Source organism: Sorex fumeus, unplaced genomic scaffold (genome assembly GCF_029834395.1).
Source record: "Sorex fumeus unplaced genomic scaffold, SorFum_2.1 ptg000171l, whole genome shotgun sequence".
Lineage (NCBI taxonomy): Eukaryota > Metazoa > Chordata > Mammalia > Eulipotyphla > Soricidae > Sorex > Sorex fumeus.
In genome coordinates this window covers 410,536-1,563,968 of record NW_026606228.1, presented here as the reverse complement: position 1 = coordinate 1,563,968, position 1,153,433 = coordinate 410,536, and the positions used below count along the sequence as shown (strand labels likewise).

General features: G+C 36.9%; 3 protein-coding genes and 1 pseudogene across 3 annotated transcripts; 1 reads left to right on the top strand and 3 right to left on the bottom strand.

Moving 5' to 3' along the window:
- Positions 1 to 225,698: 225,698 nt before the first annotated feature.
- Positions 225,699 to 225,799, bottom strand: LOC130017065 (uncharacterized; annotated as a pseudogene).
- A 99,210-nt stretch (positions 225,800 to 325,009) lies between these two features.
- Positions 325,010 to 1,109,503, top strand: TENM1 (teneurin transmembrane protein 1). Its single transcript, XM_056107733.1, has 32 exons — positions 325,010 to 325,286; positions 431,135 to 431,395; positions 433,447 to 433,503; positions 600,568 to 600,808; positions 653,909 to 654,147; positions 685,871 to 686,023; positions 716,357 to 716,556; positions 717,015 to 717,225; positions 724,171 to 724,272; positions 725,618 to 725,812; positions 729,787 to 729,987; positions 841,664 to 841,849; positions 843,371 to 843,394; positions 846,177 to 846,323; positions 858,428 to 858,644; positions 886,086 to 886,205; positions 893,500 to 893,761; positions 898,590 to 898,857; positions 915,862 to 916,005; positions 927,622 to 927,871; positions 936,745 to 936,765; positions 942,014 to 942,246; positions 995,535 to 995,689; positions 1,060,298 to 1,060,664; positions 1,063,064 to 1,063,574; positions 1,078,827 to 1,078,999; positions 1,080,525 to 1,080,760; positions 1,094,040 to 1,094,336; positions 1,101,858 to 1,102,245; positions 1,103,099 to 1,104,319; positions 1,105,081 to 1,105,223; positions 1,107,813 to 1,109,503. Exons 1-32 carry the CDS (start codon positions 325,070 to 325,072, stop codon positions 1,108,569 to 1,108,571), a joined length of 8,199 nt encoding a protein of 2,732 aa, XP_055963708.1. The 5' UTR covers positions 325,010 to 325,069; the 3' UTR covers positions 1,108,572 to 1,109,503.
- On the bottom strand, positions 545,298 to 551,873 carry LOC130017000 (ATP synthase F(0) complex subunit C1, mitochondrial-like). Its single transcript, XM_056107725.1, has 2 exons — positions 551,848 to 551,873; positions 545,298 to 545,823 (listed from the first exon to the last, which is right to left on the bottom strand). Exons 1-2 carry the CDS (start codon positions 551,871 to 551,873, stop codon positions 545,328 to 545,330), a joined length of 522 nt encoding a protein of 173 aa, XP_055963700.1. The 3' UTR covers positions 545,298 to 545,327.
- Positions 1,109,504 to 1,117,385: 7,882 nt separating the features above from the next.
- On the bottom strand, positions 1,117,386 to 1,146,449 carry SH2D1A (SH2 domain containing 1A). The gene is made up of 4 exons (XM_056107761.1): positions 1,146,265 to 1,146,449; positions 1,123,799 to 1,123,862; positions 1,118,766 to 1,118,901; positions 1,117,386 to 1,117,437 (listed from the first exon to the last, which is right to left on the bottom strand). The coding sequence occupies exons 1-4, from the start codon at positions 1,146,399 to 1,146,401 to the stop codon at positions 1,117,397 to 1,117,399; spliced, it is 378 nt and encodes a 125-aa protein (XP_055963736.1). The 5' UTR covers positions 1,146,402 to 1,146,449; the 3' UTR covers positions 1,117,386 to 1,117,396.
- Between the last annotated feature and the right edge of the window lie 6,984 nt (positions 1,146,450 to 1,153,433).

Sequence of the window (1,153,433 nt, the reverse complement as noted above, 5' to 3'; positions counted from 1 at the left end):
TTCAAAGAGGGAAACTGTTTTAGCAGTTAAGAGGAGAGAGCATTTTGGATGGAAGTTTGTGGAGGGCTTAGAAAAAGTTATAATGAATGTGAGTTTGGCAAATATGAAGAGATAGTTAGAAACGGAGAAGAAAAGGCATCCTGCTCAGATACAAGGGTGTTTTATTCTTTTATCTGTTTGTTTTGTTATGAAGTTACATCCAGCGATGCTCAGTGCTTACTCCTGGCTCTGTGCCCGGGGATCACTCCTGGCAATGCTTAGGGAACTATATGGGGTGCTGGGGATTGAACTGGGTCAGCTATGTGCAAGGTAAGCACCCTACTGCTGAGCTATCTCTCCAGCCCAAGCATGTTTTAAAATAAATTTCTAAACTTTATATTCAATAGTACTTGGACAACCGGGTCAACAGCCCCACTGTGACCAAGTTTCTATCTGATTGCTGGCTAGATAAATGTGCTGTTGTTTTGGGTTTTTCTTATTTTATTTTGTTTTGTTTTCTCTCTTTTTTTAATTTGGATCACACACAGTGAATTATGCTCAGAGGTTACTCCTGGCTCTGCACTCAGGAATTACTCAGGCAGTGCTCGGGGGACAATATGCTATGTTGAGGATTGAACTAGGCTGTCACGCCTTACCCTCTGTACTATCACTCTAGCCCCAACCTGATGTGTAAATATTGTATTTCACACAATTTCCTTAGCTTAGAGAGAACTGCAGTAACCTACAGCATCTAGAACTTAAACCAAGGCATCAGGTATTCTGAAAATTTTATAATTCTATTTCTTGGTAATAGATGGCATTTGTTTATGCCCATCCTGCAACAAATTCCCTGTTGACTAAAGTAAAATGCTGTTGAAGGACTATTAAAATGATTATTACCGCAAATGTGTTTTTATAGCAAAGACAAGAGTATGTGTAGGACTTCTAAGAAAGATTATTTCTGTTTTAACTTTTTAAATAGTAGCTTGATGATGATAAATTAATATGCATTATTCAAAATAAAATACAAAAATAAAAAGAAAATAAAAACTGATAATATCACTATTATCATAACTATAGGAAGAGTTTTATTGACAACATAGCGTATATGTTGGGAAGCAAATCTGACTAGCACATCCTGTAGAATAAGCTTTGTAGAGGGATATGGGAGTCTCTCTTTATGCTGGGAAGCATTAGGATGATAGAAGAGTCTATATACATATTTAGAAGCTTTCTTGGTGAGATTATAGATATTCATAAGGGAGAACAGTGAGCATGTACATTTGAAAAACATACAATGAACATACATTACATGTATAAAAATGGTAGAGAAGCATTGAAGCATTGATGGTATGCTTTTCACAGTTTAAAGACGAAATAGGCAAATATCAAAGAAGTTTCTAGAAAGCAATCTCCTTTGACTACCTCTCCCAGAGATGACATGTTCTTATTAGTACAAATGTATTTTAAACATTGTCTTGATTCAATCAGACTTATAAGAATTAACAATTTAGTTGCTCTCAGAACATGTTTTTATATCATCCAAATAGCCTCAAGTAAGTATGGATTTAGCTTTGATTGCAAATTTAATATTGTAATTTATTTCCCCTATTCTTTTTCCATGCATGTGTTTGTAAATATTTTAACTTTTATTAATCAATTCATACGACATTATGTGATTTCATAATCTCTCATTTTTTCTATCTAAAATATTTAAAAATTAGTTCAGTTTTTAAAAAGTTGAGTTTGAAGTTATTGTAAAATATTAAGGACACAAGCCCAGGGGGAATATTGGAACAGGGCATGAGGTCTGAAATATAGCAAACTAAAACTAATTATTAAAACCTGAAAATGGGTAAGATCATTCACACTGTTTCAATGGCTGGATTACTGGGTTAAGAAAGTAATTGATTTTGTTGGAAAAGCATGAGTAATTTTAAAATGCATCACAGAATAATTGTAAGAATTCTGGATTATAATAGAAAAATCAATTTCTTACTCTGAGGATTGACCCTTTAGGAAACGTAAGTCACTTTATAGAAGACAAACACATAGACTTTAAGAAAAGATTAGGGCCTGAGAGATAGTATAGCTGGTAGGGTGTTTGACTTGTATGCCCGCAGGCTTGGGATAGTCCCCAGGAACCCCATATTATCCCTTGCCTCTTCCTGGAGTGAAACTTGAGTCCTCTGAACATTGACTTGAATTATCCATGACTGCAGAGCCTCAACCTGAGGACAGTGACTGTGGTACAAAAAAATAACAAAAAGAAAGGAGAGAGGAATAAGGGAAGAGAAGGGGAGAGGAGAAGGGGAGAAAAGATCAATGGTTAGTTTTGGTCTCTGGACCCTTTTACTCTTGAAAAAAATGTAAGAATCCAAAATGCTATATTCTTTGTGGATTATTATTACTATGTGATTGGTTATGTTCATCTCTTGCTAATGGACTCAAAGCACCACAAAGGCAGGAAGAGTTATGCTTTGCTTCCCACCCTATTCCTGGTATTTAGCATGGCATATGGTAGATGTCTTCTTTGCCTATGGGCCCAGCACATTTTTGCTGTGTTACCCTGTTATCTTGTCTCTTGTCTATTTTGCTTAATGAAAATATGAATGAGAGAACGAAGATGCATAAGGGGGAGCCTGTTTCTAGCCTGAGAAGAAATTATTCATGTTTATTGTGTTGCATGGAAAATGATAACATCCCAATTTTCATATAAAATGCATTAAAATCTGTTTATGATGGACTACCCTAATAATTGTTAGCATCTACTAGCAATTCTTAATATATGTGGCTATAAAAGTCTTCTTATGGCCATTATTAAGCATGCATTTTAGAAGCACTAAATGCTTTCATTATTGCGATTCAAATTAATAGTTACCTGTAACTCAATCATGATAATAATTCACTTAAAAGGTTACGATGACAAGGTCACAAAGTTAGAGGGAAGTGCAAGTGCATTTAAAATGCCAACAGAACAATCCTAATTGTTCTATACTCTTTTCAAATTCTTTTTCTGGAGTGTAATTTCATCTCTCAACCAGAAATCATAGTACATTTTGAAATCAATATTTCCTCTTTCAAAAACTGTGATAGTTAAAAAGTGCCAAAAAGTAATATTCTTAAAAGTATTTCCAATAAAAGACAAATACTAGCATAAAGCCAGCTTTCAGATCTTCAGAGGGAGGCTCTATGTAATCTTTATGAGGGCACAAATTATTGTTATTGCCATATTTTTATGTATATGCAGATCAGACATAAGTGAATTTCATAGAAATTTAAAGGTGCTGTTCTTTTGACCATCTGTAATTTTAAGTTTAGGCAACTATTTGAATTCATTACAGCACTAATACAAATAAATTGCCACTGCACCCTATTGAGAAACCTTGGCTTCTGAAATTTATGATTAATCCTGTATAATAGTTACATTTATTTTTGAAAGTACTTTTAAGATACACTAGTATTGGTAAACCCTTTCCACTGAGGGATGTTTTGTACTAATATACACTTCCATGTTCATGACTTTCAATGCTGAATACAAAGTGCAATATTAGACTCCAAAGGTAAATAAAAAATGAAATATTTTGCCTCCCTTCAGAAATTCATCAAGAAAAGAAGATCCAGGGTCTAGGATAACATTGGTTTGTCCATTCTGCCTTGCCACAGGGAGCTTAGGTTTATCGGCTACTCCCATCACAGTGCTCCCATCCCTCTGTGTATATTTGTAACCTCTTTCTTTGTGCTCTGCTTCCCCAACTGATCAATAACCTTTATCTCCTAATCAGACTCTGTTAACTTGTAAATATTGCTTTTCTCTTCTCCTTAAGTCCTTTGCATAGTTAATTCAGAGTAATGCCCATTTTGTATAGACACAAGTAGACAGTTAATGCTATTCTTTTGTAACTTGGGAGTTAATTAACTCCAAATAATATTCACTCCTGGGCATCTATTCTCTTAATGTAAACCTCAGTTGCCCTTACTTCCTAGCACCTCAAAAGCAGGGTCTTGACAAAGGATTGGATGGATCCAGGGCAAGCTGTGAGCTTCCTTGGCATTGGAATGGGCCAGGCCAAAATGCCATAATACTTAACTATAAGTTAAGAGCATGATCATGGACAAATTCTGTCATGATCCAAAAAGTGACAGCTAGATTAAGACCCTACTAGGATTTAGGAAAGTCCCTACTAGGATTAATCTGCCATGAGCACTGTAGTCTGAGATCTATAGCGAGATGCCCCCAGGAGAGACACCCTACAAGCTTAATGTATCTCTTACTGTGTCCATACAAAATAACTAATATTAAGAAATAGAATTAAGATGTTAAGCAAGATGTTAAGTAAATTTTGCCCTTGAGAGGAAGAAGGGCTTTCATATGTTGATTGTGCTACCAGACAAGGCGTGGTCGCTACCCCCAATGCAGGGGAGATGGGGAGAGACTAGAGAGTGACCAGGCTGTGAGATGGAGGGCAGAGAGATGAGCTGGAGAGACAGGAGGAGACGGGAATGAGGAGCAGTGTGAGACTAGAACGAGGGGCTTAGTGAGATTGGAACAGGCAAGTGGGAGGAATGGAATAAACCAGCCTGGTGGCCTTTGTTTCCTCCTTCGTCCACCCATGGTATTGGCCATCCTGGGTGGGGAAGTGGTCCAAGACCACAGAAGGCAGGTGGTGATAGAGAGAGAGCCGTGGGGTTTCCCTAGCCACTTTGTGATACACACCAGAATCTTCTTTTGGATCCTAAGTGGGAATAAAAGGAAGACTTTAATTCATTTGCCAGTGTTTTCCTGAGTCTTTATGAGTGTGTGGAATGAAAAAAAAAAAACATGTGTGACTCTTCTGAACAGATGCATGCAGAATCTTGACTACCAACTATTTGCTTGCGGACACCAGTATACTTTTTACCAACGTGATTAGCTTCCCCCAGAGAGGCACACAGTAAGTTGGAAATGGGTACTTTCCAGCATCAAGTTGGTGACTATAATTTTACAGCTCTTTTTATGAATACCGGGTAGAAAATCAATAGGCTATCCTTTTCGCTTCCAATCATGGTAGTCAAAAGTTAAGGTGCCAGCACCATTCATAATATCTGGTTCAAGATCTCTGGATGACACTTATCAGTTGCTTTGGGAAATAATGGTTTACCACAACAAGTATGAATTAGAAATGTACCCTTAAAAATATCTTCCCATTAGACAAACAGCCAAACAAAACACTGTCATTTCAGCTGCTTCTACATTGATTTTCTTTATATAATTGTTATTGACTTTAGTCTTCTAATATCATAGTACTTATACTCTTACTGATGAGGATACTTAGAAACAAGATTGAAATAAGTGATATTTTCCATTATGCATTCCTTGTAGGGACTGTCACCTGTGGATTAAATAAAAATGCTTTAAAATATCACAACCAGAATATCTGTAAGTATTTTCTAGGCCTAAATCATTCTAGGTACATAGTTAACAGCCACTCGAGATATGCTTGTTGATTAGTGAATTGTTCACACACGTTTGAACAACTCTGAGCTACTTTAGGTCTCAATTTCTTTACCTGCTCAGTTCCGGGAACACAGGAGATGCATCATAACCATTTGCTGAATTTAATTTATATAATTACATTAGTAGTGAGAATGAATGCATGCATGTGGTCTTCATAAAAGATAAGGCATATCTGGCTCTTGTTAAATCTTATCAAATTATTTGATTAATATAATCTCAGATCTGATCTATACAGGGCAAGTTGTATTTGGTTATATTTTCCTTCACAATGGTCATTCTGGAAGTGGCAATTCAGTATACCTTCTTCCTTGATATCCACATCTGAAATAGAAATTCTTGGTTCCATGAGCAAAACGACCAGAAAATTCTGCAATTTTCTGTTACTTAAATGTGTCCTGAGAATCTCTAAGGTTGAATAAATGCTATAGTAAATCCACCTGCAGTATCAGGTTATGGGAGATTCAGAAGCTTTAAATCAGTTCTTAGGAAATGAAGAAAAGTGACAGAGCTTTCTGTACTTTGGAATTAGAAAGGGAAACAATTTTTTGAAAGAACTAAAGGGAGACAGGTACACACCAAATGAATTAAGGACTCCAGGGAGCAGTGGAAGGCAGGTAAGGAAAATGAAAGAGAAGAATGTGAGAGAAACAGAGGTGGTGGAGGACAGTTTTTAAAAAATGATTAAACTGACTGCCACTGCCAAATTGCCATGAGAGGAACAAGCTGAGTTTCCTTTCATGAAATCCCCAGGTAGCGACTGTCCCTTCCTTCCTGTGTCTTCAAAAAGAATAACAAAGAGGCAGCCAGTGATGAGATGCTGGTATTAAACCCTACATCCCATGCCCATGGCTGTTATGATTTGTCCACTCCCATTATTCCAGAATTTTTTTCCATGAAAGGGAGGACTCAATCTTAATGGTTTCTTACAGAATTTTCTGAGACCCGGGGTTTTGAATCACTGGAGAAGTAACTTGTCAGATATTTTTTTCCCTCCTTACACAACTCTTAGGTAAATACTGAGGTACACTGAAAGGAAAGTCTTTTCCCTCCAGAGTTGAGGGTTCTGGCAGTCCTTAATGGGTATCTTTCTTTTATTCAGGTCTTATGTAGATACATAGATTTTTATAAAATCACACAGACACATGATTTGATTTTGTTTTGGAAAAAGAGAGTGGATTTTTAAGGAAGGTTTCTTTAAAAACTGGGGGATAGACAGGTTTTCTAGCGATTTCTCCTTCTGCATTGCTCCCCCCCCCAACCCCCCAGTAACCCAGCAGAGAGATGGTTCAGGAAGCCTTTGCTACTCCCCTACAGAATCGGGTTGTCATCTTTTGTTTCTTTGTTGGCAGAGCGTCGGGGTGTGTGTGTGTGTGTGTGTGTGTGTGTGTGTGTGTGTGTGTGTGTGTGTGTGTGTGTGTTGGGAGGGGGCAGTTACGCGGAGCGGCAGGGATCTAAACGTTTCCTGCCGGAAGCAAAGACGCTGTTCAAAAAGGGACAGTGGGAATAAACGTGCTCTTGAGTTCCGCACCCCCTCCACCCCAAGTGTTCTGCACGGTGGATTTCCTGACTTGGTAGTGTTTGGCTTTACAATGCTCACTCTTTGCAAATACCTGGATGGAAAGGCAGGAAGACGGGAACACTGGGTCCTGAGATCTCCCCCTGGCGTCTCTCTCAAAACCCTTGACTCTTTCAAAAACCGAATCTGGCCCCCTCGCTCAGGAGCGCAGAGACCATCATCTGTCCCGACGCCTTCTTGGCGCAGCTGCAACCACCCAGAGAGGAGAACAGCTGGACGCTTTGGTGCGCGCCCACTACACGCCGCTAGCTACTCTTCCCAGTAATTAGCGCCAGCCAAGGCTCAAAACGTGCCTTATTGCAACCCCTAGCGGGCTCTCAACTCTGCGATCGCTTCTCGGTTTCCAGTGCGTGCTCTTGCCAAGCCCAATTACAAACGTGCATGCACACATACACATGCACACATGCACACACACACACACACACACACACACACACACGTGCACACGTGTTTCTTCCCCCCCCCCCCCACCTCCCACCCCACTCAAGAAAACCATCCGGACATGCTTTTCTCCCCAAGAGGGTTCGACTCGTCCCGCTGTCGCTCCAGTCCTGGAGAACGCTCCCAGGGCTGGCTCCGCTGTGTGGCGCGCCCCCTACCTGCCCAAGGCGCTGCTGCCGCCCGAGGGGGACAGGGGTCTGCGAGCACGCGAGGCTCCGCTTCACCCCGGTTGCTGCGGCTCCCCTGGATCGGCACTTGGTATCTCCCAGGATTTGGCTCTCACTGGGTAGCCTGGAAGGAAAAAAAAAAGTGGACTTGGGCGTCGCCGCCGCCCTTCCAGCAGCGCAAGTGAAACTCCAAGCGGGCATCAACGCCTCCCACTTTAGACTTAGCTCTGACCCGGCTCTGTAGATGTTGCGGCCACAGAGTTCCTCCACGCGAGGCGCCCCAAGTCCTGAGCATGCCCAGTAGGACTCCTAAGGCTCCCCAAGCGAGTTTCGGGGCTTGCAGATTCCTCTTGTACATTTTTTTTTCCGAGGAAGCAGAGGAGGGTGGCAAGGGAGGCATCTAGGGCTTGAGGCAGGGTAGTGGGTGCGTCGGGGTAGGTGCCCTGGGAGTCTAAGGACAGGGCCGGCCGGGCTGGTTTCCTTGGGGCCATGGTCAGTGTTGCCCAGACGTGCCGCCAGGAGGCTGCGTGTGGCTGGCCTTGGCACGCTGGGGTCACACTGTCAGCCAGAGGCAGTCAGCGGTGCTCTCCTCTGGACACAAGAGAGTTTGCAGGTCACTTAAGCATCGAACTCCCGGGCTTGGTTTATCTGAAAGGCTTGGAGTGGGGAGCAGGGAGAAAGCAAACATTTCTCTCTCCCTTTCTTCTTTCTTCTTTCTTCTTCTATTTTTTTTTCTTTCCCCAAAGTAATACTGGCTAGAGACTTCAGGCTTTTTCTCTGAGTCAGTCCTGAGGCTTTACACATCACAGCAGAAATGCCCCCCCCCTCCGCCTCTGCGTGTGTGTGTGTGTGTACACGCGTTTGTGTATGCCATGACTATGAAACACTGTCCCAGGTTGATCTGGGGTATGCCAAACACTCCCTCAAACCTCAATACACCTAATCATCGAGGGGGGAAAAATGATCAAAGCTGTTCCTGAGCGTACCTGACCAGGGGGCTCATTAAGGCACACAATTAACATTTTGTTGATCCATATTTTCTTCCTCGGCTCCTGTGCCCAGTTTTCTCCTCCCCTCCCTCTCTCCACCCTCTGACACCCAGATTTTTTTCTCTTGTCGATTTCCCTTCCTCTGCCTGCTACCTGCTCCCTCAGCCCTTCTCCTCGTGCTGCTGCTCCTCCTCCTCCCTCCACGCCCCTCCCCTCCCGAGTCTCAGCTGCGGCTAAAACCTGGAGTCTTGGGGAAAAGAAAAAAAAAAAAACCTCGATTGTGGAGCTGTCAAACCGGGCATGCTCAGTAGCTAGGGCAGGTTTTTCGGTCTGGAGTAGCGGAGAAACATTTTTTGCACCACCGCTACCAGCCTTAGAGCGCGGCGGCGGCGGCCACGGCAACAACAGCGCAGCCATCAGCCGTGCAGACGCCCCGAACCCGGGAGCGCGGCGGGCTCGGGGCTTAGCCCGGAGTTCACCTCCGAGTGCCCCGGGGTGCTGAGCTCACCTCTTCTGCTCAAACACACACGCACAGGCTCTTTCACTCATACGTAGACAGACACTCGCGCGCATCGACCCCTGGGCTCAGCATCCTTCCAGCGGCGGCCGGTCCGCTGGCGCGGCCGTCGCCAGGTTCGGTCCCGGCCCCCGGCGGCTGCCGGCCGGTGAGCATCGCGCCACCCCTCTTCCGCTAGCCAGAGGACAACGACGTGGGGGCCGAGCGGCAGCCCGAACAGTGATGTGGATTTACAGTCGCTTCCCGCAGGAACCGGCCGCGAAGCCCCAAGTGCTGGCCGCGGGTTGCGCCGCCCGGCGGGGCTGAGCACCTGGCGACGGGTGGAGGCGCCGCACCTGGGAACGCCGCTGAAACTTGCGCCTGGACTAGGTGGGTGCCTTTCTCCCGACTCCCACCCTCGTCCCCCGAGCTCGCGGCGACCCTCCCTCCCACCCCAAGGACTCCGGGTGAACTTCGCCCGGGGGCGGCGGGCGGTGGGTGGCGGCTCGTAGCTGGGAATGGTGGGGCTCTGTCCGTCCCGGGCGTCCCGCGCGACGTGCTGGAACCTCATCCATCGCTGTCTCCAGGTCGGTGTCGGGATGGGGGCGTCCGGACCACCCCGGGGGAGACGGAAGGTCGGCCTGGTGTTGGCAGTGGTAGCTTTCAACGGGCCCTGGGGGCGCTGCCTTTCGAGGGTTTCTCGGGCGGGCGGCAGTTTTGCCCACCAACTCCCCTGCTTCCGAAAAGGGGACCCCTTAGCTCCCCTCTCTCGCGCAGAGCCCGGACGCTCTAACAAGTGGACCCAGAAGCGGGGGGCACGAAGGTGAGGCTCGGTCCCAATCGAGAGCAGGGGTATCTCCTTGCCAGGAATCACGCTCACCTGGAGCGTCTGCCCCAAGTCAGCCCCAAGGCTCCCGTTCCGGGCGTGTTTGGAGGAAGGATGCTCAGGGGCTGGGATGCACTTTGGTACCTGTTTGCTTCCCGATTGCCCTGGAAATCCCACTTCGGGAAGCCCGCGTGCGGGTCACAACTCCCGGACCTTATGGGAACCTTCTGCCATCTGGAGCCCCACCCGAGGCTTCCTCCCAGCAGCCCCCCTCCCTATCTTTGTTAAAAGACAGTGGTTAGACGCAGCCGCTGCTCGCTCGAGAGCCGTCGGTGTTAGCTCAGCCGCGCGGTCAACTGCGCGCAATTGTGTGTTTTCGCTTCTCATTCCCGAGACGTGGTCCGCTGGAAGCTAGCAGCGTCCTAGCACAGCTGGGGAGCGCCAAGTACCCGCTAGGCACGCCCGGGGAAATAGAAGCCCACTTTCTCCCAATCCGCAACCGGTGGATAAGCTATGGACTTTTAAGATGTTTTTCCTAGAGGTGTAGAAGGGGAGATGGTTAGCGCGACTTGGTGAGTAGAGACGTTTGCCGGGGGCGGGGGGGGGCGGGGGAGTGTATTTAAACATTTCAGCAAACCCAGTGGATCCGCTTGTTTACAACTGCGGAGACAGCCGATTTCACTACACTAGTAGACGCCGTCTCGACAGCTATTTTTTTTTCGCCCCGGGGAAAGTAGGGGTGGGGGCGGGTTTGCTGCTAGTGCTTGGCTGGGGCCGCTTCGGGTTCTGGTTTAGCCGATTTGCATCTCCGCTATTGGCGATATGCTAATATGGATAGAAAAATCTCCCCAGCTTCTGATATGAAGCAATTGGCCAGGAGACGCCCCGAACTTTCCGGTTTTGTCGCCCCCACCCCGGAGATCGTAATCCGGATATGCTTTCGAGGCGGTCCAAAAAAATTATAAAAAGAAGTTCTAGTACCCGACAAAGGAAATGAGTAGCCGTGAAGGCTTGAGAAGCCAAAAAGAAAGGAAACACCTCCGCCAACTCGAAAAGGACTCTCAGATTAGCTTTAAATTGATCGCGTTTGTGGTAAGGGTCATAAACAGCTTCCTTGAATTTTAGAGGGTGGTTCTCCGCTGATAGGCAGCAAACTAGTAACAGTAGACGGAGAGAATAAGTCGCTACTCTTAACCTCTTCAAGAGACATATTGCAAATGCCTGTTTTATTATTATCTTTTGGCTGAAATATCGTGGTCCCTCTTTTCAGTCCGGAGACTTCCAATTGGGAATCTTGGGTACTCCAGTGCTGCCATGAAACAGTACAGTCTAAGAAGGAAAGGCCCTTTTGGAAAAATTGAAAGGACATTCACATTTTTACGTGCTTATCCAGTATTTGCTAGCTTTTCTCCTCGCCCCCAACCTCCCCCCATAGCTCCAATGTGAGAAAACTGTATTTTTATAAACTCTAGGGTGACCCTTAAAGTAGAATCTCAGTTTAGCCTTTTTGGTTCAAGTTTATAAGACCTTTTAAAAATATGGTGTGCAATTTGACAAAGTTATTTTTAAGGCTGGTTAAAAGACTTCAAGTTATGCCAAACTAATATTGGAACCTATTAACCATAAAAAGTGACAAGATGCATTTGAAAAGGGATTCATGTAATTTCTAAAATAAACCCATGCTGTAAATGTTAAGTGAAAGTTTATCAGATTGCCCCCCAGAACGTTTTCTTGGGGAAAAGAAAATAAACAGGTGTTTTTGGAAAACAACTTGGAAGAAATGTTAACATTTGCATAAAATAAGTTTTATGCAAAACAACATCAGGGGAACATTGTAGAAAAGATTTAATACAAGAGTTCTTGTTTATCTGTAGTTTCATGTTCCAATTATGAATTATGAATTACATTTGATTTGACAAAATATACAATAGGACTGAAGGAAGAATGCTTTGTAAAATCTCCCTAAAAGGTGATAATAAGATTCCAAATATTCAAACACACAGCTTTGTTAAAAGGTAAAATCAGATTATATGTAACTATCATTTCATTTAAGGGCCTAATTTGAAGTGTGAATAACCTGTTCGTCTCTCATATGTGTAAATATCATATGATCTTATTTTCCCTTGCAGTTGCTTAACCTTAATACAAAGATTCTTGCTGAAACAGCACAGGCCAAGTTCAAGGTTTTTTTTCCCTACACAATATTACTTTAAATTGACAAACTGCAAAATACTATTTTAATATGTTATCTTTGAAAACAGAGTATAGTGAAACTTTATTTTTCATGACATCCTTAAAAACATTGAAATGGTAAGGAGGTTTGTTATTAACAGAACAAACCATTTTTTCATTCAGTATTAGAGGTTGTAATTAGAATCTATGTATTTTTGTTTCAAGCTTGCTTCTACTGAAAGTCCATCAGTTTCATTCTTTGGTTATTAAGTGCTGGTATAGATTATGGTTAATAAATTCCTTAAGATTTACAAAATAAATGATTAATTAACTTATTTATCACTGACTAACCTGAGGTGAAAAGACCATTAATTTGACTCTAATTCAACTATTAGATTTTTTTAAAAAGAAATGAGAATAATTTCTCATTTACTCTTATACTTTAAGCAATCTTGTGAGAATACCTTATATCAAATATAAAATAATTTCATTAACATTATATATTTTGCATTTCTATTTATTTACCCTAAAAGTAATAATATGTGCATACTCAGTAAAAAAAGAAGATTCTTATCATTAACTGTGAAATATAGGTTTGAACTGGATTACTAGCACAAAAAAAGCAAATTAAATGGTAGAATATTGTAAGAGATAGATTTTAGCAGTTCTGATCAATAGCATATATCCATGGCTGGAAATAGAGATCCTGGTTATAAAAAAATAAAAGAAATACAATTTCAAGACTATTCCTATACACAATAACTGCTTTAAATCACCTCCAGAATCTGAATATTAAAATTATCTATTTTGGACAGAGATTACTATAATTTTTCCTTCCCTTCAAAGGTAAAACATTTAAACATAGGATAATGCATTATATCCATTTTTTGTATTTTATTGATTTTTAGACCTGAGAAAAGTAAATACAAATAAAACCAGCTAGAATCGTGCTTAGTCTGAGCAGATAACTATGATAAAAGGCTTCACACACCTTTTGATTATTACTAAAAACTGATGGTGCAACCATAAGTGTCTCTTAATAAATCTTGATGGTGTTATAACAATTTATGTGATGCACATGGATATTTTTAGTTTACTATATGGCACAATTTAGCAGGATCAATAATTTGCTTATATTGAGAAACTATGAAAAAATGGTACTGAATGATTGGAGTATAACATTAACTGAAAATTGTTGTATGGGAATAGTTATGTAAATTGCATTTCTAATACCACTGTATGTATCAAAGTGAACTAGTTTTAACTAGAAATAGGACGTATTTCAGGTGATACTGAGTCCATAATTTTTAAATAATCAGAATCTATTAATTGCAGATTGTTAAATTCTTATGTAACTTAGGGACTCATTTCTAGACCTAGAGGTATAATCTTGGCTAATTTTCAGCTTAAAAAATCTGAATTTTATTTCCTGTCCAAGCCTCCACTTTAGGTAAACAATAGCATATGGTGAAACATGCATACATGCCAACTAACCTCTGCCTCTTGGATCACATTTTCAATATGATGTAATGGTTCTGAAATATTGAGTTCTCCATCTTCACCCTATTTTAGCTGTATTATTGAATTAGTTACTGGAAAATTATGAGAGGAAAGTGGGTTGGTCTCTTTTCAAATCAGTTCCCCACCCCCCCACTTGTGATGTCTTATTCAGAGTCTACTTATATTTGTTTGTGATAGAAGTATATCATGATTAACATATGTTTTTTTCTTGGTACTTAAGACAGGTGTCGATGGCTATATCTTGGTAACAACCAGATATGTGAGTGTAAAGTCACGTCAACATTAGCTGTTTAGGGTGATGCAAACAATCACCTGGTTGGCTGAAAGAATTTTTTAAGTGTCTGGATAGTTTTATGTCATTCAACAGGCAGATGAATCTTCATGTCTGTCAAAAAGGAAAGAAAAAAATGAAGCTTTTAAAAATACATGTGGAATACCCTTAATTCTTGAGTTATTATAACATATGCAATGAACCAAATGTCATCCTGAATATTCAGACCTCTTAAAAAATTCTTTCTTCTTCTTTTTATTTTTTGGCTTTTTGGGTCACACCCAGTGATGCTCAGGGATTACTCCTGGCCCTGAACTCAGAAATTTCTCCTGGCTTTCATTCTGCAACAACTACCCAAGAAAAAAATGAAAAGAAAAAAAAAGAAGAAACAGGAAACACACTGGCCTTTTGAACAAGCAAGGAAATGAAAAAAACTTTGACTTTAGTTCTGACTCCCCGTTCCACCCCCAGTACTGATTCATCCATTTAAAGAAATCAACTTAAAGAGTTTTGATATGTTTTTTCTTACAATTTCCTGCACCTCATTTTCCACCAATTCTTCTACTGCCATGGAAACTAGACACGGGACAGACAGCTGGGAGTCACTAATTCAGGATGGGAACCTGCTTGTTAATTTAATTTCATGCCAGCCTGTTGGTCCCTGAAAGTAACTATAAAAGGCTGGAGAATTGAATTTGTAAGCAATAAATGATTAAGCAGAACAAAATCAGTGCCATCTCAGTCATTTTCCTGAGGATCTTATCGTAACCCTCTTTGTCCCTACTCAAGCAGTTCTTTAAAAATAATCACAGAAATAAAGATTTGATTTACTCATTTCTATTAGTATTTATGCATGCTACAGACCAATCTTGTTCTATAAGAATATTCACAGCTGTAAAATAGTTTCATAATAGCTCTTACATAGAAAAATATGTGTTCTTTCAAATTATAATTTTGTAGACTTTGAGTAAGCCTGGCTAGGATAATAGTAAAATTAAATATAAATAGTGCTTGGATTTTTCAGTTGAACTGCTTCTTTTCAGATATAAAAACAGCTTTATTAAAATGTCTTTCTCTCACTTTTTCTTTCAGAGATCAAATGTATTTGAGTATATTTGAAATCTGTAAAATATTACCTTTGCTCATCATCATAAAGCATACTGATTGTTTTAAATTAAATTGACTGTTATCAGTTGAAAAGTAGTCAATAATGAGGAAATGAGCTTTCAATGTTTTTTTTGTATTCCATTGCAACATTTTTTGTGGCTGATTATAGCTTACAAAATTGGGTTTGGAATCACAGATTCTAATATAAACTGAATTGCGTTCCACATTAAGTTCTTTATCATGGAATAACCAGCTGTGGACCTAATATTTTTTTCTGTTAAGCTTATAGCTGTAAATAAATTTATAATGGTCAAGAAAGTGGTTCCCTGAAATAGTTTTGGTAATACAAATATAGATTTGTATCTCTCTATAGTTACATATTACTTGGTAAATTTTGAAGTTAAAGTGACTAGGATTTAAGGCTATAACCATTGCAAGTAATCTGGACTGAATTATTAATGACCAAATAAAATAGTGATATAAGTTTAGGAAAATAATATTTTTATTTTTAACTTTTAGGGAATATTGATATTGTCATCTGTGTTGGTTATTGAATTGCACATGTTTGGTGAAATGGTTTATTTTTGTTACTTGAGCTATATTTATGTGACATAAAATATATGAATTAGGGATCCTGGAAATTGCCCAAAGGGCCGGAGTGCAGGCTTTGCTTGCAGAAACCCTGAGTTTGATTCCCAGAGCATGTGTAGCCCATAAAATTGTGTAGCCCTGTTGGTCCCCAGAAACACTGGCTCTAAGCAGCACTGCATTGCTGGTCTCAAACAGCCAATCACTGACCTGCACAGCTGGCTGAGTATCGCTAGGAGTCAATCAGCCCTTGCCTTCTAAGTTCTATATGGTAGCCCTTCCCATCAACACCTGAATAAAACATGAAAAATTCAGCCAGTCATCATTGCTGAATATGTAGATTTCCTAGTATCTACTTGTGTCATACCTTCCGGGTTTTGTTGATTTTCTCTGACCTTTCAGCAAATGCTTGGCATTTGGATGTACAATGGAAATTATTAGTCATCTGTGTGGTTCTAAATATTTGATCAATAAAATTTTTACTCTTCTTCCAAGTGACGTTTGGTAGTTATAGCATCATTTTCCCTTTGAACCGAATACTTTTCACTTGTGATTCTATTTAGATGAAAAGTATTATAAATATTAAAGATTGTTATATAGATGATAAATATATGTATATTCATATGTACATAATTTCATTAAAGTATATGGTTGTAGCAAGGGAAATCCATTTTTATTTTAGTGTATGAAATCACAGTTTGATAATTTCAGCTGCCTTCATGAATGAAAAATTTTAAAACAGCCAAAATAAAAGTATTTGCTATCAGTTTGCATATTTCAGAGAAAACCTGATTACTGGGTAAGGTCAATGAAAAAAAATTCCCAGTTGCATGGTTTTACATAATTGGTGGATTCTAAGTGTTTATATTACTTCTAATGCCTCTATCTAATTTAGACACCTGTCAAAAGAAAGGTGCCAGATTAGATGGGCAATTGGCTTATTAGATATTGCAATTTCTATGTCCCAGCTGTATATAGACATTTAAAGAAAGCTCTTTAGTTGTTCAGTGAAATTAGGAAAAGGTACTGCAGATGGCCTGTCTCAATAATCCAGGTTTTTTCAGGTATGTTTAAAATTAAATGTCCTAAGAGAGATTAATTCAGGAAAGTTATTGATAATGAACTCATCTTATGCTACACATCCTTTGCACCTATGATGATGCCTTATTAAAGGTGTCTCAATCTTGCTAATTACCACCTGTGTTTAAATTTAGAGGTGTATAAATACACTACAACCACACAGTGACTGGAAGTCTTATAAACTTGAAATGTTCCCTGATGATTAGTGATGCAGAGCATTTTCATCAGGGAAGTGCAAATCAAAACAACAATGAGATTTCACCTCACACCACAGAGACTGTCACACATCAAAAAGAACAAAAACAACCAGTGTTGGTGTGGATGCAGGGGAAAAAGGGATCCTCTTTCAAAGCTGGTGGGACTGTCAGCTGATCCCAACCTTTCTGGAAAACAATAGGGACATTCCTCAAAAAATAGGAATTGAGTTCCCATTTGACGGAGCAATTCCACTTCTTAGCATATACCCAAGGGCCCAAAAACAATGGATAAAAGATATTTACCACCCCTATGTTCTTTTCAGCATTATCCACTGTCACTCCCCTCCCATTGTTCATCGATTTGGTAGAGCAGGCAACAATAACGTCTCTATTGTGAAACTTGTTATACTGTTTTTGGTATATTGAATATGTCATGGGTAGCTTGCCAAACTTAGTCGTGCGGGCGGGATACTCTCGGTAGCTTGCTGGGCTCTCCGAGAGGGACGGAGGATTTGAACCCGGGTCCGCCATGTGCAAGGCAAGCACCCTACCCACTGTGCTATTGCTCCAGCCCAGCACTATCCACAATAGACAAAATCTAGAAACAACCCAAGATGTCCAAGAACAGATGACTGGATAAAGAACCCATGGTATGTATGCCCAATGGGACATTATTCAGCCATAAGAAGAGATTAAAGGTAAAGGTAAAGGTAAAGGCCCTCCCGTTGATCGTCAATTTGCTCGAGCGGGCCCAGTAACGTCTCCACTGGAGACTTTTGTTGTTACTGTGTCTGGCATATCGAATACTCTCGGTAGCTTGCCGGGCTCTCCGAGAGGGGCAGAGGAATCGAACTCGGGTCGGCCATGTTGGCCGCTTATAAGGCGAACGCCCTACCTCTGTGCTATGGCTCCAAGAAGAGATTAAATCCTGCAATTTGCAGCTATGTGGATAGATCTGAAGAGTATTATGCTGAGTGAAGTTAGAGAAGCGCACAGAATAATCACTCTCGTGAATGGGATATAAAGAAACAATGGTGAAACAACAAATGCCCAAAGGCAATGGGAACAAATGACTTGGAAACTGGTTTTCTGTAGCAAACTTGCTACTTAGGAGCATGGGCTGATAGTGAGGGATGGACTACAGTGGAAGACAGAGGTGAAAGTGTTCAACTGGGTGGAGGAGAGGGAGCTGAAACCCTACAAATGGCAATACTGTGAACCATAGTGCCAAAAGTTAGAAAAACGAGCTTGTAAAAGAGGCAGACTGGTGGGTGGGAGGGAAATGAAATGGTGGGGGGCATTGGTGGAGGCAAGTGGACACTGGTGAAGGGATTGGTGTTGAAACCTTGAATGCCTAAAATACAATCTTGAATGACTTTATACTTCAAGGTGAGTAAAATTTAAAAAAAACCCTTGAAATGTTCATATTTAACTCAATTTCTATCACAAAGTGTGCCTGATCAACATTATGACTTAAACATCCTTTAACATTGATTATTGAGAATAAATTTTATTTTCCTTCTTAGTTTTTTTTAAATTTGACTTTTATGAGCAATAGAACTGGATCCTGACTGAGGTGGTCAGGGGAGAGGAAAGGACTGTGGAAAAATGGTGGAGGGATCTTAAAACACTGGTGGAATGCATGGGGTTCCATCATTCTGTAAAATTATTTTCATTTTAGGGGGCTGTAGCAATAGCACAGCAGGTAGAGCATTTTCCTTGCACACGGTCGACCAGGGTTTGATTCCCAGCATCCCATATGGTCCCCTGAGCACCGACAGGAGTAATTGCTGAGTGTAAAGCAGGAGTAACCTCTGTGCATCGCCGGGTGTGAACCAAAAAGGAAATTTTTTTTTTCATTTTAAACTGTGCTCTGTCTAATTGCAAGCATTAAAATGTGTTGGTGTAAGATTTACTTCTCTATTATCCACCACCAGTTAGAGTTTTGTTTGTGCTTATCATGTATGTTTTAAAGAAATATTTATTAGAAAGTATTTGTGCATTTTGACATGGATCTTGTAGGCATAATTTACAGAAACACAAACATATTTATTTGCTTATTATATGCTTGAAATAAATATATTTTCTGATTGTGACTCATTGCATGTTTGGAGCTTTAAGAATGAAGGGAAATGCTGGTCACGGAATTGTTATGTAAATCAAATAAAGAAACTTCTTTTGGAAAGATAGTATTGATTTCACTATTGAGATCTAGTGACCTCTAAGGGAGAAGGCTGTGCATTTGATTTGCCAATTGAAAACCCATTATTTATAATTGAAAGGACTCTTACACCTTGAAATATCAGTTTAATCATACACTTGCCTGTTCTTCCCCCCTTTCTCCTTTACACTCTTGCCTCCTTCCTTGCTGTTTCCCTTTCTTCTTTGCCCTGTGTGTCTTTCTCTTACTATTTCCAAAAGTTGAGATAGTGTTAAGATTTTAAAATCAGAAAGATCTAGGACAGTCAGTAAAGTAATGGAGTAATTAATCTTTTTTTTAAATGACAAGTTATATATTAGAGAATTATAATTTATCTTGGGCAGAGGCTAAAATAACACCAGCCTTATTTTTATTACAAATTTACTCTGCGCATATATCCGTATATTGTTTGTACATTTGTGATATATCTTTCATGTTTAGTCTAATAAAATGTCAACACTTAGGTGTGACACTATTTATTTTTAGTTTTAAATCCATGAAGTGCTAACACAAGGGTGCTGCATTTTGTTCATTGTTTTGTTCTTTTTCCCTATTTGAGATAGTGTCTTGATGAAACATTGGACAACTTGTGAAAGTGAGTTAATTTTAATGTAAACATTTAGAATTCAGTGCAAGGGATATATTTTAGGGAAGTTAGTACAGAATAGAGGACTTAAAATGTGTGCTCCTGTAAAACATGAAATACACCATTCTTAAGAATATGTGTAAAATAGTGAAAGGCATAGTGAGAGAACACTAGTCCGAGACATTTAGTAAAATACTTGGGACTTCTTTATGATTGAAAAGGTAGAAAAAGCTATACACAGTGACTTGGGACACTCGGTTTGAGGTCTCAATTGTTTTTTTTTTTTATTAAAGACTTTCCACTTTTCATGAGCTGGCCACTTTTACTGAAACCTTCAGTATCATGTCGTTTTTGTTTTATATAATAAAAGTATTTACTAAGTACAAACTTCTGTTCATTATTCTGGTCATTCATTTACCAAAAGCTTTTGATGTCTCTGTTTTTCTAGTGATGCAAAATCAAACACTGTCCTCCCGTTGTTCATCGATTTGCTCGAGTGGGCCCAGTATCGTCTCCATTTTTGAGACTTGTTACTGTGTTTGGCATATTGAATACATCACAGGTAGCTTGCCAGGCTTTGCCATGTGGGCAAGATACTCTCCATAGCTTGCTAGGCTCCCCAAGAGGGGCGGAGGAATCAAATCTGGCTCGGCTATGCTGCGCCCTACCACTGTGCTATTGCTCCAACCCAGTAATGCAAGAATATATATATATATATATATATATATATATATATATATATATGTGTGTGTGTGTGTATGTGTGTGTATATGTATACCTGCTGGTACTTAGGGAATACTCCTGGTTCTGTGCTCAGGAATTAGTTTTTGCAGTGTGCTTTGGGGTTCATATGTAATGTCGGGGATCAAAACAGGTCAGCAGCATGCAATGGAAGCACTTTATCCTCTTTGCTATCTCTCTGTTCAGCACCGTAGCGCTGTTCTCCCGTTGTTCATTGATTTGCTTGAGCAGGCCCAGTAACGTCTTCATTGTGAGACTTGTTGTTACTGTGTTTGGCATATTGAATGTATCACGGGTAGCTTGCCAGGCTTTGCCGTGTGGGCGAGATACTCTTGGTAGCTTGCCGGACTCTCCGAGAGAGGTGGAGGAATTGAACCCGGCTCCACCGGGTCAGCCGTGTGCATGGCAAACACCCTACCACTGTGCTACCGCTCTGGCTGTGACATCTGTCACCCCATTGATCGCCAGGGTTGATACGGCTGATCTGGCTGGCTAGGTGGGTGTCCCCTTCCTTCCTCACCGCTCCATGTGCGTCCCTCCCTAAGTTGCGTGCTCAGTTGAAGAGGACGGCCTTCCCCGAATAGAGACAGACCAGTCTTTGGTTGAGGGTATAGTAGTAGCTGCACTCCCCTGCTAGAACCTCCAAATAAGCTCTCTCTATTCAGACACAAAGATATTTAACATACTTACCATACAGTTGAGGGGATGCACATAATGGAATATTCTTATTATTTAATAGGTGCTCGAGAAGAATAATAGATTGCTCTGATGTTCAAAGGTGGACACAGTCTTATGAAGGATATGCCATTTGAATTAGATTTTTAAGAATAATATTTTTAGTTAGATAATATAGAAAAGCACATTCCACATGGCAAAATGATTATGAAAGTACAGAAAGCTAAATTAGTAATAGAGACTCTCAACTCATGGTTCTTTTTATTTCCTATGTTGGTTAAGTATCAATGTTGTCAATGACGGCATCTTCCCATGTTGCTGCAACAGAGCCAAAGAGTTCCCAGTTGGTGGTTGTTCTGTGAGTCTTCTTCTTAAACCTTGCATTCTTTTCTCCTCGTTCTGTGAGGTAGAATTTTGCACGAAGAAGACGGTGGTCTGATCCCGTTTGGAATTTTGGGACAACAGCAACATCGGTTAGGCAAAACCGCCGATTGAATATGATGTGGTCTATTTCATTGTGGAACCGTCCATCGGGAGACTCCCATGTCCAACGTTTAGATTCAGCCTTTTGGAATTGTGAGTTACCATGGAAGGTTTTGGTTGACATGATGAACTCAGACAGTCTGTCACCTTGTTCGTTCCATTCCAGGCCATGGGTTCCGATGTGGAGTTCATCGACTGATCTTCTTGGTCCTATCTTGGCATTAAAATCACCGACAATGATCTTGTAGAAGGTGTGATCTTCTTTATAGAATTTTTCCAGCTCCATGTAGAATTTCTCAGTTTCTTTTTCACCATAACTGGATGTTGGTGCGTAGACAACAAAGATAGAAACTGCCGGTAGTGAGCCACATTTATTCAAGTGTAATCGTCCGATTCGGGTTGTTAGGCATTCAAATGAATCAATGCTTGTGACTAAGTTTGTGTTGACAAGGATACCGACACCACCGACGCCTCTTTTATCACATGTTCCAAGGAACAGTTCTTCTCCAGTGTCGAAAACAGCATGATGGGATTGATGTCTTCTCGTTTCGGTCAGACCAATGATGTCGTACTTGATCTTTCGTGCTTGTACCATAAGGTACAAGTGATTAAGTGGTTAAGTATCACTTGATCACTTGATCCCCCGTTATTCATCGATTTACTCAAGCGGGTGCCAGTAATGTCTCCATTCATCTCTGTTGCGTACTAGTGTAGCCCAATGGCATCTGTTCGTTCTAGGAACATGCAGAGCCTCAAACCAATCATTCAGGGTCTTGACGAAGAAGTCTGACCATCTTGTAGGTGGGCGTCCACGTGATCTTTTGACGTCCCGTGGAATCCAGTCAGTAATGGCTCTAGTCCAGCGGTTGTCTAATGTTAAGTATAATGTTATATTTTATTTCTATATGTCTGACCTGTAGAAGATGCTTAGTCCATAGTTATCAAACAAAATAATTGTATTAGGAATTTCCTGAGTGAATAGTTATGTTGGAGAATTGTGGTTACTCTGAGATTTATCCAAACTCATGCAGCATAGAATGTTGTAACAGAGACTACTGAATTAGACAAAGTGTTTCATAAGTAAGGGAGGTGAGCCATCAAATTTGGGTTTAGAGACATGAAACTTGTATGAGTTACAATGGACTAAGGTAGCAGCAGTATGGTAGTTTATAGACAGTGTTATGACTATGAGAATTATGAGATTATGAACCAAGTGGCCATAAAGATGGGTGGGGTGATTTGAGTGCCATTCATGAGATGAAATCAATGAGGCTTGGAAACTGATTACATGTTGAGGGTGAGGGAGAGGAAGAAGTGACTGAGAATTTTGGTCTGAGAAATTAATGCCAGTAAACTATATAAGAAACAAGAAAAAATTTAGTTTGGGTGGACAAAGTGGGATTTATTTAATATGTGACACCACCTAGATATCCATATGGAGATAATTGTGTTTCTGATGTAGATACCGTATCTGAATAGATGGTCTGGAGGAAGACTTAATGTCATAGTGGGAATCATCATTGAGTTCACTTACTGACCGTATTTAGAGTAAGAAGAGCAGTATAGAATCTTGAGAAAGCCACAATTAAGAAAATGCTGAAATAATAGGAGCCTGTAAGAAAGTTAAGATGTGATGAAGGAGTTAAGAGGCAAATCAGAAAACAGGGAAATAGAAGCTTTGGAACAAAGGACTTAAACGTTCCATCTGAAAAGAGGGATAGGAAGATAATTCCTAAAAGAAAACATAGCCCGTAGATGTATTTAAAAGCTCAGTGTTACAAATGAATGACATGAGAGGGGCAGTGCGCATGCATTGTGTGCTGGAGGTTTGGTTCAATCCCTGGGACCACATGGTATGCCTGAGCAGTCTAGGACTAGAGAGCCAAGAGTAGCAGATGAGCACTTCTATGTCTGACCCACAAACAAAGGAGAAATAGAAGCAAATTAGAAGCACTAAGCACAAGGGTTTTTTTTTGGTTTCTAAGAGAATATTCAGCAGAACTTCTCAAGTCCAAAGTCTTAATTCATCTTTCATCACACTAGACGTTGAATGAATTAACAAATTATGTTGACTATGCCATTATTTTAAAAAATTTTAAATTAATTTTATTGAGTACTATGATTTACAAATTTCCACAGTGTTGTTTTATACTTGAAATGCTACTTAGCTACCCCTACCACCAGGGGATCAGTAACCCTCCACCAATGTTCCTGGGTCAGTTCTGTTTATTCTGATGGCACTATCACAGGAATTGTTTTCCCTGGGGATTATCTATTCCTTTTCTTTGTTTCTTTATACTCTGAATATGAAAATATCATTCAGCATTTGACTCTGCCTTTAAATGGTATCTTTGTCAGAATCATTTTATTCTTGCCTTTAACATCTTAGACCAAGCCAGCATATTACCTCTCACATAAACTAGTAAAATCACTTCCAAACAGATGCCCTTATGTACATTTTTGCTGCCAGAGAGCAACCAGAGTGATCACTTTTAAAGTATAAATAAAGTCTTAAGTTTTTACACTGCCTTCCTATTGCTGGTTCTCAATAAACTTAAAATTAAAAAAATTAAGTCTTACTATGGTCCACAAGGCCCTATATTATTCAGGTCATGGCTCTATATTGGGACATGAGGCATGACACCAAACTTTACTCATTTATACTTTGAACTTGACATTTCTAACATTTAAGAGGTTTGCTTCCTCATTTTGTTCAGATTTTTAAATTTTTGATTGATTGTTCATGTAGGTCTTACTTGAACATAGTGAGTCATTTTCTATGCCATTATTTATTTATTTTTTGGGGCGGGGCATACCTCGTGATACTCAGAGCATCCTCCTGTCTCTGTACTCAGGAATTACTCCTGGTAGTGCTTGGGGTACCATATGGGAAGCCAGGGATTGAATTCAGGTTGACCAAGAACAAGGCAAGCACCCTTCCTACTGTACTATTGCTCTGACCCCAGTTTTTCCTGGTTTTCTTCATATTACTCATCACACTATTTTTTATTTATGATGTATCAAATTTACTATTCATTCCATGAGGACTGGACTTTGTGACTGTTTTCTTCATTACTACATACATAACAATGCCTTGTATAAAGTCGGTGTTTAATAATTAGTTGAATAAATAAATGAATAATAAATGCATGATTAAGTGTTAGCTGGTTTTGATTTGGCAGTTTGCAATAAAAGCCTTAAAAATATTCATTCCACTTGACTCCGTAATTCTGCTTCAGGGAATTGGTCCTGAGGAAATAATGTGTAATGTAAAAAAAGCTTTATTTACTAAGATTTTTACTAAATGTTATTTGTAATAGTACAGAAAATAAAAGAACCAAAAAGTTCAACAAGGGAATTGCTAAGTGATTTATGGTACGTTTAGACAATGTAATATTTTATGGCTATTAAACTTGATATGCATAAATTTTATAGCAATAGGAAAACATTTCTTTTATGCTATCAAGTGATAAAACTAAAAATATATACCTAATATACCTAATATGTAAGAAAGTATATAAAAACTGGGAAGAGGTACCTAAAACTATGAAAACTGATCATTTCTGTTTGAGAGAGGTGGGCCATTTTTTCTTAAAACTTCCTGTGTTTTTCAGATTTTCTGTATTAAATCTGTATAACTTTTAATAGAGAAAATACTTTGCAAATAAAATATATACATAGAAATCAAATTTAAATAATGCCATCTTAGAAGTGATGTTTAAGTAGTAGATGATGAGAATTAATGTATAGAAGGAAGAAAAAGGAATACACCTATTGTAACTGAGATCAATGTTCTTTAGCCTTTTCTTGAGTGGTTGGTTTACAGGTATAGATAGAGAAAATATGCTGATCTAATCTTCACCCACTGGAGAACCAAGGAGGGTTGGTTATCCTAGCAGTATTTAAACAGTATATTCATGAACAGGTAGGCAAATTAAGGCATCTTCATATTAAGGTGGAAAATAGTATAATTTGCTTTATATAAAAATAATTATTGTATATCTTTATGTCATGTAGTTTGAAGTTAGACTTGGAGATTACTTGGATATTCAGACTTAGTCATTGCCATAACAGACAAGAAGAAAAATAGCATTGATAATTTTTGGCAGATCTCATCATTGTAAATGCCCATACTGCCAGAAATAAAAGAAAAGAAATTGCAGCCAATAATGTTGACCTAGAACCTCTCTTGGCCTTGAGGGAGAAATGGCAATATAGAGTATTGGATCATTAATTGTCTGAGAACACTGATCATTGTAATGGGTAAACTGTTTCTGTTATTAACAGTTATTTACACAAGGGCCTTGTGTAAATCTGTCATTAAAAAATAACATTCAGATGTTTCCAAGCTTGCATAGCACTATGTAAAAATATAGTTATTAATAAAATAGTGTTACTAAATGTGGTCCAATGCCCTGGAAAAAAGAATCTGTGTTAGTATATGTGTCATAATTACAATTACTATATAAAAATGAGTGACTAAAAAGAAAAGAGCGGCAGAAGAAAACTGGCTGCCATAAAGGCAGACTTGGATGGGGATGGCAGAAAGGAAACTGGGGACATTAGTGGTGTAAAATGTGCTCTGGTGAAGGGGTGAGTATAGGAACATTATATGACTGAAACCCAATCATGGACAACTTTGTGTATCAGGTGATTCAATAAAAATATTTTAAAATAATAAAAATGAGTGATTATTAAAATAGATCAAAACTTATTTCCTAAGTAAAATTATATTTTACAATATCTGAGAAATATATCTTTATACAACATATTTGTATGGTGGTGTGTTTCCATATTCTTATGTATATCTTTTTGATCAGACTTTTAGATATTTTGCTTCTGATTTCCAATTTATACATTTCATCACCATAGCCAATCTTAGATGACAGCTTTGTTCTGAGTCTAAGAACTGAACAATGTAGAATATTATTTTCTATGTAGAGCTAAACAAAAGGTAGTTAGGTAGTTTTACTAAAAATTGGATTTGATGATTCTTTAACGAGCTGTTCAGATTTAGATACAGGTATGCTTAAATGATCTAGTCTATCTCCAAAATCAGTTCTGTGAGATTCATTTCTAACATTTGTGGTACCTACTATTTTTGCCTCAGGTATGCATAACTTTTTTCATTCACTTATGGTTCCTGTTCGATAATCTTTAGTTTTTTTCCTTTTAGGGTAGATTTCTCAACTGTGGTACTAAGAAAGTCTACAGTGTTTTTCAAAGAAATGAATTTCTGAGTAGAAAAAAGAGGTAAAAGGCAAGGGAAGTAGTACATGTTGAGAAATTGTGATGGCAATATGTCATGTAACCGGATATATACTCCACAGATAAATGGAGTAACTGGTGGGGAGAGGCACACATAAAGACTTCAGAGTGAAGGCAATTGAGATGTAACTAGAGAAGAGATATATCATTTTAAGAAGTCCTCTTGGGGCCAGATAGTGCAGCGGGTAGGGTGTTTGCCTCCCATGTGGCCAACTATAGGTTCGATCCCCAGCATCCCACCTCAAGGAGCAATTTCTGAGTGTGAGTAAACCCTGAGCATCGCTGACATGACCCCAAAATTTAAAATTGAGAGAGAGAGAGAGAGAGAGAGAGAGAGAGATCCTCATCCTCTTACTTCCCAGTCCTCTTCAAGTCAAAACATATCTCTTCAAGGCCAAAATTCTACAGAGGACAGCTTTTTTTTTATCCACACCTGGCAGTTCTCAGGGCTTTCTCCTGGCTCTTCATTCAGAAAACACTCCTGGCAGGCTTGGAGGAATGGGGAGTGGGCTTTTGGATTACTGAAGATCCAACCCCGGCCCATCGAATTCAAGGCAAATGCCTTTGTACTACTCTTTGTGCTATCGCTCAGACCCCAAGGGCAGTTTATTTTTTTAAGCATTACACACTATCCTCCTTGTAGAATCAACTTACGTATACGGAGCAAAGTTTTACAGACCTATTCTGGTATATGTGGCGCAAGTGCTAGGAATATGTTTTGCAGTCTGAATTAAGTATTTTTGCAAGGGTCTTCCCTTGAAGGATTCTAACTTAGAGCTATTTGGAACTACAGGAAGACTTGAACAGAACTATGCCTTTTTTGAGAAAAGTTAATAGTGATGAAAAATGCACATCAGGCAATTAGATTGTAACTAATCAAGATCACCACTTCAGTCTATTATAAATGATTTATAGATAGTGCATTGGATATGGAGATCATTAGTAATAATATAATGCTCTATTATCATCGCAAGGTCACCTTGGTGGTCTTTGGCTAAGATGACAATGATGCTATATTGACTTACACTAAAATTGCATTTAGATATTGTCTTCTGTCGATTTACCATGTAGAAATTTAAAATTGTTTTCCTTACTCTTGAGATTTTTCCACAAATATAATAAAATAGTTTTTCAGAATTCTTGATTGATATATTGGGGCCATAAGGTTAATTAAGTGCCAATCATAATATATTGGGATTTTAAGTATAAAGTTTTTCTTTCCTTTTGCTTCTATTTAATTATCTATGCTTGCCTTTCCTGAAATGAATTTTGAAGAATTTAAAAATACATCTTTTAAAATGAATAATACATGTTCATTATAGAAAAATTTAAAAATATAAATACACAGAAGAAAACCACATATGTATTTCTCTCTATCTTTCTAAATTGTCTCACATTATAATTAGTTTATAAAGTCCTTTTTTGATTATCAGTTTACTATTAGATTATTGCCATGTCCATAACATATACACACCAAAAAAACACCACATTTTTACACACACTTAAATATGTGGAAAGTGACAGTGATACAGAGAGGTGATATGTGGAAAGTAAGAGGTGACAGGTGAAAAACAATCAGAAACATAAAAAATAGTATCAGTCCTCCTCCAACCCATTAGCATACAATTTAAAGAAGAAAATTAGAGGCATTGGTAGAAGTTTTATGAAATGATGATTGACATCCTAAAAGTTTCTATATCATATTTAATATCTACTTAGCAATTCATTATATGGTTGTTTCTGGATTTATTTAACCAAGCTCCTATTGTTTAACACTAAGATGATTTTCAGTATTATGAAAATATCAAGAAAATTCTTATCGGTAGGGCATTTGCCTTGCACGTGGCCGGCCCCACTGACCCAGGTTGTATTCCTCTGCCCCTCTAGGAGAGCCCTGCAAGCTGATTGTCACCCATTGCCTCTTTTGCAAACCACAACACCCAATAAGAGAGAGAGAACAAAAGGGAATGCTCTGCCACAGAGGCAGGGTGGGATCGGGGGGATAGGGGGTTGGAGGGATACTGGGATCCGTGGTGGTGGGAAATGGGCACTGGTGGAGGGATGGGTATTTGATCATTGTATAATTGAAACCCAAGCACAAAAATGTGTAAGTCTGCAACTGTACCTCATGATGTCTCACTATTAAAAATAAAAAATAAAAAAAGAGTATCTCACCCCCACAGCAAAGCCTGACAAGCTACCCGTGACGTATTCAATATGCCAAACACAGCAACAACAAGTCTCACGATGGAGTTGTTACTGTGTCCGCTCGAGCAAATCAATGAACAATGGGAGGACAGTGCTACAGTGCATGCCACTTTATACACATCTTTGAAAATTGCCTATGAATGTATAAGCGTGGAGTAACTGAGTCATAAGGGAGAATATGTTAAGACTTTTTGTATCAACTGACAAATTGCGATCCATAATTAATTCTATCAATTTACATTACTTTGAGGTGTTTTTATAAAAGTTCATATGTTAAAATCTATGTGATTTAATATTGGAAACTATACAAATCAAATGGAGGAGTAGGTCTCACAGGTAGTGTAAATTAGTGGGGATAGTTATAAGGCATAATTTCTGCTCTACTGCCCAAAATTAAGCATGGTTTATGGAGATAAATAGTCAACTTATAATTTTTGACAAAGGAAGTCATGGGGGATATTGGAAACACAACTGAACCAAAAAGGTAAGGACATAGAGTTAAGTCTTGGCTCTGACATTAACTGTGTGATTTTTTTCTGAGGTCATTTAACTTCTTTGAGATTCAGTTTCCTAATATTATAACATGATTAGTGTAACGATTTGCATGAATACATGAAGTTTTTTGTAAACTATGATGGATTGTGTTAATATGAGAAATTATAATTTCTATAAATTATTTGCATTGGTGAAGATCTCCTGAGCATTTCATCTCAAATCTGGTTACATATTGCATTAAACACAATAGATTTAAGCAGGGAGAGTCTTTGTAGATGAGAAAAGACATAGTTCTGTAGTCCTCAGAGTCCTCATCTATAATTAAGAAATTTTATTGGTTTATGTAATATCATTGAAGTTTCAAGAAGACTTTTTTGCAGGTCATTTTTTACACTTTTAACGGTTAAGTTTTTAAAAAATTTACATGGCACTGGTTTATATCACTTCTTAAAGTTAGATAGTTTGAGTATAGATAGACTTTTAAATAAGTTGATGCCTTTATCTTTTGTTAATTGTAAATAAAAGTTATACTCACACCCCCCACACAGGCTCCTATCACCACCTAAAATATGCTTCTTCCTTTCCCCTGTATATTAACTGTTTTGGACCCACTTGTACACATGTTTGAAGTATAATTTGGCCTAATCTGTTTACAGGAATTACACGGGTGTAATTTTTCAGAAGTCTACTTTTGACCCCACAACTTCTGGATCTATCGAGGTAAGTTCTTTTTATGCTAAATTTTACTTTAGGAACTGACCACTGAGTTAGATAATGATAAAAAACTCGAGTATCCCACCTATTTAATCACTCATATTTATTTATTGCCTATAAAATAATGCATGATTAAATGTTAAGAATCCTATTTGGTCATTGTATGATAAGCTTTATCTATAATTCATAATTGTTAAGAGTAAGTGCAAAAAACAAATAAACAGTCCATCCTATGTATCTGAAAGATCTTGCAACATACAAATACTCAAAACTAGGGTCTTCTTGAATGAAGGTAATTCTTATAGAGTAGGAAGGAATAGCAGTGATCAAAGATGTTTGGAAAACCATTTAGCATTTTTTTATTGACTTCAAAAAATATATTTCTCTACATCAGTGAGAAATATATTTCCATTCCAGTTATTTTGCCAATAAATATTTGGCTACCAAAACAAATGGTTTCAACTTTTAGGGAAGACTGAAGAAATGTGTGTGTGTATACATATGTATATATATATATATATATATATATATATATTTGTGTGTGTGTCAATGTGATATTGCATTCATTTATGTACCCTTCCATTCTTTCTTTAATCTATCTATATATTGATCGATATAGTGAACAGATCCCTGTTGAGCATCCTCTGTGTGAAAGTTTTTGTGTTTTCCCTTTTATGTATTAATTTACATAGAATTCATCTAGAATATTGAGAAAGTGACTGCTTCTATAATCACAATTAAATAGAACATGTAAGAAATGTGTCAAGATAGAGGAAACTTTCAGATTATTCAAAATATTCTACTTTAAGACGGACTTTCTCTTGATTTTTCTTGATATTTCTTCAAAATATTGGATAGTTTTAACTTCTTAGTATGTAGTAAATTGAAAGCACAGATATTTTTCCTCAGGTACCTGGATTTGACATTTTAGCACATCACTGTTCAAATATTAATTCTTATTCTAATTTGTAAAAGAAGTCAAAAGGCTATTCGAATTTGTCCTAAGTATTTGGAATCACTTGATATTATCTTTGATGTACATAGAAATGAAATTATTCAAAAACAAAATCTTTAAAATCTCAGAATTTGCATTGCCCTTTGGAAAATAAATTACAAGTAGATTAAGGGTCTTTTAAATTGGGTTCCAGTTAGTTAACATTATAAGTTGATATAGGAAATTTAAAATGGAATTTACTGTTTTAACTGTGTGCATAGTTCTATTTACCATCCCTTAGAGCAATAGTCATTTAAGATATTACCAAATATATCAAATAATAGGAATAAATCTAAAATTAAAAAGTAAGTGGAAGATTAAAAAAAGAAAAAAAAGTTGAGATTTTCAAATTCCTCCGCCCCTCTCGGAGAGCCCGGCAAGCTACCGAGAGTATCTCGCCTGCACGGCAGAGCCTGGCAAACTCCCTGTGACGTATTCGATATGCCAAACACAGTAACAACAAAGTCTACAATGGAGATGTTACTGGGCCCGCTCGAGCAAATCGATGATCAACGGGAGGGCCTTTACCTTACCTTTATCATTTTTGAAAACAAAATGGAAATCAGAAATTGTGTAGATGTATGGTATTAACTAAACGTTTTTTGTTTTTTAAATTTTTATTTAACTTTAGTCATGATTAATAAAACTTCCAACTATAGGATTACATGCATACCTCATTATAATATCACATCCTAAAGTTTTTTTTTTCTTAAATTTCAATTTTGTTGTTTTGTTTTGAGGGCATATATAGCAGTGCTCAGTTTACTGCTGGTTCTGTGCACAGATATCACCCCTAGTGTGGCTTGGGAGACTGGTGATAGAATTCAGTTGGCGACATACAAGGCAATTTCTCTACCCACTGTACTATCTCTCTGCCCACTTTAGAAGGTTTAAATGTGTGAAAAATGAGTCTACTTAATGTAATGTGAATGAATAGACCAGAAAGCCTAACAGGCCAAAAGAATGAATACTATGAAAATAATTGGCACTAAATACTTAAAAGGTACAGAAAGCAACTACTTTTCTTCACTTAGAGAGAGACATAGTATGGTACAAAAATGACTGCTTGATAATCATTAAGCTTATCTTTTACTTCCAATCTTAGTTCCCCACAGGTCTTTATTCTGAGCTTTGGTTTTCTCATACATAATAAAAGCATGGGGCTGATAGCTCTGACATTCCTCTTGCTCAAGCATTGTATGGGTTTTAGAAAATTAAGGCCTCTTCTCAAGTATGCAAAATGCAATCAAAATTGGCCATTAAGTTAGAATACACACACCGGTTGTTAAAAATATTGCTGTTTAAGTGGCTTGGTGCATTGGAAATAAGTTATCTTTTATCATAGAATAATTGTGTATCTTAAGCCCACTATTACACCCTCTCACCCACCCCCTCCAAGTATTGGCATAATAGTAAATAGCTTTGAATAGAAGTAGTAATCTCATTTTCTTTTTTGAGAAAATACCTCACTTTGGGATGCTACTTTACTGCTCCTGTCAGTCTCTTGAAATTCAGCAAAACTGTATGTTTTCCTTCTCTTGCAAGTTGGTCATTCAAGGTCAAGCAGCTCTGTAACTTGGAACCAGCCATGTGCATAACCCGATGACTTCAGACTCCAATGCTTTCAATCTGGCACCCTTCATGAGCATTGAGTTCATATTAAAGTACTTAAAATATATTCTCCTTCATCTGCATATCACAGCAATAACAACCTGGGCACAGGACAGTGCCTGGAGCAAATAACCACTTGGAGTTAATGATCTGAGGGGCAGCTGAAGGACCATTGACTCATCCTAGTCAGTCCTTTATCCCTATAAAATTTCTATTCCTGAGAGGCCAAGCCTTCAATAATTTTTCTGTCTCACATCAGATTAAGTAGGAGCCATAAATAATAGTGTTTAATACATAATAATGAGATGTGGAAATGCAATAAAATATCAACAATTCAATAGTACTATATAAAGATGGCCATTCTGATCAAACCGAAAGAAAGAGCAGTAAATGAAGTGCATGAATCATAGTATTTTAGAAGTGTCTTTCCCCTTATTGACTTGAGATGAAATACAAGTAGAATTCATAGGGTTTAGGGGAAGAGTTCCTGTTATTCTGTCTTATTATGCTGTTGGATGATTCATTTTAGAAATATTAAAAAATGTTTCTGCTATATATTTTAAATGAAATTTTAAGATAGTGTTTGTTCAGTTACCCTTCTCCTTTTTGACCCAAGATTAGGTTTTGAGAGATTTCTAACTCTGAACAAAGTAACAGATACACAATAAAAATGTTCTTTTACAGAGGAAGCATTTTTCATTCATTACTGTGAAAAACATTAACAAATCTCTCTTTTTGCCTCTCCTTTTTCTTGCAAACATCTAAAAGTCCCATAGTGACAGTTGTACCCCAGTAAGAACTACTGATCCAAGCAGGATTTGTAAACTTAATTTGGAGCACACTCAACTTTGGGAAAACTTTTTCTACTTACCATTTCCCTTCCCTCTGTTGTGTTTGAGGTGACCAGGAATCCCACATGTGCTCGCTTCTTAGTGGTGATTGCTGGGGGTGGTCTTGAGCACCCCCAAGCATGGTGAAAACAAACCAACCAACAAACAAAAAATCCATTAATAAAAGTCTACTCTATGAGAGGTGTGGTGCTAGGTACTAGGGAAACAAAATCAGTAAGGGACATGATTTCCAATCACATATTCATGATAGGGAGGTGAGGATTGATCAATGCATAGAGAAGATAAAATAATCAAGCTAAGAACTTGTAGTAGGTACAAGGTTTTTGTTCTCACATCATTCATGGTCACAGTCACGGTCCTCCCGTTGTTCATCGATTTGCTCGAGCGGGTCCAGTAACATTGTGAGATTTGTTACTGTGTTTGGCATATCGAATACATCACGAGTAGCTTGCCAGGCTTTGCTGTGACATATCATTCATATTAATTTTATAAAAAAGGAATTGATGTGCCACAACCTACTTCAACAGGGTACTGATATGCATAATCTCAAATAGCCCCAACTAATAAAAACTATAGGAATCATTGGTCATGATGGGTAGTACGCTCCTCCCCCCTGCACCCCAAGATATTCACATTCAATGTTCTAATCTTGGAACCTGTGACTATGTTAAATCACATAACAGAATTAAAACTGCAGATGGAATTAAGATTGCTATTCGATTCACCTTAAAAATAAGGATCTTTTCCTGATTAGGTGGGTAAATTCAGTAATCACAGCCTTAAAAAATTCTTCCAATAAAAAGTGAAAGAGGGTAAAAAAAGAGGGAATCAGAGAGATAGGAGCATGAGAAGAATTGAGTGATATCCCTGGTTTTAAAGATTGTGGCTACATCCCAGGGAGTGGTGATGGTCCCTAGAAACTGTTTTTGTCAGAATAAGATTATCCTGTAACTAGATCCTCTAAAAAGGAATGTATTAGCTCTGCTGACACCTTGACTGAATTCATCAAGACTCAGCTCACACATATGACTTCCAGAACCGTAAGAGAAATCTGTGTTGTTTTAAGCCATCAGGTCTTCGGCAGTTCATTACAGTGGCAACTGAGACCTGGTACACTGAGGTTTGCTCAATGGAGGAATTTGGGGAGAAATTCTAGTTGTCAGAGATTCTGCTTGCCGAAAGACATGGTTCATGCTGATTTTTTTTGCAGGCATATTTGTTTAATTACCGTTTTTCCTGACTGTCCATATCAGGCTCTTCCATTAGAAGCACAATCCTTCAGGGGCCAGAGGTAGTATGGCAGGTGAGTTGCTGGCCTTGTACACTATCAACCTGCTTCCATTGCTGACACTGCATATGGGCTCAGAGCCCTGCCAGAAAGGATCTTTGATTATAGAGCCAGGAGTAAGGCCTGAGCACAGCAGGGTATCACCCCCAAACAAACAAATACAAAAGTACAACCATTTGTAAAAGTTCTGTACTATATAACATTTTTTTGTTCTCATGTTCTCAGATGTGGGTGGAGAATAGCATTCTTTGCATGAGCTTAGGTGAACCACCTCTGCTTCTTCCTCTGATTCTCATTTCACCTCATTCCTCAGTTTTACTGCAAGGATATGGGAAAGCAAAATGCGAAAATTATCTTTATTTTCTAGGATACCTACAACAGAGAGAATGATAAAGGAATGGCAATCCTAACAAATTAGACTGGCATAGGTTTTATGATAAATATAAAGTTGTGTATTGAGTTTAGTATGACCCAGAAGTCCCAAACTAACTGTTTATATCTGAGGATTAGTCCTAAATTATTTTTTGCTCAGAACTCCTGTTTTCTCTCTCCTACCTCTTTATCTCTCCCTCCTCACTCCTCTCGCATCTCCCTTCCCCCTCCTTCCTTTAAAAAAAGGGGGTGGCTGAATTATGTGAGGCATTTGTACCTTCTGAAGAGTTTGAGCTGCTTTTTGGCTTTGAAAATTGAGAGTATCTGAGGAGTTTCAAGCAGATGATTTACATAACCAGGCCTGTGTTTTATTTTATCACTATGGGTGTGTGTGGGGTCTGCCCTTAGAATAAACCATAGGGGGGTAGGGTTGAAGTGGATGAGGTGGAGTGGAGCGAAGTGGGATAACCAATTTCAGGATCATGGAGAGAGATGATGGTGTTTAAAGAATAGCCACAACCTGAGTGCACTTTTGAGTATAACTGACTACACTGACTGGGACACTGGATGTGAGATATGAAAAAATCAACGACTAGATACCGGAAGTGCAACATATATCAAAAATGATTATAGTTTGACTATATTCTTTTAAATTTCATATCATATATAAGCCTTATTATCTAATTCCTTGTTTGTGTCGTACATGTTAGGCATTTGGTCTACTGTTTGTACTATCTCCATGGTTCATTTATCAAATAAGTTTAGTTTGTAATTTAGTTTGATTGTTAGCTCCTTGTCATGAAAAATTAGGAAGCTCAATAAATAAAGGTCCAGATAAAATTAGACTGAGATTTCATCTAGTGATCTGTACACTTGCAATGAAATCTATAAGATTTCAAAGTGTTAAATTTGTTCATGCCCAACAGTCATCCCTTTTATAGTATAGATCACTGAATCCAAAATGTTCATTTTTAAATTCCCCTTGAACACTTCTGTGACCTACCTTTCTCTATATTTCCCCTTCACCAAAAAAAAAAAATCATGGCAGAATTCTGTTAAATAAGGAGAGTAAGAGTGTCATGTAAGTTTCCTTTTTTCTCTTTTTTTATTGGTGTGTGGCCTATATTAGTAATTGCCATGTATTTCTACCAAAGTTACAAATTTATCATTGTCACTTTGAGAATAGGCAAAAATATTTCCACAGTAGAACCAAGTACCTACACTCAATAATGAGATGAGAAACAAAGCAGAGTTTTTAGACTTTATAAGAGCAAAAGTTGTTTGTAAGATGAATGAAATAAACTTGGTGAGCTTGGGATATGACTTGATGATAAAATTCATGCCCTACAGGGATGCATGATACTTGGGTTTGTTCTACAGCACTGTAAAAAATAAATAAATCACTTGATTTTGTTTGAAGGGCTCAGATGTGTAGGAAAGTATATATACACACATGTACATGTGTGTATAGAGAGAAAATCATAAATTTAGAGAAGATAGTTATATATAGATACACTGACAGTATATAAATAGTCCATTGTATTATTATATGTAAATATATTTAGAGAGAGATGTTTAATTCACTTAGAATCATCTTAATACTAAAGAAAAAACAGATGAGAAGGTCAATTATAGCCATTTGCTTCCATAAATATCCTAGAAAAGATACACTTAAATGTGCCATCATTTTCCTTCAGCATCTTTTCATCTCATAACTTATTATATATTTGTATTTTATGCTTAGGACAACCACTTTTATTCAACAGGTTCAAATAAACCTTAACTTGTAAGTTCAATTCATTTTCTTATATCACTTAGGTCTTGTTAAAGACAAGGAAACCAAAAGAACTGTTTTAAAAGGTACTTATTTCTCCCATTAACACATACACAGGAAAAAATCACAAAACTGAAAAAAGCCTTGGGCTTTTGCTAAGTGTTTATTGATAAACCATAATCTGAAATGCATCCATGTTTGCCAACAAGAAGTCCAAAACTGGATGCTTAGGTAATGGGATCAGAGTTAATAGAAATGCTCTTTGTGGTTTCTAAAAAATCTCTCTGAGACTAAGATCTTTGCAACAAAATTTTTTGAGGTACAGCAAAATCCAATCTTCTGTCTCACCTTAATAAATTTGAAATAATGATTTCTTCAGCTTAACATATGTTCAAAGTATACTGAGAATTACTATGTATTTTTTAAATAAAAAGAAGGTAGAAGAAATTTAAAACAATGACAAAAAATTTATGTACCAAGGGCTAGGGCTAAAAGAGTACAATGGGTAAGGCACTTGTATTACATATGAGTAATCCTGGTTTGATCCCCTGGCATCAGATATGGTCCCCCAAGCACCTCAAATACTAAAATAAAAAAAGAAAAATACCAGGAGATATTATAATCCCATAACATGTGCCACATTATTTGACAGTCAGGGTATTTTTTGTAGTCTGGAGATTGAATTGGTGACCTTCAGATAATTGGTTCTACTTTTGCTAGATGTCTGACGAATATCAGACAAAATTATTCAGCTTACATGATTTTTGTTTTTGTCTGGTTTGGGCCCACACCCAGTGCTTCTCAGTGATTACAAATGGCTCTGCTTTCAGAGATCACTCCTGGCAGGGCTTGGGGGGACTATATGATGCTGGGGGGGGAGGGATCAAACCACTAGTAGGTCACATGCAACACAAATTTCCTACCCACTGTACTATTACTCCTTCTTCAGCTCATATAATTTTTAACGGTTATTTTCCAAGAACATATCAGCTACTGATTTTATCACAGACTCGTCTATTTTACTGCATGTGAACTTTAATTTTAAAGGATATATTCTTAGTAACATATGTGGTTTTCACTGTGTAAGCTGTAATGACGATATATTTTATTCATTTTTTTCTTCCAAAAGTCTTACCTGTTTAAATGGTATGGGCATAACTCATAGAGTTTGATGAAAGATTTGTATAAATAAGTTTTCTGTGCCCTTTACAATTCATACATATTTATATAATATTTTGTTCACAGTACTCAAATTGATGCTTGAGTATTTGGTATATTGTCTATGAACATGAACAAAAAATGAAAAACTTATTTACATGCCCTTATCCAAACTTCTCCATATTGCATCTTTATACTGTATTCTGTGAGTGTCACTTATGAGTACTAGTTTGCACCAGGCTGTAATCATAAGCTGGCACCCAAAGTTACCATTCATTTTATTGTTGACAACAGTTTGAGGAGACAGAGGAAGTTTCGCAAGGAAGACTGGTAATTCTAAGAAAGGCGGAATTTCAGTTAAATACATTTTTTGTAAGTCATTTTGTCATTTGGTAAACACACAGTAGTTTTTCTTTCAGACATGAAATATTCATTAGAAAAATAAGTGAGGAAATCACAGTACTATTAAAGAATAGCAAGGGAGTTGGAAGTCTGTCAAAAATATTCTGACCCCAAGAGAAAGGAATCAGAATTGTCATAGAGTGGAACTACAGAATGCAAACTTTTTAAAAGGTTATTTCCATAAAGTCTGAGAAAATCTTGGCCTCCATTAAGATTTCTGTCCCTGAGAGCCTCAACTGTAAGTAAGGTATCTTGCTTTGTCTGCAGAATAAAAAAGATCTTCACTTAATCATTATCCTGGGAGCTGAACATCCTGCTACATTTGAATAAAAATGCCTGCTTCATTACTGATGGGAACACAGAGTGCTGTGTACCAAATGATTTACAGTAGAGCTTACTGACAGGGCTATCTTATACATGAACAAGCTATTTTTTAAAGAATAGTTGTTAATATATTTAATACCAAATTACGTATGTAATGCCCAAGAATTCTAAAAAATATATGGAATGAGTGCTGTCAGTTAAAAATAGTTCTACTAGATATTTAGGTTAAATGGAAAGTGATGATATAGAGAGTAGCAATCTGATGTGTTGACAGTATATCAACAGATTTCTTTTTCCTGTAGTGATAGGATAGGAAACAGTTATGAAATAACAGAGCTACACAGGGCCTCGAGTAATCATTTGCTCTAGGCTTCTGCATTCAAGCATGTGCATGAGGCACCATGGGTAAGCCAGTCAGATTGTCATAGTTATGAGCACATAATTATTTAGCAAACATATAGCATTTAAGACTAGGTGCTATTTTTTCTAAGCACTCCATAAATTTTGACAGCATATGAGTTATGATACTTTTTCCCTTTTACTCTTTGTTTCTCTTTCACTTATATTTTTTCTATATGTTTTTTTCTGTTTACCTTTCCCACTACTACTTGTTTCCTGATTTTGTCAATGGTTCTCCTTCTGTTAGATGATTCATTGGGCCTTTCAGTGTAATGAGTTTACACAATTCTAGTTTAAGCCTTTAAAAAAATCATTTTTATAAAGGTCCCTAGATTTTTTATAAGGTTTTTATAAGGTCCCTAGATTTAAGTAAAACTAATTCCAAAATCCAAACATATTATTTCACTTATTTGGCATTTACTTCTATTATTTGTCAATTTATCATGGGAGGACATGAAATTGCCGTGGAATAGTGTAATATTCGTATAGCCTTGATGATTAACTGGTGTGTTAAGATTATTTATTGAAATTACTTTTGAATAACACTATAATTGGGAAGGGAATCACATATAGATTATTCCTTAAATAATAATTTTACACTTAAATTTCCAGCTTGCAAACCAAGTGAGTATCTTCTCTATGTTTTCTTTTTTCTGACGTTTGGCAATATGGTGAATATGCTTTATTTCATATTTTAATTATTGAGTTTGCATTTCCTATTTAGTAAATGCAAACTTAAACTATGTAAGTCTTCCTTTCCAATTTAATATTCCTATTTAATAATAACTTCCTACTTAATAATGATTTAGTAAGTCATTATGGATGACTATTCACTTCGATTTTTATCTTTTCTAATGAGATAATATTGTGACTGACATATTTGTATTTTAATTAATAGTAGAACAACAATTATTTTTTAACCCATGGCGTGTTTAATAAATATACAGGTTTTTAATGTGTCATGGACAAAAGTGTGTGTGTAAAATTTAAAAAGATAAATTTTTGTTATGCCAAGAACTGTTTTATAATTTGTTGTCTATTCAATCCCTATAATAATTTTTTGAAACCTGTTTATTGTCATCTCCTATTTTAAAGTTTTGAAGTCTGAAGGCTGGAGCAATAGTACAGCGGGTAGAGCATTTGCCTTGCACGTGGCCAACCCGGGTTCGATTCCCATCATCCCATATGGTTTCCCAAGCACCACCAGGAGTAATTCCTGAGTGCATGAGCCAGGAGTAGCCCCTGTGCATAACTGGGTGTGACCCAAAAAGCAAAAGAAAAAAAATTTTGAGGTCCGAGGCCAGAAGAAGTTAAGAAATTTGTCTTATGCTGTATTACAGTTGTTTATAACCAGTGTTCAGAGTTTCATCTAATATTTTCTTAAAACCCCACTGGCATGGAGAAATATTTGTTTGCTTTTTGGTTGTAACTGGTTCTTCTCAGGGCTTATCCCTTACTCTACACTCAGGGATCACTCCTAGCCATGCTCAGGGAAACATTTGGGGTGCTAGTGATGGAACATGGCTGGTTCACATGAATAGCAAGTGCCTTACCTACTTTATTATCCTCTGGAACCATGCTGTTTTTTAATTTTGATTCATTTCATTGTTTGGGAGCCAAAATTGAGGTATTTTTGAATTTAGTCATTCATATATTAGAATGTACCTCTGGATATAGCAGAAAATTTCAGACACTTTCACAGAGCTGTATTTATTGCAGAGTACCTCAACTAAAGGATCCAAATAAGACTTCGCTGGCACATACCTAATAGTTATGTTCTAAATACAGTCTTTAAATGTTTTCAGTATCTGCGATAAATAGGTAGACTGAATTAGAGTGAGATAATAGTATGCTATCCCTTAATTCTTTCCTAGTTTGATTGCCATCCTAAAAACATATTTATTCTCCTTTTGTCTTATAACAGTATTGTTTCATGAAGCACCCATGAGTAAACAGAATGGTGATTCTTTTCTTTTTTTTTTCTATTCAAACCATTATTATACTTAAGTTCCATTATTTTTCATCCTCTGCCTTTATGAATCTATTCTTTTTTTTTGTTTTTGGTCATACCCAGCAATGCTTAAGGTCTACCCTGGTTCAGAGCTTGGGTTATTTCCAGCAGTGTTCAGGTAAACATGTGCTATCAGGGATCAAACCCAGGCCTCCTGCTTACAAAGCATGAGTTCTAGTTTATAGAGCTATCTCTCTAATCCTCACAGCTATATTTCTGTATAAAGAGTGTTTCATAAACCTTGTTCTCTTGCACTGTGATCCCTTATCTCCAACTTCCTGACATTCTGGGATTTATGCTGATATCTGAAACTTACTGTGTTTTCTAAAGGTGAGCACATTATAGTTCTAATATTGAATGTCATCTTCTGTGTCCAACTTCTAGTTTTCTACCAGTGATGTCATTCTTCCAGCCATCAGGGTTTAAAAGTTTAAGGTTTTCAGGGCTGGGGAGATAGTACGGCAAGTAAAGCACTACTTGACTTGCATGTGTTTGACCTGGATTTAATCCCTGACACCTCATATGATCCTCTGAACTCACCAGGAGTGATATAAAGTATAGCTGCTGCCTTGAATATAGTAAGGACTGTGCATTTTGATTTTTGGAATTGGTTCTGGTTTAGGTTATTTCTTAAGTCAAAAACAAAAAGCATGTCACTTTTGGAAACAACTTTTTTTATGACATATTTTTGTGTATGTGTCTGTGTGTAATCTGAGCTTTATGTTTTGCTTGGGGGCTACCAGCATTGCTCAGGGGTTACTCCTGTCTCTGTACTCACCCCAGAGGTGCTTAAGGGACTATATGCTGTTCCAGGGGTTGACCGGTGTAAACTGTGTGCAATGCAAGTGCCTTAATCCCTTTTTTTATGGGCCATTTATCTGTTTTGTAGCCAGGTATGTATATTTCTCCCACAGTCAATATTTATATTTACATATGGTTTCCAGAAACTACTAAGGGGGAGACTAAAATGATCCCAGATTAATGTTCTTTAGAGCTATAAAATGAAAGCTAGTACTTAGTCTAAACTACTACAAATAAGATAAGACTCAATGACAGTTGAGACTATATAGACACATTTCTCTGTCAACTACTGAGCACTTAGCTCTTTAAAAGCATCTAATAGATACCTACAATTATATGTTTTTATGAGTAATTAATGAAATAATGCCATTAGTAGTGAAGATTGCATTGTTCCGAAGGGAGCAAAAGTCTCTAGATGACTTACTTTTCTAAAATAGGTTAGGTGAATTTTATTAAACATACTGAAATTTTCCCACATAGTTATATGTTCAAGGCAATAATATTATCTTTAAGGAAATTGTATGTAAATGCTAATTTATGCTTTTTGTGGAATTCCAAAACATTATTCTACAGAGCACTACAGATTATATTGTTGTGGAGAAACGCCTTTTTTCATGTCTGGTTGTAAAATGTGCAGTATTATTGAATTACTTATGTGTCATGTTTGAGATGACTTTCGGCCTGTTTCTTTGGGTTTGACACATTTCAGTCTGTCATCCTGTCCTTAGAGATGTTGAAAATTAAATGGAGATACTTAAATAATTTAATTTATAAGCTTGCTCACAGCCATGTGGTTTATCAAGCCAGATGTCAGTAGCCTCAGTTACTTGCGGCTCAGTTGCTGCTGCAACCTAAATTAAAAATTGCTTTTGTGTTTCAAGGATTAGTATATAAATATGAAAAAATACTTTCTTTTAGATAGCTAATTGCATTGTAGTCTTTGTTGGGCACTAGTCATTTTTGTAAACCATTGGATAATTTCTATAAAGAGGGTAGAATTAGTTCATAAAGCAAACTTAATTACATTTCTGCAGAAATTCTATTTTGTGAATATGATGACATATATCATATCTATGGAAAACAAAGTTTATAATTGAGTTGTTATTACAGTGTTATACCTCTCCCCTCACTGAAGTTATTTATGTTAACATTTTAATGCAATATATTTTTTTAATTTTTCTTTGGCTGCATTGTGAACATTTTCAGTTTCTCATTTAAATCTAGGTTGGATGATGTTTTAACACAGCCCTTCCTACAGAGGAAGTATGTTTCTGGACACAGGTTCCCCTATACAAAAAGAAAATAGCCTCTATGTGACTTAAGTGAGTTGCAGGCCATCACTAAAGTGATTGAGACAACAAAAAATATTTACCAGTACTCTATACATCCATAGCGAAATGATAGGTAATCAATTGATATATATTTCTTTTCATTTAAAATAAAGTTAGGTTGAATCACCATATAGTTTCCTTGTATGCTATAGAATTCTTTGAGAGGTTTTTAGTCTTGCACAGCCTTTATTTTAGCTCTCTTTCCATTCTTAAAAAATTCCCATCTGTCAAGACCCATAAAATGGTCAAACTACCTGACTTTCACTTGAATTTTCCATTTTTTAATCCATGCAGTATTTATAGAGTCATATTGAAGAATTTTGCATCTTTGTAATATTTTTGTCTTTGGACCAAACCCACCTGTTCTTAGAGCTTACTCCTTGCTCTGTACTCAGGGATCACTTCTGGAAAGTTTAGGGGTCCATTTGGGGTACCAGACACTGAACTCAGATTGGAAGCATGCAACCTTACCTACTCTACTATCTTTCAGGTCCCTGTATTTTTTAAATCTAATTTTATTGTGCGTTAAAAACTTATTCCCCCAACTATACATTTAAGAGTCTCAAGGAAGGAAATTATGCCTAACAATTTTCTAATATTATTTATTATACTTGTTAGATTATGAAGTATATAAAATTGCCAATTGATTTATATGAAATGTGAATCATTATCACTTGGATTGAAATAATTTGGGGTGTGAACGAAGGGTGCTCTTTTTTGGTATGAGAGGTTGATCCTCTTAATATCTAAAAGGGGTATAAAATCTCCCTTGAAATTATTACTCTAGATCCGCATTTCTCAATCAGGGGGCTATTTTGTCCCTTGTGCCCCCCAGGGTATTCCAAGGGGCCTACAGGTAAAATAAGAACCTTTTCCAGCCTGTGCATATTCTGGCATTGCCTCATTTCTGTGCTTCACCTCTGTCCTTCTGGTTGCCCTCTAAGACTCCCCCAATTTATGCATTTTTCACCTGTCTCCCCTTGGAATATCCTGGGGCTCACCTGAGAAATGCTGCTGTATGGGATGGTCTCCTGGTGCCATTTTCATTTTAACTAGGGCACAGATGACTTGCTTAATTTAAATAACAGACTTTAGAATTGCCTGCATACCTGGACCACTGAGGGAAGCACTTGAGTTCCTGTCTGTTTTAGCTTCTGCCTTAACATTAAGAACTGGACACTGAAAATGCTCTTCTCTTGTCCAGTGATATTAACCTACTTAATGTTTGATATTTCTTGCAACTAAAATAAGAATGTATATATCTATAGTTTTATAATAAAATGATATTAAGGGTTTGGTTCTCCATGCTATTTCCAATACTACTGTCTTCTTTCAGTGTAGTGAATAAATAGTATTTTAGCTCAAGAGAAAAGATAGTGATAAAGAAACAGTGAAAGATTGAATGAAGAGATTATTTTCTATATCTTGGGTATTTTCGTATGGGATATTAATTTTGACCTCTCCTACATATGAGTTAAAGAGATTGATTTTGATTAACAAGGAGAAATTTAAAGTTTTGAATAGAAATTTAGATTTTAAATAATCTCCAGTACTTCATATAAGCAAATTTGCATGGGCTCAGGGCTTTTAATTTTGAGATAAAACTAAATATATTAAAAACTATCTGAGTCTCAGATATAAAATAGATAGCCCAGTTCCTTTAAAAGCAAAGCCATAACTGACTGAGAAGCAAATTAAGAAAGAGAAAAATAATTCTGATTTATACCAGCCATGGGCCACCATAGCCAGTTTGTTAGTCAGTTTATTGTAATTGGATTTCTGAATTATTTTTTACCCTACATTATTGCCATCTTTAAAAGGAATGTGGTTGTTTTTAAGCTTCATGCATTGATAAGTAGGTACACAACCCCCACTGTTTTTCATGTGTGTCTAATTTTTGCCACTCTGCTGAAAAATATATGACAAAACAGAAGTCAGTATATTGCATTTTACTTCCTCAGTAGAAAACTGTTTCAGCAGGAGATACAGTATAATGCCTACTGCTCAGAAGTAGTAATGATTTATTTTAGTCTACAAGTATGCCTGTTCTATACTTGGCTGGGTTCTAGACATTGAGATGCAAAGCAAAAGTGTCTTCTTCCATCAAAATGCTTATCCTCTGGGATGAGAAATATGATTTTCATAGAGTCAGAGTGAATTGGCTTTCTATAGCTGTGTACCAAATTATCATAAACTATGAGTCTTAAAATAACAACACATCTATTATCTCAAAATTTCTGTAAGTCATAAATTTGGGCAGAGTTTCAGTGGTTGCCTTATTCCCAGTATTATAAGGGTTCAGTCAAGTTACAAGTTACTGAATTCTCTTGTTTTTATTGAGAGAGTAGATTGGGGAAAATACATAGTAAATTCTTGTAGGTTGTTGTTATACTTAATTTCTTTATGAAATTACTGCCCTGTGGAAGTCAGGGCAGTTAAGTTCTTTAAATCTAGTCACATATAGAGTGAAGCTTTATGCTGCTTCAGATCTCAAACTTTAGAGATGGAGCTATTGTTTTATTCTTTTAACTTTTTGCTTTTTATTGAGTCACTGTGAGATACAAAGTTACAAAGTTGTTTATGGTTTTGTTTCAGTCATTCAATGTTCCAACATCCATCCCTTCACCAGTGTCCATTTCCCATCACCAATGTCCTTGGTTTCTCTCCTGCCAGCCCTGTTACTAGCCAGCCTCCATGGCAGGCACTTTTCTTCTTTCTCTCTCTTTCCTTTTGGCATATGGTTTGCAATACAGGTATTGAAAAGACAGTATGTTTTTCCTTTTACTTTCAGCACACAGTTCTTATCTAGAATGATAATTTCCAAATGTCATTGTCATAGTGGCCCCTTCTCAATCCTAACTGCTCTCTACCCCCACTACTTGAGACAAGCTTCCAACCTTAGACCAATATTCCTTGCCCTTGTTTCTACTATGTTTGGGTATTAGTCTCATATGATGTTGTCTTATATCCCATAAAGAGTGCAATCATTCATGTCTATCCCTCTCCTTCTGACTCATTTCACTCAGCATGGTACTATCCATGTCCATTCATTTAAAAGCAAATTTCATGACTTTATTTTCCTGTTGGCTTCATGGCATTCCATTGTGTAAATGCACCATACTTTCTTTATCTAGTTGTATGCTCTTGGGCACTTGGGTTGTTCTTGGCTATTATGAATAGTGCTGCCATGAACATAGAAATGCAGATGGTGTTGGTTTTCTGCCGTGTGTTTTTGAGCTCCTGGTTATATTACCAGAAGTGGTAATATACTGGGTCATATAGGAGCTCAATTTCTAGTTTTTTGAGAAAGACCCATATTATTTTCCAAAAAGGTTGGACCAGTTGGCATTCCCACCAACAATGAAGGAGAGTCCCTCTCTCCGCGAATCTGTACCAGCACTGGTTTTCTTATTCTTTTTGATATGTGCCAGTCTCTGTGGTGTAAGACAATATCTCATTGTTGTTTTGATTGTCATGGCACTGGTGATTAGCAATGTGGAGAATTTTTATGTGCCTTTTGTCCATTTGTATTTCTTCTTTGAAGAAGTTGCTATTCTTTCTTCTCCCTATTTTTTGGATGGTGTTGAAATTTTTTTCAAGTAAAGTTCTACCAGTGCCTTATATATCTTTGATATTAAACCTTTATCAGAAGGAGTTTGGGTAAATAGCTTTTACCATTCCAGGGGATGTCTTTGTATCTTGGGCTTTCTTTTAAGTTGCAGAAGCTTCTTAATTTAATGTAGTCCCATTTGTTTATATTTACTTCAACTTGCTTGATCAGTGGTATTTCATCTTTAAAGATAACTTTAGCTTCAATGTCATGGCAGGTTATGACTGTGTTTTCTTCCAGGTACCTTATGGATTCAGGTCTGATATTGAGGTATTTAATATGTTTTGACCTGACTTTTTGTTAGGCATTATAATGAGGCCTGAGTTCATTTCTTTTTATGTAGTACCCAGTTTTCCCAGGATCATTTGTTGAAGAGGCTTTCCTTGTTCCATTTCATAATTCTATGACTATTTGGGTATCATCCTAAGCTATGTTTTCCACATATAGCAAAAGCTAAATTTTAGCATTAATAATGCAAATACTTGGTACCGACAATAAACTTAAATGGAAAATATACACAGGGAATGAGGCACACAGAAGAAAAGGGGGTTTCCTATACAGGTATGACTGATTTGTTCAACAAAATGTATTGTTTACTTACCATGAGCAAGGACCTATTTAAGCTCTGAGGATGAAGTAAATACATATATTTATATTTATCATCATTTAACACCTTATATTTTTCTTGATGATACATAATGTTCAATTACAGAAGACCTCAAAACTCTTTTACATGTCTTTGTCAAAGATTTTATAAATGCATATAGGTGTGTGCTTTGTATATATCATATATCATATATTATATATCACATATATAGTATATATACATATATCACATAAAATATATGTGTATATATATAATTGTTGGAGAATAAACCCAGTGTCTATATGACAAGCACTACCACTGTTACATTTCTGGTGATGATAAATATACTTTATTTGCTTATAGCTATGAAATTACTTTTGTTGTGGTGGTCCAGTAAAGACACAGATATACACTTGTATACACCCATAACATATCAAGAGAGCAATGTGAATGTAACTGAATATTTCAATCCTAAAATATATACTTTTTCAAAAAATGTATAACTATAATTTATTCTGAGTTCTTCATTTAGTTTATGAGGAATTTGGGAAAATTGTTATGCTTTAGACAAGAGGTTGAAGATAATCCCAATCCCTTCATATAATGCTTATGTTGAGCAAAAAGTGCTTCTTAGATCAGTCAGTGACTTTAACATATTGCTTAAAGTTTGTTTCAATCTCTTTGTATTCAATATCTTCTTGGATAGGACCACTGACCCTATTACATATACAGAGCAAAGTAGCACTCCTACTTTATACATGAATTCCTTCTCCTGAATTAGATAGGCAGGGCAGAGGAAAATGAAAGCTAAGTTCTAAGTTCTGTAAATCTTACTTAGGTTTTCCATGATACTTAGGACTTATCCTCAAGGAGATGTGATTGAGAAAAAATCAAAATAGAAAACAAAAATATCCAGTTCTAAGATTTCACTCCTTATTTTGAATTTGGTGGGTCCAATTTAAGCACCAAATCATCAATCCCAGAATTCTTTTATGCAGAGTATTTATGTTCAGAAGTTTAGAAAATAAGTCTTTGTTCCTAAAAGTGCCCACAGTTTCACCTAGAGGGACCACTTTCTCAAATAGGTTCTTCGTGCCCCATTAGTTTCTTGATCTCTCTACTGAGAGTGCAAACAAGCTTACAGTTTTCACAATGATTGTAATGATGTGAACATGTGCCCTTTGGGAATAAGACTGCAATCATCAGATCATTTCATATAGGCTATTGCACAACTGACAGTCACGATCATAAATTTCAGGATACTATTGTCTGCTTGTTCAAATCCACTTTGGAATGTTTGCAGTTCATCCATTTTGCCCCATATTTTATGTTATTACTATTGTTTAGGCTATTTTAGGGCAAAAGTTAAGTCAGTATTTTATTGTGTAGCCTGTTTATATTTAGGTTTTACAGAGTATTCTGGAGATTCTTCTTGATCATGTCAATCCACTCCATCCTGTCATTGAGCGAGTGTGTTGGGTACTAAATCCTTGTGGATATGGTATATTCATATGGGAATCTCACAGGCTTTTTTGCAACGACCTTCTGAGAATTCTGTTGGGATGCAGGCTTGTTTTCTGCAGGTGATATTCAAAGACTAAATGACAGAGTCATATCTGCCTAAAGGTAACAGCTTTAAACAGCTAGTTACGGGGTCATGATTATGGGTAAAATGAAATTTATGATTCTTTAGCCATATAGTCATCACCTAATATTCAATTTTATCTGTATTCAATTATTTGTATCTCATTTCATAGGCACGTTATAGATACATTGATTCTTACATCCAACCAGCTTTGGTAGCCTGTTTTCCCCCAAATATCTTTTTAATATTAAATTTAAATTTTAAATGTTTCTCAGTATTTAATATCAATAGCATAAACATAATGAATGTTTCACTTTATACTATAAGTATGTTAGAATAATATTCTGAGTTCTTGATTTTGAATTGGTGGCTTTATTATTAACTGGCTGTGTGATGATGAAAAAGTCATGTAAACTCATTTGCTCTGGTTTTTAGTTTTTTCACCAGGATATGGTGACAAAAATCAAGATTGTATTAAAACATTCTTTAGAGGAGAAGAGTTAAGTAGAAATCATCTGCCTCACAGGAATTGGGTGGGGTGGGAGGGGGGGTATATTGGGGTTCTTAGTGGTGAAAAGTGAGTACTGGTGAAGGGAAAGGTGTTTGATCATTGTGTGACCGAGACTTAAACCTTAAAGCTTAGTAACTTTTCCCACAGTGATTCAATAAATAAATATAAGATAAAAAAAATGAAAAAAGAAAAGCAAGGTGGAGTTCATGCACAACTCAATCAGCTAATCAGTGGCTGAATAAATAGCAGTACTCCTACATTAAAAACAAACAAACAAAACAAAACATTCTTTAGAGACAAGGAAGTGTAGTGAATAGAGTAATTCTGAGTAATAGATATTTAGATTAAGCCTATGGTAAAACTCCTGAAAAAAAAGTCCACTTTTCACTGTATGTAAAGACATTTTTCTATTATCATAGTTTTTCTTTAACATAAATGTTTCCTAATGAAACTATAATGTTTTACAGTCCTAAGGTATAAATGTAAAAAGGCATGTTATTCAGATTCTTAATGATATATATTTTTCAGAAAACTTTATTATACAATCTTAGTAGGTTCCCTAACATGTAAAGAATAAGATGAGGACCAAATATTGATATATTCCCTTTCAATGCTACTACATATTAATATGCATTTTGAAAATTTGGTCTATCTAAATATGCATATTGCCTGTGTATTACTTGAGTTGCACTGGAACCATATAATTAGAATCATTTACTAAAATAATTTTCTCTCTAATAGTAGTAATTGTGACTTTTGATGCACAAAAACGGAACTCAGTTCAACCATGATGTATTAAAAATTTAACTACTTTATTAGTTATGGTAGTAATAAAGTATATGGTGACTAGTGAGAAGAAAAATATTTTCCATGAGAATTGTTTATATAATATTCATTATCTGAGTTCTCTGTTGAAGCAAGAATGACTTAGCATAATGTTTATTGAATTGTTGGTTTAGTGCCACTAGTGGTCAAAATTTGAGCAGAAATGCAGCCCTGATTTCTGTCTTCCTACTACCATTAAAAACCTTTTAAATTATCTTCCTGTAACTATGGAAGGCTTATCAGAACAAGAAGTATTATTTTTTATTGTGATGGTGCTGTCTAAATTTCTTTTTTCACTTTTTAAAATGTAAATAATTTTATATTCTTATGGAAAGGACATCTTGCAAATAAAGTACTACCTCTTATCTTCACAAATATTACTCTGTGTTACTGTCTAACGATTCTATTTTGAACCATGAGTTTATTAGCTATTAATAGAGCCAAAGAATATGGCAAAAATCCAACTTCCTCTACATTTCTGTTTAATATGCAAAACCAGTCCTTCCCCATTCTGTTCTTTCCCGCCTTCTCCTCCTGTGTCTCTTCCATCCTCATAATGGTGTTAAGATTTGGCATAATTTCATTAACTAGAGGTTATGCAAATTAATATAGAAGGTTTCCTTTGATGGCCTAGATAATGTGAATGAGAATCACTTTCTCATTCTAAACTAATCTGTAATGACAGACATTCAATGTCATTTGTGTCACTGACAGCCTTTAATGCCAGCTTTAGAAACCTTGTCCTACTGAATCGTTTGTTTTCTAGTCATAAACACATTATTCTACCATGAGCATTTTTTGTTAAAACTTCAACGGAGGGGTGGTAAGTATTAAGTAGAAAATAAGTGGTAGATGGTGGGAAATAAGCTATAACTCTCTTACAAAAACTGTCATATTTTGGCCTGATATAGGTTGTCTCGAGTCTGTTAGGTCTACAGTGACAGAATAGTACCTGCAATTATGGTATACTTACACAAATTTACATTGAGTCGCTAGAGAATTAAATGCACACATAAAAGGAGCTTTTCCCTGTTATTTACTCAGTGAACTATAATTTGGAAGGTTGTTATCACACCTTTGGTGCATTCTTAGCCCAACGGAAGAAGTCAGTGAAGCAAGTTTACAAGTGTTCATGGAAGGTGTGCTAGATTCTCAGGTACTCTGCCAAGTACAAAGCAGTAATTTTGGCATTTCAACTGTTAACTTCATGCTATTTAGATTTCAAGTGCAATAAAAATCCAGAGAAGAGAAACAGTGCAGAGTATATTTATGGAGTATTTATGAATGCTGTTGTAGAGGGCTTTAAACACTGGAGTTGGTCAAAAATCTATAGTCTGTAGAGATGGAAATTAAGTAGTGAAATTTCTATTTGGAAAAACATCTGTAATTAGAGCCAAAGCCAGACTTTGATATTACATCACTAATGTAAGCATTAGTCCACCCTTCTGCTGCTATGGGAGGACCTGAATGTGACTTGAGAAGAGGGAATTTAGATGTGTCTCATATTAAGGACTGTCTATACATTGCTAATACAAATGTTATACAGGCTTTGTATATACTCATGCCTAAAATCAGTCAAAGAACTAGTTGTTTTGAAATTAACTGACTTGGAAATGTTGTGAAAACAACCACTTTGATTGAATTCAGTTGTTTCTCTCCAAATCAGCTCATTATTATAGAAGCACTATGTGTTAATTACACTTTGAGAAAAAAATCACTTAAGCTTGTTGTTTCATGGCTTACAGGCAAACCAGCTTGTAGATTACCTAAAAATTTAGCTTTTCAGCTGGAAGTTTCAGTGTTGTGTCGATATAGCCTTTTAAGAGTTGCATAGCTATTGGCAGCCATTCCTAAGATATGTTAGAATTACTAGGTGTTAGGAAACAGACTTAAGTTATCACCCATAGCAAAATAAATCCTTGAGCCAATAAGTGAAAAAAAACCATCATATGGTATACTAATTTTTTTTCAATGATTTAGAATTCACTAACATAAATGAAATTTGGGGTATGAAGAATGAGATGCAAAAAGTAAACAAAAGTCACAGGGGAAGTCACAGGAATAGAATGCTTTATTTTGTGTATCATGTATAAAATAATCTGTACTGAAGAATATTCTATTGTGCAGTAATCGGATCTTTTGAAGAGAAGAAGTTCATTTGTCATAGCCATGTGTCAAAGAGTTAGTAGCAGGCTAAACATTAAGTAGAGGCTATAAACGTCTTATAAAACACACTTTTTTAGATCTGAATTGTTTCAAACTTGTATTTCTTGCAGAAACACCAACCATTTTATTCTTAATGGCATCCAGTGACATCTTTATTTTTGCTCCTCATAGTAAGACTAAATATGTTATATTGATCTCTCTTGAACATTAGTTATTGATCCATTCTACTTTTTTTTGCTTTTTGGGTCACACCTGGCAATGCACAGGGAATACTCCTGGCTCTACACTCAGGAGTTACTCCTGGCGGTGCTCAGGGGACCATATGGGATGCTGGGAATCGAACCCGGGTCGGCTGCGTGCAAGGCAAACACCCTACCCGCTGCACTATCTCTCTAGCCCCCAGTTATCGATCCATTCTAGATATCTATTATGATGTATGAGGGCTGGAGCGATAGCACAGCAGTAGGGCGTTCGCCTTACAAGCGGCCAACATGGCCGACCCGAGTTCGATTCCTCCGCCCCTCTCGGAGAGCCCGGCAAGCTACCGAGAGTATTCGATATGCCAGACACAGTAACAACAAAGTCTCCAATGGAGATGTTACTGGGCCCGCTCGAGCAAATTGGGCTGGAGCGATAGCACAGCGGGTAGGGCGTCTGCCTTGCATGCAGCCAACATGGCCGACCCGAGTTCAATTCCTCCGCCCCTCTCGGAGAGCCCGGCAAGCTACCGAGAGTATTTGATATGCCAGACACAGTTACAACAAAGTCTCCGATGGAGACGTTACTGGGCCTGCTCGAGCAAATCTATGATCAACGGGAGGGCCTTTACTTTACCTTTACTTTATTATGATGTCATTGTCAACGCTGAGTAAGTTAACAGGTAGTACAACTGTGGAAATGGATACATTCTGGCTGTTGGTATCCACCCTCACTGTAGGATAAGTTGGGCAATATGTGACAAAAAGTACCTTTGATAAAAGAAGCATTTTTCCCATTGAATTTCTTGCCTAACAATCACTCACTGCTCTTAATATTTATTTCAAACTTCCAGTTTATAGCTTTATGAGTAAATACAGGATTCAAAGAGATTAGAGGCAGGAATACCATTTAGGACGCCATCAAAATAGCCCTGGGAGTAATTGATGATACAAATTTTAAAAGTTGCAGTGGAGTTTAGTTAGGATGGATAATTGGAAGAAAGATTAGGAGAGTTGCATCTTGGAACTTTGATCACTCTAGGGAAATTAGAATAAAGCAGGGAAGACAGTCAGGATAACTTCAGTTTCAGTCTGTGTGCCTGGAAGTGTGGCTATTGTTAAATAAATTTGAAGTTTTAGGAGGTGTATCCCACGTAAAGCTTATGATGTTTCATTCTGGGCAAGTTTTCTCTAGGTAACCAAGGGGATGATAGTCAGCTGACTATTATGATTGAGAAATTGTAGTTTAGGTAAGAAATTGGGGCAAGAGCTATAGATAGGTATATCTTTAGAGTATAGGTTTGAATTCCAGCTGTAACAAGAAAAACAATTGTTCATGAAGAAAATGTAGAGAGCAATCAAAATAGAATAAAATAAAACATAGTGAGAAAAAATCCCTGAGCTACGGTTGGAGGAACAGTAGCCAATTTAAGTGTTAGTGAGGGGAAAGTCACAGGGATAGAATGAGATCCAGGATAACGCAGTGTTTTGGAGGCTAAACGAAAATAGAATAACAGAAGACTTCTTTTTTTTTTTGGTACCTGCTGTACTCACTCCAGTCCCCCAAATCAAGATGTTTAATGGTATTCAACATTAACAAATGTTACTAAAAATGTTGAAGGAGCTGAACACTAAAAAACAGCACTTAAATCTGGCACATTAGTGACCATTATTTAAGGGGCAGTTTCACTGGAGTGGAAAAAGCAGACATCTATCTGTACTGAATTACTGAGAAAGTAGAAGCAGAGAAAATATCCAATGCCACATTTCATCAGTGATAAGAACAATAGTTATAAAGTAAAATGAAATATGAAATTGTCTTGTTTTTAGATTTTAATTTTGACAGTGCACAAATATACTTCATTAGTGATATTCCCATCAATATACTTATTCCCCATGAATCTAGCATAGCACTGTAAAATCCTGTCAATGGCCATTAAGAGCTTTTACATCCCAAATAGGGAACAACAGAAGTAAACTAAAATAAACCATTTGCCTGTCTGAGTTATTTGTTGGATTCTTCTGGGTCTCACAGTACAAGTCACTTAAGTAGACACTCAGCTATGTTATTTGAATTGTCAGTGTCCTCAGGAACACACTGATAACCTTAGGGAAACACAAACAAATGAAAGCTTTTCTACTGGCCTGGTCCTACACATTTTACCACGTTTTTCAGAAAAGGAAAAGTTAGCATTTAAAAATAATTTTATTTTCTTGAGTCCCCAGGGCTTACTCCTGAATCCATCCTTATGGATTACTTCTGGCAGGAGTTGGGGAACATTCTTTATATAGTACTATGGGTCAAACCTGTGTTGTCAAAGGTCTTTTCCTCCTCACCCCTGTACTATTTCTATGTTCCTAAAAGTTGTCATTTCAGTTCTTTATTGCCAGTGTTCAGTACTGTATTTCTGGTAAGATGCCCCTAGTTTCTTTTTCCATCTGTACTGCGTTATTAATTAGGGGCTATATATACAATCAAATAATCTTTTTAAATTTTTTTTCATGATACTATTAACAATGTACATAATTCCAGAACCATCCCCATCACCAGTATACCTATCTTCTTCCCTACCCCTTTCCGCTTATGCCCTCCAACTCGATTGTGTGAATCAGTTCTCTCATTATATTATCTTTGGATCTCTGTTGCTTCCATGCTGTGTATATTTAAGTGCCACATCTGAGAGAGGTCACTATGTATCTGTCCCTCTCCTTGTAACTTTCTTCACTCAGCCTGATATTCACTAGTTCTATCAGTGTTGCTGCAAATTGCATGATTTTGTATTTTCTTAGTGCTAGTCTTCCACTGTGTGTATACCACAATTTCTTGATACATTCATCTGTAGTTGGGCATTTGGATTATTTCCGTATTTTGACTATTGGACTAAGTACAGTGATGAACATAGCTGTGCATAGATCCTCTCAAATTAAATGTTTCGTGCTTTGGGTATAGATGCCAAGATGTGGTCATCTTTCCATAGAGATTGAACCAGATGGCATTCTCATCATTTTACTTTTGGGGCCTTTTATCTACTTTTAGTATTTTCATTCTCTCTACATAGCTCCCTATTCCATTATTTTACAGTGCTATAAATTTTAAGGAAATAGCTTCCTATTTCTATATGTGTATAAGCTACAACACACCTACCACCAAAGTTCCAGTACCATCCCATCACCAAATAGATTCACTCCTCCCAACCCTCTCCCTTTACCAAAGTTTTCGCTGAGCCGATAAGTTCAGTTTGTATTTTTCTTGTCAGTTAATTTATGCTAGTTATTTATTTTCTAATTTGAATGAATTCACCCAGTAATTATTTCACCTTCTTAATTCATTTAGAATAATTTTCTCAAGCTCCATAAATTTCACCCCCAGAAGCATAGTTTCATGTTTCTTATTGGCAGAGTAGTATTCCATTAAGTATATAGACTACAATTTCTTTAGCCAGTCATTTGAAATTGGTTAGCAAAAAATCTTATCAGAAACTTCCAGAAATTCCCTTACCTAAAATATATTAACACACACACACATACAGAGAGAGAAAGAATGCCCATAAAGCCTGTTGTGAAGTTAAGTCTTTTCTCTATGAAACAGAGAATAATTTAGAGTTTTGTTTTAATAAACATTTGTCATGATTTCACAAATCATTGCTAACATTCTTTCATCTTACTAATTATCCAAAGTTAATTATCTATATTCAAATCTTCTTCACCAGGTTATTGAGATTAGAATTACTTGTGTATTTACAAATTTTTTTGTATAGACTTCATACTACCAATATTTTTAAAAGTTTCTGTATCATATTAATGTTTATCACATTAAGGTATATACAAGGGATTTCTTGAGGACAAGTTAAATGCTTAAAGCAAGGAAATGCGTGGATATTATGTTTTCATCGTTTAAAGTCTAATTATTTAAATATCCCTATAATAATGGATTTCAAGAGTTTGTGGTCAGATAGGAATGATTACTATGGTAATAATTAACTATATTTGATTTTGTGTTTTGGCTCATATCTGATGGTGCTCAGGAGTTACTTCTGCCTCTGTGCTCAGGGTACCATATGGTGCTGGCGATCGAACTAAGGTCTGCCAAATGCAAGCAAGAGCCTTAATTCTCTACTGTCTCCTATTTTCTATTAACTTTATTATTATTTTAGTGAAACAAAGTAGGTTTTGCAGATTTTTTTGCCACATCCAGCAGTGTTCAGGGCTAACATCTATTACTGTGCTCAGGGATCTATTCCTGGTGTGCTCGAGGGAACATATGGGGTGCCAGGGATCAAACCCATATCAGCCATGTGCAAAGCCAGCACCCTATCACTGTATTATTGCTCTGCCCCCTGAAACAAAATATTGAAAAAAGTTTACTTAAAATGATGGGGAGGGAGAGAAAGAGAAAAAATATATTTAGGAGAGAACACGAGCTTCTCCAGAGTGAAAAAGCCCAATTTTCTGTTAAATTTAAATGTTTAACTGTCTGTACATAAGTCATTTTGATATAATATAAACTATTAATGAATACATTTTGTTATTTAGGGTCTTGTTAAAGTTGTTTGATCATTTGTATGAGTTAAAGACATTAAATAGTCAATCAGTGCCAGGAGCCATGAATGTTTTCTATATCTCTGTATATACATATTCTGCATATTTAATATAAAAAGAATCATATATTGTGGGGTGCTATATCATAAATTATAAAATTATTTTCTTTAGCATAATTTCAAAGTTCATGTACTTTATAACATGTACTGCCCTCCTTTATCCCCCATTTTTGTGGGTGAACCATTTTTGTTTTTCCACTTATGTTTGTTTCTACTATATGACTATAGTAAAATTGCTAGTCTGAATATTTGTGTACACTTCCTACACTGAACATTTTTTCTCATTTTTTCACATTCTCTACAGTTCTTGTGTTTATCTGGAATTTTAAAAAATTACAACTTTCTTAGTATGAATAAAGTTTCATCTAATTTTGTTTTATTTTTTTTGAACTATATGGAAAGATAGTGGAGTATGGGTACCCAAACAGATCTGAGATCATGGTATTATGAAAGATGATAGAATTGATTATTAAAGGCAAATAATGAATTCTGATCACAAAATTAAAAAAAATTAAACCAATATTACAATGTTACTCAGCTTTAATTTCAATTTTATTTCTATATTCAATATATTATTTTGAATTCTTGTCAACCTTATTTTGTTTTAGCTTTTGTTTTGGAATGGAGTCTTACCTAGCTGGCTCAGGGTCCACGGGTCACTCCTTTGTGGTGCTCAGGGAACCATATGGGGCACCTGAGAATGAACCTGGAGTATATTCACTACCATTATTCTACCTGCTGTACGGTGTCTCTGACACTATCAGGCTTATTTATCTGAGGACTGGGAAATGGGTTTGGTGTAGAATGGCAAAGAGGAAAATGTATTGAGAACCATGATCCTGGGCATAGGATTTGTTCAGGAAATGGGTATATGAGTCTTATAAATCTATAGACTAAGCTAAATTTAGTCTGAGAGTTTTACAGAAGCTAGTAGAAGTCGAGGCACTTAAAGCTGAAGAAAGTTCAAAGTTTTTTTCTTGTGATTAGCATTAGAAGCTTCTGTGCTGTTAATTATTCTACCAATATATATTTTGACTGGATGCAGTTTCCTCTTGGTTAGTTATACTCCATTTTTAATCACAAAAATTTCATCTCTTAATGTACTAGTAGTATCTGCGCTTTACTTTTTTACACAGCCTGGCTCTGGAAAGTGATTCATATAGAAATTGTTTTGAATAGATACTTCTAATTGTCTATTCAATAACTATTTTCCTTCCTTCTGTAATTAAGATAATATAATTATTTTCAGATATCAGAATTTTTAGTCATAGCAACTATATTTTAGAAATAGAAAGGAACTTAGGCATTATTTAGTCCTAATTTATTAGCTTAAGGGATTGCATTTAAGTCTGTACCCTGCAGTTTCAGACCTAACCACTCAAATACTAAGCTGCATTAATAATCATGTCCACAAATACACATGTGTTCTTTGACACTGCTCTGAGAATCACTGTGGATCATTTTGCCTACTAATAACATACATGAACTTGTTCTCTCTTGGGGACCTATTAAATCAGATTTTCTAGTAGTGGAACCCCAAATTGATACGATATAAGCTCCCAAGAGTGATAAAAATGTGCATTTAATGCTTAGAACTGCTGGCTGTGTAACTTCAACTAAAAACTACTCTGAAAAGTATAAATGTTAATTCCATAAATGTGATTCAGTATAACCCTAAAATTTTCTTCTTGTTGTGTAAACAACCATGATCATTATCCCTGCTCCAAAATTCTTCTTGATACCTCTGCAAAGACCATCATAACTCTAAAGGACCACGATTGACAGTCAAGTTTTGTATTTTCCTTGACTTAAAAATGTATTATGTCAGAATTGGGTTAAATCATATCAAAGACATAGTCCTACCCTTCATAAATCTGTTATTTTTACTTTTGTTTTAGGAATGTATGTCTTAGAGAGTTCAGATTTGTCACAATGATGTTATAGATACACTAATTTAAAATATGTATTTTAGGGCCCGGAGCAATAGTACAGTAGGATGAATGCTTGCCTCACATACAGCCAACACAGGTTTGATGCCTGGTATTGGATATGGTCCCGTAAACCCTGCCAGGAGTGATTCTTGAGCACAGAGACAGGAGTAAGCCCTGAGCAGGGACATTTGTGACCCCCAAACAAACAAAAGGAAAAATAAGGCTTGCTGTTCAAGCCTGTGTTTTCCTTTGAACACATATTTCACCTGTTTCTCTCTCTCTCTCTCTCTCTCTCTCTCTCTCTCTCTCTCTCTCTCTCCTTTTTCTGTTCTGAAGGAGTTGTACTTTCTCACAAACATGCATTTTCTCTGATTCTCTCCTGTCATATCTTTCAAAGTAAGTTTCAATAAAACGTGTCAAGAAAGAAAGGAATACTGAACCAAAGAAAGAAAGATGGGCTTTAGGATTACTGAAGGAGCTTGACTGTTATCTTTTTACCTTATATCTGCTAGTGAATGTATTCAAATGAAGGCACTTTCCCCCTGATTTCAGGAGCCTGTTTAGATATATGCTCAATTGAAGTGTTCCAATAGCATATTTAAGTATTTGCAGAGTTTTCGCCCTTGAGAATTGTACCCTTATTAAGCTCAGAATAACATAAGATTGTATTTTTATGCTGTAGTTTTGAACTTCCTTTAATTTATACATTCATTCCATATACTGTCATTGGTTTGAATTCATAATGTAAAGTAATTTGGAAATCATGCCATGCTAGCTTGTTCACACCAAGTATTCTTGGGAGGTCAGACATTCTTGGAAATTGCTCCCAGAGAAACCAATCACCGTCGTTTTATTGCATGTGCATGGTGTAGAGTGCTCCAAAATCTATAACAGCAACAAAAACATGGTACCAATCAGTGAATACAAAAGTATAGGTAATGTGTGTCAGTCTGCATGAAGTCTTGTGCTGACCTCTAGGATTGTGATTTGATGCTGACACTCATATTTTCGACCTATATTGCATAGTGGGGTTACTTCAACAATAAACTAGTTAAACTGAAGCAAAAAATTACCCCAGAATATCTTACATAATGAGAACAGCCTGTGTCTCTGTATATGACGGTGAAACCAAACTCCTTATGGTCCAGTGGAAATAGCTAGACCTGAGGTTCACAGCTCCTGTTGCTAATTGGGTTCACCTAGGGAGATGCATGAAATAATGATACATAATCTCTGGTCTTCAAAATTTTTATTTAATTGCTTAGTATTTTAAGCTCTCCCCAGCTGACTTGAATGAACATTCAAAGTTGAGAATTACTGGACTTGATTATATGACTTTTGAGGAAAGACATGTGCCTGAGACATAGCAGTTAAGTAAATAGTTTTGCTACCAGCTTACCAAAGGTAAATGGTTTAAAGTTGAAAATTTAGGTTCAATTTTTCAAGTATTCAAATTGCAACATTTGCTCAACAGTCAGAAGGAGGTGATGGTTACAAAGAATTTGTCTCTCAAGTGTTTTCATTAGAATTTCCTAACTAGTGACTCATTATACTACCTTTTGCCTAAGTACAGTGTCAAAACCACTTGCAAATCTCAGCCACTCCTGGGTGTTAGTCTCCCATTTTGTTGCTTTATGTTCCCCAGATGAATGCAATCTTTCTTTGTCTATCCCACTCTTTCTGACTCATTTCGCTTAACATGATACTTTCCATGTAGTACCACTTGTATGTAGACTATAGACCGAACATGATTGCCACTCAATGCCTCTCTTGCAAAACACAGGACCCAAAAGAAGAGAACAAGGGGGAATGCCCTGCCGCAGAGGCAGGGTGGGATGGGGGGATAGGGGGTGGGAGGAATGCTGGGATCTGTGGTGGTGGAGGATGGGCGCTGGTGGAGGGATGGGTACTTGATCATTGTATAACTGAAACCCAAGCACAAAAATTTGTAAGTCTATAACTGTACCTCATGGTGTTTCACTAAAAAATAAATAAATAAAAACATTTGCAAAACATTAATGTTTTGCCCCCAGTCTTCTCTATAGCAGGTACTTTCTTTCTCTGTCTCTCTCTCTCCATCTTCTTCCCTCCCCCCGTTTTGTCCATTATGATTTGCAATACAGATACTGAGAGGTTATCATGTTTGCTACTGTACCTGTTTTCTTGGTAGCTTACTCTTAATTGCATTTCAAAACTTTTCCAAACAGATTTTTGTTTGCAAACAGTTTCAATCACTTAGTCTCTCTCATAACTTCCATGACATAGGAGTCTTATCCCAAATTTAAGGGCTATGACTCCAATTTAAATATGTAAATTTAGGAAATACTGGTGCCAGTGCCCTTGCTTTTTAGTGTAGATTGTCTCCAAAAGCTGATATAGTTGGAATTTAATAATTACTTTGGCCTATAGTAAATCTAGTTGGGTAAAAAGTCAGGTAACACTTAACTAATTGATTGTATTTTCTTTTTATTATTGAGATGTTTGCAATTCAGTTGAGTTATGTATGAGGCAGTACAAACATCCCGCTGTTATTTGAAAATGGTGTTATATTTTATCACACAGTGTCTTAAGCATACTAATGTTTAAGGGGACGGCGTGAAGATTAAAATGCAGCTTCAGCTTATAGAAGAAATGGCTCTCAACAGTAGTCAGTACAACATACATGTAGTGAAAATGACAGTTAACCAATCTATTAGATATGGAGACAGATGTCTTGTGTAAAAAATTTCAGTGTCATTGCTGGGAGACATGCCCGCGCATTATTCATCTCTAAAAAGACACTGCATTCAAATCCTTTCCAAGTGTTCCCTTTTGAAACACTTTCATGCTGAATTGCTGCCTGTGAATTTGTACCTTTACATTACATTTAACACCCAATTTGATTTTTTGCAAAAATCATAGTAGCAAAGTAGGATAGAAGTAAGGGTCAAAGAACAGCTTAATCTGAAAACCCTAGCTTTATGTAGATACAGTTGTTAGGGGAGGGCTCCACTGAGGAAGTGTTTTGTGACAATGAAAGCTCTAGAAATGTAAGGTAGGATCATGTGTTCAAGTATGCTTACCATTCAAAGACCCTCTGTTTTGCTGATTAGGAAAAACTTTTTCTTCTCTATCAAAAAAGAGAGAAAAATTACAAAGGAAAATTGAGACAAAAGGAGAACAAGAGAATTGTCTATTCTGTTTCAGTGGTTTTACCTGATGAATTTAAGCCAGTTAGGCTTTTTTTTTATTTTTAACTGAGAAGACTAATTCAGTTTACATCTAAAAGAGGAAAAGACCTTTCTCTAAAAGGGTTGAACTAGTGTAGAAAGGCCTATAATTAATGCACTAAGTACTTCTGGAAATTGCATTCGAAAAAAAAAATGCCTCTCTGCCCCTCGCCCCCAGTCATATACCAATGGCTTTGGAACAGTTGAAACTCCTGGAGAGAACTCAGCTTGTTTTACCTTCTCTATGTTAAAAGAGAACACTTGGTGGCAGTCCTCCTTAACCACCAAGTTTCCTTGATTTAGCTCTTTCATGGGGGAAACAAAGGAGTTTCCCTCAAGCTTTTCTTGGGCTCCTGGCAGATTCCTTTCTTCTTTAAGCAGCAACTGAATTACTGGGGCATTTAAGAAGTGAGGAAACAGCAGTTGGGGGACTTTCACCTCATGCTGGCTTTTTCATTTGGGATTCAGGTTGCTTAGGGAAGAATTCTTTCTTTGAGATTTTAAGATACACCTCTATTCTTTGCATTATTACTGGCATTATTTTCCTTTTTGTCTCTCTTTCCCCTTTTCTCAAGAAACTCATGCCAGTGTGGACTGTGCCAAGACTCTTCATATTGCTTTCTTCAATGGTATCTATAAAACTCTTGTCTTAATAGCACATTTTGGATTCATACAGTGTAGCACATTTTGGTTTCATACAGTATTTTTTTTTTGCTATTTCATTCGCACCTGGTGGTGCTCTAGGTTTACTCCTGGTTTTGTGCTCAGTGACTATTCCTGTTGGAGTTCAGAGGACCATATGGTGTGGTGGGGATCAAAGCTGGGTTGACCATGTGCAACACAAATACCCTTCCTTCTGTACTGTTTCTCTGGCCTCCATAAAAGATTTCTGGTGGTAATAATCTTAGTCTTTGAAAACTTCTTCCTTCTTTAAAATATCACATATTGAATGAATTTTTATGATATTTGATATGCCAAAAACAGTAACAACAAGTCTCACAATTTGTAGTGAGATGTTACTGGTGCCCGCTTGAGCAAATCGATGAACAACGGAAGGACAATGCAGTGCAGTGCATTTAGTCTAGATTCTGTGTAGTATAGAACTGTGTGGCTATAACTCTCCTCTTAGAAATTTCCTTATGGAATGTCAGTTCCTATATTATACTGGAAAGCTTTTCTTAATTACCAGAAATGGAGATTTTAGGTACATATGTTGCTTTTGGCCCAATAAACAAGAATCATTTTTCTCTAGTTCATGCCTTTTGTGTTCATTGTTATGAAACAATATTGCTTGATAAAGCAATATTGCAAGTAGCACTTCAAAGCGCTGCTATTATATCTGCATTTGTTCAAGTTAGCTTTCCTTCCTCACCATTCTGTATGGGAGGCCCTCAGGATGCTCAGGAGGTGCAGAGTCCCCATCATTGCTGAACAACCAGGCTATCAGCTCAGCACAAGGACAGGACAATGTAATGCTGCTGGGGCCCTGTGGAGCCCTGGATACCTAGGATGTCCGTGTAGTGTGGGGAGCCTACAAGACTGCATCCATCCATACTCTAGGGATTAAGTGATAGTGGGAGTAAGATCCTGCTTGGGCACTTGCTAGACATGCACTCAAACGGCTTGCTCTATCACCCACCTTGGCCTTCAACTTACCTTTTTAACCTTAACTCTGTACACATGCACATATTCTTCTTTATGGTCACACAGCATTTTTATTTGCACTGAGGCCACACCCAGTTTTTCTCACGGTTTATACTGGCTTTGTGCTCAAGGACCACTCCTTGTATTGCTTAGGGGACTATATAAAGAGTCAGGGATCGAATGAGCATTGACTGCATACTTCTTGGCTTTCATAGAGTGTTCTATCTTGCTAGATGCATACAGTAACTTGACCAGAGTAATTTTTTTGGAAAACCCATAAAAATAAAATCAACTTCTATCTGAAAATACCTTTAAATATGTTTTCTACAGTTCATGTATATGCAATCTAGCATGATATTCTTTATTTTTAACTTATACTTTATGTAACCTTTATAATAGTGTTTAATGTTTATGGTGTTAATACATACAGTTACCTGACCACACAACAACCAAAGTGCCCCTTTCAGTCAATGTTGATATATTAAGTCCATATCATTATATCCCTCCTTAATAGTCTCAGTTATGGGGGCTGGAACAATAGTACAGCGGGTACGGTGTTTGCCTTGCATGAGGCTGACCCAGGTTCGATTTACAGCATCCCATATGGTACCCTGAACACCATCAGGGGTAATTCCTGAGTGCAGAGCCAGGAGTAACCCCTGTGCATCACTGGGTGTGACCCAAAAAGCAAAAAAAAAGATAATCTCAGTTCTGAAATTCAGGTCCAAGGATTTGTTATCATTTATTCCCGACTACAAGCACGATATTCTTTATGAAAAATTTCAGTCTGTGTTAGCTAAGGCTGTTGTGATGTTTCTTTATTTCACTTAATCAGAGGGTTGTCCACAAAGGAACTATTTAAATTCTTTGTTGTGAGGGCATTGTCCTACACATTGTGGGATGTTTAGCAGCACACCTGACCACTACTCATTATGTAAGCCAGGGCCACTGCCCTTACTAGTTCTGAGAATCAAAATATTTCCACATGTAGTCAAATGACTGCAGGGTTAGGTGAGTTAGGGGCAAAGTTTCTCCCAACTAAGAACTTTCAGGTTAGAAATCTGGGACATAGCTCTTCACTGAAAAGATGCAATTAATTTTCAATGTTTACCTTACATATACAGTTTTCAATTAACATCATTTGTATCATTGGTACCAACTTATGACCCTCAATATACTTCTGTATTTGAAGAATTAAAAGTAGTCTCATCTATATTCTGTGATTGTGACATGATTATCCAATAATTTATGATGTCCTTACCCAAGCACCGTTTTCAAGCATTTTTCTCTTACAAAGCAATAATCTACAATGCACTACAAATGGTTCATCTGTGTCATTTTCTGCATTGGTCTCTGATCCGTGTGTTATGCTGACTTGCCATTTTATAAAGCAGTGATATTCACAACTATTTTGGATAAATACATTCATTGCTTTTAACTTTGCTGGAATGATTAAAGATACTTTATTTTAACATTTTGGGGAATTACTGTAACACTAAACATTTTTAGCCAGCACTGCTTTTTGAGATACTGTGTTCTGATGATTTATTTGTTAAGTTTACCCTTTCAATATAACTGCTGCTATAAGCTGAGATGCATCATACATTTTCAAGACCTGTCAGCCTACTAGAACTTCGATTTTTTTCTTCTCATATTAACAGGAGTTTTATACAGACAGATATCCTATTTAAAGATAACTTTGATTTTGTATAAACCTCACTGTGCCATTTAAGCAATAAATATTGGTGCATGAACTGGTTTGACTTTCTGCTGAGAACTGCTAAAAGCCTTTTAATAGAAAACAATAGGGAATGTCAAACATTGAATCACGATCTCAACAAAGTAATTTTTCTTAGAAAGACTTTCATCACATGGAAGTTTTATCCTTACTCAATATTTGCCAGAAATCTTGTCTGGTTAAAGTATATTGTGGTGCTTTGTGCAGTTTGTTTACTCATGTTTTTAAGAGTAGAAAGCATGCTTCTAACATGTTGCTAGCTTTAACTTATTTAATTTTTCTCTTCACATATTTAGACACAAAATGAGATCTTAACTTTATATTAGATATTCACTAAGACATGGTACAATAATCACATATATATTTGACAGTATACAACTGGTTATTTTATTTATTTTTGCTTTTTGGGTCACACGTGGCGGTGCGGAGGGGTTACTACCGGCTTTCAACTCAGGAATTACTCCTGGCGGTGCTTGGCAGACTATATGGGATTCTGGGAATCGATCCGGGGTTGGCCGCATGCAAGCTAATACCCTACCCGCTGTACCATCACTCCAGCCCCACAACTGATTATTTTAAAGCAAAGTCGTGAGCTCCAATGAACTGCTTATTATGTTTACTGTTTTCTCGCCAGTCAAAGTTTTCTAATACAAACCAAATATCTCACAACACAGAACATGTGAAAGGAAGGTAGACTTGGCAGAGTTATCACTATAGAAAATTTGCTTGAATAGCATAAACTACTAGATTTATTTAGTTTAGTAATTTTTCAACTTCAGGTTTCTATATGTGTGTTTTGATTAGGCCTTTATTTTTATAACTCATAACTCATATAGACCTGCTCAGAGCAATTGAAAAGGAGAAACAAAAATTAAATCTGAACTCAGATCAGCTATTCTAGCTTTGTATAAGTACATTCTGTGTTTGTGAGTATGAAATATCTTTTTGTAGCTAAGCACCATTTTGGTCTTTTATCTCCTTCCTCTCTCCCTCCCATTTCTTGGAGAGTTGGTCAAAAATCTTTATTCTTAAGCATACATGCATAATCATATGTTTGTTATTGAAATAATAGTCTAATTAGGCTGAAAAATAATACTTGTGTTTAAAACAAAAAGTTGTGGTCCCTGACACCTAAAATATATGTTATGGTTAAATTGCATAATATTCTCTCAGTATACACTCATCCTAATTCATTGCCTCACACGTGGAGGGTACTTTTTATTTCTCTGGATCAGAATATCTTTAGATTTGAGGTAAAAAAGTAATATTCTTTACATCTACTTTAGGCTGGAGCAATAGCTCAGTGGGTAGGGTGTTTGCCTTGCATGCAGCTGACCTGGGTTCAATTCCTCCGCCCCTCTCAGAGAGCCTGGCAAGCTACCGAGAGTATCCCACCTGCACAGCAGAGCCTGGCAAGCTCCCTGTGGTGTATTCGATATGCCAAAACAGTAACAAGTCTCACAATGGAAACGTTACTGGGGCCACCTCCAGCAAATCAATGAACAACAGGAAGACAGTGCTACAGTGCTACATCTACTTTAATTTCTTCAATGATAATGGTTACTTTTCTTCCCAGGCAAGAATATAAGATGCTTTATATTTCATCACAATTTAATATCTTGAATATGCTCAATTACATGACAATCAAAGTATATTGGAATGTGTAATTTGTTTCATGGGAGTTATTTCCATTAATAATTAGATTAGTGAAACTTATTTGCCACCTACAAAGGCATTGAGAAATATTTACTGTATATGCCTCAATATTTGTGTTGCAAATGAATGAGATACCATTTCCAGTCTCTGAAATTAATAGTGAAAAGAAAGAGGTCACAGAAAGTATGGTCTGGGTATAACAAGGACTACAGATATGTACAGTGTGCCATGACAGAGAAGATTAATATGTCATCAAAGAAGCAAAATGGGCTATGGAGAAAGAAGGTCATATTTGAGATGGTCATGAAAAATGAATGTGTTTACCAGTTAAAAGTATATATTGAGGGCAGGGATCCAGTCTAAGCTTCTCAAAGAGCCTGGCTCTTCACTTAGTGTCATAGAGTTTGGTAACTGACTTTAAGCAAATGGATTTCTTAAAAATAGTTTTACAGCAGGCTAATTGATATGAATAAGTATGAAATTGATATGGAATATTTCTGGTCACAGAAATACTACCAACTTTTAAAGAACTCAATCTTTCAGTATTAAAAATAATCTGTGGGACTTGAGAGATAGTACAGTGGATAGGGTGCTTGTGTTGTATGTGGTAGAATCAGGTTCAAATCCCTGGCATCCCATATTTTTCCCTGAGCACTGTCAGAAATAATTTCTGAGTTAATAGACAGAAGTAACCCCTTAGCATTTGCGGATGTGAATCCAACACCCCCCGCCCCAAATTATTTGTTTGCATGCATTTGTTTTCCTGACCTGCTAATTCTGTTACAGGATATTGATGGTCAGAGTCTGTCGAGGATCTGAGAGTGTGAGGCTGGAAGCAACTCCAACCAGATAGTCTTTCTCTCATAGGAGACGCTCCTCTACCCGCACACTCATGTAGGCTAGAGAAATTGAGGCATGCCAATGAATCTCGGATGTGCACATTTTGGAGATGTTGGAATAAGTCAAAGTCCATATGGAAAAATATAGTCATAGGGAGAACATACAAACTCCACACAAAGTTTTCCAGGACTAGAAACCAGTTTTTCTATTTTTTTTTGCTTTTATTTGGGGGGGGGGGGGTCACAACTGGTGGTGCTCAGGGATCACTCCTGGCTCTGCATTCAGGAATCACTCATGGTGGTGCTTGGGGGACCATATGGGATGTTGGTGATCGAACCTGGGTTGGCTGTGTGCAAGGCAAATGCCCTACCTGCTGTACTATCACTCTGGCCCCATGTTTTTCCTTTCTTTTTTTCCCTTTTTTGCTTTTGGGTCACATCCAGCAATGCTCAGGGGGTACTCCTGGCTCTGGCTCTGCACTCAGGAATTACTCCTGGTGGTGCTTGGGGGACCATATGGGATGCCGGGGATTGAACCCGGGTCCGCTGCTATCAAGGCCAATGCCTTACCCAATGTACTATCACTCCAGCCCCTGTTTTTTCCTTTCCTAAGCATTCTAAGTATTAGTGATCTGTACATAACTTATTTAGCATGTGTGTCACATATTCCATTGTGACTGGAATGTAAGTTACATTGAGACAATTGAAACTCAGAAATTACTCTTAATAGTGCTCAGGGGACCATATGGGATTCTGGGAATCCCAGAATTGGCCGCGTGCAAGGGGAACATCCAACCCGCTGTGCTATCGCTTCAGCCTGGAGAGAAGATTCTTGAATATGAAGGTGAACACATTCTTCCTCTAATGTTGAAAGGAAATGAGTAAAAATGGATGAAAATAAATATTGAATATATAAAAAGGGATGTTGATAGTTCAGACTTGAAAAATTTTAATTTCCTAAAAATAAATGAAAAAAATCATCCATGACCAAGCAAGTGAGTAGGAGGACTTAGTATATAGTAATTAAAAAAAAATCAATGCTAGAATTTAAAAGATTACCTCAGAGGAAAAACTTCATAGATAAGCAGGGGAACAATGCAGGTGTTTTATCTTACCTTCTGATTCCTTTGAGAAGGTAGACTAACAAAAATACAAGAAATAGAAATGATGGAGGGATTGATACTAAGTTATGGTATCTAAAAAACCCAAATAAAATATGTATAACTAACTGGAGCGATAGCACAGCGGTAAGGCATTTGCCTTGCACGCAGCCAACATGGCCAACTCGAGTTCGATTCCTCCGCTCCTGTCGGAGAGCCTGGCAAGCTACCGAGAGTATCTCACGCATGACGTACTCAATATGCCAAACACAGTAACAACAAGTCTCATGATGGAGACGTTACTGGGCCCACTTGAGCAAATTGATGAACAACGGGAAGACCATGACCGTGAACTAATATGTACAGGAAAATGAGCATGTGTGGAAATATATACACACTGTGTATACTTTTATACCATTATAGAGCATTTAATTTCCAATTTCAGTTTCCGATGTGGTAGCAGGCTAGAGGCATAAGAAACTGTGATCACTAATGAGAGCCCTGTGATGATGTAAGGGTAGTCATGAAGAGGCTGTTAGGCTGAGAATTTAGAGATTAAGGATATGATTGAAAGTTTCACTGAGGTTGAAGAACAAATTTAGTGGGAGTGAAGTAGTATATTTTAAAGTCTAATTATAAGGTTAGAGTCCTGCAGATTTAAACAGAGTCTATTATGGCTCAACTAATTTTTATAACTATAAAGTAATGTTGAGTAAAACATGAAAAGAATCTTTAAACTCCCATGAAGCATGCCCCTATGATTAGAGTTGTGAAAGCTTGAATGAAGAAGATCAGAAAATCTTACAGAAACTGAAACTGGAGATTAAGTGCTCTATAATAATGCTGTTAAAGTGTATATGATATGTGTATATATTTAAGTGCGCCTACACTGTGCTGTACATATTATTTTAGTATATCTATTCTCTAAGGCTATTTGAAACAATAAAATTATTTAAAATATTCAAAAGGAAAGCTCTAACTTGAGAAGAGTTAAGGAAACTTATTATAGGCTAAGTTTTGATGCCTGGGACATGGGCTTTTAATATATATTAAATATTTTGAAATGTGGTTGGAAATAAGCCGTTTCACTTTTATGGCATTATTATGACCCAAGAGACAAAATAAAATGATGGGTGAGGAAGGTCTGGCTTACTAATCATAAGCCCTTTAACTTTTTTATGTCTCTCTATGTGTTGCATTAACTTAAAATGTGAGTCGGTTTTCCTTGTTAGCCAGAAAGAATGTAAGTTAACTCTCTCCTTTACTGTTATGAAATATTTTTTTGGAATTTTTAAACACAGCTTTGTTTGGGGGCCACTTCTAGCTCTGTGATTGAGGATCAATCCCGATGGTGCTCAGACCATGTGGTATTAGGTATTGAATGAACTCAGGCTTCTTCCATGCAAATACCCTTACATTCAAATACCCTTAACAGCTATCTCCTTGACCCCATATTTACTCTTAAATCTCTCGTCCCTTATCTACTTAGTACTTAATACTACTTCTGAAATGTTTTGTTGATCTGTATACCTCTCTGTTGACCCATACGCCCTGTGTTAGCATAAATTTCAAATATACTGCATAGTAAAAATTGCCATTCATTTGTATTGATTAAAATATATAAATTGTGAAATTTAAAAGACATTTTTGAAAAGGGACAGAGATATAGTTGATCTTGCTTTCACAGTGTCCTGCATCAATATGGTTCTCAAGATTACAAAAGAAGTCAAGTTGTAAAGATTTAACTTTGTCCTATTCCAATGAACCTAACCTGGATCAAACCAGACTTAAGTTCTGAGTTACAAGAGGACATTTGTTCTCACTGTGCTTTCTGCTTAATTTCCCTCAGTTGAAGTGAAATGGATGAAGAATTTTAATTTATCTTTTTGCATTCAAATATAAAAAGTCATTGGTTGTTAGTTGAAAATTATGAAGTGACAGTCTTGTTAATAAAGATAAATGAGATGGCTTGTTTTATTAATATTAATGTTGCATATAATGATGCTTTGCTAAATAAATACAGAGTTATATTTTGAAAATTTTGCAAAGCAAGAATCTCTAGCAATTTTAGGAGTTGTAGCTGGACAAAAGTTGTAATTTTCAGGTACTCATGGATTGTTGGCATATTTCAAATTGGAGAACAACTTGGATATATTTGAACTATATTATAGTCTTAATTAGTTTTTGTATTTATTGTGATATGTAATAATATGACAATCAAGACGAGTACAAAATTTAGTTATTTTATAACTGAGAAATTAAAGCCTCCATACTCCATGAATATAATGGGGGAGGAGACTGGGGTAGGGTTACTTGGTTCAAGTTGCAGTAAAATGCTTGTAGATTTACAGAATAAACTCAATCTACATCCTTTACCTCTTGTAGGGTATGAATGTTTATGGAAGAAACAATATGGGAAAAGAGAAGGCCTTAGATATGGTCTGATTTATTCATTCATTTATTCAGCATTATGGCACCTATTCTGTGCTAGATACTGTAAGACCAAGTTCTTGTATTCTGCATATTCACAATTATTTATTCATAATTGTTTCTTAATCGATTTGCTCGAGCGGGCCCAGTAACGTCTCCATTGGAGACTTTGTTGTTACTGTGTTTGGCATATCGAATACGTCACGGGGAGCTTGCCAGGCTCTGCCGTGCGGGCGAGATACTCTCGGTAGTTTGCCGGGCTCTCCGAGAGGGGCGGAGGATTCGAACTCGGATCGGCCATGTTGGGCTGCGTGCAAGGCAAACGCCCTACCGCTGTGCTACTTTTTCTCAGATGTGCTGTTCATTTCAACTGTTGTATTATTTGTTTTCCTTGGTATTTCTGGTCAAAGACATAAATTAATAAAAATGATTAAGATCTTGAGGTATAGAAAGAAGGGAAGAAAGTTGTAGCTGAACAAAATTTATATGCAGAGCTTAGCTGTTCTTTCCTCTTGAATACCTGCCTCACCTTCACAATAAATTAGCAAATGTGAAGTATTTTTAAGGTAGCACATAACTTCATTTGAAATTTTCCAAGATCAATTTGAAAGTAAAAAGACTTTTTGATAGAACTGAAAGTATGGGTGGCATTTATTCAAGGATTATTTTTGTATACCATTGTTTACTGTGGCTATAGGTATAACTGTTTGCAATTTATATATTATCAGAACAAAGTATTAGTGTATAAAATATAATGTAAAAGTTGCACCATAGGTTTTTCTTATTGGAAGTCTAGTTTGTTTTCTTTTTATTTTGTGGGGCCAGGGAGCATGTGTGTTTGAATCATTCCTGGTGGTGATAAGGGCTTTCTATGACTCTACTCAGTGGTGATGCTCATGGCTAAAACCCATGGTCATGCTCAGAGGACCATATGTGATGCCATGTTATTTGAAATGGAGTGAACTGCACAAAAGGCAGTTTCTCTGTATTGTCTCCAGATCCCAATTAATTTTTATGACTAATAAATTACTGATGATCACTAATAATGTTAATAAATTTAGCTAGAGGTTATCATTAGAATGATGCTCAGATTTTGTATACATTGGTTTTTGTAACACGCTCTATACTTCAATGGGGAACAAAAAGTCTTTCAAAACTCTTATGTTCTGAGAAATGTAGTTAATTACTGTGTTCATAAAGGACATTTATAACTCAAAATTTCTCATGTCAACAGGCCATTATAAACATCTATAAAATGTAATTATATATATGTGTGTGTGTATGTTCCAAACCTACATATTTTAAATCTCATGGTCTAGGTAAATTAATCTTTTCCCCCTCTATTTTCAAATAGATGTTTTAGAGAATAAATTCTATGTTAGACTATTTACCAAGGTTTATGTATTTTTAAATGTTTTTCCTTTCAGGAATAATCATCACAGAATTTGAAATGCTACTTCACTATGTAGACTGTGTCTTGGTTTTATATAAGAATAATTTTAATTTCTAATGTCTAACATTCTCAGACTGTCATATAGGTATTTTGGTGTTAGATACTTTAAGGTAAAGTTACAAATGGACACATAATTTTACCTAGTAGCTAATATTAATTTCCATAGCCAAATATCTAAGTTATTTTCAGTCTTGACAACATAGAAATAATATCTTCTTTCCTCAAGGAAATTTTCATTTAGCTTCATAGTATTAAAGTGTAATTTCATCTGAGTCCATATCAGGAAAAATATTGCACTGTATATTACCCATTCAAGAATAACAACCTTTCCTTTATATAAAATCAAAACTGTTTCAAGGAGGAATGATACACACACATATCAAGTGTGTGTTAGTATATATCATGACTGGGAACCTATTTATTTCTGACGCTGAGACTAATCACATTATTAATAGTCACACACTCGGGGAATCTTGGAAAACAATTTGTTTAGTTTCGGAAGGATCCTCTGAGAGCTTTCTCTTGCCTGAGAAACCCTGTTATATGCCATCTTTTTGTTAGATTATTAGGTCTTTTACTACACTTTTTGCTTTCGTATGCATATGTATCCCATGATGATGCTTCATACTTGAATTGTTTTTATTTTTCATGGTATTTTATTTCATTTTTTTCCTTGGCAGACTCAATTATTACAGATATTTAACAGTTCTTCGGTGAGTCAGTATGGAGTCAAGCTTATTTTCAAAGAGCTCTTGATAACTCAGGTCTGGTGAATCCAATTCCCACTGCTAATTTGTTTGGATATATTTATTCATGACTGTGTATGAGCATATATATTTAAGATAATTTATATTCAATATATGTATGATTACTTATATTTTCACATTGCAGTTTTGCCATGTTAGCATGACCTCAAATGTTATGGTTTTAACTGTACCAAAATAAAGGAGAACAGAACAGTATGAGTCAAAATCAAGTATAACTACAATTCAAATTTAACTATCCTTGTCCTAGAAGTGGTTATCTTATTTAATGGTGGAGTTTTTCAGTTATTTATCTTAATGATATTCAGCCACCCTTTTAAAATAAAATACTCCATGAAACATTAAAATATAAAACAATTAAGAAAATTAAATTGCCCAGATTATAGATAAGGCTGATACCCACTGTTTCATAAGCTTTGCCTTCTGCTTTGTTTTCTCACTTTCTCAACCTCTTTTTTTCTTTAATTTTATTGAATCACCACGAGATAGTTAAAAATTTTCATGTTTGGGTTACAATCACAAATGATCAAACACCCATTCCTCCACTAGTGCACATTTCCCACTACCAGTATCCCTGGTGTATCCCCCCTTTCCCACCCTCTCCCGGCTTCCATGGCAGACAATATTACCCATAATCTCTCTCTACTTTTGGGCATTATGGTTTGCAATACAGACCCTGAGAGGTTATCATGTTTGGTCCTTTATCTACTTTCTGCACACATCTCCCATCCTGACCGATTCCTCCAGTCAAGTGCCCTAGAACACTTCCTCAACCTCTTTAAAGAACATCTTTAGATTCGTAGCACTCTGAATAATGAAACTGAAAACCCCTCGGACATAATATTTTAATAATATATTGTCACTAACTTTGAATTTTTTTTCTATTTACTTATGGCGATTGGGGCCACATCCAGCAGTACGCAAAGAATGTTTCTTGCTCTGTGCTTATGAGTGTGACCCCTGGTGGTGTTTTGGACCCAAAAGTGATGACAGAGATCAGATAGGGATCACTGCATGCAAGGTTAAAGGTACACACCTTCACAACCCCTGTACTATCCCTCTGGCCTCAGTAGTGTTCTAATTTTGAATTAAAAATATTTTGCATTTTGGGGCTGGAGCAATAGCACAGCGGGTAGGGCATTTGCCTTGCACACGGCTGACCCAGGTTCGATTCCCAGCATCCCATATGGTCCCTCGAGCACCGCCGAGAGTGATTCCTGAGTGCATGAACCAGGAGTAACTCCTGTGCATCACCGGGTGTGACCTCCAAAAAAAAGAAAAAAATATTTTGCATTAGATATTTCAGTATGAGTTACTTAGAAAAATCAAATCAGTTCTCATAAAACAGTATTTTTATTATGTGAGGAGATTTCAGAAAGAATTAGAAACTTGTCAGTATTTGCATTTTAACAAATGATTAATCATAAAAAGATATTCAGTAGCAAGTAATTTGAAAGATGTATTTCGCACCCCATTTCCATATCCACTATGCTGATAGAACTAATAATATTTGTTAAAAATCTACTATCTCTAAAACACCCTTTCATTTATATCATATTATCTAACTTGTATCATGTTGTATCATGGAAAAACCTAGAATATATCATGTTTTACAAATTATGAAAAATTTTAAAATGATTAAAAAAGAGAAATATGTTATGATGCAGTTCTTAAACATTTGCTCTTATACCAGAAAGAATTTAAGGAAAATCAGATATATACATATATTTATGCATATATATGTATACATATATCATGGTCTTGTTTATTATAGAATTATAAAAATTGAATAATAAATGTAATTGAATGGAACTAAAATGCCAATACAATGAATGAATCAAAGGAAAAAATATACTAACAGAGCCATATTACAGTGGGTAAGGCATTTGCCTTGCACCATGACCAGCCAGCGTTCAATCCTTGGCACACTGGATAGTCCCTAGAACACACCAGGAGTGATTCTTGAATGAAGAGCTAGGAGGAAGCTCTGAGTACCATTGTGTGTGGCCAAAAACTAAAAAAGAAGAAAAAATAAAATGTAACATACATATAAAATAAATTGCCTTCAAACTTGAAAAAACCTGAGAAATTGATACAATTTCTATTTTACAAACAATGAAAATTTGGCTTTAAAGATTAAAAAGAAATCCTTTTTCAAAGTTCATACAACTGGAATTCAGTGGAGAATCTGAATCCTTAGCCCTAATGTATCTGGTTAAAATTTTCATTCTCTTCCACAAATATTATGCTGCCTACCCAATAATATGAGTGGAGTAAAGATATCATAAGAGGTAAACAGAGAAGAGTTCTGGAAAATCTGCGGAAGTATTCTTTGACCAAAACTTCAACCTTTACTACATGTGTAGTAGCAAGTTTGTGTTTCTTCTTTTTTTGTGATATATTTAGTAAATTCTTCTGCACACCTTTTCCCTTCCTTCCTTCCTTCCTTCCTTCCTTCCTTCCTTCCTTCCTTCCTTCCTTCCTTCCTTCCTTCCTTCCTCCCTCCCTCCCTCCCTCCCTCCCTTCCTTCCTTCCTTCCTTCCTTTTGTCACAACCGGTGATGCATGGGGGTTACTCCTGGCTCAGCACTCAGGAATTACTACTGTCAATTCTCAGGGGACCATATGGGATGCAGGTAATTAAACCTGGGTCATCTGCATGCAAGGGAAACACCGTACCTGCTGTGCTGTCATTCCAGCCCCTGCAACCTTTTCGCATACCTTTCTGCTCCTTTCTTCCTTTCCTGTCACTTTCATAGCTCCATGGTGAGGCTAGGTATTCTATTCTTCAAGACAGCATTATTTTGGGTTGCAGAAAATAAAAGTCAAGATAGTAAAGTGGAAATCTTATTATAAGAATGCCAATGGATACAATGGCAAGATGTAATATAAATTAGAATCCTAAGTGGCTCTTTCCACCTCTCTGGAGTATACATTGTTGTTCTCTAGTTCTGCTTCTTTATGATGGCTTGTCTTTATACAACTGCTCTTTCTTTGTTAACTTCATCTGCCCCCTTTAATTGACTGCTTCTTCTTCATCATCTTGAACATTGTTTAATATAGATGCCCAGATACTAAAGCAACATGAGTTTCCAGATCTAATACTTGGATCATTCCTCCACATTTGTAGGTTTAATTTCCTGGTGGCATAGGATTACCTCAGCAGAGCTCATGAATAGGCTGATCTTCTTGCTTTAGATATTCACTCAGTCCAGCCAACTATATTGATGTGATAGGTCACAGATTCAAATATACTCTCTTCAGTAAAGTCTGTAGGAAGTGACTGAGGTCCAAAATCAAGTGAGGTATACTTTCCTTGATACTGCATTTTGCCTCCACATGTATCTGTTCTTTGCAAACTAATTCTATCCTAGAGGGATGGAGGACACCTATGTTTTCCAGGACTTTCTTTTAAGAGTATGGGGAGAAGGTAGTTAAGTTAGAGGAGGAGGGTATATTATGACAATATTAGTTGGAAATGATCACTCTGTACAAGAACTGAGTGTTGAAAGTAGGTAAAGGAATATATGATAATCTTTCATCATCTGTATTGCAAACCATAATGCCTAAAATGAGATAGAGAAAGAGATAAAGAGAGAAGAGGCAGGCAGGATTGGGGGAACTTTGAGGAGCTAGGAGGGAAACAGGGTACATTGGTACTGGGAAATTATGCTGGTGTTGGAACATTGTATAACTGAAATCCAATCACAAACAATTTTGTAATTGTCTATCATACAGTGATTCAATATAATAAAAATCTTAATATTAAAAAAAGAGGTCAGATTGTTTCACTCATGGTTTGTGATATAGACATATTAAACTCAGACCATAGCATTCCTGCGAATAGCATAAAATTCAAAAATACCATAGAAAAATAAATGGGAAAAGTTTTTGGTATTTGTTTTTTACATGTAGTCACTCATAATAAAACTACTTCTGAATCGAAATGAACAATGTAAAACCTTTAACATGTAGCTTGCTTTACCATTTTGGTAAGAAGAATGACTGTATCTCACCTTGCCTGAAGGTTTTTACTTGTTCAAATAATAGGAAATACATTTTTATGACTAAGATATATTGGAGCTTTGTTTCTAGCAGATTCATCCATATTTGAAAGATAGGAATCTATGATTTTATTGTCATTCAAGGCTCTGAAACCCATTGCAAAATCACTTCAAAGAACATACTCAAACTGCAATCTCACCCTTTTATTGTGTGTGTATGTGTGTGTTAAGAAGAGTGAAATTTCAGTGTGAGACTGGAGTAATGCTTGCATTATAGACTAGTGACATTATACTAATTTTTGGCTCTAGCAGTTATAACTTGAAAGATGAGACAGATCATGGTACAAAATGACTTGGTTAAGAGAAATTCTAGGGTGCTTGCACCCTAGTCTAATCTTGATTTATAAGTGTTGTGAGGTTGCAATTCTAATTTTCTAAAGAGCCCAAAAAGTTTTCTTTGGTACTCCATAGCTGTCTTAAAACAATTAACTAAGGAAGTAAAGAGGGTGGTCATAATCAACTTGCTTTCAAACCTGGCAACTTATTACTTACAGGCTTGGGAGTTTTTTCCTGGAATTTCTTTGCTTCTACATGTGTATTTCTGCCTTCCCCACAGTGTCAGCTGTTTCAGTCGTAGCTTAAGGAAGGCTAATCACTGTGTATAGCAATATTTTTTACTGTTGGGGGGCTTGGTATATTATTTTCCCTAACAATAATGAATAATAGATTTTCCATTCAGGAAGTTCCTTTCCAACAAACCCAACTGAAACAGACTTCCTTGTCCTCCCTATTAAGTCACTTTATACTGCTTTATTTTCTACATTTTAACTTAAAATATGAGGCTCTTTGATTTAATTGCTTTATGCCTTATTAAATATGTTCTCTCATTGGGCTCTAAGTGTTGAGAGGATAAAGATTGTTTCTGCTAGTTGACATTGTTATACACATTCCTTTATGTATTATCTAGTTCATAAAAGGTGCTCAATAAGCCCTTGATGCATGGATAAGTAAATGAAGCTGTGAAGAGGAAAGAAATCACAAGCACAAAGGAATCATAAGCACAAATGAACCACATAAGCCATTGGTTCATTTTAGGAACATACAATGAACCTATTAACAGACTATCTCTCACCTTCACTTGGTTAGTATTACTGTACCCATGGAGAAAGGCATGATGAATTTGGGAAGATCACACTATATGGAAAGTCTCTACACCTAATTTTTAAAATAAGAGATATCAATGTTTTGTTTGCCACTCAATGCCTCTTTTGCAGACCACAACACCCAAAAGGAGAGAGAGAACACAGGGGATTGCCCTGCCACAGAGGCAGGGGGGGATGGGGGGATGGGGGTGGGGGGATATTATCCATGGTGGTGGAAAATGGGCACTGGTGGAGGGATGGGTATCTGATCATTGTATAATCAAACCCAAGCACAAAAAATTGTAAATCTACAACTGTACCTCATGGTGTTTCACTAATTAAAAAAATAGAAAAAAATAAAAAAAGAGATATAAATGTTTAATGAACACATAGAAAGTTAGCATTATTATATGTGCTCTAGCTGATTATTTTTTCATACCCCGAAATAGTCATGTGATCAACACATAGATCAAGTTACCAATATTCCCAAAAACTTGGATGCCTCTTCATGCCTACTACCAGCCAGCATATTGGCAGGGCTGGAGATATAGTAAAGGGATTTAGGCACTTTTATGAGTACCACCAGGGGTGATTTCTCAGGACAGAGCCAGGCATAAACACTGAGCACAGCTGGGCGTGGCTCCAGAAGTAGAATAAAAACAATTATCTTGTCTTCTAACAAAGCATATTACCTTTCTCCATTTTACCATTTTATTTTATATAAAGGGAAGTATTGTTTATATTTTTTCAATACTATATTTGTGAATTTCATTCATCAACCATAGTGTTCCATGTCCACACTTAATATTTCTAAACAAGTACAAATGAATCCTACGTCACAGTGTGAGGCCAAGGTAATGGGAGAAAGAGGTTAGTCATCTAGAGTGAAGACTGGAGATTTATGTGCTGAAGCAAACCATGTTCTATTAAATTCACTTTGCCTTCTTTGCTTCCTCTAGCCTTGCTCCCCAAATCTTAAACATGTAGCTTACAAATAACTGTCCTTGGGAAAAATACTTACTGAAGCATTAAAAATTCATCTCTGCTATTGCAGGAAATAAAAAATCTTTTGAGCCCACAATTTTTTTATACCAGGGGCAGCTTTTAATTATTGATTCTTAATGCATATGTCCTGCAGGTGTTTATTACACTGAATTTAGGGACATTGTTCTTTGCATTTCAGCCTATGAAATTATGAGAGGACCTATGTGGGAAGGGGCAGAGAAAAAACTGATTAAATTTCTGGACCTTACACTCAGACAGATAAAAATAGGTACTATGTATAATTTAAAAATGGCAAGGAAAGGCCTTCAATAAGAAGAAATCTCGTTGAGTTATTAATCATGAGTTATGTGTTTTATGACAGCAAAAGGTAGAAGCTTTAATTAAACACACCTTAGTAGCCTTACCTTAGAAAATCCCTTTTTTAAAAAATAAATGTGGCCTCAATTTTTATAGAATGTATGGCTTAACTCTTCTAGAATTCTGAATAATGAGGAAGCACTATCCAACAAAGAAGGTCTGCCAAACACATTACTGTAGAAGACTGGGAAATTGATAGCCATCTGTTCAGCCTGGTTCTCAGATAAATGTGCCCTAAGCCAGGGGTCTGGATGATAGTGATCTTACAAGGAAAAGACCTTTTATTTTTCATTTGATGATTATCAGAGTTCTTCATGTCTACAAATACCATATAACCTAAGGGATGAAATAAGGTGTTCCTTTGACTCATGCACTCTGTTTGTCTCTCAGGCATTTTCTGGCTTTATCCTAGATACTGGAGACTACTTGGAGGCAATGGACACCATTTATTTTATACTTTTCACCTGTAGTACTGCACATTTTTACAAAATTGTGCTGTTGCTTGGATAAAGAGCTATTATTTACTGGGTCTCATTTTAAAATGTTTTTATTGCTTTTTAAAGTGGTCAAAATGACACTTTTAAAACCCACAATTTTGTGTGACCTGCATATTGAGCCAGCCCAGACACCACTTGAAAGATCTTTGCAGGCCACTATGGCTCCATACACAATAATAATCAATACCACTTAGCCTGCTTATTACATGCCTATTAGGTGCCAGGAATTGGTAGGCACTTTACATATATTATCTCATTTAATTTTCTCAGTGAGTCATAAGCCAGGTATTGTTATTATTCCACTTAAAAATGAGGCAAGTATGTTTTAGCCAAGTCATCTAGCAAGCACTCCTTCATATGGCTAGTTACTTCAAATAAGACTTTGAACAAACACAAACAATTTCTGATTTGAATATAATTTTAGATTCAGCAGATTTGTTTCCTAGTGATATTGTTAGGGATGGGTATCCCAAGTATATATAACTATGTTGTTTGAACCCTGCCTTTTCATTTTTTCACATATGTAACCTGGATCAAGGTATTAAATTTCTCAAAAATTCAGGTTCCTCATATATACAGTATATCAAATAATAGAAGCAAGTTTATAAAGATGTTTTAGGGATTAAAGGAGACAACGCAAGTAGAAGCATATATCAGAATAACCAAAATAATGGAGTATGCACTTAAGTAAAAAATCATTAAAAATAATGGCCCTGGGAATGGATTCTTATCGCACTTGGTGATCTCTCTTATTCTCTTCACTATTTCAATAGTTGGTTCCTTAAGACGCTTTTTCTTTTTCATCAGGTAGAGAAATTATTTCTCTTGGGCCGTCAAAGAAATCATGCTGTAACCCTCAGGGTACTTGAGAAGCTATAAAAATAAAACAGTGATTAGGCACACTGAGAACAAGTAAAGAGGATTTTATTAATAACATGTAAAGTTTCTGTATACATGGATGAGACCCAGCAATGTAAGGTAACTATCCATGTAGTCTTAGATACCATTTTTAAATAGCTTAGCTAACGCAGAAGACTTAGAGAAGAAGAAAGGGAATTTCAGGAAGGATGCCAAAACCTGTACAGTTAAGACAATTTAAATTTTGCCTTCTCCATTGATTACACAATTCCCAGGAGCCTGCCATTAAGAGAGATGTTTATTTTAACCATTTATTTCAAAAGGTATTCTCCATTCTTCCCTCATGTGAGGTGGCTCATGTGAAGTTAACCTTTTGAAAAAGACATACTTAGGGATGATATATTTTTGATCCTTTACATTTTATACTGTACAATATCTAGCATAGGAGAACAGTATTATCAGTTGAATAATATTACTTAAAAGTCTTGTTTCTGCCGTTTAAATTTTTAAAAATAAAAACTTTCCTCCCCATCTCTAGGGTCCAAAGAATAAACACAAAAATTAAGGATTATCTTTAATCATATTAAATCATGTATTCTAATGATTCAAACCATTGAAATATTGTAATAAGAGAACCTATGCCCTGACTGGTGATTTTCATAAATTCCAAAGACTGGGATACATAGTATGGCATTTTTTCATATTTGTAATTTAATTTGTAGGATAATATTGATGGAAGCATAGACATTAAATTACATTTAATTATAGGTTTTATGAATCGCTTTTATGAAGAAAAATCGAGGAATTACATAAAGTTGAACTGTCCCAAAGATCAGGGACATAACCTATTCCATACCCTTCTTTTCTGTATAAGCTTATCAGAAATCTTTAGAATATTATTGAAAAGTACCAAAGTAGAAGGCTGTTAATATCTATTGCAACGTTAATAACTTTATTCCAGAATATCCTTTGATTTCTGTTGCGTAGCTTCACTAAAAAACTCTTATTAATGCAATGCTAACCTTAAAGAAACACATGCTTTATCTAATTTTGGTGTCTGTAAAAGTGATGCATATTCAGAGGGGAGAAAAGATAATTAGCCGCAGGGTTTGATAGACATAATTTAGTAGTCGTCCAGTTAATCTAAAATCCTGCATATAACCAATTACTATTGTAATGAGAACTTTAATTTTTAAACTTCCTATCTAATTTCTTTCAATCATTGCTGCAAAACATTTGAGAGCCAACAATGCATAAGTTTCATTATAGTCTGTTAGAAATCATTGCATCCCCAGGGAGCTGAAAACACAGATCACACATGTGGAATGATCTTTTTTGCTCTGAGCAGTATATAATTTAAGCATTGAGAAAAGTTTCATTAAAGACAAATCCCAAAGACAGTGGATTTTAAAAGTTCTTGTCACGGGAAAAAACAATTTGGAACTCTAATAATGGATATTAACTAGATTTATTGTGGCGATCATTTCACAAGATCTATAAATTTTGAATTATTGTGTTGTAGACCCAAATGTAATATAATGTATATGATACTTTTACCTCAGAAGCAATAGCAAGAAGATGAGAAAGAAGGGTGATGGGAGATTGGTAGTGCTTATGGCAGTGGGGAGATGCAATTATGATAGCCTTTTTATTCCTCTAAAGTATTTTTTGTATTTTTTTTCCAAAATACGCTCCTTAAATTTGTATTCTTCTGAAACCTGGCAGAGCCACAGAGATAGTAGTGTGGATAAGGCACAGTATCCTGTACCCCATATGTTGTATGGTCCCTTGAACCCAGCAGGAATGCTTCCTGAACACAGAACCAAGAGCAAGTCCTGAGCACTAGATATTTTTATAGTGTGACCCCAATACAAACAAACTATGAAAAAATAGGAGGTAACACACCAGCATTAAGTAATAAACATATGTTGTGACACCCAGTGAATACCCACTCAAGAGCAGTTATTTTTATGATCTTTGGGAAAAAAATCTTACTACTGAAAGTGAATCTAGACAAAGACTATCGAGGGCAGTTGGTGTTAGATTTTTTATCATATAGCACTTACTGCTCAGATTCTTTTTCGTTTCTCTTCCCCTCCTACTTTTCCTCTTTACTTGTTATTAAAGATATTTCCATGTTAGTTGAGGGTGATTCATTTCTGCTGGTAGTGAAAAGACATTTTCACCCACCAATGTGAGGGGGTATTAATCTGTTAGGCCTTCATAAATTTCATATTGAAGAGGCTCAATTTGTTTCCATTATAAGAACTTTTGAGCACATTCAGTTATCATAATCAAAAAGCTCTTAACTGCATGTGTGCTATGCCAAGAGAAATAGAGACACATTTTCTGTCCTCTGAGTGTTCCAGTTTAAGAGGGCCAGGTTGTGAGGATCACTCTGCAGAAGGACAAGATGATACATGATCTTGGAGAGCAAACTTGAGGTCAAAGTAAAAAAAATACAAGCAGTCATAACCAGATGACCTGTGTCAAAATGACCTGTGTCAAAAGTCTGGGAGAAAGCTGAGAAAGTGATATGAGAAATCCTGTAATGTCAGGAACATGGTGAGTATGTATATATAATCTGGGTAACCTCATCCAAAGCATCAGACATGGAAAGGGGGGATAGGCAGGAGTATAGTCTAAGTTTATAAGCATTGGTCACTCAGAATTTACGTCAGGCAAGAAGAAAAAGGCAGCAGAGTTTTGGCCACATTCAGAACAGTTAAGTATGTCCACTTACTGGAAAAGCTGTGGGAGGAATATCTATTCTTTCCCCTCCCCTGATTATAAATAATATTTGGTATAGTTCGGTAAGGAATACTATTTTGTGTTTCTTTGTTGAGTGAGGCAACTAAGGTAGATGTATCACAGGTTGGGATCCTGGAGTGGATTTTTTTAATTTTACATTTAAGACTACATTCATATGAATAAGCATTTATTTGAAGTCATATGATCTCTATAGAGTCTCATGGTTGTAGTGTATCATGATGAATTTTTTTAAGGATTTCCTCTTATTTGGCAAAGATATGCTGAATACAGGCTGACTTCCATCAAAGCAGCTTTTTATATTTAGAACTGAGGAAAACAATTGTCATCTGATTAGAACTTTTGTTCCCCCAGTCTTTTGTTCCCTCAGGACAATAGACACCCCAGAAAACATTTGTGGTAAATTCCAGTGTTCATATTTGAATTAGTTCATCAGTAAATTCCAACTTAGCTCTAATTTGTAAAATTTTCATTTTTTTAAGAAAAAGTTTTCCTTTAAGCATAGGACATCATGGGATAAATATACTGGTTTAAAATGGGATAATGCGATAAAAATACTATTTCTGCATTGACTCAATTGTGATTTGATAAATAACAATTGCCCTTTCTGAAATAAAGGCAAACATAAGTCCTTGGATGAGTTAGAGCGGAAGAAGCAAGGACTTTAAGGGGATACTTAAGGAGATGCTAATTACTCTTGACTACAGTATGCCACTGAACAAATATGTTAATGAATATCTTGATGTTGAAGCATTGAGCCAGATAGTATCAGTTGGAACTTTGGGGCAGGAATGAAATAGCAATGGAGATGATTCTAAAGAACTTTGAGGTAATCAGCCCAAGAGAAAAATGAAAGAGAAAGGTGCCTACCATGTGTTCGCTTGATTTTCATAATAACATTATGAATAGGAATTATCGCCCTTATTTTACAGTTGGGTAAACTTCAAAGTCAGGGAGGTTACACAAATGATTGAAGCATTGTAGTTAAGTACTAGTAGTCTGGGAGCAGAGGAAACTGAGTTTGAATTCTGACTTTCGTTAATGCATAATGCTATGACTTTGGGCACATACTGAAACTATTTTCTCCTTCATTTCCCATCTACAAGATAAGGTTTATAGTACCTAGAATCGAAGGAGTTTTGCGGCTATTTAATTTGGTAATAGTTATAAATCATCACTGATCCATACTCTTAGTAAATGTTCAGAAGGGATATTTATTTGCAGTTAAATCATCATTATCATCCCCACCCCCACTACCATCATCACTACTACGAAAACCACCCAAATGTGTCAAGTACTAAAGCTCATGAAGTTTTCACGTTACAACGCCTCCATAGAAAATCAATGTGTACAAGTAGAAAACAGAAAATGACAGAGTTTTAAAAGGGTAAGGGAATCTTTATACTGGAGGATGTGGTCACCAACAGACCACTCACTTGCAATTGTCTCAGGTGCTGCACTATGCTCAACACTTAGAACAACCCTTCCTTTATGAACCACTAAAGTCACTAGATTGTAGACAAAAAACCTCTCGTATGCAATCAATTATATTGACCAACAGACCTTCATTAAGCTCTGTCTGAGAAAGCCACTCTGTAAAATTCATCTAAATGGTCTGGCTACTAACACAAAGGATGTTGAAAACTACTTATAAAGTCATGCACATGCAATTGAAACATGCAGGTAGGAGGGGACTTTATAACCAGTTTTAGGAAATAATAAATCCAATATATGACCTGAAAAACAGGTTACTTTGTCCTCAGCGTTTTGCTGCCCCCAAATTACCCTCTTTGATATGCAGTAACTAAGGCTAAATAAGACTCTAAATGATGCCAACACCAGCCCAATAGAATAATATTAGATTCCCTAATAAAAGGATACAATTCAGCAGTGGCAAAAGTTCAAATGTGAATATGATAGAAAATAATCAAAATTTCAGTCCTTCCCTATTGACAACAACTTTTCTTTGTGTAGAGGACTCTAGGCAAATGCTATTTGGAGAAAACCTATATATAACTCCTACCCAAAAGCTGATAAGAGTTCTTTTCTTTCTGCAATTCTCTCAATCTCTTCTGAACTCGTTTCCTTTTTCTCCTTCTATTTTAATAAATTTTGGGAGAGCATAATCAGTAGAACTCAGGGCTCAATCCTGGTTCTGAATTTAGAGATCACTCTTGGTGTGAACAGAGAACTATATAGGCGGTTGAGAATTCAGACCAGGTTGGCCACTTGCAAGTGGCAAGGAACGTGCCCAATCCACTGTCATATTATTCTTTCCCCTTTAATAAAATATTTTAAGTTCACTAGTCTATCTTCTCCTGAAATGCAACTCTGCAAGTATAGGCAGCAAACATGGGCAACCTGGACAGAGATTTCCCCAAAGGACTCTGACATTCCTTTTTTTCTGCAACGATCAAAATTCTGTTCCAGTTTGAGAACCTGCAATTCCCCCAAATACTCCTTTGTTTGTATCCCTGACTACTTTTCACAGATCAGGTTGGTCTCATGTTCAGTTTGTGGGGTGTTTAGGGCTTATAGGGTCTTGGTGTCCATGGTCTGTAGGTCCTTGCAGAGTTATAGTACTAATCCCTGTTCTGGGCATATGCTAGTGAGATTGAGATGGACCAAGTAGGAAGCAGTAACATTTTCTATTGTTACAAACTCCTGGTTCCCAGGCTTCCCACCTTTCTTACCATAAACACAGTGAAAAACAACTGTTTAACCAAAAGTGTTTTCTGTCTGAATGACTTAATTGAAATAAGTTCCATGACCTATGAGATACAGCAAATGATCATTAAGTATTTAATTAATTAAATCTATTGACCATCCAAAAACATGGCTTTTCTGTATGGTAAAAATTACTCAATTTATAAAAATGTATGAAACTTTTTTGAGCCACTTTAACTCAATTTTGAGTCATTTGTGTGAACTTTGATTTGGGTCTCCTGGATTACTCTTTTAAAAATTGAATCCCCGTGAGCTGCAGTTACAAAACTTTGATGTTTGGGGACACTGGTGGTGGAAAATGGATCTTATGGATTATTAACTCAGAAGAACCCAACAAAATTTTCAGCTCTGTGTTACTCTTTAAAATAGAATGAATAATATGTCTAGATGTTCAGGAAATACAACTTTTTGTAAACTGGGTGGAACTAAATTAGTACGACAAATTACCTCCCCTCTAATTATGGTTTGACCTTCTTTTTAATATAATGCTGAGAATAAATAAGAACTCGATTCATTTGTTCTCTAGTAATTGATCACCACTTGTATTAATTCATCTTAGTCTCTACCTAATTTACCATGTCAAAAATGTCAGATTATTTATACATGAAAATTATCTATCTTTAAACTTGGATTGCATGTCATGAGTATTGACATTTAGCATATAAAACTATTGGGGAAGAGCTGAGGAACTAACTCTTTTTGCCCAGATGTTACTCTTAAGTTCCCTGTAGAAATTTCCCATATTCTGAGATTTGGACTTTTGACCTGGTAGGGCAATTGATACTTGACCAAAGCAGTGTTTTCTTTATTCACTAGGTGGCAGGAGCTCCTTAATGTAAATGTAAGGTATTTGTAAATGCATATTTAGACTAATGCATCAGTAAAGCTGTCACTTTAGAAAAAGGAGAATTCATAAAAATTTTAGCCTTTGAAAGTTCAAAATGGAGCCTATGAGGAAAGAAAGTCTTTGTGTTAAGCATAGTCATAATCAAAGGCATTTTTTTCTTTTCATGATGCCATTTAAAAGACATTCTATTCTTAAGTTAACCTAAATGGAGTGAGTTAACAAAATAATTAATTCCTATTTATTTTGTATTTTGAAGGTTTACTCCCTGCAGATTTTAGCTGATATACCGTTAGATCAATAGGCTCTCCATAAGAGATGCCATGATTTTTTTGTTTTAGAGTTACAACTGCATTCTGATGCAGTCACTATTTCACTTGCTATTTAGTTAGTCTGTGTTTGACTTATCCCCTGTAATATGAAAACTCAAAGGGGCCAAAGAAAATTTTATTTAAGATTGTATTCAGAATACCTAGCACAGTGACTACAAAATGGGAGCTCAGTACTTGATAATTGAATTAATGAAGAAAGGAGAATGAAAAAAATGAATGTGAAGTCACACTGACTTAAAAGTGGAATTTTAAGTAATTATTCTTTGAAAAAATAATTTTATAATTGAGTTTTATCACATAGACAGTTTATCGGGGTAATGTTGTAGTTTAATTTTTCCTATAGTCATAAAATACCATCACCTAAGGGGACAAACCTTCATGTTTACATGTGATGCTACCTAAGAGAATAAATTTTTAAATAATTGTGCTAAATTTGTTATTTTTGTATCATTAATCAAGATAATGCCCTTGTCATTGATAGCACTGCGATTTACTGGCAATTTGTTCTAATTGTAGTTTTTATTTCTGTTTGAACAGTTGTGTAACATTTTCAGAAACAACAGGATTAACAGGGAGAATAACAAAAAGCAAGTGAATTTAGAGCATGTGTGTATTGTTACAATATTCAGAATGCCACCTTATAAATCTTTATTGTGGCAAAAATATTCTTTGAAGATTTTCTTTCTCTCCCTCCCTCCATCCCTTCCTTCCTTCCTCCCTCTTTCTCTTCCTCCTTCCCTTCATTCCTCCCTTCCTTCCTCCCTCTCTCCCTCCCTCCTTTCCTCCCTTCCTCTGTTCTTCCCTCTCTCCCTTCCTCCTTCCATTCCTTCCTCCCTCCATCCCTCCCTCACTCCCTTCCTCTTTTTGTTCTTGCCAAATCTCAAATTACTCATTAGGCATTTTTTTGTAAAACTAAAATTATACTTTATTTGCAACACCATAAAGCTGTATACAGAGGGCAATTCTATGCTTAAAACTGTCATTAGGCAATTTTTATTATTCTTTATAGAAGTGTAGGGAAGAGAGCACTCATTAGACTGTTTTAAAAATATTAATTTAATTTTTAATTAGAAAATGCCGTATTTACTGACAATATGTGCAAAATATATGTGATATTGGCAAACACTCGTAAATTTTTAAATACACAAGACAAAGCTCTAAATGGTCATAGCAAAATATACTTCAAAACAATAGAAGATTGTAAAGTCTGGCATTGATACAGGTTTCCTCCAAGGAAGAAGGATGAAGTCTGGGATAGGCAGAGAGATGGTGTGTGCTCTCCAATAGTACCTGACTATTAGAAAATATTGATAAGGAAGTACTTGATTCATGAATATTGTAATTTCATTGGTTTGCCAATGGTGAAGTGCATGCTCATTAATTAGAAGTGAATTCTTAGAGCTTCTTATTGGACTGGGTTGTTAGCTTAAACCAGACCTCTTTCTGTTATATCAACTATTGTTGACTTTCCAATCTTGTTTATCCTTTCAAATTTTATACATTTCTAGAGGTTCTCTTAAGTTAAACATTGGATAAATGTTCCTTTGAACCATAGCACAAGTTAGACTGATACTATTTTCTTCTTTGGAGGGGATTGGTGGTGGTTTTTAGGTCACACTCTACAATGCTCAGGATTATTGTTGCATCTGCAGTCAGAAATTACTCAAGGAGATGCTCAGGGGATCATATGGGATGCTGGACTTGGGTCAGCCGCTTGCAAGTCAAATGCCCTACCCACTGTACTTTTGCTCTGGTCCCCTGATACTGGTTTCTTTAAGAGCAATAAATATCCCTTGAGGAAATAGCAGCAAGGTGATTTCCTTTAGCTTCCATCATCATTTTTAGAATGCCCTGGAATCTTAATAATAACTTAGTCAGATAAAAGTATAGATTCCAACAATTCTTAAGAATTCAGGACATTTTATTTTTCATTGGTTTTGGTTCCACAGCCAGCTCTAGTGAGGATTTACTCCTGGATTTGTGCTTAGATATCACACCTGGTGACCTGAAGGGACCATATATATGGTGCCAGGGATCAGGTCAAATTGGATTTGGCAGCCTACAGAACACCTAAATGGCTGTCCTATTTCTCTGGATCATCAGGCTATTTTTAAACTTTGTTTCTACTGGAAGGAAGGAAGTTACTTCCACAACACTCCCAAATGAAGACAACTTCCAAAACATATCTGCTGTCAGTATAAATGGTGGTGCTTTTGTTCTTGCCTAGGGTGCATGTCCGGGTGAGTGAAAAGCTACTATTCGCACCTTTAAAATATGGAAAAGGGCATGCATAGACATGGAGAATATCATGCTAAGTGAAAGGACTGCACTCATTTGTGGAGTATAAAATAACATAACACAAGACCGACACCCAAGGACAGTAGGTATAAGGGTTAGGAAGATTGCTCCATAGTTGGAAGCCTGCCTCATGAGTGGGCAGGGAGAGGACAGCTGGAATAGAGAAGAGATCATTAAGAACATGATGGTTGGAGGAATTGGTCGGGATGGGAGATGTTTGCCGAAAGTAGATAAAGGACCAAACATGATAACCTCTCAGTATCTGCATTGCAAACCATAATACCCCAAAGTAGAAAGAGAGTGGGGGGGGGGGGGGATATTGTCTGCCATAGAGTCAGTGGGAGGGTGGGGAAACGGGTATACTGGGGATATTGGTGGTTGAGAGCCCGGCAAGCTACCGAGAGTATTCGATATGCCAGACACAGTAACAACAAAGTCTCCAATGGAGACGTTACTGGGCCCGCTCGAGCAAATTGACGATCAACGGGAGGGCCTTTACCTTTTACCTTACCTTTATTGGTGGTGGGGAATGTGTACTGGTAGAGGGATGGGTGTTTGATCATTGTGTGATTGTAACTCAAGCATGAAAGTTTGTAACTATCTCACAGTGAATCAATAAAATTTTTAAAAATTTAAAAAAATTAAAATATGAATAATAAGTGTAGTCTGAGAAGCAACACTTTAATGTGTTCATCATGAGAGACTGGGAGGTGATCCTTGTGTGGTAACGTGGTAAGCAGTCATGAGAAACTTTATCAGTAACAGCAGGGAGGAGAGTAGCAGATTAAATTTCTTTATATCATAAAATAAATGAGAAAGAAGCTCCTCAGTGGCCTCACCCAAAAAGGGTTCCAATAATTACTCTAAGATAAGGGTTTTTCCTTGGTTCAGGGGTTAAGGTGCTTTCTTTGTACACATCCAACCCCGGTTTGATCCCCAGCACTACATGAACTACTGCATCACCTGCATCCTATGAATTAGCATGCATTTTCAGAATTTTGTATTGAATTTTTGGCCCAATAAGCTGAGAAGCACTGGGTGAGTACTCTGTACATCCTGAACACTGCTTGTGAGGCTCCCCACAAAAAGAGGGGTATCCTTGTGACATAGGGTGTGGCTACTGATTATAAAATACTAGGTCCAATGGAGATCCCTGCCCTATATTTTTGGGTAACTTTCCCAGGAAAATTAATTTTCATAGACAAAAACTTAATAACTTTGTTGCTTAAGAGATAGCACAATGGATAGAACATTTGCCTTGCATGTGGCCAACCTAGTTTTGATCCCCAGCTTCCCACATGGTCCCTGGAACACTACCAGGAGTACTACCTTAGTTCAGATCCAGGAGTAATCATTGAGCATTGCCAGGTATGCCCCAAACCAAACCAAAACCAGCAAAAAATAAATAAATCAGGGAATCTGATCATTGTGATGCCCATGGCTGGTATACCTAACTCTTTAAGTTCTAAATCTTTCATTTAAAGCCACAAAGGCCACATCACCTTTTTTTTCCCTCACAAAATTGGGTCCTCAAATTTCTTTTAGCAAAGAATACAGAGGTTTTTCCAACATGAGTAGAACTTGCCCTTATGGAGAATAGTAACTCATTTAATAGGGACAATTCTCCAGAATGAGAATCAACTTTAATACTGGTAAAGTCACGGCAAATAAAAGGTGTAATAGTTGCTTCTCAGCCTTTGGATAAGATCCATAGTAGAAAAGGTGTTATTGGTCAATTTAGTTTTCTGGGTTGACTGTTTTGATTGTTACTATCAACTTCTAGAACTGAAGAAAGATATCAGCAACTACTTTTTTTCTGAGAAGTCTCTACATGATAAATGAAAGGTTTGGAGGACTAAGAAGATAAAGAATGAGTATCTCCCAAGGTTCTAAAGAAAAAGTTCAGAGACAGGAACATTTTGGGGTATATTATAAATACCCTCTATTTAGGGGTCAAAGAGACAGTGCAGTGGACAGGGCACTTGTCTTGCAATAAGTCTCCCTAGATTCATTCCCCAGTACACCGTATAGTCCCCCTAGCCTACCAGGAGTAGTCCATGAGTGCAGAGCCAAGAGCCAGGACAAAGTCCTGAACAATGCTTGGTGTGGCCCCAAACCAAAAATAAATATATAAACAAATACCTTCTATATAAACTGTTTAATATTCTAAAATTAAACTGTGTTATGTAAAAATGTTTCTGGAGCTGAACATAGACTGTTTGACTCCTCTAGTGTCAATAAGGACACAGAAAGTAATTCATTTCCAATGCAGAAAGTTGCCACTTTAAGCCTTTCACTTTAAGCCTCTATAGAGGTAAGATTGAGGAAAGCACTCTGTACTCAAGAGTCCCCTCATTAAAAATTCGAAGATACATGTTTCACTGTAGGGACTTTAGACGTTTGGAACTCAAGGATTTTTGAAATATTTCTTTGAGTTGGCTCATTTAAGGTGTAAAAAAAAAATTGACTTGTCAAATTAACTAGATCTAGAGTGGACATAGCTTTCCATTCCACTCTTGTTCTTTTAACTAACAGAGAAAGGTCTTGTTTTAGCCCCATATTAACATAGAGTTGAAGTTCATTAAAATAATTATGAACACCCATTAGGAAGATTTTGTGTGCAGCCTCACTTGTGTTTCAATGAAGAAGCTTAGGAAAATATGCTGTGATAAATTGGTAGAGGCACATTATTTAGTCTGTGTTTGTCTTCACCTTCACCAAACGAGCATGTCAGTTAATTGATGTAAGTCAGAAAAATCCATGTTGATAGGTTTGAATAATTACATAAAATTTTCAGCAAACCTATAAAGCTTATCAGTTACTTTATGTAACTCTATGACTGAAAAGTTTTTCATAGTCCAGGATTTATACAAGATCTGAGGTTGTCTATTTTCTTAGAAGACTTTACTTAAATGGGGAAGTTTTAATAAGCTCAGATAAAGGTGGATCATAAAAATGTTTAGAGGAAAAGTAGGTGCAGAAAGAAAATTAAGAATAACGAATCTGAGAATAACAAAGGAGGGTTAGCTGTTATAGTTGGGAAGGAAGAAGATGATAAAGGTGCTAAGGGTGCTAAAGGTAGGGTCTCTTTTCTACTTTTAGAATTCAAAGGAGGTAGAGAAGGAATAAAAAGAGGCTAACGAAGGCACTCAGCTTCATAAATTATTAAAACTTCTGTCAATTTGAAATTTTTATTTGCAAAGAGGAAAATTTGCAGAGAGTCTATTTTATATACTTCACAATATAAAGATAGCAATCAAAAATAGGCTTTCCATTCAGATTTAGCAATTTCAAAGCCATGCAAACTAGTTCACTTTTAAAGAAAAGTTTGAGGAGTTCAACACTTCTCCATAATGACCATTTGTATTTGGATTACTTTTGCTTACTTTGTTCCATTTGATTAGAAATGTGCTTGAGAAAGATATGTGGTTCTGACACATTAAACCGGAAGTGTTTCTTAAAGAAAACCTTTAAAACATTTATATAACTAGGGTCACATTAATTTTGTTAGAGCTAGGAATTCCTAAATGGTCAGTAAATTGTGAGAAACTATCTTCAGAAGGAAGATAGGTCAAAAGACCACATGACTTTGTGGTCAGGTATCATGCCTTGTAAGTTAAGTTTTGATTCCCCCCCACCCCATTGAAAGAATATAAAGCAATATCTAAACAAATTCTTAACTTCCAAATATTTTAACTTCCAAAATTCACTTCTAAACAAAGGAAATTATGTAAATGGGTCTCAGACATGGTGCACAGTCGAAGGAATAAAATATTCAGGATAAAAGGTCATATAATTACTCACACAGAGAAGCATGATTTTTGAATAATGAAGCATGAGTTATGAATAATGAATAATGAGTGCTTGGACTTAATATAGTCTTAGGTAGAAATGGCCCATTTCTCGAGAACCAAAATAAAGGCTATCACTACCTTAGGAGGAGTGCTGTCATTTCAAAGGATTTGCCAAAGGTTGACTAGTTACAATTAGAGATGGCCTGATTTTAGAAGTAGAATAGACTAGTGTTATCAGTTTCCCTAGGTAGACTAACCCATAACCAAAGCAAGGAATGTTCCTGAACAGGCCTCTGAAAACCCAACCTTCAAGAAATCAGAAACTCAGATCCATGAGAAGGCTTTCCTTCTGAATAAGAAAGCAGTGGATGAGTGCAATGAACTTATCAGAACCTCTTTTGCCATCCGTCTTGGAGTTATTGAGGTTCTTGTCAGGGTTGCCAAATACATTGATCACAGCCTAAAAGTAATATGTATTTCACCAACATAATGGGTTAGTTTGGAAACATCAACACAAAAGACAGGTTTTAAAATGAAGTCTCATAGGAATTCCAAACATGTGCTCTCTCCATAATCAAAAAAAGCAACCTCTTATATAAGATTTGTAGGAATAGGAAATGTCTGGCCCAAGGTAGTACATATCAGACATGCAAGATAATGTGGTCTTGTACATGATGGATCATACATGTATACTTCTCCTCTGCCTGTAGTTCAACTGCCAGCATTGTGTAAAATACAGATGATGTAGTAAATATCTAAATGGCCCTTTACAGAGAAATGTTTTCAACCCTTGATAGAGGGTCCATCATAAAAAGAGACCTTTTGTTCTTCTGGAGCAAGTAAGCAACACTGCATTTACTTAGGAATGCAAGGCATGTTGTTTCCTATAATTTTGTCTTTTGTGGGGAGGGATGTGGTGGGAACACCCAGCTGTTCTCAGGGTGTTATCAGCTGTTCTCTTCTGGCTATGTGCTCAGGGATTATTCCTTGCAGGGCTTAGGGGACCCTATGGGGTATCGGGGACTTAACACAGGTCAGCCATATGTAAGGTAATCATCCTATCTGCTGTACTATTGCTTTGGCCCCTGGTCCTTCAGTTTCTGACAGTATGTGCATGGAAACTTATCTACCTTCCAGACTCACTTAAATACGGTTTCTCTAATTCAATGTTCACAATTTTATTCAATTATAAGGTGGTCATATGGCACTAGCAAACAATTTCATTTGTCTTCTGATTTTGTCTTTAGAATTTTATTTTTTTCTTTTACAAAATTCAATATTACCAAGTTATTCTTTACAATGAAATGAAATTGAATTGAGTGGTATGTTAATGTCAGAAGAAAATGCAGGAGCACAGAGTTTTGTGCAGACTGGACATGCTTTGCTAAAGGAAGTATTTATCAGTGACAATCTCTTCAGAGAGCAGTGACAAAGAAAGGTGAAATCTAAAACGTTACTAAATTTGTCTTTGGAGATATCATTGTTGTCAGTTATATGACACTAGAAGCTAAATTTCAGAGGGTTAAAGAAAATGTGGAACTAAACATATGAATGTAACATATTTTATGTGATATAATAGCACGAGAAATCTGTGACTTCCTGATTAATCTTTGATTACCTTGACATTGGATGATGTGGATGACTGAGATGGAGGAAGGAAACCTCTAAACCAGCATACATAAGGATGATCTAGGATTGGAGTTAAGTAACTGGTATCTAAAATTCTACCTGTGTTGCGGGGAATGAAAAATAATTTTGAATCTGTTTGTTCATGTTGAAAAAGTGGAAGGTCAAGAGCTAGGATATTGTTTCCCGTTGAGCTGGGAGTGTCCTGAAGGGTCCCAGGATTAGATGGATCAGAAATATCCTTTTCTTTTATCTAAGAGAATATAGTGCTGACCTGGCTGAATGCCCTCCCCCCCATTCTGTCACTTGATTTTTGAGTCTGGGGCAATGTTTTAGTCTACTGAGTGGGCTTCTTTTCCATTGTATTCCATTAGATTGTGCCTTGATTGATTTTGCAGTATTCAACAAAGAATAATGCTTATCTATTCTTAGAGTTGAGAATTCACTTTTTTTGGTAAATAGAACAATAGTATACTAGTTCTAAGTTTGACTAGCAAACCAACGAAAATGAATTTCTAAGCTTCTGAAAGTTATTTTTCTACCATTCATATGGCATGTTTCTTTAAATGTCAACTTATCCCAACAAAATTTAACTCAGCCTTCCTAAAGCACAAGAGGGAAGTATTCTAGCGAATCTGTTTTCCTACCATATTAAGTAAAATTTCTCCAATACTGTAATAGTTCTGGTAGCGTTTGAAGGTGGAAGGAGATAAACGGTTTAGACAGAGTGTGAAAGAGCTTAAATGTTTCCTTACTATATTTAAGTAGAGTAGTACTCTGGGATGGTTTTATCTTAAAATAAATTTGTGTTCAGTTGTTGTTGGTGAAGGGATGGGGAAGACAACTGGACTTACCTGTTCCATAATTAAAATGCAGATGAAGATTATTGCTGGTTCATAGATATGTGGGAAAATGAGAGCTCATACTCCATTATATTAACGGCATTAAGCTTTCATCTGGTACTGTTGATAGTAACAATAATATGGGTCAAGCCTGTCTTACCAATTTTGAAACACTCTATAATCTGGGAAAACATTGAAATCAGACTTGTAGAACTGAATTAGAGATGTGTGGGTATTAAAATACTCCATCCAACCCATTTCCACATGTACCATCTGTTGTTTCCAGATGTACTGCTTCCTAGAGGCAGATTCATGGGCATGGTATTATAGCAACAAATAGGCATTCCTAGTTCTGGGACTTAATTCTGAGAAATACAAGTTTTCATTGGCTGCACTTGAGGGAATTAGACTTTCTGTGGCTAGGGAGATGCTATTACAACCATGGTAACGGAAATAGACTAATTTGGAGCTTATAAGACATCAGGGAGCCTTCAAGTTGAGAGCAGTACAAAGTTTCTCTTACATGTTTATAACTCAAGGTAAGTTGAATAAGGCTGTTAACTCTTCTTTCTTTGGTGGTTAGAAATGCCTAACTCATTGTTGATAAGGTGTTGGGAGGTATTGTTTCTATGTTAAGTTTAATAAGCATGGTTGTAAAATGCTCTAAAGGCTTTAGAGTACATGTTTAAAGCTTCCTATGCAGTCCAGCACCTTAATCTGGTGCTGTCTGTAAAGCAATGGGCTGTCACCTCCCTCAAGACCACTGCTTGCCTCATTAATACCACTGGAACAAATTATCACTTCACAGCCCAGAAATCTTCTATAGCAGTTGTGGTGATTGATGTAACAAGGCTAAAAAATAATGATGAAATGCATGTTCCAGAAGACAGATTCAAATGGCAGGAGCTTCAAAGGCAATTAAATGTGACACTGAAAGAGTCTTCCTGGAATAAAGTATTTTCAAATAAATGGTAAGATAAGTGTGATAATCTCCTAAACTCACATTATACATAAATTCGTTTGTTATGAATAATTATTTCTGATGGCTTAGTGTGCATTAAAATAAAAGCTTAGAGACAGCTACTTAGATCCATTTTAAGAAAATATACATATCTCTCTATATATGAATAAAAACAATTTTTTGAGACTAGTGTATATGCTCATGAGATTTACTTGTAGCCAGTGTTTGAATGGCAACTTTTGATATGCTTATTAAACCAACAGTTTCCTGTTGGGTGGAAAGAAAAGAATCATGACTGCAGATGTCAAGTTTAACTGACTTCCTCCAGAGTGAGTGAAATAATTCTTGTGATGTATTGATTCTATACCACTAAGTTACTAACTATATTGTGGGAGGAACCTTACTCAAGAGAGCACAAAATTAAATTAGAAAATCACATGAAGGTCACCGTGAAGGTGAAATTTAAGATGTGGACTGTGGTAGTTAGCCAGTGTTCAAGCACTCTAGCCTTGGAAAAAGTAAAGCTCAAACTGTCATTTTAGATCCTTAAGTTCTTATACTGCCTTTTAAAAATTTCAACATAGGACAGAATAAAGTATCGGCTCATAATAAGAAGAGGTTATTTAAAAAATATTTTGAATTTATTTAAACACCAGAGTTTACAAAGTTGTTCATGATGATTTGTTACAGACATTCAATATTAAACACCAATTCAATCATGAGTGGTTATTTTTATAGGTATTCCTGATTAAAAGGTTGGTTAATAATGGAACTGTACTTTGAACAGTTTAAGAATAAATTTCAAATATTAATTCTGAAATATATTGTTTTTGTTAGGCTAAAATGATTTAATATTGTATCAAGTTTGTTATTTGTTCACAGAGCTATTAGTCGCATATGATGAGGTCATTTGTTGATTTCTTGTCAAGATAAAAGGAACAACTTTATTTCATGTAGAATATATGTTGACCTTAGCAAGAATTATATAGATATTAATAAATGCAATTTAGTAACCATTCATTATATTTTAATAATCAGTATCACATTTATTTTTATAATATATTGATAAACCTTTTCAATGACATTATTCAAACATTTATTTCTTATTGCACAGGTCATCATTAACACTTAAATTACCTTGAGGGGGTTCATGTATCATTTTGAAATGAAAACAAACATTATTTTCTCCTACTTGTTAAACATTAGTAATACTTTTATGCAAGGATACTAGAAATTTTCATCAGCTTCAAGAGAAATTGAGTTCTTTTCCCTCTTGGGATGACTATAGTTTACTCAGCTTTATACTAGTTACCTGTGAGTTGTTTCTTAAAATGGGCCTTAAGAGAGATAGTAGCACTGTAGCACTGTCCTCCCATTGTTCATCAATTTGCTCAAGCAGACTCAGTAACATCTCCATTGTGAGACTTGTTATTGTGTTTGGCATATCGGATGAGTCATGGGTAGCTCGCCAGGCTTTGCTGTGCGGGCGAGATACTCTTGGTAGCTTGCTGGACTCTCCAAGAGGAGTGGAGGAATCGAACCCAGCTTGGCCAGGCTGGCGGTGTGCAAGGCAAATGCCCTACCACTGTGCTATCACTCCAGCCCAGGTAATGCCTTCCACGCCACTCACCTGGGGTTCATCTCAGAACTATATGTGGACCCCCAAACACCTCTAGGAGTGGTCCATGAGTACAGAGACAGGACAAAGTCCTCAATGCAGCCTGGTGTGGTCTACAAACAAACAAAAAACAAAGGAAAATGGACTTATAAAATTGCACTAAGTTTTTAAAAATATTATGATTTGGATTTGGAAATTCATGCCTTTTATATACCTCTCTTTTTATTTGGTTAGAAATATTAAAGTTATATAGCCATGCACTATGAATGGCAGAAGACATATAACTAATATCATAGCTGTTTTCAATAGAAAAAGTAATAAAATGACTTCGTACTTTTATAATAGACTGGAAGTATAGCTTCTTTCTAATCTCATTCTTCCATCAGGGCATCCAAGTGATTTGTGTGATCATTGTTTTATCTGTATTTTTTAGCAGTAGAAATGGACATAATGAACTATTATTAATTTTTTTAATTCTTACTATCAATATGTGCACATACTTTAGTCACTTTAAAGAAAATACTGGTTTCTCCATCCTGTCTGAAAGTCATGTCACTAAATTCTTATATCTTGTATAGGCTGACAAATAATTTTTTCCAATAAAATTTCAACAGCACTGGGAAATTTTTGCTTAATTTGAATTGTTAGAATACATTTTAACTCAGTGCTTGGAATTATTAGAATTATCACAATTCCAAATTAGTCATGTACTATTTCAGGAAAAGAAATACACTTCATGTACTTAGTCGTTGTTTGGGACTGAACATTGTCATGTATGTGAACTCGCTTAACAGCAAATTCACAACCATCCAATGTGATAATTATTTTTATCCCCATTTCTAATGCAGAAAGAAAATTAACCTCAGAGACATTAAGTAACTTCTCTAGTGTCATATTAGCTACTCAGTGGCAGAGCCAATATTCAAATGTACATCTGCCTGGTTTTAACTGCTACATCACAGGACTTTTAAGTAAATGTGAAAAATATGTTTGATAACAATTATTATCAAACTGCATTAGAATAAATCTGTATAATACTATCATCAAAGTTATAGTGTGTGTTTAGTTTTCTATGTTGCTTTATCCAAGACCTTGGGAGAAATTAAATGTAAAAGTGATACCGGCATTTTCAGAATTGGTTGGAGAGCTAGTGCAGTGAATAGAGCATTACCTTGCATGTGAACAACCCCCTGATTTGATCCCTGCAACCCATATGGTCCCACAAGCCCCATCAAGTGTAATTCTTGAGTGCAGAGCCAGGATTAAGCCCAAAAAACAGCCAATTATTTCTCCAAACCAATTTAAAAAAATTAAGCAGAACTGGGGCCAGAACTATAGGAGAGTGGGTAGGGTGTTTACCTTGCAAACGGATGACCCAAGTTTGATCCCTGGTATCCCATATTGTCCCTAAGCACTACTAGGAGTAATTTCTGAGTGCAGAGCCAGAAGTAACCCTTGAGCATCACTGAATGCTACCCAAAAGGCCATAAAGAGGAGAATTGTGTTTACTATATTGTTATTGTATGTATCATAAACTAATTTGCATCTAAGACTAATCTATATACAACTTTAATGGGAAACATAAAGTTAAAGGAAGTCATTTTATCCATTCTTAAAATTATGATTTTTAGACCTGACATGTCTATTCTAAAAACGTTTTAAATAAAATAAATCGACTCCTGAAACCCACCATGAAGAGAAGGGGTGATGGAGCCAATCAGTATGGCACTGAGGCTGGCTTTTGAACCCAGGGAAGATATTCCTCTCTAACAGGTAACCCTGGACCCCTGGCCACAAAGAGCACTCGGCTTCACTTGTGGCCATGAATTTCTTTACCACTCCATAACTCATCCTAAACCTACAAAGACATCCTAGTTAGGCTCATAACCACACAAAAACATGCAGGAAAATGCTCCAAACTGCAAAGGTCAAAATGGTAAAGCAACACAGAAACCCACCAGGCTTAGGAAGTGAAGAATCTGGTACAGTCGCCGAGCTAAATAAGCTCTCTGATAAAACATTTAGAATGGAACAGTTAAGGATGCATAAAGAGTTAAAAAAAACAATGAAAAACAGTGCCAATAAAATATAGGAAGATATGAGAGTGGAAATGTGGAAAATAAAATCTAAAATACAAGCAGAAATAACAAATCTGTAAAACCTGGTAGGTGAAATGAAAAATTCACTGGAAGAGTAACAGCTGCTGGGGTCAGAATCAGCATGCTCCAAGATTAGGTGCAAGAATCTCCAGACAACAGCAGATGATGGAAAAGAGCCTCAAAATAAACCAACAGATGACAAGAGAACATTGGGATGAAGTCAAGAGGAAAAACATAAGAATCATTGGTGTACCAGAGGGGCAGGAAGAAAACCCTGATTAAGAAGCAACTGTCAAAGCTAACAATGCTGAGAAGTTCCCGGAGCTGAAGAGTGTATGCACCCAAATCCATGAACCCTGAAGCGTACCAGGTAAAAGAAATCCAAATAAAAATACCCCAAGACACATCCTAATCAGAATGACTAAAATCATAGATATACATATAATACTGAAAGAAGCAAGATCAAAGAGGGAAATTGATTATAAAGAATCATCCTCAGAATTCACAACAGACTTATCAGATGAATTTCTATGTGCCTGATGACAGTGGTGGAATATAGTGAAAAAACTCAATTAAGTGAATGACTCATAAAGAATACTCTTTTTTTTTTTTTTTTTGCTTTTTGGGCTACACCTGCCGATGCTCAGTGGTTATTCCTGGCTCTGCACTCAGGAATCACTCATTCCTGGCAGTGCTCAGGGGACCATATGGGATACTGGCAATCAAACCAGGGTCAGCTGAGTGCAAGGCAAATGCTCTACCTGCTGAACTATTGCTCTAGCCCCTTATAAAGAATACTTTACCCAGCCAGATTCTCATTCAGATTTGAAGCAACAGTAAATACACAGCCTCACAGATAAACTCAGAAAATTCATAGACTCAAAATTATTCTTATAAGAAGAACTAAATGGACTACCTTAAGATAAGACAAGCCCCACATATACAGCAAACTCCTTCATAACAATGGAAAAATCCCTATCACAATAATCTCTCTCAATGTCAGCAGACTAAATGCACCAAACAAGAGGAACAGAGTGGCAAAATGGATTAGAAAATTAAACATTGTCAAAATGGCAATACTTCCCAAAGCTTTATACAGATTCAGTGCAGTCCCTGTAGTGATACCTATGATATTTATCAAAGAAAAAGATCAAACACTCTTGAAATTCATGTGGAACAATAACCCCCCAAGAAGAGCTGAAGCAATCATCACAAAAAAATTAAAAAAAGATGGCAGTCATCAACTTCCCCAATTTCAAACTCTACTGCAAAGCAGTAGTAATCAAAATAGCATGGTATTGGAATAAAGACCAACCAGCAGAACAATGGAAAATAATTGAATATCCAGACACCAACCTTCAGACATATGATTAATTAATCTTTGCTAAAGGAGCAAGAAATATGAAGTGGAGCAAGGAAAGCCTCTTCAACAAGTGGTGCTGGGAAAACTGGACAGCTACATGTAAAAAAAAGTGAACTAATATTTTCCTAATGCCTAACACAAAAGTCAGATGAAAATGGATTACAGATCTCAATATCAGACCTGAATTCATTACATATATGCTGGAAAATGTGGGCAGAAACCAGCATGATATAGGAGCTATAGGAATCTTCGAGGATTAAATATTGCTGACCAAGCAAAGATAAATGGGACTACATTAAGCCTAGAAACTTCTGCACCTCAAACGAAATGGTAACCAAGAAAAGACAGTCTAGATAATGGGGAAAATATTTACACAATACCCGTTGATAGAAGGTTAATTTCCAAGATATATAAGGCACTTCTAGGACTTTAAAAGAAAAAAATTTAATCCCATAAAAACGGGGAGAAGATATGGCTACAAATTTCCTCAAAGTGAAAATACAAATCACCAAAAGACATATGAAAATGTTTTTATTTCATTTTATATGTTATCGAATCACTGTGAGGTATAGTTAAAAGCTTTCATGTTTGAGTTACAGTCACACAATTATCAAACACCCATCCCTCCATGAGTGCACATTCCCCACCACAAATATCCCAAGTATAGCCCCCTTCCGCACCCTCCCACTGCCTCCATGGCAGACAATATTCCCCATACTCTCTCTCTACGTTTGGGCATTATGGTTTGCAATACAGATCCTGAGAGGTTATCATGTTTGGTCCTTTATCTAGTTTCAGCACACATCTCCCATCCTGACCGATTCCTTCAACTATCATTTTCTTAGTGATCCCTTCTCTATTCCAGCTGCCTTCTCCTCCCACACTGATGAGGCAGGCTTCCAACTATGGAACAATCTTCCTGGCCCTTGTATCTACTGTCCTTGAGTATCAGTCTCATGTTACGTTATTTTATACTCCACAGATGAGAGCAGTCCTTCTATATCTGTCCCTCTCTTTCTGACTCATTTCAATAACATAATATTCTCCATGTCTTATAAGAAAATTTCATTACTTCATCTCTCCTAAAAGCTGCATAGTTTTCCATTGTGTAGATGTACCAAAGTTTCTTTAATTAGTCGTCTATTCTCAGGCACTTGGGTTGTTTTCAGATTTTGGCTATTGTAAACACTGTTGCAATGAACATATGGGTACAGATGTCATTTCTACTGTGCTTTTTGGAACCCTTGGGATATATTCCCAGAAGTACCATTGCGGGGTCATATGGAAAACAACAATGAGATATCATATCATACAACAGAGACTGGCACACATTCAAAATAACAAAAGCAACCAGTGCTGCATGGATGTGGGGGAAAAGGGACACTCTTTCACTCTTGGGAATGCCAACTGGTCTAGCCTTCCTGTAAAGCAATATGGACAGTCCTTCAATGAAAAATATTTTACATCATTAATCATCAGGGAGATGAGAATCAAAACAATAATGAGATATAATCTCACACCACAGAGACTAACCCACAGTAAAAATGCAAGAGCAGGCAATTCTGACTTGGATTCACGAAGAAAGGGACTCTTCTTCATTGTTGGTGGGAATACTGCTTGGTTCAGTCCTTTTGTAAAACAATATGGCCAGTCCTCCGAAAGCTAGAAATTAAGCTTTCATACAGACCCACAACATCACTTCTTGGACTATACCACAGGGGCCCAAAAATATACAGCATAAATGCTACCTGCATTTATATGTTCATTGCAGCACTATTAACAATAGCCAGAATATGGAAACAACCTGGATTCCTAAAAACAGATGATTGGTTAAAAATATATATAGTATATCTAGACAATGGAATACTGTGAAGCTGTTAGGAAAAATAAAGTTATGAAATTCGCTTTTATGTGGATGAACATGGAAAGTATGATGAATGAAGGGAGTCAGAAATAGAGGGATAGACATAGAATGATTGCATTCAATTGTATAATATAAAATAACATATAATATGAGAGTAATACCCAACAAGCGTAGAAACAAGGGCCAGGAGGAAGGATTGGTCCACAGTTGGAGGCTTGCTTCAAGTGCTGGGGGAAAAGACAGTTGGGATAGACCACTGTGGCAAAGAGAGTTGGAAATGATCTCTATAGATAAGAACTGCGTACTGAAAATAGATATAGAAACAAACAATAACCTCTCAGTATCTGTATTGTAAACTATAATGCCCAAAAGGAAAAAGGAAGAGAGAAGGGAAGAGAGAGGGAGAGAGAAAGAGAAATAAAGTGCCTGCCATAGAGACAAGCTAGGGGAAGGTGGCAGGAGAGAAACTGGGGACATTGGTGTTAAGAGATGTACACTAGTTGAGAATGGGGGTGGGAACACTGAATGACTAAACCCCACCATGAACAGCTTTGTAACTCTATATCTTACAGTGATTCAGTAAAAATAATTAAAATAAATCAACTATCAAAATTGAAAAACTATATTCCCCTAGATTTTAACAATATATTACTGGGTCTGGGGACCATAAAATATATGTTGGAGCCTGCAAGATAAGCTTGCTTTTAATTTATATTGACGTGGAACCCATTCCAGCCACCACATGGCATTCCCCAGGTATTGCTGGGTAATCCCTGAAGGGCTTTGAGCACTAGAAGGTGTGGCCCTGGTGGTTCCAGGTACAGCGGGGCTGCAGACACATTATATCCTTGGGCCCTAGCATGGAACCCCTAGCCCAGTGACCAAGAATCATAGAGAATTGTTTTAGGGTCCTCTGAATACTGATTGGGAAACTCCCCTCTATCCCCTGATGTCAAGCCCACTCACCAGAAAAAATATTTTGATGAAGATTAAAGGACAATATTAGAGAATAAATTAATTTGTTCATTTATACAATATACTTTGAGCTGTAGCTTATAGTATAAGGCATTATTTCACTGTTGTTTAAGGCTGACATTTCTGCTAGAGAATACAATCTGAATATTATGAAAAACAATTCTAGGATTTTATATTTGTGGAAATTTTGTACTATAAGTGCAATCTTATTTTTTTGTATTAATCATTCATGAATGCTTCAAGTTTTTTCTCTCTTTTTGGTCATTTTTAATCCAAGTGACACCCTGGGGGTCAGAATTATAGGAAGAATAATCAACCCTAGAAATTAGAGTACTATTGATTTATTCGAAATAGTGACTATTCCAGAAAGTAAAGCAAAGTACATTTCCCCAATGGGCCTCGGGAGTGGTGCTCAGGTGACCCAGGGTTGCTTTTGGCAGTATTTAGCCAATAGGCTGGTAGTTTAATACTAAAGCCTGAAGATTCAGCGCTTCAGTGCCAGGAATTACTGAACCGTCTGAACAGTGCCTGAGGCTTCCAGGGCTTACACAGCAATGCTGAGGATCAAGTCGTTATTGGGGTTGGAATCTGGGTCAGCCACATTCAATGCATGTGCCTCAACTTTTGTACTGTCTATTTAGTGCCAAGTTCTTATCAAGAAATGAGCGATACTAAGTATTTATGATAACCCTTTAAGTCTGAGTGACCTTGTAATTATGTAACCTGTATGATCCTATAAATTGATTATAGACAAAATGGGATACAACCACTTCTCTAGGTTGCTATGATAATTGCCAGAATAGACTCAGTACCTGGCAGTGGGTAACCCTCAATTTGTTATTTAATAAATATTTACATATAATTCAAATTTTTTAAAAAATAAAGCTTCACTGTATAAACTGCTGCAGAAAGTGATTTTTGAAAATGAATAAAATTTCATGGGTGCAGCTGCTATAGATCCCACTGATAGCTCTCTAACATGGATCTAAATAATATTGACCTCCCAAGCATGCTTCTTTGTTACATCTTACAAGTTTCCCACTGGAAGTTGAACTTTTGGACACAACTAGTTTGATGGAAGTATAGTCACTTAATCATGTATGACTATGATCTAATCATCTTTAAAATCATCATTTCTCCCTGTCCCATGTCTTATAGATCATATTAGACATGTATGAAACTAGTTCTATATTTCCCACCTAGACATGCTTCTTTATCTCCCTTCTTTACGCGTATTTAACTTGTTTGATGGGTTATTGTCAAAATGTGTTGCTTCGGTGACTTAAGAATAGCTCACTGTCTTAAGAGTGCCTTGTAAGGGCAAAGCTTTGAGTTAGACTCTTAGTGCCAGTGAGTACTCTGAGTGAGATTCGGGCAATTCTGCTCTTTGTACCTGAGGACTCTTCCTCTTCTGTCTGCAATGAGCACACAACTGAAAGAATACAATTTCTTTTGATTAGCAAAGCCAAATTAATGTATGAACCCCATATCCAGTATGTGTGGGACTCCTAATTATTGAGAGTGACAATGAAGAAAAGGGAAGAGAAAGCAAAAATATTGCTTTTATAGTCATAAAAACAACTTTTGAGGGGTGGGGGGTTAACAGGAATAGCTCTTGAGCACTGCTAGGTGTGGCTTAAAAAAACCCAACTATTAAAAAAAAAGTCACACACTGAGTTAACTTCAAAAGGGTGGGGTGAGTTTTGTAGCCCCCAGTCATCATTATAAAAGGGTGCAGCCTCATAATGTATACATACAATCGTGTGAAAACTAATACCCAGTTTCTTTACGAAGTTAACAGAAACCGACTGACAGCAAACAGTTTCATATTTTCTAATGGAAAAGTATAAATTATTATGTTACTATATATTTATTTTTACTAGATATTTAATATATGTGATCGTTGTGAATCTAAGAGATCATATAATTTCAAATAATGAGTATTCACTTACATCTGTATTAAAGATATTCTCAATATTTAATTATTCTGTTGTTCAAGCCCTAATCTTTGACAGCATTAGTTTCTCTCTTTTCTGTGTACCTTTCTTCCTCTATACAGAACTAACAAGTAACAGATCATTGTATATCAGGTTAGAATTTGTGTGTGTGTGTGTGTGTGTCTGTCTGTCTGTCTGTTGGCCTCAGATGGTGGTAAGTACTAGAGAAAGACAGGTTACGGGACTAAGAAACTGGACATCAATTTCCTTATTTGTTTTCCTTTTAGTTCCCTGCTTCAATTTTTTAAACAAGAATAAATTCTAAAATTGTTTAATGAAATAAATGTAAGACATTGCTAAATAATGAAGAGTAAGAATACCCATTTAAATATGCTTCCAACTAAAATTATTCTTGATTCAAGATAATAACTGGAAAGTGCAATTGAAAGGCCATAATATCTGGAGATATGATTTATGCATGCCATTATGCTAAAACAGGTGGCGAGTTTAGAATAATATTTGTATTAAAAACCCTAGGTTTATATTTTGCAAATTATCTATGCACAACTATACTTATGTAGTAATTAAGATTTGAATAAGTGGAATAATATCATCAATATGGAACAAACTAGTGATATTTTTTATAAGAACACATTGGCCATGGTATATAGCTAAGCAGATGTTATCATAATGTCAATAAGTATGCCTAGGTTGATCATATATGAGCAATGTGTTTTTATAATATAATAGATGCAGACATTTTAATTTTTCTTTGGAAGGGCTTTTGGCCTGTTGGCTTTTGGCCTGTTGTCTTCTATGTGGCATAAAATAGTTTATAAAAAACAGTTTTGACAATGTTGCTTAGACAGATTACTTAACTATTGTCAATGCATAGAACCAGTATCATTTGGTTTAGTCCAGCAAATATTCTCTGAATAAAATGAAATTTAAATGAAAATCATAAAAAAGGGATTTGTTATACAATTTTTGAATTAGAAGTATTGAAGACTGAAATCAGTATAATTTTCTAAGTGTAGAGAGGAAGATAGTTGCCATAAGAAGAAAATTTATGGGAAAATCACATTTATGATAACAATAGATCATTAACAGGTACTATAAGGAATATTATACACTATTTACACATTTAGAAAATAGTAACCATTGATTTAATTTTGATAATTTTATGCATATTTGTATGTTATAATATAGAATATCCTGATTCAATATGGTCCCTTGAATTACAAGGAATCCTAGATTATTTCTTTTTTAATTCTGGGAGAACGTGAGCCATCTGCTGCCTTGAGCTAGAGAGTTTTAGTAATCAGGCATAGCAGTAAGAAGATATTTGTCTGGGGATGCTATTAATTAACAAACTTGGAAAAGTATTTTGCATTTTTATCTTAAAGTCAAAGCACCCTTAACAAAGAACGTTGGTGAATTAGATGAGAAAACATGACTTGGGTCAGTTGCACTTTATGTTCTGCTTTGAAGAACACAGAAGGAAAATTGAATAGAAAGTTTTGGATTCATTGCCATAAAAAGGAACAGAAAATTACAAAGTAGTTGGCAGCAAGATACCAAGTAAGAATCCATTTAGAAAACCCCAATATTTCCAAACAAGTATTATGGCATTTTACTTAGTTGTTTTTTCACTCAATAGTAAATCTTTTGGCATTCCTTCTAATTAACTCCTGAATTTAAATTAGACAAATAGGACAGTATATTTGGAAATGCTGGAAAATGTTTTTCTTAAGTTTTGTTATTTAAATTTTTGGTATTTAAAAATATTTTTTGAGCCACACTCAGCAGTGCTCAGGGTTTACTCAAAACTCTGTAGCCGGGGCACTCTTCATGATGCTTAGAGTAACATATAGGGTGTCAGGGTGTGAACCCTGGTCAGCCACTAGCTAGGCACACGGCCCATCTGCTGTATTCTGGCCACTGAATTTTCTTTTTGACATTTAAATTACAGCTTAGGTAAAGTGTTTAGAACAATGGTTGACATTAATTTTCTTGGTATACAATTACCTCATGTTACTAGTGCTGATGACTCTCTACCTGAATTTCTCACTTTTTAAATAAAATGCACTATAGCACTATCCTTCCGTTGTTCATTGATTTGCTCAAGCAGGCACCAGTAAAGTCTCCATTGTGAGACTTGTTGTTATGGTTTTTGGCATATTGAATACAGCACAGGGAGCTTGCCAGGCTTTGCCAAGATGTTGGGATACTCTCGGTAGCTTGTTTGGCTCTCTGAGAGGGGCAGAGGAATCGAACCTGGGTAGGCCTCGTTCAAGGTATGCCCTACTGGCTGTGCTATCGCTTCAGCCCAATTAAGTATAGTTATAATACAGTTGAGTGCACCCATTTTAAGAGCACATTTATCAACTAATCAAGAATTAAGATGTTTTCATCACCCACTAAGATAGATCCTCTTTCTGCTTATCCATTTATTCTCTCACATTCTGCATGGCTAAGAATCACAGTTCTGCTTTCTGTTATTATATATTAAAACGTCTTCCTAGAATTTTATGTTCACATAGTTAAATAGCATTTGCTTTGTTTTTGGTGGCTACTTTCACTTAGGAATTTTGTCACCTTTAGTTGAATTATAATTTACAAAAATATATGTATTTAAGGTGTATGGCTTTAAGTTCTATATCTAGATATGAGATACTCACTAAAATAAAGCTTTTCAACATTTTAGATGATTCTTATAACTGAGATTGGGCAGCATTTGTCATTCACTGTTTGGTGTATTTCACTTAGTTGAGATATTCAAGATTTATCTAAGTTATGACAAATGGCAGTTTTTTTCATTTTAGAGGCTGAATAATATATTTACAACACAGTTTACAGTTTCTTTATTCATCCATCAACCAACAGTTTATTTACACATACGGGATATAGTGAATAAAGCTACAATGAATATGGAGGTATAACAATACATGTTGAGATCTTAGTTCCTTTTGAATTCATACTAAGAAATTACAAAGTGGTTATATTTTTTATTATAAAGAAACCAATACTGTTTTCTAAATCAGTTGTGCCACTTTAGATTCTTACCAATAGTATACACGGATTATATTTTTCCACATCTGTGCCAAGACTTGCTCTCCTTTATCTTTTTATTATTAGCTGTCCTAATAGGTATGTGTGAGATCTCATTGTGGTTTTGCTTTGTATTTCCCCTATGGTTAGTGGTATTGATCACCTTTTCAAATACATGTTGGATATTTCTGCCTTCTTTGTAGAAATGTAGAGCCAGTTTAATTTTTTATGTTTCAGTTGTGGTTTATTTTTTATCTATTGGATTATATATGTTCCATATACAGTTCTTATTAACTTCTCTAAACTTATGGCTTATATTCATTTCTCACACTGTATAGGTGGCCATTTTTTTCTGTTGAGTTTTTGTTCATAAATAGCTCTAATAAAAGCAATCCACTTTACATATTGTCATTCAAACAGAACTACATTTGATTTCCATCTTTCCCATCTACTTTTGGCTAATCGTTTAAACAGTATAAAATTTTGCTTCCTGAATACAGAGTTTATGAGAGTACTTTGTAAATATTGTTATTGCTAGGATTAAATGAGATAATGTAGGTAAAGTGATTTTACAACAGAGGCAGTCACCATAGAAGGTTCATACTACAAATATTAGTCTTCTGTCTGAACTTCCTAAAAGTTTGGGAGGCCTTATTCTTAAATCTCTATATAGCTTATTCTCCCCTTGTCTAAACTATTATATATACTACAACCGTCAGAAAAAAATTCAAAATATTTTTTGTTCGGTTGTACCCTACCAATCTCTAAAATCTCCTATGATTAATGGGTAAAGTATAAAATTCTTAGCCCACAATCCATTTCTTCCTTAACTTAATGCTAATTACATTCTCAGTACCAGAGCATTCATTTTATCCAAGTTCAATCAGTAGAGACTTAAGTTTATTCAGTAAACTTAGAGACTTTTTACAGGATATAGAAATTTGGTATGGATGGGGAAAACTGGTGATGCTGATAGCATTTAAGACCGTGAAGCGAAAGATCAGTGAAAAAGATTTTTTTAATCTGTACTTGCCATTACATTTTTTTCATGAAGTATGCCCAGATTATCTGAGCAAGGGCATGATTTCTTAAAAAAAAATAAAAGTGAGTGCTTAGGACATCGTTCAAGTAGTAGAGCTCATGCCTTGGGTCAGGCCCTGATTTCTATCCTTGGAGGTGTATACCCTCCCCAAGTACTACCAGGTGTACCCATGGTGGCTATTAATAAAAAAAAACAGGAGACAAATATAAGAACAAATAATTTTTTTAAAAAATTTTATTAGTGAGACACCATGAGGTACAGTTGTAGACTTACACATTTTTGTGCTTGGGTTTCAATTATACAATGATCAAATACCCATCCCTCCACCAGTGCCCATTTCCCACCACCACGGATCCCAGTATCCCTCCCACCCCCATCCCCCCATCCACCCTGTCTATTTGGCAGGGAATTCCCTTTTGTTCTCTCTCTCCTATTGGGTGTTGTGGTTTGCGAAAGAGGCAATGAGTGGCAATCATGTTTGGTCTATAGTCTACTTTCAGCATGCTTCTCCCATCCTGGGAGGATCCTCCCAACACCCTTTACTTGGTGCTCCCTTCTCTATCTGAGCTCCCTTTTCCCCTAGCATGTGTGGCTGGCCTCCAAGCCATGGAGCAAAATTCCTGGTACTAATCTCAGCCATTCTTGTGTGTTAGTCTCCTATTTTGTTACTTTATATTCCCCAGATGAATGCAATCTTTCTATGTTTATCCCTCTCTTTCTGACTCATTTCGCTTAACATGATACTTTCGATGTATGTAAATATCATGACTTCATCTTTTCTAACAGCTACATAGTACTCCATTGTGTAAATGTACCAAGGTTTCTTTAACCAGTCATCTGTTATCAGGCACTCAGATTTTTTCCAGATTCTGGCTATTGTAAAGAGTGCTGCGCTGAACAAACAAGTGCAGATAAGAACAAATAATTTTTAACATTAAATTTTACTCCTCTTCAATAAGCATGGGAACACAAATGTTTGTGTACTATATATAGTGCGTGTAGCAGCATACAAAAATACAAGTTGATACAGAGAGTCATTCACTAAGAGGTCAGCATTCATTTTTTAAATAAAGTGAGAGATTTTAATTATAACTTTTTTTAAAAATGAGATAACACGAATACTATATTGTTGATGTTAACCCTTTTGGTGTACAAACTCATTTCACCTCTACTATCACAAAAGTATCTATTACCCTCCACTATTGTCTTCCTGTTGCTTCTGGGCTGTTTCTCATCTTCTCACCCTATAACACCCCTCCCCAAAATTTGGCAACCTCAGGTCTTTTTTTTTCAGAATGCAAGAGTTTGGTTTTTATTGGATACTTTCTACCATTGCCTTGTTTCTTTTTTATTTTTAATTTTGGGCGGTCTTGGGGGGGCACACCTGTTGGTGCTCAGGAGTTGTTCCTGGATCTGCACTCAGAAATTACACCTAGTGGTGCTTGGAGGACTGTATGGGATGCTGGAGACTGAACCTGTGTCCACTATGTGCAAGGCAGATGCCCTACGTCCTGTACTATTACTATGGTCCCTGATTGCTTCCTTATATACCACATATGGTTGAGATTACTCAGCATTTTATCTTCTCCCTCCAATTTATTTCTCTTCGAGTAATCTTCCATATCCTCATATAAGATGCAGCCAAAGAAATTTCTTTTTCTATAGCTGAGTACTATCTTTTCTTACAGCTGAGTAGTATCTTCTCCCACATAGCATCTTTTCCTATAAACACACACAGAATAGATGTAATCTAAATTTATATCCGCATCTGTGTATGCACCATAATTTATCCATTAATATGTCCTTGAACATTTGGGTGGTTTCAGGTTCTTAGCACTTCAAGGAACACAGGTGTGCATATATATATATATATATATATATATATATATATTTAAGTAATATTTTTGTGTTCTTGGGATGGATACCTAAGAGTAGAAGCACAGGGTTATGTGTTAGTTCTAGCTTTAATTTGTTTGTTTGGGGGCATATCCTGGCTGTGCTAAGGGCATACTCCTGGCTATGTGCATAGGGATCACTCCTGGCTGACTGGAGAGACCATATGGAGTGCTGGAGGTCATATATGTTGGACTGCATATGTGGCGGGTGCCCTACCTTCTGTACAATCTATCTGATTCCTCTACAATGTTTGAGATATCTCAATACTATTTTTCACAGAGGTTAAGCCAGACTATAGTCAACACCAGCAGTTAATGAGGGCTTCTTCTTCACTGTGTTCCGCTACCATTAGTTGTTTCTAGTCTTTCAGACATAGACCATTCTCACTGGTATGAAGTGATATCTCACTGAAGTTTTGATTTATGATTCCCTGTTAATACGCAATGTTGAACACTTTTTTTCTTGCACTATTAAATGTCTGTACATCTTTCTTTAATCATCTCTCCCGGGTTTTTGATGGGGCTGTTTTTTTTGGAGTTTAATGTATTTTGGATATTAGCCTTTTGTCATATTTAAATTGAACAAATTAAATGTGAAGTTGAGGTATATATAGTTAAAAAATAAGAACACTAAAATAAGACAAAGAGCACATTTGAGACAAACAATATGTATAATGTAAGATAAAGATATGAAAATATTTGATATGAAAATATTTGATATTTTCTGGGAATTATATTTGATATTTTCTGGGAATTATATTTGATATTTTCTGGGCTGGAGCGATAGCACAGCGGGTAGGGCGTTCGCCTTACAAGCGGCCAACATGGCCGACCCGAGTTCGATTCCTCCACCCCTCTCGGAGAGCCCAGCAAGCTACCGAGAGTATTCGATATGCCAGACACAGTAACAACAAAGTCTCCAATGGAGACGTTACTGGGCCCGCTCGAGCAAATCGACGATCAACGGGAGGGCCTTTACCTTTACCTTTTTCTGGGAATTATAGTGAGTCAAATGCCAAATAATGAGAAATAAGCTTCTAACATAGACTAGAACCCACTGTGAATTATGCCATGATAATTAATGCAATTTTAACACTGGAACTATATGGGTTTCTAAAGAAAAGGTGTGGGGTGCAGAGGATTTGAGTGTTCTGTGACCAAGAGCCACCTCCCCAGGCCGGTCCACAGTAGTGGCAGATGAATGAACGGATGACTTGGATGACTCAGGGAATGGAAAAAAAGGAAACAGGACCCAGGCTGGTCGGTAGTCAGTTTATTTCTCTCCCCTTCCCAGCATAGTCTGATCTCCCCCCTCACGACACAGTTGTAGTCATTTTAGTTGTAACCCCAGTCATCATAGTTCCATCATCCTAGTCTCCTCGTAGACCTCAAAGTCCTCTACTTCTTTATCTCCTTCATAATCTCATAGTCCTCTACTTCCAGTCATCGTCATCTTCTCTTTCTTCTTCTAGTTCCCAAGACCTCAAGTCCCAAAGTCACAAAGCCTCAGTTCTCATCCTCCTAGTCCTTGACTTTCTAATCCCTTCTTACCCCTTACAGCATAGTTATGTAGAAATCATGAAGGGTCAGGTACACATAGGTAGGGCTAAATATTATCATACAAACACATGTAAAGTCACTCCTTTAGGAGATTAACTCAAGGACAAAATCTCATCTGAAGGTTTAGCATTCCAAATTACTAGGAGATCCGCTCAAGAGCGGGATTCCATCCAGGGTGTATTGCTTTCGCCTTTTCAAGTCATTTTGGATGAACACAGTAAGAGATATATTAAGTTTAAAGTTTGGCTCTTCCTGGGGACATCTTGCTGTATATTCCAGACCACAGTTCTCAGGCCAGGTTAGTCTTTCCTAACCCCAGCAGGGTCCATATTCAGTTACTTCTTTTTGGGTCATGACAGAGTTTGTCCCATGACCATGCTCTTAACTTATCATACTTATTGCGCTTAGCTTGTCTTTTTTCGATGCCAGGGTAGCTCACAGCTTGCCCCAGGTCCATACAATCCCTTCATCGGGACCCTGCTTTTGGAGTCCTAGGAACTAATGGCAACTGAGGCTTAAATCAAGTAAATATGGATGCCCAGGAGAAAATATTATTTTGGAGTCAATTAACTCCCATGTTACAAAGCGATAGCACAGCAGGTAGGGCGTCTGCCTTGCACGCAGCCAACATGGCCGACCCGAGTTCGATTCCTCCGCCCCTCTCGGAGAGCCCGGCAAGCTACCGAGAGTATTCGATATGCCAAACACAGTAACAACAAAGTCTCCAATGGAGACGTTACTGGGCCCGCTCGAGCAAATCGATGATCAACGGGAGGGCCTTTACCTTTACCTTTACTGTATCTATACAAAAAAGACATTGCTAAATAAACCAGACAAATGACATAAAAGAAAGAGAAAAGAAATATATGATTATTAGTGCTTGATGGAATTGGGTGTGCCTCAGAGGCACTGTTGTGGGAATAGCTCAATAAACCTTAGGTCCCTGCAGGAAGAGCAAGGACAACCCAATATTATCAAACAAAACTACACTGTCAGCTATGAACTGTTAAAAATTCTGTATTTATATTACCTTTAAAATGTTTCTATCAACCATATTGTACAAAAAATATTTTATCACTAGTACAAAAAATCAAGACACCATGGCAGAGATCAAATAATCAGTCAAATTACCACTGTAAATGGTACAACTAAGAATCAAATCCATGTTTATGTGACCAGGAGCATTATAAGTCCATTAAACATACATTTCTTACCATTATGCATAGATTTTTTAACATTTCTGATATCTATTGGATTTCCAGCTACTTGATGATACACACTGCTCTGATTAATGTTTTGCAAGATAAGTCCGAGTTTTGTGGAGTGTTAATTCACAATTGCATTGATTAGTGTCAGGTAGTATTGGGGTATAGGGTATGGGATATCAACTTAGGGCAAGGATAAGACTGTCCATTGGTCAAATGTGGATGGACATGGAGAGTGTCATGCTAAGTGAAATGAGTCAGAGAGAGGGACAAACATGGAATGATTGCACTCATTTTCAGGATATAAAAATATATAGTATGTGAATAATGCCCAAAGAGAGTAGAAACAAGGGCCAGGCGGACTGGTCGATGGTAAGAGACTTGCCACAAAAGGGGAGGGATACTGCAGATAGGACAGATAAGGGACCATTATGACAATGATAGTAGAGAAAGATCACTCTCAAGAAAAGAGTGTTAAAAGGAGGCAAGTTGATATGTGTGGTATCTTTTTAGTAACAGTATTGAAAACTATGGTGCCTAAAAGGAAAATAAGAGAAATAGAGAAAGAAGAAAAAATTTTGCCTTGGAGGCAGTCTGTGGAGGGTAGTATGGAAAGGGGTGGGAGAGAAACTAGGAACATTGGTGGGGGAAATGCACAGGTGAAGGGATGGGTGTTGGAACATTGTATGGCTGAAATTCAATCATGAACATCTTTGTAACTGTATATCTCACTGTGTTTCAATAAAAATATTCGAAAAAATTTTTAGAAAACCATTTTAATAAAAGATTGCATTGGAGCTGAGGAGACATTGTCCACTATTCTAGTCTTTGGAAGCATTGGGCTGTTATTTTACTTAAAGATAGAAATATAATTTTGTTCAGAAGTATAAATTTCATATTTTGTTGCATAAAACTTGTCAAATGGAATATAGTGGAGAGAGAGTGATGTCCTTCAATCTGAGCTTTCACACCCCAAATAAAAACTTCTTATTGTGGTAACTAAAATGATTTAAATTTAAGAATAAAATTTATACTATGTATTACAATCGTACTGTTTAAATGAACTACTTGCTGATTATTATGGGATTTGTAAAGGCACCAGGCTTCAAATACAAGTTATTATTATTTCATTGTGGCTAAAAGACAAAATCAATACTTGATTACTCTGAATTAGTATATTCAGCCATGCACATCTTTAACCTCAGATTAACTAAATGTAGAACCACGACCCAACTTACAGCAGTGATATTTAGATGTAGAGAATTAACTGATACAGAGCTCATTTATAAAATACAGTGTTTCCCTGATGCCCAAGCTAGTTTTCGATCATTCTGTCTCAAGTAGCTACAGAATTATGGCATACAGAATTATAATTAATTGGCATTTCTGTGATCTTTTTCAGTTCTACTACCCATTTTATCACACAGTCAAAAATAAAATCTTCCTACACTCAGCCGTACTTTGCATCACAGTAAAGGTTATTTCCCCTGCTAATATTTCAAATACTTTTCTGAATTGTCTTTTCTTTATGTGTAACAGCTATATAGTGAGTGCCTGCTATGTTTCAAGTAGGGTTACAGTAGAGGCATTGGAGTTGTAATGGTGAGGAAAATAGTCAAGGAAACTGTTTACACTGTATTTTACATAAAAGGGGATTCAGCTATATACAAATAGATCCTAAAAGTCTAGATAATTCCTGATAATGTTTAGTGTCATGAAGACAACAAAACAGAATAATGTGATAAGGTTATGTAATGATGTTGATAGTGGAGAGTTGGGAAACATTAAAAGATGTGGTACTCAGAGAAATCTTCTGTGAAAAGTTACATTTGAGCTCAAACTATTACTCTTCCAACAAACAATTGTGTTTAGATTTCCAACAGCACATATAAAACCGTTTTGAAAGGTTTTTCCTTTTCTTTTCCTTCCTTGTTTCTCTTTCTAGCTTCTTCACTATTGGCATATCTCTAGATGAAGTCATTGATTTCTGAATATTTCATTTGTTGATATTAGATACTCCAATAATATAAAATCATATCTTTTATAATTTACTTTCAATTTAAACTTTTTCTTGATTCATCTTTGTTTTACCATATTATGGAATTTTTTATGGAATTTGAGAGATTTTCTATTTCACATTTCTGTATGTATTTAACTATCACCATTCTTTTTTTTTCCTTAAATTTTTATTAGTGAAATACCATGAGGTACAGTTGTAGACTTACAAATTTTTGTGCTTGGGTTTCAGTTATACAATGATCGAATACCCATCCCTCCACCAGTGCCCATTCTCCACCACCACCGATCCCAGTATCGCTCCCACCCCCTATTCCCCCCATCCCACCCTACCTCTCTGTGGCAGGGCATTTCCTTTTGTTATCTCTCTCCTTTTGAGTGCTGTGGTTTGCAAAAGAGACATTGAGTGGCAATCATGTTCGGTTTATGTTCTACTCTCATCACGCATCTCCGATTGTGAGAGGACCCTCCCAATACCCTTTATTTGGTGCTCCCTTCTCTATTTGAGCTGCCGTCTCCCCTAGAGCGTGCGGCTGGCCTCAAACGAAACAAGAGAACCTAGAAGAAATGTATAAATTCCTGGATTCCTATCATCTCCCAAAACTATCACCATTCTTTACACCAAAGTTTCAATGCTGTTCCACAAATATAATCATTTACATGGTTATTTCTTTTACCACTGCTCATTTCTTTTACCATTCCCCCTTTCCCTTCTGTTAGCGTCATAGTATTCACAGTCTAACAGTTTTGTTGTTTATCACCATTTTGTTTGCTTTAGTAAGTCATATCCCACCTAGAAATGAAACCATCTGCTAATTGTATTTCATTTCTTTATAAAGTGATTTTTTTACGATATGATAAAATTGGCTGTTTTCTTTAGTGGCTCAGAATTATGGTACAGAGGGAGTTAAAACATTGAAATAGAAAAGCACTTAATGAAGAATAGAATCCAGGTATACTGTGACAGATGGAATCCAATCCAATTCCATCCATAAAAATCCAGATGGAACTTTATGAAGGACATGTGACTGTCTTAAAGGAAGGATAGAGTTAAAGATTGCCCTAAGTTTCCCTGGGCTTTTGTAGTCAATAATAATTCATGAGATGTAAATCAGCTCTCTTATTAAATCAGAAGTCTTAAGGAAAAGTTTAGAAAGTAATTGGGCAAGCAGAATCAAATTCAAATATATAGCCCTGTTACAATGTTCTAGAAACTGTGGCAAAATATTTCTGACTATTCTCCCACCCACTTTACATGCAAACAATGAGAAGTATTAAGTGTTTTTTACTGATAAAAGATGCCACTGATCTTCAAAGAGGTTAAATTGCATGCTTAAAGGACAGAGCTGGTAAGTGACAGTTTCAGGGCTAAGACTTGAACACAAATCTACCATCTTTTGCACGGCATCTCATGTGGTAACATATATTCACTGTCACTGTCCTCCCGTTGCTCATTGATTTGCTCGAGTCGGCCCAGTAATGTCTCCATTTTGAGACTTGTTGTTACTGTGTTTGGCATATCGTATACGTCACGGGTAGCTTGCCAGGCTTTGCCGTGCAGGCGAGATACTCTCGGCAGCTTGCTGACCTCTCCGAGAGGGGCAGAGGAATCGAACAGGCTCTGCTGGGCTGGCTGTGCGCAAGGCAAACGCCCTACCGCTGTGCTATCTCTCCAACCCTGTAACATATATAAATGAATTAAAATTTCTGAATTATGTGCATTTCCAAATGTATTTTCTAACTAAGATTTTATGTATAATCTTAATTTTACATTAACTAAAATGGACTTGGTTTTCCTTAATTCTGAAAATCAGGTGGTTAAACTGAAAATATGTGTTATGGAATTATTGTATATGATATTTTATTTTGCTAATTGGTTTAGAAGAGCAATTCCCCTCCATATCATGGATTTTGACTAATTAGTTTGTTATGTGGATTGATAAATATCTAAAGAGGTTTATGAAAAAAGTTCCACAAAATGTGTAAAATCAAAGTATCAGCTAAAAAAACTTGAAACATTAGCCAGCATGGGAAGCAAGACACCTGATTATGTACTGAGATACCATTAACACCTGCAGTGTTAGCTCCAAATGAGAACAAAATGGGATAAGAAAAGTTCACAGCTTTCATGTTGAATTTATAATATTGAAACCAAATTAACTTTGGGTACCATTTTACAATACCTATGTCAGAAAGAAAATTGCTAGAGCTGAGATAATCTAGGAAAAGCCAATACAAACTGAAAAGGGAGATCACTATAATTGGATTTTAAAAAATTAAGAGTACATAAATTTAAAACTCACACTTACCTTTTGCATTATAGGTGTAATATATTTTATTACAAAGGAAAACATGTTTTCAGTGGCAAATCCATTCCCTTAATGAGAACAGTTTATTGAGAGTCAAAAATGTAGTGGTTAAAAATCATTGTAGATGAAAATATTTACATCGTGAACATTTATACTTATGCTCCAGCAGAATTTTCCTTACTTTTTGGCTTAAGTTTCTGTCTCCAGTACATAATCTTGCAGGATCACCTCTCACCCTTATCTCTTGGTGACTGGGTTCTGAGATGGGACATTATGAACTTGATCTGACAACTTAATAAGATGTAATAAGATCTGAAATAGGGGCAGTGCCCTCTCAACTGAGAAGATCTAGATAGGTACAGAATCTTTTTAAGGTTATGTCTAACTAAATTCCTTTTAAGACTTCCATTTAAAGCATTAAATGTCTTTTCCGGTTTCAAACTAAAATGTGATCAGTTGGAATATTGGCGGGGAGCAGGTCATTAGCGAAAACTCCAATGAAGACAATTGGCTTTGGGTTTGATTTCCTGTTTTTGTGGTTAGCTTCGCACCAGATGGTGCCCTAGTGAGTTCTGTATAAATAATACAATCATAGGGTTGAGTGATTCTCTACCAGTAACAGACTCAAGCAGAAAATAGCACTTGTCTTTCCACACAAGCCTATGTAGATTCTCTTATTGCTGAACGATTCTTAGGCAGCTCCAAGTCTTAAATTGTTCTCGTTGGCGTTTTTATCCTATTTCTTTACTACGCAAGCAAGCAGCCAACATTTTTACGATAACCCAGAAGAACAGGCCACTGATTGATTTGCTGATCTATCTCTACCTTGCAGAGACGAGAGAGAAATTAAAATCGTTGCATTTCCTCTACTGTTCCTGAAAGGGGAGAGTGGCCCAAACATTCCCATGACAGTTGGTGCACATTAGGGGGTGATAGAACTGACTTTGCTTGCAGAAGCCCTGTAGCAACCCCTAATATGCTTTCATGATTGAGTTCAAGTGCCAAATTTAACCCACGATGCTCAGCTCACAAGTTCAAGTTCCAAGTTTAGGCCACAATGCTCAGTTCCTTTCTGAGTTCATATGGTAGTTATACTGTGTGCCTCAATAGCTATTCATTATCTTCAGTCTTATATTGCACTTTTCTCATATTTCTACATTGGGATGTAAATCTTGCCTTGGGAGTGACAAATCTATTTTCTCACAATTTATCGTATTTAACATAGAATTGGGCATCTTAGAACTGTTTCTGATTTCACAGCATATACGTAGCTCACAGTTCCCATCCATTGAAGTAGTTTCAGTGATAGTATCTCATTTAATGTATTCTAGTATCCACAGAGCTGACAACACTAAAAGCAGGACATCCAAACTACAACAACCAAATTGAAAAAATATACCTTTTAGGGCTGTATATTTAGTAGAGTGGATAGGGTTTTTGCCTTGCACGCAGCTGACCCAAGGTTCCATCACTAGCATACCATATGATTCCCCTGCCAGGAGCAATCCCTGAGGCCAGAGCCAGGAGTAAATCCTGAGTACCATCAGTGCAGCCTGTAAACAAAACAAATGTAAAAATGTGCCTATCAAGGAGGCAGGCTGTCGGGGTGGAAAGAAAGTTGGTGACACTAATGGCAGGACTGGTGCTGGAAAATTGTATGCTTGAAACACAACTATGGATAACTTTATAAATCACTTTGTCTTAATAAAACATCTAAAACTTTTTAAAATTAAAGAGCAATAAAGAAATCATTAAAATCCAGTTTTGTCTTTTTATTTATTACCCGGAAGATTTGACCCATCTAGTAGCAATACCATTAAAAGGTGATATAACACATTGGGTAAAAATAGGTAGAATCACTGAGAACTTTTCTTCATTTAAAAGCTGCCTGTACTTCTATTTTGGCAGTATGGATGACTATACATACAATGTGCACAGCCTTTATATATACCTCTGATAAAGTTGAATTACTCAAGTATTTTTTGAGAAAACTTGGGGCTCCATTTTAAAGTTAAGTTTGTTTTTGTTGTGGGGCCACCCCCTGCTGTGTTCAGCCCTTATTCCTTTATCTATCTGCTTTTAGGGATCATTGCTGGCAGGGCTTGAGAGGCAACCATATATACTGTCTGGAAGCTAACTCAAGTTTGCTGCATGCAGTGCAAACACTTTACCTGCTGTACTGTCTCTCTGGATAAAAAAAAAATGTTTTTTTTTAGGTATTAAATGTTTTGGGTGATTTCAAAAGAAGCGACTATCCTATTCAGGCCCAAGAATAGTTTTTTATTTATTTATTTATTATTTATTTATTTATTTATTTTTAAAAATAGTTTCTTTATTGAATCACTGTGGGAAAAGTTACAGAGCTTTTGGGTTTAGGTCTCAGTCATGTAAGTATCAAACACTTTTCCCTTTACCAATACTTATTTTTAACCGTGAACCCCAATAGAACCCCACCTCCCACCCCTCCCAATTCCTGTGAGGCAGATGAGTTCTAGTTAATACTCTATCTACTTTGACTAGATACATTGTTTCAATAGAAGATGTACAATTATTGTTTTGAGTTTACGACCCCCCCCAATCAGATATGCTGAAACAGTGTTGTGAAATGATTTGCTTTCTACAGCTTGGTTTAAGAATAAAATGATGTCGCGCGGCCACCATAGCGGCCGCGCAGTTTTGGATTTCTGCTGTTTCACTTATTAACCCTGGAAGTATTTCTATTAAAAGTTAGATAGTTAAGAGATTGGTTTCTGTGCTCTGGAGTCGAGGCCGTGCCGGAGAGCCGCTCGTGGGGGGCAGCTGGTGACCTCGGTCAGGTGTGAAGGACGACCCAGAACGCCCCCCTTCCCATGAGGCCCCTCCTGCCTCCCGCCCCCAGCTCAAACCTGCTGTCCACAAGGCTCCCGTGCGGCCGCCATCTTTCATTCCAGAGAGGAGCGGGCGAGCGGGACAACACCCTTTCCCCTCCGGGCAGGCTTGGTGGCGCGGTTTAACACATAGTCCATTTGCTTTTCTGCTCCAAGTGGGTGGTTCTCTGTGCTAAGTCCTTGTGCCTCCGGGGCCGTGGCCGTGCCGGAGGGCCGCTCGTGGGGGGCAGCTGGTGACCTCGGTCGGGCGTGAAGGACGGCCCAGAACGCTCCCCTTCCCATGAGGCCCCCGCTGCCCCCCACCCCCGGCTCAAACCTGCTGTCCACAAGGCTCCCGTGCGGCCGCCATCTTTAAGAATAATTTTTTAAATAGTTGGTTTCACAATATTTTAAATTGTATCCAAACTTATATTACATATTTCCCAAAATAATTAGTGATCTGTGGCAGGGATCTCAGAGTGAGTGATTTAGATTATGACTGTTCTCTGATACATGAATTCCTTTTGGAGAATCATACGGAACACTATAGGTTACAGGGAGACATTCAGCAGAAATGTCTTTGATTTGTTTAACCTTGCATTTAGTGGTTTAACTCAAAAAGAGAAAAATATTGGGTATTTTGTCCTAGCTATACGTTAGCACATTGAATTTTCAGAAGACAACTCCAAGTTAGGTATTATTATCTACATTTAGATATGGGGAACCAGAGATTGTGCTATATTAGTGATTTGTCCAAGATCATAACAATGATAGCTTTGCATACTGAGTTTTCAAGTGCACTCTGGTACCAGTGAACTTACATAGAGTCATTTCTGATAAATAAATCACCTGACTTATTTTTATGAACCACACTAAAATAATAATGTTTGAAGATGAAATAAGTCGAATTAGTAAATAATGAAGGGGAGAAGCCACTTAAGTAGCATTTATATTGCAAAAGTGTGATGCAGAAGAAAAGTAGCAAAAATAAATGGTCCCAGTAAACAGGTTCTCTCACTCACAAGTGCTAGACTTACAAAGCAAAGGCAAGAAAATCGTTAATGCTGCCCCAAACATTCACAAGAGCACATACATTTTGACTTATATATATATTGTGTGTTTTTGAAACAGATTAAAACTCAATAATAAAGTTGAAGTACTACATTAAGGTACCCAGTGGTACTGTTGTGAAATATTAAGGTGAGAAGTATATTATGACTAGATATTGGAGCTTTGATTCTGAAATTCTATTGTCCATACTTCAATTGCTTTAAGCCAGAAGCTGAGCTTTTTTCATTTTTTTGTGTAACATTTACTAAAAGGTATGATATAAACCACTATGGCTCTGATTTATCCAAACGAAGTGGAATTTAACTGATGGAACACCACTGTCTCTCTCAATTTGTCAGAGTCACCATATGAGCCAGACACATTTCTGCTTGATTCCTTTCAGACGTAATTTGGAATGATCTGAATGTAAAGAAACTGCCCCTTAATTTTACTGATAGGTAGTTTGGGTCATAGCCAGTAGTGCTCAGAGTTTACTCCCTGCTCTGTGCTCAGGGATCATTCTTAGTGATGCTTAGAGACCATATGAAGTTCCTGGGATTAAACTGGAGGGTTGCCATGTGCAACGCAAGCACTTTTTAAACTCCTGAATTGTTTCCGCAGGATCATATTTCCCACTGCTTTTTGAGGGATTTAATGAAATTATTGTACATGTAAATTCTAAAAATAAATTACACAATGCATGATTTAACAGTACTAGTTTCAGTTCTCTCTAATCTTATGCTGAATATTAACATAAATATAATGATGGGATTGAGACAAAGGGGAGAAGGACTACTACTTAGATTTCTACTTTGCCAGAATGGAGACTAATTTCTTCATTACCTGTGTTGAACTGAATCCTGTTTTTAATCTAGAAGTAATTGCCTATCATTGCACAACTGAACTGAGGCAGACTACATTTTGAATTCTGCATCCCTGATCTATCATTAGCTGTTATCATAAATATTGATATTTAGTATAATACCCCAGAAGTTTATTAAAGGAATAATTTAGAAGTTTGTAGTGATTTTATCATTTCAGGCCCTACCATTCTCAAAAGTGTGATGAATGTTTTGTGGTTTTTCTAGATTTTGTATTTATAAGTGGTTTATGGTACTGACAGTATTTTATACCAGAATTCATTAACCTTTAAAAAGTTTCTGATAGTTAGAAGCTATTGTCATCTCTGCTTTCTAGACGCATAGAATTTATCCCAAAAAGGGTAGATGGAACTGATAGTATTCAGATTGACTGGAAACCACTTTCTCTGGCTACTTGGTCTCAGTAGTGTAGAACAAATGCACTGGAGAGGGAAGAACTGCCTTTGATGTGAAGACATTCCTGTTACTTTGTTAGAACAACAAATTAAAAGCATCACAGAATTGAGTACTACTCTGCTATAAGAAAATATGAAACCAGGGACAAAGTGATAGTACAGCAGGTAAGGTGCTTGCCTTGCATGGAGCTGACCCATGTTCAGTCCCCAATGTCTGTGACCCCAAAACCCAACCACCTCCCTTTATCAAAGGAAAGATCATGATCACGACCATCCTGTTATTCGTCGATTGCCTCTAGCAGGCCCCAGTAATGTATCCTTCGTCTTAGCCCCGAGATTTTTAAAAAAGTGCCATATTCAAGGCTCTTTCAGAGTTAGGAGAATGAGACCAATCATTGTTACTGGTATTTGGCATATTGGGTATGCCACGGGGAGTTTGCCAGACTCTGCCATGTGGGCAGGTTACATTCGGTAGCCTGCCAGTTTGACCAAAGTCCTGTCCTGTCCTGTCCTCCCGTTGTTCATCGATTTGCTCTAGCGGGCCCAGTAACGTCTCCATTGTGAGACTTCTTGTTACTGTGTTTGGCATATTGAATACTCTCAGTAGCTTGCCAGGCTCTCCGAGAGGGGCAGAGGAATTGAACCCGCCTCGGCCGGGCTGACTGCGCACAAAGCAGGTATACCGCTGTATTAAAATGTTGCGCACCCGCATTCCACGCAGTTCCGGGAGCTGGGTTTTATAGTCTCTGAGTCTTGGCCGTTGATGGGATTACACAGCGCCAGGGGGCCAGTTGGTGAGTGTGACCCCCGCCTACTGGAATTTGGAGGATCTGGGTGGAGGATGCTCAGCCCCGATCCGAGTAGGCTTGGAGATCTCAGCCCTGGGACCTTCTTGCCTTTGTTCCTCTGCCGGTACCTTCATGTGTGCGGAGAGTGGTCTCAGCATGGTGGTGGCTGGTTCTGGAGGTCTTCGGCTATCTTTCAAAGGAAAGATAATGCATTTTTTGCTTCATGGTTTTATTTGGAGAGTATAATACTGAGTGATGGATATTAGAAGGACAAGGACTGACACAGAATGATCACTCATGTAAGGAATATTAACAGATAGAGTAAGAAATAACAAATGTCCCAAAGCAACAGAAACTGAGAACTGATCTTCAATATGAAGCTTGGCATATTTGAGAGATAGTGCTGATGGCAGAATGGGAGAACACTGGGCCAATGTTGGAGGAAAAAGAATACTCTGGTGGAGCGATGCTTTATTTATATGAAAAACCTGCTATTAGTAGTATTATAAATCATGGAGCATAAAGTAAAATTAACATTCTTTTTGTTTCGGAGACAAACGTGGCGATGCTCAAGGGCTATTCCTGACTCTACACTCAGGAATTACTCCTGGCAATGCTCAAGAGACTGTATGGAATGCCACGGATAGAATCTGGGTCAGCTGCATGTATGACAAGCACCCTACCCACTGTACTATTGCTCCAGCCCCAAATTAAAATATCTTTAAAAGCTTCAGTCTTTCGCAATTTTGATTTTTTCGAAAAGGTGTACATCCATAACTTTTCTGTAAATAGAGAAAAACAATGCCATTGTTTAAATTGGGTTAAATATGTAGGGTTAATTTCCATAGAATTCTTGCATAAACTAAATAAATTTATATTTTGACAAAATCGTTTCTCTAAAGGCAACTCCAAGTGTAGATTAATGCTACTGTCTGATTTTTGTTCAATAGAGCTTACAGGACTGAATGTTATAAATAATGAACAGACATATAAAACCAAAAATCTTTACATTTCAATACCTTTGGTCATTGTATAGCTCAAAAACTGAAGCAAATATCAGAATATTTCTTAAACTTACTAAATACTGACTGACCTTCTGTTGCTAAGCATTGGCTTAGGACTCAGGGTGAAGTTTGTTCTATTTTACTATTAATTCTGGCACGAAATAAATGTTTATGTCCCGGAAATAATTTGCTGGTGGCTATTTGTTAATTATTTTCTTTATATATTAAATAGAAGTTTTTTTGAGTCTCCAAATTTTGCATTGACTAATTAGACATTTTAAAAACCAATGTAGTACAATATTTCATCTGGATTAATTAATTTATAGCTTGCATTGAAACATAATTAAAATGCTGCTGCAACTTGCTTTTTGTCCCTGATCAGCAATTGTTGCTCTGTACATGAATTCAATAGTAAATTTCTTCAGTTTGTTTTTCTGGGAAAAATATAGTGTCTAATCAGTCTCTGATCCACAGAGTTGTAGGGAAAAACCCTTGCCTTCATCTTGTTGAGTAAAAATTGTCCATGACTGCACTTTAAAAGTAGAGGAATGAAGCTTCTTTTTCTTGCTTTGATATTATGTTTTTCATATCCCTCATGTTGTCTTTATACTTGATAACGCCTACCTTATGAACATAAAAAGAAAATGAGGCTTTTGCTTTCTGCAATTCAAGCCAGTATTCCCTTATTTTGTTCTTCCTACATAAATGCCGAGTACAATTGCAATCAGTCCATCATTTTGCCTCCACTGCTATTTAAAAGTAAAGTTCAGCATTGAAACTTATCAGTTCACTCATTTATTCTGTTATTCAACAAATATTTATGTATGATTACACTATTAAAGATATTATGCTTAATAGGTTTTCTGATGGATTTTATGAACATTTCAAGACAATTTCTTAAGTTTAAGTTTTGTCGTTAATCCAATTAAAATTTTTATATCAGTGTTTTAGAAATATGAGGCAAAACTAGTGATAATATTTGTTAATAAGCTTGGTGAATTTTCACCTCTTTTAGTTTTTTTTTTTTTTTGGTCTGGGGGCCATAATGGGCAGTGTTTGTGGCTTAGTGCTGGTTCTGTGCTCTGGGATCACTCCTGGCAGGCTTGGGAGGACTATATGAGGTTCCAGGGATTGAACCCCAGTTGTTTTCTTGCAAGGAAAGTGCTCTACTCGCTGTACTATCTCTCCAGACCCACATTTTCACATTTTAGTTGCTGTAAAGATCCACATATTTGCTGAATTAGTTACTCATTCAGAAATTTAAATTGCTTGACTAGTAGCCCTTTAAGAAAATACTGACAGACTTTTCTCTAATGGTCTGTGCAGTCCTATGATTCACATTGCTAAGCTCTTTCCCTGGGAAGGCAAATTACCTCAGGAGCCAAATAAGAAATACTGTATTATGTTTTTGTCATAGACCTCAATTTTAACACATTTAGTAAATTAAATTGAACGAATTAAAAATCAGTGGGGCTTTGGGGTTGTGAGAAGGTTATCTAGAATTTTTGGTAACAGCTCTTTGCACCTTAGGTGAGATTTTTAAAAAGTGCTTAGTGTTGCTTTACAACACTCTTTGAATTTATAAAAATGAGGTTTGATGATTGTTTCCACATACACACACAGTCTCTCTCTAACACACAGACACATACAAACAAACACACATTTATACCATTTGAACCCTACAGGTGACAAAGGAAGGTTGGATCTTGTTAAAACTATACATAGCATTGTTTATTATTCCACTTGTCTAATTCAAACTATTGTTTCATGATTGGTTAGTAGATAAGACAGCAGAAATACTGAAGCATTTGCACTAGTTCACATTGTTATAAAAAGGGATTTAAATAAGTCTACATCTGTACCTCATGGTGTCTCACTAATTAAAAAAGAGCAGAAAATAGGTGAAGGGATGGGTGTTGGAGCATTGTATTACTGAAAGCTGGTCATGAACAGCTTTGTAGCTGTGCATCTCATGGTGGTTCAATAAAAACAAAATTAAAAAAACAAAGCAAAATACTGTCACCTGAATTTGAAAGGTGCAAAGTCACAAAGACCACTCTAAACCATTCAGTAGGTCTGTACCAATGGGTAAGTTACTTTCTAAAATGAGGTTAGATAGGCCATGGTTCTTGAATGTGAAGTCTACTGTGTTCTACAGTGACTAAGCACACAAAAGAAAAAGTGCTATTACGTGGCCAATTTCTGTCTCTCTAGTCTCTTGTTTTTACAATGTTATCAAGAGAATTTTCACCAAATATTTAATATTTCACTCTTAAAATAGTTGAAAATATAACCATTTTGAAACATATGCTTGTTGGTAGAACCAAATTTCTCTTCATTTTTTTTACTATTGTAGTTCTATAGAGAAAGTCCATTCACTAGAAAGTCCTCTCCAGGTGTCATATTGGGAATTAAGTCCATTTATGAGATATAATTAATCAGGGATCACAGACTTCAAAAATCAGAGGAAATCTGGTAATTTAGGATAATATTCTCTTGATGTTTGGATCTCTTCTGTTTTATGTATCATACAAAACTCATTGTATCTTACCCAAAGCATTTTACAGATTCAATACGGTCCCTATAAGGATACCCATGCCATTTTTCAATAAATAGACAAAACAATCCTGAAATTCATATGGAGTAATAAATCCTCACTAATAGCCAAAGCATTCCTTGGGAAAAAGAAGATGGGTAGCATCACCTTCTCCAATCTCAAACTATACTACAAAGCAGTAGTAATTAAAATGGCATGGTACTGGAATAGAGACATAATAGAGTTGAATATTCTGACACAGCCTCTCAAGTATATGTTAACTTAATCTTTGATAAAGGAGGAATAAATGTGAAGTGCCACAAGGAAAGCATCTTCAACAAGTGATTCTGGGAAAACTGCTCAATTACATGCAAAATAATGAATTCAGACTGCTGTGTCCAAAAGTCCAAAAGTCAGAAAGACCAAAACACCAAGTCCAAAAGTCAGATCAAAATAGATTAAAGACTTCCATATCAGACCTGAATACATAAGTACATGGAGGAAAATGTAGGCAGAACCCTCCATGATATTGAAGCTAAAGGCATCTTCAAGGATGAAACACCACTGACAAAAATAGTGGAAACAAATATAAACAAATGGAACTACATTAAATTAAGAAGCTTTTTCACCTCAAAAGAAATAGTAACTAAAATACAGAAAGAGCCCACGGAGTGGGAAAAAATATTTACCCATTACTTATCAGATAGGGGATTAATATGCAGGATATACAAGACACTGGTAGAACTTTACAAAAAAAACCTCCAACCACATCAAAAACTGGGGAGAAGAAATGAACAGAAACATCCTCAAAAAGGAAATTTAAATGGCCAATAAGGACATGAAAGATGCTCTACAGCGCTAATTATCAGGGAGATGAAAATAAAAACAACACTGAGATATCATCTTACACCACAGAAACTGGCACACATCAATAAGAACAAGAACAACCAGTGCTGATGTCGAAGCAAGGAGAAAGGGACTCTCATTCATTGTTGGTGGGAGTGCCGACCTTTTTGGAAAACAATACGGACATTCCTTCAAAAACTAGAAATTGAGCTCCCACATGGCCCAGCAATACCACTCCTGGGAATATATCCAAGAGATGCAAAAAACACAGTATAAATGACATCTGCACTTGCATATTTATTGAAGCACTATTAACAATATCGAGAATATGGAAAAAACCCAAGTGCTGAGAACAGATGACTAGTTAAAGAAACTTTGGTATATCTACACAATGGAATGCTATGCAGTTGTTAGAAGAGATGAAATCATGAAATTTGCCTATAAGTGGATGGACATGGAGAGTATCATGCTAAGTGAAATGAGTCAGAAAGAGAGGGACAGACAGAATAACTGCATTCATTTGTGGAATATAAAGTAACATACTATGAGACTAACACTTAAAGACAGTAGAAATAAGGGCCAGGAGGATCACTCCATGGTTTGGAAGCCTTCCTCACATGCGAAAAGAAAAGACAGTTGGGATGGAGAAGGGACCACTAAGTAAGTGATGGTTTGAGGGATCGCTTGGAATGGAAGATGTGTGCTTGAGAGTAGACTAAGGACCAAATACAATAACCTCTTAGTATCTGTATTCCAAATCATAATGCCCAAAGTTAGAGAGTAAGAGGGAATGTATCTGCCACAGAGGCAGGGGATGGGATGGGGTGGGATGATGGGAGGGACACTGCGAAAAATGTGGTGGAAAATGCGCACTAGTGGGGAGATGTGTGCTCAATCATTTATGAGTGACACATAATCATGAAAATTTGTAAGTGTATCTCACAGTGATCCAATAATAATAATAATAATAATAATAATAATAATAATAAACCTCATCACCTCTTGAGACAGCCTTTAACATAGCTTCCTCAAGGGTATCTGTTCATACCACCTCAAAAGTACTTTACCTGCTTTACCTAAAGAAGTGTTCAGGGTTAAATAAGTTTGGAAATCTGGAGTTACCATGTGACTATGAGTATTCCTATGGAAAATAAACTTGTTAAAATTAACCTGGAGTTTCTGTCTACTAATTTGCTCGTGAAATCTTCCACTTAATATATTATCATATTGTAGTCTGTCATATTCTGGGCTGGAGCAATAGCACAGCGGGTAGGGCATTTGCCTTGCACGTGGCCAACCTGGGTTCGATTCCTCTGCCCCTCTCAGAGAGCCTGGCAAGCTGCTAAGAGAATCTCACCTACACGGCAAAGCCTGGCAAGCTCCCCGTGGTGTATTTGATATGCCAAAAACAGTATCAACAAGTTTCACAATTTGTTTTGAGACATTACTGGTATCTGCTCGAGCAAATCAATAAACAATGGGAGGACAGTGCTACAGTGCTATTCTAGTCCAAGAAATTGCTTCAGTATGTTTTTCTATGCAAAACATATTTATTTGAGAAACTTAAAGTTTAGCTGCATCTTTGTTTTATTTTACTTAACTTTATTGATGTCATGTCATTTACAAAGCAAGTAATAATGGTTTCCAATGTATGTAGTCCCAACACCAAATTCATTACCTGTGTACCCAACTCCCTAATTGTCTTTTTAGACTCAGATTGGGGCTGGAGCGATAGCACAGTGGTAGGGCGTTTGCCTTACAAGCGGCCAACATGGCCAACCAGAGTTTGATTCCTCTGCCCCTCTCGGAGAGCCCGGCAAGCTACCGAGAGTATCTCGCCCTCACAGCAGAGCCTGGCAAGCTCTCCGTGACGTATTCGATATGCCAAACACAGTAACAAGTCTCATGATGGAGACATTAGTTGGCCCACTTGAGCAAATCTATGAACAACAGGAGGACCATGACCATGAGACTCAGATCAAGCTGACTTTTGACTTTGTGGCTTACTGTTTAGTAAAATTTGATGTTTGATTATATCATATTCATATTTTGTTATGCTTGACATGTTTTGCTCAACTATTTGTCTTTTAAAAAGTATTTCATCATATTAGGCTAGCCTATCAGGATTTTGGGATACAGGCTATGTCATTTTGCATATTTGTTAGTCTCATATCTGTGCTATTCACTGATAGAACAAGCATGCCATTGAATCTTTATTCATTTTGTTGATTAGAAATGATTAACAGAACTGTGTAAAGTTGGTATCATTCCATAGACCATCACCCTTTGGTTCCGATTGCAAATCTTACTGATTAGTAACAAACCTTTAAGGACAGTTTCCAGCAGCACATCTTTGTGATCTTAGTGATAAGCAAACATTCTTTTTTTAAGAGGCAAATTATATTTTCCCAATTTTAGCCTCCATGATATTTTCCAAAGCAAAACTGGTAATAATTTGGCTTCTAAATATAGTTGTTCATCAACTATTCATGAAACTGATGCCAGCTCCTTTAAAAAATAAATTTTGGTGATAATCCTGCTTTATATTTTGCAGAAAATATTTTGGGGCTGTCATGATGAGTCTAGATAGTTTAGTTTATGTAATTTCAGAATATTTGTTTTGTAACTTACTACCTGGAGAGTTAAGGTAAAGGTAAAGGCCCTCTCGTTGTTCGTCGATTTGCTCGAGCGGGCCCAGTAACGTCTCCATTGGAGACTTTGTTGTTACTGTGTCTGGCATATCGGATACTTCACAGGGAGCTTGCCAGGCTTTGCCGTGCGGGCGAGATACTTTCGGTAGCTTGCCGGGCTCTCCAAGAGGGGAGGAGGAATCGAACTTGGGTAGGCCATGTTGGCTGCGTGCAAGGCAAACACCCTACCACTGTGCTATCACTCCAGCCCACCTGGAGAGTTAGTCTCTTGAAATTGTATATACTGATTAGCGTAGTTAGTAAAATAATCACTAATTTTAAATATGTGGAAGGCAAATTTTTCAAATGATGCATTTAATTATAATTGCTGTTTAAACATCATTACACTTAAAAGACATGGATTAATTAATTTTCTTATGACTGCAGAATTGGGGTCATCTATTGTCAATCTTGGAAAGAACAAAGAAATCCAAAGTTCTTCCCCAAATTTTCTTCCATATACTTACTTAAATGCAGTTTATTTGTAGTTATGTAAATATGTTTTCAGTGATTTAGACTCATCTATTTATTTCACCTAAATAAAACTCTGGAAAAGATTTTTACTTTGTTTACAAATCACTAGGAAAGTATTTGCTAAGATTTTGAATCTACTTTTCAGTGTCAGAACATTTAAAAATTTTCATTGCTAAAGTATTTTATAAGGAAATTTGCAAAAAGCAGCAATGAACACAACTTCAAAACTGAAAAGTTGTGAGTTCACAGTGGATATTATACCATTTCCTAGCTGAACTCCTTTGGAAAAGTTATTTGTTATTTCACTACCTAGTTTTCTTGTTGGTAAAATGAAGAGGATGATGGATATGGGTGTCTCATAGAATTGCTTTAAAGATTATGAAAAAAGTCTGAAGAAAGAACTTACCTCATTACCTTAAACACGTTAAGAAATTGATAAGTGATTATTAATCTATTAAATTTCAATTATGTAGAATCAAAACTATTTACCATGGTAAGAAAGCATAAGAGTGTTTTAAGTCAAACTTTTATTTTCCCAGGACACTAGAAATAAAATAGTTAAGTTTCTTCTAAATAATCTTGGGTGTTTTTGATGATTATGGATTGTAGTTTCTGAGCCACCATCATACAGTGTCTAAGTATATTTGGAATTTATACTACTTTAGATAATTTATTTCCCATAGTCATAATACAGTGATACTCAAATAGTTTGTCAATAGTAATATTAACTACATGATAGCACAGTGGGTAGGGCGTTCGCCTTACAAGTGGCCAACATGGCTGACCCGAGTTCGATTCCTCCGCCCCTCTCGGAGAGCCCGGCAAGCTACCGAGAGTATTCAATATGCCAGACACAGTAACAACAAAGTCTCCAATGGAGACGTTACTGGGCCCGCTCGAGCAAATCGACGATCAACGGGAGGGCCTTTACCTTTACCTTTACCTTTTGACTCTACTAGGGCCTTCCAAGACTCAGACATTATTCAGTTTGTGAGAAAAAACAAAAAATTATAACTTTGTATTGTATATTTGTCTATTTTGAATTTATATATATACATATATAGTTGGAAATTGTTTTGACAGAATTCCTGAAGTGTGGCATAATATTGTTTAACTACAAAATAAAGTTCCAAAATTATCCTCATAATTCTTAGTAGCTCCAAGAATATTGTAAGACTTACTCCAACCAAATTATTTCCTTTCATGTAACTACTATCTCTAAGCAACATTGAAACTTAGAGAATTTTCTTTAGGTGTTTGCTAGCTGATGTTTACACTATTTTAAATGTGATTCACATATTTAATTCTGTTCTGTGTATGTTCAGTACTATTTTCTTGTTACACTTGAAACAGAACCCATATAACTATGGATTCAAAAATGCCAATTTCTTTGGAGTATTTTAGATTCCCAAATTCAGCTTTACTCCCATATTTTTAGCATCTAAAGATTCCTTGAAATGTATGTCTACCTTTAAATTTACTTTCCTGAGAATTATTATCTTTTACATGACCCCTTTTAGTGTCTCTTTAAAGTTAACATTTTGGGGAGAAATGTCAAAATATTTTCACAGCCTCGTGGGCTGCTATCAGTTCTCTCTAGCTTTAGTTGAAAGATGGTATTGGGGAACATAATATTGTTACAAAGTAAAAATAAAACCTTAATCAGGCCTTTACGACTTGATTATCTTCCTTCTATTGACATTCATAGATGAACAAGTTAAACAGGGAATTTGGTAGGCTGTCAGAAATCCAAAGTGACAACAGAATCATGTTCTCTTTAAATAAGATCATTTTTCTTTGTCAACATTTTAAAAAATATAGAACTGAACCAAAGGAAATTATTGTAATACCTGCTGAACAAGTGAACAAATGTGATCATGATTTTAGCAGCTGATAGGGTTATAGATTTTTCTACTTCCATGATAGTGTATATATATGTACATATATATGTATATATATATACACGTGCATACATACATATATATGATAGCACATATATATGTTAGATAGCACAGCAGGTAGGGTGTTTGCCTTGCATGCGGCCAACAAGGCCAACCCGAGTTCGATTCCTCCACCCCCTCAGAGAACCCAGCAAGCTACCAAGAGTATCTCACCCGCACAGCAAAGCCTGGCAAGCTACCCGTGAGGTATTCAATATGCCAAACAGAGTAACAAGTCTCACAATGTTACTGGACCCACTTGAGCGAATCGATGAACAACGGGAGGACAGTGACAGTGCGTGTATGTATGTGTAGATATATATATATATATATATATATATATATATATATGTATATATATAGTCAAAGTATTATGTTGGAAGACATATATATATATATATACCTTGATTTTTATAAATGTTTTTGACATCCTAGTTCTGATTAGCACAAAATATTCTATTTTCTCTTTGAAATATTACTTTCAGTTTAAAATGCAGTTATATATTGAAATCAAGGGAAGTATTTTCATAGTTTGATATTCTTTTTTGACCTGGAAAAAGGTTTGTGGCCACCTCCACTTATACTTTCCCCCAAATCAATTTTTCTAATACCTTGGTGTCATTTATTTAACACAGCCAACCTATCTACTCTCTTGTTAGTTGACTATAAGGTTTTCAAAATTAGCTAGCCTCTCAGCCTTTCGGTTATAAGACAGTCTTTTTATTCTTCCACAGTAAGCTGCTTTTCCCATTCCACTCAATAGCTGCCTCCAACCATGTCTTTTTCTTTCATAGCATATGATTAGGCATCCCAATTTTACCAAGAAAATGGAGGTTATCAAGCATGAATTCCCTGAACTTACCTCATCTCCATATTCAAAACATCATCAAGTATTTTTTCTTCCCCTCTTGTCTTCAAGTAGCAAGCTATTTTGCTAATATATTTTATCTGTCTTTTTGCTTTCTACTTCCTTGCTGCAAGTCCCGTAATTCAGGATGTCACCATCTATCATCTTCTAATTATCATTGTCTCCAGTCTTGTCCCCCAATTCACTAATCCATTCTTTGCCGTATAGTCAGAGTGATTTACCACTCCAATCATGTCACTCCCCTGTTTCCAATTATTCATTACTTTAAGATTAAAATACAAAATACTTAACAGAGTGAAAATCCTTTCTAATCGGGCCTGTTATCATCTCATTTTCCACTATTCTTTTTTCTGCCTCTGTAGTCAGTTTCCTGACCATACCATGTTATTTTATGCATATGCTCTTTGCCCATGCAACTACTTTTCATTTTAGCTCACTTTTTCAATATGTGCTTTTTAATTTATCACAGTAACAGTGGTTTCTAGGAGGGTAAGATTTGCAAGTTTTGGTGATGAATTGTTATTAAACTATGTGTACCATTAATTGTCAATACCTCCTCCACTCTCCATATAACCTTTCTTATCTATTCCCTCAACCTTGATAACCTCAGTATTGTTAGAGTCGAAGGGTTTGTTTCCATTAGAAATTGTCTTTCCCTTTGATTTTTTTAATTTATATGCACATATGAGTGGCATCTGGTATTTGTTTTATTCCTGACTTTTTTCACATAACATGGCATCCTTAAATTCTATGCATGTTGTAGCAAAAGGCAATACTTGGTCTTTTCTCATACCGTAGTAATTTTTTATTGTGAATATATACCACATCAACTTTAGTTGCTCATCATCACCAACCTTATGGACACAAATGAACTACACATTTTCTGAAACCTAGATGAAGTATTGTTACCAAGTGAAATATCTTTAGTTCATTCCTAGGCAGTATTATTTTCAGCATTAATTCCCATATATTTATGGACCTTTTGCATACAAATATATTAAATGATATAAAAACATATTTCTATATATTTACAAATCACATATAAAATTATTTATAATTATGTGTATAAAATATAAGCTATATAATGTTATATATAATATATTTGCATATATAATATACGTATCTTTGCATATAATATATATTCCATGGTTTGGGGGGGTTTATTTTTACTTTTTTTTGCATCACACCCAGCGATGCACAGGGGTTACTCCTGGCTTTGCACTCAGGAATTACTCCTGGCAGTGCTCGGGAGACCATCTGAGATGCTGGGAATCAAACCTGGGTTGGCCGCGCGCAAGGCAAACATCCTACCCGCTGTACTATCACTCCAGCCAAAGCGAGTAGGGCGTTTGCCTTGCATGAGGCTGACCCGGGTTCAATTCCTCCGACTCTCTAGGAGAGCCCAGCAAGCTACTGAGAGTATCCTGCACGCACGGAAGAGCCTGGCAAGCTCCCTGTGGTGCATTCGATATGCCAAAAACAGTAAGAAGTCTCACAATGGAGACCTTACTGGTGCCCACTCGAGCAAATCGATGAACAAGGGGAGGACAGTGCTACAGTGCTACATATAGTGCATGTACAAAAACACAATTCATATACATTTATCATCCTATTTGCATATATAGTCTGAGTGTCTTTACATTATGTTGACCTTATTTATTTATGTGCATCTGTATCTCTACTAGCCTGATGAGCATTGCCTTCATGTTTATTTTTCAAACTTCTAGCACAGCTTTTGACATCCATATTGTTGAACGAACAAATGAAGTTTAGAAACACAGGTTTCCTTTGGATAGTTAAACATAACTCAAAGCGATTTGAAAAGATAAATATTTTTATAGCAGGGTTGACAAAAATCAAAGAGATGTTGTGGATAGTGGCAAAATTAATGACCAAATAGGTAAAAATATGCATCATTTAAGACTTGTATGTGGTGCTAAGGGTGAGTAAGAGATCTAGGGAAAGAAACAGAGGAAAGAGGGGAAGTGAACAGCTGGCAGAGAATAATCTTCACTGTATCCCTTGACCTAGACACATATACCACTAATTTTCTCTCCGTCCCTTCTTACAATCCCTTTATTATGTACATATGAAGTCAGTGTCTTCATTTTCTATCCAGAGGAACTGTCCCCAAAGTAAATGTTCCCTACTTGATGGTGTTCCTGGCTGTCCTATGCTCCTGTCATGACAGAAACAATGAGAGGAGGTGGTTTAACTTACTCTCTTCCTCATCTGTCTTTTGTCTCCTCCCATTTGGCTTTATTCCATATGGCAAATATGCCAAATATTTTTATTGAGTTCTCTCTCAAGTGGTTCTAAATGGTTCTAACTGATCACTAAGTGCCATGACTTTTAAATTATTATGAGCTTCTAAACCAGATGTGTTTGAAAGACTGTCCCATTTATTCGATTAAATTATGAGCTTCTAAACCAACTATGTGGAAAGACTTCCCCATTTATTCATTAATTCAACAATCAGATATAAGTGCCTACTGTGTGCCAAGCCACAGCACAGACAGAAATATGTTCATCATACTCACTGGGGACAGTATATTTTCATACAACAATTGAAATGATGCATTTACTCTGCTTTTTAATTTTTAGCAGTTTTTTTGAATTTGTTTGTAAACAAGTATAAAGATAAATGAAGTTAGGTGGTGTTATCTTAGACTCAACAATCTAAAACTAATTATCATTGTTTTTAACTCAAGGGAAAAATTGATGTTATAAGGCCTTGAAAAATAATTGGTTTTATTAACCAAATTAGTAAAACCAAATTAGTAAAACCTTTGTTATATGTAAGTATTCATAAGAATCAATATTAATATGGATACTTAAAATGATGTGTGGATGACTGTGAGCATTTACTAATCTCTTCTGGAGATCTTAATAAGAAATTGACCCTGATCCCAGTATCCCTCCCACTCCCTGCCCCCCCCCATCCCATCCTGCCCCTGTGGCAGGGCATTCCCCTTTGTTCTCTCTCTCCTTTTGAGTGCTGTGGTTTGCAAAAGAGGCATTGAGTGGCAATCATGTTCGATATGGTGTTTCACTAATAAAAATCTAAAAAAAAATAAAATAAAAATCTAACATGAAATTGAAAAAAGAAAGAAATTGACCCTATAAAATGTTTTTAGATAATCATAAGCTTGGACCAGTTGATCCGTTGGGATACATTGAGTTCAGAGATCCCATGATCAGAATTCATGCTTGATATCAAAGATTCTTGGACAAACTTCTATTGCATTCTTTGATTCAGTTTTAGAATCCAATTTGGGAAAATAAGTTAAAGTAAGCAGTCATTGGATTAATGGATATACAGCAAATCTTCTTTATGTCATTAGTAATGGGGAACAAATAGGTAAAACATCTTATAGATTATAAGTATTACTGGACTCATGATATAACATTTCCTATAGTGGAACTATCTTATAACATCGATACTTACATAAAGCTGATTTAATGTTAGTTAAACTTTTCTTGTGCTGTCTTTACATATGTTTTTCTCCACGATATAAATTTTCCCTCATTCTTTACTATAACTCACTATTTTTTTCTGACCTCTTTACTAATTTTAAAAATAAACTTAATCAATAGAGTACTTTTGAAACCATTTAGATAAATGAAAAATTGAAAATTGAGATAAATATATTTGCCTGACCCTTTGCAGTTTTCCCTATTATGACACTTTGTACTATTATGATAGATTTGTTATAATTTATGAATAAATATTAATTTATTACTATTGGTAAATACATCATTTATCTATGTAATCTTAATATTATTACTCAAGGTTTATGACCTTAATTATTCCAGGATCTCATCCAGTCTCAGATTGTTGCATTACTGCCATTATATCTCCTTAGTCTTCTCTTGATTGGGGCATAGTTTCCTTGTTTTTAATGACTTTACTATATTTGGTTAGTGCAGGTCACATTTTATAGAATGGGCTCTTTTGAAGGAGTCTTGTGTTTTCCTCATGATTACACTTGGATTATGGATTTGGCGAGAGGAAGGTAATAGAAACAAACAAAATGCTATTTTCTTTATAAAGTACCTAGGGAACATACTATCAACATGATTTATTGTTGGTGTTGCCCTTGTATCACTTGATTAAAATAGTGTTTGTTAATTTTCTCTACCATAAAGTTATTCTTCCCTCCCACTTTCTTTAGTTTATTCTCTGAAAGGAAGTTGCTATGAATAGACTACTTAATGAGTGGGAGTCAGAGTCTACCCTCTTGACTGTATTTTATCTATACACAAGAGATTTGTGTCTTCTCCATTTATTTATTAAAGCATTAATTTCTAGAGTATGGACTCATGAATATTTTTATATTTTCGATTATATTCTAGTACTACTGGATTTCAAAAAAATGTTCTAGGTTTGTCCACTGAGAGTGTTTTTACATGGTTTCTGTTTCATTTTACATAACCAGTATCAGTGTAGGGTACTTTGTGGGCTCTTTTGTACTCTTTAAAAATCATTTTAATTTTCATTCATTTCATTATTTTACTTTGATGTCTTTGCTTCTAGTGTCAGTAATCATCACAGAGTTCTCAGATTACTGATGACAAGAAAGAGAAGAATTTTTATTGGGAAAAGTAGGGTGGCCTCATGGTTTTACCAGTCTCTGATAAATGACTTAAGGATATAGTTAACAAGAATTCCTCTTCCTTTTTAGTGTTTCACCAACTCCACAGAACTACTCTCTTTATAGTTCTATGTTGTTCTGAATTTGTGGGTAATAAGTTTAGTAAATCTGCAAATGCTTCTGTATATTTTATTTTCACTGAAATGGCCTTACTCTTTAGAATGAAGAACCTGATAGGATATGCCAAGACATCACAATCTTTGCATATGAGTTATGTGTTTTTTCTATAGAAAATGCTGAAATATTGATCATTTAAATAATTTAAAAGACTACATAGGTAAGATTCTAATAGCAACTTAAATGAAAACTTGAGAGTAACTTAATGGATATTGAATCTGATAAACATATCTATGATGTTAAGGATGTTAAGTAAAAAATATTGGTTTATCATAGTGTCCATGTATACAGATATTGTTGTTAATAGCTAAAAGACATTAGGGGTACTCATAACACTACAATATTCTCTCAGAAGGTCTGTCAGCATTTTTGTTATAAACCTGAACTTTAAGGGCATATAACAGCGCCTCTAAAATTTCATTTGAGATATAAATTTGGAAACACAATCTTACACTTTGAAATTCTCTCTTGAACATTTTAACAGAAGCATTATCTTTGTCCTGGTATTTAGACTAGTGTAATAGCTACTTTGTTTCTTCTTGTGTCTTGATAAATGGTTTCTCTTTCATCTGAGAATGATTACTGTTCAATGACAACATGGCCTTATATTCTCTTGAGTTTGATGGGTTGTGTACAAAATCACAATTCTTTGATTCGACAGCAAACAACTTCTAGCAGACAATATGTTGCCTAAATGCAATTTTTTTCTTTCTTTAATGGCCTATTAATGTTCCTTGGACTGTGCTCTATTTCTCTATCAATATGCCACTAATAAGAGAAAATATTAAATAATATTTAATTGGCAATGTTTTAAAATGAAAATATTTAAATTCTAAGAGTTTCAAATATAAAAGCGTAAGATGTATTTTTTCAAAACTATCAAATTTTCTGGAAAATAAAGTGAAATTGGGGTAAACGTAGAGGTGTTCTCACTTCCAGATACTTAGTAAGTATGTAAATATTTAAAATAAATAAAAATAAAGGAAGAAGCCCCTGCATGACATTGATGTTAAAGGCATCTTCAAAGATGAAACACCACTGACCAAGGAAGTGAAGCAAAGATAAACAAATGAGACTACATTAAGCTAAAAAGCTTCTGCTCTTCAAAAGACATGGTGACCAGGATACAAGGACAGCTCATGGATTGGGAAAATTTATTTACCCAATACACATCTGATAAGGTATTAATATCCAAAATATGTAAGTCATGGGTAGAACTTTATAAGAAACACCCGACTCAAAAAATGGGGAGAAGAAAAGAAAAAAAACTTCCTCAAAAAAGAAATATAAGTGGTCAAAAGTCACATGTAAAATACGCATCATTCATCACTAGGGACATGCAAATCAAAACTGCATGAGATATCATCTCACTCCACAGAGACTGGCACACATCAAAAAGAACAAGAACAACCAGTGCTGGTGGGGATTCGGGGGAAAAAGGGACTCTCATTCATTTTTGTTGGGAATGATGACTGGTATAAGTTGGGCATTCCTCAAAGAACTAGAAATCAAGTTTCCATATGACCCAGCTATACCACTTCTGGTAATATACCCTGGGAGCTCAAAAACACACTGCAATAAACCAACACCACTAGCTGGAATCTGGAAACAACTCAGGTGTCTGAGAACAGATAAGTGGGTAAAGGAACTATGGTACATCAACACAATGGAATGCTAAGCACCCATTAGTTAAAATGAAGTCGTGGAATTTGCTTATTATCATGTTGAGTGAAATGAGTCAGAGGGAGAGGGACAAACATAATGACTGCACTCATTTGTGGCATATATAAAAACATAGTATGAGACTAGTACCCAAGGACAGTAGAAATGAGGATCATGAGGCCTTGTCCATGGTTGGAAACTTGCCACAAGTGAGAGAGATGGTGGAGGGAAGTAAGCACAGAGAAAGGACCACTATTCCAATGATGTTTGGAAATGATCAATCTGGACAAGAACTAAGTGCTGAAAGGAGGTAAAGGGATATACACAATAACCTTTCAGTACCTGTGTTGCAATGCATAATGCTGAGAAAGATACAGAAAGACAGAGACAGAGACAAAAACAGAAACAGAGAGAAACAGAGAGAGGTGGGAGGAGAGGGGAGAGAGGGGAGAGAGATTTGTCAAGTTTATATCCCAAATGAAATTTAAGAGGAGCTGTTACATGCCATTGAAATTCAGGTTTATAATAAAAATGCTGACAGACCTCCTGAGGGAATATCATAGTGTTATGAGCACCTCTAATGTCTCTTAGATGTTAACAACAGTATCTGTATACATGGGAACTATGATAAATAAAAATTTTTTACTTAAAGTCATAGATATATTTATCAGATTCAATACCAATTAAGCTACTGAAACCCAATCATGAACAGCTTTGTCGTTGTATATCTTATGATGATTCAATTAAAATTAAAGATAGGTATTTTTTTCAGCTTAACTAATGTATAGATTTAAAGGAATAGGAAATTCAGAGTGTAAATAATTTGTGTCTATTCCACAACACATGTTTGCTCTTTTTTTAAATTTAAACACCATGATTTACAAAGTTATTCATAGTATAGTTGTTTCAGTCATTAAATATTCCAACCCAATCCCATCACCAATGTGACCTTCCTTCCGCCATTGCCCCAGTTTTCTACTTACTCCCCAAGCTTGCTCTATTAGCAGGCACAAATAGTTTGATATAAACTATTTAGTACACTTGTTATAATACACATTTAAAATAAAATTACTCCTGCATTAAGAATTTTCTTTGTGGCAAGGATTGTTTCTGGTATGGATGGGGTAACACACATTTGTTGCCTTACTGAGGCTGTTCAAGGTTGCTGGCTCTCTGACACTGCATACCCATACTGACTGAGTTTGCACACATTATCTGTGGTTTTAGCCACTTGGTTGTCCATTATTTTGGTTCACGCACTGGAATTTCTCACCATCTCCTCACACCCCACCCCCAAGCTTGCCCGTTATTAGGCACAAAATAATTTACTTGAGATTACTTGTTACAGCAAAATCACGATCACGATCACGACCACCCTGTTGTTCGTCGATTGCCTCGAGCAGGTGCCAGTAACGTCTTCTTCGTCCTAGCCCTGAGATTTTTTTTTAAAGTGCCATATTCAAGGCTTTTTCAGGGTTAGGACAATGAGACCCATCATTGTTACTGGTATTTGGCATATTGGGTATACCACGGGGAGTTTGCCAGACTCTGCCGTGTGGGCATGTTACATTTGGTAGCCTGCCAGTTTGACCGAATTAGGAATGAGGTGATAAGATGTTGCGCGGCCGCGAATGCGGCCGCGCGCTTCCGGGAGCTGAGTGTGATACAGCAAAATATCTTGTTAAATTATCAAAAAATAGTTCAGCAAAAGAAAATTTCTGAAAATTGTTGTATCTCACAATGTGTTACTAACAATATTATCTGATGACTTACTGTGCTGCTCGGTGCTCTTGGGCCTTCTGTTTCTGTTTTTACTCATTGAGTTTAGTGGGTTTCTATGCTAATTTCCCATCAAATTTGCTGTGTTCTTACTGACTTGTCAGTAATTTAGAGCAGCCTCCCACACCAGGAGCTGTGGAGCTGGGATGATTCAGCAGTTTGGAGTCTGTTGGAGACTAGTTGTTGGGCCTTTTATATACCAGTGAGTGTCCGGTGTGGGTAAGGCTTCTGAATCTTTTGTTGGGTAGGGAATTGGCCTGCTGTCATCCCAAGAATGCCCCAGAGTTCTCAGCCAGGCGACACTCTACCTAGGATGGTTCAGCACTTTGGCATCTCTATGAGAATAGTTCTGATATTGTAGTCCTTCTGGACATAGGTAAGTATTTTAAGAGAGAGCTAACAATATGTTTGTTCTTAAGACAAAGATCGTGGTGTTCATTTTGTAATAAGAAGTTTAAGTTAATATGTCTTAAATATTCAGTAAAAAAGTCAAAATGTTTCACGGAGTTATAGTAATAGCTTGTGTGGTGAAATTGTGAGAATGGAGAGGTGGATATAATGAATTAGATTAGATATAAAAATGTTTCATCAGTAAACAGACATCATAAACAATGGGGAAAATAATCATTTACAGGGGTATATAAGTAATACAGGGGTTCAGGAACTTATCTTGCATGCATTTGAACCTGGTTCAACCCCAGTACCATGTGTGGTCCCCAGAGCTTCACCAGGAGATATTCCTCAGCACAGAGCCAGGGGTAAGTTCTGAGCATCACCATGTGTGAACCAAATCCCCACTCCCTGCCAAATTTGTAAAAATTCATTCAATAGAAAGGTCTCGGAAGCTTTTGTAAATGAGGGACCTAAATGTCAGGATAGAACTTCATTTCACATTATATGACTAAATTTTTGAAATTAGAATTAAATGTTTGCAAAGCTTTTAAAAGGAAACAATTAGAGTTCACTAATTGTATGATGAAAAGAAGTCATGAACTCATTAAAAAATCCTGGATCCTGGATGTAAATCTGTAGTAACCAATGTGGAGGCATAGCATAAACATGGAAAGTATATTTAATTTATATTATGATGGCTTAATATTTATAATATATTTATGTTTTATAAATATGTTAAATAATGTCACCAAGAAAAATTACAGATCTGAATATGAAATGAAAATAACTAGAAATGAAGAATAAAATCTGAGTGAAAATGGTATTGTATATTTTTGCTAATATTATCTGTGAATTAGAATTAATATTAAATTTTGAAAGGTGCTGTGAGAAATTCTTTTTGAGTTTTTGAGGAAAATAGATATATAGTCTTTTTTGAAAGCAAATGGCAATATGACCAAAAAGACCTCAGAACAGTTATTAAACTTTAACCTAGAAATCTCTTATTTAAAAGACAATAAGAAAAATAATGGTAAAGGTAAAGGTAAAGGCCCTCCCGTTGATCATCGATTTGCTCGAGCGGGCCCAGTAACGTCTCCATTGGAGACTTTGTTGTTACTGTGTCTGGCATATCGAATACTCTCGGTAGCTTGCCGGGCTCTCCGAGAGGGGTGGAGGAATCGAACTCGGGTCGGCCATGTTGGCCGCTTGTAAGGTGAACACCCTACCACTGTGCTATCGCTCAATGAGGATGGGTAAAAATATTAATATGTAAGTACAATAATCTTATTATTTCTACAAATGACTGAATACAGAAAACTATGAATTCTAAAGGACAGAAATATTAAAAATATGATGCACTAATTATGATAGAATAATGTAGAAGCATTTATAACCATGTTGTATAGGTGATTTCAAATGCATTTCTGTGGGCAACTTTGATATCCCTGGGTCTGATCAAATTAAATGATTTGTAATTGAATCAATATAACTTTGAATAATAATTTTCAAAACTTTGAAGTGACTGGTTTCACAGTGTATCTTTTGGCCTAGGTAGGGATTATTTTGTGGGTATGAAATTACACTTGTGATTTGTTTAAATCACCTAGCCCTAAAAAGACCTCAGACACTATATTTCAGTAAAGAAATCTATTTCTTCTAACACAAAGGTACATCGAAAGATTACCATTCACTCTCCTGTTTTTCTTTTTTCTTAACTGCTTGTTTACTACTCTCTTGATTATTCACCCCTAATTCTTACTTTTCATCTGCTGTCTTCTGAGTATAATGGGGAAGGTGCCATGTAAATCCCTGTAAGGACTTACTAGGTGAGACCTGTCAGGATTTAAACTGCCATAATTTTTTTCCATAGTCATGCCCAGATTACAAAATACCAGAGTAGGACACGTTCAAACTCACAAGTAATAGATTAACGAGGATGACTAGATAAGGTATGTGTAGTTAAGTAGAATTGACTGATAATCTAGTCTTTAGGAATCCAGGGATAAAAACAGTAGTAGAAAGGAGGATTAATCATTTACTTGAATTAGTTTAATTATTTATTCTTTTTAAATAAGCCGCGAAGTAGGTGTATTTGTTCAGTAGAAAACTTAATCTTTGTGAAAACAGCACATGGAATGTTGATTATAATGCAAAGGGGAGCGTGTACATATTCAGTTAGCTTAGAAAAGAACATAATGAGAGTCATAGAGATAGCTCTGCTTTGCATGCTTGAGTCCGGGTTTGATCTCTGACAGTGTATGGTTCCCCAAGCACTGAATAAGCAGTAATTCCTGAGAATTACTGGGTGTTGTTCAAAATTGTGTGTGTGAGTGAGAGAGGGAGGGGAGGGGAGGGGAGGGGAGGGGAGGGGAGGGGAGGGGAGGAGAGGAGAGGAGAGGGAAACTAATGAGGGTTCCTAAGAAAAAGGTGGCATAGCTATATTTACTCAACAAATATTTGGGGGCTGGGGAGATAACTAAGAGAGAGTAAGGAGCCCCTGGTTAAATCTATAATCCCTAGAGCACGAGCACTACTGAGTGATCACAAAATAAACCCAAAACTCAAATATTGTCAGTGCCCCTGCCAAGTATTTTGAGTGGTCCTATTATGTCTTAAGAGTCTCCTGAGAATCAGGGGTAAGGCACTAGACAAGATCAAACAAGTCCCAGGCCAAGTAGTACAGTGGGTAGGGCATTTGTCTTGATCACAGCTGACCTGGGTTCCATCCACAGCATCCCACATGGTCACCCAAGAAAAGCCAGAAGTAATTCTTAAGTGCAGAGCTAGAAATAACCCCTTAATTTTGCTTGGTGTGACCCAACAAAGCCAAAATAAAAAGATCAAATAAGTTCCTGCAGCTGCATCCATTGAACTAGCATTCCAATGGAAAGACACTGGTGGAGGGAAGTTTACACTGGTGTTGGGATTGGTGATTGAACATTGGATGTCAGAACCCAACTATGAATAATTCTGGTTCATATTGCTTTAATAAAATGAAATTTTGAAAGGAAAAAATGTGGAGTTCTCCTTTAATATCCAAAGGCAAACAAAATTAGTGTTAAGCATTTGTTTTGCAGTAGGAGTATTAGAGAAGCAGTTTATAAAAGGCAGTGCACACCTCAAGCAGTGAGCAAGGTACAACTAATCTCCTTCCCCAGGAAAAACTTTAATCTGACTATATATTTACTATTACATGCCTGCTTTTACTATATGGTAATGTGATGTTAAGTTTGATGTGTTATTTGGTCTGCCTTGGTAGGTGATTTTAGTAGTCTTGGAATGCTCAAATGTTTTCTATATAAATTAATAGAAATTGATTCTTTATTTTATGTCATTTTAGGCTATGGAACATTTTATAGGAAAGTTCTAATTTTTATGGGGTTAGTGGAACCATATGTGTGTTTTGTACCTTTGTGATTTCTTGATTTTTACTCTTCAATTTTCATTCTTTATTGGTGAGTATGGTTTCATAGGTTCCCTCTTAGAAATTACCATCATTTTTCAACTGACCAACTAATTATTTCTAGAGAAGTGTTTCTCATAGTGAATTGTCCACAGAAATTATAAAGGAATCTTTTTATAGTGCAAATACCAATTCAGTATATAGGAAGGTTAGGAATTTTGCATTTTGAAAAAGCATCCAGGTGAAGCAGCTACTGTTTTTAATGAACTAAACATAGAGTAGACTTGAGCAAGGAAACCCATCTGGAGAACTCTATGAAGCATAGTAGGATGGGGCAATCATTGATGTGAAACTCAAATAAGAAAAGTTGGAGGTGGGGATGTTGTTTAAAAAAGTAAGAATGCTGCATGTGATTCCTTATAGCACCCATGTTGTCCTGAAACATATGTGAGTGTACAGCTGTGTACTACAAAAAGACTTTGTGAGAAAATCTCAGTGGAGCAATATATCTTACTTTCATCATTTTCCTCTTTATTATCTTTTCTCTTCTCAATCCCATGAAAAAAGCACATAATGAGATTTTATTTTAGCCTGCTTGAATAGCTGGGACAAAGGAGAAATAGCATAGTCAACAAAGTGTTATGAAATTTATCTGAGTGTTAAGAAATTCGTGGCAGAAAAATTTGTAAGTCTACAACTATATCTCATGGGTTTCACTAATAAAAAATTTAAAAATGATATTTGGATGAGATGAAAAATTATTCACTCTAAATTTAATATTGTTTATCAGAAATGTTATACAGATAGATTTTATTATGATTATTGAGATTAAATGTGCCCTTTGAATACATTCTTTCAATAAGACTGAGCTATTTTAATATAAAAATAGTACTTCTTCAAGAAAGGCTTCTGACAAATGGAGAGTGAAATAGTAAATCCAATGCTCTTGGATGCCCTCAGTTATCTTTCTTTTCAACAGCTAAGCCAGAAACTGATTGTGACAGTGTTTCGGTGTGGTAGCCTTTTAAGAATGGTCCACTATTTATATGAATCAAACATTGAGTTTTATTCAGTTTTTTAGAGACATTTATTACCTTGTTCAGTCACTCTTTCTTTGTTTCATACAATCGTTTAGTCTCTTTTCCACAGCCTTAAGGTATTTTGTCTGTACTTGATTGATGGATGTGAGAGTTTGTATAGCCACCAAGATATTTTAGAGCACAAAATTTTAAGTCAGATTTGAAGCTCATTTCTGCTACTAATTAAATGTGTGACTTTGGAGAAATAACATAAGCTCTTGTTGTAGTTTATTCAACTTTAAAATAGGAATAATAATAGTCCTTCATATATTGGGGTTTTTCTGTGTTACAGAAGAATATTAATATACAAATAACCAAAGCTATGGTCAGCAGAATTTGCAAACACAAAAAATTCAAAATATTTTGGCTAATATTATCAATTCTGTTGTATGATAAAACATTTCACGTTGATGCACATATTTTATCATCTTCCAGTTAGATTAAATGCATTTTATTTATGGGTGGGAAGTGTCTTCTATTTTCTGTTTATTTCTTTGAATATGTTTGATATTTCTGTAAGTTTACTGTCACTGCTGTAGAAGTGTTTTGCAGCTACATCTACCAATAGTGTGTTATAAATAAAGGGAAATTCCAGTTAGTAAACACTGCCATTAATAAGCAGTAGGTAATGAGGTGGGGTAAATGGAAAGCATATTTTCTCACTAATGGTACTAATTATAACAAAGCTATTTGTCAACTACCTATTTTACTATATTAGACACTTTATGTCATATCTTTTAGTCTTCACGATAATTCTATGAATTAGAAAACCGAGACTCAGTTGTTTAGTAACAAGTTTAAGTTAATTCAACTAGAATTCAGATTGAACAATTTCTAACTCTTAACTGCAAACACTTTACTACTTCATCTTTAAATTATGATTTCTGTTTAAAACAGTTGGATTAGGTTCACAGATCTATTTTGCCTCTAAGCACATTACAACTTGTAATCTAATAAATATGTATATATGATAAAACTTTCTTTATAGGGCCAGACCAGTAGTACGGTGGGGAGAGCATTTGCCTTGCACACAGCCAACCTGGGTTCAATTCCTGGCATCCCATTTGGGTCCCCAAGCACCTCTAGAAGAGATTCCTGAGCATTGCCAGGTGTAACCCAAAAAGCAAAATACATAAATAAAAAATGAATATATCAAAAAGCTTTCTCTACATGCAAATACTTTTAAAAATCTTTGGGGACTGAAGAGCTAGTACAGTAAGTGGGGCACTTGCTTTGCATGCCGGTCAACCAAGGTTTGATCCAGGTACTGCATGTTGTGCCCCAATACTCCCCAGCAGTGATCCCTGAGTTCTGATTCAGAGTGAGACCTCAGCACTATTTGGTGTGTCCCCCAAACTAAACAAATTAAATTACTTTGTATTTTGCCGTGTTCCTGCTGCTCCTACAAAAGTTTATCATTTCCAACAATTTCCCCTTTACTGATAGTCCAAAATTGCATCCTCAAGATTTTTACTCTTTTTTAAATGATAGACATGTTCTGATAAGTATGTTATTTTTCACTGAGACAAGCCCAAATATGAAACCATTGTATTTGTCCATTTGTTTCAACACTTGAGCTAGCTCTCACATATTCACTAGTACTACTTTGGAACAATGGTCTAGAATAAAAAGAATGATCAGTACTGCTGGTTCACTTTCAGATGTACCATAGTGAACCTTTTGACTAGAAAAGAGTATAAAAATTCCCTTATTTGATTTATAGTCTTTATTTTTGACATATTATGATTTATGAACCCACCAATAACCTCTCAATTCTATTTTGTCTGTGATCAATAATTTTAAGGGATTTTTTTTACTCTCCTTTTTTAAAATAAGTTTTCTTTGTGTTGAGCCAGGATAATTTGCCAAGGATGGGAGATGGTATGAGATAAATAAGAGATGTTTATTATTAATGAGAATTCTTAATGTGAGAATATTTTGCCTTATATAGATCTATTCACCTAAAATATGTCTTGATTACTGTTCTTCCATCATTTGTTTTTTTAAAATCTAATTTGAGTAGCATTTGTAAACTAGGATGTGTTTTCAATATCCTCATCCAAATAATTACATTTGTATAAAAAATCTGTTAATGAAACATTAGAGTTAAGGACTTAATTGCTGACAAATCAACTCAGAGCTAGAAAATTGAGTTAAGGTTCCACGGCAATAAGATCTATTATAAATTACATAAACGTTATAACATTTTAAAATTAACATTTTAGTTTAAGTACTTCTAGGATTATATATAAGTTAGGGTTCTGTATGAAAATTTTAGAGAGAACAAAAGGGAATGCCCTGCCACAGAGGCGGGGTGGGATGGGGGGGATGGAGGGTGGGAGGGATACTGGGATCCGTGGTGGTGAGAAATGGGCACTGGTGGAGGGATGGGTATTTGATCATTGTATAATTGAAACCCAAGCACAAAAATTTATAAGTCTACAACTGTACCTCATGATGTCTCACTAATAAAAATTAAAAAATATTTTAATAGTTTGTCTGGATGAAAATTATATACTATTTCCAATTCTTTTCAGTGTTTCATTCCTTATCAGACTGTGTGCTCATTTTTTCTATAGAAGCTAATGCAAATTGTTACATTTATTTTTCAATATGAGTATTTTATGTCCCTGGATCATAGTTTTACTTCACTTTTTTCCTAAAGAATAAAAATGGAGGAAAATAAAATTGCAAGCACAAACTTAATGAAGTAGGAAAACTGCTATTGTGTTTATCCTAAGAAAAGAATCCAAGAAAGTAAAGTGCTTATTGTGGGAAAGACTTTGGGGCTGGAGAAATAGTACAGCATATATGGTGCTTGCCTTGCATGCAGCCAACCCAGGTTCAATCCCCAGCATCACATATGGTCCCCTGAGCACCCCTGGGATTAATTTCTGATCACAGAGCTAGGAGCAACCCCGGATCATCACCAGTTGTGGCCCCAAAATGAAAACAAAAATAAAAAGCACAACAAAAGAAGTTCTAGACAGGAGAAAATGACTTTGAAAACTCTAACTCTGATAAGGATTACAAAAGCTATCTCAAGTAAATATTATTATGTACAACTTTGGTACAAAAAGGTGAGACCTGATTCAGGTGAATGGAAATAAATGTTGGAAGATGGTAAGTGATTTTAGTAATGTCATGAAATTCAAGGCAAATGATTGAATATTTAATGTATGACTGAATTCATGTTTGATAGCTTCTAGTAAACATTTTGAGCAGATATTTAAGGAATTGGAAGCACTGTTAAGAATTTGTTCTGTTATTCAAATAATACCCATGCTACAGATGATAATTAGGCCCAGATTGGGCAGAGATTTTTCTAAAGACACGTAGAAGCAACCACAGCACAAAGAGGACAGTTAGACTCTTATCCTCCTTAGAAGAAAACAACATCATGAGAGACTTCAGAGTAGAGGTAGCCAAATACTGGAAGAAGAAATTTTAGAAATATACTGTTTATTTACCACTGTGTTCATTAACACTGGGTATGTTGTCTCTCAAAGGGAAAGGAATAGTATCTTTTCATGTCAAAAATTTTACCACTTTGGTAAGCTAAGGCCTAATATACTTGAACTTAACATCAAGGGGATAAGACCAAGTTCAGGTAAAACATCTTTTGATGTTATCAACCTTGCAAATATCCTCTGATTTTCAAAAGTGTTTTATACCTTGTCACTTTGAAGAAACACTAGTCAGTACCTATTTTCTCCAATGAAAATATATTCAGAGATTTTGTTCTCTGATGACAGAAAGTGAAAAGTAAAAATACCATTCAATATTTGCTTTGCAGTAGATATCATTGAGTTGTCATGCTGCAGGCCAAGCAGTGAGAACGGAACAACCAAATGCCTTCCTTGGGAACTGTTTTTGCTTTTACCTATGATGCTGTTAATTTAGGCGCCGTGTGTTATTTGATCTGACTTGGGAGGTTTGGGATGCCAAAGCGTTTCCCATATAAATAAATGGCACTATAGCACTGCACTGTCCTCCCGTTGTTCATCCATTTGCTCGTGCGGGCCCAGTAATGTTTCCATCGTGAGACCTGTTGTTACTGTGTTTGGCATGTTGAATAGATCACGGGTAGCTTGTCAGACTTTGCCCGTGAGGGTGAGATACTCTCGGTAGCTTGCTGGGCTCTCCGAGAGGGGCAAAAGAATCAAACTCAAATCGTCAGCAACACGGGCTGCATGCAAGGCAAATGCCCTACCTATTGTGCTATCACTCAATTGTTTAAATTTAAAAAATCCCATCCCTCGGAGGGATGGGCACTTGATCATTGTATAACTGAAACCCAAGCACAAAATTTGTAAGCCTATAACTGTACCTCATGGTTTTTCACTAATAAAAAAATAAAAAAAGAAATGAAAAAAAATTTTAAAAATCCCATATTTTCTGACAAGAGAATTCATAATAATGTTCTATTCTAGAAAACAAGGTACACCTGTATACGTGTTGCTCAGCAATTCCAAGCAAAGTTAGATTGTTTTGAGATAAAGTGACACCAAATTATGATAGAGCTTTAACTGCTAGTGCTATATTATAGTAAAGTAGAGGACAAAAATTGACATCAGTAAAGATAGGAGCTTAAGGTAATAATGAGAGACTTAGATTAATAAAGAATATTGAGTTCACACTTTTTAAAAAAAGTTAAGACACTGTGACTTAAAATAATAGGATTCATTTCCCTGACCCTAAAAGAGCCTTCAATAGATCAGCATTGGGAAGGACGAGTAAGGAGAGACTGCTAAAATCTCAGGACTGGGACAAATGGAGATGTTACTGGTGCCAGCTAGAGCAAATCCATGAACAACAGGACGACAAGTGATACAAGTGATCCAAGTGACTAAAAACTATTATTAGTAGGATGTCATACATGAAATATTTCAGCACCACACCCTCCTCCCAGGTGTCTGCTTCCCTCCACCATTGTCTCAGTGTCTCTCACCCACTCCCTTTCCTAGCAGTAAACTTTCCATTCAAGACCAGTTCTCAGTTTCTGTTGCCTTTGGAATTTGTTATTCTCCAAGTATATTTATTTATATTCTACATATTAGAGAGATTATTTCCCTTTAAAGTACTTTTTGGGACTGAGAAGAATTCAAAGGATATGTCGCACTGCACTGTCCTTCGTTGTTCATTGATTTGCTCGAGTGGGCCCAGCAACATTGTGAGACTTGTTGTTACTGTGTTTGGCATATTGAATACATCACGGGAAGCTTGCCAGGCTTTGCTGTGCGGGCGAGATACTCTTGGTAGCTTGCCGAGCTCTCCAAGAGGGGCGGAGGAATCAAACTTGGGTCAGCCTGGTGCGCCGCATGCAAGGCAAATGCCCTACCCACTGTGCTGTCGCTCCAGCCCCAAAGGATATGTATTACACAGTTATTAACTCTTTAAAGCTTATGGTTTAGTTGCAGATACAAGGTATCATTTTTGATGTGAGACATAAAGAAGTCAATGATTATTAAAGAAGCAAAATTAAGAAAGTAGGTGGGCATTGTAAAATGATCCCAGGGAAGAGGAGTCTTATGATTAGTGACTATATATAAACTATATAGTATAAACTGTGTAATCATAGAGATCGGGTTCAAATACAAACTTTGACACTAAGTGTTTAATTTTTCAGAACCTATTTTTATCTGGAAATTAGGGATGCTATATCTAATTTTAGGAACTTTATTATTAACATTACCATTCATTAACGCAGGTGCATGGGGCTTCTTTGGGAACTAGTGATAATTTTCAAAATTTGATCATGATGATACAAAAGTGTTCACAGCTTAAAACAGCTACAACCGAGTTATCCATACACTAAGAATTATTGAGCAAAATGTCTGTCAGTGGAATATTACTCAACGACAGATATGAAATTCTGATAAAAGCTGATGTGGTTAAATCGGAACAACCTCATACCAAATTTAAATACCTGGTGCAAATGACCAAATAGGATTACATTCATATGAAATATTCTGGAAAGGCAAATTTATAGACACATGATAAAATGTTTCTAGGAGACTGAGTGGTAGCAAGAAATGACATCAAATGTAGGAATGTTTTCGGAATTATGGAAATATCCTATAATGGGTTTGTGATAATGTTCGAACAACCCAATTAATTAGTTATAATCATTGAATTGTTTATCTTAAATGGAGTTTAAATTGTTAATAAAATTGATTTAAGATAAACAATCAAACTGTTTATCTTAAATCACTTTGTGGTGAACAAATCACATCTATGTGAAGTTGGAACAGAGTGAAATTGGCAAGTAATATATATTCATTCCTGTTTTCCATTGGTTAAGCAATTGGGAAATCCTTCTGGAGGCAGAAGACCCTTAGTGGTGGATGATGAATTTAGTTTTGTTAGATGACAGGCAAGGGAAGAAGGAAGATAATAAAATAATATAAGCTCTAGTCTAGAGTTAGGAATAGATCAGGTGCAATTATTCTTGTTATAGTGTTGATTAGAGTTAGAAGTATGTATTAAGGGATACAGGTAGATTATGTTTTAAACACTCTTAGAATCACACCTGAGAATGAACAGGACAAGTAGTACTTGATTGACACATAACATTTATCAGAAGGTAGAAATTAAAAGTTTCAAGTGGAAGAGTTCCCAGGTGATAAAGATGTTTTATCACTAAGAAATGGCTTATGTGGGGGTATCAATTAGGGTCATATGTGTTGGGAATAGAGCTATTTTCCCTGCAGCTGGCTGGTGTTGATCTAAACCATTTAGAGGCTGACTTATGGATATACTGAATGTTTTTTTTTATGTGGTGTGGTGTGGTGTGGTGTGGTATGACAGCATCTAAGCAGTAACACATAATTAGCTTTTTGTCTGAGAAAGTAGATTCAAAAGGACCAGACTAAGAAACCAGGCCTAGAGTGACAGCTAGATTTGGAACAGGTAACATTAAAAAATTGTGTTATGGAAACATAGTTTTTTTAAAAAATGTTGATCCACCTGGCTCTTTTTTTCCCTGGCTGCTTTTGCAATCATGTAAGCATTGTTTCTGTCTTCCAGACTTATGAGTTATTTAAATAAGCACTGCTGTCAACATAATGCCCTCCAGCTTTCCAACAAATTTAGTGAGGTCGCTAGGAAGAAATCTCACAATGTCTTCTTGAAGTTATTTAAAAGTTTAAAGGTTTCCCAACTCAACTTGAAGCAAATCTTTACAGAGCTTACTGTAAGTGATGTGATAAGATCATGGCCTTTTCAGAAATGCCTTTGATGTCAATCCTAATTCTACTAAATTTTACCTGACAGGGTAAGAATGAAACACATTATAAACTAGTTTGTCAAGCATCTCGGTAATCTGTTGTGGCAATAATCTGCTGCAGCTCAGCCCCATAATGATGTGGTCTGGTGAGTGATGCTTCTTGACTTGGAAGGATCTTATTAAGTGTTTGATCATTGATTAATGAGGTAAAAATGCACTAGATAGACCTTGAAGTGATAAACTGAACAGGAATGTTGACAGTCATTAGTCCTTCATGACCACTGTCCATGCTGTGATTTATTTTGAAAATGATGACTGTTTATTTTATTATGCTCTTCTCTATAATGATTCAGAAAAATCAGTGTTGACAATCAGCAGACACAGAAATAAAAATGTACAGGGATAACACCTATTTTAAATTTTAATCACCATTGTGAAAAAAGGGGAAGTACCTATATTGAATTTGTAAAAACTCATTTTTTCTCAAATGTCCTTTCTGATGTGTAAATTTAAAAAACTATGCCACGCTATAATTTTTGATAACAATATAAAAGTAAACAAAAAATAAAGGAAATTCCAGTGCACTTTTATTTTCCAGGTACACTTTTTATGGGCCATAACATAAGAGTAAGTATGTGATATTTTTTAGTTGATCAGCCATTAAATTTTAGAATTCATTTGAATCTCTTCATCAATATATCTGTTTGGTCAAAGATTGTAAATACTACAATTTACAAACGTAAAGATATTGACACTACTTCCACTACCCAGCCGTTGCCACACTCCAGGACACTTTTCGGACCCGCGCGGCGGCAAAGCGGCCGCGCGACACATCATAAGACACTAAATACCCATATTCCGAATTGTCGTACCATATTTGATAGGGTTCAAATATGGTAACACCTACAAGGGTGATTAGAGGTCGTCCCAAAAGCCTCTATCCCTCTCGGAAAGACTGGCAAGCTACCGAGAGTATTCCACCTGCACGGAAGAGCCTGGCAAGCTATCCGTTGTGTATTCGATATGCCAAAACCAGTAACTACAACTGGTCTCATTCACCTGACCCTGAAGACTTCACCGACAAGGCAGCACTGAGAAGGATGAGAAAGGAGAGGCCGACAAAATCTCAAGGCCGACCTAGGCAGCACTGAGAAGGATGAGAAAGGAGAGGCCGACAAAATCTCAAGGCCGACCTAGGCTGCCACAATGAAGGAAGACAAAAATGATCCTCTGTACTTTCAATGCACGTACGCTAGCATCAGATGCATCCATCGAGGACCTGATTGTACAAGCGCAAATGATCAAGTACGACATCATTGGTCTGACCGAGACAAGAAGGCACGAATCTCACCATGCTGTTTTTGACACTGGAGAAGAATTGTTCCTCGGAACATGCGATAAAAGAGGTGTTGGAGGCGTCGGTGTCCTTGTCAACACAAACTTGGCCAAGAGCATTGATGCATTCAAATGCCTAACAACCCGAATTGGACGTTTACATTTGAATAGCTGTGGCTCACTGCCTGCAGTTTCTATCTTCGTTGTCTACGCACCAACATCTCATTATGATGAAAGAGAAATCGAGAAGTTCTACATGGAGCTAGAGAAGTTCTATAAAGAAGACCACACCTTCTACAAGATCATTGTGGGTGATTTTAATGCCAAGATAGGACCGAGAAGATCAGCTGAAGAACATCACATCGGGACCCATGGCCTAGAATGGAACGAACAGGGTGAGAGACTGTCTGAGTTCATCATGTCGACCAAGACCATTCATGGTAACTCACAGTTCCAGAAGGCAGAATCTAAACGATGGACATGGGAGTCTCCTGGTGGACGATTCCACAACAAAATAGACCACATCATATTCAATCGACGGTTTTGCCTGACCGATGTCGCTATTGTCCCAAAATTTCGAGCGGGATCGGACCACCGTCTCTTTCGTACAAAATTCTACTTCACAGAGCGGGGAGAAAGGGCTGCAAAGTTCAAAAAGAGAACTCCCAGAATGACCACCAACTGGGAACTCTTTGGTACTATTGCGGCAACATGGGAAGATACTATTGTTGACAACATTGACGAGGAATACGATTGACTGGTTCAGCACCTCCATGAATGTGCGAGAAAAGTCAAGAGAGACATAGCCACAAAAAAATAGCCTATCTTCGAAAACTCTTGAGCTAATTTGCCAGCGTCGTTTGGCGCATGCCTCAGGCAACCGCAAGCTAACATTCGAGCTCGCAAAGCAGTGCAGAGATGCGATCAAGGAAGACCTCAAAGAGAGAAGAGCAGAAGTACTGGTAGATGCGGCAGAAGCCGGGAAAAGTATTCGTAACGCCCACCTGTCCTTCGCCAACTACAAGACCAAGATGACTGCCCTCCGACATCCTGATGGATCCATCACATCCTCCAGAACGGCAATGGAGAAGATTATCCATGACTTCTACTCAAATCTCTTCGATAGCCATGTCCACTTGGCGACATACCAAATACCACAGGATGGATATGTCGTTCCCAATGTTCTCCCTTCTGAAATCTGACACTATATTTCGTCAGTAAAGAAACAAACAGCACCCGGCCCAGACAAGGTCAGACTTGAACACCTGAAGAATCTGCCGTCAGTACTCATCAATACACTGGCTCGGCTCTTCACTCGCTACCTGTCTGAATGCAAGGTTCCGTCCCAATGGAAAACCAGCAGGACCGTACTACTGTTCAAGAAGGGAGACATCCATGACATTGGCAACTATCGCCTGATCTGCCTATTGTCTGTCATATACAAGTTGTTCACTCGAGTCATCCTAAATAGGATTGGTAGAACACTAGATGAAGGACAACCATGCGAGCAAGCCGGGTTCCGCAAAGGATTCAGCACCATCGACCATATCCACACGATAACCAAGCTCATTGAGGTTTCTTGGGAGTTCAAGATGCTGCTCTGTTTAACGTTCATTGATTTAAAGAAGGCCTTTGATTCTGTTGAGACGGAAGCGGTCATTGAAGCCCTAGCCAATCAGGGCATTCAAGCCCAGTACATCAGGATCCTCCGTGAGCTGTATTGCGGATTCACTACCAGGATCTCACCATTCTACAAAGAAGTGATCGTTGACATCAAGAGAGGGGTATGGCAGGGTGATACCATTTCACCGAAACTCTTCAGTGACACCCTCGAGAACATCATGCGACGACTGGAATGGGAAGGAATGGGAGTGAAGATAGATGGTCGGCAACTACACCACCTCCGCTTTGCTGATGATATTGTTTTAATAACACCAAACATCAGCCAAGCGGCACAAATGCTGGCCGACTTTGACCATGAGTGTGGAAAGGTAGGACTACAGCTGAATCTTACGAAGACAATGTTCATGAGAAACAGCCTTGTTCCTGACGCCCCATTCGCTCTCAATGAAACGACCATCTCCGAATGCAACAGCTATGTGTACCTAGGTCGAGAAGTCAACATGACAAATGACCTGGCACCCGAGCTGCGCAGGAGGAAGAGAGCGGCTTGGAAGGCCTTCAAGAACGTCGAAGAAATAGCTAAGAGGACGAAGAACCTCCGGCTCCGGGCACATCTCTTTGATTCCACTGTTCTTCCTGCATTAACATATGCCTCAGAGACCTGGGCCCTACACAAACAAGATGAGAATGCTATTAAGGTCTCCCAAAGAAGAATAGAAAGAGCTATGCTTGGAATATCACGTTTCACTCAAATGAGAGAAAGAATCCGGAGTTCTGACATCCGTCGACGATCAAGATTCAGGGACACTGTCTCGTTTGCCAAGGTGTCGAAAATCAGATGGGCTGGTCACGTAATGAGATTTAAGGACGACCGCTGGACTAGAGCTGTTACTGACTGGATTCCAAGGGATGTCAAAAGACCGTGTGGTCACCCACCTACCAGATGGTCAGACTTCTTCGTCAAGATCATGAACGATCGGTTTGAGGCTCTTCATGTTCCCGGAGCGAACAGATGCCATTGGGCTACACTAGCACGTGACAGGGACAAATGGAGATGTTACTGTCACCCGCTCGAGCAAATCGATGACTAACGGGAAGTTAAGTGATTAAGTGATTAAGTGAAAGATATTGGATTGCTTTTGTCTTTCTGCTAGTACTATAGCACTATAGCACTCTAATCAGGTTGTTCATCGATTTACTCAAGTGGTCACCAGTAACATCTCCATTGTGAGACTTGTTGTTGTTGTTTTTGGCATATCAAATACGCCACAGATACCTTTATTTTATAAATTATCAGGTTTCTTTCTGTTAAAAATTTCTTCAAAATCCACATAGATCATTGAGTTAGGATTGATTGTTATATTGCCCTTGCTTTGTACCCATGTGATGCATAAGAATCCATCTGAAATACTTGATAGTTTTATAAACCAACGAATCACAGAGACCTGGTAAGCCTTTGTTTTTACCATGAGTAACTTTTTGCTCCAGCTTAGGTTTGGCTTGTTATTTCAGACTATATTCTTTGAATTTTTTACAGGGTTAATCTCTCAAGGTTATCATAGGCAAATAACCAACTCCCCTTTTAGCATTTGACAATAATATATATATATATAAGACATTGGAGCATAATATTGATAACCAAGTGAAATACAAAACCAAGCTGGCAAGAAAGATTCTATCAGGCCTCTAATATTTACCAAATTTCCTTACAGTTTCTTCCTTAGACTTCAAAAAATTCATTTTATTCAATGTTACCCTTCAAAGTGAATGCTGTAGTCCAGACCACGCCTCATGACAAGCCCTATGAAAGGAATTCATTTATGGAGAATTTTACTTTCTTAAAAATGAGCTGATATATAATACAGTGTAAATCAACGTCCTGATGCCCAACAGGTCTGATAAATTACTGGCAAATAATTATAGAGAGCAATTTTTGCATTGCTGCCACTGGTAGATAAATCTATGCCATGTGTTTCTGACTTTTATTGTCCCTTAAAAGATCATCAAATTGATTTTAGAGTAACAAGGATATAAAATAAATGCACAATAGTTTTCAATAAAGGAGAGGGAAACCAGCCCTTTTATATTTGAGAATTCCAGTGTTGAAATGGAATAGCATTTCTGAAAAACTTACTGTTTCAGTGCAATAAGTATATGTCTTTTTCCTAGTTAGTCTGTTGAGAAAAATTGTAAGACTGAAAGAAAAATGGTTTATTCATGCCTCTCCCATTAACTATAGCATGGCCTTTTATAGGTAACCTGTCATCTGTACCTTAATTTTTACTTCTTTAAAATTCTGGGGTTAAATTAGGTAAACTTTTAGACTCCTTTTGGTTTCAACAACAAATAGTCTGGTATGATAAATGCACATGATGCCACATTGAAAGCATGTATCTTATTGCTAATCTGACAGAAATATATCACGACAGAGCTAGGAGCTTTCTGAAAATTAAAGGATGTACTTCTAAAACAGGCTATTAATTATAGCTAAATATTGTGTATTGTTATTTATTAACTCAGCAAATATTCATCAAGAAGTGGTAGATATAGGGCTATATTACCTTTTCTTCACAATAGTGAAGAGCATGGTTCTGTATTACAGAAGAGTTTTATTACATATATACCTAGGGAAAGGGTATGTTGAGGCTATTTCAAAATTAAGTAGCAGAGGTTGGAAATGTAGTACAGCAGGTAGGGCACTTGTCTTGCATGTGACTAACTCAGGTTCATTGCCTAGTACCACAAATAGACCCAAAGTTCCCCTACGCCTATAAGGAGTGAACTGTGAGCACAGAGCCAGGAATAAGAATTGAGTACCACTGGTTATTGTCTACTGCACCCCAAGATTAAAAATGACAGCTAACTTTTTAATTTGAAAGTGAAAAAGAAAGTTTACTGGAAAAAGAAAGTTTATAGGATGCTTTCAGTGAAGCAACAGGTCTGCAATTTAAAAGGAAGACACCCCTACTTTTTCTTTGTCAATGAAGCAGCTGGATTAGATTTCTCTCAGGCCCTGGTCTTGCCCTTTATTTGGCCAGTGTACACTGCGGGTAAGGTGTTTGCCTTGCATGTGGCCGACCTGGGACCCGAGTTCAATTCTTTCATCAATCTCAGAGAGCCCAGAAAGCTACTGAGAGTATTGTGCCCGCATGGCAGAGCCTCACAAGCTCCTTGTGTTGTATTAGATATGCCAAAAACAGTAACAATAAGTCTCACAATGGAGACATTACTGGTGCGCGCTCAAGCAAATCAATGAACAAAGGGACTACAGTGCTACAGTACAATACTCTTGCCACACCCCAGTGCATTGGTCACTTGCATTAAATACACTATCATCCAGTAGGCCTGAGAGAACATCTGTCCTGGCAAGTGCCTTGCACAGATCACAGTTAACTTTTTAACTGTAGTCTATGTTGAAATTTTTATAATGCTGTAGACTTTACTAGTTTAATAAGTACAGTTTAGTGAACATAGTTACGTTTCACTTTTATATTTGGAATATATTTTCAATAATCTCAACTTCATATTTATCAAATAATTTCTTATTGTATAGGAAACATATAGGAACAGACTACTTCTTGGAAATGATTTTGTTTAATAAATGTACGATATCTGTTTACTTGGTCACCATGTTTCTTTTTTGTTTGTTTGTATTTGGATCACATTCAGTGATACTCAGGTCTTACACCTGGCTCTGCTCTCAGACATCACCCTGGCAGGGATCAGGAGACCATATGGTGTTCTAGGGATTAAACCTAGGTTAGCCACTTGCAAAGCAAATGCCCTATATGCTCTAATTACTCTCCCAAAAGTTGAGTATAGCACATGAACTACAATGTTTCATTAGTCATCCTTCGTTAACGTTTTTCTGTGCAGAAAATCTGAAAAGAAACATAAGCCTCCATTGCCTTTTGAAGAGGTAATATGCTATTTTCAGTGCCAGAATTGGTATGGGCTGCTTACATGATGTTAATACAGAAGAAATAAGCCAGAATGTGAAAGTAGGGTATGTGGTAGTTACTATTTTCTCCAGTTTTATTAATATGTACTACAGCCTTGTGTAAATTTAAGATATATTGATAAGGTACCTTATCACTGCATATGTCCCAGAACACTGCCAGAAGTGACCTTAGAACATAGAGTCCCAAGTAACTCCTGAGCACTACCAGTTGTGTCCCTCAATTTTCCAAACAGCAGAAGCAACGACAATATTTTTTTTAATTTTATTGAATCACCGTGAGATCGTCACAAACTTTCATGTTTGGGTTACAATCACACAGTGATCAAATACCCATCCCTCCACCAGTGCACATTCCCCACCACCAGTATCCCCAGTATACCTCCCCTTTCCCATCTTTCCCTGCCTCAATGGCAAACAATATTCCACATACTCTCTCTCTACTTTTGGGCATTGTGGTTTGCAATACAGACACTGCGAGGTTATCATGTTTGGTCCTTTATCTACTTTCTGCACACATCTCCCATCCCAACCGGTTCCTCAAGCCATCATTTTCTTAGTGATCCCTTCTCTATTCCAGCTGCCTTCTCCCCTTTCCTCATGAGGCAAGATTCCAGATATGGAGCAATCTACCTGTCCCATGCAACAACAATATTTATTTGGTAAAATGCAGAAGATAAAATTAAGAGATGTTTGTGGTAAAGTGAAAGCATTGATATATAGCTCTTTGAAGAGCTCTTTCATGGAAGCACAGATAGACTCCCACTTCAAAGTGATCTAAAGACTTGTTTAATTCAAGACCTCCTTATAGAAGCCAATAAGACATAGATAGTTTGAGTTTACATTTAATTAGACCATGTGTGAGGTGAGCAGTAGCACAGTGGATAGGGCATTTGCCTTGCATGCGGCTGACCTGGGTTCTATTCCTCTGTCCCTCTCTGAGAGCTGGCCAAGAGTACCAAACTACCAAGAGTATCTGCCTATATGGCAGAGCCTGGCAAACTACCATGACATATTCGATATGCCAAAAACAGTAACAACAAGCCTCACAATGGAGACGTTACTGGTGCCTGCTCAAGCAAATAGATGAACAATGGGAGGACAGTGCTTCAGCGCTATTTGTGAGGTGAGATACTAATACATGTAGTTAATTTCACCGTATAGGATTTGAATCCCTTCTATAATTTTTCATTGGATGACAGAGATCATATGAAGAATTTTTGAAGCTGTCAACTCCACTTATGGGTGTTCTGTTCTCTTATTAAGCTGAAATATGGCCATTAATTTGTTTAAACCATTAAAATGATATTTCATTTCCTTCCATACTATAGCCTCTTAGATATTTATAAGTGTTATTTTGGTCCTTCTGTTGGTTCTAAATTTTACTACTATGAATACTAAAAAGTTGATTTATCCTCCAGAATATAAAACAAGCATCAAGACTTAAAGTTCCTGCTTAAATAAATCCTATTGATTCTGTATTGCCTACAAGGTACCATATAGGTTTTTTATCATTACATTGAAAGGACTTTGCATACTTTTGAATTTAATTCTTCTAATTTTCTCTATCCTATCTATATTCTAACCTTTCTGAATAGAAATTTCTGATTCATTGAAAAATTATATATTTTGTCTCATCCATGCCCTTTCTGCTGTTTTCTCTCTTCTGGAACAGTGTTCTTTACATTTTAAGACCACTGAATTTTCAAGTAACTGTTAAAAGGCCCAGGTCTTGGGGCCAGAGAGATAGTTCAGAGGTTAAAGATCTGGCCTTGTGCAAGTTTGACCCTGGTTTACCCCTTAATTACTTCTAGGAGTATTCCCCGAGCACAGAGCTAGGAGCAAGCTCTGGGCACTTTTGGGTAAGACCTCAAAACAAGCAAGCAAACAAGCAAACAAGCTCTGATCAAGTACCATTTTTTTCTAAAATACTCCTGTACTCTTCCTTAGACATGTCAGCCTCTCTCAGAATATGAATCCCCAAAAATTCTTGTTCTCATATCCCTTGACTCTTTTAAATCATAACATTTCATCATGTATTTGAATTTGACATGAAATCTTAAATACGATGTATTGGTCATACTTATTTCCTCTATATGTGACATATTTGAAAAAAGCTATATTTAAGTATATATAAAAACTATTTCATTTTAAAGCTCATAAAATTTATTTATTTTCCTGATTTTTGCATCTCTGAAATGTGTTCATGCAAGTAATAATTTGTTAGATTTCCATCTTAGTTTAATTTTTTTTAGTCAGGCATTGTGATTTACAAAGCTATTCATAATAGAGTTTCAGGCATAAAAAGTTCAATCCCACCACAGGTGTCAACTTCCCTCTACTTTCCTCCGAGATATAGAAACATTCCTGAAAAAGATCAGAAACACACAATTATTCATTGAAACATGTAGTACAATAGCTAGGATATAAAAACAACCCAGCTGTCCAAAGGCAGACAGGTGGATAATGAAAGTGTGCTATAAGTACATGATGGAATACTATGCAACTGCAAGAAATAATGAAATCATGCAATTTGCTGCAACATGGATTGAACTAGAATATAACATGTTAAGTGAATTAAGTTAGAAGGATAAATAATATGGTTGCACTCATCTTTGATATATAGAATAACAGGACAAGGGAATGCAAGGTATCAATGGGGAGCAAACCCTTGACCTTAGATTGTAGAAATGAGAAGGACAAGGAAGGACAGAAATTGAGTATTCATCTTCTATATTTCTTAGTCTTTGTCTTTCTAGATTGAAGAGGATTACTACTTCACTTATCTCCATTTCATTAACTCTGATATTTTGTTTTCTTTGTAAATCTTTTCCATATCATGGAACAGATCATTGAACAATTCAAATGGTGGAGGTATTTAGAAGAGGCACTATAATAGCTGATGGTACCATTTGTCCTAGGTGAACACCATAAACATTGAGATAACCTAGGATTATCTCAATACTTTTTTTTGGCTTGAGCTTTCTTCCAACCCCAAGACAGCTTCTAATTATCAGTGAATCACAGTGTTTGTGATTATTTACACATTAGTGGTTTATTTGTCATTCTTTGTACAATAATTTAAATCAATGAATATTTTACTTCAAATAAATGCATTTTAATGCATGGTATTAAAATGTTGGTTCATTCTCTTCCTTCATACATGTGTAAAAGCATTAAAGATCAGTTCTCGCCTAAATTTTCACTGAAATATGTAGAAAATTATAGTTTATTGAGGTCTGAAGAGATAGTACTTGCAGGCAAGCCAATCTGAGTTTGACCCGAGTACTGCATATGGTCCCCTGAGCATTGCCAGGAGTGATCTGAACGCTGAATGCTTCTGGGTGTGGCCCAGAAACTAACAAAAAATCAAAAAAGAAAGAAAAAATATACAATATTCAAAACCAGCTTTTATTATCCCACAAAATGGAGAAAATGATAAACTTACAGACAGTTGAGTTGGAGCCTGAAGTCAGTTTCTGTTGGTGTTTGAAAACAAAAATGTCCTTATGAAACAAAAACAAAATAGAAACGAAGTCCCAGAGAAGGCTTTCCAAACTTTAGCTGCATTATGATATTGTGACTTATACTAAGAAATACACATTTGTTACTTAGTCTTCTTGTCTGCTCAGTTCCTCAAATACTAGGAGTTTCTGGGAATGAAAGCAATAATGATGTCTTTGTTATGCGAATGCACTGGCTTTTTAACCCCACCTGAAGAGCTAGACTGATGCCAGGACATCCTATCAAGTGGTTGTAGGGTTGGAACTTCAGGCTGCTTCCCACTCAGAAGTTCAAGTGTCAATCTGGGTTTGCTACTGGCTTCTGAAGGGGAAGTAATGCAGTCTTTTAGAACCTGATACTCTCTCTGAGTAGGTGGTATCAGAAGTGAATGAAATGGAATATAATTTTTGGAAAACCTGGTGTCTGACTACTGCATGGTAGGTATTGGGGGAGACTTGTTCCCCTATGTTAGAATTGATACCAGAAGATTTTAAGCACTAAGAAAGTGGTGACTTACTACATACAGTTCAGTCATCATAGACATTTGTCTGTATCATCAGTAGTCCAAATGGTTATTTCAACTTTTAAATTTACAATTTAAGTCTACTATTTCTTTTGCTAATAGAACTTGAGTTACTGAACACCCAGATAATTTGTATAGTAAATAACTAGAACTCAAGAAATGAGCAGAAGTGAATTATATTTAGAAAAGTTAAGAGAAATAGGAAAATAATTCATTTGATAGATTGTATATTTTCCCTCTGTCAGCAAGAAGCATTTTCAATTCTTTCCCATAAAAGTTTTAGCAAAAATGTCACTTATCCAAGTGACTTCAACATAATAATCAGGAATCTATTGAAAACTAATGTTACTTTGGGAATAAATGATCTAAAATGCTTGGGAAGCTACTGTGTCACTGGAATTTTGACAATATTAGAGTTTTCCCCTGACCCCTTGACTTGTATTCTAAGTAAAATTGACCTTTTTGGTGAGTGTTGAAGCAAGAACGAGCTGTTGATATTTGCTGTACATCTCTGCAAACCAAGTGTATGTTATGATGAAAAGTTAATGTTGATTCTGTGGTCTGTCATTTCTATTCCCTAGGTTCATTTTTTTCAATATTGCAAGATGTGCCCTAGGTGGCTAACTCTTTGAGAATTATTAAATGAAGAGAGCAACAATGAAAGACATAAAAATTGCCTCTAATACTCTGCTTCCCTTCATTAGCATGAATTACTAGGCTTAGTATTTGGCTTATGGAGGAAAGGGACTCTGGGCTAGAAGCCAGTAGTATGCGGAACTGACAAAGGCAGTATCAGATCATTTGAGTTTTAGGAGAAAAGAAGGTGATCCTGAATGACATTTAACCAGAGTATACTCTTTTCCTGAATCAATCTTGTGTTCCTTAGTTCTAATTTCCCACAAGAATCACTATTGACGTCTAGCCTCCTACTAGATTGGCCTCTTAAGGAATAGATTTGGACTTAGAATTATCCCAGTGTGTAAATCCTCTCTTCCTGTTTGAATTCTTTCTACAACTTTCTTAATAAGTGGCCATTAATTAATATACAGATATAACTCAACTTCATGCCACTGAACTATATTGCTCTTTTCTCAGCATTTTATTTTTTGATCCTTAGTTTAATTGATTCATAAAGTTTACATCAACTACATGATTTAACATAATATATCACCAACACAAATGTAGGTATAAATTTGGGCACCCAAGTAAAATAAAGTATTTCCCTTCTAGAGTCTGTATTTCCATTCATACAGCTTTTCCTCATACCAACCATATCATTCTGACAACTCACTATTCTTATAATCAACTAAAATCTCACAGTCTCTAAACTCACATTATTTTTAGAGCCAATTTCTCCCACATCGTACTTGTGTTGTAGACATGTTTAATGCAAATGTGGGATTTTATATTTCTGTCTATGAAATTATAGAATTTTTATTTGACTCGTAATTCCATTTTGGCATGAATTTGGGTATAATTATTGTGTCATTCAGCAGGTTAGTTTCTGACTGGTTCTATGTTATCTAAAAATATAACATAATTTAAAAAGTTTGATAGGATGAAGGAAAGGACTAAAGGCAAATTAACCAAATGAAACTTTGATATGGTTGTTCATTTATGTGATAAATTTATTGCATTATCATTTATCTTATTAAACTCATAAAATATGACATAATGAAAGACCATCAAATTCTTTGCTGAAAATGAAATACATCTACCCATTCCCCTGATTGGTCAATTTAGTCAGCCTTCTCTAAGGAATGTTTATTTAATCTGTCAAGATATATTCAATGAACGCCCATACTCTCTCTCGCTATTGTCTGCTTCCTCATCTCATAGCGAGGTCAGTATTCTCAGAAAATATTTTATGAAGGCCAAGAAATATATATGTTTTATTCACTACTTCATAAACTTTGGAGTTCAATTTATTATTACTAATGATACTATAATAAGTATTTTTGATATGAGACTGGTACAAAAGAGATATTTACTTAATTATTTTAGATTTTGACAATTATCATCCCCCCACTGATTCTAGGAGTGTTCATATTTACTCATTTTTAATCTTGCCTTAGATATACCTAAAATAGCTTCCACCCTTGCCTTTTTTGATTTACGTCTCTTTCATAAATTGTAATAGGCTTAATGAGGATGAACTTTTTCTGATTTATATAACATTATTTTCATGTTGTAGAATCGTCTTTAAGAAAATATTATTGTAAACTTTTCAGCTGTAGCCATGGAAGTTTCCCCTTTATTTACTGATATTATTACTAGAATAATTCTATGATGATAATGATGGAGGTAAAAAAAACAACAATGTAAACAACCAAGGTATTATAATCATTACAAATTTATTATAGTTAAGGAAATATTGATATGGGTTGCTATTAAAAAGTACCATAGAGGATACTTTGGCTAGATGCTAGGTGGTTCATAAAAATAAAGAAAACATAACTGCATTTCTCACATTCTAAATGCTGGGAAGTTTAAAATCAAGGCACCAAATTCAGCTTGGCTTCTCATTCTATCCTCATATTATAAGAGGGAAAAGAGCTCTATATGATCTCTTATAAGGGTACTAAATGTGTTCGTTATTTTCCCATCTAAATTAACATTTTTTCAAATGTTCCATGTCCTAATATTACATACTATGGGTAGGATTTTAATCTGTGAATTTTAGGAGGCCATGTATATTCAAAGTGCTTTTCTCATGTTAATACTTTTTGTTGTTTTATATGTGTTTACTATGCTGATGATACTTGAGGCTATTGCCATCTTTATGTTTTTTAATGTTTGTGAGTTGTTCCCAGCAGTGCTCAGGGACCCATGTGATGTAGGGGATCAAACTTAGGGCTCCCTCATGCAAAGCATTTACTTTAGCCCTTTGAGCTATCTCTCTGGCCCCTTAACAATTAATATTTAGCACAATTCTATGAAATGAATCCTATTGCTGTCTGCATTTCATGCATGAAATGCAAAAGCATTGGGATATTAGGTAGTTTGTCCCAAATCCCACATTAGTAAGACTCAAAACTTGTATTTTGATTTCAGAGCCTGGTATCTAAATGTTAACTCTATTGCTTGGGACAAAGGTTAAAATGAGAAGGTTTAACTAACAGCAGAGTCATTATGCTATCTTAAAACATTTTTCATTCAAACTTGAGGGACATATAGAATTAGTTTGAGCATGTCTCCTATTCTCTTCTGCAGGTAACTTCCCCTTGCACACTGCTTTGTTTGCCAACCTTCAAGTTTCCTCTAACTTGTAATTCTTATCTTTACAACTAAAGTTCTAGAGAGAATGGTCAATATTTATACCTATGTATATTTCCAATGTACGATAACTGAACGTACCAAGTTTCAAATATTGGAATTCATTGCATAAAGAACAAAACAGGCAAACTCAGGAACAAATATCCTTTCTCAAATGAACTATGGCTAACGAGAAAAATAGAATATATGGTATAGAGTGTTGGGGAACAGATTTTACCTAACGTGCCCAGACATGTTGAGTACCAGGTCTGGGCAGGCATGGAGTGAAGGATGACTGGCATATGGAGAAACCACTCTGGGAGACAGCTGATGGCTGCTCACTTTATTGCCAAATACACACATGTTTTATAGAGGATCTCGGCTATAAAGAGGATGGTCCAATCATATATAGTTTAGAATTACTGACTTACCACTTCTCCTACTGCTCTTCCCTTGCCCAATCCCAGTTAGGGCGAGATGTGCAGTTAGGGATGACTTGCTAAGCGTAGGTGACAATTCTTGGGTGAGTTGGGTGAGACTCAAGGCCAGATACCTGGTGCTTGTAAAATGTACCCAGAAACTCCCTACTGGGTCACTATGCAGGGACAGGCCTTATCTGCTATGCAGGGATAGGTCTTTTCTGCTCTGGCACCTGTTGCCATGCTCCGCAATAGAGCATTGCTGAATGACTATGAAATGAATAAACGAGTAATTCAGAGTGGGCCAATCGTACATTAATATTTATATCAGTTACCCCCATGCATTTGTTTTGCCAAATACATGAACTTACCTGTTTGCAGGTGTGTGTATATATGCTCTTGAACTTTAAATGGATACAATGTGTTAAAGTCTTTACTCAGATTTTTCTTTTGTTGTTGTTGCAATTTTTTTAATTAGTGAAACACCATGAGGTAAAGTTGTAGACTTACAAACTTTTGTGCTTGGGTTTCAGTTATACAATGATTGAGTACCCATCCCTCCACCAGTACGCATTCTCCACCACCAATAATCCCAGTAGCCCTCCCAACCCCCGTCCCCTCCACCGCACCTGGCCTCTGTGGCAGGGCATTGCCTTTGCTCTCTCTTTCCTTTAGGGTGTTTTGGTTTGCAACAGAAGTATTGTTTGCAACTACTATCTGTTACAACAGATTTGAGGTATAGAAATTATGCTAGTAGTTTGTATTCGTACTTCATTATAACTTCCCTATGTTTGTTCCTTGGCATGCATATTGTCTCCTGAGTACCAGCAGGATTTATCCCTGAATACACAGCCAGGAGTAATCCCTGGGCACCACTTGGTGTGGTCTAAAATCTCCTTCTAAAAATAAAAGTTCAATTTAAAAATGAGTGTATATCTCTCTAGGATTAACTACCTACACACATTCACATGTGCATGCACGCGCACACGTGTACACTTCTCCAAAGAGCTGTTATGTTTGTTTGTCTGGGTAAACAAATCAACTCTTATTGTCTTTCAGGTGTGTGAATACAGTTGGTTGTCTTAGTTTCTGAGTAAATCTTAAAATACAAATTGACTTAGACCTATTCAAATTTAATATTAAACTTTAGATGAATTCTTTCATAACAAAAATAAATGGAGAACATATGATGGTTTAGGTCTTTTATATATAATTATATAGCTCCCAGAAGGGAGTTATAATTGAATTATAAGCTGCCTCTTGAGTATTCTAGCCAGTGTTTAGAGAACCGCGAAGCAGAGCTGAACATTTTTTTTACCAGCTAAAATGTGAACAAGATACCCTATAATTCAATTATAACTAGCCTCCAGGAACCATATAATTATATTATAAAGTAGTTTGGGGAAACTGGGAAGCTCAATATTTTTTTCAACACATTGTATATGTTTAAATAACAATGTTGATAATTTCCCTTCTCACCTTTTGTAATCAAATGTATGGGGACATTTTTGTGACCTAATTCCAATATTCTTTCCAAAAAATTTATATTAAATTGTCATACTTGGAAGTCAACATTTTAAACCTTTGATTATAGAGATATCTGTACATAAAAACTAACCACTTAAACTCTCTGGGCTTTAATTTTTCCAACATAAAATTATAGTATTTGATTTATATCACCTATTAAGTATTTTCCAACAGTAACACTCAGAGTGTTATATTAGTGTTCTTCAAAGAAACAGAATCAATAAGAGCTGTCTTCTTATTTCTCACGATGTATGTGTACATATAATTAAACCCTATCTTATTTGTATGATATTTATACATATAATACATGTATAATCTGAAATATATGCAGCAGCATATATATCTATAGAGAGTCAGGGAGAGAGAGGAGAGAATGGAAAAAGAAAAAGGGAGAGACATTGAGAAATGAGAGATTTAGTTGATGTAGGGGTTGACAAATCCAAAATCCCCTGGGGAGATTGGCCAACTGGAAACCCAGGGAAGAGTTAATATAACTAAAATTGGAAGACAACCTGAAAGTAGACTTTCTTTTTCCTCACAGAATCTCAGCATCTCAATCTTTTATCTTAGATCTTCAACTTATGGTATGATACATACTCACATTATGGAGGAGGATCTGCTTTATTCAAGGTCTGTTCAACATCTTTTCATTTTAATATTTATTACATCCAAAAATAACTTTAGAGAAACTTCTAGACTTATATGTTTGACAAATCAGGGAGTGCCATGGCCTAGTCAAGTGTTAATATAAAATTAAACATCACAAGTCTGCATAGCAAGAATATATACTACTTCTCTGTTTTGTAGATGGCCTTTTTGGGATGTCAATTTAATTGGGACAGTACAATTTTAACTCCGATTATTTGGTATTATTCTACAACATAATGAATATAATATGTTGAATTAGATTTTTAATTCGTAACAAATTTCTTCCATGAGTTTTATAGGAAAAGATTCAAATGGCATTGGGTCATATATTAGAGTCTTACACTGCTACTTTTACTTCCCCCACATTCCTACCACTCCCAATCCCTTATAGTACCTACTGGTATATTTTCTGTTTTCATTTTGTACTGTCCCTTGATGTTTCTTGTCAGTTGGCATTTAAATTTTCTGCATCAGCACATATCCATCTTTAATGTTATTTTGAATAACTGTCTAGTATTCCTTTGTGTGGACACATCCAAATTAAACGTTTCCCTCCTGAGAAATTATAGGTTTTAATAATGTCTGCAAATATGCTTCATGGAAATCTAGTAACCCAGTATTTTCTACCAATATGTTCCTATCTTCCATAAACCATACATTGCCCAGGTCAGACCAGTAAGATGAGTGCTGACCTGAGCCCTAGCCAATTTCCCAGTTACTTCCTTAATGATCAGATTCTTCCTGTTATGACCTCATTCTCAACCAGGCCAGCTCCTTACTGAGAAATCTGCTTCAGTAGAAAATATAATGAGAAAGTGGAGAAATTAACATGTATTAATGGTCAACAATAAAAAGCTTGAAAAGATCCCAAGCACAATTTCTGTAATGGTCAAGATACGGGTTTCAAAGTAAAAATATTAATATATACACCAAATTCAAGAAGATAATAGAGAAAATTTGCAAGAAGGGTGGAGAATGTATGACAGAACTCAGAAATTGCTAATCTTAAGAGCATGACAGAACTAAACAGTGGGAACAAGCAGATTTACAGAAATAGAGGAAAGAATCATCATGGTAGTAGATAAGATGCATGAAGCCATCATAAAAGAACAAAAGCATGAGTAAAAATAAATAGAATATCAGGAATTCATGAGACAGTCTTAATGGAAATAACATACAAATAGGAGCCCCAGAAGGAGAGGAAATAGAGATAACAGAGAAGTATTGGTGAGAAAAATTATAACCAAAATTTCCACAATCTAAGCTCCAAGTAGTCTTCAGGATCCAAAGAGATTAAATTTGAGTAAACCAAAAACAAAAAATCACCAATATGCATCAGAATGAAAATGGCAAATGCCAAAGATAAAGATACCATCTAGAGAACAGTGAGAGCAAACCCAAAAAATAATTATAAAGCATAGAAATAAAAATCACAACAGGTATTTCAAACAAAAACCTGTGGGCTTGAGGAAAATTGTACGATAAACACCAAAAATGAAATAGTCATCCAAACAAGACTATTATATCCAATTAGCTTATCATTCAAATTCTAACATGCAGTTCAAAAATTTGCCAACAAAAACAGCTGAAGAAAGTACTTAATTTCTAAACCTGCACTGAAAGAGAAGCTAAATGGTCTCATACAATAGGTCAAAGAAACTAAACACAGAATCATGTAGTCTGCACTCATGCATTCGCTCACAAAAAGATGGCATTAAATTCCTCAATTTCAGCATTAAAATTTAATATGCATGACCTGAACTCACCTATAAAAAGGCTGAATGGATCAGAAAACAGAACCCAACCTTTAACTGCTTATAAGAGTTTCACCCAATAAACAGGATAAACACAGCCTCAGAGTAGAAGACTGAAAAGCAATTATGCAGACAAACAGTTAGTTAAGAATGGCTTGGATAGCCACACATATTAGAAAAAGAGACTTCAATCTAATAATGGTAAGAAACTATAGAAGTTGGCATTTTGGAATGATCAAAGGATATATACACCAAAAGACTTGCCATTTATTAACATATATACACCAAATGAATCATCAAGATATATATGTTAATAAATGTTAAATCTTTGGTCTGAAGGTAAGTATCAACAGTCACACAATAGTAGCAGAATATTCAAAATACCAAGCTCTCACCATAGAATGGATGAACCAGATAGAGAATCGATAAGAAACAGTGACCTTTAAAATATAAATGAAGAGATGGGCTTAACTGACATCTATACCGTTCTTCATCTCCATAAAGCTGAGCCCACATTCGTCTGCTTGCTCATGGATCATTGTCTCAGATGGGACCTAAAACAAATCTTCATAAAGAGGAATAGAAATCATATCAATTATGCTCTCAAATCATAATGCTCTGAAGTTGTAAATAAACCACAAAGAGAGCTGGAAATAACTCATACTTACGTTGAACAGTACACTACTGAACAAATATTGGGTAGATAAAAGGGACAGTTATAAAGGCAATAACAAGATTCCTAGATTTAAAAAAGAGAATGAAGACATGAGCTACCAGAATTAATGGCACAGAGCAAGAGCTATAATAAGAAGGGAGTTCGTAGCAGTACAGAGACATTAATCAGGGAAGAATGGGCATAAATAAATGACCTAAGCTCACACTACAGGACCCTAGGAAAATAACAATAAAGGTATCCCAAACTAAGTAGAAGGAGATAAATAACAAAAATCCGAAGAATAGACAATATGGAAATCAATAATACCTAGTATGGTGTTTTGGAAAAAAGATTAATGACCCCCTGGCTAGAGTTACAAAGAAAGAGAATAAACCTGATAAATCAGACATGAAAGGAAAAATTATAACAGACACCTCAAAAGTAAAAAACAAGCCATACAAAATTGCTATCCATACCACTAGATTGGATAATCTAGAAGGAATGGTTAAATTTCTAATGATTTACGACCTCCCAAATTTTATCCATGAGTAAGTAGAAAAGTTGGGTAGATTTTTTGCTATCAAAGAAGACAAGTCACATATCAAAAATATCCCCAAGAGCAAAAGCTTGGGGCCATATGAGTTCACTATTGAAATTTAACAGATCTTCATAGAGGATTTATGTTCTTTGTTCTCAACCTGTTACATGGAGTTGAAGGAATACACATGCGCCTGAACAACTTTTATGAGACCAACATTACCTTGTTACTAAATCCATTGCTGAATAATAAAATTTGAAACCAATATTCATGATAAATAATGAATGTGAAGATCCTCAATAATATCTTAGCAAACTGAATACAATAGTTTATATGCAATAAGTACCATGAAAAAGTAGGGTTCATTCCAGGAATGAAAGGGTAGTTCAACATAATCAAATTAACGAAAATTATATACCGAATTAATAAAAAGAAAGACAATAACTTTGGAGTAATCTCCATAGATGTCTACAAAAATGTGGCAAGATTCAATACCCATTAATGATGAAAATCCCAAATAAAACAGAAGTTAAAGAAACATATCTTGATACTTATAGACCCTATAACTCCCCCCCCAAACTACCATCCTTTTTATATTATAAAAATAAGATTTATTGAAGCACAATTCACATGCAACACAACACCCCATTTTGTTTAGTAGTTGACCACACCTGGAGGTGCTCAGGGATTATTCCTGGATTTTCCCCTAGGGATCGCCTGAAGAGTACTAGGGGACTGTTTGGTATGCTAAGCGTAGACGCTGGGGTCCATTGCTGGCAAACCAAATACCCTACCCTCTGTACTATCACTTTAGTCACCTAAAGTACACCATTTATGTATCAAATTATATGCATTTGTAAAACGGATACAGTGGTACAACTACTAACTACTACCAGAATACTGTTTAGAAGATTTCTATCATGCCAAAATGTTTACTCGTCTTCCTTTGGGTTTTCTGTTTTTTGTTTTTATTTTTTAATTTTTATTAGTGAAACACCATGAGGTACAGTTGTACACTTACAAATTTTTGTGCTTCGGTTTCAGTTATACAATGATTGAGTATCCATCCCTCCACCAGAGCCCATTCTGTTTTTAATTTGTGGGCATACCTACCAGTTTTCAGGGGTTACTTCTGGCTCAGCACTCAGGAATTACTCTTGGTGGTGCTTGGGGGAACAAATGGGATGCTGGGATCAAACCCAAGTCAGCCACAAGCAGAACAAATACCCTACTGACTGTCCTATTGCTCTAGCCTTGCTTGTGTTTCTTTGTAATATGTTTCTCCACGTGCAGTCTCTATTTGCTGTCACTATAATTTTATTATTTCCTTTTTTTGTTCTTGCTATTTAAATGATTTTTAAATTTATTAAGGTTCTATGATTTACAGTTAATGATGGCTTTCCACGGACATAATTCCAGTCTGATGGGGAAAGCTAACTGGATATTCTTTAAATTCAGGTACAATATAAGAATGCCCACTTTCACCAGTTTAAACATAGTTGAAGCATTGACATGGGAATTAAACAAGAAAGAAATCAAATAAATTCAAATTGGAAAAGAAGTCAAGCTATTACTGTTTGCAGATGACATCAATAATAAACATACAATAATGTATCAGGCTACAAAATCAATGCACAAAATCTGTTTCATTTTGATATGTAAACAGTGACATGGAAGAAAAATAAATTTTGAAAAAGTATTCCACTTAGAGTCATGTTTTAAAAACGTAAAGTGTACAGGAAATAATTTAACAAAGAAGGCAAAAATTCTGTAAGTGAAAAACTATAAATTACTTTGGTAAGGTAAGGTAAGGTAAAGGCCCTCCCGTTGATCGTCAATTTGCTCGAGCGGACCCAGTAACATCTCCATTGGAGACTTTATTGTTACTGTGTCTGGCATATCGAATACTCTCGGTAGCTTGCCGGGCTCTCCGAGAGGGGCGGAGAAATCGAACTCGGGTTGGCCATGTTGGCTGCTTATAAGGCGAATGCCCTACCCGCTGTGATAAAGAAGTAAAAGACATAGGCAAATGGAAGGATTACTCCTTGTTCATGTACTGAAAGCATCAACACTGTTAAAATGGCCATTTTACCCAAAGTTATCTACAGATGCAACAAAATTCCCATCAAAATTCTCATCGCATTTTTCTAAAAGATTGGAAAACTGTGACTAAAATTCACATGAAAACATAAAACTCAAAAGAACTAAGGCAATCCTGAGAAAAAAGAAGATAGGCAACTTCATATTTCCAGCTTTAATCTCTACTATAAAACCATAGTAATCAAAGCCACATGATAATGGAACAAAGACAGACTCTCAGATCAATGGATTAGGATTGAGGGCCCAGAGATAAACTCTCTGATGTATGGGAAGTTAATTTTCAACAGAAGGCCTAGGAAAAGATGGGAAAGAATGAAAACCTCTTCAATAAACTGTGCTGGAAAAATTGGACAGCCACATGCAAAAAGAAGAAGAAAAGAAAAGAAATTAGATCTCTATCTCATACCATACGCAAAAGTTAATTCAAATGGATTAAAGACCTCATATCAAGTCTATATCTATAAATACACTGAGGAAAACTTAGACAGGGCTCTCTAAGACCTTGACCTCAGAGGGGTCTTCAGTGACCTTTCTGGCAACAGCAACAAAAGGTGAGAAAAACTAATTGGACTATATCAAACTAAAGCAAACAAACAAAAACAAACAAAAAACTTTCTGTACTGTAAAAAAAAATGAGTCCTAAAATCTAGATGTCCCGCTTATTGGGAGAAAAAATTCACACAGCGTGCATCGAATAATGCCTAATGTAGTAGAGCCAGTGATAGTGCTGTGGTTAGGATATTTTCCTTTCATGCAGATAGTTCTCATTCCAAAGAGGCAATGAATATGCAAACGGGAGTGATACCTGAGTACAAAACAAGGGGTAATCTCTGACTACTGCCAGGAATTGCCCCACAGCAACTAATATCCTAAATATGTAAAACACTCTAAAAGCTCAACAACAACAGCAAAACAAACAGCCCCTCATAAAAAAATTGGGAGAGAAAATGAATGAACATATCCTCAAAGAGACATAAAGATGGATAGCAGACATATGAAAAAGCATTCATCATTCACTGATTATCAGGGAAACACAATTTAAATGGCAGCGAGATATCACTGCTTACCAGTGAGAATGGGCTATTATGAGAATGTCAGAAAAAATAAGTGCTAGCAGGGATGTGGGAAAACGAAACTCTCATTCATTGATGGTAGAAAAGTTAGTTCAGCCTCTGGAAAACTATAGCGTTCTTAAGAAATTAAGCATTTAACCTCCCATATAAGCTAACGATTCACTGTTATCTCTGGTGTCTACTACAAGAACACAAAACAATCTGAAAGTGCTTATGTACCTGTTTTCTTAATAGAATTATTTAAAATAGGCAAGGTCTGCAAACAACCCAAGTGCCCACCAACAGATGAGTAGATCAATAAATTGTGGTGTGTGTATGTGTTTATGTGTATATACACAAACATAGTCAAATGCTATTCAACCATGATTAAGATGAAATTCTGCAGTTTGCTGCAATTTGAATGGAATTAGAGAAATTTGGCTGCGTGCAAGGCAAACGCCCTACCGCTGTGCTATCACTCCAGCCCAAAGTGGAGTGGAGCTATGGGCTGGAGCGATAGCACAGCGGGTAGGGCGTTTGCCTTGCACGCAGCCAACATGGCCAACCCGAGTTCAATTCCTCCGCCCCTCTTGGAGAGCCTGGCAAGCTACCGAGAGTATTCGATATGCCAGACACAGTAACAACAAAGTCTCCAATGGAGACGTTACTGGGCCCGCTCGAGCAAATTGATGATCAACGGGAGGGCCTTTACTTTACTTACTTTTTAGAGAAATTTATGCTAAGTGAAGTGGGTTAGGAAGAATAATGTCAAATCCCAGATAATCTCAACTCATATGTGGGGTGTAAGAAAACAAGTAAGGGGTTAGACAAAGTAAGTAAGAGGATCTGAGGAACCAAGTAAGGGATTAGTTTGTTCCTCAGTGGAAAAAATCCTGAGGTACGGGCAATAGAACTGTGACCCAAGGATGCTGGGGAGATGAGGGGACTTGGACTATAATTTAATGGTGGAGTGATCGTGGCACTTTGATGATTGCAACGTGTAGCAGTACTGAAGGTGTAAAATAATATGGCGCAGTGTGCAAAAAATAAGCAAAACATACTATACAGACATTCTTTCATATACATTCACAAAATAGTCCAAAATGTATGTGCTGTATAAAATTGAAGACATTACCTAAAAGAAAGTGCATTAGGAGAGAATATAAAACAGAGAGGGCACTTGCTTTGCATATGATAGACTGAGGTTTGAGCCCTAGCACCCCATATGGCCCTCCCTGTTGGGACCTGTCAGGAATGATCCCTGAGTGTAAACCTAGGAGTAATCCTGGAGTACACCTTGCTAAGTCCAAAAATGATAATAATAAAAGGAAAACCGACTGAAACTTTGGGTATTTGTAGATATTAAATTCAGCATTGTCCTATGAAAATTAGACCAATTTAGACTTATACTAACAGCAGTTCAGAGATCCTATTTCTCCACATTAACATTCAATATAACCAAACTTATTCATTTTTGTAATTATGATGGCTAAAATAGTATGATATTCATTTTTAAAAAGTTTTAAAATTGTGAATGAAGTTAAACATATTGTCTTTTGTTATGTTTTCCTGTAAGTCTTCTGTTGGCATTGTAGACATCTATATTAGGTTACTATTCTTTTTATTATTGATTTGTAAGAACACTTGAGCATAAAGAAAATAAATTTTTTGTTTGCTACCAAAGCTGCTAAGATTCAGCACTTTTTCATTTGTGCTTCTGCTAGTTTTGGTTGGAAACTTTTAAATTAAAATTGTTTATTTTTTGTTCTAAAATAGATCATAATGTACAATGGAAAATGTAGTTCAAACTAAAACTACACCTTTATGTGATTTTTGATTTTTTTAATGAGGCCCTGAAGTCTCCTGTAGAATGAACTAAATTTTTTATACCTTTATCTTCATGGATATTAGCTATCCTTTAATCCTTATCCTGAATTTTAAATTTTGATAATTATATATTTGTTGTATGCTTTTAATTGTTCATAGATTGATCAGTAAAAACCATGATAATACTGAACATATTTCAGGTCTTCTTTTCCTTGGCCAGCTCATTCTCACTTCACTCAATTTAACAGCTGCCACAGTGTTTACATTATTTATTAATGTGACTGTATTACTCCTTTTTCATATGCCACTGAAGAGATTTTACATTATTTTAACATGGAGCATAAAGACAAATGGATTAAATTATAAAATAAATCAGAAACATGAAAGCCCTAACAATAGGAATTGCTATTAGGACTTTCCTTTTTCCCTTACTTTCCTCACCCCTTGTATCTCTCTTTTTCTCTCATTTTTATCTTAGTTTGGTTTCCTTCCTTCCTTCCTTCCTTCCTTCCTTCCTTCCTTCCTTCCATCCATCTTTACTTTCTACCTACCTCAACTCTAAATTCTCATCTCCAAAAGAATTTTTTATAATATTTTGGATGAAAGTGGGTATAGTGTGCGTGCCTAATATATTACCTTGCAAGAACAGATGCATGCATATAAGTGTGACACTCTTAGGGGAGAAAAAAGATCTGTCTATTCACTGATTCCAGTACTGTCGTTGTTCAAATTCTCTTAGGGTTGCTAGCTATTGCCAGAATAGAACATTATCAAGAAATTTTCTCACTGTTGGATTTATCTTCGTTTGATATTTGGAGATTTCCAATTGTTATTTGAGTCAAGTCTGTTGAATACAGATGTTCAGAAAATGTAATATGGACCCAGGGATTTGGAGCATTATAAGTGCCTTCCTTATAAATTTCAGGCTATAAATTTAATCAGTCCCTGGAACATCCCACATATCTAGTATGATCCTGGCAGCATTGCCAAAGGGATACCCACTGCTATCAGAACTGTACCATCTCTGGCACATAGCCACAACCAAGTATTTGAGCACTATATAGAGAAGTACAATTTTACAGTCATTTTTGTTGTTTGTTTTTTAACCACACATGGTAGTGTTCAGGGCTGACTCCTGCCTCTCTGCTAATGGATCACTCATGACTGTGCTCAGGAGAACATATGGGGGTGCCAGGGATCTAACCTTGCTTGGCTGAGTGCAAGGGAAGCAGCCTGCTTTCTGTTCTATATCTCCGTCGCCTCTCCAGTCATTGCAACAGCAAAGGAAAAGGGAGGAGTACATCAATTAAAGTTGTTTCTATCATTAAAATATGTGATATGGCATTTGATTTCATGTTTTGTGGTTGAGAGTGGAGTGATAATACAGCAGGTAGGGCACTTGCTGTACCCAACCACCACCAGAAGCGATCCCTGAGCCTAGAGTCAGGAGTATGCCCTGAGCACCAGAAGCTGTACCCCCTCCCCCACAAAAAAATCTCTAGGATAGTAAAGAGGGTATTTGAAACAAGGGGGCTTGGGGCATACCTGGTTGTTCTTAGGACTTACTCCTGAGTATGTGCTCAAGGATCACTCAGGTGGAATTTGGGGACAATGTGCAGTACTGGGATCAAACCAGTGTGAGCTGCATGCAAGGCAATTGCCTTACCCCTGTACTGTCTCTCCAGCCCCTAAAGTTGGTATTATAAGTAGCTAATAAACCATAAGACAATTACAAATGAGGAATTCTAAATATATTTTCAACAATAAAAGCATTGATTGTATGTTTATGACATTCACAGTGAGAGAATCAGTGAAGGAATCAAGGCTCATTTGGTTGTGTTAATTATGCTTTGTTTGTTCTTTAGACCTCAATTTTTGCTGTTCTAGTTACAAAGTTTTCCTTGCTTTTCCTCTTTAAGATCCTAAGAAACAAAAGCATCATTTTAAAGGATCAATGTGGTATATTCAGAACAGACTTCTGCTTATGAGAGTAGCTTTCAGATATACTGACTGGCAACCTAAGAGTAAAGAAGAGCCCCAGGACTTGGAATATGCCTATTGTGCAATGGCTCTTTATTTTTAAAAAGAAAAATCTATTTTTTGAAAAAATATTTGATTACAAGCAAAAATGAAAAACCAAAGTTTTAAAAAGGGTCAGGAGGGAGAATACTGTGGGACAGGCAGTTGCCTTGCATATTGCAGCCCCAGGTTTGATTCTTGTTGCCCCTTATGGTCCCCCAAGCACTGCCAGGAATGGTCTCTGAGCTCAGAGTCAGGAGTAAGCCCTGAGCATTTCTTGGTGTAGCCCCCAAACCAAAGGAACATAACATCTGATTACAGACTGTTTCTGGAACTGATGATTAAGTTCAGCATAAATTCTTTTCTCTTCTCTAAAGCAAGATATCTATCTATCTATCTATCTATCTAGATATAGATACATTATGACATTCTCTATCATTCACATACATCACTGTCACTTTCCTCCCGTTGTTCATTGATTTGCTTGATCGGGCCCAGTAACATTGTGAGACTTGTTATTGTGTTTGGAATATCGAATACCTCACGGGTAGGTTGCCAGGCTTTGCTGTGTGGGCAAAATACTCTCAGTAGCTTGCCGGGCTCTCCGAGAGGGGCAGAGGAATCAGACTTGGGTTGGCCGTGTTGGCTGCATGCAAGACAAACGCTTTACCCGCTGTACTATTACTCCAGCCCTGTTCACATAGATAACTTTGAAAATTTCTCTTCAAATGCTGTCAACTAATGAAGTCATTAACCTGTCCTAATGATCACTGCTAAAGGACAGATTTATTCCTTTTTACTCTGGACAGTTTAGAAACTGAAATTTAAATTGATGAATAACACAGGAATAATTTTGGTAATTTTGCTGAGTTTAGGTAAAAACTTTGGTGTAAGTGTTTATTCTCTAACATGTGTAAATAATAAAAGCGAAGAAATGGGTGAAATATTGGGATTACTAAGTTTACAGAATGAGACAAATTATTTTCATAAATTGAAAATGTAATACTTTTAACTAAACATGATATAGGGTAATTAGGAGAAAGTCAGTGCTATTTTTATTATTCCTATTGAGAGCCCTACCATCTAAAATGAGGAGTGCTCTAATTTAACTGCATATTTCCCTCAACAGTGTTTCAAATGATGTAATCTGGGTAACCCTATATCAGCTAACTTTTGTATGTGGTATATAACTGCCCCAGTCAAAATAAAGCTCTTTATCAGGAAACTTTAAATTCTTGTCAAACAGTGTTTCTATGTTCCTTTTTATGGGTCTGTTCTTTTTGGAAGATGACTTACTGCAATTGCATCAGTGATTGTGGATAGATGTACTTTGAAAGTTTTTTTGAATTTTTTTGAATTGTGTTGATAAAATGGCATTCCTTCTTTCAAAAGGCTTGTATTGAGTATTTCCTATGTACTAGTCACTGTAATAATGATTGGGGATATGAAAACTATGTATTCATATGTGCTTACATACATAGATAATATAAAGTAAAAAGGTGCTAGGATAGAATTCTCTTCATGACACTGATTGATAGACTATCTTCAATGATGTTCTATCGTCAATGATCGTCAATCACCCTTCATTTAAAACATAAATAGAAAACCTAATCTTAATTCAAAACCCTGCCTTTTACCTACTAACTTCAAAATCTGGTACAAGTTATCTAAATTCTATGAGCCTGTGTTTTTTCTTTGTAAAACTGAGATCATAATAACTACCTGACAGAATTTGAATGATATTTATAATTTATGCCTATAAGTATGTCTGTCTTTGTGAATAGTCAATAAATGGCAGCTAGGATCATAATTATTAATATATAATTTCCTTGTATGGGTTGCATGGTGCATTTGATAAATTTTTTTAGTTTCTTGGAAACAAAATTTATTTTATGATTTTAAAAGTGACAAATATTGGATAAGAAAATGACTATATTTTATTCAAACCTTATAAGTACTTCCAGATCACATGCTTTTTATGGTGATACATTTTCTATCTGTCCAGCATGGCATGCATATTATACTCTCCTTAAACACAATAATTTCATTTGCCACTTAACACTCAGATTTTCCCTTCATATTTCCCTTGTATTGCTCATGCCAAGAAAGACTTTGCATAGAAAAATGTTACCCTCCCTCCCTCCACGTGTCTCCTTTCCATTCTCTGTTATCTTCTCTGTCAAACTGAAGTCTTAAAATTGGACTCATTTTAAGACATGAAAAGCTACCATTGAATCAAGAAACAAAAGTTCCTGACTTTTGACAAAAACTTATTTCTGCTTTCTTCTTTCTGTCTTTTTGTCACTGGTTTCTGTCTTTCTCTACTTAAATGTTAAGATATTCAGTCTTTGTGGAAAAAATCAGACAAATTAGTTGTCCATTTATAAAATTTTTTAGCTGAGTGCACTTCTGAAGCTCTGACTTTTATTATATAGAGGTACAGACAAATAGGTCTTTTAAATAGGAGGTAATATTTGCTTTGGAGGAGGACTGTCATTTTAATCACATTTTTGCTTAAACCTAAATTGACTCTTAAACTTAAATTGACTTTCAGTTGATTGTTAGTTAAAAGTCAGTACTTTTCTAAATAAAAGAGAGCCAGTAGATTCCTTTATACTATATAAATGAGTATGATCATCTGACATGTGTGTAAAACAATAACATTATACTATTATAGAGACAAACTTAAATTTTGTAAAAAATATTAATAAATGTTTTAATTCTTTAATTTATTTATTTTTATTTTTATTTTTTTTGTTTTTATTAGTGAAACACCATGAGGTACAGCTTTAGATTTACAAATTTTTGTGCTTGGGTTTCAATTATACAATGATCAAGTACCCATCCCTCCACCAGTGCCCATTTTCCACCACCATGGATAATATCCCTCCCACCCCCATCCCCCCCATCCCATCTGCCTCTGTGGCAGGGCATTCCCTTTTGTTCTCTTTCTCGTTTTGGGTGTTGTGGTCTGCAAAAGAGGCATTGAGTGGCAAACATGTTCAGTCCATAGTCTACTTTCAACATGCATCTCCCCTCCTGGGAGGATCCTCCAAACACCCTTTATTTGGTGCTCCCTTCTCTATCTGAACTGCCCTTTCCCCTAGAATACCTGTCTGGTCTCTAAGCTATGGAGTAATCCTCCTGGTGTTGATCTCAGCTATTTTTGGGTATTAATCTCATATTTTGTTACTTTATATCCCCCAGATGAATGTAATCTTTCTATGTCTATCCCTCTCTTTATGACTCATTTCGCTTAGCATGATACTTTCCATATTGTACCAAAGGGACACTCCTTCACTGTTGGTGGGAATGCCGACTGGTTCAGCCCTTTTGGAAAACAGTATGGACGTTTCTCAAAATATTAGAAATTGAGCAGGCCCCAGTAACGTCTCCTTCATCCTAGCCCTGAGATTTTTTAAAAAGTGCCATATTCAAGACTCTTTCAGGGTTAGGAGAATGAGACCCATCATTGTTACTGGTATTTGGCATATTGGATACGCCAAAATAAATGTGACATACACATTTCTCTACATTTCTCTAGCAGAGACATCTTTTTCTCTTTTTTTTTGCATTTTTTTAAATTAATGAAACACCATGAGGTACAGTTGTAGACTTACAGACTTGCGTGCTTGGGTTTCAGTTATACAATGATCGAGTACCCATCCCTCCACCAGTGCCCATTCTCTACTACCAATCATCCTAGTAGCCCTCCCACTCCCCCACTCATCCCCCCCCCCCCCGCCGCCCCACCTCTGTGGCAGGGCATTCCCTTTTGCTCTCTATTTCCTTTAGGGTGTTTTGGTTTGCAATAGAGGTATTGAGTGGCCATCGTGTTTGGGCTATAGTCTACTTTCAGCACGCATCTCACATCTCGAACGTATCCTCCAAGTATCCTTTACTTGGTGTTCTCTTCTCTATCTGAGTTGCCTTTTCCCCCAGCATGTGCTGCCAACTTCATGGAAAGTATCATGCAAAGTAAAATGAGCCAAAAAGAGAGGGGCAGACATAGAAAGACTGCACTCATCTGGGGAATATAAAGCAACAGAATGGGAGAGGAACACCCAAGAATAGTTGAGAGAAGTAGCAGGAGGTCTGCACCATGGCTTGGAGACATCTTTTTCTTGAGACATCAACCTCTTAGACACCGTTTACTTAATTCAAATGCTTCTATACATACTTATAGGGAAGGAACCATTGCAAATGTACAATATATTTTAAGAATAATTAAAAATTTGGGATATATTATGTTTATCCTTCTGAAATGTTCTTTTTTGCTCTGCAGTACTGTAACTGGCAAGCTACCCATGACATATTTGATATGCCAAACAAAGTAACAACAATTATCACAATGGATATGTTACTGGTGCCTGCTTGAGCAAATCGAACAATGGGAGGACAGTGCTACAGTATTGTAACTAGAGATGTATAGGAGAATTTGTATATTTTATTTTGACACATGGACCTACCCTGTGACTAAATTCTGATCATAGATTCATTGTGTATTTTTGAAATTTTTAAAGCTAAAAAGGCTCCTAGAACTTCATATATTCTAAATTGTTCAGACTCTTACCTTATATTTTTAAGCAACAGAAAGTTTATATATCATAGTGGTTAAGAAAACTGATAATGGAGTCAAACTGCCTTAATCCAAATTCTTTATCTTTTATTTACTAGTGATAGAAAGTTGGGCAGGTTAGTCAATTTCTCTTTCTCAGTACATTCTTCTGAATAATGGAAATCATAACAGCACCCCTTAATAGTTTTTATTAGTGAAGATTAAGTTAGTTAATGCATAAAAATAAAAAGCACTAAGAACATTGCTTAGAACAAAAATATCATTTAAGTGTCTAACAGTATTTATATACAGAATTCAGTCTTATACAGCAGAACAAAGAAAAGATATTTTGTTTGAACAGGAATGGATGGCAGGAGATGACAGTGCTGGCCAGCTAAATCCCAACCTACTGTCACAATCAGTGTGTGTCTGCTCCTTTATTCTACAGTAGAGGCAACTGGAATGACTGGAAAATCACTGATTTAAGCCAGTATTCATTGTTTTTTGCAGACAAAAAATTTGCCCTTGGAATATTAACTAATTTAATTGTCCTAGAAGTGTCCATTTTAACTTGCTCAGGGTTACACTGCTAGTTAACTGCAGAAATGAAATTTGGAGGGTGTGTAAAAGCTAGTTAAATTATATGATGATATTTCCAGTTTGATTCTTACATCCACTAACTATGATGACACAAGACCCTTCTTCAAAAAGGTTTTTGTCAGTCTTAGGTTAAGTATTTTATTGAGGGTCATCTTTTTGTTTAATCTGAATTAAATAAAAGCATAGTAAATTTTCAGTTGTTACAGTATCTTCAAAGTCACCTATTGTTTTTAAATCACTCTATTAATAACTATTATGTCTATATACTGCTTGATTTTTAAAAATTATACTTGTACTATTTTTGCTAAATGATTAGGCAAACTACCATTTCTTTGCTTTTGTTTTATATTGGAATTTTTGTATTTTGCTCAAAAATGGTGAATTGGATGTTGGTGAGGAGGGAAATGAAAATTTGTTTTTATCCTATTCTATTTGTAGATTCCAGGTATTGAATTGCAATAATTTGATAATCCTAGTCTTCAAACTCCCTTTAATATAACTATTATTATCTTTAAAGGATGTGAGAAATCAAGTTATATTTAGATAAGTTGCAACTTGCACTAAATTAGGAGTTGAGGGTCTTCTTCAGGAGGGCAAGCAAGATGCGTGGTGATTTGGGTTTTACTCTCTCCTGAGCAAGAGTCTGGGTAAAACCAAATGCATTAAAATGTCCACTGAGTCCATTTATTTGGTTAATTGAAACGGCAGCATGTCATTTTAATTTTATGTTCCTGTTTCTGTATTTATTTTAATTTATGGAATGCTAAATAGTAATGCAATGCAGAAAACAACTATTTGAGAAGCCATTTGGTAAAATTCCTACTTAATCATTTGAGATTTCCAGATTTTCTGTGATTTTGATATGTCTCCCTGAACATGTTTTGTTAGCTTCCTGATTATTTTCAACAGCACATTAAAAGTCCCTTGAGACCTCAATTTCTGGTTGATATTTGATACTGTTTCTGCTGTCACTTTGAAGATTCTGTACTTCTACAGCTGTCAAGTTCTGGAGTAATAGGCCTGCGTTACTTACATCAAAATCATCTAGAAATTATAGGGAAACATGAATGGAGATGTGATTGCTTCAGTATACCCAATGAGTATTTAAAGTTTTCCTACAGTTATTGATAATAATAATGATAAAAGAAAAGGAGATAGGAAATGAAAGAGGAAAACATCATCAGTAAAATGTTATTGTAGTCCATAGGATGAGAGAAAATATTAGCTTGATTATATAAGCATTTCACAATTTATTTTAAATCTTTACATGGTATACCTTTAAAAATATGTTGTATGCCTTTAAAATTAGTGGTTTATTTAACCTTATGAATGTATACAACTTTTCTCTGTCAATCATGCCCCATCAAACTAGAAGGAAATGAACAAAATATGTGAATAGCCAATAAGTATAGTGAAGAAATGTTCAACTTCAATAGTTATCAGGGGAATACAAATCAAAACCATAAGGACATACTGTGTCACAACCACTAGGATTGCTCATAAAAAAAGACAGTGACATGTGTCATTATGGGGAAATGGAAATTCTCATGCATCTCTGTTGAGAATGTGCAATGATAGATCACTGTGAAAAACGGATTGGTGGTTCATCACACAAAAAACTTAAACATATGTTCATCAATCTACTTCTAGGTATAAACACAGACATATGCCTATTTTACTCGTGTTTATAGCAACATTACCCATGATAAAGAAAATCCATAAAATCTATGTTATTTAGTCAATAGAAAAAACAAAATATTAAATATATATTCAAGGAAATATTGTACAACTATCAAAAGAAATACTATTTTCACAATGCTTCAAATGGTTAAACTTGGAATTATTTTATATAAAAATACATGCATAAGATTAAATATCATATGATTTTATTTATAGGGATTGTGCAGAATGGCCAAATCTATATAGAATAGTGGTTACTACTGGGAACTGGGGAGTGGGGGTACCTGCTAATGGATATGGGATTTATTTTGGATGATAGTGGTGATAGAAGTGCAATTATGTGATTATGCTGAAAAGTACCAAATTATGCACTTTAAATAAGAATAATTTATAATATAAGAATTAGATCTCAAACTTGATTATTTTTAGAACTACTTAATAATAAACATTGAGTACTTACTGGAATTCAGACATAAGGCTAAGTACCTTTCCACATAGATCCTGTGTAATGCTTATCACAATTTTATGTTATTAATTTTTACTGTATTATTTTTTCCACTTTATGGATGTGAAAGTTGAAATTTTTTAATGATATTTAAGTTACTTTGTGGTTGGCTCTTGGTCACAGAGGCTAAAAACAGTCCAGCAACATGAATTTAGAAGTTAGATAGTCATCTCTCAACCATCACAGCACATTCTTCCCACATTTATATTTTAAATAACAGCTTCATTAAAATATATTCAGGAGATACCATGAGCACTGCCTGATTGTAGCCCCCCAGTACAACTTACTTTGAACAGCACCATGTGGGCAAATCCAAACATCACACTATCAGACCATACGACCGTAAAGCCAAGCATTGTTAGGGGTGGTGCCATTATTAGGGGTAGTGCATGGGCTCTCCAAGCATGGCTGTAGAATTCCCTATTTAAATATATATGTACATATATGTATGTATAATTGACATGTCATAATTTGCCCCTTAAATGACCCAGTGGTGGTTTTCCAGTATATTAACACACATGTACATATATCACAATAGTCAATTTTATAACATTTTGACCCTTTTACAGCAGTGCTCCCCTCTGTCATATAAAAACACAAAATCTGTAATTATGATGGGAGGATGGTAGTTTCACCTATAGCATTTGTAACATCGTATGATGTGTTTTATTTGTAGTTAACATACATATAGCTAAGAAATTTTGACAGGTAGATTACAGTTTTGAATCTTGATAACCTTTACTATTATTATCAAAGAGAAGAACTGAATATAATTAAAATGGATTTCTAAAGATCCAGAAGGGTCATAACAGATTTTTTTTGTTATATCTGGAACTATCTGCGTTGTTTTACTGAGAGGCTAAGTCTACTTAAAAAGAAAAAAGAAAAAAAAAATGACTCAAAACCCTGAAGTAAATCTTGATTGCAAAATCTATTTTGTGCTATGAGAAAGAATGCAGAAATTCTAAGGGACTTTCTTTGCCTTTGAAATTGGCGCAATGCCCTCTAGCTAAATGGTTTTGCTAAGTGGCTTTGCTTGAAACCTTTCCTACCCTCCTTGTCCCGAAGGCACTGCTGTTCCTTCTGACCCTCTTGACTTCAGTTTGAGTATATGTCTTCCAGTTAACAAGTAATTTGGGGGAGTGTCAAAAGGTAACTAGTGTCCTCTGGGTTACAATTAACCTAAAAATTAAAAGGTGGAGTTTAAAATCCCCATTAAGTATAACGAAAACATAAAAGGGAGTTTCTGAATTGGAATTGTATTTAGAAAGTCACCTTTGAATTAATGAAACTGACCGTACTTGACTAAGTAGCAGACTAGGTATTTGAGAGTATATGTATTTGAGAGAAAATATATAGCATGGTTTAATGCCAATTAGTGATTTAAACATAACGAGTAGAATAAAATCTTCTAGGAGCCTTTTTCCGGAATTCTACTCACACAGCACGTACTTGTGCCTTTAGTTTCAACACTAAGTTTTAAAATGTTCTTATTGTTTTCATATTTTATTTTAGAATTGCTGTGTTCTCTGGGGCTGGATAGATAGTACAGTGAGGAAGGAGCTTTACTCTCCTCACCCTGGTTCTACACATACTGCTTATGGCCCCCTATAGCAACACTGGGAGTGATTTGTAAGTGTAGTAAGAAGTAAGCCCTGAGCACAGAAGTTGTGCATCCCCCAAACCCATAAAAAGTATTTCTATTTTCTCATTTAACCTGGTTGAACATTTGACAACATCATATTTTCCTAAAAGAGAGCAAGAAAAAATAACTGATCACTTCTCAGCCTTTTGGCTAAGATCAAATGTAGAAAAAAATAGCTGAAGTTTCTAAAAATGAGTTTTAGTAAGCCATTACCCCTTAGTATTACATTCTAATATGTGTTAGTCATAATGGACGCCTATAGCTTGTCTACTCTGAGCAGGAAGAATCATTTTGTTACTCTATTAATATGGAGACTTTGAGGAACCCTTTTCTGTTAAGCATGTAAAGGTAAAGTAAAGGCCCTCCCGTTGATCATCGATTTGCTCGAGCGGGCCCAGTAACGTCTCCATTGGAGACTTTGTTGTTACTGTGTTTGGCATATCGAAGACGTCATGGGGAGCTTGCCAGGCTCTGCCGTGCAGGCGAGATACTCTCGGTAGCTTGCTGGGCTCTCCGAGAGGGGCGGAGGAATCGAACTCGGGTCGGACATGTTGGCTGTGTGCAAGGCAAACGCCCTACCGCTGTGTTATCTAGAAAATATTTCATTCCTCATATATGCCAATAAAAATAATAATTCCAGGGCCCTGGCTCTTTGGTCAAGCACCTGCCTTGTACACTTGAGGCTCTGAGTTCTATCCCGAACACTACTCCATATGCCGAGTGTTATCCCAATGGTGTTGCCATTAGTGGTTCTGATACTATAGCAAACTGCACTAGGTCCAGCATACCGTAACTCAATGTGGCATCACAACCTTAGTCATCAAAACAATGACAAAAATAAAGGGAAAGGAAAAAATGATGATAATAATTCTAGAAGTTGGTTTCTATGTAACATGCTGTGTGTGTGTGTGTGTGTGTGTGTGTGTGTGTGTGTGTGTGTGTGTGTGCATGAGAGAGAAAGCAGTGTTCTGGTTACCTCAGATCCCTCCCAGTAATTCTTTACTAACCCTACCTGTGGTTCAGTGCAAGGGCCTGAGGATGTCATGCTTCAAGGGCTTGCAGTACTGGGTGCTCTCTGGGCTCTTCTTGCAGTGTTAAGAGGCCTTCATGGCAGCAGCTTGCAATAGTTGGGGGACTTATGATGCTGAGTTGAGGAAGGAACCAAGGTAAGTCACATGCATAGATTACTCTGTGCTCTTTCTGTGTTACCACACAAGGTTCTTGTTTTAAAATCGCATTCAAAATCCCATTTATATAAGTCTATTTGTGATCTCTAAACATAGAAGTCAGCAAACATATCCATAAACTAAGCAGGGGAGACTGAAGAAGAATAGGAAAGTTGAAATGCTTTTGAGAAAACATTCAAAGCTATTTCTACAGGTGCACATGAACCTGTTTTGTATCTTTTTATTAAATAGTGTTTGAGTAGTAATAAGTCTCTATAACTTCATCCTCCTACCACAACACACACATGGTTGAATGAACCTTGTCAGTTGCCTAACCTTTATGGATGGTAGGGGAAATAGAAAGATTTAGAGGTGAAAAGAAATTGATCCCACTGACTCACAGTCAACAGGACATTTACTTTGAGTTTAGAGATGCAGATGGTCTTTCCAGTTTATCTGTAACTAGTGGCACCTATTTCTGCACAGCTGTTTAGGATTATGCCTTCTTCTGTATCCACTAGACATGTTAAAAGTAAAATGACTCATTCGAAGATCTAGTTTCCACCTTGGTCTCATTAGTGTTGGGATTAAGTCAAAGAGAACAAGTGAAAAAAGGCAAGTAGAAATATTATGTCTATATGACAAAGCTAAATATAAATATCTATGACATATTTTTCATTGAAATTGTTTTTGAGTGCTCACAGTTCTTGTGAGAGTCATTTAAGGAATCGCATGTTTAAATTATCAGCGAATTCAAACAGATTGTAAGATTTTGAACTAAAATCGAAAGAGTTTTAGGTGGTATGAGTGCATCAGCAACTTGTTGGACAGTTCAAAGTACATTTCATACAGATAAAAATAGCAGCCTTGAAAAGGGTAGTATTTCAGGTCTAACATTTAAATCTCTAATCCATTTACTCAAACTCTTTTGCACCATATGAGACTGTGATTCAGTTTCATTCTTCTGTATGTTACTAGCCAATATTCCCAGCACCTTTAGTTGAAGAGACTTTTCTTTCTCCAATTTATGCTCTTGGACTTATTATCATGAATAACTTTTCATAGATGTGAGAGTTTAATTCTGTGCTCCCAAATTTATTCCATTGTTCTATGGGTCTATTTTTATTCCAATACCATACTGTTTTGAGCATTATAACTTTGTAGTAAAGTTTGAAATTGGGGAGTGTGCTATCTCCATTGTTCTTCCTTTGCTTGAGGATTACTTTGGTTATTTGTATTACTTTGTGGTTCCATGTAAATTTCAATAAATTTTATTTTCTGAAATATGATTACTGGTATTTTGATAGGGATTCCATTGAATCCATGTAGTGCTTTAGGTAGGATTATTTTTGGCAGTGCTGATCCAGTGCATGAGCATGGAATGCAGGTCTTTTTGTATTTTATATTATTTATTTTTAGCAATTGTTTATATGTCCTTAATTATTCTAGAGATTATTGCAGCTGAGATAATTTTGAAAAATCATGAGCATAACACTATCAGTTTCATCAATGGCCTCACTGATTTTCCTCTATTAGCAAGGAAAATGAAAGCAATGATAAATAGGGTTACATCAAACTAAAAAGCTTCTGCACTATTATATAATGTTGTACAGGTAGCCAAAGTAGACACTGAACATAATTCTTACTTTTATTTATGACTAGGGAAATGATAATCAAAGGATTTCCTCACTACAGTAAGAATGACCTTTACAACAGGGAAGGACATGGAAAATTGCTCCTAAGACTGTAGCTTTTTATAGCTTTTGGGCCATACCTGGTGGTACTCAGGGTTTAATCCTGACTTTTTATTCAAGTATAACTTCTTAATGCCTGTACTATTTTTATGGGGCCAGAAGTCCTAATTTATTGTTAGAAGGGATGTAAATTAGTTCAAGCTTTATAAAAACTAGTATAGAAATATCTCAAAATACTTTTTTTAAATGGAAGGTCATTAATGAGGGAAAAGAGTTTGTGGTGGAATGATGTTAGTACTTTGATGATGGACATGGCAGGGTAACATATTCTTTGAAAATGTATGCATTTTTTACCCCTAAAACACAGTTGTAACTCCAAAGAAACAGTGACCAAAATACAAAGACAGTCTACAAAATGGGAAAGGATATTCGCTGAATACACATCGGACAAGGGGTTTATATCAAGGATATATAAAGTACTGGTTGAACTTCATAAGAAGAAAACATACAACCCCATAAAAATGGGGCAATGAAATGAACAGAAACTTTCTCAAAGAAGAAATATGAATGGCAAAAAAGCACATGAGAAAATGCTCTACATCATTAATCATCAGGGAGATGCAGATCAAAACCACAATAAGATACCATCTCACACCTCAGAGACTGGCCCACATCCAAAAGAACCAAAGCAACTGGTGCTGGCGCGGATGTGGCGAGAAAGGGACACTCCTTCACTGTTGGTGGGAATGCCGACTGGTTCAGCCCTTTTGGAAAACAGTATGGGCCATTCTCAAGAAATTAGAAATTGAGCTCCCATTTGACCCAGCAATACCACTCCTGGGAATATATCCCAGAGAGACAAAAATGTATAGTCGAAGTGACATCTGCACTTGTTTGTTCATTGTAGCACTCTTTACAATAGCCAGAATCTGGAAAAAACCTGAGTGCCCAAGAACAGATGACTGGTTAAAGAAACTTTGGTAGATCTACACAATGGAGTACTATGTAGCTCTTAGAAAAGATGAAGAAATGAATTTTACATACAAGTGGTACCACATGGATAGTATGTTAAGCGAAATGAGTCAGAAAGAGAGGGATAGACATAAAAAGATTGCATTCATCTGGGGGACATAAAGTAACAAAATAGGAGATTACTACCCAAGAATAGTCGAGATCAGTACCAGGAGGATTACTCCATGGCTTAGAGGCCAGCCGGGCACTCTAGGGGAAAGGGCAGCTCAGATAGAGAAGGGAGCACCAGATAAAGGGTGTTTGGAGGATCCTCCCAGGAGGGGAGATTACAGGTTGAAAGTAGACTATGGACTGAACATGATTGCCACTCAATGCCTCTTTTGCAGACCACAACACCCAAAAGGAGAGAGAGAACAAAAGGGAATGCCCTGCCACAGAGGCAGGGTGGGATGGGGGATGGGTGTGGGAGGGATACTGGTATCCATGGTGGTGGAAAATAGAGACTGGTGGAGGGATGGGTACTTGATCATTGTATAATTGAAACCCAAGCACAAAAATTTGTAAATCTACAACTGTACCTCATGGTGTTTCACGAATAAAAATAAAAAATCAAAAACACAACCCCATAATAAAAAAAACACAGTTGTGTAAACTGATGTTATATCAATAAAAAATAACATGGGGAACTCGAGAGATAGTACAGTGTTTAAGGTGTATGCCTTTCAAACCTTCAATCTTAATTCAATTTTTGGCATCATGTGGTCCTCCAAGCTTTGCCAAGTGCATCTCTTTTTTTAAAATTTTGGGTCACACCTGGTGATGCTCAGAGATTACTCTTGGATTTGCACTCAGGAATTACTTCTCATGGTGCTCAGGGGACCATATGGGATGCTGGGAATTGAACTTGGGTTGGCTACGTGCAAGGCAAACATCCTACCTGCTGTGCTATCGCTCCAGCCCCACCAAGATTCTTAAACACTTCTAGCTTTGGCCCTGGCCTTGGAGGCCCCTTTAATTTCTGGGTTTTGTTGGTATTCTTGGATTACAGAGCCTGAGTAGCATCAAGTCTTTGAGTCTTAACATTGAACTGCTTGCTAGAAGTTACCCTCAGCTCTCCAAAGCTCTGACTGGGAGGTCCCCATCAAAAACAAAAACAAAAACAAAACAACATTGTAAATAATAAAGCCTTAGTGTTTTGTACTTTCTGGCATCCTTCAATATATTTTTAAAATAAAAAAAGTTATTATGACTATGGAGTAGGTAGGACACTTACCTTGCACACGGTTGACCTGGGTTTGATCCCTGGTGCCACATATTGCCTTCTACTCTAGTCCTCCAGGCATTATCTCGAAGCACAGAACCAGTAGTAAGCACTGTGCACCTCCAGGTATGCTTCCAAACCCTCCACCCAATAAATTAAAAAACAACAACTAGATTTTGTTACTCCCTAGACCTCCTTTTGATTCAGACTGTATCACCAGAAGTAGATAGGTAATATTGAGAATTTTCTTTCCCCGTTATTTTTAGTACTTCTTCTACAGTACTTTGCTTTCTCTAAACTTACTCCACATGAGGTATGCAAATATAGGAACTGGTTTTTCTCTTCAATACAGAAATATTTCTTTGAGAGATATTTTTCTACAGTTTATTAATGAAAAATGGTATGCTAAAACATATGCAAGGGTCTTTTAATTAAAATTAAGTTGAAATTGGTTGATAAGCTGTTCTTGGCTTAGGCTGGCTGAGTCATTGATACACTTTAAACTGTTCTAGTAAATGACAAATTGACGGTAGAAAAATATCTGGCACTGACTGGTGATGGTAATTTGCTATCTTAACTGCTGGGAAGTGACTGTTTTCTACTTGTATTGACATTACAATGATCAGTAGAATTTCTTCTCAGTTATACCTAAATGGCATAATGACTAAGGAATGTGGCTTTGCTGAATGTAAAATTTAAAATTAGTAATTTTATGCATTTAATACTAATCAGGTTTAGGCACAGGTAATAAAACTTTCAGATAAAAAAGATAAGAAAAGAAAGGTCAGAGGAAAAGGTGGTTCTAACATAGCTCATAAGATTTGCATGAAAATCTTAATATACATGATTATTTTTTTTTCAATAAGCCAAAAATGGTTTCAGTCCATAGCTTTGGAATTATATGTAGTATCTTTGGTTTTAGGCATTTTTTTTCTAAAAGTAATAGAAGAGCTTACCACTAAAAATAAATGGCCAAAGCAATGAAAACACTAGCTAAATTTTTTAATTAATTGTTATATGTATATATAACAAATTTAAATTGTCATCATATATGGTTTGCAGTATGTTAATTCTCCAATCGCTAGAAGTATAAGTTGTCATTTAATATGGAATATCATAGTAGGGACCAGAGAGATAGTATAATAGAACTTTGCATGCAGCTGGCCTAGGTTTGACCTCAGTCATTGCATATGGTCCCATGAGTAAGGTCCAAGCACCACTGGGTATGACCTAAAACCTCAGATCTTACCTCCCAAAAGAATACCATTTCATAAGTTCTTCAAAGTAATAGAAATATAGGAATATTTTCAATATCTCAAAACCTGGAATTTGCATAGTCTGCTGTCAATAGTGATAAGCATTTAGGGTAAACATATATATTTATATTTTAAATGGTGTTTATTAATATTCTATTTTGATAATTTATAATTTAAAAACTCTAATTGGATAGGTACCCACTCATCTCTAAAGAGGAAATTCAAGGCTATTGCAGTAGTACTGTTTATGGTACCCCTCCTGCCAAACCCTGCCAAGACTGATCCCTGAGCACAGAGCCAGGAGTAAGACCTTAGCACTGCCAGCTGTGGCCCCAAAAGCTAATAAACAGAAAATAGGAGGTAATCTAGCAGTTCAGATTAATCTAGCAGTACATGATTTCTTTGTCAATGTTAACTTTATTTTATAGTGTGTTTAACAGTCTGGACTTTTACTCTAGTACTGAATCTTATTTTTGAAACCTGCCTTCCCTCAATATGGTTTTTTTTTTTTGCTTTTTGGGTCACACCCGGCGATGCTCAGGGGTTACTCCTGGCTCATGCACTCAGGAATTACTCCTGGCGGTGCTCGGGGGACCATATGGGATGCTGGGAATCGAACCTGGGTCGGCCATGTTGGCTGCGTGCAAGGCAAACGCCCTACCTGCTGTGCTATCGCTCTAGCCCCACCTCAATATGTTTAATGACTGTCAGCATCTAGTCCGAGTCCTAAATTTTGTTTCCTAATGGTATTCTATACCATATATTTTTATCAAGTTAAGTTTTCTATTTCCTTCTACAGTACCATTTGGTCTATATTATAGAAGAGTAGTACTATCATATCTCTCTTTAGAGATGTACATATATTTTATTTCTTTTCAGACAGCTTCCACTTTTTCCTCTCTATGGTGTCTGAAATTATTTCTTTGGAATCAATGCATTATTGCTCTAGTAATTCTATGCTAAAGTGCAGTTACTCGCATGGGCATATTTTGTCTGCTTTGCTTATTCAGGTCACTTTTATGTTTCTCATTTAAAAGTAGAGTCTAAAAGTTAAAACAGAGTTTTGGATTGACTGATGAGTAAGTGGAACAGTCTGAAGATGATATTGCCATGTGTTCTGTTATTAATCCAGAATATTGTGTAGAATACTTCTGTTATCCTCTAAGATAAACAAAGGATGAGATCTAAAAATAAGAATATTTAGAAGGAAAAGCAAATCCACAAAAACCAATACTGCCTACTTTACTATTCTTCTCAAGCCTAATTTAAAAAAAAATCTAGAAGACACTTAACTCACTGATGTTCACTTTAAATTGTGTTGGAACTTTTAAACATAAACTGTGTCTAATTCTGTCATGAAGAGATATTAATGAACAACCTCGTCTTTCAAGTATATTTTTTCTCTAAGAGCCTGAAGTCATACTTAAAGCTGTTGAATAGAAAGTGCACATTAATTGAAGTATGGGATATGTTCATATATGAGAGGTTTTATTATCTTGTGAACAGCAAATGAATAACATAATCTTTAAATCTCATTAGAGCACACACTTTCTACTTGACCTGATACATTTGTATAAGCTTGGTCAGCATTTACCTGTGTACTTTTATACTCTTCAGTTTTTTTCTTCTAATCTTCTTCCTTTTCCTCCTTATTAGTCATCTATACTTCGGCTTCTTAATATCAGCAAACTAAAGGAAAATATAATCCCTTAAATGGCACCATTGACACAGAGGCCCAGCTCTGGGCAACAAAGCTGAACGGCTCCAATTCCAACAGGTACAGCTCGCCCCCAAGGGCCTGGGTTCCTCTCTGGGCACGCGCAGCCAGAAACAGCCCCGAGACAGCCGGTTTTCAACCCCTGAGCCGCGTGGGACGGGCACAGAGGCCCAGCTCTGGGCAACAAAGCTGAACGGCTCCAATTCCAACAGGTACAGCTCGCCCCCAAGGGCCTGGGTTCCTCTCTGGGCACGCGCAGCCAGAAAGAGCCCCGAGACAGCCGGTTTTCAACCTCTGAGCCGCGTGGGACGGGCACAGAGGCCCAGCTCTGGGCAACAAAGCTGAACGGCTCCAATTCCAACAGGTACAGCTCGCCCCCAAGGGCCTGGGTTCCTCTCTGGGCACGCGCAGCCAGAAAGAGCCCCGAGACAGCCGGTTTTCAACCCCTGAGCCGCGTGGGACGGACACAGAGGCCCAGCTCTGGGCAACAAAGCTGAACGGCTCCAATTCCAACAGGTACAGCCCGCCCCCAAGGGCCTGGGTTCCTCTCTGGGCACGCGCAGCCAGAAACAGCCCCGAGACAGCCGGTTTTCAACCCCTGAGCCGCGTGGGACGGGCACAGAGGCCCAGCTCTGGGCAACAAAGCTGAACGGCTCCAATTCCAACAGGTACAGCTCGCCCCCAAGGGCCTGGGTTCCTCTCAGGGCACGCGCAGCCAGAAACAGCCCCGAGACAGCCGGTTTTCAACCCCTGAGCCGCGTGGGACGGGCACAGAGGCCCAGCTCTGGGCAACAAAGCTGAACGGCTCCAATTCCAACAGGTACAGCTCGCCCCCAAGGGCCTGGGTTCCTCTCTGGGCACGCGCAGCCAGAAACAGCCCCGAGACAGCCGGTTTTCAACCCCTGAGCCGCGTGGGACGGGCACAGAGGCCCAGCTCTGGGCAACAAAGCTGAACGGCTCCAATTCCAACAGGTACAGCTCGCCCCCAAGGGCCTGGGTTCCTCTCTGGGCACGCGCAGCCAGAAAGAGCCCCGAGACAGCCGGTTTTCAACCCCTGAGCCGCGTGGGACGGGCACAGAGGCCCAGCTCTGGGCAACAAAGCTGAACGGCTCCAATTCCAACAGGTACAGCTCGCCCCCAAGGGCCTGGGTTCCTCTCTGGGCACGCGCAGCCAGAAACAGCCCCGAGACAGCCGGTTTTCAACCCCTGAGCCGCGTGGGACGGGCACAGAGGCCCAGCTCTGGGCAACAAAGCTGAACGGCTCCAATTCCAACAGGTACAGCCCGCCCCCAAGGGCCTGGGTTCCTCTCTGGGCACGCTCAGCTAGAAACAGCCCCGAGACAGCCGGTTTTCAACCCCTGAGCCGCGTGGGACGGGCACAGAGGCCCAGCTCTGGGCAACAAAGCTGAACGGCTCCAATTCCAACAGGTACAGCTCGCCCCCAAGGGCCTGGGTTCCTCTCTGGGCACGCGCAGCCAGAAACAGCCCCGAGACAGCCGGTTTTCAACCCCTGAGCCGCGTGGGACGGGCACAGAGGCCCAGCTCTGGGCAACAAAGCTGAACGGCTCCAATTCCAACAGGTACAGCTCGCCCCCAAGGGCCTGGGTTCCTCTCTGGGCACGCGCAGCCAGAAACAGCCCCGAGACAGCCGGTTTTCAACCCCTGAGCCGCGTGGGACGGGCACAGAGGCCCAGCTCTGGGCAACAAAGCTGAACGGCTCCAATTCCAACAGGTACAGCTCGCCCCCAAGGGCCTGGGTTCCTCTCTGGGCACGCGCAGCCAGAAACAGCCCCGAGACAGCCGGTTTTCAACCCCTGAGCCGCGTGGGACGGGCACAGAGGCCCAGCTCTGGGCAACAAAGCTGAACGGCTCCAATTCCAACAGGTACAGCCCGCCCCCAAGGGCCTGGGTTCCTCTCTGGGCACGCTCAGCTAGAAACAGCCCCGAGACAGCCGGTTTTCAACCCCTGAGCCGCGTGGGACGGGCACAGAGGCCCAGCTCTGGGCAACAAAGCTGAACGGCTCCAATTCCAACAGGTACAGCTCGCCCCCAAGGGCCTGGGTTCCTCTCTGGGCACGCGCAGCCAGAAAGAGCCCCGAGACAGCCGGTTTTCAACCCCTGAGCCGCGTGGGACGGGCACAGAGGCCCAGCTCTGGGCAACAAAGCTGAACGGCTCCAATTCCAACAGGTACAGCTCGCCCCCAAGGGCCTGGGTTCCTCTCTGGGCACGCGCAGCCAGAAACAGCCCCGAGACAGCCGGTTTTCAACCCCTGAGCCGCGTGGGACGGGCACAGAGGCCCAGCTCTGGGCAACAAAGCTGAACGGCTCCAATTCCAACAGGTACAGCTCGCCCCCAAGGGCCTGGGTTCCTCTCTGGGCACGCGCAGCCAGAAAGAGCCCCGAGACAGCCGGTTTTCAACCCCTGAGCCGCGTGGGACGGGCACAGAGGCCCAGCTCTGGGCAACAAAGCTGAACGGCTCCAATTCCAACAGGTACAGCTCGCCCCCAAGGGCCTGGGTTCCTCTCTGGGCACGCGCAGCCAGAAACAGCCCCGAGACAGCCGGTTTTCAACCCCTGAGCCGCGTGGGACGGGCACAGAGGCCCAGCTCTGGGCAACAAAGCTGAACGGCTCCAATTCCAACAGGTACAGCTCGCCCCCAAGGGCCTGGGTTCCTCTCTGGGCACGCGCAGCCAGAAACAGCCCCGAGACAGCCGGTTTTCAACCCCTGAGCCGCGTGGGACGGGCACAGAGGCCCAGCTCTGGGCAACAAAGCTGAACGGCTCCAATTCCAACAGGTACAGCTCGCCCCCAAGGGCCTGGGTTCCTCTCTGGGCACGCGCAGCCAGAAACAGCCCCGAGACAGCCGGTTTTCAACCCCTGAGCCGCGTGGGACGGGCACAGAGGCCCAGCTCTGGGCAACAAAGCTGAACGGCTCCAATTCCAACAGGTACAGCTCGCCCCCAAGGGCCTGGGTTCCTCTCTGGGCACGCGCAGCCAGAAACAGCCCCGAGACAGCCGGTTTTCAACCCCTGAGCCGCGTGGGACGGGCACAGAGGCCCAGCTCTGGGCAACAAAGCTGAACGGCTCCAATTCCAAACAGGAGACATTCCCAACTCCTCGCCCAGTGCCAGGGACTCTTTCCGGAGCCGCGGCCGCTAACGCGGCCGCGAAATATTTTCCCACTACATATGCCATAGGAACCATAAGCTAACTTCTTAGATGGAAACTTCTCTATTTTAGCTCAGCCACTAGAAACACAGTTGCCAATAACTCATAAGCCTATCTTAACTCACACTGCATATCAAGCAGAATAGTAACACTGAACGTGAAGGACTAAACCACACCTCTCACAATGGTAAAGCAACGCAAAAGCCCACCAAACATTCATATTGAAGAGTCTAGCCCAGATGACACCAACAGTACTGTAGTGTTAGACAACCTCTCTGACAAGGAATTCAGAAGGGAGCTACTTAGGATGCTTAGGGAATTAAAAGAAACAATGGAAACCAATGCCAATAGAAGACAAGAGGATCTGAAGGCAGAAATGAGGAAAATGCATTCAGAAATGTCAGACCTGAAAAATCTCGTAGGCGAATTGAAAAGCTCAGTGGAAGGCCTCAGCAGCAGAGTAACAGCGGCTGAGAACAGAATCAGTGAGCTCGAAGATGAAGTTCAGAGACTCTCCCGAAAAGAGCAGAAAATGGAAAAGAGACTCACAATTCGGGAACAGATGGCAAGAGAAGATCGTGATGAAGCCAAGAGGGGTAACATAAGAATTATTGGAGTCCCAGAGGGACAGGAAGAAAACCTCGATGAAGAAGAAACTGTCAAAGACATCATTGCTACAACATTTCCAGAGCTGAAGAAAACTTGTGACCACATTCAGGAGGCCCGAAGGGTACCAGCTAGAAGAAATCCGAATAAAAATACCCCAAGACACATTCTGATCAAAATGACCAAAACCTTAGACAGAGACAAAATTCTGAAAGCAGCAAGATCGAAGAAAGAAATCTCTTACAAAGGAGCATCCTTAAAATTCACAGCTGATTTTTCTGATGAAACCCTCATGGCCCGAAAACAGTGGTGGGACATAGTAAAAAAACTCAATGAAATAAATGCCTCCCCCAAAATACTTTTCCCAGCAAGACTCTCATTCATAATAGAAGGAACAACACACAGTTTCACAGACAAACAGCAGCTCAGGAACTTCATAGACTCAAAACCATGGTTACAAGAACAACTAAATGGGCTACTTTAAGGCAAGAAAGGCCCCTCAAATACACCCAATTTTAACAGAACAATGGGACAAAATCCCATAACAATAATCTCTCTCAATGTCAATGGGCTAAACGCACCAATTAAAAGACATAGAGTGGCAGGATGGATTAGAAAATTGAACCCAACATTCTGCTGCCTGCAAGAAACGCATCTCAATAGTCAAAGCAAACACAGACTCAGAGTCAAAGGCTGGAAAACAATCCTACAGGCAAACAGCTCCCATAAAAAAGCTGGGGTAGCCATCCTTATATCAGACCACATTGATTTCAGAGTGAGGAAGGTCATAAGAGACAGTGAAGGCCATTACTTATTGATCAGAGGATCTGTACAACAGGAAGAACTTACAATAATAAATGTATATGCACCTAATGAGAGACCAGCAAAGTACTTAAAACAACTACTCATAGATTTGGAAAAAGACATCAATAGCAACACAATACTAGTGGGAGACTTCAACACTGCTTTGTCACCTCTTGATAGATCAACCAGACTCAAGCTTAGCAAGGACATACTTCATTTGAGGGAAACAATGGAAGAAAGGGACTTAGTAGATATATACAGGACACTTCATCCACAAAAAGCTGAATACACATTCTTCTCAAGCGTACATGGAACATTCTCCAAGATAGACCACATGCTGAGCCACAAAACATGCCTCCATAAAATTAAGAAGGTAGAGATTGTATCAACAATCTTCTCAGACCATAATGCGCTGAAATTAGAAGTAAATCACACACAAAAACAGAAAACTAAATCAAACACCTGGAAATTAAACAGTGCACTATTGAACAACGAGTGGATTAGACAGGAAATCAAAGAGGAAATCAAAAGATTCCTAGAAACGAATGAAAATGAGAACACGAGTTACCAAAACTTATGGGACACAGCAAAGGCTGTGTTAAGAGGAAAGTTTATAGCTCTACAAGCATTCCTCAGGAAGGAGGAGCGAGCACACATAAGTAACCTAACCTCACAGCTTAAGAGATTGGAGAAGGACCAAAAAAAGGAGCACAACCCGAACAGGAGAAAGGAAATAATAAAACTCAGAGCAGAGATTAATGAGATGGAAACCCAAAAAACAATCCGAAAGATCAATGAAACCAAGAGCTGGTTCTTTGAGAAAATTAACAAGATCGATAAGCCTCTAGCAAAACTCACAAAGAAAGGGAGAGAGAAAACCCTAATAAACCGAATCAGAAATGAAAAGGGGGTCATTACAACAGAAACCACAGAAATTCAGAGGATCCTCAGGGAGTACTTTGAGAAGCTTTATGCCACGGAACATCAAAACCTCGAGGAAATGGATAAATTCCTAGACTCCTACAGACTCCCAAGGCTGAACCAAGAAGACCTGGAATACCTGAACAGACCTATCACCATCAAGGAAATTGAAATGGTAATAAAAAGTCTCCCCAAGCACAAAAGTCCTGGCCCGGATGGATTCACTAGTGAATTCTTCCAAATCTTTAAAGAGGACTTACTCCCAATACTCTTTAAGCTTTTCCACGAAATTGAAATATCAAAAACACTTCCAAACAGTTTCTACGAAGCAAATATCACACTGATACCAAAAGCAGACAGAGATACCACAAAGAAAGAGAATTACAGGCCGATATCCCTGATGAACACAGATGCAAAGATCCTCAACAAACTACTAGCAAATAGAATCCAACTACTCATCAAAAAGATCATACACCATGACCAAGTAGGATTCATCCCAGGGATGCAAGGATGGTTCAACATTCGGAAATCAATCAACATAATCCACCATATCAACAAAAGAAAAGATAAAAAGCATATGATCATATCAATAGATGCAGAGAAAGCATTTGATAAGATCCAGCACCCCTTTATGATGAAAACCCTAGCCAAAATGGGTATAGAGGGGACCTTCCTCAACATAATTAAAGCCATCTACCACAAGCCTACAGCAAGCATCATCCTCAATGGGGAAAAACTGAGAGCCTTCCCTCTAAGATCAGGGACGAGACAGGGATGCCCACTCTCTCCACTGCTGTTCAATATAGTACTGGAAGTACTTGCAATAGCGATTAGGCAGGAAAAAGATATTAAGGGCATTCAGGTAGGAAAGGAAGAAATCAAGCTCTCACTATTCGCAGATGATATGATACTCTACTTAGAGAACCCAATAACTTCCACCAAAAAACTCTTAGAAACAATAGACTCGTATAGTAAAGTTGCAGGTTATAAAATCAATACCCAAAAGTCCATGGCTTTCCTATACGCAAACAGTGAGAGAGAAGAAAGCAACATGAAAAAAACAATCCCATTCACAATTGTGCCCCAGAAAATCAAGTACCTAGGAATCAGCTTAACTAAGGAAGTAAAGGACCTGTACAAAGAAAACTACAAAACGCTACTTCAGGAAATAAAAGAGGACATGAGGAAATGGAAAGATATCCCCTGCTCATGGGTCGGGAGACTTAACATTGTCAAAATGGCAATACTACCGAAAGCATTGTATAAATTCAATGCAATCCCTATAAGGATACCCATGACATTCTTCAAAGAAATGGAGCAAACACTCTTGAAATTTATATGGAACAATAAGCCCCCACGAATAGCTAAAGCAATTCTTGGGAAAAAGAAAATGGGAGGAATCAACCTCCCGAACTTCAAACTGTACTACAAAGCAGTAATAATTAAAACAGCATGGTACTGGAACAAAGGCAGAACTGCAGACCAATGGAACAGGGTTGAATACACTGACATCTCTCCTCAATCATATGCTCATCTAATCTTTGATAAAGGTGCAAGTAATGTGAAGTGGAGTAAGGAAAGCCTCTTTAATAAATTGTGTTGGCATCACTGGACGGCTACATGCAAAAAAATAGGCTCAGAACTCTGCCTAACACCATGTACAAAAGTAAGATCAAAATGGATTAAAGACCTCAACATCAGACCAGAAACCATAAGGTACATTGAAGATAAAGTTGGCAAAACCCTCCATGACATTGAAGCTAATGGTATCTTCAAAGATGCCACGCCACTGGCCGAGCAAGTGAAAACAGAGATAGATAAATGGGACTATCTTAAACTAAGAAGCTTCTGCACCTCCAAAGAAACAGTGACCAAAATACAAAGACAGTCTACAGAATGGGAAAGGATATTCACCGAATACACATCTGACAAGGGGTTGATATCCAGGATATACAAAATACTGGTTAAACTCCACAAGAAGAAAACATCCAACCCCATCCAAAAATGGGGCAATGAAATGAACAGAAACTTTCTCAAAGAAGAAATCCGAATGGCAAAAAAGCACATGAGAAAATGCTCTACATCATTAATCATCAGGGAGATGCAGATCAAAACCACAATGAGATACCATCTCACACCTCAGAGACTGGCCCACATTCAAAAGAACAAAAGCAACCGATGCTGGCGTGGATGTGGCGAGAAAGGGACACTCCTTCACTGTTGGTGGGAATGTCCACTGGTTCAGCCCTTCTGGAAAACAGTATGGACGATTCTCAAAAAATTAGAAATTGAGCTCCCATTTGACCCAGCAATACCACTCCTGGGAATATATCCCAGAGAGGCAAAAATGTATAGTCGAAGTGACATCTGCACTTGTTTGTTCATTGCAGCCCTCTTTACAATAGCCAGAAACTGGAAGAAACCTGAATGCCCAAGAACAGATGACTGGTTAAAGAAACTTTGGTACATCTACACAATGGAGTACTATGTAGCTCTTAGAAAAGATGAAGTCATGAAATTTACATACAAGTGGTACAATATGGAAAGTATCATGCTAAGCGAAATGAGTCAGAAAGAGAGGGATAGACATAGAAAGATTGCATTCATCTGGGGGATATAAAGTAACAAAGTATGAGATTAATACCCAAGAATAGCTGAGATCAGCACCAGGAGGATTACTCCATAACTTAGAGGCCAGCCGGGTATCCTAGAGGAAAGGGCTATTCAGATAGAGAAGGGAGCACCAAATAAAGGATGTTTGGAGGATAGTCTAGAAAGTAGACTATGGACTGAACATGTTTGCCACTCAATGCCTCTTTTGCAGACCACAACACCCAAAAGGAGAGAGAGAACACAGGGGATTGCCCTGCCACAGAGACGGGGGGATGGGGGGATGGGGGTGGGAGGGATATTATCCATGGTGGTGGAAAATGGGCACTGGTGGAGGGATGGGTATCTGATCATTGTATAATTGAAACCAAAGCACAAAAAATTGTAAATCTACAACTTTAAAAAAAATAAAATAAAATAAAGGGAAAAAAAAAAAAAAAATGGCACCATTGATTTGTACTATTTGAGGGATACCACAAGACCTACTTGCTGATAGGTTACTATGTCTGTGTGCTGCACTGATGCTTGAAAGTCCTGCCACTTTGGTTATGATTTATAGCTTAGTCCTTAGCCTAGGGGAAAATGATAAGAATAGTGCATATTTTCAAAGCAAGAACATTTACACTCAATCCTAAAGAGGCTGATGGAAGATAAAAATGTTCCATTTACTTAGGACGTTTAGAACTTAGCATGTTAGTTTTGGAAAGGATCCTTCATATATCTTCAGTTTTTAATTAAAGTTGGAGTTCTTTTGTTCTAGAATCTTTGCATCAAATGAGATTTGATATGACAGGTTAATGAATGAGACAAATGAGAGATCATTAGGGCTCACCATCTCTGTTCATTATCAATACTATAGAAGTTTAGGAGTTCCACAAAGTTGCAAATGATTGCACAGTTCCAGAGCTATTTCACAGAGAGAGCGTCACTGGAACTTAATCTTCTGAGTCCTAATCAATTGTTGTTTTCATTCATTGAACTAATTTCACCGAATGTTTTTTCCTATAATTCACCTGAATTTCTTCTGTTCTGTAGAAATATTATTTTCTGGAGAAGCTTAGAAGCTGAGGAACAACTTCTGTTCATACTATGCCTGGCAATTTGGGCCTGATTGTTAAGTGATTGGGTCACTGGTGGTAGGGAACACAGCGACCACACACAGCATTTCTGGTGACCATGCAGTGCCAGGTTTCCAACTTGGAGCCTTGTCAATGCAAGAGATGTGCTCCATCCTTTGAGCTACCTCAGAATATTTCCCTGAAAGCATTCTTAATGTACCATATAAAAGTATTGCAGTTGTGCTAAGTGGTAAAATGGCAGTCATAAGAAAATTAACAAAAAGGGTAAGGAAGAAGGTTGATTCTGAAATAGAACCTTTCCTTGCATGGTTGACAGTTTCTAAGAGAACTTTTAAAAATACAACTGAGGATAAATATTGGTTGAGGATGTTGTATTATTAGTAACTGGTCTTTAGTAAGGAGCTTCTCACTGCAGGGGGGACAGGGGGTGGAAAAAAATGATGGGGGTAGAAAAATGGGACAATGGTAGAAGGAAGCAGACACTCTGGTGGAAGGTGTGGTGCTGGAATGTTTTATGCATGAAACCCTACCATTATCACTACTGTAAATCATAGTGTCTAAAGGAGAATTAAAAATTTAAATGTATCATTTTAATGATTCCCCAGTTTACACTAGAGCAATATCTAAGTACAGTGAAGTTTAATAGAAAGGGGGATAAATTCTAGGTCAGATTTTTCCAGCTCCAGAAGATCACTTTCTGAAAACAAATAGCAATATCTGGTGAAAACTGGTTTACTGAGGTCATGAGCTTCAATTTTATTGCAAAGCTCCAAATGATGAATAGTATCAATTTTTTCTTACAGCTCAGATTTTTAGCATCAGAGAAAAGGATGTTATATATGGCAAAGTATATGTAATCAACAGATCAAAATAAACAGTTATTGTGCAGCAAAGCACTGGATTCAAACAGAACCTTTTAAACAATAATATGTGAGGCTAATTAGGAAGACAATTTATGTCATTATACACATCTAATGATAATCAACATACTGTGCCTGATAAGTTATCGATATTAAGTCTATGAGTGGACTTTTTCAATTTCTCAGTTTGTAGGAACTAACTTCAATCTTAGTGTTAGCAGGGTGCTGACCATGAAAGAGAGAAATAAATATCGTATCATGATGTTTTATAGTCCTAACTTCTGTAGAGTTACAATTACTCATTTTTTGTTGTTTTAAGATTCTAAAGTTATTCTCTTTATAGCCACTTCTCTTTCTGGAAGACGAGCAGTCAGGTGTGAAGATCCAACTTTTGCAGGGACCTGAAGTTTATTCAACTTGAGGGCTTCCTTTAAATACAGAATTTATATGAAAAAATAGGTGTGAAAGTGAATACTTATAAGAGTCTTATGTAAATGAGGTGCTCTGAAGCTTACAATTCAAGGTAAATTCACTAGTGCATGTAGAACAAGACACTAATTTTGTAGTTGATCAGTGAAAGGGAAATTTTTTGAAAGTTAAAATGCTTTGATATTGAAAGGTTTTTGATATGTTAATGACATGTATAAATACAAGTGACAAGATTGCAATCATTTGGTCAAAGAAAGAATTATAACGCACAATTTAATAAGATGAGGTCTAAATTAGATCAATTAAACTTTGATAGTGCTGTGACAATCTGGTATATCTTTATGTAGCGCATCTTGAGGAATTTAGCTACAATTATTTTAAATCACTGATAGTATAGTTTATACCAATGTAATGGGAATTACCAACATGTACATTCAGTCTGCGCAAGGTTAATAAGAAAAGACTCAGCATTGTCATAAAGTTCCTCTTAAGCAGATGGTCTGATGTAACATGTAAAATAAAATTGAAGATTAAATAAATGATTAATTTTCTAATTTGTGATATAAACTGCAATTTAATCTAAAATCACTATACTTTTATTGATTTTATTGTCCAAGTTATTCACTAAGTGATTGTATACGATTATCTCAGCCTTGCTTTATATATACTTTATGTATTTCAGGGTTTTTTTTTTTCACTTAAAATTTTTAAACACTGATTTGCAACATCGTTGTTTCAGGCAATTAATGTTCCAACACCAATCCTACGACCAGTGTGACATTCCCTCAACCAATGTCCTCAGTTTCCCACATCCCGCAATTCTTGCCCTTTAGCAGGCATAAAAAAAATTTGCTTCACATTACTTGTCATAATAAAATGGAATTATAAAAAATAGATTAAAATCAATTTTTGATAATTGTTCTCCCAGTGGTATATACTGAAGTCAATTTCTGAGGATATACTAAGTTAGCTTGTTGGTACCAGTTGAGTCTCCTTTGTTACTGTTTTCACTCATTGTGCTTGGTTGTATTCTACACAATTCTCCCATCAAGTGTCTATTTTCCTCTTAATTCCTTGATAGCTTGACTTGAGGTCAATACTCTTATTAAAAGGAAAATTAGAATATGTATTGATGGTTAATAATGATGGTAGGCACAAATGCCTTATGATTTTAGTATCAACATGTAAACGAGGGAAGAATTTAGAAGGGCACCACAAACTCAATTTGTGAAAACGTCATTCATTCTATACTAAACTGTTAAATGAAATTCTAGACTTTTTGGTTATGACTTGAGTTTAAGATACATACTGGCATGCAAACACAAGCCATTAGAGTAATGAAATATGCTGGAAATAAACCTAACTGCTCTCTATTCATGCTAATATAAATCAGTAACCTTAACTAGAAATTTAGTTAAAAGTATTAGTTGAGAAGAAGATACTTAATGTTATTGGAATGTATTTAGAGACATGCAACTTGAATTTGGAAGTATGGGTGTCACAAGTTGATTCAGAATGAGACCTTAGTTCTACTCCTTCCTGACTTGGCTATTTTAGTTAACTTCATGACTTTGGTGACACATTTGAACTAGAGTTCTGTAAATTGTCCCTATGACTATTTAGACTGTATTTAAAATAGGAGTGATTATCCATGTGCCCATGACATATATTGCATGTAATTGAATGCGACCTGAAAGAATATTATGTAGAGTTTAAAGTTGAAATATTATACTATGGTATGTCAATGGTTGTTGTAAACAGTAACGTTATATCATAAGTCAAATATGCATCACTTACTATGACATAGGTGGTACTCTTTCTGCATTGCTATATTCTGGTTCAGTTTTCAGAGTATACCAGTTTATTTGGTATTCTATTATCTCCATTTTATGTATGACAGAGTTGACATACAGAAAGACTAAATAATCTATGTAATCACAAAATAAATAAGTGTGTGTTGGTGGAATCCTGGTCTCTCTCACCTGCCACACAGTGGTCATGAGCCACTTCCTCACCCCGGCCTGCAGCCATTGCCAACATATGCATTACAGAGGGAACAGGGCCTCCAGAATGGTTGGTGATCAGTTGTCTTTTATTCCATTCTCCCCACATGCTTGTTCCAGTTTTGCAATGTGCCCCATTCCAGCCTAACACTGCCCCTTCATTCTATCTCTTCCTTTTCCCTATGCTAGTCTCTCTGAGCTTTGTCTCACAGCCTTGGTCTAGCACTCAACCTCCAAGCTTTGGGAGTAGCAATTACAGCCAGGTAAGGAGGCACAATCAATGCATGAAAGCCCTTCCTTCTGAGAGAAGCTCTTCTAAGATAAAATAAAGATCTCCTGCAGCCAGGAGATCCACTCAAGGGCGAAATACGACCTAGTGGTGTTTCTTTTTTCCTTAGTCCAACCATCATTTAAACATTTATCTTAATTCTACTTCTTAATAATATTAGTTATTTTCTATGGACACAGTAAGAGATACATTAAACTTATAGGGTCCTCTCCTGGGGACATCTCGCTAAAGATCCAAGACTACATTGCTCAGGCCAGATTAGTCTTTCCTAACCGTAGCAAGGTCCTATCCAGTTGTTACTCTTTGGATCATGACAGAATTTGTTGATGACCATGCTCTTAACTTATAGTTAAGTATTATGGCACTTGTGTCACTGGGTGTGGCCCATTTCGATTCCAGGGTAGCTCACAGGTTGCCCTGGGCCCATCCAGTCCCTTGTCAGGACCCTGATTTTGGGGTGCCTTGAACTAAGGGCAATTGAGGCTTAAGTCAAGAAAACAAATGCCCAGGAGTGAATATTATTTGGAGTCAATTAACTCCCAAGTTACAAAAGCATAGCAATAACTATCTTCCTGTGTCTATACAAAAAAGACTTTCTCTGAAGTAAACTATGCAAAAGGACACAAGGGAAGGAGAAAAGTGATATTTCACTTGCAAATACAAAATCAGAGATTTCTGAGGAATTTGACTTTACAAGTCACAGGTACTGCTTAGGGGAAATAGGTGATGAACTGGTTTGGGAAGCAGAGCACAGAGAAGAGATTAAAGATAAACACAGAGGAATGGGAGTGCCTCAGAAGCACTGTGATGGGTGTAGCCCAAGAAACCTAAGCTCCTTACTGCCAGAGAAAAGTGGCAAACCAATGTTATTTTGCAGTAACCTTGTAACTCACAGAACTCATAGTGGCAGTTGGAAGAACTGAACTGTCTGACCAAAGAGACATACCAATTAAAGTATATCCTGGAAAGCACAGAAAGGCTAAATTAACAAAGGGAATGAATAATTTCTGTAAGGAGACAACAAAAAGCTATTCCCACCTAGAAAACTAACATATTCTACAGCATATAAAATAATTAAAGGTTACTTAAAGCTGTTATCTATTGGAGCAGCTAATGTAAGAGGAATGTGAGATAAGCATGGCTGGACAAATGCAGAAAATAATACAATGATAATCTGTTGTTTATCTAACTTAATGTTGCTTCGTTGGAATAATTATTATATCCCTTTAAGAGTATTTTCCCAAAGTTTTGATATAAGGTGCCCTGTAGTCCTCATGTCAGTCTAAGAGAATCAAGTGGAAAAGAACTTTAACTGCTTCACATAGGCACGTGTAACATGATATACACAGATACAGCTTTTCAAATGCTGTAACATTTAAAGAGTCTTTAAGAGACTAGCTTATTAGAAAAGAGTAAATATTTCTCCTTAAATAATGACTAATTAGAAACATAGGAACTGTCTATAAGTACCTGAAGCACAAATACAACAATGAAAAAAAGGGGGGGGGTTAGTTTATTAGTTTGTTGGCACAAATAGATGAAATGAGTGACACCATTTAAAATTATAGAAAGGATACATTTGCTATGATAGTTTATAAAACTTCTTGACATATATATATCAGTTTTCTATATATACATAGTTTTTGGGCTGGTGCGATAGTACAGAGGTTAGGGCGTTTGCCTTGCACGTGGTTGAGCCAGGTTCGATTCCTCCGTCCCTCTCAGAGAGCCTGGCAAACTACCGAGAGTATCCTGCCTGCATGGCAGAGCCTCGCAAGCTCCCTGTGGCATATTTCGATATGCCAAAAACGGTAACAACAAGTCTCACAGGTTTTCCCACTGGAGCAAATCAATGAACAACGGAGGACAGTGCTACAGTGCTACATAGTTTTTACTAGGTATATAGAGTAAAGCTGATAGGTAAACAAAACAAAACACCAAGGGTCCAATAAGATGCCTTGACATTATCAGGAGGAGGCTCTTTATGTTATTCAGTAGTAGAATACATGCCTCATATGTATGAGGTTCAAACTCTAGTGTATGTATACTGTGTATGTGTGTATATATGTATATATATGCATAGATATTAGGCAGTGGGAAATTATCATGATGCATGTTAAGAAATAGAGTCTAAGTTAGATTCACTGTCCCTTGAAGTTGGAAGAATAGTGCTCATAATAGTTTCACAGTGTAACTTAGTGTAGTTATATTTTAATTCTTGTTGCCTAGTATCATGTACAATAGTTTTTGTAATTTAAACTATGGATAGGTATTAATAAAAGAAGAAAGGTTACCAGTGTGAATGAAAGTTTATTCTGATGACGTGTTGTTTCAGTTGATAGCTGGATATTAAAATCCAGAGATAAGACATTACAAATGGCTCATTGAACTTAATACAGTTTTGGTTTCCTTTTTACTTATTTACAAGACAGATAAGTGAATGAACTAACAACCCTCACTAAATTGGAATGGCATCGTCTGTAAAATATATTTAACAGAAATATATATTAAAGCTAAATTTAAAATTTTCCTAATGTGTAATATGACAGAAGATATATATATATATATATATATATGTTTGTATGGATATGTGTAGGTGTGTGTGCATATTAGTAAATGTTACTTTGTCTTAGTGAACTGACCAAAAATTATTGTTAAGCTTTTTGACAAGTATACTTCCTGCCCTGGGAACACTTGATAGGGGTCATAACACTTAAATTATTTGAAAAAAGTTCAGATTACAGAATGAGCCACTATTGAATAGTTTACTTTTGGATTCAAACTAATTGATTTTGTGCAAATATGTAGACTGATAGAGCCACTGAATAGGACAATAAGCGATTAGGGTTCACAACAGCGTTTTGGTTGAAGAAAATAATATTAGTTTACATTGTCGCTTTCCAAGCAATTTTCCTATCTTTTAGGTTCTGTCCCTAAAAACTTATCTATGTTCATTAAAATAGAAGTCCCAGTTGATCTCTGGCATGTTTTCAGAGATACTCCAAGGTTTGGTAGGCATTGTAGTACATTTGAATACAAATGTGTTAATCTTTTGCCAACATCATTTATCAAAATTGGATTCTATGTAGTCTTTGCTTTTAAGTTTTTGAATTACAATTCTTTGTACATTTGGACTCCTTACCTCACAGACATTTAAGATCTAAATGTATTTTTAATTCTATTTAAAACCAACACAAATATGTTGCAAAACTAAGATTTTTAATTTTAAGGATGAAAAATAATTCCTTTTAAAGATACAGTGAGCTTTCAATGATTTAATCCTTAGGATGAATTCAACAAAAGAAATACCAAACATAAATTACATTCAAAGACAAATCAGGTAGGAATAGAAAATTTGAGTATGTGCCAACTGCTACATAATGTTATTAAAGCTTAAAGAATTCATTTACATTTATTTAATGATGATTAAAGGCATTTTTGTTTGTGAAAAGTCTATTAATAAGGGCCTACAGTTTTTATTAGAGTGAGCATCTATTTTAATTGTTTCTGTGGAATTTTAATACTGATTTGATTGTCCTTGAAACCAGATTACTAGCCCTTTGTCTCCAGAAAAACCTGAAAGATAATACATAAAATAGTTCCTGCAGTCATTTTCATGGACTTATCCATTGAAAGTGACATGCTATTGTCTCTAAGGGACCATCATATTGGGAGGACAGCCCACCTTCTCCATTCACAAAGAATTGGACCTGTGACATTTTTGCCTTTCCAAATCCTCAAATATCACTCTAGCATATAATTTCCCCAAGAAATGCAATAATGCATAACTGAAAAATTTAACAGACTCTTTTAAAACCATTAATGATTCTATAAATACAAGACTAAGTTGTTCACAAAGCCATTTTCTGCCTGAGAACTAGCACGTTCTTTTCAGTGCCAGTATTATCAGTCACAGTTGTTTTGCTTTTCTAGGCATTTTTTTCACACAAATAAAGTTAACTTTTATCACTTCAGTAGAGTGGTTGTATATATACCGACATGCATAGGACATAGAAGTTGGGATGCTGGGCTAGTGGCCAGCCAAGTCACTAGCTATTCCAACTTTAGTATACTAATATCTTGACACCAAAAATCAAAATCCTAGTTTTAGCAATTTTATAGGTTACTGCTATTCAAAGTTATAGATCCATGGAATTATTTCATTAGTAGTCAAAGCTGTAAATATTGAAGCCATAAATTCAAAGGATCTGCTATATTTACCAACTTATGAGCTTGAAAATTGCTTTTTTGTTTGTTTTTATTCGAGGGGCCACATCTGGCATTGCTCAGGGCTTAATACTGCCTCTGCTCTCAGGAATTACTCCTGGCCATGCTTGGAACTTATGCCCATGGAACATAAGGGATACTGGGGACCAAACTTGTGTTAGTCACATGAATGAAAGAGCCTTATTCACTGGACTATCTTTCCGGCCCTTGGAATTTGCTTTTTAGTGGTTGTTATAGCAGGATTATATAAAAGTCAATTGTAAAGGATTCTTGGTACTATTATCAGTTCAATAATAAATTTAGAAGAGTGTTTGACACTGTAAGAGTTGACCAACACAGCCCTTTGATTTATTCTGCTATCCAAGTTCCCAAAAGTTGTATACTATTTTATAACCCAAAACATATAGAGTATACCATTTCTAGTACTTTCCATTTATTTGACTATTCATAGTTTAGAGACCATTCTAATTATCTGAAAATTTGATGTTAAACAGCAGTCTATATTAACACTAAAACCCTGTATATCCAAATATTGTGCTTGCTACTCTAGTGAATAAAACTATTTATACAGCAGTTTTCTTTGGTTGATCATTTACCAAATGTCAAGCATTAAGTAACACATTTACACATATCTCTTTATTTTTAATTATGAGCACATGACGAATTTACCTTACCTTTAGTTTAATCAATTTGAAGTCATACCTTGAAATGTTACATCTGTTAGATTCTGTAAGATGACCGCAGAGAGGAAACAGTGATAGTACAGCTGGTAGGTGTTTCCTTGTACGGGGATAATTTGGGTTCGATTTCTAACACCCCATTTGGTCCCTTGAGCACGTACAGAAGTGATCCCTGAGAACAAAGCCAGAAGTAAGCCCTGAGCACCAGTGTGACCCATCCCACAAACAATAGATGGCTTCAGAGACATAACGGGGGTATTTATCCCCAAATATATTAGAAGTCTCTCTCGGAGAGCCCGGCAAGCTACCTAGAGTATCTAGCCTGCACTGTAAAGCCTGGCAAGATCCCCATGACATATTCACTATGCCAAACACAGTAACAAGTGTCACAATGGAGACGTTACTGGGCTCACTCGAGCAAATCAATGAACAATGGGAGGAAAGTGACAGTGACACATTAGAAGTTCAGCATCTGTTTTTCCATCTCAATTGCATTTTCTTATTTTGCAAATCAACTAATTGGAATTTCAACTTGCTCCAAGTATGGGTCTCTGAATCTAACCGATATATACCTAATATTTAATTTTTCCAAAAAAACTAATAGACTATATTATAGTATAATTTTAATTTTCATTGGAATCATCTGCCTTTATTTTTATTTCAATGCTTTCTATTGTAACTAAAAAATCTTTGTTTTCTATTTCAGTAGATAATATAGTATTGTTAAGCATGTGTCAGTTTTTTTGTCTACTATAATTCAATTTTGATCCTACATCAAACTTTTATTACTTTACATGAAAGCTGTAGGCATGAGACAGTTCCGTGTTTGGTCCTTTAGAGTAGGTACAGTTTCCTGAGTTATTGTTTATCTATGGAGATTGATGTCAATTTATTCAAATGACAATTTTTAGTCTCCCGCCTGCTCTGGTGTATAGTTAATGAAGAGCAACACAACTTAGAAAATCCTGCAAAATGAAACAGATTGCAGAAGTCTAGCATCTCGGATGGTATGTAGATTTGTTACTTTTCCTGGATAACTCATATGTGAAGTGATAACAGCAAAAAAAATGAAATCTTCTGAGTAATAGATTGTCTAGGAAGTCCAGAGCTCTGGCTTCTAGGCTAGGCCTTGACACAAACTGTATGAATTCTGGCAAGTTATTTTGTCTCTTGATGCCACGATATATACAGTTATAAAATAAGATGGTGATGTCTGTCTCATGGTGCTGTTATAAGGGCAAGTGTAAAGAAAATGTGTTCTCTTTATCAGAAAGGCACTCCATACATCCAACTATTGTTCTTAGATATGCATTTTGTGTTTTTTCATTGTTGACATGTATAATGAAAACTGTTTGTCATGTTATTTCACATTTGTAATGCAGCTAGTGGTAGATTTAATAAAATTTGGTTATAGACAAAGGAATAATGTTTTGTAGGTAAGCTAAGTAATTTTTTCTTCTGCAATGTAGGCATTTATGGTTGTTAGAAAATCAGGAAGATGATGTGAAAAATGAAAGCAAACGTGCAGTTTTTCAGCACCGATCTGTATGATGTGAAATGTTCCATAGCATATAGTGGTTGAAGAGAAGGAATTATAATTTCAAATGCTTTACCATTCCTTTGCTGTTTCCTCTCTCCTACTACTTATTGTCAGAGGCTGCCTTTAACATTTCCCAAGCTTCATAGCAACCCCCAGGAAGTAACATTTCCCAAGCTTCATAGCAACCCCCAGGAAGTTTAGAAGATTTTATGGTCACTGCTTTGTCTAACTTTGATTTCAAAATGCAGTATGGATTACATGATTATCTTATAGGAAATCTAGAAGCATTCTTCCCTTAACTGTTATACATTGAGTTTTAGGGTTTAAAAGTAGTTCAAGTCTCTTAGTCTCTAGATAGACAGATACCTACCAAATATCCAGTCTAGTATTCAAACATGAGGAATTGATGGAAAATAAAAATCTAGTATATTGTTCATGTTAAGATAGCATCTTTGTTCATGACACTCATTTTGTATTTCCATTAAACCAATAAACTTGTTGAGGCCATGAGACATGCCCAATTATGTTGGAGTCTCAGGCACTTACCTTTTGAGGAGAAGTCTTATTGTGTGACTGCATACAACATGCCATGGCAATTATTATCCTCATTCCCCAGTACAATAAAAGCACATAACATTTCTCAGGATCTTTAATAGCCCAAATCGCCTCCACACATTTTCAAATTTGGTGTAACTAACCCTAAACCTAGTGTTACTCTTCTATAACCTGCACATATACTACTCTGAACATGATACGAACTATGTTAATATTTTCTGAGGGAATGAATTAATAAAATATGGGAATTGGAAAATAACTCGGCAGAGGATAAATGAAATGGAAGAATCACTGGGTAACTATGTAGCATAGAGGTAGATAGCATACTTTACATATATAGATAATTTTCCTGGGTTCAATTTCTGGCAACCCTTATACACGCACTGGAATAAAAAACATCTTTGGAACAGAATGCTAGCACATTATTTTATAAGAAAGACTATTATGCTAGACTTTTTGGTTTTGTTTTGTAAATTTCTTTATATTAAAATTTGAATTTAAATTAAATAAAATTTTAACTTAATTAAAATTTTTACTTTATGGTTTACAAAGATGTTGATAGTTGAGTTTTGGCATATAGTATTTCAATACCAATCCTAACAATAGTATCAACTTCTCTCCACTAGAGTTCCCATATTCCTTTCCCATCCACACAAACCCCCACCTCCTGCCTATTACCTTGACATTACAAAGTTCTGATGGTTGCAGCTTAAATATCATGTCTTCAGTATTGTAGACTCTGTGTTTTGGATATATAGCTATACCATTCTCCCACATTACCAGTATAAGTGACACCCCAACCCCTTTTCACTCATGATTTCACTTTCTTTCCATCCTTCCCCCTTGATTTATTTCTTTCTCTTTTTTCTCCTCTCTAAACTCTGGGGTAAAGGTTGATTTAGGCTTCCCACCTTTATTACAATACATTTACTCATCCAGTTATTCAATATACCATAGATATGAGAAATCATCCTGTGTTTGTTTTTCTCCTCTGGCTTACTTCAATTAACATGATTATCTTCCAGTTCCTACCAGGCTGCAGAAAATCATCTGATTTCATTGTTCCTTGCAGCTGCATAGTATTCTATTGTATACATGCAGCTTCATAGTATTCTATTGCATAGTATTCTATTGTATACATGCTGCATCCTCATAATTCATTCAACATATGACACCTATATTGATTCCATATCTTAGCTACTATACTTTCACTTTATGAAATTCTCTGCTCATCTAGTCTTCCCATTTCTTTCTTTTTTTTTTTGCTTTTTTGGGTCACACCCAGAAATGCACAAAGGTTACTCCTGGCTCTGCACTCAGGAATCACCCCTGGCGGTGCTCAGGGGACCATATAGGATGCTGGGAATCGAACCCGGGTTGGCCACGTGCAAGGCAAACACCCTACCTGCTGTGCTATTGATCCAACCCCTAGTCTTCCCATTTCTTATGGGATTATTTATTCTTTTGTTGCTGAACTTTGTGTGTGCTTTATGTATATCAGATATTAGTCTATTTTTGTGAAGTATTTTCTGTGAGTGCATTCTCCCAACCAATAGAATATTTTTTTATTTTAGCCAGAGTTTCTTTTGCCATGAAAAACCTTTTAACTTCATATGATGCAATTTATTTATTTTTGTTATGTTTCCCTGTGGATAGACTTTATTAATTGAAAAATTTTCTTAACTTTATTTTTAAGCTTTCATATCAAAGTTTTAATATATAAAGTACAAGAGGGTAGACACCAAAAAATCAATGTACTGATTTTTTTGCTCTGCTCCTAAAAAGATGGAGAATAATACAAAAGTAAGATCAAAATGGATTACAAAAGTAAGATCAAAATTGATTAAAGACATCAACATCAGACTGGAATCCATAAGCTACATTGAAGGTAAGGTTGGCAAAACCCTCCACAATATTGGAGCTAACGGTATCTTCAAATATGACACGCCACTGGCCAAGCAAGTGAAAACAGAGATAGACAAATGGGACTATCTTAAACTAAGAAGCTTCTGCACTTCAAAAGAAACAGTGACCAAAATACAGAGACAGTCTACAGAATGGGAAAGGATATTCATCCAATACCCATCTGACAAGACGTTGATATCAAGGATATACAAAGCACTGGTTGAACTGTACAAGAAGAAAACATCCAACCCCATAAATAATGGAGTGACAAAATGAACAGAAACTTTCCTAAAGAAGAAATTCGAATGGCAAAAAAGGCACATGAGAAAATGCTCTTCATCACTAATCATCAGGGAGATGCAGATCAAAACAACAATGAAATATCATCTCATACCACAGAGTGGCCCACATCCAAAAGAACAAAAGCAACCAGTGTTGACATGGATGTGGCAGAAAGGGACCCTCCTTCACTGCTGGTGGGAATGCCGACTGGTTCAGCCCTTTTGGAAAACAGTATAGTTGATTGTCAAAAAATTAAAAATTGAGCTCCCATTTGACCCATCAATACCACTCCTGGGAATATATCCCGGAGAGGCAAAAAAGTACATTCGAAATGACATCTGCACTTGTATGTTCATTGCTGCACTGTTCACAATAGCCAAAATTTGTAAAAAAAAAAAAAAAAAACCCAAGTTCTGGAGAACATTTGACTAGTTAAAGAAACTTTGGTACATCTACACAATGGAATACTGTGCAGCTGTTAGAAAAGATAACGCCATGAAATTTACATACAAGTTATTCTACATGGAAAGTATCATGCTAAGTGAAATGAGCCAGAAAGAGAGGGACAGACATAGAAAAACTGTACTCATCTGGAGAATATAAAGTAAAAGAATGGGAGTCGAACACCCAAGAATAGTTGAGATAAGTACCAGGAAGTCTGATCCATGACTTGGAAGCTGGCAGCACATGGTGGGGAAAAAGGCAGCTCAGATAGAGAAGGGAACACCAAGTAAAGGATGTTTGGACAACTCACATGGGATGCGAGATGCGTGCTGAAAGTGGACTATAGATCGAACACAGCGACCACTCAATACCTCGATTGCAAACTACAACACCCTAAAGGAAAGAGTGAGCAAAAGGGAATGCCCTGCCACAGAGGCGGGGTGGGGTGGGGGGATGGGATGGGGGGTGGGAGAGCTACTAGGATCATTGGTGGTGAAGAATGGGCACTGGTGGAGGGATGGGTACTCGATCATTGTATAACTGAAACCCAAGCACAAAAATTTTTAAGTCTACAACTGTACCTCATGGTGTTTCACTAATAAAAAAAAATACATAATTTTTTTTTAAATGAGAGAATCAGGGGGCAGGAGCAATAGCACAGTGGGTAGGGCGTTTGCCTTGCATGCAGCCGACCCGGGTTTGATTCCCAGCATCCCATATGGTCCCCTGAGCACCGCCAGGGGTAATTCCTGAGTGCAAAGCCAGGAGTAACCCCTGTGCATTGCCGGATGTGACCCAAAAAACAAAAAATAAAATAAAATAAAAAAAATGGGAGAATCAGATGAAACATTTAACTCTAAATCTGAAGGTCATTATGTATGAATTAAGTTCACAGAGTCTCATAATTTCTGAAAAGAAAAACATGATGGTAAATTTGGTAAATTAAATAATATTAAATTATGGTTGTGTTTACAGATTCTTTTATTCATTCACATATTCTTTTATTCAGTTGTCAACATTTTTTGTGGCACTCTATAGGGTGCTGGGGATCATCCTCTGGTCAGTCACATGCAAGGCAGGCACTCTGCACTATCATTCTGCTCTCTGGATATTTTAAAACATTTACAAGGGTGTTATAAGAGAAAAACATATAAAATTGGTATATCTGTTTTTGACGGGGCACACTTCTCAATATTCAGGGCTTCCTCATGATTAGATGCTTAGGGATGTCTTCTAATGGGATGCAGAGAACTCTAGTGGGACTCCTCCTCATATGGAGTGCTGAAGAATGATCCAAGTAAAGTAGTTCAGCTGTGCAAGTCATGTACCCTACCCATTGTTCTATCTCTCCAGCCTCTAAGTCAATTTTCATTTCATAAGAAAAGCAGAAATGTGGTAATATGGTTGATAGAGTTTCGCTTTATGGTAGCAACTCATTAATTCATATTAATTATTTTAAATATTTAAATTAATAATACTTGCGCAGGGGCCATGCTAATCTTCTCTCTATTTTTTTAATTTTTATTTTGAAACACATCCGCGGCTGCACAACATCTTATTATCTCATTCCTACTTTGGACAAACTGGCAGGCTACCGAATGTAACCTGCCTACATGGCAGAGTCTGGCAAACTCCCTGTGGCGTACCCAATATGCCAAATACCAGTAACAATGATGGGTCTCATTCTCCTAACTCTGAAAGAGCCTTGAATATGACACTTTTTTAAAAATCTCAAGGTTAGGACGAAGGAGACGTTACTGGGGCCTGCTTGAGGCAATCGACGAATAACACGATGATCGTGATAGTGGTTGTGAGTAATACTAGTATATTCATAGGTTATTTAGTTAAGCTTTTAAAGAAATACATTTCCAAAATCTATTTTGCCTGCGTACCCATTTATATATAATCAGTATGCTAATTTCATATTTTTCAAGTTGCAAGTTTTTTATTATCTCATTAAATATCTGAAAGGATTACCTATAGCTACATGCAGCAGTCACTAAAATTGTTCTTTGAAAATTAAATTAATGAAGCTAAAGCATTGATAAATGTTAAAAAATTAGATCTTTTAAAATAATAATTTCCTCATACCACTGTGATTTTACAATCTGTTTAATAAATATGTTAGTGTTTATAAGTTTAAACAGAACAAATGTTTAGGTAGAGGTAAATGAACTTTTGGCATCTGTCATACATAGTTTGAAAGAACATTGTAGTTATAAGAAAGGATAAGATTGAACATTTTTCATGAAAAAATAAAGAAAATATATAGTATAAAATCCTATATGACAGGATTCTATTCTGGTGATGTAGAACTAGAGAAATAAAGGAGTAACTTTTACCCTGGATAATTAACTTTTGTATACACACACCACACTGAAGTTTCTTCATAGGAAAAAAAAAGAATAGAGACATATATTTATGGAGCAAAGAAAATGATATAATTAAGAAATAGAAATATCTGTTTATATACGTTCTTTTATAAGAGTTATTTTGATTTTGATTTTATTGGTTCCTAAATGCTAACCTTCCTTGAATCTTCAGTATTTAAATGTAATATTAGACACTTTTTTATTTTATAACTTGAAGTTTGGAGATCTCACAGGATCTGTGAAATTCTTTAAAATATTAATTTGATTTGCTAAATAATTTGTGAAATAACTATATATAAAATTCTTTGAAACTGCACATTAGTTCAAAAGTAGCAAAACTTCAGGTAAAGACTTAACCACCACATGGTGAAACATAACAGTTTTTACAATTTTTTTACTCTATCATTTTTTATAATTCCATTAGACTTTAAGTTGTACTTGCAATATAAAAGAAATTAATTTTTGCATGCTAAGATAGAAGTCTTGGCGAATTGGGAAAATGGGGACAAGGTGGAGGAAAGATCACTCTGGTGTTGGAACATTGAATGCCCACTTGTAACAACTGTATTATGGACAACTTTGTAAACCATGGTGTTCAAAGAAAGAAAAATAGGAGAAATAAAAGAGAGTTAATCTTTGAAAAAAGATGCAGAATCACTGTAGTCACATAAATTTTAATCACTTGGAAAATACAAATGCCACAGATCTAGTATTCAATCCTTTTATTTATTTAGCTATGAAGTGAGTGCGAATAATAATTTTCAATCCTATCTGTTCCAAATATCTATAAAAATACCTACCCTCAAGTGGTAACCTTGGTTTCAAACTCAGATTAACATACTGCTTTGATCAAGTAGATTGGATGATGTGTCCACCTCAAGGATCATTCTTTCGCCTGTGCCTTGGATAACTCTAGGGATGTGTAATGCCACTTGTTTTCTCTTGGTACTGTCAATGATGCTTGTGATTAATTTGAGCCTGCAATCCTCATTGGAGGTTTCTGGCTCATCTTGCCTGCATGAATATAAAAAGGGGAAAAACAGGAAGAAGAGAGTAGTGTGATATATACCTTCAGGATTTGCTGAATTATCTTAAGCATAGTAGAAATAATAATGAAGTAATTATCAGGAGTAGATGCTAGTCTCAGATTTGACAGATAAGAGCCTTGGAATGTGACCTCAGGAAAGTTGCAATACTCCTTTGACTCAGAAGTTTCCAATTTTTTAAATGGCCAAAATTATATCTACCTCATGCTAGCATCTTTTGACATGAGCAGAGTTAGATTATATTCTTCTGGATATTGGAAAGAGGTGGTAAAATATAGATTGTTTCTATGAAAAAGTAATGAAAAACTATTTAAATTTAGCCTAAGGATAAATAAGAACTATTCTTGACAACTGACATATGAATATGTTTAAGAGAAATTAAGTAGGACATATGCCAGGATAAAAATAAGACTTCAAAGGATTAGTGACATAGAGGTTTCCAGAAGAGTGAAAAAAATACCTTTACCATAAGTGTCATGCAGCCTAAACACCACCGTGAAACAAATGTAATCATTATTCAGTGTATATCACGGTAGGATCAGCAGTATTCAACGTACCTACAGAGTAAAAATTCAGACTTTTCCTGGCCAACATGGCTTACCATACTAGGAAAACAAGAGGTTTATCATCCATGTAATGCTGATAGGTTACAAAAACCCCTTTACATCCTTTAAGTCATTTAGTTCACACCACAGCTCTGTGGAATAGTTATGACACTTAGTTTGATATATTTTTCAAATCTTCTCTTTTAGTGGACTAGAAACAGGGAGAAACTGGGCAAGGATGGAAGATCAAGAAGTCCCAGCTCTAACATTTGGTGCTTTAAGGATATGAGGACATATATGGAAGCTGATTTATGACCGAAAATTTAAAAGCCATATGTTAAACATGCACTTTAAAATGAAATTCATTCTACCAGTCTGCTTTGAAAGATAAACTTTCATCATAATTCAAAGGTCCAAGTTCAAATGTTGAACATTTGAACACCTACTTCTAAGTGCCCTCACATGCACACAATTGCTAGACCAGCAGTGTATAAGCTCTATTAATCTCTTGCCAATAGCTACCTTTTGCAGGCATCTGTCTTAACCTTTGTGCTATCTTTCTAGCCCTCTCTGTATCATTATCAACTTTTGTTACTGTTAAAATTTTGCCTTTCTGCCTGCAAATCATGCGTCTTTACACACTTAATTTATGTATTACCAATTACCCATAGATTATTTTTCTTCACTCAGAATTGCCTGATGATTTCATTTTTGTATTTTCTGAACTTTTGTTAAATAATTAACATCTGGGCCTGGAGCAATAGCACAGAGGGTAGGGCATTTGCCTTGCATACGGCCAGGCTGGGTTCGATTCCCAGTATCCCATATGGTCCTCCAAGCACCGCCAGGAGTAATTCTTGTGCATCACCCAGTGTGACTCCCCCCCAAAGCAAAATAATAATAATAATAATGAAAATACGTTTATTTATGATATTGAAGTTTACATATCCAAGTTTGAGTCATTTTTATTTCCTTTACCTTTGAGTTGGCAGTGTATCACATTTGTAGGTCAATTAGAACGTAATTTGTGACTTTGCCATTCACTGTATCACTGTATCACTGTCATCCCTTGTTCATGGATTTACTCGAGCTGGCTCCAGTAACATCTCCATTTATCCCAGCCCTTTATCCCAGCCCTGAGATTTTAGCAGCTTCTCCTTAGTCATCTTTCCCAACACTGCCATATTGGAGGCTCTTTTAGGGTCGGGGGAATGAGACCCGTTATTGTTACTGTTTTATGGCATACCGAATATTCCACGGGTAGCTTGCCAGGCTCTGGCATTTGTCTTTGTTATTAAGTCTTGTAATTCATGAACGTTTTATCTCAACATCCTTCCATTCCCTTTTGTTGTTACTGTTTTGATGACTATGGGTGCATGCATTTGTCTTCACTGCTTGCTCTGAGTGGGGAGATATCACACACTGGATAGTATGGCACACTTGCGATAGCCCCCTTTTACTGTAAGTGCCAGTGATCACAAATGGCACTGTTGCTAGGTTCACACTAATAGGGTTATACTGAAAATTGAGGACCTGGCCTCATGCCTGCAAGGCAAGTGTTCTACTACTTGAACGACATACTTGGGTTCCCATTCACTATTTTCACCTTACTCCACATAGGTTCTGTATAACTTTAACTAAATTTATTCATAGGCTTTTTGTACTTTTGTTGATACAATAAATATAATCTTAGTTTTTTTCTATTGAATTATTTAATTGGATATTACTTATATAGGGACTTGCTATTGATTTTAGTATATTGATTTTGTTTCCAGCAACCTTGCTAAACTTTCTTGTTTGTTCTATTTGTTTATACTCACTCTTAGATTTTATTTTGTGTATACAGTTAAATCATTGCCAAATAATAACAGACTTGGCTCATCCTTACCATTTTATACCTGATTTATTTTCCTTCTTTTATTGCATTATCTAAGACTTCCATTAAAATGTTAAATAGAAGTGGTGAGAGTGGGTGTCATTGTCTTGATTTTAATAGGAACACGTCTAAAATTATACCATTGATTATTATGTTTACTGCAGGTTTTTAATAGCTACCCTTTAAGAAGTCAAGAGATTGCTGCTATATTACTAATTTGGTATTTAACAATAAGGTTTTTAAACCTGAAAGGGGTGCTGAGTTTTTTTAAATGCTATTTCTGCATCTATTTAGATAACACGCTTTTCTTTATTTTGTTAATTTGGTTAATTACATTGATTATGTTTTTTACTGTGGAACCAGCCTTTCATTTCTCAGAAAAACTCAACATGAATGTGAAATATTGTCCTTTTTCTTTTGAAAATGTATTCCTGTATTGGGCTTGCATTTTTAAAGGATTTTTTCAGAATATGATTAATCTGTAAATCTCCTTCATCAAATTGTCCTTGTCAGGTTTTTGTATAATGGTTATGAATCCTTTGTAAATGAGATGGATATCTTTCTCTTTGTTTTCAGTTTCTGAAACAGTTTATAGAGACAAAGGTTATATGCTCCCTGAAAGTCTGATAATTTCAAATTTTGCATTTGAAGTTATACGAATGCTTTGTATAAAATAGCGCAAACTATAAAACACATTTTATTATCCACTTTTTTTATTTCTCACGTTTCTTTAATATGCTTTAGTGACTCTATTTTTCTAAAATATTCCATTTTACTAACTTTTAAATGCATTTGTATAAAGATGTATGAAGTTAAAATTTATGGTGTTTATTGTATTTGTCTTTTCTTTTTTGGTCTTTTTAAAATCTGTTTTGCCAATGAACTGGTTATCTCACAGTTTTAGTAATGAAATCAGTTTTTATATTATTCCTCTCGCTTCCATTTTCTATTGACTTTCTGCATTTAATTTTTACATTCCATTTGCTTTCTCTAAGTTTAGTTCAAGTGTTTTTTCCAAATTTCTTGAAATATTTCACTTGATCACTTGACATCTTCTTACTCATTGATTTGCTCAAGAAGGCACCAGTAACGTCTCTGTTCATTTCTGTTGCATGCTAGTGTAGCCCAGTGGCATCTGCTCGTTCTTGGAACACAAAGAGACTCAAACTGATTGTTCAAGATCTTGATGAAGAAGTCTGACCATCACATAGGTGGGTGGCTATGCGATCTTTTAATGTCCCATGTAATCCAGTCAGTTATGGCTCTAGTCCAGCAGGTTCTCTCCAAATCTCATTACATGTCCAGCCCATCTGATTTTCAATACCTTGGCAAAGGATACAGCGTCCCTGATTCTTGACCATTGAGAGAGGTTGGAACTCCAGATTATTTCTCTCATTTGAGTGAAGTGGGTTACTCCAAGCATAGCTCTTTCAATTCCTCTTTGAAATACCCAAATAGTGTTCTCATCCTGTTTCCATAGGGCCCAGGTCTTTGAGGTGTATGTTAATGCAGGAAGAACAGTGGAATCGAAGAGATGTACCCAGAGATGGATATTCTTCATCCTCTTAGCTATTTCTTCAACACTCTTGAAGGCATTCCAAGCCGCTCTCTTCCTCCTGTGCAACTCAGGTGCCAGGTCATTTGTCATGTTCACTTCTTGACCTAGGTACACATAACTGTTGCATTCGGAGATGTTTGTCCTGTTGAGAGTGAATGGAACATCAGAAATGAAACTGTTTCTCATAAAAATTATCTTTGTGAGATTCAGCTGTAGTATGGCCTTTCCACACTCACAATTGAAGTCGGCCAGCATTTGTGCTGCTTGGCTAATGTTTGGCGTTATTAGAATGATGTCATCAGCAAAGTGAAAGTGGTGTGGTTGCCAACCATCTACCTTCACTCCCATTCCTTCCTATTCCAGTCGTCGCATGACGTTCTCGAGAGTGGCACTGAAGAATTTTGGTGAAATGGTATCACCGTGCCAAAAACCTCTCTTGACATGGATGATCACTTCCTTGTAGAATGGTGAGATCCTGGTAGTAAATCCGTAATACAGCTCATGGAGGATCCTGATGTATTGAGTTTGAACGCCCTGTTTCGCTAGGGTTTTGATAACTGCTTCCATCTCAACAGAATCAAAGGCCTGCTTTAAATCAATGAATGTTACACAGTGTGGAATCTTTAACTCCCGAGAAACCACAATGAGCTTGGTTATCCTGAGGATATGGTCGATCGTGCTGGATCGTTTTTGGAACCCGGCTTGCTAGCATGGTTGTCCTTCATCTGGTGTTCTGCCAATCCTATTCTGGATGACTCGAGTGAACAGCTTGTAGATGACAGACAATAGGCAGATTGGTTGATAATTGCCAATGTTGTGGATGTCTCCCTTCTTGTACAGTAGTACAGTCCTGCTGGTTTTCCATTAGGACAGACCTTGCATTCAGACAGGTAGCGTGTGAAGAGCCAAACCAATGTATTGATAAGAAATGGCAGCAAGTTATTCAGGTGTTCGGGTTTGACCTTGTCTGGGCCAGGTGCTGTTTGTTTCTTTACCGACAAAATGGCGTGTCAGATTTTGGAAGGGAGAACATTGGGAATGACATATCCAACCTTGGAATTTGGTACGTGGGTAAGTGGACGTGGCTATAGAAGAGATCTGAGTAAAACTCATGGATAATCTTCTCCATTGCCCTTCTGGAAGATGTGAGAGATCCATCAGGACATTGGAGGGCAGTCATCTTGGTCTTGTAGTTGGCAAAGGACAGGCGGGTGTTGCAAATGCTTTTTCCAGCTTCTTCCACATCTGCCAGCACTGCTGCTCTTCTCTCTTTGAGGTCTTCCTTAATCGCTTCTCTGCACTGCTATGCGAGCTCGGACGTTCACTTGTAGTTGCCTGAGGCTTGCGCCAAGCCATGTTGGCAAATGAGCTCAAGAGTTTTTGAAGACAGGCGTCTTTTTTGGCTATGTCTCTCTCAGTGTTCCTCATGCAATCATGGAGGTGCTGAACCAGTCAATCATTTTCCTTGTCAATGTTGTCAACAACGGCATCTTCCCATGTTGCTGAAATAGTTCCAAAGACCTCCCAGTTGGTGGTCGTTCTGGGAGTTCCCTTTTTAAACTTTGCAGCCCTTTCTCCCTGCTCTGTGAAGTAGAATTTTTCACAAAGGAGATGGTGATATGATCCTGTTTGGAATTTTGGGAGAACAGTGACATCAGTCAGGCAAAACCTTCGATTGAATATGATGTGGTCAGTTTTGTTGTGGAACCATCCACCGGGAGAATCCCATGTTCAATGTTTAGATTTGGCCTTCTGGAACTGTGACTTACCATGGATGGTCTTGGTCAACATGATGACCTCAGACAGTCCCTCACCCTGTTTGTTCCGTTCTAGGCCATGGGTCCTGAGGTGGAGTTCTTCGGCTGATCTTTATGGTCCTATCTTGGCATAAAAATCACAAACAATGATCTTGTAGAAGGTTTGGTCCTTTTTATAGAACTACTGCTCCATGTAGCACTTCTCAATTTCTCCTTCAACATAATTGGATGTTGGTGCATAGACAATGAAGACAGAAACTGCCAGCAGTGAGCCACATCTATTCAAGTGTAATCGTCCAATTCGGGTTGTTAGGCATTCAAGTGAATCAATGCTCATGGCCAAGTTCATGTTGACAAGAACACCGACACCTCCAATGCCTTTTTTTGTCACATATTCCAAAGAACAGTTCTTCTCCAGTGTTGAAAACAGCATGATGTGATTGATGCTTTCTCATCTCAGTCAGACCAATGAGTTGTATTTGATCTTTTTTTAAATATAAATTTTCTTTTATTGAGAATATCCCACCTGTCTCAATAGTATAAGAAACATGATTTGCATTGAGGGATGGGGACAGAGCTAACTAGAACTCATCATTAATTTCTTCTTCTGGACAGTCCTAAACTCTGAAAATATAAACTTTTTTGCTTTTCAATCATGCTCAGTGATATTTTGCATTAGTAAATAAGGTGTAGATGATTTTCATGACCCAGAGGCATCAATACACATTCTAATGGTGGCTGGATGGCAATAGGCCCCGGGAGATTTGGACATTTGACCTCCAGAATCAGGTCTGGTTCTGGAGTCTCCGTTTTTTTTTAATTTTCTTATTAGTGAAATACCATCAGGTACAGTTATAGACTTATAAATTTTTGTGCTTGGGTTTCATCCACATGGGCCCACATCCACAAGAACAAAAGCAACCGCTGCTGGCATGGATGTGGCGAGAAAGGGACCCTCCTTCACTGCTGGTGGGAATGCCAGCTGGTCCAACCCTTTGGGAAAACAGTATGGATGATTCTCAAAAAATTAGAATTTGATCTCCCATTTGACCCAGCTATAGCACTCCTGGGAATATATTCCAGAGAGGCAAAAAGGTATAGTTGAAGTGACATCTGCAATTGTTTGTTCATTGCAGCATTCTTTACAATGGCCAGAATCTGGAAAAAACCTGAGTGCCCGAGAACAGATGACTGGTTAAAGAAACTTTGGTACATTTACACAATGGAGTACTATGTAGCTGTTAGAAAAGATGAAGTTATGAAATTTACATACAAGTGTTACTACATGGAAAGTATCATGTTAAGCGAAATGAGTCAGAAAGAGCGGGATAGACACAGAAAGATTGCATTCATCTGGGGAACATAAAGCAACAAAAGGGGAGACTAACACCCAGAAATGGCTGAGATTAGTACCAGGAATTTTGCTCCATGACTTGAAGGCCAGCCACACGTGCTAGGTGAAAAGGAAGCTCAGATAGAGAAGAGAGCACCAAATAAAGGGTGTTGTGAGGACCCTCCCAGGGTGGGAGAAGCATGCTAAAAGTAGTCTATAGACCAAACATGATTGCAACTCAATGCCTCTCTTGCAAAACACAGTACCCAAAAGAAGAGAGAGAGAACAAGGGGGAATGCTCTGCCACAGAGGGAGGGTGGAACGGGGGGGGAGAGCGGGGGGGGGGGATGCTGGGACCCATGGTGGTGGAGGATGGGCACTGGTGGAGGGATAGGTACTTGATCATAGTATAACTGAAACCCAAGCACAAAAAGTTGTACTTGATCTTTCGAGCTTGCACCATCAGGTCTTCGGTGAATGCATGTCATGCCAGTGTACGTGCATTGAAAGTACAGACAGTCATTTTTTGTCCTTCTTTCTTTTGGCAGCCTCGTTTGGTTTTGAGCTTTTATCAGCCTCTCCTTCCTCATCCTTCCTAACACTGCCTTATTGGTGGCTCTTTCAGGGCCAGGGGAATGAGACCCATAGTATTTACTGATTTTGGCATATCGAATACACCACAGATAGTTTGCCAGGTTCTGCTGTGCAGGCAGGATATTCTCGGTAGGTTGCTAGGCTCTCCAAGACAGATAGAGGCTTTTAGGGAAGCCTCTAATCACCCTTGCAGGTGTTCCCATGATTCAAACCATATTTGAACCCCATCAAATATGGTGCAGTAATCTTAGAAGATGTGTATTAAGTTTCTTATGATGTGTTTAGAAAGCAGCCTGGAGCGTGGCGGTGCCTGGGTTGTGGAAGTACTGGAGGTCTGCCTATGAGTTGTTTATCTGGTACCGGTAGGGTGGGGCTTCTGTGTATAATCCCTGGTCACCGGAGGTTGGTGGAAGCAGACAGAGCATATTTAACTCACTTTAATTTCTTCCTTATTTGTAAGTTAATGAGGACTTTTTAACCTTATCTGCATTCTTCATTGCATACCTTTAGGTTATGTGTATCCCACAAGTATTGATAATGTAATAATTCTGCTGTATCTAAGTTCTAGACATATTTTTAAAAGTTTTCAACTATGTTTTCATCCCTTTTTTTCTTTTGGGGTCACACCAGTGATGCTCAGGGGTTATTCCTGGCTCTACACTCAGGAATTACTCCTGGCGGTGCTTGGGGGACCATATGGGATGCCAGCAATTGAACCCGGGTTGGCTGCGTGCAAGGCAAACACCCTCCCAACTGTGCTATCGATCCAATCTGGCCCTGCTATTTAATTCTTAACTCAGATTTTTCATTGCAGTGCTTTGGGAGTTTTCTTCTACCTGGCTATTTGGAACTATATTTTAAATTTTTATATGTATTATCTTTATTGAGGTATTATGATTTACAATACTATTAATGGTAGTTTTATACGTACATGATTTCAACACTGAACTAACACCAGGGTAGCCACTTTCCTCCACCGAAAGCCAAACTTGCCTCCCTCCCCCAAGCTAAATTCTGTGGACAACACTCCAGTTCTGCTGCTTTTGGCCATTATTGCTCCCTTAGTGTCTGTGTTTAGGTTCCACATATCATCGATGTATGCATGAAAATATCTACAGTATTATAAACTGCAGTATATCAATAAAATTAGAATGTTGAGAAAAAATATTGAGGCAACTGTATGAAGTTCTAGATGAATTCACAGTCATTCTTTCATTCATACGGAGTTGTGTGCTAAGTGCTTGTTTGGGAAATGTTTTAGTGTTGATTTCTTAGAGCAGACATTTTGTGTAATAGAGCTCTTACTAATCCCATCACTAAAGGAGTAGGTACCTAGCTCGGTGCTGAAGATCAGCCTGTGTTTTGTTTTCTGTTTTCCTCAAGTCAGCAGTTTCTTAAAACTTAGTAACCCTACTCAGCAGACCTGCCTGAGAGGTCTTCCATAACTTATACCCCTTTGGAACTGAAGTCTTGGTATCACACATACTTCTGGACTCAGAACCCAGAATATGTTCTGTACTGCTTCTCCTATTCTAAGGAGATGTTAAGCTTATGTTTGACTACAACTAAATTTATCTACATTTCTCTTTTAATGAATTGTCTATGCATGTATGTAGAGTGAAGGGATGAGTCACGTTCAGTATCTTACAGACTAGAATGTTTAACTTTTATTCCTTTGTAAAGAGGAAAACAGTCATAACATCTACACTTTCTGCTTTCCACACCCTGAACTGTAACAATGTAGCACTGTCCTCCCCTTTGTTCATTGATTTGCTCCAGCAATCCCAGTATTATTGTGAGACTTGTTACTGTGTTTGGCATATTGGTTATGTCACGGGCAGTTTGCCAGGCTTTGCCCTGTGGGCAAGATACTCTTGGTAGCTTGCCTGGCTCTCCTAGAGGGGCAGAAGAATTGAACTCAGGTCCGCCGTGTTGACCACGTGCAAGGCAAACGCCCCACCCACTGTGCTATTGCTCCAGCCCCCCCCCACCCGAACTATCTCAGGTTACTATTTTTGACCAGCTACGCTACTTTATACAATATTGAAAATTTTCCTGAACATAAATTTATAACTTTGTTCTAGTAATATATGGTATGCTTTAAATGCACACATTGCTATGTGTGAAATTTATCCAGTTTAAGAAAAGAATAAAAATATTTTTAGTGCTTCTTTAACACAGTGCTTACTGAGATATTTACCTTAGTTATTTGGATCACTTAGAAATATTTGTTCCTCAATGAAATAATAATCTCTTCTCTCTGTTGAATATTCTCAATATATTTTTGTTTTCTTTTTTATTGAATTTACTTGACCCAATGTGATTTTTGTGGTCGTCCCACAGATTGTGAACCTAGCATCTCATACATATAAAGTATAGATTTGACCACTGATCTAGTTTTCTGGATTGCTATATCTTTTTCACTGTATTTCAACTTTTTAGTATAAACTGAAGGTCATACTGTTCCTGTTGCTAACCAACTCACTTGAGTAATAGTGAATCATAAGACCAAACAGAATTGATTGGAAATTGGCAACCTCTCTGTATTCTCGGGGTTTATCAAGAGATTTAGTGAAAGTTAATCACTCCACTGCAAAAACAGATTAAAAACATAAAAACCCTCTTGCATTTGGTAAGGCTTATTGATATAAACTAGATTAGAATAATAAAGCTAATTACATGCATTATTCTAAGCACATGATAATGGATAGTAAGATATAGGTTTTGGCTTAAGGGTGGCATTGAAGAATACCATCTTCTCTATATAAGCATTTATGGCTGAGAATAGTGGCTACAAGCATCATACTGAGCCATGCATACCAATTAATGTTGTGGGAGTTATTTGGACAAATTTTGTGGGAGTTATTTGGCCAAATACAGCAGTGCTCAGGGCTTACTTCTGGTTCTGCACTCAGAGGTCATTCCTGTTGGGCAGGTGATAATTTCACTTTGGCTAAATGTAAGGCCAATGCCCTACCTGCTATACTATCACTCCAGCACCTATATTAACTATTTTTTAAATTCTTATATCCTTATTCATGAGGTACAAAAACATTAAAATGTTGTGTCTCATCATTTTTAATAAACAGGGTTACTCTTCTAGAACTCTGTCTTTTGTAGAACATTTATGTTTGAGGAAACTCCATAAAACTGGCAAATCTCTAAATGTAATGTCAATACATGCCTTTAAGAATTCCTTTTAGGAATTTCACAGACTTAAGCTTTTGTCTTTCAGTACAGATGTGCCCCAAAGCTTACTGGGCCACCTTGTTCTTAAATATTTCCATGCTCTTGATATGCAGAATATGTGATTTATAATAAATCTACATTAATAATGGTGATTACTGAATACAAGTAGAGGGAGATTAAAAGCATTATAAAATTAAGTTGTAATTCTTAGGGATACACAGGGAATATATGGTCATTAAATGTAGTCGAAAGTTTCTCAGACATAAAATCAATTATATTTTTACTTATATCTCATAGGAATAAACTATCCACTTTAGTAAGAACTTCCTTACTCTAAATTAATTAGGCCTGTTGGTCCTTAGGATGCTAAACAAATTTAAAAACAGAATCATTGAAATGCACCTTTAAAGATTCATTATATATCATATTTGATACTGGGGATTTTAAGAGCATAGGGTACTAGGCTATCCTTGATATTCCTAAAACCAAGGTTAAAGTTCTATTTGGAGTAATCGTTTTGCTTCTTAATTTCTAACCATACTGCCAATGTCGCATGATATTCAGAGGGTAGAATGGACATACATTTCATAAGCTTTTACTTGGAAGTTTTTATGTTTTTGGCCAAATTTTAGGAGTCCTGAAAAAGTTTGCCTACTATTCCCCTAAAACCCCATTGCATAGGGAAAGTAGCTGAAGAAATATAAATAACACTGAATCTGCTGGATCCATTGAATTCAGTCCTGTTTTGCTACTAATATAGTTGTGTGTGTGTCTTTCAGACATTGAGGGTAGAGTCACTGTACACTAAGTAAGGTCCTTTATCTTATAGAGACATTTGTTTTACCTACATATAAGAGGCACATGATGATATTTCAATGTTGAGGGGACCCTTGATGTTATGTGCAAGATGTTGATAAAATTTGTTTCTAGACATATTAGCTCTTATCACACAGCTTCCTGAATGAGTAATTGTAAATACATCTAGAACTTGGCACAATTTTCCTCAACTTTTTTTGTTTTGTATTTTGGTGGGGGGTTATGGCATATGATACACCCAGCTTTGCTCAGGGCGTACTCCTGCCTCTGAGCTCAGGGAATACACCTGGTGGGAGTAATTTATGTGGTAGGATTTCCAGTGTGTGGGGAATTGAACCTGAATTGGGCATGTGTAAAGCAAGTGCCTCACCCATTGTATTACTCTCTAGCCAAGATTAAAAAAATAATTCAGGTACTGTCATTTCTATACGATCAGCTATAATTTCATGTATACATTGTTCTAGTACCACATCTGAATTTTTAGTGCCTTATTTATCATAATTTTAGGGAAAGGGGATAGTAATTTCTGTCACATACAAGAATTGTGGAAATACTTAACAGTAGGGTTTGGCAAACTACCATGGTCAGTCAAAAGCAGCTTGCTTCCTATTTTTGTATGATTAACCAGATAAAGAATGATGTTTACATTTTTTAATGGTTGAAACAAAATATCAAATGAAGGATGTTTTGTGACACGTGAAATTTTTTGAAATCACTATTTCAGTACTCCTAAAGCTCTATTGAAACACAGCAATCTTTATTGACATGCTGCTTTTGAACCACAGTGGAAGAACTGCGCCGTTATGACAGAGAATCTATGAACAGCAAAGCCTAAAAATTATATTCTGGCTCTTTATAGAAGAAAAATTTTCCAGTCCCTGACATAGAAGATTGATGAAATGGTTTTAATAAAAAAAATTACTAGCGGAAAACAGTGTTATAAAAGCACAAAAGCATTATGACTATTTCATTTCTAAATCTGTTGCTATTATTTCTTAGCTATTTGCTTGCAAGCCTTATAATGGTAACAGGTGCTAATGCACACGAATAGAACAATAACACTCACCATAATTGTCCACATTCATAGAAAACTGCAGGTATAGCTGCAACCAGATGTTTAAAGAATAGGAACTGAAATAAAAAATGTGAATGTCATTACTAGATAAAAAGGCTAAATGATAGGAATAGTACCTAAGATCTGGTGAGAAGTACAGCAAAAGGATTATTTGTCTTTATTTCATGTGTATAATCCCGGGATGAATTTTTAATAGACAATTTTATGAAAGGATCAAAAAATTTTATGGGACCATAAAACAGTTTTCTTTTGTGAGACAAAGATCTTAATTTCCTTCAAATTTATATAGCCAATTCAAGAAAAATCACATTTTATTTTATTAACATTGTGTTATATAGAAATGCTAGCAATCTATTTACAATTATAGTATAAAGCCTTGGCGAGACACTTATATATATTTGGCATAAATGTGTGGAGTTTTAATTGAGTAGCAAAGAGGGAAAATACTGAAATATCAAATTCTGAATAATATAAGAAAAATTGAGCGGCTTGTAGGACTATTTCCATTTTTAGGACTAAAAGCTTACAATATAGGCTATCTTAAAATAGCACAAATGGAAGTGAACTTTAACTAATGGAGTTCATTTTACTAATGTAGACAATAAAACCAGACATTTCACTCCCAAATGGAATTACGTTTTGGCAGTTATCTAGTTAATTTGATTCATGGGCATTTGTAAATTGGATAATTCAAAATACAAAGTGAAATGGTGATTTAAATGCAGCCCAATGGCCTCTGGAGAAATAATCAATTTTTTAGAATTCATAAGAAGAATTTAGTTCTATCCTAATTACTCACCTGGAGAATTAACTTGAATTTTGAAGCATTTTACTCGGGGAAAAAAAAGTAAACTTGGACCATTATTTAGAAAAACCGTTCAGTGAGAAACTTTGGAAAAATTTGAGCTCAAGAGCATTTATAACTACACGGCCAAGAGCATACTCTCATAGTCAAAAGGAAAAATACATTGCATTATAGTGTTCACAGATGCATTATTTTTATTTGCTAAATATATATTAAATCATTTTAGGTACCAAGTGCTTGTGTAGTCACTAGGAATACATAGGTAAACGCTGGGACAAGAAAAAATGTCTTCTCTACCTTCATGAATCTCATAGTGTGACAGAGAAAAATGATGATCACTGTTTTTAAAAAATAATTTTAATATAGTGATAATTCATGTAACAAAAAAGTCAACTGATGGAGACTGAAATATATGAGGGATCATTGTAGCTAATATAGTCAGGGGTGCTTTCTATGAGGAGATAATATTTTCTTCATAATAATGTTTATTATCATGATATTTAATTTACAAATCTCAATATAAGTAATTCTCTTACTACTGCCTCTACCACTACATAGAACTAAGATGTTCCGGTCTAGACATGTATTTTTATCAATGCTCATGTTTTTGACGTTATACTCGAATGATGTAAAAGGTAGTAGGGGAATAACTAGGGAATATAAATATCAGCATGGAGGCAGATTTCACTCCAGAGACTATGTATGTACAACATTAAAACCTAATTTATGTTTTCTGATTGTAACTTAGAAAGATCATCAAGGAATATTTAGGGCATGAATTTATTTCTATCATGATTTTTTTTGTGTTATAATTAACCTTTTATATCCTTAGAATGATATGGTTTCCCATATCTCATTCCACTTGAACTTCCTGTAATATGAGTATTCATAATGTCCCCATTTCATAGAAAAGAAACTTGGGGTTTTAAGGAGATCAAGGAGTTTTCCTAAAGCTACTCAGAGAACAATATAATAATTGTGGAGATAAGATCTTGAGAACAGATTTTTGTTCCTCAATTTCTAAATTATTTATTTTATTACACTGTTATAATTAGACTTTTTGTTGAATTTTTGGGGAGAGGTACAACTGGCAGCGTCATTTAGGCTCTGAGCTCAGAAATCTCTCCTCCTGATACTGCTCAGAAGACTACATGTGGTAGTGCTGGGGTTGAACTTTCATCATACACACGCCAAGGCAAGTACTTACTCATTGTACTATCTCTCCAGCAATAATCTACCTTAGTTGTATCTATAATTATACGATAAAATTTGTATAATAATTAATGTATCTATATAGCACTGTCCTCCCATTTTTCATCAATTTGTTTGAGCGGGCCCAGTAACATCTCCATTATGAGACTTGTTGTTACTGTGTTTTGGTATATCGATTACGTCACAGGTAGCTTGCCATGCTTTGCCGTGTGGGTGTGATACTCTAGTTAGCTTGCCAGGCTCTCCGAGAGGGGCAGATGAATCGAACACAGGTCAGCTGGGCTGACTGAATGCTAGGCAAACACCCTATAGCTCTGCTATAAAATGCAACATATTCCTGTCAGATAAAAAGTTACAAATATGTATTGCTCTAGGAAAAACAATCACAACAAATTTTTAGTCTGAATCTTCATGATGGTTCATGATCAGAGGATATGATTGATTAAATACAGTATCACACATGGTTACCCTTACTATAGTGCTTCGTTTCTTGAAGTAACTTAACAAGTTCAAATATCAACTGATTTTATACAGTATCACACATGGTCACCCTTAGTAAAGTGCCTCATTTCTTGAAGTAACTCAAAAAGTTCAAATTTATTTATCAACATTATTTTCTGATTTTTTATTTTTAAGTTAAAATTAATTTACAACAGTGTATAATTTAAACAACTATATATGTCAAAGCACATCTACTATGAGAAGTCTATTCATGATCTACCACCATACAATTGACCCTTTTGACACTTGCGACCTAGCACCACCCTCTTTCTTTTTTTGGTACTGTCAGAAATAAGGTTTTATTTTTCTTGTAATTCGATGGTTTGTTTTATTTACAAAGGAGAATTGATTTTGGAATTTAAAATTATTAGTAATAAAACATTGAAATTCTGTGAGAATATGGCTGATTGTTTTATTTTCGTTTTTGAGATGCTCAGAACTAATGTGTAAATATCAACTTGCACTGGTTTGATTTTGTGGGGTGTTCATTGACTTTATGTCCATAGTAAATTAGTGCATATCATCTTATGTACAAAGCACATTTGGCTGTGGTTGACAGGATTTTTATTTTCTATTCACAGATATAAAGCATTTTCAATATAACACAAGGTTCAGCATAACAAAGTCAGCAATTTATGATAGGCGCACAACTCTGCTTACCTTTCATTTGTCAAATGTTGATGGGAAGCATCTATATTGTTTGTTCAATCTGTTAATTGTATGTTTTCATCCAAGCTGAACTGACAAGCTAAGATCTGTTCACTAATATTAGTCTGTAGGGATGTTCTTGTCAATACGGCCTTTAAAATGCTTTACATGTGACCTATAACAAAAGTATTCTTAACAAAAATAGTTTAAAGGTTATCTAACTTTTAAAATTGTATTTGCAACACAGTCTAAGGACTAGAATATAACTTCAAAGTAGTTTTGTGTATTGAAGATTTGTAATTTAGTTAATTTTAGGCACAAACAGTCTTAATTTGGGGAACTACTGTAGAAATTTGTCATAAAAGAGTGTGTGCTTTTAATTTCATTTTACTCAAACTTGTCCAAAATGTTTGGAGAAGTTAGAGTAAGTAGAATGAAATTTGTAGATATTTCTCTCCAAATTGATGTTATAAAGTAGTTCAAAATTAAAATTATAGATTTTTTCCAGTCTTGAATTATCTGTGAAAAGTATTTCAGTTGCTTAGATTTCTGTCCAGTATAGAAAAGGTATTTGGTAAAAATGATAAGGATTCTAAATTTTTTTTCTGGGTCACATCCTATGATGCTCAGGGGTTACTCCTGGCTCTGCACTCAGGAATCACTCCTGAAAGTGGTCAGGGGACCATGTGGGAGGCTGGAGATGGAAACCAGGTCGTGAGCAAGACAAATGCCCTAACCACTGTACTATGACTCCAGCCCCAACTATTCCTAACTTTTAAATGTTATTATTTTTTATTTAACCCCAAAAGGACTTCCATATGACAAGCAATTAATGGTAGAAAAGGAATGAAAACTCCAATACTTTAATTCCTTTCACATCAATTAAGAAAATGTAAATAAAAGAAATACAAATTGGAAGAGCAGTCCAACTACTACTAATTGTAAACATAATGTAGAAAACCCTGAAAATACCAGAAAAATATTAATAAACCAGTATCTGGGAGCAGCTTAAAAATCAAAGTATAAAAATTTGTTATTTTTCTACCAATAGTATCCTATCCGCACGCCAAAGCCTGGCAAGCTGCCCGTGACGTATTTGATATGCCAAAAGCAGTACCAAGTCTTACGATGAAGACATTACTGGTGCCCGCTCGAGCAAATCCATGAACAACGGGAGGACAGTGCTATAGCGCAGTGCAGTAGTTAATTAAAAGAAGAAAACCTTTTAAAAGTCCCATTTACAATTGCATCAAAAACAAGTACTAAGAGTCAGCAAAGAAAGTGAAAAAAAGTGTCTAAACAACTATGAAAAGAAATAGAAGACAAAAGGAAGCACTCCACTCCAGGGTTTTCTGTATCTGCCTCTATGTGAGTAATCTCTCCTTTACTTTTTGGTCTCTCTCTCTTTCTCTCCCTCTTTTTCTATTTCTATGTGCTCCTTAGAATCATTGCCTTCCCTTAGTGCAACTATTTACTTCAAATGAACATCATATAGAAATAGAAAAATATTTTATAGCTGTCTATCGAAAGGGCTAGCATTGTGTAGTGACCAACCTACCCAAATATTATATAGATTAAATGCATCCGTAAAAAATTGCAATGAAAATCTTTAAAGCTGTACATTCAACAAATGCTCATAATGTGTTTGGTTCTTGGGTCAGGGTGTGGTGTTTTGGTTCCAGAATGATTCTGAGAAAAAAGACAATAGGAGGCTTCCTGATCCCTGACTTTATATTATAAATTTATAGTAATCAAATCAGTGTTGCACTTGGGGTAATAAAAACACATTCAGTCTAATGGATTATATATGTGAGTCCAGAAATAAGTGTTCAGATGTATCAGCAGTAAAGATACTAGAAATACAAAATGTAGAAAGGAATGTCTCTTAGGCAAATGCCTTTTGGTAAAAATTTTGAAAAAATTCTTTTTGCAAAAGAATTTTATTGCACCACAGTCTTACACCACATACAAAAGTTAATTCAAAATGGGTAAGTACAGATACTAGATCTGAATCCATAAACTAGGTTAAAGAAAACAAATATTCCATGATATAAGCTTCAGGGTTTCATCAGGATTTTATTCCATTGCCAATGACAAATACCAAAGGCAAAAATGAACAAATGGAAATGCTTCAAACAAAAAATCTTTTGCTCTGTGAAATAAACTATCACTAAAACAAAAATGACATTCTACTGAATGGGAGGAAATCTTGGCACACCATATAGCTGATAAAGGGCTAATATCTAACGTAACACAAAGCTCAACAGCAAAATGGACAGCCCCATAAAAAAGATTACCCCCTTTCAGCCCTCCCCAGTTTAGCACTTCTCCAAAAACTTAGAGATAGAGCAAGTGGGTACATAAAGAATACTCATCATTACCGATAATCAGAGAAATGCAGATCAAAACAATGAGATATAATTGCCATGAGAGAAAATGGCATTCAAGTTCAGAAACAAATGGTGGGAGTGATATAAAGAAAAAGGAACCCTCACGCTCTGTTAGTAACAACATGAATTGGTATAGTATGTTTTAGCCGGTATGAACAATTCTCAGAAAATTCAAAATAGAACTATCATATGATCCAGACATTCCATTCCTAGGTACTAATACTAAGAATTCGAAAACACCAATTTGAAAAAGAATTGCACACATTTATTTCAGTACTGTTTATAATAGCCAGGATTCAGAAGCATCTCAAGTGCCCAATGGCAGATGAATGTATAAGGAAGTGGTGGTATATAAACACACACAATGAAATACTAGTGAGGTTATAGGAAAAGACAAAATTTTGTCTTCTTACTGCAGCATAGATAGAAATAAGGGGTATCATCTGAAGTGAAATAAGTCAGGAGAAAGACAAATACCAGATGATCTCACTCAAGTATAAAGAAACAGAGCTAGGAATTTAACAGTGTTCATTGAAATCAAATCCTTTGACTCTGATGACAGAACTGAGGTTACCAAGCAAGGCAGAGTGGGTGAAAATATTCCTGTGAGTGGTGGTGGAAGGTTATTGGTGCCTTAATGGATAATTCGGGGTAATAACATTGTCCTCTGAAATTTCAACACATTTGCACTTTATTAAACCAATAGTACCTCAATATAAGATAGAAAATCTGAATAAAATAGAAGAAATCTGGTTTCTTGAGTACTATATACTTAATTCTTATTCCTCTGTAGTACTATCTTTAAATTTATCATGACTTATCAGTTCTAATTTTCAATGATTAGGTTAAGAATGTTAATTATTGTTTATGCTATGCTCCAAAATATAAGTCTGCACTCTCAAAACACAGTGTAGATACTGTATCAAGGAGATGCATGCTAAAAGTAGACTATAGAACGAACATGATTGCCACTCAATTCCTCTTTTGCAAAACACAGCACCAAAAAGTAGAGAGAGAACAAAAGGGAATGCCCTGCCACAGAGGCAGGGTGGGATGGGGGCATGGGGGGTGGGAGGGATACTGGGATTAGTGGTTGTGGAGAATGCTCACTGGTGGGGTGATGGGTACTCGATCATTGTATAACTGAAACCCAAGTACAAAAATTTGTAAGTCTACAACTGTACCTCATGGTGATTCACTAATAAAAATAATTTAAAAATATATAGAGAGACAGATTTTAAGATTAATTGCTACCTATTCCTCTATAAGGGGTCAGCTAGCATGTTATTGAAGTAGCACTGATTTATATTATTATATGTCTTTAAGTTGTGCAACATTATAATCTTATATCTCTAAATTCTACATTATATCAGCACCAAAAGTCTAACTTCTATCCTTCACCATGCAATGATAGGATTGTATTTTTTGATGTTATGTTATGCCTACCATAGGTTGAATCTTAGCAGTGACAGCTGAAACCGTTGTACAGTGCAACATTTTTCTCATTAAATTGCTATTAACATTGAGACTAGAAATGTTTTTGAATAAATGATCAAACTGAATTGCTTACTCAATTACATTAAAGATGTGAAATGCTATGAAATATTTCATATACCATTCATAAGTGCTATGTTATTGATGCACTGGGGTAAAAGTTTCACTCCTTATTTTCAGATACAGCACAAGATGACCAGTTCAATTTGAACTTCAGCTAAAAAGCTATTCACTTTTAGTTTAAGTACATTCTGAATGGGACTAATTTGCTAAATTTGGACATTCTAGATTATTCATTATGCAAAAAATCAGCCACTTATATCTCAATTTGTTGACACTCTACTTGCTTTTCATTGCTTAGTTGTATCAGTTCTGTTGAGATATCAGTGCCCTAGTACAGGGGCTAGGGCACTTGCCTTGTATGTGCCCAACCTACATTTGATCCCTGGCATCACATATGGTCACGTGAGCACTGCTAAGAGTGATCCCTCAGCAATGATCTAGAATTAAGTACTGAGCACCACCAGGTATGTCCCCAACCCCCACTCACAAAAAAAAATCTGGTCAGTAGTTTGCTTTTATTTATTTATTTTTTGTTAATGAATCCTATGTCCGTAACTGTGGACCAGTTGCAGATGCTGGCAATTTACACAGCCTGCTAACAGAGGTCAGATATAGGACTAATGGAAACCTTTACCCAAGGATTTCTGGGAAATTTGGCTAAGACACTATTTCCTATTCTATTAAAACAAATGCCTCCTTTTAGTATAAATATTATTTTCCTGAATTTCAACTTTGACCCCCTATTCCAACCGGGTGTTATTTTCTGTGGATTCTTTTATAAAATACTGTATTTAAAAAGTTTATAAATATAAGATTTCTCTATGATACTAAATATTATATTTAAATTATATGCTATATAAAACTGCTCTGTAGATTTTGATATTTGTGTCTGGAGGGTAAGGCACCAAATGGAGGTCAGTGGTCTATGATATGACAAAGCCGATCAGTGAAAATTCAGCCAGCTACATACTTAAATTTTTCTTTTCTTCTTTGCTCAGTCTGCACTGATCACAGAGTAACCATTAAAACGTTTGAAGAGTAAACATAAAATTATTTTAGGTGTATTAGGAGATAATTGCTTTCCTTATTATAGAGATATGTTTCACATTCAAAACCACTAGTTCACGCAAAATCATTTTTTTCCTGTTTAGAAAATTTCATCATCTTCTATTTTCCCCCTCTAACTTGATTAGGCTATACTATAGGTAAGAAGTGTGCCAACTTTAGAGTTGGAAAGCTGTGTTCAAATCTGAAAAAGCTTTTACTATTAACGAGTAAAATATTATAATACCTTAGATTTTTTTCTCATTCATCCTTCTTTTTCTTTTGGTCCACACCCAGTGGTACTCAGGACTTTCTTCTGACTCTTTGTTCAGTGATTACCCCTGGCAGGGCTTAGGGGACCATATAGGATTCTTGAGATTGAACCTGGATTGGCCATGTACAGGGAAAGTACCTTACCCATTGTATCTCTTTTATCTTTTCAATATAAGGATGCAATTTTATTCCTATTTTTTTCAGATGAGGAAGTTAAGAAGAATAAGCATAGGAGTTAAAATATTGGGGGTCACATTAAAAACTCCATGAAACATAATGTTTTATGTCTATTTTATGATATTTTTGAAATTATTTTATATTTCTGTTCTTTATATTGGTGAACAAACTGTTAGATTTAAAGAAGAGTTTTCAATTGCAATTGGAGGCAAGACATTTTGAAATATTATTCTCCCTATAGATAAGTTTTTCTTTTACCCAAATGATAAGTATATAATATGAATGTTTTTATCATCCACTTATAGATCTTTGTGCACTGTTGTGGTATCCTAGAGTTCTCACATTTAATCTGGTTTAGGCTGTTTCTTGACAATTAAATAGAATATATTGATTTTTTCACATTGAGGAGCACAGTGAATCAGGAATTTTATTTTTTTAATAATTCTAAAATAAACATAAAAATTAAAATGATTTTTAAGTATGTCATATAACATCACTCAAGCATGTACTATTATTTATCATTATGACATATATTGACCTCCTAAATCATAGGCAACACAATCTTTTAAAGTATTTGGTAAAATAGTCAAAAGCACCATTTTACTAATTAATTAATTTCACTAATTAGACATCCAATATAATTCATGTTAAGGGCAGAAATGAATATAAAGATTTTTAGTGTTTTCTATAATATGTATTTTAAGTTATTGCATAATAAGTCTTAACTGATAACTATTAAAATCGAATACTAAGATATTTATAAAGCTCAATTTAAAATGCAGTATATCTTAAAACAAAATTTATTAAACAGTACAATTTAGATTAAATGTTTAAAATGCTAACCTGCAGCTATCATTTTATAGTGACCTTTTTTTGCTTTGTTGGTCACATCAGGTGATGCACAGGGGTTACTCCTGGCTCTGCACTCAGGAATTACTCCTGGCAGAGCTGGGGTGACCATATGGGATCATATGGGATTGAACACTGGTCGACCATGTGCAAGGAAAATGCCCTACCCACTGTGCTATGGCTCCAACCTCAGTGACCCTTCTTTTATTGTCACCCATCCCTGTTTACCTAGACCTTTTGATTTTCTTTCTTTTTGTTTTGGGGCCACACCTGGCAATGCTCAAGGTTTACTTCTGACTATATACTCAGGCATCACTCCTGGTGATGCTCATATGGACCATATGGAGTGCCGGGGTATCCACCCTAGGTCACCCATGTGTAAACCTGAGGGGCTAGGGAAAGGCTAAGTGCCTTGGACAAGACTATGTTGATCTTTGAAGGCCTCATAGGGATTCTGCTCTAACCAAGGCCTACCACTGACCTTGTAGTGTGGTGGCCTAGCTTTTGGCTTTCTCATGCCAGTCAGCGCCATAGTTCAAGGTAACTAAAGGAGGATGAACTTGCCTAGAAGCAGCAGAAAAGTAATATACCTTAATTATCACTGCTGTTGAACGTTTTGGTAACAAACTGTTAAAAGTCCTATTAAAGCTGGGGATAATTGAAGGGCTCCATCCTGGTTCTTGTGTTTTTCAAGAAAAATTGCATAAAGAGCATGGAGAGCTTAGAGCAAGTGTTTATTTAAGAAAAGTAGGAGAAGCAACCACTGCACAGGGGTGGGGGCGAAGCTTTTATTTGAGACAGATCAGGCATCCTTGCAGAGGGTGGATATCCAACAGAGGAATAGCAGTGGTTTGTTTCCCCCATTTTACTCTCCCAAATTTCCAGCTCATACTTCCTACGATTCTCCTCCCTAAAGGAGTGGAGACTTATTGTTTCCACCTATTAGAAGACCTAAGTTTCTGACTATATTCCACGGATTCCAGAGGTTACTGTAGCTGTAAACTGTAAACTGTCTTGGTGTCAGTGGGCAGGACTTTTGATATGCTGAAGCATTGTAACAATGAGCTTGAGCTCATTCAGTGGTAATTTGAGATTGACCTGCTTTTGCTGTTATTGGTCATGACAGAGGGAGAGGCCTCCCAGGAAGCCACAGGGACTTGAAGTGTCTCACTGCTGTATCTCAGGATCTGCTAAGGCAGGCAATCCTCAACACTATTTCACTTTTCTCTGTTCTCTCTGATGTCCTCGTGACTTCAGTCATACCAATAACTATCTAACAATATGACTTAGATGACTAAGTTATTATAATAATGCATTGCATCTATTTAAAACATATCCATAAATGATACTTAATTTGAAAATTTATTTTAATGCTTTGAAGTTCTGAGAATGTAATTTACTTCTCTATGGGCAGTTTTACTTTAATACTTGAAAGTTAACAGGGATATGTTCTTAGTTTCTATCACTGGAATATTACATTATTTTCCTTGATAGTTTTCTTGAACATGTAAAGCAAACCTTAAATTCTTTTATAGAGATATTCTTTAATAAACAAAATAGCTCACATATGGTAGAAACAATGATACTCAAAGTTTCATTGTTTAATAAAATGGAGAAATATCACATTCTCTGATAATGTTATCTAAGAGATTCCCAATGTGTATTTGTTAGTGGCTCTAAACAGTTCTGCAAAAAAAAGTTCTGTTTATTTAACCCAGAGTTTGCCAAACTTTCTTGAAAATGAACTATTTTGTAAGTATGTTTAATACCTACAACTATGCTGAAGAATGTGTATTATGTGGAACACACTTTTGTTAATACTGTTCTAATCTAATTTTATTGGTATTCGTTTGGACTGAATTTTAAACAACTTCATTTATTGGAAATATCATAGAACTAAGCTGACAGGAAACTTCTCATTACCATATTTTTTGTGCCTATTACAATTCTTGACAAAGGAAACAAACATCTTATTTCTGTATCATAGGAACTTTGCCTAGTATGGACAACTCTTAAATTTCCTTAACTTAAATAATATAAGATTACTTGTCTTACCTCAAAGGTGTTGATAAATAATATATATTAAAATCATTTTAAATTAAAATATAAAATTGTATGTCCTTTTATATAGAAATATTTCATGGAGAAAACTTGTAACTAGCAATTACTTTAAAATATCACAGCTAAAAGTAGGTAATGCAGCAGTCAAACATTTGCCTTGCATGTGTGAGTTTTTGAGTTTGATCCCTGGTACCAAAACCAAAGAATCCTATCCTCTCAGGACATCTATTTTTTGTTTTCCTGACTTCTGTCTTCCTTAAAGTGTTTACTATGCCTTCAATAAAATTCTCTTTTAAAAGCAAAGTACTCTACAGTTAAAAATAAATTAAGTAAATGACTAGGTGTTATTTGTATATTTCTATTTTATGCACATTTAAAATTTTAAGAACAAATTTTAAACAATGTTTAAATGTTTAAGTGGTACACTCTTTGTGAAGCTGAACTTACTAATTTAGAAATTTTTGCATGAATTTACAGAACATTTATAAAACCTCAAAAATGTATGCCTATTTTATCACTTATCCCATCTGTCCAAGGGGAGATATTTATTGAACTGTCATGTCTGGATATCAGAATTTTCCTCTGTGTAAAACCATTGAATAAAATGAAATTTAAACTTAAAGCCATTATCTCACTATGACCCTTTTCTAGCATAGTCATTTTAAAAGTTTACTTTTTAAACCAACTTCATCAATGTCACCAGGTAACTTGTTTGAAATGGAGAACCATAGGTCCTATCTTAGACTCCCTATATCAAAAACCTTAGGGGTGAATTTAGATATCTGTGTTGTAAGAAGTCTTTCTCCTCCTTCCCTCCACATTTTGATATTCAAGGTTTAAAAATAACAGATTTAAATAGTTGCATTGATCTATACATACCGAAGTGAGTGCAGCTGGCACTGTGTCAATTCTCTCAGCTCTATAATAGGAAACAGTTATTCCATCATTGGTTGACTTAACATGCCACTTTTCAGATCTTTAGAGCGTGGTTTGAATAAGTTATGTAGATTGAATTAAGAGTTGAGTATATGTATACAGTTTTAATGATTCGAGAACCCTGTGGTATACTAAATTACATTGCTCTCATTGAACAAAGCATACTTACAGAATGCATTGAGAACCTTTCATTATGCAAGTATAGACACATCATTTGAGTTGTTAATGCCTTGGTTTTTTATCTTGTTTTTTTTTTGACAAGGGAATTCTCTAGCAAGGTCTGCTTAGCTGTGTATGGTGGGTGGGAGCTTGTGTCCATGAATGTAGCATTTGTAAAAGTACCCAAGTTTTGGATCATGGAATTAGGTCTCAGTTGTTATTTAACTAGGCATTGATAACTGAAGTGAAAATATTCCTTTCAACTTAGGTTTAAAACCCCACTGTCATTAGGCTAAATCTTCAAAAAATTAAAAAGTTGTTCAAACTATCCTACTCGAAGCTCTGTGGTAGAGTTGACTAACAAATTTTATTATGAAAATAAAATTCTAAATTCAAGGTTCTTTATAGGAATTCAACAGCTTTTTATTCATACAGCTTTGTATAAAATTATTGGTCTTGAAAATTATCTATAGAATTATTTCTATATAGAGGGAAAGATGAGAAATGGAAATTTGGGAACTTTTCCCTAATCAAGTACTTTGCCTAAATATAAAACAACATGGCTATTACTTTTTTTATTATAAAATTTATTTTTTTGATCATGTTTTACTTTATATATGAACACGTGACAACAATTTTTAGTGTTCGCTGAAGCATGGAATCAGGTATAGTAACATCACAGGCACTCTGTTCATAATTTTGTTGTCCCATCAAAAAATGGCAAAAACTCCACAGAGACAATGGCCAGTTATAATCTTGACAGCTATAGTATGAGATTTTCTTAAACTTCCATTGTGACCAAATAACGGCATGTTCTCATTTTGTACATAGAATCTGTATTTCACTATAATTTGCCATTTGAAGTTCTTCCTTTCCCGATACTTTTAATTTATTCAATTCTAGAGCAATTTTTTATAGAAATTATGAAAAAGTCTCTGTCTCGTTTAGCAAATCTCTTGTGACAGTCAAGATTTAAATCAATTTATGAAGAAATGAGTCTAGGAACCAGAGGATCATTTAATTACCTAAAAATCACTTGGGTTTGTAAAATAACGATCCTTTTCCCAGATCTTTTTCTGGAAGTTGCTACAACAGAATGTAGTAAAGAGGGAAAATAAGAATACATTGTATGAATTTTTCATTTTCTTTTACTCTATTTCATCTAAATCTTTTTGAAGCATTTTAACTGCAAACTATTGATAAAGGTCTTGATTTTGTATATCCATTTTACAGCAGTAAGTGTTGAGGACAAGTTTTGCTTTGAATAATACATGAAGATTGTATACTGCTTACTTAATGAATATGAGGTACATTATTATTATTTTTACAAAACTTGTAGCTTTGCCTTCTGATCATTAAGTTGACCAAAATTTAATACATATGTCATACATATTTAGTACTTATCCATAGTTCTTGGCTCATGATTTCCAAAATTTTTGTAGTTTACTTTTAAAAATATTTTTTGCTTAATTAAAGAATTGTGGTTTACAAAGTTATTGCTAGATTAGTTTTAGGCACATGATATTTCAACACCAGTCCCAATAGCAGTGTCAACTTTCCTCCACCAGTGTTCCTAAATTCCCTCCCCACCCTCAATTACCTCCATGTTAACCCTGTCTATTTAAGACAGTCACATTACAAAGATCCAGTAATTGCAGCTTAGATCTCATGTTTCCAGTGTTGTTGAATCTATGATTTGGATTTATGGTTGTAGTACTCACCCATATCAACATATAACTGAAACCCTGATGCCTGTTCAACTACTACTTCCTGTTCTCTTTTTTTCCCCTGATTTTTTCTTCTCTCTAAGCACTGGGATCAAGGGTGATCTAGGCATCCCACCTTTACTACAATACATTTTCTCATACAATATTCTCTATACCACAGAAAGTGAGATCATCCTTTTTTCTCATTTCTTCTGACTTTCTTCACTCAACCAGATATTTTCCGGTTCCAACCGTTTTGAAGCAAATTGCATGATTTCATCATTTATTGAATCCACACAGTATTCCACATATTCATAATTCATTCATCTATTCTGTGACACCTAGGTTGATTCCACATCTTATGTATGTCCTTTGGAGAGAGTGTTTTTATGTCCTGGGGGTAGAGTCCCAAAAGAAGAATTACTGGATTATATGGCAGTTCAATTCTTTTTTTTCCCCTTCACCAATACTTATTTTTCACCACCAAGAACCCCATTATACCCCCTCCCACCCCTCCCAATGCCTGTGAGGCAGATGAATTCTACTTAGCACTCTATCTACTTTGATTACATTCATTATTTCAACAAAGAATTTTTCCTCGGAACATGCTATAAAAGAGGCGTTGGAGACATCTGTGTCCTTGTCAACACGAACTTGCCCATGAGTATTGATTCATTTGAATGCCTAACAACCCGAATCGGATGTTTACACTTGAATAGATGTGGCTCACTGCCAGCAGTTTCTGTCTTTGTTGTCTACGCACCAATCTCCAATTATGATGAAGGAGAAATTGAGAACTTCTACACGGAGCTGGAGAAGTTCTATAAAGAAGACCACACCTTATACAAGATCATTGTTGGTGATTTTAATGCCAAGATAGGACCAAGAAGATCAGCCAGTGAACTCCACATCAGGACCCATGGCCTAGAATGGAATGAACAGGATGAAAATTGTCTGAGATCATCATGTCGACCAAGACCATCCATGGTAACTCACAGTTCCAGGAGGACAAATCGTTGGACATGGGAGTCTACCAGTGGATGGTTCCACAACAAAATAGACCACATCATATTCATATTCAATCAACAGTTTTGCCTGACTGATGTCACTGTTGTCCCAAACTTCCAAATGGGATCGGACCACCGTCTCCTTCGTGCAAAATTCTACTTCACAGAGCTGGGAGAAAGGGCTGCAAAGTTTAAGAAGAGAACTCCCAGAACGACCACCAACTGGGAGCTCTTTGGCACTATTGCTGCAACATGGGAAGATGCCGTTGTTGACAACATCAACAAGGAATATGATCGACTGGTTTAGCACCTCCATGATTGTGCGAGGAACACCAAGAGAGAGATAGCCACAAAAAAATGCCTTACTTTGAAAACTCTTGAACTTATCTGCCAACGTGGTTAGGTGCATGCCTCAGGCAACTGCAAGCGAACGTCTGAGCTCACAAAGTAGTGCAGAGATGTGATCAAGGAAGACCTCAAAGAGAGAAGAGCAGAAGTTCTGGTAGATATGACAGAAGCCAGAAAAAGTATTCGCAATGCCCGCCTGTCCTTTGCCACCTACAAGACCAAGATGACTGCCTTCCGACGTCCTGATGGATCTATCACATCTTCCAGAAGGGCAATGAAGAATATTATCCATGACTTCTACTGGGATCTATTTGATAGCCATATCTACCTGCCCACATACCAAATTCCACGGGGTGGATAGATATGTCATTCCCAATGTTCTCCCTTCTTAAATCCGACACACCATTTCGTCGGTTAAGAAACGAACAGAACCCGGCACAGACAAAGTCAGACCTGAACACCTGGAGAACCTACCGTCAGTATCATCAACATGCTGGCTCGTCTCTTCACACGCTACCTGTCTGAATGCAAGGTTCTGTCCCAGTGGAAAACCAGCAGGACTGTACTACTGTACAAGAAGGGAGACATCCATGACATTGGCAACTATCACCCAATCTGCCTATTTTCTGTCATCTATAAGCTATTCACTCGAGTCATCATGAATAGGATTGGCAGAACACTACATGAAGGACAACCATGCAAAGAAGCCGAGTTCCGGAAAGGATTCAGCACCATTGACCATATCTACATGATAACCAGGCTCATTGAGGTTTCTCGGGAGTTCAAGATGCCGCTCTCTCTAACATTCATTGATTTAAAGAAGGCCTTTGATTCTGTTGAGATGGAAATGGTCATTGAAACCCTAGCCAATCAGGGCGTTCAAACTCAATACATCAGGATCCTCCATGAGCTGTATTATGGATTCACTACCAGGATCTCACCATTCTACAAAGAAGTAATCATTGAGGGGCTGGAGAGATAGCACAGCGGGTAGGGTGTTTGCCTTGCATGCGGCTGACCCAGGTTCGATTCCCAGCATCCCATATGGTCCCCTCAGCACCGCCAGGAGTAACTCCTGAGTACAGAGCCAGGAGTAACCCCTATGCATCGCCAGTTGTGACCCAAAAAGCGAAAATAAAAGTAATCATTGATGTCAAGAGAGGGATTTGGCAGGGTGATACCATTTCACCAAAACTCTTCAGTGCCACCCTCGAGAACATCATGCAACAACTGGACTGGGAAGGAATGGGAGTGAAGATAGATGATCTGCAACTACACCACCTCCGCTTTGCTAATAACATTGTTCTATTAACACCAAACATTAGCCAAGCAGCACAAATGCTGGCCAACTTCGACCATAAGTGTGGAAAGGTCAGACTATAGCTGAATCTTACGAAGACAATGTTTATGAGAAACAGTCTTGTTCCTGACGCTCCATTCGCTCTCCATGGAACAACCATCTCTGAATGCAACAGTTATGTGTACCTAGGTCGAGAAGTCAACATGATGAATGACCTGGCACCTGAATTGCGCAGGAGGAAGAGAGCGGCTTGGAACTCCTTCAAGAGCGTTGAAGAAATAGCTAAGAGGACGAAGAACCTCCAGCTCCAGGCACATCTCTTTGATTCCACTGTTCTTCCTGCATTAACATACGTCTCAGAGACCTGAGCCCTATGCAACCAGGATGAGAACACTATTTGGGTCTTCCAAAGAGGAATTGAAAGAGCTATGCTTGGAGCATCACATTTCACTCAAATGAGAGAAAGAATCCAGAGTTCCAACCTCCGTCGATGATCAAGGATCAGGGATGCTGTCTTGTTTTCCAAGGTGTCAAAAATCAGATGGGCTTGACACGTAATGAGATTTGTAGATGACCACTGGACTAGAACCGTTACCGACTGGATTCCACGGGACATCAAAAGACCGTGTGGCCGTCCACCTATCAGATGGTCAGACTTCTTCATCAAGATCCTGAATGATTGGTTTGAGGCTGTTCATGTTCCTAGAACAAACAGTTGCCACTAGGATACACTAGCACACAACAGGGATAAATGGAGACATTACTAGTGCCTGCTCAAGCAAATAGACGATTAAGGGGAAGTCAAGTGATGAAGTGATCAAGTGATTTCGACAAAAGATGCACCATTATTGTTTAGAGTTTACACCCAACAATCAGAACTGCTAAAAAGGCATTGCGAAATAATTTGTTTACTACAGTTAGTTCACTTGATCACTTGATATCCTGTTACTCATCAATTTGATCGAGCGGGCGCCTGTAACATCTCCATTCATCCCTGTTGCGTGCTACAGTTAGTTATGAGAACCATATGATGTAGCGTGGCTGCAATTTTGAATTTCTGATATTTTACTTATTAAGCCTGGAGGTATTTCTGCCAAGAGCCAGATAATTACGAGATTGGTTTCTGTGGCTCTGGAGCCACGGCCATGCCAGAGAGCCGCTCTGTGGGGGGCAACTCGTGACCTCTGCAGGACGTGAAGGATGAGCCAGGAATGCCCCCCTTCCCATGAGGTTTCAGTTGCCCTGTCACCGCAGTCTCATACCTGGCCTTCCAAAAAGCTCTGAGGAGGCCACAATCTTGCTGCTTAGGGAGAAAGAGGCGGAAGGGAGCGACACCCCTTTCCTCCCGGGGAGGCATAGTACTGAGGATTAAGGCATAATACATTCACTTTTCTGCCGCAAACTCCTGGGCTCTGCATTAAGTCCTTGTGCTTCTGGAGCCATAGCCGTGCTGAAGAGCCGCTCATGGGGGGGGGAGGGGGAGGGCGAGGGCAACTCGTGACCTCTGGCAGTTCAATTCTAAGAGAACTCATCATACAGTTTTCCACAGGGATTGTACCAAAAATTCTTGAAATTTTCTAAGAGTTGCAGTGATAAAACTTCCTTTTGGTATATTAATGACAATGAATTTGGACAACAGTTGAAAATTGTTTGATTACCAAGGAAGCTTAACTTGAAAAGAAATGTGTCCTTGAAGAGAAGAAAAGGGCTAAAGATTGAGTTCAATGTCCTATAACCAATGAGTTAATCAGTCAAACCTCCATAACTTTCCAAGGAAAAGGAGTTTCAACAAGCTTCTAGTTTTGGTGTGCAAGTGAAGATTTGTGGAGAAAAATAGAATGCTCAAACCCAGAGAGGGCTTAAAAGCTTCACAACTTTTTCTTATATCTTTTTCTATGCAGGCTGGAGCGATAGCACAGCACTAGGGTATTTGCCTTGCATACAGCCAGCCCGGCTGAGCCAGGTTCGATTCCTCTGCCCCTCTCAGAGAACCCGGCAAGCTACCAGGAGTATCTTGTCCGCACGGCAAAGCCTGGCAAGCTACTTGAGATGTATTCAATATGCCAAACACAGTAACAACAAATCTCAAAATGGAGACATTACTGGGCCTGCTCAAGCAAAGCGATGAACAACAGGAGGGCAGTGTTTGTTTTGTTTTCTATGCAGCTCATCCACCTTACTGTTGATTCCCTTGCTTTGTAATAAATCAACATTCTAGTGAGCAAACAGGTTTCCTAGTTATATGTATTCTTTAAACAAATCGTACTTGTGAATGGTGTTCTGGAAACTTTTGTTTTATAGTTGGTCATCATCACGATCATGATCATCCTGTTCGTCGATTACCTCGAGCAGGCACCAGTAACATCTCCTTCATCCTAGCCCTGAGATTTTAAAGTGCCATATTCAAGGAACTTTCAGTGTTAGGAGAATAAGACCCATCATTGTTACTGGTATTTGGCATATTGGGTACACCACGGGGAGTTTGCCAGACTCTGCCATGTGGGCAGGTTATATTCGGTAGCCTGCCAGGTTGTCCAAAGCAAGAATGAGATAATAAGATGTCGCTTCCGGGAGCTGGGTTTTATAGTCTCTGGGTCTTGGCCGTTGATGGGATTACACGGTGCCGGGGGGTGGGGGGTGGGGTCAGTTGGTGGGTGTGACCCCTGCCTACTGGAAGATGGAGGAAGCTGGATGGAGGATGGTCAGCCCTGATCTGAGCAGGCATGGAGATCTCAGCCCCGGGACCCACATGCCTTTGTTCCTCTGCCGGTACATTCATGCTTGTGGAGAGTGGTCTCAGCATGGTTGTGGCTGGTTCTGGAGGTCTTCGGCTACTGGAGATCTGCTCGCGGCGGGGAGGGAAACTCAACCCACCCCCCTCCAAGGGGTCCCGGTGAGGACAGCCAGGTGCGGGGGCAGGAGACTGCCAGGGTGGGGGGGGGGGGGTCAGTTGGTGGGTGTGACCCCTGTCTACTGGTAGATGGAGGATCTGGGTGGAGGATGCTCAGCCCAATCTGAGCAGGCTTGGAAATTGGTCATAAGTACAAATAATAATCTTGGCTTATGATGGGCACCTTGTCTGAGGAGATGGATTTGGAAAGCTCTGATACTTAGACATTTGGTCAGAAGTAAAGATAATTGCCTATGGTTTTGTAGTTAATCTGAAGTAGATAGAGTACTTGGAAAACAGAGCACCTAGCCTGTGAAAACTGATTAATTCATGGGTAGTGTCTGAATGGAGCTGAATTCTCAGACACTCTGCTTATATTCAAGAATTGCTTGCTGATGTGGGAAAACCTCCATGCACAGGTGAAAATGAGTTTAGAAACTCAACTCAATGTAAACTAATACATGATTGTCGGCATCAATTTAATGTAGCTCCTCGCATAGTTAATTTTTGTGTGTATGATGAGACTCATAATTTCTCCTCTTATTAAAAATTTCTTGAACTTAATTCAGTATTATTATCATTGCCATGTTATAACTTAGATATCCAGAATTTGTTAATGTTTAAGTGAACAGTTTGTATTCTTTGTCTTTCTTCTCTCTATTTTGACAACCATCTTTCTTTTGCTATCAGTACTTGGCAGGAAGCCAGATTGTCATTTTAGAACACATTGAAGGCAATTTTGTGATAAACAAGGACAAGGTTCAGAAAATTTGGGGCTACTAAGACATTTTCGAGCTTTGACTGGAGCAGAAAAAAAGACCCTCATTCAATCAGGGAAAGAGAAAGTGACTTAGAGGACTGATTGAAGTCCTTTATGTACACAACCCAATTTTTCTGTTGAACCAGCAGGTGTTTACAAAGACATCCATCAAGTTCAGACCTTAATTAAACAAATATATATTGAATATTCTTTAAAGGAAACAGACAACACATATCAATTATAGTATGAAATGATAGCTGTAAATATAGTAAAGTGCAAGAACTGGGTATGTGAAACCCAGGTGAGAAAGGCTATGTAATTTAATTCCTTGTTCATTCTCTGAACAAAAATATTTGGATGCCTACATACAAATTTCAAGCACTAGGTATTTAGAATGCACTTGTTAAAAAGGACATTTTCATGTCTTCCTGGGACTAAATTTAGGAGAGGAAAATTACATACTTATACCTCATAGATGAGGTGCTGGAGTAATAGAAAAGGTAGGGTAGTTCCCTTGTATGTGGCTGACCTGAGTTTTATCCTGGGCATCCCATATGGTCCCCTGAGCCCAACAGAAGTGATCCCCAAGTGCAGAGTGAGGAGTTAGCCCTGATCTACACCTGATGTAGCCCCAAAATCAAAGAAGAAAATCGCTTTGTGATAAGCAGTAGATCCTCAGTGTTTACTTGAATTTCTTATTTGTGGATTTGTGAGTAGGATCTCTCTAGAGACAGTGATAGGTACATGCATACATATATACAGTTTAAGTAATACTGCTGTAATGGAAAACAGTTCACAGTGGCTAATCACAATAAAGGAGTGTTTTTTTTAATAGTCGACTATAGATGGATGGGAGTAGGACTTTATGGTAGGTGTACTTTTTACTCCCATGCCTCTTCATTTTGATACATGGTTATTTTCTTTCTCTTTGTTATATAATACATTGTTGTTTTCTTATTTGTATATATCTCCCCAACTAGACATCTTGTTGTCTTGAGATTCTTTTTCTCTACCACCTATCATATATTTGCTGAGGATAATTTGCTAGGTATGTATAGATTATTAAACCAATTACTGGAGCAGTTTCAAAGTGAGTTAAATCATAGAACATAAATCATAGAATATAAAAAAAGATTGAATAGCTATCAAGTTATTTAATCCCCTAGTAGGGACTTACATTACAGACAATGGAACTGAGATACATAAAATAGTACTAAAGATTATAATTTATCTCCATTTTTTTTTTTGCTTTCTGCGTCACACCTGGCGATGCACAGGGTTTACTCCTGGCTCTGCACTCAGGAGTTACTCCTGGCGGTGCTCAGGGGACCATATGGGAGGCTCGAAATCGAACCTGGGTCGGCTGTGTGCAAGGCAAACACCCTACCCGCTGTGCTATTTCTCCAGCCCCAATCTCTATTATTCTTATCTAGCATAGCCATAGAAGTGAAAGTTCTCTATTAATAAGGATATTAATTGAGAGATTAAAGGTAAAAGGTAAAGGCCCTCCCGTTGATCGTCGATTTGCTCGAGCGGGCCCAGTAACGTCTCCATTGGAGACTTTGTTGTTACTGTGTTTGGCATATCGAATACTCTTGGTAGCTTGCCAGACTCTGATAAAATAATTAAATATAATGTGCCTTGCCTCCTATTTTTTGCAAGGTAGTTTAGATGAGTATTTAGCTAATTAACATTTTTTTTGTTGGTTGAGACCTTCACTCATCCAAAAATGTATATGCTTATGAATACTTTCAAATTTATAAAGTAAGTAAAAAATATAAAAGTCAAGATCACATTTGTATATGTCTGGAAAGCAGTCTTAGGATATTGTGTAAACCCTTGGCGGAATTGTTAAAAGCAATGTTCCTTCTAGAATTTAATCAAAAAACTAATTTGAATTGAAACAAGTGGGAGGAACAAAGCAAGCTAATTCAGATATAGTAAATTGAATTCCAAAGTCAGTTAAGTTTTGACTAGAAGCCTTTGGAAGCCTAAAAGGCCAGAATTACTTTTGTCAAATTCATAGACTCTGCAGCTCAATCTAAGTTTGAGAAGGGTTTTATTTCAGAGTTTTCCTGTGAGTATTGGTCTGCAAAACACCATTTGGTTGCAATAAATATACCATGCATATGATTATTTCTTATTTCACATGAAAAAGAAAACTCACAGAGGATTTGGAATTGTCCAGTTAATCACTTGGTGACCTCCTTAAAATATCATTCTGAAAATAGAGCTAGAATCTCCTGCTCAGGCCACTGTCTCACTTGATAATCATTAATATATCTCCTCTCTTGTAACATTTTTATTTTGGAAATATGCCTTTGAAGGAATTCTGGAAATATAAATTCCATGAAACAATGTAACTTTCCTTTTTTCCTTTACTAGGTTTTGTATCCTGACATTAATAAAAATATGGTCTTAGTGTTTAGAGGCTTCTATTATTCTTAACCATGAATTTAAGATGAACTTTCAAGTTTCAACATTTTCCTTGCTCTAGGTCAGATAGTACTTTCAATTATTAAAACCATAATCTTGAAGACAAGCATAATTTTTGTAGCTTACTTGTAAATTTGTAATTTTAATGACTTAGTTTATGCTGAACATGAATAATAAACTATCACCTATTAAACCTGGAGAGCACCAGAACTTTCTAATATGATTTACAATATACTGCAAATGGGATTCATTATTATCTTGCATTTTAAAGATTTGTCGGAGAGTAGTGTAAACAAGTATTTACTTTAATTAAGGCGATATCAAGGATTTTTAGGGCTGTATTTTATGTAGAAAGAGAAATCAAATAATCACAAGCTCATACTCCGCATTTGCTTGATTGTACCGGAAAATCTGTGCATTCTTTTGAAAGAGAATGAAGCATGTCTAAAAACTTATATACATGCTGCTAATGGCCCCTTTCAACTCTTTGCTTGTCCCCTGTCTTTTAAAGCAAGGTCAGTGGGAGGATTTTTATACAAATGAAAGAGAATTTGTAGTTAGATCTTTCCTCTCCTATCCTCCTCTCCTGTCTCCCATCTTTTCTCCCCCTTTTCTCCCGCTCTTCCTTCTCCTCTTCTCATCTTAAGTTCCCTGTTAAGAATAATGAATTTATTAGTGACAGATCCTTGATAACTAAAAAATCATGGTTGGAAAGATAACAGAGTAACCTTAGACCATGCTCAAACTCCTCAGGTAGCATTCTTTTCAAGACCTCCTCCCTCTGGGTTCCACTGTGATCCACCATAAAATCTAGGAATATCTCTCGTTGTTTCATAAAATTTATTTCAGATTTTATTAGTTGTGATTTTAAACGTTTTTTTCAGAGTAGCTGCAATTTCTATGGATAGATACATGTTTCAAGTTATTTTTTATTAACTAATCAAGTCATATTCTTCTACCCAGCATGTAAGATTTTTTACCTCGTTTCTTGAAACTTCTTTAAGCCCAAAGTATCCCTACTTATTCTTTCTGTGAGAACTATCAATTAATGCAGTCCTGAGCTTTACTAGTTTTAGTCTTAATCTAGTCCTGTGCTCCACTAATTCGCCAGCTAATACAATACTCAACGTTACTGGGCCCGCTTGAGCAAAATTCATTCTTCAAACACAAGATATCCCTACTTCTTTCTACAAAACTTGTCAACTAATCTACTCCTGAGTTCCACATATTTGAAAATCCACATTTAAAATGTATCTGTGCTTAGACTACTCATATCTAGAAATATATTGTTAATGGTCTTACACATATTCTTGATTAGAATGTGCAGCTTCTTAATCTTAGTTATATGAATACACATACTAGAAACAATTCATATTTATAATTTCTTTTCAGGAAGTATTCATTTTTGTTTGGAGGTTCTAGCAGGGGAGCGCAGCTACTCGTATACCCTCGACCGAAGACCGGTCCGTCTCTATCGGGGAAGGCCGTCCTCTTCGACCGAGCGCGCAGCTTCGGGAGGGACTATATTTTGGTTGTTTATTGAGATAAAAGGAAATACGATAATACTAATCAACTTTTATTTTAAAATGACCTCTTTTTTGTGACAAAATTTATTTTCCTGCTTAACTGAGCAATAGCAAAGCGGTAGGGCGTTTGCCTTGCACGCAGCCAACATGGCCGACCCGAGTTCAATTCCTCCGCCCCTCTCGGAGAGCCTGGCAAGCTACAGAGAGTATCTCACCTGCACGGCAGAACCTGGCAAGCTCCCCATGACGTATTCGATATGCCAAACACAGTAACAACAAAGTCTCCAATGGAGACATTACTGGGCCCACTCGAGCAAATCGATGATCAACGGGAGGGCCTTTACTTTACTTTTTATTAGTGAAACACCATGAGGTACAGTTGTAGACTTACAAATTTTTGTGCTTGGGTTTCCATTGTACAATGATCGAGTACCCATCCCTCCACCAGTGCCCATTTTTCACCACCACTGATCCCAGTACCCCTCCCACCCCCCTTATCCCCCCATCCCATTAAAACAATGAAAGCATCTTAAAAATGAATACTTCCTTCCTTTTAAGAAGCTTCTGCACCTCAAAAGGAAGGAAGTATTCATTTTTAAGATGTTTTCATTGCTTTAACATCAAAGGGTGGTACTTTCTGAGAAAAAAAAATCTGTCATTTATTTATGTCTCCTCTTGTTCTTCTCCCAAATAAAATGATATAAAATGATATTTCAATTGACAGACAATTCTTTTAGATTTTTGCAATATTTTAATTTAACCTCAAAGATGGACTGTTTCCACTGGTGAAAAGGATTTGAGTTTGTTTTGGGTTTAGGATTCAACTACTAAATATTTTATAGGATACTTGTGATGGTGTAATATATACTTTTTGTGTCTGTATGTATCACTTCCTATAAAGACCGCTTCGAACAAGTTGTTGTTTGCAAAAATTCTGGTCTATTGTTAAAGGTAAATCCATTATTACTGTGTTTTCATGAAGCATGTGTTAAAGTGCATATTCAATTTATATTGCCTTAACCAGATTGCAACCAACTTCATACTTGAATCAAGCAGTTTACCTCAGGAAAGTTATTTATGTTATTGTCTCCATGATTTTTATACTTATAAAAATGATTATAAGAAGGTCAATATCATAGCATGCTACAATAACAAAATGAAAATAAATTGGAAGCATTAAGTTTGTCATGCAATAAATACTTAGTAAATATTATTTATATCATAGTTATTATTTTTGGTAAGGCGAACGCCCTACCCGCTTTGCTATCGCTCCAGCTCCACCAAGGAGCTATCCTTGGTGGAGCTGGAGCGATAGCACAGCGGGTAGGGCGTTCTCCTTACAAGCGGCCAACATGGCCGACCCGAGTTCGATTCCTCCGCCCCTCTCGGAGAGACCGGCAAGCTACCGAGAGTATTCGATATGCCAGACACAGTAACAACAAAGTCTCCAATGGAGACGTTACTGGGCCCGCTCGAGCAAATCGGCGATCAATGGGAGGGCCTTTACCTTTACCTTTACCTTTTATTATTTTTGGTGCTTCAGAAATACTGTTCACCATTTCGAAAGAAAGATGGCGGCCGCACGGGAGCCTTGTGGAAAGCAGGTTTGAGCCGGGCTCGGGGGAGCGGCGGGGACCTCATGGGAAGGGCGGCTTTGTGGGCCGTCCCCCACGCCCCACCGAGGTCGCCAGCTGCCCCCCACGAGCGGCTCTCCGGCACGGCCACGGCCCCGGAGGCACAAGGACTTAGCACAGAGAACCAGCCGCTTGGAGCAGAAAAGCAAATGGACTATGTGTTAAACCAAGCCTGTCCGGAGGGGAAAGGGCGTTGACCGGCCCGCCAGCTCCTCTCTGGAAAGAAAGATGGCGGCCGCACGGGAGCCTTGTGGAAAGCAGGTTTGAGCCGGGGCTGGCGGGAGCGGCAGGGACCTCATGGGAAGGGGGGCTTTGTGGGCCGTCCCCCACGCCCCACCGAGGTCGCCAGCTGCCCCCCACGAGCGGCTCTCCGGCACGGCCATGACTCCAGGGCACAGAAACCAATCTCTTAACTAGCTAACTTTTAATAGAAATTCTTCCAGGGTAAATAAGTAAAATAGCAGAAATTCAAAACCGCGCGGCCGCTATCGCGGCCACGCGACATCATTTTATTCTTAAACCAAGTTGTAGAAAGCAAATCATTTCACAACGCTGTTTCAGCATGTCTGATTGTGGGGGGTGGGTCGTAAACTCTAAACAATAATGGTGCATCTTCTATCGAAATAATCTATCTAGTCAAAGTAGATAGAGTATTAACTAGAACTCATCTGCCTCACAAGAACCGGGAGGGGTGGGAGGTGGGGTTCTATTGGGGTTCGGGGTTAAAAATGAGTATTGGTAAAGGGAAATGTGTTTGGTATCTACATGACTGAGACCTAAACCCGAAAGCTCTGTAACTTTTCCCACAGTGATTCAATAAATAAATAAATTAAAAAAAAAAAAAGAAATACTGTTACGTCTATGATTGTTCCTCATATCCTTAAGCTGAATTTCATATTTTCCATTCCAATCATATTTATGATGACCACACATAATATTCCTGTTTAAAAATTCTGCTAAATTTATCTTTATTTGTTTCATAATATATTCCTTTTCCTGAAATTTCCTGTTTAATATTTTCCAAATTTAATCCAGTTTTAATGCTATATCATTTTTGTTGTTGATGTTGTTGACAGTGTTTACTCCTGGCTCTGCACTCAGGGATCACTCTTGATGGGGATTGGTGGGCCAGATGTGGTGCCAGGGATGAAACTCAGGTTAGGGAAAGAAAGATGGCGGCCGCACGGGAGCCTTGTGGACAGCAGGTTTGAGCCGGGGGTGGGGGCGGCAGGGACCTCATGGGAAGGGGGGCGTTCTGGGCCGTCCTTCACGCCTGACCGAGGTCACCAGCTGCCCCCCACGAGCGGCTCTCCAGCACGGCCACGGCCCCGGAAGCACAAGGACTTAGCACAGAAAGCCACCCGCTTGGAGCAGAAAAGCAAATGGACTATGTGTTAAACCACGCCAGCATGCCTGCCCGGAGGGGAAAGGGTGTTGATCCACTCACCCGCTCCTCTCTGGAAAGAAAGATGGCGGCCGCACGGGAGCCTTGTGGAAAGCAGGTTTGAGCCGGGGCTGGCGGGAGCGGCAGGGACCTCATGGGAAGGGGGGCTTTGTGGGCCGTCCCCCACGCCCCACCGAGGTCGCCAGCTGCCCCCCACGAGCGGCTCTCCGGCACGGCCATGACTCCAGGGCACAGAAACCAATCTCTTAACTAGCTAACTTTTAATAGAAATTCTTCCAGGGTAAATAAGTAAAATAGCAGAAATTCAAAACCGCGCGGCCGCTATCGCGGCCACGCGACATCATTTTATTCTTAAACCAAGTTGTAGAAAGCAAATCATTTCACAACGCTGTTTCAGCATGTCTGATTGTGGGGGGTGGGTCGTAAACTCTAAACAATAATGGTGCATCTTCTATCGAAATAATCTATCTAGTCAAAGTAGATAGAGTATTAACTAGAACTCATCTGCCTCACAAGAACCGGGAGGGGTGGGAGGTGGGGTTCTATTGGGGTTCGGGGTTAAAAATGAGTATTGGTAAAGGGAAATGTGTTTGGTATCTACATGACTGAGACCTAAACCCGAAAGCTCTGTAACTTTTCCCACAGTGATTCAATAAATAAATAAATTAAAAAAAAAAAAAGAAATACTGTTACGTCTATGATTGTTCCTCATATCCTTAAGCTGAATTTCATATTTTCCATTCCAATCATATTTATGATGACCACACATAATATTCCTGTTTAAAAATTCTGCTAAATTTATCTTTATTTGTTTCATAATATATTCCTTTTCCTGAAATTTCCTGTTTAATATTTTCCAAATTTAATCCAGTTTTAATGCTATATCATTTTTGTTGTTGATGTTGTTGACAGTGTTTACTCCTGGCTCTGCACTCAGGGATCACTCTTGATGGGGATTGGTGGGCCAGATGTGGTGCCAGGGATGAAACTCAGGTTAGGGAAAGAAAGATGGCGGCCGCACGGGAGCCTTGTGGACAGCAGGTTTGAGCCGGGGGTGGGGGCGGCAGGGACCTCATGGGAAGGGGGGCGTTCTGGGCCGTCCTTCACGCCTGACCGAGGTCACCAGCTGCCCCCCACGAGCGGCTCTCCAGCACGGCCACGGCCCCGGAAGCACAAGGACTTAGCACAGAAAGCCACCCGCTTGGAGCAGAAAAGCAAATGGACTATGTGTTAAACCACGCCAGCATGCCTGCCCGGAGGGGAAAGGGTGTTGATCCACTCACCCGCTCCTCTCTGGAAAGAAAGATGGCGGCCGCACGGGAGCCTTGTGGACAGCAGGTTTGAGCCGGGGGTGGGGCGGCAGGGACCTCATGGGAAGGGGGGCGTTCTGGGCCGTCCTTCACACCCGACCGAGGTCACCAGCTGCCCCCCACGAGCGGCTCTCCGGCTCGGCCACGACTCCAGCGCACAGAAACCAATCTCTTAACTATCTAACTTTTAATAGAAATACTTCCAGGATTAATAAGTAAAATAGCAGAAATCCAGATCCGCGCGGCCGCTATTGCAGCCGTGCGACATCATTTTATTCTTTAACCCAGCTGTAGAAAGCAAATCATTTCACAACCCTGTTTCAGCATGTCTGATGGGGGGGGGTCGTAAACTCTAAACAATAATGGTGCATCTTCTATCGAAACAATGTATCTAGTCAAAGTAGATAGAGTATTAACTAGAACTTATCCGCCTCACAGGAATTGGGAGGGGTGGGAGGTGGGGTTCTATTGGGGTTCGCGGTTAAAAATAAGTATTGGTAAAGGGAAATGTGTTTGATATTTACATGACGGAGACCTAAACCCGAAAGCTCTGTAACTTTTCCCACAGTGATTCAATAAAGAAATAAATTATAAAAAAAAAAAAGAAAGAAACTCAGGTTAGCTGCGTACAAGGCAAGTGCCCTGCCAAAGCTATCATCAAAGCTATTTCCTATTACACTTATTGCATTCAGTGACTATACTTTACATGAGACCAGGAGACTATGGAAGCAACACTTGGTGGTGAGGGCAGGGGAGAGTGCAGTTAGTAACTACACTTAAGACACTTGGTTAGGTTATACAGTACTGATGGTTCAGTGTTAAAGTGTATGATATGGTGCTGCTTGGGCCTACTGCTCTTGTGGCCTCTAGAGTTCTCTTGCAGTGTTGGGACACCACAAGTCCATGGCGTGTTGGCATGAGGTGTGGGTGTCAAAATTCAGTCCTAATGCATGCAAAGCATGCTCTCAAGCCCCTTGAGCTCTCTCTGGCTCAGGGCCCAGGACAATTTCTCTTTATTCTATCATGTGATTTATATTCATAAAAATAATGTCATAATGAATTACATTAAATAACCAGCAGCAACATGAAAGACATTTGGGGGAAACACTTGAGGGAAGTATTTCTTTTGCTGAAATGCAACTCTCCACTTTTAAGCTGGATAGTGACTGGCCGTAATGTAGACTCATATATGAAGCAATTAGAAAATTACCCTTTCTAAAATGAACATCAACAACTGATGCTCTTCATAAACAAACTCAGGGATCATTGACTTGACCTTGCACATAGATGAAAACTGGTTTAGGACATGAAGGCTTCCCAAAGCAGTTTAACAAATGGTCAGAGGTTGTTCTACTTGAACAACCTTACTACCCATGTTGAAAATGGGACAAGGGAGCAATCAGATCTAAAGTAGAAAATTACAGCTCAATTTGTGCTCAGGTCTCCTCTGCGTCTCCTTTTGGTACCCAGAGCCACTGCTTTACACTAGCACTAAATGTACCAGCAAATGGAAGACTTTGGCATTTGACAAAGCACATTGTCAAAGTTCTGATTGTTCAGTGGATCTAAATTAATGTAAGGGTTCATGACAAGAGAGCACCAATAATGTTAAAGTACATTAAACCGAGACCTTTTTGTCTCTTCAGAATAAGGTTCTGTTTTGAGACTTCTTATTATGCAAAGTTAATGAAATAGTCAAATCAGTAAGTACATCTGTGCTTGTTGGTATTCGACATTAGGTTTTTTGTTTTTTCTGTATTTGTTTGGTTTTGTTTGGGAGCCATAACCTGTGGTGCAATGTGTATTCCTGTCTCTGCACTCAGGGATCACTCCTGGTGATGCTCAGGGGACCATATGGAGTACTGGGGATACAACACTAACCAGGGTGTCTCAGGCAAGGCAAGCCCCCTGCCTGTTCTACTATTTCTCCACCCTGACATGATGTCTTATGTATTTTATTTTGCTGATTTGCGGGCCACACCTGACAGCGCTCAGGATTTACTCCTGGCTCTGTGCTCAGGGATCACTCCTGGCAGTGTTCTGGGGACCATCTGGGATGCCAGGGATCAAACTCCAGTTGGCTCTATGCAAGGGAAACACCCTACCTGCTGTACTGTCACTCTAGCCATGGCATTAAGTCTTAAAGTGAGATTCAGGAGAATCTTATTTAATGTATTGGATTCTCCTGTGATCTGATTTATTTTCTGTAATTTGAATTTTATATCTATAGTTGAGAATCCAGTTTCCCTAGCATAAAATTAAAAGGCTGCCTCCTTTTAATTATACTTAATATATTCAGCTTACTTACCTTGAAGAGTTGAAAGTAACTGCATCACAGGGCCATAGACGAATGGCACTCTTAGTTAAAAATGTGCTTTCTAGTCTTGGAATACAGTTGTGATTATTATTGACTCAAGTTAAAATTCCTTTATCTACAATCAAGGTCTTCTCCTTGTCTTCCCTGATATATTTAGCTCATTCCAGTATTTTCTTCTTTGATTTTCAATCCATACACCTTTTCTAAATTTTATTTTTTTAATTTCCGTGAATTTCAAAGTTAAAGCTATTCATGATTGAGTTTCAGGTGTACTGTTAAAGCATTAATTCTTTCATCAGTGTCTCTTCCAATGACCGTTTTCCTCCCACCCCTTCTATTTCTCTCTGGCAACCTCTCTTCCTTTTTTTTTATCTTTCCTCTAAGACACTATTACTGAAAGGGAATTATGTATATCACTTTACCTCCTTTGAGCACCCAGTTGTCATCACTTCACCCTATTGTAAAAGTGGTCTCTTCCTGTACTAACCCCCTTCTTCCCATTTGGAGAAGTTTCCTACCAAGGACCAGTTCTCCTGCCCTTTGTTTCTATTGCATTTGAGCATTATTCCCCAACAATGTTTCTGTATATCCTGCAAATGAGTGTGATCATCCTTTGTCTGTCCCTCTCCCTCTGACTCATTTCATGCAGAATGACCATCCACCTTAAAAGTCCTCTTAAACCCTGCCTTTCTCTCTCTTCTTCTTCATTTTTTGAGGCTCACCTAATGGTACTCAGGGATTATTCCTTGTTCTGCACTCAGGTATCACTCCTGATAGAGATCAGGAACCATATGGGATCCCAGAGATTGAATCTGGGTGGATCTTGTGCAAAGCAATTGTTCTACCTGCTGTACTAACTCTCTAGTCCCAAATATCACCCTTTCTTTAATAGTTTTGCTTTACTATGGTCTCTACTGCTCTGTTTTATTTCTTTGAGATTAGGTGATAGGTACTGTTGACTGGATGATAAATGCTCCACATAGGTACATCTTTCAACAAGATTATAATGGTCAAGTGGACAAGAACTGAATCTTACTCACTTATATATCTTCCACAATGCTCAGTACAATGTTAAGCACATCAACAACACTTACTGATGTATGTTCAAGTGATTGATTAACCGCTTGTAACTCTGATATTGCTTATTTGAAATTGAATATATTAATCTATGTAGGAGGAATTCCTGATCAATGAAATATGGGGCTTCAATTCATTCGCAACTGCAACTACATTATTCTGGAATCATAACAGTGAAGATTTATTATTGTATATTGTTATTATTTGCTCTTTAGTTTTAGTGAAATCAGTAATTCCCCTCATGATTTAACATGGAATCTGTTGGTAAGCAACTGTTGGTTTCAAACACTGAAATCTAGAAAATATAATTGTACTTTCAACTAGAATATCTATTTTTGGAGTCCTGTATTTAACATATGTTGTAATATTGACTTCTTATAACACATCTATATCTGCAGTATAATTCTAACATAGGGAAACCTAAATAACTTGGGTTTTGTGTCACTAAAATATTTTAAGGCACTTAAGAGTACTTACGAAAAAGCTAGGTTATAAAGTTAATATGCAAAAGGATTAAGGCATTTAAAAGATAAGTGATGATAGTGTTTAAGAATTTTTACTTGGATTTTCCAAAGAATATGCAGTTATCGTATTTAATTATTAAAATATGCTTATTGTTTAAAATTTTATAGGTTTTTCCAGAAAATATATTTTAAAAGTTTTTCTTCTTATTTAACTTAGAATTAAAGCTATCAAAGTGTAAATTTACATATTTAAACTTATTTCTTAGAAGTTCTATAATTTTCTAGATGTATTTTCAGTGTTCTAGCTGTATTTTTCCTTCCAAATAAGTAATAGCATTGTGAAAGCCTGCTTGTGCTGCTTCTCTGGAAATATTAGATATTTTAAAGGAAACTGAAATTCAGAAGTTCAGGTCAGCAAACTGAAAGTATTTGTAAATATTTTTTTCAAAAGAAACTTACATATGCTTCCAATGCGCTGCATGATTTTTTGTCCACAGTTAGTGCTAAATTCTTTGTTTTAAAATTCACGTTTCTTCTACTTTAATGATAATAATAAAATTCATAGTCACCTTCTTTAAAGTATGTGACTTTTTGTTCTAGATGTTGGACTGACTTGCTAACGGATTCATACACTTTCCATGGTGAAAAATGTCTTGTATGTCTGTAGCAGCTGGTAGAGGTTTTGTGGATACTTGTAGCCCATGAGTAGAAAAAAAAGTCCCAGTTTCTTGCAGTAAAAAGCTAAGCAGAAGAAGCATTGTGCCATGAAGTTTCTGACCTAGATCTTAAAACACTTGAATGTTAGCTATGTGAACTTATAGAAATGCATGCATTATTAATTTATTAATTTGTGACCTTATGGAGTGTGACCACTACCCAACCACCATCATGCTCCAGGCCGCTTTCCACACGCTGGGGCCGAGCCTCAGGCATGAGTGAACATATTCCTGGACTGCGTGGCCACAAAAGCGGCTGTGCAAAACATCATAAGACACTCCCTACCCATTTTCCATTATTACCACATATATTTGATGTGGTTCAAACAGTAGACAAAAAATCATAGACAGAAATATATATATTCCTCTCGAAGAGCGCGGCAAGCTACTGAGAGTATCCCGCCTGCACAGCAGAGGCTGGCAAGCTCCCCATGGCATATTCGATATGCCAAAAACAGTAACTATAATAGGTCTCATTCCCCTGAACCTGAAAGAGCCTCCAATATGGCAGCGTTGGGAAAGACGAGTAAGGAGAGGCTGCTAAAATTTCAGGTCTGGGACGAACAGAGATGTAACTGGTGCCCGCTCAAGTAAATCAATGAATGGGATGACAGTGATACAGTGATACCGTGATTAATTTATTTGATTAATGTTTACTGAATTAAGAACAAATTATTGGGGTATGTATTCAAAGAAACAATAGATAAAAACAGAAAAGTCCAGCTTTGACAGAACTTATATTTCAGTAGTGAATATAGACTTTATTAAAATAATTATGTAGATGGTGACTTTGTACCTGTGATAAGTATATGGAAGGAAAAGTATAGTACTGTGTTAGAGCATTTAGTAGGTGAAGTTGAATAAATTATAAAGGTCAGATTTTTTGTAGCAAGTAACTGAACAGGTTCAATATTGACAAAAGCGGGTAAAGCAGATCATATTTGGCAGAGAAAAGCATGTGCCTAGTGGCACAACACATATTGGAAATTTTCAGGGTATAAAAGCAAGTTAAACTGTTTGAACATGAGGAATGAGGATGCAGATAATATAAAATAAGACTATCATGGTCAGAACATAGCATTGTGACTCAGAGTTACATTAAATAGTTTGGTATTTACCCTAAGATTAGTGGGGAACCTCTACAAATTTTAGGTAACAATAGGGTATGATGATATTTACATTTCTATGAAGTACTGGGAATTTTGGAATGTAGCCCAGGGCCTCACACATACAAGGCATATAGTCTTATCCCCAGCCCCCAAATTAAATTTTTGAGATTTACTTTTACTATTGTATGAAGAGAAAATCAGAATGGAGTCAAAGAATAGTAGACACCAGATGACCAGTTAGGGGTCTGTTATAATGACCTTCGTAAACTGTGGTTTGAGACTCTGTGTATGGTTGGTAAGTGAATGTGGGGGTTATAAAACACTGGGAAACAACCGAAGGTTTTTGAACATACATCGACAAGAAATTAATTCAAAATTAACTACATAAAGAATTTGAAGTGCTTTTAATCAACACTCCCTTGTGTTACACTTCTTAGAATAACACAGAATGTTTAACCTGTAACAACTTTTTATTAATCTCTTTTACAAGGGCTTAATGGCTCGAGTGTGAGATAAAACAATCTTCACACACTTTCTTATAAAAAACTTTTTTATTATTTTAATAAATATAATTGATCATAACAAGCAATACAAAATAAATAAAGTAAGGCCTGATATTGGTGCAGGCTTGGGTGGTGACTGAGAAAATTGGAAATAATGGTGGTGGGAAGGTGTAATTGTTGTAGGATTGGTGCTAGAATAATTGATTATAATAAATCATCATGAACAAATTAATCAAAATAAACTTTTAAAAAAGAAAAATTTGTCTGGATCTGTAAATGATGAAGAGAGGCTTTCAGGTGTGACTTGAGTTTTAGGCTCACATAATAGGTCACTTGTATGTCATTCCTTGATATAAAGAACAGTATAGTAGAACTGTTAATGGTTTATGTGGGATAAGGGGTTTAATAAATAATATGTATTTTTTTTTACAAATAGGTTGAGTTTGAGTCATTTTACTGTTTGGGCCTCAATTTTCTTCTCTATAAAGTAGATGAATCATTAACTGCTTTAGATCAGCAATTAGAAAACTTTTCATATAAAGTGTCTAATAACATTTTTCACTCTGTGAAACAGGCAGTCTATATTGCAGCTACTCCACTCAGCTGTTGCAGTTGTATTAAAGCATCATACCTCAACTTACCAGATAAAAACAATTCTCAGATCATGCCAATCAACACAAATCTGCCAGTTGATTTTGGTCATTTGTAAGAAATAGTATATTGGAGGAAATATAATAGACTCAGTACAGTAAACTGGAATAGATGTAACTATATGTATTATGACCATAACAGACCCTGAAACCAACCTATGTAATGAAAAAAATAAGAAGAATATGAATTTTCCACTAATACAAAAGCTAAACAAACTCAGTTAGAAAAATAGTCAAGGAAATCAGGGTTTTATACAGCATACACTGTCTAAGCCGAAGTTACTATTTTTGCTCATACTACTTCCTATTCCAGTCATGACTATGACTCCTTCCCTCTGTCTTGGAGACTCAGCTGTGACTAATAGGACGTCAGAGAAGCAAAGACAGGGTGTGTGTGGTGTGTGTGTGTGTGTGTGTGTGTGTGTGTGTGTGGTGTATGTGAACATATGCATTTAGGGAAATATAATCCGTTTTTATTACTTGATCTTGGATATTTCTTCTTTTATTTTGTTGAAGACTGCTTATTAACTTTATGGATTATTTTTTATTTTCCTTTTGTATTTGCTTCCAATATTAGTCTGAAGAGATTTCTCTCATATGGATACAAAATGAGGCTTCTGTGAATATGAACTATGGTAGTTGGGTGAATAATTGACTATCTCAGGAAAAAGTGAAAATTTTAACTGAGTCACACTCATAATTCATCCTTGTGATATACTAGTTCTTTCCCATATTTTATAGCTTGTTAAGATGAGTATGAGAAACTTAAGCCTAAAGCCAAAGAATTTTTCATAACATTATTTCAATTTGAGACAGGTAGGTTGGCCTTTCAATGATATACTTAAGTGATGATTTCTATAAAATCTTTATTATTGTTATTTAATATTGAATTCTATAGAATGGGATGGTTGGAAGGGTGTCTGTCAAGTTTTAATTTTCACCTGTAATGAGCTAAAGCTTTCCCATGACATTAAGTCAAAGTCACTAGCTAGCTCTGGCTCTCTTGACTAGAATGTGACTAGCAGTAAAGCAATCCAAAGTTAACATTATGAAATCTGATAGCCAGGTCGACGAAGAGAGGCTAGGCAGAGCATTGCAAAGATATAGGAAGGTGGACAGGGAATAAATACAGGCAAGTCTAGACATGTAAATCATTTTCCTCAAACAGAAGTGAACATATTTTAAAATTTACCAAAAAATTATACACTAGAGAAGGTCAATAGAAAATATTTTGGTTTTCTTGAAAGAAACTAAACATCACATCTGTCTAGATCTCCCTGAATATAGGTGATGCCTGTATGGTATCTCTTTTGAGATACGTATATCATCACCATCTTCTCCACACCCACAACTTGTAGGTTACACCAATCCTAACTATAACATCCTAAGGATTTATTCCTTTGATTTAAGAGATTAAAGAGAAAAGTGGGATTCATCAAAACTAAATTCACACCTATTTTTAAATTTGGATTTTTAAAAAATTGAATCACCAAGAGATACACAGTTACAAAGTTGTTCATGATTGAGTTTTGGTCATTCGATGTTTCAGCACCCATCCATTCACCAGTGTAGATTTCTGGCCACCAATATCCCCAGTTACCAACTCCCAGTCTACCTCTATGACAGACACTATTCTCTCTCTCCCCCCCCCCCCCCCTTTCCACTTTAGGCACTGAAGTTTGCAATACTGTTATTGAATCACATAGTTCTTGTCCAGAGTGATTATTTCCAACTGACTTGTTATAGTGGTCCCTTCTCTGTCCAGACTGCACTCCCCCCTTGTGTCAAGCTTCCTATCATGGACCAGTCCTCCTGGCCCTCATTTCTATTCCTTTGGGTTTTAGCACGGCAAGCTACAGAGAGTATCTTGCCCACACAGCAAATCCTGGCAAGCTACCTGTGACGTATTCAATATGCCAAACACAGTAACAACAAGCCTCACAATGGAGACATTACTGGGCCCGCTCAAGCAAATCGATGAACAATGGGAGGATGGTGCAGTGCTATGTTTTTTCTATATCCCACAAATGAGTGTGATGTTTCTATGTCTGCCTCCCTCCCTGTGACTCTTTTCACTCAGCATGATACTCTCCATGTCTATTCATGTATAAGCAAATTTCATGACTTCATTTTAACTAATATCTGCATAGCATTCCATTGTATAGATATAACATAGATTATCCACTTATCTGCTCTGAAGCACTTGGGTTATTTCCAGAGCCTGGCCATTGTGAATAGTGCTGCAATGAACACAGGAGTACAGATGACTTTTCTGCATTGTGTTTTGGGACCACTATGTTATTTTCCCAGGAGCCATATTGCTGGGTCATATGAAAGCTCAATTTCTAGTGTTTTGAGGAATATCCATATTGCTTTCCAAAAAAGCTCGACCAGTTGGCATTTCACCAGTAGTGAATGAGAGTCCCTTTTTTTCTTGCATCTATGCCAGCACATGTTGTCCTTGTTCTTTTTGATGTGTGCCAGTTTCTGTGGTGTGAGATGATGTCTCATTGTTTTGATTTGCATCTCCATGATGATTAGTATTGTAGAGCATTTTCTCATGTGCATTTTGCCCATATGTATTTCCTCTTTGAGGAAATTTCTGTTCATCTCTTCTAGCCATTTTTAGATGAGGTTGGATTTTTCCCCTTGTAAATTTCTACCAGTGCATATATCTTAGATATTTATCCCCTCATTTAATCAGATGAGTGGTGGATAAATAATTTTTCCCACTCCATGAGTTGCCTTTGTATCTTTTCCTTTCAAGTGCAGAAGCTTATAAATTTAATGTAGTCCCATTTCTTTATCATTGCTTCCACTTGCTTGATCAGTGGTAGCTCATCTTTGAAGATGCCTTTAGCTTCAATACCATGGAGAGTTCTGCATACATTTTCCTCTGTGTGCCTTATGAACTAAGTTCGATATAAAGGTATTAAATCAATTTTAACTTTGTGCATCCCATTAGAAAGACATATGAGTTATTTTTTTTGCATGTAGCTGACCAGCACCACTTGTTAGAGAGGCTTTCTTTGTTTCACTTCATATTTCGCTCCTTTAACAAAGATTAACTGGTCATATATCTGAGTCTCTGTCTCAGAATATTAACTCTATTCCATTGATCTTAGGGTCTGTCTTTATTCCAACACTATGTTTTAATAACTAGTGCCCTCTAGTATAGTTTGGTGTTAGGGAAAATGTTGTCTCCCATATTCTTTTTATCAAGTATTGCTTTAACTCTTGTGCAGAGTATTGTTTCATATGAATTTCACCAGTGTTTTATCTATTTCTTTGAAAAATGTCATGTGTATCCTGGGAATATATCCCAGAGAGGCAAAATGTATAGTCGAAGTGACATCTGCACTTGTTTGTTCATTGCAGCACTCTTTACAATAGCCAGAAACTGGAAGAAATCTGAGTGCCCAAGAACAGATGACTGGTTAAAGAAACTTTGGTACATCTACACAATGGAGTACTATGTAGCTGTTAGAAAATATGAAGTCATGAAATTTACATACAAGTGGTACAACATGGAAAGTATCATGCTAAGCGAAATGAGTCAGAAAGAGAGGGATAGACATAGAAAGATTGCATTCATCTGGGGCATATAAAGTAACAAAATATGAAATTAATACCCAAGAATAGCTGAGATCAGCACCAGGAGGATTACTCCATAGCTTAGAGGCCAGCTGGGCATTCTAGGGGAAAGGCCAGCTCAGATAGAGAAGGGAGCACCAAATAAAGGGTGTTTGGAGGATCCTCCCAGGAGGGGAGATGCATGTTGAATGTAGACTATGGACTGAATATGTTTGCCACTCAATGCCTCTTTTGCAGACCACAACACCCAAAACGAGAGAGAGAACAAAAGGGAATGCCCTGCCACAGAGGCAGGGTGGGACGGGGGGGATGGGGGTGGGAGGGATATTATCCATGGAGGTGGAAAATGAGCACTGGTGGAGGTATGGGTATTTGATCATTGTATAATCGAAACCTAAGCACAAAAATTTGTAAATCTACAACTGTACCTCATGGTGTTTCACTAATAAAAATTTTTTAAAATGTCATGTGTATTCTAATAGGGACTGCATTGTATCTCTGTAGTACATTGGGGAATATTGCCTTTTTAATGATATTAATCCTCCTAATCCATGATCCGAGGATGTGTTTCAATTTCCTTATGTCCTCTTTTATTTCTTAATGTTTCTTTGTAAGTATTTTTTACCTCTTTTTCTTATGATGATTCTTAGATATTGAATTTCTGAGTCAAATTCTGAGCAGGGTTGTTTTTTTAAAAACATCTCTTTCCTCTCTTTCATTATTTGTACATAAGAAAGTCATGAACTTTTGTGATTAATTTTGTAGTCCTCCACTTTACTATAAAATCTATTGTTTCTATGAGCTCCTTTTTAAAGTCTCTAGGATTGTCTCAACACAGTACCAAGTCATCTGCAAATGGAGCTTGACTTCTTACTTTCCTTATGGATGCCTTTTTCTTGCCTAATTGTTATGGAAAGCATTTACAGTATATTATATTGAACAGAAGTGGTGGGAGCGGGGAACCTTGTGCCTGAGAGAAGGATTTTAGTTTTTTCCCAATGAGTGTAACGTTTGCTGCAGCTTGTGATACATGGCTTCAACTATACTGAGTAAAGTTCCTTTAATTGCCATCTATTACTCGTCTGTTTAGGCCTTCTAGTGAGTTTTTCATTTTACCTACTAAATTTTTGAGTTCTGTCATTTCTAGTTGTGGTTTCATCATTTCTGCTCTTATATCCCCTTGTGTTTTATTGCAATTCCATTGTTTCTTTGATTCCCTTAAACACCCTCAACGATTCTCTAAATTCCTTCTCAGAGAAGTTATATAGTTTATATTATTGGTTAAATCATGGGGCTACCTTCTTCACTCACTAAGCCTAGTGGAGTTCTGCTTTGCTTTCCCATTGTGACTTTTGAAGTCTGCAGTTGTTTCTTGTATGTTGTTGTGTAGGTAGGTGATTACAGTTAGGATTTCTATGTACACTTAAGGTGAGTTGTGGGGAGATGAAGAAATGCAAGCCAGGGTGGTTAGCAGCCTTCCCCTTCATTTTCCACTTCATGGACAGAGGTAATCCTCTTATGGGGGCCATAGTGACAATCCTGAGTAACAAGCCAGGCCAAATGCTGCTGTGGTTTACACCTGGTTTGACTGGAATTTTTTCTGTGTCATACTGAATCAAAACCACTAACTGATTCTGTGTGTCATATTTATAATACAGCTAAGTGAATGTAACTTATGTGCCAATTCTCGTACCAAAAATATCTCTTTTTGATTTTCTCCTCTATTTGGAGATGATGGACTTAAGTTCCAGTGCTACATTTACATTTTCTAGACATACTGGAGTGAAATTGCTATCAAGACTCCAGAAACTAGTTTTATCCAAGTAAAATAGGCAAAGTAAGGGCAAAGCTCTTGGAATGAGGCTAAAGTATATGTAGCTTATTTGCACTGAAGCAAATTCGAATATTGAATAAGGTGCTTGCATTGTGTCCACCTGATCCAGATTTCATTCCTGGTATCCTGTATGGTCCTCCTAGCTTTCCAGGAGAGATTCCTGAACATGAAGCCAGGAATTAGACCTAAATAACATTGGATGTGGCATATATATATATATATATATATATATATATAAGCAAAAGAAGCAGTACTTAGAAAGCTTCACAGAAATATAGTAAGTTGAGTAGCAGAGTGATATAATGCCATGCATCTGAGTCACTTAGAATGTTTTTTTTGATTATTTGATTGTTAAATTCTACTGGCTCAGACTCAGGAATATGAGAAGATATTTATCACAAATGTGGGGTCTGAGTGACACTGGTCACTTATATTACAAGAATATAATGATTTGGTGATGAAGCTTAATGTTAAAACACATACTTCAATTACATTCAGCTCTAAGTTCAATCCCAAATACTACCCTTCAACACCCCCCCAAAAAAAGTAAAATAGAAGAATACGAAATAAAAAACAGTGTGCTGTAGTATGTTCAGCAGAATTATAGATGGCACAAATTTCCTTTTTTTCCCTATAATCATTTTATGGAAAAAATTCATAGAAATAGTCATGAAAATTACTTTCCTACATAATTTTTCTGTTTTTGTGTTTTGGACCACCTGGTGGTGCTCAGGGTGTACTCCTGGCTCTGTGCTCAAGGATCACTCCCAGTGGTGTTCAGGGGACATTATGTCATGCCAGGGATCAAACCCAGGTCAGCTGCATGCAAGGCAAGTGCCCTACTCACTGTATTATAGTTCTGGAGTCTTATATATGGTTTTTACTTATATCGTTTTGTTTGGGGGACTATAACCAGAGGTGTTCAGAGCTTACTCATGACTCTGTTTTCAGAGATTACTCCTAGTGGGCTCAATATACCTTATGGGGTGCTGGGGATTTAACCTGGGTCAGCCACATTCATAGCAAGCTCGGTGCCCACTGTACTATTGCTCCTAACCCTGCTACATGATTGTTAGTTCTCTTTCTTTATTTCTCTCTCTTTCTCACACATATACACCCCTCTACCTATCCATCCCATGTATATTGTCCACTGTATCTCTACACCTGATGGGCCCACTCGAGTAAATCGATGAACAATTGGAGGACAGTGCTACAGTGTGCTATACTGGAACCTGGTCTTAAATTTGTATAACCTTTTCTGTGGTAACATATACTGTCTCCAAATCTTAGTCATCTCTCACTATGAACAGTCTGAAATCTTTCTGTCATTTTCTGTTTTGCAATAAAGGAACTTGGCTGCTTGACTGGTTTGAGGGAAATATGTTCCAGAAATTTCAGGGAAGACTCAGGATTTAAGAAGTGTTGCTTAGCTAAGGGCTTAATTAGTGCACATTCCTAAGCAGGAGTGAATCTGGTCTTTGCCTTTATCTCGGTTCACCTTTTACATATTCTTCTTCCCAACATGGCAACTCTATTAAATCAATTTTTTTTCCCTTTTGGGAGAGGTGGGTGGGTTTGCAAGGCAAGTGCCTCAATCCTTGTACTATCTTGCTCCACTTCTAGAAATTCTGTTCACTCTCACTCACTGGTATTACATAATAGCAGCAACTTTTGTTTGTTTGTTTCTATGCCACATCCTGCAATGCTCAAGAATTACTCCTGGTGCTGCTTGGGAGACCATACTGAATACTGGGAATGGAATATGGGTCGGCCACATGCAAGGCAAATGTCCTACCTGCTGTACTATTTGTCTGGCCACACAGCAACTATTTTTTGAGCTCTTATTTCATCAGCCAAGCATGTAATTTGAGTGATCTCATTCAGTCTTTAATACAATTCTAAGAGGGAGGCACTATTAATTATTCCAGTTTTTGCAGATAGTAATAAATGAGCCCACGTCTGAGAGAGACTGGACTTGGTTTGAGAAGGTAAGATATTTCTCCCCACAACCACACCAAAAGAGAAAAGCTCATATTATTTCCTAATTCAGCGTGGAACTTTATATAAGACTGACCGAGAAAGTAAGTTATGATAAAAATGGGTAATGGGTTAGGGAAAGAAAAGGGCTCAGTCTCAAAAGCAATTCACCTGATACTTGTGATTTAATAAATCATAGGATGATTTATGAAACATTGGAGATAACATGATAAACAACATTTGCCTCTGGGGTCTACATGACAAAAGTTAGGGATCACTCCACAGGGATTGATATTTACTCTTCCAGATCCATCTGGGACCTGTTAAATGTTAAGCATACAATGTGGGAGAACTTTTCTTAGTAGAAAAGATAGAACAAAGACTACCTGGGAGAAAACAATAAGAGGCATACATTAGAGGAAAGGATGGCATTTCAAATGCTTACTCTTTTATAGTAAGAGACCTGAGATCGGGGTCCTGAGCTCCATTCTCTCACCAATTTCCAAATTCTTTTCCATGTTTGCAAGGAAGGTCAAAAATGAACTCTTTCTTCTCTGTAACCTTAGTGACTAGTATAGTAGTTGTCAGATTATTGGCACTCCCGGGAACTTTGCTAGATGAGTGAGTGTTCCTTGTTGCTCCAAACTACCAGCCAAGGGTCCGCTACTTCCTCTTCAATATCTGAGCTCATTCTTAGCTCCACCCACATTAAATTGTATCTTTCCTCCATTAGACACTTGCAGGGCTTTTATTTCTGCTGGACAGCAGATAAATTAATCCTGATAGGATGATAGCAGCAGATAATTACTGTGAATATGTTAATGTGTCACCCCTCCTACATAGCTTATTTGCATTTTAATGGAGCAATTCTGGAGATAATCCCTTAAGGCAAAGGAATGAATCTTGAGGGTGAGAAAACCAGAGTCAGAGCCAAGCTGCTGTTGTGGAGGTGGGGAAAAGGTGTTGTCTCAGAAATGACACAATACAGGCAGCTGCCTACCCCAAGCTGCCTAACCCATCGATGTGTTGTGCCAACGCTGATGAATAATTTTTGAAACAACAGAATTTTTATCTTGCTGTCCTCCCTGAGTTTTATATCTGATATGTTGATTCTCTAGAGCAAAATCTGAAGCCCCTTTGTGCAAAGATGAATAGCTGTGCCTAATAACATTCATGGTTCTGTGAAATTAGATGAATTAACAAGGGTTTGAATGGAAATTGTTTTATAAGTAAAACGTTGTAGCATTTATTCTTAGGATATGTAAGTTTGCAGTGCCTACAAAATGCCACATTGAATGTAATTATTTTATTGATATCTTTTAGGTATTTAGAAAGAGGTAGGGAGCATGTGTGGGACATCTCAGAAAGGAGATAAAAAAAACCTCACTCTATACCCTCCTCTCAAGTAGAAGATTTTAGTTTAATTTACCATCCTATGTTCTACCTTGGTCAATTATATCTGTAAGAGGTCTGTAAAAATATATTACCAGAGTTTAAAGTTTTAATAAGTTCACCCTTCAAAGACATATGCACATAGTCAGTTTATACACATAAATTATTCACTTTGAGGTTCAGATTATTTTTAAATACAAGATGATGTTATTTACCACAGAGAATTAATTAAATTCCTGCCAAATGGCTTATTGCCCTAGTGTGAATACTTAAGATGGTCATTATTCAACGAATGTTTGATGAACACCATCTATGTACCAGGGAGGGTAAAAGGCAAAATGGGAATGTAAAAGTTATTAATAAATATATTCCATGTGTTCTCAGCCAGATCCATAGTTTCATACTATTTTCCAGCAGACTTCTATTAGAAATTGCTTTCACCGAATGTTTTTCTTTTCTGACACCAACACTGTGCTTTTTGATTACTGTCCTTTTGTGATACCTTAAAATCAAATGGCACAATTCCTTCTTCCTTATTTTTCTTTATTTAAGAGTGGGCAATTCTGATTTTTTACTTAAACTCTATAAGTTGTTCATTCATACAAAAATAGCTTTTGTTATTTTGATTGGGAAAACACTTTAGGGAGAATCAAATATGATATATATCTATGAATATTGCATATTTCTTCACAATCTAGACATTATTCAGTTTTTCTTAACAATGTCCCACCTATTCATAGTGTTAAGCATAGAAATGCAAATACATTTATTGTTATTTTTCTTAAATATTTAATGCCTTGTTGATATTGTAACTGATATTTAAATTTTCCAGTTTGTTGCTAGTATATAGAAATAAAATTATTTTATATATTGACATGATTTCTCTGGTCTTTCTGAAATAATTTATTAGCTAATTAATCAGGATTTTTTTGTCAATAATCATGTCCTTTACAAATAAAGGTAGCCTTGGGAATGAGAAATAGCACAGTAGGTAAGGCAGAACTTGTTTCAGTTCCTGGTACCCCGTATTGTCTCCTGACTACTCCCTGAGTGATTCTAGAGAACAGAGCCAGGAGTAAGTACTGAGCACTAGTTGGTATGGAAAATAAAAAAAGTAAATTAATGAATATATAGCATTCTTGAGTGTTGGGGCTAAGACATAGCACAAAATAAACAAAAGAAAACTTGAAAACCATCAAAGATCAGGGTGTGTAGTTAATTTTAGTGATGAATGAGAAGCTGTGCAGCATCTTAAGAAGCTTCACTGGTGAAGACTTTGAAATACAGACACTGGAAAGTCCGCTGTTTCATGGAAAAGTAATTTTAAATAGTGAGTTCTCTGCAAAAAATTTTTGGAATGAGGTTGGGCCACACTCAGCTGTGCTCAGAGCTTATTTCTGGCTCTGTGTTCAGGGATCAATCTTGGCAGGACTCAGAGACCATATGGAGTGATGAGGATCAAACCCAGGTTGGCTGCGTGCAAGGCAAATGCCTTACCCGCTATACTATCTGTCCTAAGACAGCAGCATCCACACTTAAAAAGTCAAAGGAAGTTTTAAACTTCTTCCTCAGGGTAAGGTTTAACTATTATATGAAAGGCACAGTATTTTTTTAATTGAGAAGAGAAAGGTTACCCTGGCTATCATTCTCAGAAAGAGTCCTGAAAAAATTAAGAAGTACATGCTAAATATGCTTCAATACCATTGGCCTAGCCAAATAAATCACCATAGTATTTCATCACAATGACAGAAATGTCTTTGGATCAAAGAAAATGAAATAAATGAAAACAGAACATGAAAAGCTCCTCATTCAACATATATCTGAGTTTGAGTTGTGCTACCATTGCCATTTTTTGATAAAAGATGATTGCCTCTCCTTATGTTTTCTTCTATGTGTCAGCTTGTACACTCTTCTTTATAAATGACATCCTGAACGTTGGTTAGAGACTGCAAATTTTTAATTACAGGATTCTGTGCCCCTCCCCCACATGTATACTCAGTGGCAATGCAAGTCTGTACATTTGTTGTGCCACATTTAATTTTTAATGCTCTTAAAATGATGTTTGAGTTGTGATGTGCAGAGATGTCAGGGCTCCTGACTTGTCAACCTCATTATGCTGTGCTTCAGTGACTGCTTCACAAACATTAATTATGTTGCACGGAGACTATGCCTATTGTTTTTAGTTTTCCCCCCTTAAACTATGAACTTTAAATTGCTTTAAAAATTAAGTGCAGCTAATTAGTGCTTAGACAGTTCTCTTAATTAAACCCAGTTCGAAGTTTTTGATATGTATTTTCATATGTATAATGCTGAATTATATTACTGAAACACTGACAGCATTACCAAAAGATAGCCCACACCCAGTTCATTTTATGTGTCAGGTAGTTTGTAAATGATTACAGCTCATGCCACATTTGTCAACCTATGTGTATTCTTGATGTCAAGATACCTTAGAGATATAAATGACTACTTATCTTTAAGCATAGTAGATGTCACCCTTGTGTTAGTCACACTTGCTCATGAGTGAATGCTTCAAGTTGACACTGCATCAAAAAAGTTATAGTAGGCCTAGAGGGTGATTTAGAGGTCTATGCCTTAATGGTAGTGTTTTTGTAAATTCACTTCATTGAAGAATAAGATGTCCTATTTAATCAAATAACATTATTCGTACAGCTTCTATGGCATCTATATTTTGCAGTCTTCATTTAAATGGAAAAGTTTAATAAGTGAAATACAGCCTTGCTTTGAATATTCAGGAGGCATTTCTAGTTTATGCTGTTATTCAGGGTTGTTATTAGAAATATCTATTATGGTATTGGCTGAAGCACTAATCAATATAGATTTTTTTTTTGCTGACAGAATGCCAGAACATAGAGTGTTGAATGTAATTCATATGCTTTCCTGAAGACAAAAGGATCAGAGTCAGTTTCTGTGGGGATTTTAAAACCTAGATATTTGAAACAAATACCAAATGAGACTCCACAATAAAAGTTAGAAATATACTTTTCTTTTCTGTAACTTGATGCCAGTGGTTTCTCCACTAACAACATTAGCAGATGGCAGGAAGAGCCCTAGCTTTGTATAACTAATCCTATTAGAGGATTTTCATGTAAGTACATTAATACTACAATTCAAAGGAAGTTTCAAATTCTTAACCTGCTCAACAGTATTAATTTATATGTCCAGGTAACCATGATGTAATGCTGTATCCGTCCAAGGTTGTGGTGTGTAAATCATAATTGTTAATTTCTATCTAGATGTGAGCTCAATTCTCCTTACTAAATGTTAAATATATTGAAAGTAAGGAGTTAGGTTAGTTCCTTTATGGCTACACATTCAGAGAATTAGGTCCAGCTTAAATTTAACCCCTATCTGGAGGTCCAGAGAAAAATATTTTCAGTCACAGGAGATATCCCTTAATGGTTTACTACTATGGAATCTTAAATTTCAACAGTAGATATTAATTCCTTTAGTAAAATATGCTGAGTTTCCAAATGACCTCTGTTAAATTGCCTTCTTCTGGGAGGGATAACTCATTTAGTTCTGATTAGTCATTAATCACTTTGAATAAGGTGCTGACAGGTAGACATCTGGAAGACATGAGAGAAAAGGATATATAGACAGATCAAGTAACCTTTGAGGAAGGAGAGGAAGTAAGCATATATTTTTCATAGAGGTAGAGGAAACCCCATAGTAGGCTCTGTAATTTAGTCTAGGAGCAGCAAAAAGCCACTCATATTCTGAATAAATGAGAAGAAAGGAGGGTGATGTGTTTGTGTGCATTTATGTATCTGTAAGTGCAAATAAGTGTAACGATTGGTAGAAAAACATAAATATTTCAGAAAAATTGTACTTACAGGTTGTGATCTATGGAAAATTCATAAATTGGGCTGGGGGCACAACTGTCTTTTCTCAGGACTTAGTCGTAGTTGTGTGCTCACTGATCAAATCTAGCGAGGTTCAGAGATCATAGGTGGTACAGGATATTGAACTCAGATTGGCTGTGTGCAAAGCAAATGTACCTACTGTACTCTCTTTATCCAGAGAATTAGTAAATTATTATTGAATAAAACTATAGTTTACTTTTTTATGTGACATTTCCTATTTTTCTTTAGTTTTATTGCTATTCCCTTTTCATATTGGTTCTTATATACACTTTCTCCTCCTTAAAATTTTTCTCCACTTTAAGCAATTTGATTCAATGAGAGTCTATTTTGTGCTGTTCAAGTTCAGGTTAATCACTTCCTCAGTGGAATATACTTATTCCTATTTAGTGAAATAGAACATGTCTATATATGTATGTATTTCAATAACTATGTTAGGCATTTGGCTTATGAGATTGACTTAAGTAAACTGTTCAGTCTTTCTAAAACACTGTTTACAGATCTACAATGTGAAAAATTAGATAACAATGGTGGTAATGACAATGATGATAGTAAAAATGAGGAATTTTCGGTTATTGTGTGTCCCACACTAGACTAGTTACTTCATATGCTCAATTTCAAAATGTTGTGATAATTTTTCTCACTAATAATATTATAATGGGCTGGAGCGATAGCACAGCGGTAGGGCGTTTGCCTTGCATGCAGCCAACATGGCCGACTCAAGTTTGATTCCTCCGCCCCTCTCAGAGAGCCCAGCAAGCTACCGAGAGTATCTCACCCCCACGGCAGAGCCTGGCAAGCTACCCGTGACGCACTCCATATGCTAAATACAGTAACAACAAGTCCCATGATGGAGATGTTACTGGGCCCGCTGGAGCAAATCGATGAACAATGGGAGGAACGTGACGTGACCGTGAGCTAATATTATAATATGTTTATTATAAGGAAAAAGTAAGGCAATACAATTCTACCATTGAAACACTGTTGGTTCCTTATAATGTGTATATTCTCAAACTATTTGCTATAAAATACATCAGTCTTATGTTTTCGTTACTTCTCACATCAGTATTACAAGTGAGATATGCATAGCTTTACACATGAATAAACATTAAGTGAATGGAAGATCTGGTAGTAGGACCAGTCTATGTGACTGAGAAACTTTCAGCATTGTGCTGCTTCTCAATCTTCTGTAATAGATTTTTTAAGAATGCATACTGATTCCTTTTGCCATTTGAACTCCAGAATACTTATTTCTACTTTTAGCAGAAAAGAACCAACTTACTAGTAAAGAGTCCTCTGCATGTAAGAAAATGTTTACCAGATCCCGGTATTCTGAATAGTACTGCAATGACTATAACAATGCAGATGGTGTTTCTGCTATGTGTTTTTGATCCCCCATGTTATATTCCCTGCAGTGGTATTGCTGGGTTACCTGGGATCTCAGTTTCTAGTTTTTTGAGGAATGTCCATGCTGTTTTACAAAAAGGCTGGACAGTCAGCATTCCCACCAGCAATGAATGAGAATCCCTTTCTCCCTGCAGCCATACCAGTACTAGGTAAAGGGATATACATGATAACATTTCTGTATCTGTATTGCAAACCACAATGCCCAAAATGAGAGAGAGAAAAAGAGAGAGGGAGAAAGAGTTTGGGGGAGAGAGAAGAAAAGTGCTTGTCATAGAGGCAGTCTGGGGGAAGAGGAACTGGAGGGATGGGAAACGGGATATTGGTGCTAGGAAGTGTACACTGATGGAGGGGTGGGTGTTGGAACACTGTATGACTGAAACCCGATCATGAACAGCTTTGTAATGGTCTATCTGATGGTGGTTCAATAAAAAAATCCAAAAAAAGATAATGTTTACCTTAATGAAATATATCAGCTATATCTGCTGAAATATTGAGAAAGCTAAACTGACAGTGATATTTCTGGAAGACCCCTGTCTTACTGTGTTACCCAGTGAACCCACTCTACTTTAATATGAGGTCTATTTTCTAAATTAGTATCTTACAATGAGAGTTTCAGTTGAACTTAGTAGGAAGAATTTGTGTATGATACAAAGCAATTTTTGCTTATAACAATCTACAAAAATGTCTTCTGAAAATACTCTGTGTTGTCCTGCTCTCCAGTTACTTCCTTCCCGAATGGATGAGGTGTTCACATACTTATAATGATTTCATCATTTGGTAAAAACTAAAGATGACTTGGGAATTTTCCAAATCCCCTCTACAGAGGAGGAAAGACACTATTCTTTATAGAAGCATGTAACTACAATTGTCCTACACTCTTAGCTTTCTTGGCTGCTTCCCCATTTAACTTTAATATTTTCCATAGGAGTTATTCTCAGTCTTTAAAATCACAAGACCTATTTTATAGAGCTAATGAACTCAGGACTAAATTGTATTCCTAATAATTGAGAATCTAGATTAAAAAATAGAGTCCTTCTCCACAGTGAATAATCTGGATAGTTTGTACCCCCAAATGGGTCCACATATTGTATTCAGTGGTCCATCAAGGCATGCCAAGTCCATCACTCATGGGTTTAGATTTTTAAAGGAAAGTGCTAGGAGGTTGTGCATTTCCTGGCATTGGGCATACCTCTTAGTGAAATGAAAGACAATTTGCAGAGCAAAAGCTGGCATGAAACATACCTTTGATTTCATCAACAAGCATGCCATATGTCACAAAATTCTACTGCTTCCTCCCTATCATTTCATTTGAGTGCTTTTTTTCCTGCAAATGGCTCTTCTTGCAGTTAAATAAAATTGATAGTATTGTTAATTGATGTAAGTACATTGAATTAAATTGACCTTAAGTTAGTTATGTTCTAAATTAATAGTATTCTGAGTTTGATACTGTTTGTGGGAGGTAGCATGTTATGGTGAAAAAGAAGCAGACTAGCAGCAATAACACTTGGATTCTTATCTAAAGTCTCCTGCTGGTGTCTATGTTTTATAAGTACTTGAAGCTCTGTTTTTTTTTCATCTAAAAGTAGGAACAATAAACATTACCTCAGTGTGTTATGTCAACAGGGTATAAATATATAAATTATCACTTGTATCACTTGTCATCCCATTGTTCATCAATTTACTCAAGTGGGCGCCAGTAAAGTCTCCATTCGTCCCTGTCACATGCTAGCATAGTCCAGTGGTGTATTCGGGGGACTTTCAGGGTCAAGGGAATGAGGCCCGTTATTGTTACTGTTTTTGGCATATAGAATACATCACGGGTAGCTTGCCAGCCTCTGCCGTGTGGGTGGGATAGTCTCGCTAGCTTGCTGTGCCGTCCGAGAGGGAAAAATGTTTATACAAAAAAAAAAAACACAAAAAAAACAAAAAACCCCTTATCTTAACAAGGAACTTCACATACTTTGCTCAAATTTGTCATGATCATATGCTTAGTTTATTTGCCTTCTCTCTTTTTCCCAACTATTTCTGGTATGTGGCTTTTACAGATAGCACATAGATGAGAGTGTGAAATAAATTTGTCTTTCCCCCAGAATCTCTGGTTGCAAAGTGTTAAATTTTCAAATAAGATATCTGTGAATTAGGAAAAAAATTGCTTAAAAATTCAGCATCTTACTAATCACTCACTTCATTATTTACATTCTAAGTATTTTCTCTTTGTCAATAAGCTGACTCAAATTATTTAAATTATCCCACTACTTAAAGAGAAAGACTTCGTAAATAACCTGGAACCAAGGAGTTAACTTCACCACTGACTGCCTTTTTCAGAAGTTCTTTTAGTTCTTCCTTTGACACATAACTGTAGCTTTTAATCTCATTGGGATTTGGATTCAAAGTTACATTCTTCTTCAGAAACAAAATAGTATCAATAAAATTTAAAATATTGAAATTACATACTCTGCACTGCACAGTGTAAGGTACTATTACTATATACCTTCTAATATTTAGTCAAGTAGTCACATCTCTATATTATTTGTATAGAAAGAACAAAAACAAAGGTGCAAATTTCAAATTTTCCACACCACGTAACAGTTGTCATTCCGATGTTTCTGATAATGAAGTAATAAAATAAATACAGAAAATGGGTAAATATTAGAGAAATGTCATAGCATTGTAACAGGTAATTGCCATTATTTTATGTATTCCTTTTCATTTTTAAACTTTTCATGTTCTTGCTATAGATCCTCTTTTTATGAATGTGGCTGTTTTCCTGATTTAAAATTATTAGTAGTTTTAGCTACTAACTTTGGGGTGTGAGAGATTCCTAGTCTAGGAAACTAGCCCAGTGGTTCAATGAGAGGGTCCAAGGATGAGGTGCTGGGGGCTTCCAGGGCTGTGCATAGCATTGTTCCAGGAGTCAGCCTCCAGTAAAGCATATGGCATAACCCCTGTACAGTTTCTGGCCTCTAATTACAGAGGCTTCAATAGAAAATTAAAGTTCTTTATAATCATTTCTTCTTCCCATAAAACTAGTTTAAATTAATTTAATTATTCTTTTTAATTCTGTATCTTTTGCATTTAACATTGCATTATAGTGTTTTCACCAATAACTCAAAACTTGTGCAAAACTTTTTGTCAATCTATTATCATCTAAATTTTAAAGAAACTCTGTTACATCTACACAATGGAATACTATGCATCTGTCAGGAGAGATGAAGTCATGAACGTTGCTTATAAATGGATAGACATGGTGAGTATCATGCTAAGTGAAATGAGTCAGAAGGAGAGGGACAGACATAGAAGGACTGCACACATTTGTGGAGTATAAAACAACATAACATGAGGCTGACACCTAAGGATAGTAGATACACGGGACAGATAGATTACTTCATAGCTGGAAGCCTGCCTCATGAGCAAAGGGAAGAAGGCAGCTGAAATAGAGAAGGGATCACTAAGAAAAAGATGGCTGGAGGAATCATTCGGGGTGGAAGATGTGTGCAGAAAGTAGATAAAGGACCAAACATGATGACCTCTCAGGATCTGTATTGTAAACCATAATGCTCAAAAGTAGAGAGAGATTATGGGGAATCATGTCTGCCATGGAGGCAGGGGGAGGGTAGAAAAGGGGGGGTATACTGGGAATACTGGTGGTGTGGAATGTGCCCTGGTGGAGGGATGTCTTTGATCATTGTGTGATTGTAACCCAAACATGAAAGCTTGTAACTATCTCATGGTGATTCAATAAAATTGTTACTTTGTCTGGCATATCGAATACTCTCGGTAGCTTGCCGGGCTCTCTGAGAGGGGCGGAGGAATCGAACTCGGGTCGGTCATGTTGGCTGCGTGCAAGGCAGATGCCCTACCCACTGTGCTATCGCTCCAGCATGGCAAGTTAGGAAGAAAGAAAGCAAATATAATGTTGACCAGGCACTTGCTATGGTGCCACATACTGCACAAATTTGTTGCCTATCATCCACCCATTTATCTTGTTTGCATTCCTTATTACTAAGCATTCTTCAGCACCTCACCTCACTCCTCTGTAGAAAGCATTTCCCTGGCTGCTTGTCCCTCTTCTCATTTCATCTCAAACAATCTGATATGACTTCTGAAGCTTGAAGGACTTCCCTTTGTGATTAAAAAAGTTACCGTGTAATGCTTCTGTGCATTAAAACAAAATAAAATTATCAGCACAGGAAAAAAAGTATATGGAAGTCAATAAATATCTATATATCACACAATCAAGTCCAGCACATTATTCTCAGCTTAAATTAATTTCATTACATGGAAAATCTTGTTTCACCTGCACTCCATACAATTCCCTGCTCTCTTCCCTTGATTTTTTCAAGTAAGATAAAAATAACATAGAATTTCATGTGTAAATGTTGAGTAAATGGTTATAGATATGAATACTTTTCAACTTTATATTACATTTATACCTATTATGACATCTTATTATCTCATTCCTACTTTGAGCAAACTGGGAGGCTACCGAATGTAGCCTGCCCAAATGGCAGAGTTTGGCAAACTCCCTGTGGCATACCCAATATGCCAAATACCAGTAACAATGATGGGTCTCATTCTCCTAAAGAGCCTTGAATACAATCTCAGGGCTAGAATGAAGGAGACGTTACTGGGGCCTGTTCGAGGCAATCGATGATTAACAGGATGATTTGTGATTTGTGTGATTACATTTATACAGAAACAGTGAGTTGAATATCACCAGCTATCCTGTACATTCAGTAGGCAAAACATCATAATATATATATTATATATTGCTCTCCCTGAGAGCCCAGCAAGCTACCAAGAGTATACTGCCCATCTGGGCAGGGCCTGGCAAGCTCCCTGTGGCATATTCGATATGCCAAAAACAGTAGCTATAATAGGTCTCATTCCCCTGACCCTGAAAGAGCCTCCAATAATTGTGAAAGATGAGTAAGGAGAGGCTGCTAAAATCTCAGGTATGGGACAAATAGAGACATTACTGGCGCTCACTCGAGTAAATCGATGAAAAATGGGATGACAGTGATACAGTGATCCTGTACATTTCTAAAAATTTCCAGACTCTTTTGGAAAGGTAAGGGTAGTTTTTTATTGCTAAATAAGAAGACTATAAGATATGCAAGATAAAAATTTATAGCACTATTAAATTTCTTTAAATTTCAATATTTTCCTTCTTACTTTTATTACTTCTTGAAATTTCTGAAAGGAGCAGCAATGTTTCTTATAGTTTCTCACACTTTTTACTTTGCTATTTGCATCCCTCTTTCATTCTGTGAGATATTTTTTGTCTCTATATTAACTCTAGACCAATATTTTCTAATAGAAATATACTATAGGACACATGCATTTTTTAAATTTTTGAAAATTTGTTTGAGAAAAGAATTAACAGGTGAAATTTGATTTAATTATATACTGTCCCCATATATCTAACTGTTATTATATCAATATATAGTCAATACAAAATTATTGAGGCATTTTACCTTCCTCTTCACATCTATGCAAAATAATAAAAAAAATCCCTACTGTGTAGCATTTATATAAACTCCTGCCAGAAAGAACAGTAATTTGGACATGATTTCTTCCTATGTTAAATTGAGAATATAAAAATTCACTTTCTAAAGAGCATCTATAAACTATAAAATTTGACACAATGGGGAAAACACGACGGTTCTAATGTACCCTGGAAATTAACCAAAGGCCTAAAGCAATCCAAAATACAAGTTGAAACATGTTGTAATAAATGTGAAACCTATGGTGTTTTGAGCAGGGATTATACATGCTCATTCTTTACCCCACAGTTTCGTCAATGTCAATAGTAGACAGACTCTAAGAATTACAGTTGCACTTGCCATTGCAAGGTGAATGATGCCCAAGTGACATTGCTTGTGTAAGTGAAAATCTTGGTGTGGAGCCAGTCATTTCAGGAGTCCCACTAAGCTGAGTCTGTGGTTATAGTTGTTAAATGCATATTCCTAAAGTTGTATATATGTGTAGCAAATAATGGAGACTTAAAAGGGCTCAAGCTAACATAATACTACTAGAGAACTCTAAGGCAGTGTGACTCGTAAAAAGATCTAAGTGGTAGTGATAAACTTGAAAATATCATGAACTTTGAATATATTTCTTCTCTTATATGTATATTCATTATTAGGAATAATGAAAGTTTAAAATTTCTTGAAGATTGAATACTTGCAGTGACCATTGACAAAGCCACAAGGACAAAGAGTTCACACCTAGGGAAACACGGTCACGGTCATGGTCCTCCCGTTGTTCATCGATTTGCTCGAGCAGGCCCAGTAACATCTCCATCATGAGACTTGTTGTTACTGTGTTTGGCATATTGAATACGTCACGGGTAGCTTGCCAGGCTCTGCCGTGTGGGCGAGATACTCTCGGTAGCTTGCCAGGTTCCCGAGAGACAACTGAAAAAATTTTATAAAAGATTGCAACCAGATAAATCAGAATCCACACTTCACTGAATAGCATACTTCACAGATTTAACCCACGTTAATTAGTAAATACAGAAACAGGGAGCAGAGCTATAGTACAGTGGGCTAGGCATTTGCCTTGCATGCAGTTGACCCAGGTTAATTCCTGGCATCCCATATGGTCTGTCAAGCCTGCCAGGAGTGATTCCTGAGTGTAGTCAGTAGTAACCTCTGAGGACCACGAATGTGCCCCCCACAAAGAAAGGCAGCTCAGGGGTAAATATTGGTAACACTTGGGGTAAAACCATATGTTGCTACAACATATTATCTAAAATATCCAGTTTCCAATAAAAATTATAAAATATGCAAAGAAGTAGAAGATCATGACCTAAATTTAGTTTATATTCTAGTTTATAGTTTAGTTTATAAATTAGCAAAACTACAACAACAAAAATAGTCCATTGTTCAGAGAGATAGCAAAGAAGTTAAGACTTGTTGTGAGGCTGGAGAGATAGGACAGCAAGTAAGATACTGTCTTGCATGAGGCCAACCTGAGTTCAATCTCTGGCACTGCATATGGTCCTGCTGATCCCTATCAAAAGTAATTTCTGAGCAAAAAGCAAGGAGTAATACCCGAGAACCACTGGGTGTGGCCCATAAAGGAGAGAGGGGATAGAGGAGAGAGAGAGAGAGAGAGAGAGAGAGAGAGAGAGAGAGAGAGAGAGAGAGAGAGAGAGAGAGAATGAGGTTGAGAGAGACTCTTTCACTGCATGATGTGCCCAACCCTGCATCTGCACTCAGACATCAAGGTCCTGTGCGCACCACCAAGAGTGACTCCCCATGTACTGCTGAGTGTGGCAAAAGATATAAATGTCTGACTAAATGAAGTATAAATAGATTAAAAGGCAGAGATAAACTATCTCTGGGTATTTCTAGATGTTACCTTTAGTAGAAAAGACTTCAAAGCAGCTATTAGGAATATCATCAACGAAGTAAAAGAGACTATGAATAAAGATTTAATTAAAAGCATGACAAAAATAAATAAAGTAGTGATTTTTGACAAGTTAGGAGGGATTTTAAAAACTAAATGGAAACTCTGTGGTTGAAAAATATGTTTGCAATGAAAAATTCAGTAGATTGGCTCAAGAAGATTGAAGGTGGAAAATCAGACAATTAACTTGAAGATTGTCCTGTAGAAATTATACAGTTTGAAGAAAGGAGAGAGGAAAATCAAAGGAAATAAACAGACTTAGGGCATGTGAAGCAATAGTAAGACCATATAAATCTGAGCAGTAGAGGCAAAATTGGGCTAAACATTCTTAATTCTATTCAGAGAAGGAAGGATTATAAATGGAATGAATTAAAAGGATTATATTCAGAAATTACCATGTGGATATGGTCGATTGTGCTGAATCCTTTTCGGAACCCGGCTTGCTTGCATGATAGTCCTTCATCTAGTGTTGTGCCCATCCTATTCAGGATGACTCAAGTGAACAGTTTATAGACGACAGACAACAGGCAGATTGGGCGATAGTTGCCAATGTCATGGTTGTCTCCCTTCTTGTACAGTAGAACAGTCCTGCTGATTTTCCATTGGGATGGAAACTTGCATTCAGACAGGTAGGATGTGCAGAGCTGAGCCAGTGTATTGATAAGTACTGATGGCAGGTTCTTCAGGTGTTCTAGTCTGACCTTTTCTGGACCGGGTGCTATTCACTTCTTTACCGACGAAATGATGTGTGGGATTTCCGAAGGGAGAATATTGGGAACGACATATCCATCCTGAGGAATTTGGTATGTGGGCAGGTGGATATGGCTATCGAAGAGATCTGAGTAGAAGTCATGGATAATCTTCTCATTGCCCTTCTGGAAGATGTGATAGATCCATCAGGATGTCAGAGGGCAGTCATCTTGGTCTTGTAGTTGGTGAAGGACAGGCGGGCACTGTGAATGCTTTTCCTGGCTTCTGCCGCATCTGCCAGCACTGCTGCTCTTCTCTCTTTGAGGTCTTCCTTTATCGCTTCTCTGCACTGCTTTGCAAGCTTGGACGTTTGCTTGTGGTTGCCTGAGGCTCGTGCCAGGCCATGTTGGCGAATGCGCTCAAGAGTAATAAAAGTCAGGAATCTTTTTGTGGCTATTTCTCTCTTGGTGCTCATAGAACCAAGCTCAGTAACCAAGCTCATTGAGGTTTCTTGGGAGTTCAAGATGCCGCTCTGTCTAACATTCATTGATTTAATGAAGGCCTTTGATTCTGTTGAGATAGAAGCGGTCATCAAAGCCCTAGCCTAACAGGGCATTCAAACTCAAAACATCAGGATCCTCCGTGAGCTGTATTACGAATTCACTACCAGGATCTCACCATTCTACAAGGAAGTGAGGGAGAAAGAGACTCTCCTTCACTGCTGGTGGGAATGCCGAATGGTTCAGTCCTTTTGGAAAACAGTATAGACATTTCTCAAAAAATTAGAAATTGAGCTCCCATATGACCCAGAAATGCCTCTTCTGGAACTGTATCCTGGAGAGATAAAAAGTGTAGTGGAAATGACATCTGCACTCATATATTCATTACAGCACGGTTTAAAATAGCCAGAATCTGGAAAAAACCCTAGTACCCAAGAACAGATGACTGGCTAAAGAAACTTTGGTACATCTAAACAATGGAATACTATGCAGTTGTTAGAAAAGATGAAGTAATGAAATTTGCATATAAGTGAATTAACATGGAGAGTATCATGCTAAGTGAAATGATTCAGAAAGAGAGGGACAGACACAGAAAGACTGCACTCATTTGTGTAATATAAAGTAACAGAATTAGAGACTAACACCCAAGGATAGTAGAGATAAGGACTCGGAGGATTACTCTGTGGCTCTGAAGCCAGCCTCACATGCTGAGGGAAAAGGCAACTCAGATAGAGAATGGACCACCAAGTAACGGTTGCTTGGAGGATCCGCTCAGGATAGGAGATGTGTGCTAAAAGTAGACTATAGACCGAACATAATGACCACTTAATACCTGCATTTTAGACCACAACACCCTAAAGGAGAGAGAGAATAATAGGGAATGCACCTGCCACAGAGGCAAAGAGGATGAGGTGTGGGTAGTGGGATATGGCAGGGATACTGTTAACACTGGTGGTGGAGAATGGGCAGTGGTGGAAGGATGGGTACTCAATCATTGTATGACTGAAACATAAGCACGGAAGTTTTTAAGTCTGTAAAGGTACCTCATAGTGATTAATTAAAAATTAAAAATAATTTAAATTTTTTTAAAAAACTAAAAAATAGTAATCAGATTAACAACAAAATAAAGCATCAGCAGCTAATTCTGTGAGATAGTAGTGGGTCAAGTACTTCCCTTGCACACAGCCAACCCAGTTTCAATCCCAGTACTGCATATGGCCCCCTGAGCACTGCAAGAGGCATGCTTGAGCACATAGCAAGAGTAATCCCTGAGAATTGCCAAGTATGCAACCTCTAAATAAAATCAACACTAAGTGATATTTTCCAAAACATTTCTATAATTGTTAGATTGATATATTATAATTCAAATTCATTAATAACAGTTTTATAAACTTATTTGCATGCTGCTTTCATAAGGGATATAGAACATTGTTTCTCATATGAAAAGAGGATGGGACGGGGGGGGATGAGGGTGGGGGGGATGCTGGGACCCATGGGGATGGATGACGGGCACTGGTGGAGGTATGGGGACTTGATCATTGTATAACTGAATCCCAAGCACAAAATTTGTAAGCCTATAACTGTACCTCATGGTTTTTCACTAATAAAAAAAAAAAGAGATTAACTGACTTACCCAATGTCTTGTGATACAAGATGAGCCTATATTCAGACTTCCTGATAAGTTTAGTATCCTCTCAACTACTCTCTGGCAGTTCTACTTTCTGTGGTGGCAACCTAACTTATATTACACCAAGCAAGAAGATGAATATGTGACTTCTAGATATTAAGTATTAGAATTGGGAATTGCATAATTGAATATTACAACTTAATCTTTGCCATGTTCTTCCCAAATATCTGTTGCTAAGGAAACTTAGAAAGTCTAGTAAAGTTCTTGCTTGTGTTATCTATTCAGAAATACACATGAGACTGATCACACACTGACCCAGCATTGAAGTCAATATTAGCCGTTTTTCATCTGGATCTTCTAAGAATGCAACATAATTTTCTCTGCTTGCAATATTTAGTAAATACAAAATATGGTAGGCATGAGAAATGGTGTTAAATATGATAACCAAGCAGAGCCTCTATACTTTATACTTTATTAGTTTTGCTTATGGTGTCTTAGAATATTTCAACTGAATTCTCAATCTGGGCATCTTTGTTCCACTCTGCCCAAGAATCTGTATTATCTTTGTTGCATAAGCAAGGTTGAATACTTTTAAAATGCTCAACTGAATTTACAGAATGCTTCATGTCCTTTGAAGTTGCAACCTAAAATCTTGCCTGAGTTTTCTACTCTTATCCTGCAGTTTCCTTTGAATTTTATTTTAGATCATCTGTAACCCTGAATTTGCTATGATTCAGATCATAGCAAAGAGATAAAAAGTAAAGGGTCTGGAGCTGGACATTTCAGATTTGATTCCTAGATCTGCTAGATGTGTGATCTTGTTCAAATTGCTTTACTTTTCTGGGCCTCTTTTTCATCTGCAAAATGAGTAAAATATAGCTTATTATGAAAGTTTTGAGGGTTCAATACACTGATGAATAAAAATTGCTTATAAGAGTACCTGAATCTTCTTTCTAATTTTTTACTTTGATAATAACAGTGGTAATAATAATAAAACAAAATGAATGTACTTAAGCTGTTTAATAATTTGTACTTATACTAGCACTTTCATAATTTCCTCTGGTATTTATTGTTTAGAAACTGGAATCATATTATTTTCATATGCATGGGGGACCATTCTTATGAGGTTTGTAGGATTAATTATATTATGTATTTCCCCCACTTTATCAGTAAGAAAATGGTGGCAAACTAACTTGTTATCAAACAAACTAGAATGTACAATTTAGGATTCTCTCATAAGGCATTTTCTAATCGACACTTCTTTTTGGCATAGCTAGCAATTTCCTAGAGTAACAAAATATTGTATACAAATTCCAGTAATCAGCAATTCCTGTATCCACTTCTACAATTAACTAAAAGCCTACTTTTGTGGCTTATATTGTGTTAATTTGATTTAACTTCATTTCCATGTAATGTATAACATAAATGAAAACAAGTTTCACATATTAAACATTGAAATGCTTCTGCTCTCAATGGGTACACATGAAATGTGAGAAGATTACAGATAAAGTGCAGCTTTCACAGAACTAATGCAAAAATAGATGGTAAAAGAGAACCATGGTGTGAACACTTGCTATTTTCTAGTGATATGGAAGAAAGTGACATCTCAGGTTATATGATATTATACCTAAAGCCTATTTATTTTCATGATTGTATATTAGATTGGATGCTATATTTTAGATAAGGATGTTAATGCTAAAATTACTATAAAATTTACAAACCCCAATGGATTACATTGTAAGGAAGATGAATTGAATATGATTATTTACTTGGGGAAAATAAGCAGCTATTGTTGTTATCCAAAGAGTGAAAGAGCTTTTGTGCATTGATTTACCTTCAATTTTTTGTTTAATTTTTATTAGTGAAACACCATGAGGTACAGTTGTAGACTTACAAACTTTTGTACTTGGGTTTCAGTTATACAATGATCGAGTACCCATCCCTCCACCAGTGCCCATTCTCTACCACCACTAATCCCAGTATCCCTCTCATGCCCCATCTCCCCAATCCCACCCTGCCTCTGTGGCAGGGCATTCCCTTTTATTCTCTCTCTCCTTTTTGGTGCTGTGGTTTACAAAAGAGGAATTGAGTGGCAATCATGTTTGGTCTATAGTCTACATTCAGCATGCCTCTCCCATTCTGGGCGGATCCTCCCAACACCATTTATTTGGTGCTCCCTTCTCTATCTGAGCTGCCTTTTCCCCTAGTGTGTGTGGCTAGCCTCCAAGCCATGGAGTAAACCTCCTAGTACTTATATAGGCTATTCTTGGGTGTTAGTCTCCTATTTTGTTACTTTGTGTTCCCCAGATGAGTGCAATCTTTCTGTGTCTGTCCCTCTCTTTCTGACTCATTTCTATTAGCATGATACTTTCCATGTAGTACCACTTGTATGTAAATTTCATGACTTCATCTTTTCTAACAACTACATAGTACTCCATTGTGTAGATGTACCAAAGTTTCTTTAACCAGTCATCTGTTCTTGGGCACTCAGTTTTTTTCCAGATTCTGGCCATTGTAAAGAGTGCTGCAATGAACAAGTGCAGATGTCACTTAGACTGTACTTTTTGGCCTCTCTGGGATATGTTCCCAGGAGTGGTATTGCTGGGTCAACTGATCTAATCTTTGATCAGGGAGCAAGAAATGTGAAGTGAAGCAAGGAAAGCCTCTTTACCAAATTGTGCTGGCAAAACCGGACAGCTACATGCAATAAAATGGGCTCAGATCTCTGCCTAACACCATGTACAAAAGTAAGATCAAAATGGATTAAAGACCTCAACATCAAACTGCAATCCACAAGGTACATTGAAGACAAAGTTGGAAAAGCCCTCCATGATATTGAAGCTAATGGTATCTTTAAAGATGTCACACCACTGGCCAAGCAAGTGAAAACAGAGATAGACAAATGGCACTATCTTAAACTAAGAAGCTTCTGCACCTCAAAAGAAACAGTGACCAAAATACAAAGACAGTATACAGAATGGGAAAGGATATTTGCCCAATATAATCTGACAAGGGGTTGATATCAAGGATATAAAAATCACTGGTTGAACTCCACAAGAAGAAAACCTCCAACCCCATCAAAAAATATTCCACGCGTGGAATTTGCTAGAAAGGGACCCTCCTTCATTGCTGGTGGGAATGCCGAATGGTTCAGCCCTTTTGAAAAACAGTATGGACGATTCTCAAAAAATTAGAAATTGAGGTACCTTCAATTTTCTTGAAGATTGTTCCCCATATTAGACTTTTACCTGATTTACATAATCTACCATAAAGGATATTGAGGAGTTATATGTAAAATATAATTTGAAATTACCCTAGAAAGTTCTTGAATTTCCAAAAGAGATGGTGTCTTGTAGATAAATGTCACTGCAAAGCAGAGATATATTTTGTAAAATTTCCTAAAAATGGAGATGTGCTAAGTAGTTAGATAATTTTTTAAAATCCCTGTCTCAATGAATGTAAAACAAACTAGAAATTCAGGGTCCTCATTTGGCATGCAGTTAACCTGTTGCCATCTAATGGGGTATTATCAAATATTCATACTCACTATATCTTTAAAATCATATATGTGTATAGGCTCAGTTCTCAAGAACTCTGAATATGAATTATATAAATGGAACCTAATAGGTTCATATATATTTATATATGAATTATATGTATGGGGCCGAAGTGATAGCATAGAGGCTAGGGCATTTGCCTTGCATGTGGCCAACCCAGGTTCGATTCTTCCGCCCCTATTGGAGAGCAAGCTACTGAGAGTATTCTACCCGCACGGCACAGCCTGGCAAGCTACCCGTAACATATTGGATACACCAAACACAGTAACAACAGGTCTCACAATGAAGACATTTCTGGTGCCCGTTTGAGCAAATCGATGAACACTGGGAGGATAATGCTACAGTGGTATAAATATGGAACATATATATATGTTCCATATACATACATAGGTTCATGTGTGTGTTGTGTGTGTGTTTCTGTGTGTGTGTGTCCATTGTTCCGATCGATTGGCACCTTTGACTTCTGTCCAGCAGGGGTTGGTGTCAGAGAATGAAACAAACAAAGGTACAAGAAGACATACAAGGACTTTCCAAACTTTAGGGTCTTCTGAGACGCCCCAGAGGGAGCTCACAGGCTACCCATTTATTCACTACAATATTGCTTCCCCACCCTGGCTCCCAACACATGAGACATTGTTTAGGTTGATGGAAACATTAAGGACTGTTAGTAACCACATTGATTTTCAATAGCTACATGTAGAGTAGCGGCTGGGATAGATCACATAGCGAAACATCAGGCACCCTTAAAGTATAAATTTTTGACAATTTCTTATTCCATTCTACTCTGTATTGCCCTCTATATTTTAAAAAACTAAACTGTTTTATTCTGTTATTTTCTGAGACCATTTTTGTCTACCTGGATTGTAGACTATAAAACCTAAACTGTTTTACTCAGGAGGCAATCCCAACCATGGGCTTTTTATTAAGGAGGCAATTTCCCACAGCTTAGTTCCACAAAACTATGTCTGTATACTTTAATATATGTATTTTGTATGAATAGATGTGTGTCCTTCTGTGTAAGGGAAAGTTTGGGAGTATAGGAGTCCATAAGCAGCAGTGAAGAATACTAAACAAAAATGGATGTCCTCAATGATTGGGCCAGAAGTCTGAATGCTTGTTTTTCTTTCAAAAATTTTTACAAGTTATCATTTTTTGGGTAGTGGAGGTAGTGTCATCAATACACTGGCTCGGCTCTTCACACACTACCTGTCTAAATGCAAGGTTCCGTCCCAATGGAAAACCAGCAGGACCGTACTACTGTTCAAGAAGGGAGACATCCATGACATTGGCAACTATCACCCGATCTGCCTATTGTCTGTCATCTACAAGTTGTTCACTTGAGTCATCCTAAATAGGATTGGCAGAACACTAGATGAAGGACAACCATGCGAGCAAGCCGGGTTCCGCAAAGGATTCAGCACCATCGACCATATCCACACGATAACCAAGCTCATTGAGGTTTCTAAGGAGTTCAAGATGCCGCTCTGTTTAATGTTCATTGATTTAAAGAAGGCCTCTGATTCTGTTGAGACGGAAGCGGTCATTGAAGCCCTAGCCATTCAAGCCCAATACATCAAGATCCTCCGTGAGCTGTATTGCGGATTCACTACCAGGATCTCACCATTCTACAAAGAAGTAATCATTGATGTCAAGAGAGGGGTTCGTCAGGGTGATACCATTTCACCGAAACTCTTCAGTGCCACCCTCGAGAACACCATGCGATGACTGGAATGGGAAGGAATGGGAGTGAAGATAGATGGTCGGCAACTACACCACCTCCGCTTTGCTGATGACGTTGTTTTAATAACACCAAACATCAGTCAAGCGGCACAAATGCTGGCCGACTTTGACCGTGAGTGTGGAAAGGTAGGACTACAGCTGAATTTTACGAAGACAATGTTTATAGAAACAGCCTCGTTCCTGATGCCCCATTCGCTCTCAACAGAACCACCATCTCTGAATGCAACAGCTATGTGTACCTAGGTCGAGAAGTCAACATGACAAATGACCTGGCACCCGAGCTGCGCAGGAGGAAGAGAGCGGCTTGGAACGCCTTCAAGAAAGTCGAAGAAATAGCTAAGAGGACGAAAAACCTCTGGCTCCGGGCACATCTCTTTGATTCCACTGTTCTTCCTGCATTAACATATGCCTCAGAGACCTGGGTCTCCCAAAGAGGAATTGAAAGAGCTATGCTTGGAATATCACGTTTCACTCAAATGAGAGAAAGAATCCGGAGTTCTGACATCTGTTGATGATCAAGAATCAGGGATGCTGTCTCATTTGCCAAGGTGTCAAAAATCAGATGGGCTGGTCACATAATGAGATTTAAAGACGACCACTGGACTAGAGCTGTTACCGACTGGGTCCCACAGGATGTCAAAAGACCGCATGGCCGCCCACCTACCAGATGGTCAGACTTCTTCATCAAGATCATGAACGATCGGTTTGAGGCTCTTCATGTTCCCAGAGCAAACAGATGCCATTGGGCTACACTGGCACGCAACAGGGATGAATGGAGACGTTACTGGTGCCTGCTCGAGCAAATCGATGACTAACGGGAAGTTAAGTGATTAAGTGATTATGTGATCATTTTTTGGTGGAGTCTGGTGACACCTTAAACTTTTCCATTCACCAATTCTTTTCTGTGTGCCTTTTGTGATCTAATGTCAGTGACTGTGTAAATGTTTGGAAGGTATTTGTTTGCTTCGGTTTTGATGCTGTAGATTTGTTTCAGCGCCTCATACATGCAAATAATATGCTCTAGCATCATGCTACATCCCTGGTCCCAAAAATATTTAGTTTTTAAAAAACAATGATAAAAAATAAAGACCAAAAAAAGACACATTAAAAAAACAACATCTGCAGAAAAGAAGTGAAATTGATTACTATTGCTTATCCATCCATTGTACGATTTTTAAAAACGCTAATAGAACAATTAACTTAAACAAACACATGCGAAACAATGTGGTAAACAGAATGTTAATCTTGAATTTTGTGTCTTTAATATAATTAAATATCCACATGACACAAATGTAGACTACTTAAAATACTTTCATTTCCTGGATAAGATATCCAATATTTAGCACACAAAATTCTCAACCTATTTTCTGAAAAATGGTTTCTTTTTTGCTTTACTTATTAAAAAGTTATGATTGAATCTGAAGGGCAACAAATCTGCTACCCTAAAATATTTATCTTTGGCATGAGAATTATTTTGTGCTGGTTATTTATTAAGAAACAGAAAATATTGGAAAAGCTCTAAAATTTGAGTAGTAGGAAGTTGCCCTTTTAAAAGACACATTTATATTTATAAAAGAAATTATTTTTGTTTGTTTTGGTACCACACCAGTGGTGCTCAAGGAATGCTTATGGCTGCAGTCTCAGATGTCAGTCCTTCCATTGCTCCAAGAACTGTGCAATGCTAAGGATTGAACCCAGGTGTCCTGTGTGCAAAATATGTGATTGAGCCCCTTGAGCTTTCTTTATGGTCCTATAAGGGAAACTCTTCATGTGTAATGGTGTTTCTCTCCCTGATCCAGGAATAAATAGCTATTGAGATAATGTAGAAATATATGTATACACACATACATATTGTGAACCTATTCTGATAAGTTTCTCCATAGAAAATTTATTCCTGCTAAAATCTAGTTCTGAGTTATGAATAGTGCTTTTTTCATGTCTGTTGATGATGCCTATGTCTTCTTTGGTGAAGTGTCTATTCATCTCCTTGCCCCACTTATATATGGAGTTCCTAGATTTGTTTTGTGCGTGAATTTTCTAGGTGTTTTATAAATTTTGGATATCATCACTTTTTCTGCTGTGTTATGTGCAAGTATTTTCTCCCATTCATCAGGGAGTCTTTTTGGTAGAGCTTGAGTTTCTTTCAATATGCAGCACTTTTAAATTTGATTTAAAAGTTGTCTCGTTTGTCAATTTTATTTTTGTTGTCTTTGGCATTGTGAGCATCTCATTGAAAACTCCTCTGTGCCAATTCCCTGCAGAGTTCTGCTGATGTTTATTTCAATGTTGACATCCTTGGGAGAGTGAGGTGGGTACAATGGTGGTTGGTGTGGTGTTGGAATTACGTGCTCGAGAAACCATTAATTTGCAGGTACTGCAAACCTCTGAATATCAATCAATAATATTTTTGGCTTCTTGTGTCACACCTGGTGATCAGGGGTTACTCCTAGTTTTACATTCAGAAACTACACCTGGTAGTTGTCAGGGGACCATACGGGATGCTGGGGATCAAACCTGGGTTAGCCACATGCCCTACCCAACTGGTTCTGGCCTTCAATCAATAAATGCTTAATTTAAAAGTCCTTATTCTGGACAATACTTCTGATTTTCACTCTTTTAGATAGTTTACAGAATGGCAAAGGTTTCTTGAGCCTTAAGTGATTTCATTGGTCGCAGCTTCAAAAAATCTACATGATATATCTTAGAAATCCCCCACCCTATTATCTTTCTTTCTTTCTTTCTTTCTTTCTTTCTTTCTTTCTTTCTTTCTTTCTTTCTTTCTTTTCTTTCTTTTTCTTTCTATTTCTTTCTCCCTTTCTTTCTCTTTTTCTTTCTTTTCATCCTTCCTTCTTTATATTTATCTCATTCTCTTTCTCTCTTTCCCTTTTCTTTCTCCCTTCCTTCCTTCCTTCCTTCCTTCCTTCCTTCCTTCCTTCCTTCCTTCCTTCCTTCCTTCCCTCTCCTTTCTTCCACCATTTTGGCTTTTATCTTTTTCTTTTTTCTTCCTTACTTCCTTCTTCCCTCCTTCCTTTTCTTCTTGCCTCCCTTACCCCCTTTCTGTTTCACTCTTTACCTCTTTCCCTCTTTCCCTCCTTCCTCTTTCTTTCTTTCTTTCTTTCTTTCTTTCTTTCTTTCTTTCTCTATTTCTCTTTATTTCTTTATTTCTCTCTCTTTCTTTCTTTCTCAAATTCAGGAGGCTTATCTTTCATGATCTAAGCCAAGAGGAAAAATAGAGGTTAGAGGAAAACTATTTTTTACCTAAATTTATTCATGAAATAGCAAAATATCTGGCCAATACCATAACAAAATCAAATCAGATATTTATGTTTTATATAGCTGTCGATGCTCTCATCATAAACAAACTGAAGTGTATTTTATGGTATTCTATTTCAATGAAATAGAATTTATTTTCTCAACTAATTTAGATATTTAGATAGCTTCTGAATAGTTAGATAATGCCAAATTATTTTCAAAACTACTTGATTTTACCAAGTTTGTCATTTTAAAAGAGATTATGATCCAACCTGGAGTCATACTTTTTTCTTAGTATGTTTATTCACCTGAAAAGGACAAAAAGTGAGCAAACACGGACTATTTAAAGCAGCTTAACAAATATTATGCATGGAGTTTTGTTTGTTACCTTTCACCAATATAGATTGTGTGCTTGTTTTCTCGGCCACACTTGATGGTGCTCAGGGCTTCTTATTCCTGAATGTATTTTGGGATCACTCCTAGCAGTGCTCAGGGAACCATACAGGGTGCCAGGGATCAAACCTATGTTAGCTGCATGTGAAGAAAGCATCCTATCTACTGTACTCTCTTTCTAGCCACCAGCCCCCATAGATTATTTTCTGAAAACATGAACATATCTAATTAACAAATATGCAAAAGCTAAAAATCATTGACAAGACAGGAAATGGAACTACAAATATACAGGCAATATTTTACCTCACTAATAATCAAATAAATGCAAATTAAATGAAAGGATGTATTTAACTTTTATATTTCCAGTGCACATTTAAAAAAAAATACTCAAAGGAGGCCACAGTTCAATGAGAGGAAACAGTATTCCCACACATTGCTAAATGGCAGTGAAATTGTTTGCAGTCCCCAAAGCTACAGAAATGTTTAGGCCTTTTGATTCATTTATTTCAAGTTCCTGGAAGCAACCCTGGGGAAATAATAAAAATATCGAATATGTTCATATTATCTTTATTTGACTTTACTTGTAAATTGCATATTTGTAAAAAGAAGGTTGCTATCCAACAATAGGAGAATGAGCTTGTAAATAATAGTAGTCTATTTGCCACTGCTATTAAAATCATCATTGCAGACGTATTGTAATAACATACAAAAAGCATGTAAAGGAAATAATGTGAACAAATGTGTTATGGAAATGGTCCAATGAGATATTTCTTCTTCAATTTGTAAAGATTCAAGTGATTATTACTTCTATGACTCTCCCCACCCCCAACCCTGCACAGCTGTTCACTTGTGTTTCCTAAAGAAAATCAAAGGAAAAGGAGGATCATCTAAAATATCACATTTGTTTAATTTAAGGGCATTCTAAATTAAATGGTATCTCAATAAATCTGCATTAATGAAACATCTTTATTGAAGAAAATTTATTACAACAATTCCAAATAGCACTCGTGATATGCAATAATTCCGAATATATCTATTTACCATCTATTCTCCAGGTACTGCTTAGTCTTATTTTGGCTTCCTCGGGCACTGTGGAGGGCTGCTCTCTATGGAAAATATTCAGTGTACTCTTCCTTTTTTTTTTCTTATTTTCAAATCAAACAAGCCTGGCTAGAGTGACTGGCTAGAGTGTCAACATATAAAAAGATTCTGTGAATAGGACAGGCCTGTCTTTCCTGGATATCAGGAACATTATTTTACATTTTGAGAGGATACCATGTGCCTTTCTTCTCATTTCTTTTTTTTTTTTCTGCTTCTTTTTGAGTGTTCCCATGAATAAGCAGGGGCTGCTCCTGGCATACTCTCCCAAACTGTTTGGTGGTTCAGTGAGAGGACCCATGAATAGGAAACTGGACCTTGCGGTACCAAGTAAAGGGAGTGTAATATCTCAGAGATGGGGTGATAAAAGAATTTACCAGTAAAGCAAGACAGTTTAGGTGAGAGTAGTGCAGGTTTATTAAAGAAAAAAAAACCCTTTGCTCAGGCTGATGCCTTGGAGGTCTCCAGATAAAGAGGTCTACCCAACACTGCAGGGAGTGTTTGATTGCAGGGAGTGTTTGATTGTGCATCATGGGTCTGCTTAGGCAGGAATTTTCTGTTCTCTACAAATTAGTTAATTCTGGGAAGTGAGTCCACTGGATACATGCAGCCGATTCTGGGAGGGGAATGAGTTGTATATAAATCATTCCAAGCTAGTCAGTTGGAGAAAGTGTCATGTCTGTAAAATAACTTCAGCTCAGCCTGGAAAAGAAGTAGTGGGGTCAATTATAGAAATTAGGCAGATATACAGTGTATTTTGTGGGGCCAACTCTGTGAGGTGATGGCTGTCTAAGCTAGTTCTAGGAATTGTGCAGCAGAATGGAGTGACATCGGGGCCACTGGATTCTAGTGGGCCCAACTGATTACCTTAGCAGGTACAGCACTGCTGATTGTGCTAGTAAGGATGGTCTCAGCCTGGCAAGCATTTTAGATAAGAGAATTAAACTAGGTTTTTAATATTAAACATATTTATTAAATTTGAAGCTTCAGAAATTAAATACAAAAGCATTTTGGGGTACCTATCAAGAAAGTTAAAAATGATTCTACATAATCTATGTAATATATCCTTAGTAAATAAGTAATAATAAAATATAGAATGACAGAATATAAATTAAAGTTGTCACTGTCACTGTCCTCCTGTTGTTCATTGATTTTTTCAAGTGCGCACAGTAATGTCTCCATTGGGACAATTTTTACTCTGTTTGGCATATCGAATACGTCACTGGTAGCTTGCCAAGCTTTGCCATGCGGGTGAGATACTCTCGGTACCTTGCCGGGTTCTCCAAGAAGGGCAGAGGAATTGAACTCGGGTCAGCCATGTTGGCCACTTGCAAGGCAAACACCCTACCAGTTGTGCTATTGCTCCAGCCCGAATTAAGAGTTATACTAGAATTATTTATTTTTTAAATTTCTATTAGTGAAACACCATGAAGTACAGTTGTAGATTTACAAATTTTTGTGCTTGGGTTTCAGTTATACAATGATCGAGTACCCATCCCTTCACCAGTGCCCATTCTCCACCACCACTGATCACAGTATTTCTCCCACCCCCAACCCCCAATCCCACCCTGCCTCTGTGGCAGGGCATTCCCTTTTTAAACTAGGTATTTTTTAGAGTTTACTTCTCAAGGTCCACCAAGGACAGCCAAGCAGTGCTAGTGGGCAATGTGTTGCCAACAGGTTGAACTCCAGTTTGGACATATGTAAAGCTATAATAATATAGTATAGCATTACAATTATTATATAATTTATTATAACAATAAACATAATTCATTAATAAATAACAAAACAAGTATATAATAAGTATGCAATATAAGTATATGATAAATAATATTAAATAAATTATTAAAATATGTAATAAATAGTAAGAGTAGTATTAATACTACTCCTGACTATTGACTATTGGGCAATCTCCCTGGACTCTTTTTATGTTAAATTTATGTGAAATTGTCATAGGTACATATGGTCACTGTCACTGTCACTGTCCTCCCGTTGTTCATCGATTTTCTCAAGCAGGCCCAGTAACGTCTCCATCATGAGATTTTGTTGTTACTGTGTTTGTCATATCGAATACATCATGGGTAGCTTGCCAGGCTTTGCCGGCGGGCTCGATACTCTCAGTAGCTTGCCGGGCTCTCCGAGAGGGGCGGTGGAATCGAACTCAGGTCGGCCATGTTGGATGCGTGCAAGGCAAATGCCTTACCCGCTGTGCTATCGCTTCAGCCCCGTCCAAAAATAATAAATGGAAATCACTTGATCACTTGATATCCCGTTATTCATCGATTTGCTCTAGCGGGTACCAATAACATCTCCATTTGTCCCTGTCATGTGCTAATGTAGCCAATGGTGTCTCCTCGTTCTAGGAACATGTACAGCCTCAAACAGATCATTCAGGGTATTGACGAAAAAGTCTGACCATCTCATATGTGGGCGGCCACACGATATTTTGACATCCCGTGGAATCCAGTCGGTAATGGCTCTAGTCCAGCAGTCCTCTCTAAATCTCATCACGTGTCCAGCCAATCTGATTTTCGATGCCTTGGCAAACGAGACAGCATCCCTGATTCTTGACCATCGATGGAGGTCGGAACACTGGATTTTTTCTCTCATTTGAGTGAAGCGTGATACTCAAAAGCATAGCTCTTTCGATTCCTCTTTGGGAGACACAAATAGCGTTCTCATCCTGTTTTCATAGGGCCCAGGTCTCTGAGCTGTATGTTAATGCAGGAAGAACAGTGGAATCGAAGAGATGTGCTTGGAGCCAGAGGTTCTCTGTCCTCTTAGCCTTTTCTTCAATGATCTTGCAGGTGTTCCAAGCCTCTCTCTTCTTCTTGCGCAACTCAGGTACAAGGTCATTCATCATGTTGACTTCTCGACCTAGGTACACATAACTGCTGCATTTGGAGATATTCGTCCCATTGAGAGTGAATAGAACATCAGGAACGAGACCATTTCTCATAAACATTGTCTTCGTGATATTCAGCTGTAGTCCGACCTTTCCACAGTCATGGTAGAAGTTTGCCAGGATTTGTGCCACTTGGCTGATGTTTGGTGTTATAAGAACAATGTCATCAGCAAAGCGAAGGTGGTGTAGTTGCTGACTGTCTATCTTCACTCCCATTCCTTCCCATTCCAGTCATTGCATGATGTTCTTGAGGGTGGCATTGAAGAATTTTGGTGAAATGGTATCACCCAGCCGAACCCCTCGCTTGATGTCAATGATCACCTCCCTGTAGAATGGTGAGATCCTAATAGTATATCTGCAATAAAGCTCATGGAGGATCCTGATGTATTGGCTTTAATCCCCTGTTTGGCTAGGGCTTCGATGACCGCTTCTATCTCAACAGAATCAAAGGCCTTCTTTAAATCAATGAATGTTACACAGAGCAGCATCTTGAACTCCAGAGAAACCTCAGTGAGCTTGGTTATCCTGTGAATATGATAGATCATGCTGGATCCTTTTTGGAACCTGGCTTGCTCGCATGGTTTTCCTTCTTGTAGTGCTCTGCCAATTCTATTCATGATGACACGAGTGAATAGCTTGTAGGCGGCAGACAACAGGCAGATCGCGTGATAGTTGCCTGTGTCATGGATGTCTCCCTTCTTGTACAGTAGTACAGTCCTGCTGGTTTTCTTTTGGGATGGAACCTTGCATTCAGACAGGTAGCGTGTGAAGAGCTGAGCCAGTGTATTGATGAGAACTGGCAGCAAGTTCTTCAGGTGTTCAGTTCTGACCTTGTCTGGGCCAGGTGCTGTTTACTTCTTTACCAATGAGATGTTGTGTCGGATTTCAGAAGGGAGAACTTTGGGAACAACATATCCATCCTGTGGAATTTGGTATGTGGGCAGGGGGACATGGCTATGCTAGAGATCCAAGTAGAAGCCATGGATAATTTTCTCCATTGCCCTTCTCGAAGATGTGATAGATCCATCAGGATGTCGGTGGGCAGTCATCTTTGTCTTGTAGTTGGCAAAGGACAGGCTTTCTGTAATTTCAGTGCACGTATGCTGGTATTGGATGAATCCATCGAGGACCTGATGGTGCAAGCGCGAAAGATCAAATACGACATCATTGGTCTGACTGAGATGAGAATGCATTAATCACATCATGTCATTTTCAACAGTGGGGAAGAACTGTTCCTCAGAACATGCAACAAAAGAGGTGTTGGTGGTGTTGGTGTCCTTGTTAACATGAAATTAGCCATAAACATTGATTCATTTGAATGCCTAACAACACAAATTGGATGATTACACTTGAATAGTTGTGGCTCACTGCCGGCAGTTTTTATCTTCTTTGTCTACACACCAACATCCAATTATGATGAAGGAGAAATTGAGAACTTCTACATGGAGCTGGAGAAGTTCTATAAAGAAGACCACACCATCTACAAGATCATTTTTGGTGATTTTAATGCCAAGATAGGATCGAGAAGATCAGCTAAAGAACTCCACATCGGGACCCATGGCCGAGAATGGAATAAACAGGGTGAGAGACTGTCTGAGTTCATCACGTCAACCAAGACCATGCATGGTAACTCACAATTCCAGAAGGCCAAATCTAAACATTGGACATAGGAGTCTCCCGGTGGATGATTCCACAACGAAATTGACCACATCATATTCAATCGACGGTCTTGCCTGACAGATGTCACTGTTGTCCCAAAATTCCAATAGGGATTGGGGCAGCGTCTCTTTCATGCAAACTTCTGCTTCACATAGCGGGGAGAAAGGGCTGCAAAGTTTAAGAAGAGAACTCCCAGAACAACCACCAACTGGGAGCTCTTTGGCACTATTGTGGCAACATGGGAAGATGCTGTTGTTGACAACATTGACGATGAATATGATCAACTGGTTCAGCACCTCCATGATTGTGCGAAGAACGCTGAGAGAGATAGCCACAAAAAGATGCCTGTCTTCGAAAACTCTCGAGCTCATTCACCAGCGTGGCTTGGCACAAGCCACAGGCAACCATAAGCAAAATATCCGAGCTCATAAAGCAGTGCAGAGAAGCTATAAAGGAAGACGTCACAGAGAGAAGAGCAGCAATGCTGGCAGATGTGACAGAAGCTGGGAAAAGCATTCACAACGCCTGCCTGTCCTTCGCCAAATGGATATAGAATAGGATGAAGTGGAAAGTTATATCCAATATGTGTGTAATATTGATATTGTGTGTATATATATATGTGTATACATACTCAACCTATAAATTCAAAAGTAACATTTTAGTTAAAATACCTTTTAATAGATTGAAATGTATGTGAAAATGGTGCAGAGGGAGACCAAAGAGGGAAACCTGAAGTGGTAAATAATGTAAACATCTTTGAAAACAGCCACTTTTTGCCAGATAATCTAAGCTTCCCTTTGTTAACCAGAAAAACAGGAATTAATTAAAAGGCAAAATATGCTTATTTGGAATTAAAAAATTCAGTTAGTGGGACAAAAATTTGTGTGAAAACCCAAAATGTGTCTCAAAAGAAAGAACTAAAAGTGTTTTTTTTGTAAGAAAGGATAGAGGAAGAGGAGGAAAGGGATTTGAATATAGTTCATGGATGCAGACTAGTTTAAGCTATTCTTAGCTAAATGTAATTGGATATTTGTTGCATCCTCAGGCAAAAAGTCCACAATCATCTGTTCTGATGTGATGACTTCTAAAGCAATCCTTTTCTTCATCGTTTCTTAAAATAAGTGTGGTCATGATAGCCCAAAGTTCTTTATTCCAGTTCAGACAGAGCAGGTATGCAGTATTGGCTCTCCTTGTATCATTTTAAAATGATTCCTCATAGGTCAGCTTTTCGTATCTATAATAAATAATTGTGGTATTTTAAAGCTAACAAAGTTTTCTGTGAGAACTTTCATTCTCTTACAGTCAAAGAAACTGGAAGCCCTGAGAGAGGAGAGGGGATGGACCGAAAGCCATCATGTCTGTTCTTAGACATTGAAAAATAGTGATTAAAATGTGAATGTTGAAAACTTTTAGGGATTAAAATCTCAGCTCTATAGCTTATTGTGTGACTGTGGGCCAGTCATTTAAGTTCTCTCTTTTCTTCTCTTATCTGTTAAATGGGGGTAAAATCATAAAACTACTTAACAGAGTACTATACAAATTAAATACGCAAGTGTATGAAAAAGTAGTGTCTAGTAGATTTTAGCACCTGATACTTGACATATGAGCAAGCTCATTTGCTGCTACTATTGATATTATGTTAATTATGCCATTTAAAGCCTATGATTTCAACATAACAATGTTTTTAATCCCATAACAGTGTGATGACTAAAATAAATTAAAAAAGGATCATCATTTTATTTTTTTATATCCCGCAAATGAATGCAGTCATTCTATACCTGTCTCTCTCCTTCTGCCTCATTTCACTGAGCATGACACTCTTCATGTCCATCCATTTATAAGCACATTTCTTGACTTCATTTTTTCTAACAACTGCATAGTATTCCATTGCATAAATGTATCATAGTTTCTTTATCCAGTCACCTGTTTTGGGGAATTGAGGTTGTTTTCAGTTTCTGGATATTGGGAATAGTACTTCAATGAACATAGAAGTGCAGGTGGGGTTTCTGTTATGTTTTTGGGACCCCGGGGTATATTCCCAGAAGTGGTATTGCTGGGTTATATGGGAGCTCAATTTCTAGTTTTTTGAGGAATAACCATATGCCAGAATCATAATTTCTATGTAGTTTGAAGTCTTCTGGAGTTTTCTTAGCAGCAAAATCAAAGTGAAAAACCAAGAGTAAAACACAGGTGATATTTAAACTTATACTATTTGATTATCTGAATGGATCTTCTGCAGTAGAAAATATCATTTACTCTTTGATTTTCACTATGATCCATAGCAGCATGTACTTTACTTGTACAAATACTTTTCTTAAGAAAGTTTGTTGTTGGATACTCAAAAAAAAGATAGGAATATTTTCTTCCCTAGCTTTAAATTATACTATAAAACTGTAATAAAGAAAATAGTCTGATGCTGGAATAAAGACACAATCTTTGACTAAAGAAATAGAATTGAGAATCCAAAGACAGACCCTCAGTAATAAGAACAACTTATTTTTGACAGATGATTTATGATTTAATGTAGAGCCAAGTAAGCCTGTTTAACAAATGGTGTTGAGAAATATGGTTAGCCACATTATAAAAAAAAGAACTCAAACCTATCTGATACCATACACAAAAGTTAAAAAATAACTCAAACCTAATCTCATTCCATACACAAAATTCAAATCAAAATAGATTAGAGATCTTGACAATAATGATTTCATTAACTATATTGAAGAAGATGTAGGTAAAATCCTTCATGACATTAAATCTCAAGCCATTTTAAATGACTCAATTCCATTGCCTAAAGCAAACATAAGCAAAAATAAACATGTGGTATTATATTAAACTAAAAAGTTTTTAAAACTTTTTCTGCTGCCAAAAGCGAAAAAAATACCCAGTGTATGTAACAAAAGAAGCAATCCTACAGATTGGGAGAAAATATTGACTAACCCATCTTCTCACAGAGAGTTGATATCCAATATATATAATGCACTTATAAAACTTAACAACAAAAAAACAGAATGCCATTTGAAAAATGGGTAGAGAGAGGAACAGATACTTTCTTAGAGAATACATACAGATGGTTAATAGGTATATGAAAAAGTGCTTTTCATCACATATCATCAGGGAAATGCAAATCAAAACAACAATGATATTATCACCTCATACCAGTGAGACTGACATTCACATAAAGCAGTAGAAACAACTAGTACTGTTGGGAATGTGGGTAAAAGGAAATGTCATCCATTGTTGCTGGAAATGTTGACTACCCCAAAGGAATACAGTGTGGAGACATCTCAAAGAATAAAGTCTATGGTCCCATTTGACCCAACAATTACACTTCTTTGCATCCTCCCCAGGGTCTTAAAGCACTATTTCTGAAAGACATCTGTGCTCCTTTGTTCAGTACTGCATAGCTAAGTTCTGGAAACAACTCAAATTTGTAAGAACATAAGTGGATAAATAAACTGATATATATATATGTGCACTAGAATACTACTTAGCTATATGAAAATATGATGTTGTGCAATTTACAACTGTGTGGATGGAACTAGAAGGAACATTGTGCTAAGTTAAATAAATCAGAAGAAGAGCGACAAGTGCAGAATGACTTCTTTCACTTATGGATTATAAAGAAATTTAGTAAGGCAATAGCAATAGCTAAAAGCAGCTTGAGAATTATAATGTAGAATTGAGTTTACCAAGAGGAGTGGTGGGTGGTGGATGGGGAAGATCCATCTGTCATTGGCAGAGGAAAGAAGATACTCTAGTGGTAGGTGTGTTAGAATACCATATGCAAGAGAAGCTATACTGCAATCATTAGCAGTATCCCGGTACCTCATTAAAGATTATAAAGAAAATTTATTTTTGGACCAGAGAGAGAATATTATTGGATTAAGGTAGCTGCTTGCCTTGCTTGTGGTCAACCTTACTTAGTTCAGTCCCTAGTACTGCATGGGTTTCCCTGACAGAATCAGGAATAATTCCTGAGTAAAGACCTAAGGGTAATCCCCGAACCCAGCCAGTGGTACTCCAGGATGACATATTTGACACTTAATGAAAATTTGATTAAGCAAATATTAGACCATCCTTCATCTTAGTGTGCTTCTATAACTTCTTTTTAAACTAATTTTCTTTCAAAATTTTAAAGGACTATTTTCTATTTTATTTTCGAAAAATGAAATAATTATTAATAAATTAACATTTTCATCTCAAATATCATTATAAACTTTCATAGTTCTAGGCCACGAAGTTCAGTGTGCCTTCATATTCTGTGCCTAAAATGACCTGGAATATTTTTTCCCCTCTGGGTCCACTAACTCAAGTTTTAAGACAAGACGCTGTGACTGAGGGTCAGGGAGCAGAGAAAGATTATTTTCCTTTGGTTTATACCAATTTTGTGCTTTAAGAGAAGATTGCTTCCAAGGATACTCAATAACCTTGAATAGGTGTGACATTTCTAACTGATTCATACCTGTGAATAGCTATGATTAGAACTCAAGAATGGTTCAAAATGACTACAGGAATTTCTCTCTCTCATTTACTCTCTTTCTCTCCCAACTAACCCTCTGTCCTTCTGTCCCCCTTTCTCTGAGATAACTCTCTCTCTCACCCTTCCTCTCCCACTACCTCTCCTTCCTGTGTTTCCTTCTCTCTCAGAAATTTTCATCTTGCAAAACAGCATGTTTAGATGAAAAAACTATGTCTTAAATTTTCATACATAAAAATAAGGGTGATTAAGGGTGATCTTAACATGATAATTCTCAATCACCAGAACAATAAAGCATTAAGCATTAAAAGTGGATGTTTTCCATTTTAAAAATTAACTTGTTGGGGGCTGGATAGAGTGTACAGAGCATGATACACTTTCCTTTAGTACAACTGTACTGGGTTCAATTGCAGGTACCCCATATGGTTCCCTGAGCCCTACCAGGTGTGATCCTTGAACTCAGAGTCAGGAGTAAGCCTCAAGCATAACCTGCTGCTCCTCCCATACCCCAAAACCCTAAAATTGAGCTTGTTATGTTTCAATGATACCGAGATACATGTAAATCCATAACTGTAACTTAAGAGGGAATATTAACTTTGAGTATTTCTATACTATATTCTAATATTAATGAAACCAATTTTATATTGAAAGAATAAATTATAGATTGTAAGTGTACCTTTAGGTATGTCTTTTGATGTCTTATTAAACTATAAAGAAAAATTTTATTATTTTATAAGTTATTTGATTAATATAATTGTCAATGCCCTTCTGTGAAAAATGGCTACCTTGATTTTTTAATTTTTTTTTATTTTTGGGTCACACCCGGCGATGCTCAAGGGTTACTCCTGGTTCTGAACTCAGGAATTAGTTCTGGCAGTGCTCAGGGGACCATATGGGATTCTGGGAATCGAACCCGGGTTGGCTGTGTGCAAGGCAAACACCCTATCCACTGTGCTATCACTCCAGCCCCCTGAAAACTGGCTACCTTTATTTTTTTAATATTTATTTATTTATTTATTTATTGCTTTTTTGGGTCACACCCAGCGATGCGCAGGGGTTATTCCTGGCTCTGCACTCAGGAATCACTCCTGGTGGTGCTTGGGGGACCATATGGGATGCCAGGAATTGAACCTGGTCAGACATGTGCAAAGCAAACGCCCTACCCGCTGTGCTATCGCTCGGCCCCCTAAAAATGGCTACCTTTAGACCATCAATTTTTACTTCATAATGAGTAAAGAACTATATGTGTTATCAAAATTTAATTATATTAATTTTGTTGGTCACTTATTTTGTGGTGAATCCTTACTAATCTACAAAGGAATATTTCTAGTTGCTACTCTTGTTACATACCTCACGTTGTGAGATTTGTAACAATGAGAAATTCTATAATTCAGAACATTTTTCAGTTTCTGAAGAATATTCTATGGTGAACCTGAGAAGAAAGATATTAAATTGGCCTTATAACATAGATCCTCAATGGAATTTCAGTAATTGTGGTGATGGCATTGATTATGAATAGATCAAATAAATCAAGTACAGTTCTTTTTGAATATCCTTGGTGACAAAACATTTTTTTCTTCATAAGAGTCATTTCATTCTGCTTTGTAGTAGAGTTGTTTACATTAGTAGAGCGGTTTATCACTTGCATTATATTATGAGTACTGTGAGTGCAGAGAGTGTAGATATCATTTACAAACACTCTATATCCTCTTGTAGTTTCTTGACAAGTCTTTATTCAGTTAAGTCTTTATTGAAGTATTGGTCAAGTATTTACTAGCTAGACATTGTGTTATCTGGGGACAAAGCAACTATGAGAACCAAAAAATGTACATCTTTGTTACAGCACAACCAGCTAACTTTGGGGTCTTGGTGGACAGTGTGCAAGATTATCACACCAAACATTAGATGTCTTCAGTGTTGCAACTCTATAATGGCTATTTCACAGCTCATGTAGGTATATCTATGTGAGTTACAATGACCCCAGAAACAGGAACTTCCATGTCAGGGACAACTTCAATGGCTGCTGTCACTGTTCCCTGCTTGCTGCTTATTAGTTCTTACTACTAGGTGCTTGCTCATTCTCTTCACCATAGATGTGGTTTGTCAATCCATGCTATTTCTATAGGTCTCATTGTTCATTTGTCTTGTCATCTCAATCCTCTGTCCATTGATCCCCATTCTCTCTTTGCACCATCTGACAATCTATGCCATTTTCTTTTCTCTCTTGGTCCCTGATCATCATCTGAAAAACTTGGTTTCCTTTGCAGTGACCTTTGTCTATAACTTATCCCCATTCTTAGCAGTTTCTGTTATCTTATTGAATGATTGATTGTATTCCATGTGATTAAGAATTAAATAACCATTGGTAGTTTTAATTATATTCCCTACCCCAAACACCTTCATATAAATTATATTTTAGTTTATTTATTTGGACTGCACACCAAGGTACTTGGGACTCTACCTGGCTTATTGCTTGGGGGTAACTTGAAATTTTTGAAGGGATCATGTAGAGCTGGAATTCTAAAACAGGACTTCACACATACAAGTCAAATGCTATATCACAGAGCCACATCCCTGACCCAAGGTTAAGTTTCAGTGAGGAGAGATAGATGGCAGGCAATAAGCAAACATACAGTGTGTCATTTGGCAATATGTGCTATGAAAGACAGGGAAGAGGATGAAAAGTGATTTTCTTTTTGTTATTTACAGTGAGAGGTTAAAGGTCTTGAGGCTGAAATATGCCAAGCATTTTCAGAAATAGCAAAAAGGCTGTACATCTGTGTAGAGGATCAGAGGAAATAATACGGAAATCTTGAGACACTTATGGGTGGTAAGAGGTAGATTTTATGGGGGTCTTGCAGACAATTTTAAAGATGTAAGTTCTTCTTTGGAAGGAAATAGGATGTTATTGGTGCTTGAATAAAAGAGACACATAACACAACTTAGATTTCAAAAGGTTTATTCTGACTATAGTGTAGGAAATGTGCTAGAAAGAAGAAGCAGTGGAGTAAGTAGCGGATCAGTTAGGCAGAGGCTATTGCAGTAATTCAAATGGGAGAGTAATGATTTGAACCAATGTGGTTATGGGCAAGTGAAGAGATGAGAGAGATTTTATTGGATTCTAAATAAATTCTAAAGATAGTACCAATAAAATTTTCTGATACATTGGACATGGGATGTGAAATACAGAATCATGGATGAATTGAATTTCTATAATCTGAAGCAAAGAGAACAATGGAATTGTAATTTATGAAAATGGAGAAGATCATAAGGGAAGAATATTTGAGAAGAGGTAATAATCAGGATCTCAGTATTTATCATAGAGTAAAATGTTAAATATTAAAGTATGTGGTTCAAGGAAGAGACCTATTCTGTAGCTACAAATAAAAATGTGCTTAGTGTACAGGTAGTATGTTAGAACCAAACGATGGCATAGAGTCACATAATTTTTGAATTATAAGTATACATTAATTTAAAAGACCTTATATATTTTCCTCTCTCAGTACCCATCTCTGATATCAAATCAAACCAAAATAGATGTATCTATAGACCATTTGCATAATTTGTAACTTGAAGTTAGTTTCTACTGTGTATCTGCCTTGAGTAATACTGAGCATTATTGCAGATAAACAGAAGCCTAAGACAGAGTCTTAGTTTAAGGAATAATGAACTTAACATTTGGGTGTAAGTTAAATTATGTTTAAACTTTTTAAACATAATTTTTCTACAAAATGTTATAAATCATTGACTTTTTATCAATCAATTCATAAGTCTTTATTAAGTGATCTTCTTGTTCTGTGTGTTTGTCCTACAAGTAATAGGCATTCTGTGTGTGGAGTGCTGTATGTCTGGTAAATAAATAAGCGTCCAGATAGTTTTAAAAATACATTCAGAGGGGCTGGAGCCATAGCACCGCGGGTAGGGTGTTTGCCTTGAATGCGGCCAACCTGGGTTCGATTCGCAGCATCCCATATGGGCCCCTGAGCAACTCCAGGGGTAATTCCTGAGTGCAAAGCCAAGAGTAACCTCTGTGCATTACCGAGTGTGACCAAAAAAGCAAAAAATAAAATAAAATACCCCCCAAGTGCATTGAGAGTTGGAGAAAAGAAAGGGGATGTGGGTTGAGGGGAAGGAACCTGGGGACACTGGTACTGCAAAATGTACACTGGTGGAGAGATGGGTGTTTGAATATTGTATAACTAAAATCCAATAACGAATGGTTTTGTAATGCTCTAAAAATATAAATTAAAAAATTTTATAAAAGATAGTAGAGTCAATATTATTGCAAAATAAAACATAAATTATTTAATTTTAAACTAGGTGTTTAAATATTAAATGAAACAAGTTGCAAAGTTTCAACTATGTATGAAAATGACAATAAAATAATGTGAAGAATGAAACTACAAATATTTTATAGGACATTTTAGATCAGTTGTTCTTTGATCTTCTCAAACCTTCTGATTAAGTAAGAATGGATATTTCCTGAATATCCATGGAAAATGGATATTTCCTTAAAGATATTTCCATAATGGATATTTCTATAATGGATATTTCCATAAAGGATATTTCCATAATGGAAATTGGATATTTCCATAAGGAAAATGGATATTTCCTTATAGAGTTTGGTACTTCTAGCTCAGAATTCTGTGAAGAAAGGCGGATTCTTTCAGAAATTTATCATCAAGTTTAAAATGTATATTTATAAATACAATTTTTATTCTACAGTTCTTAAACCTGTAAGCTCACTGAAAGTGGTGTTTACATCCTCTCAGTTGTATGAAGAACAAAAAATTTACCATTATCTAACTCATTAAAACTGCTCTGCAAGCCTAAGGCTCAAAACTACAATATGAACACAAAGAGCTCAGTTCCCCTCAAGGACTCTTTATTTCATGAGCGTCTCTGCCTCAGAATACTTCCTTTCTTAGACACTGTCTTATATGTAATATTGAAACAGAGGCAAGGATATATATTTTTTCTGAATGTAGTTCTCTTATCAGTTTTTATTTCAAACGTAGAATGTGGATGTGTTGGGTTCATATTTGTATCGCAGCTATTTTCAACAGTCATAGTGTATTTTAATTTCATCACTAACCTTAACATTAAAACTCACACACACACACCATAGAGCAACATTGTTCTTTATTTCCATCCCAATACAAATATTTTTAAAACCTCTCTATTACCTTGAGTATTTCATGATGTTGCAACCTGCAGCTTAATCCCAAATGCTTTAGAATGTGTGCATGTAACTGTGTTATTATTGCCTACGGCTAGCTTCATGTCATCTAGTTTGTCTTTTGCTCTAGTCCTTTGATCATATTATCAGGACCAATTCTGAATCTGACACATGCATTTCCTTGAAAAAGGACAAATCTAAGAAGGCTTGTTTTCTTTTTTTTTTCTTCCCTCTCTTATAGGACTGCTTACATTAAAGGAGTTCCTCTTTCTGTTTTCCATGAAACTGAGCTGGCTAGCTCAGAAATGGAGCAAACAGATTGTAAACCTTATCAGCCGCTCTCAAAATCCAAGCATGAAATGGATTTAACTTACACTAGTTCTTCTGATGAGAGTGAAGATGGAAGAAAACCAAGACAGTCGTACAACTCCAGAGAAACTCTGCATGAGTATAACCAAGAGTTGAGGATGAATTACAATAGCCAGAATAAGAAGAGGAAAGAAATAGAGAAGACTACTCAAGGTATGTTTTTATAGGATTTTTATAACTAATATTTTTTCTTATTTAGGGATGCTTATGCATATGTTTCAAAAACATATTGCCAATGTTAACTGCTTAGTAGCTTGTATTGCTACATAATCTTAGTGAATCTGTTTCATATTCTAACCAGCTGAGGCTGCAAGTTACATGTAGTTTTTATAAATTATTATGAATCATGAATTTTGTTGTAATAATCTTCTAAATTACTTAAAATCAAAATTACAAATAGCCATTTAGAGGCTGAGGGATAAATAATTTATAATAACATAGAAAATAAATAGCAATTTTTTCAAGCCATTTACCATAGCATCAAAAGTCTTAAATATTTAGTTTCTAAAGAACTTTAGAAGCTTGGTTGCCCAGAGCTGGGCCTCCGTGCCCGTCCCGCGCAGATCAGGGGAGAAAACTGGCTTTCTAGGAGATGGAGCTAGCTGTGCATGCGCAGAGAGGGTCCCAGGCCCTTGGGGGCGGGCTGTACCTGGTTGGAATAGGAGCCGTTCAGCTAGGTTGCCCAGAGCTGGGCCTCCGTGCCTGTCCCGCGCAGATCAGGGCAATGTTGATGGAGACCAGGACCAAAAAGGGCCACACCTGGTGGTGCTCAGGGCTTACTCTTGTCTCTGCACTCAGGAATCACTCCTGACCTGGTCCAGGGGACCATATGGGATGCAGAGGATATAACTTAGGTCAGCCACATGCAAGGGAAACACCCTACCCACTGTACTGTTTCTCTGGCCCAATGCATGTACTTTCTATAGCTGCCTCTTTCAGCAGATTTAACTTCTACATGTCTAAAATCCATTTTCTCTTTGCCATTTTCATTTTGATCAATTAGACAAAGTAAGTCTAAATAATATTTCTTATTTTCCTTTCCTCTCTGATATTCTTGAATCTTAGTCTGTACCTTTTCAATCTCTCTGTCATGATATTATATTTTCCTTGGAAATACCCTTACATGCTCTTTTCTTCTATGTTTACTGAGCTATTCCTAAAGGCCTACCACACCAGCATCCTTGCCACAGAGTCCTTCTTCCTAAATTGCCCCACAATTACTACTGCATTGTGAAGGTGATCTCTTCTTTCATGATTTTGTAGGACACTTCTCTGTATCTTCTTCTGCTTCTTCTGGTGGTTATATTTTCCTAGATTATATACTTAATGAAGATGATGGGCATGATTCATGGGAATTTATTACTTTTTGACCATTCATGGTATGCTACTTTGCTTTTACCTGAAAATCTCCATTAATATCTGCTTTTTCTTACTGAAATGAATTTAAATGAATTTTTAACTTTTCCAGTAAAAGGTGAACATAGCATTGAACATTTGTTTTGTGTCAAATTGTCATAGAGAGAGCAGTGCTCTGAGCTGCTACAGTGGCAACACAAACCTGCTTCCCTAAGTAGTTTAAAGTTCCGGTCAAGTGATGCAGTGCTGTTGGGACAGGATGTGTGTGTTGAGGGCCACTCAGGAATGTTTGACAGTGCTTGGTGACTTTCAGGATTTATATGGATTTATATCTAAACTCTTCATATATATATCATAATTTAAGCTTTAGCTTAATGTCTATACTTGTCATATCACTTCTTTTTTAAATTTTTTTATTAGTGAAACATCATGAGGTAAAGTAAAGTAAAAAGTAAAAGTAAAGGCCCTCCCGTTGGTCATCGATTTGCTCGAGCGGGCCCAGTAACGTCTCCATTGGAGACTTTGTTGTTACTGTGTCTGGCATATCGAATACTCTCGGTAGCTTGCCAGGCTCTCCGAGAGGGGCGGAGGAATCGAACTCAGGTCGGACATGTTGGCTGCGTGCAAGGCAGACGCCCTACCCGCTGTGCTACATTTGTAGACTTACAAACTGTCATGCTTGGGTTTCAGTTATACAATGACTGAGTACCCATCCCTTTACCAGTGCCCATTCCGCACCACAATTAACCCAGTAGCCCTCCCACCCCCACACCCCATTCCCCCACCCCACCCTGCCTCTGTGGCAAGGCATTCACTTTTGCTCTCTCTTTTCTTTAGGGTGTTGTGGTTTGCAATAGAGGTATTGAATGGCTATTGTGTTCAGTCTATAGTGTACTTTCAGCACGTATCTCACATCTCGAGCAAGTCCTTCAAACACCTTTTACATGGTGTTCCCTTCTCTATTTGAGCTGCCTTTTCCCCCACCATGTGCTGCCAACTTCCAAATCGTGGAGCTGACCTCCTGGAAATTATCTCAACTATCCTTGGGTGTACGTCTCCCATTCTGTTACTTTATAGTCCCCAGATGAGCGCAGTCTTTCTATGTCTGTCCCTCTCTTTCTGACTCATTTCACTTAGCACGATACTTTCCATGTAGAACCACTTGTATTCAAATTTCATGACCTCATCTTTCTAACAGCTGCATAGTATTTCATTGTATAGATGTACCACAGTTTTTTTAAGTAGTCATTTGTTCTCGGGCACTCAGGTTTTTTCCAGATGTTGGCTATTGTGAACAGTGCAGTAATTAACATACAAGTACAGATGTCATTTTGACTATATTTTTGCCTCTCTGGGATATAATCCAAGGAGTGGTATTGCTGTGTCAAATGGGAGTTCAATTTCTAATCTATTTAAAATTTTTATTAGTGAAAAACCATGAGGTACAGTTGTAGACTTACAAAAGTTTGCGCTTGGGTTTCAGTTATACAATGATCCAGTACCCATCCCTCCACCAGTACCCATTTCTAATTTTTGGAGAAGCATCCATACTGTTTTTCAAAAGGGCTGAACTAGTTGGCATTCCCACCAGCAGTGAAGGAGAGTACCTTTCTCCCCATATCTGTGCCAACACTGGTTGCTTTTGTTCTTTTGGATGTGGGCCAGTCTCTGCGGTGTGAGAAGATATCTCATGGTTGTTTTGATCTGCATCTCCCTGATGATTAGTGATGTAGAGCATTTTCTCATGTGCCTTTTAGCCATTCATATTTCTTCTTTAAGAAAATATCTGTTCATTTCATCACCCCATTTTTGATGGAGTTGGATGTTTTCTTTTTGTGGAGTTCAATCAGTTCTTTGTATGTCCTTGATATCAACACATTATCAGATGGGTATTGGGTCAATATCCTTTCCCATTATGTAGACTGTCTTTGTATTTTGGTCACTGTACCTTTTGTGGTGCAAAAGCTTCTTAGTTTAACATAGTCCAATTCATTTATCTCTGCTTCCACTTGGTTGGTCAGTGGCATGTCACCTTTGAAGACACCGTTACCCTCAATATCGTGGAGGGTTTTGCCGACCTTGTCTTCAATGTATCTAATGGATTCTGGTCTAATGTTGAGGTCTTTAATCCATTTTATCTGCCTTTTGTGCATAGTGTTACATCGAGGTATAAGCCCTTTTTTTGCATGTGGTTGTCCAGTTATGCAAGCACCATTTGTTAAAGAGGATTTCCTTGCTCTACTTAACATTTCTTGCTCCCTTATCAAAGCTTAGATGTTTATACATTTGGGCTTGTATGTATTCCACCCTGTTCCATTGATCTGTGGCTCTGCCTTTGTTCTAGTACCATTCTGTTTTAATTGTTACTGCTTTGTAGTAGAGTTTGAGGTTGGGGAGGGTGATGCCTCCCATCATCTTTTTCCCAAGAATTACTTTAGCTATTCGTGGGTGTGTGTTGCTCCAAATGAATTTTAGGAGAGCTTGATACATTTCTTTGAAGAATTTCATGGGTATCCTTATAGGAATCACATTGAATCTGTATAGTGCCTTGGGGAGTATTGCCATTTTGACAATGCTAATTCTTCCTATCCATGAGCAGGGGATGTATTTCCATTTCCTAATGTCCTCTTTTATTTCGTGGAGTTGCGTTTTGTTGTTTTCTTTGTAGAGGTCCTTTATCTCCTTAGTTAAGCTAATTCCGAGGTACTTGATTTTCTGGGGCATGATTGTGAACGGGATTGCTTTTATCATGTCTCTTTCTTCTGTCTCATTATTTGCATATAGATAGGCCATGGAATTTTGTGTATTGATTTTATAGCCTGTGACTTTACTGTAGAAGTCTATTGTTTCTAGGAGTTTCTTGGTAGAGGATTTAGGATTATCTAGATATAGTATCATATCATCTGCAAATAGTGAGTGCTTGATCTCTTCCTTTCCTACCTGGATGTCCTTCATAACTTTTTCTTGCCTAACTGCTATTGCAAGTACCTCCAGTACTATATTGGACAGAAGTGGTGAGGGTGGGCATCCTTGTCTTGTCCCTGATGTTAGAGGGAATGCCCTTAGTTTTTCCCCATTGAGGATGTTTGTCGTAGATAGCTTTGACTATCTTGAGGAAAGTTCCTTCTAAGCCCATTTTGGTGAGAGTTTTCATTATAAACGGGTGTTGGATCTTGTTGAATGCTTTCTCTGCATCTATTGATATGATCATATGGTTTTTATCTTTACTTTTGTTGATGTGATGGATTATGTTGATTGATTTCCGAATGTTAAACTATTCTTGCATCCCCGGGATGAATCCCACTTGGTCGTATTGTATGATCTTTTGGATGATTTGTTGAGTTCTCTTTGCTAATATTTTGTTGAGGATCTTCGATCCATGTTTATCAGAGATATTGGCCTGTAATTTTCTTTGTTAGTGGTGTCTTTGTTTGCTTTTGGTATTAAGGAGATATGTGCCTCATAGAAACTGTTTCAGAGAGTTCCTGGTTTTTAAATTTCCTGGAGAAGCTTGAGGTGAACTGGCAACAGGTCTTCTTTAAATGTTTGGATGAATTTGCTAGTGAATCCATATGGGCCTGGGCTTTTGATTTTGGAAAGACTCTTGGTTACGGTTTCAACTTCCTTGATGTTACTGGGTCTATTCAGGTATTCCAAGTCTTCTTGGTTCAGTCTTGGGAGATTTTAGGAATCCAGGAATTTAACTATTTCTTCTAGGTTCTCTTCTCTCATGGTATACATACTCTCAAAGTAGTCTCTGATGATCTTTTGAATTTCACTGGTTTCTGTTGTGATGTCCCCTTTTTCATTTCTTATTCAGTTTATTAGGGTTTTTTCTCTCTTTCTTTGTGATTCTTGATAGTGGTTTATCAATATTGTTTATTTTCTCAAAGAACCAGCTCTTGGTTTCATTGATCTTTCAGATTGTTTTTTTAGGTCTCCATGTCATTTTTCTGCTCTAAGTTTTATTATTTCTTTACTTCGGCCAGGATTGGGTTCCTTTTGTTGGTCTTTTTCTAAGAACTTGAGCTGTGAAGTCAAGTTACCTATGTAGGCCCTTCATTCCTTCCTAAGTAATGCTTGCAAAGCTATAAATTTTCCTCTTACCATGGATTTAGCTGCGTCCCATAGGCTCTGGTAGCTAGTGTCTTCATTCTCATTTGTTTCGAGGTATCTTTTGATTTCTTCCTTGACTTCCTTCCAGACCCACTCATTGTTCAAAATTGAGTTGTTTAATTTCCAGGTGTTTGATTTGGTTCTCCGTGTCTATGTGTGATTCGCTTCTATCTTCAGCTCATTGTGGTCTGAAAAGATAGAATTTCTATCTTCCTAATTCTATTGAGGTATGTTTTGTGAACCAGCATGTGGTCTATTTTAGAAAATTTTCCGTGTGCACTGAAAAAGAATGTGTATTCTTTCTTTCTGGTGTGTAAAGCCTTGTATAGTTCTGTTAGCCGTATCTCTTCTATTTCTTCCTTCAAAGCCAGTGTTTTCTTGCTGAGTTTTGTTCTTGTTGATCAATTCAGAGGTAATAAGGTGATGTTAAAGTCTCTGACTACTATTGTATTGTTAGCAATGTCCTCCTTAAAATCTGTTAGCAGTTTTTTTTTTGTTAGCAGTTTTTTTAAAGTATTTAGCTGGTCCCTCATTGGGTGCATATACATTTAAGAGTGTGATTTCTTCCTGTTGTACAAATCCCTTGAGAAATAGAAAATGGACTTCGCTGTCCTTCTAATCTTTTTCAACCTGAAATCTATGTTGTTGGATACTAGTATAGCCACCCCAGCTTTTCTGAGGGAGTTGTTTGCTTACTGGATTGTTTTCCATCCTTTAATTTTGAGTCTGTGCTAGCTCTGTCTGTTCAGATGAGTTTCTTGTAGGCAGCAGAATGTTGGTATCAGTTTCTGGATCCATTTTGCCACTCTGTGTGTCTTGATTGGTGCATTTAGACCATTGACATTGAGAGAGATTATTGTTATGGGGTTTTGCACCATCTGCCTGTAAGGGTTTGTTTTGCTTATGGGTGTTTTCCTTCTTGAATTACAGGAGCCATTTTAGTCCTTCTTTTTGGTTTGGTTTTGAGTCTATGAAGTTTCTGAGCTGTTATCTATAAAATAGCTATTGTTCCATCAAGTTTGAGTGAGAGTTTAGCTGGATAATCTTGGTGAGGTGTTCATTTCATTGAGTTTTTTTCACTATATTCCACCATTGTCTTCGGGCTTAGAGGGTTTCCTCCAATAGGTCTGCTATAAATTGAATGGGTGCTCCTTTGTATGTGATTTCCTTCTTTGACCTTGCTGTTTGCAGTATTCATGACATCCATCATTCTGACTATGATATGCCTTGGAGTGTTTTTATTAGGGTCTCTTTTAGCTGACGCCCTTCTGTCAGCTTGGATCTGGATGTCTGCATTCTCTAACTCTGGGAGCTTTTCAGCAATCATTTCTTTAACTATGGCTTTTCCATTTGAGTTGCCTCACTGTCCTTCTGTTACTCTGATGATTCTAATGTTGTTTCTCTTGAAGTTGTTCCCTAACTCTCTGATTCTCCTTAGAGCTATTCTGAGATCTTTTCCGTTGTTTGTTGTTGCCTGTAGGATTTCTGCTGCTCATCTTCAAACTCACTAATTATGTCTTCAGCTGTAGTCATTCTACTGCTGAGGACACCCACTGAGTTTTTAATTTCATCTACCAAATAATTTATTTGTGACACTTCTTTTTATATTTTTCTTATTTCTTTTTTTTTCTGTAGGAATACTGCTATTTATTCAGCCACTGATTAGCTGATTGAGTTGGGCATGAACTCTACCTTAATTTTTTTAATTTTTATATTTATTTATTGAATCACTGTGGGAAAAGTTACTAAGCTTTCAGGTTTGAGTCTCAGTCATACAATGATCAAATACTTTTCCCTTCACCACTACTCATTTTTCACCACAAAGAACCCCAGTATACCTCCCTCCCACCCCTCCAAATGTCTATGAGGCAGATGATTTCTACTTAACTCTTCTCTACATTGATTACATTCATTATTTCAACAAAAGATGCACCATTATTGTTTAGAATTTCCCCCCAAACAATCAGAATTGCTGAAAAGGCATTGTGAAATATTTTGTTTTCTATAGCTTGTTATGAGAATCATATAATGTCATGCGGCCACGATTTGGGATTTCTACAAAGAGCCAGATAATTACGAGATTGGTTTTTGTGTGTCTGGTGTTATAGCCATGCCGGAGAGCCGCTCGTGGGGGGTAACTTGTGACTTCGGTAGGGCGTGAAGGATGTGTCGGTACCGCCCCCCTTCCCATGAGACTGCAGTTGTCCCATCACCGTCGGCTCGTACCTGGCTTTCCTATAAGCTTTGAGGTGGCGGCCACCTTGCTGCCAGGGGGGAAAAAGGCGGAAGGGGGCAACACCCTTTCCCTCCTGGGGAGGCATGGTGCTGTAGTTTAATGCATGGTCCATTCACTTTTCTTCTGCAAGCTACTGGGCTCTGGACTAAGTCCTTTTGCCTCTGGAGCCATGGCCATGCCAGAGAACTGCTTGTGGGGGGCAACTCATGACCTCGATAAGGCGTGAAGGATGTGCCGGTACCACCCTCCTTCCCATGAGACTGCAGTTGTCCCGTTTCTGCCGGCTCATACCTGGCTTTCCAATAAGCTCTGAGGTGGTGGCCACCTTGCTGCCGGGGGGGGGGAGGGGAGGCGGAAGGGAGCAAAACCCTTTCCCTCCTGGGGAGGCATGGCGCCATAGTTTAATGCATGGTCCATTCACTTTTCTGCCGCAAGCTTCCGGGCTCTGCATTAAGTCCTTTTGCCTCTGGAGCCATGGCCGTGCCAGAGAGCCGCTTGTGGGGGTCAACTCGTGACCTCAGTAGGGCGTGAAGGATGAGCTGGTACCGCCCCCTTCCCATGAGACTGCAGTTGCCCCGTCACCGCTGGCTCATATCTGGCTTTCCAATAAGCTCTGAGGTGGTGGCCACCTTGCTGCCGGGGGGGGGGGGGGGAGGGGAGGCGGAAGGAAGCAAAACCCTTTCCCTCCTGGGGAGGGAGGCATGGCGCCATAGTTTAATGCATGGTCCATTCACTTTTCTGCCGCAAGCTTCCGGGCTCTGCATTAAATCCTTTTGCCTCTGGAGCCATGGCCGTGCCAGAGAGCCGCTTGTGGGGGTCAACTCGTGACCTCAGTAGGGCGTGAAGGATGAGCTGGTACCGTCCCCTTCCCATGAGACTGCAGTTGCCCCGTCACCGCTGGCTCATATCTGGCTTTCCAATAAGCTCTGAGCCGGCGGCCACCGTGTGTGCAGTCCAGATGCATTTCTGCCAAAAGCTGCTGGGTTTCAAGATTTGTTTCTGAGTTTCTGAAATTATGACTGTTAATCAGCTTGATCAGGAGCCAGAGAGGCTGTTTGTAGGCAGCGACTCGGGGTCTTGCTGGGATGGGTAGGAAAGGGCCGGTTCCACCCCTATCTGGTGAGGCCCCGCATGTCTCCTCACTGCAGGCCCAAACCTGACTGTCCAGTGCCCTCTGGAGGATGGCGGTCACCAGGCAGCTAGGGGGAACAGGTCAAGGCACGAAACCTATTCCCACCTGGAGTGGCCCAGCCCCAGTAACCTACTGCAGGAACAGGACACATTTCTGCCAACAACATTTGGGTTCCGAGATTCGTTTGTGAGACTCTGGGATCATGGCCATTAAGCAGTTTGATCAGGAACCAGAGAGGCCATACCTCTCTCATATAGCTGAGCCGGAGGTGGTTTATGGGTGTGTCTCCCACATACCTAACTTTTGGCCATTTACTTTCTTGGTAAACTTTGCCCCAAGTTTTTGGGGTCTGGCCAAAGGCACAGCAGCAATTTTGGGGTATCTGAAAGTCTGACATTGCCATCAGACTCTGATTCACTCACCTCACAGGTACAGATTGACCTGTTGGCAGCACCATATCCCCTAGTTTTCTTATTTCTGTTCTCATTTCTTCCTTTATTTTCTTGGCTATCCATTCCACTGTTTCTTTCATTTCTTCCTTTAATTTTCTGCATGTCTGCTCCATTGATTCTTTGAATTCCTTGAACATCCTAAGCATTTCATCTAGGAATTCTTTATCAGAGAGATCATATTTGTGGGTAACCCCTGCTGAGGATTCGGGACTTTTTTCTTCATCTTCTCCTCGTAGTGGAGATTTGCGCTGTTTCCTCATGCTGTTGTGGTTGTGTAGAGGTAAAACCTTCAAGTTCACTAGCACTGTTCCCTCTTATTGCAGGAAAGGATTCTGAATAAGATCAGTCGATGATGATCACCCTTCTCCCCTTATAGAATATGTTCTTCCTCTCAGAGATTATTCTGTGGTTTATGATAGGCATCGAGTGAAGCATTGGAGGAGGCGCTCTTTTACATTGGGCTTGTACAGCTTCTTGGGTACAGTGGTCTTTTTTGGAATGTGTGGAGGCCAGTGGATTATTGTTGTATTGTGTTTGAGGCGGCCAGGATGTTTTCCACAGAATTAGGTGATGAAGGTTGGGATGTGAGTCGAGAGTGCTAAGAGTGGGAAATATGACTGTGGGCGCATAAGTGGCCACTGGCCTCACAGAAGGCCATGTCCACTTTTGAGGAGGCCACACCCCGTACAGTGGAGGCTACACCCCCAGCCAGTCCAGATGCTAGTCCACAAACCTGTTGGGGGTGGTGGCGACTAGTTGGACATGCACTGGTTATGGAAGTGGAGTCAGGTGCCCCAGGCTGGGGTCCCAGCGGCTGGTGTTGAGGGGCATGGGTCTGGGTGGGGAGAGGGTTTGCAGAAGCAGATAAAGACCTTTTGGGGGGCGGAGACTAGTTGGGCTGGCGCTCATTGCGGAAGTAGAGGCAGGTGCCCCAGGTCGGGTCTGGTGGCCGGTGTTGAGGGTCACTGGTCTGAGTGGGGAGGGGGCGATGTCATATCACTTCTGAAAATATATTAATCTGACTTTTAGTTTTAATATCTTATGTAATCTGAGTTCCTAGGAGATTCTGAGAGGAATAGAAATGCAGATTAATGTTCTGTATAAATTAAAGTTTATTATTTTTTTTTTTGCTTACTGCTTTTGACCTATGAAAGTTTTAATTGGAATACACTATTTTAGGTTATCGGAGAAACCTATATTTATTAACTTCTATTTGTATATAATAGTTGGCACAAAATATGAACTGTATGATTTTTATTTAAGGAACAAGGTGCTATCAATTTATATCTGTTTATTGGGTTTTGTAAACAGCTTTTTAAAATATTACCTTGGAAATTGCAGTTAGTACAAATAAAAATCCTCTATTTTAGTATTATAATCTTGCATTAAATTATATTGATCCAAATATTTAAATTATCCATACTAACACTTAAAATCTACATTAGAAATTTACTATGGGCCAGAGATAGTTCCAGCAAGGAACTTTAGCTCACTCTCTGCCACCACATATGGTCACATGAGCTTTGCCAGAAATGATGTATGAGTAGAAAGTCAGGAGTAGGCCCTAAGTACAACCATATTTGGCCCTAAAATCAAAATTAATGAATAAATAAATCAAAATAAAAGTAATAGAGGTTACCTCTACTGTCTTTTTCTATCCTGGAGAATCCCATGTTCTTTCTTAAACAACTCTCTCTCTTTCTCTCTCTTCACATTTCTTCATAAGTGAAATTCTGTAAATAGCATTATTTTGCCTTGCTACAAAGGTTAAATATGTTGTTATGTTTGACCTCGTTTAATTATTTTGGAACTTAGGTCCCTATTCTTCAACCTATGATCTTTAGACCATAAATGTTGCATGGAAATTTCCTCTTGGTCTGCCAAAAAAGTTTACCCCCAGTCATGTAGCAGATACATGATTCAGGCATTGCATCATATTTAACTTAACATTAGATTTAATGTTTACATTAGATTTAATAAGTAAATATTGGTATACGTTGTATACATTGGTTTTTGTTTCTGCCTTAGCTATCAGCTAGTCCAAAAACATTTCTCCTAATTTTCTGCACATGTGAAAAATGACTAAGATCAGAGGTTTAGGTAACATGATTTCAGTAGTGTTAACCTTCATGGTAGAAAGTTAAAGTACCACTATGAATGTGCCCCAGATCCTCCACCTCTGTTCTTTTATATCACCTTTAGTTTACTTCTTTCTTCCTCTCCTATGTCACTGTCACTGTCATCCCATTGATTGTCAAATTACTCAAGCGAGCACCGGAAACATCTCCATTCCTCCCAACCCTGAGATTTTAGCAGTCTCTTCTTACTCCTCTTTCCCAATGATTGGAGACTCTTTCAGGGTCAGGGGAATGAGACCTATTGTTATTACTATATTTGGCATATAGAATACATCATGGGGAGCTTGCCAGGCTCTGCCTTTGCAGGCAGGATACTCTCAGTAGCTTGCCAGGCTCTCCAAGAGGCATATATTTGTATACTTTTCTTTAGGATTTGTTGCCTAGTGTCTGAACCCCATCATATATAGTGTAGTAATTGTGGAAAAACGGTAGGAAGTATCTTATAATGTGTCTGGAAAACATCCTGGAGCATGGCGGTGGTTAGGTAGTGGAGGTCGGCTGCCGGGGCTGGGTCCCTTAGAGTGCGGAGGGCTCTCACCTGCCCCACAGCCTGGCACAGAGTGCGGTGGCATGGTTCTGGGAGCCTCATTTTATACTCCACTCTGGGAGAAGAATCCTGAGTTCTGGTGGGTGGCCAATGAGGAGATTATCTGGTGCCTGCAGACGGTGCCTCAAGACAGGTCGGAGTGTGCCGTCATGAATTCTGGAGTCACAATGAGATTCAGAAGTGACGCTGGCCCTGAGCTGAGCCAGTGCAATGTTATTTTTATGCTCAGGCTGAGCCTCATGCATGAATGAAGTACCATGGAACCCAGATAATGCAGAACTTTGTGACCTTGGACTCTGGACTCAAGAGAACTCCTGAACAGAGATCCTCTGCCTGCTTCCCCCAGTCTCCAGTGACTCAGGGATCACACCCATAAGCCACATCCTGCTGGCACCAAATAATCTCCTCTCCTATATACTCCTCCATTAGCTTAGAAATTTCAGCTTGGGAAACAAAATAAAGGGTTGGTTTTCATACACTATTCTCTAATCTTTTTGTTTGTTTGTTTCTCTGTATACCACACATGAGTGAGATAATCAGTATTTGTTTTCCCTCTAGATTATCTCACTGACCACAATTCCTTCTCATTTGATATAAATTTCAGCAAACTACGTGGTTTCATCTTTTTGTATTCCATATTGTATAGATACCACAGTTTTCTTTATCTAATCATTTAACATTGGGCATTTTAGGTGTTTCTATATACTGGCTATTGTACTTAGTGCTATAATGAACATATGCATGCATTCATCTTTTCAAACTAAAGTTTTATTATGCTTGGAAGAGATGTCAAGAATTGGCATTACTTGATTACATGGATGCTATTAGTTTTGAAAGATGGATCCATACTATTTTCCACAGAGGCTGAACCACACTACATTATCACCTATTGTGAAAAATGGTCCCATTATTTTTTTTTTACTAAATCATTGCCAGCACAGTTTGTTTGCATTATTTTTGATATATGACATTCTCACTGGTGTGAGATGATATTTCATTGTCATTTTGATTTGCATTCACCTGATAATAATTGACAGTGAGGACTTTTTCATGTCTTCAGGCTGAGCATATGTCATTTTTGTGGAAATGTATGTTCATCTCTTTTCCCATTTTTTATGAAGTTATTGTTTTATTTATATGGTTTCAAGCTTTCAGAGTACTTTGTTTATATTTGATATTATTAATTTTTCTGGTATCTGATACTTCAGCTATTTGCTCCCATTTACTTATAGGCCAAATTTATTTTACCATATAAAAATCATTTAGTTTGATATGGTTCAATCTGACTAGCTTTCATTTAATTTGTCTTTTCCAGTGGAGTCAAATCACTGAAAAAAAATCGGAGGTCTATGTACTGGATTTTTCTGTAAATGATTTAATCAATGTATTTTATAGATTCTGGTATAATTGCAACATCTTTTTTTTTAACATCTGGCAGTACCCAGGCCTCATTCCTGATTCTACACTCAGGAATGACTCCTGATGGAAACCATATGGGGTATCAGGGATTGAACTAGGGTCGGCCACATAAAGACCATCTCCTTACTTGCTCTAGTCCCATAATCTCAAAATATTTCGTTCACTTTCAGGACCATGCCAGTTTGATTATAATAGTTTCACAGTATTATTTAAAATCAGTCAATGTAATATATCCAATTTTCTTTTTTTCTCAGAATTTCTTTGGCCTTTATGGATTCTCATGAGTTTATACACATTTTAATAGGATCTGCTCTAAGTCCTTGAAGAATGCCATTGATATATATTTTAGGGGGCCATAACCAGCTGTATTCAGTGATTACTACTAGCTTTTGACATGATCATATAATTTCATATTTGTTTTTGTTGATATAGTATTACAAAAACATGCATATTAAACTATCCTTGCATCACTGGAATAAATTCCTCTTGATATATTGTTGGATTAATTTTCTAAAGATGTTATTGAGGAACTTAGTGTCAGTGTTAAATTCCTGCCTGGAATTTTCTTTCTTTTTATAGTAATATTTGTTTCTGCTTTTGACTTTAGTGTAATGTTAACTTTATAGAAGCTGTTAGGATGTTAGGAAGAACTCCTTTTTATTCTGGAGTTGGGAAGAGCTTAAGAAATTTAGGTAACAGCCTTTTATGAAGTTTTAGTAGAACTCACCGTGGAACTTGCCTGGATTGGGACTTCAGTTCATGGGGCAATTTTTTAAAATTAATTTCTATTTTTAAAAATGAGATTCTGTTTTACAATAATGATGATAATGATTTCTCATGTACATAATTCAAACACAACACCCATCACCAATGTACCCACACCCTTCCCTTAATGGTCCTAATGCCCCTTCCTCTTAACCCTATGGAACAATTTTTTAAATTTTTTTTATTAGTGAAACACCATGAGGTACAGTTGTTGACCTTACAAGTTTTTGTGCTTGGGTTTCAATTATACAATGATCGAGTGGAATGATTTTTAATTACTCTTTTTAATTTACTTTTTTATGATTGCACTTTTGAGGTTTTCTACACCCTTCGATTCAGTGTCAGGAGATAGTAAGATTTTTAAAATGAATGCATTTCTTCTAGATTTTCCAATTTCATTGCTTAGAGTTGATGAAGACAAGATCTTTTACAATCTTTTGTTCTTCTGAGGTATCATTTGGGATTTATTTTACATTTATGATCAAATTTATTTTGATTTTCTCTCTTCTTCCCTTTCATGAATTTAGCTAAGTGTCTCTCATACTTAAAATTTGTTTAATGATCAGCTTTTGGTTTCATTTACACTTTGAATCATTGTTTTAATTTCTGTATCATTGATTTAGGTTCTAGTTTTTATTATTTCCTCCTTTCCACTTACTTTTAGATTCGACTGCTATTCTTTTTAGAATTTTTCAAGTTGTATAGTTAGATTATTTTGTCTATTTAAGAGTGAGAAGTGTAGAAGACAATTGCAGCTATGCAAGCAACAGTGGATAAGATTGAATGCGATTGGAAATAATTTAATTTGGGTAAGCCAATGAATTAACCCATGCTAAGTGTGGGATGTAAATTATATCAGTGGATATAAAGAGACATATTCAAGATTTATTAGAGTAGGAGAATTGATAGAATATAGCAACTGATTATTTGTTAAAGCTGAAATATATGAGTAGAAAATAACTCTGAAATGTTTGTAAACTGGGGCTATGGTGATTTTCTTATGAAGAGAAAGAAAATAAGAAAAGTTGGTTTTTAAGGGAAGAGAATGAGTTTAATTTTGGACTGGTTGAGTGTAAGAAACCTAGAGGACATTCAAGTGACTTTTCCTATAAGGCAGTTCTAAATGTATGTCTAGAAGCTAAGATAGACTGTAAGTAGAATTATTATCAGCAGTGTCTTATAGTAGGAGTTTCTCGGGAACAAATGACATTACCTGGGAAGAATGTGTGAAATGAGATTAGTAAAAAAAAAAGTATAGGACATAAATACGACTTGGCTATCTGTGAACTGACAAAACCATATTTTTTATTTTGGGGGGGTCTACACCCAGCTCTGTTTATTGCGTACACTTCTGTACTCAGAGGTTACTCCTTATGGACTTGCAGGACAATATCTTGTGCCAAAGATTAAATTTGGGCCAGTGTACAAGGTAAGGTGGAGAGCAGGCGCCTAACCCACTGTATTATCTATCCATCCCATTTACACGGTTTGAAATAATTTAAAAATGCTAGCACCATCTTTTAGTGCAATGAATTATACCAACTGAAGAGTAATCCTTCAGGAGGTGAAATTTGAAAACCTGAGATCTTATCTGACACTGATTCATTGATCATTAGCGATACCTAGGAGGGAAAATATGTACTTCTTTGGAAGCACAATGAATTATCCCACATTGGTATAACTGGACACTATTACACTTCATTTATAGTTAGGGATGGAATCCTCTCATTTTATTTCATATGTTGCTACCTGTGAATGAAGAAAATATTTTTTTAAATTTTTTTTATTAGTGAAACACCATGAGGTACAGTTGTAGACTTACAAGTTGTTGTGCTTGGATTTCAGTTACACAACGATCGAGTACCCATCCCACCACCAGTGCCCATTCTCCACCCCCACCAATCCCAGTATCCCTCCCACCCCTCCCATCCCCCATCCCACCCTGCCTCTGAAATAAAAATAAGAAAATATTTTTAATTTTCACAAAAATGTGTTGTGATAGCATCTAAAATAAACCTAGTTAATTTTGAGCCTGACATTGTTTAAAAATTAAAATCTCAGGAAATTACTGAATTTTAGTTAGGAAGAAAGAAACCAAATATAATGTTGACCAGGCACTTGCTATGGTGCCACATACTGCACTAGATACCTTTTCGAGGTTACTGGTTGTGCAACCTTAAAGCTACTTTGACCCCCAGAAACTGTTTCTCATATGTGAAATTAACTTCATTATAGTTAACACCATAATCACAATAAAAACTTTAAATACTAGTAAATAAGAACTTACTCTGTACCCGGACTTTGTGTGGAACTTTTCATTTATTCTTTATAAGCACCTTGTTACATTAGATACTATACAGGTAAATTAAATAAGACTTGGAGAAAAATAAGTTGGGAAAGATCCTGTAATTAGGAAGTGGCAAGATCAGGGACTAGAAATCAAGTCTGTGGCTTCAAATTGTCATTGTCCACTATGCTACACCGCCTTCCTTACCTATTCCATGAAGTTGTAATAGAGATTAATTATGATCACAATTGTAAAAGTGTTCAGGAACTCGATAAATGTTAGTTTCCAATTCATCCCCCTTAACATTGTCAACCCCTTATTTTCTAGTGACCAAGGGTTTACAAGATGATTTTAAAATTCTTTTCATTTTCATTATCTTTAGAAAAGTGTAGATGATATGCTATATACTTTATAATAAAATATTAGAATCTCTTTGTCCTGACTTTATTTTTTTGCAACCCCAGGTGGGCTCGAGGCTTACTCTTGGCTCTGCTTTCAGTAACCACACCTGGCTGGCCCGGAAGACCACGTGGGACTCCCGGGATCAAACCCGGGCCTGCTTTTCCTGAGGAAAGTACTCAACCCACTGTACTATCTCTCTGGCCCCATTTTGATTTATTAAAGAAGTTACTGTGATATACAATTCAATACTTGTGCTGGTGAAACAGAAGAAGAACTACTTCTTCTATAGACGTATAAAAGTATAGGGCCAGAGTGATAGCACAGTGGGTAGGGCGTTTGCCTTGCACGTGGCTGACCTGGGTTCGATCTCCAGCATCCCATATGGTCCCCCAAGCACTGCCAGGAGTAATTCCTGAGTGCAAAACTAGGAATAACCCCTGAGCATCGCTGAGTGTGACCCAAGAAACAAAAAAAATGAAGTATAGAAGTATAAAAGTATAGAATAGACGAAGAAATACTGGGAAGAAATACTTGATTTTTTTCTGAAAGTATCTTCTATTTTCTTTACAAAGAAATCAACTTCTGCATACAATGTACGTAAAAAGCACTAGATTCTAAAATTAATTTTCTTATTTAAAATTACTTTAAATTTAGGTAAAGATACTCTTATTCAACTTATAATCTATGGGAAGCATATTTTATATGACTTTTGTCAAGGCCAGACTTTTTGGAGGCATAAAGGCTAGCATTGTTCTCAATTCCAATTGAAGTCTCAGTTAACTAAGAAATTAGTAGAGGACAAGTGAAAATAGAAGTGCATGAATAAATGTAAGCCAAGAATAATGATTTTAGTCCTGAGAATTGCTCTTTTGTTTTATCATAGATAATACTGGTTTGAAATTGACATTTTGCTTGAAAGTAAGTGGAAAGTAATCTATTATATAAAGGTATGGTAGAGATCACAAGATCATAGACTATAAAGATACTACACATGGCACAAACTGCATATGACACAATCTATTCCATTTTAACCTCCTTTTCTCCAATTGTGGTTTTGTTTTGTTTAGGTTTAGTTGGTTGTTTTCCTCTTCAGTGTTTCCACCTGTATCTATAGCTCACATTATCGCCATCTGGTGGAAAAAATTTAAACCTACCAATTTATATTTACCAAAAGTACGTGTCAGCAAAACTTACAAGAACCTATCCAAGAATCCATCCGTCCACGGTTTTGTTCCCCCATTTATGAACCAAAAATTCTTTAGTTGTCAACTTTACTTCAGTTACTGTGCTTAATGGAATAAGTTTGCCCTCAAAGAATTCAGAGTAGTTGAGGAAGCATATATAAAATAACTAGTGAACCATAGGATTAATATTTCAATAGGGACACATGCATATAGATAAAATACTATATAAGATTCTAGAAGCTGGAGCAATGTTGTCTTTTGGGGGAATTATGACCTAAGCTATAAAAAGATAAATTATTACTGTTATAATGATAAAAGTAATTGTAAAATGAAAAATACAACATTTCTCATTTATCAGACATGGAAGTAAGTCACTTTTCTGAGATTGAGATAATCATTATCCTATTTTATAGATTAATGAAGTGAGCCAAAGAGATCATAAGTAATTTGCCTGATATTAGAGTTCTTAGTAAAGGACTAGAATTGGAAGCTAGGCAGTCTTACATTAGAGTCCACTGCTGTATGATAAAGAAAACTTTAACTTTAGATCTCAACTTAAAGGAAATGGTATTACTCTGTATGTGTATGAATTTGAAGTAATTTATAAGTAGTTTCTAAAGATATGGAAATAAAGTCTTCCAATACAGGTATATGTACAGGATAATAAAGAGAGCCAAATGTGAACCCTGAGAAACCCCTAAATTTAAAATAATTAACAGAAAAAAGAGATGATCTTGAAATATTGAAAAGAACCAACAGGAAGGAATGTCATAAAAGCAGGAGGAAATACTTTCTGCAGGAATGTGTGGCTAATAATGACAAATTCTAGGATGAACAGGTAGAATGAACAGTGGGAAAACTCAATAAAATAAGAACATTAGAATAAATAGCTTTGCTGAATTTAGACTAGACAGAGATTCTCTACCTGGGCTGAGTGCTAAGATTACTGGGGGCATTTTACAAACCTTTATAGCAAGACCTTTCCTCAGATCAACTAAATTAGGATTTCCAGGAGTCTGGCCCAGCATTAAAAGTCTCCTTAAGATTCCAATGTGCAATTGAAATGGGTATCTATTGTACTAGAGTAAACAGTTTCAGTAATGTTGGAAAAAGAGGCCAAATCACGACAAGGGGAAGAGTTAAAGCAGGTGAATATAATTACTGGATTAAGGTCTTAATGGTAGGGTGTTTAGGATCTCAGGTGGAAGGTTTGAAAGGGAAAATTCGTGATTCATCTTACTTTGGAATTAAGTGCTCAAGTGGGGTGGCAGGAGTTGAATTTCATGGGTCAAATTGATGACTCAAAGGACTAGAGCACATGCTTTGGGTCACCATGCAACAGTGGGCATGACTTCTTCCAAAATAGTTGAATTTTTTAAATTTTTTTTTATTAGTGAAACACCATGAGGTACAGTTATAGACTTACAAATTTTTGTGCTTGGGTTTCAGTTATACAATGATCAAGTACCGATCCAAATAGTTGAATTTTATTTCCTGATGATCTTAGTGTTCTTGGTTAAAGTAGAGACAAGGTTATCTGCTGATAGTGTGGAAGGATACAAGCACATCTCATGAATAGGGAGAAAGGTTTTATAATAGACTAAGAGGTTGTTGCTCATATATATATGGAGCTCTGCTGAGTGGGGTCTGAAGGTGCAGATGCCTAGAGTTTAATTATAATGAATATTACTGACTACTGTTTGTCAAATGCTCTGCTAAGTGAGTTTACATGTACATTTTGCTTAGTACTTACAATTTAGAATAGATGTATATATATATATATGTATATATATAGTGATTCTTATTTCACAGAGTCCCCCAGACTGAATTAGTAACAGAGCTAAGATTAATCAAAACCAAAAGAAAACATGACTCTGACTCGGGCCTATATTCTATCAGGTGTAGCACAATTGGCTTTTATCAGAGAATTGTGCTACAACGCTTAATATCATTGGCCAAAATGGCCTAGAGTGCCAGACTGGATTTGGAAATGGTCTATTTTGGGGTGCCCCACTGTAAAATAGCTAGGGTTAGACTTTGTAGTAAAGATTCTTCTTTGAAAAGGGAACTCTAGGCTTTCTTAAATATTTTCCAAGTGCTATTTCTAAAACCCAAATCAAATCCTACCATTCATCTGAAAAGTTTTGGTCTTCTCCCATGCCCAGAGTAATCGGTTTTCACACTACCAAATGCTTTGACAATCTGATCAAAACTCCAAATCTCAGAAAAAACGTACAAGTGAATATATTTCCCATACAGTATGTCAAATGGTTGAGCAATTCTTTGAAGTGGCATGGACCATGGATTAAGTTTTCATGCACATTTTTGGACTTTTTGCTTGTTTGGGGGGTGATGGGGCATGTCTAGCAGTGCTCAGGGTTTGTTCCTGACTCTTTACTCATAGATAACTCCTGGAGCTGAGCAGGGGACCATATTGGGTGCAGGGGAATGAACCTTGTTCGACAGCATGCAATGCAAGCATCTAACCCTCTTCACTCTTTCTCCAACCCCTCATTCTCTTTGTTATTGAAACTTAGACCCTTCTAGTCTTTTTCCTGCACCAACAGTAGACACTACAAGCAGAAATTGTAGAGGTAGGAAACTGCAAAGTAATAAACCCTGCTTCTGAGCTTCACCTTCACTTGGCATTATGTGATTTACTATCATCAGCTAAGAATTTTTCCACCTAGTGCTGAATCCAGGCATGAACAACTGTATTACATTTCAAATGAGGAAACCAATACTTCCCTTAACCCAAGCACAAAAATGTGTAAGTCTGCAACTGTACCTCATGATGTCTCACTATTAAAAATAATAATAAATTTAAAAAACCCAAAAAACAAAAACAAAAAAGCCACACATATATATCACACATCTAAATCAAATAGTATTTTTGAATGATGCATATATGTGCAATAATATGTTTTACAGGTAAGTTTGAGACTTGGTTTTCAAATAAGGAAGAAAGGCACGAATATAGGGAAAAACGAAGGAAATCTTTACCACAGCAAGGTACTTAAATGGTGCTTTGTACCGTTGAACATCCTCTGAACTGCATCATTTCTGCAAAACTTGTTTCCTATTTCCTTTAGCTGCAAGTGTTAACAGCCATTTCAGCTGCCATTTCACTGTTTCTGGATAGCAATGCATTTCTTAATAAAATGGTTTTTTTCCTTGAATATTTCATATATCATATATATTCATATATATATATCATATGGTTAAATTTTATAGGAATGTTTTCCTTTATTCTTAAGATCACTTAATAAAACAGTAGCCAGTGCTAATTACAGATATACAAGTACAGTTTTTACCTTGACTATCTCTCTCTAGTTGATGGATATTCTTTATCCAGGAATAGTTGGGTTGTTTATTAAAATTCTTTTGCCTTGTTGCCCCTACAGCTACATGACCTTTTGCTCTGAGTATGAAAATATATCTTGCCTCTGCACTCATTGCACTTCTTCTATCTTTGGGTCCATTTGGTTACATTTAACCCTTAAATATTTCTTCCTAAACTCAAATAAAACTCACGGCATATTGTGGAACAATTATTCTACTCTTCCATTTTTTAAATCACTATTTAGTATTGTGTATTTTCTCTGAAGATCTACATAATGTCTTGAAGCCAGAAGGAAAATACTGATTTCATGACTAGGTGTCACTTAAATGACTATGCCCTGGGAAACAAAGTAACTTCTGTCTTTTAGCAACATAATTTGGCTCCACTTAATTGCTTTAGCAACAGGGCAGGATTCAAAGGCAGTATATAGCCCTGCGATTGTGAAGACTGATGGCTAATGCTTCTTACTTTTTCTTTTAACTCTTTATGTTATGGTTAACATAGAACCTGACAAAAGTAAGTCAGGTAATTTGAATGACAAACATCATAAGTAACATGGCTGAAGCAGAGACTGGTGAAGAAAGATGATGAAAGGGAGGTTGGTGAAATAAAAACAGAAACAGTTGTTAAACCTGAAAAATGAAGTGAATGAGGCATGGATTTGGTTCAACGGATTAACAGGGAGACTTTAGCATCTTGAAGGGTTTTAGTTCATAAGGTTGATTGAGGCTATATCGGTGTTACATGTTATTCTTTTTTTTACAAAGATTTGAGCAGCATTCAGAATTGCAATTTCAAAATGTAGCTTTTATTCATATGAACAGTCAAAAGCAGTTTTAAATATCTGCAAAAGCATGACTATGAGGTATGCCAGCATGTCCTGTCAAGAAATCGTCCTGCCAGAAATCGTTATTCTGCCTTTTTGGTCATCTGTGATGCAGAACTAGCTCCATATACAAATAAGTTGTATTTATTTTCAGCACTTTCCTTCTCATTATAATTCTGAAAGGGTCTAGAGGTGACAGAAGATAAATCTCAAATCCCCTGGAACCTTGCAAATATTCTCATTTGAAGCCTTTATACCAAAAGCTGAGGATTCTGCTGTCCTGTCAGTATAAACTGAGCCATATGCAGTGCTATTTTGGTGCCAATCATTTCTGTAACACATGAAGTATTTCATTTTATAATTCTTGAGTCTTTAACTGTGTTTGAACAAATGACCCTTTGTATCTTTTAAGTAATGTAAGAAGGCAGTTAGTTAGAAATGTGCTCAAAACAAAAAATATTAATTAGCACACCCTCAAAAAACCTTTCATAGAATTTATAGGTTAGTGTTAAGATTCATTTCTCTAGCTTCAACTTAAACATTTATGAGGCTTCACTAGTAAGTTTCAATTGAGTATCTTCATTAATGGTTCCAGTCCAAAATGTCAACAGCATTTAAAAAATTATAACATTGACATACAACACAGCTAATTACTGACATGCATCAAATTAAGCAGAAAGTGTGGTCTATAGTCACCTTCACTAACTTGGAACCCAGGAGCTTTAAAAATGGGAGACTTGCAAGAACTGCAAAATTTTATTGTAGGTTTTACACATATACACATATGTGGCACTGTTGCATTGTCCTCCTGAAGTTCATCGATTTGCTCAAGCAGGCACCAGTAACGTCTCCATTGTGAGACTTGTTGTTACTGTTTTTGGCATATCGAATATGCCACAGGGAGCTTGCCAGGCTCTGCTGTGTGGGCAGGATATTCTTGGTAGCTTGCCGGAGTCTCTGAGAGGGATGGAGGAATCGAACCAGGGTTGGCCACCTGCAAGGCAAACGCCCTACCCGCTGTTCTATTGCTCCAGCCCTACATATATGTAATTATATCATTTTGTGATAACCATCATTTGTATGTAACTTAAATATTTTGTTTACAATTTTAATAATTTAAAGAAACAAGGAGGTGCATCAATTGTAACATAATTAATCTTTAATAGCATTTTCTTAAGCAAGGCAATTACACATATTATTTGAGAGACAAAATGAAAGGAAAACTACTTGGAAGAACATCTAAAATCCGTGCATCGATACCTATGCCTCTCGTTTCTCCTATGGCTTCCCATCCTAAATATTTTAAGCCCAGGTATGCTAAGCAAATTTTAGTGGTTGATAAACTATGTGTTTTTCAACTATTTCCTTCATACCACTAGCTTAGATGGCAGGAAAACTGATTTCTAAAGCTCTAGTATACAGCTGAAGTCATCAGTCAGCATTTTCTTTCCATTGCACTATAATAGACAGTGGAAAAATCTCTAGTCAGTGGACCATGGAACATGTCTGGACAGTTTATCTTAAAGATGTAGTTGTACTAGTTTGTCATCTTTGTGCCATAATGCTTTTGGAATACATTTTAGATTTTTGAAATATTTGCATATGTTTAATGAATATTTATTGAACAAATTTTCTCTTTAGGCAAAACTCATTTGACACGAACTCACTTTCAAATGTTGTTAAACTTTCCATTGAGAAATATTTGATACTTTTACTAAGTGATGCTTTGTCTGAACAGTTTGTAGTTTTGTCATACCATGAAAAATTTTGTAAAATGATCAAAATTGAAAAAACATCATAAACATATGAGCTCGAAATTTTTCATATTTTTATTCAATTAACAATTGTTACTATAAACTTCAGTTATAAGGTTTTCTAAAATGTAGGAGCTTCCTTCTGTTCATACTTTAGTTTATAGAATAGGAGTTGAATGCAGAACTTGTTTAACAACTTTGTGAATATGTAGGACAGTGTTATTCTTATTTGGTACTTTCACTTTAATTGTACTGAAATAATAAAATCTTGAAAGCATGGAATTTATTTGCCTTATTGATATTTATCTCATTCTTGTCAATGTAAACTGTTTAGTAAGTGGATAATTATTATAATTAGATGAAGGTTAGATTTTATTTAATTGTGGTTATACTCCACTAAATCAGATGATGTAAAATGCTTATTTCAACAATTGTTAACGTGTATTTATGTATTATGGGATTGAAATTGCATTTTAATATAAGTCTGGAGCCTCTTTTGTTGCACTTCTTCCTTCACATGAATATTGTGAGGGCTTTTCTATGGGATTTTGAGTTTATAGGATCTTCAGATTCACCAAGAGTGATATCAGAAAGATGTTTCTTCAGCAAACAAATGGACTTTTAGGGCTAATTTCCTTAGTACACACTTAAGTACACACTTAAGACTTTGTTAAAATAATGCTCAAAGGTAGGACCTATAAAGGAACAAAGAAATTTTACTTATTACTTATTTTAATAAAAAATACTCATAATCTTGCTCTTTGCAGAAATCTAAAATCATTTAAATGATTCTCATAACCAACTATAGAAAAAAAGTATTTCACAATGCCTTTTCAGCAATTCTTATTGTTGGGGGGGAAATTCTGAACAATAATGGTGCATCTTTTGTCGAATTAATAAATGTAATCAATGTAGAGAAGAGTTAAGTGGAAATCATCTGCCTCACAGGCATTGGGAGGGGTGGGAGAGGTATATATTGGGGTTCGTGGTGGTGAAAACTGAGTACTGGTGAAGGGAAAGATGTTGGATCATTGTATGACCGAGACTTAAACCTGAAAGCTTTGTAACTTTTCCCACAGTTATTCAATAGATAAATATAAGAAGAAAACAAATAAATAAAATTATGAAAAAAGTAAGGTGGAGTTCATGCCCAATTCAATCAGCTAATCAGTGGCTGAAAAAAATAGCAGTGCTTCTACATAGAAAAAGACCTCATATTCCAAATCACAGTTTAAACTTCATAAAATTGTATTACAAGGCTTGCTGAACATGCTTTCAGGTAGGACCACATTAAAGTTACTGTATCTAAATTACATGTCATGGTCCTCCCATTGTTCATTGATTTGCTCGAGCGGGCCCATTAACGTTTCCATTGTGACACTTGTCACTGTGTTTGGCATATCGAATACGTCACGGGTAGCTTACCAGGCTCTGCCGTGCAGGGGAGATACTCTCGGTAGCTTGCTGGGCTCTCCGAGAGGGGTGGAGGAATTGAACTCGGGTCGGCCATGTTGGCTGCATGCAAGGCAAATGACCTACCGCTGTGCTATCGCTCCAGCCCAAATCACATGTAATTTGATTTTTTTTGGTTCTTTCAACAAGCTTTGGCAATGATGTGGTATGTAATTTTTCCCGCTCTCCATCTTAACATACAAATTTTGTTTTAAACTTTGCTTGTCCATAAATATCATTGGAGTTCATATTTCTCATTAATAATTTTCTAGAGAAAGCATTCAGTAAATGCTTGTTAATTATTGATTTTGAAGGTACCAGGAATCTTTACTGCTTTCTGGTGATTAACAATATTTACTGCTAAGCTTTTTTTTACCAAAATTTCACTTTAGGTCCCTTTCTTCTTTGTCTTTTCCTTAGACTTTATGGCTTATAACCAGATACTATTAACTAGTAATTGGAAATTTTTTTAATACTTCAGGTACATAAAATAGGTATATTATGATTTAGGCATTTACCAAATATTTATAAAATTAGTATATTAACTTATAATTTGAAACTTATAAATATTGCAGGTACATAAAATATGTATATAGTGGTTTAGTTATTGAAAAATATTTGTAAATTTAATATAAAATTATAAATGTCATTGTAAATGAATTATCTAAGCCTGTTTAATAGAAAGAACACGAATAGAAACTTGAATTGAATTTGTGTTTTTGCATTGTAGACAAATACAATGTTATAGTAAGATCTTAGTAAATATTTCGTAAAAGAATAAATAATTTGAAGTGAATGGTGAAGATTTGGATACCTCTTCCTATGCATGCAACTTCTCAAAGGGTTAATATTACCTACCTAATCCAAGTCTCTCCCCTGAAGCCACTGTTCCTTTATTGGATATGCTTTTGGAGCCAATTCTTTGATATCTTGCTCTTCCCTACTAGATCCATACGTAGAACTAAAATGCCACATATTTATTTATTTATTTTTATTTTTAATTTTTATTAGTGAAACACCATGAGGTACAGTTGTAGACTTACAAATTGTTGTGCTTGGGCTTCAGTTAAACAATGATCAAGTACCCATCCCTCCTCTAGTGCCCATTTTTCACCACCAGTGGTCCCAGTATCCCTCCCACCCTCCATCCCCCTATCTCACCCTGTCTCTGTGGCAGGGCATTCACTTTTGTTCTCTCTCTCCTTTTGGGTGTTGTGGTTTGCAAAAAAGGCATTGAGTGGCAATCACGTTTGGTCTATAGTCTACTTTCAGCATGCTTCTCCCATCCTGGGAGGATCCTTCCGACACCCTTTATTTGGTGCTCCCTTCTCTATCTGAGCTCCCTTTTCCCCTAGCATGTGTGACTGGCCTCCAAGCCATGGAGTAAAATTCCTGGTACTAATCTCGGCCACTCTTGGGTGTTAGTCTCCTATTTTGTTACTTTATGTTCCCCAGATGAGTGCAATCTTTCTATGTCTTGGATAGGTGATATTTAGCCTTTGTGTCTCCAACTAGATACTCTATGCTCTAGGAAGAAACCTAATTTGATTCTTTGTAATCTTGATTATATGCATTTATTGTATGTTCCAATACCATCTTACTTTTCTATCATACGGCCAGTCACCCTTAATTGTTATTGACTCTTGGTTTGACTGTTTCTACTTCTAGACTGTAAACATCTTCAGGGCAGGGCCTGTGTTTTATTTTCCCTTGTGAACTTGGCCACATATTCACTATTTTAAAATGTGTTTTATTTGAGTAACTTTTACAAGGTTCTATTTCCTCTTACATAAAGATCCTATTTCCTTGCATTGGTATAGACAATCAGCTGAAACTGTACACATTAATCATTCTGAAAGCTACCAGTACACAAATAATAATCCCAGTTGTCAAATCCTTTCACAGGTGCTTCAATTCATACATTGCCAATTATAGTCAATTTAGAGAATGATTTCCTGTTAATTCTTAGGATATGAGAAATTGGGTCACTGAATCATGAAATCATGTAAATTAATAAAGTGAAACTTAATATGTGGGAAAAACAAACATCCTGTGTCCAAATCAAGCTAGAATGATTTCACTGAAGACAGTGAGCTCCCATATGCTGGCAGTATAGCTTAAATATGTGGAAGGACAAGAGTGAAAACAAACTTTTATTTGGGGGTGTGACTTGGGCCAGCCCCAGCAGTATTCAGGGCTTAGTTTTGACTTTGCACTAGTGGTCACTCCTGGTGATGTTCTGGGGAACATAGGTGTGCTAGTACTGGTGATCCAAAGCATGTGCCTTTCTTGCTGCACTATATCTATCTGACCCATTTCTTAAAAAATTTTTTTCTTGTCATAGTGAATGCAGTTTTAAGACCTCCAATGAACATTCCATGAAACACCAGATCATTTTTAATTGTCTGTACTCTTTTTAAGAATGCCTCTGCTATGTGATGATAGTAACATAAAATAGTACAAGTTTTGACAAGTTTTGAATCCTGAAAAACAATTGATGAAAAGCAAATTTCTGACCATCTTTTTAAGTATCATAATCATGCACATTATTAGATTTATAATAGTCATTTTCTGCTATAGATCTTCAAAAATATAATGTGAATAATTATACAATAGGTTTCCTAAAATTCTGTCCAAAGTAATTCAGCATGAGAATCTATACTTTAATTTTTGTTCATGACATTAGGCCCAAGAATGGAATTCCAGTTATACTTTTGTATAAATGAGTCCTTTTTATGTCGTTTTGCTCTGACTTTCTTTGGTATGCATTTCCTAAACCCACTGAATAGTTTTAGATCCAAAATAATTTCAGTTCTTGTTACTTTACTCTGATATTTATTCAAATTCTGTATAAATCAATGGATTTCTATACAGTAATTCTCAGGAATTGTTAAAAGCTTGAATAAATTAATCTGAAAGCGTGGCTTCATTAGTAAAGATTGGGAGAAACATTTTATTTATATAATTTGAATAAGTGGAAATATTGTTATTCTGTTTACAATCCTGATGGCCTTCCTAATTCAGCATCCACTGGATTATTGTACAATGTAGTCTACTCAGAGTAAAAATGAGAAAGATTATAATCTTCTAGGGGATGTTTTTTCTTTCTTGAAAGTTTAGGATAACTGGAATTGGTAGCTCATACAAAGCCCAAATCAATATTACCATTGACTTAATCCACGTAAGAGGCTTAACTTTATAGGGTGACTTCTGAGCAGTTGAAACAAAACAAAGATCAGTTTCTGGTGAGTACCTAAGTTAAAAACAAATTTTAAAAAAAATTAAGACTTTTCACTCAAAATGCTTGTAGAATAACAAATATGACAGGGGAACTTTAGCACAATTATATTTTCGTACACAAACTCCTATGCATACTAATTTTCAAGAATAATGATAACTGACTTTTTCTATGTGTCAGTCACTATGTTAAACTTGGTCCTTTTAAGTTTTAAAATACATTATGACATTTCAAACACATTTCGGATCTCAGTTTGATTGAGACTTAGGAGGTTGAACTTAGAGAGGTTAACTTTCCCAAGATGACATATCTAGAAATTATTCCAGTTAAGATTTGATCATATATTTTGCTGGAAACTGAATGTCATGCTATCAGTCAATATGTTGTGTATTTAAAATGTCATTTATCAGCTATAAAAGCTGACTTTTCATATATATGTATATATATGGAAGATTATGATCTTTAACTTCAATTGAAATATCTATATGGTCTTCGAAGGTATAAGGAAATTGTCTAAGTTTTGTATATTTTAATGTCAGTAATCCAATGTCACTAGTATCATACCATTATCATTTGCTATATGACTATGTAAACTAAAATGTATGTCATAAACAAAGAACAGTGTTCTTTTTTGCTTTATTGGGATAACTATCAGCATAGCTCATAGTAAAGTAAAGTAAAGGCCCTCCCGTTGATCGTCGATTTGCTCGAGCGGGCCCAGTAATGTCTCCATTGGAGACTTTGCTGTTACTGTGTTTGGCATATCGAATACTCTCGGTAGCTTGCCGGGCTCTCCGAAAGGGGTGGAAGAATCGAACTCGGGTCGGCCATGTTGGCCGCTTGTAAGGCGAACGCCCTACCCACTGTGCTATCGCTCCAGCCCGATAGCTCATAGGTAGAGATATTATTTACCTTAGTATATAGGTAGAGATATTATTTACCTTAGTTTTCTAAATTTAAATGCTAACTTCTTTAATTAACTGAGACAGAGTTATATCTTCATTGTTAATGAATTTTATTACAAGGTCTTTCTTCTTCTTAAATTTATTCTGTTTTGATATTGTCCTTCCTCACTGAAATATTCTTTTCATCTTTAAAAAATTGAAAATTTCAATGTCTGATTGTTGCTTTGCAGTCTTCTTCATTTCATTTTCTACCAATACCAACAAGGCACACTGATTAGCTAAAGAATTTCCCAGATACCTAGACCTAAATGTTATTTGATTTCTGCAGCCCGAGAAATTGTAGAGCAGATAAGGTGCACACCCCTAACTTGGGCTTGATCCCTGTGTCCCTTGTGGTCCTCCAGGCACCACCAGGAGTGTTACTTGACTAAACCTAAACACAGCTGGGTGTAGTTTTCCCCGCAAACCAAAAAAAAAAGTCTCCATATTTACAAAGATCTACATTGTTAAATCTAGGTAATTTTAATTTTTAGTTCTCATCTTGGTTCAGTGAGAGGGCCGTGACATAAAACACTTGCTAGAATGTGTGAGGTGTTGAATTTGATCCATAATGCCCCCTACTGAGCCATACTGCCCCCCACATTTGCTGAACATGATTGTACTGGCATTGTTGTTTGGGACCCAGACTGCCACAGTTAACATATGTAAGTTTTGTATCTAAAGATATGCATGCACCTCAGTCAGTATGCAACTCTTTGTCCCTACCCTGTGAGGACCACAGTCGCAAGCTGAATGTGACTACACACCAGGACTTAAAAGGGATATGGTCCTCAGCGAGCTTGTGGACAACCACCGGAATTAAAATGTGACCCTGACTCCATCTCCATGGCTGAAGGTGTAAGCACCACCCCCAGGCATGTATGAGGTATGTGACCTCCAGTTATCAGTGAAAGAAGCAAAAGGGAAAATAATACTAATTAATTTTCCTATGCCCCTTTCAACAGAATTAGACACCATTGCTTATTCTTCCAAAGAAAAAGGCATCATTTGATGCAGGATATCATACGATACTAAGATTCTTTTTACAATAGATTCTTCTTTGTCTCCTATCCTTCCAGTCATTTAATACTAGAGGTCCCTAGAACCTCCTTAATTATCTTTTTGACACATTCTTTGGTCATGTTAGCATGTCTTATGATGTCAAAATCATTTATCTTCTGTAAAAATACTTTACCAATTTGGATCCTTCCCATCAAACTCAAAATAACATATGTAACTCATTATTTTAATTTATACTTGATGCCATATAAGTGTCTCAAATGTCACCTGAATATGTCATATACTTTTTTTTCCATTTCACATCTACCAGTGCTTTTTATCCAAGCAATTGATGTGCCTACAAGTTGCATACGTATTTACAGCAACAAGACCTTTTTCCAGATGTACCAGATATCCCTCAATTCCAATACTTCCTTCTCTTACTCTGTGGAATGCATTTGAAATGTATGTACGGAATCGAAAGTGTGAGAGTTAATAAACTATGGAACTCTTGACTCAGAAGATAAAAAGCCAGATGTGAAGACTTTTTTCCTTCACATCAGGCTTTTTCCTACTTTTCCTCCCTCTTCCTAGTTTACACAATCTTCTAGGCATTTTATAAGCTTCTCAGAGGGCCTCAACAAGGTTAAGCTTCAGTTGCCCATAGCTATGATCAGTTCAGAAACACCCTTGAATTGACTTTCCTGTGTCATTCACTTGTACTGCTCCTTTATTGCTGCTTTCTGGATCATTCTCAAAATTTGTTCCCCAAACACATTTCTTTCTCTTAGATTCATTCTTTGGTAAAGCTCACCAAGACAATATTCAAAATTAAATTTCTGGTCTTCCTTCCAAAAATCTTGCTGTTTCAACCTCTCCATCTCATATTGTGTGACTCTTTATCAATTTCCTTATCAAAAACATTGGTGTGCTCTTTGATCTCCTCCACCTTATTAACAAGTCATGCTATCTTATCTGCAAAATCTATTCAGAATCTGAATTGTTCACACCACTTTCTCTGTTATTCCCTAGTTCAAGCTTCTATCATTTTTCATTTTTATTTTTTTAAAAAAATCTAATCTAGCCTATTACACTGCTTTTGTGTGTGTGGGCCGGGGGGGATTCACACCCAGCTGATGCACAGGGGTTATTCCTGGCTTATACACTCAGGAATTTTCCTGGCGGTGCTTGGGGAACCATATGGAATGCTGGGAATCTAACCAGGGTCAGCCATGTGCAAGGCAAATGCCCTACCCACTGTGCTATCACTCCAGCCCCTAAATACTTTATTCTTAACATGGTAGCCAGAATTATACTTTCAAAACCTGAGGCATATCATTCCCGCTCCTATCCACTGTGTAGCATGTGGTTGGTTCTCCATATTTTACAGAGCTCAGATGCCTACACAATATGGCCTCTCTTTACACTTGTGACCCCATCTCTTCTTCACTTTTTTCATTTAAGAACCAATCTGGCCTCTATGTTTATCAAACAATATAGGCATAAATCTGTGCTTTAATGCATTTCAATTTATATTCTTTCTGTGTGGAATCCTCTTTCACTTAATATCATCTAGGTTTAGTCTCTCACCTTTTGCAGGTTCGTAACTCAAATGTCAGCTACCCAGTAAGCCCTTGTCAGACAATCCTACTGAAAAGTACAATCCTAAAGAAGTAAAATTACAATCCTTGCCCCATGCATTCATTTTCTGTTGCCTTTCCCCTCTGTAGAATTTATAATTTATGTTTAAGTTTTAGCTACATAAATGATTTAGTTATAGCAATATTAAAGTAATTTCTAATTTATTGTCCCAAAAGTGACATTTTTAGAATGAGAGGAGACACTAGGAAATAATCACATTAGGAACTATAGGTATAAACCAAGAATGGCTGAGATAACTGAAATATTGCTGTTCTTATTTTTCTCCACCTAAAATGCTACCATGATTTATTTTTGTTTTTACCTCTTATATATATCTGCCTTAAATATATATGATATGCATTTGGTTGTATTTATTAACAGATTTTTCACTCATTTGTTTTACTTTTGCACTGGAATTAAGTTTTACAAAAAGTCGGTACCTTTGTCTGCTGTGTTTTCTGCCCAGTTCCATACTTAGAACAGTGGCTGCAACATATTATGATTCTGGTAAATATTTTATTTATTTACTTCTGGACAAATAGTACATTATTATATGATATTATCATTACTGGTTATTATTATTTATCATCAGACAAAAGTGATTTCTTTTAGTTCTGACTGAAAGTCTTCTGCGCCATCCCTGCTTTTTAAATTTATAACCCTATAGTATTTCCATGGGCTGGAGCAATTGTACAGCGGGTAGGGCATTTGCCTTGTATGCCGCCCACCCAGGCTTGATTCCTCTGCCCCTCTCAGAGAGCCCAACAAACTATCGAGAGTATCTCGCCCGCCCGGCAAAGCCTGGCAAGATAACTGATGTATTTGATATGCCAAAAACAGCAACAAGTCTCACAATTTGTTGTGAGACATTACTGGTGCCCGCTTGAGCAAATTGATGAACAACGGGAGGACAGTGCTACAGTGAACGGTGCAGTATTTCCATGGGCAATTACTACACAGATGCTCAAAATTGCTAATGATTTTAATTAAATTGTTCTGAGCTTCAGTTTTGTAAACTAGCAAGCCTAGGATCCTAGTATTGAGTGACTTAAAATCCTTTGTGAAGCATGGCATACTGATGAGGTATTCCTTCATATATCAGGGCATGCAAAAATTACTTGGAAAACTATTGTGTTAAGTTTATATTTTAAAATATAGAATAAATTATTCAAAGTCTATTTGTGATCATTAAATAATGCTTATACTTCTAACTGTAATACCAAGTAGCATATCTCTTGTACACTTTATTCAGTTGAAGAATGTGGCTAAAAATAGAAGAGCGATTTTGAGTTCTTTCAGTAGAATTCTAGAAATGCAAATTTAGATAATTGTAATGATCAATCATTTACTGGTATGTTAATTTCTTAATGCATTCAATTTATCAGCAGCAGGTTTTTCCTAATTCTAAAGAAGCAACGCTTAATTCTCTTTTTACTGATTAATTGTGGAGAATTATACTTCTGGCAGTTGACAAAGGGACTTACATAGCTTGCTTCAATACTATTCAAGACATAGGTAAATAATAAAAGTAAACAATTCATGAGAAGTGGAAACATAATTAACAGCAATCTTATGAATGTTTGTCTCATTCTGCAAAAATCCTGGTAAGCTATGGCATGAGCTTCAGGTTTTCTTTGGGTGAGTGCTTGTTAGTTAATCAATGTATAATCCCACATGTTCCCTAAACATTAAGAATTTGACATTAGCCAATTAGATAATTCAATTGAGCAAGCTATTGTGGTGCATTGCTATTCAAAGAATTTACATTGGGTCATAGATACAAATTAAATTTAGCAGCATCTCTCTACAAATCAGATGTTTGAAAGCAGAAGTGGTGGGTTTTCTAAAAATTTGTGTTTTGTCTTACTGAGCCTTTATATTTCAAGGCACAGGATTTTCTTCATAGTACCTCTGTAGCCTTATAATCATGGGCTGTCGTATAACAGGATTATGCTTTATTGAGATAGAATGGATGCATTGAAAGTTCACCAGGTAACTTCTTTCATTTTAATACAGAATTCCGTGCTGGGAAGCCTTGTCTTCTAACCTTTTGTGCAGATAGTGTCTCTTATTCCCATTTGCCCCCTTTTGGATTGCCTCTACTATATTCTCTACTAGAAAGATCACATCCCTGGGTCAAGGCTCATGCTTTCAATTTTGCTTCATTCACTCACTGAATGACCTTAGGTCTTCTTTTAACTGCCTTTACTAGTATATTAATAGTCACCTGGGGTCTTGTGGCACAGTTAATCAAAGTCCTAAAAATAATTTGAAATGTGCGGTCCTCCCTTCTGCCTCTAGAGACAATCTTTGAACCAAAGAAGAAAAGTAAAATGGAAAAGGAGATTTGCTAAGATAATCAACAATATTTCTCTGTGATGATTTCCTTTTTGGTTTTGTCCTGTCTGATCCCCCTTAGTCTCCTGAAACTGAAATACTCATTTCTCAGATTCTTTTTTATAACTCCTCATTTGAAGAACATAACTTAGAAATGACATGACTGACATATATTAGAAATAAAAATAATAAAACTGGTAATATTTCTTTTTGATACCCCTATTGAGGTATAGGAGAACAGAAATGACTTCCAATATATGCTAATCATATAATATCAGACTTTTTCTGCAAGTACATTCATAACCAGTGATTGAATTCTAGCAATGTCTAAATTATAACAAGTCAAGTAAAAATTTAATTCTCAAAATTGCTTGCAATCTCTACTTCCCCAGTTCTATTTTTTATCTTTCTACACAATACTATTACTAGTATTTATTGACTTCTTGTTTCTATTAATAACTTTTCAATTTATATTGTTAATTAAAAAATCAAATTATCTTTGAAATATATGACTGTTACATCCAGCACTATTTACAGCCAACCATGTGGGGTAGAATTGTGTAGCACTCCACAAGCGGGCATTGATGCTTACGCGTTCATCTCTACATTGGTGAGAATTTTGGCAGTTTTTTGTATTTTATTGGCATACATCTAATATAAAAAATGTAAAAGATAAGTTGAAATGTTACCCATTGAGAAGATCACTTGTATCACTTGTCATCTCATTCTTCATCGATTTGCTCAAGTGGTCGCCAGTAACATCTCCATTCATCCCTGTCACATGTTAGAATAGCCCAAAGGTGTATGGGTGACTCTTTCAGGGTCAGGGGAATGAGTATCGTTATTGTTACTGTTTTTGGCATATCACGAATACTCCACGGGTAGTTTGCCAGGCTCTGACGTGGGAGTTTTGTTTATAACCTCTGGATCTTGGCTGTTAACAAGATTACTTGGCACTGGGGGCAGTTTGTGGGTGTGGCTGCCAAGCTACTAGAAAACTGGGGATCTGGGTGGAGGAGGCCCAGTTCTGATTGGAGCAGGCTTGTAGATCTCAGCCACGGGTCCCACGTACATGGGTTCCTCTGACGGTTCCTTCATGGGTGAGGCTCTTCTGAGCATATGGAGAACGGCTTTGAGCATGACTGTGGCTCTGTTCTGGAAGTTTTTGGCTGCCAGGATTCTGCTTGGGGTGGGAAGGGAGACTCAACCCACCTGCTGCTCAGGGACCCAGGTGAAGATAGCCTGGCATGAGGGCAGGAGATTCTGCCTGAGACGATATCATATTCATCTCAAGAAAGATATATTGAAGTGATTAATTATGGCAAAACTTAGTAGAGTGGAGATGAGTGGTAGAACACTCAAGTAAAATTTTCTGTCTTTGAAAATGATTGAGGGGAGATGTTCGGTAGAACAGCAAGAAAACTGTTTAGAGGAAACGATGTTTGTTTTATTACAGGATTTTTTCCTTATTATGGTTTCTCCAAGTGGAAAATCTATATGAAGTTATAGATACAGACATGGAATAGTGATACTGGAAAGTGCATTTATTAGTTCCTAAGTGAAATTATGGTTCCATGGAGTTTTTAATGTGTAAGCAGATGCATAACTAACACAGTATTGAATGTGATCACATAGGAAGGGCAAATATGGGGAGCAGAACACAGAAAGAAGAAATCATACCTAACTCAAAATTTTAAGGCAGGAATAACCCAGTTAAAATAGAATATTTTAGAGACTAGATAAAGAATCAAGACTGGGTCTGGGTGATAATACAGAGATAATACAGTCTTTGAATGTGGCCACCTCATGTTCAAACCCCTAGAGTACATGTGGTCCCTGAATGAAACCAGGAGTGATCCCTGAGCACAAAGCCAGAAATCAGTCCTGAGTATGGATAGGTGTATTCTCTGTAAAAAGCATCAAGAGAAAGTGGTATTTAAAAGACCAAAGGGTATAGGGAGTTATCATAAATGAAGAAAGGTCTAGTAAAAACTTTTACCAGATTTCTGAATTACAGATTCATTGCTGTCATTCTTAATAGTTTTTTAAAATTGTTTTTTAAATTGAGACGCTGTGAGATGCACAGTTACAAAGCTGTTTATGATCGGGTTTCAGTCATACAGTGATCCAATAACCCTCCCTCTACCAGTGCCCATTTCCCACCAACAATGACCTCAGTTTCCCTCCTGCCAGCCCCGTAACCCTCAGCCTGCCTCTATGGCTCTATGACAAGTATTTTCCTGCTCGCTCTCTCTCTCTTTCCTTCTGGCACTATGGTCTGCAACAAGATACTTTGAGGTTATCATGTTTGTTCCTTTACCTACTTTCTGTATGTAATTCCTATCCAGAGTGATCATTCCAAACTATCTTTGTCAAAAAGGTCCCTTCACTATCCCAGTTGTCTTCTCTTAAGAGGTTTTGTGTGTGTATGACAGTAGAAGAAAGATTTTAATCAATTGAGGAATGAGTAGAAAGGGGTGAAGTAGAAATGTTATGAATCGTGTTTTACTGAAAAGACAAGGATGGTTTAGTTAAGGGGTCATAAGAGGAGAGTACAAGTTTTTTTTTCTTTTTTGGTGCAGGGATCAAACACCCTCACCAATGCAAGGCATATATGCCACATTCCTGACCATTCTTTTTTTAATGAAAAACAAACAGGAGAGCATGTAAGGTAGCATACCCTGTAACTCCCACCATGGCAGAAAACAAATATTTGAACTGAGAGTGAATAAATATTTACATATGAAGAAAGGGATTAATAAAAAGCAGAAATATTTAAGTGATGGGAAATAGAGGTACTATCTAATGTCAGCACAAATTCAGAGAAAACTAACAGAGATGGGATTCAGAGCTCAGATGAAAGGTTAAGTCTCTGAAACATGGGAGAAAGAGAGGTAATTGAAGGAGTTCATGTCACAAAATGATTTGATTTTTATGTTAAGTAGGAAGCAAAGTCATTTGCCAATATAAAGTGAGATAGATAATTATGAACTATAAGAAACATTAGAAAAGTGAGCAATATTAAGAGTCAGAATATGCTAAGGATATATATATATATACATATATATGTATGTATATATAACATAATGTATATATAATGGTTTCAGGTTTACAAGGAAGACTAGCATATAAATTTGAATCTTGGTTGTAAGTTACAAAAATCAACCTTAACTAAATTAAAAATGCACACTCAGGTGCAATACATTTAGTACAGCTCCAAAGACACATATCTTGCAAGCTGTGTATCTTGGTTTGGTACCTGGCACCCCATGTGGTCTCCGTAGTCTGCCAGGAGTTGATGCCTGAGTGCAAAGTCAGGTGTAAACCCTGAGCACATCTGAGTGTGGCTCCCAAACAAAAACAGTTCATTGGTTCAACAAATAATAAAATCACTTTAATGTCAAATTACATAATGGACAGGGATATGACTAACATCAAAAACAGCTGGAGTTAGAGCATCAAATATCAGCATAGGTTCTAAAGTTTCTGGTGGCATTTATTTTCTTTAATTAACACAAACTTTTCATAAGAGTTGAGAAATATAGCTGATAAAGCTCCAACGCATTTCATCTTAATGGATTTAGCCACGGTGATGGAAATGTATTCCATTGTAGGATCCGAGTATTAACATGAACTCTGGTTTTCCCTTTCTTCGGTTGCCCACTCTTATCATGAATAGGGCATGGAGTCTGTGAAATATTTCTTTGACTGATAAAGCTCTGAGTAGGTGCTCCCACATGAACTCATCACTGGGACTTAACAAGTATATCTTTGTTTCTTATAGTATATTTCTCTGGTTTTTATAATATTCTAGGTTTTTTCTGATTATTGGTGAAACAGAAAAATGTAGGCATTGTCTCTGTTTTGGAGAACTCACCGTCTAGGAAAAGAAGATTTATAATAAACAAGCAAAATTTTTTACTACCAATATATTGTATAAAGAACATAGAAAATGTTATAGTAGAAAGTTACTAGATGTGGGATCTACCTCAGCCTGATGGTTCAGGGATGCCTGTAATGGAAAGACACCTAGATCTCAAGAAGAAGCCAACTATTTCAAGAGCTGTTAAAGTTTATTTAAAGAAGAAATGAGTTTGACACATTTAATTAATAGAAATAAGGTCATTGTAACTGGATCATCATGAACTAAGGGGAGAATTGAGTGAGGTTGGTATCAGAGCAGGTGCCAGAGTCAGCTTTTGATATTTTCTTTTCTTTTTTTTTGATATTTTCTTATAGAGTATAGTAAAGATTGTCTAGTGTTACTGCTTTGGTTTAAACCACATGATGGTTCTTGAAACCATTTCAATGGAGGGTGAGGGCGAGATCCTGGAAAATGGATATCAAGCACTGTAATATGAACCTGCTCATCATCCTTGTGCACAATCAATAGAAATAAAAGAAGAAAAATGTAGAAAACAAAACCTCCAGAAATGATACAGCAACTCTAATGGAAAGGTGAGGAAGAAGGGAATGGTAATGCTTCTGAAAGAATAATTGAAACAACTGATTCTGGAGTCAAGTCATCCATAGGAAAAAACATACAGAAGTTAGCAGGGCATGATATGACTGAGAGAATATAAAGAGATCAGCAGTCATGTGATCTTTGTCAAATTTGAAGAGTAGGTTTATGGCTATGAGAAAGTCCAATAGGTACAAGATAGGAAATCATTGCTGAAGTGAGATTTCCTGTCAAACATGTTGAAATTCTCTTTCTTATTCAGATTCATATTTATTTTATATATTTAGATATATCCATCACAAGTCCATGAATACCTTGTTAATGTACCTAGTTTCCAGGAACTTGCTGAAATAGGTTCAAAATACCCCCTTTTCCCCTCCCATTTTAAACTGTGATCTTTTCCATTATTAAACATTGGCTTTCTTCCCAGGGATGGCACTGAAGAAGAAAATCAATGACGTATCTAGCCAGGCGCCTTGGACTGAACAGGCATTCAAATAGACTCCAAGGGCCAAGTACAGATGGTGATTTATTGTGCATACAGCTTCTACAGAATGCCTTCATTTGAGCATTGATGTATATACAATTACTTACTATAATGCTGCAGTTTACAATTTAGCCAGGAATCTGTGGAGAGATTATGCTCACTAAGAAATCCACAAATGTAGTTTTCCTTCTTTTCAGTAATTCCACAAATTCTCAGTAGAATTTGTTTGGAAGAAAAGAGATTTCAAAAATAATTCGTCCATTTTAAAATATTTCTTCCTATTGTTATACTTATGTGACTCCCATTTCAGAACCAATTCAAATTTATTAAATAGTGTTCCTCTCCTGACATGTATGTAGGTAGAGTTGCCAGAGGCGAATCATTTACTGTGGCTATTGTGAAATGTAAATTGGTGGTAGTCATCTACTCATATCATAGCTTTGTTCATTGTAAATAGCATTTTTAGGCAATGTTTATATGATACTGAAACAACCAATTGAGACTTGACAGTTTAAATAAACTAGATACTTCACATCTAATGGGCACTAAAATAGCCTGGCACTCCTAGATCCCTTTTTCTTATTGAAAGTTGGAATTACTGAATATGTCCTTATAATTTGAATTTCAGTTGAAATTGAAAGGCTATCATTACCTTTATGAGGATAATTTCACTATCTTGATTTTTTTCTTTGTCAAATATTGCTCATTTCAATCCTGTTTAGGAGATAGTACCCATGTCCAAGCAATTATTGTTATTTGTGTTTTATGACATTATAGAGAATGAGTTGTTCTGATTTGCAAGTGCAATTAAATTATGTCAAAGTATGTAGGGGTTCTATCACAGTGAATTCTTTTTAGTGTTTTGGCTGAGTTTCAGTGAAAAAATGTTAATCATTTTAATAGAAACACTTCAGATTTCTCTTTAATGCAAACAATACAGAGTCGAGATTAATAGAAGCTATAAATAAAAAGAAGCTGTAATAGTATTGATAAAGTCAACTCAGCAAATGAAAATGAGGAAGTTCAATAACAAATAATATACTGCAATGACATGGCCTATTGAGTTGCTATATGAGGCAATATGAATAATAACCCTTCAAATTATTTATGTTTTTCCAGTATAACAATGGTAAGCTACTAGAAGGTATAAAAATTAGTTTATATGGTGCTGAGCCTGGTATATAACTCTTAAATTGAATGTGAATATGCATTTTATCATTTCTTAATGTGATTGATTCCATCATTGGCTAACTTTCCAGTTCTTGTTAGCCTTTTGTTGCATTATATTTTCTCTGTCCTTTATAAGAAAGTTTTCTATTTTGAACTTAGCATGAATTTCATAATGGAAAAGTTCATGATCTGTGTCTGTTAATACAGGAGAAGCACTAACATGAGCATCATTTATTTGATGACCACTGTGTAGGCAGTCTTAGAGCTATAAAATTAAACCTATGGATGATGGATGCTATTCTCCATGTAGATGGCCTAGAGAGAAAGTTGTCTGTGTACATATATGTATGTATATATATATATATACATATATATATAACTCTAAGGAGTTTAAAGCCAATTAATTATAACAACAAAAATAATATGATAATTATGTTTTATTTATAATTAGGTCATCCTACTTATGAAATAAGTATCATACTCATTACTGACTCCACATTGGCATATCATTTATTAAATGAATAGTTTAATAAATAGGTGATTGTTTTCAATCATTCTTTCCAAAATTTATGGGGAGCTATAAGTGTAAGTTTAAGTAAGTGTAACTAATTATAAAGTATAGCTTTTTCATTTTTAGAATTGTGGCTAGCTACCAAAGATCTATTTATTTATATATAACTATAGTTAGAATTATTTTGGTACAGAAGATATCACTGTAATTATTTGGATTCTCTATCAGTATCTGTTAAGAATTTACTTAACATTGCATTCAAGACTTAGATAAAATACCCCTTACATGCAAAACAGTATGCTACATGCTGGGTATTATGACAAATGACACAACTGTAGAGACTATGCCTTCACTGACTTATGGTTTATTAGAGGAGGTGTTTGTTACCTATAAAGGTAGAGGTTTGTTACCTATAAAGGTAAGTAACATAGTATATTGTTTGAATATAGAAGGATAAACATAGTGGTCTATTTAGTGTGCTCCATGATGCCTTTTTAATAAAGTAATCATTACTCTATTACATTTATTGTTCAGTCTAATAATTACGTTACACTGAGACAAGAAGGGTAATAAAGAGCTAGGTAGAAACAACCAGTTATGGTGAGGATGTGCTTAATGTCCCATCTACTATTGGTGGAAATGTGTTCTTGTTCAATCTCGTTGGCATACAGTATGGAGATTGCTCAAAAATTAAGAATTAGTTTACATATGTAGCAGCAAGTCCACTTCTTAGTATATATCCCCAATGTCATAGATAATTTGAAAATATATTTGTGCTTTTATGTTCACAGCAGCACTATTCACAAAGCCATGACGTGGAAACAACCCAAGTACCCAAGACTAGATGAATGGTATAGAATATTTTGGTCCATATGTACAGTGGAATGACACTCAGTTATAAGAAATGATGAAATTCTGCAGTTCTCTATTATGCAGATGGATCTTGAGGGAATCGTTCTGGACAAAATAAGTCAAAACGAAGACAAAATGCTCAATGATATCTTTCATATGTCGAATGTAAAGAAACTTAGTAAGAAATAATAAATGACAAATGATAATAGATCCCAAGAATCTGCCTATAGATATATGTTTGCTAAGGGAAAAAGAGTGAATGTGGGTTAGAGCGGACCTATGGACAATGGTGTAGTGATTCTAACAGTCTGCTAGAACATGTTATATACCATTATCATGTGCTTGAAACATCAATAATGACAATATTGTAAGTTATGGAGCCTAAATAAAAATCTTTTAAAAAGAGCAATCTAGGGAAAGAGCTTTCTAAATAAGAGGAAAAGCTTATGTAGTCACCAAGGCAGTGAAAAGTTTATGTTTATTATAATTGAGGAGACCAATGGGGTTGTACGGCAGAGAGGAAGGGAAACTATACTATTTGGTAGAGCTGTAGAAAAAATATCCAGCAAGATTGACATTCAAATTTGAAATTGACACAAAACTTTCAGCACAGGAAACAGTTAAAATGGTTGATAGCCACCAAGTCAGTGCTGCAAGATGCACTAACTGTAAATAGTGAGTTACTCAAAATATAAAATTCAGAAAAGAAGGAGAGCAATAATAGGTTAAAGTATTAATAGCTTCAGTCTGTAGCTGGAGATACTACAGAGTAGTAAAGAAGTGTGCCTTGCATGCTAGGGTGTCCAATTTTAACGTGAGCACTACTAGTAGTGATCCTTGAGCACAGATCCAGGAGAAAACCCTGGTCCCTAAGCATAGCCTGGTGTGCAACCCCCTCAATTTAAGAGAGATTTTAAATTTTTTTAACATAAATCTGGAACTCAGTAAGTAAGCTGCATGGTATATCAAAGTACAAGAAAACTAAATAAATAAGGTCAAAGAAACAAAGACTAAATAAACAAATACCAATAATCCTTTTTAATATATGGAGTTACATTTCTTTATTTCAATTATTTCACTGAATACGAATGGTCTGAGCTCACCAATTACAGGGTGACTGTATGGATCAGAAAACTGAGCCAGACCTCCAACTCCTACAAGATGAACTGTCATTGTAATCTCAGGTTCAAAGTAAAAAGCAGGACAGAAACCATACAGAAAGCAGTAGTCTATAAATGGCTGGAAAAGCCATAATTATATCAGACAACATAAGTTTCAAACTGCAAAAGAATAAAAGATATGGGCAAAATAGAATGATCAACATATCTATATATCAAGAAAATTTGAAACTCATTAATATATATACACAGAATGAAGGAGCATCAAAATATGTAAAGTAGATACTAACAGTTTTGAAGTAAAATATCTATAGCAATACAATATTAAACCAAAGAAATTAACAAGGAAACAGTGACTTTAAAAATTGGACACCCAATTTCATTACGGATGTGCCACTGCTTCATGACTAATCTCTGCATAGACACAAAAATGATGAAAATTCAGGTACACCAGTTTTCAATCAGCGAACTCTGGGGTCTCTGGAAGCCTGGGCAGTCACACTCATACCCACAGCCTACAGCTCCCACCATATAAACTCACTGGTCCAGTTACAGACTTTGAAGTTTCTGGATTGCTGAGCATATACAGTCATATGATATCTCCAAACTCTGCAATTCGGCAACTCTAATGCCCCAGTAGGACACACCAAATTATATGGGAAAGTACCATAGACGGTCCTAAGCTCAATTAACAAAACATTAACATAGAAGGCTCAACTAGAAACAAGCAGCTTAGCAAAACCTTAAGACAAGGACTTAATGTCTCCATGGAGAGATGTAAAAAACTTCACAAATTTTCTTTTGCTTAAGTATTTTTGAAATTGCACCACCAATTTAGTTGCAACAAGAACCATATAGTAAATTACTCTTGGCCTGCTATAGGGGCAGACTTGAGGGTGGTTGGGAAAATGGAAACATTTGTGGAGGGCAGATCACAGTAGTGGTGAGATTGGGGTTGTAACATTGGACGCCTGTAACAAATGCATCATGAATAACTATGTAAACCATGGTGTTTCAATAAAGTGACAAAAACAATAAAGAAGACTAAAAAAGAACAACACAAGGAACCCAAAATAAGTGTCTTGAACCCTGACCAAAATAAGTAGAAGGGCAATAATAAAAACCACAGTGGAAATCCATAATATATAAATCAAAACTGCAGCATCAATGGGATCAGTTTGCTCTTCGAGCCTGTGACTCTCTTGGACACCTATCTCGCTTGCTTGGCTCTATCATTTTTGCTTGCTTATTTTCACTTTGACGAAATCTGTATTCTCTCTTGAATGTATATTTCGACTTTTTCTCTCCTCTCACATCTTTCAAAGTAAGTTTCTTTCAATAAAAATTAACTTGCTACACACATACCCCCGCCCCCCCGACACACACACTAATCTGTGAAACCAAGAGCAGATTTTGACTTTTGAAAGAATAAAATAGATCCACAAACCCTCAGCTTGAATCATAAAGAAAAAAGTGAAGAAAAGGATAAATGAGATCAGCAACAAAAGGTGAGAAATAATATAAACAGATGCATAAAATATATACAAAATCATACTATCTGTGAATAACCAGGTATCATTAAATTGGAGAATCTAGAATAAATTGATAAGTTTTATAATCTTACAACTTTCCAAGACTCAGGAGGAATAGGAAAATATGAACAAATTAATTACTATAAAAAGCATCAAGACAGTAGTAAAAACTCGTCCGTCCCTGAAAACAAAACCCAGCCCCAAATAGGTTCATTAGTGAGTTTTTCCAAGCCTTCAAAGAGAATCTACTACCTATTTATCTCAAGCACTATAGAAAGTCACAGAAACAAAAAATCCTCCTGAAACAGTTTCTATGCTACCAATATTACCTTGTTGTAAAAAATGTACAAAGACATCACTAAAAAATAAAGATGCAGTCCAATTTCCCTAACGAACACAGATTCAGGGGTTCTCAAAAAAGACTTAACAAGCTAAATGCAATACATTAAATTGATCATTCACTATTATCAAGGAAGTTTTACCTAAGGGGTTAAAGGATGGTTCAATATATGCAAATCAATTAATGTAATAAGTAATATTAATAAAAGAGAATAGAACCATATGAATATATCAATAGATACAATAAAAGATATTTCTCCAAATAATTGACAGAATTCAACACCCATTTATAATAAAACCTGAAACAAAATGGAGATAAAAGTAAGTTATATAAATATATAATGAACACCATTTATCACAAGCCCATATCTTAACACTTCATCTCTACTGGTAAAAAACTAAGTCTTTCCACTAATATCAGGCACAAGACAAAGATGTTCGCTCTTTCCACTGTTATTTTATTTTTTACTTTTAAATTTTTTTATTGAATCACTGTGAGACAGGCCGTTACAAAGCTATTAATGATTTGGTTTCAGTCATACAGTATTCTAACACCCATCCCTCCACCAGTGTACATTTCCCAGCACCATGCACTGTTATTTTAAATAGTCCTAGAAATCTTATCCACAGCAAATAGGCAAGAAGGAAAAAATAAATGGACTTAAAGTGGAAAATACTACCTCAAGCTCTCACTAATTGCAGCTGATATTACATTATTCATGAAACATAATATATATAATCAAAATCTCCTATGAACAATAAACCTGTTGGTAAAGTACCAGACTACAAAATCAGTACACAAAGTTTGTTTCATTTTTGTATGAAAATGACAATATAGAAGAGAAAATTTTAGAATTCAATTTATGATAGGATCAGTAAACTACAACATTTAGGAATCAACTTAGTAAAGGATGTGAAAAGATTATTTTTAAAATTGTAAACCACTACTGAAAGAGATAAAGGAAAACATGATTTGGTCAGGTATTGGAAGAATTTATTGTAGTTAAAATGACTATCCTATCCAAAGCACCATACAGATTTAACAAAATCCCATTAAATACATACAGCATTCTTCAAGGTCTTAGAACAAATATTTCTAAAATATTTATGGTGCTGCAGAACTCTCAGAATAGCTAAAGCATCTCTAAGGAGAAATGATGGGAGACACCACATTCCCAAGATTTATATAGTAAAGCTACAGTAATCAAAACTGTATGGTACTGGAATAGAGAGACTCTCAGGTTGGTGGTATATAATTAAGAACCCAGAGGTAAACCCTTAAATAAATCGACATATTTGAAAATGTGGCTAGGTGTATGAACTAGAGCAAGGAAAACATGTGCAATAAATGGTGCTGAGGAAACTGGTTAGCTTCATGAATACAAATTAAAATAGAAACCTATCTCACATCATATATCAGTGTTAATTCAAAATTTGTCAAGGACCTCTGTCAGAAATATATCCATAAAATACATTGAGATAAACATATACAGAACACTTATGATATTGACCTCAGAGGGATCTGCAGTGAGACAGAACCACTCATAAAGAAAACAAAAGTAGAAAAAATAGTGAGACTACATCAAAACAAAACTTTCTGTATGGCATAAAAATATGTATAAAATAAAAATACACCCTACTGAATGGGGAAAATATTTGCACATCACACAGCTAATAAAATGCTAATAGCCAATTTTTAGAGTTAATAGCTAATTATTTACAAATTTCAAAATAATAGAACAAACCATCCTGCCAAAAATGGAGAGAAAAAATGGTGAGGCATGCTGAATAGATACTTCCTTAAAGAAGACATCTATATGACGAACAATCATATGGAAAATAATGTTCATTACTAATTATCACTATCAGTGTCTATCACTGTCATCCCGTTGTTCATCGATTTACTCGAGCGGGTACCAGTGATGTCTCTATTCATCCCAGTCCTGAGATTTTAGCAATCTCTCCTTACTTTTCCTTCCCAATGCTGCCGTATTGTAGACTCAGGGTCAGGGGAATGAAGCCTGTTATTGTTACTGATTTTGGCATATTGAGTAAGCCACGGGTAGCTTGCCAGGCTCTGCCATCAACTAATTATAAGGAAATGCAAATCAAAACAACAAAGAAATACTACTTCACACTATTGAGAATGGTTTTTATCAGAGGCTGGAATCAATCAGTGTAAGTAGGGAAGTGATGAGAAACGAGGTCTCATTCATTGTTAGTAGGAACTATTGTCTATTTTGGCCTTTATGGAAAATGGTATAGAGAATACTTAAGAAACTAAGAATAGGACATCCATATGCCCCATAATTTCTGCTCTTCATCATCTTTTCAAAGAATACTAAAACCTAAGTTTTTAATGTTTTAGAAATTATGTTAATTGCAGGATTATTTACAATGACATTTGAAAACAACAAAAATGCCCCAAAATAGATGAATATATAAAGGTATTGTGTTATACTTTCATAACAGAATGTGACTTGGTATTACTCAGAGTCTATAGAACAGTATAAGAAAAACATTATGACATATAAAAGAACAAAAGCAACCAGTGTTGTCGTGGATGTGGGAAGAAAGGGACTCTCCTTCACTGTTTGTGGGAATGCCAACTGGTTCCGCCTTTTTGGAAAACAATAAGACATTTCTCAATAGACTAGAAATTGAGCTCCCATTTGACCCAGTGATACCACTTCTGGGAATATACTTTGGGGGCCCAAAAACACACAGCAGAAACACCTTCTGCACTCCTATGTTCATTGCAGCACTTTTCACCAGAGTCAGTATCTGGAAACAACCTGCATGCCCAAGAACAGATGAATGAATGGATAAAATAACTATGGCATATCTACACAATGGAATACTATGGAGCAGTCAGGAAAAATGAAGTCATGAAATTGCCTATAAATGTCTGGACATGGAGAGTATCATGCTGAGTAAAATTAGTCAGAAGGAAAGGCACAGATATAGAATGACTGCATTTGCTTGTGGTATATAAAAATATACATAGTAGATGAATTAGTAGATTAATAATATTCATGCCCAGGGAAAATGGGTTAGAAGGACTGGTCAACGGTTGGAACTAATCACAAGTGTGTGTGGGGCTGAGGGTAGGTAAGATAATGAAGACACCACTGTGAGAATAATAGCTGAGCATGATCACACTGGACAAGATATGAGGGTTAAAAGTAGATAAGGGATATTCTTGATAACATTTCAGTGTCAATATTGCAAACCACAATGCCCATAAGGAGAGAGAGAGAAGTTCTTTCCATAGAGGCAGGCAGGGAGTGGGATGGTAGGGGTGATGGGAGGCAACCTGTGGACAATGGTGCTGAGAAATGCGAACTGGTGGAGGGATGGGTGTTGGAATACTGTATGACTGAAATCCAGTCATGAACAGCTTTGTAATGGTCTATTTCACTGTGATTTAATAAAAAAGCTTAAAAAACAAAGAAAGAATTATGATGCCACTAAGTTTAAGAAAAGCTGCATTTCATTATAACTTGTATGAAATTGGTGGGTATCATGCTAAGTGAAATGAATCAGGAGAAAGGTAAATATCAGATGATCTCTTTTGTATGTTGAGAATTAATAAATTAAATATTTTAGCATGGAAGAATATTCCTGAGCTGGTGTGCTCCTGAGAATAGCATGAAATATTTACATACAAAACTCTGAAGTTTGAGAAGTTAGATTTTTTTTTTGTACAGTTCAGATAGATGTGTCTAAATTCCCCAAATGTCCAGGCCTCTCTAACCTGTGTACAATATCAGTCATCTAATACTGCTAGGCCCTCTTCCATGTCCTGTTCCTCATCCTCAAGCTGATTCCATTGTATGATGGTCTGGTTTTGTCCCTACACTGATCCCTATCCAGTGTATACCTGCCTAGGCTGAAATCATACCTAGAGGCCTTTCTCTGATGGTACTCTGAAGTTCCATTTAATCCTGTCCTGACTTTCCTTGTTTGGGGCCACTGACACATGCTTGTGGGTGAGACTCCTGTGCTTGGTATCTGTTACTCTCTGGACCTCTGAGCCCTGACTGAATCTTCCATCTGTCCAGAAGCACAAGCCCTACAGGATCCTGTAGTCTACCTTCTCATTTCTGTAAAGAGAAGAATAGAATGGACAAGAAAAAGAGAAAGAGATAAAGTAGGCCGTGTGTGTGTGTGTGTGTGTGTGTGTGTGAGAGAGAGAGAGAGAGAGAGAGAGAGAGAGAGGTTTCCATCCTTTTATCTTCAGCAATCTCCCACAGGTGGAGCGATAGCACAGCAGTAGGGCATTTGCCTTGCGTGCAGCCAGCCCGGCCCAGCCGGGTTCAATTCCTCCACCCCTCTCGGAGAGCCCAGCAAGCTACCGAGAGTATCTCACCTGCACAACAAAGGCTGGCAAGCTCCCTGTGATATATTCATTATGCCAAACACAGTAACAACAAGTCTCACAATGGAGGTATTACTGGGCCTGCACAAGCAAATCGATGAACAAAGGGAGGACAGTGCTACAGTTATGTGATGTGTCTGGTTTAAAGTGAACAACTAAATCCATCTGGCACTGTACCCTTCACTTACACTGTAACATATAGAACACCCCTGATGAAATAAACATTGTGAGGCTGAAAAGATAGTACAGCAAGTAGACTTACCTTACAAACACTTACCTTGCAAACGGCTGACCCAGGTTCAGTTTCCAGCACCCCATATGTTCTCCAAGCCCAGCAGGAGAAATTCCTGAGTGCAGAGCCAAGAGTGACCCCTGAGCATTGCCAGGTGTGACTCAATGCCCACTCTCCCACAAAAAAGTAAAGAAAACAGAAAGAAAAGAAAAACTGAGACTGAGAACATTGTGTGCCAATCAGGGGTAAAGGTAAGGTAAAGGTAAAGGCCCTCCTGTTGATCATCGATTTGCTCGAGCGGGCCCAGTAACGTCTCCATTGGAGACTTTGTTGTTACTGTGTTTGGCATATCGAATACTCTCAGTAGCTTGCCGGGCTCTCTGAGAGGGGCAGAGGAATCGAACTCGGGTCGGAATCGAACTTGGGTCGGCCATGTTGGCCTCTTGTAAGGTGAACGCCCTACCACTGTGCTATTGCTCCAGCCCAATCAGGGGAGGTGGGAGAAAGGAACCTAGGACAGTGTGAAAGGATATTGATACTCTGGTGGTGGGTATGGTGTCAGTACCACTGTATGCTTAAAACAATATTTGTATGGTTGTAAACCATGGTACTTCAATTTAAAAAATATTTCATTCTTATTCTAAATAATAATGGAAAGGTATTATTGGATTTTAGTTAGAGGTAAGAGAAACGTTTACACATTTAGATTACATTGACTTTGTATGGGCTAGAGTGATAGCACAGTGGTAGGGCATTTGCCTTGCCTGCAGCCAGCCCGACCGAGCTGGATTCGATTCCTCCGCCCCTCTCAGAGAGCCCGGCAAGCTACTGAGAGTATCTTGCCCCTGCACGACAAAGCCTTGCAAGCTACCCACGACGTATTCAATATGCCAAACACAGTAACAAATAGTCTCAAAATGGAGATGTTACTGGGCCCGCTGGAGCAAATTGATGAACAAAGGGAGGACAGTATTTTGTTTGTCTGATTTGACTTTGTATAATGGAGGGGAATATCAAAATGAGAAGAAGAAATCAATTGTAAACTTTTGCATAAGGACATATAAAGTTAGAGATTGAAATTGAGATATACATTGAAGATACAATCTATACTAACTTTAGTAATTTCCATTTTGGGTAGCACTGAAGAAGAGAGGATGAGGGAGAAATCTTGCATGTTTCAGGTACCTGAACAGCTAATGTGGGGGGAAACTGAGAAATGATTTGGTTTCTGGATAGAATAAGAGGTAAAGGTAAAGGCCCTCCCGTTGATCATCGATTTGCTCGAGCGGGCCCAGTAACGTCTCCATTGGAGACTTTGTTTTTACTGTGTTTGGCATACTGAATACGTCACGGGGAGCTGGCCAGGCTCTGCCCTGTGGGCGAGATACTCTCGGTAGCTTGCCGGGCTCTCCGAGAGGGGCGGAGGAATCGAACTTGTTTCGGCCATGTTGGCTGCGTGCAAGGCAAACGCCCTACCGCTGTGCTATCTCTCCAGCCATAAGAGATTCATTTTATTTATTCACTTTTTAAAATTTTGGGCAACATCTGACTGTCCTCAGAGATCACTCTTGGTAGGGGTAGGGGATGAGGCAATACAGGATACCAGGGATCAAACTGAGGTTGGCTTAATGCAAGGCATATGCTCTACCTGTTGTCCTATTTCTCCAGACTAAGAATTCATTATAAATACTTTTTATTTTGTGATGTACCATATAAATCTAAGATAATTAATCGTAGTTTCATTTGATAGACAAAAATTTAGACCATTCAAAAGTTTCTACTATAAAAGTAACCCACAGAGTGGTCTGACTGTCAGTCTTTTATTAATTAGACAAATATTTGTTGAATCTATGTTATGTGGAAGATATTGTGCTAAGCACTAGAACTACAAAATCAGACTCACTGCTGATGAAGGTCTTATTCCAATTTAATAGGGAGAAAGGAAAAAATATAGATAATTTAAAACCCAGTGTGATTAGAATCAAAGTAGGAATATCTAACTCAAATAGGAGGTTGGAAGGGCCAAGGGAGGTTTCTTAGAAGAGTAATATCAGAGTTAAGTTCAAAAGTAAAGTCTAGTCAAGCACAGAAGAACAAACTAATGTATCTTTAATGATGATAGATTTCAAAGGAAAAATTTCAAGATTTTTCTAACTGCAGAATATTTTAATGGCTGTGGAAGATGATTATTGAATGTGTATATAAGAATTTATAAGTAAAAGCAATGTTAGAAATCATCAGATATAAGTACCTATTTTTACTGAAGGAGAAGAGAAGTAACCTACTCAAATAATCAATTACAGGATTACTTGTTTCCAAATATTGAATTATACAGTGAACTCTGTGTTTAAATAGTACCCAAAGCATTGATTTATTTTTCAGTAATTTTCAACTTTTAAAAGACAGCATTCTATTCCAGAAATATTGCGATGTATCCTGTTTCTGTTCATTTACCATTTCCCCTTAATTTGCATTGAAACTCTTTCAATTACATATAAATAAAAGGTATATGTATTTAAATATCTTGTCTAAAATTACAAGGTGATATTTAATATATAATCTTTAAAATAATGTTGTTATCACATTCTCTTTATGTCCTCTATCAATTATAAGTCTTTATTATAGTCTCCAGTTGGGCATATCAATATTTTGGGGGAAGATGAAAGAATTGACTCTTAAAAGCTCAAATATATTTGGTTGCCTCATAAACCCTAACTACTTTGGCATCTTGAAAATCTGAGCTGCTGCCCCCATTGATTTTGTACCTGTTCTTACAACTTTCTTATTTAGTATTGTACACAAAAACAGTGGCTTGTCATAAAACACATACAAAATGAGCAAAAATAATGCAAAACATAAAATTATACCATTTTCCCTTCCTTCTCAACAAAGCCAGAAAAAGTATACTTATTCAGGAAACTTCAGTGAAAGGGCTAAGTATGTCATAGTAGCAGCAGTATGTTCAAAAATCAAAGGAAAGGCTTATATAGGCATATTCTTGCTAATTCAAACCAATTGATTTCAAGCTCATGAAGATTTGAATACATTATTAATAATGGAAAACTTTCTGCTTTATAAAATAACAGGAACCAGGTTCTCTTGTGTAATGCAAATTCATAAATCTCTTTAAAGATTGGTACTGGTAATGCTCAATGTAAAGAAAATGGAATCACTTTAAATTTCTGTTAGTAGAAACTGGTTAAAAAAAGCATTTTTCCTCCCAATGGAGTACTATACAGCCATTAAAAGGCTGTAGATAAGTCTTCTAGATGTTATATAGTCACACCTTACTTAATAGTTATGTTCTGAGAAATGCATCATTAGTCAATTTCATCTTTGGAGTTTTATTACCTTAATCTAGATAATACTGTCTACTTGCCACCTGGTATAGGCCATCATTTCTCAACCAGGGAACTTATGGTTCCCTTGTAGAACCTAGGATATCTCAAGGGCTAAAATAATGTAAGCAGGAGATTTATAGGACTGCAGGAAGGAGGTAAGGTCAGGAAGGGGTCTGTGGTCAAAAAAGCTTGAGATGTGCTTATACACTTTGCTAGTACCTTGATTATATATGCAATCCATCATTTACTAAAACCTCATGAATTTAGATATGGCTGTTAAAATATGTAATAGTTTATGTCAAAATATTTTAAATTTCATTTGAAATGTATCAAACATAAATGAATATACATAATAAACAATCATATTTTGATTCATGTATGTACATATACATAATTATAAAGTACACATAGCTGTGAATGGGCATAAAATATGCACAGATATTCTTGTTACCCATATAAAATACCAGTTAAGAAAAAGGGTCGGTGTTACATGCTTAATAATAAAAGTGATGCATTAACATGTGAAAATATTATTGTGGAAATACATTGTGAAAATAATATGTATAGTATTTTATTTCTATACAAAAGTTGTGGGAATAATGTGCCAAAATGATTTTAAAATGCAGGAGAAAATAAACTGGATAAAAAATGTGGCCAAATCGAGATTTTTTGTAGTCTTCTTTAATAAACAGATGAGAATGACTACCAATCATTGGAATGTAAATAACTTGATCACTTGATCACTTCCCGTTAATCATCACATGATCACTTGACTTCCCGTTAATCATTGATTTGCTCAAGAGGGTGCCAGTAACATCTCCATTTGTCCCTGTTCCGTGCTAGTGTAGCCCAATGGAGTCTGTTCGTTCTAGGAACAGGAAGAGCCTCAAACTGATTGTTCAGGGTCTTTACAAAGAAGTCTGACCATCTTGTAGGTGGACGGCCACCGGTCTTTTGACGTCCCGTGGAATCCAGTCAGTAACGGCTCTAGTCCAGCAGTCATCTCCAAATCTCATTACGTGTCCAGGCATCTGATTTTTGACACCTTGGCAAATGAGACAGCGTTCCTGATTCTTGACCATCGATGGAGGTCGCAACTCCGGATTCTTTTTCTCATTTGAGTGAAACGTGATACTCCAAGCATAGCTCTTTCGATTCCTGGAATGTAAATGCATATTTTAAAATGCTTATGACATTCATTTACTTCTTTTAGCTTTTGAAGAAAAATCCAGAGCTGCTCTGGACTTTCTCTTGTTTATATGCCCAGGGATTACTCCTGGTATGGCTTAGGGGACCATATGCAATTCTGGGGACTGAATATGGGCCAGCCATTGCAACACAAAGACCTTATCCACTGTATTATCTCTGTGGTCCCTTAAAAACTTATTATAAAAAGCTTAAGCATTTCTTCTACAAATTTTAATTCTGCCATATTTTGTTTGTTTAATTTCTCCGAAACTAGTTATAATTTTAAAAATTACTTTGTTTTCAACATTTTTATGAATAATGATTACTAGCAAGCTTGTTGTTATCTTAACAAATTCTCGGTTTGTCGAAAATTAATGAGGATTTAAACAGTCCTTCAACATGCCCATTGAAATACTGAATTAAATATTGTCTATCGCCTTCCTCACATATCTCTAAAATTCTTTCAATTAAAATCTATGTTGCTTCAAAAATGTCTACAAATTGATAAATCACTTTTGATTGTCCAAGTCATCCTTTGTAACTTTTTGAATTTATTTATCTTTTTTAGATTCATGAATATATTTTACATGACTGGATAATTAAATGTTCACTCTTTATTGTTGGAAAAGGGTTTATTGTAGGTGTATTGCATCGTCCTTCTTTCTTTGACTTTGAATTTTGACCTAACCAGTGCTCATTCAACATGTTAATTCACATGTGAGTAGCTAAATAGAAACTTAAAACAAAAGCTGATTAATATTCAAGAATTAAATAAAATGCTGATAGTAACACTTCCTTAAAGAGAGAAATTAATTTTCTCTACTACTTACATATGGATAATCATGAATCTGAATTATAGTGTTGAAGGCTTTATTTGTAAAATCATTTCTGTGATTACTTTAAAAATAATTTATGATTGATTTGAATGTGTATTTGCTAAATGTTGTAAATTCATCGTGGAACTCATTCAAGGCAGCCCTTGGGATTATTTTCTTTTACTTTATCACTTATTGTGGTCTTATACCTAAGTGTGCAGCCTGGTATTTCATTAAAACTAAATGTTTATAAAGTTCAGTTTTACGTTTGCATAATATGCATCTCTAAAAAACCCACATGAATTATGATGATTTGCTTCATTCTAATTTCCATATTAATGGAGATATCTAAACTGATTCGTGTACTCAAGAATAATCATAGTAACTGTGTTTCAGCTGAACTTCATGATTGGAATCTCATATTTCCCTTGACTTTTAGATACAGTCCTTCTTTGTGTTTATCTTTCTTGCATTCACATAACTTATCCATCCCTCAAGGCAAAACTTAAGTCTCCAGTCTTTGATCATCTTCTTTACTGAATTCTGCATATACTGCCTTCTGCCTTCTGTGAAATTCTACAGTTTCTGTTGTCTGACATTCATAGTCTTGCAGTTGACCATTTACAGGCTTAAGAATCAGTTTTATCAAATTATAAATCACAGTGCCTCAAATAAAAAAATAGAATTGGTTCTAAAGCCTATCTCTCCAACTATTAACTTTCATAAGGGAAAGGAATATGAAAGGTTTAAAATTTATTGATACAGAGATCTCTTAAATCTTTTACAATATCTAATGGAGTATTTTGTAAGTATTCAGATGATTTTGATTTTTAGTCTATTTTGGGGCTGCCAACATTTACACTTAAAATTCCTTCTATCACACTATTGCCACTGCCTCATTAGTTCTATCCTTTACTATATCGTTTATTTTTTACAAGGCAGGACAAAATATTACCACTGATATCACACCCTAGTTTTTCTTATCTTCTGGCAGCAGACTTTCCTGTAGGGCACTCTGAGTGTTTACAAAGCAAGTATAGCTAATCTGGTATAGAACTATCTTGCTCTCTTAGTCTGATTTATTTCCACAAGTCTGTTATATAACGTGGGCTACTTTGAAAGCTCCATATTCGACTTTTGCAAGCATCTCTGATTGGTTAGTAACGTTGTGGAAGTAGAAATCCTAGCAAGTTTTCACATATGATACTCTACATTTAAAGCTCAAACTTGTAATGTGATAACGAAAGGCTTTTTGTTAAGTTTATAGAGAGTGAGATGGTGGCTTCCTTTCTCCTTCTTCACTTCTCTCTACCATGTCAGTCTGAATATGCCTCTTTCCAATTGAGATCCAATAACTTTAAGTAATATTTTAATGAAACATGTAAAGTCTTTCTCTCCAGAATAGGCTGTACAAACGATATGCCTTTGCATCCTTCCTTTGGTCATTCCTTTCTTTTTTTCCTTTTTGGATCACACCTCGCGATGCTCAGGAGTTACTCCTGGTGGTGCTTGGGAGACTATATGGGATGCCGGGAATTGAACCTGGTTTGGCCACGAGCAAGGCAAATGCCCTACCCACTGTACTATCGCTTTGATGGTCCTTTTGTCAGTTCTTTAAGGAATTTCCTTCTGTCTTCCAGAAAATTAATTTGAGATTAGGAACTTTGAGAGATTTAGTTAGTAACTTATGTGGTTACTCAGCAGCCGTTTCTGCTAAGAAAACAGCTCCAGAGGATTCCGGGACAATAATTAAGGGTTGCAATAGGGATCTTTTCCTGCTCTTGGGCATTTTCTGCCGTTTCAGCCTCATGGTTCATGTCTCTGAGAAGAACAGGTGTGCCTGACAGCAGGTGTGTTTGTTCTACTTTCCCTCTGACAGCTGTCACTCCCCAGGTAACTCACTTTTCCAGGTGGTGAATTCTTAAAACCCGTCATCTTCTTTCCTGACTACTATTACTTTAAAAAATATTTGACTATCAACCCTGCCTCACTCAATGTTAGTTTTTTTTAAATATATATATATACACTATTTTAGTCATTATTTCATTTGTTTTTGCTTTTCTATTGTCTCTTGTGTTTTAAAAATGGGAAAAACATATCTTCAGTTGGATTCTATTACAGCTCCTTCAAACCTAACATTTTTCCTTTTAAAGGTCCCTGTGAAAGTCTGCAGCTCTCTTTGATTTGGAATGAGGTTCGAAGCCTTATTCTGTGACAGCTTTGGCTTTCTCTGTCTTTTCATTTTCTAGGAGATCTTGGGGTCCATTCTAAGTTAAAACACCTGCTGCTGGGACTGCCACTCACCACATTCTTGGCTTTCATCCTTCTTGTTTCTATTCATAGCACGTACTTCTCATAATTCAAAAGGACTATTTGATGCCCCCACATTGTTTAATATCTACAAGATTAAAGCAGCTGGGTGAATTAGCACGTGTCCTAAGCCTAAGGAAAAATATAGTCCAAAAGAAAATGTATTGCAGGCCGAGCTCATTTTTAATAAGTTCTGCCACTAAATCTTACCTATTTCTGTGTTGCGTTCCCTTGGGCATCTTGTAGAGATTTGGGAGTTAGTCTTAAAAGAGCACTTTTAGGTTTGTATGTTTGACCATCGATATTATATTTCCTGAACCACCACACTATGTAGTATCCTTTAGGTCTTCCCACTGTAAGAAACAAAAGAAGAATGATACCTTTATTATACTCAAGCTATCAAGTGATCTGGAAATTAAAATGGAGTGAGGGAGACACATTGCACACAAATACAAGACATTAATGCATTTTGGAGGTGCCAAGTTAATAACTATATGAATATCAATTAGGTACATGAGAGGAGAACAACAGATCACTGTGATCACAGTTCAAGGAGATAGGCATATTATGTGAGAGCTTCAGGCAAGTGAATAAATTGCAGGAGCTACTGTCACGAGGGTCCTCAAGGACTCCTATAAGGCAACAAAAGCACATAAGTGTGTTTTCTGATACACCTTTATGACAACTCTCATAACTGGTACTATTTAATGAATTTTCACTCATCAATATGTAATAAATAGAAAGGCAAAGAAACAAGAAAATTCAGTCTTTAAAGAAGTGTGTTCTAGTAGTATCAATTTATGTCAGTGGGTTGCTGTCTATCTAGGAAGCTTAGTGAAGCAGTTGTGCATATGAGTTGGTGTTGCTCTGTGTATATGTCTCTGTAAAGAGACAAAGACAAAAACAAAAATTTGGAGGGGGAGAATTTTGACAAAAGATAAAGACAGACAAAGACAAAAAGAGAGAGAAAAACAGAAACTTGGAGAGTAGGTCAACACATACAAATAATAAGTTATAGTGTGAATGAATAGTAAGTGAGGAAAAGTACAAGAAAAGAGGGACTGTGTTCAGGACATATTCAGTATTCTAGATCTCGGAATTAAATGTTTTACCTTCTGAATGAATTTTTTTCAGAATTTCATTTCTTGGAATCCTTGGAAGTTTTTTTCTTATGAACTAAAAAATATAATGTTTAATTTAGGAAAGTTTTTATATAGATAATAGTGTTTCTTTAAAATACTAAATTATTGAATTCTACAATATGTCCAATTTTCCACATTTCTGTAATCCATGGTAAATCTGTGTCATATTCTGTTGCAAATTTGAATGTCAGTCATGTCAGAAAACTAAGTAGGTAGAGTTGTGCAGTGAATTGAGAAATCCACGTCATCACATTAACACATGTCTTAGCTCTATTTTTACAGTAAAAAACTTGGCATAAGAGGCTCCTCAAGCACTAGTAAACCAAGTTTCCTTTACCTTTACTACAGATGAGTTCATTAGTGGCAGTTATTGCAAGAGGCTTATTTTCATGCAGATATAATGTCTGGTACAAATTTTGCAGACTTTGTTGACATAACTGGTTTTTATATAGGACCAGGTTACTAGACAACAACATCAATTAGCAGTCAGCAGATACTTCTTTTGTATTAGCTATGTGCCTCGCACTAATATAGAAACAAGGAAAGGTAGTAGAAGAAAGGCATATCTAATCTCCTCAAATAGTTTTCAGTCTAGTTCCAGTACCAGGGACGGCATGGTTAAAGTTACTTAAATAGGGACAAGGCTATATAGAATCAAATATCATGTTTGGGTGTTGAGTGTCTTAGGATGTTAGAGAAGGGAGAAACCAATTATAACAATAAATTTGAGAAATCTTCATGAAGGAATTGGGACCTGTTTAAGGAGTCAGATTAAAAAATTCATTTTGGGGGTGCTGGAGAGAGAGTACAAAGGTTAAGATGTATGCCTTGCATAGAGTTGACCCTGGTTAGATCCCTGGAACTATATATATATATATATATATATATATATATATATATCTTCATCTTTTTCATCTTCAAGCATCCCTGGGTGAAGCCTGGAGTTCTCTGAGCGGTCTGGAATTAGTCCCCGTAACCAAAACAACAACAACAACAACAACAAAAACAAAAACAAAACATGAATATGCCTCTAAGTAAAATTGTTCAGGTTGTAGAATGTACAAGATTTTCAAAAATAATATTGCAGGAAAGAGCAGAATACAATAGATAATAATTATCTGCAAGCTGCCAAAATGTGCCAGGCAATATAAAATTAGACTGCTTAGGGGCCATTTAGATATAGGCACTGGGCTAAATAGAGTAGAAAACTGTCATGTCTTTATATTTTAAGGGTACCTGCTGATTAGCTGCGTGAAATACCTCAGCCTCTGATCTTCATGGACCTATTGAATGTTGATGTATTTACTTACTGTCCTCAATGTCTCTGTCAACAATGGATCATCTTCTGGGAGTCCCACTGGGGTTGGGGAGCCACACTGTATTGAATAAATAGCCAGCCTATCAGAGCACTGATGGCTGTCCAGGCAATCCTAAAGCTTGTGCAACCCTAGGTGTGAACTTGGAGGTTCCTTGAAAATCACCTGGCTGGTTTGAGTAATTTTCAATACTGCCTAAGCACATTATATCCTCAGGCCCTTGCACTGAACCTTGACTCTGTTGTCAAAGAATTACCAGAAGGTGACATCCAGTCTACCTGAGCATTGCTTGGAAGGTCAGGAGCAGGAAAATTTTTCATATTGAAAATAATTCAAAGGAAATTAAAGAAAAAATTGGTACTTTTATGATATAGTAAATCAAACAACTTGACTGGTATGGAGAACTTATATAAAAGCAACAAAAAATAAATCTGGTAGGGCTACATTATCAAAGGGTCTATTTACAAATACTTTAACATATTTTGTTAGGTTTTGAAGCCACACCCAGCAGTGCTCAGGATTTCCTTATGGCTCTTCACTGAGAGAGAACTCCTTGTTAGGCTTGGGGGAATCATATGCAGTGCCTAGGATTGAACCTGGTTCAGCCATATGCAGGTTAAGCACCCTCTTACACTATTGTTCATCCCTACCCATCAAATATTTTGAATTAAATATATTGAGTGAAAAAGGACATTGGTAATTTCAAGATAAGGTTATAGCATATTGCAAAAGGAACATTTTAAGTAGATGAATATATGGCTCTGATATATGGTCAGATTAGAGAGGGCATATAAGAGATAAAAATGCTTTTTAGTACTCCGTTGTGTGAATGTACCAAAGTTTCTTTAACAAGTCATCTGTTAGAAAAGATGAAGTCATGAAATTTACATACAAGTGGTACTACATGGAAAGTATCATGTTAAGTGAAATGAGTCAGAAAGAGAGGAATAGACATAGAAAGATTGCATTCATCTGGGGAACATAAAATAACAAAATAGGAGACTAACACCCAAGAGTGGCCGAGATTAGTACAAGGAATTTTGCTCCATGGCTTGGAGGCCAGCCACACATGCTAGGGGAAAAGGGAGCTCAGATAGAGAAAGGAGAACCAAATAAAGGGTGTTGGGAAAATCCTCCTCCCAGAATGGTAGAAGCATGCTGAAAGTAGACTATAGACCAAACATGATTGCCACTCAATGCCTCTTTTGCAAATCACAACACCCAAAAGGAGAGAGAGAATAAAAGTGAATGCCCTGCCACAGAGGCAGGGTGGGATGGGAAGATGGGAGGTGGGAGGGATACTGGGATCCGTGGTGGCGGGAAATGGGCACTGGTGGAGGGATGGGTATTTGATCGTTGTATAATTGAAACCCAAGCACAAAAATTTATAAGTCTTAAACTGTACCTCATGGTATCTCAGTAAAGGTAAAAGGTAAAGGCCCTCCCGTTGATCGTCGATTTGCTCGAGCGGGCCCAGTAACGTCTCCATTGGAGACTTTGTTGTTACTGTGTCTGGCATATCGAATACTCTCGGTAGCTTGCCGGGCTCTCCAAGAGGGGCGGAGGAATCGAACTCGGGTCGGCCACTTGTAAGGCGAACGCCCTACCCGCTGTGCTATGCCTCGCATGGTATCTCAGTAATAAAAAAATTTTTAAAAATGCTTTCTAAAGTAAATTTTTTCTCTTTTTGGAGTTTTAGTGACATAATTACAAAACTGTTAACTTTTATCTTTTTCTTGTGTAAGGTTACTGCACCTCTCACCACCAAAGTACCCAAGATCCTCCATCATTCCTGTATCATTTACAAATATTAACATGATTATAAAAGAAGCATATTGTCTTCAAAGTTATCTTTCAAGGAATGCATATAGGTCACCCTGTCACTATCACTGTCACTGTCCTCCCGTTGTTCATCGATCTGCTCAAGTGGGCCTAGTAATGTCTCCATTGTGAGACTTGTTACTGTGTTTGACATATCAAATGCATCACAGGTAGCTTGCTAGGCTTTGCTGTGTGGGCTAGATACTCTCAATAACTTGCCGGGCTCTCTGAGAGGGGCAGAAGAATTGAACCTGGGTCGGCCGGGTCAGCCACATGCAAGAAAAATACCCTACCTACTGTGCTATCGCTCTAGCACAGATAGGTCACCCACAGCAAAGATTTCATTTTTAAAGGGATTTTATTTGTCTCAGTAGAGATAATATTGAGCTTTTGCTTTTGGTCAGTCTTTATGGATCTATGTATATGGACACATACACATATATATATATATATATATATTTAAAGAATCACCATTTCTCTTTATTAGAGCAGCCTCTCATTTTTTTCTCCACTTAAGGATGATGGAATATCTGAAAACTTATATTGTAGAAAATTTGCAAATGACAGATATTTTAAGGTGATATTATACTTTACAATATAAGTAAACCAAATTAAATAAGGTAGATACTCCAAAAGATACTCCAGGAAGTAGCTGAAATTAGAAAGATAAATATATACGATCTCAAATAAAGTCAAGTTAAAAGAAAATGGCAGTGCATAAAGATGTAAACCTCATTTTATCTGAATTGTACTTAAATGATCATTTGTCATTTTATTATGACTCATACACTTGAGCATTTTCTTTTCAAATTTTGTAAATGTAAACTTGGATAGATTTATATTATCATCAAATGAAAATGGTTAAACTAGAGGGAAGGATTTTTTCCTTCAAAAATTATTGAACATAAAAAATATTGAAGAAATGCTAGAGAGATAGAACAAAGGTTAAGTCACCTGCCTTCCATTGGCTTACATGATTTGAGCCAGGGCACTTTATTTCATTCCCCTGAGAAGTGCCTTGACTGATCCCTGAGCACAGAGCCAGGGGTAAAACTTGAGCACAGTTTGGTATGGCCCAAATAATGAGTGAAACAGAGAGTAAGAAAGAAATAAAGGAAAAATATTGGATGATAAGGAAACTGGAAATCTAATCTCTAATGAAAACCTTTTATGATTTTATCTTTGATGAAATAATTGAGGAAATGAAGAGTTAGGGTATCTATTTGCTTGTGCCATCAAAGATTGAACCCAGGACCTCACAAACATGAGGCTGATTACAACACTGGCCCTGCAATATAAACATTTTAAAATGAACTAATATTGAGAACAAGTTAATAAATTGATCTGTGGAATATAAAGTAACAGAATAGGAGACCAATACCCAAGAATAGCAGAGATATGGACCAGGAGGTTTGACCTATAGCTTGGAAGCTGGCCTCACATGCTGGAGAAAAAGGCAGCTCAGACAGAGAAGGGAACACCAAGTAAAGGCTGCTAGGAGGACCTGCTTGGGTTGGGAGCTGCCAAAAATAGACTATAGACCAAACACGATGCCCACTTGATAGCTCTGTTGCAAACCACAATACCTAAAAGGAGAGAGAGAACAAAAGGGAATGCCCTGTCACAGAGGCGGGGTGGGGAGGGCTAGGGGAAGGTGGTGGAGGATTGGGAGGGATACTGACATCATTGGTGGTGGAGAATGAGCACTATGGAGGGATGGGTAACCGATCATTGTATGATAGAAATGCAAACACGAACGTTTGTAAGTATGTAATAGTACCTCACAGTGATTCACTAATAATTTTTTTTAAAAGTTAATCAATTGAATGTTAAGTCATGATCACGATCACAATCGTCCTGCTGTTCATCAATTGCCTCAAGCAGGCACCAGTAACATCTCCTTCGTCCTAGCCCTGAGATTCTAAAAAGTGCCACATTAAAGGCTTCTTCAGGGTTAGAATGAGACCATCATTGTTACTGGTATTTGGCATATTGGGTACGCCACGGGGAGTTTGCCAGACTCTGCCGTGTGGGCAGGTTACATTCGGTAGCCTGCCAAGTTGTCCAAAGCAAGAATGAGATAATAAGATGTCGCACCACAACCATGCTGAGACCACTCTCCACAAGCGTGATGGTAAACGGCAGAGGAACAAAGGCATGCGGGTTCCGGGACTGGGATCTCCAAGCCTGCTCAGATCGGGGCTGAGCATCCTCCACCCAGATCCTCCATCTTCCAGTAGGCGGGGGTCACCCACCAACTGCCCCCCCCCCCCCGCGCCGTGTAATCCCATCAACAGTCAAGACCCAGAGACTATAAAACCCAGCTCCTGGAAGCACGTGGCCACATTTGCCACATCTTAATATCTCATTGAATGTTAAATAAGGGAACAGAAAGTCGAAGTACATCTATAAGTATTTGCTTTTGCCTTCCTCAGTTCTTCCCTATCCTAATTTCTTTTCTGTTGATTCTCTACCCTTGATATACATTGGATATACATTGAAATCAGGCTAGGTATATTAAAAGATCTGCCTCCCAACCCCTATGCTGGATTCATTTGAGCTTTGGTAGTTTCTAACGTTCTCCTGGGGATTTGAATGGCTAGAATTAAAGAGCACTGTATTAGAGTATCACAAGCATCTTTCCATCTTCCTTCCTTATATATTCCCTTAACACGTAATATTTTGGCAATGGATGTGTATTTTAACTAGAATAAAAACCTATGTTATTACTGAAAGGAATATTCTTGGCGTATAAGTAGTAACCAAGATTTGGGGTAATACCCCAAATAGTGAATTGCTTTGTTTTGGGGTCACACCTGACTATGCTCAGTGCTTACTTTTGGCTCTGGCTTTCCTGGCAGGCTTGGAGGAACCTAATGTGGTACAAGGGATAGACCCGGGTTGACTGCACAAGGCCATACCCACTGTCCTCTCAATGCAGTCTCAACATTGCATTGTTATGCCATGGTTGAAGAGGGGAAACAACCCAACAGATTGTAGAGTAGCATAGTTGAGGAGTCTTTGACAGTCCACATGAATATAAAATAACATTTTAGAGCAGAGTCTATTTCCAAATCTTCTAGTTTTATTTGCTGTGACTTTAGATAAGATGTAACTAGATGTCTCTGATCATTATAAAAATGAGGAAGTAATTTAAGTCCCATCTATTTGACAGAATTGATGTCAGATTCAATTAAAATTCATAGTTATGAGTTCACTTGACAGTATGTTAAGTGTGTTATGCTTGATACATGTAAATTGTTGTTTTTGTGATTCATAAATCCAGTGAATAGACTTTTGTCAGGACAAAAAGCACAGAAGAATCAATAGAGTGCTATAAGAGCCTTTAACAATCAAACTCAATGAATACGTGAGGAACAGACTGCCTTTGAAAGGACTTTTACCAAAAAAGTCGCATTCTCTATCAATCTAAAAGAGGTTTATGTTCATTTGAACATTGAAGAAATTTGGCTGACTTCATTAATGCCATTGAAATAATCTTAAAGACTTCATTATTAATTTACTGTGAATTTGGTGGTCTAATATATATTTGTACTTTTATTTTGTCATTCATTTAATGAAAATAATCAAATATTATTATTTGTTGAGTTAATTCATTTATTTGGAATATATTAAATGTTTGTTACACATCATGTAACAGAAATATTTTTAAGATTTGGAAGATTAGTGTAAAGTAGGGGCATTTTCCACCAGCATGGAGTTTACTGTCTAATAGTAAGTGGGACATAGTATAATTCTAGATTCAAAGAATTTCTATTTTAAAATGCAGCTAATATGGGATACAGTGAAAAATGAGACTAAATAGTGAGTGTTTACTTATACGTCAAGATCTTCTGTAGGCTTTTACTATATGTTATTTTTATTGAATCTTTACAAGTGCTATAGGTATTATGCCTAAACTATAAGTATTATTTCTCTTTAATGAGAGCAAAGTTAAGGCACAGAGAGTTTAATAAATTTGCTCATGGTCACATAGGGATTATGTAACAAAGCTATAATTGAAACACTGAAGGGCTTTTTTACTGTAAATTTGATGTTTATTTAAAAATTCCAGCGTTTTTTCTTTTAATTTTATTTTAAGTACTATTGTTTGTAAAATTTATTAATGTTAGGGTTTCATGGATAAAACATTCCAGCACCACATCATCCACCAAGAGTGTCCACCCTTATCCACTGTTGTGCCAGTGCTCCCCAATTTAGTGCACCCATCACAAGTGCCCTCAAGCTTCCTACTAAAGACCAGTTTTCAGTTTCTCTTACCTTTATGCATTTGTTATTGCCTGACTATGGTTCTTTATATTCAACATATGAGAATTATTGTCCTGTGTCTGTCCCTCTCCTTTTAACTTTACTCAGAATGATGCTATTCATATACATAGATGTAGTAACAAACTGTATGTTTCATTTTTTCTTATAGCTAAGTAGTATTTCGTTGTGTGTGTATATCATAGTTTCATCATCCACTTCTCTCTTATTGGACATTTTGGTTTTGTCCATACTTTATTTGGCTATTGTGAATAGTGCAGCAATGTTCAGAGGAGTGCAAAGTTATTTTCTGAATATAATTTTTGGGCCCTTGGAGTAGATGCCAAGAATTATAATTGCTTTTATCATATGAAAGCCCAATTCCTGATTTTTGTGAAGTGTCTGTGTTGTCTTTTTTTGACTAGTAAATATTACCACCATCAGTGAGTGAGGGCCCTTTTCACATACATCCAAAACAACATTGGTTATTTTTATTCTCTATGATGAAATCCAGTCTCTCTAGTATGAAATTACATTTCATACTAGATGACAAATTTGCATCTCCCTGATGACAAAGAATGCAGAGTATTTTTCATATACCATTTGAACATCTGTCTGTCTTCTTTGAGTAAGTTTCTATTCATCCCCCCTTATATGAGGTTGATTGTTGTATTCTTATAAAGTTATACCAATACTTTATGTATCTTGGATATTAAGAATTTATCTGATAAATGATATGTGAATATTCCCTCACAGCTTCCTAGCTTGATTCAGTCTCAGTTGGTATCTCTGCTTACTTTTGCTTGGTAAGTGGCATTTAATCATTGAAATAGATTCAATGTCGTGAACTGTTCTATGTGTGTATAAATTCAAGTCTGATATTGAGGTCTTTAATCCATTTTGATTTGAAGTTTGTGCATGGTATGAGAAGCAGGTCTGAATTCATATGTTTACATGTTACTAACCAATTTTCTCGGAACCATTTGTTGAAGAGGCATTATTTGTTTCACATCATACTTTTTGCTCTTTTGCCAGAGACTAACTGTCCATAACCAGAGTATACATCTTTGGACTCAATGATATTCAGTTGGTCTGAAAGTCTGACAAAGTTCTACTACCACAGACTCTCAGACCAATGGAATAGAATTGTTTTGATAACTGTAGCTTTACGGTATAGTTTGAAATTAAGTACAGAAAGCCCCCCCCCCATCTTTTTTCCTAAGATTGCTTCGGCTATTTGGCTGGTTTGATTACTCCATATACATTTCAAAAAAATTTAGGGTCTAGAGAGATATATACTCATCCATTATCTCATCCCATTGCCTTGCACAAGGCTAACCTGGATTCAATTCCCCAGAACCACATATGTTCCCCTTAGCCTGCCAGGAGTGATCCTTGAGTGCAGAGCCAGATATATGCCCTGAACACAGCCAAGTGTGGCTCCAAAATAAAATATTTTCACAGCATTTGATCTAAGTTTGTAACAAATGCCATGGGTGTTTCTATAGAAACTACATTGAATCTATATAATGATTTTGGAAAGACTGTCATTTTTACAATATTTATTCTTCCAATCCATAAACAGGGATGTGTTTCCATTTACATATGTCCTATTTTGTTTCTTTTAGTCATTATTTGTAGTTTTCTTTACTATGAGCTGATTTCCAATTACTTGATCTTTTGTTGCATACTTGTTAATTGTAATTTAAAAAATATCTCTTCTATTTCATTATCTGAAATTGAAATAGATTAGACATTGATTTTGTAGCCTGCCACTTTACTGTACAAATTTATTATTTTTAGGAATTTGGGGTAGAGTCTTTAGGATTTTCTAAGTGTAGTATCATGTCATCTGCAAATAGTGAGAGTTTGATCTTTTTCCTTTTCAAGATGCCATTAACATCTCTTTCTTGACTACTTGCTATAGCAAGGAGTTTCAATACATTGTTGAATAGTAATATTCGTTGAATAGTATATACTATTAGATTGCATATTGAATAGTACATACACAATCATGTGCATTTAATAATATGTTGAATAGTGTAGGCAGTCATGTTTTGTACCTAATCTTAGAGGGAGGACTTTAAATTCTTTACAATTGAGCATGTTTGCTGTGTGATTGTAGTAAATGTCCTTAACTAGATTGAGGGGAGTTTCTTCATCCTCATTTTATAGAGTTTCTTAAATTTTTTTTATCATGAATGGGTATTGGGACTTGTCTGATTTTTTCTCTGCATCTATTGACATGATCACATGGTCTTTGCTTTCCTTCGGTGATTCATGTTTATTGACTTGTGCATGTTATATTCTTGCATCTCTGGGATGTATCCTACTTGGTCACATTATATGATCTTTTTGATGTATTCCTAGGTTCAATTTTCTAATATTTAGTAGATGGTTTTTAATCTATGTTCAATCAGGGATATAGGTTTATAGTTTTCCCTTTTTCATATAATATCTTTCTGCTCTTGGCATCAGGATAATGCTCGCCTCTGTGCAACCATTTGGGAGGATTCCTGTTTCTTCAATTTTCATGACCTTTTCTTAAAACTTCCTAATTTCTTCAGTCTCCTTTTCAATTCAGTAACTTTAGGACTGTTGTCAGTATACCCATATCAAACAGATGTCTACTGATTCATTTTTATTTTATTCTCTTTACTCATAGCCCTGGCTGGAGCGATAGCACAGCAGGTAGGGCGTTCGCCTTACAAGCGGCCAAGATGGCCGACCTGAGTTCGATTCCTCCGCCCCTCTCGGAGAGCCCGGCAAGCTACCGAGAGTATTCGATATGCCAGACACAGTAACAACAAAGTCTCCAATGGAGACGTTACTGGGCCCGCTCGAGCAAATCGATGATCAACGGGAGGGCCTTTACCTTTACTCATAGCCCTTATACCCTTATATTACACACACAATTGTAATCTTCTAATACTTCTTTTTCCTTCTCATTCATACCGATTTGTATTATATTCTCAGGTACCTTCCATTTGGCATCAAATTTTCATCTTACTTTTTCAATTTTGCTGTGCTCCAAACGTACTTGTTGTTCCATGCTCAGGGATCAATCCCAGCAATGATGGAGAACAATATGTAAGCCAGGATTGAATTTGGATTGGCTATATTCAAGGCAAAGTCCTTAACTTGTGCTATTTTTCCAGCCCTCATCTTTTGTGAATAGCTGAGAAGTATATTCTTGTATGTGTATTTCACATTTTCTTTAATAATCTGTTACTGTGCACTAGGGTTATTTCCATCTGAAGCTAATATAAACAGTGCTGCAGTAAACATTGGGATGGATGTTGCTTTTTGCAGTAATGTTTCATATTATTCAACTAAATGCTCAGAAGTGGTATTGCTGGATCATACGGTAACTATTTATAGCTTTATAGATGTACCATACTGTTTTCCATATATAGTTGCACCAAATTATATTCCCAACAGAGGTTTATTTTCCCCCATACCCTCACAAATACTTTTTATTTCCATTTTTTCATATAGGCCATCCATTGGGTGGGGTGTGTTATCATGTTGTGGTTTTGATGTGATTTTTCCTAATGATTAGTGATAAGGAACATATTTTTATATATCTGTTGGTCAATTATATGTCTTCTTTGGAGAAATGTATGAAAAAAATCTGCCCGCTTCTTATTTGGGTGTTATTTTTACTTTCAGTTGTTGAGTTCTTTATACATTTTGGATAGCAACTACTTACATATGGATGATGTGCAAATACCTTCTTCCACTCAGTAGTTGTTTTGTTCTGTTTATATTTTGTTTTGGTATACAAAATTTTGCAGTTTAATTTAGTTTCTATGGTTTATCTTTCCTTTCATTTCCCTTGTTGGAGTCAAGTAAACAAAAAGATGATAACACTTTCCTGTTTCTCATCAATATTTTCTCCTATGTACTGTTTTTCATTTTAGGTTTTAATCCAGGTCTTTAATCCATGTTGACTTTTTTTTAATATGAGAAATCAAGCTTGTTCTTTTACGTATAATTATCTAGATTTCCTAATCCATTTACTGAAAATATTTCCTTTTATCTGTCATGGTCATGGCTTCTCTGTCATATATCCATGGGTTTATTTCTGGACTTTCAATTTTATTATGTAGATGTGCGTATGATTATTAGAGTCCTATGTAGTTTTAATTATTGACACTTTGTAATAGAATTTGAGGTCAAACAAAATGATTCCCTTACTTTTTTCTCCCCTGATGCCCAGGTTCAGGAATTCCCTAGATATTCCAGGTCTTTAAGGATTCTATATAAGTATTTTCATTTTTAAATTATATTTTATTAAAAAGTAGCACTGAACATTTTATTAGTTTCACCTTAAATCTATCTATTGTTTTTGATAAAATGGGCATTTTGACTATATTATTTCGATATTATATACACAATATCTTTCCATATGTTATAGTCTTACTCTTTTTGAATAATTGTGTAGATTTTGTTAGATCTTTCGTCTCCTTTGTTAAATGTATTAATGTTTAAATTTTTATGAAATTATAAATGTAACTCTTAATTTCTCTTGTTTATTTTTGTATATCAAATTTAATATTTTCTATATTTATTTTACAACCAGTCATTTTTCTGTACTGATTATTATACTATGAGCTTTTTAGTATATTCTTTAGGTTTCTCCTCAATGTAAATTATTATATCATTTACTGTAATCATACTGTCTCTTCTTTTAAGTCTAGATTCCTCTTATTTCTTGCAATCTAATTGTTTTGACTGAGACATATAATGCTAAATTAAATACTATTTTTGGTAGTGGACGTATCCCATGTTCTTTCTATTACATGTGATCTAACCTATGTTTCCATATTCCTTTTTTACAAAATAATGTTGGATTTATTAGAAATTAAAATCTGTGTTCAAAATATTAAATATATGAATATTAGGTATAGTATAAAATAGTATTTAAGATAATTCCCTATAAAAATTTAAAGGAGTTTTCAACTTTTATTAAAGTATTAGAAAATCTAACAACCTTGGATCTACATCTCTAGTCCATACAAGTTGAAGCTGAACATGCACTCACTAGTTCTAGTTTTCCTTAGTCCTTGCTGATCATATAGGAAAACCTGTCCCTACTCACTCAATTGTATAAATTATATTACCCATGAGGATATTTAAATTCTTGATTCATTAGATCACATGGTTTGAAACCCACTTTCAATTCTAACATGATTCAAGGCTGAAATTCAACTTTAAGCTGTAATTTTAGCATTTGACTATTCATTTGACTTCCTTAGCTATAGTTCTTTAATTGCTTGTTTCTCACCTTGCTTAATTTTATGGTTTAGCAGCCATATGAATGATAATCTAAGCAGCGTATTTACTCCTTTGATTAAAATATGATCGAGTGAGTGCTTATTTGCGTAAAAATGTGAAACATGCTAACACATTAAAAGTCTAAAGTATGCATATAAAATATGGAAAGAATAATTAACAAGAAGTTCATAGCAGTATTTAAATTGTGCTAATGTTAAGCATGCAAGCCTGTTTAGAAGTCCATGTTTTAGTTAAGTCTATAATTCACTATAGACTTTAAAATCCAAATAATTTATTAAGCTAATATTGGTTAGTAGAGAGAAGCTAGCCGTAATACAGAAGGAACTGTAGGAAAAGATTTCCTCATGAAAATCATTCAGAGTATAATTATTCATAAGCACAGCATTATTAAAATGTATTTCTATAATATGAAAGTTTTTATTAGTATTCTGTAATATAAGGGGCCCTACTGCAAGATTAGGTTAAGTTCTTTTTCTCCATATGTGTGAGTTTTATAGCATTTATTTTGTAAAAGTAAACAATGGAATCTTGCTACACTCAAAGTGAATTACAGTTCTTTAATGCTGTGGGTAAAAAGTTACGATTGTCTCTTCTCAGACCCAATTATCTATCCATGTGGTTACTTTAGTTCTTATGCTGAGGCACTATTTGACTATTCATTTTGTTTTGTGTACATAATCTTCTTTCTTGTCTGATTTAACAGAAGTAGAGCAGATGCTCACTTAAAAAGTATACGAGGAACCCCCCATTTTGTTCCACCCACAAAGTATGTAGCCTGACAGAATGCCTGAGATTTCCAACCTTGGAGAGTCATTTCTTTTGGTAATGTTACTGCCCCCTTCTGGAGAACAAAACTGCTTAGAAAAGGCAAAAACCCTTATATCACATATAAAACTATTGCCTTCATTGACAGCATAAAGTTGTTCACTGATTTGCATGTAAAAGTGTCATGGATAAAAAAATATTTTCACGAGAGAGATCATGCCTTAGATGGAGTTCTTTGGTGGGAAGTCTTGAATAGTACGTACTTGGTTAGGTGTAGAAGATCAGAAGTAAAATTAAAGGGCTGTGTGAAAATGAAGTAATGAAAGTGAAATGAGGTTGTTTTACCTATTATCGTTTCCTCTCTGAGGTCAACCCCCAAGTAATCTGTTGGTTGTACATTTCAAAGAGAATAAATCTTTAGTTTCTGTAAATATTTGAGGAATGGGGTGCTTAGCAGATTTCCCCCATTACCCAAAAGTAAAATACTTATATTTATTAGTAAATTTTTAAGTTTTAGGATACTATTATAATTAACTTATATGGAATATTTTTAACATTCCCACATGAAAGAATTAGCTTACTAGATCTTGCCAAGTAGGAATTTTTGTACTTTTGGATAGTAGATGGAAACCTGTAACTAAAAGCTCTTGTTAATTTAGATGGAAATATACTGTAAAAAATAGACGCCAGTGAAGTTGCAAATTGCTGTGAAGTGGAAGATAAGGGAGAGAAAGTCAATTTAAAAATTAAATAAGGAAATGGAAAAAACAAATAACAGGAGAATTGTTGCTTTTTCTTTCTTTAATTGACTTTTCTCTATTATCCAATCCCCCCTACTAATTTGAACACATACTGTTATCTTAATTTTACAATATTGTATTAGCTTTCTATTGCTGCTGTAAGTGGCCTCAAACTCTGTGGCTGAAACAACACAAATCTGTTATTTTACTATTCTGGAAGACAGATATTTGACATGAGTCTCAACTCACTGTGTTGGCAAGGTTGAGTTACTTTCCAGAGTCTCTGGGTGTATATGTGTTTCCTTTCCTTTTACAGTGGAAAGATGCAACCCACATTAGTTGGGTCATGGATTCTTCCTTCGTCTTTAGAGCCAAAAATTGTTACATCTCTTTGATCTTTATTCTCTTGTATTTTGTCATATTTTCCTGTTTTTTCCACCTCCTTTTTATGTCTTCATTTTTTTCAGGGAACACTGGCTTACAGGAGTATAAATGTTTATATGTTGAAGTTGCATAATTACTGCATTTTGCCAATCACAAAGCATGAACATGTTAATATCACCACATCACCTTCTAGGACCCCACCTCCCCATTTACTCCTCTTTTCCAACCCCATATTTATTTCGGTTCTGTGATCAGAGTCTAAGGATTTGTTTTCACTGAATATTTTATGTTCCCTCGCTGTGTTTCTTTTTATATCATTTATGAGTGACATCATTCACTATTTGTCTGTTCTCTTTCTCTTTTGACCTTTTGTTTTGTTTTGTTTTGGGGGGCTACACTTATCAGTTTGCCCAGAGCTTATTTTTGGCTCTGTATTTAGGGATCATTCCTGGCAGTGCTTAGAGGACCATATGGGATTCCTGGAATGAGTCCTGTTAAGCCGTGTGCAAAGTGGGTGCCTTATTGTACTATCTTTCCAGTTCTACTTTCTGACCTATTTTGCTTAACACGACACAGTCCAGATCATTTGCAGCAAAAGAAAATATTTCTTTCTGTCTATGGTGGTGGAATTTTTATTATTATTACTGTCGTTGCTATTATCGTGTCACTGTGAGATAGACAGTTACAAGATTGTTCATGATTGGGTTTCAGTCATACAATATTCCAATCCTATTCCTTCACCAGTGTACCTTTCCCATCACCAATGTCCCCAGTTTCCCTCACACCAATTTCCCCACCTGCGTCCGCCCTCCAATCACTACCGCACCAGCCTACTTCTATGGCAGGCACTTTTCTTCTTTCTCTCACTCTCTCTTTTCTTCTGGGCATCATGGTTTGGAGTATAGGTAATGAGAGGTCATCATGCACATTTGTTTACCTACTTTCTGCACTCAATTCTTGTCCAGAGTGATCATTGTCAATTATTATTTTCTTACTGGTCCCTTCTCTATCCTAACTGCTCTCCCACTGCCTTTCCACTTGTGATAGACTTCCATCTATGGGCCAGTCCTCCTGGCCTTTGTTTTTACTGTCTGTGGGAATTAGTCTCATAATACAACTTTTAAAATATCCCACAGACGAGTGACAAGTGTATTCATTCTATTTTTTCTCTTTTAAATTTTGGTAACTATGTTTTCCAAGAGTGTAAATTTTGATAAGTTTTGGAAGTACATTGTTACCATACCCACATCAAATCACTTGAATACTTCCACAATTACATATAGAACACTTCTTTTCTACAGCCCCAAACTTGATAGCCAAAATTAATTGATAGATTCTATGTGCTTCTTTTCACTGGACATTGACAGTTTCTTTCTTTCTTTCTTTCTTTCTTTCTTTCTTTCTTTCTTTCTTTTTTTCTTTCTTTCTTTCTATATCACATATAGTAAGATCATCTCATATTTACCCTTGAGCAATATTTCACCATATATATGTAGATCTTAAGATTTTTTAAATTTTGTCACCATGAAATTACAAAGTTATTCATGATATTGTTTCAACACTTATCCTTCAGCCAATGTTCACTTGTGAAATAGGTGGTGAAGTGTTATGCATGAGACAATATCAGCATTAGTACTATAAATCACACTGTGAAAATGTACTTAAAAGTACCTCTCATAAAAGGAGGGTGGAATACGAATGGTGGGAGCATATGTTGGGGGCGAAGGAGCAATATGTGTGGGGAGGAGGGCATAAATGGAGGGAAGTATAGTGTATGCTCATCATATATTTTTACATTAATTTCTTACCCAGTTTCTGTTCTTAGGAAAGCAAGGTTTTTTCCATATATTTTCCCCATATGTAATGCTACAAAACACATAGGTGTGACTGTATCTTTTAAATGGACGAGTTTGGGGGATAGCTTCCAAGGAAGACTGTATTCTTGGGATAACAATCAGGGAAGATGAATCATATTATAGTTCTTTTATGGGGAGAAAGTCTTCATATTGTTTTTCAAAAAGGATGAACCAATTTACAGACACATCTATAGTGAACAAGAGAAAATTTCCACTGCATTCCTGCCAATATTGGTTCTTAATAACCATTCTCTCTAGAGCCATTCTCATTGGTGCAAGTTGATTATTGTATTTATTAGCTTTTTCTGATAGTAAATTATGATGTTTTATATCTTCTTGACATCTTTATACATTCTTCAAAGAAGTTTGTTCAACTCTTCTCTCATTTTCTTGATGAGCTTATTTTTTGTTGTTGGCTAATATGTACACACATTAGTTATTAGCTCATGGTTTATGTTGTGCAGATAGTTCCTACCATTTAATAGGACCACTTTTTATTTAAATGATAGTTTCTTTTGCTGTGCAGATTTTTCAGTTGTTGTGGTAAAATGTGTTTATATTTTTTTTCCTTTTTTCTCTCTTCCCAATGGAGTTTAATCACTGAAGATAACAGAACAGTGAAGTCAATATCATTTTTTCCTAAGATTTTATCTCTATGTTTTATAAATTATAATATCTAAATCTAAATCCTTAATGGGCTTGAGCAATGGCACAGCAGGTAGGGTGTTTGCCTTGCACGTTGCCGACCAGGGTTCAATTCCTCTGTCCCTCTCGGAGAGCCCTGACCAGGTTCAATTCCTCCATCCCTCTTGGAGAGTCCAGCAAGTTACTGAGAATATCCCGCCCACACGGCAGAGCTTGGCAAATTACCTGCGGCATATTTGATATGCCAAACATAGTAACAAGTCTCACAATGGAGACGTTACTGGGCCTGCTCGAGCAAATCGATGAACAATGGGAGGACAGTGACAGTGATTATAATTCAAAAGAATACAGTCATATCTTGTGTCCTATGCCATTTACATTAATTGGTCATATGCTATTCCACAGGGAAAATAACAAATTTTCAAATAGAGTTCTGATAGGTCACATTTCTGATGAGAATTGATAAAGCTAGTGATCAACAATAAAAATATTATTGAAAGTAACATAAAAATAGCCATTGAATCATGAAATATTTTTTGAAAGTAATTTTAGGTTAAAGAGAAAGTCTAAACAGAAATTTAAAATCTGAAAAAAGCGAAGTTAGATCACTTCATACACAAACTAGCAATGGAATTTGAAACAATACAAAGGAAACTTAAATAAATTTGAAGAAATTTTAAAAATATCTAACTTATAGGAATGGAAAAATGCATGCACCATATGAAATTTATGACATAAAAGTAAAAAATATATGAGCTAAATTTAATTACAAAATTAAAATTTATCTTAAAGCGAACAATTTGCCCTGTAAAAAGATACAAAGACAAAGAAAGAGTTCTTTCATTTACCCTTAAACATATACTAATAAATTTCATGAATATCAAAGATAAAGAGATTATATCTACAGGTTGGGAAGAAAGACCACATTATCTGAAAAGGAGAAAAAGTGGTCAGAGCGGTAACTCGGTGAGTAGGGCATTTGACTTATGAACAGTCAGCCCAAGTTTGATTCGTGGCATTCCATAGAGTTCCCCTATGCTCTCCAAGAGTGATAGCAGAGTGCGCAGAGCCAGGAGTAAGCCCCGAGCAAAACTGAGTGTGGCTCCTTAAAACAAAAAACAAAAATTAAAAGAAAATTATAACATTTAGAAATTTGTCAGAGAAAAGAATTAATTCCAATGACCTTATTACCCAATCAACATAACTAGTAATGAATTAGAGAAAGACCTTTAAGACCTTGTAACAATAAAGAGTCAAACCAGACAAGAAGTGAATAAAAAACTGAGACTTCAAGATTAAGTCTGAATGAAAAGGAAGATTGTTGAAAATAAATTACTAGACTAAGATTCTATAAACAGACAATAATATTACAGATAAGAGAAGTGCAATATTAATATAACATTGATGCCACATATGTTTCCCTGAGCACTACCAGGAGTTATCCCTGAGAAGAGAGCCATGAGTAAATCCTGAGCACCACCAGATGTTGCCCCAAACCAAAAATAATTATGTGTAGATATGTATGAATTAGAAGATTTATAGATAATTTAGATTTGTAATATCAGTTAAGTTTTAAATAGATAAAAATCAGTAATATGACTTATTAAATGGCATATATAAGATCTAAAGTTGTTAATAAAATTATTTTTCATGCATATTATTGATCCTACATATATTTTATACCAGGTATATTGCAAGTCAGACTAGCCACTCTTTATTAAATAAAGCATATTACTAATAATACTAGACTAACTCATCAGGATGTCCAAGTTGGTGGGGGAAAGGCACTAGAGAGTAATAACAGCAAGATCACATGGTATCTGGAAGCATAGAAAGAAAAATCTTATGCCCATGATTGAGAAATATTACTCAATAGTAGAGTATATTCCTTGCTTGTGTGATGGCATAAGTTCAATTCCACACACTGCCTCACATTGCTTAGTGAAATCCTCATGCCATTTCCAGTGGGATCCCCAAATAAGAACAAGTATGCAAACCTGTGCAAACAATACAACCATGCATGCAATCCCTAGGTGCTGAAAAATAGCAACAAAGGGAATGGAAGGGAGCAAAACAAGAAAGATATTGAATGCAACACCATAAGTAGAGTTGACAATAACAACAAAAAGAAACTATCTAAATGTCTAATAGAAGGAAATTATCTAAATCATTAATAACACATTCATAACAAAACATTTTCAGTTATCTAAGAAAATAGTATGATGTATATTCTGTCATAGAATAATACCCATGGTATATAATTAAGTAAAGGAAACAAGAGTAGTACAAGTCAGAGTGTCTCATTTTCATAAAAATAAGAGTATACTTTTGAATTTATTTTTACATGTTTTATGTGGCTACAGAACAATAAGGAGGTAAGGTAAGGTACTTCTCTACTATGAATATCAGTTGCCCTGTGATAGAATTGAAATAGGCAGAGAGGAGTGAGTCATCATGCGTTTACAAATGTTTTTATTGTTTGATGTTTTACAATGAGGGATTTTGGAGGTAATTTTGGTTTTATTTTTATACCACACCAGGCTGTGTTTAGAACTTAGTTTTTAATTTGATCAGTGATTATTTAAGGTAGTTTTAAAACATCTTTCTAGTTAAAGTAGGGAAGGAATTGATCTCTCTTGATGAAGTCATGCAAAATCTAAGTTGATAACATTGTTTAGTTACTGTTAAGTGTAGAGAAAAGAGGTTGGTATTAAATTAAAATAGAGATGGCATTTATAAAATATCTGCTTCTGGGACCATAGCAATAGTACAGTGTGTAGGGTGCTTCCCTTGCACGTGGCCAACCCGAGTTCTATTTCCAGCATTCCTTATAGTTCTCTGAGCACTCAAGGAGTGATCTCTGAGCACAGAGGCAGGAATTTGCACCCCAAACCACCATATGTATCTCCAAGACAAAAAACAAGCTATTTTTTATGTTGAGGGTTTTTTTTAAATTTTTTATTAGTGAAACACCATGAGATACAGTTATAGACTTATAAATTTTTGTGCTTGGGTTTCAGTTATACAATGATCAAGTACCCATCCCTCCACCAGTGCCCATCCTCCACCACCACGGGTCCCAGCATCCCCCCCACCCCCCATACCCCCTGTCCCACCCTGCCTCTGTGGCAGGGCATTCCCCCTTGTTCTCTCTCTCTTCTTTTGGGTACTGTGTTTTGCAAGAGAGGCATTGAGTGGCAATCATGTTTGGTCTATAGACTACTTTTAGCATGCTTCTCCCACCCTGGGAGGGTCCTCACAACACCCTTTATTTGGTGCTCTCTTCTCTATCTGAGCTTCCTTTTCACCTAGCACGTGTGGCTGGCCTTCAAGTCATGGAGCAAAATTCCTGGTACTAATGTCAGCCATACCTGGGTGTTTGTCTCCCTTTTTGTTGCTTTATGTTCCCCAGATGAATGCAATCTTTCTGCGTCTATCCCGCTCTTTCTGATTCATTTCGAAAACAAGCTATTTTTAACTTGAAAAAAATCAACAGAAATATACTTGACAATTTCTACTATATCTACTATAATATGGCATAAGGAATTAGGCACTATAATGCATTAATGGTGAGAATGAGAAGTTGAACAATATTTTGTAACATAGCTACCATGGGAGAATACTGAGAAATTATCACCAAGAAATTTTGTTTTACATTATACTTATGAGAAAGTCATGCAAGCCAGTAAATGTAGTTAGAACAAGCAGAGAGATAATAAGGACACAGATAATATGTTAGGTATTGTTCAAGAATTATATCTTGCCAGGATAGAGAAAAATAGGAAATGATCAGCTAACAAGTCAACACATAAGCGACATCTATTTCAATTAAAATTGTAAAAATAAAAATCTGTGTGTAGAATATATAAAAATTCCATTCCATTAAATTCCACTTATAACTATCAAGTACACATTATAGGACAGATTTTCCTCTTGTCCCAGTGGATGCACAGGTGATATATCAAAGGACAGTAAAATCCAAGTAATAAATAAGAATCAATAGATATGTATGGTGTTAAGGAATAAGACACAAGCAACCATTAGCGTCTATTGATCCATTGGCATAAAGGCATTTTCCAACACTAAATGATTTCTCCTCATGAAGTATCAGAGGCTTGGATATAAGTCAGGTTCTGAGTTCAATGATGTAAACCTGACTGCAAGTAACTTAGAAGGGAAAAAGAGGAAAATATGCCCTTACTACAAATCAAGAAGGTGAACATGCCTAAACAAAGCTCGGACACAAGACAGAACTTTATAGACTTGAACTGAAATGCTATTAAGATATGTTTTCTAACTTTTTGATAATATTTAATGGATTTTTTAATAATAAGCAATACAGAATAAATTATTTGGTCCGTGATATTGTGGCAGTCTTGAGTGGTGGTGGGAAAATTCAAAATAATGGTGGTGGGAATGTGTAATGGTAGAGGGAATTGTGTTGGAATATTAAATACAATAAATTATTGTGAACAACTTTATAAAATATAAAATTTTAAAATGACTTCTTTTCTACCATAGCTCTCTCACATGTAAATTTTATTAAGTAGAGTTTAAAATATATCTTCTATTAACTATGCCATGATATAAACATTATAGCATACCAAATTTATTGAAGGAAATAATCCTCTTTCACTACTTTTAAACACATAAAAGTTCTGCAAATAAAATGATGTTGTAGAAAGAAAACCCTATGAATCCACCAAAACCTCCTAGAGACAATAAACTTATAAGTAAAAGGCTGAAAAATCAATGCAAAGAAAACTGGTGCATTCTTATGTGTTAGGAATGATATTTTTCATCATTAATCATTAAATTCTCCCATTGTTCATCGATTTGCTCGAGCAGGCCCAGTAACGTCTCCATTTTGAGACTTGTTGTTACTTTGTTTGGCATATCAAATACGTCACAGGTAGCTTGACAGGCTTTACCATGTAGGCGAGATACTCTCGGTAGCTTGCCGGGCTCTCCAAGAGGGGCAGAGGAATTGAACCTGGCTCGGCCTGGCTGGCTGTGTGCAAGGCAAACGCCTGACTGCTGTGCTATCGCTCCAGCCCAGGAATTATATATAAAAGATAAATAAGTTTTAAAAACTATTCACTTTATGATCATGTCAAAATATCTAGTAATCAATTTTACATGGGAGGTGAATGATGTATGTAATGACAATTATAAGTCACCTCTGAAATTTGAAAAAAAAGACACAAGAAAATAGAAAAAATCCCCTGTTTGTTAATTGAAAGAGTCAATACTAAAATGAACAGCTTACCTAAAATAATTTACAGATGCAACTCAATTCCCATCAAAATTCCCATGGTATTTTTCAAGGGGATAGAACATATACATATAGAATCCATATGCAGCCATAAAACTGTTAGAATAGCCAAGACAATCCTAAAATAAAAGAAGATGGGAGACATTGCATTCCCATAATTTATTATTTCCTACAAGACTATAGTAACTAATACTTTATGGTAAAGTAATAAGTATAGACCCTCATAATAATAGAATAGAAACTAGGGCCTAGAGTTAAACCCTCAGATGCAAAAGAAATTAATTTAAAGCACAGATTCTAGGTACACGAAGTGGAGCAATGAGCACCTCTTCAAATAAAGGTTCTGGACAAATTGGAGAGTGACAGGTAAAAAAAATGACCTCTTCCTCAGATACATAAAAATTTATTGAAATTGGATTAAAGAAGTTAACATCCATTCTATTTCTATTAAAAATATTGAGAAAAGCTCTCTGGCTCCTGATCGAGTTGCTGAATGACCATGATCCCAGAGACTCAGAAACAAATCTTGGCGACTTTTGGAAGAAATGCGTCCAGACTCCAAATTAGAAATCCAGCCCCAGGCCACCCCAGGTGGGAAAAGGTACCGAGTCACTGCCCACGAACGGCCTCTCTGGCTCCTGATCTAGTTTCTGAACGGCCATGATCCCAGAGACTAAGAAATAAATCTAGGAATTCAGTGGCTTTCGGCAGAAATCCCTCCAGGTTTAATTATTAAAACTCCAGAATTCCAAAGTCGCACAGCCACTACATGCGACATCGTATGCTATTCATAATCAGTAATAGAAAACAAAGTGTCTAATATTGCCTTTTCAGCAGATCTAAGTGTTGGGGGAAAATCTTAAATTACAATGGTGGGGCTGATGTCGAAATATAGAATGTAATCAAAGTAGAGAGAGAGTAACGTGGACATCATCTGCCACACAGGTAGGGGGAGGGGGTGGGATGGGGAGTATACTGGGGTTGTTGGTGGTGAAAAATGGGCACTGTGAAGGGATGAGTGTTTCATTATTGTATGACCAAGTCTTAAACCCAAAATCTTTGTATCTGCTCTCAAGGTGATTCAATAAATAAAATAAAAAATATATTGAGAAGAGCATAGGAAAGGCTCTCCAAGATCTTGAACTCAGAAAAGTCTTCAATGATAACTTTGAGCTACAAAAGAAAACAAAAGAAGGAATAAACAAACAGGATTGCATTAATCTTTTCTTTTCTTTTTTTTTCTTTTTGGGTCACACCTAGCGATGCACAGGGGTTACTCCTGGCTCATACACTCAGAAATTACTCCTGGTGGTGCTCAGGGGACCATATGGGATGCTGGGAATCAAACCCGGGTTGACCGTGTGCGAGGCAAATGCCCTACCTGCTGTGCTATTGCTCCAGCCCTGGATTTCATAATCTTAAAAGCTTATGTACTTCCAATGATACTAAACCTAAAATAAAAACACACCCTTATTTTGGAGAAAATATCCACATAGCACACAAGTTCTAATATACAAGATATGTAAAGCACTTATAAAGCTCAATAAAAATAACCTGATTTAAAATGTGTTGAGATGAACAGATACTTCCTCAAATGTAATATAAAGATGCCCAGCAGTCATGAAAATAATGATGTTAATAATCCTTCTGGAGAGATAGTACAGTGGTGTATCACTGTAGCACAGCTACATGCACTGCAAGTGCCCTCACCACTGTACTATCTTCCAGACCCTATTTTTTTAATGAAAGATTAAAATTTTAAAATAAAATAAAACAAAAGTAAGCTGTCCTGTTCAGATCACAAGTCTAAAATAGAGATACAGCAAAGTTCTTCAAAGTGAAATTTCTAATATTTAGTCACTGGGGGAATCACTGTGAGCCGATCATTCAAACATCTGGTATTTCCATTGGGCATATATGCACCTTCCCAAACATAAGTGGTTTAGAGATTTGGAAATACTATCTGAAAAGGAGAATACACGAACAATTATGAAAGCAAAATTCTATAGGTCTAAAGCACCACAAATCTTTGTATCTTTTTGCTTATAAAATGAACTGTGAAAATTTTTAAAGTCCTTCCAATTTTTCTTTTCATCATCTTTCTTTTTATCCTCTATATTCGATATCTAATCCATTCAAACTAATGTATTTTCTGAGTAACGATTTGTGTGCTGAAACCAACTCTTACTCTCCTCAGTTCTCTACATTGGGTACCCTCAGTCCTATTTGCGTGGTTATGTTGTTGTCTTTGATTTGAGTAATTTCCTAACATTCTTCATTATTTACCAACTATGTGCGTGTCCATATATCTCTTCTATGTGTAAAAGTATTGTTTTAGATACTGGATACACACTTATTATTAAGACAGTTTTGATTCCTTCCCCCAGGAATTTGAACTCTGGTAGAGTTAATCATTATGTATGTATATAAATAATCCTGAAATTATAATGATGAGGGTTATGGAGTAAGTATGACCTAATCTTATATTGATTAAGACCAGGAAGTATTCATTAGATCAGTGAAGTAACTGAAATCTGAGAAATAAAAAATGAGAGGGGTGGGAAGAGGGAGAAGTATTGATAAATGTTATGATGTAAAAGGAAAGATTGCTCATTTGAGAAACAGGAAGAAATACATTGTTTATGAAGCAAAAGAGTAGAACGCCAGAGAAGTAGACAGTTTGACAGATCATATAGAGATTTGGATAGGTTGTTGAGTTTTTGGTGTTTATCCTAATCATGAAAGAAGAACACTGAAATTTGGGTGGCAGAATTAGTGAGTCATATAGATCAGAGGTTATTAAAAGTGTAAAAGGAAGTAATCGGATAAGCTCAAAGTATAATTAAGAGTTAAAAACTGGAATTTATGTTATATTAAATGTGGAAGGTGGTTCCTAGGCTTGTGTGAATAAGTGGATGGTGATTCTGTTTATTGAAAGGCAAGGTCAAAGTAGAGATCATACTTAGAGCAATGGTAATATTTGCTATGGACATTTGATTCAGAGGTGTTTTTATTTTTATTTTTTTATAGTTGTTTCTTCTTTTTTATTTATTGAATCACTGTGGGAAAAGTTACAAAGCTTTCAGGTTTAAGTCTCAGTCCTGCAATTATCAAACACACTTCCCTTCACCAGTACTTATTTTTCACCATCAAGAACCCCAATAACCCCCCCTCCCAACCCTCCCAATGCCTGTGAGGCAGATGAATTCTAGTTAACACTCTATCTACTTTGATTAGATTGTTAACACTCTATCTACATTGTTTCGACAAAAGATGCACCATTATTATTTAGAGTTTACACCCCAAAATCAGACCTGCTGAAAAGGCATTGTGAAATAATTTGTTTTCTACAGCCTGTTACAATAACCAAATGATGTCACACAGCCGCAGTAGTGGCCGTGCGATTTTGGATTTCTGGTATTTTACTTATTAAACCTGAAAGTATTTCTGCCAAGAGTCAGATAATTATGAGATTGATTTCTGTGACTCTGAAGCCATGGCCGTGCTGGAGAGCCACTCGTGGGGGGCAACTCATGACCTTGGTAGGGCGTGAAGGACAAGTCAGGAACACCCCCCTTCCCATGAGGTTTCAGTTGCCCCGTCACGACCGGATCATACCTGGCTTTCTAAAAAGCTCCAAGGTGGCTGCCATCTTGCTTTCCAGAGGGAAAAAGGCAGAAGGGAGCAACATCTTTTCCCCTCCGGGCAGGTATGGTGGCGTGGATTAACGCATAGTCCATTCACTTTTCTGCCGCAAGCTGCCAGGCTCTGCATTAAGTCTTTGTGCTTCTGGAGCCATGGTGGTGCCAGAGAGCCGCTCAAGGGGGGTCAGAGGTGTTTTTAAAACATGTATGTTTATATCCCAGAGAGGCAAAAATGTATAGTCGAAGTGACATCTGCACTTGTTTGTTCATTGCAGCCCTCTTTACAATAGCCAGAAACTGGAAGAAACCTGAATGCCCAAGAACAGATGACTGGTTAAAGAAACTTTGGTACATCTACACAATGGAGTACTATGTAGCTCTTAGAAAAGATGAAGTCATGAAATTTACATACAAGTGGTACAATATGGAAAGTATCATGCTAAGCGAAATGAGTCAGAAAGAGAGGGATAGACATAGAAAGATTGCATTCATCTGGGGGATATAAAGTAACAAAGTATGAGATTTATACCCAAGAATAGCTGAGATCAGCACCAGGAGGATTACTCCATAACTTAGAGGCCAGCCGGGTATCCTAGAGGAAAGGGCTATTCAGATAGAGAAGGGAGCACCAAATAAAGGATGTTTGGAGGATCCTCCCAGGAGGGGAGATGCATGTCGAAAGTAGACTATGGACTGAACATGTTTGCCACTCAATGCCTCTTTGGCAGACCACAACACCCAAAAGGAGAGAGAGAACACAGGGGATTGCCCTGCCACAGAGACGGGGGGATGGGGGGATGGGGGTGGGAGGGATATTATCCATGGTGGTGGAAAATGGGCACTGGTGGAGGGATGGGTATCTGATCATTGTATAATTGAAACCAAAGCACAAAAAATTGTAAATCTACAACTTTAAAAAAAATAAAATAAAATAAAGGGGAAAAAAAAACATGTATGTTATATAACAGATGACCAGTTAGATATACAAATCTGGATTACAATATTGGGATATAAATTCTCATTGTTTATATATTCATTCAAACCTTAATGATTCATTTAATCTTAGCTTAACTAACAGTCACTATCTTTTTATGGGGGGAATCACACCCGGCTATGCACAGTGGTTTCTCCTGGCTCTGCACTCAGGAATTATTCCTGGTGGTGCTCAGGGGACCATATGGGATGCTGGGAATCAAACCCAGGTCAGCCGTGTGCAAGGCAAACACCCTATCCGCTGTGCTATTGCTCCAGCCCCACAATCACTATCTTATTGACCTATTTTCCCCATTCTGATCTTCCTCTCCTTTGTACTTTCTCTTAGTGCCCATTTGCTGCCTGTCTCACTAGTCTCCAGTTACACTCTGTGATTTATGTGTGATTTTTGTCTTGGCTCCATAATTAGAAAATTAATTTTATTTAAATTAAATGCCATGCCAAATTAGGTTATTCCTCACTACCACCATTAAGAGTGCAAATGCAGTAAGAGTTCATTCTACCTGTATCAAATCCTGTAAAAAATTTAATCCATAGCTTCTCTGATATTAAATGTTTGTTAGAAACAAAAGGTGTCATTTATGGTTGCATGGGATTTGAATTTTGACTTCACATATTAGCAATTGTAACTATGGAAAATATGTTTACTTCTCTAAATCCCCATTTATTTCATTTATATTGATTTGGGAAAATAGTAATACCAACCCCAGAAAGTTAATGTGAGAGTCTGATGAGAAAATAAAGTGGGTAAGAAGTTTACCATGCTTGTGGCTGATCCCTGACACCTCCATATGGTTCTGCAAACATGATCAGGAATGATTCCCTGTATGCAGAGCCAGGAATAAGCCCTGAACACTGTTGAGTGTATCCCTTCCAAAAAAAAAAAAAAACAGAAAGTTACTGTGAGGTGTGGACTGGAGTGATAACATAGTGGGTAGGGCGTTTGCCGTGCACATGGTTGACCTGGGTTTGATTCCTCCACCACTCTCAGAGAGCCCGGTAAGCTACCAAGAGGATCTTGCCCACACAGCAAAGCCTAACAAAGTCCCCGTAATGTATTTGATACGCCAAAAATAGTGACAAGTCTCACAATTTGTTGTGAGACATTACTGGTGCAAATCGATGAACAACAGAAAGACACTACAGTGCTACTTTGAGGTGTAAATCCATAATGCGTGCAAAAGTCATAGCAGAGTCTTTGGTGCATAGTAAGCCTTAGAGTAACTATAGGTTGTGGTGATGATGATGATAATGATAATTATAGTAGGAATTCAAAGGAATCATCACAATATGACATAAGGTCTAAGGAGGAGGTGACATATTGGTGAATATAAAGTTTAATGAAAGCATATGTTCTATTTTTCATATTTTTCATAGGAATTTCCATCATTCTCTTCTTTAGAGATCAGCCATCAATTTGTTCTCTTTATTGCTAGCTGAGTTCAGTCTCCCATTTTAGATAATGGTCGAGTGGTTCCCATCTCAAGCATTTCACAAATAAAACTGAATGTATGCTTGAGAATTATGTGGTTTGTGTTCAAACATGTACATATGTGTATACACATTTATATTTTTTCAGAAGTCTCATTTCCTATTGCATATAAAATATTTTGGGTATTAGATATCTAAGAAATAAAAGAAACCACTCATTTTAGAGGATATATGCTCATTAACTCTTTAAACTAATAGGAAGTACTTTTAGTAAATTACTTCATTTGGTTACTTTAATGGCACCCTAGTTGTCCCGCATCAATGTATATTAGAACACTAAGTGGTTTCTGTCACCTCACTAAGATATTTTTAACATGCAGAGCCTTAAGGGGTTGTGTGTAATTTTTCTTTATACTTATTAAATATTTATGAAATCATATTTGGAATGCATATAAGTATACAGAAGATGTAAATTGCTACTCTGCTTATAAAAACCTACTATCATTTTTACATCAATGGTGGTAGTGAGAAAATGTTGTTTTTCCAAATTTTACATACCAATTCCTACTGAATTTTTCTAACAAGTATTGCAAAAAAATTTTATTGGATTGGGACATTCTAATGTGGTGGTATTTTTATTATACTAGTAGATCATATGTATTTCAATTTCTTGTATGAATAATTAGAATTCAAAAATGGCCTTTGCAGTTAGTTTTCTTTTCACACTTCTAAGATCCATTTGAATTTTATGTAAGTAAACAATGATTTCCTAGAAAAATTACAGTTATCATTTTATCAATTTAGCCTAATGCTAAAATAAAACTTTATCTATGAACTGTTTAAAATTATAGATTCAAAATTATTATAGAAAATTCTAATTGGTATTAATAAAGGATGGGAAACATTATCCAGAATCAACTTGTATTTACATACTATATTTTATGAAGTAGAAGAGAGATATGCTTACAATTTTATAGATAAACTTTGGAATAATTCCAATATTCCTTCCTCTTGCTAAATCCAAATTACTGAAAGCTAGCTTGCTTACCTCTCCCTCTCTCAAGAGTATACTAATTTCCCAAGTATTTGACTAAAATATTTTTGAAAGCAATATAAACACATATAACATGTCTAAGTGTATTATATGTCAGCATATATAGCCTGCATTTTCAACTTTCCTAAATGAAAGAAACAAAGATCACATGGTTTTCACATAGTAGATTTCTTTTGTTAAATTAAATTCCTCTCTATTACTGCTTTAAATTATCATGATTTATTGGCATGTCTGGAAATACCCTGGATTAACATCCAGGTGAAATACACAGATAACAAATCACATATCAATATACTGATGAAAATATTTGTGATTCTCATACTGTCTTTGGTATAAATAGCATGATTACAAATGCATTCCAACTAAAATATGTGCTTGATAGCAGGGATTTCCCCCACCACCACCATGTTGTACTTATAGTTGTGCCTGCAACAGTGATACTACTTTATGTTGTTAATAAATACTTACTAAAACACGATTTTATTTTTGTTTTGTATTATACTCATGTATACAGAATTTATATGATGCTTTTTAGATTTCTGAAAACTTCCCAGTGCTCAGCTATTTGTACGTGAATTACTGATTATGGATTTCTTACATTTAGAAATCATAAATAACCTGGAATATAAATTGGAGCCTGACTCTTAGCCTTGGAATATAGTACCTTTTTGCAAACAGTTTACCCTTTTGAGAAGGAAAAATAATTTTCCTTTTACTCTCCTTATCACTAGTTGAAATCCTTCTTTTCCAATCTTTGTAAATAAAGTCAAAGTAATGGTATAAAAAAATAAAACATGTATAAAACTTGGAAAACTGAGTGACTCCCTGAAATGGTCCAAATCACCACCAAGTAGATATTGCATCAAAAACAGGATATTGGGGTGATGGCAATTGTAGAGAGCTATCAAAGAACAGTAAAGTATAGTATGGTTATTATTATAGTTATGCAGATAAAAATGTACACCTTACTATCAATGAGATTTGTAGATATCTGTACAAATTTGGTCATCCTCATCTTCCTGGAACACAGAGATTTCCCTTATAAATGTGAATGGCTCTTATAAGAAGATAATTTATATGGGAGTATTTATATTTATATGGATTAATGTAATTGTATTATTGTATATAATTAAGATATTTATTATATTCTGTTACCTTTTCTTTGATTTCATAATTTTTCTTTGCTGCTTAATAAAAAGCACCTAACCAAAATAATCAGCATGTCAAAGGGGTACGTTTTGTGGTGTCATATTCTAACCCTTTCAATTCATAGTACAAATGAAAAGTATTCATTATTTTTTTAATTCATCACTTATCTGCACATATTTTTTTAATTTGTGAAAGGATGCTGTTCATTTTTTGTATTTTATCTTTTTTATTTTTATTAGTGAAACACCATGAGGTACAGTTCTAAACTTGCAAGTTTTTGTGCTTGGGTTTCAGTTATACAAGTAACCATTCCTCCACCAGTGCCCATTCTCCACCACCAATCATCCCAGTATCCCTCCCACTCTCCCCCCCATCCTACTCCGCCTCTGTGGTAGGGCATTTCCTTTTCTTTTCTCCCTCCTTTGGAGCTATTTTCATATATCTTTGATTTTCAACATGTGCTTTCCTACTAGAGGTAGGTGTACTGCTCTCAGAGGTATGTTTATCTATTAAAATGAAGAGCATTGTATCATCTATTCTCTGAAATATTTTTAATTTTATAAGTATGATTTACTTTATTATTCTCATAAAATTAACAATTTTCCCTTATATCCCATTAGATATATAGCACTTGTTAAAATAAATTTATTATGGCCTTCTTTAAATTTTGTCATTATTCTTATGCCTCTTCAGAAGAAGACATGCACATTTTTTCTCTCCTTTACTCTGCCTAAATACTCTCAGTGTGTATAATACAGTAGGTGCTCTATTACTGCTTATTGGATAATTTATTAACTAATTACATAAAATCAAGATAGAAGTGCTCTATTAAATATGATCGTATATCATTTGAAAGAAGTAGGGGGAGTAAATAAATCAAACTTAAATTAATTTATCACATTTACTGAGTGCTCTTCTAGGATGTAATGGGCTTCCTAAAGAATAAATATTTGGGGCCAGAGCGATAGTACAGCAGGTCGGGCATTTGCCTTACATGCGAAGAACCTGGGTTTGATCCCCAGCATCCCATATGGTCCCCCAAGCACCAACAGAAGTAATTCCTGAGTGCAGAACCAGGACTTAACCTCTGAGCATTGCCGGGTGTGACCCAAAAAGGAAAAAAAAACAGAATGAAAATTTGAACAAAAAATGGAGTATAAACAAGGGAAATAGCATTCTTAACAACTGATGCCGTAAAAATAAGGGGTGCTGGTGATGGGTGTGATATTGGAATTATATGCATACATGAGAAACCATTTTTAGTTGTAAACCATATAATCTCAATAACTAAGAAAAGAAAATAAGGCATGATGTGTTTATATTAGGAGAAGTTTGAGAGTGGATGGGCAAAAGGAACAGAACTTTTAATTATGCCTAAGAGAGAACGTGGCACCATAAAGTCAAGTAACTATGCTGATATGAAAATTTAGCCTAGCAAATATTTTGACACTGTAATATCACATTATTGTTTGCCTGTTTTTATGTTTTTCCCCTTAGTTATGATTTGGGGTCTGAATGAAATCCATGGTTCTGATGTCCTGTAGACAATTGTATATATGCTCTGTATATTACTGTATATTACTGCTGACCCCAAGCAATCCTTATATATTATTAAATCTGTATATTTTTCCAGAAATATGTAAAATAAACATAGTTGCATTCATGTGTATAGATTGTCCACTGTTTACAAGTGCCTGAAATATTCATTTGCTAGTTTAGGCTAAGTCTTTTGGTTAATGTTAATGAAGAATCTGGCCATACAAATTTCCAATTTAGAAACACTAATCTCTTGGGAGTTTGCTTGCATTTGCTTTCTACCTTTAAGAGGTTTTGGAAAATATATTTTGTAGAAACTGTCTGCAGTATTATCACTAAATGAGAGTTAAATATAACTGTGTTTTCATCTAATTTTATACTTTCTGATAAATTAATAATAAAGAAAACCATTTCTCTACATTTAATTAAGAACTGTAAAATATTTTCAAATCAAACTCTTTCTCTAAATACAGTGATACATGTAGATTTGGCACAATCTATTCTGCGATGCAAATGCTACTTTGTAAACAGGAAATGCCCCCAATTTTGATCTGATTATCTCTTCAGGCTGGGTGATAATGTGCTAAAGTAATACTCCAACACACATTTCTCAATGAATAATATCCCTCTTGTCTTTGTTAATGTTGTTAAATAATTTTGAAACACTCTTCAAGGCAGCTGCTGTGAGCTAGGGAGCTAAAACACAGGAGAGACCAATGTTTTCTTTCATTTGTCTGCCTGTAGACACAGATGTTGTTTGTGTTATCTGAAAACATAGAATATGCTCTAAAATATCACTGTTATTTTCAGTGAGTCAAAGTGACATGATGCTGGGGAAACGAAATCCATAATATTTAGAACCAAGTAGAATAATTCCTTTAAATGAATCACAAAAGACACTAAACTCTTAAAAGAACAATGAGCTAATATATGAATCGTTCAAGGGTATTTCTTTTTTATATAGGCAACTATAAAGGAAATGCCTATTGTCTCCCAGCTGCCATATCTCTTAGAGTATTTTGGTGACTGACTGTGAAAAATCCAGATGGAAGCAGCAGTGAGCTGAAGGAAACCTGGGAGACAAGGAGCATCAGCCATATGCACATTGCACAAATAAGCAGAACTAGGTTGTGGATATGAGTGTCCTACCTTTAACTTCTTAGGCTGCATAAGGTGATTAGTATTCAATGTTAAAATTGTTCAACTTACCTTTGCCACTTCATATTTATGTGACCAATTAAGTTAATCTCTCATTGAGCCTCTTTGAGTCTATTGCTTTGTTTTAAAGATATGGATAATAATATACTTTCTCACAGTTCATATAGTGAGGATGGATAAAACAATGTATACTTCAGGGTCTGGTATATAGAAGGTGCTAAATTCATATTTGCATGTACTTATTTTTTTTATTATGGCAAGCCTCGTGTTCCTTTATAGCCTGACCTCTGTCCACTTGTTCCCTAGGACAGTAGAATATGTGATTTGAAATCACAACCACTAGTCCAAGTGGATAAGCCTAAAATTTTGTAACTCATCAGTTATAAATGAATTTCTGCTAACTGATGAAAGTAGATTAGGTTCCAGTTTTTCCACAGCTTATAGAGAAAGCCTTGATTTCTAAATACAGATTCATACATGTAGGACTATACTGTAAGCACTCCTCTCGGAGATAATTCTATTAGTTTAGATTTACTATACTTCAGAATGAGGTCAAGACTGGACCTGATTACTGGAGTGTTTGACTACTATGTGTGTGTTTAATAATTTGTCCTGTCACTGATTGCATATACATGTGTATATAAAGAGCTCTTGTAAAAGTTATTGATAAACAATGTTAGTGATTAATACTCACATGACTAACATCCCATTATTGAGAGGTGGCTTTTGAGGGTTGTTTAAATGAGAGGGTTACATTTACAGTGAATTAACCATATTCTCTCTTATAGTCTTTATTGAAATAAATATGCATTTGCCACAGTGATTAGACAGTATTATGATATGAATATAACTATTTAATTATAAACATCTAGTAAAAGAAGAGCAACGAGTTTGTTTAGGTGGAAATGATAAATGTATGTCACTGATATAGCATAGTGCCATATTGTTGCTACCAGATTGTTCCATAACTACTTCCTGCCACATTATGAGCAAACCTAATTTGTTGATTGTGTTAGCATCGGTCCATAAGGATCTAACGGATAACAAATTTTGCTTTGGCCACGAAAGAGAGACCCTTCTGATTCTACTGGAGCTCACTAAAAATTGCAGAAAAGTCAGAGAAAAATTATTTATCATTTCCCTCATTCCAGGCTGTTTGGGGACACAGATTGGTTTCTTTGTTTTCTTCTTCCCATTATTCAGCTGGCACATTTAAATTAGGCAAGCAAAAAGCATAATTTTCACTATACTAACTAAAACTTATTTATTAATGCATAAATGATACACAAAACCCCATACATTTCTAGCATGTAATTTGATTACATTTGACATATGTATAAACCTATGAGAGTATCACCCCTATCAATATTGTGAACATATCTATCACTACAAATGTTTCCTTCTGTATCTTTTTATTTTATTTGTCAATTTAGTTAGTTATGGCTTTTTGGATCATACCTGATTATGCTCAGGGGATAGTCTTGGCTCTGCATTCAGGAGTTACTCCTGGCGGTGTTCATGGGACCATGTGGGATGCTAGAGATAGGTCAGCCAGAAGCAAGGCACACACGCGATCCGCTGTACTATCGCTCTGGTTCTCTTGCATCTTTTTAATGATTTTTCTCTGCAACTCTTCACTGACCCCCCCTCCAAGGCAACTACTGATCTATTTTTCTGTTTTAGAATAGTGCATTTTCTAGAGTTTTATACAAATGGAAACATATGGTGTATAAACTTTTTGATTGGCTCTTTAAAAACTCAGCAATGTTTGGTGTTTACTCATGTCGATATGCATATTGTAAACTATTCATTTTTATGATTCAATAGTACTGCATTATATAAATATGTCAGTGTTTGCATTCATTTGCCTGTTGGTATGTTTGGCTCTATAAGTGATTTCCAAACCTATGAACATTTGTGCACAAGTCTTCATATTAACAAATGAGTTTATTTTTCTGGGGTAAATAAGTAGGAAGTTTAATATATCATATGTTCAATAGTCAGATAATTTATTTAACTTTATAAGATATTAGCCTAAATGATGTCAACCTAGTTAGCCTAAAGCAAATGTTGCTGTCAACCAATGAAATAAATAATAGCCTTTATAAAAAGAGCCAAAATAATAAAACTATTTACAAATATTTCATATACCATGACAAAAATCAACTACATATATGTGTATACATGTATGCATATATAGATATTTGAATACAAGATCATGTTTGTATACTTTTCTCACTGGCCACAAATTATAAAATTTTGCAATAGGATTGTAAGGACAGAGACTATTACCAGCCCCATTTCACATTTAACATTCTTTAATACCTTCACATGGCTATTTTTCTGTATTTGGCTGATTTATTTGAATGAAGGTCCTCACAGAACTCCAGTTAATATACAGGAGGACTTTCTGCAGGTAGGTAGTTATTTCTGGGCAGCTTTCTTTCTCTTTGTTACTCTGCACAGAAGACTCAAGCTTTCATTATGCTCCCAGGCTACCTGGTCTATAGCTTTAATGTAGATAGAAATCCATATACTACCTTTATTCTCCCTCCCAGTTCTAAGACCTGGAAACTCATTACAGACAATATGCTGTGACTGTCATAGGAAATATCTCATTTGTTTCCCATATCTCAAAAATTACTGTCCTTCATTTCTCAGTACATACAAAATATTGTTTTGAATGTTTTGTCTTGCTTGCTGTGCTTTTTAGTAAGGAAAGTAAATTTATTCTTTGTTATGTCATTTTCATTTGAATAATGTCTCCAAATTTAATGTTTTCCTGAAAATAGAATTGAAACTCATAATTTTCCTGTTGATTGCTATAAGAGTTCTCTCTGCTTTTGTCTACATGGAGAGTTTATTCTTTCTGTCCCTGAAAAAAAAGAACATTTTCGTGTGCATGTTCAAGAAAGAAGTATCTTTCTTTCAAAGCAGTCACCTACTCAGCCTTCAATATTCAACAACAACTTTTCCAATATTAGAACTTCTATCTGTAAATGATTAAAGATAAAGACAAATAATTTATGATTCAATCCAGTGGGAAGATAGTCTTTTTTTGTTCTTGTTTTGTTTGAGGGGCACAACTGGCAATGCTCAAGAGTTACCCCTGTCTTGGTGCTCAGGAATTGTATCTGGCAGTGCTCACAGGACTATATGGGATGTTGGGGATCAAACCCAAGTCAGCTTCACACAAGACAAGTAAGCTACTATCTCTCAAGCCCCTGGAAGACTCTCTTCCACTAATTGTTTGTGGTTGGTTTCAGTAAAAGTCTTCCAGTTCTATATCATAGGGTATATTTTGAAGAAGTTTAATAGAGTTATTAAACCAACCAGTATAGTGAGAGACACCTCCTTTGTGAAAATATTTCAGTCAGATGGAGATAATGAGAACTTGTTCTCCATTAGTCTAATATTGCTATATATTGTTTTTGTTTTTCTGTCTCCACAGCCATCAGGCTTTTGCCTTTTTCTTCTTTCCAAATGTCCATACACTTGGGCTTCTATTTGAAATGCATATTTAAGTTACCAAAAGAGCTATATTTAAAAAATTATACTTGTAAACAAGTATTATAATCAAAACTGTATCATATATGTCAGAATTATATTCAAGAATCTCACCCACTTATGACTAGTTTATTGTTAAATTTGGACTTAAAAATTTGTTATTTAATATCCACATATTCCCAGAATAATTCCACAGCATGAAGAATGAATATAATATATCTTACATAGTTCTTCATAGATATATAAGACTTTGAAGAAATATTTTCATTTTATCTTTAGAGTTATGAAGAGTTTAGAAAACATTGTAAGATCTGAAGGAGGTAATGTATGTATAGAAAGTGAAATATACCCTCAGATAAAAATTATGTTGTAGAGATTACTAATGCAATAGAGAAGTATAAGGTGTAAGGAGGGAGAGAAGAAAGTTGGAAATGTCTTGCGAAAATGTTGATACAGACTGTATATTTGGAATGATGTTAATAAAAAAATAAGACTGCTGTATTCCAGATGGTTGACACAGTATGTCTGAAGATATAGAGGTCAAAATAAATGCACCATCTTTGAAAGATGGTAAGAAGTCTCCTTTCATGGAGTGAAAGGTAATTTATTCTGGACTTTTTGTGGGCACTGCCTCTGGTGCACAACTCTATCTCAGCATCTCTACATTTTTGTCACAAAATAAATACTTAAAGATTAGTGTGGAATGTTAAAGATGTCATATTGTTTGCATTTATGAGCATGTGTGTGAAGCTCTTGCTAGTATTTCTAGTGAACATTTAACTCCTTCGCTCCCTAGTTTCACTGCTACAGATTGAATTGTATCACAGATTAGTTCATTATTCCAGTAAATTCATACATATACAAATGCAAATACACTTTAAACAGTTTCATATCATAGCGAATAGAATGAAAATACACAAGTATACCACACCACAGTGGAAATATCACAGTGGTCAATAAGGATTCAGTTTTCAAAGTGCTATGAAGAGCCTGAAAATTGAACCAACACAGGTAAGAAATGAGAAATTTTTAGGGCCATTGAACAGCATGCATTTGCGGTGTTCAGTAGCCCTGAAAATTTCTCATTTAGGTCAGGAAGTCTCTGTCTCATTTGAAATGTTGAAATAAAGGGAACCCACACAAGTTCTCATTGATTTACATTTCAGTTAAAGTTGTTGGGAAGGAAAATATTTCCCTTCTCTTTTTGGCTGTTGTTTTGCTAATTATTGAATTGACATTCGACAAGTTAAGAGGAAAAAAACTTAATTGTTCATGTATGGGAATGGGAATTGAACAAACACAAAGTTTTCTAGTAGGTAAATTAGACATAGATGTTATTCTGAGTTAGGGAGAAGGGTCTGTGATAAGGACTACAAAAGAGAGGAAGACAATTTGCAGAAAGAACAAATGTTTGGTTAAAGAAATATTTGACATGATCTGCAGAGACAAAAAGTAGCATGAAGCAGATTTTTAACATCTAGACCTTATTAACCCTTCATACCAGTTTAATACACATAGCATATATTCTTTATAGATTATTCTGATTTGGTTATGACCTCCTTTCAGAAGCTGTCCCGCTACCTAAATTCTTTAGGTAGAGTAGGTAGAGATAAGAAAAGCCTAAGTGTTATTTTCACATTGAATATTTTATCTTGAAAATAGTCAATATATAACATTTGGGGGGAGGCTTGTTCTGAACTACTTGAGAATCCAGGTCCTCTCACTATCTTTTCTAGTCCTTGTTTCTTTATCTAGATTTTTGTTATGAAGGTTATAAACTGGACATCACCATATTTTCAGAGTAAGAATCACTGCTATCTAAGTGAGCTTTTTTTTTTTCTTTTTTGGGTCACACCCGGCGAAGCACAGGGGTTACTCCTGGCTCATGCACTCAGGAATTACTCCTGGCAGTGCTCAGGGGACCATATGGGATGCTGGAAATTGAACTGCAGTCAGCCACATGCAAGGCATATGGCCCACGGACTGTGCTATCGCTCCACCCCCCCTTAGTTGGCTTTAAAGACAACTGTTCTGTGATTAGTATAACTGTGCCCCCAAGTTAAGGAGGATGAAGAAATAATAAACAGTTTCCTTTTCCACGTGAAGTTTTCTCCCTTTCTTGTTTCAAGATATGTTCATCTCTTTCTAAAGATTATTGGGGTTCATTTTAATTTCTTCCAGATTCTTACATCATCTCCCTTCCTTCTGACTTCAAAACACAATTCTGTGCCTTCTGCTAGTTTGAGCCACTTTAAAATTTTGTAATACCTTGTACTTTGAGAATATTCTTTTTTTTTTCCCTTTATTTTATTTTATTTTTTTTAAAGTTGTAGATTTACAATTTTTTGTGCTTTGGTTTCAATTATACAATGATCAGATACCCATCCCTCCACCCGTGCCCATTTTCCACCACCATGGATAATATCCCTCCCACCCCCATCCCCCCATCCCCCCTGTCTCTGTGGCAGGGCAATCCCCTGTGTTCTCTCTCTCCTTTTGGGTGTTGTGGTCTGCCAAAGAGGCATTGAGTGGCAAACATGTTCAGTCCATAGTCTACTTTCGACATGCATCTCCCCTCCTGGGAGGATCCTCCAAACATCCTTTATTTGGTGCTCCCTTCTCTATCTGAACTGCCCTTTCCTCTAGGATACCTGGCTGGCCTCTAAGTTATGGAGTAATCCTCCTGGTGCTGATCTCAGCTGAGAATATTCTTTTTAAAATGAACATGACCTTTAGATTATGTCCTTATGTGACTCTACTTAGCCTAATATTCATCAAAAAGCAGAAATGTTTAGACGTCAGACTTTCAACGACCCAGAAATTGTTGCCAAGCTTTTAAATACACAGACAGTTGTAGAAGAAAATTAAATAAAATATAATTGGTAGGTCCTGAGTACCGAGATAATGGGTACATTTGCAATTACGAGAGGTGCGATTAGGTGTCAGGAAGCTTAGTTTCATTCAATCCTCTGATATCCTCAGGCTCCATTTTTGGAGGTGCAAGCACTCCATCTCTCAGTCTGCCTCAGGAAAGTCTGATGAGCCCTCAGAAGAAAAATAAAGGTCAAGTCTGGGTGATGTGCCTTTATTACTTTGTTGTCATTTAGGTCCTTAAAAAGGCTCTCTGTGGAACTTGCCAAAAGGTTCTCTTAACTTGCTTTGCTCGGTGCCTAGTATAGTACTGTGCATTTGATAAAGATTGTTCATGGAACAATTGGAGACGAAATTAAATTGGATTAATTTTCTACACTAAGAAAAATCAGATCATTACATTTTGTTTTCTTGACTTTAAACTGAGTGGGTGTTTAGGAAGCTGTTTATGTAAACTTACATGAACTGATTCGTTTGACAATATCATTTTGTTTATAAAGCCTGAAACTGAGAAATGCAAAATGGTACCCATTAGTGAAAATTATTTCCAATCAGGTACTCCCAATCTTCCGTCCTTCCCATAGGCCCTCATTCCTTCCTTGTTCTTTTCCCTCATTCCTTCCCTGCCCTTTTCTTTCCATTCTGTCCTCTCTCTTTCCTTCTCTCTCTTTTCTTCTTTTCTCGCTTTTCATTTACTCTCTTTTCCTTCTTTCCCCCTTTTCTCTTCTCCATTCCTTCCTTTTTTCATCTTTTCCTTCTTCCTTCCTCCTTTCTTCCTTCTCTTCTTTATACTTTTTACTTAAAATGATGTATGCAATTGTATTATTTATGAAACTAGTAATGAATAGTAAGTGAGTTGGTAGTATTTTCAGTTGTGTAAGTTTTTGTTACCTAAGTGCTCTCACTTACTGTTTGCAATAGCTGGGTTTCTAAACTGATAATGAATAGTCACTCTGTTTATTTTAATATATTATATAACATACTGTCTTGGTAAACTTGCCATTCAAATCAGATGCCCAGTTTCTCTCAATATATTAATGAAGTAATAAATATCATCTTGACAAAAGATCTTATTTGGTGAGCATGTGATTATGAATAGACATGTGAATAGAACATTTATAAAATAACTAATATTGTATCATTTTTAATACCGGACTTCAACAATTTACAATAAGAGTATCAAGTTATAATTACAGAATATTATAACAAATGTGTAGTGCAGAGACATTCTTCGAGATTGATTTGCATACTTTGTTGATGAGGAAACTATCCAATGTTAAGTGACTTATCCATAGCAAAATAAATAATAATACCTCCCCTTACATATTATTATTAGTCATGATAATGAGAGCCAATAAATAACACCCACCAGATTGTTTCTTATTTTGAAATTGGATTATACACATTATACAATATATCCCAAATAACTCAGATTGTATTTGAGAAAAAAACTTGCTTTTTAACTTTGAATTATTTAGAGCATGATGTCTTTTTTTATAAAACTTTTATTAGTGAAACACTGTGAGCTACAGTTGTAGACTTAGAAATTTTTGTGCTTGGGTTTCAGTTATACAATGATCGAGTACCCATCCCTTCACCAGTGCCCACTCTCCAATACCACTGATCCCAGTATCCCTCCCACCCCCCATCCCCCCATCCCATCCTGCCTCTGTGGCAGGGCATTCCCTTTTGTTCTTTCTGTCCTTTGGGGTGATGTGGTTTGCAAAAGAGGCATTGAGTGGCAGTCATGTTCGGTCTGTAGTCTAGTCTCAGCACGCATCTCCGATCCTGGGAGGATCCTCCCAATACCCTTTATTTGGTGCTCCTTTCTCTATCTGAACTGCCTTTTCCCCTAGAGTGTGCAGCTGGCCTCCAAGCCATGGAATAAACATCCTGGCACTTATCTTGGACATTCTTGGGTGTTAGTCTCCTATTTTGTTACTTTATGTTCCCCAGGTGAATGCAATCTTTCTTTGTCTATCCCTCTCTTTCTGACTCATTTCGCTTAGCATGATGCTTTCCATGTAGTACCACTTGCATATAAATTTCATGACTTTATCTTTTCTAACATAGAGCATGATGTCTGAAAGTTACCTTTTAGAATGAAATGTATATGGGTAAAATTTAAGAAAAATAAAGTTTTGATTTTATCTATAACTTAAAAATGGAACTTCTAGAAAAATGCTAATATAGATAACTGTTGCGTTGCTTTCTCAAGTTTTGATAAATGACTTCTTTAGACTGAAAACTATGATTTTCAGTTCTTAGATTCAGAAAGAAAATATACTAGTTCATATTTTTCAGTACATCAAGGTGTTTAAAATTTATCGATTTATTAACATTAAAGAGGTCTAAAGTGATCCCTTGTGCCGTATTCAGTCAACTTTGTTTCATGATGTTCAACTACAAAATGTTTCCTTCAGCTGCTACAAGCTCACTAGTGGTCAGTTTTATCTTTAATATCTCCCCTAAAACTGTCATTCAACTGTTGTATTCCTAGGATGCAAATATTCCCTAGAAGATCACTGGATTACCATATACCAGTCAGTCCTCAGTATTCTTGGAAGTAAGAATTTTGACTACATTCTCATTTACAAGACATGCACTTTCTTTCACCAATCAGAGATTAGTCCCATCTGTGTCTTGAAGACCCTCAACTGCATTTATGAAAATTGACTTATTCCATAGTATCTTTTTTGCCTTAATATAGAGTGTTATGCCAGACACTAATAAATAGATAAAGAGTTGTAACTGAAATAAAATTAACTGTAGATGCATAAAATATATCATACCTGCAATATGAGAACCTTTAACATGTATACAGTTGTGAAACTACTGCCATAATTAAAATAGCATTTAGTTTGGGCAGAAAGATAGTACAGGGGGTAAGGGCATACTGCTGACCTTGCATACTGCTGACACTGGGTTGAAATTCCCAGCACTACATATGGTCCCCTGAGCACCAGCAGGGGTCGTTTTGAGCACAGAGCCAGAAATAGCCCCTGAGCATCTCTGAATATGACCCCAAAATTCACCATTCAGAAAAAAAAAAAAAGAAAAAGAAGAAAAGGACAGCATTTATTTATGCCATTCCAAGCGTTTCCTTGCAGTTATGTTTATAAATTTGTTTTACATTTCTCACTTCTCTCTTGGCAACCACTGATTTACAATCTGTCACTGTAGATTGGTTTGTATTTTCTAGAGTCTTATTTAAATGTGAGCATACAGTATGATGTAGATATTTGTTGGTCCCTTTTCACTCAGCCCAATTATTGTGAGGTCCATGTTGTTTAATATCAGGACTTTATTTTAGAACTGAGTAGTATTTACTCTGCAATAGCACAGCGGTAGGGCATTTGCCTTGCGCGCAGCCAGCCTGGCCGAGCTGGGTTCAATTCCTCCACCCTCCAGAGAGCCCAGCAAACTACGGAGATTATCTTGCCCACACAGCAAAGCCTGGCAAGCTACCCATGACGTATTTGATATGCCAAACACAGTAACAAGTCTCACAATAGAGACGTTACTGGGCCCTCTCAAGCAAATTGATGAACAATGGGAGGACAGTGTTTGTTTGTTTTGATATGCAAGTAGTTTATCCTTTAAACTACTCATATATGTTGAATTGTTTCTACTCTTTAGCTATTATGGATAAAGCTTATGAAAACTCTTTGGTTAGATGAAATATAGACAGAAGTTTTCATTTATTTGGGATAAATGTCCAAGAGTACATTTTTCTTCTGTTAAGAATTACTTTTACCTTTTGAGATATTGCCAAAATGCTTTGAAAGTTGTTGTATTGTTTTCCTATCTAATCAGCAGAGTATATAACTGCTTCACATCCTTATCAACATAGATTTTGGTCAGACATTTTTTCAGTTATTTAAGTAGGTCTGTGGTGCTATCATTATGTTTTTCTTTTAATTTTCCTGATAATAGTAATGAGCATATTTTAATTTTTGTTAGTAATTACCATATGTTTCCTAAAAGGTTTTCCTATTATAAAACTATGCTTTAATCATTTATAAATGTGTTTATATTTTGTTTATAGAACATTTAAAGAAAATTTTTAATTAAATATGTCATGCATTTCAAGTGCATAAGCACTTGGAAGAATATATATCTACTTCCTTCTGAAACAGTTTCTCATTGTGCCAGTCTATTTATTTACATATTTGATCTTCTGAGATTGTACTTAGATTTCTCATGTGGATTATTGTTAAGAGTACATCTATAATAAATTCAAATGAGCTTCTTCTCTAGGGAATATTCAGTATTTTAGCTAACAAAGTTATATGTGCAAGGCTAAAAGGAACCACTCTAGGTGCATTGTAAGTGCTTTATAGGAAAGGAATACCATAGAAAATTTGAATATTATAAAGAATTTTGAGTATTTAAGTCAATAATTGACAATGGCAAAATAGATTTCAAGAAACAAAAAGGAGGTAGTTAAATGACGATTACTTACTGTACCTAAGCGAAACTTTCTTTGTTTTCTGGAGCGATAGCACAGCGGTAGGGCGTTTGCCTTGCACGCAGCCAACATGGCCGACCCGAGTTCGATTCCTCTGCCCCTCTCGGAGAGCCCGGCAAGCTTCCGAGAATATCTCGCCCACACGGAAGAGCCTGGCAAGCTCCCCGTGACATATTCGATATGCCAAACACAGTAACAACAAAATCTCCAATGGAGACGTTACTGGGCCCGCTCGAGCAAATCGACGATCAACGGGATGGCATTTACCTTTTACCTTTACCATTAAAAAAAAACTAAAGTCATTTACTTGTATCAATATTTCTCATTATAGTTTTTTTTTTTTTTTTTGCTTTTTGTGTCACACCCGGTGATGCACATGGGCTACTCCTGGCTCTGCGCTCAGGAATTACCCCTGGCGGTGCTCAGGGGACCATATGGGATGCTGGGAATTGAACCCGGGTCGGCCGCTTGCAAGGCAAATTCCCTACCCGCTGTGCTATTGCTCCAGTCCCTCTCATTATAGATTGATAAGAGGCTACACTTTTATATGTCTTTTTTAATTAGAGAATTTGTGACAGTCTTTGTATTCATATCAGAGTTTAATTCCAACAGAAATCTTATGAAAATTTTTATCGATGGAACCTTAAAATGGAACAAAATAGTGTTCCAATTTCCTTCTGAATGGGAAAAGAATTCTTTGACAAGAAAGATTCTGCTTACGTCTGTCAGGACTTTTTTTGAATTCTATAATATTTAATTATTTGGAATGACAAATTGTCTAGGTGTTTCACTCATCCCTTTACAATGGATGTGTCTTTATTGTCACTCAGATGTCATTTTAAAAATCGTTGGGAAGTCACATCTTGTATGATGTTTTATGAGTGAAAATAAGTGCAAGTCTTTGATTTTCAAATTAAATATCCCAATTAGTGCCCTTAATTCATTGTAAACAAATAGGGCATGTCACTGCAATTCGGATCAACTGTCTTTATTCTGTTTTCCTCAAATATAATTAGAGCTACATGTTAGAAAACCTTTGGTAGCTATCATGAGGTAGTTCTCTCACTTCCCCTCGTTTCCTCAGTCCCTCTGGCTTCCAAGAAATTTTTGGAGAAGTAGCTTACAATAATGTGTTCTCTGCAATAGTAGCATATGCTTTAGATGGGAACTTTTTTTCAAATGTTGTCTCTCTGGTTCTTACCTACTAAATCAAAAACTAGAGCATCATCTACTAAATAAGAAATTAAAACTGAAGTACCAATGCAGCAATCTGTATTTTAATAACCCCTCTAGGAGACACTGAAGCACAGAGAAGTTTGAGAACCACTGGTCTCAGACAATGAAGAAAATTTGAAATAAATGCCTATATGAAATCTTTTTCTATAGCTTCAGGCTGACAGTTTCATTACTTACTAGGTTGCTGTAGCAACAACTGCACAGTAGGATTGGATAATGAAACATTATGAAATTAAGAGACATGAATATTAACCGATCACAATATTCTAGATCACTAAGATTTATATAGGGCAGAGTAGATTTTTACATTTTTTCCTAATGTAAAGGAGAAGCACAGTTTCATGAGGTCTTATGTTTGACAAGTAGAAACCATTCGTAATTTTACAATATCAATTCTTTAGAATTTAGAAAGTCTTTAGCAATTCTTTGCTATTTTTGTAGCAAAACAAAATTTTATTTGAAGACTTTCATTACAGAAATCCTAAGTAGCATTCTCAACATTGACTAATAACCATGACATAATTATTTTATCATTGACTTTTCCTAGTACATTATCATGGCTTTATTTGCCTATAATATATATTTCATGAACACAGTATTGGGTACTGAATTGTTATTAAATGGGATGAAATTCTGATTTGGTAACTTCTTATTTGGCAAGTATATGTCACAAAAATGGCTGTTTCAAACATTTATTTGTATTTTGAACTTCTTTCTGGTATATGGTCTAAGTCATAGCAGGTTTTGTGTTCAATGAATTAAATTCATTTTAGGGTTTGCATTTTATTTATATGTGCTCAGGATTAGATGGACATAACAAGCTCCTTCTTGGCCACATGACATGTGCTGTCTCTGATGTCGGCCTGAGAAAATCCTATATGGTGTATAACATGCCCGGATTACCTTATCTAAGTATTACATGGACATTTCACATGATATGTGTTGGCATGTGGTCATTTTTCATTAACATATTAGGGATTATTAAAGCATCCTTTCCCCTTTTTGATATCTTACCATAATTGAATTCAAAATTGACTTTAAGACTTAATGCCTGATATTCATTCAGTAAGTTGATGGACTTTATTAGTATCTAGCACAAACCCTGTCCAGAAGTATGTTTTAAGAAAAAGGATTCTGTTGCTATCTATGTAAGCTACAGTCAAATGACATCTTCCATCTAGATTTTTTATTCCTCAACTGTGGAGAGGATTCATTATATCATATCTAAGATTCTAAATATTTTTTTAATCTAAAGCTTGAGGGACAGTGAGGGTTGAGGTAAGGGGCCCCAAATTGGTGCACTGCTGAGATACAACAAATAATTGATTTTATTGTATTTTTGAAAGTGTTGGTGAAATATTAAATAGTCCTAGTAATACTTAACCATCTTTGGAATTAGGAAGAAATGATACTAAAGTAATCATACTCAGAGAAGTGTACTTAAACAAAGCTTCTCCCTGAGATTATTTACAGTAAACTATTATCATTGTTATTAGCTATTACTATCAATATAATTATTACTTTGAATTTTGGACCACACTTGGCAATACTCAGAAGTTACTCCTGGATCTTCCCTCAGGAATTATTTCTAGTGGTACTCAGGGGTCCATATGGGATACTGGGTATTGAGCACAGGTTGATGGCACACAAGACAAATGCCCTATCATTGTATTGTTTCTCCAGCCCCTGGACTATTAATTATTATATTTAATGTGCATGAAAATACTTAGATGAATAAATAATTGTAATATTTTAAGTGTAGGTATATTCTAAAGATTATATATCCTTCTGAGAAGGGAAATGTGTTTGAAAGGACATCTCTCGACACTTTATACTCCTCTGTATTCACTGTTTTTCATTACAATTTTTGCAACGGAAAATTGTAGCTATAAAGCTATTCTGGGCATACTTTTTCCAGTACTTTGTAAGAATCAACAGGAGCATAATTTTAAGCTACAGAAGTGCAAAATAAGCACAGTATCCTTGCTCCCATAAATAAAAAGACCAGAATTCTAACTTGGCAACAACACATAATTACTAGCAATGGGGGAGAGGGGATGTTAAGGTAAGAAGTAGAATTTTACTGGGTATTTCTTCATGCTTCTGAACTTCTCTGAACTTCGTTTCTTCTCAGAGATGGAATTCTGTGAAACTCCTCACACTCTGTGCTCTGGCTACCAGACTGACATGCACAGTGTTTCTCGGCATGGTTACCAGCTAGAGATGGGATCTGATGTGGACACGGAGACAGAAGGCGCTGCCTCTCCTGATCATGCGCTGAGAATGTGGATAAGGGGAATGAAATCAGAGCATAGTTCCTGCTTGTCCAGCCGGGCCAACTCTGCATTGTCTCTGACTGACACTGACCACGAGAGGAAGTCTGATGGGGAGAACGGTAACACAACTTTCTGTACTTTTTAAAGTAAAACCCAGGGAAAAAAACGCAGTTAATAGCTTATGATTTGTTTTCTTTCCCTACATCTGCCTGTCTTCCACTTCATATGCAAAATGGAAATACAAGTTAGCAGGGTCCCAGGGAGAAGGCACTTAGGTATATGGCAAATAAACACATTTATTTACAATGATAGACAAAATACTTTCAATTCCAGTGATCCCCAGGGGAAATAAGTTCATGTAGTCAGTGATATTGTACATATCTTAGTTATTACTCACCTTCTATTTTCATCTTCATTTTCCAGTCCAATACTGGTGGGATTACTATACAAAGTACTCATTTCTGGTATATTGGCTTTATATTAATATATGAAAAAGGATATGCATAATTTATATAAATAAATATATTCTCTATGTGCTTTCATTTTTGAGATAGATAAATCAGTCTGAACTGTATAGACAATTCAAATTAGCCAGGTTAGGTGGATTTTTTTTGTATAGAAAGATTCAAATAAACCATATTTCACTGAAATATTTTTTAGACAACAGAAAGTGAATGAACATCAACCATTTGTCAGACAATAGGTAATACTAACAGTTATTATTAAGTTGAAATTATCTATGTATTTACTTTTAGAAAAGGAAGTTTCATCTTTTTGATTTGTTGAGAAGAGGTTGATTTTTTTTTCTTCTACTATTTTTCCCTTACTGGGGAAAAAAAACTTTTCATGAAAAACACATTGTGCTTATGAAAAACATAAATCTACTGTTCATTCTGTTTATTTAAATTTCATAGGTCCTACCACCATAATCACAGGCATGGTCTGTTATCAGTAGCTAATTAGTATTTTCTCAAGTGGTAGATAGCTTGCCAAACATCTTATATCAGTGGCTTTATTTCCATTTTTATTCTCTGCCTGTTTCTGTCCATAGGGGATACTGGTCACATGGATATAATCAGGAATGACTATTTGCCCACTATTTAGACCAAAATGTTCAAAATAGTACCTTGTATTATCACCAAATTTTCTTGGAGTCTTGATGTTTTTTAAATTTTATTTTCAAGGAGTAACCCCTGTGCATCGCTGGGTGTGGCCCAAAAAGAAAAAAGGAAAAGATAGAAATTAGCACCAACTTCTTTTTTGGTTTGTGTTTGGGCCACACCAGTGGTGCTCAGGTGTTACTCCTGGCTCCATTCAGGAATCACTCTCTGTGGGCTCTGGGATCATATGGGATGCCAGAGATCAAACCAGGCTTGGCAGTGTGCAAAGTAAGCACCCTACCCACTGTACCATTTCTCTGGTTGCTGGCACCAACTTGTATATAATGGCCAATGGGAAATAGATGGAAATGGTATCATTCTTTTCCTCAGTCTCACTGTCTGGTGGGGACACAGACATGAATCATTTAGCACTAGTCCAGGATCATGTACAGCAGAGGGGAGGAGCCTGACACGTCAAATACATTCTGCAGGAGTACACAAAAATAATTAGTGTTTAAATTACAACCCCTTAGGGACAGAGAGATGGTACAACGGGAAGGGCACTTGCCTTGCACACGGCTGACTCGGGTTCGATCTCCAGCACCCCATATGGTCCCCTGAGCTTTCCAGGAATGATTTGTGAGTGCAGAGCCAGGAGTAAGTGCTGAGCCAGTGCGTGTGACCCCAAAAGCAAAAAATAAATAAATTTATGACCCTGAGTCATCTAAAGAGGGTTAAATATCTCACAAGTATCACGTGGAACAGTGAAATTGAGAAAGAATACACAGGAAACCTCAGGGGGAACTATTTATACATATAAATTTATTAATTTTTTGATTTGGGGGCCAAGTTTGACTTTTCTCAGGGTTTACTCCTGCTCTGTGCTCAGAGATCACTCCTGATGTGCTGGGGGACTGTATGGGATCCTGGGAAACAGACCCACACTTGAGTGTGTGTAAGACAAGTACCTTAACCCCTGTGCTATCTTTGCCTCTATTTTCAAACAAAAATTATTTTCATTCATGATTATATGTATTAATGGCTTCTTAATAAGATGTTTGTTATTACAGGTTTCAAATTCTCACCAGTTTGCTGTGACATGGAGGCTCAGGCTGGATCTACTCAAGGCAAGCAATTTCTATTATTTTACCACAAATGTACTTTGTGTCCCTCGATTTTGTTTACCATTTCTTGTCCTCTGATGCTTAATTGTCTATTAGGAAACATGCTGATTTACTCAAATGAACTTCATGTGGGACCTATGAGCAGTCAACACCTCTATGACATTCTCATATCAATTATAGTGCTTCCTTATTTCCCCCCTTCTCCACTCTAGTATCACCAGTATCAATATTCATTATCAACTAATAATTCAGTTATATTTTTATAGCCCCACAGTGGTTGTTAGTAAGTACTAGACTAAACGCTCAACTAAATCTAGAACCATGTAGACAATAATAAGAAAGGTGTGTTGCTTCAAGGAAAAAGATTTGACCAAAGGACAATAAATCTGTGTAGATCTTCTACAGTATTTTCATATGGGTAATAATAGTAATCTCTAATCATTTGCCTTTGACAGGAGACACGGGGTCATTTCTTAAAAGGATCTGACAGTCTTAGTAGAGCACCAAACTTCACTATTAAGATATTCCTCCAATAATTACTTTTTAAAAAAAGTAATTGGAGCGATAGCACAGCGGGTAGGGCGTTCGCCTTACAAGCGGCCAACATGGCCGACCCGAGTTCGATTCCTCTGCCCCTCTCGGAGAGCCCGGCAAGCTACCGAGAGTATTCGATATGCCAAACACAGTAACAACAAAGTCTCCAATGGAGATGTTACTGGGCCCGCTCGAGCAAATCGACGATCAATGGGAGGGCCTTTATATTATTTAATTGTCAAGTATGACTTTGAAATAAATTATCAATAGTTACTCTGTTGATAATATATTTATGTAATATTATGAAAACCTACCCATGACCAGGGTCTGTGTTGAAGACTGAATATATATAAAAGATCAGGGTTACAAAATGTCCAACCTGAATTTACAAGTTAATTGAATAAATTTATTCCCTGTAAATTTATATAATTCAGTATTATTTATTGTTGCAAGTAACACAAATGAGGCAATTCAACAAAAATTGCTAATAGGTCATGATGTTATTACCTCATAGGACTCCAGATCAAATATGGCTAGCCCATAGAAAGGAATTCATCAGAGAAACATGCTAGAACTTGCTTCTTGTTTCAAAGCCATTTCTATTTGTTTCTCTTCCTTTTCAGACTGACATCTATAAATCTATATACAAAGCCAAACTACAGACCCATTTAGTTCTCTAGTTGCTGGTCCTCCTGTATATGACAAAAGTTGAAACGAAATAGATAATTTTCAACAATATGCATAAATTATAATGAGAAAGAGTGATTCTCTCAGCCTTAGTTGTCTAATACTGATGCCATCAACTACAAACTGACAGTAAATTCAGTAATACAAATACTTCCTTCTGGGGCTAGGGCAATAGTACAGCAAGTAGGGCATTTGTCCTGCACACGGTCAACCCAGGTTCAATTCCCAGCATCCGATATGGTCCCCTGAGCACTGCCAGGAGTTATTCCTGAGTGCAATGCCAGGAGTAACCCCTGTGCATCACTGGGTGTGACCCAAAAAGTCAAAAAAAATTCCATCTTTCTGTGAACCTATCCACTGGATTCTTGGAAATTTTTTTCGTACAGCACAATCAGAATCTAGTGAGTATAAACTCCCACAGAATTCACTAGAGAACTTAAAGAGCTACTTTTAATACAGCTTTTTTAGCACCATGCACACTAAATGTTAAATGCATTTGTTCAGATAAGATTATCGTACATACATTGTGTGGTAGGTGCTACACAGTGAAGTACCTCTTATCAAGGGTTAAGCAGGTATGCAGTGTAGCTTCTGAAACATCTGGTGTTCCAGGAAAGTCTCTTGCCAACCTGATTCTAGTCTTCTTTATGATCATTGCATGCTCTATAAAAATCTTTGCCCTTGTTTTGCTTCAAATTATATAGCATTTCAGTAACCAACAATCCTGTTCAGCTTACTATAGAAAACCGTGAAAGGAAATTCAATGAAAATTTTCAGTCCTGTGTGAGGTTTAACTTGTACTGCTACACTCTCTATTGTAGTTGTAGTAGAGCCTGAAAAGTAGATTGAGATTTCAACTACTCAGAAGCCCTATTGATTTCCATGATTGTGGGCCATCTGAGTTTCTATATGCTGTTTAGGAATTTCACAGGTAAGGGGTTATCTGATATATCCTTATAACAGTCAAGGAATCTATTAGTACTGTTCCCTGTTTCTTTTGTAGAACCCTGATAATATACCATGTGCCAAAATAAACAGCATGCTACCATAGCTATGTATATGTTGTTCTCAGATCCTGAATTGCCTCATTAGAAGAGCAGGAGTTGTGGAAAAAAATGACTAACTGAATACCTGAATTTCTTGAAGGGCTCATAATAGTTATACACAAATAAGGAGTTATTTCCTTCTGATATATGGTCATGTATAGGGCTGGAGCGATAGCACAGTGGCAGGGCGTTTGCCTTGCACACAGCCAACATGGCCGAAACGAGTTCGATTCCTCCACCCCTCTCGGAGAGCCCGGCAAGCTACCGAGAATATCTCGCCCTCAGGGCAGAGCCTGGCAAGCTCGCCGTGACGTATTCAATATGCCAAACACAGTAACAACAAAGTCTTCAATGGAGACGTTACTGGGCCCGCTCGAGCAAATTGATGAACGACGGGAGGACAGTGACAGTGATAGGGTCATGTGAGACCACTCATGTGCATTTCACGATCACGATCATCATGTTGTTCATCGATTTCCTCGAGCAAGCACCAGTAACATCTCCTTCTTCCTAGCCCTGAGATTTTAAAAGAGCCATTTCAATGGTCTTTCAGGATTAGGAGAATGTACAGTTAATGAAAGAATTTTTTGTTTTACATTTCTTTGTATTTTTCCCCACTGTTTGTGTAAGTTATACAGGACACTTCCATGGCAATGATAATAGTTCCTCAGGAACCATCTGAATGATGAAGGATGTGTATGAAACAATGCAATGAGTTAGTAATAGCTTTGGCTGGGCCCCTACTGTATAACTGACAGTGTAATGGTTATGTTGGACCCATTAGACATGTGTAAGACAGTACAGTTGACTTTGTAATGGCTGCTTTGGAAATGTAACTGATCAAAGGAAGTGTATAAATTATTGGTATTATTTTTATGTGTGGGTGAGATACTCCTTTGTGACTATGGTACCTAGACAATTGAAAATAACTTAGATGATATTGAAATTCAAGCCACTTTAAAGTTAGATTTAAAAAATGGTTTTCTCTCTTTTTCTCTAGTTACTTTTAGCTGATATTATTTTGTGTTAAACTAATATAAGCTTATAGCTTAAAAATTGAAACTAGGAAATGAAAATTTATGTAAAATGTCTTTCTCTTGCTCTGCTTTTGGTTTAAACTCTTTAGAGATGGACAGTGTCAGCAGTGTATTATGTATAATTTCCCCCATTTTTATACTTACACATAAGTTCACCAATAAAAATAATGATGCCTATAACTATTATATCTTTATATTTTCATTTTGTTTCATAGATTTACCTCATTATTTTAATACCTACATAGTATTTAATTAACACATGAGTTATTTCTTTTATACTCAATCCTTTTGATGAAAATCTAAATTTCCCATGATTTTATATTTAGAAAAGTCCTGCAGCTAACATCTCTATACATATCTTTTCATGTATCCATTGAATGCTTTATTAGAAGTAGAAATAATGAATCCAGGATATATGAATTCAACAATTTTTAGAGATATTACTAAATTACCCCTTTACTGATTTATCTTCACACTAGTGCTATATGTCACTGATAGATCTGTTTTACAAAATATTTGTGAACTCTAGCAATCTTGAAAAATATTTCTAATACTCAGTATTATAGATGAGATTTGGTAACCTTTTGAGACATTATTTTGCAGGTTGTCCATGAGTGAGCTTGGGAAACTTTTTTGTAAATTGACAGATTATTATATCTCCTTTTCTTTAAATTGCTTATTGACATCCTTTCCTAATATTTCTAAAGATATTTTTTATTCTGAGAAAGGGTTTACAAGTGATGCACAAAGGGCCTGGGGGGCAGGGTCACTCCTAATGATTGTTGACCAACAGGATGGAGAATTAAATGCCAGGGTTCACTATTTTGGAACTTTTTCAACCATGTGGTCCTGAGTACCACCAGGGAGACAGTCATTGATGCTCAGGGAGCCATGTGGAGCTGAGGACTGAGCTTGGGATCAGATATATGTGTGTACACTAACCTTTATACTAGCTCCCTGGACCCTTGAATTTTTACATTTCTTACAAATTTTCAGGAATGTTCAGGAATAAACTAAGGGTAAAAATAAATCTTGATCCCATTTTAATGCATTTTTCATTTTCCTAATTTGTCCTTTGTTCTTTGAAATAGGTACATAAGATAGATCTGTGTAAAGATGTGTAGATTTATCTGTATAAATATTTACACATATTTTGTTTTACTTTTGTGCCACACCACAGTGTCCAGGAATTTCTCCAGGATTTTTGCTCAGGGAACACTTCTGGCAAAACTTCAGGCTCATGTGGTACTGGGGATGGAAACAAATTTGACCACATGCAAGGCGATTGTCTTAACCCACATACTATCTCTCTAGCCCCTTTCTTTGTATCAATGTGATCGAATTCAATCATTTGTATTTTATGGATTATGGAACCATAAAGAGGTAGAATGATTATATAGATAGATAGCAGGTGATATACATATAAATGTGATTTCAACAATTTTTGATGATACCATCCATGGAAGGAAATTGCTTGAAAAGTAATTTTAATTAAGGTACATATCTTTATTCATATCATATATTGAAATATGTTTTCCACATGAATATACTATTCATATAATTATTTACATGAAAATAAACTATAGTCTCAAAGTCAAAGGTGATATTAATCGTGTAGACATTAAATTTTGTCATTAAAATTTGTTTAAATTATCTAGGCTAGTTTCCATTGACCTGGAAGTATCATTTATTTATTACTTTTTATTGTGCCTTTGGCCATCAATAGCTTTGATTTGGGAACTCTTTAGTGTCAACAATTGAACCCAAGACCTTGCATAAGCATAATGTATTTCACAGCTTAACCACACCAACATTTCCAATGAGTTATCTCTCCTCAGTAGATTAAATAGTGTGTAAGGCACCAAAAGGAGATAATACAATTATCTGGGTAGTTTTTCAATAAATTTTTAGAAAACGTAAAGAAATATACCTGAGCCTATCATACCCATTTTTAAAAAGATGCTTTTCCAGTTCCAGAGCATATGTTTTAGGTTGTTCTTTTCTAAGTGGGAAGTGGGATTGTGAAAAGGTCGTCTTGATTCTTGCACTAATCGTTGTTTAGTAGTTGGTAGAGAGTCACAAGATTGCTAGCCAGTGTTAATTCTTTTCTCTTGTATATTGTTTAAAGAATAGTTTACTATTTATATTGGTGCAGTTGAAACTTAATTTTTAATATATCATAGTTGATTACATTTTGGAAAATAAGAAATCACACCAGGTAGTTCAGAAATAGGTTGACTATCCTTTACTGAGTTTTTTTTTTTTTGCTATGAAGTAATTTCTTTGAGATAGGGAGTTTTAGTGAATAGTTTCCAAGCAGGGATCTTGGACACTCCTAAAGATAATTACCCAAACAAATCAGACTGATGATGTTCAATGCTCAGCCTGGTGGTACAGCACTGTCCAGGGGTCACAAAGGTTGTCCCAGTGGTGCACAGAGCTTTCAGCATTATGCCACATACTATTCAAGGGTCTCTGGTAATAGGAACAAAATTCAAGGTCTTGTCCATACAGCAAGTATCCCAGACCACTGATCTAACCTATAAGACTATAACCAGTACTTTTTAATAAGAAGCATATTAGAGTACAGTGAAATATTATTGAGAAGTAGAAAAAGAAAGTCTTAAGGTTCTCCCCCCAAAACAGCAATTTTTCATTTAATTACTATTTCTTCTTCCCCTTCCAGCATTTATTTTGATAACAATCCATATAGCCATCTGTTTTATTTGAATAGAAATATAAGAATTTTCCCATTGGCAAATTTTAAATAATATTTTCAAAAGTTATTAAGTAGTTATGTATTTAAAATACAATATTATATAACTATACCCCATTTTTGCATATTGATACCCCAGTACTTTACTATTATGAAAACACAGAGATAAATTTATTTGGGGTCACACCTGAAGATATTCAGGGCTTCCTCCTGGCTCTGCACTGAGGGATCACTCCTGATGGGCTTGGGGAATCATATGGAGTGCCACAGGTCAAACCTAGGTATGCAAGGGAAGCACTTACCTGCTGTGCTATTACTCTCGTTTGATCAACTGATATCTTTATAATCTAAATTTGATATATTTCTGACTCTTTCCTTAAAATAAGGAAAATTACCTATAAGAAAAAATGTTGGGTCCAGTAATATTTACATTATGGCACAAATGATTTCTTATGAATTTAAAGGTAAAAAAGGTAAAGGCCCTCCGGTTGATCGTCGATTTGCTCGAGCGGGCCCAGTAACGTCTCCATTGGAGACTTTGTTGTTACTGTGTCTGGCATATCAAATACTCTCGGTAGCTTGCCGGGCTCTCCGAGAGGGGCGGAGGAATCGAACTCGGGTCGGCCATGTTGGCCGCTTGTAAGGCGAACGCCCTACCCGCTGTGCTATCGCTCCAGCCCAAGAGTCATAAGAGTAACTATGACTCTTATGAATTTAATTTAAAAAAATGAGAATTCCTAACTAGGTGACAGCTATGGGTTGTGGGAACCATCCACTGGGGCTTTCTTTGGGCAGGAACTGGCCTGCCTCCACTGAGAGCATCCTGGAGATCTCAGCTTGGGAAATCTCAGCTAGAAACAGGTGTCTGAGAATTATTTTGGCTAGATGATCTCTTTCGAGATTTGAGTCCCTGGAATAATTGCCAAAACATTAGCGAAACATGGGAAGTCAGTGGTCATTGCAGTGTTCCCTTATTTGCACCAAGTAATGTACTTTAAAATATTTTTACTGGAACCAGAGAAATAGTCAGAAATAGCATGCACTGCTTATAGTTCCCCCCACACCACCAGGAGCGATCCCTGAGAATCCCCAGGTGTGGCCACAAAAAAAAAAATGCATGGTAGCATGGTCCTCCCATTGTTCATCAATTTGCTAGAGCGGGCCCAGTAACGTCTCCATCTTGAGACTTTTTGTTACTGAATTTGGCATATTGAATACGTCACAGGTAGCTTGCCAGGCTTTGCCGCACAGGCAAGATACTCTTGGAAGCTTGCTGAGCTCTTGAGAGGGTTGGAGAAACTGAGCCCGGCTCAGCCGGGCCAGCTGCGTGCAAGGCAAACGCCCTTCCTCTATGCTGTTGCTCCAGCACAAAAAATATATATCTATAACTATGTATTTTTAATTTTTAACACAATTTAAAAAATCAAACTGCTTAAATTATGTATTTTCTTGATTCCAAATTTCATAATTAACTTTTTAACCTTATTTTTTACAAGATGCATAATAAAGCATCTAGAACTAATGAATAAATCCAAGAGCCAGTTATCAGAAAGGCAATGAAGTAGATAACACATTGAAAGGGGAGAAGATAAGAAATAATAATGTCAAAATAACTAAGGATAAAGAGGAAATTGAATGTCTGATAAGAAACTAGTCTGTGTACTTCTTTTAGGACACCCTTGTCTTAAAATCTGTGTGGAATACATGATTTTATAGCAAAACTATAAATGGACAAAATTGGTTTCAAAAGAGAGATAACATAACTTTCTAATTCACATAATATAAATGTAATTGCCAAAAGAGCTACCCAAACCAAAAAATAGTAGCAGAATTAGACAGTTTCAAGTCAAAATATGCCAAGACTTTGAGAATTACATCATATAAATTATACTTGATGTTTTGGAATATAACAAATATGACCACTTCTCAGTCTTTTAATCTCACGTGCATGTCCCTCTTGCCCCAGCCAAGCTATTTAGTGGTTCAGGTCTATGCTTGAACCCCAAGGACTCTCCAAGTATCTCAACTTCCAAATCTTTTTTAATTGACTGAAAGTTAGAAAAGCATTGATCTCTAAAGCAGAAAAATTGTGGAGGGAAATGGGCACACTGCTGGTAGGTGTGGTGTTGGAAAGGTGTATTCATGAAAATCTACTATTGACAGTATTGTAAATCACGGTACTAAAATAAAATCCAAAAATTTAAGCAAGTCAAAGAAATTTCAAAATAAATCTACAAACTAATTATATTCTAAATACTGACTCAATATTCTTAAGTAAAATACTGTCAAATTCCAGGTAGAGTAAAAGAATAGCACACTACAACAAAGTAGTTCATGCCAGCCATGCAAATAACTTTTTAATAGAAAGAATTTTGTTACTCTAACTTATGATAAAACCAGGTCAATTTAAACCACAAGAAAAACTGCACAGTACCTAAAATGTATTTGATAAAGCCCACATTGTATCTGACAAATACATTTCTCTCTGCCAAACATTTACATGTATTTTACAGGTACCAATAAGTATAATTCTAACCAATCCTGCTTAGATACTAACAATAATCCCATTTACTAATGTGAAAAATGGGACAGTTTGAGTATGGCTGAGATCAGTGTGTTATTATCTAGCCACTTTTGAAGCCAACATTCAAATCCAAGTCAACTGATTTCAATGCTTGCATTTGACCATGTAAAACCACAGAATTCAGTTTCATTTTAAGTGAGATAACAGTAGAAGAATGTTAGTTAATAACAACACAAGCATTTCCACACTTATCAGCTATTTAAAATTTATATATAAGTTAATAACCCTAATGCCACTATTGCAAAAAAAGACAGAAATGGAATACATTTAGAAACAATGAAGTGAATTATTGTAAATTATATAATAGTGCATATAAATTTGTAATCCCAGTATTAAATTGATACAGCTTAAAAATTCAGCAAGCTAGTTTGGTAGAAAATTAGGATACCAAATTGACAGTGTTTCTCTATACAAGTTGTGCTTAGTTAATTTTCATTTAGTTTGGCTTACGTGTAAAGTACCTTTTTTAGAGATAGTTTCTTCTTTATTTGTATAGTTCTCTGATACATTTATGTTTGCTTAAATAATCCAATATGGAAATTCTGTGGCCTCTACACGTCTCCAATATGAAGATTTAGTAAGTTTTAGTAGTAAAAAATTGACATCCTTGTAAAATAATTGAAAAGTTTAACTTCAATCACATAGTATTTTATTTTATTTACTTATGGGTGTTTTTGTTTGTTTGGAGGCCATCCGTGGCTTTGTGCTCAGAGATCACTCATGGTTCAGGGAACCATATAAAACGCTGCGGATGGACCTCAGGATAGCTGAGTGCAAAGTAAAGGCCTTACCTGCTGTACTCTCTCTCTCTTCTCTCTCTTCTCTCTTCTCTCTCTCTCTCTATCTCTCTCTCTCTCTCTCTCTCCCATATTTTGGATTTGAGACTGTACCTGGTGGTGCTCAAGGGTTATTCACAGCTATATGCTTCGTCATTTCTTTGCTGAAAAAAAGAAAAAACAAAAAAGAAAAACCCCTAGTGATGTACAGATCATGTGGTGGCAAATATCAAACCAGCCTGGGGCTGGAGCGGGTAAGTTGTTCGCTTTGCACACAGCCAACCCAGGTTCAATTCCCAGCATCCCCTATGGTCCCCCGAGCACCACCAAGAATAATTACTGAGTGCATGAGCCAGGAGTAACCCCTCTGCAATGCCGGGTGTGACACAAAAAGAAAAAAAATCCACCCCTCTGTTACATACAACATGCCCTCCATCCCCTTGAGATAGCTCTCGAACCCCCATTTCCAGATTAACCTGTGTTCCCTATGCTTTGTTCATATGGATGCTTGGTGGCTATGTTTCTTCAGTTTTTCTCTAATCTCACTGTTCACTTCTTCTCTAAAGTTGCTAATTCTGGAAGGCTTTTGTCTTCTGTCCTTTCAATGTTGGATTCTACCAATAGTTTATTTCCTAGTGTCTTCTGTTCATTTGTGGGCCATACCCAATAGTGTGCAGGATTTACTCCTAACTTTATGCTCAGTGATTACTCCAGATGGGCTCCAGGGACCATATGGGGTACCAATGATTGAATATAGGTCAGCTCTGTGCAAGACAAGTGCCCTATAGTTTCTTCTTTGATACTGTTAGTCTCGTCTTATCCAGTTTGAGGCTTAAAACACTATTTAGTGAACTAAATGATTTTTTAAATTTATATCTCATCCAATAACTCTTTCAATATACATTTTCCACTACTTCCTTAATAATCTCACTTGGAGGGCTACAGCTGCCTTAAATTTGACTTGTCCAAGTTTGAACCATTTATCTTCTATCTACCCCTTACTTTTTCAACTTGTGAACTTGCCCATTTAAGTTGATGGGAAGAAATTCAAGTCGAACACTTGCTCAGGTCAAAGACATTCGAGTTATACTGTAAGTTATCTCACTCTCATACCTTATTCTCTTTGTCGGTAAACACCATTTAGTACCAGCTATTTGTTCACATCACCATCTTCTTTCAGTTGGATTGGTTTAGCATCCTTCTAATCCAGGTTTGTCAGATTCCTGCATCAAATTCCTGCCGTGATTCTTTTAAAATATAAACCTACACAGCGAAAAGACTGCAATAGTTTCTAATTTCACTCAGAGAAAAATATTTAAAGTGACCTAAAATGCCGTCCATGTACTAGCTCCATGTTATCTCTCTCACTTCATCAGCTTTTACATTTCCACTTATAGCTCTGCTCCAACCATACTGGCATCTTTTATTCATCTCTAAAATAGCTTCAGGTACACTTCTGCCTTGGGGATTTTGTTTTAGCTGATTCTTCTGCTTGTACTATCCCTTATTTCACACAAGTTCTCACACTCCTTCAAATCATTGTCCTAATGTCTTCTTCTCAGAGAGACCTACTTGACCCATAATATACAATATTGAAACTATATTCCCAATTCTGCACTTCCAATTCATTTTATCCTAATTTGACCCCCCAGCATGTATTATCATCTATACAATTTATGTTCTGTGATTACTGTTTACTTTCTACTTCACCTTGCCAGAATTATAATTTTCTCATGTTTATTTTCTTTGGGGTTTTGTTGTTGTTCAATGAAGAATAAAAAACTCTGAGAATGATTTTGAACACTTAGTAGTATTTAGAATACAATAAATTCTACATCCCTGTCCAGTGCTTAGCAGTCACTTTTTTGTTTTTTCCCCATATTTAGTTGTGCTCAGGGCTTACTCTTGGTTCTACACTCAGCTAAGTCTCCTGGCAGGCTTGGGAACAATATTAGGTGCCTGGCATAAAATGTGGGTTGGCTGCATTCAACGAAGCACCTTACTGCTTGCTGTTCTATTGCTCTGGCCCCAGGGTCACTTCGGATTTAATGTTTATGAAACCATGCTGGACATTGAACACCAGGATCCCATATGCAAAGCAAGTGCTCTTGTCCATTGAGCCATCTTCTTTGTCATAGGTGCCATGAGCCAGGAAACAAAATAACTGCATATTTATGAATGGAAACGTCTAAGTGAATAGAGGTCAAAGTAATCTTACAGTGGGTAGGGCATTGGCCTTGCACTTGTTTGACCTGAGTTCTTTCACTGACATCCTATATGGTTCCCTGAGTACCAGAAAGAGTGAATCGTGAATGTAGAAACAGGAGTAATCCCTGAGCACTGTTGGGTTTGCCCCACTCTCTCACACAAACACCCTTTGGCATACCTAAGGTCAGTACTTAAGATTCTTCGACACTTTAGAGGTGGAGGTTTGCTAAAGTTGTACATTAGAATTATTACTATTATAACCCCAAATCCCTCAGTAACAAAATATTTTTTAATCCAAAATAAAATTTGAAGGGGAGTTTTATCATTAAAATGAACTCTTCAGATCTACTCAAAAACAATTATCTTTTTTAGACTTTATTAAATATTTTCTACATGTTCCCTTTCACCTGAGAAATGCAGCATGGGCATACATGGCCTGAAACATAACAGGTTCATTACATGTTGCTTTTTTGTTATTGCACTTTCAAGGAACTTTCACTATTTTTTTATTTCTCTCCTTATACATTTCTGTGCTCATGGTTTACTCCTGGCTCTGTGCTCAGGGTTCATTACTGGATGGGCTCAGGGTACCATGAGTGCTAGAATTGAAACTGATTTCTTGTATACTCAGAGTGCTAGAATTGAAACTGATTTCTTATGTCCATGGGCTGGAGTGATAACACAGTGGGTAGGGCATTTGCCTTGTGTGCAGCCAATGCGGGTTCAATTCCTTCACCTCTCTTGTATAGTCAGGCAAGCTACCGAGAGTATCCCACCTGCAAGGCAAAGCCTTGCAAAGCTCAGCTACCCATGGCATATTCAATATGCCAAAACTAGTAACAACAAGTCTCGCAATTTGTTGTGAGAAATTACTGGTGTCCGCTCAAGCAAATCAATGAACAATGGGAGAACATTGCTACAGTGTTACAGTAGGTATTTAATAAATATGTTCAAATGACTAAATAAATATAAGCTATGCACTTATTTATACTTTGACTATGTATTTATATGGAACTAAATATTTTATTGTGTCTAAATGGTATTTCTTATACTGAATTTTAAGGCTTTGTCCATATGTGTAAACTAGTTTTTTAAATGCCATGGCCCATCATCTAATAAATAGTCACTGATTTTCAAACCACTAAGTTCATAGCAGTTGTTATAATCAGTCTAACTTTCTGATTTCCTGATTTTGTTTAGTTTATGTTTGTGATGACTGTACTGATTTTTATAAGCAAAATATTTTTAGTAAATCTGTGCGTGGGAAAAGCAACTGCGGTTGATACATCAAGTCAGTGCATGTAGACATAACCATATTCAATCACAATTAGACTACAACTAAATGAGCATTGTAAGAAATCTTTATAGTCAGCATAGTTTAAGATTAAGAAATAGAAACAACCAATAGAATCCATAAATAACTAAACAATCATATACACATATCTTTTTTAGTGATTTATGAAAACAAGCAAGTCAATCAAAACTGTCAAATAGGCTAATTCATTTAAGCATAGCCTAAATTGATATGTTGTCTGACTGAGTTGCCTGGTCTTGTCAGTGGAAACTATTAAAACTCTTCATTTATGAAGATATTACCACATTTTAACACATAATGCACAAATTAATTTTTTAAAAAAGGAGTTCCAATTAGAGTTGATCAATCAATACCATCAACATTGTCAAGAAATGAGTCTGGACTGAGGGATGTAGATTAGAGGTAGAGTGCTTGAATGTGTAAGGCCTGTATTTGATTACCACACTGCTAAAAGCAAGAGCAAAACAGAAAAAGTAAATAAAAGAAATGTGAGTCTGGAAGAGAGTCAAACAAAACTAACACTAAGATAAGAAAATATTCGAAGATGTTAAAGGTTTTACTAATCCCGGTCCATGTCAATTTGAAGAAATGTCTGTCGGAAAAAGACTGGGAAATAAAAGGTCAACGTATCAGTCTTGATAAATTATAAATCCATCAACCTACAAATTTTATACCAATCCTGGCATAGTTACTGGTGTCAAAACAGTACCACAGTTGGCAGTGCAATACCTCCAAAAGGAAATAGGAGAAAAATATCACAACATTTTAATAAAACAAAAGAAACAGACAATATTAGCTTCATAAATTTAGTACATAATCTACCCCTATATTTTTTGTACCTGCCCTCAGCATATGTGCATAAAGTTCACTGTTGGCTGTTTTATCTTTTGTTTTATTCCTGGTTCTATACGACACCTTTGTTAAATTATATAATATGTCTAGAAAACAATAAGAATTGTAAAATAATTTTATTGTTTTCCTGAAGTGTACTTCTATCCTTGTACTCTCTCATTTTTACAGTAAACCAAAACACTCATTTTTTTTTATCAGCTTCAGCTGCAAGAAAGTTTATCAAGATGTCTCTGTTTTGCTTTTTATTCCTAAGCAGCTGCCTATAAATGGAGTCACAAGTCTGCTAAATTGGGCAGTCATTTGGAAAAAAATTTTGATCACATTCTCCTAAGAGGCATGATTTTATAAAAAGAAATTAGCCCAAGGTAAAGCTCAGCAGAAAAGTGGTTTTCTCTAATAATAGTTTGCCTCCAATGAAGAAGTTGGTCTTTACTCACAAGAACTAGAAAGAATAATTTGTACATTTTTTTCTTGAACCTTACACCTTGGGCCTGTGAGACTTAAAGAAATATCTTGCTTTCCAACAAGGTAAGTTTCAGTTGTTCCAGATTGAATTAGTGTAAATAAAATAGAAAGAAGGGCCCTAGCAAATCAATACTGCATTGGTAGTAAACTGGAAAATACTGACAAATTATCCTTTTAGGCCTTAGCAAGGTTTAATCTAAACATTGTTTTCTCCTGACAGTATGAGAGAGAAGAGGGTAATTTATTACACAGTCCTGATATGGATGAGAAAAGACTGCTGCTTGTTCTTTGCTGTTGACTCTTTTACTGCTTATGCCTGTTCAATTTTTGTTTTGCTCCAGAAAAAAACATTCTCCAATAATTTGTTTATAGGTCTTGTAATTTTAATATACATCACAGTGCATTTAAATATCCAGTACTTGTTTAAAAAATGTAGATCTTTGGTGCTCTGTTGATGTTCAGATGCCTCTCATTACAAGCAGGTGGTATGGTCCTAAAGTGGTGTATGCAATTCATTTCCTAGTTTGACCTAGGGTGTGAGTTCACTTAATAAATGTTCCCAAATTTATTTGGCCTACCAAACCCCTATTCAATGCCCCCCTCACCCCAAAATGTACTTTCTTAAACTAAATAAACAAAAAGAGACCCTCACTTGCATCTGCAGCTAACAGTCCCTTCTCTCCTACTTATTGTTCCAGATACACCCAGGGAATAGTATTACCTATCCCTTGGAACATGGTTGGGCCACTTTTATGAATGAATCTTTGGCAAAACCTGGCCACATTTTAATGGTAGTAGTTATTTTGTCCCCAAATGTACGGCCTTCAAAACTTAGAATTTTGTTTTGTTGAGTTTATGTAAGGTGTCCTCTTCTACTAACTTAATTAAAATATACTAACCATTTATTTTCAAAAAAGGTAAAATATCCATTAATATAGTGTATGTCTTTCTAAATTTTTAGGATTTTTAGTTATTTTATCATATTACTCTTACTCTGATGGGTTTAAATTACAAATATAAGATATGCATATAAAAATTTAGGTCAGCAATTCTATTGTCTTTTCCTGTTAAGTAAATTAGATGTGTTAAATGTTACGTTTTCCAATGTGTATATGGTATCATAGCAATCTTAATTAACACAAGAGGAATATATGCATAAAAATTATATACTTATTCCAGACATGATCATTTCTAAAGATACTGAAAAATAAAATATATTTGAATTACTGTTTATATTTGTTCCAAGTATTTTGTAAATCCTGAAGTCATATCAGCATAAACACCTCAACTGTTACTTTTATAAAACTAAAGAAATGGTTCTTAAACTTTTTATGCATTTTGGTAATTTTGCATATTAAATAGTAATTAGAAAATTAAATAAATAATTGTATACATAATATACCCTGTATAAAATTAAATATTTAGTAGATTTAATTGCTCATACAAACTCTAGAAATGTTTCATTCTCCAGGCATCTCTATCAAAAATACTTTTTAAAAAATAAATTAATAATAGTGAGCATATTTTCTAAAAAAAAAAGAGGACATATTTATAAGAAACAATTAAGTTTCATCTTACTGCTTCTGAAAGGAAATAAATTTCATCTAGAAAACATTTTCAAAAAGATAAAAATATATTATAGACATGTTATTATACTATGAAATATAAATGTTGCCATATAAATCTATTATGGACCAAGTCATTGTGATGAATTCCCTGTATAATTAGAGGCATGCTGCATATGTCACTGAGTTAAAAAGAGAAAAGAATCAATTTTATGCCTTAAACATAATTAACTGCAATGTGTTAATTTGCTTTACTTCAGATATTATATGAAAGATTATTACCATTTTATGAGACTCTTTAAGTTATTAAACATTTAAAAATTCCCTGAGAGAGCAAGGCACTGTTACAGGAGAGTTATGGGAAGACGTGAGGAGAGAAAATGATTAAAAACAAATGTGGTCATAGGCCTTCTACTTAGCTGCTTGCTTACTTAGATCTAATGATGCAGATAAAAGTAATTCTGATGGCATTATTGGCCTATCACTACACAACTAGTTTAATTTACCAGAATAAGATCAATATTTTTTCCCAGTTGTCAAGACAGTCAATCACCACAGGTTTGATTGGATCACTACATGGTCAATTCAATTCATTAGTTAAGATTATTGAAATAAAATACACTTGGAAAAACTCAAGTGGAAAATAGTATTCAAGTACAAAATAGTAAAACAGTTCTGTAAGAGCTAACATCACATAATTTATGCAAGTCCTTATGTCCAGAATTCAAGTAAGTAAAGTCATTGAAGGAGCTATAAGGTACAAGTAGAAAATTGTTCTTTAAAATTTAACATGTAAACATTTTCCAGTATCTATTTTTAAAGTTTGATTCAGGGCTAGAATTTATTGAATAAACATTGACTGGGAACCCCAAAATTAATAATTAGGTATTTTCCCAGACCACGAGATAATTCATCTCTGCTTGGCAGAGTTGGTAAGCAGAGAAATGAATAAATATGTGTGAGACACTAAGTTTATGATGGAGATTATACAATGCATGCAGTTAAAATATACAAAATGAAATAAATTAAGAATTATACAAGTTTATACTTGAAGTATGAATGCAAATTAATCTGGCAAAAAAAGAACATTTCAGGAAAAAAGTAAATAAAGTATACATGAACGTAGAGACATTTAAAGGCATGGCATGTTCTAGAAATTGAGTCTAGTTAAGTAATAGTATTCTAACAGAGACAGATTTGTGTCCACTTTGCCAGAGCCTCAAATGCCACTCTAAAGATGATGGATGTTTCCCTCCTGAAAATTGTGTAATAATACACACATATGTCAGTGTGAAAAAATACATACTTTACAAAGGCAGTTGTTATAGTATTGCAAAATATGAATTAGAATTCCTTTGCTAATTCAAAACTGTTCATTGAATAACTACTAGTTATCAAGAAAGTATGTAGATAAAAATATAGATTAAATCTCAGTGTCTGCCCTAGAAAACACACTGTTGAAACATATGCAAGCAATTTCAGTTCTCTGCATTAATTTTTATAGAATAACTATATCCAAATTGAAATAAGAACATAGGAAAGAGTACCTAAGTAATCTTAAGGAAGTCAGATAAAACTCCACGAAGTGTATCACAATTAAGCTAATATATGTAAAGGATAATTTGGTGGTTTCTCACATGCTCAAAGAAGAAAGGCATTTTGTCTCAAGGAAAATCTAGAAGTAATTTGCATTTACATGGAAGAGTAAAGCTGATGTCACTTATTCCCTTAACTGAAATAACCCAAATACAGCAAAAAAATATATAAAAAGCAGAATAACTGTTTATCTTGACAACAGTGAATGAATAAAAGCTTAAGTGCTTATGATGATGGAATATTCACAAGAAGATATCTAGATATGACTAGTTTTCAAACAAAGCAGAACATAATTTCCCAAAGTAATTGATTCTCACTGTGAAATATAACTAACCATCTTATTTAGAAAAAATAAGATGCTTGTGGAAGCTTTCATGGACTAAAGGGAATTGAAGTCTGAACTAGGAAAACACATCATCTATAATCATGTTGGTAGTCATTTGGAGGAACGATAGAGAAGAGAACGGAGCTTTAAATAATATTTATTAACTGTAATAAGTAAAAGCTTACACTCACCTCACACTTATACTCAGACACATACATGAACCATATATGTGTTATACTTTCCTTATATAAACTTATTACTAATAGTTGATCTAACAATACTCTCATTCAAAGATGAGTAGTAATCCAAATGGTATAAGAATAGAATCTAAAAATGTTTCAATAGAAATAAAAAAATTAATAGTAAAACCAAATGTCAAATAAATACTCATGAGAGAAATTTTGTCCCCAAGAATAAAAAATACTTGAAACAAAATTCTATTGTGATGAAAGGACAAGTATATAAATCACAACACTCAAGGAGAGAGGTAAAGTTATAATGAAACATGATACTTTCCATGTAGTACCACTTGTATGTAAATTTCATAACTTCATCTTTTCTAACAGCTACATAGTACTCCATTGTGTAAATGTACCAAAGTTTCTTTAACCAGTCATCTGTTCTTGGGCACTCAGGTTTTTTCCAGATTCTGGCTATTGTAAAGAGTGCTGCAATGAACAAACAATTGCAGATGTCACTTCGACTATACCTTTTTGCCTCTCTGGGATATATTCCCAGGAGTGCTATAGCTGGGTCAAATGGCAGATCAAATTCTAATTTTTTGAGAGTCGTCCATACTGTTTTCCAAAAGGGTTGGACCAGCCAGCATTCCCACAAGCAGTGAAGGAGGGTCCCTTTCTCGCCACATCTGCGCCAGCATTGGTTGCTTTTGTTCTTGTAGATGTGGGCCAGTCTCTGTGGTGTGAAATGAGTCAGAAAGAGCGGGATAGACACAGAAAGATTGCATTCATCTGGGGAACATAAAGCAACAAAAAGGGAGACTAACACCCAGGAATGGCTGAGATTAGTACCAGGAATTTTGCTCCATGAATGGAAGGCCAGCCACACGTTCTAGGTGAAAAGGAAGCTCAGATAGAGAAGAGAGCACCAAATGAAGGGTGTTGTGAGGACCCTCCCAGGGTGGGAGAAGCATGCTAAAAGTAGTCTATAGACCAAACATGATTGCCACTCAATGCCTCTCTTGCACAAAAAACACAGTACCCAAAAGAAGAGAGAGAGAACAAGGGGGAATACCCTGCCACAGAGGCAGGATGGGACGGGGGGGATGGGGGGTGGGGGGATGCTGGGACCCGTGGTGGTGAATGATGGGCACTGGTGGAGGGATGGGCACTTGATCATTGTATAACTGAAACCCAAGCACAAAATTTGTAAGCCTATAACTGTACCTCATGGTGTTTCACTAATAAAAAAAGAAAAAAAAGTTATAATGAAACAGCACAAGAAATAAAATGTGAGAGAGTAGAGCTCAGAAAAGAAACAAAAGAAAAATTAATCATGAAAATGAAGCAAATATTGGAAACATTTCAAAAGATAACAAATACTGTTAGAAATAAAGTAAAACACATGAACAGTGGGGGAGCAAAAACCAAGAGACACTAATGGAAAGGCCAAAAGTTTTAAAGAAAATAAAATATAAATCTTATGATAGTCAAAAATTCAATATAAGTGCAAACATTTTTCTAAATATGAAAAACAAAATAACCCAATATATATTTATGTATGTATGCATATATGTATATATGTTATGTCAAGGAAATTTTGTAGGGCTGAATGTAAATTGTAGCTCAGTGGGCTGGAGTGGCATACCATGGTCCCCAAACATGGCCAGGAATGAGCTCCAAGCTAGGAGGGCAAGGTGTGACCCAAACACCAATCTCTCCCCTAAAAAAAGTAAAAAGAAAAAGAAAACATTCTATAATTAAAATAGTTAAATTTATAAGTTAAAGAAGTACAATTTGGTCCTAAAAAATAATTGTTAAAATGGTGACCAATATTAAGTCACATTCAATAAACTGACTGGATTTAAGAATTCTGGGATCGGATTGAGTACGGCAGATTGGATTATGAGACTCGGGCACTGCCTACTGCGCTAAGAGGGCTGCTGGGTTCAGCAGATTGGAATCTTGCCTTGCATGTGGCAGACAGGGTTTGATCCCTGGTATTACATATCATCACAAACCTCTCCAGGAGTGATCCCTGAAAACAGAGAACCAGGGATGAATCCTGAACATTACCATGTGTGGCCCCCAAAACAAAAAAAAATTAACATGTAAATAACTGCTATGTCTAATTCTTCATGAGCCTTGTGTGTTTTTTATTAGATTCCTTAGGGATATGAGGTTTTTTTTGGAGTGACAAGTCCAAAGGAAGCATAAACAAAATGTTCTGTAGAAGGAAGAGTCATCTGAAAGACTGTTAAGTCTTTCATATGACCCGCCTTACTAAATTTGGCTTTAACAGTTTTGGTTCTAGAAGGAAGTATAATTACTAGTCAGAATAGAAATGGCAGGCAAGTAAAATGACTTGGACACAATATGACAGTATATAATAGTGATGTATTAAAAAATTGCAAGTTCCAACAGTTACATAAAACCCTCTTAGTTCCTAAATAGACCATTTCCCCCTATGATTATTTTACTTCTAACTTTATTTCCCCCAATCTCTTTCCAAATTCATATAAACTTAAGAAAATTGTTTCAAAGACCCTCTCTATCCTGTATACAATTTATATCCTATATACAAATCTTCTTTAATTTTCCCATCCAGAGTATTTTCCATTTAGCACAGCAAGTCCATGATAAATGTAACTGATAGGCTCTTAGAAACTGAAATTGGGGTGAGAATGATAGTACAGTGGGTTGCTTGCTTGTCATACAGACAGCCAAGCCATATTTTACCCCCAGCATCCCATATATATTGTCCCCCATGCACAGTCAGTATTAATTTCTGAGTGTAGAGCCAGGAGTAATCACTGCGTATCACCAGGTGTGACACAAAAAAGAAAGAAACTGAAATTCAGTAAAATGGCACATAAAGAAATCAGTTTTACTATGAACTAATTGATATGAACAGAATGACATTCCAGTAACATATACCCTCCTCCCCACATCACCACCACCACCACCACCACCACCACCACCACCAAATATCTAAATAAATACTCCAAATCTCTCTCTCTCTCCCCTCTCCCTCACTCCCTCTCTCTCTCCCTCTCTCCCCCCCCCCTCTCTCTCTCTCATCATGACCCCAAGCAATGCTTGAGGCACCCAGAACTCATTTATGGAGATTCTTAGCCAACTGTACTCTGGTTTAATGCCAGGACCCAAAGATGTAGTGTTTCTCCGGCTTTGCAGTGCTCCCTGGGCCACTCTGACAGTGCTTAGCGTGCCTGTAAACTGAACTATCCCACCAGCCTCTCCAAATGTATTTAATGTGAAACAATCATTTACATTTGTTCATTCATTCATTCACCCATTCATTCATTTTACAACCCACTGAGGTGCTCGAGTGGTTAGAATCTATCCTGACAACTCAGAATGCTAGTCAGGAAATTACCCTGATCCGAAGACTATTCTATGGGAGAGTGCACCCATGCATATGCACACACTCAGGCTGAGACAATTAAACCACCATTGAACTTAAAGTACACATCTTGAGGATATGGGGCAAACTGGAATGCTCATAATAAACTCCCAGACACATGGAGAGAATTTGAAAACTCCATTCAAGCAATGGCCCCAACCAGGAAACTATTTTTGCCCATCACTAATGTTAAAACTAAACGACTATTTGAGAACCTGCTCTATTTGTGCCTGCCATTTCCAGAAGAATGCCTAATATAGAAGTGACAGAAAAATAATCCTGATTAAAGGGAAAAACAGAAGCTTTGAATTCCTTTTCTTCCTCTTTCTTTGTCACATGTTTTTACAGCAAACTTAATTTTTATTGAAAAACTTACTCGAAAATTAAAATTGAGATGTAATCACATAAAATGAAGGTCTCAAACAATCTTGGGATGAAAGTAAAGATATTATAACCTTCTAGTCTGTTATACATCCATCATTTCACTTATTCAAATGCTGTAGCCTTTTTTAAAATCTATATTTACAGCAAAGTTCATCATAATAGCTCCATCAAACACTCAATTTTATTCTTTTTTGGGTACAGAGTTATTTTTTCTGTGGGTGGAGAATTTCACACAAAGCAGTGCATTTAAGTCATACCCGATAATGAAACAGAAAGATGGCTTTGTATATAGAATTTTTAAATGCCAGATAATGCCCAAATTAGGTAAGAAAAGACTGAAAAGCCATAGAGGAAAGTTTATAAAATGCTTTCATAGTTAAGGTTTATATGATTTCAGTTAATAACTATGACTTACAGTGATAGCTGCAAAAAATTAGATATCAGCTGTCAAATGGAAAATATATGAAAGTCTCACAGACCTATGAACTAGGAAATATGCTCTTTTTATTCATGGACTCTAATAACTTTAAGCCAAAACATCTCAAAATAATAATAATGTAAATTATATAGATAAGAATACTATAAAGTGGTCTTAATATTTTTCTTTAGGGATGTTGGCTACTATTCAGTCTCGAGTATAAAATATTATTTACATGTCCATTTGTAAAAAAAAGATCATCTTAACTCAATTCAATTTTACATTTTTCTATTATCCTACCAGGAAGAATTTAATGCAGTATAGCTGGTCTGGTGTTATCTTTTATTGGATAAGTTTTCCTGCTTTCCCAGAGTTAATGCATTCTACTATTTTGGAAGTCATTATTTAAACTTAAATGTGTTTTGCATGATTTGCCTAACAGCAGCTTAGAGTATGTATTTAGTTGAAGTATGTCTTTGGTTTTTGAAATTCCTTCCCTGAATGGTATTTATAAAATACATTTCCAATTATTTTATTGCAAAAATTGTTTGGGGAGCTCCTAAGTGGTGCTCAGAAGTCCTAGGAGTCACTCCCAACAATTCTTGTTCAGCCAGGCAGGTGGTTGAATGCAAGGGCATACTGTGCTAGAGACTCTAGGACCACACTCCATAATGCTATGGGGCATCCAGAAAAATACCTACAGATGTTTGGGACACCAAGTGGTGCTAGGGATCAAACTGGAATTGATTTTGTACAAGACAGATGCCTTGATCTCTATACTTATCTCTCTGGCTCCTCAATAAGCTTTTTGTAACTGAAATTATGATGGGGAAGGTTTACCCTGAGAACAGCAGTACACAAACTATATGCATTCCCCTCCTTATTTCTAGATTAGAATAATAAGTCTAATTTGTGATAGAAAAATATATCCACTTGAAATAATGTGCATCTAAGTTTTGACAATCTCATTTGAGCCCCAAATATTATGGCATCTTGACTTTCTTCAAGTCAATGGTTAGTGCCTTTACTCCAAGAAAATCACTCTCACTCCTTCTAGTCTACCAATCTCACTGAATTACCTCTTGTATCTTAGAAAATTCTAGATTTAATTTTGTTCCTAAGAAAGGTCCTTTTCTAGCTTACATCATTATCACTTCCTCCAAACTACTCACAGACAGCAGAATGTATTGTTTCAATAAGAAAGGAAAAGTCAAGGAAGTCCATCATGAAGTTTTGTCAACTTCTTGCTATATTACCATCAACATCCCTGTGTTTATACTCAGCACAAATACCACAGTCAGAAGTGGCTATCTTTCTTATCAGAATAAACATAATTCTTTGTTTTTATTTTTTAATTATCTTTATTTATTATAGGTTAGGTAGTTACAATGGTGATAAAGTTTATGACACCAATATACAGTTACTACACCCAAACATCTCCAAAGTACCAGTTACTCCCCACCACTATCCCTACCACTAGTTTGGTCTTCTTGCCCCCCATTATTTGGTAAATGTTTTTTTATACAATGCCAAAGGTTAATTATATTCTCATTCTCTGTTTTTATAGGAATGCACTACTCACCAACTCTGAATCTCTGAATAGTTCAACTGAGAACCTCCTTCACTAGATTTTTAATCTCTCCATTGAATTCTAAATATTTCCTCCTTTATAGATAGCCCTCAATCTTCACAAATTTACTTTAAATTTTTTAGGTTTTTACTCAAATATGACTTAATTTGCAGTGTTACCCAGCCATACTATATAAAATTAAAACTTTAAATATTCTGTCCATGTTTAAGCTTCCAATCCCCCTTCTCTGCTTTAATTTTCTTTGTAGTCCTTGTCACCATCTAACTAATTTAACTCATTTTTCTTATTATTTATCTACTTTCCACTGTACATTATAAATTCTGTTGAGGAGTGACTTTCGACTATATCCTTGTCAGCATTAGCAATGTCTGGCATAAATTTGAGGAAAATAGGAATTTGTTGAACAAAATAAACAAGCTGATTGTAATTGAACTTTTATCTTCATAACTGTTCAGTTCATAAAGGTAATCACTGACATTTTACTCAAATGAATTGAAGTTTTCATCCTACTTGAAATTTCTATAAAGCTTTTGTTGAACTACCATTTTCTATAAAGCTTTTGTTGAACTACCATATGACTGAGTTATTTGTCTTTTTGTCATCCACATCCCCAATAAAAGAAACATTAATTAGAAAAGATAAATGCAAACTTATGTTCAGTGCAGCACTTAGTATGTATATATGCGTATATATGTCTTATATGTATATATACTGTGCAGTCACAAGCAAAAATTAAATCATGAAGTTTGAATCCACTTGGCTAGAAAAGAAATGTATAGTATTTGGCAAAATAACAGGGAAAAGGGCAATTGCTAGATGTTCTCACTCATCTTTGATATGCAGAGAAACAAAACAAGGGTAGAAACAATGGCAATTGATAACAAATTCTGAGCTCTGGATTATAAGGCTCAGACTTCCTCATTAGAAGGGACCTTAGTGAAGGGAATGATGAGTACTGGAAGTTGCACAGTCATTGGTGGAGCGTAGTGGGTACTTTGATGATGTTAAAGTGAGGTAACTGTGTACATCAAAACCATAAATGTCATCACTGTTGTAAACTTATGGCCTGAAGTATAATAATTTTCAAATGACAGTTGTGGAGATCATCAGCACGTTGGCAGTGATGTGATAACTTACTATATTTTAACTAAAATGGTAATATTATAACTATGTTACCTAAACTAAAACAAATAAATAATATTGTTTTAAAAAAACACTATTACCCCCTTTTCCATTGGGAAAGATGATTTCTTTAGGCTCTCCAAAAATGTCAGACTTTTTCAGTTATATCTCTTTATCAATTTGTCAGTGGTCCTCTGAGAGTATACTTGAGCCTTTTATTTTCTATGTTGGGAGTGTTCCTAAGTGGTTCTCAAGGGTCTTGGGAGGTACTCCTGGAGATCATCTATTTATGCTATCAGTCCAATACTAGGGCCCATGGAAGTAGTGCTGCTCTAGATTTTGAATGCCAGAGACTACCAGGGCCACCCCAGCTATGCAAAGGGACCACCAGGGCTACGCCCAGTGATGCTTGGTGAGCAATGTGACCCTGGAGATTTGAAGTAGAGTCTACCAAATCTTTCCTTTGCAATATTCCAAAGCTTCTTTAATGTTCTATATTTATTTTATAACATATGCATATCTATGTTTTTAAACACTATAAGTGACTTCTCCATCTAACTGTCTGGTCCACAGTTTCCTCTTAAAATTTATCTATAAGATACACCATGTATTCTCCAACTTCAACACAAGAAGTATCAATTGATTATCTTCACTTGTTATGAGTGCCTTGTTCTAATTAATAGCACTCTAGCGCTGTCTTCCCATTGTTCATCGATTTGCTCAAGTGGGCACCAGTAACGTCTCCATTGTGAGACTTGTTACTGTTTTTGGCATATCGAATACATCACAGTTAGCTTGACAAACTTTGCTGTACGGGCGCAATATTCTCTATAGATTTCCGGGCTCTCCAAGAAAGGCAGAAGAATCGAACTGGGGTTGGTCCGGGCTGATTGTGTGCAAGGCAAGCGCCCTACCCGCTATGCTAGCTGCCTTTCATTGTATATAATATTTTCATTTAGTCTAGGCTGCTTCTGACTTCTAGTTCTCCTCCAGATTGCCTTCCTATGTCCACATATAACATATTTCATTTTTTTATCTCTAACACTTCTGACTTCAATCTAAACCCTCATAGTTTTTTTTACAGATAATATAAAATAGTTGCCTTTCTGTTTTTTCTATACACTGGTCTTTCCTCATCAAATTTAGTTTTTACACTGTCAGTAGAATGACAGACTCTTGTCAGTGCAAATCTTTCTCTGATATATTTCCCTAAAATATTCAATGAAAATATATTACGTTAGGAGGATAGATTCCTGTATTCCATAAAGTCTTTCCTTAGACTACCTTTCCAATATCTGGAAATCTACATATATATTAATTTATTTTCATTCATTGCATTCAATACGCTAAGAAATTTTTCAACTCTAGACAAATATCAACTATTGGTTGGAATGCCAATTCATTTCCATTGATATCTGGCAAAGTTCGAAGCACTATCTAATAACCCATTCAGATGCATGTCTTTCTAAAAATTCTCATCAAATCTCAGCTTTTTTTGAACTTACTGTATTATATATTACTTGCTATTTTAAAAAATACGTTTACACTGCATTTTAGAGATTTGTACAGTTTTTTGTCTCTCACTCTGAATGATGAACTCCCAACTCCCAGCTAATTCAGATAGCCTCCATGAGAAGATAGAACATATGCTTAAAATAGGAAAAGTACAAATTAGTCAGGATTGTCATAATTTGAATAAAACAGACTGAAGCTAAAAATGGAAACAATCATAATTGGGTTGTATGATCAAGGAGGGCTACATAAAATTGTTTTAAAGGTAAAATAAGGGTCCAGAGGGATAGTGTGGTGGGAAAGGTGCTTGCTTTGTATGCAGTCAAACTGAGTTAAATACCCAGTACTACATATTACCCCCAAGACCACCAGAAGTGATCTTTGAGCACAGAGCCAAAAGTAAGTCCTGCATACTGTCAGGTGTGACCCAAACCAAAATAAAGACAATGTTAAGTGAGCTTTAAATAAATCAAGAGACAAGGGTACAATATTTAATATAAAAATTACCTTCTGATCCAGTGTGAAGAGCTTGGAGTGGGGTTAAAAATATATAAGTAGAGATCTAGAGAGATAGTGGGTTAAGGAACTTGCCTTGCATGTTACCAACATTGGTTCAGTCCTTGCTACTGCATATGATCACCCAAATACCACTAGGAGTAAACGTTAAGCATATAGCCACTAATAAGCCCGGAATACAGCATCAGGGTATGTTATTTTACCTGAATAGCACAGAGTGTGCCTGAAAATTGAAAAACAAAGTTCAAGCAGAAGACTATCAAGTTGTGTATTGGAAAATGGAAATTTAAAGTTAATTTTATGTTGCCTGGATTTCATTAGTTATTGTGTTGATTATGCATGTTCATATTCACATGCATATTGATTAGGTAAAACTCATTTTGATTGATCAGATATCCTTTCCTACTTTTCTAATTCCAAAATTACGAGATGTGATGAAAGTTTTCTGATGTCCTCCAAGAATCTGATTGTCCTCTTGCACTATTCTTTATTATTTAAAGCTGTCTTCCTGGAATCTACTAAGTACATTTTGTCCCCACTTTCTTATCTCAGGAGCCAAATTATACATTAAACTGATTTTGAAGGGAAAGAAGAGAGAAGAGGAGAGGTATAAAATGTGGATCACAAAGTTCATTTTTTAATTTGGCAATATTTTTTGCTGATAAGATAAAGAAGCAATAAAAATAGCAGTGCACATGGTTCTGCAGTTTGAACAGCAAATTGTAGCCATCAAATTGGATATCCTTTTTGCACTCTGGTTCTCTTTATTCAGAACTCTAAGTTAATTAAACTTGACTTTCTTAGTGTTTGAATGCCAATTCTAAGTGCCTGTGGTGAGAAAATCACAACTTGTAAAATCAGCCAAAATGTACATTCTAGAAGAGTCATCACAATTGGTAGTATATTTTCTAATATCCTTTCATCCTAGTGTCGCTGCTTCTTTCTGAACTGCTTTTTCTAATTATTAGCTGCAGAGATTAGTGGTTTGCCCTTTGCTTTCTGGCATGGCACATTGGACAAATGCTTTGTGGTAGGACTTTAATTTGTTCATGATGACACTCTTTCTGTCTTTGCCCATGGGAAAAATAAAATTGAATCATTCTTCCTCTGGCCTTCTTCAGCTATGTATCCTGTCAGTATGATGTTTATCTCAACTTGCCATATTGATGAGTACATTGATTGTGTCATATTCTAGTGTAAAGCTCCGTGCTAGTGCTTTTTGGTTTTATAAATTTTGCTTCCTTTAAAAGGAAGCTTATGTAAACTCAAACATCTCTGATCTGATACTAAGGAACAGAACTAACCCTGCCACAGGTTATCAGCTCTACCATATTTAGTACAACAGAAATGGGAAATTATGTGAGTGAGTGAGTGAGTGAGTGAGTGAATACAGTAAGCTTTGTAATAATGAACCTCATATAGCCAGAGTCCACAGTAATAGCTCTGAGTTTTATTTTCAACCACTACAGATGCGTGCTGGAAATATAACAGATTGTAGAAAGAAAAGTAGTACTAGATCTGCTACATTTAGAGTAGATAGTGAGACTACCAACCTCTTTTCATCATGGAATCTGCAAGAATTTCCTTAAAACAGGGAATTATTATAATGGGTGGTAGGGGTAGTAACCAAAGGATTTTGGTTTTGAGGTCACACTTGGTTGGTGCTTTTCTGGCTCTGTGCTCAGGAATGACCCCAGGCTATGCTTGTGGGACCATAAGTGGTGCTGGGAATTCAAGCCAGGATTGGCCACCTGCAAAGCAAGCACCTTATCACCAGCACTATCTTTCCAGCCCACAGGAAACAGGATTGGTAATTGTTGGATCATAGACTAATTTTTCATTCTTGTTTAAACACAGGTTTGTGGTATGAATAGTGGCTTAGCTTCCTACTAGTTGAGCTACCTTGGGCATATTTCATAAACTCTTAAAACCCCAGTATTCTTATCTATTCACATTTCATAGTAACAGTGTAAGGATAATGGATGTGAATGCATAAGGTAATGCCTGACAAAACTTGTTCATAAAGTTCAAATGTATGCATTTGTTAGTAGTTGGGCTTGGGAGTCTTGAAAGACAAAATAACTGATTGAATGCATTCTTGTCTATGCTTGTTTTCCATTGGCTAATATGCTATCAGACAGATTGTACTTAGAATAAGATAATTGTATGATTGTACCAGTTTTCCCTTGGTAATCTTTCCTTAACATTAACAACAAATATATGGACTTAAAATATAAATATTTATTTATTTTTGATTATTTATAGTAGCCCCTGAGTACTCAGGGGTTACCCCTGACTTTGTTCTCAGTAATTGCTTTTGATAGTGCTTTGGTGATAATGCAATGCCAGAGATCAAATCCAGAGGACAAGTACTTGTTTCGAAGCTCTATGAATTAGGATTGTGATATATACCCCTGTGCTCTCTACTCAATGTCTCAATAGACTGAAATCAGGATGTTAGTTTGGAATAGGGTCTTATCTATGGTCTTGTTCTCAGCTCATGTGGTTTTGGGCAGATCTCAATCCTTATGCTCTTAGTCTTGATTTTTCCATGTTCTTGCTGGTTACCAGTTAGGGTCATTTTCAGCTTCTGGAGACTACGTCCTAGCTCTGGTCACATGATCTCATTCACTGTTCCTCTCACACTACCCCAGCTTTGCTAAAATCTGCTTTAGAGAGAGAGGCACTTGTGAGGGAAGGAGGAAAACTCTACTCCATGCTTTTGAGACTTAGATGTAAAAATTATAATATAATTATAGAAACTGTATGCCAGTACCTTTGCTATATTCTTTTAGTTAGGTGTGCCTACATTTAAAAATAAGTGAGTTATATAAGGGTACTATGGGACATACTACTCAGAAAAACAATAGAAAATTCACTGATGTAAGACCTAAAAGAAATAATGTAATGATAAAGTAAAATTATTTAATCTACCTAACTCTCATTTCTTTTTCCTAAGCACATTACTTTTAGAAGTAATGTTTTAGATATTTATGCATATACATTTACTTCAAAATATTATGTTCACAAATAGTAGTCACTTGTGATATGCTTACTGTGAAAAAATAACTCATATTTAAGTGTAACACTAAAGAGTCCTTTTCTCTTCAGCTTATTCTGTCCTAACCCATTTCTTTTTCCAAGGTTCTCAATGCTTAGTTTTATAGGTATTCTTAATTTAATAATGTAGTTGACAAAGAATTGGTAGATAACATTATATTGACTTCAGGTGTTATCACCATGGCTATGTATATATTTCTAAATGATTTTAATAACTATAGTTAAGATCATTCACTACATAGGTAATAAAAGTTTTCCTATGATAATAACGTTTAGTATCTATTCCTTTTTCAAATATCAAATACACAGAGTAGCAATATTAGCCAGTATAACTAAGATATGCATTACATTCCTATGGCTAACTCATATATATATATATATATATATATATATATATATATATAAAACTTCACCTAGGTAGGAATTTGTCTTTAATATTTTAAAAACTTCAATGGACCCTTGAGCATGAACTGGCTAGAAAATTGAGTTACACTACTAGTTTCTGATAATGACTTCCAAAACTTATGGCATCAAGAGATGCTATATCCCATGGTATATAAAATTAGAGTGCTTATTATAATTCAGCCCACATTATGTATATATACTTACATGTACTGGGAGGGATGCAGAAAGAGAGAGAGTGAGAATGACTCATTTAGGGGGTGAACATTTTGGTAGAAAAAAATTTAGGGAATGTTGATAATGCATGTTATTAACTCAGCAGCTCTAAGAGTCCTTCTTCAAAGCCATTTCCAAATCACCTATGATTACATGATTAGGGACCTCTTAAAACAAGTAAAATAGTTCTATAAACTAAGTTATCTCTCAGAGTACTAAAAAGCCTGCTGAGAGCTATCATGTAAAAATGTCATAGTGCATATTCCCCCAAAAGAAATACAATTGCTTTGATAATATATAATAATGTCAAAATACATCATCAGATGGTTATTGCTGGAGCTGCAAGGAGATTTTTCAATTTGCTGATTATAAAGCCTACTCAGAATCTCAAGGCTCATTCCAAACCATTGTGGTGTGCTGAGATCTAAGTTTCTTGCTCAGTCTTCTGAAAGTAATTATGAATGATGTGGAAATGCTCAATTCTATTCAATTTCTCATATTATAAAAATTACTTCCATTTAGATTTTCTGTTTTGAATGAGCATATGTATTAGAAATATAGCAAGTAAAAAATCCTCTTTATATTTTTTATTTAGCACGCATATGCTTTCATTAATTATGGTCAAAATTTTCAGATTTGTCATATAAAGTGGCAATCTTGGCTTAGTCCAATTGGTGTAATCATACTGAATTAAATGTCCAATAAGAAGTTATAGACAAACTACACTGTAAACACTGAAGGTTGCTGATTACAAGCTAGCATTGTAAACAGTCTTTTGATAGATTTGAAGATACTTGGAACAAAATCATTTTAAATAAATTATTCAATTTTATAACTCTTCTTACATTTGGAAATAAATGATTACTTACAATACACAGTAATTTCTGAAAAATATGCTACGGTGAAGCCCTAGTTTTGTACTATGCACTGAGAGAAAAATTCAATACATTTAGGAAATGTCACTTACCATATCCATTTCTTCATAATTGATGATGCATATTGGCATATTAAGGGCTCTGAGATATCCTATATTTAATAGTAAATATATAAATTTATTTAATAGTATAGAAACTTATATCTGTATATAAGTATATGATTAACTCAAAATTTCCCAAATTCATTTGTATTGACAACTTGCTTCTCTTAAATCATTAATATTCTCTGGGGCCAGAAATATAGTACAGAGGGCAGGGCACTAACCTTGCAGGAGACTGATGAGGATTTGATCCCTGGCACCCCAGATAGACCCCCATCCCTGTCAAAAATGTTCCCTGAGTGAAGATTCAGGAGTAAGCCCTGAATAACACCAGGCGTGGCTCCAAAACCAAAACAAACAGACAAAAACTAACATTCCCATACACTAGCAAATGTCTATTCTAAGAAGTACATTACTAAAGTTAACATTATTTAACTTAAGAAATTTATCTCAACTTTCAGATGCAAGTTTCATAGCAGTCTTTTTGTTTGAAAATTATTTTTAAAATGCAAATATGTCTCAAAATATTAACATATTTTGTTGATAAATTTCATCATAAAATTTTATTAAGATGGTGAATTAACCACAGGTCCCTGTGCTAAATAATTATTTGATTCCTATTTAATAAAAAACAGAAGCTTTCAAAAATAGCATTTGACAAACCTGCATATTTGAGTTAATTTATTTTCCCTGTTATCATTGTAGACTTTGCTTGTGAAAGATAATCAAAAGGTGTCTCACAAATTAGTTAAAAAGGACTTCTGGGTCACCTTCATCTAGGTGATGCACTGATAACTGTGACTGAAAATTGTAGTCAACTTAAAACAAATCAAAATAAAAAAGGAAATTACCATCCAATGGAAGAGAATTTTTTAAAGCTGAACCTTTATATATTGATGGGAAACCAGCACCTAAGTTGTACTGAATCACTTCTCTTGGTTTATATTTAATGGCATTGGAAATATCCTTGTTCCTTGTGCTTTTATTACATGACAGTTTTTGGTGGTTCATTTCAGAATGTCAAGTTATTGGGAAATAAATTCTCAATGTTTCATATGTTGTCTTTGGAGAAACAGTGGTTACCACCTGCCACTTGACAAATGTCAATGTCGTTTTTTTTCCCAATTAAAAGAATCAGGTTAGCAATTTCCTTGCAAGACTAAAACATTAAAGATTACTGTTTTCCCCTGCCATCTATCTTGGGCAAGGTTTATACATAGTACTATCTGGACTATATATCTTTTGATCCTCCCTCCATGTACCTTATTCCACTCAAGAATAAGCAGAAGAGAAGAAGGAAATACACACAAACACACACTTAATTGTCTCAAGGCCAGAAATTCCGTACTATCAACTTCTTTATGTCTGAATAAAATAGTTTCTGATCAGTATACATTTGAGTCAATAGCATATTCATGCAAAAGTTTTAAATTTTCTATGTCTTCATGTAATTCTTTACCTGTTTGTGGATATTCCCGTCTTCTGAATTCTTCCTTCATCTACTTATCTCTTCCCCAGCCTGTCACACTCCTATTCATTTTTTAGATCTAAACTCAGTTATCACTTTGCCAGGGAACTGTCTCTTAGAATTTCACCACTTGCCCGAATATAAAAATAAAAAAAAAACACATCCTGTCCTTGCAAGTCAACAGTATTTATAGAAAATAAGGCAAGTTAAGTTTGGAATAATTAAATATGTTTCTTTAGTTAATCTCTAAAATTTCTCCCCATTTTCCATTTCCCCTCCCCAGGTTCAGTGGTTCTCCAGTGATAATGGGTCTACCAGTAACCTGGAATGCTTAGTATGAGTGAAGATTTCTAGACCTCAGCCCCAGAGATTGCCCATTTTATGCACTGTGTGTTGGAGGGAGTTGTCTATGAATCTGCAGTTTCAGCAAGTGGTGTAGGTGAATCTGATACAAGTGATCAATGGAACCTCGTTCTGAGAAACAACAGGGGTCAACAGTGATGAGTGAAATCAATATAAATACATTAAAATGAATACCATATACATTTAAGGCAATTATAGATACTTCTCTAAAAGTATAGAACCAATAGCATACATTTTATTTTCCAGGGATCAGGTAAAGAACATATTTTGCCTTCAGCACAACTTTTATTCATGTTTGCCTAAGTTCCACCATCAGTGAGACATAATTTTTCAACATGAAATATTAGTTCTGTAGAAGGGCCTGTGGTTAAAAGCCTTAACTACCATTAGCTATCAGAGCATATATAGTACTTTACTGGAAGCACTAAAAACATAGCTCAAAATGGCCATCCCTTCTTCTCCACCAATACCAACATATTTAACCACATAGTCCATCAAGATTAAGGGCCTCCACCTAGAAGTACAAAGGGAATGTTTCAGAAGTGGAACTTTCTCTTAATATTCCAATATATATCTATAAGAACTTTTGAATCACTTGGGTCTGAATATGTTTTTGTATGACAACAGATTATAGAATTAAGTAACTATACACATCAATAATCACCTGGAATGACTTTTATAGGAGATTGTATGCTGCATGTAACTAATTTTGTACGCCTTTAAAACTTTCTTTAGACTTGACTAGATGATACAATTCTGTATACTCTAGATGCAACAGTAGAGGTAAGACGTTTTCTGCATCTAAATAAAGGTGCCACTGAGTGCTGAACCAGAGAAAGATATCTATTACATAAATTGTGCTTCCAGATAGGAAGGTGAGCAATGGCACGTCTGCATAGTTTCCCCTGTGGACAGAACTTGGAAGCTTAAAAGATGATAAAGTTGCTGATTCCATTCTGCGTGTTAAGGGCAATAAATATTGAATACATCTGTTCATTGCATTCCTATGGCATTTCAAGAAGAGAAGAATGTAAAATACAATCTCTCAAGAAAGGTAAAGAAGGAAACAAATAAAACCTACTAAATAAAGTGGGCAACTAAGTAAATGGGCTATGCACCAAATGTGATGCTTAAAAGGTAGAATCTGCATCACGATGTATATGGATTTATAAAGCAGAAGCAAAATTGAGTTTGAAACCCTACACCAAAACAATAGTAATTTATGCTCAAGTGTTTCATAAAATACGTGAAAAGATTGATTGACTTTCACTCAGAATTTTAATGAATTACTCATTTTGACTGAAGATTCTCTGAGCAGTTGAGGGCCAAATTCCTAAAATAGGGGAAGCTGTTGTGGGGGGTAAGTGGACTGGAGAGGAAGCAGTAATCAACTGTCTTTAGTGTCCTCCAAAGTATTTGAATGAAGTGGTAAACAACATATTTATTAAATATCCAAGTAATGCTAATAGCTATAAGAGCTAGGGATTGCATATGAATATTAATGGAAAGCTGGACAAAGTTGCCTAGGAATTTAATGTAGAAAATTTAAGGTAGAAATCTAGAAAAGTGGAAACTAATGCATATTCAATAAAATAGTTATTTTGAGATGAAATAATGTTTGATGGAAACAATTTTATTAATTATAGGACATAGAAACATTGTAGAGTATCTAATTTTTTAACATCACATGTGTTATCCCTTTCAAGTATGTTGATAGGAATTGCTAGTACATAATCACTTCCTTTTATTGGTTGCACTGAACTTGCAAAACAGCAAAGGAAAAACAATACCTTGAATGGCAACTTGAGGCTTTTACTGCTCATGCTTGATGAAAGGACCTGAGGTTTGAAAGAAGTGGGAACATGGAGGCAATGAATTTATCTGATCTTAGAGAGCCTTAATACTATGACTATGCATTGTTAAGGAATATTGTGCAGATTGATGGACTCAAGACTTTTTAAAGAGGTGTTTTATTTCTTTTTCCAGGAAAATAGTATCTTTGTGAGACTTCTGTATAGAGGTCTTTGGTAATTAACCTGAAAATTAAGCCAGTGTGCTATGAGCTAAATTGTGTTGCCACAATTCATGTGTTGAAGTCCTAATCCTCAAATGCAATTGCAATTTTTACCAAGGGTCTTTGGGAGGTTATTGAGTTCAGAAGAGTAATTAGGGGGACCACTGATAGATTAATGTCCTATACAATGAGATGCTCACTTTCCTCTTTATCATAAGAGGACGCAGCAAGAAGGTGACCATTTGCAAACTAGACAAAGGTCCCACACAAGGACTTGACAGTGTTGACACTCTCATCCCAGATTTTCAATTTCAAGAACTGTGAGAAAGTAAATCCCAAGTTTGAATCACCCAGTTTGTAGTATTTTATTTTGACAAGTCATTGTACTTTTCACTCTACTTCCATCCTGTTTTCCTTTTCATAAACAGCATCAAGAAATACAGAATCAATTTTGAGAAATTTGAGATTATGAGAAAATAATGGGCTATACTTGAATTTTGACCTTAAATGTTTACAACCCAAGAAATGATCACATTTTTTATACATTCAGTAGAAGCCTAAGGAATTCTGTCAATTATTATGTTTTAATTTATTCTTTTCATGTTTATTAAACACTTTACATCAAAAGGTACTCTAGGCATTATTATACTAGAAAGAATGCTACACAGTAGAACTGGGATGAGAATCACAAGATGTAATAGTAATACCAGGAAAAGACATGGAAAACTGTGGGGATGTGAAGGTAAATACCAATGTCATAATTTTTCTGGATATAATTTGGATAAAAAGCATGGGATTAAATGCTATAAACTTTGGGATATTCCTAGGTAACCAAATCTGTTTTCTAGAGAGTAGAATTCGATGGCAAATATTACTTGCCATCAAAAACTGAATCACAAGCCAACCTAGAGTGATTATATATATATGTGTGTGTGTGTGTGTGTGTGTGTGTGTGTGTATACACACAAATATAATCACTGGGCTTAATTTTAGTTTAAATTATATTAATGATCTGTTTACTCCCTTGTTTCCCTTTCTTTAACCAAACAGACAAAAAGAGGCATATCCTTATAGTGTGTGATTTCCATTGAGATAGACAGACATGGGGAGAAAGTACATATATATATATACATATATATACATTTACATATATGTGTGTATCTATATATCTAATTATATATATATGAGACATACTTGATATGTCTTAGAGGCTCTGTTTACAAAAGAGTTTATATAATTCCCAGCAGGACTTCTTTTTCCATCAAGATGATGCTAGCACCTTATATGTTCTTGTTTAGTCATGGATGGTGGTTTGAGAGCATCTGCAGTGATAAAGACATAGTAGTTCTTGATTTTAGGTAAAAAGACCCATAGATGGCATGTTGATTCCTTTTCTATTGAATTCTCTTCAAAATCATTCTTTTTTATATCACTATCAGAAATAGACAGCCACATTACTCACCTGCTAACCAAGATGGGTCACAACCTATGCTCTGCATGCAGAGCTTTGAGAAGTCCCAGGTTACCAGGAATGAGGTAGAAACAGTAGTATATGATTGGCTCTCCTCTGGCATGAGTTTTGTCTACTCTTTTCAGATAATGTAGAACACTTGTTGTGTACTGAGAAAGTCTTTTTGACTTTGCAGGAGTCCTTGCTTTCATTTATAGAATACAATCTTCCTAAATATTGTCACTGGGCTTAGTTTTAGTTTAAATTCTATTAATGATTTGTTTGCTCCGCTGTTTCCCTTTCTTTATCCAAACAGACAAAAATGTGGCATATCCTTCTAAGTGTATGATTTCCATTGAGATAGAAAGACATGGGGGAAAAGTACATTTTTCATCCAAGTGATCCACTTAGAGAGAGCTAATTCTTTTCTAATTTTGTTGCTAGTAGTTTTACCAAAAGTATTTACTTTGATGGCCAGGTTTTACTCTTCTGAGCCCCCAGGTAAAAATTCTCTAGAAATAATTTTAGGCAAAGACATATGTAATCCATGGTGACTGTATCCCTATTTTGATCAACAAAAAAGTGTTAATCATCTTGAAATAAGTGCAGTGAATCATATTCTAATTTTATTTCTGTTTTGCAAGAGAGATAAAACTGACATGTAAAACTAAAATGTCATATTAAATTTGATTTAACATTTTTTTATTTAACATTTAATCCATTCACCATAATCCAAACAGTCATGTGCTCTTTGATGGTGGTGGTTGGGTGCAGTAACTTTGAACGTCAGTAACATAAACTGTAATGCTTTTCTAACAATATCACCTAAACGTTAATAATATTTAAGTAATAAATAATAAAAGCATTAATTAAATTTAAAATGTCTGGATAAATTAAAAACATGTTAATGTATATTAAAATTATAGCATACACGAATGAATTATACATTCACATGTATATTAATTTTTAGTTATGGATAACAAACTTTATTATATTAATCGCATAGCGCTACAGTTGAGGTGGTCAAATGTGCAATTGGATGCTGATTAGAGTATATTTAAAGTATGAGATGATAAGCATGAGAATAACAGATCAGCTACACTTTAGAATATGAGGTATTTCAGAGATAATTGTGCTATGACCATTGGAATATAGATCTTATTTTTAATTCGTATGATACCATATATTTTTTCTCTTTTGAACTTTTATCTAAAAATGTGCATTCAGTGTATTAGTCTTACATTGTTTCTAAAGTTTATTATTTAACATTATTTAGATACATATAAAAATATGTGAGCAGTCTTTCTGGGAGTTGAAGAGAAGCCTGAAGATTTTCCCCATGCATCTTCCATATATATTATTAAGTAGCATTTCATAATAAATAGATAATGGTCAAATTAGATTAATTTGGAAATTTAATAAAATTTTATAATCATATTATGCCTATAAAGGACTGTCATGCTGTTGGTTACAGTGGCAATCATTATCAAAAGTATTGTGTAGCCTCTTGAATTTATGTAATAGGTGGTATCTAAAGAAATAATTATTTTAATAGCTTTTGGGAGTCAATCTTATTATCTTAAATTAAAAGATGGAAGAATTGAGTCCAGAGAAGTCAAGCCATGTCCAACTTTAAAGAAGTCATTCCCAGATATTGAATTCTCAAGGCTCCAATCCTGGACTCTATTCACTTCTGTCACTCAGTCGTGGAGCCATCAAGGATTTACTATAAGGATAACTAAAAACAACAGGACCGCCTCACTTGTGATGTACCAAAGAGATACAGTCCAATCACTTGACAGAATGAATTGAGGCTGATTGCATCTGAAGGACAAAGGGCAAGACGATTTCAAAGGGTTTTTTTTTATTTAGTTTTTTTTTTCTTTCTGGGGAGAGGGGGGCATGTCCAAAATGACTGTTGAATCACTTAAAAAAGTGCAGTAAAGATAACGTTTTGTTAATTTCACTTTTCTGAATATGGTACCTTTCAGTGTCTGGCAACTAAGCACTTTTGTTAGATGAACAGAGTCAATGGTGCTCAAGGCACTCCATCTTAGTGACCCTGGTCCTTTCCAAACACACACAAACAGGCACAAATACTTCCATTTCCCCTGTTTTTGAATCTTTAAACATACTAACCTGCAGAGAAAATATAATATGTGCTACACCCTATTAATATATTAACATATTTATTTCCTAGCGCACTATCATTTTACAGAAACACAATGTTAAATACCTATGTAAAGCTTCACTCTCAAATTTTCTGCTCAGAGGTAACTACTTTCCAGCAACTGCAATTGGTTTACATCATTTCACATGGTTTAATAATTTTACTATATAACTCAGTACCTAGCACCAAAATAGCTAAAACTGTTTCCCCAAAATATATGAACAAATTGCTTTTTAAAACATCATTTAATATCTGCATTGTAATTTTATATTTGTACTCCTGAAGGGCTGGAGGGATAGCACAGCGGGTAGGGCATTTGCCTTGCATTTGTAGGGGTGGCTGGCCTGGCCAAGCCGGGTTCGATTCCTCCATCCTTCTCGGAGAGCCTGGCAAGCCACTGAGAGTATCTCGCTCGCACGGCAAAGCCTGGCAAGCTACACATGACATATTCAATATGCCAGACACAGTAACAGCAAGTCTCACAATGGAGATGTTACTGGGCCGCTCTAGCAAATCGATGAACAACGGGAGGACAGTGCTACAGTATGCTCAAGAGTTTACTTCTGTGTAATATTCTATCACTTGTATATTGATTAGCTATCCATTTCTTCTGCTAGTGGACATTGAAATTAGCTACATTTTATGGACATTGAAGTCACCTATATTTTAGCCATCATAAAAATATCTTCAGTAAAATTCCCTTATGATATGTCTCTTAGAATGCACATACAAAGATTTTCTAAGATATACACATAGAAGGGGAACTAAACTTGGTTAATCTTCAATCACTTAATCACTTAATCACTTAATCCCCGTTATTCATCGATTTATTCGAGCGGGTGCCAGTAACGTCTCCATTCATCCCGGTTGCGTGCTAGCGTAGCCCAATGGTATCTGTTCGTTTTAGGAACATGTAGAGCCTCAAACTGATCATTTAGGGTCTTGACGAAGAAGTCTGACCATCTTATAGGTGGGCGTCCACGTGATCTTTTGATGTCTCGTGGAATCCAATCAGTAATGGCTCTAGTCCAGCGGTTGTCTGTAAACCTCATTACATGTCCAGCCCATCTGATTTTTGATGTCTTGGCAAATGAGACAGCGTCTCTGATTCTTGAGCGTTGACGAAGATCAGAACTCCGGATTCTATCTCTCATTTGAGTGAATCGTGATATTCCAAGCATAGTTCTTTCGATTCCTCTTTGAGAGACCCGAATAGTGTTCTCATCCTGTTTTCGTAGGGTCCAGGTCTCTGAGGCATATGTTAATGCAGGAAGAATAGTGGAATCAAAGAGATGTGCTCGTAGTTGGAGGTTCTTTGTCCTTTTAGTTATTTCTTCAATGCTCTTGAAGGCATTCCAAGCTGCTCTCTTCCTCCTGCGTAACTCAGGTGCCAGGTCATTCATCATGTTGATTTCTCGACCTAAGTATATATAACTGTTGCATTCGGAGATGGTGGTTCCGTTGAGAGCGAATGGAGCGTCAGGAACAAGGCTGTTTCTCATAAACATTGTCTTCGTAAGATTCAGCTGTAGTCCAACCTTTCCACGCTCACGGTCAAAGTCCGCAAGCATTTGTGCCGCTTGGTTGATGTTTGGTGTTATTAGAACGATGTCATCAGCAAAGCGGAGGTGGTGTAGTTGCCGACCATCTATCTTCACTCCCATGTTTTCCCATTCTAGTCGTCGCATGATGTTCTCGAGGGTGGCACTGAAGAGTTTTGGTGAAATGGTATCACCCTGCCGAACCCCTCTCTTGATATGGATGATTACTTCTTTGTAGAATGGTGAGATCTTGGTAGTGAATCCGCAATAGAGCTCACGAAGGATCCTGATGTATTGAGTTTGTACGCCCTGATTGGCTAGGGCTTCCATGACCGCTTCCGTCTCAACAGAATCAAAGGCCTTCTTTAAATCAATGAACGTTAGACAGAGCAGCATCTTGAACTCCCGAGATACCTCAATGAGCTTGGTTATTGTGTGGATATTGTCGATGGTACTGAATCCTTTTCGGAATCCAGCTTGTTCACATGGTTGTCCTTCATCTAGTGTTTTGCTAATCCTATTCAGGATGACTCGAGTGAATAGTTTGTAGATGACAGACAATAGGCAGATTGGGCGATAGTTGCCAATGTCGTGGATGTCTCCTTTCTTGTATAGTAGTACAGTCTTGCTGGTTTTCCATTGGGATGGAACCTTGCATTCAGACAGGTAGCGTGTGAAGAGTCGAGCTAATGTATTGATGAGTACTGATGGTAAGTTCTTCAGGTGTTCAGGTCTGATCTTGTCTGGGCCAGGTGCTTTTTGTTTCTTTACCGACGAGATGGCATGTTGGATTTCGGAAGGGAGAACATTGGGAACGACATATCCATCATGTGGTATGTGGTATGTGGGCAAGTGGATGTGGCTATTAAAGAGATCTGAGTAGAATTCATGAATAATCTTCTCCATTGCCCTTCTGGAAGATGTGATAGATCCATCATGATGTCGGAGGGCAGTCATCTTGGTTTTGTAGTTGGTGAAGGACAGGCGGGCATTACGAATGTTTTTCCCAGCTTCTGCTGCATCTACCAGTACTGCTGCTCTCCTGTTTTTGAGGTCATCCTTGATGGCTTTTCTGCACTGTTTTGCCAGTTCGGACGTTTGCTTGTGGTTGCCTGAGGTACGTGCCACGCCACGTTGGCGAATAAGTTCAAGAGTGTTCGAAGAAAGACGGTTTTTTGTGGTTATCTCTCTCTTGGCATTCCTTGCACAATCATGGAGGTGCTGAATCATTCGATCGTATTCCTCATCAATGTTGTCAATGACGGCATCTTCCCATGTTGCTGCAACAGAGCCAAAGAGTTCCCAGTTGGTGGTTGTTCTGGGAGTCTTCTTCTTAAACCTTGCATTCTTTTCTCCTCGTTCTGTGAGGTAGAATTTTGCACGAAGAAGACGGTGGTCTGATCCCGTTTGGAATTTTGGGACAACAGCAACATCGGTTAGGCAAAACCGCCGATTGAATATGATGTGGTCTATTTCATTGTGGAACCGTCCATCGGGAGACTCCCATGTCCAACGTTTAGATTCAGCCTTTTGGAATTGTGAGTTACCATGGAAGGTTTTGGTTGACATGATGAACTCAGACAGTCTGTCACCTTGTTCGTTCCATTCCAGGCCATGGGTTCCGATGTGGAGTTCATCGACTGATCTTCTTGGTCCTATCTTGGCATTAAAATCACCGACAATGATCTTGTAGAAGGTGTGATCTTCTTTATAGAATTTCTCCAGCTCCATGTAGAATTTCTCAGTTTCTCTTTCACCATAACTGGATGTTGGTGCGTAGACAACAAAGATAGAAACTGCCGGTAGTGAGCCACATTTATTCAAGTGTAATCGTCCGATTCGGGTTGTTAGGCATTCAAATGAATCAATGCTTGTGACTAAGTTTGTGTTGACAAGGATACCGACACCACCGACGCCTCTTTTATCACATGTTCCAAGGAACAGTTCTTCTCCAGTGTCGAAAACAGCATGATGGGATTGATGTCTTCTCGTTTCGGTCAGACCAATGATGTCGTACTTGATCTTTCGTGCTTGTACCATAAGGTCTTCAATGGATGCAGCAGATGCCAGCGTACGAGCATTAAAAGTACAGACAATCATTTTTGTTTTTCTGCGTTTTGGCAGCCCATGTCTGCCTTGGTGTTTTATCAGCTTCTCCTTCCATATCCTTCTCGACTCTGCATAACCAGGGCTAGGGGAATGAGATCCATTTATTACTGGATTTGGCATATCAATTTGGTCTATTTGGCATAGATCACGGATAGCTTGCCAGGCTCTGCCTTGTGGGTTGGATATTTAAGGATATTTAAGGTATCCTGAAAATTATTAAATAAATAGTCGCGCGGCCGCGAATGCGGCCGCGCGCTCCCGGAAGCTTGTTGTGATAATCTTTGGATCCTGGCCTTTGTTGGGGTTACACGGCAGTTGGAGGGTGTAACTGTTTAGCTACTGACAGGTCCAGTCCCAAACCGTGCAGGCTTGGAGATCTCAGCCCCGGGTCCCACACACCTGGGTTCCTCTGTAGTGTAATCTTCAAATGAACTAAATATTCCACATTGCCTTCTAAAGTAATTTTGTATGCTTTCACTCCTTCCAGAGAGTATCGCTATTGCTCTTTGCTCACATCCTCACGATTACTTGTGTAATTAATTATTAATGAAAATTAATAATCATATTATATATTAATATATAATAATACAAAGGCTCGTGCGGGCCCAGTAACGTCTCCATTGGATACTTTGTTGTTACTGTGTTTGGCATATTGAATAAGTCACGGGGAGCTTGCCAGGCTCTGCCATGCGGGCGAGATACTCTCGGTAGCTGGAGCGATAGCACAGCTGTAGGGCGTTTGCCTTGCACGCAGCCAACATGGCTGACCTGAGTTCAATTCCTCCGCCCCTCTCGGAGAGCCCGGCAAGCTACCGAGAGTATCTCGCCCGCATGGCAGAGCCCGGCAAGCTCCCCGTGATGTATTCGATATGCCAAACACAGTAACAACAAAGTCTCCAATGGAGACGTTACTGGGCCCACTCGAGCAAATCGATGATCAACGAGAGGGCCTTTACTTACTTAATAATACAAAATAGTTTCATTATTTTTCAGCCTAATGAATAAAATTGAATCCTTGAGATTTGGTATCTTTTCATAGCTAATCTCCTTTGGACTTTCTTCACTTGTGGTAAAGGTAAAGGTAAAGGCCCTCCCGTTGATCATCGATTTGCTCGAGCGGGCCCAGTAACGTCTCCATTGGAGACTTTGTTGTTACTGTGTTTGGCATATCGAATACTCTCGGTAGCTTGCCGGGCTCTCCGAGAGAGGCGGAGGAATCGAACTCAGGTTGGCCATGTTGGCCGCTTGTAAGGCGAATGCCCTACCGCTGTGCTATCGCTCCAGCCCTCCCTTCGACAGCTCAGCTGGTAGAGTGGAGGACTATAGACTGTAAGATCGTAGACATCCTTCACTTGTGAATTACCTTATTTTGTCTTTTTTCTATTTTCTTTTCATTGTTTTATTTATTAACTGATTAGTATTTGGTATATAATCTAGCTACTGTATTTTGACATCTATTATATGCATTGAAAATATAGTTTATAATTTTATAATTTTTATTTTTTACAACAAAGTCTCCAATGGAGACGTTACTGGGCCTGCTCGAGCAAATCGATGATCAACGGGAGGGCCTTTACTTTACTTTTTTACTTTATTATTTTCTAAAGTTTTCTATTTTTTTAAAACTACATAAGAAAGGTAAATTATTGAAAACTTGCGTTTACAATGTATTAATTTACCAAGTTTAATGCATGCATAATATATAATTTCTTTGATATTTTTCATTTCCTATAGCTACTAACCAAACTATAAATCAATCCAAAATTCTTTAAAAATCACTGCATCTCTGTGCTTATAGGGAAAATAAGATGAACCTTGGATTGTATTAATCTGGTTCCTATACATTTCTTTTCTTCTGTTTTTTCTGCTTCAGCATAAAAACTAATTGTTTATGCATTTTCTAGGCCCATCTGCCCAGTTGAAGGAGGAATTGCTCTATCTAGCTAGAGAACTGCTCTCACAAGTTTGACGAGCTGTTATGCCTGGGGGATGTGTCTGAAGTCTCTCTGCTCATGTTTTATCCTGTTTGATTTCATTTTCTCTAAGTGTGAGCAATGTATTTTCTGTTTGTGAATAAGATTAGGGAGCATACATTTCCAGTACACATCTGTAAAAAACAAAATGTTTTGCAATGCATTTTGGGCTTTTTATACCTAACCAGGCAGCAGTTAAAATACATCTTTGCTCTACTGCACAATTCTACCTGGTTTTTTTCTTTGTAATATATATTTAAAATATGTTGTGTGTAACATGTTTTTCATCATGTTTTGTCATCACCATTGTGAGTTTCACCAAGTCCTTTTCTGTTATTTCATCGGCTCAGAAGATTTTTTATATGGAATATTCTGTCACATTCACTCAGATGTTATTGTTTAAAGTTCTTCAGTGGGTAACATATGCTTGTTTAGAGGCAGTATTTTATATAGCCCATTTTATTCTTTACTATTTTTGTCTTTTTTCTTATTCTGATGGAGATATACTTTCCTCTTCTTAAAATATTTTTTTAAAAAATTTATTAAAGTACCATGATATACATAGCTGGAGCTCTAGCACAGCGGGTAGGGCATTTGCCTTGCATGCGGCTCACCTGGGTTCAATTCCTCTGTCCCTCTCAGAGAGCCTGGCGAGGTATGGAGAGTATCCCGCCCTTAGAGCAAAGCCTGGCAAGCTACCAATGACATATTCGATATGCCAAAAACAGTAACAACAATCTCACAATGGAGATATTACTGGTGCCTGCTCGAGCAAACCAATGAACAATGGGAGGACAGTGCTACAGTCCTACCATGATATACAAAGTTATTTAGAGTTAAGTTTTAGACATGTAATGTCCCAGCAGCAATCACACCACCAGTATTACCAGGTCCCCACCTCCCTAGCCTTGTACCTGTACAGGTACTTTTTTAACTTTGGTTGTTAAAGTTTGATCTCTTGTTTCCAGTGTTGCTGGCCCTGTGTTTTGGATATTTAGCTGTACCATCCCTTTACACGACTAATGTGCTTGACTCCCCTTGACCCCTGCCCACCTCACTGCTTCATATCTCTCTTCTTCCTGCCTTTTATTTCTTTCCATCTACAGTAAAGACACAAATGCTGTAAATGAGGAACTAGAAAAGCTGGGACTAATGGAGATATACAAGACCTTCCATCCTCACCAAAAAAAAATTAATGCATATTCTTCTCTAGTGGTCATGGAACACTCTTTAGGATAATTCACATATTGGGATATAAGTCAAGTTTGCATAAATTCACAAATATAGACATCATACCAAGCATCCCATCAGACCACAATGCCATGGAGTTAGAAACTATGCTTTCCTCTTTTTCTCTAAGTCTGTTTTATCAAAATATATGTCACTGAACCAACTGACAAAAACATGAAAGAGAACATGATGAATGTCTGACAATAAGATGATAAAACCTAATCTTCACAGCAAAACATTGATTATAAAAGATTTAGGCTCGTGAGCAGCCTAAGAATATAACAGGATTGACATCATGAGTCATGGAATTAACAAACTGCAATCAGAAGAGTAAAAGTCAAATTCAATTAGAAAGCAAGTATCCAAACAGTACTAACTGAAAATGACAGAAATGCAAGCCACATCGACTAAAGCAATAAAATAAAGCAAAGATAAAGGACTATCATACCAAAAATTGAATGGAGATTCTTTTTTTTTTAGAAAATAAGTACATTTTATGTCACTTCACTTCTCTGACCCTCAGTCATCTTGAAATGTAATGATTTGTTTATTGTCAGTGGCTCTTTTACCATTAACATATTTTAATTCTGATTCTTGAATAATACAGAGAGAACTAATGCTAAATTCAGATATTAAAAAGCAACCAATTTTTTAATGATAAAAGCTGGTTAATAATGGTGAAGCAAATAAGAAGAAGTTATATAATATTTAGGTGTTTGTACTATATTTGGGATCTTTATAAATTTTCTGGAGCTTGTATATAGAGTAAGTATAAAAGTACAAGGAAAATATCTCTTTTTACAAAAGGAGATCAAGATTTCACTAAACTTATGTCACGTAAACAGTAATGGATCATGCTGAACCCTAACTGTGTGTTGAAAGTAGATAAAGATATATACATGATGACCTTTTCTATCTGTATTGCAAACCAAAATGCCGGAAAAAAGCAGGTGGCAGGTGGGGGGGGGGGGAGGAAAAATCTGCTATATTCACCTTTTTGATTTTTTAAGTTTATTTTCATTATTTTTTATTTATCATGGCTTTTAAATATTGTTAACTTTTAGGGTTTGTGTTCACACCTCTATTTTTGTTTTATCTAACCACTTCTACCACCAAAGTTCTAGTGCTATTCTACCAGCAGAGTGACCCCTGTACTCAATTTTGCCACAGCCCACTACTTTTTCTCTAGTAACCACAATAATTTTCAGTGTTATAGTTTTTTTCTTGCCAGTTCCTTTATTTTAGTTATTAATGCATATACAAATGAAACCATTTCATATTAGTTGTCCACTTCATTTCTTATTTCATATTTACCTCAAGTTCATAGAGTGTCATTTTCTTGAAAAAGTCATCATGAACCATTCGAGATTTCATATTATATATTTTAACCCAATTTCATATCCTTAAAAAATATCCTTGTTGTCTTTGCAACAGGGACCTTTTCCCTATGTCCTTGAAGCAACTTTTAATGAATGGCTAACTGGATAATTCCCTTGAGGAGTGATATTCTAATCATCATTTCTTACTTGTACAAACCCATTTTTGCCTTTATTTCTTTAATTTGAATATGCCTTGAATCATTTATGAAGGTAACACTGTGCCAATGCTTAGTGACCAGACAAACTGAAAACAAATCAGTGACCTCTTAGAAGCTAATGTAGGGAATGTGTCCTATAGCTCCCAATAGGATGGAAAATATTAATACTTGGGGTAAGAGGTTAATAAAAACTAGAGTTGAATGTTGTAATGAATTCAGACACAGAGCAGAAATGTATTTTAACATTTTCTAATATATATAAAACATTTATAAATATCAACTAATGTATATTTAATGAACATAGCAAGGATTCTACTGCCTAATATCCAAACATTATATTTCATAATTATGATCTACTCACTGGGCAACATTTCATAAATGAGAGGTCATGGCTGGGAAAACAATTTCTAGAAGTATAAGCCCCAAATCTACTTTTTATAGGACTTTAGCAACCAGACCACTGTGTTTACCCATATTCATCTCTATGCCTTAATCCTGAAAAGGAATTAGCCTCTACTATTGTTCTTTTGGTCAGAAATTTACTGTGTCTATTTGTAGCACTTAACTTCTATTAAATGATGGATAAGTGTTAGCTCATCACAGAATAAAAATGACATTTTCAGGTAGTAGCAATCACAAGTGTAAAAAATGAAGAAACTTGATAGCATGAAATTATCAGGGAAACAAAGGCTACTTTACTTTACCCAAAATGAAGGAAATTTAGCTGTGCAGGAGGTAAGACTAGAGGACTGGGCAATGCTTGCTCTCATAGGGTCTTACTTCTGTGTTATCTGTGTCATTTGTCTTTAAGTCTGAAGGTTGTAAGGGTGTGCAAGTGACATGACTGCATTTGCATTTCACAAAGCTAAATCTACTATCATCTTGAAATAAAGATTGAGCAATGGACAGTTCAATCTAGAGACAAAGAAACCAATTAAGAAGTTATTTCATTGATCCAGATGAGAAAATGGTTTGGACTAAAGCCATGAAAAGGTGAAACAAGATAACTAGGACAAATCATGGTGCAAACCTAAGCCTTGGTGTTTACCAAATATAAATTTGGATTCCATCAGTGCTTTTTTCTATATATTGTTTATTAAGTGAATAAATATATGCCAGTTAGAAAGATAGTTCAGTGGGTTGGGTGCTTGCATGGGGCCAGCCCTGGTTAAATCCTTGGCAACCCATATGGTGTCCCGAGTTCACCAGGAGTGATCCTTGATCACAGAGTCAGGAGTAAGTCTACAGCTGATTGTGGCCCATAAACAAAAATAATATAAATTATGTTTATAGTGATATAATACAGTACCTGTTGTGAGTGATCAATAAATGGTTAATATTATTTTTACTCTTTTAATGGTGTGATCATCATCATTTATAGCCAGTTATATGCCAAGGTTGCAAGAAAGGACATACTCTACCTTAAATCCCACTGTCCCCTTTAGATACAATTGTCAGTGGTACACAAAGTCCTTGAGAAGTAATAATGGTTTAAATAGTGATTTCTAAATAATAAGAAAAAAAGCATTCCCGCTTATTTGTACATTTGTATTTCTGGATACTCTTTAAAAGTTAAAAATGGCTATCACTGTGGGGTAGAAAATGGGATAAAATGAAAAGTGAACAAGATAGATGAGGCAGTTAATGGTAAAGAGTTTTTCTTTCTATCTTTTGACTAAAAGCTAATGGATGTTTTTAAGGACATAAGCAAAGTAATAAAAATATGAGAAATATTGTGAGTCAATGGACTCATTGAATTCTAAAGTTAAAATGGACTATCTAAAGTTAAAATAGAGTCTATCTAGTACAAATGGCAAACATTTGCCATTAAGACCCTACTAAGCACATAAGAATTTCTTAACAAAAGCTGCTTGTTGTTCATTCAACTCAATATCTTCCTGGGTAGGTACTTCTTGAAAAGTATGCTGGTGATTTTCTAAATAATGCTTCTTAATAATAAAGGGATTATTTTATTGCCAATTATAGATCTATCTCTGTAAAAGCCCCTTTAGTTGATTTTGCCCATATGTAGATTTTCATCTTTCTTATGAATATACTAATGTATCCTATTGTAATGCACCTAAGTTTTAGCTATTGATTCTTGATAATTTGCCAGTGCATGAAAATATTTCCTTTGAACATTTTATATATTTTAATTTACCTATTTTTGTAAAGATTTATTTTGATAAACTAAATGCAGAGAACCGAATTTTGTGGTTTTCTTTCTTTACATTTAATCATGATGAATAATAATAGCATGGAGACACATAGCAATAATGTGTTTTTTGCATGCTTGGTGATCTGGAAGATACTTCTTGAAGTGTTTTACATATATAAACACATGTAATCTGGCAATGAAATAGTTATTCTTATTTCCATTTTACAAAAGAGGAAACTAAAGCCAGAGATCTTAAGTTGTTTATCAGTCTCCATTCAAACTCAAGTAGTGGCAGTTTGGCACCAGACCGAATATTTGATTCCTCACTATAATGATCAGTAAATTGTGCTGACTAGGAAATAGGCATCATACTAAATATCATACAAGCTGGTCTTTTCAAGTATAACTATGACTTCCTAAGTACTTATTTCTCTCATTTTGCTTCTGGTTGAGGGTGGTGGCTTATGGGGCTGAAGAACATTCTTTGCAGGCAGAAAGTCCAGGGTTGATTGTTGGCACTTCATGGGCCTCAGCACTTGTGGGTGTGCCCCCACCCCCATGCACATGTTTTCATTTGTTCTAAATTAGGTCGTGATTTTAATTATGAATATATGCTCAGGGCAACAGCAAGTTTGCTTTTTAAGGGGGTTAAGTAAAATAAAGCCTCCCCCCACTTCTCAGATCTCAAGAGACTAACTCTGAGATGTGATAAAGCAAAACACTGTTAAAAATTCATACTAGTAACTTGCATTGTATATTATGCATGGCAACTAAACTTTTTAGTGTCTTGGCAAAGCCCTGGGGCAGCAGAGAGGTACCTCAGAGCACAGAAAGTACATTTGAAATGGTAATGAGAAGTGAGCAGTGTGACAAAGTGTTAGTCAGTGAAATATTTCTCTAAGAAATATTTATTTAGAGAGGGGAGAAAGTCATTGACTGCTGTCATAGCATTACCTATTGAAATGTTTTCTTTCACCCACCCCAACAAACACATACTATGCTTAGATGATTTCAGAAAGGGTATCAGGTCACTGGATGCTTGATGCTAACATGTAGCATTGTTTGTTCTTCTAATAACAATTTGGGGTTGCATTTTTGGAAAACAGCTTGAGGCACTATGCTAGAATATGTCCAAGATTTAGAATCTTTGAAGTACTTCTCTTTTTAATTTTAAAAAATATTTATTTAAAGAACCATGAATTACAAAGTTGTTGATAGTTGAGTTTAGGCATATAGCACCAGTTCAACTACCAGTATCAGCTTCCCTCTACCAGTGTTGCCATGTTTCCTCATGACCCCTGCTCCAAGCCTGCCAACTTGCAGGCACTTTATAAAGTTTGGTGGATGTACTTTGAATCTCATGTTTTCAGTGTATTTGAGTCTGTAATTTGGATAAAACTCCTTTTAAAGAAAAAGTCAAAGTTCTTTCTTACGCCTTGATAACTCTAAACTTGCCTTTTCTCTGGACTGTTGGATAAACAGTGAGTGAAGTTTCTTATATAACACATTTTTGTTGATACAAAGTTCATTAAAGCCTCTGCCTTCTGGTTGCTGATGAATAAAATATGATAATGAAAAAGCAGCAGCTTCCAAATTTGCAAGAGTCATTGAGTACCATTTCTCATCACACACTTATACACTTCAATATTCAGTGCAGCCTGTGGGATACTGGTACAATGAGCTGCCTTAAATCTGCTAAAACTTCCAGATGCTGTTTTTCCCAGATATTTTGAGTAAGATAGGAAATAGAATTTCCCATGGAAGCTCTTGGTCACAAGTTCTGGTAATTAATTGAAAGAATGAGGGGAGGAAGGTTGTGGTAAGCCGTGAAAATCAAAGAAGTGATCTCTAAGATAGAACCAAGTTACAAAGAACAAAGTTTTGAAAATGTGTTGGAAGCAAGTAAAAAAAAGGGGGGGAAGGACACACATGTTTCAAGAATTGCCCTTCAGTAAGGCAAAGGCAAGTACGGACTGACGCCTTCCTAAATTTCCCCATCCAGTTACTCCAGAGGTACAGAATAGGAATACTAAAATTGGAACACAAATACAAGCCAGTATGGAACTCTGCTCTTTTGATGTACAAGCAATGTCCTTTGGCCCCCTACAGAGAGCTTGTGGAGTTCAGTAGCTTCTCTTTATAACAATCCCTGTGTGCTTAAGAGGTGGAATAAATGCAATGGTCTATTTAAAAATCGACTTAACATTTTATTGCTCAAGGTCCACAATTTATCAATCTTTAAATAAGCTAGGTCACATGAATATCAGTATTTAAACTTCCTTACTAGCATCTCAGTAAAACTTCAATTTTTCGTGAAATTTTCAGGATCATGGCTTCTCACTATCTTTATCTTTTCCAGTTATTTCTGGAATCACCCAGACTCTTATATGCTCAGACTCAGTCCTTTCAAAGTTTCTGTTCTGTCTGTGCCATTTTATTGTCACCTGCAGGCAGCACAGCCATAAGATACCCTCTTTTCTTGGACTTTCCCTTTGGATGTTCCTAATGTTGCCCACTCTTTCAATTACCAATATCTACTACTGCTGCTCAGCCCTTATTGTGTTGCCAAAGTTAAACTACAATTTCATGTAGAAATGGGAAAATTGCCCTTTTAAAATGTTCTGTGTCAATTTTTGTCACTTGATCCATGAAGTAGCACCATTTCTACTCAGTTTTTCATGAACAGAGCTCCTTTAGTTTTTGTTTCCAATCCCTATTAAAATATATTCAAAGATACCTCAACCTCCACCCATCCTTATATAATTAATAACTGGAAATAAACTCTTCTGGAAGTTATGTTTCTACAATCACTCTCCCAATTTGCTAAATCAATATCACCTAACTAGGGATTCCCAGTGCCACAGATATTTACTGTGATTTACGTACTGGTGCCAAATTTTATTTTTCCCACATTTTATCTTTTGCTGAAAAATCAAAATAGTATTTATTGCATTTCTTTTTCTTTCTTTCTTTTTTTTGAGCTACACTCATCGGTTCTCAGGGCTTACTTCCGATTGCACTTAGGAATTACTCCTGGTGAGCTGGGAGACCATATAGGATACCGAGACTGAACCTGGGCCAGCTGCATGTAAAGCAAACACCTTACCCACTTACTAGGGCTCCTGCCTAAAAAAGTATTTGAAAAGAAAAAAGGTTTTTTTGGTTTGTTTTTGTTGTTTTCTCTTTGTTTTTCCTTTGTTTGGAGATCAAACCTTGCAGTGCTCAGAGCTCTGTATGCAGGGATCACTCCTCGTGCAACTGAGAAAGTCATATATGGTGCCAGGCATTAAACTTGTGTAGGCTGGTTAGTCTGTATAAAAAGCAAATGCCCTACCCACACTATCATCACTGCAGCCCAAGAAGGAGGGGGTTTTCTGGACTATAGTAGAAAGGATGGGGTAGAGTACAGATAATTTGTAATGACTGCTAGAGCGATAGCACAGTGGTAGGGTGTTTGCCTTGTACGCAGCCGACCCAGCCGACCCTGGTTCGATTCCTCAGCTCCTCTCAGAGAGCCCGGCAAGCTACCAAGAGTATCTTGCCCACACGGCAAAGCCTGACAAGCTACCCGTGACATATTCAATATGCCAAACACAGTAACAACAAGTCTCACAATGGAGATGTTACTGGGCCCGCTTGAGCAAATTGATGGACAATAGGAGGAGAGGACAGGACAATTGCCCACCACCATTAAGTAATAAACTGTTAAAGCTACCTTGTATATGAACCCAAAAAATTTTAACTTTTAAATTTACAGAGAGAGAAAAACTTATAAGATACAGTAAAGATGTCCAAACTGAGCAATATTTACCTTTCTTTTCAATCTGTCACATACAAGCATTTGTTGTCTTGGTCCTTTTTAAAAGCAGAGGCCATTATTCCTGTGTATTATGCCCCTGAGACTAGGTATATTCGGGTTTGAAGAATTTAATGTCTTAAAGGATACAGACTATGTCTCATGTGTATCTTTCCATCATACACTATGTGTGTACATGCAATGAATATTAAACAGTAAGGTGTGACCCTCTTAACCATAAGAGAAGATTCCTTGTTTTGAGATGATGTGCCCTGGGAATAAAGAATGCTTCCTTCATTTTCCATGGTTGTCAAACTGGTGTCTTTCATCAACACTAAATTCCCTTTTAAGTAGTGGAATGCCTTACACCATTTGAACAGGAAATCTCTCAGCACCTTTAGCTATTTGTTGAAAAGAAAACAACTTTCATTTTTTTTCAGATACATCTTGCAGAAAACCATTTCCCAAATAAAGTACAAAGATGTGGCATCATATTTAGAGGGAAAGAAATAAGCCCCTGAATCATAGTGCCAGTATCGTGTTTTCCTTAATGTTGCAAAGGTGATTATTTTTGCCATAATCTTCTTCTGGCTGTTAGCCCAGGATGGCAAACGACGTAGCTGGCTTGTTAAATAAAAGGATAGGAGACTTCCTTGAAGGTTTTTTTCCAGAGGATTTTTACATGTGTATGTGGGAGGAGTGTGGGTAGAATCCTCAGGACAAAAATTTCCCATCTACTAATTTTGTAATAATTAATGAAAATTGAGTTCTATCACTAGTTATTTATCCAAGCCCTGGAAATATACTCGAATTATCAATGTTGTTTCCAAACAGCATTTAAATACCATAGTGTGTTTCAAATCAGTTAGACTCACCAGGCACTTTGTGGCTTGCTTTGTTTTTCTTCTTTTTAAAACCGTTAGGAGTCTTTTTGTTTTTTGGTGAGGAAATGGATTCATCTATAATGGGTTAATTCCTTACCCTCAAAATCTGTGATAATTTTTGTACATTGTTTGTCCATTCACATATATACAGTTCTACAAAACACAGTTTATTTGAAAAGGGTCTAATTGGCATAAGCTGCCATTACTGTCATACTGAAGTCCTGCTGAGAAGGCTGAGGTTGGCAGAGAAACAAATAAAAGCAACTGATAAATGTCAGGAGTGAGTTGTAGTAAAACACAGTTTGTTTAATGTTGATGAAAGGACCGATTGAAAGTAAATCAAATTTCTTCTCATTGTTCTTGACTCAAATTGCAAATGCTTACTAGAAATTATTTTTATGTTTTATTTATTTGGGACTAAAACAATGCAATAGCAAGTATACTAGGAGTATAACATTCATCAGACACTGTCACTAACAGATTTGAGAATTGTGTGTGGGGGAAATATATTTCCAAAAGGGGATAGTCTAATGGCTAATCCTTTAGCCATTATACTTAGATTTTAATATCACAGTAGAAGTGCTAGAAAATTACCTTAGGTAAGATAACTCATTGTTTGATATGAAAATATTGTTGGAAAAGTGCATGCAAATGGTTATTAATCAAAGGCTTTTAAATTGATTTAATTTTACATTTGAATTTCTGGGTCTGTTAACTTCCATTCTAATTACTCTTAAATTAGCCATGACTCCTAATGCTTTATTGTAAGCATTAATTTGCTGATTTCTTTATGTCAATGGACAATACTAGCACTTGGACTTTTCCTATTTTAAAGGTTTCCTTCTTTTGAAATGCATAGGTATAAAGAAGATGACCGACTTGCAGTGTGAATAATAATTTTCCTCTTTTACTGTGTTCTTTAAGTCTGGCTTGGGATATCTGTGACTAGTTAAATCAGACTGAAACATTTTAAATGCTTTTAAAAGAACATATTCAGCACATCTATGAAGTTCTGGTGTGGCATTATAACCATGCTTCTTGGTAAAAAAATAAGAACACATATGCTCTTATCTGACTGAAACTTCTTTGAGAAGCAGGATATAGTTTTATTGACTTTAGTGTAAGTCCCATAGTCAAGGCTTCCTTCATATAAAAAATAATAATGTGAACCTTCGTTGTTCAGAAGGTCAACAGCTTTGGATAGGCACTGAGATCTGAGTTTTATGTCGTACTCCCAAGCAAAATTTTCACTCAACTCCTTATATTTACTTCACTACAACATAAGTGTTTTCATTCCCTCACAGGTTTAGTGTGAGAGGCATCTTTGTTGTAGGAAAGTGAAAATCTAAGTGGACTTGATCAAAAATTTTAGCAGGTTCTCCTTTTGGATTTGCTTGGCTTTCATAAAGAATCTGCAGTTTGAAGAGAAGTGACTTTTTTTCTGTTAAAAGCATTTGTCATTGTTAATTTTTTTAAATCCTAATTATGTAAGAAACAATGAAAGTTATGGAAGTGGGCAAAAATGAGTCCTTCAGAAATACTAGCCTAACTGTTAATAAAACGTTGATTACAAACATTCGATGTCAAGTGATTGAAAATATATATTTTTTTAGTTTTTGAAGGGGAAAGGTGATCTCTGTAGAAAATTTTGAACATACAGAGCAGTGAATTTCTAAAGTACACAAAAGTTAAAAAGTGTAAGAAAGGAAATTGTTCATTCTCACAATCCAGAAGGAATAACTATGAACATCTTCACTTATTTTCTTGCAGATTTCTATTTTTAATATAATGTGGATCCTTATTATTTATAGTTATGTTTATTAGCTTTCATATAACCTTAGTGATAAGTCATTATAATGCTAGTAAATTTTGGAAATCGTGCTATTTATCATGTACTAATTGTTCAATATTTCCTTGATTCTGAATACTAGGGTACCCCTAGTTTTTAGAATTCTAAATAATTTTCTTTAGCTATTTTTCATGAATTCTGACCACATTTAAGATTATTTACCTAGATGAACTTCTAGCAGTAAAATAAAATGAAAAAAACATTAAGACTTCTGTTACTCTGGCTTCAAATAACTTCCTAGGAAAATGTGACTAATTTTATTATAACCAAAAGTACATAAGAAGCTTTGTCATCACTTTCCCCAGTAATGTTTTTTTTGATCTTTAATAACTTTGTTAGTAAAGAGTATTTCTGTGTTTTAATTTTCAAATTAATGCAAAATAGAATATAAAAATGAAGGCTGGATCCTGATACTATTACCTCAGGAAGCGAGGCTCTGAAAGAACCACCCATTAATTATTATTGATTCATATTTTTAATACACCATTATGTATATTTTATATCCTGCGTGTTAGAAAGGTCATTTTGTGCCTGTCCCTCTCTCTCTGCCTAACTTCGCTCAGCATAATACTTTCCAGGTCCTTCCATGTAGCAGCAAATTACATGACTTTATCTTTTCTTATGGCTGTTTATGTACCATATATTCTATACCCTGTCATTCTATTCCCTGTTTTCTAGTGTCTATAAGCAAGAGAATAGTACCTTTAAGTCTGAATGTGAGTTCCATGAGGTCACTTTGGAATTAGATACATATAATCTTCTTGTACACTTCCCATGTAATGACATATATGGGGCATGTTCTCTTAAATTTACATATTTGTGTTTTTTTCCCTCCCATGAGGTGACTACAAGCTGAATATGGTTTCTGATGGGGATACTAATGATAAAGCTCATGAAAAACATATCTTAGGTATATACATATGTGGCATCTAACATAAGAATTTTAATAAGTAAAAGGCCATGGGCTCAAGGGGCTTATGTCACTGTTTTCTAATCAGCTGAGTTAAATCATTAGCAATTTTAGTTTTGAAAACTTTTGCAAAAAGACAGATTCCTTATAAAATCTGGAGCGATAGCATAGCGGTAGGGCTGGAGCGATAGCATAGCGGTAGGGCGTTCGCCTTACAAGCGGCCAACATGGCCAACCCGAGTTCGATTCCTCCGCCCCTCTTGGAGAGCCCAGCAAGCTACCGAGAGTATTAGATATGCCAAACACAGTAACAACAAAGTCTCCAATGGAGACGATACTGGGCCCGCTCGAGCAAATCAACGATCAACGGGAGGGCCTTTACCTTTACCTTATAAAATAGTTTTTTAACACCTATTTAACCATATATTTTTGCAAGTGTCAGTAAAATATATTTGAAGGAATGAAAAGATTCTTTGAATCTAATATTTAAAACTAGATTTCAAGATTCAGTTAAATTAATTCTGATATATAGAGTAGGATATTATATAGCATTTACCATAATAATTTAGAAAGCTAATGATATAATGTATTTTTATTTTATGTCAGAGAGAACGATTATCAATCAGTGTCTATAAAATCACAGTTTTTAAGATCATAATTAGAAATTATTTCTTTCTAAATCAACCAAATATATGTATATTTAGTTGATTATGGTGGTTCTTTCTGGCTTATAATTGCATAAAACCTACATTACTTTTATAAATTTAAAATATTTTCAACTGAAAAAGTAAAAATGAATTGCATATGGGCAGTATATTTGCATACTAGTGTGTTGGACTCAGATAAAAAGCTAATTTTTAGCACTTCACTTTTGTTTTTAAGGGTTTTTTTTTTGCCTAGTACAAGGAATTTTAAAAAGCCATTGAACAATGTTCTAGCAAATTATGAAGATGAAAAGCTGTTAGATTATACAAATCTTCCTATTTTATATTCATTTAAAATGATAATGAACGGCACCCCAAGATCTCATTTGTAATGTGATAAATTTATTTGTTAGTTTCTAATTCCTTTGAAAAATTCAAATAAATTTACATTTTACAAGTGCAATTGTTTTTTCAGACCCCAAGTAGCATATAGCCTCAACTGTACTATAGAAATATTGGTGAGATATTAAGAAAGGTGCAAAAGAAAGGAGCTTAAAAGCATTATAGTTTTAGTCACAAATGGTACTTAGACTATTACTTCCCACAATTCAGTTAGGATTTGATCAGACATTAGTGTAAACTCTTTCAAGTTAACTTCTTTTCTTTATTTTCTTTGATACTATCAGGTTCTTAAAATAGATGGCAGCAAAAGAAATAATGTAGCAGGGTTATAGGTAGAAGTTGTTTAGGGGATCATCTTGTTATTGATTCTGGAGCTCGATTATTTTCTGCTTCTATTACCATGACAAATGTGCACTTGATCGAAGCTTATTCAGCTACAACAGCAGATCACAGACAAATGACATGAAGCTGAAATGTTTCAGTCCATTCCGTCAATTATCATTTCTTGAAAAAGGCATAGTTATGGCACTTCAGTGGTTCTACTGAAAAAAAATGGAATATAAATTCACTATCAGGAGGTTTTCTCTGGTGGAAAAGATAGCAACATTTAAAAAAACATAGTAAGAAGTTGGAAAATGAGAAGTTTCAAGTTTGTATTCAGCTGTTAGGAATTTTGAGGTAAACTGAGAAAGGATTTGTGGATAACTTGCATACAGTTATGACGTGAAGTATGAGGAAGGAATATAGATAACAAGTAGACGTAATGGACATATGTAAAGATCGTTAAATAGTTTATAGAAAATGAGTCAGTACCTCTTGATATTATTAAAGGCTTAGTTAAGCTTAAAAAATTGCTAGAGAAAAATGATGTACCTCATTTCACAGTCCAGATAACTCTTCTGCCCATTATGCCAGGGACCAAGATTTGCCTTTTCATGATGTTCTATCATCATCTATGGTTATTTTAATCTAATGGTTAAAACTGAACCTGATACGCACATATGGGAAGGAAAGGATGGAAAAATTGTTTTACAATGTTTTAAAGCTTTCATTGGCAAGCATGATGACTCTTCTGAACTGGCACTAGGAAATATGCTCTATAGCTAAGTAGCCATATGACTCCTATAAGTTTATTACAAAGGAAGAATAGGGAAACCAGTCTTACTGAATATCTAGGAATCCCTGTCACTATTGTACTATACATAATCACTGTAAATGTGCACTGGTTATTTGAGATAGCTGATCTATCTTCCTTTGAATTAAATTTTCCACTAGACTTTCTTGTAACTGTTGCTGTGAAATAAAATCCAAGCCCTCTCCAAGTCCTAGTTCAAGCTACCACTCACTAAACTTCCTCAACTGCTTAAGAATCTTATCTTCACCCCTAAGTATTTGAGGCTGTGAAGAAACAGGTTATAAAAGAGTAAGTTGCAAAATTTAATGTATTATCCCCTTGCACTAAATTCCATATCTTTTGATGAATACATTGCTCAGTACAGTGGCAAGGGAAGATAGGTTGAAATACTTTAATCTATACTAAATCCTTCTCTTTTGCTTTTGAAAAATCATTTACTGAACAAAATCAGCAGGCAATTTTGACATTTCAAATAATAACTCTTTAGAAATATTTTGTAGTAAATTAAATGGGTAATAATCTATGTCAATGGGCACTATATAACTTTAATAATATGTACTTTCTAATTATTCTAATAATTCATTATGATCTCAAAAATAATGCAGCAATCATCTGTCCATTTGGAAATTAATATAAATGGAAGGTTTTGGATGAGATGAAGAAATGTCTATTTTAAAGCAATTTTTCATTCTCTATGCTGTTGACATATTGATTTATATGTGCCTGAAATGCAGGGCAATCACCTGTCTGTAGTGATCATTTGTTTTAAGAAATTTTAGTTTCACTGCTTGCAGACTTGAAATTATACAGTGAACTAAATGATAAATATAGGTTACTTATAAATGACAAATAAGGGAAATATTTAGCAAACCACCTGTAAATCTGAATTATCTTAATGTACTGAGAAATATATAAATTACAAGTACTGAGAAATATATAAATTACAAGTATATAAGAACATGTTACATATTTTATAAAATAATTTTGGTGCCCCAGGTATTGCTTTAGTTGTACAGAATTACATGAGAAAGACAGATTTAAATTTGGCTAATCTTTGTCTTTACATATACAATGTACACTAATTCAAAGGGGGAAGTAATATTGACATGACAATATGTTAAATACTGTCTTGTTAAATATAATTAAATATAGTATTTTGATGTAGCTATTTATAGGAGCTAGCCAATAGGAGAGAAATTCTGGTTTTCAGAATATATATCAATGTGTTATGTGACCTTATCTCTTCTTTTGACTGTTGGCTCCCTCATGCCTAAACTATGAGGGAGTTTCATTAAAAAGATTATGGTAATAAGGCTGGATAAACAGTACAATATGTAGGGTATTTTTCTTGTAGACAGCCAACCCAGATTCTATCCTCAGCATACCATATGGTACCCAAGAACCACCAGGAGTAATTCCTGAGTGCAGAGCATCACTGTATGTTGTACAAATAATAATAATAAATAGACTATAGACACTAGATGAAGGACAACCATGCGAGCAAGCCGGGTTCCACAAAGGATTCAGCACCATCCACCATATCCACATGATAACTAAGCTCATTGAGTTTTCTCAGGAGTTCAAGATGCTGCTCTGTCTAAAGTTCATTGATTTAAAGAAGGCCTTTGATTCTCTTGAGACGGAAGCTGTCACTGAAGCCCTAGCCAATCAGGGTGTTCAAACTCAATACATCAGGATCCTCCGTGAGCTGTATTACGGATTCACTACCGGGATCTCACCATTCTACAAAGAAGTAATCATTAATGTCAAGAGAGGGGTTCGGCAGGGTGATACCATTTCAACGAAACTCTTCAGTGCCACCCTCAAGAACATCATGCAATGACTGGAATGGGAAGGAATGGGAGTGAAGATAGATGGTCGGCAACTACACCACCTCTGCTTTGCTGATGACATTGTTCTAATAACACCAAACATTAGCCAAGCGGCACAAACACTGGCTGACTTCAACCGTGAGTGTGGGAAGGTCGGACTACAGCTGAATCTTATGAAGACAATGTTTATGAGAAACAGCCTCATTCCTGATGCCCCATTAGCTATCAACGTAACGAGCATCTCCGAATGCAGCAGTTATGTGTACCTAGGTCGAAAAATCAACATGATGAATGACCTGGCACCTAAGTTGTGCAGGAGGAAGAGAGCAGCTTGGAACACCTTCAAGAGCATCGAAGAAATAGCTAAGAGGACGAATCTCCGGCTCCGGGCACATCTCTTTGATTTCACTGTTCTTTTAGCATTAACATACGCCTCAGAGACCTGGGCCCTATGCAAACAGGATGAGAATGCTATTCGGGTCTCCCAAAGAGGATTTGAAAGAGCTATGCTTGGAGTATCACGTTTCACTCAAATGAGAGAAAGAATCCAGAGTTTCGACCTTCGTGGAAGATCAAGAATCAAAGACACTGTCTCATTTGCCAAGGGGTCAAAAATCAGATGGGCTGGTCATGTAATGAGATTTAAAGATGACCGCTGGACTAGAGCCGTTACCAACTGGATTCCATGGGATGTCAAAAGACCGCGTGGCCGCCTATCTACCAGATGGTCAGACTTCTTCATCAAGATCATGAATGATCGGTTTGAGGCTCTTCGTGTTCCTAGAACAAACAGACGCCATTGGGCTACACTAGCACGCGACAGGGACAAATGGAGACATTACTGGCTCCCGCTCGAGCAAATTGACAATTAACGGGAAGTCAAATGATCAAGTGATCAAATAGACTATAGTACAAAGATATTATGTTATTATTTGAATTGTACAATTATGCACATAACAAAGACTACTTGCGTTGAGTTAAAGTACAGAGAGAAAATAATGTATGAGTGAGAAAAATCACATTTTCAGAGATTTAATGTATATTATCTTAGGTTTTTAACTATTTTCAGATTTCCAGATCTGACACTGGAACTTCATTGTTATTGCTGGTCAAAATTAGTTCTTTCTTTCTTTCTTTCTTTCTTTCTTTCTTTCTTTCTTTCTTTCTTTTGTTCGTCTGTTCTTTCTTTCTTTCTTTCTTCCTTTCTTTCTTTCTCAAAAACCCCTAGATGATATAAATTGGATGTTATTTATACATCCATATTTTTACTCATCAGTTTAAATTGCCTAGAATGTAAATGAAATAAATAGAAAATAAGACTGTGAAAGTGGTGGGGGAATAAATTTTTCGTCGATTGCCTCGAGCAGGCCCCAGTAACGTCTCCTTCGTCCTAGATTTTTGACCCCTTGGCAAATGAGACAGTGTCTTTGATTTTAAAATTAAAATAAATTTTTACTTGAAGTAAAATTTTAAAAGCTTAATTTGTATAATCAGTGTGAGGGAATACATGAAATAATGTATGACTTACTGAAAAGTGTAAATAAATCCAAGAAGAAGATTAATGGGTTGTCTGGTAGAGAGAAGAATTAGGAGATAAATAGTGGACAGCAAATCTACAAAATGGAGTACTATGCAGCTGTTAGAAAAGATGAAGTCATGAAATTTACATCACGACCATCCTGTTGTTCGTTGATTGGCTCGAACAGGCCCCAGTAAAGTCTCCTTCGTCCTAGCCCTGAAATTTACATACAAGTGGTATTACATGGAAAGTATCATGCTAAGTTAAATGAGTCAGAAAGAGAGGGACAGACATAGAAAGATTGCATTCATCTGAGGAATATAAAGTAACAAATTCTGAGACTAACACCCAAGAATAGCCAAGAAAGTACCAGGAGGTTCACTCCATGGCTTGGAGGCCAGCCACACATGCCGGGGGAGAAGGCAGCTCAGATAGAGAAGGGAATACCATATAAAGGGTGTTGGGAGGATTTTCCCAGGATGAGAAATGCATGATGAAAATAGACTATAGACCAAACATGATTGCCACTCAATTCCTCTTTTGCAAACCACAGCACCCAAAAGGAGAGAGAACAAAAGGGAAGCCCTGCCACAGGGGTAGGGTGGGATAGGGGGTGGGAGGATGGGAGGGATTCCAGGAGCATTGCAGGTGGAGGATGGGCACTGGTGTAGGGATGAGTACTCAATCTTTGTATAACTGAAACCCAAGCACAAAAATCTGTAAGTCTACAACTATACCTCATGGTGTTCAACTAATAAAAAAATAAATTAATTAAAAAGAATAATAATAAAACAATTGAAGTATTTTTTTCTTTAAAAAAATAGTGGACACCATGTCTGAAAAACAAAACCAGTGTGGAACACTAGGACAAAAAACCCTGAACACTGTATGAAAAAGAAATGGAGCTGAATGTTATATGTTCATATAGCACAAAATAATTCAGATTATTAAAAAACTTGCAGCTTGAAAGTTGACTGTACTTATGTATGAGAGAGGGATGCAAATAGCAATAATAATTAAGGAGCAGCCAGAAATATTTTCCCCTACCCTATAAGGCATTACACTCTCTTATTATCTAAAGAAGAACCTGTTTTATTAAAGTTTTAGTTAGAAGACTTTAATAAAGAATTAGAATTAAGGACTCTAGGTGTGAAGCATAAGCAACACGTGGTTTAGTGATAATTCTAGTTCTGGTCTACATTCTGTCAGTGACTTCCCTCAAGCCACTAATATTTAATAGAAGTTTTCTCATTTAACCAGCATGGACCAGCACCACATGGAATTAACTATAATGTAACTAACTATGTGTATGAGAAACCATTATTAACAGTATTGTAAACCATAGAATCTCAATCAATATATTTTTTAAAGAATTGAACAGGGAATATGTCACTGAGGATTTTAAGGTGCTATAAAACCTCATTAATTTTCTGTATCACATTCTTTGCTATGCTATGTTAATCATATTTATTTTAAGAAATTTGCTTCATAATACTGTGATGAAAATATTTTAAAATTTAAGATTATTTGGGGCTCCTGGGATTTTTGAATTCAAATGAATAGCTCAAGTTTTCTTGTAAGCTTTTTAATTTCCATTTTGCTCTTAATAAAAATAACTCATATCCTGATTAATCTAAATGTGGACAGTAAAATCTATGGTTGGACTGTTTAAGATTTACTGGATTATATCAAATTTATTTTATATCATGAGAACCACATCATTGTCATTTTGTTTCAAAGCTTTTCAGGTTGAATACTAATGTAACCTTACTCTAGGATTACTATACTTTTTCTAAATTTGTTATTCCTCAACATTTAATGCATTACTGAGCCAAAATGATAATACAAAGGGTAAGAATATTTTCCTGGCTTGTAACCAACCCCAATTTGATCCCCCGCTCTACATATAGTCTCTTGAGTACTGCCAGTAGTAAACTCTAAGCACAGAGACAGGAGTAAGCCCTGAAAACTATCGAATAGGGCCTCAAAGTGAGCAAAATTTTTTATACAACTTGAAAGCGTTCTGTTGTGGACGGATTAACCTGGGCAAATGTAAATACTCAAAACTATTAGTTATCTGACAAAAGTTGAAGGATTACAGTCTCCCAAATTTCACCATCAGATTATAAAAAACACAAATGTGAACCCAATCCTACTATGCACACTTTATTTTTTTATTTATTTTTATTTTTTAAAAAATTTTTATTAGTGAAACACCATGAGGTACAGTTGTAGATTTACAATATTTTGTGCTTGGGTTTCAATTATACAATGATCAAATATACATCCCTCCACCATTGCCCATTTTCCACCACCATGGATAATATCTCTCTCACCCCCATCCCCCCATCCCACCCTGCCTCTGTGGCAGGGCATTCCCTTTTGTTCTCTCTCTCCTTTTGGATATTGTGGTCTGCAAAAGAGGCATTTGAGTGGCAATCATGTTCAGTCCATAGCCTACTTTCAACATGCATCTCCCCTCCTGGGAGGATCCTCCAAACACCCTTTATTTGGTGCTCCCTTCTCTATCTGAGCTGGCCTTTCCCCTAGAATGCCCGGCTGGCCTCTAAGCTATGGAGTAATCCTCCTGGTGCTGATCTCAGCTATTCTTGGGTATTAATCTCATATTTTGTTACTTTATATCCCCCAGATGAATGCAATCTTTCTATGTCTATCTCATTCTGACTCATTTCGCTTACTTTCCATGTTGTACCACTTGGATGTAAATTTCATGACTTCATCTTTTCTAACAACTACATAGTACTCCATTGTGTAGATGTACCAAAGTTTCTCTAACCAGTCATCTGTTCTTGGGCACTCAGGTTTCTTCCAGCTTCTGGCTATTGTAAAGAGTGCTGCAATGAACAAACAAGTGCAGATGTCACTTCGACTATACATTTTTGCCTCTCTGGGATGTATTCCCAGGAGTGGTATTGCTGGGTCAAACAGGAGCTCAATTTCTAATTTTTTATTTTTATTAGTGAAACACCATGAGGTACAGTTATAGACTTATAAATTTTTGTGCTTGGGTTTCAGTTATACATTGATCAAGTACCCATCCCTCCACCAGTGCCCATCCTCCACCACCATGGGTCCCAGCAACCCCCCCCACCACCCATTCCCCCGTCCCACCCTGCCTCTGTGGCAGGGTATTCCCCCGTGTACTCTCTCTCTTCTTTTGGGTACTGTGTTTTGCAAGAGAGGCATTGAGTGGCAATCATGTTTGGTCTATAGACTACTTTTAGCATGCTTCTCCCACCCTGGGAGGGTCCTCACAACACCCTTTATAAGATGTTAAACATGTATTAATAATTTATTATAATAAATAATTATAATTTATTGAAATAACATGGTTTATGAGACTACAATATTCAATTATTTTAGGGCTGCAATGTTATTATATCACCTCCACATCCAACATAGCGATATCCCTACACTCACTCCACTGGATCTTTCCTGTCCACTCCCACTCACTTGGTAATCTCAGTTTTTTCAGATTCTGTGTTTGTTTTCTTAGGGAATTCTCTACTCCCTTGCTTGACTTATTTATCGCAGTTGAGTGAGATGAACTGTTATTTGTCCTTCTCACTCTGACTTATTTTGCCTAACATGGAGCAGTCCAATCCCATGCACATTATAGCAAAAGGCAAGATTCCACACTATAGCTGAGTAGTATGCCATTGTGTAGCCATTCTTTAACCACGCATCTGTCATGGGCACTTGGTTTGTTTACAAATCTTATCCTTTTTCTCCACATGACTGCCAGCACTCATTCCTATCCCTTTTGACACTGGCCATTCTCACTGATACACGACACGATATCATTGTGGTTTTGATTTGGATTTCCCTGACAATCAATTATGATAAGTAATTTTTTTCCTTAAATTTTTATTAGTGAAACACCATGAGGTACAGTTGTAGACTTATAAATATTTGTGCTTAGGTTTCAGTTATACAATGATCGAATACCCATCCCTCCACCAGTGCCCATTCTCCACTACCACCAGTCCCAGTATCCCTCCCTCCCCCCATCCCTCCATCCCACCCTACCTCTGTGGCAGGGCATTCACTTTTGTTATCTCTCTCCTTTTTAGTGCTGTGGTTTATAAAAGAGAAATTGAGTGGCAATCTTGTCCTGTCTATAGTCTACTCTCATCAAGCATTTCCCATCCTTCACGCATTTCCCATCCTTAGAGGAACCTCCCAACACCCTTTATTTGGCGCTCCCTTCTCTATCTGAGCTCCCTTTTCCACTAGCATGTGCGGCTGTCCTCAAAGCCATGGAGTAATCCTCCTGGTACTTATCTCAGCTATTCTTGGGTGTTAGTCTCCTATTTTGTTACTTAATGTTCCCCAGATGAATGCAATCTTTCTATGTCTGTCCCTCACTTTCTGACTCATTTCACTTAGCACGATACTTTCCATGTGGTGCCACTTATATATGAATTTCATGACTTCATCTTTTCTAACAGCTGCATAGTACTTCATTGTGTAGATGTACCAAAGTTTCTTCAACCAGTCATCTGTTCTAGGGCACTCAGGTTTTTTCCAGATTCTAGCTATTGTAAAGAGTGCTGCAATGAACAGACAAGTGCAGATGTCACTTCAACTATACTTTTTTGCCCCTCTGGGATATATTCCCAGGAGTGGTATTGCTGGATCAAATGGGAGCTTAATTTCTAATTTTTTGAGGATCGTCCATACTGTTTTCCAAAAGGGCTGAACCAGTTGGCATTCTCACAAGCAATAAAGGAGGGTCCCTTTCTCACCACATCCACGCCAACACCGGTTGCTTTTGTTCTTTTGGATGTAGGCCAGTCTCTGTGGTGTGAAATGATATCTTATTGTTGTTTTTATCTGCATCTCCCTGATGATTAATGATGTAGAGCATTTTCTCATGAGCCTTTAAGCCATTCGGATTTCTTCTTCGAGAAAGTTTCTGTTCATTTCATCGCCCCATTTTTTTAATTGGGTTGGTTGTTTTCTTCTTGTGGAGTTCAACCAGTATTTTCTATGTCCTTGATATCAACCCCTTGTCAGATGTGTATTCGGAGAATATCCTTTCCCATTCTGTAGATTGTATTTTGGTCGCTGTTTCTTTTGAGGTACAGAAGCTTCTTAGTTTAAGATAGTCCCATTTGTCTATCTCTGTTTTCACTGGATTGGCCAGTGGCGTGACATCTTTGAAGATACCATTAGCTTCAATTTCATGGAGGGTTTTTCAAACTTTTTATTCAATGTACCTTATGGATTCCGGTCTGATGTTGAGGTCTTTAATCCATTTTGATCTTACTTTTATACTTGAAGTTAGGGACAGATCTGAGCCCACTTTTTTGCATGTAGCTGCCCAGTTTTGCCAGCACAATTTGTTAGAGAGGCTTTCCTTGCTCCACTTCACATTTCTTGCCCCCTTATCGAATATTAGATGATCATATGCTCGGGGTGAGAATTCAGTATATTCAACCCTGTTCCATTGGTCTGCAGCTCTGCCTTTGTTCCAGTACCACACTGTTTTAATTATTACTGCTTTGTAGTAGAGTTTGAAGTTAGGGAGGTTGATTCCTCCCATTTTCTTTTCCCCCAGAATTGCTTTCGCTATTTGTGAGGGCTTATTATTCCATATAAATTTCAGGAGTGTTTGCTCCATTTCTTTGAAGAATGTCATGGGTATCCTAATAGGGATCGCATTGAATTTGTACAGTGCTTTTGGAAGTATTGCCATTTTGACAATGTTAATTCTCCCAATCCATTAACAGGGGATATTTTTCCATTTCCTTGTGTCCTCTTTTATTTCCTGAAATGGTGTTTTGTAGTTTTTTTTTTGTACAGGTCCTTTACTTCCTTAGTTAAACTGATTCCTAGGTACTTGCATCATATCAATAGATGCAGAGAAAGCATTTGACAAGATCCAGCACCTGTTTATGATGAAAACCCTCTCCAAAATGGGGATAGAGGGGACTTTTCTCAATATAGTTAAAGCCATCTACCACAAGCCTACAGCAAGCATCATTGTCAATGGGGAAAAACTAAGATCCTCCCCTCTAAGATCAGGGACGATACAAGGATGTCCACTCTCTCCACTGCTGTTAAATATAGTACCGAAAATACTTGTGATAGCAATTAGGCAGGAAAAAGATATTAAGGGCATCCAGGTAGGAAAGGAAGAAATCAAGCTCTCACTATTAGCAGATGATATGATACTATACTTAGAGAACCCTAAAACCTCTACCAAGAAACTCCTAGAAACAATAGACTTGTATAGTAAAGTTGCAGGCTATAAAACCAATTCCCAAAAGTCCATGGCTTTCCTATACGCAAATAGTGAATGAGAAGAAAGTGTCATTAAGAAAACAATCCCGTTCACAATTGTGCCCCAGAAAATCAAGGTCCTAGGAATATGATGAGCATTTTTATGTACTTTTTAGGCTATATGTGTATGTCTTTTTGGGAGAAGTGCCTGTCCAGTTCTTCTTTCATATTTGATAATTTTTATTTTTGTTGTAGTTTAATTTTTGACTTCTATATATTGCATATTAATCTACGTATAATTTGTGACTATTTTTCTTATACTCAGAAATACATATTTCTGTTTTACTGTTAAATTTTTTCAGAGTGCAGAATCATTTTAGCCTGATGGAATCTCATTTGTTTACCTTTGCTCTATTTTCTGTGTAGTGGACTGAATCACCAAGGATACCACTAAAACCAGTACCATGTGTTTTCTTTGGTGCATATTTTATATTAGAATCTAACATATAATTATTTATTTTAGTGAATTTTTGCACATGATTGGAATCAGTGGTACATTTTCTTTCTTTTGCATGTACTTAACCAGTTTTTCCGACTATGTTTAAAAGTTTTTCCTTTCCTGATATTATGCCCTAGATGCCTTCATCATAAATTAACTGTGCATATACCTAATGTTTTATTAATGGAGTTTCAATTCAGTTTGATTAGTCTTTGTCCACTTTTACTACAATACCTCAAAATTTTTATTGCTTTAATTTTACTGCAAAGTTTAAACTCAGATATACAATGCCGCCCACTTTTTTTGTTCCCTGGATTTTTTTAATATTTGGGTGATTCAGTGATTCTAAAAAAACTTACTAATATTTATTCTATCAGACTGAAGAATATCATTGGAATTTTGACAAGGGTTGCATTTGAATCCCTATAATGTTTTGGATATTATGGTCATTTTAACAATGTTAATTTTTTTATTCCCTGAGCATGGAGTATTTTCTCAGTACCTTGTGTCTTCTCTCTTTTAGTAATGACAATTGTTTTCATAAATAGTGTTTCACCAATATTAAATAAGTTTCTAGGTGTTTGGTTCTTATGATACAATTGTTACTGGATCATTCTGGAGTTTGTTCTCTACTGATGATTGTTTGCATATAAAATGAATCAAATGTTTGTATATTAATATTTTAGCCTTCAAATTTAGTTATTTTTTATTGTTTCCATTAGTTTTTGTGGGATCTTTAAAGTTATCTACAAATAGTAATAGTTTAACTTCTTTTGTTCCAATTTCAGTGCCTTTTTTATTTCCTAATTGTTGCCTTCAGGACTTCTATACTATGCTAGATAGTAGCAGTGAGAATGAACATGCCATGTGCCTGTTCTTAAAGGAAAAGCTTTTATTTTCCATAATTAATTATGATATGATCTGTGGGTTGTTGTATTTGTCTTTACCATGTTGAGTGTTACTTCTATATTCATTTTGTTGAGAACTGTTACAAATGCTTTTTCTCCATCTCATGAACATATTATCTTTCTTTTTGTTGTGATGGTATATATATATGTGTATATATGCACACATATATATTTGTATATATTAATATTAATATTTATTAAATATATTTATAATAGCTATCCCTAATAGTGAGAGATATAAGTAACTACAACATTAAAGTTTAGATATGGTGCATCTTTGGTTAAAATTGTAGCAACAATTTTAGTAACCTTGGGTCTGGTGTGATTTTAAGCTCTTTATGTCTATTACCACATTTACGTATAGTATAGACCTATATATAAGAAACATTTGTTTTAAAAAGTAAAGACGTTTGGCTTTGGATACAGCACAATGGGTAAGATGCTTATCTTGCACGTGATTGAATTGAGTTTGATCCCACGCACCACTCAGGCTCCTAAACCCCTTCAGGAGTGATCCCTGAATGTATAACCAGGAATAGGGCCTGAATGCAACCAAATGTGCCCCCCAAATAATTTTAGATAAAATGTAAAAAGTACTAATATTAATTCTCAGGAAATTATATGTGCTAATTAATTGAATTTTATGAATAAAAGAGCATTATACTTCAACTGATGTTTGCTGTTTATTTTGAAATTTTTATAGTTTAAGTAACATGTTTTTACTAAATAATGTTAAAGTTTATGGTACTGAGTTGCTACACCCCCCACCACCAAAATTTCCAAAACCCTCCACAGCTGCCCTTATTTTAATTGCATGTAGAAATATATCAGTGACTTTTCTGCTTCCATAAACAGAATATTGGGGATAGTCCTGGACAATTTAGTTAGCCGAATGAAGATTTTGTTAGGGCCCAAGAGAGAAACTACAAACATCAGTTGTATTAAGCAGTAATTAAATGGAAAAAGTATAATGTATTAAATTTAAATTATATCCACATAACATTCATTAGTAGTGCTTTTTGTTTATATTATTATAAACTTTTTTTCTTTTCTTTTCCTTTACCTTTTTGGTGTTGTGAATGAGGAGGTTATGTTGTTAAATTTTTTGATTTTCTTTTAGTTTTTAAATTGATGGGCTGGAACAATAGCACAGTGGGTAGGGTGTTTGCCTTGCATGTGGTCAACCCGGGTTTGATTCCTTCACCCCTCTTGGAGAGCCCGGCAAGCTACCGAGAGTATCCCGCCTGCATGGGAAAGCCTGGCAAGCTATCCATGATGTATTCGATATGCCAAAAACAGTAACAATAAGTCTTACAATGGAGACATTACTGGTGCCTGCTTGAGCAAATCTATGAACAACGGGAGGACAGTACTACAGTGCTTTTAAATTGATATTTTGTGGTTGATGATACTATTAATAATGATTTCTCATGCACATAATTCCAACACCTATCACCAATGTACTCAAATCCCTCCCCCAAGAACCCTAACACCTCTCCCTCTCATTAGCCCCCAAATGAATTGTGTGGCTCAGTTATCCCATTTTGTTGACTTTTGAACTTTATTTCTACATTACTGTGTATATCATTAAGTTCCAATATATATGAAAGAGGTCATTCTGTATTGATCACTTTCCTTCTGACTGACTTCAATCAGCATGCTATCCATATTTCTGTCCATGTAGCTGTAAATTGCACAATTTTATTCTTTCTTAGAACTGCATAGCATACTACTGTGTATATATGCCACAACTTTTTAATCATTCATCTGTAGTTGTTTATTTGAGATTTTTTTCATGTTTTGACTATTGTACTAAGTTCAGCAATGCAGGAAGAAAGTATAAAACTATTCTAAACTTTTGATGTAATATTTTTCCCTTGCGAATTTTCTTAAAGGTAAAAGGTAAAGGCCCTCCCGTTGATCATCGATTTGCTCGAGCGGGCCCAGTAACGTCTCCATTGGAGACTTTGTTGTTACTGTGTTTGGCATATCGAATACGTCACGGGTAGCTTGCCAGGCTCTGCCGTGCGGGCGAGATACTCTCGGTAGCTTGCCGGGCTCTCTGAGAGGGGCGGAGGAATCAAACTCGGGTCGGCCATGTTGGCTGCGTGCAAAGCAAACGCCCTACCCCTGTGCTATCGCTCCAGCTGGAACCAATTTTCTTATTCACTCTTAAATGTTCTTTTGACATATTGTAGAGTATAGTGGAGAAAATATGCTTTAGAATGGGAGAAGACTACATTAGAATGTGAATCTTCATTTGACTGATAAATAATATAAGTAACGTTCTTATCACCTCAGTCTTAGTTCTTATATATAATGGGGATAATAATATGTGAATTTTGCTTTTGGTAAATATTATATGAGGCAGCTTATATAGAGATGTTATTTTTAATTTTTTCAATTTAAAGAACCATGGTTCATAAATTTATTGGTAGTTTAATTTTAGACAAATAATATTGTATCAATCTCATCAACACTGTCAAGTTCTTCCACCAGTGTTCTGAAATTCCTTTCAAGCCTGCCAAGTTGACACAGGCACATTTTAAAGTTTGGTGGTTGCATTTTGTATCTCATGTTTTCAGAATTGTTGAGTCTGTGATTTGGATATACAGCTATACCACTCTTCTACATTTCCAATGCACCAGTGGCCTCGGGCCTCTGCTCCCCCATTACTTCCCTTCCTCATCTTCTTCCTTCTTCCTTCAATTTCTCCTCTTTCATAGCTGTTGGTGTTCCTGTAAAAATATCATTCAATCTTAAGTGAAATTAAAAAAATTAACTTGTTTTAGGCACTCATGAAATATGCATAGGTAAGAAAATAGTCTTTGAAAATTGGCACATTTTCTACAGTTAATTAGAAAAGCACTTTCTTTTATAACAAATGACAATGATGAACTACTAATCTTAATTAGCCAAGGTACTTTGAAGTTTTTTACAGCAAATGCTCTATTTTATAAATTCTGCATAGTAAAATGTATTAGTACTCAAACCATTAGTTATTTATGATTATGAGTATAATGGCTAGTCTACAGCTCATTGTTCAAAGTTATAGATTGATAGGAAAATTCATATGTGAGGTAAGGTTGCAGAGAACATAAAAAACTTGAAAAAATCTAAGTATTTTCAAAACTTTATAAGCACTCATTTACATATAAATAACTTATATGCAAATTTTTCATTTCCAAAAGTTCTTTAGGATTTGTCTTGGCCTATGTTGAATTATTATTTATGCTTTATATATGGTTTGTGGTCATATACAAATGCAAGGATGCATACACATATATATGCATATGTGCATATAGTAAGATATATTTTAATGAACTAATGCTATAAACATTTCTGAAAATTGGTTTTAAAAGATTATTTCATCATCTTTTTATTATTTTTTCGGTTTGGGGGCCACACCCGACAGTGCTTAGGGTTTACTCCTGGATCTCTGCTCAGGAATCACACCTGGAAGACTAAGGGAAGATTAGTCTGCTCAGGAATCACACCTGGCAGACTAATACAAGATTCCGGGAATCAAGTCCGGGTCGGTCACAGGCAAGCACCCTACACACTGTACTATCTTTCTGCCCCTATATTCATCATCTTAAAAACTAGTTTTTGAGTATTTTTTTCTTTTTTGTTTAATTATTATATTGACCATTTTTATTGATAAACCAAGATTTCCAATATTGTTATGATATTTTTCATGTATACATTATTCCAGTACCTCACCCATCACCTAAAAGCCCATTTACCTCAACCATTATTCTCATAACCCCTCCCAAACCCACTCCCAATGCAAGTTCAGTTCTATAGACAAAATCTTTAGTTCTTAAGACTATTTGTTGTTGCTTTTATAGTTTCCATTTTATGCTCAGTGATTGATTTTGTCTTTATGACAGCTATATGATTTTAATTTATGTAATCATCTTGAATTTATTCACAAAATAACTTTTAAAGTGTTCAGGATGAAACAAACAAAAAACATGTTCTCTTCATTTTAGGCGTCTAACGTAGTTTTTTTCATTGGCAAAATTTTATTATGTTTTAAAATACCTTTACTTATTTCCAAATACATTTAACCTTTAAGTAAATGGATTTTCTTTATGCTTGCTTAAAATTTGAATTAAATGCCATTTTCATTTCTATCAACTATTTTACTTCTTTTTGTTTTATACAAGTGTTTCTAGTCTAATGTTCTTATAGCTATTTGCCAAGTCTCAGATAATTTATTGAATGATCCTGTTTCAATTGAACAATTCACAATGTCTTAAATCAGTTTTATTTCCCTGAGTACAGTGTGAGATAAAATTTTCTTTATTCACCTAAACTACTTCTTTTTTAATTAACAGAGGATCTTTTATTATTGAAAATTATCTCTAAAGCATAAAATGTTATATACACACTGATGGTATTTTAAAGAAAAAATAGAATCTATTTAACTTCTGCTCATAATTTTCTGGCAACTATTTCAGAGGACAATAGTCATTTAAAATTTAATATTGTCTGGTGTTTTGCAAAATCCCAATTAGAACATTATAATTTACTGTATAATGAAATCAGTGTTGGAATACAATTCCCTGGCTTTAGCAGAGCAACTCAATTGTGTCTTGGTTTTAAGAAAGTTTCTTTAATACATTGTTTCATGACTAAAAATTGAAAATAGTCTTTATAAACTTTAAAGAACACAATAATTTAAACTGTTTTCCTTTATTTTTCTTTATTTGCAATTGGACTTTAACATGGTTTGATGAAGGATAAGTAGAGAGAAGAATTTATTTTATGCGTATGTGTTTTTTACACTGTATCCATAAACATTTAAAAACTCTGAGCTGACTCTGACAGACCCAAGTTGTTCATGCACTGCGGCCAGTGTAGACAGCCAGTGTAGATGGCAACAGCCATCTACAGTTTTGTATAGTTTCTTGAATTCCTCCTTAGAAAGTAATGAGGAAATAGTCCTACATACATTCAATTGATTATGCATGACTGTTAAGGCTTGCATTCGTTTTTAGTGCTTGTTCTACTCTAGAGTTTTAATAAGTAGTTTTCAGCACATACTTGTTGGAAACATTAGATATACAACATTGAAGTGGAAATAGCTCACTTGATTCATTGAAATGTTAAAAAAAAACAAGTAAGACTTTGTTACCTCTGTGTGTGTTCCATAAAATACTATTACCCCATACCAGCATGGTAGTTTACTTTCAATTTCAACTATTACTCTTTCTCTGTTAAATAAGCCATGTCAGGGATTTAACGCATTCCTGAGCACCAATGCCAATAACATTCTTCCTTGCCTCCATTTTTTTTAAACTTTTTGGTCACTCCCAGCAGTGTTACTTTGCTTTCAGAAATTACTCCTGGTGGTGATCTGGAGACCATATAGGATGCTGGGGATTGCACTGGGTGAAGTAGCATGTGAGGCAAATGCTCTATTCATTGTACTATAGCTCCGGCCCCAATAGCCTCCTCTTGATTTAATCTTTATGATGTAACATTTATTTTAAATTTTCTTTTAGGCACTGTGATTTAAAATATTGATGATAGGGTTTCATGCATTCAACATTCAGCACGAAATCCTCCACCATATTATCTGCTTTCCTCCACCATTGTCCTAGTGTGGTACCCCAGCTTTGCACAGTCCTATTCTCCCCAACTATGCCTGTGGAGAAATACTTCCTACAAAAGACCAATTCTCAGTTTATGATTCCATCTGAAATTAGATAGTTCCTTATTATGTTTCTTTCTATCCCCGTTATGAGAAAGATCATTTTGTATACGCCCCACTATTTCTGACTAAATTCACTCTAGATCCGTCAATGTAGCATCAAACTACATGATTTCATCATTTGTTATAGTCTGATAGTATCCCATTGTGCTTATGTACCATAATTTCTTTATCCAGTTGTCTTAGTCTTTTTCCAGTTTTTTTGCTATTGTTAATAGCGCTGCAATGAGCATGAGTGCAAGTGTCTTTTCCAAATAGAATTTTTGACTCCTTAAATTGATATGAAGAATTGAAATTGCTGAATCATATGGAAACACAATTTCTAATTTTTTGAAGAGTGTCAATATTTTTTTCCCAATTAGATTGAACCAATCAACATACACACCATAAGTGAATAAGGGACCCTTTTCCCCCACATCCATGCCAACATTAATTGCTTTTGTTCTTTGTGATGTGTGACAGTCTCACTGGCATGAGATGATATCTCATTGCTGTTTTGACGAATTTGCTTAACGATTAATGATACAAAGCATTTTTCATATACCTCTTGGCCATATGCATGTCTTCTTTGACAAAGTTTTAGTTCACCTATGATTCCATTTTTTGGGGGGGTTTTTGTTTTATGTAGGAGTATTACTATTTATTTAGCCACTGATTAGCTGAATGAATTGAGCATGAACCCACCTTACTTTTTTTTCTAATTTTATTTATTTATTTATTTCTTGTATTTATTTATTGAATCACTGTGGGAAAAGTTACAAAGCTTTCAGGTATAAGTCTCGGTCATCCAATGATCAAACACCTTTCCCTTTACCAGTACTCATTTTTCACCACCAAGAACCCCAATATACCCCCCTCCAACCCATCCCAAAGCCTGTGAGGCAGATGATTTCTACTTAACTCTTCTCTACATTGATTACATTCATTATTTCTACAAAAAATGCACCGATATTGTTTAGAATTTGCTTAATCAGAATTGCTGAAAAGGCATTGTGAAATACTTTGTTTTCTATAGCTGGTATGAGAATCATATAATGTCACACGCCACAAAAGCAGCCGTGCAACTTTGTATTTCTGCAAAGAGCCAGATAATTGCTAGTTTGGTTTCTGTGCATCTGGTGTTATGCCTATGCCAGAGAGCCACTTGTGGGGGGCAACTCATGACCTCGGTAGGGCTTGAAGGATGAGCCGGTACCTCCCCCCTTCTCATGAGAATGCAGTTACCCCGTTACCACCGGCTCATATCTGACTTTCCAATAAGCTGTGAGACGGCAGCCATCTTGCTGCTGGGGGTCAAAAAGGTGGAAGGGAGCAACACCCTTTCTCTCCCAGGGAGGCATAGCGCCGTAGTATAACACATCGTCCATTCACTTTTCTGCCACAAGCTGCCGGGCTCTGGATTAAGTCCTTTTGCCTCTAGAGCCATGGCCGTGCCAGAGAGCCGCTTGTGGGGGGCAACTTGTGACCTCGGTAGGGCATGAAGGACGAGCCGGTAGCGCCCCCTTCCATTGAGACTGCATTTGCCCCATCACCACCGGCTTATACCTGGCTTTCCAATAAGCTCTGAGGCGATGGCCACCCTACTGCCGGGGCAGGGGGGCGGGGGGAGAAGGAAGGCAGAAGGGAGCAACACCCTTTCCCTCCCAGGAAGGCATGGTGCTGTAGTTTAACACATGGTCCATTCACTTTTCTGCCACAAGCTGACGGGCTCTGGATTAAGTTCTTTTGCCTCTGAAGCCATGGCCGTGCCAGAGAGCCTCTCGTGGATGGCAGCTTGGGACCTCGGTAGGGCATGAGGGACAAGACATTACCGTCCTCCTTCCCATGAGACTGCAGTTGCCCCTTCACCACCGATTCATACCTGGCTTTTCTATAAGCTCTGAGGTGGTGGTCACCTTGTATGTGGTCCAGATGCATTTCTGCCAAAAGCTGCTGGGTTTCGAGATTTGTTTCTGAGTCTCTGGTATCATGGCCTTTAATCAGATTGATCAGGAGCCAGAAAGGCCGTTTGTAGGCAGTGACTTGGGGTCTCGTTGGGATGGGGAGCTAAGGGCCGGTTCCACCTCCATGGTGAGGCCCCACATGTCTTGTCACTGCAGACCCAAACCTGACTGTCTAGTGGCCTCTGGAGGATGGCAATCACCAGGCCGCCGGGGGAACAGGCCAAGACACAAAACCTATTCCCTCCTGGAGTGGCCCAGTGCCAGTAACCTACTGCAGGAACAGGACGCATTTCTGCCAAAAGCCTTTGGGTTCCGAGATTCATTTCTGAGTCTCTGGGATCATGGACGTTAAGCAATTCGGTCAGGAACCAGAGATGCCATGCTTCCAATTATATAGCGGAGCAGGAGGTGGTTTGTGGGTGTGTCTCCCACATACCTAACTTTTGGTCATTTACTTTCTTGGTAAACTTTGCCCCAAGGTTTTGGGGTCTGGCCAAAGGCACAGCAGCGATTTTGGGGAATCTGAAAGTCTGACGGTACCATCAGGCTGCTGATGCACTCACCTCACAGGTACAGATTGACCTGCTGACAGCACCCCCTGATTCTATTTTTTAAATGAGCTTGGTTGTTGGAGAATTCGACCTGCTTTATATATCTTGAATATTAACCCTTTGTCATATGAGTGGTGGGCAAGTATTTTCTCCTTTTAATTCTGTTAAATTTTTATTTGGGAAGGCACATCCAATGGTGTTCAGGGCTTACTCTTGGCTCTGTGCTCAGGGATCATTACTGGAGGGGTTATGTGACCAGATAGGATGCTGGGAATCAAACCCATATAGGTCATGTGTAATACAAGCCCCCTACCCTCTATACTATCACTGTTTTATTTTTTTCTTTTATAATTCATTTTTTATTGAATTAGTATAAGATACACAGTAAAAACATTTTACCTGATTGAGTTTCAGTCATACAGTTTTCCATCATCCATCTCTGTACCAGTGTATATTTCTTGCCTGCAACACCCCCAGTTTTCCTACATGCCCATTCCAGGCCTGCCTCTATAGCAGATGCTTTCTCTCTCTCTCTTTCTCTATCTCTTCCCCTGCTCTCTCTGCCTCTCCACCCTTCCCTCCCTCCTTCCCTTTCTCTCTCTCTCTCTCTCTCTCTCTCTCTCTCTCTCTCTCTCTCTCTCCTCTCTTTTTCATTTTAGACACTGGTTTACCACATTGTTAGTGAAAGAGCATCATGCCTCTAACATTACCTCCTTTCAGTCCTTAGTTTTCACAACACCACAAGACACAAAAAGAAAGAGGGTAGAAAGAAAGGTTGCCATGGTGGGCCCTCGTGCAGGTAGGACACGGTGGTGGTGTTTGGTGGCTGGGGGCCAGCTCCCCAGGCTCTTCTGGACGAAGGGCAAACTCCCTGATGTTGTCTGATCTCTCGTTATATGGCGTAGTCATAGGTATCATTATGGCTGTAATCCCAGTCATCAGAGTTCCATTATCCAAGTCTCCTTACAGACATCAAAGTTTCAGTTCTCCTCCTCGTCATCAGCATCTCATCATTGACCTTCTCATTCTCAACATCTATTCTTCAGCATCTAGTCTTCACTCTAAGTCTTCTCTATCCCCAAGTCTTTGCCTTCCCCTTCAGTCTCTTCCTCAGACTCTGTCTCTCTCTGTTTCCTAGTCTCTAGTCTGTTGCCGTTGTCTTCCTTTTATCCATTGTCTTTTTTCTCTTAGTCTCTTGCCTCTCTTCCATCATACTCCATTGTCTTCAGACTTCAGTCTCTGTCTCCCTCTGCAACTCCCCTTTAGTCTCCCTCTACAAGTCTGTTTTTAGTCTCCCACCAACCCCTTACAGCACAATTATATAGGAGTCATATAGGGTGAGGATACAAAGGTGGGCTTGAACATTAACAAATCAACAAAGAGAGGTAAAGTTCACTCCTTCTCAAGGACAGTCTCATCTAAGGAGATAACTCAAGATTACTAGGAGAAATAACCAAGGGCGGGATTTCACCCATCATGGTGTATTGCTTTCTTCTAAGCTAGTAATCCACGTAAACAGTCATAGTAAATTTACTTCTTATATTATTTCTCTCAATGTCATTTTGTACGAGCTCAGTAAGAAATATATTAAGCCTAAAGTTTGGTTTTTCCTAGGGATATCTCACTATATATTCCAGACCACAGTTCTCAGGCCAGGTTAGTCTTCCTAACCCAAGGAGACTCCTTATTCAGTTACCTTTTTGGGGGGATCATGACAGAGTTTTTCCATGACCATGCTCTTAACTTATATTTAAATATTATGGTGTTTGGCCTGACCCATTTCAATGCCAGGGTAGTTCACAGCTTGCCCTGGGTCCATCAGTCACTCATCGGGACCCTGCTCTTGGAGAAGAACCCTGTTCTTCCTAAGAAGTATGGGTAACTGAGGCTTAACTCAATTAAATATGGATCCTGAGGAGCAAACATTATTTTGGAATCAATTAATTCCCATCCTACATAGCATGACTTCAATTTTCTTCCTGTGTCTATACAAAAAGGACATTACTAAATAAATGATACAAATGATATAAAGAAAAGAGAAAAGCAATATAGGACTATTAATTGTGCCTCAGTTGCACTGTTGTAGAGTGGCTCAATAAACCTTAAGCTCCCTGCAGGAGCAACAAAGACAACCCAGTGTTATCCAATAGTCTATACTAACACTGTTTCGTTTTTTCCTTTAATAATTCATTTTTTATTGAATTCAGAACTGAAGAGATAGTATAGTCAGTAAGACACTTGCCTTGCACGTCATTGATCTTGGTTCAATCCCTGACATCCCCTATAGCCTCCTGAGTCTTATCAGAAGTTATTCTTGAGCACAGAGTCATGAGTAAACCCTGAGAACAGCTTGGTGTGGCCACAAAATAAAAAATAGTAAAGGGTCTGAGATCACTTGTTTTCCACGTGACCAAATAATTTTCCAGAACCGTTTCTTGAAGAACATAGTCTTCGTTTTTTAATCACTCATATTATTGTTGGCCTTAAACTGCAGTCTACCAATGAAGAAAAACAGATGTAAAAGCAGGGAGATTTAGTATTAATACTTGACTGTGCAAATGTGGGAAATCTGAAAAGCTAAACTAGTATATAAAGGTAACATAAAAATTTGTAAGATCAGCCAGTCACCACTAACTAACACTAGATTGAAGGGACAGGTAGGATGTGCCTGCTGACTTGGAAGATTTTGGTGGAGGCCAGGGGTAAGGAATAAAGAAGGACAAGTATGACTCTGCAGGCAAACAGTGCAAATACAAGCACCATTTCATTGCACTTTTTTCAAAGATACTATTTTGCTTTATTTCAATATAATAATTTTTCTCAGTGATTCAATTATATTTATTTATTTTTTAATTTTAGTTAATGAGACACCATGAAGTACAGTTGTAGACTTACAAATTTTGTGCTTGGGTTTCAATTATACAATGATCAAATACCCATCCCTCCACCTGTGCCCATTTCCCACTACCACCAATCCCAGTATCCCTCCCACCCCCCATCCCCCAATCCCACCCTGCCTCTGTGGCAGGGCATTCCCCTTTGTTCTCTTTCTCCTTTTGCGTATTGTGGTTTGCAAAAGAGGCATTGAGTGGCAATCATAGACCAATCATTGCACTTTTGAAAGAAAAACAGACAAATCATTTTTTCAGTGTCCTTTTTTCCCTTTTTTTATTTAGATTTTTATCAGTGAAACACCATGAGGTAAAATTGTAGATTTACAATATTTTGTGCTTGGGTTTCAGCTATACAATGATCAGATACCCATCCCTCCACCAGTGCCCATTCTCCACCACCACTGATTCCAGTATTCCTCCCACCCCATCACCCCATCCCACCCTGCCTACGTGGCAGGGCATTCCCCCTTGTTCTCTCTCTGTTTGGGTGTTGAAACACAGACAAATTGCTAAAGTGAATTTAACACTCTGGAGAAGTGAATTAACCACGCTAATACTAAAAATGAAAATAATAATAATTATGATAGTTCTGGTGGTGATAATGACACCTCAGCCTATAGTGGAGCACTGTATGTCAGACATAGCTTTTAGTAAATCAGACATTATGTCTATTTTATTCCAATATCCTGATGAGTAAGCACTATTATTGTTTGCATTGTACAGATAAAGCTGTTATTCAGAGAACTTACTTAGCTTTCCCTAGATTTCATATTCAAGATTCACAACTAGGCAGTGTGCCTCTAGAAATGGAGCTATCAATCTTTATCCCATAGCTCTTTCCTAACGAAAAAAAGTGTTGCTTTTCTATTTGCCTTTCTGTTATCCTGTGATCTACACAAATGACCAAATCATAGATTTGCTTGATGGCACATTACAATTTCTGGTAAGAAACAAACAAAACTTGTGCAATATACAGCTTTTTAAAAACTTTTTAAAATTATAGTTTAAATAACAAGGCTTTATAATAATGTTAATGATTATGTTTTATGCATAGTTACTGCACCCTTACAATCAGTGAAGTGCCCAAGACCCTTAACCACTGTGCTTATGTCACTTCTAATCTACTTCTTTCTTTTCTCACCCTAAGGATCCCCAACCCTGATTTTTCTCTTTTTTAAAAAAAATTTTTATTAGTGAATCACCATGAGGTACAGTTAGAGACTTACATACTTTCGTACTTGCATTTCAGTCATACAATGATTGACTACCCATCCCTCCACCAGTGCCCATTTTCTACCACCAATGGTCCCAGCATCCCTCCCACCACACCCACCCCGTCCCCTCCACCACACCCCACCTCTGTGGCAGGGCATTCCCTTTTGCTCTCTCTCTCCTTTTGGGCATTGTGGTTTGCAATAGAGATATTATGTGGAAGTGGCTATCATGTTCGGAATATAGTCTACTTTTAGCCCACCAACCCTGATTTTTCTTAAATTCACTTTTGTAATCTAAGGCAAAGTGATTGGCCATCATTTGATACTGTCTAGTCCCTTGTTTTTCATTTTTCTTTATACGACACAAATGAGTAAGACCTTCTGGTATTTGTTCTTTTTTTCTCTGACTTGTTTTAGTTAAACTTCCACAGGACCTAAAATTTTCACTTTTTGGGCATCTACCTCAGAAACATAAAAACATTAACTAAAATGCACCCTTATGTTCACTGCAATTCTAAGTACAAAAGTCAGGTTATAGAATCAAGCCAGAAAACCAAGGACTGATAAATGGATAAAGAAATTGTGGTGTATGGGACTGGAACAATAATATACCAGATAGGGTGCTTTTTTTGCATTCAGCCAATCTGGATTTGTTCCAGGGAATTCCACATGGTCCCCCAAGCACCACTAGGAGTATTTCCTGAGTTCAGTCAGGAATAACCCCTGAGCACTTCCAAGTGTTGTCTGGATAAGCATAAAACAAAAGATTTTGTGGTATGTAAGCACAATGAAATACTTTGCAACTATAATTAAAGAAGAACTTTACAGCTTCCTTGAAGGTGAACAGCTTTTGCTAAAATATTTCTCGTAGAAATAGATGCCTCATGCATGTAAGAGGAATTATAATTGGCTGAAGATAGAGATCCATTGAATATCTTATACACTGATTCATATAGTGAGGTTTTCTTCTTTAACATCGTCGCTCTCTACTATGTAATCAATATATTTAAATCATATGAAATTTCTATTTTGTACATAAAGTTAATTGAATATTGTCATGTTTTTATAGTTCATCCTAATGTAGAGAATATATAGGAAAACTGAATATGTCCTTCCTACCCCACATTTTACTTTAGTTTCTCTAAAATTAGCTACTCATTTCAGTTTCTTAGATATTTAGAAAGAAATATCTAAATATGGGATAATATGGGAATATGCAAATTATATGCAATTCTTTTTACTTTTTCATTCAAATAAAAGCATACTGGCAGGAGCAGAAGTATAGTGGGTTGGGCTCTTACCTTACATGTGGATTACCCAGTATTTTTTTTGTGTGTTTATCAGTCCTTGGTTATCTGGGTTGAGTCTATATCCTGACTATTGTACTTAGTGTTGCAATGAATATAAGTATGAACTTTTTGGTTAACTTTTTTTTTTTATGTTTCATAGGTAGTTGTCAGCACCATATATAGTTCCCTGAACCCTGCCAAGAATGACTTCTGTACTCACAGAGTTAGCCCTGAGAATTATAAGGTGTGGCCTTAAATCTGACAAAAAATTATTTATACTTAAAAAGTGGGCCAGAACCATACCATAGTGGGTAGGGTGTTTGCCTTGCACATGGCCGACCTGGGTTTGATTCCTCTGCCCCTCTTGGAGAGCCTGGCAAGCTACTGAGAGTATCCCACCCGCAAGGCAGAGCCTGGCAAGCTCCCCGTGGCATATATGCCAAAAACAGTAACAACAAGCCTCACAATGGAGATGTTACTGATGCCTGTTTGAGAAAATCGATGAACAATGGTAGGACAGTGCTACAGTGCAATGCTACTTAAAAAGTATCTGTACTGGGAAAAGAAGAGTATACCAATTTAGAGTTTTGGAGGAAAAAACTATATTATTAAAAGTTTCAAAGTCAGCTTACTCAGTTTTATGTAACTGGGATAATTCTATTAGCTTCTAAGTTTCCTTTATTTATATTTTGTGGTGCTACCGATCAAACCTAGAGCTTCAACATGCAATGCAAGTGTTTTACTGATGAGTTATATATCCAGGTGTCTAGGAGATATTTTATCATAGCCAAACTTATTTACTTATGTCTTTTATTTTAAATTTTCTCTACTGGACTTTAAATTCTAAAATTGATTTTTTAAAAAGTTTTTATTATGTGCTTGGAGTCTCATAAAGTGTAAAATTTTTTATTACATTTATGTGAATCTAAGGGTAGGATAAGAAGGAACAAAACTACTTTAGATATTTTAAAGTATGAGCCTATATTTAATTTATGAAAACAAATTTGAAGCTTTTTCTCAAACCAGTTTATAGAGAGTTATCAAATGTTATGATATTTATGTTATCATTAATTCTACAGGCAAAAGTCATGACATTGTTAGATTGACATTAGATTTATATCCATCTCATATGAATGTAAAATAATATTTAACAATAAGTAAAATTACAAGCTTATTTTTACTCTTCAAAACACGAATTTTTTAAATCATTGATATCAGTATATTAACTTTTATTTTGGTCTGTTTTCACTTTCAAAATACTTTTTTGATGGAACTGAAGTGATAGTGTAGTGGGATAGGGCATTTGCCTTGCATAGAGCTAACCTGGGTTCAATCCACAGCACTTCATATGGTCCCCCTGACCACCACTAGAAGTGATTCCTGAGCACAGAGCAAGGAGTAAGACCTGAGCACACATATGTGGACCACAAATTTAAAAAATTAAAAATGAATCTAAATTAATTTTGATAACTCATTATTACATATTAATTCTAGTTGTTAAGTATTAATAAATCATATAAAATCTTCATCGGTTATTAACACAAATAATTTTACTTGCATTCCAAAACAGTTTAGTACTGCCAAACATTTAAATCTTGTTTATGTTCATGATGTCACAAATACCCATCATAACTTTTGTTTTACTCTTGATGCATTATACTTATCAGCAAGATTTATTGAGAGAGAACTTAATATATGTGGGATTTGGTAAGGGCTAAGAGGTGTAATTCACATTGCAGAGCTTATGTTTTGTATCAGTGATGCTACCTTCTTTCTTCTCGTACTACAGTATGCTCATATTTCCACTATACAGTACAGTAAATATTGTCTCCATTCCTCTCTCACCTCCTTTTGCCCTATCAACCTCTGAGAAACTAGTGTGTTTCGTTTTGCTATGTAACTCACTTGATTTGAATTTCTACCTTAAGTCTAAACTTTTCTTTCAGGCTTTCATGGTTTGAAATATCACTTGTTGTTTCCCTTTGTAGCTATTTGATGCTATTTTGTATGACTCCTCGATATATTTGCTCTGGCAATAATCTCCTCAGCATAGCACTTTAAAATCACTCTTCCCATTACTCATGGTGTGCTTCTCTCCTTATCTGTTTCCACTATCCTTCAAGACTAGCATGTGACTGGGTGAGAAATGCACATAATGACATATCTGGATTCTTATGCTAGATCTTACTGGCTTTTAATAATGATGTGACCTTGAGCAAGTTAAATGACATGCTTTATAACTGCTTTAGTTAACATATTTCCTACCACTTAGAAGACTAATGTTTCTACTCTCCCTCATTACACATGGATTCCCATGAAGACTTTCCTGAATATGCTCTTCTGAACAAATTCCTCTCCACTCAACTGCAAATATTCTTTGTCTCACAACCAATATACTCTTGCAATGATTTTGTTTACCAAGTTTTTTCTTTGTAACAAGTATATAAGCATCTTTTACTGAATATTTTCTCCTTGTGCATTTTTTCCATCTTCATAAGGAAGCTTTTACCATGTTGAGGATCCCAGGAACTAATTTTTGATGGTTGGGCTTGTCTAAATTGAAAATAAAATAAGTGTCAATCTTTCTTCTATCTATTGATGCAATAAAATTCTAGGAATACAGATAAATGAAAGACCGCATACTTCTTTTATTTTGTCTTTGTCTCCTCTAATGTCTATTGGACCACTGATAATCATATACAAAATTTTAGTGGGGAACATTTAATGATTCATACAATGTTTATTATAAGCCAGTTTTTTAATATTTCTTAATTGGTTTTAAGATTGTAGGGGGAAATGGAATCAAAACTCTAGTAATTTAAAATATCATAGGATAGAGGAACCATGGAATTAACATATTTAATTATAGGTTTTGAATGACTTCAAAAGAAATTCAGCTCTTTCTAAGGGATTAAGCCAGGAACTAGGCCCTTATTACAGGAGGCCACTTGGGCCTCCACTTAGCCATTTGCTGGCACATTCAATGACAAGAATAATTTAATGATTGTGAATAATCACCAAGCATAGGAAATAAGGTCCTCTTTGAATCACAAAGCTTTTAAACATGAAAAATATTTTGCTTTTGTTTGAGAATGGTGAAATGTGTGAACTAATTTCATATTGTCCTACCAATTATGAATGTGTTGTTTCTGGCAAGCAGGTCTCTTTAAAATTGCATATGCTTAGTTCCTTGCCAGGGAGGTGAGAGAAAAACATTGTCAGCCTCTTTATACCCAGCTGGGGCCAGGTGTTGTTCATTAACATGTAAATAGTGCAATTACTGCCAATTACGATTTTTTTAAACATTGAAGTCTATGGAAACACAGTTATATCACCTATAAAGTTTTTAAAAATATATACATCTTAATGCCAGAGGTTTCTACAAGGCATATATTGTGTAATCTTAATTAAAAATATCAAAATGCTATTCCTTTTCAGAATGTCACATATGTTGTTAGAATGAAAAGTGAAATTGTATTGGCTGTGTTAATGTTCATAGCTAAATATTGATAGTTTTATAATGGTTTCTATTGATTGCCATAAAATAGTGATTTTTATTATTTTTTAATTGAATCTCTGTAAGATACACATTTACAAAGTTGTTTATGATTGGGTTTCAGCCATACAGTGTACAGTGATTTTAAGGAGACCTCCTCAGCAGTGGTTGGGGACCACCCCTGAGATCCTTGGTCTAGCCCAGAGAGCCTGGTGGTTAGGTACGGGTGAAGGAATGCTGGCAGACAATAGGGCCACACCAAGCAACGTTAGGGGAGGGACATGGAATGCCAGGGATGGAACTAATGGCCTCATGCATATGAAGCATGCACTTCAAGCTTTTCTCTATGTCTTGGTTTCTACAATAATTGTTCTATTCGCCTGGTGGTCAGAGGGGCTCAAGGATACTTTCAGCAATACTCACCTCAGTGGTATAGACCTAACAGTTTGTTGTTTGGGCCTATTGTTGCATTTCTTAGGTCCAGTGATTTAACATTGGAATTACACATAGATGTGCTCAAGGACCATGCGGTGCTAGGGATCAAACTCAGCATCTCAGATGTACCAGACTTGTGCTCTGCCTCTTTGAACCAATTCCCTAACCCCACTGCTATAGTGATTTGACCATAAAAAATACTGGGTGTCTGCTGTATGTGAGGAATCCCTGTCATGTTAAAAGCATTTCATGATGAACAAGGCATATATGAACCATGGAAGTTTTAGTTTAATCAAGCAATCATGTACACAGATGCATATTGTTATAAACGCTCATGTTAAGTGAGGTGGGCACCACTAAAAGCATGATTGGGTATCTAGACACACTTTAGGTAGATTTAGGAAGCTATCTATGATTATAGTGTTTCAATGAAACCCACGAAGGACTAAGCGATATCCTAGAGATGATAATGGTTAAGAGCATGCCTACAAAACCAAAAATACTTAGGAAAGCCTTGAAATTGAAAAAAAAGCTTTATGTCTACAAAGAATAAGAAGAAGAATGCACACACACTGCAAGATAGTTGTATCCCAGGAGAAAAAGACACAGAATATAACATAGGAGAAGTAGATTGAGATTTTAAGATTAATTGTATTTTTCTTTTTTATTGAGTCACTGTCAGATATAGTTACAAAGCTGTTCCTGATTATGTTTCAGCCATACAATGTTCTAACACACATCCTTTCACCAGTGTACATTTCCCACTACCAATGTTCCCAATTTTCCTCCCACCCCCAACCCACCCTGCCTCTATGGCAAGCACTCCCCCCTCAGTCTCTGTCTTGCTCTCCCTCCTTCCCTCCCCCTCTGCTTTTGTCATGATGATTTGAACTACAGGTACTGAAAGCTTACCATGTTTGTTCCTCTACCTACATCAGCACTGAACTCTTGTCCAGAGTGATCATTTCCAACTATCCCTGTCATAGTGGTCTCTTCTCTATCCTAAATGCCCCACCACCACTTGTGGTATGCTTCCAACCATGAACCAATCCTCCTGGTCCTTGTTTATACTGATCTTGGGTATTAGTCTCATATTGTGATTTTTTTATCTCACCAATGAGTGTAATCATTCTGTCTGCCCCTCTCTCTCTGACTCATTTCAATCAGCATGATACTCTTCATGATCATCTGTTTATAAGCAAATTTCATGACTTCATTTATCCTGGTATTGCATTGTGTAGTTGAACTATAATTTCTTCATGCAATCATCTGTTCTTGGGTGCTTAGGTTGTTTCCAAACTGTGGCTATTGTGAATTATGTTACTATGACCACAGAAGTAGAGATGGTATTTCTACCATGTGTTTTTGGGATCCTAGGATATATTTCCAGAAGTGGTATTACTTGGTCAAATGTAAGCTCAATTTATAGTTTTTTGAGGAATCCCATTTTGTTTTATTTTTAAAAAGGTGAAGCAGTTTGGCATTCCCGGCAACAATGAATGTTTTTATCCCTGTATCCATGTCAGCGCTAGTTATTCTTGTTTTTTTTGATATGTACCAGTCTCTGAATTGTGAGATGGTTTGATTTGTATCTATCTATGATTAGTGATGTAAATAATTTTTTCATGTGCCTTTTAGCCATTTGTATTTCTTCATTGAGGAAGTTTCTGTTAATTTCTTCTCCCTATTTTTGATGGGGTTTGATGTTTATTGTTCTTGTAGAGTTCTATCAGTGCCTTACATATGTATGATAATGGGTTAATATCAAACATATATAATGTGATTTTTTCCTTTTTAATTAGGGCTGGAGCGATAGCACAGTGGTAGGGCATTTTTTTTGTGCGCAGCCAGCTTGGCTGAGATGGGTTCAATTCCTCTGCCCCTCTCGGAGAGCCCAGCAAGCTACCAAGAGAATCTAGCCCGCACAGTAAAGCTTTCAATATGCCAAACACAGTAACAACAAGTCTCAAAATGGAGACATTACTGGGCCACTCGAACAAATTGATGAACAATGGGAGGACAGTGTTTGGACAGTGTTTGGAATAAGGGAGATGGATAAATATGATAAGATGAAGATTAACATTTATTTCTTTTCATTGTGGATATTTGGATATTTTTTGTTTCTCATGATTGTGTATGTGATCAAAATGTTTGATTATTGATTAAGAACTTGAGTTGAAGGGGTTATGGTGCCGCCAGCAGGTCAATCTGTACCTGTGAGGCGAGTGCATCAGCAGCCTGATGGTGCTTTCAGACTTCCAGATACCCCAAAATTGCTGCTGTGCCTTTGACCAGCAAACTTGGGGCAAGGTTTACCAAGAAAGTAAATGGCCAAAAGTTAGGTATGTGGGAGACACACCCACAAACCACCTCCATCTCAGCTATATAACTGGAAGCATGGCCTCTCTGGTTACTTACCAAACTGCTTAATGGCCATGATCCCAGAGACTCAGAAACAAATCTCGAAAATAGATGGCTTTTGGCAGAAATGTGTCCAGTCCCTGCCATAGGTTACAGGCACTGGACCACCCCAGGTGGGAATAGGTTCCGTGCCTTGGCCTGTTCCCCCTGGCAGCCCGGTGGCTGCCATCCTCCAGAGGCCACTGAACAGTCAGGTTTGGTCCCACAGTGATGAAATGGGTAGGGCCTCTTGGGATTGTGGTGGAGCCGGCCCTTTCCTCCCTGTCCCAATGAGACCCCAGGTCATCGCCCACAAACGGCCTTTCTTGCTCCTGTTTAAGCTGCTTAACGGCCATGATCCAAGAGACTCAGGAACAAATATCAGAACCCTGCTGGTTTTGGCAGAAATCCCTCCAGATTTGAGTGTTAAAATTTCAGAATTTCAAAATTGCGTGGCCACTACTGCAGCCACCAACATCATATGTTTTTTCATAACCAGCAATAGAAAACAAATTGTCTATGGTTGTATTTTTAGCAGGTCTGAGTGTTGGGGTAAAATCCCAAATAATAATGATGGGTCTCTTGTCAAAATATTGAATGTAATCAAAGTAGATAGAGAGTAATGTGGAAATCATCTGCCCCACAGGTAGGGGGAGGGTGTGGGATGGGAGTATACTGGGGTTTTTTGGGGGTGGAGAATGGGAACTGGTGAAGGTATGAGTGTTTCATTGTATGACCGAGACTTAAACCTGAAAACATTTTAACTGCTCTCATGGTGATTCAATAAATAAAATTATAAAAAAATGAAAAAAAAAGTAAGCTGGAGTTCATGCCCAATTCAATAAATAGCAGTACTCCTACATAAAAATAAGAAAACTAAAGAAATTGAGTTGAATGTTTTTCATTGACCTTAATTGGATTAATTTGTAATAAAATTTAGCTAAAACTTATCTCTTTATCTCTTTTTATATTTTGAGTTATAAATAACTTTTATTTTACTATAAGATTAATAAGTGATGGTTAATAAAAAGGATGATTAGATTTGACAACTATAATAGTAATAGTAAGCCTTACTATTCACTGATGATATAAATACTATGATGTGGATAGATACAATATGGTAACAACCCCATCTTTTTCCTGAACCCTGTTTTTATGTGAAATGTCTGTCTTTCTAGTAATAAGGTCACATGGAACAGAATTGAGAAACAGAAAGCTTATACCTATATAAACTAAGCATTTCAGGTAACCAAAAACTCTTATTAAGTACAACTAAATAGAGCCTAGAGCAATACACAGGGTAGAGTATTTGCCTTACACACTGCTGACCTGGGTTTGATCCCTGGCATCCCATATGTTCCTCTGAGCACCAACTGGAGTAATTCCTGAGTGCAGAATCAGGAGTAACCCCTGAGCAAAGCTGGGTGTGGCCCAACAACAGCAACAATAACAACAACAACAACAAAAGGACAACTAAATAAGGCCATTATGAATCAAATACTATTATCATCAGTCTATCTGTTAACATTTTAATTTATGTTTCCAGGGAAAGTTAAGTTATGCCATCTTCTCTAAAAGTTTCAAGGGAAACCCTTCAAAGAAAGTTCTTGAATTGTGAGATTTTAAACCTCCTTTTTTTAATGAAGGTAATTTTATATGTACATTGACAAATCTCTAGTAATTCCTAGTGACTTTAAAAACATGAAGAAAAAGTGATTCTATAAATCATCTTGAGCAGTACCCAAAATGATGTGATATAGATAACCACTCAGACTAGTCAACTGGATGTTTCCCTGCCTGGCTGAAAAAAAGGGATCAAGACCCATCCAATTCAGTCATATTAGCACTTAATATCAGTTAAACACATATTTTAATTATTGTCATACATAGGTACTTCGTTGATACAGAGTTGACTAAGATTCATTCAGAATACACAAGAAGTTTATAGTCTACTTGTGAAGATGAAATTCAAATTCTAATCTGTCTCTAAGTAAGAGTAAGAAAAGGAGTAGGGGACAAATATGATAAATTTGGTAGAGAATGGGAAATGACTGTTTCTTTCATCTGGATAAAAATTATTCAAATTAGTTTGTCTCCCTTATTATTATCTTACTCTTATGAAGCACACATTTTATTTTTTTTCCTTTTTGCTGATGTAATTTTTTTATTATAAAATTTTTTAATAGTGAGACATCATGAGGTACAGTTGCAGACTTACACATTTTTGTTCTTGGGTTTCACTTATACAATGATCAAACACCCATTCCTCCACCAGTGCCCATTTCCCACCACCACGGATCCCAGTATCCCTCCCACCCCCCGTCCCCCGCAACCCACCCTGTCTCTGTGGCAGGGCATTCCCCTCTGTTCTCTCTCTCCTTTTGGGTGTTGAGAAGCACACATTTTAGAAATCTATAGTTAAATTGTTGTTTTAAATACCAAATTAGTTATAGGTGATTGTCAGAATCCAAGAAAATTTTGTTTTCTTTTTTCTATCAAAATCCAATACTAACAATCAATGAATGGCATGATCCCTTAAATGTAAATCTTTTGGTTGAGACTTAAAAAATGAGCTTGTATTTGGGACTGTATGTTACATAGATATCTCATTCAGTTGATATATTGTATTTTCTATGTTTAGGAGAGCACTAATGAGTTTTATCCTGCAGAGAACAATATTCTTGTAATCTGAATCTTGATGCTGGTCCCAAGATGGTGGTATTCAAGTCACTAGTTTTTAAAAAAAGAAAACAGTAAATGTTCCTCTATTTTAAAGTTGATATGTCCTAATTTTATAAATTGACATGGATATAAAAGTGCATAAAATAAAACAAAAAGGTTACACGGGTCTGTTACCTGTTCCAAAACTGTGATCCCTTGTGGAAAAGTAATGTATTTCACAATGCCATGTGCTAAAAAATGAAAATATGTTATACCTCTGCTCATAAGCAGGCCTGCTGAACTGAGTAAGCACAGATGTACATCAAATTAATATTTAATCTGATACCAAAAGCACTTAAAGGAATTGGGGATATGACTTTCTCATAAGAAATGACTTCTTTCTCACAGAGAGCAATTATGGTAGCGCAAGATAACACAAATAATATTGGCATAGTCTGTTTAGGCTTAAATAATAAGTCTGAATATAAAAGTATATTGTTGGCTTCTTTAAAAATATGAATGTTTTTGATGTCATTCCCTTTGATTGACATGAATTAAAACTAAATTTCATTAAAATAACTTAGATTAAGTATCTATTTTAGTCCTTGAGTGTAGATGAGAGGGATTTTTAATTGATAACATTTGAATATTATTAGAATAAAATAGAATCAAACAACCCTTATTAATCTTTAAGAGGAAAGTGTCTATAATCAAATTATAATTTATTCATTTTGATTTTTAAGGCAGTATTTTGAAATAAATTTCCCCAACTAAGTTTGAGTTCTGGGGTACCTCATGCTTTTCATTATTAAACTTGGGTTCTGTTTTTTGTTTCATTTTGTTTTTGTTTTGGAGGGCCATAGCTGGTGGTGCACAGGGCTTATTCCTGCCTCTATGCATATGGGATAACATGGTGGTGCTATGGGGACAATATAGGGTACCAGGAATTGAACATAGGTCAGCTGCATAAAGGCAAATGCACTAACCTATCACTGTGACCCTCTCATTATAAACTCGGGTTTATTACCAAGTTTTGACCTGTGATAAATCTTAGTACCGTATCATATACTGAATACAGGAAACTACCACCTTTGATTAAAGTGACCTTTTATTTCCTAGTTTTACTATTATTACTATTATTACTTTACTATAAATAATAATATTACCATTATGATCTTTCTGTGTTATGTTATTATTATCTTTAAAATAAATATCCAAACCTACTATTTAAGTGTTTATGGAGGGTTTAGCATGCTTAAAGTGGCAGGAGTCAAAGAAATTTTGATAGTATACAAGTATCACTTGGAGCACCTTCTAAGAAAAAGAAAACATAACAATATTGCACTTATTCTCATTGTCAACTCTCAAAAGTTAATTCCTTCTAGCACTGTAGCACTGTCCTCCCGTTGTTCATCAATTTTTTCAAGCAGGCCCAGTGATGTCTCCATCTTGAGACTTGTTGTTACTGTGTTTGGCATATAGAATACATCACGGGTAGCTTGTCAGGCTTTGCCATGCAAGCAAGATACTCTCGGTAGCTCACCGGGCTCTCCAAGAGGGCCAGAGGAATCGAACTCTGGTCTACCGCATGGGCCGCGTGCAAGGCAAATGCCCTACTCACTGTACTACAAGGAGTTTGCCTTGCGTGCAGCTGGCCTGGCTGAGCTGGGTTCAGTTCCTCCGCCCCTCTGGGAGAACCCATCAAGCTACCAAGAGTATCTCGCCCACACGGCAAAGCCTGGCAAGCTACCTGTGATGCATTCTACATACCAAACACAGTAACAAGAAGTCTCACAATAATTCCTTCTAAAGGAATTATAAATTTCTTACAATGTAAGTTCAAATGAACATTGTACTGTAGTAACTTTTAGGTAATGGGTTAGTTGTATATGTGACAATTACAAGCTATCTACATCTTTTGATTTTAGACAAGATATAAATCATTCTTTAAAAATGCATTCCTAGACCGAAAATAGGAGACTAACACCCAAGAATAGCCGAGATAAGTACCAGGAGGTTTACTCTATGGCTTGGCGGCCAGCTGCACATGCTAGGGGAAAAGGCAGCTCAGATAGAGAAGGGAGCACCAAATAAAGGGTTTTGGGAGGATCCTCCCAGGATGGGAGATGCATGCTGAAAGTGGACTACAGATTGAACATGATTATCACTCAATGCCTCTTTTGCAAACCACAGCACCCAAAAGGAGAGAGATAACAAAAGGGAATATCCTGCCACAGAGGCAGGGTGGGATAGGGGGATGGGGGGGTGGGAGGGATACTGAGATCAGTGGTGGTAGAGAATGGGCACTGGTGGAGGGATGGGTACTTGGTCATTGTATACTGAAACCCAAGCACAAAAATTTGTAAGTCTACAAGTGTACCTCATGGTGTTTCACTTAATCAAAATTTTTAAAAATTGGCATTCCTAGACCAGAAAGAGAGAGCTTAACAGGCTGAGCCCGTACTTCGTATGTGGGAGGCCCAGCTTCAATACCTTGAGCACTGCTATGACTGCTCACAAAACACTGAGCTGTAAGTGGACCCTAACCACCTCCAGGTATAGCTCCTAGATCAAAAAAGAGCACTTATTTCCAGTCATTCATTCAACAAATACTGAAACATGTTCTTCATGTATGCCTTTCACTGTATATTTGTTGATCACTAGTACAGTGAGATGTTGACAAAACGGCATTGAGCTAGTAGAGGAAAGAGGGAAAATCCAACACAGAACAAAATTGAATTAAAGATTCTATCAAACATTTATACAAAACATAATGAGGCCAATATAGAGGATGGGGAGTACCTTCCAAACACAGGCAAACGATTATGATTGGAAGATATCTCTATCTAGGGACTTCATTAAGTTCTATATGCCAAAAATGTGGTGAGTTAGGTAGATAACAATTCAGTAGGAATCTATAAATTAAAAGGTAACCAAGTTACATCAGGTTGTACAGGCCATGATTAGGAGCTTAAATGTATTCCTAAATGAAACAGGAAGCCACTAACGGTATTTAAGCAACAAGGAGGTATATCTTAACAATTTCTCTGGAACTTCTTATTATACAGAAAACTAATATTGGGATATCAGGAAAGAGATTGGTGAAGCTTTTTTTATGAAAAAAACTATAATTATAGTATAGTTACTTGGTAACTATAATATATGGTTGGTATACTCTTCTTTTTCAAGTACATAATATACTATAAGTACATAAGTACTATAATTTACATAGTTGTTTATAATAATTGTCCATGCATATTATTGTCACCTCTAGTCCCACCACTCTATGTCTTCAAATATTATGTACTATATTCTTTTTCAAGTACAGATACTTTTTAAGTAGCACTGCACTGTAGCACTGTCCTCCCATTGGTCATTGATTTTCTAGAGCGGGCACCAGTAATGTCTCCATTGTGAGACTTGTTGTTACTGTTTTTGACATATCAAAGATGCCACAGGGAGCTTGCCAAAAATTATATAAGTTGAAGTTTTCCAGGTGAGCTATGATAGTTGGTTGGACTAGAAATTAGATGAGTGGGTATATATAATATATATTTCTGAGGGAAGACAATAGAATTTAGTAATGTATTTGGTGTTGAATTTGGTGTTCGAGGTATAGAGGGAGAAATAGGAAATGATTCTATTTTCTTATTTAAGAAAATCTCACATTACTTTGTGGTGTTACCTAGATATAAAAAAGAAATAAGAGTCACATACATTTTGTGCATAGTAAATATGCATCTATGAAATATCCTAGCTACATGTTGAGTTCAATTTTGTCTATAAACTTAGGCTCTAGTGATTCCAGAGCTAGCCTTCATGTTTTTGGTAGGAGTGAACATTTAGCAGCATTTAATGTCATCAGAGTTCTTGATAGTGCCCTAGTACATACTGTTTTGTATTCAGTTATTAAAGTCTTTACTCAAAATATCAAGCATAGAAGAGAGGGGCACTGGAAACCTTGGGGGAGGGAGGTGGTACATTGGAGATGGGTTTGATATTGGAATTATGTACACAGAAAACCATCATTAGCTATTTAAAAGGCCCTCCCGTTGATCGTCGATTTGCTCGAGCGGGCCCAGTAACGTCTCCATTGGAGACTTTGTTGTTACTGTGTCTGGCATATCGAATACTCTCGGTAGCTTGCCGGGCTTGCAAATAAAAATATCTCAAAAAAGCTAAAAAGTATCTGAATCCCATTGTACTCTGTTTAGCCACTATAATTTACATATTTATTTACAATAATTGTCCATGCATAGTGTTCTCACCTCTAGTCCCACCACTCTATGTCTTCATCTCTTTGCCATTTCCCCAAGATTATGTCCCAACCAATTTGCAATACTGTTAATGGTTATAAACCAGCAGCAGGATTGCAGGTCATCTGACAGCACTACTCTGAGTTTTTGAAGAATGTTCATAATGGTTTCCATAAAGGCTAAACATTCTCACCAGCAGTGGATGAAATTTCTTTTTTCACTATATTCCTGCTAGCATCGGTTGCCACTATTCTTTCTGATATATACATTCCCACTAATGTAAGGTGAAACCTTTTTTCCATCTTAATTTGTATTTTTCTGATAATGTGATGATGAACATTTTTATAGTCTACTGACCACTATTGTCTTCTTCTAAAAAGTTTCTGTAGATTTCCTTTCAAAATTTTAATGATTTTTCTGAATTTATTGATATTGATCTTTGTAAGTGCTTTGTATATCTTGAATATTAATCCATTTTACCTAATGTAACATTTTCTTCCAAGCATCCTCTCAAGCAAGTTGTCTTTTTCTACCAGGGATGCAAGGATGCAAGGATTTTTCAACACACTCAAAACAATTGATGAAATAAATAAAATATAAGAAAATATATAAAATTCATATGATTACATCAATCAGTGAAAGAGAACTTTGGACAAAATCTAACACCCTCAAAGAGTTTTCAACAAGACAGAAGTAACAGAAACTAACTCAAGATAGGGACAGCCATTTAGAAACAACCAGCATCAAGTTTTATATTCAGCAGGAAAATAATAGTCTTTCTTTTCAGATGAGGTACAAGGAGAAAATTCCATTTTTCCCATTGTCTTTGTTTTAGGGGCTTATTACACTGCCCTTGGGGATTGCTCATGGCTCTGTGCTCAGGGTCACTCCTAGATGTGCTAGGGGGCCAAATGTGTTGTCAGGGATTGAACCTTGGTCAGCCTTGTGCAAAGTAAGTGCACTATTTGCTGTACTATCTATCTGGCTATCCTTATTTCCCCCACTTTTTTTCAATGTAGTATTGGAAGTTTTAGCAGAAGCAATTAGACAAAAAAACAATTAAAGTGATTCATTTGGGGGGAAAAGTAAAACTTTTACTAATTGTAGATAATATAATAAACATAGAACCCTAAAGACTCTACTGAAAGATTTTAGAAGCACTGGTAGCAGAATAAAAAATCAACACACAAAAGCCAGTTTCTTTCCAAGATGCAAATAATGATCTGTAAGAGAAATAGTTTCCAAAAACATCAACTGCCTAGGCATAAACTTTATAAAAGAGATGAAGTTCTTTACATAGAGAACTGTAGATCTCTTAAGATAGAAGTTGAAGAGGCCCTCATGAAATTCAAATATTTTCCATGTTTATGAAATATAAGAAGCAACATTTTAAAAACTGCCAAAATAAATTATTATATAGATTAAAATTCATTCTCATTAAATTCATTACATTCTTAATGACCTTCTTCAAAGGAATTAGAAATTTGTATAGAGCCATGCAGCACCCTGAATAGCCAAAGACATTCTGAGAAATAAGAAATTTGGAGTGTTTTCCTCAGTAGAAATTGTAATATAAAAATACAATAATCTAAACAGCATGGAACTGGAATAAAAATAGACTGTCTGACCAATGGGTTAGAACTAAACAAACAATGATGTGTGGACATCTAATATTACAAAGGAGCTTTGTCCATAAAGTAGGGCAAAGATATTGTCTTCAACAAATGGCATGGGAAAAATGGATAGTTTTATGAGAAAAAATGAAACTGTATATACATGTCCCAATTTCTACAAAAGCCATTTCAAAGTGTATTAAGGACCTTGGCATTATTACAGATTCCGTTACATACATTGAGGAATGCATGGAAGAGCCTGGCAAGCTACCTGTGGTGTATTCCATATACCAAAAGCAGTAAAAATTATAGGTCTCGTCCCCCTGACCCAATACGGCCACATTGAGAAAGACGAGTAAGGAGAGTCTGATAAAATCTCAGGGCTGGGATGAATGGAGATGTTACTGGTGCCTGCTCGAGTAAATCGATGAACAACGGGATGACAGTGATATAGTGATACATTGAGGAAAATACAGGTCCAGGATTTGGATCACAAAGATGTCTTCAAAGATAAAATCTCTTTAACAAAGAAAACAGACACATTTAAGAAATGGGATACATAAAATTAAAAATTTTCTGTGTGGCATGATACTGTCTTAACACTTGCTTGGTTAGTAAGTCAAAAGATGAATAAGTTTTTTCAGAATAAAAAAGGTCTTTTTGCAAAGACTTTGATCCTATCTATCTATCTATCTATCTATCTATCTATCTATCTATCTATCTATCTATCATCTTAAGAATTCAAATACAGATTTGACCCATAGCCAGATCAGAAAGGTCAGGAAAGGGAAAATTTTTAAAAGAACAAGTGGTTTTAAAAGAGTGAATAAAGTGACCAGTAGTCATTTCATAACTTTGCCTAGAAACACGGGCTGGAGCGATAGCACAGCGGTAGGGCATTTGCCTTTCACGTAGCCAACATGGCCGACTCGAATTTCATTCCTCTGCCCCTCGCGGAGAGTCCGGTAAGCTACCGAGAGTATCTCGCCCGCACAGCAGAGCCTGGCAAGCTAGCCGTGACGTATTCGATATGCGAAACACAGTACCAAGTGTCACAATGGAAACACTACTGGGCCTGCTCGAGCAAATCGATGAACAATGGGAGAACCGTGACCGTGACCGCCTAGAAACATCAATGATAATAATCATTTACCTGTAAATTATTCTTATTTCCTTTTTTGTTCATAAGAACTATAAAAATTTAGTGAATGCTTGCTACTTGTCACACAGTATTCTAAATATATGAACTATTTTATTTATTGCTCTCTTGAAATTGGGACCATTCGATGTCCCATAAATGATAAAATAGGCAGAGAACTTTGGTAATGCCAAAATTAACAGAGATGTGAAGTGACAAGTTGGAATTTAAAACATACTGAATTTTCATAATTATTGGTCTTATCAATATTGCATGTAATTTAAAATATGATTATTAGTGACTCTTGTTTCTGTTAACATGTTTTTGGACATTAGAGTTATTGACATTTTGTTATATTGTGAAATATTAAAATAATTATGATAATCGTTCTGTAATATCTCCCTTATCTACAAATTATCTGATTCTAATTTTCTTTTTATTATATTTTCATCATTTTTTGTATTTACTCATATTGCTGAGCTTTTTTCAGTTTGAAATGACAACATCAGTTTTTACTGATCAATGTGGCAATCAGTACCCAGTTCTGTAGCCCTTTCATACTGATTATAATTCATTGAAGTCTACAAAGTGAAACTCTTTGGCCATACCCCCCTTGGAGTAACACTGTAAATTATGTTATTGCCACACATGTTTCATACCAGAAAGTGTATGAAATTGCATTGTGGTTAACAAATTTAACAGTTGTGCCAGATTCATAGTCATTTTACTCCACAGAGAAAAAATGAAGCATGCTAATTGGAAAATTAATGTATAATAACATTTATATAATGGCACAGTTCTAAGTTGTTTTTGCCATATGCCAAAACCCATGTGCCTAAATTAGTCTGTTTTCAAACTAATATTCAAAAACTGCTTGAGTATACAGAAAAGCTTGATTAAAATTAGTAAAATAAAACAAAAATATATTTTACCAAGTTTGAAATATGTTAATTACTTGAAATTTTTAACCTCAAAATACTAAACAATCATTGAAACTATGCTACAGTCAAATGATTTTCAACTTTGTAATTTGTAAGTGTTTTGCCCCTTTGAAATTATTTTTTAAAATCCTAAAGCAGCCATTTTCATAAGTCTTGGTCCCATCTGTTACGCCACATATGGGTTTGCCCTTTTAATTTTGCAAATGGTCTATTTTATTTTAACAAATATGTCACCAATTTTCACAGAAAATATGAAACAATATTTGCTCTTATCCTGCGACTGAGAAATGGCATAACTTATGACTCTAAATATCATATTACTAAGAAACTCTGTCACTTAGATTTATAAGTGAATCTTTGTCATTGAGAGCCAGAAACATTCACCTCATCGTTGTTAGCAATAACTCAGCTGAAGTTGTGTTTGGAAGTAAATCCTGTGTTATTGGTATGTTTTCCTAGTTCATTGACCAACTAACAGCATCTAAGCACAAAGTTACTTAGTAACAAAATTTTGCAGGCTATATAAAGTCTGGAAATCTGCCTACAGAATGCATAGCCATGAGTTTTTATTGTAGAAAAAAATAAAATTCACTCACTGAGAGAGAAAAATATACGTTAGGTAAAGATTTGGGTGAAAAGGAAATATGGATCAATGGAGGTGAGAAATAAGATTACCTGTAATTAAAAATGTTCAGACAAGAAGGTTTTTTAGAAGTACTTCCAGTTTAACTTTGAGATAATTCAGTCGTTCTAAAGATAAGGTAAGTGTTGTCCAGAGAGAGGAAATGTTGTACTATGTGAAAGAAATTAAATTTTGCCTGGACTGATCCTTCATAGGGAGGTTAATATTTCCCTCAAGTCATTTGATCACTCCTGGACATAGTGTGGTGTATACACATACATAATACACACATAATCTCTCTCACACATACACATACATGCACAGGCACAAACAAGCACACAGCAACGCATACTCACCACTAAAATCAAATAGGAAAATAATGACTACTTATTGCTAGCTTCTGACTGAAACGTGCCAATCCCATTGCTCTCATAATGGAGAATATTAATATATCCTGTCAGGCCGCATGATATGAATAGTGAAATGCTGTGAAGTTCCTGCATATAGAAGAGTCAGGAAATCTACTTTGATCTACATTTTTGATGTTTGATAATTGCACTTATTATCAGGTCCTTTATGCTCTTTTTCTTTGACAAGAGATCCATTATCAGTGACAGCATGGGTGTGAGTATGGGCTTGATTTGAAAAACTACTTAAGATGAGGTAATGGAAATAAGCTTTTTTCTACTCTGCATATTAAAAGAATAGAAGAAAATTAAGTTTCAATGTATGATGCCTCACTCCTTTATGTGTGATATTGTTTCAGTGCCTCCTAACGTAACTTTTTTTAAAGAAGTTGTTCCCTAGTGAAAATTTTTAATGGACAAAGATATTTATTTGCCTTGGCTCTTTCATTCTGTGAAAAACTATTGAATGACTAGATAAAAGAAACAGTGGTCCCTCATGGTTTTTCACTAATAAAAAAAGAAAAAAAATAAAAATAAATAAATTAAAAAAAAATTTCCCAATTTCCCTCAATACTTTCTTCCAAATAAAGCCTTTCCTTTAAACTCATAAAAAAAAAAGAAAAGAAAAGAAACAGTGGTCAAAAACATAATACAGGTCATGTAACCAACCTTTCATAAGTAGAATTAAATAATAATACGGGTCATGTAACCAACCAATCGTAAGTAGAATGAATAGTCATATGTTATAGGCTGACTAAAAAGAGAACACAATAGAACACAAGTTTATATTATAGCAACATGAATAATTGGCAAATTCATTAATTAGCATTCTTTCTGTATCTGTTAATTTATTTTAAATAACTGCTTATGTATTCAAGTCATCCTTGCCAATTAATATGTGGTAATATATTTGAACTTTTCTGCTTACCTGAATTTTGCAATAAGGGCCAAGTATAATTTAACAATTTAATGTGGAACCTTGCAATTAACAAATTAGTATTCATTGTGTTACAAGCTAAATAAAACACTGATTCTTTCATTTACTTAACATTTTTCTCTGTTGGGGCTGGAGCGATAGCACAGCCGGTAGGGCATTTGCCTTGCACGCGGCTGACCCGGGTCCCATTCCCAGCATCCCATATGGTCCTCTGAGCACCTCCAGGAGTAATTCCTGAGTGCAGAGCCAGGAGTAACCCCTGAGCATCACCGGGCATGACCCAAAAAGCAAAAAAAAAAATGTTTTTTCTCTGTTGGGAGCATAGCCTACTGTTTTGTCTTTAAAACGTCAATATTATATAATGTAAAGAAATATTAATATATAATGGTAAAATAATAAATGTCAGATAAAAATAAATATTCTTTTTGCTAATTAGTTGTTCTTTACTGCACAAAAGAAAAGTTATAATATTATCTTTTATCATTAAGTTAGGTTATATTTTGGGGGAAGCTATTTAGTCTAATAGAATAATAGTTCAATAGTCTAATAGAATAGGTAATAGAAATAATGTTTGTCCTTTCATTAGGAATAATATTTTGTATGTGATCTCAATAAGAAAATGTTATGGAATGTTCATTCCTCGCAGCTCCTAGAGAAAATCGTACTGCGTTTGGAAATGAACCACTTATGAAGTATTTTTGCGGTCTCTGACTTACTGTGACTGTACTCAAAGATTATCAAGTGAAAGTATATTGCAGATATAATGCGACATGTAATTGTAATAAAGTATTAGGAAAAGTAGGAAAATATGTAAGATATGACAAAGTGCAGTCACATGGTTTCCAAATAAAAGAATAAAAGCCAAGGTAAAATTTGGAATATATTTGAGCTGCCTTTATATTCCAGTCTACTTTTTTATTGTTCAAGTACCTGTATTAAAATTTAGATTCTAGCACCTTCGTTTCATTGCTAATGTTTTCTTTCAATCATTTATTTCATCTTTAGGGAATTAAGGAGAGATTTGAAGTATTGTTAATTGGAAATTTGCAAAATTTCTAACCAATTTAAGTAAATAATAGCAAAGATGATATCACTGTTAGAATTTCTTTTGTCCTAAATAACCCAAAGTTCATGCTGATGTTTGAATATGATGACTAGGCATGAAACAACCTGCTGGAAATTGTTGGTCCTCTACTGTCTCTTTAATGGACATTTACCCTAGTAACAAAAAATGACTATCAGCCTACAGGGCTGGAGTGATAGCACAGCGGGTAGGGCGTTTGCCTTGTATGCGGCCGAACATGGCCAACCCGAGTTCGATTCCTCCACCCCTCTCAGGGAGCCTGGCAAGCTACCAAGAGTATCTCGCCCGCACGGGAAGGCCTGGCAAGCTACCCGTGATGTATTCGATATGCCAAATACAGCAATAAGTCTCAATGCTACTGGGCCTACTGGAGCAAATCGATGAACAATGGGAGTGACAGTGACAGATCAGCCGACAAGAAGCGTATCACTAATGGTAGGTAGGATCTGATGTTGAAAGTTGGAAAAAACTGGAAAAGGGGCATAAACAACTTTAGTCTTATCTCAAATTATTTCTATAGTCAAATATTAAGGGAAGACTTATGAAAGGGTATCCTTTCCAAACTTTTGTAAAGCCTTTAAATAAATTATAAATAGTAAAAATACAAGTAGAAAGTTTATAAAGAAACAATGTTAATAAGATTATACTTTCTAGATAGTTTCACACCGAATCAATGTCATGGCTATGACCTCAGCTGTTCAGTTGCAGTTGGTTATATCCACTGCCACATAGAAGTGTTAACAAATTAGCGTTGTAATGAAGTCCTAGATAGTACGTTGAAGTTTAGAGATGCATTGGAGGGGCAAAAACAATAAATGTTAAGAGAATAATAGAATTACTATCATAATATTGTGTAAATTAATGTTTTTAATTTTTTGAGTTAGCTTTGGTTAACAAGAATAAAGATGTTTGCATGTATTGGGGAGATAGTGTTATTTCACAAAGTACCACAATTTCTTTATCAGAGTTCGTAGGATATTTTCAGTTCATTCCCCTACCCCATCCTTAGAACTTCAATTCTGTGGTCAGAAGCTATGAGTTTATTTTTATTGGACATTGTCTATTTGCTTTGTTTATCTTTATGTACCATATATGAGTCAAAAAATTGATCTTACTAATGTTCCTATGAAAATTAACATCAAAGTACAGAATTCCTATGATTATAGAACTACTTGACCTCATTTGAATTGAGATTTTAGTGCCATATTTTTATATGGAGTTGCATTATTTTTTTCACTTTGCCAATAAATTTTTATTTTTTTTAATTTTTTTTATTAGTGAAACACCATGAGGTACAGTTATAGACTTATAAATTTTTGTGCTTGGGTTTCAGTTACACAATGATCAAGTACCCATCCCTCCATCAGTGCCCATCCTCCACCACCATGGGTCCCAGCATCCCTCCCACCCCCCATCTCCCCCATCCCACCCTGCCTCTGTGGCAGGGCATTCCCCCTTGTTCTCTCTCTCTTCTTTTGAGTGCTGTGTTTTGCAAGAGAGGCACTGAGTGGCAATCATGTTTGGTGTATAGACTACTTTTAGCATGCTTCTCCCACCCTGGGAGGGTCCTCACAACATCCTTTATTTGGTGCTCTCTTCTCTATCTGAGCTTCCTTTTCACCTAGCACGTGTGGCTTTGCCAATAAATTTTATTTTTTTTTGCTTTTCAAATAAAATTTTTTAAATTTTTTTATTTTATTTTATTTTTTAATTTTTAATAGTGAGACATCATGAGGTACAGTTACAGACTTGCACATTTTTGTGCCACCAGTGCCCATTTCCTACCACCATGGATCCCAGTATCCCTCCCATCCCCCCATCCCCCCCATCCCACCCTGCCTCTGTAGCAGGGCATTCCCTATTGTTCTCTCTCTCTTATTAGGTGTTGTGGTTTGCAAAAGAGGCAATGGGTGACAATCATGTTTGGTCTATAGTCTACTTTCAGCATGCTTCTCCCATCCTGGGAGGATCCTCCCAACACCTTTATTTGATGTTCCCTTCTCTATCTGAGCTCCCTTTTCCCCTAGCATGTGTGGCTGGCCTCCAAGCCAGGGAGTAAAATTCCTGGTACTAATCTCGGCCATTCTTGGGTATTGGTCTCCTACTTTGTTACTTTATGTTCCCCAGATGAATGCAATCTTTCTATGTTTATTCCTTTCTTTCTGAGTCATTTCACTTAACATGATACTTTCCATGTAGTGCCACTTGTATGTAAATTTCGTGACTTAGTCTTTTCTAACAGCTACTTAGTACTCCATTGTGTAAATGTACCAAAGTTTCTTTAACCAGTCATCTATTCTCGGGCACTCAGGTTTTTTCCAGATTCTGGCTATTGTAAAGAGTGCTGCAATGAACAAATAATTGCAGATATCACTTCGACTATACTTTTTTGTCCCTCTGGGATATATTCCCAGGAGTGGTATTACTGGATCAAATGGGAGCTCAATTTCTAATTTTTTGAGAATCATCCATACTGTTTTCCAAAAGGGCTGAACCAGCCGGCATTCCCACCAACAGTTGAGTGTCCCTTTCTCGCCACATCCACGCCAGCACCAGTTGCTTTTGTTCTTGTGGATATGGGCCAGTCTCTGTGGTGTGAAATGATATCTCATTGTGGTTTTGATCTGCATCTCCCTGATGATTAATGATGTGGAGCATTTTCTCATGTGCCTTTTAGCCATTCGGATTTCTTCTTTGTGAAAGTTTCTATTCATTTAATTTCCCTATTTTTTGATGGGGTTGAATGTTTTCTTTTTGTGGAGTTCAACCAGTACTTTGTATATCCTTGATATTAACCCCTTATCAGATGTGTATTTGGCGAATATCCTTTCCCATTCTGTAAACTGTCTTTGTATTTTGGTCACTGTTTTTTTTTTTTTTGAGGTGCAGAAGCTTCTTAGTTTAAGATCATCCCATTTGTCTATCTCTGTTTTCACTTGCTTGGCTGGCGGTGCCAATAAATTTTAAAGCATCCAAGTACTTACAGTCAATTTGAAACACACAAATTCTATGCCAAATTTTAGCAACCTGGAAAGCTCTTAAACATTCCTGAGCCTTTCCTCTTTAACGTCTGATTCACTAGGTCTCAGATATACTATGCAATTTAGTGTTTGTAAAAATTTCTCAGGGAATCACAATCCTAGAAAAGCAAGTTACCAAACACACTCAAGAAGAAATAGAAACTATTTCCTAACCCAGTGCTTTCCTCTTCTTCTTTCCTTCCTTCCTTCCTTCCTTCCTTCCTTCCTTCCTTCCTTCCTTCCTTCCTTCTTTCTTTTCTATAACTGAAACCCAAGCACGAAAGTTTGTAAGTGTACAACTGTACCTCATGGTGTTTCACTAATGGAGTTGCATTATATTTAAGAGAATAAAAAGTAATTTCTAGATCACATATTTCCATTAAGTTGTTAAGCCTTGTTCTTTGCTTTGCTTTGTCCTTCTGATTGATCTCTGAATTATCCAGAAAAGAGAATGGCAAGTTTTCTGCAATAACTGATTTTGTGCATATCAGCAGAAGTTTAAATAAAGTGGTAATAAGTTACTAAATTATAGTAATATTTTATTACATATTAAAGCAGCTACAGTAATATCACATATCTATTTTTGCGGGGGAGGGGGCAGTAGAGGAGGGCTTTAACTCTGACTACATTCAGGGATCTCTTTGGTGGAGCTTGGGGAACCATGTGGAATACTGGGGATCTAACCTGGTCTACTACATGCAAGGCATGTTGGTCACCTGCTATGTTACCTCTCTAGACCTTTCCTTGCCCTTTCAGTTCATTTTTGGTAATAATTATTATATGCATATATAATTTATATGACATAAATTTAATATGAATAGAATTAGTTTTTCCATTTAAGTTTTAATATAGATTATATTTGCACAAGTTAATATATTTCAGTGTTTTTGAATGTTGTTGATTTCTAAAAATGTTTAATTTGTAGGTATTTTTTACTTAGAAATTTCATAATATTTTTAGAATATAATTTAAGTGTTGACTGATGTTTCACTATATCCTTTGAAGCTATATATAGTCCTTTCCAATAACATTATTCTAAATTATTATGAGTAAGTACTAGAGGGGGTAATCTACAGAAACATTTCTTTAATTTGCAGGTGTATTTATTATAAGTGCACTTTAAATCATGCAGCTAAAATATAATTTAATACAGCACTAGTTATGTATTTATGTTGATCTCAGTATATATAGAAGTATGCCCTGGAATATACTGACAAAATGAAATTCTTTTTATTAATTCCAAATATGTGTTTTGCTTTATATTTAACATTCCTAAAAAGTATTGTTTTAGCCTTAGCTGAAAATACCCCAACACATATATACCTGTGTATATAATTTTTATGCAATGCTTTATTAGTCTATTGCTCAAACAATATTGTTCATGGACAATAATTTTTGAATAAGACGTTTTAAAATATGGAGTTAACATACGTTATTCCATTTTAATGATCTATTGAAAACTAGGGTAAAAATGCTAAACAAAGTATTGTGTTTATGAGTGATATTTCCTGTGATTGAATTTCATCCAATTTAATATGTTTTAGAGAGAATTATAAGGTGAAAGCATTATCTAGAAAGACAGGTTTGCAAAGTTGGGCATTTTGTGTATATACGCACTCTCTTGCTCCACTGTATGTATTTTATTCTAGTTTGTTACAACATCTAGAATTATTTGACTGCTACTGATGTGCTTTACCTTGACCATATTCATAAGAGATCAATGTATAAAACCATTAAATCAATGGATGCATTTAAAGTATGACTTCTGAAGCAGTTAAAATATTATTGCCAGTGGTTCACACAATATCTTTCCTTTTGGAAAACAAGGTAGAAAATCAAATGATAAACAGAAAACTCCTTTACAGTAATTTTTATGGCAGTTAAAAGGAACTCATTGGAATATCAACCTATGAATATTCCAGTATTAGACAGATCTTGTCCAGTACCAGAATATTAGGTTCCTGAATCAGATGACTTCTTTAACTAGGTAGTATGGATAATGGATAATTGATACATTCTTTATATGATTTCTCTTTTCAGTATCTGATATTTCTAAATGCACACTTTTTCCTCAGATAAATTACTGTTACTTAACTTTACCATTCTAATTGTACCTGAAGTACTTGACCATGTAGTTATAGCTTATTGGTTAGAATGGGATCCTTCTATAAATAAATGATTCATTAGGTTTTCCTAATTTTATACTCAATTTTATTCCTTTGCATTTAAATATTATGTTGATAAAATTACTATTCTCTTAGTTGCAGTTGTGATGGCTGGAGGTCAGATGCATTTGGTAGTGATCCATATATTAGTTATGGTTATCATAAATAGTGTGTGATGTGCTAGAGTTTACATTCTTTTCTGTTGTGGCCCTAGATATTCATAACTGCAGTCTTTCAGGCATTATACTCAGCATGTGGACTTTTGTCAAAGATCAAACTACTTACTCACATCTTGCTTGCAAGATAGTCACTCAACCTTTTGCTATCCTCAAAAACCATGGCCTTTTGCTTTAAAATTAAGAAGAGTGTCTTGTTTTCATGTTTCGATGGTCTTTAGTTTTCAGACTTGAACTACTGCCAAAGTCAGCACCTATTCAATAAATGAATGGCCAAAGGCTAGAAATGCATATAGGCATGAAATTCAGTGTTTTGACTACAGGTAACAGAAGCATAAACAGCAAACAGTGTGATATCTGAATTTACCATGAGACCATGAGGTTATACCTGAGAACGCAAAGTTATATGATCACTATAAAGTCAAATAAGGGTAAGGAACAATAACTGTAATAAAATCAATAATTTACACAGTCTCAGTTGTTCCATATATTTCTTTCTGCACTTTTATTTCCTTCTCTTTGGATATGAGCACTGTGTGTTTACCTCTGTACATGTCAGTAAAGGAACATACTGCATATTTTTATTTGGTAACTGGTGTTACACCTCAATTTTAACACCTGAGACTGACAAAGACTCAGTTCCAGCTCTTAAATCCCAGGGAATATCATCTAATTACCAAAACTTGAATCAGGAGTTCACTATCAGAATTTTTTACCTCTCCTAATATTAAAGAAAAAACCAATAAGTGTCATAGGATCCTTCTCACTATGGATTTGATCAGTTTTCAGAGAGAGGAGGTGAACTAAGCATGTAATCCAAAATTGACTTAAATGTGAAGAGTCTGATGAAAATTGGGCATGTAGTGGGTGTGGATTTCTTCAATTATTTTAAGTATTCTAATTTTTTACTGTAGAGCTTCCATTTGTCTTCTTTTATATTTTTCATTTGAGATCTCCTTTATTCTCATTTACTGGAACACATTTTCTTTCTATTCATGAACCACTAGGATAGCTAATTTTGTGCTAATTTCAACATCTATATTGTCTTGGGGGTGAATGTCTTTATAATCCTGTTTTCTCTTGAGAATTCTTTTCCTGTTCTTTTCCTTTTCTGTCATATTTTGAATACTTTTGAATTCTATCTTGAATACCAAGATGGTCATGTAGATACTGAATTCTGTTATTTTCACTTAAATCCTTGTTTCTTTTCTTTTCTGAGAGGGAGAGTTGGGGAGATGGCAGTGGGCCATACCTGGTACTGCTCTGGGCTTTTCCTGGCTCTGAGGTCAGAGATCTACCACTCATGGTGTTGCTTAGCGTACCATATGTGGTGAAGGCTTTATCTGGTTTACTGTGTCTCTGGCCCCTGTTTTTTTTTTAAATCTTTATCAAATAGCTAAATGTTTTAGCTCAGTCACCAGACTTTTCCTCTTGACTTACAGTTCAAATTTCAGTTCAGTTCTTTAGCATCTGTCCTATGAATGTGGTACCCACGATAGCCAAAGGTTTGGAGTAGAATTTAACCATAGAATCTGGGTGGGGGAGTGACCTCTATCCCATTTTAAAATCCCCCCATTACATTTTGGAAGCTGTAATCGTCTATACCCAGTCATCTGGCTCTTTAAGACAGAGATAAATACTGGGATTTCTGTTTAGATTTTTGCAGTATTATACAGTTGATAGTTTTCTACCCAAAGGTTAAAAATAATAGAATCTGGAATTTAGTGCATGCCTTTTCTTCTTTCAGGTGTTAATTTTATACAAGTACTTGCTTCCTTTTGCTCACTCTTTTAGGCTGTAGGTCATTGATCTTTGTCTTTTAATTTTAAATTTATCCATCGTAAGATGGAAGAATATAATAGAACTTCACTTAACTATAATCTTCTCTTAACTAATTGGACAACTCCAATTGATCCTTGTAACAATTTTAATTAATGTAACACATGCTTACTGTTAGTAAAAGTATTATAATAAAAATAGCAAGAATGTATATAACACTTAATATGGACTTGTTCCTTTGCTCGGCAATTTTCATATAATAAAATAATCTATTAAATCAAGTACTGAAAAATTACATAAAGTGCATTTAAAAGTTCTCCCTCTTCAGTCATTCTATTCACTGATAACTGAACATTCTTCCTTATAATTTTTTCATAAAAGATTATACTATATTTCTTTCAGCAATATGCTTTTTTAATATTCAAGATATACAATATATCTTTCCAAGTCAATTTAAATCTTGAATTATCTAAAATAAATTCCCTGATACTATTTCTTTCGGTATTGCTACTACAACTCACACACACAAGCACATGCACATGCTCACAGCCAGGGTACTTGCATAGAGTAAGTTGCATGATCATTCAATGAGATCTTATGGTTAGAATCAGTCAAACTAACAAATATTTATTCAACCCACTCTTGTAATTGATTTGACATTGCAATGCTGCAGAATTTCAGGACTATAACTTTAAACATCTGTAGGAGTATTATATGCACCACAGCCACTACCAAATTTCCAGTGTCATTTTACCGCCCCAAAGAACCCTGTTATCTATCACCTTTCCAGTAGGCTTAAGCTACATTTCTTGTTTATTTATTTATTTATTTATTTATTGAGAAACATTGTGTTTAACAGTAAAGCTCAGTACACTGTAGTACTGGGTGTTGCCTGGAGTCTAAGCAGCAGGGATGGGTAGGTCACCCCCCACGGAGCCTCACATGGTGAAGAGGATGACGAAGGCGACCATCAAACAGAAGAGCCCCATGGCCTCAGACAGGGCAAAGCCCAGGATGGCATAGGAGAAGAGCTGCTGCTTGAGAGACGGGTTCCTGGCATAACGGATGATCAAGCTGCCAAACACGGTCCCAATGCCAGCCCCTGAGCCAGCCACACACACTGTGGTGGTCTCAGCACCAATAAATTTGGTCTCAGCACCAATAAATTTGCCCGGAGAGACCACGCTGGTCTGGAATTCCCGCCTGGCCACCTGGAGCAGGGAGCTGCTATATGAAGGCTGTGGCTCTTTAGATAGGATCTCAGGCCTGTTCAGGAAGGAGGCAGACACGGGGCTAATTAGACCCCTGGTAAAACAGCGGATCAGAGCCAGAGTAACGAGCAGCGTCGTGGTGGTCTGTATTTTTTTCAGTCTGCGCTCCCACTGCCCAGCTGCCCCTGCTCTGACCACCGCGCTGCCCTGCTCAAGGTCTAAGCTACATTTCTTGAGTGACTACTACATGTATAGTTCTGTGATGATTACCGGTTGTCACAAGAATGGAGTCTCTTACTTCGAGATGAAGACAATTTAGATTTTATAATAGGCATAAGAATAGTTAAGGTATATATGAATTTAGTAATATAGACAATGATGTGATGTCAATTTTTTAAATGTTTTATGGGAGCGCAAATGGAAACGTAGTTGGCTTCTGTCAAAGAAATCAGAGACATGGATTTTACTTTGAAAGATAAAATCATATGAGCATGGGGAAGAAGAACTAGAATGCATTTAAAAAAGGAATAGAATGAGTACAGGAGTTTTCTTCAGACAATGCTAAGTTACTGATTGTGGTTGAAACAGGGTATAGTATGTAATCATTGAAGGGTAAGAGTTAAGGATTGAAAGTAAAATGAGACTAGTAGAGTGATTTTCATTTAGACTATAAAGGATTTAATTTATATCTATTATAGTAAGGGATTTTACTGGGGCATTAGAGACAATATGTGAAGGATTTTGTGCAGAGTGCATGCCATAAGAGTTTAAAGAGAAAAGGTTAACTTCTGTTACAAAGTAGCCTAAATAATGTTCAGTGGCTCAAAATAATAACATTTTCCATTCACCTAAAGCACTCAGAGAATTCCAAATTAGCAGGCAGTTCCCTCAGATTTAGCTCAGAGTCCATGCTTTTTTTCAATTCTGTAGCTCCAGGTTGTTCAATGTGTGATTTTAAAAGTTGTTTTGTCTATGTCTTATGGGGAAAAGCAAGATCATTGATGAAGCAGACTTGGAAGTAGTACTTCACACATCTTTCTAGAATCAGTCATATGTTCAGACCTATTTGCCAAGAAGGCTGGAAAATATGACCCATGTTTTTTAGAAGAGGGAAAGGATTTAGTGAGCTACCACAGGTAGTGAGATTTCATTTATGGAAAACATAAGTTGATAGCAACAATGATGACTTAAAGAAGGGATACTAAAATCCAGAAAATAAGAAAAGTGATTGTTTTAATAATTCCAGTAAGAATTAATGGGGTGCTATAAAAAATCACCTTAACCACATTTGTTGCTGGAATAAAATATTGCAGAGACAGGATTGGTTACCAATATTTTGGGTGTGGAGAGTATTAACATGATGAATGGTGAACTCTTTATTTCATGCTTAAAATTCTCTACTAGAAGTAAATTATTGCATTCCTAGACTCTTAATTATCAACTGCTTAATGTATCTGAGCCCTTTAATAAAAACTGTAGGAAAATACAGTTGCATTACTTGATATGCCTATACATTCAATTAGATTTTAATCTAGAGAGGGTGAATGCACCCAAGGAACAATTTAAGATATATGTGTGTGTGTGCACACGTGCATACATAGTTATATACATACACACAAATTAATTTACTACAGACTAAATTTAGAGTGCTAGAACGTTAAGATAATAGTGGAATCAGAAATATGTGAAATCAAGCTTGGGTTTTAGATTTTGTTATTTTATTTAATAAGCATGTATTAAGGATAAAGTATGCTTGAGAACTGTAGAGCCTGGATTATAAGAGGGAAAATTTATATCAGTTATGATTGAAATATTGTAGTTTTAAAGAGATAAAATATAACCATTGTGTTTAAGAGACCTCTTTAGGAATAAGTCCTCTTGTAGAATTAACAAAGTAAACAAGCCAGTACAATAAAGTGTAAAGGGTACTGACAGATTAGATCAGAATAGATTGATCCACTTAGATCACAAAGAAAAGGAATGTTCAGGGAGGTCTGTATAAAGGTAGAGACCCTTGAGTTTGTCTTATACAAAGAATGCAAATGTAGAGTAAGCAGGAAGTAAAGGATAATGTTCCCTGAGGGTAAGGACCAGGTTGCCTTTCTATCTGTATCCTCTGGATATCCTACTTCACTATTTAGCCCTTTGTAAGTGCTCAGAAAGGTTGACTTCTATTCCTGTTTGTGTTCTTATAGTCCTAAAGTGTGTCTCTCAAACTTCAGACATATAACTAATTAAGAGAGGTGATAAAATAATGATTTTTCCATCAGTAGTTGAAGACTCTGCTTGTGACCTCACTTTGCATTCCTCTAAGGCAACAAATTCATTTGCAGTTGTATGGGGTTGCTTTTCAAAGGCAGCTGCAAGTTACCACTGACAGAAGCTTTGTGATTCCTGCTTTCAGTTCCTCATGAGATGCCTAAGTGAAGTACTGGTATTGCCAAGTAACATCTTGAATTCAAAATCAGAAAAATTTTATTTTTCTGTGAGAAAAATTTCTGTGAGTCACCCGGAGTTTAGATTTCTCTTACTATTGTAGAACTGCATTTCTTAATAGCTCCCAGCAGTTTTTCCTTTGTGAAATTCAGAATTAGATAATATGTTAAGAAATGAACCCCATGGCAAGGAATTTGAAAATGTAATTTCATTTCATTCGAAATTTTTGTATCTGTCCATATTTGTGTGCTTGTGCATAAAATAACTGTTATAAATTTTGACTTTGTGTGTGGCTTAATCTTGCTTAAGCTCGTTCTTTAAACCACATTTTTTTTTTTTGCTTTTTGGGTCACACCCAGCCGATGCTCAGGGGTTACTCCTGGCTCTGCACTCAGGAATCACTCCTGGTGGTGCTTGGGGGACCACATGGGATGCTGGGAATTGTACCCAGGTCGGCCGCATGCAAAGAAAATGCCCTACCCACTGTGCCATTGCTCCAGCTCGTTTAAGCCACATTTTGCAGATGATTTTCCTTTAATATCAGGGACATCTACAATTACTTTGGTGTACTTCTGCTAATAAATACATCACATTAGAGTTAAAAAAGGTAGTGATAGCAATAAGGGAACAAGAGGGAAATAGGGAGGGTGAGATTAGAAGAAAGAGAATAACCCTTGAGGAAATGACCTGAGAACTGGCACAGGATATGCTCTCAGGAAATAAAGGAAAAAATCCTTCCAAAAATCCTGCTCTGCCTCAGCCCCATCATTTCCCCATCTTGTATGTATGTATTTAGCCCACTGCATCCAATCTAATAGAAAAAATAGGAAAAGGTTTTTCACCATTCCTGAAGATTCCTACTTAATAACATCCCAGCTTTCCTCTCTTTTCCATTTTTTTTCCCTCAAAATTGCTACTAAATTCAACCAGGTCCAGTCTTCTCCTTCTAATTTCAACTGTCTGAGGACAAGAATCTGAACACACTGGAAGAGTGGGAGGTTATTGGAGATCAAAAAAGCCAGCTTCAAATTTCAGGTTTGCCACTTACTATCAGAATGACCTTCGGAAGCTTTGGTTTCTTAATTTATTGAATTGGGTAATACCACTCTTGATCTTTGCAAGCCAATAAGTGACCAAAGAAAATGGAAACAAAGATCTTGAGAACTGGTTTTCAGTAGGAAACATGCCACTTGGGGAAGAAGAAAAAATGATACAAGGAGGGAAGGAACAACTATGATGGAGAAAAGCATTCAACAGAAAGGAGTAAGTAGTGCTGAAAGGTGGTGAAGTGTTATGCATAAAATCCTATCAGTAAAAGTACTGTAAAACACACTGCAGAAACTTATTTAAAAAGTAACTTTCACTAAGGCAGACTGGTGGTTATCGGGTAAATGAGTTCAGGGGGCATTGGTAAAGGAAAATGGACATTGGTGAAGGCAATGTTGTTTTATGCCTAAAACCCAACCATGAATAAATTTGTAATTTCATGGTGACTAAATAAAATATAAATTGAGAGGGAGAGAGAGAAAGAATACCATAATCTGGGATGACTAGAAATAACAGAATGTTATTCTATTATTCTCTGTAGACAGAAGATTCCCAGATGAATGTTTTAGTGGATTTTTGTCAGATGGATGATTCTAGGGGGCTCTCTGGGACCTTTTTTTTCAGTTATTTTTTTTTATTTATTTTTGCTTAGTTAAAGAGCCATGATTTACAAAGTTTTTGATAGATGATTTCTTGGCATATAGTATTTCCTGGATTGGAGCGATAGCACAGCTGGTATTGCATCTGCCTTGTATGCAGCTGACCCATGTTCCAGTCCTCTGTCCCTCTCAGAGAGCCCAGCAAGCTACCAAGAGTATCCCGCCCACAGGGCAGAGCCTGGCAAGCTCCCATGTTGTATTCAATATGCCAAAACCAGTAGCAAGTCTCACAATGGAGACATTACTGGTGCCCGCTAGAGCAAATAGATGAACAATGGGAGGACAGTGCTACAGTGCTACAGTGCTACAATTCTACATCATTGGTATAACCAACCCTGTGACCCCTGTCCCCCAATTACTTCACTTTCTCTTCTCCCTTCCCCCGTTGATTTCTTTCCTTCTCTGACCTTTCAGTTTGTATTCTTGTTGGGAGCTCTTTCTTTAATGAAGACTCAGCTCTCAATACCTAAACACCTCCCAAAGACTCCACCTTCCTATTCACATTAGAGATTAGGTTTTAACATATGAATTGGGGATTGATTGGGAGCAAAACATACTAATGGTGGCACTCTAAAACATGAGATAAGTCAAAATTACCAAATGAGTTTTATGTAGAAGGAACAGTAACCCTTCATCAAGGTAGTTTATTAAAATCAGTCAACAATTAATGTAAAATACTTGTCATTAGAAAAGGGTACCTACAGCCTATTTCTGAACAATTGTTTGAATAGATATATATTTTTAGTATCCTCAGTGCCTACAATATCCCCAATGAGAATGTCACACCCTAGATGAAGCACAATTGATAGTGTACAGTGCCATTATTCAGTGACCTGACTAACATCCATACTTTTTAATGGAAATAAATTGTTTAGGTAATTAAAAGTGGCAGCTAATTAAAAGTGTACTTTTTCACTCAAAGTTTAGGAATTAAACTAAAATAAAGTAATAAAAACACATAGATTTTTGAATTTCAAGGGCTTCTTTTAGGAAGATAAAATAAGAATTCGGCTGTCAATAAAATTGTAAGCAGATTAGGTGCTATCTATGAATTTAAATGTAAAATTTGTAATAATCTTCCTGGAAGTGCTTGAGTTGAATACAATATATTTACACTGACAGATAAAATACCTTCTTTTACTTTTTTATGACCTGAAATATATTGGAAATATAAATTCATCCCCTGAATCTTAAACTGAAGTGCCTGTAATAATGAAAACAAGACAAAATTTCTTTCAGTCTTCAAAAGAAAGATTTTAATGGCACTTTCAGTCATTGGAACAAAAGTACTCTGTAGTTTATGAGAACTAAATAATGATCACCATTTTACAAAATGAATTCTTTGTGTAATGACAACCAAGCAAGTATAACAGGGTTCAATAGACTGTGGCCCAAAGACCAAATATGGTGGACAAACTTTTGGTAAATGACCTTCATTGGAACTTAGTCACATTCATTCATTGGCGTATTATTTGTTGTTGATCTAGGACTGTATCAATGAAGCTGAATACTTAGAGAATATATGACTACAAATCCCCAAATAAGTGCTTTCTAGTCATTCATAGGAGAATTTTGCTGGTTCATGCAGTTTCAAATTATTTCAGATGATTCCATGATGAATAGAAAAGTAATATTCATGTATGAGCAACTTCTTGAATATAGGAAGCAATATTCCACATTGTGCTTTAGATTTTGATTAAAAGAAAAACTCTAGAAATTAAACAATTTTAAACTCCTTTATTCCTATTGTGCATCTGTGCTGCACCTTGATGCATGATAAGTAAATGATATTACAAATAATAATACAGTCACTGTCAGATAATACAGTCACTGTCACTGTCACTGTTCTCCCGTTGTTCATTGATTCCCTTGAGCGGGCCCAGTAACCTTGTGAGACTTGCTACTGTGTTTGGCATATTGAATATGTCACGGGTAGCTTGCCAGGCTTTGCTGTGCTGGTGAGATACTCTCAGTAGCTTGCTGGGCTCTCCGAGAGGGGTGGAGGAATCAAACTCAGGTCGGCCATGTTGGCTGCGTGCAAGGCAAACGCCCTACCCACTGTGCTATCACTCCAGCCCAGATAATACAATAGGCATGGCATTTACCTTGTACCCAGTTGAACTGGTTCCATCGCTGTCAGTCTATATGCCCTCCTGAGCCTGCCAGGAATGATCTCTGAGCACAAAGCCAGGAGGAAACCCTGAGCAACACACATGTGGCCCAACTCCATCAAGAAATAGTAATAATTAAGAAAAAAAAAACATAAAACATCAGTATTGATATCAAGTCATCTGACAAAGAGATATAATTTGTGTGAAAAGCCAGAAAGTCAGTAGAGGAATAAAATTTAACATCACAGAGACTGGAAGAAATATGACTAAGAGTGCTTCTCAAACTTGATTTGCTGAACCCTTTTTTTAAAACAGAATTTCAAAGAGAAGCCAAAATCGTGAAAAGTGAAAGTGTTCTACTGCTGACATTGATGGCTGTTTAAAATCTTTGGACTTAGATTCTTCAGTAGTTATATATTTTCAATTAATAGTGCATCACTGAAAGAGAACCAGAAAGCTTACTTGAAGAAATTAAACATTTATTTGTTTCCAACCCATTTAATTTCATGCACATCCTGATGTTTGTTATATACTTTTGCTATTTCCTTTTTATATTGTCCTTTATTTTCCTGCTATGAAATATTTGTGACATGCTAAATAAAAGTTGTTTAACATTTACTCACCAAATTAAACCAAATATATATGTGGATAAGCAGATATACTTTTGCTATGCTTTTTAGTCAGCATTTGAAAAAAGGACTTATTATGCTTTCCAAGAAGCAGTCTAATTCCTGTTCATGATAATATTTTTATCTATGTTTATATGATTGAATTGCAAATAATAATAATAATAACGGATATAGTTTGAAAACTTTCTGTGTGTCAGTCTTTAATACTTTCTGTGGGTCCTTTCATTAATTTTTATAAAATCCATAAAATGTAGAATCTAGTATGATTTTGAAGATTAACATAGCTAGTGAGTAGCAATCCTAGGAGGAGAGTTTTGAACTCAGATAGTCTTACTGTATATATCACTCTTCCTTTCATTCTCTCATAAACATTACTCTTTAAATTTTATCTTTGACTGCTATTGATTTGATTTTTTCTCCCTCTTCTAGCCTGGCAAACTACCGAGAGTATTCGATATGCCAGACACAGTAACAACAAAGTCTCCAATGGAGACGTTACTGGGCCCACTCGAGCAAATCGATGATCAACAGGAGGGTCTTTACTTTTACTTCTAGTAACTATTCATTTTTATTCCATTACTCTGATAAATAACTTTAACTTGTAATATCGGTATTTGACTTGAAATTTAAAGTTAATTGTGATTTATTCCCATTTCCTAAACAATGATGGAGTTTAGAATGTTTTAATTTCTACCATTTTCTCTTGACTCACATGCAATATCTAGCCACTATTTGGGTTCAGTTATTTCTTAAATCACCAAATTTCCAAGTTATTGCATTTTCCGTAAACTATGCTCATTTAGCTTTCCTATATATTCAACACTTACTTTCCTCACAACTCCTCATAATTCATGCTTTCCTTTTGCCATTCAATTTTAAACTTTCTGAAGTATGTCTTTTTATTTTGTTTTTCACTAAGTATCTATTTGTCGTAAATTCCTTCTCTTTGTAGGAAACTAGATTACTTTTGCTCTGTCTTGACTAAAACATTTTCTAGGTAGAGACCACCATATTGACAATTGTTTCCACTAAGCATTTTTTGAGAAAGGCTTTGTGAACAGTCACGATCCTTTCTAGAGAAATAATATAATATCTCCAAATAATACCTTTAAATGACAAAGATATGTATTTTCCTCTTATGACTTATAGTCTAGTTTTGAGCTAGAGCTAGGCAATAACAGTACTGACTAATAGAATAGCACTATAAATCAGAACCTTGGGTCTGCTCTCTGTGATTTTTATGTTTAATTTAAAATTTTATTTTAGGTGCTGTTCTTTACAATACCATTAACAATCAGGTTTCATGATTCCAGAAGAATGATTTTAACATGCAAAATATTCCTGGGGTTTCCTCTTTGGTTCTTCTTCCTTACTTCCCCAACTCCTGACTCCACCCCCCAACAATCACATTTCCTGTAAAACTATAAGTAGAAAGCAAAAACACTTTAATGATTGTAAATTATAAAATGAAAGTTGATTACTTATGAATATGAAACATAGGGTTTCATGCATCCCATCACTGCACCCTTCACCAGAGCGTCTACCTTCCTCCATTATTGTCTTAGTGTCCTATCAATACCTTCCTTCCCCTGTAATGCCTATATTCCCATATGATTTTTATACTTTGAGGTGCAATCTTACTTGAATTTATTCCTGCCTGACCTTCCAGCTAGTTTTACACACATGTCTCATATTGTTATAGCTGGAACACACAAAAGTGAATTCTAAAGGCATATATCATATAGGCCTATGCTTAAGAATCCTCAGGAATGATTTTTCTAATATTTCATACAGACCCCAGTTGAGGACACATAAGATTATTTCCTGTCCCTTAATTCCAGAGGGAAATTTTTTTCTAGTATACTGTTCTGGAAAGTTGAGCATTCCAAAGATATATATGAGAAAGCATAGACTGATCTCAGTTGCAGTTCCTTTTTGTGAGGCCCCAAACCCTTATCTTATACCATTCACATTTGTCCTAGAGCCCCAATCCTTAGACAATTCACATGGGTGGGGGATGTAGCATCAATTTCTGAGGATGCCATGCTTATTTAGAGTCTCATCTTGATTTTTTCCTGAAGAACTTAAGGGAGAGAGGGGATGGGTCTCACCCAGTGGTGCTGAGGGCATTCTGTGTCTGTGCTCAGGACTCACTCGTGACAAATAGAAAAGGTCACAGACTTTCCAGGCAAAAGATGATGGATCTATTCTGACAAGTTTGCCATTGTGACTAAAGGAAAAGTATATGCTTTTTAGAAAGAGAACTGGAAAGTTACATTATTCTTTTTTAGCATAGGCCATTGTTTTGAGGAAATTACTTTAAAAAGTTACCTTTTTATCATCTGGTAACAAATGGTGAGAAAAACAAGCCTACTGTGACCCAGCTGGCTGGCTGTGTAAATTATGAAGTTTCTTTTGTCAAAAACAACTTCCTTTTCTTAAGAAGATTTGTGTTCCTGAGCCTTGTACAAATTGGATGAAAGAAGTCAGGTGTTAGAAGGAGCAGCTAAGTGGAATTCTCCATTGGTTTCTTTCTTCAGGTAGTCCTACACTTAAACCTCTGAAAAACAAAGTTTTCTATAATAGCACTGTCCTCCCCGTTGTTCATCGATTTGCTTGAGCGGGCACCAGTAACATCTTCATTGTGAAACTTGTTACTGTTTTTGGCATATCGGATACACCACTGGTTGCTTACCAGGCTCTGTCATGCAGGCAGGATACTCTCGGGAGCTTGCCAGGATCTCCGAGAGGGATGGACGAATCGAACCTGGTTTAGTCGCATGCAAACCAAACACCCTACCTGCTGTGCTATCGGTAAAAGTCATATTTTAGATTATTATCACTTACCAAAGGTCCCGTCTACTGGCAAATGCTTATACAATTTAAGGCACATATAAAGTAAAGTAAAGTAAAGTAAAGCAAAGTAAAGTAAAGTAAAGTAAAGGCCCTCCCGTTGATCATCAATTTGCTCGAGCGGGCCCAGTAACATCTCCATTGGAGACTTTGTTGTTACTGTGTCTGGCATATCGAATACTCTCGGTAGCTTGCCGGGCTCTCCGAGAGGGGCGGAGGAATCGAACTCAGGTCGGCCATGTTGGCTGCATGCAAGGCAAAGGCCCTACCCGCTGTGCTAAGGCACATATAATTCACAAAAATAAAAAATACTTCATGTGATTGGTAAAGAATGACATATTAGTCACTTTTTATGTAGGAGTACTGCTATTTATTTAGCCACTGATTCGCTGATTGAATTGTGCATGAACTCCACCTTACTGTTTTTTTTTCATTTTTTATAATTTTATTTATTGAATCACCATGAGAGCAGTTACAAAGCTTTCGGGTCTAAGTCTTGGCCATACAATAAAACACCTGTACCTTCACCAGTGCCCATTCTACACCCCTAACAACACCAGTATATCCCCATCCCAAACCCTCCCCCTACCTGTGGGGCAGATGATTTCCACATTACTCTCTCTCTACTTTGATCACATTCAATATTTTGACACCATACCCACCATTATTATTTGAGATTTTACCCCAACACTCAGATCTGCTGAAAAGGCAACAGTAGACAATTTGTTTTCTATTGCTGGTTATGAATAACATATGGTGTTGCGTGGCTGCAGTAGTGGCCATGTGATTTTGAAATTCTGAAATTTTAACACTTAAATCTGGAGGGATTTCTGCCAAAACCTGCTGGGTTCCGAGATTTGCTCCTGAGTCTCTGGGATCATGACTATTAAGGAGCTTGATCAGGAGCCAGAAAGGCCATTCATGGGCAATGACTTGGGGTCTCGTTGGGGTGGGGAGGACAGGACCGACTCCACTCCCATCCCGTGAGGCCCAAAATGTCTCATCACTGCGGGCCCAAACCTGACTGTCCAATGATCTCTGGAGGATCATGGCCGCCGAGCCACCAGGCAGAAGCAGGCGGAGGGACAACACCCTTTCCCTCCTGGGGTGGCCCGGTGACAGTAACCTACTGCATGGTCCGGATGAATTTCTGCCAAAAGCCACTGTGTTCTGATATTTGCTCCTCAGTCTCTGGGATCATGGCTATTAAGCAGCTTGATCAGGAGCCAGAGAGGCCGTTCATGGGCAATGACTTGGGGTCTTGTTGGGGTGAGGTGGACAGGACCAGCTCCACCCCCATCCCGTGAGGCCCAAAATGTCTCCTCACTGCGGGCCCAAGCCTGACTGTCCAATGGCCTCTTAAGGATGATCGCCACCATGATGCCAAGGGGGAACAGGTGGAGTGACCACACCCTTTCCCCCCTGGACTGGCCCAGCAACAATAACTTACTGCGGGAATTGGACACATTTCTGCCAAAAGCCACTGGGTTTCGAGATTTGTTTCTGAGTCTCTGGGATCACGGCCGTTAAGCAGCTTGATTAGAGCCAGAGAGGCCGTTCGTGTGCAATGACTTGGGGTCTCGTTGGGGTGGAGAGGAAAGGACCAACTCCACCCCCCTCCCATGAGGCCCTGTGTGTCTCATCACTGCGGGCCCAGACCTGACTGTCCAGTGGCCTCTGGAGGATGGTGGCCACCAGGCCACCAGGGGAACAGGCCAAGGGACAAAACCTAATCCTACCTAGTTGGCCCAGCACCAGTAACCTACTGCAGGGACCAGATGCATTTCTGCAAAAGTCACTGGGTTTCGAGATTTGTTTCTGAGTCTCTGGGATCATGACCATTAAGCAGTTCAATCAGGAACCAGAGAGGCCATGCCTTCAATTATATAGCTGAGCCGGAGGTGGTTTGTGGGTGTGTTTTCCACATACCTAACTTTTTACTTTCTTGGTAAACTTTGCCCCAAGTTTTTGGGGTCTGGTCAAAGGCACAGCAGCAATTTTGGGGTATCTGAAAGTCTGATGGTGCCATCAGGCTGTTGATGCACTCACCTCACAGGTACAGATTGACCTGCTGGCAGCACCATACCCCCCCATGCCCCAATATTAATCATTTTGGACATCATCTTTTAACTAAAAATATTTTTTAAGAGTGTGTTGTATACTTTCACAATTACTTTAAGGTAATTTCTGTTATGTATGAAGGATGTATTATAATTTGGTGTTTTTTTAGTGTTTATACCTTCTGCAAAATATGTCAGGACCATCTTTTCGGTTAATTTTATACATAAAATAGCATTATTTTAAAAAATTTTTGGACACTTGAGCCATACCAGACAATGCTCAGGGTTTCCTGACTATACTCTCAGGAATTTCTCTTGGTGGTGCTCAGAGAACCATATAGAATATATGGGGTTGAACCTACTTAGCTAGGCCATGTGCATGGGAAATACCCTACCCACTGTATCATTGTTCCAAACCTAAAACTTATTTTTATATTGACGTTATTCTGAAATTTACTCTGAAATATTTTATTAAAAAGAAACTATTTCTCTCAGTATCTGTACTGTACACCATAATGCCCAAAACTAGGGAGAGTATGGGGGAAATCATCTACCATAGAGGCAGGAGGAAGGGTGGGATGGGGGAATGCTGGGGACATTGATGGTGGAGAATGTGTACTGGTGGAGGGATGGGTGTTCAATCATTGCATGTCTGAAACTCAAACATGAAAACTTTGTAATTATATCTCACGGTGCTTCAATAAAATAAATAAATAAATAAAAAGAAACTATTAAGATACTATATAGATTGAGCTTTTCTCGTCTGCTTGAACAGAAATCACTATTTTGGCATATGAAATTAATAATACAATTGATATTTTTGCTTCTGTTTAAATCAGTGACCCTAAAAGTCTTGATAGGGCCTTATTACATGTATGCAGAACACTTTAAAGTAAAAAAGCCATAGTTATAATTTATATTTGATGTGGGTTTAACAATGAAAATTGACTCTTCAAGTCAGAATAAATAGTATTAATAATGTTTTTAGTTGTATTTTACTTAGATATTTTATATGCACCAGGAAAGCATTTTTTCTTATCCTTTTTTCTTAAGGAATCATTACATTTTCATGACTCATAGTCTTAGATTCCGTTTTCCCTTGTGATTCCAAATCGAGCTGTTCATGTCTCTTCTCTATTTCAAGCAATTCTTTGTCCCATTCATTTTAAAGATGTGGTCAGAGAGAGGGGGCGAGTGGATAATATTCAATTCAAACAACATGACTACACATAATTTAAAGCATTTACTGCATTTTAAAGTGACATTTAAGGTTTTCTCTGGACTAATTTATCCTGCCCTCCGCAGCCCACATATTTCTTCTGTGCATAATTCCTTCTTGAAGTTAAAGGGAATTTGGCATGTGGCAGAAGTACATGTTTCATGAAATGGGAATCTGGGACCTGTCATTTAATAAAAAGTCTGCTTCTACCTTAATTGGCCTGTCTCCATAATGCCTTTCTATACACTATAGTAACATAGGTAGGCCTTCCATTCTGATGTGAAATGAAATTATCCTTAAATGCATTGTTTAGCTGCAATACTATGAACAGAAGGCAAATAATGTGATCATTGGAATGAAGATGAAAGGATTTTGAAATGTTATATTTATTGAACAAAGCATCAACGTAAACATTTATATGTGTTGCATTTTTTGTCATAACTTATTTTCACTTACCCATTCTAGAGACCCTGTAAAACATTAATTATGCAGTGAACTTTAGGACTCAGACTTTAAATAAAAAGGAAAATGTTTTTCTAGTTGTTCTTAGTGAAAACTGCACTGGAGATTAACCTATACCTTAATATCTGCATTTTTAATATTTTATTTATGCAGATAAGTATTTCTTATAGATTGAAATAATTTCAAATTTTTGAAATAATTTTTAAAGTTATTCATAATTTCTCAACACATTGACTAATCTCTAGTACCCATGAAAATAAATTCAGTTTTAAAGAAAAATTCGGGCTGGAATTTATTACAGTGGTACCTTACATGGTTTGTTACCTTTGTTTCATTTAAAAGAGTTTAATTGCAAAAAAAGTAAAATAAAAGAGTTTAATTGCCAGCACCAATGAAATAACACAAAGTGAAATTAAGAATAACAAGGAATCTTTCTATGTAATTTTATGGGGTAATCTCTAGGCATATTATTAAATGTAAAAATCAAGGTGCACTAGTATATATATATTGTACTATATTTCACATATAAAAGGGGGCACAAATATCTACTAATATGTTATGTATTGACATGAATATGTATTGGAAAGCTGAATAAGAAATGATTAAAAATGATTACCAACAGGGGTTGAAGAATGGATAAATAAACAAACAAACAGCAAACACTGTCCTCCTGTTGTTCATTGATTTGCTGGAGCAGGCCCAGTAACGTCTCCATTGTGAGACTTCTTGTTGCTGTGTTTGGCGTATTGAATACTCTCAGTAGCTTGCCAGGCTCTCCAAGAGGGGCAGAGGAATCAAACCCGGCTCAGCGGGCTGGCTGTGTGCAAGGCAAATGCCCTACCACTGTGCTATCACTCCAGTATATATATATATATATATATATATATATATATATATATAAACTTAATGCATATCTATGCATACAGACATGATTTAATTTTAAAGCATGTTACTGAAATAGGGAAACAAAGAAATTTACCAATACATAAAAGTTTTTTGCTCCGTGATTCTCCAGAAATGCATGTGGGACGTAGTTTTCACACTTCCACTAATTACTAATTTGGCCTTTACTTAACTTCAATTCACTTAAACTTGTCTGACTTCATTCTTCAAAGTAAGAAGTTGTGGTATATGGTTTCCAAGTTTCCTTATGGCTCTAATATTCTATAACATTCAATGGATGATGGTATAGGAGGGGACAAATAAGTCAACTTCTTAAAGACTGGAAAGGAGGGGGGATGTCCATGGGCAATTCAGTTTTGGAGGTGGGCAGTAACATTGTACATCATTACCATAAATTTTTATACTATTGTATTCATATTACCAGGTTAGAAAGCCTGGAATTGTATCTGGTTCATGAGAATATATATTTATTTATTTATTTGTTTTTTGAGAATATTTGTTTGTTTTAACATGAGAATATTTATTGCTACTCCAGAATTTTTTATTTGGACTATTTTCAGTTGAAATTATTGTTAGAATGGAGTCTCTTACACAGAGACACATCAGCTATAAATTACCTGTTGAAAACACAAATTTGCTGCTAAAAGAAAAAAATTTCTTTTAACTTTGAACAAAATCTTTATACAAATATTTGTTAAGATATAAGTGTAGTGACAACTGGATTAACTCAAAACATTGACTTTTAATTGCTAATCAGTATTTTTGATAAGCTTCTGAGTCTTTATTAAATATGCGTTTGTGTTTAATATTCATTCTGTTTAAGCTTCAATTATTTAATTACAGGTCTTGATATGAAACTAATCATGCATATATTCATACGAAGCTTGCATACTGACAGGATAAAATCATTAAACAGTCATTACTGTAAACTGACATTGGCCTGAAATTTTTGCAGTTAACGGGGGAGTTGATGCTTGATGAACAATCCAATTAAAACTGGCAACAAAAGACCTAAAATGTCAGCCAAATTGCTTTTTAATAGTCAATGCAGCCGTCACAAAACATAAACATTAAAGTCCCCATAGAAGCATAAAGCTTCATGGTGAAACAATTCTAGAAAATGAATAATAATTACAGCATCTTGAGGATTCTTTTAATAGACGTGCACTCATTAAAAATATTTTGTTGGTTAGAATCAGATGACAAAGTATGTTTCCCTGAATACTTCCACATATTTGTTATAATAATTGTTCTATTTAATATTGGGTATAATTTTATTGCTATCTCAAAAAGGTATCCTGAAGGATTTTAATAACCTAGAGACAGTCCTTTGGAAAAAAAGTGTAAGAATGGTATACAATATGGCCTGCTAACATCTTAAAATATGAACCAACATTGAATCTTTAGTTATGCTAAAGTTAAAATAGAAGTTAGGGAAGCCAATTGTGATTCTAGTAATAACCTAAAAACTGTAGCCAACATTAAGACTTTTGAAACTACATGTGCAACTCTGACTATGTGAATGTATAAATCACCTCAAAGTTTTCGACTCTCCTGAAATTTGATTTTAGTTGAAGATACAAATTAAAAAATTTCACTGAATTTTTAACCTTTGGTTCAGCTGTGTCATACACAGAGATAGTAAAGTAATAGAGTGCTTTGAAAGATTTGTCTTGTATGGAGCCATAGCACAGCGGGTAGGGCGTTTGCCGTGCACGCAGCCAACATGGCCGACCAGAGTTCGATTCCTCTGCCCCTCTCGGAGAGCCCGGCAAGCTACCAAGAGTATTCGATATGCCAGACACAGTAACAACAAAGTCTCCAATGGAGACGTTACTGGGCCTGCTTGAGCAAATCGATGATTATGAATAATCCAACTACTCAAACAACAGCGTCATGTTTTTCAACAAGCAAAGGAATGAACTGTAAGGTTTTTTTTTTTATCATTGTGGCATTATAACATGAGGAAAACATAAAAGGACTCATAGAGGAAATGTTTAAAACATCAGGGTTTTAATAACAATTTAATTTATTTTCCCAAACATCTGTTTAACACTTATATGTCAATGTGGTATTGACCACTGTGAGCATCTTGAGTTGAGTAAGACTTGGATAGCATCTTAAGATTAGTATTTAGCTGATGGTTAAAGATGTAAGCTACCAATTGTAACACAAAGGAGAAAGGTATGATTAATTCAAATCAGGAAATAGAATACTCGTTTCTCACCAATTAATGTGTGAATTAGGATCCCTTAGACTACCATTGATTCCCTGAGAATATTTTGTAGCATAGATATACACAGTACAGCCCTCAAACAGATGGTGTCCCAATATATTTGTGTATTAGAATATCAGTCAATTAAATATTGCCTTCCTCTACAATCATAGAGTATAATTGTATGTGCTATGAAGGGTAAATTGATGTTCACACTTCTCCAGCTGTGTTCCTCATTTTATCTTTTCAGGAAGTTAGTGTTATATTTTCAGAACAACAATTTTAAAAATCCCTCAAAGGAGTGATATAGACACACTGTGACTTCAAACTCTATTAGCTGAAACAGTGAGGAGAAAACCCTATAGGAATATAAATGAAAGTTTAATGGCACTATATCACAAAATATTAACTGATACAACTATCCATAAAAATGTTTTTATTTTAATTTTTTTCTTAATTCAATGCTAGCTATGAAGAAAAATTCTAAAATGTTTGCTGTATCTTGAAAATGCTATGTCAAAGGACAGAAAAGGAAAGAAATCAAGGGGGAAGAAAGAAGATAAAGGAAAGTAATGGGCAAACGGGGGTCAGGGCTACAGTTATACTGCTCATGTGGGACAACGATGTAGCTATATATCCAAAGCACAAACTTCACAACACTGAAACATGAGATCTAAGCTGCAACCACGAGAATTTTGTTTTGTGCATATCAAGGTGACAGGTGGATATGGGGGACAGTGGGGACTGAATGTGAGGATACTAGTAGAGGGAAGTTGACATGTGTGATGAGACTGGTGTTGAAACATTATATGCCTAGAATTCACCAGTCAATAACTTTGAAATAATAGTTCTTTGAATAAAAAATTATAAACATTTAAAAATAAAAATCCACTATCTCAGCTTGTGAGAAAATAAAAATTCTTAGTCTTTATCATATGCATAAGCAAAATGATGTCGGCAATTTGATTAAACATTGGGTTGAACAGACCGAATTTGGAGAGACCTCTTGAGCGGTATTCTGGGGCCCTAAGCCCACTCCTGAAGAGTTATCCCAGCAGTGTGGGTATAATAGATTGTTGATTGGGACTAATGTATGATTCTACTCATTCCTGGTGGTACTGGAGACCAGGTACTTGGAGGTGCTGGAGAGAGTGCAGGCAGTGCAGGTATAGGACTCACAACATGTGCTTTTGAGCTATCTCCCAACTCCCCTAAATTAGTATTTTAATATTTGGGCCTTTAGGAAATAATGAAGCCATCATTGTGAACAAAGGGGAGAAAAATTTTATTGAAGTGGGTAAATTATTCTATATGTTTTACATTCTCCAATGTCCTTTCATATGGAATATCTCATATATTTAGCACAGAATTAATATAACCTAAACATTGTGCTGTGCACCAAAGTTTCAAAAATTCATAAATTATAGATTTCACCTTGCAGTACTTCACTGTCTTTCTCAGGCAGTGCATATGAAGAAATAATTATAATAATGTTGTTAGACTTCTAGTTGACAACTGCAGTAAATTATGTGAGTACATAGAAAAGGGATTAGGTAAATGCATACAGAGGAGTAAATATTTGCTAGAATATTCCTGTCCATCATTTAATGCCCAGTCTCAACTGAGGAAATGGAAGGCAATGGCCTCCAAGAAAATAGAGTGTCCACTTCCTTCCACCATTGTCTCATTCCCACCATCACCAAACTCCCCAGTATTGTAAGATCAGTTATATACATCACTTTGTTTTTATTGGAATACATAAAATTAAATGTTAGTTAATTCCAGAGATGTCAAATATCCTTTATAAGTAAAACTCAAATATTAAATTCATTGTTACTATCTGTAGTCAGCATTTCCTATATTCTCCTGAATATTTCTTAGAGGGAATGCTTTCAAGCAGTGTTCAGGAGCCATGAGGACCACTTCTGGTGATACTAAGCCTAGCTGTGTAGGCCAGGTAGTTCTGAGAGCATAAGAGGAATGAGTTTTCTAGGATGCCACAGGAGAATATTGTTGCTTCTTTGAATTTCAAGGAATGGTTAATGAAAGGAGTAGCACTCGTATTTCACCTCAAATGAGGAGGAGTAATATGTAGACAAGATATGGGAAGAAAGTAATTCAAAGGATAAAATCAAACAGTTCAAAGATGAAAAATTAGCAATCTTGCCTACAATATCGTTCTTCCCAAGGCCAGCTATGCTGAAGGCCAGTGGGGCCACACCCATTGGCACTCCAGGGACTATGTGCACCAGGGATCAAACTCAAGGCCTTGAGCATGACAGGAATGCATTCCAACCTTTCAATTTTTCTAACTGGCCCTCTCATGAGTATTTTTATTTTTCAAAAAATTTTGGCTGATTAGTTTTGAACCAAATAAAAGTTTCCCAAGATGATGCTGTTATAAATTAAGGTTGGCATTTTCTCCCTATAATAACTGGAGTAATCCAGAATCACGCATATATAGGAAACTTAATTTTTAGCTAATTATGTAAGTATAGTCTTAGAAAAGACCAAACAATAAAAGAACTCTCATATAAATAATATCAAACTCAAAGGTCGCTAGAAAGAATTTTTATTATCTACAATTATTTTAAGAATAAATCAATAATATAGAAACTTTAGACATCATAAAATACATTTGAACCACTTAATGATTTAATAAACTCCATGATACAGATCAGTGACTTTCAATTTATTTTTCTCATCAGTTAAATATATATTTTACATCATAATAAACAAAGCTTTCTGGAAAACATTCTTACCTATATGAAACAAGTTCTTGCTTTTATTTAAAACTGAAATAGTGGAGTACTTCATTGTATTCTTGCTTTGCTTTTAACTGCTGGTCCTAAATATTTTTATAATCTATCAATTGGTAATATCCTAGAGTTTGAAGAACTTTGTTATAGAGTGGTTAGTTGATGGAAAACCAAATCCAAAGACCCATTGAATTAGAAGTTGAAAGACCTGTTTTCTTTTCTTAGTTTTTCTTCACTGTTTCCTGCCATTGTGACCTTGCTAAAGTCAGTTAACTTCTCTCATTTTATGATATACAAAGTGTGGGTTATGCCCTTTCTATCTCATAGACTCCTATTGTGAGGAGCAAATGAGAAAATATATTTCAAAGTACTTTGCAAACCATTCAATACTATGTAGGTACAAGGAGTGATATCCATAAAATGAGGTCATACTTCATTGTTTTGTATTTCATGCGCCTTTGGTGAACCTTGTAATCCTTCAAATTTATTGTTGAAAAATAATTTCTTCAGGGTACCTAGTCAAGCCAGATATATCTGAAAATGCAGTTAAAAGTGCTTTCCTATTATGCATGAGACAACAATGACGTTAGTTCAAGTACAGTTTGCGTGCCTGCTCTATAAGAAGAGAACCTAATAGAGATCATCAACCTTTAAACTAAAAGATGCTTGTTAAAATAATGGGAGAAATGTGTGGCTTCATATCATGTAATTTACTTTTATGTCACATCTTCTATGATACATGGTACTGCTGCTAAAGTTTGCCTTTGGACTGTACTCATTTGTGGAGTATAAAACACCATACCATGAGGCTGACACCTAGGGATAGTAGATACACGGGACAGGAAGATTGCTCCATAGTTGGAAGCCTGCCTCCTGAGCAAAAGGGAGAATGCAGCTGGAACAGAGAAGGAATCACTAAGAAAATGATGGCTTGAGGAACCAGTCAGGATGGGAGATGTGTGCAGAAAGTTGATAAAGGACCAAACATGATAACCTCTCAGTGTCTGTATTTCAAACCATAATGCTCAAAAGTAGAGAGTATGGGGAATACTGTCTTCCATGGAGGCAGGGGGAGGGTGGGAAAGGGTGGGAGTATACTGGGAATATTGATGGTGGTGAATGTGCACTGGTGGAGGGATGGGCGTTTGATCATTGTGTGATTCTAACCCAAACATGAAAGCTTGTAACAATATCATGGCAATTCAATAACATTTAAAAAATATTAAAAAAAAGTTTGTCTCTGATGAAGATAAGTCATAAACACTTATGTAGAATTCTGATAAAATCTATAGTGAAGAGAGAGAAAAGCAAACCACTTGTTTGAAAAATAAATGTTTAATAAAGCATGATTATGCATTACCTCAGTTCAGTTCTTTCCTTGTTATCGCCCAAAATTCAGTATCATTTGGCGATCTGTTTGCATACTTTCCTCGTTTATTTTTAGCATGTTTTTATTGAGCACTGACTGTATACCACGCTGTAGGTACTATGGAATTCATGAAAAAGAAGCAGCTAGCCAATGTTATTGCTTTTCAAAGAGCATATGCTCTATTTTAACAAAATAGGAGACTAACACCCAAGAATGGCCGAGATTAGTACCAGGAATTTTGCTCCATGGCTTGGAGGCCAGCCACACATGCTAGGGGAAAAGGGAGCTCAGATAGAGAAGGGAGCACCAAACAAAGGATGTTGGGAGGATCCTCCCAGGATGGGAGAAGCATGCTGAAAGTAGACTATAGACCAAACATGATTGCCACACATTGCCTCTTTTGCAAATCACAACACCCAAAAGGAGAGAGAGAACAAAAGGGAATGCCCTGCCACAGAGGCAGGGTGGGATGGGGGGACGGTGAGTGGGAGGGATACTGGGACCCGTGGTGGTGGAGGATGGGCACTGGGGGAGGGATGGGTGTTTGATCATTGTGTGATTGAAACCCAAGCACAAAAATTTGTAAGTCTACAACTGTACCTCATGGTGTCTCACTAATAAAAATTTTTAAAAAAAGAGCATATGCTCTATTAAAGACAAAAATCTCAGCAGTACAAGCTAGTAAATCTTCAGATATGGGTTCTGTTATTCATATGACAAAGGAATTAGCCTCATAGCAACATGTCTATTCATTTTACTAACCATTACCACCTAGCTGCATGTTTTTAGAAGGTTATGAGAACATAAGAGGAATGAGTTTTCTAGAAAGCCACAAGAAAAAAATTGTTGCTTCTTTGAATTTCAAGGAATGGTTAATTAAAGGAATAGCCCTGGTATTTCACCTCAAATGAGGAGGAGTAAGACGTAGACATGATATGGGATGAAAGTAAATTCAAAGGAAAAAAATCAAACAGTTCATAGATGAAAAAGTAGCAATGTTGCCTGTTGAAAGGCAAAGGTTGCAATTTGACTGGAGTAAAGCAGGTACAGAAAAGTGGACTGGGGCAAAATCATGCACTTTTGATTTCTCATGCATTTTTACCTTTAGATTTTAATTATAATTAACTCAGCCTACGTGATTATATTGAAAATATATTGAGATATATATTTCCAATGTAAAAATCAGTTCAAACAAAGAATATTTCCAAAACATCTTCCACTGGCCTTTGCTTCTGTTTATTTTATAGAAACTCGATCACATTTTTCACTCCACTGACAAGCTTAACTAGTGAGTCATGGCACCAGCCAGTGCTTGGATTGATAAAATAAGAAATTCCCTGTCTTTAGAATTCACCATTTAGTTGAGGCACAAAATAAACAAGCACAGATACAAACATAAAGCTACTGAGACCATTGTTTGTACACAACTGTCACCAACAGATCGTGAAATCCTTAACAAACATAAATATTTTGATACCCAAACTCCCTCCTCAATGTTCTTGTTCTCTTATCTTTTCTTACATTTCTTACTCCTTACTTTGTCCTACATTCTGCAGAAGTGAAATGAGATATTTAATTTGTTCTTATTTTGAAATATCTAGTCCTGAACTTAAAGGCCAACTACCAATTGCTTTTCCCTTTTCCCTCCTACTTATCTGCGTTCAGTTTTTATTTCTTGCCTTATTTTTTATTTTTAGGGAGGAAAATGTTTTCATAATTAGAAAATACCACTTTTTAAAGATCTTAGAGTCTGGAGAAACAGAAGAACAAGCAATGAATCGCTAATAGCATTTTATTGCCTTTGATAAAGTAACATAAACAGTGGTTCAAATCATAAATTTTTTGACAAGTGTAGTGTTGAACTTAAGAAACCACAAATAACAACAGTGTTAAATAGTCAAGATGTACCAACAGAAGATTTTTATTTTTCTTTGTAATTCCCCAGGAAATCAAACTAAAAAATTCTGAGAGAGCATGAATACAATAAAATTTACAAATTCTCATTCTATTCCATGATAGTAAGGTATTTTGTTACTTCTTGATAACCTTCAGAAAGAGAGAACCAAAATCCAAGAATATTCCAAATAAACTCCAAAGCCAAGTAAAATCTGTGACTGTTACCTAATTCTGTTATTGGCATATCACTGATAACTTTATAAAGCACACTAATAGAGGTCGATCATCAAATAAAATCTAGAATATATGTTGATTTATGATGCAGTAGTTAGTAATGGAGGCTCTAAAGAGAAGTGACTACACGGGAGACAAAGACACCCTTAATAATTTTTCTAGCAGACCATAACTTTTTCTAAGTTGTGTTTGTTTACATGATGCTGGAAATAAGGTGTCTTATTTAATCTGAAGATTTGTAATTTTGTTTCATTGAACCTCTTTAGAATAATATGAACAAAGCATGAAAATAAGATACTACTAGTTTAATAAAATATAATTAATTCGTGTCAAAAATATTTTTTTTCAGAAAATTAGATTTATCTGATATGAATATATTTGACACTTGAAAAGTAGAACTGAAATTAGATTTATGCAATATTGTTATAGTACACTAAGCTTCTTGTCTTCAGACAGTAAAGTTTGAAAGCAGAGATCTGTACATAGATTGCCAAATTCTGTAAAACAATTTACTTGAGGAAAGGAAAGGCAGGATAGGGGAAAGGGAAGGGAAAGAAAAGGGAAGGAGAGGGAAGAAAAATAAGCAGGAAGGATAGATAAGGGGAGGAAGGAGAAGAAAAGAGAAATGGAAAACAGGGAAAGAAGGGGAACGATGTAAGCAAGAGGTAGGGGAGGGAAGCTAAGCTGGAACATGAAGGATCCTTAGTAGGATATCCCATAAAGTGAAAAACTTTCTCTATTTTTATATTCTCTCAAGTATGGAGCTCACTGAACATATCTGCATTGGGTTTAAACCATGCAAGAGAGTAAAATACAGGGCCTGTGGAAAAGCAGGACCTTTGAGATGATTTGCTCGAGCGGGCCCAGTAACGTCTCCATTGGAGACTTTGTTGTTACTGTGTCTGGCATATTGAATACTCTCGGTAGCTTGCCGGGCTCTCCGAGAGGGGCGGAGGAATTGAACTCGGGTCGGCCATGTTGGCCGCTTGTAAGGCGAACGCCCTACCCACTGTGCTATCGCTCCACACAGCGGGTAGGGCGTCTGCCTTGCACGCAGCCAACATGGCCGACCCGAGTTCGATTCCTCCGCCCCTCTCGGAGAGCCTGGCAAGCTACCGAGAGTATTCGATATGCCAGACACAGTAACAACAAAGTCTCCAATGGAGACGTTACTGGGCCCGCTCGAGCAAATCGATGATCAACGGGAGGGCCTTTACCTTTACCTTTACCTTGAGATGATTATTTTCTGCATATCCTGGCCCAATTTCACAAACATTTCCTTGGTGCCATTCTCTTTAGTCTTACCCTACCAAGTTCCTTTCTATTTCTACATTGCTATATTAACATAATTTACTTGTATACATATCTGTCCCCATGTTTCCCATATCTCAGCTTGCAATACACCTGAAGTGAGCTTTTGGAAGCAGTGATTTCCAATTTCACCATTAGTCACAAAACATACCTCTTTATACACAGGCTATAGGTGTTTGCTTTAGAGAATTCAATAACATGTTTATGGTAAGTAAAGTACTAAATAAGTATCGTAATGTCTGGTGGATTTGGGTCCATCTCTTATTTTGCTTCTACTACCTTACTCTTTGACTGTATTCCATGAGCCACCAATACATTCTTACCTTCTTTAATTGGATCATTTACCTTGCCTGTTTATCATTCAACTTTGTGGAAATCTTATCAATTACCCTGTTTTTTTTTTGTTAAGCTTGTCTGTTTATTTACTGAAAGGGTGAGATGCTTGGGGGCTACTTCTATCAGGGTTTCTGTGGAACCAAGGAATCTTATAAGGAAAACGTGCAGATCAGTCATTTGGGTCATCTCCCTGGCTCCTAGACTGTTCCTTTTTGTTTATTTGTTTTTGTTTTGCTTTTGGGGGTCACACCTGGCAATGTATAGGGGTTACTCCTGATTCTGCACTCAAGAATAACCCCTGACAGTGCTCAGGGGACCATATGGGATTCTGGGAATCGAACCTGGGTCGGCCACGTGCAAGGCAAATGCCCTACCCTCTTTGCTATTGCTCCAGCCCTAACTGTTCTTTTTTGGAAGTGTGAGTGAATAGGACAACTCCTAGTTTCTTCTCCATAGGATCTGAAACCACTTATATTGATTCTTAGACAACAAAGCATAAGGTTCATGTGAGAATTTGAGGATGTGCTGCTGATCTGCAGTGCCAAGGATTATCTGGGCAACCCTAGCAGTGCTTTGGGAGCTCCAGGTCTTCACCTAATGGTTCTGAAAGCCTCCAAGGCTGCACCCAGCAATGCTGAGTTATAACCTGATGCCAAAGGTCAAATGAGGGCCATCCACATGCAAGGATATGTGTATCAACCTCTTACTCTGTCTCTGGTCATCTGTTCCTTTTTTAATGATCACTGTTTATTATTCCTTGTCCACCAGTCAGTTGATTTAATATGTAATTGTTTCCTCTTCCCTGTATCAGTCATATGACCGTCTTCTCTGATGACCAGTCATTGTTTCTTATAATAACTTTTCAGGACACTGTTTATGTTAAGGAAAGAATTGAAAGGGTTGTTTGTCAGACTGTTGTGTGTAATCTTTGGAAAGAGGATAGTCAGGAAAATGTAATAAACATATCTTTGCTCTTCTTGGTTCAGAATATAGTTTATTTTCTAAAAGTTATTGTGCTAAGCATTTAATATAAAGGTAGAAATTGATTTATGTTGTGAAAGAAAGTTATCTGTATCACAAATGCTACCCCTGGTTGACTATGTGATCACAAGCAAATGACATTTTTTTCAAGCCTCATTTTCCTCAACATATATTTAAGTGCATTTACCATCAACTGATATGCCATTAACTGTGTAATCATAATAACTTACTACAGCTTATAATGGAAGTGATATATAAATGAAATATTTTTTATATCTCTGTCAGAGAACTGAGAATAATTAAATTCAGTGGAAAATTATTTACTCAGACTGTCTAAGGCACGATATGTTCTAGATTAATTATAACAATATTTAGATAATTCCAAATTCCAAATGAGCATAACTTTTTTAATAGAAAAAATAACTTGTAAATTATGTCACAGAGTTTGAGATGTAAAGTAAACTGAGAAGTTAGTTTTAAAATTATCTACTATGCAGCTGCACAGAACGATGAAATCATGCAACTTGCTGCAACATGATTGGAACTGGAAGATATCATGTTGAGTGATATAAGCCAGAAGAAGAAAGACAAACACAGGATGATCTCACTAATCTGTGGAATATCGAATGTTGTGTGAGGAAATGTAGTGTAATAAAAGGGACATGCGTAAATCATCCTTGATCCCTGTGTTTGGAGAGGAAAGAAAGAAAAGAAAGAAAGGAAAGAAATCAAGGGGAGAAGAAGAGAACAAGAAGTTAACAAGCATCAGCGTTTCGATTATACCAGAGATGTGAGTGAGGAGTATAGTCTTACATATACCCAAAAGACATATTCAGCAGAATTGAAAACACGAGATCTAAGTGGCAACCACTTAAACTTTGTAATGTTCCTGTCAAAATGACAGGCAGGGGTGTAGTAGGGGTTGTAATGTGGAGGGAATCTGGGGACACTGATGGAGGCAAGTTGACACTGGTGGATGGATTGGTGTTGAATTACTGTATGCCTCAACACAACTATCAGTAACTTTGTAAATAATGAATCTTTAATAGAAAATATTTTTTAAAAATCCCATGTATATTCTAAATTTCAATAAATAATATGGAATATAAGCTAAGGATATAAATTAAACGGTTATAAAACTTTGATATATTGAAGAAAGTTTTGGTCAGATGGGCAGGCCTGTGTCACCACAATATTTACATGGTGGAGTCCTAACGTTCCCAATGTGGTACTTAAAAATGGGGTCTTATAATTAGGTTAGATGAGGTCAACAGGGCAGGGTCTTCAGAATTAGTTTCCTTCAAAACTTCAGAGAGATCTCTGTCTATATCTCAGTTTTCCTCCTCCACCTTCAATTTCTTTCTCTCCCTTTTTCTCCCTTGAATCCAGTTTGTATTAGGACAAAGTCAGAAGGTAAACATATGAAACCTAGAAAGAGAATTGTTACCAGCAAACAACTAAGCTGTCAATTGCTCCTGTTTCTAGCCTCCAGAACTCTGAGAAAATAAATATCTATAGTTTAAACAATCTATAGTATTTTGTTATGGCAACCTTAGTGTACTAAAACAGATATAGACACTGAATGGTAAGATTCTGTTATAACAAATGCCTAAACATGGAGAAAGAATTTTGAAACTGGGTAACAGGTTAGAATCTAGAAGAGTTTTGATGTACAAGCTAGGAATACAGATTTTAAAGGTAATTAGATGAGGTATTAGAGGGAAATGAGGAATGTGTTCTTTGAATCTGAAGTAAAGACTAGTTCTTATTGTAACATGATAAAGAACTTGATTGAAATGTAGTCTAGTTTTATATGAAAATAAATCTTTAAAGTGATAAAATTAGGTATTTAGTTGAGATTTCTGAGAAAAGTCTAAAGAGCAACTTGGTTCCTCCTGACTGCTTATAGTCAAATGAGAAAGGAGAGATTGATTTAAGAAGGTATTGTTAATCCAAAAGAAATAAGAAAATGAAGATTTGTAAAATTTTCAGCCTGTACATATTATAAATATAAAATATTGTTCTAAAGAAAAACTAAAGGCATGAATTAATAAACATCTGATTAAAAAATTAAGGAATTATGTACACGAGAAACCAATACTAAGAGTATTGTAAAAAACACTCTCACTTAATTTTTTAAAATTTATTGGACTCTGTAGAAAACAATGCCAGCTGTTTTCAAAACGGGAACAGAAATGGAAAAATAGGAAAGAAAACTAAATTTTACTAATCAGGATGTTAGAGCTGATATTTCCTCCTGAAACATATGGGATAGGTATCATGAAGGCTATTCAGATATGATCAGAATGTATGTTTTGTTTTCATAAAGCTGGATGGTCTCTCACAATAGTATTAAGGATAAGAGCAACCTATAAGAGCCATTTGGGTGATAATGCATCCCAGTACACCAAGAAGTAAGACATAGCATCAAGGAAGGTTCATTTACTTTTTTAATTAATTGGTTTATGTGGCACATTGGTGGTTCTCAGAGCTTGTTCCTGCTTCTGTGCTCAGAGATCATTCCTGGCAGATCTCATGAAACCATATGAAGTGCTGGGGATTGAACTGGGATTGGCTATATGTAGGATGTACCTACTGCACTATTTCTCTAGCTCCCAAAAGGAATTTTCTTAGGCCTAACAATTAAATTGAAACTGCCTTGCTAGACTTGATTTGCTTTCTAAGACTTGTCACCCTTCCTTCATTCTGATTTATTCCATTTTGAATTGGAATGTCTATCCTATCCCTGTCACATTTTGGAAGTATACAGCATGTAGTTTCATGTATTCACAGCTACAGAATAATTTTGCCTCAGGATGAATAATACATATAGTCTAACCAGAATCTGAATTAGATATTTTAATAAGAATTTGGTTTATGCAGGGAACATTAAGTTCTTTGGAGCTGTTGGGATAGAATTAAGGTGGTTTCCCTGTGAGAAGAATTTGAATTTTTTTTCAAAATGGTAACAAAATTCTATAGATTTAATTGCATTCACCCAAAGCAATGTTATTGAAATCTCCCCCAATTGATATATTTTGAGAATGGGCTCTTTAGAGGACACTTTAGTTTAGATGAGTCAGTAAGCCTTCACAATCTATTTAGTGTTCTTATAAGAATGGATTGGAGGAGAAGGGTTTTGGGAACTTCCACATGGGATGGGCAGTATCTTTGTACAACTCCAGAAACTTGAACACTATTATAACCCTCTCATCTAGACCATAATAAAAACATATTAAAAACAAAGAAAATATATCAGAGAACTTGATTCATCTCTTTTTCCCTGCCATGGGAAGCACACATTGAGAATGCATCAATCTTTAATGAAGAAAAAACTTTCATCAGAAACATATTCTCTCACTGTGATCTGGGAGTTGTAGACCCTAGAACTGTGAGAAAATTAAGTTTTGTTGTATAACCCACCCAGTTTGTAGCATTTTCTCATGGCAGCCTGGTATATGATGAGGACAATTTATTATTAATTTGTTAATATAGACTTCTAGATTTATACCTCTTGATTTTGGTTACTAGAAAGCACATTTATTTTTATCATCCATCACTTGACAAATCACGTTTCCAAAATCTATCACTATATTTGCATTATATAAATCAAGGAACAGGCTAAATATACTTATATAATTCACAACGTTAAAACTATTCTTACACATTGAAGCATAAATAATCAAGAACAGCATAATTCTTGCTCTATCAGCAAAATCTATGATGTGCAAGCATGTAATTATCTGCTGTAATTTGTCTATGCTTTCTCTGATTCCTATATCTGGACACTGCGATATCACTAACTTATGTCACCACACTATCATCATAGGATTGAGGCAAAATATCTAGTTCATGAATAAAGGATATAGTTACTGGAGTACAACACATAACATAAAATTTATCACCATATATTAGATGTATATTGAAGTAGAATAAACTATACACAGTGTGTGTACAACAAATGTCTAGAGATTTTAAATCTTCAAGACTGGGATCACACTCTGAATGTTGGGCATTATCAGATGTTAATGTTGGGCATTAACCACCTCATGTCTACAAGGTAAACACTTATCACTGAGCTATTCCTGGGACCCCAACATCTTATTAATAATATTTATTTGTAAACAGCTTTGTGAGCTGGAATGATAACACAACGGGTAGGGTGTTTGCCTTGTACATGGCCGAGCCAGATTCGATTCCTCCGCCCCTCTCAGAGAGCCCGGCAGGCTACCGAGAGTATCCCGCCCAACCAGCAAAGCCTAGAGAGCTCCCTCTGGCATATTCGATATGCCAAAAATAGTAACAACAAGTCTCACAGTGGAGACATTACTGGTGCCTGCTTGAACAAATTGGTGAACAATGGGAGGACAGTGCTACAGTGCTAAACAGCTTTGTATTCTCCATTAGTAGAAAATGATCATCATTAATGCAAGTTGTATTAAATAAGAACTTATTTTAAAGTCATAATGTATCATTAGTAAATATGTTTAGACTTTATAATAAAGAAAGAAAAATAGTGTAAATAAACTACCCTTATGTATATTTAGTTCTGCTTTGTTTGTTTTTCTTTTTTTCCAAATATATATTTTATTTTCCTTTTCTTTCTTTTTTTATTAGTGAGACACCATGAGGTACAGTTCTAGACTTACAAATTTTGTGCTTGGTTTTCAATTATACAATGATCCAATACCCATTTCTCCACCATGGAAAGTATCATGTTAAGCAAAATGAGTCCAAAAAAGAGGGATAGACATAGAAAGATTGCATTCATTTGGGGAACATAAAGTAACAAAATAGGAGACTAACACCCAAGAATGGCCAAGATTACTACCAGGAATTTTGCTCCATGGCTTGGAGGCCAGCCAGACACGCTAGGGGAAAAGTCAGCTCAGATAGAGAAGGGAGCACCAAATAAAGGGTGCTTTTTTTGTTTTTCAATCCACACTTGGCAGTGCTCAGTTCTTACTCCTGGTTCTGTGCTAAGGATACATGCTTCTGGCTGTATTTGCGGTCCACATGTTAAGCTGGTGATCAAACCTGGGTCTTCCACAAGCAAATCCAATGCCCTACATACTGTATTATAAATACAAACTTCCAGATGTCTTTTAAAAGAGCAATAACAAATCTCTTCTGATATTTTCAGCATCAATTTGAGATAAAATAATATACCAACTAGGTAAAAACTCTTAATAAAGACCCCCTAAATTACATAAGTGTTACTGAAATGAAGATATTTACCATGGGAAATTAAAAGAAAAGTAAATAATTGAATACATGCTATATGAATATATAATACATAAATATATTACATAGCATGTATTCAGTTATTTACTTTTTTCTTTTAATTCTCCATGATATATAATATTTGATTTATGATAAATGGATAAAATACTTAATTGAGTTTAAAATGAAGGAATTCATTAAATGAATTTCATTATAAGTGTTACCTTTGCTGGGTGTGAAAATAAATAAGGAAATAAATCTCTTTGAATTTAGATAAACTGATCAAAAGGCATATGTAAATGTGTTTATCACCTCTTACTATCAGTAAAATGTAAAGTAAAATGACATTGAGGTATCATCTCATACTGTGGAGAGTAGTATCTATAAAAAAGCAGGAAATAACTGGTATTGGAGGTCATGTGATGGAAAATGAAGCCTCATTCACTGTTGATGTGAATATCATCTGGTTCAACATCTATGGAAAAAGTGTGGATATTGTTGTCAAAGGGAATAATAGATCTCCCTATGACTCAGTGATTCCACTTCTTGGCATCTACTTTCCCCTAATACACAAAAACATTAATTTGAAAAGGTCTTTGCATACTTATGTTCATTACAGCACTAAATACAGTAGCTAGGATATGAAAGCAACCCAAACTCTCCATCAAAGATGAATGGATAAATAATTTGCAACAAATACATATATACATATACATATACACATACATACATGTATATATAATACATATATAATGGAATACTATGTCACTGTCACTGTCACTGTCCTCCCGTTGATCGTCGATTTGCTCGAGCGGGCCCAGTAACATCTCCATTGGAGACTTTGTTGTTATTGTGTGTGGCGTATCGAATATATCATGGGTAGCTTGCCAGGCTCTGCCGTGCAGGTGAGATACTCTCGGTAGCTTGCCGGGCTCTCCGAGAGGGGAATACTGTGTAGCCATATGAAAATATAAAATATATAGTTTTCTTAGACTTAGATAGAACTGGACGGTGTCATGTAAACTAAAATTAGCCAGAGGGAGATTACATCAAAGACTGAGACATATAGAGCAATAAAACAAGGGAATAGACAGTACCAACTGTCAATAAAACTTTGACCCTTGATTACATAAAATATAATGTGAGCTATGGTAAGATTGTATAAGGGATAATGATGGGGTTGACTGCAAGTGGCATTGAATAATTGGTAAGGAGTCTTTGGAACATTGGGAATAGTGACTTCAGGTAGCCATGTACATTGATAGCATATATGTTAACACTATTGTAAACACATTACCTAAACTGTAATAATAAATATAAATTTGAAAATTTAAATCTTAAAATCTATTGTGCTGTTTAAAAATAAAACTACCCTTATTTTTTATGGTCTGCTGCTAACTTAGATGCCCCCAAATAGCCATGTATCATATGTAGTAGTAGTTTGCTTTACACTGTAAATGATTCCAGTCAAAAGCTAACAAAATATCCTTCCATATAAGTAGGCATGGAGCCTACTTACTTCCATATAAGTAGGCATGGAGCCTACTAGGGCTGGAGCGATAGCACAGCGGGTATGGCATTTGCCTTGCACGCAGCCAACATGGCCGACCCGAGTTCGATTCCTCCGCCCCTCTCGGAAAGCCCGGCAAGCTACCAAGAGTATTCGATATGCCAGACACAGTAACAACAAAGTCTCCAATGGAGACGTTACTGGGCCCACTTGAGCAAATCGATGATCAACGGAAGGGCCTTTTACTTTATAAGTAGGCATATACTTTCACCCATTTGAAATACAATTTCTCAAAATGAATAGTATATATTTTCTTTTTCTGCTAATGTGCATGTATATACCTTTATAAACATTAAAGAAAATTAATAGCTATATCAATGGCAACAAATGTATATACATGTAAGCTTTCACTGAATTCCTCAAAAGCAAACTGTTTTATTAATCTAAATTCATAATGTTAGCAATTGCAATAACATATTGGTAGGAGCTGAGAAATAATACTGCACATAGGGCACTTCCTTTGATTTAGCTGACTCGGGTTTTACCCTTGTCACTACATATGGTCTTCTGAGTCCCACCAGCAATAGCCCACTGAGCATGGATGGATCCAAAATTAAGCCCTGAACATCAGTTGGTGTAGTCCAAAAACCAAAAATCAAAGAAATAACAAACAGTTATATTGGTAATTGAAGCAAGCCACATGTACTAGGTACTATGTTATGTACTTGTCATGTGATCCAGGTCTGGTGCCCATACTCAGTACTCTGAATATACTACAAACTATCACTAGTGTGATATACTTCAATAAGTATGTTTAGATATAAAATTATGCAAGCAATCAAAGACAAATTAGGTTGAAACTCATAAACTCATTCATAAATTGTTAGCTTATAATGTTTATGTTGACAGTGGTGCTACATGTTACAAAATCCCTGTGTATTTACTTACTATAAAATCTATACCTATGGATCACCATGCTTCTAAGTAGTTGTCGTAGTTTTCTTGGCAGTGTTTGGGTATGTACTGTTTTAAACTATATCCTAATATTCCTGAGACTTTAACTTGCTATATGGCTTCTTACCTCTTGGGATTTTATTTTGAGGCAGTTCTTTGGAATGCATTTTTACTTGCAGCATGGCCCCATGAAAAAAGCATCAGATATTTGTGAAGAGGTCTTTGAGAGATGTAGATGAAAGATACATCCTAAATACAAAACAGAAATGTACTCATGAAAGCAATTATATTCTTTGCTAAAGTGTTAAAAGTCCAAGATTTTATTGCAGGAAGTACTTAATTCCAAGATAAGTATGATAAAAATTGCAATAAGTATTGCAATCAGTATAATAAAAATGTATGTATAATCTCACATCATTTTTAGGGATTTGCAAAACAAATTTGGAGCACTTAAATAAGAATAATGAAATGTATCCTGTTATCTTTTGTAAAAGAGACCAAGGGCACAATTTGAAGGAAAATCAATGGAGAGTTTCTGGTGTGGCCTGGATAAAGAAGAAAAGATTGGAGTGAACTATTCTTACATTGATTCATTACTTCAATAATAGCTTAGAACTATTGAGAAGAAAATAAAAAAACTTTTGAAAGTTATACATTTTTAGTGATAAAAGAGAAATGTGATATAATCAAATTGCTTGGAATAGATTTTTAATTTAGGTTAATTACTAAATGCCATTTTGATTTTAAAGATTTCTCTGGGTTAAATAAGTGGTCTATAATTTATTAATATTATTTAGTAGTTACTATGTGCAAGATACTCTACCATTTTATACATATTAATTCATTTAATCTCACAAAAACTTTTGAGTGTTTTTACTATGACTAGCTTATAATTAAGGAAATATCTTTGGAAAAGTTTGATCAACACCAACTTATATAAATAAGACAGATATTATTTAAATCTGATTAGATTGATTTTTTCCTTTTGGGGGGCCACATCCAGCAGTTCTCAGGGCTTACTCCTAATTCTGAGTTCAGGGATCATTCCTGCAAGCTCAGGAGAACATAAGGAGTACTGGGGATAGAATATGGATCAGCCATGTGCAAGGCAAATGCCCTGATTCTATTGCCTGTAACTTAACAACTGTGTCATTGGGCAATGTTGTGAAGTAATTATTAATTTAAACAACATATACAAAGATAATTTCTCTGAATGAGAATATTAGTATAAAATGTGCTGTATACTTGATTTACCTTATTAAAAATAAACAAAGCCAGTGTCCTCATTTCTTTGTTTTATACTTTGGAATGGGTGAAGTGATAGCACAATGGATAGGGTGTTTGCCTTGCATGTGGCTGACACAGTCGACCCAGGTTCGATTCCTCCCTCCCTCTCAGAGAGCCCGGCAAGCTACTGAGAGTATCTCATCCTCAAGGCAAAGCCTGGCAAGTTACCTGTGATGTATTCAATATGCCAAACACAGTAACAAGTCTCACAATGTTACTGGTCCAACTCATACTAATCAATGAACAATGGGAGGACAGTGACAGTGACAGTGATACTTTCATTCATTCATTAGGTTCATTAGGGCCCTCCCGTTGATCATCGATTTGCTCGAGTGGGCCCAGTAACGTCTCCATTGGAGACTTTGTTGTTACTGTGTTTGGCATATCAAATACGTCACGGGGAGCTTGCAGGCTCTGCCGTGCGGGCGAGATACTCTCGGTAGCTTGCCGGGCTCTCCGAGAGGGGCGGAGGAATTGAACTCGGGTCAGCCATGTTGGCTGCATGCAAGGCAAATGCCCTACCACTGTGCTATCGCTCCAGCCCAAAGTAGCATAATTATTATTTCTTACATAAAGTATTTCCAAACACTAGTAAGAGTAGAAGTACGAAAGATGCCAATCCCTTTATAATATGATCGTTCACCTTTAAATGGGCTGGAGCGATAGCACAGCAGGTAGGCCGTTTTCCTTACGGCCAACTTGGCCGACCTGAGTTTGATTCCTCTGCTCCTCTTGGAGAGCCCAGCAAGCTACTGAGAGTATCTCGCCCACATGGCAAAGCCTGGCAAGCTACTCGTGACGTATTCGATATGCCAAACACAGTAGCAACAAATCTCACAATGGAGACATTACTGGGCCCGCTTGAGCAAATCGATGAACAACGGGAGGACAGTGACAGTGACACCTTTAAATATCTCTATATAACTATAAGCCAGCTAATCAAATCATCTTCCAGAAGTACAGTGGAAGCAATATAAAGCCATGTGCATATATCCGTGTCTGAGTTTTATTTGTATCTTTTGCAACGCTTATTTGTAATTGGGAAGTAAGTGAAAAGTAAAAGTATGCAAGTCAAATTCAATTTGTCATCACATGTAATCATGAAGTCAGGTTATACTCTATGCCCTGGTCTGGTACAGATCCTTAGTATTACATTCATACACAGTAAAGATTTTCCATGCACTTATTCACTGATTTGAAACACTGTAAAACTTCTCTTTGAAAAGCGTTTCCTGTAAGCATTGTATGATTAATCTTAAGCCCCTGTCAGCATCTCATCTATCATATATAAAATCTTTCCCTTGAGTACCATTTGAAAAAAGGAATTTAAATGTCTTTAACTAAGGATTAAGTTGCTTAAGATAGTTTCTTAAAGGAAACAATCACCATTACATATAAAACGTTTCAAGTTATAGGATTACCATTTGTATTTTTCACTGTAGTATCATATCATGTATTCATAGTTTTCTCAACATATGTTCTCATTTTTCTTCTGTTTATGTAATTTAACATTTTTTTTCTCTTAAGAAAGCTAATGTTTTTTAGCTTTGTAATTGTAAGATTACTTGTACAGTGAATTTCGGTGGATGGGAATAGAGAGGGACTTCTACTTTGGGCCCACTCTTAGCAGTGCTGCGGAGTTCCTCCTAGTGTTGTGCACAGGGTTGCTATTGTCAGTGTTCAGGGCACTGACAGTGTTCAGGTTCTGAGGATCAAACCTGGGGCTCCTGTATGTAAAGCAGTCACTCCAGCTCTTATAATCATCTTCCCGTCCTCGATTAGCTTATTTCGAAGGGCAGTTTTCTTTACCTAATAGCAAACACATCTATATCAATGTATCGGTATGTTTTCTAATTGAGCTGCCTTCTCATGACTTCATTAGGTATCTTTTAGTTAATGAAGTCTCAAGTGCAATGTATATGTAATTTGAGGCTACATGTGAAGCAAGATCATCACAAAAGAATCTGTCAGATAACCTTTTTGTATTCTGGGGGATGTTTATCCAGAACACTGCATGTTGTTTAGGGAACTATGAAGACCTAGTTAAATTGGAGGGAGTCCAGGGAGATAAGCAGTAATGTAATTGAGGAAATGAATCAGGTTTTGAAGGAAAAATAGGAGTTAAATATGCATAGTTTAGCATAAGCAAGGTTTATAAGACAAGACTTAGTTATGTATGCACATTCCTCCAAAAGAACTCTATTTAATGTTTCAGTAAAATAACATGTTGAAGATCAAGAAAATTAGAATTTGTAATAATGAGAGAATCAATGAACATTTCAGACAGGAAATTTTAAATCCAGGCTTGCCTACACACCATAACAGCTGATAGAAATGTGAAAGATTCAATCAATTAATTAATTTGTCATCATAAAACACTTCTACCATATTTGTTATAATTTTCTTTTTAAAATAAACTTAATTAAAACCTCAATAATTGAAACTTTTAAATATTTCAAATAACTTAAACAAAACTATACATTTTATTGAATAAAATTATGATTTAACTATGTAGGAAATGTAAATGCTGTATCGGCAGCACTCTGATATGAGAAAGATATATAGCTTCAATGCAAGAGACGGGAAATAACATGTATTTTTCTTACAGAATTGTCACTTCCCATCCTATGCCACTTAGGAGTTTCCCTTAATAACCTAAAATATATTAGGCAGAAAGTTTGATTGCACAAAGTAAATGTCCTATTATCAGTCAGCAGGATTGCAGTTCTACATTTTTTGACCATGACACATTTAAATAACATGAATATGTGCAAAGCAGTTGTGTGAGTACCTAATAATGGAAGCCAGAATTATACCAAGAATTCCCTTCCCAATCCCATCTTCCTTTTCTTTTCTTTTCTTTTTTTTTTGTAGGGAAAGGAGGGTAAATAAACAATTGGATATGGAAATTAACTATTAAAAAACAGTGTATGGGATCACAGTTGTATCCAGATCAGATGTATCTGATGTATCTCTCTCATTTATGAAAGCACATCCAAATACAACTCACTAAGAGTAGAGAAATTAGAGATACAATTTTAAATCATTCCATTCATTATTTTAAATAAATTATCTGTGATTTTTAGTCCTTTATTGTTAGAACAAGGATGGCAAAATGTTGGGATCTTGCAGCTTACAACTGCTAAATTAGAGCAAGAGGCTAAAACATGTGAAATTTGAGAATCATTTGGTTTTGTATTACTATGCCAGTGTTAATTCATTCTATTATCCCAGATCCTGGCAGTGTACCAGTTCAATTCCAGTGTACAGTAGCAGGAGATCTGCAATTGGTGCCCACAGGCTCCCTTTATTCATAAAGTTATGCAGAGAGTGGGGGGAAGGGAAACTGAAATACACATACAAACCTTCTTACTAAAAGTATTGACAATGGTGACTAGTCTTCAGTATTTATTTGAAAAGAAAATTTGGGGTAGATTTTCTAATGCCAATTCGATTGGCAGCTTTTACTCTGACCAGCGGTATCATTCACAGACAATGAGACAAACACATAAAAAGACAAACGCAGGAGGATTGTCTAAGTGTTAGGGTCACCTGGGTATTCATCAGTGATATCACAGGCAGGCCTTTTATTCAGTACTGTAGCACTCCCCCTTTTGGCTCTGTGAACCATTGTTTCAATTGGCAGAGATATTACGGAGGTAATAAACACATCAGCATTCAATTGGTACATGAAGAGCAGAGATTGGGTATTTTACATAGCAACCAGCTGGTATCAAAATATCCTAAACTGTTTATACTATTCTTTCCTGGGTACTGGGTACTGTTTGCAAACCCTTTGTATTATAAAACCTAAACTATTTTATCTAAAGGAATATTCCAACCTTGAGTTTTTCGGGTTTTTTGTTGTTGTTGTTGTTAGGGGGTCAACTTCCCACAGTACATAAACAAAAGCTTTCCCTGCCTCTCTGCCTTCCATAGTTCCCCATGTTTTGTTCTTATTCTGTAGTTTTGGTCCTTGTTTTTTTTTTCTTTGATTTTCATTACTCAATACAGATTGCCTTCATTATTTGACATATGGTTATTTAAAAATATTTTTCTTAGCACTTTAGACACAGACATAACATTTTCTTCATTTTTGCTTCAAGAGAGCATGAATAACATCAGAATGATTTTCATCCATTTTTTGAAAAAAGTAGTGTTCTCATCTTTAATAGTCTAATAAAAATGAAGCACTGAAAATGAAAACTTTGCAAAATTCCAGAATATCTCTTATTAGCTAATTCATTAAATGATTCACTGTCAATTAATTCATAACCCTCCATTACCTACTTGCAAATAAATAATGAACTTGGGGATTTAAAATAATTGAAATACCTACATATGATTTTAGTTTGAGTATAAACTAAGTATGAACTTTTAAGGATCATTACATTTTTATATTTTCTTTTTGATATACTTCACTGCCTAATAATGGAAACTACAACATCATTGTCAGCATAAGATAAAACAGGGCAATTATCTATTTCATATTTCATGGTACATCATGGATAATGCAGTTTCTTTCAAGATCACGGTATAAATGATTTTGTCCAACCAATAGTTATAATTGTTAATTAATACTATGTTAATATGTAGGATTTGTGTCATAAAATAGAGAACTTTACTATTCCTACTTAAAAAAGAAACAAAATTAATTAGCTTTCATTTTCTTTTTAACACTGCAAACGATTTTGAAAATCTACATGTATATCCTTGTTTACGCATATATATCTATTCTGAAACTTCAGAATCAAAAAAAAATGGGCAAGTTGAGCTCTTTGTTAATTTAAGCAAATCTGTTTATCTATAATCTTTTCTCTTTTTTTCTTGGTTAAGTGCTAACTTCTTTTAATCTGGGTCAGAAAGTTGATTGAGTTAACAAACCAGCTACTTATTGGCAGGAGTATTGATTATTTTGCCAACGATTGGCTAATTTCACTACGCAAATCCAATATATGAACAGCACAGTTGATTACAGAGACAGGAAGAAATGAGTTAAGGGAGTACTGCCTTGGTTGAAGTTTGAATCACTATTATTTCTGTACAACACATTGGAGAAAAGTAAAGGAGATTAATGAAATATAGAAAATAGGAATTTTGGACTCATAGAGGTAGAACAGCACATACTTTGGAAATAAGCATCAGCCTATGAAGAGATTGGAGTACAAATACAAGGTTCAGCACAAACATGTCAAAGGATTGTAAGGGCTTTAGTGTTGACCTTTACTTCCAGTTTTAACGAAGATCAACCTCACTGATAAAAATTCATAGAGCATACTCTTTTATTTGATGGTTTATTGAAAGGAACATTCAGGGTCCTGGAAGGGATGCCATGCAGAGTTTAGAAATCCAGAACTAGATTTTCAAAAAGGAAAACACCATATATTCTTAGTTTTCTCCCAGAATTAGTTTATATTTTTTAATCATCTGGCATAATTGAAAAATCTCATGTTTCTCTCTTTTGCCCTTTTCTGTTGTTTATGTCTTACTGATATATATGCACACATATATTACACACTCATTGAACTTTATGTCTGTTCTCAGTGTTTATTAACTAAAAAAATTTATTGATGGATTCTGGTACATTAATATTCAAACAGCATTATTTGATCCAGAGAAATCATATGGTATATAACTCACTTACTTTTATTCTGAAAATCAATTTTCATGCCTTAATATTATTTTTATATCTAATAATCTTAAAGTGATAAACAGAGATATCCACAGCCAGATACACTTAAGATTAATTTGATGCTCATTTGGAACTATCAGATTAATGGATATTAGCCAAAAATGTGAATTTATAAACTGCCTCCTCATGACAGCTACTTGTGATTAGTAAAGTACTGTAAAGTAATAATATACACTTATAATTAGTAGTTAATGTTGGTTGAAAGTCCCTCGCCTTTTAAAGAAAATCTATTTCTGAGAACAGCTCAGAAAAGCAAACTAAGGAACCAAAAACTTATAATTAGCCTTGAGATACTTGACAATAAGTAGTTCTGGCAATAACCCTTGGTGCCCCAATGTTCTTTGCTCATGTAGATTACAAATGTCTTCATAATCATTAATTAATATTGTATCTCAAAAGAGTTCATAGAGTTGGTTAAATACTAACAGAGGCCCATTAGTCATTATTTAAAACCTCTGGGGGTTCACTAGTTTACAATTTATAATTTTTTCATTTTTACAAAAGTATATTTCTATTACAATAAATAGCATGTAGACTGGGATATCGGCCAATACTCCTTAATAAAAATACATTGATATTTCTGTGGCTTCATGTATAAAAAATCATCAAATAAAACAAAGACTTTGAATATACTCATGTTATTTGAGGTGAGGTTTCACAATCTAATAAATAGGGGAAAAGTGAGTTGGCTTTTAGGGATTTTCCTATTCCACAGTTGCAAAGTATCGTACAATTTGTCCCTCTTTTAGGTCAGTAGGGTAATGAACTGCAAACTAAAGCCAGGGAATGCAACACATTTTCTGAATCTCTGAACATTTTCTAGAGCAAAGGAAATGAATATATTTTCTCCCTTTGACAGCATAAGTTACACAGTACCTTTGGGAAAAAACACATTTGAGATAGGGGTATCATCATAATGTTACTTCAGAAAAAAATCATCAGTGCATGGATCTGGGAATAGCTAGCATGTTATACTTAGGTCAGTTTTTTTTCAAGAAGATATATGTTAGATAGACGTTGCTTTATCAACACTAATATCTTAACCCTCAAAATTATTTTTGCATGCTGGTTAGTTGCATTACTTTGTAGCACTTATTTCAAAATGTGCATTAAAATGGTTATTTTGAAAATATTAATTTGTTCATTTTCATGTGATTGGCATATCTGAGAAAAAATTGAACATAAGATATAGTTCACATTTGTATATGTGTAATTTTGGTTAAAATACTAGGCAAATGCATGAAACTATAGAAAAATGATCTGTGTGGAAATGCATATGCATATATATGAAATATCTATCAGATACCTTACTGGTAGGAGCCCTATCAAATCTGATGGTTAGATAGTAAAGTGCTATGTATGAAACCTATCAGTAACAGTAATGTAAACCACTATGCTAAAACTTATATATAAATAAGAACCTCTCATAGAAGCAGACTGGTGGGTAGGGGGCAAATGGAATGGAGTAGTCATTGGTGGAGGGAAGTGGACACTGGTGAAGGGATCAGTGTTGAAACATTGTATACCTGAAACCCAATCATGAATAACTTTATAATTTCACAGTAACTAAATATATATTTAATTAAAAATATTCTGTTAGTTTCAGGTGGCTTTCCTTCCATACATTACAATAACATATAAATTGTAACACCTCCTAACATCTACTTTCACATACAAACTTCAGATCTTATGCCCAATTCCATTTTCCTTATCATGGGTATTTTATGCAAAGTACTAAATAAGAGAGGAAAAGGCTATGTATGACAACGTTTTTCCTTTCACTTACCTTTTGGAGACAAGGGCTATATTGCTTCACAAAGCTTATCACTCTGTTAATACCTCTACCCTGTCTAAAAATGTGTTGGAAATACACTTTGGAGGAATTATATCCTTTCTCCACCATCCCCTGGAGATTTTCTTATCAAGATATTTTTAGGGTTTCAATCCTATAAATAACTGACTCGTCCAAGTACATTATGTGAATTAAAACTATATCTGAAATTTTATTTTAAGAAAGCTTTATAGGTTTATCCGGAAAATGATACTTGCATAATCACTACTACCCCCTTTTGTGCTTCTCTTGCTTCAGTCTCAGGCACAAAAATTATAGTTGCCAGATACATTTAGAAATGAATGTTTGTGATTCTTCAACTCTTAGAATTGGTGTTCAGAGCTCCTGCCACTAAACCCTAATGTATTTTTCATTAGTGTTTAAGTTGGGGAATCCCATTTCATGGAACACAAGTATTAAATTGCTTAATTTGGGAGGGAACAAGTCTATCCCCATATTTCTTTTTCCTTAAGTGAAAAAAGAATGGAGCTGAAATAATTTACATTTCATAAGGGCTTAAGGTTTGGGTGTATTCCAGTCAGTGCAACAATTCAATATTGTAAAGACTTTTAAAGATGACATTAAGAAGCAAAGAAACCTCTGCATTTTTAACATGTGGAAAATATAAAAATCAAAAATATATCAATCGAAATATGTGTGTATAAATAGTATATATAATTTAAATGACTACATGCGAAGCAGCTTTATCTGCAGCATAAATAATAGCTGGAGTGATACTACAGTGGTAGGGCATTTGCCTAGCACGCAGCCAGCCTGGTAGAGCCGGGTTCAATTCCTCTGCCCCTCTCAGAGAACCTGGCAAGCTACTGAGAGTATATTGCCCACACTGCAAAGCCTGGCAAGCTACCTGTGACGTATTCAATACGCCAAACACAGTAACAATAAGTCTCAAAGTGGAAACATTACTGGGCCCACTCGAGCAAATTGATGAACAATGGTAGGACAGTATTTGTTTTATTTATTTATTTATTTATTTATTTTAGTGAAACACCATGAAGTACACTTATAGACTTATAAATTTTTGTGCTTGGGTTTCAGTTATACAATGATCAAGTACCCATCCCTCCACCAGTGCCCATCCTCCCCCACCACGGATCCTAGCATCCCTCCCACCCCCCATCCCCCCCCCCGTCCCACCCTGCCGCTGTGGCATGGCATTTCCCCCCTGTTCTCTCTCACTTCTTTTGGGTACTGTGTTTTGCCAGAGAGGCATTGAGTGGCAATCATGTTTGGTCTATAGACTACTTTTAGCATGTCTCTCCCACCCTGGGAGGGTCTTCACAACACCCTTTATTTGGTGCTCTCTTCTCTATCTGAGCTTCCTTCTCACCTAGCACATGTGGCTGGCCTTCAAGTCATGGAGCAAAATTCCTGGTACTAATCTGAGCCCTTCCTGGGTGTTAGTCTCCCGTTTTGTTGCTTTATGTTCCCCAGATGAATGCAATCTTTCTGTGTCTATCCCGCTCTTTCTGACTCATTTCGCTTAACATGATACTTTCCATGTAGTACCACTTGTATGTAAATTTCATAACTTCATCTTTTCTAACAGCTACATAGTACTCCATTGTGTAAATGTACTAAAGTTTCTTTAACTAGTCATCTGTTCTCGGGCACTCAGGTTTTTTCCAGATTCTGGCTATTGTAAAGAGTGCTGCAATGAACAAACAATTGCAGATGTCACTTCGACTATACCTTTTTGCCTCTCTGGGATACAACATTGTCAAAATGGCAATACTTCCCAAGGCACTGTACAAATTCAATGCAATCCCTATAAGGATACCCACGACATTCTTCAAAGAAATGGAGCAAACACTCCTGAAATTTATATGGAACAATAAGCCCCCACGAATAGCTAAAGCAATTCTTGGGAAAAAGAAAATGGGAGGAATCAACCTACCTAACTTCAAGCTCTACTACAAAGCAGTAATAATCAAAACAGCATGGTACTGGAACAAAGGCAGAGTTGCAGACCAATGGAATAGAGTTGAATATACTGACATCTCCTCCCAAACATATAATCATCTAATCTTCGATAAGGGGGCATGAAAAGTGAAATGGAGCAGGGAAAGCCTCTTTAATAAATTGTGCTGGCAAAACTGGACGGCTACATGCAAAAAAGTGGGCTCAGATCTCTGCCTAACGCCATGCACAAAAGTAAGATCGAAATGGATTTATGACCTCAACATCAGACAGGAATCCATAATGTTTATTGAAGACAAAGTTGGCAAAACTCTCCACGATATTGAAGTTAGTGGTATCTTCAAAGATGTCACGCCACTGGCCGAGCAAGTGAAAACAGAGATAGACAAATGGGACTATCTTAAACTAAGAAGCTTCTGCACCTCAAAAGAAACAGTGACCAAAATACAAAGACAACCTACAGAATGGGAAAGAATATTCACCAAATACACATCCGACAAGGGGTTGATTTCAAGGATATACAAGGTACTGGTTAAACTACCCAAGAAGAAATCACCCAACCCCATCAAAAATGGGGCGAGGAAATGAACAGAAACTTTCGCAAAGAAGAAATCCGAATGGCAAAAAGGCACATGAGAAAATGCTCTACATCACTAATCATCAGAGAGATGCAGATCAAAACAACAATGAGATATCATTTCACACCACAGAGACTGGCCCACATCCACAAGAACAAAAGCAACAGGTGCTGGCGCGGATGTGGCGAGAAAGGGACCCTCCTTCACTGCTGGTGGGAATGCAGGCTGCTCCAACCCTTTTGGAAAACAGTATGGACGATTCTCAAAAAATTAGAATTCGATCTCCCATTTGACCCAGCTATTTGTTTGTTTTAAATAATAGAAACTGATATTATATTTTTGAATCAAGTAGAATTTTTATTACTATTTTGTATTACGGGAACTTCAAAGATTACTGGAAATCTAGCAAGCAGTATATACAAATGGTAATTAGTGATTGTTCATTTGTACTTTTTAAAAAGCTATTAATTTGCCTATGGATATGACATTGACTTATAAAAATTAAATATTTATGTTTTAGGGATATAATATTGCCACTCAGTGTCCACTGAAAATATGTTGACATCCCTCTACCACAGATCACTTCTCACCGTGGAAATGATGTTACCCCTCTTCCATCTTGGTAATCTCAGTTCTCTGTGAAAGTTTGTTTTCATTACATATTTTTCTCTTCCTTTGTGTTTTTTAAATATACCATGTATGAGGAGCTGGAGTGATAGCACAGTGGGTAGGGCATTTGCCTTGCATGCTGCCGACTCAGGTTCTATTCCTGTGCCCCTCTCGGAGAGCCCGGCAAGCTACCAAGAGTACCTCGCCTGCACGGCATAGCCTGGCAAGCTACTCGTGATGTATTTGATATGCCAAAAACAGGAACAACAAGTCTCGCAAGTTGTTGTGAGACGTTACCGGTGCCCGCTCAAGCAAATTGTTGAACAATGGACAATGGGAGGACAGTGCTATAGTGCTACAATGTATGAGAAATATCACATAGTATGTGTTTTTCTTATTCTGATTTCATCCCAAGAAATCCTTTACAGTGATTCACGGTTCACATCCCTAGTCCTGGCAGCAAGTTATTGTGAATTCAATTGGACCATGGCAGTGAGTGATGGGTGAAGTCATGAATGCCCAATAGAAGTTGGAGCACCAATTAGATCTGTGTAGCTACTGGGATATAGACTCTGTTTGCCAGCACCTGGAAGCAACTGTGTTGCCGCAGTCAAGAGATACTTGGAAGCAGCCAATGGCAGGATGTTGCCAGTGTTTTTCAAGGCCTCTGAAACCAGGCTTTAGTGAGTAGATTGAAAAAGCAAATGTTCAAAATTGTGTTAAGAGTCGGGACAGATTTTACATGGGCTAAAACATATGGAGTACCCAAATTTGATCCCCAGGACTACTAATGCCCTGCTGGGCACCACCAGGAGTAATGTATGAGCACAGAACTTGGGCTAACCCCTGAGCACCACCAGGTTTATCCCCAAAACAAAAACAAAATTGTGGTTGCTCAGATGCCCCTATGTAGTAAATTTTATTATACCAGTGGTTCTTGGTACTAGGTTGAAACAGGCATGGGGTTGATTTGGGGAATCAGTATTTCCAGATCTTGGCTTATCATTTCAGTTTCAACAGGTCTAAATTGCAAACATTGATGATTCATAGTCACAAATGATGTCACTGTACCAAGTTCCAACAAGACTTTGGATGATCTGGGGTAAAAGATCATAAGTTCTCAGGAGCATCTTATGTATGTGCCATGTTTTGGCATTTCTGGAAGGGTTACAAAGTTGTAGTCATCAATACCCGGTGAGAACTATGCATCAAATTTTAACAAACCTGAGGCCATCTGAAATTCTAAACCACGAATTCCCACTGGTATCAAGTTAGAAAGCACTGCCATGTTTGCTGAAAATAAGAAAATAATATGCTTGAACAAGAGAAAGTCCTGTTAATGGCAAGCTCAAGTAGTTGTTTTCTCCAGTGACAGGAGTTTTAAGAAAATTATTTACCATTTTGATTCTGGCTCAGAGAACATATTTCCTTGCATGTGTATGAAGATTCCTTTATGTATGTAAATATCTCTTATAAAAGGGTAACCTACTTTTTTTCAGTGCTTTCCCTGTGTCTACTATTTCTTAAATATAATTAGCCTATGTTAATTCTTATATGAAATAGGTATATTTTGTGGTGGCAGGTTCTGTTCTCCTTTACCAGTCAGGAGAAATTCTGCTACTCTTAAAACTGTAAAATACAAATCCAGTAGATATATCAGAATGCAAGAGCCATCTGAATTTGAACAGGGATTTTCTGGTACCTCTGAATGAGTGAAACACTTTTTTGCATTGTAAAAATTATAGTGAACCACCATGATTTGCAAATTTATCCATAGTTTAGTTTTACACATATTGAAGCATCAATCTCACCACCAGTGTCAACTTTCCTCTGACAATATTATAAGGTTCCCTCTGAACCCTACAGCCAAGCCTCCCAACTTTATATTCACCTTCCTGTGAGCAATAGCACAGCCGTATGGTGTTTGCCTTGCGTGCAGACTGCCTGGTCAAGCCGGGTTCGATTCCTCTGTCCCTCTTGGAGAGCCCGGCAAGCTAGAGAGAGTATCTTGCCCGCACAGCAAAGCCTGGCAAGCTACCCATGACATATTCAATATGCCAAACACATTAACAAGAAGTCTCAAAAAAAATGGAGACATTACTGGCGATGCCCGCTTGAGCAAATTGATGAACAACGGGAGGACAGTGACAGTTTTTGTGTTCAGTTACTAAAGTTTGGTTCTCTTGATTTCAGTGTTGTTGACTTTGGTTTAAATATTTGCCTCTATTATACCTTAATTGGTTGGAGTGATAGCATAGTGGGTAGGGCGTTTGCCTTGCACCTGGCTAACCCAGGTTCAATTCTTCCGCCCCTCTTGGAGAGCCCAACAAGCTACGGAGAGTATTCTGCCTGCACGGCAAAGCCTGGCAAGCTACCCGTGAGGTACTTGATATGCCAAAAACAGTAACAACAAGTCTCACAATGGAGACATTACTGGTGCCTACTTCAGCAAATCAATGAATGATGGGAGGACAGTGGTACAGTGCTACATTATATCTTAATACCACCTCTGTATCCTCATTGCATCTCATCTGTCTCTTCTCACTAACCCCTCCACTTTTTCCTTCTCCCTGTTCTCTGTGGCCAAGGTTGATCTGCATATCCCTCATTTTAAAACATTATATTACCTCATACAGTTTTTCTAAATATCACATAAAAGTGACATTATTGTGTATTTTTCCTTCTTCTGGCTTTGCTTAACATCATGTCTTTGAGGTCATGTTGCCGTGAATTCCATGATTTCATCATTCTTTACAGCTGGGTAGTATTCCATTATATATATATATATATATATATATATATCACAAATATTCATGATTGACTTATCTGTTGTTGGACATCTGATTGAATGCAAATCTTAGCTATTGTACTGAGTACTGCAATGAATAACAGTGCGCATATATTCTTTTGAATGAATATTTTTCTGTCTTTGGGATAGATACCCAGAAGTAGAATTGCTGGGTCATATGGGAGTTCAATTCTGCATTTACTGTGTATCCTCTATACTGTTTTTCACAGGAGTTAAACCAGACAATGACCCCACCACCAGCTGGAGCGATAGCACAGCGGGTAGGGCGTTTGCCTTGCAAGCAGCCAACATGGCCGACCCGAGTTCGATTCCTCTGCCCCTCTCAGAGAGCCCGGCAAGTTACCGAGAGTATTCGATATGCCAAACACAGTAACAACAAAGTCTCCAATGGAGACGTTACTGGGCCTGCTCGAGCAAATCGACGATCAACGGGAGGGCCTTTACTTTACTTTACTTTTACCACAGCCTCACCTATAGAGATTGTTTGAGTTCTCACTCTGTTCCTAACTCTCTGGTCAAAGCCATATGACTCTCACTGTCCTCCCATTGTTCATCAATTTGCTCGAGCGGGCCCAGTAACATCGTGAGACTTGTTACTGTGTTTGGCATATCAAATATGTCATGGGTAACTTGCCAGGCTTTGCTGTGCGGGCATGATACTCTCTGTAGCTTTCCGGGCTCTCCAAGAGGGATGGAGGAATCAAACTCGGGTCGGCCATGTTGGCTGTGTGTAAGATAAACGCCCTACCCGCTTTGCTATTGCTCAAGCCCGCCATGTGACATAGAAGAAAATTATAAAATTAACTTGCCTATGACAGGTCTTTCTTGGCTTACAATGAGGTTATGTCCTAATAAAACCATTGTAAGTTGAAAGTCTATTAAATCCAAACTACATTCGATACACCTAAATTACTGAACATAATAATGGAGTTTAGCCTACCTAAGTATGTTAAGAACACTTACATTAGGCCCTAGTTTATGAAGAAATATAGACTATCTTGTAGGATTTATTGAACACTAGAGTGGAAGGAAAACAAAAAATAGTAGGTCACTCTTCTGATCTTCCTGACTCAGTGTGGATTGGTCTTTCGTTTAGTATCATAAGAATGCATCGTACAATGTACTCTTTATCACTAGAGTGGAAAAAGACAAGACTTTCAAAATCACCAACAGGTTACACTTGAATAATATCCTTCCATTACATGCCATTTCCTTTATAAGAATTAGTCAAAAAATTCAAACAATGTTTGGGGCTCAAAGTTTGTGAAGAATTTGAATATTTTCCTCGAGTTTTTTCAGGGACACAAATATCTTTGCATGTAAAAGGCATGTGTATATTAGGATCTTTTGTTGTGTATGATTGTCTCAGTCAGAGAAATAGAAAGTGAAAATGAGAGATTGAGAGTTTATGTGTGTATATGTGCGTGTCTGTGTGTTTCTGTGTCCTTTATCAAAAGGATATCTTATGAAGGGTTCATTCTCACCTTGTTTTCTGAGCTGTTTAATGAACTCCAGTTATGTATGCCGCTGAACTGGACTACATAGGTTTGAAAAGAAATACAAATTGCTGTTTAATACAAGAATTTTTCAGGGGTTGGAATAATGGTGTAGTGGATAAGGCTCTCATCTCACATGTGTTTGATTCACATTTGATCCCAAGTTCCTCATACAGTCCCCTGAGCCCTGCCAAGAGTGGTCTCTGAGTTCAGAGCTTGGAAATAAGCCTGGAGCACCAGAGAGTGTGCCTGAAACAAAAAAAAACTAAAAGAGAGAAATATTTATAATCTTTATTTAGAAATGTGGTTAAGTTTTGGTAACCAGAAACATGTCACAGGAATCTAACTCCTTCCTATCATTGCCTAGGGTAAAAACAGTTTTGTTGTATATGTCATTTCATTTAAGATCACAGTTTTCAAGAGTTCTAAAACTTTTAAGATAGAACTTATTTGGTTTACACTAAATATTTAGAGCTTTCACACCATAATAAAATAAAATATTGTGAATTTAATAATCCTAACCCTAAGACTATATCATGGTCTATTTGGGGAGACATGGAAAAGCCATGGCATTTCAATAGAAAATTGTAATATTAAAAATTCAGGAGACAAACTTATAGGAAGAACAGTAAATATTATACTAATAGGAGAGTGTAATTTTTGTATAATAATATATGGAAAGAATAACAGACATAAAATAATTAAAATAGATAAGTTCATACAAGTTAAATGACTTTAAACAGAGAACTACAGATTTCTGAGACTTGGGTTAATTATCTCTAAAACAGGTAAGGAAGGTATAACTGAGTTAGGCAATATCATTGATTATTTCCAGTCTTAAAGATTTATAATCTTCAATAAATAATAAACAAATGGTTATTGACATTTTGTATAATTTGTTAGAAAAATCAATTTTATTAAATTAAATATTAAAGCTTGTGAATATCAGAGTCTGAAGTCAAACTCCAGCCATGTTCTAACCCCCAAATTTTCTTTCTATTGTTAAACAAAATTATGTATATGTACATATGTTCCCTGTGTTTCTACATTTCAGGATAATCTAAGGGGTAGCATATATAAATAGATACATAAAGTGAAAAATGGTTTATTATAAGTAAAGGATCTAGAAAATGTGGAAGTTTCTGTTCTAATATTAATAAAATAAAGGGAATTTCTATTACAAAAACCCACACAAGATGCATGTAATATTTGGTCTAAAGCAGTGGGTTTCACTATGCCACTAAAGTACCATTGTTCATGGATATGAAATTTTCTGGATACCTGTTTTCTTGTCTATAAAATAAGAAGAGATTAAAGGTTCCTTGGCCTCCAGAATTCAATGCTTTTGAGTATCAATGATTAAAAAGTGTAATTCTGATTATGGTTACAAGAATGAACCCAGAGATTTTTATAAAGTTAATGAGATGTTAAGACTTGTGATGATATTTTTAGTGGCTATGGGATTCAGGTTGGGCCATGAATAATGGAGGTGGTTTAGAAAATTCATGAAGCATTTTAGTCCTTTTTATATATATGCAAGCGTAACTGACTAAAGGAATCTGTGTGAAAAGAATAATTACTACTCCATCCTCTATCTAACTTTTGTACAATTCAGTTTCTATATAGCAAGTTTATTTAAAAGGAGAGTCAGATATAGAAGAAAATGCAATCAAGAATTTTTGTTTTGGGGCTGGAGAAATAGCACAGCAGGTAGGACGTTTGCCTTACACGCAGCCGACCCAGGTTCGATTCCCAGCATCCCATATGGTCCCCCGAGCACCACCAGGAGTTCGATTCCTCCGCCCCTCTCGGAGAGCCCGGCAAGCTACCGAGAGTATCTCGTCCGCATGGCAGAGCCTGGCAAGCTCCCCCTGACGTATTCGATATGCCAAACACAGTAACAACAAAGTCTCCAATGGAGACGTTACTGGGCCCGCTCGAGCAATTCGAAAATGAAATAAATACCTCAAAATTAGACCAGAATCCCTCAAATACAGCAAGCAATATATAGACAAAGCTTCACAGGATATGTACATCAGGGGTGTTTAATGAATTCATTCCATTGGAAAATAGAGCAAAATCAAAAATCAACATTAAATTAAATTTTTTTGCATGACAAAAGAAATTGGGCTAAAATGACAGACCATCAAATGGGAGATAATATTTTCTCTCAGTGTATTAGGTAAACGGTTAGTATCCAAAAAGCATAAAGCACTCGAAAAGCTTCCTTTTGGAAAACAGTATGGACGTTCCTCAAAAAATTAGAAATTGAGCTCCCATTTGACCCAGCGATACCACTCCTGGGAATATATCCCAGAGAGGCAAAAATGTGTAGCCGAAGTGACATCTGCACTTGTTTGTTCATTGCAGCACTCTTTACAGTAGCCAGAAACTGGAAGAGACCTGAGTGCCCAAGAACAGATGACTGGTTAAAGAAACTTTGGTACATCTACACAATGGAGTACTATGTAGCTCTTAGAAAAGATGAAGTCATGAACTTTACATACAAGTGGTACAATATGGAAAGTATCATGCTAAGCGAAATGAATCAGAAAGAGAGGGATAGACATAGAAAGATTGCATTCATCTGGGGGATATAAAATAACAAAATATGAGATTAATACCCAAGAATAGCTGAGATCAGCACCAGGAGAATTACTCCATAGCTTAGAGGCCAACCGGGTATTCTAGGGGAAAGGACAATTCAGATAGAAAAGGGAACACCAAATGGAGGGTGTTTGGAGGATCCTCCCAGGAGGGGAGATGCAGGTTGAAAGTAGACTGGACTGAACATGTTCACCACTCAATGCCTCTTTTGCTGATCACAACACCCAAAAGGAGAGAGAGAACAAAAGGGAATGCCCTGCCACAGTGGCAGGGGGGGATGGGGGGATGGGGGGGGGAGGGATATTATCCTGGTGGTGGAAAATGGGCACTGGTGGAGGGATGGTATTTGATCGTGGTATGACCGAGATCCAAGCACAAAGATTTGTAAATCTACAACTGTACTTCATGGTGTTTTACTAATAAAAAAAAAAGCACTCGCAAAGCTTAACAACAAACTAGTAACACCATCAAAAAATGGTGAGAGGAGATAAACAGAGTGTTCCATGGACCTCTTCATATGAAAAAGTATTCATAACACTTAATACAGGGGAATATAAATAAAAATGAAAATAAGATATTCATTCCACACCAATGAGAATGACATATAATTTTTTAAAAATACAGAATAATACCTGGTGTCAGCAAGGATGTGATGGAAATGGAAGCCTACTTCACTATTCCTGCCAATGTTGTCAGCTTTAGCATCTATTAGAAATAATGTGGAGGGGCTAGAGAGGTAGTACCATAGGTAGGATGCTTGCCTTTCAAGCAGCTGACCTCAATTTTATCTTCAGCATGCCCTGAGCACCGCCAGGAGCAATTGATCCCTGACTGCAGAGCTAGGAATAACTTCCGGACTGCAGAGCTAGGAATAACTTCTGATGGAGCAGGTGGAGGAGAGGGTATAGGGGGAGGAGGAGGAGAGGGAAGGGGAGAGTTGGAGGAGGAGGAGAGGGAGGGGGAGGAGAAGGAAGAGGAGGAAGAGAGGGAGGAGGATAGTTGGAGAAGGAGAAATAGGAGGAGGAGGAGGAGGAGGAGGAGGAGGAGGAGGAGGAGGAGGAGGAGGAGGAGGAGGAGGAGGAGATTTCTCAGAAAATTCAAAAGATTTCAAAAGTGTGTGTTCATTCAGCACTTGATATAGTAGCCAAGATATGAAAGCTCATACACCCAGTGACAGGTGAATATATAAATTAATAGTATGTATGCACAATGGAATACTATACAGTCATAAGTAAAGAATAAATCAGGTCATTTTTTCAAATAGATTTAACTGGAGGAATTCATCTGGCCAATTTCATGTTAATTAGCCAGATGAACAACAAATATTAGATCTCACTTTTTGTCATATAGAGAAACAAAATAAGGGAATAGATTATAACAAATATCAACAGACACTTAACCCAGATTACAGAAAATATAATGCTAGGGAGGTTGGGGGAATAATGGGATTGACTGGAAATGACATTGATGGACAGTTTTGGGCACTTCATTGTTGGTGAAGTGAGATAATTCTATACATCAATGTCATAAACTCTAACACTGTGAAAAACATATTGCCTAAAACAGTAATAAAATTCATTTTCAAAAATACAAAAACTATGAGTATGCCTTTAAAATTAAAGTTGATGGTGGAGGGATGGGTATTTGATCATTGTGTGATTGAAGCCCAAGCACAAAAATTTGTAAGTCTACAACTGTACCTCATGATATCTCACAAATAAATAAATAAATAAAAATAAAATTAAAGTTGAGGTTGAAGTATTGAAAGAAATTATTTCCACCTCTGATCATTCCCTGCAAATTGAATCTCATCACAAACCAGCTGAGTCCTTTGCTAGGCATAGAAAGCCTCTGGCATTTTTGTGCTTTTTAACTCTCAGCCATTTGGGAGATGGGACAAAGCCATGCTGTCTACAAAGTTTACCCAGAACATGCTGGTGTTACAAGAAATCATTTGACATCTATTATGTTTCTACTGTGAAAGAGAGGTATCTAACAGCTACAACAGTGACTTTTTTTGCAGACAAGTTAAATTAGGGTATTTCTCATGGGCAAGATTCTAACAACTGTCTTCAGGTTTGCCTACCAGAAATCAGTGGGGAAAAATACCAACAACAAAACAAAACGAAACAAAACAAACAAACAAACAAACAAACAAAAACACCAGCAAAAGAAGTCTGATAACTGCTGCTCCAGACTGTCCCCTCTGCAAACAAGCAAAACTACAGTCTCCCTGATATCTAAGCTGCCACTAATATGGCAGAGCTCCTAGAAAGGTTCTGTTCTGCAGGAGGTGGGACCTGATAAATAAACTCCTAATTTTAGCCTATCTTTTAAAAATAGCACTCATAGTTGTGGCAGGCAGGGAGAGGAGGATGGTAGCTGGCAAAAATATTAGTTGCATGCAGTTGAGTTATACATTTGCGAGCTGTTTTCTGAAATATGGATTTGGTCCTTTGTGGGCCCACTAACATCCTTTCCTGAGGTAAGGCAGAAGGTGGCCTTATACATTTGTGTGAAATGTAAAATGATTTTCCTTGCAAAATGTTTTGTGCTTTTCACTGGTATTTTCTGAAGTGAGACTTTTGCAACTGATGGGAATCAGCACACTTCTGTTCTGTAACTTAGTGTCTTGTTGATGATTTATTTGTTCAGTAGCAGAAACTATGACAAATTGTGTGAGGCGGCCTCATTTACTTTTTAGCTGCTATAGCCTTGAAAAATTTACATGTAAATGCAACTGTGAATGTTTTACATTTCATAAGCGTGCTGCACATGTTTTTGTAAGTTAAGTGACATTTTTACGGATAGACTGAACTGAAAACTCTCCCCGCACCAACCCTACAGGTTATATGCCTCTGAAATCCTGATAAGTCTGCCATGCTGTGTTTTCCTTGCTGCCAAGTGGAAGAGTAAGTCTCTTTTTTGTGTTTTCTTCTTTCCTCTTTAGAAATGCAGAGCAGCCCACACAACCAGTTTACCTTCAGACCACTTCCACCGCCGCCACCACCTCCGCATGCTTGCACCTGTGCCAGAAAGCCTCCTCCTACAGCAGACTCTCTTCAGAGGAGATCAATGACAACCCGAAGCCAGCCCAGCCCAGCTGCTCCACCTCCTCCAACCAGTACACAAGACTCAGTTCATCTGCATAATAGCTGGGTCTTGAATAGCAACATACCTTTGGAGACCAGGTACGTGTGCTATAATTGATCCCTCTAAACAAATGTATTGGCAAAAGATGATTCCAGTAAATACAGAAACTCATTTCACCATAGACATCTTCAGAGACACACTAATGCACTCATAGAAACACCGAGATGCACTGGTCAAAGGCAAGTGTGCTCCACAAGATATATATATATATATATATATATATATATATATATATATATACACACACATATATATCGACATACATACATATATATACACACATACATACACACACAAATCTCTAGGTGCAGACATGCCTACAAACAGACCAAAGCACAGGTCTGTGAAAAGATGAAACCACAGATGCTTAAATATCCCACAGGAAGATACCCACAAAGAGCATATGGAAAGCTGTAATTAAGCTATTATTGCAGTCTCAAAGTAAGAGGCAAATGTTTTCTGTTTTAAGAAACTCTTAAAGGGCCAGGGATGTTACTTATGCTACAGGTACAGCGCATGTCTTACATGTGTGACACTGTAGGTCCGATAACAGGCACCAAATCTTGGAATAAAACAATTGGAGGTTGCATTGCATTTTACTTACTATGAGATTGTAAAGTAAGTGATTGTCAGTTTTTTTAAAATTTTTATTTTATTTAAACATTTTAATATATTTTTTGTTTTGGGGTCACACCTAGCAGTGCTGTAGGGTAACTCATGACTCTGTGCTCAGGAATTACTCCTGGCATGCTCTGGAGTCCATATGAACTGCTGGGAGTCAAACCCAGCTTGGCCTTGTGCAAGGCAAATGCCCTCCCTGCTGTACTATCACTCCAAGCCTGCCAGTGATTTTTAAAAAGGATTCACTTAAAGAATTAGAAGTCCATGTGTAATTTTCAAAATGGATTTTTCCTTTTGCATAAAGTGTAATATTTTGAGCAAATAATTTTGCCTTTATTTTTTCAAATTTCATCCAAATACACTCCTCAAATCTTTGCCATGTTAAGAAGTTCTACTTCACATTTCTGGGCCCCTTGATCATAGTGAACTTTAGTACTAGATGTGATTAACTGTGATATTATTATTTCTGGTCTCACTTTCTTAAATAAAAATCATAACTGTATTTTTACATGGAGAACATTACCAAATCCAACATAAAATTGTTCTAGCATTACTATTCAAGGAACCACTTGTTTTATCTGTCTTATTCATATTTATCACTTATGACTTTTACAAACATATTTCTATGTAAATGTTGGATATAATATATAACTTGATAAGCATTATCTGGGATCAATTTTAATAAGCTTCTATATTAATGTTTTGGACATGGTATGGAAAGGGGAGGACTAATAAGCCCACATTACAAGAGCAGTTATTTTTCCTTTGTAGCATTTAAAGTTAAATGTGAACTATGGCATCAGAGAATGCCATGAACAAACTTATAGTACCATAGTGGAAATCCAGGGATGTTAGTTACCTCCATCACTTTATATATTAGTTTAATACCCTGACATTTCTGATAACTCCTAAGAGCATACCTGGTAAAGATAACACAGTTAGAACTGTACTAATGATAGAGTCTGTGTATCCTTTTGGGGGAGGGAAGAAACATGAGTGATGGGAGAGAAGTATAGAAAATTTATGTTTCCTTCAGGGAGTTTTCTCTAGCCATGGGATCATTATCCCTCTTTCTTTAATTATTTTCTATGGATCAGTAATAAAAAGCTTAGGAAGCAGTAGGGCAATATGGTTAACTAGGAATCCTAACAAATAAATAGCTTTTGTTTCTAAGTAGCCAAATAACAGGAAATCTGGAAGGAGTGTGGAGAATGGGCTCAGGCAAATGAAGAGAGAAAACTATCCTTATTTGAAATGTACATCTAGTCATGTTTATATAAACTGCACCCACGAACCTTCTGTATCTATGCAAGGAATGTATTAATTGGTCTCAGTTTTATAAGACGCAGAGGAGAACATAAGTTTTCATGTGAGAATGAGTATCATTTTAGTACATTTAAAAATATATTTAGCATCGCACAAATGATTTAAAAAATCCTAAAAACTGTGTCAACCTGATCAGCTAGGATTTTCCAAATATACCCTTTTAAATGTTTGTTTCACATGTAGTCAATAAAAGGTAACTCTACAGGTGTCCTTGCACACATTCAGGACCAGTATAACTCAGTCTCCCAGTTTCATTTTCCTTCTTTATTAAAATGAACAATGCCTGTTTCAACAGTTTTCAGGAAAATTAAGCTTCTATCACAAAGAAAGTGCTTTACGCATTGCAAAGAATTATACAATTCAAAGATAATGTTGATATACCCATCAAGTGGTCTCTGGCCTCTGCTTAAATGTCTCCAAAATAGGAAATTGACTAATTCCTAAAGTATACCTTGGACAGGCTTGAAAGATAATATAGAGGGCAATGTGCTTGTTTCCATGTCATTTTAAACAACTCCTGGATTTTTCTTATTTAAATGACTCCTCTACCTCTTAATTTTGCCCAATTTTTCAAGATAGAATTCTAGGATCTCACACAATAAACAAATGACTTCTCATACCTGACAGTCCTTCACTATTCCTGACTTGTCTCCTTTAAACTAAATGTTTCACAAGTTTTTTGTTTTCACATGTTCTCTGCATTGGGCTAGAGTGATAGCACAGCAGGTAGGGAGTTTGCCTTGCACGCGGCCAACTTAGGTTTGAAATCTCCATCCCTCTGGGGGACCCCGGCAAGCTACCCATGATGTATTCAATATGCCAAAAACAGTAGCATCAAGTCTCACAATGGAGACATTACTCGTGCCTGCTTGAGCAAACTGATGAACAATGGGAGGACAGTACTACAGTACTACAGTACAGTTTTCTGCACTAATTGCTTTCAGGTCCCTTCATCATGGTATCTATTTAGAACACACTCCAGTTTTTCCAAACTTATCTTAAAGTTGTATGACCATGGCTGAGTGCTGGTATGGATTCTTCTTAGGCACTTTGGTTGCAAGGAACAATGGTCATCCACGTCAGCTCACGTAACTGAATATGTCTTTTGAAGCATAGTGTCAGTTCCTGGCAACTCAAGAAATGATGGTTAACACTGAGAAAAAAAAAGCCTATGGATCTCTGGTCCTAATATGATTCATCAATTCTCTGCAATTTGCTCCTCTCTTGATTTTTTTTTAATTTTTTGTCTAAAACTATCATCCCACATTTTCCCTTTTGTCTAATATGTAGCTTCTACCTTCTCGTCTGGTTTTAATTGAACTACATGATTCCACGGGTGTAGTTCCTGGCACTTCTCACCTAATTCAGTTGCCCCAATAATTTGCATTCTTTTTAAATCCTAATAAGAAACAGATTTTGATTAGTCTAGTTTATCTATTTTTTTATCAAGCTGTGTATAAGTTCATTCTCATCAGAAGTTGAGAGTAGAGGGATTTTTAAAAAAAAAATAGTAATACTGGGGAGTTTGGAGAAATAGCATAGCAGGTAAAGCACTCACCTTCCACATTGCCTACCAGGGTTCAATTTGCACCACAACATAGCATTACATACCAGGAGTAATCCTTAAGCACATTTCCAGGAGTGAGCCCTGAGCACCATGGGTGTGAATCCCCCTAAAACAAGAAGAAAATAGTACAACAAACTAGAAATACCTTAGAGCAACAAATGGGAGCAGATCTAATACAGCTTTGAGAGAATTCTTAATACATAATCACCTTGATTGGGTTATTCAGAAATTTTTACAAAAGCTTGTAATGTTTTCTTCCCTTGTTCTAACTAAACATTACTGTCTACTTAAAAATCATCTTTTGACTAGACATATGTCACCATGATACACACTGAAAACAGTAACTAAAATATTAATGATTTTCAAACAAGTTCTGAGACTAATCAATTCATTATATTATAAATATATATTTAAAGTATTTTAAAATTGTGTCTGGTATCTAAGGTGCAGGAGAAATGTTTAGAGCCTTGATCTATTAAGTGATTTCATCTTTAAGCTTGTGTATGGCTTACTTCTTTTCTACCATAAAATTATTTACATCATATCATATTGCTCTTATACTTGCTTTCATACTTATGTTCACGTTTGGATTTGATCCATATGATTTTCTCATTTTATGCAAGTCAGTTTTATAACCTTTATACAGGTCAATATCAAGGCGAGAGATCTATGTCATGCCACTAGAAACCTCTCTACAGGTTGAAACATTTTCATTAGTATTCTTTATAAGATACAAACTACATTTCTTCATCTTGTTCACAGCGTATCACGAGACCTTGTCAAATAATTTGCTGATATCCAGATACACTGTGTCTACATTGATACTCATCTGACAATCAAATAGCATGTCAAAAATAGAAATCACATGAGATTTGTCTAAGATGACTTGTTCGTAAAGTACGTATCTCGTGGCTATTACTAGGATTACAAATCATCCTCTTAAAATTACAATTGGTACTCAATCAAGAGTTCTCTTTGTCTAGTCTAAGAGGACCAACTATTTCCTTCAAAAACTAGAAAAATTTTGCTGCTATCAGTGTTCTGATATATTTTATTCACACCGCAGTTCTCAAATCTTAGTAGCTGTAACTAGGCAATCCAATGGACACCACCTCTCACTACACTAAGATATAATTTGAATAATAATTTAGAACAGTTAAGTGTCTTCATATAAATACTTTGTCTGCCATAGGCTTGAATTTATAGTTATTGATATTTATTTTACCCTTCTAAAGTCTGTGATCATTCTTTTTCCCAATGAAAACCTGTAGTTGAGAAAGCTTCCCTGATCTTGGTCATTAAGTAACATTGAAAAAAGTCCATATATTCTTTACTTGCTTGTCTTCCTCTGAAAAGGTTTCTTAAAAGAAAGTTTTGCCTATTCAGGTTTGTTTGTTTTTTTTTACAAACTTCAGACTCATTTTATTTTAAAATTTAATTATATTTTATATAGTAGTTTACAATATTTGATCACATTTAATATTCCAACACCAATCTCACCATCTTTACACCTTCTCATGACCATTTTTAAATGTTTTTAGATGTTTCCGTCTAGAACCCCAACCCCTGCCCCAAAGCAGAACTGAAACAATTTATTTTGTATTGTTTGTTACAAATAAACTGCTGAAAATGATCCAAAAAAAGTTGTCTTAGAGGAAAGTGTGTGAAGATTGTTGTATTTCCACCAGGGGTCATTAAGCCCTTCTATAAACCCTTCTACAAGTGCTATCGCTCCAGCCCCTGGTCTTTTATTTTAAGTTTCAGCATTACAAAGTTAGGAACCAGCAAGATGAGGTAATCCAGGTTGTGATGATGCATAAGATCCACTGTAAACAAAATGGGGGAAGATGTTGATGCCTCTCCTGATCATGAGGACAAGTCTTTTGACACTGCTGTGCAAGCAGGAAGTAGAACCAGGACCCCACTTTGAATTAAGTGGACGAGCTAAAGTGTGTGAGTCCAGTGGATCTGCAGAGGATGAGCAAGTTTCCTCCATCTGCCTTGGTCAGACATGAACCCCTGGAAGCACCAGGAAACATCCCTTCTGTTTATCACATCATCGTGAGCAGGGCAGGGCAGTGTAGACCTGGATACATGCTGCCCCTGTACCTCCACATTGCCTGGTCTTGGTTCTTTATGCTCTGCTGAGTTCCCTGGAGGTATTGGATGATAGGAGAGCAAATAAGAAGGGTTTGCCAAACCTGCTCTGGGCCACTGAGCCAAGAGAAAGTCATGGTCCTCTGTGATTTATCGTCGTTCCTCTGGACTGACTTTTCTCTGCACATCTGACCGACTGATGAATCACAACATTAATGTGTATACTTTTTTTTAGCACAGTGGTAGGGCATTTTCCTTGCACGCAGCCGGCCTGACAGAGCTGGATTTGATCCTTCCGTCCCTCTCAGAGAGCCTGGCAAGCTACTGAGAGTATCTCGCCTGCACGGCAAAGCATGGCAGGCTCCCCGTGATGTATTCTATATGCCAAACACAGTAACAACAAGTCTCACGATGGAGACATTACTGGGCCTGCTCGAGCAAATTGATGAACAACAGGAGGACAGTGCTACAGTGCTACATAAGAGATTAGTAAAATGTTGTTAAAGGTTGAACTTTGTGTGCTTATTATGTATATACATATACATATATGAATTTACAGTAAAATATATATCTAAAACTTCAAAAATGTATTTCCCTCTAAGATTGCTTTCCTTCTATTTTAAACCCCATCAAATGTGTGTGCTACTCTTGGAATGTTAGTGGTCTGAGCTATTCCAGAAATAGGTTCACTCAAAGATGAATCTTGACCAGGGCATGTGGAGAGCATGGCAGCAGTTGAGTTCTGGAGGATTTACCTGCTGGGGACGGGTCCTTGGGGTGGGAGGAGAACTTACCCATGCTCCTCTGGGTTGCCCTGAATGAAACAGCCTGTTGCAGGGTCTGGAGGCATGGCTGTGATATATTGTTCTATGCTTTTTTCCAAGAGATGTATTGTTGAGTGTCTGGATCATGCCATTGATGAAATTATCTGGCACCAGGCAGAGGTGGTTTGTGGGTGTGACTGCTAAATTGCCAGAAACGGGGAGATAGGGGAAGGTCAACAATTCCTGGTTCTGTTGAACCTGTAGTTTTCACTTAAAAGTCCCTCATACCTGGGTTTTCTGTGGATTCACTTGTTGGTAAGGCTCGAACAGAATGTATCAAGAGCGACCATGATTCAGACTCATTTTAGGATGAAGCTTCTTGCCATTTTCATCACATATTGTCTTATTTCTTTATAAGTAATTTTCTTCATTTTATTTTGATACATAGTCTTTAAGCATCTAAACTGAAGATTTTATTTATTTATTTGGGTCTTGTGAGGGCCCATGAATTCAGTGTTGCTCTGATCCAGCAGTGCCAGGGATTTCCCAGACCACTTCAACAGAACTTGGGGATCTCCTGGGTTGCACCTGGCAATGCTACTCAGAACATGTGATTCTGAGTATTGAACCAAGGTCAACTGCAGGAAACAAGTACCTTGAGTCATGTACTATCTCCCTGATCCTGAACTGAAAATTGTTTCATTGAAACACAATCTGAACTGAATGAAGCACACCCAGTACAGACACATTGGTTTCAATAGTTTAGTTAACATTTTCAACTTGAAAATAATATTTTGTAGAGTGTATCATGATATTGAAACATGCATAATTTATATTAGAAAGACATGCTTTCCTAAAGCCTAGGATTTTTCTTTGTCATACACGTATAGAATCTAAGCCAATAAATGCTGCATTCTCTATAGATCCCTGTCTCCGTTAACCCATCAACTTTTCTATAGTTTACAACAAGGTAGGGTGGGGGCCTATCATATATTTACTTTCAGTTAAATGGTATGATTTGAAGATACTGTGGACTTGAAATCATTAAATTATAGCTTACTATACTCTTGTCACTTGTGAGGTCTTTGTTGAAAATAATCATCCGTTTATTCCATCTGGTCAAGTTACTTAATATAGATTACCAACATGCCATTAGATATATGAGCTTGACATCTTACATAACATTGCCATGTCTTAGATTCCTTAGCAATAATTCATAAGGATATTATGAGAATTAAATGAATTAATACTGGCAATGTGCTTAAGCAGCCAAGCATATAATAAGTACATGATAAGTGTTAGCTCAAGAAACTACTCTACATTTTGCCTTTTCTATTTCTATCTTATCTAATTAAAGATGATTCTACCCTTATGTTCATGTTTCCATCAAGTAAATATCGTTTTACTTCCTCTCTTATCATATCTTTGAATAGAATATGCTCTTGTATCATTGTATTAATTCACTCTGGTAGATGTAACAAAATACAATCAACTGAGTAGTTATAATAGGAAACATTTGCTCCTCATATTTCTGGAGTCTGAGTAGTTCAATGTAGGCAAGTTCAATGTCTGAGGAGAGTCTTCTCCTAGTTATAGACTACTATTATTTCCTTTGTCATCACAAGGTGAACAGGATGAGATACCTCTCTGAAATTTCTTGTATTAGGGCATAAATTCCATTTGTGAGTGTTTCACCCAAATAACTTGATCCATCCCCAAAGGCTTTAACGACAAACATCACTTTGTTGATAATAAGATTTCAACATATGAATTTTGGAAGAATACAAACATTTGATTTATAGTAATAACCAAACACCAATAATCAGACCATCAGTCCCCAAAGATTTAGTTAGCTATTCATTTATTTATGTGGAAGGAGATTTTGGGGCATATCTGGCAGTGATCATGGATTAGTTAGGGGTCTGTGTTCAGGGATCAGTCCTGGTGATTATTAGGGAAAAATATTGTTGCTTGGCATAAAATCAGGTTGTCCACTTGCTAGGCACTTGTTACCCAGAGTATGGCTAAATATGTTGTTCTACGCCAAACACAGCTCTTATTCATTATGCATCAACTGCTTTATTAATTGCAATGATACTATTAATGTCAACTGAAACATAATTAAACTGAGGTACAGAAAGATTCACAAATCACAAATCATCCTGTTATTCGTAGATTGCCTCGAGCGGGCTCCAGTAACGTCTCCTTCATCCTAGCCCTGAGATTGTATTCAAGGCTCTTTAGGAGAATGAGACCCATCATTGTTACTGGTATTTGGCATATTGGGTACGCCACAGGTAGTTTGCCAGACTCTGCCGTGTGGGCAGGCTACATTCGGTAGCCTGCCAGTTTGTCCAAAGTAGGAATGAGACAATAAGATGTCACAGAAAGATTAAGGAAATTTAAAATCCTGTAGGTAGGAAATAGCAGCCTCTGCACACAAACTGTAGATGTGGGCCCTTCACGTACAGCCACTTTGTGTGATATAGGAGGAAAAGAAAAAAATACTAATACCATTATAAATACTTTATTACCTCATCAGGTAGGAACACTTGAAGGTGATAAACGTAACACAGATGGAAATAGTGGTGGATAGATGGGAAATGTTAAAATGGGTGTAAAGGAAAATGTTCTAGAAATATTTTTTATCTAAAATTATTAGTAATTATTATGTTAAAATGGAAAAGAGGGCATTAATGGAAAATTATTTCTGTCAAAGTCATGCAGAATTATTAATTACCAATTTCAATAATATTAGGCACTATCATTTCTATTCCACTCTCTCTTTTCATCCATTTGCCATTTAAATTCTCTTTACTGGGTTTTCTATTTTGTGAGCAAATACGACAATATAATAGTAATAAGCAAATAATTCTGGAACAAAGTTCTTTTAATTTAAAGCTGTGAGAGAAAAATCTAAATTTCAAACTAATTTCTGCAGTTGCACTGGCTTATTCTTTTGCCATATTCAGGGACCCATCTTTGAATATACTGGATTTTAGCACCCTCTCAGTCTACAATACTTACTTAGTCTCTTTCTCCTTCCTATGGGTTGAACTTCAATCCTAAAGCTCTCATATAGCTTTCTGCATGAAAGTTGAAACACAGTTTTTAATAATTTGGATTATTTTTATTGGAATTTGATAAAATGTATAGTCCAAATAAGATAGAACTAAAATATTTACTTATTAAATATTTTAACAGAGAACAAACATTTTGGATCATAGAAAGCAATAGATGTAGATCTGAGATTAAATTCCACTCCTTTTAATATCCGGTTTGCACTGAGACCTCCAGGGCAATCTCAGAAACTGGGAGGGCTAAGTTTTTCTCTACCGAAGCCCAGACAGCTGCGCTCTCACACCCCAGCAGCCGCTGCCCATGCCCCTGGCAGATTTTCACCAACTCATAACTCAGGTCCACAGAGATGCTAACCTATTGGAAAATTTCAGAAACTTTTTTTTTTGCTGAAATATGTGGGCCTTCTCAGAGTTGGGATGTATAACTTTCCCTCACCTCCCTGTACTTCCTGAAGCCCACTCCCACAGCCCCCGCCCACCACCATGTGAATTCATCTACTGGCCTTGTTCCAGAGACTCATAAATAAATCTTGAAAGAGATATACTAGCCACAAATATTTCTCGAACACCTGGTCCCTGCTGAGACCTCCAAGGCCATCTCAAGGTAAGGATGGGCCAAGTTTCCAACCTATCAAAATCCTGGCAGCAACACTCACACGCTAACAGCTGTCACTATGACTCCCACTCATCTGACCAATTAAATATTCTGGATTTTCTGGAGTGACATCTCCAAACTTTACAATACTAGCATCCCAGTAGGAGCACACCAGATTGGCTGGGAATATAATGTAGAAGTCAACTAATCTCAACAGAAACATTACAGAAGGCTTAACTTGCGACAACAAATTAGTAAACCCTCAGACAAGGACTTAATGTCCCGGTAGTATGATACAACAATTTTCACAAATTTTCTTTTACTGAAATTTTTTTGATCATTCTATTAGCCCTTTAGTGGTAACAAGCAATAGAAAATAAATTATTGTTGGTCTGCTATAGGGTAGCCTTGAGGGTGATTGGGAAAACATAGACAATGGTGGAGGGAAGGTGACAGTGGTGGTGGGAGTTTGTTTTGAATATTGAAAGCCTGAAACAAATTATCAGGAACAACTTTATAAATGACGGTGTTTCAATAAGGTGGGAAAAATTCTGCTGCTTTTAGTTGTATATGCTTGGGTAAATTACTGAACCATTCTAAACTACAGTTTCTTAAAAATGGTTTACAAGTAGCCATTTATAAGACTGTTAGAAGGATTATTTTAGATACCATGTGACATTTGCACTCTCATTTCAGTTTTCTTTACTCTGTATTGCTTTTGTTTCTCATCATCTTTTCTACAAAATGTTGGCATTAGATATTCCCTTCTACAATAACTTAGCACTCCATTCTATCTGCTTATTATTATTGCATTCCTTTCTATATTGATCTCTGTATTCTAGCCATGTACTTTGTACATGAATGGATTATTCTACCTTTAACATTTGATTACATGGAGTGGAGCTCATTTCTGTTAGAAAGTATGGCTGGAGCGATAGTACAGCAGGTAGGGCGTTTGCCTTGCACGCAGCCAACATGGCTGACCCGAGGTCGATTCCTCCGCCCCTCTCGGAGAGCCCGGCAAGCTACCGAGAGTATTCGATATGCCAGACACAGTAACAACAAAGTCTCCAATGGAGACGTTACTGGGCCCGCTAGGGCAAATCGATAATCAATGGGAGGGCCTTTACTTTACTTTACTTAACCTACAAAGAATTTTGCTAGTGCTCTCAATTTCTTGACCTTTTCATCTGATTCACTTTGAATTGGAATTGCAGCCATTTTTAGTTTACTTTAGTCAGTTTATTTGCTGCCCTTCAGTTTAAACTCTTTACTCAAAGTTTATTTTATATGCCTACTCATTTGAAACTTTTCACTTAATATTGACTAGACCTTAACCAACTTTGCTTGACCTGCTCTCAGTGGTGAAGATAGACATTATTACAAGTGATATTTTCACCAAAATGAATCTTAAATATTTTTATAGACTTATAAATTTTTGTGCTTGGGTTTCAGTTATACAATGATCAAGTACCCATCCCTCCACCAGTGCCCATCCTCCACCGCCACGGGTCCCAGCATCCCTCCCGCCCCCCATCCCCCCGTCCCACCCTGCCTCTGTGACAGGGCATTCCCCCTTGTTCTCACTCTCTTCTTTTGGGTACTGTGTTTTACAAGAGAGGCCCTGAGTAGCAATCATGTTTGCTCTATAGACTACTTTTAGCATGGTTCTCCCACCCTGGAAGGATCTCACAACACCCTTTATTTGGTGCTCTCTTCTTTATCTGAGCTTCCTTTTCACCTAGCACATGTGGCTGGCCTTCAAGTCATGGAGCAAAATTCCTGGTACTAATCTCAGCCATTCCTGGGTGTTGGTCTCCCGTTTTGTTGCTTTATGTTCCCCAGATGAATGCAATCTTTCTGTGTCTATCCCGCTCTTTCTGACTCATTTCACTTAACATGACACTTTCCATGTAGTACCACTTGTATGTAAATTTCATAACTTCATCTTTTCTAACAGCTACATAGTACTCCATTGTGTAAATGTACCAAAGTTTCTTTAACTAGTCATCTGTTCTCAGGCACTCAGGTTTTTTCCAGATTCTGGCTATTGTAAAGAGTGCTGCAATGAACAAACAACTGCAGATGTCACTTCGACTATTGAGACTCAGTCCTAAGGAGAACATAAACTTAGTATTAGCATTGCTTTTTTATTTCACAAAAACATATAAATTTTATGGAATCATTCATGAATGTTTTATGTATCTGAGTTTGGGTCACACACAGCTGTACTTAGGACTTCTTCCTGGTGCTCTGTTCAGGGATCCCCACTGGCTGTGCTCAGGAAACCTTATGTGGTGCCAGAGATCAAACTCTGGTAGGATGTATGCAAGACAAGAGCTTTTAGCTATTGTAATACCTCCTAATTCCTTACCATTTGATTTTTGGCAGGTTATGACTGATTGCTATAGTTTGGTAGGAGGACTGCTGCCTTTGTTGGTTATAGAGAAGTGTGAGAATTTAGTGACATCAGCAATTTTGGTTTTGTTTTATTCACTGTTATTATGCAAGTGTTGATAAAGATGTTTCAGACATTCAGGATTTCAACTCCAAATAACCACCAGTCTCAGTGTCCCACTAACAGTAACCCTGACCTTCTCTCCCTCTACCTAACTAGCCTCTTTAGAAAACTCATTTTTGAAGATTTGCTTACTTTAGTTTGAGTTTTAACAAAAGAGCCAGAGACATTGGTGAAAGAGATGCTGGCAAGGAATGGACAAAGCAATGAGTTCTATATGAATAATATTTGCTACCAGATTGATAAAACTAATAGCTACTTTGGGGAAATAAATATTTGGAATCACCATTCTTTAAAACCAGGAAGATAGTTCAAAGTGCTAATGCATGGTTTGCATATGGGAGGCCTGCCTGAGTTTGATCCCTGGCACTGCATGTCCCTTGAGTACTAGGAGAAACCCTTAGGCACTGGCAGGTGTGGTGACCCCAAAATAAAACAAGACCATTATCCTAGGGAGTAGGGGGAAAGAAATTCAGTAGTGATGTTGATGATAATTTGAATAATTTTAGAATAACAGTCATTAAGTATTAGCCCATAAATGAAATTTCTCTAATTATAGTTACACTTAGTTTTACTTATTCATTAAATAGTACTACTAGAAACTACCTAAATGATTTTTTCTTTAAAACACTTGCAATGAAAAAATAGATATGAAAAAATAATTTCTCTCAATAATGAATATAGAAAAAAACTCAGAGTGTACATATTTAGAGCTTAGATCCAACAATATCTCATGCTTTAATCCCTTAACAGCACTGGGGTTAGCAAAATCTATCTTCAGCCACAGATTTAAAGATTCTTTTTAAGACAGGAAAAGACTTTGTAGACTAATCTATGACCTATAAATCCTATTTACTACAGATGAACAAGAATCAACCAAGCTTTTCAACCTACAAAAAAATGATGGATGTGGAATATGTTAAATTTACATGAAGAAGAGAGAATTATATAGCCTTAAAATGCATTTTACATATTGAAAGTAAAATATATCTATAATATTATTCTTATGCAATGAAGAGAAGTATTATAGAGGTTATTGTGATATGGCTCTGACCACTTTAGTGATGGCATTATTTTTAAAGATGCTTTTAATTGCCTATTCTCAATTTTACTTCAAAATAAAACTTTAGGCAATGTAATATAATTTGTTTTATAAGGAAAGGAAATTTCACCATAGGTGAGATAAAATCTAGTTTTAATGTAGTGAAGATTTACTTAGCAATCCAAAGCTGAATTTAAACTTATGTTTTTATAGAATGTTTATTTAATTAGTAAATGTATATACTGTCACTGTCACTGTCACGAGATACTCTTGGTAGCTTGCTGGGCTCTCCGAGAGGGGTGGAGGAATAAAACAAAAATTAAAAATTAGAGCCAGAGAGATGTACAGCGATAAGGTGCTTCCCTTGCATGCAACCGCACCTGGCACCACATACATTCTATAGAGGTGAGCCAGGAGTCACCTCTGAGTACGGAGCCAGTAGTAAGCTCTGAGCACAACCAATTGTGGCCCCCAAACAAAACAAAATAAATTTTAATTTATATAAATCTATATATTAACCATTTTTTCTTTCCACACCTTTTGTATTCTAGGTAATAGGTTTAAAACAGAAGTATCTGATTTTGATTAGGACAGAATGCAGTTATTAACAAAATCACTGACTTCAAAATTACCTTTACTATTAATCATAATAAATATTTTATTGCCATATCACTATATACATGTACTGTATATTTTTGGTGAAATTTTCACATATATTTGAAGTGGCAAAACTATTTTGCTGTCATAATTTTCTACAGAGATGTTTGTGAGTTATGTGTGTATACTTATCAAAAACATCCTGATAAAACATCTTTCTTTGAGGGTATCCAACTGGTTCTTTAGTAATTCCACAATGTAAAAAGTGTGTATTTAAAGGCAAATATAAGATCAGGTTGAATCTTGAGGTCTTTGAAATTTTTCTGCAATAATTTTAATAACGTGGTTCTACATAGGGCGCTAAAATAACCCAAAAGCTAAAAAAATTATTCTCTTTGGCAGAAGGATAAGAAAATAATAACATATGATTTAACATTCTGTTAAATTTTTGTGTGTGATATCTGAGAGAATGAGTATGTGCATAATACAAATATTTTAAACAAAAACAGTTCATTATAAGTTCTATCGTAAATTAATTCTAGTATGGATCAATTTTAACAAATGTTGAAGGTTTTTCTCACTGTGTATTCTTAACTTCAAATGTTTTACTAGTTGTCTTTATGCCCTGTTTTCACTTTAGTAAAGGACTATAGATACCTTTTTTTGTTTATTTTTGGACCATGTCCAATGGTAGTCAGGAATTATTCCTGACTCTATGCCTAGGAATCACTCCTGGCAGGACTCAGGGGACTATATATGTTGTTGGGTATGTAACCTGGCTCAGTTTTCAAGGCAAGCGCCCTACCTACTGTACTACTTACTGCTCCTATATCTGCTTTGAAACTTGAATTCTTCAGTACTTAGTGCATACTGAGCAACAAAATTTTGTATGAACAAAAAGGTAACTGTGGGGATAGGGAGAGAAATACAGATAGAGCATGTTACTGAAGTCAGAAGCAGTATTTAATAGAAACAGAAAGTGAATTTTATTTTGAAAATATCAATAACTTTATGTGTGTCTTCCAATTCGAAAAATTCAGTATCCAATAAGTGGGGAAAAATATGGATCTGAGTTCCTGGAGAGGAAGAAAAGTTTTTCTCATCACTCATTATGTATCAAGTATTCAGCCAACCCATTTAACTTATACTTTTTAAAGCTGTGGCTTACAGAGCTTGAACAATATGTCACAAGGTCATTAGATGAATTTAGACCTGTATCTGTCTAAATTCAGAGATCATTATATACATGAATAATTAATAATTTCATAGGTGGATATAATAGTTGAATTACTGTAAATTATGGAGCAAATATTACAATAAAATAGACAGTGAGAGAAAGTGGTGCTTAATACAAGACCATAAACCAAACTGTGGGACTGCTTAAACCTCAGGAATTTATGAAGGAGAAAAATACAGTATAGGTGATTGAAGAGTAATCATGAAAGAGAACATACAAAATGAGAAGAAAACTTCAAGGAGACAATGATCATGATTTTCAAATACCTCAAAGGAGTCAAGTAGAATGTGGATGAGAAGAGACCATTGACTGTGTCAATTACAGAATACTTGACTTTTAAGCAACCACTTTTCAATATGGTGATGTGACTGAAGCAAGACTGCATGGATTTGAATTGGTAAGCAGAAAGAAAATGGAAACAGGCAGCAAGTAGACTACTACTCTTGAAATAAAATAGTAGATTGAGAGAAGGCTGAATCAGAACAATACTTTCTTACAGAATAGGAGGAAACATAATGGGAACTACATTCAATAAAGAAGCACTTAGGTGATAATGTAGCTTATAAAAGAAACCAACTAACAAAGTTTTAGATAAAGTTCTTTAATGTTAAATGGATAGCAACTTGCAAAGATGTAAGGCCAAAGAAAGCCAGATGATCCCACACCGAATTACAGCCTTCCCAGGTTGCCAAATCTAAATCACGACTTGCAGCTGGTGATAACACCTTTGAATACTCAGGGAATGATAATCCTGTAGGTGTAAGGAGAAAGCCATATTTCAAAGGGCAAGCAATTATCAGTGGCAAACCTAATATTAAAATTCAGACTTTATTTGTTGGCATATACAACATATTAAGCAATTCCCTGTTAATTGATGAAGATACTTAATAGTGACATATATGCAAGTATGAATTTCATTGACAGCTGCTAACCTGTGACTATTTCCAATTATCAAAATATCAAGCACAACAGAGAAAAAGATATCATCGATTCTTTCATTTTGTGGCTTTAGCTTGCTACGTAAATTGATTTTTACTTTTATAAAATACAAACTGCTATTTACCTCACCTTTGACCTTAAAATTATTGGCAATTTAAAATCTGCAACTGTCAACTATTTCAAGTTTTGTCGTTACCACACTAATACTTTTATTGCAACATCACTGGTTGTTTTTCAGGAGAAACACTAATAGTTAAGTATTTTTCTTTTACTTGTCATATTCAAAAGACTCAGATCTTAGAAAATAGAAAGATATGTATATATGTCTACACAAGTAGGCATAGGTGCATATGTAAGTATACTTTTTTGTCCAAAGTCCTGTCACTTTTTACCTAATTTTAAATTCTGTAAACACAGTAAAATTGACATAATAGAAATTATGCCCAATTTAAAAAGAAACAGTGTCTTGGGGAATTTTAATAATGTGTCCATATGGCAGGTAGAGCAAAGTTGGATCTAGAAAGCAAGTTTCCATAAAACCATTCTAATATCCTCTGCACTATAAATGTTTTTCTGGGATATGAGGAACCCCAAGTATTCCCCTTTTTGTCTTTTGGTGAATATTTATGGACAAGTTAAATTTCCCTGCCTGGGAGGCATAATTCAAGTTTCATTTTATTTAATATTTAAATCTTAATGTGTAAAATGCCCAGAAATCTGGGAGTTCTGGTTAATCAGATTCAGTGCTTTTAGCTTACAGCTAAAACAAACATTTTTTTCATTCCTAGTGACATAAATTTGTAAATGTGAATCATCATTCCATCTTAATCCAATTGTTTATAGAATATTTTCAAATTAAACAATTTATTGTGGGGATAGAAGGATAATATAGGTGTTAGGTCACATGCTATGCATGCAGCCTGCCTCTTTGTTTCCTGAAATGCCATAATCCCCAGGTCACCATGAAGACTGGGAAGCTTCTGAGCACTACAAAGTTGTCCTGGGTAATCCCGGATACTGATGCCATCCTTTACCAAAGGGCCAAGCAGCAATGTATCCTCATGCCCTTATAATGAAATACCAGCCTGTTTGGCCAAGAATTGCAGAGAAGGGCTAGAGCAATAGTGCAGTGGGTAAGGTATTCATTTTGCCTGTGGCAACCTGTGTGATCCTGAGCTCCATATGTGTTCCCCAATCAAGCCAGGAAAGATCGCAGAGCATAGAGCCAGGAGAAAGCCCTGAGCACAGACAGGAGTGCCCTATAGTCCATGAAAAAAATTACAGGGAGAACCCCTTATACTTTTATTTGGGAAGCCCTGAAAAATCTTACTGTATTCCAGGATTGTCATTTTAAATGTAATTTTTATTGTACCAGATTCAGAAGATCATGAATAAAATGTCTAGTTTTGTCTCAAGGTATCCTCTATAAATTTTGGATGGCTTCCTGTGAGTAGTTGAATAAGCACTATATTTAAGAGTTAAAACTCTTAATCCAAATTTAATTCTGCCACTAAATTGTTGTGTGATCTTGATATGGTCTCATTCTCCCTCATAACCTCTTTTTCCTCTGCAGTGACATGGAGAATGAATCTAAAAGCATGTGAAATCTTTTCTGGCTTTACAAAATCTTTGTTATTTTACAGCTTACCTCCTTGTCATTTGATCCTCTACTAAAAGAATCCTGTTCAACTGAGTTTTCCGGATAGTTGGATTCTAATTAGTTGCATGATTACAAAATTGAGGTGTGGTTCCAAACAAGTTAGATAAATTTAAGTCGAAGAGTCATGATTCCACCAAAATTTGCAATAGACAAGAGGAAATGAGGTAATAGTGAACATCTCTGTCTGCCAGTGGGTAGTGATAATGGCAAGGAAGAATAGTTAAAAGTCAATCTTCGGCCGGTACAATACCAGTATTTGAATCTGTTTTGTCTATAGACAATAGGTTCTCAATAAAAATCTGTCAAACAAATAGATTTAAAAGAAAACATTTTATGGACAAATCACAAATCACAAATCATCCTGTTATTCGTCAATTGCCTCGAGCAGGCACCAGTAACGTCTCCTTCATCCTAGCCCTGAGATTATATTCAAGGCTCTTTAGGAGAATGAGACCCATCATTGTTACTGGTATTTGGCATATTGGGTACGCCAAGGGGAGTTTGCCAGACTCTGCCCTGTAGGCAGGCTACATTCGGTAACCTGCCAGTTTGTCCAAAGTAGGAATGAGATAATAAGATGTCATAATAAGGTGTCACGCGGCCGCATTCGCCTTGCTCGCCGGGATCCTCCAAATTCCAAATTTTATGGACATGAGATTTAAAATGCTTTATCTTATATAGAAATATGCCTTGCCTCGGGACTTAAGGTGAGTTTACGATGATTTCAAAAGTTTTATTCATATTGCCACATTTCTTTTATATTCTCTCCCTAATTATAAAATAAATATAACACTATTTTATGTTTCCTATTCAAAGAGAAAAACACATTCTGGCTTGAGTTTAAGTTCCAACGAGTCATTTTTCTACTGACTGTGAGTCCATGTCATTTTTACTCAGTTTTGACATGAAATGGAGAAACAGATTCAGACTTGTTACTATATTTGCTAAATAGAGATGTACTTTTTAAAGGGACCACATCAGAAGGTGTTGGAGTGTTCTATAGGGACCATTCCACTCCTCCTGGGCTAAGATGCTATGTGTTACAGGGATCAAATTCTGGACCGTGCATATGTTTCATATGTGATCTACCAATTGAGCAACACCTATAGCCTCTAGAAACACAAATTTAGATATTATAGAAGTTCATGGAATCACATATTAAAAACTACTATCTTCTGTATATCCTTATGCTGTCCATGAATAATAAAAGTGAATCAACTTGTTACTTCTTTGTGTTCTCTACTCCACACTACAGTGAACTAGGAAAAAATCATTTCCATGGAAAAACGCCTGGTATTCACAAAGTCTCCTGAGCTCAAGTGGGATTATAGTTAGTGGATTGTAGTTAGCACAACACAAAGCTAATTTGACTGTTTCTTAGGTGACCTAACCTAAAGGGAGTTAATGCTGCTTCAATTGTTGTGATTATTATATATTCTGAATGATTTAATCAATAGTTCAGGTTTTATATATATGCCTCATGACAGGTTTGTGAGGGGTACAATTTAAAAAGCAATTTTGAAATTGAAAGTAGAAAATGTTTTCTATTTTTCATATCTTAGAAAGATTTCCTTGTTTGATCAGCAAGGCTAAATGATTGAGGCAATTATGAGTGAGTTGTGTATGCTCCTTGACCCAGCTTCAGGTTACTTGTTTGAATAATTGACCAATCCTAAATCCAAATAGCCTCAATAAAGGATTGACTTTAAGCTTGAGAGAAAGTATCATGAGAAATGTTCTCCTAAAAGTCTTTTACAAGTGAAATATTCCCTCCAATTGGGAAGGTAAATACTTCAAAGCTGCATTTTCCAGGCTGGAGAGATAGTACAAGAATAAGGCATCTGAATGAGGTTTTATACATGGCACTGCATATGGTCACCCAAACATCATCAGGATTTATCATCATCATCATCCCTTAGCATAGAGCCAGGAGTAACCAGGTATGAACCCAAACAAAGTAAAAGAAAGATAAATCTATATTGTCCAATTTGAAGACTAGTTTCAAATCGAGGTTTCTCAACAATGTCCTACTAGTATTTCAGGCAGAATGATTCATTTTTGGGGAGGGCTGTCCCGTGCACTTTATGATGCTTAATAGCATACTATCCTTCACCCATCAGAGTATAGAATGTCTTCTCATGTTGCCAAAAATATCTTTGGATGCCATTCTGTCCGATAATTTGTCCCCAGTTGAAAAACATGCTTTCCAGTGAATGGTGAGGTAAAAAATGTTGTTCCCTAAACCACTCACTTGATTCAATCTGTCTTCAGATTCTTGTAGTTTCTTTTCCCCTCTATCCCTATTCCTTTATCTTGAAGTGTTTGTTGGAGTAATTAGGTCATTCTTCATGCTACAATGAAATTTGCATTAGAAACCATAGCTGTAAATTGAATGTTCATTTCTCTCCCAAAATTCATTTATTTCTTAGAAATTTAATGCTCAATATGATGTTCTTAGGTTGGGATATTGGGAGGTAACTAGTTATGAGGGGAGAACCATCATAGATATGATTAGTACTGTTATAAAAGAGATTACAGATGTCTCCCTATCCCTTCCACTGTGTAAGAACACAGGAAGAAATTGATAGCATGCAGCTGACAAGACACACTTCACCAAAATCCTACCATTTTGGCATCCTTTCTTGGATTTACTGCTTCCAGACTTGTGATGAAAAATTTTCTTTGGCGATGGGGCCAGAGTCATACAGCAGATAGACTGCTAGCCTTGCATGTGGCTGAACAGTTGCACAGGACAACATATGGTTCTCCTAGCTCAGGAATAATCCCTGAATAAAGAGCCAGGGATAAGCACCGCCAGATGTGGATAAGCACACACACAAACATGCGCATGCGTGCACACTCACACACACACACACACACACACACACACACACACACACACACACCACTCACAGAAAGAGGGAGAAAGAGAGGGAGAGAGATAAAGGAGGAAGTTATAAGCCACCAAATTGATGGTGTTTTGTTACAGCAGATCAAATGGTCTAAGACAACCATTAAGTGAAATGCATTAAGCATTAAATCCTCCACTTCTCACTAACTGGTTTCCTTTAACATTATTGCAACATTTCAGTTTTATCCTGAATTAACTTGTCATATCTGCATTTCTCTATGAATATTTCATCATAGGAAAATATTTTGACACATTGAATATAATACTAGTTTGTATGTATACTTCATTGACTTTTTATCCAGTAATGCACAGACTTAGAAAATGACTATTTGTTGTTGCTGATAACATAGGGCAAATATAGACAGACTTTGTTATGGGAGGCCAGAGTTAGCCCCAAAGCAACAAATATGCAATATCCTGCCCTTGTACATATAGCCTTAGAATCCTTTTTCACACTATCTATCCATCATTCTGTCTGTCTGTATACATAACCATCTGCTTCCCCTTATAAAATTTCCTTTCTGTTCTCCTCTACTTTCATCATTTTAACTCTCCATTCATTTATTCTTATTCTCTTTCCTGCCTTTACATTATATCTACCTACTTTGGGGACATTTTAATATTGTTCTTTGCTGAAAGTAGTTACAAGAACACAAAAGATAGAAGTCAAATAGTTCATTTGCGAAACTACACAAGACCATAGAATGGCCATTGTTTAGAGGTCTTTGGTGACAGTAACAGGATTGAATCAAAGACGTCTGTAGAAGCTGAATCATGAAAGCCTTTATAAAACTAGTATAAGTTCATTTGAAAAATAGGAAAACATAAGATCACAAAGAAAAATAACTATGAATTCTATCTTCCAGATAGTTTCTATTAAGATTTGAAATTGTTTTTTTCTCTATATCAGATCTACGAGGAATAGAGATTTTGAGATGTATCTCTTTTTGTTTTAGTGTGTAAGGGGACAAAACACAGTTGTGGCTTGATTGTAATGTGAATATTTTCCCAGTATAGAATATTAGTAATAATTTTAGGAAAAATCTGGTTAATGGAAGCATAAATCTTTAAAGTTAAATCAAATAAAAAGAATATTGTTATAAAGATAAAAGACAATATTAAGGGGAAGGAATGAACAGTGCATTCATTCAAACACGTCTGATGATAGAGCTTTTTCCATGGTTTTATTTCATTCTGGGTACATGTTCGCATCCCTCTTCACAAATGTTCTATTTTCAGGTTTCATTTTAGATGGGATCTCTTCATCCAATTCCCTATTGTGCTGTAACACCAATATTGACTCATGAACTTTTATATGGACTTCACTAGAAGACATGCTTTATCTAGAGGGAGAGAGAGACAGACATACAGGCAGACAGACAGACAGACAGAAGAGACAGAGACAGTGAGAGATTGAAAGAGAAAGAATTTTAAGTTAACTATGGGGAGTGTGCTTGGGGAGGGGTTTGTCATTCATAAAGATGTTTTGTGTTTGGGGCTCTAGTAATAGTACAGCAGGTAGGGTGTTTGCCTCTCATGTAGCCAACCTAAGTTTAATCCCAGGAATTTCATACGGTTTCCTAAGCACTTCCAGAAGTGACTCCTGAATGCAGAGCCCAGAGTAACCCCTGAAGAACTCTGGAGGTGCCCACCCCCCAAAAAAAAGATGTTCCTTCCAAGGCCCTTTGCTATTAGGTAATGATTAGCCTATACGATATGCTTATGCAGCTGATATTCTTACTATTTTATGACTTAATATTTCAGGGAATTAAGGTATTTACAATCCCTCTATATTTTAATCTTCATTTTACCCAGGGGAGTAGAAAGAATATTAAGAACATGAGTGGGATTTTTAGGGGCAAAAATTGGATATGTCAAACATCATCTTTGTGCATACTTCATATTGCATTACTGGTCAACTCAGTCACATGAACATACTTAATGAAAATGATCAGTGAGAATTGTGTTCCTAAGAAGAAAAGAGAACATGGATATGCTGAAGATCTTATACTTTCTGCCTCAGGTCACATCTTTCATTTAGCAGATGATATTGTTTCTGAGGATCACCATGCTCTTGTCAGCTTCATCCTTAGAGAAATGTTCTGTTCAATAGGTTAACGGACTGATTTTTTTGAAATTTTTCTATTTTTATTTTTAAGTGATTTTTAAATTTTTATTGAATCACAGTGATAAACACATTTACAAAGTTTTTCATGATTGGATTTCAGTCATATAATGTTGTAACTCCTGTCTTTTCATGAATATACTACTTCATTCACCAATGGTCTCCATTTCCCTCCTTCCCTCCACTCCGCACTTGTTACTAGAGAAGTTCCTTTTCTTCTTCTCTCTTTCAATTTCATTTTGGCCTTATGGTTTGCAATACAGATAATGAAAGGTTATCAGCTATATCCCTTTACCTACTGCAAGACTAAATTCCTGTCCAAAATGATCATTTCCAACTATTATCGTCATGCTGTTCATTCTCTATCCTAACAGCCCTTTGACCCCCACACACTCTTGTGGCAAACTTCCAACCATTTACCAGTCATCCTGGCCCATGTTTACCCTCACCTTAGATATTAGTCTCACATATATAAGTATATATATATATATATATATATATAATATACATATATCTCCCACAAACGAATGCAGTCATTGTGTACCTGTCCCTCTCCTTCTAACTGATTTCTCTCAGCATGGACTCCATGTCCATCCGTTTATGAAAAATTTTATAATTTTATTTTATTTTAAAGAACTGCTTTTATTTGTATTTCTTAGGTTATTTCATAGCAATATAAAGCATTCTTTATATCAATTAAGACATTTTTCATAAGTAGCATTAGAAGAGCCAAAGAGATAGTACAGCTGGTAGGGAACTGCCTTTTGTTCATCTGAGTATAATCCTCGGCATCCCATATCACCCCCAAAGTACTTCCAGAAGTAATTCCCAAGTTTATAGCCAAAAGTAACCCCTGAGTTGGCTGTGAGCCAAAAAACAAAAAAAAGATTGTGTTATAGACCTGAAGGGGTAATATAGCAAGCACACAGATGACCTAAGGTCAATCCCTAGCACTGCATATGGTTCCCTAAGGACTATAAGAGTGATTTCTGAGCACAGAGCCAGGAGTAAGCACAGCAAGATGTAGCCATTAAAAAGTTGCATTTGAATGATTATCTACAATTGCAACCTAAGTATCTTAGTTGGAAACTCTTAAAACTCTTAAGTTATGTCCTCACCATATATCTTAGTATTTAATTTAAAACAACCCTGCTAATGTAGAATGCAATTCATAGATCATAGAAAAAGTACACCATATTTATTATGATAAAAACACATCTGAAAATGAGGATCAAATTTGTAATCAAGATATACAATAATCTGCCAAAAGTATGCTCCTCTTAAAATAAAAATTAATAAGTAAATGAACCAAGTATCCGGAATAGATGAATACTTGAAAATTAGCAAGTTGATCTCATGAGTAAATTAGGGATGATATGTGATATTTTGCAAAAGTAATTATGATTGAGGGATTTTTCCCCAAAATGTATACTTATCTCAAAATTCATAGATTTGGGGTCTGGAATCCTTTTTAGATGTATGGTAATGAATTTTACCTAGGCCACATGTGTTTTGTTCCTATTCAAACATGATTCCTGGACTTGCCAGCATCTCACCAGGACACTAAGAGCCTCAAACCGATCATTCATGATCTTGATGAAGAAGTCTGACCATCTGGTAGGTGGGCGGCCACGCGGTCTTTTGACACCCCCTGCCAGCTGCTTCCCCCAGAACACTGCTGAACTTAAGGCCTCCATCAAGTATGTGATCCTTAGTGCCTCACCCCCCAGAGATCTACCCATCTGGCATACCTTTTAATCCTCTAACCACAAAAAAGTACAGAAGCGCTAGTGACTGCGCAAAGAAGTTACTTTGCCTTCATCCCACATTTGAGGTACTAGTTAACCCAGGTCTCACATATACCTACCAATAAGCCATGGCAACACACAAAGATAGGCCATTTTCAGGGAAAAAACATTCAACAACACGAGAGAAAAAACTCTAAAACACAAAGGTCTCTATGGTCAAACAACACAGAAATTCACCAAGCCTAATGATCGAAGTTGCTAGCCAGATGAATCAAATAGTAATAATGAACTCTATAACCTCTCAGATAAGGAATTTAAAATAGAGCCTTCAAGGATATATAAGGAGCTCAAAGAAGCAATGGAAACATTTAATCACTTAATCACTTAACTTCCCGTTAATCGTCGATTTGCTCGAGCGGGTGCCAGTAGTGTCTCCATTTGTCCCTGTCATGTGCTAGTGTGGCCCAATGGCATCTGTTCGCTCTAGGAACACGAAGAGCCTCAAACCGATCATTCATTATCTTGATGAAGAAGTCTGACCATCTGGTAGGTGGGCGGCCACGCGGTCTTTTGACACCCCGTGGAATCCAGTCGGTAACAGCTCTAGTCCAGCGGTCGTCTTTAAATCTCATTACGTGACCAGCCCATCTGATTTTTGACACCTTGGCAAATGAGACAACGTCCCTGATTCTTGATCGTTGACGGATGTCGGAACTCCGGATTCTTTCTCTCATTTGAGTGAAACGTGATATTCCAAGCATAGCTCTTTCAATTCCTCTTTGGGAGACCCGAATAGCGTTCTCATCCTGTTTGTGTAGGGCCCAGGTCTCTGAGGCGTATGTTAATGCAGGAAGAACAGTGGAATCAAAGAGATGTGCCCGGAGCTGGAGGTTCTTCATCCTCTTAGCTATTTCTTCAACGCTCTTGAAGGCGTTGCAAGCCTCTCTCTTCCTCCTGTACAGCTCCGGTGCCAGGTCATTTGTCATGTTGAATTCTTGACCTAGGTACACATAGCTGTTACATTCGGAGATGGTCATTCCGTTGAGAGCTAATGGGGCGTCAGGAACGAGGCTGTTTCTCATAAACATTGTCTTTGTAATATTCAGCTGTAGTCCGACCTTTTCACATTCACGGTCGAAGTCGACCAGCATTTGTGCCGCTTGGCTGATGTTTGGTGTTATTAAAACAATTTCATCAGCAAAGAGGAGGTGGTGTAGTTGCCGACCATCTATCTTCACTCCCATTCCTTCCCATTCCTTCCCATTCCAGTTGTCGTATGATGTTCTTGAGGGTGGCACTGAAGAGTTTCGGTGAAATGGTATCACCCTGCCGAACCCCTCTCTTGATATCGATGATTGCTTCTTTGTAGAATGGTGAGATCCTGGTAGTGAATCCGCAATACAGCTCACGGAGGATCTTGATGTATTGGGCTTGAATGCCCTGATTGACTAGGGCTTCAATGGCCTTTTATGTCTCAACAGAATCAAAGGCCTTCTTTAAATCAATGAACATTAGACAGAGCGGCATCTTGAACTCCTGAGAAACTTCAATCAGCTTGGTTATCGTGTGTATGTGGTCGATGGTGCTGAATCCTTTGCAGAACCCGGCTTGCTTGCATGGTTGCCCTTCATCTAGTGTTTTGCCAATCCTTTTAAGGATGACTCGAGTGAACAACTTGTAGATGACAGACAATAGCCAGATCAGGCGATAGTTGCCAATGTCATGGATGTCTCCCTTCTTGAACAGTACTACAGTACTGCTGGTTTTTCACTGGGACTCTCGGAAAGACTGGCAAGCTACCGAGAGTATTCCACCCGCATGGCAGAGCCTGGCAAGCTATCTGTTGTATATTCGATATACCAAAACCAGTCATTACAATGGGTCTCATTCACCTGACCCTGAAGGCTTCACCAAAATGGCAGCACTGAGAAGGATGAGAAAGGAGAGGCCGATAAAATCTCAAGGCCGAACTAGGCTGCCACAATGAAGGAAGACAAATGGAAACACACTGCTTATAAAATAAAAATTATGATATGAATGCAGAGGTGAGGAAAATGCAAATAAAATTACAAGCAGAAATCACAGACCTAAAAAACTTGGTAGGAGAAATGAAAACTCAGTGGAAGGCTTCAGCAAGAGATTAACAACTGCTGAGGACAGAATCAGTGAGCTCTAAGAAAAGGTGCAGATAATCTCCAAACAGCAGAAAATGGAAAAGAGCCTCAAAGTAAACCCACATATAGCATTGTAGTACTGTCCAGCAGTTGTTCATCGATTTGCTCAAGTGGGCACCAGTAATGTCTCACAACAAATTATGAGACGTGTAATAAAAAATTGGGATGAAGTCGAGATGAATATCATAAGAATAATTGGAGTCACAGAGGAACAGGAAGAAAAACATGATGAAGAAGAAACTGTCAAAGGCATCATTGCTAAGACATTTCGAAAGTGGAAGAGCACATGCGATCAGATTCAGGAGGTCCCAAGGGTACCAGCTAAAAGAAATCCAAATAAAAGAAACTTTGGTACATCTACACAATGGAGTACTATGTAGCAGTTAGAAGAAATGAAGTCATGAAGTTTACTTACAAGTCGTACTACATGGAAAATATTATGCTGAGTGAAATGAGTCAGAAAGAGGGAGACAGACATAGAAAGATTGCATTCATCTGGGTAACGTAAAGTAACAAAATAAGAGACTAACACCCAAGAACAGCTGTGATGAATACCAGGTTGTTCACTCCATGGCTTAGAGGCCAGCCGCAAACTCTAGGGGTAAAGGCAGCTCAGATAGAGAAGGGAGCACCAAATAAAGGGTGCTGGGAAGATCTGCCCAGGATGGGAGATGCATGCTGAAAGTAGTCTATAGACCGAACATGATTGCCACCCAATGTCTCTTCTGAAGACCACAGCACCCAAAAGGAGAGATAGAACAAAAGGGAGTGCCCTGTCACATAGACAGCGTGGGATGGGGGGATGGGGAGGTGGGAGGGATACTGGGATTGGTGGGGGTGGAGAATGGGCACTGGTGGTGGGATGGGTACTTGATCGTTGTATAACTGAAACCAAAGCACAACAACCTGTAAGTCTACAACTGTACCTCATGGTGTTTCACTAATAAAACAAAACAAAACAAAACAAAATACTCCAAGACACATCCTCATCAGAATGACAGGAACCATAGATAGAGATAAAATTCTGAAAACAGCAAGATCAAAGAAAGAAATTGCTTATAAAGGAGCATCCTTAAGATTCACATCAGACCTATCTAATTAAACCCTAAGGCCCTGAAGACAGTGGTGGCATATAGAGGGGAAAACTCAATGAAATAAATGCCTCACCTAGAATAGTTTACCCAGATAGACTCTCATTCATATCAGAGGGAATAACACACAGCTTCACAGACAACCAGAAATTCAGGAACTTGACAGTCTCAAAACTATGGCTACAAGAGCAACTCAATGGGCTACTTTCAGACAAGACACACCAAATTTTGGCATAAATATGGACAAAACACCATAACAATAATCTCTATCAATGTCAACGGCTAAATACACTAATTAAAATACAAAAAGTGACAGGATGGATGCAAAAATTGAACTGAACCTGCTGCTGCCTGCAAGAAACATATCCTAACAGTCAGAGCAAATACAGACTCAAGTGAAAGGATGGAAAACAATTCTACAAGCAAACAACTCTGTTAGAAAAGCTGGAGTGGCCATACTAATAACAGGCACCATGTATAGAAGAAGTTTACAAGAGACAGTGAAAGCCATTTTTTTTTAATGATCAAAGGATCTGTACACCAGGAAGAACTCACACTCCTAAATGTATATGCACCTAATGAGGAACTTAAAATAACATACTTAAAAATACTGCTCATAGATTGAAGAAAGACATTGATAGCAACACAATACTAGTGGAAGATTTCAACACTGCTTTATCATCTCTCGTTAGATCAACCAGACTCAAGCTCAGCAAGGACATACTTCCGTTTCTTCTGAGGGAAGAAATGGAAGATAAGTGTGTAGTAGATATATAGGACATTTCATCCCCCAAAAGCTCAATACATATTGTTCTCAAGTGCACATGGGGCATTCTCCAAGATAGACCAGATGCTGGACCACAAAACATACATCCATAAAATTAAGAGGATAGAAATTGTGATCTTTTCAGACCATGATGCACTAAAAATGAAAGTGAATCACTCTTAGAAACAGAAACTCAAACCAAACATTGGAAACTAAACAGTTCACTACTGAACAACGAATGACTTAGAAAGCAATCAAAAAGAAAATCAAAAGATTCCTGGTAATATACAAGAATGAAGACACAAGTTACCAGAACCTATGGGATGCAGCAAAATCAGTGTTAAGAGAAAGGCCTATAGAGGCCCGACCCAAAAGAAAAAAGCAACTGGTGCTGGCAAGGATGTGGCGAGAAAGGGACCCTCCTCCATGCTGGTGGGAATGCTGACTGGTTCAGCCCTTTTGGAAAACAGTATGGATGATTCTCAAAAAATTAAAAATTGAGCTCCCATTTGACCCATCAATACCACTCCTAGGAATATATCACAGAGAGGCAAAAAAGTATAATCGAAGTGACATCTGCACTTGTTTGTTCATTGCAGCACTCTTTACAATAGCCAAAATCTGGAAAAAACCTGAGTGCCCGAGAACAGATGACTAGTTAAAGAAACTTTGGTACATCTACACAACGGAGTACTATGTAATTGTTAGAAAAGATTAAGTCATGAAATTTACATACAAGTGGTACTGCATGGAAAGTATCATGTTAATCAAAATGAGTCAGAAAGAGAGGGATAGACATAGAAAGATTGCATTCATCTGGGGAACATAAAGTAACAAAATAGGAGACTAACACCCAAGAATTGCTGAGATTAGTACCAGGAGGTTTACTCCATTGCTTGGAGTCCAGCCACACATGCTAGGGGAAAAGGCAGCTCAAATAGAGAAGGGAGCACCAAATAAAGGGTTTGGGGAGGATCCTCTCAGGATGGGAGAAGCACGCTGAAAGTAGACTATAGACCAAGCATTATTGCCACTCATTTCCTCTTTTGCAAACCACAACACCCAAAAGGAGAGAGAGAACAAAAGAGAATGCCCTGTCACAGAGGCAGAGTGGGATGGGGGGAATGGGGGGTGGGAGGGATACTGGGATCCATGGTGGTGGAAAATGGGCACTGGTGGAGGGATGGGTATTTGATCATTGTATAATTGAAACCAAAGCACAAAAATTTGTAAGTCTACAACTGTACCTCATGGTGTTTCACTAATAAAAATTTTTTAAAAAGGGGAAAGTCTATAGTTCTAAAACCATTCCTCAGGAAGAAAGAGTGAGTCCACATAAGTAACCTAACCTTACAGCTTAAGATTTAGGAGAATGACCAACAAAAGGATTTGAAACCAGTCAGGAGGAAATACATAATAAAACAGTATAAATTAACGATATGGAAACAAAAAAAATCCAAGAGACCAGTGAAATGAAGAGTTGGTTCTTTGAGAAAATAAACAAGATTGATAAACCTCTAGCAATCCTCAAGAAGAAAGAGAAAGAGAGATACCTAATTAACAGAATCAGAACCAAAAAGGGATCCATCAAAGCAGAACCCACAGTAATTCAAACGATAATCAGAGATTACTTTGAAATGCTTTATGCCATTGAACTAGATAACCTTGAAGAAATATATAAGTTCCTGCACTCCTATAATTTCCCAAAACTGACGCAAGAATACGTGGAATATATGAACAGACCTATCACTATCAAGGAAGTTGAAATCGTAATCAATTTCTCCCAAATGGATTCTCTAGTGAATTCTTCCAAACCTTCAAAGAGGACCTATTCCCAATTCTATTCAAGCTTTTCCAAGAAATTTAAGAAACAGAAACACTTCCAAAAAGTTTCTATGAGGCAAGTATCACCTTCATACCAAAAGCTGACACAGACATCACAAAAAGAGAATTGCAGGCCCATATCCCATATGAATACAGATGCAAAGATTCTCAACAAAATACTAGCCAATAGAATCAAACAACTCATCAAAAAGATAATACACCATGACCAAGTAGAATTCATTCCCAAGGATGCAAGAATGGTTTAGCAAATGTGCAAGTCAATAAAAATAGTATACCATATCAACAAAAGGAAAGATAAAAACCATATGATCATACAATTGATGCAGAGAAAGCATTTGGTAAGATCCAATGCTCATTGATGATAAAAGCTCTCAGCAAAATGGGAGCCAATGGAACATTCCTCAGTATAGTCAAAGCCATCCAGCACAAGTCCACAGCAAGCATTATTCTCAACAGAGAAAAACTAGTAGCCTTCCTTCTAAGATCAGGAACAAGACAAGGTTGCCCACTCTCACCACTTATATTCAATATAGTACTAGAAGTACTTGCCATAGTACTTAGGCAAGAAAAGGATATAAAGGCATCCAGATAGGAAAGGAAGAAGTCAAGCTTTCACTATTCATAGATACTGTGATACTATATGTAGAGTACCCTAAAGGCTCAACAGAAAAGCTCCTAGAAACAATAGGTTTGTAGTGTAGAGTAGCAGGTTCCAAAATCAATACCCAAAAGTCCATGGATTTCCTATACACACAAATAATGAAAAAGAAGAAAGTGATATTTAAAAATCCCATTCAAAATACTGACTCATAAAGTTAAGTACTTTAGGATCAGCTTAACTAACTAGGTGAAAAACCTATGCAAAGAAAACTACAAAACACTACTTCAAGAAACAAAAGAGGACACTAGGAAATGGAGACACATCCCCTGCTCATGGATTGGGAGAATTAAAATCGTCAAAATGGCAATATCCCTAAGAATTTTACAGATTCAATGCAGTCCCTATAAGGATACCCATGACATTTTTCAAAGAAATGATAAAACACTTCCAAAATTCGTATGGAGGAATAAACCCCCCACAAATAGTCAAATCAATCCTTGGGAAAAAGAAGACGGGTGGCATCACCTTCTCCCATCTCAAACTATACTACAAAGCAGTAGTAATTTAAACAGCATGATATTGGAATAGAAACAGATCCACAGACTAGTGGAACAGAATTGAATATTCTGACACAGCCCCTCAAGTATACGATCACTTAATCTTTGATAAAGGAGCAAAAAATGTGAAATGGAGCAAGGAAAGTCTCTTCAACAATTGGTGGTGGGAAAACTGGACAGCTACATGCAAAAGAATAAACTCAGACCTCTGTTTAACACCAGGCACAAAAGTGATATCAAAATGGATAAAAGATCTCACTACCAGACCTGAATCCATAAGGTACCTGAAGGAAGATGCAGGCAGAACCCTCCATGATATTGAAGCTAAAAGAATCTTCAAGGATGAAACAACACTGACCAAGAAAGTAGAAACAAATATAAACAAATGAAACACATTAAACTAAGAAACTTCTACACCTCAAAAGAAACAGTTACTAAATTCAGAAAGAATGCATGGAGTGGGAGAATATGTTTACCTAATACCCATCGTATATGGGCTTAATATCCAGGATATACAAGACACTGGTAGAACTTTACAAGAAAGAGACCTCCAACACCAACAAAAGCTGGGGAGAAGAAATGAACATAAACATACTAAAAAAAGGAAATTCAAATGGCAAAAGGGATATGAAAAATGTTCTATATCGCTAATCATCAGGGAGATGCAAATCAAAACATCACTGAGGTATTATCTTACACTATAGAAACTGGCACACATCAATAAGAACGAGAACAATCAGTGGTGGTGGAATGCAGGGAGAACGAGGCTTTCATTCATTCAAGGTGGGAATGCCGACTGGTCCAGCCTTTTTGGAAAACCATATTGACATTCCTCCAAAAACTAGAAATTTAGCTACCATATGACCCAGCAAGACCACTCCTGGGAGTATATCCCGGAGTTTTAAAAAAAACGCAGTAGAAAAGATAGCTGCACTTGTGTATTTATTGCAGCACTGTTCACAATAGCCAGAATCTGGTATACATCTGAGTTCCCGAGAGCAGATGATTGGTTAAAGAAACTTTGGTAAATCTGCACAATGGAATACTTTGCAGCTGTTAGAAGAGATGAAATAATGAAATTTACATTTAAGTGGATGGACATGAAAAGTGTCATGCTAAGTCAAGTAAGTCAGAAAGAGAAGGACAGACAGAATGACTGTACTCATTTGTGGAATATAAAATAGCATGCTATGAGACTAACACCTAAGAACAGTAGAGATAAGGGTCAGAAGAATCACTCCATGGTTTGGAAGCCATCCTCACATGCTGGAGAAAAAGGGAGTTGGGATGGAGAAAGGAACACTAAGTAAATGGCAGTTGGAGGGATCGCTTGGTATGGGAGATGTGTGCTGAAAGTAGACCAAGGACAAAACATAATGGTCTCTTAGTATCTGTATTCCAAATCATAATGCCCAAAATTAAAAATAGAGTAAGAAGGAGTGGATCTGCCACAGAGGCAAGGGTAAGGATAGGATGGGGTGGTGGGAGGGACACTGGGAACAATGGTGGTAGAAAATGTGTACTGTTGGGAGGATTGGTGCTTGATTTTTGTCTGACTGAAATGTAATCATGAAAGTTTGTAACTGTATCTCACAACAATCCAATAAAAATTAAGTAATTAAAAACATGACCATTAGCAGCAAAAAGTGGTTATCTTGGAGCATAGAGGCTAAGATGCCTGTACCCTCTGTCAACACAATGTGATCCCCTAAGCATCTCCAGATGCAGAACTGGAACCCCTAAGCACCATCAAGGTGGCCTGTATATTCCTCAGCACAGTAAATCTTAAGCAACTCCTAACCTTTGTATTGAGCCAAACACCCAGATGGCAAAGAGAATCATTGATAGAGACCCCCAGTCCTGAGTTCCCTTCCTTGTAAAATATAATAAAGTGCCTAATTTCCAAGCATGAGTCCATAAGTTAACATTCTGGTTAGTTTACATATACAAAGCATGATTCTGGCACCTCTACTCTTTGGGATCTCTGGCACTGCAACCACATGTGTGACCCCTATTAACATCACAAACAGGTGTGTGAGACTCCTGATTTTCACAAAAGTAGCATCAAATGGAGAACATAAAGGGAAATTTAAAAAAATAAACAAAATGTTTCTTGTTGAAAAATGAATTATTGTAATATATGTTATATATTTCATTTTGCCTTCATGGAGATAAACAAAACTTTTGAAATGATTGAAAATATCACTCACTAACAACTTTACAATGACTTTTTAGTTTGAAAAAAATTATAGCTTCCACACCACATCCTAAGACCTAAATTGGTTTTAAATATAAAAAGAAAAAATGGTAAATTTTCTTATCTAAGTAAATAATTTTGTTTTGGGAGGACTACACCAAGTAATGTTTAGGGGTTATTCCTGGATCTGCCCTCAGGAACCACTCCTATTGGTTCTCAGTAGACCATAAGGGATGCTGGACATGGAATCTGGATTTGCCACATGCAAGACAAACACCTTACCTGCTCTACTATCTTTCTGGCCCACCAAGTAAATTTTATATATTTTATCAAGCTTTTCATATAGGAAAACTTACTTTAAAAGAAGAGTAATAATTTGATATTTACCATTCCACTCATTTATGGTTTTTAAATAGAAATAACTAATCTGAAGTTGCCTTCGTGCAGCATGGATGTATGGGGCTGCAGAGATAGAACAGCAGGTAAGACCCAGGTTCAATTTCCGTCATCCAATATGAGCCCTGAAGAATGCCAGGAGTAGTTCCCTAGTGCTGAGCCAGGAGTAACCCCTTGGCATCACCAGGTATAACCCCCCAAGTATACTTTAAAAATAATCATGATTATAACTTAGATAAAAAGAGAGGCTGACTTGGAAGGGCACTATTGTGAAGTTAAGTATAATTATTTATTTTCATTTATTTTCCAATATACTAAAGCAACTTGGTCAAACATTATAAAATATGTAAGATATTTTCTCTAGATTTTGTATTTATGCCAGTACTTGTAACTCCAATTTATCATACAATAAATACTTTGTTACATATAAGTTTAATTTATATAGGGATGTTTGATACACTAATAGATTAATACTAATAAGTGAAAAATATTCTGAAATCCCATACTCTAAAGATGAACACATGCTGATTTTCATGGTAGCAACAATTTTGTACCATCCTGATATTTTATCATTTTTATATTTTTGAGAGTTCAAAGATATTTCTTCTTAAAAATATACAGTGAAATACTTTCCAAAACATATATGATAAAGATAAATGAAAGATAATAATAGAAACTGGAAAGATTTTATTGCCTTAATAATTAACATTAAGAGTGCTATCAGTGATACTATAAGCTAATATGTGCACAGTATTTAAGTAAGTGACTTTATTGTTTGGGTATGAATTATAAAATATTTACTGAGGAATGCTGCTTGTTAGGAGCCATTCTGGATGCCGGGGAGGGAGAGGTCAACATTAAAACCACAGATATTTCTTTTTTATTGAATCACCATGAGATACATTTACAAGCTTTCATGTTTGAGTTACAATCACACAATGATCAAACACCCATAACTCCACCAGTGCAAATTCCCCATCACCAATGTTCCCAGTAAACATCTCATTTCTCACTCTCCCCTGCCTCCACAGAAGACAATTTCCCTCATACTCTTTCTTTTTCCTTTTAGCCATTATGTTTTGCAATACAGATACTGAGAGGTTATCATGTTTGGTCCTTTATCTACTTTCAGCACACATCTCCCATCCCGAATGATTCCTCCAAACCATCATTGTCTTAGTGATCCCTTCTCTGTTCCAGCTGCCTTCTCCCCCAGGTCATGAGACAGGCTTCCAACTATGGGGCAATATTCCTGGCCCTGTGTCTACAGTCCTTGGGTGTCAGTCTCATATTATGTTATTTTATATTCCACAAATGAGTGCAGTCCTTTCTACTCTGTGTGGTTCAATTTAAATCCATTAAATTGAAACAGATTACCAAGTCTATCACTTAGCAATTGTGTGACCTAGAGAAATTTAGTTAACTTTAATAGCTAATCCCAAGCCTCATAAGATATGATATATTAATCTATTTCTAAAATAAATACTATTAACTACCTTATATTTAATAAGATTTAGTTGGAAAAATACCAAGTATTTTAGCAAAGTTCCTGATCGGTACATAGTTCAGTAAATATCACTGTTGTCACCAGATTATTAATAAAATAATTTTCTACTTGTTACATTTTTAGGGTGTTGGTTTTGGGGCTACACCCAGACATGGTGAGTGTGCTCTGTGCTCCAACACTGTGCTCAGAGATCACTCTTGGTGGTATTTGAGAGCCATATGCAGTGACAGGGATCAAACTATGGTAAGCAAAATTCAAACTAAGTGCCTTAACACTTGTACTATTTTTCTAATTCCTTGTTAGTATTTTGCAGAGGGTGCTTTAGCAACAATTGGCAGTACTCAGAACTTATTTCTGGCTTTATACTCAGAGATCACTCCTGTCAGTGCATGAGATGTGCCAGGAGTCAAACGCGAGTTAGCAAACACAAGGCAAATGCCTTAACTGCTGTACTGTCTCTCTGGACGCTGTTAGTACTTTTATTAATTGCAATTATTTCGCTATTCAAGTTTCATACAGATTAAATGTGAAGCAACCATTTATTTTGTTTATTTTAGGATAAGTAGGTTAAGTGAAGTGAAAGGTTATGAGTTTTTTTGCACTTAATAAGCCACAAGATATTTGCTCATTCATGAGACACTTATTTTAGAGTTCCCAAGCCTCGGGCAGTCTTCAGAGTGACTTGAGAGCCTTTTAGAAACAAGGGCACCATACAAATCAATATATTTTATTGACTACCTATGACATATGAGTGCACCTAGAAATTTAATACTTAGTCTCTGCTCTCAAAGAATATATAATTTAGAGACAATTGAAGAGGTAAAATAGATATTACTTCTGATTAAAAGTAGATAAAGGATAATAGTTATGGAATTATTTTAGAACTATTCAGTTACTACTTACTAACTCACTTGCAAAATCATAAGAATAACAATATAGATAATAAAAGTATCGCCACTTAATAATATGTTGTGTAACTAAAATACAGACTCAACCTAAATGCCCATAAACAGATGATTATGCATATACTCAAAAGAACACTACTCTGCAAATAACATAGGTGAAATAGTGCCATTTTGGACAAAACATTAAAATTCTGGTATTCATGCTTAACTAAATCAGTAAGAAAGTGAAAGACAATCACTAAATATATTTTTCTCATATTAGGAGTGTTAATAGCTTAAAACAACAACAAAAAAAACCCTGTAAATAAAACTTCAATTCTAATTCCTAATCTCCTTGAAAACTATAATGTTTTGGAAGAAAACTTGGCTATTGGAAGAAAGTTGAGAGGGTTGAAAGAAATGAGTAGAGGGGTAGTTTTGGTGTTGGCATGCCACTGAAACTTGAGTGGTGGGAGTAGTAAACATTTTACTCAAATGGAGCTGTGAACCCAAAAATCTGAAAGTCCATAATACTGTAAATGTAACAAATTGTAGAACCCTGCCACAGAGGCAGGGTGAGATGGGGGGAGGGTGGAAGGGATACTGGGATCCGTGGTGGTGGGAAATGGGCACTGATGGAGGGATGGGTATTTGATCATTGTATAATTGAAACCCAAGCACAAAATTTGTAAGTCTACAACTGTACCTCATGGTGTCTCACTAATAAAAAATAAAAATAAAAAAATTAAGGCTTATATAGGTAACATCTGAAACTCTTTGAAAAACTCTTATTGTTACGTTTTTTTTTCTTTTGTTTTGTTTGGGGGCCACATCTAGCAGTGCAAATAGTGAGAGCTTAAATTCATACTCTTCTACATGGATGGTATCCTTGGTATCCTTTTTGCCTAATTGCTGTGGCAAGTACTTCCAGTACCATCTTTAATAGAAGTGGTAAGAATGGGCTACCTTGTCTAGTGCCTAATCTTAAAGGAAAGGCTTTTAATTTTTACCATTGAGTATAATGCTTGTGGGCTTGTGGGTAAATGGTTTTGACTACATTGAGGAAAATTCCTTCAATTCCCATTTTTTGAGAGTTTTATTGTGGATGGGTGCTTTATCTTGTCATTATTTCTCTGTATGTATTTATATGATCATACGGTTTTTATTTTTTGTTATTGATATGGTTCGTTATGTTGTTTGGCATGTGTATGGTAAACAATCCTTGCATTATCAAGATGAATCCTTCTTGGATTCATTCATGGTGTATGATCTTTTTGATGAATTATTGGAATCAATTTGCTAATATTTTGTTGATTTTTTCATCTGTGTTCTTCAAGGATGTTAACTGTAACTATTTTTGTGGCACCTCCATCTGCTTTTGGTATAAGGGTAATGTTTGCTTCGTATAAAATGTTTGGAAGTATTTCTGCTTGTTCTATTTCCTAAAAAAAATTGACAAGTAGTGGCAGTAGGTCTTCTTTAAAGGTATTAAAAAATTCACTAGTGAATCCATCTGGTCTGATCTTTTGTTGGGGGAAGACTTTTGATTACCATATCAATTTCCTTGATAGTGATAGGTATTTTCAGGTATTCTAAATCATCTTGGTTCAGCCCTGGGAGGTTATAAGAATACAATCATTTATCCATTTCTTAGAATTTCATGGTATAATGATTCTCATAGTAATTTCTCATGGTTCTTTGAATTTTTGTGGTGTCTGTTGTGATATTTCCTCTTTCATTTCTGTTTTGGTTTATTAAGTTTCTCTCTGTGAGTGTTGCTAGCAGTTTATCGATCTTGTTTATCTTTTTCAAAGAACCAGCCCTTGGTTTCATTGATCTTTTGGATTATTTGGGGGTGGGGGGATTTCAGTTCATTAATTTCCACTCTAAGTTTTGTTATTTTCTTCCTCCTGCCTGCTTTAGTCTTCTTTTGTTGGTCAATTTCCAGTCTCTTTCGTTGTGCAGTCAAGTTACTTAAGGGTGCCTGCCCATTCTTTCTTCCTGATGAATGCTTGTATAACAGTGAACTTTCCTCTTAGCCCTGTTTTTACTGTATCCCAAGAGTTCTGGTAGATAGTGTCCTCATTCTCATTTGTTGAAATTTGAATTTATCCCAATTTTAATTTCCTCTTTGGCTTCCTTCTGACCCACTGGTTGTTTAGTAATGAGCTGTTTAATTTCCAGGTCCAAAAATTTAATTCCATTTTAGTTTGGAATTAAATTCTAGTCTTAGTACATAATGGTCCGAGAAGTTAGATATTATCTCTTATGTTATTTGCTTTGTGAAGGTATGTTTTGTGTTTATTCATCATTTTTGACAATTAAAACCCCTACATATAACTGCTGATCCCCTCTATTTCTTCCCTTTAATGAAGAGGTGACACAGTGGTGTTAAAATCTCCAACTACTGTTGTGTTGCTATCAATGTTTTACTTCAAATGTTGTTAGCAGTCATTTTAAGTACTTTGTTGGATACTTATTAGGTCACATATATTTTATTCTATGAGATTTTCCTGAGGTACATCTCCCTTGATCATTGTGAAATGAACTTCTCTGTCCATAATCTTTTTCAGCCTGAAGTCTGTGTTGTCTGATACTAGTATAGCCACACCGACACTTTTGGGGGCATTATTTGCTTGAAGAATTGTCTTCCAACCCTTGACTTAGAGTAAGTGTTTATTCTGATTGTTCACATGAGTTTCTTGAAGAAAGCAGAGTGTTGGGTTCAATTTTTTAATCCATCCTGCCACTCTGTGTCTCTTATCTGGTGCATTTAGTGCATTGACATTGAGACATTGTTATGGATTTTTGTGCTATCGTTCTGCAGGATTTTGGCATGTTTGTAAGGCTTATCTTGTCTTACCATAGCCCACTTAGGTCTTCTTGTAAAGATGGTTTTGAGTCGATGAAGTCCTGAGTTGTTCTTTATCAGTGAAGTTTTTTATTTTCCCTTCAGATCTGAGTGGACAAAGTATTCTTGATAAGGTGTTAATTTCACTGAGTTATTTCGCTGTATCCCACCACTATCTTCAAGCCTAGAGGGTCTTGTCTGCTAAGTTTCCTATAAATCTTAAGGATGTGGCTTTGTTTATAATTTCCTTCTTTGATATTGCTGCTTTAAGTATTGTGTCTCTGGTTGCAGTTTTCTATCTATGGTTTTTAGCACTGTGATTAGGATGTGTCTTATAATACATTCATTTCAATTTCTTTTAGCTGGTACCCTTTGGGCATGCTGATATGGGTGCATGCACTGTTCTGCTCCTGAAACTTGTCAGCCATGGTGTCTTTAACTGTTGCTTCTTCATCAGGATTGTTTTTCTATCCCTCTGGGACACCAATGATTCTTATGGTGTTCCTTTTGAATTCATCCCATGGTTCTCTTGTCATTTGTTGGTTTATTTTAATGTTTTTTCCGTATGCTGTTTTCTGGATATTTTCTGCAGCTCACCTTGGAACTCGCTGAATCTGTCATCAGCAGTTGTGACTCTGCTGCTGAGGCCTTCAGTGAGTTTTTCTAATCCGCATTTCTGTTTGTAGTTTCCTTATTTCTGCTCTCATCTCTGTTTGCATTTTATTGGTGGTGTGAGTCACTGTTTCTCTGAACTCTCAACAATTCCTCTCTAAAGTTCTTTCAGAGAGATTATTGCTGGTTGAATTTTCTAGACTAGCATCTTCACTCACTAAGCCTGATTTTTTTTTTAATTCTGCTTTACCAGTGTGACCCTTGCAGTGTGGAGTTCTTTCTTGTATGTTCTTATATGATTAGGTGCCTACAGATAGGATTTCATTGTATGTTTATGTTGAATAATTAGTGGGGAGTGGGGGGGAGGGGTTGATCCTGACCTGGAGGGAAAAAATGGTGGTATTGAATACAAAGCAGGTCCCCCAACATCCATTGAGCTTCCACCTGACAAAGACTTTAAAGAAAAAATATTAAGGAAGTTTAATGAGCTCAAAGAAACAATAGAAGAAACAGCCAATAGAACCCAAGAAAATATGAGAGTAGCGCTGTAACACTGTCCTCCCATTGTTCATCAATTTGCTCCAGTGGACGTAATAACGTCTCTATTGTGAGACTTTGTTGTTACTGTGTTTGGCATATCAAATACGTCACGGGTACCTTGCCAGGCTTTGCCGTGCGGGAGAGATACTCTGGGTAGCTTGCTGGGCTCTCTGAGAGGGGCAGAGAAATTGAACTCGGATTGGCCGTGTCAGCCGCGTGCAAGGCAAATGCCCTACCGCTGTGCTATATGAGAGTAGAGATGAGAAAACTACAAGCAGAAATGATAGAACTGAAGAATTTGGTAGGCTACATTTAAGAAGCTCAATTGCTGCCCTAAGCATCATAGTAATACTGAAGGACAGTCAGTGAACTCTACTTTGATATGTGAAAAAACGTCCAAACAACAGTACAAGATGGGAAAAGACCTCAAAATAAATGAACAGAAGAAAAGAAAACTCTGTGATAAATTCAGTAGCAATAACATAAAAATCATAAGTGTCCATGAGGTTCAGGAAAGCAATTCAGATGAGTAAACATTAGTCAAAAAACCATCACTAGAAGTTTCAGAGTTTAAGAGTGCATGCACTCAGATTCAAGAAACCCAATGGGTATTAGCTAAATGAGATCACGATCACAATCACGACCATCCTGTTATTTGTTGATTGCCTCAAGCAGGCCCCAGTAATGTCTCCTTAGTCCTAGCCCTGATATTTTTTTAAAAAGTGCCATATTCAAGGCTCTTTCAGAGTTAGGAGAATGAGACCCATCATTGTTACTGGTATTTGGCATATTGGGTACGCCACGGGGAGTTTGCCAGACTCTGCCGTGTGGGTAGGGTACATTCGGTAGCCTGCCAGTTTGTCCAAAGTAGGAATGAGATAATAAGATGTCATAATAAGATGCCGCGTGGTCGCATTTGCAACACGTGCTTCCGGGAGCTGGGTTTTATAGTCTCTGGGTCTTGGCCGTTGATGGGATTACACAGCGCCAGGGGGCCAGTTGGTGGGTGTGACCCCTGCCTGCCTTGAATATGGAGGATCTGGGTGGAGGATGCTCAGCCCTGATCTGAGCAGGCTTGGAGATCTCAGCCCCGGGACCCGCATGCCTTTGTTCCTCTGCCGGGACCTTCATGCGTGTGGAGAGTGGTCCCAGCATCGTGGTGGCTGGTTCTGGAGGTCTTCGGCTGCCGGAGGCCTGGTCAGGGAGGGGAGGGAAACTCAACCCGCTCCCTCCAAGGGGCACTGGCAGGACAGCCAGGCGCAGGGGCAGGAGACTCTGCGTTGTTCTCTTCCGGGAGCTGGGTTTTATAGTCTCTGGGTCTTGGCCATTGATGGGATTACATGGCTCCAGGGGGCCAGTTGGTGGGTGTGACCCCTGCCTACTGGAATTGGGAGGATCTGGATGGAGGATGCTCAGCCCCAAAGAGAGCAGGCTTGGAGATCTCAGTCCCGGGACCTGCATGCCTTTGCTCCTCTGCCGGTACCTTCATGCGTGTGGAGAGTGGTCTCAGCATGGTGGTGGCTGAGAACTACATAAAAATATTCCAAGACTCTTCCTAATCAAAATTACAAAAGTCAATAATACAGAATATTGAAAGCAGTGAGATCAGTGAAGTAAATTATATGCAAAGGAGCATCCTTAAGATTTACCACATGATACCCTGTAGTCCCCCAAGAAAATGTTTGGATATAGTAAAAAAAAAACCTTAATGAAATGAATGTTTCAACAAGAACTTTACCTAGCTAGACTCTCATTCAGATTTGTAGAAATGATACAGAACTTCACAGATAAAAAACAGCTCAGGAATTTCAGAGACTTAAAACCAATCTTATAAGAGGAACTATAAAGGCTACTTTAATAATATTTAAAGCTCAAAGTATGTCAAAAGTTTACAGAAAAAATGGCACAAAACTTCGTGATAATAATTTCACTCAATGTCAATGGCCTAAATGTACCATTTAAGAGACACAGCGTGGGAGGATAGATTAGAAAATTGAATCTAACCTTCTGCTTCCTACAAGAAACACATTTGAACAATAATGGCAAACAGACTATGAGTCAAAAATTGGAATACAATATTTAAAGCACACAATTCCAACCAAAATGCCAGGGTGGCCAAACTGCTATCAGAAATCATCCACGACAGGGGTGGGGTGGGATGTGGGGGTGGGAGGGATTACAGGAGCATTGGAGGTGGGGAATGGGCACTGGTGGAGGGATGGGTACTCAATCATTGTATAACTGAAACCCAAGCACATAAATCTGTAAGTCTACAACTGTACCTCATGGTGTTTCACTGATAAAAAAAAAAAGAAATCATCCACTTCAGGCTTTTATAAGAGACAGAGAGGGTAATTTCTAAATGATTGAGGTATATGTATTTCAGGAAGATTTCATACTCCTAAAAATACATGAACTGAATGAAGAACCAGCTAAACACCTCAGGAACTTCATAGACTCAAACCCAAATCTAAAAGAAGGACTAACGCGTCTCCTGTAAGATAAGAAGGAAAACACTTATAAACACAACCAACTCCTACAGAAATATGGAACAAAACCCTATGACAATAATCTTCCTTAATGTCAATGGTCTAAATGCACCTACTAAGAGACACAGAGTGGCAAAATGTATCCAGAAACTGAAACCAACGTTCTGCTGTCTACAAGAAATTCATCTGAACAATCAGAGCAAACACAGACTCAAAGTTAAAGGATGGAAAACAATCCTACAAGCAAACAGCTCCCTCAAAAAATGCTAGGGTGGCCATACTAGTATCCGACAACATTAATTTCAGTCTGAAAAAGATTAGAAAGGACAATGAAGGCCATTTTCTCTTCATCAAGGGATACATACAATAGGAATAAATCGCACTCTTAACTGTATACGCACCTAATAAAGGAACAGCTAGATATTTAAAATAACTGCTAACAGATTTTAAGGAGGACGTTGCTAGCAACACAATAGTAGTTGGAGACTTCAACATCGCCTTATCACCTCTGGATAGATCAACAAGAACAAAACTCAGCAAGGAAACTTTGGCTTTGAAAGAAGAAATAGAAGAGAAAGGGCTTATAGACCTATACCGGGCTTTATACCCCCAAAAGAAAGAATACACATTCTTCTCCAGTGCGCACGGAGCATTTTCCAAAATAGAGCATGTACTAGGCCACAAAACATACCTCAATAGAATCAGGAAGATAGAAATAGTATCTTTTCAGACCACGATGCACTGAGGATAGAAGTGAATCACACACAGACACAGAAAACCTAATCAAAAACCTGGAAACTAAACAACTCACTGCTGAACAATGAGTGGGTCAGGAAGGAAGTCAAGGACGAAATCAAAAGGTACGTGGAAACAAATGAGAATGAAGACATGAGCTACCAGAATGTATGGGATGCAGCTAAAGCCGTATTAAGGGGAAAATTTATAGCCCTGAAAGCATATCTCAGGACAGAAGAAAGGATGCGCGTAAGCAACTTGACTTCACAGCTCAAAATCTTAGAAAAGGATCAACAGAAGGAGCCCAAATTGGGCAGAAGGAAAGAGATCATAAAACCTAGAGCAGAAATCAACGACATGGAAACCAAAGAAACAATCTGAAAGATCAATGAAACCAAGAGCTGGCTCTTCGAGAAAATACATAAGATAGATAAACCACTAGCAACACTCACAAAAAAACAGAGAGAGAGAACCCTAATAAACCGAATCAGAAATAAGAATAGAGATATCACAACGGAAATCAAAGAAATTCAAAAGATCATCAGAGACTACTTTGAAAATCTGTATGCCACGAAACAAGAGAACCTAGAAGAAATGGATAAATTCCTGGGTTCCTATAATCTCCCAAAGCTGAGTCAAGAAGATATAGAATACCTGAATAGACCTATTAACATCAAGGAAATTGAAACTGTAATCAAAAGTCTTCCCAAAAAGGTCCAGATGGATTCACTAGCCATTTTTTCCAAACATTTAAAGAGGACCTACTGCCAGTCCTTCTCAAGCTTTTCCAGGAAATTGAAAAAACAGAAACTCTCCCAAACAGTTTCTATGAATCCCATATCTCTCTAATACCAAAACGAAACAAAGACACCACAAAAATAGAAAACTATAGGCCATAATCCCTGATGAACACGGATGCAAAGATTCTAAACAAAATACTAGCAAATAGAATTCAACAACTTATCAAAAATATCATACACCATGACCAAGTGGGATGCATCCCGGGAATGCAAAGATGGTTTAACATTAGGAAATCAATCAATATAGTCCATCATATCAACAAAAGAAAAGATAAAAATCATATGATCATACCAATAGATGCAGAGAAAGCAATTGACAAGATCCAGCACCCATTTATGATGAAAACCCTCGCCAAATTGGGGATAGAGGGGATTTTCCTCAATACAGTTAAAGCCATCTACCACAAGCCTACAGCAAGCATCATCCTCAATGTTGAAAAACTGAGACCCTTCCCCTTAAGATCAGGGACGAGACAAGGATGCCCACTGTCTCCACTACTGTTCAACATAGTATTGGAAATACTAGCAATAGCAATTAGGCAATAAAAAGAGATTAAGGGCATCCAAATAGGAAAGGAAGAAAACAAGCTCTCACTATTCGCAGATGATATGATACTATACTTAGAGAACCCTAAAACCCCTACCAAGAAACTCCTAGAAACAATAGATCTGTATAGTAAAGTTGCAGGTTATAAAATCAATACCCAAAAGTTCATGGCTTTCCTATATGCAAATAGTGAGAGAGAAGAAAATGACACGAAGAAAACAAATTTTAATAGACTTGAAAGAAGACATTGAAGGCAATAAAACAACAGTTAAATACTTCATCATCAATCTGTCACCTCTCAATAGATTAAGTAGAGTAAAATCCAGCAAGGAAATACTGGCTTTGAAGGAGTAAAAGGAAGAGAGTTGATATATGTATGAGAAAAATATCATGCTGGGTCACAAATACATATATATATATATCCGTAAAGTCAAGAATATAGAAATTTTTTCAATCATCTTCTCAGATCATGATGCACTGAGAATAGAAGTTAACTATAAACAGAAACAGAAATAACTCAAACACTTAGAAATTAAACAGCTCACAGTGTGAAAAATCAGTAGGTCATAGAGGAAATCAGAGAGGAAATCAAACAATTCCTAGAAATAAATGAGAATGATGATATGAGCTACTAGAATTTGTGGGATACAGGAAATTCGTAGCTAAGCAACATTATTCAGGAAGGAAGAAAAGACTCATATAAATAACTGCATAGTTTAAGTAACCCCCCCAAATAACTGTAGGTATTCTAGTCAAAGAAGTAAGTGGTCCTTATTCAACATGGCATCTTCTTTTTGTTTTTTATGTTTTGGTAGACATAAGAATAAATAACTGGGGCAGATCAATAGTTTACAGTGACCAAGCTGCTTGTTTTGCATGCAGTTGATTCAGGTTCAATAGTGGGTACCACATATGGTCTCTTGAACACAGAACCAGAAGTAAGCCCTGAGCCCTGTGTGTGTCCACAAAATAAAAACAAGTCAAGTGAACAAATAGCTTATGAACAACTTAGATAACTTAGACATTTCTCCAAAGCAGATATGAAAGAAGCTAACAAACATGAAAATGCACTCACTAATTATCAGAGAAATGCTAATCATACTACAAATAGAAAACACTTCAGTTCATTAGAGTTCTATATCTAACAAGTATAAAATAGCTTTTGTTGGTAAAGATGTAGATAAACTGGAACCCTTGTGCTCAGTCGAAGGCATTGTAAAATGGTGCAAGCACTATGTAAAACAATATCAAGATTCCTCAGAAACTTGAAAATAGAACTGCCATATGACATAAAATTCTCACTTCTGTGTATAAAGTTAAGAGAATTGAAAGCAGAATCTCTGGAAGAGCTATTTGCACAACTACATTAGAACCACCAACAGTTTTGTAGAAACCAAGAAGCAACAAAGTATCCAATAATACATAAATAGGTAAACAAATGGGCCAATACATGCAACCAAATATTATTCAGCCGTGAGAAATATTAACCATATTGTTAATAAAAGCAAGCCAGTCATAGAAAAAAAATTTTCATTTACATGAGATATTTAAAGCAGTTGGCTGGAGCGATAGCACAGCGGTAGGGCATTCGCCTTACAAGCGGCCAACATGGCCGACCCGAGTTCGATTCCTCCGCCCCTCTCGGAGAGCCCGGCAAGCTACCGAGAGTATCTCACCCTCACGGCAGAGCCTGGCAAGCTCCCCGTGACGTATTTCGGTATGCCAAACACAGTAACAACAAGTCTCATGATGGAGACGTTACTGGGCCCGCTCGAGTAAATCGATGAACAACGGAAGGACCGTGACCGGACCGTGATTTAAAGCAATCAGCTCCATCAAAACAGAGAATTGAATGAGGGTTAGCAGGAGCTTGGGAGAAAAGGGAGAAGAAGATTGTTTTAAAGTTTCATGGTTTCAAGAAGTTCTAGACATATTTACAACAATGTAAATACCTAACACTACTTAAGTTTACAGTAAAAGAAGTCTAGATGATAATTTATGCTTTATCTTTAATCAAAAAATTTAAATGCATTCAATATATCCTTTAAAAAAGAATGAATAAGTAAATTCTACTATCCTATTAGTATGTAATTTGGTCTTTATTAATTTCACTCAATGTCATTTTTTATTAGTCTTTTATTATATGTTATAAATCTGTCTGTTTTTCTAACTGAAAATAAGTTGAATATCTTTGTTTACAAAAATTAGTGAAATACAACTTAAAACATACAGGCTTAAATATTCATTTCATAAACCTGTTTAGAAGATGTATAACATATTGGTTATTCATACATACATTGTTTCAGAGACATAGTTTTCTATTTTCTATAGAATTTTATGTGTATGTTAAATCACTTTATTTAGTACTAATAGATACATTCAGAATGGTATAGTATGAGGGTGTAAAAGGAGAAATCTCACTTTCTCCTTTTTCATAGATGTTTTTGAAATCCATAAAAGATAATTTATTTTAAAAAAAGAGAGATAATTTATTATTTCCCCATTTACCAATACTGGGGCTTATCAGTCTTAAAGATTTTTTTAACTGCCTTTATATACCCATTTCATTTTGACAGCATCTTGCTTTTTCTTTTTAAATTTGAACTTGAATATTAAAACAGATGCAAAGGAGAGTACTACTTACACATAAACTCTTGAACTGCATTTTTATCATTTGCTTTGTGGAAAAAACCCAATTGTATGAAATTGATAGCAGCATTTTAGTATATCCCCAGGTCCTGAGGGAAAAGCAATGTGCTTAGACAGATGATCTGATTTCATGAGCACATAGCTGAAGTGTAGCTGTGCACATTTGTCTTTATGCTCCTACTTTTTGCAGGGACTATGAAAACACATTTAGGCAGTAGTTTCACTTTTCCAACAATGAACTGCAAAGCCTATCACAATACAAAGCATTTGCATTGCTGTTTTTCATGATGCACATCAACATGTAGAACAGTTTCAGCATAGAATCTTAATCTGAGTCTGTTAATAAAAATACAGGAATCTTAGAATAAGAACTCACTTTATTATCTACCCTCACTGTGGATTGTGATTTGGATTCTACTCAAATATGAATTAGTTTAAGTTGCTCTGCTGCAACTGTTGAATTTATTCATTATGCTGTAATATTTTACTTATGAAACTGCATTTAGAAATCCTTTGGTGTACATCAGGATGAAATTACAGTCTCAGGGTTATTGATTATTGCTTGTAATTGCCATCATAATAGCCAACAATTCTCTGTCTTTCTTTGTCTTTCTTCTACCTCTTAATGATATACCAAACCAAATCAATAACCAGCATATTGGGCTACTTACACTGTCTCAAAAATCCAATTGTTCTCCTTCATAAATATGCAAAGGGTTGAAGATTTTTATCTCCAAACAATGAATAAAAGAGCCCTATACTGCCTAGTTTCTCTTTTATCCCATAGGAACCTATTAGAGTTTTGCTGTATAGGTTCAGTTATATGGAAGTGACATTTTGTCATGTCCACGGTAACCATAAGGCAGTGCAGACAGGGAAACTATTTCACTCTGCTATCACTCTTCTTGCCCACTAGTAAATTAGATGTCAAAAGGGGGAGAAAACATAGACTGAGGGAGTTAACCAGATATTCAAAAATAAATTCACCTCCTTATGACATGGAGATTATTTCAGAACCGAAAGAGAAATTGCAATCAGATGGAAGAAGCAGAATACTGTGAGTCACATTTTCAACAAAATATATTTATTCTTATTTCTATTATATACTGTTTCTCCATTTTGGCAATAAATCAGGGACCTTTTGGAAGCTATAAGATAGCTTCTTTGTAATACTTCTCACTTTATTCTTAAAGACTTAAGGTCATTGAACAAATTTAATTTGTTTAGCCTGGTCATTTAACCAAGGATATTAGAACCAAGTGCCAATCTGATAATAGCTATAGTCGGTAGGTAGCAAAAGGCAATTATAATAATTATAATTATAATTATACATTATTTTTGAAGTCCCCAATTCCAAGTTCATTCATGCCATTAACTGTTTGTTATTTTAGATAATCTCCTTTTATTCTCTCAGTCTCAGTTTTCCTTAAAAAATAAGGTATTTGACTACCTGGTGATTTCTGAGATTCCTTCCAGTTCTGTGATTCTATAACCATTGTTCCCTTACTTTTGCTACTGATCCAAAAGGGAACAGAGTAAAAACATGGCTCAATCTAATCCAAAGCAATTTAAATGTGAAAATCAACACTAAACATGCTTTCTCTGTGTCTTAATAGGCCTGAATTAAAATCTTCATGTATCCACTAACTGCATAATTTTAGTATGATCATGATAATATAGTGATTAAGAGCAATAGCTCTTGAGCGAGACTGCAGGGGTTTGAAGCTCAGCTCTGCGAATTCTGTTAGGCTGTGGACAAGTTACTTAATATCTTTAACACTGATTTTCTCATCTGTAAATGGAGATACTTACTGTAATGGGTTGTTGTAAAGATTAAATGATATAGTACCTAGTGGCTTATTTTGAACAATGCCTGACACAAGAAAGTATTTGGCAAATGTTACTTATTATCACTTCAATAAACACTATAATTATTACTCTGCTGATAAACTTCCTTTGGTTTTTGTTTTATCATCTGTCAGATTAGATTAATGGTATCAGCCTAACAGACATATGAGGATCAAGATATTGTATATATAGTACCTATTTTGGTGCCTGGCCTTTCTAGATGCTCAATAAATCATGTTCACAGAAATAGAACTATCTATTCATGTGGTTGACAAGTGCACTTTTTCCGCTCACCCCACCTGCAATCTCAGTGATACTTACAAAAGCAATGCAAACTAAAGGCAGGAAAAATTTTATTCCTCTACAAAGGAAATCATTCTTCTATTAATTCCATTGCACATTGAGGCTTATTTATTTCACTCGGTGATATCTGTAAGCACTTTTCCTAGTGCACAGAACTGGATCATACATTTGTGATGGATGTATAGTATTCTACTATGTGTTGAATAATTTACTAAGCCAAATAACCACTGTACATTATTTACTGAGTATTAATTTTTAAGGGAATTCATTGGGCCAGAGAACATGTATGTTTACAGTTTTAAGATGTAGTTCCAAGTTGCCCTCTAGCAAAGCATATGAATATATACTACCCTCATCAGTCCAGCTCTTTAAATAACGTTTACTCTCATGATACTAAAACAAAATCTTATAATGTGTAATTTTTTATTAACTGGCACATAGAGTCCTTTATGCCCTTAAATATACATGCTCTTGTTCATTAAAAATGGGAAGCTATAAGGGCAGGAGAGATAGTAAAGCTGGAAAGGCACTCACCTGGCACATGACTGATCGGGATTTGATCTCTCGCACTCTATATATGTTCCTTTAAGTCTGTCAGGAGTGAACTCTCTTTGCAGAGTCAGGAGTGTACTGGGTGTGCCCTCCCACAAATGGAAGCCAGAAATCAATCTTAATTTAATTTTCCTGCATTTGGACCTAGGTAATGTGTACAAGATGGCACTCACTCTTTCTTAGTGAAAGGGTTTTCTTGTGGTACCACAAGAAAAGCTATAAGGGCAGGAGAGATAGTAAAGCTGGAAAGGCACTCATCTGGCACATGACTGATCGGGATTTGATCTCTCGCACTCTATATATGTTCCTTTAAGTCTGTCAGGAGTGAACTCTCTTTGCAGAGTCAGAAGCTCTGGGTGTGCCCTCCCACAAATGGAAGCCAGAAATCAATCTTAATTTAATTTTCCTGCATTTGGACCTAGGTAATGTGTACAAGATGGCACTCACTCTTTCTTAGTGAAAGGGTTTTCTTGTGGTACCACATTAAAAGATAGCACCAGTGTGTATTTTGTTTATCAACACACTTGACTCCAAGCAGCACAGTCAATTGAGTAGTAGATTAAGGATTCTGAAACCTGAATGAAGAGGGTTCCTTTTAGTGTTCTGTCATTAACTTGCTAGGTGAATTTCAGCCTATTATTACCGTGACTTTGGCCTTGTTACTAGCTTACGTGTCTTCATTTTCTTAAATGCACAATGAGGATAATAATATAGTCTATTTCATATGAATGAACACTGAGGTAATGAGTGTTTATTAGCCCAACGTTTGGCACTTAGAACTCCAGAAGTGTGAAATATAGGTCCAGAGCCATAGTACATATGGTAGGAGCTTGCCTGGTACTATTTCTGCACCCCTCTGGTTCCCCGAGTCATGCCAGGAACACCGATCCGGAAGTAAACCCTTAGTGCCACCACGCGTAACCCCAAAAGACAAGAAAAGATATAAAGTATATACACAAAGCATTGTTTGTCTCTGACAATAATGTTTATGAAATATCCACATCATAATCATTATGAGAACCCAGTAATCATCCCATAAAAATTCAAACACAACACCATGCATTGTTTTTTGTTTGTCTGTTTACCCTGCGTAGAAAATAAGGCTTTGTGGGATTTAGTTCCTCTGGGGAGAGGTAGGTATAGGAATTTGCTTAGAAAAGCAGAATGGTTCACTCCATGGCATGGAGGCCAGCCGCACATGCTCGAGGAAAAGGCATCTCAGACAGAGAAGGGAGCACTAAGTAAAGGGTGTTGGGAGGATCCTCCAGGGATGGGAGAGGCATGCTGAAAGTAGACTATAGACCAAACATAATTGCCACTCAATGCCTCTTTTGCAAACCACAGCACCCAAAAGGAGAGAGAGAACAAAAAAGAATGCCCTGCCATAGAGGCGGGGTGGAATGGGAGGGATGGGGGGGGGGGGGATACTGAGATCATTGGTGGTGGAAATGGGCACTGGTGAAGGGATGGGTACTCAATCACTGTATAACTGAAACCCAAGCACAAAAATTTGTAATTCAACAACTGTACCTCATGGTGTTTCACTAATAAAAATGAAAAAAACAAAAAAGAAAAGCAGAATGAAACTTTCAGGGGTTTGGGGGATGTTCTAAATCTTAATATTGGGTTGTGTTGCACAGGTGATTGCATTTCTCAAATCTCAGAATTTTACGCACTTTTAATTTGTGTAGTACACCAGTTATATATTTTATAATAGAAGTTGAACTCTAAATAATATGCAAGTTGTAATATAGAAAGAGAAATATACTGATGTATGCTGGTTACTTTGAAGTGCTTTAAAATTAAGATGGACTGATTGATAAAGATAGGAATTTAGAGGTACGTAAATACATTTGATAAAACAATATTGTCAAATGTTAACTGTTAATCGAATTACTAGGTCGATGTGTGTTGTAAAATTCTTTCAATTTACATATAATTGTCAATTCTTATAAGAAAATATTGTGTGAAATATACCAGAAAGCTATCTCTAAACAGAGTCACAATTACCAGACTTTCCAATTATCCAAATACCCATTGACAATTCCTTCTGTTTTGAAACTGAAAAAAAGCCTTTGTACTCAATTATGTCAAATGTAGGCTAATCATAGTCAGAGTTTGAGAAATCTCCTATCTAGGAACTCAGAGAAGAGAAGACTCCTTTCCTTCTCTGAAAGGTCTAAATGAGAATACAAAGAGATTCCCAAGGACATTTCACAGTTAATTCCTCCCATGGGAAACTTGTTAAGCCCCACCAAGTTTCCCTTGAGGTTTTTCATGCATAGTTGTTTTCAGTTTGTGAAGTTTGTACACTTGTAGCAATCTGCTTTGGTTTATATATCCTAAATCTCCATTTCTTTTTAACAGGCATTTCTTGTTCAAACATGGATCTGGCTCTTCTGCTATCTTCAGTGCGGCCAGTCAGAACTACCCTCTCACGTCCAATACAGTGTACTCGCCTCCTCCTAGGCCACTTCCTCGCAGCACCTTCTCCAGACCTGCCTTTACCTTTAACAAACCTTACCGATGCTGCAATTGGAAGTGCACTGCCTTGAGCGCCACTGCAATCACCGTGACTTTGGCCTTGTTACTAGCTTACGTGATTGGTAAGGCCTTTCCCTATGCCTGAATTTTCTTAAAATTCTGATTTTGCTTGTGGTGGGGTAGAAAGTTCTCTCTGAAACCCGGGACCTACATATTTGAATCGAGGCTTAGAATTTTAATTAGCAAGTGGATTTCTAATTAGTTTGATTTTGTTTTCTCATTTTTGCATTTTCTAACATTAAATACAGCTGAGGAGAGTAGGAATGCTCTTTGAGCAGAAATATTTATACTATTAACAGACTTATTGATTGCAATTACTGTAGTTAACCATTTTCCCTTCAATTAAAAAGATGTTATGGCTTTCTCATTAGGAGTCATAAGTACCAATCTACAATAGCTTCTTAAATTATAGCTTGAACAATAAAACTGCTACTGAATTTTCAGGTAGCAGTTTCACTGGAGTTGTAGTTATTTGGAAGCTATCCAAAAATTTTGATGCGTAATTCCTTACCAAGAGTTCACATTTACACCTGGACTGAAAAATAAGTATTTTTTTTAACTAGGAAAATAGCTGCAACACTGCAATGGTTAATGTGTTTAGGATGGTAAAGGAGAAAATAGTGGTGAGGCACTCTTCACTCTTAAGTAATATATTGTTGTTTGTGAATCACCCTGATTTAAGTCACCCTCACTTGATAGCATATAGTATTGATTTTTCTGAATGGCATTTTATTTTGACTGAACATTAATTTCCTTGCTTGAATGGCTCTGTAGTCTAAAATGTAAATTAACTTAAGAAACATGTATTTTGTAGAAGCATTAGTTCTAGAATGCATAATACTACCACAGTAGGAAAAATTCTATTCAGGTACAACACCATAACTTCTTTTGATGTTTACCCTGATTTCCTAATTGAGGCAGAGTTATCTACTAATGTAAAATAGATATGCGTCCTGAAACATAAATGAGAAAATAAGTTTGCTTGGTTCTCATTTTGTTCAAAATATTAACAATAAAGAACTCTCACAATCAGTTGTTAAAAAGTCATAGGAAAGGAGATCATAAGTAAAGAAACAATGTAAGGATGTCACAGATAGTGTCAACAGTATTGGATATAGCCTATATTTATGTTTATGATTATCTCATATTTTCATCATATAATCTGAATACATTTGAACAATGCTTCTATTAAATGGAGATGATATCACTGTATAATATTAAAATGTCTTCTCTTGGGAATTTCAGGACAAATCAACACTTTGTTTATTTGGTATATAATATATTGTAATAAAATATAACTTAAAATGGAGTGGGGATGAGAAAGAACTGTAACATAACACACTGTTAATAAGAAAAACAAAAAGCAATATAAGAAGATATTAAATATAGTTTAAAATGTTCCTGTTCAATTATGGGGCTAATTATTTTATTATTTTCTGTTGACCTTTCCTATAAAGAGGTAATTATTTAAACTTTATTGAATCACTGTGAGATAGTTGTAAGCTTTCATGTTCGGATTACAATCACACAACGATCAAACACCCATTCCTCCACCAGTGCACATTCCCCACCACCAATATTCCCAGTATACCCCCCTTTCCCACCCTCCCCCTGCCTCCATGGCAGACAATATTTCCCATACTCTCTCTCTACTTTTGGGCATTATGGTTTGCAATACAGACATCTTGTTTGGTCCTTTATCTACTTTCAGCACACTTCTCCCATCCTGACCGGTTCCTCAAGCCATCATTTTCTTAATTATCCCTTCAAAGAGATAATTTTTTAGATATAAGACCTAAACCCCAGTATAAACAAATCCAGGTCACAGCAGTCATTTTATATGTTTATATTATGTTCAAACATGTTTATACTTAAATTTATTATAATGGCCACTCTGTGTTAAGATTGTACATATACTCAAACTTATTTTAAGTTTTACATTTATATTTCCATAGATGAACATATAATACTGTAGCCATTATAGGATAAGCAGAACATTTATATTTGATATGAAAGTAAGGTATTTAATACCAAATATTTAATACCAAATCCTTATAAGTATGCATTTTTATAAAATAACCTTGGGCAAACTACTTAGCTTTTTTAAGTCCTCATTTCTTCACCTTGAAAACAGATCTATGAGAGCATTTATAACATTTTGTTGTTATGAAAGTTAAATAATATTACAAAGAACTTGAATCAGTGTCCAAAACATTCTAAGTAAGGATTGGAGAGATAGCACAGTGGGTGAGACACATGCATTGCGTGAACCCGACCTGAGTTTTGTGTCTAGTACTGCATATGATCCCCTCAATCCTGCCAGTAGTGATCCCTAAGCACAGGGCAAGGAGTAATTCCTGAGTACCTCTGAGTATAGCTTAAAAACGGAAACAAAAATTACATTGTTTGCATCCTATAACTGTTAAATATTATCATTTTTACCATTATTGTCTTTATAGGTGTTTGCCTTGCATGCAGCCAACATGGCCGACCCGAGTTCGATTCCTCCGCCCCTTTCAGAGAGCCTGACAAGCTACCGAGAGTATCTCGCCCCCACGGCAGAGCCTGGCAAGCTCCCCGTGACGTATTCAGTATGCCAAGCACAGTAACAACAAAGTCTCCAATGGAGACGTTACTGGGCCCGCTCGAGCAAATCGATGATCAACGGGAGGGCCTTTTACTTTACAATGATTTTCAGAATTAACTGACTCCAAGAACAGTGCCTCCAACATAGTAGTCTACAGGTTAAAATTTTGTTAAAAAAGACTGAATATGTTAGGCAGCTTTATTAACCCATTTACTTTCTGCAAAAATCCTTAAACTTATTACATATATTTTATAAATTAAGAATCTTAGGTACAGCAAAAGTCATATTGAGGCTAAGCTTTCACATCACTGAGAAGTAAGGATGCTGATTTTTAAGTTTCAGTGTACTACAGAGCTTATGCTCTTCAATACTAGACCTTGCTGCCCTGTAGCACTGCTGAAAACTTTTCAGGGCTTGTACTTCTAGAACTACAAGATAAGTATACTAGACAATATTTATTCATTAATTTACAAATAAAATTGAATTTACCACATTACCCTTTCTTTAGTAAGTACAGCGATGATTTTGTGATTAGTGATAAATATATGTTGGAATCATTTACAGTGAGACTTTTTCAGACCCAGAAAAGGCTAAATGCTACTACAGATGTTGAACAATTTCAAATGAGGAGATATTAATAGCAAATACTGTAATTTTGTTCCTAATTCTGTCAGAAATTGAACATATGTGACTTTGGATAAATAAGTTGAAATTACCTCAATCTACCCATCTGTGCCATCTGAAGGAGTAAAATTTATAAAAAGACATTCAGGTGAAGGATGTCACATAAAGAACTGCAACATACAAGATGATTTTTAAATGGCTTTCTGTGGTTGAAATAAAAAAAAATGTAATGCAATTCAAAATATGAAACCATTTCACTCTCAACTCTTGCTGAGTCTGGAAGAGTTGTCATTTTTTTTCAAATCCCCTTTGCAGTTGCTATATAAATGAACCAAAATCTTTCACTAAAACTATTTACTGCTTTTGTTTCCTGTGCAAATTCTTTTCTGCTCTTTCATTTTCTTCTACTATCCATTATACATAACCTTTAGATACTAATGGCTATATGCTGTGATATCCTCAACTCACTAGAGGAATTCACATCAATATCAATGGGACATCAATAGACATTCTGTGCATTATTACTCCATAAGTGAGCATTGCAAAATAGTGGAAATCCAGCACCTGAAAAACCGTAGCTAGTTGTTCAAACAACCATCCCCATTCCTGGACCTGTCCACAATATCCTTTGGATTAGAAAAAAAATACTTCCTTGTGATAAGTTTTGAGGTCATAAAACTTGGTTGGGGTGGCTTAGAAACCTACTGATGATATAAAGATGTCAGAGAATGGCTATTGTTATCACGTCTCCATAAATCTGTAATATTTTACATTTAAATCAAAAATATATGCTTATAATTTATCCTCCGAGATATTTTGGCATCAGTGATGTATCAGTGCCAGTCAGAGGCACATTTGCTTGAATTTACAAATAAGTCATATGAAGTAGTAGTCAGAAAGACAGATGACCAAATGCAAGGCATCAAAGAAGGCGAGGTTAAGGCACTTTATCAATGGCTGTGAAGGGTGCAAACATAGCATCTCAGATAATCTCTGATGTTTTGATCAAATTTCTTCATAGTCAGCAATTTGTATAAGCACTAGAAACTCACAGACTATAGAAAGTATGTGGAATACATTGTATATGGGGTCAAGTGTTCTGTTGCATTGAGCCAGTTGGGGAATAGGGATTTTTGACTCTCAAATTCAATAACAGTTAATGATGTCAGTGTTCCTTTTACTTTGCCATGAAATTAGTAGTGATTTTTACTATCTTTAGGGAATGCAGGTAGTGTCCCAAATCTAAATATAAAATTACTCAAGGCTGTAGTCTTTTTGCCATAACACTGTGTAGTATATAAAATAGAAAGTTGATCATAGATTGATATTAAATTTCAGAATTAGGAAAGAGAGAATATTTAAGCCCGATCTTCAGATCAAAAATTTAGGGATTAAAACTATTTAAGAGTGCAGTGGACTTGAATTTAGCGCAGCTTTCCCTTTGCACTTACATTAAATAGTATTGATTTTAGTACTTTCTACTGCCTCCTTTAAACTCATCCAAATTTTCCTACTTTGGGTCAGTTAGTACAGTGGAATAAAAAGATGATGAAAATGATAGAATAAAAGGACTCAGCATGTTCATTTTCTTTTCTCACAAATAAAGTATAAATACCTAAACATTTTATTTCAGGGAAGAAATAAAATAAAAGCAATTTTGATTTTGGAAATTCAAGAAATTAAGTTATTAATTGAAACAATAGAAATGGAGTTTTCTCTATTAAATCTGTCTATGCATTGCACCCTCACATCAGTTTTACTAAAAATAATAATTATTATCAAAAGTCAACTTTCCAACTTTTTAATTTATAAAATGGGCGCTTGATAACAGTTCTTATGAATTTTTAAATATTTACTCTCTATATTATTTCTTTAGTTTTAAACTTAAGATTCTGCCATCTATCCCCCAAACATGAAAAAAATTAATTTGAAAGAGTGTATGTACAGCTATGTTTATTGCCATACTTAATACAATAGCCAAGTTATGGAAACAACTTAAAAACCAACTACAGATGAATGTATCAAGAAGATGTGGCATATATACACAATGGAATATTATGAAGCTCTAAGGAAGAAAATCATGGATTTTCTCTTTAATTAAATGAAATGAAGCATGAAATAAAACCTAGGGAATAGCAGATACAAATAAAAATGGATCACTACTAGTAGTAGTCTAGAATTATTTGTATTAATTTGAGGTTAGGTAATGTTAATGAGTATAGAATTTATTACAACATCAGCCTACAGTAATTTCTATTCTTCCTACATCACCAAAAACAACTTTTTTCAGTGCTGAAATTTCTGCTTTATGGGAATCCTTTGATGGATTTTTTTCCATCTTTCTGTTGTAAAATATCTATATCTTTGCTTTTATTTTACTAATTTCACTGCCTCCCCCGGCAGGGTGGACTGAGGTGACTTCAACTCAGAGCTTTATGCATGATAGCCATGAGTTCCTCCACACAAATTGTCTCCATCACCCCTCTGTAGTATTTTTAGCCTTAACATGGTTTTCTATTTATTTTCTGGAGGCCAAATATAGGTTGAAATATATCTTCATTTAAATAGACAGTTGCTTAAAACATTCAAGAAATGATTCAGTATAAATGCTGTAATGTGTTTTACCTTATTATATAAACTGTTAACAATTATTTTTGTCATGTTTAATGATCTTTACTATTTCCCTTTCATTATCAATGACACTTTCTTGAGAAAGAATGCAATTTTGTGTTAGCACTGATTTGCCTACAATCTATAAACCTACCAACAGCTAACAATCTGATTAAATATGGAATCTGATTGCAACATAATCTTTTTTTAAATTTTTATTAATGAAACACTATGAGGTACAGTTGTAGGCTAACAAATTTTTGTGCTTGGGTTTCAATTATACAATGTTTGAGTACCCATCCCTCCACCAGTGCCCATTTATCACCACCACGGATCCCAGTATCCCTCCCACCCTCTTCCCCCCCATCCCACCCTACCTCTGTGGCAGGGTATTCCCTTTTGTTCTTTCTCTCCTTTTGGGTGCTGTGGTTTGCAAAAGAGGCATTGAGTAGCAATTATGTTTGGCCTATAGTCTACTTTTAGCATGCATCTCCCATCCTGGGAGGATCCTTCCAATACCCTTTACTTGGTGCTCCCTTTTCTATCTGAGCTGCCTTTTCCCTTAGCATATCCGGCTGGCCTCCAAGCCGTGGAGTGAACCTACTGGTACTTATCTCAGCTATTCTTGGGTGTTAGTCTCCTATTTTGCAACATCATCTTTTGGTGTTATAAGTTCCATAAACTTTGTTCCAACTGTTACCTTTTATAAATATAATACAAAATCAAATGAAACAGCATATTACTAGGAAGAACCCATGTCACACAACGACTTATTTTCAGAACCATAATTAGCACCTATTACTTAGATTGAAGAGCTTTTTAAAAGGTAAAAAGGTAAAGGCCCTCCCGTTGATCGTCGATTTGCTCGAGCGGGCCCAGTAACGTCTCCATTGGAGACTTTGTTGCTACTGTGTCTGGCATATCGAATACTCTCGGTAGCTTGCCGGGCTCTCCATAAAGTAAATGCTATACTTATATATTTCTTGAAATTCTAGGATATTGTCAATTTAAAACACAGTAGGAAAGGTAATTTCTTAGGTGGATGAATACTGGATTCTAAACTTATGGCATACATAAAGTTTGTTTTGTTAAAGAGAATCAATCACCCTACTAAGTACCACCCATACAGCACTACCCGAGTTTGGGTAGAGAAACAAGATTAAGTTCTGTGAGATAGTGAAGATCACACATAGGAAAATGTAGGGTGGCAGAGATAAGTAACAGGAGGATTACTCCATGGCTTTGAGGCCAGTCGCACACGCTAGTGGAAAAGGCAGCTCAGATAGAGAAGGAAGCACCAAAAAAGGGTGTTGGGAGGTTCCTCTCAGGATGGTAGTTGCGTGATGAGAGTAGACTATAGACCAAACATGATTGCCACTCAATGTCTCTTTTGCAAACCACAGCACTCAAAAGGAGAGAGATAACAAAAGGGAATGCCCTGCCACAGAGGTAGGGTGGGAAGGGTGGGGGGATTGGGGGTGGGAGGGATACTGGGATCAGTGGTGGTGGAGAATGGGCACTGGTGGAGGTATGGGTATTTGATCATTGTATAACTGAAACCCAAGCACAAAAATTTGTAAGTCTACAACTGTACCTCGTAGTGTTTCACTAATAAAAATTTAAGAAAAAAAAAGAAAATGTAGGGTGGGGTCGGATGCTCTGAACAACGTATTAGTAATCTTGATTTTCACATTCTTAATTTTTGCATAAAGAAACCATATTACAAATATAAAAACATTTTTCTCTCAAGAAATCTCTGATATCAAAGAAAATCACTTAAACTGCATTGCATAAAGGAGGAATTTTACTCTTATTTAACTTTCAGTTTGTCCCTATTGAAACTTAAAAAATTAATTATATGTACATAATATAATATAGAATGCATTATTATTTATAGAGATGTAGCATCAGATTTAAGCTATATTACTCAAGTGAATAAGAATAAATCATAGCAATGGTTTTGAAACAGATGGAATATTGACCCATTTTAATTTAAGAAATATCACTGAGGGGCCAGAGAGACAGTACAACAGATAGGGTACTTAACTTGCACAGGGCCAACTGGAATTTGAGTTAATTGCTAACACCCTGCACACCAAGAGCAGTGACCCTGAGTTCCAAGTCAGCAGTAATCCCTAATAACTACTGCTAGCCCCCAAAAGAGATATATCACTGAATTATTCATGTGTACCAGAGAGGGCCACCATTATCTACAGGGAAGAAATGCATTAATTTGGGGTTTATAAACATCTCCCTTACAGAAACATGTAAAAATGTAATATGGTTATTTTGTGAAGCCAGATAATTTATATTGAAACTTATTTAGAAATATTTAGAGAGAACATGTGTTTATCCAGAATGTAAGTAATCAGGCAAAGAAACAGGGACAGAAGCAAGTGAGATATGTGTTCAAGGGAGAACACAGGATTGAAAAGAAAACCCTGGTAAGATGAAATATGTGTAAGAAAACCAAAGGAAGAAAAAGTGTGTATTACTAGAAGATGCAGTAGATAGAGATTATAAGCAAGTACAGATCAAGAAAGGCATTTTCTTTTTGTTTATTTTGGGTCCACACATAATAGAATTCAGTTTACTCCCGACTCTGTTCTCAGGGTTCACTCCTGATGGGGTTCAAGGTCGTATAAGTAGTGCCAAGAATCAAACCAGAGTGTGCTGTGTGTAAATCTTAATTGCTCGACCATGTCTCTGACCCAAGAAAGTCATTTAAAACCCGAGTAAGTAAGAAGCTTAAAATTTAAATCCAAGAGCAAATGATATCTTTTCGTGTTTTTTATATTATGTAAAGAAAATTATTTGCTCTGATTTCCATTTAGAAAAAAATCATTCTAATGACTACATGAAGGACTTTACAGGCAATATATAATAGAGTTGAAAGCCTACAGTAATAAAAACAAATTTTGAGATTATATTAGTAATATAAGTGAGTGATAGCATAAATATGTGGCAATAAAGAGTAGACAAAAATCAAGAAATGCTTGCACAAGTATAACATACAATTAAGGACTAATTATACATGGCAGGAGAGAGAAATTTTTGTTAAGTTTATGGATGCAAAGTTATGGTATTGGCTAAGATAGACTATATAAGGAAAATATTTAAGATGGAAATAGGTATATATTCAAATATATAATATATTGTAACACAGCTGGTACTGAAACTTTAGAGACACCATTGAGGGCAGCAAAAACTAGACAAGGAAAAGAAGAGTATGAAATATGAAAGTTTGGCTTATAATAGTCAAGACATATAAAGACAAATAATCTGATAGGGACATTAAGAATGAACTAGAAGTGTTGGAAGAAAACCATTAGAGATTTGTAATAGACAATGAGTCATCTTTAGTGTGTAGTCTAGGGACCACTAGGCAGGCCAAGACATGATAGAGGATCCACAGGGTAAATTATTGATTATATCACAAAGATGTGTTTATCTTTTGCATTGTAGGTCTCTCCTGAGTGTGTGATTGAGTTTTCCAGAAATCACAGGATAAGTGATATGGCAAGAGATAGTGTGTAAAGGCATATATGAGAATTCTGCTATTTTATAGGCTAAGCATTAAAGAAATTTCAAAGCTGTAAACAGCGCTAACCTTCTCAATATTTTATTTTATAAATGTAGGTATTTAGATACATTTTGTTAAAATGTAATCACTTATTGTTAATATTCAACAAGTTAATAGTCAAAAAAGTTATCATTATCTAACTTATAGAATGGTAAATAATGACAGATGCAATACATAAATACATCTTTTTACCATCTCAATATAAATAGGAATATAAATAATCTCTAAGTTTAAAATAGTTTTAAAGGCAGTTAGGTAGGGAGAACAAATACATAGAGTGTTTTCCACAAGCAGTTAGTGAATTGTAACTATTTATTGTTGTACCATATCAGAGGATTGCAGAGAAATACATCAAGAAGACCAAAGGGATAAGGAAAATATAGTTGCTGATGATAAAGTTCTTGAAGTGATCATCCAAAGAATCAGTCTTAGTAGAGAAATAAAAGTAGGATAAGGAAGCTAATGGCATGGAAAATACGAGGTTGGTGCATGATCTTGTGAGGGAAGTTATAGCTGTAAGTCAGCTAACTAATCTAGGATAGGATGGTCAGAGTGGGATATAAGAATTTTTAATATTAGATTCAACAAAAATGTTTTTGTATATAATTCAGTCAGATTTAACCTATGTTTATATATTATATATTATATATTTATGATTTACATGTATTTTTGCATATATACATATATACACACACATATATATATAGAGCTCTCTTACAGAAGTAAAATTTGTTTGCTCATGGAAATCTGGATTTTTGATTACGTGTAATCCTATAAAGAAGTGTTGCCCAGGTAGACTTTACAAGGCCACAAAAATACAAATAGTGCTAATATAAGAGCTTGATTTATATTGGATTCTCCAATATAGGCATGATCTATATGGAATAACCATTATCACAGTGTGGCTTCTCAAGAGGTATTTTCCTTTAGAGCACCATTAATATCTGTGAAATAATGAGCAAATTAAGAGGGCTCAAGTTGATACACTATAATTTTCTGCTGATCAAAACCTCATCATAGCATTTCTTTTTTTTTAAATTTATTTATTTATTGAATCACTGTGGGAAAGGTTACAAAGCTTTCAGGTTTAGGTCTCAGTCATGCAAATATCAAACACAATTCCCTTTACCACTACTTATTTTTTTACCATGAAGAACCCCAATAAGACCCCACCCCCACCCCTCCCAGTCCCTGTGAGGCAGATGAATTCTAGTTAACACTCTATCTGCTTTGATTAGATTCATTGTTTCATTAAAAGATTCACCACTATTATTTAGAGTTTACCCCCCCCCCCCAATCAGACATGCTGAAAAAGCATTGTGAAGTGATTTGCTTTCTACAGCTGGGTTCAAGAATTAAATGTTGGTTTGGGATTTCTGCTATTTTACCTATTGACCCTGGAAGTATTTCTACTGAAAGTCAGATAGTTAAGAAATTGGTTTCTGTGTTCTGGAGTCGTGGCCGTGCTGGAGAGCCGCTCGTGGGGGGCAACTGCTGGCCTCGGTAGGGCGTGAAGGACTGACCGAAACGCCCCCCTTCCCATGAGGTTTTAGTCGCCCCCACACCCCCGGCTCATACCTGCTGTCCACAAGGCTCCACTTGCGGACGCCGTCTTTCTTTCCAGAGAGGAGAGGGCGAATGGGGCAACACCCTTTCCCCTCCGTACAGACATGATGGCCTGGATTAACGCATAGTCCTTTCACTTTTCTGCTCCAAGCTGCCGGGTTCTGCATTAAGTCCTTGTGCTTCTGGGGCCGTGGCTGTGCTGGAGAGCTGCTCCCGGGGGGGCAACTGGTGACCTTGGTAGGGCGTGAAGGATGAACCGGAACGCCCCCCTTCCCATGGGGTTTTAGTCGCCCCCACACCCCCGGCTCATACCTGCTGTCCACAAGGCTCCCATGCGGCTGCCATCCTTCCTTCCAGAGAATAGAGGGCGAATGGGGCAACACCCTTTCCCCTCCGGGCAGACATGTTGGCCTGGATTAACGCATAGTCCGTTCACTTTTCTGCTCCAAGCTGCTGGGTTCTGCATTAGGTCCTTGTGTTTCTGGGGCTGTGGCCGTGCTCCAAACTTAACTCTGATTTTCAGGGAGAAACGTTGGGTGGTTTACTTCCCATTGATCACTTTGTATATAGAGAGATGTCGCGTGGCCGCATAAGCGGCCGCGTGGTTTTGAGGAAAAGTCCTAGTTCCCGCATACTCAAGCTGTGCTTGTAGAGGCTTCTGGTCACCGGGGTTCCATCTGGGGGAGGCGGGATGCGGTACCTACCCCATTGGGGACTTCCCGATGATCTCGGCTCTTTTTGGAACCTGTTTTTTTCTTTTTCTCCGGGAGCTGTGGGTCCCGCCCTCCATGTGGCCCTTCTCTTCCCCATCATAGCATTTCTAATGTAGGGTTGACTTATATAGCATCCATTTAAAATTTATATTTGAGGTCTCAAAGTTTATAGTAATATTAGAGACATTATTTATAGGTGTAGAACACTGTACCAATTCCTCTACAGTAATTTCAGATCTCTCCAAAGTTATCCTAGAATATCCTTCCCCTATCCAGCACCTTAGATCCAGGTTCTCTGTCTGAGTGTTTTGTTTTATTTTGTTCTGTTTGTGGTCCCACGTAATACTCAGAGATATCAGGTATACTTAGGGATATTGGTGATTCTTTGCTAACTGGCTTGCAGTTTAGTACAAGAGTCTAGGGATGTGGTGTTGCTCAGGGCCTGCAATGCTGTTCATGGCCTGCAGTGTTGATATTGTTAGCAGTGTAGACATAACGTAAATGACCTTGGCAGTGCTCAGAAACTTCCATGTTTTAACCAAGGCAACATTCGGGATCTGTGGTGCCAGGAATTTGACCTGGGTTAGGCAAAAACATAACCACTATACAATCCCCTGGCCCCCTGATGACTGTTTTGGTTTGGCTTAGTTTTAGGAATATACTTAGTAGTGCTAAGGGCTTACCCCTCGCTCTACATTTAGGGATCACCCCTGGCAAAACTTTGGGGACTGTATGTGGTACTGGGATATTTCAAAATATTTTCTAATTCTTCCTGGGAAACTCTTCTTCTCTCCAAAAAATAGAAGTATATTGTTTAATTTCTAAGCATTTGGAAAATCTTTGTGATACATTTGTTTCTGGTTTATGTTTAATTCTATTATATTCAGAGAATAATTCTTGATTAAATTAACCTTGTAAAAACGTGCTGCCTATACTAATCTTAAGGAGAAAATAAGAGTAGGAATATATAGGAAAATTCAACTGTATTGGTTAAGGTTTAAGTCAGGTGGTATATACATAAATGTTTGTTATAGAAATCTTTTTACCTTTTGGAACATGTTAAGTCTTTATTTTTTATAATTTTTACTGAATTACTGTGAGATATAAAATAAAAAATAAAATATTCACTACCGGAGTGTGTTGAAAACAATGGAAACTCTATCAACAAGAGAGGTTGAAAATAATATCTCTACAAGCCAGAGAGTACAGTGGGTACAGTGCTTAAGTTGCATGCGACTCACCCAGGTTTGATCCCTGACTTCCTCTATGGTCCCTTGAGCCCTTACTAGTAATTCCAGACTACAGAAGCAGGAGTATCCCATGAGAATCACGAGGTATGACCCAAATGCAGAAAGAAAAAAAGAAAGAAAGGAAGGAAGGAAGGAAGGAAGGAAGGAAGGAAGGAAGGAAGGAAGGAAGGAAAGAGAAAGAGTGATAGAGAGAAAGAGAGAGAGGGAGGGACGGAGAGAGGGAGCAAGGAAAGAAGCAAGGAAGGAAGGAAAGATACTATCTCTACATAGTTTACTCTTTTAAATTTAATTTAAAAATTAGTAAAAATGAAATTAGGAAGTTATTTGATTGAGTTTCAAGCATACTGTGTTCAGTCCGCCAATTTCTCCACCCCTCCCCCATTTGCTCACGAGTTTGCATTCACCACTTGTTCTGGGTTCATCTTGTCTCCACCATAGTTGTTGCCTCCTCTATGTCCTATCTCCCATCCTACTCAGGTGGATGTTTAATACTGACTACCAGTTCTCATGTTCTTTGTTTCAATTATCTTTGGGCATCCCCCTCATTATGTTTCCTTATACCATGCATATAAGAGAGATCATTCTGTCTTGGTCCCTTTTTACCTTTGACCAATTTCACTCATCATGATACTACATGGTCCATGTAGCAGCAAACTGCATGACTTTATCTTTTTTTATGACCGAGTAATATGCTATTGTGTGTATGTACCATAGTTTCTCTGCCCACTCATCTATTCTTGGATGCTTGAGTTCTTATTAGAATTTAGCTATTGTGGATGATTCTGCAAGGAATATAGGGGTGAAAATGTCTTTTCTCCATTTCGTTTTGGACCCTTGGTGTATATTCTGCTAAGTGGCTTGAAACACCACTGACCAAATGGAAGTAAAGATAAACAAATAGTACTACATCAAATTAAGAAGCTTCTGCACCTCAAAGTAAATGAAAATTAGAATAATTAGCCAACAGAATGGGAGAAACTATTTACCCATCACTCATTGGGTAAGGGGTTAATAGTCAAGATATACAAAATACTGGTAGAATTTCACAGAAAATAATTCACCCCATCAAAAATGAGGAGAAGAGATCAACACAAATTTTCAAAGAAGAAATGAAGTAGCCAAAAGATACATGAAGGAATATTCTGCATTGCTCATAATGCATCACTAAAACTGGCCAAAATGCACAGAAGAAATGTTTTTCATCACTAATAATCAGAGAGATGCAAATAAAAACAAGGACATATCATCTCATGCTACAGAGACTGGTACAGTACTCAAAACTACCATGCTTTATTTTGTAAGCTGAAGGTACAGTACTTAAAACTACCATGCTTTATTTTGTAAGCTGAAGGAGGGCAAGTGTTTATGTAACTAAGCAGTCATGACTGTATCTTCAGTGTCTAGGACAGTGTCTAATGTATAGAAAATAACCAACAAATAATTAATGCATGAAAAGAGGAAAATACTTGAGTATCCTGAATCAATCCAAGCATTGATGATTCTTCAAAAGCAGTCATGGTGTCATTTTAGAAAACAGAACAAACCTGGTCAAACTAACCTCTCCTTTACTTTGTTTCCATTTTCTCATCTTTTACATCTTACTAGGCAATTAAAAGCTTCTGTACTCATTCAACTCAGCTACTGCTCATTCATTTTTAATTTCTTATTTTGTATCTCCTAAGTCTACAATCTCATATGACCCTTCCTCTTGAATGCTACCTTATGAATACTATTGCTTTACAAAGAATTTTTATAATCTAAAGCTTTCTAGGAAAACACATGCAACGTAATCTACAAGTTTGTGGAAAAAACACATACACATAGTCTATGACTGTGATATTTGATGCTAAATAGAAAAGTCAATTTCTAAGCATTAGGTACCAGAAGTAGAGGAGTATATGGCATAAGTAAATAAATACATTTATTTTTAAAAATTGTAATACATATTTGGAAAATGGATAAGATAGCAAGTGCTTCCATGTGAGTCTCTTTCCATTGTCCATAGTCACGAGCTTTATCTGGACCTTTGAAATTATTTTGGATTTTTTTATTAACCAGGCCTCAATTTAGGAAAACAGAGTAAGAGTTCAAGAACTCTAAGATGCTTCCATCATTAATATTCATGAAGTTATAAGCAGTGGTTTGAAGCATAGTATAAAGGACAACTAGTTAAACATAAAATGAAATGGAATGGAAACAAAAATATTTTAAAGAATAAAAGATGCTGACTCTTAGCAAAATTGATATTTTAATATATTATTCTGAGATGATTTTTAGAGAAAATAGAAATAACTATGCTACTTTTTTTCTGATAAAAGTATAATATAAAAGTAAAAGAATTGAATTATGGAGAGTACTTATTGGTGCTAAGATTCCAGATGAAAACATTAAATTGTATCTGCCTGCTAAAGAATATACAGACAGACCTGTTTTGCAGTTGCAAATGGATATTATGTATTAAACCTATGATAAGTTGCTCAAATAGGCATGTTATTTATAAATACAACTCTCGAACAGAAAATATAAAATACACAGCAAATGAAAGTTTTAAGACAATATAATATGGAACTGGGGCATTAGAATGATTTATTGCTAAAATAGAATCTTTCTATCCTCCATACTGTAACAAAAGTTTGAACTGTACTAAGACAAATTTTTTTCTGCTGTAAAGTATAATTCATTTTCTCTAGAAGAGGAAATGAAGGGATTCATATATGACACTACAAGAAATGCAGCTTCTATTGTACTATCTCACTCTTTCCCAAAATGTGTGATTTAAAACTGTTCAAGTTAAAATGTTGTTGGTGGTCCTATTTAAAATAATTTAATTAAGTCATCTCCTTCTAGGAAATTCTATCCATGCCAAACACAACAGCTTTTCAATAATATTTGAAAGGGATCGCAAAGCCATAATGACTTCAGATAGTTTTGTAAAGGAATATTTAAGTATGTTTTATTTATGATTATGATGTAGTGCAAGTACATAGAATATTTTGTAGAAAAATGAATATGCATAAACTTAAGGAGAAAAAAGAAAACTTGAATGAAAATGCTGAAGCTTAAGATGCCACAAATAAACATGCATTACATCCCTTTTTAGTTCTTGAAAAAGCATCTCAAACTAATGCTTTTCAACCCCTGCATATAATCTGGTTATTACCAGGATAAAACCCAGATTTGAATGTAATTTATCAAAGCACTATAGTCACTCATATACCAATTTGATGTTTAATGTAATGGAATGGGATTTATTTTAAAATGGAAAAATAACCTGGTTTCTATAATGTTTGCAGCCACTGCATTTAATTCAAGTAGCATTTATTTTTACAGTGGTGATCCTTATTGCAGAAGCATATAGCTTTACTCAGTGTCCACTGAAGTATTAGTCTGGTGAGATTGTTTCACACAGGAGTTAACTTGAAAGCATGGAATCATCAGGGGTCACCATCTGGGTAATGTATTTGGTATATTTTTATGAAGGGAACTGTCCAACAGACAAGTAGATCTGTAGCTTTGCCAAGCTTTGGAAGTGAAGTACAAAAGCTGTAGTGTTCCTTTGCCTGAAGGAACATGAATTAAAATGTAAAGGAACTGATAGGGAAAAATGGCTGACAAAAAGGAAAGAGAAGTCATCACATATTTTTATCTTAACATTATTGCAAACTTCTGATGTCCATCTTGGGCAGGGCTTTATTTGTAAGAAATATTTCAAATTTTCTAACAGGTTTAGTTAATAGCACTGTAGCACTGTCCTCCCATTGTTCATTGATTTGCTCCAGCAGGCACCAGTAACGTCTCCATTGTGAGACTTGTTACTGTTTTTGGCATATCGAATACACCCTGGCAGAGCTTGCCAGGCTCTGCAATGCAGGTGAGATACTCTTGGTAGCATACCGGGCTGTCCAAGAGGGGTGGAGGAATCGAACCTGGGTCAGCAACATGCAAGGCAAACGCCCTACCCGCTGTGCTATTGCTCCAGGTTTAGTTAATACAATAAGAAATGATATTTTTGTTCCTTTACCGATTTTCAGCATGCAGTTTTTATCCAGAGTGAACATTTCCAACTATCTTTGTCATAGTGGTCCCCTCCTATCCCAGCTGCCTTCTCCCCCAGCACATGAGGAAGGCATCCAATCATGGACCACTCTTCCTTACCCTTGTCTCTACTGTCTTTGGGCATTTTTCTCCTATTATGTTTTTCTTAATATCCCACAAAAGAGTGAAATCATTCTATACCTGGACCCTCTCCTTCTGATTTGTTATATAACAGAGCTCCAATATTAAAATCAAAAAGTGTAAAAATCAAAACAGAAATTATATTTTTAAATTATCACAAATAAATATAGTATTACTAGCTGAATATTTGTGCTGTTTTGAGATGTAAGATGAAGTCCTCTACAGTAAAATTGTATCTCCCTTATAGGTATTACAGTTAATTTTAAAACTTACTTGTGTCTTTATTCTTATTATAGAGTGGATGTAAGTATTATCTATAAGAAAATACACATGTAACATCAAGGATACAGAATAGTATAAGATGTTTCAGATCTACTAACACTAGCATTATAAAATTATTTCAATAAATTTAACCTCCTAGTAGGAATTATTCTCAGAACCCAAAATTTTATTTGTATATTTTATAGTTAGTTTTTCAAATAAGTTTATTTGAAACTTTATCTTTGAGCTTTTGTTTAAGAACTTTGTACTTCCAATCCCTTTCAATTCTAAGAGTTTTGTTTTTTATTTTTAATTTATTTATTATGAAATTGTTTCCATTTGGGACATATCTGGCTGTGCTCAGGGCTTTCTCCTGGCTCTGTGTTCAGGGATCACTCCCTGAGGTATAAATACAGTGCCTGGAATCAAATAAGAGTACTTCGCTTGAAAGTCAATTGCCTACAGTCTTGTACTGTACTATCTCTCCCACATTCATTCATTTATTTCCGGCAAATTATTTTCTGAAAAGTCCCATTTATTTTTTTTAGTTTTATTTATTTGTTTATTTATTCGGGAGGCCACAACTGACTGTGCTAGTGGATTACTTCTGACCATGCACTCAGGGATTACTCCTGACAGTGCTCAGGGTATCATATGTGATGCAGAGAATGCACTTTTGGCTATATGCAAGGCAATTGTCTTAACTACTTCAGTTACCTCTTCAGCTCAAAAATTTCGGTTCAAATAGAAAGTAATAATAAAAGATACATTAAAATGGGCTGGAGCGATAGCACAGCGGGTAGGGCGTTCGCCTTACACGCGGCCAACATGGCCGACCCGAGTTCGATTCCTCCGCCCCTCTCGGAGAGCCCGGCAAGCTACTGAGAGTATTCGATATGCCAGACACAGTAACAACAAAGTCTCCAATGGAGATGTTACTGGGCCCGCTCGAGCAAATCGACGATCAACGGGAGGGCCTTTACTTTACTTTACTTACATTAAAATAATGCATCTATCTATTCAGCTTTGGAAAGCTTGTTGACTACCTTGTATTTTTAATCTTGTCATAGTGCATGTGAACCCATTATCGTTGTAAAAAATTCTGACACTATAAAAAATGTTAAACATTTTCTCCAGCTTCTAACTCTACAGATAAATATCGACCTCCCTAAGCTTTCTTTCTAAACACTGATATATGTAGAGATTTTTCCCACTGAAATAGGATCTTTGATATGTGTTCGTCTAAAGTGCTTTTTTTCCCACAAATCTTAGTGCTATTTCTATGTCAGTACCTGTTGGTTATCAAGAGGTGTAATAAGGGTTTAACAATTATCTGTCTGCTCAGACAATTCATTATTTGCTCATTTTTTTAGTATTAATGCCTACTAACCTTGGATGATTTCAGCTATGAATGTAAAGTAACCTAAGATATGAGCCAACCTAGGATCTTACATTGCCTTTCATTGTATTTTTATGGTTTCCTCCAATATACTATCTATCTCAGTATTAGTTCTTTGTTATACATAATCTATATATGATTATATGTATATATGATTATATAATCATATATATGTATATAATCATATATATAATCATATATATGTATATAATCATATATATATGATTATATATATGTATGAGTATAGTGTTGTAACAAATATAAGTATTGGCAATCCTTTTTATTTTACTATATTAAAAACTTGTTATAGAAACAATGCTATGTGGAATTTTCTTTTACATATCTTTTAATACATATGTGTGTTTATTTCTATAGTAGCACATTAGAAGTATAATTCCTTGGTCAAGAAATATTCCCACCTTAGATGTTAGTAGATATTACAAAATTACTTACTGGAGCTTTAACACAGTCCTGTACACAGTGCATAAGTAGAAGAGTTCCTATCTATCAATCTTGAGTTTAGTTTCAGAGAAAGATCAAAAAGCATGATCACTCACTCCTCTTTTATTTCTTAATAATGTGGCAGGCGAAGACCTTTTTTTTTTCTCTTATCTTGAGTGAATGCCTACACTCAGTCAGATGTACTATGTCAGAGGAGATAGTCATTTTCGTCACCTAATATAGGCAGTTGTCTGCCCAATTTTTACATAGAATACTGATACTTAACGTCCTATGTGGCGTTAAAGATTATTGCCATACTACAAATGCCAGTTTGAGCCCCTTGCCAGGGCCAGACCTAGCCTCCTACTCAGATCTTGTGTGAAGAGATATTTATAAGACTGTGAGTGAATTTTCAGTCTATTCCTCCTTAGCCCCCTCCTCTTGTCTCATACATCTGCTTCAGTCCTCCCCCAAGCCCAGAGTAACAAGCTTCCAATGTTTTTCCAACAGCAGCGATTAAGCTTCTTACTATACTTAGATTCCTTGCATGAAAACTATCCAAGAGCTGTTTGCCAGTTACTGCTGTGTACTTTCTCTGTTGCACTGTCTGAAGAATCTTGTGCTTGTTGATATGTTTTATTGCATTTTAAACTTTTCTATCTTACAGAGCACACTTCTCTACCATCTTGGCACTGCCTCCTAATTAGTTATATTTCAAGTACCTGATAGACACATGTGATAAGTGGCGATTAAACATATTAGAAAATACACATCTATATTGTTTGGTATATAGTTCCTGCATCCATAAGGAAAAAATCCTATGGTCCCTTATTAGGGGACTTATGTGAAATAAAGGAAAGGAAATAAAATGGGGGAAGATGATCAATTTTAGAACATCAGTAGAAAACATTAGTCTCAAGTAAAATAAAGTCTAACACCATAACATAGTTCAGAGAAATGACAGATGAGAGCTAAAAGGTTTCAGAGTATTGTAATGTATAAGTTAAGAAGAATATCTTTTATGAAACCAGCCTTTAGTTATTAGTTGTTTGACTGGGGACAGCAAAATAATTCATTTGCTACCTTAACTTTGCAATTTATAATTTCCGAGCTTAGCTCTTTGCAATTGGATAAAGAAAAAAAGGATAATAATTATCTAATTTACAGGGCTCAGCACTAGCAAAATTTGTCAGGAGAGTATTAAGGACTGTTATTCTAAATCAGCTTTAAAGGCATTACTCCCAGAATGTGTGAATAGGCATATACTTTCTGTCAAGCCATTGATTTCAGTAAAGTGCAAATAATGGGATTTATATTTCCTGAGAGATCTGGATAGTGTCCATCTCTTCTCATTGATGATATGTATGTATTTAAGAAAATAACCTTAAAAGTTTATTATAGCTTGTGTTACAAATTTCATATAGTTTATTATAGGTTTCATTTTTTATTATAGTAATATGGCTACAATAGTGTTAAAATGTATGGTACTATGTATATAGTTACTGTACAACACCACCACTAAAAGGCCCATGAACCTTTATCATTGCCTTTTTGTCACCTCTCATATGATCTTCATACTCTCCTACCACTCCCCACAGCTGTTGTTAAGTTTTGTGATTCAAGATCAAAGGTTTGTGATTGTTTTATTCTGTCTATTCACTTATTTTCTCTCTCTCTTTCTCTCTCTCTCTCTCTCTCTCTCTCTCTCTCTCTCCAGAGATGTCTGAGATCATCTGTACTTGTTCTTCTACCTATGATTAATTTTGCTTAACATACCTTTCAGTATCATTCATGTTTCAGCAAACTGCATAATTTCTTTTCTTACAGCTGCATAATATTTTATTGTGGGGGGCTGAAGCAATAGGGCAGCAGGTAGGGCATTTGCCTTTCATGCAGCCGACCCTGATTTGATTCCAAACAGCCCATATGTTTCCCTGAGCGCTTCCAGGGGTATTTCTGAGTGCAGAGTGAGGAGTAATCCCTGTGCATTGCTGGGTGTAACCCCCCCCAAAAAGGAAAAAAATATTCCATTGTGTATATAGAACTTGATTTCTTCATTAATCTTTCATTGGACATTTCAGTAGTTTCATATCATGGCAATTGTACCAAATGCTATAGTGAACATTTGTATGCATATACCTTTTCAAATTAGTGCTTTTGTGTGGGGGTTGTTGATATTAAGAAGTAGAATCTCTGAGTCATGTTGTAGCCCTATACATTTTTTTCAGTAATCTTCATACTCATAAAGGCTTAATAAGAAATCATTATCACCAATAGTGAACAAAGGTGTATTCTTCACTGCAAAACCACCTATAATGGTTTCTTCTAGTTGTTTTGGTATATATTATTCTTATTGGTTTGAGATGATGTCTCATTATTGTTTTTATTTGCATTTCACTGATAATAACTAATAATGAACACATTTTGGTATACGTCCTTTTGTTGTCTTCAGAGAAGTGTCTTTTTATCTCCTCTTCCCATTTTCTTTAAATTTTTTATTGAATCACCATGAGACACACAGTTACAAAGTTTTACTGATAGGGTGTCAGTCATCCATTTTTCCAACACTCATCTCTCCACCAGTTTTATATTTCCCACCTGCAATGTCCCCAATATCCCTCCCCCACTTTCCATCCCCACCTGCCTCTATGGCAAGAGTTTCTTCTTACTCTCTCTACTTTCTCTCTCTCTCTCTCTCTCTCTCTCTCTCTCTCTCTCTCTCCTTTTGAGCATTATGGCTTGCAATAGAGATACTGAGAAGCCATTATGTTTTGTTCTTTACCCACATATAGCACACATCTCACATCTGGAATGATCTCTCCAACCATCATTATGACAGTGGTCCCTTCTCTATATCATGTGCCCATTCTCCAAACACTTAAGGCAGTCTTTAAAATGTAGACCGATCCTCCTAACCCTTGTTCCTACTGTACTCGGGTATTAGTATCATACTGTGTTATTTTATATCCCACAAATGAGTACAGACATTTTATGTCTGTCCTTCTCCTTCTGACTCATTCCACTTAGCATGATATTCTCATGTCTATACAATTATAAGCGAATTTTATTACTTCATTTTTTTCTAACAGCTGCATAGTATTCTATTGTGTAGGTTTAACGAGTCATATGTTTTCAAGCACTTGTGTTGTTCCATATTCTGTCTAATTTGAACAGTGCTCAATGAACATACAAGTGCATATGTCATTTCTCCTGTGTTTTTAGCACCCTCAGGATATATTCCCATAAGTGCTATTGTGGGGGCATCTGGAAGCTCAATTTCTAGTTTTTGGAGGAATGTCTATGTTGTTTTCCAAAGAGGCTGGACTATAGCATTCCGACCAAAAATGTTGAATATAGTGACACAGACCCTCAAATATATAATCACTTAATCTTTGATAAAAGGGCAAAAATGGGAACTGAAGATAGGAAAGCCTCCTCAACAAGTTGTGTTGGGAAAATTTGATAGCTACATGCGAAAAAAATGAACTCAGACCTCCCTCTAAATCCAGGCACAAAATTCAGATCAAAATGAATTATAGACCTCAGTATCTGACCTAAATCCATAAGGTACATGGAGGAAAATGTAGGCAGAACATTCCATGAAATTGAAGCTAAAAGCATCTTTAAATGTGAAACAATACTGACAAAGAGTCTGGAAGCAAAGATAAACAAATTGAACTACATTAAACTAAGAAGCTTCTTTACCTCAAAAGAAATGGTGACCAAGATACAGAGGCAGCCCACAGAATAGAAAAAAATATTATCTCCCCAGTACCCATCAACCTATGTAAGGCATTGGTAAAACTTTACAAGAAAAAACATCTAACCATAACAAATTCGGGGAGAAGAAATGAACAGAAACATCCCCCAGAAAGAAATACAAATGACCACAAAAGCACATGACAAAGAAATGCTCTACATCACTAATCATCATAAATGTGCAAATCAAAACAATGAGATATCATCTCACACTACAGAGACTGGAACACATGAAAAAAGAACAAGAAAAAACGTTGCTTGTGCATAGCGGGGAGAAAGGACACTCCTCTTCCCATGTTCAATGAAATTATTGATTTTTGTTGTTAATATTCATGTGTGTTTTATATTTGATTCATGTGTAGTGTTTTTAATGTCGTACCTTTATATATTGGAGAGCCTGGCAAGCTACTGAGAGTATCTCGCCTGCATGGCAGACCCTGGCAAACTACCCGTGATATATTCGATATGCCAAACACAGTAACAATGAAGTCTCCAATGGAGATGTTACTGGGCCCGCTCGAGCAAATCGATGAACAATGGGAGGACCGTGACTGTGACTGACCTTTGTATATATAAGGATGGAGTGATAGAACATCAGGTACAGTGTTTGCCTTGCACACGGCCAACCTGGATTCGATTCCTCCCTCCCTCTTGGAGAGCCCAGCAAGCTACCAAGAGTATACCACCCACATGGCAAAACCTGGCAAGCTTCCTGTGAAATATTTGATATGCCAAAAAGCAGTAACAACAAATCTCACAATGGAGGCATTACTGGTGCCAACTTGAGCAAATCGATGAACAATGGGAGGACAGTGCTACAGTGCTACCTTTATATCACATCACTTGTATCACTTGTCACTTTTCATTCCATTGCTCTTCGATTTGCTAGAGTGAACGCCAGTAAAGTCTATATCCATCTCTGTCACATGCTAATGTAGCCCAGTGGCGTCTGCTCATTCCAGGTACACGAAGAGCATCAAACCGTTCATTCAGGGTCTTGACAAAGAAGCCCACCCATCTCGTAGGTGGGTGGCCAGGAAATCTTTTTTTTTTCTTTTTGGGTCAAACCCGGCGATGCACAGGGTTTCTCTTGGCTCAGCACTCAGGAGTTACTCCTGGCAGTGCTTAGGGGAATATAGGGGATGCTGGGAATCGAACCCAGTTCAGCCGCGTGCCAGACAAATGCCCTACCTGCTGTGCTATCTCTCCAACCCTCAAAAGCTTTCTTTTGCCACCTCGTGTAATCCAGTCAGTGACAGCTCTAAGTTCAGCGGTTGTCTCCAAATCACGTTACGTGTCTGGCCCATCTGATTTTCAACCTCTTCGCAAACAAGACAGCGTCCCTGATACTTGATCGTTGATGGAGGTCGGAACTCCTGATTCCTTCTCTCACTTGAGTGAAGTGTGGTACTCCAAGAATAGCTCTTTTGATTCCTTTTTGGGAGACACGAATAGCATTCTCATCCTCTTTTCAAAGGGCCCCAGGTCTCTGAGGCATATGTTAGTGCAGGAAGAATGGTGGAGTCAAAAAGATGTGCCCAGAGCTGGAGGTTAGTCATCCTCTTAACAACTTCTGTGATGCATTTGAAAGCATCCCATGCCACTCTCTTCCTCCTACAGAGTTTGGTGCCAAGTCATTTGTCATGTTGAGTTCCTGACACAGAAATTCATGTGAAATTTTACTTCACGGAGCAGGGAAAAAGGGCTGTAAAGTTTAAGAAGAGAACTCACAGAATGACCACCAACTGGGAGATCTTTGGCACTATGGCAGCAATATGAGAAGATGCCATCATTGACAACATCAAGAAATAAGATCAACTGGTTCAGCACCTCTATGACTGTGCGAGGAATGCCGAGAGTGAGACAACCATAAAAAGACACCTGTGTTCGGAAACTCTCAAACTCATTCGACAATGTGGTTTGGTGTGAGCCTCAGGTAATCACAAGCTAACATTCGCGCTTGCAAAGCTATGCAGAGAAATGATAGAGGAAGATCTCAAAGAGGGAAGAGCAGTAGTTTTGGCAAATGTGGAAGAAGCCAGATAAAGTATTCACAACAACCGCCTGTCCTTTGCCAACTATAAGACCAGGATTACTGCCCTCCGACTTTGTGATGAAACTGTCACATCTTCCTGAAGGGCAATGGAGAAGGTTATCCATGACTTCTACTCAGATCTCTTTGATAGCCCCGTGAACCTGCCCACATACCAAATTCCTCAGGATGGATAAGTCTTTCCCAAGGTTCTCCCTTCCGATATCTGACATGCCATCTCATCGGTAAAGAAACAAAGAGCACTTGGCCCAGACAAGGTCAGACCCGAACACCTGAAGAATCTGCCACCAGTACTTATCAATACACTGGCTTGGCTCTTCACGCATTACCTGTCTGAATGCAAGTTTCCTTCCCAATGGAAAACCAACAGGACCCTTCTGTTGTACAAGAAAGGAGACATCCACGACATTAGCAACTATTGCCTGATCTGCCTGTTGTCCATCATCTACAAGTTATTCACCTGAGTCATCCTGAATAGGATTAGTAGAACACTACACGAAGGACAACCATGCGAGAAACTGGGTTCTGAAAAGGATTCAGCGTGATTGATCATATTCACATGGTGACCAAGCTCATTGAGGTTTTGCAAAAGTCCAAGATGCCACTCTGTCTAACGATCATTGATTTAAAGGCCTTTGATTCTGTTGAGACTGAAGCGGTCATTGAAGCCCTAGCCAAACAAGGCATTCAAACTCAGAATCCTCCGAGAGCTCTATTACATCAGGATCCTCTGAGAGCTCTATTACGGATTCACCACCAGGATCTAACCATTCTACAAGGAAGTGATCATCAACTAAAGAGAAGGGTTTGGCAGGCTGATACCATTTCACCAAAACTCTTTAGTGCCATACTCGAGAAATGTCATGCGATGACTGGAATGGGAAGGAATGGGAGTGAAGATAGACAGTAGGCAACTACACCACCTCTGCTTTGCTGATGGCATCATTCTAATAACACCAAACATTAGCCAAGCAACATGAATCCTGGCCGACTTTAACCATGAGTGTGGAAAGGTCGGACTGCAGCTGAATCTCACTAAGACAATGTTCATGAAAAACAAACTAGTTCCTGACGTTCCACTTACTCTCGACGAAATGAACATCTTCAAATGCAGCCGTTATATGATATATTATATGCAGATTTTTTTTCATTTTTAGGGTATCTTTTCATTTTAGCCCTAGATTCTTTGGTTGTGCAAACACAACATGATGTGATGTAGAACATTTCGTTATTTTCAATTTTTTATCTTTGCCAATGGTATTAAATCATTGAAGATGACCTGTAAGGTAAAAATCCTAGAGTTTTCCCCATGTTTTTCAGAATTCATTTTATATATTATGTTCTAATATTGAGATCTTGAAGTCCTTGAAGAGTATTTGGATTTTGATTAGGATTGCAGTGAATCCATATAATGTTTTAGGTAGTGAAGTAATTGTCTCAGTGTTATTTATTCCAATCCTAGAGCATGGAATATTTGAGAAAAAATACTTTGGTCTTGGGGTCAAGGGTACTTACATTAGATATACTATGATCAAAATTGCTAATTTGTATAAATGTGTTCTGGTACACATGATTTTGTATTTGTCGCTTGAACGTAATAGTGACAAGTTGTTAAAGATGGCCAAAGCAAATAGATAACAGAATTTTAGCTCCAATCCTTATATTTTATAGGTTTTCTACCACGCTTGTCTGACTGAGCTCCAATTATTCTAGGCTCCTTAATTTTCTCCATCCATGAAATACTTCTGACTTTTTTGTAACCGCTCTTTCTCATAGAAGTTTCTTCACATGTATGTTTGTATCGATTTAGTTCATTAAATCTTGGTTCAGGGAAAATAGAGATAGCACAATTAGTAAGGCACATGCCTTTCATAAAGCTGACCCTTGTTCAATATGCAGCACGATATATGGGCTCTTGAGTCCTGCCAGGAGTGAGCCCTGAGCAGAAAGCTAGGACTAATCCCTGAGAACAGCCAGATGTGGCTTAAATGCAAAAAAAATTAAGTCAAATATTACCTCTTCTAAGAAGCCTTCTATGACTAATAATACTTTTCTTCATGGCACTTAAATACATCTGACATTATTTCATTTGTTTGTATAAATATAGATTGTAAATTAAATCATATATTTATTGTGTGCCTGTTTTAACCCATCACATCATTATCTCTGAGAAGGTTTGATATTATTCTAAAAAAGAAGAGATTCTAGACAGTATATATTGAACATTGTTTTCATTGCTGGAAGCTTATATAAACAGTTTCTGTGCAAGTAGACTCTAAAAATTATTATATTAATATAAAATATAATAAACTACCCATTTGATCTTTGACAGTTATGCCCTTAAGCTAGTGAGTTCACTTATAGTATACAAACCTGAGTTTAACTAAAGAGTATAACTATAAACCAGTGTATGTGTAGTTCTGAATGGCAGGCACTAGAAGCTAATGATTCTATATATTTATGGTGTAAATGAAGCTGACATGCCTTGTGCGCATATATAATATTCTACTATGTCTTAGGAAATATTATTTGTTCCTATTCATCATGAATATTGGTGAATCATTATTTGTGCTGTCCTGTTAAAAGTTTTATTACCTACGCGTGTATTCCCAACACTTTCTGTATGCTTCACATATACTTTGAAAATATTTATTAAATGAGTCAATAAATAAATCCCCATAGTAGAAGTACTACCATAACTTTTAGGTGGTAAGTTGTATACTACAAAGGTCAGTGGAATTTTATTTATTAATCTTAATATGACCAAATATTCTTGAGAATAGAAAAATATTAAAATAAATTATCTTAATATACTCTGCACATAAGTATAATTCTTCATTTTCTTTCATAGTTCAATTTCTGAATTGAAATATATCAGAAATGTAAATTTGATAGATAGAAAGTCTAGCACCTTTCCAATAGTACACATTATCTGTAGCAAGTAAATTAATTTTATTATACTTTTATATATTAAATTCATTTTATTATACTTTTATACTTTTATTACACTTTTATAATTTTTATTATACTTTCATACACAACAAACACTTTGTTGCCTGGAAAATGTAAAGTAACAAAATCCTTAAAGCTTTACCAACCTTAAGTGCTGTTCTACTAAATATAACCATACTTCTTTATTCATTTTAATTGACTAAGAGCAGTTCATTTTACTTGATGGAGAAATATTAATCCTTACCTTATTATTTTGAAATGATTCTCCATGAATGCATTTTTCTCTCATTTTTGAGTGCTCTCACGTAATTGGCTTAACTTAAAGTATATAAAATACTACCCTTAATCTTCAAAATGAGAACTATATTTCTTTTGTCCCTTTTAACCCATCTAATTTCACAAGAGTAACTGAATAAAAGGATCAAACACATTTTCAATATAGCTTTTAGTATAAATAACATTCAAAATATGTGGGTGGAAAAGTAGATCATATTTTATATAGAAAAATAAGCACCTTTATTTGGAACAAATATGTTAAATGAAACATACTTTGGGTTTTCGTGAGGCTATCTCTGAAATAATACTTACATAACTTAATTACTATGCTATACTTTTAATTGTTTTCAATATTTGCAAGAGAAGTATATCAGAAAGCGCTGGGCTTTATCCAAAAAAAGTTATAAAAGCAGACTAAATGCTTACAAATTCTAAGTAAAAATCGCTTAGTAGGTTTGGAAACCTCTAGCTTCAACTAAGTGTGTGTATGATTTTTTTTGAAGTATTTTTTTTATTAGTGAGACATCATGAGGTACAGATGTAGACTTACAAATTTTGTGTTTGTGTTTCAATTATACAATGATCAAATACCCATCCCTCCACCAGTGCCCATATCCCACCACCACGGATCCCAGTAGTTGGTCTGAAGGATGTGAGTTATTGTTAAACTGATTTTTAAATAAGTTTTCTGGCTAGCTTTCCTGTTCTTGTTCTCTAATTCATGGGATGTATATGAGTTTTTTACATAATGATTAGTCCCTTATAGTCTTCCTAGAAATAAAAATATGGAATGACTTATAAACATATTTCCTCTCCTTATTTTTGATATGATTTCATTGATCATGAAAATTGTTATGAGAAAATAAAAATATTTACTCAACTTATGTCCTAGGCATTATTTTATCCTATTGTCTTTTTGTCTCAGTGACCTCACTCACTCACAATTTTATCACTGTGTATATGTAACTCTGTAGTCTTCATCTAGCTTGAATATTTTATCAACGTTTTTACTTTGGAGGGCATGTACCATGCCATATTCAGGACTTACTCCTGGTTCTGCACTCAGGAATCTTTTCTGGCAGTGATCTAGGGACTATGTAAGGTTACGGATATCAAACCCAGGCAAGTACACTCCCCACTGTGCTCTACCGAACTCTGACATTTTTGCAAAACTTTAAAACTCAGTCATTTTGTGTTGAACATGACTATCTGGACAACCCATCTGGAACCTACCATCTCCAAAGATTCAATCCATTACATCCCTTCCATCATCTCCCAGGACCTCAAACCACCTTAGTCATCATTCAGCAACCTGTTCATGTAGTTATCATCCTATGAACACGTATCTGGTACAAGTATTCTTTAACTAGTGGTAGGTAAACTGCAGAATGCCCTATCTCTATTGGTGTTTCTAATATTTTATAAGTATTGGAAATTTACTAAGGTGTAAAATATGAACAATTTTGGATTCCTCTCCACTCCCTCATTTTCCCTATACCAATCCAGAAAACCTACACATATGTACTAGTGTGTTGTCATAAACACACACAAATACATTTACATCCTGTTGACAATTCCTGAGATATCATTTAATAAAACTATCCATAGGAATTACTTTTGTTTGTATATTGTCACTGTCACAACCCTAATTGAAAAACAATTTATTTTTCACCTTGATTAATCTAGTGCCACCATAATTTGTGTTACTTTCATATAATTAGGCCTCCACGTCATTCTTTCTGTGCATTCTACCACTGAATTTATCTTTCTAAAAAAATGCTGTGGTTATATAATTTATTTGCCTAGAAATTATATGTTATACTGATAGCTTTTATATTAATGTTCTTTAAGGAAACTCAATATATTGCTCATTTACTCAGAAAAAGAGTAATTTCTCCTTGTTAAAGAGTAGTAAACATCTTAATATGACATTCAGTATCCTTCAAAATGTGGCCTTCACCTAGCATTCCAGAATTAGCATTTACTACCATAGCCAGCAATTTCCCTGTCTTCATATATATCATGAATAATCTGCTTTACAAAGTCACATTTTGTTCAAACTATCCCTCACCCTGTCCATTTCTATAACGTGTCATGAAATGTTACACATATTCACAGGTCTTTCTATTTTCCTTATAAACTAATCCCTGATTAACACAGCCATCTTTAATCTGTTTCCTTATTCCATTTCTTTTAAAGCAAAACTTTCATTTTCTCCATAAAGCAAAATTGTACATCAGGTTGTAAATATATATACATATATTGTAAATATATACATAGAATTATATATATAATATATTGTAAATATAGACATTTTAAGTTGCAAATAAGAAAATCAAAAAGTCCTTTGTAAGCCCCTCATGTTGTTCACATGTTGCTGTATATTCTTTCAGCATCTTCTTTACACATTGGCACATGTCCAACTTAGATACATATGTAGATACAATATAGATCATACTATTCATACAGTTGAGTACCTTTTCACTTGATAATAATAATATTTTTTGTGAATAGTCTTAAGGAACATGATTTAATAGAACACAAGTTATATTATTTATAATGTAATTAGAAATTTAATTAATTTCCTTTTAATGACTATTTTGATTGATCATAGCTTTTTATTTGTTTTTATTTGCTAGGATGAATAACCTTGTAGTTTGGTATACATAGTTAATTCACAGAAACTAAATTGTTAACTAAGCAACTAAGTCAATATTAAGTGTTTTTCAGGGGGTATTGGGCCACACTCAGTGGTGTGCAAGACTTATTCCTACTTCTGTACTCAGGAATAACTCCTGGGGGTGCCATACAGGTACTGGGGATCTAACAAGATAAGTTTTATGCAAGACAAGTGCCATACCTTCTCTGCTTTTTCTCAGGACCTTAACAGTTATTTTTTTAGAGTTGTCACATTGCCCTCCAAAAAGATCACTTTTTTTATACTCTCATCAAGAGTCCAGGTGAATTCCTGTTTCACTGATAAACACTGGTCCGCTGATAGAAATTTGAATCGCTATCATGTCAACTCCTCTACTTTGTAGTTATAGTGATTTTATACTTGTGCTGCTTCCATCTCCTAATCTTAAAAGCATATAGATTTTAACACATGTAGCAGTTATTACAGTACCATATGCAAACCAGGAACTTGGGAAATATTTCCTGAAATGTATCAAATCAGTCCCATAAAAGTCTCCTATTTTTTCTGGATAGACCACCAATCCTCTGTAGTTTTCACATTCAAACTAGCTTTATGAAAAAAGGATCTAGAAAAGGAAAAGGTCATAGTACACAGCAGCAGAGTCCATACCCCCTGTATCAAATACTCCAACTTCTAATCATGTCTCTGCAACAGCATTCACATTTTAACAGCAGCTCTGTAGAAAAGTAGCTACATGTGCGATGGTAGGTATAAACACATAGCTTGTTGGCCAAACAAAACAAAACCTGGTTATGACATTGTTTGGTACGAAAGGACATAGAGTTTACGGAACTTTTCAGTCTACAGTAAGTTCATGTATGGTTTATTTTCTTGCAGCAGTGCATTTGTTCGGCCTGACTTGGCAGTTGCAACCAGTAGAAGGGCAGCTCTATGAAAATGGAGTTAGCAAGGGGAGCAGAGGGACTGAATCCATGGATACTACTTACTCTCCAATTGGAGGAAAAGCTTCTGATAAATCAGAGAAAAAAGGTACAGTGATCTAAGTAATTGATTATTTATTACTTTTCTTCTAATTTGGCCATAGAGCTAAGTCTGGGATGTTTTCACTTAACATTAAATGTTATGATCACATCAAAGTGATAGTCTAATTGGACAGAATAAATGCATGCATATTTTTTATGAAATAAAATTTTGCTTTCTCTGGCATCATGAGTATAAAACAATTGAACTTTTCAAATATGTTTGCGATCTTGAAAATGGACAAATATTTAAAAGATGGTGATTTGAATACAATGGAAATTGCATTTCGCATATAACAGCCCTGAAGCAACATGGGATTTTGATTAAGTCCTCTGAAGCCAAACCCTGCATTTATATATAACATTTAACAAAGGGGGGCTGGAGCTATAGCACAGTGGTAGGGCGTTTGCCTTGCATACAGCCAACATGGCCGACCCGAGTTCGATTCCTCCACCCCTCTTGGAGAGCCCAGCAAGCTACCGAGAGTATCTTGCCCGCAGGGCAGAGCCTGGCAAGCTCCCCGTGAAGTGTTCGATATGCCAAACACAGTAACAACAAAGTCTCCAATGGAGACGTTACTGGGCCCGCTCGAGCAAATCGACGAACAACGGGAGGACCTTTAACAAAGGCTAAATGAAAATCTCTTCTGTGTTTATTCTTAAGAAAAGTATTTGTGCTTAATATAAGGGTGAATGTTTATGTCAAAGTGGAAGGCATATATTTTCTAGCTGCAAAACATAAATTCATCCTGATTGAAGAAAATAAAAAAGCATTTTGAGTTCTGAATTTTCAAATTTAATAGATATGAGATATAAGATTAAACTACCTGGCTTATTTACAATTAATGTCACAGAATCAGCATTCCCAACATCTTACTCACATTGAATAAACTTAGTCTTAATAACCAAGCATTGAAAATAACTGGAAGTTTACATTAAACTATTTTTGAAATAGGATTGAGTACAGAGGGATCCAAGTCATACAAAACTTTTAGGATGTTAATTCAAAAAATAGAAATTTAAAACAAAATAAATTGCCAGTATTATCCTAGTAATCTTAGGAAAAAATATAGACAATCAATTGTTCAAGCCCTACCTTCAAGAATATTGCAATTTTAAATTGGTTTTAAGAAATTTTTTTTGATTCATTAGTTATGAATAAGAAATGTTGTTTCATAGTTGTTTTGGTTTGCTTCTCTCATATCTTGTTTCATTGGGGAAGTTTTTGTAGTATTCTATTTCTGTTTACATTTTAAAAATAACTTTGCTTAATCTATGCTTCATTGAAGATTAATGATTGAAGTTTAGGGAAACATTATGGTTTGTTTTAGCTTAAAATTTATGGTGAATTTTATTTTATGTCCTTGGCTATATATGTTGTCTCTCGCTGGGGAAGCCTATTCAGTAATCTCATTGTTGCTGACAGAAAGGGCAGAGCATAGTATAGGGATTAAACATGGCAGAGGAAAGCAACTGAACATATTTTGACTTGGACTTTATCTACCTTACTTTGTCTTTTATTTCATTCCCTTATATTTGAAGGCATAATAATATCTATTTGTATCATATACTTTCATATTTCTTGCCATCAACATTAAAATTCATGAATTATCTGTTTTCAGGAATGAAAGATGCAAAACGTCAGTCATTAAATAAATTCCCCAAACCCGACCTTCAAGCAGTTCACAATCTTATTGGGATTTTAATAAATTTTAAAATTACATAGTTGTTATAAGGACATTAGGATATTAAATATTTGGCATCATACCATTAAATAGTTGTCATGAGAGTATATTTATTTTTCTATGTTAATTAAATTTCTATAATTTCCTTACACTGGATCGTTTGAAGACTAAATTGTATTAAACAATTGCCATATGCCAAAAATGGCCCCAGATACTTCATATTTGTTATGTTAACAAATTTACAGTAGCACTGTATAACTGTCCATTATAGCACTGTCCTCTCGTTGTTCATTGATTTGCTCGACTGGGCCCAGTAACGTCTCCATTGTAAGACTTGTTACAATAAATTTACAGTATGGTCTTCATTTTTCAAATGATAAACAGAGGCATAGAAAGTTTAAGAAACTTTCCTCAATTTAAATAATCAAGTATGATTCCAAGAACCTTCTCTTCTACACTATACTAAAATCCACATGTGAAATGAAAGACAATGCAATAAAAGTCTCAAGATCTATGATAAACTTTGAAGAAAGTTTATGTCCCAAATTTAGTGGTGACAAAATTTATACTAGAAAAATCTTTGTTTCTCTTCAGTTCTAATAAAAGAGAGTCCAAACCAATCTCAATTTATACATGAGACATTAAGGCTTCATGATATATATATATATATATATATATATCATGGTATATATATATATATATATATATCAAGCTGTTATCTTAAATTGTCCTTTTTAAGTTAGTCTGAAGGTAACTTTATAACTTCACATCCATGGTTCTATATTAGCTCTTTATTGGGTGTTACTGGGCAAGTAAAAACAAGTTATTCTTTTATAATGTCAAATGTAAGTTAAACCAACCCTTGTAGAAGATGTAAAGATATTTTCAAATAGGCTGAAACAATAGCACAGCAGGTAGGAAGTTTGCCCTGCACGCGGCCGACCTGGGTTCGATTCCCAGCATCCCATATGGCCCCCTAAGCTCCGCAAGGGGTAATTCCTGAGTGCAGAGCCAGGTGTGACCCAAAAAGTAAAAAAAAAGATACGTTCAAATGATCATCTAAATACTTTTTTGATTTTTTAGATACCACACACTTCATAAATGCAGTTATAGAAGTCTATATTAGTTATGTCTATACATGAAAACATAAATCTGGTAAACAAAACTGTTCTTGATATAATATCTCCTTTGTTTGATATTGTTGCACTGTAGTTAAGAGCCCAACCTCTGCACTCAGATCTATTTTTGAATACTGTGCTGTACTCTGACACTTCATAACAGTACCCCAGTCTACAGAGATGGTAATATTAATACTAATACCCATCTCAAATAGAAAATGTGAGAAGTAAGCGAGACAATAAATATTTAACATTGTACCAGGCTGATTGTTTTATTTGGAAATAATTATTAATGGGGAAATTATGGGAAAATTACCTTGAGTTTATCATCATCCCAATAAATACTATTTATTTTTATTTCTTTTATAATATATATATATATATATATATATATATATATTTATGGGCTGGAGTGATAGCACAGTGGTAAGGCGTTTGTCTTACAAGTGGCCGGCCCGGCCGAGTTGGGTTCAGTTCCTCCACCCCTCTCGGAGAGCCCGGCAAGCTACCGAGAGTATCTCGCCCGCATGGCAAAGCCTGCCAAGCTACTGTGACGTATTCGATATGCCAAACACAGTAACAAGAAGTCTCACGATGGAGACTTTACTGGGCCTTCTCAAGCAAATTGATGAACAAATTGATGATAAAGGTTTATATTTCTTTTTATAACTAAATGGCTAAAGGAATTATCAAAAATACTTCAGTAAAAGAAAATTTGTTAAAAGTGTTTCTCTCACAATGGGGTTGTTAAGACCTTGTCTGTTCTTATTTGAGCCTTCTGTATTATTGTTGTTTTTTTTTTTAGTTTAGTTGGCTTTTTGGTTACTTTCGCAGTTACTCATCTCATTTGTTGTGCTTCTATTTGAATTTCAGTATTGTAGAATTTGGAGTTGTTACATATGTGGCTTCATAGTTCAGAAGTTTCCAGATCTGTAGAACTGGGCCATTGACTTGAGCTGGTAGCAGCTATAGAATGCCCAGAAGTACAGCAAGGATAGGAGGAGTCTGACCACCCTCATTCCTAAAAAGACCCCATTGTTCTCAGCCTGAACACAAGAGTACCTGGCATTTTTGTGGTTTGATGTCTCTACAGAGATGCTTAGTGAAGCAGTGGAGCTGACCATTGGAGTAGTGGCAGCAGTGGGCTGTTGGTGCAGCTGCTGAGGCTTTGGCAATGCAGGAATTTGGCCCACTCCACTCCTGATAGTGCCTATAGTTTTCAGCTAGAAGACCAGTGTGTCCATGAACTTTAGCAGCTTGGTTTGTATCTTCTCAAAGATTTGTCGCAGATATGAAGTGCAGGGCTGGTGAGTGAATCTAAATGGTGGCAGTTGTAGGAGGTGGGCCTCTTTTTTTATAATTTTAACATAGTAAAGAAGCATTTAGTTATAAGATTGTAAAGTTTTATCTTTTAAGGGTGTAGTTTTTCCACTTCCCACACACCACCAAAGTGCTGAGATCATTATACCACTGTTCATAGGACTGTTCCCTTCAACTCCCCAGTTCTTAAGTCTGTGTCTAAGAGTTTATTTTCATTAGGGCATTAGTATTCCCTTTCTTTGTTTCTTTATATAGTGCCTAAAAGTGAGATCAACTGGCATTTGTCTTCATCCTTCTGACTTCATTAGCATAAATAATTACAGATCCATCTGTATTTTAGAAAAGTGTATATTTTTATATTTTTATTTATATATTTGTATTTTCTTTGGTTTGGGGACCATATCCAGCAGCATTAGGGCTTGGTCCTGATTCTGCACTCAGGGATCGCTCCTGGCAGTGCTGTGGGAGCTGGAGTGACAGGGATTGAACAATGGCATGCAAGGCAAGTACCTTCCTCACTGTATTTTGCTGTCACTGAAACTTCAGATATTATATTTTATAATTGTGTTATAATATAGTTATGATCAGCATTCAGTCATGTCTTTATTTGGTCAACTGTATAACTTCAGAGAATTTCCGTTCAGTTCCTTTTCTTGTTGTCGATGATATTGTTTGATTTATTTTTATATTTTAGGATTTTTTAGCTCTTGAATTTTTACCTTTGAAAGATACATGGTGTGTGAATATTTTCTCCTATTCAGTAGTATGTGTTTTTGTAGTGATAGTTTCTTTCCCAAGATAGAGTTTTGAGATTAATATAATCACATAGGATGTGTTTTGTTTGTTTATTTTGTCCTTTGAGTCACACATGGCAGTGCTCAGGTTTTGCTTCTGAATCTGTGCTCAGTGTTCGCTCCAGGTTATGCTCAGGAGACCATTCTCATTTTACTGTATCTCTACCCCCAACATCTGTTTATCTTTGCTTTAATCCCCTTGCAAATGAAGTGAAATAAGTTGAAATATCACTGAAAAAATATCATGGGATTTTTTAGCAGGCATACGCCTAGCAGATCTCAAGAGGACTAGTACCCCTCCCAATGAGTCTCAGCTAACCAGTCTGACAATTTAATGCAAGAGTCAGATGATGGGTAATGCTCAGGGCCTATATTACTGGGATTATCCAGGACACACTGTGGTATTCAGGATCTTATATATTCTCCTGCAATGGACCAGATGGTGTCCACGAAACAAACTAAGTCATCTGCATACGAGGGTAGAACCTTACCTGCTGTACTATCTCTCTAGCTCCATGCTGCCAGATTATTGGTTAATTTCCAATAGTTTTAGTCAAGTATGTAGGGTTTTTATTTTATATGTGCGTGTGCCATTAAAACAAAAATAGTTTTCTTTGACAGATTTCCTTGGGGTTAAGTATTCTTTATTACTTTTTACCTATTACTTAGCAATTAGCATCTATCATTTTGATTGTCATCATCTTCATTCATGATAATGTGATGGATAAGTAGAACTGGAATTGATGAATATCTGTATATAAGACTTATATATCTGTGTATAAGACTTGTATGGTATTCATTAGGAGATTAAATAAATATCTCACCTTATTTTTATTAATGAAAAAGGAGGTGTTTATCATATAATAGAATGGGTAAGACACTTGTGGCTGACTAGAGTTTAATTACCAGCACCCATATGATCTCTGGAACACTCCCAGGAGTGATCACTGAGAACATAACCAGGAATAAGCCATTCAAACTGTGGCCCAAACACCAAAAACTTGTTTTGCAAAATTTCACTATGCTAAAATTTTTAAGTTTGTTTTAATTTAATTCAAAAATTTTATGCATGCCAGCACATTAGAATGGTCAAGTCTGCTGTCAATTAATAACATTTTTCATAATTTAAAACATTGTACTTATCAATCAGGCAGTGAATCACTTTATTTAAACTAAATCTTACACAGAAATTAGAAAATTAAAACATATTAAAATGAGGATAGTTCATGTCAAACCTCCCACTCCCTCCCTGCTTTTTTTTTGTTCTTTACTCTTTCCGCAGCTGATAAGGCTTTCACAAATGTAGAGTAACAATCAGAAGAGCTGATCCCTTTTAAGGTCCCTTCCAATCTGTATGTATTCTATACAAGTTCTGTCTCTATCTCTCTCTATCATTGTCTCTCTGCTTCTGCCTCTTTGTCTCTTTGTCTTTCTCTCCCCACCCCTCTCTCTCACACACACATAGAGACACACACATACAAACAAACATTCATAGGGATTGAAAGTTAAGGAACATAAAATAAACTTTTTGACCTTCTTCATTTCAGTGTAAATCTATCTGGAAAGGTATATATGTTATGTGTAGACTTACAACTATTTTTCTTGTGGGGTTGTTTGTTTTTTACTTAAAAATAAACTGCGACACAGTTACGGTAGAGGGAATTTTTATAATGGCAATTATGTATCTTGAAGAACAACAAATTTAATTCACTTAGAGTTACTTTGATATTTATTTCACATACATAAATAGTAAGGAAGGAATCATTTTGTGGTACCAAACTAAATAACTGTACTAACCCCATATAGGTAATCATTGTGCATTCAGATGGAACACAGTCCTGCAATATAATTCTATGGTTCTTCAATATTGGTTCATGGGACATGTGGATATTAAAATGCATTCAGCTGCCCTTTGAGTCAACTCATAGTTTCAGTGTCTTTTACTTAAAGGATATTAAAGCCCGGGACATTGTGGCAGAATTGGGAATAATTCATACAAGCACAACAAACCACATGAATAAAATAGTAGTAATGTACTAACAAAGACAACAGTATTGGGAACCTAACATTATTATTTTTAAAGATTGATGGCAAATTACAGTAAATGTTTCCTATAATATTATATAGATGTTTCTCTAACACAAGTTTTCAGGGGGGCAGCTAGAGTGCTGCAGCTTGTTTTCAACTATATTAAATCACTTTATCAATATACTTCAGTTTTAACAAAAGCTTTTCTAAAGCATACTGGAGACCTGACTTCTAAAACAGATTTATAGCATAGGTTCACTATGCTAAAAGGCAAACTTATTTATGGTATAAAAAATTCATGTTAAATGTTCTTGGCCATGTATGTTTAATGTTCTTTCCCAATCCATTCTAATCTTCATTTTACTTTTTTAAAACTAGCACACACATCTTTCCTGTGATGCCTTAAGCAATGTGTCTCCCTTATGATCCTTATAGACAAGTAGTCAACATCTTACAGAGCCAGAAATGCTGTGCCTAAAATGACGTACTTATATTTTTGGACTATCCTTGATGATGTTAAAGATAATCACATATCCTTTCTTAACCTTCGCTTTTTACATAGTAAGAACCTTCGATTTATGATGTACACTTCTTGGCTTCTACCTTCCCCTTAGTCATTTTGTTTCCTTTTCCTGTTCCCAATTCATAATCCTACCAAAGGTATCTTGATGAGAACTATATGCAGATAGTTTCTTCTCCTTTTCAGTGATTCAGAGAGAGAATAATAAAAGTAAAAAGTAGGATCACAAGAGAAAGATTATTGACCACTCAAAATCATCTATCATCAAAGAATAATTATATCTCAGTATTTAAAAGAATTAAATCTCAGTATCAGAAACATAGATACTCTTGATATTTAATGATATTAAATTTGTTAAGGTCCTATTTTAAACTGTATTTCATACTATACAAAGCAGAACATTATTTTGTACTGCAGAAAAGTTTCTTTAAAATAGAAGAGCTTTAAGAAATATGCACACAGACATGCTCACAAAGTACAAAATAATTTGCAACCCCCTGTTTTACAGAAATACAAATAGTATGTTTAGATGATTTCTTAAACAAAAAATGGAATAAGGACTGTTATGAAAATAGCTGGACCTTCAGGAACAAGAAAAATCAATCCTAGTTGACCTTGAAGAGTGCATGTTTAGGAAAATGGAATAATAGAGTGATAAAGGGGAAATGCAGATGGTAATAACCTGAGTGATAAATGCATAATAAAACAATAGAGGCAGCAGATGGAGACAGTTTGGCACAGAAAAGAAGGAAATAAATAGTATGATAACAAGATGAAGAAGTGGTTGAGTTGTCTTATTTTATCTTTCAAAAATGAGAGCATCATGTTTGTTTAAAGACAACGAGCAAGAAATAATAGGGAGAAATTGAGGTTGCTAGTAAAAAAAGGAGGCCGTGAATGAAGCACTCTCTCAACAGGAGAGAATAAGATGGCAGACCCTCAGAGATAAACTGGTTACTAAATTTTGCAACATACTGAGTATGAAAGAGTAATTTTGATAGTAAGGAAATGAGAGGAGTTCAAAAAGAGGACTCACTAAATGTTTACTGGGGCTGGAGAGCCTGTTTAGCAGATAAAGCACTTCCCTTTCTTGCTACTGATCTGGGTTTGATTCTCTGGGCTCCACCCAGAATAATCCTGAGCACAGAGCCAAGAGTAAACTCTGAGCACACCCAGATGTCACCCAAGAAACAAAGTAAAATAAAATGAAAAATGGGGAACTGTTTAAATTGAGCTATAATCTGGCTCCATTCCACTATCCTACAGTATAGAAGTATATTATACTATAGGGCCAGAGAAAAATCTCAAATGGTAGAGTTTGTATTGAATGTCTGAAGCCTTGTATTAGATTCCTGGCACTGAAAAAACTGAGAATGAATTATACCTAACAAAAAACTAATATATAATACATAAAAATAGGCATCTTTTATATACCCTTCAAATGGCTGGAAGAAACAGTTCATATTCTAGGTAGTAAGTAACCTTTTAAAGTCTTGTAGAACTTCGTCAAGCCCATAATTTAGTAGTGTGTATGTATGGAGTAGGGTTTTTTATAGATTCTAGCATTTATGTTTCATAGTAGCTTTACTGAGATATAAGTTGCATACCATATGATCTAGAGGCTTAAAGTATAAAATTTGGTGACTTTTAGTACAAAGAATAATGTGGTAATAACCACTTTAAATTTCAAACATTTTCATCTCATCTGAAAGAAAGTTCATGGCATTCCATATACCTACCTCCCCACAAACACTGTCAACCAGAATCCTAATTTTTTTCTCTAGTTTTGCTGATTTGTGCACTTCATAAAAATTGAATGATAAAATACATTTTCTTTAGTACCTGACTTCTTTTTTGTTATATTTATTTATTGAATCACACTGGGAAAAGTTACAAAGCTTTCAGGTTTAAGTCTCGGCCATACAATGATCAAACACCTTTCCTTTCACCAGTACTTATTTTTCACCACCAAGAACCGCAATATATGCCCTCCCACTCCTCCCAATGCCTGTGAGGCAGATGATTTCTACTTAACTCTCTATTTTGATTACATTCATTATTTCGACAAAAGATGCACAATTATTGTTTAGAATTTTCGCCCAACAATCAGAACTGCTGAAAAGTTATCGTGAAATAATTTGTTTTCTATAACTGGTTATGAGAACCATATCATATCGGCTGTGCGATTTTGAATTTCTGATATTTTACTAATTAAGTTTGGAGGGATTTCTGTCAAGAGCCAATGATTATGAGATTGGTTTCTATACCTCTGGAGCCATGGCCCTGCCAGAGAGCTGCCCGGTGGGGCGGGGGGCAACTCGTGGCCTCGGTAGGGCGTGAAGGACAAGCCGAGTACCTGACTTCTTTGAAAGATTTCTACATGCTGTAATCTTTACCTATATATTCTATTCCTTTTAAAATTATATTTCATTATATGGATATACTGGATTTTCTTATCCATTAATCTGTTTATTAATAAATATTTGAGCTGTTCCCCTTTTTTGTTTATGATGAATAAAGTTTCTGTGAATATCCAAGCAAATTAAAACACCTGTTTTGTAGTAAATAATGTATAACATGATAAATATACTTAACATTTCCATATGGCACATATAAAATTATAAGATAGTAAATTCTAATGGTTGTCATCATAAGGCAAAAAAGTTATCATTTCCTTTTTTCTTTAATTTTTATCTATAAGATATGATGAATTTAAAAAAATTATTGTGAAAATTGTTTCACTACGCGTACATCAACTAAATATGGTGAGTAATTTAAGTGTATAGAGTTATATGTAAGTTTCATCTTACTAAAGCTTACTAAAACAAATGCCTCTACATAAAAATACAATTAAACTAAAACCCTAACTTTGAGGTTTTATTCTGGTATATACTAAGAGTGAAATGGCTGGGTCAAATTGCAGTTTTTGTCTAACTTTCTGAAACACTGTCAAACTACTTTCCAAAGAAACAATGCAAGAGGTTGACAATTTTCTTCTTTTTTTAATTTTATTGAATCACCATGAGATAGTTACAAGCTTTCATGTTTGAGTTAGAATTGCACAATGATCAAATACCCATCCCTCCACCAGTGCACATTCCCTACCTGTTGTATACTTTTCTTTAGTTTAGTTTTTCTTTTTTTTTTAATTTTTAAATTTTTATTAGTGAGACACCATGAGGTACAGTTGTAGACTTACAAATCTTTGTGCTTGGGTTTCAATTATACAATGATCAAATACCCATCCCTCCACCAGTGCCCATTTCCCACCACCACGGGTTCCAGTATCCCTCCCATCCCCCTTTCCCCCCATCCCACCCTTCCTCGGTGGCAGGGCATTCCCTTTTCTTCTCTCTCTCCTTTTGGGTGTTGTGGTTTGCAAAAGAGGCATTGAGTGGCAATCATGTTTGGTCTATAGTCTACTTTCAGCATGATTCTCCCATCTCGGAAGGATCCTCCCAATACCCTTTATTTGGTGCTCCCTTCTCTATCTGAGCTCCCTTTTCCCCTAGCACGTGTGGCTGGCCTCCAAGCCAGGGAGCAAAATTCCTGGTACTTACCTCGGCCATTCTCGGGTGTTAGTCTCCTATTTTGTTACTTTATGTTCCCAAGATGAATGCAATCTTTATATGTCTATCCCTCTCTTTCTGACTCATTTCAATTAACATGATACTTTCCATGTAGTACCACTTTTATATAAATTTCATGACTTCATCTTTTCGAACAGCTACATAGTACTCCATTGTGTAAATGTACCAAAGTTTCTTTAACCAGTCATCTGTTCTTTGGCACTCAGGTGTTTTCCAGATTCTGGTTATTGTAAAAATTGCTGCACTGAACAAACATGTGCAGATGTCACTTAGACTATACTTTTTTGCCTCTCTAGGATATATTCCCAGGAGTAGTATTGCCGGGTCAAATGGGAGCTCAATTTCTAATTTTTTGAGAATTGTCCATACTGTTTTCCAAAAGGGCTGATAGTTTCGTTTTTCTAATGCCTGCATCTCATTATAATTTTAATCTGTATGTCTTTGATAACTAATCATACTAAGCCATTCATCCTGTGCTTATTAGCTATTTTGTTATCTTCTTTGGAGAAACGTCTATTCAGATCCTTTGCAATATTTCAATTTTGTTACGCGTTAAGATCTTTTAAAATATTATAAATACAATCTGTATATAATTTGTGATTTTCAAACATCCACCAGTCTGTTGACTGTCTTTTCACTTTCTTGATGGCATCTTTGAAGCAAAAGTGTTTCAAATATAGATAAAGCCAACTTTTTTTATTCATTACATGTGTTTTATGTACTATCTGAGAAATTTTTAGTTCCAAGGTCACATAAAAATTCTATGTTTCATCTTGTAATTTAATATTGAATTTTTAGTCTTTAAATTTAGAACTTTGGTTTATTCTATATTGTTTCACATACAGTGTATGAGAGCAGTTCAGCATCACTCTTTCACTTGTGGGTAGCCATCTTTCTAGCAACAGTTATTGAAAAGAGTATTATTTTCTCTGTTTCCTTACAACCTTGTTGGAAATATATTGACCATAAATGTGAAGATTCATGTCTTAACTCTCAATTTTAGTCTGACAGATAGTTGGACAGGTGGGTAGGTATAGGTATAGGTATAGATGATAGAGAAAGAAATATCTTAATGACAGCATCATAGTATCTTGATTATTTTACAATGGTAAGACTTTTAATCAATATTAAAGACAGGAAATGTGATGCTTCTTACATTATTTTGTTTTTGTTTTTGTGTTTGGCCAACTAGTGATGCTCATGTAATTACTATTTGGTCTGCACTCAGGAATCATTCCTGGAATACTTAGGGGACCATAGTGGTGCTGGGGATTGAATCCGGGTCCACTATGTATAAGTCAAATGCCCTAATCCACTATATTATCTCCCCAATTCCTCTTACATTAATTTTTATTTGAGGACTTTTTTTAGTTACCATGAGTCACTTGAATTTTCATATTTTAGCTAGCTTATTTATTTCTAAAAATGGAAACTTAAATTTTTATAAAAAAATTACATTGAGGGGCTGTAGTGATAGCACAATGAGTAGGATGTTTGCCTTACACTCGGTCGACTCGGGTTCGATTCCCAGCATCCTGTATGGTGTCCTGAGAACCGCTAGGGGTAATTCCGGAGTGCAGAGTCAGGAGTAACCCCTGTGCATCACCAGGTGTGAGCCAAAAAGAAAAAATATTATGTTGAACCTGACTATTCAATTTGGTCTTACTCTTTTAACAATAGTAAATCTTTGGATCCACCAACATCAATACATTCCTCTTCTTTTTTTTCTGTATTTTCACTTTGATTCAGTAATGCTTTGTATTATTTATTTTTGCCTTTGGGTCATACCTGGTTGTATTCAGGGTTTATTCTGTGCTCAGGAATCTGTGCTCTGTGCTTCGAAAGTTTATGGGAGACTATATATGGTCCCAGAGATTGAACAAGGATCAGCATCATGTGAGGCAAGAACCTTCCCGACTGCACTATCTGCCTGGTTCCTGTGCAAATTCTTTTGTTGAATTTATTTCTAATTATTTTATTATTTTATACAACATATAAGAATTATTTCCTTGATTTAATTACTGATATTCTATTATGTATAGAATAAATATGTATCCATATTTATTCAATAGCACAGCGAGTAGGGCATTTGCCTTGCACGCAGCCAACATGGCTGACTCAAGTTCGATTCCTCCGCCCCTCTCGGAGAGCCCGGCAAGCTACCGAGAGTATCTTGCCCGCACAGCAGAGCCTGGCAAGCTACCCGTGATATATTTGATATGCCAAACACAGTAACAACAAAGTCTCCAATGGAGACATTACTGGGCCCGCTCGAGCAAATCGATGAACAACGGGGGAAACGTGAACGTGACCCATCATTGACTATGTCTTTCTTCAAATAGCTGTATTGTTCTCAGGAGTTATTTTATTTCAAATTTACATGAGATTTTGAGTAAACTTTTAATGTATAAATGTATGACAATGTGAAGATAACTTTTATGCTTCTTCGCTTTTCTTTTTGTATATTGATTTGAGTTTTCATAATTAAATTTAATGATACTGGCTATGTCACATACCACTAGTCTTCAGATTTCTAAAATTTTCATAAACATCATTTGTTTTACACTGAGTGAAATTGTACTTTAAGACAGGAGAGCTATAAATTTGGATACTGATTTTTGTGACTGCTTCTTAATGGCCAATAGATCACACTAGATGAATTGTGAAACTTTAGAAAGTCAAAGTTTTCACTGTGAATTTGTAAGTTCCTTTTTAAAAGAATACCGTGTTCTTTCTAATATGCATCTTTGCTTTTCTTCATTAGTTTGCAGAATAATAACATTTAATAGTATAAATAAAAGTTTGCACATATATATGAATATATTCAACCACGAAATACATTAGATTAAAATGCAGTTTAGGGTCAGGAATATGACTGAATAGGATAAAGTGCATGACCTAGAACCTTTGAGATCCAAGCACCAACTGACTTATGACTCCCTATGAATATATAGCTCTGGTAGCCTCTGATCATTGCTGAAGTGGCCCTGATAGGCCCAAGCACCTTTTGCCTCCAACAACTGTACTCTAGGACCAAACACTGAACTATCAAGCCATACAACTATATGGTGTTGCCAGGAGTACCCCCAGGACCCCGGAGTATGAGCACTATAAAATTTTAATTCATTATTTAGGGTAATTCATAATTTAAGTAAGATTTTACAGTGTCATTATACTTCTGATATGTTTGCAGCATGAGGTGAGCTCCTCAGTATGTAGTCTGAGTTCCTTTTTTCTATTAGGGTTAGAAGCAGTTTTATTGACTGTTCCTATGGTGAAAAAGGCCTAACAATGAGAAGGTTACTGGTGGCGGTGGGAGGTGGTGTTGAGACTATTTACTTTAATCAGTTGTAGTTTGAGGTCTTACGTAGTCGGAACATAATGACTTATACAGTAATGTACTTCTAAAATGTAAAAATAGTTAATGGACTTTTCTACATAATTATCTATTAAGATTGTCAAAGAAAAGGAAGGATTTTATTTCTGAATATATTATTCACAGTTAATTCCCAAAGGCTAATATGTGTAGACAATTCCAATCTTCCACAAAAAAACTTTTACTGAAATTTAAAAATATATATGTTAGCATGGCTAAATAAAGAGTCTCCTGCCCCCGCTCCTGGCTGTCCTCGCTGGGGCCCCTTGGAGGTGTTGCGCTGAGTTTCCCTCCGCACCCGAGCAGAGCTCTGGCAGCCAAAGACCTCCAGAACGAGCCACAACCATGCTCAGACCACTCTCCACACACATGAAGGTACCGGCAGAGGAACAAAGGCATGTGGGTCCCGGGGCTGAGATTTTCAAGCCTGCTTGGATAGGGGCAGAGCATCTTCCACCCAGACCCTCCATCTTCCAGTAGGCACGGGTCACACTCACCAACTGGCCCCCTGGCGCCATTTAATCCCATTAACGGCCAAGACCCACAGACTATAAAACCCAGCTCCCGGTCTTATTATCATGTCTTATAAAATGAGGCATCTTATTATCTCATTCTTACTTTGGACAACCTGGCGGGCTACAGAATGTAACCTGCCCACACAGCAGAGTCTGGCAAACTACCCGTGGCATAACCAATATGCCAAATACCAGTAACAATGATGGGTCTCATTCTCCTAATCCTGAAAGAGTCTTGAATATGGCACTTTTTAAAATCTCTCGGCTGCATGAAGGAGACATTACTGGGGCCAGCTCGACGCAATCAACGAACAACAGGATGATCATGATCGTGATGGTTTTATTAATTAACCCAGAATTTTTTAAAGATTTTCTATGTACAAGGTTATGTCATCCTTTAATTTCTCCTACCAATAAAACACATATTTTAAAAGCATAGGTATGGAAAATTTGTCCCCCCAAAGTTGAGAATTGAATATACATTTTTCTTTAACAGTTTACATAGGTAAATAATGTAAAGAAGGCCTCAAAGATGGGATGCTTTGGCTCCTGCTGTTTCTCATTCATCTCTTCACAGGTTTTTATCAAAGGAACTATGGGTTGTATCAGGTCCCCATTTTGCTCTAAGCACTAATGTTCTAAATTATTTTAATTTTGTTTCTTTGAGACAATTATTACATTAAAAGTAGCATAAGGTGGTACTTAAATCATGGGAACTTAAATCATGAGGATGAATTAAATTGAACGGACATGTAAGTAATTTGATTATATAATTTATAGATTTTAGATACACTACACTATTAAGGGTTGGAGTGATAGCACAGTGGGTAGGGTATTTGCCTTGCATGCGGCCGACCTGGCTCACCCAAGTTCAATTCCTCCACTCCTCTTGGAGAGCTCGACAAGCTACCAAGAGTATCTCACCCCCACGGCAAAGCCTGGTAAGCTACCTGTGACGTATTTGATACGCCAAACATAGTAACAAGTCTTACAGTGAATTACTGGGCCCGCTAGAGTCAATTGATGAACAACAGGAGGACAGTGCGACAGTGCTACAATGCTACACTATTAAGTAAAGGGGGAATATAATCTTAATGCATATTTCTTTACTTCTCTTTTGATGACATTCCCTTCAGATACAGTGGTAATTTTAAATTAGACTCTTTTTAGTGGAATTTTCAAAAGTCTTTCTGGGGGTGTGTGTGACACCTGGATGTGCTCCGGGTTCACTCCTGACATTGCTTGGAGTGTGTGGGTATCATTGTCTTCCCCAGTGTACTCTCTTTTCAGCCCCATTTTCAGAAGTTTTTTTTTTAAGTTCCAAGATTGCTATTACAAACAATACCACAACCCTTAATCTAGTTGTTTTTACCTGAGAAATTGATCTTGGCATCTTTGTAATGGCCATTATTGTTAATATATTCTGCCAATGTTGCACACGTTTTATACAGAATCATTGAATGCAACCGGTCTGTAAAAAAATAAATAAATTTGTGTATATGTACAGAGTATAGTTATGTATCAATTCTTATTAAAAAAATAGTATTTAATAATCATGTTATTGGTATTCATTCACTGTACAGTGTCTGCCACTAAGCCAAGCCTCTGTATTTACCTTCCTAGTAGTTCGACCTTTCCTTTTTGAACTAAACTATAATCAGTTAGCATGCCATCTTCAAAATACCTGTCATTGTTTATACCCACTCAGCAGTTGATGCCTCTGTTGCAATCTATAAAGAGAGTGTTTAGCTCAAACTAAATTGGTAGATATTGGCAAAACTGAGATAACTGTAGTATTGCACAGTTTGATATCATCTGTGACTCTCACTGCATCATAGACTTGTGCAAGAAACTGTTCTGTTATAGCAGACTATATTCTCCCTATGTCTTCTGATAGGCTTCAGTAAAATAAATCATTTACTAGAAATTAAAACATGAATAATATAGAAATTATATCTTACTGCTGTGTTTTATTTTTGGGAGTTTTTTTTGGTTTGGGGGGCCACATGGCAGTACTTAGGGCTTCTCCTGGCTCTGAATTCAGGGATAATTCTTGACAGCATTTGGGGGAACCATGCGTGGTTCCAGGTGTTAAACCAGATTTGGCCACATACAAGATAACTGCCTTACCTACTGTACTATCACTGAGGCCTCTTTGAACACTGCTACTGATAATTTGCAAGTGAACAGAGTCAATGTTAGGTTTGCTTCAAATTCTTTCACTTACATCTATGAATTCCAGATACTTTCATAAACTCACATTACATGTGTAGTCTGCATATGATTATCATTCTTTCCCTTTTGAGCTACATTAAGAAAATTATGAAGAGGAGAGTATCATGCTAAGTGAAATGAGTCAGAAAGAGAGGGACAGACTAGAATGACTGCACTCATTTGTGGAATATAAAATAACATAATATGAGAGTAACACCCAAGGACAGTAGAGACAAGAACTAGGAGAATTGCTCAATGGTTGGAAGCCAGCCTCATGTGCTGGGGGAAAAGGCAGTTGAGATGAAGAAGAGACCACTAATTCAAGGATGGTTTGAGGGATCAGTCAGGAGGGAGATGTGTGCTGACAGTTGAAAAAGGACCAAACATAATGGCCTCTCAGTATCTGTATTGCAAATCATAATGCCCTAACGTAGAGAGTGAAAGAAAAGTGCCTGTTATAAAGACAGTGTGTGGGGTAGAATGGGAGTGGCGAGAGAGATACTAGAGACATTTGGTGGTGGAAAATGAACAATGTGTTCAATCATCGTATTACTGAAATTCAATCATGAAAGCTTTGGGGCTGGGGAGATAACACAGCGGGTAGGGCATTTGCCTTGCATGCGGGTGACCCGGGTTCAATTCCCAGCATCCCATATAGTCCCCTGAGCACCGCCAGGAGTAACTCCTGAGTGCAGAGCCAGGAGTAACCCCTGTGCACTGCCAGGTGTGACCCAAAAAGCAAAAAAGAAATCATGAAAGCTTTGTAACTGTATCTCACATTGATTCAATTAAATATATACATATATATGAAAATCACGAAGAGCCAGGGAGATAGTACAGTTGGTAAGCTGCTTGCCTAGAATGCAGCCAAATTATTTATTGAAGGAATATTCTAACAGAAAAGTACCATCCTTTAAATGATAAGAAAGATGACAAATTCTCTTAAATATCAAATCACTGCAACTAGTAAATTATAGTTCACATATTCATTCACGTTTCCATCTTTCTCCACCTACTTGACCATCAATGGGATATAAGATCTCAAAGAGTAATACTACTTTATTTAAAAATTATTTGTAAGTTTGATGTTATAGCTCAATGGGTTGAGCACATGATTTTCACACTGGAGACCAGGGTTTGTTTATCAGCACTACATGGTCCACTGAGAACTGCCTGACTTACAGAGCTTAGAGTATCCCCAAATTACCCACCACTGTGGGTATTTTTTGTGCTATCAAAAATTAAGAAATATTTTAAAATAAAATTATTTGTAAAGATTATGTATGTATGTATGCTTTGTATAGTCTGTAAGGCTAAGAAACACAAACCTCCAACAACATAATTTCGAAAGATTCATTGATTTAGTGAATAGCATTTAAATAGCCTCTTTATGTACTATATGATGCCATATATTTCACAAGAAGGAGATTATGTAGCATTTGCTAAGGCTTCTATGTAGAGGTTAATATCTATCAACTAGTTTCATCCTGAGTTTTTAAAATGACAGTGTCTGTATTCATTAAAACCATAGCACTTTGGAGAATGTTTGCTGAACCAAAAACATTCAAATAGATTTACATTTATGATACTGTTTGTACAATCAAATGATCCATTTGTGGGCAGGACAGATAGAACACTGGGTAGGGTGTTCTCAGGTAGGGTTCGATATGGAGCACACTGAATAGTTCCATGAACCCTCGCAGAAATAAACCCTGAGTACAAAGTCAGGAGTAAGTCCTGAGTATCACTGAGTGTGACTTCCCTTCACAAAATTTGAAAGTGTTGCATTTTGGAGGGTGATACAAAGCCCCTAATGAGTGTATCACTTGAACAAGCTGAACATTAAGTTGAAAATAGGTGTATTAAAAAATTTTAGTCTGTTAATTGCCTGCTCTCATTGAAGATATTTGTTAGCTCCAGAACCACAAGAGTTAAATGTAAAATCAACCCTTTGGGGACCAAACTGTTATATCTTACATGAAAATGTAACTTTTAGTGAAAAATAAGGTCCTCAGTTGGTCACTTATAATCTCAAAGGGCATATTTTATTAGAAATGTCAATTCCACAAAATTATGTGTCCCGTAATGCATAATTATGTTCAAAATTGCATTTGAAATCTATTATTAACAGTTAACAGTGAGCATTCTTAAAATAGTTATTACTCTTGGCCTTAACACAAAAAGCAATAATGGAGGTATTTTAGGGAGTTAAAAGCTGCTAGGCATTGGCCTCTGAATAAAGCCACTGCAGGTGTGTTTCTTAATGGACTGTTAATTTTATAGTGGGTGAACACAAAGGATAGAACCTATGTGTGTTTTTAAACTGCATTTGCTAGGGAGAAGGAGTTGATGACTGAAAAGTATAAAGTCAGTGTGAAATGAGGCCAAATTGAATTTTCTTTACTGATATGTAATCTTCCTTGTTTGAAATCAACATAAACTAAATCTTGCCCTTTCTATTATATTGCTCTTCTTCCTTCTATCACAGAACAAAGATTTCCAGAAACATGTAAAAGTAGCAGTTTCAAAAAAGGTAGAAAATATGGCAATAAATAACAAGTATGCAATTCCAGACTCAACAAAATAATCTCTCTCTATACCAACTCCTTTTGAGTCTCTAACTTTGATACTAGCCCTAAAGTGACTCATACTCACAAAGTTTTGACCCATTCTATTTCCTATATTTACTCTCTGAATGTCCAAGAACCTTATTTCTCATTGGCTATGGATTATAAAAACTAGGCAACATTTGTGATAAATATTGCATCTCAGATCTATTGAATCACAACTTGTATTTTAACAATATCTCCCTTCCATGTAAATTCAAGTTTGAGAAACACTGTTCTAGAATTTTACTTTGGATTGTTCATTTCCTTCTTTGCCTTTGCTTCATTTATCCTAGGAAAATACCTTTATGATAAGAAATAAATATGTATAAATGTATATACATATGCAAAAATCATGAAACTATATTGTACTTTAGATTTTATATATATTTTGACTTGGGAAACCACACCTGGTGATGCTTAGGAGATAGATACTCCTGGCTGTGTGCTCAGAAATTATTTCTTTTTTTTAACTTTTATTACTGAAACATCATGAGTTATGGTTGTGGACATTACAATTTTTGTGCTTCAGTTTCAGTTATACGATGATCGACTACTCATCCCTCCACCAGTGCCCATTTTCCACTACCAATGATCCCAGTATCCCTCCCACCCCCACCCCACCATCCCATCCTAGCTCTGTGGCAGGGCATTCCCTTTTGTCCTCTCTCTCCTTTTGGTTGCTGAGGTTTGCAAAAGAAACATTTAGTAGCAATCATGTTCGGTCTATAGTCTACTTTCAACGTGCATCTTCCATCTTGGGAGGACCCTCACAATGCCCTTTACTTGGTGTTCCCTTTTCTCTCTGAGCTGCCTTTTCCCCTAGCATGTATGGCTGGCATTCCAGCCATGGAATGAACCTCCTGGTACTTATATCGACTGTTCTTGGATGTTAGTATCCTATTTTTGTTACTTTAAATTCCCCAAATGAGTGCAATCTTTCTATGTCTGTCCCTCTTTTTCTGACTCATTTCACATAGCATGATACTTTCCATGTAGAACCACTTGTATGTAAATTTCATGACTTTGTCTTTTCTAACAGCTGTGTGGTACTCCATTGTATAGATGTATCAAAGTTTCTTTAACCAGTCATCTGTTGTAGGGCACTCAGATTTTTTTCCAGATTTTTCTATTGTGAACAGTGCAGCAAAGAACATAGAAATGCAGATGTCATTTCGACTATACTATTTTTGCCTCTCTGGGATATATTCCCAGCTGTGGTATTGCTGGGTCAAATGGGAGATCAATTTCTAATTTTTTGAGAATCTTCCATACTATTTTCCAAAAGGGCTGAAGCAGTCAGCATTCCCACCAGCAGTGAAGGAGAGTCCCTTTCTCACCACATCTGTGAAAATACCAGTTGCTTTTGTTCTTTTGGATGTGGGCCAGTCTCTGTGGTATTAAATGATATCTCATTGTTGTTTTGATCTTCATCTCCCTGATGATTAGTGATGTAGAGCATTTTCTTACATGCCTTTTATCCATTCGGATTTCTTCTTTGAGAAAGTTTCTGTTCCTTTCACCACCTCATTGTTTGATGGGGTTGGATTTTTTCTTCTTGTGGAGTTCAACAAGTGCTTTGTTTATCCTTGATATCAACCCCTTATCTGATGGGTATTGGGTAAATATCCTTTCCTGTTATATAGATTGTCTTTGTATTCTTGTCACTGTATCTTTTGAGGTGCAGAAGCTTCTTAATTTAAGATAGTCCCATTTGTTTATCTCTGTTTCTACTTGGATGGTCAGTGGAGTGTCCTATTTGAAGATATCATCAGCCTCAATATCGTGGAGGGTTTTGCCGAACTTGTCTTCAATGTACCTTATGGATTTTGGCCTGATGTTGAGATCTTTAATCCATTTTGCTCTGACTTTTGTGCATGGTGTTAAGTCGAGGTCTAAGCCAATTTTTTTCATGTGGTTGTCCAGTTATGCCAGCACCATTTGTTGAAGAGGCTTTCCTAACTTCACATTTCTTCCTCCATTTTCAAAGATTTGCTGTTCATGAATTTGGGGTTGTGTGTACGGATTTTCCACCCTGTTCCATTGGTCTGCAGGCCTGCATTTGTTTTAATTATTACTGCCTTATAGAAGAGTTTGAGGTTGGGAAGGGTAATGCCTATCCATGTCTTTTTCCCAAGAATTGCTTTAGCTATTCGTGGGCATTTGTTGTCCCATATGAATTTCAGGAGTGCTTGATCTATTTCTTTGAAGAATTTCATGGGTATCCTTATAGGCATTGAATATAGGCATTGAATCTGTATGATGCTTTGAAGAGTACTGCCATTTGATAATGTTAAATCTTCCTATCCATGAGCAGGGGTTATGCTTCCATTTTCTCATGTCCTCTTTTATTTCTTAGAGTAGCATTTTGTAGTTTTCATTGTAGAAGTCCTTTACTTCTTTAGTTAGGCTGATTGAGAAGTATTTGATTTTCTGGGGTGTGATTGTGAACGGGATTGTTTTTTCGCTGTCACTTTCCTCTGCCTCATTATTTGAGAATAGAAATGCCATGGATTTGGGGGCATTAATTTTATAGCCTGAGACTTTACTGTACAAGTCTATTGTTTCTAGGAGTTTTTTGGTAGAGGATTCATGATTCTCAAGGTATAGTATCATATCATCTGCAAATAGTGAGAGCTTGATTTCTTTCTTTCCTATCTGGATGCCTTTAATGTCTTTTTCTTGCCTAACCGCTATTGCAAGTGCTTCCAGGACTATGTTAAACAGAAGTGGTGACAGTGGGCATCTTTGTCTTGTCCGTGATCTTAGAGGGAAGGCCCTTAGTTTATCCCCCTTGAAGATAATGCTTACCATGGGTTTGTCATAGATGGCTTTGACTATCTTGAGGAAAGTTCCTTTAAAACTCATTTTGGTGAGAGTTTTCATCATAAACGGGTGCTGGATCTTGTCAAAATCTTGCTCTATGTCTATTGATATGATCATATGATTTTTATCTTTACATTTATTGATCTGATAGATTATGTTGATTGATTTCCAAATGTTTAACCATCCGTGCATCCCTGGGATGAATCCCACTTGGTCATGGTGTGTGATCTTTTTGATAAGCTGTTGGATTCTGATTGCTAATATTTTATTGAGGATCTTCGCACCCGTGTTCATCAGCAATATTGGCCTATAGTTTTCTTTGTTGGTGATGTCTTTGTTTGCTTTTGGTATTGGGGAGATATGTGCCTCATAGAACCTGTTTGGGAGAGATCCTGTTTTTTAATTTCCTGGAAAAGCTTGAGGAGAACTGGCAGAAGGTGTTCTTTAAATATTTAGAAGAATTCACTAGTGAATCCATCTGGGCCTGGGCTTTTGCTTTTGGGAAGACTTTTGATTACCGCTTAAATTTCCTTGAGATGAAAGGGTCTATTCAGTATCACAAGTGTTCTTGGTTCAATCTTGGGAGATTATAGGAATCCAGGAATTTATCCATTTCTTTTAGATTCTCTTGTTTCGTGGCATACAGACTCTCAAAGTAGTCTCTGATGATCTTTTAAATTCCATTGCTTTCTGTTCTGATGTTCTCTTTTTCATTTCTGATTCGGTTTATTAGGGTTCTCTCTCTCTCTTTGTGAGTCTTGCTAGTGGTTTATCAGTCTTGTTTATTTTCTCAAAGAAACAGCTCTTGATTTAATTGCCCTTCCGGATTGTTTTTGGGTTTCCATGTCATTAATTTCTGCTCTAAGTTTTATTATTTCTTTCCTTCTTTACATTTGTTGGTCTTTTTCTAAGAACTTGAACTGTGAGGTTAGGTTATCTATGTAGGCCCTTTATTCCTTACTTAGGAATGCTTGCAACACTATAAATTTTCTTCTTAACACGGCTTTAGCTGCATCCCATAGGTTCTGGTAGCTCATGTCTTCATGCTCATTTGTTTCCAGGTATCTTTTGATTTCATTCTGACTTCCTTCCTGACCCACTCATTGTTCAACACTGAGTTGTTTAGTTTCCAGGTGTTTGATTTGTTTCTAGGTGTTTTTGGTGATTCACTTCTATCTTCGATGCATCGTGGTCTGAAAAGATTGTTGATACTAATTCAATTGTCCTGATTCTATTGAATTATGTTTTGTGGCCTAGCACATGCTATGTTTTGGGAAATGTTCCATATGCACTGGAAAAGAATGTGTATTCCTTCTTTTTGGGGTGGAAAGCCCTATTAGCCCTCTCTCTTCTATTTCTTCCTTCAAAGTTAATGTTTCCTTGCTGATTTTTGTTCCTATTGATCTATTCAGAAGTGATAAGGTGATTTTGAAGTCTCCAATTATTATTATGTTGCTACCAATGTCCTCCTTAAAATCTGTTAGCAGTTGTTTTAAGTATTTAGCTGGTCCCTCATTAGGTGCGTAATTAAGAGTGTGATTTCTTCCTGTTTTATGTATCCCTTGATAAATAGAAAATGGCCTTTGTTGTCCCTTCTAATCTTTTCCAACCTGAAATCTATGTTGTCGGATACTAGTATGCCCACCCCAGCTTTTCTGAGGGAGCTGTTTGCTTGCAGGATTGTTTTCCATCCTTTAACTTTGAATCTGTGTTTCCTCTGACTGTTCAGATGAGTTTCTTGTAGACAGCAGAATGTTCGTTTCAGTTTCTGGATCCATTTTGCCACTCCGTGTCTCTTGATTTGTGCATTTAGACCATTGACATTGAGAGAGATTATTGGCATGGGGTTTTGTGCCATCTTTCTGTAGGGGTTGGTTGTGTTTATAAGTCTTTTCCTTCTTCTCTTACAGGAGCCCCTTTAATCCTTTTAGATTTGGTTTTGAGTCTATGAAGTTCCTGAGATGTTGTTTATCTAAAAATGGTGTATTGTTTCATCGAGTTTGAGTGAGAGTTTAGCTAGATAAAGTATTCTTGGTGAGGATTTCATTTCATTGAGTTTTTTTTTCACTATACCCCACCATTATCTTCGGGCTTGGAAGGTTTTCTCTGATAGGTCTGCTGTAAATCTAAGGGGTCCTCTTTGTATGTGATTTTCTTCTTTGACCTTGCTGCTTGCAGTATTGTGCCTTTATCCATGGCATCCAGCAGTCTGACTGTGATATGCCTTGGAGTGGTTTTATTAGGGCCTCTTTGAGCTAGCATCCTTATGGCTTCTTGAATATGGATGTATGCATTCTTTTTCTCTTGGAACTTTTTAGCAATGATTTCTTTGACTGTGGCTTTTTCATTGGGGTTGCCTCCTTGTTCTTCTGGCACTCCAATGATTTTAATGTTGTTCCACTTGGTGTCATACCCTAGGTTTATGATTCTTCTTTGAGCTATTTTGAAGTCTTTCCCCATTGTTTGTTGTTCCCTATGCGAATTCTGTTGCTCATCTTCAAGTTCACTGATCCTTTCTTCTGCTTTATTCATTCTACTGCCTAGGGCAGCCACTGAGTTTTTAATTTTGTCTACCGCATCCTTTATTTGTGACACTTCTTTTTGTAGCTTTTTGTTTTTGCTCTCATTTCTTCCTGTATTTTCTCGACCATCCGTTCCACTGTTTCTTTCATTTCTTCCTTTAATTTTCTGGATGTCTCCTCCATTTATTCTGAGTAGTTCCTTGAACATCCAGAGCATTTCATCTCAGAATTCTTTATTGGAGAGAGCCTATTTGTGGATAACCCCTGTTGAGTTTTGGGGACTCTTTTCTTCGTCCTCTCCTTGTAGTAGAGATTTGCGCTGTTTCTTCATGCTGTTGTGGTTGTCTAGAGGTAAAACCTTGGAATTCACTAGCACCATTCTCTCTTATCATGGGAAATGATTCTGAATAAGGTCGGTCGATGGTGGTCACCCCTCTCCATTTCTAGAATCTGACCTTCCTCTCAGGCATTATTCTGTGGCTTATGATGGACATCTAGTGAAGTGTTGGAGGAGGTGCTCATTAATATTGGGCTTGTACAGCTTCTTGCGTACTGGTCTTTTGTTGGAATTGGAGTAAGCCAGTGGATTACTGTTGTATTGTAGTTGAGGTGGCCAGGATTTTTTCCACAGAATTAGGTGATAAAGGCTGGGATGTGAGTTGAGAGTGCTTGGAGGGTTGAAATGTAAGTGGTAGCCAGTATTGCAAAAGGCCACGCCCACTTTTGTGGAGGTCACATCCCCTATGTTCAGGCCACGCCCTCAGCTGGTCCCAGGGACATGCTAATCTAGGAACCTGCAGCGGAGGACAGGGCCCTAAAGAGTCAGGAATTATTTCTGCTGGTACTCGGAGCATCATATGAGATGCTAGGATCAAACTTGGGTCAACCTAGTACAAGGCAGATGTCCGCCCCGCTGTACTATCACTTTGTCCTCTACTTTTAATTTTAAATAATGGTTCTTACAGTTTAGCACAAGTATTTGGCTCATTTCTCTGTATTTTAATTATAATTAAGTGATACATAAAATTTATCTTCCATCATTTATTTTCTCTAACTGTACCATAAAATCTATTTTTCTTTCTTTCCTTAATTTAGATGATTTAATGTTATCTCAGTACCATTTTCTCTACTAAGCAATAGCTGCATTTTAATTTATACTTGAAATTGTAATAAATTTTTATTCAGAAGAATCTGAAAGTAATTGATATTGGTACATTCTTCAGGATGATACATCATATTTATTCCCTCAAATTTGTAAATGGGCTTTTAAAAATTATTTTAGTGGACCGGAGCAATCATATAACAAGTTAGGCAGTTTCTTGCATGCAGTCAACACAGTTTCTATCCTTGCAACCTCATACGGTCCACCAAGTCCTGTCAGGAGTGATCCCTGAGCATAGAGCAGGGAATAAACCCTGAACACCACCAGATGTGCCATGCCTAAAACAAAAATATGTAAATAAATTTAAAAAATGTATTGGTATTTTAAGAATTAGTTAAAACCATATTGTTTTATTAAAAACTAGTCTTAAAACTTTTATTGAGGGATAATTGAGAAATAAAATTGTACATGTTTAAAGTATATGACAAGATCTCATATATACATATCCATTGCAAAGTGATTACTGAGAATCAGGATAGCACATCCTTACCTCACATAGTAAAGGTAGTCAGTATGGGTGTTTGTGGAGCAAGCATGCTGTGACTAAGATCTGCTCATAGCCTTTGGATATGTAATGCCCTATTACTAATTATAGGCATCATGCTGTACATTTTCCTCACTACCTCTTGTAACTGAGAGTCATACCTTTAATCTATATTACATCATTCCCCCTACCTTATTTCCATTCTCAACCACCACCCTATTTTCTGTTTCTATGAAATTGATTATTTTAATTTTATATGTGATTCCACACAATATTTATATCTCTGACTTATTTCACTTAATATTTAAATCATCAAGGATTTGTAAAATAGCAATATTTCCTTCTATGTCTACATAATATTCCATATATCTTATCTTTATTCATCCATATACTGACAACTGTTCTGTTTTATTTGCTCTTGGGAAAAATATTGCAATGAATTTGAGCGTCTCTCTTCAAGACACTGATTTCAGTTCCTTCAGACATATACAGAGACGTAGGATTGTATGATATTTAATTTATTTTTTTTTGTTTTGGGGGAGCTTCCATGTTACTTTCCATAATGGCTGTACCAATATACATTCTTAACAACAAGGGCTCCTTTTATTTTATGCCCATGACAATATTAATCTCTTTTTTATGCCCATGACAATATTAATCTCTTTTTTTTGTTTTGGGGGAGCTTCCATGTTACTTTCCATAATGGCTGTACCAATATACATTCTTAACAACAAGGGCTCCTTTTATTTTATGCCCATGACAATATTAATCTCTTATCTTTTTAATAATAGCTATCCTGATAGGTTTGAGTTGAAATCTCATTGTGGTTTTGATTCACATTTCCTAATGAACAGTGATGTTTGCCCATTTTCGTGTATCTATTGGCCATCTCTATCTCATCTTTGGAGAACAATGAATACAGATTCTCTTTCAATTTTTTCTTTTTGGGTCACAGCTGGCAATGCTCAGGGGTTCCTCCTGGCTCTGCACTAAGGAATTACCACTAGCGGTGCTCAGGGGACCACATGGGATTCTGGGAATCGAACTCGAGTCAGCCGCATGCAAGACAAACACCATACCCACTATGCTATCACTTCAGCCCCTCTCTTTCCATTTTTAAATATTGCCTTTTTCCTATTGAGTTTTATGAGACCTTTATAATTTATCTATTAACTAATTACCAGATATATGGTCTGGAAATGCTTTTTCTTTCATTACATAGGTTGCCTTTACAATCTGTTGGTTATTAGCTGTGAGGAATTCTATTAGTTTAATAAAGTTCCACTTGTTTATTTTAAAATTAGCTAAAATATGCTTTTTTCAACATGAGATATTAGGCCCACTATTAATTTTAATGTTCACATAATTTCACCAAAATTACCGCTCTATCATTCTTGCATCAGTCTTGTATCTCACTGCTCTAATTCTGCCTCAATTTTAGCTCTTGTAATAAACATAAGTATATCCCAACTTCTCCCCTCTTTTTCAATTTATTTTATTTCATCATTTTTACTACTTTCTCCCCTCTTCTTAAAAATCCTTGTGGCTGGGGCTGGAGAGAATGGTGTTTGCCTTACGTAAGTCCAAACTGGGTTCAATGCACGGGATCTCATATGGTCCCCCAAACACAGCCATGGGTAATTCCTGAGTGCAAAGCCAAGAGTGAGCACTGAGCATCACTGGGTGTGGTGTTGTGTCTTGTTTTAAAACAAAAATAAACAAACAACTGAAACCTTTATGTCTTACTAGTCTTTACTAAATATCACTTGGGACTGACACTCAAGCCCCTATAGATTGATGCCTTTCTTTATCTCTAGCCCTAACTGCTCTCTTCTACACAATCACTTATCTTTCACCCTCATTTTATAGTTTCTCTCCCCTGTATTTTTAGTCATTCAGTATGGAACATTCATCCTAAAAGTTATATTGAAATACTCTATCACCCTTAAGTTTCATTTTCTATCCTAGTTTCAGAAGTTCTCTTTCTGATGACCTCAATATGCACTTTTTTGATTTAGAGGCAATACCTGGTGGATCACAGGGCTTACTCTTGGTTTGGCACTCAGGGTTAACTCCTGGTGGGCTCAGGGAACCACATATATTACCAGTGATCAAATCCTGGTTGGTCAAATGAAAGGCAAGTATCCTATCTTCTGTACTATCACTCCAGCCACTCAATATGTACATTTTTTGTGGACTATTTGTTGACATTTTTCTAGTGTGTAGTGATAAAGTAACAAACAAGGTAGCCGCCACTTCAAGAACTTATATTCTATTGCTGGAAGGGAAATAGGTAGTAAACAAAATATAAGAAATATGAGGTATATGTTTTATGATAAAACTAAGGAGTAAAATAAAGGAAATAAAGAGGATACAGACATCTATGGAAAAATTTTCCTTTGAATATATGGAAAACCTAGTTCCTTTACAGCATAGTTATGTGTGCAGGTGTCTGATATACTCCCAAATAGTTGAAGCTCTTTTTTCTTGCCATAAATGATAAATGATATTTATTCTTCCAACTGGACTGGAGTGATAGCACAGAGGTAGGGCGTTTGCCTTGCGTGCAGCTGGCCTGGCCAAGCCGGATTCGATTCTTCCACTCCTCTTGGAGAGCCCGGCAACCGAGAGTATCTTGCCCACGCGGCAAAGCCTGGCAAGCTACCGATGACATATTCAATACGCCAAACACAGTAACAACAAGTCTCAAAATGGAGACATTACTGGATCCACTCGAACAAATCGATGAACAACGGGAGGACAGTGATAGTAACATTCTTCCAACTAATTTATCAATTTTTAGAGATTATTTCCAAAGGATATTTTTGATGGATGATATAGTATTCTATTATTTTCAGGTGTACAATGTAAGTTTGGTATTTGGGTATGTTCGAAAATAATCTCCATGACAAGGCTAATCAATATCCCCCACCATGCACCATTATTTTTTTGATGAGAAATTTTAAGATAGAGCCTTAGCAATGAGCACATGTATAATATACATGATTAACTAAAAGCATTACTATAGTAACAGTATTATGCATTGTGGACATGAAATAGTTATTTTAGAAGTAGAATTTTGTATGTGAATCACTTTTACCCATTTCTTCTAAGCCACCCTACATATGGCAAGCACAGTCTGTTCTCTATGTATATGAGTAATAGTTTTTGTTTTTGTTTTAGATTCCACAGGTGCAACTATCCAATCCAGACTAAAAGTCATACTCCTACATATCAAATAGTCTCATTTATATTAAAAACTTTTCTCAGACAGTAACTATATCTTACTTTTGCATTTCTTTTAGCAACTGAGATTGTGCTCAGTTAAGAATGGTTAAAGCAAACAAAATGGTGGAAATAAGTGCAGTAGATGTTTATATAGAGGAAAAAGTCTAATGCACTTTTTGTTTGTTGAAGTCTTCTTGAGTGATATTTAATTTGTATAAAGCCTTGGCAGATGGGTAGGGTAAAAAAGAAAAAAAAACTCATTACGATGTTTTGATAAACCTGTTCTTGAAAAACTATAAATTATGGATTTATAAATAAATACTAATAGCATGTGTATTTTTTCCTCTAAAACTAGTGTTTCAGAAGGGACGGGCAATAGATACCGGAGAAGTTGACATCGGTGCACAAGTCATGCAGACCATCCCACCTGGCTTATTTTGGCGTTTCCAGATAACTATCCACCATCCTATATATCTGAAGTTCAATATTTCTTTAGCAAAGGACTCTCTTCTTGGAATTTATGGCAGAAGAAACATACCACCAACACACACTCAGGTATTTTATATCATACTATTTTAGTGGTATTGAAACTATTTTAGATGGAGGTAGGACTGGATAATACATAAACTGATACAAAATGTTTAGGTGTCAAAAGTGAGGGTATGCAGTCCTTGTTAAAAGCAAAAATTCTTTTTAATCATTGTCTATCTAGTGGTCAAAATGGCATTGAGAAAGAAGAAATAAAATTAATCAGAGTAGATTCAGAATAGGAAGGTTAAGGAACTATTCTTAAAATTTGAAATCTCACCTGAAATGGGATTATTATGAGTCTCCCTAATCCTCTTCTCTTTCTTTAAATTTGATGTCCCCAAACCCACCAACAATTTCACAGCTCCATGACCCCTTGTCCCAAAGAAGGAGTGTAAATCAATAAGGCATGAGCTCAAAAGGCATTTTACTTCTTGTCTATGTGTAAAAGAAGTGTCTCATATATGTTTTTGTCTTTGTTCCAGTTTGATTTTGTGAAATTAATGGATGGAAAACAGCTGGTCAAACAGGACTCAAAGGGCTCTGAGGACACCCAGCATTCTCCTCGAAACCTGATCTTAACTTCACTGCAGGAAACAGGCTTCATAGAGTACATGGACCAAGGGCCGTGGTATCTGGCATTTTACAATGATGGGAAAAAGATGGAGCAAGTATTTGTGTTAACTACAGCAATTGGTAAGCTGCCTTGGCCGTCACTTGAAACTGACATTATAACTCTAGAAAGATGCAGCGTGTTCAAATGATAAAGTGATAAAAATATTATTTAAGTTTATTGCTCATCCTGCCTTAAAGTCATTATCCAAGATAAGTCAATTATTGTAAAGACTTATATTATTGTTGTTATTAATGTTTAAATATTTATGGATTTTTTAATTGCTTTATTCGTCACTGTATTTAAAGATCCTTGCCACGTACCTTTTAATCTTTTCAATAGCAATAATGTCCTGGGTGATATTTTTAGCAAAACTATAACGATGAACAACTTTAATGATTATAGGAAAATCAAGAGATATTATGTTTATCCTATTTTAAATTCAAATAAAAACCTTTTAAAGTGGAAACATACACATTAGATTAATTCTTCCTGCTTAATATTTTATTTTTTATTTGAAGTTCCCTGATTTTCTACATTGTTTTTTATTTTTTGTTTTTGGGCCACAGACATCATTGCTCAGGGATTATTTCTAGCTCTGTGTTCAAGAATTACTCCTGCCAGGCTCAGGGAACCATATAGAATATCGGGGAAAAAACCCAGGATGGCCTCATGCAAACCAATCACCCGACCTGCTATACTATCTCTCTGGCCCACTATACTGTTTGTTAATAAAAGGTTTCATGCATTCAAATTTCCTCTCTGGCCCACTATACTGTTTGTTAATTAAAGGTTTCATGCATTCAAATTTCCAACACCACAGCCTTCACCAATGTTCACTTCCCTCCACTGTGGTTTCAGTTCTTTAGAACTGAGTACAGATCCACTAAGATTTCAAAATACAACTTAAAAGTACTTAGAAAAGAATGTTAAGGGTAACAAATCATATTTCGAAAACTTTCTTTTAGAATTGTTTATTTTAAAATTCATCCCAACTAATCTATATATTAAAACCAAAGATATTTGGAGGGATGGGTATTCGATTATTGTATAACTGAAACTCAAGCACAAAAATTTGTAAATCTACAACTGTACCTCATGGTGTTTCACTAATAAAAATCTAAAGAAAACAAAAAAATTTTAATAATCAAAATGGGTCTTTCAGTGTATTCAGAGCCTGTTAAAGCACATTCTTTGGGGGCTGGAGAAAGTATAAGGGCTAAGGCACTTGCCATGCATGTGATAGACCCCAGTTGGATCCTATGTACCACCAATACTCAACATCTATTTACATCCATCCTAATAATTCAGATATCATGTTGACAGATAGTACAGCATGTAGGGCACTTACCTTGTGTATGGCTGAAACTGCCTCAATCCCCAACATCCCATTTGGTGTCCTAAACCTGGCCAAGAGTGATCCAGAGATCCCTTGGCACAGAACCAGAGCACATCTGGGTATGCTCCCCAAACCAAAGCACAGCTGAGTGTGCTCCCCAAACCATATACATATATATGTATGTGCAGTGGGCTGGAGTGATAGCACAGCGGGTAGGGAGTTTGCTTTGCAAGTGGACAACATGGCCAACCCGAGTTTGATTCCTTCGTCCCTCTTTGGAGAGTCCAGCAAGCTACCGATAGTATCTCGCCTGAACAGCAAAGCCTGGCAAGCTACCCGAGACGTATTCGATATGCCAAACGCAGTAACAATTGTCACAATGTAGACATTACTGGGCCCACTCAAGCAATCGATGAACAACAGGAGGACAGTGACAGTGACAGTGACAGTATGTGTGGTATGTGCATCAGAGTTATCTCACTTTTGAGATATTTTCCAGGGAGTTCATTTTGCATGAATAAAGTTGAGCTCCTTACCAATTATTTGGTTTATTATTATTATACTGAGTGTAATTAACTCAGAGACACAGGATTTTATTGTGTGAATTTTTAAAAACACATGTCTTTTAAAAGAAGGAAAAATATTTTATAGCTGTCAGTTTTCAATACAATTCACACCGTTTTATGCTTTAGTTAACCTGTTTGGCCATATGTTTAGGAAGATGTGTTGACTGATAATAGATATACCATCTGCTCTTTATAACAATTATGTTCTATTTTTACTTGATGCTGAAGACCTTGAGTGAGTAGAAAAATGCACACCAGCCATAAGACTATCAAAAACTTTCCTCTTAAGAATTCAAGAAGGAAATACAAATGCAGATTATTTTCCTCTCAGAGCATAGAGTCCTACTTGTATCTTAAAAATATTTGTTTAATTGGAAAAATGTTTTAAGTTATGTTACTCTTATGCCACTCACAGACTCAGTGTGGCAGATTCAACAGTTGCAACTTGCATAATGTTTTTCTATCCAGGCCCACTTTTGATAGTAAAAACGCCAGTGAATCATGAGGGATTTTATTCTAAGAAATAAAAAATTAGGAGATCTAAAATATCTGTGAAGAATAATTTCTATTTTCTTGCTATCCTTACCCTATGTCTCAACTTAGAACACTAACCAAGCAACTAACCTTTCAAAAATCAGAAGACCCAGAAATGTGCTTTGAGTCTTTTATCCAAAAAAAGATCCATACTTTCTCAAAAAAAAAGTACCTAACCTTTGAGATACAATTCCTAGTATCCAAATACCAAGCTGTCAAATTTCATATGCAGTGACATATTTTCTTTCTCTGCATGCAAGGCAATTTTCCTTTTCTGCTTCTGTTTTTTTAATTATAATCAACGGAAACTTTTCTCCTACAGTTTAAATTAAAAAATCCAAGTAAATTTCTGGAAAAATCAATGCACATAAATTAGTTTGTCTGAATTATCCTCATTAATTTTATGATGTTACAAAGATAAATGATCTAAATCATAGTTAAAAGAGATACTAAACAAATTAAGACTTGTCTGAATCTAACTATTCTAAATGCTGCTCATTCATCCATTTCATGATAATGTTAGAATTCAACACTATTTAGGTCTGTTATAAGTAAAAGATAAAATAATTAACCAAAACTCTTGGAATAACTAAAATATGCTAGCTACCAACTTATATCAATGTACATTATTTAATTTTTATTAGTATAGACAGGGGCTGGAGCGATAGCACAGCGGTAGGGCGTTTGCCTTGCACGCAGCCAACGTGGCTGACCTGAGTTCGATTCCTCCACCCCTCTCGGAGAGCCCGGCAAGCTACCAAGAGTATCTTGCCCGCAGGGCAAAGCCTGGCAAGCTACCCGTGATGTATTCGATATTCCAAAAACAGTAACAAAAAGTCTCATAATTTGTTGTGAGATGTTACTGGTGCCCTCTCGAGCAAATCGATGAACAATGGGAGGACAGTTGTAGTGCAGTGTAGTATAGACAGAATTGTCAACATGTCATAATCTCAGATAACCTGGTATGTAATATAAATATATATATGATTTATAGAATTCATATACTTTACAACTATTTTATTACAAATAATATATTAATTATTCCCATATTGAGTGGAAAAATTAATATTTCACACCCAGTATGTCTAATTCTAAGTTCCATAGTTATTATTATACATAGGTTACAGGGTTTGCAGTGACAATTGTGCAAGATAACTGAATGCAACCTATCCAGAAGAGTGTTGAGTGTATTAGATAAGCATCTATCCATATACATATATACACACACATATAAGGTAAACGTAAAAGGTAATAAAGGCCCTCCCGTTGTTCATCGATTTGCTCCAGCGGGCCCAGTAATGTCTCCATTGGATACTTTGTTGTTACTGTGTTTGGCATATCGAATACGTAATGGGGAGCTTGCCAGGCCCTGCTGTGGGGGCGAGATACACTCGGTAGCTTGCCTGGCTCTCCAAGAGGGGCGGAGGAATCTAACTCGGGTCGGCCATGTTGGCTGCGTGCAAGGCAAACGCCCTACCGCTGTGCTATCGCTCCTATATACATATATATACATTTGCATGTGTGTGTAATTTTCACCACAACCCTCACAATCTAGGTATAATGACTACTATAAGAATAAAAAAACAGAGGGTTGGAATGAGTAATCAGTTTGGTAAAGTCTTCCCACAAGTGACTGGCAAATTTCATATTTGAGACCCAGTATGTCTGATTCCAAATACAGGCCTTTAATCCATATTCATTCCACAAAATTATTCAGTACTTCATTTTCTTCCATGAGGACAACAAAACCCATCATAATTGAGGATGTAGATACCAACAGACTGACAGCTTTAGCAGTTTTAAACATAGAACTTTAAAATGATTCTCAACTTTAATGAACTGGAGTCTTGAAAGTGGTTCCAGAAGTGAGATTAAAAGGAATACAAAGCTTCCTGCAGGCCAACATAAATAGAACAACACGTTATTTTTATTGCTATTTATGTGTTCCAGCTGTATAGACATCTTCCTCCTGGATTCCCCAGGCTGTCCCGTTGTCTCTTTGATACCCAGTGGGAGTTGTAGCTTCCCAAATCTCTCACATTACCTTATTTTCTCATTTGCATTGCTGGTACTAAGTTCTGTGCAGCAATGCATACCCAGGGATAACTCTTAACTAAGCCAATAAGATGTAGTCATTTTTATTTTGATAGCAAACTTTATTAAACTTTTTTTCTATAATAGCTAAATTCCTGCAAGGCTGTTTATATGACGTTGTCAATAGGGGCTTGTGTGAAATTAAATTCAACTATATTTATCTTTGAAGACTTCCACCATGGTCTTCTATTACCCATCTGGGGCAGGGAAAATCCTAATGTAGGCTTAAGAGCTGCTACTACTGCTTGTTGCAAAATAGTAGAAAGTAAATAAATAATTGTTCCACATCTGAATAAAATATATTGTCACATTTTCATGATGATATTTAAATAAATTATTTTCTCAAGATAACTGGTGCTTTAATGAATTAGAATGATTAACATTTTATCAAGTATTGAATTCCTGCAAATCCTGTTACAGACCAACGGATATCATATGTCAAATTCGTATCTAGTTTTTCTTTCTTTTCTTTACTTTTTTTCTTTCTTTTCTTGGGGAGGGTGGGAACACCCAGCAGTACTCAGGGCTTACTCCTGGCTCTATACTCATGGATCACTCACAGTGCTTGGGTGACCATATGGAGTGCCAGGGGTTGGGTGCATGCAAGACAAGTGCTCTAACCTTCTGTAATATCTCTCCAGACCATCTAGTTCAGCTTTCTAATACAGATATCAAAAAACAGGCCATCATAAACTTTAAACTTATCAAAAGTTTCCTATTGTAATCACATGGGGGTAAGACAGATGTGCTCTTCTGCGATATATAAGATCACTCATCCATACAACCACTAGATTGATTCTAATCTTTCACAAATTCCCTCAAATTAAGTAGATATCACTTACTTCTTCTTGCTTTTATTTGACCCAAAGCAGAACTCTGAGTCTGGATCAATAGTTATTTAGCTATGGAATTTTACTATTTGAAGCTCTATTTCTCCTGATTTTGATGTGGTGATCACCGGCCCAGTCCCCTTTAGTCTTTGGTAGAATATTAATCACTGGCCTGCATTCGTTAGAAACAGATTGGGCAGATATGGAGTGAAGCTCCTGGGCATTTGCGTTTTAAATTCCTAATGTGATCCTACTGGTACATATCGTCAAAAAAGCCACAGTCAAAGTGCTACTTCTCTCAAACCTCATTATAAATTATAGTTGAATGGAAGGTGCCAAGACAACTTCTTAGAATGCTTCATAATTGGAAATAGCTTTTCCAAGTAAAAATGGATGAAGTAGGCTATTTGTACTGAAAAGTAAAAACTGGGTACATATGAGATGTGACTTTAACAGGCCAGATCATAAATCTCAGAATCCAAGAATGCTAAACCTGGAAAACTTTTAGAAAAGTATAATGAGAAGATGATTAAAAACTGCAAGATATATAAATCAAACCATCATTCTATTTTCTTTTAGCCTACAAAGTGATGTATGTCAATGATTTCTCAATAAAACTAGGGAGAAAACCTGCAGAACTTAAGCATACATATAATAATGGACTCAGAATATACATGAACTTGGAATTTTATGTGATTATGTTCAAATAAAATTTAAAACTGGAAGTAAGTTTTAATATACTTGCCAGAGACCAACTTTATGTAACTTTATACTTCTTTAGTCAATTTACTTACCACAGACATATCAAAGTTCTGTGGTTCTGCATCTCTCTATGTCATCAGAAATATCTGTGGGTACTTTCAAAACCTCAATTCCCCTGAAACCTATTCTTCTCTAAGAACAGATTGAAGAGAAAATAGTGGCAGAGAACTTATATTTACAGTCAAGAAAGCATTTCTCAACAAAATACTTAGGTTCTAAGGCTTTTAGTGGTTGTGAATTTAATATGAACACTTACTTTAAAAGCTTTCCATTGTCACTTATTAATGGAAACGAAATACTGATTATCATATTTAAGCTGTCAAGATAGTAGATTTAATATTCTAAGGTACTTGAAATTTTTATTTGATACAACCTAAAATTTAAAAATAAACAGTAGATTTAATCTTCTAGGTTATAATTTTAGGCCTGTTTTGCTTTTGAGAAATGTCCTGTAATCCTAGTACATTTTAGCTTTATGAATATCTCATATGAATACAATTCATCTAGACCATTTATGCACTTTAGAAATGAGGTTGGTTTCTAGTTTCAATCTTGAATTGCCTATTCAGCGAATCCAGGATCCTTTTTTATTAATTTGGTACTGCTTGTGACTTCTTACAGAAATCTTTGGTAACTCATTTTAAATTGTAAGTGCTCTATAGACAGCAAAGGGGAAGATAGTTTTAGGTCAAGAAATTTTTGCAATTATACTGGGATCCGTGGTGGTGGGAAATGGGCACTGGTGGAAGGATGGGTATTTGATCATTGTATAGTTGAAACCCAAGCACAAAATTTGTAAGTCTACAACTGTACCTCATGGTGTCTCACTAATAAAAAAAGAATTAGTGACTCCAATGTCTGGAGATTTGTTTATTTGTATTTCATTTCTTTTTCCTATATTAGAAATAATGGATGACTGCTCAACCAATTGCAACGGAAATGGAGAGTGTATCTCTGGTCATTGTCATTGCTTCCCAGGATTCCTTGGGCCTGACTGTGCTAGAGGTAATGTTAATATGCTATTAGATTGATTAAAAGAAATAACTGTCATTTAAGAACTCAGAATTAATAGCACACATAGTAGGAATGCTGTAGCAGCAACAATAAACACAGCAATCCCTACATCCACTTTGCCAGGAATGGCTCTAAACACCTGGTATCTTCACTTTTAATTCCTACATCTCTTAATAGTCCTAGCAGATAGATGTACTATTATTCTAATTTTATATACAGATACAAAACATCATAGAGGTAACATAACCAGGGTTACCTAATAGTGTAAATTTTTAAATATATCTGATTCATCTTCCAAATAAAAATACATGATACTTCTATTTCTTTCATAAAGTGACATTTCTATTTCTTTCATAAAGTAATTCATAATGTATGCATTTTAGAAGTGTACAAAATATGTTACATCTAATACTCAACAACATAAAGTGAAAGACAAGGTATTCACCAAACAGATAAGTGTCATAAAATATTAATAATAGAAAATCAGAATCACTTCTTAGTGAATGAAACTGTTTTCTAGTCTTGTCAGTAGCTTAATTCTTTAAAAAACACATTGTGTTTTACCACTAGGCTTACAGTTATTATTTTAGATAATTCTTTCTGTTGTTTTAACTATTTTTAAAAGCAACAGCTGGCTACTTCCTTAATTTTCATTATTCTCAGTCAGTTCATTTCTTAAAATTCCGTTAAACAGAGAATTTTACATCACCTGTTATGTTTCTAGGTCCATAATAGTTCTAGATCTTGAGGAAGTGGGGTAGAAGTGGAAGTTGTGGATTGTATTTTTTTAAACGAATTAGAGAAAATTATAGCTTTGCCATCTAGGCTATCATTTTAATAGGAAGATTACAAAGACAGAGACAGCATTCTAAGAAAGGTCTGCACAGTGTATGTGATGAGTAAATATCCACATAACATGGATCTCTTCAAATCTACAACTTTCAAAGGTAACATTTTCTAATATGAAAAACTCCACACTCAATAACTTCTTAATTTTTCAAAGTTTTCTTACTAAAAGTAGTAGACATATACTTAAGGAAAAAAAGTCTTACTAGAGAAAAACTCTAGCTTATAATGATAATGATTATGATAGTTGTTTGAATGTGGAATTCAAATACTTGAAATTCCACTCCAGATATTTTTACCATTTCTTTTTACCCCATTCCTGTCAGGGCTAAATTCGGTTTAAAATCATGAATGTGCTATTTATTAAAAGTTAAGAAAAAGTTTAATTTGTTTTTTGCCTGAAGTATCATATGTGAATCAATAAAGAATTGGTCTTTGGAGATTTTAAATGCACTATGAGAACATTACAGGTTCATTTGCTTATCTTCAGATTCATGTCCTGTGCTGTGTGGTGGTAATGGAGAATATGAGAAAGGACACTGTGTCTGCCGAAATGGTTGGAAAGGGCCTGAATGTGATGTTCCAGAAGAGCAATGCATTGACCCAACATGCTTTGGCCATGGTACCTGCATTATGGGAGTCTGCATCTGTGAACTTGGATACAAAGGAGAAATATGTGAAGAAGGTCAGAGCACCCACTTAAATCCATTGCTTCAGACTTTTTTCCTTACTGAATTATCATTTTTTCTTACTGAATTATCCCAGTTGTCATTTTATAATTCTAGTAGATATTCACATGATATTTGCAAACCATAAATGTTCAACATGTCCTTAGTACAAGGAGCAAGGGTTTATAGTGGGTGGGAGTGCCTGTCTCTTTTGACAGTCTCTAATATTAACATTAGGATGTACCTGTGACACTTGTTGAAGATTAATGAAAAATGGCATTTTCATATCTTCTTTAACACTGTTTTATAACTGAATAATTTCCATACTGATGATTTTTAAATGTTAATTCATATGCGCTCTTGATTGCAGAGTACATTAGGACATATTTCTCTTTAAAACACCTAATAAAATAATAATTTATGCACATTTCAACTCATTTTATAAATGTTTTCTTTGGAAATGATTTGTACTTTATCATTATAATAATAATTATTGTTGTTGTCTTATGCTGTGTATTCTTATAACCCCATGCTGAAACTTGACCTCCATGCCTAAGGACAATGTTTTAGCCACAAATGAGTTTCAAGACAGTTCCTTTATATTAAAATTCACCCTGAAGGAAACCTTATAGATCTAGGGACACATGCACACACGTTGACATATTTTGAAATAGTAATAATTTTATCATTTATAGAAAATTGGAAAATATGTTTATCAGTCATCAATTTATGTCACATTCTTCAAATAAGACTGATTTTAGAAATGATATTAAGCCATTACCATGGATATAGTCTCATCACAACTGTTGTTCAGGAAAGAGGATGCTGAAAATGCACTATAATTGCTTTTTAAAGATGGCTCATTAAGACTATTACACAGCATTCTAAAGGGTTTAATCTTATTCCACTTCATGAGCAGGCAAGGGCTTAGCTTTCCACTTCCCATTAGCAATAGTAGAATTTTGGTGTGAAGATGCTATCTGTTCCATTGAATAGCATTGGGCCTACACAAGGCACCAAAGTTCAAGAGTTACTTGTGTAAATTTCTTTTATAGTGATACGGCTGCAGAAATTATATTTAATTTGAAAATTCAGATGTTATGCAGAAACATATATTCATCTCAAACTGGTGCCTGTCGTATCTATGATTTACCCTGATAACTGTTAACCTAATTGATTTATAGCCTTCTCACTTAAATTTTATGAACAACTGAAAAGGGATTTAGCTAGAAAATTGCCACCCAGGGGTCACTAAAACAATTTGTACAATAATAAAGACAGAGTTAAAGAATATTTACCATATCCAATGTTGTAAACTTTATATATTCAACGGAGAAAGTTTTATGTCTGAAAACATAGCCTAGGAGCTTACCTGCTGAACTGGGTGTATAGAGAGTTTTTATTTTATTTTATTTTTTGCATAGTGGTATATGTGTATGTTCTGTTGTTGTTTAATGTGATCCATTTCCATGAAATTAAAATAGAGGTGTGTCATATGAAAACCTTTATTTTTAAACTTTCTAAAACAATTAGAACACTGGGCCCACATTGGTGGTAAACAACTGGAGCTAAGTATCAGTTGTACCCTTTTAACTGAATATATCTTCTCAGTTTACTACCAACCCACTAGTTTCTTACATTTCTCCCTTCTAATTAGTGTATCATACCTAGCATCCCATTCAACTACATTACTTTGTACCTCTAATTTAAGTATTATTTACTAAGTATTCATTGTAAGTTACCTTGGTCTTACAAATAAAACCAAGTTTTTATCAGTTTGCTTCCATTTTTGGAAAATTAATTCAAAGAATAGTTTATTTAGTCATATAATTGTTGCAGATTTTATGCCATTATGTTTTAATCAAAAAGTGGGATGTGACCATTATGTAATTTTCTTAAATGTGCTACCATTACTGACAAAAAAGGGTGCAACTATTATTTGGTGATTGTTGTACATCCTCATTATAGTAAGATATTTTATTCCTAATTTATTTATATGGAAATGTTTGAAATTTTGGGTCCAACCTACCATGGACCATGGAGTGATCTCTCAGTTAAAAGCACCAGACAGTTTTACCCCAAAGAAATAAAAGAGTGGAGTAGAGAAATAATACATCCAGTAAGACACTTGCTTTGCATGCAGCCAAACTTTTTGATTCCCCAGTACAACAAATGCTCCCCCAAGTCTAGCCAGGAGTGACCACTTAATTCAGAAGCCGCCTTAAGTCCTGAGCACAGTCCACTGAGGCCCCCAAATAAACAAAAACAAAAAACAAAAAATGAAAGAAAAGAACTTAGTCTTATCTAAGTTCCTCTGTCACTGAAGAGTTTCTTTTTCTTCTACTTTACAGTAAACTTTTAAAAATATATAAAAGAAGAATAAAACATAGGAATGTGTTTTATAATAGCTTCTTTGTTATAATATGTTCAAATTTTTCCAAGTGATAAATCAAACAAATAAAAATGTGTCTGTAATATTCTGATACTGACAATAATTTTACAGTGACCACATAAAAATAGAAAAAATGAGTAAGATGAGATTTTATTTTGTTTAAAAATATTGTATTTTAGTGCTTCTAGAAAAGTTTATCATTTTAATTTGAGTTATATCTTTTAAGCAATAGCAATCATCTCAAGCAATACCTTGACCATTACAAACTTTAAAATATAGACACATCAAGTAGAAGTCATTTCTTAGAGTTATAATTCCTTTTTAAGAAAAAATTAAGAATGTCTCAACAAAAAATGTAGTCCACCCAACTCTTTTTGTATATATAATACATAATGTTCATAATTTCACACAATTTATCTATTGTTACCTTTTTGGGTGTTTTTGCTTTTTTTAAAATTTATTAATTTATTGAATCACTGTGGGAAAAGTTACAAAGCTTTCAGGTTTAAGTCTCCGTCATGCAATCACCAAATACATTTCCCTTCACCAGTGCTTATTTTTCACCAAGAAGAACCCCAAAATACCTCCCTCCCAACCCTCCCAATGCCTGTGAGGCAGATGAACTCTAGTTAACACTCTATCTACTTTGATTAGATTCATTGTTTCGACAAAAGATGCACTATTATTATGTAGAGCTTACACCACCCAATCAGACCTGTTGAAAAGACATTCTGAAATAATTTGTTTCTATAGCTGGTTACAAGAATCAAATGACACACGGCCGCAATAGGGGCCACACGATTTTGGATTTCTGATATTTTACTTATTAAGCCTGGAAGTATTTATGCCGAGAGTCAGATAATTATGAGACTGGTTTCTGTGGAGCCACAACCGTGCCGGAGAGGCGCTCGTGGGGGGCAACTTGTGCCCTAGGTAGGGCGTGAAGGACAAGCCCAGAACGCCCCCCTTCCCATGAGGTTTCAGTTTCCCCCATCACGACCAGCTAATACCTGTCTTTCCAAAAAGCTCTGAGGCAGCTGCCATCTTGCTGTCCAGCGGGAAAAAGGCATAAGGGAGCAACATCCTTTTTCCTCTGGGCAGGCATGGTGGCCTGGATTAACACATAGTCCATTCACTTTACTGCCGCAAGCTGCCGGGTTCTGAATTAGGTCCTTGTGCTTCTGGAGCCATGGCCGTGCCGAAGAGCCGCTCGTGGGGGGCAACTCGTGACCTCGGTAGGGCGTGAAGGACGAGCCCAGAATGTCCCCCTTCCCAAGAGGTTTCAGTCGACCCCGTCATGACCGGCTCATACCTGGCTTTCCAAAAAGCTCCGAGGTGGCCGCCATCTTGCTGTCCAGAGGGAAAAAGCTATTGTTGCCTTTAAGTTTACAATTAAACTTTTATGATATACAACCATATTTATGGGTTTTAATATTCTTCAGGTTTTAGCATAGAATTTACATGAGTGATTTTATCGCCTAATTAAAAACAGCATAAATGATATACTAGGAAATAAATGAGAATCTGTGAGTTTTGGATCCTAAGATACACTGCTGCACCTGTTAACTTTTAACATTTTTCTCCTTTTTGGGCCATCAGAGGACTGCTTAGACCCAATGTGTTCCAGCCACGGCATTTGTGTAAAAGGAGAATGCCACTGTTCAACTGGTTGGGGAGGAGTCAACTGTGAAACTCCACTTCCTATATGTCAAGAGCAGTGCTCAGGACATGGAACTTTTCTTCTAGATGCTGGAGTGTGCAGCTGTGATCCTAAGTGGACGGGCTCTGACTGTTCAACAGGTACTGTTGCATTATCTTCTCCTTTTTTCACTGACATTTGTCTTATAGTGGTGTTTCTTAAAGTTTATCACTTTGATTCCATGGATATTAGGAATACTTAGGTATTTCTCATACTCATCTGTTGACATGTACCTGCTCAGTGACTAGTTCTATGATTTTGCTTCCTTTTCCTATTTCTTGTCTTAACACTTTCCAGTTCTCCATTGTTTATAAACTTTAACTACCCTTGCCTGTTATAAAACGCTCACCACTGGGACCAGAGAAAGAATACAGTAGGGAAAGCGCTTGCTTTGTACACAGCTGACTCAGGTTTGATTTTCAGCACCACGCAAAGGGTTCCCCAGTCTCTGCATGGATTGATGAGCATGAAGAGCCAGAAGTAAGCCCTAAGCACTGCCAGGCAAAATCTTGAAACCATCTTAACCCTTGAATTAACACTAGAATGATGATGGCATAACTATCACAAGAGAGGAAAGAACATTCTAAGCATAAGGAGTTAGTAAAGAAATGGGGAATTGTGTACAAAGATAGATTTATGGACTTGAAGATCTTATCTATGGGTAAAACCTAGTAGTTCATAAGGAGAAAATAACTTGAAAAGGCAGGAAGGTGCCAGAACACAGAGTTTAATTTTCACTCTATGTTAAATAACCTGCATTACTGCTTAATATATTAAGTGATTAACTAGGGGATAAAGAGAGAGGAAAAGTACCTGCCATTGTGCCATTGAGAGGGCAGGTGAAGGAAACTGGGGTCATTGATTGTGGAAATGTGTACTGGTGAAGGGACAGGTGTTGGAACATTATATGACTGAAACCCAATCTTAAACAACTTTGTAACTCTAAAAATAAATTAATAAAAGTCCTTGGGTCAAAATAAAGAATTCATTAATTTATCTTAAACAACAGGCATTTTAGGTAGACCACTATGTCAACAGTGAAGACAAATATAAGTATGAAGGCATGAGAGAGGTGCAGTGTGCTCTTGAAATAGTCCCATGGGACAGTGGTGTAGAGAGCCTGAAATAAAGCTGTAGTTATGATAATGGTGATTCAGACAGTCCATAATGGAGTTTTCATGGTAGATTAGAGACAAAAAGGACCCAGGAATAACTACTTTGTGTAACTGAACAAAGAGAAGTACACCATCTGAGAGAGGAAAAAGCAGAGGTGGAAAAGTCCTTTTGGAGCAGAGACACATGACATAAGTTTAGTTGTGAACATATTGAATTGATCTACAGAAGATTCAGAGAGGTATGTATGCCTAAGGAAGACTTGACAATCAAGAGTGGAACATACTGGAGAACCTTGAATAAAAATTAAATATTTGGGAACTAGTTTTGATCATAGGAATGAATACTATTTTCCAGAGAGTATGTGTAAAACCAAAATGAAGAAAGTCCGAGCCCTAGAGAACACCAACACTAAATATCTTTACCATGATAGGCTTAACAGTGAAACAAAGTTTGGCTATTTTATATATCTTAATATATAAAAGCAAATTTGGTTGAATAGTTTGTGGATCATAGTTATTCACTCAGGTTATTAATATCTTTTATGTATCCTACCTAGTACCCAAGAATTTGGTAAATTCTATACTGTGATACTTACTGGAGGCATGAATTAAAATATTTATATGTTTAATGAACCAGTTCAGTAAGCTGGGAGTTTCTCTTTTTCCAGCTCCTCTATACCCAATAGACAAAAGCACACATTCATCCTTTAGAACAAGAAGAAATGCTCTCAGAAGGTATTAAAAGGCTTATTATAGACAGGTTCCTCTCTAACTAATCTATACTACGCTTCTTCTATATACTAATACTTCCAGATGAAATATTCTGAATTTGGTCCTCCTCCATTACCTCATATGACCCTCATTCACCAAAATGAATTTTATAATGAAAAAAGTAATATCTCTCAAAGAATATTATAGCTGAAAGAAAATACAGAGATATCTGGCTTAGTGTTCCACAAACATGTTAGCCACTAATCCACCTGCCTTAGCATCCCTAAAGACTCTAGTGCACTGAGGCATAAAGACTTTTAAGCACTTGCGCTCACTTGTGAAAGCCAATCTGTTCTACCTCATCATTTAATTTTTCATCTGCCAAACAATTATAGAACAATATTTTTGTAAAGTGAATAATTTTATTTAGAGAAATAAGTAGAAATAGAGGGATCAAGAGAGTTAAACACTCAGGAGAAAACACAGGCTTCTCCAGAATGGAGAGAGTAACAATGACTTCTTCAGAGGGGAGAGAGATGTGAGTACACATATCAGGGTGATATGTGGGAAATCCCAGGATGAAAATGAACTAGAACACTTTTTATGTCCCTTTCAATAAGTAAGACAATAAATACTTAAGATACAACTAAATTGTGGTAGATAAATTGGGACAGAAATTCAGATTATCTCCAATTTAGTGTAATCAAAGAAAGAGAGAAGCGATGTGCAAGGTATATTGAAAGCTAAAGTTCTAGTACATGGCCACACATATAATAAAAACCAAATATATCATGAAGGGAAAGGTCATATGAGCTTAGTTAGGAAGTACAATTTAGTTCTGAGTATGTATAAGTAGGTAAGAATTTTTACTGACTGATTTCAACACACTTTGAGTGGAGAAAAAAGATAGTCATTTATTGAAAAAATATTGACTGAGCACCTACTGTGTACAGTATGGTAGGCCATTAAGATGAATCAGTAAGGAAGATAGATATTTCTAGTGTAGTTTAAAAGTTTATCGGGGGTCCCAAACGCCATGCCTGTCTTCTTCCCATTCCAGGTCAGTTAAACCACCAGCATTCGAACCCGGGAATTGGCTTTTGGTGTGGAAGTGCCCCAGGCGTCCTCTAGGATACTGGGACAAAAGCAACCCTGAGACTCTTCCTCTTCGTCCCAAACGCCCTGTTGGTCTTCTTCCCATCCCTGCTAGTACCCCCCCCCACACACACACATACCAGGTTCCCATGGGGGCGTGGCCTGTTCAGAATTGAGCATGGGTTCCTCAGAAGTGGGCACGGCCTATTTTTATTCAGGCAGCCGCTTAGCGGCCACAGTTATTTTACTCATACCAAGAAGTCTAGTGGAACATCTCTGTTCCAATACCTACACACCAACATGAACAAACAACGCAAATCCACATCACGTCAGGACAGAGATGAAAAGAATCCAGAAGCTCCAGGAGGTGCGACTCACCTAAAGGACCTCACTGAGATAGAATTCAGATATGAAGTCACGAAGATGTTCAATGAACTCAATGAAACAGTCAGACAGATATCCAGTGACATGACAGAAAAAACTGACAAATTACGGGAAGAAATGAGAGCAGAAATGTCATGAATAGATGACTCTGTAGATGAAATAAAAAACTCAGTCTGTGCCCTCAACAGTAGAATGAACACAGCTGAGGATGGGATCAGTGAGCTAGAAGATCAGCTGCACCAAGCCAACAGACAACAACAAACAATGGCAAGAGAACTCAAAATAGCTCTACAGCGAATCAGAGTCCTAGGAGATGATTCCAAGAGGAACAACATTAGAACCACTGAAGTACCAGAAGCTCAGGGAAACAATCACAATGAAAAAGCGACAGTCAAACAAATCATTGCTGAAAAATTCCCAGAGCTGGACAGGGCAGCCATTCTGATTCAAGGAGCCTGAAGGGTGCCAGCTAAAAGGGACCTAACAAAAACACTCCAAGACATATCATAGTTAGAATGATTGATGCTGTCGATAGAGACACTGGAAGCAGCAAGGGCAAAGAAGGAAATAACATACAAAGGAGCACCCCTTAGAGTAACAGCAGACCAATTAGAGAAAGACCTCCAAGCCCGAAGGCAATGGTGGGATATAATGAAAAAACTCACTGAAATGAATGCTTCACTAAGAATACTTGATCTGGCTAAACTCTCACTCAAACTCAAAGGAACAGTACACTATTTTCTGGATAAACAGCAGCTCAGGAACTTCATATACTCAAAATCAAGCCTAAAAAAAGGGCTAAAGGGGCTACTATAAGACAATAAAAACCCTACGAACACAACACACCCTTGGAGAAAGATGACAAAAAACCCCATAACAATAATCTCTCTCAATGTCAATGGTCTAAATTCACCAAGAGACACAGAGTGGCAAAATGGATTCAGAGACTGAGCCTAACATTCTGCTGCCTACAAGAAACTCATCTAAACAGTCAGAGCAAACACAGACTCAAAGTAAAAATATGGAAAACAATCCTGCAGGCAAACAGCTCCCTAAAAAAAGCTGGTGTGGCCATACTAGTATCCGACAATATCAATTTCACATTGAAAAAGATTAGAAGGGACAGTAAACACTATTTTCTATTCATCAAGGGATATGTACAACAGGAAGAAATCACACTCTTAAATGTATACGCACCTAATGAGGGAACAGCTAACTATTTAAAACAACTACTAACAGATATTAAAACAACTACTAACAGATTTTAAAGAGGACATTACTAGCAACACAATAGTAGCCTGAGATTTCAACATCGCCTTATCACTTCTGGATAGATAAATAGGAACAAAACTCAGCAAGGAAACATGGGCTTTGAAAGAAGAAATAGAAGAGAGAGGGCTTATAGACCTATACAGGGCTTTACACCCCAAAAAGAAAGAATGCACGTTCTTCTCCAGAGCACATGGAACATTTTTCAAAATAGACCATGTGCTAGGCCACAAAACATACCTGAATAGAACCAGGAAGATAGAAATAGTATCAACCATCTTTTCAGACCAAGGTACACTGAGGATAGAAATGAATCACACACAGACACGGAGAACCAAATCAAACACCTGGAAATTAAACAACTCAATGTTGAACAATGACTGGGTCAGGAAGGAAGGCAAGGACGAAATCAAAAGATACCTGGAAACAAATGAGAATAAAGACATGGGCTAACAGAACCTATGGGATACAGAGAAAGCCGTGCTAAGGGGAAAATTTATAGCTCTGCAAGCATTTCTCAGGAAGGAAGGGCACACATAAACAACTTGGATTCATAGCTTAACATCTTAGAAAAGTATCAACAAAAGGAGCCCAAATCAGGCAGAAGGAAAGAGATCATAAAAATTAGAGCAGAAATCAATGACATGGAAACCAAAGAAACCATTCAAAAGATCAATGAAACCAAGAGCTGGTTCTTCAAGAAAATAAATAAAATAGATAAACCACTAGCAACACTAACAAAGCAACAGAGAGAGAGAGAGAGACAACCCTAATAAACTGAATCAAAAATGAGAAGGGGGATATCACAAGAGAAACCAAAGAAATTCAAAAGATCATCAGAGACTATTTTGAAAGTTTGTATGCCATGAAACAAGAGAACCTAGAAGAAATAGATAAATTTCTGGATTTGCATAATCTCACAAGTCTGAATCAAGAAGATCTAGAGTACCTGAATAGACCTAGTAACATCACAGAAATTGAAACTGTAATCAAAAATCTCCCCCCCAAAAAAAGCCCAGGTCCAGATGGATTCACTAGTGAATTTTTCCAAACATTTAAAGAGGACCTATTGCCATTTCTTGTCAAGCTATTCCAGGAAACTGCATAAATAGAAACTCTCCCAAACAGTTTCTATGAATCCTATATCTCTCTAATACCAAAAGGAAACAAAGACACCACAAAAAAAGAAAACTACAGGCCGATATCCCTGATGAACACAGATGTGAAGATTCTCAACAAAATACTAGCAAATAGAATTCAACAACTCATCAGAAAGATCATAAAACATGACCAAATAGGATTCATGCTGGTGATGCAAGGATGATTTAACATCCAGAAATAAATCAACATGATACATCATATCAACAAAAAAATAAAAACCATATGATCATATCAATATATGCAGAGAAAGCAGTTGACAAGATCCAGCACCCGTTTATGATGGAAACTCTCGCCAAAAAGGGGATAGGGGGAACTTTCCTCAATATAATTAAAGCCATCTACCACAAGCCTACAGCAAGCATCATCCTCAATGGGGAAAAACGGAGAGCCTTCCCCCTAAGATCAGTGATGAAACAAGGATGCCCACTCTGTCCACTGCTGTTAAAGATCGTACTGGAAATACTTGCAATAGCGATCAGGCAAGAAAAATATATTAAGGTCATCCAGGTAGAAAAGGAATAACTCAAGCTCTCACTATTCGCAGATGATATGATACTATACTTAGAGGACCCTAAAACCTCTACCAAGAAACTCCTAGAAAGAATAGACTTGTACAGTCAAGTAGTGAGAGAGAAGAAAATGACATGAATAAAACAATCCCATTCACAATGTGCCCCAGAAAATCAAGTAACTAGGAATTAGCTTAACTAAGGAAGTAAAGGACCTGTACAAAGAAAACTACAAAATGCTACTTCAGGAAATAAAAGAGGACACGAGGAAATGGAAAGATATCCCCTGCTCATGTATCAGGAGAATTAACATTGTCAAAATGGCAATACTTCCCAAAGCATTGGACAAATTCTATGCAATTCCCATAACAATACCCATGACATTCTTCAAAGAAATGGAGCAGACACTCCTGAAATTCATAGGGAACAATAAGCCCCCATGAATAGCTAAAGCAATTCTTGGGAAAAAGAAAATGGGATGAATCAACCTCCCTAACTGCAAACTCTACTACAAAGCAGTAATAATTAAAACAGCATGATACTGGAACAAAGGTAGAGCTGCATACCAATGGAACAGGGTTGAATATACTGATATCTCCCCCCAAGCATATGATCATCTAATCTTTGATAAGGGAGCCAAAAATGTGAAGTGGAGCAAGGAAAGTCTCTTTATCAAATTGTGCTTGCAAAACTGGTCAGCTACATGCAAAAACTGGGCTCAGATCTCTGCCTAACACCATGTAAAAAAGTAAAATCAAAATGGATTAGAGACCTCAACATCAGACTGGAGTCCATAAGATACATTGAAGACAAAGTGGGCAAAACCCTCCATGACATTGAAGCTATGGCATCTTCAAAGGAGTCACACCACTGGCCAAACAAGTGAAAACAGAGATAGACAAATGGGACTATCCTAAACTAAGAAGCTTCTGCACCTCAAAAGAAACAATGACCAAAACACAAAGACAGTCCACAGAATGGGAAAGGTTATTTGCCAAATACCCATCACACAAAGGGTTGATATCAAGGATATACAAACTACTGTTTGAACTCCACAAGAAGGAAACATCCAACCCTATCAAAAAATGGGGCAACGAAACAAGCAGAAACTTTCTCAAAGAAGAGATCCGAATGGCTTAAAGGCACATGAGAAAATGATCTACATCATTAATCATCAGGGAGATGCAGATCAAAACAACAATAAGATATCATTTCACACCATAGAGACTGGCCTACATCCAAAAGAACAAAAGCAACTGGTGTTGGCGTGGATGTGGTGACAAAAGGACCCTCCTTCATTGATGGTGGGAATGCAGACTGGTTCATCCCTTTTGGAAAACAGTATGGACGATTCTCAAAAAATTAGAAATTGAGCTCCCATTTCACCCAGCAATACCACTCCAGGGAATATATCCCAGAGAAGCAAAAAATTATAGTCAAAGTGATGTCTGCACTTGTTTGTTCATTGCAGCACTGTTTACAATAGCTAGAATCTGGAAAATACTGAATGCCCAACAACAGATGACTGCTTAAAGAAAATCTGGTACATCTACACAACGGAGTACTATGTAGATCTTAGAAAAGATGAAGTCATGAAATTTATATACAAGTGGTACTACATGGAAAGTATTATGCTAAGCAAAATGACTCAGAAAGATTGGGACAGACATAGAAAGATTGTATTCATCTGGAGAACATAAAGTAACAAAATAGGAGAATAACACCCAAGAATAGCAGAGTACCAGGTTTTAAGTACCAGGAGTTTTACTCCATGGCTTGGAGGCCAGCTGCACATGCTGGGGGAAAGGGCAGCTCAGATAGAGAAGGGAGGACCAAATAAAGAGTTTTGGGAGGATCCTCCCAGGATGGGAGATGCATGCTTAGAGTAGACTCTAGACCGAACATAATTGCCCCTCAATGCCTCTTTTGCAAACCACAGCACCCAAAAAGGAGAGAGAGATCAAGGGGGGATGCCCTGCCACAGAGGCAGTGTTGGATGGGGGCACGGAGGTTGGGAGGGATACTGGAATCAGTGGTGGTGGAGAATGGGCACTGGTGGAGGGATGGGTATTTGATCATTGTATAACTGAAACCCAAGCACAAAAATTTGTAAATCTACATAGTGTTTCACTAATAAAAATTTAAATTAAAAAGTCTATCAGGGAAATAACATTAATATAGTACACAACAAACAAAAATTATATACTATTTTGAATCAAATTTTATTGGGGACTAGAGAGGTTAAATAACTTTTCTCAAGGCCAGAGACCTGTGATAATTGTAAACCTGCAAATAGAAATTAGATGTGTTAATTTCATTCTATTTCTAGCATTCCTTTTAATCTGCCCCCTCATTTCACCAAAGGATTAAACAGGACAATAGTACTCAGGTTAGTTTACTGAAAAGAAAAAAGTTCAAGATGAAGGGTATCAAATAACAAATACGTGAATGGCACATTTCTCCCCAGAAATCTAAACTAAAGACACATTTGTCCACTCTGAAGCCAATAGAAGTACCTTTTTTTCAAAGAAGCATACAGGTAGATATGAATGACCTAAACTCAGCAGCCTCTTAGGCAAAAGACTTTCTAATAAAACTACCAAATTGAAAAATAGGAGGAAAAATGCCTGTCAAATCTCCAGTACTGAAGTAGGAATAGTCCTTCTGAGATTTTTAAGCTCCATAAAGGTTGTTCCCACAGAGAATATTTAACCATCAAGATGATCTCACTGTGCAGACATTTAATTGAGTGTGCTCAGTACAGGAAGCAATTTAACATCTGATTCTTATAATGGATCATGTCATTTCAAAGGTGGATATGCTCTTTGCCATTGATCATTTTCTTCCTCGAAGCTTAGCTGTTAGCATGTTCACGGTAATGCTCTGATACAAAGGAGACTTCAGTGAATGGTTTACTGATTATTTTAAGTCTGATTTCTAGGTGCAGTGAGTATTGTTAGCAGCATTGAATTGATATGCTTCTTCAACCTGAGGTCTCATGGTACTTCACAAAGGTTAATTCATTAGTCTTTCAAAATAGTTCAAGAATAATATAATAGAAACTTGTTATATATGGTTTATATTTGGATATATCACAGGTCAAATTAATAGCAAATCATAGGTAGATAACCCAAAGATCTGGAACACATACAAGTCGATAACAAAGTGCTGAAACACATGCAGAGAACCAAGTTAAATCCCTGGCACTACGTGGCAATGCATGCACCTTCAGAACTGACACCCAAGCATTGAAGCAGTAGAGGTTCCTGAGCCCCACAAGGTGTGGCAAAAAAAATCTCCTTAAAATCTAATGTTGTTCAATAATATTTTGGTAAATATATTTATTACTTGCCTCTAATATCAACTTTGTGAATATTGACTCTATTTCTTTCATAAAATCTTGCTTCTTGGGCTTCATAGAGGCTATAGTGGGTTCTTTGTCTCAAACTTTGATTCCTGGTACTAAATAATTTCCAGAATGCTCCTGAGAAATGAGCCAGGAGTAACCCAAAACAAAGAATAATCTAGAGATTTGCTGTTTTCTTTTTTTTGATGAAAATTCCTGAGTTAATCTATCTGTTCTTGCTCCAGAAATTACTTGATGGGCTGAGTGATAGCACAGTGGGTAGGGAATTTGCCTTGTATGCGGCCGACCTGGGTTCAATCCCCGGCATCCAATATGGTTCCCCAGCATCGCCAGGATTAATTCCTGAGTGAAGAGCCAGGAGTAAGCCCTGAGCATCACTGGGTGTGACCCAAAAAGCAATAAAAATGTTACTTGACATTTCAATTCATAGAATGCAAACATTCAGGTAGTGAATACAACTTTTACTTTTCTTTAATATTAGACTGTATCTTAAAATTTTTGTTAAACTGTATCTTAAACTTTTATTAAACTGTATCTTAAAAATTTATCAACTACAGTGATATGGAATACTAGGTCCTGAGAATTTTCTGATCATTCAGTTAATTATAGACATCAAATAAAACATCACTTTCTTGTACACCATCTTAGCAAGAATAGTTCCTGATGATCCCATAAACTTTAATTAGAAGGATGTTTGTTTTTAGGCCATAGTCTGCCATGTTGCCATCTTGTCCATTTGTGATAATTCTGTGTGTGTTGTGTGTGTGTTCACAGCACAGTTATATTAAGAAACTCACTTAATTTTTTAATTTTTTAATTTTTTTTAATTTTCAATTCTTAATTTTTATTTTTAAAATTTTTTAATTGGGCTGGAGCGATAGCAGAGCAGTAGGGCATTTGCCTTGCACGCAGCCAACATGGTCGACCCAAGTTCAATTCCTCCGCCCCTCTCGGAGAGCCCGGCAAGCTACCGAGAGTATCTCACCCCTACAGCAAAGCCTGGCAAGCTCCCCATGACGTATTTGATATGCCAAACACAATAACAACAAAGTCTCCAATGGAGACGTTTCTGGGCCCGCTCGAGCAGATCGATGAACAACGGGAGGACAGTGACGTATTATTACAGTGATGTATAAATTTTTAAATTAAAATAATATTTTAAGGGATGTAAATGTTTATAATTCAGATAATGTTTTAATGTTTATAATGTTTTTAACTGAGATAAATTTTAAGGGGTGTAGATGTTTATGTTTTAGCAGTACAGTGTTACACACCCATGAACAAAATTCCAGTATCCCCCATCACAATCCATTGTATCATTTAATCAAATTCTCCATTCATATTTGGAAACCTCAGTTTTGTCCCCAGAGTTCAAGGATTTGATTTTGATGAAAATAGTATGCTCCCTTGCTTTGTTTCTTTATGTGCCACATGTGAGTGATATTATTTTGCCATTTTTATTTTATCATTTTATCATTTTTTCTCCATTTGCTTATTTTATTTGTTAGTGATACCTCCAGTTCTCTCTAAAGTCAGTAAGGTTGGCACCTTCAACCCTTGTCCTGTGTGTGTGTGTGGGGGGGGGCTGTTGCAGAGAATGAGAAAAACATATAAGGAGACAAACACATGGGAACTGATCAAGCTTTAGGGTTATGTTAGCCACCATCAGTGGTATCACCACAGGCCATATATTTGATACAATATCACTCCCTCACAAACACTATGAGTTGACAGAGACTTTTAGGACAATAATTATATCAACATACAACAGATACATAAAGAGCATAATCTGGGGTATTTCACATAGAAAATCCTTAGACATCTAAATGACCCAACATTCCTTAAACTATTCTTTCCTTAGGTGAATTTTTGCTTGCTCTGGTATCTGTTCTATTCTTTCCTAATTACATATTTGCAAAACCTTCATATTTTAAGATCTAAACAATTTTATCTAGGGAAATATACCAACTTTGGGGAGTTTTGTTAGAGAGACAATTTAATTCATGTTGTCTTGAAAGGCAAGATTTCATCTTATATTGAGCTACTTTTTCCATTTTGTATTTATGCTGCATTTTCATTGTTTACTTATCTGTCATAGGGCACATAGGTTGTTTCTAGATCTTGGGTGTTAAAATAATGCTACAATTAAATTTGCTGAGCTGGTATCATTTTTAGTTTTTTGTGTTCTTAGAATAGACACTGTGCTATCGGGCCCAATGGAGATGTTACTGGGCCCACTAGAGCAAATTGATGAACAATGGGAGGACAGTGACAGTGACATGAATAGATACTGAGAAACAGAATTTCTTGATTATATGGTGGTGCTATTTTAATAAATAGTCTCCATATTTTTCCAGAGACAGTAAAAGTAAGTAAAGGCCCTCCCGTTGATCATCGATTTGCTCGAGCGGGCCCGGTAACGTCTCCATTGGAGACTTTGTTGTTACTGTGTTTGGCATATCGAATATGTCACGGGTAGCTTGCCAGGCTCTGCCGTGCAGGCGAGATACTCTCGTTAGCTTGCCGGGCTCACCTAGAGGGGCGGAGGAATCGAACTTGGGTCGGCCATGTTGGCTGCGTGCAAGGCAAATGTCCTACCGCGGTGCTATCACTCCAACCCTGGAGCTCCCTGTGACATATTCGATATGCCAAACACAGTAACAACAAAGTCTCCAATGGAGATGTTACTGGGCCCGCTGGACCAAATCGATGATCAACGGGAGGGCCTTTACTCCAGAGACAGAAAAAAAGTTTAAATTAATAATAATAGCACTGTCTGTAGCACTGTCCTGCTATTGTTCATTGATTTGCTCGAGTGGGCACCAGTAACGTCTCCAATGTGAGACTTGTTGTTACTGTTTTTGGCATATCGAATATGCCACGGGGAGCTTGCCAGGCTCTTCCATGTATGCAGGATACTCTTGGTAGCTTGCCAGATTCTCCGAGAGGGACAGAGGAATCGAACCTGGGTTAGCCATGTGCAAGACAGACGCCCCACCCCCTGTGCTATCGCTCCAGCCCTAATGGTAATAGTGAATGAAAAATCATTTTTCACTATGTACCCAGCAGCACTTATTCCTTGTGATAGTGTTGCTATGTCATTCTTACTGGAGTTATTTGATATTTCATTGTCATTCTCATTTGCATTTCCTTGATAACTGGTGAATATGAGCATTTATATGTTCCTATTGACCATTGAAATGTCTTCTCTGGAAAAGTGTATGTTCCATTCTTCTTGTTTTCCGATGGAATTGTTTGGTTTATGTATCATGTCATTTTCTGAGTTATTAAAATATACCAATATAGATTACCCATTGTCAGATATATGGAGTTTGAAAAATTTCTTCCTTCTGGTAGGAAGTCTTGTTTTGCTTTAGTTTCTTTTACAGTATGGAAGCTATTTAGTTTGATATGATCCTATTTCTTTTGCTTTTGTTTTCCTTGTTGGTGGATTCACATCACCAGACCCAGTTGTAGCCAATATCATGGCATTTTTTTTTCTGTTTTCTTGGTGTATTATATTGGTTCAGGTCTAACATCCAAATTGTTGATCCATTTTAAGTTAACTTTTGTGCATGTTGTGAGATAGTAGTCCATTTTAATTCCTTTGCTTGTGACAGCCCATTTTTCTGGCATCATTATTAAAAAAAACTTTCCTTTTCTATTTTGTACTCTTGTCTCCTTTGTCAGAAAGTGGCGGTTCTTATACCTAGGGTTTATTTCTGGAATTTCACTGTTTTTCTTACTATAGTTTTCAATAGAGTTTAAAATCAGGGAAGGCGAGGCTTACCATATTCTCTTATCTTATGATGGTTTGGCTATCCAGGGCTGTTGAAGATTGCATAAAATTTTAGTAAAGTTGATTCTGTGTATTTCAATCATGCCATTGGAATTTTATAGGGATTGCATTAAGTATGTATAATGCTTTGTGTGTGATGGACACTAAAATAATTTTAATTCTTTCAATCTGTGAACCTGAACTTGTGTGACCTTCTCTATTTCTTTCTTTAAAATTTTTATTAGTGAAACACCATGAAGTACAGTTGTAGACTCACAAATTTTTGTGTTTGGGTTTCAGTTACACAATGATTCAGTACCCATCCCTCCACCAGTACCCATTCTCCATCATTTACTTTTTTTTTAATTTTTGTTAGTGAAACACCATGAAGTACAGTTGTAGATCTACAACCTTCTCTATTTCTTATACTGTTACTATTTCTTATACCATTTATTTGTGTCTTTTTCTATTTCTTTAAATATTGATTATAGTTTTCCCTGTATAAGCTTTTCACCTCCTTTGTTAAGTTGATTCCTGGGTATTTTTATGCAAATTTTGTTTGTTTGGGGGCCACTCCTGGATTTGGAGGTACTCAGAGCTTACTCCAGGATTTTCACTCAAGGATCTCTTCCCTGGACTGGGGCTGGATGAATAGATGTTTGGTGCCCGGGATATAAGCAACTTCATTACATTCAAGGCAAAGTACCTACCTACCAAAGTAATATCTCTCTGCTCCAGGATACCTTTTTGTTTCTTTGGTCGTTTTTTAAGCCACACCCAGCTATGCTTATGGCTTGCTCCTTGTTCCTGAATCTCCCCTGGAAGGCTATGGGAACCATATAGAGTCCCTGAGATCAAATCCGAGTCAGTGAGCATGCAAGAAAAGCACCACCTACCGGTTATACTCTCTTCAGTCTCAGTAGGATATCTTTGTATGCAATTTGTAAATAGGATACTTTCTTTTTTCTTTTTGGGTAGCACTCAGCAATGCACAGGGGTTACTCCTTGCTCATGCACTCAGGAATTACTCCTAGTGGTGCTCAAGGGACCATATGGGATGCTGGAAATTGAACCCAGTTCGACCATGTGCAAGGCAAATGTCATACCCACTGTGCTATTGCTCCAGCCCCAAATACAATACATTTTTATGAAATTCATTTATATTTTAGTTTATTTTGCCTCTGGTTTATTATTTACATATAGAATGAAATGCAATAATTGTAAATATTATTTTTAGCCTGCCACTTTACTGTTGTTTCTAGTGGCTATTTATTGGAATTTTGAGGGTTTTCAATGTGTATTATAATGTCACTAGCAAATATTAATAAGTTCACTTCTCCAATTTAAATATATTTTATTTCTTTTCCTTATCTAATTGTTATCACTAGGATTTACAATGCTATGCTGAATAATAGTAGTAATAATGTAAATCCATTTCTGATCTTAGGAGGAAAGCTGTCACATTTTTTTCATAGAGTATGTAAAAGTGGATTTATTGTATAAGAGCTATACTCTGTAAAGGTATTTTTATTCTATCCCCATTCTATTGAAAGCTTTCATCATAAAATTGATGTTGGAACTTGCCAAAATCTTTCTTTGCATCTGTTGATATGATCACAAGATTTGATCTTTTCTTCCGTGCATGTGATATATTTTCATTAAGCTGTTTGCAGATGTTGAAATTTACATCCCTGAAATAAATCCCACTTCTTCATTACATGCAATCTTTTAATTTTATTGTTTAGTTTAGTTCACTAAGATTTTGTTGAGAATTTTTTATATATGTGTTCATCAGGTATATTGGTGTGCAGTAGTTTTATTTTGTGTGATGTTTCTGCTTTCACTATCAGGGTACTATTTTCTGCATAAAAACTGAATGGAAAATTCACATTTTTCTCTTTTAATTGTGGGTCACACATGGAGATGCTCAGGGTTTACTCCTGGCTCTGTGTTCAGAGATCACTCCTGCTGGGGTTTGCTGAAGAGGACTAGTCATATGTGGTAACAAAATTTGAACCAAGGTTTGACACATGCAAGGCAAGCTCCCTATTTGTGGTACTATCACGGTGCCCCTGCCCCATTTCTTCTTTTTTTCCCTTTTTTTGATAGATCCTAAGAAGGATATATAATAGGTCATCTTTCAAGGTTTTCTAGAAATGACTAATAAAACTTTTGGACCTTGACTTTTGTTACTGGGGAGTCTTTTAATTTCTATTTCAATTGGATTGTTCATATTTTCTATTTCCTTCAGACAGTCTGGGGAACTTGTATAATTTTAAAACAGTTGTTAATTTCTTCTAGGTTCTTCAGTTTAGTGGCATAATGTTGTTGATAGTAATCTTTTAGGATATTTATATTTCTGTGGTATGTATTATAAATCATATTCTTTTATTAGTGATCTTATTTATTAAGATTTCCTCTCTTTTTTTGTGACCCTAGATAAGACTTTGTCTATTTTGTTTATCCCTTCAGCTAACCAATTTCAGTTTCATTGAGTTTTTTGTATTGTCTTTTGGGTTTCTATTTCATTTATTTCTGCTCTAAAGCTTATAATTGTCCTTTTCCCACTGATACAAAATTTCATTATTTTTTCCATTTCCTCATCATCTGAAATTAAATTTCTTATATTTTTCTTATTTCCTTTAGTTAATCCTGCATTGCATGAATTTTCCTCTTAAAATTACTTTTTCTGTGTATCATATATTCATATAATTCATATCTTAATTCTCATTTGTTTCCAGGAATTTTTTAAAATTTCTTCTTAAGTTTCTTTATTATTCAATTATTCAACAATTATTCAACAATTATTCAATAGAATGTTTTTGAGCCATTTTATTTTTTATATTTGCCATTTTATTTTTTATATTTCATTCATACCTTCATAGATTTATGATCTGAAAAGATACTTGTTATGATTTCCATATTCTTGACTTTATTTTCTATGTCCCAGCACTTAACTATCCCTAAAAATATTACATGTATACTTCAGAAAAAAATGTGCATTTGGTGCTTTTGATGTAGAGAGTCTGCGTTTTCCAACTCATCCTTAAACACCTTTATTTCTATGATTTTCTTACTGGTTGATTGGTCCATTAGTGAGAGTAGGTTTTTAAAATCTTTACTGTTTTACTCCTGTGATTGTCTTTCTTTAGGCATGTTAGTAGTTTCTTCACATGTATTTATGACCTTATGTATGTACATCTATGTTCTGCAGCGCTATCCCTTTTCTCTTCTACCAGGACCCCTGTGATTCTCATGTAGTTTCTCTTAGTGTTCTCTCATAAAAATCTAATATCCATTTTTAGATTTTATTTTCTTTTTCATGGTTTCTTCTACCCTATCCTCAAGCTAACTATTTTATCTTTGCCTGCTATCACTCTACTGTTGAGATCCTCTGCTGTAATTTTCAGTTCAGCTACTGTGCACGAAGGTCAAAGAATCTGGGTAATAACCTGTGGTGCCAGATTGAACGGGCTGTGGAAGCAAGGTTGAGTACTTTAGGCTACAAAAAATCTTCAAAATCATAACTGTCCAAGGGCTCAAGTGCAAAAAGTTTAGATAAACCTGAGTGGCAAACCTAGAATTCAAACTTTCCAGTGTTCGGTACATGGGTGCACAAAGTTTAAGTAGACCTGGTTTGGAACTAGGGTGCATAGCATGCATAGTGTAAGTGCCCAATGACTGCACTATGCCAAGATTTAATATGCTTGGGAATAACATGGGCTATGTAGTTGCAAATGCGTAGCTGTCTCTGTGCAGCAATTTCTAGAGGGCCTGTTGAACAGAGACCAAGAGCTGGAGTCTATGAGTGCCCGGAGACACATATGCATTAATAAAGTTTTTGTGTGTCGATCAGAATTCAAGCTGCCAATATCTGAAAGTCTTCTAGTTGCTCTGGTGTCTCACACGTGCATTTTCTGCATTTGGCTCAGCAACCTATGGGGACATTGGCTGAAGAGGAGTCTGGGGCTTCAGCAATGGAACACTCACTCTTGGGCTTAATGTACATACAGTAGGCAATGAGGGTCACCTTGCTGAGTAACTATGTTTTGGGAGTCATTTGTGACTGTAGGGATACTGGTTGCCTGATAGCTATAAGATGTGTATTAGATGAAACTGGGGCTGTTTGCTAGATTTAAATAAGCATTTCCATTAGTAATAACCATTAGTCCCTGGTTAGCTCAGCTATTGTATTTAGGTGGCTAGAATTCACATCAGGAAAATGACCTCAAAATCTGTTCCTAAGAAGAGATATTCAATCTGATCTTTACCAACAAGGTTACAAAAGGCTATCAAAATGTCACCTGCTAGTTGCACTGTTACTATAGCAACTTAAAATCCAATGTGGTGTCTACAAAGAAGGATGCAAGAGGTCAGCAGGATGATAACCGCCAGTGATTTTGAACTCCATTGATATCCTATTGTTTTTCATCCCCTTTTATTGTTATAAGTACATAATTATAGAATTGAGTGTCAGGTTCTTGGCATAACTCCCCTGCTCCCCAAAGCAAGCATCTTAAAATCTCTTCTAGATTGCAGAGTATTACTCTCAGTAAGGTTACTTTCTCAATTATGGTGCCCTATGTCTCCCATCTCTCACTTGACTTGTTCAAGTCTCAGCTATCTCATTTTTTAAGTTGTAGATTAGCCAAATGATGCAGTGGCCCCCTCCAATTCTGAGGTCTATGATTTTTGATACTTCATATTGAGTTTTTGGCACTCTTAATGAATCGTTTATCGTCCATAATCTTTTTAGCTTTGTATTATTAATGTTGAAAACATTCATCATAAATAATTGTTCATTTTAGGCCATTGACACTATTATATGCAGATCATGTCATATGAGAATTCACCTCTATTTATTGAGCTACATATATATACACAAATGGGTATAGCTATGTATATGTATATATGTGTACATATATACATAATAACAATATCTAATTTATTTTAACTGGTCCCTAATGGATGGTGTTATGCTTCTGTTAATAAAACAAGCAATTAAAGGAGAAATTTCTAAGAGGTTTATGTAATTACTATTGCTGAATAAACTTTCCTTGATTATACAAGTACTGTGTGTTATAAAACATTACTAATTTCTCCCTTTAGGAAAAGTGGCTATAATCAAAGGTTTTCACCTAATTCTACATGTCTGTCACACACAATGCATCACTTTCTGGAAGTTTCAAGGTAATGAAAAGACCATTTAATATTAGTGTGTATACTATATTTTTCCCACAGATATTATAGTAACAAGTCATACATATCATTTGCTAAAGAATATTTGTTCCAAATGTAATATATGAGCTACAAGTACAGCCACTGTTATTATCATTAAAAGGAAACATATACTCATTTTAAATCAACTGGAATTTAACATCTTTGATAGGGGATGATTAATGTAACCAGACTGAGTAACTAGGACTGCAAGTACTTTCCCTCCAGTCAATTCCGAACACATTTAGGAATAGTAGCTGAGATTTCGGAAGAAATATTCCTTACTAATGTAAGCAAATAATGTTAATATATCACAATGAAACAAATTATGAAGATTTAAAGAAGAGGAAAAGGTCATTGGGCTCGTATGTAGACAACTAGTAATTGAAATAAGAATGGTGGTTTATAGTGCCTTTTTGCACACAAGGACAAAAGTATATGACATTTCTATGTAGGCTTAATTATCTTTAACTTACAATTTAAACTGTGGCAACCTCTGATCAAATTTAAAGTGATTATTTTCATACTGAATAAAAATGTGACAAACCTTAAGGTGACTCTGATATGATTGATTTAATAAAGCAAGCCCCTGCTCAAAACACACAGTCTGCACCATTCAGATTAAGTTAAAATATTAACTCTTAATTATTAAATCAGCAAGTGAAATCCATCAGTGACCCTAGAAATATAATTCAGTGGCATTCTTAAGAGATTCCCAAATCAAATTTATTGTATAAGACTGAATCCACAGAAATATCTTGGGTGGTAGATATGAAATGGCGGGGGCAGGGGTCACACTGCTACAATTTTCTAGCAACACATACTACTTAGAGATGGTTTTCCACCCCCTAGGCCCTTTTTGTCTCAATGAAAATAGAAGTTTTGCTCAAAAAGATTCTATGTAAAAAACCCCCTTATCTTTATGAAATAATGTACATTTAATAACCATAAGATTGCATATTGAGAAAGTGATTCAAAGCACATTAAATATCAAGTGTTTTCAAAATGAAATTTTACATTTTGTTCTGAGACAATAAAAACCACACTTCCATTATTAGAATAAATAAAAAACCATATTGCCATTGTTAGCAGACAGCAATGTGAAAATCCATGAAACTTTTGACAATTTGACAAGTTTAAACTAAGAGGTAAATTTGCAGCTGTCTCTCTATAAATCTAAGCTAATTCTACTTACTGTTTTATGCCATTAAAGAAAGATTTGGAAAGGGAATTTTTTCAAACCAGGTACTTATATTTAAATAATATGACAAACAAATGGCAGAAAAAGTTAGATGGCATGAATTCAAGGATACATGCTTATTTACATGGTTAAAGTACAGTAAATAATTAGAAACAAAATTTTGGCAGATAATTAATAATATTTAAAATAAAAGAGGTAATTTTTATGTTTGGTTATTAACTGTATTCCTCTTATTTAATCAAATTCTGATACTGAATACCCCCGGCTTATTTTCAATTTGAATATTTCTCAGTTCATTTTTATATACATAATGTGAAACTGACCCAGAAAGGGATGTATATAAAAGGATTCATTTGTCTCTGTAGGTCAGAATCTATAGAAAAAGTGGTCACTTTGGATGTTCACCTTCCATAATGTGACCTGCTGCCGTGGCAGTTTTTTTGACAGGGAGGAGTAGAAATATTTGATAATGGATTTGGCTGAGAGAGGCTGAAGGAAGCAGAATTTAATTGTGCAAAACTGGTGGCCAGGACATGGGGACATGTCAAAGTGACATCTAAATTCTGATATCTAAACTCTCCATGCCAGAATCAAGTAACCAGAAGTATTGAAAGAACCCTATGTCTCCTTCAAATAATCAAAATATTCCATTCCTATAATAAAACACATCATGCCAATTCTTACGTGCCCATTAGGTTTACTTCATTATTTCAGCCATAATTGATGGTCAGTATTTGAATGTGGATTGCGTATTGAGCTTTGATGATCTATCTGGAGGATTGTTGTGAAAATTTAAGTATATTATTCAGAGTGATTGGAGAGAAGAAGGATAGACTCTCATTTAAAAATAAGGACAGGCTGTGAAGATTGCTCAACAGACTAGAGTCCATGCTTTGCATTCAGGAATCCCAGGTTTGATCCTCAGTGCATCATAGTCTCCCAAACACTTTATCATCAGGGGTAACCCCCTAGCACTTAGTCAGGAGTAGCCTGAAGAACTGGTGGGTGTTCTGAGTTTCAAACTGTACCCATCAGAATAATTAATTTCTTGCTGACTAGGTGGTTACTTTGGGGACATGAGTTTACCATCTTCCAATCTGCTATCTGATTGTCAAAAAGCTTTTTCTCGGGGCTGGAGCAATAGCACAGCAGGTAGGGTGTTTGCCTTGCAGACGGCCAAGCCGAGATCGATTCCCAGCATCCCATACGGTCCCCTGAGCACTGCCAGGAGTGATTCCTGAGTGCAGAGCCAGGAGTAACCTCTGTGAATTGCTGGGTGTGACCCAAAAAGAAAAAAAAAGCTTTTTCTCAACTTCTTTTATAAAGGGAGTGAGGACAGTTTGTGTGCACCTGAAAATCTTGTAAGGTGGAGATCATAAAAGTATTTGAAATTGGTATTTTCATCTGCTATGAGAACTTAACTCTTACTTAATGCCCAAATTCCCAGTAACCTAGTCAAAAGATTTATTACTCACATAATATCCATAAGGTTTTAATAGAGTAGGTAAGAGGTTCCTAAACTTATTGGCCCCCCAGTTCCCCTTTCAGAAAACAAAATAATCATTGTCTAGCCTTTCCCAGGGAATTTGTAATATTTTAGCAAACAAAAGGAGACCCCCTAATTGCACCTAAGCATACTCTGATTCTCCTTGATGGTTCCAGTATGTCCAGGGTGGTACTACCAACTTCCAAAAAAATTGGTGTAAGCAATATTTTTCTTATGTCATAATTGAAGGAATTAATTTGCTCTGAGACATAGTGCAAGTTACTTTATTTATTGTTTATTCTTTATAGTGAGACTGCCTATAAGGTTCATTTCCAAGGGTCTTGTCCTAAGATCCATGTGTTTTTAATTTTTTCTATCATGCTTGTATTTTTCTATATTCTTGATTGTAAAGCTACACACTACTCATAAAATAAGTACCCAATTATATTTTTTAAATTGGTTTTCCCATATTTTCTATTATACATTTTCAAAAATTTCATTAGACTGTAACAACTCTGGCCTCTATTTCTCTATTTTCTACTTCTTCCTATTTATCATTTCCTTGTTTCTTTGTTGGAGGAAATTTCATCAAATTCAAATTCTACCTCATGTAATATCTCTTTATTTTTCTTAAATATGATTTTTCTGAATATTTTAATTTGTTTAAAACATATCTTTGTTATTAATTTCTTGCTCCTGTTTTTATTATTTTTTAAGACTAGTCAGCATGATTCTTTTATATGCTGTCTCTAAATTCAGCATATTAATCTTTGTGGACTTGGAAATGGTTTGTTGTTTCTATCAACTCCTTCATGGGATGGCTTGCTTCACTTTTCTGTTACTTTTATAGTGATTTCAAATATGCTGAAATTCTCTCTTCAGTTCTGTGTGAAGGAAGTATTCCTCTAGGGAGGATTTATGACTTTTTCTGACAGCACCCTCTCTACACTGCAGATCAGGATAAACTTTAAATTTAAAATCTTAAGTTACAGTACATTTGACCACACAAATAGTATAAATTCAGGGCTCCAGCCCACATGAAACTTGGCTGTTGGCTATAAAGTCTCAGAGTAGGCTTGTTATTTAGTATCTTCAAAGATACAAGCCTGAGACTCGTCATTTTATTCTTGCCTGTCTTTACAAGGCACTTTTTTTTTAGATTTATTTGAATATGAACCCCTGATCATATCTAGACCCATAGTTTGGCTAAAAAAATGTTTTTCGTTTAATATCCTATCCAAATACTAGGTCATCCAAATCAGTAGATGTCTCCTATGTCCTAGTATATGTCTTTCTACGCATGTAATTTCAAATGAATCAAACACAATGTATCTGAATATATATTTCTGCATTATAAGTTTTTCAGGTAAATACACATTAAAATTTGGTTTTAGTTATTAATATTTTTTTCAATCTGAGTAGTGAGTAGAAAATTATGTTCATGTTAAATTAAGAAGCTTCAAAATATTAAGTTATAGGGGCTGGAGCAACAGCACAGCGGATAGGGCATTTGCCTTGCACGCGGCCAACCTGGGTTCAATTCCCAGCATCCCATATGGTCCCCTGAGCACCGCCAGGGGTGATTCCTGAGTGCAGAGCCAGGAGTAACCCCTGTGCATCGCCAGGCATGACCCAAAAAGCAAAAAAAAATTAAGTTATATATAAACATATTAGAAACTGCAAATCTAGAACAATTCGTTCTGTACAAGAAAAAATGTTAACGTGCATTGTAAGGACATTCTGAGAAATATTGTTCAATAGATATTTTGGAAGATATAATAGTCAAAATTAACAGTAGATATAGGAGTAAGCAATTTGAACAATTTGAGAACTTTCCACATTATCTTCTAGATACATTTTTCAAATTGATTCTGAATGGCAAACAAAGAAAGTCAAAGAACACTAAATAGTATTACTTACTTTCTTTTCCAATATTATTATTTTTATTTATTTTGTTTATGGATTATTGGCATCATCATAAATATTGGCATGGAATTACATCTTAAAGTTCACCTAGTTCTGCCACTCTCTTTCATAGATGAGAAAACTGAAGCTCATAATGGTTAGATGACTTATATCATGCAGCTAATTGGTGACATACTATGACAGGGAAGGTTTTTTTTTTTTTTGCTTTTTGGGTCACATCCGGAAATGCACAGGGGTTTCTCCTGGCTCTGCAGTCAGGAATTACTCCTGGCAGTGCTCAGAATGCGAGGGATCAAACCCAGGTTGGTCTCATGCAAGGCAAATGCCCTATCAACTGTGCTATCGTTCCAGCCCCATGACAGAGAAGTTTTATAATTTCTTTTGGCTTTTCTTAACCATATCATTCAAAGAACTTTGTTTAAATTCATAGATGTTACGTTTTTACTGTCAGTACTTCCTATATATCTAGATAGATAGGTAGGTAGGTAGGTAGGTAGATAGATGATATTTAGATAGATAGATAGATAGATAGATAGATAGATAGATAGATGTAACTGACAATAGACATATATAACGCACAATCCAAACAACTACTATTGGACTATCAGAATGTTATTATAATCTTAAGGTATTCATAATAAAAAATCACACATTAATTGACTCAAATACAGGGCCCGAGTAATATTATTACAGGTAGGGCACTTGTCTTGCATGCAGCCAACACATATTTGGTCCCAGGCATGCTATATGGTCCCCCAAGCACCACCAGGACTAATTCCTGAGTAAAGATCTAGGAGTAACCCCTGATAATTGCCTGATGTAGCCCCAAAGAAGAAACAAAAGAAAGGAAAAGAAAAATTGACTCAAATACCAGGTCTATCTCGAAGTTTTTATGTGACCTTGAATAACTTTTTTAGTATCTGAGTATCTCCTTCTAGAATGGGAAAATAATTCTACTTTGATATTTCTAAGGGTTAAATGAGAGAATATATGTGAGACATCCAACCTAATACTTCTGCCATCGGAGACATTAAATTATAATAATAAATGGTAGCTATTATTGTCATTATATTTCAATTCTTATTGTAAAGACACATTTCAAAGACAAATCTTTTGTAACTGGAAGATAAATTAGTAACTGTCTCAAAGAAATTCATTTTCTTATACTCGAAAACTGAATTAATTTAAAGGAGTAAGAAATTTTTTTCTATTCCACAGTCCTTTGATTCTTTGATTCTTCTGTCCCTATCTAAATGGTGTTGTTTTCTGCATTTGTAGAATAGACACTTTACTAAAAAGTTGAGTACAAAGAACTTGTTCAAACTCTTCACTCCCATTATTTTTAAGAACTGCTATTCATTGCAAAATCATATTTAAGGAAAATTTGCATTTCTAGTGTGTGAGTTAGGGTAGAGTTCAGTGGCAGGTAATATCTACCTCAAGGTGAAAGTGGAGTGTCTTAACTGAGATATTTGTAATTTTATTTCACCAAAAAATATAGAGGGACCAGAGTGATAGCATAATATGTATGGTGCTTGCATTGCATATGGATGACCCAGTTTTTATCCCTAGCACTCTATATAGTCCCCGAAGTCCACCAGGAGTGATACCTGAACACAGGGCGAGAAGTAAGCCCTGAGCATCTTGAAGTATGACACCCCACTCCATCCCAAAAATAAAAAATATAGGGATGCAAGTCTTGTAAAGTGTTTCTAGGAAGAAAGATTTTGCTAGCTCACTCGCCTCTAGCCATTTCATAAAATGACAGCTATTACCCCAACCACCCCATCTGTATTACAGGAAGCATATAAACTGAAGTAAGAAAAGGCCTGCCCTCTCTCTTTAAAGACTTCATTGAAGCTACTGCTGGGAATATTGATTTATGTCCCATTGATCAATATCTAAGTAACATAACAGTACCCACATACAAGGGATGCTGATAAATGTAATATTTATTTACAGAACACACGTTGGCAGTGAAGTAACATCAAGTTTCACTATAGTTTTCTAGCTTTCAAACAACACAACATGGCAATGTGCTATAGCACAGTGGGTGGGGCGTCTGCCTTGCACGCAGCCAACATAGCCAACATGGCCGACCCGAGTTTGATTCCTCCGCCCCTCTCGGAGAGCCCAGCAAGCTACCGAGAGTATTCGATATGCCAGACACAGTAACAACAAAGTCTCCAATGGAGACCTTACTGGGCCGGCTCGCGCAAATCGATGATCAACGGGAGGGCCTTTACCTTTACCTTTAATGATTGAGTACCCATCCCTCTACCAGTGCCTATTCTCCATCACCAATGATCTCAGTAGTCCTCCCATACCCCCACCTCATTCCCCCACTCCACCGCACCCTGCCTCTGTGGCAGGGCATTCCCATTTGCTCTCTATTTCTTTTAGGGTGTTGTGGTTTGCAATAGATGTATTGAGTGGCCATCATGTTTGGGTTATAGTCTACTTTCCGCACACATCTCGCATCCCGAGCGGATCCTCCAAACACCCTTTACATGGTGTTCCCTTCTGTGTCTGAGCTGCTTGTCCCCCCAGCATGTGCTGCCATCTTCCTAATCATGGAGCAGAACTCCTGGTACTTATCGCAACTATTCTTGGGTGTTCGTCTCCCATTCTGTTACTTTATATTCCCCAGATGAGTGCAGTCTTTATATGTCTTTCCCTCTCTTTCTAACTCATTTCACTTAGCATGATACTTTCCATGTAAGAAAACTTATAAATTTATAAGTTATAAAAACTTATAAATTTTAAGTTCTATATAAATTTCATGACTTCATCTTTTCTAACAGCTGCATAGTATTCCATTGTATAGATGTACTAAAGTTTCTTTTTAACCAGTTATCTGTTCTTGAGCACTCAAGTTTTTCCCAAATGTTGACTATTGTGAACAGTGAAGCAATGAACATACAAATGTCATTTCGACTGTACTTTTTTGACTCTCCGGGATATATTTCCAGGAGCGGTATTTCTGGGTCAGATGAGAGCTCTGTTTCTAATTTTTTGAGAATAGTCCCTACTGTTTTCCAATAGGGCTGAAATAGTCAGCATTGCCACCAACAGTGAAGGAGGGAACCTTTCTTGCCATATCCACACCAACACTGGTTGCTTTTGTTCTTTTGGATGTGGGCAAGTCTCTGTGGTGTGAGATGATATCTCATTGTTGTTTTGATCTGCATCTCCCTGATGATTAGTGATGTAGAGCATTTTCTCATGTGCTTTTTGTGCCATTCAGATTTCTTCTTTGAGAAAGTTCATCCCCCCATTTTTTGATGCGGTTGATGTTTTGTTCTTGTGGAGTTCAACCAGTGCTTTGTATATCTTTGATATCAACCACTTATCAGACGTGTATTGGGTGAATAATCTTTCCCATTCTGTAGACTGTCTTTGTATTTTGGTCACTGTTTCTTTGGAGGTGCAGAAGCTTCTTAGTTTAACATAGTCCCATTTATCTATCTCCTTTTCACTTGCTTGGTCAGTTGAATGTCATCTTTGAAGAAACCATTAGTTTCGATGTTGTGGAGGGTTTTGCTAACCTTGACTTCAATGTACCTTATGGATTCTGGCCTGATGTTGAGGTCTTTACTCCACTTTGATCTTAACATTTGGAAATTAATCAACATAATCCATCATATCAACAAAAGAAAAGATAAAATTCATATGATCACATCAATAGATACAGAGAAAGCATTTGATAATATACAGCACACGTTTATGATTATCGCCAAAATAGGTATAGAAGGGAATTTTCTCAATATAGTTAAAGCTATCTACCACAAGCCTATGGCAAGCATTATCGTCAATAGGGAAAATCTAAGAGCCTTACCTGTAAGATCAGGGACGATATAAGGATGCCCACTCTCTGCTGGACAATATAGTACTGGAAGTACTTGCAATAGTGATTACACAAGAAAAAGATATTAAGGGCATCCAGGTAGGAAAGGAAGAAATCAAGCTCTCACTATTCGCCATTGATATGATACTCTACTTAGAGAACCCTAAAAAATTCCTTCAAGAAACTTCTAGAAACAATATACTTGTATAGTAAAGTTGCAGGCTATAAAATCAATACCCAAAATCCATGGCTTTTTTATACGCAAAAAATGAGAGAGAAGAAAGTGACATGAAAAAAAAAATCCTATAAACAATAGTGCCTCAGAAAATCAAGTACCTAGGAATCAGCTTAACTAAGGACATAAAGACCTTACAAAGAAAACTAAAAAACACTACTTCTGGAAATAAAAGAGGACAAGAGGAAATGGATAGATATCCCCTGCTCATGTATTGGGAGAATTAACATTGTCAAAATGGCAATACTTTCCAAAGCGTTGTACAAATTCAATGTGATCCCTATAAGGATACCCATGACATTCTTCAAAGAAATGGAGCAAACACCCCTGAAATTCATATGGAACAATACACCCCCACGAATAGCTAAAGCAATTCTTGGGAAAAAGAAAATGGGAGAAATCAACCTCCCCAACCTCAAACTATACTACAAAACAGTAATAATTAAAACAGCATGGTACTGGAACAAAGGAAAGCCACAGACCAATGGAACAGGGTTGAATATACTAACAGCCCCCCCCCCCCCGTCAAATATATAATCATCTAATATTGGATAAGGGAGCAAGAAATGTGAAGTGGAGCAAGGAAAGCCTAGTTACCAAATTGTGCTGGCAAAACTGGACAGCTTCATGCAAAAAAATAGGCTCAGATTTCTACCTAATACCATGTACAAAAGCTTTTATTTTAATTATATTATTAAATGGTGCTTCTGATTTATTGTTAAGCAAAATATATTCTTAAATTTTATTTTGGACTGGAGCGATAGCATAATGGTAGGGCATTTGCCTTGCACATGGCCAACCGGGGTTCTATTCGTCCACCCCTCTCAGAGAGCCTGGCAAGCTACTGAGAGTATCTCACCTGCACAGCAAAGCCTGGCAAACTACCCGTGGCATATTCAATATGCCAAGAAACAGTAACAACAAGTCTCAAAATTTGTTGTGAGATGTTACTGGTGCCTGCTCAAGCAAATCGATGAACAACAGGAAGACAGTGCTACAGTGCTTTTTTACCTCACTAATGTGACTACTAGAAAATTTTTGATCATTTATGTTTCTTGCATTGGATGATCACTTTGTATTTCTTCTCATTGTATTTCTTTTGGAAAAAATATTATTATAGGGCAGTATTAATTTACCATGGAAAATGTAAGCATACATATCTTCCAGATTCAACTGTTTATATTTATATGCCAATGTAACTGAAGAAGTAGACTTTTAATGTAGGTTTACTAGCAATGTGTGCTACTTTGGAGAAATCTACCAAAAATGATATTTGGTTTTATTATAATTAACAAGCAATCCTTTTGAGAGTAAAAAAACAGCAAGAGTAAAATTTATTAAATCTACATCTAGGCTGTGACAAAAAAAAATTGTAACGAAGAATTTCAAAGGAATGCTTATTGTTATATTTTCTTAACACAAGATAAATATCAAAACTTTAAAACCTATATTTCTGAAAAATAGAATGCAGGTATTGAATGCAGGTATAGTTAATGCCATATGATGATTTCTTATATAAAATATTATCTGGAAGAGCAGAGAGATAATACTAATGTAAAGCTCTTTCCTTGCATGCAGCTAACCGAGGTTGAGTCCCCAGAACTGTATAAGTTCCTCCAAGAACTACAGTGAGTTATCCCTAAGCACAGAGCCAGACATAACCCTGGTCACAGTGAGCTCTGGTTCAGAAACCAAACAAATAATATTTATTCCTGGGAAGTCAGATTTTCCATCTTTAGGCAATTAAAGCTGCATATGTTTTGGGTAAAATATACAATAAATTACTATATATAGAAAACATTGGGCTGGAGCGATAGCACAGTGGGTAGGGCATTTGCCATGCACATGGCTGACCTGGGTTCGATTCCTCCAAAACTGTCAGATAACCTGGCAAACTACCAAGAGTATCCCGCCTGCACTGCAGAGCCTGGCAAGCTCTCCGTGGCATATTCGATATGCCAAAAACAGTAACAAGTCTCACAATGGAGACGTTACTGGTGCACACTTGAGCAAATCGATGAAGAATGGGAGGACAGTGCTGACAGTGCTATATAGAAAACATTAAATACATTGAATAACAAAATAATCCATGAAATTGGATTCAGTTGTGTCCTCAGTGATTTGATTGCAATGGCAAGTGAAACCAAAGCAAAGCTAAAAATAATAAAGTGATACTGAGCTAGAGAGTTAGAAGAGGGTTTATTGAGCCAAATTTTGGTCTTCTGAAGGCCCTGATCTTCAGAAGGCTCTTGGAGATGAAAACATTCAGCTCACCACTCCCAGGTCCAAAGAAGGGAGATTGGCTTCTGCCCACCTACATTGATCCCCTGTGGCTTGTCTTATGTTGTCTTCTGAAGCTTTATAGAGTTCCTGGAGACAAAATCAGCCGCCCTGAACCCAGACTTTGTGTGAACAGTTATCCCCTAAACCCCAAACGCACTGCTATGCAGCAACCCTCACCCCTGCTAGCCACCGCACTCATTCAAAGTCTATTATGAGTCCTAAAACTTTAATCTAATAACACTAAAAATGTTACCGTTAAACAATTGGTCTTAAATCACACCTCTTTAGCAAAGTTCTTAGGATCTTCCAAGAATCTCCCCACTCCCAGTAGCAGCCCGAGAGTACTCTTTGGACATAAACAGCACCTAAGCAGCCTAACTTTGCCAGTGGTTAATATAACACCTAACACAATAAAGAAAAAAACAAAAGAATACAGAACTAACAACAAAAAACAACTGATACCCGGAGGGGGCGGATCTCCAAAGTCATTAGACCTCTGTAGTCTTCCAGAAGTCTTTAGGATAAGAATTAGAGAAGAAGAGATGGGAAAAAAGAGACAAGTTGGAGGAATAATTCAGAACAGTTCGCCAATCTGAAGAATAAGATGAGATCACTGATCTAAGAGGCAAAAGAGTACCAACCAGAGTAAACCCAAACAAAACACCAAGGTATTTTGTAATAAAAATGGTAATTGCTAAAAGCAGAATCCTGACAGCCACAAAACAAAACAGAACCTCACATACAGGGTGGAAAGTCATCTGAGTAAACAGATTTCTCTAGCAAAACATTGTAAGCAAGAAAAGAAGAGGATATTAGTAAATGAAATGATACTAATCATGGATCAAAGGAATTGATATTCTCAAAATGAACTTCCTACAGAAAGTGTTTCTATAGACTTAATGTGATTCCCATTAGAACTCCAATGATGTTTTTTAAAGATTTAGAATAAACTACTAAAATTTGTAGGAACCATAACCAACAACACCCCCAAATAACCAAAACAAACTTAAGGGTAAAAAAAGATGGAAAGCATTGCATTTCCCAACTTTGAACTATACTGCACAGCTTTAGTGCAGTGTAGTTATGATTTTGATTACTGTAGTGCAGTAAAACTATTTAACAGTAAAGTGTAGTTTTGTACCAGTATGCATGGTACTGGAATAAAGATAGACCCAAAGACCAGTAGAATATTATAAGTAGTCCAAAGGTAAACTTCCAGATTTACGAACAGTTCTTCTATAACAAAGAAGCAAAGTACATTAAATGGAGCAAATGAAGTTTATTTCAACAAATGGTTTTGGGAAGACTGAATAACCATGCATAAAAATGAAATTAGAACCATATCTGTTACCACTTACAAAAGTGAACTCAAGTGGATTAAAGGCCTCAGGATTGGTTGGAATCCATAAATTGCATTGAATAAAATGTTACAATATCTCTCTAGGACTTGGTCTAAGAGGTGTACTCTACAAGATGACCAGAGAGGCAAAGAAAACAAAAACAAATCAGAATACATAGATTTTTAAAAATATATTTACTTTAATTTTTATTAATTCACTCATGATTAACTTCTCTCACTTGAACGTAGGAAATTAAGGTTAAAATAGCTCTCAAGAATTCATGAATAGAGTTTGGAATGGATATAGTCTGAAATGGATCGAGTATGAAAATATATCAATATATCTCTGTTCGGCTACCTTAAAATATTAATCCAAAGATAAATACAAAACAAGTCTGGAACATATATCACTTAATCACTTAATCCCCGTTATTCATCGATTTATTCGAGCGGGTGCCAGTAACGTCTCCATTCATCCCGGTTGCGTGCTAGCGTAGCCCAATGGTATCTGTTCGTTTTAGGAACATGTAGAGCCTCAAACCGATCATTTAGGGTCTTGACGAAGAAGTCTGACCATCTTATAGGTGGGCATCCACGTGATCTTTTGATGTCTCGTGGAATCCAATCAGTAATGGCTCTAGTCCAGCGGTTGTCTGTAAACCTCATTACATGTCCAGCCCATCTGATTTTTGATGTCTTGGCAAATGAGACAGCGTCTCTGATTCTTGAGCATTGACGAAGATCAGAACTCCGGATTCTATCTCTCATTTGAGTGAATCGTGATATTCCAAGCATAGTTCTTTCGATTCCTCTTTGAGAGACCCGAATAGCGTTCTCATCCTGTTTTCGTAGGGTCCAGGTCTCTGAGGCATATGTTAATGCAGGAAGAATAGTGGAATCAAAGAGATGTGCTCGTAGTTGGAGGTTCTTTGTCCTTTTAGTTATTTCTTCAATGCTCTTGAAGGCATTCCAAGCCGCTCTCTTCCTCCTGCGTAACTCAGGTGCCAGGTCATTCATCATGTTGATTTCTCGACCTAAGTATATATAACTGTTGCATTCGGAGATGGTGGTTCTGTTGAGAGCGAATGGAGCGTCAGGAACAAGGCTGTTTCTCATAAACATTGTCTTCGTAAGATTCAGCTGTAGTCCAACCTTTCCACACTCACGGTCAAAGTCCGCAAGCATTTGTGCCGCTTGGCTGATGTTTGGTGTTATTAGAACGATGTCATCAGCAAAGCGGAGGTGGTGTAGTTGCCGACCATCTATCTTCACTCCCATTTTTTCCCATTCTAGTCGTCGCATGATGTTCTCGAGGGTGGCACTGAAGAGTTTTGGTGAAATGGTATCACCCTGCCGAACCCCTCTCTTGATATGGATGATTACTTCTTTGTAGAATGGTGAGAACATATATACTAGGTCTAAAATATGAAGAACTATTAAATTCTACCTTTTACATAATATCCATCTTAAGGTTGATAATAAGATGAACTAGACCTTGTCAATAATCCTCTATAGGGCAAATAAAATCTGTAATTTTGCTCTCTAAATATAAATAGCTCTTTTGTATGTTTCTCCCTCATTCAACCTGTCAGAAGGTTTTGTATATAAATACTTCTTTATATGTGTGAGGAAATTTCCTTTTGGCTAATATATCAATCTCTAATCTTCCAGGAGTGTGAAGCTATACTCTTGAAATTGTATAGTATTGTGATTCAATGATAAATCAATAAAATTTGTTTAAAAATAAATAAAATGCACCAAAGCTTCTTTAACCAGTCATCTGTTCTTGGGCACTAAGTTTTTTTCCATATTCTAACTATTGTAAACAGTGCTGCAATGAACAATCAAGTGCAGATGTCACTTCGACTATACCTTTTTACATATCTGGGGTATATTCCCAGGATTGGTATTGCTGGGTCAAATGGGAGCTCAATTTCTAATTTTTTGAGAATCGTCCATACTGTTTTCCAAAAGGGTTGAACCAGTCGGCATTCCCACCAGCAGTGAAATGCCACACCTGCGCCAACACAAGTTCCTTTTGTTCTTTTGAATGTGGACCAGTCTCTGAGGTGTGAGATGGATCTCATTGTGGTTTTGATCTGCATCTCCTGATGATTAATGATGTAGAGCATTTTCTCATGTGCCTTTTAGCCATTCGGATTTCTTCTTTGAGAAAGCCTCTGTTCATTTCATCGCCCCATTTTTGATGGGGTTGGAAGTTTTCTTGTGGAATTCAACCAGTACCTTGTATATCCTTGTCAACCCCTTGTCATATGTGTATTCAGCAAATATCCTTTCGCATTCTGTAGACTGTCTTTGTATTTTGGTCACTGTTTCTTTTGAAGTGCAGAAGCTTCTTAGTTTAAGATAGTCCCATTTGTCTATCTCTGTTTTCACTTGCTTGGCCAGTGGTGTGACATCTTTGAAGATACCATTAGCTTCAATGTCATGGAGGGTCTTGCCAACTTTGTCTTCAATGTACCTTATGGATTACGGTCTGATGTTGAATTCTTTGATCCATTTTGATCTTACTTTTGTACATGGTGTTAGGCAGAGATCTAAGTCCAGTTTTTTGCATGTCATGGTGCAGTTTTGCCAGCACCATTTGTTAAAAAGGCTTCCCTTACTCTACTTCTCATTTCTTGCTCCTTTATAAAAGATTAGATGATCAGAAGCCGCCTTTGATTGGTTGTTTGAGTCCAGCGATCCCATTGGCTTGCTGTTTGGGTCCAGAAGCCACACTGATTGGCTGTTTGGCTCCAGCGATCACATTGATTGGCTGTTTGAATACGGAGCCCATGTCTTGGGTACAGAGATCGTGTTGATTGGCTGTTTGGGTCCAGAGGCTATAGCGAGTGGGTTCAGACATCAAGTTGATTGGTTGTTTGGGTCCAGGGTCCTCGTTGATTAGCTGCCTGGGTGCAGGGGGTATGGCCAGAGGCGTGAGGGGGGGGGGACCTTACTAGTTGGGGGCCTCCCGGAGAGCGCTCAGGTGCGGTGACTTCCTGCGCAGGTGAGGAGGTTTCCGGCGGAACCAGCCGCGTGCGCGCGCTCCCTGTTGACCTCGGGAGACCCCGGGAGGCACGAGCCGCGAACTGGCGGGCCGCGGACCGGGCCCTGTGTGGATTCTGGGCAGTACTGGGCCAGGAACAGCACCTGTGCCCAGCGCTGGGCCCTGCCTGGGCCGTTGCCCTTTCTTGCGAGGTGCCGGGCGGGCCAGGCCTGGCCGAGCCGAGCAGAACCGAGCTGAGCGGGGCCCGGCTGGGCCGAGCCAAACTGAGCCGGGCCGAACCGAGCTGGACGGAGCCGAACCACCATCTGCTCTGTGGATTGGCCCTTGGCCGTGGAAGGTTCTGGCCAAGTTCTCCCGGGTCCGCGCCTCCTGCAGGCGCTCGGAGCCGTCCGGGCCCGGAGCCACCGCACGTGGGGCTCCCCCTCGCCGGTGTCCTGCCCGGGCCCGTGGGTGCCGTGCCGGCTCTGACGCCTCATCATCCATAGCTGATCAGAAGGTGGTTTTACAGGGATCGCCCTGGCGTGTGCTTCCTCTGTTGAGGTTTTAACACGCTTGGAATCTTCTCCCCCCTGTTGCTCTATCTTCAACACGTTTGTTTCGTTGCGGCCACGTCTGGCAGTGCTTAGGGACCACTGGGACCATAGGGTGCTGGGGATCGAATGTGGGTCAGCAGTGTGTAAGGCAAGTGCCCTACCCCGTCGTGTCATCCCAGCCCCCCCCCCCCCACACGTTCCTTTTGCATTGATTGATAACTTTCGTTTCTCAGAGCAGGCCAGTATTTCCAAAACAGTTGCATGACCCAAAATGATTGATCGTGATAGTGCAGTGGTTGTATTGGATGGGGTTGTCCTTTGATTCCTCTACGCCCGGCTTCCTGCTGCTGCTGCATCCTCAGAGTATTTGGGATGTCTGTCTCCCTCTTTCCGTCCCAAGTTTATTTCCTGTTCCGGGGGGTTATTAATATGCTTTCAGTCATACGAGTCTGCTTCCCATTATTTTCAAGAGTTCCTGGACTGTTTTCATTTTTGCCCATGACTTTCCTCCACAAAAGCCTTAATTGACTGAATTTGCTAGGTCACACAAAAATAACACGGGCTCTGAGTAATTACATTGATTTCTGATTAATATCCCCACATTCTGACTTCACTGGGTGTCTGCAGTGACTCCGTGTTTGACCTCATGGCCCCGTCCCAGGTTCACTTAACATCCAGTATTTCTCTGCTGTGTAATCTCATCAACTACCAAGACCCAGAGACTATAAAACCCACCTCCCAGAAGCACGCAGCTGTATTCACGGCCGTGTGACATCTTATTATCTAGTTCTTACTCTGGAGAACCTGGCAGGCTATCCTGCCCACACGGCAGAGTCTGGCAAACTCCTGGTGGCGTATTCAATATGCCAAAAACCAGTAACAATAATGGGTCTCATTCTCCTGACCCTGAAAGAGTCTCGAATGTGGCACTTTTTAAAATCTCAGGGCTAGGACGAAGGAGACGTTACTGGGGCCTGCTCGAGGCAATCGATGAACAACAGGATGACAGTGATAGAGTGACAGTGATGATCATATGTTTGAAGGGAGATGTCAGTATATTCAACCCTGTTCCATAGTTCTGCAGCTCTGCCTTTGTTCCAGTAACATGCTGTTTTAATTATTACTGCTTTGTAGTAGAGGTTGAGGTTCAGGAGGTTAATTCTTCCCATTTTCTTTTTCCCAAGAATTGCTTTAGCTATTCGTGGGGGCGTATTGTTCCATATAAATTTCAGGAGTGTTTGCTCCATTTCTTTGAAGAATGTCATGGGTATCCTAATAGGGATCACATTGAATTTGTACAGTGCTTTGGGAAGTATTGCCATTTTGACAATGTTAATTCTCCTGAACCATGAACAGGGGATATTTTTCCATTTCCTTGCGTCCTCTTATTTCCAGAAGCAGCGTTTTGTAGTTTTCATTATACAGGTCCTTTACTTCCTTAGTTAAACTAATTCCTAGGTAGTTGATTTTCTGGCATACAATTGTGAACGGGATTGTTTTCTTCATGTCATTTTCTTCTCTCTCACTATTTGCGTACAGGAAAGCCATGTACTTTTTCGAATTTATTTTATAGCCTGCAACTTTAGTATACAAGTCTATCGTTTCTAGGAGTTTCTCGGTAGAGGATTTAGAGTTCTCTAAGTATAGTATCATATCATCTGCGTATGATTTCTTCCTTTCCTATTTGGATGCGCTTAATCTCTTTGGTACATCTACACAATGGAGTACTATGTAGCAGTTAGAAAAAAATGAAGTCATGAAATTTACATACAAGTGGTACTACATGGAAAATATGCTAAGGGAAATGAGTCAGAAAGAGAGGGACAGACATAGAAAGATTGCATTCATCTGGGTAACATAAAGTAACAAAATAAGAGACAAACACCCAAGAACAGCTGTGATAAATACCAGGTTGTTCACTCCATGGCTTAGAGGCCAGCCGCACACTCTAGGGGTAAAGGCAGCTCAGATAGAGAAGGGAGCACCAAATAAAGGGTGCTGGGAAGATCCGCCCAGGATTGGAGATGCATGCTGAAAGTAGTCTATAGACCAAACATGATTGCCACTCAATGTCTCTTCTGCAGACCACAGCACCTAAAAGGAGAGATAGAACAAAAGGGAGTGCCCTGCCACAGAGGCAGGGTGGGATAGGGAATGTGTGGGTGGGAGGGATACTGGGATTGGTGGAGGTGGAGAATGTGCACTGTGTTGGGATGGGTACTCGATCATTTTATAACTGAAACCCAACCACAACAACTTGTAAGTCTACAACTGTACCTCATGGTGTTTCACTAATAAAACAAAAAACAGTACACAAAACAAAAAATAATAAACTGCTTTTAAAATAAAAAAAGAATATAGATTAATAGAAAATGGTCTCATTGAGTGTTGAGGTTACTATTGGAAGGTATACTCAAGTGGTGCTACCATATTTGGGTCAAGAAATTTACATAGTGGACTGTTATCCATTGCACAATGTTGTACCTGAATGACCAATGAATAAATAATTACATAATAAAACTAATGTATATATAAAAATAATGACATGCATCTGTCTCTAAATATTGGTTTGTATGGAAGCAACTCACATAATCCTATAAGTCTTCCATTAGAAACCAATAGGCTATATCACCAACCTTGAATTTAGTTCCCAAGATAGAATTTACTCTACTGTAACAAATAGAAAATTAACTAAAGCTTTAGGACGATTTTTTAAACAAGGGTCTTCTACATCTGTGCTCAGCTGGCAACGAGACCTGAAGGTTTGGTGCTCAGCCCTAGCAACCCAGTATTCAGGCCTGAGAGTAACCATGGGCCATACAGATCTCACCCACAATAGTCTTTTTCCACCAGATCTACACTTGGTAACACTTGGGGGTGAGGGGTGTTCAGTATAACGGATTGAATTCAGGGGCCCATATATTCCAGATGTGTATTTACCACTATGAGTTGTCTCCCTTGCCTTAAAGATGATATTTAAAGTATCATATATCTAATAAAAACTATGTACAACTTGACAAGAGACATACAAGTGTTAGGGGAAAAGATTTTTGGATTGGCATGAAAGTGAATTAGGACCATAAGTTAGATAATCCACTTATGAAAGCCAGACATTCAGTAGCAATTTACCTTACCTCTGCCAAATTTTTAGTTGCTAATTTTATCTAGTCGACTGGTATGTTGTAACAATCTGCACACTGACAAACACGCATCTGCCTATATCTCTGGGCAGCAACTGTTGGTTCACTCTTCACCAGTTGGTACCATTGTCACCTATGCCACAATGAGGCGGTAAACCATCGAGGGGGTTCCTGAAGCAAGCAGATACTATTGGGCTACACTAGCACATGGCAGGGATGAATGGAGATGTTACTGGCACCCGCTCAAGCAAATCGATGAACAATGGGATGACAAATGATACAAGTGAATTTTATTTAACTAAAGAAATAGTTAACTGTCAAGTATGAGAAAATCTGTTTAAAAAGTAGGTCTTATTAAATCATTAAAACAAATCAGGAAAGGCATTGCTATAACAGGCTTCTAACCTGTGGAATTCTATTCTGTGAAATAAGCCAAGAAAACTGTAGTCATCAAAAACCACCTTGGTAGCTCTCAGGGATGCGTTTTTACAAATGAATTCACTGAATGAAATTTTGTTGTAAATTATCTGTCTAAAGTTTCTACCATGAGTAGACTAGCAGACCCCAAAACCTTAGGATACAGAGTATGAAACCTCAATTTCGAGAAATGTATTATACATACCTTTTTTTGTAAATCTTGACAATAGTTAAGCTTATCTATAACTGTAGTGATGATTATTATAGTGATAGTAATGATGGCAGCTAATAGTGATGTTAAATGTATTGAGTTCTTAATGAACACATATTTTACTAATATTTTGTATTTAATTATGACAAGTCAGTTCTTCTAAAGTGTTTTATTTACAGTTTCTGCAAGGTGCTATAGCTTAGTTGTCTTCAACCACAGTTCCACAGACTAGTGACTTTCTGCATATATAGGAAGCACTGTCTACTGCTTTGCTTATAAGTACCTGTCTGTGGGCCAGTATGTGGGACAGGTGCTGGTATACAGATGTTAAAAGGCAGAGGAAAGGGCCAGAAAGATAATATAGCAGCTAAGGTGCTTGCCTTGCATGAGGCTGACCCAGGTTTGATCCCCAGAACAGTATTCTCTGTTTGGAGTTCTGTTAGGAGTGATCCCTAAGCCTGGAGTGAGAAGTAAGCCAAGAGCACCACCAGATATGGCCCCTACCCTCCCAAAAAGGGTGGAAGTTAAGGAATGGTTTAATAAAGAAAACAGTTTGTGGTGAGAAAATTAAAGGAGAAATACTACATTTAATGGCACTGTAGCACTATCCTCCCATTGTTCATCGATTTGCTCGAGTGGGCCCAGTAACATCTCCATTGTGATACTTCTTGTTACTGTGTTTGGCATATCGAATACGTCGTGGGTAGCTTGCCAGGCTCTGCTGTGCAGGCGAGATACTCTTGGTAGCTTACCAGGCTCCCCAAGAGGGGCGGCCATGTGCAAGGCAAACGCCCTACCCCTGTGCTATTGCTCCAGCCCACTACATTAAATAACTCATTAGAAATTCAAAAAGCACTTTATCATGCTACAAATTATAAAATAACCCACACATAAGAAAAGATGTTCACTAAAGCGTCTCACAAAGCTTTGGTCAGGAATCCAGTTTGCTTGTAACATTTCTTCATAAATTAAAAAGACTGCAGTATTCTTTGGAACATACTTTGAGAAAAATTGCTACTATACAATATTGTCATTTGTAGATCAGAAAATAAAAACGAAAAAAATTTAACAGAGTGCCTCAGATCACATATTTATTAGGAGGTAGAACTTTTGAAACTGGGTCAATTTATTGTCAAAGCCCATATTCATCATTGTCACTGTCACTGTCAGTGTTCTCCCATTGTTCATCAATTTGCTGGAGCAGGCCCAGTAACATTGTGAGACTTGTTACTGTGTTTGACAGATCGAATATGTCACTGGTAGCTTGCCAGGCTTTGCCGTTCGGGCGAGATACTCTCGGTAGCTTGTCGGGTTCTCCGAGAGGGGCGGAGGAATTGAACTAGGTTTGGCCATGTTGGCTGCGTGCAATGCCAATGCCCTACCCACTTTGCTATATCTCCAGCCCATCATTGATTGTAATGACTCATAATCACTATCAGACATAACTTTCTGTCATATTCAAGATACGTTGTGTATATTATCTCTAGTCCAGCAGTAAGAACTATGATTTTTATAAAGGTAAGAACTGAGACTCAGTGAGTTACAATGAAATCTTTATCTCACCTACCAAAAATGCTTGCTAGGACTGTCAACAGGCATTCAGAGTTGGCTGTTTCTGGTTATGTGGTATTTGTCAGTGATCTTCCACCCTTTTTACACCTGAGTAATGCCACCAGCCTGTAAATGTCTGATTGAAAACCACGGATCTAACTAAACAAATAACTGAACTTTTGAAGCAGTATTCTCCATGTAATAGGCATAATATTTCTGGCCATTATCATCATTTAGTAAACAATTTCTGTTATTTATAGTGTAATAAGTTTAACCAATCCAGTGCCCTTAAAATAATATATAGTAAGACTTACAACTGGGCGATAGCAGGGCTGTAGCGATAGCACAGCAGGGAGGGTGTTTGCCTTGCATGCAGCTGACCCGAGTTTGATTCCTCAGTCCCTCTCCGAGAGCCCGGCAAGATACTGAGAGTATCCTGCCCACACGACAGAGCCTGGCAATCTCCCTGTGGCATATTTGATATGCCAAAAACAGTAACAAGTCTCACAGTGGAAATGTTACTGGTGCCCGCTCGAGCAAATCAATGAACAACAGGAGGACAGTGCTACAGTGCAAGACTTACAACTGGAAATATGCTTCATGAATTTTCTCTCTATCTCTAACATAGATATGAACTTGCTATCAATCAAGTTTTAGACATTGTTAGAGAAAGCAATGGATGGTCAGAATGTGGCAGGCAGCCAGATAACCTCCATGTCCAACAAAGAAAGAGATGAATTCTGTAAAGGTCGTACTCTCATATTCAGTCAAAAAGATTCAACACACTGTAGTACATAGAGCACAGTTAAGCGTCAGACAGAAATGAATTTGAGGCTGTTCTCACCCCTAATTATTCATATTATCTTAAGCAACTAGTTTTGTGCAGCAGCACCTCAATCCTAGAAGTGGAATTAACAGTAGTTTACAAGGTTTCTATGAAGATTAAATGAAATAATGTAAATGAAGATTGTAGCATTATACCCAGTGCTTATTATATGGTAGCTTTGTCCTCTAGGACTTTTTCTCTTACAACATGCTTTAATCAACAAGATGAAAATGTACCAATGAATGACTGTCTATTGGTTCCATAAATGTGTTGTGTGCCCTCTATGAAATGAAGGTTTGTCTGGGATGGAAATAAATGTTAGTTACAGTCTTTTAAATATTAATGTAAATTATTTTCAATTCCTGCAAGAGTAACATTTGTCGCTGTGAATCCACAGAGAGTCAAGTAATCAAAAACAATCGGAAGCAATGGGGGAAGATTTCCCAACTTCAACAGATGATTTACATCTGTTGAACTGATACAACCATGTGTGAAATTCTAAGGCAAGTTTTAATATAGTTATTTATCTCTGCAGATTTCAGTCAAAGCATACATTTTGTGCTAATGAAAATATCTTCTAGATATGTTATAGGTATATTTGGGAGTGAAACTTCTCCTATTCAATCTAGAGACTAAAGAGAATATAATACCTAGAGCACACTTTCCAACTAACTGAATAAAAGTACACATTAGCATATATTTAAAGCAGAAAATTACACATTTATGCACTCAAATAATCAAATACATATAGCACATACCTGCAAAAGTATAATTCCATACACAGTAATGTACACACTCAAATGCATTTTAGATAGATACATTTAGAGTCTTGAACACTTAATGCACTTAAAAACTTAATGTATATTTGACCACTCACACAAATTCATATTTGTGCACATTCACACACTCACACATTGGTGTGCTTACACATACTTATTTGTATCTAGTTTTACAGGATATTTTCATCATCTTGGATAAGAAAATGTTTCTGGTAATACATACTAATACTAAGCTTATATGCACAATGAAAACTTGGGTTTTATTTACTTAGGTTCCCATTCTATATTGGAAAAGGTAGGGAATGTTAAAGGTAGTAACTGTATTCATCCCTGTTCAAAAGTCAACTCTCTTTTTCTATCTACAAATACAAGATCATCGTTAAAACTGAAGTGGTTTGGGTAAAAAAATGCAAAATTTTGTAATCGTTGTAAATTGGTATGTGCACTGTGGAGTAATTTAAAATCATTAGAATGATGCATTTTTTAATGTAAGTGCTTCGCACAAAAATGAGTGAAGCAATATCATAGTGTATTAATGGAGCTTGAGACATCTTAAATTGATTTTGAAATTAAACATCGAAAACTGCATCTTGAAAAATATAATTAGGTAAACCATTATATAGCAATCAAAAAGAAAAATACCTCTTGAAATTTAGGAAATTGCAAATTAAGGGTGTCAGTCATCCTGATTTGGCAAGGGCAAGGATTGTCAATGAAAAAGAAAACATATGCTACTTAAATTCTTCTTGAAAACTGAACTATGCCCAAGATTTGCTACACAGTTTTGGTTTCTTATATGAGTCTTTATTTTGATTTTATTACATATTACTGTGAGAGCTTTATTTAACAAAGTACTTGAAAATCTTTTATCAGTAGAAAACCTGACCCTGTGAACCTTTTGTATATGGAGCTTGTGAGACTGGACTGTCTCTTTTCCCAATCCTAATATTAGAATGAACTATATGAAATTGCTGATACTCACCCATAAAGGTGACATTTTCATATGATTCAACCTAATATTTTCAATATAAATAGATTTGGGATTAAAGGGAGTTGTAATTACCTGACAGTGGCCTTTTGTTTTGATCCCAGCAGTATACTGAAAATAAAACTGATCTAAAAATCATTTCTGAGACGTGTAGCTAATTACTTCGCTGCTATTAGCTCAATGAATTTAAAATGGGAATAAAGCCAACCTGCCCCATATAACTCAAATGTCAGTAGGATGAAATTAAATACCAGATATATTTTTAAATAGTGCAAGTTATAGTATAAATAAACTAGAGCATCCTCACCTGTATAGACCTTTTCTATTCACAAGTATAAGCTAGCTCCCCCAAAAGGTTTCTACCATTTTAGTATCAGATGCAAATCATTAAAATTTTGAAATATTTCAATGCTGAAAACATTCCTGTTAATCTTCTGCACGAGAAAGATACATTAAATCTTTTTCAATACTACCTGTATTTATCTATTGTACATATTGAGCCTAGTCTGTCAATATAGGTGCCTCTAATTTTGTTCTATTATAGTATTCTATATTCTTGGAATTCTGGCAACTCCTTGTCAAATGGAGTGACAAGATACAATCTACCCTGTCCTTCTAAGTAACTCCTTCTATTACTTATTCTTCAGGGACACACTGGCGATATTTCCTCTGCCTGTGAAGATTCGGAAAATAGTCAAGCAGTCTCTTGAAAGTATGAGAACTAACTTATTTTACTCTTTGAAGTGAATAAAATTTCTTAGAGTGCATCCTGTGCCTTCAGAACACATGGTGCAACCCTGATCTCCAAATACTATACCATTTATTACAAGGCATTCTGAAATCTATTCAAATCCAACCCAATGGTCTTAAGGAAAGCAAATGCAAAATATGCTCCTAAATCAGGAAAGAATCTTTTTTTAGCTCTTCACATTGTTATATTGGTCAATATTATGGCAATATATTTCCTTACTTCATGCCCATATTAACTGGTACAACCTTTGGTCAGTACCCATAAAGAGCTTAAATCAACATAGCCTTTATCCAAGTAATTTCTGACAAGTATCCTGAGAAATGCTGGAAGCTGTGTCCAAAAATGGTTATAACATAAATTTTAAACTATCTCAAAGTCCACACTTGTAGAGGGTAAAACTGTAGAAAATTTAGAGTATGCTACAGTTTAGAATAATATACTAGTTCTAAAGTAACTCAGTGGTATACCTTGAAACATTTGCTAGTTCTAAATAAACATGTGCAACATTATATCACTCAGGATAAATATACTTAAAGAATAATGATATGTCTCTATAAGATATCTTAACATGGGGAATGATATGTGGAAATAACCCTGATGAGAAAGAAATGTGATTGGCAGATGAAACTGGATAATATTTTTATCTGTAGTTAAAATTTCTACAAATCAGAATGTGTTCATTAATTACTTATAATGACATTTAATTAAACACAAGTAAATGAAAATTAGAAAGAATATAATACATAAATAAAGTCAATTGTTCAAAATATATGTTTGAAGAATTTTACATGTTAAAAAGATTAGCAAGATGAGACTAAATTAAAAAACGATAGTGTCAATAGTGATGATAGGGGAAGACAGAAAATATAATGGGAAAAATCCATTACTACCAAGCAAAAAATTATTCTTGAGATCAACAAAATGCACAGAACTTGAAGAAAACTATAAAACTCTGTCAGAAAATGTGTGAGGGCTTGCCCTGCCAGGTATCAGGATATGTTTAAAAACATAAGTAAATTGTATAATCTACTGCAATATGTTCAGATTTGGAAGATCTAATGTTAAGTCAGAGGGACAAGGACAGACACTATTTTTCTCACTAATCTGTGGTATAGAATAACATGCCTAAGGAGTGGTAGGTACCAAAGATGGGTTAAACATTGGCTCTAGATTACAGAAACAAAAACTCCAAAGAAATAGAGAAATGAAGGAGGGAAGCAAGAAAAGGATGTCTGAAAGTAACAGGTGTAATTGTCAGAGGCCTTGGGACCCTCTATGGTGTTAAGACAGTAAATATGATGCAAGAAGTTATATTTAGGTGCTGGAGCAATTGCACAGCAAGTAAGGCATTTGTCTTGCACGAGGCCGACCCAGGTTTGATTCCCAGCATCAAATATGGTCCCCTACCACCGCTGGTAGTAATTCCTAAGTGCAGAGCCAGGAGTAGCCCCTGTGCATTGCTGGATGTTACCCAAAAAGAAAAAAGAAGAAGTTATATTTAGAGGACTTAGGCAAAGTATGGCAAGGAGTAGAGGAATGGAGACAGGAGTGATGAGATTGGAGAGTGAAACATTGTATGACTTAAATTCTATTGTAAACAACGTTATACATCAAAATATAAAAATAAAGATACTTTTAAAAATTAAATCATAGGGGGTATGGTGCCGCCAGCAGGTCAATCTGTACCTGTGAGACGAGTGCATCAGCAGCTTGATGGCACCATTTTTGGGCCAGACCCCAAAAACTTGGAGCAAAGTTTACTAAGAAAGTAAATGGCCAAAAGTTAGGTATGTGAGAGCCACACCCAATAACCACCTCTGGCTCAGCTATATAATTGGAGGTGTGGCCTCTCTGGTTCCCGATCAAACTACATAATGGCCATGATCCCAGAGACTCAGAAACGAATCTCAGAACCCAAAGGCTTTTGGCAGAAATGTGTCCTACTCCTGCAGTATGTTACTGCCACTGGGCCACTCCAGGTGGGAATAGGTTTTGGGCCTTGGCCTATTCCCCGTGGAGGCCAGGTGACCACCATCTTCCAGAGACCACTGGATAGTCAGGTTTGGGACTGCAGTGACTAGATACATGAGGCCTCACCAGATGGGGGTGGAACCGGCCCTTTCCTCCCCATCCCAACAAGATCCTGAGTCGCCACCTACAAATGGCCTCTCTGGCTCCTGATTGAGGTAATTAATGGCCATAATCCCAGAGACTAAGAAACAAATCTCAAAACACAGCGGTTTTTGGCAGAAATGCATCTGAACCACCTACAAGGTGGCTGCTGCCTCAGAGCTTATTGGAAAGCCAGATATGAGTGGGCAGTGACGGGCAACTGCAGTCTCATGGGAAGGGGGCGCTACCGGCTCGTCCTTCATGCCCTACCGAGGTCACAAGTTGCCCCCCATGAGCGGCTCTCTGGCACGGTCATGGCTCCAGAAGCAAAAAGACTTAATCCAGAGCCCGGAAGCTTGTGGCAGAAAAGTGAATGGACCATGCGTTAAACTACAGCGCCATGCCTCCCCAGGAGGGAAAGGGTGTTGCTCCCTTCCACCTTTTTCCCCCCTGGCAGCAAGGTGGCCACCGCCTCAGAGCTTATTGGAAAGCCAGGTATGAGCCGGTGGTGACGGAGCAACTGCAGTCTCATGGGAAGGGGCACAGTACCAGCTCATTCTTCACGCCCTACCGAGGTCACGAGTTGTCCCCCCTCCCAGTGGCTCTCTGGCACAGCCATAATACCAGACACACAGAAAATAATCTCGTAATTATCTAGCTCTTTGCAGAAATCCTAAATCATGGCCATGTGATATTATATGATTCTCATAACCAGCAATCGAAAACAGAGTATTTCACAATGCCTTTTCAGCAATTCTGATTGTTTGGGGGGGGATTCTAAACAATAATAGTACATCTTTTGTGAAATAATGAATGTAATCAATGTAGAGAAGAGTTAAGTAGAAATCATCTGCCTCACAGGCATTGGGAAGGGTGGGAGGGGGATATATTGGGGTTCTTGGTGGTGAAAAATGATTACTGGTGAAGGGAAAGGTGTTTGATCATTGTATGACCAAGACTTAAACCTGAAAGATTAGTAACTTTTCCCACAGTGATTCAATAAATAAATATAAGAAGAAAATAAATAAATAGATAAAATTATGAAAAAATTAAGTCATAAATAAATTCTCAGAAGTTTTGGGAAAAATCACTTAAGTGTACAAAATAAGCTGGTATTGCTGCCTGAATATACATACCTTATAACACTATAGAAAGAAACCCAAGTATACATAATAATTTGTAGTATGACAAATCACTAAGTATAGGATGGGCAAACCAATATACTTAAAAATCTTCTACTACAGGCCATGCAACTTGAAAGTTTCATCATATCTCTATGAGAAAGTAGGAAAGTGGTGGTGGAAATAATGGGAAAATAATATTATAAACAAAGTAGAATTGATTTCACAGGATTAAGAAGATTGCATGCTATTGGTGTAAATAAAACAATTTTATAATTATTAGGTTCTCTACTATTGCTTAAATATTTTAGTATTTTTCTTTTTGTGATAACAAAGGAAGGGGAAAATTTCTTAAGAATGAGTATGTTGTAAATGTAATCCAGATATTATTTTCCCTTAATATTTGACCCCTCATTTTTATTTGATTAACAGCCTCTTTCTTCTGGTGATTTTTTTGAAAGTCTTGTCCAGGAATTTCAGTATTTCTTATGTTCAATAAAAGAACACAAGGGAATACTAACTAGTGAACTATTTCTTTTCTGGGAAAAAACACAACATCATCATCGTAACAGGAAGGAAAGCTTAATTCAAGTCCATGAGGAATTTAAAGTAAAAATCATAGGGCAGCAAGACGAAAACCCCTAGGTTTTGGAATCAGTCCAAACTGATCCAGAAGGGCCTAATGCAGTCATTCATTGATTTGAGAGATAGTATATGTCAAGATATTAGAGTTACAGCAAGGCAACCTATAAGGCAGAAGCTAGCTTGCCAATCCTTACTTGATCATATTCTGCTTGATATTACTGGCATAAGGGTCAGAAATCATACCTCTTCCCTGCCCCCTTTCCTCCCTGTTAGATCTAATCAATTCACAATTCCCCTCAGCTTCAGCTCCTGTTACTTAAAAAACAAACCTTCTCTAGGAAGAATATCTTTATTACACATGTGCCATTTTCCTCATACTTGACACTGCTCAATCTAGTCAGGTGTGGAAATTAGGGAAGGATGATTAAAAATTATTCATATCCTTTTGTCCCAAGTCAAACTTGTCATTGCTATTTAGTCACACCAATTCCCTGGCACCCCTTAGGGCATAGGCCAAAGATACTAAGTTTCTTCATTTCTACTCAAAGAAAAATACTTAGTTAACATCATCATGAATAATGATGCTCAGAACTTGACATGAATTAAAAAATTTAATTATTTTTAAATGACTTAAGACCAGTGAGTAAACATCATATACTGAGTAGTCTCTGAGGATGTTTTTAAACAATGTTTCCTCTTGTTAGCTGTTGTTGTTTTTACCTCCATAGCTTTTCAGAGGGAAGATTTCAGAAGATTCATAGTATAGTAATCTCTTTTCAGATACAATTTTCTTGGGCAACTAGTTTTCTTTGATTTTTTTTAAAAATGTGTAATAGTACACTGATTCTTTTTCTCTATAGTAAAGTAAAGTAAAGGCCCTCCCATTGTTCGTCGATTTGCTTGAGCGGGCCCAGTAACGTCTCCATTGGAGACTTTGTTGTTACTGTGTCTGGCATATCGAATACTCTCGGTAGCTTGCCGGGCTCTCCGAGAGGGGCGGAGGAATCGAACTCGGGTCGGCCATGTTGGCTGCGTGTAAGGCAAACGCCCTACCGCTGTGCTATCGCTTACTAAGTGCTCACTCTCCAACTCTCCAATTCATTGGGCATATATGATATAGATACAATGATGTAAAAGCTTAAGTCCATTCTCTCCTGTCATATAATTCACCTAAAGTGATATATTACTTTAAAATAATGTATTCTATTTCTCTTAACACACCCTTCACAAACAAATGCTCACTTATATATTGAGTACATTTCATAAGTATCTAAAAAAATAGATTCCGCAGTAGTTGTTCTTCAAATTGATTGTGCCTCATAAGTAATGCCACCACCACATCTGAGAGATTCTAATATGAGAATTCTATTATTAAAATCAATCATTAACATGTGTAACAATCTTTTTAGATGTGTTTTATGCAGGTGATACATGAATGAGGTTGAGAATACAGCCTCCACAATAACTGATAATTAGTATTTTGCATATTTTCATTTAAAGCAATTAACTTTTGTTCAATGTTCTCTAGATCTGTGGACTTCAACAACTTGTCCACAAGCTATTACTGGTCCTTAGATACAGAAATGTTGAAAACTAGTGGCCTTGGTTATAGTTGCTGTTCCATGGATATATATGTAGCACAGGTGCCAGTCTGCAGGTTTAAAAGGGTTACAGAAGACTGCTCTAGATTCAGAAAAGAGAGATATTAAGCATCTTCTTCATGAAATAAGTACAGTCACAATCCAGAATCAACCACTTTGGGTATGATTTGGGGGCACTTGGCCATATTAATAGCCCTTTTCTGTGTGATCAAATAGAACATATATGTAATAGTTAAACCATAAAGATGGCCAATAAAATAAGTGAACTGGTGCTGCCATGATAAAATATAGATGTCTTCTAAGTTTGCAAGTCACAAAAGAGACAGTTTTTAAGTCTTTTTTCTTCTGGTGACATGCTTAAAATATAGTACTCTAAACCCCATTTAAATTAGTTGATTTATAGTTTATAGTCTACCAATGATCATTTCGTATGTGTGTGTTGTTGGTGACTGATAAATGCAGGGAATATTTGTTTGCATCTCATAAGGAGCATAATAATACCAATTTATTTGAGTGTTAAATTATACAATCTCTGAAATCATTGAGATATGAAAGGTAGCTCACGAGGCTAGGGGCACGCTTTGCATGAAGAAGGCCCATGTTTGTATGTGGTACCACATAGTCCCCTGAGTACTGGAAGAAGTGACCCCAAGCTCAGAGCCATCAGTATCCCCTGAACACCAGCATGAATGTCCTAACCCCCCCTCACTGTTTATTATATGGCTCTAATAGGTGCTCAATAGATATATCTCTATGGTATAACCCACTTCATAAAAAAATGATATAGTAAAAAGTGATTAAGTCATTATAACAGTAATATATATGACACACAACTAAAAAATAAAGTGAGAGCACTTGGGTAACTCATTCATTATAACTATTTTTCCACTTTAATTCCTGTTATTTATTAATTCAGGGAAGTTTTTGTTTACTGCTTTGGTTTTGCATTTGGAGGACCATACCTGGCATTTTTCAAGGATTGCTCTGACTCGGTGCTCAAGACTTCTAGAAGTGTTCTGAGGACCATTTGCTGTGCTGGGGATCAATCTAAGTTTTCAGTGTGCAAGGAAACTGCCTTAACTTTATCCTATCTCTCGGGTCTGAGTTTTAGTAGGAGACTTTGGTTAAAAATAATGCTAACTTATACTTTTTTTGCTCTATTAAATTTGCAAATTGACGTAGGCTGAGGTATTGGCCCAGTGAACTTCTTACCCCATGGGAAGATAATGGTTACAGGAATACCAAATGGAGCAATTTAAAAAGACCTCAGTCCCGAGTACCACCACCTCTGGCCCAAATTGAGCTCCCAAAATAAGTTCAAAGATGTTCCTAGCTGACTAAATCGAAGGGTTATACTAGGCCAAGAAATAATATAGAATGTTAGAGTTTCAGTGGCAAGGTCCTATTGTCTAGTATTATAGAAAAATACTTGGGGGCAATATTGTCATGATATGGTGAGACAGAGTTCAGGAAACAAAAGAGCATGATTTTTTTTATCACAGGACTCCCAGTTCAATACAAGCACTGCAGTTCAATACTAGCACTGCAGTGCTATCCTGGAGATTTCTGAGCCAGTATGGGCCTGGTGACCCCTACCAGCACGTATCCCATGGACTACTCTGTCATTAAGGCTTAGTATTGGCTATCTAGCCAGGTCAACTGGGTATCACTGGTCTCTCTGAGCACTGCATAGGAATCCCTTCCCCAAAGAAGATTGTTATATCAGGAAGTGAAAGGAATGAAATAAACGATAAAGTAGATTCAAAGTTTTACAATGTTTTGAAGGATGAAATAATTTATGACTGCCTGACCTAATTTATAGCTGGATCTACCATTTCATACTGTATATTTATTTCATGCCCATGTTCTGAATTTTCAAGTACACATGTTTTTATGGTTTATTGAAATTTGGATACCACTCTCCTTTTGTTTTATCTTCAGAATAAGTTTGGCACATATTAACATTAAAGACAAGTATACTGAGATCAGTAGGTATCCATTTCCTGGATTTTCTTCAACTCATTTTTATCCCCATCATTTTTAATTTTTCCTCATAATGCCTCAGGCCTAGACGGAAGAGAAGCAGTGAAAGTTTAAGGCGATACACTTAAGTTTAGACTTTAGATAATGGATCAGAAAGGTTTTTGTATAGTTCTACATAAATGTCAGTTGTTGATAATCTTAGTAGGCAGCATATTTCTATAGCAACCTTTTATTTTAAAAAGAAAAAACTTGTTTCTCTCAATCAACACCTAAAAACTTTGAGCTAGGACCTTCACTCAGCTTTACATAATGCAGAGAACACAGAATACTATTGTTATAGTATAGACTATAGATTTTATTTTTCTTTCCTGTTCTAGAAAAAAAATAATAGGCATAGTGGTAAATTGATACATTACTCTTCAGTATGTGTTATATATGAAAATTCTTTGCATTCATATGTGAAGGCACTATTGATGCCAAAATATGCTTTGATAGACAGGTCATAGGCAAGTAGATAAATAGATTGATGGATAGATGTGAGAGAAAGAGAAGCAGGAAGAGAAAGAGGATAGAAATTTGGTGCAGATTAAATGCAGGTCATCCTCTTCCATGTGGGAAGAAAAGAATATTAATATTAGCAGAACATCCTCATCCCTCCACCTCCCAACTTTTAAAATATAGGCCTCAATAAAAATATACTTTTTCCCTTTATAAATACTTCTATCATGTGTTGTCATTTCCCATATAACATAATGACTAAACATTCTCTTAGAAATTTTCTATTGCATAAAAGAATTGGTGTTCTTTCTTTTATCACCATACTTAGGGATAGGTGACACTGATCAGAAAAAGACAAAATTTTCAGGGAAAAAGATGTATGTGTGCAATATAGGATACTCTTTCAACCCTTTAAATTTTACCTTTTGAATCCACCATAGCTGTGTGCTATACAATTTCCTTCTCTTAGTAAAGGGTGACTTTTATGCATCATTTATTCTCAATTGGGGATACTTTACACAATGAATATGGTGGAGGATATGTAGTTTTTAAAATCTTCCCCTAGGTGGTTTTAATATACCCTGCATATGTTCATGTGTGCGAGCACGTGCACACACACACGCACACACATACACAAACACATACTTTGACATTACTGGTCTAACCATTTTTTCTATGCCTATATAACAGTTCCTGGAACAAAGTGTCCACTTTGATTTTTGTCTTGATTGAAACTGTTATGCATAAAAAGTGACACTGAACGACCTTTCTCATGCTGAAAATGATCATTTTCCTCCCAGCCACAATTCAATAAAAGAATTTTTGTTTTCTGAACAAATCATAATTTAAAATTCAGCAAAGATGAAAACTTACAGGCATATTATATTAAAACATTTACTATTGCATGCACGGCAAGTTGCTTAGTGGTAAAAGGCAGCTGTGAAGTTCAAAATGAATCTAAAAATGTGCACCTACTTTAGAAATTAGTTTCTAAATCATGCTGTGCACTTGAGACTTAGCATTCGTTATGGATAACATTATGTGCACCTAATACATTGTGACATGAAAAGTCATAATATTCTTAAGGATTTTCTGTTTCACAGTGGGAGAACCAAAGTCTAGTGAAGTAGAACAAGAGACAAAGAATGGATCATTCTGTGATCTGTGCCCATTTTTGCTTCTATTTTATCTCATGATCCTGAGAGAAATTATTTGTCCTTATCTTTAATATAAAGATACTTATTTTATATGCCTGTTTTCTATGTATATTGGGGCAGTTACGTTGAACTGTTCTCACTATACCCTATGATATTTATTTTTACTTTTTGTTTACAATACTATTAATAATAATTTCTCATGGATAGTGAGGATTTTCATTATGTTGGTATGTCTTCACCATTGCATATCTACTTCATAGATCCTGTAAATAAGATTTCATTCGAATAAATGATACTGTAGTAGACATACTCGTGTTCACCATGATTCCAGTTGTTTTGCCCTATGGGTCCAGTGTCCCTGTGTAGTTAGCTGTGACTATGTGATCTCTTTTGATCTATGCAGATATTAATGTAACATTTCTAAGTAGGAGCATTTAAGAACTATTGTACAATTCATTATGTTCTTTCAGCCTTTCCTGGATAAACGTAAAATACTCACGTTGATATGCATCAGTGCCACAAATGGAAATGAGATTTGACCTCTGAAATATATTCAACATGTAGCATGAAAAAAGGCTGTTGTTTCAAGTAATGGAGACTTATTCTTTCCTTAATCTAATATACACTGCCCAGTGCAAGTATCCTTTAAAAACCATTTGCACATATATGTTTATTGCAGCATCATTGACAATTGTCAAAATCTGGAAACAACCCAAGTGTCCAGGAACAGAGGACTGGCTGAATAAACTATTGTTCATATACACAATGAAATATTATTTGGTTATAGGAAAAAATGAAATCGTGAATTTTTCCCCTACATGGAAGGATCTAGACAGTGTCATTATGAGTGAAGTTAGGAAAGGAATATATATATAGAATTATCTTTCATATGTGCAATATAAATGAACGTAGTAAGGGAATAACAAATGCACAAAGGCAACAGAAGCTGAGAAACAATCTACAGAACTAAGCTTACCACAGTGGAGGATGAGGATCGGAAGGTGAGTGGGATAATGCAGGGACAACATACATTAAGACAATGGTGGAAGAGAACAAACACTGTGGTGGAGAGTGCGGCTTTAGGACATTTTATGCATGAAACCCTGTTATTAACAATATTTTAAGTTATGATGCCTAAGAATATTAAAGTAAGGAAATAATAAAATGTACTGCTGTAATGGAAAGAGCAAAATGTATCATCATAGACTCAATTCTATAACCAATCCTGTGACTTTAATCAAGTCAGATATTTTTTGAGTCTCAATATTGTCTTCTTTAGAAAGCACAAAGAAGTCGGGGATATAGCTCAAAGGGCTAAAATGCATGAGACAAGAAATTTTATCCCTTGCATTGCACAAACCCCAAAAGGACCATCAAACAGGGTTCTGAAGACCACCAGGATGTCCCCATTGACCCCAGTACTTCCACGTTCAAACAGTACTGCCTATTTCAGCTTGATATGTGAATTGTAAGGCCTATATAACCACACCTGGTATTACCAGGAGTATCTCATGGGTCTCTGAGCACAGCTAGGGAAGTCCCCAAACAATAAATTAATAATTTAATTTTTAATAAAAAGAAGGCAAAAACAATAAAGCTGTAGGTCTCACTTATTGTTTAGAACATAGAATGACCTCAGATATGAAAGAGTAATTATACAATTATTTTACAAACTGTAGCACTGTAGCACTGTCCTCCAGTTGTTCATCGATTTGCTCAAGCAGGCCCAGTAACATCTCCATTGTGAGACTTGTTGTTACTGTATTTGGCATATCAAATATGTCATGGGTAGCTTGCCAGGCTTTGCCGTGCAGGTGAGATACTCTCAGTAGCTTGCCGGGAACTCCGAGAGAGGCGGAGGAATCGAACTCAGGTTGGCTGGGTCGGCCATGTGCAACGCAGACGTCCTACCCGCTGTACTATTGCTCCAGCCCTTTTTTCACAAACTACTAAAATATAAATGTTTGCAAATCAATATATAGCTGACAAATTCAAAGAAGAATAACAAAAGACCAAACTTCTCAGTATTATTCTCCTAAGTGCCTAAGTACTTCACTGGCAGAAAAAAATCTCATGTGAAGAAGTTTATTATCACTTATCAAAGCCACTAAATGTGTAATTTATGTGACTATTCTCTTTAGTAACGTTCATCAGTAAATAGTATTTTCTATTGAGATTTGACTCTACATACTTCATGTAAATAAATATGACATGTTATCATTAAAGAAGTTAGATGGCAATACATTGTACAAACCTCATTAAAAAGCAAAAAATTAAATTTTGTGTATTATGAGAATTGCTACAAAAATAATGGTAAAGGTAGTAAAATGTATATTTAAAATGCATGTTCTTGTAATATTTTCGTATGTTCAAGTGTATAGAAAATTGTTCTCTAAACTATGAACTATATCTGAAAATAAATATATAGTTGAAATTTCAAATTATATTTTAATAGAAAACAATCTTTTACCCCATTAAACTGTTAGTTTCTCCTAGTATGTTATAGTCAGAACCAGATGGCATTTTCAGTTTATGTGCTGTCAGTTTTCTAAAAAGGATTAAAGCAATAAATTGCTATAAGATTTGTGGCAATCTATTCTGAATATCTATCTTCCAATTTTCAAAACAAAAATAGCTAGGCATCTTCTTTTTCTTAATTTTATATTTATGTGCTTATGATAATTTGAGGTAGTGAATAAGAAACTAGTGTTAGTCATTGTGAGTATGTCCCACTGGAAAAAACATTATAGCAAATATCAAATATCATCTGCTCACCCACGGCTATCAAAATATAGTATTTTTGTAATTATTTTTATTACGTAGACTGCCCTTGTATGATTCAAGGGTAAAATCAATATCTAAATATTTACTATCCACTTCATATGACGGCTCTATACTTAGAGCCATAGCCATACATTTTCCTTACCTTCATGCTTCCTTGACTTTAGACATCAATCTTGTATTCAATGGTCATAATCCTTAGGGACAATGTTACTTTTCCCACTACTCTAGCTGAATTATTTCTCCCTGTCTTAACGTCTTGTGTGTTTCTGCACTTAGTGAGGGCAACCAACGGTTACTTGAACATAAGACAAAGGCAAGTATGGGATATATCTTTTGATAAATTTTGTTTCTCCCTTCTAAGTGGACTCTAAGTCCACTAGAAATGATGAAACACAGTTTATACAGTATTGCCACAGCTTTTGATTAAGCATGTTAAAAGGCTTGTTGGCTGCAATTTGAACCCCTGGCAACAGCCTTGCAATTTCACTTGTAGTATGCCTTGCTCTAAACCAAATGCTTTAGATACATGTGAGAGAAGAAATAACAGCATTGGTTCAAGGATCTGAACATCCATCTCCTCTAAAAGCTTCATTTTTAAAAAGTTGATCTTGGCTTGGAAGACTTTTATTTCCTCAACGACTATGTCAGTCTAATTTTCTACCCTATCAGATTAAGCCTCTTTCTTTCATTTATTGTAAACGATTTCCCACAATATCTTTATTTGATCTGCCAACTTATATGATCTATGGGCCTTAAGGGGACATGGGAAAGGCAAGTTCTACTATTCAAAAACCCCCTGTGTGTTGGACACAGTATAATTGTATTTCTGCTTTACACCTATATCATGGTTGGGTAAACAAAGTTATACCCAATGGTGAATGAGTAATCTGTTTCAGTAGTATCAATTTCCAGAGCTTTGGCCCCATGAAATGAAATATCTGTTAGTATGTTTACCATTACCAGTCCAACTCATAAGATTGTATTGATTAGATTTTTGCACTGCAAAAATACCATTTTAAACCAGAGTGAAATCAATATGGGTGTGTATTTTTATATACAAATTGAATTTATTTCAAAAAGAGTATTCTTCATTGGAACAAAAATAAGTCTAGAAAGAAAATCTGTAAAGCATCCTAAACTGAAAAACAACAACAAACGCAATGTTTACCCATCCTGGTTCTTTAGTCCTTTCTGCTATTAATCTGAGTTCAGTTCTTGCAGTCTGAGTGAAGATTTCTGTTCTGCTCAAAGCAGATCAATGTTTGCACAAATTAGGACTCAAGATAACATCATCGGCGTGCAAATGCCTTCTTTAGATTTAAATGACACAATAGTGTTCCATTCAGCTCTTTGGAAAGCAGCAGAAACTAAAGTACAAAACAACCAGTGTGGCTCCTGATGGCAGTGTGTTTACTGTAAAGCACAGAAGCTCTTTTTTCTTGGAGCACTTAATGCTTCAGAAACATCCCACCAGATGGGGTAGGATTATTTCCAGAAAGCAATTAAGGCAGTTGCTGGAGCGATGGTAAGGCATCACTGTGAGTAAGCAAATAGCAAAGTTGCAGCCCCTCAACTTCTACTAGTTTTCATTTGATTTGGTTAAAGCTGAAGTTCAGAGATAATGAATATGACTTTGGAAAGCTGAAAAGTGGTGTTTATTAATTCACTGTGACCTTCCCATGCATGGGAAAGACTGCAACATATTGACAAAAAATAATTTTACAAACACTTAACTAAAACTAAAGACACTTTTAAAGTTTTAGACTTTTCCTGGTTTCCTTTAGAATATTTTAGAATTCCTTTAGAATACTAACAAGAGTACTAATAAAATCTTAGAGCACCTGTCCCTAGGCTCCTCCCACAGGAGTTGTGCACTATATGTTAGTTGAATGACTCTTTGAACTTTAGAGAACCGATTCTCACAATACTTTGATTTTGTTTGAAGGGCAATACCCAGCAGTCCTCAGGGCTTACACTTGGCACTATGGATCACTTGAGCTTATGGATCACTCCTGGTGGGTGCTCAGAGAATCATATGGGATGCCAAGGATCAAACCTGAGTCAGCCATGTACATAGCATGTGTCTTTCCTGCTATACTAATCTATCTGACCTCACAACACTTTGTCTTCCCCATATATGGAACTTTCATTATTTTCCCAATTTCCGGAAGTGCAATTCCATTCTTCCACTTGCAAAGGCCAAAAGCTTTGAGCTCATCATTATATCTCATATATATTTCCAGTCCATGAGCAAATCTTACTCCTTCCATCCTTAAAACATATGCAGAATCTAATGACTTTTCATCATCTACATTGCTACCATCCTGGTCCAGGCTAACATCTCTTCTTGCCAGATTTATATACTCCAACAAGTTTATACTTTGTAGTCCTAGGCTGTTATTGGAAGGATTTGGGGGAGTTGAAGACCAAACCCAGTTGTACTACTCCTGGCCCTGTGCTCAGGGAACATTCCTGGAAGTGCTCAGGAGAACATATGCAGTGATAGTGATCAAACTGGGGGTAGGTGCCTACAAAACAAGGGTCATAACCCTTCCACCATATCTCTGACCCCTAAGGTATATTTTTAATTAAATCAGAAATTCATTATAACTTTATATATGTTTCTAGTGTACATCAATGAAAGTCACTAAGTTGGTGTACTAATTTATGTTCACCACTGAAAGTTCAGTTCTATCACACTGGTAAAAGTGACCCTTAGTAAGTCACATTATGCTATTTCTCTGCCAATAAGCTTGCATTGTCTTCCCTTTTTACTCAAAAAAGATATATATATATTTATGTATATAAAAGATATATATATAATAACAACTCCTTATCCTTCATCGCTCTTACCCAAAATTTCACCATAGAAATTATCCTTACATTAATATCCCATATTTCTTTACCGTTAGCTACAGTCATATCCCTCCACACATAAATCAAAATATAATGTCTACAAACGTAGAAATGATCTACTTTTACCTCTGATGTATTACCAGTCCCTGGAAAAGTACTTCCCAGTACCTCAGAAACTCCCAGATATTATTCATTATCAAATGAATCTATTAAAGTACAAAACTCCCTACTATTTTCTCTCTCACTGTTCACTTCTTCTTTCCTTCTCCTTTCCCTTCCTTCTCTTTTTTCATCACAATCAATATTTATTATTCCACCCATTTCTAGATGCTATTGCAGAAATGTTATTATATCTTCTAATCATGACAGGATCTTTCTAAGGTATATACCAACCTCACGTTAAGAAAGTAAAGCTCAGAGTAAGAGAAACGTAATCTCTGCAAGATGACACAAATAGTATCTCAGAGCTTTGACCTAAATCCTACTCTAATTACAAATATATGTTCATCCAACTACTACAAACCTTGTGACTGCTGCAGCTTATCTTTATGTATTTTCCTTTTATGATTTCTCTCTAGCTGCAGAAATAGTCATAAAATTCTGGAATACTATATCCAGACAAAATACTAAACACTAACTCATCTAAAAATCTAGCACCCATCCCCTCCTTTCCTTCTCTACACCAGTTGTGATTAGTGAAACTAAAGCTTAGAAATATTAATAGTAATTGACACTCCACAGTTATCTAGATAATCAATGGCAAAATGAGGACTAGAAAGTTCTTATTCCCAATCTTGTATCCTCAGTGAACAGTACACATCTTCAAACAGCCTATAAAACAACATGATATTACTGAGAAGGAATTCAGATTCAGAGAATGATAAAGCAAAAGCAAGGGAGGTCAAAGACTACCTACTCTTGGGACTGGACCAATAGTACAGCAGGTAAGTTGTTTGTCTTGAACACACTGACCTGTATTTGATCCAAGCACCCATGATAGTCCCCTGAGCACCACCAGGAGTGATCCCTGAGTGAACCCAAAGTAATCCCTGAGTACTGCCTGCTGTGCCCCCCAAAACAAAACAAAAAAGGAACTCCTACTCTCATTTCACCAACACAGTAATTCTAAATTTTTGGAATACATGAAAATTACCTAGAATTTGATGCAAAGATCATTTCTGGACCCCCACTCCCACATTTAAATTCTGTATATCTGAAGGTACGGTTCAAGAATCTACTTATGTAACTAGAGGTACATTAGATCATACATTGCTCAATCCATATAACACAAGCTAACCAGTTTTAAGGTTAAAATTATGATTTTACTATAAAATGCCACTGAAATTTTTTTCTACTCTTTGGGTCACACCCAGCAATGCTCAAGGGTTACTCCTGGCTCTGCACTCAGGAACCTCTCCTGGAAGTGCTTGGGGGGACCATATGGGATGCTGGGAATCAAACCCGGGTCAGCCGCGTGCAAGGCAAATGCCATACCCACTGTGCTGTCCCTCCAGCCCTCCCACTGAAATTATTTTTAAGAAGAAAATCATCACATTGCTTACATTAGGATGCTTGCATAAAATCATATTGTCATTTCATATGGCAAAAACACTTGTAAAAGTTTGCAATTTGGGTTTTTAAAATACACATTACCATAATAAAAATTTGGTGTTTCAAGTTAGCAAAAGTAACACAGATGAGAAAGTCTGCTTGGTTTGATAGGTAATGACAAAAATATGTATGCTAATTAAAAGTCTCTCACTTAATGGGAATTGTGTATTTATTAATGATGCATGACTTTGGCATTCCAGAGGATCAGTAAATCATGTTCCATATTATCCTGTGCATTGTATTACAGTAAGTACCCCGAGAATTAATCATGTTTCACTATGGAAAAGTCAAGATAAAACTCATTGTTAGGTTATTGGATAAGTGGCACCAGTCTTCAGAGGATGACCACACCGAGGAAAGTAAACAATACTGAGCAGAAAATTGGCAAAGCAAAACCACAAGAGTCTTTGTAAATGTTAGGTAGCTTTGCTTTCAATATTGGGGAAAAAAGATAATGGAGATTAGAAAACAGAATTTGCTCCCAAAGCTCACCAACAGTTTTTATGCCCCTTGATTCCATATATAATAAATAGAAGGTCCCATGATCTAGATTTATTTAAAGAATAGACCAAAGTAGAATAAAATGCTGTTTTATGTACGAGTTTTAAGCTAAAATTTCTCTAGATCTAAGAAACTGCAAAACTGTACTTATAAGTGTAAAACCACCTAGTAAAAGCTACTTAAATTCACCCTTTTACTATCTTTGCTGGAAGAAAAGCCCATCTGGTATAATGAAACAGGTACTGAGCTTAACAGAACACTTTGAAATCTCATATTCTAAATATTAAAGGCCAATTTTCCAAATTGCAACCTCCTGTTTAGCTGGACTCAAATTGATTTTTTTCTAGAAAATTCAGAGCCTGATACTTTGATTTCACACTAGTTCCTGGGGCTCTGTCCACAGAGCTTTTTAAAAAGAGCTCGGTGAGGAAAAAATTTAGCATTGATCTTAAATGGGTTATTAGATTTGTCATGGATCTGTAGGTGTTCTACCTGTAGGTAGAAATAGGAAGAACATTAAAAGAGGGATAGGGAAGAGTAATAACATGTGTCAGCCAGTGTACTAAATAATTTCATGAATATCATCTATTACAAATAACTTTTGAAACTGAAGAGACAGTACAGTGGGTAAGGGACTTGCTTTGCATACAGCCTACCTGAGTTTGATCTCTGCATTACATATGCTTCCCAAGCCCAGTCAGGAGTGAACCCTGAGCACAGAACAAGGAGTAAGCCCTGAGCACAACTGGGTGTGGCCCCAAAACTAATAATAAAAACACCATTAAAATAGTTTTAAAATTACATTTGGCAGATTAGGAACTAAAATAAAATAAAAATTCCCAATTTTACAGATTAGGAACTTTTTGACAATGGGGAACACTGGCAGCACTCAGGGCTTATTCTGGTTATATGCTCAGGGATCACTCTGGGTGGGTTGCAGGGAGCTACATGGAGTACAGGGGATCGGACCCATGTCAGCTTCACACAAAGTAAGCACTCTATCTGTTGTACTATCTCTCTGGAACATGGGAAATTAACAAATGTACACAGATAGTGCATTGACAGACCCATATATTAATTCAAGTTTCCCCACCATGAAAGTTCATCCTTCTCCTAAATATCAAGTTAGTTTTGGTTTACTGAGTTTTCAAAAGCTTGTACAATATTTCCAATGTTCCTGTAAATTAGAGTGGGTGGGTAAAATCACACTTCTTTTGCAAATGAAAGCGTTAACTTAGAAAGATCAAACCACATCTTCATATTCACATTTCTCATAATTAACAGATCTGTGATTCTTGGTTCGGTTTCTTCTTTCTATCTTAGACATCAGTGACTGTACCTGAGGTTGAATTTCTGCTCCATCACCTATAAAGTGATCATCTGGGTGCATTTTTATTCAGAAAAGTAGAAAACCCTGTCACTTGAAGGAATTAAACTTTGGGTGAAATCTATGTGAATCTGTTTGAGGAAACCAACATTTTAAGACATCTCATACATAGTGATATATTAAAAATATGGAACTGAACCTACTACACATTAGTACTTTTTATGTCACTGTTAAATTCTGAAATAAAAATATAATTAAGTGATAATACCAAGGGAATGGAAGATGTCTAAGTAGAAGATTTTCCTATGACAGCTGAGCAATCCAAATGTCATTTTTTGAGAAGAAGCTGCTGATATTGAGATGGGACATTTAACTATATCTTTTTTCCATTATGCTGAATAATTAATGTAGATTAAATAAATTTATAACAGAATTCAGTAAAAAGGTGTGGAAATAAAGTGAGAGAATATACTCAAGGGGTGAAAATGTTATTGTGATAACATAATCATTTTATTAAAGTGTCATTTGAATATATTATAAGGAAAATACCTTAAATGTAAAAATAGGTATTTGACACTTTTATTGGGCTAAAATTCCAAAATAATGCTCTTTGTCTTAAATATGGTGCAGTAGAATTTGTCATTTTACTGCTTTATTCAGCTCTGTTCACTTGAAGTGACAAGATATCTTTAAAGCTTCCATTTCATTGTAAATATAAATATGTACATATTATATTGTAATGGACTGAATTTAGGTTGTACTTAAAAACAATTCCCTATATCATCTAGCCAAAGAGGCTTACTCAGGATACAATCTCTCACCAAGTGCTGCAAAATAGCCAAACTATGATTGAAAGCAATATTGAGTACACATCAAAAGTGTGGGTTCTAGACCCGAACTCAGATTTAAATTCTTGCTGTACTGCCTAGCTATATTACTTAAATAAACTGTGAAGCCTCTATTTCCTCATTTCTACAGTGATGTTTATTTAACAGTGCATTTCGATAGATGTGTTATGAGAACTAAAAATTCTATTAAATCTATAGTTGGCCTCCTAGTTTCTTTCCGTGGCCTCTCATTGATGTGATTTTCATGTGTGACCCTCTTAGAACACCATGGAGATCCACATGGTACTATATGGCCTTTTGTTGAGAACCACTGTTTAAAATTGTTTTTATCCAAGTGCTATTATTTGAAAACACCTGTAGATGCCAGCATTGGCTATTATTGTCATTATTATTATTTAGTGCAACACTATGTGCAGGTTCAGAATATAATCTATAATCTTGATAACTAATCATTTTATTTAAGTAACAATAGAAATTTAATCATGAACAGCTTTGTAAGGGTCTATCTCACAGTGATTCACTAAAAAAATAAAAGAAATTTCAAAAGCAAACAAGCAAGCAAGCAAGCAAGAAAGAAAGAAAGAAAGGGGAGAAATTTATTCTCTCACCATTCAGGAGATTAGGAGACCAAAATAAAGATATCAACATGGAAAGCGCGCCCTCTGGAGGATCTAAAGGAAAAATTATTTTAGCCTCCATCAGCTTCTGACTTATGACTATGATAATCTCCTTTTGGACTTTATCTGCTAGCATAAAGTCTAGTCACCAGAGTGGTTGCCTGAAACAGGACACAATACCAGTAAATTAGGTTCAGTTATACATTAACAAAAATTAATACTTAATAGACCAATCATAATATATTATGATAAAAGCAATATAAATTATGAATGTGTTTTTTCTCTCTCTCTCAGTGTGGGGTGGTTAAACCACATCTGGGTGTCCTCAGAACTTGCTCTTGGTGCTATGCTCAGGAGTTACTCCTTATAATTTAACAATACTACAGGAATCAAATGGTTTAGGCCATCTGGTTGTTCTCAGGTCCTGTTCCTGGCCTGTGCTCAAGAATCACTTCTGGCAGTGATCAAGGAACCTCTATGCAGTGCCAGGAATCAAACCAGGGTGGGCCACATGCAAGGCAAGTGTTTTGACTTCTGTATTATCTATTCAGTCCTGCTTTCACTATATTTGTCTTACTGTACATAAAATTTTGAGACCATCATTGATGCAGATGATGAAAATTCAGAATGAAATCCAGAAAGAAATCCTGGATAAGGAGACTTATTTTCTTATAAATTCACCCTATTCCTCCATCTCCACTTGGTCTTCTCTTTTCTGTCTTTTGTATAGAATCTTATTGACTGGATGGTCATCAGGTTAATTCAGGATAAGTTCTTCTCCAGATCCTTATTTATGTCTATAAAAACCTTTTTCTCAAATAAGGACACATTTGTCAGGTTTCGTGAGATTATGACATTCTAATATTACATTCAGTTACGTATCATTAGTTTCACTTCATCTATCCTCATTACCTCGTAGGTTTATATATCCAGAGAAGACACATACCTTAGTTTTGGGGAGCTGCAGAAACAATATACCATCAACTGATAACTGGAAAAATAATAAAAATTTATTTCTTACTGTTATCGAGCCTAGATCCCCAGATCAAAACACCAACCTAGTGAAGGACAACTTTCTGGTTCATAGCCAGTATCTCCCTCTGTATCTACACATTGTAGAAAAGAGAGGACTCTCTATCTCTCTTTGATGTCTCTTTATAAGTGTATTGATTCTATTACTGAGGGTAGAGACCTCATTATCAAAAACCCATAATCAATAGCACCTTCTTCTAATCTCATCCCCAGATAGTTAGGACTTCAATATATAAATTGGTGGGGAAAGCAAAAACATTCTATCTATAGTAAAGTTGTATCTTTTATCTTTGGCTTTTTGGCTTACACCCAGTAATACACAGGGGTTACTCCTGGCTCATTCACTCAGGAGTTACTCCTGGTGGTGCTCGAGAGACCATATGGGATGCTGGGAATTGAACCTGGGTCCGCCGCGTGCAAGGTAAACGCCCTACCTGCTGTGCTATCACTCCAGCCCCTAAAGTTGTATCTTTTATCTCACATTTTTTCATGTCAATAATGTAATCTCATCAAAATTATGAAAATGGCTAAGTTTATATTCAGTATCTTGCCCTCTTTTTCATGGTTATCTCTCACCTCCATCTCCACCTATACCTTTCTTACCCAACATACCTCAAAATTTAGACTTATTTTTCTCCTTCAATATCCAAATAGCCTTGTCATTCATTTTATCATAATAGTATTTTATTGTTTTTGACGTTTAGGTAACATGTGTATAAGAGTGTTTTAACATTTAGTGTCTTAGTGTAGAGATATCACAACTCACCACTACCAAGGTTATGGATACTTTCTTTAATGTCCTTATGTTTTAGTTCTAGTTCACCTTTTCATTATCCCTAAGCACCCTCTCAAACACATGCAAATTTGGGTTAATGAGTTTTGTAATCCAAAATCTAGGGTTTGTCACTGTTGGTACTATGCCCTTGCTGCGTGTCTCTATATCCCATGGATGAATGAGATCATCAAGAATTTTGTCTCCCTATGACTCATTTCCCTTAAAATAATACTCTCTAGTTCCTTAGTTCCATTAGTGCTGCAGAAAACTGGAAGATTTCATCTTTCATAGTCTTCATAGTCTCGCATTGTGTATATATGCCACAACTCTCTTGTTCATTAATATATCAATGGCTATTTGGATTATTTGTTTTAACAGTGCTTTGTTAGCTCATTCTACTGAAAATCCAATGAAAAACATTGTAGCACTGCACTAGACTGTCCTCCCGTTGTTCATCGATTTGCTCGAGCGGGCTCAGTAACATCTCCATCATGAGACTTGTTGTTACTGTGTTTGGCATATCGAATACGTCACGGGGAGCTTGCCAGGCTTTGCCACGTGGGCAAGATACTCTCAGTAGCTTGCCGGGCTCTCTTAGAGGGGTGGAGGATTCGAACCTGACTTGCCCGAGCCGGCTGTGTGCAAGGCAAACGCCCTACCACTCTGCTATCGCTCCACCCATTGTAACTGAGTGAAAACTAATACCCTGCTTACAGATTATTTCCCCCAGTCAGGCAGCAGCTTTTTAACTCCATAGTTTGGTAACAGAAACTTCCAGTTAAATGTTCTTCAGAACTCCAATAAATAAAATGGATAAAAGTGAAGTTGGAACATGAAGGTACCCGAATTATTATGGATTAACACTTTAATAGTTGTGATATTAGACACTGTGGATTAGCTTTATTTTGACTACAGAATCATCAACATATTTAGTCCATTTCTAATGATACTAAAGAGATAGAATCATTCTGATCTAAAATCTGTCAATATATGATAAATCTTTCAAGGCTTGATAATAATTCCGCATGATATGTTTGAGAACATGCTATAGTTTATTAAGAAGAGTAATATATATATATACTCATGAGTTTAAGATATGTATATATGAGTTTAATGTATATGTACATTATGAGGTTAAGGGAGTATATGTATACATATATGTATATGAGTTTAAAGGAAAACACAGTAAAACATATTTCCCCCTAGTTCCAGTGATCTAACATTTTAACAGTCCTGAAAATATCCTAAAATCCTCTCCCCCTTTGGGTTTCCCCAGGCAAACTCAATCAATGAATCATTTGAACTATTAGCTTTTTATAATTTGTATCCGGCAGCATACTCAGGTAAAGAAAGATCATACCTTGGGTAAGTTAATGACAAGAGAAATTCATGGTAACTGACCTCAACTGGGCCCTCAACACTACCCACCTATATGACCCAGCATATATGACCCAGTTAACTCATTCGGTCATCCTCTACAGTTACATTAGACTTTTTATTCTTTTCTTGAACTTTCAACATCTCCAATTTCCATTTATTCTCAGTGGATGACCATACCTCATGTTTCAGAGAAAATAGCTATTACTTCTGTTTCTTTCCACCAAATCTAAAATGAGATTATATCTGAACTCAAGTACTCTTTCCCCAACCTACTATAATACAGAAAATGTCAAAAGTCAGTCCATCGACATGCACTCTGGGAGCTACCCCTCTTTGACTTTCTTTCACAGTCAAGTTTAACTCCAAAGTTTCTACTAGACACTTCGCAAGATTTTTTATTTTTATTTATTTATTTATTTGTTTTTGTTTTTTGGGTCACACCCGGCAATGCTCAGGGGTTACTCCTGACTATGCAGTCAGGAATTACTCCTGGGGTTACTCCTGGCTCTGCACTCAGGAATTACTCCTGGTGAACCATATGGGATGCTGGGAATCGAACCTGGGTCAGCCTCATGCAAGGCAAACACCGTACCCACTGTGCTATTACTCCAGCCCCTTGCAACACTTTTTAAACATGATCTTATATCCTGTACTTCAAAAAAGTCACTTTGGATTCCTATCATCTGTTAGCTCATTAAAAATACCTGCCTCCCTTTCATCTCCTTTATCCTCTTCATTTTCAATTCGTATTTTCCAATCCAATGATCATAATACATCCATGTTTTACTAGTTATCCATCCCAGTAAAGTACCTTATAACAGTCCAATTCAGAAATAAGCATTGCATTTTAGTTGGCATTTTCCTTTATTCTCCAACTTGAAACAGTGCTTACTAGTCAGTTCTCATTACTAGTATACTTGATAGTTGTATACCACAGTCATTTTCTTAAATGATTATTGAAGTTAGATTTGGGTATATATTTTCATAATTAGATTGGCCATTGGATCTTAGGCAAGAATATATAGTCTTAATACTGTGTTCTTCTGATTATATTTCATCATGTGATATCCACTGTTGATTTTTCCCACTACTGGTCAAGTTGGGCTGGAGCAATAACACAGCAGGTAGGCATTTGCCTTGCACGTGGCCGACCCGGGTTCGATTCATCCGTCCCTCTCAGAGAGCCCAGCAAGCTACCGAGAGTATCCACCCACACAGCAGAGCCTGGCAAGATCCCCATGGCATATTCAATATGACAGAAACAGTAACAAGAAGTCTCATAATGTAGACGTTACTGGTGCCCACTTGAGCAAATTGATGAATGACGGGAGGACAGTGCCACAGTGCTACTGGTCAAATTAACTTTGAAAACTTAATTGTATTTGTACTTTCTAGCTTTGGGAAAGGGTGCATTTCTCAAACTGAAAAACTAATTTGCTTCTAAGGAAAGAAGCACACCATGAAACTATAGCACTGCACTACACTGTCCTCCCATTGTTCATTGATTTGCTCCAGTGGGCCCAGTAACACAGTAATATTGTGAGACTTGTTGTTACTGTGTTTGGCATATCGAATATGTCATGGGTAGCTTGCCAGGCTTTGCTATGCAGGTGATATACTCTCAGTAGCTTGCTGGTCTCTCCGAGAGGGGTGGAGGAATCGAACTCTGGTGTCAGCCCGGTTGGCCACGTGCGGCAAATGCCTTACCTGCTGTGCTATCGCTCCAGCTCACCATGAAACTAAAACAGAAATTTATTTAGGGTTGCTTGCACAAGGGGTTCTGGTACTAGACATGGTAGAGTAGTGTTGGTTCAAAAGATATCCAAACACATGGACTTTGTAGTGAAAACACAAAACAAACACTGTCCTCCCGTTGTTCATCGATTTGCTCGAGCGGGCCCAGTAATATCTCCATTTTGAGACTTCTTGTTACTGTGTTTGGCATATCGAATACGTCACGTGGAGCTTGCCAGGCTTTGCTGTGCGGGCGAGATACTCTCGGTACCTTGCCGGGCTCTCTGAGCAGGGCGGAGGAGTCGAACCCGGGTGGGCCAGGCCAGCTACACGCAAGGCAAATGCCCTATCACTCCAGCCCCACTTTGTAGTGAATTGTGTTCAAATTATATTGAAATTACAAAAAAAACACAATTTCTTATGTTTGTTGCTATTAGGATCTCGTTTTTTCCAAGCCCTCAATTTGAACAATATTGTTTCTATGTTAATTTATCTACTTATGAAAAATCATTCATATAATATAGTACCACAAAATACATTTTAGTATTCACATATTTAATATTTATACCTATGTTCTCTGACAATGTTTATTCTTAAATCTTTTTTCCTTAATACATTTACTCTAGTTACCTGTTATACTATTCCATTCTGCCTTCTACCACCATTGCTCCATGAAAACAGCCCTCATCAAGTTACAAGTGAACATCATTTAACTAAATGTATTTATTAATTTAATCATTTCAGGTCACAATAGTTTGTAATACTATCTACATTTCAGGAGTATAGTGTTTCATTCACATTTATATTCAGTAAATATATAGACCACCCCATGTCTATCAATAAGAGGCCTGCCATCAACTGCAATCCTACCAATATCCTCTACTTATTCTTCCCATCAACCCTCATACCATTTCCTCTCTGGTTATCACTGTTTTGTTTTATTTTTATTTATTTAATTAAATAACTGATTTACAAAGTTATTGATAGTTGTGTTTTAGGCATATGATATTTCAACACCAATCCGACCACCAGTGTCACCTTCCCTCCATTACTGTTCTTATAGTCCCTCCCCAGACTCAACCTCCAACCCATGCCCCATGTAAACTTGAAAGGCACATTATAAAGTTCAGTAGTTGCAGCTTAGAGCTCATGTTGTCAGTGTTTTTGAGTCTGTGTTTTAGATATATTACTATGTAACTCACCCATATCACTAGAACAACTGAAGCCCTGACCCCTGTTCACCCTTTACTTCCAGGTCTCTTCTTCCCCACTTGATTTCCCTCTTTCTGTCTTTCTCCCCTCTAAAAACTGGGATCAGGGGTGATTTAGGAATCACTACTATAATACAATATATTTCCTTGCCCAGTTATTCTGTTTGCCATTGATAAGTAGTGCCATCATGTGTTTCATGTTTCTTATTCTGGCTTACTTCACTCGACATAATAACTTCTAGTTCCAACCATGTTACAGCAATTGTCTGATTTTGTCGTTCCTTGTAGCTGCATAGTATTTTGTTATGTATATATACCACATCTTCATAATGCATCCATCTATTGTTGAACATATAGGTTGATTTCATATCTTAATTACTGTTTTGAGTGTAGTAATGGATAATGGAGTGCATATGTCCTTTTAAGATTTTTTTGTTGTTACAATGCCAGAAAATGTCTTTTTGATGAATATTTTCTGTACTGAGGGTAGATACACTAAAGTGAAATTACTGGTTCACATGGCAATCCAATTCCAAGTTTACTAAGAACTCTCCATACTGTTTTCCACAGAGAGTGTGTACCAGACAGTATTCCCCAAAGCAGTTAGTTACCACTGTTTAGTTGTCAGTATCTGTTTTCATTTTGTTTTCTTTGATTTTTTAAAAATTTCCTCATGCTATGTATATGGTTAAAATAAAAAGGTATTTTTGTTTCTCTTTCTTATTTCACTTAGCATTGTAAACTTGAAATCCATTCATTTAGCCACTAATGGCAGGATTTCATATATGATGATACCTGAGAAATATTCCATTCAGGACATGTGCCACATCTTCTTTATCCAATTATCTGTTGTATACTTAGTTTCCTTGGCTTTGACAAGGAAAATAATTCTGACTTAACATCAGGATGCATATATTTTTTATTTTAGACTTTCCATATTTTTCAGATACATACTACCCAGAAATAGAATTTCTTCTAGACAGTGATCAGTTTGAAATCTTTGATAGTTAGCTATGCTAAGTGCTAACCATTCTATATTTATTAATAACACTCTTATTGTTTTCTATAATACCTTGATTTTCTTTTATCCCACTCATCTATAGTAAATCCTTCTACTTTGCTGATTCTTTCTCTTCTACCTAATCTTTATATTTAAAATATCTCTGTTGTATCTCCAATTTATTTCTCATCTTAGTCTACATTCACTCACGACTCTAGTTACCACTTTTATTGTTGATTTACAAAATTTGATCCTAGCTTAGATATCTTTTCTCAATTTCTGAACCATAGATCTGCCTACTTTACCTCTTTGGTTACTCACAGGCACCTCACGTTACCATGTTTATAGCTAAATTCATGATCTTCCCTTAATTTTTCTCTTTTTCCATTATTCCTTATCCAGATAAAAATAGCATGACATCATTCTCACAGTTGCCTATGCCAAACCTTGCCATCAATCACAGCACCTCCACATTCTTCACATCTGTTTGATCTTATCAGTAAGCAAGTCCTATAGTTTCTGCTCTAAAAATATTTTAATACATTTATCTATGTGTCTATTGTATTTACTCTAACCCTAATGACCACTGATCTTACCTGTACTCCCCACACGATACTTAAAAGAACTCCTTGAATTTTCTTTTCTTTCATCCCATTCTCTACATTATACTCAAACATAATACCTTGTTAATTAATAAAAGTCTTATTTTTATCTTTCCTTTATTTTTTAGTATTTTTGCAGCTACTATATTAAAGTTCAAGATTTTTGCAAAGTGTATGAGACCCTGGATTATGTGACTTCTGTCTGTTCCTCCAATATCATTTCACACTATTCTATCCCTATATATTACTCTACTTCAGAGATATATTAACCATTTCATCTCACTCATAGCAATGCATATATACACATTCCTCCTATAAGTTTCAACTTAAGTGCCAATATTTACATTAGGTCAAAGTTCTAATACCCCTGTATTAAATTATATTATGCTGTTGCATCTTCCCATTCCACTCTGTATTGTACTTCCAAATTAGTTATCACAATTGGTAGCTGCATGTTCTTTTGTGTATCCAAGAAGCAAATACTTTGCTCATGAAGACACAAACTGGATCTGTCTTTGTTGCATTTCTACCAATTGGTACAATACTAACTTATTGCATATTCAACACAAACTTATGAGATATATTTAATGGATGAAAATTTGAAAGGAAGTAAAAGAAAAATAGAAGGAATGCTGATCCTCTCAATAAAAAATATGTGAATAAAAGGCAAACCCTTCAGTCAAATATTTAGATGTGCCCAAATAGCCACATATTTTTTATTTACATCAATATAAGCAAACTGTTTTCTCTTTTAAGTCAGGTATAAGAGCAATTTGATTGGCTGACTTCTTATCCTTTTACTTTGTGATTTGGAACCTTTTCTTAACTCACTTGCTCAAAAATGAAATTGGAGTGTATCCTGGGCACAGCAGGAAAGTAATTCAAAGAAACCCTGAACATTGTAGAAATTATCATTCAAGCTTATTAAATGCAATGTATATTTAAATTGAAAAAACTTTCTTTATTAAACTTAGATAGGTGAATTTTTACAGCTTTCAGCACTAAAATATATTAGATTTGAGAGTCAAGTTAGATTAATTTCTAATCTTTATGGAAATCATTTTTATTAAAAAGTGGAAAGTTGAGAATTTGACAGTTACAGGGTTTGGATCACTCTAAAAGGGTCATCATTTAAATATGCAGGGAAAGTAAAATCAGAGTGCTTTCATGGTAAAGATGATTTGTTTATTTTATATGCTCATTTTTAAAAGCTGTTTTAATATTTAGACTTGTTAAGGAAAGTATGAAATGTGGTTGAATATATTAAAACATAAATAAAAGTTTTCACTTTCATTTTTTTTTTCTAAGAGTCGAGCTACCAAATAAATCTGACTGGACCTAGATACTAAAATAAAAAAGATTAAGGTGTCCTTTTTTACTTAAAATGTAACTGATCAAAATGTTTTGTTTTTTAAGGATATATTCTATAATTTTCAAATTAGTGATAGTTTTCACCTTATTAAAAATATTTCACATTATTGTAAGTTTTTAACTCATCGTTTATATTTCCGATTGTTGCACTTTAAAGGACACTTTTTTTCTTTAGGTGATTGATTTAGAGATGTATAAAAACATTAGATTTTCCTAGAAGATGGCTAGCAACAGAGTTCCTTTTATCCTTTGAATTTGGATCACTTTTGGTGCTCTTAAAAGATAGAAGACAAGCCAGAAAAGAATGGAGTTCTTCTAAAAGCTCTAAGTTGTTTGTCTAGTGTGTCTATGGTGTTTATTTGTAGTTTGCTAATGGCTGTGAATTTGTGAAAATTAACTTTTTGTGTGTAGCACTGTAGCACTGTCCTCCCGTTGTTCATCAATTTTTCTCGATCATGCACCAGTAACGTCTCCATTGTGAGACTTGTTGTTACTGGTTTTGGCATATTGGATATGCCACAGGTAGCTTGCCAGGCTCTGCCGTGCGGGCGAGATACTCTCAGTAGCTTTCTAGGCTCTCTGAGAGGGATACAGGAATAGAACCTGGGTTGACTGTATGTAAGGCAAACACCCTACCTGCTGTGCTATTGCTCCAGCCCTTGGGCTCTTGGGCTAGAGATGAGAGTAAAAGAACAAAAATTTCAGTTAAATGGTTGGGGGGGGGGGGGGGAGAAGCGGGGTGGGAGGGATACTGGAATCAGAGATGGTGGAACATGGGCACTGGTTGAGGGATGGGTATTTGATCATTGTATAATTGAAACCCAAGCACAAAAATTTGTAAGTCTACAAATGTACCTCATGGTGTTTCACTAATAATTTTTTTTTAAATCAGTGAATTGCTTTAACATACCTACATAAAATAGAACTTAAATTTACTGTTTTGTGAGCAATAGTTAAACATTAGGGAAATATTTAAAGGTTTTTATATGTCAAAGTAAAGGTTTTAACTAGATAAATTTTATGTTTCTCTCAAGACATATTATTCTACTATCTACCTTACTTTTGGTTGGGGGGGGTATTTGAAGTGAGAGCAGAGCATTTAAGAAACCAGTAAGGAGACTTTTGTGAGGCCCAAGATAAAGAGATGGTCAAGGCCCTAAAAATTATTAAAAATTAAAAAATTGCTAACCTTTAGTTATTATGAACCCAACACAGTTGTAAGCACTTTGCATATATTTTCTGACTTATCCAGACAAGAACTTTGATTTATTGATAAATCAAAGCACAGAAATATATAATGAGTTGCTAAAGGTCACATCGCAATTGTTATTTTTATAATATTAACTGATCTTTATTTTATTGTTTTGTGTTTTGACAATAAATCATATTAATTGCTAGTAAATTATTTTGTACAGATTATTTTATGCTTTTAACATACTCATAATTTATTTTAATGACAGAAGAAATATTGTTTAGAAATAAGATTTTAGGTAAGGAAATACCAATATCTATTTTTACATCATAATTTTTATATCATAATTTTACATCATAATATTTTAAATTTTATTTATGTATGATTTTGTATTATATTTAAGGAAGATGGTTACAATAATTGATATTGGTTTCAAAGAGATAGTACAGGGGTTAAGGCACTTGTCTTACACAAATCCAGCTAAGCAAGTTCAATTGTTGGCACCACATTTGGTCCCCTGGGCGTTTCTGTGGTTGATCTATGATCACAGAGTAGAAGTAAGTCCTGAGAATCTCCAGGTGTGGCCAAAATTTAAAAAAAGGTTTTGTTTATTGTTTCTATGTATACAGTTACTGTACCTCGTCAGCCACAAATATGTCCAAGACCTGTATTTAACAGAAGACTAAGTTAATAATCTATCCATACCAGGTAATCAGAGTCCACACTCTTATCTATTTTGTTTTATGGAATCTCCAGATATAGATGAATAGAAATGGAGTTAAAAACAGAAGTTAAATAACTGAGTCTGTATGGACAGAAGGGGGAAAGAGAGAAAAAATATAATATCCAAGTTTCTAACTTTGGAAATCGGGAATAGTTTTTTGTGATATTGACAAAAGTAATAAAAATAGATTTTTATTGAAAATCAAGAAGAAAGTAATAAACATGTAAACTACATTAAAATCTTGGTGGCATAGCCAGGTAGAAACTATATTTGTAAAACTGAAAGAAAATCAAGAATGTTAAATGTCTAATACGTGGATTAATTTGCTATCTATCCATAGCTTTGATACATACAGCAAAACTTCACTGCAATACTTATATTATGTGACAAAGAAATCAATGAATTAAATTTTATTTCATTATTTGTACTAAGAAGAATTGATATTATAGACTTTAGGATACATAAAGTATGTATCTTTAAGGTTCAAATGGCAATAATAACCATGTAGTGATGGCCATAGAGTAAAATTATAGCTTTTAAAAAATACATGCATTTTATGACGATAAGTTGTGCATTTAAATGATATATAAGGACATTCATATTCTTAGGCTGGAGCAATAGCACAGCGGGTAAGGCATTTGCCTTGCATGCAGCCAACCTGGATTTGATTCCTCTGCCCCCTTGGAGAGCCCAGCAAGCTATGGAGAGTATCTCGCCCGCAAGGCAAAGCCTGGCAAGCTCCCCCATGATGTATTTGATATGCCAAAAACAGTAACAACAAGTCTCACAATTTGCTGTGAGACATTACTGGTATTTGCCCAAGCAAATTGATGAACAACGGAATGGCAGTGCTACAGTGCATATTCTTATCTTCATAATACAAAGTATTTTGTTAAGCCCTGTATTCTTTATATTTCTTTCCTCTTTGCCATATAAATTTATAGGGGTAAAAATAAATTGCAGGTGCATGGTCTGATGGGCAATGATGGAAAATTTGTAAATATGTATGCAGCCATTCTCCAGATATTTCACAGAAAGCTTCTTTACATGATTTTATACTGCCTTGAATACACCTTCTATATTAAGCATGTGGGTGCCAACCACAGTTGAAGAGGCTGTCTGATTACTGCTAGCATTGTCTCACTCATAGATTCTAGACATCTTTTTATAAAGCTGGAGATCCTTTATAAAACGTTTTAAATGGGAATGGTTTGGGGACAGACAGCTCTGTGATGTCTTCTTTGTTGAGAAAAAATTTACAATCTGCATAGAATTTTTATTCCATCAAACATCCTTGATTCTGTCATTAGACTATGCTATCAGTTGTACTTTGGAGCTGGGATATGCATTTGAAACACTTCATAATTTATAGCTAGTGAATATGATATTTTATTTTTAGAAACAAGGGCCAGGAGAGACTGATCCATGGTAGAAAGCTTTCCAAAATGGGAGGTGGACTCTGTTAAGACAGAGAAGGAACCACTATGATAGTGATAGTTGGAAATGGTCACTATGGACAAGAACTAAATGTTGAAAGGGGGTAAAGTCATATACATGATACCCTTTCAGTAACACTATTGCAAACCACAGTGCTTAGCAGGAAAAATGGAGAGAGAGCAAAGAGAGGGAGAGAGAAGGGAGAAATGTTTGTCATGGAGCCAGGCAGTGGTGGGGGCGGGGGAACACAGAACATTGGTGGCGGGAAACATACACTGGTGAAGGATGGGTGTTAGAACATCGTATGTCTAAAACTCAATCATGAGCAACTTTGTAACTGTGCATTTCATGGTGATTCAATTAAAAAATAAAAACACCCATGCACACATTTTTTATGTGCACAAAGTAGATTAATAAAAATTCACTGGGGGAAGAAGAGATATAATGTGAAAAATTTTTGAAGAAGGATATTAGAGCTGTTTAGGTCTAATATAAGTAAGAGAAGGGAAGATATGTTCTCCCTAATATAATTTTAAACATTATGTCAAATCATCCCCCAAATAGTGCTAAATGTTATTTATAGAGAACAGATTATTTGCTTATATATATTTATTTAGAAGAACATAAGGGAAAGAGAGATGTTTATGAGAAAACACTGGCTTCTCCAGAAGGAAACAGACCAAGAGTATGCATTTCAGGTGGAGATGTGGATGTATATCCAGGATAAATAGGACACCCTGAATGCTATAAAGAACAATGTTTTAAACATCAAAGCATAATGGTGAAATAAGGAGATGTCATTTATTTAATCCTTTAAACTCTAATAAATTGATCGCGTAAAATTCAGATACGGCTCCTATGACTTTTATTCCAGGATGACAAAGAGAGCCAGAAATCTGTGTATCTGAAAGTTACTATATTGGGACCATAGAGTTTGTTGATCCTGGGATTGGGAAAAGATTGGGCTACCAAATCTATCCACAGACAAGATATGGATGGGATGAGAAAGTGTAGATACCCATGCCCTTGATCACAGTGAAATCCAATATGGAGTCACAGTGGCAACTGAAACAGTTACCCCAGGAAGGCAGCAGGACATGGCATAAAATACTTTGAAATGCTGACTGCCTGGGTCAACTCGCCTTTCAACATCCCCCATCACAAAGAAGACTTGTTCTCTAAAGAATATTGTCAAATAAAAAAGAACATGGAGCGATAGCACAGCGGGTAGGGCGTTCGCCTTACACACGGCCAACATGGCCGACCCGAGTTCGATTCCTCCGCCCCTCTCGGAGAGCCCGGCAAGCTACCGAGAGTATTCGATATGCCAGACACAGTAACAACAAAGTCTCCAATGGAGACGTTACTGGGCCCGCTTGAGCAAATAGATGATCAACTGGAGGGCCTTTACTTTACTTTTACTTAAAAAAGAACATTGGCAGCCCACCACAGATATTTCCATCCTTCAGACAGAGAGCAAATAAAAGAAACTGAATACATGCCAATATTTGGGTTCATAGGAATAAAGGGTATCAAAGTGACTGTGTACAACCCCACCCTGCCTAATTCTTTCCACCACTCTACCTGTACTTCAGCAAAATCCCATCTTATTTCCCATCCTATAACCTCCTCAGATAGGTCATGATATGGAAAATAGGGTCCTAAAGCTAAAGTCACAGCACCACTTACATGAAAAATGAAGATACTCATTTACTATTATTAAATGCAGATACACACAGAAGCATGTCAACAAATAAGACGAAAGATCACAGCAACGTGTAATCTCAGAAAGAGAATAATACAATAAATATCCAGAAATAAAACTTAAAGACTCAGGACTTTGTGAATAAGAAATCATTTAAGTAGCAATCATGAATAAACTTAATGAACTATAAGAAAACATTGGTCTCAGAAGGAAATTAAAGAGCCAAAGAATTACCTCACCAGAGATTGACTTTATTATTCAAATACAACAAAATTCTAATATGAATAATTTTGTAAATAAAGACAACCATAAAATGCATAGAAGGAAAATAAATACCATGGAGAAAAAAGTTCTTGAGACTGAAAATAGAAAGCTAGATATAACTTAAGTGATAAAGAAGAGTTAAATAATATTTTTATAAATGAGGAATATACAAAACAGATATTATCAAACATAAAGCAAGAAGCACACAGCCCTAAAATAATAGTGATGACATCGCATTGCATCAATGGGTATATAATCCATACAGAAATTTGACATGTGTAATGGCCTTAAATTATATAATATATAAGTAGACATAATAAATACAAACTCATTAATCCAAGAGTAGCAGAATACAGATTCTGCTCAAGTGCACATAGAATATGTAAGTATAGACCACATATTAGGTCACAAACAAGTCTTACTCAATTTACAAATATTGAAATTTTGTAATTCATATGTTTTATAATAATATAAAACCATAAATCATTGGGAGAAAAATTGAAAAAAATCACATCTGTGTGATTTATACTTAATCCTTATTAATTTTTGAGATGATATTATATGCATCCTAAGAATTTACCCATTTCTCCTAGGTTCTCAAACTTGACCACCACCCAGAGTTGTTTTTAATAATTTATTAAGATTCTTTGTATTTCTAGGGATTTGTTAGGGGCTGGAACAATAACACAGTGGGTAGAACTTTTGCCTTATAAGTAACTGGCAGAGTTTCAATCCCTGGTATCTAGTATGGTACCCTAAGCACAGCCAGTAATTCCTGAGTGCAGAGCCAGGAGTAACCAGTGAGCATGGCTGGGTGTGGACCTAAAAATAGACAAATAGAATGCTGTATGATCCAAATAAAAATAGCTTACAGCCACAAGCCTGTAACCTATTTTTCCATCTATCAGTTGGAGAGGACATATGTGTGGATCCTGAACTCACTGTGGACCTAGTCATAAGCAGAATGGTGACATTTTCCTACCATTAGCTTGTGTAATTATTTTCTGCCCTTTCACTCTGAATTTGTGTTAGCACAGCGGTAGGGCGTTTGCCTTACACGCAGCCAACATGGCCGACCTGAGTTCGTTTCCACCGCCCCTCTCGGAGAGCCCAGCAAGCTACCGAGAGTATCTTGCCCACACGGCAGAGCCTGGCAAGCTACCCGTGATGTATTCGATATGCCAAACACAGTAACAACAAAGTCTCCAATGGAGACGTTACTGGACCCGCTCGAGCAAATGGATGAACAACGGGAGGACAGTGACAGTGACTTGTAAAGTCAATTTTCTCTGCCACCAATCTTTTATCTTGAAGTCTGTTGTGTTTCCAACAGAAAGTTTAATTTTATTTCATAATTCATTCAGCCACTCTGTTCCTTTTTATAAAGAAGTTCAGTACATTGATATTTAAGAAGATTCATATATTGCCATATTTCTATATGAGACTTAGTTGCTTTTGCAATTAGCCATTTGCTTCTTATATGTGGCTTTTTAGTAATTCTTCCAGGGTTGGTTGCCGTGTAACAGATATTGTCAGCTCTTGTTTGACTGAGAATGTTTTTAACTATCCCTCAAATATAAATGATAACTTTTCAGGATAGAAGACTCTAGGTTTAATTTTAATTAAGCACTTCAATATGTCCTTTAATTATGTCATTTAATTATCTTTTTATATGACTTAATATGAGAGATATGCTATATATATATTTCTCTTGATTTGAAGTTTTCCTTTATTAGCCACTTTAAATAGTATATCTCTCTCTCCCTCTCTGTGTGCTATGGCATTTTGATTACAATGTGTATTGGAGTTGTTCTGTTTAACTCCATTTTGTTAATATTCTTTGGACTTCTTGAATATGTGAACAGGACTCCTTTCAGAGACTGAAGATGTTCTGAACTATTTTCTCTGCCACTAATCATTCTTCCATTTCTCTTTTTCCTCTTCTGATATTCCTAAGATTTTGGAAATTATCTATCTTGCTATTGTCTTTTAAATATCTTAAACAATACCTTCCTGTATAAGTATTGGATCAGTGAAGAAATCATTTGGGGAATAAAAAAAATACCTGGAGAAGAGTAAGGTATATATATGAATTTTGAAACCCTGTGCAATGAAACAAAAGTATTACTAGGAAGGAATTTATAGAAATATAGAATTCCCGCAAGAAACAAGAAAGAGCTCAAATAATTTAACCTAATAACTAAAGGAATTATAAAAATATGAAGAATAATCATGAAGCAGTAGAGGGAGGAATTAGTAAAATATAGAGTGAGATAAATGAAATGGATGTCAAAATACAACACAAATAAAATTTTAATAAAATTATTGTGAGTGAGACTCAAAAATAAGTGAAAATGCTAATAAGTAAAAGTAGAAATAAAGAAGGAGAAATTATAACACTAGAAACAAAAGAGTTAAACATATTGACATTAATACAAATATGTACTAGAAAACTGGGCAATTTATAAGTAATTTCTTATAATCATACAATCTTCTAAGTATATGCACACATATGCAGTGGGATACTATGCAACTCGAAGAAAGTAAAAAGCATGCAATATGCAGCAACATAGATAGAGGTAGAGAATATTATGCTGATGGGAATCAGTCATAAAAAAGGGGGATCTATACAGAATGTCCCTTAAACATATATAGCAAGATAGCAATAAAGGGCCAAATGCAACACAATGGTAGAACTGATCAACACAACTGAATTGGCAATGTATAGAAAGGAGGAGTCTTAGGGTCCTTAAGAGAAGGAGGTAGGGGAAACCATCATTATCAATCACAAATCACAATTATATAAAATCCCAAGGCTGCATCATAAATAGGAATATAGACAGACCTATGATTAGCGTAGAAGTAAACATAGTAACAATGGTGAGGAGATGAATATTAACTTCCTCAAAGAATAAATACAAATGGCCAAAAGGCAAATGAATAAAGTACACTATGTTGCTAATGATCAGGAAAATGCAAATAATAATTACAATAAGGTATCATCTCATGTCACAGAGACTGGCACACATAAAAATGAATAGCCATCTACCCCCAGGACATAAAAATACTCCTTCAACATATCATATGAACATTTTTATTGCTGCACTAAGATATGGAATCAACATAGGTGTACAGTGACAGATAAATGAATTATGAAGATGTAGCATATATACATAATGGAATACTATGCAGCTGCAAGAAATGATGAAATCAAGTAATATCCTGCAACAAGTTTAAAATGGAAGATATCATGTAAGTGAAGTAAGCCAGAAGAAGAAAGACAAACACAGGATGATCTCATCTATCTATGGTATATAAAATACTGAATAAGGAAACATACTGTGTAAAAGGGGGATGACAAGTTTACCCTTGTCCCCTGTATTTAGAAAGGAGGACATCCCTAGAATAGACTGGTTAAAGAAACTTTGGTAGATCTACACAATGGAATACTAAGCAGCTGTTAGGAAAAATGACATCATGGAATTTTCTTGTAAGTGGATAGTCATGGAGAATATCGTGCTAAGTCAGAGAGTCAGATAGGGACAAACATAGATTGACTGTATTTGTTTGTGGAATATAAAATATCATAATAGGAGACTAACACTCAAGGTCAGTAGAGACAAGAAGTTTGCTCCATGGTTGGAAGCCTGCCTTTCACACAGGGGAAGAAATCAGCTGGGATAGAGAAGGGATCACTAAGTCAATGATCGTTGAAGGTGTAACTCACAATGGGAGATATGTGCTATAAGTAGATAAAGAACTAAACATGATGGCCTCTCATTATCAGTATTGCAAACCATAATACCCATAAGTAGAGAAAGAGTAAGAGGTAAATTGTCAGGGGAGAAGGGATACTGGGGATATTGAGGGTGGAAAATGTACACTGGTGGAGGAATGGGTGTTTGATCATTTTATGACTGAAATTCAAATATGAAGGTTTTGTAACTATAACTCACGGTCCACGGTCACGGTCCTCCCGTTGGTCATCGATTTGCTCAAGCGGGCCCAGTAATGTCTCCATCATGAGACTTGTTACTGTGTTTGGCATATCAAGTACGTCACGGGTAGCTTGCCAGGCTCTGCCGTGCGGGCGAGATACTCTCAGTAGCTTGCCGGGCTCTCCGAGAGGGGCGGAGGAATCGAACTTGAGTGGGCCATGTTGGCTGCATGCAAGGCAAACGCCCTACCACTGTGCTATCGCTCCAGCCCAACGCATGGTGATTAAATAAAAAAATAAAAAAGAAATCAGTGGGGGGAAAAGAAGACTAGAATGGGAAGTAATGACTGAGCAGGCACCAGAGCTTCAGTTGTACTGGTGATATGGGTGAGTAGTATAGCTAAATATCCAAAACAAAACTAAAAACATGAGATCTAAGTGCAACCACTGAAACTTTGTAAAGTGTTTATCAAGTTGACAATCATGGTTAGGGTGCAGGTTGCGGTGGGGAGGGGATATTGAACCCTGGTGGTGTGATTAGAGTTGAAATATTGTATACTCAAATCTCAATTATCATTAGTTTTGAAAACCACAATTCTTTAATAAAAAGAGAAACCAATGCTGGTATGGATACACAAAGAAAAGCACTCTAATTCACTGCTGGAGAGAATAACTTTGGTGTAGATTTTCTGAAAAAAATATGTATATTTCTTTTAAAAATCTCAGAAATTGAGCTTCTATATGAACCAGCAATACTTCTCCTGGTAATATAATCTAGTGACCCAAAATAAAATGCAGAAAAGCCATTTGTCTCCTATCTTCATTGCTGCACTGTTCGTAATCTGGAAATCTGCCAGAATCTGGAAATAACCCAAGTTCCTGAGAACAGATGAATGGATAAAGAAAGTGTGGCACATCTACACAATGCGTATGGCACATCTACACTATGTAACGCTATGCAGCTGTTAGGAAAAATTAAGTTTTGAAATTTTCTTATACATTTTGGACAAGAAGAGCATCATGCTTACTGAAATAAGTCAGGAGGGGAAAAACACAGAGTGATTGCATTAATTTGCATAAATAGTAAAAAAGAACATAGTATGTGAGTAATACTCCAGGATTGTTTAATGTTAGGAAGCTTCCTACAAAGCTTGAGGGAGTGGAGTAAGGACAGAGAAGAGACTACTATGACAATGACAGTTGGAAATGATCACTCTGGACAAGATCTGAGTGCTGAAAGGAGTTATGTATGATACTTTTCAGTAACGGTATTGCAAATTACAGTGCCTTGAAGGAAAATGAGAAAGACAGAGACAGAGAAAAAGAGAGAGAGAGAGAGAGAAAGAGAGAGAGAGAGAAATGTATACCATAAAGGCAGGCTGCTTCCAAGTGATTGTAGGCAAGAAGGAAACTGGGGACTTTGATGGTGGAAAATGAGCACTGGTGAAGGGATGGGTGTTGGAACATTGTATAACTGAAACCCAGTCATGAACAACTTTGAAACTGTATATCTCAGGATGATTCGATTGAAAAAAATAAAGAAAAAATTGGAAGAGTAGTTAAAATCCTTCTCAAAATAAAAGACTTAGGATCTGATTATTTCACTCATTAATCCTAACAGGCTTTGAAGGAAGATCTCAACCTGTCACAAACTTTTTTCAACATAATAGGAAGAATCTACAGATCTAGTACCATGATTATGGCACTTGCCTTACATGCAGCCAACCTGTATTTTATCACTTGCACCCCATATGGTTCCCCTGAACCCTTCCAGGAGTGATTCCTGACAAAAGATGAGTGTGATCCCAAACAAATCAAACCAAAAAGTGAAAAATAAAACACAAAAAATAATAACAGTAATAAAAGTTTAATCATGATCACGATCACGATCATCCTGTTGTTTCATTGTTTGCCTTGAGCAGGCCCCAGTAACGTCTCCTTCGTCCTAGCCCTGAGATTTTAAAAAGTGCCAGATTCAAGGCTCTTTCAGGGTTAGGAGAATGAGACCCATCATTGTTACTGGTATTTGGCATATTGGGTACACCACGGGGAGTTTGCCAGACTCTGCCGTGTGGGGAGGTAACCTTCGGTAACCTGCCAGGTTGTCCAAAGTAATAATGAGATAAGAAGATGTCTTCCGGGAGCTGGGTTTTATAGTCTCTGGGTCTTGGCCGTTGATGGGATTACTCGATGCTGGGAGTCAGATGGTGGGTGTGACCCCTGCCTACTGGAAGATGAGGATCTGGGTGGAGGATGCTCAGCCCCGTTCCGAGCAGGCTTGGAGATCTCAGCCCCGGGACCCACATGCCTTTGTTCCTCTGCTGGTACCTTCATGCATGTGGAGAATGGTCTCGGCATGGTGGTGGCTGGTTCTGGAGGTCTTCGGCTTCCAGAACTCTGTTCGTGGCGGGGGGGGGGGGACTCAACCCGCCCCCCTACAAGGGGCCCCAGCGAGGACAGCCAGGCGCGGGGGCAGGAGATTCTGCCCTGTTCTATTCCAGGAGCTGGGTTTTATAGTCTCTGGGTCTTGGACGTTGATGGGATTACATGGCGCTGGGGGTCAGATGGTGGGTGTGAACCCTGCCTACTGGAAGATGGAGGATCTGGGTGGAGGATAAAAATTTAGTAAGTCATTTTAATAGGCCAAAATTACCGTGGTTCTAGAACAAAACAAAGATATAATAAAAATAAAACTACAGACCAATAACTCTGATGAGACTATATGCAAAATCCTCAAAAGAATCTTAAGGAAAATTTAACAATAAATTTAATGGACCATACAACATGCTCAAATGAGATTTATTCTATGCAAGGTTGGTTTTGCACATACAAATATATCAACAAGATGAGTCACATCAACAAAATAAATAATGCCATATGACCATCTCAATAAATGTCAAAATGTGGTTGAAAATATTTCAAACCAATTTACAATAAAAGCTCCCAAATAAAATGGGCTTATAAGAAATCTATCTCAACATAATAACAGCCACCTTTGAGCCATAGCTAGCAACATGCTAGATAATGAGAAATTAAAATCTTTCTTCTAAGATCATGAGCAAGACCAATAAACCATCAACACTAGTGTTCAATACAGTATTACAAATTCCAGCCAGAGTTCTTAACAAGAAAAATGATATACAAGCTTCCAAAAAGGACAATAATAGGTAAAATAATATTTTATATATAAATAAATATATTTTCCTGTCCTTTCTTACCATTGTTCATTGATTTGCTCAAGCGGGCCTAGTAACGTCTCCATTGTGAAACTTGTTGTTACTGTGTTTGGCATTTCGGATACATCACGGGTAGCTTTCCAGACATTGTTGTTTGGGTGAGATGCTCTCGGTAGCTTGCCAGGCTCTTCGAGAGGGGCAGAGGAATCAAACCTGGGTTGGCCGGGTTGACCGCATGCAAGGCAAACACCCTACCAGCTGTGCTATAGCTCCAGCCCAAATAAATATATAATATATTAATATATATATATATATTTATATATATATAGAAACCTTCAGGTGTTCAGGTCTGACCTTGTCTGGGCCAGGTGTGTTCGTTTCTTTACTGATGAAATGGCATATTGGATTTTGGAAGGGAGAACGTTGGGAATGACATATCCATCCTGTGGAATTTGGTATGGGGGCAGGTGGACATGGCTATTGAAGAGATCTGAGTAGAAGTCATGGATAATCTTCTCCATTGCCCTTCTGGAAGATGTGAGAGATCATCAAGACTTCAGAGGGCAGTCATCTTGGTCTTGTAGTTGGCGAAGGACAGGCAGGCATTGCAAATTCTTTTCCCAGCATCTGCCACATCTGCCAGCATTGCTGCTCTTCTCTCTGCTGGTCTTCCTTTATCGCTTTTCTGCACTGCTTTGCAAGCTCGAATGTTTGCATGCGGTTGCCTGAGGCTTTTGCCAAGCCAGGTTGGTGAATGAGCTCAAGAGTTTTCCAAGAGAGGCGTCATTTTGTGGCTATCTCTCTCTCAGCGTTCTTCGCACAATCATGGAGGTGCTGAACCAGTTTATCGTATTCCTCATCAATGTTGCCAATGACGGCATTTTTCCATGTTCCCACAAAGTGCCAAAGAGCTCCCAGTTGGTGGTCGTTCTGGAAGTTCTCTTTTTAAACTTTGCAGCCCTTCCTCCCCACACCGTGAAGTAGAATTTTGCATGAAAGAGATGGTGGTCCGATCCCATTTGGAATTTTGGGAAAACAGTGACATTGGTCAGTCAAAACTGTCAAATGAATATGATGTGGTCAATTCTATTGTAGAGTGGTTCAACAGGAGACTCCCATTTCCAACGTTTAGATTTGGCCTTCTAAAGAATCTGCCATCAGTATTCATCAATACACTGACTCAGCTCTTCACACGCTACCTGTCTGAATGCAAGTTTCCATCCCAATGGAGAACCATAAGGACTGTAGTACTGTACAAGAAGGGAGGCATCCACAACATTGGCAACTCTCACCCGATCTGACTATTATCTGTCATCTACAAGTTGTTCACTTGAATCATCCTGAATAGGATTGGCAAAACATTAGATGAAGGACAATCGAGAGCAAGCCGGGTTCTGAAAAGGATTCAGCACTATCAACCATATGCACACAATAACCAAGCTCATTGATGTTTCTCGGGAGTTCAAGATGCCGGACTGTCTAACATTCATTAATTTAAAGAAGGCCTTTGATTCTGTTGAGATGGAAGCAGTCATCATAGCCCTAGCCAATCAGGGCATTCATACTCAATATATCAGGATCTTCCATGAGCTATATTACAGATTCAGTACCAGAATCTCACCATTCAGACGGTCAGCAAATACACCACCTCTGCTTTGCTGATGACATCATTCTAATAACACCAAACATTAGCCAAGCAGCACTAATGCTGGCCGACTTCGACGATGAGTGTGGAAATGTTGGACTACAGCTGAATCTCACAAAGATATGTTTATGAGAAACAGCTTCGTTCCTGACGTTCCATTCACTCTCAATGTGACAAACATCTCTGAATGCAACAGTTATGTGTACCTAGGTTGAGAAGTCAACATGACGAATGACCTGGCACCTGAGTTGCGCAGGAGGAAAAAAGCAGCTTGGAACACCTTCAAGAGCGTCAAAGAAATAGCTATGAGGACGAAGAAGCTCCGGCTTCAGGCACATCTCTTCGATCCCACTGTTCTTTCTTCATTAATATACGTCTCAGAGACATGGGCCCTACAAAAAACAGGATGAGAACGCTATTCGCATCTCTCAAAGAGGAATAGAAAGAGCTATGCTTGGAGTATCACGCTTCACTCAAATGAGAGAAAGAATCCAGAGTTCCGACATCTATCGACAGTCAAGAGTCAGGGACGCTGTCTCATTTGCCAAGGCATTTAAAATTAGTTGGGCTGGACTTGTAATCAGATTTAGAGATGACCGCTGGACTAGAGTCATTACTGACTGGATTCCACAGGATGTCAAAAGACAGTGTGGCCGCCCACCTACGAGATGGTCAGACTTTTTCGTCAAAACTCTGAACGATCAGTTTGTGGCTCTTCGTGTTCCTAGAATGAGCAGACACCACTGGGCTACACTAGCACGTGACAGGGATAAATGGAGACATTACTGATGCCTGCTGAAGTAAATCGATGAGTAACAGGATGTTAAATGATCAAGTGATAGAAACCTGTTGCAATGAATAAATTAAGTAGGTTTGCAGGCTAAAAATATCAATATATGAAGACAGGTTGCATTTCATATGCAAACAATTAGCCATAAGAAAGAAATTATGGAGATGTATAAAACCCAAGAAACCTTTAATTTGGACGGGGGGACAAATGGTGCTGTTATTGCACTGACCCCAGTGTCTAGAGAGGAGATAGAGAAGGAAAGGAATGAAGTAGGGACTAAGGTAACAAGAAGTAATGGGTGAACAGGCATCAGGACTTCGGTATGCCAATGATATGAGTGAGAGGTATAGCCATATACCCAAAACACAGATTGAAAAGTACTGAAAATCTCAGATCTAAGCAGAAACCCCTGAGACTTTGTAATGTGCCTCTCAAATTGACAGGTGGGTTGGAGTGGGGGTTGGAATGGGGAGGGAACCTGGGAACACTGGTGGAGGGAAATTGACACTGGTGAAGGGTTTAGTGTTGAATTGTTGTATACCTAAAAGGCAACTATCAGTGACTTTGTAAATCATGGCTCTAATAATTTTTCAAATTTTAGAAAGAAAGAAAGAAAGAAAAAAGAAAGTAAGAAAGAAAGAAAGAAAGAAAGAAAGAAAGAAAGAAAGAAAATTAGGTCAGAAGAGACAGTACAGTGGGTAGGATTTTTGCCTTTAACATAACCAACCCAGATTCCATCCCCAGAACCTCATATGGTCACCTGAGCACTGCCAGGAGTTATTCCTAAGCACATGGCAGTGATTCCTAAGAACACCCTTAAGCATTGTCATGTGTGCCCAATTAAATTAATAAAGAAATTAGGAAAACAACCTCACTATAATTGCACCAAAAATAATAAAATACCTAGAAATAAATTTGTCCAAAAAGTTGAAAGAGTCACAGAAAAGGGTATAAAATGCTATGGAATTAAATTAAGGATAAAACAAAGATTGTTATGCTCTATCTTTGAAAAAAGTAGCATAGAAGAAAAATATAGTTTAATGTTTTATGTATATACTTTGTATGTAAGTTGCCTAGGTTTCAATCCCTGGCACAGCATAGTCTCTGAATACCACCAAAAGGAGCGCACAAACATTTCTAGATATTTCTAGATATTTCTAGATAATGTAAGAAAGAACTAACATTGCTAAATGATCATTTTACCTAAAGAGATACAGATATAGTACAATATCTTTTGAAATAGTAATTGTTTCTTCATATAGAGTCACAAGTTATTAAAAAGTTTTGGGAACTACCATGAGTATCCAAAACACTCTGAAAAGAACTAGAATGAAGATATTCGCAGTTTTCAAATTCAAACTATACTATTAAGCCATGGTAATCAAAACATCATGGTATTTGAAAGATAAGCAAATAAACCAGAGAGATAGTATAAGGGTTAATTAAATGACTTGCCTTGGATTCAGCTGACCTGGGTTTCATCCCTACTATCATATGTGATCCCCTGAGCACCTCCAATAGTGAACTCTGAGCACAGAACCAGGAATAAGTACTGAAACTTTCTGGTTTATCCCAAAAATAAAAAAAATATACACCAAACAGTGTATGATAATTGAGAGCTTATTATTAAATCCATACCCGTTTAGAGACTAATTTATTATATGGGAGCTAAGAGTATAAAATAGAGGAAGGTGTAAGGTATCTTCAGTCATTGACACCTGGGAGCTGTTTGATAGCAACCAAAATAATGAAACTAGAATGTTATTATATCCCATACATAAGCATTTACTTAAAATGAACAATAGTTTTTTAATATAACACCTGAAGTCATAAATCCAGAAGAAAATTTATGTTTAAGAAGAAAGCAGGGGCCGGAGTTATAGTAGAGCAGGTAGGGTGTTTTGCCTTGCAAACACCCTGGATTTGATCTCTGGCATCCCAGGTGATTCCCCCGAACAACTTCAAGAGTAATTTCTGAGTGCAGAGCCAGGAGTAACCCCCAAGTATTACCAGGTGTGACCAAAAAACAAATTAATTAATTAAGTAAAGAAGAAAGCAGTGTTCGTTTCCCTTTAATGATATCTTTGTGGCTTGACTGTATCTCGAACAAAGAGACAAAAGCAAAAATAAACAATTGAGCTTTATCAAACTAAAAAGCATGTATAGTTAAAATAAATATTTTTTTAGAAAAAACAATTTACTGAATGAGAGTAGATAATGATACATCACATATTGGATTTTAATTAATATAAAAATATGCAAGGAGTACATAAAAGTTAGCAACAAGAATAAACAACCTGGCTAACAAATATAAGTATGCATCCATGAGAATGATTATTACAAAATAAATAGAAAACAGTAAGTATTGGAGAGAATATGGAGTATAAAAAAAACCTATACACTACTGGTGGAAATATAATTGATCTAACCTCTGTGAAAACCAAAGTGGTGATTCCTCAAAAACTTAAGAATAAGAAAACTGTATGATTCAGCTATTCCACTTCTGCATATTGAAGGAATATGAAAACACTTACATAAAGAGATATCTGCACACCTATGTTCACTGCAGTAATATCCACAGCAGACAAGAGTTGGAGATAACCTTAATGCTTATGTATGAATGACTACAGAAGATATGGTAGAATACTAACATACTATTAAAATATGAGTACCTCCCATTTAACATAAGGACATAACTATATGGTATAATATTTAGCCAAAGTAGACATCGACAAACACCACATGATTTCACTTGTATGTGTCAATAAACAAAAAACAAAAAGTCCATCATTGAGTGATATATGGAAACTGTAATAATGGTGTCAAAATATGCTACATATATAGATGTTTAATTATAAACTGATGCACCAATAGCACAAACTTACATAATGTCATAAAATAATGTTATCTTAATTAAAAGAAGATAATGGGTCCGCGTGGCCGCCCACCTACCAGATGGTCAGACTTCTTCATCAAGATCATGAACGATCGGTTTGAGGCTCTTCATGTTCCTAGAGCGAACAGACACCATTGGGCTACACTAGCACGCGACAGGGACAAATGGAGATGTTACTGGCGCCCGCTCGAGCAAATCGACGATTAACGGGAAGTCAAGTGATCAAGTGATCCATGGGTCTGGAGCGATAGCACAGCAAATAGGGCATTTGCCTTGCATGCAACTGACTCAGATTCAATTCCTAATATCCAATATGGTCCCCTGAGTACCGCCAGGAGTAATTCCTGAGTGCATGAGCTAGGAGTAACCCCTGTGCATCGCGGGTTGTGACCCAAAAAGAGAAAAAATGAAGATAACATCTTTCTACCTTACAATAACTCCTTCTGAGGTAGCCACTGTGAGCCAGAACATAATGATACTGATTCTGGTAGCTTAAATAGATTTTTTTCAATGCGAGAACTTTTTCCCTGAGACAAAAGACTGATCTTTTTATTTCAATGATCTAGATAGGTTTGCCTATGTAGGTGGTCACAGTTTACATATGAATAATGTAAATAATGTTTATATAGAGTCATGGAAATATTTTATTTGATCAAATGTAAATAAAACATAATCTAAAGGAAAGATTTCAATTATTGACTATAGGAAGACAGATAACTATCTTATTGAATTTAGAAATTGTAAACCAGACTATATATTTTCTATTTTATTGAGTTTTCTAGATTTACTGAGTAGTTGCTTATTTTATAAATTAAAAACACAGCCACTTGATAAACCTATTTCATTGCACATTACAAAGTCAGTTAATCTCTTTATTTTCAAATACAAGATTCCTTCATAATATTTTTCATTGGAAATTTCAGACTCAGTTCCTTTTTAGTCTAATGTGTGTGTTGAACGGTTGCTTGTATGGTGGTATTAGAAAGGAAAAGGTCACATTTTGTATCAGTTTATAATCTTCAGTCAGATTGTTGTTCAAATGTAAATGCTGTTAATAATACTAAAATATATTAAATCCATTGTAATGCTGTGTAGAAAACAACTTCTACTATGATATAAGTTCTCTGTGTACAAATGGAAGATGCATGGTTTCATGTCAAACACAGAAAATGTGATATAGAGCCTACAGTAAAATCAAACCTTTGCCATAGCCAAGTTATTTTGTAAAACTATGATGCCAGTGATATTGAATTTAACGCTAATGAAATAGACTCATTATTCACTAATACTTTGCAATTCCTATTCACATAAAACAATAAAAAGTAGATACACGCATGATTCATAAATGAGTAGTATGCATTGAAGTTACAGGTTATTTATAATAATTCCACTCTGAAGCAGAATGACCGCAGATTAGGAATTGAAATAGCTGAAAGTCATAAAGTAAAAATGAAAGAAAAGCATCATGAGTACACAAAATATTGTTGTAGTGATATTTATTATTCTTGCTTAATTTTAGTCAAGGTCCTCATCCTGGTATATGGACTGTTCCAGTTCTTCACTGCTCCCATATGGAGCATACCAACTTATCTTTTCCCCTTTTATATACATCTCAAGTACACAAAACAGTGAGAAATACTCATAGTTAACCCAACAACACTATCAGAATATTCCAACAAAAAGAAATCTTTTTTACATTACATTCATCCCCAATTTTTATTGAATCACAGTGAGATACAGTTACAAAGCTTTCATGTTTGAAATACCATGATCGAACACTCATCCCTCCACCAGTGTATATTTTCCACCACCAATGTTACCAGTATCCCACACGTCCCACACCTTCCCTTGTCTCTATGGCAGACAATTTCCCTATTACTATCTCTCTACTCATGCCCAATTTTTAACTTTCTTTATGTTCCAAGTCTGAGTCTGACTTCCTTTTACCTTCAACTGATTCTAATAGAACTTGGGCTCATGCCATGTGATAATTGCTTAATTTTATGAAGTTTTGCATCAGAGGTATATTTTTCACTTATTTATAATACCACATTAAATTATTTAAAAATTTGTGTAGATTCATAGCCTCTTTGATATCTATATTTAATATCTGGGGGTGTCAAATATTATTACAATCTAATATAGGGCAGAGCCAAAATGCCAAGAATACTAGAATTTACTGAATCCTTTATCTAAAAAGTAAATCTCGGAGAAATGGTTCTGAGAGAAATTTTGAAGGATTTATTGTTTAATCAAATTGTTCTTTGCCAGGATGCAAAGAAGAAGTATTCCAGCTGTATCCTTATTCAATTTATACAAGTGTAGTTCATTGTTGACATGTATAAAGCAACTTATTAAAAATGAAATGTCTCAATAGAACTTTAAAGCATCTGACTATATTTTTCATGTTCTTTTGGAATACATTTCCACAGAAGAATGTTTATATTTTTGCATTCTTTTGTCATATTTTGTAGTCTATAATGTTAATGTATTTTCAACCAGATAGAAAATATTATACATAGGACTATTCATGAGGCAAATATATTAGAAGAAATATTTTTATCATGTTTATAAATTATATAGTTGCCAACATTGATTTTCTCTTGGTCCTTCCCCCAACATTCACCCGACTGCTCATTATAGGAAGATTAAGATTGAAAAACATCTTAGAGAATCAGTCCAGAAACTCCATTTGGAACTGGGTACAATTGCAGGAATGTTGATGCATTCAAAATGAGGAATGTTTATTGTGTAAGATATGTTTCTCCATTTGTGTTAATTTATTTCTTAGAGGATTTCTGTACCAGTGAGGATATTGCTTCCCACTTGGTTACTTGCAATGCTGAAACTGTAAATCAGATTAGTGGTTTTGGCTTGTATCTGGCAGAGGACTTTGTGTTGGGGAGTGAAAGAGTTGAATTAAGTTATATCTCCATTTGTTTATTCAATATTGAGCAGTTCCCAGTGACAGTTGTTTCTTACTGATTTGTTCACTTCTTTACTATTATCAAATATTTCAGACTTATATAGTAACATGGGATGGAGTGATAGCACGGTGGGTAAGGTATTTGCCTTGCACGCAGTCAACCCAGGTTTGATTCCTCCAACCCTCTCAGAGAGCTCGGCAAGCTACCGAGAGTATCCAGCCCACATGGCTGAGTGTGGCAAGCTCCACGTGGTATATTTGATGCGCCGCCAAAACAGTAACAAGTCTCACAATTTGTTATGAGAGCCTGCTTGAGCAAATCGATGAACAACGGGAGGACAGTGCTACAATGCAGTGAACATAGTAACACAAGAAACTCTAAATTCAAAGTGTAGTTTTATAAATGAACAAATATACAGTACTTGTATATGTTTTTTGTGGTCCCTTCCTCCCTTCCCTAGAGCAGAAGCCTCTGTCCTACGTATAATCATTCCTCTATATATTTAATTAATTTTTATAAAAGTATACATCCAAATATGTGTAAAAAACATTCTGTGTGAATTTAAACTTCACATATATAACTTTATTTCTTACTACATTTTATTTTTTTTAAATTTTTATTAGTGAAACACCATGAGGTACAGTTGTAGACTTCCAAATTCTTTTGCTTCGGTTTCAGTTATACAGTGATCAAATACCCATCCCTCTACCAGTGCTCATTTTCCACCACCATGGATCCCAGTATCCCTCCCACCCCCCAACCCCCCCCATCCCACCCTGCTTCTGTGGCAGGGCATTCCCTTTTGTTCTCTCTCTCCTTTTGGGTGTTGTGGTTTGCAAGAGAGGCAATGAGTGGCAATCATGTTTGGTCTATAGTCTACTTTCAGCATGCTTCTCCCATTGATGCCTTCATTTTTACTTGCTATGAGTATGCCGTTTGAAACCAAAAACGCAAATCATATACTAGGAAAGGGAGAAACACAATCAAACGTACCTTTAAAATTTATCCATTTTCATACTGATATGCATTCTGGTTAGGATAAGTGTACACACACACCAAATAATATGCCTCTTCAAAATATTCTTGAGTGGTCATTTCTGTTTTGGATCAAATGATCAAGGTAAAAAGGTAAAGGTAAAGGCCCTCCCGTTGATCGTCGATTTGCTCGAGCGGGCCCAGTAACGTCTCCATTGGAGACTTTGTTGTTACTGTGTCTGGCATACGGAATACTCTCGGTAGCTTGCCGGGCTCTCCGAGAGGGGCGGAGGAATCGAACTCGGGTCGGCCATGTTGGCCGCTTGTAAGGTGAACGCCCTACCCGCTGTGCTATCGCTCCAGCCCCAAATGATCAAGCTTTATGAAAAATGTTGGGGTATTTACTATAAATAATTGAACATACAGACCTACTAGATGAAAATTGTCATACTAATGAAACTGAATCTTGTTGTTATAAGTACAGCATATCTTTTCTTTTGATTGAATCTTTGTATTAAAGTCTGGCAAAAAAACACAAAAACCAATACCTAGATTTGTTGAACACTGTAGTAGCTCCTGGAGTGATATTAGTGGAAGGGGGAGGAATGGGTAAAGAGGTTGTTTTTCTGGCGGTATTGCACTGAAATTTTGGTGATGAGAATGGTCACTATTATATATTTAGGGGTGTGAATCTAACCTCCCTGAAATTCCTTTATAACCAATTATAAATTAATGAGAAAATGAAAACTTGAAAAATAGAATTTCAATGGTTCTATTATTTTGAATAAGACTTTTTAATTACATGTTCTAATCTGGCTACTTCTGATACATAAACACTGTTCTATTTTCCTATTGATTGTGCATCCAACAACATCTTTTAGTTAACGGTATATTTGATTGTATTTCTTTCTTTCCTAGTATATGTTTTGCATTTTTTGTTTCAAATGTGCTAGAATCTGCACTACAACATTACATTATCAACAATAGTTAAATGTAACACTTTCCACTGTAAGGAATATGTTTGTATTATATCACAATTAAGTTTGATACTTTAGGATTTTGTTAAATCATCTTTATCATATACATAAACTTCCCTTCTAATCCTATTTTTCTATGACATTTCATTATGCATAGTATGTAAATTTTATATAATGTCGTTCTGTATGGAAAACAACTTCTATTATCCATTACTAAATGAGATTAAATTAAAACTGAATGGGTCAATGAAGTCCATTAACACTTTTCAAAAGTCAAAACTTCATAGTACTTATGAGTGTTTACTTGGTTGCAATTTTGAATTTAGTTTGGGTGCTTGTAAGCATTGGTGTTGGTTCGCTGGTTTGATTGTTAGATCTTTACTGAAGAATTTTTTCCACCATGTTTGTATGGGACTATTTTAAAAAAAGTTTTCTAAATCTATACTGGAACCAAATTTTGGTAGTCTAATAGAATGATTAAGGAACTTGGCTATTTTAAGAACTGAAATATAGATCATAAGCTGGGCAGATAGTACAGGGCTTAGAACACGTGATGCTCAGTCCCAATATGATCTAAAGTACCAGTATGATCTCCAATATGAACATAGCTACTGAACCATTGTCTGTTGTGTCTGCGGTTGTTCCTCACATAGCAGGGCCCTGCATGGTCAGATCCTAGCAATGAGTTTCCCAGCCAAGCTTGTAGAGTACCACTAGGAGTGTACTATACATATAAGAGTGTATAAATACATACAGCCGTATGTAAATATATAGCACTGTAGTACTGTCGACCCATTGTTCATTGATTTGCTTGAGTGAGCACCAGTAATGTCTCCATTGTGAGAGTTGTTACTGTTTTTGGCATATCAAATATGCCACGGGGAGCTTTCTAGGTTCTGCCGTGCTGGCAGGATACTCTCGGTGGCTTGCTGGGCTCTCCAAGAGGGACAGAGGAATCGAACCTGATTCGGCCGTGTGCAAGGCAAACACCTTACCCACTGTGCTATTGCTCCAGCCCTTTTTTTTTACTCCATGGCATGGACGCCAGCCCTTCTTCTTTTATCCTCTGTGAATTTATTTTCTCCTCATATTCTGATTTCTTGAAATAAATTCTTGAGTCATTATTTATTCCTGGTTTACCTTTCTACCTAATAAGTTTTTCTATACTCACTGAATTATATAACACATTTTGATAGTCAGTAACTTCTTTACATTCATTTGTGGCTATTTTATAATTTTCATGATGGCTTCTTTGTTCTATATATATTCAGGTGTGCCTTTATTAGTTTCCAACCTATGTAAATTGTATAGCTATATTTACATTTTATATTTCCAAAATGTTTTTATTAGAGTGGTTATCTACTCATCTTAATACAGAATATTTTTAGTACTGCTCTATCTATAGGAGCATCCTTCTGTAAGTGTTGATATTCCCCCTGTAAGATGGAGCAGGATAATAAAGCAGCAAACACACAAAACTAATGCTTGTGCATGCCTAAAGTTGGTGGTTATCTTGCATAATCCTTGGAGCTTTACATTTATGAAGTATGAATTGGGCTCTGCACCAGACACTTCTTAGTCTCCTCTTTCTTGTTACCTCTTCTCTTCTGGAAAGAGATGAAGGAGATACTTTGTGAGAGGAGATCCTTTGTTCTCATAAGATGGTTGTCACCACCAGAAAGGCTATAATTATCTTTTGTGGTTAATTTGAAGTTTTATTCCACGGTGGGCAGAAAGTGATTTCAATACTTTGAATTATGTTGAGACCTGCTTTACAGCCCGGAATATATTAAATAATTATAAATGCTCTGTGTGCACTTGAAAGCTATATGTGTTTTCTGTGTAATATGCAAATTGTGTTGCGCAATTGTGTTGCTTAATTTTCTTTCATATTTTTATCAGTTTCTTCCTTCAGTTAATGGAAAGCAGAGCATTCAAGCCTCTGACTATAGTTACGAATTTGTCTTTTTCTCTTTTTTGTCCTTCCATTTTGCTTCATGTTTTTGGTTTGATGTTTTCTTCAGCATGGAAAATTCTTTGCCAGTATCTAATCAAATATGTTTTTCTCTACACAAGACAAAGTCTCTATCTAGCCTCCGAGACCTCTAGCTGCCTCTATCAGAACTCACAAACACACCATAGGAAAAACATCCATAATTGCCAGACTCATAACTCTGGGGTTTTTCCCCTTGGAATTTAACCCAGTAATTATTTATATCCTTGTGAGTTCTAGCAATTTCCAATCTATTTTACATAACATTTGTTTAAATTTTCTAGAATTCAGAATAACAAAAATATCAGAGATCACCCTTACTATAAACGGAAGTCCAGAGTTACTAGAAATTATAATTTTTTAATTTGGGGGGCCACAACTAGAAATGTTCAGAGGCTATTACTGGTGATGCTTGGGGACATCCTGCAGTAACAGGGATTGAGCCCTGACTTCCTACATGCCAAGCATTTTGTCAACCTATTGAGATATATCTATGGATCCCCACCTTTCAATTTTTAATTTTTATGTGCATACTTAACAAAATATCTTTTTCTTAACTTTTAGATAACACAAGCTTTTAAAAATATTTCATTCAAGCTCCAGGGGTGGTATGCCAAACAAGCAGCCACAGGGAACTGGAAACTCTCCTCAGCTATGGTGCCCAAATGAGCACCTAGCTCAGAAGGGACCCCTCCAGTTTTATTTATTTTTTTAAGAAATTATTATTTTTTTATTGTTTAACATATATTTTTTTTCTTTTTTTTAATTAGTGAAACACCATGAGGTACAGTTATAGGCTTACAAATTTTGTGCTTGGGTTTCAGTTATACAATGATCAAGTGCCCATCCCTCCACCAGTGCCTGTCATCCATCACCACGGGTCCCAGCATCCCCCCCACCCCCCATCCCCCCCCGTCCCATCCTGCCTCTGTGGCAGGGTATTCCCCCTTGTTCTCTCTCTCTTCTTTTGGGTACTGTGTTTTGCAAGAAAGGCATTGAGTGGCAATCATGTCTGGTCTATAGACTACTTTTAGCATGCTTCTCCCACCCTGGAAGGGTCCTCACAACACCCTTCATTTGGTGCTCTCTTCTCTATCTGAGCTTCCTTTTCACCTAGAACGTGTGGCTGGACTTCCATTCATGGAGCAAAATTCCTGGTACTAATCTCAACCATTCCTGGGTGTTAGTCTCCCTTTTTGTTGCTTTATGTTACCCAGATGAATGCAATCTTTCTGTGTCTATCCCGCTCTTTCTGACTCATTTTGCTTAACATGATACTTTCCATGTAGTACCACTTGTATGTAAATTTCATAACTTCATCTTTTCTAACAGCTACATAGTACTCCATTGTGTAAATGTACCAAAGGATACCCATGACATTCTTCAAAGAAATGGAGCAAACACTCCTGAAATTTATATGGAACAATAAGCCCCCACGAATAGCTAAAGCAATTCTTGGGAAAAAGAAAATGGGAGGAATCAACCTCCCTAACTTCAGACTCTACTACAAGGCAGTAATAATTAAAACAGCATGGTACTGGAACAAAAGCAGAGCTGCAGACCAATGGAACAGAGTTGAGTATACTGACATTTCCTCCCAAACATATAATCATCTAATCTTTGATAAGGGGGCAAGAAAAGTGAAATGGAGCAGGGAAAGCCTCTTCAATAAACTGTGCTGGCAAAATTGGACGGCTACATGCAAAAAAGTGGGCTCAGATCTCTGCCTAACACCATGCACCAAAGTAAGATCAAAATGGATTTATGACCTCAACATCAGACCAGAATCCATAATGTTTATTGAAGACAAAGTCGGCAAAACTCTCCATGGTATTGAAGCTAATGGTATCTTCAAAGATGTCACGCCACTGGCCGAGCAAGTGAAAACAGAGATAGACAAATGGGACTATCTTAAACTAAGAAGCTTCTGCACCTCAAAAGAAACAGTGACCAAAATACAAAGACAGCCTACAGAATGGGAAAGGATATTCACCAAGTACACATCCGACAAGGGGTTGATGTCAAGGATATACAAGGTACTGGTTAAACTCCACAAGAAGAAATCACCCAACCCCATCAAAAAATGGGGTGAGGAAATGAACAGAAACTTTCGCAAAGAAGAAATTCGAATAGCAAAAAGGAACATGAGAAAATACTCTACATCACTAATCATCAGAGAGATGCAGATCAAAACCACAATGAGATATCATTTCACACCACAGAGACTGGCCCACATCCACAAGAACAAAAGCAACCAATGCTGGCGCAGATGTGGCGAGAAAGGGACCCTCCTTCACTGCTGGTGGGAATGCCGGCTGGTCCAACCCTTTTGGAAAACAGTATGGACGATTCTCAAAAAATTAGAATTTGATCTGCCATTTGACCCAGCTATAGCACTCCTGGGAATATATCCCAGAGAGGCAAAAAGGTATAGTCGAAGTGACATCTGCAATTGTTTGTTCATTGCAGCACTCTTTACAATAGCCAGAATCTGGAAAAAACCTGAGTGCCCAAGAGCAGATGACTGGTTAAAGAAACTTTGGTACATTTACACCCCTCCAGTTTTAGAAGTGCGCCAGAAGTGGAACTCTAATCCAGGACTGGCACCAATGCAGCCTTCCCCCACAGGTACAGAGGCAACGGGGAGCACGTCCTCTGGGAGAGCGTGCTGAGCATGCAGCCACAGGGAACTGGAAACTTTCCTTAGCTAAGCTGCCTATATGAGCATCTCATGTGGCCGCAATTATTTTCTCCTTTCATAGTACTTTTGATGCATATCTTAACCTTTATTGCCTAATTCTTATGAGGAAAGACTGGCTATCCCAAACAAATTAGGCCAATAGTCCCCTAGCCTATTCCAATAAAAATATTCCCAAAACTAAATAAAATATCGTGAACACAAGAGTCTGAACAAGTCTAATATAAAAGAGGATCAGACCCTGCGAAGATGCACTAGAGGCTCCACATTAATTCACGGAGGAGCACAAAAAAGAGGAAGTTAGTATTCTTGAAGGGGAAAAAGGAGACAACCGTCAATCGAGCTCATACAGAATTCTCCCTCGCAGTGAGAGGGGACATTGATAGTGAACTGGAGTGTTGCACCTCCATATTACTACAGCAACATGAAGAAACAGCACATATCTCCATTTATGATAAATGGATGAATCAAAGAGCCCAGAAACCTGAACAGGGAACGCACAAATATACACTTTCCGATAAAGAATTCAGAGATGAAATATTGAGGATGTTCAATGAGCTCAAAGGAATGGTGGAATAAGCATCCAGTAAATTAAAGGAGGATATGAAAGAAATAGTGGAATGAACAACCAATAAAATACAGGAAGAAATGAGATAATTAAGAAAGCTACAAACAGAAGTTTCACTAATAAAGAATACAGTAGATGAAATTAAAAACTCAGTATGTGCCCTCAACAGTACAATGACAACAGCTGCAGACAGAATCAGTGAAATTGAAGATGAGATGCAGAAAGCATACAGGCAACAACATACAATGGAAAAAGGACCTCAAAATAGCTCAAAGATGAATAAGAAATCTAAGAGAAGAATTCAGGTGGAGTAACATAGAATCATCGGAGTACCAGAAGGACAGGGAGGAAACCCCAATGAAGTAGTAACAGTTAAAGGTATCGTTGCTGAGAAGTTCCCAGAGCTGGAGAATGCAGACAAGAAGCCCGAAGGGTTCCAGCTAAAAGAGACCCTCATAAAAAGACTCCATGACATATCATAATCAGAACAATGAATACCACAGATTGAGACACAATATTGCAAACAGCAAGGTCAAAGAAGTAAAGCACATACAAAGGAGTATCTTTTAGATTTACAGCATACTTATCAGAGGAAAGTGTCCAAACCCGAAGGCAGTGGGATATAGTGAAAAAACTCAATTAAATGAACACCTCTCCAGGAACACTTTATCCAGCTAGACTCCCACTCAGACTGGAAGAAATGCTACACTATTTCATGGATAAACAACAGCTCAGGAATTTCATAGATTCAAAAACAACCTTAAAAGAATGACTAAAGGGGCTACTATAAGACAAATGAAACACCACAAGCACAACAATCCTCTACTGAAAATGTACAAAAACCCATGACAATAATCTCTCAATATAAATGGTCTAAATGCACAAAATAAGAGAGAGTGGCAAAGTGGATTAAAAAACTAAATGTAACATTCTGCCTACAAGAAACACATCTGAAGAGTCAGAGCAATCACAGACTCAAAATTAAAGGATGAGAAATAATCCTTCAAGCAAAAAACTCCCTCAAAAAATCCAGGGATGCTATAATAGTAACTGACAACATAGATTTAAGGCTGAAAAAGATTAGAATGGACAGCAAAGGCCATTTTTTAATAATCAAGGATATGTACATCAGGAAGAAATCACACTCCTAAACATATACATAAACATATGCACACCCAATGGGAGACCAACAAAAAATGTAAAGCAACTGCCAAAAGACTTCAAGGACATTGGTAGCAACACAATAGTAGTCAGAGATATCATCACTGCATTATCACCTTTTTCTTTTCAGACCACTATGCACTGAACATAGAAGTTATCACACACAGACGCGGAGATTCAAATGAAACACCTAGAAATTAAGCAACTCAATGTTAAACAACGAGTGGGTCAGGGAAGAAATCAAGGAAGAAATAAAAAATACCTGAAAACCAATGAGAATTAAGACATGAGCTACCAGAACTGTGGGACGCAGCTAAAGCTGTGTTAAGAGGAAAATTTATAGCTCTGCAAGCATTATTGAGGAAAGAAAGACCCACATAAATAACTTTATTTCACAGCTCAAGATCTTAGAAAAGGACCAGCAAAAGGAGCCCAAACCAGGCAGAAAGAAAGAGATAATACAACTTAGAGCAGAAATCAACGACATGGAAACCCAGAAAACAATCCAAAAGATCAATGAAACCAAGAGCTGCTTCTTCGAGAAAATAAACAAGATAGATAAACCACTAGCAAGACTCACAAAGAATGAGAGAGAACCCTAATAAACCAAATCAGAAACGAAAAGGGAGACATCACAACAGAAAACAAAGAAATTCAAATCATCATCAGAGATTACTTTGAAATTCTGTATGCCACAAAACAAGAGAAACCTAATAAACCAAATCACAAATGAAAAAGAAGACATAACAACAAAAACCAAAGAAATTCAAAAACTTATCAAATATTATTTAACATCTTTATGCCACAAAATAAGAAATCCTAGAAGATATAGATAAATGCCATGATTCTTATCACCTCCCACAGCTAAACCAAGAAGATTTGGAATACCTGAATAGACATATCACTATCAAGGGAATTGAGACAATGATCAAAAGTCTTCCCCAAAACAAAAACAGGTCCAGATGGATTCATTAGTGAGATCTTCCAAACATTTAAAGAGAATATGCTGCCAATCCTTTTCAAGATTTTCAAGGAAAGTGAAGAAACAGAAACACCTCTAAATAGTTTTTTGAGACATATATCACTCTAATACCAAAAGCAGTCTGAGACACCACAAAAGAAGAAAATTACAAGCTGATATCCAGGATTAACACAGATGCAAAGATCCTCAGCAAAATATTATCAAATAGAATCCAATGACTCATTAAAGAGATTATACACCATGACCAAGTGAGATTAACCTTGGAGATGCAAGGATGGTTTAACATTCGCAAGTCAACCAGAATAATACATTATATCAATAATTAAAAGATATGATCATATCAATAGACATAGAGAAAACATTTGACAAGATCCAGCACCTACCTATATATGATGAAAACTCTCAGAAAATGGGAATTGAGGGAACTTTACTCAATATAGCCAAAGCCATCTGACTCAAGCCCATGGCAAGCACTATTCTCAATGGGGAATAACTAAAAGCCTTCCCTCTAAGGTCAGAGACAAGACATGGATGACAACTCTCACCAATTCTAATCAATATATTACTGGAAGTAGTTGCCACAGCGATTAGGAAAGAAAATATATCAAATATCAGCTATCAAAAAAGAAATAAGGCTCTAACTTTTTGCAGATGACATGATACTATAGTTAGAGAAACCTAAGCCTCTAGCAAGAGGCTCCTAGAAACAATAGATTTATGTTGTAAAGTCGCAGCCTATAAAATCAATACCCCAAAGTCCATGGTTCTCCTATATACAAATAATGAGAGAAGAAAGTGATATGAAAAAAGACAAACCCATTCACAATCATACCTCATAAAATCTTGGAAAACCTCATAAAACCTTGGAATCAGCTTAACTAAGGAGGTAAAGGACCTATGCAAAGAAAACTACAAAATCATACTTCAATAAATAAAAGAGGACATGAGGAAATGGAAATACATCCCTTTCTCATGGATTGGGAGAATTAACATTTTCAAAATGGCAATACTCCCAAAGCATTATACAGATTCTATGTGATCCCTATAGTGACACCCATGATATTCTTCAAAAAAATTAATTAAACAATCAAGAAATTCATATGGAACAATAAGCCCACATGACGACCTTGTGGAAAATAATTTTGGAAAAAATTATGGGAGGAATCAACTTCCCCAACCTTAAACTACTACAAAGCAGTAATAATTAAAACAGCATGGTATTTTAACAAAGATTGATCCGAAGACCAATAGAATTAGGTTGAATATCCTTCCTTACACGCACAATAAAATATATGACCATCTAATCTTTGATAATAATGCAAAAACTTAAAAGTGGAGCAAAGAAATCCCCTTTAACAAATGGTGCAGACAAAATTGGACAGCTACATGCAAAAGATAGGCTCAGACCTCTCTCTACCTAACACCATGCACAAAAGTCAGATCAAAATGGAATAAGAATCTCAACATCAGACCAGAATCCATAAAGTACATTGAAGAAAAGGTTGGCAAAACCCTCCATGGCATGGAAGCTAAAGGCATCTTCAAAGATGAAACCACACTGACCGAGCAAGTGGAAGTAAATATAAATAAATAGGACTATCTTAAACTAAGAAGCCTCTTAGTTTGTGCCTCAAAAACAAACAAACACACAAACAAACAAAAAAGCAGTGACCAGGATGCAAAGACAGCCTACACAATATTCACCCAATACCCTTCTGATAAGGGGTTAATACCAAAGATATATATATATATATATATATATATATATATATATGTGATCCCTATAGTGACACCCATGATTGCCACAGCGATTATATATATATTTGGTATTGGCACTGGTTGAACTCTACAAGAAGAAAATAACCAATCCCATCGGAAAAGGGGGCAATGTAATGAACAGAAACTTTCTCAAAGAAGAGACCTGAATGACCAAAAGGCACAAGAAAAATGCTCTTCATCACTAATCATCAGGGAGATGCAGAGCAAAACAATGAGATGTTATCTTACACCACAGAGACTGGCACACATCCAAAAGAGCAAAAGCAACCAGTGTTGGCGTGGATGTGTGGAGAAATGGACTCTCCTTCACTGTTGGTGGGAGTGCCAACTTCTCTAGCCTTTTTGGAAAACAATATTGATGTTTCTCAGAAAACTAGAAATTGAATTCCCATTTGACCCATCAATACCATTTCTGGGAATATACCCTGGGAATATATTCACATATCAGAAACACCATCTGCAAAAACATACAGCAGAAACACTATCTGCACTCCTATGATAATTGAAGCACTATTCCCCATAGCCAGAATCTTGAAACAACCTGAGTGCCCAAAAACAGATGAATGGATAAAGAAACTATGGTGCATCTACACATTGGAACACTATGTCAGGAAAAAATAAAGTCATGAATTTTGCCTTTATATAAATGGATGGACATGTACAATATCATGCTGAGTGAAATGAGTCAGAAGAAAAGGAACATATAGAATTACTTAATTCATTTGTGGTATATAAAAATATATAGTAGAAGAAGAATATCCATGGCCAGGGAAAACAGGGGTTAGGAGGACTGGTCAGTGGTTGGAACTAACCACAATTGTGTGTGCGGATGAGCATAGGTAAGATAAGGAAGAGACCAGTATGACAATAATAGGTGGGAATAATCACACTGGACAAGATCTGAGTGTTAAAAGTAGGTAAGGTATATTCTTGATAACCTTTCAGTATCAATATTCCAAACCACAGTGCCCAAAAGGAGAGAGAGAGAGAAAGAGAGAGAGAGAGAGAGAGAGAGACAGAGACAGAGACAGAGACAGAGACAGAGACAGAGACAGAGAGAGGCATGGGGTGGGGGTGGGGCGTGATGGGAGTGAATCTGGGGATACTGGTGCTGGGAAATGTACACTGGTGGAGGGATGGGTGTTTGAATATTATATGATGGAAGTTCAATCATGAACAGCTTTGTAATTATCTATCTCACAGTGATTTAATTAAAAAGTTAAAAATAAATAGAAATTTTAGAAAATCCCATTCAAAGCAATAAACTTCATTTGTCATTATTAAGTAGTACCTTAGCACTGTAGCACTGCCCTCCCATTGTTCATCAATTTGCTCGAGTGGGCACTAGTAATGTCTCCATTGTGAGACTTGTTGTTATTGTTTTTGGCATATTGAATACGCCATGGGGAGCTTGCCAGGCTCTGCTGTGCAGACAGGATACTCTTGGTAGCTTTCCAGGCTCTCCAAGAGGGACAAAGGAATTGAACCTGGGTTGGCGACGTGCAAGGCAAATGCCCTACCCTCTGTGTTATCGGTCCAGGTGATAAGGTACATAACAGTACCCTATTATTATATTTTCTAATTCTCAACTTTGTTGTGCTTGTTATTGTCAGTATTGCTGTCTCTATGGATAATGGAGTATTACACTCCATATCACTGAGATTGCAACCTTCCAAAGGCCCTTACTTTGTGAAAGTTTTGATCCTACTCCCCTCTTAATTGTGCCAAAGACCTGATTTCTTTTCTCTTTGGGAACATAATTGCACAAGTCCCTAGTCATTACTAAGTCTAATAACCCCTCACGTCTGCCACAAAGTTGACTTTTATGCTAAACTCTTTAACTTTTAACATCAATTTTGCTTTTTAGCACTTGGGAATTGCACAGTTTTAAAATGACTATATTCAGTGTTTCTCAGAGTTTACACTGAGATGGTTTAAAGGAGTGGAAACCAGTTTAACATTTTGATTCTGTAATTTTTATCTAGTCCTATTACTTTTTAAGGGAATAACTAGAATAGTATATTCTGCTCTGAGTGAAATATCTGGTTGTTTAAAATATTATATGCGAAAAATTGTCTCTAATTATTTTAGTCAGCTTTGACTTAATTAAGTTTGACAAAATTAGTTTTGTAAACTTAGAAAGGTCCTTTCAGTTCATTTTAGTTCCTTAGGAAAGACTGTCAAAGTGCATCAGAACTACAATTTCAAATTCTCTACAAAACTGAAATTATAAATTCAGATTATCAACTGGACTTGAAACCGATATACTGTCACTGTCACTGTACTCCCATTGTTCATTGATTTGCTTGAGCGGGCCTAGCAACATCTCCATTGTGACAATTCTTACTGTGTTTGGCATATCGAATACATCACGGGTAGTTTGCCAGGATTTGCCGTGTGGGAAAGATACTCTCGGTAGCTTGCCGGGCTCTCCGAGAGGGGCAGAACAATAGAAATCGAGTCTGCTATGTTGGTCACTTGCAAGGTAAACGCCCTACCCACTGTGCTATCAATCCAGCTCCAAAACCAAGATATGGAGACTAAATCATGGTTCAAGGTTAACCTTATTGAGCTATTTATTATGCCAAGTTCCCCACTATACACTAAGCCCTTGACTTTTATTTCAACCTTGTGACCTGACAGATTTCCATTCACAATCCCACTTCCACCTTTGCAATCTGTCTTTTTATTTTAATTTATTTAATCAATGAACAGCACCTGCCCCAGACAAGGTCAGACCTGAACACCTGAAGAACCTGCTGTCAGTACTCATCAATACGATGGCTCGGCTCTTCACACGCTACCTGTCTGAATGCAAGGTTCCATCCCAATGGAAAACCAGCAGGACTGTACTACTGTACAAGAAGGGAGACATCCACGACATTGGCAACTATCGACTGATTTGCCTATTGTCTGTCATCTACAAGCTGTTCACTCGAGTCATCCTGAATCCTATTGGCAGAACACTAGACGAAGAACAACCATGCGAGCAAGCCGGGTTCTGCAAAAGATTCAGCACCATCAACCATATCCACATGATAACCAAGCTCATTGAGGTTTCTCGGGAGTTCAGGATGCTGCTCTGTCTAATGTTCATTGATTTAAAGGAGGCATTTGATTTAGAGGGTATAACCAAGTTTCTTGGAAAAAGGTAAAATCTGAATAGACACCCTGGCAGAGGAGTTCTCTGCTAGATGAAGGAGATTCAACAGTCTGAAATCAAATGTGTTATAACTTGTGATAATGGCCAAGTGACGCTGGCATTTGAATTTTGTCTGTCATCTACAAGCTGTTCACTCGAGTCATCCTGAATAGTATTGGCAGAACACTAGATGAAGGACAACCATGCAAGTAAGCCGGTTTTTGAAAAGAATTCAGCACAATTGACCATATCCACATGATAACCAAGCTCATTGAAGTTTCTTGGGAGTTCAAGATGCCGCTCTGTCTAACATTCATTGATTTAAAGAAGGCCTTTGATTCTGTTAAGGCAGAAGCAGTCACTGAAGCCCTAGCCAATCAGGGCATTCAAACTCAATACATCAGGATCCTCTGTGAGCTGTATTACAGATTCACTACTAGGATCTCACCATTCTACAAAGAAGTGATCGTCCATGTCAAAAGAGGGGTTCCTCAGGGTGATACCATTTCACTGAAACTCTTCAGTGTCACCCCCGAGAATGCCATGTGATGACTGGAATGGTACGGAATGGGAGTGAAGATAGACAGTCAGCAACTACACCAGCTCCGCTTTGCTGATGACATCGTTCTAATAACCAAACATTAGCCAAGCGGCACAAATGCTGGCTGATTTCGCCCATGAGTGTGGAAAGATCAGACTACAGCTAAATCTCACGAAAACAATGTTTATGAGAAACAGTCTCTTTCCTGACGTTCCATTCACTCTCAACGGGACAAACATCTCAAATGCACTAGTTATGTGTACCTAGGTCTAAAAGCCAACATGACGAATGACCTGGCACCTGAGTTGAGCAGGAGGAAGAGAGTGCCTTGGAACGCCTTCAAGAGCGTCGAAGAAATAGCTAAGAGGATGAAGAACCTCTGGCTCCAGGCACATCTCTTCAATTCCACTGTTCTTACTTCATTAACATACGCCTCAGAGACCTGGGCCCTATGAAAACAGGATGAGGAATGCTATTCAGGTCTTCCAAAGATGAATCAAAAGAGCTATGCTTGGAGTATCATGTTTCACTCAAATGAGAAAAAGAATCCTGAGTTCCGACCTCCATCAATGGTCAAGAATCAGGGATGAGGTCTCATTTGCCAAGTCATCGAAAATCTGATTGACTGGACACATAATGAGATTTGGAGATGACTGCTGGACTAGAGCCGTTACCAACGGGATTCCACGAGACATCAAAAGATCACGTGGTCAGACTTCTTCGTCAAGACCCTGAACAATGGGTTTGAGGCTCTTCGTGTTCCTAGAACGAACAGACACCACTGGGCTACACTAGCGCATGACAGAGACAAATGGAGACTTTACTGGTGCCTGCTTGAGCAAATCGATGATTAATGGGAAATCAAGTGACCAAGTGAATCGCCGTGAGATACAGTTACATCCGTTCATGTTTGAGTTATAATTATACAATGATCAAACACACATCCCTCCATCAGTGCACATTCCCCACCACCAATTTCCCCAGCATACCCCCCATTTCCCACCTCCCTGTGCCTCCATGACAGACAATTTCTCCCATATTCTTTCTCTTCTTTGGGGCATTATGGTTTGCAATACAGATACTGAGAGGTTATCATGTTTGGTCCTTTATCTACTTTCAGCACACATCACCCATCTGGAACGATACCTCCAACCATCATTTTCTTAGTGATCCCTTCTCTATTCCAGCTGCCTTCTCTCCCACAGCTGCCTTCTGTCCCAGCTCATGATACAGTCTCCAACCATGGAAGCAATCTTCCTGATCCTTGTGTCTACTGTCCTTGTGTGTCACTCTCATGTTATTTTATTTTATACTCCACAAATGAGTGCAGTCCTTCTATGTCTTTCCCTCTATTTCTAACTCATTTCACATAACATGATACACCATATGGTACATGGAAGAAAATGTAGGCAGAACCCTACATGACATTGAAGCTAAATGCATATTTAAGCGTGAAACACCAATGACAAAGCAAGTAGACATAGACATAAACAAATAGGACTACATCAAACTAAGAAGCTTCTCCACTTCAAAATAAACAGTGACTAAATCACGGAGAGATCCCACAGAATGGGAAAGAATTTTTACCCAATACCCATCTGATAAGGGATTAATATCCAGGACACACAAGAAACTAGAATTGTACAAGAAAAAACCTACAACCCCATTGTATATGGGGAGAAGAAATGAACAGAAGCTTGCTGAAAAAAGAAATACAAAAGGCCAAAAGGCACATGAAAAAAATCCTCCACACTTCTAATCAGGGAGATGCAAATTAAAACAATGAGATATCATCTCATACCACAGAGACTGACACATGTTCAAAAGAACAAAAGTCAACAGTGCTGTCATGGATGTGGGGGAAAAGGGACACTCTTTCACTCTTGGTGGGAATGCCCACTAGTCCAGCCTTTCTGGAAAACAATATGACATCCCATCAAAAACTAGAAATTGAGCTTCCATATGACCCTGCAATACCACTACTAGTAATATATCCCAAGGGTGCAAAAATACAATAGAAATGAGATATTTTCCTACATGTTCATTGCAGCATTGTTTACAATAGCCAAAATCTGGAAACAACCCAAGTGCCTGAGAACAGATATCTCATTAAAGAAACTTTGGTACATCTACACAATGTAATACTATGAAGCTTTTAGGATAGATGAAGTCATGAAATTTGCTTATAAGTGGATAGACTTGGAGAGTATCATGCAATCTGTCTTTACAACGTCCACTCTATAAGTATAGTTCATCCTGAAGTCACCAACAATTTCCATGTTGACTAATCCAATTTCTCTGCTGATATCTCACTTAACCTTTCACAGTATTATATAGATTCTACTTCATTATACTTGAAAAAGTGTCCTCTTTAGGGGCTGGAGCGTTAGCACAGTGGGTAAGGAGTTTGCCTTGCATGTGGCCGACCCGGCTTTGATTCCCAGCATCCCATATGGTCCCCTGACCACCGCCAGGAGTAATTCCTGAGCCCATCAGCCAGGAGTAACCCCTGTGCATCGTCGGGTGTGACCCAAAAAGCAAAAAAAAGTGTCCTCTTTAATTACTCCACTATCTCCTAGATTCCTGCCATCACTTATAGTGTGGTCTTTGACAATTCTTCTTGTTTTAACTTATCTTTCAATGACTGAATAACTCAGATAATTTCTGGGACTCCTTGTTCTTAGTACTTTTGGATATCATCCAGCAGTCCCCAGAATTACAGGGCAAAAGAACCACCATATGCTTGGACTTTACCTCAGCTATCCAGCTCGGTTTTCCAAGAATATCTTTGAGTGTTCCCCCAGGCCTCTGAGAACTTGGAACTACTTAATTATATATAAATAAATACATCTATAGAGTCACTGTCACTGTCCTCCCATTGTTCATCGATTTGCTCGAGTGGGCCCAGTGACATTGAGAGACTTGTTACTGTGTTTGATATATTAAATACATCACGGGTAGTTTGCCAGGCTTTGCCATGCAGGCGAGCTACTCTCGGTAGCTTTCCGGGCTCTCCAAGAGGGGTGGAGGATTCGAACTCTAGTTGACCATGTCTGCCACATGCAAGGCCAACACCCTACCTGCTGTACTATCGCTCCAGCCCAATCTATAGAGTAAATATCTATTATTTATAACATAGGGTTGTAAAATGTTATATATCAATATCTCTTAATATATAAATCAGCTTCAGATCTGAGACCTTGAAATATAGGAAACTTGGCTTCTTTTTTTGTTTGTTTTTTATTTTGTTTTGGGACTCTACCCACTGTACTATTGCTCTAGCCCCAAATATTTGACTTCTTAACAGTATTCTTTTTCCTTCAAGAATACATGATCAATTGTACCCAAAATCCTATTGAGTTCTTTCTATAAGTTTGTATATCCCTCTAATCCTTCACTAACGGAATTTGACCAACAAAAATGTGTGTCACATATTTATTTTGCTTCTCTGCTATTACTATATTATTAATTTCCAACATTTCTCAACAAAGTCAAAGGGACAGAGGGGAAAACCTCAGCAGAGCCAGTATACACCTTGATTATATTGGATAAATATTGAATGACATTTCAGGATAAGAAGACTGTACATTTTAATCAACCAGGATTCATTTTACATGCTTAAAATAAATGCAAATATTATTAGCATGATCAGGGAAACTAGTTGATTAACCTCATTGGCATCTTTACCTTTCACATATTATGTATTTTATTAGAAAGTTTTCAGTTGTGGAACCTGTCTTTCTGAATGAAGTTATGCCACTATTTTATTATGTGGGTTTTTTTCTCACTGATTTCTTGCAAATCATAAAATACCTGCAACATTATCTGTGATATTAATGCATTTTTAGTGAAATTCACTTGACATTTGCTTGGCATTGACTCACTTCTAAGCCTTGAATGCTTTTTTTAATTTTATAGACTTCTTAAAATCAATTTGATTTAGAGTTTTGTTTTATTTGTAGTGACCAATCTACCTTTGTAATAGAGTTCTCAGTATGTTCACACAAATGCTCAAAAGCCTGTGACATTTTGTTTATATATTTAAAATATGAGTATTGACTGTGACTTTTTATTATTCTGTGCCTTTGGTGGAAGGGTCATGCCTAGCAGAGCTCATTGGCTACCTGGTACTACTACTGATCGAACCCAGGCCTCCTGCATGCAATAATGGATGCTTTTTGAGTCATCTCCCTAGATTTCTAACTTATTATCATTAATTTTATTAATTTTTCATTGGATAATGAAACTCTAAGTATTAACAATCTCCATAATATTAACAATACTATAATGTACATAACCTAACAATATTTCATAGGTATAACTTTATACTTCTGTATGTGTTTCTCACCATACTCATTGTTTTTTTTTAGAAAGATTAGACTTGGTTGTTAATAAATCATGCAAATATATTTGTTTTGAAATCCCCACAGAGCTTTGTACCATGGAGTGTGGTAGCCATGGAGTTTGCTCCAGGGGAATTTGCCAATGTGAAGAAGGCTGGGTGGGGCCAACATGCGAAGAACGCTCCTGTCATTCTCACTGTGCTGAGCATGGCCAATGCAAAGATGGAAAATGTGAATGTAGTCCTGGATGGGAGGGTGACCACTGCACAATTGGTATGTACCACTCTGCTTTAAAACATTAATTAAATTCATTAAAGGATCAAAATCTTTCTAGTGAGTCAGTCATCAAGATTTTTGTAGAATTTAAGGTTAGAGAAAAGAAAGTAGAAGGTTGGTCTTTGAGCTTCATTAACTGGGAGGTTTTTTTGGTTTTTATATATTATTTCTTGCAGTGTTTTCTTTCTTATTACATCAGTATTCCCTCTATTTTCTTCTTTTGAGTGCTTTGAGCTACTTAAATGAAAAATGATACATTGGAATAAAGTGTCATTAGTTAATAAGAGAAGTGCTTTTGTTGTGAAGGTAACATTCATGGCCCATTTTTCCTTTGAAAAGAACAGGTCATTTGGTCAGAGCACTTAGAGGCAATTTCATTAAATGAGACTACTTTTACAGGAGTCACTCCATGTCATTAGGGGCTCTCTTTAATATATATGAGAAAGACACTCCTGACCTGCCATCAACAGAAAATATGTATTAAATTGTTTATTATGTCATGTAGAGTGTTTGTACCGAGGAATCTTTCCTTTCTCATTCCTTGTCACCAGTTTTATTAATTTTCAGGATGCTGCCTGCAGAGACAGACTGTGGTATACAAAACCTGTGTAATAATTATTCTATCTTGGGGTGTTTTAGCTATTAAAACCACTAATCATAATGAAGGTTTCATTTATAAAACACATTGTTTTATGAAAAATAATCAAAGCCCTTGACATATATACATATCTGATTCAGATGTTTCCTGTATATGCATAGAAACAAGTATGATTCCCATCGTTAACTCTTGAAAGTTTATCACTGCATGTTTATCACTACATGTACAGTAAAAGGAAGCATGTACCTCTTGCTATAAAATGTATTGTTTGTGTGTTTTTCCCCTCCAGACTTTACTACTGCTTACATTTTTAGGTTATTTTTATTATTATGGTTGGATCCTGCTAAAGTAATATATAATATATATAACATTTATTAATAAATTGAATTACAACTATACTAAAGGTACAGTAAGTCCTGTTCTGTGGCTGTGGAAAATATTTAAGATTCATTAAAAAATGTTTTAGGAGTGAGATTCAGACACAGATTAAGTAATTATATTCCTGCACTACAGTAAGTTTATTACTTTCATATAAGAGGATTTAAATATTGTAATGTTACCAAAGGTGGTTACTCCAGAACTTGCTTCTAAAGATAACTTTAAGAAGTTCAAGTTAGTTCTCTTTCATGGAAGTTATTACAAATGTAAAAATTCAGTTCTTATACTTTTAATGAAATATGACACTTTTTAAAGAAGCCTAATAGAGTTTCTTGTAGGAAGACCATTAATATCTTTCCCACAGAAAATATTATTCAAAAACTACTCAGGCCTGTATATCAACTTTTGAGCTGCAGGCATTTCAGCTGTTCATAGCTTGCCATTCTCCTCCCAGGCAACAGATGGTGAACTATTAGTACATGTTGTATAGCTTTGGTCTCCCAGAAATTCATTTAATCACTCTTCTTTCTCTCCTTTTTCAGCTCACTATTTAGATGCTGTCCGAGGTAAGATTGTTCTCACTAGTTTCATAAAGGAAAATATTTTCAATGAAAAATATACATGTGCATAAAAAAGGCTCAATGAGATTTTTGGCAACCCTTTATAAGTTTGATATTGTGTAGTTCATGCTATAATATATTTGTAAGTAATTTGTTTCTCCACCATCAAATCTTATTTTGTCAACTGTACAAAGTTGAAAAGCTGTTTTAAAGACTAAATTTCAGGGGCAGATAAATAGTACAGAAGGTAAGGTTCTTTCCTTGTAAGATGCTGGCTCATGTTTGATCCCCAGCACACCATATTGCCCCCTGAGACAAGCCAGGAGTGATCCCTGTGCACAGAGCGAGGAGATAGTCCTGAGTAAGGTGTAGCCCAGAAATCAAGAACTAGAAGATTAAACTAAAAAACAAAGAACTAAATTTCGTTGTCTTTACACTTTGTTGTGTGTGTATGTATGTGTGTGTTTGAATGTACACAGTACAGATATATAATTAATTAATCAAATTTGGATTAGGTACACATCAGAGGTTTTTTTTTCTTTTTGGGTCACACCCAGCGATGCACAGAGGTTACTCCTGGCTCTGCACTCAGGAATCACCTCTGGCAGTGCTCATGGGACCATATGGGATGCTGGGAATCGAACCTGGGTTGGCCACGTGCAAGGCAAACGCCCTACCCACTGTGCTATCGCTCCAGCCCCCCGAGGTTTTTCTTTAAGTCTGTATTCTGTATCATTATTAGGTAGATGAATGATTTTCTATTATTTCCCTGTCATCCATTGATACAGATAGAAATCATTTGTCAGTTAAATATCCCAGCTGAGGGAGCAATTGGTACAAAGGAAGAGGGAAGAAGATACTCTGATGGAGGGTGTGGTGCAGGAATCTTTTATGCATAAATCCCTACCACTAACACTTTTGAAAACTATGGTAGCTATTAATATATATATTTTAAATATAAATATATCAAAATATATTATGTGGGCGTTTGCCTTTCACACGGCTGACCCGGGTTCGATTCTCTGCCCCTCTTGAAAAGCCTGGCAACCTACCGAGAGTATTCTGCCAGCACAGCAAAGTCTGGAAAGCTCCTCGTGATGTACTTGATATGCCAAAAACAGTAACAATAAGTCTCACAATGGAGACATTACTGGTTCCCACTCAAGCAAATTGATGAACAATGGGAGGACAGTGCTGGATATTATGTGCTGTTAATTAATTTGACAAATATAATATAAATATTATATATTGTAGTATTACCTCAGCATTATAAGGTTTAATATGTCACAAAATATTCATAATTTCTCTTTATCCATAAGAATGGAACTAGATCTATTCCTTTCTCGGACTTATATATGTCCATATGATACTTCTTGAGGGTTAAATATAAATATAATATTTCCATATTATAATAATTTGTAATTTTATTTTAAAGGTTTTATACAGTAGGGAAAAACAAATATCTAAGGGCAACAAAGCCTGAGGGTTGTTCTACAGAACTGAGAAGAGGAGGGGGAGAAAGGTTGGGGATGAACACTGTGATGGTGGATATGGTGTTTGGACATCATGTACATGAAACCCTATTATTAATAGTATTGTAGATGATGGTGCTTAGGATTATATATGAAAAATGACTCTTGCTTTGATCTGTTTAGAGTTCCTTAGAAAACCATTTAGAAGTAGCACTGAGTTACTTCTACTTCCTTTTTAAATAAAAATGTTCTTTTTGCTCTTTATTTTTGGAACTTTTTTCAAAGACAAAAATGATGAAAAGAAAATTGACTAGATTGTCTCTAGCAAAATCCAGATCTGGTTTAGTATTTTTTATTAGTAGCAATGCACTGTAGCACTGTTCTCCCGTTGTTCATCCATTTGCTTGAGCGGGCAGCAGTAACGTCTCCATTGTGAGACTTGTTGTGTTGTTACTGTTTTGGGCATATTGAATATGCCATGTGGTACTTGCCAAGCTCTGCTGTGTGGACGAGATACTCTTGGTTGTTTGCTGGGATCTCCAAGAGGGACAGAGGAATCAAACCTGGATGCCCTAACGTTGTGCTATTGCCCCAGTCAGTATTCAGTATTACTATGAGAAATCTGCCCAGAAGTTGTATGCCATTATTTCTGTCTCCGTTCATCAGCCTGCCGAGCTCTTTTCACATGCACATGTCTTTTTCAAACTTATTGATTATAAGTAGGTATAGAATAATTCATCTAATTTTTATTGATATGAGGTAGTAAATTTTTCAAAGCACTATAGCACTGTCCTCCCATTGTTCATCAATTTGCTCCAGCGGGCCCACTAACGTCTCCATTGTGAGACTTGTTACTGTGTTTGGCATATCAAATAAATCACAGGTAGCTTGCCAAGCTTTACTGTGCGGACAAAATACTCTCGGTAGCTTGCTTGGCTCTCTGAGAGGGGCTACCAGGTTGCCTCCTAAGGCCTTTAAACCCAGGTCGGAAATGGAGCAGGTCAAATTTTTCAAAAGTAAACAAAAAATTACTTTCCTCCATCATATTTTTTTAGCGTATCTGAACAAGAGAATGGGAATTGGGGTTAACACTAATGATGCTTAATTGGGTCTCTATGGAATAGCAACTGTAAACCACTGGGAACTGCAAAGTGCCCTTGGAAGATTTTGTAAGCAATCAAATTCCCTTCCGTTTATTCAGCACCTCATCTGAATGGAGCTTAGATGATTTGATGTTTCTCTACTGACAAACTCATCACTGTTCACCAATCAGTTTCTGAAGTCTCTGTAATTATTACTCTCTAATGTCATTTCAGATGGCTGCCCAGGACTCTGCTTTGGAAATGGGCGATGTACTCTGGATCAAAATGGTTGGCACTGTGTGTGTCAGGTGGGTTGGAGTGGTACAGGCTGCAATGTTGTCATGGAAATGCTTTGTGGAGATAACTTGGACAATGATGGAGGTGAGTCATTTATCAGATGCTCATATAAGAAATGAATATCCCAGTCTCTAACACAATGATGACCATTCTAAATAAGCACAAAAATTAGGAATACTTTAAGCAATACTGAGTTATATGAGGTTCATACTATTTTTAAACTCTTCAATTTATTGATTATGATGTTTAAAAAATATTCTAAACTCTGCTTGATTGTATCTCACTTCATTCTCACAACACTGTAAAACATGGGTACTACTATGTTTCCCTTTTATGGATGGAAAAACATACTTAGGATAGATATCATAAGTGATTTTACAAGGTCACACAGATTAAAAATTAGCATAACAAGAATTCCCTTCAGGACTATAAAATTCACTCTGTTTCCCTTACTACTGCAAACATGTTACTTTCCACACCTATGAAATCTATTTTATTAAATTAATTCAATATACCACTGTCCAAACAGTCAGATGCTAATGTAGCTTGAACTGTACACTTTGCAAGACTGTTGTTTTGCATTTATAGCTCCCTCTTGTGTCTCTATGTCTCAGTGATTATATCTTTTGAAGGACATGGCATCAAGACAATTATCAGTAAAAATGTTTGTATGTAATTCAAGAGCCGCACATGATTCCTTAAAAAGCCATATGTAATCCCAAGGCTTCAAGATAACCACTTCTATTTTTGTGATGTAGGTAAACAAAAACACCTAATACAAGCTACATTCAGGCCTCAGAACATCCCAAATCACGTGGATAATCAGAAATCCTCTTTTTATTTCTATTCCATGGGGAAGTGAACTTAGAAACATGAATCCCAATTTCTATGTATTACCTCAGAATGAAGTCGCTTGTGGGGAGTATGGGCTGAAAAGTTAGCTCAAAGGGATGTGCTTTGCTTGGTCTCTATCCCTTGCACCACATGGTTGCTGAACACCACCGGTAGGACCACCAAGCACCTAGCATTGAATAGCCCCTGAGAACTGCCACATGTGGCCCCCAAAGCCTAAAACAAATGAACTCGATTTTAAAATTTGACTCTTTGAATTTCTGTATCTGCTTAATTATATGCATTGCTGTTTGAAAACACATTTGAGCCTTAAATCAATAGGATAGACATCACAATTTAAGCACTGAATTAGATCTCAGAATTTCCTTGTTTACTTATTCTGGATAACAGTTTACATGAAAATGCTGTAAGATATTATGAGCTTTAAGTGGAAATAACTTTGTGGTTAAGTGTCTAGTGCTCTTGGAAGTCCTAATTTCTGGATGTACGTGTTAGGTCTGCTATGTATGTTTTGAGACAAGGTTCTTGATGTCGGTGCTATAATTCATGCTTTTCTACAGTGGAAAATGGGACTTATAGTAACATTAGTAGGTTCTTTCATATGTATTAGATGAGATAATTCCCTGTGGCATATTCAATATGTCAAAAACAGTAAAAAACAGTAGCAACAAGTCTCACAATGGAGACGTCACTGGCGCCCGCTTGAGCAAATCGATGAACAATGGGAGGACAGTGCTACAGTGCTACTTAAAAGATGAGCTACACCTCTCCTATATTTACACACACATACTCAGACACATAAGCTTAGGATTGTATACTTCTTTCTAATTAGACCACTTACTACTTATACAAATTTAAAAGAATGCCTCTATATCCAGAATGAAATTTTTCATTGAACGGTACAATAGTCAATTATTTACATGATTTTTGTGACACCGCAATACTCATCTCCACCGTCCTTTTGTTTGTTTCTTTATATGTCACTTCATCTGGTATGCCTTTTGCTCCACCCCAATCAATATTTATCCATCATTTAAGTCTAAACTCACACCATTTCTCCTGTAAAATCACTCATAGCCACTTCCCAATTTTTCATGGTATTTATCATATGCACAGCATATAATCAAACAATTATGTTTTTATTAATAAAATATGTATGTGTTTATTACTTGTTTATCATGACCCACAGTCCAGTTATATACCCATATAATTTGAAATGTTAGCTCATTTATGTTTAGGATTTATTGTGTACAAAGCACTGTGCTATTTGTTTGTGCAAATTATTTAATTTAATCTTATGAGATGGGAACGACTATTAATACTAATTTATGAAGTAGAAAACCAAGACAGAAGTTAATAAGTTGCTCAAGATCCTATAGTAAGAAAATGATAGCATGTAAACCTCTGTCATCTGCCTTATTCCAAAAAATGTTTTAGATAGTAATGGACATTTCTTAGTTGATGTACTGATTAGAAGGTTAATCTCAGAAAAGAGTATAACAGCATTTCAATTGTGATTACTATATCAACTAATGTTGACCATTGTGATTTCTGAGTCAGGATTGAGGTAAAATAAAGTTTCCTGACCTAATAAAGTACAATTTGATACAAAATAATTTAATAATTATTACTAAGTATTTTTATGATTTTAAAATTCATCTTAAGGCAATAAAATGTTTAATGATGGATAACAGAGATAGTAAAGAGGGCAAAACTCTTGCCCTGATCATGGCATACCCCATTCTGATTCTTGGAACCATAAATGGTTCCCCAAGTGCTGCCAGGAGTGATCCCTGAGCACAGTTTGAGGTACAAGCCTTGAGTATAGTTGGTGTATCCCCAAAGCAAAAAAAAAATGTTTAGTGAGCATACCAGTTAAATGTAAATTTGTTATTACTTTTCAACATCTGAACACTGGTATATACAGACAGCATAAGAGATTTTTTTCTGAATGTATGTTGAATTTTCATTATAAATTTGAAATAAACATAGTCTCAAAATTCAAACACCCTGATATTATTTCAGGCTACTTTTGTGAATATCTTTTTAGAAACTAGGTAAGGAGACTTCTTGAGACTTGCCATTATAATTTTTCCTCCAGTAGAATTAAGATGGCATTGATAATAAATATAGATTAATTTGAGCCTTGAATTGGAAAGGGATTGTATAATCACTAAAAGCACCAGAACTAAAATTTTAGACAGTAATTCTATTTTTTACTGTTTTAATGATTTTCCTAGAAAGGCACTGAATACCCTTCAGATGGTGATCTCAGTTTTTTCAACTATCTAGAATGGCTGGCTTCATTTAGTTGAATGTGACTAATGATTAGTATTAGCATATTCTTTGTACATGTGAGCATGCATTTAATTAAATCAGAAAGTGCCAATTGAACTTTAGGAGAAAAGTGGTCCTAATTTTTAAAATGCAAATCTTAAGACATCTTTCCAATCAAAAAAGTCATGTTTAAGTAGTTGCTTCAAGTAGCTGCTACCTGATTATTTCATCTTAGCATGACTGTTACTTTCTGCAGCTTTGACTTTAATTCCATATATTATGACCCTTAGTAACTAATTGGGCTGCACTAAATATGGGGTAACAGTTGATCTAAGAGCAAGGTATATGCTTCTTGAACACTAAAAACAGAAGAAAAATAACTTTTGGACTGTTCTTATATGAAAATATCAAGCTATATAGTGAAATATATGTGCAATAATGAATTATTACATAAATTAGAAACCCATCAAATGTCCTGACCCCACTTATCTCTCTGGTCAACAAGTACTACCCTGTGCTCATCCTTCTCTTTGGAGGAAGAGAACTAACATTATTGTGTCCACATTCTCATTTGTTAAAGACGGATCCTAACTTGGTGGTTGAGAAATAGAATTATCATTACATATGCATGAACTGGCAAAAAAATGTATATTAGAGGGGCTGGAGCCATAGCACAGAGGGTAGGGCATTTGCCTTGTATGCGGGTGACCCAGGTTCGGTTCCCAGAATCCTATATCCCAGCATCCCCAGCACTGCCAGGAGTGATTCCTGAGTGCAGAGCCAGGAGTAACCCTTATGCATTGCCGGGTGTGACCCAAAAAACGTATATTAGACATCACATTAAGTAAATCAGAGTGGCTGAAACAAAGAATAGTGAGAGGAAGCTGAACCACCAGACATTACGGAAATTTTAAAGTTATAAAAATTAAAACAAAATGGTACTAACATATGAGTAGAACTGAATTAAAATTCTGAAACCTACTCCAGCACAAATAAATTCAGTATATTATAAGACTAATTAAAAAATAGTGGGATAAAGTAGGTTTATGAAATAAGTGGTACTGAGACAACAAAGTAAAGGAAACTTTGGTATTCAATTATACTATATTACAAAAAATAAGCAAAATAACTCCAGCTGATTAATGAGTTAAAAGTAAAATAAAATTCAAGAACAATTAAGCAAATATTGTTACTTTCATACAGACAGATAAGAAGATTAGAATGTACTTTTTAAACTCAAAATTAAAAATATGATAGTAATATATGATAAGTTGTATTTCATCAAAAATTCTTAATTTTTTTAAAGTTAGTATAGAGATATATACAGAGAGATACTATAGAGGTTGAGGTGTTTGCCTTGATGCAGCTGACTGGCCCTGCTTTGATCCACTGCATGTGCTCATATTGCATATGGTCCCTTGAACACTGCCAAGAATGATCCTGCGTACCAGCAGTTGTAGCCTAAAATTCCCTCGATTTATTTCAAACTTCATTTTGTTGTCTGGCTAAATTTAAAAGCCATTGAAGATTTAACTATTTGGAGATTTAAAAATCTGCACTATCTTATATGGTTGCTAAAAGTAACTCATTTTAACTTATGTTGAAAATTTGTTTCTCCATTAATTTTAAATGATATTTACACCTCTGTATTCATAACAATATTATTCACAACAGCCAAAATAAAAAATTAACCTAAATTATATATATATATATTTGCCATTAAAAAGATGGAATCCACTTAAGGAAGAGAAAAATAATTCCCAGTTTTTCTCACATTTAGAATATAAATAATTAAATAAGTGAACTGGAAAAACTGACAAAACTAAATCCTAAACTCTTTTTTGAAATAAATATGGTGGCTACCAGAAGGAAATGTTAGGGTCATGAAAGGGATGACCAGAGGGTCTGTCTTTGGATGTGGATGTGATGAAAACCATACACACAAAGATATCTAAATCTAAATCATTGAAATTCAAAAATATTATATATTCATGGCAAATAAATAATAGTAATGATTCACTTTTTGAGTTGTACTCACCACATCTCAAATGTTCAATATCCACATTAAGCAAGTTACTTTTTAAATATTTTTTACTTAGATAATGCAATATAGAATATCACCATCACTGAAGAAGATTCTTTTGGACAATACTGACCCATCCAAACCTTAATTCAGATATTTCTCTTTTAGTCAGGCATTTAATTTGAGTTAGAAAATATTTTGTCGTTCAGTACCACTATGTACTGAGTATTGTGCTTGGCACAGGGATGAAAATGGGAAATACTACACGTTTCGGCTTTCATGAAGTCCCTTCTTTGGCATAGAAGACAGATACAAGAAAACATAAAAATAACTATATTTATAACTATAAATAGTGGTATAGAATTATTAGCTCTATAAAAGTGCATGAAGTTGTGAAATGGCCAAATCAAGGGAGACCTCACTTGTGTTAGGAGAAGAATTGCGAGGCAGAGGAAACAGTATCTAAATATCCTAATGTGGAAGTGTGCAAGGTGCTTGTGGGAATTTAAAGGAAGTCATTGTGGCAGGAATACAATGAGGCAAGATGAACATGAAAGTATATGCTGGCCAAATCACATAGAAAAGTAAAAGTTTGGGGCTTGAGAGATAATACCGTATGTAAGTCACTTGCCTTGCACATTGCTGAACCTGATTTGATCCCCACCATCATACATAGTTCCTGGAGCACTGACAGAAGAGACTCCTGGGTGCAGAGCCAGGTATAATCCCTGAGTACTACTGAGCATGGCCCAAGAACTAAGAAGAAATGTAAAATTTTTAAAAATATACCACTTCCAAAATATATTATTTATTTACTATGAGGGACAAGAGGGATTCTGTATAGAGTTATTAGATTAGAATAGAGGTATTGTATGAAGAAAGTGTTTAATCAATATGGGCTTCCCCCTGATCTTTTCACATTTGTGCAAGCTTCTCTTGTAAAACTCTTCCAATTCTCTATTTTCCTATTTATTTGGTAAAATCAGTGTCCGTTGTCCACAAGAGAATGATCTTCCTCATGATCTTCCTGGAATCATTCTTCATAACATCACCATTAATTAAGAACAGAAGCAATTTACAAGTTTTTTCCTATGATATAGTATTTCTTGATCTAGAATCTATATAGATACATAGATGGGTTAGTTGACTGTGAATTTACAAATGTCATAGAGATCAGACTTTCAGGCCATCCATTTATTACTGCAAGGCATATTTGTTGAATGCTTACTTTGAACCCGACATTGTTCTAGTTATTGAGAGACATAGCGATGAATTAATTTTTTAAAAAAAAACTTTGCTTCCATGTAACATTTGTTCCAGTTTCAAAAGACAAACCATAAGCCATTTTTTAAAATACTGTGATAGAAAATAATATGTGTGCTGAAGAAATTTTTCAGGCTAGACATAAAAGGATAGAAAGTGTGAAATGTGTGTAATTTTTATTCTTTTGGCTTGTTTGTTTTGGGGCCACACCTGAAAGCATTCAGGGCTTATTCCTGCCTCTTTGTTCAGGGGTCACTCCTGGTGGGGCTAAGTTTACCATTATGTAGTTTCCAGGTTGAATCCGGGTTAGTCACAGGCAAGACAAACACCCTACTGCCTGCACTTATCTTCCGGGCAGGGGCTGGAATTTTAAAAAAGATAGTAAAAAAATGTCTATTTGAGTGCATTTGAGTAAACATGTAAAGTAGGTAAGTGTGATCTAGGAAGAACTATTCCAGATACAGATACAGTGGAGAGGTCTTGTAAGATAATGGGATATATGACCAGAAAGGGCAGAGAAAAACAGCAAAAAAACAGACTGCTTGAGTGCCAGTTCTTGTGAGAACTTGGGCTTTTACTCTGAATGAGAAAGGAATCCATTGATGGAAGATGGTAAGCAGAGCAACATGAACATTAGTAACAAAGACAATTTACTTTTATAACACAGAAAAGTAAGTTTCATGTGATTGTAACAATACCAAATATTTGAACAAGTTAAGTCTTAAGTGTACTTGGCCTCTCTCACTTTCCTTTTACTGATACAGAAAAACCCTGGGCTAAAAGTCAACCTAAAAATTTATATAAGGAACTATAGACTACATAGACTATTTATAAAGGAAATACAGTCATTTGGCCTTTGATGAATATTAACAACAGCTAAGCCAAGAGAAGTGTCTAGTATGAGACTGATTTTCATAAAGATTTACAAGTGACTTATAATTAGTTCGTTGTTAATGGTTTCTAAAATGCCTGAGAACATTTTGTCTAACTGAGTCATCGGAATGATCAGCCATTTGATTTCTTTTTTGTTTTAGCTATTAATTTTCTTGGCATACCCTCTATAAATGCTGAGAAAGTTAAGCTTCAATTTAGCCCCTGTTCAGCTGATAACAAATTATAAATTTGTAAGATTAAATAAAGATTTACTCTAGAATTATTGTTTGTTTAGAGCCACATAATATCTTACCTACCTGACAACCAAACCAAGCAGAATTTAAAAATAAACATGTAACAATAAAATGAGTAAGTTACTCAGAAGTTAATTGAGCTCTGGTCATTAATACAACAACTTTAGTTAGTTATTGAGTTCTGACGATTGATATAACAACTTTAGTGAATTTAAACATTTTAAATGCTACTGTGGTCCATTGACATCTACACTAGATTCCTTTAACTTTGCACAGTCTAGAACTTATTTGATGGCAATAGCTAACTTTTGTCAAGAATGCTAACTACATAATCACTATGCTAAAGTCTTTATGATTATTATTATAGCATGTAATTCCTCAACAAATCTATGGGGTAGGAATCATTACTGTCTCCATTTTAAGGTGAGTAAATAGAGACTCTAAGAGTACAACTTATTTGTCCTGTATCATATAGGATATAAGTAGCAAAGTAAAGATTAAAGTAAAAGTAAACTGATTATTACACTTTAATCATTTCATATGTTCTAAATATCTACATATGGCTGAGTACTTCAAAGTCCTTAAGTTCTTAACAGCATCAGTATTGTTTTGGAAACTTGAATTATGAGTGAAACAACATATAATGATACCAATTATATCATAAGCTAATTGATAAGCATAATAATTAAATTCTCATGGCATAGTTCTGTTCACAAAAAATCACCCATTTTTTAAATAAAGACCCAAGGCATTTCTAATACTAAACAATTTATATTTTTCAGTCACTAACTTTCCAACAGACTTATTCCAGTTAATGGCTGAAAATATCCAGAACCTTCTGGGAGCCAGAAACTCAGGGCATAAGACAGGAACCCGCCCTGGATAGAGTGTCTTTCTATCACACACATAAACACATTCACTTCAACTGCAAACATAGAGAGGCACACAAATGAGCTTAAGGCATACATCTCTGGAATATAGGGGGAAACTGTAGTGCATAAAAGAAAACCCACACAAACATGGAGAGAATGTACAAATTCACACAGACAATGTCCCAGCAGGATATTGACTTTTTTCTCACCAAAGTTATAATGAAATGACTTTGAACAAAATGACACTATTAGATGATGAACCTGATATTTGCAACCAGAATAGTGGAACATAGTGGAGAGAAATTTACACTCTAGTGAAGGATGTGAGGTTGGAAACCCTGCTATTATCAATATTGTAAATAATGATACCTAAAATATTTTTTAAAAACACTTTTAACATGACTTCACATACTTGCGGTTAGCTTCCCCTCCTTTATTTTTAAAATGGAGGTAAGACTGTCTAACCTAATAGGGTTGTTACAGATAAAGAAGAAATTTATATTTGGAAATCCCTTGAGAATATTAACTATTCTATACAGAAGTACAAATCCTTTTTGGATAACATGCAGTAAATTGACTTTCACATTCATCAAGAGGAAAAAGCATGTCATTCCATTTAAAATATGAGCTATGTTTGTAATTAACTTAAGGGATTAGGACAATATAGGTTTATCTAATATGCCTTGCATCTATATTCCCTTGTTCTTTCAACCAAGGCCATATGTCTAGTAGGTACTATTTGATCTTTAACTAGTTGGCAATGCTAGATCAGTTAATGATATATTTAGCCTTCTTCTTTTTGTTGGCTTACCTTTTAACTCTTTTAGAAAGAACAGGCCCTAAAAGTAAAGTAAGTTAACATTTGATAAATCCATATCTGACACCCTAAGCCCAGCTGTCAGGAGGGTGCCACAGCTTCCAATTCAGAACAATAAAAGAACTGTTAATAGTCCAAAAGAAAGAAAGAAAGAAACCCACACATGCAGTGTGACTGTCATTTGCACCTCTTTGTAACAGTCTAAACATACTGTATGGGGTGTTATTCAATGTGATAATTGGTAAGTAGATCTTTAGCCATATACTGGGTTTACCTATGAATTGTATTTCAGGGCTGCATGCCGTTATTGCTCTGTTTGCCTGTGGCCTTTCTAGATTTAACAGAAACCTTGTACTCTCAGAACAAAACGGAGGTCTTAGAGAGTCAGCCCTGTAATAGTAGGCAATTAAATATGAAATATCAGCTTGAAATTTATAGCACATACATAGATGAGAATGAGTCCCAATTTTGAATTGGCTCTGGTTTTAGTTTCAGAATCCAGTTTTGAAGACCACTTGGGTCTTATTATTTATTTTAAATCTATTTCTTTTTGAAAGTAAGTTAGAATTATGTGGTTGGCAGGTTGAAAGTTGTGAATGTCCAATCTGATTATTGTGTGTGCATTCATCATCAATTGAAAGATAAAGGTGATTGCCTATTTGAAAAGCAATTTTTCATTTTTAGTATATTCTGCACCAATTCCAAACATTGAAGAACTCTTTTAATCAGTCTGATATTTTTCCAGCTTTTCAGGATATCTAGATATTTAATTAGCAGAGTAAAGAGATAATGCGCTGATAGGACTACATATTAGAGAGAGAACTGGTATTTGTATCTAAAATCTATAGAAAATTTGTTAATATAATCTGCTGAATGAAGTGAGAAAAGGGCAAGGGACTTTCTTAATGAAATGAACACACACATAAAATCCATAAAATCTAGTCATCAGAAAATTAAGTATGTATACATGGAAATAGAAAACTGATAATCTACATTAAACAAAGAGCGAAGGCAACAAGGAAACAAACTGCATTTTAAATCAAAGCACTGTCTGTGGTACAGGGAATGTCAAAGGACCTCATGTGGGAAAAAAGTATTTCTTGGGTACCCTAGGGCTACTGTTCCAAATGCTTAGTCTTGGTGTCCCTGACTTTCATTGCTCCCAGCTGTGGTACATACCCCTCCAGCTCCACAGAACACTCATATAAACGAGAATGGGGGGGGGGGGGAAGAGTTGCATGAAACCAGTGTGTTTCATGTTTAAAGCAGCCACAGCTTTAAAGAGATGAGGATTCATATGAACCTCCCTATTCAACAGCCAGCCAAGATTAGCATCTCAATGTTTACCCTTGTTAGCCGTCTAAATTAGACCCACTTGTCTACTTTAAGGACCTTGGAAGGACTTAATTTTTTTTTTGTTAATTGGGTGTGGAATGAAGTGTCCATATGCTCAGTTAATCACTCCAACCTCTTCTCTTTGCATGTAACTCTCTTATAACACTTACTGCATTTTTAGAGTGCATAAGAGTCAGCTGTTTTACACACCTATTTCTCCTCATAAACACTGAGCTCCTAAAAATAGAAAAGGGTCTTTTCACACTTTATTTCACCAAACACCTAACACAATGTTTTGCACTATTAGATTTTCAGTGGTCTCCTTTCCTCTCAATACCGTGTACCTCATCTTATTACATTATCAAGGAAAGAAGTCTTTAAGTAATTTGTACAACTATGGATTCAAAAATCTAGAATAAGTGGTGAATGGTAGAAAATAAAAGTAACATTCCTCTACCTGAAGTTCATTCATATTGTCACTATATAACTGCTTTTAGAAACAAAGCATATCTACTTGCTTCCACAAATTCTTATAAACGTGGTTAAGGCCCTTGCCATGTATGAGGTGGACCTCAGAACCCCGTGTCATCCCCTGATCATCACCAAGAATGATCCCTGTGTGTAAAGTCTGGGAATAAACACTGAATACAAATTATGGCCCAACATCCACCCATCCAGCACCCCCCAAATGTGTTTCTGAAACATCAGTGCTCTTCAGAATCACCCAGATTAAGTATGCAGAATCCATGGTTCTAAAGAAATTGCAACTCAATAAAGTGCACTCTCAAGAATATGCATATTTATGTACCTCCCCCCACACACAATTGACTACACTTTTGAAAACACTACCCCAGGCTAGACCCTTGATCACCTGAAAATGCCATGAAAATAGTAGTCTCTATTTTGCAAATTAAGACTATTGGAGAAATTTTTCAAGTACAAAAACAATCAGATTGCCAACCATTCATTAATTACATATGCACTGAAGTACATGATATGTCAGATACTTAAAAACAAAGTAGTTGCTATCTTTAAGGAATGGTGTCACTGAGGGAAAAAGAAACATCTAAAATGTAATATCTAATGGAATACAAACAAACAACAAACACTGTCCTCCCGTTGTTTATCAATTTTGCTCGAGCTGGCCCAGTAACGTCTCCATTTTTTGAGACTTGTTGTTACTGTGGTTGGCATATCAAATATGTCACGCTTGCCAGGCTTTGCCGTGTGGGCAAGATACTCTCGGTAGCTTGCTGGACATTCTGAGAGGGGTGGAGGAATCAAACCCAGTTTTGCTGGGCTGGCTGTGCAAAAGACAAGTGCCCTACTGCTGTGCTACCTCTCCCATCTAATGCAATAGTCTATCCAAATTCTAAGCAATGCTCATAAATTCGAGGAAATTCATACATCAACAGAGATTTATGAAAAAAGAGTTCAGATTTCACTGACATATAGTGTACAAACTCAAAGTGAGTGATGATTCATGAAAAACAGAATTTCAAAGATTCTAAACTCAAAACATGGACAATAAATCCTTTGATTATATTGTAGACTTTTCTCCGTTTGTGCATATTTTAAACTATGATATTTCCTTTAAAATTAAACTTGAAATTTTTTTTCAGATGGTTTAACAGATTGTGTGGACCCTGACTGCTGTCAACAAAGTAACTGCTATGTAAGTCCTCTTTGTCAAGGATCACCAGATCCTCTTGACCTCATTCAGCAAAGCCAACCTCTGTTCTCTCAGCACTCTTCAAGACTCTTCTATGATCGAATCAAATTCCTCATTGGCAAGGACAGTACTCATGTTATTCCTTCAGAGATCTCATTTGACAGCAGGTATATATGTATTTATTTTACTCCTTAAATAACAGTGGGTATTCTCATCCTGTGTGAATGGATACCTTCTAAACACCAAGCTACTTTTCATTCCAAATAGCCTACATTGATTGTTTTGTTAAGTCTTTTCTGGAATACCCTAACTAATGTGTTATCAGAGAAAATTCATTTCTAGACTTTCTGTAATATTACAAAGATACAAATTTTTGTGTATATGTATAGATTGTAACATAGAGTAGATGTGCTTTTAATGACAAATATAAATGGAAATATGATTTGCAAGTTTATTGTTTCACTTCTGGATCTTTTCCTGAATTTCAAAAGTAAAGGTTAAATTTTAACAAAAGGTCACAAACTTATTTGGACTACCACTCCATTTTCAAGAAAAGAAAACTTTGTGTTGCCCTGGAAATCACTTCTCTTTAAGAGAAAAAACAGAAAAAGCTTCCCAATTGTTCCAAAGATTACCACCCCACCCCCATCCTTCCTGCAACACCCTTGGGGATGATTTCACTCACTTTCAGAAGCAATTGTATTACATGATGTAAAATGTTCTGATAGGAAAGAGTTGGGTGAACTTAATGTCCTGATAGGAAATGCAATATTTGTGAAAACCTGTCTTCTAGTAAAGTTCAAATGCATGAATTTTCACCAAAGACCTAAGACTAGTCTAACTCATTCAGTGAAAAAAATTTAATTAACTTCCTTATTTAAAGTGTAATAACATGAAATTGCTTCATCTTCGGCAAATATTTTATTAATGTGCACTAGATGTAAGTATATCATTGCAGTTGACATTTCTAATCTCTTAAAAATGTCCTCCTTTGTTCATTCTACAAGCTGCTATTTCAGAATGGCAAACATGAATTTGGGAAAAAGAGCATAGAAAATACTTGTTTGGAAGGTGCTGTCTCTACATCTCAACCACTCAGTTGCATACTGAGCCTGCAGGGAGAGTTTGTAATTCCCCAAAACAAGCTTAGTCAGGATTTAAATTGATTTTATTAATTCTGAGAAAATTAAAATCCAATCTCCACCTATACATAAAAGATATATGTACAAAGATGTGTATGGAAACATTAAAATGTCAGCCTTCTTCCGAAAGTCTGCATAATAAAACTGTTAGTGGAACCTAAAATTTCCTCATTATTTTTGGCATCATGAAGATCTAACCATATAGAAACTGTTGCAAAAAAAAAAAAATTCAAATGCCAGCGTCACTTGGCCATTATCACAAGTTATAACACATTAGATTTCTGACTGCTGAATCACCTTCATCTAGCAGAGATCTCCACTGCCAGGGTGTCTATTCAGATTTTACCTTTTTCCAAGAAACTTGGTTATACCCTCTAAATCAAAGACCTTCTTTAAATCAATGAATGTTAGACAGAGCAGCATCCTGAACTCCCGAGAAACCTCAGTGAGCTTGGTTATCGTGTGGATATGGTCGATGGTGCTGAATCTTTTGCAGAACCCGGCTTGCTCGCATGGTTGTTCTTCATCTAGTGTTCTGCCAATAGGATTCAGGATGACTCGAGTGAACAGCTGGTAGATGACAGACAGTAGGCAAATCAGTCGATAGTTGCCAATGTCGTGGATGTCTTCCTTCTTGTACAGTAGTACAGTCCTGCTGGTTTTCCATTGGGACGGAAACTTGCATTCAGACAGGTAGCGTGTGAAGAGCCGAGCCAGCGTATTAATGAGTACTAATGGCAGGTTCTTCAGGTGTTCAGGCCTGACCTTTTCTGGGCCGGGTGCTGTTCATTTCTTTACCAACGAAATGTCATGTCAGATTTCGGAAGGGAGAACATTGGGAATAACATATCCATCCTGCGGAATTTGGTATCTCAGCAGGTGGACATGGCTATCGAAGAGATCTGAGTAGAAGTCATGGATAATCTTCTCCATTGCCCTCTGGAAGATATGATAGATTTATCAGGACATCAGAAGGCAGTCATCTTTGTCCTGTAGTTGGCAAAGGACAGGAGGACATTATCAATACTTTTCCTGGCTTCTGCCGCATCTATGAGCACTTCTGCTCTTCTCTCTTTGAGGTCTTCCTTGATCGCATCTCTGCACTGCTTTGCAAGCTTGGGCATTTGCTTGCAGTTGCCTGAGGCATGCACCAAACCACATTGGCGAATAAGCTCAAGAGTTTTCAAAGACAGGTATTTTTTTGTGGCTATCTCTCTCTTGGCATTCCTCGCACAATCATGGAGGTGCTGAACCAGTCGATCGTATTACTTGTCAATGTTGTCGACAATGGTATCTTCCCATGTTGCCACAGTAGTGCCAAAGAGCTCCCAGTTGATAGTTGTTGTGGGAGTTCTCTTCTTATACTTTACAGTCCTTTCTCCCCGCTCTGTGAAGTAGAATTTTGCACGAAGGAGACTGTGGTCGGATCCCATTTGGAATTTTGGGACAACAGCAACATTAGTCAGGCAAAACCATCGGTTTAATATGATGTGGTCTATTTCGTTGTGGAACTGTCCACCGGGAGACTCTCATGTCCAAACAACATTTAGATCCGGCCTTCTGGAACTGTGAGTTACCATGGATGGTCTTGGTCGACATGATGAACTCAGATAGTCTCTCACCCTGTTCGTTCCATTCTAGGCCATGGGTCCCGATGTGGAGTTCTTCGGCTGATCTTTTCGGTCCTATCTTGGCATTAAAATCACCCACAATGATCTTGTAGAAGGTGTGGTCTTCTTTATAGAACTTCTCCAGCTCCTTGTAGAACTTCTCAATTTCTCCTTCATCATAATTTGATGTTGGTGCATAGACAACAAAGATAGAAACTTCAGGCAGTGAGCCACATCCAATTCAAATGTAAACGTCCGATTCTGGTTGTTAGGTATTCCAATGAATCAATGTTCATGGCCAAGTTCGTGTTGACAAGGACACCGACACCTCCAACACCTCTTTTATCGCATGTTCCAAGGAACAATTCTTCTCCAGTGTCGAAAACGGCATGATGAGATTGGTGCCTTCTTGTCTGTCAGACCAATGATGTTGTACTTGATCTTTTGCACTTGTATCAACAGGTCCTTGATGGATGCATCTGATGCTAGTGTACATGCATTGAAAGTACAGACGATCATTTTTGTCTTCCTTTGTTTTGGCAGCCTAGTTCGGCCTTGAGATTTTATCGGCATCTCCTTCCTCATCCTTCTCAATGCTGCCATATTTGTGATGCCTTCAGGGTCAGGGAAATGAGACCCATTGTAATTACTGGTTTTAGCATATCGAATATACAACGGATAGTTGTGAGGCTCTTCCACACAATAACCAAGCTCATTGAGGTTTCTCGGGAGTTCAAGATGCCACTCTGTCTAATGTTCATTGATTTAAAGAAGGCCTTTGATTCTGTTGAGACGGAAGCAGTCATCAAAGCCCTAGCCAATCAGGGCATTCAAACTCAATACATCAGGATCCTCCGTGAGCTGTATTACGGATTCACTACCAGGATCTCACCATTCTACTGAGAAGTAATCATTGATGTCAAGAGGGGGATTCGGCAGGGTGATACCATTTCTCCAAAACTCTTCAGTGCCACCCTCAAGAACATCATGTGACAACTGGAATGGGAAGGAATGGGAATGAAGATAGATGGTTGGCAACTACACCACCTCTGCTTTGCTGATGACATTGTTCTAATAACATGAAACATTAGCCAAGCTGCACAAATGCTGGCTGACTTCGACCATGAGTGTGGAAAGGTCGGACTACAGCTGAATCTTATTAAGACAATGTTTATGAGAAACATACTTCTTTTTCCTGACGCTCCATTCACTCTCAACGAAACGACCATCTCTGAATGCAACAGTTATGTGTACCTAGGTTGAGAAGTCAACATGACAAATGACCTGGCACCTGAGTTGTGCAGGAAGAAGAGAGCGGCTTGGAATTCCTTCAAGAGCATTGATGAAATAGCTAAGAGGATGAAGAACCTCTGGCTCCAGGTACATCTCTTTTATTCCACTGTTCTTACTGCATTAACATATGCCTCAGAGACCTGGACCCTACAAAAACAGGATGAGAACAATGCTATTCCCAAAGAGGAATTGAAAGAGCTATGCTTGGAGTATCATGTTTCACTCAAATGAGAGAAAGAATCCCGAGTTCCGACCTCCGTCGACAATCAAGAATCAGGGATGCTGTCTTGTTTTCCAAGGTGTCAAAAATCAGATGGTCTGGTCACGTAATGAGATTTAAAGACGACCGCTGGACTAGAGCTGTTACCAACTGGATTCCACAAGATGTCAAAAGACCGCGTGGCTGCCCACCTACCAGATGGTCAGACTTCTTCATCAAGATCATGAACGATCGGTTTGAGGCTCTTCGTGTTCCTAAAACGAACAGATGCCATTTGGCTACACTACCATGCAACAGGGACAAATGGAGACATTACTGGCACCCACTAGAGCAAATTGACAATTAATGGAAAGTCAAGTGCTCAAGTGCTTGGTTATACCCTTTTTAAATTAGTTCTCCCAATTTAGTAACAACTTTGGGATAACTCTTGTTTGGACTACAAAGTGATTATTTATATTTTTATATATTTACTTATGCACTGTACACCAGAAGCGAGAAAAGCAAACATCCCTATTTTATTTTTTTAATTTTTATTAATTAATCATGAGGTACAGTAACAAAAATCTCATGTTTGAACTTTGATCACATGGTCAACCACCCATCCTTTCCACCAAAAAAATCCCCAGATCCCTAGATCTCCCCTCCCCCCGCTCCTGCCATTCCACACCTCCCCCTGCCTATATGGCAGACAATTTGAAAATATTCTTTCTCTACTTTAGTTGCTTTCAATATTTCAAGACAGCCCTACTACCACACATGTCTAAAGAAAATGCAATGATAGACAATGTGTTTTGTATTGCTTGTTATGAATATAATATAAGCTCGCACAGCTGCAAAAGCAGCCGTGCACTCAAGGAATTCTAAGTTTTTAATAATTAAGTCTGAAGAAATCGCTGCAGCAAGTTGCTCAGGTCCGAGATTCATCTGTGTGTCTCTGGATCATGGCCATGTGGGAGCTTAAGTAGATGGTGGGCAGATGTGGCATCATCTCGGTGTCCCGTGGGGCAGAGGGAAGGACGGCCCACTCCTTTTTTTTTCCCTGTCCCATGAGTCTTGGGATTTGCCATCACTGGGAACTCATACCTGGTGATTCTTGCTGGCTTCTAGAAAATGGCACCTGCTGGGGCTCTGAGAGGGCCAGCGGAAGGACAACACCTGCCTCCATCTGGAGCAGCCCAGCAGAGAAGGCCTTTTGCAAATTCCAGAGCCATCTCTACCACAAGTAGCTCAGGTCCAAGATTCATCTGTGCGTCTCAACATCCCTATTTTAGAAGTAGGTCATTAACTCAGTATCTTGGAGAGACTGTACTTAGGAAGAAGTCAGTTTGGGGTTGGGTAATGGGGGCTAAAAGCAAAAGCAATTATTTCCATTATTTTACCATAATTACCACCGACCTGGATATATATTTAATGACTCGCTGAACTAAAGTAAAGGGAGAAAGTCAAGCCTTCAAGAAGTAGGAGACAAGTGATTGTGACCCAAGCATGGCATTTGAGTAATAAAGTTAGGAAAGTGAGGACAAACTTCAACCTCTATCGTTCAGCTTCATGCTTCAGCAGTGTTTGCCAACAGCTCACTGAGTGAACAAACCTATTACTTGGCTTTACACGGGATAACATATTTGAATTCAGAATGTTGAGTCTCCTTCATCCAATGGTCTGTTATTACAGTCATATCTAATCTGTCAAAAGGTACATACATCCTTTTTCCAGTGAAATACTGGGCACAAGAAATCCAACTATACCTCCTCTAAAAAAAGTAACATATGTAGTGTTACCCTGGGTGTCTCTGGTGAAAGAAATTCAAGTCTTATCACATATATAAATAAGAAATCTTACATATACATTATCTTACATGTACTTTTCATTTTGCAAAGCACTAAACATGCATTACATAAATTTTCTCATAGTATCTCTGTGAAGTATGTATTTGTATTTGCTTATATTATAGACATGAGGAAACTGAAGTTCAAGGAAATTAAATAACTTGCCCATCATTATACAACCAGAAATTTAGTACTGTAGCTCCTGTTGTAGCCTTTGTTTCATACCACACCTGTCCCAATTCAACTTGTGCTAAAACTACTTAGTGACTTGTGTCAAATTTTTACTAAATAAATGGCATCTGAGTCAACTTAGAAACCAAGTAATATTTTAAAAACTCGGTTTGATTTAATACATTTTAATTTACAGTTCCTTGCTAATGGGTTTCCACTTTTTACAAGACAATTTTAGTGACAAATGGATCCTTTGCTACCTATAAAGTTTATCAAACATATACATGTCTTGTCTCATGCTAATCTTTAACATGTGTTTTTTTCATTTAGTCTTAAACAAACGATGATGTGTACTATTATGGCAAATTATAAGGTGAGGAAACAAGAACTGAGATACCTAATATGTACTTGACCAAGACAACAAACAATGCATATCAGAACCAGGATTTGGTATTTTGTTTGTTTGTTGTGGAAGCCACACCTGGCTGTACTCAGGGATTACTCCTGGCTGTGCGCAGTGAACCATATGGGGTGATGGGGAGCAAAACCAGTTTGATTGTGTACAAGTCAAGTGCCCTACCTGTTGTACTATCTCACTGGCCTCTTAGAAACAGGTTTGAACCCAATGAAAATAATACTTCCCTCTCACTTTAATGGTCAACTTTAGCCATTTAAAAATCTGAGCTATGTGTCTCTCAAAAGACCTATGGCTCTTGCATCCCTGATTGTAGAGTTGCTCTCCTCAGACAGACATAAGACATGTATGTGCTATAATCAGGTGAAAATGATTGCTTTCTTAGCTTTTTAAACATTAGTGAATGATTTCTGGATATCAAACGAAAAAAAATACTTTTCATGGGCTCATTTGCTCACTAGAAAACTGTGAGCCATATAAATGACTTGCTCTAAGTATTGCCACCATCAGAAGCCTTTGAAGCGAAAGTCAGTAGTAGATAAGTGAATAACTGTTTCTAAGACACATACAGGTTAAAAATATCTTCATCCTTGTTTATCCAAGTTAGACTCACCTTTCTTCTACTGACTTTGCTGTACTAATATGTAAGAAAGCACATGGACTGTGTACGTCCTTCATCTCATGAAGGTGTATCATTACTGTGCATGCGCCACATTAAGGAAACCCTGCAACCACAGAAAAATCTCTAGCAAGACTTACTTAGTCATTGTTTTTTCCTGTGGCAGTTTACCACAATAAAGTCCATCTGAATGGACATTTTTGCCCTTCAGTCCATCAGTGGTCAGTCACAGAGTATGAGGCAAACACACAAGGAGACACATAGGGACTGTTCAAGCTTTTAGGCTTCCTGGGCATTACTGAATGAGCTCACAGGGTAGTCATTTATTCTACACAAATTGTTTCCCAATTCTTCTTCCCAACACATGAGACATTAAGTTGACTGACATTAAGGACAGTTAGCAAGCATATCAAAATTCAATGGAAACATTAAGAACGAAAGCTGGAATATTTCACATAGCCAATCAGCATCTGTTCTGTTCTTTCTGAGCTCATGTTTGCTCCTCCATTTTATTCGAAGATACCTAAATGGGTTTATATAGGGGACTCTCCCGATATTAGTGTGTTGTTAGGGGAATGATTTCCCACATTTCCCCAAATACGTTTTACCATGAGTTTCTTTTTTTTTAAACTACTTCAAACATAATGACAAAGTAACCCATATATTCCATGTGCCCTGTATGCCTTATTACTTTTTAATAATGTAAATAGGTGAACAGAAGCATTATTGATCTTCAGTGTCTAAACATTTAATCACTATTAATAATGTAAAAGGTTTTTATAAATATGTAAAAACAAAAGCACATTAAACTAAACGACACAAGTAATTTGCAAAGCCAGACATTTCACTCACCATCACTAATGGAGAAGTGCAATTTTAAAAGCAAAATCCTCCCTATGTTATTGCAGCTACTGACGAGGCCTGGCCAAATTCATTTGTCTGTTTGTATCCATGAGAGGCTGATGCCCATATGAATCCATGTCAAGCATCTGTATCAGAATCTGCTTAACATAAATCAACAAATATATTTTATTCAGCCCAAGATTGAGAAGTTGGGAAACCTATCATAAGATCGAAATATCTTCTTTCTTTAGACAATTTTCAGCTTGTCAACCTTGGGATGGTCTGTAGCTGAAGGCCATCTACTCCTCTGGATGGAATATGACATGTCTCTCTAGTTTATGATTCACTACTTCTCTTACACCTCAGTCATTTTTATTGTCATGCCTACTAAGTTACTATTTGAGTTTGTAATCTTTATACTATGCAGTTTCTGTAATTTTCCATGGAAAGATCTCTTATCTATTTTTCCTTTCAGATCTATTTTCCTGAGTCTTTCTAAAAGCCAGGCCTATTATTTAAACTAATTTGTTGACCGTAACTTCATTGTCTTTAAAAGAGAAAATAGTAATCAATATTAGAAACAATATAAATGAAACTATATAGTTAAACACTTAGTTCAATAAGGTAGAGGTGTACAGCTCTTGAGTAAGTTGGTAACATATTGCCTCATTTCTTAAGCTTTACACCCCCCCCCCCCCCAGTATAGTGGATGTTAACCTATCAGAGCTCATATCCCACTAATTATGACATTAGATATTTCAGGTATAACAAAGAAAAAGCAAAATATCTAGTCTTTGTAAAGGATGTATATTCTGAGGGAAGTATTTGATCACTTAGAGTAAGTTTTAAGAAAAATATGAAGATCTGAAAAATTTATATCAGTGCTGCTGGACGCAGTAGGCCTTTCATGACTACTTTTGATAGTTGGAAATATTTATATTTGGGACTAAACTTATCCCAACACTAAGCACATGGAAGCTCTGATAACAGCTTATAGAGTAGTTACACAAGGTGATAGGCTTCACCTAGCTTTAAGTTTCTATGAAGTTGCAGGATTATTTTCTTTATACAGTATTACTTGTGAATCATTCTCACTGCTAAATCTTAAGTTCTATGAGATCAAGCCCTACTTTGATTTATTCTCTACTTAGTTTGATATATATTGCTATGTAGCAGACTTCTCCAAAACATAATAGACTAAATAATCTGTTACTATTACATATTCTGATTCTGTGAATTAGAAATTCAGACAGGATTTAGTCAGAATAATTTGGCTGTTTATGAGGTCCAGTCTTAGATAGATCAAGTCTTTGATGGAACGGTTGGACAGTAGTTGCAATCTTTTGTACTACACATAGCATCTCTACCTGGGTTTACTACTTGTGCAACAGCCATCCTAAGTTCTAGAAGATTTCTCAGGGCTCTGTGAAGAAGTGTTCAGAGAGATGAAACAGAAAATTTTCTTCACTTAATGTCTAGGTATAAACCATAAGTATGTGTCATTTGTGTTATATGCTGTTATTCAAAACAGTCTTCAGTTTGACCACATCCAAAAAGAGAACTATAAATCGAAACTCTGGATGATAAAAGTATCAAAGAATTTGTAGCCATCCATAATCTGCCATAGCATTATAAGCCAAGACTCTTATACAGTTCTTGATAACAAGTAGGTAAAATTTTGTGTGGGTGGGTGACTAGATTCATTGGGGTAAAATTCAAGTACTCTCCTCATATATTCTGATAAAAAGCATATTTTCATAGCCTAGAACACACAGATGTTATGAGAACTCAAAAAATTCAATTCCCAAATGTAGAACAGCCAAAAGGTAAGATTCATGTTCTGCAAATAGCACAGAAACAAATACGTAAAAGATGAAGTGGCTATATAACAGTAGAAAAGTAATTACTCCATTAAAAAATACTTATGAGACATTATACCAGTCTTTGTGTCTGCCCATAATTTACATCATTTATAATGTTTTATAAGCATCAATATTTCTCTTTGCCTTCCATGGTCTGTCACTGTCACTGCCTGTCACTGTCCTCCCATTGTTCATTGATTTTGCTTGAGCAGGCCCAGTAACGTCTCCATCGTGACAATTGTTACTGTGTTTGGCATATCGAATACATCACAGGTAGCTTGTCAGGCTTTGCCATGTGGGCGAGATACTCTTGGTAGCTTGCTGGGCTCTCCAAGAGGGGCAGAGGAATCGAACTCAGGTCGGCCATGTTGGCCACTTGAAAGGCAAACGCCCTACCTGCTGTGCATGTAGTACCAGGAAAATATTAGAAAATAAGGAATAATAACAGAAAATTACAAGTGAGAACATGTTAACTTGATTACTTTAGTATGTGTCATTATTCTATTTCATGATAAAACCAAAAACAGGTACGCCCCAAATTAATAAATGTAAATAAATGCCCTGAGAATGAAATACTAGAAACTTCTTTCCTAATACAAACATTCCTTCTCCTTTATGACATCCATGCATTAATAAAGTCTTAATTAATATTTCTCTTTATTCATGGTAAGTGGTAACACTATAATTACTTTTCTCTTTTTAATAAAACATTCTTTTTGCAGTTAGTGAAGTTGGAAATTTATACCTTTTGAGTTCTGTAAATGGAAGGACAGGTCTTTGAATCCTGAACTTAGGCTAATGGGAAGGTTGCGGGATGATGGCCATTGCTACACAAGCTGATGATCTTGACTATGGACTAGGACTTAGGGATAACTGTATTTTACTGTAGTTACTTGCCTTTTAATATGTATTTTATGAAAATACTAGGATACCCAAGATTAATTGAGGACTTTAAATTCCTCTTGAAGTGCTATCCAGATTCTTTCCTTTCCTCAATGCATTATACTATCCTGCTGTCAACTCAAATTTTTATGTGATGAGGGTCTGTATTCATGCAATTACTTTCTTGAGTAACCACTTTGTGCCAGGAACTCTTCAGATAGAAATAAACAAGAGAAATATAGTCCTGTATTTATAGAATTGCACTTATATTGTAATGGCAGAGTCAGGCAAAATAGCAAGTAAATATATAAATAAATTAAATACCATATGCATCATTGGCCATTTATTTTCTAAAGGAGCTTGGAGTTCAACTTAGGAGTCTCAAATTCCATTGCTTTGATGTGGCAGACAGGCAACAAAAATGGTTTAAAGACTAGAAGATGTAGAGCAAATGAGAGAGTCATGAACCAATTACAGAAATGTGACTGATCTGGAAATTTTCAGCAATAACTCAGAAAGTGGACGAATTGAATCTAGTGAGCCTGAAGAGCTGCTAAAATTGGTGACTATTGATGATTTCCAAGAAATACACAAAATTTGGGCTGGAGCGATAACACAGCGGTAGGGCACTCAGCCAGCCTGGCCGAGCCGGGTTCTATTTCTCCGCCCCTCTCAGAGAGCCTGGCAAGTAACCGAGAGTATCTCACCGGCACGGCAAAGCCTGGCAAGCTATCCGTGATATATTCAATACACCAAACACAGTATCAACAAGTCTCCAAAAAAGTGGAGACGTTACTAGGACCGCTCGAGCAAATTGATGAACAAGGAGAGTGTTTGTTTGTTTGTTGCTTGTTATACAAAACTTATTTGAATACTGAGCAGATTAACTATTTGTAAGAAGTTTCATCCTTTGACAATATAGCTATAAGTAATTTTCTGTGATTTTATGTTTATATTACACAGATAAATTCAAGAGAAATACAATCAATCATGAAAAATTTCATTCACCACAATAACAATATTCCTATTAACCACACTTTGGCATCATTTATAATGATAGAAACTACAGTTTCTTTCAAGGTAATCCATATTGGATAAATTGATTTCACTGTCAAGATTTATGAACATTGCAGTATTTACTTGGTTCATTTTTTCATTCAGTGATAGACACTTTCCTAGGCTCTGAGCTATAACAGAGAAAACATCTTCTTCATAGAACTTAGTAAGGAAGACTGTCAAGTATTTTAAAAAAAAGTAAATGTCAATTGTCACTAGACAAAAGAGGCAGGAAGTGACCATGTCAGGCAGAGTGATCCAGCAAAGCCCCCTCAGGAGATAACACTAGAAAATTCACAGCGTCATCTCTGTTAGATGATCTTGGCATTAATGTTTCCTATTACTTGGTCCCTTATGCCAGGGATTCTTAAACTTTTTCCCTTTGTGACATATCTTTGCCTGAAAAATGCTAAATGGGTGGTTACTGCCAGAGTAACTTTGGACTCATTACATGGTTAATTTAGAAATAATTGAGATTTGACTTAATTGAGTCATTGGGAGTTCAGAAACTTTTTACTATTGCCAAATGTTCATAACCCTCACATGCAGTTATCCCATAGTTTAAGAAGCTAGGCCTTACACAATAGATTTTCACACAAGTCAGAGCCTAGAAATAACTTTCAGGGGACCACTACATTAAGATTCTGCAGCATTATGTAAAATGGAAAGCTAAGACAAACTTTTCTCTAGAAATTACTGCATAACAGATACTGTACTAGGTTTTACTGATAGGTAGATAAGGTGCCTGTGCCCTAAGAGTATATTGAGAAAATCTGAATATCTCAACCTGAGTATCCTCTAGAAGTAGAAATTAACTACAGCTATAAACTATGTAGCCATATAGTTTTAAATCAGCTCTTACTTTCCTAGAATTGAAACTAAACAAAATCCAAATATAGAAACTGCTTGCCATTTTGGAATTATGACAAAAGAAGAAGTTTGTATTCTAGAATATTTGTAAATAAATACAATGTTATTGCAGAATTCAAAACTTCATGCAATTAACATTCAGTTTCATCTGGGCACATGTAGTTCACAGAGGTCTACAGAATGGTCTGTCATTTTCCTAAGGATATGAATTCACATGCTTTGTTTTAACACTTTTATGAATCTATTCTTAAGGCTCTCCAAGTCTATTTTAATAGCATATTTTATATATTTTTTAATTTAAGGAGGTAAGGAACATTATACCAGGTATACAGCTGGAAGGAGAGTTTTGGACATAATGCAACAGTTACTGAATAAATTGAATAAGCTAAGAGGAAACTCTTCCTGAGGCAATAGCATCTGCAAATGTATCTTGTGTTCAACTTTATTTATAAGGGGAGATACTGCATAGTATTGCTCACATTTGGAAAAGGAATCAAAATGTGGTTTTATTCAAATACAGTTTCTTTTTGTGGGGAGGGGTTGCATCCCAAATAGTACTTGTAAATCATATATATGTTGCATATATTAGTAATTTTATCAGGCTTTCTGCCTGACAACGATGCAATCAGGCCCCCTGGACTATTTCCCTTGCCAAGATCATAGTTTCTTTTAATTCTGTTTGTCTTCTCATGTTGTTTTCCTAAGCAACCCACTTTGCTAGTGGCTTCTGCAGTTATCCTAAGTGGGAAGTAAGATTGTTGCTACTTGCTAATAAAGCACTTTGATCTCCTTTTGTGAAAGGTGTTGCATGTGTGAAGATAGGATCTCCTGTTTTTCAGACAACAATTTTGTCTAATGCTAAAGTTCAGGAAACACATATTCAAGACACATTAAAAAATTACAAAGTGCTGAAGGTTCCTAGATTTATAGTGCTGACTAGCTCCTGAAATCAGCAGTCAACACCTAAAGGTACAAACAAGAAAGAATGTGTGACTTTCACTTCTTTGCAAAAGCTCTCGGGCAAAGAATAAGAAATCAGAGCACAAATCTTCAAAAAGCTGTTCAATTTATTATTTATGATATTTTGAGACTCAACTGTTTGGGATTGCTTAAAAATTGTGATTAGCAACAGAAACACTCAACAGTTTATTTTAGTTTAATTATATGCATTTTCTAATATGTTATCTATGTTTCTGTTCAATTGGGGTTAAAATTAGAAAGACTCTAAACCTCATTACCTCCTTTCCAGCCATATTACTTGCTTGCAATGTCTCCAGCTGGTTTTGTCATCTAAATTTCTACAAGAGAGGGTAGGCTAAATGTAAATTTAAAGAGAAAGAATGAATGACATGAAGCTCTTCTCCATATACACTCTGCTTATAGAAAGTACTCAGCAGGTGATAAGTGTGCTCAGTAATGTCCTATGAATAGCACCATCTTTTTAGGTGAAACTTTTCTTTTCACTTGCATCCACATTATTTACATCTTAACCAAGAAAGACCTGTAGTACAATGCAAAATCTGTAGAGTCCAGGTCAAAAGAGTCCAGTCCACCATCTCATCATTTGCTATCTATATTTTCTTGAGCAAGAATTTTTTTCGGTATTTTGGCCATACCTATGGGTGATTAGGGCTTACTTCTGACTCTCTGATCAAAGATCACTTCTGGCCATGATCAGAGTACCATATGGGGTTTTGGGATTCAACCTGTGTTGGCTGCTTGCAAGGTCAGCATCTTACGAACTGTGCTCTCTGGCACTGAGCAAGAGAATTTTTTTAAGCTCTAAAAATCTGTTTCTTTATTTTTGAAAACAGTTGTACTTATTCAGATTCATACTAATATGAAATAAACTAAGATAAGGAAAATGCCTGGCATAGGACCTGACTTATACTAAGTGCTAAATATTTTTATTTTGTTAGTTGCATCTCTGAATGACTAATTCCCAGAAGATCTATAACATAGCCATTTCTAATTTCTAAAAAATATAAATATAAATTTGTTTATATCATTCATATATTTATTTAGTATGTACATAATAAATATCCCATTGCAAAATAAGTGTAATTCATAAGATTACATTCAAAAGGTAAACATTTTAGTTTGGTGATTTTTATGTTACAGAATCTTTATGAGGTGTTTGGGGATAGGGCAGGAAAAAATCTGATTATCCTTTTCCATAAGGAACTAACAAATGAGACTGAGAGCAATTTTGTTTTTTAGAAAATGTCATAGCTATCATTAGAAACAAGTCAGAACAAGTAAATGTGTATAACTACTGCTGACCACACTTTTTCTCTGAGGAAGAAAGAGGAATCCATGGTCAATGTAGCCAACAAGACATATTTTTCCTATATTTAATGACTATCACTATTCGCAAGGCATATTCACAGAAAAGTGATGATAAATAAAGGTTAATGAGGTTAATAGAACACCATGAGACTAATTACAAAGATAAACTGAGTAATGTGTAGACAGGCAAAAACTAAATAAAAAAACTTGCAAAAGTTGCAAGGGCTTACAGGACAAATATTTCAGGATTCAAATTCTAGACAAAAATAATCATGTGTCTAAATGAAGCAAACTGGCACTTATGAGGTCCTGAAAATGTGACTGTGTCGTCAGTTTTCTTATTGCTTCAAAACACTTGATCTTTTTCCCATTACCTTGGGGATCTCAGGCATCCAAAGCAAACCTACTTTTGACAAGCAATTACCAAGGCAGATGGGAAAATAGCCACCCTACCTCAGGGTGAGTGCCCCCATTTTGTTTTACTTGAAACATCACTAGCCATGAGGAAAATAATTCTGCTTAAAAAGCTATCTGCATTTTCAATAGTACCACCTTTCCTGGAGTCCTAGAATGTGGATGGCTAATGCTCCCAGCTGCTTTTAATGTTACTCATTTGGTAGGTATTATTTATTTGGGCTAGTGACCAAATAAATCCAACTGAATGGGATTAAATCAGCCAGCTATATTTTAAGTAAAACCTAATGAGATTTTACTGGGTGTGAATATGAACATTCACTGAATTCGCATTTTCAGAACATGTAAACTTATTTATGCTATAACATTAATGTTTTCATGGTGCTGTACCGGTTCAGATAACATATCAAAAACAGAGCATTATTGTATAGAAACCTGCAAATATCTGAATATGAGAGCATTCATAAATATTTCAATTATGAAATGCCAATTTGTAATTGTACAGTGATATATAAATAATTGGGCTAGTGTTCATAAATTAAGCATTTGAAGGGCAATTTATTAATTTTTTCAAATCACAGTGAGTAAGTTTGAATTCCTGAAGTAGTCAATTGTCAAACAAAACTCTCATGATTAGAAAGTAATAGTAAACAATTGAGAATACTGGCTTCTATCAAATGAACAATAAGACATCTGTCGCTAAGAAATCTCAAAGTAAGTCTTTTAAATGCTTAAAATGGTGTTCTGAGGGTCTCTGTCACTGTCACTTGTTCTCCTGTTGTTCATCGATTTGCTCGAGAGGGCCCAGTAACATTGTGAGACTTGTTACTGTGTTTGGCACATCACGGGAAGCTTGCCAGGTTTTGCTGTACTGGCAAGATACTCTCGGTAGGTTGCTGGGCACTCCGAGAGGTGCAGAGGAATCAAATTCGAATCGGCCGGCCCTGTCGGCTGCATGCAAGCCAAACGCCCTACCCACTGTGCTATCGCTCCAGCTCATTCTGAGGGTAGATTGCAAGTATCTTACTACTTTATATGAAAAAAAGTATGAGTTCAGTGCTGGAGAGAATATACAGTGAGTAGAGTATTTGCCCTGCACAAAGTTGACTGGATTTGATCCTCAGCATCCCATATGGTTTCCCAAGTACACCATGAGTTATTCCTAAGCACAATGTCAGAAGTAAGCTCTGGGTACATTAATATATAAAATGTATATATGTATATGAATATATATATATAATTTATATATATTTATATATATGAGTTGATATTCTACAAAGCTTTCATGAGCAAGTGAAACTGATGCAGAGTGTAAAATCATAGTTTTTGCCTTGAAATGATTATCCAATTGGGAAGACTGACTTATAACTCTCAGCCCAGACAGACTATTGCCAAGTTCAATACATAGATGCAAAATCTGGGAAATAAGAATAGGGGCGGGTGAAAAATTGACAGATTGAGTGAAACAATTTATGTTAAAATAAATTTAGGTTAAATACTTTTAGGGACTAGAGAGACTGTGTATGGTTTACAGCATTTGCCTTGTATGCTGTTGACTTCTGAAAATAAGCAGAGATGAGAAAACTCCACTGGAAAGGCCCCCCTGAAATACGATAATTTTTGCATTTTATAATCTATGGATTTTTTATTTCATAATTTCAACATGACTTCCTCAACTATATTTAGAGGAGGTTTGGGAGAAAAGTTAAAAATTATGCTTCACAGTTTTCATAATAGAAGATTGGACCAGTTAGCAATTTGCATATTTTTATAGCAGCCCTTTTCAAGCCTCTTAGGAAATTTGTATATGTTAGTTGGCTATAAGTGTTCTGTTCTTAGATTCCTGCAGCAGTGGTTCTCATAGTTCAGACTTTAGCTGCTTCAACATCACTTGGAAACTTGAGAAATTCTGAGTGTGGGTTCTAATCATGTTTCAGTAAGCCCTCCAAGTGATTCTGGTTTGTGATGATGATGGTTAAGAACCAATGGACTATAACAAAACAAACAAACACTGTCCTCCCGTTGTTCATTGATTTGCTCGAGTGGGCCCAGTAACGTCTCCATTTTTGAGACGTGTTGTTACTGTGTTTGGCATATTGACTACATCAGGGGTATCTTGCCAGGCTTTGCTGTGCGGGTGAGATACTCACGGTAGCTCGCCAGGCTCTCCCAGAGGGGTGGACGAATCAAACCTGGCTCAGCCGGGCTGGCTGCGCGCAAGACAGATGCCCTACCACTGTGCTATTGCTCCAAACCTATAAAAAAGGGAAAAATTCCCAGAAATGACTGAGGAACAATAGTAGAGTACCAAATTTACTTTAAAGAGAAAATTCATTGTTACACAATGTCTGTGAGTAAGGGAGCATCATTAATCTTTTGTGCAAACCACTCAAAGTAATTGCATCCTGACAGAGTGCCCAAAGCAAGAGTGGTGTAGCCCAAATAACCCAATCAACTTGAGAAACTTTAATGTATAATCTCATGAAGATGTCAGTATGATCATGGAACCATACTTCATATGTAGCAAGTTTCTGTGCCTTGCATATTTGAACCAACTGTTGACTCATAGCAGAATTTACAGGGCAGAATTCTAGTACTACTCAGTAATGGATTTATATGACTTCTCTGAGCCAGTTCTTCCAAATATTATTTCTTGAGCAGAGTTTTCAAGTGTGAAAAGGATTTTATCTATTCCTGTGAAAAATAACCTGACCACCTGCTACTGAATCCCTTGCTGACCAGTAGAAGTTGATTTTAGAAGTTACTTTCAACAGTCGTTTATACTCATGTTAGCAGCAAAAGAAAATAGCTAAAGCTTCCTTAACCCTGAGCTTCATTTTCCTTATGAAAAATTGTAATCAAAATAAATACAATGCAGTAAATTACATCTTCCTTCAGCAATTTAGTTTTCAGCCTTGTTTTTCAAACCAACTTTTGTGTTTGAATTTAATGTTTTTGCCTGGGGTGTTTAATGAATATTGAAAATTTTACAGTGAAGACAAAAGACGATAACTAAAGGAAGAGTAGAAAGGAACCAACAGACTATTGAAGGATATTCCATGAAAGTTAATTGAACTATTCCATGAAAGTTGCAAAGGTAGAATGAGTTAGAACCTTTGCATCAGTGCTAACAAGCAGCTTGTTAGTTAAATAAGCCTCTAGATAAAGTGTGTCCTGCCTTGCATTTCCCATGATACTCTGTTTTTCAAACCAAGCCCGAAACACCTAGAGAATTCAGCATTTAGTTCCAGAAGGAAACAATTCCTTTGGGGTTACTTCTTTAGCATAGTGACAGCAGGTAGACAGCTTGGCAGCAGTCTGTACTCTCCAGAGAATGGGAAAAGAGACACTGTGAAGTGTGGTCTTCCCTACACATATTTTTCAAATCATATTGGACACATTCATCTAATTTCATGTTATCTTGCTCCCGTTCACAAACACAGAAAGAGATTCTTATTTTTTTGTTTCTTTTTTTATTAGTGAAACACCATGAGGTACAGTTGTAGACTTACAAACTTCTATGCTTGGGTTTTACTTATACAATGATCGAGTACCCATCCATCCACTAGTGCCCATTCTCCACCACCAATGATCCAGTAGCCCTCCCATATCTCCACCCCATCCCCCCCACCCCGCCTCTGTGGCAGAGTATTCCCTTTTACTCTCTCTTTCCTTTAGAGTGTTGTAGTTTACAATAGAGGTATTGAGTGGTCATCATGTTCAATCTACAGTCTACATTCAGCACACATCTCGCATCCCAAGAGAAACCTCCAGACACCCTTTACTTGGTGTTCCCTTCTCTATCTGAGCTGCCTTTTCCTCAAGCATCTGCTATCAGCTTCCAAGCTGGGGAGCAGTCCTCCTGGTACTTATCTCAACTATTCTTGGTGTTTGTCTCCCATTCTGTTACTGTATATTCCTCATATGAGTGCAATCTTTCTATGTCTGTGCCTCTCTTTCTGACTCATTTCACTTAGCATGAAACTTTCCATGTAAAACCACTTGTATGCAAATCTCATGGCTTCATCTTTTCTAACAGCTGCATAGCATTCCATTGTGTAGATGTACTAAAGTTTCTTTAACCAGTTATCTGTTCTTGGTCACTCAGGTGTTTTCCAGATTTTGGCTATTATGAACAGTGCAGCAATGAACATACAAGTGCAGATGCCATTTCAACTATACTTTTTTGACTCTCAAGGATATATTCTCAGGAGTGGTATTACTGGGTCAAATGAATGATTCTCAAAAAATTAGAAATTGAGGTTCTTATTTTTAAGGTTTGTGAAACAAACACATCCCATATATACCACTGAATCAAAGGCAAACCCCAAGAGGAGATGGAAAGCATGCTCTTTGTTATATAGAGAAGACATGTATACACATCCAACTAAAAGTCACACTGGGCACATACGTGCTATACACAGGTGAAGGGCCAGCTTGATGAAAATCCAGACATTAAGCTTCTATTATATGATTTGTAAGGTTCAGGAGAGTTCTTTATATTATTTAACTGAAAAGCTTCATTATAAAGACAGGTACCTGAAGGATTAGGACTCACATAAGAGGTAGTTTGATGTGGCAAAAAGAGCTTACAGTATCTCCCTGACACAGATCAAGGATAAGCAAGCAAGAATGCCTCATTTAGATGGTGAATAGACATTTAAAGAACACTGATGCATCCTGGACAAGGTAAAGGAAAATACCTCAATGAAGACAATGTAAACAACATAAATTGGGATTTTGGTACTGTCAAAGAGAGACCCTACCATACACCTTCACTGCTTCTACAAGCCACTAATCTAATAAAATACAAATTACGCAAACTACTTTAGAGATGTGAAGTATAATAAGAACAGATTCTATAAGGGAGAGCCCGGCAAGCTACCAAGAGTATTCGATATGCCAGACACAGTAACAACAAAGTCTCCAATGGAGACGTTACTGGGCCCGCTCGAGCAAATCGACGATCAACGGGAGGGCCTTTACCTTTACCTATAAGGGGATTAAACTAAATTTTTGCGTCTGTATAAATCATAAAAAAACAAATAGGAGGATACAGCTACAGTTGGGAAAACAAAGTAAATATAAGGCCGCCACTGTCATTTGGGGCACTCAACAAAATGGGGTTGTATACTAAACTCATGTGGGTATGTGGATATAAACCAAGTGAAAGTTAGACTGAGTAAAGGATCACCTAAGTTCAATATATAAACTCCATAAGGGCCGTCTGGAGTTGGAGTATCCTGGGGAAGCAAATATTAGACTCAAGAACTTTCTTTTGGAAATGAAAAGTTTGTATGAGAGTGTTTTCTTTAGATATCTGCATGCAGTGCTAATCAATATTACTGGATTTAAAAAATTAATACTATACCAAAATTCAAACAACTTACATTGACACTGATTGATGTTGGTCAGAGATTATAATAAATGCTAATAATCTATATAAAAATGGAGCTAAAATCTTTTCTTGTAAAAAATGGATAACATTGGGCCTGAAGAGACAGTACATCATATAGAGCACTTGCCTTGGATGTGGCCGACCCAGCTTCAATCCCTGACCTTCAATCCTTTAAGGTCCACTGAACTGTCCAGGAGTTTATTCCTGAACACAGAGCTGGGCGTGAACCCTGAACGCTTTTGGATATAGCCCCAAAACAAAGCAAACAAACTAATCAAAAATAAAAGGATGACATTAAATGTGTAAATAATGGAGTCAAATACAGCAAGCTATTAGAATTCTTAGTACATTTAAGATCATTCCATCTAAAACATTATAAAGAGAGCTCAATGCCGATAAATTTAAAATAGTAAGTTTTATGAGGATTTATCATATGCTGTGAGTTAGCGTGGATCATAAAATATGTCGAATAAAAATAGGGGAGTTGAAAGACAAGTCTGCACATGATTTATGAATGACAAAGAGTGAAATGAAAAGAACAGGTAGATAATGCCTTGAATAATGATGACTTTGATGAGTCATTATCACACAAATATGTGTGCTTCATAAATTATGAGGAATATTAAAAAGCATAATTTTCAAAAGAAAATTCTACTCAGAATATGATCCAATATTAATAAAGAGTTAAATACAAAAAATGAAGAGAATAATGATTATTTTAATGAGACTTTCACTCACTGGCCTGGATTCTCCATAAATATATGTAGTATGGAAAATAAAAGAGAAAAGGCAGGTCTGTTTCTGTCATAAAATATGAGCAAATAATGCCAACGAGGTTTGATGATATAAAAACTAAAATAATAGAGCACAGTACTATTGTGAATAAATACAATGTCTAGACTAATGTGAACAAATAAAATATAATAATCTTGGAGTTAGGAGTTAGTGACTATCTAGGTAGTTATGATTGATTCAGAGGCCACATTGCTAACTAATAGAACTTTGTCAATTTTATAATATCTCCCTAGCATCCCACCAAGAGCTATAAGCACTTAGGAAGCAGAAAGCAATCTTAACCTTATTTTAAATAGATTGACCTCACTGAGTCTTGTCTCAACCTCTCTGGCTCCAATTCCTACATCATTTGCATAAAATTTTCTCAGGTTATTTCTACTTTATCTATAAACCAGCTTGTCAAATTTTTCTTTGTAAAGACCTTCAAGCTAGAGACATCCTTTTATTTTTATTTCTTGTTATGCTGGACTTAGAACTTGGAACTATATCTGACAGCATTAATTCCATCGAAAACTCAATGACATTCCTATGTCTTGTGTATTAGAAAAATGGGATTTAAAAACTCCAAGTTGATAAATTTCTCCAAAATTTATTGGACAAGGTGAAACAAATGCCAATATGCAATTTCCATGCCATTCAGACCTATGATTTGCAAAATTCATAAAATGAATTGCTCATTGGGAAAAAAAAGGCTACAGATTTATGTCAGAATTGGGCATGTTTCCTGAGAGCACAATATACAAAATGTAGCAAAATTTGTACTGACTTAACTTCTTTATGTAATTTTAATGTTTTTTTTTACTTTGTGTGTTGGGAGACCATATCTGTGATTACTTTGAAAAGTTATATTTTTCAAAAACAACAGAGCCCTCTTTTACTTTATTTTATTTATTTTTCTGGTATTGATAACACCTGGGGTGTGACAGCGCTCACTCCTGGTTCTTTGTTCAGGGATAACTCCTGATAGTGATAGTGCTTGGGGAACCATATGGGGTTCCAGGGATCAAACCCAGGCCAGCTGCTTGCAAAGTAAGCATCCTATACTATCTCTCACCTCATCCTTTTTAAAATTTATTTTGTAATTTTGTAACATAAATAAAATACTGTCTACATTGGTTTTGTTTCTGTCTTAGCCATCAATCAGCAAACTATTTCTCTTATTTTCCCTGTTTTGCGGGTGTGAAAAGGTTGAAAAGCACTGATTTATTGGAATTAAATACATATGAAATAAATCTATAATCTGTTTCCTTGAGTACAAGACTATTCATGTATACATCTTGTTCATATATTTCTATATCTCAAATACTACCTTCTAAACACTTTACTTTTCCCATACTAGTGGCGCCCACATAAACCTTTGATACTTTTATTTATTTAATGTAGACAAAAGTCACAACTGTTGATTCTGTTCTAGAGTTAAACTTGATTAGATAACAAAGCTCTAATATTAAAATTGATCACGGTCACGGTCCTCCCATTGTTCATCAATTTGCTCGAGCAGGCCCAGTAACATCTCCATTGTGACACTTGTTACTGTGTTTGGCATATTGAATACGTCACAGGGAGCTTGCCAGGCTTTGCCGTGCAGGCAAGATACTCTCGGTAGCTTGCCGGGCTCTCCGAGAGGGGCGGAGGAATCGAACTCGAGTTGGCCTTGTTGGTTGCGAGCAAGGCAAATGCCCTACAGCTGTGCTATAGCTCCAGCCCATTAAAATGGATCACTTAATCACTTAATCACTTAACTTCCCGTTAGTCGTTGATTTGCTCGAGCGGGTGCCAGTAACGTCTCCATTTGTCCCTGTCGCGTGCTAGTGTAGCACTTCCTCCACTACCCAGCCGCCGCCACACTCCAGGATGCTTTCTGGACCCGCGTGGCAGCTTCGGCCGAGACTCACGCACGACTGAAGACCCACAGAACAAGATAAGAGGAACTCTCTGAGACCTTGGACTCCAGGCTCTGCGGACTCAGGGACAGAGATTCTCTGCTTGCTCCCACCAACCACAGCCGCCGCCACACTCCAGGATGCTTTCCGGACCCGCGTGGCAGCTCTGGCCGAGACTCACGCAGGACTAAAGACCCACAGAACAAGATAAGCGGAACTCTCTGAGACCTTGGACTCCAGGCTCTGCGGACTCAGGGACAGAGATTCTCTGCTTGCTCCCACCAACCACAGCCGCCACCACACTCCAGGACACTTTCCAGACCCGTGTGGCAGCTCCGGCCGAGACTCACGCACGACTGATTAAAATGGATAAGTTAAAAAAAAGTTTTTGAAAATTGTTATATCACAGTGCTGTTGAGTCTTTAAGGATTTAATAAACTGTTTCTTGCCAGATCAGCTTTCTGTGTTATTACTGTTAATTTTTGCTGAATTTAGTTGACCTCTATGTTACTTTTCTATCTAATATTCTCAGCTGGAATTTCAGTATATAGGAATTTGGAGGGGTTTTACAGCCTGGTTTGCAGTGGTGGGGTCCAGAAACCTCAGAATATGTGGTCTAGGCCACTGAAATGACATTCCAGTGGCCCTGGGAGGTGGATGTGGTTTTCAGGAATTCCAGAAATATGGTGGTTGAGTAAAGCTTCCCGCCCCTACTCCAAGAAGACTCCCAAGTCATCAGCTTGAATACCAGGGTACCTGAAAATTTTCAGTTTGGTGTCTCTGCAGAGATTATTAGTGAAGCAGTGAAATTGAGCCATTGATGTGGCTGCAACAGTACAGTGTGGTGCAACTGCTGGGGTTACAGCAGGGCAGATTCTTGGTCCATCCCCATACCAGGGGCACCTGAGAGTTTTCATCAGGGGAGCCCTCTGTGTCCATGAATTTTAGCTGTTTGTATGTCCTGGGAGATTTAGTCTTGAATCTGTAGATCAGGACTGGTGGCTAAGTAGTTATGGAGGGTTACTGTGGGAAGTGTGCATGCCTGCCGGGACTTCTGGAAGTAGTAGGATAGAGAGGCTATTCACCGCCACTCCAAAAGGAGCCCAGAGTTCTCAGCCTAGGCACCAGAGTACTTGCAATTTTTCACAGTTTGGTGTCTCTGCAGAGTTCCCACTCCCTTTTTAAATTAAAGAAAAAATAATGAGGCATCATTGGAACCTGGCTACTTTTGACCCAAAATCCAGCTTTCTTGGATATCCTTAATACCATTTGGTGAAAAACACATTGTTAATGCTGCAAGGAAAGATATTGAATTTCCCAAACATTCTTCAACCCTAGAAGTTCGGACTTTAAAATGAAAGTTCTAAAGTTCAGGGATGCCAAGATTAGGATTGAACTCTGGTTTATTAAATAATTTTTAAGTGCTCAGCATCCCGAGTAATGGAGGAATAGCAAACCAGTAAATGATGTTTGCTTGGATTTGCTCGGGAACCTCTTCTCAACTGTCAACATTCTAAAATTTGTTAGAACTTGTCAGCCAGATTACAGGTAAAATTATCCATGTGTTCATGGACTATGTCTGCAGGAGAAAACTCTATTTAGCAGACAGTTTAGTGGATTCCCATTCTTGATCATGTATAAAACTTATTACTCCTGGGGATATATCCCAGAGAGGCAAAAAAAAAGTATAGTCGAAGTGACATCTCACTTGTTCGTTCATTACAGCACTGTTTACAATAGACAGAATCTGGAGAAAACCTGAGTGCCTGAGAACAGATGACTGTTTAAAGAAACTTTGGTACATCTACACAATGGAGTACTATGTAGCTGTTAGAAAAGATTAAGTCATGAAATTTACATGCAAGTGGTACTACATGGAATGCATCGTGCTAAGCGAAATGAGTCAGAGAGGGACAGACATAGAAAGATTGCATTCATCTGGGGAACATAAAGTAACAAAATCGCAGACTAATACACAAGAATAGCCGAGATAAGTACCAGGAGGTTCACTCCATGGCTTAGAGGCCAGCCACACATGCTAGGGGAAAAGGCAGCTCAGATAGAGAAGGGAGCACCAAATAAAGGGTGTTGGTACGATCCTCCCAGGATGGGAGATGCATACTGAAAGTAGACTATAGACCGAACATGATTGCCACTCAATGCAAACCACAGCACCCAAAAGGAGAGAGAGACAAAAGGGAATGCCCTGCCACAGAGGCAGGGTGGGATGGGAGGAATGGGGGTTGGGAGGGATACTGGGATCAGTGGTGGTGGAAAATGGTCACTAGTGGAGGATGGGTACTCGATCATTGTATAATTGAAAACTTAAGCACAAAATTTGTAAGTCTACAACTGTACCTCATGGTGTTTCACTAATAAAAATGTAAAAAAAAATATTTAAAGGGTAATTTCCTGACATATTTTACTTTAAGTTCCTCCACCTCTCTTGAAAAGCCTGGCAAGCTACAGAGAGTAACTTGCCCTCATGGCAAAGCCTGGCAAGCTACCCGTGACGTATTTGATATGCCAAAAACAGTAACAACAAGTCTCACAATTTGTTTTGAGACGTTACTGGTGCCCGCTTGAGCAAATCGATGAACAATGGGAGAATAGTGGCAGTGACAGTGAATTTAGACAAGAGAAATGGTAAACTTTTTAGGGATCATGTTTCTTTCACACTTTAATTCTTAAAATTCACAGAATAACCGCTGCTTTGGTTTTTGTTTTGTTTTCTTTTTATTGTCTAGAAAAGAGCAATTTAACAATATATGTACCAAAATATTGCACAATGTACATGTGTCACTGTCACTGTCCTCCCGTTGTTCATTGATTTGCTCGAGCGGGCCCAGTAATGTCTCCATTGGAGACTTTGTTGTTACTGTATTTTAAATATCGAATACATCACGGGTAGCTTGCCAGGCTCTGCCGTGAGGGCGAGATACTCTCGGTAGCTTGCCAGGCTCACCGAGAGGGGCGGAGATATCGAATTCGGGTCAGCCATGTTGGCTGCATGAAAGGCAAACGCCCTACCGCTGTGCTATCGCTCCAGCCCTGTGTAAAATGCATAGAAAATTCACATGACATTATATAGCTGATTACTTCTGAACAGAAACCAGTACCTGGGATGGAGGTGTCCAGAAGGAACTTCAGTCATATCTGCAATGTATTTGTATTTTAATAAATGTAATTAATTTTAATTTTTATAGGATAAATTTTTCTTCCCCAACTAATATTTTCTCCCAGATCACGATGATCACGACCATCCTGTTATTCGTCGATTGCCTCGAGCAGGCCCCAGTAACGTCTCCTTCGTCCTAGCCCTGAGATTTTTTAAAAAGTGTCATATTCAAGGCCCTTTCAGAGTTAGGAGAATGAGACCCATCATTGTTACTGGTATTTGGCATATTGGGTACGCCACGGGGAGTTTGCCAGACTCTGCCGTGTGGGCAGGTTACATTTGGTAGCCTGCCAGTTTGTCCAAAGTAGGAATGAGATAATAAGATGTCGCTTCCAGGAGCTGGGTTTTATAGTCTCTGAATCTTGGCCATTGATGGGATTACACGGTGCCAGGGGGCTAATTGGTGGGTGTGACCCCCGCCTACTGGAATTTGGAGGATCTGGGTGGAGGATGCTCAGCCCCGATCCAAGTAGGCTTGGAGATCTCAGAAAAATCTCCCAGAAAAATAATAAATTTAATGCAGAAAAAAAATTAAGAAACAACTAAATGTCCTGAAATGGATTTTTAAAGATTGTGTTAAAACTATATAACAAATTAATATATTAAGAATTTCTAATTACTTTGAATAATATTAATACTCAAATTGCTAAAAACTACAATACTGAACAATAACAAACATAATTCTAATTCTGAGGGGTAAAATTTGTATACCTACCCACCAAAATTCTAGTACTGCTAATGGTTATTGACAATTTTTCTTTGTTTTTATAATTTTATCAAACTTTCTCTAGAATATAATTTCAATATGTTTTATTATATTAGCCTTTGATTTTGTGTTGCAGACGTGCTTGTGTGATTCGAGGCCAAGTAGTAGCTGGAGATGGAACCCCTCTAGTTGGGGTGAACGTTAGTTTCTTGCATCACAGTGATTATGGATTTACCATCAGTCGTCAAGATGGAAGGTACAGCATTATTGTGTATGATCACTATGTGAGGTGGGGAGTGGCAATCTGATTTCTAACAATGAATAGATAAATCAGTATATCTCAAAGTAACTGAAGAAGATAGTTCCTTAAGCCCCATCAAAATCAAGCCACATTTTTCTTCTAACTCCCAAGCTCTGTTGAAATATTGGTCATGTGAAAAGTTTTCTACCCTTTATCTATTTCCATTTAAAAATATCATTTATAAACATTGAATAAAGCGATGCAGGTAACAAAAAAGAAGCATGGCATTTTTATGCTATTCTCCCAGTGAATGTCTCAAAAAAAAATGAAATCCTGGTATCCAAAATATTGTTTTCAAAAGGTCAGAATTCAACCACATTAAGATTCTTTATTAAAAATGTATAGCTTAGGTAATAATGTTACAGTAGTATTTAAGTTTATAGTGTCAATGTACAAATTAACTGCATATCATCACCACCAAAGTAGCCAAGACCCTCCACCACTGTCCCATCTTTATCCCTCCATTCCTCCTGAGTTAAATAATCTGGCATTTGTTCTTTTTACTCTTAATTATATTACTTAATATGGTGTTCTCCAGTATCTTTATGTTGCAGCAGTCTGCATTGTTAGACACTTTTAATGTGTAATCACTATCAGGGCTTCTTAAGCATCATCCCCACTTGTGACCCCAGAGAAATTATAACATGACCACAGGTAGAGAATAATATAAAATAAGTATACAAGTCAAACATTTACTGATAAAATTCATAAATATATTTATTTTTATATCACTTCATATTCAATTATGCGACCTATATGAGGTTGTGAACACAATTTAAGAAATTTGGCACTAGACTAAGAATTTGATTACTGGCTGTAACTTTGACAGGCACTCTCAGTATAACTAATACTCTTTGATTTTTATACAGCCATAGTGATTTAGTCTTAAGTATCAACTACCTGGTTTCTCTAAAAAGGGTTTCTCAATGTTCAATGAGACCTGGGAAACAGCACCAGAACATACAACTTCTTCATACTGGGAGAGGATTTACCAGCAAGAACATTTTCTGTTGCTATCATTTAGGTCGACCATTTTTTAGAACATTTGAATAGATCCATGTGCCCAGCTTACAAGTTTCTATTAATTAGTCTCAAAGTTATTTTAGAAATGGCCTTGAGATGCTCTAGCCACCAAGTGGCTACCCTTAAAATGCTCTACCATTTACAATTTACTTTAATACTCTTATATAGAGACTTGTTGGCATAGACTTTGATCACTAGTGAGGGAGTATCTTATTTAGAAAACCTACAATCAAATCCTAATAACTTCATAATTGTTGTCAAATTTGAGCTATGCTGAATTTATTTTTCAAACTGCCTGTCAAGAAAGTACTTAGAAAAACTATCAGTTAAAGTAGATAATAAGGAAGTTTCAGCCTTTTAAAGAAAACAAACTATTTTAAGATTTTAATGAATCATATAAATTATTTGCATGTAAATTAGATTGTTAATTATTAACTAGCCAGCTATTTGTTGAAACAAGCTCAGCAAAACAACTCTGGGTGAAAATAATCTGAATATATAAAAACTACATTTCCTTTAAAGTATTCCATAATTGGAGCTCTCTACTGATTCAAATTGACCTTTCTCCCAATTAGACTGAATGATGGAATTTTGGTAGCTCAATCATCAATATCTGGTACATAAAACTAGCCTCTTTGTCAGCTTATTTTTCCATGGGCCAGAAATTGAGAAAAGTTTGTTTTCATTTGAAAATTTATTTCTGTAAATAGAACATGTCATTTGATACATTTGACTTTTCATGGGAAATTTATGGATCCTCAGTTATTTTTGCTTGTCTTACAAAAGTTTAGGTGAATAATTTGTCATTCACAAATGAACTTAAAAGAACTTTGATTTATTATGTTTCCTTTTTTCAGTTTATAGAAAACATTAAACATGAACATTTTTTGTAGTTACTTTTATGATTTCTGTTTTAATGCAAGTGCCACAATCACCCTTTGCCCAGCTCACTCTGAAAACTAGGTTTATATAGATGAAACAGATAATAGTCAGAGATCCCTTTAATTGTAGCTCTCCCCTTAGGTTCATAAAGAATGTATACATTCAAATTATGTGCCCCAAATGTCAGTCAAACTGTACCACTCTCCTCTTGGGGAATAAAGTAGCAATTTGATGAGAGTTTCCATTTATATATCTCTGTTTATTGCTACCTTAGATTGAGTAACTATGTTTCAAAAGCAGACTGTCATAAAGAAACTTATGACATACCTGAGGGCAAAGGATTATAGAAAGATTGAAATTAGCATTTAGATAGGAAGTAAACCAAGTGTGGTATGGAAGATGCTATAATGGTTCTGCTTCCCAATCTCAATCTCAGTCCCACTGATCTACCTTCCACTGGCGTCACTATTGGGGTTAAGCTATTGACTCACAGTATCTGTTAAATGAAAATATGTTGTGTGGGAAATAGACCTAATTACTCCTATTATCATCCTTTAAACAAGTTAGCAGACAAGTTTCTTAGAGAACCAGGAGAAGTCTAAATTGTGGAGTCAAAGTGATATATAAAGGAAAAGAAGGATGAGATTGGAAGATAGTGAAAGTACAAAGAAATTTAGATATGCATATTGGGAAAATCAAAGTGGAAATAAAGAAAAAAAGACAATTCTAAAGGATAAGTAGATATGTATGAATGCTGTTTTATATACAATTTTATAAATGTCATTATATTTTGTCCTCAGAATGCTAATATAATAAAATGTATTATCATTTTCCCATTTGGAGAATAGGAAAACATCCAAATCTAAAAATGGTAGCATCCAAAACTTGAGCATAAGTAATTTGGTGCTTTTGGTTATACAACCTTCAACTTAGCAAAATGTTGAAAGAAAACTGCTTTCATAAAGTAAGTGAGGAATTGGACTTCTTCACAAATTCTTGAGGAGCATTAAAAAGTCCTAAGAACTATGTTTAAAGATGATGGAAAATTCAGAGAATTTCCCTTTGATTAGACCCAAGGCATTATTTGATTTACTGTTGATTTATTGACACCATAAGTCAGACATAAGCATTTTACATATATTTTAGTAGTCTTTCTTCTGATTTACTATGAATTGGTGGAGCCTCCAAATAAATATTCCCTCCATTTTGTGTCTTTTATACTCAACCTGATATGACTTCATAACCTGCACTTATTGACCCCCTGCCACTGGATATTGCGCTTGGTAGAATAAGTTCCAAAATTATTCAGATCGTTCTCTTCTTGGTATTAGAATGGATTTTTTTTACCATAGATTCACCTTCTACCTTCATGACAATTAATGAATCAGCTGAACACTGTTTACTCTATATAACAACAAGGTGGGAATATATGAAATAGATCAGTGTTTTACATAGAAGTAGTACCGGTTAGGGGCCAGGAAGATAGTACAGCTTATTTATCAAGTATAACATTTGTCTTGCATGCATCTTGCCTGGGTTCAATCCCTGGCACCACTTATGATCCCCAAGCTCATCAGGAGTGATCTCTGAGTGCAGAGCCAGGGGTAAGCCCTGAGAAGCGCTGTGTATGTCCTAAAATCAAGCAAAAAAGAAATAGAATTGTAAAAAAGCTTTAAGGGCAGCCAGGGGGAGGGCCCACTGGCTCTTCCCCTAGCTGCCTGCATTCCGGGTAGGCCTGGGCTGCTCACCCAGCCAGGGCGCCCAGCCATAGGGAAGACAGTGGATGAAATGAGGGCCAAGTTGTTTGATTGATCAGATGCTGTTTATTCCATTCTCTCCATGTGCCTGCCCCAGTCTCAGAGCCTCCCACTCTAGTCTCACATTGCTCCTCATTCTCGTCTCCTCCTGTCTCTCTGCTTCATCTCTCCACTTCATCTCTCTGTGCTCCATCTCGCAGCTTGGGCTCTCTCTCCACATGCTTGTTCCTGTATTCTTCTACGTTTTCTCCATCCCCCTTGCTATCCTCCCCGAGTTCCATCTTGCATCCCTGAGCTCTCTCTCATTCTCCAACCTCCTCTCTCCCTCTCCTTTTTTAAATTTTATTTATTTATTTTTTTAAATTTTTAATAGTGAGACATAAATGAGGTACAGTTGCAGACTTAGTCTCCAGGCTGACACTGTCTCCAGTCAGGTTGCCAAATCAACATAAGAAAGCCCTTCCTGAAGGTGCACCAAGTTCAAAGGGAACACCACCTAGGATATTTCAAAACCCTTCCTGACTGCCCAAGGGTAAAATAAAAACGCTTAAGGTATTTTTCTCTTTACCCCAGTCCAATAACTCTATCAATATCTCAAAACTAGTTATTTGTATGGACACAGTAAGAGATAACATTGAGACTTGTATGGCAGCTCTTCTGGGAACATCTTGCCACAGACTCAGACTATAGCGCTCAGGCCAGATTAATCATTCCTAACCCTAGAAGGGTCCAAATCTAATTATTACTTTTTGTATCATGACAGCATTTGTCCATGACCAAGCTCTTAACTTATAGTTACGCATTATGGCACTTTGGCCAGGCCCATCTCGATTCCAGGGTAGCACATACGCTTGCCCTGGTTCCATCTAGTTCCTCATCAGGACCCTGCTTTGCGGGGAGCTAGTAAGTAAAGGCAGCTGAGGCTTAGGTGAGAAAACAGGTGCCCAGGAGGGAAATATCACTGAGAGTCACATTACAAAAGCATATCTTCTTGTGTCCATAACAAAAGGACATTGCTCTGAATAAAATATGCAAAAGACTTAGGGAGGAGAGAAAAACAATATTTACAAGTCAACAGAACACAAAGAAAGAAGATACAAATAAACACAGAGGAATGGGAGCACTGTGATGGGAGCAACCCAATATACCTAAACTATCTGAGGCTATGCAGGAAGGACAATTTGATAGTTTATACCTAAACTATCTGAGGCTATGCAAGAAGAACCAATTTGGGATAAGAGAGATAGTAGAGCAGATAAAGCATGCAGCCACCCTGGGTGTGATCCCTAGCATGAAGCCACACTGGGTTTGATCTCCAGCATGAAGCACCCTGGGTTTGATCCCTAGCACTACATATGGTCCCCAGAACCCTTTCAGGAACTAGCCCTGAGCAAAGAATTGGGGGTGTGATGCAAAGACAAAATAATAAATAGAACCAGTTTGTGTGTGTGCACATGCATACAACTATATACATAGGTGCATGTTTATATATATGTGTGTGTGTGTGTGCAGACTTGTACATGTACATATATACATGTTTATCCAAACATATTTAATAAAATTGGTTTATATCATATGGGAATTATCAAATACAAAAATTCTAAGATCAAATGAATATTGGAGTCTCTTTGAAAGGAGTTGATGCTGCCCCTGCAAACTTGAGAAAGAATTCCTTTTTCCTCACAGATACTTCAGATTCGCACTTAAGGTCTTACTACTAAAAGAATAAGGACCTTTCGAATTTGAGAAAAAAGTTACCTTTTTTTATGTTTTGCTTATGATTTGTGAGCCACACTGAACAGTGTTCAGCCCTTACTTCTGGCTCTCTGTTAGGGGATCACTCCTGATTGGGGCTAAGAGTAGTAGATGTGATGCCAGGGATCAAATCTGTGTTGGTCAAGGGCAAGGAAAGTGCCTTATTTTCTGGAAAGTTACCATATCTTTATTATTAATGTATCTGTGACTCTTATATTTTAATCTTATTTAATCATATGCAAGATTAGTCCATTTGACTCATAGGAAACTGAAACTTGTGAAAGGTAACTAACTAGCCCCCAAACACAAAGTTTACACATCAGAATTAAGAGTTAAATATAGGTATATATATGAAGGATGAAGCCAAAACAACATTCTTTCTACTACACAGGAAGATTATCCTGTCTTCTTAGTTATTCTAGAAATAGAGACTAATTCATAGGTATATGTGCTATTTGGGGATAGTTTCTTCTTTTTTATGTTTGTGCTTGCTTTTGTTTTCAAATAAAAAAGTCAAGCACTTCTATTTTAAGGAGTCAAGAGGTGTGATTTGGATGAAGCAAGTATACTTGTCCAAGAAATAGAGTTTAATCAATGTAGAGTATTTGAGCTAGAGGAAAAGTACTGGCAAGTAATGTAAGATTCCTCCCCTGCTTTATTGTCTGTCCTACACTTTTCCTTTATCATGAACCTACCCTCTCTGTCTTAAACCATACGCTGCTCAGGTTTTATTTTTCAAAGTCTAAATTATTTTTCCATAGCTAACGTGGTTCTTAAAATCCTGCCTTACTATTACAACTATTTCACTGAAAATGCAGGACAAAATTACAATATTAACTATTCTTTGTTACTCACCATTTATCTTTATCTAGAAGACTTCTGCAACAAGATAGTATTGATAATACTATAATAAATGTCATATGAAAGAAGTGATGAGATGTCCATAATTAAGTCTGATTCTCTATCAGGGTGTTTTATTATTGAAAATGTGTTTTATAGGAAGACTTTTAATGCAGGGAATTGCTAACATTTCTCTCCTATAAATTTTAAGTCACTTTGAATAATTGAGCATCAAATTGTCCTTTATAATACATTTTTAAGATATAATATTCATGCTTAAACTTGCATGGTACCTACTGGTGAAATAGCATACCTGGCATTATCCATGGCTCACTCCTGACTCTTTGTTCAACAATCATTTCTTTGATCCCTGTGGGGCTAGGACCATATGGGGTGCCAGGGATCGAATATAGTTTGGCCATGTTCAAGGCCAAGTGTACCATTGCTGTGGCCACAAGAATTGTGTCTTTTGATAAAATTTTACTGACCATTTTTTCTCCGCTGGTTTTCCAAATAACATCTCAAAGACACCATCAGATTTCTGACATTATGTGTGTAACGCTAAACAAGAAATAATCAACTCTTTTAAAGCTACATTATAGGACTTTTGGAGAATGAATAATTCATTATACTGAAATGCTGCTGAATATTAAATATTTTGTCATCTCTAGGACAAAGGAGAGAAGTGATGTCAGAATTGGCTTTGCAGAAATACTTGTGACTGATTTTGTTTGAGAAATTAAAAACTGGTTTTCAAATCGTAGCGAAAATAAACTAGTAATAGAGCATTTTTTATTTAGTCTATGGACTACATTAAAATAGTCATCCATGGTATGCATACTTAGCTAAAGAGAACCTATGAAAGGGAGAATATACATTAGCATAGTTGAGTTCCATTACTAGGAAAAAATCACTAAAAATACCTATTATTTTACTTTTAATTTTATTTCAGTTGCTCATTATTGAAACTGACTTTACTTTTTTCCCCTTAGCTTTGACCTTGTAGCCACTGGTGGTATCTCTGTTGTCTTAATCTTTGAAAGATCACCTTTCTTGCCTGAGAAGAGGACACTCTGGTTGCCCTGGAATCAGTTTATTGTGGTGGACAAAGTTACCATGCAGAGAGTTGTGTCAGACCCACCATCCTGTGATATTTCCAACTTTATCAGTCCAAACCCTATTGTACTTCCTTCACCACTCACATCATTCGGTGGATCCTGTCCAGAGAGGGGCACTATTATCCCTGAGCTTCAGGTAGGTACATTAATCTTTGTATAAAATATAGTATCATATGTGTCCAACAATAAAGCATCTACAGATTTCTTTTACTTATACTCCTGTCAGTCTTATAATGTGCTGCCTTTCATTTGGCAGGAGATGACTTCAAATGCACACATTTGCAAGGATTGGCCAAGGCTTTAGGACACTATCTGTGGTATTAGAAAAAAGTAAGATGGACTAGCTGTCATAAGAATTAAACCCAAATCTTGACCTAATATATACTATTTTCTAAAGAACACAACTAACTATATCAATAGGAGTAGCAGTTTAAACAATAAAATGGGAATGTTTGTGGGTTTGAAATTAAAACTCATTAAGAAATCTAGTTTTCTTTGTTTAGTTTCTTATCCATTATCATTGTTCTTAAAGACATTTGGGTTCTCTTGTTCAGTTGTGTTGATTAAAAGTGGTTTTCAAGCATAAGGGTACTGTTTAAAGCTTCTTTTTTCTGACTATTCAAATTTTATACATGGAGCTAAACTTGTTTTTAGCCTTGATATATTTTTTAATGTAGGAGTTCTACAATTTATTCAGAAATTGATTAAGCTGATTGAATTGGGCATGAACTCCACATTACTTTTTTTTTCTGGAAGAGATGCGTCCATTTTTTGTTATATTTATTTATTGAATCACTGTGGGAAAATTTACAAAGATTTCAAGATTAAGTCTTGGTCATACAATGATCAAACACCTTTCCCTTTACCAGTACTTATTTTTCACCACCAAGAACCCCAATATACCCCCTCCCACCCCTCCCAATGCCTGTGAGGCAGATGATTTCTACTTAAATCATTCTCTACTTTTATTACATTCATTATTTCGACAAAAGATGCACCATATTGTTTAGAATTCCTCCTCCCCTAACAATCAGAATTGCTGTAAAGGCATTGTGAAATAATTTGTTTTCTACAGCTGGTTATGAGAACCATATGATGTCGCGCGGCTACTATCACAGCCACGTGATTTTGGATTTCTGATATTTTACTAGGTAAGTCTAGAGGGATTTCTGCCAAGAGCCAGATAATTACGAGATTGGTTTCTGTGCATCTGGTGTTATGGCCGTGCCACAGAGCGGCTAGTGGGGGGCAACTCGTGACCTCGGTGGGACGTGAAGGATGAGCTGGCACCGCCCCCCTTCCCATGAGACTGCATTTGCTCTGTCACCACCAGCTCATACCTGGCTTTCCAATAAGCTCTGAGGTGGTGGCCGCCTTGCTGCCAGGGGTGAGGGGTGAGGGGAAGGTGGAAGGAAGCAACACCCTTTCCTTCCCAGGGAGGCATGGCTCAGTAGTTTAACGCATAGTCCATTCACTTTTCTGCCACAAGCTGCTGGGCTCTGGATTAAGTCTTTTTGCCGCTGGAGCCATGGCCGTGCCAGAGAGCCGCTCATGGGGGGCAACTCATTACCTCAGTAGGGCATGAAGCTCCACATTACTTTTAAAAAAAATTTTTAATTGGATATCCATGAGATAGACCATAACAAAGCTGTTCATAGTTGAGTTTCAGTCATACAATGATCCAGCATCCATCCCTCCACCAATGCACATTTCTCACCACTAGTGTTCCCTGCTTCCCGACTACCATCTCCCAAACCCCCATCTCCACCCCCAGCCTCCCTCTATGGGAGGCACTTTCCTTCTCGCCCTCTCTCTCTCTCTCTCTCTCTCTCTCTCTCTCTCTCTCTCTCTCTTCCTTTTGTGCTTTATGCTTTGCAATACAGGTTCTAAGACATCATGGTGTTTGTTCGGGACATTAAGTATTTTTATCGGGATGGTAAGGCTGAAGTAGCTTTTCAAGTGGGTGGCAGCTTAGGGGTGTGGATATGACTACCAAGGCTTCTGGAACTACAGGGAAGTGGGTGAAAGGTAGCCTATCACACGCCGAGAAAACCTGGAGATTCCAGTCACAAAACCCACATACCAGAATTTTCAGCAGATTATACCTTGGTGAGGTTTGTCTTGAGATGGTGGAGTTAGGCCGGGGGTATGGTGGTGATTTTGGATCACTGAAGCAAGCAGTTGCTGGAGGCTCTGTTTGGGTCAGCCACCAGGACAACCTGCCCCCCTCTGATTTACCCCAGTCTTTTCATCCATGTGTAGGTCCAAGATTAAATGCTACTTTTCATCTCTTTGGAGATTTATTTATGGGTTTCTGATGCAAAGCTGGCAGTAGAGCTTACATGGTGGTTGGTGCTGGAGTTGGTTCGTGCGGGTGACTGCCAATGCTTCCAAAAGTATTGGGAAGTGGGGGAGGTAGCCCATTACAACTCTGGGAAAGCCTGGAGATTTCAGTCACAAAACCTGCATACCAGAATTTTCAACAGATTATATTTTAGTGAGGTCCATTTTGAGACAGTGGAGTCAGGCCAAGGGTATGGAGGCGATTTTGGACTGTAGAAACAAGCAGATGCTGGGGGATATGATTGGGTGGGCCACCAGGCCAACCCACACCCTCCAATTTACCCAGGTCTGTTCAGCCATACACGGGTCCAAGATTATATGTGGCTTTTGATCTCTTCTGAGATTTATCTTTGGGTCTCTGAAATAAGGTCAATAAATGAGCTTATATAGCTGAGCTGGAGAGCTGGAGGTATTTGGGGATGTGGCTCCCACATACCTAACTTTTGGCTGTTTAATTTCTTGTAAACTTTGTCCCAAATTGTTGGGTTCTAGCCAAAGGTACAGCAGCAATTTGGGGGTATCAGGAAGACTGAAGGCACTATCACGCTGCTGATGAACTTGCCCCGAAATTACAGGTTGATCTGTTGGTGGTATCATACTCGCATAACCTTGATATTTTAAGATTTCTATGATTTTTTCTTTTTTGCATTTTTAATATTTTCATTTAAATGTTAGGCCATTCCATTGCAGTTAGGCAAGAGAAAGGTATCAAGGGAATACTGATAGGAAAGGAAGAGGTCAAACTATCACTATTTGCAGACGATATGATACTATACTTAGAAAACCCTAAAGACTTTCTAGGATAAGGTCCTAGAAACAATAGTTCAGTTTAGTAAAGTGGCAGACTGCAAAATCAACACCCAAAAGTCCATGGCTTTCTTATATACGAATAACAAAAGAGAAGAAAAAGACATTTAAAAAAATTCCATTCACAATAGTACCTTAGAAAATCAAGTATCTCGGAATCAGTTTAACCAAAGAGGTGAAGAACCTATACAAGGAAAAAATGCAAAACACTACTTCAAGAAATAAGAGGAAACTAGGAAATGGAGACACATCCCCTGATCATGGATAGGGAGGACTAACATTATCAAAATGGCAATCCTGCCCAAGGCACTATACAAATTCAATGTGGTCCCTATCAGGATACACATGACATTTTTCAAAAAAATAGACAAAAACACTCCTGAAATTTATATGGGAACAATAAACCCCCACGAATAGCTAAAGCAATACTTGGGAAAAAGAAGATGGGGTAGAAGGGACACTCTTTCACAGCTGGTGGGAATGCCCACTAGTCCAGCCTTTCTGGTAAACAATATGTACAGTCCTTCCAAAACTAGAAATTGAGCTTCCATATGACCTGCAATACCACTTCTGGGAATATATCCCGAGGATACAAAAAAGTACAGTAGAAATGACATCTGTGACTATATGTTTATTGCAGCACTGTTCACACTAGCCAAAATCTGGAAACAACCCAAGTGCCCTAGAACAGATGACTGGTTAAAGAAAATTTGGTACATCTACACAATGGAATATTATGCAGCTGTCAGGAGAGATGAAGTCATGAACTTTTCTTATACATGGATAGACATGGAGAGTACCATGCTAAGTGAAATGAGTCAGAAAGAGAGGAACAGACATAGAAGTACTGCACTCATTTGTGAAATATAAAACAACATAACATGAGGCTGACACCTAAGGGTAGTAGATACACGCGACAGATAGATTACTCCATAGCTGGAAGCCTGCCTCATGAGCTAAGGGGAGAAGGCAGCTGGAATAGAGAAGGGATCACTAAGAAAAAGATGGCTGGAGGAATCTGTCAGGATGGGAGATGTGTGCAGAAAGTAGATAAAGGACCAAATATGATAACTTCTCAGTGTCTGTATTGCAAACCATCATGCCCCAAAGTGGAGAGAGATTATAGGGAATCATGTCTGCCATGGAGGCAGAGGGAGGGTGGGAAAGGGGGGTTTACCAGGGATATTGGTGGTGGGGAATGTGCACTGGTGGAGGGATGGGTGTTTGATCATTGTGTTATTGTAACCCAAACATGAAAGTTTGTAACTATCTTATTGTGATTCAATAAAATTAAGTAAAGTAAAGTAAAGTAAAGTAAAGGCCCTCCCGTTGATCGTCGATTTGCTCGAGCGGGCCCAGTAACGTCTCCATTGGAGACTTTGTTGTTACTGTGTCTGGCATATCGAATACTCTCGGTAGCTTGCCGGGCTCTCCGAGAGGGGCGGAAGAATCGAACTCGGGTCGGCCATGTTGGCCGCTTGTAAGGCGAACACCCTACCCGCTGTGCTATCGTTCCAGAATTTAATAAAATTAAAAAATAAATAAATGTTAGGCCATTCAAACATGTATAGAACATTTCTCACAACATTATAGAAACATTTTCATGAAAATTAAATATAGAAACTACCAAAATGGGCTCATGAGTCGTATTGCCACAGAACTTAAGAAATAATATCAAAAAGGGGCAAATAGACAGCTAAAATTAAATTGTTCCTTTTTAGCCATTGAAAATCTCCACCAGCAATTAACAGTGCTCAGAGGATATAACTTAATGAAATTCTCTACAGGAGCCAATATGGCTGTTTTTCTTTCAGGTTGTGCAGGAGGATATTCCAATACCTTCCAGCTTTGTGAGACTAAGTTACCTGAGCAGCCGCACCCCTGGATATAAAACCCTGTTACGGATTCTTCTGACACATTCAACAATACCTGTGGGGATAATCAAAGTACACCTCACAGTAGCTGTGGAAGGGCGACTAACACAGAAGTGGTTTCCTGCTGCCATTAATCTTGTCTATACATTTGCTTGGAACAAGACTGACGTCTATGGACAGAAGGTCTGGGGCCTGGCAGAGGCTTTAGGTATGTTGAAATAATTCTATGCAAAGTATTATATTTGCAAAACAGTACCATATTTATTTGTATTTGGATTTATTATAGATTTTCTTTTGTTTAATGGATTTGAGACATACTTTTATTTAAGCGTTTTTCTTGAACTTGAATAGTTTCCTTTGACAGGTTTTTGCTTTGAAATTATTTTAGTTCCCCTTTCATGATGACTGCATACAAATGGAATTACACCTGATCTGACATGTAACTGTCTTCCAAGCAGAATATTGCCTTCCTACTGTGACCTTTGGTGAGGTTTTCTTTAGGCCATGTTTTTGTATTTGACATTTAGGCTGTCATTTTCACTTAGAAATTAGAAAATTTTAACTTGTAGGCATTTCCACTTATTATCTTTTATATCTAAGATGGTTAGACTCCATTAACTTATTACTTCAGTAGGTATAATAAAAAGTCATCTTGCCTGCCTATTCCTTCTGCTTTTCTCTTTTCTCAAGACTTTCAAAACTAAAATCTTATAGATAACAGGGATCTTATAAAGTCCTTTGAACGTAGAGTTTTCAGATATTTAATTCTCAGTGGTGTAATACCCTTTTGAAACTGAGAGACTGAGAGATATATGACAACATTTTGCTTCTCCTAGTAAGAATAATTTTTAAAGGAAAGAAAGGAATGATATAACCCACTGTCACCTACCACTACCAAGGTTTCATAAAGGAGATATATCTTAACACCAAGGAAATAGTCTATATTAAAAATGATAGTAAGCAACCTAGTACTTATACCTAGAGTGAGACAGTTAGAGACAGACAACAAATTCCAATGAATTTATACTTCTAACCTTGTACAAAATTTTATAAATGCCGAAAGTAAAAAAAGAAAATTAAGGGATGTGGCATAAGTCTATAAAACCACAATCCGGAAACATGGATTCTCTTACCTTCAGATAGTTCCTCATATAAATTACCCTCAAACAGATGAGAAAAATATTTTTAAAGCTCTCCAGAAAAGATTTGTTTTCATATCCTCCCATAGAAGTGTCTATTACAACATAACACCCATATAGCAGACCTATATTTTGCAGACTTGAGTGTGTCCATTTCCTCTTTTCAGAATAAAATATGTAGGGAAAGGGGAGACCAATAGTTCCTTTTTCCCAAGAAACTTTTATATATTTGAATAACTAATGCATCTATATTGTAGTTTATTAGAATGCAAGGAATGTAGACTGGTTCATTTTTCCCAGTTGGGGATGGAGATGAATTACTGTCAGGACACATAAGAAAGCAACATCGACCCAAATCATCAACAAATTATAGACAGGCCTCACATTATACATAGTCTTCTTTGAGTTTCACTGTAATTCTAGAAGATCACTATCATCTGCTCTGTTTAGATAGCAACAACTCTAATTGTCCTCTCTGCAATTAAGTGTACTCTGCTTCTCACAATAATAACAATATTGATGAGTTCATCATTTCTGCCTGCCAAACTAACTACCCTTCTTTTATCTCAGATCTTCAAACTCCATAGTATGGTGACTTGCTCTCATCTTGTTTTCCACTTCCTCTTAAAAGATCAGGCTGTGCAATCCAGTCATTGCAAAGTACAGAGAAACAATGCAAAGTAAAACTCTACCATTAGGCTCACTACCATTAAAGTTGCTATGAACACTCTAAAGTCCTGCTAAATCTCTATTCCAGTGAGTATAGAGGACTCTACAGTCAGTCCCTCTGTTGTTTAAATAATTCTTTTACTACTTGACAGCTACAGATAAATTACTTAAAGTCCAAATGCCACAGTGTCTTCAATGGGTATCATAAGGTGTGCGTTACTTGTAGTTTCAGTATGATATTAAGATTAAAAGAGATTCAGTGATGTAAAGTACTTTGAACACGATAAGCATTCAGCAAATATTGGTTTTATTTTTAACTTTGCTGTGACCAGGGTATTGGTATATTATGGTATAAAACATGAAATATAGTCAGCTATAGATATATGTGCGTGGTCTTATCTTCTCTAAGAAGGTAACTGTGTGTTTAACATGCAGTCTGTGCTAGTTTACACTCCATTTCCCTTCTCTGCACCTCATATCTCCTCCTATCCCATTCCCCCAATACACATAGATAATATATATTCTCTACCTGTCTGTGATTTGAGAAACAGACTTTTTGAGAAGTTGACTTTCTGGAACAACACTGCCTGTACTTTTTTGTTCTCTAGGTTCCCTTTGATTTAGTCAAAGGGTGGCACCATCCAGAGATTGCATGGTTGAAGAAAGAGGTCAGAATATTTTTTTCTTCTTCATTGTAGTTCCATCATTGACTACATTAGAAGATGGCAGCTTATATACAGTAGCCCCTTCTCTGAATCCTCAGGCTCTTTCTGGTCTTCTTTATTGCCCTTACAAATTCAGAAGCTTTTAGTTTTGATAGTTCTATCAGGGGTCACCATACTTTATTGATCCCTTTAATTTTGCTCGTGTCTTTGAAGATAGTTCTTTTAGAAACTGAGGAAATAATACAGTAGTCAAAGTGCTTGCCTTGCATGAGGTTGACCCTGGTTTGATCCCTGGATTCAGAAGTGGCTCTGAGCACACTGGGAGTGATCTCTAAGCATAGATATAGCAGTAGGCCATGAGGTGAGTTCCAACACCTGTAAAGAAAAAAATATATGCCTACTCTGCAATAAACAGTTTTGAGTATATCTAATTCCTGCTGGCACCCTGACTAATCCATACTTCAAGTCTAATTTTATCTGCACTGGAGCACTGTCCTCCCGTTGTTCATCATTTGCTCGAGTGGGCACCAATAATGTCTCCATTTTGAGATTCATTGTTCCTGTTTTTGGGATGTCGAATATACCATGGGGAGATTGCAAGGCTCTTCTGTGTGGGCGGGATACTCTTAGTAGCTTGCCAGGCACTCCGAGAGGGGAGGAGGAATCGAACCTGGGTCGGCCATATGCAAGGCAAATGCCATACCCACTGTGCTATCGCTCATTTTATCTATTCTAGATTATTATTCTAAATTAGTTTGTTTCAATAGAATAACACAAAATTTCTTTAACTTTTCTGCATAAGACTTTGTTCTCCAGTTTCTTATGACCCTCTCTGGATCCTTGCTAGTTATTGGAATTTTTGTTTCAGTTTAGTTTGTCAGTTTTCCTAGTACTCTTCTAAATAACTAATCAGAACACACACTCATATATGCCATTCCTTCCTAGAGTTTACACAAACACAATAGATAATCACTTTTTTGCAACACTTTTTTGTTTTATTTATTCTCCTGATACCCTGTAGGCAATAGGTTTATTCATTTATATTCTCTCTTCATCAATCCCATGTACTTATTTTAAGCAGAGCAAAAATATATTTTCCTTAAATTTTTATTAGTGAAACACCATGAGGTACAGTTGTAGACTTACAAATTTCACTTTAAAAGCAGTAGTTTAATTGAGATATAATCCATATGACATAAATTTCAGGCATTTAAGGTGGAAAATTCTATAGGATTTACTATCTTCACAATTTTGTGCAATCATCATCACTATGTAAATTCAGAACATCTTCTTTATTACTCCATGAAGTAAAACCAAATACATAGAAGTAACTATGTACTCTTCCACCTGTCCAGACCCTGAAGACCACTAATCTTTCCTATCTATAAATTTACAATTCTAGACATTTAAAACAATAAGATTATCTATTATGTGGTTATATATTCTTGATAATCACTTAGCATAATTTTTCCTAAGTCATTCATGTTGTATCCGTACTAACCCCCTTTTTCTTGACTGAATAGTAGTCCATTTTTGAGGTTAAAGAATATTCAAGCTATATATTCATTTATTTAGAGTAAAATATATTTTACAGAGGTTCTATAACATTGTAACAAATATGTTTGTACATGTAATATAATAAGCAACATAATGTAGACATCATGTTTAAGTTAATGTAGACATGTTTAAGTTTATCATCAAAAATCCAGTTATATCCTTTAACATACAATTGTCCTCTTTGCCCCAATTCCTCTTCTATAGAATTGATCTATAAACTAAAAGGCTTATTTTTAAGTTAGTACATACCATGAATTGGTCTTGTAATCTAAAAAGATTATTTGGGCGGCTGGGTGTTTTTTTGTTGTTGATGATAAGTTTGGGGACCACACGTGGAGATGCTCAGAGCTTATTACTGGCTCTGCACTCAGGAATCACTCCTGATGGGCTCAAGGGACCATATGGGATATAAGGGATAGAAATTGGGTTGGCTGCATGCAAGACAAGCACCCACCTGCTGTACTATTTCTCTGATCCCTAAAAGGCTAATTTTTAAATTAGTATGTAACCATGAATTGGTCTTATAGATTAAGAAGATTATTTTTTAAGTTAGTAGATATGTTTGCTTTGTTGTTTTCTCTATATAGCACATGTTAGTAAAAATCATATGTTTTATTCTTTTTCTGGCTCATTTCACTAATCATAGACCATTTTAGATCTATCCATGTTATTTTAAATAGTAGAATTCATCTTTTATTATGGTTAAATAGTGCATAAATATTCTTATATATATATTACATCTATATTATCCATTCATCAGAAGATGGAAACTTAAGTTGTGTCCAGTTCTTGTCTATTGCAAACAATGCTACAGTAAACAGGGTGAGATATATATATATATATATATATATATATATATATATATATACTGGCATATGAATATAAGTAATTTCTTCAAGTTAGTAGTTTTAATATTTTATTGAAATTATAAGAAGTGGAATAACTGAAAACTGGATCATACGGAATTTCTATTTGTAGCCTTTGTGAAATTCCCATACTGTTTTTCATAATGGCTCTCCCAATTTACATTCCCATCAACAGTATAAAAGATCTCCACATCCTTTCCGCCAATATTTCTTGTTCTTTTGTTTAAAAGCCATCCTTGAAAGTATGATGTGATTGGATATACCATATTTTCTTTGTCCATTCATCGTCCTGTGTACATTTTCATTTGCTTGTGTATTTTGTATATTATGAGTAGTGCTTCTCTGAGTGTATATTAACATTGTTTAGCAACTAAAATTTTTGATTCTTTTGGTAATATTCCTAGCAGCAGAGTTATTGAATCAATGGTAATTGTTTTACTTGATCAGGAACTACCTGTTTTCTATAGTACCTGCACAATTTTATCAACTTATATTATATTATATACATTTCCTTTCAAATACCTCATGTGGCAAAGATTCTCAATTTTCCTTACTTGCTCCTTCTTATCGTACTTAAGATTCATTAATATCTGTTTCTAGTATATGCATAGATGATCTAGAAAAAACAAGTAAGACACATAAATAAAAGGCTTTCTAGTATTTACACCATTGATGAATGAAGTCTCTATTGTTTGTCTATAGGTGTTGGTTTATTTCTTATCTCTATAATTATACTGCTGGTCAAATTTTTCTTTTCATTTCTTTTGTTTTGGAAAGGCCACACCCAGTGGTACTTGGGCCTTACTCCTGGCTGTCTGCTCAAGGATCACTTCTGATAGGCTCAGAGGACAGTAAGTGATGCCAGGTATCAAATCCAGGTCCACTGCATACAAGTCAAGTGCTCTACCCACTGCTCTCTCTATTCAACCCCAGTATTCTGGATTTAAAAAATAACCTTATTTAAAACACTAAACTATATTATTATTCCTTTTCTAATACAAGAAATAAAAGCAGGAGACAGTTGGCCCACTCAAAAATATCCAAAGGAAAGGAAAGAAATGTTCCTTGTGATGTTTTATGTGCACTCACGGGACATATTTTATAGTATGGAGAAAGAAAACTGGCAAGAATCCCAAGGAAAACTGCCAAAATAATTTTGACTGTGGTACTGAAGATAGAATATGGATTGCTTATCTTGTAGAAAATGTCCCTCATAACTTAATTATGGTTAAAGGAGTTTTATTTATCACCTATCTCCATTCCCACCTCCATGGAGACTAACAGAATTTTGTTGACAGTAGTGAACCATTAGAACAGGTAGTAGAATGAAATTGTCTAATCCGCTTCTGTGAAGATGAATCGTGACTGCCTTGGGAACACAGGGACAATAAATTGTTCAAGTAATAAATGGATAGAGACAAAGGGGTCAAGTATGTTACCACCAAGAGCATGCCTCAATATTTGTGACTGAATATAAGTAAACGAAGAAGGCACATTTACTTATATTACTGAACATATTTTACAACTACTTAACTGATGTGAAAAACACAGACTAAATTTTATACCAGTTAGTAAAAATGATGTTATATATGGCATTTATCAGATTTTCTTGGAATTCAGAAATCCTACTATAGTCTTTTGGTAGTCAAGGTAGTTGTCACTACCCCTCAGCAAAGATATAGATTCCTATAACTGCTGGATATCTTTAAAGATGAGAATAAACTGGTCTTAAAATTGGAAGATTAACCTGGGGGTCTAATGTCATCACAAGAGGAAGCAGAAGAATCGATCAGAGTTTGAGGAAGAAAAGCATAATTAGATGTAACATTGTTGCCTTTGATTGATGGGGAAAGAGGCCGAGAACAACAGAATGTGGGTTCACCAAAGAAGCTTGAAAATAGATGTCCCTCTAGAACCTCCAGAAGGAGCTCAACCTCCAGGCACCTTGTATTTACATAAACAGTGACTTAAAAGCCTCTGGTTTGAAGCATTGGGTAATTTGTTACATAAATAATAGGGAACAAAGCTTGACCAGAATTCCCACAATCCTAATTATAACAAGGATTATTTTGTTGTTTTTAATTGTTGTTTATTGGCTTCAGGACCACACCCAGAAGTGCTCAGAGTTTACTCCTGACTGCACTTGGGGCACACTCCTTCTGTGGCTCAGGAGACCATATGGAGGGTTGGGCATTGAACCCGGGTCCTCGGGTGCAAGGCAAGCATTCTACCCAATGTACTATAACTCCAGTCTGTAAAGCAAAAATTCTGATGAAAAGTTTGACTATAAAGAGCTGCTGTTCTTTCTAATTATGTCACTTTAAATTTTATCTGTGTTCCATTCATTTCTGGTGATAGAGAAAGAGGAGGTCAGATTTAAACAACCTGAATTTGAAATGGTGGGTGAATATTTAAATTAAAATACCCACATAATTTGAAATGTGAGACTTGTGTTTCCCAGAGAGTTCAGCTTTGTGTGTAATCTCTAAGAGTGAGAATGTCAAAAAGGAGTCCAGACTACAGTAGGATTTCTGAATTCCAAGAAAATCTGATGTCATATATAACATCATTTTTACTAACTGGTATAAAATTTAGTCTGTGTTTTTCACATCAGTTAAGTAGTTATAAAATATGTTCGGTAGTACAACTAAATGTTCCCTTCTTCGTTTGGAATCCTAAGATAACACTATTTTTTTAAAAAAATAATGACACAGTACTTGCAACTAGAGGTGTAATACCTGAGTGAGTAAGTTACCAACAGTAACTGTCTGAACTGCCTCCTTGGAGAAGTTTCAATGGCAACTGATAAGATTGATTAATCCAAGTAGAATATTGATCAAGTGAAGGAAGAGTAAAATCACCCCCAGGGTTGCAGTACAAAAACCACAATCAGTACTTCATCCAGTTTAAAGATTTTGTTGTCTGATACACATACAAGACTGTCTGTTAAAAACTCCATGTTAAGTATTTGAAATAGTTTGGCCTTAGTACTTTATTCTCTTGTTCTAAGTAAGGTATAGTATCTGTAAATCAATGTATATTATTTACGTTTTCCCCAACTCTGCTGCTTGCAAAACAATGCAAATAATACCTTTATTGTTAGATTCACATGGCTATTTAAATTCTAGATATGTCTTATTTAATTTGACACACTGGCATGTTTAGGGGCTTTGATCTACATCCATTATATGATTTTTGTCAAAATAATTCCCTATGTCTGCCAGAGTGTGCATACATTATCAATATGCAATAATGCATTATGCTTGGTCTTCATTTTAATTAAATTAAATTGCAGTAGTTTAGAGTCCTGCAAGTTCAGGAAATCAGCCATCTGCCTTCAGTAGCAATTGTATAAACAATTCTATTTTTCATCAAGGTTATTGGCAACAACAATTGCATAATTATTTAGTACAGTAGTTTGGCAAGAAAGACTAGTATTTGAGGGAGAACTAGACTTCCTAAAGGTTCACGGCACATAGGAGTCTCTCTAAATTGTGTTAGAGAGAAACAGGGGAACATTAATAGTAATAGGTGCTAAGCTATGGTTGCTTTGTGCACACAAAACATCCCTGAGAATGAAGCTTTAGTGTTCATAAATTTCCCTTCAGTAAAACCTGAGCAGGCTGGGCAAGCACAATAATAGCATCTCCTGAATATTTTAATAATAAATGGGTAATGCTTTACAATTTGCAAAGTACTTTCACATGCATTGTCTCATTTTAATCCTAATAACATTCTTGCCTGGTAGACATAATAGATTAATAAATTCTTCATTTTACAGAAGGGAAAACTGAGGTTCAGAAAGAGCAAACGGCTTGCCTAAATCCTGTATACAGCATGAATTCAAACTTGGGCCTCCTAGTCCTAAATTCTGTATGCCTTTCACTGCTGCTCTCTTCACTAGGTGACTATTCCACCTTACCGAGTACCCAATTCAATGCCTCAATGACTTCCTCTCAAAGAAGCTAGCACAGATAATAATTTTTAATCATTTTTTCACTCATGAATTCAAAACTCTTGCTAACTCAGAGTCAGGCTGTTTCATCCATTCTACCTTATAGGCATAGCACCAAGAATGTAAGTTTTTCAAGGACCTACAAAAATGTTTACAACCTGAAAGATAAAAGTATTGGAGCAAAATATGAAAATAAGAGCAGAAAACGAAAGCCAACATTAATAAAAGTTTAAAATGAATTTCTCCAAAATGGAACCTTATGTCAGCATGTTAACTGAAGCTCAATTTTCACACATGTGTATGAAAGAAGCTTACTGTTGAATATGGATTGTGGGTTGTATCCATTTCAGTATGTCTGAGAAGATGTGAGATAGGAGCTCCAAATGTGCCTAGAGATTACCAGGGTTATTAAATGATCCTGGTTGTGACTCTGGTAAGCAAGTGAGCTGTGTCTATCTCAAACTATTGGTCATATCCATTAATAGATTATAAACTCAATTTTATGGCATCCAGTATTTTTAATGGAATGGCAATAATAAAACAAGAGTGAACAGAATTAATAAAAACATCAGAAGATTTTGATAAAAATATAAAAAAAACTATTGAGTATATTGCTTTAAAATTTTTTGTTTCAATTAAAGAGTCTTAATATGTGTTTGTCATCATATGCTAAGCCACAATTAAATGACTCTGGCCTAAGCATTAGAATACTGTGGATTCCATGCCCAATTCAATCAGCCTAATCAATGACTGAATAAGTAGCAATAGTCATACATAAAAATAAAAAATAATAACAAAAGAATTTGAATACCATTGGTAAAATGGCAAAATTGGTAAAATCAAGAGATATAAAAATTAAATTATTTACCAAACCATAATTCTCAAGTCAGCATTTATGGTCATTCTTGTCTCCTAGTCCCATCTACCAATTCTTCTGAGGGCATTATGGGCATAACTCTTGAAGACTGTAGGTATGACCTTGTATTTTGTCATTCAAATAAAGATACTTCTGAGAGTGAAATGGAATTCTGCTAATAAATGCTCTAGTCAACAAAGTAACAGCATGCTGATTTGGACAAACAGGATACATAGTTATTCTATGCATATTTCACCATATAATTGGCACCAATGCATACTGGTACATTCTGTTTTTAAATTATACTGACACTTTTAGGGGACCACAGCCGTCGATTCTCAGGGGCTAGTCCTAGCTCTGTGCTCAGCAATTACTCCTGGCAGTGTTCAGGAGACCATATGGGATGCCAGGGATCAAATTCAATCAGCTGTGTGCAAGTTAAACACCCTCCCCACTGTATTATCACTTCAGCCCTGCTAGCAGAATTTTTTAAAGCTTCACATAATGTTTAAATACCCCCCCCTTTTTTTGCAAAACTACTTGGAATGAAGTGGATAATGATTATGTAATGAGGTGAAATGATACATTTAGGTATATCCCTAGCTTCCAGACTTTACTTCTTAATTTTTCAACAAAGAAAAATTAAATTGTGAATTGTGAATTGAATTGTGAAGCTTTGCCTTATAGCTGTGATCTAGCATGGTGGGAAAATAATTGTTCGTGCATTGAATTCTGGTTTTGAAAATTACAATTCAGATGACATTGGACTAGTCACTTTAGCTCTCTTTGTCTATTATCTTATTCCTCAAATAAGAATAAATATATCTCCCATGTGAATTTTTTAAGTTATCAAATTGGATGATATATACAAAAGTAAACACAACTTTAAAGTTTATGTCAATTAAATAGATCATATGGAATGAAACTTCTAGAAGTAGGTAAATTCTTTGGAGTATGACCTCTCCTCTCACATGCCAAATTATCCTGTTCTGTGCAGTACCCACTATATCCACAGTGCTTAGCAGATTACCAACATGTCACCCCACAGCAGCTCTAAAGGTTTGCTGACTCACTAAGTAGTAGAAACTTTCCATTACCTTAGTGCATCCCTTTTAATCAATCACATTGTTTCAAAATTTAAAGGTGAATCTCTTTCCTCAACCTTCCTGCAAAAAAATGCCTAAATACTGCAAGAGGATACTAACCTTATGTTTAATCTTGTACTGATGGGAGGAATGATTTATTTATTTTGATTCACAAGAGAAAACTGATTTTCTCACCACACTAATCTTCTTTAAATCTCCCCCGAAACACCAACCTTCAAGGTCTTGCATGTATGCTGCCCTCTGCTTAAAACACTCTTCCCAGTGTTTCATGATGCTAACTGATTTTATATAAAGAGGATTATTCTTACCTTCCCATTCCAACTTAAGTCCTTTATTATACTCTCTTGCAACCCTGTATTTTATCATCATAATGTGTCTGAACATTTGCATGTGCTCTTTGGTTTTTATCGCATATTTGTTCGTTTCAATAGAATGTGGGGAGAATATTGTCTTGTTCTGTCTTGTTTACTTTTATATCCCCAGTGCTCTGACAATAGTAGCTACCCATTAACTATTTCATATTTGTTGAGTGACTGAACAAACAAATTAATAAGGACAAAGGCTAAGGTTGACCCCATAGACATGCCTGAGAAATAGTAGGATGGTCTTTTTATGAGAAAGGAGGGCAGTGCACAATGCCACTCACAAATATGGAGACAAGCTAGCAGTAGTTCACACTCTCTTTGGTAGGGTATAGGACATCAAGCTTCCACGTTCACTTTTATACAGCAACGATCAGACAAAACAGCCTGAAAAATATCCTTATAACATTAGTTTCAGTGTACAAGAACTCTTGGCATATATATAAGGCTACCTCATTTCTAGATGCTTTTAACTTTTCCCTATCTACATTTCCTCTTCATCCAACAGTCTGAACTTTACTAGTCTAATATTTAACTTTATTGTTGTAAGCTGCCAGGATTCAAGTTCTTAGTAAGATTTTTACCAAGTCCAGTCTGGTGATTCATTAAAAGAGACTACATTTTAACAAAGAAGAGTTTATTTTAGCAACACCATGATGGCTGAATGGTAGGAAATCTGTATTTTGCTACCTTAATAGATTAAAAAAAGAAAAAAATGTGAATATCCCCTTAAGTGCTGAAAAGGCACTTAATGTAATTTACCACCTTTTCTGATAATTTTAGGAAATATGAATAATAGATCAACAAACCGTTTTAGGCCACTAGGCCTTGTATTGCTTTTGTGGCTCTTTGAGTTACACCTGGAAGTTTTCAGGGCTTATGCTTAGCACTCAGGGATCACTCCTGGAGAAACTTGGGGAACTATATGGCTAACCAACTATATAGATTGGCCATGTGCAAGGCAAGTAATTGTCCTGTCTCCTGTGCTATCTCTTTGGCCCCTAGACATTGTGTTATACTGAGGTGATCATTCTCTCCTGGGATACCTCTCTAGAGAAAAGAGAAAACTACAAGCCCTAAGAATAGATATCTGTTCTCAATAGAGAGTACATTATCTACATAGTCTTGGCCTATTGTCACCATGACCTTAATTTAGTTCTTCAGGTTTCTAGTCTTTAACTGTTCTTGATATTGTTCTGTATTAATCTACTATTTTTAAATAATCAGAATTTTTTCTATTTAATAAGTACTTTTATAACAGAACATTTTGATTTTGTTAGTTACTTTTAAAATGTGAATAAATTATTTTTAGATGGTCCATGAATTCATGAAGGTAACATAAATGCCTCACATAAATGCCTCACACTATCAGATAGTTTTTAATTATATACTACCTTCATAAATGCAGCCATTATTTATTGATAGGATTAGCCTAAAACTATTGAAAATATCTACTTAATCTTGTCATATTTCACACATCAATTTCGTTACATGGTATCTTTATCTTGGGTACTTAATGTCAATCTCCTATCCCAGCACATGTAGATAATGGTACTGTGGCTCTCAGCCTACTTTTAGCCCACAGATCATATAAATGCTGCTGATGATAAGAAAAATAGGTATTCAGTTATTTTACCAATGTCAAATGGTTTGTGGGGAACAACTGCAGTCTTGCCTTGTAAGACAGTGTTATATTTGCAAAAAGACCAACAGTGAAATCAGAGGTACTATTCTGTGACCAGAGGACAAAGGACAGTTATTGTCCAAAATAACCAGGCTACATGACAAGGTTTTGTGATTAAGGGAGATTTAATTATCTTAGTTAATGAAGGAGAGAATTAACTCTCTATGAGGGAGAAAATACAGGATGATAGGAATCCACACAAAATTATTCACATGAAAGAAGTTACATGCATGGTTCAGTATTTTCCTATATCAATGGCTCTTCCTCAACTTTCTTCACAATATTGACAGTACTGACAGGAAAGTACTATACACAATACGATATAGTACTATATATTTCACAATATTCACAGTACTGACAGGAAAGTACTATACCATTTCCTAGGGAATATATTTCAGAATCTTCATTTTCACCTAGCTCCACCCATTGCCAAACTAGCTTATCTTCAATGACTTCCCTGAAATGTTGATGAATAATTATTTCTTTCTTCCTATTACACTTTTCTTCTTACTCTGTAATCCAGAGCATCGGAGGCAGAAACTGTCCCTTAAGACAGCTGTGCTGATGATCTGATATAATATGCAATAGGATGCCTAGAAAATGGTAGTGGTCTACTCTGCTTATTTAGCTGTGACTCAGCTGTCACAATAGCAGGCAGAGAGCATACTGTCAGGTCTCAGCATTTTCAGTGCCAGCCTTAGAGTAGCCTTTTCCCCATATTTAATTATATGGAAAAGAGTAGGCGTTTAGTTCATTACACACTGTTTCCATGAGAGAAAGTCTGGGATTGGTTGCCACTGCATTTGCCAGTTTCCTGTGCATTTGGAAAGCAGCTCAACTCTGGGGTGAAATTTCTGCCTTCTCATAAGCCGATTGCAAGTTCTAGGATTATGTTAAAGTAGGCTGCTGTCAGAAAGAAACCTTGCCTTGTTACTCTGAACAAGAAGCCACATACAAAAATACACTGCCACACAGCCATGCTCATTAAAGCCAGTTGGAATTTTGGACCAGTCTTAAGTATAAATTATAACTTTATTAGCTCACATAGCTCCTCCAGAGAAAATAATCTAATAAAAATTAGACAGAACTTATTAAGTGGTTGCCTTGTTGCTATTTGCTCTGATTGGGAGCAGAGAGTAATATAATTGCAGGGTTTGCAGCCAATGCACTTTTTTTGTTTTGGACTAGAGAGCAATTCAGAGAACAGATAGGAGGAAGTGAAAAGAGTAGATCTCATTACCACTGCATAGAGAACTCTTTGATACTTTAGATAAACATTTCCTGCCACAGAGTTAGGAGAACCTGTAACTGCTTCTAAGAAGGAAAGGGGAGGCTTCAACCCACCATCAGACTTCACTAGCGCATACTATTTATAAAACTGAGTAATCAACTTTCAGGGAGGGGTGTCAAAGGTAATTCAACAAGTTGAATTTTATTACTTCATATATAGAAGTCTGATTCTGACAGTGAAGGGAAAGTAGATGATGGTATTAAGGGAATTTGTAATCATTGCCAAGATTATTCATTTATTAATCAAAACTTTCAAACTCTGGCAAAAGAAACAGAAACTGTATCATATATACACCAACATAACCCTGAGTGTGCTTTAAAATCACTTGATTTTCTTCCAAAATATAAGATACACTGCTCAATTTGACTTTTGCAGTTTTGCCCCAACTTGACCCGATCTAGTGCAGTCTTGAAAGAATATATTGGGAGTATTAATGATAAAAGGGATTGTAAGAATTATCTAGTCTTTGACCTGAGATCTTTATTTAGAGTTTAGGATGTCAGTTAAAACTTTAGAATTATCAGAAAAAATCCACGTACATATCTATTTTCACATTAAATACTTTTATGAAAGTTTTTCTAACTTCAAAAGATCTCAGAAATACTAATTCTAACCTATTTTAATACTATCCCCTAAAACATACACATACATTTTTAACAATGAAGAGCATGCCTTACACAGATGGAGAATAAGTGTCCTAAGACCACACAGCTAGTAAGTGTTAGATAAAAGAGTTAAAAGTCTTTGCTTACTCAAGGTCTAAAATCAATACTTGTTTTAGCAAGCACCAGGACCATGATCAGTTATCAAAGAGCTTATAGACAGCGGGAGTGTAATCTGAAGTAGATTACCTTTGAGATTCCCTTTGATCTTTGAGGTTGTGTTTCCATGTACCTTAATGAAATACAGTATTGACACAAATGATCTCACGCTAATGTGCATTTGTAAATCATTTTATTTTCCATCTTATTTTCAGATGTTCTTTATCCGCCATTGCTCTTCCTTGCTAATAAGACTTGGTTAGAGCTAATACTAAAATAAATTTGTATTTCACGAATCTTCACCATTGCAAGAGTCAATGGACATCCTCTTCAGAAGCAGCTACATAATTTGCACTGTCTGCAATGTAGCACTGTCCTCCCGTTGTTCACCGATTTGCTCTAGGGGCCCAGTAACTTCTCCATTCTGAGACTTGTTGTTACTGTTTTTGGCATATAAAATACACCATGGGTAGCTTGCCAGGCTCTGCCATGTGGGCGGGATACTCTCAGTAGCTTGCCAGGCTCTCCAAGGGGGGTAGAGGAATTGAACCTGGGTCGCCCAGGTCGGCCATGTGCAAGGCAAATGCCCTACCCACTGTGCTATTGCTCCAGCCCATAATTTTCAAAACCTTAAATCAAATTAAAACTAGGACCTGATGTTTAAAAACTACTAAAAGGTACAAGCCTAGAGAGAAAAAGCATTATTAAATAAAAGCTAGTGCCCCTGGTGATCATACGTACATTAGGAGAGTCTTGATCCCTACCAATTATATGTTTTGACGACAAAGGAAATACAGTCTGTGACATTAAACTGTGCACATATATACACAAAATAGAAGTTGTCTATTCAGAGTTATAAGAACTGTTACAAGAACCGTTTGGCTTATTGTGCATGTCCTCACAATCATAACTCCGTATGCACTCATAAATTAGTTTGACTAATGTTACCATGTGTGCCCTTCATTTGAAGTCTAAAACCGAAACTAGCTTGCTTTAATTTTTTTAATCTTTGAATCTATTTTGCTGGCATTGCTCAGGCATACATTTTCACTACCAGTTTTTGTAACCAAATGAAAAAACGAAGAAATGAGCTCTACAGGAGAATCTAAGGCATCAGGTGGAGGCAGGTACTTGAAAGCAGTGGCAGACAACCAATTTAGGGATATTTTAAACTGCCAGAATGTGGGAAAATAGCTTCATGATTTGCAATGTAATGTGCCAGCACTCTTATGCTTAGAACATTAGTAGAAGAGAAAGCCTTATAAATTTAGGAATCAGAAATCTTGAGCTCCAACAGGTAAGCAGGTTTACCAACTGAGAACATGGCTGTAACTTGAGTTATACATATTTCAGTAGAATAGAGACACCCAAGCTACTACATTTTATACTTCCCATTTTAGTGGCATACCCAGGGTTCCAAGTTTAATGTGTAACATCTGTGCTTCATGAGAGACAAAGCCAAATGTTGGATGATGTCCCATTGGTTGGTTATATGCAGAAACTAAAATATAATGTGCACAAAGTGGAATTTACACTTGCAGCACTCTAAGCAAACTCAGACTTCTTGGAAAACTAAAGGTCAGTTAGCACAAGAGAAAATGTAACTTGGGAAAATCGATCTTTATTAGTCTCATGTGTAGCCAGTTATTGTATAAGTGACCCAGTACTCCAAAGTCAGCTTCCTAAGTGCATTTTGCCCTCTAGAGAGACATGGATCCAGTCATCCCTGTTCTTCTCATACAGATGAAAAAGAGAAATTCTATCACTTCTGCTTAATCCTTTAGAGATCTTCTTCTTTCAGTTTTATCAAACAGCCTCCAGCCCAAAAGCAACTCTTAAAGCTTGGTGTCTATGACACATTCATAATTATGAAAGTCATTGACTCACTCATGAATTTGCTTATTCAATAAACAATAACTACTTTCAGATGCCCAGTGTAATGCTAGGTGCTATGCCATACTGTTCAGGGTGAAAGGCGTTTCTAGTAACATTTCAAGTGAAGTCAGAATTCAGTGGCAAAAGCGGTAGGGTGTTCGCCTTACACGCGGCCAACATGGCCGACCCGAGTTCGATTCCTCCGCCCCTCTCGGAGAGCCCGGCAAGCTACCGAGAGTATTCGATATGCCAAACACAGTAACAGCAAAGTCTCCAATGGAGACATTACTGGACCCGCTCAAGCAAATCAACGATCAACGGGAGGGCCTTTACCTTTACCTTTTACCTTACTGAATGACAACCATTGTATAAATGACATAGATACTTAAAAGTTCTTAATGTATTATTAACTCTTTACATTTACAGTATCTGTTGGATATGAATATGAATCTTGCCCAGACTTTATTCTCTGGGAGAAAAGGACAGTCATTTTACAAGGTTTTGAGATGGATGCATCTAACCTAGGAGGCTGGTCATTGAATAAACATCATATTCTGAATCCTCAAAGTGGTAAGTGGTAACCTTTCAAAATATTTATAAATACTATTTTCCTAATGCAATTTGTACTTCTATCTATCTCTATATATGGAATATATAGAAATTGTTCTATGAAATGCAGTGATCTGATTTCAAATCAAAGATGGCATAGAGAGACTTCCTTTTCATAAAGTATATGAAACTGAGTTTTAAAACTCATCAACCATTATTGCTCTATTTCAAGTGATTAACTATCTTATTTGATATTTTAACAAACTCTTTAAAAAGTTAAATAATAATTATCATATTTAATATAATCTACAGCACCATCAGTGGTAAACCTTTATCATATATGAAATGCTACCATTTTAACTATTAATGTTAATTGGTTAAAAAAATGCATGCTTGGTGCTGGAGCGATAGCACAACGGGTAGGGCATTTGCCTTGCACATGACCAACCCGGGTTTGATTCCCAGCATCCCATATGGTCCTCCAAGCACCGCCAGGAGTAATTCTTGAGTGAAGAGCCAGGAGTAACCCCTGTGTATCGCTGGATATGACCCAAAAAGAAAAAAATGCATGCTAATTTTATACATGTTTAATGTGAAGGAAACTGATCACTTTGGAATTAATAAACCATCATCATGGTACATTTTTTAAAGGGGATTAGTGAATTTTTTCCCATTTTAAATACTAACCTTCTATGTGACATTAATCCTACTTAATAAATCACAAATCTGAGGTTTAGTTGACCATGTGACTTTCACCTATACACAGTAAGAGGCTGGAGCCATATCCTTTTTCTCATAGGCTACAAGTCATCCACACAAATGTCACTATATCTAATAAGAGCTATAAATAGAATAAAAAGTCAGTAATAGACTCAAAAGAAGAGGAGAAAGGAGGAGGTAATCTGGGAAAGAATTAAATAATAGACTTCTCTGAGTTTTGTCTCCTAAGTCTCTGGACTTGGGGAAAGCGGAAAAAAGCAGTGAGAATCAAAGAAACACTCATCTTCGACCTTTTTTCTCCTTTGGACCATTTCTCCACCTGTCACTTTCTCCTAGTTAGTCATTTAAATGTTAAATCAATCAGGAAAAAAGAAAGTCACCTGGCTCCTGGGCCCATATTTCTTTTAAACTGTTTTTTTTTTGCCCTTGATAAAATTGTTCTTTTCCCATATTACTGGGAAACCAGTCATCGATATTTACATTCATTTTTCATTTGAATATCTACTGGTTAAGTTTGCACTGTAAAATAATATTCTTTTTTTATCTATTGAGGCAGATTCTTAGTGACCTTTCTTTTTGTTTTGTTTTATGTTGGGGCCACATCCTGGGATTCTCAGGGATTACTCCTGGTTCTGTGCTCAAGAATTACTCTTGGTGTTGTTCTGGGGACCAAGTAGGATGCCGGGTTTGAACCTGAATCAGCCATGTGCAAGCAAAACACCCTACCTACTGTATTATCTTTTTCACCTCTGAGTGTTCTTACTTGTAGCTGATATTTTTGGTTTTATCTCCAAGATTGGAGGTGTGAATTTATTGTGGCAGTTCCCCTTCCAACTACTTATCCTTGTATCCTGAGTTCCCTTGTGAAACAACTGACTCTAGTTGGACTCTCTTCTAAGACCATGAACTGAACAAGACCAAGGGATCCATTTTGTATTCATACTTTTTCTTATTTCATTTGCACAGTCGTCAAACAGTTTAGTCCACCAGCCTTATGGACTAGGAATTTTGTGGGCGTGTGTGTTTTAATTTTGACCACTTGGTACTCAGGCTTATTCCTGGCTCTGGCTCTGTGCTTAGAGATCAATCTTGGCTGGACTGAAAATGTGGGCTTTGTGGTGCAAGGAATTAAGCCACGATCATTTCCATACAGGGCAAGTGCCCTACCTACTGTACTCTCCCTTGAGTGCCAGGCTGGGAAGTTTTAACTGACAATGTTAACTAGGTTTGCTTTAACCATTGAATGTGACCACATACCATAGTCCCAGTTTGAGAACCTGAAGATGATTTTGTCCATCACTGAATTCTCCATTTATAAATCCTTCCCTCTTCGATGAAGATCTTGAGTTCAATTTCAAATGTTTACTTTTTAGAGCAAGGATTTGGTCACAGATATAAAATGTCAGCTTTTTATTTCTGTTGCAAAAAGCAAATCGCAGTTTTTAAAGTGCAAAAAAAGAAAGGGTAGATGTCACTTATTAAATTATTAGTTTTTTTGTTTTGATTTGAAAGAGTTTGACATTTTAAGCAGCCATTTCTTTTCACTCATTTTCATTGACTTGTATGGATTGTCTCTTTCAAATGCCTGTCATTGACATTAAATACAAAGTGGGAAATGACCTCAATCGAGCCAGGCCCCAGCTGTGTGCTCCCCTCCTGCATCCTCTTACCATTTGCTCCCCATGGACTTAAAAATCAGAACAAAGAGGAGTCCTTCAGAAAGCTAGCTTTGTAAGGCCAGGGATCCCCCTGATTTCCACAAATGTGTTGTTGCCATTTCTGCTTTACTAGTAATATAATTTTAGGTCATAGTTACAAAGCCACTTCTGAAGAAAAATATTAGCAGCTCTATCAGAGTATAATTTATACATCATAAAGTTCATTCATCATAATCATGCACATCTGTGAATTGTAGTAACTCATGGACTTTTGTAGCTATCACAACCATCAACCTTTCAAAATATGCTTATTAATCCCAAAAGAGGCTTTGTGTTGGCCCCAGCCTGCTAAATCTTATTCCTGTCTTTTTCTGGTATTTTTATTTACATTGGATAATTTTCTGGAAAGGAAATGTTTGTAATATCATCTCCTTTACATACACATGATATTTCTAACTAATAACTGTTCACGTTTTCCAGGAAACAGATCTGGAGGCAGTTCTGCCACTGTCTTTCAGTCTGACCTTGGACACAAACACTTCTCTTGGGATGTTTTCAAAGTCTAAATCCCTCCCACAAAGGCAGTTGTAGAAGCAGAAATGATAAGTGTAAAGGAGCAGTTTTGGGAAGACCAATTTAGAAAGTGATGCTCTTTTTCCCCCCTCAGGTCAGACACTCTTCTGACTGATTAAGGCAAGAGTGACTTCTTTCCAAATTCCCCCACATTTCGCTTCTTTTTGGAATAAGACTAACTTGTTAGGAACCCTGCTTTTTTGATCTGAGACAGACTGCAGATTAAAAACAAGAATCTATCTTCCCCCAGTTACTTCTCACAGGTCAAAAAGACACCTGTAATTAGATTGTATGTCTGCTGCCATTCAATTCTTCAGTTTTTCTCAAATCACTATGCAGTGGATAGTTTCTGGTAGACAGTGTTTTCAGACAATTTGTCATTTCAGTTGTAGCAATTTTACTTACCTGGAAATTGACCAATAGTTTTGAAGAAGTGTTTCCAAATTATGCTTTACATATGTATAAATATGCATATGTATATATTATCATATTCTAGATTTTGAAAAAAAGACACCAGGAACTAGTTTTTTAAATATATTTCTTCAAAATACATGTTCATGATTATAGTGTGCATATTCATTCCTTTGAAAGATGAGTCAATTCTTCTAAATTATGAAGGAATTGTATGCATAAATTGCCTATTAAGGAGGCAAGCTATTAGTTATAGTATATCTTAAATCAAACATAGCCCTTAATGTTTTCTGCCAATTGAGTGTTAAAAATGATTAGAAAGAACAATCCAGGGTACTAATTAGGTATTGTCATCTGTCTAACATGGATAAAAAATTTCCCTTAACTTAGCCTCCAAGGTACGCCCATAGTTTGTAGACAAATGGTTTTACTGGGAGGGGAAGTAAATTTCCATTGATCACAATGGCATATCTCCTAGTTCGTGTTTATATCCTTTCAGTCAAGTCCTGAGAGAAATATATATCGTGTCCCTTGTTGTTTATAAGTCTGAAAAATGGTTTCTTCTTTGGAATCAGCATAAAGCACCACCCACTGGCTTCCAAGAGGAGGTTTTATTCCAAACTTATTTATAAGCTTCAAAAGAAATTCTGAGCAAGGTAATAGGATGATATGAGTAGTGTGCTTAAAAATGTGCTTAACTTATTACACAACAAACTTGGCTTTTGGGCAACTAAAAAGAAAACTTAGGAAGAAAATGTGTAAAAGACCCCTTTCAGCAATTTCTTTCTTGACTATAAACAAGACACCCAATCCTTAGCAGGAAGTTGGCCTTCATATAAATAATGTGTGCTGTCCTAGGATCATTTGATTCTGTTTTCAAAATGAGTATGTGTCGCAGAATAAACTAGAAGGGAGGCAGCAGTAATTGATCAAGATTTCCAGGAACATAAACAAAATATTTTCAAAGCAACCTTTTGCAGAAGAACTGGTGTTAAATCATTGTTGCTAGATGCTATGCCCTGGTTCCATGTAATGGAAGGTTAAACAGATTCTTGAAACAACAAAAACACCCTTCAAAATGATCTATTTTTCCAGGGCAATACAAAAGGGGTTTGCCCATTTTTGTTTTGATTGCTTCAGCTTTAAACAGGAATGGTAATTTCAGTACACAGGCACTTTAGTACCTTGCATGAAAGCAAGACATCAATTGTCGAGATGTAATCAGAAAGTACATTGCCTTATGTTTTATTTCCTTTAATCATTCTTCTTCTTTGATGGAGTGCTGGGATTTCTAATAGAAAAGGGGAGTTTTAGAATTGCAGGCTTAGAAGAATGGTTTAGAATAGCCATCTTTAGCTTTTAAATTGCCAGAAGCCTGGTAATAACATGTCATTTTGAAGGTAATTGTTAACTATACCATACATTGATATAAAAAATGGAGATTTACCTGTGAAAATAGATGTTAATAGAAAATCTGGTATACCCGTGCCAATAATTGGAAATATTTTTGAATGATATACCTGATAATACACTGCTGAAATACTGACATGCTAATCATTTGGTTTCCTCACTTATTAGATAAAATGCCATAGCCTCATTGGTAGTATATTCAGTTACTGATCATTAGGAGATTTTTTTTCAATGTTGAACAACTGTCATTCCAGTTCTTATTCACTTTCTTCCAATTCATTTAAATTGCAATATTGATTGCACCACAATTAAGTGCTTTCTGGGAAATGAAACTCAATCCTGTTAATCCTATTTAATTAACTATTCTAAATCTTAAGAAGTGTGTCTATTCACTAATAAAGTTATTAATAAAATTAATAAAAAAGTAGTGATCCTCAAGTTATTTCAGAGTTCTGTAGTAAAAGATCAATTTGTTGGTACTAAACTTATAACTACTTCTGCAGATAATATATGGGAAAGAGAGTCAGAAATTACATTGGGTAAAAATGTAAGAATACCTAGATTTGAAATTAAAAGACCATATTATGTATGGGATTTCTGTTTCCTAAAACACTCTCTTCCAATGATATATTTGGTGCCATGGTGTTAGGGAGTTTTTTTTCCTCTTATTTATTTACTTATTTATTTTTCCACCAATGTTCTTGTTTCAGAGTAATCAAAAGTTTCTATTGTAGGAATATGGGACCAATAGCTAGAAAAAAAAACTGTGCAAGATATTTCAGGAAATGTTTAGAGAAAAATAGCAGGTAGTGTAAGGAGACAGATAGCATAGGCTATAGGAGAAAAAATTAGGCAGCACTGTATAACTGTGTTCATTCATTTGCTGTCAATTACTTCAGTATGACATATTGGCATGCTTTCTCACGACATGGATATTTTACCTGCCCTAGCTCATTCTGAGCGGACTTGTGCTATTTAGCACAGCAGTACTTGTTACTTGGATTTCCTGCCCAGACTCAGCAGGTTTGCAAAATCACTGGGATTTGGACACGGAAATTACAAGAGACTCAAAGCCTATTTTCAACATTTACTGAGCTCTTATAATGACTTGGCCACAGGACTTGGCACTAAAATGCAGAAAAGGAGTAAGACAGAGGATCTACCTACAAGGAGCTCATGTTCTAATGGGAAGATAGAGAAGTAATGAAGAGTATCATGTGGTGTAGTCATATAATAGAGCTATGGAAAACAGACTATGGACACACCAAATGGATTAACTTGGAGTAACTAATTCTGCCTGCATCGGGCAGGAGGAGGAGGAATTGAGCTAAGCTCTGAAAGATAGGTAAAAGTTCCCCAGGCAGGATGAGGAGGGCATTCCAGATAAAGGATATAGCATGTGCAAAATTAGAGAGGAAGGAAGTATTTGAAATTAATTATAATTTGAATAACTGCAAATTGAGATGCTAATGAGAGAGAATATTAGAGACATGGGAAAGAGCCTAACCATAAAGAGCTTTGTATGCTTTAATAAGAAATGTGTCCTATATCTCATAAGAGATATAGAACTATTAAAAGGATTTAAGCCAAGCATTAAATTATCTCTATGACAGGAATATGGACAATGGTTTGGAGATAGGTATGCATGAACCCTGGGAGCCAAGAAGTTCTAAAATACTGAATTAAGTCAGTAGTCATAAGGAATGAAGACAATGAAACTGGTTCAACATATTTTAAGAAAGTATGATATAGTAATTAATTGGTGTTAAAGAATGAGGAAAAGAAGGCCTGGAGACAATGTTGTGGCACAATGGAAGTTATCCTGTTGCTACTCTGTGTTCTTCTGAGATGTAAAATATAATTTAACATGATCAGGCAGATTTGATCCGGTTTTATTGACACATCTGGCAGTACTCGGGGCTTACTCCTAGCTCTGGGATCAGGGATCACTTGCGGTGGGGATTTGGGAACATATGCAGTATCAAGCAGAGTTGGTCAAATTCAAGCTAAGTGTTTAGCCCCTTATACTATCTCACCTGCATGACCAGATAGATTTTAAGAGAAAACTTAAGAAGATAATTAATAGAATGCATAATTCCTCTATACAAGATAGAGATTTGGAAAAAGTGAGAAACTTATTGCATATCACTAGAAGCTACCTTTAAATAACCTGAAAAGACAGAAAAAGCATTTGGAAGGACAGAGGGAAGGCAGAATATCAATGAAAGGCACCCAAAAACCACAGGTTTAAGCTCTACCTTATCCATTTAAAAGCTAAGGAGATAACATTCTCAAGGAAAAGTCTTTTAAGGAATAGGTTAATTTGTCAATATATTTCACAAGAGACCAGTTGTAGTTACTGGTTTTGGCATATTGAATACACAGCGGATAGCTTGCCAGGCTCTTCCGTGTGGGCGGAATACTCTCGGTAGCTTGCCAGTCTTTCCGAGAGGTATAGAGGCTTTTGGGGTGACCTCTAATCACCCTTGTAGGTGTTACAATATTTGAACGCTATCAAATATGGTACGACAATTCCAGAAGATGGGTATTTAGTGTCTTATGATGTGTCGCGCGGCCGCTTGAGGCCGCGCGGGTTCGGAAAGCGTCCTGGAGTGTGGCGACGGCTGGGTAGTGGAAGTAGTGTCGAGAGTGGAAATCTGCCAGTGTGGTATTTATCTGGGTAGGGTGGGTCTCCTGTGCACAATTCGATCCCTGGGTGGTTGATGGAAGCAGACAGGGCAGGGTAGGGTGGGGCTCCTGATTAGAATCCCTTTGTCACCTGTGGTGGTGGGAGCAAGCAGAGAAGCTCTGTCCCTGGGTCCGCCGAGCCTGGAGTCCAAGGTCTCAGAGAGTTCCACTTATCTTGTTCTGTGGGTCTTCAGTTGTGCGTGGGTCTCGGCCGGAGCTGCCGCGCGGGTCCGGAAAGCGTCCTGGAGTGTGGCGACGGCTGGGTAGTGGAAGTAGTGTCGAGAGTGGAAATCTGCCAGTGTGGTATTTATCTGGGTAGGGTGGATCTCCTGTGCACAATTCGATCCCTGGGCGGTTGATGGAAGCAGACAGGGCAGGGTAGGGTGGGACTCCTGATTAGAATCCCTTTGTCACCTGTGGTGGTGGGAGCAAGCAGAGAAGCTCTGTCCCTGGGTCCGCCGAGCCTGGAGTCCAAGGTCTCAGAGAGTTCCACTTATCTTGTTCTGTGGGTCTTCAGTTGTGCGTGGGTCTCGGCCGGAGCTGCCGCGCGGGTCCGGAAAGCGTCCTGGAGTGTGGCGACGGCTGGGTAGTGGAAGTAGTGTCGAGAGTGGAAATCTGCCAGTGTGGTATTTATCTGGGTAGGGTGGGTCTCCTGTGCACAATTCGATCCCTGGGCGGTTGATGGAAGCAGACAGGGCAGGGTAGGGTGGGGCTCCTGATTAGAATCCCTTTGTCACCTGTGGTGGTGGGAGCAAGCAGAGAAGCTCTGTCCCTGGGTCCGCCGAGCCTGGAGTCCAAGGTCTCAGAGAGTTCCACTTATCTTGTTCTGTGGGTCTTCAGTTGTGCGTGGGTCTCGGCCGGAGCTGCCGCGCGGGTCCGGAAAGCGTCCTGGAGTGTGGCGACGGCTGGGTAGTGGAAGTAGTGTCGAGAGTGGAAATCTGCCAGTGTGGTATTTATCTGGGTAGGGTGGGTCTCCTGTGCACAATTCGATCCCTGGGCGGTTGATGGAAGCAGACAGGGCAGGGTAGGGTGGGGCTCCTGATTAGAATCCCTTTGTCACCTGTGGTGGTGGGAGCAAGCAGAGAAGCTCTGTCCCTGGGTCCGCCGAGCCTGGAGTCCAAGGTCTCAGAGAGTTCCACTTATCTTGTTCTGTCGGTCTTCAGTTGTGCGTGGGTCTCGGCCGGAGCTGCCGCGCGGGTCCGGAAAGCGTCCTGGAGTGCGGCGACGGCTGGGTAGTGGAAGTAGAAATACCAAATTACACAGGATGGGTATGTCGTTCCTAACGTTCTCCCTTCTGAAATCCGACACGCCATTTCGTTGGTAAAGAAGCAAACAGCACCCGGCCTAGACAAGGTCAGACCTGAACACCTGAAGAACCTGCGGTCAGTACTCATCAATACACTGGCTCGGCTCTTCACTCGCTACCTGTCTGAATGCAAGGTTCCGTCCCAATGGAAAACTAGCAGGACCGTACTACTGTTCAAGAAGGGAGACATCCATGACATTGGCAACTATCGCCCGATCTGCCTATTGTCTGTCATCTACAAGCTGTTCACTCGAGTCATCCTGAATAGGATTGGCAGAACACTAGATGAAGGACAACCATGCGAGCAAGCCGGTTCCGCAAAGGATTCAGCACCATCGACCATATCCACACGGTAACCAAGCTCATTGAGGTTTCTCGGGAGTTCAAGATGCCGCTCTGCTTAACGTTCATTGATTTAAAGAAGGCCTTTGATTCTGTTGAGACGGAAGCGGTCATTGAAGCCCTAGCCAATCAGGGCATTCAAGCCCAATACATCAGGATCCTCCGTGAGCTATATTGCGGATTCACTACCAGGATCTCACCATTCTACAAAGAAGTGATCGTTGATGTCAAGAGAGGGGTGCGGCAGGGTGATACCATTTCACCAAAACTCTTCAGTGCCACCCTCGAGAACATCATGCGACGACTGGAATGGGAAGGAATGGGAGTGAAGATAGATGGTCGGCAACTACACCACCTCCGCTTTGCTGATGACATTTTTTTAATAACACCAAACATCAGCCAAGCGGCACAAATGCTGGCCGACTTTGACCGTGAGTGTGGAAAGGTAGGACTACAGCTGAATCTTACGAAGACAATGTTTATGAGAAACAGCCTTGTTCCTGACGCCCCATTTGCTCTCACTGGAACGACCATCTCCGAATGCAACAGCTATGTCTACCTAGGTCGAGAGGTCAACATGAAAAATGACCTGGCACCCGAGCTGCGCAGGAGGAAGAGAGCGGCTTGGAACGCCTTCAAGAACGTCGAAGAAATAGCTAAGAGGATGAAGAACCTCCGGCTCCGGCACATCTCTTTGATTCCACTGTTCTTCCTGCATTAACATATGCCTCAGAGACCTGGGCCCTACGCAAACAAGATGAGAACGCCATTCAGGTCTCCCAAAGAAGAATAGAAAGAGCTATGCTTGGAATATCACGTTTCACTCAAATGAGAGAACGAATCCGGAGTTCTGACATCCGTCGACGATCAAGGATCAGGGACGCTGTCTCATATGCCAAGGTGTCGAAAATCAGATGGGCTGGTCACGTAATGAGATTTAAAGACGACCGTTGGACTAGAGCTGTTACTGATTGGATTCCACGGGATGTCAAGAGACCGCGTGGCCGCCCACCTACCAGATGGTCAGACTTCTTTGTCAAGATCATGAACGATCGGTTTGAGGCCCTCCATGTTCCCGGAGCGAAGAGATGCCATTGGGCTACACTAGCACGCGACAGGGACAAATGGAGATGTTACTGGCGCCCGCTCGAGCAAATCGACGACTAACGGGAAGTTAAGTGATTATTTAAGTGATTTCACAAGAGACACTTTTCAACCAGTATTTTAGAGCTGCTCCCATAAAATTAGCATTTTGTCAAAGATATAATTTGGAGTGGTAGACTTTTACTCCCTATAATAATATACAATTTATGAGATGAGAAGGAAACAGAAGAGGAAGATCAGAGTTAAGTAGAGTGTACAGAATAATAATGAATTCAGTTTGAAGCATGTTTGGTCTGAGGTATCTCTTGGGTATACAAATAAAGAGATCTAGGAGAAAATTGTCTGGAGAGAAGAAAGTTTTGGAAGATAGAGAGATTTAGAGGTATGAGAATGGGTGACATCACCCCAAGAGAAGGAATGCACAGGGTTTTTTTTAGCATTTTCATACTATTTTCAAATAGTATATCTATTTTCTGCATCAATGATAGTGTGCTATGGTCCAAAAAGAGTGGAAAATTCAAGTATTTTTCTTATACTTTTTAAGTGCTATTAGCTGTTTGATTTCTTCTCATCGATATAGATTACCTTCCCAATAGTATTTTACTAAGCTCAGTATTAAAATTGACTGTCATGAAAAACATGATAACTGATCTTCAGTAGGAAGCCTGCCACTAAGGGGGGGGGTAGGAAGCAGGACAAACAATGGAACAGTAGACAGTGGTGGACAGAAGTGGTCACCCAGGAGAAGAGGGTGCTGAAATGTGATAAAGTGTTATACATGAAACCCTATTAGTAACAATACTGTATACCAGAGTGCGTAAGATTTATTTTTAAAGTGCCTGTCATTGAGATAGGCTGGTGCTTGAGAGAGAAACTGGATTACTGATGGAGGGAAGTGGACACTGGTGAAGAAACTCATGTTGGGATATAGTATGCCTGAAACCAAATCATGACTAATTTTATAGTTCATGGTTCATGAATAGTAAAAGATAAAAAATGATAAAATTGACTATTATTTACTTTTCAGAATCCAGTTGCAGAGTGAGGGTAAGCTGAAGTCAAACAGATATAGGCCATGTGTAAGGGAAAAGTCAACCAGGTATGAAAATGAGCCATAGATGATTCACAAGACTCAAGCAGTAAAAATTAATTAAAAGATTGTTATAAAATGCTTGTTATGGCATTCATAATAAACATTAAGTACCTAGGATATGGTATTCCATTTTGCAGATGTGAAACCTGAGGCAAAATGCTATATTATTTGTTGCAATGGCTATGCATTAAACAAAACTATCGGTGGTTTGTTTTACTAGATCTTTTATGGCAAGCCAATACTTCCTGTTGTCTCCTAAGGGAGAGAAATAAAATTGTTGCTAAAAATATTGTTGTGGTATATTATTCCCATCTTTTCCCCCTTTGATTTAGGAATCATCCATAAAGGAAATGGAGAAAATATGTTCATTTCTCAACAACCCCCAGTCATATCGACCATAATGGGCAATGGACACCAGAGGAGTGTAGCCTGCACCAATTGCAATGGCCCAGCCCACAACAACAAACTCTTTGCTCCTGTTGCCTTAGCTTCCGGTCCTGATGGTAGTGTGTATGTTGGCGACTTCAATTTTGTAAGGAGAATATTTCCCTCAGGAAACTCTGTTAGTATTTTGGAGTTAAGGTAAGTATCCTCTAATCTGTTTGTTTAGTGGATAAAGAAACAGCAAAAATGGGATAACATGAAGGAACAAGGCATTTCCAGAAAAAAACAAAAATGTAGTTGCTTGTATTGTAGTCCAGAACTAAGGGACAAATGATATAGGTCAACATATACATTCCTCTTACTTAAAAGAATCTTTGAGCACTGATTTGGGGAACCAGAAGGTAAGGAGATCCCTAAATGTATGGCTTTCCATATGTGCATTATATCACTGACAGATCCACTCTCTCCAAGTACTCAGGTAAGTCGTGGAATGTCTTCTAGCCACTATGAAGACTAAACAGAAGTATCTATTTCATTATAGCTCATGGATCCAAAAGAGCTAACCTTTTCTAAATCCTCCATGTCTAATATTTGAAGTGTTTACTTCATTTTAAAAAATGGAAGTTTATGTTTGTATGGCATAGGAAAGAGAAATTTATTCTTTACCCTTAAAAGCTTTATACCATTGGGACAAAATGATTGAAGCATTTCATCTTTATACTCATTTACTCTGGTTTAAGAATTTTCTTAAGAGTTCAGATTATTTTGACACCTTTGAAAAGGAAGCCATGCTTCTTGATATTCTGTATTCTAAAGCTACAAAAAGATTACAACAGTGTATACCATAGCTGTCAGCTTTATCTCTCCCTTTCTAAAGGCCATAAAACACAAATATGTACTCTCTGGAGTTCTAGAAAAGTAGAGCATCCATCTATCCCAGTAGGGATAGATACTCTGCCCTGAATAAATTGGTATAGCCTGTCTCCTAATTGGTTATGACAGCTTTATCCCTGATGCATGCCTTTGTAACATTAGGCTGAAAGGTTCTCTATGTTCCAGAAGATTGTGATACCAGTCTATAAACCATTCAATAAAACAATTGTTGCTTCAGCCATCACCTCATTGACCTAAAAGAAAGTGAGCCAAATATAGAAAAGAGGGATGAAAGAAAACATTCATAGAGAAACTTCTATATACAGAACAAAATCAAGGCAGTCAAACTATATGAAAAGTCTTTGGTCATTTTCATTTAACACTTATGTTCACACAAGCTTAGACAGTTGATTACACAATGATGACATTCCTCAAATTTTTTCAAGTTCTCATACTTGCCTGGGAATCTACCTCATTTCTCAGACTGATTTCTTTACACCTAGCAGGGGAAATCTAGTCTCAAGCCCCTATCTGTTTTCTAGATTAATTTACTCTAATTTTAATACATTTTAATTATAATTGCAAATGCTGCCATAGAGAAAAAAAGCTGTTAAATCCCTTGGATAATAATAATAGACTGTAAAATTAAGGTTTTATAAAGATTAAGTACACCTAGAGAGTCTAGAAAGGTTCTAACTTTATATATTGCCCTACCCTAATAAAGTGTTCCTATACCTCAGGACATTATACCTCATGGTGATTTGTCAAGTTCAGCTGTTTATCTCTTTAAGTATCTTCTAACCAAAACAAAAATCAGTGAGGAATGCTAAGATGACTGTGTGCCTGAATTTGTAAATGATTTAAACAACCTTCTACATTATTTTCAAAATTCTAGGGATGCTCTACCTGCATGATGCCAGACATGGATGGGAGCACTGAGAAATTCATTTCACCATCTGAATATTTTTAGTTATGCAAATATTTTATGTCAGTAGACAGACTGTTTTGCCTCATCTGTAGAGCTAGCCGCTGCATGGTTTACTCCTCAAGGGAAATACCATAAGAAATACCTCAAAAGTAATAAGATTACCTTAAAGAAAACTGAATATTCTCTTAAATTTCAACTCATATTTACCTTTATAAATTTTGTAAATGATAATAAATGGATGCCAAACAGATTACAAGTGGAGTAACTGCTATCCACTGATGAGATTTTCCATTGACTAGAATCCATGACAGTTCAGAAATTTGCGTTTTAGTCCCAAGTACCTTATCACCTTCAATAGAAAACCATTTGGACAATCATATAGAATAATTTGAACCCTAACTATTAAGATTTTCTCGGTGGTAGAAAAGTTAGTCTCTAGTAGTATGAAATATTGTCTAATGTCTTTATTCATTCTTATTCCACAACACTGTTTTCACATTGTCATAGATCTTCAAACACACAAGTGTGCACTCACTATGTGTTCCAATACCCAAAGTCTCTCACAAGTAGTTCTTTAAGCTCAAATGGCATAGTATTTTGTGTGTGTGGTGCCAGGGATTGAATGCAGGCCCTTACATGCAGTGCAAGTGCCCTATCACTAAGCTAGATCTCCAGCCAAAGCTAACATATTTTATAAAGGTATTTCTTAATATTGTTTCAAATTTCAAGTCTAAGACTGAGAATTTTGAAGAGTATAGGCCTTAAACCAGAAAGGGGTGAGGAGAAACTATTGCCACACAAAATTGTATGTGATTTTCAGAGCTTATATATTTCCCTCTCTTTCTTAATCTCCTTACACCCATCAACAAAACCCAGAGAATGAACCATTTTCACAGTCACAGTTAAAGATTCTCTCATTGGGATCCAGAAAGATAGCTCAAAAGGCTAGAAAACACACCTGGCATTTGAGGTCCCAAGTTTGATCCCTGTCACCACATGGTTACCTGAGCACCACATGTAGCCCTGGTGACCACCAGGAATGTAGGGACATAGCATTGATCTAGCCAAGCCAAGTATCACTAGAAATGGCCCTCAGGATCTCTGAGAACTATTTGTGTGCCTTCCAAAAGAATTTTTACATTAGTCTCATCTCAAGGAGGAAGAAAATTATCTCCCCTCTACATTAAAATTATTGCAGTTACTCATCAGAAAAATAAACTGATAAAGTGTATATGATCATTTTAACTTAATTGACAGATAACTCCTTATTTGACTGATACAAAATAGTCTATCATGTTACCATGTTTATTCAGGAAGTAATAAACTTCCTCCTAGAGTCACTTTGTTTAAAATTATCTATCTTGATCAGTATCCTATAATGTATACATTACATATTTCCCATAAATTGATGGTCTTTTATACAAATACTTTACACCTTTTGTATATTTAAATTTCCTGTGGAGAATTTAGTTACTATAAAAGTCTTTGCTAGCTTAGTAGTTATAATGTTCTTTGAGTTCTACTCAAATATATACAGAAACTTCATTCTACACAAGTATTTTTTATTAAAAATCAGCTACTTTCCCTCCCACACATATTATTTATTTTTCTGGCTGATTCATCTGTTACTTTGAAACACATACTAAATTAGTCATTATGTTATTGGTTACCTTTGAAACTGAATAGAAGAACAATAATGTCAATAGTGAAAAGCAATGTAGATTTTTCATTCTCTGTCAGGTAATAATTCTTTATGGAACTTGACTACTCTGTTATCTATTTATTTATCTATAAAATTGACTTAAAGTTTATATTTGAATATCTTTTTATAGTTTAAATTTTCAAGAGTCAAGATGTGCAGTTCTCAGCCAAAGTTTTTTGACAGTTTGGTAAGACATGCTGTCTGCTACCCTAGATTTACTTCTCTTTCATATCTTGTTCCATATTATAGAGTCACATCAGACAATTTCAGGTGTTTTTCAAACTTTCAAAGTTTATAATACTATGAAGTTTTCCTGGGGCTGGAGTGATAGCACAGAGGGTAATGTGTTTGCCTTGCACTCAGCCGACCTGGTGAGCCCAGGTTCGATTCCTCTGCCCCTCTCAGAGAGCCGTGCAAGCTACCTAGAATATCTCGCCTGCACGGAAAAGCCTGGCAAGCTACCCATGATGTATTTGATATGCCAAACACAGTAACAATTCTCACAATGTTACTGGGCCCGCTCGAGCAAATTGATGAACAAAGGGAGGACAATGCAGTGAAGTCTTCCTATCTCAACTTTATAAATCCAAACTGTCCCCAATTAATTTTATTTTATCTATCTTCAAAAATAATTTTATTTAATGTGTTCTTAAAATATACTCGATCTTATTGCCCCATTAGTTTAATTGATATGGTAAAGGAAAGTGAGTTCTGTTACTACTATTGGCAATGTGCTAAAAGCACATTTGCTTTGTTATTTATGTATTTAGTACCCTCTTGCCCATTTACTTAAAACTTCATCTGCAGGTCTTAGTTTTTTACAATAGAATGTTGAGGCAACATAAGAAAGAAAAGAGGCTTATAAAATCATGCAGATAGGATCAGAATGATAGCACAGGGTTAAAGTGTTGCCTAGCACATGGCCAACCCCAGTTCAATCTCCAGAACCCTGAGTACTGTCTGGAGTGAACTCTGAGTTCAGAACCAGGAGTATGCCCTAAGTACAGTTGGGTGTGGCCTAAAAATATAAAAATAAATGACTAAAATCATGAAGTAAACCAAATATATTCTCAAAAACACAAATATATTCTCAGAATCTGAATTTTTCTCGTAATCTAAATATTTCTGAAGATTATTCTAATAATCTGAATATTTCTTGAAGTTTGATTCGGTTCATACCAGGGAGATGGCTCAAATGGCTAGAGCACATGCTCTGCATGTAGAAGCCCTGGTTTTCATCCCTATCACATGGTCCCCTAAATACCACGAGGTATAATTCCCCTCCTCCAAAAAATAGATACTTTCATTTCTGAATGAGACTGTTTAAGTTGTGAAACATCTAGGGATTTTTCCCATGTCAAAATTGTAGGCACATGCACACATTTTAGTAATACAAAAGTTTTATCATTGACTGGTGATCTGAGTTTGGCATTAGAAATGTACAAGTAGGTATATGGTATAACATAGTGCTATTTCAGTACATCTCTGACAATTATTAATCTTCAAGCTGCTTAATTCCTTTCAAAAATATCAGGTAATTTAAATGTCTCTCAAGACAACAGGTAATTGAAATATTTCTCAAGATAGCCATTGTATCTTTGGAATGCTCTGGTAGAAAAGTCTTCCTTATATTGAATGAAAATATGGCTTCATGAAATATTCACTGACAGTAGCAAGTGTTAACATTTGAAATGACTTGACAAATGTTCACTAGTGTGAAAACAGAATAGCATAGATTCCTGAGCTTTGTCTTTTTTAGTCTAAATATTCCATAGACCTTCAACTATTTCTCATTGACTATCATTTTTTTCTTTTGATTGGAGCCTCAGGGCCTCTTTTCAGTTTTCTAAAATGGGGATAATATATAAGGAAAATAGGAGACACTTATCAAATGGTTTTCAAGAATTTGAATATGTAAGATCTCTTTGCTCCCCTCTCATATTCTAATTTCACAATTCTATTAGAAAACTTATTAAGTATGATGGGAAATTATTTATTCTTTATTAAAATCCTATTTTGTTATTCAAGATGTTGTTATTCTACAGAAATTTATTTTGCCCTTTCACTTAAAATGAAAGAAAGGAGAAAATAAGAGCCTGGTAAATGCAACTGTTACCTATAGTAATTTGGACTTGACAAATGTCATTGTGACATGACACTATCTTTTAATATGTTATTGCTTCTTTTACAGTGACTGGTTAAGATTTCTTACATTTTTCTCATGACTTGACTCCTATCATTTACTGGGGACTGAATATAATAACTGCCATAGTATCCAATGAGGGGTAATTAGCTAGCTGGCAGATGGAGTGCAAAGGAACTTATATAGCACTCAGCTGAAGGCATAGAGACTAGATTATGAGCACTCTGAAAATAACTGAGAAATTACCAAGAACCATCCTCTTTTTTGGCACTAGCGCTATAAATAAATGCTACATGTAGAGGAAATGGGTGGTTACCTCCCCATTTTGAACTTATGTATTAGCAATCACATTTATTCTAATATCCCCTTCACCTCACTTTAAAACAATTTGTTGACTTTCCATTGTGTCCAAAATTTACACTGTAAGAAATGTGTTCCTTTGATCTGAGTCCTTGCAGCTCTAGATGTTCCAGCACAATAACTTTTATTACAATAACCCATCAAACTAAAATCATCCATCAGTTCCTGGCCTAAATGTTTTATAAAATTTATTTTTAAATGAACTAGTCATTGAAATTAGGGCCTAAAAACCAAACAGGGAAGTCGAGATAAGGGTAAGGGACAGTGGCTAAGCTTTTTCTTAGATAGGGATTGCTAGAATTGATAACTCTAAAAAGTCAGCGAATGACAGTTAGTAAGAATAGTGTATTTCAAGAAAGAGTACCATGAAAATATGAGAAAGGAAAGTTAATTCTCAACAATAAAAATATTTCTAAGTACAGAAAAGAAACAAAGCAGTATGGAAACAATATAGTTTCCAAAACCAAGCAAAATTTTATGATGCCAGTAAATAATTCTGGAGTGGATGTCTCACCTATTCTCTGTCTTCTAACTCATAAATTTATTTTTAAAACAGTTCAAACATTACACAAAGTGAAAGTGGCAAAATACAAAAATCTACCATTTATATAAATTGTCCATATTAGGCAAATCCACAGAGGGAGGGATAAGGAATGGTTGCCAATGGGTACAGGGTTTCTATAAGATAATAAATGTTCAGAAACTGTGTGATGGTGATGGTTGCACAACTCTGTGAGTGTACTAGAAACCATGAAACTGTGCTTTTTGAAGGGTGATTTTCATGTAACGTGATGTATATCAAAAATAATTACACAATAGTACTTGTAATCATGTAGATACTGAGGGATGGGGTATCAGGAATCAACTTAGAGACATTACATCAGGTAATGACAGTTCTTGATCTCAAAAAGATGCAATATTTCACATGTTTCTCCTCCTAAGTCTTCAAGTAAATCCACTGCAAGACAGTAACAGCCTCTGATGTGTCGAGGCACTTGTGAAGAGCTCACATAATGACATTTCAGCATGTAGTCACTTGCTAAATAGACAGCAGACTCTCTTTGGTGGCGGCTCAATTCTAAATCCTTAAATAAAAGTAATTCTGAGATAGAACAAGGTCACACACTGGAAATAAATTCCATCATTTTAAGTTTCTTCCTCTGAGATGTTAATGAGAAAGAAGCTGCTCTGCATAACATGAACATATTTCCAAATTCACAGTGACATTATTGGCAGGATCAGAAGCAACTGAAAAAAAATCAAACTCTTCCCCTTCCCACTCCTTACCATCACCTCAAAATTTCAAAACACTTGGATCCACGTAAGTGATTCAGTACTACAAAAATCTGTTGTTGATGAAACATGTTTTAATGAGGTCCTGGTAATACTTTCACAACTAAACTTCCTCCAGAAGAATCAACCATGCAACATTGATTAGTGTCAGCTTTCAAGCATACTTACCCAGACCATGAAAACAAAGATATTGTCTAGAGACTCAGATTGAAGTGCCTTTGCCCAGCTTTCTTATCAGTGTTCCCCGTTCTTACCTTTTGATATTTTATGTCAAGTCACACCACAACTGCCTATTTGAGCAGACCAGGCAAACAAAATCAGTGAACCTTGATCTGTAACCTAACCAATAAAATCCCCAAAAGAGTCTCTTGTGGAATGAGTACAGGCAGATATCTTCAAATTAAATCATTCTCTATTTTTCTACTTTTCTGGCATTTCAAAGAAACAGAGCATGTTTAAGTTTAGATAAAAAGATTTATTTTCATGTTTTTCAAAATGACACAAGGGTCAGGGCGTGGGAGAGCTACTGGGATCTTTGGTGGTGGAGAATGGGCACTGGCGGAGGGATGGGTACTCAATCATTGTATGACTGAAACCCAAGCACGAAAGTTTGGAAGTCTACAACTGTACCTCATGGTGTTTTACTGTAGCACTGTAGCACTGTCCTCCCTTTGTTCATTGATTTGCTCAAGCAGGCCCAGTAACATCTCCATTGTGAGACTTTGTTGTTACTGCATTTGTCTTGCATGCAGTGTTTCACTAATTAAAAAAAAGAATTAAAAAATTTAAATGATTGTATGCCTCAGCCTTTTAACTCTGAGCTGACTTGACACAATGTCACAGATTGTATACTCTGTGTGAGAAGCCTGATACCAGGTCCTAGGCAATACCACGTGCTAATTACAGAATAGAGTTCCCAGAATGTTCTGCTTCTTCTCACGTGACATTTTTTGCCCCCACCCTAAACCCCACACCATTTTCCCTATGGATTGTGGACAACTGGAAGAGACAAAGCCCTGGTAGTTGATGTACAGGTTTTACTGAAACTATTCTTGAACAAAAAGATTTGATAAGGGACATTTTTCAGGGTTTTAGATACATCTTCCTACTCTAAATTTAATGGTTTTTTAAATATGACTAACAATAATATGCTAATGTGCACAAGATATCCCCATCTTTGAGATCATATGGATGTCTTAAGTTTAGGTTTAGGATACCTTTTACACATTAGCCTCAAGAACAAATAGTAATTTTATATTTTGAGTAGGTCACTTTCAAACCAGAGTCTTGTATGAACAGACACTTGGCACTAAACACTTCTTTCCTCAAACCGAAGACTGATGGAATTTAAACCTTATTCTATATCAGAACCTCCAGGTGAGTTTGTTAAAAATACAGTTCCCAAGGTACACTCTCCCACCTCAAGAATTTGACTCAGTAGGTCTGGGGAGATCCCCAGGAAACCACAGGTCACAGGAATACAGTGATTCTGATAAAGATGGTAAAGAATAGAACCTTTGGCTAAACCTGCCTTAGAACTGTGCAGTCACTGAAGAGATATCCAGTTAACTTGAAACTATTGTCAGAGAACCCGGGAATGTTTGTGTCTACTTGGGCTGATACATCTGACTTAAAGATCCCTGTGGAGTATTTCTGATAGCTATAAGATGAGTTAGTATTTGGTGTTTCTGGTTATATTTGGCTTGTTGAATGACACTGATGACTCTTTGTTTGCTTTTACTTGCCACTCGTGGATATGTTGTGCACCCTAGAAACAGAGATACCAGACATAGGTAAGCAAATCATAAGGTCTGATCAATGTCCCTTCTTGCCTAAGGGGCCACCTCCTAACCATGTATTAATGGCAAAATCTTACTTCTTAAATGAGGTTTAAAGGAGTAATGTGAATGTTAATTTGAATAACTCAGGTGTCTTCCAAAACAAAAGAATGTCAGTGAGTAGGAACTTGCTGAAGCCTATACCACAAAAGATAGTAAGAAAGGTGCGAGTTGGAAGCCTGGACTTTATGTGAAAGCAAGGCCTTAAGTCTCATTGTGTTTTCCTTAGATGTTGCTACAAATGATCCGATAATTTAATTAGATTCAATGGGTTCCTGCTGTACACAAAAGTTATATGACGTTTTTCTAATATTCAGAAATATATTTGATATGTATAGTAAGAGAGAGATCATGATAAGCCTCTTTAGTAAGACTTTTCCTTTTTCCTTATATGTGACCTGAAAATTTCTATTTCTTATGACCAAAAAGAAATAATGGAAAACTTAAAACTGACCACTTACCAAGAATGCCATATAGTTCTGAAATTAATCACAATGAGTATTTCAATTCAATTTGCTTGTGCATTACACTTGTCAAAACTGTTCTAAATTACCTGAAATTGCAAAGGAGAAATTTTGAATCTATTCACTTCTGAATGCCAATTACCATCAAATGGCACTGCTAAGGATTTTAATATGGATTTTGTTTGGGAGATTCCCCTTCCTAAATGCCGGTGTGTGAGCTCAGCCTTACTGATTTGGCATAACGGATTCTTTAAGAAATTTAGGTTTGTTGTCAAATCACTTATCAGTAAAGTGTCACATGATATTAATTATAAATATTAATTGCCCATTTAACAATCTATGTGATTTTAAATAGCAAGAATAAAGTGATCTCTACTAAATTGAAGAGCATTGCCCAAATATCTAAATAGAAGGGCATTACTCAAATGTAAGACTAACCTGAGGTAACAAGTCTAATACTGAAGTCATGAAATAAATCATATCTAAAATTATAAAATATGATTAAAACTTTTACTCCAGAACTCTTTGCTATGAAATGCCTTGTCTGATATGGCTACCTAATTGATGCTTGAAATTATAAAACTCTTAGAATGTAGTCCAATAGTTTTGCTTTCTCAGATATAGCATGTTTTCAGAAAGTAAGAAAAGTCTCAAAAGAGTTGAAGTGCACTTGGGAAATGGTGTGAATGGCAAGAAATTACACCTCAATATAGGAGACCTACTTGACAGTTGGCTATCAAGAAAATAACATTAATCAAGTTTGAATTTGTTATGTTGAGCTATTCCATTTCCTAAAGGCCAGTGTGCAAAGTTTGAGGACAGCTTCCCTGGCAGAATACAATGTGTTGTTAGTTAGAAGAAGGCAGGGGTGCTGATATTTTTATACCACCTTCAGAACAAGAGTATTCAGAAGGTATTTTGCACGCAGTCACATATGATTTAATCAAATCTTAGTCTAGGCACAGGCTTGTTAGTGACCCTGGGCAAGCCCCCTATGTGTCTGGGTTTCCCCAGCTGAGATTCGAAAAGAATGACAATTCTAACTTCCCTCACAGGCACATTGGGGATATTCAATAATAAATGAATGTAATGCATTCCAAAGTGCTTTTGTGTGAATAGCATTCCTCTTGAAAAAATAGCCTATGGACTTTTTCTAAACAATACAAGATTAATCTGGCTCAGTTGAAACTTCCATAAACTGGCTACCAAAGTACTAAAACTTGTTTCAGAGAAAGATTGTGACCCTCTCTTTATTCTAGAGAGGTCTAAGGACACCTTAAAAACTTTTATTCTGTATAAAAACTTTAACCAAATGTGTGAAAACTTTTATTCAACCTCCTATTTAAGTGATCTCTGCTACATAGATGCCTTGAATCCAGAATGGACCCCAGAATCCATTTGTCTGGTATGGCTGCCAAATGGATTCTGTGGTCTTTGGGGTGCTTTACAGTTTATTTGCAGCAGCTGCCATAGTGATTCCAGGGCTGATGATGTCCCTTAAAATCTATTGGATTTTCTTATTTGAGGATGGTAAGTAAGAAAAAATCAAGTATTCCAATTAGGTCTGATTTCTCCCCCTATTAGAACTATAAACTGCATCCTAAGTAAGTACTTGCTACCCTTACTATCATTAGCATACATAAATATGCTTAGAGGGCTAATACAATCAGATCAGAAGCATGTCATCCTTAAGGGTGTCTTAATTACTTTGAGAACCCTCTTCCCTTCATTTTTCTTGACTAAATAGCTAAGACTCTTCCATGTCTTAGTTAATTTAATATCCTACTATTCAATTTGAGGCTCAATAATGACCAGATCAAGCACAATTGGGGCCGAGAATTGAAAAATGAATATGGCAAAAGTGGAGTGGGAGTATATGGAGAAAAAATAATACTCATGCCCAATGCCACACAGATCTTTGTTTCTTATACCATTATCCAATATAAGAAAACATACAGAGACCCTTAAATAAATTACTCTGCCTACTGTAGAAATGGTTGTACAAGATAAGTCTGCAGCAGCTTTTAGCTCAGAAAAGTAGGAAGTGCTCAAAAAATAACCCCATGTTAATGCGCACATTAAAGGAGCACATAAGCCAATAACAGAAAGAGCTTCCTATGGCTAACATTGGAAAACTTAAGAAACAGAACTAAGTAACAATAGATTTTAATGAAAAATATAAAATAAATATCCATGAGCCCATACTGCTATATATAAATGGTTAGATTTACAAATGTCAGAGAAGAATTAAAACTCTCATACAGGAGAATTACACATATTCTTTGTATTCTACTCTCAGGAGCTGGAATGTAATTCTCTACTTAAGTATTGCCTATACAGAATGACTTCTTTTAAAAATGTACAAAATGTAGATTTGGGGAAAAAGAATAAATCTATAGTGGGGGAAATTAATGCATGCTACCTCAGCCAGGCAATCAAATTACACATCAGCAATACTAAGTCACGTTGATACTGTGTGCCCTTGATTGAATTTGATGAGAATAGCACTTTACCCCAGAAATCTATAACCCATGTATAGCTATGAAGGAAAAAAATTAAGAACACTCCAGTGATTAAGAAACTGACCAATAACCATTAAAAGTGTAAGGGTTGTCAAAATCTAAAACAAGACTGAAACTTTCACAGATCATAGGGGCCTAAAGAGTGATGATACTAAATACAATTTTGTGTCCTAGATATAATTTTGGAGCAGAAAACGTACATAAATTAGAAAAAAGAAACTAATTCAGAAAATTATTTTTAAATAATCTTAATACTAGGTCTTGTGTCACTCTTTTCTGTTCAAATTTCTTCCTCTCTTTTATTTCTGTCGTTATAATTCAGGTTAGTACAGTTATTGTCTATCTACTGACACTAGACTGTGAGTTTTCTTTCTTTGTTTCATTGTTTGTTTTGTGGCCACACCCAGAAGTATTCAGGAGCTACTCCTGACTCTGAGCTCAGGGATCACTCCTGGCAGTGCTCAGGGGATCTATGTGGTGCTGGCAATTGAGCCAGGGTCAAGGAATGTGACTTAACCCCTGTATCCCTCCAACTGTGAAAGAAAGGAGATGTATCTAGCAAGCACACAAATATATTTCTAGAAAGTAACACAGCATTTGGACACATTGCATTTAGAGAGTACAAAAGTTAATGAATAAACACATAATAAGGAAATGCTACCAAGGAAAGAGTTTGGGAGTGACATGATGGGGTTTTAGCCTAATGACAGTAAAAATGAGAAAAAAAAAACAGGTTGAGGTAGTGTTTAAGAGGTAGATATATTGCTGAATATGAGGAATGATGAAAAGAGGGAAGAGAAAACAAATGTCTTGTTTCTGGATTTGTCAACTGGATATGAAAAGGAATGCTAGTCACATTAGAAATAAATAAGAAATGGTTTCCTTCTTCCAGGTCCCCATGTTTATTTAGGGAAAGAGAGATATAAATATAAAAAGAATATTTATATACATACACATATATATAATTCCCAGAAGAGAGGTAAGCATAATGCAAATGACCTACATTTAGGGAAGAATTTTTTCAGATGATGCCTGGGTAATTCTTAAAATGTTTGTGAGAATTTATTAAGATTAAAAGGCTAATAAAGCACATCAAAATTTTTAAAATATTTTACAAATGACTTTGGAACCATTGTAGGAAAAATAGGCATAAGATTTCAAGAGCACTTCATATGGCAGGGATATAGAAAATATTCCTGTGAGAGATGATGAGAGTAAGAACAAATATAATAGAAAGTAAGAGATGGTTCTAACAGCGAATTTCAGGCACAACTGCATTTGGAACATATAAGTAAGTAAGTGTAAGTTTTACTTACAGGTTTGGTATTTGGATGATAACAATAGTACATGATCCTTAGTTTCAAAGAAAGTATCCATCAAACAAAAGATTTTGTAGTCATCAAAAAGCAAATTATAAAGGATCATAATTAATGAATTATTTCAGTCATGTATGCAGTAAAAATAATATAAAAGATCCATTGGGTATATATAAGTGATAAATTTCAGAAATTCTAAAATCCAAGCCATGTCATTGTAGCATCATATTTAGGTATAGGGCTGATTGTTATTATTACCCCTAAAAGGTCAAATATATTCTGTTCTGTTCTGTCCTGGGGAAGAAATAAATTATAGAAGTGTTGTGGTCAGCTAAAAAAAATGGAAATTTAGGAGAAAACATTTGACAGTGTAGTTCCAGCAAAGCCCTTCCTTAGCAAGACTCCTCTGTACATGTCTTTCAATTTACAATAGGAGCTTGGAAGAATCATAGTGCCCCAAGTGTGATAGTAAGACCAGAAGAAAAGGAGTAGTTTTGTGAGGGAAGAGTAAAGCAGAGATAGACAATAACTCCTATTTGGGGATGAGTTTGAGGTGACTGAGACATCCAGGCATCCACATAGGAAGTAATTGAAGAATGAAAGGTATGTATGAGAAAAATTTTATCTTACTATTTTCTTTCACCCTTTTCTTTCTATCCCCAAATAGATGCTATTGAGATATCAGCAGCATTACAGGTTATCAGTACACACTGTTTTTCTACCCAAGCCCATTACTAGAAAAACAAAGAGGTATCCATGTCCTCAGTACATTAGAAGGAATATGAATTCATTCTTTCATCTTTTCAGAGACTTTTCCATCTATGATAAAAGGCAGACCCTGAGGAGGGGGGATGTATATGGAATAAATTGCTTTAAATAATTTCACTTTTGTCTTCCTTAGCACAAGTCCAGCTCACAAATACTATCTGGCTATGGACCCTATGTCTGAATCACTTTATCTATCAGACACAAACACCCGAAAAGTCTACAAGTTGAAATCTCTTGTGGAGACTAAAGATCTGTCGAAGAATTTTGAAGTGGTTGCAGGAACAGGTGAACAATGTCTTCCCTTTGACCAGAGTCACTGTGGAGATGGAGGAAGAGCTTCAGAAGCTTCACTGAACAGTCCTCGAGGTAAAAAAAAAAACAGTATTCACCTAAAGACTTAATTTGACTTCATAAAATTCTTACACTGTTGATACATTGTGTCCATTCATCTCTATAGTCTGTCTCTGACATCCATGAGGTCTCCCCTGAAAACAGGCATATTGAGAACTAATTTATAACCAATATGAATTAGTTCTAGTCATGAAAGCTTTAATATTTAAGTGTCTCTTTTCTGATGGGCAAATAATTACTAACAGTATATTCTGAATGTCGTTTCTTCCTGATACCCCTGCCTTTTCTAGGAACAATTACCTAGAAATTCCTTATAGTGTGACAGCGAAAGGGTTCACTCCTGGCCCAGCAAAGATCCTCAAAGTCAAATTTTAACACTGTGACTTACTCCAGTTGTAAATTAAACTATGCTCACCTCATACACAGTTATGTTAAATATCTAAAACTATACATTCTTGGCTTGTGCTTAACAACCAACCTTTAATGAACCTTTGATTCATTATATTCAGTCACTTTAAAATTCATTCATTTTTCAGTCTATATAAACTGCAAGACAACAAAGTACTTTTTTACCTTTTGTAGAAGCTTAGCCTTTTCATTGAATTACTGTGGGACACACAGTTACAAAATTGTTCATGTTTGGGTTTCAATTATACAATTTTCCATCACCCATCCCTTAACAGTGTGCATTTTCCACCACCAATGTCTCCAGTTTTCCTCCCCTCCATTTTTTTTTCCCCTTTATTTTATTTTATTTTATTTTTTTTAAAGTTGTAGATTTACAATTTTTTGTGCTTTGGTTTCAATTATACAATGATCAGATACCCATCCCTCCACCAGTGCCCATTTTCCACCACCATGGATAATATCCCTCCCACCCCCATCCCCCCATCCCCCCGTCTCTGTGGCAGGGCAATCCCCTGTGTTCTCTCTCTCCTTTTGGGTGTTGTGGTCTGCAAAAGAGGCATTGAGTGGCAAACATGTTCAGTCCATAGTCTACTTTCGACATGCATCTCCCCTCCTGGGAGGATCCTCCAAACATCCTTTATTTGGTGCTCCCTTCTCTATCTGAATAGCCCTTTCCTCTAGGATACCCGGCTGGCCTCTAAGTTATGGAGTAATCCTCCTGGTGCTGATCTCAGCTATTCTTGGGTATTAATCTCATACTTTGTTACTTTATATCCCCCAGATGAATGCAATCTTTCTATGTCTATCCCTCTCTTTCTGACTCATTTCGCTTAGCATGATACTTTCCATATTGTACCACTTGTATGTAAAGTTCATGACTTCATCTTTTCTAACAGATACATAGTACTCCATTGTGTAGATGTACCAAAGTTTCTTTAACCAGTCATCTGTTCTTGGGCATTCAGGTTTCTTCCAGTTTCTGGCTATTGTAAAGAGGGCTGCAATGAACAAACAAGTGCAGATGTCACTTCGACTATACATTTTTGCCTCTCTGGGATATATTCCCAGGAGTGGTATTGCTGGGTCAAATGGGAGCTCAATTTCTAATTTTTTGAGAATCGTCCATACTGTTTTCCAGAAGGGCTGAACCAGTGGACATTCCCACCAACAGTGAAGGAGTGTCCCTTTCTCGCCACATCCACGCCAGCATCGGTTGCTTTTGTTCTTTTGAATGTGGGCCAGTCTCTGAGGTGTGAGATGGTATCTCATTGTGGTTTTGATCTGGCAGGCACTTTTCTTCTCCTCTCTCTGTCTCTCTCTCTCTTTCTTTCTCTCTATTCCCCCTCTCTTTCTCTTGCTTGCTCTCTCTCTCTCTTGTTCTCTTTCCTTTTGGACATTATAGACTTACTTTTATCTGTCCTAAATTAACTTCTCAGTTATCAAGGACCAAGTTTAAATTCTATCATTTGGGATATAATTTAGCAAGTCTGTATTGACCCAATCAACTTTATGCTAAAGATTTGAATCATATCCCCATCTTAAGACACTAAGTTGTCCTAAGTTGACTTTGTGTGTATGTGTGTATTTGAGGGCCATACCTGCTGGTGCTCAGAGCTTACTCCTGGCTTTGTGCTCAGGAATCACTCCGGTTGGTGCTTGAGGGATCATTTATAGTGAAATGGGGTGGGTTCATGCAATACTACATGATGCCTGGGTTGGATTCCTTAACAACTATACATTTCTCTGACTTGGATAGGCAACTTTTAAGTCTATATCATCTACCGTCTCTCCTTATCATTATTCTCTGTCCAATATGATGGTGTGTCTGCGTTCTTAAATATTAGATTCTATCAAATACTTATTTAGTAAATTTTAAGAATCTAATATATTTAACTATTACACAAATAATACATAGTTTTGCAGAAAACTTACAAAAGAGACAATGAATGCAAATAATATGTGTGATTAAATCATCCATTATCCTACCACATATAGAAATGCCTTAATGTATATGCTTCTATACTTAAATGTTTTGCTTAATAATGAAATCATGTTATAGGACGATATTCTAAAATATATTTTTCACACTTAGTGCATTATCTGCAATGCCAAATGTATTTTATTTGTCAAATGATCACTTATTATTTCAGATATTAAGGGACTACTTTTTAGCCATTTGATGTTTGCTATACATGGGTATTAACTTTCAACAATGGTCAGAGCTTAAAGCCTTTCCTTATTAAATGTCATATTCAAGGCCTAAGTGTTTCACAGAGCCCTCTGACTCATCTCAGCTCATTAAATCTAAATTTACTAAACAGTATCTGTATAAACCTATTGTCTCTTGATTATCTTTGACCTCTTTTACTTTATTGTTTTTGCTTTCACGAATGGAAGGTATTTTTATTACTAGGTAAACAACTTAAGATAAAAAATGTCTAATATTGCTCTTGAATCTTTCCCACTTTGTGTCAGTAATATCAAGTACAGTGTGGGATCCACTCCATCTAACTGTATAATTGATCAACTAAGTAATTCTTAATCTATGCCAGCTGCCCTAAAAGGAATTTTAATGGCGCTTAAAGGGGATGATCTTTATTCCTTATGGTAACATAGGCCTTATGTGCACAAACACAACTATGTTGGTGATTAGAAATGTTTCTTTTTTCTCTAGTGCCAGCTCTCATTCCTTACATAGAGCTTATCTATAGTCTCATATATATAAACACACATTATATATATATATATACATACATATATATATATATATATATATATATATGAGTGAATATGTAACTCAGGTACAACATAAAATCAGCTCACATTTCAAGGGAAAATATCAGGCCAGGTCTCACCTTTTATACAGATTTAAATCTCCTGCAGATATTATAAGTGTTTCTGCATAAGAAACCAGGAAGAATCAGGCTTGTATTGTGCTTAAAATTGACATCCTCCTGAGTGCTGTTAGTATGAAAACCACTCATCTCACCTACTGCATTCAACCTGCCATCTAGACGATGAATATCTTGACTTTTCCAAATAAAGCAAATAATTGGTTCACTACGCTTTTTTCCCTAGGAAAGCAGCAATAATAGAGTCCTGATGAACGGGATTTACATGAACTCTTGAGGCATCAGTAATGAGAGTGCTAAAATTTATACATCTATTAAAGTTAATATTAAACTAAGTTTTTCTTCCTGTCAGAACTAGTAGTTCATTTTCTCTGACTTGATTTACTCATATTCCTTTCCAAGAGTGCCCTTTACAAAAATCCAAGACATGTTATTCATCCCAAAGCTATACAGGGCCCTAAGAACGTCTGGCCCAATACTCCAGCTGCTGAATTTCTAATCCATACTAGACAGCTTTCACATAAGATACTGAGGCTCCTGTCAGCAACATCTGCCCGGAATCAGTGTGTTAAAGAGGATATCTAAAGGAAGAGAACGTGCTCACACTAAGTGTCCACCTCATCTCCTTCAGCAATGTTAACAGTGTTTTAAGGTCCTCTAGTGATCTTCAAAATCATTCAGATAGCAGTACCTATGCTCTGAAAATGCTGGTCAGAAACTAAGGTATTGAGCTACCACTTCTTATCTCCAAGCTGAGTAAAGACAGCATTTACCCTTGGCAGTGAGCCAGATGTGAGATTCTCATTATAAGGAATGCTGCAGGGCAATTTCATAGACTTCTGCAGAAGAAAAAAACATGTAAGAAATCATTAAAGCATAGTGTGTAAATTGAGAGAAGAGTATTACTAATTGCTAATTACATCTTTGAGGTTCTCCTGCAGGTTCTTTGTCTCAAAAAAAGCTCAATTTGTTTGTTTTTGTTTGTTTGTTTTTTACTTCCCAAATGCCATGTACATCTCCTTCTTCTTCCTCCCCTCTTAGAAGACAGCAACCATTTAATGGATTTCTTTAGGACAGGATTGAGTTTTCTCTCTACATAGAAGCTAATAGAGAAAAAGCTGTAGATCAGTAGAGAATGAAAATGTACACCTAGGGAGTACCATTTCTAGGTTAGAAAAGAGAGCTTGCTCTAGACTTTATCAAGCAACATATTGCAATTATAGGCAGCTCTCTAACATGTCCTTAATTATGCAAGGTAAATAAAATAAGTGTTAATCTGGAAAACAGCTAATTTGTTTTTGGAATTTAAAAATAGAATGAAATAAATTTTGCTTTTGAAATCATTCTTCCTAAAATGAAAATAATCAAATGCAACTAAAACTCATCCATTAAAGGTAAAAGGTCAATAGCCATGGGATTTTTTGAGAAATGATAGAAAATTACGATGACTATCAGATTAAGGAAACTATATTTTCCTGTTCAGCCTATATACTGCCAGCTTTCCTCTGAATGTCTCTGTATGTTACCATGCCCTAGTGTGGTTTCATTTCCCAAATGCTACAATAGACAGTGATGCCAAAGACTCTGTACATTGTGTATTTAAACAATGGGTTCTGAGATTCCTCAGTTGTAAACAGTAGGGCTAGGGATGATATCCCTCCAATTGTAATGTACTGAAATAACTACAGCTAGAGATGGAGTGATAGTATAGCAGTTAAGGTGCTTCTCTTGCATGTATAAGACCTGGGTTTAATCCCTGGCACAGTATATGGTTCCCAGATCCCCCCTGGAATGATGCCTGAGTGGAGATCCAGGAGTAAACCCTGTGCACAAACCTAAATAAATAAATAAAATACAGCTGTAAGTCACTGAGTGCATAGAGTGCATATTGTGCGCTAGATATTTTACACAGAGTATTTATAATCTTCACATAATGCACAAGGTAGCTATTACCCCTCATTGACTAGATAAGGAAACAGAGTTCTGGGTTAAGAAATTGATGCAACTAGACTGAGCATTTGCTTTGTGTGCAGAAGGCCAGGGGCCCTATCTCTGGCACCACATGGCTCCCTGAGCACCAATGGGAGAAACCCTCAAGCACAAATCTGGAAATAGATGCCAAGAAATAAAAATGACCAAATAGGGTTTCAGGATGTAGTTCAATAGTAGAATTCTTATTTATATATGTGACACTCTAGGTTTGATACCTGCCACTGCAAAACATAAAGGAAGGGAGGGCTTGACTGATAACAGGTCCCATCATTTAGAGATAATACAGAAATTAAACCAGATCTTCCTAATTCCAAAAGCAGTGATGCAAAAACAATTTTAAAATGACCCCATAATCCCACACTATACTATACTACCCACCTTTAAGCCAATATTAATACTTTCTGTCATCTTCTCTAAATGGGTCAGAAATATTGAAAATTTATTTTCAACATAATGACATGTATTCACTGGGCTGGAATTATAGCACAGCAGGTAAGGCGTTTGCCTTGCAAGAGGCCAACATGGCCTACCTGAGTTTGATTCCTCTGCCCCTCTCGGAGAGCCAGGCAAGCTATCAAGAGTATCTCGCCTGCACGGCAAAGCCTGGCAAGCTACCCGTGACATATTCAATATGCCAAACACAGTAACAGTTGTCACAATGGAGACGTTACTGGGCCTGCTTGAGCAAATCAATGAACAACGGGAGGACAGTAACAGTGACAGTGACATGTATTCACTAGGAACAAAATAGATATATTTGCATGTTAGATACTTTTAGTCTAGTTTTCCTTTCCTTTTAAAACTGTTCTTCTGGGGCTGGAGTGATAGTACTGCGGGTAGGGCATTTGCCTTGCACGTGGTCAACCCGGGTTCAATTCCCAGCATCCCACATGGTCCCCTGAGCACCGCCAGAAGTAATTCCTGAGTGCAGAGCCAGGAGTAACCCCTGTGCATCGCCAGGTGTGACCCAAGAAGAAAAAAAAACTATTCTTCTGATTTTACATATGTAGTAGTATACTAATTTGTACACTGCATAATTTTTATGTATGTTTTGCTATAAGAATTCAAATAAATATTCAGAAAATTTGTCACATCTCTTCAGAATATTCTGTAGTTAGGAATTTCAACTTTGTGTTAAGTAATTACAGCAGGAAACCTTCACCTTATTAAATTTCTTGAATGCAACTGGCAACATTTTGTTTAAATTAAAAATTGAAGTGTACTTAATAGAGTCACTCATAAGATAGCCCTAAGGTAGTTTTCCTAGGATTAATTCTCTATCTGATCCAATATTTCCATTTTGATTCAAATCTTGGTAAAGAGAAATATTTCCCTTTTTCCCATCAATACTTCAATATAAGGAAACACTGAAAAGTTTATAAAAAATGCTAAACCCTAGCATTGTATACGAGTTTGAATTGACTTTGAAAGATGCTTTTAAAACATGCATGGATGATGTAGTTGAAACTTAGGTTTCATTTATTATTTTTACTGCAACTTTCTTTAATTCTACAGAGAACTCAAACTAATGAGTCATGTAATAGATGACCAAGTACTTAAGCAGAATGTGAAATGGTACTAGGTGGGGATATAAAATAAAATTCGCGACAAGCTGAATACATTTATTTTTTTAAGTATATACAGAGGTTGAAGGAGTGACTGGATGAGATGAAATTAATCAGTGACTTAATTTGGTTCTCTTAGACATCACCTCAGATTATATCTCTATTTTCATGTTTTTCTTTAATCAAACTGACCCCAAAACTCAGCAGGACTTAGGCAATATCCAGATGAATGCAAAGAACTGTGAAACCATTCCCTAGGAGGGAAATGATCCTTAAATCTTGGCAGTTTCCAGAAGTGTTTTTAGGGTTTTCATGACACTAATAATATAGGAGTCACTTTAACTTTATTGGCAATTAAAAAAGCAGGGAATGATAAAGACCAGAAAAAATACCTTTTTTTGTCCTTATCCAAATCTCTTTGAGATGCTCTGCTGATTCCCCTGCCATCTACGTGCTCTTCTGAAAGACTAAGTTTGGGACTAATACAAAATTAATAAATCTCTGATCAGTCAGTAGGATCTTGCTGATATAACTAATGTCTGTAAGGAAATGTACAAGCAAAAACAGATACAAGAATGTTCTTTTGGTCCTCCTAAGCAGTGGGGCAGTAAGGTTTTCCCCAAATTCCATCAGTATTCAATCCATTCTGGTAACCTATCCATTTTCATAAACATTAGACCTGGCCCTCGACATAAAAAAAATGCAAACAAGCCACAACATGAGCAATATAAATGCTATATTTTAAAAATTACAAATAAATACATTATTGCTACAGTGAAAGTGTTTGAGGAGAAACAGGAATAGGAACTTTAGATTTAACCCTATATAAAAAAGAACTTTTGTATGGTAAATGACCTAATTATCTAATGCATGCATTTTGGATAACATAAACACTGGAATGATACTGAAGCAAGTAAATTATAGGGAATAATAATATTAATAGGGAAGTCATTAGAAATAATTTAATTAAAGAGACTGATGAAAATACCAGAGAAAAAGAAGTGAGTTAAGAACTCTAGGTATCTAGGGAGCCAAGGCAGTAATTTGTCTCAAGAAAGTGTGAAAATAATACCACTCATTTATAAATGCTGATTTATGTAATGAGGAGCACATTGACAACCTTGCAACTAGTAGTTGGATGGTTCTAGAGACAGAAACTAAATGTATTCATTTAATGATCCAATGAGTTTTGAAAAAGCAAATATTATTAGTGAAGATGACTCTTCCAAGTAGTTTAAATGGGGGAGAGAATGACAAGTAGTGAAAGAACATGGTACTCAGGAAGACATGTCATAATGTAAATGGAGGGATCACAAAGACAGAATAAATGATGAAACCAGGACTGGAGAAAACTGAGAGTATGCCTTGAGAAGGAGAAAAGATTGGAGATACCATCCTAAGATAATGTGTAGATGTAAGATTATGATATTAGTTATAAAATAGTAGAAAGATGATGCCACTCCATTCTGATAGTCTCCATATTCTTAGAGAAACCAGATACTCTGCTAAAAATGAAAGGTAATGTTAAACCATGAGGTATATTAGAAAGGTTTGAAAGCATCACTTAGGGGAAATAGACTTTCTGGGTAAGATCAACATTCTACTATTTATGGCAACATTTCCTGCTCAACTTTAAGGCCTTTCTCCTAATTCTACTTTCTTGTCTCATAGGCAAAGACATTTTGAAAAAAATAAAATAAATATTTGATAGATCATAAAAAGTCCAAGTCAAATATTTGCTCTTTGGGGCTGGAGATATAGTAGAGCAGGTAGGTTGCTTGCAAAGCAATCAACCTATTTAAGTTCATTCCCTGACATTGCGTATGTTTCCCCAGAGCATGTCAGAAATGATTCCTGAGTACAGAATCGGGAGGAAGCCCTGAGCGTCACTGGGTGCATCAACAAAACAAAAAAAAATGTTATTTATCACTGATAAAAGAAAAAATATTAGTTATTCCTTGCTGGGAGATTTCCTAAACTTTGTTATTGGTCTCTTAGTTTATGGTAACTATATCAAAGGACTTATTAGCTTGTACATAACCAGAATGAGAGCTTGTTATCTGAAGTTGGTCTAGTACATATGCTTTTGTAGGTCAGAAGATACTGACCTTATTTCATGTCATCAGCTGAAACTTGAAAATATTCTGCCTTTATTATCACCTAAATTGGAAGAATCCAGGAAAAAAAAGCCATTTATTTTTAGTCTTTGCAATTGGCGAAAGCAACTCCATGGCTAAGAAAGAAACTTGTACTAAACTCATTCAATGTATATGAAGTCACAAATGCATTTTTTTTTCCCTTTATTTTATTTTATTTTTTTTTAAAGTTGTAGATTTACAATTTTTTGTGCTTTGGTTTCAATTATACAATGATCAGATACCCATCCCTCCACCAGTGCCCATTTTCCACCACCATGGATAATATCCCTCCCACCCCCATCCCCCCATCCCCCCGTCTCTGTGGCAGGGCAATCCCCTGTGTTCTCTCTCTCCTTTTGGGTGTTGTGGTCTGCAAAAGAGGCATTGAGTGGCAAACATGTTCAGTCCATAGTCTACTTTCGACATGCATCTCCCCTCCTGGGAGGATCCTCCAAACATCCTTTATTTGGTGCTCCCTTCTCTATCTGAACTGCCCTTTCCTCTAGGATACCCGGCTGGCCTCTAAGTTATGGAGTAATCCTCCTGGTGCTGATCTCAGCTATTCTTGGGTATTAATCTCATACTTTGTTACTTTATATCCCCCAGATGAATGCAATCTTTCTATGTCTATCCCTCTCTTTCTGACTCATTTCGCTTAGCATGATACTTTCCATATTGTACCACTTGTATGTAAATTTCATGACTTCATCTTTTCTAAGAGCTACATAGTACTCCATTGTGTAGATGTACCAAAGTTTCTTTAACCAGTCATCTGTTCTTGGGCATTCAGGTTTCTTCCAGTTTCTGGCTATTGTAAAGAGTGCTGCAATGAACAAACAAGTGCAGATGTCACTTCGACTATACATTTTTGCCTCTCTGGGATATATTCCCAGGAGTGGTATTGCTGGGTCAAATGGGAGCTCAATTTCTAATTTTTTGAGAATCGTCCATACTGTTTTCCAGAAGGGCTGAACCAGTGGACATTCCCACCAACAGTGAAGGAGTGTCCCTTTCTCGCCACATCCACGCCAGCATCGGTTGCTTTTGTTCTTTTGAATGTGGGCCAGTCTCTGAGGTGTGAGATGGTATCTCATTGTGGTTTTGATCTGCATCTCCCTGATGATTAATGATGTAGAGCATTTTCTCATGTGCTTTTTTGCCATTCGGATTTCTTCTTTGAGAAAGTTTCTGTTCATTTCATTGCCCCATTTTTGGATGGGGTTGGATGTTTTCTTCTTGTGGAGTTTAACCAGTATTTTGTATATCCTGGATATCAACCCCTTGTCAGATGTGTATTCGGTGAATATCCTTTCCCATTCTGTAGACTGTCTTTGTATTTTGGTCACTGTTTCTTTGGAGGTGCAGAAGCTTCTTAGTTTAAGATAGTCCCATTTATCTATCTCTGTTTTCACTTGCTCGGCCAGTGGCGTGGCATCTTTGAAGATACCATTAGCTTCAATGTCATGGAGGGTTTTGCCAACTTTATCTTCAATGTACCTTATGGTTTCTGGTCTGATGTTGAGGTCTTTAATCCATTTTGATCTTACTTTTGTACATGGTGTTAGGCAGAGTTCTGAGCCTATTTTTTTGCATGTAGCCGTCCAGTGATGCCAACACAATTTATTAAAGAGGCTTTCCTTACTCCACTTCACATTACTTGCACCTTTATCAAAGATTAGATGAGCATATGATTGAGGAGAGATGTCAGTGTATTCAACCCTGTTCCATTGGTCTGCAGTTCTGCCTTTGTTCCAGTACCATGCTGTTTTAATTATTACTGCTTTGTAGTACAGTTTGAAGTTCGGGAGGTTGATTCCTCCCATTTTCTTTTTCCCAAGAATTTCTTTAGCTATTCGTGGGGGCTTATTGTTCCATATAAATTTCAAGAGTGTTTGCTCCATTTCTTTGAAGAATGTCATGGGTATCCTTATAGGGATTGCATTGAATTTATACAATGCTTTCGGTAGTATTGCCATTTTGACAATGTTAAGTCTCCCGACCCATGAGCAGGGGATATCTTTCCATTTCCTCATGTCCTCTTTTATTTCCTGAAGTAGCGTTTTGTAGTTTTCTTTGTACAGGTCCTTTACTTCCTTAGTTAAGCTGATTCCTAGGTACTTGATTTTCTGGGGCACAATTGTGAATGGGATTGTTTTTTTCATGTTGCTTTCTTCTCTCTCACTGTTTGCGTATAGGAAAGCCATGGACTTTTGGGTATTGATTTTATAACCTGCAACTTTACTATACGAGTCTATTGTTTCTAAGAGTTTTTTGGTGGAAGTTATTGGGTTCTCTAAGTAGAGTATCATATCATCTGCGAATAGTGAGAGCTTGATTTCTTCCTTTCCTACCTGAATGCCCTTAATATCTTTTTCCTGCCTAATCGCTATTGCAAGTACTTCCAGTACTATATTGAACAGCAGTGGAGAGAGTGGGCATCCCTGTCTCGTCCCTGATCTTAGAGGGAAGGCTCTCAGTTTTTCCCCATTGAGGATGATGCTTGCTGTAGGCTTGTGGTAGATGGCTTTAATTATGTTGAGGAAGGTCCCCTCTATACCCATTTTGGCTAGGGTTTTCATCATAAAAGGGTGCTGGATCTTATCAAATGCTTTCTCTGCATCTATTGATATGATCATATGCTTTTTATCTTTTCTTTTGTTGATATGGTGGATTATGTTGATTGATTTCCGAATGTTGAACCATCCTTGCATCCCTGGGATGAATCCTACTTGGTCATGGTGTATGATCTTTTTGATGAGTAGTTGGATTCTATTTGCTAGTAGTTTGTTGAGGATCTTTGCATCTGTGTTCATCAGGGATATCGGCCTGTAATTCTCTTTCTTTGTGGTATCTCTGTCTGCTTTTGGTATCAGTGTGATATTTGCTTCGTAGAAACTGTTTGGAAGTGTTTTTGATATTTCAATTTCGTGGAAAAGCTTAAAGAGTATTGGGAGTAAATCCTCTTTAAAGATTTGGAAGAATTCACTAGTGAATCCATCCGGGCCAGGACTTTTGTGCTTGGGGAGACTTTTTATTACCATTTCAATTTCCTTGATGGTGATAGGTCTGTTCAGGTATTCCAGGTCTTCTTGGTTCAGCCTTGGGAGTCTGTAGGAGTCTAGGAATTTATCCATTTCCTCGAGGTTTTGATGTTCCGTGGCATAAAGCTTCTCAAAGTACTCCCTGAGGATCCTCTGAATTTCTGTGGTTTCTGTTGTAATGACCCCCTTTTCATTTCTGATTCGGTTTATTAGGGTTTTCTCTCTCCCTTTCTTTGTGAGTTTTGCTAGAGGCTTATCGATCTTGTTAATTTTCTCAAAGAACCAGCTCTTGGTTTCATTGATCTTTCGGATTGTTTTTTGGGTTTCCATCTCGTTAATCTCTGCTCTGAGTTTTATTATTTCCTTTCTCCTGTTCGGGTTGTGCTCCTTTTTTTGGTCCTTCTCCAAGCTCTTAAGCTGTGAGGTTAGGTTACTTATGTGTGCTCGCTCCTCCTTCCTGAGGAATGCTTGTAGAGCTATAAACTTTCCTCTTAACACAGCCTTTGCTGTGTCCCATAAGTTTTGGTAACTCGTGTTCTCATTTTCATTCGTTTCTAGGAATCTTTTGATTTCCTCTTTGATTTCCTGTCTAATCCACTCGTTGTTCAATAGTGCACTGTTTAATTTCCAGGTGTTTGATTTAGTTTTCTGTTTTTGTGTGTGATTTACTTCTAATTTCAGCGCATTATGGTCTGAGAAGATTGTTGATACAATCTCTACCTTCTTAATTTTATGGAGGCATGTTTTGTGGCTCAGCATGTGGTCTATCTTGGAGAATGTTCCATGGACGCTTGAGAAGAATGTGTATTCAGCTTTTTGTGGATGAAGTGTCCTGTATATATCTACTAAGTCCCTTTCTTCCATTGTTTCCCTCAAATGAAGTATGTCCTTGCTAAGCTTGAGTCTGGTTGATCTATCAAGAGGTGACAAAGCAGTGTTGAAGTCTCCCACTAGTATTGTGTTGCTATTGATGTCTTTTTCCAAATCTATGAGTAGTTGTTTTAAGTACTTTGCTGGTCTCTCATTAGGTGCATATACATTTATTATTGTAAGTTCTTACTGTTGTACAGATCCTCTGATCAATAAGTAATGGCCTTCACTGTCTCTTATGACCTTCCTCACTCTGAAATCAATGTGGTCTGATATAAGGATGGCTACCCCAGCTTTTTTATGGGAGCTGTTTGCCTGTAGGATTGTTTTCCAGCCTTTGACTCTGAGTCTGTGTTTGCTTTGACTATTGAGATGTGTTTCTTGCAGGCAGCAGAATGTTGGGTTCAATTTTCTAATCCATCCTGCCACTCTATGTCTTTTAATTGGTGCGTTTAGCCCATTGACATTGAGAGAGATTATTGTTATGGGATTTTGTCCCATTGTTATGTTAAAATTGGGTGTATTTGAGGGGCCTTTCTTGCCTTAAAGTAGCCCATTTAGTTGTTCTTGTAACCATGGTTTTGAGTCTATGAAGTTCCTGAGCTGTTGTTTGTCTGTGAAACTGTGTGTTGTTCCTTCTATTATGAATGAGAGTCTTGCTGGGAAAAGTATTTTGGGGGAGGCATTTATTTCATTGAGTTTTTTTACTATGTCCCACCACTGTTTTCGGGCCATGAGGGTTTCATCAGAAAAATCAGCTGTGAATTTTAAGGATGCTCCTTTGCAAGAGATTTCTTTCTTCGATCTTGCTGCTTTCAGAATTTTGTCTCTGTCTAAGGTTTTGGTCATTTTGATCAGAATGTGTCTTGGGGTATTTTTATTCGGATTTCTTCTAGCTGGTACCCTTCGGGCCTCCTGAATGTGGTCACAAGTTTTCTTCAGCTCTGGAAATGTTGTAGCAATGATGTCTTTGACAGTTTCTTCTTCATCGAGGTTTTCTTCCTGTCCCTCTGGGACTCCAATAATTCTTATGTTACCCCTCTTGGCTTCATCACGATCTTCTCTTGCCATCTGTTCCCGAATTGTGAGTCTCTTTTCCATTTTCTGCTCTTTTCGGGAGAGTCTCTGAACTTCATCTTCGAGCTCACTGATTCTGTTCTCAGCCGCTGTTACTCTGCTGCTGAGGCCTTCCACTGAGCTTTTCAATTCGCCTACGAGATTTTTCAGGTCTGACATTTCTGATTGCATTTTCCTCATTTCTGCCTTCAGATCCTCTTGTCTTCTATTGGCATTGGTTTCCATTGTTTCTTTTAATTCCCTAAGCATCCTAAGTAGCTCCCTTCTGAATTCCTCGTCAGAGAGGTTGTCCAACACTACAGTACTGTTGGTGTCATCTGGGCTAGACTCTTCAATATGAATGTTTGGTGGGCTTTTGCGTTGCTTTACCATTGTGAGAGGTGTGGTTTAGTCCTTCACGTTCAGTGTTACTATTCTGCTTGATATGCAGTGTGAGTTAAGATAGGCTTATGAGTTATTGGCAACTGTATTTCTAGTGGATGAGCTAAAATAGAGAAGTTTCCATCTAAGAAGTTAGCTTATGGTTCCTATGGCATATGTAGTGGGAAAACATTTCGCGGCCGCTAATGCGGCCGCGGCTCCGGAAAGAGTCCCTGGCACTGGGCGAGAAGTTGGGAATGTCTCCTGTTTGGAATTGGAGCCGTTCAGCTTTGTTGCCCAGAGCTGGGCCTCTGTGCCCGTCCCACGCGGCTCAGGGGTTGAAAACCGGCTGTCTCGGGGCTGTTTCTAGCTGCGCGTGCCCAGAGAGGAACCCAGGCCCTTGGGGGCGGGCTGTACCTGTTGGAATTGGAGCCATTCAGCTTTGTTGCCCAGAGCTGGGCCTCTGTGCCCGTCCCACGCGGCTCAGGGGTTGAAAACCGGCTGTCTCGGGGCTGTTTCTAGCTGCGCGTGCCCAGAGAGGAACCCAGGCCCTTGGGGGCGGGCTGTACCTGTTGGAATTGGAGCCGTTCAGCTTTGTTGCCCAGAGCTGGGCCTCTGTGCCCGTCCCACGCGGCTCAGGGGTTGAAAACCGGCTGTCTCGGGGCTGTTTCTAGCTGCGCGTGCCCAGAGAGGAACCCGGGCCCTTGGGGGCGGGCTGTACCTGTTGGAATTGGAGCCGTTCAGCTTTGTTGCCCAGAGCTGGGCCTCTGTGCCCGTCCCACGCGGCTCAGGGGTTGAAAACCGGCTGTCTCGGGGCTGTTTCTAGCTGCGCGTGCCCAGAGAGGAACCCAGGCCCTTGGGGGCGGGCTGTACCTGTTGGAATTGGAGCCGTTCAGCTTTGTTGCCCAGAGCTGGGCCTCTGTGCCCGTCCCACGCGGCTCAGGGGTTGAAAACCGGCTGTCTCGGGGCTGTTTCTAGCTGCGCGTGCCCAGAGAGGAACCCGGGCCCTTGGGGGCGGGCTGTACCTGTTGGAATTGGAGCCATTCAGCTTTGTTGCCCAGAGCTGGGCCTCTGTGCCCGTCCCACGCGGCTCAGGGGTTGAAAACCGGCTGTCTCGGGGCTGTTTCTAGCTGCGCGTGCCCAGAGAGGAACCCAGGCCCTTGGGGGCGGGCTGTACCTGTTGGAATTGGAGCCGTTCAGCTTTGTTGCCCAGAGCTGGGCCTCTGTGCCCGTCCCACGCGGCTCAGGGGTTGAAAACCGGCTGTCTCGGGGCTGTTTCTAGCTGCGCGTGCCCAGAGAGGAACCCAGGCCCTTGGGGGCGGGCTGTACCTGTTGGAATTGGAGCCGTTCAGCTTTGTTGCCCAGAGCTGGGCCTCTGTGCCCGTCCCACGCGGCTCAGGGGTTGAAAACCGGCTGTCTCGGGGCTGTTTCTAGCTGCGCGTGCCCAGAGAGGAACCCAGGCCCTTGGGGGCGGGCTGTACCTGTTGGAATTGGAGCCGTTCAGCTTTGTTGCCCAGAGCTGGGCCTCTGTGCCCGTCCCACGCGGCTCAGGGGTTGAAAACCGGCTGTCTCGGGGCTGTTTCTAGCTGCGCGTGCCCAGAGACAAATGCATTTTTAATTCTGTTTTCTTATGCATTATTTTACATTTTTCATGTATGCATAAGAGTCTTGTAAACAGGCCTGGGGAATATGCACAATGGTACAGCACATATAGCACATATGTGAGGCCCTGATTTCAATCTCTGGCAGTAAAGAAAAACAAGACTGTAAAAAACACAGAACTAATATTTTACAGAGAAAATACAACAATAGATCATACGATAATCTATTATTATTTTTGATAGATCCCCATATTGCTTTCTAGAGAGACTAAATCAAACGCCATTTCCACCAAAGTTTCCTTTCTCACCACAACCCTGCCAACAGTGGCTATTTCCAGACTTTTGGGTATGTGCCGTTCTCATAGGCATGAGATGGTATCCCAATGTGGTTTATATTTTCATTTTCCTATTCATAATACTATGAAGCTTTAATAAATAACAAAATCATTTAAACTGCCTCAACATGGATGGAATCATAGGATATTATGCTGAGTGAAGTAAGTCAGAAGGAAAGAGATGGATATAAAAAGATCTCTTTCATTTCACACCAAGGTAGCAACAAAGGGCCAAAGGGAGAACTGACCCGCATTCCTGACTTTGAGGAAAGAGGGATTTGAGAGGGAGGGGAATTGGGATCCTTGGGAGGGAAGTAGGTACACTGTTAATTTGTGTATTGTTGGAATTATGTGCATGGAGAACCATAATTAACAGTATTGTTAACATCACTGACATCTTTAAATCACCGTACCTCAATTTAAAAAGTTCTTTTAAAGTACAATGACAGATACATTCTGAGATTCTGAAGTCAAACAGAATTAGATGCAAATCCCAGAATTAATGTCATTCAATGTATGAAATTTGGTATTTAACCTAATTTTTCTAAGCTTTAGCTTCTTATTCAGAAAGTTAGAATACCAGCAATAGAGTCTACACAAGAGAGTCAGTGTGTACCTGCTCACTTGTTACCTGCCATTATGATTAGGTTTGCTGTTTCATTTTCAATAATAATCATGATTATAATAATAACCCAAACATGGAAAACATTGTTTTCCCAAGGGGGGAAAGTTCCATGCCCTTATAAATCAATATACAACTTGATGATTTCTAGGTTGCAATGGTGTCACAAAAGAAGCAAAAGTCATGGACTGGAGCTGAAGTATAGCAGGTAAAGAAACAAAAGTCAGGGTCTAGAGCTGAAGTACAGCAGGATTGCCTTTGACTTGCATGCAGACCCCTCTGGGTTCTATGCCAGATGTTCCTTAGCTCTTCCAGAAGTTACTTCTATGTGCAGAATCAATAGTAACCCCTGAGCATCACTAAGTTTGACCCAAAAACAAACAAACAGGGCTAGAGTGATAATTCAGTGAGTAAAACACTTGCCTTGCAAGTGCAGCCAACCTGAGTTAAATACTCAGCACCACTTATGGACAACTGAGTCTGCCAGTAGCAATCCCTGAATGCAGGGTCAGGTATAAGTCCTGAGTACAGTCAGATAAGAAAAGAGAGAGAGAAAGACAGAGACCGAGGAGGAAGCAATGGTCAAGGTAGAGTGGGGTTTCAGGTATTATATGTGATTTGAACCCTTGAAACCCGGAAGTGCACTAAATCTATTGCAGAATTTTGTATTATTTTGTAAAAAATATTTTATTTTTTCAGAGCCTCCCAAAGTCCACCTAACCAAAATAATTATTTTCCAGTTTACCATTTCACCATTAAACCCATTCCATAAGGGTTTTCTTCCGGTGTAAATTTCACCATTTAGTACAGAATGTTGCCTAGGAAAGAAGTAAATTAATTCCTCATTAAAACACTTTATGGGGCCCTTGAGGGCATGGAACACAGGATGGAGCAGAAGATTACTTAAGGTGAAGAATTGAAGGTGGGAGCTACTGTGTGTCATTTGTGAAAGTATTGTGCTGGTGTTATCTGGGAAAATGGCAACAAAGTAGTAAGATGAGGAAATAGTTATGGTTTAATTTTCCTGTATACTATTGCTCAGAATGGAACATGGTCTCCTATATATCAAGACAGACAGTATAGAATTATGTTCCTTCATCTATTTATTTAAGTTAACTAGCCAAAATAACTGTTTGCCTTATCACAATCCCTTACTGTCACATCTTTTTCATCCATTCACTTAGGAAGAGACTCCGTTTATATAAACCACCCTGCCCCACCAAAAAATGACAGAGATCACACTCTAACAATCTTCGAATCACTTAAATCATATTTTGAGTGGTGTATTATGGTAACCTATAAATAACTAATTGCATAAAATTGCTTTAGTAGTTTCTAGATGGCAGCTTTAATTAAAAGCACCAGAGACATTTAAAAGTTTAGAAATGGATGGCATGTAATTTGCCCTTTTACCAACCATAAAACGGTAATTAAGGAATTTGATTCACTTCTTCCTATTAAAAGTTTTATGAGAATAGCAAGTTCCATCTAAATACAGTTTCTCTTTAGCAGAAGGTAGTACGTTTGCTTTATCAGTCTTTTCCAGCAGGGTAAGATGTTTTATTGTACAAATTCTTTAGAAGTTAATTAGGAAATTTCTTTCAATGCAAAATGTTTGTTTTTAAGTTTCTAAAACATGGAACTATATTAAAGTTATACCTCTGATTCTGGCGCAATGTTGGTCCACCATTAATAGGAGATGATCCAGTAATTTCAAATTTAGCAAATCACTATAAAATAAAAGAAATGAGGAACTAGTTTTCTAATGAGTCTATAAGGAATCCAAAATCTACAGCAAGCTGACTTTTCAGGAAATCTGGAAAACTCACTTCATCACAGAAGAATCATCATGTGATGTTTTAGCTTCATTGATCCTCCAGCAACACTGGATAAATTAGCAGGTGTAGAATATAAAACTCAGACAGCATGCAGTAAACCCAGATGATTTTGGAAATTCATGATTCAACATCACCATGGGCTTTAGCTGGAAGTGGAGCCAGGAAGCCCATTTTTATTTTATAATTGATCAATGATTACATTTTTTTCAACTTCTGTCCATGCAGGACATTTAAGGCAGCTTTGAAGGCACTAATAATTTAAGTTATATACACATAAGAAAGACAATTTCTAGTGTTTGTAGCTGTTTGTAAGTCAACCAAATTCTCTAAAGTTGTCTAAGATGGATGAGCCTAAGCAGAAAACCGGTAAAGCAGGCAGACATTTGAAATGTCTCCCCTTCATTCTCTTTTTCAGTGACATCCCTAGGTAATTAATCTCTTTGCTCCAGCAATCTGCCTGTCTTCTATAGATAAAAATCTACCCATTCTTCTTACCTTTCTTCTAATCGGACCTGTGTGGGTGTATAGAGCTGTGATCAAGGAAAATGACAGTGGGAAAAATTTTTTGTCACTCAAATAGTTTAGAATTTCATTGAAAGATGATAGTAAAAACATATTTATTATTATTTTTTTTCCTTTATTTTATTTTTTTTTTACAGTTGTAGATTTACAATTTTTTGTGCTTTAGTTTCAATTATACAATGATCAGATACCCATCCCTCCACCAGTGCCCATTTTCCACCACCATGGATAATATCCCCCCCCACACACATCCCCCCATGCCCCCCTGCCTTTATTATTATTTTTAATGTTGCTCTCAAAAATATACTCCCTTACTATCTATACACAGAATAGACCTATCCTCCCAAGCCTAAACCATGGCATAGCCCTGCAGGTATATGGGAAATATAATAGAAAGATATAAGTACTGTATACTGCTAGGTCTATAAGTGTCTGGAGGTATTATGTGTATGCAAAAAAGGTTTGAGATGTTTAAATATTAATAATTACAATTATAATTGCAACATAAGGAGATTTGAGCAGCTTTTGTTTACTTTTTTATTTTTACTATCAGTTATTATTTTAGTATCACGGTTCTCCCGTTGTTCATCGATTTGCTCGAGCGGGCCCAGTAACGTCTCCATCATGAGACTTGTTATTACGGTGCTTGTTATATCAAGTATGTCACGGGTAGCTTGCCAGGCTCTGCCATGCGGGCGAGATACTCTCTGTAACTTGCCGGGCTCTCCGAGAGAGGCAGAGGAATTGAACTCCAGTAGGCCATGTTGGCTGCGTGCAAGGCAAACGCCCTACCACTGTGCTGTCGCTCCAGCCCATTATTTTAGTAATTCAGCAAAAATCAAAACATATTATTTTAAAACTCTCTTCTAACTCTTTTATATTTGAAATTTTAGAATAGTGTTTAGAGTAGTTATGTAAGATATAGGTAGTATTAATGTTTGCACAAACTCTAAATTTTAAGTGGCTCCAGACACTTTGAAATTAGCCAGGTAAACTGATGTGTGTATATCAGTTAAAGTATATATATGTAATTTAAGGTGATGTAAATGGTTGCACAACAATATGAATGTTTTATGCTAGTAACTTATTCAATTAAAATGTGAATTTTATGGTATGTGTATTTTTCCATAAAAAAAAAAATACAGAGTTCAGGGACTGGAGTGATTTTACAGCAGGTAGGGCATTTACCTTGCATGCAGCTGATCTGAGTTCAATCTGAAGAATCCCATATGGGCACCCGACCACAACCAGAAGTGATTCCTGAGAGTGGAGAATTAGGAGTAACCCCTAAGCACTGCCCTGTGTAGCCCAAAATCCAAAGGAAAAGAAAACTGAGTTCAGATGTTCAATGGTAATACTAGCATCTCTAAGCAACTATTTTTCACCTGCAAAATGGGGGAAAATCACCTACTTTCTTTCAAGGACAATAAAGGATAAAATGATAGAATATGGATTTATCCAATAATTTTCATAATTTTTTATTTATAAGTACCTAATAAAGTACAATGGTAACTAAAAGGCCATTTTAACTTATGATTGTCATTAATGAGAGCGTTCTCAAGAAAAGAAAACACACGTTTTTTTCTAAGCTTTTGGTCATAATAGATTGTCTTGTCAAATTTAGCTGGTATTCTACACACAACCTTAATTTATTTACTTTCAAAAATATTTTCTGAGTAAAGGTTTACAACAGTTTGCGAATGGTATTAATGAGAGCTTGACTTTGGGAAATTGTATGGAAAATCATATGTGCACACATTTATAAGCACTGTCCTCCTGTTGCTCATCGATTTGCTCAAAAGGGCCCAGTAACGTTGTGAGACTTGTTACTGTGTTAGGCATATCGAATACATCACAGGTAGCTAAATTTATAAGAATCACTTAATCACTTAATTTCCCATTAGTCGTCGATTTGCTCGAGCGGGCGCCAGTAACGTCTCCATTTGTCCCTGTCGCGTGCTAGTGTAGCCCAATGGCATCTGTACGCTCCAGGAACATGAAGAGCCTCAAACCGATCGTTCATGATCTTGACGAAGAAGTCTGACCATCTGGTAGGTGGGCGGCCACGCGGTCTTTTGACATCCCGTGGAATCCAGTCGGTAGCAGCTCGAGTCCAGCGGTCGTCTTTAAATCTCATTATGTGCCCAGCCCATCTGATTTTCGACACCTTGGCAAATGAGACAGCGTTCCTGAGTCTTGATCGTTGACGGATGTCGGAACTCCGGATTCTTTCTCTCATTTGAGTGAAACGTGATATTCCAAGCATAGCTCTTTCTATTCTTCTTTGGGAGACCTGAATAACGTTCTCATCTTGTTTGCGTAGGGCCCAGGTCTCTGAGGCATATGATAATGCAGGAAGAACAGTAGAATCAAGGAGATGTGCCCGGAGCCGGAGATTCTTCGTCCTCTTAGCTATTTCTTCAACGTTCTTGAAGGCGTTCCAAGCTGCTCTCTTCCTCCTGCGAAGCTAGGGTGCCAGGTTATTTGTCATGTTGACCTCTCGACCGAGGTACACATAGCTGTTGCATTCGGAGATGGTCGTTCCATTGAGAGCGAATGGGGCGTCAGGAACGAGGCTGTTTCTCATAAACATTGTCTTCGTAAGATTCAGCTGTAGTCCTACCTTTCCACACTCATGGTCAAAGTCGGCCAGCATTTGTGCCGCTTGGCTGATGTTTGGTGTTATTAAAACAATGTCATCAGCAAAGTGGAGGTGGTGTAGTTGCTGACCATTTATCTTCACTCCCATTCCTTCCCATTCCAGTCGTCGCATGATGTTCTCGAGTGTGGCACTGAAGAGTTTCGGTGAAATGGTATCACTCTGCTGCACCCCTCTCTTGACATCAACGATCACTTCTTTGTAGACTGGTGAGATCCTAGTAGTGAATCCACAATATAGCTCACGGAGGATCCTGATGTATTGGGCTTGAATGCCCTGATTGGCTAGGGCTTCAATGACCGCTTCCGTCTCAACAGAATCAAAGGCCTTCTTTAAATCAATGAACGTTAAACAGAGAGGCATCTTGAACTCCCGAGAAACCTCAATGAGCTTGGTTATCGTGTGGATATGGTCAATGGTGCTGAATCCTTTGTGGAACCCGGCTTGCTCGCATGGTTGTCCTTCATCTAGTGTTCTGCCAATCCTATTTAGGATGACTCAAGTGAACAACTTGTAGATGAAAGACAATAGGCAGATCGGGCGATAGTTGCCAATGTCATGGATGTCTACCTTCTTGAAGAGTAGTACGGTCCTGCTGGTTTTCCATTGGGACGGAACCTTGCATTCAGACAGGTAGCGAGCGAAGAGCCGAGCCAGTGTATTGATGAGTACTGACGGCAGGTTCTTCAGGTGTTCAGGTCTGACCTTGTCTGGGCCGGGTGCTGTTTGTTTCTTTACGAACGAAATGGCGTGTTGGATTTCAGAAGGGAGAACGTTGGGAACGACATATCCATCCTGTGGAATTTGGTATGTCAGCAAGTGGATATGGCTATCGAAGAGATTTGAGTAGAAGTCATGGATAATCTTCTCCATTGCCGTTCTGGAGGATGTGATGGATCCATCAGGACGTCGGAGGGCAGTCATCTTGGTCTTGTAGTTGGCGAAGGACAGGTGGGCGTTAGGAATACTTTTCCCGGCTTCTGCCGCATCTACCAGTACTTCTGCTCTTCTCTCTTTGAGGTCTTCCTTGATCGCATCTCTGCACTGCTTTGCGAGCTTGGATGTTAGCTTGTGGTTGCCTGAGGCATGCGCCAAACCACGCTGGCAAATTAGCTCAAGAGTTTTCGAAGATAGGAGATTTTTTGTGGCTATCTCTCTCTTGGCGTTCCTCACACATTCATGGAGGTGCTGAACCAGTCAATCGTATTCCTCGTCAATGTTGTCAACAATGGCATCTTCCCATGTTGCTGCAATAGTACCAAAGAGTTCCCAGTTGGTGGTCATTCTGGGAGTTCTCTTTATGAACTTTGCAGGCCTTTCTCCCCGCTCTGTGAAGTAGAATTTTGCACGAAGGAGACAGTGGTCCGATCCCGTTCCAAATTTTGGGACAACAGCGACATCAGTCAGGGAAAACCGTCGATTGAATATGATGTGGTCTATTTCATTGTGGAATCGTCCACCGGGAGACTCCCATGTCCATCATTTACATTCTGCCTTCTGGAACTGTGAGTTACCATGATGGTCGACATGATGAACTCAGACAGTCTCTCACCCTGTTCGTTCCATTCTAGGCCATGGGTCCCGATGTGAAGTTCTTCAGCTGATCTTCTCGGTCCTATCTTGGCATTAAAATCACCCACAATGATCTTGTAGAAGGTGTGGTCTTCTTTATAGAATTTCTCTAGCTCCATGTAGAACTTCTCGATTTCTCTTTCATCATAATGAGATGTTGGTGCGTAGACAACAAAGATAGAAACTGCAGGCAGGGAGCCACATCTATTCAAATGTAAACGTCCGATTCGGGTTGTTAGGCATTCGAATGAATCAATGCTCTTAGCCAAGTTTATGTTGACAAGGACACCGACGCCTCCAACACCTCTTTTATCGCATGTCCCGAGGAACAATTCTCCATTGTCGAAAACGGCATGGTGAGATTCGTGCCTTATTGTCTCGGTCAGAAGAACATCATATTATAAAATAGAAGCAGTTTAATAATAAATTAGTGTTAAGTCACTGTCACTGTCATTGTCCTCCCATTGTTCATCAATTTGCTCGAGCGGGCCGTAACGTCTCCATCGTGAGTCTCATTGTTACTGTGTTTGGCATATTGAATACATCACAGGGAGCTTGCCAGGCTTTGCCGTGCAGGTGAGATACACTCGGTAGTTTGCCGGACTCTCTGAGAGGGTCAGAGGAATCGAACTCGGGTCAGCCATGTTGGCTGCGTGCAAGGCAAACGCCCTACCCGCTGTGCTATCACCCTAGCCCAGTGTTAAGTCAAATGATAAAATATTATATGATCATAAAATGAATCATATCGACACCTAAAGCCATAAGAATGTTAGTACAGCATCTTGGGCTCCTTGGGGATGGTGGGTCCAGTAACTTTGTTCCTCAATACAGAAAAGGTCAACAGTATTTTAACCATGATATCTAAATTGTGATAAAATAAGTATATAAAATTTAAAATAAAAATTTGTAATAATATGGGAAGTGGAGCAATAGCACAGCAGGTAAGGTGTGTGCCTTGCACACGGCCAACACGGGTTCGATTCCCAGCATCTCATATGGTCCCCTGAGCACCATTATGGGTAATTCCTGAGTGCAGAGCCAGGAGTAACCTTTGTGCATCGCTGGGTGTGACCCAAAAAGCAAAAAAAAATGTGATAATACTTAATGTTAATGAACAAAAGAAAAGTTGCAAAAGAATGCATATTGTGTGGCACCATTAGCATTATTTTTTGTGGTGAACCATAAAACATGAAATTTTTCATTTTATGCACAATTCTGAGGCATTAAGTATATGACCACTGTTGTACAAGCATAGCCCCATCTATCTCAGATCATTTTTAAAATTCTTATTTTAGTCACCATAATGAACAGTACTGCTAATGGTAGATTTTCATGCATACACTGTTCCAACACCACACCTTCCACCAAAGTTGTCCATTTCCCTCCACCATTGTCTCACAGTTCCATCCTGACCCCAACCCACTCTTCATTCCCACCGTGTCCCTACCATGGCAAGTTCAGTTCTGTAGTCCAATTGTCAGGTTTCGTTATCTTTGGCCTGTTGTTATTGCCTCACTGTGTTTCTTTATATCCTACATTTCAGAGAGGTCATTCTGTATCTGTTCCTCTTCTTCCGGCTGACTTCACTCAGCAGAGTTTTATCCAGTTCCTACCATGTAGCAGCAAATTGCATGATTTCAACTTTCCATATAACCAAGTAGTATTCCATTGTGACAAAAATAGAATTTGGAAAGCAAAATGCAAATGTTAACCTGAAAATTTTATTTCAAAAATTATTTGTTTTATTATGTTTTAGTAAAGCCCAGGTCATACAAAGATACCAAAAATACCAACCTGTAAGGTGAAGATACCAACATATCAAAATATTCACCATCTTCTCTCATAGAGTAGGGTCTTTGAGGACCACTAAAGTGACCAGCATTAATCCATTGATTTCTGAAGCAATTATATTTGAGACTGTTCCATTAGCCTCAGACTTTACCAACCACTCTAGCATGTGCCTATATATGGATTTCCCTAAATGGCTGACAGTGAACTTCCTCAAAATTAAAGAGCCTCGATATAATGAGTCAGCTTTACTGTTGACCGAAGAAAGTCACGGTTTCCTTGGGAGTCTTGACCCATTTAAAACTTCTCCTTGAGGAATCAAAGGCTTAATAATTCAAATGTGAGGTTTTCTTTAATCCCCAAATATCAAAGCCTAGCCAGGAAGTCCCAGTGTTATTTGGTCTATTTTTCTTCCAGTTTTATTTACTTGCTACTCCATTTAGTTTTTCAAAAAGCTTGTTAGACTGTGTAATAGGTTTTGGGGAAAAGGAAGGTGGGTAGTTGCCCCATTTTACCAGTATTTACTCAGGAAGGAAAGCTGATTACAGCAGTAATTTCCCTTAGAGGGAAGGAATCATTTCTCATTTTGGAAGGCATCTTGAACTCAAGGAAATTGAAGCCAAACTAACAGATTGACGGGTCTGCTTTGTTCCTCCCCAAGCAAGACCCATCAGAATGGCTTCTGTCAAGAATGCTACTTTGATTTCCAGAATATTTTTTCCTCCGTTCTCTTGAACAATGCAAAATCAGAACTCCAAGCAAGTCTTAGCTCTACTTTAAGACTTTAAGTCTCTCAAATGACACCTACACTTTTCCCAGAATGATAAAACTGGGGGCAATTCTCAGAATAGTGGTATAAAGAAGGGCTATTTTAAAATCTGATTTCAACCTGTTGAGCTTGAAATCTTTTGAGAAATGACAGATCAACACTTAGTGTCTTAAAAAACCCTTCTTCTTGTTGCTTTTAAAACAAATCTAAAGATGGTCACTATTTTATTTTTATGAACTAGTTTTAATACCTCTTTCAATAATCCATTTGAATATTCAAAAAGTTAGCCAATCAACAAATTACTACTAGACCACTGTCTTCTGAGTTGGCCCTAAATTATCTTTCTACATCCTGGATATGATAGAGATGAACAGTTGAATTTGGACAGTAAAATTACAAAATATTCTGGTTACAAAAATGGTATCTGGCAGTGTTTTAATATGGCTGTTGCCTTTAGCTGTTATTCATTGCTGTTCTCTATAAATGCTTATTTATTCCATTAATATATAAAGTACTCCTATGTGAGAGGAACTGTGCTAAATGTATGGTCAAATAGTGCAATCCTCTTTCCTTTTGCAAAAACCTTCTGGTTGTCAAATAGGTACCCAGCAATGCCATCATCTTTTTTTTTTTTACATTAGAAGATCAAGTAGATTTTACTTAAATTTTATGAGGAAAAAAATAAGGGGTTTTACATAACACATTAAATAACACAACTGTAATAAAATTCCCCATCATAAAGTTTGGGGAAGGTGGCATATTATAATCAATCTGTAAATGTTCAGCAATGCAGATATGTGTTAGTTACCCAAACTTGTATCATGTAGTTCTTTCTCAAAAAGTCCTTTTCTTTTTTTTTTTAATTTTTATTTATTTATTTATTTATTTATTTTTACAGTTGTAGATTTACAATTTTTTTTGTGCTTGGGTTTCAATTATACAATGATCAGATACCCATCCCTCCACCAGTGCCCGTTTTTCACCACCATGGATAATATCCCTCCCACGCCCATCCCCCCATCCCCCCCGCCTCTGTGGCAGGGCAATCCCCTGTGTTCTCTCTCTCCGTTTGGGTGTTGTGGTCTGCAAAAGAGGCATTGAGTGGCAAACATGTTCAGTCCATAGTCTACTTTCGACATGCATCTCCCCTCCTGGGGGATCCTCCAAACATCCTTTATTTGGTGCTCCCTTCACTATCTGAACTGCCCTTTCCTCTGGGATACCCGGCTGGCCTCTAAGTTATGGAGTAATCCTCCTGGTGCTGATCTCAGCTATTCTTGGGTATTAATCTCATACTTTGTTACTTTATATCCCCCAGATGAATGCAATCTTTCTATGTCTATCCCTCTCTTTCTGACTCATTTCGCTTAGCATGATACTTTCCATATTGTACCACTTGTATGTAAATTTCATGACTTCATCTTTTCTAACAGCTACATAGTACTCCATTGTGTAGATGTACCAAAGTTTCTTTAACCAGTCATCTGTTCTTGGGCATTCAGGTTTCTTCCAGTTTCTGGCTATTGTAAAGAGTGCTGCAATGAACAAACAAGTGCAGATGTCACTTCGACTATACATTTTTGCCTCTCTGGGATAGATTCCCAGGAGTGGTATTGCTGGGTCAAATGGGAGCTCAATTTCTAATTTTTTGAGAATCGTCCATACTGTTTTCCAGAAGGGCTGAACCAGTGGACATTCCCACCAACAGTGAAGGAGTGTCCCTTTCTCGCCACATCCACGCCAGCATTGGTTGCTTTTGTTCTTTTGAATGTGGGCCAGTCTCTGAGGTGTGAGATGGTATCTCATTGTGGTTTTGATCTGCATCTCTCTGATGATTAATCATGTAGAGCATTTTCTCATGTGCTTTTTTGCCATTCGGATTTCTTCTTTGAGAAAGTTTCTGTTCATTTCATTGCCCCATTTTTGGATGGGGTTGGATGTTTTCTTCTTGTTGAGTTTAACCAGTATTTTGTATATCCTGGATATCAACCCCTTGTCAGATGTGTATTCGGCGAATATCCTTTCCCATTCTGTAGACTGTCTTTGTATTTTGGTCACTGTTTCTTTGGAGGTGCAGAAGCTTCTTAGTTTAAGATAGTCCCATTTATCTATCTCTGTTTTCACTTGCTTGGCCAGTGGCATGGCATCTTTGAAGATACCATTAGCTTCAATATCATGGAGGGTTTTGCCAACTTTATCTTCAATGTACCTTATGGTTTCTGGTCTGATGTTGAGGTCTTTAATCCATTTTGATCTTACTTTTGTACATGGTGTTAGGCAGAGTTCTGAGCCTATTTTTTTGCATGTAGCCTTCCAATGATGCCAACACAATTTATTAAAGAGGCTTTCCTTACTCCACTTCACATTACTTGCACCTTTATCAAAGATCAGATGATAATATGATTGAGGGGAGATGTCAGTGTATTCAACCCTGTTCCATTGGTCTGCAGTTCTGCCTTTGTTCCAGTACCATGCTGTTTTAATTATTACTGCTTTGTAGTACAGTTTGAAGTTCGGGAGGTTGATTCCTCCCATTTTCTTTTTCCCAAGAATTGCTTTAGCTATTCGTGGGGGCTTATTGTTCCATATAAATTTCAGGAGTGTTTGCTCCATTTCTTTGAAGAATGTCATGGGTATCCTTATAGGGATTGCATTGAATTTATACAATGCTTTCGGTAGTATTGCCATTTTGACAATGTTAAGTCTCCCGACCCATGAGCAGGGGATATCTTTCCATTTCCTCATGTCCTATTTTATTTCCTGAAGTAGCGTTTTGTAGTTTTCTTTGTACAGGTCCTTTACTTCCTTAGTTAAGCTGATTCCTAGGTACTTGATTTTCTGGGGCACAATTGTGAACGGGATTGTTTTTTTTCATGTTGCTTTCTTCTCTCTCACTGTTTGCGTATAGGAAAGCCATGGACTTTTGGGTATTGATTTTATAACCTGCAACTTTACTATACGAGTCTATTGTTTCTAGGAGTTTTTTGGTGGAGGTTATTGGGTTCTCTAAGTAGAGTATCATATCATCTGCGAATAGTGAGAGCTTGATTTCTTCCTTTCCTACCTGAATGCCCTTAATATCTTTTTCTTGCCTAATCGCTATTGCAAGTACTTCCAGTACTATATTGAACAGAAGTGGAGAGAGTGGGCATCCCTGTCTCGTCCCTGATCTTAGAGGGAAGGCTCTCAGTTTTTCTCCATTGAGGATGATGCTTGCTGTAGGCTTGTGGTAGATGGCTTTAATTATGTTGAGGAAGGTCCCCTCTATACCCATTTTGGCTAGGGTTTTCATCATAAAGGGGTGCTGGATCTTGTCAAATGCTTTCTCTGCATCTATTGATATAATCATATGCTTTTTATCTTTTCTTTTGTTGATATGGTGGATTATGTTGATTGATTTCCGAATGTTGAACCATCCTTGCATCCCTGGGATGAATCCTACTTGGTCATGGTGTATGATCTTTTTGATGAGTAGTTGGATTCTATTTGCTAGTAGTTTGTTGAGGATCTTTGCATCTGTGTTCATCAGGGATATCGGCCTGTAATTCTCTTTCTTTGTGGTATCTCTGTCTGCTTTTGGTATCAGTGTGATATTTGCTTCGTAGAAACTGTTCGGAAGTGTTTTTGATATTTCAATTTCGTGGAAAAGCTTAAAGAGCATTGGGAGTAAGTCCTCTTTAAAGATTTGGAAGAATTCACTAGTGAATCCATCCGGGCCAGGACTTTTGTGCTTGGGGAGACTTTTTATTACCATTTCAATTTCCTTGATGGTGATAGGTCTGTTCAGGTATTCCAGGTCTTCTTGGTTCAGCCTTGGGAGTCTGTAGGAGTCTAGGAATTTATCCATTTCCTCGAGGTTTTGATGTTCCGTGGCATAAAGCTTCTCAAAGTACTCCCTGAGGATCTTCTGAATTTCTGTGGTTTCTGTTGTAATGACCCCCTTTTCATTTCTGATTCGGTTTATTAGGGTTTTCTCTCTCCCTTTCTTTGTGAGTTTTGCTAGAGGCTTATCGATCTTGTTAATTTTCTTAAAGAACCATCTTTCGGTTTCATTGATCTTTCAGATTGTTTTTTGGGTTTCCATCTCGTTAATCTCTGCTCTGAGTTTTATTATTTCCTTTCTCCTGTTCGGGTTGTGCTCCTTTTTTGGTCCTTCTCCAAGCTCTTAAGCTGTGAGGTTAGGTTACTTATGTGTGCTCGCTTCTCCTTCCTGAGGAATGCTTGTAGAGCTATAAACTTTCCTCTTAACACAGCCTTTGCTGTGTCCCATAAGTTTTGGTAACTCGTGTTCTCATTTTCATTCGTTTCTAGGAATCTTTTGATTTCCTCTTTGATTTCCTGTCTAATCCACTCGTTGGTCAATAGTGCACTGTTTAATTTCCAGGTGTTTATGGAGGCATGTTTTGTGGCTCAGCATGTGGTCTATCTTGGAGAATGTTCCATGGACGCTTGAGAAGAATGTGTATTCAGCTTTTTGTGGATGAAGTGTCCTGTATATATCTACTAAGTCCCTTTCTTCCATTGTTTCCCTCAAATGAAGTATGTCCTTGCTAAGCTTGAGTCTGGTTGATCTATCAAGAGGTGACAAAGCAGTGTTGAAGTCTCCCACTAGTATTGTGTTGCTATTGATGTCTTTTTCCAAATCTGTGAGTAGTTGTTTTAAGTACTTTGCTGGTCTCTCATTAGGTGCATATACATTTATTATTGTAAGTTCTTCCTGTTGTACAGATCCTTTGATCAATAAGAAATGGCCTTCACTGTCTCTTATGACCTTCCTCACTCTGAAATCAATGTGGTCTGATATAAGGATGGCTACCCCAGCTTTTTATGGGAGCTGTTTGCCTGTAGGATTGTTTTCCAGCCTTTGACTCTGAGTCTGTGTTTGCTTTGACTATTGAGATGCGTTTCTTGCAGGCAGCAGAATGTTGGGTTCAATTTTCTAATCCATCCTGCCACTCTGTGTCTTTTAATTGGTGCGTTTAGCCCATTGACATTGAGAGAGATTATTGTTATGGGATTTTGTCCCATTGTTCTGTTAAAATTTGGTGTATTTGAGGGGCCTTTCTTGCCTTAAAGTAGCCCATTTAGTTGTTCTTGTAACCATGGTTTTAAGTCTATGAAGTTCCTGTGCTGTTGTTTGTCTGTGAAACTGTGTGTTGTTCCTTCTATTATGAATGAGAGTCTCGCTGGGTAAAGTATTTTTGGAGAGGCATTTATTTCATTGAGTTTTTTCACTATGTCCCACCACTGTTTTCGGGCCATGAGGGTTTCATCAGAAAAATCAGCTGTGAATTTTAAGGATGCTCCTTTGTAAGAGATTTCTTTCTTCGATCTTGCTGCTTTCAGAATTTTGTCTCTGTCTAAGGTTTTGGTCATTTTGATCAGAATGTGTCTTGGGGTATTTTTATTCGGATTTCTTCTAGCTGGTACCCTTCGGGCCTCCTGAATGTGGTCACAAGTTTTCTTCAGCTCTGGAAACGTTGTAGCAATGATGTCTTTGACAGTTTCTTCTTCATCGAGGTCTTCTTCCTGTACTTCTGGGACTCCAATAATTCTTATCTTACCCCTCTTGGCTTCATCACGATCTTCTCTTGCCATCTGTTCCCGAATTGTGAGTCTCTTTTCCATTTTCTGCTCTTTTCTGGAGAGTCTCTGAACTTCATCTTAGAGTTCACTGATTCTGTTCTCAGCAGCTGTTACTCTGCTTCTGAGGCCTTCCACTGAGCTTTTCAATTCGCCTACGAGATTTTTCAGGTCTGATATTTCTGATTGCATTTTCCTCATTTCTGCCTTCAGATCCTCTTGTCTTCTATTGGCATTGCTTTCCATTGTTTCTTTTAATTCCCTAAGCATCCTAAGTAGCTCCCTCCTGAATTCCTTGTCAGAGAGGTTGTCTAACACTACAGTACTGTTGGTGTCATCTGGGCTAGACTCTTCAATATGAAAGTTTGGCGGGCTTTTGCATTGCTTTACCATTGTGAGAGGTGTGGTTTAGTCCTTCACGTTCACTGTAACTATTCTGCTTGATATGCAGTGTGAGTTAAGATAGGCTTATGAGTCATTGGCTACTGTGTTTCTAGTGGCTGAGATAAAATAGAGAAGTTTCCATCTAAGAAGGTAGCTTATGGTTCATATGGCATATGTAGTGGGAAAATATTTCGCGGCCGCATTAGCGGCCGCGGCTCCGGAAAGAGTCCCTGGCACTGGGCGAGGAGTTGGGAACGTCTCCAGTTTGGAATTGGAGCCGTTCAGCTTTGTTGCCCAGAGCTGGGCCTCCATGCCCGTCCCACGCAGCTCAGCAATGCCATCATCTTAATTAATACTTCCAACATACTTAATTGGTGTCAATAAGACACTAGTGTTAATGACCCACCATACTACTTATAAGACTCCAACTGGTTTTAACTACTCTGTCAGACACATATCATGATCCCAGTATATCTCATTGGAAAAGGATCCATGTTCCATGAGCTTCACTGCCTTGCTAGGTTTTTTCATATATCAAGCAATCTGGTATATAGTGGGAAATATTTTAATTATAATTATTGAACTTATAATTTACTTTTAAACTCTTTTTTAATTAGCAACCCACAGTTAAAATACAACCTGGCTAGGGAAACGAGAAAAAATATGACTTTAATCTAGCAGTATACAGTGTCATATGAGTTATAAACACTATAGGAATTCAATAAATGTAGAGGTGATTAAAATTAAAGGGGGATGAACAGAAGGGTTAATTTGTGAAGGAAAAAGAATTAGATCATAACCGCAATTCTTGTACTAAGACAAGAGGACTATAAAAGCAGAAAGGTATCAAAGAATAAAATAGAGAAGACAATATAGTGAATAAAAAATGGATAACAAGGATGAAATGCTAAATGGAAAATGAATGAATCAGTCAATTCCGTGAAGTTGAAACATTTTGAAAATGATTTGCTAAAATGCCCTAATTATGGTGTTGGAATTATGTGCATGGAAAAACCACCAATAATGATATTTTAATCACAGAACCTCAGTCAAAAATAAAATTTTAAAAATAAATAAGAAAATTTTTAAACGGCCCTAATTCTGTATGTGAAGTTCATTCCACAATGCAGTCAAAAAAACTCCATACTCTTAGTACAGACTAGATAATAGATTTACAACCAGTGATATAGATATTGCAATCCTTACTGCTACTCAATTGGGTTGGTATATGGCATCTCTTGTAATCCTCTCAGATAATTTCTGTCATTAGGAAAGAATCTATGAAATTGGTGTAATTAATAAGAAAATGCCTCCATCAAGGTAAAATCTTTGACTCATTTTATATATCGTACTTGCTCAAGCGGACCCAATATATATCGTACTTAGTGAGGCTAGACTTGAAAGACATTTTTAAAATAAATTTAGGTTCCATGATTTACAAATCTTAATTGCAGAGATTCATACAAAAAATATTCTAGCACCACATACTCCACCAGTGTTTCTCTCTCCCTCTCTCTCCCCCCCCCCAAACACACACACACACAAATATACTTTATTCCTTCCCTTCCATCATTCCCCATACCATCATATGGTTTCTACTGAAGATAAATTGTCAGCTTCTTTTGCATTGGGTATTTGTTATTTGTGTACTATGTCTCATTGTACCCAGCATATAAAAGAGATCATTCTGTGTCTGTTTCCTTTTGACTAACTTCATTCAACGTGATATTCTCCAGATTCATCCTCAATATCTGCAAATTGCCTGTTTTTATCTTTGCTTAAAGTCAAGTGGTATTGCATTGTATAGATGTACTCTATTATCTTTATCCTGTCACCATTCCTTAGACACTTGGATCGTGTCCAGATTTTGGCTATTGTGAATAGTGACACAATAAAAATAGGAGTGCAGACCTTTTTCCTTTTCTGTTTTTTAAGATACACTTGGCTGTGCCCAAGACTTAATCTTGTCTCTTGGCTCTCTGCTCAAGGATCACTGCTGGCAAGGTCAGGAGCCATATAGGATATAGCGGATCAAACCTAGGTCAGCTGCATGCAAGGCAAGCTACCTACCCTTTGGTGTCTTTTCTGACATTTGGATCTCTTGGGATAGAGACTAAGAAGTGGAATTGCTGGGTGATATGGGCAATCAAGTCCTGTATTAGGGGAAATTGTTTATATTTTTTTCCAAAAAAGACTGGAGGAATTGACATTCTCCCAAGCAACGAATGAGAGTCCCTTTCCCTCCACATCTACACCAACACTGCCCGTTTTGTTCTTTGTCATGTGTGCTAGTTTCACTGGCGTGAGATGATATCTTAATGTTTTGCTTTACATTTTCCTGATGATAAGTAGCACAGCGGTAGGGCATTTGCCTTGCACGCAGCCAACATGGCCAACCCGAGTTCGATTCCTCCGCCCCTCTTGGAGAGCCCAGCAAGCAAGAGTATCTCGCCCGCACGGCAGAGCCTGGCAAGCTCCCCGTGATGTATTTGATATGCCAAACACAGTAACAACAAAGTCTCCAATGGAGACGTTACTGGGCCCGCTGGAGCAAATCGATGATCAACGGGAGGGCTCGAGCTCAAGCAAGTGACAGTCTCAATGGTGTGATAAAAGAATGTATTAAAGAACTCAATATCAGCTCCAAGCCCATATTAATATTTCTAATCTAGATCTCATTGTTGTTCTGTTTTGCTGCAAAGTGATGCAAAGCATTTTTTCAGTTATCTTTGGCCATCTGTATCTTCATTAAGGAATTTTCTGTTACTTTATTCCCCACATTTTATGGGTTTGATTTTCTTTTTTCTAGTAAAATTCTACCAGTGCTTTACATATCTTGGTTTTTAACCATTTATAAGATGAGTGGTGAAAAAAAATGAGTGGTGAGACAATATCCTCTCCGACTTTGTGTGGTATTCTTTAATTCTAGCTATCATTTCTCTTGTGGTACGGAATCTTCTTTCTCCTAGGACTGCTTTGGTTATTTGGGGCATTTTATTGCTCCAAATAAATTCCAACAGTGTTTGATATATGTCTTTAAAAAGTGTTGTCAGTAACTTTATACAAGCTGCATTGAATTTATATAATGTTTGGGCAATACTGTCATATTCATAATATCAATTTTTGCAATCTATGATCAGGAGCTCTATTTCCATTTACTTGTATTCTCCTTTGTTTCTTTTAGAATTAATGTATTATTTTATTTTTATAAGTATTTCACCTCTTTTGTTAAGCTGATTTCCATGTACTTGATTTTTGGAGGCAAAATTGTGAATAGAATTTTTTAGTTACTCTCCTATATTTAATAATTTTCATATAGAAAAGCCTTGAATTTCTATGTGTTGATTTTGTAACCTGCTACAAGTATATTATACAAATAAGTTTTTTTTCTAGAAGCTTTTTTGTGGCGCTCACAGCATTTTCTATGAATAATATCATGTCATCTGCCAATTGTGAGATTTTTACTTTTTTCCAATCTGGATGCCTTTCATATCTTTTTACTTAAGTGCTATGGCAAGGACTTTCAAAATTATATTTGAATAGTAGTGTTAAGAGTGGGCAACCTTGTCTTGTGCCTGAACTTATAGGTAAGAATTTCAGTATTTTACTGTTGACTCTGAGATTTGCTGTGGGCTTGTGGTAAATGGCTTTAACTATGTTGAGGAAAGTTCCTTCAAAACCCATTTTGTTGAGAGTTTTTATCATGAATGTATATTGAATATTGTCAAATACTTTCTCTACTGTTTTCCTGTATTGCTATAATGTATTAAATTGACTGACTTGAATATATTTAATCATTCTGTGAATACCCTGGATAAATGCTACTTGGTCATCATGTATGGTTTTTCTGATAAATTATTGAATCAGTTTGCGAATATTTTGTTGTGGATCTTTACAGAACCAGAGCATATACTAGTTTGGTAGGGTAAATGGATGCTCTATTGATTGATCATTACCAACAGCATGAGAGAGGTGTTGATATTTTATATAGGGTTACTGCAATCTAAGTCAAACTATGTTGAGGCAGGTGATCATGTAATAGCTAAACCACATCACAGTGCCAAGGAACTGTTAATAAAATTATAAACACTAACACCACTTGTGTTAAACTTTCAGAGAAATTTTGCAGGTAGAATGGATGTTATTTTATTTGGTCCTTAGTTCTTAGTAGTTCTTAGATTTTATTCTCACCATTTGAAAGGCAAATACTGAGGACTACAAAGGTAAAGGTAAAGACCCTCCCGTTGATCGTCGATTTGCTCGAGCGGGCCCAGTAACGTCTCCATTGGAGACTTTGTTGTTACTGTGTCTGGCATATCGAATACACTAGGTAGCTTGCTGGGCTCTCCGAGAGGGGCGGAGGATCCGAGGACTACAATATAGTACAAATTTCGAAAGCTATTCAATCTCACAACTGAATCTTCTTGCTTTTAACACTATACTCATTTTAAATTTTATTTTACTTTCATAAATTTATTCGCAATAATTTATTATATTGAATATTCCAACACCAATCCCACCACCATTACACCTTCCCACTACCATATGTATAATGCTATGTTCTTTACTCCTCTCCTAACTTCACAAAAATGTCTGAGTGTCTGAATTTTGAGGAAGAAGTTGGGAAAATGACTTTGGAAACATCTCTCAGTCATAACAAGGCTAGAAAAGTCACCATCCTCTTATTAACAAGGATCTTAATTTTTTCAACACCTTTCAATGCAATGTTGTGCTTATACGATGTCCAATTCCAAGGACAGTTTGTGAAAAAGTGACTGAAAGAGTCAACATTCCCACCAACAATAGATCAGGGTTTCGTTTTCCCCCACATTTATGTCACCACAGGTTGCTTATGTCCTTTACGATGTATGCCAGTCTTACTGATGTGAACTGATATCTCATTGTCGTTTTGATTTACATTTCCCTGATTATAATTGACAGAGAACATTTTTTGTATTCCTATTGGCCATCTGTATGTCTTCCTTAAGGAAGTGTCCATCTCTTCTCCCCTTCTCCCAATTTTTATAAAGCCATTTGGGTTTTTTGCTGTTAAATTTTACAAGTGTTTTATAAATCTTGGATATTAACCCTTTGTCAGATGAGTGGTAGGTAAGTATTTCCTCCTAGTCTGTGGGGTCTCTTTTTTTATTCTAGTCATCATTTCTTTTGAATAGCAAAAGCTTCTTAATTTGTTGTAGTCTCATTTGTTTATCTGTGTCTCTGTAGATGACAATACAGTCATTGTAGATGTCAATACATTCGTTTCTCAAATAAAATTGAGAATTGAGTTTCCATGGAGGCCAGAGCAATAGTACAGTGGATAGGGCATTTGCCTTGTGCACGGCCCAACCAAGTTTCAATCCCTGGAATCCTATATGGTCCTCCAAGCACGGCCAGGAGTAATTCCTGAGTGCAGAGCCAGGAGCATTCTCTAGGTGTGACCCAAAGAGAAAAATAAAATAAATAAAAAATTTTAAAAACAACTGAGCTTCCGTATGACCCAGACATTCCACTTTCTGGCATCTACTCCAAAAAATATTTGACAAAAACATTTGTACTCCTATGTATATTGTAGCACTAGTCCCAGTAGCCAAAATACAGAACCAATACAACTGTCCAAGAACATAGGACTAAAGAAACTGTGGTGTATATATTTAAAAACATAATACTACTATGATATTCGAAAGGATGAAATTATGCAGTTTGCCACTATGTGATTGGAACTAGAGTATACCATGCTGAATGAAGTTAGTCATAGAAGCGGAACATGCACAACAATCTCTCTCATATATGTGGGATATAAATAAATATAATAAGGTAAAATAAATAGCCAAAAGAAACAAGAACTGAGAAATGATCCACAGAACCGAGCTTACCAAAGGAGAAGGAAGACAGGAGGGGCTCCAGAGATAATGGCGGAGGAAAGTGGATCCTCTGGTGAAGATTGTGGGTTTGGGAAATTGTTTATATGAAAACCTATTATAAGAATTATAGAAAACCATGGTGTCTCAACTTATAAAAGTAATTGCTTAGTAGAAAAAAAGTATGATAAATGAAAAATAAACCAAAAAGGTTTTTTTTTGTCTCATCAGATAGCTCTTTTGGCAACCTTTTGTACTCAATCTGTCACGTTTGTGTCTGAATGTGTTTGTGTATTTTGGTTACTATAGTAGTTGTGGTCACACTGAGTCCAAATTGGTTTAAATAGCTCTTAAGCTTCTATTAAATAGATGTATAAATTTATGCATGCAGTGTTTGCCTCCCTGCCTTACCTTCATCAAATAACTGTCTACCACTTCCAACTTTGTGTACTTCTCTTCCAGTCTTAGCTTCATTATTCAAGATGTATGGATGCTGGAAGATTTTTTAAAAATTTTTATTAGTGAAACACCATGAGGTACAGTAGTAGACTTACAAATTTGTGTGCTTGGGTTTCAGTTATACAATGATCAAGTAACCATCCTTCCACCAGTGCCCATTTTCCACCACCACGGGTCCCAGTATTCCCCTACCCCCATCCCCCCATCCCACTCTGCCTCTGTGGAAGGGCATTCCCTTTTGTTCTTTCTCTCCTTTTGGGTGATGTGGTTTGCAAAAGGGGCATTGAGTGGCAATCATGTTTAGTCTATAGTCTACTTTCAGCATGCTTCTACCATCCTGGGAGGACCCACCCAACACCCTTTATTTGGTACTCCCTTCTCTATCTGAGCTCCCTTTTCCCCTAGCATGTGTGGCTGGCCTCCAAGCCATGGAGCAAAATTCCTGGTACTAATCTCGGCCACTCTTGGGTGTTAGTCTCCTATTTTGTTACTTTATGTTCTGTTGGAAGAATTTTAAATGGAATTTTCTCATTGTTTTTGAATGGGTACAGCACGTGAATAACAACCCTACAGGAATTTTGATTCTTCTAGTTAACCCAATTTTTTGAATAGTGGACATTGTCAGGCTTAATTCTTCATAACCTATTTTTATTGAGTAATCAGGCCAAGGTATTCTACTTTATTTGCTTTCTTATTAGAACCTCTTCATTGTTCACACACTTTGAAAGATATTTATTTTCTCTAGAGTGTAGTTACTGCAATTACTTTTTGCTGGTCTGTAGACAATGAATCAACTTTCCTTCCTTGGGCTAATTGTTAACAAAGGTTATTGTGAAATGGTTTGTTTCCCTTTTAATTGTGTATCAGTAATGTCCCAGATATATCTGCTTGATGTTTCAAATTCTTAATGCTTTTATTTTACTAAAGCACCGAGATCTACACAGCAATTCATAGTTGAGTTTTATAAATACAGCACTGTGGTACTCATCCCATCACCAGTGTTGACTTCCCTCAATCAATGTTTCCAATTTCCCTCCCTTTTTAAGAAATTCAGTTAAAATCTAATAAACTTCATTTGTCTTAACCCATATGAGTACCCTTAAATCTCTGTCTAGATGCATCTTTTGAGACTTCAGTTTAAAATAAAGCAAGATATGTACATTTTAACTTGAAAAAGAACCATCCATTTCTAATCTTTCTCATGCTCACATAGCCCTATCTCTCTATAGTAAGGAAACATAACAAATAGTTATTACTATTAGATGTTGCTGTTAGATATTGTGACCCTAACACCACATGTATGACATCCCAGATTCTGCCTGAGTTTCATTCATTTGTTCTTTCATTGAAACTTTAACCACAGTGCTTCATTTATTTGGTTCTCTCATTTAAAACTTTAGCCACCCTATGAAAACTAGAAGTTTTTTGTACCTATAGTTCAATGGAGCAATATTTCCTATAAGCTAAAAATATTGTGTTAAAACACTCATCTTTCTTGTGAAACTAACATAGGGCACTCTGCTAATGACAAGATCGCCCTATTATTTTTTTTTCTGAAAATAACACTGGATTTGGGGCTGGAGTGATAGCACAGTGAGTAGGGTGTTTGCCTTGCACGGAGCCAACCGGGGTTCGATTCCCAGCATCCCATGTGGTCCTCCAAGCACCGCCAGGAGAAATTCCAGAGTGCAGGGCCAGGACAACCTCTAAGCATCGCAGGGTGCGATCCAAAAAGCAAAATAAGTAAACAAACAAACAAATAAATAAATAAATAAATAAAAATTAAAAAAGAATGCCATATTATACTTCCCAGTCTCCTCTACAACGAAGTATGTGAAAAAATGCTTTCTGAACCTAAATATTACACTGTCTGTTTAACATAGAAAAGTCAAAATTTTTGAACTCTTTATATATGAGTCTAGACTTAGAAAAGTCACATTTAAGAATTATAGAAGAAATTGAGCAATTAAGGCACTACTTATTACCAATATAATACTTCTTTAAAGTACTTTAATTAGTTTTTCTGAGCTTCACATCATTTTTTCCTGTGTCATAGGTAGGATATTGTTATGTAATCATATACTTAATAGTTAAATGCCTTATCCAAAGTTCTATAGCTAATCTATAACAAAAGTCAGCCTGAAATTCAGATCACCATATGTGACCCTGGTGCCAGTGTTCTCTGTTTTCTGTTATGTCATCTATAGTGAAACGAATTAAGGTAAATTCTTGAGGTTTTTCTGTTTCTTTACAACTCAAAACATTATGCTTAGAAAAACAAAGATGCAATTTGTAAGTCTACAACTGTACCTCATGGTGTTTCACTAATAAAATTAAAAATTAATTAATTAATTAATTATAAAAACAAAGATACAGAGGCAAATCAAAGTGAATTTGCAGGCAGAGGGAACCTGAACTATTTAGTATAGCTATCCACATAATCAAATTTATTTGTAATTAATTTGATCCATGATCCTTTATCCTTAGTTGTATCACTGACTGATATAAGACTTACTTCTAAGGGCAATAGAAACAGTATAGTGGATATGGCACTTGCTTTGCACATGCCAACCTGGGTTTGATCCCCAGCACCCCATATGACCCCCTGAGCTCCACAAGGATTGATCACTGAATGCAGAGACAGAGGTAAATCCTAAGAACTTCTAAGAGTAGCTAAAATGACTTACATCTCATAAAAGACTTTTAACATGCTTATGCCTGCACTACAATTTCTGTTAAATCACATAAAAATGTGAGCCACCGGTGGTATGCGCCAGCATCAGCATCCAAAGACATTAACATTGCCTTCTTTGTAAACTAATTTTCAGAGAAATTCAGATGCAGCTCAACATCATATGATGCCTTATTTTATTCACATTAGATGCAATTTAGTAAAATTTGTAGTAATTTAGTATAGACATATAGTTCTATGTTTTCATTTAGCAAGGCTTTTTGAATATTGTGCCCAAGCCTAGTGAAATCATTAAGATATGAAAGTAATGTATAAAATTCACTTCTTTTCCTCAAGACAATTTTTCTCTGTAGAAAACTTGATTGAATAATGTTTATTAACAACTTCTTTTAGTTAGAAAGCAGAGATCAGAATGAATTTAAATATGCAGGGAAAGCTTCCTGGAAGAAAAACATCATGCACAAGCCTAAAATGTATGTTAGTTGGTGAATATAATAGACATGTCAAGATAACATATATATCTATCCTGTCTGTCTGTCCTCCCGTTGTTCATCAATTTGCTCGAGCGGACCCAGTAACGTCTCCATTTTGAGACTTGTTGTTACTGTGTTTGGCATATTGAATATGTCACGGGTAGCATGCCAGGCTTTGCCGTTTGGGTGAGATACTCTCGGTAGCTTGCCGGGCACTCTGAGGGGGTGGAGGAATTGAACCCGGCTCGGCCGGGCTGAGTGCAAGGCAAACGCCCTACCACAGTGCTATCGCTCCAGCCCTATGATATATATATATATTTACATGTATATATATTTATATATATACATGTAAATCTAGGACTGGAGCAATAGCATAGCGGTAGGGCGTTTGCCTTGCACACAACCAACATGGCCGACCCGAGTTCGATTCCTCCGCCCCTCTTGGAGAGCCCGGCAAGCTACCGAGAGCATCTCGCCTGCACGGCAGAGCTTGGCAAGCTACCCGTGATGTATTTGATATGCCAAACACAGTAACAACAAAGTCTCCAATGGAGATGTTACTGGGCCCACTCGAGCAAATCTATGGACAATGGGAGGACAGGACCACACACACACACACACACACACACACACATATATATATATATATATATATATATATATATATATATATAGAGAGAGAGAGAGAGAGAGAGAGAGAGAGAGAGAGAGAGAAATACACACTGGTGATTTTTTTTATTTGTGGGTAGGGCATACCTGGCTCTGTCCTCAGCATCACTCCTGGTGGTGCTCATTCAGGTAAGTGCCCTAGCTGCTTTACCATCTCCCTGGCCCTATGCAAAGCCATTATTTAAAATGACTTTAAAATACTAGCTTGTTTCTTGTTAATGTTGATGTCCAATATGAGTAGTCTGAGGGTTGAATGAATTTCTGCTCCAAGTTGTACCAGATTCCTTTCACCTAGCAGTTTCATAACCACTTATGACTTCAAGACAAACACTGGATGCTCTTCATCCATCTAGCCTACAAAAGAAGTCATAGAGGAAATCAACAAAGCTTTCTATAAGGCTAGGCCTAGAAGTAGAATACATTGTTTCTGTCCATACTTAGCTGCAGAGAAGATTGAGAGGTATAATATGACTGTCTTCTCAGAAAGAAAAACAGGATGATTTTAATACATCACATGCTGTATTAAAGAAGGTGCACTATGAAGAGAAACACTGATAAAATAAGTCCAAAACTGAGTTCAACTTGGACACGTCCTTCTCTGATTTGATTTGACTAAACCTGATGAATGTGTCCCAAATTTTGAAGTGTGAGTTTGCTGAGAAAGAGGAGACTGTATTCTTAGCAAGTATAGCAATATCATCATTCAGTTATTTCATTTTCCAAAAGTCACAACATTTGTACCAATACATAACTTAAATAGACTTTATTTTTTAGAGAAGCTGTATTTATGTCTCAGAATTTTTTACCTGTTTATCAAATGTATTCAAATTAGTCTTATCAGGAATTTAACATGATCCTTCAGATTTCTGCTATCATGTCATTTACACTAAAAAATCACTTCTGACCTCCATGTCCCCAGTCCCATGCCCCAGGCATGATTGTTCCCTTGTGCTATGAACTTACTCCTAATTGATGCTTACTGATGGCATTGCAGTTGCCTGTTTATTTTTCATCTCCTCCACAAATTTCTGAGCTTCTTAAGGGCACTTCTATGTCTATTTTTAATTTGGCTGTACTTCCACACCCAGCACAGTGCCTGACACATAATACATAAAAATAAATCTTGAATAAATTAATTATAGTAAAATTAGTTTCTACTATAAGTCTTCAGAATAACAGTAGTTGGTGGAGGTAGGAGAGCTGTAATTCACTTTCCCTTGCCCTAAAGCTTAAAGCTCAGAGAAGAACAAAATAAATGCTATAAAATGGCCTTATCTGTCTTTATCTCAATCAGAATTTCTGGTTAACTAGGAACAAGTGCATTGTTCTTTATTATGTCTCTTAGTACCTTCTGAGTCATTAAAGATATTTTTTGTCAAGCCATGTCAATATTTTTTGCCATGTCATGTCAATAGAATATTTGTTTGAATGCTTAACATTTTAATTCTACTTAAATTTTTTGGAGATTGACTTTTATTGTCTATAATTTACTGTAGCTTTTTAAAAACATAATTATCTCTAGTCATATAAGGAGAGCCCGGCAAGCTACCGAGAGTATTCGATATGCCAGACACAGTAACAACAAAGTCTCCAATGGAGACGTTACTGGGCCCGCTCGAGCAAATTGACGATCAACGGGAGGGCCTTTACCTTTACCTTACCTTTAGTCATGTAATATTACAGTGAGTTACCAGAGTATCTTACGCGAGAAATCCTTTTCTCTTAGTAAAGTCACATAGTGAAATTATTTCTGCTAGTCTGAAGCTCTGCTTCCTTTCAGCCCTAATGACAAACAGATATTTGTAATCCTTCCAAGTTTAGAAGCTCTAACTAATAACTGCCTAGCAAGGTAACTTAACAGGTTCCTTGTGTAGAAGTAACTTGGCCCATTTTTACCCAGTGTGTAATTAAATGAACAGTAGTCATATTGGTTTGAGACTGGACTTTTCTGTTTAATGGAAAATATCTATATAGACTACACATATGATATCAAATTTTAAATAATCAAAATGCACATAGACTAAGCAAAATATTTGAATCCACTTTTTACTTAAAAGATACTTAAAGTTAATCAGTTAACATAAGTTACATGATTCAGCACTCTGTATTAGAGAGTGAGCTGATGCCATATTGTGTCTAAGACATTCCCTGAATGTTTACTTTAACCATTTATCTGTCTTCTAAAACTAAAGAACAGATTGTGGTTTGGGGGGCGTTAAAAAGCAGTATTTTCATTTTCTAGTTACTAGTGGTGTAAAAGGGGAGAATTTTATTATTCTTTAAAAAACTTATATTCTGGAAACGGTTCATTTTAATATAGAAATAATAAATATGTAGGTGGCCTCTATAGCTACAACTTTTAAAAATTAAAAATAAGGATTCCTTCTGCCAACATTTGGAATTTGCATTCTCCATCTGAAAATTCTAATATTCATTGTTATTTAATTTAGGATTTTAACTACTATGTCCAGGTTATTAACCTTCACATCTGGACTCCCAGTGATCCCACATAAATTTCCTCTTCCGCAACAGGTGATAAATGAACTAGTAATTCTTTACGGTTCCCTAATTTTAAGAAATTTCTTCTTAAGAATTGTAATATTTATTCATTGGCGAATACTAAGGGAAGAATTCAATTAATTTTACCTCTAATATTTGACTGTTTCATACAGAGCAGTATTTCACAAGGAGCCTATAACTTAGATATTATATAATGTCCCCTACTTTGCATAAGACATTATAAATAATTTTTAACAAGATGCGCTTTATGTATCAGAATGTCCCTCCATATAAAGAGCTTGTTAAGACTTAATGCTGATAATGGAGACAACATCATCACACTTTTTAAGTTATCATCTGTCAGTGTTTTTATAATAAATACTCATTTACAAGAATTTCATTTTTTCTCACAAAACAAAAATGTGTTCCAATCTAACATGCTATCTGGTACAGTGTTTTCCTAGGTAAAGGTGGGGATCACATTGTTCTGTATTCTTATATTGCTCTCTCCGTATCCACCCCAACTTAATTCATATCACTACCAAATCTTACAGTAATATCAGAGATCTAGACATTTATCCCTTAACTTAAAAATTAATTCTGGTTTAGATTTTAAACTCTAACAAGTAGTTTTCTCAGTTTCTTTCTTAGTTCCTTGGTTTCTCTCTTATCCAAGACCATGTCTTTGATCATGCCTTAAATGGCAGTGAAATGCTGGAGGTAAACACATCAATGTATCTGATCATTTGAACATATCATGCTCATGACATTGGTCACCAAATTTTGTAAATCTGGTTATAGTAATGTCAATATCTGAAAATGAGTCGAATCTCACAATCTTGCTAGACCCCAGATGGCTTTATGTGGTGTGAAATCACTCACACGCCCATCTCTGCAGAATAAAGCTTAAAATATATGTATGCTACCTCAGTCCACTCAGCCTAACAAACAATACTATATCACACAGCATAGTTAATGTCCCTTTGCTCTAACAGTACTCCTCATGGGAGGTAAAATCCTTCACCCCTGCAAGTAATGGCAAAAATAATTCCCTTTTCAAAAGGGGGTTTCCCATTTGATTTGTAACCGCAATAAAAAACAAACTTTAAACATCACCAAAGAAGAAAGTTAGTAAAACTAGTTGCTTGAGAGAGTATTGTGCAAGTTGGAGAGGGAAAATGAGAGTAATCAAAGATGTGTTTATATAAAGTATGTCTAGATAAATTATTAAAGCAACTATCGTGTAGTTGCTCACAGCTCTTTCTACTATTTCTTTTCAACTTCAAAATAAAGAGTCTCAAGAGGAAAAGGAGTATATTTGGAATATGGACCATAATAAAAGGAATTTCTACACAAATATGTGAAAGGAGAGTATGCTACAAAATGTCAACCTAAACATCCCTGAAGACAAATATTATTTAATAAACTTTATCTGTGGATTTCAGCTAGTGTGCACACATGAAGAATGGTTCATAATATTGAGAAGCTGGCAAAAATACTAAAAATGGAAAAACCATGAAAAGTCCAGGATTATTCTCTGAGCATGAATATAAATTTTACTTTCTATTGGGAATAAAAAATGTGATAGTGAAGGAACAGAATTGTCCTCCCTGGTGTGAGTATAAAGATGAAGGGTCTTGGTCATTCTGGATGGGAGATGTGTGCTGAAAGTAGATAAAGGACCAAACATGATAACCTCTCAGTATCTGTATTGCAAACCATAATGCCCAAAAGTAGAGAAAGAGTATGGGTGAAATTGTCTGCCATGGAGGCAGTGGGAGGGTGGGAAAGGGGCGGTATACTAGGGATATTGGTGGTGGGGAATGTGCATTAGTGGAAGGAGGGATAGGTGTTTGATCATTGTGTGATTGTAACTCAAACATGAAAGATTGTAACATATCTCAGGTGATTCAATTAAAAAAAGATGAAGGGTCTTCCAGATATGCTACCTTCTAGGAGAATGGATTTATTTTTCAACCTCAACTTTTGTGAATTTGCTATAATTTACAGAAAATTAGATTTCTGAGTCTTACTATTCCCAGTTATAGCAATACCCCCAATTTTATATCTAATACCTTTTAACTTGGTAAAGTTTCATAGTATTCCCCTCAATCTTAGTTTTTGTATACCTCGTTCCTTTGTCCTTTGATCTTCACTGAACCTAGCACAGAGGCATTTAAATATGTGCTTAGTAAATAATTCATTAGTTCATATAGTTTATCTATCCTCAGCTGTTTCCTGTCCATACTTAAGTTCTGATCTTTGAATTCTCTTATGACAGACAACTTTCATATTTGAAACTCAATAATTTTAATATATAGATCATTGAAAGTTATGCCAAATCATAAGCCTGCCATAAATCAGAACAAATTCTAGGCAATAAAGAAATTAATTTATCCAAAATATGAAAAACTAAAAACTAAGAAACCTAAGTACCCACATTTATTTATCCCGAAGTCAAATGCTCTGGAGACAGAAGAAATGTTCAGGTGCCATCATGATTTGATTTGTTCCAAATTTAAAAGTCCTTAAAACCTCCTTAAATGCCTTTAGCCTCTAAAATGATAAAGGGATTAACTGACATGGAATTCTTGTTTGGACATGCTGGTTTCTTGGGAGAGCTCACCGAAATATAAATTACTTTAAGGGCATTCAGGGAAAGTTAAAATAAATCTGTAACTTTTATAGATGTTAAGGATTAATATTTTATGATGAACATCAGGATTAATCAAAGTATACCATAAATTCGAGTTTTAATATTAACCTCTTGCCAATGAATTTTGTAATATAAAAGTAGTTTATTAAGTTCAGTTTATAGTCTTTAGATGAGTTCATTCTTTGTGTGTATGCATACATGCACATGTGTGAGTTTGTGTGTGTATGTGCAAATATGTGTTTATGTGTGTATTTGCATTAAAAGAGCATGGGTGTTATCTTAACTTTTAAAGAACAATTTTCATTTAAAGAAATATGACTTACAAAGTTATTGATAGTTGAGTTTTAGGCATCTGATGTTCTAGCACCAATCCCACCACCAGTGTCAACTGCCCTTCACCAGTGTTCCTATGTTCCCATCAACCCCTTAGCCTGCTACCTTGACAGAAACATAATAAAGTTTGGTGGTTATATTTTGGATCTTGTATTTTCATTGTAGTTAAGTCCATGGTTTGAATATATAGCTATTATATTTTCCCACCTTACCAGTATATACAAGGGCCCTCACTCCTATTCTCCCATTCCTTCCCTTTCTCATTATTTTTCCCAGCCTAGATTTCTTTTTGTCATTCTCCTACCTAAAATCTGGGATCAAGGGTGATATAAGCATCCCCCACTTTAAACTATTATGTTCCTTCATTTAATTATTCTGTGTACCACAGATATACAAGCTCATCCTGTGTTTGTCCTTCAACTTTAACATACACTGCTAATTTCACAAGATATGAATTAGAAAAAAGATGGGGAAAACACTAACTTGTAGACAAAAGTAATGCTATCTACTTATTTTTCAAGAATACCACCAAAGCAGATAAAGCAATAATCGCAATATGTTTTATATGAGTCCTTTTTAGTGTTTTAGTACATACAATACTTACAAAAACCTAAGCATAAGATAACAAAGTAATCCCAGCTTTTTTCAGAACAGTTTTAGTTTAAAATTGGGCTAGCGTGACAGTGCAGTAGGTAGAACACTTGCCTTGCATGCAGTCATCCTAGATTCAATCCCCAGCATCCGATATGGACCCCAGAGCGTGTCAGGACTGATCCCTAAGCATAGAGCCAGGAGCAAACCCTTAGACTATCATTTATGTGCCCCCACCATGCCAAAATGACCCCTATCTCATTCTCAGGAATGACAAAATAGTTGGTCAATTTAGCTAGCTGAGCCATGTATTTTACCAAAGATGAAATGTATTTCACATCTTTGGGGTCATGAATAGTTTGATCAAAGTCACACATCATCTGTAAATGATGTGTTCATATTACAACCCAGTACTTGTAACTACTTACTATCTTGTATTTTCCAAGAACCCAAACTGTAACACAGTGGAAAAAATGGAAATTTTTATTCGTTTTAAATTTTTAAAAACTTAACTACTACCTGTGTGATACCAAAGTTTGTTCTTACACAAACACACACACACGCACACACACACATATATGTAAGCATATACACACACATATATATAAAATGTGTACATGTTTGAGAAGTACAATGTTACAAAACCATACCTACCACACCAAAATGCAAATGTCCATCCATTGGATACTTTTAGTTCACTTCACTGGCTTAGTAGCCTCAATTCTGTGTTGAGTCTAAGAGTTTCTTTTCATTTTGACAGTATTTTCTTTCTTTGGTCTGTATATATCACATATGTTTGAGATCATTATGTAATTGTCTTTCTTAGCATGATCACCTCCAGTTGTACTCATGTTGTTGCAAAAGGCAAGAATTGTCTTTTCTATTAGCTAAATAACGATCATGATCACAATCATCCTGTTGTTCGTCGATTGCCTCGAGCAGGCACCAGTAACATCCCCTTTGTCCTAGCCCTGAGATTTTAAAAAGTGCCATATTCAAGGCTCTTTCAGGGTTAAGAGAATGAGGCCCATCATTGTTACTGGTGTTTGGCATATTGAGTATGCCACGGGGAGTTTGCCAGACTCTGCCGTGTGGGCATTATACATTCGGTAGCCTGCCGGGTTCTCCAAAGTAAGAACGAGATAATAAGATGTCGCACAGCAGCTAAATAGCATTCCATTATAAATTTACATATATTGCATCTTCTTTATGCCTTCATTTTTTGTTGAGCACTTGTGTTGTTAGCAGATCTTGACTACTTCAAATAGCACTTCATTGAGCATAGGCGTGCATTTCAAACTAGTGTTTTTGGACAGATACCTGAGATTTGAGTTGCTGGAACATATGGTAGTTTTTTAATCTTTCTGAGAAATATCCATTTTCCATTGAGACTGAAACAGATAACATCACAATGAACTATGAATGTGAGTTCTTTACCCTATTGATTATTTTGGCCTTTTTGATATAGGTCATTTTCATAGGTATGAGGTCCTATCCCATTGTCCTTCTAATTTGCATTTCCCTTATAGTAAGTATTGAGGAATATATGCCTGGTGGCCATCTGTCTGTTTTCTATGGTAAAGTGTCTATTTAGCTCTTCCCCCTCCTCCTCAATTTTCCCTTTCTCTTTGGTTTTGGGTTCGTACCCATTGGTCCTCTGGGCCTATTCCTGATTCAGCACTAGGAGGTTGTTCCCAATGGTGCTTGATCTCTTCTCCATTTAAAATTATTTTTATTTTATAAAGTAGTTCACAATATTTGCTAAAAAAGGTAAAGGCCCTCCTGTTGTTCGTCGATTTGCTCGAGCGGGCCCAGTAACGTCTCCATTGGAGACTTCGTTGTTACTGTGTCTGGCGTATCGAATACATCACAGGTAGCTTGCCAGGCTTTGCTGCGCAGGCGAGATACTCTCGGTAGCTTGCCGGGCTCTCTGAGAGGGGCGGAGGAATCGAACTAGGGTCGGCCATGTTGGCTGCGTGCAAGGCAAATGCCCTACCAATATTTGACTCCATTTAATATTCAAACACCAATCCCACCACCATTACACCTTCCTACTACCATATTTCATATGTTTTCATCCCAAACCCCAACCCCTTCACCAAAGCAGAACTGAAATAATTTATTTTGTATTGTTGTTATGAAAATTCACTGAAAATGCTACAAAAAAGTTTCCTTAGGTGAAGGAGTGCGAATATTGTTGTATTTCACTAAAGGCCATTAAGCCCCTCTAAGATTGGTTGCCTCATACTTTGAATCCCACCAAAGTAAGAAGTTGTGAGGTACTCTTGGAGTATGGGTAGGGTGTGTAGTATGAAGTGCTGCATAATCCAGGAATAGGTTCACTCATGGGTGAGGCTTACCCTGAACATGTGAAGAGCGACCTTAGGCATGGCAGCAGTTGAGTTTTGGAGGTATTTTGCTGCCGGGGCTGGGTCTGTTGGGGCGGGGAGGGGTCTCACCCGCCCCCCTCTGGGGTGCCCTGAATGAAACAGCCTGGTGCAGGGTCCAGGGGCATGTTATGTTCCCTTCCAAGAGAGAAGGACATGGTTATGGTGAGTGTCGTGTATAGTTTGTGAATTTTTGTGTGTGATGACTGATTTTGGCATCAAGATATTATAATCCCAAGGTAAACAGGAAGAATTCTTAATTCTTTCAATTTTTGGAAGACTTGAAAAGATTTATAATAGATTGGTAAGGTAAAGGTAAAGGCCCTCCCGTTGATCGTCGATTTGCTCGAGCGGGCCCAGTAACGTCTCCATTGGAGACTTTGTTGTTACTGTGTCTGGCATATCCAGTACTCTCAGTAGCTTGCCGGGCTTCAAATATTTGGTTGAGCTCACCAGTAAAACTGTCTGGATTTAGGCTTTTTGTGGAAGATTTTTAAATTACTGTTCCAGTTGTCTTGCTTATAATTAGTCTGTTAAAGATTTCTATTTCTTTATCTTTTGTCTGGTGATACTGTATGATTTCTAAAATGCATCTATTTATTCAATCTTATCCAGTTTTGTGTCACAAAGGTTTTTGTGTAAGTCTTTGATGATCCTTTATATTTCTGCCTATTTGTTCTTCTCTATTTTCATCTTGTATCATTTTATGAGATTTCTTTTTTATGAAACTAGAAAAAGGCTTGCCAGTTAGCTTTATTCTTTTAAAGAGCTAGCTCTTGGTTGTACTGATATTTTATACTCCAATTTTTATTTCTATTTTGTTTATTTCCACACTTATTTTCATTACTTACTTTCTCTGCTGATTTTGAGTTTTATTGCGCTTCTTTTTCTAGTACTTGGAGATGTGATATCAATTATTTCATTGATCTTTTTCTTGTTTCCTAATGTAAATGTTTTTATTGCTATAAACTTCTATCTTAATGGTACTTATGCAGTGTCCCATAGGTTTTGGTAGTTTATTTCTTCATTCTTATTTGTATGCAAGGGTTTTAAATTTTCTTCTTTAATTTTTGGAGGTTTTATTTGAAAGAGCACACCCAGAGATACTCAGGGTTGACTCTTGGATTGGTTCCCAGGGATCACTCCTGGAGGGGTTCAGGGAACAGTATGAGGTGCTGGGAACTGAACCCAGGCTGGTTATATGCGAAGTAAGTGACCTACCCACTATACTATTGCTCTGGCACCCTCATTTAGCATTTTCTTATTGACAAAATCTCATGTAATGTAATGTTGTTTAATCTTCCATGTTTTTGGGGGGTGCACATCCAGGTGAACTTAGGGACTTCTTCTGTCTCTATAATCAGGGATCACTCCTGGTAGGGCTAAGGAACCATACAATGTTGGGGATTAAACTGGGGTTGGACATGTGCAACACAAGTGCCCTTCTCTCTATTATCTCTTCTTCCTTAGTCTCCAAATATTTGACTTTTCTCCAACTTTCATTTTATGTCATTTAGTGTTAATCTATTGTGTTTTTGAAATACACTTGATATAATCTCAATCTTCATGACTCTGTTGATATTTAGCTTGTGTCCAACTATGTGATTTATTTTAGAAAGTGTTCCATGAGCACTAGAGAAGAGTATGTATTTAGCATTTTGGGAATGAAAAGTCCTGAATTATCTGTTACGTTTATATTGTCTCCATTCTAGTTTTGTAAATAAAGGATTTTACTTACAATTGTGCTGTTATATGTTTTTATTTACACTGTAAAACCATTTACTCTATAAGGTAAGTATTTGCCTTAGTAAATAATCTCTTATTCATTGCAGTTTTTTATTTCAGAGTAGGATTTCCTTCTTGGCAAGGGTAGACACCTCTATAATCAATCTGGGAATGTTCTTTCTGTTCTTTGTCAGATATCGGATAAATTTGTAGAGCCAGAGAAATGGTACAGAAAGAAGATAGGGCGCTTGAGTTTTACAGGCCAATGTGGTTCAATCCCCAGCACCACATAAGGTCCCCCACATCCCAGCATGAGTGATCCCTGAGAACACAGACAGGAATAAATCCTGAGTACCACCGGATATGGCCAAGCCTACCCCACCCCCTGGTAAAACATTCTGATTAATTAAAGTTTGGTTATAGATTTTGAAGTAATAGAAGGATGAAAAAACTGATTTTAGCCCCCAGTTCAATTGAAAATAGTTTTACGCTTTCCAAGTTAGTTACCTCCCAGTACAATCATGAAACTAAGCAGTGCCTTACACATATGCATCTGCACTTTTTAAAAAAAATTATTGAATTACCATGAGATAGTTACAAGTTTTCCTGTTTCAGTTACAATCACACTTTACAAGAAATTCACCATAGCTTTCCTCACATATCTTTTCCTATTTACCCAAAATAAGATTTTTCCTATTATGATGGTATAAGGGGCTATAAATGTAAAACTGAACAGTACAAAATGAATTGAACTGATTTTATATACCCATCATATTTTTGTCATTTCTTCTTAATACACAAATATGTGATTGTGTGCCAGAACAAACCTCTCCTATTACCGTCCTGTCAGTACTGAGCAAAATTGAATCTATCCATATGTCTTTAAAATATTTTCCCATTTCTATTTCTTCTTTCAAAATACTGATCTTAGTGTAAATGTGGCCCACTAGACTACTAATGCTCATTTCCTCTTTCCCAACAGGTATCACAGTTGATAGGCATGGATTCATTTACTTTGTGGATGGAACTATGATTCGAAGAATTGATGAGAATGCTGTGATCACAACTGTAATTGGCTCAAATGGGCTGACTTCTACACAACCACTGAGCTGTGACTCAGGAATGGACATCACTCAGGTAGGCACCACTGATTTTTAAGTGTTATCACCGTTTGGCATCATGGAAATGGATAACAATTTTCTCATACAGAAATCAGGTAGAAAGGAAGACTGGCATATATGTAATCATCCCTGGTAAAAGAAATTTCTTTTTATATCGGTTTCTTTTTTCCTCAAAAATCTCAGTTGGAAGTAAGTAGTGAGGGTGGGAGTGATGGTAAGTGGCATATTGTCATAGGAATTAAAGTCTCTCAAATTGAATCAATTCTAGGGTGAGATCAATATCATTTATTGAGTATTTTTAAGATATAATATTTTAGTATTTTGCATATTGTAACAGCTTCTATTTGGAAATGTACTGACTACTAAAATTCTTTTAAAATCATTTAAAAGTGAATAAATGAGCATGATGCATTATTCACATATATGTAAATGGATGTTTCCAGGATGTTTGAAAGTTTTCTTAAGTAAAAACAACATTCCCTCAGAGATCTATTTTACATTTATTTAGGAAAGTTTTTTGCTAGTGAGAATAAATAGGAAGATTCAACACAGGTCTGAGTCCAAAATTTTATTTTACCACAAAGCTACAAAATCTGGATTAGATAATGAAAAAAGATATAGAACATATTGCACAGTTTCCACACTCTTTGAATTCCATTTTTAGCCTGCAAACATGAAGTTAGAATATAACATGAGAGAAAGTAACTAGATAGCCCTCCAAGGGGCTTTTAAATTTTAACATCCCATGAATATGATGGTATAGATTATTAAAGAAACTTTTTGAACGAATTAGAAGCTCTAAAGTTTGGGGATTAATCCAAGAGATATTTGGGGGGATAGTTTTTGACCATATCTGGATTACTCTTGGCTCTGCTCTCAGTGATCACTCCTGATGGGCTCAGGAAACAATCTGGGGTGTCAGGGATCAAACCTGGGTCAGCCACATATAAGGCAAGCACCTTACCCACTGTTCCACCTCTCCAGCTCCAAGAGAGAATAATTTTGAATGCAAGTAATAAAACACCTTTACAGTGGTTTGAAAAATAAGGTTTCATTATCTCACAGAATGAGATTACCAAAGGTAAGTAAAGATGGCTTTAGATTTTCTTCTTTCATCACACTTACTGGAACAAGTCATATTCCCATACCTTCATCTGGTACTATTAACAGGGAAATGGAATATCCAGAATGCATTTAATGCATATGGAACTAGGTCACCTTCCCTGATCATATTGCTATCAACTTCTTTTTGGGGGTGTGTGTGTACTACTCAGGGCTTACTACTGGCTCAGGAATCACTCCTGGAAGGCTTGGGAGACCATATAGGATGCTGGAGATACAATCTGGGTCAGCCACATACCAAGCAAGTTCCCTACTCACAACATTATCTCTCTGGCCCCTGATATCAACTTTTTGAACTAAAATCTGGATTCTGTTAGTGGGAACGAAGAATTATCGATGGAAGGAAACTAATGATATTCTCCACCGTTAGATATTCTTATTGATTCATTTTTAATTATGCCTAAAATGCAGGATAACATGGAAAGTAGTTAACACATAACTCAGAAACATTTTTTTTCATTTTTTAATTAAACGAAAATAAACTGAAGCCAGAGAGCTAGTACAATAGTTAAGGCACGTGCCTTGCACCAGACCACCCAGGTTCAATTCCATATGGTCCCCTGAGATTGCCAGCAGTGATTCCTGAGTTTTGATCCAGTAATACTCCCTGAGCACTAGTTAATATGGCCCCAAAATTTAAAAGTAAAATATTTCTTCACTTCCAAGCCCTAAGATTCTCTTTCATCTCCATTTTCTTGCATACACATCTCTATAAAACACTATAAATGTAATTATTGGGTGATAACTAAATCTTCCCTTCTACACGTCCCTGCCTAGTCCTAGAAAATCAGAAAATATCAAACACAGTCAACTAAAAATAAAATGGGAATTGTAAGGCCTTAGAAACTGGAAATTAGAACAAAATAAATGAACAATTCTTATGAGAGATTTGAGTGATTAAGACTCATTCATTTAGAGAGCCTAAGATTCCATCATGCAAAACCTGAAGGAAAAGGAACATCATTTGTGGTAGTAATGGTATAAACGTTTTTATATGATAGGGGACAACATAATTGATGCATGTAGACTATTCATTTGTGGGATTTTTTTTTTACTGAAAATATGAAACATATTGCAATCAATTGCCTGAAAACAACATATATTTCTGTGTAGAAAATTTATACTGTAAAAGGATTTTTTGTCAAAAAATAAGAAACATACAAGCCTCGTCACCAAAAAAATATTTTTATGATACTTTGCAAGCTATTATTGTAGCCCTAAAAGCTGTATCTCTTTCAGATTGCAATGTAGAGTGAAGGCTATTGAATCCTGGAGATAGTATAGCGGGAAGGGCACGTGATCTGCACAAAGACAACCTGGGTTCAATCCTAGGCATTCCATATAGTCCCCTAAGTATCGCTAGGAGTGACCACTGAGCATAGAGTCAGTAGTAAGCCCTGAGTACCAATGGGTGTAGCCTAAAAACCAAAAAGAGGGAGGAGAGAGGGGAGGTCTTATGATGGGAGGGGAATTGAGGGGAGGGGAGAAGAGGTGAGAGGGGAGTTCTGGAAACTAGAAGATAGTGTTATGTTTTCCTATACATTTAATTCCAAACCTCAGTTTACTGGTTTCCCTCCTTTCCTTCTCTGTATAAAAGCTCAGCTTTCTAAACAACAGATCTTCTTGTGGAAGTGCAGGAAAGGAATTAATAAACAGCAGAACTTTTTTTACTTTTTTTATTTTTTATTTTTATTTATTTATTGTTATTGAATCTCCATGAGGGCTGGAGCAATAGCACAGCAGGTAGGGCGTTTGCTTTACATGCAGCCAACATGGCCTACCGGAGTTCGATTACTCCGCCCTTCTTGGAGAGCCTGGCAAGCTACCGAGAATATTTCGCCCGCACAGCAAAGCCTGGCAAGCTACCCGTGACATACTCGATATGCCAAACACAGTAACAACAAAGTCTCACACTGGAGACGTTACTGGGCCCGCTCGAGAAAATCGATGAACAACGGGAGGACAGTGACAGTGACAGTGAATCTCCATGAGAACAGTTACAAAGCTTTCAGGTTCAAGTCTCGGTCATACAATGATCAAACACCTATCCCTTCACCAGTGCACATGTTCCACCACCAAGAACACCAGTATACCCTCCATCCCAGCCCTCCCCCTGCCTGTGTGGCAGGTGGTTTTCACTTTACTCTCTCTTTACTTTGATTACATTCAATTTTTCAACAGAAAACCCAGTATTATTTAGAATTATCCCCCAACTATCAGACTTGCCGAAAAGGCATCATTAGATAATTTGTTTTCTATTGCTGATAATGAAGAGCATATGATGTTGTTCATTTCTGGTATTTTGGATTTCTGGTATTTTTGTAATTAAGTCCAGAGGGATTTCTGCCAGAAGCTGCTGGGTTCCCAGATTGGTTTGTGTGCCTCTGGGATCATGGCCTTTTGGGAGCGGAGGAGTCCTTCATGGGTGGCAACTCATGGTCTGGTCAGGGTGGAGGGAAGGGAACAACAGAACTCTTTGAGAAAGAAAACAGCTTTGTGTCCAAATTATCTAGCAGTTATTTCTGTTCTGTTCCTTATTGTCATTTCCTGGTCTGTGCTTACTATGCCCTAAAGAGTAGGGTAATAGTCACAACTGTTCTATACCTCAGTCTAGATTATCACCCTGGACATTGATTAGGGATACATTTCTAATGGCCCCATTTCCTCAGTCTGGAATTGCTTTTTCTGATAGAAATTCCATTCTTTACTCTCTGAACACACCACTATTTCCTTGGGATTTTTCTCTTGTGTTCTTTTAGATGATTATGTGATTTTCTAAATTTTTTAATTTTTATTAGTGAGACACCATGAGGTACAGTTGTAGACTTACAAATTTTTGTGCTTGGATTTCAATTATACAATGATCAAATACCCATCCCTCCACCAGTGCCCATTTCCCACCACCACGGATCCCAGTATCCCTCCCACCCCAATCCCCCATCCACCCTGCCTCATGTTATCTTATGTTCTTACTGAAATTGAGTATCACTATGATAAATATATAATTTGTTTTCAGTTGCCAAAACTATATATTCATCTGGAATCTCAATTGGACTGAATGTTTTTTGGACACATGTCATAAGTGTTCAAAAGGCACAGTCACTATAAGGTCTGTTTCCAAAAGGACACTTTGGTGTAAAGAATGCAGAGAAGTGAGAGCTAAAAGTGGAGACATGAGGACCTTATTAGCATGCTAGCCTTCCAACTATATCTGGGGCACAATATGGAGCCAATAAAATCATTAAACAGAGCAATGCATTTTTAAAATATGGGTAAGCATGGGAATGAATTTCTTAAAGATTATTTCAAGAGTATATCAAAGAGGGGGGAAGTTTTAGAGGCAGGGAGATAGACCACTTAAACCTTGGTTAAAGTGGGGCTGGAGAGATACAGTTGGTAAGGTGATTGTTTTTATTTTAATCAATCCAGATTTAATCCTGAGCACCCCAAAATGGTCCCCTGAGCCACTCCTGGATTGGTCTCTGAACATACAACCAAGAATAAGCCCTGAGAACACTGGGTGTGACCAAAAAAATTCCTAATGGAGTTTTGAAAGGCCTGGGGAGATTATAAGTGGGTTAGAGGGCTGGAGCGATAGCACAGCGGGTAGGGCATTTGCCTTGCATGCAGCCAACATGGCCGACCCGAGTTCGATTCCTCCGCCCCTCTCGGAGAGCTCGGCAAGCTACCGAGAGTATTCAATATGCCAGACACAGTAACAACAAAGTCTCCAATGGAGACGTTACTGGGCCCGCTCGAGCAAATCGATGATCAACGGGAGGGCCTTTACTTTACTTTACTTAGAGCACATTATTTGCATTTGGCTCATCACAGTTCAATATACAACCCCACATGACCTCAAAGAGCCCAGTAGTATCGTTAACTGCAACTCCCAAGCAGTACCATATCATAACTTGTGTGGTCCAGAAAGATAACTCAAATGGTCTTAGCATGTGCTCAGCATGCCTAGGTTTAACCCCTGGCACTACATAATTCCCTGAACACATAACTTGGAATAGCCCATGTACTACAGCTATTGTTCCCCACCCCACAATATCAGATACCAAAAAGTTTACCAAAAAGTTACATAAATGACCAATGATAATACCCAAACATATATCTATATCTATATCTATATCTATATCTATATCTATATCTATATCTATATCTATATCTATATCTATATCTATATCTATGGATTAAGAATCCTACATATGTTAGTAAATTATTTGACCTAAAATCGAAAAACTTCTTACAAAGTTTCAGAGTTAAGAATGTACTTGTATGGGGGCTGGAGCGATATCACAGTGGGTAGGGCATTTGCCTTGCATGCAGCCAACCCGGGTTCGATTCCCAACATCCCATATGGTCCGCCGAGCACCGCCAGGAGTGATTCCTTAATGCATGAGCCAGGAGTAACCCCGGTGCATTGCCGGGTGTGACCCAAAAATCAAAAAAATATTAATAATAATAAAAAATAAAATAAATCTCAGCTTCAAAATAAAAAAAGAATGTACTTGTATGTTTATATGATTCACTAAGATATAGAATATGAAAGGAGAAGAAATAGGTTCGGGTGAAGGTTATGATAAGTTCATTTTTGGACTTGTTGAGGGGCCAGTGCATACTTTTAATGATATGTCAGGCAGATATGTATGCCTAAAATGGATGTGGAAATTTGGATTACCACTTACATGTGGTAATGGCTATTATATAAAGGAGTGGATAGGGGTTTATGGGAGGGAATAGAGAGCAGTTTTAGAAAGAGAAGGTAAAACACCTTCTTCAAGATAAAGAATATCAGTATTCAAGAGAAGACTGAGGAACTGCCATCTGTAAGGAGTCTGAGAGGAGTAGGATTTGACAAGTAGAAGGAAAAGCCAAGAATGTATCCACACATACATTCAACATATAAAAAATATATCATGGGTAATACACTTTTCAAAAGAAAGGGACACATTATTATCAAATGCTCCTTAGAGGTCACATAAAATGAGGTGTTCTGTAAGAAGCCTTGTGGTTTGAAAGCATTCTTTTTCTTCTTTAGCTTCCACAAAGGTATTTAGGTGTCCAGGATTTCCTCTTGTCAATCCATACCCAGCTGAGCCAGAAGTCCAATGTGAAGACCCAAAGATGCAGTGCTCTCAGTGTTGCTTGGAGGGGTTTGGGGGTACTTAGTGGTACTTGAGGACCTTTAGGGCTGCACTCAGAGCTGCTCAGATAGTGTTGGGGATCATGCCTCAAATCAAAGTGGTATAAACCACATGCAAAGCAAGTAATAACCCCTGCACTATCTCTCTGGTCCCTTGAGAGCACTCTTGACTCTGAATAAGTGTACCTTTGATAGAAGTGCTAATTAATTGGAGTCAGGTTGCAGTGGCATTGAAACAAATCAATTCAAAGTGTAAACCGACACGGAGATGTGGCAAGGGTAGGCAGAATTTGGACAATACTGAATGAAATCAGATGGGCCTGCCAGGTTGAGTGAGTGTGTGGCCTAACACTACATAAGTTCCATAAGCTCTGTGACAAGTTACCCCTGTGTGGACAACTGTGGCAGTTTTGGGAACCCAGGTTTCTACAAGTGTGTTAAAATCATGAACTGTCTTCAGCTAAAGAGGAAAATGCTGAGTAGGGAGCTTCATATCACCTTTCAAAAACAAAGCCCCAGTTGTTTATAGCAGTACTTAAAATGATCCAGCTGAGCTTACATGGTGTTCAGTTTCATATTTCAGTAAATCAAAATATATTGATGGGTAAGGGTGGAGATAAAATGTCTAAATGAGAGCACACAGATTCTGCTGACATGGAACAGACAAGAGAGAAAAGAGAATCCTGTGCAGCAACATGAAGATTTGAATCAGACTTCATTAAGCACTTACAGAGACTAAGATTGTATGTGGCAGCATTAAACATTATCAAAAGATCTTAAAGGATTTTCTTCTTTTGAAACTTTTTTCTGGCCATATGTAGTAATTCTCAAAATTTTACCCCTGTATGTATGCCTAATATTTGCTCAGGGAACCAGGTGCTGCCAGAAAATGAATCCAGTCCCCCCACATTAAAAGCATACACTCAGCCCTTTAAACTATCTTTCCCTCATGCCTTTTGAAGTTTTGGTGACTATTTAGGCAACATCCAGTGGATCTCAGGAGTTGCTCCTGGCTCTGGCTTTGAGGGTTACTCTTGGAAATATTTAGGAGATTGTGGGATACCAGAACTACAACCTTAGACTACTTCATGCAAAATATATATCTAGCCGCTTGACCTGTTTCTCCAATTCTTCCTTTTTGAAATAATTAATGTAGATTGTGAATAGATAAAGCTAAGAATACTTGGGATATAGTTTTCTCTGAAGTCAGGGAGAAGTATCAACTTTTCTCACTTTTCCTTCCAGTACCATGAATATTTGTCTATAGAAACAAAATCTAACTATTCAAGTTCATTGAAATTTTCCCTCTATTTCAAAGTCAAAAAATCCCTTAAAGGAAAGGCCCATTCTGCCTTTTTCCCCCCTGGTAGAAAGGTGGCCTCCGCCTCAGAGCTTATTGGAAAATCAAGTATGAGCTGGTGGTGACAAGGCAACTGCAGTCTCATGGGAATGGGGGTGGTACCGGCTTGTCCTTCAACACCCTACCGAGGTCACAAGTTGCCCCTCCACAAGTGGCTCTCCGGCAAGGTTATGGCTCCAGAGGCAAAAGAACTTAATCCAGAGCCCAGAAGCTTGCGGCAGAAAAGTGAATGGATCATGCATTAAACTACGGCTCCATGCCTCTTTGGTAGGGAAAGGGTGTTGCTCCCTTCCACTTTCCTCCCCCCCCCACCCCCAGCAGCAAGGTGGCCACCGCCTTAGAGCTTATTGGAAAGCCAGGTATGAGCCAGCGGTGATGGGGCAACTGCAGTCTCATGGGAAGGGGGGTGGTACCGGCTCGTTTTTCAAGCCCTACCAAGGTCATGAGTTATCCCCCACGAGCAGCTCTCCAGCACAGCCTTAACACCAGATGCACAGAAACCAATCTCGTAATTATCTAGCTTTTTGCAGAAATCCAAAATCACAAGGCTGCTATTGCGGCCATGCAAGATTATATGATTCTCATAACCAGCTATAGAAAACAAAGTATTTCACAATGCCTTTTCAGCAATTCTGATTGTTGGGGGCTAAATTCTAAACAATAATGGTGCATCTTTTGTCGAAAAAATGGATGTAATCAATGTAGAGAATAGTTAAGTGGAAATCATCTGCCTCACAGGCATTGGGAGGGTTGAAGGGGGGACATATTGAGGTTCTTGGTGGTGAAAAATGAGTACTGGTGAAGGGAGAGGTGTTTGATCATTGTGTGACCAAGACTTAAACCTGAAAGCTTGGTAACTTTTCCCACAGTGATTCAATAAATAAATATAAGAAGAAAAAATAATAGATATATAAAATTATGGAAAAAAAGTGAGATGGAGTTCATGCCCAATTTAATCAGCTAATCAGTGGCTGAATAAATAGCAGTACTTTTACATAAAAACAAAGAAAGGCCCAATGTGGCACTGTGAATGAAATCCCCAAGCTAGCTCAGAGCAGGAACGGGCCTCATTCTCCCATTTCCCTATTTTACCAGGAGTTTGGCAGTCACACCCACAAACTGCTCCTGGTGCCATATAATCTCATTAATGGCCAAGACCCAGAAACTTAGAAGAAAAACTCCCAGAAGAGAGCAACATATTCTATCTATAATAAGCAACACAAAAGAAATCGTCTAGCATTGCCTTTTTGGCAGGTTTGAGTGGTGGTGAGACTGGTATCGAAATATAATATAACCAAAGTAGAGAGAGAATATGGGGGAAAATGTGTGCCACACAGGCAGGGTAGGGTTTGGACTGGGGATGAGCGGGTGGATACTGGGGATTTTTTTTTAATAGTGAGGCACCATGAGGTACAGTTGTAGACTTACACATTTTTGTGCTTGGGTTTCGATTATACAATGATCAAACACCCATCACTCCACCAGTGCGCATTTCCCACCACCTCAGATCCCAGCATCCCCTCCCCCCCCCAGCCCCTATCCCACCCTGCCTCTGTAGCAGGGCATTTCCCTCTCTCTCCTTTTGAGTCCCATGGTCAGCAAAAGAGGCATTAAGTGGCAATCATGCTTGGTCGACAGTCTACCCTCAGCATGCTCTCCCATCATGGGCGGACCCTCCCAGCACCCTTTATTTGGTGTTCCCTTCTCTTTCTGAGCTCCCCCTTCCCCTAACATGTGTGGTTGTCCTCCGGGTCATTGAGTAAAATTCCTGGTACTAATCTCTGCCATACTTGGGTGTTAGTTTCCTATTTTGCTACTTTATGTTCCCCAGATGAATGCAATCTTTCTATGTCTATCCCTTTCTTTCTGAGTCATTTCGCTTAACATGATACTTTCCATGTAGTACAACTTGTATGTAAACTTCATGACTTCGTCTTTCCTAACAGCTACATAGTACTCCATTGTGTAAATGTGCCAGAGTTTCTTCAACCAGTCATTTGTTCTCGGGCACTCAGGTTTTTTCCAGATTCTGGCTATTGTAAAGAGTGCTGCAATAAACAGACAATTGCAGATGTCACTTCGGCTATACTTTTTTGCCTCTCTGGGATATATTCCCAGGAGTGGTATTGCTGGGTCAAATGGGAGCTCAATTTCTAGTTTTTTGAGAATCATCCATACTGCTTTCCAGAAGGGCTGAACCAGTCGGCATTCCCACCAACAGTGAAGGAGTGTCCCTTTCTCACCACATCCGCGCCAGCACCGGTTGCTTTTGTTCTTGTGGATATGGGCCAGTCTCTGTGGTGTGAGGTGATACGTCATTGTGGTTTTGATCTGCATCTCCCTGATGATTAATGATGTGGAAGATTTTCTCATGTGTCTTTTAGCCATTCGAATTTCTTCTTTGTCAAAATTTCTATTCATTTCATCTCCCCATTTTTTGATGGGGTTGAATGTTTTCTTTTTGTGGAGTTGAACCAGTATTTTGTATATCCTTGAAATTAACCCCTTATCAGATGTGTAGTTGGCGAATATCCTTTCCCATTCAGTTGACTGTCTTTGTATTTTGGTCACTGTTTCTTTTGAGGTGCAGAAGCTTCTTAGTTTAAGATAGTCCCATTTATATATCTCTGTTTTCACTTGCTTGGCCAGCGGTGTGACATCTTTGAAGACACTATTAGCTTCTATGTCATGAAGGGTTTTGCCAACATTTTCCTCAATGTATCTTATAGATTCCGGTCTGATGTTGAGGTCTTTAATCCACTTAGATCTTACTTTTGTACATGGAGTTAGGCAGAGATCTGAGCCCATTTTTTTGCATATAGCCGTCCAGTTTTGCCAGCATAATTTGTTAAAGAGGCTTTCCCTGCTCCACTTCACTTTTCTTGTCCCCTTATCGAAGATTAGATGCTCGTATACTTGGGGGGGGGGGAACGTCAGTATATTCAACCCTGTTCCATTGGTCTACAGCTCTGCCTTTGTTCCAGTACCACGCTGTTTTAATTATTACTGCCTTGTAGTACAGTTTGAAGTTAGGGAGGTTGATTCCTCCCATTTTCTTTTTCCCTAGAATTGCTTTAGCTATTCGTGGGGGCTTATTGTTCCATATGAATTTCAGGAATGTTTGCTCCAATTACTTAAAGAATGTCATGGGCATCCTAATAGGGATTGCGTTGAATTTATACAGTGCTTTGGGAAGTATTGCCATTTTGACAATGTTAATTCTCCCGATCCATGAACAGGGGATATTTTTCCATTTCCTCGTATCCTCTTTTATTTCCTGAAGTAGAGTTTTGTAGTTTTCTTTGTACAGGTCCTTTACTTCCTTAGTTAAGGTGATTCCTAGGTACTTGATTTTCTGGGGCACAATTGTGAATGGGATTGTTTTCTTCATGTCTTTTTTTTTCTCTTTCACTATTTGCATATAGGAAAGCCATGGACTTTTGGGCATTGATTTTATAACCTGCCACTTTACTATACAAGCCTATTGTTTCTAGAAGTTTCTTGATAGAGGTTTTAGGGTTTTCTAAGTATAGTATATCATCTGCGAATAGTGAGAGCTTGATTCCTTCCTTTCCTACCTGGATGTCCCTAACATCCTTTACTTGCCTAATCGCTATTGCAAGTACTTCCAATACTATATTGAACAGCAGTGGGGAGAGTGGGCATCCTTGTCTCGTCCCTGATCTTAGAGGGAAGGCTCTCAGTTTTTCGCCATTGAGGACGATGCTTGCTGTAGGCTTGTGGTAGATAGCTTTAACTATATTGAGAAAAGTCCCCTCTATCCCCATTTTGGCTAGGGTTTTCATCATAAATGGGTGCTGGATCTTGTCAAATGCTTTCTCTGCATTTATTGATATGATCATATGATTTTTATCTTTTCTTTTGTTGATGTGGTAGATTATGTTGATTGATATCCTAGTGTTAATCCAGCCTTGCATCCCCGGGATGAATCCTACTTGGTCATGGTGTATGATCTTTTTGATGAGTTGTTGAATTCTATTTGCTAGTATTTTGTTGAGAATCTTCGCATCTGTGTTCATCAGAGATATCGGCCTGTAGTTTTCTTTTCTCGTGATATCTTTGTTTCCTTTTGGTATTAGAGAGATATGGGCTTCATAGAAACTGTTTGGGAGAGTTTCCGTTTTTTCAATTTCCTTAAAGAGCTTGAGAAGGACTGGCAGAAGGTCCTCTTTAAATGTTTGGAAAAATTCGCTAGTGAATCTATTTGGGCCCGGGCTTTTGTTTTTGGGAAGGCTTTTGATTGCAGTTTCTATTTCGTTGATGTTAATAGGTCTATTCAGATACTCCAGGTCTTCTTGATTCAGCTTTGGGAGCTTATAGGAGTCCAGGAATTTGTCCATTTCTTCTAGGTTCTTTTGTTTCGTGGCATACAGACTTTCAAAGTAGTCTCTGATGATCTTTTGGATTTCTTTGGCTTCTGTTGTGATATCCCCCTTCTCATTTCTGATTCGGTTTATTAGGGTTCTCTCTCTCTGTTTCTTTGTGAGTGTTGCGAGTGGTTTATCTATCTTGTTTATTCTCTCGAAGAACCAGCTCTTGGTTTCATTGATCTTTTGGATTGTTTCTTTGGTTTCCATGTCATTGATTTCTGCTCTAAGTTTTATGATCTCTTTCCTTCTGCCTGATTTAGGTTCTTTCTGTTGATCCTTTTCTAAGGAATTGAGCTGTGAGGTCAAGTTGTTTATGAGCACCATTTCTACAGACCTAAGATATGCTTGCAGAGCTATAAATTTTCCCCTTAATACAGCTTTCGCTGCATCCTATAGGTTCTGGTAGCTCGTGTCTTCATTCTCATTTGTTTCCAGGTATCTTTTGATTTAGTCCTTGACTTCGTTCCTGACCCATTCATTGTTCAGCATCGAGTTGTTTAATTTCCAGGTGTTTGATTTGGTTCTCCGTGTCAGTGTGTGATTCACTTCTATCCTCAGTGCATCATGGTCTGAAAAGATGGCTGATACTATTTCTATCTTCCTGATTCTGTTGAGGTATGTTTTGTGTCCTAGCACATGGTCTATTTTGGAAAATGTTCCGTGTGCACTAGAGAAGAATGTGTATTCTTTCTTTTTGGGGTGTAAAGCCCTGTATAAGTCTATAAGCCCTCTCTCTTCTATTTCTTCTTTCAAAGCCAATGATTCCTTGCTAGGTTTTGTTCTTGTTGATCTGTCCAGAGGTGAAAGGGCAATGTTGAAGTCTCCAAGTACTATTGTGCTGCTTGCAATGTCCTCCTTAAAGTCTGTTAGCAGTTGTTTTAAATATTTGGCTGTTCCCTCATTAGGTGCATATACATTTAAGAGTGTAATCTCTTCCTGTTGTATGTATCCCTTGATGAATAGAAAATGGCCTTCACTGTCCCTTCTAGCCTTTTTCAGGGTGAAATTAATGTTGTCAGATACTAGTATGGCCACCCCAGCTTTTTTACAGGAGCTGTTTGCTTGCAGGATTGTTTTCCATCCTTTGACTTTGAGTCTGTGTTTGCTCTGAGTGTTGAGATGAGTTTCTTGTAGGCACCATAATGTTGGGTTCTGTCTCTGTATCCATTTTGCCACTCTGTGCCTCTTCAATGGTGAATTGAGACCGTTGACATTGAGAGAGAGTATGGTTATGGGGTTTTGTGTCATGTTTCTGTTCGGGTGTGTTGTGGTTGTAGGGTTTGTCTTGTCTTATAGTAGCCTTTTTAGTCCTTGTTTTAGGTTTGGTTTTGAGTCTATGAAGTTCCTGAGCTGCTGTTTATCTAGAAAATAGTGTAGCTTTCCATCTATTTGGAGTGAGAGTTTAGCCGGATAGAGTATTCTTGGTGAAGCATTCATTTCAGTGAGTTTTTTGACTATATCTCGCCACTGTCTTCGGGCTTGTAGGGTTTCCTCTGAGAGGTCTGCTGTGAATCTCAGGGGTACTCCTTTGTATGTGATTTCCTTTTTTGCCCTTGCTGCTTGCAGTATTCTGTCTCTATCGGCAGCATCGATCATTCTGACTATAATATGTCTTGGGGTGTTTCTGTTGGGGTCTCTTTTAGCTGGCACCCTTCGGGCTTCTTGAATCTGGATGGCTGTATCATGGAGCGCTGGGAATTTTTCAGCAATAATTTGTTTCAGCAGGTTTTTTTCATTGGGATTGTTTCCTTGAGCTTCTGGTAGTCCAATGATTCTAATGTTGTTTCTTCTGGAATCATCTCGTAGGACTCTGATTCGCTCTTGAGCTATTTTGAGGTCCCTTGCCATCGTTTGCTGTTGTCTGTTGGCTTGGTGCAGCTGATCTTCCAAGTCACTGATTCTTTCCTCAGCTGTGGTCGTTCTGTTGTTGAGGGCAGTGAGTGAGGTTTTGACTTCGTCTATGGAATCTGTGATGCGTGCCGTTTCTGTGCGGAGCTTTCCAATTTCGGCTCTCATTTCTTACTGTATTTTGTCAATTGTGCGATCGATTGTTTCTTTCATGTCCTCTTTCAGTTTAGCGGATATGTGTGTGACTGTTTCATCGAGTTGATTGATGGCTTCATATCTGAATTCCTTGTCAGAGAGGTCCCTAAGGTGGCTAGCTCCTACTGAGGCTTCTTGAGAGATTTCCTCATGGTCTCCCTGTGGTGGGGATTTGCGTTGTTTCCTCATGTTGTTGTGTATGTGGAGGGCTAATATTTGTTGGTTTGAGTGAACAACCTGCGGCTGCGTGAGCTTTGTCCCGCCAATACTGGGGATTTTGGTGGTGGAAAATGTGTACTGGTGAAGGAATGAGTGTTTGATGATTGCTCAAACATGAAAGCTTTGTGACTGTGCCTCATGGTGAATCAAAGAAAAGGGGGGAAAGTAATAATAAAATAAAACTAACATTCAGAACAGAGTAGAAAAATGATGTGGAGTTAATGCTCAATTAAATCAGCTTAATCAATAGCTGAATAAATAGCAGTACTCCTACATTATTGAGAAAAAAACAAAAAGATAACAACATAGAATGAAATGCCATAGAGATGCCTCCAGACTCCGTGCCAGGCTATCTTAACTTGGGCAACTAGGAGAAGAATGGCTGAGTTTACCGCCCCATCCCAACAGAGCCCTGACAGCAAAAAACCTCCAAGACCCAACTGCCGCTGTACTCAAGGTAGCTCTCCACAGGCTTGGGCAAGCCTCACCCAATGAATGAATCTACAGAAAAAAAAAGCAAGTATGCAGGACCTGTGACTGAAATCTCCAAGCTCACTTGGAGCATGAATGGGCCCCCTACTATCATCTCCCTAGTTTAGCAGTAGTTTGGCATTCACACCTAGAAACTGTATCTGGCACCATACAATCTCAATGGCCTCACCCATGAGTGAATTCCTGGAGCAACCTATTATACTCTACACCACTGATGTACCAACAGTAGCACACCAGTATTGATGGGGCTTAACAAACATGCTAGTGATACAAGGTTTAATGTTTCCAGGATGAAATACAATAATCTCAAACACTTTCCTCTAAGGCAACTTTCTTGGACCATTTGTAGTGGATTATTCATAACAAGCAATACAAAATTAATGGTTTTGGTTCACTTTTGGGGGCATGGTTTGGAATTTGGGGTGGAAACATTCGAAATATGGTGTTGTAAACCTGCAATTATGGTGGCATTGGTGTTTTATTATAAACAACTTTATAAAAATAAAATCAATTTAAAAAAAGGAAATATGTAAAATTACTAGTAACAGAGAAATATGCTAGAGATTCTGTTTGAAATGCAGTCACTATCTATGAGACAACACAGCAAGCTCTGCAAGACATAACACTGAATAAAAATAAGCAAAGTAAAATAAAAAAGAATGGTCCATACTTGATACTTCTATGGTATTGGATGCTAGAAAAGTGATATGAAAAACAGACCTCTATTTGCTTTTGTTTTCTGCATGTCTCTTAGAACAAGCCTGAATCCCAAGAAGAATCAATGTTTAATAGCTTACCCTAATCTTCAACAACATATTATTTGTTCCAACCCGTGGGGATGGATGACGGGCACTGGTGGAGGGATGGGCACTTGATCATTGTATAACTGAAACCCAAGCACAAAATTTGTAAGCCTATAACTGTACCTCATGGTTTTTCACTAATAAAAAAAGAAAAAAAAGGAAAAAAAATAACCCAAGCACAAAAATTTGTAAGCCTATAACTGTACCTCATGGTGTTTCACTAATAAAAAAATTATGCTAATAATATCTGCTGCCATTTATTGAAAATTTTCTATGCCCCTAGTACTAAATATCTTATTTATCCTGTTCAAATTGATATCTACAACTACCCTAGATATGTAAATATAATTATCCCCCATATGCAGAGGAGAAAACTGGAAGTCAAAAGTATTGCATATTGTGCTATGACCATAGAGTTATTATATTACATAAACACATTTGACCACAAGATTTCTGACCTCCTATGTACATTATTCTCAACTTCCACATCTTCGACAATTCAACAATTTAGAAATTACAAAATACTGATGTATTTTGTAGTTTAAAATGTTAGCTGAACTGTATAAATTCAACGCGATCCCTATTAGGATACTCATGACATTCTTCAAAGAAATGGAGCAAACACTCCTGAAATTTATATGGAAAAATAAGCCCCCATGAATAGCTAAAGCAATTCTTGGGAAAAAGAAAATAGGAGGAATCAACCTCCCTAACTTCAAACTCTACTACAAAGCAGTAAAAATTAAAACACCATGGTAGTGGAACAAAGGCAGAGCTGTAGACCAATGGAACAGGGTTAAATATACTGACATCTCCCCCCAAGCATACGACCATCTAATCTTCGATAAGGGGGCAAGAAAAGTGAAGTGGAGCAGGGAAAGCCTCTTTAACAAATTGTGCTGGCACAACTGGACGGTTACATGAGAAAAAGTGGACTCAGATATCTGCCTAACTCCATGTACAAAAGTAAGATCAAAGTGGATTAAAGACCTCAACATCAGATCGGAATCCATAGGTACATTGAGACAAAAGTTGGTAAAACCATCCATGACATAGAAGCTAATGGTATCTTCAAAGATGTCACACCGCTGGCCAAACAAGTGAAAACAGAGATAGACAAATGGGACTATCTTAAACTAAGAAGCTCCTGCACCTCAAAAGAAACAGTGACCAAAATACAAAGACAGTCTACAGAATGGGAAAGGATATTCGCCAAATACACATCCGATAAGGAATTGATATCAAGGATATACAAAGTACTGATTGAACTCCACAAAAAGAAAACATCCAACCCCATCAAAAAATGGGGAGATGAAATGAATAGAAACTTTCACAAAGAAGAAATTCGAATGGCTAAAAGGCACATGATAAAATGCTCCACATCATTTATCATCAGGGAGATGCAGATCAAAACCACAATGAGATATCATTTCACACTACAGAGACTGGCCCATATCCACAAGAACAAAAGCATCTGGTGCTGGTGCGTATGTGGCGAGAAAGGGACACTCCTTCACTGCTGGTGGGAATGCCGACTGGTTCAGCCCTTTTGGGAAACAGTATGGACGATTCTCAAAAAAAATTAGAAATTGAGCTCCCATTTGAACCAGCAATACCAGTCCTGAGAATATATCCCAGAGAGGCAAAAAAGTATAGTCGAAGTGACATCTGCAATTGTTTGTTCATTGCAGCACTCTTTACAATAGCCAAAATCTGGAAAAAACCTGAGTGCCCAGGAACAGATGACTGGTCAAAGAAACTTTGTTACATCTAGACAATGGGGTACTATATAGCTGTTAGAAAAGATGAAGTCATGAAATTTACATACAAGTGGTACTACATGGAAAGTATCATGTTAAGCGAAAAGACTCAGAAAGAAAAGGATAGATATAGAAAGATTGCATTCATCTGGGGAACATAAAGTAACAAAATAGGAGACTAACACTCAAGAATGGCCAAGATTAGTAGCAGGAATTTTACTCCATGGCTTGGAGGCCAACCACACATGCTAGGGGAAAAGGGAGCTCAGATAGAGAAGGGAACACCAAATAAAGCGTGTTAGGAGGATCCTCCCAGGATGGGAGAAGCATGCTAAAAGTAGACTATAGACCAAACATGATTGTCACCCATTGCCTCTTTTGCAAACCACAACACCCCAAAGGAGAGAGAGAACAAAAGCGAATGCCCTGCCACATAGGCAGGGTGGGATGGGGGTATGGAGGTTGGGAGGGATAATGGGATTCGTAGTGGTGGGAAATGGGCACTGGTGGAGGGATGGGTATTTGATCATCGTATAATTGAAACCTAAGCACAAAAATTTGTAAGTCTACAACTGTACCTCATGATGTCTCACTAATGAAAATTAAAAATTAAATAAAATAAAATCTTAGCTGAGGAATATACTGCTTACCTATAGAATAATGTTTAGTAACACTTAGGAAGTAGTTTATTAAAATCTAATCTATCAAGAAATGAAATTTTCCTTGACAATAAAATTAGCCATTTGTCCAAAATCAATATTTTTTATTTGCTGAAATATGAAGCCAAATCTTCAATACAAACTCTGAAACACAACTTGCCTTTGTAAACACTACTATAATCAATCAGGCATTTCATTTCAAGAGGCATCTTTAAGGATGAAACACCACTGACCAAGCAAGTGGAAACAAACATAAAAAATGGGACTACATTAAACTAAAGAGCTTCTGCACCTCAAAAGAAATGGTGAACAAAATACAGAGAAAGCCTTCTGAATGGGAAAGATTGTTTACCCAATACCCATCAGGTTAGGGGTTAGTATCCAGGATATACAAAACACTGATAGAACATTACAAGAAAAAACCTCCAACCCCATCAAAAAACGGGAAGAAGAAATGAAGAGAAACTTCCTCAGAAAAGAAATACAAATGGTCAAAGGCACATAAAAAATGCTCTACATCGCTAATCATCAGGGAGATGCAAATCAAAACAACAATGGCATATCATCTCACACCACAGAGACTGGCACACATCAAAAAGAACAGGAACAAACAGTACTGATGTGGATGTGGGGAGAAAGGGACTATCTTTCATTGTTGGTGGAAATATCAAGTGGTCCAACCTTTTTGAAAAACAATATGGGCATTCCTTTAAAAACTAGAAATTGAGCTTTCATATGACCCAGCAATACCACTCCTGGGAATATATTCCAGGGGTGCAAAAATCACAGTATAAATTACATCTGCACCTGTATGTTCACTGCAGCACTTTTCACAATAGCTGAATCTGGAAAGTATCCAAGTGCCCAAAAACTGACGACTGGTTAAAGAAAGTTTGGTACATCTACATAATGGAATACTATGCAGCTGTTAGGAAAGATGAGGTCATGAAATTTGCTTATAAGTGAACGGACATGGAGAGTATCATGCTAAGAGAAATGAGTCAGAAAGAGAGGGACAGACATAGAATGACTGCACTCATTTATGGAATATAAAATAACATAAGACTAACATCTAAGGACAATAGAGACAAGGGCCAGGAAGACTGATCCATGGTTGGAACCCTGCCTCATGAGCTGGGGGGGAAGGTAGCTGAAATAGAGAAGGGATCACTAAGTCATTGATGGTTGGAGGTATCACTCGGGATGGGAGATGTGTGCTGAAAATAGATAAAGGACCAAACATGTAGCGAGAGAGTATGAGGGAAACTGTCTGCCATAAAGGCAGGGGAAGGAGTTGGATGGGGGGAATACTGGGGACATTGGTGCTGAAAAGTTTACACTGATGGACGGATGGGTGTTCGATCATTTTATGACTGAAACTCAAACATGAAAGCTTTGTAACTGTCTCTCAATAAAACAAGAAAAAGAAAAAAAAAGAGAAAAAGAGATGAGTTGATTCTGAAAAGATTGAATTCTTCCTTTCTATTGCTGTTTTGAATCATTTTGTTCTGGTTACACTTCTATTACATGCCTGACTAGAAAGGAATTGGAAGTAAGACCAGATCTCTTGGATAATGACAAATTTGAGTATTAATTTATTCCATGGAGGAAGCCTGAGGCTCCTCCAAAATTAGCCTATAGCAGATAGAAAAGGAACATGGGCCTTTTTTACAGCAGATAATCCAATTAACCTACTGTCTATAAGGTACACGTGTAGGTATGTATCTTGTGTATCTGATAAATAATAAGTGCTCCATAAATGTTTTCTGGATCATCTGTATTCTCCAGGTGGTTTTCATTTCTTAGATGGTTCTAATGTGGACAAATCATCATGGTTATGATGGTTCTTTGGAATAGCTTACTTCATCCATAATGTGTTTCACCTGCTTATCCTGCTGGGAATCCTAGTCATATTCTAATTAGATGCTGGAATTCACTTCAGAATAGGAATTCTACTGTTCGTTTGTAGTCCAATCCCTCTTCAAATGTGCCTTCTATAAAAATCTCATTTCATCTTTGCATGTCTCTAACTGATAGAAAGCTCATCTGCTTCCATTTAACTTTAAATTTTGAGTTTTTAAATTTTCACCATCTAATCTCTTTAGATTAGGTTTAAACTTTTAAAACCTATGCTACAAATTTAATATTTTCTATAAAATAAGTACTTTAATGACCCAAACACTGTATACTGGATTCTTTCATATATGCTATCATATTCAATCCTGGTGACAATCCTTCAAAGTGTTTTGTTCCCCGTTTTTTAATAAATGTGAAAAACAGGGCTCAAAGGAGTTCAGTAACTTTGTCAAGGTTACATAACCAATAACTTGTAGAGTTGAAAATTGCACCTAGTCTACCTGATGCCAAAGTCCACATTCTTTTTACCAAACTACTATATCAAACCACCTCCTCTACATGACAGCCTTCTTAGTGTGTTGTGATAAACTCTCTCAGACCTCCCATGTCACAATCTCAATTCATTTCATTGTATCATGCTTGCCATGGTTTTTAGGTTTTTCAGTCTCTTCAGTCTTCTCTGACTATGGTCCCATCTTCTTATTTGAAATAGAGACTTTCAGAGACGAACAAAATAATACAAATGTGTTCGACTAATGCAGAGGCAGCATGGGGACTAACCGTCCTCCTTTATTCTATTTTTTTTTGTTCATTTTGCCTGGCAACTTTCAGAAGGAATTTTCCAAATAACGTTTACATGAAAAACTAAGTCCCATTTTATAAAACTGATTTAAACAGAAGATTCAAAGGAAAAACACTATACCAGAACTCTATATTCAGACTCAGCGACTACCACAAAGCACTTTTGTAAAAATACTAAGAATAAGCAGCACAATTGAAGAGACTACAGTTAAAGTTAAATTGGATACTTGAGCATTTGGGAGTATTTAATTATAGGGCGTGAAAATTTTATGTGTCTCCCATCCTCATTTCATTTTGTATTTGCTCAGTACATTCTTTGCTTCATAGTGAAGGATCTTACATGGGTCTATATACAATTCTGTCTCATTAGATTTGTATTCTGTTCTATTCAGCATCTTCACTATTCTTTCCAGCCTGTGTCACCTATGAATTTGATAAATGTTTTCTATGACTTCATCCATAATAAAACTGATAGATAGCTAGGCCACGATGAAATTGTGCCACCACTAGACTGGTTCTCTGTTAGATTATGAACCCATCTATTTAAACTATCACCTATGGGACATGATTCATACTGTATTAGGAAATCAACATCATATCCAGCCTTTTTTTAAAAAGGAAAGAGAACAAAAAATATTCAGAATACATCGTGTAGAGTAAGTTTTGTTTCCTGAAACTCTTTTTTGGATTGCATATGTTATTGATGTTAAATATATTTTTTCTTACTGGGGGTGTTGCCCCAATATAGTTTGAAATCCACTTACTCTCACCAATATTTCTCTCATGCTGTTTACAAAGGTATTGGGGAGAAAACCTTATCAGGTTGGTAAATCTGCTTAAAAGGGTATGCTAATCCCATGAAATATATTTTACTAGCCATAGTTGTTGTATAACCACCACCACTTCTAAGTTAAGAATTTAGAAACAAACTCTTCCTCCTTCCTTTTATTGTTGTCTTTTTTGAAATGCTCAGGAGTCACACAATTGGGTGTGATACCATAAACACGTGATTGTGGTGCACTGTAAATCACACATTATTGTGGTGCCCAGGATCCCAATGACAGTACTACCAGAATCCCATTCAGCTATCTGGGGCAATACTGGGGATCAAACTGTGATCAAACTCATGCTAAGAGCTACCACTTAGTCATATCATCCTGGGCTTCAGGAAACATTTTAATAATACATTTGATGATCTTTTCTTAATCACTTTGTTTCTTTCATGCATTTATGGGACACATAGAATTCTTCTTGAAGTTAAAACGTTTAACCATGTTTAATCTTTCAGCACATCTTCTACTGCTTAGTATTTCTTAACAATCACAAACTACAAACCTATTTGCAACTTCTCTCTGAAAAATCATATTTGCTGAATCTGAACAGAAAGACTGAACTCAATTTGATGCTTTTTCACTGTATTTGCATATATGTTAGGCTAAAAGTCTTGTTATCTGGGAGCTTTGAGGGGGCATTCTTTTTACTTTAATAATCCTTTATTAGCATACTACTTGTTTTCATTGTGGTAACATTAGTTCATAACACTATATGTTTCAGGTATACAATATCTTACTTCAAAATATGTGTATATTATACCACCCACCACTTACCAGTTACCATATACCACCGATGGGGGTGCTTTGCATGTTCCCATTCCTCTTGCTCATCCCCTTTAATAATCACCATACTTTTGTTAAAGCTTAAGAGTTTTCATAGGGCGTTTGCCTTTCAAGCTGCCAACATGGCCAACCCGAGTTCGATTCCTCCGCCCCTCTCGGAGAGCCCAGCAAGCTACTGAGAGTATCTCGCCTGCACGGCAGAGCCTGGCAAGCTACCTGTGACGTATTCAATATGCCAAACACAGTAACAACAAGTCTCATGATGGAGACGTTACTGGACCCGCTCGAGCAAATCGATGAACAATGGGAGGACTGTGATTACCGTGATTCCACAAAACATGTGGCAATTGACTCTTTATTTTAACTTGTCACTTAGCATAATCCCCTCGATTTCCATTAGTGTTTTTGAAAATAGCAAGATTTTACCTTTCTTATGGCTGATAGAATCCCAATGTGTACATTTATTACATATTTTTCCAGACATCCACCATTTGGCACTTGAGTTGCTTCTATATTTTGGCTCTTATGATACTGATGGGATTACATGGCACTGGGGGAAGTTTGTGGGTGTGACTGCCAAGCTATTGGAAAATGGGAGATCTTCGTGGAGGAGGCCGAGTCCCGATCCAAGCAGGCTTGGAGATCTAAACCCCAGGTCCCGCATACCTGGGTTTCTCTGCCGGTTCCTTCATGCGTGAGACTCGTCCAAGCATGTGGAAAGTGGCCTTTAGAATGGCTGTGACTGGATTCTGGAGGTTTTCGGCTGTGGGGTTCTGTTTGGGGCGAGGAGGGAAACTCAAAGAACATCTGAGGGGGTAAGGGCATAGGTGTGATTGACCACTTACATATGGAAATTTACATAGATCATCTACATAGATAAAGCATAGGAAATTCACTTGGGGAGATTAAAGCAAGGAGACACTGTGTCTAGACTGGTTTCTAGACTGTACATTTCAGTCCTGGGGTAACTTTGCTACTCACCCCGGGTACATCCCATCCCATGGCGGTACCTCCCCTTTGGGTTGTTAGGAACTACAGCAACTGAAGTCTGAGTCAAGTAATTAGGACCAATGCCCAGGAGTAGATATATTTCAGAGTCAATCAACTCCCAAATGTTAGAAGCATAGCATTAATGGTCTTTCTGTGTTTAATCAAAGAATATTGCTCTATAGTAAAATATTAAAAGGCGATAGGATAATAGAGAAGCAGGTATAAATACACAGCATGCCAAATACAAATCACTACAAATGCAAAGTCCAGAATTACCAGAAAGTTTTGGCTTAAAAGTAATCAAGACTGACTTGGGGAGCTGAGACAATGAGAGGTAAAACACAAAGGAAAGGTTAAAGATAAAAGTTAACTAAATTAGAGATGCTAGCAAAGAATGGTAAGCTTCTCTGGGGGAGGGGAAGAAAAGGGGCAATTAACTGATGAAGCCCAAAACACTTAGGGTTAATATCCATCATAGAAGGACATTTTTCTCCACATCCTCTCTAACACTTACTGCTTCTTGACTTTTTCATAAGTCATTCAAATAACTGTGAGATAGAATCTCGGTGTGGTTTTCATTTGCATTTCCTTAATAATTTGTAATATGGAACATCTTTTGGTGTTTCTCTCTACCATGTCTTTGGCAAACTATCTATTTAAATCCTCTGGCCATTTTTTAATTTGCTTGTAACTTTAGTTGTTGGGTTGTACAAAGTGTTAATAATTTTTTTATTAATCCCATATCTATTACATTATTTTCAAATCTCTCTTTTTTTTCGCGTGGCTGCATTAGGGCCACGTGATTTTGAAATTCCAAATGTTTTTTTTAAACACCATGAGGTACAGTTTTAGATTTACAATTTTTTGTGCTTGGGTTTAGATTATGCAATGATCAAATACCCATCCCTCCACCAGTGCCCATTTTCCACCACCATAGATAATATCCCTCCCACCCCCATCCCTCCCATCCCACCCTGCCTCTGTGGCAGGGCAATCCCTTGTGTTCTCTCTCTCCTTTTGGGTGTTGTGGTCTGCAAAAGAGGCTTTGAGTGGCAAACATGTTCAGTCCATAGTCTACTTTCAACATGCATCTTCCCTCATCACATTTAATGGTCTACCATTTTTATTTGGTTTCTTTGCATAAGTTTTCCACTTGATATAATCCATTTATTTCTATTAATTTTTGTTTCTTTTTGCTGTTGGAGGTGAATTCATGAAGACATAACTAGACTGATATCAAAGAATTTACTGCCTCTGTTTTTTTTGTATTTTATGATTTTGTGTTATATTCCAGTCTTTAATCAAGTTTTATTTAGTTTAATATAGGGTATAAAATAATGGTCTAGTTTCATTCTTTAACATATGATCATCGAGCTTTTCAGCACAATTTATTAAAAAAACTTTTCTCCCCACTGTATGCTTTTAGATCCAATATAATAAATTAACTGTCCATGTCTGTGTGGTCTGTTTCTGGACTCTTCATATTTGCATATTTGTCCATTGACCTGTAGGTCTTGTTTTAACTCCAGCAACATACAGTTATGATTACTATCATTTTATAATTTAGTTTGTAGTCAAGGAATATGATGCCCAGCGCCCGAATTGTTATATATATATATATATATATATATATATATATATATATATACTGAAATTCTGTACTTTTTAGAAATACAGCTCTGTCTACATCATTATGGGGCTGGAGCGATAGCACAGTGGATAGGGCATTTGCCTTGCACACAGCCGACGGGGGTTCAATTTTCTGTCCCTCTCAGAGAGCGCAGCAAGCTACCAAGAGTAATCCTGCCCTCACGGCAGAATCTGGCAAGCTCTCTGTGTTGTATTCGATATGCCAAAAACAGTAACAACAAGTCTCACAATGGAGGCTTTACTGGTGCCATTTGAACATATCAATGAACAACGGGAGGACAGTGCTACAGTGCTAAGATATTGTCTTTCCATCTCTTTTTTTGTATTGTTCAGTTTCTTTAAAAAGTATCTTTTTGTTTTCAGCATATAGGTCCTTCACTTCCTTAGTTAAATTTATATGTAGTAGACTGGAAAGATAGCTTAGTGGGATGAGTGCATTTTTTGCATAGAGACGGCCTGGATTTGATCTTGCATTATATGATCTCCTGAGAACCACCAGAACTAATCTCCAAGCACAGAGCAGGATTACCCCTCGAACCACCAGAAGTGACCCTTCAAAACAAAACTACATTTATGCAGAGATATTTCACTATTTTGATGCAATTACAAATGGTACTGTTTTCTTCCATTTTCTTTTTGATAGTTCATTGTTTGTAGAGTGACAAACAACATAATTTTGATTAAATTAAGTTTTTGGGAATGATAGCACAATGGTAGGGTGTTTGCCTTGCACGCAGCCAGCCCGGCCAAGCCAGGTTCGATGCCTCTACCCCTCTCGGAGAGCCCAGCAAGCTACCGAGAGTATCTTGCCCAAAGCCTGGCAAGCTACCCGTGATGTATTCAATATGTCAAACACAGTAACAAGAATTCTCAAAATGAAGATGTTATTGGGCCCACTCGAGCAAATAGATGAACAACAGGAGGACAGTGTTTGTTTGTTTGTTTGTTTTTATCCTGTAAGTTTACTATTATTTGTCTAATATTTCTAGCAGATTTTTTGTAGTACCTTTAGGATTTTTTATAATATGTCATTTGAATATAAATAGTAGTTCTAGTTCTTCCTTTTTTAATCTGTATACCTTTTGTTTTCTTAGCTAAATTGTCTTTTTAAAAAGATATTTTTTCCTTTCATGTGTTTTCTTGATTTTATGTATTTAGTTCCTCTTCATGTTAATTTGGATGATTCCCTTAAGTATTTCCTGCAAAATCAACCTAGTGACTTTAGACAAACTGTTTATCTCAGAAGTTCTTGATCTATTTAAAATCTGAATGTTAACACTGCTGCTCTTGAAGATTTTTCTTTTCATCACTTTGTGTTTGTCATAACACTTTATTCTGGCCTCCCAAAGAAACAGGTTCATGTTGAACAGGTTTGTGTTGAAAAATTCAACAGGTTGAAAAATCTGCCAATAGTCATATGAGGTGTCCCTTGCATGTAACATCCTGCTTTTAAGAACCTCTTTTATTGTTAATTTTCTTTTACTTATAAAGAGTCTTGGTGTAGATCTCTTTGCGATCATCTTATTTTGAACTCTCTGAGCTTATTGTACCTGAATATGTGCTTTATTTCCAAAATTAGAAAAGTTTTCATTGATTATTTCTTCGAATATTTTTTATTTTAAGTGGGTCTACTTATTCCCTTCCATTTTATTTTGAAAAAGCACCATCATTTACAAAATTATTTCATCATCAATCCTGCCACCAGAGTCACCTCTCCACCAGTGTTCCCAGGCTCCCTCTCCCACCCACACTCCAACCTCATCCTGCCATCTTGATAAGCACCTTTTGAAGTTTGTTTATTTAAGTTCAGGTCTCATGATTTCAGTGTTGTTGACTCTGTGGTTTGGATATTTAGCTCTATCATTCCTTAAAACCATGATGTACGTTGACCCTTTCATTCTGTTGCTTCACATCTGTCTCTTCTCCCCAACACCCTCGATTCATTATCTTCCATTCTCCTCTCTATATTTTGGGACCCATGGTGGTCTGGGCATCCTATTTTAAACCATTACATTTACTCATCCAGTTGCTCACCCTGTGTTTATCCTTCTTCTGACTTACTTCATTTAGCATGATATTCCATTCATGTTGCAGAAAACAGCATGATTTTAGCATTCATTGCTACTGCATAGTGTTTCGTTGTGTATATATTACCACATCTTCATGATACACTGCTATCTTGTCAAGCATCTGGGTTGATTGCAAATCTTAGCTATTATACTAACTGCTGTAATGAATAATACATACAGTGTTCATATATCCTTTTGAATGAATGTTTTTTTCTGTCCTGAGGGTAAATGCCCAAAAGTGGAAATTGCTGGATGATATGGCACCACAATTTTTAGTTTACAGAGAACCCTCCATACTGGTTTCCAGAGGGTAACCAGATAATATTTCCACTAGAAGTGGATGAAAGTTTCTTTTTCACCACATCCGTGCGAAAACATATTGTTCTCATTATTTTTGGTATGTGCATTCTCATTGGTGTGACATGGTATCTCATTGTCTTGATTTATATTTCTTCAAATTTCTGACCATTTCGCTCTTCTTATTGAATCCTATATTATGAGTATTAGTCCTCTTGACATTTTCTTAAAGTTTTCTTAGGGTATCTTCATCTTAAGTAAATTTAATGGATTTAAATTTTAATTGTACTTTTATTTTTATCATTAATATTAAAATTATTTTCTATATCACTGCTCTGCATAGGTTAATTTCACTGCCTTATCTTCACTCGTATATTCCTCTGCTACATCTAATCTGCTACTATACCCCAGTATTGTGTTTCTTGGATTAACTATTGTATTTGTGAAGCTATAATTTCTGTTTGGAGCTCCATAAATTTTATAGTTCAGCTATTCTTCCATGATGAGTGAGCATCTTTACAAACATTACTTTGATTTCTTCTTCTAGAAATAAATTTATACCCACTAATGTAAGTTTTTATTTTTCTCTTTCATTTAGACCATATCCATCCATTTCCCCATTTTGACTTTTTCTCTGTGATTTTTGTCTGTGTTTTAGAGAAAATTCCTACCTGTTATAGAATTTATGGCTTGATATTGAACAATTTATGCATTATTTAGTCCAGGAGCATTGTTTCCCCATATCCCAATGTTAATCACTCATCTGTTATATGACTTGCATGTACCTGCCTGTTATGTAATGGCAATACTGTGATAGGGGATGTCACCTTTTCTGACAGTGCTGTGTTGGTTTCGTCTTCAGTTTTGTGATCTGTGAGTGGTGCTATGGATATAGCCATGGTATATGGCTGCCTAATGGTGGCCTAGGGTATGTGCCAGTTTATTTAGACTGTGATATTAATGTTTAGATATAAACTGTGTGCAGTGCCAACAGCATCCCACAGTGTTACAGGTGCAGCTAGCATGGCCACAATTTACTAGCTAGTCTATGGGAGGTATAATTGGGTAGCATCACTGTGATAGTGATGGCACATGTCTAAGGGGTCCAGTGACTTGTGGCAGTGAACTTGTGAACCAGTGTTCTTTATGTTCATTCTTGTTAATAATAAAAATTAAACTTTCCTCACTTATCCATAAACATTGTACCATTTGCCACAAGCTTTAGATTTCTGCATTACTCTATTTTATACTCAATAGGGTCTTTATTTTTTTACATACTTACAAACTTTAGTGTTTGTGATTCAGTCATACAATGATCAAGTACCCACCCCTCCACTAGTGCCCATTCTCCACCACCAATGATCCCAGTATTATTCCCACCACCCCCACCCCATACCCCCACCCCATCCTGCCTCTGAGGCAGGGAATTCCCTTTTGTTCTCTCTCCTTTGGGGTGTTGTGGTTTGCAATAGAGGTATTGAATGGCTATCATGTTCAGTCTGTAGTCTACTTTCCTCTGCCTTATCTTTTGCTTGTCTTCCTTTCTCTAGCAAACTATAAAATTCATTAGCTATGGGTCTTAAAATTTTTTACTTTGAATATTTATTTATTTATGTATTTATTTTAATAAGCCAATACAGAGCTACTTAATTAAACAATATTAACATTACATATAGGTACTTTTGGGGAAAATGGGAATGTTTTGCCCATTTGCATTTAATTACATAAAATTCTTTATAGTTTAGGTAACATGCCTACAAAGGTGTTAATACTTATAATATTGGTGTCAATTTTACTGCACTCCACCATCATAGCCTTTCAACTTTTTAAATTTTATTTGATGCATTGTGGTTTAAAATTCTGGTAACAATAGGGTTTCCAACACCATACCACCCACTGAAGTGTCGACTTCCACCATTTTTTTATATTCTATTTTATCACTCCTCATTCCCCAGGCATAAAAATCCCTGGAATAATTTTAGGTAAGTTTGACATAACTGGATAGAATTGGAAATTTAAAGTTCAAAATCTATATGTCCTTCAACTTTATAGATTCAGCATTTTTGTTTTGAAAATATATGCATAATAAAATTCAGGTATAAAAGTTATAGTAATTAGGGGGAAAGGGAAAACAGTAGCTTTGGAACAGAAAAGACACCTTCTTAAATTTTTTGCTAATGTTTCATTGTCTCTTCCTCTCTGTCAACCCTTTCATGGCTATAGAAAAATTCTCCATCATTTTGAGTGATGCCTATGATATTGAAACTCAAGTTCTTTAGGGGTTACTTCCCTTTCTTTGTGCATTTCTATCACTCTTCTTCCATGTGCACACTGAAAAAGAGCAGAATTAGATCTTTAGCATGAAGGCCATTATAAGTGAAATTCCCTGCAGGGACAGACTTCTGAATTTTGTGAAGTTCTGTAGGGAATCAAGAAAATCTGAATTATAATAAGTTTGCTTGAATAAAGGTATATCCTGGGGGGGAAAAGAAAGTTTATTTTAAAAGCAATTGCCACAAGAGAGGATAATCTTGTCGCAGCCATTCCCCTCTACCTGACTGTACTTCAATGACTATGGAACCTCTCTCACTTTCAAAGCAAATGAATGGTCTATAGTTATACTCCAGAAATTTCAGACAGGAATATGGAGTATAAGAAAGGAGTTTCAAGTTAATTGCAATTCAGGAAGGAAGAGAGCAAGTTATCTGAAATATATGTAAATCTATCTCTCAAGAGACAGAAATACCAGTGGACAGCAGGTGTGAGTAGGTGGGAGGAAAAGATATAAAAAGGAAATAGAGAATATTAGAAAGTAGCAAACGGCTCAAATTAAAGTTCATACATCCCAGAGCTACATGGTAGCTCTTGTATCGATAATTTTATCCTATTTGAGCCTGTATAGCTTAATCAACTGAGAATCACTTTTATGGTGGTTATCAACTAAGAACTCATCAAAATTCACACCAACATAAAAAAATCTTTCTCTCTCCATATATATATATGATAAATACAGCGTGTATTTTTATAGATTTTCAAAATAATGAAAACTTGTCATATCATATAACGTAGATTGACCTTGAAAATATTATGCACAGTAAAATAAACTACTTACAAAAGAGAAATACTCTGCTATTCCACTCATTTGAAGTAGGTAAGGTAGAACTATCACATAAACATAACATCAAAAGGCAATTGCCAATAGCACAAAAAGACAAAATTCTTGTTTAATGGGTATAGAATTTTAATATTTGAAAGTCTATATATCTATTAAACAATATGAATATAATTAGTTTTGTTTAACTTTACTTTTCACGATGGTTATGATGATACAATTACTTTTTGTAATAAGTATAGACATATATGGAAACAAACCTCCAAGATATTTTCCCGTGTCTTCACCCATTTTCATAGATGGACAACAATTTATTTTTGCACCATCTCAAACATATACCTCTTAAATCAGTAATGTTCTACTTTATTCATTTGAGCTTTCTCTATTCATTCACATAATCAGTCCACCCTGTTGACTTTATTTCATAGTAGAAATGGGAAAGGGGTAACTTCTAGTATCCATGAAGAAATACAGGAGTTAAGGGAATTAAGTTTGTATCAAATAGATATTATCTTGGAATAGATGAGATGGTGGGACACGTGGCATGTGGTGGGGCAGCGAAGCGAGGTGGAAGGTGGAGGAAGGAGACATGGGAAAATGGTGGACAGATCTTGAAAAACTTGTGGAGGGATTGGTGCAGTAGATCTACAACTGTAAAACAATTGTTTCAGTAGTATTGTAAACTATGACACCTCAATAAAAATTAAGTAAAAATAGAAATTCTCTAAAGATTTATCAATTCTCTTCTCAAATATGTCAATATATCAATGACTTTATATTTGAAATTATTTGTTTGGGAACAGAGAAATAGTACAGGGCTTAAGTTGTTTATGTTGCATGCAGTCAAACCTGGTTTCATCTCTGCAACCACATATGGTCCTCTGAACACAACCAAAGGCAATCCCTGAGCACAGAGCAAGGAGTAAGCTTTGAGCTTAGCTGGGTGTGGTCAAACTCTCCCCTCACTATCACCAAAAACAGAATGTATTTTTCAGAAAGTAATGGCTATACCCTGAGCACTTCCAGGAGTAATTCCCTGAGAAAAGAGCCAGTAATAAGCCTTGAGCCCAGCTTATTCCTCCCTCCCTTAGAAAAACTTCTTATACAAAACTAATTTAGAAGAAAATAATGACTATTGAAAGTGGGCAAACTTCCTAACAATAATTTTCTAAGACTAGAATAGCTATTAATTTCTTCAAGAGTATTAGGTCATTTTTACCAAAATTTTCTAAACATTTTCCTTATTACCCATTTCCTTTTGACCAAATAGCATGTATAGTGGAAAGAATATAGAAGTCCTGAGTGCAGTCTAAATTCTTCCATTTACTAGCAGTGCAATGCCAGTAACTTACCTTAAGATGTGTATGTGTTATCTACTCAAGTTACTTTAAGTCTGTGTCTTAGTTTTCTTAGTAGTAAAAAACAGGTTTAAAGCACCTATTATTGGGGCTGGAGCTGTAGTGCAACATGTAGGGTGTTTTCCTTGCACAGGGCTGACATGGGTTTGATTCCCAGCATCCCATATGGTCCCCAAACCACCACCAGGTGTAATTCCTGAGTGCAGAACCAGGAGTAAACCCTGTGCACTGCTGTGTGTGACCCAAAAAGCAAAAAATAAAAAGCACCTATAATCTCCTAAAGGGGTTATGATAAACAATAGAAATGAGATAATTTAGCTTTTAGATATAAATTTTATGTATAAGAGTTAAATACCATTACTTTTATATCATAAATGTAATAAATGTAGCACTGTAGCACTGTCCTCCCATTGTTCATCTATTTGTTCGAGTGGGCACCAGTAACGTCTCCATTGTGAGACTTGTTACTATTTTCGGCATACTTTTGGCATATTGAATATGCCATGGGGAGCTTGCCATACTCTGCTGTGTGGGAGGATTACTCTCTGTAGCTTACCGGGCTCTCTGAGAGGGAAGAGGAATCGCATGCTGTGCTATCGCTCCAGCCCAGGTCATTGTAGGCTGGGTGTCCAAAACCCAACTATGAATAGCTTTGTGATGCACAGTGCTTTAATCAAATAACATTTTGGAGAAAACGGGTAAGGATTATTTTAAACTGCCACCTGAACTTTGAGGTCTCCAATTTTGACTTCTCTCACTCAAGGAGAGTCTCAGAGAACAGACACCCATCGTCTTTTTTCCTTCTGTGGTGCAGTGCCAGGGCCTGGGCTGCGGGTCAGGGCAGGGCACTGCTCTCCACTGAGGAGACTTTTTTTGTTTTTGTTGGCTGATCTGGTTTGGTTTGGGGCCACAGCTGGCTGTTATTGAGGAGGTCTCACTTTAGTTGTGGTACTCCATCCCCTTCTGGTTGTAGTACTCATAGGGAGTCACTTTTTGAGTTCTAGTGTTTGCACACACCTGGCTACAGTGCATGCAGAAACCAGTTTTAATGCTAAGGATCACAGATAGTAAAACTGGCAGGCTCAAACAACAGAGATACCAGCATGCTGCCACTTATGATAGCACTGGAGATTGAAATCAAAGGTTCAGTTTTTTTGAGGCATGTGATTTAGAAACAATATTCTTCCAGCCTTGGAATTTCAGTTTATGAAAGTTACTTGCAACCGTAAATTATTCGTGTTGATCAGAACTATACATGTCTTCCTCCCCAAATCGTGGGATCCTTTCCGCCATCCCAGTTATCCCAGCAATGATGTTGCTGTGGGAGATCATGACGCCCTTGGGGAGTCCTGTGGATCCGCTTATGTACATGATCACTGTGATGTCCAAGGACAGCTGTCTGCTCTGCGGCGTGCTCTCTGCGCTGGACTTGGCGCCCAGGGCCTGCACAGCCACCAAGGTGTGCACGATGACGCCCTGAGGGAACTCGGACCACGTGGGAGGCTTCCCGTCCACAGTTATGATGTGTCGCAGGCGTGGGACCAGGGACACGATTGAGACGGAAGCGGTCATTGAAGCCCTACCCAATCAGGGCATTCAAGCCCAATACATCAGGATCCTCCGTGAGCTGTATTGCGGATTCACTACCAGGATCTCACCATTCTACAAAGAAGTAATCATTGATGTCAAGAGAGGGGTTCGGCAGGGTGATACCATTTCACCGAAACTCTTCAGTGCCACACTCGAGAACATCATGCGACGACTGGAATGGGAAGGAATGGGAGTAAAGATAGATGGTTGGCAACTACACCACCTCCGCTTTGCTGATGACATTGTTTTAATAACACCAAACATCAGCCAAGCGGCACAAATGCTGGCCGACTTTGACCGTGAGTGTGGGAAGGTAGGACTACAGCTGAATCTTACGAAGACAATGTTTATGAGAAACAGCCTCGTTCCTGATGCCCCATTTGCTCTCAACGGAACGACCATCTCCGAATGCAACAGCTATGTGTACCTAGGTCGAGAAGTCAACATGACAAATGACCTGGCACCCGAGCTGCGCAGGAGGAAGAGAGAGGCTTGGAACGCCTTCAAGAACATCGAAGAAATAGCTAAGAGGATGAAGAACCTCCAGCTCCAGGCACATCTCTTTGATTCCACTGATCTTCCTGCATTAACATATGCCTCAGAGACCTGGGCCCTACACAAACAGGATGAGAATGCTATTCAGGTCTCCCATAGAAGAATTGAAAGAGCTATGCTTGGAATATCACGTTTCACTCAAATGAGAGAAAGAATCCGGAGTTCCGACATCCGTTGATGATCAAGAATCAGGGACGCTGTCTCATTTGCCAAGGTGTCAAAAATCAGATGGACTGGTCACATAATGAGATTTAAAGACGACCACTGGACTAGAGCTGTTACCGACTGGATTCCACGGGATGTCAAAAGACGGCGTGGCCGCCCACCTACCAGATGGTCAGACTTCTTCATCAAGATCATGAATGATCGGTTTGAGGCTCTTCATGTTCCCAGAGCGAACAGATGCCATTGGGCTACACTAGCACGCGGCAGGGACAAATGGAGACGTTACTGGTGCCCACTCGAGCAAATTGATGACTATCGGGAAGTTAAGTGATTAAGTGATTAAGTGATCAGAACTAAAGGTAGACGTCATACCATATTGTGTGTAACCTTGACTCTTAATGAGTTCATTGACCACACCAGTTAGGTGGGTGGCATATGGAGAGAATTGGCACAAAACTCAATCTATAATACTATCAAATTATAGTGTCATAGAATATGAAAGAGCAATTGATATTGTCTGGATTGTAATTTGAAAGCACCACCAAGAATCATTTAAAAAGTTTTCCTAGGGGCTCTGGAGAAACTTTAGTGGTTTGGGAACTTGCCTAACTTGCACCCAAAACAAGTTTGATACCTGGCACCACATGGCACACTGAGTATATCCAAGTGCAGCCCTGGAGGCCCCCAGCACCACCTGGGAGACCCAAGCATTCCCAACATTGTAAGATCTAAGCAATGTCACATCCTCAGGAGCTTATGGTGAAACAAATGTGAGGTTGGCCAACAATTGCAAGCAGGGTCCTGGACCTGCTGAGCATTACTGGGCATGGGGGCAGTTCTTCTGCATAAAGTTTTCTTTAGGAGTCTTTAGTCATCTTTCACATTATTTACCTGCAAATGTTGAATTGAGAGTCTTTTAGGGGAAAGAGGGAGGATTATATTGTTGTGCTAAATAAACTCTACCTTTAGTTAATGTATCTATATATTTTTATTTAGATTTTTATTAGTGAAACACCATGAGGTACAGTTGTATATATTTTTAAATCTATTTTTGAATCATTCTATTTGCTTTCCTTTGAAATCTGGTAACATAGAAAAAAATAAACTTTTTGTATGCTTCTTGACCGCAAAAATGTTTTCTTTGTAATTTCAATGCTATACTTGTAAAATTTCCTCCATCCCTCTTGGAGAGCCCAGTAAGCTACCGAGAGTCTCTCGCCCATACGGCAAAGCCTGGCAAGCTACCCGTGACGTATTCAATATGCCAAACACAGTAACAACAAGTCTCACGATGGAGATGTTACTGGGCCCGCTTGAGCAAACCGATGAACAATGGGAGGACCGTAACCGTGACTTGTAAAGTAGATACCAGAAATTATATCAGGTTAATTATTTCTTGTTACAAAGTATAAGTCAGTGAATGATACAGCTGCTAAGTATTCTTGCCTTTTTAATGTGAAAGCACTTAGAAATTACAAAGTCTTTACAATTAAGGGCTTTTAATTGATATCTTTAGGAAATATTTCTGTTGATTCATTGTGCACTTGCTCAAATTAGACAAATCAAGAAAAGAGCAAGTCTACATGGTTCTTATTCTGATTTTGTAATAACTGCATTTGTAAACTATAATTTAAATGCATTCCTGAAACCAGGGGGATTCTTCAAATAGGAGAGAACATGCTTAGCACGTATAAGGTCCTGAGTTAAGTTCCCAACACCAGATGCCCAAATCAACAGGCAGAGCACTGGCACAACCCAAATTCCTGAAGTGGGAAGTGGGGTTCCTAAAATCAGCATTCCTAGATAAAGTTGTGTATTGCTCTATGAAATATAGGAAAACATCTTTAGAAACCAGAGCCAGACCTTTATAACCCTTTAAGCAAGAGTGTAGGAGAGACCAAATCAGACTACTAAGGTAGACTCTCTATTATTATACCAATATATGAAGTCAGAGAAGTTAAAAAATTAAGAAATCAGTAAAGTATAGTGATTGGTAGAACAAACCACCTGAGCTTGAATTCTGAAATCACTATTTGAAGAAGTGTAACCTCTGGGAGGAATTCCGTATATTCAAATAGAGATTATAATATTATTTTTCTCCATTGAGAAGATGTGAGAATTAAGTGAGCTTATATGCAATTGAATGAGTAAAGTATTTGGCTCTTATTCGGTCAATAAATTAGTAGTAGCAGTAGCTGCTGCAGCAGTAATAGTAGTGGTAGTATTTGACCTTGCATTTACAAAACAGAGAATCAAACTGATAATTTTCAGAACCAACTAAAAAAAACAAGAACAAATTCGGAATAATAATAAAGATTCTATAAAGTTCCCTTCTGTCCTTGGTACATAAGATCATATTTTACAGGAAGGCAGGTATACACCTACAGATGAGTTTGATGGCTATTACATGCATCTGCCCGAAAGACTGTTCTTAACCTTCTGTGATCTTCCCAGAATGTTTTATCTATCTAATGCTGATGTCAAGTTCTGTGTCACTCGCTTAAAGAATATTCACTATAGCCATTGAATGTGCCCAATATCCTTAATTTACTTTCTACTTTCAAGATGTATCATGCTGACTATGAAGCAAAAACTGGAAAGTAGTATGTATTTCATATATCTGTAAATTCAAGATATATAGATTTTAGACCATCTTTCATTTCTTTAAAATCAAGAAATAAAAGAGTATCCCATTCAGTAGGCTGCCTGAGATCATACTAGGTGGGTCAGTCTCACACAAAATTAAATATTAGTTAAGAATACACATTTATCTAAATTAATATGAAGAATAGGACTCAGCCAAGACAAAACACAGTGGCTTCAAGCTTAATGGAAAATAGAGAAGAAAGGTGTTTGGATACTGGTTTATTTATTTCACAAGAAGAAAGCAGAAATCTCAGATCTTTTAAAAACATGTTTAGTCTGTGAGTTGTTTTGTCTAATGTCATTTATATTTTAATCAATATATGCTTATTCCAAACATGTCAGTCAGTTTTAAAGTGACATATAGAAACCCAATTTTAACAAAATGATGAACTGAGCAAAATATCACAGAGATTATTGTGATATGAACTACAATGAAATGAACTTCAAATTAATTTAATAATTTTTTTAAAAACTCAATTTTACCCCAATATTTCTTAGGTAAAATTAAAATTTGGGTAAAATGATTTATTATCAAAGATATTTGCTTTTCACCCTACATAATAACAGGTTGGGTTATTTATATAAGTAGGAGATAACAGAAGACCAACATCTTAAACTCTTGCATATCCAAATTCTGCTGAAATGTCTGCACATAAGCAAATAACCAGAGTTGTCAGGGGCCTTAAAATAAAAGTCAAGTACCGTGTTCAATGCTATATCGAAAACATAATTTATCACATAAATAAAATTCCCTCAGCAGTGTCCTCTTTCCACACAAAGGACAATGGCACGTTAGCTCTTATTAAAACTATTAAGCACCAGAGGAAAAGCATCTTCAAAGTTCAGAGAGAGTCACAAGATGCAAAGCTTGCAAACTACTTTTGAACAACTCAGTCTTCCACACATTTTGCTCACCAGGCGCCTTGACCTGAAATTAAACTGAAACTCTGTAAGATACAGAAATACCTTGTGGGTAAATTCAGTGGTTAGCTTCTAGGGCTTAGATGGCAATGTGATGGTTTAAGTCCCAATACAAGTCAACTGGCCTAACTATATTTCCAATTATGCCTTCTAACAAAACTTCTCTCTAGGAGGAGAAAATTGTATGAATCCTATCTTTACTAAATAGAAACACTGATACAAAAGAATGTTCCATTGACTTATTAAGAAGGTCATCTCTTCATGTAGATGTGAATCTATTGGGAAAAGGAATATATAAAACAGCAACAGTTACCCCTGCTGAGAGTTATTTTTCTTGAGATACGTAAGAAGAGGTAGGAGTTCATTTGTCTACTGCAGAACATACTTCCAACTTAAAATTAAGGAGAATATGGTACTAAAAAACAAGATAAGGGGTCGGAGATATATTACAGCAGAGAGAGCATTTGCCTTGCACATGGCCAACCTGGGTTCAACCCCTCACATCCCATATGGTCCCCTGGGAACTGCCAGGAGTTATTCCTGAGTGCGGAGTCAGAAATAATCTGTGAGCATCGCTGGCTGGGTGTGACCCAAAAAGCCAAAAAAAAGGATAAATGTCTGACAAGGAAACAGACAAGGACTATAAAAGATAAAAAGTATTAGATATGCAATGCACTCTTATTTATAAATAAATTCCAACAGCATAGGAAATGTTACCATCACAAACTTATGAACCATGTAGAACAGAAATTTGTCTCCAAAGAACATATCAGAGAATGTTAGATCCACTATAAAATATGAAATCATTCTCAAAAATTACAATGAGAAGTTTACTGAGAATAATGACATCAATATGGAAGTTCAAGGGAGCCAGAGAAGCTGGCTCCAATCAAAATCAACTTCATATAGTACAAACACCACCTGTTTATATATATATATATATATATATATATATGTGTGTGTGTGTGTGTGTGTGTGTGTTTTCCCAGACATGGTATCTTCAAAGGCTAGAAGTTAAACAAAAAATATTTGTGACTAATAAGTCCTCTGGGAACAAGATAGTCTTTGCTCATTCTAGTTCATCTTTACTAGTTTTTCATTACTACTGGTGTGCAAAGGATATTGCTTTTTTCTCTGTCCTTACAGAGGAGTTCAGGCTGTGAAGATAGGTCAATATCCATTCAGAAAACCACATGTCACATTGATTATTAACATAAAGACTTTAATATAAGGAATGAGATGTTCAAGTGTCAGATGGTTTAAAAATTAGTTCATTTCTGAAGGATATTGTTACCACCTATAGAAGGGGAAACAAAAGGCAGAGGTTGGGATTGATGGAAAGTAGATAAATGGAGGATTTGGTTCACCATTATAAGACCTACTCCTCTGACAAGTGTATACCAATTGGCTGCTGTCATGTTACCAAAGGACTTGTGGAGACTAATTCTCAGAATTGGGAACAGAATTGAAATATTCAGCCATTTAACTACTGCCCGAATGAAGGGCTGCCAATGCAGCAATGCTGACCAGAAGGAAGCAGGAAGGAGCAAATCACTTTTCCCTCATCTAGCCTTCAGCATCTCTTTATTTCCATATTGTGGGGACCTCTCGGTAGTGGACAAACGTGAAATGTAGTTTGCAGACCCCCCCACACTCCAGCATCCCCAAACAATGTTGTTAAGGGGTAAGTCTGGAGGTGTGAGACAACAGCTAAATAACTAGCACACTGTGCAATAAGGTGTTAGATTTCCACGTCATTGTTGCTGCTGGAGTCACTCAGATACGTTTACAATTTGGATGTAACACTAATTAGAGTGGACACTTTGTCACAGAGGATTTCATCATTACTAAATCCATGAGAAGCTATTATTAGGTGATCTCAGCCAGAGCTGCTCAATGTGCTTTCGAGTAAGATTCTAATTCCTCTCTTGTTGAAGCTCGGGTACTCAATATTCATCACCACTGTTTCCTTTTGTTCCGGCTCAAATCTGTAGCCTGCACGTTTCCTTAAATGATTCTGTACACATGGTAAGTGGTCAGGTGGCCAGTCTCCAGAGTTATGGAAGCATGAAGCATGAGCAGGGCCATCTGTTGAGTGTGTGCTATTTTGTATTACATGCAGGGAAGTAGTGAGCAAAACCCGGAAGCACACTGGAGGCCTAATGAAAATAGGACCAGTTAAATCTTCACTCTAAATGTTCATTATGCCATCTGCTCTTATTAGTGTCCTTATCTTTTGGAAATATTAGAGTTAAGAAAGAGAATTTAAAAAATTATAGTCTAACTTAAAATGAACTTAAAAAACTTTCCCCTTCTTTTTGTTGTTGCTCCTGTTGTTTGAAGATTTGGGATCACACAAACTAAGTTGCAATGCTTACATACTTTTACTTGTGCTACTCTTGGAGGATCACACATTTCAGTACTGATGTTCACTTACGTTTTTGTTGTGATACTAACCAGAGTTTACCCACTTGCTTGTGGTGCTCAAACCCTTTGTTGTATATAATGAACTTTTGGATAGAGCGATCATGATTTGTGATATTAATCTTCCCATTCAGAATTCTGCCCACTAAAATCTTAACATCTCCTTGGTGATATTTTTAAATACTCCCTTCCTGAAATATTATACCGGAAGGAAAAGTTGGCAGTAGCTACGAAAATGAAAACATAATCTCAGAGTGGCAGATCAATGAAATCAGACCATTTCTTAAAAGCTGTGCAGTCATACTTCTAGCCTGTAAATTGCTTTAGGTGCCAAAGGGAATTAGAAGCTTAGTCTATCCTGTTGAGCCAACACTTTAATATTAACAACCTGCAACAGACATGTTTCTGTAACTTCTCAGCAGGAAGAAACTAGAATTAGTCCTGTGGCTTCTTCTAAGTCCCTATCTCCTATGCAGGCAAAGTCTTCAGTGTTAGGAAAATAAAATCCCTACCTCCAATTCATGAAGATCCATGGTTGTCCTCATTTTACTCTGATTTCTCCCATAATTTATGGTCTTACCACCTGAACCAATATTTGATTTATCACGGACTGTTCTACACTATTATTCATCAATATATATATATATATATATCTCCCACTGTACTCTATATACAATATGTACTTAATGTAAAATTAAATCAAAATACAGAGTCAACAGAAAAGAAACAGGAAAGATTTCATGTTCCTCTCTCTGACTATAGAAGTACTGAAAGAGTTAAATTCTTTGACTCTAATGATAGAACCCAAGATACAGAGAGATGACAATAGTAAATAGGCAAGTAGCATCATGTACAATATGTTCTTCTTACAATAACAATCAAATTTACAAACAAATTAGCTGTGGAGTCTGAAGGACATTCTGTAGTTTTCACACTGGGCCTTCATCTCCTGCTGATAGATGACTTTGACTGTAAATTGAAAACTGGAAGTGGTTAAACATTCTGTGTATTCACAAGTGCCATTTCCAAAATTGGAGGCTTCAGAGAGAAGATGCAAGAAAGGGTTGACGGAAACTGAGAGCAATTATGCCTGTTATTAAGATGAGGTAGTGGCAATTACACAGCAGACTCATACAGAATGTGTACGTGCTGATTGCTCCAAGGGAGCCTGCAAGAACAAACTTTTATAGCACCCATCAGGCTTTGGGTTGCTGGAGAAAGTAAAGATATCCAGCCACTCCGTCAATGTGTGTTTAGACAAAGCTTATACCCAAGGAACCATTTTGGAAACAATATAGGCTTTTTTCTTAATAAGTTTGAATTAAATTCATATAGAAAAATGACTTTGTTATTTTTTCCTCTCAAATAACTATTATCTAAGATTTATTTCAATCAAAAATTTTGAGGTATAATGATTTATAATACTATTAATGTTTTAGGCTTGCAATGCTACATAACACCTGGTATCAGAGTACCAACATCTCTCCACTACTATGTCTAGATCAGTCTCATCCCCCCCAACACTTATTTGCAGCTCCAGTACTCTTGTCAATATTTCAGGATTTGTGTTCATTGTTCATTATCTATTCCTTCATTGTTCATTATCTAGTCCCTTGATTTATTTCTTTTTACACCACATATGAATGAGATCATCAAGTATTTGTCTTTCTTCTTCTGACTCACTTCACTTTGTATGATGCCCTCCAGTTACTTCCATCCAAATTGAAGCAAAATGCTTGATTTCATAATTTCTTATAGCTAAATAGCATTCTATAATATATATGCATACATACATATACATACATATGTATATATAAACGTCTTGATCCTCTAATCTGTTATTGAGTGCTTCAGATGTTTCCAGATCTTGACTAGTTTTTTTTCATTTTTCTTCTCCCTTTTTTCAATTGAATCACCATGACATTCATATTTACAAAACTGTTCATGATGGGTTTCAGTCGTACAATGTTCCAACACCCATCCCTCCACCAATGTACACTTACCACCACCAATGTACCCAGTTTCCCTCCCACCATCCCCATCCCCTGGCCCCAGCCTGTCTCTGTGGCAGGCATTTTTCTTATCTCTATATATCCTTTTGGACATTATGATTTCAATACAGATACTGAGAGGTTATCATATTTGTTCCTTTTCCTACTTTCAGTATGCAGATATTATTAAAAGTTATCATTTTCAACTATCTTTGTCATAGTGTTACCTTCTCGATCACAACTGCCTTCTCCTCCAGCACTTGAAACAGGCTTCAAACCATTGACCAATCCTACTGGTCTTTGCTTCTACTGTTCTTGGGTATTATTCTCATCATATTTTTATATCCCACAAATGAGTGCAATCATCCTATATCTGTCCCTATCCTTCTGAATCATTTGACTCAATAGGATACTTTCCATGTCCATCTATTCTTAAGGGAATTCATGGCTTTATTTCTCCTGAAATAGCTGCATAGTATTCCATTTTGTAACCAGATCTTGACTATTGCAAATAAGAGTGCAATAAACATAGGTGCTCATGTATCCTTAGGAATTAATGTTTTAGATTCTTGATACAGATATTAGGGAGTAAAATCACTGGGTCATCTGGAAGTTCAGTTCATATTTTGGGGTCGCCTCTTCAAAGCAATGCTCATAGAACCAATGAAATTTTCTTTACCTGGCTTGTTTAATGGTGGGGCTGAGACTTGCATATAAGAATCCTCCAAAACTGTCTCAACACACTTAACAAAGCTGCTTTCTGCTTGGAACTATCTCACAGTTATTCAATAAAATTTAAGAAAGGAAAAGAAAGCTGCTTTCTGATAAAGTCTTGTCTTTGTCTCTCTCCAGAGCATCCTGCAATATAAATAAATACATTATTTCCGTGTTGGTTCAAAGGCTTTAGGAATTACCAAAACCATTTTTGGAGGTACATGACATAAGCCATTTTAAAAACAAGTTTGATTTTTATATTTTTATATTTTTAATGACTGTATAGTGGAGTCTTTTGGAGAGTAACTAAGACGAGTACATCCTTGCTTTTAAAAATTCACACATTGATGGAGGAAAATGTACACTAGAAAAGGGATAAGAGTTGGAGTGCTGTATGACTGATACTCAATCATGAGCAACTTTTTAACTGTGTAACTGTGTATCTCAAAGTGATTCAATAAAACAAAAAAATCACACTTTAAATATCTAATTAGGTAATTATTGGTAGAGCAAATCCCTTTACTGTCCTCCACAATCTTTAGTTGTATAGTGGCCGCTGAAAAAGCAACTTAACAAAGAGATATGCATCGAAAACACAAAATACTGTCAAAATCTTCTTAGGAACAATAAGCCTATATATACGGGATAAAAAACCAACTCAGAGATATCTATTGAATTTTATAGACAAATAAAAATATAGAAAAGAAAAATTAAAAAAATATTTTAAATTTCATATACGTCCAAAAATTCTAGTACCTAGGAATCAACTTTACAAAGGAGTTGTGAAAGACTTGTTTAATGAAAACTATGAATAACTACTAAAGAAAATAAAACACAATAAAACATTCATTTTTCATATCTTGTTAATGGTTTGGAGGAATTAATATCATTAAAATGTCCATCCCACCCAAAACTCTATACAGATTTAATTCAATCTCCATGAAAATATGAATACTTTTTTATTTGTAGGGCTACACCTGGCTGTACTTAGGGCTTACTCCTGATTCTGAACTCAGAGATCACTCCTGAAGTGCTCTGAGGACCATATCCAATGCTGGTGATCAAAACTCTGTCAACCATGTTTAAAGAAAGTGCCCTAACCACTGTACTATGCCTAGAAAAAAAAAACCCTTTTAAACTTTTTTTATAAAATCATGAAAGTCAGAATAGCCAAAGTAATTCTGAGAAAAAGATGGAAGGTGAAGCATTCCTGGACTTTAAACTATAGTATATTGCTATTGTAATTAAAACTGTTTGGCACTGAAAGAGTGATAGACTTTGAATCTATGGAATAAAATCAACAGCCCAAAGTTAAAATCCCTGATATATGAACATTTAGTTATCTGATGAAGAAATTAGGTACATTAAGTAGAACAAGGAAAACTGATTCAACAAATGGTGCTGGGAAAACCATTTAGACACATGTAAAATAGATAACTGGACTCAAATGACACCATATGCAAAGATTACTTTAGAATGTATTAAGACCCAAATACATAAAATGACTCAGGGAAGACACACTCTGAATGTTTCATGATATGCCCCTCAGAGATTCCGTCATTTATTTGACTCCACTGGCAAAATAAATAGAAAGGAAAATATATAATTGTAACTAAATCAAACTAGAAAATTTTGTGTAGTTAACCTCTTGATTTGCTCGAGCGGGCCCAGTAACATCTCCATTGGAGATTTTGTTGTTACTGTGTTTGGCATATCGAATACATCACGGGGAGTTTGCCAGGCTCTGCTGTGCGGGCAAGATACTCTCGGCAGCTTGCCGGGCTCTACGAGAGGGGCGGAGGAATTGAACTCGGGTCGGCCATGTTGGCTGCGTACAAGGCAAACGCCCTACCGCTGTGCTATCGCTCCAGCCCTCAACCTCTTGATTAAATCAAAAGACATCCTAAGGAGTGGAGGAAACTATTCGCACAACATTTATCTGAAATGGGTCTAATATCTAAGATACATGAAACTCAACAACAAAACCAAAACAACATCATCAAAAAATGGGTAGAAGAAATGAACAGACACTTCCACAAAGAGAAACTACCATGAAAACTACCCCAAACTTCCATAATATAGGACTAGCTTATATGTTCTTAGCCCTCAGCAAGTCTGGCTACAGAATCAGGATTATACTAGTCAATGGCATGCCTTTCCCCCTGATTGGCTGGCATAACCCTTGGCGAGGTGATTCCAGTTCACAGAAGAACCACTTCCCTCACCCCCTCACCACAGTGCCTCACATTCACATATTCCATATTCTTACAGATTTCTGTCACATTTCCTCAATTCTAAGATACCATAGATAGTAAGATGCACAAATTTTATAACTTTAAGTGGTGGGTTATGGTAGAAATGCTCCATTAAAGGTATGTTGATTACGAAGCACATTCTGACTTCAGAAAAGTTAATATAGAGAGTGGGAAAAGCACCAAATAAAAATAAGGATCTAGGGGGGCAGAGAGATATTTCAATGCCTTGATTCCTGTTTTTCATGTGGGAAGCCCAAATTCAATCTCCAGCAACATATGACCCCCAAAACACTGTCCGGTGCAACCTGGGAGGACACCCTTACTGCTTGTTGTGTCTCTGGAGGCCCTAATTCTCCAGAATGACTAGGGAATCATCAGCAATAAAGGTATGAGCTACACTTTACTCTTGGATTCTTGTATTGAACTGCCAGCCTGTTTAGACAAGAGTCACTGGAAGGGGACCCTGGGCCTCTAGAGAACTGCTTGGGAGAGACACAAAAATTTGAAATGCCTGAGGATTTCCACTAAGATCAGTGAAACTCTGTAAATCCAGATTTATTTATCTATTGATAAAATACTTTTTCTTATAGTCTAGCTACATTTTATATTTTTTTGTTTTTATGGACTAAAAGGGCTGCAATTAATGAGGCACTACTGTTTTCACTCAGCAAACATTTGCCCGCTGTAGTACCCTATATGTGGAATAAAATTTGAGTGAGACCTTATGCCTTGTCTTGAGAACTCAACGGCCTACCACAGAACATTCATAGTATGATGGAGAAAAAATGGATCCAAATGGCTCTAGAAAATCAGATTGAAATACCCAAAGATACAATACTATGTCAAAGACATAATACTAGATATCCAAGAATGCTTGCCTACCACAGGGCTGGGAGGTGGTCACTGGAACCACGGAGATATGGGAGCTCTAGTGTAGCTTCTGGTGCCAATAGAGGGTGCTTTCTATTTGTTCATTTAAGATGGTAGAGTTCCAAGGGAATGCTCTTATCAAAAATGAGGTTGTAGCCCAGGTCTGTTTAAAAGTCTCCAGTGTCCCAGGTGTTTAGTATAAATGTATTGTCCAGGACTAGATTGGCAGCTCCATGTTGTCATCTGGGATACAGGTTTCTATATTTCTGCCCTGCCATCTTGGCACATTAATTGTTTGGAGGATCATCTCATTATCTATGATAGCTGTTAAAACTCTCGCCAGTATACCTATATTACAGAGTGAAAGGAAAGGTAAAAAGAGACTCTTTTCATGGGAGTTATCTCTCTTTTTTTAAAATAAATTTTTTAGTAGTGAAACACCATGATGTACAGTTGTAGATTTACAATTTTTTGTGCTTGGGTTTCGATTATACAATGATCAGATACCCATCCCTCCACCAGTGCCCATTTTCCACCACCATGGATAATATCCCCCCCACCCCCATCCCTCCATCCCCCCCTGCCTCTGTGGCAGGGCAATCCCCTGTGTTCTCTCTCTCCTTTTGGGTGTTGTGGTCTGCAAAAGAGGCATTGAGTGGCAAACATGTTCAGTCCATAGTCTACTTTCGACATGCATCTCCCCTCCTGGGAGGATCCTCCAAACACCCTTTATTTGGTGCTCCCTTCTCTATTTCAGCTGCCCTTTCCTCTAGAATGCCCGGCTGGCCACTAAGCTATGGAGTAATCCTGGTGCTGATCTCAGCTATTCTTGGGTATTAATCTCATATTTTGTTACTTTATATCCCCCAGATGAATGCAATCTTTCTATGTCTATCCCTCTCTTTCTGACTCATTTTGCTTAGCATGATACTTTCCATGTTGTACCACTTGTATGTAAATTTCATGACTTCATCTTTTCTAAAAGCTACATAGTACCCCATTGTCTAGATGTACCAAAGTTTCTTTAACCAGTCATCTGTTCTTGGGTATTCAGGTTTCTTCCAGTTTCTGGCTATTGTAAAGAGTGCTGCAATGAACAAACAAGTGCAGATGTCACTTCGACTATACATTTTTGCTTCTCTGGGATATATTCCCAGGAGTGGTATCACTGGGTCAAATGGGAGCTCAATTTCTAATTTTTTGAGAATTGTCCATACTGTTTTCCAGAAGGGCTGAACCAGTCGACATTCCCACCAACAGTGAAGGAGTGTCCCTTTCTCGCCACATCCGCGCCAGCATTGGTTGCTTTTGTTCTTTTGAATGTGGGCCAGTCTCTGAGGTGTGAGATGGTATCTCATTGTGGTTTTGATCTGCATCTCCCTGATGATTAATGATGTAGAGCATTTTCTCATGTGCCTTTCTGCCATTCGGATTTTTCTTTGAGAAAGTTTCTGTTCATTTCATTGCCCCATTTTTGGATGGGGTTGTATGTTTTCTTCTTGTGGAGTTTAACCAGTATTTTGTATATCCTGGATATCAACCCCTTGTCAGATGTGTATTCGGCGAATATCCTTTCCCATTCTGTAGACTGTCTTTGTATTTTGGTCACTGTTTCTTTGGAGGTGCAGAAGCTTCTTAGTTTAAGATAGTCCCATTTAGATATTTACAGCATTCAGCCGAAGAGAAGGACAACATGGAGGGCGGGATCCACAGATCCCGAAGGAAAAAATAAAACAGATTCCAAACAGAGCCGAGATCATCGGGAAGTCCCAGATGGGGTAGGTACCGCATCCCGCCTCCCCCAGATGGAACCCCGGTGACCAGAAGCCTCTACAAGCACAGCTCAAGTATGCGGGAACTAGGACTTTTCCTCAAATCTGCCGGGACTACAACTCCCAGGTAACCTCAGATTCCGGAAGTCACGCCCACAGCCCGCCCCCCAGCGCCATATTTACAGCATTGAGCCGAAGAGAAGGACAACATGGAGGGCGGGATCCACAGATCCCGAAGGAAAAAAAAAAACAGGTTCCAAAAAGAGCCGAGATCATCGGGAAGTCCCAGATGGGGTAGGTACCGCATCCCGCCTCCCCCAGATGGAACCCCGGTGACCAGAAGCCTCTACAAGCACAGCTCGAGTATGCGGGAACTAGGACATTTCCTGAAAACCGCGTGGCCGCATAAGCTGCCGCGCAACATCTCTCTATATACAAAGTGATCCATGGGAAGTAAACCACCCAACGTTTCTCTCTGAAAATCAGAGTTAAGTTTGGAGCACGGCCACAGCCCCAGAAACACAAGGACTTAATGCATAACCCAGCAGCTTGGAGCAGAAAAGTGAACGGGCTATGCGTTAATCCAGGCCATCATGTCTGCCCGGAGGGGAAAGGGTGTTGCCCCATTCGCCCTCTCCTCTCTGGAAAGAAAGATGGCGGCCACATGGGAGCCTTGTGGACAGCAGGCATGAGCCGGGGGAGTAGGGGCGACTAAAACCTCATGGGAAGGGGGCCGCTCCGGTCCGTCCTTCACACCCTACCGAGGTCACCAGTTGCCCCCCACGAGCGGCTCTCCAGCACGGCCACAGCCCCAGAAGCACAAGGACTTAATGCAGAACCCAGCAGCTTGGAGCAGAAAAGTGAACGGACTATGCGTTAATCCAGGCCATCAGGTCTGTCCGGAGGGGAAAGGGTGTTGCCCCAGTCGCCTTCTCCTCTCTGGAAAGAAAGATGGCGGCCGCATGGGAGCCTTGTGGACAGCAGGTATGAGCCGGGGGACTGGGGGCGACTAAAACCTCATGGGAAGGGGGCCATTTTGGTCCGCCCTTCACACCCTACCGAGGCCACCAGTTGCCCCCCAATAGCGGCTCTCCAGCACGGCCACGACTCCAGAGCACAGAAACCAATTTCTTAACTATCTGACTTTCAGTAGAAATACTTCCAGGGTCAATAAGTAAAATAGCAGAAATCCAAAACCAACATTTAATTCTTGAACCCAGCTGTAGAAAGCAAATCACTTCACAATGCTTTTTCAGCATGTCTGATTTGGGGGGGGGGGGTAAACTCTAAATAATAGTGGTGAATCTTTTATTGAAACAATGAATCTAATCAAAGCAGATAGAGTGTTAACTAGAATTCATCTGCCCCACAGGGACTGGGAGGGGTGGGGGGTAGGGTTTTATTGGGGTTCTTCATGGTAAAAAATAAGTATTGATAAAGGGAAATGTGTTTGATATTTGCATGACTGAGACCTAAACCTGAAAGCTTTGTAACCTTTCCCACGGTGATTCAATAAATAAATAAATTAATTTTAAAAAAAAGATAGTCCCATTTATCTATCTCTGTTTTCACTTGCTCGGCCAGTGGCGTGGCATCTTTGAAGATACCATTAGCTTCGTGAGTTATCTCTCTTTAAGCAGTCTTTCAAAACATCATTTTTTGGTTTTATGATTTGTATTGAAGTAATATTGCATTATAACATAAAGGCCTATGATATGTATTTTTACATCAACACATATGTTTACTTCATTAAGCTCTCCACTGAAAGTCCAATTCTTTAATTCACTATACAGCTGTTCACATTGTCCCAATCTACCCACCTCTCTTATTCCCCCCCATTCTGATAACAATTGTTTTGGTCTTATAGTCTAAAAGGGTAATTTTGTTTTAGTTTTTCATTTTTCTGACTTCTTTGTGTACCACATGTTAGCATTGTATTTCTATTTCTGGCTCATTTCACTAATCCTAATATTATCTAAGACTATCCATGTTGTTGCAAGTGGCAAGATTTCATCTTTTATAGCTAAATAACATGTCATTGTGTGTATATATAGTACATTATTTTTATCCACTAGGTTTCAGTGGACCATGAGTTCTTTTCTAGCTCTAACTTATTGTAAATAATGCTGCCGTAAATATGGAGTGCATTTATCTCTTTAAAATGGCGTTTTTGTATTTTATAGATGAATTAATACCCAGAAACCAGAAGTAGAAAGACTCGGTTGTGTTTCTATTTAATTGTTTTTCCATTTTTTATAATTTTATTTATTGAATCACCGTGAGAACAGTTACAAAGCTTTTGGGTCTAAGTCTCAGTCATACAATGAAACACCCGTACCTTCACCAGTGCCCATTCTCAACCACCAAAAATCCCAGTATACCCCCATCCCACACCCTCCCCCTGCCTGCGGGGCAGATGATTTCCACATTACTCTCTCTACTTTGATCACATTCACTATTTCGACACCAGACCCACCATTATTTGAGATTTTACCCCAACACTCAGATCTGCTGAAAAGGCAACAATAGACAATTTGTGTTCTATTGCTGGTTATGAGTAATATATGATGTCGTGTGGCTGCAGTAGAGCCATGTGGTTTTTGAAATTCTGAAATTTTAACACTTAAATCTGGAGGGATTTCTGCCAAAAGCCACTGGGTTTAGAGATCTGCTCCTGAGTCTCTGGGATCATGACTGTTGAGCAGCTTGATGAGGAGCCAAAGAGGCCGTTCGTGGGCGATGACTGGGGTATCATTAGGGTGGAGAGGACAGGCCCGGCTCCACCTCCCCCCCCCCAATTCCGTGAGACCCAACAAGTTTCGTCACTGTGGACCCAAGCCAGGTGGAGGGACAGCACCCATTCCCCCCTGGGGTGGCCTGGAGACAGTAACCTACTGCGGGGTCCGGACACATTTCTGACAAAAGCCGCTGGGTTTCGAGATTTGTTTCTGAGTCTCTGGGATCATGGCTGTTGAGCATGAGGAGCCAGAGAGGCCGTTTGTGGGCGATGACTTGGGGTCTCGTTAGGGTGGGGAGGACAGGCCCGGCTCCACCTCCCCCCCCCCCCATCCCGTGAGACCCAACAAGTTTCGTCACTGTGGGATGACAGCCACCAAGTCGCCAAGAGGGAGCAGACGGAGGGATAGCACCCATTCCCCCCTGGGGTGGCCCGGCGACAGTAACCTACTGCGGGGTCCGGACACATTTCTGACAAGAGCCGCTGGGTTTCCAGATTTGTTTCTGAGTCTCTGGGATCATGGCCGTTGAGCAGCTTGATGAGGAGCCAGAGAGGCCCGGCTCCACCTCCCCCCCCATCCCGTGAGACCCAACAAGTTTCATCACTGCGGGCCCAAACCTGGCTGTCCAATGGCCTCTGGAGGATGACAGCCAACAAGTCGCCAAGACGTCTATTTTAAATATTTTGAGAAATCATCATACTGTTTTCCATAATGGTTCTACCAATCTACATTCCCACAAACAGTATATAAGGGTTCCCTTCTCTTAATATCCTCTCTACATGTTTTTTCATATTTTTGAATAACAGTAATTCACGTAAGTGTGAAGTGGAATATCACTATGGTTTTGACAAGTGTTTTCCTAATAAAAGATAACTAACATCTTTTCTTGTTACTTTTGATCATCTGGACATCTTTGAAGAAGTATATTTTCAAATCCTCTACCCATTTTTAAAATCTTAATTTTCTGTTGTTAATTCTGTTCTTTATATATTTTGAATGTTGACCCTCTTTCAGACATAAGTATATTATCCGATTCCATAGGGGGTGCCTTTGGCTTCCAAGGACAATTTCTTTAACAAAGCATAAATTTAGAAGTATGGATTAGGAGGACCAGGGAGATCTCACTGGAAAGAGTGCCTTCCTTATGGACATGGCACCATGAGTTCATTCCCCAGCACATACCACCTGCCCATATATAGGTATTATTAAGTGCGCTATATGTGTGTATGTGTGTGTATATATATATATATCTGACATATCAAACCAAATATGTGTGAACATGAAACTAAAGTGTGTGAATCTCAATGAGCACCACAACCAGGTTTATGTGACCTTCAGTCATTGCAGTGATAACAAAAAGAGAAATGAAAGGAAATATAAGTTTAATTGAAATGAAAAATAAAAGTCAGGGCCTGGGGATATAACTCAAAAGGCCTAGAAAAAACGAGGCCATTAATTTTATTCCTAGTACTGCGTGGTTCCCAAGAACCACCAGGTTTGACCCAGAAGACCTCAGAGTACCACTAGGCGATATTATTGCTACCTTGAACTTTATCACATGGTCATAGATGCAAATAGGCTAGAAGATCTAGTTGCAGCAATGTGTTTAGATTTATTTCTGTTTTGGGGCCATTCCTGGTGGTTCTCTTAAATCCACACTGAGAGAGCACCCCTGGCAGGGCTTGGGGAACCACGTGAAGTACCAGGGAACAAACCACAGTTTGCAAGATGCAAGTCAGGTAGATAGCCTACCCACTACACTATCTCTCTAGCCCTGAGCCTAGATTTCTTTTTAAAAACAGAATTTTCTGTTATAAAGAAGTGAATAGATAATAGGAATTTTTGTAACCACTGATTCACATTTTGTTTTGATCTTGATACTGCCCAAGACTCTTCAAATTTATAAAATGCCATCTAGAAAGAGTTTGATTTTCTACAGTTGTGAAGCATGATGACACCTTTCAGTGTAATGGTCCCTATTGATCATGCTTTTAAAAAGTGAAACTTTTTAGAGATGAAATACACCGGGACTACCTTGGGGTTTTAGTATTTTGTTGATTTGTTTGTTTGCTATACTCTGCTTTGTTTACCCCAGCTTCCAAGATGTTTTTGCAACATTGGAGTAGGTGCAATTTCATCTCTAACCTTGGCTGCTGATGAAGTCTAAATACCAGTTCAGTGGCAATTTGTGATTAGATTGATCCTGGCTATTCATCTACAATGAATAATGTTACTTAAGTGTCAGTTATTCTGATTGGGCAACCATGGAGACAGACCAGGCTGATGCTTTTGACCAAGGTTGAGAGGTCCTTCAAACTCTCCAGACATTATTCAGAGAAATATAAGAGTGTGAATTTGAGATAATGGGAAATAATTTGCTGGTTGACAAGTCCATGTGGTCCTAGTGTATTTCATCTTCTAATAATTTCCACGTTTTAAAAGCAAGATCAATAAGGGCCATCACTCTCAAAGGTGTCATCATGCTTTTTAGCTGCAAAAAAAAACCTAAACTTTCTTCATACAGCTTTTTCCTTCTTTTATAAATTTGAAGAAGCTCAGACAGTATCAGTGTCAAGAAATGAGAAGGCCGTTTGAAAACTGACAAAAAGTGATGCTAACAATCTGGAGTTGTCAGCCTTTGAGAAGCATTGGGAAATCTAACACAGAGCTGGCAGAACACCTGGCAGAGAGCACTCAGTTCCGTCATTCTGCCTTCCTTGGGGCTGGCATACTACTGAAAATGATTATCATAGACTTTCTGGAAATTCCTGCAGAAGAGGCCTCAGAGATCAAAATCAGTCATTTTTCAAAAAAGGCTTAAGACTGGAAATGTAGCAAAGGAGGGAGATTAGAAGTGTCATGTTTAGGATGGGGAGCCTCGGTCTTTTGGAAGACAACTGATTCCTTCAGTAGCTTTTAAATTTGTGTAAAGAGTTTACTAGCACTTGGTGGCAAATGTAAAATATCATAACACTAATGTCATGTTCATGAGACTGTACCATGAATGTGAATTTCTTAAGAATAATGGAACGTAGTCTACTGCCCTATATCACTAGCAATCCCGTGTCCATATAGGAAAATTAAAGAAATGAACAGGGGTAAAAAGATCATACATTCCATGAGGGTAGGTTTATGTCACGTCTAAAATTATAAAAATTGGCATATGTTAATGATAGCACTGCACTGTCCACTGTCCTCCCATTGTTCATCGATTTGCTCAAGCGGACACCAGTAACTTCTCACAACAAATTGTGAGATTTGTTGTTACTGTTTTTGGCATATCGAATATGCCACAGGGAGCTTGCCAGGCTTTGCTGTGTTGTCGAGATACTCTCAGTAGCTTGCTGGGCTCTACAAGAGGGGCAGAGGAATAGAACTCGGGTCGGCTGCGTGCAAGGTAAACGCCCTACCCACTGTGCTATCGCTCCAGCCCATGTTAATGAAAAATGGAAAATAATTAAAGTAGCATGTTATGCTCTTAATATTGTACCAGAGTGTTGTTACATGTAACAGTATTGGCTAAAAGCTAAAATATTATAAATCTGAACATAAAACTATTTAACACGAATATGCAAAATAATATCCCAATATATGACAACTATTTCTTAGAGTCACATAGCTTAGAAGGATTCTCAAAGAAATGGGGTTAGTGAACAAGGAAGAAATGGCTAGTGACATAGATGCGGGAGAAACCTTTAAAGAACATGACTATTTGATTGCACCTCATGAGCTAGGAGCATAGTCATTAGTTTGAAGGTCTAGAGTGAGCACAGTTGAGTAATAGGGCATGCAGAAGCCCTAGCTTCAATCCCAAGCAAAACATGTTTCTCCCAGTGTCACTGGGTGGGTGCCCAAACTTTAAAATATATGGGAAAAGACTATAATTTTAAAAAAAACAAAAGGCCTCTGAGACCATGATGGAGGAAGGATGCTCTGATGTAACATGCATTGTTGAAACAATGCACACATGTACATCTACCAACAATATTGTAAATCATGATACTTCAACTGAAAAAAGTTTAATTTTATTTTAGGCACTATGATTTACAGTGTTAATAATGTCAAGGCCACATGTCCAAGAACCGATAACTGGATAAAGAAACTATGGTACAAATCTAAAAAATGATGTTAATGAGATGTTCCCAAGGAAGGGAACATGATAATATGGTCAGACAAGAACCAAAAGAAATCAGTAATGTTCTATAATTTTTTACATATTTAAGTTTTTGATGGATGCAAGCAATAATACAAGTGGTAATGTAATTGTTTTGTATGTGGTTGACCTGGTTTTGATCCCTAGTACTTCATATGGCCCCCAGGAATCCCACAAGGAGTGATCCCTGAAAACAGAGCTAAAAGGAAGCCCTGACTGCCACTGGATGTGCACCCCCAAATAACGATCTCAGTGATTGATGTAGAATTTTTTTTTAACATAAGGTTGATAATTTTTAAAGAAACTATTATTTTTATCCCCAATCTCAAGTCAAACAAATTGTGGTTCAGAGATGTTAACTTATTTCACCCAAGGCCACAGAGCTAGCAAATCAACTAGAACTTTGCTTCCTTAATTTTTTTTCTCTCTGAGAAACTTAAATCCAGAAAGTTCTTTTTTAACTTTTTAATTTTATTAAGGCTCCGTGATTTACAAAGTTATTGATAGATGAGTTTTAGATATGCAGTATTGCAGCAAAAATCCCACCACCAGTGTCAGTTTCCCTCCACCAATGTTTCCAAAGTCTGCCCTCTTGACAAGCACCTTTCTAAGTTTGGTTGTTAATGTTTCAGTCTCTTGATTTCAGCGTTGCTGACTCTGGTCTGGCTATTTGGCTCTATCATTCTTTTTTTATTTTATTTTATTTTTATTGAATCACCATGATATATACAGTTTTACAAAGTTGTTCATGATTGTGTTTCCATCACACAAGGTTCCAGCACCAGTCCCTTCACCAGTTTACATTTCCTACCACCAGTATTCCCGGTTTCCCTCCCACCAACCGCCCAGCCTTCCTCTGTGACAGACACTTTTTTCTTCTTTCTCTCTCTCTCTCTCTCTCTCTCTCTCTCTCTCATTCTTGCTCCTCATTCTTACTAGCTCACTCTCTCACTTCTCTGTCCTTTGGACACTATGATTTGACTACTGTTACTGAAAGGTCGTCATGTATATTCCTTTACTTCCTTTCCGCTCTTTATCTTTGTCCGGAATAATCATTTCCGACTATCATTGTTGTCCTTTATCTATCCTAATTGCCCTCTGCCCACACCACACACACACACACACACACACACACACACAGTGGCAAGCTTCCAACCATGGGCCATTACTCCTGCCCTTTGTTCTTGGTATTAGTCACATACTATGTTTTTATCTCTCACAAATGAGCGCAGTCATTTTGTGTTTCTCCTTCCCTCTGACTCATTTCACTCAGCATGATACTCTCCATGTCCATCTATTTATAAGCAAATTTCACTTCTTTTTTCTAGTAGTTGCATAGTACTTCATTCTGTAGATGTTGTATTCCTGCATAATATTGCATTGTGTAGATGTAGTTTTCCTGGTAGCTGCATAGAATTCCATTGTGTAGTTTCTTTATCCAGTCATCTGTTCTCAGTCATTCAGGTTGTTTCCAGATTCTGGCTATTGTGAATAGTGCTGCAATGAACGTAGAAATGCAGAAGACTTTTTTTTCTGTGTTGTGTTTTTGGGCCCCAACTGTATGTTCCCAGGAATGGTATTTATGGGTCATGTAGAATCCCCTGACTTGCCCCCCTTTGCTTCTTATGCCTCTTCTCCCCCTCCCCTCCTATCTTTATTTACTTCTCTGGGACCAAGGTTGATATGGCATCCTCCCTTTAAAATATTGCATTCCCTTATCCAGTTATTCTAAATATCACATATAAGTGATACCCTAGATTTATCTTTCTTCTTCTGACTTACTTCATTTAACATGATATCTTTCCATTCTATCCATGTTGCCATGAATTGCATGATTTCATCATTTCTTACAGCTTTGTAGTATCCCATTGTGTATATATAATACATCTTCATAATTCACTTATCTATCTTTGGATATCTAGGTTGATTCTAAAACTTAGCTGAGTACTGAGTGCTGCAATTAATAATGGTGTGTATGCATTCTTTTGAATGAATTGTTTTCTGTCCTGGGGATAGATACCTAAAAGTGGAATTGCTGGGTTTGGGGAGCTCAACTCTGAGATTACTGAGTACCCTTCATGCTGTTTTCCATATGGGTGAACGAGACAACATTTGCACCAACAGTGAATGAAGATTTTTTTATTACATCTCCACCAACAGAGATTGGTTCCAGTATTTTTATATGTGCCTTTCTCATTGTTGTAAGATGATATCTCATTGTTTTCTTGATTTGGATTTCCCTAATAATAAGTGATCATGAGCATTTTTTCATGTTTGCCATCCGCTGGTCTTCCTTAAAGAAGTATCTGTTCAATTCCTCTCCTCATTTTTGGTTGGCCTTTTAGATAATTTTGTTGTAGTTCTGGTAACATGTGGCTATACCATGTGAGTACTTTTTATATCCTAGATATTAACGTTTAATATAATTTATTGAGTGCAAACCATTCAGCTGTCATTTAGCTTTAGCCATATTTCTTTTGCTATAAAGAAACTTTTTAGTTTGATGTAGTCCCATTTGTTTTGTTTTGATTATATAGAGTTTGCCAATGGTATTGTATTGTTGAAAATTTCTTTGATGTCTTGGGGAACACCTAGACCTCATTTTTGACCTGTCTATATTTTCTGTCTATATTTTCTTCAATGTACTTTATAGAGTCAGGTCTGATCTCAAAGTCTTTGATCCACTTTGAATTGACTTTTGTATACGGTGTGAGATACAAATAAGGCTTTCATAATTCTTGAATATGGTTATCCAGTTCTCCCAATACCATTTGTTGAAAAGTCTGTCTTTATTCCATTTCATGGACTCATATGCTTTGTCAAAAATTAGATGACCATATATATAGGGGTTGCCCTTGTATATTCTATTCTGACCCAATGGTCAAGAGTCTTTATTCCAGTCCCATTCTGTTTTGATTACTATGGCTTAATATAAATTCAAACTAGTGAGTGAGATGACTCCCAGCTTCCTGATTTTCAGTGTATTTTTGGCTATATGGAGTCTTTTATAATTCCAGAAAAACTTTATAATTGACTTTAGCCAGAAAATCTTAACTCCAAAGCTTGAGCTCTTAATCTGTTCCTTCTATATTTGAGTCTTTTCCTAGGATAAGAAAACTGCATTCATTAGATTCCCAAAAGGGAATGTAAGTCACATTTGTAAGTCAAAACAAGTATGAAAAGGGGTTTTACAAACATATCATAAAAGCAGGACTATATCTCTGGATCATCATCCAGATTTTTGTCCGTTGATTCAGTGGAAAGCTTTACTAATGAATGCACATACTGGTGAATATCTGATTTCCAGACTAGATCTTCTGCATCAACTTTGGTCTCTTCTTGCTGGCTCTGCAGACTACTACCCAAGACAATCCTTCTAAGAGACTAATATAACCATGTTAGCCCCCAGTTTTAAAGATCTTTATAGACATCTTAACATCCACAGTTTTTCTATCAATTCCTTAACATACGGAACTCTCTATGACTTAGTCCAGTGTTTCTCAGCATGAAAAAGTTTAGTTCATCAGAAAACATTTGGAAATTTCTTGAAACATTTTTGGTTCTCAGAGATTGTGGGGTAATGCTATCAATATCTAATTATTAAAGGCCCAGGATTCTACTAAATATTTTATGATACACATGTACCAGCACAAAAACTTCTCTGGTCTCAAATGACTGTAGTGCTTCTTTGAGGAACAAGTCTAATTCTTGACAAACATATTAACTTCATTTAACAACAATTGCTACCCTGCTTTGTGCTATAGTAATTCCAGGCACTTGTTTTTCACTCTACCCATCTGATTTTATGTTTATGTGTTTTGGTTTATTTTCCCCATTACAGGATCAGTTGCTCATCTTGTTTCTTTTCAATACCTGTTTTATACTCCAAGATTAAATTTACATTTCTCTTCTAAGAATATTCCACACCTTCTTGTGTGTTCCTATGTCATGCTGGCATTTCAAGTTATCCTTGAATTAGCTCATTATGCATCTGTCTTCTCCCACTTGAATTAATCAAAGTTAGGACCTGTATTACATTTATGATAGTGCCAGACACAGAGTGGGCACTTGTGATGCACTGAACTGAAAGGAGACATCTGACAAAAGAGAAATCACTCAATTCCTAATAAGTCTTGGTCTTCTCTGCCAAGAAAATCCCTTGAGGTTGATTCAAATGAGATTACAGCGAGACCAGACATGATGCAGAGGGTATGAAGAAATGTGTCCACTCTTCTAAATGAGCAATTATGAGGTACAGAAAATAAAAGCACATATCTGGAATATGAAGTTACAGATAGTTTCTTTTTCAAGCGATTTCTATAAGCATAGAGTAATCATCCATGTGAAGAACTGACAAGGAGGAAGCACTCAAGGTAGAGGGATGGGTATTTGATCATTGTATAATTGAAACCCAAGCACAAAAAATTGTAAGTCTACAACTGTACCTCATGGTATCTCACTAATAAAAAATATTTAAAAAATTTATGCCTAGATTAAAAAAAAGGTTCCGATGAGCAGGCCTGTAATTTTATGTGTTATTGATTAGTAACAGTTCAAAGTAAGGGAAAATACCCACTTACATTTTAAAGGTAGGCCAATTTAATAAAATTGGTAAGCCAATAATAGTGTAAGTGGTGTACAGTAAGCAAAATACATGAAGATGCTTTGTGGATACTGAAATCTGGAAGACAGACATAAAACATCAACTATATTGAATAGTAATTGGATTAAGCTCCTTATGCCTCTGAAGTTCTATGACTCTGAAACCATTATTAATGTTAAAACCACTTACCATCCCTTATGTTGTTTAGGCAATGGGAAGAATATCTTAATGCTATCTTGTTTAATCCACACAGTAATTCTAAAATATCTATCATTAGTCTTTTTCCTTGTAGCAGATGACGAAATCAGGGACTCAAAGAAGATATCCCATTTGTTCATGGTTTTACACTAGTAAAGAAAGACATATTTAGAGTCTTCAAATTGCTATGTGGGGAGGGGTTGGCGCTGGAGAGATAGTACAGGGGTATTGAATGTGGACAATCTAAGTTCAATTCCTGGCACTGCGTATGGTCTCCTGAGCACAAGCACGAGTAATCCCTGACAGCAGAAATAGGACTGAGCCCTAAGCACAGCTGGTTTTGACTTAATTACCCTCCCCTACCACCAAAAATTGTTAGAGAGGGCTGAAGTACACAAATAATGATCTTTGTCTAGTGTGTTCTATTAAACTAATACTTCAGTCCTTTTCTACTTTAGTCTAATCAAGGGCTCATTTTTAGATATTGCTTTTTCACATGCATGCATTTTCTCCTATAGGATTTGGCAGTTTCACAAACTGCTTCTTAGCTCGAAGTTAGCTAGATATTTAAACCAACCATGGGACTGGCTGACCCAGAGTCAAGTTCCTTCAAGGCAGATTTTCAACTATCAGAGGAAGACATGTACTGTTGAATCTGGAATTCAGACAAAGATCATCTTTATGCTCAGGGTTATTTTTTTTAGGACAGGTTGTTGGGAGATGGGCACATTTCACCAGCTGGCAGCTACACTAACGATTTTAATGCTAGTTTAGCTTTAAAGGATTTGGACATTTCAAACATATGTCCAAATACGTCTTTCTACAAGGTGGAGCAACCACTGCAAACTAAAAGACCAAATGGCAGACTAGAGTGATAGTAGAGTGGATAGAGCATTTGCCTTGCATGTGGCTGACTCTGGTTCCATCCCTGACTTTTCATATGGTCCCCTGAGCAACATCAGGAGTAATTTCTGAGTGAACAGCCAAGAATAACCCCTGATGGGGCTGGAGTGATAGCAGAGCAGGTAGGGCGTTTGCCTTGCACACAGCCAAACCGGGTTCGATTCCCAGCATCCCACATGGTCCCCCAAGCACCACCAGGAGTAATTCCTGAGTGCAGAGCCAGAAGTAACTCCTGAGCATTGCTGTGTGTAAACCAAAATGAAAAAAACAACAACAACAAAAACAAAAAAAATAACCCCTGATAACCACCAGGTATGAGCCAAAAAGGAAGGAAAGAAGGAAGGAAGGTATGGAGGGAAGGAGGGAGGGAGGGAGGAAGAAGAAAAGACCAGTGGTTTACCTGTTGGCTGTTCCTTCATCTCTTACTTCTCCTACTGTCAAAGAAATCGTTTGCTTCCCTCTCCCCTAGAAACCACTTGCACAAATTCTGGCAGCCTCAGTGATGATCTTGTATCCCAGTTCATGAGTTTATAATTCTGGGTTCCCTCTGCAACTGATAATGCTCATTCTGAGTACCTGAATGAACTTAACTATTCCTATCCAAAGGCCAGCTTGTATGTGATGGAAATTCCTGGTTGATAAACACCATGTTTCTGTCATGTGTGACTGAGGCACAAGTTCCCTGAGAAATTACCTGGAAATGGGAATATTCAATATGAGAAAGCTATAGAGGAGCAGATAACCTAAAATAGGTGTAACAGATCCCATTTCTGAAAAGGCATACCCTAGACTACTAAGAGGCCACATATCTTTCATCTGAGCAGATTTCATAGACAAGCTACCCAGGTAAATCAAATGGGAATTAAAGGCATTCTGTGTAGCTAGAAGAGAAAGTGTCTCTGAAGCACAAAGGCCACTTTAGTCACAGGAAACTGCCAGAGGGTGACTTATTTGATGGAAAAGAAAACAAACAGTCACAAGAGCTGGTGTACTTTTGAGGCAATATTAAATCTAATAAACATGACACCAATAGTATTGATTTAAACGAGCTTGAGTGAGTTGGAAAATTCAACAGCTTATCTTCCAACTACCAGCCTTTGTCTCAGAGGCAGCCTAGACAGCAAACAACAGAAGCCAAAACACGCTCATCTCTGCCTTCTGCCAGGTGTGTGCCATCCCTAGCCTCTGCCCTGGCCTCCGCTCTCAGAGTAGGGATAATTAGAACGTCACTTCTGCCAGCTTTGTTTTTTCTGGGTCACTGACTTCAGACTCGATCAAAATAGGAATGTTGTGCAGAAATAAATTCATTTCCTCTTCCTCAGCCAGCCTCCGCTTATTTCCTAGGGGACCACACTCCACAGAACCAATGCACACAGACAGCTTTTATACAAGCATGATTGTAGGAGCATTTCTGGAGGTCCAAAGTGGGGGACGTGAGGCACAGGAGGAGAGCACCTCTGCAGCAGCAGGTGCTCACTCTCCTTCCTGGTGGCAGGACACTGACATGCAAAGGCCTCTGACAGACATGCTGAGAAACACATAATGCACCTCAGCAAAGTGCTCTGGGAGCTGTTAAGGCTGGTGTTTAATGTTTATCCAATAGCCTCCATTTGAAAGGCTCTGTAGAACATGCATAACATAAGCTCAGCTTTATACTCCATTAGCATTCCAATTCCTAGCTGCCCAGAGGCATATGGTACTGACCAGAGCCTTATAGACTTTGTGGAGGTTGAGGGCAAGCAGAGACTTGGGGACAGAATGAGGTTGCTTGGGGTCTGAAAGAGATCCTCAGGGACAGAAGGCAGAGAACACTAAGTGCTACAAGAGAGAGGTCAAAGATAACCTTTGTCTGTTTTACAATATCCCCAACTGCTTTCCATTAAGAGACAGAATTAGGAAGGGGGCTTTATCTCAGACTAAAATTTGTCTATCTCATGATTAAGTAAAGACCTCTTCTAGCCATAAAAATAGTGGGACTCAGGCTGCAAAAACAGTTCATAATTCGTATTCAGACTTTCAAAGCCAGTGAGGAAAACAAAGCTTTTCTGGGGCTTTCTTCACTCAAGGCCAAAAAAAGAGAGAGAGCAATAACATTGCTGTGAATGTTTTGGCCAGGAATGAATGAATAATATAGATTTTTTTCTATCCTTGTCTAGCCTCAGAGAAGATAAATAAAGTACAGAATAAGGGAGCAGTGGGTGAAGATTCTATGTAACCTAGTTCTTGCAGAGGGCTCAGTGATAAATAGTTGCTATCAAGGAGATGTCAGGGCACAAATTGGGCTAACTTCTGTGTCCAGAAAGAAACAAGTGAAGCCATGTTTCATTGCTTTTTATGTCCCCATTGTCTAGCACAACACTTGACACAAGGCACCACACACACACACACACACACATCATCATCATCATCATCATCATCATTATATCATCATATCACCATCCTTATGCTTCTAACTCCTTGACATGTCTCAATTACATCTACAACTCTCCATTCCCATTGTTGCCATTTTACTTAAGGTTGCTATCATTCCTAATATGGACACTTCACTGAGCCTGCTAACTATTGGCCTGCCACCCATCTTGCCTCCTCCTTCAACTATAGAGTCAGTGGCATGACTATGATGCCTTTAGAACCCAATATTATCTCTTTTGGTATTTTCCCAAAGCAAGTTTAAAAAAATTAAACATCTTTATCCCTGAATTACCCTTCATACTAGTATGGAAGACCTACCATAACAAAATCTCATAGACTAGGTGATTTTACCAAGGGAACATCTTTTTTCTCAGTGTTCTAAAATCAAGGTATCAGCAAGTTTAATTTCTCCAGAGGCTTCTCTTCTTGTCTTAAAGACGGTCATCCACCCCCATACTGTGTCCTCACATGGCCTTATTCTCTGTACATACTCATTCCTGGTGCCTTTCTTTTTTATATGGGATTCGAGTATCACCTTCATGAACTAATTTAACCATAATGACTTCCTTTAAGTCTTTATTGCCAAATATAGTCAATTAGGGGTGAGGACTTCAATATGAGTTTATGAGGGACTCAATTCACTCTTTACCTCCTGATTGTCATTGCTTACCACTCTCATACACTCAGCCTGTATTAGCATTTACTGGGTTGTAATTAACCTGGATTGAGCACAGCATCTCCAATCTCTGGACTTTAACCATGTTTTTCCATCCTCAACTAACACCCCTTACTTGTTTCTCTCCTGTAGTCACTTCAAAACCTATTTAGATAGAACCTTCCCTGAGAATTCTCTGCCTCCTAACTCCTTGTCATGCCCTAAAGGCATATTCTTACACCCACTCTGCTGCCTCCTTTGCATAACATGGAGAGTAATCTCAAGTGATTCCTATAAGGGTTCTTTTTTCTAGATCATGGATCATTTGAAAGCAGAAGCTGCATGAGAGTATTCTTTTAAGTTTCCAAAGCCTAGCACAAAGATGAGCCCAAAGAAGGTTCTCAGAAAATATTTAATTAAAAAATAGCATCTTGTTTATTTGCTGATGCTAGGGAGATATGAAATAAATCAGGTCAAGCTAGGTGAGGAGTATATTACAATTTAGCATCCCAAGTCACCTACTAATGAACTCTACCTTACTATTGCACAAAATGAATGCCAACTCAATTATAATGGAAGGTCTTGTCCCCAAAGGTAGCAGATTGAATCAAATCTGGTTTTTCTAGCATCCTGTTTTCCAGCGTATGACTTTGCTTTTACATGTATCTCTGGCACAATAAGATAGTTTTTTTCATATCACAGCAACCAGGATGCACTAGAGCAGTGATCTTCAAACTATATCATGAACCAGATTCACTAGGAGGTTTGCTGAAACAAAGATAGATGATACTTATCTGAGAACTTCTGATTCAGTAAGTAAAGAGTGAAACCTGAAAATTTTCATTGCTCACAAGTTCCTTGTTGCTATGATGCTATTGGTCCAGAAAGCTCTTCTGAAATACAGTGTTTTAAGGTGATTTTTTTCGAATCAAGTCAGTGGACTGATGCTGGTCCACATGTGAAGATAGGTTGAAAACTCCTGGTCTATCACTTTGGTTATAAGTGCGAGTCCATGGAATGGTATGCGGGACAAATACCAGTTCTCTGACATAGAAATGTTGAAGAATACTGCTCTAGAGGATCCTTCTGAAATTATTGAGAGAATTATATTATGGCGGTAATGCCACAAGTGATAATTTTTTCCAGGACATTTAATTTGCTCTCCCCCTCCAATTCTAGCCACATAACATTAATGTGCTGAAATTCATGAGACAGGAGAACAAATAAACCCGTTTTTCTTTTAAGGTAATACATTCCCCTGGAAAAATATTGTAACCTAATGATGTGTATTTGGGATTATTTTTGTAGGTGCGATTAGAGTGGCCAACAGACCTTGCAGTCAATCCCATGGACAATTCATTGTATGTCTTGGATAACAACATTGTGCTGCAAATTTCTGAGAACAGACGCGTGCGGATCATTGCAGGTCGCCCTATTCACTGCCAGGTGCCAGGCATCGATCATTTCTTGGTCAGCAAAGTGGCAATTCACTCCACTCTGGAGTCAGCTAGGGCCATCAGCGTCTCCCACAGTGGGCTGCTCTTCATAGCTGAGACCGACGAGAGGAAAGTAAACCGCATTCAGCAAGTTACCACCAATGGGGAAATCTCCATCATGGCTGGTGCCCCAACTGACTGTGACTGCAAAATTGACCCCAACTGTGACTGTTTTTCAGGTATGATTTTTTTAAGAAATTCACCACCTCCTTTACACTGTTTTCAAAGAAAAAAATATGCATCAGAAAAGTCAAAAGGAAAAGTGTTAACTTAGAAACACTGGTATGAGCTAATAGAGAAAGCAATAGATTTGGGGTAGATTGTCTGTTTGTTGTTCAACTGACTACCTGAAGTGCCTATGAAATTTCTTCTTGACTTATTTCATTTGCTAGAGAAATCACTTGCCTCAGTTACATCTCTTTGTATTTTGAGAATAAGATAAATTTGTCAATATTCTAAGATCATTATCCAAATGTTGAGAGTAATATTATTTGTACTTTGAAGAAAGAGAAATCAGGTCAAACCCACATGTATAACCTCCATGTACTGGTGTAGCTAAAGAAAATTTTCCTTCCCCTAAGAGATTCATTTCCAGATCAGTAGCACATGCTCTTTGAAACTCTAAAGGGCTAGGGACATGGTACATTTAGGGGTTCAGGAACAAAATTAAATCCTGCAGTGGAAGATTCTCTGGACATCAGTCTAATTTTCACATTATTTTTAGTCTTTGAGGGGTGTGGTCATGGGTGACATTACTAGAAATGCTCAGAAGACTGTACAGTGCTAGGCATCAAACCCAAAGCATATGCCTATGACAAATCTCCCAATCCTTGGTTTAATCTTTTAATCCAAAAGTCTCCCCAACACTAATAGTGTTCTTTATTCAAATTAAAATAGGAAAATGGGCGTTTTTCAAACTAGATAATGGAATGGATATTCCAGATCGCACACAGTCCTCTGAATATCAATAGTTACACATGTGACTGGCATGTGGGAATCCTTAAAACTATTTTCCATCCTATTAACCTCTTCATCCAGGCCTGAGTTGTTTTCATAACCTTTGCCTTTGCTTGGAGCAATAGAATCAAGAGTGGGGAACTTGATAGATATGACTTTAGATCAATAACTGTGATGTATTCTGGGTTGTTTAATTTTATAATTAATTTTATAATTTTATCTTTAATTCAAGGTAAATATAATGTTAATGACAGCTATCAAATTTTCATGTTCTTAAAACTTATAATACTTAAAGACTTTGCTTACTTTACAATGTGGCAGGGGGCTTTACCAGAAGAAATATCCCCTAGACACAGTAGGATTTGAAAATACTGTGGTAGATCCCACAAGTGTCAACACACACAAGTTTTTTGGATTTCCAACCAAGTTTTTGTATTTGTCATCATTTGCTTGTTTTGTATCTTACAATACAATAGAGACTGAACAGCAGGATTAAGGATTTCATAAAATTGTGTCAACAAAATTATTGCACATTACTATTCATCTCTGGTAGTACTGACTCAAGAATTTCTAATAATGTATTTCAGAAACATCAAGGGGGGTGTGCAGAGAATGTTAGTTCACTGAATGCTTATTGGAATATCATTACTTTCTAACATAATACATTTTAGGTATGCATCATTGAAAATCCAAATATGTACATACATTAAGTTTACCACTAAAAGTACAATTCTATTTTTCTATGAGAAGGAGCATCTTCCAACAGTTTTCAGGGAACCAGGCAGTGCCAGGGATCAAAATTGAGGCTCCCACATTCTTCTGTCCTTTGAGCCATCTCTCTAACCATAAAAATACAATGCTATACTCCATTCTACAATAGTGCCTTTGTCTTTGTCAGTTTATCCCATCCCTTCCCTCCTCCCTTCTGTTAACTGTTTTTTTGTTGTAATAGTCTACATGGTTGTTTTGAATTTTGATTTTTGTTATTTTTTCTCTAGAAAAAAATCATATGAACACATAGAAATCATATGAAGGGGGCAGAGCAATAGTACAGTGGGTGAGGCAGTTGCCTTGTGCAAAGCCAACCAAGTTTAATCCCTGCCACCCCATAGAAATATCTGAGCAATGCCAGGAGTAATCTGTGATAAGAGAGCTAAGAGTAAGCCCTGAGTACTGCCAAGTGTGGAGAAAGAAAGAAGGAAGGAAGGAAGGAAGGAAGGAAGGAAGGAAGGAAAGAAAGAAAGAAAGAAAGAAGAGAAAGAGAGGGAGGGAGGGAAGGAAGGAGAGAAAGAAAAAAAGTCGTATAAAAGGATGACACATAAAATTATTCTGATACACAGTAATTTCTGTCTATGGTATAATGAGATGCTGTGATGACCATTATTAAAATCATAGTCCTTCGAAATCTAAGCTGCAACCACCAATCTTTGAAATGTGCCTGACAACGTGGTGAATAAAGGTGGGCAGGGGGGCATGGGGGTACTTTAAGGGAAAAACTGACACTGGTGGTGGGACTGGTATTGAACTATTTTATGCCTAAAACTCAACTATCAATTACTTTGTGTAACACCGTTCTTCAATTTAAAAAATTTAAATAAAATTAAATGTTGGTCTTTCACAGGTGATGGTGGCTATGCCAAAGATGCAAAGATGAAAGCTCCTACGTCCTTGGCAGTGTCACCTGATGGTACCCTCTATGTGGCCGACCTGGGGAATGTTCGAATTCGTACCATTAGCAGGAACCAAGCCCACCTGAATGACATGAACCTTTATGAAATTGCCTCACCTGCTGATCAGGAACTCTACCAGTTCACAGTCAATGGGACTCATGTGCATACCTTGAACTTGATAACAAGGGACTATGTGTATAATTTCACCTACAATGCCGAAGGAGACTTAGGGGCAATTACCAGTAGCAATGGCAATTCTGTGCATATCCGCCGTGATGCAGGCGGTATGCCCCTTTGGCTCGTGGTACCTGGAGGACAAGTGTACTGGCTGACCATAAGCAGCAATGGAGTCCTGAAAAGAGTGTCAGCCCAAGGCTATAATCTGGCCTTGATGACCTATCCAGGAAGCACAGGACTTCTGGCTACCAAAAGTAATGAAAATGGATGGACAACTGTTTATGAGTAAGTTTCTAATTTTCAACATGAGCTTTGTCATGTTTTTATTTGAAATTGTATTATAGTGGAAAATGGCTTAGTAATTGCTAAGTGTTGCCTGCTATTTTCTCCTAACAATCACAATATAAAAAATTAAAAAGGAGAAAATTATTCTCAACTCCTAGGGCTCAGACCCATTTCTCCATAGCAGTATTGCAGGGCATAATACTAAAAACATAGACTGAATGACTCAAGTGCAGCACTGCAGGAGACAGGATTGAAGTAAAAGTCCTTGTACTCAAAAAATTATTGCACAGCCTAGAAACAAGGTAAAATTTCATTTAAATAACAAAACTAGAGAATGATTCTAAGGCAGCAAAGAAACAGTGTGGTTTAACAAGTATTTATTGATCCCTGTGGAGCTTAGTGAATGAATAAATTAATGTGTGCCCAGCACAGCCCAATCCAACTCAGTATAAGTTGCTGCAGGAGCAATAGAGAAGTTAAAATATAAGAAGTAGACCCTTGACAGCAAGTGTGAAATGGTGCGGGGCAGAGGTGCGGGCAAACACTGAATAATAGAGTTTTTGCACTCCATTGATTGCTTCTTTGAAATGTAAAGCCAAACACTCCTATACAGGCATAGACCTCACTAGCATCCCTGCACAAATCTTAACAATTGGCACATTTTAGGTCTCCAGACTCAAACTGAGCTCACTTTTTGTAAGCAAGAATTAACACAAGATGTGTAAGCTCTTAGACGATGTCATGATATGGAAATTGTCCTTTCCTTTAAAAGCATGGTCCACCTTGCTTGCAAGGCAATCCCTTTAGAAAGCTAGTCTGTAAGTACACAAAAAGAGCTTTCTTCACAAGGTGAATGTTTAACCAATTTAATAAGAATAATTCATGGAGTCTGAACCCAAAATCTAAAGTGGCATCAATATTGAATAATAAAAGAAGAAATAGTGATTATTAAGTATGAGGGTTTCCATGTGTAGCAATTCTGTGGGGCAGTAGAGTGTATTAATAAAATATAAACAGGGGACTGGAGAAAGGATACAGGGTATGGTATTTGTCTTGCAGGCATCTGACCCATGTTCGATCCCCAGCCAACCTGGTTTCAATCCCTAGCACCCCAGCACTTGAGTCTGACAGGAGTGAGATCCCTAACTGCAGAAGCAGTAGTAAGTTTTGAGCATGGCTGGTTATGGTCCCCAAATATACATATATGTGTATTATATATACATACATATAAATATCCCAGATAGATAGTGTAGTAGATAGGGTGCTTGCCTTTCACACAACCTTCATGAATTCAATCCTGGCACCATATATAGTCCCCATACCCCACCAGAAATGATCCCTGAGAGCAGAGCAAGGAGTAAGTCTTGAGCACACACACCTGAAAACTAAGATGTTCAGTTCCATGAAGGTCTCCTGAGAACAGATACAAAACAATTGGCCTTCAAAGTTTGAATCATTTCCAAAAGAAATGCCACTTATACAAAAGAGCAGGACAGCTATTAGTTTCACTTAGACTAATAATTTCTGTTGTTTCTCTCTATATTTTTACATTTCTCTAATATCTTAATAGCACTGTAGCACTGTCCTCCTGTTGTTCATCAATTTGCTCAAGTGGGCACCAGTAATGTCTCCATTGTGAGACTTCTTGTTACTGTTTTTGGCATATGGAATACTCCAAGGGGAGCTTGCCAGGCTGGAGCAATAGCACAGCGGGTAGGGCGTTTTCTTTGCACATGGCCGACCCGGGTTCAATTTCTCTGTCCCTCTAGGAGAGCCTGGCAAGCTACTGAGAGTATCCTGGTATCATGCCTGCATGGCAGAGCCTGGCAAGCTCCCCGTGGCATATTCAATATGCAAAAAAAAAAAAAACAGTAACAAGTCTCACAGTGGAGACTTGTTACTGGTGCCCTCTCGAGCAAATCGATGAACAAGGGAGGACAGGGTTTTAAATATCATAATAATAATAATAATAATAATAATAATAATAAAATAGCTCTTCACTGAAGTTTTGCTAGTCTGTGCCAAGTCTTGGATAAGGGGTAAATACATAGATCATTATTATCCCCCAAATAAGTGCATTAGAGTACTGCTACAAGTATCCTGTTTCATGGTCAAGGAAGAAGAACAAAATCATGAGTTTGTCCTGATTTAAACAGATATCAGGATTCAAAATCCCACAGTCTGATTTTTTGACTGCATCATTTAATATACTATTCTTAAAAAATAAATTGTCTGATGAAAATTTTTAACATTTTTATGCAAGATCACACTGTAATTAAACTATTTTGAAAGCTAATAGTTGACTTCAGTCAAGGAACAAAAATGACTGAAGTAGTAAATTATTTTCAAAGTAGCTAGATCAGTCATTCATTTATTTATGAAATAATCACATGAACACTTTGAATACATATAATTTTATTTGGCAGTTGTATGCCAATTAAACTAGAGAAAAAAAACATAGACTAACCAGTATAGCCATTCATTTATTTATCCAGCAAGTATTTATGAGAACCTACTATGTGTCGATGAATGTTTTGATGCTAGGGGTATAATCAGAACAAAAAATATTTTTAAAGAAATGTTTGTAGCTTACCCTGTGCTAGATGAAATAAAGGTTTTCTTTTGGCAAGAGAGAGTGTGCGATAGAAAGATGAAAAGTGTCTGCCATAGTGACAGGCTGGAACTGGGGCGTGTACAGGTAGATAGGGTGGCAGGAGGGAAACTGAGGATATTGGTGGTGGAATTTCTGTACTGGGGAAGGAATGGGTATTGGGACATTGTATTCCTGAAACCCAGTCATGAACAACCTTGTAACTGTAACTTATAGTGATTCAATTTAAATATATATTTTATATATATATACATATATATATATATATATAACTTTGACTCATTGGTTAAGAAAGACCTCACTAAGGAGCTGATATTTGAGTATATACCAATAAAGTTGAGAGAGTGACTCATATAGATATCCGAAATTTGGGGCAAGGAAGAGGAAGGGAAGAGAACATTCCCAGAAGAGAGTATGGCAAGTAAAAAGACCCTTCCAGAAAAGCAAATCTAGCATATTTAAGGAAAACCCAGCAGCCATTGTGTGGGGTCAGAGTGTGGATAGTAGAGATCAATGAAGAGTAAATGGAATCCATGAAAAGAACTATTTCGTGCAGGACCTTATCGACCCCTATAAAGGACTTTGACTTGTGCTCTGAATAAGAGGTAGAATGGCTGGAGAGTTTTGCGTAAAGGAGGGATGTGATCTCCTTTATGTTCTTGAATAATCACGAGCAGAAACATATTATATTAGGGAAATGGGGAACATAATAGTGAAGGTGAGTAAGGTAGTTGAAATAATAAAGACAAAAGCTTATTATTCATACCAGAGCATGAGGATGGTAAAAAGTAGTTATCATGATTTTTAGATTGAATCTGGGGAATGAGAAGAAAAGAAAGGTCATAAATAACTTCAAAGTTTTTTTTTAATTTTATTGAATCATTGTGAGATAGTTACAAGCTTTCATGTTTGGGTTACAATCACACAATGATCAAACACCCATCCCTCCACCAGTGCATATTCCCCTCCACCAATTTTTCCTGGTATAACCCCCCTTTCCCACCCTCCCTCTGCCTCCATGGAAGATATGATTTCCTATAATCTCTTTCTACTTTTGGGCATTATGGTTTGCAATACAGACCCTGAGAGGTCATCATGTTTGGTCCTTTACCTACTTTCTTCACACATCTCCCATCCCGAAAGATTCCTCCAGTCATCTTTTTCTTAGTGATCCCTTCTCTATTCCTGCTGCCTTTTCCCCTTTGCTCATGAGGCAGACTTCCAGATATGGAGCAATCTATCTGTCCCATATATCTACTTTCCATAGGTGTCAGCCTCATGTTATGTTGTTTTATACTCCACAAATGAGTGCAGTCCTTCTATGTCTGTCCCTCTCTTTCTGACTCATTTCACTTACCATGATACTCTCCATATCTAGCCATTTATAAGCAAAGTCCATGACTTCATCTCTTCTGACAGCTACATAGTATTCCATTGTGTAGATGCACCAAAGTTTCTTTAACCAGTCATCTGTTCTAGGGCAGTTTGGTTGTTTCCAGATTTTGGCTATTGTGAACGGTGCTGCAATGAACATATAAGTACAGATGTCATTTCTACTGTGCTTTTTTGCATCCTCGGGATATATTCCCAGATAACTTCATATTTTTGGTCCCAATCATCTGAATATTGAACTTTCTGTTTACCCAGATAGGGAAGACTATTATCAGAATACATTATACTTAGGAAGAGGTAAGGAATTCAATCTGGGATATCAACTTAAGTAGAAATCCAAGGGAAAATAAATATGCAATTGGATGTATGAGTTTGGAGTTGATAGGAGAGGCTGGAGATTTGAAAATTGGAGATAAAAATTTGACATTCATATTTGTACTTAAGTACATGGAAGTGATTGTAGACAACAAAGAGATCTCCTGATTATTCTTAAAGCACATCAACATTTAGAGTTGAGGCTATGGAGGGGAAGCAAAGGAGACTGGACAGGAAAGCCCAGGGAATCTAAAAGAAAATTAGGAGAGTGGGGTATCCTGGGAGCCAAATAAAACTGATGATTCACAGAGGAAGGGATGATCAATTATATGAAATACATCAGAGAAGTCAAGTACAATAAAAATTGTTGACTGTCTGACTGTTTGATGTAGAATTGTCAAGATTATTTATCTTGACAAGAGAAGGCGCACAAGGAGACAACATTTTGAGCAGAACAATTGTTTTCATTTGTATAATTTTTTGTATAAAAAGGACAGTGCTACAGGCAGTGATTGTACAAATTTGTATAAATTTGAGTCACACTTTATGGTGTTCAGGACTTATTTATTCCTGGCTCTTGACTAAGAAATCACTCGTTATGGCACTCTAAATATTATGCGGTTCCCAGTATTGAGGAACGTGGGTTGGTCCTGTGCAAGGCAAGCACCCTAGCCACTGCACTATCTCTGAAGTCCCCATAAGCAAAACAGATTTAAGAGAGACTACATATACACATTTCATGGAAGTATTATGCATAATAACCAGTAATGAACCATATGATCATTAGTAGACCAACAAAATGCAGTATGTCAAGACAGTAGAACATTAATCAACTATGAAAAGGAACAAAGTTCCAGTGCTTTCAGCAACATGGAGAACCTCAGAAGTAAAAGAAGCCAGATAAGGAAGAATGAATAGTATATAGTTCCTTTTAAATGAACTGTCTACAAAAGAAAAACCCATAGCAAAAGAAAATATATGAATGCTTTCCAAGAACACGAGCAAGGGAGAGATAAATGAATAGTGAATGAATGCTAATGATTATGAAATTTATTTGAAGACCAATAAAGCATCCTAGAAATTGTTTCTATGGATGTACAGAATATAAATCTACTGAAGTTCATTGGATTGTATACCCCAAATTTATAACTTTTGCAGGTCAGAGAGATAGTACAAGACTTAAGGCACTTGGCTTGCATGTGGTCAATCCCAATTCAATCCCAGCCTTATAAAAGATTCCTTGAGCATACCAGGAATCACCCTGTACACAGATTCAGGAATATAGTCCCGGAGCATTATAAGGTGAGGCTCAAACCCCCAATAAAATAAAACCATCACTTTGGGGCTGAGACTGTAGCTCAGTGTTAGACCACTTGCCTTGCAAATGTGCAGCCCTGGGTTCAATCCCTGGAACCACAAAAATGATAATAGTAAAATTATGGGGCTGAAGTGATAGCACAGGAAATAAGATTCTTTTCTTGCATTCAACCGGCCCATGCCTGATCCCTAGCACCACATATGGTTCCCCCAAGCCCATCAGGAATGACTCCTGAGTACAGATCTAGGAGTAGACTCTGAGCACGTCTGGCTGTATCTCAAAAGCTAATTTAAAAATTGTAAAATAAAATGGTGTTTTTATGGTACATGAGTTATATGATGATGCTTAGTAATGTTAAAGATTAAAGAAACAATACAATTAAATGGATCAGAGAAACTGATATTTATGGAGAACAGGGTAAACCATAATTATTAAAATGATAAAACTAGGAGCTAGGGAGAGAACCGAAAGGTCTAGACTGCATACGTTGCATGCTGGAGATCTTGGTTTGATTCCCAGAAACACATTGTCACCTGAGCACTTCCAAGAGTGATATTCAAGCACCAGGCTAGGAGAACTTCTAGGTGTGGCCCAAAAGACAAAAGGTAGAGACAAATAATTATATATTTATATGCAGATGAAAATGACCCAATTCAGAGAAGAGAATGTTGTGGTTGTATCATTCGTATTTCTGCTTTCTATTGGTAGTACATGTGTTCAGTAAGCAATATCTATTTGGTGAGTGCAGACCAGACTTATTGCCAGAAGTGAATGATGAAGAATATTCAATATCTTTAATTGGTATTATTGAGTAACCAATCTTGTGACACTAACATAATACAAGCATAAACAACCACATGGAGGTAATCAGTTTTGTACATAAGGGACAGAAGGCGATTTTACAAATTATGGATAGGGAAGTAAATTACTGCTCAAAGAGAATTTGAAATCACATGGGTAATCATGGGATGTCTGTAAAGCTAGATGGTTTCACCTGCAGTCTCCAGAAAAGAAGAGTATTGAGAGAAAAATATTCCAGAAAAGAAAGTTGATGTTCTATTTTTCCCCTTTTCCTTCTGCATTCTCAACCAAGGTTATGGTGAAAAGCTCTGGACCAAATAGCATCTAGTGTTTCTGCAGCAATCCTTGCTGGGGCTGAGCAAAAGTTACTAAGGAAACACTTCCTTGTCCTTCTTTGCCTGAATTTCCAGGAATTAGCAATTTCTCAGTCTTCAAAATATAATGAATATTTCCATTGTTCTCTTTGCAAAGTCAGACTTCTTTCATTTAGGACTAATGCAATAGTACAGTGGATTGGATGCTTGCCTTGTTCTTGGTTGATCCATGTTCAATCCCTGGCTTTCTATATGTTTCCGTAAGCCCACCAGAAGTGCTCCCTGAGCACAGAGCCAGAAATAACTTCAGAACACTGCTGTGTATGGCACCACGCTATCCCCCCACCCCGCCAAAACAGACTTCTTTCATTTTTGTATTCTAGTTCCTGAAAATTCCTTCAAGTTTTTCCCTTGTTATTCTGAATTAGACCTTCTACTGTAGTCAGGGTCAGAGCCAAACACCAATAAAAGCAGAGGGATACCATGGCCCTTCTACTAGGCTGTCTTTTTAAAAAAATCTTTATTAGTGAGACACCATGAAGTACAGTTTTAGACATCCAAATTTTGTGTTTGGGTTTCAATTATACAATGATCAAATATCCATAGCTCCACCAGTGCCCATTTCCCACCATCACGGATCCCAGTAACCCTCCCACATGGAAAGTATCATGTTAAGCGAAATGAGTCAGAAAAAGAGGGATAGACATAGAAAGATTGCATTCAACTGGGGAACATAAAGTAACAAAATAGGAGACTAACACCCAAGAATTGCCGAGATTAGTACCAGGAATTTTGCTGCATGGCTTGGAGGCCAGCCACACATGCTAGGGGAAAAGGCAGCTCATATAGAGAAGGGAGCACCAAATAAAGGGTGTTGGGAGGATCTACTAGACTGTCTTAATAGAACTTGAGCATTTCTCTAGGGTCAGAGGAAGGCTACTGTCTGTGATTGAGGGGCAAAAATTATTTGTCAAGGCAGAAATAGAAATTGTATTCTGAAGTGAGAGGCAAATAGAAACAGACAGAAGCAAATTTTGGCAGAACAGAGGGCTACTATATGGAGTTAGATCTCCTCACACCACCCTACTTCTACCCCCTGCCACAGTTATTCATCCAATTCTTGATTGTCTGTTGCCAGGGAAAGGTGAAGTGACACACAGGACAAAGTAGAGGACCTAAATGGAATTTGTGAATTGCCTTTGTGAAGTGCAGTTGTAGTATGTGCTTGTGTGGTATAGAGCGGTATTGAAATAATTAAATGATCTTTATAACTACATTTGACTTGGACTAAGATCTGAATTGCATACCCCAATACTAGTATGTGGTGCTTGAATAACCATTACTATCTTGTGTGACCAGGGGAAAACTGACCTCAGAAAAACGTCTAACAAGAAAGTGACTACCAAGTTAAGAGTACTCTCTGGGCAGGAGTTGTGGTTTAAGGGACTGCCTTCTTTGCTCACAAGGCTGCAAGACTAAGCAGGGTGTTCTTGCTGACTTCCCAAGCATTTTTCTGTCAGACTTCTGCTGGAATTAACAGAAAAGGTACCCCTTGATTCAGGACACAGTATCTGGTCCAGGCTGAACTGACAGTTCCTCAGACCCTTGTCCTCTATGGAGATTGTACACTTCTAGGATCTCTTGATTATTGGTGCTTTGCATATTTTCTGTTTCCAGATTTAACCACACCTCTCACCCTCACCTTACCCCAACCCCAACCCACCACCTGCAAAATTATGTCATGTATTAAGCAGTTGAAAAAGCCTTCAAGTAGTCCCTGGGACCTTTAAGGTTGTTTTACTAATGCTCATATTTATGGAATATGGCTGATGAGGGGTTCCAGCTGCTCGTTTAGGAAGATTAAAAGCCGGAGGAGGGATGAAGGCAAACAAACCCTGTATCTGGGTGAGATATTTGCTTGGACCAGAGGATATGATTCTTATGCAAAAACAATGATTATATAAGCAAAGTTAGTTCAAACACTTGAAATGTCTCTGTGCTTTTTAGAATCTCAAGTAAGGAGGAAACTAAGTCACCATGGGATCTAAACTAATGCACCTCCCAGCAGGTGAAGGATTTCCATATAGGAAAGAGAAACATTAATTATCAAGTGTTGCTTCCATTCTCCAGATAAATCGACACCTTTGCTCAATCCCCTGTCTTTGTGCTATATACCCTTGATAAGGATTACAGGCTGAATTGTTACCTGAGGTCTTGCAGGGGAGAAATGCAGTGGAGGTGCGGAGGTAGGCAGAAGGCAGAGAGACTGCTAGGGAAGATTAGTCACACTACAGAGGACATCTGTCTAAGCTAAGCTTGGCCTCCCTATACCACCATAAATGACTACATCTGTTCTCTAGCCACATGAACTCTCATCTCTGCCCCATTCCTTCCATCTCCAGTAGCACATTCTATTTCACACATTCAACAGATATATTAAAGAAGAATGATTGTTTGTAACTTGCCAGAATCCAAGAATAAAGAATTGAATGAGAGAGTACACTCCCTCTAAGGATCAGAGAGTTCCCAACCTAGAAAGTAAATTAGTTCCAAAGATAAACCATCACCATATGCTTAGTCAAGGCAAGAAATCACCACCTTCTAATATATAAACTGAAGCTATAAACCCCTTTTTACCCAACAATATCTCCATGCCCTCTAGTTCCTTTTCCAAGATTCACTGTCACGAAGCTACTGCTACAAGTATATTGTTCTCCCTGCTAAAAAGTTGTCTATGCCGCTTCAGTCTCTACAAACTATAGGCTTTCTCCAGTTCCCTCATGCTCTTGATCCTACATGCCTTTTCAGTATTATCTCCCACAACCCTTTTGGAGGAAACCTTGATCCTCAACATCCCTGTTTTCTCAATGGACATCCCATTCACCTATGTGCTTTTACTCATATTATTACCTGTCTTCATAATGCCATTTTCCCCACCCAGATTTCTACCCTTGAAAGGAATTTCTTTCCTTTTCCTATTCCTTGAAAGGAATGCATTTCTCCTTACCTTTCAGTATTCAATAACTTCCCTCTACTCTTCCTTCTGTTCTTTTCAGCCAACCTAAAAATGACTCTTCCTTCTCTTAGCTTCTATGCATCCTTGTTTACAGACATACATGTAATCTTGCAAATGGAATGATTCATGTGCCTATCTTGTCTGCCCCTGTAGACTTTCAAGTTTATTTGGCTGGAGCTGCAACCCCAGTACCTAGCAAAAGACCGATATTTACTGAATGAAGGACAAATAAAGAGACAAGGGTATTATGACTTGGAGTTGAATCACGGGAAGCCAAATAAAGTAATTGGTAGGGAAAGGGAAATCCAGAATTCTGGAAAAAAAATGCTAATTGGGGCTGGAGCAATAGCACAGTGGGTAGTTCTTTTGCCTTGCATGTGGCAAACCCAGGTTCAATTCACAGAATCCCATATGGTTCCCTGAGCACCGCCAGGAGTAATTCCTGAGAGCATGATCCAGGAGTAACCTCTGTGCATCGCTGGGTGTGACCCCCCCCCAAAAAAAGAATGCTAATTTGATTGGTCAGGTCTCAGGCATGAAAGAATAAAGAGGATCTCTTTCCTTTAGAAACATTGATTATGAGGGCTGGGAATGTGGCTTATCCGTACCTACCTTGCACATATCCCCAGAAGCAGTAAAAAAGTAATACATTTTTTTCTTTTGTAGTTATCAATATTTTCTTAAAAGCAAAGATGGGGGAGGTTTTAGTTTTTACTCTGAATACTTTAGCTGATTCTTAGAGTGTCCTCAAGGGACACAGTAAGCTATCCATTTTGAGAAAATATCAGACCAAATAAAAATTTTAAGTAAATCATTGCTTTAACACTCCTTTTTCTTCTTCGGTATCTGATTACCTTGAATTTTCTGTTCTAGCTCTCTCAAATTCCCTTTTTATGTTTGAAGGTCTAAAAGATGTCAAGCTTTCCAATAGACATTTTAGTATATCTGTGCACTGGTGTGTCTATTCTTAGGTCAGAGGCTGAAAATTCGAAGGTCTGCCCTATAACACATTCTTTTTAAAATACTGACATCTTTCCAAAATCTACTTACATGTCTTAAACTTCAATGACTTCAGATAGTTGTAAATTTTTGAGGAGAGGGTGGTTTTATTTTGTTCAATTTATAGTTGTTCTTGCTAAAGTTCTAGTGCAATGGGAACTTATTTCACCATAGAAATGCCAAGTAAACTACAAATAACTTATGTTAATGTTTATTATCTGAGGGTTTGGAGATAAGGTACAGCAGGTAAGGCAATTGACTTGCATGTGGTTGACCCAAGTTTCATTGCCAGCACCCCATGTATTTCCCCAAAGCCTGCCAGCAGTGACCCCTGATAGTAAGTCCTATGTACTTCTAGATCTTGCCCACAAAACAAAAATCTTATTATGTAAATCAGAAATTTACTCCTATCTAGCTTCTATAGCATATCTTCATATATTTTTCTTTATCTTAATTATTCTTAATTACTAACAATACTGGTCTTTCACATACATTCCAAATAAGTTCTCATTAAAATATTTTTTCTGATCCTAATTATTTACTAGCATGGTTGTTCATTTTTACTATTTTATTATTCTTTTAAGTCAAAAATAAATAAATACATTCTTGTTAATTTTTGAGTATCATCTTTCCAACTAAACTTTATGCTCCCCAAGGACAAGAAAGAATTTCAATTTTCTTGACAATCATTTCCTTTGCTCCTTAGGGACATGGGTATGAGCATACACCCATTAGAACTCTGTAAAATCAGAATAGGAAAGGACATTGTGATGGCAAATCTCCTCTTATGAAACTCAATTCTGATTATAATGAAGACTGTGTCATTGCCTTATACCACATTTTGCCACACAAAATCAAGTGGGTGTGTACATCCCACATGTGAAAGGAGGGTGATTCTATCATGTGTTAGCCTTGGGAGACCTGTTGCAGAATTTTGAATTGTATACTTTATTTCCACAGTGAGTAGTGGTCTTGCCTTCAATGCAGCCAACCTGGGTTTGATTCCTCCACCCCTCTCAGAGAGCCCAGCAAGCTACCGAGAGTATTCCGCCCACCCGGCAGAGCCTGGAAAGCTCCCTGTGGTGTATTCAATATGCCAAACACAGTAACAAGTCTCACAATGGAGACATTACTGGTGCCCGCTCGAGCAAATCGATGAATAACGGGAGGACAGTGCTACAGTACTGCTTTATTTCCAAAGAATTCAGTCCCAAGAGGGAAATAGATAGCCTAAGATATTTTCATTAAACTTCTTTCTTTGGCATTCATTCTGAAAACACATTCCCCTCTAATTAGGTTGAGGAAATCTTAAGCAAGTCATAGGAAATATGAGCTGTCTTTGTGTCTTTGTGTTTTTTTTTTCGGGGGTGGGCTGTTCTTGTTCTGTGCTCAGAAATGTCCTGGCAGTGCTGGGTGGACTCTCTACAGTGCCGTGTCAGCCACGTACAAGGTGAGCACCGTACTCCTGTACTATGTCTTAGGCTCAGCTCTCATTATTTCTTACCCAGTTTTGAAAAACATTTCCTAAGCTGTGGTAATTACCCACTGGTAAGTCCATGTTCTTATTGCTATTCTTTGAAAATAACCCTGAAGAATTGAGGTAGACATGTATCTTTTGACATAAGGCCATCCATTTATATGAATGAGCAGACAAAGAGGCACCGTATTGCAGATGGCACAAAATGTGATGGCTTTGATGGTGACTAGCAGAACTGGAATGACTAAGTGTGGGGGGACTATAGTCCATTGTTAATGATAGAGTTAAAGTCAAATGCCCATTTTCAAATAAGGATGCTTAAGTAGCCACAAAAAAAGACAATATAAATGTGTAGTTAGCCAGTAGCTGGACAGGACTTCAGGGAAACGCTACCTGATCTCTATACCATTGCTCCTCTTACCAGAAAAGGACGAAGCAGCAGTATTCTAGCTAGATATATTAAGGTAATTACAGTCTTGTCCATGACTACTTAACTTTGATCCCCAAATGTATTCCTGTCAGTATGAGGAGTGGTAATGGGAATAGAATCTGCACTTGAGAATTAATTTTTTAAGTACAATATTGGACAAAGAACACCAAGAACTGAGTTAAAAGGTGGTGGGAGTAGTTTGGGGACAACTTTAGAAAATCAGATTTATCCACAGGCCACTGCTAGTGTTCTTTGGGAAATTTGACTTAGAACTCTCTTATGAAGGAAGGATTCAGTTAGTATCTCATCTTGTCATCTTGCCCTGTAGAATGAATACAACCAGTGTCCTCACCTTTATATGAAATCTTGGTGAAAACAAGGTGTGGGTAGGGCACAGCAGGGTTCTTTCTTTTCATACAGTTGACCCAGGTTCAGTCCCCAGCATCTCACATGGTGCCATGAGCCTGCCGGGAGTGATTCCTGAGCAAGAAGACAGGAGTCAGCCCTGAGTATCACTGGGTGTGCCCCCCCCCAAAAAAAACAAGGGTTTGGTTCCTGGAATGGAGGAATCTGCCTTCTTTTCTTCTTTTTCCCGTGGAAAACTCGCAGGAAATCTGCATGTATAGCATTTATGGTCAGAGTTACGGAACGAGGGATGAACATGGCTGTGGACTGGCTAAAGACTGAGGAAACCCCTTAGAAGTCAGGAAAGGAAGTCATTGAGATAAAATTACTAGATGGATGTGAAACGGAGAGGAACTGTCTGTAATCCATACTTTAGGGACTACCGTCTCCCATGTGAAGAAGGCAAGGAGCAGCTTCCTGCTGTCTGCTGCCTGGATACTCCTCCCTACATTAAAAGAGCAGGTGTCTTAGGAAAATCATGGCTAGAAATTGTTTTCTTCTCCTGGAAGGAAACAAGACAGGCAAGGTTGAGTTGTGCTGGGAATTCAGGCTCTTCCATTCCCCTCTCTCATCAGAAGCCTGGTTCCCACCACCCTAGATCAGGTGATGGGCAAAAGAGCTGAACAGGAAGAAGGCTTTGCCATTGACTGAAGGCTCAAAGCCTTTTCTTGATAATGAGGTTTTTCCATAAACCATTTTGACTGCAGTGCATTTAAACAAAGTATATATCCAGTTAAACTAGGCTTGACATATCTACAGTGTCATATCACCGATTTGGTTATTGGTATTTGTGTACATGACTGTTTCAGCTGATAAATTCACGTGCACATACCCAATTGTTTGCATGCACACAGAACCAAACTTGAGGTGGAATTGTGTATAGCCTCAGGTTAGCTCTTTTCTCTCTACTATGGTCTAGCTCCTTTTCCCAGGCCTATCAAAGGCTGATCTAGGTTTAAAGATTTGAGCAATTATGCAGACTGAGTTTGTTAAAACCTGGTGGCTTAACACTGAATCACTATACCATTTTGCATAACGGTTAGAGAACAAGGCAGTAGAGCCAGACTCTGCCATTGTGTCCTGGCTATATCCTGATCACTTTAGGTAAAAAAGAATATAATTGTTTAGCATTTTAAAAGCAAATAAAAGTGCTTAAATATTTTGTAATTTGCAACTTGAAAAGAAAACAGTAATGGGTTTCCAAGTGCATGTCTTTACTTTTAATGAAGTGTTTATTTTTCATGGTTCTATTGGCAATAAAAGAACAGCTCCGCATCAAAAGCCTTCAGGGAAGCAGTTTCCATTTGGAGGACAGTGAGATTGCCAACAATTTTGATTTTTTAAAAAAAAGTAAACTCACTAAACTATATTTCTAGATCTAGGTTATTGCCTTTTTTCCCCAGGTAATTATTTTTTGTGTCTCACTCATATAGGCAAATTGCAACACATTGTGTACTATCTAAAAGATAAAAAAAAATTAAGTGACATTGAAATCAGGGGGCTCCAGAATGTTTTAATGAACATGTTTCCATTATCCTCTGTGCTTGTTCATTTTGTTGGAAGAATGATTCATTCATTTCAAATTTGGCAACTTAAACAGCAGCAAATATAATTTTCCAAGCACAATGCAAAGTCGGTTTATTGGCCTTCTCAGCCTTTCAGTGGGTGAAGCGGGGGGTGAGGAGAGAGAGAGAGAGAGAGAGAGAGAGAGAGAGAGAGAGAGAGAGAGAGAGAGAGAGAGAGAGAGAGAGAGAGAGGAGAGGGAGAGGGAGATTCGTGCTTGTTGTCCTTGCCGACAGCACCCTCTGCTGGTGTTTGATGTCCAGTGCAGGCAATGGGATCGACCCAATTTGCAAAGGGAGGCCTCCCTGCAAGATTGCACACAGCGGGACATGATTCATAAATCAGTTTTCCACCCTGGTGATTCATTACCAGATATATTTTTCCGTAAAACAGCACAGCTCAAGAAAGTCATCAAGAATTCAGAAGCTGCAAAAAATACCTTCATTTGATTAATCATCTCTCTGACCTTTTTCTTCTTATTGAACAAGGTTAATAATACTTGTTATCACTCAAAGTTAAACTGTATTAGCTGCTGCAAGTGATTTTTATTTTGCAAAGGCCTGTTATCACCACCAAGAGACTTCAAAATTGGTATTCGTTATATTCCTCAGATATGACTCCGAGGGACATCTGACCAATGCAACATTTCCCACCGGAGAGGTTAGCAGCTTCCACAGTGACCTGGAGAAGCTGACAAAAGTGGAGCTTGATACTTCCAACCGTGAAAATGTCCTCATGTCAACCAACTTGACAGCAACAAGTACCATATACATTTTAAAACAAGGTAGGCATATCTCCAACTTCACAAGAATCTCTCAGCTTCTACTGTCACATCTCTGCACACGGTAAAGGGATATAGATGATAACCTTTCAACATCTGTATCACAAACCATAATGCCTAAAATGAAATAGAGAGAGTGAGAGAGAAGAGAGTCGTCTGCTATAGAGGCAGACTGGGGTGGGGGTGGCTTGATGGGTAAGAGGGAAACTGGAGACACTGGTGCTGGGAAATTACACTGGTGGTATGATGGGTGTTGGAACATTGTATGACTGAAACACAATCATGAAGAATTTTGTAATGCTTATCTCACAGTGATTCAATAAAAATTAAAATTAAAAAACTTTTAAATTAAAAAAATCTCTGCATACCATTAGTAAATAGAATTCACTTTTGATTGATAAGATCAATTGTTCTCCTGTTTTCCAGCTATGGAGGCTGAAAGCAAATCCCACCTTTCACAACTCTGCATAGCAACATTGCATACCATCTCTTTTGAAGCCATGAATTTAAATCTCTGCCATATTTATTCTTCTATTAATTCATTTCCTATACCCAGATTTTTGTGACATTCATTTAGGCTCTGATTGACTCCTACTAAGGAAATGAAAGTTATGACCCATCTGAGATTAATACTAACTCACTTAAACTCTTGCTCAGTATATATCATAACTGAATAAAGTGGATCAGTTATGATATATACTGAGCAAGAGTTTAAGGAGAGAATTAAAACTCATTCTGGACTGGGGATATAGCTCAAAAAACCGGAATGAATGGTTGGCATGCATAAGACCTTGGGATTGGTCACCAGCACTTTTAGGACCTCCCTAAAAGTTCTTTCTATTGAAGGAGAAAGTAAGGGGAAAGAAGGAAAATAAGGCAAAAGGGAACAGAGAGAAGAGGAGAGAAAGAACAGAAAATGGAAATAAGAATGTGGTAGGTAAGTAGGTAAATTGCATTTAGAAGGAATGACTTGGAAATTGTAGGGAAAGTAAACACTAAAAAACTATGTTCTCTATGCAGTCATTAATAACTCATTCTGTTCTTAGGGTGTAGGGTTAGGGAACTGCCTGACATTCAAATTTACTGGAAAAGGAGCAGTGGCAAACTTTCTCTGGGTTACTTATTGGTTTGTAGGGTATAGCTACTGAGCTGGTGTCCCCAGGCTATAACAATGCCAAGTTGAACTTCATACCCTTATTCTAGCTTCTAGCATAGCAAGTTGAGGAAGCAATCCAAGAAGTCAGAATGGGAGTTAGTGAGGGAATTCTTTTAAAATGAAAAAAAAAACAGCCTGCAGTAACTGACAGGAATCTTTTATCCAAGATGCAAGATATGCCAACTGTGAAAATAACAAGACCCAAATGTGCAGAGAGCCCATCCACCTGTCAGAGTTGGTGTCTTGTCCATCAGGCAGTTAAGTCCAGCTGTTCATGCCTTCCCATGCTGGCTTCCAAAACAGGGCTCTCCTCTGTTTCGTGAGCACTGCTTTCTCCCCACCTTCTTATTCCTTTCACTCATCTGTCTACAGAAAATACCCAAAGTACCTATCGGGTCAGTCCAGATGGCTCTCTTCGTGTCACTTTCGCCAGCGGCATGGAGATCAACCTCAGCTCAGAGCCCCACATTCTTGCGGGGGCAGTCAACCCCACCCTCGGAAAATGCAACATCTCCCTGCCTGGAGAACACAGCGCCAATCTAATAGAGTGGAGACAGCGGAAAGAGCAAAACAAAGGCAACATTTCAGCTTTTGAAAGGAGGCTGAGGGTAAGGCATGACCTTTGCTTTCCTTTTTTGACAGCTGCAGTGCCTCCCAAATCTGAAGTTCTCTTTTTTCGGAGCCTTTTTAGGTGACTGACTAGCTTCTATGATAAACTAATTCAAGAAAGGGTGCTAATGGCTGATAATGGTTCAGTATCCTTAAATGAACATTCTAATAGGAGCTTTCTTTGTCATTAGCCAGCTAAAGTGCTCTAATAGTAGCAATTTCAGGCACCAAGGATGTCTGGATAAAGAAATGTGTTTAGTCAGGAGGCCTTTCATGATCCCTCATAGCTTGCCTTGGCAATGGTAGGCAGGTCCACCAGAATGACCTAAGTTCTTGCTTTTGGGTAATGTATTCTTTAGTTTGAAGGACATATGACATCATTAAAAAAGATGAAGGCAAAGATCATGGAATGATATCATTGTTCTGAATATAAGCTAAGGACCAGAGGGGTAAAGGGCTTGTACTGAATTTAGGTTAGACATTCTCAGAGACAGGCCTGGAGTAAAGTTTCAAGTTTTACTTTTTTTGGGGGGGTCACACCTGGCGATGTACAGGGGTTACTCCTGGCTCTTCACTTAGGAATTACTCCTGGAAGTTCTCAGGGGACCATATGGGATGCTGGGAAACAAAACCGGGTCAGCCATGTGCAAGGCAAATACCCTGCCCACTGTAATATTACTCCAGCACCAAGTTTCAAGTTTTAAGGTCCTTACCAAATTCAGTTCATCACAGTTTACCAGCTAGTGATCCCTTAAAATGGCCTTTTCTTGCCCCACAAATCCTCCAAACCCCATGGCATTCTTTCCACCCATCCATTCTTAAACATTAACTGGTTAGGATAATGTTTAAGAACATGTGGATGACGTGACCAACTCTTCAAATATAGTTAACATTCAATATCAGTCCCAAAGCAACTGCCGCCTGAGGGAAGCAATCACTCACTATCGAGGCCAGCCTTGCCTTGTCATGCCTGTAAATCCTAAACACTTGCATTTTCTTTCTTACTATACAACAGTGGTAACTTTTAAGCTGTGGAAATGCAAGGCCAAACAGCTATTCCATTCCTGCAAGGAACAGTCAAGACAGTCTTAAAACTTGAAAAGACACAATAATCCACAGTTGTACTCACTTTTAAGTCCATTCTACTGAAAACACAGATAGACTCAGATTTCAGAGGGCAGGTTTTGTAACCACCACTACAGTGGTCTATATGCACAGGTGAATTTGTGTGTTTTGCTTCTATTGATCATTCTCTAACAGAAAAGTTACCCGGTATTCCACTTGATTGAGAAGCAAAACCAGTCTAAATAAATAATCAAGACTCCTTGTATGGGTTGCCATAGGGGTTTCTGGAAGCCTCTAAAAAGGGGATTTTCTAGATAAAACTCCATGTGAGAAAGTTAGATGAACTGGTTTTCTTCATCTGTGAAATGAAGATGTTGTACTAGATAAAAGAAAGAGTAATCTTGCAGCTCTATGAAAGAACAAAATCATGCAATTTGCCAGAACATGGATGAAACTAGAGGATATCATACTGAGTGAAGTCAGTCAGAGGAAAATGATAGATGCAGAATGATTTCACTCATGTGAGGGAATTAAAGATACAGAGCAAGGTAGCCACAAAGGGCTAGAGGAAGCACAAAGGAAGAACTGAACCTCAAACCTGAGTTTGTATGGAGGATGTCTAAAAGGAGGAGAATTGATATCTTTGGGGGAGAGAAGTGGGTACACTGGTTATGGGTGTACTATTGGAATATGTACATAAGAAACCATCATTAACAATATTGGAAATCGCAGTACATAAAACAAGAAAATTAAATTTTTTTCTTTGTGCCACGCCTGGCTGTGCTCAGTGATTACTCCTTGCTCTGTGCTCAGGATAACTTCTGGAGGTGCTTGTGGGAGGATATGGGGTTCTAGGTATTGAACTCATATCGTCTATGTGCAAGGCATGCACCTTATCTGCTGACTTTCACTCTGACCCCTAATTAATTAATTTTTAAAAAAGAATAATCTGCATTGGCTTCTCAATGTCATGGACTTAGCACAAAAATATATCAAATGTATAATGACTTAATACCTTTCCCAATTTATAACCTCAATAAAACATGAGCCAAATCATATACTATGTCACCCATAGATTTTCTACACTCTAAGATAACCCACCCTGTTTTCTCCCCTAACATGCAAGGATAATGGAAAGAGACTATAGATTGTAATTTTCACCTCATGTCTCAAATAATTCTTGCTGTTGAGAAGATAATGGTAATAAAACATTTGGGGGATATGTAGTGTTAAGAAGGAAAGTGTTATTTCAATAATACTATTAATAATTGACTTGTTTTCTATCCTGTGGTAAATTGATCATAATTACAAAAAGGCTTGCAAACACAGCAAATTCATAGCCTTCCCTACTATGTGACTTCAGAGCTATTTCCAGGTTCCTGGGACTGGACAGAGGAGCCCTATACTGCCTAAAAGGTGTTATTGTACATGTCCTTAGAAATCTAATAACAGAAATACTCATTTACACATGTGTAGTGCCTTAGCATTAACAAAATGCTTTCATAGCCAGGATTTTATTTGATCACCACAATCATCAATTGTCATTATTCCCAATTTACAGATAAGGAGACTAAAACCCAGAGAGGTTAAGTGATTTGCCCAAAGTCAAACAGCTATTAAGGATCAGAGCCAGCACTAAAAATGCAGGTCTTCACCTAATGCAGTACTATTTCCTCTACATCATGCTGTGCTGCCTTGTTCCTTAAAATAATTAATCTATAAATCATTGCCCCACTCAGGGAGCCACCTTGGCAGGGTCTGACTCCTCATTTCAATGCTGACAAAAAGAGACAAATAATCGACTCTAATGTACTGGCAAGTGTGGGTGGTACAGGACAACTGGCCAGTCTCCAAACAAAGTGTGGAAGAGGCAAGAGGAGGAGGGAGGCTGGGTGACTAATTCATTCTTACCTGATTTCCCATCCTTACACATATTGCTTTGACCATTACCTTAGTTTCCCCAGATTAGGCAGAGCCAATTTAATAGGATACATGCACTCCAAAAAAGGAGGCACGAATCCAATTTTGATAAGGAAAATTCTATTTTCCTACAGACTATTATTTCAGAAATGATGCCCCCTTCACCTCAGTTAGCTTTTCAAGGGGCAAGCTGCTGACACATAGGCTATAACGTTTTCTCTTCCCGAACTCAAAATGCAGTGACCCATTTGTAAGCAGACTTATAAAGGATACCATGGAACCTCAGAAGGAATCTTTTAATCTCATCATTTCAGAGTGAGGGCAGAGCTCTTAAGATAGAATGCCAGGTTCAGAGAACCACAGGATCTTGAAACCCTGCTGGACTGTGGGAAATAGGGCATCTCTTTGAAAACGACACAAAGGTGTGGTGATCATTTTGAAGTGTGCTTGGGCAGTAGGTCACAAAACATTAATTGTTCAGGTTCAAAGTGACAGGTTCATTTAAGGGCCACTTGTTAAAATGATGGATGTTCCCAAAAGCTACCAAGCGTGTCTACTCCAGACCTTTGAGCTGGGGAAAATATAAGAAAAGGAAGATCCTCTCTTATAGATAAAACAACACGCATTGTTTTTTTTTTTTTAATGAGAAGTGATATTTTTTCATACCAAGTCAGGATCCCCTTCAAGGTAAGGGAGGAAAGTGCTGATAGCTGTTCAGCCAGAAAAGTGAGGGATTCGTTACCTCTGGGCCATCCTGCACCAGCTCCATTAAGTGAAATAAATTACATTAACTCCTGAAGTTTCATTTATTTAAAAACTCCATTTCCCCCCAACCTGAGTTATATTTGAATCATCTTCCTTGCAAAGTACTTTTACATCCAGTCCATGTATCTTCTCATCTGCTGCATCAATCTGTCCCCATAAATACATTTCCCTCGACAAAAGAGAAATTAGAGTGCAGATAATAATAGAGACAGTTGTAAAAGAATTGGACATTCACCAAAAGCAAACTGGTTTAGGAACTAAATCCAGATTGCACCTTGCTGTGTTCATGGGTAATAATGCTGTTACATGAGACTTATTCCAGTATTGGATCCCAGAGCTCTTTATAAGATTTTGCAGACTGAGATGTGAGGTTATAGCAAAACCCACAACTGCAACTTCCTTTATAAAAAAAAATAAGCCAGAAGCTTAGCACTTCAAACCGAGTCATAAAACCAAGTAAGATGATTATGTGTTTACAAGCAAAATGAAACAAAGACTAATCTGAATCCCTCACAATTGATTTTTTTCTCTTCACTCAAAGATTGGTTTTTAAGTGTGACATGTGACTTTTCACATGCAGTCCGGAGTTCTGAAAGGGAAAGCAAGCCTCGTTGATACTGGGACACTATCAGCCCCAGAGTGATAAATGACAGGGAATTGAGGAAGTAGTCAAAAAAAGATTCCGCGTCTATCCTCTGTTCTCTGACACACCAGTTGCAGTCTGCTCAGAGTTGAAGTTCCCATTGTCTTCACTTCATTTAACTCCCTTCTCTCCAGATTCCATGGATGGACTCATTGGCTGAAAGTTTAGATAAGGAACTTGCATGCTGATAAGACTCATCAGTTTTCAAAATATACATGGGGTCTCAATCCAAAGAAATAGCACATTAATCTCTAAGGTTTGTCATTTTGACATAGGAAATTTCAAGTATCAAGGCCATTGAACACTGTTACATTTTAAATCAGTGATGTTTAGGCCTTCAAACCATCAAAATGACTACTGTCTCTCCAGGAGTTGACTCAAAGGGCTGGAGCACATATTTGCTTGTGAGAGCCTTATATTCGAACCTAAGCTCTCTATGGAACCCTCTCTAGCACCTTTGCGACCTCAAATGCCTTTGAGCACAGCTCTAGCACTGCTTCAAGCACCTCGCACCTTGAGGGCTGAAGATCCCTCTAAAGAAAGTAGCACTGTAGCACTGTCCTCCCATTGTTCATTGATTTGCTCGAGTGGACACCAGTAATGTCTCCATTGTGAGACTTGTTGTTACTGTTTTTGGCATATTGAGTATGCTACGAGGAGCTTGACAGGTTCTGCCATGAGGGCGAGATACTCTCGGTAGCTTGCCGAGCTTTCACAGAGGGATGGAGGGATCGATCCCGGGTCAGCTGCGTGCAAGACAAACGCCCTACCTGCTGTCCTATAGCTCAAAAGAAAGAACATTATAAATATGTTAGTTTTAGTAAATCATGCTACAGAACTTGTATTTTATTTTTTTACAGTTGCAGTTTTATTTTTTAATTTATTTTTAATTAAAAAAACTGTGATTTACAAAGTTATGATACTTGGGTGAGATGGCAGAACTTCTATTTTTAAAATCTCTAATAATTCATCCTGGTTCAGTTCTACTACAGTAACTAAAAAGAAGGTATTATTTCACATGTATAGAAACATTAATAATTGGAGTGTTGAAAAAACTAAAATGCTGGTTGTATTGTTACACCAGTGAATTCACCAGCAAGAAAGTAAACAAGGATGAATTGGATAGTGGAAGAAGTAGCCAACTTAGGTTACATGAATGAAGTCAGGAACAAAGAACAAGTTAAGATTTGGAGTAAAACAGGCCAGAGATAGTACAGCAGTTAACAAGACAAAGAAAGCTTCTTGGAAATTAAAAAAGAAAAGTAGTTAAAAGAAAATTCCAAATACAGTAGTACAGGTAGATTCAAACACTGAGTACATGTTCTGTTCATTTTTGAAAAACTATATAAATTCAAAAAACAAACAAGCTTTACTAGAATTTGATTTTTAGTCTGGTGACATTGGGCTGGAGTGATAGCACAGCGGGTAGGGCGTTTCGCCTTACAAGCGGCCAACATGGCCGACCCTAGTTCGATTCCTCCGCCCCTCTCGGAGAGCCCGGCAAGCTACCGAGAGTATTCGATATGCCAGACACAGTAACAACAAAGTCTCCAATGGAGACGTTACTGGGCCCGCTCGAGCAAATAAAAAATAAATTTGTACAATGTTGTTAATTGACTTCTAAAAATCAGGTAGTAATTAAAGCCAGTGAGAGCAGTTGCATGTACTGATTTAAAATCAGCTGTGACTATTCTATTCGTTCTCAAAACTTCATGGAAATTAAATGCAGTGCATCTACTGAACTGTGATGTTCTTATTTGGCTCAGCTCACTTATTCACCTTCGGACTTCTTCAGCAAAAATTAAATAGGTAACGTAGTTGTATTGTGAGTGGAAATACTAGGTAGTGTCCTTGAAATCTTGGACTTTTCTTTCTTGTAGAGGAAAGAAAATTAACCACAGTGATGCTGGTTTACAGTCCAGCACATTGTGTGTGTGAGCATACACACACATACAAACATACACACACATGTGAACTCAGAGAAACCATAGCAAACTGCCCTTTTAAAAGCCAAAAATGAATCAAATATCAACAGTTGACTATAGATCAACCTAATATCTTTATCCTACTAATTGAATGACTTAAATTGAAAGGATTGAAAGAACTTTATTTAAAGCAATTGAAACACAAACTTCTAGGAAAGAAAAGGCTCTCGTGGAGGCGGGGTGGGGGGGGAGGCAGAACACACTTTCCCAGGGAAAGTCTATCTGTGCCTGCCTCTTACAGACACTTTGAGTCTTGCCGGAAATGCTAGTTCCATGACTACCCAGGGTGCACTCTTCCATCTTCTGGTCTGGTCCAACAATGAACAAAAAGGAAGTCTTTCTGTTTACTTCTCTTTTGAAATGTTGAAAGAAAAATGTAAGGGAAACCAAAGGATAGATTGAATCTCAAATTCTTCTTCCCTTCTTTAAAATATTACCAAGCCCAGCTGTTTTAACCACAACGTTAAGCCCATCAGTTGACAAACTTAAAAGTCTTGTTCATTGCACAATAAAGAGACATGTTTAACCTCCAAATTTCAATATTTTATTTTCTCCTATCTTTTTAAGGACAATCAGAATATATTATTTCAAGAAAGAGTGGAAATAAGGATTGATAACCTACACTTAGATCAAAGATTACCCTTGTCTTTCAGGCAAACAAGTGATTCTGTGAATGTAGAATTAGTCTGACCTTGCTCATGAACCCAGCAGTCAGAGGTATCCAGCTCAGCCAAATGCCCACAATAGAAGCTAAAGGCACATAACACTCAAAAACAAATGTGAGTGCTCCTTTGCATTCTCCTTTCTAACTTCCTCACACATAATTTCCTTAGGAGACCCAAGGGACCTCTGAGGCATCTTCAATTCCTTTATCCCCTTTCCACAATTAGCCTAATTTTACATTACTTTGGAAACCTGACTTTGAAATCAGTGATTCAGCTGCATCTGAATATCAGAATGCCTGTAAAAAAACCAGAGAAATATGATTGTAGAAATCTTGACAGGAAGAGGAAGAACATTAGACAGAGTTTTTCTCCGCTTGCTTTAATAGTGATCCCTGCTTATGTAGTGATAATGACTTTATTAAGAAATGTGTTCTTGAGTAGTAAATGTAATCTATCAGACAAATAAAACTACAAATTCAGTTGAACTGGAAATCACTTGTTACTTTGGCTCTTTAACTATCATTATAGCATAAATTGTAACAGTTACAACCTTCTCTGGGAGTACATGGATATTTTACAGCGATTGTAAATGAACAGTATTACAGTTGGAGATATGTGCCTATAAAACCACAGGAAAGATAGTTGGAGAAAGAACACCTGGTATCATATAGTTTTCCAAGCCCTCTGGATTAAAAAAAGCAAAATATATTCTTCTTTATCTCCTTTTAGGTGATAACAGCAAGTTTTTGCATATTTATTTATGCACTAAAACACTTCACACATGAGTTTAAAGATGGTTTAAAGAGTCACAATTCCCAATCTATGACTATTTCCTGAATTAAACCTTCCACTGAGACCAACAGCTCTTCCCCTTCTCCCTCAATGCACACCAATAATTTGAGTATATCTAACCTTCTGGGTATATTTCATGGCATAGAACATTTGATAAGTCCTTTCGTTGTCTTTATTTTTTTTCAAAAACACAAAAATTAAGGGCAAGTATAATTAACCCCTCCTCACTCAAGAAGAATCTGAAACCAAAAGAGGTATCTTTGGTTGTGATAATTTTCATTTTATTATTTAATCATTTATATTGGTTTGGGAGCCTTATCCAGTGGATCTCAGAGGCTACTCCTAGCTCTGCACTCATGAAACACTCCTGGAAATAACTCTCAGGGAACCATGGAGTATATCAAACCTGGGTCAAAAGAGGCTTTAAAACAAAGCACCACATTCAATAGAAAAATAGATGCATAATGAGTAGAAGACATGCATGTGACCAACAGACATTTAAAAGAATTAAACCCCATTAGTAATCATGTTGGCCGCGTGTAAGGTGAACGCCCTAACCGCTGTGCTATCGCTCCAGCCCGGGCTGGAGTGATAGCTCAGCGGTAGGGCGTTCGCCTTAAGCGTGCGCGCGGGCGAGTTCGATTCCTCCGCCCCTCTCAGAGAGCCCGGCAAGCTACTGAGAATATTCGATATGCCAGACACAGTAACAACAAAGTCTCCAATGGAGACGTTACTGGGCCCGCTCGAGCAAATCGACGATCAACGGGAGGGCCTTTACCTTTACCTTTTACCTTTAGTAATCATACTCGGGTTGGCCATGTTGGCCACTTGTAAGGCGAACGCCCCACCAGCACAGCGGGTAGGGCGTTCGCCTTACAAGTGGCCAACATGGCCGATCCGAGTTCGATTCCTCCGCCCCTCTCGGAGAGCCCGGCAAGTTACCGAGAGTATTCGATATGCCAGACACAGTAACAACAAAGCCTCCAATTGAGACGTTACTGGGCCTGCTCGAGCAAATCGACGATCAACGGGAGGGCCTTTACCTTTACCTTTTAGTAATCATACATACACATGTTTAAACACAGTAACATAGAATTTTCCCATTATCATATTGAGAAATATTTGATAACAGTGGTAATAGTCATTGCTGGTAATGATGAAATGAAATGGACTCTCCCATAAATGCTAGTTAGCTAATGGGAGTATAAATTTGAAATGTCATCGTGTCATATCAAGTACTATCTCAAGTTGCATTAGGAGTTTTTAATATGGTCTTATAATTTTATCCAATTAGTTCACTTATAGGATTACATATTAAGAAAATACCCATTTGCAAGTTTAGCAAATTATTATATAAGAAAAATGTAAAATAAAAACTGTAATTTCCAACAATAGAAGGAAGGATATATATTTATCATCTAGTTACATATTATATTAATATTAATATTTTAATAATACATAATAATATGAAGAGTGCTGAAGATGAAACATTAGAAAGTAGTGCATACTGGGGCCAGAGCAATAGTACAGCAGGTAAGGCATTTGCCTTGCGTGGTATCAAAGCAGGTTCAATCCGCTGATCCCTGAGTGCAGAGCCAGGAGTAAGCCCTGAACACAGCTGGGTGTAGCCCAAAAACCAAAAAGAAAAAAACTTAAAATTGGACGTAAAGCATTAAGCACTATTTCAGTTGTTTCCTTTCAATGTGTGGGTATAAATTATGGGAAAAACAGGAGAATAAATAGGAGGAAATGCAGCAAAGTACTATCTGTGATTTGTATCGGAGAGTGGGATTATAGGTAACTAGGATTGCATAATTCTATGTTTTACAATTTTCTTCAATGAAGCATATCACTTATTATTTGGGGTTGAGGGGAAGCAAGGAGTGAGAAATGAAAGATGAAAGACTAAAATGAAACTCTTGGGTTTTTCCCCCACTTTAAACACCACAGTTTACAAAGTTGTTTATGATGATTTGTTCCAGGAATTCAATATTCCAACACCATCACCAACACCATTGTCACTTTCCCTCTACTATTGTTTTCATTTTCCCAACCACCTCAAACCTGCCCCTGTAGCAAGCCCACGATAATTTATCCTATATTGTTTGTTACCACTAAATGGCTGATGAAATGACCAAAAATCATTTCCGTAGAAGAAAATTTGTGAAAATGGTTGTATCTCACTATGGGGACATTAATTCCTTAAGCAGTTTTTGCAAGTTAAGCCTTCTGTGTTACTGATTTTATTAGTCAAGATTGATTGGCTTCTGCATTCCATTCCCATCCAATCTGGTGTGCTAATACTAGGATGTAAGTACTGTAGATTTTTAAGATGTCGCACAGCCACAAATGTAGATGTACACTATAGAAAATCCAGAATATTTAACTGGATAGTCCAACCAGAGGCATAGACATGGGTTTGGGGTGTGGGTGTGGCTTCTGGGGCTTTGTTTAGGTGGAGGTTGTCCCAACTACTTCCAAAAGTGTCCTGAAGGTCTCAGATCGGAACAAGTGTCCGAGAAATTTTTGCAGCTGGGTGATATCTTCTAAGATTTATTTATGAGTCTATTTGACAGAGAACTAGATGAACTTTAACAGCAGGTGGTGATGGGGCATGAACGTGGCTGCCAGGGTTTCTGGAAGTATGGAGACATTGGGGGAGGTCACTAATCCCATCTCTGAGAAAGCCTGGAGTGAAATTCTTGACATTTTATTCATTGAGGCCATTAAGATAAAAACACTGTGAATCTCATTTATATGTAAACAAAAGAAAGCCAAACTTATAGATACAGAAAACAGATTGATAGCTGCTGTAGGAGTGGTTCATCAATGTTATTGAAATGTTCCCAAATGTACCCATGTGCATTTTGCTAAGGACACATTCATAATTTTAAAATATTTAAAGGAATCCTTGACCACGAAATATTAAAATGAATATAAAATGTAGTTGAGTAATTGGTGAATCAGTTTAGTCTAACTATGATTAATGTAGTTAATCATAGTCAAATCCTGAAGTTAGTTTATTTCTCCTACCTCATTGAACACATACTTAATATGCTATCTAGGATTATCTTGACAATTCCTACATACATATACCTAACACAACAAACCAAATTCATCTTGAACTCTGACACATGGGCTCATTCCAAAGCCTAACTGAAATGAGAAAAGTAAATATTCTAAATGAAAAATTAAATTGGGATATTAAATAAATATTCTAAAATAATCATTTGCAACAGTGTTCTTTATATTGTATATAGTTTTCTTATATTTAATTTAAATATATATACTACATAAATTAATGATTATATTTTATAAATGTTTTTGTTTTGAAAATTGTGTATTGTGGGGGGCATCCAAGCAATGCTCAGGTGTTACCCTCAGGTCAAATCAGCATGATGCTACATGGCCTGATAATTCGGTTCTAAGGCCCAGAAAAGAGACACTGCTGGAGATACATGACACTAAGGGTCAGTGGGGCAATATTGGATGTGCTTGGGTTTGAGGAACCACAGGTGCTAGGAATTTAACTCAGGTCTCAAGCATGCAAAGCAGCACTGCCTCGGCCCTTTGAGCCATCTCTCCAGAACCTTTTATATTTACTCTTCATCAGATACCTGTATATGAAATCTCACTTGTTAATACCTCTCTGTGATGTAAAGAGGTAATATCCTTCCCATTTCATAGATAAGAAAGTTAAGACCCAGGTAGAAGAAATGACCTGTGCACAAACTTAGGGCTAATTAAATATCTCCTGGATCCTGGCACACTGATGTTTTCTTTGGTTATTTTTTTGTGTGTGGAGGAAACCACAGCAGGTAGTACTCAGGGATTACTCCTGGATCTGCACTCTGGCTTCACCTGTTGGTGATGCTTGGGGACCATATGTTGTGGCAAGGATAGAACCCTGGGGGACCAGATGCAAAGAAGGAATCCTACCCACTATATTACTGCTCTGGACCTCACAGTGATATTTATTCTTATCTGGGTCTCCTTTTTCATTCTTGCCTGGTTCCTTCCAGAATATTCTTGGCCTCCCTCTATCAGAGTTAGAGGACTATCCCTTGAAAGTATACACAGTAATTCTGTTCTGTTTCTGCAATTTCTAAGTGGTCAGATTCTTTCAAAATAAAAATCATAACAGAGCAAGGCAAAATATTGATTATATAACTTGTATCTACACTTGAAACTTCACTTGAGTTTGGCAGGGGGAACCTACAACAATATACTGGTGATCTAACATAGGCTAGAACTAGACAGATCCCTAAACTCCAAGATTATGCACTCCTGTAGAAGAATAAAAAGCAGCAGCAGCATGAGCAATCATTATTAAACTTCAAAGATTCAAAGGTGAGGAAGACTCCGTTATTGGAGCAGCAGGGGAAAACTTCACTCCAGAGATGTAACTCAGCGTTAGAACACTTGCCTTTAATGTGTGATGCCTTGGGTTTGAGCCCTTTCATGAAATGGACAGACAGAGTAATTAAAATCAAGTTCTTAACTTGCCTCAGAGATGCCTTCAGACCCCTGGTCAGGCTGTCTCATTCAGGACAGCACAGAGAGGGATGGGAGAGTTCCCCTCCCCACCCTAACAGAGCTCCAGAATCCAAAAACCTCCAAAATTCAATTGCTTCCATGCTCACAGCCACTCTCCACAGGCTTAGGCGTGCCTCACCAATGAATGAATCTACTGTATAACCATATTTTAAAATTTAGAATTCTGAGAGTATGCAGCCACATTCCCAGCCACACAACATCTCATACTTTGCACCACTGATGTACCAAGAGTAGTTCACCACATTTGATGGGGTTTAAAGTAGAAAGCAACCAATCTCAGGGGGGAAATATACATTTATGTATGTATATATATATAGATATATATATGCAAGTAAAGTTCAACCTTTAACAACATGTTAGTAATCTCTTATACAAGGGCTTAATTGTTCCAGGGTGAAATAAATATAATAATCTTCAAACACTTTCCTCTAAGAAAAATGTTTTGGATCATTTTACTGGATTATTCATAACAAGCAATACAAAATAAATTATATCAACTCTGCTTTGGGAGCAGGGTTTGGGGTTCCAGGTGGAAATATTCAAAATAAGGTGGTGGGAAGGTGGAATGGTGGTGGAATTGGTGTTTGAATATTAAATGTAATAAATAGTTGTGAACAATTTAAAAAATGAAATGAAATTAAAATCAGGTTCTCATATGCAATACTAAGTGCAAGGAAAAAGGATTAAAATATTTTTTCCACAGAGATAAATCAAAGAGCTTAGAATACATGTTTTCATGAAGGAGGCCTAGGTTATATCCTGGCACCAAATACTTGCCCCAGCACTGCTTGCTGTGGTCCCCAGGAGAAAAACAAAAACTTCCCAAGTGAATGCACTAGAAGAGGTAAACAGTGTTTAATATGAATTTAATATTTCTTTTTTGTAGACTCATAACAGAAACCTGCTCTCCATAGATTTTGATCATATAACTCGCACAGGAAAGATCTATGATGACCATCGAAAATTCACCCTTCGGATTCTTTATGACCAGACGGGACGACCTGTTCTGTGGTCTCCCATAAGCAGATATAACGAAGTTAACATCACATATTCACCTTCGGGATTAGTGACATTTATTCAAAGAGGGACGTGGAATGAGAAAATGGAATATGACCAGAGTGGAAAAATAATTTCAAGAACTTGGGCTGATGGGAAAATCTGGAGCTATACTTACTTAGAAAAGGTAAGTATATAGGGAAAAAAACTGGTTCTGAGTTTATGGATGAGAATATTGAAAACGATCTTAATTATGCACCTGGGTGAGAAACCACAGCAGAAAAGTCTCTGTTTTGGCTTTTCTGTTCTCTTCAGAAGTGGTTTTAAAATGTTGTACATGTAAGAATAAGTTGTTCTTTAGCTGAAAACTTTCTCTAACCCCACATTCTGCCAGGCACTCTTTCAAACTGAAGCCAGGAAAATAATTTAGTTTTCTCCTTATTTAAGCATATTTTCCATGCTCTTTAAAGGGTATCTTTTAGTATTTTGAAAGTAAATGTTGAAGTAAAACAGCTAGATATTACAAAATTATCTGTTAATGCATATGAGCTCTGAAAAACCACCTCTCAAACAGAGGGTAAGAAATTCTAATTTTGTTCATATAGTCAGTGGAATTGTAGTAGAATATATTTTAGAACAAATTTTTATAAGTAATCAGTTCAAGGAACTCATATCTGTGGGGTCTCATTGGTAATTGTCCTTTGTAATAAGTCTTCAATAACATCCAAAATGGGGGCTCATAGCCTCTTATTGTAGTAGACAAAGATTTTAGTGCTGACACCAAACAATTTGCCAAACACCAGCCCACACACAATAAAATGCTTTCTGTCCAGATCTGTACCAGAGAGCATTAAGACAAAATGATCTCGCATCTGCCATCTCAATTCAGATGCCCTACGATAGTGTCTCTTGTCTCCCAAATCTATACATTCAACTGAATTATTCAGTCTTTATTTAATTTCTGAGAAAGTTGCAAAACGTTTTCCATTAAGACTTTGAGGGTAACTAGTACAATGTAACCCATATAAATTTGTAGAAAAGTCATAAGAAGTCAGAGCTCACTTAACAAAATTCACTATTTTTACCAAATGATACAAATCCTATCTGTTATGCCAAAGTTTTAAAAATACAGTGTGCCACTACATGTATGTTATTATAAAAGTATTTTTCTATTTTCTAGTTAGTTGCTAGGGAATTTGCAGTTAGAAATTTCTAGGAGATAAGGATCTGACTTGGGAGCTAGTAGGAATCAAGGTAAAGCTGCATCCACCCTGTTGTCTTTTACTGCTACGGAAATTATTCATACCATAATCTGAACTTGACATTGAGAATTCTCTGAATCTTATAGAGTGGGTTTTTTCTGTTGAATTTTAATAACAAGTATGATTGACACTGTCATATGACTATAGTCCACAAGGTGTGAAACTTGTGTCCTATACTTGTAGACAAAACTCAAAAGTATTGTGACTTTTGAATTGAAACTTTTGGACAAAAGTCAGTGAATCCATATGTTGAGTGGTGTCTTTTTAACAACAAGGCATGTCATGATGACCCACTTATGAAAATTCAAAACATATTTATTAATATCAGACTGTAGGTAGAACTGTTTTTCAGAAATGAGCCAAGGTTTGCACTGATCCTGCAATTCCTAGAGTTTACTGCACCCTCACTCTTTAGGAATAAGAGAGCTTGAACTCCTAACCCCAACCTTGTTAGTACCATAGGCTGGTCACTGAACTAATTGTCCATAGAGGCTTGCATCTCACTCTCCTAGGACTTTCTTCTTGGGTGTCTCTACAATAACAAAAGAACCTATTGAAAACTGACTTTTTCAGCCCAGTATGCAATCATGGAGCCTCTTTTCTGACACCAGTGAAACAATTTCTTTGTTTCTTTTTTCTGAGTTAGCTGATTATTTCATCAAGCTTACTTGAGTAAAGAATTATGTAAAGTGAACTTCACATAAGTTCTCTTTGCTATACAAACGTAGTTGGCAATTTTTCTTTCAAAACAAAAGAAAACTGTAAGACTGTCAGTGTCTGCTGTAGACATTAAATAAGACTTTATTGACCCAGAATAATGTTATTATGAAAAGTTCCAGTGACTTCCAAAGACTAGTTTACTGACCAGTGACAAAAACCAAATCACATTTGCTTTTGTTTGACTTTTGACCCTTTTCTTGGTTTCACATTTGATGTGTTCTTTAATTAAAACGTAGTCTCTGACTTATGCAATCTTACTACCCAAAAATGAACCAACAAAGCTCATAATTTTGGAATGGACCTTCACTTTCCCAAAATCATTTATCATAAGATTTATTTTATAACATCTTTATTACCAGTAATAATAATTAATTCACTGAAAAGGTGCAATCATTAAATGAAATAACTCAATATAAAGTACCCAGCACATCCATCTCTCAATAAAATTTTCTCTCCATTAAAATGGTATATTTCGTTATTTCTATTTGAGACCTTAATGCTATTGCTTACTGCTACTTCAAGATAAACAGGAAAGGGAAGGGAAGGGAAGGGAAGGGAAGGGAAGGGAAGGGAAGGGAAGGGAAGGGGAGGGGAGGGGAGGGGGAGGGGAGGGGAGGGGAGGAAGGAGAACAGGGTGGGAAAGAAAGGGTAAAGAAAAGCATCTTTGAAAGTATGATTGAAGAAAAAAGGGAAAGGATATTAAATTCACCAAAACCCAATTTACATGTAACATTTCCAGTGGGGATGAAGTGCTCTTTCCAGACCTCTCTTTAGTATAACCTTTGCTGGCCCATTCTTTCACTATGTCTGGGACAGAGCAAGGACAAAGAGGCTGCCTCTTGTATATTTTAAAGTAAAAATTCTAAAACTTTAAAATGTGTGTTCCTTTTAAAAGGTATATTTTTATACATCAAATATTTCTGCATTGCCTCTGTAAATCTGCTTGCCATTCTTACACAATATATTTTTTAAAAACACAGACATTCCACCTTTAGGTGCAGAAATTTAGTAAAACTTGTTTGACTTCCTCTTGAGTACAGGTTGCTCATATCATTTTCATGTACAAAGGCCAGTAGCCATTAGGAGAAAAATATTACATAATAGCTGTGGTTGCTTAAATGATCTCCTCTCTATTAAAAAATCAATTATTGTTTCTTAATTTTTCTCTCTGTGGTCATTAATTCTCTATCTTGATTTATGAAACTTCTCTGAGTTAATTATATTTTGAAGACTTGTAGAGCTAAAATTTTGTATTACGGTAAATGTAAATCTTTCAGTTTCCTAAAATCATTCCTAAGAGCTTCATTTCTAAAAAGCATTTAAATGTATTTCATAATTGTTTAATAAGATGCTTTAGTCTGATACATTTACACAAAATTGCCTCTTTGTGGCTGAAGTTTTTTCAAAGGCTGCCTGGAGGGACAAAATACGGCTTTAGGTTTGATCTTCCTAGTGGTCCCACACTGCCATCTGGTGGTAATTCAATGCTTTCACTTTTCACATTTCTACAAATTATTCAAATATGGGCTGGAACAATAGTACAGCGGGTAGGGCGTTTGCCTTGCACGTGATCAACCTGGGTTCAATTCCTCCACCCCTCTTGGAAAGTCCAGCAAGCTACTGAGAGTATCCCGTCAGCACACCTGGCAAGCTCCTGGTGGCATATTTAATATGCCAAAAATAGTAACAAGTCTCACAATGGAGATGTTACTGGTGACCGCTTGAGCAAATCTATGAACAATGGGAGGACAGTGCTACAGTGCTATAGTGTTCAAATATAGCCATGATTGTGCTTTTATTCTCCATCTTTGCAATGATATTTTTATAGGATCTCACAGTCAATTAAGAAAATAGAAAGTCTCCCACTATATTGTTTATTCCAATAAGAAATGGCCTTTTATCCTGCAGCCGCTCTCTGGGCATTGGATGGGCCTATAAGCTGAACACATGGATAATAATGGCCACCCAAAGTATAAAAGCAGCCAAGTGAGAACTAACTGGGATCCTGGCAACACACTAGTTACATTCATGAGATTTCTAATCGCATCATCTACATTCTTGTCATTGGCAGGAAGCTTTAAACAAGATATGGGAGCTTTGGAGACAGAACAGTCTCAACACTACCTAAGGACAGGGTCACTTGATGGTTCGCTGTGGTATAGAAGATGAAATCGGGAAAAAAAACACTGGCAATGTGCTGTATATGTTTATGCAAGGGTAGAACAATGGCTGGAAAAGGCTTGGCCCCAGCAGGCTGATACTAGAAAATGTGTAAGAGCCATATGGTAATTGTCCCTGGCCCATGTCACAGGTGACAGATGTCATTTGTGGCAAATTGACAGAAGAGAGTGGAAAGGAGCTGAGGAATCTGACTTTCCACATAGATGTTCTCTACCAATTCCCGCATAAAGCTTCTTTCTTCATCCCAGCCCACTTCCATCAGAACCTTATTCAAAGGAAAATTCCCAATTCTGCCCCCCCCCCACACACAGACACCCTACCATTCTCTTTTATTTTCCTCCTTTATATCCCCTTTTTACTGCTTTTGTGAATGCTCTGTTGTTGTTGCAATGACCAGGGTTCACATACTTTAGTTGTGGCACTAGCAATTGAGCTTACTGGAATTTACACTCTTAATCACAGTGCTTGCACACATTCTGGTTGTAGTGCTCACCCAGAATCACTTTTGTGCTCACCAATATCCTCACCAGGGGTTGCACTCCTGGCCAAGGTGCCGCAGTTCTTTCAGCTGCAATATTTGCCAGAGGTAACACACATTTAAAAAACTTATTCTTTTATTTTCTTCTTAATTTTTTAGTTAAATCACTATGAAACACAGTTATAAAGTTGTTCATAATTAGTAGTCAGTCATTCAATGTTCCAACATCCATCCCTTCATAAGTGTACATTTCCCACCACCAATGTCCCCACTCTCCGTCATTCATCTCCACCCCAAGTCTGCCTCTAGGCAGGCATTTTTCTTGTCTCTCTTTCTTGCTCGCTTGCTTGCTCACTGTCTCTTGCTATTTCTCTCTCTCTCTCCTTTTCCTTTTGGGTATGGTGGTTTGCAATAGAGGTACTGAAAGGTTATCATGCATAACCCTTTACCTATTTTCAACACTCAATTCTTCCCCAGAGTGATCATTTCCAACTATTTTTGTCATAGTGGTCCCTTCTCTATCCTAACTGCCCTCCCCACCCCACCCCACTTGTGGCAATTTTCCAGGACCAGTCTTCCTGGCCCCTCATGTCCTTGGGTAATAGTCTCATGCCGTATTTTCTTATATCCCACAAATGGGTGCTATTTCTGTCTCTCTGCTTCTGACTCATTTCACTCAGCATGATACTCTCTGGACTAGAGCGATAGCATAGAGGTAGGGCGTTTGCCTTGCACGCAGCCACCCCAGATGAGCTAGGTTCGATTCCTCCACCCCCCTGGGAGAGCCCGGCAAGTTACCAAGAGTATCTCGCCCGCACGGCAAAGCCTGGCAAGCTACCCGTGACGTATTTTACATATATATATATATTCAATATGACAAACACAGTAACAACAAGTCTCAAAATGGAGATGTTATTGCGCTCAAGCAAATTGATGAACAATGGGAGGACAGTGACAGTGACAGTGATACTCTCCATGTGCATCCATTTATAAGCAAATTTCTTGACTTCATTTTTTTTTGGTGACTGTGTAATATTCCATTGTATAGGTGAGATAACACACTAGCCGTGTTCACACATCCCTGGTGTGAAGCTCCAGATTTTTCACACTCTGTCATTGCACTGAATTCGGGGGGTGGGGGGGAGATGAACGACAGAAGAGTCATGAGAGCTGTACTCTGTGCATGTGGGCAGAATGGGAATGCAATTTGAGAACATGTGCTTGCAAGGCAGAGCCTTGCACTGAGCTATTTCCTCGAATGCCCCCTTCCCCCTGCCTTTCTTCCTTTACAACTTCAGACGTATGCAGGAGCTCCAGGTCTCCTTCTGTTCAGCCAGGCTTCCAATGTGGCAGATTGTCCACAGGTGACAAAGTTTCCTCTGCATTCCCGGTCAGAGTACTTGGTGGAAAGGATAGAAAGAATGAGGGAATGCACAAAGAAGAGCTGGTTAGTACTGACATGTGTTTTGAAATCAATAATTATCAGAAGAGCAGGGAGGACATGATTTTCAAGAAGCATGTTCAATATTAGAATAGTATTTCCTGTTTAAAAAGTTTAAATGTAGATTATGTGTTTCTATAATTCATATTCATAAATATTTATGTAAAATTTATATTTAGAAGATAAAGGAGCACCTATTGTTTTTATAACAGAAACCAGAATATAAGGCTCAGATAAATTCTTTTTCTTGAAAAGGTATTTTTAACATGGGAAAGGTAAAGCTCCCTTAAGATGTTACAGCAGAATCTCCAGAGGTGAGCAATTTTAATTTTATTAAAAAGATGAGATTTAAATGCTTTTCAATTAGGAAGAGAATTGAGTCCTCCCTAAAACAATGCTTTTTTGTATCTGAAATTAAAATAAGATGAGCCAATGTCAATGAAATACCTAATATACAGACAAGGCATTATATCTCACAAATAGCTGCTCATGAAATACAGATCAGTTACTGGGAGAGGGTTTGCATAGTTACAGATTTTCACTTTTTGTGCCATGACCCCATTATGTAGATTAACACATGAATTTCAAAGCAATGATAATAATACTATTGGGGGAGGATTTGGGCCACAGTCAGTGGAACTCAAAGCTTACTCCAAGCTCTGCACTTAGGGATCCATCACTCCTGGTGAATCTTGGTGGACCCTATGTGATGCCAGAGATCAAACAGGGTCAGCCATGTGCAAGCAAGTACCTAATCTCCTGTACGATCTCTCTGACCCACTAATAGTGTATCAAATACAGTTTTTCAGGACGATTTCAATGACCTGAGGTCAATATGTGCATTTTAATGATTATGACTTAACGTGTCATGACTTGCTCTGCATTTACTTTCATCTAATCTGTCTCTCCACTGAAGCAACGGTAACCATTCTAGAATACAAGCTTAACTGCTTCTCCCATATCTGCAAGATCTGCTTCTCCATATTCTTTGACTTGCTTTCAGTGCTTCCTGTTACCAACATGTAAACTCCAAATACTTATTTTGATTTAGAACATAGAACACAATTTAGACACCAGCCTTGTATTTTCTTTTCACTACCATCCTCCCCAGTATATCCTTGATTTGGCTACAGAGTTCCTCTCATTTTGTGAAAAGGGTGTGCTTTCTATATTATGTACACCCTCACAGTGATTTGTCCTCTGTCAGGAGTATTCTGCCTCTACTGGTCTCACCTACCTCCATACCTTCAAGTGGTCAATATGTTGTCTTCCTTTAAAGTCTCACAGCAGATGTCACTTTCTCCAGGAAGCATTTCCTGACCTTTTAAGTGTAGGTTAATTACTATTCCTCTGCCTCCCATAAACACCCTGTTCTTTGCATAACAACAAACTTGACACTACATTGTAGTGGCTTGATTATGTGTGCTTCTGCTCTATTAAAACTCCAAGTTCTATGAGAATAATCAGCAATATTGCCCACTGCTGCATCCATTAGGGACCAGCCCAGGGCCTGATTGACAGTGTTTGATACAGTAGTGTTAAATGGACAAATATTTAATCTGTTTCCTTTAATCTCCTCAACTCTAGTGGTACATTTTATGCTATTTTGCCTTTATCTCATTTCAGTCTGTGATGCTTCTCCTACACAGCCAGCGACGTTACATCTTTGAGTATGACCAATCGGATTGTCTGCTTTCAGTCACCATGCCAAGTATGGTGCGCCACAGCTTACAAACCATGCTTTCAGTAGGCTACTATCGGAACATCTACACCCCACCTGACAGTAGTACTTCTTTCATCCAAGATTATAGTCGAGATGGCAGACTACTACAATCCCTGCACATGGGGACAGGCCGCAGAGTTTTATACAAGTATACCAAACAAGCACGGCTGTCTGAGATTCTCTATGATACCACTCAGGTCACATTAACATATGAAGAGTCTTCAGGAGTGATTAAGACAATACACCTGATGCATGATGGCTTCATTTGCACAATCAGATACAGACAAACAGGTTTGTTGCAACTGAGTTTAATGTGTACAGCCACATTGCTATTTTCTTTTGAAACTTGGCATATCAGTCTGAGATAAAAGCATGAACCCCTAGACATTCCATCCAACCAACTTGCACTTTAGTTTTCAAATTACCTTCCATTAAAATTAAAAATACATTATGGGCTTCAGGAAAGCTGATTTCTCAGAAACATATAGTGTATTTCCCTTTCTTCCCTTCAGCTCCCAAGAAAGTTAATATCTAAGCACCTAGTCTAACTGTGTACCTGTTACCACACACACCAAATCTTCCCAAAGATGCAGCTGCAAGATAAGAGTCTCACTGAAACTAGTTCAACCCCCATGTGACCTCTATAAGTCTCGGTTTATGTCTAAATATCCTGTCAGAACTTTTAAATGTAGTTTATTATTTGAGTTTATGAAATGTCTAAATCCAGTTACTTGAATTCTGAACTTTGTAGCACAGTTATTCAATAACTTATATTTTTCTCATTTTGTGAACAACTATAAGACAATATATATGAAATTATTTGCTCAGATATTAGATATCAGAGGGAAATCTCTAATATTTTGTTTTGAATATAAAAATAGCTATACAAAAGAAAATAATGCTAGGGACCAGAGTGATAGTACAGCAGGTAGAGCACCTTCCTTGCACATAGCCAACCTGGGCTCAATCCATGATAATTCCTATGGTCCCCCAAACCCACCAGGAATGATCTCTGAGTACAGTGGCAGAAGTAAACCCTGAACACCACCAGGTATGACCCCAAAATAAAAAAAAACAATAAAAAATAGTGCTAGACTTTTAGGCCAGTATCTTTGTTCTTATTACTTTTTTTTTATTCCTTCAGGACCTCTTATCGGACGTCAGATTTTCAGGTTCAGTGAAGAAGGCCTAGTGAATGCACGGTTTGACTACAGCTACAACAACTTCCGTGTCACTAGCATGCAAGCTGTGATCAATGAAACCCCTTTGCCCATAGATCTGTACCGATATGTTGATGTCTCTGGTAGAACAGAGCAGTTTGGAAAATTCAGTGTAATTAATTATGACTTAAATCAGGTCATAACAACTACAATGATGAAGCACACCAAGATCTTCAATGCCAACGGACAAGTTATTGAAGTCCAATATGAAATCCTTAAGGCAATTGCCTACTGGATGACTATTCAATATGATAATATGGGCCGTATGATAATATGTGATATAAGAGTAGGAGTAGATGCCAATATCACAAGATATTTCTATGAATATGATGCTGACGGACAACTGCAGACTGTTTCTTTAAATGATAAGACACAGTGGCGTTACAGTTATGATCTAAATGGAAACATCAACCTCTTAAGCCATGGAAACAGTGCTCGTCTTACTCCTCTCCGATATGACCTCCGAGACCGTATCACCAGACTAGGAGAAATTCAGTATAAAATGGACGAAGATGGTTTTCTGAGACAGAGAGGAAATGACATATTTGAATATAATTCTAATGGTCTGCTGCAGAAAGCTTATAATAAGGCTTCTGGTTGGACTGTGCAGTATTACTATGATGGGCTTGGGCGACGTGTCGCCAGTAAGTCCAGCCTAGGGCAGCACCTTCAGTTCTTTTATGCAGACCTTGCCAACCCCATTAGAATTACTCATTTGTACAACCACACAAGCTCTGAGATAACTTCCTTGTATTATGATCTCCAAGGTCATCTTATTGCCATGGAGTTAAGCAGTGGTGAAGAATATTACGTAGCTTGTGATAATACAGGCACACCACTAGCCGTGTTCAGCAGTCGAGGTCAAGTGATGAAAGAGATATTGTACACTCCTTATGGAGATATCTATCATGATACTTACCCTGACTTTCAGGTCATCATTGGTTTTCATGGAGGACTCTATGATTTTCTAACTAAATTAGTGCACCTGGGGCAAAGGGATTATGATGTTGTTGCTGGTAGATGGACAACACCTAATCATCACATATGGAAACAGTTGAATCTCCTTCCTAAACCATTCAATCTCTACTCCTTCGAAAATAATTACCCAGTTGGCAAAATTCAAGATGTTGCAAAGTACACCACAGGTATTTAAATTCTATAAAACTTACGCTAAACTTTATAACTCAGTTGTGTTTATCACATAATCTCAGTCTTTGTGACTATGCTTCCTCTTCCTGCCACTTAGCCCACAAGTTATTGTGCAGTTACTCTCTTCCTTCATCTTCTAGACTGAGCAAAACTATGCAAATAGAAAAAACATGATGTTTTGCATCCTGGTTCTTTTTTTTATTTCAAAAGTTTATGTCCATGAGCTGAAAAGATAATACAGTGGGTAGGGTATGCTTGCTTGCATGCAGCTGACTGGGCTTCAATTCCCAGCATCCCATATGACCCACCAAACACTGCTAGGAGTAATTCCTGAGTGCAGAGCCAGGAGCAACCCCTGAGTATCACTGACTGTGGCCCAAAAAGAAACAAAAATTTCTGCCCATAGTTTTCATTCTTATCTTAAATGCTTACATGTGTAATTTCACAAAAGAAAACTGAAGTTTATGTTCCATCCAATAAATCTATTATTTTAGCCTATGTGGCCTTAGTAACATTGCTGTATTAGAATTTTATTATAGCAAACAGCCAATTGCTGTGCTTATCCATGAGACAGAAGGTTTTCTTATAGAAAGACGATCATATGTTTTAGAATGGGTGGTATAAGGGGGAGAGGGTTTTATTTTATAATTTTAAATTGACCACACATTGAATGCAGGAGAGGAATCTTTCAAGCTTCCCACAAAAGTTGTCAAGTATGGGAATTAATTTTTTTTCTTTTAAATCTTTTCTCTCATAGATATTGGAAGTTGGTTGGAACTATTTGGTTTTCAGCTACACAATGTTCTACCTGGATTTCCTAAACCAGAATTAGTAGATATGGATTTGACTTATGAACTTCTGCAACTTCAGACAAAAACTCAAGAGTGGGATCCTGGAAAGGTTAGTGAAAACATCACCATCTCTATTTAGCTGAAAATACATTAGAGCATCCAAAAAGTTGAAATTCTATTTAACATATACTTGCTCTCTTATCTTGAGCCTTCTTAAATATTCACTAAAACTTTTCAGATTAATGAGGAGATATTTAAAAAAGCTTCATAAAGAAAGAGTGGGGAATATTGGAAATTTCCGAATACAAAACTTAACATGTAATTTGGTAGCTGCTGTGATAGAACGCAAGAGGAATGAGGAACTCAATTTTTTAATTCTGAAGTGGGCTAACAAGAACAATTATGTATTCTGGGGCAAGGAAGATAGTATAGCAAGTAGGCCATTTACCTTGCATGTAGTCAACCCAGGTTTGATCCCTAGTACTCCATATGGTCCCCTGAGCTCGCAAGGAGTAATCCCTGAGTGCAGAGCCAAGAATAATCCCTGAACACAGATGAATGTGGCCCAAAAATAAACAAAAATCCCAACATTAAGGTAACAGATTTCAGATTAAAAAATAATTTACTGAAAGGGTATTATGCATATCACTTTACTTTGTTTGAGCACTCAGTTTTTGTCCAGAGTGACCATTTCCAATTATCATTATCATTGTGGTCCCTTCTCTGTCCTAACTGCACTTGCCCCACTCTTGTTTCTACTGTCTTGGGTATTATTCACACACTATGTTTTGTTATTTAAATCCTGCAAATGAGTGCTATCATTCTATGTTTGTCCCTCGCTTGTGACTGATATCACTCAGTGTGATACTTTCTATGTCCATCCATGTATAAGCAAATTTTATGACTTTATTTTTTAAGCAGTTGTGTAGTGTTCGATTGTGTAGATGTACCATAATTTCTTTACTTACTCATCTGTAACGGTTTATCTCACAGTGACTAAATTTTAAAAAAATTAAATTAAGTGGGCCCTGCAACAAAACCATGATGACAAATGAAATTGGATTTTTCTGGGGGAAAGTATATAAGAGCAATAAAGAAAAACAACATTGCAGGGATGAGTCTTTAAGCATGCCAACAAAATTAAATTCAACAGATAATTTTGTCAGGAGTAGTCTGAAGTACAAACAGAAAATACAAAAGAAAAATTTGAGGGGCTGGACAGATATCACAGCAGGTAGGGTGTTTGCCTTGCACGCAGCCAACCAGGGTTCAATTCCCAGTATCCCATATGGTCCCCTGAGCACCGCCAGGAGTAATTCCTGAGTGCAGAGCCAGGAGTAACCTCTGTGTATTGTTGGGTGTGATGCAAAAAAAAAATTGAACTTTTCATTTAATTGCAAAGAACAACAATAAAGTTCTCTAATGAAATAGAACTGGTTTAGTTGGGAAGGCTTAAATTTAAGTATAAATATTATAAAGGGAAATGCATTTAAATAGATATTATTTATAAATATAATATTAAAATCATGATCACGGTCACGGTCCTCCCGTTATTCACCGATTTGCTCAAGCGGGCCCAGTAACATCTCCATCGTGAGACTTGTTGTTACTGTGTTTGGCATATGGAATACCTCATGGGGAGCTTGCCAGGCTTTGCCGTGCGGGCGAGATACTCTCGGTAGCTTGCCAGGCTCTCCAAGAGGGGCGGAGGAATCGAACTCGGTTCAGCCATATTGGCTGTGTGCAAGGCAAACGCATTTCCAAGAAATGACAAAATTAACTCCAGGATATGGTGAAAATTGTTGGCAACAGTTCCCAGAGGGAAAGGGGAAGAGCTTGTGGAAGGAATGAGGAAACGGATTTGGGGGAGTGGGATTATAACATGGTACTGAAACTTTGGTAGTAGGAATGCTGACAGTCACACATATACAGAGGTGTGAAGCTAAGCCCCTTAAATTAGATCACATTGTAAAGCAAGGATAAGCCAATAAAAGTTTAAAAATATTTAAAATAAAGTTTAGCAGTTGAAAATCAATGAAGCTTTTAATGGATACTTAGAGGCTCATCTTTTGTTTCTCTGTATTTCTTATTGTGTTTGAAATTTCCCTTAGTGAAAATAGTATTTTCCCCAAGTCTACATAAAACAATAAGTGAAATTCTTGTTGATTACCTATTGCTATTTATAAGGTTATAAGCTGTTTGAAAGCAACAGAGACCAACATATCTCTCTATACCCCACTTACCTAATGTTCTGCTCTACAAACAGTAAGTAATAACAACTAGCCAGTAAGATGAATTGATGAAAATGAGATACCTTTGTTTGAGTGGGACTTAACTTGAAATGAATTCCAGGTCTGACATTCTGTAATATTAAGTTTCAGTATTTTCTTGTATTTAACTAATCAAGGTCTGAAGAAATAAAGGCCAGCTGATGAAGTCACTTGTTACTGTTTTCTTCTCCAAATCACTGATGAAGAGATTCCAAATTTGGCTTGTTTTTAAATTACAAACTAGCACATTAGAGAAGGAAGCAACCTTGCAAAACTTTGCTTCCAGTATCAGAGTGTTTCTATTTGTCTATGTGTGTGTGTGTATGCATGTATATGTATATATGTATGTGTGTATGTATATGGTCACACACACATTCCAGGTGTCTAATCCTCTGTTTCATTTGAACTGTGCCTTTCTGCTTTCCTAGACTATCCTGGGTATTCAGTGTGAGCTTCAGAAACAGCTCAGGAACTTCATTTCCTTGGACCAACTTCCTATGACTCCCCAGTTTAATGATGGACGGTGCCTTGAAGGAGGGAAGCAACCCAGGTTTGCTGCCGTTCCTTCTGTTTTTGGAAAAGGTATTAAATTTGCCATCAAGGATGGCATAGTAACAGCCGATATTATAGGAGTAGCCAATGAAGATAGCAGGCGGCTTGCTGCTATTCTCAATAATGCTCATTACTTGGAAAACCTACATTTTACCATAGAGGGGCGGGACACTCATTACTTCATTAAACTTGGGTCTCTGGAGGAAGACCTGGTGCTCATTGGTAACACTGGGGGGAGGCGTATTCTAGAGAATGGTGTCAATGTCACTGTATCCCAAATGACTTCTGTGTTGAATGGGAGGACTAGACGGTTTGCAGATATCCAACTCCAGCATGGGGCTCTATGCTTCAACATCCGGTATGGAACAACTGTCGAAGAGGAAAAGAATCACGTGTTGGAGATTGCCAGACAGCGTGCCGTGGCCCAGGCCTGGACTAAGGAACAGAGAAGGCTACAAGAAGGGGAAGAGGGTACCCGGGCATGGACGGAGGGGGAGAAGCAGCAGCTTTTGAGTACTGGGAGGGTACAAGGTTATGATGGCTATTTTGTTTTGTCTGTGGAGCAGTATTTAGAACTTTCTGACAGTGCCAACAATATTCACTTTATGAGACAGAGCGAAATAGGCAGGAGGTAACAGAAAAAATCTCTGCCTTTGCGTCACCAAAGACTGCCTGTTTTTAAAACACAAAATGGTTTATTGTATTGGTTTTCTAGATCAGAACTCTCTATATGTAAATATGGAGAAAAAACATATCCAACTGCCTTTCAATGTGACGGAAGATGGTATTTTAATATTGTTTATTTAAACTCTTTGAAAAACGACAGCGGTTTTTAGTTCTTGTGTGGCAGTATTCAAAATAACACAAGTAGAACTCAAATAGCTCCAACCAAGTTTTCAGAAAGCACCACTTTCAATTTGTTGAGCCATGCATATGTTTAAATAGTAAGAAAGAACCCAAGGTTCTCTATCTCTATATTGTGACACAAAGTTTCATGTTTCACTGTTGGCAGAACTTGCAAGCTATTTGAAAAGGTGGTGCAATAGTATCTGAACCTTGCATTTCGAAAGACTGCCAGCCCTTTCATATTTTCCAGATCTCTTAGAGGAAACTTAAAAAGAAGTGTAAAATGTCCTTAGCCACCATCTGCTAGTCAGGACCCTTTACCCTTCCTCCCTGATTATTCCTCCTTGCTTGTTAGAGTAAATGCCATGTTATTGTGCTGTGTTTTGCCGTGTGGTGGCTGGGCTGTCTACCATGCTTCCCAGTAGGTGTGGTAACCAGACTGAATTGTCACTATTTGCTTGTGTGGACGTGATGCCAAGGCAGCTGGTCAATGTAACTTTACCCATACAACCTGTTTTGACTATATTTCTTTTGCCAATTTGTCCAGCTATATTGGCGTCATGGAAACATAGCTTTTATTAACCTGGGTAGGAATTTCTCTTTCATATATATAGGGTGTGTTTTGGTCATAGTTTCAATTAGTCCTTCAGTATGTATACACTAATCCAATGGTTTTATGCACATGAAAAGTAATTTTATACAAAGTATTATTCTGGCTCTAAAAAAAATGAGGTTGTAGCAGGCATACATGCCTGGGATGCCAGTAAAAGCATTCACTACCACTGCAGAAATTCATAAGAGCCAAAACCTTTGAAAAGCATACGAGTATTAACATGAAAGAAAGTTAAAAGGAAGAACAAACCAAACATTTCAATAGTTACCACTATGTTGTTTTAACCCCACTTAAATTTATCTTTCAAAATGTACAATCCTGTATTAAACCTCTCCCAGTCATAGTCAGGAAATTGAGTTAAGTTTAGTTTAGCAAGCCCTTTCCAATTTATAACTTCTGTCTTCATTTATTGGGGGGGCACGATTTGTCTTCTTTTGGCGGGGGGAGGGGATGAGGGGTTATTCCTGGCTCTGCAATAAGGACTTATGATTGTCAGTGCTGGGGGACCCTATGGAATGCTGGGGATTGAACATGAATCGGCCACTTGCAAGGCAAGTGCCCTACCTAATATGTTATAACTCTGGCCCTAACAATTTATAACTTTAGAACTCATTATAGAGAAGCAGAATTTTTTTTACTAAAATCATGTATATGGCCAGTAATTTTAGTTTCCTTATGCATTTTGAATTCATTACCTCTCCTGCCTAAGAAAAACTATTTTCTAGGAAGAGTTCTTTTGTCCTGTGATCATTTCAATTTGGGGGAAAGATCAGGATTCATGTTACTACCTATCAGCCGCAGTTTCTTAATCTCTGTGACTCCTATAGTAAAAGAAGACCCTTGGTGAACTGGGAGGTTTATACCCAGTGGCAGAGAATTTGTAAAATGCTGTGCAACTGTAAATTACCACCAATGAAAATACACGACAGCACAATGTGGCTTGTAGAAAATTCCCCTGATCCAGCTTCAGCACTTTCATAGCCAAGTCTGGACATTTTGCTATGTCTGAAGGAGAATTTATGGCGAAATGTTCCAGCTACTACCCACATGCAGTGTGAGGTTGTTGCCTTGTTTTTTGGTGGCAGTATCTTTAAAAATATGCAGAGTCAGAATCAAGGCTCACTGTAAGGTTTTGAAAGAATCTGGCTCATTCTACACTTAATACTGTGAGGGAAAGACAAGGACCCAAAGACAGTAGAAGAGAGTATATTCAAACATTTCACCTTAGGGTGGGATTGCTATATTCTTAAATATTTATTGATAGACAGAGAATTCATGAATAATTCATCTTTTTTTAATTTAAAAGTATTTCAGTTTGAGAGATTACTAATCCAGACTCTAACCATATTACTCATTTTTTATGAATCAGGCCTTTGTTAATGGTACAATATTTATTAATCATGGAATTCTAAAATTACTAATAAACTTGTTGAAAATTTGAATACCTCCACACCAGCCTAAAAATGGACCTTAATTCTTAGAACCTCTGATAACTTTTAAATCAATGGAAATATAATTTGTGAACTGTATATAGATAATACATTCATAAATGTGATGATGTATTTTATCACTATTCCAAGATGTCAGTTTTAGAGTCTATTTTGCTTATATTTTAAGTGATTATACATTTTTGCAATTCACTGATGATGTATCATTTTCAAACTACTTTAAATACCCATGAGTAAAAATATTTAAAGCTTTTACTTAATAGTAATTACCTTGAACTGTGCATTTCTAGTTTGTAATACATTTTTTATTTAGTTTGTGCCTTTAGTTTCTAAAAGTTATATTTGTATTATATTCAGGAAATGCACTTTTTATCACTTCTAGCAGTGGTTTTAATACTGCTTTGAACTTTTACTGTTCTCTTTACTACTTCCAAAGTTTTGGAGAAGAAAGAGAAAAAAACCCACAAGGTGAGCACCAACATCTAGTAAATTTTAAAAGAAACATTTTGGCATTTCTTAATGAACATAAACATATTTAGTACATCACTTCCTATTCAGCTGATTACAAAGAATGCCTTTATTGGCTTATAGTTCTGAAGTTTAAATTAATGAAAGAACAATTTTTATTTCTTGACAAAAGTAAATCCACTTTAACATGTTGATGCTGATGTGTACCACTGGTGGCTCGCATTTGAATGTGGTTTAATTAACACACATTGCAGCACAGGGATCAACGTGTTGGATTTATCATACCCAGGAAACTCGCGGCTGACAATGCACAGCCAAATACCATTCAAGTCGATTAGATTGAGAGTGCATAGGCTCTCTTATGAAGAACATTCTGGGCTGGAGGCAGGGAATACTTTGTGGCTGTTTTTTTACCCTAATTAGGTTCAGTTTATTTGTGCTGGATTTTTGTTCCTTTTGTTTAATTTTAACTCTTGCACTACAGTCTAGAGATCCAAATGAGCTTAAAAGTTCACAGTTTAACAGACATTGAAATATGTTTATTTTAATTGTCATGCTAGTCATTCTGATTAGAAGCATGACTATTGAAGAAAAGGGAAATAAAGCCCAATTCATACACCTAACTTTTGGCAACACTCACCATATAAATAGGCATATGTTTTATTTTTAACCCAACAAAATAATGTATAAAATAAGTGTGTCCTTTACTGTCAATTTATCTAGAAAAATCTATAATATATAGACTATATATGTAATATAATATAGTATATACAACATAGCCAAATATTTGAAAACTTGACAATGTAAAATTTGGAATTCACTAATAGAAGGTATAAAATTAAATTATAATTTTTATAATATTTTTCTTTTTTATCACTATTGACACAGTTTTAAGCACTCTATTATATTATTTCTACTTTTTTCCTTTTTCCCCTTTTTTAAAAATATTTTTTTAACCAGACCAGGCCCCACTGTAATATCATTTAAGTCAGGGCAAAGTTTTACATTTATAAATATATATTCCTGTAAGGGCAATTGTAATGGAATTCAGTGATAATGGGAGAAAAAGGATAGTAATCAAATATTAAAATGAACTTTTGAAGAAATTGGAGCATGTGATAGCTTGTAGAAAAATAGAAGGCTACAGATTGGATACAATATCCTTGTTTCCTTGAAGGAAATCACATACATGTAGCTGACCTGACGAATACTTTTGATCTCAGACTGCTCTTCCACAGCCTTCTGTAAGGTTCTTATTCTGCAAAACAAAAACAAAACAAAAAACAAAAAACAAAAAAATACAAAAAAATTTTAAAAAACATAAAAAAACAAAAAAAAACAGAAAATAACAAACAACAAAAAAGAAGTAAACCACAAAATAGTGACTGTTATTTCAGTGTGTCCTTTATGTGAAAACTATTAAGGACCAAATATATTACTGTGTGTAAGAAGAAATTACTTCCTAAACAGTAACTGAAAATAGTTAGAGTTAAACTTGCTGTGGATTTTGTCTTGGCAGTTGTCATCTTACATTATTTGTCAAAGGAAACGTGTTTGGCAGTTAAAATCTTTCCTTAGATTTAGTGGTGGACTTTAACCTCTTAAATAAATGTTAGTATATCAGATTGTGTCCTTGAAAAATATTTTACTTGTATGAATCATGACAATGTCTAAATCTTTACTATTCTTCTGGCAAAAGCATCAGTAAGAGAGAAGGTGAGAAGGAGAAGTATAGCCTTTACGTCAGAAACATATTCTTTTTAGCTGCTTACTTTCTCATGAGAAGTAAAGATGTTTACAGTGTATGCCAAGATTTTCAGTTTCTATATAACAACAGTTAGAGGTTCTAATCATACTGAAAATTGTGTTATAATGGCCTGAGCCATGTTGCTAGGAAACAATAGGTTCCAATTTTGTATTCCTGCTCTCACTCCTGTGCTGAAAAGTGACTGGATACTGTACAGGTTCGTGTTCTCTGGCTGCAGTTAAATGGTCTTTTGCATTTTGCTCTGGCTTTCAGGCCAGAAGCATGCATTTTTCTACAAGAGCATCACAACAACTTGCTGTAAATATTTAAAGTTAAACATTATGTGTCGATATTTGAAAGAAAAAAGTACTTTGAATATTTGTTTTTAAAAAATAAAATTGCAAATGAACACTGTGTCTTATTTTTTCATGCGCCAAGTTGTATTCTCAAGTCAATCTGGTCACCTTATGATATGAAAAGTGGTTCCTTAGCAGGGAACAGTAAGACTTTGTCATCTTGAAAATGTAGTCACAGTAATCCAACAGGTCCTAATCCTAAAATGATGTCTCTACATTTTCACCTTTCATACAAATGGGATCTCTAACATAACCATTTAATTAAAAAGTAGCCAATTCAAATTTAAATATGTCTAGGCTATGATTTTCTGAAAGGTTTCTTTATCCTCTCAATGCCTTTATCAGCAATTAAAAAAAGAAAGACTATTGAAACCAGGGTGCTGACAGGCTTGAAGATGGGGCACACAAATGCATTTGAAAAAATGAATATAGGAAGATGCCATCATGAAAGACTGAAAATCAACAACTTTTCTCAGGACTATGTCCTGGGCATTACAATAGCCAGTTATATGACCTATATTTCCCAAGATGACATTTAAAACTGACACTGAAAACCTGAGGAAGCAGGTCAACAAACTTTCCAATATTGAATGGGGCACGTACAGTACACACAGTCCATTAATGAAACTTGCTTAGAATCCTGTGATTTGCACCACTCTAAAATGCTGTGATTCCTTAATATTCACTGATAGATGAAAGATAGATAGATAACAGACAGGTATAGTTAAAAGATTTCTGTGGAACAGAACACAATCCTGTTTGTCTAAACAGAATCCATCAGTAAAAAAATATTCAGCAAGTAGGGGACATTAGCACGCATGAGGCCTTGGGTTTCATCCCTCGTGCCAAAAAAAAAAGAGCACGTGCACACACACATTGAGAGAATTAATAAAAACGGAGAATTTTCTCCACAATTCTTCCCTGTGCACCTCACCTTCAAAGATCTTTGAATACAAATGCTAATTCAATATTTGATAATATTACTACCTTTTATGTTTTATGTATGTATTAAGTAATTCTAGTACCTCAAAAATCCTGTTTGGTACAGAGGACTCATTTGTTCCTATTTGGCAAATGGAATAATAGTCATAGATGAGCTTACTTAAGATCACGTGGTAATCAATGACAAGGCTGGGAAAAATGTTATCTCACATCACATTAATGACCTATCAGCCTTTCTACATTTTTCCACACACACAAAAAACATTTAAAAGACAAATGAATTAATGATGAAAATTCAGTCTACTGCGAAGTTTTGACAATCACCCCAAATTATGGAAGTGTACAAAGTGGGTAGTTGAACTTTACCACTAGCTGTAAACTGCAAAATTATGATATCCCATTTACTGCAAGGGCAAACATAGGCAACAAATTTGAATTTATAGCCCACTAACAGAAATACATCTTGTAACCTTGAAATACTCAAGGGCAAATCCGTGTTTTATTATTAATAGACTTTAAATTCTGAACTCAATAAAGTGAGTCAAATAAATCATAAGCTGATGTCTAAACATTCTTAATAGATTTTAAAACTGTTTATCTCATTCTTAATTCTCTATTCGTTCCACTCAAAGAATATCCTCAACCCAGCTTCCTAGGTTTAAGATATTGTTTAAACAGAAGACAGAATCATCAGAGGAATTCTCTGTAGGTTTACTCTACCTGTGCACAATCACAAAGGAGCTCGTCCTATAACAACTAATCGACAATTACCTAAGTTTATATCCCCACTGACCTTATCTCTTAAGAAAACAATTTCAGAGGAAATTAACAAGAATTTGATAAACTGTCATGTTGCTTTGGGTTTACTGACACCCTTTATTTCTGAAGAGAGGTGTAGACTTGAAAATGTATGTGCATTATGTGCATTTTCTACCTTGACTCAGCATCTTAGATGTATATGTTAACATGGCAAAATTTTAGTTATGGAAGACATATGACCTTTCTGAAAAAGTGTAAGTTATTTTGTGCTGGAAAATAGTAAGTATGCTCATTCTGAGAAAGAAAAAAGTAAGAGAAGAAACTTGAATAAAAGGCCAGCAAAAGAAGACAGTGGACAGCCACACCAGCTGCAAAGTTTGACAGCAGAAAAATCAGAAAAGCACTTAACCTTCTTTTCAGTGAGTCATTTCACTATGATACAAAAGATGGCCCTTATCAATGCTTTTCTTGGGATATTAATACCATCTCTCTGGGAATGTTTTAAAGAATGTTTGAAGATAATTTAGGCAAACAAAGCTTTAAGGTACTTTATTAAAATATGAAAGACCATACATTATATTAAAAAGCTTCAAAACAGGCTCTCATAAAAGAACATGCAAACATAATTTATGTGTTTAGAATTATTACAGAATGAACAAATTGGAATGAACATTAGTTGAAATTATTAAAATTTAAACCCAAGTTACAAGTAATTTAAAATTATCTAAACATAATTTTATTGCACTTTGGCTTTCTGAATTCCTTTACGAAAGAAAGGGATGCTTTTACTTCTAGAAATAGCAAAACTCCCACAATGCATTATTGAGACTCTACTCTGCCTTTGAAATCCAAAGCATCCATTTTAAATGCTTAGAAATCAGATATTCCTGGAACACAGAGTGGAGCTCTGTTTCTCAGCAATTCACCAATTATTAACTAAACTAATCACAGTTCCTGTACAACCCAGAAATCCAATGTATTAGTTTACATTAAAACTTTTCTGTGGACCATGAACCAAAGTTATTTATGTTGGCTGCTTCTATAAGGATTTATCTACCTGCATATTGGAACCCTCCCTTACTAAGGTGATATATCTATCAGCTTTTATTTTACTTTCTTGTTTTCTCTTTCTACTTTTGTTGCTTTTTTATACCCACTGTTCTCTTGCCCAACTAAAAAGGAACCCACATGAGGGCAGATAAAGGTATTTTGCATTTCTCCAACCTAGTACCCATTCAATAGAATGAATGAGTTCTGTGAAGTCCGAAAACAAACTGGCATATAATCAAATTACAAAAGTCATGAAAATATTAATGTGAGATAAAACACAAACACTCTTCTTCACTGCATAGTATCTAAAATCTTTGCTCTAAAAAAATAACATCTTGGCTCTAGCTTAGGTTTCGTTCACTTACCATTATTAAAAATTAATATAACCGTAAACCTTCCAATAGTTTGTAGGGCTATCAAATAGGGAGCTGCCTGTAAATCATCCATTCATAAGCCACAGCTGCCTCCATTCAAAATGAGGTTTTTAATGTAGTAGCAACAGCTGGGGCAGAACCACATGAAAAAAGAAAAGTCTCCTACATCATATTTATAAATTTAGTTTCAAATCCTGTTCTAGCAACTGTAATAAACAAGTGGATTTTAAATCGTGGAGTTTTAGACTCCAAATTGTCTGTGGATTTTATTGTCTATCATCAAATTCTAGGCAAGAAGGTTTCTTTCAGAATTACACAGAAATTCTCCATTCCTTATCTAGTGCTTGTTTTAGCATACAGCGCACAGCTTCATAAATCCCAAAAGAGCCTATACTACCATAGCTATTAGAAAGCATATAATTTCTAATGTAGAACTGCATGTGAAAAAGACAAGGGACAAAAATAAGCTTCCTGCTTTACAATCAAGCAAGATATTTTAAAATCAGTAGCTATCAAATAATATCTCACTAAAATGGTGCTTTGTGAACAACTAAAGATTATTCTAATTTATTTTTGACAAAAATGTATATTAATATTTTATGAAGTATTATTTTAACTTGTTTCTCACTTGTAGATAGAATAACTGAAATAACTTGTGAAATATTTTTCCAATCCTCATTTCAAAACTCATTATCCACAAAGTCCATTTGAGTTTTACCATCATGCCAGATGCTCCCATTATAGGACTATGATGGTTTTAGAAATACATTTGTAACTCACAGAACTGTATTATCTACAATACATAAGACAAAATATACTTAAATTATTGAAAATAAAGTATGAAATTTTATTTTTCTTCATGGTGCTTTCATGAAGACATGATGATCGTCTCTTTTACCTAAAAAATAAAAGCAAAACATAAATTTATAAGCTATTTAAATTACAGTTTAGTTTATATTTATAATTATAAAATTCCCAAAGGCATAAAACTCAGATATACAACCTAATGATATACTTCAAGAAACTAATATTTAAAACTGAATTCTAGAGAATGGACTACTGACCAGAAAAGAGCAAGTAGTCAATTCATAAAACGGAGTCCTATTTACAGTTCTATTACTGTTGCTAACCATTTATTTATTTCATCACTTGATTATGTCACTTTGTATCCTAAGTCTAGGTCTTCATACCAAAAGAACATGCAACTTTTATGTTATCATAAGTAGTTAATGTTTCAGTCAAAGCATATCCTTTTGAAATGTGGAAACAAGATGTGGAAACAAACGTATCTAATAGGCATACACACTCTAGTACTTGGTCATTAGTATGACACATATGTTTAAAATAGCTTTGCTCAAGAACTAGAGAGAGTGTAGTGAGAGATATTTGTGTTGCATATAGTTGATCTGGAGTTCTGTCTCCTCTACTTCACATGGTCCCTGAGTCCCATCAGGAGTGATTTCTGAGCAGAGGCAGGAATAAGCCTGAGCACTCCTGGATATGGCCCCCAGACCAAAATAAACAAATAAATAGCTTTGTTCTGGAGATAAAACAATTTGTGCCAGTAGATTAATAAAAGTCTAATAATTTAGATACTAATGCTATGATACGTTAACATTAAACCAAGTGTCACAAATGTGGAAATCGGGGTGAAGTATGTAAGGCTAACCTTAAGAAGATAAAGTTTACGAAGAAAAGGTAAAGGAAGATATGGGTGTTTCTTGAATTGTCCTATCTTTGAACTATTTGTGTCTAAATTAGTGAAGTGAAATGGTAAACATATATCAACAAAGGGAACTCGGCAGAACAAAGAGGGGATGAAATATGTTAAAATGTACTGCGAGTTCATAGACTTTTATACAGTTTTCAATTTTATTACATTTTTCTAGGATGTTGAACTCATAACATATAACTAGTCCCCTTTCATTTCACTTGCCAACTGCAACTATTTTACATTTTTTCCTACAAATTTTTCCATAACTATATATTTATAAATAACATCAATATTTAAATTTGATCAAAAATTAACAAAGAGGCAGCAATATAGTACAGAAATGAAGGCACTTACCTTGAACACGGCTGACCCCACTTACTTCCCAGCACTACATTTGGTTCCCCAAGCACACCCAGGAGTGATCCCTGAGCACAGAGCTAGGAGTGAGTCCTGAGCACGACCAATGTGATCCAACCACCCCCAATAGTAACAGTAAATCATTCCTGAACTACCTTGTGTATCTCTGTCTGAGGCCTTCTTTTCAACTGGATACTGCAGAGGTATTACAATACCTTGATTTGGTTTCTGAAATGCTGAAATCAGATTTTTTACTTTGCGGAAAAATCTTTTATGTACTCCAGGTGCTGTCTGGAAAATAAAAGGCCATGCAAATTATTCACTTACTTCATAATGATTTTTTAAAAGCAACAACATGTATGAGAGATGTTCAGAGAGATAATATTTGTGAAACTTATTTGAATATTTTAAAACATAAGGAAGAAGGAAAAACAACATTCCAAAAGAGTTTACTTGGTTGGCTGAATTTCCCAGCAAGAGGCGCTAATGAGCTGTCATTTCAGTTTTCCCAAGGGTGGAATTAGTTTGTACAAGCTCTTGCTCATCATCCTTCCCTTCTGCCTGCTACCCATCATACCTCACGAACCTCAAAGGGTACACAGGCTATTACCCACAATGAATTTACCGACAGAGAGGAGGCAGTTAAACACAGGAAAAATATACAGATCATCCTACAGGTCATTAATAAAAAGCTTGGGGAACCAAAAATAAATAAACCCTTATACTGGCAACAACAGCCCATCCTTCTTGTCATCATTCCACAATTCAAAATGCTTCAAAGGAAAATTAAAAATTGTTTTCATACATACAGTGCATGGCTAATTAATCTTATAATCTTTCACTTCACCATATGTGCTGCCTCACCCTTCAATTCAAATTTTTCTTCTTTGGGAAAGTTACCTAGTCTCCCAAAAATTGTTTTCTCCATCAACACTTTACTATGACAAGTTTCTCTCTATGACATGGAAATGAAAACTAAACTCTAAGTCACTTACCTGTTTGTGTCTGAAGATACCATAATTTGCAGGTGACTATTAAAATGTATTTCTTTCCTGACATCAATTTTCCAGCAAAGACTCAGCTTGAAATCAACAATTTCCTATAAAAGCTTATGAGTCAACCTGTAAGCATCAGCTCAAAACTGTCATTTTACATAAAGTAAAATTGTATTGCAATAAGCAATTGGACAATGACTAGGGTTGTTATTTTGTTTGTTTTGTTTTTGTTGTTGTTTTTTGCTTTGTTTTTTGTTGTTTTTGTTTTGTTTTAGAAAGCTGTTTTTCAGTTACTCCATCTGGAAAATTTTAGAGATTTGAAGCTGCTTGTTAGCGCTTAATGAGAAGACATGAAGACATGCATGCAACCTTCAAAAGCTGAAGCGAATACACCATCCATAGCATTATCAGTCATTTCTTATATTGATGCAAGAAAATTTTCATTGAAAAAGTTATTTTTCCACTCTAAACTGTTATCTATTCATAGGCTCACAAAGCTCACAAGCCTCAGTGATACATTCACTTTCCCACTGAGCTTCACCACTATGGTCAAAATATTTTCCTTGAACTTGACTGAGACCAAAGAGACAACCATTCTTAGAGGAGTTCAGTTCTTTGGCTTCGAGATATAATCTTCAAATTACACAAACAGGTCATAGGCACAGAACACCTCTTAAATGCCTTTCTTGCAGCACTTTTTTCAAAGCACTGTTCTATCTCTTCCTTCCCTCCCTTTCAACACACTCTGTCTCCTCACAGTCTGCCAGTTATTCACTGTGGGTTATTCCTATTTTGTTGATGAGAAAATTGAAAAAAAATAGGGGGGATTATGGGGGGTAAGGAATTTGACTTGCATGCAGCTGACCCAGGTTTGATTCCTGACACCCAGTACAGTTCCCACCAGAAGAAGTAAGCCCTGAGCACAGCTGTCTGTGAGCTTAAAAAAAAAAAAAGAAAAGAAAAAAAAGAAAAAAATGGAAACACTAAGAGATCATTAAGATTCATGTAGTCAGAAACCAAATCAGCTCTGGATCCTAGGAGCCAGTCTTACAGTCTAGGACGGAACCAAACAGGCTCTAGGGAAGTTGGTGCCACCAACCAGAAGAGAAACTGTATACACCCCCATTGTGGAAAAACATCAAACCACACATCTTTTTCAACTGTTCTTGTGGCTTGTAAAATCATTTATCAACAGAATCATCCTTCTCAAGGGAACTTGTATGCAATTAACACTTGACTATCCATACCAACAGAGAAAAAGAAGTGGAAGTCTAAAATCAGCTTAGATTCTGGATTCAATGTGTTTGTTGGCAAATCACTGGCCTAATTTATAGTACTTTGCTTAGGTTAAAAATAAAACTATTGGGGCTAGAGTAATAGCACAGCGGGTAGGGCATTTGCGGTTGACCCGGGGTCTATTCCCAGCATCCCATATGGTCCCCTGAGCACCGATAGGAGTAATTCCTGAGTGCATGAGCCAGGAGTAACCCCTGTGCATCGCTGGGTGTGGCCCCAAAAGCAATAAATAAATAAATAAATAAATAAATAAAACTATTGGGGCTAGAAAGATAGTAAGTTGCTTATCTTGCAGTGGCCAACATGGGTTCGATACTCGGCATCCCATCTAGTTTCCTGAGCATCCCAGGATTGATCCTGATTGCAGAGCCAGGAGGAACCTCTGAGCATAGCCAGGTGTGGTGGTGCTCCTTCCCCAAACAATTAAAACTTTTTAGTATCACTGATCGATTTGCTCGAGCGGGTCCAGTAACGTCTCCATTGGAGACTTTGTTGTTACTGTGTTTGGCATATTGAATACATCACGGGTAGCTTGCCGTGTGGGCGAGTAGCTTGCTGGGCTCTCCGAGAGGGGCGGAGGAATTGAACTCCGGTCGGCCATGTTAGCTGCGTGCAAGGCAAACGCCCTAACTGCTGTGCTATCGCTCCAGCCCTAATCAGATGCCCAGAAAGCCCAAAGGCACTGAAATTGGTGGCAGGGATGAAGGGAATACAGTTTTTACAATGTATTTCTGGTGATGCGCATATCAATAAATGATAGTTCATTGTATGAAGAATTTTATAAAATAACAACAAAATTTTTTCTTGAGTCAATGGAGTAATTACACAAGGCAATTGTAAAACTGAAGACTATAAAAATCAGAAATGTCGCACTTATAATTATATATATAATTTTATTATATAATATATAACGTCGCATTATAATTCTGTGGAATTGAGGTTTAATTGTGTTAAACTCCTTGAAACAAATCTCAGACTTACCTAGATTTTAGCACAATTTTTTCGTACAAAGAGTGGAATGCTATTGCCATAATTTAATCTGTAGTGTGGTAAAGCATTGTTTTAGAAAGCAGTATAAGTATGTCATGTACCGATTTTGAAAATATTTACCACAAAAATTATACCATTGACAGCTCCTATCCTATCACTGAACTCAGTTATTGCTCAGATATACACATTTCCCATACTTCCATCTCTTAGTTATCCATAGAAACATTTTTGGATCACAGCTGGTCTTCAATATGCTCTAGAGTAATTTCTTCCAGTCAGGTGATTTGAGTTCTGAGAATACACACTAGTTTAATATTCACCTTAGCAAAGAAATCAACTAAGAAGGCAAATTTAGTAGCTAGGAAAAATGCAATATGCATTTTAAAAATAACTGCATTCCCTTTAGTGAAATCATGCCAATCTTCTGCTCTCTTGGTGCAGATAATTGCAATATTATTATGAAGACAAGGTCAGACCAGAAAACTGTATAAGAGGGCATTTACATTCAATGAGTCCTCTCTTCCTTAACATGACCATAAGCATGTAAAAATGTACATATGATGTTATATTTGAAATGGAGGATAACAAGTTTAAAGACAGGTAGCTAAACGCCAAAAGAATGCTCTTCAGCAGATGATACCTACTTCTTCAGTAAAAGGGCTGTATCTGGTCAAATTATATACAAATATAAATGCATGTTTCACATAGAACAATTATTTAGGCCAAAAGTTTCTCATGTAGAAACCTGTATCTTGGTAAAATATATTATTACCCTACGGGTACATGAAAATCGATTCATAGTACAGGGATTTATTGTAATGATTTTCAGATGTACGGTGACTTTCGAATGTTTTCAGAGCCATAATAATCCAGTTTTGAGTGAAATTTTATGTGGATATCCCAATTGATACAGGAAACAGAAGAGAATAACTTCATATTGAAGATAAAGAGGTGATCCACAAGCATATCCATTGATTGGGTAGCTTCCTCTTTCTCTGCATCCCTGTGAGCAACTCCAAAGCTTTCCTAAAGCAGAGTTTAAAAGCCAGTGCACTGTTCTCCCTCTCTCTCCGTACTTCCTATTACGGTTACTCCCTCCATTCATAGAGCAGTCCTGATTCCCCCAATATTTGGGAAATTCTGCCTTCTTTGAACTCCTATGCTGGGTAACTCAGTTCCTGATCACATACAATTGTATTCTTCGAAAAATTGGAGAAGTTCCCAGTTTTTAGGATGTTCTCTATGCTAGTCCTATGGCTAAAATTTATTTCTATGCATTTCTCTCATTTAACCTTCAAAATGAGCCCTCCAAGTAAGGAACTAAGTTTAGACTCATTTTACAAGTGAAGAAATTGGCTCAAAGAAAAATAAATTCAACTTCCAAAACACACTGACTAAGTAGAGACCAGATCTGGAACCCAGATTCACCAGACAAGTAAGTCTAGCCTCTCACACTGCCAATCAATTCATGTTGCACCTCTCCTGAGGCTTTTAAAAAACAAATCATGTTATTTTAACCATCATAATATGGATATTGTCATTTGGTAAAGTTGCTAATTTAATTATTCTACATATTTTATGCTTTCTACAATTTTGCAAATATCTAAAAAGTTCATGAAATCCTTCCATTTTTATCCTACTTCTACACACCACCACTCAGTAAAAATATTCAGTTCAATGGTAACTGAAGAAATCTAAACAACTGACTAAAATTCTCTAAAAGTGATTTATGAACAATTTTGGACTGGAAGTTTAATGATATATATATATATATATACGTATATATATATATACGTATGAAGAATATTTGGGGATGTGTGATTTGATACATTTTTCATAAAGCCACCCTAAATTCCAAGTATGTCCCTGATACCCACAGAAGCAAAAAAGAAATAAAAGGGCTATACCTCGGCACTCCAAGAACCCGTCTCTGTCTGGGACACTCGGTATGTAAAAATGTAACCTTGATACCTGTGAAAGAATAAACTTCTATTATGGAAAAATTCAAAAAGAACAATGAATACTTTAATTTGAGATTAACTAGTACAAATAAATATTACATTTATATTGGGACACACATAGGTGGTATTATTATTGCACTCACATGAAGAAAAGGATGGAGAATCCAACTTACTTGTAAATTATATCTGGAAAATCAGTTTATAGCAAGTTATCTTTTTATAGTTTTTTAATATGGGAGCTTATACTCTTAAGAATTTGTCTAGTTAAAGAGTAAGTCATGAATTTGCATACAAGTGGTTCTACATGGAAAGTATCATGCTAAGTGAAATGAGTCAGAAAGAGAGGGACAGACATAGAAAGACTGCATTCATCTGGGGAATATAAAGTAACAGAATGGGAAACGAACACCCAAGAATAGTTGAGATAAGTGCCAGTAGGTCTGCTCCATGGCTTGGAAGCTGGCAGCACATGCTGGGGGGAAAGGCAGCTCAGATAGAGAAAACCAAGCAGAGGGTGTGTGGAGGATGCATTCCAGATGCAAGATTCGTGCTGAAAGTAGACTGTAGACCGAATATGATGGTCACTCAATACCTCTATTGCAAACCAAAACACCCAAAAGGAAAGAGAGAGCAAAAGGGAATGCCCTGCCACAGAGGCAGGGACGGGGGGCGGGGATTGGGTGGGGAGGGGTGGGAGGGCTACTGGGACCATTGGTAGTGGAGTATGGGCACTGGTGGAGGGATGGGTACTCAATCATTGTTTCTGTTTTGTTTTGTTTTTAATTTTATTGAATCACCATGAGAAAGTTACAAGCTTTCATGTTTGGGTTACAATCACACAGTGATCAAACACCCATCCCTTCACCAGTGCACATTCCCCACCACCAATCTCCCCAGCATAGCCTTCCCTACCCTCTCCCTGCCTCTATGGCGGACAATATTCCCCATACTCTCTCTATACTTTTGGGCATTATGGTTTACAATACAGACACTGAGTGGTAATCATGTTTGGTCCATTATCTACATTCAGCACACATCTCCCATTCCGACTGATTCCTCCAGTCATCATTTTCTTAGTGATCCCTTCTCTATTCCATCTGCTTTCTCCCTCCCCTCATGAAGCAGACTTCCAGCTATAGGGCAATCCTCCTGCCCTTGTATCTACTGTTCTTGGGTGTCAGCCTCATGTTATGTTTTTCTATACTCCACATATGAGTGCAGTCCTTCTCTGTCCCTCTCTTTCTGACTCATTTCACTTAGCATGATACTCTCCATGTCTATCCACTTATAAGCAAATTTCATAACTTCATCTCTCCTAACAGCTGCATAGTATGCCATTGTGTAGATGAGGTACTAGATCATTGTATAACTGAAACCCAAGCACGAAAGTTTATAAGTATACAACTATATCTCATGGTGTTTCGCTAATAAAAAAAATTAAATTAAATTAAATTTTAAAAATAGAATTCGTCTAGTTAAGCAACTATCTGGATAAAGAAACTAGACACCTGCTGCAATTAGTGAAAATCATATATATTACCTAATTGATTTTTAAATTATAGTCTAATAGTTTTTAAGTACCTATAGTCTTTTTAAAAATTTTATTGAATCACTGTGAGATAGTTACAAGCTTTCATGTTTGGGTTACAGTCACACAATGATCAAATACCCATCCCTCCTCCAGTGCACATTCCCCACCACCAACCTCCCTAGTATACCCCCCTTCCCCACCCCCCCTGCCTCTATGGCAGAAAATATTCCCCATAATCTCTCTATAATTTTGGGCATTATGGTTTGCAATACAGACACTGAGAGGTCATCATGTTTGGTCCATTATCTACATTCGGCACATATTTCCCATTCCGACTGATTCCTCCAGCCATCATTTTCTTAGTGATCCCTTCTCTATTCCATCTGCCTTCTCCCCTCTGCACAAGAGGCAAGCTAAGTACCCATTGTCTTAAGGTGAAAACATTTAGGGGCTGAGTTCAATGGACTGACCATATGTTTTCATGCAGAATGCCTAGGTTCAATCCTGGCATCACATGATCCGCCAAGCACTATTGGAAGTGACCATTGACCACAGTGGTTCTGTAGTAGTAGCTTTCTGAATGTGGCCCCCCAAAAAACCAAAAAAGGTGAAAACATTTCATAAGGATGATGTACTATCAGCACCACTTAAATTAATAGCTGTTATAATAATAATAAAAATGATTACAAATGAAGGTTATATTCATATCACTATTATTGTTAGTTCATACAAAACTATGCAGTATCACAGTAGCAATAGTAACTTGAATCAAAAATGAGTCTTGCTAAAGTGCTTGAAAGAAGCTAGTGTGTTTAGGTGGGGTAAGCAGTCTCCTTCGTTACTCACTATGCATGAATATGTAATGTGTATAGAGTTTATTTCTTCTGTTATTTTTGGATTGTTTTGTTTGTTTTGTTTGGGGCCACACCCGACTGTGTCTACTCCTCGCTGTATTTTCAAAAATCACTCCTGGCAAGGCTCAAGGGATCATATGCAGTGCCATAAATTGAACATAGGTTGACCACATGCAAGAAAAGAGACCTAATCGATTTTTATCACTTCACCCCGGAGTTGATTTCTGTATGTCAAAAGTTTTACTATATTAGGTGGTTTGAGATTCCAAAGCAAAATACCATAGACTGGAAGGCTTATTCAAGAAAAATATTTTTTTCCTCACAGCTCTAGAGGCTGGAAATCCAAGATCAAGGTACCAGAAACATACATTTCATTCTCAGCTGCCCTCTTACTGTGTGTTCACATGACCTTACTGTTGATTGCATGGATAGGGAGACCTCTCTTCCTCCTCATCTTTTCTCCTCTTTTTGCCTCTCCTTTTTAAATAAAGTGCAACAAACCTGTTTGATTAGGGTCCCATCTCTCTGAGCTCATTTTTCTCAATTTCCTCTTAAAGTTCCTATCTCCATGTTGTGGCTTAGGACTTGAAAATATTGAATTGAGAGGAGAGGGAGGAACACATGATCATGATTCAGTACATAACATTACACTTCTGGCCCTTAAAAATTCATGGTCTCCCAAGAAAAATGCATTTATTTCATCCTCAAAACCCCAGAAGTCTTAATTTGTTAAAGGATCAACTCAAAATCCAGTCACTTCTAAAATTGTGTAATCAGACAAGGTAATGATCCACTCTAGTTGTAAACATGTGAAACTAAGCAAATTATCTACTTTCCATATACAATGGTGATTCAGGCTAGATGGATATTCCCATTCCAAAAGGGAGAAATCGCAGGGGGCCCAAGAAAATTAAAACTTCCTAAGGCATATTTAATGGCACCATTTTTTCTGTTTTTTTTTGTGGGGGAAATATACAGTGGTGTTTTGGGGTTACAACAAGCTTGGTGGGTTCATCTGGTACTGGGGAATCACATCTGAGACTTCCTTGTGAGCTCCCTTTGAGCTCCAACCCATTATATCAAAGGCAGATCCTTTTTTGGATTGATGCTCTGCCCTCTATTACCACTTGGTGGCAGTATCACTCTCACAGTTCCGCAGGTGTGTCCCCGCCTACTCAGTTGTGTTGGGCACCGGTCCCATATTTGAAACGAAGGTAGAGGAAGCTTAACTTCTATGAGCCTTCTAGGAGAGCAGTGGCCTTGATAATGCCTGGATAGCCTTGAGGGGATTTCCATTTTCTTGAGAAATAAAGTATGCTTGTTTTGAAATTGCTCCGATTTTTTCTGTCCTGTTCCCTTTGACCCAAAACGGCAGTGTCTCTAATTCCTTGGTCCAGATGTTTTGGCCCAAACTATTTCTGGCATCAGCGGATCTAGCTTATTAACCTCATGGGTTATCTCTTTGCAGACTGATTGTCCAGCCACAATCTTGGTGTTCTCTCCAAAACAAATTTCCTCATTTTTTACTGTATTATAGACTGAGAATTTTCCAAGTCTTTTAACTTTGGGTTTTATTCTTAAGTTTTGGGGTCACACATGGTGTTGCTCAGGGGTTACTCCTGGCTCTACACTCAGGAATTACTCCTGGCGTTGCTTGGGGGACCATAAAGGATGCTGGGAATTTAACCTGTTTCAACCGCGTGCAAAGCAAGCACCTAGCCCACTGTACTATCTTTCCAGTCCAAATTTCTATTTTGTTTTTGGAAACTATTTCCTTTAGGGCAGGGGTGCCCCCCAATTCATGCCCAGGGAACCCACGGGAAACTCCTGGTGATTCTTAGCCAACCAGATGGGAGGATCAATGTGAAGACTTGAGGATGTGGTACTGCTTAGGCTCTGCAGTGTTGGGATACCAGTAGGGCCATTCTTGTGGTACCCAGAGACCACCAGAGTTACACCCAGTCGTGCTAAGAGGGACTTGCTGTGCCTGGATCAACCCTATGTCAGGCACATATGCCTTGTGCTAATTCCCCAGCCCATGCAATTCTTGAATTCATCTCTCTTTTGAATCTTTCAGCAGTCAGGAGCAACAAAGCCACTTCCTCAACAGTTCACTTAGAAATCTCTCTGAACATACAACTATAGACTTGCAACTTCTGCTTCCATAAAATACTAGAACACAATTCAGCCAGATTATTTGCCACTTAGGACAAGGGTGATATTCCCTCTAGTTTACTAGAACATCATTCTCATCTTCCTCATTTCCATCTCAGACCTGGCCTGAATGATGTTTAAATCCTAATAACTACCAAAATTTACGTTCATGACAATATAAGCTTTTTTTCTAAAATACACCCCCACATGCACTCTACCTATAACCCAGTTCCTATATCACTCCCATATTTCAAGTTTTTGTTACAGCAACACTCACGCTTAGCCCTCAAATCTGTTTTAGTTTGCCTCAAGTTGCAATAACAAAGCCACTTGGATTGGGGACCTAAACAAACAAAATACACCTTCTCACAATTTGGAGGTGAGAAGTTCAAAATCAAGGTGCCAGTTACTAAGTTGCATTCTAAGGGGTCTTTTCTTGGATCATAGTTGACCACCTTCTTGTTATAGGCTCACATAACAATTTAAGTCTGTGTATAGAGAGGGAAGTCTCTCCTTCTTAGACTAACAGTTCCTTTGGATAAAGGTCTGAATTTTAATATCCCATTTAATCGTAATTTCTTTCTAAAGACTCTATTTCCAAACACAGTTACATTTCTGGGAAGAACTTTAATAGGTGAGTGGCAGGGGTGGGGAGGACATAATTCAATATATATGCACTATCTCCTTCTCCTCATACAACAATTTTATCAGAATTAAATTATGAAATTCATTTTATATACAAGAAAGGTGATACTGAAAAAGTAACCAGTCACACAAGATATCAAGCAGAAAAGAGGGTATTTGAGTTAGTTCTATTTGACTCTAGCACCCTGCTCTTAAACTCCAAGCTATAATAGAAATAGATTAGTACATTTCAGTATATTTCATAATGCTGCATAATGTGCCTATTAGTTTAATTTTCTCAGAATTTAAGATTAAACTTTACATCCAATTATTTCAAATTGTAAACTTGAATTTGGACCAAAAGTTTTATGTAAGACTTTTTCTGATTGTTATTCTTAGGAATAAATTGGATAAGATAGATCATTGGATAGAATACAAGTTAAATTCCAGTTAAAAATGTATTGAGGGATCAAAGAAGTAGTACAGTGGGTAGGGCACTTATCTTGCATGTGGCCAAACCGGCTTCAATCCCTGTCATCTCATATGGTCCCCCAAGCACTGCCAGGAGTAATTCTTCAGTGCAGAGTAAAAAGTAACACCTGATCATCACCAGATGTGGCCCAACCCCCTGAAAAAAGTATTTAAATTTAAAAGAAGAGATGATGCTAAAGCATTTTAGGGGAGGATCATCCAAAGGTAATTGTACAAGTTTTAACTCCTTTTAGAATTAAAAGTCTTCAAATATGTGGATCATAACCCCCTTTAGAATTAAAAGTATTCAGATATGTGAATGTGGCTTAGTGAGAGAGAAGTTTACATGGGTGAGGGGTGAGGGGCTTTAGATTCACTCCCCAGTACAGGAAAAAATAGATGATAGATGATATAGTGGTAACATTAAATTGCTCATTGTTACTTAATATTCATCAGTACTAACAACACGAAGGACAAAAATATACATCTAAAAGTAGTTATGAGGGGCTAGGCAGAGTTAAGCCACACCCAGCTGAGAATCAAACCAGTATTGGCAGAATCTAAGGCAAGTTCCTTACCCATTGCACTATCTGTCAAATTCAACTATAATGAGGTTTATTCCATTTGCGAAACTAAAAGTGTTTTAAAATGACAGTATCATTGTTGAAACGATTATCAGAAATTTTGTTATGAAGGTTCTCCTAAATACTTAGATGATACATAAAACAGCTTGACCTGTGCATATATAACATCTTAAATAAATATAAAATAATGCATTGCTAAAGTATTTTTTAAACAAACAAAATTACCTCAGAGCTCACTGTTATCAGTAAGTACTCTACGTACGGCGAACAAGGCTAGAGTTATGATTTCTATTTTTCATCATGGGAACTTGAAATGTAAGGCTTTAAGTAATTTTCTTAAAACCACACAACAAAATAAAGATAGAAGCAGGGTAATGACACAGACCTTAGTTCCATTTTTAAAGCAATTAACGGTAATAATTCAGTATTAGAGGCAATGTGGAAATATACTATTTAAAATCTTAGCAACAAACCCAGAAAAATCATATGCAAGGGTTTTCCACTTTCTAAAAAGTAGATGACTCTGTCACCCTACTATCATTCAGCCTCATTTCGTCAAAATACATGAGTGTGTTTTGAAAATAGTTTCCTAACGAATCTGATCTTATCTCACTTTCAGTTAAGCAGCAGGAACCTGAGTACCACTTCAAAAGTCCTTACCTACTTCAGTCTGAACAACCTGGTGTTAGAGGAACATAAAACTTCCTCTGATTAACCCATCTAATATTAACAATTTCCTGCTCCACAAGACCTCAAATTTCTGAATGAGCAAAATCATTTCACCCCTCCAATCAGCCAGTAATTCATCATTTCCACATTCAAGTCACTGGAGTAACTGACCAAAGATCCTCTATAGACAATTCCCCTTATCATGTGCCATGGGTGGAAGAGATCTATAACACTGCCATCCAAATTAGATTCTCAGGGTAAAGGCATGGTTTTGGCCTGAAAGTTTGTTAGAAATGTAGAATTTCAAGCCCCACCCCAGAAATGCTGAATCAGATTCTTATAACAGGATTTCCAGGTGATTTGTAAAAACATTAAACCTAAAGTAGGACTGGTTAAAATGCAAAGAGATAATAGTGGGGGAAAATAGACACTCTAGTGGGTAGGTATGGTGATGGAATACAATTAAAAACCCTTTCATTGACATATTGTAAATTTGTTTTAAAAGTAAAGAAAGGAATCTGAGTTACTAAAATAAGGGAAATATCTCCAGATGGCTGGACACAAATCCACTGAGTAGAGGCTGGAGAGATAATACAGGGGTTAAGGCAGTTGCCCTGCATGCTGTTGACCTAAATTTAATCTGCCACACCATAGAATCCCGTGAGTAGGACCAGGAGTGATTCCTGAGAACAGAACAATAATCCCTGAGTACAGTCAGTTCTGGCCCCAAACGAATTAGGGAGAAAATATAGTACAGGATATACTGGGGACATTAGTGGTGAAGAATGTGCACTCGTGAGGAATGGGTTGATCATTGTATGACTGAACTGTATCTCATGGTGGTTCAATTAAAAAAAGTACAGTTGAATTGACACCTGCACTTCTATGTTGATTGCTGCACTGTTCACAATAGCCAAAATCTGGAAAAAAAAAACCTGAGTGCCCGAGAACAAATGACTGGTTAAAGAAACTTTGGTACATCTACACAATGGAGTACTACGCAGCTGTGTGTAGTCATGAAATTTAAATACAAGTGGTACTACATGGAAAGTATCATGCTAAGCGAAATGAGTCAGAAAAAGAGGGACAGACATAGAAAGATTGCATTCATATGGGGAACATAAAGTAACAAAATAGGAGACTAACACCCAAGAATAGCCGAGATAAGTCCCAGGAGGTTCACTCTATGGCTTGGATGCCAGCCGCACTTGCTAGGGGGAAAGGCAGCTCAGATAGAGAAGGGAGCACCAAATAAAGGGTGTTGGGAGGATCCTCCCATGATGAGAGATGCTTGCTGATAGTAGACTATAGACTGAACATGATTGCCACTCAATGCCTCTTTTGCAAACCACAGCACCCAAAAGGAGAGAGAAAACAAAAGGGAATGCCCTGCCATAGGGGTGGGATGGGATGGGGGTGGGGGGTGTAGAGAGGGATACTGGGATTAGTGGTGGTGGAGAATGGGCACTGGTGGAGGGATGGGTACTCAATCATTGTATAACTTAAACCCAAGCACAAAAAATTGTAAGTCTATAACTGTACCTCATGGTGTTTCACTAATAAAAAAATTTAAAAATTAATAAAATAAGTAGAAAAGAAAATATATACAGGGGCTAAGGTATTTGTTTTAAGATCTGCCAACCCAGTTAGATTCCCAGTACCACCTAGTTCCCCAGGACCTCCTGGAGCAACTCCTGAACACAGAACCAAGAGTAACCCAAGAACACTGCCAGGTATGAATCAAAATTTTATCATGTACAAACATAGTAAAAAAACCTCATTGATTTGAAAGCTTTGGGAGGAGCTATTCCCCTCAAACCCAATGTCTATGGATTCTCTGAGGTCCTTGATTTAAGATCCTCATATCCAGGTTGATAAATCCTTCTGAGAAACGACACATTATGGACTGAGTTTACTACAGTACAATGTGGGGAAGGATGGCTTGGTTGATGACTTTGAGAAGAATTTTAATGCCCTGAAAGTTCCCATGCCAGAGGATAAATTTACATCGTGGGTGTATGCTACAGAAAAAGAAGACATTAAAAGCTGTGCTAATTCTTATCTCTCTCAAAGACCGGGATTGAGGAGTACCACAAACAGTTGGAGAAAACACCAAATATTTGGATCAGATGACCACTGAATATTTAAATGAAACCTTCCCAGAAGCCAGTTTAGACAAGAAGTATCTCTTCTTGGCTGCACAGGCTAATTGAAAGCTTGCAAACATTGAGTCAGTAGAAAGTGCTCACCCTCATATTAAAGACGCTAGATATTAATATATATATTAAATCCTTTACCAAAATGGGTAGGGCCCTTGCCTTGCACACAGTTGAGTGGGATTCAATCCCTGCCAGCCATATGGTCCCCAGAGCCCCACCAGGAGTGATCCAGAGCCAAGAGTAATCTCTGAGCACTGCCAGGAGTGGTCCATAACTTTTCAAAAAATGTAAAGAGAATGCTTACACAAATTGGAAATACTGATGTTATATTCATCAAAGTCAAACTGATTTCTTCCAATCACCTAAAACACCCAATCATCTAGATCATCTTCCAATCACCTAGAATACCACCTAGAAGAATCACTTGTGCTATCTGTCCTCATAATAAAGGGGTCTACTGCTTTATGATGATAGGGCAAGGGATGTAATTCAATGCATGTAAAGCTTATGTATTGCTTGTGTGAGGCCCTCAACTCAATCTCTCTCTCTCACACACATATATATACACACTATAATTACATTTAAATATAAGATGAAGTTTTTTCAATTAATTTAAGCTTCATAGCAGTATTTCTGAACCACTTGCTCCCCATTCCCCCCAAATATTCTACACTTTTGTAGCTTGTAGTATGATGCAATTTCATAACATAAATTAAAAATATTGAATAGGTGTTTGTAGCTCCCTCCCTGTCCACAGAAAAATCACTCTTCTAGGAAACAAATCAACAAGTTATAGCAAAAGATACAATAAACCCATGCTCATTTAACCTAGTAACCTTGCTTATTTTCATACACTTGAAGGAATCAAAAGGAAAAAAGCAATGTGATAAAGATTTTCATAATAGTTCTATTTTAAGAGTAAAATAGAATTAAGTAAGTACCCCTAAATGCACAATGTTACTCAAAATGAGGAAATAGGAGAAGGAAAATGGTTTAAAATTATACCAAAATGTGGGGACAGAGAGATAAAAGAGCAAGTAGGGAGCTCACATTTCAGGTAGCCAACCTGGATTTGATCCCTGGCATCACATATGGTTCCCCAAACACCTCCAGAAGTAATTCCTGAGTATAGAACAAGGAGTAAGCCCTGAGCACTGCTGGTCTTGGCTCAAAAAACAAAAAAAAAATACCAAAATTCCAAGGTAAATGTATATGTGTGTATAAATGTGTGTGTGCTTGTATACATATGTATTTCAAAAATATCAAAGTTAAAGGTATTAGAGTGTCTGTAAATAATATATACATATGTACTTTGTTGATATAAAATAATATGAGACACTGATTATAACCATTCAAGTACATGTAGAAGTCAATTTAAGCTAAAAAATGCATCTTTGCATTTTAATTTTTGTATAAAGCTATATAAGCTGGTAGGGGGCTGCCAGTGGTGTTCAGGGGCCCACAGTCACTTAAACACATTCTAGTGATATCTGGTTTGCAGTACTGGCTTGACAGATCAGTGCTTAACCTGGCATGCCGTGTTGCTCAGAATTGGAGTTGCTGGGGCACCCAAGTCATACCTGGAGGTGCTCAGAGAGCCATGACATCCTGTGGATCAAAGTCAGGGCCTTTCACATGCATGTACCCAATCCCTTTAAGATAGTTCCCTGGCACTAATTACATTTTTTAAAGAAAATAAACAAATAGCATTTGGAGTTTTACAAATCTAGTCTAAGTGAAAAAAAAACTCACAAAATTATAATTCATTTTTAAAACCTATTACAGGGGCTGGAGAGATAACTTGTTTTTTAATGGCTGTGAGGAAAATCTAGACAAATAAAGAATTAGGAGATGTAGTCAAGTTTTTTGTTGATGCCATAAATTAACTTTTTTAACTGATATTTTGCACTTTAATGATGGTCAAGTGTCTCTGGTGGTTCTTATGAGAAGAGAGGCAGCAGCTGGAAAAGGACATATACCACTTCCCTCTCTACCTATCTGGTTCACCCAGAGAAGTGCCTGGGGAAATCAAGGTCTGATGAGGTTCTGCACAGTACAGACGTCACACCTCATCAGCCCCAAGAGATGTCATCAAACTACACCTGAGTCCCACTTATTTAACCCAGCATGGGAAATGATACCTGTCACCCTGGAAAACAGACTGGAGCTAGGAACTGCTCTTTGCTGGAAAGGAAAGTGAATCCTTTCCAAAAATGTTTCTTTCTTTCCAAAAATGTTGCTTTCTCTCACAGAAAATAGTTTCAGCAAGAAACAAAAATTGAAGTAAAATTGTTTTCATTAGACATTCATGAGGAAGGAGAGAGAAGAAGAGAGGAGGAGTGTGCAGATTATGGTGGCAGGAATGCTGGCTTCTCCAAAGAGGAGAGCCAAGAGTACTCACGTCAGGTGAATTTGCAGCCAACCTCCCAGAAAGGGTAAGCATCCCCCTTGCCTTTGCGGAGTTCATTTTATTGGTTTCCCCCCAAAAGGCCCCAACATGGGGCTTTCTTTGTGAATAAGAGTTTATTGTCAGGGGCGGGGAGATGGTACTCTCCAGTACAAGCTGGTATGGTTCTTGCCTTGTACGTAGACAAGCTTGCATTTGATCCCATCTGGTACCCTGAGCAGTGCTAAGTAATGAATTATCTCCTTGTAAAGAACTAGGAGTAATCTCTGAGCACCTCAAGGAGTGTCCCCCAAACCAATAAATGAATTAAATTAAATAAGTGCTTTTTTTAAACACACACACACACACACACACACACACACACACACACACAAAGAGTCTGTTACAATGGGTGTTCTCAAGAAGAGCTTGAAACTATTTGTGGTCCTACTTCATGTCCTTATCACAACCCTTTTTTCCTGATGGAGCTTCACTCTGAAGGGGATTCAGCCATTTCTGGGCCAAAGGTGGTACCAGTTAGAGTTATCAAACCTCAGTTCTTATATCCACATGTAACCTTATTTTTGCTACTTTAGGGCTAACGACAAAGTAAGGTAAGGTAAAGGTAAAGGCCCTCCCGTTGATCGTCGATTTGCTCGAGCGGGCCCAGTAACGTCTCCATTGGAGACTTTGTTGTTACTGTGTTTGGCATATCGAATACTCTCGGTAGCTTGCCAGGCTCTCGGAGAGGGGCAGAGGAATCGAACTCGGGTCGGCCATGTTGGCCGCGTAACTTACTTAAATCCCATCTTGGTTATATTACTTCCCAAGAATTCAATGTGAGGGCTCTCCTACTTGTCTGCTTCAAAAGCATGTGTTGATTCAGTCCCTGATAATATTAAATTATTTTCCTAATTTTATCAAAAGTTGTACCCAAAACTTACAACAATAATCTGGTTAGAAACAGTAGCACTGCACTGTCCTCCCGTTGTTCATCAATTTGTTCAAGCGGGCCCAGTAATGTCTCCATTGTGAAACTTGTTGTTACTGTGTTTGGCATATCGAATATGTCAGGGGAGCTTGCCAGGCTTTGCCGTGCCGGCACAATACTCTTAGTAGCTTGCCGGGCTCACTGAGAGAGGTGGAGGAATACGAACCCAACTCAGCCAGGTCAGCAGCGTGCAAGCCAAATGCCCTATCCACTGTGCTATCTATCGTTCCAGCCCTGGTTAGAAAAGTAGGGTCAAGGAAATAGTTTAAAAGCTGGATACATGCTTTGCATGTAGAAGACCTGGTTTTGATCCCATGGTCCTTCAAGCTCAGGGCCAGTAGTCCATGAGCACTTCAGGGTGTGGCCTAAAAACAAAAAGAAGAAAAAAAAGAGATAGACGAGAAAAAAACAAATTGAATTTACTTTTTATGTTCTTAAAGGGTCAGTGCTGAGGACAGATCTTTGTTGGAACTGACAAAACCACATCAATATCTTGATTCTACCACTTCAAGAACTACATGAAACAAAAGATTTAGCTACACCAAACTAACTCAAAACATTGCAAATAAAGCAAATTGGGACTTATGGCTACAGAAATGAAGATATCTGCAAAATGAGGACATGGCAAATGTGTTAAATAACCAGAGGAATATTATCCTACACAAAGTTATCATTACTGAGAATATACTCTGATTCAAGAAATTTCCAAATTTCCTATAACACAAGTTTCATTCTTTCACAAGGTGATTTTAAGTTTTTAGAAAAAACGAAAGTCATTCAGTTTCAAGTCTGATGGTAAAACTATAATACCAGTTTCGATGAGTCATGATAATAAATATCATTTCTTATTCCCCTGACCTGCCAGATAATGCTCTTTTTGTATACTCCTGTGGTTTAACTTAGCTTTCAAATTATTTATAAGTTTTATTTTTTAGCAAATACCTCTTACTTGTAAACTTTGCAATTATTAAGTTATAGAATATCCTTCACAACAAGTCCTATGAAGGAAATACTATTATCACATTACCTCTCTATCAAAAATAAGGAATCGAGTCACAGAAAATTTAAGGAACTTGTCTAAGTATAAAACAGATAGTGAAAGGTAAAAGTTGGATGTACAGCCAGAACATAGTATATGAATGAAAGCTCTGGGACTTAACTATTATCTATATTCCCTTATTTCAAAGAAAGTGCATTAAAAATGGTCTTAAGATGACTCCAAAAGCAAGGTTCTCCAAAATACAGTGCATCTGATTGACTTAGGGCTAGAGGTATCCACTGAAGTAAACATATAGAGAGAACCCAAAAGAGGTCAACCCATGGAGCCAGAGCAATAATACAGTGAGTAGGGCATTTGCCTTGCACACAGTCAACCCGGGTTCAATCCCTGGCATCCCATATGCTCCCCCTGAAATCACTGGGAGTGATTCCTGAGTGCGGGTCCAGAAGTAAGCCCTGAGCACCACCTAGTGTGACCACCCCCTTCCCCAAATAACAGACACAAAAAAGTATCTCAAATTATCTCAGGGGCCATAGAGATAATACAGTGGGCAAATGCACATGCCTACCAGTCTTGATCCCCAAAGCACTGTTATGTGTGACCCTGGAGACCCCCATCAATGAAGAGATGACCAAGGTAATCTCCTGAAGCAGCATAGCATCCCATATCCAGTCCCTCATATTCAACCACCAACCCGAGACCTCCTGAGCACTGCTTGAGGAAATTCCACAAACAGACAAAACAAATGTACTCAGATAAATTTTGCTTTTTAATGTACTGAAAGTCTTGCAACTTCAGTTGTCCATTGTCAACCAGAGACAACACTTCATTTGCTAACCTAAGAATTGTCCAATTGGTGATTTATATGTTGTCAGTTGAATTCTAGGATGGCCTTCAGTCATTCTGACAGCAAAGATTATACTCAGAAAACCCAAAAATAATTCTTGTGACCTTTAGTGACCATGAAGATAAATCTAGTGCCAATGCACATATTTTCATTGTATTCAAACACTAATCATAATTTTAATTATATTTTTTTTATTCCTTAGAGTTCTTCTCCACACAGTTTCCCTCTATTACAACTGATACGTTGGAATTTCATTACCTCCCTTTCCCCCATTTCTCCAGTTCAGTTGCTTGACTGACACTTTTTTCCTACTCATCCTTAAAATTCTAAAGAAAAAAGATAATTATCCTTTATTTAAATATATATGGTAAATGACTTCATTATGTACTTGCAACTAAAGAACATAATTGCAGAATTTCTTCAAATATTACATCAGATACTTATCACAGTAAAGAACAGATATGAACAAAAGAACGAGAATCACGGAAATCAAATACTTCTTCAAGCTAATTGTATTAAATATCTTAAATTAGTTTTTCTCTTATCACCATGAAACTGGTCAGTTAGGGCTTTCCCAATGACTGTATACATTGAGGGAGAGAAGGGAATAAATTTGGGTGCTCATGAACCTTAGTGAATAGAGACTTGATCTATCCAGAAAACTAAAAATAATAGAAATAAAATTAAAACTATTTTCACTAACAAAGGCATTAAATATACTGGAAAAATACAAATAAATTAGTCAATAGCTTTTCTATATGATAGTAATATGTAGGAAAAGATCCCACTTATTATAAAAATAAAAATTGATAAAGAGATACATATGATAACTAGAAATAAGTGGAACAAATAGAGACCAAAGAGATAGTAGAGCAGGAATGGTGCATGCCTCGCAAATGGCCAAGCGAGGTTTGATCCCAGCACCACATAAGGTTCCAGGAGTCCTGCCAAGAGTGATCCCTGAGCACAGAGCCAGAAATAAACCCTCAGCACCACAGGCTGTAACCCACCCCCCGCCAAAAAATAAATTAAATTAAAAAATACGTGCAGGGAAAATATATAACTCTATGAATACATAAAAAATTTAAATTACAGATACAGGATATAGTTCAAAGACTGGAGTCCATGCCTTATATGTAGTCCCTCTTGGAAATTATCCCTAAGCACTGAAGTAAAAGTGATCCCTAAGAACTGCCAAGTGTGTAAATCAAAAAAAAAAAAAAGAGGCATATCAGATTTTAGAATGGAAAATTTTTATTCTTTAATGAGATCATTTCTCTCAATGCATTAATGAATATAATGTAGCCTCAATGACATTTTAAAAAACAATTTAATAAGATAAATGTAGATTTCAACCCAAAGAACCAACAGGTAAGAATAACAACCTTTGGGGCCAGAGCGATAGTACAGAGGGTAGGGCATTTGCCTTGCATACAGCTGACCCGGGTTCAATTTCCAGCATCCCATGTGGCCCCCAAACACTGCCAGAGTAATTCCTGAGTGCAGAGCCAGAAGTAACCCCGAAACATCACTGGGTGTGACTCAAAAAGCAAAAAAAAAAAAAAAGAGAAGAAAAAAAGAATAACAGTCTTTGTGAGGGACAAACCCAGCAGTGTTCAAGGATGACTCCTGGCAGGTCCCCTCACAGAGGACCAACTGTATGTGGTGCTGCAGCTGGAACCAGGAGAGACTGCATATAAGGCAAGCACCTTAATCCCTGTATTAAGTCTCCAGTCCAAGAATAACAAATACTATTTTAAAATACACTAAAACATTAGCTTACTAAACTCTAGTAGTACAACAAATACACTGTGGGGCTGGAGAGATGGTTCAACAGGCTGGATCATAAATTTTACATGGTGTAGGTTCAGGTTTGAAATCCAGCATCACATAACCCCCCTAGCAATTTCCCAAGCATCAAACAGTAGTATTCTCTGAGCTCTACTGGGCATGTTCCAAAACACAAAATTAGATTATTAAATTTAATATAAAGTAAAAATATCAATTGAGTCAAGAGAAGAGATAATAGTACTATGTAATAATTTTTAATGATATAATAGGAAAATAAATTAATGGGTAATTGAAGTTCTAGTTACAAATTTCATATATCTGTGTGTGTGTGTGTGTGTGTGTGTGTGTGTGCTGGGGATCAAACTTGGAGCCTCACATATGCAAAACAAGCATTCTGTTGCTGAGCTAATCCCCATTCTAGTTATAAATTATATTGGAATAAACTTAGCTATTTCCAAAAAAAATAAGATTAGATGTTTTCTCCACATCAAGATAAAATTCCAAGCAAAATTAAAGAGTTAAATTAAAGAGTAAATTAAGCAATTCATGAACTAAAAAACTGAAGATATATGAAATCTTCAAAGAAGAGAGAACTTTCGAAGCTGAGGAAACAAAGGAAGAATCAAATAAAGAGACAGAAAGCAATGAGTTTGACGACTGAAAATGTGAAAATTCATATTAAGGAAAATGGTAAGATCCAAATGATTAAATGGGCAGACTACACAAAGTGTTATTTCATCAATGAGGAAATACAATAACTTACCAAGTACCTAGGAGACAATCACTAATCACATCTATAGTGAATAAATAAGAGATGGAACAAAATATTTTTAAGAGAATCTTTTTTTTTTCTTTTTTGATTTTTGGGTCATACCCACTGATGCACAGGGATTGCACAGGAATTACTCCTGGCTCATGCACTAAGGAATTACTCCTAGTGGTGCTTGGAGGACCATATGGGATGCTGGGAATTGAACTCAGGTTGGCTGCGTGCAAGGCAAATGCCCTACCCGCTGTGCTATTACTCTAGCCCCTATAAGAGAATCTTTAAAAACAACATTACAAGTATTCCCATTTCTAGGGAGAATAGGGTGAGATGGAAACAGTCATTCATGACTGGTGAACATTTGTGTAAATTGAAACAACTACTTAGAAAAACGTATTATTGTCATCTACATATCAGGTACCCCAAGCTGTCCATGATGTTGCTTTTGTATCCCCTGCCCTGGATCCAAGATATGAGACTTTCCTGATCCCTGAAGTACATGTGGCAGCACTGGGATTTGGATTCATGATCTTACACTTGCAGACTAGAACTTTAAGTAACTGAGTCATTTTCTAAGCCCCTGTTTATGATTTGTAACCTAGAAATTGCATATCTTGAAACTCATTACAAGGAATTATAAATACAAAGAAACCTTTATGGATTGTGCTGGAGGGATAGTACAATAAGTAGGATGCTGTTTTGCACATGATCCCCCTGGTTTTGATACCTTGCACACCATATGGTTTCCTGGGCCCACCATGAGTGACCCCTGAGCTCAGAGTCATGAGTAAACCCTGACTGAGCATGGCCTTGTGTAGCCCCAAAAGCAAAGAGGATAAAAAGAAACTTCTATAAATTTTAATATGAATCACATCAGAATGTCTAATAGCAAAAAAAAATGGTACGATTCAAATGTCTAAAAATAGATGACTGATTCTGGAAAATATAGTACATTTATTAGCTAGACTATCATGCTAGTCTATTATGCTAGAATACTGACTAGACTATTAAATAGAATGGTTAAAATCATTTATAAGAACATTACATATGAGGGAGTTTTTATATTAAGTGGAAATTATAGCGGAATACAATATGGTAAGCACACACGTGTGCTTACAAAGCAATTTAACTTATTAAAATGCAGAAGAAAATCTACATAGTTTTTAATAAATGCCTTCAGGTTATAACAGTAATATGTCTCTTTTTTATCTACATTTTTTCAAATTTTCTATACTTTGACAAGTTAGTAGGAAATACTTTTAACTTACTTTAACATTTTTGTTCTTTTGAACCACATCCTGCAGTACTCAGGGCTTATACCAGGCTCTGCACTCAGGGATGACTCCTGGTGGGGCTCAGGGACCATATGCAGTGCCAGGGACCCAACCTGGGTAAGCCATGTTCAAGGCAAACATCCTGCCTCCTATACTATTGCTCCAGACCCAGTAACTAGTTTCTTTATAGAATTATACAAAAATCTATAAGTATTTGTTGAAAGATTAATTTCTCAGTTTAAATGAAAGTCAGCAATCCTACATTGATAGAACTCTACTTTAGCAATTTATGATATTCAATTTTCTACAACCTATAAAAAGGAAAGGCCTTATTTAAAGGCCAGGACCAGGGATTCAGAACTGAGAAAGAAGCAAGCACAATACAAAGAATCAAATGTGGTATCTAAAGAACAGTTTGAAAGACACTTGAAATATACTGTTTCTGTAATAAAAATGTGGACCTTGACGTGTAACTAAACCGTTTTGAACGTGGGAATAAACAAAACACAAAATGAGCAAGTATTCTGCATCATCAATGTTAGTTAAGTAAAACTTGTGGCTCATGTGTATATGACACCGTTTACACTGTTATTTCTACTGCATGTCATACGTAAGTATACTTTGGTTTAAAATGAATACATGGTTTATTTTAAAATAAAATAAAATTTTGCTAGGACAGTGTAATACTGAAAGGTGGAAATAAATGTTTTTCAAACAGGGCCCTTAGCTCAAAAAGTTTGAGAAACTGTAATTTAAAAAAAGTAAACAGGAGCCAGGGCTGGAACGATAGTACTGTGGGGAGGGTGTTTGTCTTGCATGCGGCCGACCTGGGTTCGATCCCCAGCATCCCAAATAGTCCCCTGAGCACCACCAGGACTAACTCCTGAGTACAGAGCTAGGAGGAACACCTGAGCATCGTCGGGTGTGACCCAGGAAAGCAAAAAATAATAAATTAAATTAAATTAAAAATAAACAGAAGCCAAAGAGATGGTATGGGGATAAGGTACTTCCCTTGCATGCAGTCAGCCCTAGTTCAATCCTTAGCATGGAATGTGCCCTTGAGCACCATAAGGAGTGAACACTGAGCACCAAACCATGAGTAGTTTCTGAGCATTGTTAAGAGTAGCTCAACACCTCCTCAAAATAAGTCCTAGTTTCCTTGGGGGCCCTAGTACACTCATCTAAAGACATGTTTAAGGAACTCTTAAATGCGTCTACTATATTTTATGCTATTTCCTAGCAGAGAAATTAACATTTCATATGTACAAGATTCTCTTTGGGTGGAAAATGCAAAAGGTGAGATACATATTACTACTCCAAATTCACAAATATATAAACCAAGACCCAGAAGTGTAGGAAATTTCCTAGAGTATGTACTCTGGCTTCTTGGCATCAGCTCAAAGCTCTTCGCAGTTTAAAACAAAACAAAAAATTTGTCTTGACAGTTCATTATCAATTTTAAAAAATGAGAGGCCAAAGACACCTGTGGGTATAGTGGGTAAGGCATCTGTCTTGCATTTGACCAACCCAGGTTTGATTCCTGGCATCCTATATGGTCCCCCTGAGCAACACCAGGAGTGACTCCTGAGTGCCAAACCAGGAGTAAACTTTGGGTATTGCAGGGTTTGGCCCAACCTCCAGTCTATTATCTGTTTTTATGTTCCTTACCTTGGAGATTACATTTAGCAGGAAATCCCAGCAATAAATGAATAAACAAGCAAATGTGAGAGAACTTAAAGTGCCTTGAAGAGAAAGGGCAAACAGGGACAAAGAGAACTCTTTTCTCTTGTGTTTATTGAATCATGGTAAATTACAAAGTTATTCATGATTCAGTTTCAGATGTACAATGTTCCAACACCAATCCCTTCATCAATGTCCACATCCCTCCACCAATGTCCCAGGAAGGAACTTTCAGGTAGGGTGATAAAGGAAGTCTCCTCTTAGCGGAGTAGTAAAAAGGACCATAAGGGTAAAAACCCTTAAGTGCTAAGCATGCTTAGCAAGCTGACAAATAACAATGCCTTACAGACATCTTGCCACACACTGTTCCATGCTCTCCCTCTCTCCCTACCAAGGCATTCTTGATACCTTATTTGCATGGCTCTAAAGGTGCCCATAACGACCTTCATCAGCTTTCATTTTTAAAAGTCCATTTCATTTATCCACTCATTCCTCCACCTTGTTTTTTAAATAAGAAAAGAACTCAGAAAACTAGTTTGTTTTTATTGACCTTCCCCAAGTTCTACTAAGGAAAATCATAATGTAAGCAATGCAAGATCTGAGCTCAGAGAGTCCATGGTTTCCACCTAGTTCCCTTGATACCTCTATTACAAATACGTGCCTGAGAATAGCCAAAACATGCCTTAACTAACCATTTAAAAGCAATAACGAGGGGCTGGATTGATAGCATAGAAGGTAGCGCATTTGCCTTGCACATGGCCAACCGGGGTTTGATTCCCAGCATCCCATATAGTCCCCCGAGCACCATCAGGAGTGATTCCTGAGTGCAGAGCCAGGAGTAACCCCTGAGCATCGCTGGTTGTGACCCCACCGCCAAAAAAACAAAAATAAGCAATAACAAACAATAAAAATCCTCAAACAGTAATCTCAGGCAAATCTTTTGTCAAAGACCTACAAGATATCTCAAAAGCTTGCAATATATCATTAGATACCAAAATTACTACCAAGCATTTCCCCTTTGTTTTCTTTCTGTCTGTAGCCTACTGTGCAGGGAGGGTGTTTTTATGAGTCTTTTTACACTGCTGACAAAAGTGATTACATTAGATCTTTCATTACAATGTGCCTGGATCACTAAAAAAAACAACTGGGGGAGGAAAAGTTTAGAATAGTTATAGCAAAGGTTCAGGAGGTAAGGTAATTGCCATGTGCACAGCTAACCCTGGTTCAATCTCCGGAATCACATACAGTTCCCTGAGCTCTGCCAAGGGTGATCCCTGAGCACAGAGAAGCCAGAAATAAACCCTGACCACTGCTGAGTATGGAAATATAACAATAATAATTGTTTAAGATTTTTCATGTATAGTTTCTATGTGATTATTTTTTACTTGCTGTTATGGCATTTGATATTCACAATCCTATAAACTAAGTAGCAACGTTTTGCCCATTTTGTGGATTTAAAAATTGAGGAACTAGGAAGTTGTCCTGCTGCAGTCACAAGCCTAATATTGCACTAGCACAGGTCTGCCTGTCTTGAACTAAGAGGAATTTTAAAATGGATTATCACACTGAAGAAAAAATGAATAATTCCACTATGGCATGTCTAAGTAAAGGGCAAAGCTGAATCATAACTGAATATTATCCTTTCATGGCCTTTATTTAACAAGTATTGTCATTATTCACTTTTCTCAAGAGGGGTCATATTTCTGGGGGAAAATATTCTCCCCGAATACAACTACATAACTTCTCTAAAAAGAGGGCATTTTATTATTAAAAGTTCCTTCAGAGGGGCCTAGAGAGACAATAGAGCAGCTAAAGTGCTTGCTTTGCATGCAGCTGACCTGAGTTTGATCCCCAGATCCCCTAGTCCACCAGGTGTGATTTCTGAGCACAGAGCCAGGATCAATGCCTGAGCATAGCCCGGTACAACCCCCAAACAAAGCAAAACCAAAAACATTCATTCAAAGGGCAACTTTACTCAAAAACAGTCCCTTCTCAAATCCTGTCCTCCTGAAAGACCTGGTTTTGGTAAAATATTCGATTCCACTTTTTAGCCTTTCTCTTCTAGTTGGGTTTGATGGTGATTTTTGGGAGGACACAGCACAGTCATTTAGAGAACGATCAAGAAAGGATTTCAGCCCAATTTCCAGTTCTGCCTGATGTGCAAGAAAAGAGAGGAGCCAAGACTACCACCTTTGCTCAGCCATTAGCAACCTGAGTCTGGCTACTCCACCATTTCAGGGCTCCACCTGTTCCCCTTTGCCAAGATGGGAAGGGAGGTTATGGGCCTGGGTCTTTCTCCAAACAAAAGACAATTCTAAATTGGTTTTTAGCACCTTAAAGGCTCTCTTATCATGAAAGGCAGTGGCTGGATCCTTCTAGAGAGTGGAAGGCCCAATGAATGACTTCCATTCTGATCTGTGGCAATGGGATCATAAGGGTCCCAGTCCATGCAAGGGCCACCACAGTCCAAAGCTGACCATGAGAAAGACCTTAAGGCCATCATTATGGAGTAGGTCTTCCCTGATCAAATGCCAACCACAACTGCCCACCCCTCAGCCTCCAGTCCCCAGCTGTCCTCTGTTACCAGCCCTGTGCTCCACAGGCCTGGCAACACCATCCCCATGTACTTACAGAACACACAGGCAGTACACACCAGGAACGCTCTCGCTATCCCTCAGTAAGTAACTGCCATCCAGACCCGTGGCCAGCAGGAGTCTCTCCCCTGTCTCCCGGCTGATTTTGCCATGATACACAGCCACTGTGTCCATGGTTTGGTAGACTACTGGGCAGTTGAAATGTGGTATTGAAGCCAAAAAATTTTACAAAGCTGCAGTTGTGCAAGAGTGAGCCACCTGTTCAGCCAGATGTGCAGAGAGGGTAAGAGAGAGTGAAAGAGGGAGGTAGTTAGGGAGGGAGGGACAGAAGGATTTGCATATGCCAAACAGGATGTTCTGTACCTGCCTTAAAAACCTCATTCCTCCTCATACTTCAATTAAAACCAACTCAGCAGTTCAGCAACTCAGGGATTGTCATACGGTTGTACCCCACTACGGCCCTGGCAGCCACAGCCTCCTGTCACACCTTCTGCCACACTCCCCAACACTGAGTTTACTAGAAAAGCGGGCCTGTCAAGATTTATACTTATGTAACATTAACCCTTGCATCCAGACAGGAATGCTGGGCAATGTTTTTTTTTGTTGTTGTTTTTTTGGGTTTTTTTTTTTTTTTGCAGTTTCCTCAAGGGCGATGCCTGGGAGAAGGAACAGGGCCAAAGCTCTCATAACAAAGGACAGAAACTATCAATACTGTCAGAGTATTAACAGTATGATAACTACAGAGCACAGCCAGGAGAACCTACAAAATCAGAAGGTGTGAACCAAAGATTTGGAGCAAGTTCCTCTGCTCCTTTCTCTAAGCCTCATAAAGTAGTCACTCTCTTGGAAATAACTTATTTTTCCTGTCTTCTAGTCAGAGATCCCAAATTGCCACTTCAAGTACGAAAATCAGACTATGACTAAAGATATTCCAGATGTTTCTATTTTATGGATTTTAGAGAGAAGTTGCACTTCATTCGTGCCTGTCTTTATGTGTATTTGTATGTGCCCTTTGATGTATAGGAACCACCTTTCAGCATCTGTACATAAAATTTGTTTTAAGTTGTATTGTATGTCTCCTTTGTGCAAAATTCTACTTCACGGAGTGGGGAGAAAGGGCTGCAAAGTTTAAGAAGTTTCCCAGAATGACCACCAACGGGGAGCTCTTCCAACTATTGCAGCAACATGGGAAGATGCCATAGTTGACAACATTGATGAGGAGTATGATCGACTGGTTCAGCACCTCCATGATTGTGCAAGGAACGCCGAGAGAGAGATAGTCACAAAAGGATGCCTGTCTTCGAAAACACTTGAGCTCATTTGCCAATGTGGCTTGGCGCAAGCCTCAGGAAACCACAAGCAAATGTCCGAGCTCACAAAGCAGTGCAGAGAAGCGATCAAGGAAGACCTCAAAGAGAGAAGAGCAGCAGAGCTGCCCAATGCAGCAGAAGCCGGGAACAGCATTTGCAGCGCCCGCCTGTCCTTCACCAACGACAAGACCAAGTGACTGGCCTCCGACGTCATGGTGGATCTATCACATCTTCCAGAAGGGAGATGGAGAAGATTAACCATGACATCTAATTGTATCTCTTCGATAGCCACGTCCACCTGCCCACATACCAAATCCCTCAGGATGGATGTGTCGTTCCCAAAGTTCTCCCTTCTGAAATCCAACAGGCCATTTCATCGGTAAAGAAACATGATTGCCACTCAATGCCTCATTTGCAAACCACATCACCCAAGAGGAGAGAGAGAACAAAAGGGAATGCCCTGCCACAGAGGCAGGGGAGGATGGGGGGTGGGAGGGATCCTGGGATCCGTGGTGGTGGGAAATGGGCACTGGTAGAGGGATGGGTATTTGATCATTGTATAATTGAAACCCAAGCACAAAAATGTGTAAGTCTACAACTGTATCTCATGGTGTCTCACTAATAAAAATTAAAAAATAAAATAAAATAAAATAAAATAAAGATCAAACACTAATAAAAAAAAAAGAAGGGAACAGCACCCAGCCCAGACAAGGTCAGACTCGAACACCTGAAAAACCTGCTGTCAGTACTCATCAATACACTGGCTCGGCTCTTCACATTCTACCTGTCTGATTGCAAAGTTCCTTCCCAGTGGAAAACCAGCAGGACTGTACTACTGTACGAGAAGAGAGTCATCCACGACATTTGCAACTATTGTCCAATCTGCCTGTTGTCTTTCATCTACAAGCTGTTCACTCAAGTCATCCTAAATAGAATTGGCAGAACGCTAGATGAAGGACAACCATGTGAGCAAGCTGGGTTCTGAAAAGGATTCAGCACAGTCGACCATATCCACACGATAACCAAGATCATTGAGGTTTCTCTGGAGTTCAGGATGCTGCTCTGTTTAATGTTCATTGATTTAAAGAAGGCCTTTGATTCTGTTGAGACTGAAGTGGTCATCAAAGCCCTAGCCAAATAGGGTGTTGAAACTCAATACATCAGGATCCTCGTGGGCTATATTATGGATTCACTACCAGGATCTCACCATTCTACAAGGAAGTGATCATCCATGTCAAGAGAGGGGTTCAGCAAGGTGATACCATTTCACCGAAACTCTTCAGTACCACCCTTGAGAACGTCATGCAATGACTAGAATGGAAGGAATGGGAGTGGCGATAGACAGTCGGAAACTATACCACTTCTGCTTCTCTGATGACATCGTTCTAATAACACCAAACATTAGCCAAGCAGCACAAATACTGGCCGACTTCGACCATGAGTGTGGAAAGGTCGCACTACAGCTGAATCTCATGAAGACAATGCTTATGAGAAACATTCTCATTCCTGACATTCTATTCTCTCTCAATGGCACAAATATCTCCGAATGCAACAGTTATGTTATGTGTACCTAGGTTGAGAAGTCAACATGATGAATGACCTGGCACCTGAGTTCTGCAGGAGGAAGAGAGCAGCTTGGATCGCCTTCAAGAGAGTCGAATAAATAGCTAAGAGCATGAAGAAGCTTCAGCTCCAGGCACATCTCTTTGATTCCACTGTTCTTCCTGCATTAACATACACCTCAGCAACCTGGGCCTTACGAAAATGGGATGAGAATGCTATTTGGGTCTTCCAAAGAGAAATCAAAAGAGCTGTGCTTGTAGTATTATGCTTCACTTAAATGAGAGAAAGAATCCGGAGTTCTGACCTCCTTCGATGATCAAGAATCAGGGACACTGTCTTATTTGCCAAGGCGTCGAAAATCAGATGGGCTGGACACGTAATGCGATTTAGAGACAACCACTGGACTAGAGCCCTTACCACCTGGATTCCACAGGGATGTAAAAAGATCGCATGGCCGCCCACCTACGAGATGGTCAGACTTCTTCATCAAGACCCTGAATGATCGGTTTGAGGCCCTTCGTGTTCCTATAATGGAGACATTACTGGCACCCACTCGAGCACATCGATGAGTAAGGGGATGTCAAGTGATCAAGTGATCAAGTAAGTGTTGCTAATTGTGTGTAATTCCTACCCTCTGTTGTTAATAGGGAACATGTTTTTACTTCAGTTGATGCTCAAATGTCATTAATTTTTAAAAAACCTTTCAACCTCCTCTAAAATAAAACATTGCTTCTATTTCAAAATATTCTGTTAGGTAACGTTTTCCCCAAACTTTATTCCTTTTCAGAATTCCTACTTTTAGAATAAAAATTTGTTTAATGTTCGAAGCTGAATGCTGCTAAGCATTTCTTTTTGATTATGTAAAATACCTTTAATGTTTGGGTTTACATAGGTTATGTTATATGTTGTCCCTTCCACAACTTCAGAGTCTAGTTCCTTGAGAATATGGCAAGTATGGGAGTTAATAGGGTGAACAATTTTTAAAACCTTACATGTACTACCAGTGGATTTTGATACACAGAGCAGCCTTGCTACATAGATCTTTGCTCCCTATCATTAGGACTGAGAACAATTCCCTAAGATTTCATTGGCAACTTGTAGTAACTGTATGTCTTGATTGAAGCATGCTCAGCCTAAGGATATCTCAGTCTTATAGATAAGCCTTCTAGCCATTTCCAACATTCAAGATGATATATAGAAATGGCTCTTGGGAACTAAGCTAAAATTCTTTCATACTCTTCCTACTACTTCTCTCATTTACAGCTTACTCCACTTCTCTCCCTTTTATAAGCTCTGGGCCAAGTAAGAAATTTAACAGCTTTATGAATGAGTGTAACAATGTTGATGACTTACCTGGGCTCTATATAGTTTGAGTGAGCAAATGACTTACCCAGAGATATTCATTGCAATGGTGGAATCTTAAACATATAAAAATATAAAGAATGACTTTTTTCATTTAGTCCATATGGGAAACAGCCCACCTGGGATGTGAGACACTGAATGTCACATAGGTAAACACAAAACCTAAGCTTTCTTTGTCTCTGAACAACCATGAACAAATCATCCACAAACTTAAGAACAGAGCAACCAAGATCTGACAGCAAAAGTATACCATGCACTCTCTGTTTTGTTCTGTGTTTTGTTCTGCTTTGCTAAAATAGCATACCTGTCAAATCAGCCAGGTACACTGGGGTTCAGCATTACTAAAATGTATTTTTTAAGAACAGATAAATTATAAGGTAATAGTACAACTTTCACATCCAGTATCTCATTGTCATCTTACGAGCAAGCTGACAGCTGAGCCAACCCGCAAGTGCAATGTTGATGAAAAATACTGACATCTTCACTCTAGTGCTACATAGGTACTAAACTTGATTTTAGCAAATTTAAAACTTCTTAATTAACTTAAAATGCAAAGAATTATGGCTTTCATCCAACTGTCTTTTTTAACTATACACATAAGAGGAAAATGGAGGGAAGGGAATAAATGTTGGGAACAATGGAGATAAAGAAGTGGGAAGAATGGATTAAAGATAGTTTACAGTGTCTAAGGTGTTTGTCTTACATGTGACTTATTCAAGTTCAATCCCTGGCACTGCATAAGGTTCCCCTCAGCCTTATGTGGTCCCTGAACATAGAGCCAGGTATGTGCCCTAAATATTGCCTGGTGTTACACCCCAAAAATGATAATAATAATAACAATGCATTGGAAGGATGTACCCCAAGTACAATATAATATACTTAGAACCAGAAATATCTGCTTTATGGTGTTCTCTACAGTGAACATGGAGTCCATTATGACAAGCAGCAATTTGTTCACACTGCCTAGCTTGTGTCTGGACTATCTTAGATGCTAAATATTTGTTATATGGGTGAATGAATAAATGAAAATAGTGTTATCAAGAAAACAGAAGAAATACTCACACACATTTGATTCTACATTCTACTGCTCACCTTTGAAAAGGCAAGATGAATTGAAAGGACAAGTGCAGCAAGAGTTTTATTATACTTCTTTGTCTCTAAATCATGCCCTTTGAGCCTCAATTTCTCTATCATATGAAGGAACCTGAGTGATAGCACAGTGGGTAGTGCACTTGCCTTGAATGCAGCTGACCTAGGTTTGATAACTGGCATCTCATGTGGTCCCCAGAAACCACCAGGAATGATTTCTGAGTGCAGAGTCAGGAGTAACCCCCGAGTACTGCCAGGTGTGGCCCCAAATGTTTTAGAAATAACAAAAATATGAGTTGAATAAGATGACCTTTAATGCCATTTTTGGCATGAACATTCTCTGCTTTATATGAAAGCTGAGAGTACTTTAGTGAAAGTAGAGGAAATAGATTTAGCTCTTCCTCTGTGTAAAAGAAGCAAGGACTGTTTTGTCAGACCCCACCCAGAAAGGAAAGATTTTTATTCTTGTTGTTTTTAAGGGACCTAAGAAATAAAATCATGTGGTGGAGGAAAAGAGCTTCACAGTTTAAAAGCAAATAACAACCTTTTAGACTACAGATGCCATTTAAATCAAATATAAATGCTTTGAGAAACTGTCAGTCAAGGTTGAAAGTGTCTTCTTATCTAAACTTGTCACCTCCTGAGCTCTCTGAGAGGTGACAAATTTTGCATGTTGATGTCCTGTCTGAGGTGCTAATTGTCTTCATTTCAAATGCCCTAGGCTATTCTCAATCCCAGGTAGATTCAAAGGAAGATGCCAAGGGTGGTCAGTTTTATAGAGTAGATCTGACATTTCAAAATCTTTTTCTCTAACCTTTCAAAACTAACTTTGTTCTTCAACTAGCTCATCTAAAAGTGTGAATTCTCCTGTGACAGTGTTATGATAGTGTTACCTATGGTGAGTTTACACATTCCCTCTGCACTTAGTAAAAGTCACTTCCTTTACCAAAATGAGAAAAGAAAAAACATTTCTAATGTCTTTTTTAAAAGAAACACCTCCTTTTGATAATATCTGGGTTTATCTAGGAGTTTAAGTTTGCTTATATCCCTTCATAAATAAGAAAACAGATACATGGTTATGCATGTTTATTTAAACTTATTAAAATGTTATTTTGGGGCCAACAGTTTTGAGCCTTTACTATATGATGTAGACACTGCAGTTGGCATTTAAGTTAGAGAGAGGAAAATCACATACATGCCCTGATAGTCTGGTAAAGATGACAAACAAGCAACTATACAATTCACTTAATAAAAGCTGTGCCAATGGAAATGATAGGACTATGGGGGCAGAGACGGGAACTTCTAACTCAATTTATATTCCAGACTTGCATAACCTACATGAATAAGAAAGTTCATTATCCTTCTGTTTGCTATGTACAGCTTTTAATTTTATCTTCTAATTTTACACCCTTCATGATTAAGATGGAGCTCCCTGATTCTGCTTAAAAATCTTCCTGCTTAGGCGCTGGAGCGATAGCACAGCAGGTAGGGCATTTGCCTTGCATGCAGCCAACATGACCAACACAGGTTCGATTCCCAGCACCCCATATGGTCCCCTGACCACCGCCAGGAGCAATTCCTGAGTGCATGAGCCAGGAGTAACCCCTGAGCATCGCCGGGTATGACCAAAAAGCAAAAAAAAAATCTTCCTGCTTCTGAGGTTTCATCTTGGAATATAGCTAATATTTGTTTACTGTATACTACATTCCATGAATTATTGTAAGCACTTGACATGCATTATCTGGATTTTTTTTGTTTTCTTGTTTGTTTGTTTAGGGAGTCATACTTAGTGGTTCTCAGGGAGACAAATTATTTCAGAGATCAAACTTGGGCCTCCCACATGCAATGTATGTATACAACCCATTGAGATATATTTCTGCCC

Excerpts from the sequence above, each read along its gene's own strand:
- TENM1 (XM_056107733.1), top strand. The coding sequence starts at position 325,070 with ATGGAGCAAACAGATTGTAAACCTTATCAGCCGCTCTCAAAATCCAAG. Across the intron at positions 841,850-843,370 it reads GGGTGACCACTGCACAATTG|CTCACTATTTAGATGCTGTC; the intron begins GTATGTACCACT and ends CTCCTTTTTCAG. Across the intron at positions 1,094,337-1,101,857 it reads GCTATACTTACTTAGAAAAG|TCTGTGATGCTTCTCCTACA; the intron begins GTAAGTATATAG and ends ATCTCATTTCAG.
- LOC130017000 (XM_056107725.1), bottom strand. The coding sequence starts at position 551,873 with ATGGAACCAGTTCAACTGGGTACAAG. Across the intron at positions 545,824-551,847 it reads CCAGTTCAACTGGGTACAAG|CTTAGACCTTGAGCAGGGCA; the intron begins GTAAATGCCATG and ends CAAGAAATGTAG.
- SH2D1A (XM_056107761.1), bottom strand. The coding sequence starts at position 1,146,401 with ATGGACACAGTGGCTGTGTATCATGGCAAAATCAGCCGGGAGACAGGG. Across the intron at positions 1,118,902-1,123,798 it reads CGGGTTCTTGGAGTGCCGAG|ACAGCACCTGGAGTACATAA; the intron begins GTATAGCCCTTT and ends TTTATTTTCCAG. Across the intron at positions 1,117,438-1,118,765 it reads CTCAGACAGAGATACACAAG|GTAAAAGAGACGATCATCAT; the intron begins GTAGTTCAGGAA and ends TTTATTTTTTAG.